General features: G+C 43.1%; 1 protein-coding gene and 1 non-coding gene across 6 annotated transcripts; one reads left to right on the top strand and one right to left on the bottom strand.

The window, feature by feature from the left end:
- Positions 1–20,545: 20,545 nt before the first annotated feature.
- On the bottom strand, positions 20,546–831,621 carry LOC126199014 (ankyrin repeat and death domain-containing protein 1A-like). Of its 5 annotated transcripts, none has more exons than XM_049935699.1 (15): positions 831,487–831,621; positions 485,800–486,063; positions 407,685–407,788; positions 336,396–336,494; positions 302,520–302,618; positions 216,026–216,229; positions 212,400–212,597; positions 172,684–172,782; positions 158,484–158,582; positions 149,661–149,759; positions 98,814–98,909; positions 89,229–89,300; positions 83,091–83,310; positions 21,146–21,274; positions 20,546–20,956 (listed from the first exon to the last, which is right to left on the bottom strand). In XM_049935699.1, the coding sequence occupies exons 2-15, from the start codon at positions 485,840–485,842 to the stop codon at positions 20,874–20,876; spliced, it is 1,644 nt and encodes a 547-aa protein (XP_049791656.1). In that variant the 5' UTR covers positions 485,843–486,063; positions 831,487–831,621; the 3' UTR covers positions 20,546–20,873. The 5 variants fall into 5 exon arrangements, with proteins under 5 accessions (XP_049791656.1, XP_049791655.1, XP_049791659.1 ...); XM_049935698.1 differs by lacking the exon at positions 831,487–831,621 and adding an exon at positions 515,490–515,696; XM_049935702.1 differs by lacking the exons at positions 407,685–407,788; positions 831,487–831,621 and adding an exon at positions 515,490–515,696.
- A 184,079-nt stretch (positions 831,622–1,015,700) lies between these two features.
- Positions 1,015,701–1,015,775, top strand: Trnas-cga (transfer RNA serine (anticodon CGA)). The gene has a single exon. It is a non-coding gene; the product is annotated as a tRNA-Ser (tRNA).
- Positions 1,015,776–1,153,433: the final 137,658 nt, after the last annotated feature.

Raw genomic sequence — 1,153,433 nt, forward strand, 5'->3', positions numbered from 1 at the left:
TTCCATGCGCCATGCCACCAGGCCGCAGTTGTTCACGACTGGTTTGAGGAATGTTCTGGACAATTCGGGCGAATGATTTGGCCACCGAGATCACTCAAGATGAATTCCATCGAACATTTATGGGACATAATCGAGAGGTCAGTTCGTGCACAAAATCTGGCACCGGCAACACTCTTGCAGTTATGGATGACTATAGAACAGGGCTTAACAACTGGCCGGTTTTGAGCGCGAGTACTCGCGTCTGCTCAGGCACGTGCTCGCGAGCAGGTGCAAGGTCGCGGAGTAGGGAGGGAGGGGAGGGAGGGGAAATGCACGCACACGTTTGAATAGGGCCGCAGCTTGCCTATTGAAATAGCGCTGACTGTGTAACATTTAAAGTACTACGATCAGCTCTAACAGTCACTTCGCTGGTTAAGAATCATGTCACATCGCCGTTGTGTAACCCCAACCATGCTTTCGTAGTTGGGAGGAATTGTATTTGTTTACAGCAAAAGATGGTGTTGCAAAATGTTTAGTATGTCACAAAACGCTGAATTCTTTTACGAAATTTAATTTGCAGTGACATTTTATGTCATACCACGCGAAAGACTACGGAAGTGGAAAATGTGATGGACCAGATCGTGCACTGGAAGTTATTAAACTTAAAAGAAAGCTATCCGAAGAAGATCTGGACGACGAAGGAAAATCAACTGAGGCAGCTCTGAGAATGAGTTACAAAATTGCTTTGCTTTTATCAAAATCCCTGCGCCCCTTCACAAATTAATACGAATGTAGAGGCACACACTAAGCTAATACAATTATGTGGCACGTGTACATGCTCCTTTATTTGTTTCAATTGTCGCAGTAATAATTCGTGAGTGATATCCCTGCAGGTGGCCGCGGATTTACATTGACTGGCGGCAGCTGTTGTGTGCCCCACGTGACTCTCCCCACTCTCCGCTCTGGTCCGGTAGTGGGGGTAGCGTGCTCGCGCTGCTGCGTGCTCGTGCCTTGCTGCTCACAGCATGCTCCGCGAGCACGTACGTTGTGAAGCCCTGCTATAGAGGCAGCATGGCTCAGTATTTCTGCAGGGGACTTCCAACAACTTGTTGAGCCAGTGCCACGTCGAACTGCTGCACTACGCCGGACAAAAGGAAGTCCGACACGATATTAGGAGGTATCCCTTGACTTTTGTCACCTTAGTGTGTAACTACGCTTCTGATGTAGTCCTTTTGGAGGGGGACGAATAAGTTTGCTTTCTATTATTTGTCCTGTCAGATTTTCCTAAATCGCTCTGCTCCGAGAACAGGTTGCTAGGCCTGGTTGCAACGTGTGAGTTTCTTGGTAGCACGTGTGCCAGAGTTACAAAGTATTACTTCACAATCGGCCACAGTGTATTAGCTGTTACATGCACTCGACTGTCGACTGGTGTCGCAAACCGACGTCTGGCCGGAATGTTTCATCGTAATATCAACAGTACCGTCCGGTGACTATCAAATCAGCTGGGATGGCCTATACTGCCTGGCCACGGTAGCAATAAAACGTTAAAAATCACGGTTCACGCTCCGAACTTTTCTGAGCTACAGCACGACGACTGTAAGTAAACAGCCTAAGCTTTTATACAGCTACCAACGAAATTATTTAAATTTATGTTACACAAGCTTTTACGTAAATATTACCAAATTTAGTGAAACCATTAGTGTAGATAACTTTACAAAATTAGAATAATTAAGATTTCTGTCAATTCAGTACCAAATTTTTCGATTTGTATCAAATGAAAGCAAAAATGCACAAAATACAGGGTGATTAAAAAAGAATACCACAACTTTAGGAATTTAAAACTCTGCAACGACAAAAGGCAGAGCTAAGCACTATCTGTCGGCGAATTAAGGGAGCTATAAAGTTTCATTTAGTTGTACATTTGTTCGCTTGAGGCGCTGTTGACTAGGCGTCAGCGTCAGTTGATGCTAAGATGGCGACCGCTCAACAGATAGCTTTTTGTGTTATTGAGTACGGCAGAAGTGAATCGACGACAGTTGTTCAGCGTGCATTTCGAACGAAGTATGGTGTTAAACCTCCTGACAGGTGGTGTATTAAACGTTGGTACAAACAGTTTACAGAGAATGGGTGTTTGTGCAAAGGGAAAAGTTCTGGACGCCCGAGAACGAGTGATGAAAATGTAGCACGCATCCAGCAAGCATTTGTTCGCAGCCCAGGAAAATCGACTCGCAGAGCTAGCAGAGAGCTGCAAATTCCACAATCAACTGTATGGAGAGTCCTACGAAAAAGGTTAGTTATGAAACATTATCGTCTGAAATTGGTTCAAGCACTGTCTGCAGCTGATAAGATTAAAAGAATTTATCTGGAGATGTTAGAGAATTGGCTGTTCCCTCAGCTCGAGCAAGAAGCACAACAATTCATATTTCAGCAGGATGGAGCGCCACCACATTGGCACTTATCTGTCCGTAACTACCTGAACGTCAACTACCCGAGGCGATGGATCGGCCGCCAGGCAGCCCGTGACAGAGCACTTCATCACTGGCCTCCAAGAAGCCCTGATCTTACCCCCTGCGATTTTTTCTTATGGGGGTATGTTAAGGATATGGTGTTTCGGCCACCTCTCCCAGCCACCATTGATGATTTGAAACGAGAAATAACAGCATCTATCCAAACTGTTACGCCTGATATGCTACAGAGAGTGTGGAACGAGTTGGAGTATCGGGTTGATATTGCTCGTGTGTCTGGAGGGGGCCATATTGAACATCTCTGAACTTGTTTTTGAGTGAAAAAAAAACCTTTTTAAATACTCTTTGTAATGATGTATAACAGAAGGTTATATTATGTTTCTTTCATTAAATACACATTTTTAAAGTTGTGGTATTCTTTTTGAATCACCCTGTATATTGATGGAATAGAAATCAACTTCCACAAAGTTATTGTATTATTTTTTGGAAATGGAGAGATCGTTGTCCAGTGGCATCGAAGGGTTCCCACTATGCGTTAGCCTTGACTTCATCACAGATGATATACGACTGATAACAGATGCTTAAAGTACGTGTGACTGATGTATTTTTGCGTAAATTCTGCGGATCGTTGTTCCATTTCAAAGAAGTTGGTAATTTTCATAAAGATGCCGCCTTTTATTAAAAGTAAGTCCTTTCTGTGAACTTGAACAATGCCTCGTGCAGGGATAAGCCGAAGTAGCGATTTCGGTCATGAGGAGATGTCAATGTCTGTCAGCCTAACCGGTCTGAGGAGCCTTCCCGAAGCTGTGGAAATGAACTCAGTTGCGTTGGCTGCAAAAAGTGACACCTGTCTGGACAGTTGCCTATTTTCTATGAATGCCTAGGTTTTAAATAGCATCAAAAGCAAGTTTTCGATCGAGACTGGTGTGCGATGCTCTGAAGGCAACACGGGTCGTCAGCGGTTACTGTGGTCAGTCTCCAGACTATATGGACACGTTGCAGTAGTTTACGTGAGTGTCTAAGCCCTCAGTAGTTCTCAAAAGGCCGCCGTTTTTATCTAGCTAAACATTTACTGCCTTGTTTTTCGTTAGTCGCGACAGTTAGGTGTTTCGGAATTACGATGGTAATACGTAAGTACGACAGTGTCTGGGCCGCAGACGCCTCTATGCTTCCATTAAGGTAATGTCCTACATACTACTATCGTGTTCTTCACTAGAGAGAACCTCTCTCACTCACTTTCAGTTTTTCGTATTTAGTCTTTACATTTGCATAAATTCCATGATTTCTTGGGTGCGATTTTCCATTATTGACAGAGGGCGGCCTGCGTTTCCTTAAACAGTAGCTCTCCATCAGTAACAGCGCTTCTCCAACTCAATTTAATGGTTTCTTATTTATTGCCTGCGAGCTTATTGGTGAATCTTTATGAAACTAAACATCGGCATAACTGAGTCTGTAATCGAGCGGATTTGTGCTGTCTCCGCCTGTCCTTAATTTTAATCATCCTCGGCCTCCATCACTATGATCAAGCGTGACGCCAACGTGAATTACGTCTGCAGTAGGAGTAGAAAATAACGCTTTAGGCAGTAGTAGGAAAAACGGAGAACCCATTTTCAACGAGTGACACATACAAAACAACGACTCCACCTCTCTTCATTTTAACGACGGCGCGCAGCAGGTCCCATGATGCGTTGGTGCGTCCTCCGTAACTTCTTTCCATTACGTTCTTGCAGAAAAGCACATCTTCGAACAGAATGGGAAGAGACATCTCAGGAAAAAAAGGAGCTCACGGAATTCAATCTCTCGGCAGCCAGTGAGGACGTATTACTCAGCCAATGAAATTTAATTTCCTAATATCTGGATTTAGTATTATGATGCCAGTCCCATGGACTTACAATCAGTTCAATATAGTCTGATCTTCAGGCACCTGTTACGCTTGGTTCATGAATCACATGCCATAGGTACCGTAACTGACCTTCGATGGAGGGTCTACCTTTGATGGAGCGACAGTTTCCACTCTTACGGAATTCAGTTCATCAAGTCCACTCAACAGCTACCTGACGATGAGACCATTATCTTAAGATCTGTTGTATCTATATGAGATACACATCGAAATCCATTAACAAACACTTCATCAAGGAAATTGACTTCAAAACTATGGAAACCCCCAGTCGCGTATAATTTCCTTTAAGGGGCTCCGGACAGGCTCAAAATCATGAAAAGTTCAATTTTTACTTTTTTGCGTTTTCTGAATCTGCAGATTATTACCTTTTAATAGATATATAATTTATTCAATTCCAAAGACTACAACTATTTTTAAAGTTTTTTTGAAATGTGTTCTACATGGGCGTGACCCACTGTGGCGCTGTTAAACTGCTGTCAAATGGTGTTATTATTAACGTCCGTGTTCATCAGGTACATTTTAGTGATGTGAGATAAAGTATGTGTTGTGGCTAACCTGTGATGGTTCAATATATATCGCTGGTGTGATTGCCGACTGTTTCATGTTTATTTACTCTTTCGTTATCTCGAAAATATTCGTAATTAATTCTGTTTCTTGAGTCTCTGTTTTGTTGAAGTATAATAATGAGTAAAAGTAAAGTTATTAGAAATCCTCTGAAGGCTTTTAAGAAAAGGAGAAATGTTGGAAAGCCAAAGGTATGTGTTATTACTGTAAACAATAAAGACGATAACCAAGTGAGTGAACCTAACCTCTCAAGTACACCTACCCATAGCAGTCAAAGTGGGAAAGAAAATACTTCACAGAAGAAGCTTGGTTCAATGAGTGAAAACTATGAATGTTGCAATTTTCAGAGACTTAGCAGCACCTGAACTGTTGAAAAAGTGTATTCACGGAAAAACTCAAAACCCCAATGAAAGTGTAAATAGTGTTTTATGGTCGAGAATCCCCAAGACTGTATTTGTTAGAATAGAAACACTTCACTTTGGTGTGTATGATGCTGTTGCGACTTTCAATGACGGCAACATTGTAAGGTGCAAGGTATTTAGAAATATGGGAATGAAGATAGGTTCTAACATGGTACGAGCGGTGCTTGCTTTAGACAAGGAACGCATTCGGGCTGCAGACAGGGCTGTAAAGAGTCTAGAAATACAAGCAAGAGTAAACAGGAGGAGGAACAAGAGGAAGCTGGAGGAGGAGTTTGCAGAGGATGAAGATAATCCATCCTGTGGACCTGGAATGCACTAAAAAGTTAATCCAATCTTTGTCGCTCGATTCCCAAAACTTTTATTTTCTCATACTAATTACATGTTTTCTAAGGATCTTCCAAACATATTTGTTTCAAACTTTCAGTAAATGTTACACAGTACTTTCTGCATAATTTAACACAGCCTTTTTCCTAAAAACTGTATATTTTTGAATATATAAATAAAAAATTGCAAAAAAATGTTGTGAATTTTCATTACAATTGAAAAAAAATCATCTTTAATAACTGAACTAAAATTTTGTAAAATCCCTGTGTTAAGTTGTAGCACATATTCCAATAAATAATCTGTAAAAAGTTCAACTTCCTACCTCAAATACTTTGTGAGGAAAGATGTAATTTATAAGCGTTATTTTAACATTGCAAATATTGGGCGTTCCGGAGCCCCTTAATACACTACTAGCCATTAAAATTGCTACACCACGAAGATGACGTGCTACAGACGCGAAATTTAACCGACAGAAAGAAGATGCTGTGATATGCAAATGATAAGCATTTCAGAGCATTCACACAAGGTTGGCGCCGGTGGCGACACATACAACGTGCTGACATGAGGAAAGTTTCCAACCGATTCCTCATACACAAACAGCACTTGACCGGCGTTGCCTGGTGAAACGTTGTTGTGATGCCTCGTGTAAGGAGGAGAAATGCGTATCATCACGTTTCTGACTTTGATAATGGTCGGATTGTAGGCTATCGCGATTGCGGTTTATCGTATCGCGAGATTGCTGCTCGCGTTGGTCGAGATCCAATGACTGTTAGCAGACTATGAAATCGGTGGGTTCAGGAGGGTTATGCGCAACGCCGTGCTAGATCCCAACTGCCTAGTGTCACTAGCAGTCGAGATGACAGGCATCTTATCCGCATGGCTGTAACGGATCGTGCAGTGACGCCTCGATCCCTGAGTCAAGAGATGGGGACGTTTGCAAGACAACAACCATCTGCACGAACAGTTCGACGACGTTTGCAGCAGCATGGACTATCATCTCCGAGACCATGGCAGTTTCGAATCCTGCCTCGGGCATGGATGTGTGTGATATCTTTAGGTCGGTTAGGTTTAAGTAGTTCTAAGTTCTAGGGGACTGATGACCTCAGACGTTATGTCCCATAGTGCTCAGAGCCATTTGAACCAACCACCTCTGGCCGTAATAACGGCCTTGCTACGCGTGGGCATTGAGTCAAACAGAGCTTGGATGGCGTGTACAGGTACAGCTGCCCATGCAGCTTCATCACGATACCACAGTTCATCAAGTATTGTGTCGAGCCAGTTGCTCGCCCACCATTGACCAGACGTTTTCAATTGGTGAGAGATCTGGAGAATGTGCTGGCCAGGGCAGCAGTCGAACATTTTATGCATCTAGAAAGGCCCCTACAGGACCTGTAAACATGCGTTCGTGCATTATCCTGCGGAAATGTAGGGTTTCGCAGTGATCGAATGAGGGGTAGAGCCACGGGTCGTAACACATCTGAAATGTAACCTCCACTGTTCAAAGTGCCGTCAATGCCAACAAGACGTGACCGAGACGTGTAACCAATGGCACCGCATACCATCACACCGGGTGATACGCCAGTATGGCGATGACGAATACACGCTTCCAATGTGCATTCACCGCGGTGTCGCCAAACACTGTGCGACCATCACGATGCTGTAAACAGAACCTGGATTCATCCGAGAAAATGACGTTTTGCCATTCGTACACCCAGATTCGTCGTTGACTACACCATCACGGGCGCTTCTGTCTGTGGTGCAGTGTCAAGGGTAACCGCAGCCATGGTCTCCGAGCTGATTGTCCATGCTGCTGCAAACGCCGTCGAACTGTTCATGCAGATGGTTGTTGTCTTGCAAACGTCCCCATCTGTTGACTCAGGGATCGAGACGTGGCAGCACGATCCGTTACAGCCATGCGGATAAGATGCCTGTCACCTCGACTATTAGTGATACGAGGCCGTTGGGATCCAGCACGGCGTTCCGTATTACCCTCCTGAACCCACTGTTTCAATATTCTGCTAACAGTCATTGGATCCCGACCAACGCGAGCAGCAATCTCGCGATACGATAAACCGCAATCGCGATAGGCTACAATCCGACGTTTATCAAAGTCGGAAACGTGATGGTACGCATTTCTCCTCCTTACACGAGGCATCAAAACAACGTTTTTTAGGCAACGCCGGTCAACTGCTATTTGTGTATGAGAAATCGGTTGGAAACCTTCCTCATGTCAGTACGTTACAGGTGTCGCCATCAGCGCCAACCTTGTGTGAATGCTCTGAAAAGCTAATCATTTGCATATCACAGCGACTTCTTCTTGTTAAATTTCGCATCTGTAGCACGTCATCTTCGTGGTGTAGCAATTTTAATGGCCAGTAGTGTAAATAAAGGCTGGGCTGCTTTTTTGAGCCATACTCGTTTCGCTTCCTCTTGTGAAGCATCTTCAGTGCTTAGTAATACTAATACATAGTCAGTTTATGTATATAATAACTGCTATACACACGATCCAGTCACTTTAATGTTACTACCACCTATGTTCGACGTCTAGGTGCAATAACCACTCACAGGCGGCAGGTGGCAGCACTAGCAGTGGAGGGTATATAAGGTGTGTCAGACGGACGCGGCAAACAGTGCATTCGTCATTATGCGGAAACGGAGCGATTTATCTCACGTCCGAAAGGCGAAGATCATTAGCTTTCGGGTGAAGTGTGGATGCATTTCCGAAACCGCTAAATTTTTAAACTGTTCTCGTGCCGCCGTGGTTTACACTCCTGGAAATTGAAATAAGAACACCGTGAATTCATTGTCCCAGGAAGGGGAAACTTTATTGACACATTCCTGGGGTCAGATACATCACATGATCACACCGACAGAACCACAGGCACATAGACACAGGCAACAGAGCATGCACAATGTCGGCACTAGTACAGTGTATATCCACCTTTCGCAGCAATGCAGGCTGCTATTCTCCCATAGAGACGATCGTAGAGATGCTGGATGTAGTCCTGTGGAACGGCTTGCCATGCCATTTCCACCTGGCGCCTCAGTTGGACCAGCGTTCCTGCTGGACGTGCAGACCGCGTGAGACGACGCTTCATCCAGTCCCAAACATGCTCAATGGGGGACAGATCCGGAGATCTTGCTGGCCAGGGTAGTTGACTTACACCTTCTAGAGCACGTTGGGTGGCACGGGATACATGCGGACGTGCATTGTCCTGTTGGAACAGCAAGTTCCCTTGCCGGTCTAGGAATGTTAGAACGATGGGTTCGATGACGGTTTGGATGTACCGTGCACTATTCAGTGTCCCCTCGACGATCACCAGTGGTGTACGGCCAGTGTAGGAGATCGCTCCCCACACCATGATGCCGGGTGTTGGCCCTGTGTGCCTCGGTCGTATGCAGTCCTGATTGTGGCGCTCACCTGCACGGCGCCAAACACGCATACGACCATCATTGGCACCAAGGCAGAAGCGACTCTCATCGCTGAAGACGACACGTCTCCATTCGTCCCTCCATTCACGCCTGTCGCGACACCACTGGAGGCGGGCTGCACGATGTTGGGGCGTGAGCGGAAGACGGCCTAACGGTGTGCGGGACCGTAGCCCAGCTTCATGGAGACGGTTGCGAATGGTCCTCGCCGATACCCCAGGAGCAACAGTGTCCCTAATTTGCTGGGAGGTGGCAGTGCGGTCCCCTACGGCACTGCGTAGGATCCTACGGTCTTGGCGTGCATCCGTGCGTCGCTGCGGTCCGGTCCCAGGTCGACGGGCACGAGCACCTTCCGCCGACCACTGGCGACAACATTGATGTACTGTGGAGACCTCACGCCCCACGTGTTGAGCAATTCGGCGGTACGTCCACCCGGCCTCCCGCATGCCCACTATACGCCCTCGCTCAAAGTCCGTCAACTGCACATACGGTTCACGTCCACGCTGTCGCGGCATGCTACCAGTGTTAAAGACTGCGATGGAGCTCCGTATGCCACGGCAAACTGGCTGACACTGACGGCGGCGGTGCACAAATGCTGCGCAGCTAGCGCCATTCGACGGCCAACACCGCGGTTCCTGGTGTGTCCGCTGTGCCGTGCGTGTGATCATTGCTTGTACAGCCCTCTCGCAGTGTCCGGAGCAAGTATGGTGGGTCTGACACACCGGTGTCAATGTGTTCTTTTTTCCATTTCCAGGAGTGTATATACTGAACGCAGCAGAATGGAGCTATCCAAAACTGGCGCCGAGAAAACTGTGGTGAACTCAGGGCCATAGACTGCAGGGGTGAGTGATGGGTACGGAGATGTGTACGAGCGATCAGATGTGCAACTACTGAGCAGCTGACCACCCAGATGAACGAAGAGGCTGCCAACAGTGTCTCCTCAACGAGTGTTCAGCGACCGTTGCTTCGTATAGGTTTTCGCAAGATGCACTTGATCCATTCAGCCATGTTGATTGCTGTTCTTCGGCGATTAAGGTTGGAATTTGCTAATACGTCCAGTGAGTCGCGACAGGTGACTTTTAAGATTAATCACATTTTATGCTTCATAGGACGGATGCCCGTTGGGGTGAACGGCGTGAAACGTCTGAAAACAAACACCTTGGCATAATCAACACAACTATGCATCTATCTTTGGGGACTATACTCACCCCTCCACGTAGCTTTTCTTTTTCTCGGTATGATGGCATCTACGAGCACGACAGTACAACGTGTCACACAGCTTGTAATGCCCGTGTTTGTTTAGAAGAGCACCACGGTGAGTTTACCGTACTCCCCTGGCTGCAAAGCTCCTCGGATTTTTCGGCGATCTAGACTCTGTAGGACCATCTCGATCAGTGTGTTCGCACCATGGATCCTCAATAGTGAGACGTAGCGCCATTGGACACGGCACTAGGTATGGCTTGACTCCATATCCCTGTCTGAATCTCCCAGAAGTTCAGTGTGTAAGTAGGCTGTTTAGGTTTTTTTATTAGTAACGCCACCTCAGTATGAAAATCACCGGCTGTGCCGCGTGCAGTCTGTGGCTGCTTTGCATTGTTGTAATACTCGCCATTGTAGTGTTAGGCAGCTGGCTGTGAACAGCGTGTAGCGTTGCGCAGTTGGAGGTGAGCCGCCAGCAGTGGTGGATGTGGGGAGAGAGATGGCGGAGTTTTGTAATTTGTCATGATATCAAGGTAAATACATTGTTTGTTCTCTATTAATATCTTTCATTTGCTAACTATCCCTATCAGTAGTTAGTGCCTTCCATAGTTTGAATCTTTTATTTAGCTGGCAGTAGTGGCGCTCGCTGTATTGCAGTAGCTTGAGCAGCGAAGATTTTTGGTGAGGTAAGTGATTTGTGAGACGTATAGTTTAATGTTAGTCAGGGCCATTCTCTTGTAGAGAATTTTGAAAGTCAGATTGCGTTGCGCTAAAAAAATATTGTGTGTCAGTTTAAGCACAGTCGTGTAAAATTATTCAAAGGGGAAGTTTCATATGTCGACCCTTAGCCGAGGATACCTCACTGGAATCTTCTGATTTTTTTCTTGTAGTTTGTGTAATTAGTGTAGATTTTGTGTATTGCTAGCGCGTAATTGTAGAGAATTTCCATTGTAGTTGTAGTTTTTTCATTGTTGTACAGTAAAACAGTTGTGGCATGCATGTAGATTTGCACCAAGTATTTCGCAGCTGCAATTAACTAGATATTATTTTCAGTGTTATGTTAATGTGTTCTCTTATTTTTGCTCTTGAAATTGTGTTTTTCTGTGTTGTCGTGTGAAACACTGTGACAATAATGGCGTGTGAAAAACGTAACACTAGGCTCCAAAGTAAATTGAGAAATGACAGCGAAGACGAAAGCAGTATGTTAGCGCCGCAGAATAATGAATTAACTAATGTTAATAGTAGTAATTTGGTAATTGCACATAGGGAAATGGAGCGGGTTTCAAACAATGGCGTGGACAGTGAAACAATTAGTGAAGAGGGAAGCATTATCGATCGATCGGTCGGCAATAGCTCGCCTCAGGAAGTCGAAATGACACGACACGATCTCGCAAATACTGTAGATTCAGGTTCTGGGTCATCACCGTTTTCTCAAATGAGTCAAGACACATTTTCTGCTTGTCAAAATGTGAATGTTGTCGGTGAAAATGCACTGCCAAAAAGCATAGAGAAACAGATTCCAGACACTAATACATTATTATTGCAATTAATGCAACAAATGGAACAAAATCAGAGACATATGGAACAAAATCAGAGACAAACACAGCAAAAGCTTGAAAAATTAGACATAATGGAACAAAATCTTCAAAAGTTAGACACAATGGAACAAAATCTTCAAAAGTTAGACGCAATGGAACAAAATCTTCAAAAGTTAGACTCATTGGAGCAAAAGCTTGAACAAACACGTGAGGATTTAACTACTGAGTTACATAACATCGAATCGAAATGTCAAAAAGTCTGTAATGACGTAAAAACACAAATTTGTGAGCATTTTCAACCTATTTTTTCGCGGCATGAAAATGCATTACAGAATCACGAAGCAGCCATAAAAGAACTGCAAATTATTGTTCATGAAAATCATGAGACTTTGCAAGCTAAAATTGACTCAGTTGCATCTACCGATTCGGTTATGCAACTTGCAAAAACTCAGGAAAACTTGAAGGACACAGTAGATTCGATTTCAACACAAATGGACACTCTGAAACTTGGTTCAGAAAAACACACTGAGGAAATGTGTACACTATCGGAGAAAGTAGGCGAACTTTCGGATCAGGTCACTAACTTATCTACAAAGGTAGATGATGATCTGAATGACACAAGACCTGTAGCCTTCACTGACACAGAAGAGTATGAACAAATTAGAAAATTCAAACAAAACCAAAATCAAATTAATACGCAACACCAAAGAGAAATCCGCGAAGTACAAGATCATTTGGCACAAGTAATACAAGAATTACATATTTCAGAGGACACTCGCGCTCCAATACAGGAAGAGGGACATAGAAATACGGAACAACCACAAAATAATAACACAGGACACTTCGGAAATTATAAAAGAAATTGGCAAGGCACACCGAATTTTGAGATGGAACCGCCGACACGACGAAACAATGACCGATATGCGACTCGCCGACATGATGACTTTGACTATAAGCTGTTCATTACTACACGTAAATTCAAAACGTTTAAAAATTCTGCCAACGACATTCATCCACAAGCGTGGCTCGATCAATTCTCTCATTGTTTTCCCCCCAACTGGTCATTAGAACACAGATTAGAATTTATGTGTGGCTATTTAGAGAATGAACCAGCTGTAAGAATGCGTTCGGTCATTCACGATTGTCATAGTGAAGGAGAATTTTACCATGCCTTCCTCTCAGCATATTGGTCTCAAGCCACACAAGACCGAGTAAAACATGGCATCATAATGATGAAACATTTCGAACAATCTGAATTCTCCAGTCTTGTGAAATATTTTGAAGACATGTTGCACAAGAATCAGTACCTGTCAAACCCATACAGCCCCTCAGAACTCATCCGCATTTGCTTAATCAAACTGCCTGAACATTTGCGACATATTATTTTGGCAGGACGTTGCAAAGACGACATTGAAGCATTTCAAGGACTCTTACAAGAACTGGAAATTGACACTGACAATCGCGGAACGCACGAGCACAACAATTACAGATCACATCCGTCGCAATTCCGCGATGAAAGAAATAATAACTGGACGCGACAAGGCTATTCTCACAACACAAATCGTGACCGAAACAGACACCACCCGTATAACAACCGTTGGCAGAGTAGTAATAATTACAGGGAAAGATCACCTCTCCGCGGTAATGACTATTACAGAGACAATCAGAGAAACAGACAATATTGGTACCAAAACAATTATTACCAAGGGAGACAGAATAACTTTAGACGCAACTGTCCAGCGCGCAGTTACGATTCAGGGAGAAATTCTCCACCACTTAACCGACAAGAAAGAAACTACAGGAACTACCAACATGACGACAGACGATGTGATCGTAACGACAGACCTGAATTCCATCAGAACTGGCGAGCTTCAAACAGGGCAGGGCCATCTCGTCAAAGTGAATTTGTAGAAGTTAGGTCTCCTAACCGCAATACCGACGCGCGGCAACAAAGAGATAGCAGACAATGACTCGCACCATAGGCAGCCACGTGCGCCGGCTGGCTCCGAGAAAAATAACATAGACGCTAACCTTGAGAAAAATTCCAGTATTCTTTACCGACTTATACCGCATTCTGCACCACACTTCACATGTAAAACCGTTAAATGAAAGATAATCTGCTTTTTTTTAATGCAACATTTTGGTTTACTTGCAAGTACATTATGGATTCAAGGTGCTTTCTGAGAGATACCAGGCGACACAGTGGTTAGTTTATTTGACAGCTACACGACTATATCACGACGCTACTAATGTGTGACACAATTCACCTTGTTGCTTTTGCGGTGTATCTGTTTTATATCTGCACAGTTTTTCGGCATTATTCAATAAATTAAAACATGTTTTAGTAGTAACTTTTGTGGTATAGCAACAATGAGACAGCCTTTTCCGTAGCACAACAATACGTTACAGCACAGTACTTTCTTCATCACAACAATAAGCGTAATAACTAAGATATCTATACGCAAAGCATTTCACTTTTGTCTATCATCAGGTAAGTACATTGACTTCTGCAGAACTTAGCTTTCGGAGGACGATAACTACAAGACTTCCACAGAGATTATCTTACAACATGACGTACAGTTTAGCGCTACAGGACACGTATTTCAGTGATTAATTTTGTACTTAAAACATTTATTTTTAAAGATTTTTGAATTACAAAGAAAGTTTTCCGAGATACATTTCATTCCATTGCTGTAATTTGTAACACCTGAGGGTATAATTACATTTATCCTCAGGGGGGTACACGCTTACTTTGTGTACCATGTGTGTGGCAACCACAAGGAACCCTAGCTAATATGGTATTTGCTTATACAACTTTACACATCGGTACCATATTTCTCCAACACAGTATTACACAGCTATCAGATCATTTAACTGAGAGAGACAAACATTTTTTACTGCATCAGTGACACATGTTTACGTAATTACACAGGTGGATAACTTCACACTTACGAAATTGTATTTTGTCTGTACTTCGTGAAATGTTCATATTTTTTCGGAACCATTGTGATACTATGAGAGCTTTGAATGATGTATTTGGTATGAGATCATGATTTTTAAAGTACGTTTGAGGTAGATGACACTATTGAAATGAGCAGAGAATTTTTTTAGGTTTTGAAATTATTGGAGGAAGCTACGACGATTTTGAGAATTGACTGAGATGTTATGATATTTTTACGACGACGATGTGTATTATGCTGCTGAGGTATGTTTATGGTCAAGAAGCTGATGCTATATGAGGAATTTGATTATGCTACGTATTTCATATGATGAATTATTAAAGAAGCGTCGACGAATATATATATGTGTAATAAGGTAAGGAGTACTGAGTAGCGGTTAGGAACTCTGCCTTGTGAAGACGTATGTTGGAAACCGAGAATCGTACTTTTAGAATTATGAAATGTGTGTAAATGCGTGAATGTATCACAATGCTGACGAATATTTTTTTGGACACTTATATTTATAGGATTTTGTTTTTACAGATTTGCAACGCTAATTCTTGACCTGTGAAATATTTTTATTTAAGACTGCCATTGTAGCGGAAACTGCTGTCGTAAATATTTCCGTACGAAAGTTAAGTGACCACCTGCACGTAATGCGTCGCGGGCACACAGCTGTGTCAGACGCCCAAAACAAAAAAAAAAGGGCCATTATTGCGAGCCCCTTTTTCAGCGGCACAGGTAAAAAAAAAAAAAAAGGGGGGCCATTACCCTTCCTTTGTAGAAAGCATCGCAAAAAACGACACGGTCGAACTTGAAAACATATGTTGACACTGTGGAGCTTTTAATTTATGATATTTACAGAAATGCCTAATCAAATGACGAGAAATATTTTTTACATCTGCACACCTGATTATGACTACTGTCTTTCTAGATGAGATATTTTTCTACTAACTTATGAAATACCTCATGACTATTGAATGATATTTTTATGCTTTGGTTTGCGTTAATTGCTTATTTCATTTAATATCTAGTTTCTAGCTGCACTGCAGCATTAGTAAAAATAAAATTTTATAGATGTATTGATGTAAATATTTTCTGTCTACAGATCGAGTAAATAATAATTTTTTTACAAAAATGAGGGAGCACAAAAAAAAAAGGAGCATTTACCTTCACAGGAACTGCATACATAATTTTCTTTTCTAGTACTTAGTAATCTTTTCTAGAATTAGTTTTTGTGGTGCACCACTTTAATTACGTAGACACTAAGATGTGAACAGACATTTCCCTTATCTGCATTGTTATCATTAGTGTACTATTTTTTCTGCTTGAGCTATGTCATGTTTAGGTATAAGTTGCTGCTGTTTGCCAGGCATAGTGTTATTGAATTTGATTTTGTATTACGCTGTTAAGCCAGTTTTACTAATGATTTCTTGTTATTGTTTGCTGCACATTGCCTTAGATTAGTTGTAATATTACAATTGCTTTGCTAATTTCTTAAGGCTGCTTGCTTCGCAAATCTGCGTTTTTTTTTATTGCTGTTTATATTAATTGTTTTAGTGATGCTGCATTGCCTCGTCCCTTAGTTTAGCATCTGAGCTCAGTAGATATAAGTTAGCTTAAGAGGGGGTAGACTATATAAGAAACTAACTATGATGAATTAGAAGAAATGCATTGAGAAGCCACAAGAAACAGATATGGCAAAAATGAGTATTTTGCACTGAGAAATAATTATTTTGAAAGAAATATGAATAGAATACAGGAAGGAGGTATAGATAGGACTTTTTGGAAATAGTGAGGAACGAAGGGAGATCTCCGAAAAGTAAAGAAAGTTTTTGTTTGCAACATACTGCAGTAAAAGAAACCCTGTCCTTTCCTTGTGTTATCCCACTATGTGTTTGTGTTCCCTTGTGTATTTGTGTACTTCCTGTCTTTAGTTGTTTATCTGATAAGACCTATGTTGTAGAATTTTTCTAATACCATGTTATTTACTTTGTAAAGATGTTTATACAGTATTTGTTCTGTTTTGTCTTAATGCTCATGTGGAAGTTGATATTCCAAAAGTTATTCTGATCTTTATGTATGTACTTATGTCATTATTTTTGTAACACTGATGTATATGTTTATTTCTATTCTTTTGTAAAGCCCCTATTACTACGAATGTTATCTCTACTGTTATGTTCTTTAATGATGTATTTTGTACCTTTGTAATTGTACTCTCATGTTATAATATTGTAATTGACACCAGTTCTTCAAATTAAGTATATTTTGACTGCACACGTTTCTGTTGGTCATAGCACATGCACAATATGTGAGAAGTAGGGAGTGATAGTGTTTGCACGTGTTTTAATGATTCAGCAAGGGACTGGATAACAGCATTGCTGGTTCTAAGGACAATTCCAAAAACTTTGTGAGTGCACAAGTGGTGGTTATGGACTTGCTATATTATCCGCAAGACTCTTCAATGGTGATTGTGCACCTGCACAGTCACAATAGATGGCTGCTGGTCATCTCTACAAGGACTACAGTGGGTCTGCGCCTCTGGTGGCCCACCAGTACCATTATCTCTACAAGGACTACAGTGGGTCTGCGTCTTTGCTGACTCACCAGTACCATTATCTCTACAAGGACTACAGTGGGTCTGCGTCTTTGCTGACTCACCAGTACCATTATCTCTACAAGGACTGCAGTGGGTCTGCACCTTTGATGACTCACCAATACCATTATTTCTACAAGGACTGCAGTGGGTCTGCACCTCTGGTGGCCCACCAATACCATAATCTCTACCAGGACTACAGTGGGTCTGCTCTGTGATGACCTACCCACCAATACTCTTCAAAACTTCGACTGACTCCGCTGTGGGTTTGCTCTGTTGTGGCCCATTACCTGTCAGCATGTCAAGAGTCAGCACTGTCTTTCTGTTGGAAGGACAACACTACTTCTTCAAGACTGTATGAAATTCCACTACTTCCGTGTGCATTTTCTTTTACTGCTCAGACTTTGAGAAAAACACTGCAATGTGATGAATGATCAGGACTGTCTTTAGGGACTGTGAGAAAATTTTAGCTTTTGACCAACATTGTATCAATAAGTGTGTGCATTTGATTTATTTGTTATTGTAATTACGATTATGAAAAATTTTAACAAATCTGTATTGGGCACTGCCCAACCCAATTTGTAAAATTTTTTTGTGGGGAGTATGGGGGCTATGTAAGTAGGCTGTTTAGGTTTTTTTATTAGTAACGCCACCTCAGTATGAAAATCACCGGCTGTGCCGCGTGCAGTCTGTGGCTGCTTTGCATTGTTGTAATACTCGCCATTGTAGTGTTAGGCAGCTGGCTGTGAACAGCGTGTAGCGTTGCGCAGTTGGAGGTGAGCCGCCAGCAGTGGTGGATGTGGGGAGAGAGATGGCGGAGTTTTGTAATTTGTCATGATATCAAGGTAAATACATTGTTTGTTCTCTATTAATATCTTTCATTTGCTAACTATCCCTATCAGTAGTTAGTGCCTTCCATAGTTTGAATCTTTTATTTAGCTGGCAGTAGTGGCGCTCGCTGTATTGCAGTAGCTTGAGCAGCGAAGATTTTTGGTGAGGTAAGTGATTTGTGAGACGTATAGTTTAATGTTAGTCAGGGCCATTCTCTTGTAGAGAATTTTGAAAGTCAGATTGCGTTGCGCTAAAAAAATATTGTGTGTCAGTTTAAGCACAGTCGTGTAAAATTATTCAAAGGGGAAGTTTCAAGTGACCCTCTTCCTGCTCATCTCGGAGCGGTTTGCGCTACATAATATGATTATTCAGGCTTCTGTCAAGTGGTGACACTGATGTGATTGGTCAGTGTATAATGAATACTATATTGTAATTTTTGTCATCCAGTTGTTGTCAGGCGAAAAATAACTTTTTGGAGCGCAATTTTCTTAAGCTTAAGTTACTATTTAGTGGCTATTTATGATACTGTGATCTTATTAATCCATATGTGTCGTTCTGGAGATGCACTTAGAATGCCCTCGTACACCAGGATGTCCGACTTTTGGCGTTTTGCGAACACGTTGAAACTGAACAATAGACTTTCAAGGTTTACTCTGTGTTGATCGTACACGGTTACTGCATCTAGTGTTACCAACTGTCGCTTCATGTTTTTTGTTCGTCTTATGTTAACGTTGTGTCTGATGTAGTTTGATATTTATTTGTTCGTTATGTACGTAAGTGTGCTGTTGGGTACGTCATTTTTTTACTGTTAGTGGTGGGAGGTTAATTTCAAATAACAAACAGAAACGCAAAGTTTTGAACTTGGTTGCTTGTTTCAGTGACCGTTTATAAGTTAAAATTGAAACAAATGAGCCCTCGGTCACAATTTTTTTAGTTTTATTAACCAGGTTTCAACACTTCTAAGAGTGCCTTCATCAGAATTCAGCCATTTAAAATGGTTTATAACATATTAAAAATTTATGGGAAGAAGAATTTTTTATATAAAAAAAGGTCTAAGTACTGACTAACAATACAAGACAGAGACAGTACTTATATGTCAGGTACAAAATAAATAACAGGCCAGAAGGGCTTTAGTCACAAAATATTTAAAAGGAATGTGTGAAGGCGAGACTGTGGCTGTACAGATATGAGCATCCCCTAGAGGCTCGCTTTCACACATTTTGTGACTAAAGTCCTTTGCGTGTTATTTATTTTATACGTGACATGTAAGTACTGTCTCTGTCTTGTATTGTTAGTCAATACTTACACCTTTTTTTACATAATTTTTTTTTCTTCCCTTAAATTTGTAATCATGTTATAGACCACTTTGAATGTCTAAATTCTGATGAAGGCGTTGAAACCTGGTTAATAAGACTGAAAGATTCTGACCGAGGGCTCATTGTTTCAATTTTAACGAACAGAAATGCAGACGAACAAGACTGTGTAACAACTTACTCTACCACTGCAGACACACAATGATCTTGTAACTCCAATTCCAATTTGTCAGAGCTCTACATACGTACCTGTCTCAGTAGAATTCTGATGTAGTTTGCTAATTACTGACAGAAAGACTTTATTAAATCTTTGTGCAACTCTACTGGATCATTAGTAGTTCATCACTTAAAACTTCCGGGTTATTAGGCCATGGTCGATGTATAAAACTTCCTCCCAACGGTTCCTCTCCGACTGCGGAGACGTCTTCAGAGGTAAAATACCGAGAAAGCTTACATTGTATGATTAGCACTTCAACTTCCTCTCATTTCCTGACATTGTATATCTTTCACAGCAGCCTATGTAGTTTTAATTTGGATCCCAGAGCTCCTTGCTCTCTGTGGATATTTGATGCTGTTGGCATGTCTTATTCCATTACTTTGTAACTGAAAATTGTTCATAAAATATCATTAACAATTAAACTTTAGTAATGTGCCATAGATGTACAAAATATATCAAATAGACCTTTTTCTTGTAAACCTGGGATTTCAATTTCAGGATGCTAGTTAACCCAGAAAAAGTATAATAATTCATGAAAGAACCGGATTTGAAATTAGGATCAAGAAACCTAAGAGTTCTTACCGTCATTGAGTAGTGCAGTGACTGATAGTAAACATATTGCAGCAACAAAAGGACCGTTGTTGAATAGTAAATGAACAGTTTGTCATTGTATCAGAATGAGAATTGAAAAATGCTTTCTAAACGTCATTCGTATGAAACATAAAGAGGGAGAACTTGCTGATTTATATCACACAAGTTTATTTACAATATATTTATAAAATTCACATCAGAGATAAGAAATTTACATCTATATATTAATCTTGGTGTATTCACAGTATGAAATATGGACTTTACACAAATTAGACTCTGCGTGCTGAAAAACTGTAATAAATTATTTCTCATTAAAAACATCTTTACAGCAGATATACCAGATACGGAAAGGATGATTTGCGCTGCGACACGAAGAGAAACGTACTTATTACAGCCGACACATTATATCCGCTCTTAGCAAAGATACTGAAAATATTTCAGTTAGCTGCAGCATTTCAAGCCGTCTATGGTGGAAAACCCGAAGTAGCAGTAAATAAAGATGACGATGAAGAAGCTCGAATTTAAAAAGACAGAAATATAAAATCCACTGCACTCCCGTTTACGCCTAAGATATGCTGCATGAGTTACAGTTTCTACATTTTCTGTATCTTCCTTCGTTTTCTTGGTCTAGTTTTTTCCGTAAGGCATCTGAAACAGAAAACAAAGCCGTCAGTAAAATTTCCCGGAACAACAATAATTTGCCATGATACACTGATATATTCTGATGGTAATGCAACAAAAAGAACTTCAACACCTCTTCCGTGTACATTACAAATAATGGGTCACTCATTGCATGACAAAATATTTGTGCATGTGAAGTAAGTTTAGGCGACTTACCAGCAACACCTTTCTTATCAATCGCTGTCAAGCTCTCGTAGAGCTCTTTGATGGGATTCACTTCAGGGCCAAGGCCATGCGCCCATATTAACATCATCCGGAAGCCGTGTTCTTTGTAGCTGGACGGACCTGAATACATAAAATATATTAAATTGACAATTTGTTTGAATTATCGATGTTTGTGGCGTTAAGATAAGATAAGAAATTTTAAGAAATAAGATAAGAAAGATAAGAGTTCAAGATAAGAAAATTGAAAACAATTACAAAAATGATGTAATAATGTACCAACGTTAACACTATGGTCTTATATATTACTAAATTTATGTACCCTTAAATGACAATCTATTTCGACTTATGCATAGCATAGAGAATTATGCAAATGCTGTCAGCAGGGAATTTTAAAAACACGTTTCTTGTAGTGGCCATTTTCACAGCAGCTGTATATAAATTGTAGTTGTTTCAAAGAAAATGCGTTTTCATGCTGCACATTCCAAAAATAACAAAAAACACAGATGTCTACCAAATAGCAGAAATATACCAACTACAGTGCAACACATGTGATGGAAGGTATATAGGACAAACCAGTAGAACATTTGACACCCGGTACAAAGAACATATCAGAGCATGGAAATATGGAACAAGCCACTCAACTTTTGCAGAACATCTGAGAGAAAATAACCACAAACCTACCACAAGAGAAAATGATATGAAAATAATTTGAATAAATAATGAAAGATACCTCCGAATATTACAGGAAAATTATCAAATACACAAAACAAATGCTAAAAAGAAACAGCTACTAAATGAACAAGTAAATACGACTAAATTATTATTATTATAATTTTTAAGAATAAATGAATAAAAATAGTAATAAAAATAAAATAAATAATTTATTTTATTAAAGAAAATAAGAAATTTCTCTCCCTCTCTAACACACACACGCACACACACACACACACACACACACACACACACACACACATTCACACACATTCACAAAACAGTTGATTGCAGAAAACTGAGAATATTGGTAATACCTAGAGAAACAATAGAAACTCTGTATTAAAAAGATGGCAGTTACAGTGATGTGTAACGTAAACAGTAAACTGAAATGAATCGTTAGATGTCCACCTGGTTTCCAGATGAGAAAAGGCAGTTTGCTTAGATGCAGTGAATTAGAAGTTACCTGTAAGTACCTTTCCATTTCATAAAAAACGTTAAGGAACTGTTTTTAAATCTATAACCTAGATGTGAAACCATAAACTATGAGTAAAAATGGACAATTCATGTAATATTTCAGGACACCAATTGTAGATGCCTTGTAAAAAAGAGGAAACGCGTCTGGGTGCTTAAATAAGAATAAAAATTTTGATGTGCAGCACGCAAAAAAGGCATTTTCTTTTAAACAACTGCAGTTTATAATTTTAAAAATGTTTTACAGAGCATTTACTCTGTTACGTAGCTTTTCGTCAACCATTAAGCACATCGTGTAAAAGGGTTTATCGTGACAAAGAAATGACACACATTCTCCGACTTCTAACTAAATCACTGAATCTAGTAATGTCATAATCCTTAACTATATTCTTAGCAGTATAGCGATATATTTTTCTTTTATTCAGTCGGTTCGGAAGCTCAATTGACCCAGTGATTCTGCCGTGAATGACTCCTCGTGCCTTCCTCATGTGATTATCGTTTGTCTCTCCCGTTTTGAGCACAATATACAGCGAAGTATAGGCTCTGCACATTGCGCATATAGCATTTTATATCTGATGTACAGTTTACTTTAGCTTATGATTTTTTAAAATATTTTTTATCGAGTTTTACCGGTATTACGAGGAGCGTTCAATTAGTAACGCAATACGTTTTTTTAAACAAATTAATTTCATTCAGGATTCGAATGCATCATATTACTCCCTACTCTGTTAGCTACGAAACCCTATTTTCAAACACAACCCGCCGTTCAAAGCGAAGGCCTTATACCACCTTACTGGGATCGCCTGTATGCCTGCATGGTACCACTGTACTGGTCGACGTCGGAGCCAAAGCCGTGCCGCATCAATTACTTCCCCATCATCCACTTACCGCTTCCCACGGAGTGCGTCCTTCATTGGGTCAAACAGATAGAAGTTGGAAGGTGCGAGATCCGGGCTTTACGGTGGATTAGGAAGAAGAGTCCGATGGAATGTTGTGAACTGCTCTCGGGTGCGCAGACTTTTGTGGGGCCCTGCGTTGTCTTGGAGAAGTCCGTTTGCGTCCGTCGATCACCTCGATTGAGAGTGTCCGCACGTTCCACGACACACAGTGCTTTTGTTCACAACAGCTCTCCATAGACGTTCTGCAAGCCCCTACGACTATGTGCATTCCTGTTTTTCCGCCAAAAGGAACCCAATGACAGCTCTCTGATTGGAAAGTACCTCCGTTACAGACACCATTTGGAAGGCTATATATAGCGCCGCCACCAATCGGAAGTTCATGAAACTATAGAGACCGAAGCGGAAGTAATCCACGATGTCTTACAATAAATTCCGCACTTTTTCAATCGAAGCTGTCCGACAAGCAAAATGTGTGACATTACTTATCGTTTATCAAGTACCTATACACCCACCTACCTCTGCTCATAATATCATGTTATTTTTCATAATAACACTGGTTGCATGCTTTATGAAAAGTACCCTACTTCTTCGGGACTTTCACATCAGGGTTGTAGTATATTTAGGAACACATTGTTTTGTTCACATAGCTTAAGTGACATTTCCTGTAAGCTTTGGTATGTCTGTTATCATTCGTGTTTATCAGTGACTAACAAGACTCTTTGCATTTACGTTCTCTTTTACCCACTAGTTGAGCTTAAGAGTGAAGCGCGTGTTACTGTTGTCAAGTACTACGAGTGGACGGAACAAGTTTGTTTTCAAACACGACATAGTGCATACAGTTGACATTTGCAATGTGTGAAATTTTCTGTGCAGTACAGATACAATGATAAATAGCGGAAAGAAATAAAAATATCTATTTTTTTAAGTCATTAGTCTTCTGATTGGTTTGATGCGGTCAGCCATGAATTCCGCTCCTATACAGTCTGACAAGGGGAAGGCCTCAGACACGGCCAACCGATTCGGTCAAATTTGGCAGGTCGCTTGTGTACAACCTAAAACGAAGAGCTGTAAGATATTTTGGGTCAACACCCACACAATTTTGAGAAAATCACCCCTAAACGTTATGACCAGCAATGGACTCAAAATTGGAGGGATCGATAGATAACTGTAAATAGAGCATTTTTCATCATCAGGTATGGGGTCCGCAAACGCAAACTTTTCCAGAAGTCGAGGAAAGAAACTTTTACAACTGTCGCTTCTGTACGCACATGGTAAACGCTTATCGCCGACAGCGCAGATATCGCAGCGGCTAAGGTAACTGCCTGGGAATCGGAGAACCCGGGTTCGAATATCGAAGAAACCTAGTGGTTGTTACTCTTTTTGTTTGTATTTTTCCATATCTCAATTGATAGGGATAGGGGGGTTAATAAGGTAAGTAAATCAATAAGGAATGATAATAATAAGGTAGGCAAACTAATTTCCCAAACGCCGTGAGTTACTAAAAAAAGTATTAAACTATTAAGCCTTGTCACATGAAAACAACTACGAGTAAGAGTGCTTCGAATTCCTCACGAGGGATCACAGATAACCAACCGCGCGACGCTTGTTTACAACGAGGCACTGGACAGAATGCACGCGTGGTGAGTTATGTTGTCCCGGTTGCCTCTTCGTCATATCATAGTTGTGAATCTGGAAGAGAGAAGGTGTCCAGCACGGGCCTTATAGAAGTCAATCGGAAAGAGTTGTTTTCCGTCACTAGGCTGCGGCGAACCTCGCGGATACATGTAGTGATTTTTCCATCATTAATGTGCCGAATGAAATAAGTTTTGTGAATGAATACAGTGTTATTCCGTAAGTAATATATAACGAGCACTGTATGTAGTTTGTAGTAATTAGCTCGTCTGTTTATGCCGTAGTAACTAGTTATTTTTTGTTGTCATATCTTTCAGGTGCATAATCTGAGTAAAGGAGGATGTACACCCTTCGACTAGCGCTGTAATATATAGTTGGGAGCCTGTCACAGACGATGGCAAGCGGGAAGTAACCGTCGCTGTGTTTTGGTTTATAAAAGTGTTGCAATACGTCTCTCATAAGAAGGTACAAAATATAGAAGATAAACAGAAAGTGGCGGCTCTTTTCAGCACGCAAACGTCGTCACTTACGACCGGTTTTAATCGTGATTACGTGATCAACACCTGTCAAACAGGATGCGAGTATCGGGTGAACATTCGACGCACGTTAACGCATAAGGGAGAAAAACGAACCATTGTCACAGTTGGTAGTAAAAACATACTAACACATTCGTACACTGCGCAAAATGCCATTACAGGCTCTGGAAAAGTGTTGCCTAAGGTTTTCCTGTGTTTACAAGAAACGAATGTTACATTTGGTCCTCGCGTTATAGAAGAAAATGGTTCAAGTGGCTCTGAGCACTATGGGACTTAACTGCTGAGGTTATCAGCCCCCATAGAACTTAGAACTACTTAAACCTAACTAACCTAAGGACATCACACACATCTATGCCCGAGGCAGGATTCGAACCTGCGACCGTAGCGGTCACGCGGTTCCAGATTGAAGCGCCCAAAACCGCACGGCCACACCGGCCGGCATTTATAGAAGAGGTCAATCGTTCAACCGACTCGTTGAAAAATGTTTACATTACCTGCTCCAAACTGACGAATGCGATTTACAGAACATTTCTTGAGAATGTTTTAAAACCATACGTTTCTGATAACAAGTTTTGTCTAGTATTGGATTCCTGGAGTGGACACAGTAATACTGCAATATATGACACAATGCTTATAGTTGGCGAGGGTCAGCCGACGTGCACAGTAAAAGTAATACCGCCAAACTGCACACCTGTGAGCCAGCCGTGTGATGTTTATTTCTATCGCCAGGTTAAAAACTTTATTTCCAGGCTTCACAATTGCAGTGTGCCTCTGGAAACCCAGCGGGAATTGCACAACCGCACGGATGCAATAACTATCTACAGCATAATTCATAACCAACTTTCACCATCGATTTTTCAGGCAATGATATCGTATGCGTGGTACGCATCAAATTTAATTCCCGAAAAAGACATATTTTTAAATGTAAACCAAGTTCGTTTTCCGCAGACTCTTCGGAAGGAACAGTGTAGCTTTCGAAAGATTGCATTTATTAGATGTTCTTGGTGCCGTGAGTATATTTGTTTCAAATTTTTATATGACAAGTACCATCCATCTAGTTGTTCGACGAAAAGTGAGGACACGTAACATTGATTGGAAGAGCCATTGTAAAGTGACCTGAAGTAACTTTTAGTTGTTTACTACCCCAAGAGGTTTGAGAAATTTATTTGCCTACCTTATTATTATCACTCCTTATTGATTTACTTACCTTATTAACCCTCCTATCCCTATCAATTGAGATACGGAAAAATACAAACGAAAAGAATAAAAAAGGTCCCAGCCAGTTACCTTAGCCGTTGCGCTATCAGTGAGGTCGCGAAGCAGCGTTTACCATGTGCGTACACAGGCGACAGTTGTAAAAGTTTCTTTCCTCGATTTCTGGAATAGTATGCGTTTTCGGATCCCATACCTGATGGTGAAAAATGCCCTATTTACAATTATCTATCGATCCCGCCAATTTTGAGTCGATTGCTCTTCATAACTTTTAGGGATGATTTATTCAAAATTGCGGGTGTTGACCCCAATTATCTTAGATTCCTTCGTTTTAGGTTGTACACAAGCGACCTGCCAAATTTGAGCCGAATCGGTTGGCCGTGTCTGAGGCCTTCCCCTTGTGAGAGTATCACTTGCAACTTAGTTCTTCAGTTATTTGCTAGATGCATTCCAATCTCTGTCTTCCTCTACAGACTTTTACCTTCTACAGATTCCTCTACTACCATGGAAGTTATTCCCTCATTTCTTAACAGATCTCCTACCATCGTGTCCCTTCTTCTTGCAACCATTTCCCAAATATTCATTTCCTCACCGGATCTCGGAGAAACTTCTCATTGCATACCTTATCGGTCCACCTAACTTTCAACATTCTTCTGAAGCACCTCATCTCAAATGCTTCGATTCTCTTCTGTTCCGGTTTTCCCACAGTCCATGTTTCACTACCATACAATCTGTGCTAAAAACGTACATTCTCTGAAATTTCTTCCTGAAATTAAGGCCTTTGTTGAATCCTAGTAGACTTCTCGTGGACAGGAATGTCCTTTTTGCCATTGGTAGTCTGCTTTTTATGTCCTCCTTGCTCCGTCCGTCATGGGTTATTTTGCTGCCTAGGTAACAGAATTCCTCAGCTTCATCTACTCTGTGGTAACGAATTATGCTCTTAAGTTTGTTGCTGTTCTCATTTATACTACTACTCAATACTTTCGTCTTTCTTAGATTTTCTCTCAGTCCATATTCTGTACTCATTAGACTGTTCTTTCCTTTCAGAAGATCCTGTAATTCTTCTTTACTTTCACTCAAGAAGATGACGACCAGTAATGAAAGAATCATATCATTGACATCCTTTCACCTTGGATTTTATTTCCGCTCCTGAACTTTCCTTTTATTTCCATCACTGCTTCTTCGATATGTAGATTGAACAGTCTGCTGTACACCCTTTTTAATCCGAACACTTCGTTCTTGGTCTTCTTCTCTTACTATTCCTTCTTGGCTCTGGTACATGCTGTACATTACCCGTCTCTTCACATACCTTACCAATATTTTCTTCAGAATCTCGAACAACTTGCATCATTTGACATTGTCGAACGCTGTTTCCAGGTCGACAGATACTTGATTTTTGTTTATTCTTGCTTCCATTATCAACCGCAAGGTCAGAATTGTCTCTCTGGTGCCTTTACCTTCCCTAAAGCCAAACTGGTCGTCAGCTAACACATACTCAATTTTCTTCTCCATTCTTCTGCATATTGTTCTAGTCGGCACCTTGGATGCGTGAGCTGTTCAGCTGATTGTGCAATAACTCTCGCACTTCGTCAGCTCTTGCACTCTTCGGAATTGTGCGGATGATATTTTTTCGGAAGTCAGATCGTATATCGCCAAACTCATACATACTCATACATTCTACCATACGACTTTCCCCAATGGAATTTCATCTATCCCTTCTGCATTATTTTATCTCAAGTATTCCAAAGCTCTTTTAAATTCTGAGTCTAATACTGGATCGCGTGTCTCTTCTAAATTGGCTCCTGTTTCTTCTTCTTTCATATCAGACAAATCTTTCCTCTCATAGGGTCCTCCAATCATGCTCTTTTCACCTATCCGCTCTCTCTCTTGCATTTTAGCACCATTGCTTTTAATTTCACCAAACCTTGTTTTGACTTTTCTTGTGATGTGTCACTACATCAAGGAAGCATATCATTTTCGATTTCTTCACATTTCTCACGCAGCTATTTCGTTTTAGCTTCCCTGTTAGCTTCCCTGCACTTCTTGTTTATGTCATTCGTCAGCGGCTTGTATTTGTGAAGTCCACAATTTCAATGAACATTTTTGTACTTACTTCTTTCATCGATCAACTGAAGTTACCTTCTTTGCACATATGTTTTTCTTTCCAAATTCCGTGATTGTCCTTTTTAGAGATGTCCATTCCTCTTCAACTGTACTGCCTTCTGAGCTATTCCTTGTTGTAGTTCAATCATATCTCCTCATTCCTTAGTACTTCTGTATCCCACTTCTTTACGTATTGATTCTTCCTGACTAACTTCAGCCTACTCTTCATCACTGCTACACTGTGATCTGAGTCTATATCTGCTCCTGGATACGCCTTACAATCCAGTATCTGATTTCGCAATCTCTGTTTGACCACAATCTGATCTAACCAAAATCCTTCCGCAATTCCCGGCCTTTTCCAAGCATATCTCTTCCTCTTGTGATTCTTGAACAGACTATTCGCTTTTTCTAGCTGTAATTTATTACAAAGCTCAACTGGTCTTTCTTCTCTCTCAATCCCAGTTCCAAGCCCGTATTCTCAAGTAACCCTTTCTTCTAATCCTTTCCCTACAGCCGCATTTCAGTCCCCCATGATCATTAGATTTTCATCTCCCTTTACGTACTGCATTACGCGTTCAATATCCTCATATACTTTCTCCATCCCTTCATCCTCAGCTGGCGACGTCGACATATCGGTGTCGGTTTGCCTCTATTCTGAAAAGAACAACCCCATCACTGAACTGTTGCAGCAGCTCACTCTGTGCCGTACCTTCGCATTCATAATGAATCCTACTCCCGTTACAGTATTTTCTGCTACCGTGTATATTACCCTATCCTCATCTGACCAGAACTCTTTCCATTTCACTTCACTGATGCTCACTGCATGGACACTGAGACTGAGCATTTCTCTTTTCAGATTTTCTAGCTTCGTTACCACGTTCAAACTCCTGACATTCCGTGCCTCAACTTGTAGAATGGTACCTTTCCGTCCATCATTGAATCTTTTTCTTATGCTCATCTCCTCTTGGCAGTTTCTCCCGGATATCCTAATGGGGGATTAGTCAGGAATCTTTTGCCACTGGAGAAATCATGAGACTTTTTAGTTACCGGCCACATCTCCTGTGAATACAGTACATGAGTCCTTAATGTAGTGTTTTTCATTGCCATCTGCGCGCTCATGCCGCTGATCATTGCTGATTCTTCGGCCTTTTGGGGGCAGTTTCCCACCCGAGGAGCAAGAGAGTCCGCTGAACGTCTGTCTGCTCCTCCGTCATCTTTGACGAGACCGTTGGCAGAACGAGCGTGACTTCTCACGCCGGAGGTCTTCGGCCGCCAATGCTGTTGATTTTTATCAAGAATTTAGGCAGAGGCGGGGTTCGAAACTGGGACCGCGGATGTTTTGATTACTCATCAAAGACCCTTCTCCTAGGCCACGGGTGTTAAACTAAATTTTATGGCTCTGTAACGAACCACTAGAAGAAAAAAAGGAAGATTTTTAGTGTGACGTCTCGTCGACAACGGAATCATTTCAGATGAAGCACAAGCTCGGATTAGGGAGGAATGGGGAAGGAAATAAGGCGTTCGCTATGCAAAGGAAGGATCCCAGTATTTGCCAGTAGAGATTTAGGGAAATCAAAGAAAACCAAATGTTGGAATACTTAGGTGGTTATTAAAACTTAGTCCTCCAGAATGCGAGTCCAGTGTTTTAGCCACTTCACCACCTCGCTTTTTTATAACATTTAATCAAAATTGTTATTGTTTTCTTATATTTATTCCGCCTATGCTCCATTTACTTGGTTCATGAAGGTGAGGTTCAAAAATGGTTCAAAGGGCTCTGAGCACTATGGGACTTAACATCTATGGTCATCAGTCCCCTATAGCTTAGAACTACTTAAACCTAACTAACCTAAGGACAGCACACAACACCCAATCATCACGAGGCAGAGAAAAATGAAGGTGAGGTCTTTTTTTTTAAATTGAAATAATGCCCGCATGCAAATGAGGCAGGAAGTAAAACTCTTATTGTTATACAATAGAGTAAAAAGAAACTGAATCGACAGCTGAACGCCACTGTATTTAAATCCAGTTAAAAAGCAGTCACACACAAAGGCATTTCTTTAATATTCTGTTGGTTATGAATTCAACAAAACGGTACAGTAGCACAAATTTTCAAGTATTTTCCATAAACGAATTAGAGATACTGTAAATTATATGGCTCTGAGCACTGTGGGACTCAACTGCTGAGGTCATTAGTCCCCAAGAACTTAGAACTAGTTAAACCTAACTAACCTAAGGACATCACAAACATCCATGCCCGAGGCAGGATTCGAACCTGCGACCTTAGCGGTCTTGCGGTTCCAGACTGCAGCGCCTTTAACCGCACGGCCACTTCGAGCGGCCTGTAAATTATAATGTATTTTTCAACAATTACAGCCCACATTATTTCACAACTTGCACATACTTGCAAACTAAGGATAATCTGTAAGACTTTCCAAGCTAATGCTTCATTCGTTTTCCTTCTTTTGTCTTGCTTGCCTCTCTGTACCAGCGTACTTACATATATTTTGATATCTTTTATTAATTTTGAAAAAGCTCTCGGATTAGCTCCATGTTCCATTAGCCGCATACCCAGCACCAGAGTTTTAGGATCGAGATCCGCACTCAACAACTGTGAATCTTCGTGCATCTTCTTTATCAGATACGTAGCCTCAAGAGCATTTTCTACATTTGGATTCCCTTTTGCTACCATTTTTTGCCAGTTTTTTGCCACATAGTTCACACAGCGCAATCTGACACGAATTGACTCGATGCTTGGACCGTTAAAGACCACTCGTCTTTTATACCAGAATACTTTGAATAAATCTCAGTTTCAGAAGTTTTATTCCTCGATCATAGGAAGGGTTATGCTTTCACAAAACACTGTATTCTGCATCATGCCGTAGTCAGTTTTGCATGTACACAACTCGTGAGATAGCAAGAAGATTCACTCGATTATTACATAGAAATCGACAGAAGAAACATTTGCCTTAAAGCCAAGAACAGCGCCAAGAAACCATAGGTAAGACAAAAAGTTTCGAAGAAGATGGAAGAAAGAAGGAAATACAGAATTTCTGTCACATTTAAAGTGGCCAAATATGTCGGACTCCAATCAACTCCAAAAGGAAGCTGAATGAGCTAGAACAGAACGGTTACAACAGTAATGTGTAGAAATGTAGGAACTAGAAAGATTGCGGAGATACCAGTAATGTACCAGTGTAACCACACTTTATGTGGTTGGAGATTTGTGTGTAGTTTTTACGAACATTTTCTTTATATTGAACGACTGAAGTAGTATTATAGTAAAAAGAATAGAGCAGTTTCCAAAAATGATAAGGTTCAAAGCAACCGAATATGGAATATAAAATTCTTTGGCGAATTTTATAAGCCTACGTTAATGTATTGTCTAGAGTTATTATCACTGCTACCGTTACTGTTTCGACTACTTTTGCTATTATAATTACTGGTATGATTACTAGTACGCTGCTTGTCATCAAATGTACGTGTTCGTGTGAGCTACTCGTCTTGTGAAGCGAACTTTGTGAAAACATATTGCAGAAAAGTGTTTCATGGTGTTTCGTGTTCTGAGTAATTGGAAAACATTATGTTCGAAGACAGTGGTCCCTGCTCAAGCGAGTGCTTAAGTACTGAAAGGAATTAATTCAATAAAATCTCCATCCAAAGGACTAAAGCAGACGATAAAGACAGTTTCAAATCAGGATTTTTTTTCCGAACAATAGCTCGCAACTAAACGTCTGAGATGTAACAAGCATTCTTCAGAGTTAGACTCGCAGCAAGGGAATAATATCTCTCACCGCTGTCGTAAACGTTTCTAAGTAATTACGAAACAAGCCAATACAAATTATTTAGTGTGAAATGTAAGTACATTCCCAGACGATACTTTAAATAGAAAGTGACTTATTGCAGACCTGTGACTTTAACTAACTAGTTAGCGAAACAACGCATGCTCTACCAATACCAACATTATTTATATACGTAAATGTGTGCAGTGAACAGGAAGATCATAAACTGTCACCCCTTACAGAAGGAAGCATTAGTGCTTTAACAAACTGAGCCACTTTCTGCTATAATAACCAATCTAACTTGCGTCCCTGAGATCTCAGTGAAGTCAGATTGATGAAAAAAAATTTACGTTCAGTGAGCCAAGTAGGAGGCCGTTTCACCAGGAAGTAAATAACCTGAACTTCATAAAGGGGAGGGAGAACACTATGTGGGTGAGAAAGGATGAGAGCGCTAATGAAAATGTAGAAAAATAAGAAATGAGCGAATGGCAGAGACACTTAGGATAATTGTATGAGGCAAGAGGCCTTCCAGATGCTTTGGATATGGAGAGTAAAAAATAACTGTACAATAAGAGTATAGGATTTACGATCATTACGCAAGAAGTTCAGACGACAGTTAAGGACATGAAAAGTAGGGCTTATGGCGTTCCGGTACCTCCCAGGGTTTTTCTAACTCATACAACAAGTCAGTACCGAAGATTTAAAATAGTACACGTGCATTAAATCCGATCGTAAGTATAACTTCCCGCTGCGCCAGCACCAATGAAGATGACAATGGGTGACCAACGTGTTGTGATGGGCAGTGGCGTGGAGCAAGGTACCGTGTGTGCACGCGCGAGCGATTGTGCGACACCCACCGCAAACAGAGCTTCGTGCCGAAGTTGTGATCGATACAAACCACTGCAACCTTCGTGTCGACAGTCTTCTGTTTACTATGGAGCTTACGCTACATCCCTGCCCTTGTTTATTACACTTTTGTTGCTACGGTTTAAGGTACAGCACAGGAATATTTTTTTACGGGAGGCTAGCAAATAGTAAGGATCACAAGGCAGAGCCATCGAACGATGCGCCAGATGGTCAAACAGCGTGAGAACGGCCAGGAGAGCAAGAAGCGTATCTAACTGGAACAGTGAGAGACGGTAGTGATTCAGCTACAACGGAGGGCATCAAGAAGCGGACCTTTTGTTATTTATATTTACTGTTTGGATATTAATATAAAGCTACAACAGTGGTGTCGACGTTACCTGCACTGGGAACTTGTTAGTTATTATTTCAATATTACTCAGTTCACCAGGAAATGCTGATTACAAATTTCAGTTAGTCAGTGCTTCTTGATGGGAAGGAAGGACCACTCAAAAGCGCGCACTGAGAGGTATTTTTACTTAAATATCGATATACTGTCGATTTATCGATAGTACCTGAATTACCGTTACTATCGGTACTCTAGTTTAACTGTCGACAGTCCTATCGTTTACAATGTAATTCCTTTCGAATTTGCGCCTGAAAAATCGTCGGTTCCTATTAACTCCATGGCGTTTGGAGTGCAGACTGAAAGTAGATTGTGTGGAGGTGTTTAATCAACAACAAATACGATGGCGCCTTAGTCGGTCTGTTATTTATAAGCTAAGGTGTTAATAGATCGGTCGGTGTGGGAGAGGGGTGGTGAAAGAGGGAATTTTCTTGTTTATCTTTCAGTGATGAAAAGTCACGGTTGTGTGCATCTTGTACCGATCAGATGCTTATGGTAAAAAGTACACACATAAATAACATGGATTCGTAAACGTGCACTATACTGATTTTCATCTTCAAATGTGTGAGCTCGTTTAATTGTAGCAAGGAATTGCAAATGTAAATAAGGCTGCTGTAATACAACGTAGTTAGGACAGGAAAAAATGACATTTTAAAGATTCGTTAAGTGTTTCTGATTGTACTGTGAAAGGCCTCTGTTGGATTCCTTTCGTGTTAATTTCTTAAATATGTTGTCATTTACGGCATAAATTCCTCTTCTAACTTTACTGTGGTGTTTCTGACTATTTGATAGGAGACTGAGCAGTGGAACGTGTTACTTTTACACATAAACAAGAACGATCTGTCACACTACTACACTTTAAAACACAATTTATATGTAATTCATGTCACACAGTCTCATAGGGAACCTACATCCGCTTTCTTTTATATACTGTATATGATTACATACTGTCATCCCCCTTCCCTTCTGTGTAAGAGGATGAATGAGCAAATGTATTTCTAGTTGCATGCTTGATGGTAGCAGACAAGCCTGTCTGCTAGAGAACAGTAGGACCAACGTCGGAACAGGTAGCTACGCTTTGTAAAAGCAGAGAGGTTTCTATTCTTAGTATGGTCCTGTCCGTCCCTTGACATGTTGGCATAGGAAGCTGCCTCTTTGGTCACTTCCGTTTGTATCTGTTAAGCACGCTAAGTAGGGGCCCAGGTCAGTCTGTCTGCGGCGAGCGTCTGAAGTGGTAAGATCTCCAGCTAAGCGCGTGTCTGCTAAGTCCGTAGGACAATGGATTTCTTAAGTTCAGCCTAACTGAAAATTTAGTCACCTTTACTTCAGGTTTAGCTCTAAAATATCTAATGTTATCTTAAATTGCAACGCAGTGTAATTCGAGTGTGAAGTTCAGAATATCTTCTGGTAGTTGCTTTGTCACTACTTTGTGAGTAAAGTGGAACCACGTGCTGATCAGTAACTCTAACTAAGATCATCAATCTTATATGCGAATGTGCGTGAGATTAAAACGTCTCGTCTTGACAATATTTTTAATATAGCAACTTTTCTTTATGTTCAACCCACGTGGGGTGTACTTTGTGAGACCAGTACCACGTGCTTATACAATTGTTTGAGCCATCAGGTTAGTAGTAAGACGATAGTAACCAGTTCGAGGTTTTTCTTTTGTAAATTGCGTTTCGATGTAATTTATTATAATTATCAAAATTATTGTGGAGTTATACTCTTTGCATAAACCAAGTTGACCACGTGAAGCACGTGGTGTAAGCATCAAAGTAGCTCTCAGCTATTCTTTTTGGGAAGATTTCACAGAGAGTTAGTATGAATTTAGTATACCAGTGTGTGGTAATTTCATGACGGACAAGATTGCGCTACGAACATAACTTCTTTGAGTGAAAATTGAATCGGTTGGTTGTGGTTAATTTCCTCTTACATATGTTTCAATGTTCTTCGTGTGTTATTTTATGAATGCAGTGTTGTATGTAGTCTCCCAATCTTGGCTCCCTATTTGATGTGTTCCATAAGATTACAAACTCACATTTACACAATCCTAAATAATGCACCAGTTTAGTTATGAATCAAGTTTGATATGCTGAAATTTTAACGGATCAATGATCAATGTTAAAATAAATGTCCAAATATAAACTGATTTATTTCTTTTTATTTAAATTGTCTTTATATATATATATATATATATATATATATATCACCGCCCCCCCATGAACCATGGACCTTGCCGTTGGTGGGGAGACTTGCGTGCCTCAGCGATACAGATGGCCGTACCGTAGGTGCAACCACAGCGGAGGGGTATCTGTTGAGAGGCCAGACAAACATGTGGTTCCTGAAGAGGGGCAGCAGCCTTTTCAGTAGTTGCAGGGGCAACAGTCTGGATGATTGACTGATCTGGCCTTGTAACATTAACCAAAACGGCCTTGCTGTGCTGGTACTGCGAACGGCTGAAAGCAAGGGGAAACTACAGCCGTAATTTTTCCCGAGGACATGCAGCTTTACTGTATGATTAAATGATGATGGCGTCCTCTTGGGTAAAATATTCCGGAGGTAAAATAGTCCCCCATTCGGATCTCCGGGCGGGGACTACTCATGAGGATGTCGTTATCAGGAGAAAGAAAACTGGCGTTCTACGGATCGGAGCGTGGAATGTCAGATCCCTTAATCGGGGAGGTAGGTTAGAAAATTTGAAAAGGGAAATGGATAGGTTAAAGTTACATATAGTGGGAATTAGTGAAGTTCGGTGGCAGGAGGAACAAGACTTTTGGTCAGGTGATTACAGGGTTATAAATACAAAATCGAATAGGGGTAATGCAGGAGTAGGTTTAATAATGAATAAAAAAATAGGAGTGCGGGTTAGCTACTACAAACAACATAGTGAACGCATTATTGTGGCCAAGATACACACAAAGCCCATGCCTACTACAGTAGTACAAGTTTATATGCCAACTAGCTCTGCAGATGATGAAGAAATAGATGAAATCTATGATGAGATAAAAGAAATTATTGAGGTAGTGAAGGGAGACGAAAATTTAGTAGTCATGGGTGACTGGAATTCGTCAGTAGGAAAAGGGAGAGAAGGAAATATGGTAGGTGAATATGGATTGGGGGGAAGGAATGAAAGAGGAAGTCGCCTTGTAGAATTTTGCACAGAGCATAACTTAATCATAGCTAACACTTGGTTCAAGAATCATAAAAGAAGGTTGTATACCTGGAAGAATCCTGGAGATACTAAAAGGTATCAGATAGATTATATAATGGTAAGACAGAGATTTAGGAACCAGGTTTTAAATTGTAAGACATTTCCTGGGGCAGATGTGGATTCTGACCACAATCTATTGGTTATGAACTGCAGATTGAAACTGAAGAAACTGCAAAAAGGTGGGAATTTAAGGAGATGGGACCTGGATAAACTGAAAGAACCAGAGGTTGTAGAGAGTTTCAGGGAGAGCATAAGGGAACAATTGACAGGAATGGGGGAAAGAAATACAGTAGAAGAAGAATGAGTAGCTCTGAGGGATGAAGTAGTGAAGGCAGCAGACGATCAAGTAGGTAAAAAGACGAGGGCTAATAGAAATCCTTGAGTAACAGAAGAAATATTGAATTTAGTTGATGAAACGAGAAAATATAAAAATGCAGCAAATGAAGCAGGCAAAACGGAATACAAACGTCTCAAAAATGATATCGACAGGAAGTGCAAAATGGCTAAGCAGGGATGGCTAGAGGACAAATGTAAGGATGTAGAGGCTTGTCTCACTAGGGGTAAGATAGATACTGCCTACAGGAAAATTAAAGAGACCTTTGGAGAGAAGAGAACCACTTGTATGAATATCAAGAGCTCAGCAACCCAGTTCTAAGCAAAGAAGGGAAGGCAGAAAGGTGGAAGGAGTATGTAGAGGGTTTATACAAGGGCGATGTACTTGAAGACAATATTATGGAAATGGAAGAGGATGTAGATGAAATGGGAGATAAGATACTGCGTGAAGAGTTTGACAGAGCACTGAAAGACCTGAGTCGAAACAAGACCCCGGGAGTAGACAACATTCCATTAGAACTACTGATGGCCACGGGAGAGCCAGTCATGACAAAACTCTACCATCTGGTGAGCACGATGTATGAGACAGGCGAAATACCCACGGACTTCAAGAAGAATATAATAATTCCAATCCCAAAGAAAGCAGGTGTTGACAGATGTGAAAATTACCGAACAATCAGTTTAATAAGCCACAGCTGCAAAATACTAACACGAATTCTTTACAGACGAATGGAAAAACTGGTAGAAGCCGACCTCGGGGAAGATCAGTTTGGATTCCGTAGAAATGTTGGAACACGTGAGGCAATACTGACCTTACGACTTATCTTAGAAGAAAGATTAAGAAAAGACAAACCTACGTTTCTAGCATTTGTAGACTTAGAGAAAGCTTTTGACAATGTTAACTGGAATACTCTCTTTCAAATTCTGAAGGTGGCAGGGGTAAAATACAGAGAGCGAAAGGCTATTTACTATTTGTACAGAAACCAGATGGCAGTTATAAGAGTCGAGGGGCATGAAAGGGAAGCAGTGGTTGGGAAAGGAGTGAGACAGGGTTGTAGCCTCTCCCCGATGTTATTCAATCTGTATATTGAGCAAGCAGTAAAGGAAACAAAAGAAAAATTCGGGGTAGGTATTAAAATTCACGGAGAAGTAGTAAAAACTCTGAGGTTCGCCGATGACATTGTAATTCTGTCAGAGACAGCAAAGGACTTGGAAGAGCAGTTGAACGGAATGGACAGTGTCTTGAACGGGGGATATAAGATGAACATCAACAAAAGCAAAACGAGGATAATGGAATGTAGTCAAATTAAGTCGGGTGATGCTGAGGGAATTAGATTAGGAAATGAGACACTTAAAGTAGTAAAGGAGTTTTGCTATTTAGGGAGTAAAATAACATGATGGTCGAAGTAGAGAGGATATAAAATGCAGACTGGCAATGGCAAGGAAAGCGTTTCTCAAGAAGGGAAATTTGTTAACATCGAGTATAGATTTAAGTGTCAGGAAGTCGTTTCTGAAAGTATTTGTATGGAGTGTAGCCATGTATGGAAGTGAAACATGGACGATAACTAGTTTGGACAAGAAGAGAATATTAGCTTTCGAAATGTGGTGCTACAGAAGAATGCTGAAGATAAGGTGGGTAGATCACGTAACTAATGAGGAGGTATTGAATAGGATTGGGGAGAAGAGAAGTTTGTGGCACACCTTGACTAGAAGAAGGCATCGGTTGGTAGGACATGTTCTGAGGCATCAAGGGATCACAAATTTAGCATTGGAGGGCAGCGTGGAGGGTAAAAATCGTAGAGGGAGGCCAAGAGATGAATACACTAAGCAGATTCAGAAGGATGCAGGTTGCAGTAGGTACTGGGAGATGAAGAAGCTTGCACAGGATAGAGTAGCACGGAGAGTTGCATCAAACCAGTCTCAGGACTGAAGACCACAACAACAACATATATCACCGGTTATCGTAAGATAAGTACTAAAAGATTATAATTAATGTTAGTCTGGTTTGGAATTTGGTAAGCTAGACTGGTTACCTGGTGAAACAGTTGCGCAGTAATCCAAGTTTAACTTCCTCAGATACCTCACAGCTTTTAACCCATTTTAATGGTCTTGAATATCAGCACCGCTTTCAGAACAAATTAATGCAACAACATTACAGATGGCGACCCTGTTCTGTGATTCCGCTAGACTCTGGAATCTCTCAAACGTTAGATTGCGAGCGTTGTGTAATCTTAATTTTTTTCCCTGCAGCCCTCAAACAACTTCGGCGTTGTTTCTGAGCAGACTTTCAAAAGATTCACGGCGGTTTTGAGTGGCGTTGTGTTGTTTGTCCTGTTTTGTTTTCTATATTTGTGTGTTTTATATGTATGTATTTTTTTTCTCGCTTGTAAATTGCACTGACTTCGATCAAAGATATAAATTTGTTTTGCGTGCGAAAAAGTGCATACTAGGTTGGGTACCTTTCGTGTGACTGTCGTAATGTTTGAGGGATACATTTATTCTGATTAGTGTGTTGCGTACCGGGTATAAATTGAACCAATGCAGACATGTAACCAAGCTAAAAGTAGGCGGTACAACAACTTAAGCAACATGGACCAAGGGGATAATTTGATTTCGAATATTAACGCGTCGGACGGTTCCGAAAGTGCATTGGAGAATACTTCAGAGGAAATGCAAAACAGGATGGACGGGCTCACATCAGAGCGAGAAATTAATTTTCCTCCAACTAACCAAATTGATTTGGCAGAACTCATGAAAGCCTTATTGCAACAAAATAAAGAAACGCAAAGAAATCTGAAAAATCGATCCGAGAGCTAGGCGATCAAATGACGCAAAAATCTGAAAAATCGATCCGAGAGCTAGGCGAATAAATGACGCAGAAATCTGAAAAATCGAGCCGCGAGCTAGGTGAACAAATAGACGAAAAACTAATCCAGCAGACAAATAACGTCTATAAGTCGATGCAGCGAATGTCCGATGATATCTCACAAAGAATGAACAATCTGCCAAGTGAAATAAAAAGTGATATTATGAAAGAATTAGGCCGTACATTTGTACAAATCGATGATCGTCTGCAAGCCTTAGAACAGTGCAAGCAGAGTCGCGATGAGGAATCGAAAGAGAGCAAGGAACAGCTACTTAGGAATTTCCAAGTGCTGAGAGAAGAATGCTAAAGGGAATACCAGTAGGTACTCTCCAGGGTCCAGGAGGCGGAAACGCATTGTCCCGCGTCCGTTTGCAACACAGTAACGGACAACAGTCAAGCAATTCACGCACTCGAACAGCAAGTAGAACAATTGAAGCAGACTAGGGCGGAGGACAACAGACAAATACATGATAAGATTGCGGCATTAGCGGACATCATAGGCACGATGAAGGTGACGGAGAGCGATAACAATACTACACCGGTAGCGGTCGTAGAGACCGAAGAAGTGCGTTCGCTTCTTAGATTTCAGAAGGGACAGTTCGAAGTGAACAGGCGGCACAAAGTTGTAACAGGCGAATTACAAGAACGCCCATCTGGAAAGCCGCATGGGGTGTGATTCCGAACTCGCCAGTAGCACTAAAAATAGCTGTACGAACAGTGCAGAGAGGGACTCCGGCCACGAGGGAGATTTTGACGACAGGGAAGAATGTATTTTGAGGGGCAGACATGAGAAAAATAGAAACCTTCAAGGGCCTCGCCGGGAGGAAATGCGGGGATTTGATTTCAAACATTTCCTTACGGTGAGAAATTTTGAGATATTTCGAAATTCGCAAAAAGGAACACATCCACGAGCATGGCTTGAGCAATTTGAGTTCTCTCTTCCCCCCGACTGGGCAAGTTCACATAAGATAGAATATATGTGTGGCTATTTGGAAGGCGAACGGGCGATTCGCATGAGGTCGGCAGCGCGTCACTGCAACTCCACTCGGGAGTTTCGACAAGCCTTTCTGTTTGCCTATTGGTCGGAATCGGCACAAGATAGGGTCAAGCATGGCATAATTATGCTGCCAAATTAGAACCAGTCTGGTTTCGGCAGCCCAGCACGCCTATTCGACCACATGCTGCAGGCAAATTAATTTCTATACGACCCATACGGGCCTGCGGAACTAATTAGGATATGCATCACGAAATTGCCGATGCACTTGCGCCACGTCATTCTTGCGGGACGATGCAAAGAGGACGTGGAAACGTTTAAGACATTTCTCCAAGAGTTGGAATATAATACAGCAGAATGCCCGCCTAATCAGGCACAAAGTTATTACGGGGCACAGCAGCGCGATCGCAGTCGTGGCCGTAGTACTAATCAACGGCGTGACTGGTCGTCGCGACGTGAACGGAACAATAATCAAAAATGGTTCAAATGGCTCTGAGCACTATGGGACTCAACTGCTGAGGTTATTAGTCCCCTAGAACTTAGAACTAGTTAAACCTAACTAACCTAAGGACATCACAAACATCCATGCCCGAGGCAGGATTCGAACCTGCGACCGTAGCGGTCTTGCGGTTCCAGACTGCAGCGCCTTTAACCGCACGGCCACTTCGGCCGGCTAAACAATAATCGGGACCGGCCGTATAGAAACTGGGGTAACAGTCACGAATAAAGGTGGAACAACGGAAATGATCGAGGACGTGGACAGGATCGTGAACGCAACAGTTACGGCAAACAGAATCGATACTACGGTGAACACGGTGGGAATAGGACTGTAGGCGGAGCACCTCATGATGTTGAAATTCGGCCGTCTCACCCTAGACATAATCCAGCAAATGGAAATGAACAAAATCGGCAATGACAAACAATCAGCGCAGAAGGCGCCCAATCGGAACAAATGAGCGACATGGCAAATGAGTGCATACGGTATATAGAGAGGGAAGATATTAGAGAGGATTTGTTGCAAGAAACTACGAGTGCTAAAATTTCGGGAATAAATCCAGTAGTGACAGTTGCAGTACACGAAATATGTTTAAATGTGTCATTGACACTGGAAGCCCTTTCTCCATAGTGAGTGAGGCAGCATTTAAAAAATGCGAAGGGACTGGGACTTGGCCCGTTTTTCAAGTGCGAGGAATAAAGGTGAAGGGCGCAATCTACGGTAAGAGCGTAGAAATCCGAAGGCAGACTCGGCTTAATTTTACCTGCCAGGGAAGAGAGTTTGAGTACAACTTCTTTGTGCTCCCAATGCTGAATGTGGCAATGATTTTAGGAAATGACTTCATGAATGCCCACCATGCAGTAATTGACATGGGTGGAGGAGTAGTGACAGTTCAAGTAGGGGATTAGCCAATTAATTTAGTATTTGATGAATGCGTATTACGTGCCGAGTCAGAAATTAGTTGCCTACAATATCAAGCTCAAACCGAGTCACAACCCAGACTGGAGCTACTCGTGAACTATGTAAGTGAGTCGTGCTCTACGTCTGGTGAGCAGGGGAAAGATGTTGCTTTTGCTGATGCACTGAGAAAGAGCATCGCGGGTGTCAGAACCACGGACAGGAAAAAGGAGAAACTGTATTGCCTACTTAGGAATCATGAACGGGTATTTTCTGAGACTCCGGGGGTGATTAAGTGTTTTACATACCAATTCAGAGTACGTGACCATCAGAAGTTTTCTGTTAGACCATACCCTATTCCTATGGCGTATAAAGCCCAAGTGGAGAAGGAAATAAACAAGATGTTAGAACAAGGAATAATTGAGCGGGCAGTAAGCTCGTACAACTCACCCTTGCTTGTCGTACCAAAACGCGACAACTCGGTTCGTTTGGTACTAGACTCGAGACGGATAAACACAACTATTATGTCGGAAACGGACAGGCCTGAGAGCCTTGACGAACTCTTACAACGTTTCCACGGGGTAAAGGTACTATCATCTGTCGACCTCCGTTTGAGTTTTTGGCAAATCGTGCTACACCCATCTTGCAGATTATATACAGCGATCCTGTGTTATGGAAATTGTTTCCAATTCCGGCGTCTCCCGTTCGGACTAAACGTCTCATCAGCTGCTTTTATAAGGGGATTAAATAGCATTTTGCCTGATGATTTGAAACAGCGAGTGACAATTTACGTGGATGACATATTAATTGCGGAAAAGTCGTGGGAGGATCATAATGACGTTCTGAACAGACTACTGGATGTTTTTCAGATGGCAGGTGTAACAGTCAACTTAGATACGTCACAGTTCGGACGAGAGAACATAAAATTCTTAGGCCATATTGTCTCAGCAAATGGAATACAACCTGACCCGGAGAAAATTGCGGCGATAGCGGAGTGTGCAATGCCGACAAATAAAAAACAGTTGCGAGCATTCTTAGGCCTGTGTAATTTTTATAAGCGATTTATAAATTTTAGTGTACTTGGTACACCCCGTCTATGTGGACTAACAGGGATGAACGCTTTGTGGGTCTGGGACCAAGAGGTACAGGATGAATTTTATAAATTGAAAAAGGCATTGGTAGAGGCTCCCATTCTCGTGCATCCCGACCTGACACAAGAATGCTGTTTAATGACGGACGGTTCCTTGTCAGGATTAGGTGCGGTACTGTTTCAAACGGAAGGAAATGATGATATTACAACTTGGAAAACAATCTCGTTTGGGAGCAGGGTGCTCTCTCGATGTGAAAAAAATTATTCCGTGACAGAACTCGAAGCACTCGCGATAGTTTGGGCATTCTCAAAATTTAGGTATTTGTTATTTGGGGGGACCACCAGGGTGTACACTGACCATCGTGCACTCCAATTTCTTATGAGCACAAAATTCACGAATGGGAGACTAGGACGCAGGGCACTATACCTACAGGAATATAAATTCACTGCAGAATACATTCCGGGACAGAAAAATGTAAGTGCTGACGTTTTATCGCACATTCGTATAGGTTTGGTTCACACAGAAGAAGGGGAACTCGGTGAAAATAATTTAGCATCCTATACTTACAGAATGTAGCGTTCGGGAACTTTGTTACCACCTCTTTAGGGAGTATAGCGGACGAACAGAATAAGGACGCAGTATTGAAAGGTATAAAGAAGAAGTGGGAGGACAAGGAGAATGTAGGAATACGCCAGTAGTACTTAGCGCGCAGTAGAATACTATTCAAGAAACGAGCCCCGGACGACTCCAGATGGTTGTTGGTGATTCCGGAAAAACTAGTAAACAAAATTATATGGTACATATGTGGTGTCACCGCCAGACACCACACTTGCTAGGTGGTAGTCTTTAAATCGGCCGCGGTCCGTTAGTATACGTCGGACCCGCGTGTCGCCACTATCAGAGATTGCAGACCGAGCGCCGCCACACGGCAGGTCTAGAGAGACTTCCTGGCACTCGCCCAGTTGTACAACCGACTTTGCTAGCGATGGTTCACTGACAAAATACGTTCTCATTTGCCGAGACGATAGTTAGCATAGCCTTCAACTACGTCATTTGCTACGACCTAGCAAGGCGCCATTATCAGTTGCTATTGATACTGTAAATAATGTACAGACAAGAGCTACGTTCAACATTAATGGATTAAAGTTAAGTATTCCACCATCTGCGTCAGTTTGTCTAAGTTCTAATTTCCTTGTCCTGTTCCAGACCTCACGCCAGCCTGCGTGAGCTTAAACGCGTGCCTTTCGGCTTCCTCTAACATTAGTGGGTTGGCTCTCCTGCCAATCCACAACAACATACATATGAGCTATGGTCACTTCGGAGCACAGAAATGTTGTGAAAAACTGAAGGAGGCATGCTATTTTAAAAACACGCTACGGCGTATTCGTTGTGTACTTAGAGTGTGCGGACCTTGTCAGCGAGCAAAGGCGGCCACAGTGACGTATGCTGCATCATTGCACCCGATAATACCAAGCAAACTTTGTGACCTCGCGGCCGTGGATCTATTTGGGCCACTTCTGGAGCACGCTCGCCAACAAAAGAAGGGCTGCGTGGCAAACACTTTCCCTTGCACCCGAAGCTAATGGCCGGCCGCACCAGTGCGACCCTTCGTGGAGGCGATGACCTGAGATGGCCGAGCGGTCCACCACGAGGAAATCCATCTGCTGGCAACGCACCACACGCACGCGACCGTGACGAGACGGCCACGGTGAAACGACAGAAGACAGGGGATAAAGGGGCGTGGAGCCTTTTGACAGGTACTGTCAACGACGCCTTCCTGGCGGAAGCCCATTTGTCAAGCGACAGTAAATCATGGTGTTTTATTTATTTGTGTTTTTATTTTTAGACGTTGACTACTGTACTTTCAGAGCTGTTTTATTTCTCAATGTTTGCTTTTGTATGTTGTATTAGATTTGTGATATTTTGTTTTGTAAATTCATTCCTGTGACATTGCTTCGTTTATCAGTCAGATAGATATTCATGCTCATTGGACTGCGATCGATTAGCCTTTGCATGGGGCATATTTATAGTGAGGAACCCCTTAAGGGTGACAATCACATAATTAATTGTAGTTTCAGTATAATGACACAGTATTCATGGTTTGCTAACTAACTGAAATAATGTAGAGGGATTAAATTAGTGCCACAAAGTTATTTAAATTCTACAAATTATTAGTTTTATAAGATATAGATTTTTTTTGCGATAAGCACTTTGTAAAACATGTTTATTCTCTTATCTTTTTTTTTTTTTTTTGCTTTTGCGGATTGTGCGTTGTAATGTTCGGTTTTATAATACTGATGTTATTTTCATGTTTTTCTAATTGCTGTGGCACCTTTGCTATTATCATAAATTTTACTTGTTAATAAACAGTCATAAATTTTCCTGCAATCAGTTGGCTCTTGCAATGAGCAAATACTGGTGAACTCCATAAGGGTAACACCAGAAATTGTTTTCATATTAATGACACAGGAACCATTGTTTTTACTTGCTGACCGAATTAGGTCTACACTATCTTATAAATAGGTGTTACAGATTGTTTTTTTCTCTTTGAAATTGGTAGATTCTAAAGATGTGTTGAAATTATTGTGTTTTAGCAAGTAGCTGGTGACCTTTTGCCTTTTTTTTACATTTTTGGTTTAAGTTGGGTGTGAGAAGCCTGTTTGGGAATGTCCTAGCACGGCCAGAAAATTCCCTGCACAGTCTTTTCCCGGAGCGTTGGGGTTATGAAAGGTCTCTGTTGGATTCCTTTCATGTTAATTTCTTAAACACGTTGTCATTTACGGCATAAATTCCTCTTCTAACTTTACTGTGGTGTTTCTTACTATCTGGGAGGAGACTGAGCAGTGAAACGTGTTACTTTTACACATAAACAAGAACGATCTGTCACACTACTACACTTTAAAACACAGTTTATATGTAATTCATGCCACACAGAACCTACATCCGCTTTCTTTTATATACTGTATATGATAAGATTCTGTCATCCCCCTTCCCTTCTGTGTGAGAGGATGAATGAACAAATGTATTTCTAGTTGCATGATTGATGGTAGCAGACTAGCCAGTCTGCTAGAGAACAGTAGGACCAACGTCGGAACAGGTAGCTACGCTTTGTAAAAGCAGAGAGGTTTCTATTTTTAGTATGGTCCTGTCCGTCCCTTGTCATGTTGGTATAGGAAACTGCCTCTCTGGTCACTTCCGTTTGTATCTGTTAAGCGCGCTCAGTAGGGGCCCAGGTCAGTCTATCTGCGGCGAGCGTCTGAAGTGGTAAGATCTCCGGCTAAGCGCGTGTCTGCTAAGTCCGTAGGACAATGGATTTCTTAAGTTCAGCCTAACTGAAGATTTAGTCACCTTTTTTCCAGGTTTAGCTCTAAAATATCTAATGTTATCTTAAATTGCAATGCAGTGTAATTCGAGTGTGAAGTTAAGAATATCTTCCGGTAGTTGCTTTGTCACTACTTTGTGAGTAAAGTGGAACCACGTGTTGATCAGTAACTCTAACTAAGATCATCAATCTTAAATGCGAATGTGCGTGAGATTAAAACGTCTCGTCTTGACAATATTTTTAATATAGCAACTTTTCTTTATGTTCAACCCACGTGGGGTGTACTTTGTGAGACCAGTACCACATGCTTATACAATTGTTTGAGCCATCAGGTTAGTAGTAAGACGATAGTAACCAGTTCGAGGTTTTTCTTTTGTAAATTGCGTTTCGATGTAATTTATTTTAATTATCAAAATTATTGTGGAGTTACACTCTTTGCGTGAACCAAGTTGACCACGTGAAGCATGTGGCGTAAGCATCAAAGTAGCCCTCAGCTATTCTTTTCAGGAAGATTTCACAGAGAGTTAGTATGAATTTAGTATACCAGTGTGTGGTAATTTCATGACGGACAGGATTGCGCTATGAACATAACTTCTTTGGGTGAAAATTGAATCGGTTGATTGTGGTTAATTTCCTCTTGCATAGTTTCAACGTTCTTCGTGTGTTACTTTATGAATGCAGTGTTGTATGTAGTCTCCCAATCTTGGCTCCCTATTTGATGTGTTCCGTAAGATTACAAACTCACATTTACACAATCCTAAATAAGGCACCAGTTTAGTTATGAATCAAGTTTGATATGCTGAAATTTTAACGGAACAATGATCAATGTTAAAATTAATGTCCAAATATAAACTGATTTATTTATTTTTATTTAAATTCTCTTTATATATATATATCACCGGTTATCGTAAGATGAGTACTAAAAGATTATAATTAATGTTAGTCTGGTTGGGAATTTGGTAAGCTAGACTGGATACATGGTGAAACAGTTGCGCAGTAATTCAAGGTTAACTTCCTGAGATAGCTCACAGCTTTCAAACCACTTTTATGGTCTTGAATATCAGCACCGCTTTCAGAACAAATTAATGCAACAACATTACAACTGTATAAGGAATTTTAAAAGAAATACAATTAGTGTCGTTAGTAATTAAACATACCTCCTACACTCATCTTCTATTTCTTCTCCGCTGTACTTATAAGTGTTTTCAGTTGTACATGTTAATGTGTAAAGTGATTCGAAAACACAAAACAATGACAAGTTCCTAATGCCCCTGCGTGACTTCCGCTTTTGCAGCAGCACAACTATCATTCATGCGTTGGTTGCCCATATTGTTTCCATTAGCGGTCCTTGTTCCTTCAAGGATACACAAGGTCCCGTAAAACTGAGTATAGTAAAAGCACAACCCGTCGACTGTCAAGATTTTCTATTTGTATGATGGCTGGACATGATCATTAAAGAGCATTGCAGTACATATTCATAAGTAATTTTGCCGAATTGTGAATGTTTCAGTGCATGCGAGGCAAAACTAATCTCTTCTTGCCTCGAGTTGATTGTGTATGTCCAGAAACGTTTTTGCAAAACTTCAAATCCTGTAGATATTTCTTAAGCTCTTGCCCGTCAATGATGAAACCCCTTGTTTGAAACTTGTTCAGCGGGTGAATAAGCTCACCAATATTATTTTTTTCATATGTTCGAGTTTACATCATTCTGCAACGGCCTCTGTAGCTTCTAGCTCTACGGGTATCGTAGGAGCTGACCTCAGTGTGCCAATGGCTTCTTCCTCACTCATTTCGTTATTTAAACGCCTCACAACAATGGGATTATTCTTCATCACGCAACTACAGTGCCACAACTATTGAACCGCTGTCGTTAGCAGCAGTGAGACAAACAGCACAGCAGCAAAGAAGTGTTCCAAATGATGCTGACCTGAAACGATCAGTACTTTTCGCACGCCGCCGATAGTCTCTCTGGTTGAGGAAATTCCGCGCTTCCGAGATTACTTTGTTCGTGTAAGAGGTGCGAAAATAGAGTTTTTTTCTTATTGTTTCGAAAATGAACTGGAAAATCAATCATCTGTGTGCGATTTTTTCAAGAAAGTGCGGGATAATGGTTTGCGAAGTGTACCATCTGCATTAATGATTATGAACATGATCAGGGAATAGGAATTATTTAAGAGGCCACTAAAAAAAAGCATGGCGAAAAACTAGGAACTAGGAATTAGTAATAGAATTGAAAGGTGAGGGATCAATTTGTGAGCTAAATCAAGGGCATGGGGTGCAACCAAAAGAATCGAGAAGCTCTATAAAAAATTCTTTTAACAGAAATCGATTGTACAATGCCAGTTCAAAAGTTAAAAAAGAACTTGATTCTCTTTATGCAAAAATGATTGCCATCGATATGCTACCGTTCAGAACTTCGGACTATCGAGGTTTGAAAAAAAAAATGTTTATGCCTTAGACAGCAAAATGAGATTCCAGATAAGACAATACTTAAATATTTGCCGATCTCAAAATTATACGAAGAGATAAAAAAATAAATTAGAGGAAGCCCGTACAAAATGTAATTTTTTTAGTGTTACAACGGATATGTGGAAAACCAACGCGAATGAAGGCATACTGACATTAACTTGCCAATTTATTACAGACGAAAAATTAGTTTGACCTACATTAAAAGTGACAAAAACTGCAGGTCATCACTACGCAGAATCTATGCACGTGTAACATTGTTTTAAATGTTTCTTTCTTAACTCGTCACTGCAGTGCTGAGTTACGTTTCATTCTTGTGGTCGGTACATGTCGGTGTGAGTCAAGTCGGCGTAACTTGTAAGGTATTTCTTGGCAGTTCCACCCCTCCCTTCCCCGACCCCACTCCCCCTCACCCCTCTTATCGAGAGCAATTTGAAGCTGTCGTGTCATTTGTCTTCTGTTTACAGACACTGCCAACCGTAACAAATCACTGAATAATTGCGTAGCAACAAGCTTAATATATTTTATTATTCATTATTACAAATAAGCAACACATTTGAACATAAATTTCTCTGTAATGCGCTTTCTCAAAACATTTTTACTTCAGCGCCCATAGTTTTTTCACCTGAGAGTTCGTGCGATAGCAGACGAACAAGTGAGGAAAGAACGCGAACCTCAACACTATCTGCACCAAAATTAATAAAACACCAAAATCAGCTGGAAGTGGCGTTACAGTTACTGTCTTGCTGTCTTCCGAGTATGTAAAGAATTTGCTTTTGCGGCGATTTATGCGGTAGTGCTTCCATTGTGTTAGCGAATCGGAGCAGAATTAAAACTTACGGCGCTTATAAAACAGCGTCAATATTAATGCATGTATTTGCCAATAAAGACTAACCATAGCAAGCTATAAATATAAGCCTTACTAACAGAATCGGAACTTTCCAGTGGTAATGGAAAACTCTCAGCTATTGTATAATGGAAGCTGTTGTATCGCCGCTACATTGAATCCGATGAAACGCTATCTATCAGATTCTGCCAAGTGCAAACTTTGAGCGGGGGGGGGGGGGGGGGGGAATATTATGGGATTCGGTATGATGGGTGAAGGTGAAGATGCCAGCACTATTGTCTCTTCCCGCATCTTTCTTATCCTTCGTTAATACCTTGATGTGCTCTTTATACCGCTCCGTGCGCTTCCCCCGACGAAAGGCGAAACACCAAACATATCTTCTACAGGCTACACACTTCATGTCGACTGCGCTAAGATCACAAGTGCTGCCGATCTCAGCGATGTAGCAGCTGTAGCACTGGAATTGAAGAGACCGCTTACTTCAGCTGTTTGGTCCCATAAGACCTTACCACAAAAACTGCATTAGCGTGATGGCCCTTTTGTTTTGTACTGAGTGCCAACTCAACTAAGAAAAAACGTAATGAGTGAAGCAGCCACCCTTGATCTCTTCAATGCAGTTCCAATCTTGTTGTTCCCATGTGCAGTTTATACCGTATCTACTGCAGTTCATCAGCAAGCAGGCACACCACCTTAGGTAGCAGCATTGCGCGGTAGACTAGTAAACACTTCCCCTCTCGCATCCCTACTCCTTAAGGTGACCTTCCTCTTCCTCTTCTTCCTCTCCCTGCATTCCCTGTGCTTCTGAGACACTGAAGCTCAACGTAACATCCACAAGTAATATACTGGCCCAATTTATATGAGAACTATTTTTTTATACAGGAAAGTAATTTTTCAGATAAAAATACGTTGAAACAAAATTTTTTTCACAATATTATGCAAAATTTCGGACATACTGGCAGGTCACTTTAACATTAAATTTTTTCAGGTCATCAATCAAATTCTTAGTAGAATATAATATCCGTGATACGACAGTGGTAGTGGTTACAGACAACGCTGCATTTACGAAGAAGCTGCCTAAGCCTTAAGAATTCGACATTCACCCTGTTGTGTCCACTGCATCAACTTAACAGTACAAGATTTTCTCAAAGCAGAAAATTTTTCCATAAGTTTATTAAAAACAAAGGCTAAGCCTATTGTGACTTTCTTTCATAAATCTACACTATCCAGTGGAAAACTGCGCAATGTTCAAAAAACAGCAAACAAAAAAGATCTGATACTGATACATGAGGTGCCGACTCGATGGAATGGCTCACGCAGCAGCTCAAAAGAATTTTGAAAGTACGAAGTGAGCTTGAGACTGCGATCAATGGAAGTTCAAATGCACTGCCTACCCCCACAGCAGAAAATTACTTAGCTATACAAGAGATAATAGATCTCCTTGAACCTTTTGAAGTAGCAACAACAACAATCTCAGGGGAGTCATACCTCACTGTTTCCGTAAGTATACCTCTTATACGAAGTATTGCTGCAAAGTTTTAAGACTTGTGAAGCACCTTAATAACTAATGAAGGACGAAGTGTTCTGGACTCTTTGATTAAATCAGTCAGTGGAAGAGTGTTAGCATTTAACACATTCACTGTTAATATGCTTGTGACACTATTAGTTATTACGTTTAAAAAACTTTTTTCAGGACATTTCAGGAGTCAGAGAACATGCACATGTACTTCAAAAAGAGTATGCTGTTATCATCGCATCAACTACAAGAACAATACTTGTAACAGAAGCATACATGAGCAGTGCTAGTGCGTCTGCTGATACGTCTACCGGTTTGAAATCGTATTATATAATTTTTTGCCAATTAGCAACAGTGTCGGGGAGATCAATCTGTATACTGAGCAAGCAGTAAACAAAACAAAAGAAAAATTCGGAGTAGGTATTAAAATCCATGGAGAAGAAATAAAAACTTTGAGGTTCGCCGATGACATTGTAATTCTGTCAGAGACAGCAAAGGACTTGGAAGAGCAGTTGAACGGAATGGATGGTGTCTTGAAGCGAGGATATAAGATGAACATCAACAAAAGCAAAACGAGGATAATGGAATGTAGTCGAATTAAGTCGGGTGATGTTGAGGGTATTAGATTAGGAAATGAGACACTTAAAGTAGTAAAGGAGTTTTGTTATTTGGGGAGCAAAATAACTGATGATGGTCGAAGTAGAGAGGATATAAAATGTAGACTGGCAATGGCAAGGAAAGCGTTTCTGAAGAAGAGAAATTTGTTAACATCGAGTATAGATTTAAGTGTCAGGAAGTCGTTTCTGAAAGTATTTGTATGGAGTGTAGCCATGTATGGAAGTCAAACATGGACGGTAAATACTTCGGACAAGAAGAGAATAGAAGCTTTCGAAATGTGGTGCTACAGAAGAATGCTGAAGATTAGATGGGTAGATCACATAACTAATGAGGAGGTACTGAATAGGATTGGGGAGAAGAGGAGTTTGTGGCACAACTTGACCAGAAGAAGGGATCGGTTGGTAGGACATGTTCTGAGGCATCAAGGGATCACCAATTTAGTATTGGAGGTCAGCGTGGAGGGTAAAAATCGTAGGGGGAGACCAAGAGATGAATACACTAAGCAGATTCAGAAGGATGTAGGTTGCAGTAAGTACTGGGAGATGAAGAAGCTTGCACATGATAGAGTAGCATGGAGAGCTGCATCAAACCAGTCTCAGGACTGAAGACCACAACAACAACAACAGCAACAGTGTAACTTCGATGTCGTTACACCAGTCAGTGATTCCTTAATTGACCTATGTCAATATTTTGAAAAACCTGATATAGAGAAGCATGCTTATGTATTAGAATATTGTGCAAATTCTAATAGTGTTGCGTGAAACGGCCAGTAAATTTTTGTGGTGTCCAGCGACTTCTGATCCTGTAGAGAGATTTTTCTGAAAGACAAGATACATAATGGCTTCAAAAAGCAACAGACTAAAGGAGAAGAATTTAAACACCTTAAATGTATTTTTTAATGTTGTATTTTAAACAACAGACTAAAGGACAAGAATTTAAATACCGTACTTTTTATGAAACAAAATCTGCATATCTTGTAGTGTTGTATTTTAAGCAATAAAAATTGTTAGAAAGCTATTTTTCTTTTGAAATACCTGCCCAAAACAATCAATAGTTAATCAATACATCGATAGTTCCAAACCTACTATCGATAATATCGGATGTGTCAAATGTCGATGTTTAAGTAACACTACTGAGAGGCTAGGCGGCAAACTGCTGAGATAGGTCACTACAAGTCTACATTCAGTTTCCAAGGAGGTAGTACATGATTCCGTGCATTAAATCTGATCTCCTGTAGAGACGGAATTGCCTCGGATGATGTACTTGTGCGATCTTGTGTTGATACAAAGCAGTCTGTTATTGGTTTTCGTAGTGGCAAAACGAGATCTAGTGTGTGAATTGCAACTCTGAATAAAGATGGTGTGATATTCCTGGCTGTGGCTGCCAGTATTTTACTTTGCTACAAGCTCGCCTTTATGCAGCTGGATACACGTGAAGTAGCATGTGGTACGAAAGTGGAGTGAGGTACAAGCGACAGACGGTACAGTATGTACCAGTCCTGTGGGAGAGTCGCCAACTGTACTGTACTGAACATTCTTCTGATTGGTCGGCATCTTCGGGTCGCTTTGGCACGCCTGGGAGACGAAGTACTTCGGCTGCGCTTGTCACTCTGTTTCGGGCATTCTGGAGGGCCTGACACGTGTCCCTGTTTTCGGCGATCTGGCGTGCGGTACTTAGATGTGAATATGTAATGGTCACTATGTTTCGGGTGTTCTTCAGAGTCGGACATGTTGTACTCTGGATTTGGCGTAACTTAGTTGTGAATATGTAATACTCACTCTGTCTATTGTGTACCGGACAGCCGGACATGTGTATCATAATTCAGAAGTTGGCTGAAAAAGTTACCATACAATTAAGAAATCTATGTCGAGTTTTGTAAAAGACAGTGTAAAAAGTGTGAATATTTGAATAACAGCCAAGCATAGTAGCAAAACAAGAACTAGCGAAGAACACGATGAAGAATATGCAGAAAATTAGTACACGTAAAAGAAATGTTGACTGATGCCATCAAACGGTAACTCTTAAAATATAAATACTTCTAATAAAAAAATTGTGGGGTGTTATTTATAGAACGATCCTGGTAACTATGGATGCCCTTTGCAACTTGTTAAGTAAGTGGATTAATGTGATCGATTTAAAGAGAACTGTAATTAGTACTGATCAGCAAACAATTCCATTTTTCGACTGTAGTATTGATGTTTACCGAGCGAATGTAGCGATTCATTCCGTTGCTTTCGTTTGCTTCCATGCAGCTACTTCCATTCGTTTTCGTTTGGACGTTCGCCAGTAGTAAACAGTTTTAATTTTACTTAACTTACAGGTGTTAAATCACAATAATGCAATAATGTTATACAAAATTATTAAAAGTAATGTTATCTAGTCGATCACATACTTGCACCAAAAATGCAACGTCCACAACATATCAAGATCATAAGGCACGTAGTATGTAACAACTTTTACTACATAATATATGACAAGTTTTACTTTTTAGTCAGCAGCTGTGGCAGTGAAACATGTGTAGAGCACATATGAATAACAATCCAGAGCTGAGATGAGATCAAATGAAACATAACTGTCCCACGGCGACTTCAGTGACAAAGATATTTTTTTAAAAGAAAGACTAGACAGATACTGACAGATGTTTCTAGTTGACTTGTAAATCGTGTTTTAGAAGTGAAGTGTTTACAGTATTCTGTGAAGTGGTTAAGAAGTTTTGAATTGTTTATTTGTTTCTAATGCATTGTTTTATTAGTGATCAATATCATAGCACTGAGGCAAAAAAACCTCTCAGATACCAGTAGAATCTTTTCAGTCCTGGTTGAATTTCATTCGTGGAGAAAATTTCGTATTGCCTGATGTCAAGGAATAAGGCGAACCCACGACAAGCACACAGTTTGTGTAGTTTCGTTTGAGACCTCGTTTCCTTAATGTGCGAGTAGGACGTAGTTAGTGGAGGTAAGTTACTATCGGCCGAAACTGCTGAAGTCATCGGTCCCTAGGCCTACACACTACTTAATCTAACTGAAACTACTTTACGCTAACGACAACACACGCACCCATAGCCGAGCGGGAGCCGCGCGAATCGTTGTAAGACGCCCTAGACCGCATGGCTATCCCTCGCGGCAGGTAAGAGGTCGAAAGGCATCTAACCACTGTTGTTTCATTTGAAACTTTTGCAACCTTTACTATTAAATACTACTGTAAAAATAGTGTTAACTGCTCAACACCGTGTTTCCTTCTTTTTCATTATGTTATTTTCGATTTTTTATTCTAAACGTCCCGTTCACTAATTACCGCTGCTTTTCGTGGGCAATAACTATGTCTCCTCTTTGCAAAGTTAAACTTAAAATTTAAACCGATGACAGAGAAACAGTAGGAAATGCTCGTGTGACCTGCAGTTACTGCATTGGGGAGGAATACTTTACTCCTTCGCTACCATTCCTCACCCCGTGGCAACCAGTGCATTGAGAAACATAATGCGTAAAATTCATACAATTGTAGTTGCGACAGTCTCTACAGGCAGCTTGAAGAGAACATCTTCCATAACATTAGACTCGATAAACTGAAGAACGAAAAGGGTCATTAAATACACACTCCTGGAAATTGAAATAAGAACACCGTGAATTCATTGTCCCAGGAAGGGGAAACTTTATTGACACATTCCTGGGGTGAGATACATCACATGATCACACTGACAGAACCACTGGCACATAGACACAGGCAACAGAGCATGCACAATGTCGGCACTAGTACAGTGTATATCCACCTTTCGCAGCAATGCAGGCTGCTATTCTCCCATGGAGACGATCGTAGAGATGCTGGATGTAGTCCTGTGGAACGGCTTGCCATGCCATTTCCACCTGGCGCCTCAGTTGGACCAGCGTTTGTGCTGGACGTGCAGACCGCGTGAGACGACGCTTCATCCAGTCCCAAACATGCTCAATGGGGGACAGATCCGGAGATCTTGCTGGCCAGGGTAGTTGACTTACACCTTCTAGAGCACGTTGGGTGGCACGGGATACATGCGGACGTGCATTGTCCTGTTGGAACAGCAAGTTCCCTTGCTGGTCTAGGAATGGTAGAACGATGGGTTCGATGACGGTTTGGATGTACCGTGCACTATTCAGTGTCCCCCCGACGATCACCAGTGGTGTACGGCCAGTGTAGGAGATCGCTCCCCACACCATGATGCCGGGTGTTGGCGCGTGTGCCTCGGTCGTATGCAGTCCTGATTGTGGCGCTCACCTGCACGGCGCCAAACACGCATACGACCATCATTGGCACCAAGGCAGAAGCGACTCCCATCGCTGAAGATGACACGTCTCCATTAGTCCCTCCATTCAAGCCTGTCACGACACCACTGGAGGCGGGCTGCACGATGTTGGGGCGTGAGCGGAAGACGGCCTAACGGTGTGCGGGACCGTAGCCAAGCTTCATGGAGACGGTTGCGAATGGTCCTCGCCGATACCCCAGGAGCAACAGTGTCCCTAATTTGCTGGGCAGTGGCCGTGCGGTCCCCTACGGCACTGCGTAGGATCCTACGGTCTTGGCGTGCATCCGTGCGTCGCTGCGGTCCGGTCCCAGGTCGACGGGCACGTGCACCTTCCGCCGACCACTGGCGACAACATCGATGTACTGTGGAGACCTCACGCCCCACGTGTTGAGCAATTCGGCGGTACGTCCACCCGGCCTCCCGCATGCCCACTATACGCCCTCGCTCAAAGTCCGTCAACTGCACATACGGTTCACGTCCACGCTGTCGCGGCATGCTACCAGTGTTAAAGACTGCGATGGAGCTCCGTATGCCACGGCAAACTGGCTGACACTGACGGCGGCGGTGCACAAATGCTGCGCAGCTAGCGCCATTCGACGGCCAACACCGCGGTTCCTGGTGTGTCCGCTGTGCCGTGCGTGTGATCATTGCTTGTACAGCCTTCTCGCAGTGTCCGGAGCAAGTATGGTGGGTCTGACACACCGGTGTCAATGTGTTCTTTTTTCCATTTCGAGGAGTGTAGACTCTCGAACTGGAGAAAGATGGAAAAAGAAACCGACCAGACCGGTTTCAGAGGACTCATTCCGGAATCCGCCATAAAGGACAACTGGAGTCTTGTATTTGATGACAATATCAAATTTTATTTTATCGGCTTAAAATACTCTGAATTCGATTTTTAAACGATGTACTGCACATTTCTGCATTGCGATTGCAACAATATTAAATTCTCATTTTTCCGCGTTGGTAATTGCAACGTACTCGTAGCTGTTTTTCATGGATGAGTAGAAAACTGACAATCTTTATTTCTGTTTTCAAGACTTCAGTGCTAGTAATAAAATGACACTATTTGCAAACCCGTGTGAAACATTCTCTTCAGTATTTGATTACATTTAATGCATGCGATTCGTACGTAGAGAGGTAGTCTTCCTTATGCTTGCATTTTTGCATGCAAGTGACTGCGGATAACTGAAGTGTATTTTATAAACCGTGTGAATTGGCAAAAGAAACTGATGAACTATTTGCAGCCAACTTAAACAACAGAAGAACCTGACATGATAAAGGTGCAGATGCGCAGAACCAAAGCTAAAGTTACGTTCCTTCCCTCTGCAGTTAGCCCTTAAAGACAGAAGGTTAAAGAATATTTCTGAAATTATCGCTATAAGAAAACTGTCAGAGGTTCGCACTGCAAATATTTTCCAAAGGAATCGTTCCTCTAGAGTTTGAACGACATATCGATCTGGCTGCTCAGTTTATGTTTATCTGCAGTGAATGTAAACACAATTACAAGTTTGATAACATTGGTGTTTACAGTGTGAACCTGGTGTTAGTGCACAGGCTGCGAGCCACTGCTAAAGGAAGAGTAGCAGGAACCGTACTGTGCGGTGTAATTAATCTTCAAACTCTACCGCTCTGAAACTGAGGATTCAGACCATTAGCTTCGCAAGGATCGGTAGAGGAAGCTGTCAAAAAAAAATAACAGCTTCGTTTGAACTTAAGAATAATTTTCGATAGTGCTTGGCAGAAAATGGGTCACATCTCCAACACATTTACAAATACGGCCAATGAAAAAGTGGTTGATGTGATATCTACGTCGAAACACTACCACTGCGATACTGTATTAAATAATGAACTCAGTGAGTTAGTTGATAATAGTGATGGTGCGAAAATTGCTACAGTACAGGAAATCTATGATCACTCCTCTCAGTTGTATAATTTACTGTGTATAAAATATTTGAGTGAATTTAATTAAAAAATTTTCATATTCATCAATTGGACTTACTGCTCTTGCTTTCTCTGTGTCTGCAAATTTTTGCACATAAGGCCAGTCTGTTTCACCGAACACTGTTTTTTTTCATATGAGCCTAACATGTTTCAGCACCTCTGTGCCACATTCTGTGCGTTTTATTTATTAAAATCTGTGGTTTATGAAAATATGTTAGCCGCGCGGGATTAGCCGAGCGGTCTGGGGAACTGCAGTCATGGACTGTGCGGCTGGTCCTGGCGGAGGTTCGAGTCCTCCCTCGGGCATGGGTGTGTGTGTTTGTCCTTGGGATAATTTAGGTTAAGTAGTGTGTAAGCTTAGGTACTGATGGCCTTAGCAGTTAAGTTCCATAATATTTCACACACATTTTCTTAAAAAAATATGTTGAGAGATAATTAATCTACGAAAATTAGGCCTACAGTAAAGTTTACGTTTGTTTTGCGACACCATTTTACATTATACGTTTCTGCGGGACCATTTGGCCATTATCCTCAACTAGTTGCCTGTCAACTGAAACCAAACGACTTTAATGTGAATTTTTTTTTGGCATACTAATGAATAACTTTATTTTTGAAAGTAATTTTGTTGTGCCAAGACAATTCAAAAAAGTTTTAAAAAGTTATCTATATGTAAATAATGTTGAGGCAGAAAAAGTCGAATGTGACGGGCACATAAGAAAAAGAATGATAGCTACTCATAGATCACCACGATTATGATAAAAAATAAAACTTAGTAATGTAAAGATAATCGCTGGAAAAGGGATGTTGACTGATGCAGTTTAACAGTCGCACAAAGCACCACAGACAAGGAGACGGTATGTCATTTATATTGTTTAACTGTGTCCTGCAGAAATCCATCAGGAAATGGACCAGATCTCTACCAGCGAACACCACATTAAGGACGGGGATCAAAGGAGACAATATAAGGATCCCATACCTGGCCTTTGGTGATAATCTGACCTTACTACCAAACGCCATGCAAGGGGATCCCATTCAATTCTAGGTACAGCCCATCTACTGGCGAGGAAAGGTGTTCACTGATTAACATCGGAAAGATCGAATTCTGTAGCAACATTAAAGGTGCCAATAGAACGATGAGAGTTGATGCTACAAAGCATATGAAGAGAGCCGTAACCGTAACGTATCTTCGAGAATGGATCTTAGTGCAACTGTTGCTCTCAAACAAAGAAAGATCAGATTAGATGGGGCATACTATGCTCGCAGAAAAACATACGCCTCAAAACATTTATCCATGAATATCAATCTAAGACGCCATAAAACAGTAATCAGATCGTCACTCCTTTATGCAACAGAATGCTTACCCCTACCCAAGAAGATCCGAATAAGAATTTGCGAATTACAAGAACCCAAATTTCTGCGAAAGATAGAATCTTACCAGATAGGAGACAATGTTACAAACTTAATCGTGAACTCTACCAACAGCAAGAAAACCTCGCGAATACCATCAGAAGAAGACAAGTGGCATTCTGCGTCTACCTGCTCGGAATGGATCTCCAACAGCTATAAGATCTTAAAAGTAGCTCAAAAGGGCAAAGCCTGTGGCTCAAGCAAATAGGGAAGTACCTTGCAGAACTTAACATTAGGTGAGACTTAATAGCTAAAAAGGACTACTACTATTTAGCTATTGAAACCAGGTCGTTCTTAACATCCCTTACATAGGTTACCCACAATGAGATCAAGAAATGGTCCGAGAACTGAGCAGGAAAACGAAGGAACACTCGGCTAATAGAAAAGGTTAACGCACTAATAAGAAGACAACTACTAAACTTCACTAAGAACACCAGAAGTGACAGACTACAACAACACAGCAAAAACGAAAGCACGGTGATTCACAGATAGCCCAAACAAGTTTAAAGAAATGCGTGGGAAACCACAACAGGGAATTACTATCCTCACCACAATTTACCTGCAGCTGCAGTGCAAGAAATGAAACTAATCTTCGGAGCCCAGTCTGCTGCAAAGCTCCAGAAAGAATGTCTTCATGAGAGAACACAATATACACTTCTATGTCAGCTGTGAAATTTGATTCGTCTCGCCAAAACAGGGTTTTGGGGCAGTGAAGATTTTCAGTTTGGTTTTTCTGTGGCATTTTTAGCTAAGGTAACTTCATATAATGCCAGGTTCTTGAAATGTTGTGATTCACTGTTGGCTGCCTAACGCTAAGCGCCATGTTGGATTTTCATCGTGTGTGACTGCTCTCTCACAGGTTTAGTGAAGAAAGCATGACAAACCAAAAGACACCCTTTGAGAAGAGCTTGGGATGCATTTGAAGATGAAGACCATACTATGCATGCTTCCCAAAAAGAATTTTATCATATTTAGTGAATCTTTTTCAAGTTGCACGAAAAATAAAAACTTAACATTTAACGAGACTATTTAAGCAAACAATCTTCTTGTACTGAAACGGTACTCCATAAAATTACTGCCACCAGTGGAGAAAATTTCGAAAGCAAATAAAGAAATTTGTAGTTTCAATTTTGTTTAATTTATGGTAACATTAATGAGTCTCCTCTATAACAAAGTGATTAATTGCAAACAGAAGTACAGAGGAGTTCTATTTAGGTAACTTCAGGTCTTCTAAACAATTTCATTCCGTTTTGTATATTCGATGAAGAAGATCTAGTGCCGTCTACAGCAATATCGTCAGAAACGAATACTATTGAATCTCAAGCAACAAATGTTCATCGAGATTACATTTTATCCCGATCGTAGTTCCTTGATAGTGGTGTAAATCATGTTAGGCTTGTTTCAGACTGTTACAAGTCCACTGAATTAAGTAATTTAGGGTGTATGAGGTACTATGGAAAAGCCCATCCGGAAAAATTAAAAGTGATGATTACTGTATGATTTTTTTTCTCTGTCATTACAGTTCAAAAGATATTATGTCCTTTGTGTGTTACGGGCACAAGATGATGAAAGCATGATACAGATTGTTTCTGTAAATTGTAAAAAATCCCAAAAAATCCTGTATATAAAAAGAGTAAAAGAACGGACCTGCAGAATTGCAAACAAATATCCTTAGGTTCAGTTTGCTGCAGAATTCCTGAACATATTCTAAGATCGAATATAATAAATTTCCTTGAGATCGAAAGCCGAATTAGCACAATTTTATAAAGTATGGCTTGTGCGATGCGCAGCTTGCCCTTTTGTCACATGATATTGCGAATTATGGATGCAGTGCAACGGGCGGATTCCATTTTCCTAGATTTCTTAAAAGGCTTTTACACGGTGCTCCACTGTAAACTGTTAAGAAAAGTACGACGGTATGGAAACGGCTCTCAAATATGTGAGTGGCATGAAGTGTTATTAAGTAACAGAAGTCAGTGCGCTGTCCTCGATGGTGACTTCGTCAGCGACAAGAATGTCCTTAGGAATGACCGAAGGACCGCTGTTATATGTTAAATATATGAATGATCTGACGGACAGAGAGGACAGCCGTCTGCGGTTGTTTGCTGATTATGCCGTGGTCTAAGGGAAGTTGTCGAAGTTGAGTGAGTGTGGGAGGATACTAGGTGATTTAGACAAAACTTCTACTTCATGTGATAAATGGCAGCCAGTTACAAATAAGTAAAAATGTAAGGTAGTGCAGGTGAGTAGGTAAATGAAACCCGTAATGTCCGGATTCAGCGTTAGTAACGACATCCTTGAAAGAGTCACGTCGTTTAAATACACAGGTCTGCGACATAAAAATTGTTTCAAATTTATTAAGTGATTTTTGTAGTGCTTTCAACGCTGATTTCGTGAAAAATAGTGAAACAATTCCATCACGTACAGTTATTTCACTAACTGCTTGTCTAGTCTTAGCTTTTTTCGTTATTTCAGCACTCTAGTGAGTTTGAATTATGGTTTTTAGGATCTCCATAAAATGTTATTTAGCCGTTTTTATACTAGATTGTTGTCGTTGTTGTGGTATTCACTCCTGAGACTGGTTTGATGCAGCTCTCCACGCTACTCTATCCTGTGCAAGCTTCTTCATCTCCCAGTACTTACTGCAACCTACATCCTTCTCAATCTGCTTAGTGTATTCATCTCTATGTCTCCCTCTACGATTCTTACCCTCCACGCTGCCCTCCAATACTAAATTGGTGATCCCTTGATGCCTCAGAACATGTCCTACCAACCGATCACTTGTTCTAGTCAAGTTGTGCCACAAATTTCTCTTCTCCCCAATCCTATTCAACAGCTCCTCATTAGTTATGTGATCTACCCATCTAATCTTCAGCGTTCTTCTGTAGCACCACATTTCGAAAGCTTCTATTCTCTTCTTGTCCAAACTATTTATCGTCCATGTTTCGCTTCCATACATGGCTACACTCCATAAAAATACTTTCAGAAACGACTTCCTGACACTTAAATCCATACTCGATGTTATCAAATTTCTCTTCTTCAGAAACGCTTTCCTTGCCATTGCCAGTCTACATTTTATATCCTCTCTACTTCGACCATCATCAGTTATTTTGCTCCCCAAATAGCAAAACTCCTTTACTACTTTAAGTGTTTCATTTCCTAATCTAATTCCCTCAGCATCACCCGACTTAATTTGACTACATTCCATTATCCTCGTTTTGCTTTTGTTGATATTCATCTTATAACCTCCTTTCACGACACTGTCCATTCCGTTCAACAGCTCTTCCAAGTCCTTTTCTGTCTCTGACAGAATTAAAATGTCATCAGCGAACCTCAAAGTTTTTATTTCTTCTGCATGTATTTTAATACCTACTCCGAATTTTTCTTTTGTTTCCTTTACTGCTTGCACAATATACAGACTGAATAACATCGGGGAGAGGCTACAAACCTGTATCACTCCCTTCCCAAACACTGCTTCCCTTTCATGCCACTCGACTCTTATAACTGCCATCTGGTTTCTGTACAAATTGTAAATAGCCTTTCGCTCCCTGTATTTTACGCCTGCCACCTTTATAATTTGAAAGAGAGTATTCCAGTCAACATTATCAAAAGCTTTCTCTAAGTCCACAAATGCCAGAGACGTAGGTTTGCCTTTCCTTTATCTTTCTTCTAAGATAAGTCGTAAGGTCAGTATTGCCTCACGTGTTCCAACATTTCTACGGAATCCTAACTGATGTTCCCCGAGGTCGGCTTCTACCAGTTTTTCCATTCGTCTGTAAAGAATTCGTATTAGTATTTTGCAACTGTGACTTATCAAACTGATAGTTCGGTAATTTTCACATCTGTCAACACCTGCTTTCTTTGGATTGGAATTAATACATTCTTCTTGAAGTCTGAGGGTATTTCGCCTGTCTCATGCATCTTGCTCACCAGATGGTAGAGTTTTGTCAGGACTGGCTCTCCCAAGGCCGTCAGTAGTTCTAATGGAATGTTGTCTACTCCCGGGGCCTTGTTTCGACTCAGGTCTTTCAGTGCTCTGTAAAACTCTTCACGCAGTATCGTATCTCCCATTTCATCTTCTTCGACATCCTCTTCCAATTCCATAATATTGTCCTCAAGTACATCGCCCTTGTATAGACCCTCTATATATTCCTTCCACCTTTCTAATTTCCCTTCTTTGCTTAGAACTGGGTTTCCATCTGAGCTCTTGATATTCGTGCAAGTGGTTCTCTTTTCTCCAAAGGTCTCTTTAATTTTCCTGTAGGCAGTATCTATCTTACCCCTAGTGAGATAAGCCTCTACATCATTACATTTTTCCTCTAGCCATCCCTGCTTAGCCATTTTGCACTTCCTGGCAATCTCATTTTTGATACATTTCTTTTTGCCTGCTTCATTTACTGGATTTTTATATTTTCTCCATTCATCAGTTGAATTCAATATTTCTTCTGTAACCCAAGGATTTCTACTAGCACACATCTTTTTACCTACTTGATCCACTGCTGCCTTCACTACTTCATCCCTCAGAGCTACCCATTCTTCTTCTACTGTATTTCTTTCCACCATTCCTGTCAATTGTTCCCTTACGCACTCTCTGAAACTCTGTACAACCTCTGGTTCTTTCAGTTTATCTAGGTCCCGTCTCCTGAAATTCCCACCCTTTTGCAGTTTCTTCAATTTTAGTCTACAGTTCATAACCAATAGATTGTTGTCAGAGTCCACATCTGCCCCTGCAAATGTCTTACAATTTAAAACCTGGTTCCTAAATCTCTGTCTTACCATTATATAATCTATCTGATACCTTCTAGTATCTTCAGGATTCTTCCATATATACAACCTTCTTTCATGATTCATGAACCAAGTGTTAGCTATCATTAAGTTATGCTCTGTGCAAAATTCTACCAGACGGCTTCGTCTTTCATTTCTTACCCCCAATCCATATTCATGTTTCCTTCTCTCCCTTTTCCTACTCTCGAATTCCAGTCACCCATGACTATTAAATTTTCGTCTCCCTTCACTACCTGAATAATTTCTTTTATCTCATCATACATTTTATAAATTTCTTCATCATCTGCAGAGCTAGTTGGCATATAAACTTGTACTATTGTGGTAGGCGTGGGCTTCGTGTCTATCTTGGCCACAATAATGCGTTCACCATGCTGTTTGTAGTAGCTTACCCGCCATCCTATTTTTTTATTCATTAATGAACCTACTTCTGCATTACCCCTATTTGATTTTGTATTTATAACCCTGTATTCACCTGACCAGAAGTCTTGTTCCTCCTGCCACCGAACTTCACTAATTCCCACTATATCTAACTTCAGCCTATCCATTTCCATTTTAAAATTTTCTATACTACCTGCCCGCTTAAGCGATCTGACATTCCACGCTCCGATCCGTAGAACGCCAGTTTTCTTTCTCGTGATAACGACGTCCTCTTGAGTAGTCCCCGCCCGGAGATCTGAATGGGGGACTATACGTAAAAGAAAGAGAATTTAGGATAAACCAGCAGTATTTTCATGTCAGTGCCGGTCTGTCACGCTGCCCCTTCCCCCGCCATCACCAAGCATTGAGCTTCTGCTATTGTCCATCAGTTCACAATACCGCTTCACCCTATGCTGTTCATGTGTTGTTGTTACTAGTGCTTTAAAGTAGTGACTGTTTTCTTGTGTCGTGAAGTTGTTTTATGGACAATGGACAATGGTTGCCAGATGATGTATAAACTCGCCAGATTGCTTCTGCTACATTTGTGGTAAATATACCTTTAAAAAGCAACAAAGAAACATTTCCGATTTTGTTAAAAAGTATCCTTCGCCTATTTTGGTAGAAAGGCGAAGAAGATAAGCCTTGGGCCCCACACAAAGTTTGTTCAGTGTATGTTCAAGAACTGAGACAATGGTTTCAACGTAAAAAGCACTCCTTACATTTTGGGATTCTAACGGTTTGGAGGGAGCCCAAAAATGATAGTGATCACTGCTATTTTTGTTCATCTAATGACCGAGGTTTCAATCTGAAAAACAAAAAGGATATTTATTACCCTAACATTCAATCAGCCATTCGCCCTGTTGCTCATGGACCTGAAGTACCAGTACCCTCTCCTCCAGATAGTTTGGATGATGTAGATGACCACGATACTGAACAAGACAGAGATTGCTACGATGCTGACACAACCCATTCCATTCTCACAATCTGGACTGGACGATTTAGTTAGAGACCTAGGCGTTTCTAAAGAATCGGTAGAGGTTTTAGAATCCAGATTGAAAGATAAACATATGTTGGCTCCGGGTACATCCTTTCCTTGGTATCGATCGAGCGAAAAGGAGTTTGTATCTTTCTTCTCTCAAGAAGGTGACCTGGTGTTTTGCAGTGATGTTCCTGGACTTATGGCACGTTTCGAAACAGCATATGCTCCTGATGAGTGGAGACTTTTTATTGATTGTTCAAAGAGAAGCCTTAAAGCAGTACTTCTACACAATGGTAATAAGTATGCTTCTATACCAGTTGGACACTGGGTTCACTAAAAAGAATGTTTCGAAAATCTTGGACTGGTTTTAAGCAGACTATGCTTTTCAGACCGCAAATGGACACTATGTGGTGATTTCAATGCTGCTTGGTCAACAAAAGGGCTATACTGAGTTACATTGCTGTCTCTATGAATGGGACAGAAAGCAACACTACATTAAAAAAGCTTTACCCCTGAGAAAAACCTTAGAGGTAGGGGTTAAAAATGTTGAGAGGAAAAGCCTGGTGGATCCCAAAAAGGTGCTACTTCCTCCACTTCACATTAAGTAGGGGCTGATGAAACAATTTGTTAAGGCATTGCCAACGGAAGGGGAGTGTTTCAGATATCTTTGAGGACAGTTTCCTGGTTTATCCGAGGCAAAGGTAAAGCAAGGAATCTTTGTCGGACCAGACATTAGAAAACTAATGACAGATCCCAACTTTGTGGATAAAATGGAAACAAAAGAAAAGGCAGCATGGACAATTTTAAATTAGTTGTTACCGGTTTCCTAGGAAACAAAAGAGATCCAAACTACAAGACAATCGTTGCAGACATGCTCGACAACTTTAAGAAGCTGGGCATTAACATGAGCATCAAAGTTCATTTTCTCTTATCACATCTTGACTACTTTCCTGTAAACCTTGGTGGTGTAAGTGAAGAGCAGGGCGAAAGATTCCACCAAGACATCGAAGAAATGGAAAGAAGATATCAAGGAAGATGGAACGTACACATCGTAGTGGACTACTGCTGGATGATAAAAAGAGATGACCCTCAACGATTCCACAGTCGGAAAAGCAGTAAAAGAAGCTTCGACAGAAAGCGAAAGCGTTATTATAAGGACTTATGAGCTTAAAGAGAAATGGAAGTGTACTGGAAATGTAGAACATGATTTATAAATAAAATAAAATTTTATGACGTTGGAAAAATGTGATAAAGTGCTTAAATTTTGTTATTATACCCAAAAATACTCCCTTTTTTGTGAGAACCTGACGTAATAGAAAAAAATGGATGGAATTTTTGAAATCAACGCTGAAAAGTACATAAAAGTCAGTTACCAAATTTCAAACAACTTTCAAAAAATATTTTTTTTTCAGTCCTGTGATATCTGGGCGTGACGTTACAAAGCTATATGAAATAGAATGAGCGAGTGAGGACAGCGGTAGGGAAAGTGAATGGTCACTTCGGTTCATTGGGGCAATTTTGGGAAAGTATGGTTCATCTGTAAAGGAGACCACATATAGGACGTTGGTGCGAACTATTCTAGAGATATGCTCGAGCGTTTGGGATCCGCATCAGATCGGATTAAAGGAAGACATCGAACTATTCGGAGGCGGGCTGCTAGATTTTTTACGGGTAGTTTCGAAGAACGTGCAGGTATTATGGAGACGTTTGAAGAAATTGAATGGAAATCCCTGAAGTGGACGGGACGTTCTTTTCAAAGAATGCTATTGAGATAATTTAGAGGACCGGCATCGATACCGAGTATAGGGCTATTTTACTGCCGCAAATGTATATTTCGCGTAAGGATCATGACACGAGGCATAAAGACAGTCATGTTTCCCTCGCTCTGTTCGCGAGTGGGTACTTCCGCCACGCACCATACGGTCGCTTATGGATTACGTGTGTAGTTGTAGATGGAGAGCTGTATAACATGATGGCTCATTTCTAATGAACAGCTGAAGGAAGCGTACCGTAACTTCATGCACACACGTAGGAAGTCTACTTGATAGACCGCGTGGGAACTTCAGATGCTTATAACAACTGTGCAGCATGTGCTTTACGTATAGACCTTGCGAAAGCTGCTACCTACAGACAGGCTATTGCGACACGTGTTTGCGACTGAAATATTGAATATTGAACAGCACTAATAAATACTTTGAGTTTCTTCAAAATGTTGTGCCGTGTGACAAAGGCAAAGTAATTAATTTCGCGAAATATCATTCAGCATAACGTTGAAAATCGGGCTCACAATACCCACATGACAGTTAAGAACGGATGCGTGATAGCTTTAATGGAAATGTATAGCGTGTAATAATGTGTCACCTGATCAGCAAACTATTCATTGCAGAGTAACCACGGAATCGTCAAATATGCCTTTACGCGGCACGCACATACGCAGACGTACATCTGACTACAGGAGGGCACTGGTGAGGCAATTTCAGGATGCTCTTCAGACTTCTACAGGGCGGTGAGTGGGTCAAGGAGCACTGTTATCGAGTCCACTACGTTTCTGGATACCACGATCCAGCATTATTTCTTTTGGCGTTAAACTAACTTTTTAAACTGTATTTAAGTACTCTTCAGAATCGAAAGTCGAAAAAGCCGGCCGGAGTGGCCGAGCGGTTAAAGGCGCTACAGCCTGGAACCGCACGACCGCTACGGTCGCAGGTTCGAATCCTGCCTCGGGCATGGATGTGTGTGATGTCCTTAGGTTAGTTAGGTTTAAGTAGTTCTAAGTTCTAGGGGACTTATGACCACAGCAGTTGAGTTCCATAGTGCTCAGAGCCATTTGAACCATTTTTTTTGAAGGTCGAAAATGTTGATGTCACCAGCAAGGTCATACTCGCGAAGTAGAGCGAATGTGAATGGAAGCTGAACTGGTAATAAAAAAGGAGAACAGGCTAAAGTGCTTTGCAAACCTGGGATCCTCATGACCTATTTGTGTTGGATGTACAGGGTGATTCAAAAAGAATACCACAACTTTAGGAATTTAAACCTCTGCAACGACAAAAGGCAGAGCTAAGCACTATCTGTCGGCGAATTAAGGGAGCTATAAAGTTTCATTTAGTTGTACATTTGTTCGCTTGAGGCGCTGTTGACTAGGCGTCAGCGTCAGTTGATGCTAACATGGCGACCGCTCAACAGAAAGCTTTTTGTGTTATTGAGTACGGCAGAAGTGAATCGACGACAGTTGTTCAGCGTGCATTTCGAACGAAGTATGGTGTTAAACCTCCTGATAGGTGGTGTATTAAACGTTGGTATAAACCTGAACGTCAACTACCCGAGGCGATGGATTGGCCGCCAGGGAGCCCGTGACAGAGCACTTCATCACTGGCCTCCAAGAAGCCCTGATCTTACCCCCTGCGATTTTTTCTTATGGGGGTATGTTAAGGATATGGTGTTTCGGCCACCTCTCCCAGCCACCATTGATGATTTGAAACGAGAAATAACAGCAGCTATCCAAACTGTTACGCCTGATATGCTACAGAGAGTGTGGAACGAGTTGGAGTATCGGGTTGATATTGCTCGAGTGTCTGGAGGGGGCCATATTGAACATCTCTGAACTTGTTTTTGAGTGAAAAAAAAACCTTTTTAAATACTCTTTGTAATGATGTATAACAGAAGGTTATATTATGTTTCTTTCATTAAATACACATTTTTAAATTTGTGGTATTCTTTTTGAATCACCCTGTATACTGAAGGGTCTCTGCATGACCCGCTTCAAGATTTTGCCATACCACACAGCTTCATCTGTTTGCCTCTGGAACCTCAATTGTTGGTGCAAACGGTCTATTACCATAGAAATAAACAGGAAAAGGGAAAGGCTGAGCACCTGAGTGTGTTTGTGGTGGCCACGGTATACTATCCATATTTCGTTTTAATATTTCATTAGGCTATTGGTACTTTCGGAGCCCCACATGCATGTTTCATACTTTTAAGTACCATATTTCAATGTCTATTCTTTCCTTTTCTTGTTGAATGTATGAATTAGAGTGTGCAAGGATTTCAGTGTGTAGATCCGTGTGCCACTGTGTCAGAACAGCCAACTGTAGGAAACACGTATCAGATAGAAAAGAGGTTTCTGTTTGCCTTGGACGAAACTTTTGTATAAGTTGGCACCACAATAGGGGTTCCTCTGGACACTTCGTGGGTGTGGGGAGCGGTTTTGGTTGCAGGGCGAATGCACGTGGAGTGCTCCGTGGGACGCGAGACGAGTGAGACCTACTGGCGGTAAGTGTGCCTTTTCGATGAGAAGTTAATGTTGTGTTTTGTGTAGGTTTTTCAAAGCTAGTCAAAGTAAACGATTCCTTAAATCGTTCATAGTTTATTATCGCGTGTGACAAATTTTACATACTAATTCACGAGTGTTAAATGCCGTAAAATCCAGGGACGGTGTAGGTTATCGTTCAGTTGAACTGTCAATCAAACACGTGGGGTCGTGTTGAGTTTATTGTGATTCAGTTCATTTCGTTTAGTATCCCTTTCGTGAGAGCATATATATTGCGTATGATTTACGTGAGTTTATCATTGAATTTTGTGCAGTTCGTCTCACCTGATAACTTTCCTTGTGCACGCTTTTGTTTGTGAGGACCACGTGGTCGTGATCTAATGAGAAAATCTACAGTGCCAAGGCCACAGTGATCTTCCGCTGTAAAATAGTGGAATTAGCTGTGATTCTTATTTATGCCTCATTTTTATAGCAATATACTTTAATAGACATTTTATTCATTTATGCCGTATGTTAAAATCAAGGGAACAGCTCTTGCTACCCACGTGTGCTGTGGTGAAAGTTTTTATTCCTTTTCCTCCCAGTTAGTCTCTCAAGTGCATGTGAATGTAAGTGTTTGAATAAACCATCCTTTGATCATTCCTCTTCCATAGATTATCGACCTTGCAGGGGACTACAAAGTAAAGTTGTAAGTAGGCTGTTTAGGTTTTTATGTTGGTAACACCACGTAGCGCTCAGTATGAAAATCACTGACTGTGCTGTGTGCAGTCTGTGGCTGGTTGGCATTGTTGGGATATTCACTATTGAAGTGTTAGGCAGTTGGATGTGGACAGCACGAAGCGTTGTGCAATTGGAGGTGAGCCACCAGCAGTGGTGGATGTGGGGGGAGAGATGTTAAAGTTTCGAGCGGACGATCTGGATGTCTGTCCGTCAGAAAAAGGAAATTTGTTTAATTGGATGTCACAAAATAATATACATATATTATGGCTTTTTGAACGCTATTAAGGTAAAGACATTGTTTGTTCTCTTTCAAAATCTTCCATTTGATAACTATGCCTATCAGTGGTTACTGCTTTCAGTAGTTAGAATCTTTTATTTAGCTGGCAGTATTGGAGCTCGCTGTAGTGCAGTAGTTCGAGTAACGAGGATTTTTTTGCGGTAAGTGATTCATGAAAGGTATGGGTTATTGTTAGTCAGGTCCATTCTTTAGTAGGGATTATTGAAAGCCACACGGCGTTGCGCTAAAATTTTTGTGTGTAAGTTTAATGATGATCAGAATAAGTGAAGAGGGAAATGTCTGAGTACGTTCAGATTTGCTCAGCTGTTTGAAAATCAAATAACGTAGAAGTTTATCAGCACAGACTTTCATAATTTTTTCAGAGGGGACGTTCCAAAGTTCTAGGTGTAATTAATATACGGCGTAATAGATTGCAGGCAACAGCAACCATCATATTACTAATTACACATATTCATGTGTGTAATTAAACTTACCGATCAAATAAATGTTCTTTAGCCAGAATTTTTGTTTACGCTCTCATTGCTAAAATTCAGCTCCATCCTTCAACCAGCTCTGATGTACGGCACATCCTACTGCATTCCGTTTGAGCGACAGTTGTATTGGGCCTGCCGAAGTGGCCGAGCGGTTCTAGACGCTACAGCCCGGAACCGCGCGACCGCTACGGTCGCAGGCTCGAATCCTGCCTCGGGCATGGATGTGTGTGATGTCCTTAGGTTAGTTAGGTTTAAGTAATTCTAAGTTCTAGGGGACTGATGACCTCAGAGCCATTTGAACCATTTGACACTTGTATTGAGGCCATACTTTACCTCCCATATTCATATTAATTGTAAAGATAGCCCTTAATTGTAAAGATGCCTGTCAATATCTTTATTCTATAATTCTAAGAGATTAAGTAGTTACATTGATGGAAATGGACAGTGTTACTCCATGAAGTCCTTCGGCGAACGCTGCAAAATTGTACTCCAGTATTTCCATGCTAGTGGAATATGCTGATTAACATTTAATCATGTGCGTGCCTTTTTTCAACATTTTCAGTGAATATAAAAGCCATACTTATAGATGAAAGGTGTGAAGACTGTCTGGCGTGTCTGAAGTTACTGGAACATTTCAGATGGAGATCATGACAAAAAATGATTCAAACTGCTCTGAGTAGTGTGGGACTTAACATCTTAGGTCATCAGTCCCCTAGAACTTAGAACTACTTAAACCTAACTATCCTAAGGACATCACACACATCCACGCCGGAGGCAGCATTCGACCTCGCGACCGTAGCGGTCGCGCGGAGATCATGACAGATACCCCGTGGTTGTACACGTACAGGTTATCTCCATCTTTCGAGCTTTAAGAAAGATTGAACCATTGCCATTAGGGACTTGTGAGTCGAGGCGAGGGAATTGTATGAAAGCATGTCCGAAAGAACAGACACCACACATTCAAAAAACCTTCACTGCGGATGCATATTTATATTCGACCTCTAACGACAATCTAAAGTCTGTTAGCATGGATGACATGGACGTCGACCGCGGACAGGTGATGCTAGGCGGGAGTATTGGTTAGAGAGCCTGTATAGGGAGAGAGTGGCCACCCGGACGATACGGAGGCAATTTTTCTGCGAAACTGCAGGCGCGACGTTTGAATGGGCAGTAGTGGAGTACACACTCACCGAATCAAAAGCACAAGACAATATGGCGAAATCATTCGTTAAATGCCTTTCTTTACATCTATAATATACTCATAGTAGCCTACTACGTACAGCACAGGAAAATTTGATACAGTGGCTGTAAAAATTATTCGTTACTTGCATTTATCTCCTTTAAAGTTCGTTTACTAGACATATTCCAATGAAAGTAATGTAAATAAAGAAATATAGTGTATAGCATTTGTTTTGTAACAGAAGTGCATAACGGTAAAGATTTGACGTACCTGTATTACGTCAGATGAATGAAAGTCGTAAGCAGTTGTTTACTTGTGACACGCAAAAAGTGTGAGACGTATTAGTACTTCTTATCACATCTTCAAACTTTTTGCATGTCACAAGTAAACAACTGCTTACGCCAGGGTGAGTCACCTAACATTACCGCTAGATATATTTCGTAAACCACATCAAATACTGACGAATCGATTCCACAGACCGAACGTGAGGAGAGGGGCTAGTGTAACTGGTTAATACAAACCATAAAAAAATGCACGGAAGTATGTTTTTTAACACAAACCTAATTTTTTTAAATGGAACCCTGTTAGTTTTGTTAGCACATCTGAACATATAAGCAAATACGTAATCAGTGCCGTTTGTTGCATTGTAAAATGTTAATTACATCCGGAGATTTTGTAACCTAAAGTTGATGCTTGAGTGCCACTCCTCCGCTGTTCGATCGTGTGTATCGGAGAGCACCGAATTACGTAGGGATCCAAAGGGAACGGTGATGGACCTTAGGTACAGAAGAGACTGGAACAGCACATTACGTCCACATGCTAACACCTTTTTATTGGTCTTTTTCACTGACGCACATGTACATTACCATGAGGGGTGAGGTACACGTATACACGTGGTTTCCGTTTTCAATTACGGAGTGGAATAGAGTGTGTCCCGACATGTCAGGCCAATAGATGTTCAATGTGGTGGGCATCATTTGCTGCACACAATTGCAATTTCTGGGCCGGCTGGAGTGGCCGTGCGGTTCCAGGCGCTACAGTCTGGAGCCGAGCGATCGCTACGGTCGCAGGTTCGAATCCTGCCTCGGGCATGGATGTGTGTGATGTCCTTAGGTTGGTTAGGTTGAATTAGTTCTAAGTTCTAGGTGACTGATGACCTCAGAAAAGTCGCATAGTGCTCAGAGCCATTTGACCCATTTTTTTGAGCAATATCTGGCGTAATGAATGTCGTACACGCCGCAGTACATCTGGTGTAATGTCGCCGCAGGCTGCCACAGTACGTTGTTTCATATCCTCTGGGGTTGTAGGCACATCACGGTGAACATTCTCCTTTAACGTACCCCACAGAAAGAAGTCCACAGGTGTAAGATCAGGAGAACGGGCTGGTCAATTTATGCGTCCTCCACGTCCTATGAAACGCCCATCGAACATCCTGTCAAGGGTCAGCCTAGTGTTCATTGCGGAATGTGCAGGTGCACCATCATGCTGATACCACATACGTCGACGCGTTTCCCGTGGGACATTTTCGAGCAACGTTGGCAGATCATTCTGTAGAAACGCGATGTATGTTGCAGCTGTTTGGGCCCCTGCAATGATGTGAGGACCAATGAGGTGGTCGCCAATGATTCCGCACCATACATTTACAGTCCACGGTCGCTGTCGCTCTACCTGTCTGAGCCAGCGAGGATTGTCCACGGACCAGTAATGCTTGTTCCGTAGATTCACTGCCCCGTGGTTTGTGAAACCCGCTTCATCGGTAAACAGGTAGAACTGCAACGCATTCTCTGTTAATGCCCATTGACAGAATTGCACTCGATGATTAAAGTCATCACCATGTAATTGCTGATGTAGCGACACATGAAACGGGTGAAAGCGGTGTCGATGCAGTATGCGCATGACACTACTTTGACTCAGTCCACCGGCACTCGCAATGTCCCGTGTACTCGTGTGGGTGTACTCGTGTGGGTTCATGGCAACAGCAGCTAACACACCAACTGCACCCGCTTCTCCTGTGACGGGCCTGTTACGGACCCCATTTGCGTGCTACGACCATACCTGTTGCATACAGTTGGCGGTAGATGTTTTGCAATGTGCGGCACGTTGGATGCTCTCTGTCCGGGTACCGTTCTGCATACACCCTGCAGGCTTCAGCTGCATTTCGTCGACACTCGCCATAGATGAGTATCATCTCCGCCTTTTCAGAGTTCGAGTACACCATGGTCACAGTTCCTACAACACTACACTATCACAGACGTCTGGGAACACGGTGTACTACAGTTGGTCTGCGAGCGGAGACGAATGCAGAATAACAATAGCAGCAAGCGCTACATGCGGACACTGCGACAGCTAGACCAAACCACAACAGTGCACTACAGTCACACTCGTAAACACGGTCGTCATCGTAAACGTGTCCCTGCAGATGCTGCTCACGGCCGTGGCCCGTGTTTGTTACAACACGCAACTGAACGTCGGAGGTTTCAAGCGTCAACTATAGGTTACAATATCTCCGGATGTAATTAACATTTTACAATGCAACAAACGGCACTGATTACGTATTTTTATATGTTCAGATGTGCTAACAAAACTAACGTGGTTCCATTTAAAAAAACGTAGATTTGTGTTAAAAAACATACTTCCGTGCATTTTTGTATGGTTTGTATTAAACAATCACACTAGCCCCTCTCCTCACGTTCGGTCTGTGGAATCGGTTCGTCAGTATTTGATGTGGTTTACGAAATATATCCAGCGGTAACGTTAGGTGACTCACCCTGTATATATATATATATATATATATACTGAATACCTCTCGTAGATAAGAAACGAAAAAGATTACAAAAATCAGGTAATGTTAATGTAGGCTACTGTAATAACGACCAAATATAACAAGAAAACTACCGCATCCCTTCTACCCCACAGTAAGTAGGCCTATTAAAAACTGTCTTCGAGAGTACCTACAATTATTTACTACGAATAATGATTCAGCAACCACGACAACTGCGGAAAATGTGCTTACACCTTGCCTGCGTCAACAGTCAGGCAATAATACTGAAACCAAAGCAATGCCTGTGTTCTGATTCGGAACGAAATAAAGTTTGACGCTATAAAGTCGAATGAGCATGATACAACAATTACAGGAACTTTCCGTTTCCAGTAAGGATTGTCAGATATTCGCTTCAGAAAAGCTTGTGATGCTACATGCGAAATCAACCTTCGCCTCTATAGGAACAACCAAATGCAGCACAACCTGGCATCGTTTACGAACGTCTGCGGAACGAATTACAGATGTCAAAAACAATACTGTACAATTATTAACGTGTTCACTTCAAACATGTAGGCCTACCGACTTCATCACAAAACGCTTCATTATTTCAACTCGTATTTAAGATCGCAAACGCTAATTACGTACTAAAAACGATATGCATGCACAACGCATGACAAGTCTCTCAATAATTCAAATACCTTTTAATCGTTTCCAAAAGTCCTCTGAACTTCAACTCAAAAAAATGGTTCAAATGGCTCTGAGCACAATGGGACTCAACTGCTGTGGTCATAAGTCCCCTAGAACTTAGAACTACTTAAACCTAACTAACCTAAGGACAGCACACAACACCCAGCCATCACGAGGCAGAGAAAATCCCTGACCCCGCCGGGAATCGAACCCGGGAACCCGGGCGTGGGAAGCGAGAACGCTACCGCACGACCACGAGATGCGGGTACTTCAACTCAAAAGCACGGCGAACATAGGAAGCGTGAGAGACGTTTGGCATAAAAATGGCGCCAAAGCTTATCAACCAATCACGGGCAACTTCACCTATGGCCACTCTCTCTGTATACAAGCTCTCTAGTGTTGGTCAGCTGGGGATAGTGCCGAGATAGTCCATGAACACTGTGTCAGAGGGGCGCAGTGGCTAACATAACTGCGTAGTGTGTTGTTGTTGTGGTCTTCAGTCCTGAGACTGGTTTGATGCAGCTCTCCACGCCACTCTATCCTGTGCAAGCCTCTTCATCTCCCAGTACCTACTGCAACCTACATCCTTCTGAATCTGCTTAGTGTATTCATCTCTTGGTCTCCCTCTATGATTTTTACCCTCCACGCTGCCCTCCAATGCTACATTTGTGATCCCTTGATGCCTCAGAACATGTCCTACCAACCGGTCCCTTCTTCTTGTCAAGTTGTACCACAAACTCCTCTTCTCCCCAATCCTATTCAATACCTCCTCATTAGTTATGTCATCTATCGATCTAATCTTCAGCAATCTTCTGTAGCACCACATTTCGAAAGCTTCTATTCTCTTCTTGTCCAAACTATTTATCGTCCATGTTTCGCTTCCATAAATGGCTACACTCCATAAAAATACTTTCAGAAACGAGTTTCTGACACTTAAATCTATACTCAATGTTAACAAATTTCTCTTCTTCAGAAACGCTTTCCTTACCATTGCCAGTCTACATTTTATATCCTCTCTACTCAGAGCATCATCAGTTATTTTGCTCCCCAGATAGCAAAACTCCTTTACTACTTTAAGTGTCTCATTTCCTAATCTAATTCCCTCAGCATCACTCGATTTAATTCGACTACATCAATTATCCTCGTTTTGCCTTTGTTGAAGTTCATCTTATATACTCCTTTCAAGACACTGTGCATTCCGTTCAACTGCTCTTCCAAGTCCTTTTCTGCCTCTGACAGAATTACAGTGTCATCGGCGAGCCTCAAAGTTTTTATTTCTTCTGCATGGATTTTAATTCTTACTCCGAATTTTTCTTTTGTTTCCTTTACTGCTTGCTCAATATACAGATTGAATCACATCGGGGCGAGGCTACAAACCTGTCTCACTCCCTTCCCAACCACAGCTTCCCTTTCATGCCCCTCGACTCTTATAACTGCCATCTGGTTTCTGTACAAATTGTAAATAGCCTTTCACTCCCTGTACTTTACCCCCGCTACCTTTAGAATTTGAAAGAGAGTATTCCAGTCAACATTGTCAAAAGCTTTCGTCTGTAAAGAATTCGCGTTAGTATTCTGCAGCTGTGACTTATTAAACTGATAGTTCGTTAATTTTCACATCTGTCAACACCTGCTTTCTTTGGGATTGGAATTATTATATTCTTCTTGAAGTCTCAGGGTATTTCGCCTGTCTCATACATCTTGCCCACCTGATGGTAGAGTTTTGGCAGGACTGGCTCTCCTAAGGCAGTCAGTAGTTCCAATGGAATGTTGTCTACTCCCGGGGCCTTGTTTCGACTTAGGTCTTTCAGTGCTCTGTCAAACTCTTCACGCAGTATCGTATCTCCCATTTCAGCTGCATCTACATCCTCTTCCATTTCCATAATATTGGCATCAAGTTTTGCAGGTGAGTCCAGTCTCGAATCATGGTCCAGCACACATTTTCACTCATCGGCACTGATTCTGGACAAAATCCCGATGCAGCTGGTATCATTAGTTCTTTCCCTTTCCTTTCCGTTCCTTACCTATCGGTAATCTTAATGCCTAGTGGGTAGCCTACACCAGCTTCGCCGGTTCGCGAGCGAGCTGATGGGAGCGTATGGTACCCGCGCCCTACAGACCAGTGGTGCAGTGAGGAACATCTGACCACACTGGTGTAACACTTTACTGCTTTTGTAGTCCTGTCTTCCTCAGTTGCGGGTAATATTACGGTATATTGACAATTTTTACTGATGGACCGTCTGACAGCAACTGAATAAAACACAATTTTAGTGCCATACGCGTTTCGCCTTTATTTTCTACAAGGCATCGTCAGTGGCCTGGAATATGTACATATGTTAGCTATTTAATTTACATTTTTGTCCTGTACCTATGTGTTATAAACAGTTCTGGTGGCTGGTATTTCCTATTAAGTAGTAATGTTTTTAACTATACTTACAGGTTGCGTGGATAATTTCAACGCTTGTTTCAATTCAATGTTTTGGTTTCTGTTGCCGGCTGTCAAATGTTTTTGGCAAAGATCGAATGTTTTTGCCAAACTTTCGAGTGTAATTATTGAAATATCTGTGATCTGTTCGTGTATCCATATGTGTGTGCGTTTGTGTATGTGTGTGTGTGTTATGGTGTGGTATTTTCTTTTGGCTCTGGTTATGTGTGTGTGTTTGTGTGTGTGTGTGTGTCTGTGTGTATGTATGTGTATGTGTATTTTGGTGTGGTATAATTTTTTTTGTGGGACTGTGTGTGTGTGTGTGTGTGTGTGTGTGTGTGTGTGTGTGTGTGTGTTTGTCTGTCCGGATGGTGTGGGGAAGAGTTTTTTGCTTTATATTATCATTTCCTTTATGAAGTGTAGTAGGGAGCTTGAGCCTGTGGTGATGTGTGTTTGTTCATTTATGACATGTTTGTTTTCTGCTATGGCTTTCAGGATGTGGAAGCTTTCTTGCATTTGTATAAGATGTTTGTCATGGTTGCTTATTCTCATTATTTTCATTGCTTGTTCCATGTTTGTAGGATGATGGTTATGGTGTTTTAAATGCCGTGCAAATGTGGAATGGTTTGTTTCATGCTGTGTGATGTATTGCAGTATACATAGGCATGACATGCAGGAATTTTGAAACAAGATACAAAGAACATATCAGACGTTGGAAGTATGAAACAAAGCATTCCACATCTGCAGAGCATTTAAAACACCATAACCATCATGCTACAAACATCTGGACACACACACACACACAGCCCACAATAAATAAATAAATAAATAAATAATACCACACCAAAATACACATACACATACATAAACACAGACACAAATACACACATACACACACACACATACACACACACACACACACACACACACACACACACACACACACACACACATAAGCAGAGGCAAAAAAAAAAAAATACCGCACCATAGCAATAGCACACCCACCCACCCACCCACCCACACACACACACACACACATACACAGACGCACACACATATACATACACGAACAGATCACAGATACTTCAATAATTACACTCGAAAGTTTGGCAATAACATTCGATCTTTGGCAAAAACATTTGGCAGTCGGCGACAGAAACCAAAACATTGCATTGAAACAAGCGTTCAGTTCATAGTGCTGTGGAATGTGAGAAAAAATCGCAAATTGGCATTCATAAGAAGAAGAACAACACCAAAAATGCAACAGGAGCGTAATATGTAAGAAATTGTCCACGCAACCTGTAAGTATAGTTAAAAACATTACTACTTAATAGCAAATACCAGCCACCAGAACTGTTTATAACCTATAGGCACAGGACAAAAATGTAAATTAAATAGCTAACATATGTACATATTCCAGGCCACTGATGATGCCTTGTAGAAAATACAAGCGAAACGCGTATGGCACTAAAATTGTGTTTTATTCAGTTGCTGTCAGAAGGTCCACAAGTAACAATTACACAGCTCTACAAAATACAATTTTTTTTTCGTTGCCAGGGAAGTTTGAACGAAAATGGGATATTGTTATGATACTCATTCCGAGTATATTTGTACTTTTTCCAAATTGGCTCTGGTTTTTGAGATATAGGTTGTTTGTGGAAATGAGAGTTTCATGTGGATAATATCGACTGCAGGGTCCATATATGGTGTAATGTATTTGCTACCTGTTTTTTAATTAGTGATATTGTACTATCTTTATTAAACAATTGTGCTCAGGGAGTGCATCTGTGTGGTTGAGGATTACATCATGCAAACATAGTAAACAAGAAAAATGGCGATGGTCGAAAGTCTCACACATGTGCAGTGCAGCTTCAAGGAGATAGAACCTTTTCATCGTGACGTAGCAAATAAGAGGTGAGTATTCATTTCACACAAAACAATTAATGATGTTTGTTGGATGTGATTGACATGCAAATACAAGAAAGTTCTGCATAATATGTAGTATTTGTGCAATTTTGTTTTAGGAAAACATGAGTTCTTCACGCCGTCTTTGCGTGCACCATCCAGATGAGTTCTGCTACATTTGTGGTGAATACGTTCTTCAAAAGAACAGGAAGATTATCACTCCTTTTGTGAAGGAAGCGTATCTGGCATATTTCGGAATTAAACTTGGAGATCAAGACAAGGCGTGGGCACCCCATAAAGTTTGTAAATGCTGTGTGGAGTGCTTACGGCAGTGGACAAAACGAAAAAGGAAAAGCTTAAACTTCGGAGTGCCTATGGTATGGCGAGAGCAGAAGAACCATACAGATGATTGCTATTTTTGCATTGTTAATGTGAAAGGTTTTAATAGGTTCAAAAAACGAAAGTGGGAATATCCCGATTTGGAGTCAGCAAGAAGACCGGTGGTGCACAGCAACGATGTTCCTGTACCAACCTTCACAACATTACCCACGCTAACATCATCAGATGACGATGTGCACGGCGAGGAATGTACAAGTAGTGGTTCGGAATACGAAGGACGTGAGACGCAACCCCAGCAGTTCGACCAGAAGGAGCTCAGTGACTTGATACGAGAACTCAATCTTTCAAAGCAAGCATCAGAACTCTTAGCATCCAGGCTTAAGGAAAAGAACTGTCTTCATCCAAGTGTTAAAATAACAGCTTACCGGACGAGAGAAGAAAACCTTCTTCCATACTTCAACCAAGAAGAGGTTATAGTGTATTGCAGCAATATACCTGGACTTTTACTTGAATTGGGGCTGCCGGAATATAGACCAGAGGACTGGCGTCTCTTCATAGACAGTTCCACTAGAAGTTTAAAATGTGTTCTCCTACACAATGGCAATCGTTACGCATCTATTCCAATTGCCCACTCAACAAAACTTTGTGAAGCATATGCTAACATCAAGATGGTTCTGCAGAAAATTCAGTATATGCAGCACCAGTGGTTGATTTGTGTTGATTTGAAAATGGTGAACTTCTTGCTTGGACAACAAAGTGGATACACAAAGCACCCATGTTTTATCTGCATGTGGGATAGTAGGGCAAAGCACGAACATTGGAAGCAGAAAACATGGCCTCCAAGGGAACATATGGCTGTTGGTGAAGCAAACATCATTAATGAACCTCTGGTTAGTAGGGACAAGATTGTTCTTCCACCATTACATATTAAGTTAGGACTAATGAAGCAATTCACCAAAGCTTTAGACAGAAATGGTAATTGCTTCACATACATCTGCAATACGTTCCCTGGACTCAGTAGTGAAAAACTTAAGGCAGGAATATTTGATGGTCCTCAAATTCGCAGGCTCATCAACGATACCAATTTTACAAGTGTCATGACTGTCACTGAAGCATCGGCCTGGAACAGTTTTGTCGCTGTTGTAAAATGTTTTTTGGGCAATCATAAAGCTCCCAATTACGAGGAACTGGTCAAAAACATGCTCACTAACTTTCAAAACTTAGGAGCTAACATGAGCATAAAATTGCACTTCCTTCACAGCCACTTGGATCGATTTCCTCGTAATCTAGGTGATTTCAGTGAGGAACAAGGAGAGCGGTTCCATCAAGATATGAAAGGAATAGAGGAAAGATATAAAGGAAGATGGGACAGGCATATGATGGCAGATTATTGCTGGAATCTGCAACGTGACTGTTCTGAAGAGACCTATAAAAGGAAAGCGTGCAGGAAGCGGTTCGTCATGGACGGTAAATGATATACTTATAGAGAAACTTTTCAATTATGTTTTATACGTGGACAAATGCCTATCAGGTTTTCATAGAAGCTATTTATAAAGATTATTTTCTTTTTTCATTGTAGTTTGTAGCGCTCGAGTTCAGTGTTAGCAATTTTTTCTAATTTTTTGAATAAATCATGCATTATCTCAAAAACTAGAGCCAAACTGCATAAATGGTTGCTATATTCGTCCTCAGCACCACTAACCCATCCTAAAGCCACTCAAATATCCTTGGCAAGAAAATGAGTGTTGACCAGTGTTATCAATATACGTAATAACACCTTCCAGTTCCGTGAGTGTAAGAAGTAGAGACAGTGTGAAGCGGCGCAGGCCTTACCGGTGTACTGGTGCTCGATGGCCTTGATCTGCTCGTCGGTGAAGGCCCAGTGGTGCGCGAGGCGCTTCCACTCGCCGGGCGCCAGCTGCTTGTAGGCCACCTTCCAGAGGACGGCGCGCAGGCGCTCGTTGCCCGTCGCAGCCTCCTCGCGGCTCAGCTGCCAGCGCCGCCGGCCGCGCCCCCCTCTCTCCGCGCCATCACCGTCCTCGTCGGCCGCGTCCTGTGCAACACGGCCACACTCGTTCCTCTCACTCGCCCATCACAACGGGTAAGGCGGCTGCTGGCAGGCGAGAGTATCACATTGCTTGACCACAACTGACACTTGCTCAGAAATAACCCACTTGCTATGGAACAACCGACAATTACTATGGAGCACCTTGAGCCGTGGTAAAAATTGCTGTTTTGAAGAGCGCGACCCAGCGCTTAGTGTGAAGTAGTCGCTCTCCGTTTTTGGCGGTGGCGCCGCTGTGGCAATCCAGCTTTGGTGTCTCCCTCTGTTGGGAAACGGGAAAGGTTGCCTGTTCACGTGTATTTAAGGGGCGCTTTGAGCTCGCCAGCGGCCGCGCCAGTATTCCCATGTCCCACCTGCTCTCCACCTCTCCACCCTCCTTACCCTCTCCCAAGGTGGCTTCCGCCAGCTCCCCCTCCCTGATGATGCCCTCCTCCCCTGTATCTACACCTCCTACCAACTTTGATCCTCCCTCCTTCTTCGTGTGTTTGTTCCTTTGGGCACCCTCCCTCCCTTCTCTCCCCCTTCCCTCCCTCCTCCCTTTCTCCCCACTCCTCCCTCGGGCTTCCCCTCCAGCCCTTCCTCCATCTTCTACTTCCGTCTTCTCCGCCATTGGCATCCTTGCTCACCCCTCTCCCTCCCACTCCCCCTTCTTCCTCGTACACGCTCTGTGGACATTCGCGCGCCGGAGATCATAGCCATCAGTTTCGCGTGTGTGTGCCGTCGTTTTGTGTTTTTATTGTCCACCGTCACGCTCATACGTTCACTTGTGCCGTCGGATTCCTCAGTGTTATGTGCGCCGTGTCAACATGTTTTCAGTGTCGTTATCGTCGAGTGTGAACGGCTCCGTGTTTTTTTGTATTTCTGTGTCCACTATTTTTTGCCTGTCACTGTGTTTATTCTGGATCTCCATTCTGTGTTATATCATTGTCAACTCTATGGCTGAAGAGCGGCGTAGCATGCCGCTGACAACCTACCTGATTGTACAGGTATGAAAATAACAATAAAGAAAAAAAAACTCCCCAGCGGATGACTCTGAGCACTATGGGACTTAACATCTATGGTCATCAGTCCCCTAGAACTTAGAACTACTTAAACCTAACTAACCTAAGGACATTACACAACACCCAGTCATCACGAGGCAGAGAAAATCCCTGACCCTGCCGAGAATCGAACCCGGAAACCCGGGCGTGGGACGCGAGAACGCTACCGCACGACCACGAGGTTGCGGACCGCCAGCGGATCCGTTGGTCAGCCGGGTCAGTGTGGGGCAATCAGTGTCTGTCTGTCGTCCGGAGTGCTGCTCGAGTTTGTTCAGGCAGTGGTCATTGGCGATTGTATCGATCGGTTGGTCGGTCGCGCACTGGGACACAAGATGACTTGTCCGTCTTGAGCGTCGGCGCATGTGAGGTCGCCACGTCAGTCTAGTGGGCCACTCCGTATGGGGAGGTGAAGTGACATCGCGGCTGACACGAAAGCAACAGGAGTCAATCCACAACATCGGTTTGGCCGGGGCGAGCTGCGACGCCGGGTGACGGAAGATCGGCGCTCCTTCCTGCGTCCGTTGAGGCGGCTGGCAGCGGACGGTTCGGGAGAGCATTGGGCTGCTGCGCCAGGTCTTCTCCACACATCGCAGTTTATTAGAAGTTAAGTGATCAGTGATATGTCGTTTCATTTACTTGTTAAATTCTACTTGTTTTCTTGGTCAGTCTCTCGTCCCCAGCTTGCTCGTCTGTCTCTCGTCCGAATTTGTTAGGCAGTTAGTGTCTGTCTGTCGGTCTGCCGTACGTTAATAGCTGCCTCTGTCATGTTTGTCGGATTCGGTGTTAACGAATTTATTCTTTGAAGTGTAACGGCCGAATTCCTGAAATACGTTTTTATCTTGCCAATCATCTTGAGAGGCGGTATATGTGTAATGTAGAGCGTGTTTGTATTTTTTTTATGTAAGACTGCATTTCATGGGTTTTTATTTAAATAGTCATTTTAGTATATAAAATTGCCACCCTACCACCGCAAGAGATTTTTTTTTAATCAAACTGCACCTTTGGTGGCAAGTTAATTTTTTTTAATGTTAGTGTTTTGTACCATCCCTCACACGGGGTGAATAGTTTATGTGCTTGTGTGTGTTGTTAAAATTTTTAGTTCAAAGTAGTCTGGTATGTTGCGGATTTCCACCAGTGTAGTCTTTCAGAGGTTATTGTGAGCGGTCGTGACTACGGCCGAGTCAAAAGGGAGCGGCAAGGTTCTCAGTCCGAAAGCTCATAATATTGTTCTTTGTGCCTCTGACTAAATTGTAACTTGATATTTAGAGGGTGCATTCTGAATATAATTTTAAATCTGTTAGAAAAAAGGGGCTTTTAGGAATAAAATTTCCATTTGTTGAAAGAAATTTAATTTGTTTACATCAGTTACCCACTGGCAACTATTTCCACGCCGACATAGTGTGATTAAATGTGTTAATGTTCTTGATGAATCGCTAGTAAATACAGTAAATTCTTAAGAAAAGGTGGCTGGAGTGGCCGAACGGTTCTATGCGCTACAGTCTGGAACCGCGTGACCGCTACGGTCGCAGGTTCGAATCCTGCCTCGGGCATGGATGTGTGTGATGTCCTTAGGTTAGTTAGGTTTAAGTAGTTCTAAGTTCTAGGGGACTGATGACCTCAGCAGTTAAGTCCCATAGTGCTCAGAGCCATTTGAGCCATTTTATTTCTTAAGAAAAGGTTTTGAAAGTAAATCCACGGTTTACACCTGACCAATGATAGTAAAACGAAATGTAGCGGGCGGGGCTGAAATGCAGCGAAGCCTTTTCACGAAAGCTCTGTATGGATTCGACAGATGACACAGTGCGACATTTGACGAAGGTTGTTGTGGAACCGACTAGTGCAACATTCCGCATGGTACGACATGTCTGCAAGACATCTGAGTGCTTACGACCGTGTAAGTGCAGTTGGACAGCTAGAAGACGGTGAAAGTGGGTTTACTATGGCCAAGGAATGGAAGTGTCCAAAAGTGGCATCTTGCGACTAAAAAAAGACCGCTGAAGCCGTAATTGTTACGTGGAAGGATGTCGGTGGTAGCAAACGGACCGCCACACTGAAAGAGGGTCCATACGTAGCACTAGTGAAGAAATGGAGCAGATATCTCACTCATAGACAGGCTCTGCAACTGCTAGCGGAGCACGTATCTCTGCTAGAACTACCGGGTGATCAAAGAGACAGTATAAATACGAAAACTTAATAAACCACGGAATAATGTAGATAGAGAGGTAAACATCCACATACATGCTTGGAATGACATGGGGTGTTATTAGAACCACCCCTTATTGCTAGACACATGAAAGATCTCTTGCGCGTGTCGTTTGCTGATGATCGTGTACTCAGCCGCCACATTCGTCATGCTTGGCCTCCCAGATCCCCAGACCTCAGTCCGTGTGATTATTGGCTTTGGGGTTACCTGAAGTAGCAAGTTTATCGTGATCGATCGACATCTCTAGGGACGCTGAAAAACAACATCCGACGCCAATGCCTCACTATAACTCCGGACATGCTTTACAGTGCTGTTCACAACATTATTCCTCGACTATAGCTATTGTTGAGGAATGATGGTGGACATATTGAGCATTTCCTGTAAAGAACATCATGTTTGCTTTGTCTTACTTTTTTATGCTAATTATTGCTATTCTGATCAGATGAAGCGCCATCTGTCGGACATTTTTTGGGTTCTAATAAAACCCCATGTCATTCCAAGCATGTGTGTCAATTTGTACCTGTCTATCTATATTATTCCGTGATTTATTCACTTTTTAAATTTATACTGACTTTTTGATCAACCGGTATTTCACGACGATTAAATCAGGTACGTTTGTATGCTCGGAAGGTTGTTAAATACTTGGCACCACGACTACGCCATGGTCGAGTAACAGTTTGCTGGTGTCGCGAACGTACTGGTTGGTGTGAACAACAGAGATCCAGAGTGATATAAATGAAAATGAGTGTTTGGCGTCATTGGCCCGGAGAACCCTTGCGAGGCAGGTCCGGCTGCCTTGGTGCAGGTCTTCGATGCCACACTGAGCGACCAGCGCGCCGGATGGAGATAAAATGATGATAAAGACAGCACATCACCCAGTCCTTGAGCGGTGAAAATCTCCGACCCAGCCGGTAATCGAACCTGGGACCGTAGGACCGCAATGCGTCACGCTGACCACTCAGCTATCGGCGCGGACCCATCCAAAGTGATGTTCTCCGACGAGTCCTGTTTCACTGCGACTTGTGATTCTGGCCACCAGCTAGTGTGGACAGACAGGTGAACACGTTACATAGCACAGAATACTAATGATCGATATTGCCTAGGCGTTATGGTGTAGGCAGGCATTATGCACAACGGCCGAATACGGCTGCATCTATTTCGCACGGTAACGATACAGGGCACTGGTATTGCAGGGAAATTATTCCGGATCGTGTTGTGAGTGCAGTAGGTCCCGACTTTCTGTTAATGGACGACAACGCCAGCGCAGACACTATCGCTGAGGTGTCAGACACACTGGAAAGTGAGGGTATTGAACGTTTGGAATGGCCTGCGTACTTCTCAGACGTTAACCCTATAGGGAATTCTTAGGATGCTCTTGGCAGAACTGTTTACCAAAGAACACCGCCTCCCTGAACCGTGCAAGAACTGAAAACCGCTTTGGGAGAGGGGTGGGCGAGAATCCCTCAGGGACTCCTCAACAGTTTGGTCGCCCGCATGCATAACAGATGCAAAATAAGCGTTAGAGCTCGAGGAAGGCATGTCCCTTACTAACAGTCCGATAGCGTCTTTTATGTTTGGAATCTGACCTGTGTCAAACATTATTTATGGCCGTTGTCCTGCTTTCCACCACGTGTTGAAATCTCTATCATTTTTCATTGTAAGTATACTATTTCATCTCTATTACGTATGTACGATATTTCTGTGTCGTCCACTATTGGCTGCTATTATTTCTGTCCAACAGTATTAATATGTCATGGTTGTGAAAAACTGTCAGGAATTACCTACAGAAGTATGGAAATACGCAGCAGTTGATTTCAGGGAAGATCGGTTTGGGTTCTGGAGAAATGTTGGAAGACGGGAGGCTGTGCTAACACTAGAGCTTATTCAAGAAGATAGACAGAAGCATTTAAAATTCAGATCTACTGCATCTGTAAACAATTTGATAATGTTACATGGGATAACTTTCAAATTCTGAATGTAGAATGGACAAGTACGATAAACGAAACGTTAGCTACAACTTCTGCCTGAACCACAGTGCAGATAGGATGATAAAAGGGGACCGTAATTGAGAAAGGAGTGAGACAGGGCTACAGGCTATCGCTGATGACATTATTTCTGTACACAGTGTATCCCCCGAGAAATTTTAAGCATTCAGGGATCTGGCAGGAGCGACCAATCGAAACAAAAAGTATTGTAAACTTGGGCTGAAATAGGAACCTTAAGAGCTAAGATGCAGTCTTAGCTATGGGACAAACCGACCTGTTAAAAGCGATACTGTTGTTTTAGTTCTGGATATCTTCAATTTTTCGGTATTTGTTTGGTCTCGGTTATAACGGTATTTTGTAATTTTTTGCTAATAAACGAGTAAATACCGAAATATCACTTAGCCATAGCAGCAGTGCAAACATTTTTCATTTTTAAATCAATCTTTTTTAAAATGGAGTAATTTTTATTTGTAAAGTTTGCAGTGGTTTGAAATATGGAGTTGTAGTAGAAATTGGGAAAAGCAATCAGTGCTATTTTAAATAACAATGCCGACGGAAGCGAGCACCAAAGACATCCCATAAGAGTTGGTACAGTATTGCTGAGACAATAATGCACCTGTTGCCGTGTGTCGTGGGCAAGGTACAGGTGTACGAACTGTATGCAAGACGTGCCCCCACCTGTTTTATTTGGTAGTCTCTCGCTGTCGGCGCCGGACATCCGTTGCATTGCAGAATGGCACCAACTCTAGTCTGGAAATATTTTTAAGTAGTGACATTGCAGTGAAGTAAAATGCTTTATCTGTTTTAAAAGATGAAAGATTTTCTGTCATTTCTATGAAATAATAAAACAGTAATAAATCAAAAACCAACAACAATTCGTCCATATTATATAATAAAAATAGAAAGTAGCTGATCTGTTGTATGCCTTTTTCTGCCTGTAGCTTTTAAAAACGGACAAATTAATACGAAAAACAGAGTTCGTCAGATTCAAAAAGATTTCGGGCTTCCATCCACGATATTTCGACTGGACAACTGCCAGTCATCCCCAGGTGAGCCATCGAAGACTGACGAAGACGCCCTCCGTTCCGCTATACATAGCTTACAGCGAGTATTCCGCGCATGCGTCAAATTCATATTGACAGACGAACCACACCGCCCGCCAGCAGCGCCCTCGCTGGTGGAACTGCAGAACTCAACTGTCTTCGGCGTTGTCAATTGCCGCGGCCATCGGAGTACTCTGACGTCTTCGTCTGGAGCAGATCTTAGAGATGACGGGGTTCCGCGCATTATCTAGCTGTTAGCCATTGTCACGGTTGATAAGATTGTCTGTCATGCGAATTTCCACTGATTCTTTTATGACGGAGTCCCAAAAGGATGATGCTGTGGCCAAAATTGTTGTCTTTTCATACTCCATTGTGTGTCCAGTGGAAATGCAATGCTCAGCAATTGCAGACTTCCTAGGTTGAAAAAGGCGGGTACAGCGTTGATGTTCAGTGCAACGATCTTCTACTGTTCGCAGTGTTTGTCCTATGCCACACTGACGAGGTATTTTTTATTCCCGCCTTCCGCAATACCAGATCGTCTTTCACTGATCCCAGCAGGTCGGAAATCTTCGATGGTAGACGGAAAATCACTTTCACTTCGAAACCGTGGAGGATTCTTCCAATTTTGAAGGAAATGTTTCCAACAAAGGGAAGAAAAGCTAAAGATTTAGTAGGCGTGCTCTCTTCTTTCTCCACTCCCTGTTTCTTTGACTTAATTGCAAGTGCCTTGCTAATTTGCCGGGCAGAATATCCATTCTCTTTGAAAACCCTCTTCAGGTGGGCAAGCTCTTCAGGCAAACTATCTGCATCTGACACTACATGAGCCCTGTGTACAAGTGTTTTAAGTACACTCATTGTATGCGATGGGTGATGGCAGCTGGACGAATTTAAATACAAATCAGTGTGTGTGGGCTTCCGATAAAGTGAATGCCCCAGAGGGCCATCAATCTTCCGTCTAACTAGCACATCCAAGAAAGGGAGGCAACCATTTCTCTCTAATTCCATGGTAAACTGAATGTTCTCATCAATGGAGTTGAGGGGATGTAAAAACTCCATTAATTTGTCTTCTCCATGAGGCCACACTACGAAAGTGTCATCCACGTGCCTCCAAAAAACGGTTGGTTTGCGGGCTTCTGATTCAAGTGCTCTCTCCTCAAAATCCTCCATAAAAATGTTGGCCACCAAGGTAGACAAGGGGCTACCCATGGCGACGCCGTCAATCTGTTCAAAATATTCTTGGTTGAACATAAAATATGTTGAGGAGAGAGCGTGGCGAAACAAAGCAGTGGTTCCCATCTGAAACGTATTGCCAATCAGTGCCAAGGAGTCTGCGAGGGGTACCTTTGTAAAAAGAGACACCACATCAAAACTAACTAAAAGATCAGAATTACTTAGGCGGAGAGCCCCCAGTCTGTTGATAAAATCGGCCGAGTTTTGTATGTGATGTGGACATTCGCCCACAAATGGCCTCAGCAAGGATGCAAGATGTTTGGCTAAATCATAAGTGGGGCCCCAATATTGCTCACTATTGGCCGTAAGGGTAGTCCGTCTTTATGTACCTTCGGAAGGCCATACAGTCTTGGAGGTATGCTGCCATGAGGTCTTACGCGCTTGATCGTCTCTGGAGGCCACGAGGAAGAATTCAGGAGTGTAGATGTCTTCCGTTGCACACGTCCTGTAGGATCGTTATCAATCTTCCTGTAGGCAGAATCACTTAGTAGACCATACATCTTATCCACATACAAACTGTGAGGTAACAGTACAGTAAAGTGCCTTTATCGGCCTTCAGTACCACAACGTCCGGATCTTATGTTACTGCGTTGACGAGGAGCTTTCAGAAGAGCACGGCAAGTTTCCCTCCTTACTTCTTCTGCAGTTTCCATAGGAAGGCGTCGTACGGCTTCTTCAACACCACTCACAAAACTTATCAAAGGTGGTGCTCTAGGTGTAGGTGCAAAATTCAAACCCTTACTTAATACCGAGAGCGTCTCGTCGTCCAAATTCTTGTCCGTGAAGTTAACAACGGAACGTTGTGCAGTAATCCCCTGTGGCGACGACTGCTGAGAACTTGCATCCTTGTGTACCCACTCAAATTTGGCGGAAGTCACTCCATCAACCCAGTCCCATGATACAGTAGACAGATGTGCTGCAATCTTCAGATGCAGGTGGAACAATTCTTCTGAAATGACATCCAATCTTCGTCTTGTGTGGCAAATCCTCTCTTTAACAATAGCGTGACTGGCCTTTCCGTTATCTTCTGTGCAGTGGCAGTTTAATAAAATGCGTCACTCTAGCAAATTTTGGTATTATGCCATGGTCCCGACATCTCAATTAAAAAGGTCAAAGAATACTAAAGCTTAGCTCTCTTACCACGTAGTTTGTCAAAACTTCTTACATTTGAGGCCATCTCCTCCCCGTAAAGGCGTGTGATGTGAAATTTAAAATTTTCCCGGCGAACTAAATATTCAAAAAGATTTCAGGCTTGCAGCCGGTCGTCGTTAGCTTCCACCAGCGAGATCCCTGTTGGCGGGTGGTGTGGTTCGTCTGTCAATATGATTTTGACGCATGCGCGGAATACTCGCTGCACACTATATATTGCGGAACGGAGAGCGTCTTCGTCAGTCTTCGATGGCTCACCTGAGGATGGCTGGCAATTATCCAGTCGAAATATCGTGGATAGAAGTCCGAAATCTTTTTGAATATTTAGTTCGCCAGGAAAATTTTAAATTTCACAGAGTTCGTCATTTCAGTTTTCACCCTTTCGCACTGGCTATTCGTAATGCCCTAACAATGGTACGATCCGAGACAACAACGTAAGTTTTTAGCAGAGTTTAAACAGAAATTACAATCAGTAGGTGATTTTTTTGTATTATTCAACATCTTATCACTTTCAGAGGAAAGCAGCGAACCCTGGACGGTGTAAGCTTTCTTTTAATTGCTTATTTGCTTTAATATCCTGATTCTACGTATCTTGAAACTGAGCAAGTGAAAACGTTTGTGTTTGTTCGATTTCTAGATTTATTACAGGAAATAATAGGATAAAAAGCCGACAATCGGTTATTTCAAATAGTGGTTAAACTGAGCGGTTTTAACAACCAGGTTAAACTGGCGTGGAAAAAAGCTGATATAATCGAAAATCAGCAGTTTCAGTGACAACTGCCATCAGTAGGTTGTATGGACCAAAATAAGAAAAGAAATTCGAGTAAACGTAGGATCTAAATTGTATGTCCTAAGAGCTACGACCAGTTGTTCATCTTCGCTACTGTAGACGAAATCTCTTCCACTGAACAAGGCACGCATGCTGCAGTCCATGTTTAGTAGGCTTTTGTGCTTTGAATGATTGTTCTTGTGATATCCCTCAATACTTACCATTCCTCCTGGAACATCATATACTGAGCAAAGAGTAAAGAAAACCAAGGAGAAATTTGGAGAGTGATAGTGGAAGGAAGACAAGGATTTCTGGTCAGATGAGTATCGGGTAATACCAACAGCAGCAGAAAATGGTATAACAGGTGTAGGATTCGTTATGAATAGAGAGGTAGGGCAGAGGGTGTGTTACTGTGAACAGTTCAGTGACCGGCTTGTTCTAATCAGAATCGACAGCAGACCAACACCGACAACGATAGTTTAGGTATACATGCCGACGTCGCAAGCTGAAGATGAACAGATAGAGAAAGTGTATGATGATATTGAAAGGGTAATGCAGTATGTAAAGGGGGACGAAAATCTAATAGTCATGGGCGACTGGAATGCAGTAGAAGAAAAGGTTACAGGAGAATATGGGCTTGGGACAAGGAATGAAAGAGGAGAAAGACTAATTGAGTTCTGCAACAAGTTTCAGCTAGTAATAGCGAATACCCTGTTCAAGAATCACAAGAGAAGGAGGTATACTTGGAAAAGGCCGGGAGATACGGGAAGATTTCAATTAGATTACATCATGGTCAGACAGAGATTCCGAAATCAGATACTGGATTTTAAGGCGTACCCAGGAGCAGATATAGACTCAGATCACAATATAGTAGTGATGAAGAGTAGGCTGAAGTTCAAGACATTAGTCAGGAAGAATCAATACGCAAAGAAGTGGGATACGGAAGTACTAAGGAATGACGAGATACGTTTGAAGTTCTCTAACGCTATAGATACAGCAATAAGGAATAGCGCAGTAGGCAGTACAGTTGAAGAGTGCTTCAAGAAAAAAATATTTAAAAAATTAAAGTTTTCCAATTATTTTGTTATCTTTGAAATTCACTAGAACATATAGTGAATGGGTTGGATACTGTTTTCAAAAGGTGCTTTAGCATAAATATCAAAACAAAGTGGAATGTAGTCGAATTAAACGAGACTATACTGAGAATATGAAGTTAGAGGTGAGATACTAAAAGCAGGAGATGGTCTTGGTATTTGGACAGGAAACTAACGATTTTCGGATTAGAGAGTGTTTAAAACTTGACTGGCAATAGAAAGAAAAGGATTTTTAAGAAACAGATACGGAATATGCATTTAAGTTTTAGGAAGTCTGCCGGCCGGTGTGGCCGTGCGGTTAAAGGCGCTTCAGTCTGGAACCGCGTGACCGCTACGATCGCAGGTTCGAATCCTGCCTCGGGCATGGATGTGTGTGATGTCCTTAGGTTAGTTAGGTTTAATTAGTTCTAAGTTCTAGGCGACTCATGACCTCAGAAGTTAAGTCGCATAGTGCTCAGAGCCATTTGAACCATTTTAGGAAGTCTGTTATGGAGGCTCGTGGACAGCGGACGTGGACAGTAAACGGTTCAGCAAAGTCGAGAATATAAGCTTTTATGGCCTATGGAAGAACGCTGAAGATTACATGAGTAGATATATTAACTAATGAAGAGGTTCTAAATCGAATTGCGGAAAAAGAAATGTGTGGCACAACTTGAGTAAAAGATGGCATCAGTTGATAGAACACATTCTGAGGTGTCACTGAATTGTCAGTTTGGTAACGAAAAAAAGTGGAAGGGGCGGGGATTAAGAACTTTATAGAGAAAGATCATGATTTTGGTACAGGAAGTATCTTCAAAAGGATACAGGTTGCAGTGGTGATGCAAAGGGGGCGGGATGTGCAAAAGATACCCCAATATGGAGAATTGAATTAAAAACCGGTCTTCGAACTGGAGACCACGACAATAACAGAACACGTGCTAAACACTACACTTACATTCACTGCTCGTAACTAGACTAGAGGAAGGATTTGGTCATTATCATAACGTCTAATTAGAAAACTAAAATAAACACCCACCAAATACGATGGAAAGCCCTCCCTGACAGAAAGAAAAACTTTAGTTGTGGCTCATGGTAGGCTAACCATAAACATAAATAGTGGTTTTTAGGGTTGTACACCATTTCAAGCAACATTTTGTATGATCAGCCTTGATTTTAAACGAGCTGTCTTCTGTATCGATGGAATCGTTTCCTCGCCGAGTATCTTGTTGCACATTGACGCTCCATGGCCCAGCGGAGACAGTGGCCCAGTGGAGGGTGCAAAACGATGCTCGGTCCACAGCAGACACTTTTGCTTCGCAGGTGCAAGGAAACAGTCTGAACTGGAGCCTTCCATGGCTGCTCAAAATGTATAATTTCGTCCAACCAAGTAACAAAGTTAGGAGTCAAAACATCGTGCTCACATTTACGAAGTTTATACCATATTTTTCTGCATATGCTTTATCATGAAGGTTTTGTTCGTGCGGTTCTCGTCGTACTACTTTCATTAGCACTCAGCTCTCAGGACACATATTTCTTCCTTCAGTTGCTTTCATTATCGTCGTATTAGGTACGACAAACATCTTCCGGCATTATGCCTAGCAAGCGAACTGTGTACACTGCTGCAGTAAAGTATCACGAGAAAACAAGAGAGGAAGGTTCAAAGCAAAAACAGAGAACAAGAGCTAAATATACGCTTTAGAAAAAAAATGTATGAGCTTATTTAATGAGGCACAAAAATACCAGTGTGTGTATTTTAGCTTAACTTGTTGCATCAAGCGTCGCAAGAGGTCTGTGACCCTTAGATGAATTATAGAGCAGGTCCTTGTCACCGCTTTGGGTCGCTAATAGCAGCAGTACACTGGTCTGTAAAATGTTTCACTAACGCTTTTCTTGCAAGGTCCGTCATCAAAACGTGAGAGAAAAACAGAATACGATGTATCGGGTCGGATGGTATCTACCGTAAAATTGGTAGTAATTATTAGATGCCTACTTTCCACTGGGTCAAGAGTCATTGGCAAAAGTATTCTTTTCTTGTTGATGGATTATAAAGATAAAACACAATTGAAGCCGTCAAATGATTAGTTGAACTGATGCCGAAGCCTTTATGCAGCTGTACTTGCCTTTCTTTGTTTCCTTAATGCAGGTACGATCCACCTACCGAAAACCATGCCGGTGTGTTTCACGCTTAACACCAGCCAGCTAAATGGCAGAAGGGAGGTGTGGAAATACGGAAGACCATCATCTGACGACTTTCTATCCCTCCTGGTGAATACATATTCACTCATTCGACTGAGAAACTTAATTTTAAACATTACTGACCAATATGAAAGAAATATAGCGCAATAAAAAAAAACACTTGAAAAGTGGGATGTAGAGAAAACTGCTTGCGGCAATCCAGAAAGAATGATCAGCGATTTTCCTGCTTTACGCTTCGCTGCCATCACTAAATCAGTGCAACTGATGGTAGGCTACATACCATTAAACATTAAATTAAGAACTAATCAGTTAAATGACTCGGGCATTGTGAAAAACACATTGACTAAAAAGATATTATTTCTACTGGTCCAGAAACGATCCACTATCTGTATCATAAACCATATTTGTTAGCTGCTGCTAACCGTGGATTCTATACTGATGGTCTAGGTTTACTTCACTGTAAAAATCAAAATTTGAGACTTAAACTCTCTGACTTGTACACTTAATGTACATTTTGGAAGAACATGATCGATAAGACCTTGTCATTAGTTCGAACCGAAACAATTTGGCCACACTTCTCAATAATGAAAATGTTTCAGGCTCAAAGATAGCCTACTCTTACGTATTTCCATCTGTTAAATTCAAAAATAACCATGATAGATTACCTTTTGTTTTGAAGTTAAAATGACATGTCATTCTTTTCCACTGTAAAATTTTAGTTTGTGGATAGTTATGGTTTTGGAGTTACCATAACTGTTAAATGACAAAATAAAACGTTCGCTAGCTATTTGCAGGTTAAAAATGTTATTAATGCTCCAGTGACTGAGAGTTTCGTATTATTTGCCCAGCAATTAGTGTAGAGTAACCGGTTTCGAGTGCTTCTGCAATGTAAAATTTTTTGAATTAAAACGCCACGAAAATGAGTAACTTCACTGCAAAAGTTTGTTACATTTGTGGCGAAAAAACGTAGTATGACGCCACATTCAAAGACGGCCTACAAGCATTATTTTGGTATGAAGATAGGGGAGCATGATAAGTAACAGGCTCCTCACATTCATAGCAACTTTTAGTCAGCTATACCACGAGAATGGCTGAGAAATTTTTAAAAAAAGGATGTTTGTCTTTCCTTGTTCCTATAGTCTGGCGGGAGCCTCCAAAGATACAAATAATTACTTCTTCTGTTCGACTCCACGCGTAAAGGCAGGATTGTCAATGAAGAAGAGAGGAGGGGTTCGGTATTTGTTACGTTCCATCTGGTAGTCAACCCATTCCATGTTCAGTTGATTTACCAGTTCCGCTCGACCCCAGAATAATAAGCTTCATGCAGAAGCTGAAGGCGGTGTGGATGCAGAAGGATCCGACTAGCCTTTCACATCCTACGCATCTGATTTTGACAAAATAAATGAATAAATAAAATAAACCTCGCAGATTGAGTCAAGCAGAACTGATTCATCTCATTCGAGACCATCATTTGGCGAAAGAGGAGACAGAAATTCTTGGGTGAGAACATCAGTAATGGAATCTTCTCCAAAGTAATGCCAGGGTTTCACAATACAGACATCCTCGTAGGTAATGATTCTTTTGAGAAGGAAGACAGTTTTGTTGGTTGCTGTGATGTTAAGGTCTTGATGAGATATTTGAGACTAAATAATGATCCACATGGCAGAAGACTATTCATAGACTTCTCAAAGCTTAGTTCGAAAGCTGAATTGCGTCATAGCGCCATGTCTGAATATACTGGTGCTCCAGAGCTAACTCGCAAGAGGCAAGCCAAAAGAAGGTGACCTGATAAAGCCACCATATAATTCTGTTCCAACCCAACCAACTACTAAACATTGATCCATCAGTTCAGAAACCCTAGAAAATAACTGTCATACAAAAATGTGATTCGGATTCTCAGGGTTGTTGGCATATGCAGTTAAAATTTATTGTTTTCTCTCAACCCATTCAAATAAAATATTTGCACCAATTATGTATAACAGAAACATTTTTCTTTGTCACAGTTGGTTTTCTCAAATCAGAAGTAGTAAGCTTTGACTCATGAAGCGAAGGCAAAATCTAAAATTGTTTTTTACTTTTGGGCAATGTAATTGGGTTTTTGCGAGTCGCGGCGAAGTGCAGAGCCGGAGTCTCCTTTTCCCACCGTAATATGTCTTCGTGATGGTTGTGATGAGTGCTTCAATAGCGCTGTGTTGTGTTCCGGTCATTGCGATTTATTAAGTAAATGGAAGGAGCTAGGGTAAAGCCCAGTGTCGTCTTATCCCTCTCGAGTAGCTCCAAACTGTCCTTCAAACCTCAAGCATCCATCCCAGGGACCTATAACCATCAACGGCATAATATGACCTCATGTCGTCAGGCGAATATATTTGGGTGTAGTACTCAGGACACTGGTGGACTGTCTGATGATCATAGACTGTTGGCCAAATATCATCGATGAAAATGTCTTTCGCCGCGTTGACCGGAGTCAGGTGCCTGTGGCTCTAGCTCTATCTCCCTATCGTGCATTTTTAAGCTTGGTGATTACGAGTATAATTTATGTGTCTGAACTTGGGAACTACAGAAGGAGGTAGGAGAAAGATCCATGCACCAGATCAACGGATTAGAGAGAGACTCGGTACATAAATGTCAGTTCCGTTTCAGTTTCTATACAGAGAGAAACACAAAAGTAAGAAACCGCCTAAGGGATCTAAACGTCAAGTGTGAAATTAGCTGGACGAGAGAGGTTCCTACGAGAAGAGAGACGGAAGTGCAAGTTTCCGCTACGGCCGGAGAGAGCGGCCGGCGAGCAGTGTGCAATACGTACGTTGGCCGGGTAGTCGAGCCGGGCGGTCTTGATGATCATGTCGACGATCGCGGTGAAACTGCCCCTCGCCGCGATATACAGCGGCGTCTTCCCACCCTGCAACACAGACGTCCACTGCTCACTGTGCGATCCGTCAAGGGCGGCGACGGCTTGAAGGCGCGGACCCACAGTAACGCAAAGTGTACAATTAGCAGAGCGCGCAATCACTGTACCCGGCATCCGCCAAGAGTTCGTAAGTTACATCATTTCAACGACCTCTTACATCTGACAATACCGAATTCCAAAACTAGGTAAACGCTGTATTTTTTGGGGTACGCCGCTTATTTCTGGACGGCACTGAAAATTATATTTCAACGACCCGCCATGCTCAGATGAAACGCTAAGTTCTACCGTACTGAACTATACCTGTAAGAGATAGGGACCTTTTTGTGTACGTGGTTCCGCGAAGTCAGCGCGTACACAACTTTCCCACTAGAGCGCGCCCCGCTAATCACAACAGCGCAGGCGCAGCGCTTGTCCGTCTCCGCACTACGAGATGGCGCTGTCTTGGAGACGGACCAAATTCTGCTTCCGCCGATCCGCGTATTAATATGTAACGCAGCCAATGAGATTGCTGCTAACGTAGAACCTTTTCTACTCGCGGATCACACTCGCGCAGTGATACCTGAACGCTCGAGGTATTATAACGAGTGTACAGACCTCCGATTGGTCAGTCTGCATTAGTCTGCATTATTCTGTAGTCAAGTTTCAGTCTGCGCCTAATAAGATTACCATATTCCTGTACATAGCCATGAAGAGAAATGTGTAGACACGTTGTCAAGTATCAGAGATATGTGAGAATATGAATAACGTGCCAGTACCTAAGGAACTTCAGATTGTCAATTGTAAATACCATCCAGAACCAAGTTAAGTTATTTTTATGCTTGTTATTATTTTAATAAATGTGTGTGAAAATTAATCAAGATCTGTTTAAAGTTGGTCACCGTCAATCTGCAACTCTAAGCGTGCAAGTGGCATTTCTATCGTCTGACCTAACGGCAGAAGATAAACACGCCACGATAAGACTACGAGACATATTGCTGACACTCGCCTACTTCGTTAGAGCGACAAGTCAAATAATCTGATGGTGTGTGTACCGAAGGACTTGCAGTACGCACACCAGAGACCTCTTATTTGCAAGCCGAAAAAAGAAGACAGCGCACGTTCTACAGTCTGTTGTAGTACCGCACGTACTGATGTAAATATCACAACAACCTAAAAAATTCACAGTGACTGACCACTTTTTATTGAAGTGACAGGGAATAAATGAACAATAAAGACAGCGTAGTTAAGACACCGTCCTTCCGCAATCTACTGAAATTCCATTATCTGGCAAAAAAAAAAAGTGAAGCAGAGGAGGAAATGAAACGGAACTTAACGAGTTGACGTTATTGTGATAACTACAAAATCAAGTCGAACTCGTAAAGAACTTCGCAATATGAGACCTCTCCATTTTCCATGGATACATAGTTGGTTGGTTGGTTTGGGGAAGGAGACCAGACAGCGTGGTCATCGGTCTCATCGGATTAGGGAAGGTTGGGGAAGGAAGTCGGCCGTGCCCTTTCAGAGAAACCGTCCCGGCATTTGCCTGGGGTGATTTAGGGAAATCACGGAAAACCTAAATCAGGATGGCCGGACGTGGGATTGAACCGTCGTCCTTCCGAATGCGTGTCCAGTGTCTAATCACTGCGCCACCTCGCTCGGTCCATGGATACATGCATTGATTCTGTTGGGAAGGGTGCCACAATGTCATTGTATCCTTCCCCGAGGCAGCAACTGTCGTAACTGGTCCCTGATACCTTGGGTACCGCTACGGAGGTAGCGTCCGATCTGGTTCCACACATCTTCTGTCGAGGAAAGATCAGGGGATTTTGCAGGCCACGAAAGGACCTCAGCGTCACGCAGACGGTTCATAGAGACACGTGCCGTGAATAGACGAGCATTGTCCTGTAGAAAAACGGCATCATGATACTGTCGCTTCATACGCAGTACATGGGGACGCAGGATGTCTCTGATGTACCTTTGTGACGTCAGAGGTACGTCAATCATTACCAACTGTGACCTGATGTGTTATCAGACGATCCCCACGCCCTGACGCCACCAGTAACACCACTGCGTGTCTTCAAAACACTTGAAAAATGGGACCTCTCTCTAAGTCATTGCCATTCTCGCCGACGATGGTAATCCCGGGAAGTGCAGGCCTGCGACTCATAGCTGAACACAATGCGACGCCTTCCATCAGCAGCCTATGTTTCCCAGTGATGGCACCACTGCAAACGTAGCCGTTTGTGTTATAGTGTTAATGGTGGCCCACGCATGGAACTATAACTATCTGGTACGGCTGCTGCTGGTCTCCAACCAATGGTGCGGGATGACACGATATGTTGCGGGAAATCCAGTACTTGTTCTCGGATGGAAGGTGCAGATGTGAAGGGAGAAAACGAGGTACTTGGTGCAAAACGCATGGGTCGTGCCTTGTCGTGATCAGACGTTGTCGACCGGAACAGTATGCCTGCTCTAACATTCCTATGCAGGCCAGTATCAGGTCACATTCACACGCCACAAATTTGGATAAGCCACAATTTGACCATCCGGCAACGATCACAGAACGTCTCACTCTGTTCGTGCATGTTACACACTGATGTGTCAAAGGTCATGGGATAGCGACATTCATGTATACAGATGGCGGCACAAACAAGCGCCAAAGAAACTGGTATAGGCCAAAAAATGTCAGACACAATTGTTAGATCGGTTACCTCTGCTACAATGGCAGGTTATCAAGAGTTCTGTGAGTTTGAACGTGGTGTTATAGTCGGCGAATCTCCTAGGTAACAATGAAGTGGGGATTTTCCCGTACGACCACTTCACCAGTGCACTTTGAATATTAGGAATCCGGTAAAACATCAAATCTCCGACATCAATGTGGCCGGAAAAAGATCCTGCAAGAACGGGACCAACGACGACTGAAGAGAATCGTTGAATGTTACAGAATTGCAACCCTCCAGCAAACTGCTGCAAATTTCAATGCTGGGCCATCAACAAGTATCAGCGTGCGAGCCATTCAACGAAACATCATCGATATGGGCTTTTGGAGCCGAAGGTCCACTAGTGCATCCTCGATGACTGCACGATACAGAGCTTTACGCCTCGCCTGGCCCCGTCAACAGTGACATTGGATTGTCGATGACTGGAAACATATTGCCTGTTCGGATGAGTCTCGTTTCAAATTGTATCGAGCGCATGGATGTGTACGGGTAGGGAGTAAGCAGGGGACTGTTCAAGCTGTAGGAGGCTCAGTAACGGTGTGGGGCGTGTGCAGTTGCAGTGATATGGGACTCCTGATATGTCTAGTTACGACTGTGACAGGTGACACATACGTAAGCATTCGGTCAGATCAGCTGCATCCATTCATGCTCTTGTGCCTTCAGACGGACTTGGACAATTCCAGCAGGACAATGCGACACCCTACACGTCCAGAATTGCTACCGAGTAGCTCCAGAAATGCGCTTTTGAGTTTAACCACTTCCACTGCCCACCAAACTCCCCAGACAAGAACGTTATTGAGCATATCTGGGATGCCTTGCAACGTGCTGTTCAGAAGAGATCTCTTCCCCCTTGTACTCTTTACGGATTTATGAACAGCCCTGCAGGATTCATGGTGTCAGTTCCTTCCAGCACTACTTCAGACATTAGTCGAGTCCATTCCACGTCGGGTTGCAGCACTTCTGTGTTCTCTCCGGGGCCCTACACAGTATTAGGCAGGTGTACCAGTTTCTTTGGCTCTTCAGTGTGAAAGGGCAATGCACTGGCGGAGCAGTCATTTGCACACAAGTGATTCATACGAAAAGGTTTACGATGTAATTATGATTGCACAACGGGAATTAACAGACTTTGAACGCATGGGACATTCCATTTCGGATATCAATAGCAATCCGAGATCTTCAGCGTCAAGACTTAGCCCAAAATACCACATTTCAGGGATTACCTCGTACCACGGACAACGCAATGGCAGACGGCCTTCACACTTAAAAACCGAGAGCGCCAGAGTTTGCTTAGAGTTGTCAGTGCTAACAGACAAGCAACACTGAGTGAAATAGCCGCAGCATTGTGGGACTTACGACAAACGTATCCGTTAGAACAGTGCAGCGAAATCAGTTGTTGATGTCTTATGGCAGCAGACGACCGATGCGAGTGCCTTTGGTAACAACAGGTGTCTCTGCTGCGCTCGTGACCATATCTTTGGACTCTAGAAGGTTGGGAAGCCGTGGCCTGGTCAGATGAGTCCCGATTTCGTTTGGTAAGAATAATAGAAATCCTTGGCTAATAGAAACCCTTGGGTAACAGAAGAAATATTGAATTTAATTGATGAAAGGAGAAAATATAAAAATGCAGTAAATGAAGCAGGCAAAAAGGAATACAAACGTCTCAAAAATGAGATCGACAGGAAGTGCAAAATGGCTAAGCAGGGATGGCTAGAGGACAAATGTAAGGATGTAGAGGCTTGTCTCACTAGGGGTAAGATAGATTCTGGCTACAGGAAAATTAAAGAGACCTTTGGAGAGAAGAGAACCACTTGTATGAATATCAAGAGTTCAGATGGCAACCCAGTCCTAAGCAAAGAAGGGAAGGCAGAAAGGTGGAAGGAGTATATAGAGGGTTTATACAAGGGCGATGTACTTGAGGACAATATTATGGAAAGGGAAGAGGATGTAGATGAAGACGAAATGGGAGATAAGATACTGCGTGAAGAGTTTGACAGAGCACTGAAAGACCTCAGTCGAAACAAGGCCCCGGGAGTAGACAACATTCCATTAGAACTACTGATAGCCTTGGGAGAGCCAGTCATGACAAGACTCTACCATCTGGTGAGCAAGATGTATGAGACAGGCGAAATACCCTCAGACTTCAAAAAGAATATAATAATTCCAATCCCAAAGAAAGCAGGTGTTGACAGATGTGAAAATTACCGAACTATCAGTTTAATAAGTCATGGCTGCAAAATACTAACGCGAATTCTTTACAGACGAATGGAAAAATTGGTAGAAGCGGACCTCGGGGAAGATCAGTTTGGATTCCGTAGAAATGTTGGAGCACGTGAGGCAATACTAACCTTACGACTTATCTTAGAAGAAAGGTTAAGGAAAGGCAAACCTACGTTTCTAGCATTTGTAAACTTAGAGAAAGCCCTTTGACAATGTTAACTGGAATTCTCTCTTTCAAATTCTGAAGGTGGCAGGGGTAAAATACAGGGAGCGAAAGGCTATTTACAATTTGTACAGAAACCAGGTGGCGGTTATAAGAGTCGAGGGGGAAGAAAGGGAAGTAGTGGTTGGGAAAGGAGTGAGACAGGGTTGTAGCCTCTCCCCGATGTTATTCAATCTGTATATTGAGCAAGCAGTAAAGGAAACAAAAGAAAAATTTGGAGTAGGTATTAAAATTCATGGAGAAGAAGTAAAAACTTTGAGGTTCGCCGATGACATTGTAATTCTGTCAGAGACAGCAAAGGACTTGCAAGAGCAGTTGAACGGAATGGACAGTGTCTTGAAAGGAGGATATAAGATGAACATCAACAAAAGCAAAACGAGGATAATGGAATGTAGTCAAATTAAATCGGGTGATGCTGAGGGAATTAAATTAGGAAATGAGACACTTAAAGTAGTAAAGGAGTTTTGCTATTTAGGGAGTAAAATAACTGATGATGGTCGAAGTAGAGAGGATATAAAATGTAGACTGGCAATGGCAAGGAAATCGTTTCTGAAGAAGAGAAATTTGTTAACATCGAGTATAGATTTAAGTGTCAGAAACTCGTTTCTGAAAGTATTTTTATGGAGTGTAGCCATGTATGGAAGCGAAACATGGACGATAAATAGTTTGGACAAGAAGAGAATAGAAGCTTTCGAAATGTGGTGCTACAGAAGAATGCTGAAGGTAAGGTGGGTAGATCACATAACTAATGAGGAGGTATTGAATAGGATTGGGGAGAAAAGTTTGTGGCACAACTTGACTAGAAGAAGGGATCGGTTGGTAGGACATGTTTTGAGGCATCAAGGGATCACAAATGTAGCAATGGAGGGCAGGGTGGAGGGTAAAAATCGTAGAGGGAGACCAAGAGATGAATACACTAAGCAGGTTCAGAAGGATGTAGGTTGCAGTAGGTACTGGGAGATGAAGAAGCTTGCACAGGATAGAGTAGCATGGAGAGCTGCATCAAACCAGTCTCAGGACTGAAGACCACAACAACAACAACAAGAGATGATGCTAAGGTTCGAGTGCGGCGCAGACCCCACGACGCCACGGACACCATTTGTCAACAAGGCACTCCGCAAGCTGGTGATGGCTCCATGTTGTTGTATGCTGTGTTTACATGGAGTGGACTCGGTCCTGTGGTACAACTGTACCGATTACTGACTGGTAATTGTTATGTTCAGATACTTGCAGACCATTTGCAGCAATTCGAGACGTCATATCCCCAAACAAAGATGGCCTTCTTATGGATGATATTGCGCCATGTCACCTGACTATAGTTGTTGGCAATTGGTTTGAAGAACATTCTTGACAAATGGAGCGGATGATTTGGCAGCACAGATCGCCAAACATGAATCACATCGAACATTTCCGTGATACAACTGAAAGGTCAATTTGTCCACAAAATTCTCATCCGAAACACTTTTATGTACGGCTATAGAAGCACCTTAGCTCAATATTTCTGCAAGTGACTTACAACGACTTGTCGAGTAGATGCCACGTTACGTTGCTGCTCTACGCCGGGCAAAAGGAGGTCCAGCACGATATTAAGAAGTAGCTCATGACTTTTGTCACCTCATGTACCCGCTATCAGGCCTGGTAGCAACAGTAAACACGAACAACACTAATACACTGTGGTTTTCGTTCTATATATCACAGGCAAATGCAACACTAATCATTTACAAACCCGCCTGTGGCGCATGCATGTACGAGGATGAGTAAAATGAAAACCTTAAATATTTTTTTAAATTTATTTGTGCAGAAGTTGTACAAAGCTGTATCACTTTTCAACATAATCTCCCCCACGCTCAATGCAAGTCCTGCAGCGCCTACAAAGGGCACAAATTCCTTTAGAAAAAAAAAAATTCTTTTGGTAGCCCGCGCAACCACTCATGCACCACCTGGCGTACCTCTTCATCAGAACGGAGCTTCTTTCCTCTCATTGCGTCTTTGAGTGGTCCAAACATATGGAAATCACTTGGGGTAAGGCCTGGCTGGTGAATATGGTGGATGAGGAAGACACTCAAAATGCAGGTCTGTGATTGTTGCAACTGTTGTACGGGCAGTGTGGGGCCTTGCATTGTCATGTTGCGAAAGGACACCTGCTGACAGCAATCCACGTCGCTTTGATTTGATTGCAGGACGCAGATGATTTTTTAGGAGATCTGTGTATGATGCACTGGTGACAGTGGTCCCTCTAGGCATGTAATGCTCCAAAATGACGCCTTTTTCGTCCCAAAAGTGAGTCAGCATAACCTTCCCTGCTGATGGTTCTGTTCGAAACTTCTTTGGTTTTGGTGATGAGGAATGGCGCCATTCCTTGCTCGCTCTCTTCGTTTCCGGTTGTTGGAACTGGACCCACTTTTCATCCCCAGTAACGACTTTTGCATCGAAGCCATCACCTTCTCGTTCAAAGCGCCGAAAAAGTTCTTCACAAGCATCAACGCGTCGTTCTCTCATTTCAGGAGTCAGCTGCCGTGGCACTCATCTTGCAGACACTTTGTGAAACTGGAGCACATCACGCACAATGTGGTGTGCTCATCCATGACTAATCTGTAAACATGCTGCAGTGTCATTCAATGTCACTCGGTGGTTTTCCTTCACTATGGCCTCAACTGCTGTAAAGTTGTGTGGAGTCACAAATTGTTGTGCCTGACCTGGACGAGGAGCATCTTCCACTGAAGTCACACCATTTGTGAACTTCCTACTCCATTCGTAGACTTGCTGCTGTGAAAAACATGCATCACCGTACTGAACCTTCAGTCGTCGATGAATTTGAATAGGTTTCACACCTTAACTACGCAAAAACCGAATAAGAGAACGCTGTTCTTCCCTGGTGCAAGTCGCAAGTGGGGCGGCCATCTTTATACTGAGACTGCGACGGTATGTGTGCATATACACTATGCTGCCACCTACAGGCCATTCTGCACGGTGTTTGTAGCACACTTACCAACTTGCAGGATAACTGTGCGAAATTTCGATTTGTTATTACAAATTTATTACAAATTTAAGGTTTTCATTTGACTCACTCTCGTACGAGGTTGCGTTAACGTGGGCCTTCTTCTGGGAGCCTTCCTATTTTTTTTTAATCAGGCAGTGAAGATTGGCCGATAATCTCATTAGCACAGACAATAGTGTTCTCCTGCGCTAGACTTAGAAATATGATTTACCACACATCTAGACGTAATTGGCTTTTCTTCAAACGGTAAAGTGTTTTAGAAACCATTCTCCACAATAATACAAGACTATACCTGAGATTTTCCACATAAGGGCAGTTTAAGTATGTGTGAAATATTTCGGAGGCCAGCACTAATGGGTATATGCTGCTACTTCTTTCTTCGACTCATACAAATCGATAAAAAGGAAAATGTGACGAAAACTTTTTGCGGCGTTCGTGATGACGCCATGTAAGCTACAAACTTTTATGATCCATATGATATGAGATGAACTTCTATACGGATATTTTCAGCAAGATGGAAGAAAAAATAGGGCCGCACATATTGTCTTAGCACTGACGGGGCTTTCATCATCTCATAAGCTAGCGCTGCCTTAGCACTAGCTCACGAGATGAGAAAAATGTCCATCAGAAAACGTAAATGAAATTTCTTGCCTCCAAGATCGCTTCATCCTCCTCGCTGCGATTTTTAAAGGGTCACGTAGCTCAGATGATCCTCTCATACCGGAAGAGGGATAATAGCACATTGTTCTGCGAAGCTTCTACGTGTGTCTCAAAGTTTGATGAATCACGTCCTATGCTACATTGACGCTAACGGTGGCCATTTCCAGCACCCTCTCTAAAGAGTAGTTTTGCCGTGCTTTAAGAAATATGTCATATTCCCTTCCAGACTTGTAAGCGTATTGCGCATCAGGCCAGTTTTATACACGGTGAGACAGCTATGACAGGCCGACCAAAATGTATCTGCATCGAGAAATATGTCGATGACTGAAATTAGTGCAGACAGTGTAGCAGATTTCTGACAGAGGCAAATATTTTAACGTCCGTAGCTGCCGGATTACGAAACCAATACTGAAGTGGCTAATGCATTCATACACTTTTTGCTGCCACACTGGAAAGATCCTTCGAAGAGGACTTCAGTGAGGAACTAGATCAAATAACAATGAGATAACAGCGCCGCAAAACACTGTCACGGCCTCTCAGGAGAGAATTTCGCTCACGCGCCTGTGATACAGCAGCAAATAAAAGCAAACACGTTTCGTACGTACGAGTTGCATTGTTATTATTACGACGTTCAAGTGCTCAATATGTTGACCTTGAGCATGTCGGAAAGTGATTCTGCACAGGAAAATCTGCACGTTGAATATCATCTACACTACTGGCCATTGAAATTGCTACACCACGAAGATGTCGTACTACATATGCGGAATTTCACCGACAGGAAGAAGATGCTGTGATATGCAAATGATTAGCTTTTCAGAGCATTCACACAAGGATGGCGCCGGTGGCGACACCTACAATGTGCTGACATGAGGGAAGTTTCCAACTGATTTCTCATACACAAACAGCAGTTGACTGGCGTTGCCTGGTGAAACGTTGTTGTGATGCCTCGTGTAAGGAGGCGAAATGCGTACCATCACGTTTCCGACTTTGATAAAGGCCGAATTGTAGCCTATCGCGATTGCGGTTTATCGTATCACGACATTGCTGCTCGCATTGGTCGAGATCCAATGACAGTTAGCAGAATATAGAACCGTTGGGTTCAGGAGGATATTACGGAACGCCGTGCTGGATCCCAACGGCCTCGTATCATTAGCAGTCGAGATGACAGGCATCTTATCCGCTGGCTGTAACGGATCGTGCAGCCACGTCTTGATCCCTGAGTCAACAGATAGGGACGTTTGCAATACAACATCCATCTGCACGAACAGTTCGACGACGCTTGGAGCAGCATGGACTATCAGCTCGGAGACCATGGCTGTGGTTACTCTTGACGCTGCATCACAGACAGGAGCGCCTGCGATGGTGTACTCAACGACGAACCTGGGTTCACGAAAGGCAAAACGTCATTTTTTCGGATGAATCCAGGTTCTGTTTGCAGCATCATGATGGTAGCATCCGTGTTTGGGGACATCGCGGTGAACGCACATTGCAAGCGTGTATTCGCCATCGCCATACTGGCGTATCACCCGGCGTGATGGTATGTGGTGTCATGGGTTACACGTCTCGGTCACCTCTTGTTCGCATTGACGGCACTTTGAACAGTGGACGTTATATTTCAGATGTGTTACCACCCGTGGCTCTACCCTTCATTCGATCCCTGCGAAACCCTACATTTCAGCGGGATAATGTCTGACCGCATGTTGCAGGTCCTTTACGGGCATTTCTGGACACAGAAAATGTTCGACAGCTGCCCTCGCCAGCATATTTTCCAGATCTCTCACCAATTGAAAACGTCTGGTCAATGGTGGCTCGTCACAATAAGTCAGTCACTACTCTTGATGAACTGTGGTATCGTGTTGAAGCTACATGGGCAGCTGTACCTGTACACGCCATCCAAGCTCTGTTTGACTCAATGCCCAGGCGTATCAAGGTCGTTATTACGGCCAGAGGTGGTTGTTCTGGGTACTAATTTCTCAGGATCTATGCACCCAAATTGCGTGAAAATCTAATCACATCTCAGTTCTAGTATAATATATTTGTCCACTGAATACCCGTTTATCATCTGCATTTCTTCTTGGTGTAGCATTTTTAATGGCAAGTAGTGTACATTTATCGCAGCAAAGCGAGTGTTTACAGCATCTCATGTTTTCGGGAATCGTCGGTATTTCCAAATTATTGCTTAAATTTCCACCATTAGATATGAAGTCTGGAGAGCAACGAGGTCATTTTCTGTTTACCGATCGATCGATACAGCGAACTTCAAATGTTTGTTAAGAGGTTCTATTATTAGAAATGGGATGGACATCCAACATGTTGGTCCCACGTAAATTACCTCGATACAATAACCACGCCAGCTCCAGAAACAAGGATCAATTATGCGATTAATCAAATGCACGCGCCACACCCTGGGCGGAAAAGGACGTTGTTTACCCACATCTTTCACCAACATAGATTTTGAATCGACCGGCATTGCGTATTGCGAGGAATGATTTGCCCATGGATCTCTAAAACAATGATTCACCTGCCACCAAAATTTTGCAAGGCCAAGGTCGTTGTCTAGCCACTATCCTCAGCTAGCGTGGATTTTAAATTGACCGGTAGTGCATATTGCGAGGAATGATTTGTACATAGGTTTCTAGACGATGATTCACCAGTAAACTAAGTTCTCCATGACCAAGGTCGTTGTATATCCACTACTCTCAGCTAGACTGGATATTCAATTCATTAGTGGTAATACTGCAAGGAAACATTTGCCCATCAAATTTTACAAATTAATTGATTCCTTTTGCAAAATATTTTAATTGGGCTGAAATTAATGCTCAGATAATAGCATTATGTACCGTTCGGATTCTACGTGTAAAAGCAGTCATGCTCGTTCAGATTCTATGCGCAAAAAGGGCTACCCTTAAATAACTTCGAACTGGAACGAGACTGATGGTTCAAATTTACTTCACCAGTGATCGGACGTAGTTCTAAGACAAGTTTTAACTGTTTGAAAAAAATCTTGCTTCAATAGGATTTTACATGCGAAGAACATATTTTTCTGGAATGTTTTTGCACTTTGTAACTTGTACGAATCGGTTCGAACTTTGCACGAAGGTGGATGAATGGATAAAGTTTAAACGTAATTTTTTAACCCAATAATCTTTATCCGTTGTCGAGGACGACTGTTTAATTTCGAGCTACATGTACCATGTAAAATTAGTTTTTACGTGAACTGCATGCGCAGAAACGGTTTAGTATGAATCAGATGATTAAAACATGCATTCTCACGATAAAATTTTAAGCTCGATTTAAAAAATTCAGCTTCATTCGCATTTTACGTGGAAAAACAAGTTTTTTCTGAGTTTTTTTTACGTGCGTCACTACTGTATTTCAGAACTGAGCGAATCTGTTCAAATTTTGTAAGAAGGTGGATAAATGCGTGTAATTAATGCCCGTCCTACTGTTGACCCAAATATCCGAACCTGCGGAAAAAAATTATTTGTGCCAACATTTGTAAAACTCTATTTCCTCTCTGTCAAACCCCACCCAATGGGGAGAGAGGGAGAGTTTTAATTTTAGCGTATCAAAATTTCAAAGTAAATAAGTATTTTTTATTTATCCGTAACCATTTTCCGCGCAAAAATGAGAACATGGATTTTCTTGAATTACAGCGTCAAGAACCTAGATTCAAAAAAATGTTTAAGACAAAATGTACGTAGTTTTTTTATGTAGAATAGTTTTTTATGTAGAATGTGTTTCTGCAATAAAACTGGAGGTTCCCATTTGAAATTTTAAAGTTGCCTTCCGCCCCACCCTCCGGGGACTGGGGTGGTGGGCTAATTTTAACACCAGCAGATGTCCGCCTCGAAAATAATGAACTTTGGATTCTACACAGTTTTTCGCGTGAAGTTTAGTTTTTCGAGTTATTCTGGTCTGTTCAAATGGCTCTAAGTTCTATGGGACTTAACATCTGAAGTCATCAGTCCCAGTTATCTAACTAACATAGGGATATTACTCACATCCATGTCCGAGGCAGGATTCGAACCTGCGGTTGTCGCAGCAGCGCGGCTCCGGACTGAACCGCCTACAACCGCTCGTCCACAGCGGCCGGCTACTCTGGTTTGTCAACTTAAAATTTACACCCTGTATACCGTAGCGTGATCTGACAACGAGTACACATGATTTATTCGATTCTGGCACTTTTTAATTTGAAATATGATGCATCTCCCATTGCTATGTAGATCGTATTTAAAAAGAAAACCGTGGATGAGGGTATAAAGAAGTTATTTTATAAACAACTACATTACTTACATCTCACGCCGAAGACGTGCAGAGTCTTGCTATTTAACGAGTTATAGGCTAGAGCCTCTAGGTGACATGTGCACAGGGCCTGCGACTGTATTCCAGCTATACACAGGTCGACCTGAGAGTTACATTCATATACACCTCTGTGTTGTAAATGCTATTGTATGTATTTTAAATGTTTTGCAACATTCTCGGTGATTCATGATTCAACACCACCATTCCATTAGACAGAAGCCGTCTCCACCCCCAACCTACCGTTAGCAATGAGAGAAACAAACAGCTAAAACTACATTCATTCCTTAAGGGAGGACTCAGTCGATTTACCTCTTCACCTAGCTAATCCATACGTGCGCCGCTTGTAGTGTTTACAACATGAGCTTTTCCCAGATTATGATATTGTCTTCACGAGGATTCGAACGAAATCAGATGCTTAACGTCTGCCTACCAGCAAGTGATGCGTGGAGAGGGTACTGCAACCATTTAACCTCCGTTCCAGCTCCATTCCAGTAGGAAGTAATTTGTAAGCATCGCTTGCAATCTGATATGGCCCGCTCTTTCTCCACCTACAGTTTCTATTCTTCCATTATAGCAGTTCTTTTGCTTCGACTCCAGTTTGCGTACATGAATTTCCTTCCCTATTAGCTGCTCATAGTGTGCTATGTGATCGATATTGTGCAAACACTGACCAATCAAAATTACAGTACGTGATCAAAAGTATCCCACAAAAACATACGTTTTTCATTTTGGGTGCATTGTGCTGCCATCTGCTGCCAGGTACTCCATATCAGCAACCTCAGAAGTCATTACATGTCGTGAGAGAGCAGAATGGGGCGCTCCGCGGAACTCGCGGACTTCGAACGTGGTCAAGTATTTTGTATCATACGTCTGTATGCGAGACATCCACATTCCTGAACATCCCTAGGTCCACTGTTACCGTTGTGACAGTGAAGTGGAAACGTGAAGAGACACGTACAGCGCAAAAGCGTACAGGTCAACCACGTCTGTTGGCTGACACCGCCGACAGTTGAAGAGGGTCGTAATGTGTAATAGGCAGACATCTATCCACACCATCACACAGGAATTCCAAACTGCATCAGGATCCACTGTAAGTACTATGAAAGTGAGGCAAGAGGTGAGAACACTTGGATTTCATGGTCGAGCGGCTGCTCATAAGCCACACATCACGCTGGTAAATGCCAAACGCCGCCTCGCTCGGTGTAAGGAGCGTAAACATTGGACAACTGAACAGTGGAAAAACCTGTGTGGAGTGATGAATCACGGTACGCAATGTGGCGATCTAATGGCAGAGTGTGGGTATGGCGAATGCTCGGTGAGCGTCATTTGTCAGCGTGTGTAGTGCCAAAAATAAAATTCGGAGGTGGTGGTATTATGATGTGGTCGTGGTTCTTCATGGAGGGGGCTTGAATCCCCTGTTGTTTTGCGTGGCACTGTCACAGCACAAGCCTACACTAACGTTTTAAGCACCTTCTTGCTTCCCACTGTTGAAGATCAATTCGGTGATGGAAACTGTATCTTTCAACACGATCGAGGACCTATTCATATTGCAAGGCCTATGGCGGAGTGGTTACACGACAGTAACATCTCTGTAATGGACTGGCCTGCACAGAGTCCTGATCTGAATCCTATAGAACACCTTTGGGATGTTTTGGAACGCCGACTTCATGCCAGGCCTCACCGACCGACATCGATACGTCTTCTCAGTGCAGCACTCCGTAAGGAATGGGCTACCATTCCCTAAGAAACCTTTCAGCACCTGACTGAACGTATGCCTGCGAGAGTGGAAGCTGTCATCAAGGCTAAGGGTGGCCCAACACCATATTCAATTCCTGCATTACCGATGGATAAACACCCAGACACATAGTCCTCCATAAGCCTGTGTGCGGTGGATGGTGTAGGGTATATCGTAAGAGTATTATGGATTATCGATTTTCTTTCATATTCCACTCTCGAGTACTGATAGGGGAGAAATGATTGTCTATATGCCTCCGTACGTACCCTAATCTCTGTTATTTTATTTTTAGGACTCGTATCCCAGATGTCTTCCCCCATGAACCATGGACCTTGCCGTTGGTGGGGAGGCTTGCGTGCCTCAGCGATACAGATGGCCGTACCGTAGGTGCAACCACAACGGAGGGGTATCTGTTGAGAGGCCAGACAAACATGTGGTTCCTGATGAGGGGCAGCAGCCTTTTCAGTAGTTGCAGGGGCAACAGTCTGGATGATTGACTGATCTGGCCTTGTAACATTAACCAAAACGGCCTTGCTGTGCTGGTACTGCGAACGGCTGAAAGCAAGCGGAAACTACAGCCGTAATTTTTCCCGAGGACATGCAGCTTTACTGTATGATTAAATGACGATGGCGTCCTCTTGGGTAAAATATTCCGTAGGTAAAATAGTCCCCCATTCGGATCTCCGGGCGGGGACTACTCAAGAGGACGTCATTATCAGGAGAAAGAAAACTGGCATTCTACGGGTCGGAGCGTGGAATGTCAGATCCCTTAATCGGACAGGTAGGTTACAAAATTTAAAAAGGGAAATGGATAGGTTAAAGTTAGATTTAGTGGGAATTAGTGAAGTTCGGTGGCAGGAGGAACAAGACTTTTGGTCAGGTGATTACAGGGTTATAAATACAAAATCAAATAGGGGTAATGCAGGAGTAGGTTTAATAATGAATAAAAAAATAGGAGTGCGGGTTAGCTACTACAAACAGCATAGTGAACGCATTATTGTGGCCAAGATAGACACAAAGCCCATGCCTACTACAGTAGTACAAGTTTATATGCCAACTAGCTCTGCAGATGATGAAGAAATTGATGAAATGTATGACGAGATAAAAGAAATAATTCAGGTAGTGAAGGGAGATGAAAATTTAATAGTCATGGGTCACTGGAATTCGTCAGTAGGAAAAGGGAGAGAAGGAAACATAGTAGGTGAATATGGATTGGGGGGAAGAAATGAAAGAGGAAGCCGCCTTGTAGAATTTTGCACAGAGCATAACTTAATCATAGCTAACACTTGGTTCAAGAATCATAAAAGAAGGTTGTATACCTGGAAGAATCCTGGAGATACTAATAGGTATCAGATAGATTATATAATGGTAAGACAGAGATTTAGGAACCAGGTTTTAAATTGTAAGACATTTCCAGGGGCAGATGTGGATTCTGACCACAATCTATTGGTTATGAACTGCAGATTGAAACTGAAGAAACTGCAAAAAGGTGGGAATTTAAGGAGATGGGACCTGGATAAACTGAAAAAACCAGAGGTTGTACAGAGTTTCAGGGAGAGCATAAGGGAACAATTGACAGGAATGGGGGAAAGAAATACAGTAGAAGAAGAATGGGTAGCTCTGAGGGATGAAGTAGTGAAGGCAGCAGAGGATCAAGTAGGTAAAAAGACGAGGGCTAATAGAAATCCTTGGGTAACAGAAGAAATATTGAATGTAATTGACGAAAGGATAAAATATAAAAATGCAGTAAATGAAGCAGGCAAAAGGGAATACAAACGTCTCAAAAATGAGATCGACAGAAAGTGCAGAATGGCTAAGCAGGGATGGCTAGTGGACAAATGTAAGGATGTAGAGGCTTGTCTCACTAGGGGTAAGATAGATACTGCCTACAGGAAAATTAAAGAGACCTTTGGAGAGAAGAGAACCACTTGTGTGAATATCAAGAGCTCAGATGGCAACCCAGTTCTGAGCAAAGATGGGAAGGCAGAGAGGTGGAAGGAGTATATAGAGGGTTTATACAAGGGCGATGTACTTGAGGACAGTATTATGGAAATGGAAGAGGATGTAGATGAAGATGAAATGGGAGATAATATACTGCGTGAAGAGTTTGACAGAGCACTGAAAGACCTGAGTCGAAACAAGGCCCCGGGAGTAGACAAAATTCCATTAGAACTACTGATGGCCTTGGGAGAGCCAGTCATGACAAAACTCTACCATCTGGTGAGCAAGATGTATGAGACAGGCGAAATACCCACAGACTTCAAGAAGAATATAATAATTCCAATACCAAAGAAAGCAGGTGTTGACAGATGTGAAAATTACCGAACTATAAGTTTAATAAGTCACAGCTGCAAAATACTAACGCGAATTCTTTACAGACGAATGGAAAAACTGGTAGAAGCGGACCTCGGGGAAGATCAGTTTGGATTCCGTAGAAATGTTGGAACACGTGAGACAATACTAACCTTACGACTTATCTTAGAAGAAAGATTAAGGAAAGGCAAACCTACGTTTCTAGCATTTGTAGACGTAGAGAAAGCTTTTGACAACGTTAACTGGAATACGCTCTTTCAAATTCTGAAGGTGGCAGGGGTAAAATACAGGGAGCGAAAGGCTATTTACAATTTGTACAGAAACCAGATGGCAGTTATAAGAGTCGAGGGGCATGAAAGGGAAGCAGTGGTTGGGAAGGGAGTGAGACAGGGTTGTAGCCTCTCCCCGATGTTATTCAATCTGTATATTGAGCAAGCAGTAAAGGAAACAAAAGAAAAATTCGGAGTAGGTATTAAAATTCATGGAGAAGAAGTAAAAACTTTGAGGTTCGCCGATGACACAGAATGGAATATATACCGCAAGGATAGGATAAACGCCAATGGTGGAGGAGTATTTATAGCAGTAAAGAATTCAATAATATCCAGTGAAGTTATTAGCGAATGCGAATGTGAAATAATCTGGGTTAAGTATCCAAGGTGGGTCAGATATGATAGTCGGATGCTTCTATGGACCACCTGCATCAGCAACCGTAGTAGTTGAGCGCCTCAGAGAGAACCTGCAGAACGTCGTGAAGAAGTTTCGTGATCATACTATTGTAATAGGGGGAGACTTCAATCTACCAGGTATAGAATGGGATAGTCACACAATCAGAACTGGAGCCAGGGACAGAGACTCTTGTGACATTATCCTGACTGCCTTGTCCGAGAATTACTTCGAGCAGATAGTTAGAGAACCAACTCGTGAAGCTAACGTTTTAGACCTCATAGCAACAAATAGACCGGAACTTTTCGACTCCGTGAATGTAGAAGAGGGTATCAGTGATCATAAGTCAGTGGTTGCATCAATGACTACAAGTGTAATAAGAAATGCCAAGAAAGGAAGGAAAATATATTTGCTTAACAAGAGTGATAGGGCACAAATCGCAGAATATCTGAGTGACCACCATCAAACGTTCATTTCTGAGGAAGAGGATGTGGAACAAAAATGGAAAAAATTCTGAAACATCGTCCAGTACGCCTTAGATAAGTTCGTACCGACTAAGGTCCAAAGCGAGGGGAAAGATCCACCGTGGTATAACAATCATGTACGAAAGGTACTACGGAAACAAAGAAAGCTTCATCATAGGTTTAAGAGTAGTCGAATCATAGCTGATAAGGAAAAGCTGAACGAAGCGAAAAAGAGCGTAAAGAGAGCAATGAGAGAAGCATTCAACGAATTCGAACATAAAACATTGGCAAACAATCTAAACAAGAACCCTAAAAAGTTTTGGTCATATGTAAAATCGGTAAGCGGATCTAAATCCCCTATTCAGTCACTCGTTGACCACGATGGCACCGAAACAGAGGACGACCGAAGAAAGGCAGAAATACTGAATTCAGTGTTCCGAAACTGTTTCACTGCGGAAAATCGTAACACGGTCCCTGACTTCAGCCGTCGCACGGACGCCAAAATGGAAAATATTGAAATAAACGATATCGGAATTGAAAAACAACTGCTATCACTTAGTAGCGGAAAAGCATCCGGACCAGACGAGATACCCGTAAGATTCTACAGTGATTATGCTAAAGAACTTGCCCCTTTCTATCAGCAATTTATCGTAGATCTCTGGAAGAACGTAAAGTACCTAGCGACTGGAAGAAAGCGCAGGTCGTTCCCATTTTCAAGAAGGGTCATAAATCAGATGCGAATAATTATAGGCCTATTTCGCTTACGTCAATCTGTTGTAGAATAATGGAACATGTTTTATGTTCTCGTATTATGACGTTCTTAGATAATACAAATCTCCTTCATCATAACCAACATGGATTCCGCAAACAGAGATCATGTGAAACTCAGCTCGCCCTATTTGTCCAAGAAATTCACAGTGCCGTAGACACTGGCGAGCAGATTGATGCCGTATTCCTGGACTTCAGGAAGGCATTTGATACGGTTCCGCACTTACATTTAGTGAAAAAAATACGAGCTTACGGAATATCGGACCAGGTTTGTGATTGGATTCAGGATTTCCTAGAAGAAAGAACACAACATGTCATTCTTAACGGTTCAAAATCTGCAGATGTAGAGGTAATTTCGGGAGTACCGCAAGGAAGCGTGATAGGACCTTTATTGTTTACAATATACATAAATGACTTAGTTGACAACATCGGTAGCTCCGTGAGGCTATTTGCAGATGACACGGTTGTCTACAAGAAAGTAGCAACATCAGAAGACTCGTACGTACTCCAGGAAGACCTGCAGAGGATTAATGAATGGTGCGACAGCTGGCAGCTTTCCCTAAACGTAGATAAATGTAATATAATGCGCATACATAGGGGCAGAAATCCATTCCAGTACGATTATGCCATAGGTGGTAAATCATTGGAAGCGGTAACGACCGTAAAATACTTAGGAGTTACTATCCGGAGCGATCTGAAGTGGAACGATCACATAAAACAAATAGTGGGAAAAGCAGGCGCCAGGTTGAGATTCATAGGAAGAATTCTAAGAAAATGTGACTCATCGACGAAAGAAGTAGCTTACAAAACGCTTGTTCGTCCGATTCTTGAGTATTGCTCATCAGTATGGGACCCTTACCAGGTTGGATTAATAGAAGAGATAGACATGATCCAGCGAAAAGCAGCGCGATTCGTCATGGGGACATTTAGTCAGCGCGAGAGCGTTACGGAGATGCTGAACAAGCTCCAGTGGCGGACATTTCAAGAAAGGCGTTACGCAATACGGAGAGGTTTATTATCGAAATTACGAGAGAGCACATTCCGGGAAGAGATGGGCAACATATTACTACCGCCCACATATATCTCGCGTAATGATCACAACGAAAAGATCCGAGAAATTAGAGCAAATACGGAGACTTACAAGCAGTCGTTCTTCCCACGCACAATTCGTGAATGGAACAGGGAAGGGGGGATCAGATAGTGGTACAATAAGTACCCTCCGCCACACACCGTAAGGTGGCTCGCGGAGTATAGATGTAGATGTAGATGTAGAATTCTGTCAGAGACAGCAAAGGACTTGGAAGAGCAGTTGAACGGAATGGACAGTGTCTTGAAAGGAGGATATAAGATGAACATCAACAAAAACAAAACGAGGATAATGGAATGTAGTCAAATTAAATCGGGTGATGCTGAGGGGATTAGATTAGGAAATGAGACACTTAAAGTAGTAAAGGAGTTTTGCTATTTAGGGAGCAAAATAACTGATGATGGTCGAAGTAGAGAGGATATAAAATGTAGACTGGCAATGGCAAGGAAATCGTTTCTGAAGAAGAGAAATTTGTTAACATCGAGTATAGATTTAAGTGTCAGGAAGTCGTTTCTGAAAGTATTTGTATGGAGTGTAGCCATGTATGGAAGTGAAACATGGACGATAAACAGTTTGGACAAGAAGAGAATAGAAGCTTTAGAAATGTGGTGCTACAGAAGAATGCTGAAGATAAGGTGGGTAGATCACGTAACTAATGAGGAGGTATTGAATAGGACTGGGGAGAAGAGAAGTTTGTGGCTCAACTTGACTAGAAGAAGGGATCGGTTGGTAGGACATGTTTTGAGGCATCAAGGGATCACAAATTTAGCATTGGAGGGCAGCGTGGAGGGTAAAAATCGTAGAGGGAGACCAAGAGATCAATACACTAAGCAGATTCAGAAGGATGTAGGTTGCAGTAGGTACTGGGAGATGAAGAAGCTTGCACAGGATAGAGTAGCATGGAGAGCTGCATCAAACCAGTCTCAGGACTGAAGACCACAACAACAACAACATCCCAGATGTACAATGACGTTGACATGGCAGCCGCTTTAGGAAAGTTTCTAATGCCTTAGGCCCCGCCCCAAGGCGAATAACTTTCTTTACCTCGTCATTCTGTGTCAACTTGTGTGAATATGTATTAATCTTCCTTAGACTATTGAAAAACTTTTATTCTAGATAAAACTGCATCTGTGATATCTCACCCAGCAGCTCCCGTGAGTATCTATTCTGCTTCTTACAGTGCTAGACGAGGCCCTTCACCTCCCAAATGGTTCAAATGGCTCAGAGCACTATGGGACTTAACATGTGAGGTCATCAGTCCCCTAGACTTAGAACTACTTAAACCTGACTAACCTAAGGACATTACACACATCCATGCCTGAGGCAGGATTCGAACGTGCGACTGTAGCAGCAGCGCGGTTCCGGACTGAAGCGACTAGAACCGCTCGGCCACAGCGGCCGGCCCTCACCTCCCATTAGTTGCTGAAATGCATTTGCTTTCCTTAACGCTTCCTTGATATCTATCAAATGCCTTGAGCTCTCTTGTCAAATGCAACTTGGTCATTGGCAGTAAGTGCTCATCTTTCTAGAAACATAAGAACTTTTAGCATTTTGCAGCCCCGTCAGCAACTGTGATAGGCTAATATTTTGAAGAATCAGCCCCAGTTGCGCAAATTTTTTGGTCTTTACCAGGTTTCGGCTAAATTAATCTAGCCGAAACCTGGTAAAGACCAGAAAATTTGCGCAACTGAGGCTGATTCTTCAAAATATTATTCTTCCAGGAACACTACCTGTGTCATATATAAATGACAAAAAATTCTCAGTTGACTTGCCCAAAAAGGAGCGTCCAAATTAAACTAAGCCATATTCTCTCGCTTAGTAACTAGCTACCTATTCATTTGTTATCCATTACACAGTTATTGTGTAATGAAATCGGACATTTATTATGCTGCGCACCCCACAGCAGCTTAATGTCTGTGGAATAACATTATTTGTAGGGGACGACAATAGTAGTCTATACTCATTCATCATGTCAATTGTTTCACCAAACAACTCAGTTTTAGTTATTTCACATTTCTCAAGGCCATAGCCAGGTTTCGACATTCACTGCATTCAAACAAATAATTCTCTAGTAGGCACTGGCGTAAGTCCATCTGATAGATTGATTATTTTTCTTAAGACCCGTGGAATAATATTATTTGTAGGAAACGAGTTTTAGCAAACGACTGGCTTATGCAGCATTTTTTGCTCACTCCACTGTAGGATCTTCGATGTGTACCTCTAATGCAATGTTAACTATGCAGAACATCCAAAACATCTATTTGTCTTCCATATTCCTACATCCGAGGTATCGTGTAAAGTAATGTGTTCTGCTTCACGTCACAGTGTGCCGTATGTTATTACCGGAACACTTACAGGAGGCTGCATACACTACTCTCGTCATTGTATGCACCCTGTTTCCTACTACCAAAGTACTGCCACTAGGTGACCCATGTGTATATTTTTATTGCTGCAGAACACACAAATTAAAACATTAGAGGTCAATATAGAGCTCAATATATTTGAACTGAGAATATGTGCTACAACCAGTGGACGAGGGTACTGGACGGTAGTTTTTTGGACCACTTCTTGCAGACAGGTGTGACCTACGCTTTCTTCCAACTATTGAGCACGGTTTTTTGTTCGAGTGATCTACGGTAGATTATAGTTAAAGAAGGGAGGCCTCAGCTATGAATTCGGTATAGAGCAAAGTTGGGATTCGGTTGGAGACTGGAGCTTTCTTCATACTTAGCGATTTAAGGGCTCTACACCACTAATATCTGTATCACTCATTTTCGGAGGGTGGAGAATTAAACTGGGCAATACCCCTGCATTTTCATTTGCAAAGGAACATTTGAGATAAGAGTACAGTGTTTCTGCTTTTTCTTTGCTAGCCTCAATGTCAGTCCCTGTATTGTCCATGAATGTCTAGACACTAACTTTCGAACCACTAACAGTCTTTTGTGTTTTGTGAGAGATCCTTCAGTAATATTCTGCTACAGTAGTTGCTCAGAGATTCACGAATTGCTCCCTGACATCCAAACGCGTTTCAGCCAGCATTTGCTATCTGTAGCACTGTGTTTTGTTTTACATCTATTGCTGGGTAGTCTCCGCTTCTTTAGAAATTTCTTTACAGTTCCTTTACACCATGCAGGGTATCCGTTAGGTACATATCTATGAAGTGCATTGTCTTCTACTCTTCTAAATTTGAGTCACAGTTCTGCAGCCTCCACTACAGATCTATATGTTTCGAGTTCCTTTTTGAGATATGACGCCATTGCCTCTTTATGTAGTTTGTTGAAAATAAATCCTTCTACATGTTTTACTTGCCATTTGTACTTCGGTAGTCATCGTTGCTACAGCTGCCTCGTGGTCACCAATACCACTTTCTACGTGGATGTCCTATAAGAGATCGGATCCATTTGTTGCGATTAGATCCAAAATATTTTCATTACGAGCGGGCTTCTGAACAAGTAGTTCTCGGACAACGCATCTAGCAAACGTATTCACAGGACGTATTGTCACACCTACCTCTTACAAAACTGTAATTTTCCAAACTGATGGTCGGTTCATTAACGTCTCCTCCAGTGATGATAGTATGATCAGGGGACTTACGTGCTAGTGAGCTTATGTCTATTCTAAAGTTTTTGTAACATCTGGAGGGGGAGCTGATGGTCGACAGGATGATCTAATTATAAGTTTATGCTCACTGTTGATACTGCGTCTCTCCCAATTTCTCATGCCGTTTCCAATTTCTGCCTCGACAGAGTTGAATTTCTTGTCTACTGTGACAAACGCGTCACCTCCATTTACCATTAGTCTGACCTTTCGATATACACTTAATTTTTTCCCGTTATCTCACTGCTATCAGTCTCCGGTTTGCCGTGCGGTATTAGCCGAGCGGTCTGGACTGTGCGGCTGGTCCCGGCGGAGGTTCTAGTCCTCCCTCGGGCATGGGTGTGTGTGTTTGTCCTTAGGATAATTCAGGTTAAGTAGTGTCTAAGGGACTGATGACCTTAGCAGTTAATTCCCATAAGATTTCACACACATTTGAACATTTGAACACTCTCCGGTTTAACCAGCTTTCGGTACCTTGTATACTGAGAGCTACACAGCTTTTGGAGCACTTCAAACCCTGGCACTTTGTTGCGAAGGCTTTGGCAGTTAATGACTAGCATTTTAATACCATTGCCTGTAGGGGGAATTTCTTCGGATCATATAACGATACTTACGGACACTATAGCTTCCATTATCTGGGCAGGATGGACAGTTGACTAATCTAAACAAAAAGCTCTTGTTTGCACTCCATCTGCATCCAGCTGCCTACGTAGCAGCCTCTGATGCGTAATGGTTATCTCATCCTTTTAGAGTGAGCCTACAGTTCTCACCCCTACGGCAAAAATCCAGAACTCTTCTTGCGTAAGAATGTTAAGGAACTTGAAAAATTATGGATTAAACACTATGTCTCATTTTCAGTTCATGGTATACGTTAACTACAGGTGTTCCACACACAGTCCCATCTTAGAGCATGTCCTTCGAAACAGTGATTCGCATGGGAAGAATTTTAGATGCTTGCAGATATTTGGGGAAGAAAAGCAAGCAGGCAAATTTGATATTTTACAGGAAAAAAAGTTGTTGATGCAAACATGAAACATATGTCGCTCCTTAGTTGAAAGCTTCTAAAACTCAATATATTTTTATAACAGTGTTTTTCTGGTACAGATAAAGCACTGACATCAAAAACTGCGGACTGAAAAGTAGTTAAACTTCTAGGTTTAATAAACAAGCTACCAGACAACATAGTCGCAATAAGAAAGCTTCCTAAATGAACTATGTGAAAACGTAAAGCTACTTAGGCTCTGTTACTGCAAATTTTATTGTTATTGCAAACTTTATTGACGACTATGAACACAAGTGGGGCAAAACTAGTGTATCAAATGACATAGAAATTACTTTACGTGCAGAACGCAAATCGTTTAACCAGGTTATCATTTTCTGTAGGTTAATCATAATGATTCACTTTAAACTGCACAAAATTTTTGAAATTTCGTCGAGTGATTTTGTCGCACTTCCCTAAGAGGTGAAATAAAATAAAGGTTATGAAGAGTACGAGAAAATGAACTGCATGCAACGTGAAACGTCGGAACACTTATGCAAAGCTGCAAAACTTCAAGCTGTAAGTGACAAGAATGAGAACTGACATACTATGGCTGAGCGAGATGAGATGAGCAAGTGGTGGAGACTTCCGGAGTGGCGGCTACAGACTTACACATAAGGGCTGCATAGTGGAGCGATCTGACGAATGAGTGGTGGGGCTGGAGCTTTGCGAAGAGCTCGGACGTAGGGCAGATGGCTACCAATAAATGAGATGAAGAACTTTACTTGTACAGCTAGACACAAAACCGAACAAGAAGTCCCATGTAAAATCGCTAAGCGTGTCTAAGGCTTCCATTGAGTCCCTTGTTGACCAATCTGCTGTGGCAGTTTAAGATAGCTAAACGAAACCCGAAGTTTAAATTTCAAGTTGCAAAAATCGTTCACACAGGAGTATCGTACAAACACACCGTTATTTGACCGTCAATCAGAGTACTGTATGAAGAACATAGTAATAAGCATCCCTGGCGTAGAGAAACAACTGAGAGATTTGAAAGCAAAAAAATCACCAGGTCCGGATAGAAATCCAATTCGGTTTTACAAAGAGTACTCTTAGGCACTGGCCCCTTACCTAACTTCCATTGATCATGAATCTCTTGCGCAGCACAAAGTCCCAATGGACTGGAAAAAAGCGCAGTTGACATAAGGATGAATGATCGGACCCGCAAAATTACAGACCAATATTCCTAACTTCGGTTTGCAGCAGAGCCCTTGAACATATTCTCAGTTCGAATATACTAAACTTTCTTGAGACTGAGAAGCCTATGTTCACGAAAGCATCGCTCGTGCGAAACTCAGCTTGCTCTTTTCTTAAGTGATATGCTGCGAACTATGGATGAAGGGCAACAGGCGGATTCCATATTTCTAGATTTAACGAAAGCTTTTGACACGGTGCCCCACTGCAGGCTGTTAACGAATTCATAGACATGTGAGCGGCTCGAAGACTTCTTAAGTAATGGAACTCAGTATGCTGTCCTCGACGGTGAGTGTTCAGGGTGTCGTCAGGAGTACCACTGTGATAGAACTGCTGTTCTTCTCTATATCGTAAACGATGTTCCGACAGGGTGAGGAGCAATCTGCGGTTGTTTGCTGATGATGCTCATACATTATGACTTAGACAAAATTTTTAGTTGGTGAGATGAATGGCAGCTAGCTCTAAATGTGGAAAAAGTAAGTTAATGCGGATGAGTAGGAAGAACAAACCTGTAATTTTCGGTTGCAGTATTACTAGTATCCTGCTTGACACAGTCAAGTCGTTTAAATATCTGGCGTATGAAAAGCGATATGAAATGGAACGAGATTGTGAGAACTGTGGTAGAGAAGGCAATTGGTCGACTTCGGTTTACTGGGAGAATTCTCGCAATGGGTGGTTAACCTGTAAAGGAGACTACATATAGGACGCTGGTGCAAGCTATTCTTGAGTGCCTCTAGGGTGTTTGGGATCCGTACCAGGTCGGATTGAAGGAAGAAATCGAAGCAATTCAGGGGCGGGCTTCTAGAATTGTTACGGGTAGGTTCGAACGAAACAAAAGTGTTACGGACATGCTTCGGGAACTCAAACGGGAATCTCTGGAGGGAAGGTGAAGTTCTTTTCGAGAAACACTATCGAGAAAATTTAGAAAACCGGCATTTGAAGCTGATTGCCAAGCGATCCTACTGCTGCCAATATACAGGGCTATTACAAATGATTGAAGCGATTTCATAAATTCACTGTAGCTCCATTCATTGACATATGGTCACGACGCACTACAGATACGTAGAAAAACTCATAAAGTTTTGTTCGGCTGAAGCCGCACTTCAGGTTTCTGCCGCCAGAGCGCTCAAGAGCGCAGTGACACAAAATGGTGACAGGAGCCGAGAAAGCGTATGTCGTGCTTGAAATGCACTCACATCAGTCAGTCATAACAGTGCAACGACACTTCAGAACGAAGTTCAACAAAGATCCACCAACTGCTAACTCCAAACGGCAATGGCATGCGCAGTTTAAAGCTTCTGGATGCCTCTGTAAGGGGAAATCAATGGGTCGGCCTGCAGTGAGCGAAGAAACGGTTGAACGCGTGCGGGCAAGTTTCACGCGTAGCCCGCGGAAGTCGACGAATAAAGCAAGCAGGGAGCCAAACGTACCACAGCCGACCGTTTGGAAAATCTTACGGAAAAGGCTAAAGCAGAAGCCTTACCGTTTACAATTGCTACAAGCCCTGACACCTGATGACAAAGTCAAACGCTTTGAATTTTCGGCGCGGTTGCAACAGCTCATGGAAGAGGATGCGTTCAGTGCGAAACTCGTTTTCAGTGATGAAGCAACATTTTTTTCTTATGGTGAAGTGAACAGACACAATGTGCGAATCTGAGCGGTAGAGAATCCTCACGCATTCGTGCAGCAAATTCGCAATTCACCAAAAGTTAACGTGTTTTGTGCAATCTCACGGTTTAAAGTTTACGGCCCCTTTTTCTTCTGCGAAAAAAACGTTACAGGACACGTGTATCTGGACATGCTGGAAAATTGTCTCATGCCACAACTGGAGACCGACAGCGCCGGCTTCATCTTTCAACAGGATGGTGCTCCACCGCACTTCCATCATGATGTTCGGCATTTCTTAAACAGGAGATTGGAAAACCGATGGATCGGTCGTGGTGGAGATCATGATCAGCAATTCATGTCATGGCCTCCACGCTCTCCCGACTTAACCCCATGCTACACTCCTGGAAATGGAAAAAAGAACACATTGACACCGGTGTGTCAGACCCACCATACTTGCTCCGGACACTGCGAGAGGGCTGTACAAGCAATGATCACACGCACGGCACAGCGGACACACCAGGAACCGCGGTGTTGGCCGTCGAATGGCGCTAGCTGCGGAGCATTTGTGCACCGCCGCCGTCAGTGTCAGCCAGTTTGCCGTGGCATACGGAGCTCCATCGCAGTCTTTAACACTGGTAGCTTGCCGCGACAGCGTGGACGTGAACCGTATGTGCAGTTGACGGACTTTGAGCGAGGGCGTATAGTGGGCATGCGGGAGGCCGGGTGGACGTACCGCCGAATTGCTCAACACGTGGGGCGTGAGGTCTCCACAGTACGTCGATGTTGTCGCCAGTGGTCGGCGGAAGGTGCACGTGCCCGTCGACCTGGGACCGGACCGCAGCGACGCACGGATGCACGGCAAGACCGTAGGATCCTACGCAGTGCCGTAGGGGACCGCACCGCCACTTCCCAGCAAATTAGGGACACTGTTGCTCCTGGGGTATCGGCGAGGACCATTCGCAACCGTCTCCATGAAGCTGGGCTACGGTCCCGCACACCGTTAGGCCGTCGTCCGCTCACGCCCCAACATCGTGCAGCCCGCCTCCAGTGGTGTCGCGACAGGCGTGAATGGAGGGACGAATGGAGACGTGTCGTCTTCAGCGATGAGAGTCGCTTCTGCCTTGGTGCCAATGATGGTCGTATGCGTGTTTGGCGCCGTGCAGGTGGGCGCCACAATCAGGACTGCATACGACCGAGGCACACAGGGACAACACCCGACATCATGGTGTGGGGAGCGATCTCCTACACTGGCCGTACACCACTGGTGATCGTCGAGGGGACACTGAATAGTGCACGGTACATCCAAACCGTCATCGAACCCATCGTTCTACCATTCCTAGACCGGCAAGGGAACTTGCTGTTCCAACAGGACAATGCACGTCCGCATGTATCCCGTGCCACCCAACGTGCTCTAGAAGGTGTAAGTCAACTACCCTGGCCAGCAAGATCTCCGGATCTGTCCCCCATTGAGCATGTTTGGGACTGGATGAAGCGTCGTCTCACGCGGTCTGCACGTGCAGCACGAACGCTGGTCCAACTGAGGCGCCAGGTGGAAATGGCATGGCAAGCCGTTCCACAGGACTACATCCAGCATCTCTACGATCGTCTCCATGGGAGAATAGCAGCCTGCATTGCTGCGAAAGGTGGATATACACTGTACTAGTGCCGACATTGTGCATGCTCTGTTGTCTGTGTCTATGTGCCTGTGGTTCTGTCAGTGTGATCATGTGATGTATCTGACCCCAGGAATGTGTCAATAAAGTTTCCCCTTCCTGGGACAATGAATTCACGGTGTTCTTATTTCAATTTCCAGGAGTGTATTTCTTTCTGTGGGGTTATGTGAAAGATTCAGTGTTTAAACCTCCCCTACCAAGAAACGTGCCAGAACTGCGAGCTCGCATCAACTATGCTTTCGAACTCATTGATGGGGACATGCTGCGCCGAGTGTGGGAGGAACTTGATTGTCGGCTTGATGTCTGCCGAATCACTAAAGGGGCACACATCGAACATTTGTGAATGCCTAAAAAAAACTTCTTGAGTTTTTGTATGTGTGCGCAAAGCATTGTGAAAATATCTCAAATAATAAAGTTATTGTAGAGCTGTGAAATCGCTTCAATCATTTGTAATAACCCTGTACATTGCGCGTAAGGACCACGGAGATAAAGATTCGAGAAACTAGGTCTCATACGGAGGCTTATAGATAATCGTTTTTCCTCGCTTTATTTGCGAATGGAACAGGAGAGGAAATGACTGCTAGTGGTACAGGGATCCCTTCGCCAAGCACCGATCGGTGGCTTGCAATCTACATAGATGTAGATGTAGAGATAATATTGTTAATATCTGCAACCATTTTCCTCACTTCCTAACTTCAATTAGGTTTTTTGCAAGCGTAACTAAAAATGTTTCGCCTAGACGCCTGAATGCTGAGCACATACAGGAGAAAAATCCTTGGTACAATTAAAACGAACTCAGTAGCAAAAGTAAGTTTCGCAGTCTCTATGATAAAACATAACTGAAGACAGTGGCAGTTCAGCTCTACATACTGACATCTTTATGAAGAAGTGAAATGTGTGTGCAGTGAGATAAAAGATGCTATAATCACCGTTAAAGGACAAGGCAACCTCTCATTTTAGGGAACTGGAATGCATCAATTGGAAAAGGAAAACCTGGCACTGTAGTGGGAACTTTTCGGCTTGGTGAAAGAAAGGAACGGGGAGATCGGTTAGTACAATTCTCCACAGAGAATCAGCTAGTAATATATATCACGTGGTTGGAACATCATCCACGGAGAAGGTATGACCGGAAGGCCCTTGAAGATAGATGGAGATAACACATCGGCATCATTCTAATTTGACAAAGGTCTCGAAATCAGATAAGGGACAGCGAAAGCTACCCAGGCCACGACATCAACAGTGACCGTAACATAGTAATATACGAATGTGGTCTGAAATGAAAAAAAAGAAAAAACGTAAGAAAAGGATCTATGAGAAACTCAATACGTTAAACAACGATGCAGTCAGGTGAGCAAACCACGAACAAGCATATCTGTCTATAGTTATGAATAACACCAAAAATGTTGAAGGATGGTGGGAATTCGTGAAAAGTATCATTCTAGGAGTAGCAAATGAAGTATTCGCAGACAGAAAGCAAAGAATAGAAGGAATCGTTTACAGAATTCATAACAATAAAAATAAATTTCAGACGTAAGCTGAAAAAAGACGAAACTAAGGAAGAAAAAAGGAACGTAAAGCATTCAGGAATGAAATCAACTGATAGTAAATAAAGGATAAACAATAATTTTGGAGTTCCAGTGCAAATAGGTGAGTGAAATGGTCAAGATAGGGAAACTTGAATGAGCCTATGTGTGACTCAAACAGTTCTTTGGGAATCGAGGAATAAAATGTAGTGGAGACAAAATTAAAGATGGGATGATATTATACGACAAAGAGACGAAGAAAGGTGGAAACTATACCTTGAAAAGCTGTAAGAAAAATTAATGACTATCCCGAACTCGAGAACTTTGAGGAAATCGATCCGGAGGTCAAGGAAGATGATAACTTGAGAAATGCCAGAATGAGATTTTCACTCTGCAGCGGAGTGTGCGCTGATATGAAACTTCCTGGCAGATTAAAAGTGTGTGCCCGACCGAGACTTGAACTCGGGACCTTTCCCTTTCGCGGGCAAGTGCTCTACCATCTGAGCTACCGAAGCACGACTCACGCCCGGTACTCACAGCTTTACTTCTGCCAGTATCTCGTCTCCTACCTTCCAAACTTTACAGAAGCTCTCCTGGCAGAAGTAACGCTGTGAGTACCGGCCGTGAGTCGTGCTTCGGTAGCTCAGATGGTAGAGCACTTGCCCGCGAAAGGCAAAGGTCCCGAGTTCGAGTCTCGGTCGGGCACACAGTTTTAATCTGCCAGGAAGTTTCAACTTGAGAAATGAGTTTGACCAAGCTGTCAGGCCACTAAAACATGGGAAATGGACTGACGTTGGCGATGTACTAGAAGAATTCATCAAGGCTTCTGGAAAACAGCTACATGATGAATTGTTCTATATTACACAAGTTAAATACGAAACCAAGGAGCTCCCAACAAAATTTAAAACGTGTAATAGCTGCCAGTACCAACGAAATCATCTGTAAACGCCTGTCAACAGTATAGGATTCTCAGTTTGGTAACTCACGTTTCCAAGATCTTGACGTCTGTCATTCTAAGGAGGATCGAAGGAAGGTCAGATGCAATGAGCAAGGATGACCAACTTGGCTTTAATACTCGGACTGTCATTAATTTCTGAGAAAGGACCAAAGGAGACGCAGAACACAAATATTGCCTTTGCCGAGTTAGAAAAACCGTTTTAAGGGTTGATGGGCGAAACCTTTTTGAGATAATGAGTGAGAGTGGCATAAGGTGTGTAAGGAGAGAATAGTAGAGCCCAGACTGTACTGATAAACGTTGGCGGTGATCAAATGTGCAGAACATCAAGTAGAGGTTATGACTAAGCAGGGTGCACGACAGGACTAGTCACTCCGTCTTGCCTTTCTCAATGCATACTCGTAAATTAAGAGGGTAATTAATGAAGTCAGAGAGAAACTAGGAGCCATAGCAGGAATTAATGTCCTTGCTGATGATGTACCTGTGTTAAATCAAAATCAGGAACAATTAGAAGCGAGTTAGTATTTTATGCATCTCCAGCAACTATATTTGAATAAAAATAGCCAACTCGTTTCTCAGAAACAATGTCACCCTCTTTCAGAAGACTGTACAGAAAAATATACCACAAATAAGTACAAGCTAGGTAAGAATATTAGAAAAAGTTACAAAGTAAAAGTTAAAAAATTTAAATGTTATATATGTACGTGGTTTGTCTTCTGTCGGACATGTCCGACAGAACAGACACCATATACATTTAAATGTAATATTTCCACAGGTTAGACAGCCAAAGATGATTACTTCAATGCGGATGCACACCAGGTTTCGTTTCCACTCGCGGGAATTCAAGTTACGCCGCGAACGAGGTACATGTACAGAAACCCCGTATTGAGGTACGACGAGTTGGGAATTTGAGTCGGTGGGGCAGCGTGGCCGGATGGCCGGGGTGGTTGAAATAAGTCTTCAGAAGAAGCGGAGCATCCGGGATGGAGTCCCGGTGCGGCGCAAATTTTCAACTCACATCACTGATAAATTTCAATGCCCTAATGCGGCGGACGTCGCTAAAATTTCCCGGAATATTAAAAATTTAAAAATGAAGACCTGGTACATACTAATAACTATCGCATTATTAGCGAAGGTCAAAAATAAGCAGGTGTATGCAGCATAGTAAAAGTACAAAGAAACATTTAATACAATAATAACTTGCGTTAATGCAGAAAGCGCTCGTCAGTGCTTACATGCGGATCTTAGTACATGTGCAGATATTGTATAAGGACACCAAACAATAAGTGCGAGAACTGGAAAAGACGAAAAACTGATATATAGGAACAACTAAAGGAAAATATCTTAAAACAGCTAGATCTTATGTCTGATAAGATTCAGACATCAAGATAACTGGTTGCTACCTGATAATAGTAAGTTTGTGTAAACTATTGAAAATATACTAATTGCAAATTACTGAATGTAACCCATTAATTGTAACTGTAATCAAATGATTGAAACACTAACTCTCTGAATGATAACGTTCTAACTATGACAGTTGATAGATTCGCATCTGTATCTAAGTGAGAAAATTAGTTACATGACAGAAACTAATTACAAAGCACTGTAATCGTAATAGACTAATTGTGAGAAAACGTGGTCAGTTGGGGGTGGGAGGGCAGTTGGATAGGGGAAAGGAGATGAAGGCATTAAATAAGCAGAAAGAGGTGTGTGTGGGAGGGGGGGGCGGGGGAGAAAGACATGAGGTGCCTGAAATCGCTAAACAAATAAAATTTCTTTTGTGCAACTGGTAGCTGACTTTTTTTTTTTCGAGAACAAAAATTAGAAAGGATGCTGGCTCAGATGGAGACCAGCCTCATCTCTTCCTATAAAATGAAAATATAAAAAACTAAACTAAAACTCTTTGCAGTAAGGAGGCAAACCAACGTTGCTCCATGCTCACTAAACAGCGATTAAAATTACATCAGGATGAAGATCTAACACGGACGTTGCAAACCGAATCCACCAGGCAAAGGCTGCTTGTAACATGAGAATAAACCTTATTACTTCCATTGGAATAAACAAATATTTTAAGAAAGAAGTTGTAATGTCTGTGCTGTGTTGCTGTACAGTAGTAAAACATGGACAATCGGAGAAGCCAAAAAAATCAAGATGTGCTTACACCGTGGAGGAAGAGAATCTGTGTCTTCTCCAGGAGCTTATCGAACATTGAAGCAATACCAAGAACGGCCATCTGCTAAAACATGATGGTGTAGTTAGAAGTATGGCTGAATGGGCAACTGATTGAAGGAAGAACACAAGAGGTAGACCGAGGCTGGAATATGTCTATCGGATCACGAAGGACAGCAGAGGAGGGTCAAAGATTAAAAGTTTGCGTAACTGAAGGGAACCAACCTGATGATCGATGGGCAAGGACCTAGGAAATACTGATGTAGGCCTAGAACGGGCGTTGGAAATATTTGTCTCCTCCTTTGCTTGGTTAGCAAACCTAAACATATAAATTTGAACGAGGTCTGAGACTGTCGAGAGAGCACACTTTTTTTTTCTTTATTGTGATTTCATTCCCCTGCCCCATATGGGCAGGAGAGGGCTGTCAGCGGCACAATCCGCCGCTCTTCAGATGAGAGACACGACAACTAAAACAAGAATAAAATGATACATACATAAGGAGATAAAAAAGGGGAACATAAAACAGAGTAAGGGGAGAAAATGGAGGTATAAAGACATGGACATGTAGACGTTCATGGGGGACAGTTAAAAAAAAAAGTCACCAGAAAGTTAAAAAACACAGTTGGCGATTCTTGAAACACAGAGAAGACACTGAATGCGAATGCACAGGTTAAAAGTTGGCCACAGTATTAAAAACACTCCGAAAGAACACACTTAAAACCCACTGCAAGCACACACGACGAAGAGTAAAACTACCAGGTGGGACCTGCCAAGGGAAAGGTCAGACAGGATGGAAAAGGAGGGGAGAGCATGGGGCAGCTGAGGAAGCGGCGGGATGAAGAGAGGAGGGGCAACCGTGGGTTCACGAAGAGGCAGGAGACACGTGGGGCGGGAGAGGAAAAGGTAAGACAGGGCAGGAGGGAGCGCAGAGACACTGAAAGGAGGCACAAGAGATGGAGGGGGAGTAGGAGGGGAAAGCCGCTCAGGAGGAGGGAGGGGGAGGAGAGGGAGCCCTGAGGAGGAGGCAGGAAGAGGGGGTTAGAGTCGGTAGGAAGGGTAGATGTCAGGGCGAAGCTCATCATCCGGGAGGGGTAGATGGTGGAAGTTGTGTTCGGAAAGGAGATGGAGGGTGTGGAGATGGAGAGAGGGAGGGACACAACGGTAAAGGCGCGGCAACTGGTTGGGAGTAGAGAGGAAGGGAGACACCAGGTGGTGAGGGGGATCAAGGTGGCGGACAATATATAGTGTGCAGATGTCTTCAAGGAAAAGGAGTAGGTGGGGGAAGGGGATGAGGTCGTAGAGGATGCGCGTGGGGGACGGAAGGCGGATGCGGAAGGTGAGGCGGAGTGCATGGCGTTCGAGGATTTGGAGGGCTTTATAGAACCGGGGAGGAGCAGAAATCCAAGCGATGCTGGCATAACAAAGGATGGGGCGGATCATGGATTTGTAGGTGTGAAGGATGGTGGAAGGATGCAGACCCCACGTCCGGCCGGACAGGCGTTTCAGGAGGCGGAGGTGGCTGTGAGCTTTGTTTTGGATGGTAAGGAGATGGGGAGTCCAGGTGAGGTGGCGGGCGAGTGAGAGGCCAAGGTATTTGAGGGTAGGAGTGAGGTGGATAGGGCGGCCATAAATGGTGAGGTAGAAATCATGGAGGCGGAAGGAGCGGGTGGTGCGGCCTATGATGATCGCCTGGGTCTTGGAGGGATCAACACGGACGAAACACTGATTGCACCAAGCAGTGAATTGGTCAAGGTGGGTTTGGAGAGTATGTTGGAACCGTTGAAGGGTAGGATAAAGGGCTGAAAGAGCACACCCACACAACTTGATATAGTGGTTTGCAAACAAGGAAGTGTACCGAGAGTACCATAATTTACACTGAATCTTGGACGAAGCTTTGTACACAGCAGTCTAGGATATGTATAGTTTGAAGCACAAATTACGAGGAAATCCTTGGAGCCTCAGTGTCTTCAGTTCCACGAATATTTTTAAAACGCATTCATCCCACGCCATCAAAAGAACGGCAGCGGCTTCGCCGGTAGTGTGGGCGCGCACCGCCGGAGAGCGCTGGCGTCGCGCCGGCTATTGTATCGGCAGCGAGTTTGGCTGTGTTTGCCCTCCTCGTTAGCGCTGCACGCCCACGCGCTGCCAGCCGTTGTATTTTTAACGTGCGCGCCGTTCCATCTGCCCACAACGGGCGCAGCGCCCGCGTGGGGGTGGGTTTTGACACACGCGCAGCCCGTGCTAAAGGGCGCCACCGCTCGAGGGAGAGAGTGTAAAGCGCTCGCTGCTTGTTTGTGGCCCACGGGCTGCGGTTGCAGGGCTTCGCTGAGCTCCGGGGGAAATGACGTCACGTCAGAGCTAGGAAAGCAACCGCTGTAGTACCAGGCGACGTTGAAAACTCTGGTAAAATATATCTTTTGTGACTCTTCTCAAACTAATATGGGCTATACATGGTCCAAGGCTAACAGACCACATTATGTGGGAAGACTTGTTTTAGAGACAAATTATTCGCTGAGACTTTCCTTCAATGCCAAGTGCCCTTCATTATTCGCCGGCCCCAGGACGACGAGATTTAACCGAAGAGTGATTTTCAACATTAAAACCTCATTGAGTGTCTCCATGTGCAGAAAGATATTTTAGAATTGAATGAGGATCTGTAATTTTACTCGATCTACTCGCCTTCCATACAGAGAGGCTTGGGTTGTAGGCTACACACAAGGCACACACACGTCGCACAATGCCGACGCCCTGTCACCTCTCAGAGGCAAAAGCAATACATAAGGATGCCTAGTGTCGGCAAACATTTTATATGGAACAACAGTTACTGATCATTCCTGACGTTTCACTCCTAGACATCCGACGCAAAGAGTTTGAAACTCTCTACGTACTAGGATTCTCAAACTGGTCTTCCATTAATACGTTTGCTACTCATTTCGGTGTGGTGCTACAGAAGAATGCTGAAGATTAGATGGGTAGATCACATAATTAATGAGGATGTACTGAATAGAATTGGGGGGGGGGGGAGTTTTTGGCACAACTTGACTCGAAGAAGGGATCGGTTGATAGGACATGTTCTGAAGCGTCAAGCATCACCAATTTAGTATTGCAGGGCAGCGTGGAGGGTAAAAATCGTAGAGGGAGACCAAGAAATGAATACACTACGCAGATTCAGAAGGATGTAGGTTGCAGTAAGTACTGGGAGATGAAGAAGCTTGCACAGGATAGAGTAGCATGGAGAGCTCCATCAAACCAGTCTCAGGACTGAAGACAACAACAACAACAACAACTCATTTCGGATGTCGTAGTAGCGGAATTCTTACTGAGCCGTGTGTGGTTCGCGGTCATGCCGTTTATTACTCGTCATGTTGTTTCTGTGGTTCTGTCGCCTCGTTTTTTTCTTTTAATTCGATTTACTGGCGGCACTAGGTTTCTGGTTTTCTTGCCCGTGAGTGGCAGCAGCAGCGGTTATCGATAAGTGCACTGTCATACCATCTCTAGAGCGCCCGCTAGTATTCCCGGCTCATGTTCTGTCGAGAGCTCAGTCCGGACGCAGCGGCAGTGAAGTCGGGGACGGACCAGCAGTGGAGTCAGGGACAGAGCGCCAGTGAGGTGCGGACAGCCAGTGCTCGCCGACCGCTGGCGACACACATGAACTGTCGGACGAAAGAAGACTGGAGTGCGACGAACGTTGGTTGGTCGTTCGGTTGGTCGTCTCATCGGACGACTTGTATTTGGTCGCCAACCGCTTGTGGAAACTCTCTGTGTGTCGAACTGATCCGTCCTTGTTGTTCCACAGTGATTGATTTTACGATTGTTCGAGTTCTTGTGCAAGTGTGTTTACGTGGAACCGTGTGTAGCTTCTGTGATTTCCACTGAGGAGATGATTGCTGTCTGCGTACTGGAGTAGTCAGTCGGTCGGTTGAAACAGAGCAGCGAGTGTGTCGGGCGGAAGGGAATTGATTAGGTTGTTGGTTGGTTCTTCAGCCGTCCCTAGGTCGTGTTGCCACCTGATTCTTTAGTGTTAGTTTGGCTGCCTGTCTCACCTAACCTATGGTTAGAGTTTCCTCCCCAGGCCGACCCTTGGAACACTTCTGAGCATCACTGTTTGTTGTTTGTGATGGTCATTTTATTTAGTCGCAGGTACTGTGCCAGGTCTTCAGCCCTGTATTAATTGGTCTGTCCTATGTTTAGCGTATGGCCTTCAGCCGAACCCCATGTTAAGTATTTTAAGATTAGGCCTTCAGCCGTGTTTTATTTAAAAGTCTTGTTGCTCTGCTTTTCGGCCAGTAGTCGCGTTTGTTTCAGAATCTGTGGCTTTAATATTTAAATCCTTGCCTGTAATGTTTCTCTTTAATTATCTTGAATTCTTGAAACGGTCTTCAACCGTGTTCCACAAATGTTTATCTTAAGGTTGTCTTTCATTATTTTTGAATAATTGAGTCTTCAGCCGACAAGATACTTCAAAATTACTTATTTTTTCTGTTGTACTGTGTAAAAGCTTTAATTGTGCTTTCAGCCGAAGAATTAATTGGAATTTTCCTTAATACAGCCTTTAGCCGAAATTTGGTAAATGCTTGGCCTTTAAAGAATTTCCTTAGCTGATCTCAAATATTATTTCGCCCTTTAGCCGATGAGATATGGCAATTTTACTTGAGTAAGGCAATCATTTAAACTTGTTTTGAAAATTTTAATTGGGTCCTCAGCCGTGAATTGATCTGTGTTGTTTTAAAGAGAAAACTGTGCATTGGTTTGAGGAATAATATTGTGTGCTCTTGTATAACTAACAGTAATTCATCTTGGCCCGTTTCCACAACCTGATCCGGGAATCCAGATTTCACTTACTGCTTCCAATACGAAAGTTAATTTTCTTCCTTGTAGTTTATTACGTTTGAGCTCTGAATGAATGTTAGAATCCTGACGTTTAAGAGAAAGTTAACAAATTGTTTGTATACAACCTGATAACTACAGAATTACAGCATTATGAGGTGCAAAGAATGAACGTTGCTAGTGAAAATGACAGGACATCAGGAAACAATGGTCATATGAATCTCAACCCGCACTGTTCATAGCTGAAGACATACTGATGTACCTAATCAAGCAGACTAATTTCTAGATTTTATAAAGCTTTCGATTCTGAGTTTCACTTGTATCACGATGTTTAAGCATACCCACATTCCAAGACTGTCTTTTAAAGCATTTACTATGTATTACTTACTTCCACATACGTCTCGCGAAATGACGATGGCGAGAAAATCAGACAAATTATGTGTATGTTCGTATGGGGGCTTACCGGCAGTTGGTCTTCCCATGCATCACTCGTACATGGTTTAGAGAAGGGTAATATAGTGTATATTAGAGAAGTAAGAATGCACTTCATTTATTTACTTCTTTCTAGCTACCTACAACAATGTGAGTACGAGATTCCGTCCACGTCCATTAACTGTTTGAGTTTTGCCTGTAAACTCAAGCTAATTTATTAATTTCTGAAAACATAGTACGTTCTGAGTTAATGTGATACAAATGTGTCGAAGCACAAAGGAAAGACGTAGGTTAATGTGCTGGCGCAAGAAGTCGATGTGGTAGATTCCTGGATTTAACTATATATGACGGTAGTATCTGTTCCCGAAAGAACAGTTACCGTGGATGACCATGCAGCTTGCTAGAAATGAAATGATAATTAAATGGACACCCTAGCTGCAAACAGGCGTTGGTGTACTTCATTGGGGACATGTTGAAAATGTGTGCCCCAACCGGGACTCGAACCCGGGATCTCCTGCTTACATGGCAGACGCTCTATCCATCTGAGCCACCAAGGACACAGATGAATAGCGCGACTGCAGGGACTTATCCCTTGCACGCTCCCCATGAGATCGACATTCCCAACATGTCCACACCACTACGTTCGTAGTGCGCCTAATAGATGTTTGCCCATCATACTCATTACTCGTGGCGGATTAATCTAACAAGTCCCGTACGAGTTCGGGCATAGCGTGTGCGTTCGCACAAGAAGGTCAATGGCCGGGAAGCCATATTTTAACTATATATGACGGTAGTATCTGTTCCCGAAAGAGTCCCGGTTGGGGCACACATTTTCAACATGTCCCCAATGAAGTACACCAACGCCTGTTTGCAGCTAGGGTGTCCATTTATCATTTCATTCCTGGATTTAGAAATATTTCGGCAAGTAATACTTCTACTGACGAGAAGTACCGTGAATTAGCTACGGAAGATTACTCTGATGGACATTTAATAGGCAGTTTAGTCGTAGACAGTACAACAGAGCATATTTTAATTTTTAATTGTACGGTTCATAAAGAAAAATACAGGAACTTTCATAAAGTCCATTGTGTCCGCCATCAGCAAATCCAGATGAAGTTGATATAAGGGTCGATGAAAAAGTTTCCGTTCGGAGGTAGTACAGTCCAGAATCGTTTTGCCAATCAGGCAAAATCGCCGTGAACACTGAGGCAACCATTCCAACAAAGCGCTCAGTTGAAGATACCCGTGTCCTACTGCTTGAAGAAGTCCATATCTGCCTACTGCACGTACTCGTCCGACAGGGATCGTCGACCCTTCAAGCTCTTCTTTAAGGGACCGAAGGCGCGATAATCGCATGCGGAGAGACTATAGGACGGGTGGTTGAGTGTCTCGCCCTTGACCGTAATGGCTGAGGTTGGTCTCCCAGGTCGGCGTACTACTCATGTCTAATTGGGACAAATAAGGAACTTGGTGACCGATACACTTCCTTCATTCGCCTATGGATATCTGGCGGTTTTGTTTATCGGCAGCCAAGAAACGAATAATAGCGCCTTAGTCCTATTTGGACGCATTTGGTTAAAACGTAGGCATAGTTCACGTTTCCGCATGTCCGTCGGAAAGACACGATTCTCACACTAGTACCTTGCCTACATCTCGGTGCTTACGTATTATACGCCGAAAAGTTGGCACTTGGCGCGGTGCCTGATGGGAGCGACTGTATGTGGGAAAAGCCTTTATTGTCGCGATCAGCAGCGACCGCGCCAAGTGTCAATTTCGTTTACGGATACAGTACTCACATCGGAGTCGTGCTACGTTGCATATATCTACACTGCAGCATCTCTCTCAGACGGAAACTCTTTCATCGCCCCATACAGAAACATAAGTAAAGAGTCTACATTAATGGATAAAAGAGAGAAATACTAGACTTTCAGGGTGGCATATTATGCTTATAAACTGCTAACCAGAATAATATTGTGGTGTCACTGCCAGACACCACACTTGCTAGGTGGTAGCTTAAATCGGCCGCGGTCCATTAGTACATGTCGGACCCGCGGGTCGCCACTGTGTGATCGCAGACCGAGCGCCACCACACGGCAGGTCTCGAGAGACGTACGAGAACTCGCCCCAGTTGTACGACGACGTTGCTAGCGACTATACTGACGAAGCCTTTGCTCTCATTTACCGAGACACAGTTAGAATAGCCTTCAGCTAAGTTAATGGCTACGACTTAGCAAGGCGCCAATTGTCACAGTGCATGTATCTTTCGAGTCTCATTTGTATAGTCAAGAGAGATGTATCACAAGGAGTGATTAAAAGTTAAGTATATTCCAAAGATACGTATTTTCTTTATCGTATTCAATACGTATCCTGTTCCAGACTTCAAGCCATCCTGCTGTAGCTCAGCGCGTGCCTTTCGGCTTCCTCCTCAGTGTGGCGTGACTAGCTTGTTACGCCACAACAAATATAAAGATAAATTGTAAAGGTACTTAACAAAGAATGGTTTAAGGGAACGAAATGTTATCACAGGAGAAATTTAGAGTTCTGGTTCAGCCATGAGAAGAGTTGTAAAGGAGAATGGAGGTATCTTCCGACCATTTGCGAACGACGAGAAAGCATTCAGTAGCTGAAACGTACCAATAATAATTCTGGAGGTTTCAGCTGCTCTTCGTACCATCGGTAGTTTAATATAACTTGGTAAGTAAGTAATGAGGAAGATTTTTGTTATGTTCTAATGTTCTGTGTAGTAAAAGTAGTTTTAGAATTGTTTCATATAATCAGGGCAAGGAAGTGTTGTGCACATTGACACGTAATGGTGCGATGGAGACAGTGCAAATACAAAGGCGTGGGTGCAGGGGGCACGGCTATGGCTGCAATTCAAAAGCTAACAGTTCCTGCTGCCAGCAACAGATTAAGCACTGTTTGTAGTTCCATAGATAGAATCAAATAACATAGCCGACAACGACTGAAAGGTACTGTATTCTCCTAGCTTCAGATTCGTTTGGTATACTCAAAAGACTTGCGTTCACAATCACAGTGCTAAGTGAACTAGCGACTGTGGTCAGCACGTATTTCAATTTTTTTATCGTGTAAATTACAACGTTGTCAAACGTCTTAGAATTTGCGGCTATTACAGGTCTTAAATTAACTGCGTGACACGCGTACTTAAGTTTGGAGCCTGATGTTTTTCAAATAATGTATTTCCCACAAGTGTGATTTCTTGGAAGCTGTTGCTACAGTTATTTTATAAAGGAATTATTATTTTATCAAAGCTGGGCTTATATGCAACAGGCAGTGTTCTGCAATCCTTGTTTCTAGAAAGCACACTTATTTTCAATCATTTTAATGCTACACAAGTGTGCAAAACGAAGACGAAAGTAAGTTTCGCACGACGTTTCACTGTCAAGTAAGGTAACCCGTTGTAACTTGGGCCAACTGCCGTGTATTGATTGCCTAACAATCTGATTTGAAATTTTGTTTTACGTTCACCTCTTTACCGATATTTACGAATAGCAGCAAGCAGAAATCACATGATTTCTTTCTGTGAACTTTTGTCAGCAGCAAGCTGAAATAACACGACCTGTTCTTTAAACTTCTGTATGAACGTTATAGTAAATTCATTCCCTTGAAATATCTCGTACAGTTGAGACATATCCTTCTTCGCGCAGGTTTAGACTGCATGTTTTCGTTAGCGCTCTGTCAACTGCAGTGGTTTCCTGAGATATTAAGTAGGTGATTAAATGCCCTACGATCCTTGTTTCACAATCGAAGCAAAAACTTAGCAATTCGAAAATATACTCTAATTTCGGTGAGGAGTCTGCATAAGTTTCACCGGTTTCAATGTCACCTACACAGCAGGCAAAACATGAATAAGGAAATGTGTACGAACAATACGAAGCTAGTTTTTTTCGTCCTCTACGTCACGCTGACCACTTCAGATAGAAGCCCACGAAAAACTGTACGTAATATCTGTTTAAAATATAAGCAAGGAGCTATACAACAGTTGCGCTTGAGGACCCTTCTTTCTGCTCTTAAATAGGATTTCCGCTCTTGAATAGGGTTATTAAACTTCCCTCGCATTTCTCTCGGAGCTACCAACAGTTTTTACTTACTCCACTTACCACCGCGTACAGGGTCGACCTGGTGCTCTACTCACCAGGTTGCAAGAAAAATCCTGGCCAAGAGGAGGAGGTGGATGATCCGTGCTCGACTGTCTCACATAAATTTCGTACTTTTCCGTATTTCTAGAGACGGAATAGCGCAGCCGAGATCCAGACTTTATTTCCTCCTTGGGATAAATTAACACTAAACAGTATTATTCATTCACAGAATTTCTTTTTTCAGATTGAAAGGCATTTGAAGATTTTGTAAATGAATTATTTGATGGAGATTTTAGTGAAATGGAGCTCTCTGATGATGATGATGTTGATGATATCTATACAGATCCAGATTACCATGTTGACAATAAACTACTAAATCTGGCCAATAGAAACTCGCCCTTCTTCCAGAAGCTTACGTCGACGCTCCATCAGCGACCGTCTCATGCAATGTGTGGCCACTAGTTTCTTAGACTGAGTCCGTTTCTCCTTCAGCTTCGTGAACATCTTCTTCCTAATTATAGGTAACTTCTTCTTAATATTCAGAGTTTGTCTAATCTTCAACATTCTTCTGTAGCACCACAATTCAAAAAGTTCTACTCCTGTTTTAGAAACGAGGTTAAACGACACAACAAGCTGCTTTTTAAATTATTCTTTGCTGTGCGATTGGTCTTGGTCAAAGACAACTACTCGACAACTGTTGTACAAATGTCATCAATATAGAAAAAGAAATCAATTTATACTAGAACTTTCAAAAATGCTCTTCACCTGAAATTTCTTTGTATTTGCTTTTGTGCTGGAAAATGGTGCCGGCCACTGTGGCCGAGCGGTTCTAGGCACTTCAGTCCGGAACCACGCGGCTGCTATGGTGGCAGGTTCGAAGCCTGCCACGGGTATGGATGTATGTGATGTCCTTAGGTTAGTTAGGTTTAAGTAGTTCTAAGTCTAGAGGACTGATGACGTCAGATGTTAAGTCCCGTAGTGCTTAGAGCCATTTCAAGTATTTTTTTTTTTTTTTGAAAATGGTCTGACCGAAACCGGTCCCACATTAAAGAATAAATTGAACAACATCATACAATATTATGTATTTCATCCATGTTTCACACAAGGCTAAACTCCAGACAAACACCTTCAGCAAACAAATTTATATGCTGTGATAGATAATGAAGTCTGGCAGCAGCAATCAAATCGTTCTGAACAAGATATATTTTTTATTTCTACTTCTACTATTATGACTTGTTTTGTTGCACAAATACGAGCAAAACTTGCTTAGTTATTACTTCCTTCAGAATTGCTGATTTTTCACCTACTTTTCATTACATTTGTTTCAGTCGTATTGATGCCCACCTTATAATATTGTTTCAAGACGTTATCCATCCCGTTCAGCTGCTCTTCATAGTCCTTCACTGTTTCTGACAATTACATTGTGCCCGACCGAGACTCGAACTCGGGACCTTTGCCTTTCGCGGGCAAGTGCTCTACCATCTGAGCTACCGAAGCACGACTCACGCCCGGTACTCACAGCTTTACTTCTGCCAGTACCTCGTCTCCTACCTTCCAAACTTTACAAAAGTTCTCCTGCTAAGCATGTCTCCGCAATATCCTTTCTTTCAGGAGTGCTAGTTCTGCAAGGTTTGCAGGAGAGCTTCTGTAAAGTTTGGAAGGTAGGAGACGAGGTACCGGCAGAAGTAAAGCTGTGAGTACCGGGCGTGAGTCGTGCTTCGGTAGCTCAGATGGTAGAGCACTTGCCCGCGAAAGGGAAAGATCCCGAGTTCGAGTCTCGGTCGGGCACACAGTTTTAATCTGCCAGGAAGTTTCATATCAGCGAACGCTCCGCTGCAGAGTGAAAATCTCATTCGGGAAACATCCCCTAGGCTGTGGCTAAGCATGTCTCCGCAATATCCTTTCTTTCAGGAGTGCTAGTTCTGCAAGGTTCGCAGGAGAGCTTCTGTGAAGTTTGGAAGGTAGGAGACGAGGTACTGGCAGAAGTAAAGCTGTGAGTACCGGGCGTGAGTCGTGCTTCGGTAGCTCAGATGGTAGAGCACTTGCCCGCGAAAGGCAAAGGTCCCGAGTTCGAGTCTCGGTCGGGCACACAGTTTTAATCTGCCAGGAAGTTTCATATCAGCGAACACTCCGCTGCAGAGCGAAAATCTCATTCTGGAAATTACATTGTCATCATCAACCCTTAAATTTTTTCTGACTCTCCCGGAATTTTAATATGCATTTATAATTTCTCCTTGGTTATACTGCTTGCACAGTGTACAAATTCAAAAACATGTGGGATTGGGCGCAACCTTGTCTCACTCCCTCCGTAACTAATGTTTTCCTTTTACGTTTCTTGACTTCTACAAATGCAGTCTGGTTGCTGCTGTGTCCGCTGTCAGTTATGGAACACAGCTGTACCTACAGAGGGCGCCACACGTGAGGCAATCCAAGCGTAGCACCTGGTAGTTAGGAGCAGTCGCCACATACGTTTGCGCACGTAACAGTAATTTCATTATCCTTCCGCCATGAGACCTACAAATAGTCGGCCCTATCCGCCGAGGCAGCAAAGGACTTGGAAGAGCAGTTGAACGGAATGGATAGTGTCTTGAGAGGAGGGTATAAGATGAACATCAACAAAAGTAAAACGAGGATAATGGAATGTAGTCGAATTAAGTCGTGTGATGCTGAGGGAATTAGATTAGAAAATGAGACACTTAAAGTACTAAAGGGGTTTTGCTATTTGGGGAGCAAAATAACTGATGATGGTCGAAGTAGAGAGGATATAAAATGTAGACTGGCAATGGCAAGGAAAGCGTTTCTGAAGAAGAGAAATTTGTTAAAGTCGAGTATAGATTTAAATGTCAGGAAGTCGTTTCTGAAAGTATTTGTATAGAGTGTAGGCATGTATGGAAGTGAAACATGGACGATAAATAGTTTGGACAAGAAGAGAATAGAAGCTTTCGAAATGTGGTGCTACAGAAGAATGCTGAAGATTAGATGGGTAGATCACATAACTAATGATGAGGTATTGAATAGAACTGGGGAGAAGAGGAGTATGTGGCACAACTTGACAAAAAGAAGGGACCGGTTGGTAGGACATGTTTTGAGGCATCAAGGGATCACAAATTTAGCATTGGAGGGCAGCGTGGAGGGTAAAAATCGTAGAGGGAGACCAAGAGATGAATACACTAAGCAGATTCAGAAGGATGTAGGTTGCAGTAGGTACTGGGAGATGAAGAAGCTTGCACAGGATAGAGTAGCATGGAGAGCTGCATCAAACCATTCTCAGGACTGAAGAAAACAACAACAACAACAACATCGGCCGATAGCTATGTCTGCCACCACAGAGGATACTGACTACTAGGGACTACTTTCTTCATCCGGCAAAACAGTTTGCAAATGAAGATTCTTCCGCTGTTTGTGAGCAAACGCAGGCGCACAGATTCACTCTGCCAATAGTCGCACTTGCGGCAGATCATTAGTTGCCTAGCAGTTATCTATCGGTGGCACAGTAACATTTCATCTGCTATCAACGAGTGATCATCGCACAGTTAACGCCGAGTGTCGAAGTGTTTATCATTATTCGAGACAGATCTATAAATTGTCTTCAAAAGCAGACCAGATTTAACAGTTGCAGATTAGTAGCCAACGTTCACTGAGTTAGGTTTGACAAGTGTGCAGTACTCTTTGTTCAATGTCACGTCTTACCGTCGAACTGAAGGTCAGTGTTTATATACCTATTATTTTAATAAATGATTTTTCATTACTAATGAGGGCGTTTCAAACCTTACTTGTTTTTAGTTTATATTGCGCCTCGATGAATCTAGTTGCAAGCATGTAGCACGCCATCTAAAGAGAGCAGTTACTGGTCTGTGGTAAGACGTTCGCTTCCTGCTACCTTCAAGTGGGATGCGAACTTAATTGGTAAACACAACAGTTTCTGTACAAAATTCTGTACAGCCTTTCGCTCCAGGTATTTTACTATTGCTGTTTTCAGAATTTCGAAGCAAGAATGTACACTAACTGGTACATTGTTAAAACCGTTCTCTACATCAACAATTCCTACAAATTTAGATTTTCCTTCCCTCAACCTGTCTTCTATGATAAGTCACAGGAGCAATATTGCCTCGCGTGTTACCCCATTTCTCCAGAACTCAAACTGATGCATCTCGAGGTCATTTCTACCCCTTCTTTTCCTTCTGCTACAAATAATTCGATGGGTAATCTATTTAATGGTACCCTGTTTCATTGTCTACTATACGGTCCAGTCAGTCACTGTCTTCTTGAACATACCTGGAATAAACAAGGAATTTTGTTGATACACATCTAATACACTCTTCCTTAATTACTGATCTGACCGTTGTTGCAACTCACGACTTAACACCAGAAACCTCTGAGGTGTCCGCGTATGGGTCACTGCACTGCTCTCGTTTTTGATGTTCACAGGAACTTCTTCATCTACTAATTGTACGCTGCGGTTTGATCAGAAATTAGCTGACACTTCATTAAGCGCGGTCGTACAACAGATGTGAACGTTGTTACAGGTCACGCTCCGAACACTGTACTGAATTCGTTTCTTTTAGGGATTCCGTGAAAAATCTCACTAGCCTTACAACATGATTCATTGAAAGTAGCTCATAAATCTAAACCTGTTTAATGTGCACGTTGCAGAGGAGAGCTGACGGCGGTTTTCGTTTCACAGGAATACAACGCCACATGGAACCCAGTTTTAACAGCCGCTGGGAAATACCAGGCGGACAGTATGTTCTTAACAAGGAATTTGTGACAGCCTAAACACTACCTACGGCTATTGCATATTTTGTGTCAGAGGAGGTTTCAGTGTCTACTCTTCCGCACTCTGTTGGACAATGTGCGAACGGACCGTAGAGAAAGAAAGTGATGATATGTGAGGTATATTGTGGATTGCTCGATATTTGCGCTCTGGAACATGCCGTACTGTGTACTCGCTCTTTGTCACGTAGATTAACTATTACATAATTTACATATGTTTTTCGTAGTTCGTAAATGTTTAGGAGATTCTCTCACAAGGGAACCTCCCCATCGCACCCCCCTCAGATTTAGTTATAAGTTGGCACAGTGGATAGGCCTTGAAAAACTGAACACAGATAAATCGAGAAAACAGGAAGAAGTTGTGTGGAACTATGAAAAAAATTAGTAAAATATACAAACTCAGTAGTCCATCCGAAGATAGGCAACATCAAGGAGACTGGGAGTCAAGGAGCGTCGTGGTCCCGTGGTTAGCGAGATCAGCTACGGAACGAGAGGTCCTAGGTTCAAGTCTTCCCTCGAGTGAAAAGTTTAACTTTTTATTTTCAGTTTATGTGACAAACTCTTGTTTTCATCACTTTTTTGGGAGTGATTATCACATCCACAAGAAAACCTTAATCGGGAAAGGTAGAAGAATCTTTTGACCCATTCGCTAAGTGTACAAGTTAGGTGGGCCGACAACATATTCCTGTCATGTGACGCACATGCCGTCACCAGTGTCGTATAGAATATATCAGACGTGTTTTCCTGTGGAGGAATCGGTTGACCTATGACCTTGCGATCAAATGTTTTCGTTTCCCATTGGAGAGGAACGTCCTTTCATCTACTAATCGCACGGTTTTGCGGTGCGGTCGCAAAACACAAACACTAAACTTATTACAGTGAACAGAGACCTCAATGAACGAACGGACAGATCATATCTTTGCAAAAATAAAGAAAGTAAAATTTTCAGTCGTGGGAGGACTTGAACCAAGGACCTCTCGTTCCGCAGCTATTCACGCTAACCACGGGACCACGACGCCCCTGAGCTCACTTTTGGCTTGATATTGCCGATGTTTGCATGGACTACTCAGTTTGTATATTTTATTATTTTTTTTCATAGTTCCACACAACTTCTTCCTGTTTTCTCGATTGATCTGTGTTCAGTTTTTCAAGGCCTATCCACTGTGCCAACTTATAACTAAATCTGAGGGGGGTGCGACGGGGAGGTTCCCTTGTCAGGCATTTTCGAAGATTTTGAATAATTTATTAGTAAACTTTGTATATTTATTGAAACTGAGTCAGTTATAAATGTGTAGGATCACATACGTGAGGTTGTCATTGCTTCTAGGAATGAAAGAGAATTTAGGTTATCTGGTAAATAAGTAGACAGAGTATCTAGGAGAGATTACGCAAAGTAAAAGGATAGAATTTCCCGACTCCTTGACTACACGGAGCGGAAGAGTAAACGCATCCGAAGTTGACCTTTGTGGATGCACTAGCACGTAGGTCATGGGTAAAACCGGAAATCGTTCACAATTTTACATCCTCGGCTAACAAGCTGTACTTACCTCTCTATCCGACTCAGCGCTTCAAAGTACTGAAGTTGCTCGCACTAGAATTTAGACTCCTTTCGCGCTGGGAAGATCTGCACGAACAGCTCGATCGCCTGTCGTCCGCCTGAATGGATGGTCTGAACAATAGAGTTTGCCTATATTTCGACCTGCACTTGTTAAACAGTGAGAGCAGCCAGAAGAAACAGGTCTTGGTAAATATAATTTTCACAAAGATCATCAGAATCCTTAAAAACCCCAAAAACATGATTGCTTCTCGCTGCTCCTCATGTTCTCGGCAGGATTGTTTACGACAATCTGGTTTCAGACAGCAAGTTGTTTGTCGGGTTCGTCCCAGTTGGGAAATTTCTGTCTTGTCATACTGTTAACGGCACATCTAAGGGATACTAGTATCATAAATAATCACGGAAACTCGAGAAATCTACGATGGCCGACCCCTACTTCGTAAGGCCATGATGTGATAGAGAGGAACGCCGACATCCTCATCTATGCTTCTCGATTCTTGGAATAAGTTATCATATGCGCTTCCCAGATCCGCCCATCAATTGAGTTACGTACATACTAGATATATTCTCGGAAACCTGTAGGGAGAGAAGCTTACCATCTAAAATCAGGTGGATAATAAAACAGAAGATCCTTATGTTGTTCTCAATGCATCAAGAAATGAATGATACTTTGAGTCATACAGAAAGTGAGAAGAATAACTAAACTTTCAGGGAGTTTCATACCAGCTCACATTCCGCTGCAGAGTGAAAATTTCATTCTGCAAGTATTCCCCGGGCTGTGGTTAAGCCAGGTGTCCCCAATATGCTTTCCTCCAGGAGTGCTTGGCCTGCAAGTTTCGCAGGAGAACATTTGTGAAACTTCCAGGTACGTTAAAACTGTGTGCCCTGTTAAGACTCGAACTCGAGGGCTTTGCTTTTCGCGAGGCAATTGCTCTATCAACTGAGCTGCCGAAGCAAAGGTTCTGAGTTAGACTCTCCGTCCGGCACACAGTATTAACCTGCCAGGAAGATTCAATAACTTTGTGAGGCCCATTCCAAATGGCAAATTTTGTAACAAGTCGCCAAAGCGGATCCTGTCTGGTGGAGATGAAGAATGAACACATATGCGAAGAAATGTGTGGTGCGTGCTGAGAGCCAAAGTCGGAGAGAACCGCCACGCCACGCCACATACCTGCTCTCGCTGGTCGATGTTGGCGCCCGCGGCCAGCAGCAGCTTGCAGATCTCCGTGTAGCCCTGCTCGGCGGCGATGTGGATTGGCGACTGCAGTCTCTGCCAGGGGAACAAGCAACATTAGTAGCATGCTGTATCACATTGCCACACAGAAGACCCAAATAATGCAAGGAAAACATTACGGTAAGCCAAAGAACAGTATCGAAAGAAAATCTTAACAGAACAGCGAGAAGTGAATGAAAATATTTTTGCTATACCAGCATTTGCACCAGTTTTATGGCGGCTACGCCTTTCGAGCTGAAGTCCACAATTTGGGTCGACCGAGGCGTCCGATCCCACCCGTCGGCTTTGACCCCTGACGTAAGGCTGTTGTGGTGTGTGACGTCACGACGGCGCGGAATTTAGTTTGTGAGAGTGGCGTGTTTATAGGTGTTTTGATGCGATCGGTGGTGCTCTCTGGTGGTGTGTTAGGTGATGTTTTTGGTTTAGTTTGCGAGTGTGGCGACGTGTGTGAATTTTGGTAAATTGCTTTTTTTATGTCTTTGGTAGGTATGGATATGACTGACAGGGTCAACAGTTTTCGGTTGTCGGCTATGATGGGGGACAGTGCGTTGTCTCTAATAAAATTTCTTCAACTATTCGGATTTTTCGATGAAGTCGTGAAGTGTTCAGTATGTAGTGAAGAAATGAGGCTTACTTAAAGTTCCGGCGTCTCGGACCAGGGACGGTTGTATGTGGAGATGTCGTAAGGATAACAAGTCAAGGGAAGTGTTCGATCCCAATGTGTGGCTGTGAATGTTGGTATTGGTATCGGGAGACGTTTTTGAGCTATATAGGTCAAGGGAAGTGTTAGATCCTAATTTATGGGATCGGGAGCTGGTATTGAGCTCTATAGCTCAAGCGAAGTGTCCGATTCCTGATGATATTGTGTTTAGTAGAAATTGGGGAGTTTTGTGATGTCGGTTTTTTTCATCGTTTTGCGTGGTTTTGTATGGGGGTGGGTGTCTAAATTTGTTTATATTTAGTTTGTCCCCACCCAAAAGAAACTCTATTTCCCGCGCTTGTCCCGTTGGTGTCATTAGGCTTTTTGTGGAACGTGTGTGTGTTTTTCGATGTATTTCCGTCCTCATAATGTGTACGTAACGACTTTATATGCGCCATGTTGGAATCGTGGTTTATGGTCGTTTCCGCCATATTTGTGACTTCATGGGTCAAAGCAGACAGGCGGGATCGGACGCTTCCGTATTTCCCACAATTTAAAGTGCACTTCAATCAAACTAGGTTTACACAGACATGGTGAAAATCTTTCAATATGACAGATAAACTACTACTTTTTATCTCTAAAATTAATTTAGAAATTCGACATAGTCTTGTTTCAAATCGATACTCATTGTCCAAGAAGTTTTCAGTGAGTAGACTGCAATGTTCTAGTACCATTTTGGAAGGTCTTCCGTACCATCACGTAGAATTTTCATAACCCTTACATTGCTGTCAGATCATTTACCTGCCGTAAATTTCTCGGTAGGAAGGAATGGTATTAGGTAAAGTAGACAGTGCAGATGTTCCTGCTATACTGCTCAGTTCAGAAAGCGACACAGAAAGGATGGAATCTCCTACGGCATGAGTGGAATTGCTGCACCCTCGACGTCAGCGTTAATGGAGTAATGGGTCGTGTCGCTCATAAATTACTGCCTGCAAAATACGTTATACATGTGATGCCGATCACTGTGAACCAGTGGTGGCTGCTGTGGAAGAGCACAAAAGTAAGTACACACCCTAACTTTCGACACCTTGTGGATTTATTTTTCTTTGAATGATATTAAACGTAACATAGATGCTGCAATCTGAAACATGTGGCATGTAAATCTACCGCACTAGTCCTCCCCTAGATTCCGTGAACCTTCAGTTGCGCACGTTGTAAGTAGCTTTTGAGAATGAGCAACTCGCGTAACGTAATTGCCTAATGTGCCAAATACATACAGATATAATGATCGAAGTGCCTGGTTCACGATGTACACAGCTAGCTTTTGCTACTCAACCAGACAACCAGAAGTTAATGTTGGTGCCACCAGGTGGCACACATTGAGGCAGACTTTTATCCCCATTCGCTCGGCGTAAATCCTGCTACATGATAGCACACTCTTCAGGTATGCTAATTCATTTACTATATACTGTAGTAAAATTGGATCGGACGTCCGTATATGTTACAGTTGTACTGACAGTAAATCTACTTTGTGAGTTTCTGAATGAGTTACAGTATATTAAGTTACGATATTTATCATGTAGTAATCCATTTAAGGTGCTTACAATCATAAGGGCTTGAAGCACATCACCGTCGACTGTGAAATTGTAGCATTTATTCAGCTTCTGAAATCTGTTGACCTTACGGTGAGGCAGGTTTATCCGTACTGGCCCAAACTGTATATACGAAAATTCACGAAAAGCTGTATCAATAGTTTCTCTGACATTCACTTAAATGTGGGATCGATGGCAGTGTGCTTTACGCTCTTATGGATCTCAGCGTCTCATTTGTATTCTAGTCAGGTGGCCATGTTGGTAAACATTACTACTTGAGTTTAATCATTTTCACAAATGGCATTTTTTCGTTTGGAGTTGGTTGTTTACTGTGCGGGAATCGCCCTTCGTGTGCAGTGTAGACATGAACTATGTTGAATCTGTTGTAGATGCTAACTGAAAAGTAAATCTATGAGGATGGGCCGTGAGTGGCGCTTGAGTAGCTCAGTAGGTAGAACAGTTGCCCATGAAAGGCGAAGGTTCCAAGTTCGAGTCCCAGTCCTACATAGAGCTATAATCTGCAAGGAAATTTCATGTCAGCGGACACACCGCTGCAGAGGGAAAATATCATTCAGGGAGCAGTAAAGTTAGTTAGCAGAAAAGTTAGCTGCAAAGGAACCAGGGCCTCCATGAACTTATCCTTGATTGAGAGAATGACGAAATGAAATAAGCATGACTACAACCGAACATTTAAGGAGGAAGTGCGCTGTTAGCACAAGTTGTTGTGTGAGTGCAGCGTAAGAAAATCTTATTTTCAGCCCGGACGTAAATTCGTGAAGTGCTGCACCTGTTAGGGATTTTGTATAGTTGTCCGAATAAACTGGATAAGCACAAATACTTCCACTTACACAAAAATGCGAGTGGAGAGTTGCGAAAACTTACGTTATTTTGTTATTGCTTTTATTATTTTTATGGAAAGCAAGCATCCATTATATTTTCCAGAGCAGTGCCTGCCACGAGAATAAAAACAGTGAGTAATACCATCAAATTAATCTTACAATCTTAATATTCTTTCCGCATACAGTGCGCACTTTTTTGTCTCTGTATTTGCCACAGATGCACGACCCCCACAATGCTCCAAACTAAATTGTATCATCTGATGATGAATCGCCTGGCGATTCGAAACCGGTCATGAAAAAATAGAATATTGAACAAAAAACGGCGATTAGTTGCAATAATTCCTGAAACCTTTAACAAGATAGTCGCAGTTTCCAAATACGGAATTGATTGTAGGCGCTACAGTCTGCAACCGCGCGACCGCTACGGTCGCAGGTTCGAATCCTGCCTCGGGCATGGATGTGTGTGATTTCCTTAGGTTAGTTAGGTTTAAGTAGTTCTAAGTTCTAAGGGACTGATGACCTCAGAAGTTAAGCCCCATAGTGCTCAGAGCCATTTGAACCATTTTTCTAATTATTAGCACCGAAAATCCTTAAGTTTCCTCATGGACAAAACCACTTCTCAGGACCTTGTCCTAATGGAATTTGTTTTGCTTCTGTATGTCAAGCCCGTAATTACCTATTCTTAAGTTCCAGTTGGTCCATATCAGATGTATAGTATCCATATTCTCCAGCTAATAAACCTCTGCATGGTAATCAATTTCAGTATATTCTTGTCCTATCCAGCGCGGCAGAATGAAACCGGGTGGTGGTGTACGCCCATGGAATTCGTACCAACCATTTGAGTGTAGTTTCATTTCTAACGTGAAGTGGTGGACGCATTTTTTATCCTTAGGTATGAAACTGCGAAATTTATTTTCTTTTTAAAACAGTGCGAACATTCACGTAGTTAATTCCTTACTTAAAATACACTCCTGGAAATGGAAAAAAGAACACATTGACACCGGTGTGTCAGACCCACCATACTTGGTCCGGACACTGCGAGAGGGCTGTACAAGCAATGATCACACGCACGGCACAGCGGACACACCAGGAACCGCGGTGTTGGCCGTCGAATGGCGCTAGCTGCGCAGCATTTGTGCACCGCCGTCGTCAGTGTCAGCCAGTTTGCCGTGGCATACGGAGCTCCATCGCAGTCTTTAACACTGGTAGCATGCCGCGACAGCGTGGACGTGAACCGTATGTGCAGTTGACGGACTTTGAGCGAGGGCGTATAGTGGGCATGCGGGAGGCCGGGTGGACGTACCGCCGAATTGCTCAACACGTGGGGCGTGAGATCTCCACAGTACATCGATGTTGTCGCCAGTGGTCGGCGGAAGGTGCACGTGCCCGTCGACCTGGGACCGGACCGCAGCGACGCACGGATGCACGCCAAGACCGTAGGATCCTACGCAGTGCCGTAGGGGACCGCACCGCCACTTCCCAGCAAATTAGGGACACTGTTGCTCCTGGGGTATCGGCGAGGACCATTCGCAACCGTCTCCATGAAGCTGGGCTACGGTCCCGCACACCGTTAGGCCGTCTTCCGCTCACGCCCCAACATCGTGCAGCCCGCCTCCAGTGGTGTCGCGACAGGCGTGAATGGAGGGACGAATGGAGACGTGTCGTCTTCAGCGATGAGAGTCGCTTCTGCCTTGGTGCCAATGATGGTCGTATGCGTGTTTGGCGCCGTGCCGGTGAGCGCCACAATCAGGACTGCATACGACCGAGGCACACAGGGCCAACACCCGGCATCATGGTGTGGGGAGCGATCTCCTACACCGGCCGTACACCACTGGTGATCGTCGAGGGGACACTGAATAGTGCACGGTACATCCAAACCGTCATCGAACCCATCGTTCTACCATTCCTAGACCGGCAAGGGAACTTGCTGTTCCAACAGGACAATGCACGTCCGCATGTATCCCGTGCCACCCAACGTGCTCTAGAAGGTGTAAGTCAACTACCCTGGCCAGCAAGATCTCCGGATCTGTCCCCCATTGAGCATGTTTGGGACTGGATGAAGCGTCGTCTCATGCGGTCTGCACGTCCAGCACGAACGCTGGTCCAACTGAGGCGCCAGGTGGAAATGGCATGGCAAGCCGTTCCACAGGACTACATCCAGCATCTCTACGATCGTCTCCATGGGAGAATAGCAGCCTGCATTGCTGCGAAAGGTGGATATACACTGTACTAGTGCCGACATTGTGCATGCTCTGTTGCCTGTGTCTATGTGCCTGTGGTTCTGTCAGTGTGATCATGTGATGTATCTGACCCCAGGAATGTGTCAATAAAGTTTCCCCTTCCTGGGACAATGAATTCACGGTGTTCTTATTTCAATTTCCAGGAGTGTATATTGTGCCTAAGCTTCTGATGTTCCTACGATATCCAGCGTTCTATATATCTTTAATTAACGACAGATATTGGCCATACTCCAACTTTGTCAGTGCTTTCAGCTGTAGTTGTCGTTCAGGGATGTCTTCCACATCTCTTGTCTTGAAAGGAAATACACCCACTTTTTAACTCATTTGCCTCTTTTCCAACTGTTCAGCTGTTAGAAATGAAGGAGCAGCTTGTTACTTACAATCTTTCATGAGCTTCGGTTCATTTCTTTGGCAAAAATAGTACAAATCAAAGAATTTTGTGACGGCATGGTATATTACTTGATGAATTTGAACGGGACATACAAACCGCGACTATCCAAACTACCCGGACGAACGAAACTTGTTTCGTAGCATGCTGAAACTTGACTTACGTCAGTGCTAAAAAGGCACCAGTTTAACAAAAACTCAACTTGCGTCAGCGCAATTTTTGTGCTAGACACAGGCAGTTTACGTTTTTACCGTCTCTGTTGCCTCAGCCATTTGCTACTTTCGCACGCGGTGTGAATGGAACAACAAGAATTCCGATGTAAAGAAATAGCACTGTGCTGTTTTTTCACATCCTATTCTTTGAAAATAGCTGCTGAAAATGATGAGCAGAAATCTAAATGACAAGATTGGTTTTTAATGCTTGCGGAGATGTGTAAGGGGAAATACTGACGGAATTGGCGGTAGCGCTACTAACAGAAACAGCAACGTTTAGCTTCATCACGCAATTTTGACACTACAGCTACTAGGTCGCTTCCGTTGGTAGAAATGAAGAAGAAGAAGAAGAAAAAAAAAAAAAACCGGGAAGTCGACGTGAAGTGTTCCGGATAAATCCGATGTGACAAAACCGAACGACGGAACTGCTTGCATAAGGGCCAGAGACGGATCAACGTATTATTGACTTGCTCAGTTAGCGAAGCTCTAACTCTTGAATGAATAACCCAGTTTTTTTTTAATTTTAGTCATTTGTTTGTCTTTATTTATGTATCACGTCTTCCGATTTCCGTCCCACACGGATAATTCTTTGGTGGTGCCATTGTTTTTGTTTTGGTTTGTTTTGGTTTCTGTGTGTGTGTGTGTGTGTGTGTGTGTGTGTGTGTGTGTGTGTGTGTGTGTGTATCGAAAGCTTCGGCTCAGGACGTCAGTCAGCAGGAATAACATGATTATGACGCTATGTTACTCAGTGAAAAACGGACAATCCATCTAATTGCATGCCTGATAGTCTTTCAAAAAGCATATTCGCTCGGAACACAAGTAATGTGTCTTTCTATTAATCACCGCTGCTATGTACTGATGACCGCTGCGTCACGGCTCTGACGCTTCCAGACTGTCTTCTCAAAGTCAACCTCCGGATAGGGGAATACATTGTCTTATCTGCTTGTACCTCTATCGTAGAGACGGTACTTTTCCCGAATGTAAGTTCCTATTCAAAATCATATCGTGTCAGTTCCGAGTACAAGACGCCATAAAAGTAATTAATTTAAAAACACTCTGCACCTGATGCTAGTAATTACTTACTCTCCAATATGTTATCACTCAAACAAAACGTATATCCAAGAAATCAATCCGGCGGCTACAATGAAATCTATAATAAAATTTCCAGAATCACTAAAGAGCAAAATTTCCAGAATCATTGAATATGTATGCTGGACTAAAACGAGAATTCTATTCTTTAACTCTCGCAGTAATCATTTTATGAAAGTAGGAGAGGGATATTGGCGGTTTAAAGTTTTCAGTCGGTCATTGGGAATGGGCAGCATGTCTCATTCGTTCAGGGTGAGCACCACAGATGACTCTTTTTTCCCCCACCAGCGCAGCTGACGACGTGGCCTTTGGAGCACTGTGCTTTCCTGCCGACAGACCGATTCGCTATATACACTTCCAGTGAGTCTAAGGAAGTAGTATCAAATTGTACTCGATCTTTTTCATACTCATACAGACTTGTATTGATATTATAACAGTCTGCAAAAATCTCAGTTCAATATCTTGAGTACATGCGGAGATATAAAATTTTACCTAAAAACCAAAATACCTCTTCTGATACTACAAAAACTGACCTAGGGATTGTGATGTTTTCCTTTATAATATGATTTGAAACTATAACTAAACAGATTCATTCCATAGAAATTATTATTCTAGACTTTTCTTTACTTCCGTTACGATAGCTTGATGACGTAATAGTAACGTTTTCAAAAATTATTTAATTTTGTTTTGCTGTATGAGTGTTTTCGAGAGACTGAGAGGGTGCATGGAGGCCATTCGTAAAATGTGAATGTTTTATTTTGTTAAAAATTACTGTGCAATCAGGAATCATGTAACATATGTCAAGTGTACATGATTTTGCATAAAAGCAGCCAGAAGAAAAGCTAAGGGTTAAAATCAATTGGTCTTTCATCCCTGGGGATGATTTGTATTTTGTTTTATCCAAACGAAATTTGCTTTCAAACGCTCAGAATTTCTATTATGAATTTCTGTCTCCAATTCTCTCGGAACATTTGGAAGACCACTTCTTTTTGAGAAAACTATAGGACAACGTGATGTAGGACGTAAAAATCACTCGGGTCGGACTGGTAAGGTTCCAGCTGCTTTCGTGTGGAAACTTTGTAGTAAAAACCGCAATTAACTTGTACCATCGAGAGTTTTGACAGTAAATACGGACGTTTTAGCCGTTTACAACTTCTTTTGGAGGCAATAAAACCTAATCAATTGAACTTTAAATATTTTCGCGGAAGTTGTTTCGAATCCCTCACGCCTGAAATTTTGTGAACTTTACAGATCCTACCTCGTAGTTTGAGTTGTGTGTCCTTTGGTTGATAGTCATTGAGTTGAATTTTCTTCAACGCTGCTCTTTTAGGTTGAACTAGTACCTACGAACGCAGAGCTAAGAGGGCAGGCGTCAAGAAGCCTACTGAGGTAGATGAAATGAGCTATCAGAGGTGACGGAGGGTGAACCCACCTGGCTACATCTAGTATGCTTTCACTTCACAGAATATATTCGTGACATGAAAATGTGAGCACTTAACTGTAAGGAACTGGTGATCATTTCATTATTGCACTGCACTGATTACCATAGGAGCTAAAAATGAAAGCGTCAAGTTGTAAGAAATATTACATACTGACATTAAATTTTCATTTATGAGTATACAATAGGTATGAAGGATACTATTAAATAGCACCACTAGAGACAATTTCTTAATCATTTTAAAATTCGGGTAATTATTTCCTATGTTTTGCTGTTGACGTAGTGCATCGGTGAAACTGAGACATGAATGCATCATACTCACCACGTTAAGCGCGTTAAGATCTGCACCCTTGCTGACGAGAAGTTCGACGGTTTCCAGTTTGTTGGCTTGACACGCCATGTGCAGCGGCGTATTGCCATTCTGAAATTCAGAGTTCCATTAAAATAAACATGTAAGCGCACATACACAATAATATATTAAAGGAAATTAAAAAAAACATCATTGTGAAACATCCCTATATTAACTGTTGCGGTTAAGGTCTTCCGAAAGAGAGGAGGGATGACTTAACCAATTTTGCATCCTTAAATTTTATTAATATTAGTATAGAATTTTACTGATCAGTGATTATTCAAGAAATATTGTGGCAAATATTGTGTAAAATAAGCAGATGCAGTTATGAATCCATGCAGAGGTAGGGTCACTTTGTAACGATGCTGTTAAATAGTATGTTATTTATAGCAGCCATAACAGGTAACAGCAAGACAAAAGTAAGTTCTTTTTTTAGTATTAGATGTCTGGATGGAATAGTACCACCAACCACATCCACCAATATCAGTTTCATTGAGGTTTTGTGGTGATACTGGCGTTACTATCAGCTTTTGCATATGACTGCTTTAAGCTGTGAAAATGTCGGGTTCTACAAGATGCGGCTGAATAATGTGAAATCTGACATTATTGCTGTGCCAGTATTTCCTGACTTACTGAAAAACTGCGATATGCAGATCACACTCCACGCAATAATGGAAGGAAAAGCGGAATCTCCGCTGCAGAATAATAGATCCATTCTAGTCTGCGCTGTCCTATATTCCTTCAGAGTGCAAGAATTCAAGGGGAGTATAATTTATGTTAGGCTCAAGGTTCTGGTAGGCAGTTTCAAGGAAATTACAGTAACAGAACACTTGTACGAAATTTATTTGTAGGGAAGACAAGATCAGAAGAGAAAGAGTTATACCAACAAAAGACTGGGAGCCACAGAAAGGTACTACTTGCATTTCAAACACTCCGCCACCCAGCAACACGCGTCCATGAAACCAATCCTTCCATAGGTGCGTTGATTGCAACGTATTTCATGGTCGAAAACGACAGTTCACAGAAAAATAAAAAACAGGAGGCGTTCTTGACAACATTCAACCTTACTCTATGGATATCGTGAGGCTGCAATCCTACTGATGGTGATCTGACCCCTTTGGAGTGTAGTGCGACTGCAAATTTTGCTCTGCTGTACAGCTTGGAATCACTAGGAACGGTTAACGTTCATTCGAATCTGGTGCAACATTAAGATGTGGTTGGCTAAAAGAGGGAGAGGTCCCTCCAAGGCCCACCAGTTCGGCAAAACCCTCGGTGCCAACCAAGAACCTGAGTTGAGCGTGTTGCAAATGTGCCTATCAGAAACTTTGCCACATATTCAGTCTCGGGGCCGCTCTAGCGCCATTTGACAAGCTTCAGGTGAGTTTTCGCGCGCTACAGCAGCCGCAAAGCTGAATGTGTGTCGATTTTTCTTATAGGTACGTTTACAAAGTACTCAACTGAGGTTGGTACTAAGAATGCTGCCGAAATGGCAGGTCTTAGAGTGCCTATTTACAGTTTTATTCACGCAAATCTTAATGTCGCTTCACACCGTGGTAGCGCCATAGGAAGGCGTTGAAATGTAGGGACGAGAAAGCATATGAACCCTTTACTGCTTCGGATCACATTCAAATAACGTAGAATGGTATTTGGCAGTCCATGGTGATTCTAAGCTGTACAGCAGAGCAAAAACTGCAGTCGCGATATAGTGCAAAGGGGTCATATCACATTTACCGCCCCACGATATCCTCAAAGGAGGGTTGAAACGGGTTGGCAGCAGTGCCGAATATTGTCAAGAACGTCGTCCTGTTCCTCGCCAAGCTGTGATTAGACCGCAATGTGTGTGGGTGTCAACGCCCAGAGCGAAGGTGTGACTTCATTGACGCCCTTATCCCATTCCCTAAGGCGTTTTGGCAGCGATCCTGAGAGGAAGTGTGTCTGACATGTTTTCCTCGGCCACACATAAGAAATTCACCGTTGGCTGTCGCGATTCTGTCCTCCGTCACCGAGGCGTCAAAGATAAATGTGAAATGTGGTTAAGATGCGGTATGCGACCTTCTCATCGAGTGACAATAGCTAGGTGGCATTGGGCAGAATTGTGGTGAATGTTAGGGACAATGTAGTGTGATAACCCACCTTACAACATACATCAGCCTCTGAGCTGTGGTGTGGTTTTTTTTTTTTTTGGGGGGGGGGGGGGGAGGACGTGTCGACACCTTGCCGTTTGAAGTGTCGCCGAGCACGTGGGGGAAGTCGCGTGGCGCGACTCTTTTCACCATTACAGACATCTTTGGGACAAATTTGAAAGTTATGCGATGGAATGGGAGACAATTAAGGGATTTCGAAAACGTGATCCTTCAATTTGGTTGCACAGTGTAGGTTTCTTTAGGAATAAAATTTAAAAGGAACTGCAAAGAGAATAAATCATACATGCAAGAGACATGGAAAGGTATTAAGAAAAATAAAATCACAGCAAAAATCATCAAGAGCATAAGAAAATTAAATATAGCTTTGGAGAAATAGGATGCATAATTGTTAACATCTCAGACATTGATCCGACACCTATTTAAGATGCAGAAAAAATGCTAGGCAGGTGGTAGGCAGTAAGTGACAGGTCTGTACACTGGAGAACAATTATGACGAAGTGGAATAGGAGAGTAAGTTAATGTGGAAGGAATAATTGTACCAGTATTTCACAGATAGCTGGATGATGTGAGGTTAACAGCATATCTTGATTGTAATAAAGCTTGAAAATAACAAAAGCTTAGACAAAAGCTATGTTGAGTATTAAACAAAGGAGCATAGATCGCCGTAACATCAGAAGTGGGAACAACGGAGTAACAAAAGAATGAAACTGTTCTCCTGAACAGAAGGATAATAGCAGCAGCTGCCCAAACTAAGAAGCGTATAAGAGAGATACTGACACAGATAAAAAGAAATTTCTTCAGTTGAAGATTCTTTTGGATGTCAAATACCGATAAGGAACTGAACAGAAGTTTCGAAAAATGTACGTCTAGAGCAGTCCATATCATGGAAGTGACCACACTAAATACAAAGAAGAGTAAACCAGGTGTATATGTAAAGCAGTCAAAGAACATTAAAAATGAGGTACAAATGGTAATAAACGAAGTAGATAAAGAATTAAGTCTACAGAAAACCTTTACCAGAGAATTTCATATCTGCTGCTACTTATACTTGGTACAAGTGGTTAGTGGAAAAAATGTATGGTCAGACTAAGACTTGAGTTTGTAAACCAGTTTATAGATATGCAGTAAACGGGTAGTGATAAAAATTGTAGAGGTGAATCGATTGTATCAAATCAATTGAAACACATCTGCATTATATCCAACATCTGAATCTAGTTTTGTAACTAATACTAGTCGAGCGTGACTGGCAGTTATGTAAGTATAAGTAATTACACTTGCTAGAAGATCTCCGTTTGGTTAAAATAACACAATACATATCAATTTTAATTAAAATAACACTCACAGTAAAATAAATGACAAGAGTTTCTGGGGAAAGACTTCAAAAGATATTACTTATGTAGCACTTATGGATTGTGATAGACAAAAAGATCTCACTGACAGTTGTAACACAGTGGGAGGTACCTAAGCTAAGTTGTATATCAGAAAGTAAGAGGGGTATACTGACAATCAAAATGAAATAACGACTATGTACATGTGAATTTAATTTACAAATATCAAGATCTACCAATCAGCGTCGGAAGAATCAATTAACGTATTCGCTTCATACTCTAGATAGGCCCGTTATTTGATGAGCAGAGCCTCCATGGCACCAGTGTACAAGTACGAAAATTGTAGCTCATCGACTTTCGCAGTATATGAATAAAATATCATTTCTTCGTAATTTGTTTTCACTAATATATTTTTTCTGCATCCACATCTACATCAACATACATACCCTGCAAACATTTGTAAAGTGCTTGGAGAGGAAACTTCTAAGTTTTTCTTCCCGTTCAAAACGCGTGCTTGAAGATTCACTGCTTAAATGTCTTTGCAGCTATCATGTCTTCGAAGTCCCTGTAGGGGCGAGGAGGGAGGGTGGGGGAAAGGGGCTGAAATCTATTTCTAGGTTCTTTACCTGTTAGTGGATCGTGAAACTACGTACTTAGGCGCTATCGGGACGATTGGCATCTGTTCCCAACCATTTTCCACTACATGTTTCTCAGCATTTCACTGTAGATTCCTGCGAGTCAGAACAAATTTGTGACCATTCGTGCTGGCCTTCTGTGTATGTATACAATATCTCACGTTAGTCCAGACTAGTATAGGTCCCACACATTTGTGTAATATTCTAGGATAATCGCACAAGTTACCTGGAAGTTGTAGTTTATTTATATTTTCCCAGTATCCTGCCTCGGACCCGAAGCCTCCTTTCAGTACAAAACACTTTAGACGGAAATGTGCCGACAAAAAGTTGGAAATAGCCGTGTTTAGACAGCCGTGTTACAAACCTGTTGCAAAGGAGAGCTTCACTGTAAATTTAAATGCAGCCAAAACGTCATAAACAAACAAAAACTGAACAAGGCCACAATTAGCGTACCGATAGACATGTATCTACCGATTTGCAGAATATCCTAAAAAATTTTGGCCTTACAGAGCATAGAAAAATAGAGAAATACCAAAAACAAAACACATTACTATGTCTAATACTGTGTAGTAAAATCGCTGACGTTCGAAACAGACTCCAGACGTCTTGGTATGGATAAATACAGGTCCGGTGTGGTTTTCAACGGAATCTTGTATCATTTGTTCTTGAAGAATAGTGTGAAGTTCAAATTACTGTGATAGAAGTGGGGCACCCTTATCTCCAAAGTACACCGCTCGGAAATTATGAGATCTGATGACTGTGGTGGCCTGGAGAGATACAACAGTTCTTTCTCGTGCTCATAAAACCTGTCCTGGTCGATGCGACCTCTGGGAACAGGGGCCCTCTAGTGTCGAGACAAAGCATTACCAATGGGGAGCCAATATTGTCCAATGGGGTGGACCTCATCAGCCAAAATGGTCATATAACCCTTGGCGGTAGTGTAACTTACAGAGTACCCATGGGGCACATGGAGTACCGTGATATAGCTGCTCAAATCATCACCGAACCCCCGCCATATTTTACTCCTGGCAACAAGCAGGCTGCATCGTAGGCTTGGGACGGCATACGCTACTCAAGTTAGTGTGAAACAAGACTCGTCTAACGAAATGACTTTCTTCCGTTGTTCCATGTCCAGAGTTTTATTGCTTCGGTATCGGGTTTTGCTGTTACGAGCATTTGACTCACTGACGAATGGTGTAATTTCAACTCCCCCTGTAATTCCCAGATTATGGAACACCCTTTGTATTGCTTTGGTGCTGACGGGGATTGCCAATGCGACATTCAGTCCCGCAGTGGCTTTTGCGCCCAGACGTCGTCCTATCTTTCGTGACAATCCTCGCCGAGCCCACGCCTCAAGTTCGTGGAGCGCCGCATAACATTTGTCTTCTACAATTCTTCTGGAATAACCACTTACAACGAATAGCACGCCATCTGGAAATTAGAGGGGTCCGACGTCCCATTACGAGTATTATTGTCGTCCGCAACATTACACTTTCATCTCCAAACGATGGGACTTCCTGAACGTATCGGCATTCCTGGTGTCGTCTAGCGTTTCTCCAAACCATAACACTTTTAATATCCGGTCACAAACCAATCCTAGTCTCGTCAGCAAACGGGACGTAACTCCATTCTGAAACGGAGCAAGTTTACTGTGCAGGAGCCCAGTCCTTCGGTTCCGTTGGTTCAGTACAAAATTTCTCATTGTTCTTCTGGACTGAAACCACCCTGATGCAATCTTTACGCACTGTTTCGTCTGAGACACGAATTCCCGTTGGACGGGAGAAGACATATCCAATATTTCTGGCAGCTAATTTTGGGTGCCTGTCAGCCGACATTTGGAGGAAACTATCCCGCGTTGGTGTTGCCATACCACGTCTATCGTTCACATTTCCCATCTCTTTGTACCTTCTACACAACTTGGACACACAGCTTTGAGCGGTATGTAATCGATCAGCAACATCTTGCTGTGAATGACTTGCTGAAAGTAGAGCTACTATCCTGACTCTAACAAAATGTGTCATCCTACTGCAGTACTGTACACAAACTGAAAGTAAATGTTGTTGATACTAGACTGCTTGAGGTGGTCTGCGGCAGCGGTATATTTACGTTACTGGGAAACTGACACAAAGCATGCCCTTGGTAAATACCGTCCAGTATATGGGTTCTAACTGGATATGGGATGAAGTGCCTAGGTCAGCGTGACCTCTAGTATCGCAGAATACACTTTACGATAGTATTCTAAACTTTTGTTGAGCAGTGTAGTTCTTCAAATATCTCGTCGAGAAAGACAAATTGATTTGTAGGATTTGGGTATCATTGGATTCTTACCTTCTCCTGTATTAGTTCAAATGATTCAAATGGCTCTGAGCACTATGGGACTTAACTTCTGAGGTCATCAGTTCCCTAGAACTTAGAAGTACTTAAACCTAACTAACCTAAGGACATCACACACATCCATGCCCGAGGCATGACCTCAGACGTTAAGTCCCATAGTGCTTAGAGCCCTTCGAGTCATTTTATTCCAGTTTCACGTCTTAATTTGTGCAGCGCCACGGTCCCTATGAAAGGTACTCCTGCAGAATGACCTCTGCTGACATGTATTTATGCTCCCGTTGTTCTATATATATAGCCACTGTCAGTTCTTCAGTTCTCGCACTTTAACCTCTGTATTATCATTCAGCGATGGACTTCCCGGACACCAAAACATCCTTCTTAGTTCTTCCCAGTTAGCGTCCTTGTTGTATTTGGGCTTTATGGGCTCGTTTTCTGTGACGCCTTGGATTTCCCTTCCAAAGATCATATAGTGCATGATATTGTTGCCACCTGATGTCATTTCCACTCTCACCCTTCCAGCCATTCACATACCGCGCCGTTTCCTTATTTGCTAAAGTGACGTCAGTATTTAACGTTGCTCCGACCCTCCCTTCGTAGGCTGAATGACTGAGGTGCATTTAATACCTCCAGTCTGAGTTTCACTATGACTTCTTCTTGTTGTCTTTCACGATTATTAGTCAGGCGACTATACCACAATACTGACTGCGCATTTACATCAACGTAGTACACAAGAGGCTTTGTTCGTCGTAGGTTACTAATATCCTTTAGTCACAGCAGATGCTCATCGATATCATCAGTAAACTAATAAACTGAAAATACATGGAAACCAAGATGGAACTCTACCTTCCGATTAACATTTCCACACAGAACACATGTCCTGGACAGTACTGTGATATTTTTTTCACTGTTATGGAATTGTTAAATACTATTATTCCTACCAAATGACATTGCCCTTGTCCGACTATCTGGGCAGTTATTGGGATACTGTTGATCTTTCCTGTCCACGTATACTGTTCTTGGAGGCACAATACGTTAACTGCAAATCTTCTACCACCCTTTTAGCCTCATGCAATACAATGACACTTCTCACGACATTAAGCTGTGTAAGTAGACTGTTTAGGTTTTCTTATTGGTAACGCCACGTAGCGCTCTGTATGAAAATCATTGACTGTGCTGTGTGCTGTCTGTGGCTAGTTTGCATTGTTGTCTGCCATTGTAGTGTTGGGCAGCTGGATGTTAACAGCGCGTAGCGTTGCGTAGTTGGAGGCGAGACGCCAGCAGTGGTGGATGTGGGGAAGTGAGATGGCGGATTTTTGAGAATGGATAATCTGGAGGTGTGTCCATCAGAAACAGTACATTTGTAAGAATGGATGTCATGAGTTGCTATATATATTATGACTATTAAGGTAAATACATTGTTTGTTCTCTATTAAAATCTTTCATTTGCTAACTATGTCTATCACTAGTTAGTGCCTTCCGTAGTTTGAATCTTTTATTTAGCTGGCAGTAGTGGCGCTCGCTGTATTGCAGTAGTTCGAGTAAAGAAGATTTTTGTGAGGTAAGTGATTTGTGAAACGTATAGGTTAATTTAGTCGGGGCCATTCTCTTGTAGGGATTACTGAAAGTCAGATTGCGTTGCGCTAAAAAAAAATATTGTGTGTCAGTTTAAGCACAGTCATGTATAATTGTTCAAAGGGGACGTTTCAGCTGTCCTATCTTTATCTCCGTTAGGGGTGGTGGGTGTATATTCGACAATCTTGTACTACTTGCTTGTAATCCCATGATATACGACCATGCGTCATCTCAAAGTCCTTGTGTAACGTATCTAAGAAGAATGAATCATTTAATGTTAGAAACCTGCTTCAATAACTTCTTCAGTTTTTCCTCGTCTGTTGGCAGATGGCACTCTGAGATGGAGTCTGTTTACGAAATCAGGTACAGGAAAAGTAATATACTCCCCTTTTGGATGCTTGTACGTTACTAGATGTCTTAACGTTGTAGTAAGCGTCATCGACTCTTCCTGTCTAGTGAATTACGTAACTTTCTATATGCTTTCATAAATCTGTCGCGGTTCTGTTCCGATCTGTTTTTTTTTTTTTTTTATTGTTTACTTCTTTGTAGTAGGTGTTAGTTTCCTGTACGAACTGGCTCCGAGTCTCAGGCTGCTTTTAAGCACAGTATAGCTTGTTAGGACGGTTTGGTACGTGACATTCATCTGTGTTCCGTGTGCACTTTTTACCCAGATATTTACATGGCACACACGCTGCCGATTGTTTGATCACATCGTTACTATATGTTCATCATAATGTTTTGCCAAATGGACAACCTCTTGACATTGAACAGATCTCCTCACTACTAAGTAGTCCTACGTTGAAACCGATCGAAACTCGAGATGTACTTTTTGTTGCTTCATAAGAACCGTTCTAACCTCAGAGCTCACTTCAATAATTTGATGGACGACTTCTCTTCCCATTGGTTCTGATCTGAATCTTGCTGTCAAGTCGCTTTCGAAACTTTCCTTATTCAGTCCATCTTGAAGGTTCTGTGTAAATATTGTTTGTTACTATCTTCACACCTGTGTGCTCTGGGAAGTCGTACAGTATCGTTAAAGGCCTCATTTTCTTAGCTGTTCACAAATGACTGTCTCTTGCACCTTTTCGTTGTTCATTATCTTTTCCGTGTCACTTTTCGTAGCAAGTTGACTACATTATTGATTTGCGTCTTCATTTGCTCTTGACTTTATGAACGAAGTATTTTGTTGCACTGATTGCGCTGCAGCGACTTCAACTGCAGGAAATATTTTTCTTACATCTCTCCTAAAGTGGTGTCGTTAGCACCGCACTTGCATATGTTTTCGCTGGTTTTTTGAAGTTTCTCTACAACTTCCTTTTTATTTTTGTAGTTGTTCCATCCCGCTACTTAATAACGCCTGCCCTGTCGCCCATTGTGTTATTTTATCCTTTAATTCAACTTTCAGTAGGATTGATAAGGAAATAGAGAAGATGCAAATGAGAGATGTACTTTTCGTTGTAGATTCGTTTACTGCTCACGAAAGCGGCACGGAGATGCTCCGCTTACTCCAGCGGCAGGCGCTGTAAGAAAGGCGTTCTGCATCTCGGTATGGTTTACACATAAATGTTAGGTCAGCGTTCTTTGTTAGTAGGGTCATCCGATCATACGATGTATTCCACCTTCCTACTTATATCTTTATATCTCGCGAAAAGACCATAAGGGTAAAATGTGAGAATTACTAGCCCACGCTGTAAGAAAGGCGTTCTGCATCTCGGTATGGTTTACAGATACATGTTAGGACAGCGTTCTTTGTTAGTAGGGTCATCCGATCATACGATGTATTCCACCTTCCTACTTATATCTTTATATCTCGCGAAAAGACCATAAGGGTAAAATGTGAGAATTACTAGCCCACACAGATGCTTACCAGGAATCACTCTTGTCGCGAACCATTCGCTAGTGGAATACGGAAAGAGGGAAGTGATACTGATACGCAAAGTAGCCACCGCCACACACAAATGGTTCAAATGGCTCTGAGCACTATGGGACTTAACATCTGAGGTCATCAGTCGCCTAGAACTTAGAACTACTTAAACCTACCTAACCTAAGGACATCACACACATCCATGCCAGAGGCAGGATTCGAACCTGCGATCGTAGCGGTCGCGCCGTTCCAGACTGAATCGCCTAGAACCACCGCACACACTAACGTGGCTAGCGGGGCTACCTAGATGCAGGAAATGTGGATCTATTGTTTACGGTCCACCCCATAAGATCATATCCATACCAAGTGTTCCACAAAGATAATTAAACTAGTTCACTAATCCCATTTGTGACTCACTGATATTATAGTCAAAGGATACTATTATTCCAAGTTATTATGACGTACACAGTTTAACAGTTTTGTTCATTTCATGCACGGTATAATATTTGTACTAGTCTGAAAACTTTTCCTGATATTTTGCCGATTACGTCTGATTGTCTACTACTGCAGAAAACAGCATCACCTGAAAAACGTCTGAGGTACTAGTATTATTGTCTGCCAGGTCATTACTGTACGTAGTGAGCATCAAGGATTCAAATACACTTCCCTGGGTCACGTGTAAAGCTATTTTCACATATATCGATGACTCTCCATGCGAGGTAACTACACTCCTGGAAATTGAAATAAGAACACCGTGAATTCATTGTCCCAGGAAGGGGAAACTTTATTGACACATTCCTGGGGTCAGATACATCACATGATCACACTGACAGAACCACAGGCACATAGACACAGGCAACAGAGCATGCACAATGTCGGCACTAGTACAGTGTATATCCACCTTTCGCAGCAATGCAGGCTGCTATTCTCCCATGGAGACGATCGTAGAGATGCTGGATGTAGTCCTGTGGAACGGCTTGCCATACCATTTCCACCTGGCGCCTCAGTTGGACCAGCGTTCGTGCTGGACGTGCAGACCGCGTGAGACGACGCTTCATCCAGTCCCAAACATGCTCAATGGGGGACAGATCCGGAGATCTTGCTGGCCAGGGTAGTTGACTTACACCTTCTACAGCACGTTGGGTGGCACGGGATACATGCGGACGTGCATTGTCCTGTTGGAACAGCAAGTTCCCTTGCCGGTCTAGGAATGGTAGAACGATGGGTTCGATGACGGTTTGGATGTACCGTGCACTATTCAGTGTCCCCTCGACGATCACCAGTGGTGTACGGCCAGTGTAGGAGATCGCTCCCCACACCATGATGCCGGGTGTTGGCCCTGTGTGCCTCGGTCGTATGCAGTCCTGATTGTGGCGCTCACCTGCACGGCGCCAAACACGCATACGACCATCATTGGCACCAAGGCAGAAGCGACTCTCATCGCTGAAGACGACACGTCTCCATTCGACCCTCCATTCACGCCTGTCGCGAAACCACTGGAGGCGGGCTGCACGATGTTGGGGCGTGAGCGGAAGATGGCCTAACGGTGTGCGGGACCGTAGCCCAGCTTCATGGAGACGGTTGCGAATGGTCCTCGCCGATACCCCAGGAGCAACAGTGTCCCTAATTTGCTGGGAAGTGGCGGTGCGGTCCCCTACGGCACTGCGTGGGATCCTACGGTCTTGGCGTGCATCCGTGCGTCGCTGCGGTCCGGTCCCAGGTCGACGGGCACGTGCACCTTCCGCCGACCACTGGCGACAACATCGATGTACTGTGGAGACCTCACGCCCCACGTGTTGAGCAATTCGGCGGTACGTCCACCCGGCCTCCCGCATGCCCACTATACGCCCTCGCTCAAAGTCCGTCAACTGCACATACGGTTCACGTCCACGCTGTCGCGGCATGCTACCAGTGTTAAAGACTGCGATGGAGCTCCGTATGCCACGGCAAACTGGCTGACACTGACGGCGGCGGTGCACAAATGCTGCGCAGCTAGCGCCATTCGACGGCCAACACCGCGGTTCCTGGTGTGTCCGCTGTGCCGTGCGTGTGATCATTGCTTGTACAGCCCTCTCGCAGTGTCCGGAGCAAGTATGGTGGGTCTGACACACCGGTGTCAATGTGTTCGTTTTTCCATTTCCAGGAGTGTGTCTACGTACTCTCTCAGAAGGAAGCCCCAATCCAACCACAAAATTTTTACGTGACATCCCCCGTAACCTATAATCTATTGTATAATGTGCTGTACGCCGCACTGTGACAAAACCCCTCGAAGGGCCGCATTTTTTCTTTTTACGTATGGACTTCACATCTGAGACAGTTGTACCCGTGACTACAATATATGTGTGTGTGAAATCTTATGGGACTTAACTGCTAAAGTCATCAGTGCCTAAGCTTACACACTTCCTAATCTAAATTATCCTAAGGACAAACACACACACCCATGCCCGAGGGAGGACTCGAACCTCTACCGGGACCAGCCGCTGACTACAATGGTTTTGAGAAACCGTAATAATGTTCAACACAAATGTGTTGAATATATGATGCTATATGATTACAGTTCATTATCGCGATGCAAGTAACAGAGGTAACTTGAAGATAACCTCCCGGCCGCTGTGGCCGAGCTGTTCTAGGCGCTTTAGTCCGGAACTGTGCTTCGGTCGCAGGTTCGAATCCTGCCTCGGGCATGGATGTGTGTTATGTCCTTAGGTTGGTTAGGTTTCAGTAGTTTTAAGTTCTAGGGGACTGATGACCACAGATGTGAAGTCCCATAGTGCTCAGAGCCATTTGAACCAAGATAACCAAGGCAGAGAAATCAGATAATAGCTAAATCACGCCGGAAAATGATTTCCCTAAAGAAATCCCATGTAATCGTACTTTTGTTAATACCAACTCAAATGCTTTGAGGGTGTCAAGAAATACTATATCCACCTGATTGCCTCGATCCATGGCTTGCAACACATCATATGAGAAAAACGCAAGATGGATTCTCTTCGCTCGATGTTCTCGTAATCCACTGCGACTGGCATGGAGAAGGTGGTTCTGTACGAGATACCTCACTGCATTTTAGGTTTGAAAATGTTCTAAAATTCTACGAGAGCCGTGCAGTAAGCAATAGAATACAATTTTTTCTGAAAGAATGTTGTTTTTATTGATGTTTCTATAACACCATGTTATTTCCCACAGTTTTGGCTGCAAAACTCTACTTTTCAACACAGTTTCCGTTCTGTGTGACAGCCTTACGGCACCTTTCTGAGAGGGCCTGTATGCACACATGGTACCACTCTGCTGGTCGATGTGACAGCCGACATCGTGCTGCATCAGTAACGTCCCCATCATCCAGATACTGCTTGCCTCGGAGTACGTCCCTCATTGGGTAAAAGAAATGTAAGTCGGAAGGCGCGACACCGGGCTGTAGAGTGGATGAGGCACCCAGGTAGCACGGACCTCTGCGTACCCCTGTGCACTACCAACAGGGACGACGACGTTCAGTTGAGCAGCGAGGTTTTTGTTTCCGATCCGTCGATCACCTCAAATGAGAGTGTCTGTACGTTCCAACGACGCGGTCGGCCGGCACGCGGGGGATCGGACAGGCTTGCGCGATCTTGTTGCAGTGGTGTCAGACACCTCACCCAGCGACTCACTGTGCCTCAGTTCACTGCCAGGTCTCCGTAGATACACTGCATGCGCCTATGAATATCTGAATGCTGTGGTTTATCACAGATCAGATCTGTGTGAAATCTTATTGGACTTAACTGCTAAGGTCATCAGTCCCTAAGCTGACACATTACTTAACCTAAATTATCCGAAAGGACAAACACACACACCCATGCCTGAGGGAGGACTCGAACCTCCGCCGGGACCATCCGCACAGTCCGTGACTGCAGAGCCTTAGACCGCTCGGCTAATCCCGCGCGGCGGTTTGTCACAAAAGAAACTCAATGAAAGCTCTCTGCTTGAAACGCAAGTCTTGCGCTGTCATCTGTCGGAACTTCCTGAAGCTACAGGGCCTAAGCAGGAATATTCAACAATGTCACACAACAAATTCCTCATTTCTTCCACCGAAACTGCCGGAGAAATAAAATGATTAAATTACTTATTGAACGTCCCTCGTACAAAGCATGAAAGTAAATGAGAGTGGACAGTATTTTTTTTTTTTTTCGATAGCGTTTACTCCCCTTTTTGTACATAGTTGTGAAGTGTGCTACTTTCCAGCCGCTGGTCGCTGTCGCATCGATTGATGTAAGGTAGACCATGCTTAAAATGCTTACGTAAGCTAGCCGTCGGACAGGTGCTTACCTTTCCGTGGTGGTTGATGCAGCTGCCGTGCTGCAGGAGGGACTCGATGATGCCGCGACAGCCCAGGCTGGCCGCCACGTGCAGCGGGGTGAAGCCTTTCTGTAACACACCGACGCCGCGTCACAAAGGGCAGCCCCCACTGGCGACTGCGCTGCGCTGGCCAGCTGCGCACAGCTTGCAACTCAGTGGTTCCCAGTCTTTCTGAGACGATTACATGCTTGTGCAATCAGATATAACCTAGCAGCTTCCCCGCCTCGTACTCCTACTCCAGCCCCCCCCCCTCCCCCCTTCCCACGCCATTATCAACATCTGCACCTAACTAAAGTTCAGAATGAAAAAGAATTTTCTTTGAATAATTCCATTTACACTACTACTGACCATTAAGATTGCAACACCAAGAAGAAATGCAGATGATAAACAGGTATTCAACAGATAAATATATTATACTAGAACTGACATGTGATTACATTTTCACGCAATTTGGGTGCATAGATCCTGAGAAATCAGTACCCAGAACAACCATCTCAGGCCGTAATAACGGCCATGATACTCGTAAGCGTTGAGTCAGAGCTTGGATGGCGTGTACAGGTACAGCTGCCCATGCAGCTTCAACACGATACCACAGTTCATCAAGAGTAGTGACTGGCGTATTGTGACGAGCCAGTTGCTCGGCCACCATTGACCAGACGTTTCCATTTGGTGAGAGATCTGGAGAATGTGCTGGCCAGGGCAGCAGTCTAACGTTTTCTGTATCCAGAAAGGCCCGTACAGGACCTGCAACATGCCGTCGTGCATTATCCTGCTGAAATGTAGGGTTTCGCAGGGATCGAATGAAGGGTAGAGCCACGGGTCGTAACACATCTGAAATGTAACGTCCAATGTTGAAAGTGCCGTCAATGCGAACAACAGGTGACCGAGACGTGTAACCAATGGCACCCAATGCCATCACGCCGGGTGATACGCCAGTATGGCGATGACGAATACACGCTTCCAATGTGCGTTCACCGCAATGTCGCCAAACACGGATGCGACCATCATTATACTGTAAACAGAACTTGACTCATCCGAAAAAATGACGTTTTGACTTTCGTGCACCCAGGTTCGTTGAGTACACCATCGCAGGCGCTCCTGTATGTGATGCAGCGTCAAGGGTAACCGCAGCCATGGTCTCCGAGCTGATAGTCCACGCTGCTCCAAACGTCGTCGAACTGTTCGTGCAGATGGTTGTTCTCTTGCAAACGCCGCCATCTGTTGACTCATGAATCGAGACGTGGCTGCACGATCCGTTACAGCCATGGGGATAAGATGCCTGTCATCTCGACTGCTAGTGATACGACGCCGTTGGGATCCAGCACGGCGTTCCGTATTACCCTCCTGAACCCACCGGTTCCATATTCTGCTAACATTCATTGGATCTCGCGATACGATAAACCGCAATCGCGATAGGATATAATTCGACCTTCATCAAAGTCGGAAACGTGATGGTACGCATTTCTCCTCCTTACACGAGGCATCACAGCGTTTCACCAGGCAACGCCGGTCAATTGCTGTCGGTGTATGAGCAATCGGTTGGAAACTTTCCTCATGTTAGCACGTTGTAAGCGTCGCCACAGGCGCCAACTTTGTGTGAATGATCTGAAAAGCTAATCATTTGCATATCACAGCATCTTCTTCCTGTCGGTTAAAGTTCGCGTCTGTAGCATGTCATGTTCGTGGTGCAGCAATTTTAATGGCCAGTAGTGTAGTTTTGGTTGGAATGTTATCAGACCACGAACTAATGAATCAATCAAATAAATGGTACAACTTATTTCCAACAACCTTCTTTCATAGAACGATGTAGCGTTTGTCAGTCCATCGTGAGCGCTACCTACAGCGCGCGGCACGTAAAACCGGCCCGTAAAATCAATATATGAAATGAAATGTAATGTTCTGAATATGATAATTAACCTTTACCGTATGTGTTGAAAGTGTCCTCCGCCCACTTCAGCACGCATGTGACCACGCTTGAGGAGATTCATACATACCTTTGACAGTTCTTGTGATGCTGTTGATGACATCTTGGATCCCGGTTCTTCAACTGCGTATGGATTTGTTTCGTGTACTCTTCTCTTTAACAGTCTCCACAAGTAAAACTCAGAAGTGGACAAGTCTGGTGACCGGGGAGGCCATAAGCCTTTCCTGATTGTACTCTCTTGTGTAAAAATCTCATTTGCACGTAACTGACGCTCCTCTTCTGTGAAGTTTAGATACAACTCCTCCAGTATTCTCAAATACATGCCACTGTTCACTGTCGTCTCAAAGAATATGGGCTCCATAACGCGTGTCGCAGAACCGGCACACCAAACACCAATCTTCTCGTCATGCGAGGGCACCTGGTGGATGTCTTGTGGATTTTCCGTCGACCAGTACCGGCTATGTCGGCAACTGCTGCGCAAACACTGTCTCCACGTACGCGTACACCATAATTACTCTACCGCGCAACAATTGGGGTTACAGTCGTCTGGTGTGGGACGTTTCCTGGGGGGTCTACTGGGAGCCGAACCGCACAATAGTCCTGGGTTCCGTGTGGGGCGACGGTGGGGTGAGTGGACTGCTGTAGCCTCTTGTGGGGTTGTGAACCACTGAGGGCTACGGCGGGGACGAAGCCTCTCCCTCGTTCCTAGACCCCCAGTTCAATACAATACAATAACAGCTGTTTCGGTAATTTATGTGCCCAAACAGGTGGAACCACGCCTCGTCACTCACGATGAGCCTTTGTAGGTCCTAGATACCACTGGAAACATTTCACAACAGCCACGAACAGAAATGCACTCCCTTCTGCAGGTCAGGCTCCTTCAGTTCTTGCACAAAACTTATCCGGTGCAGTTTTAACTTCAGTCCCCTTAAAACACGTCTGCATCTATTCTCACTCGCATGAACCTGTTGATTCAATCTCCTGCTTGACGTACGACGAAGTCCTGTCGTTATCTCCCGCACCTGCCTCCTCAGTTTAGCTATCCAGACAGGTGGTGAATTGTTCCTGGGAGCATATTGAACCGATTCTGTACACCGCCATTTTCCAATAAATTCCTGTATGGTGCTTTTTGCTGGCACAGAACGTCCTGGAAATTTCTACTGAAACAAATTGCAAATTATCCGACAGTGCGCAGAACTTTGTTGTTGTGTAGAGTAATTGCAGCCGCAGCCGCAGCCAGTTTTCCATTATTACTGACGTGCGCAGTGGAATATTATCGTTGCAACGACGGTCCGGTTTTACGCGCTGCACCCTGTACAATCCTCAGAAAAAGAAAGCCGACGATTAACATTGAGAGTAGACACTTGTTACGAAACATGCTTCATCTGCACCACTTCTCTCCATAGCGATACTTGCTTCATCCGGATTCTGCACATCCCCTTAAAACCAACCAAATTAAAATTTGTGCTTCACTAAGACCTACATTTTGTAAAAAACTTGATTGCTGGATACCTTACTTCTGAAATGGCAGAAATAAGCAAACTTCAGGCTGCCAATGGTTTGTATCTTTATATTGCCACTAATAATAATAAGAATCACAATAATAATGCGGTGTACGCCCTACTGTAAGGTAGTAGCCATTATATAGTTAGTATTGTGTTGCGCCGTCAATTAGTTCGTTGATTATCGTTTATTCTTGGGAAGTGAACAATGAAGCAGTTATGGTTTATTGCGGGGGCTATAAGGGACAGTCAATAGAAAACGAGACAGATGGAAAAAAAAAGTAAACCTTTGATTATTTCAAAAGAACTCGCCATGATACACTTATCCCATCCTTAATGCATAATACGAGGGTCATTTAATAATTAAAGAGACAAATCTGTATGGGAAAAAACTGTTTGTAGGGCAAGTTCGGTACATTTATGCCTTTAAGTTGGCATCACTGGGATGAGCCCTGATCAGCTGATGTATCAACATTGTTTTGCTTATTACCTCAAAAATACATTTCAAGATGGCGTGTCCACATTAGTTGAACAACGTTCTGTTATTCGTTTTTCACTTGCTGAAAGCGAGAGACCAGTGAATATATACTGTAGAATGTCTAAATTTTATGGTGAAGGTTGTATGAATCGTACAAATATTTACAAGTTGGTAGAGCAGTTCAAAAATGGCACGACTCAGTGACTGACGAACACCGTTCTGGCCGACCAGATGCAGTTTCAACTTCCTCAATTGAAAGTCGAATTGATGACATTATTCGTGCCGACTGTGGAAATGATATCTGATAAGGTTCAATTTAGTACTGGTACAGATCATAACATCATCTCTAACAAGTTGAAGTACCGCAAAACATGTGCAAGATGGGTCTCAAAGTAGTTGACACGACTACACAAGGGAATAAAGTGGAGAGTGTGCACAGAGCTAAAGGAACGTTATGAAAGAGAAGGTGAGAACTTAAACAAAATTTTAACTTGTGATGAAACTTGGGTTCACTATTATGAGTCAGAATCAAGAAGACAAAGCGTGGAGTGGAAGCACAGCAACTCACCTGTCAAGAAAAAATTCAAAAACCAAGTATCCGCAGGAAAAGTCATGTTGACGGTGTTTTTGGGGTGCTGAAGGTCCAGTTTTTTTGTGATTATCTCGAAGAGCAGCATACAATGAACATCCAGTACTACTCGGATTTGCTTTTAAATAAGGTGAGGCCAGCCATGAGAAAGAGACGTCGTGGATCTCCTGGGAGAGGTGTGATTCTCCAGCAAGACAACGCACGTCTTCATATAGCTCAACTAACCCATGAAACCACCGACAAAATGGACTAAGAAGTTGTGCCTCATCCCGCTCACAGTCCTGATTTAGCACGTAGTGGTTTCCATTTGTTTGGTGCACTGAAGGAGGCATTACGTGGGAATAGGTTCCAGGACAACGAGGACGTGAAGAAGTTTATGGGAAATTGGTTCAAACATCAGGATCCGGAATAAAAAACTTGTAGCCCATTGGAACAAGTGGATAAATGTTCAAGAGGATTATGTTGATAAGTAGAAAAAGTATTGTTTTGTAAAAATAAACTCTTCTTTCTCCAGAACAATTTGTCTCTTTAATTAGTGAATGACACTCGCACATAATACTGTAAAACAAAATGGTCAGTGCCTTCATGGAAAAATATTCGTAGTTTCCTTCGAAACCACGATTGTACTCATGCCTGCACTTCTTCGCCCGAAGCAAATCGACAGCCACGAATGTCTTTCTTCAGGGCATCAAAAATATGGAAATCGCGAGGGGAGAGATCAAGGCTGTACGGAGAACGTGTGAGAACTTCCCAGCGAAACTTCAGAAGCGTAGCCCAAACAACAGGCACACCAGCTTCGGAGAGGCCTGACGACCTCCTCCTTTGGCTACAAGGGCGCCCGCTGCTCACTGACTTTCTAGAACAAGGTATCACAATTAACGCACAAATGTTTGTGGGCGCTTTGCAAAACTGAAGCTTGCCATCGCCCAAACGACCTGGAATGTTGAAGAACAGCATAATTCTGTTGCAGGATACCGTCCGCCAACATGTTGTCAAGTTTCTTTCGATTACGCTGCAAAAGTTTCGCTTGGATGCCCTTGCGCATCCATTGTGCAAGTCACGATTTATCTCTATTCTATTTCCACATTTTTGAAGCGGTGAAAAAATACATTCGTCTGCATTGATTTACTTCGAATGAAAAGAAGCATTCCTGGCTACAATCGTGGTTCCATAGGCAACCGCAAACATTTTTCCATGAAGCCATTGACCGCCTTGTCTCACAGAGCAATGATGTTTGAAATGATAAACAGTTTACTGACTTTTTTGCCATCTGCCTCGTTTTCACTTGACTGCCCCTTATTATGGAGAAGGCATTTCCATGAGATATTTAAGCATATGTGATACATGCTACAAGATATGTGTGTAGTGGGTAGTGGAAGATGTTGTTCATTCAGTAGTTTGACAAGCTGTAACCTCCACCACATTGTCGTGCGTTAATGGTAGCACAGTGTAGTGTCCATAATTCGAGGTGAACGGGACCGGGACAACCTCGAACTATGTGGGAAAAGAAATACACTGAAGTGCCAAAGAAACTGGTATAGGCATGCGTATTTAAATACACAGACATGTAAACAGGCAGAATACGGCTCTGCGGGGATCGGTTACTGCTACTACAATGGCAGGTTATCAAGATTTAAGTGAGTTACAACGTGGTTTTATAATCGGCGAACAAGCGATGGGACACAGCATCTCCGAGGTAGCGAGAAGTGGGGATTTTCCCTTTTGACTATTTCACGAGTGTACAGTGAATATCAGGAATCCGGTAAAACAACAAATCTCCGACCAACGAAACAGCATCGATATGGGCTTTTGGAGCCGAAGGTCCACTCATGTACCTTTAATCACTGTGTAACGCCGGAAATGCATATCCTCCTATTTCCATCTATTGTACTGTAAATTTTTTCCTTATTTTGTTACCTGAATATATGACATTTCTGTGCCTTTATATATTGTAATTGTTTTACTATTTGTATATATATATATATATATATATATATATATATATATATTTATGCATTTATGTCGATGTATTTGTTTTGTGAATATTATTTGTATTTTTACGCTGGGTCTTGCCTAGGGAAAACTGCTATCAAACGATTACATCGATAGGTCGTGTGAAGAATCAAAGTGTGTAGGATCTTTGGTAGTGTTAACTCTGCCGCGTGGAGCGCGGGCAGAGCATGAGAGAGTCTGGCTGGGGTAGTGCAGTGGAGCAGGTGTGTTGTGTGACGCTCCCGCGAGTTGCCGCGCTTTCGGGGTTTAGCAGCATGTAATTGCGCTCGACTTGCGATGATAGTTTCAGACATGGTGTCGCGGACGGGAAGTATTAGCTGCCGCACATCAAGAGCCCGTTTCGTCTGGTGACCGTGTTGAGAAGAAGGCGCGCCAACATCCAGCTTCTGCAACAGCGACGGCCGACAATGAGTGACTGTCGCCACCTCCTCGATCGACGGCTTCAAACCTTCAATCAACCAACAAGGAAGACTAAAAGCACGTAAAGTTTCAGAACTGTATGGCAGACCTCAGCTTTTCAAATTGTTCCATTTGCCTCGCAAAATTACAGCAACTTAGCATGAACCTTTGTTGCTCATTGTCCCAATTGCATTGCCAAGCAGGGTCCCTTCCTTTTCCGAAATGAACCCGAGTGTCGTTGAAATTCAAACGCCAGCATTAAAATAATATAATTAGATTTCACTGCTTTAATTTCAAAGTTCAGTTAAAGTATTCATAGCTGGCTACAATATTTAGATTACACGAGCACAAATTAAGAGTGCGAGTTTTGTTAGCATATTTTAGCTTTCCTGTGACTGCAGCTCAGCTTGGTACGTACTAAATTTTGCTATTGTTAATTGTTCAGAATCATTTAATTCAAGTTCAAAGTTAAATCTCTTGTTTCTAAATTGCGTAGAGTCAAGTTGCTTTTGAAATGATTGTTGAGGTAGTCCAAGACTAACCGTAGTTTACTGGATTTCGATGTGCTTCAGAAAGAAAGCTCACTATTAACTTCAGTCACTAAATTAACTTTCGATTTTCCGGTTTTATTAATTCTTTTGCTAAATTAAGTCAGAGTGTAGCGAAATTTATTACTTCTGACAAACTTTCAGTTTTCACACTACACGTGTCAACCTCCAGTTGCCACGCTTCTAGTGCTAATTATATGTGTAATAACCTTTCTTTTTCAGTCACTATAGTAATTGTCCTTAGGACTGACGACCGTGATTTCCCCCAAATCTCAAATATCTAATTACCGCTAGTTAATTGTTAACGTAACGGCCGCACATTTACTTTCTTTATTAACTTTACCCCTTTTCAAAATTAATTTCCACCAGTTTCATTTGCATTTTTCCTTTCATGAGATGTAACCCTTTCCTCCCTCTTTACCGACAGATTAACTTCGGTGACGATTGCTTTCCCAAATTTCCAATAGGTACACGCGGTTTAATTTTTCACTGTCATTAAGGTCGATAAGTGAGGGGGAGGTTACAACTGCACGACACAAAGATTTACGCCTCGCCTGGGCCCAACACCGGCATTAGAATGCTGATGACTTGAAACATGCTGCCTGGTCGGACGAGTTTCGTTTCAAATTCTATTGAGCGTAAGGGTATGGAGACCATCTAATGAATCCGTGGACCCTGTGTGTCAGAAGGGGACTGTTCAAGCTGGTGGTGGTTCTGTAACGGTGTGAGGTATATGTAGTTGGAGTGAGATGGAACCCTTGATACGTCTAGATACGACTGTGACCGATGACACATTTGCAAGCATCATGTCTGATCACCTGCATCTATTCATGTCCATTGCGCATTCCGACGGACTTGTGCAATTCCAAAAGGATAATGCGTCACTCCGAACGTCCAGAATTGCTACAAAGGAAGACTTTTCTGAGTTTAAACACTTCCGCTGGCGACCAAACTCCCTAGACATGAGCATTATTGAGCATATCAGGGAGGCCTTGAAAAGCGCTGTTCAGAAGAGATCTCCATCCCTTCGTATTCTTACTGATCTGTGGGCAGCCCTGCAAGATTCACGGTGTCAGTTCCCTCCACCACTAATTCAGACATTAACAGAGTCTATGTCACAACGTGTTGCAGCACTTCTGCGGGCCGGCGGTGGCCCTACATGATATTAGGAAGGGGTACCAGTTTCTTTGGCTCTTCAGTGTATAACGATGTTTATAAGAATAAACCACGTGAATATCGCCTGTCTCGCTTTTTTCTTTCTTTTTGTTCAAATTCCGACTTCTTTATAGTTTTTCCGTTGAGAAATTCTTTAGAGCAAATATTTGAAGAAAACTGTTCCAATTGAAGTCGGTTCCTGGGCCAGTCGCCAACAGTAACTTCGTCTACACCATTTTCGACAGCAATTTTTTTGATTGTTTTTCCTTTGTCAAGTCGTTTCAATGCTTCTAACTTAACATTCAAAGGCAAAAATTTGCTGTTCTTGGTTTCAGCAGTCATTTTTAGGTGTACAAAACAATCAACAAGGAAAAAGTAATAAAACACTGTACTTATCGATAATGACTAACCTAAAACACCACATTGAACAGAAGGTATGCTGATGTAAACAAGTAAAGTAAAAGTATTGCGATATGGCTTTCATCGCTGCGAGAACGTTTCCGCACGGTGCCATCCATTGCAGTCAACGAACCCATATATGTTGGTCAGTTCTTCGTTAGCAGACTACTGCGTATTACCGTTATAGCTTAGCAACTGCTAAGACAAACCAGAAAGAGAACCGATCACTCAATGCAAGCTTGAGGTAAAGTGAGAATCGCTTTTGTCAACACCAAGTACCGTGAGCGAATGACACAATTTTGTTTCAAAACAAGCCTGCTTCTTTTGCACCCTTGTGTTGGTATTTTAAGCAACTACACCGCTGCCTTAAAAAAACATCCAGATGGAGGAGGAAACGAAATTAAACTTGACGGGTTGAGAAGGTATGTGATGTTATTTCAGTGATTACAAAATCTAGTCAGATTTTCGAGGAACTTGCCAGTACGAGTCCGCTTATCAGTATAATGTGGGATCGGTTCTGCCCTTGATGTGTGCACTAATCCTGTTGGGAAGGTTATTATTGTAAGTAGGCTGTTAAGGTCTTCTTATTGGTAACGCCACCGCCACGTAGGGTTCTGTATGAAAATCACTCGCTGTGCTGTGTACAGTCTGTGGCTAGTTTGCATTGTTGTCTGCTATTGTAGTGTTGGGCAGTTGGCTGTTAACAGCCCGTAGCGTTGTGCAGTTGGAGGTGAGCCGCTAACAGTGGTGGATATGGGGAGAGAGATGGCGGAATTCTGAGAGCGGACGATCTGGACGTGCGTCCATCAGAAAGAGTAAATTTGTAATGTTGGATATCATGGACTGATATAATATATTATGACTTTTGAACACTATTAAGGTAAATACATTGCTTGTTCTCTATCAAAATCTTTCATTTGCTAACTATGCCTATCAGTAGTTAGCGCCTTCAATAGTTTGAATCTTTTATTTAGCTGGCAGTAGTGGCGCTCGCTATATTGCAGTAGTTCGACTCGAAGATTTTTGTGAGGTAAGTGATTTGTGGAAGGTATACGTTAATGTCAGTCAGGGCCATTCTTTTGTAGGGATTATTGAAAGACAGATTCCGTAGCGCTAAAAATGTTGTGTATCAGTTTAGTGTTGATCAGAATAAGTAAAGAGAGTAATGTCTGAGTACGTTCAGTTTTGCTCAGCTGTTTGAAAAGCAAATAATGTAAGAGGTTTATCAACACAGTAATGCATTAATTTTTCTAAAGGGACGTTTCATATGTCGACCCTTAGCCGAGGATACCTCACTGGAATCTTCTGATTTTTTCTTGTGGTTTGTGTAATTAGTGTAGCTACTGTTTATTGCTAGCGCGTAATTATAGAGAGAATTTCCTTTGTAGTTGCAGTTTTTCATTGTTGTACAGTAAAATAGTTGTGGCATGCATGTAGATTTGCACCAAGTATTTCGCAGCTGCGCTTGCAATTAAGTAGATATTATTTCCAGTGTTATGTTAATGTGTTTTCTTATTTTGCTCTTCAAATTGTGCTTTTCTGTGCTATCGTGTGAAATACGTGATAATTATGGCGTGTGAAAAACGTAACACTAGGCTCCAAACTAAACTGAGAAATAATAGTGACGACGAGCGTAGCTTATCAGCACCACTGTGTAATCAATTAACAAACATACAAAGTAGTAATTTGGTAATTAGCCGGCCGAAGTGGCCGTGCGGTTAAAGGCGCTGCAGTCTGGAACCGCAAGACCGCTACGGTCGCAGGTTCGAATCCTGCCTCGGGCATGGATGTTTGTGATGTCCTTAGGTTAGTTAGGTTTAACTAGTTCTAAGTTCTAGGGGACTAATGACCTCAGCAGTTGTCCCATAGTGCTCAGAGCCATTTGAATTTGGTAATTGTGCATAGGGAAATGGAGTGGGCGGCAAATAATGGCGTAGACAGTGAAACAAATAGTGAACAGGGAAGCATTATCGATCGATCGGTCGGCAACAGCTCGCCTCAGGAATCCGAAATGACAGGACACAAACCTGCAAACACTGTAGATTCATGTTTTGCGTCCTCACCGTTTTCTCCAATAAGTCAAGACACATTTTCTGCTTCTCAAAATGCGAATATTGCCGGTTCAAATGCACTGCCGAATCGCACAGAGGAACATGTTTCAGACACCAGTGCATTGTTATTACAGTTAATGCAACAAATGGGACAAAGGCTACAAAAGTTAGACACAACGCTTGAACAAAATCAGAAACAAATGGGACAAAATCTGCAAAAGTTAGACACAATGGAACAACACCAGAGAAAAACACAGCAACAGTTAGACGCAATGGAACAAAATCTTCACACCACGCTTGAACAAACACGTGAAGATTTAACTACTGAGTTACATAAAATCGAATCGAAGTGTCAAAAAGTCTGTAATGACGTAAAAACACAAATTTGTGAGCATTTCCAACCTATTTTTTCGCGGCATGAAAATACATTACAGAATCACGAAGCAGCCATAAAAGAACTGCAAACCATTGTTGATGAAAATCATGAGACCTTGCAAGCTAAAATTGACTCAGTTACATCTACCGATTCGGTTACGCAACTTGCAAAAACTCAGGAAAACTTAAAGGACACAGTAGATACGATTTCAACACAAATGGACACTCTGAAACTTGGTTCAGAAAAACACACTGAGGAAATAAGTACACTATCGGAGAAAGTAGCCGAACTTTCGGATCAGTTCACTAACTTATCTACAAAGGTAGATGATGATCTGAATGACACAAGACCTGTAGCCTTCACTGACACAAAAGAGTATGAACAAATTAAGAAATTCAAACAAAATCAGAATCGAATTAATACGCAACACAAAAGAGAAATCCGGGAAGTACAAGATCAGCTGGAACAAGTAATACAAAAATTACATATTTCAAAGGACACTCGCGCTCCAACACGGGAAGAGGGACTTAGAAATACGGAAAAGCCGCAAAATAATAACACAGGGCATTTCGGAAATTATGAAAGAAATTGGCAAGGTGCACCGAATTTTGAGATGGAACCGCCGACACGACGTAACAATGACCGATATGCGACTGGCCGACACGATGATTTTGACTATAAGCTGTTCATTACTACACGTAAATTCAAGACATTTAAGAATTCTGGCAACGACATTCATCCACAAGCGTGGCTCCATCAATTCTCTCATTGCTTTCCTCCGAACTGGTCATTAGAGCACAGATTATAATTTATGTGTGGCTACTTAGAGAATGAACCAGCTGAAAGAATGCGATCGGTCATTCACGATTGTCACAGTGAAGGAGAATTTTATCACGCCTTCCTCTCATCATATTGGTCTCAAGCTACACAACACCGAGTAAAACATACACTCCGGGAAATTGAAATAAGAACACCGTGAATTCATTGTCCCAGGAAGGGGAAACTTTATTGACACATTCCTGGGGTCAGATACATCACATGATCACACTGACAGAACCACAGGCACATAGACACAGGCAACAGAGCATGCACAATGTCGGCACTAGTACAGTGTATATCCACCTTTCGCAGCAATGCAGGCTGCTATTCTCCCATGGAGACGATCGTAGAGATGCTGGATGTAGTCCTGTGGAACGGCTTGCCATGCCATTTCCACCTGGCGCCTCAGTTGGATCAGCGTTCGTGCTGGACGTGCAGACCGCGTGAGACGACGCTTCATCCAGTCCCAAACATGCTCAATGGGGGACAGATCCGGAGATCTTGCTGGCCAGGGTAGTTGACTTACACCTTCTAGAGCACATTGGGTGGCACGGGATACATGCGGACGTGCATTGTCCTGTTGGAACAGCAAGTTCCGTTGCCGGTCTAGGAATGGTAGAACGATGGGTTCGATGACGGTTTGGATGTACCGTGCACTATTCAGTGTCCCCCCGACGATCACCAGTGGTGTACGGCCAGTGTAGGAGCTCGCTCCCCACACCATGATGCCGGGTGTTGGCCCTGTGTGCCTCGGTCGTATGCAGTCCTGATTGTGGAGCTCACCTGCACGGCGCCAAACACGCATACGACCATCATTGGCACCAAGGCAGAAGCGACTCTCATCGCTGAAGACGACACGTCTCCATTCGTCCCTCCATTCACGCCTGTCGCGACACCACTGGAGGCGGGCTGCACGATGTTGGGGCGTGAGCGGAAGACGGCCTAACGGTGTGCGGGACCGTAGCCCAGCTTCATGGAGACGGTTGCGAATGGTCCTCGCCGATACCCCAGGAGCAACAGTGTCCCTAATTTGCTGGGAAGTGGCGGTGTAGTCCCCTACGGCACTGCGTAGGATCCTACGGTCTTGGCGTGCATCCGTGCGTCGCTGCGGTCCGGTCCCAGGTCGACGGGCACGTGCACCTTCCGCCGACCACTGGCGACAACATCGATGTACTGTGGAGACCTCACGCCCCACGTGTTGAGCAATTCGGCGGTACGTCCACCCGGCCTCCCGCATGCCCACTATACGCCCTCGCTCAAAGTCCGTCAACTGCACATACGGTTCACGTCCACGCTGTCGCGGCATGCTACCAGTGTTAAAGACTGCGATGGAGCTCCGTATGCCACGGCAAACTGGCTGACACTGACGGCGGCGGTGCACAAATGCTGCGCAGCTAGCGCCATTCGACGGCCAACACCGCGGTTCCTGGTGTGTCCGCTGTGCCGTGCGTGTGATCATCGCTTGTACAGCCCTCTCGCAGTGTCCGGAGCAAGTATGGTGGGTCTGACACACCGGTGTCAATGTGTTCTTTTTTCCATTTCCAGGAGTGTAGTATTATAAACATTTCGCACAATCTGAATTTTCCAGTCTTGTGAAATATTTCGAAGGCATGTTGCACAAGAATAAGTACCTGTCAAACCCATACAGCCCCTCAGAACTCATCCGCATTTGCTTAATCAAATTGCCTGAACATTTGCGACATATTATTTTGGCAGGACGTTGCAAAGACGACATTGAAGCTTTTCAGGGACTCTTACAAGAATTAGAAATTGACACTGACAATCGCGGGACGCGAAAACAGGAACACAAAAATTACAGGTCACATCCGTCACAATTCCGCGATGACAGAAATAATAACTGGACACGACAAGGCTATTCTTACAACGTAAATCGTGACCAAAACAGACACCACCCGTATGACAACCGTTGTCAGAGTAGTAATAATTACAGGGAAAGATCACCTCTCTGCAGTAATGACTATCACACAGACAATCAGAGAAACAGACAACATGGGAACCAAAATAATTATTATCAAGGGAGACAGAATAACTTCAGATGCAATGGTCCAGGGCGCAGTTGCGATTCAGGGAGAAATTCTCCACCACGTGACCGACAAGAAAGAAACAATGGAATCTACCGACATGACGACAGACGATATGATCGTAACGACAGACCTGAATTGCATCAGAACTGGCGGGATTCAAATAGGGCAGGGCCCTCTCGACAAGGTGAATTTGTAGAAGTTAGGTCTCCAAAACCCAATAACGACGCGCGCCAACAAAGAGACAATAGGCAATGACTCACACCGCTGGCAGCCACAATATGTACTTATGAAGCTGACGACGTAGCTGCCGTGGCTAGTAATTACGTAAAAATGGAAGACATTAGGGACATCTTACTCCAGGAACACGACGTAAAACATAACAACATTGCCTATCCTGTGATTCACATTACAGTAAATGACGTAAAATTTACGGCAGTACTTGACTCTGTCAGACCCATTTCAGTAATTAGTGAAACAGCTTTTAGTTAATGCAACAAATCGAACGATTGCCCCACACTTCGTTTACGTAGGATTAAATTACAAGGTGCAATTTTTGGAAAAAGTGTAGATGTACGCCAACAAACCAACTTAGAATTCTTTTGTCAAAGCCACAGATTCTCTATGAACTTTCTTATTGTTCCATTATTGTCGACGGAAATTATGTTGGGAGTAGACTTTTTGAATGACTACAAAGCAATCTTAAACTTTCACGATGCTGAAATAAGTTCAGAGAAAGAAGGTAAGTCAATTGCTTTGAAATTTGAAGATTGGCTCTCAAACCATGACGAGGAAATTAATCGGCTTTACCTTCTGTTAGACAACAGTTCGGAATTTTCGACGGAACTTGACACTAACAATCACTCTGCAAGTACTGACAGGGATGATATCGACGGCGTATTTGATACTAATGAGTTAATTCAGAATAAAATTCAAACAATTGAGAACTGTAATGACATTGATAGGCAGGACCTTTTTGAGATTTTACAAGCACATTCCACAGTTTTTACTCACAAAACAGGAACAATCAAGGAATTTCAATAACAATTTCGTGTTCGTGAGCATACTATATTTTGTGTTAGACCATACGTAATTCCAGCACATTATAGGGTCCGTGTTAGAACAGAAATACAATCTATGCTTGACGAGGGCATTATTGAGCCTGCAGTAAGCTCATACAACAATCCATTACTCGTTGTTGAGAAGAAAAATGGATCGATCAGACTTATCTTAGATTCGAGACAAGTCAATACTATCATCATGCCTGAAACAGACAGGCCGCAAACGATGGAAGAACTTCTTCAAAACTTTTATGGTGCAAAAGTGTTGTCTTCTATTGATCTCAGATCCAGCTTTTATCAGACCGCACTTCATCCAGAATGTAGAAAATACACAGCTTTCCTTTGTTTCGGCGTTTATCAATTTCGGAAACTTCCTTATGGTTTGAACATTTCTTCGGCAGCTTTCATTCGCGGGCTAAATTCCATATTACCTGATTTCTTAAAACGTCACATCACCTTTTATGTGGATGATATTCTAATAGCAGAAGCCTCATGGGAACAACATAATCGCATCCTCAACAGTTTGTTACGTATTTTTGCAGAATCTGGAATTAGAGTCAACTTGGAAAAGTCTGAATTCCGTAGGTCAAAGGTGAGGTTTTTGGGACATATTATTTCTTCTGAAGGCATTCAGCTGGATCCTGAAAAGTTAGAAGCAATCAGAGCCATTCCAGTTCCATCCACAAAAAAACAATTCCGAAGTTTTCTAGGTCTCGTAAATTTTTACCGTCGTTTTCTGAATATGCAAATTCTAGTTACACCAAAAAAACTGGAAAAAATACTATTTGGAACTGGGACGAACAGGCACAGTTGGAATTCAATTCTTTGAAAGAATCTCTACTTAACGCGCCAATACAAGCTCATCCAGATCTGTCATAAGATTTTTGCCTGAGCACGGATTCTTCTAAAGTCGGTCTTGGTGCCCATTTATTTCAAGAAGCCATAGAAAATGACACTACTGTTCAGAAAACCATTGCTTTTGCTAGCCGAGTGCTAACAAAATCTGAAAAAAAATTATTCCGTTACTGAATTAGAAGCTTTAGCTATCGTTTGGGCATTTAACAAATTGCGTTTCTTTCTTTCTGGTAAGCACGTAAAAATATACAGTGATCATCGTGCATTACAATTTCTTATGTCTTCAAAATTAAATCATGACAGGTTAAAACGTTGGGCATTGTTTCTGCAAGAATTCCACTTCACAATAGTCTACATTCCCGGCAAGGAGAACATTGTTGCGGACGCACTGTCAAGCGCACCGGCTGGGCTTGAGAAAAGTAACATAGAAGGCAGCCTCGAGAAAAATTTCAGTATTCTTTACATTCAGTAAGTCGCCTTTGAAAACTTCATCACCACATCTTTAAAGGACATTGCTCATGAACAAGATAAAGATCCGATTTGGAAAGACATCAAAAGTAAATGGCATGAAAAGACACACACTCAGATTCGGCATTATTATCTGGTTAGAAACAACATACTCTTCAAACGCTGCACTGTTGATGACAAACTATGGGTACTTTGCATTCCAGACGATTTTGTTAATAAGCTCATTTGGTACATTCATTTCAGCTACGCACATTTTGGTACTCGAAAATATTATCATATTCTTCGAACGACTTCTTATTTTAACAATATGGAAAAGAGAATTCGAAGAGTCTTGTCTATTTGTAAACTTTGTCAAAAGGCGAAACCATCTACTGTCTCACATCGTGCTCCGTTGTTTCCTATCATTCCTTCTAAATTAAAAGAATTTGCTGCTGTTGATCTCTTGGGACACCTTGTCAGAACATCGAATGGATTTTCGTACGTTCTAGTCGCTGTTGAACTTACTTCAAAATTTGTTTCTTTCCCTCCGTTACGTGAAGTCACTGGACGGTCTGTATCCAACGCCTTTGTTAAAAATTTCTTACGTGAAGTTGGACACGTTAGTAACGTCATTTCAGATAACGGATCGCAATTCAGATCTGCTATTTGGTCACGCATGCTTCAGAATAATAAAATCAAACCTGTTTTTATTTCATTGTACTCACCACACTGTAACCCCTCTGAAAGGATTATGAAAGGAATCAATAAGCTTTGCATACTTTATTGTCACAGAAAGCATCAGCATTGGGACAGATATTTACACTTATTTCAAAACGTGCTGAATGAAATGCCTCATGACTCCACTGCTTTACCACCTATTCTTGTACTAAAGAATGAAGAACCACCGAACAGAATCAGAGAGCTTGTACCTTTTCCGAATACACGCAAACTTCGCCACAAAGACATAATTGATTTGGCTATTAAAAATATAAAATCTGCAGCAGACAAAAGGAGAAAACTACACGGTAAAGCAAATGCAAAGAAATTATATATTGGTCAGAAAGATCTCATTAAAGCTGATTCATTGTCACATAAGAAGAAACACTTGAGTCACAAATTCTTTCTAGTTTACAATGGACCTTACAGAATCCGACGTATACCACATGATAATTGCGCTGAAGTTGAAACTCTGCGTACTAGGAAGAGTAATAAAGGTTTACACCACATTTCACATGTAAAACCGTTTATTGAAAGATAATCTGCAATGTTTGAATTTAAATAGACAGTCAAGAACCAAGAGAACTTATTTAAACAGAAATTACGAATGCATTGTTATAGTGAACAGACGACACAGTGTTGTTATTTGTACATTCTTGCTTGTTAGTTGCTCACATACTTAGAACATATACCGGCACTGCTAATGAGAGTTTCATGCAACATTTTGGTTTACTTGAAAAGACATTCTTTATTCGAAGTACTTTCTGTGGGATTAAAGATGACTTAGCATTTGGTTTCTTTGAGAGCTACATGATTATATCACGACACTACTTATGTGTGACACAATTTACATTGTTGCTTTTGTGCGTATCTGCTTTATATCTGCACAGTTTTTCTGAATTCTTCTGGAAAGTAAAACATGTTTTAGTAGTAACTTTGTGGTATAGCTACAATAAGACAGCCTTTTTTGTAGCACAACAATACGTTACAGTGTAGTACTTTCTTGATCACGGTACTGTACGTAATAACTACGGTATCTATACGCATAGCATTTTACTTTTGTTTATTACGAGGTAAGTACATTGACTCCCACAGAAATTTGTTTACGGACGACGATAATTACGACACTTGGCACATTTTTTACCCGTAAGTAATGACAGAGATTATGTTACAATATGACGCACAATGTAGCGCTACAGGACACGCATTTGAGTGATTAATCTGGGACTTAAAACATTTATTTTTAAAGATTTTTGAATTACAAAGAAGGTTTTCCGTGATACATTTCATTCCATTGCTGTAATCTGTAACACCTGAGGGTATAATTACATTAATCCTCAGGGAGGTACACGCTTACTTTGTGTGCCATGTGTTTGGGAAGCACAAGGAGCCTTAGCTAATATGGTATTTTCTTATACAATTTTACACATTGGTACCGTATTTCTCTAACACAGAATTACACAGCTATTTATTTGACAGAGAAACAAACATTCTTGTTACTACGTCAGTGACACATGTTTACGCAATTACACAGTTGGATAACTTCACACTTATGAAATTGTATTTTGTCTGACTGTGTGAACTTTTCATACTTTTTCGGAACCATTGTGATACTATGAGAGCTTTGAATGTAGTATTTGGTAAAGGAGCATGATTTTTTAAGTACGTTTGAGGTAGATGACTTGGTCTTGAAATTATTGAAAGAAGCTGCGACGATTTTGAGATGAGAATGATCTGTTATGATGTTAATATTACGATGACGATGTGTATTATGATGTTGAGGTATGTTTATGATCAATAAGATGGTGCTATGACATATGAGGAATGTGATTACGTGTTTATATTTATATGAATAATGAATAGAAGTTAGGGACTCCGGTTTGTAAAAAGGATGTTGGAAACCAAGAATCGTACTTTAATAGTTATGAAATGTTTGTAAATGCGTGAATGTATCACAATGCCAACGAAAATTTTTTTAACACTGTTATATTTATAGGATTTTGTTTCTACATATTCGTAACGCAAATTCTCGACCTGTGAAATTTTTTTTATATGAGACTGTCACTGTAGCGGAAACTGCTGTCGTAAATATTTTGTTAAGAAAGGTAAGTGACCTTGATGTAATGCGTTTTGGGCGCCCAGCTGAGAGATAGTCGTCTGAAAAAAGAAAGACATTAGGTGAAAAAAAAAGAGGCCATTATCCTCGCTATTGACATTTCTTTGTAGAAAGCATCGCAAATACGACACGCCCAAACTTGAAAACATATGACTACACTGCGGAGCTCTTAATTTATATTTACTAAATTGCCTAATGAAATGATGAGAAACATATTTACATCTATTGTCTTTCTAGTTGAAAGATTTTTACTGCCTTTGGAGACGCCATTTGCCTAGTGAATGACGTTTCACACATTGCTTTGTATATATTTGCTCATTTCGTTTAATATCTAGTTTCTAGCTGCACTGCAGCGTTGGTTAAAATAAAATTTAATAGATGTACTAATATAGATATTTTATGCCTACAGATCTAGTAAATAATTATTTTATGATTACTTCCAAAAAAACGAGGGATCACAAAAAGACATTTCCACTTCACAGGAATTGCATACATAATTTTTGTCAGTGACTTGGTAACTTGTCTGCTAGAGTAAGTTACAGTGATGCATCACTCTAGTGTTAAGATGTGATATAGGTATTACACATGGCCATTTTTAGTGTAATATTTTTTCTGCTTGAGCTTTGTCCTGTTTAGATATAAGTTATTGCATTTGCTGCTGCTGTTTTCCAGGTATAGTGCTGCTGAATGTCACTTTGTATTACTCTGTTAAGCCAGTTTTACTACCGATTAATTTTTCTTGTTGCTGCACATTGGCTCACATTAGTTGTAATATTGCATTTGCTTTGCTAATTTCTATAATGCTGCTTGCTTTGCCAATTTGCATTTTTTGTCATTGCTGTTTGTGTTAATTGTTTTGTGCTGCTGCATTGCCTCATCCCTTATTTTAGCTTCTGAGCTCAGTAGGTTTAAGTTAGCTTAAGATTGGGTAGGCTATATAAGACAACGAGTTGTGATGAATTGGAAGAAATGCATTGAGAAGCTATAAGAAAATGGTTTGGCTAAAAAAGTATTTTGAAAGAGGATATGAACAAAAAAGTAGGGTTTAGGGACAACAGGTTTAGGTAGGATTTTCTTGGAAATAAATGATGAGGTAAGATAATGGAAAATAAATAATGAGGTAAGAAATATGTGAACATAAAAAATACAGAAAGCATGCTTGGATTGGATTTTTTTGGTGGAAACAAATGTAGAAATAAGATGAAAGATCTATGGAATGAAGTTTTGGGTTGGACTGCAGTACCAAATGTTACACTGAAAACAAACCCTGCCCTTTCCTCTTATGTTATTCTGCTATGTGTTTGTGTACCCTTGTGTATTTGTGTTTTTCCTGTCTTTATATGTTTAGCTGATGAGAGTTATGTTGTAGAATTTTTCTAATACTATGTTATTTACTTTGAAAAGATGTTTAGACAATATTCATCTGTTCTGTTTTGTTGCTCATGTGTGAAATTGATGTTTCAAAAGTTATTCTGATCTTTTATGTATGTACTTATTTCATAATTCCTGTAACACTGATGTATATGTTATTTCGTTTCTTTTGTAAGGCCCGTATTACTACAAATGTTATCTGTATTGTTATGTTCTTTAATGATGTATTTTGTACCTTTGTAATTGTATTCTTATGTTGTAAATTTATAATTAGACACCAGTTCTTAAAATTAAGTTTCATTTCACTGCACACGTTTTTGTTGGTCATAGTACATGCAGAATATGCGAGAAAAAAAGGGGACTGGTAGCATTTGCACGTGTGTTGATAATTCAGTAAGGGACTGGTTAACAGCATTGCTGGTTCGAAAGATAATTCCAAAAACAGTGTGAGTGCACAAGTGCTGGTTTATGGACTTGATATATTGTCTGCAAGACTTCTAAGGACAATTCCAAACACTTTTTTCGTGCACAAGTGGTGGTTTCTGGACTTGCTATATTCTCCGCAAGACTCTTCGATGGTGATTGTGCACCTGCACAGTCGCAACAGATGGCTGCTGGCCGTTTCTACAAGGACTACAGTGGGTCTGCATCTTTGATGGTCCACCAATACCATTATTTCTACAAGGACTGCACTGGGTCTGCACCTCTGGTGGCCCACCAAAACCACCAGGACTACAGTGGGTCTGCTCTGTGATGACCTACCTACCAATATTCTTCAAAACTTCGATTGACTCTGCTGTGGGTTTGCTCTGTTGTGGCCCATTACCTGTCTGCATGTCAAGAGTCAGCTCTGTCTTTCCGTTGGAAGGACAACACTACTTCTTCAAGACTGCATGGAAATCCATTACTTTCGTGTGCATTTTCTTTTACTACTCGGACTTTCAGAAAAACACTGCAATTTTACTGTGATGAATGATGAGGACTGTATTTATGGACTGTGAGAAAATTTTAGCTTTGACCAATATTGTATCAATAAATGTGTGCATTTGATTTCTTTGTTATTGTAATTATGAAAAATTTTTTTCAATTATTTATTGGCCAGTGCCCAAAACAATTTGCAAAATTTTTTGTGGGGAGCATGGGGGCTATGTAAGTAGGCTGTTAAGGTTTTCTTATTGGTAACGCCACGTAGCGCTCTGTATGTGTTGTGTACAGTCTGTGGCTGGTTTGCATTGTTGTCTGCTATTGTAGTGTTGGGCAGTTGGCTGTTAACAGCCCGTAACGTTGTGCAGTTGGAGGTGAGCCGCTAACAGTGGTGGATGTGGGGAGAGAGATGGCGGAATTCTGAGAGCGGACGATCTGGACGTGCGTCCATCAGAAAGAGTAAATTTGTAATATTGGATATCATGGACTGATATATATATATAATGACTTTTGAACACTGTTAAGGTAAATACATTGCTTGTTCTCTATCAAAATCTTTCATTTGCTAACTATGCCTATCAGTAGTTAGTGCCTTCTGTAGTTTGAATCTTTTATTTAGCTGGCGGTAGTGGCGCTCGCTGTATTGCAGTAGTTCGACTCGAAGATTTTTGTGAGGTAAGTGATTTGTGGAAGGTATAGGTTAATGTTAGTCAGGGCCATTCTTTTGTAGGGCTTATTGAAAGTCAGATTGCGCAGCGCTAAAAATATGGTGTGTCAGTCTAAGCACAGTCATGTATAATTTTTCAAAGGGGACGTGTCATTATAAAGCCGTTGTATCCTCTCCTGAGACAAGATGGCCCACAGCTGTTGTAACTGGTCCTTGACATTCTGGATAATGGCGCTGGGACAGAGTTCACGTTCGACCTGACCTCACAAATGTTCTATCGGGAATACATCTGAGCAGCTTCCTGGTCACAGGAGAACCTCAGCATCACTCATACGGTTCATGCAGACACGTACTCCATACTGACGAGCATTGTCCTGTTGAAAATTGGCAGGAAGAAACTGTCGCGTCAGAGGTAATATACACTCCTGGAAATGGAAAAAAGAACACATTGACACCGGTGTGTCAGACCCACCATACTTGCTCCGGACACTGCAAGAGGGCTGTACAAGCAATGATCACACGCACGGCACAGCGGACACACCAGGAACCGCGGTGTTGGCCGTCGAATGGCGCTAGCTGCGCAGCATTTGTGCACCGCCGCCGTCAGTGTCAGCCAGTTTGCCGTGGCATACGGAGCTCCATCGCAGTCTTTAACACTGGTAGCATGCCGCGACAGCGTGGACGTGAACCGTATGTGCAGTTGACGGACTTTGAGCGAGGGCGTATAGTGGGCATGCGGGAGGCCGGGTGGACGTACCGCCGAATTGCTCAACACGTGGGGCGTGAGGTCTCCACAGTACATCGATGTTGTCGCCAGTGGTCGGCGGAAGGTGCACGTGCCCGTCGACCTGGGACCGGACCGCAGCGACGCACGGGTTCACGCCAAGACCGTAGGATCCTACGCAGTGCCGTAGGGGACTGCACAGCCACTTCCCAGCAAATTAGGGACACTGTTGCTCCTGGGGTATCGGCGAGGACCATTCGCAACCGTCTCCATGAAGCTGGGCTACGGTCCCGCACACCGTTAGGTCGTCTTCCGCTCACGCCCCAACATCGTGAAGCCCGCCTCCAGTGGTGTCGCGACAGGCGTGAATGGAGGGACGAATGGAGACGTGTCGTCTTCAGCGATGAGAGTCGCTTCCGCCTTGGTGCCAATGATGGTCGTATGCGTGTTTGGCGCCGTGCAGGTGAGCGCCACAATCAGGACTGCATACGACCGAGGCACACAGGGCTAACACCCGGCATCATGGTGTGGGGAGCGATCTCCTACACTGGCCGTACACCACTGGTGATCGTCGGGGGGACACTGAATAGTGCACGGTACATCCAAACCGTCATCGAAACCATCGTTCTACCATTCCTAGACCGGCAAGGGAACTTGCTGTTCCAACAGGACAATGCACGTCCGCATGTATCCCGTGCCATCCAACGTGCTCTAGAAGGTGTAAGTCAACTACCCTGGCCAGCAAGATCTCCGGATCTGTCCCCCATTGAGCATGTTTGGGACTGGATGAAGCGTCGTCTCACGCGGTCTGCACGTCCAGCACGAACGCTGGTCCAACTGAGGCGCCAGGTGGAAATGGCATGGCAAGCCGTTCCACAGGACTACATCCAGCATCTCTACGATCGTCTCCATGGGAGAATAGCAGCCTGCATTGCTGCGAAAGGTGGATATACACTGTACTAGTGCCGACATTGTGCATGCTCTGTTGCCTGTGTCTATGTGCCTGTGGTTCTGTCAGTGTGATCATGTGATGTATCTGACCCCAGGAATGTGTCAATAAAGTTTCCCCTTCCTGAGACAATGAATTCACGGTGTTCTTATTTCAATTTCCAGGAGTGTATTTCAACGCTGGATGTCAGTGACCTATCGTTATGGCGTCAGGATTTCCTCAATCACTACCAGCCGTGATCTGAATTTATACCCAAAGAGTCCGCACACCTTGCCTCCTGGAGTAACACCGTTGCGCCCTTACCCAGATCGCCACTACATTCGGTAGTGCAGAGACGCGATTCATCGCTGAACACATTGCGATTCCATTCATCACCACCCCACGCTCTAAACGCTGGCGTCAACGCTGTAGTGTTAACTACAACCTACACATGGAACGAAAATTCCCCATTCCAGCTGTGGCCCCTTTCAAACTTTTCTGGTGCTGATAACGCTGCCTCAAATGAACACGCGGCATTTCCGTGGCCTTCTTAGTGGTAACTCAACATAATAATTCAACATAATAATATAATCACATTGTGATGCTGTTCAAGCTGCTCATACACTGTACCAAGAACATGACTATACCGGAACAAAGGTAGCACAATCTTGTGGCCATACGGTCATAAAGAATTGCGGCTCTTATAGTTTACATGTCCGCCGATGCTGCGTACGTGTCATCCGACTATGTCTTCTGAGCGCTTCCCACATTTTGTGAGGCAGTCTATGTTTTATGAAATCACTTCCCCCTACTTGGTTCAGTGACTGGGCATCTTCAAAGGACTGTCAGTACAAGGCCAAGAATAAGAAAACAGTCACGGCTTAAACCATAGTAAATGTACTATGTTCAAACATGTCATTAACCCGAATCGATGCATGCTGTATCGTTGCAGTTGCTGGTGCCAAGCTTAAGGGCAAAGTGAAACAATAGGGCAAGCTGTAGCCAACAATAAAATAATTTTCTACGCCAGATGGTGCTAGAGAACAAGCGACCATAGAAATGGTGGTCACATCAAGATAAATTTACGACAGACTTTTAGTTCACTCTTGACATATCGACATCTCACAATGCGTGTGAGATCCAGTGTAGATTGATGCAACAACTATAATGCTATTCATAATAAAGTCCATAGACCATACCATAAATCCCACGTGTTGTCTCTCCAGTTCGGTAATGAAATCGGTGCACTCAAATTTAAATAGTAATCGTAATCTGATCAGGTGATGTGCTTAAAATTTCACTATGATCGTGTTTATAATTATAAAAAAGCACAATACACAGTACAGAACTAGTTATAAATGTACAGAACAAGAAAAGCACCTCCTGACTTTGAAATTTACAAATTCTGTTCTAGAGCAATGAACAATATCATAACTAACATAATTCTGCGGAGAATAAAAACAGGAACAGAAGAAATGCAAACAAATTCTGTAGATCCGTTGGAGGTCTCGGCGGATGGTAACAGCAGAGAATATAATCGTCCAAAAGTTCTGTCAAAATCGTTGCCATCATCAGGAGTCTGCTAAACGATATATAGTGTTACAAAAAGTGTACTCTTATATAAATACATCATTCACTTAATTTGAAAACAAAAGCCAAGGATCATAAGCACATGACACATGCTCATTTATGTAGCAACTGGAATCCTAGTGGCATTCAGAAGAAAGACTGACGTTTTAAGACTCGTAACACCTATCCGCTGTGTACAGTTACCGTGGAAGAAAACAACAAATAATATGTTAAATCAATTGAACAGGTAGATTATGACGACGCAAGCGTTGGTGCTCACAATAATGGTGATGATAGCTATAGAAAATAATGAAAAACATTTACATTTTGCAGGATATGAAAATCCACCGAACAGCTACAATTTTTTTTTTTATTTTTATTGTCAGACAGTTTCCGGAAGCATAGATTTCCGTTATCGAATGCTGCAAGGTGCACCAGAACGGCTTTATACGACATTTAAGATCCATCATACAGCATTGTAAAGGTTCAGGAACCTGTCTCTCAAATAATTCAAAGCAAATTGTAGTTGTTCCATGGATTTTTTCCCCTCCAAATTGCACTTTAAAGGCGCAGACTCAATCCAAGCATACAGCACCTGCTAATACATCGAAAATAATATTCCAGAATATGCTCATTTTGAAACGATTGTTTATATGACAATAATAACATACCTATTACTCATTTATGCGGAGCTATACTCTACAGAATTACTCACCTTTCGTAATGCAAAATAAATCTGTTTCAGGTTTATAATAATCCCTTTTTCTTTTCTTTCCTTTTTTTAAATCATAATTTCTACAGGATTACGTTATTATACTTTTTTCTGCCTAACCTAAAAAAGCCGCCGTACATATTTCGGACAAATAACACAGAAAAATTGAACATAAACGTAAAGAAATGCATCGATCCTGATATGAGACATACCTACGCGGTACTACCTACGATCCCAGGACCGCAATTTTATGCTCAACCTCATCATCACGTACGAGAACCACTTGCCGAGCAGCACTAGAAAGAGCTTGTCACCCAGGTTTATGCATTCTACATTAGTTGCAAGGCCACTTGCGAATAAAATACGTGCCAAAATGTCATAAATGACAGTGGTGCAACACTAGCCGCAAAAAATTACGATCTTCTTCCAGTCTACAAGAAATGAACTGTGTTTAGAGCGCCACAGTTTGTGTCGACGTTCGTTGTCAAACAACTGTAGCTACAGCAATGGACGGCTGGCTAACAAGTGGACAGCTGATTGGGCAAGTAGGGATGTAACACTGAGCAGCTGACAAGACTACTCCATTGTGCTGACGTTCTGCGGAATGTTGCCTTCGCTTTCGACCGTCAGCTGTCCACAAACACTTTTTACGCGTGAACATAACGGCGTACTGTTCCCTCCTCAGGTCGTCTTGAGCCAGAAAAACGCAGCCTGTCTTAAGTCCAAAACGCGTTGACTCAAACACGGTCAGTGTCAGGTACCTGCCTCACGAGTTTACTGACGTTGGTGCCTCGCAAACAGCATTAGGTTGGCTCATCTTCAGCTGGCGTAGATTTTCTTACTACTTTTCTAAATGAGTAATTTCGTAAGCGAAGTCAAGTAGCAAAAATCTTACGATGTTCATATTGTTGCACTAAACAACTTTGTAAGATGGAATCCCACTGTGTTCTATAAAAAAATCTCAAACACGATTCACTGTTAGCCGTATTCTTCGTTCGTGTCATCGTAAAGATATCGAAGTTCAAATGAGGATAGGCTATTATTAGCAATTAATCAAATAAATCAATCCGAAAGCACAGACGATTAATTTAGTTCCAGCGTGATCTTATAGTACACCAGAATACGAACATATCACATTCACTGGTCACTTATTTTCCCTCGAAGTCCTTTAAGGTTTGACATTATCAGCAGGACTATGTTCTTATATGTCAAGATTTGATGCTTGTATTACGTTATTTGTTTGATTTAGTGAAAAGAATTGTATCCCAGTCACAGACAATGGTATCTCTTCTTAAGACCTTCTATATTAAAGCATACTTTGGCGTATGTGATAGTGCTACATTTTTAGTTTTATGCTATGAACTTAACAACTTGTGTTTCATTGGAAATGCATCGGTGTTTCCTATCGACAATTATTATTTGGTTGTTCAAGGTTGCTTGGTTCATCCCCTCTCTTCCCGGATCCAAACACACACACACACACACACACACACACACACACACACCGACTCTCTCTGTTACTCCCTAATGTATCTGCTATAGCATGTATTACCTCATAATTATAAAGTAGCCAAATTTATCAGAATATCATTTCCTCGTAACGCTGATAATTACGATATATTGTGCGGGTGGTGCCTCATGGTTCTCAAATATTTGCAGAAAGTCATATTTCAGAATTACCCAGGGCTGATAAAAAATAAATCTTTGTTAACTACAGAAACAGAGACAAAAATGAGCTGTGGAGTTAGTCAGCAGTGGGTACTGCGCACAGAAAGATTAATAAACTATATCTATGCCGTTTACTGTTGAGCAGATAACGTATTTTGTGTTGACGACATCGGCGTGGGGTAGTTTTTATTTTATGTGACGTTACAGTAATAAAGGTGCCATACACGCTGTTATAAAAATGTCTGTGACACCTGAAGCTGATCAGATGATCGACACCGGAGTTAGCACATATTTATTTGCCGACAGCCCTTGGCGATTCTGAAATATGTCTTCTTTCGCAAACTAATTGTATTGTCTCCGACAAGAATCATATACGTGGAAATTTCGAAATGAACTTTCATTTGAAAAGAGAAAATGTTATGAGCTGTCTGCAGTGAAATAGGTGGGCGATGCGGACACAGAACAAAGAACGCTCCTATGGGCGCCCAAGGCTGTGTTTATACTGGGCACGGAAGCAAACAGCGTGTATTTTCCGCCCGTTCCAGAAATTACCTTACGGCGTAATTTTAACTCTTGGCCGAGAAGTCGTAAATAAAAGTTTCTTTTAGCGTTAAGACAGTTAAAGCGAAGAATTTTGTATTTGCCTTAGTCAGATGAAGTAACAGTTTCTGTGTCTCAAATTCCTTCTCCCTTATCTGCTCGTTAATATCACCTCTTTGAGTGTTTTTCACGTGTTTACTGAAATGTTCTTGACTGTTTTATGCGACAGTTGTGCTATAATATTTCTCTACTTTCACAATTCTTTTTCAAAATTGCAAAGCTTATTACCAGTGTCTTTTCAGTTTACTTTAGATTATTTTAGCGGCTATCTGACTGTCCGAATCAAGTATGAGTGCTTTACATTGAGAACACGCTTTGTTGCGAAATAAACCTGACCTTGTGCCTAATACGAATACGCATCTCTTACACGTTTCAAACAGCCCAGCGAGGTGGCGCAGTGGTTACAACATTCGTGTCACATTCGGGAGGGCGACGGTTCAAATCCGCGCCTGCCCATCCTGATTTAGGTTTTCCGTGATTTTCCTAAATCGCTTCAGGAAAATTCTGGCACATTCCCTTTTACAGGAAAAGACTGATTCCCATCCCCACTCTCGGAACACTCTGAACTAGTGCTTCACACCTAATCACCTCGATGCCGACAGGACATTAAACCCTAATTTTCCTTCCTAACACTTTTTTCACTTTTTAAATGTTACAGTTACTCATTTAAAAATAGGAAAATAGGAAATAATAACTTTAACAAGTCACATTAGTCTGGTTTATTGTCCATTTAACACGTAACACACCTTTCTAACAATGCTTAAACTCATCCATTTTCGTGATATTGACAGTTATGCTTGTTTCGCATTCATATTGAAATAATCATTGTTGCGTTGCGTTTTCACATTATTTAAACACGTAATCATTTACTTTGTGCTATCAACATGTTTCTCCACGACACGTATTTATTCACAAACACGACACTGTCTGAACCATAAATCTCAAGAGAATGAAAAATGCTCCTATCGCAGCACAAAAAAGGCGATTATGTCCTGGCAGACACAGGGATGTAAATAGAGGGAACTACCTTTTCGACTTATCCGGTAGCTTCAGAAATGTTTAAATCAAAATATCTTGAAATATTCGCGTTTTTTGCTACTTAGCATTAGTGCCCATGTCATGTAATGTAATGCGTCGTTTCAAATAAAGTAACATTACACATGTTGTCCTGTCGTATAATGTGACATATGCAATACCACATGGCATTTTTCATATCGTGCAGTATGACACAATGTGTGATCAGTGTTTAGGGCGTATGCATCTCCACTCTGGGATACTTTCTGTGGTGTCACCGCCACACTTGCTAGGTGGTAGCCTTTAAATCGGCCGCGGTCCGTTAGTATACGTCGGACCCGCGTGTCGCCACTGTCAGTGATTGCAGACCGAGCGCCGCCACACGGCAGATCTAGAGAGACTTCCTAGCACTCGCCCCAGTTGTACAGCCAACTTTGCTAGCGATGCTACACTGACAAATACGCTCTCATTTGCCGAGACGATAGTTAGCATAGCCTTCAGCTACGTCATTTGCTACGACCTAGCAAGGCGCCGTTACCAGTTATATTGAGATGGTCATTATGTATAAACAAGAGCGATGTACACCAATTATGGATTAAAGTTAAGTATTCCAAGATCTTCGTACTTCATTTGCAGTTCTCAAGACATTGTCCTGTTCCAGACCGCACGCCAGTCTGCGTGAGCTTAAACGCGTGCCTTTCGGCTACCTCCGAGTGGCTTGGCTGTCTTGCCAAGTCACTACACTTTCTACTATAGCTGCACCCCTCCCAAGGATATTTGCTACCGCACATACGTCCCACTCTCTAGAAGCATGTAAATTTGTTTCTATTTGTTCCCACCTGCGTACAAAAGAGGGTGAGTGTATGTTAGCTCACTGCGCTGGAGAAGTAAGGTTAGCTCGAAAAAAAAAGCGTGAATATGTCAACATTTATGGATTCAAATGTCTTTGAAGCTCCCCGGGACATATTCGCCTTATTGTGCTAGGATAGGAGCATTTGTCCTTCTGGTTCCCAGTTTTTACTCTTCCTTATTTTTGACATTAGGCGGCCATAGCTTGGTAACGGCCGAAGACTTCCGGCATAAGAAGTCAGCCACATTCTGCCAACGGCCTTGTCAAAGAGGGCGGAGGAGCGGATAGAGGTTCAGGGCACTCTCTTGTCCTAGGGGTGGGAAATTGCCCCTAAAGGCGGAAGAATCAGCAACGATCAACGACATGAGGATGCAGAAGGCAATGGAAACCACTGCATTAAAGACACGTAACGTGTATCCACAGGACATGTGGCCTGTAATTGAAGAAGTGTCATGATGATCTCTCCATTGGCAAAAGATGCCGAAATAGTCCCCCATTCGGATCTCCGGGAGGGGACTGCCAAGGGGGAGGTTACCATGAGAAAAGGACTGAATAATCAACGAAAGGATAACGTTCTACGAGACGGGGCGTGGAATGTCAGAAGCTTGAACGTGGTAGGGAAACTAGAAAATCTGAAAAGGGAAATGCAAAGGCTCAATCTAGATATAGTAGGGGTCAGTGAAGTGAAATGGAAGGAAGACAAGGATTTCTGGTCAGATGAGTATCGGGTAATATCAACAGCAGCAGAAAATGGTATAACAGGTGTAGGATTCGTTATGAATAGGAAGGTAGGGCAGAGGGTGACAGTTCAGTGACCGGGTTGTTCGTATCAGAATCGACAGCAGACCAACACTGACAACGATAGTTCAGGTATACATGCCGACGTCGCAAGCTGAAGATGAACAGATAGAGAAAGTGTATGAGGATATTGAAAGGGTAACGCAGTATGTAAATGGGGACGAAAATCTAATAGTCATGGGCGACTGGAATGCAGTTGTAGGGGAAGGAGTAGAAGAAAAGGTTACAGGAGAATATGGGCTTGGGACAAGGAATGAAAGAGAAGAAAGACTAATTGAGTTCTGTAACAAGTTTCAGCTAGTAACAGCGAATACCCTGTTCAAGAATCACAAGAGGAGGAGGTATACTTGGAAAAGGCCGGGAGATACGGGAAGATTTCAATTAGATTACATCATGGTCAGACAGAGATTCCGAAATCAGATACTGGTTTGTATGGCGTACCCAGGAGCAGATATAGACTCAGATCACAATATAGTAGTGATGAAGAGTAGGTCGAAGTTAAAGACATTAGTCAGGAATAACCAATGCGCAAAGAAGTGGGATACGGAAGTACTAAGGAATGACGAGATACGTTTGAAGTTCTCTAACGCTATAGATACAGCAATAAGGAATAGCGCAGTAGGCAGTACAGTTGAAGAGGAATGGACATCTCTAAAAAGGGCCATCACAGAAGTTGGGAAGGAAAACATAGGTACAAAGAAGGTAGCTGCGAAGAAACCATGAGTAACAGAAGAAATACTTAAGTTGATTGATGAAAGGAGGAAGTACAAACATGTTCCGGGAATACAGAAATACAAGTCGCTGAGGAATGAAATAAATAGGAAGTGCAGGGAAGCGAAGACGAAACGGCTGCAGGAAAAATGTGAAGACACCGAAAAAGATATGATTGTCGGTTCAAATGGTTCAAATGGCTCTGAGCACTATGGGACTCAACTGCTGAGGTCATAAGTCCCCTAGAACTTAGAACTACTTAAACCTAACTAACCTATGGACATCACACACATCCATGCCCGAGGCAGGATTCGAACCTGCGACCGTAGCGGTCGCGCGGTTCCAGACTGTAGCGCCAGAACCGCTCGGCCACCAGCGGCCGGCTATGATTGTCGGAAGGACATACTCAGCATACAGGAAAGTCAAAACAACCTTTGGTGACATTAAAAGCAACGGTAGTAACATTAAGAGTGCAACTGGAATTCCACTGTTAAATGCAGAGGAGAGAACAGATAGGTGGAAAGAATACATTGAAAGCGTCTATGAGGGTGAAGATTTGTCTGATGTGATAGAAGAAGAAACAGGAGTCGATTTAGAAGAGATAGGGGATCCAGTATTAGAATCGGAATTTAAAAGAGCTTTGTAGGACGTACGGTCAAATAAGGCAGAAGGGATAGATAACATTCCATCAGAATTTCTAAAATCATTGGGAGAAGTGGCAACAAAACGACTATTCACGTTGGTGTGTAGAATCTATGAGTCTGGCGACATACCATCTGACTTTCGGAAAAGCATCATCCACACAATTCCGAAGACGGCAAGAGCTGACAAGTGCGAGAATTATCGCACAATCAGCTTAACAGCTCATGCATCGAAGCTGCTTACAAGAATAATATACAGAAGAATGGAAAAGAAAATTGAGAATGCGCTAGGTGACGATCAGTTTGGCTTTAGGAAAAGTAAAGGGACGAGAGAAGCAATTCTGACGTTACGGCTAATAATGGAAGCAAGGCTAAAGAAAAATCAAGACACTTTCATAGGATTTGTCGACCTGGAAAAAGCGTTCGACAATATAAAATGGTGCAAGCTGTTCGAGATTCTGAAAAAAGTAGGGGTAAGCTATAGGGAGAGACGGGTCATATACAATATGTACAACAACCAAGAGGGAATGATAAGAGTGGACGATCAAGAACGAAGTGCTCGTATTAAGAAGGGTGTAAGACAAGGCTGTAGCCTTTCGCCCCTACTCTTCAATCTGTACATCGAGGAAGCAATGATGGAAATAAAAGAAAGGTTCAGGAGTGGAATTAAAATACAAGGTGAAAGGATATCAATGATACGATTTGCTGATGACATTGCTATCCTGAGTGAAAGTGAAGAAGAATTAAATGATCTGCTGAACGGAATGAACAGTCTAATGAGTACACAGTATGGTTTGAGAGTAAATCGGAGAAAGACGAAGGTAATGAGAAGTAGTAGAAATGAGAACAGTGAGAAACTTAACATCAGGATTGATGGTCACGAAGTCAATGAAGTTAAGGAATTCTGCTACCTAGGCAGTAAAATAACCAATGACGGACGGAGCAAGGAGGACATCAAAAGCAGACTCACTATGGCAAGAAAGGCATTTCTGGCCAAGAGAAGTCTACTAATATCAAATACCGGCCTTAATTTGAGGAAGAAATTTCTGAGGATGTACGAGTACAGCATTGTATGGTAGTGAAACATGGACTGTGGGAAAACCGGAACAGAAGAGAATCGAAGTATTTGAGATGTGGTGCTATAGACGAATGTTGAAAATTAGGTGGACTGATAAGGTAAGGAATGAGGAGGTTCTACGCAGAATCGGAGAGGAAAGGAATATGTGGAAAACACTGATAAGGAGAAGGGGCAGGATGATAGGACGTCTGCTAAGACATGAGGGAATGACTTCCATGGTACTAGAGGGAGCTGTAGAGGGCAAAAACTGTAGAGGAAGACAGAGATTGGAATACGTCAAGCAAATAATTGTGGACGTAGGTTGCAAGTGTTACTCTGAGATGAAGAGATGAAGAGGTTAGCACAGGAAAGGAATTCGTGGAGGGCCTCATCAAATCATCAAACCAGTCAGTAGACTGATGACCAAAAAAAAAAAAAAAAAAAAAAAAGCTTGGTAACCGATGTTGTTTTTTGTTGACTCGCGCGACAACTGATCCTTAGAGTGTATTTTTTTCTTTTTAATTTTCTTTCGAACCATGTTGCTTACATCATAGCAGCGGACGAAGCTTTCACAAAACAACAGGACGACCATTAATTACATTTATTTATCTACCTTCTTAGAAAATGTGAATCGATTCGCACAAGTCTGAAATACAAAAGTGGTGTGCGTAATAAATCTCACTAAAACGCGTTTTTTGCACGTAAGATCCAAATGAAGCAGGATTTTTCAAACGGTTTAAACGCTATCTCAGACGAAGTTCCGATACAGCGGTGAGCCAAATTCGAACTATCTGTACCGTGCGGAGTGGCCGCTCTGTTAGAGGCCCCTCCCGAGTCCTCCCTCGGGCATGGGTGTGTGTGTTGTTCTCAGCATAATTTAGTTTAAGTAGTGTATAAGTCTAGGGACCGATGACCTCAGCAGTTTGGTCCCTTAGGAATTCACACAAATTTGAACATTTTTTGAACTATCTGCCTCACCCCAGTCAAGAGTTATTTAAGACTGACTATTTTAGTACGCAAAATCATAACGGTGCTCATACAAAAGATGCCATTAGCTGAGCACTAATTTCTGCCAAATGAAAATCTTTTTCAAAAGAATTAATCGAATCGCACAACTTACCTTGGCGCCAGTTCTGGTTCTTTGTTCAAATTTTGCTTAATATTCTGTAACATTGTTACAGCAAAACACATGTTCGAGTGGCTATACAAATGGTCGCCGGTCCGAGTTAAACCAAAAACTTTTCACCCCATATTCCTAACTCAAATGGGAACGGAGCATCAATGCCCCCGAAACCGCGATTATGTGTGCTTCCGCGCTGTAACTATGCTTAATACCGCTCGCCTTCTCGCGAAATAACTGAAATATTTTTCTTCTACGACGCCACAAAACTATTTTAAATATGTTCCTACCAAATTCTTCACACTAATAATTGCGTATATTATTAGTGTGAAGAATTTAGTAGGAACATAATTAAAATAATCGCGTGTGTCTTGAAACGAGGATATAAGATGAACATCAACAAAAGCAAAACACGGTTAATGGAATGTAGTCGAATTAAGTCGGGTGATGCTGAGGGAATTAGATTAGGAAATGAGACAAAGTAGAAAAGGAGTTTTCCTATTTGGGGAGAAAAATAACTGATGATGGTCGAAGTAGAGAGGACATAAAATATAGGAGTACACCTCGTTTTTTCAAGGCACATATGCAGTGAGAGTGCTGTCCAAGGGAATTTAGAGCCTCGGTATGCAGGGCATATGCGAAAAGACAACACATAAACAATGTTAACACTAGCGCCACGGTGTGTTCGTTGCCTTTCGGCATTCTCCGCATTCTGAGGATTTAGATTTCCTTGCACAGTTCACTGTCTCACTGGGTTTCTACCTTGAAAACAACAGGGTGTACAACTGTCTAATAGCGGCGATTGGACTGCTTTAACACAGCATTCCAATAAGCTGACTGAGCTATACAACCGACGCGACGTTTCGATCGTCTTTTTACTGGTCTTCTTCAAGGCAACAAAACAGCTGCAATAATGCTCAAATATTCACAAGTGGGGAAAGATTCGGTGACCTTATTGGACAAGGTATGGTTCTGCGAGCGCCATGAAAGCAGTACAATATCTTGCCGTGCACAGTCTGGCATTATCTTGCTGAAATCCAAGCCGAGGACGACGTGCCACGGAGGACAACAAAACGGGACGTAGAATATCGTATACGCACCACTTTGCTGCAAGGGTGCCGCGGTTGGCTACTAAAGGGGTCCTGCTACGTAATCAAATGGCACCCTTCATTATCAGTCCTGATTGTTGGGCCGGGTGGCAGGCGACAGTCAGGTGGGTATCCCACCACTGTCCAGGGTGTTTCCAGACACGTATTTGCTGGTCATCGGAGCTCATTTCAAAGTGGGGTCCATCAGCAGGGGCGTATGTGCCTGACACAACGCAAACGTGGTTTTTGGTGTACAGAGGTCAATGGTATTCGGTGCAAAGGGGAGCCGTGAGCACAATCCCCTTTTTGTGACCACAGTATTTATGGTCTTTGCGGTCACTAAAGCACCAGTTGCACGTCGTATCGATGATGATGCTGTATCTATAGCTCATAGTCCCTCTCTGACCATTGATCAGTGCTCATCTTCCGTTATCTGTCTAATCGGCCGCTTGCTTCTTGACGTTGTGTTCTGCCAAGGCACACCCATTCCTGCGAGCATCGTAGCATAGTGACACAGCTCATATTCAGATGTCGAACGAATTGCAGATTACTCACTCGGCTACTTTGAGCCCGACAACACATCCTCTCTGAAATGTTGACATGTATCTACACTGAAGAGCCAAAGAATCTGGTACATCAGCCTAATATCGTTTCGGGCTCCATCGAGGACGCAGGAGTGCCGCAACACGATGTGGCATGTACTCGACTAATGTCTGAAGTAGTGCTGGAGGGAACTGACACCATGAATCCCGCTGGCTGTCCATAAATCCGTAAGAGTACAAGAGGTGGCGATCTCTTCTGAACAGCTTGGAAGGCATCCCAGATATGCCTTATAATGTTCATGTCTGGGGAGTTTGGTGACCAGCGGAAATGTTTAAACTCAGAAGAGGGTTCCTGGAGCCCCTCTTTAGCAGTTCTGGACGTTTGGGGAGTCGCACTGTCCTGCTGGAATTCCCCAAGTCCGTCGGAATGCACAACGGACATGAATGGATGCTGGTGATCAGACAGGATGCTTACGTACGTGTCACTTGTCAGAGTCGTATCTAGAAGTATCAGGGGTTCCATATCACTAAAAATGTACACGCCCAACACCATTACAGAACCTCTACCAGCTTGAACAGTCCCCTTCTGATATGCCGGGTCCATGGGCTCATCAGATTGTCTCCATATCCGTACTCGACCATTCGCTCGATACAATTTCAAACGAGACTCGTCCGACCAGGCAACATGTTTCCAGTCATCAACAGCCCAATGTCGTGTTGACGGGCCCAGGCGAGGCGTAAACCATTTTGTCGTGCAGTCAGCAAGGGTTCACGAGTGGGTCTTCGGCTCCGAAATCCCATATCGATGATCTTTCGTTGAAAGGTTCGCACGCTGACACAGTTTTGAAATCTGCAGCAGTTTGCGTAAGCGTTGCATTTCTCTCACGTTGAACGATTCTCTTCAGTCGTCGTTGGTCACGTTCTTGCAGGATCTTTTTCCGGCTACAGCAATGTCGGACATTTGATGTTTTACCTGATTCCTGATATTCACGGCACACTCTTGAAATGGTCATACGGGAAAATTCCCACTTCATCGCTACCTCGATGCTGTATCCATCGGTCGTGCGGTGACTAAAACTGCACGTTCAAAATCACTTGAATCTTAATAACCTGCCACTGTAGCAACAGTAACCGATGTAGTAACTACGCCAGATACGTGTGGTCTTACATAGGCGAGCCGACCACAGCGCCGTATTCTGCTTGTTTACATATCTATGTATTTGAATACGCATGCCTAGAACAGTTTCTTTGGCTGTTCAGTGTAGGTTGTTCACTCGCCTGTGTGCGAGGCATGGTTAATCTCCTTCTCAGTAGACGGAATGAAATTCACAGAGACTTAATGCCATAGTATCGGCCTGTGCCCTGCATACTATTCTAGCCATCTGCGCAGTAAATTTGTGCTGCAGCGTGACACATTCATCCATCGGCCGCCGAAGTTCACAGCTTTGAATTTTCTGTTGACACCGGTATGATAATCATTTTGGGACCAACTTGTCAAAACTTCTTATAGTGTATGTAGCGATGGCCATCCCCAGAGTGCAGGAATTTAATCCCCTGAAGGACAGTCGAAACGTCAACTGTATACCAGTTTTATAGTTTGTAATTTAGCGGCATAAAAACTAAAACGATTTAATCAAAATGGACACTCGTCGTGGAAGACTACGAACTTGTATCTTAAACTCACACTACTGGCCATTAAAATTGCTACACCACGAAGATGACGTGCTACAGACGAGAAATTTAACCGACAGGGAGAAGATGCTGTGATACGCAAATGGTTAGCTTTTCAGAGCATTCGCACAATGTTGGCGCCGGTGGCGACACCTACAACATGCTGACATGAGGAAAGTTTCCATCCGATTTCTCATACAGAAACAGCAGTTGATCGGCGTTGGCTGGTGAAACGTTGTTGTGATGCCTCCTGTAAGGAGAAGAAATGCGTACCATCACGTGTCCAACTTTGATAAAGGTGGGATCGTAGCCTATCGCGATTGCGGTTTATCGTATCGCGACATTGCTGCTCGCGTTGGTCGAGGTCCAATGACTGTTAGCAGAATATGGAATCGTTGGGTTCAGGAGCCGCGCTGGATCCCAAAGGCCTCGTATCACTGGCAGTCGAGATGACAGGCATCTTATGCGCATGGTTGTAACGGATCGTGCAGCCACGTCTCGATCCCTGAGTCAACAGATGGGGACGTTTGCAAGACAATAACCATCTGCACGAACAGTTCGACAACGTTTGCAGCAGCATAGACTATCAGCTCGGAGACCATGGCTGCGGCTACCCTTGACGCTGCATCACAGAGAGGAGCGCCAGCGATTGCGTACTCAACGACGAACCTAGGTGCACGAATTGCAAAACGTCATTTTTTCGGATGAATCCAGGTTTTGTTTACAGAATCATGATGGTCGCATCCATGTTAGGCGACATCACGGTGAACGCAATTTGGAAGCGTGTATTCGTCATCGCCATACTGGCGTATCACCTGACGTGATGGTATTGGGTGCCATTGGTTACACGTCTCGGTCACCTGTTGTTCGCATTGACGGCACTTTGAACAGAGGACGTTACATTTCAGATGTGTTACAACCCGTGGCTGTACCCTTCATTCGATCCCTGCGAAACCCTACATTTCAGCAGGATAATGCACGACCGCATGTTGCAGGTCCTATACGGGCCTTTCTGGATACAGAAAATGTTAGACTGCTGCTCAGGCCAGCACATTCTCCAGATCTCTCACCAACTGAAAACGTCTGGTCAATGGTGGCCGAGCAACTGGCTCGTCACAATACGCCTGTCACAACTCATGATGAACTGTGGTATCGTGTTGAAGCTGCATGGGCAGCTGTACCTGTACACGCCATCCAAGCTCTGTTTGGCTCAATGCCCAGGCGTATCAAGGCCGTTATTACGGCCAGAGGTGGTTGTTCTGGGTACTGATTTCTCAGGATCTATGCACGCAAATTGCGTGAAATAGTATTCACATGTCAATTCTAGTATAAATTTGTCCAATGAATACCCGTTTATCATCTGCATTTCTTCTTGGTGTAGCAATTTGAATGGCCAGTAGTGTAGTCCGAAATATTTTAAAAAATAGTGTTGTAATGACTCAAGTAACGGATAGGTAACAGGCCTTTGATGTTACAAAGAGAGTAGAGCAGAGAGCAAACGTAATGAAGTAATGAGGGTAGCGGCGTCCCGTGGGCCTACCTTGTTCTCGGGGTCGGTGAGGCAGCCGGCGTCGAGCAGCGCCTGCGCGGCGCGCGTCTGCTGGCCGTCGCAGGCGACGTGCAGCGGCGTGTTGCCGTCCTCGTCCTGCGCGTTCGTGTCGACGCCCAGCCGCACCAGCAGCTCCACCACGTCCAGGTGGCCGCGCTCGCACGCCATGTGCAGCGGCGTCTTGCCTTGCTGCCGGCACACGCGACATCACACCACCCTACCTCTCAAAGGGTCGGTAACACACTACACCTACACCCACAACTACATCTGCACCTGCATCCGTACTTTTCAAACTACCTGACAGAGGATACTGTCACGGATCAGTTCCATAGTTTTTTATTATTCCCCGCTAAAAATACCGAGTGGTTACAATTAATGTTCAGCTTCTCACAGAAGACCAGTTTGGGCTGTAATTACAAAATGGCATCCGAACTTGGTAGACGTTCTGACTCACTAATGCGGAACCAATTTACGCTCGAAAAAAATTAGTTCCCATTTTGGCCACAAGGTGCAAATATGCAAATATAAAAGTGCCCTCTGGCTAGAGAAAGGTAACAGCAGAGCGCGAAGCGGGAATTTCAAAAGGAACGCGCTACACACAAGGAGGAAACGCAGAGAAGCAACCGTGTCATTTCGTCACGGTTCAGATCTGAAAAACTGAATTTCATCAGTTTCAGCCACCTGCAGATTCTGAGTCATTCATAACAGGCATTTTCGCTCGCAGGGTATTGAGAAGCGATTGCTGTGATGAGCAGAACATGATCCAGAAACAACTACGGGAATAAATGGAGCTGGTGAACGCATAAAGCACAATCTTGAATAGTCAGTTCTGCACTTGTATTTACTATATTCATATTACTTGCAGCCTGAGCAAGCTTTCAGGACACAATGTGGCCAATAGACTTTAAGATGGGGTACCAAGTATCTACAGTTCACAATTTACCTACGATTTATAGGTGATGTGAGATTTACAGAGAATGAGTTAACAATTTACGTAAATAATCACTTTTGGACAGATACAGATGCTGTAGGTATAATGGGAGCAAGACATCAGGTTTCATTTAATATGTCTGTAGACAAGAGTTGTGGATGTGAGACTCAATGGGCCATACACTTCACGAGTTCAATTCACAGGTGTAGTATAGCAAGATACATCGCCTGTGGGAACCTCACACAAGCTTTCTTTGCACATGTAATCAATCATGACCCAAGAGAACGCTTTTACGTGCTCAGAGGAACATACATTCACATGTGCATCATTCACATCTTTGACGCCGTATGCATGACCTGAACAGTAATCGAATATTACATACAAATCTACAAATCACGAAAGACGGTTCTAATAACCTAATTAACGTGAAACTTTGCATAGCATTTTGTAATAATGATAATTAACAACAGTGTGCAGTTCAGACTTTTAGCTTGAGTAACTTTTGGTATACGAAAGTTTACCCAAAAACACATTTACATACACTGTGCAACGGAATTAAAGATTCACTTTCTTCGAAACCCCGTAACTGACCCCCATTTCATCGCATAAGGTTGCAAATTGTCTGTCACCCTTGGGCTCGACGACACGTCAAATATCAAGGCGTAAAAAAAGGTCACAGCTCAGAAGTTCATGTGGTATGTTAATTGCACTAACGATATCACATTGGCATCAAATTTCACCATAATTCTGCCCAATGCCATCATGGAGGTTTCACACGATGAGTATGTCACAGCCTCTCTTACCAACATATCACCCCTTCTTTAGACGGCTCTGTGACGGAGGTCAGAGCCGCCGCGGCTAGTGATAAAAAAAAAAAAGCTGCTTTCTTATGGACTGCAGGGAAAACATTTTAGACACACCGCCGTTCACAATCGATACGAAAGGTTCATAGGGGTTGCATAATGGGTGTCAATGAAACCATCCTTTTACTTGGGACATTGATGACCACATATTTGGTATTGAAAAACGGCAGTGTGCAGTGTGATGAACGACAGGAAGAAGTTCTTGATAATTTTCAATACTGCTGACATCTGCCAATCGCTTCAACACCTTTCTAAGGAGAATATGGGCTAGCAACCCCACTGGCTGTGATCTCAGTCCTTTGGAGTGCAATGCAACCACTATTTTTGCTCTAGTGTGCAGGGTGGAAAGAAGAGCGGCCATTGAAAAACCATTCGACGAAATCTGAATGTGATATGAAGCAGTACAAGGTTCTTATGCTTTCTTTCAGTGATCCCGTTTCACTCCCTCCTGTGGCAAGATAACGGTGGGGTGCTACATTAACACATGTGTGAATAAATCAGCAAAGAGTTTCTTCAAGACCCCCCTCCCACCTTGTTCTGCAATAATCTCAGTGGCGCCCATCACCCATTTACTGAGAATATTAAAAAATCTGCCTTTACAGAGAAAACCGTTCAAATAGTGCTAGGCGCCTGCAGGTAGGCAACCACTACATATCTCATATCCTTCGCCTGTTGCCTTCCCCCAGGCGTCTAGTACCATTTTGGAAGTTCTGAACGGCCTGTAATGTTTCCACCCTGTATTCCTGAGCAAAAATTTCGGTCGCACTGCACTCCAAAAGGATAAGAATACGTTCAGTGGTGTTTACAACCCCATGTCCTTAGACAAGCGCTGAAGCATCAAGGAGACGTCACCAATATCAAATTTCGTCAAGAACGTCTTCCTGTTGTTCTTCGCACTGCAAACTGTCGTTTCCGACCACGAACTGTGTGGGAATCAACGTCCAAAGGGAAGAAGTGGTTTCATTTGAGCTATTTACGCCACTCCCCGAGACTTTTTCGTGCCTTTTCTGAGCGTCGGTGTGTCCGAAATGTTGTCCTCGGTAACTCATAAGAAAAACGCGTGATTTCGACGCTAGACGTAGCGTTTCTTACCTCCATCGCAGGGGCGTCAAAAGAAGGGGTGATATAGCAGTAAGACAGGTTTGACGACCTTCTCATCGTGTGACTCTTCCAGCGGCGGCGTTGGGCATAATCGTGGTGAAATTTGGTGCCAATGTGACAATATTAACCCACTTTACACGTCACATGAACTTTGACCTTTTTCCGCACAACTTGCTGTTTGAAGCGCCGAGGAGCCCGAATGTGACGTCGCAGGATGCCACGCCTTTGTACCATTACAGAGGAAGGTCGTAGGTGCCTTGGAGCTAAAAATCAAGCTTATGCGTCGCAATGGGGGTAAATTAAGGTTTTCTAAAAAGTGATCCTTCACATCTGTTGTACAGTGTAGTGAAGCAGTCGTTGTCCACGTCTTATGCTAACATCGCGTGTTGTCAGATACAGATGCATACTTGATTGGAGTTAGGTTAGCGGTCTGGCATGATAGGACTGAGATTAGAGGTGTGGGCTTTGAAGAGTTTCAGGTGCTATGAGTAAGAGTGGCAGTGAGGTTAGAGCAACAGGATTAAAGGAGTGGAGTGAGTTTAGAGCAGTAAGACTAGAGGAATGAGAAAAGGGAGGGAGGGTAAGGAAATTAATCTAGATGAATGAGGCTACAGAGTGAAGTTAGGGGAGTGAGATCAGGAGCGACGGGTTAGGGGAGTGTGTTAGGGGAGTTAGGTAACGGAAGTGAGGTTACGGTAGACAGACTAGGGGAGCAGGCCCACCTTGTCTCGGACGTCGGCGCGCGCACCCGCGGCCGCCAGCCTCTGGACGACGGCGGCGTGGCCGCCCTGCGCCGCGTGGAACAGCGCCGTCTGCTGCTCGGCGTCCGTCGCGTCCAGCCGCACGTCTTCAAGCGTCTCCAGCAGCAGCTCCAGCACGTCAACGCGGTTGTTGCGCGCCGCGCACATCAGCAGCGTGTACTGCTTCTGTAACGTGACATCGCGTTAACGTCACACCAACAGTCACTTATTTTCTGCTGTTACGACATTCGGATATGTAATACTCAGAAAAACTCTGACACAAGTTGGAATATACTATTCTATTGGATGGTGCAAATTTACTATCTCTCTCTCTATATCTCTCTCTCTATAGCGTGCGTGCGCGCGCGCGCGCACACACACACCCACACACCCACACACACCCCCCCCACACACACATATACACACACACACACATACACACACACACACACACACACACACACACACACACACACACACACACACACACACATCTACCCACCTTCCCACCCACCCACCCACCCACCCATCCACCCACCCACCCACCCACACACACACACACACACACACACACACACACACACACACACACACACATACACGACTCATATGACGTTTTTGGTGTCGTCATCATTCTGAATGATGTGAAGTGATCTGCCATGACTTCCTCTCCTGCGTCTTCATTGTAGAGTGGCACTGACACCCAACGCCCTCAATTATTTGTCGCATGTATTCCAATCTTTATCTTGCTCTACAGTTTTTTTTTATTTTACATCTCTCTTTGATGACATCTACGTTAGTCCGTAATATTTTAACATATGTTCCACTATCTTGTCCCGTAGTATTTTTTACGCCTTTTTTGTTTTATGAATTTGCTCTTTGGCAGCAGCTGACTGGAAATTTTTGTTTTGGATGATTCTTAGTTTGTACTGTAATTTCTTTTACAGTGGTCTAGTGAGAAATTACTGACTTTGAATGCGTATTTTTGTCGAATTATTGGTCGTACTGACAGAATCTGTTAATACCATTTTTTGCATACTCGCAGCTGTAGCTTATAAATTATGTCAGACATGCATTTGTACGTAGGCCTCGTATGTTGAAGTACACCACGCCTGTCACACAGCAGCCAATCACAATGGAACCTCTAGATAACCTATCTCTGGTCTCCTATTACGCCATTTCTGCAGGTACGGGCCAAGTTAATTATGCGCAATCAGCATTTTTGTTACGTGATAACGTGACATAAGCTTTTCATTGTCCTAATAGGTTATATAGGGTCATCCCTTGTCGCCCAAAGTTTGTTTCGACCAGCTCGATGAAAAGCTTCTTTCAAAACCTACAAAAGCGATATGTGTTTAAAGATGGAAATTGTTACTGTGTTACTGTGAACCTCTTCATTGTAATAGTGGTTTCGTTGTAAAATGACTGTCACTACACGAACGACCGTTTTATCTCCTCTTTGACGTTTTTGGAGAACCGATGCAACTAGAAACGTTCTTCTGCCGTCGTAGAGTTGTGAATTAATCTTGTACACAATGTTCGATAGACCAATTTAGACAAAGTTTCCACATCCATTTCTATTAATCTCTCTCAAAAGATTACTAATTACCTTTTCGCTAAATGTGACTCAGATATTCATTGTAGATCTTCCTGCACCAATCCATTTTAATCAGCTGAAAAGCACGCATCTCCATATTTACATTTTTCGTTCTGTCATATAGCGCTTGTAAAATTCTACTGTTGTGTAGTTGGAACCGAACGACAGGTCTTAAAGGAAAGTCCAGTTCACAGATGTAACAATTATAACTCAAACCAGAGGTTAGAATGCGACATACAAGTTTCAGAACAGGAATGAGGCAGCAGCTAGGTTGATTCGTGTGGCGATTTGGGCGGCACATTCCTGCTTCAACATACTTTTATGTGTGTGTGCACTCTCAGCAGTTGTATTCTTATCGGTTGATTCGCAGTTTAGACTCGAAGAATATTTCGTTGGTTATCGAACTTCGTCAGCTTTTTTTTGAGCGAATGTGTGGAGTTTAACTTACACTAAGCACACTGGGTGCTGAACTTAAATACGAGAGGCATTCAATTAGCACAGCAACCATTTCTTTCCTCAGCGAATTTCTCCTCCAAAAATGCTGCGTTTGTTGTGGGACATCGTGAAATATACCCGCTTTAGCTCCTGTAGTTCCATGAAGTTCCGATAAGTGTAGCGTTATAAGTAGCCTTCAAAATGGCGTCTTTAACGGAGATGGGTTCCAAGCAGAGAGCTGTCATTGAGCTTCTTTGGGCGGAAAGCAGAGGACCGCAGTTACTCATAGGCGCTTGCAGAATGCCTACAGAGACTTGGCAGTGAACAAAAGCACGGTGAGTCGTTAGGCGAGGAGATCGACGGCGAGGTGGTCGACAGATCACAATCAAACGTATCACTGCACAACTGGACGTCTCTGTTGGTAGCGCTGGCACACTCGTCCACAATTTGGGGTACTCAAAGGTGGGTGCCCGCTGGGACACAATAAACAGGAACGAAGGATCATCTACTTGCGCGTTATGAGGCTGGTTGTATCGATTTTTGGCGAACAGCACAACAGACGATGAAATAAAACGGCAGTCCATGGAATGGCGCCACACCACCTCTCCTCCAAAGAAAACGTTCCAAGCAGCATTATCTACCGGTAACGTCAGGGCGACGTTCTTCTGGGACTCCGAAGGGGTTACTCTGTGAACTGATAAGTCTACTGTGCTATTCTTAGGAAACTGAAGAAACGACATTACCCTGTTCCCATAAAAAGGCAATCTCCTTTTCTATGACACAGCAGTGCGTCACACAAATCTGGTCACCAGAGAGAAGATCGCAAAACTTCAAGGGACTATTGTTTCCTTTCCACCCTACAGCCTCGATATCGCACCTTCCAATCTCCATCTGTTTCGGCCTGTGAAGAACGCACTCCGCGGGGAGCAGTACATCGATGATGGGGAGGTTATTGTTGCTCCGACGCCGACCAGTGAATTGGCACTACGCGGGAATACATGCCCTCTCAGTAAGATGGCGTAAGGCCGTCTCATGCAACGAAGATTACGTTGAAAAATACTGTTTTGTAGCCCAAAGAGTGGGGGTTAATATGGTGTATTGGAATCCTACGTACAACCAGTCTGTTTTTTAAAAAAAAGTTTCGAATTACTTGTCGAACGATCCTAGTAATAGTGGCCACTGTGTGCTCCGTGAATATATTATGTATGAAGATGATTCTCTAAATCAGATTCACTACTGTTAACACGAGCAATTTCGTCTCCACTAAAGCAATCTGTAGTAGTTTGCCCGTTACCCGCCTAAAGTTATACTGTGCTCTTATAGCTATTCATGTTGAGACTGCATGCTACTGTGAACTGACAGCGATGGATGAGATCACCTCTCCTCCATAGTGTTTTTATTTAGTTCACTCATCAAAACTATACTATCTATTTCACGAGGGTGAGTCAAATGAAAACCTTAAATTTGTAATAAAAAATCGAAATTTCGCGCCGTTATCCTGTAAGTTGGTAAGCCTGCTGCAAATAGCGTGCAGAATAGCCAGTAGGTGACAGCATCATGTAGATGCACACATACCGTCGCAGTATCAGTGTAAAGATGGCCGCCCCACTTGCGGCTTCCACCGGGGAAGAACAGCGTTCTGTTATTCGGTTTTTGCGTAGTGAAGGTGTGAAACCTATTGAAATTGAACGACGAATAAAGGTTCAGTATGGCGATGCATATTTGTCACAGCAGCAAGCCTACGAATGGAATAGGAAGTTCGCAAATGGTATGACTTCAGTGGAAGATGCTCCTCATTCAGGTCAGGCACAACGAGTAGTGACTCCACACAACATTTCAGCAGTTGATCCATAGTGAAGGAAAACCGCCGAGTGACACTGGATGACATTGCAACATGTTTACAGATTAGTCATGGGTCAGCACACCACAGCGTGTATGATGTGCTCTAGTTTCACAAAATGTCTGCAAGATGGGTGCTATGGCAGCTAACTCCTCAAATGAGAGAACCACGAGTTGATGCTTGTGAATAACTTCTTCGGATCTTTGAACGAGAAGGTGATGGTTTCCTTGCAAGAATTGTTACTGGGGAGGACACCTGGGTTCACTTTCACCAAGCGGAAACGAAGAGAGCGAGGAAGGAATGGTGCCATTCCTCATCACCAAAACCAAAGAATTTTCGAACAGAACCATTAGTAGGGAAGGTTATACTGACTCTCTTTTGGGCCGAAAAAGGAGTATTTTTGGAGCATTACATGCCTAGAGGGACCACTGTCAGCAGATACACAGATCTCCTAAAAGGTCATCTGCGGCCTGCGATCAAATCAAAGCGATGTAGACTGCAGTCAGCAGGTGTCCTTTTGCAACATGACAATACAAGGCCCCACACTGCCCTTACAACAGTTGCAACAATCACAGACCTACATTTTGAGTGTCTTCCTCATCCATCATACTCACCAGACCTTGCCCCCAAGTGATTTCCATATGTTTGAACCATTCATAGACGCAATGCGAGGAAAGATTTTCCATTCGGATGAAGATGTACGCCACGCGGTGCGCTGACTACCAAAAGAATTCTTTTCTAAACGAATTTATGCACTTTGTAAGCACTGGAGGATTTGCATTGAGCGTGGGGGAGATTATGTTGAAAAAAGTGATACAGCTTTGTACCACCTCTGCACAATAAATAATATTTAAATAAATATTTAAGGCTTTCATTTGACTCACCCTGATAAATTTAAGACATTCCTTCATTAATCATTTTTTGACACTGCATTTGAGCAGTACCATCACACTGTTCAGAGGTAAATGTTGAAGATAGCGTATGTATCCACCAGAGAGAGGCACTCGGTATCGACTCGCGTGACGCCGAGCGCAAATGCAGTTAGAGCGCGTTGGGAGCTGGAGGCATGGGCGCGGGCACACGCGCCTCCCGCCCTGCCGTTCCTCATTTCGCGTCGCCTCATACCTCATACCTCATCCGTATGCTGTGCGGGGCCCGCGCCGCGCGGATGAGTTTGGTGCGGACCTGGGCGGCCGTAATGAGCGCTTCCGCCATCCCTCGATGCCGCACAGAAATGGTCCGGAACACGGCCGGTATTGAACGGTCCGCTGGCAGTTGCTTGCGTGCACAGAATAATTAGGCGGCGAGAGAACTGCGAGGCGCTGTGACATTCTATTAGCAGCAAGAAGGCTTTTAGGTCCGCATATTGATAACACCTCACGCTAGACGTTCCATACGGAAATACGTACGCATTAACGTGCTTCCTAAAAACACGCACATTAACGCATTTAGTGACAAAATGCACCTAGCATATCAGTTAAATATTAGTTTGGCACATAGTTTTGTAGCGTTTTTGTTTCACATGTTGGTATTCCGGCTGATGTGGGCTTATTTATTGACAGCCATTTCATATTTGTAGTTGACTGTTGCTGATTGTTTATAAATTGTTATTTTGTCAATTGGCGATAGTGAGTGGAGCTGTAGACCACAGAAGATGGAGCGCCAAGTGGAGAAATCGGAACGTTTCTGGCATACTCTTCTGTTTAGTTGAATAGAGGGGGTGACAGCAGCAAAGGCAGCAAGAACCATTTGTATCGTGAAAGAGGATAATGAAATTGGACATAGCACGGGGAGAAAATGGTTTTCACATTTTACGATGTATCGTTTTGACATTAATGACTCTCGACGTACACGAAGACATTCGAAGAGTTTTGTTGAAGTTCGTATAAACGCATCAATCTAATAATCTGCATCACTGTACTCGCGAACTGGCAAACGTGATGAACTGTGATCATTCCACCATTATGCGACATCTGCATGCAATGGAAAAGTTCAAATGTGTGTGAAATCTTATGGGACTTAACTGCTAAGGTCACCAGTCCCTAAGCTTACACACTACTTAACCTAAATTATCCTAAGGACAAACACACACACCTATGCCCGAGAGAGGACTCGAACCTGCGCCGGGACCAGCCGCACAGTCCATGACTGCAGCGCCATAGACCGCTCGCCTACTTCCGCGCGGCCATGCAATGGAGAAGGTTAAAAAATCGGATTTATTTATACCGCTCGCTCTAAGCCAAAATCTCAAAAATCAGGGGGACGGGGAGGGGGGGGGGAGCTATATGTGCATCACTGCTTGCTCGTCATGAATTAACTTGGGAATGAGACCGACGATTCCTATCTCGCATCATTCCTGGTGACGAGAAATAGTGTCTTTATGCTAAAATAAGGCAGAGGAAGAAACGACTGAGCCCAAGCAAAGCAGCAACTCCACGTATAAAGATCTGCACACTTCCACAAAACATGATGTTACGTATCCGCTGGAAAAGCTACTATGTGGTATACTACGAATTGCTTCCCCGAGCTGTATCCATCACAACTTAGACACCTTGGAGACGCAGTCCAAGAACAACAGCCGGGAAGACTGCGTAACGCAATGCTACTCCTCCATAACGCCTGCCCGAATTCTGCTAGGAATGCGGTGGTCATGCGGTTCTAGGCGCTCAGTCCGGAACCGCGCGGCCGCTACGGCCGCGGGTTCGAATCCTGCCTCGGGCATGGATGTGTGTGATGTCCTTAGGTTAGTTAGGTTTAAGTAGTTCTAAGTTCTAGGGGACTGATGACGACAGATGTTAAGTCCCATAGTGCTCAGAGCCATTGTTTTCTTTTTTCCATTTCCAGGAGTGTATTTTCAGGAATATCTATAGACATATCGAGGAAACTACTTTCCAACTATCTCTCTCTTTCTTTACTAATAAATCACTTTAATTTTAACTTGTTCGTAATTAACTAGGATTTCTTTTCTTGTATACATGTTGGTAAGTCATGCCGCAAAACCTTACAATTTCAGAATTTAGAATAGAAATCCGTATCATTAAACGGCCTAAATGGTTATGCAATCTCAGTTGCGGGTTGCCTACTTAACAGCAACAAAAATCTGATATTCAGCATTTCACATAGTCATCTACCGAGTTTAAATATTTAAATTCCTATCATAATCTACTCATTAAGCGGCACAATCTTACGTTAAAGATTTAACACAATTAGATAAATATTAAAATTAAAAACGGTACAATCGTCTTGATGCAGCGTACCTCATGACCTGCAAATCACCCACATTATACTCAAGTATTTTAGAGTGAGAGCATCAACTTTGCACATCATTTCAAAACATAGACCCACCATACTTGCTCCGGACACTGCGAGAGGGCTGTACAAGCAATGATCACACGCACGGCACAGCGGACACACCAGGAACCGCGGTGTTGGCCGTCGAATGGCGCTAGCTGCGCAGCATTTGTGCACCGCCGCCGTCAGTGTCAGCCAGTTTGCCGTGGCATACGGAGCTCCATCGCAGTCTTTAACACTGGTAGCATGCCGCGACAGCGTGGACGTGAACCGTATGTGCAGTTGACGGACTTTGAGCGAGGGCGTATAGTGGGCATGCGGGAGGCCGGGTGGACGTACCGCCGAATTGCTCAACACGTGGGGCGTGAGGTCTCCACAGTACATCGATGTTGTCGCCAGTGGTCGGCGGAAGGTGCACGCGCCCGTCGACCTGGGACCGGACCGCAGCGACGCACGGATGCACGCCAAGACCGTAGGATCCTACGCAGTGCCGTAGGGGACCGCACCGCCACTTCCCAGCAAATTAGGGACACTGTTGCTCCTGGGGTATCGGCGAGGACCATTCGCAACCGTCTCCATGAAGCTGGGCTACGGTCCCGCGCACTGTTAGGCCGTCTTCCGCTCACGCCCCAACATCGTGCAGCCCGCCTCCAGTGGTGTCGCGACAGGCGTGAATGGAGGGACGAATGGAGACGTGTCGTCTTCAGCGATGAGAATCGCTTCTGCCTTGGTGCCAATGATGGTCGTATGCGTGTTTGGCGCCGTGCAGGTGAGCGCCACAATCAGGACTGCATACGACTGAGGCACACAGGGCCAATACCCGGCATCATGGTGTGGGGAGCGATCTCCTACACTGGCCGTACACCACTGGTGATCGTCGAGGGGACACTGAATAGTGCACGGTACATCCAAACCGTCATCGAACCCATCGTTCTACCATTCCTAGACCGGCAAGGGAACTTGCTGTTCCAACAGGACAATGCACGTCCGCATGTATCCCGTGCCACCCAACGTGCTCTAGAAGGTGTAAGTCAACTACCCTGGCCAGCAAGATCTCCGGATCTGTCCCCCATTGAGCATGTTTGGGACTGGATGAAGCGTCGTCTCACGCGGTCTGCACGTCCAGCACGAACGCTGGTCCAACTGAGACGCCAGGTGGAAATGGCATGGCAAGCCGTTCCACAGGACTACATCCAGCATCTCTACGATCGTCTCCATGGGAGAATAGCAGCCTGCATTGCTGCGAAAGGTGGATATACACTGTACTAGTGCCGACATTGTGCATGCTCTGTTGCCTGTGTCTATGTGCCTGTGGTTCTGTCAGTGTGATCATGTGATGTATCTGACCCCAGGAATGTGTCAATAAAGTTTCCCCTTCCTGGGACAATGAATTCACGGTGTTCTTATTTCAATTTCCAGGAGTGTATTATGAAAATTATCTATTTCTTTTCTTCATTGTGGGACGTGCAGCATATATCAGGTCACGGTAGCACATTGTGCACAGAACTGGAAAACAGTACGCAGTTTGATATTTTATTTCAGTATATATGGTTATTTCAGCTTTATTTCCTTCACCAGTACATCTGCAAACAACCGTATTTTTTATAATTTACATAATATACGATTTATAAAGTTTCTTTTACTTTTGATGTTGTACTCGCGTCCTGACGTTGTAGCTGGACATAAGTCAACTTTACTCAAAGTATTATTACTGCCTGTAATCGTTGGTTGTACTATTTTCTTCAGCTACGCTTTAAAGTTGTGTGATAATCTGCTGTCGCACGTATATTAGAATACGTTTTTTACTATCTGACAGTTGCAAAAAGACAAGTTTGACAGCTAGCTCTTTACTCTAGTGTAATTATGTCGTTATGGGTTGTGTCTCGGGTTGTGTCTCTATAGAATTGTTATTTATGTGTTTGTAATTTCTGCTGTTTTGGTTATCCGTTCTTTTCATACATTAGCATTAACTAGCATTCTTGTATTATTCTAGCGTATAATGGTTTTTCCGTTATGGGTCACATTCGGTAGGACGACCGTTTGAACTCCCGTCCGCCTATCCAGATTGAGGTTTCTCGTGATTCCGCTAAATCGCTCCAGGCAAATGCCGGGATGGTTCATTTGAAAAAGGTAGGGCCGATTTCCTTTTCATCCTTTCACAAGCCGAGCTTCTGCTCCGTCTCGAACGACCCTGCTGTCGACGGGATGTTAAAATCCAACCTTCCGTCCTTCGGTTATGGGTGTCGTACGTCTTTTGAGTCATCACAATTCTGTGGGGCTTGTATATTTTAATATCACTGGAGGTAATACTGGTCACACCATTAAATGAGCGGTCTGGTTGCTTTGGAGCCCTGTAGGTCGTGTACATCTGGTACCAGCTGACATAAGTGGTGGCGGTGCTGTGGTGTGTCTGCAGCAGTAGGTAGTAGTAAGCAGTCCGCGCATTAAGATGCAGAGACGTGGAAGGAAGAACGATCATGTTTGGCAGTACTCCATAAGCACACCGTGAACGAAATTGCCCAATATTTTTGATCAACGCTGGCTATTCAACGTGTCTGCAAGGAACGGTGTATCTTACTGAGCTAGGTAACACAGTGTAAGAACATTATTAGTTAAAATATTTTTGCACATAGGGTTCTCAGACTTGAGATCCGCCATATCTACGATAGTCAGATAGAAAATCGACAGCAATTGGCACTGTCTGTGACGTAGGTTCATCTAAAATTGTTTCCGAGCGAACACTCCGAAGGGATCCGAATGCAATGGTTATTTGGTGTTAGGTACCTCTTAAAAGGCCTTTGCACGCAGTGAGACATAAGGCTGCACATATTCATCAGACCAAACAACACGCAAACTTCGTAGTAGCCCAGCGTGGTGTGGTGTAGTGTGGTGCAAAGAGACGTGAATGTCCTCATATCACTCATTCATGTAGCCATGAACATCAACCATGAACCTTATTTCAGTATTTTTGGAGACCAAGTATTGCCGTACATTCTACTTCATAATGAACGTGCTGTGGACACCCCTCAACTTTCAAGATGACAAAAGCCATGTACACAGGCATAACCGTGCTGCATGTGTTTCTGGTTTGACGAATAATCAGACAACATATACCTCCTCGATAGGCCCGATTATTCTTCTTACATTAAGCTAACATCAAATGTATTTCGCTGTTTGGCCTCAGCAGCAGATAGCTCTATGAGATCTTCTCGTTTACAACCAGAAATTCATTTAGCATCAGATACTCTACAGAAAAATGAGATGAGATTTTTCCGACACACACACACACACACACACACACACACACACACACGCACACGCACTACACCAGCGCAATATCGTGTAGAGTCCTCGCGAGCACAAAGGAGTGCAGCAACACCACGTGGCATGGACTCGACTAATGTCTGAAGTAGTGCTGGAGTGAACTGACACCATGAATCCTCCAGAGCTGTCCATAAATCCGTAAGAGTACGGGGGGAGGGGGGGGGGTGAACATCTCTTCTGAACAGGACATTGCAAGACATCCCAGATACGCTTAAAATGTTCATGTATGGGGAGTCTGGAGCCCAGCGGAAATTTTTAAGATCAGAAGAGTGTTCTGGAGCCCCTCTGAACGTTTGGAGTGTCGCATTGTCGTGCTGGAATTGCTCAAGTCCGTCGGAATGCACAATGGACATGAATGGATGCATGTGATTAGACAGGATGTCTACGTACGTGTCACCTGTCAGAGTTGTATCTAGACGTATCAGGGGTTCCATATCACTCAAACTGCACACGCACCACACCACAGCAGAGCCTCTACCAGATTGAATAGCCGCCTTCTGACACGCAGTGTCCATGGACTTCATCAGGTCGTCTCCCTACCCGTACACGTCCGTCCGCTCTATACAATTTGAAACGAAATTCGTCCAACTAGGCAACATGTTTCCAGTCATCAACAGTCCAATGTCGATGTTGACGGGCCCAGGCGAGGCGTAAAGCTTTTGTCGTGCACTCATGAAGGCTACACTAGTGGGTCTTCGACTCCGAAAGCCCATATCGATGATGCTTCGTTGAAAGGTTCATACGCTGACACATGCTGATGACCCAGCATTTGAAATCTGCAGCAATTTTCGGAAGGATTGTTTGTCACGTTGAACGATTCTCTTCAGCCGTCGTTGGTTCCGTTCTTGCAGGATCTTTTTCCAGCCGGAGCGATGTCGGAGATTAGATGTTTTGGCGGACTTCTGGTAATCACGGTACATTTATGAAATGGTCGTACGGGAAAATCCCCACTTCATCGCTACCTCGCGCGCTGACTATAACACCACGTTCAGACTAACTTAAATCTTGATAACCTACCATTGTAGCAGCAGTAACTGATCTAACAACTGCGCCAGACACTTGCTGTCTTGTACAGGCGTTGCCGACAGCAACGCCATATTCTGCCTGTTTACATATATCTGTATTTGAATACGCATGCCTAAACCACTTTCTTTGGTGCTTCTGTCTGTGCGGTGGGCGGGTGGGCGCACTTGTAATCCTTAAAGTCTTTGGTATTTCTGAAGCTATGAGGTCTACACCAGTGGAAAAAGGTAGCCGTCATTAACTGTACTTTTATTCTTCATTTCCGCAGAATGTGTCATTTAAAGAAACGTAACTTTGTGCTGAAGATGGTGTTTATTTACATTTATGGATGGGTGGCACAGTTTCTGCCGTAACGGGCAGAGCAAAACAGCAGGCTTTCGGACAGTGTAGGCAAGTCGCATTATGGTATTAGAGCATTATGGCAGAAGCTGTGGTTCCGTTTCTATCATTTAAAGTATTCCAGAAAATACAAGGAATAGAGCACTGAAATCAAGTCTGCCACCACTAATTGTACCTCTAGTTTTCATTTCGGTAGAAAAAAACATACACGTATCATTCAAAAAACGTAATCTTGAGTTGAAAGTGATGCTCATTTTCTTGTAGGGACTGTACATTCCTGCTCTTTGTGTGAGCCCCTGTCGTAAGTACATCCCTGGCCAATTACATTTTTCACATTTTGTTTCATTTTGGGAATATATGATGTGGTTAAGTTCGGTTGGACACCCAGTATATATACAGGGTGGTTGGAAACAGTCTGGAAAGCTTTTAAAGGTTTTGCAGAGGAGGTTGTGCTGAAAACAATTGTTAAGAAAGTTATTTACGTTGCAACGTTTCCGAGTTAATTAGCATTGTTGATACCCAATGAGACTGCTGTGCGCACAAAAGGGATGGTGTAGCCAGATGTGTACTGAGTTTGGTTTCCTGATACCGAACGAGAGAGCGATACAAAAATTGGACACAGGACTGTAGTAAGAATCGAAACCGATCCATAGGCTAGGCAGTTTCGTGGGCCATCATCTACTTTATGAGAACAACAGAATAATTGTACCTGGCGGGCCGCATGAATATGGCACAAAACGGGGTGATCGGGTAGCTTCAATGCTAATTAACTCGGTAACTGCGCAGCGCACGGAATTTTGTTCTTAACAGTTATTTCCCATATCAACTTTCCTTAGAAACTTTTCAGCCACCCCATATATCAACCATGGGTACAGACTACTGAGGCATATTGTGCAACGCCTGTTATAGCTGCGCGCAATATAGAGGTTAAGAAACGTTCAAATGTCAAGCTATTACATGTGCAATAATAGTATGAAAGGCAGGAGAAAATAGGTAACACATAGACTGTCCAAAATCTTCCGAGACTGATTTTATATCTGTAATATAAGAGTCGTCACTGCAGTTATTACGGCGTCAGCTTCAACTAAGCTGCATTCGACCAATCAATCGTGAGCAGGCAGTGTTAATTAATGGACGTGCCGCCGTAGGTGTCATCGTTGCTATGTCCCGAATCGCAATATAGCAACGAACTGAATATCTTTCAATCAAATGTTCTAAACATTCTTCAGAATGTTTTGAAGAAGAGAAATGTGTGTGCAAAGTTTGTTCCATCCACCTCGACTCCCGGCCAAAAACAAGGACGCATGTACGCCTGCCGCGACTTGATTGAAATTCAAACCGTGGACAATTATTTTATGATAAAAATCATCAACGGCGATGAGACTTCATGCTGTTGATGTGAACCTACCATAAAACACCAAAGTGCAGAAATTCGCGTGAAGGGTCAACACTTCCACAATATAACCGACGTTCAAGATAACGTGACGCGAGGGTTGAACACGACGATGCAAGGAAGTACTTTTCTGACAGTTACACATCGTTGGGCAAAAATTCTGTGCATTGTGCTCAAGTGGGTGGAGACTGTTAGAATACCTGCAACATTAACAGCAGTATTTTAACTTTTCTCTAGTTTTTATTATCCAGTTTCGAAACTTTTTGGTCTGAAAGGGTACATACACGCAGTAGACCATGAAGTAATTTGGTTTAACTACACTCCTGGAAATTGAAATAAGAACACCGTGAATTCATTGTCCCAGGAAGGGGAAACTTTATTGACACATTCCTGGGGTCAGATACATCACATGATCACACTGACAGAACCACAGGCACATAGACACAGGCAACAGAGCATGCACAATGTCGGCACTAGTACAGTGTATATCCACCTTTCGCAGCAATGCAGGCTGCTATTCTCCCATGGAGACGATCGTAGAGATGCTGGATGTAGTCCTGTGGAACGGCTTGCCATGCCATTTCCACCTGGCGCCTCAGTTGGACCAGCGTTCGTGCTGGACGTGCAGACCGCGTGAGACGACGCTTCATCCAGTCCCAAACATGCTCAATGGGGGACAGATCCGGAGATCTTTCTGGCCAGGGTAGTTGACTTACACCTTCTAGAGCACGTTGGGTGGCACGGGATACATGCGGACGTGCATTGTCCTGTTGGAACAGCAAGTTCCCTTGCCGGTCTAGGAATGGTAGAACGATGGGTTCGATGACGGTTTGGATGCACCGTGCACTATTCAGTGTCCCCTCGACGATCACCAGTGGTGTACGGCCAGTGTAGGAGATCGCTCCCCACACCATGATGCCGGGTGTTGGCCTTGTGTGCCTCAGTCGTATGCAGTCCTGATTGTGGCGCTCACCTGCACGGCGCCAAACACGCATACGACCATCATTGGCACCAAGGCAGAAGCGACTCTCATCGCTGAAGACGACACGTCTCCATTCGTCCCTCCATTCACGCCTGTCGCGACACCACTGGAGGCGGGCTGCACGATGTTGGGGCGTGAGCGGAAGACGGCCTAACAGTGTGCGGGACCGTAGCCCAGCTTCATGGAGACGGTTGCGAATGGTCCTCGCCGATACCCCAGGAACAACAGTGTCCTTAATTTGCTGGGAAGTGGCGGTGCGGTCCCCTACGGCACTGCGTAGGATCCTACGGTCTTGGCGTGCATCCGTGCGTCGCTGCGCTCCGGTCCCAGGTCGACGGGCACGTGCACCTTCCGCCGACCACTGGCGACAACATCGATGTACTGTGGAGACCTCACGCCCCACGTGTTGAGCAATTCGGCGGTACGTCCACCCGGCCTCCCGCATGCCCACTATACGCCCTCGCTCAAAGTCCGTCAACTGCACATACGGTTCACGTCCACGCTGTCGCGGCATGCTACCAGTGTTAAAGACTGCGATGGAGCTCCGTATGCCACGGCAAACTGGCTGACACTGACGGCGGCGGTGCACAAATGCTGCGCAGCTAGCGCCATTCGACGGCCAACACCGCGGTTCCTGGTGTGTCCGCTGTGCCGTGCGTGTGATCATTGCTTGTACAGCCCTCCCGCAGTGTCCGGAGCAAGTATGGTGGGTCTGACACACCGGTGTCAATGTGTTCTTTTTTCCATTTCCAGGAGTGTATATGCTGCGTAATCAACGAATGGCAAAAATGGTGAGTGATACTTTATGAAGTGCAACTTTTAATGACCGCCTGGGATATTTCTGGACTTGGAGCCATAAGATTCCTCCAAAAGAGTCACCCCACAGTTTGGCTGAGATTACGGTAGATGAGGCATGGCGTAAGAGATGGGATGAGAGGTAGGCAGCAGACGGTACAGTGCGTACCAATTCCGCGGGAAATTTCGCCAATTTAGTAGGAGGATAATCTGACTGACTGTACAGAAGCCAGCGCCCCAAATTTGTTACATTTATTAATTAATATTTCATAAAATATAACACCGATTTTGTAGTCTGTCATGCCGAATAAACTTTCAATAGCAAGCTTTAACCCACTTATTTCAGACCTTATTTGATTACAGCTATGATTAAAATTAGAATAACGACATTCAGATGAAGCACTTCATGTACATTCGGCTCCCATCAAAAGCGCGCTCCGAAGAGAAGTAATTCGGGCTGTCTAGTTCAGTCTGGAACGAGGAGTTGAACGCTAAGGTTTGCGCTACTAGCCGCACGTTTAAGCCCTCCGACCTACTCCGTATAATATGGTACTGAAAGAACGCATCTCTGAGTGCAAGCAAGAGAAGACTGCATCAACAGTGTATAATTTTTGTTAACACGTTTTTTACGTCACTTCATGAAACAGGAGTGTGAACACCGATTTTGTAGTCTGTCATGCCGAATAAACTTTCAATAGCAAGCTTTAACCCACTTATTTCAGACCTTATTTGATTACAGCTATGATTAAAATTAGAATAACGACATTCAGATGAAGCACTTCATGTACATTCGGCTCCCATCAAAAGCGCGCTCCGAAGAGAAGTAATTCGGGCTGTCTAGTTCAGTCTGGAACGAGGAGTTGAACGCTAAGGTTTGCGCTACTAGCCGCACGTTTAAGCCCTCCGACCTACTCCGTATAATATGGTACTGAAAGAACGCATCTCTGAGTGCAAGCAAGAGAAGACTGCATCAACAGTGTATAATTTTTGTTAACACGTTTTTTACGTCACTTCATGAAACAGGAGTGTGACAGATTCTAAGAAGGTGTGAAACTGTTACTTTGAAATCGAAAGTATGCAAAACTTCTCGTTATCACAAATAAAGCAGGAAAGCTACTGGCTTCCCTAATTTCTAACTAATAAGATTATTTAGTAGAGCAAAGAGCCTTAGTCACCTCACAATTTATTTTACAACCTCTCTTCAAGAAGAAAGACATCGCGATCTGAGACATCTCTGTGCCGGAACACGTCATCTATTACAAGGCGTAACGTAAGTGAACTGTAACAGAACTTCTGCCTTCCACCTAGAAAATGCAAAACACATTTGGGCCCCTCTCGTATCCTGCTTTTACAGTACAAATGGACACATTTACGTGTAATTCATGTTAATACGGAGGATTGTAGGCGATGGAAGAATTAATGTGGAGACTGGATGTTGATTTGGACAAAGACTAAAATATCCGAAAGAACAGATACCATCTTAATAAATATATAGTTAAGGCTTACCGGCCACCTGACCATCTTCTTCTTCTGTGCGAATGCACAAACAGTGCCCGAACTCTTACGGGAATCGACAACGCGCCGCGAGTAATGAGTATAATGGGTGGGGGCACTACGAATGTAGTGCGGACAATACGTTGAGAATGTGGGTTTCGCGGGAGGCGTGCCAGAGATAAATCCCTGTAGTCGCGCTATCCTCTGTGTACTCGGTGGCTCAGATGGATAGAGCGTCTGCCATGTAAGCAGGAGATCCCCGGTTCGAGTCCCGGTCGGGGCATACATTTTCATCCGTCCCCGTTGACGTATGTCAACGCCTGTAAGCAGCTGAGGGTGTACATTCCATTGTAATCGTCACTTTCGGCATATCGTACAGTGAACACTTGACTCTTCCTCTTTCCCTTATCACTTTGTTTCGTACCAGCGTAACTACACTGGCGAGACTGTGAGTTAACGAGCATATAGCTGAAAGAGTCAGCCTACAGGACTTGTGAAACCAACCCTGTCGTCCAGGGCCGCTTGCTACAAAGAGTGCACATTCACCACGAAATGGGGAAACTCACAGGCGTCTGTTGTTTATTGAGGCATAAGCGCTGTTGTGTACAAGAGCCTACGTCATAGGGAAACCCAGGAGAAGGCTTTTGTGGCCAGGGATCCGTAGCACTGTTAAATATGGCGGACCTGAGATCGGTCATAAAGGGAAACATTTATGAAAATTATTTAATTGTGTAGTAATTCAGGGAATCAAGCCACAGTAATTTTAATCTACCATCCTCCATAAATTTTCATGGTGATCCCAATAAAACTTGAATATGGATCATATCTATAATAGTTCATGATTTACTGTTAAAGTGAAATTAACTAGTTTTGTAACAAAGACCTGAATGCTAAAATCTGAACGATTTGGTCCATCTTAAAGATCGACATTTCATATAGAAGCGCATCATTAAAATGACAGACTTCGTAAATATCAACTCTGTAACTTTATTTGTTTGAAAGATATAGTAAATTTAAATTATCAGTATTTTCAGATAAGCATCAGCTCATCATTTCCTCAACATAAAACACATAGAACGATGACAACATGTCGCCTTATTGAATCATTAGTTAATAGAATATTTGTTGTAAAGTTTAGTGCATAATAGTTACTTTCGTTCTTTATCCATTTATCAGAAAGCACATTGGTGCAAGGTTACTGGCCGTGACATTGAAAGTTAAGAAGGAAATTGTATTGGTTTTATGTAAAGGAATTTAACACTTATTATGTAATGGATATTAGAGTTACTTGATTTAGAACGTGAAAGTGGTAAAGTTTTGATTATGTAATATGTTAAAAAGTAAAATATTATGGAATAAGCAGTAGCTAAACAGATGGACGGCTTCAGGAAAGGGAACTGCCCTAGTAAGTTGAGTAACGATGTTCGGCGGGCGGAAAAACGCGGCCGGTGACGGGCAGGGAGGGGCAGTTATAGTGTACACAACAAAGGGAACAGTGCTGGTGGAGACGCGAATGCGGGCGGTCGATCTTTACGTAGCTAGGAAGTTAAACGACTTAGAAATTTTCGCGTTGTGTGTTATCGTGGGACTTAGTCTCTGAGCGGTGAGCAGCCGCGCGCCTGGTGTGAACTCCAACATTTCACGAAGATGGCTCTGAGCACTATGGGACCAAACTTCTGAGGTCATCAGTCCCTTAGAAATTAGAACTACTTAAACCTAACTAACCTAAGGACATCACACACATCCATGCCCGAGGCAGGATTCGAACCTGCGACCGTAGCGGTCGGTCGGTTCCAGACTGTAGCGCCTAGAACCGCACGGCCACTTCGACCGGCTTCGCGAAGATAACGAGGTGGAATATTAGACTTGTGTTTCGCAGTGACATTGTATATGATCGAAATGTGTGAAATGGATATGCGCTCGAGTGTAACAGTAATTCTAAATACGACCACTTTCGCTATTAGTTTGCTTTACGAATTATTCCAAGCAAATCGCAACTGTGTGCCCTGCATCATTTATGGGTTGTTAATTTAGTTCCCGATATTATTATTACTGTTATTAAATGCCATGTTAACTTCGTATTTCGCAAACTTGCCATCAGGCAGACTATTTAACCAAAGGGTAAACAGTGTCTAATTTAGTGCGAGTAATGCGACAAGTGCGGTTCAAACCCTAGACGAGTTTGAGCCCGAACACCTTTGGGATGTTAGCTCGCAAGGCAGAGAAACTGTACACCTGGCCAATACCATGTAGGGCCCCCGCGAGCTCGCAGAAGTGTCGCAACACGACGTAGCATAGACTCGACTAATGTCTGAAGTAATGCTGGAAGGAATTGACGCCATGAATCCTGCAGGGCTGTCCATCAAGCCGTACGACAGCACGTTGCACGGCATCCGAGATAGCTAAATAATGTTCATGTTTGGAGAGTTTAATGACCATCGGAAATGTGTGAACTCAGAAGAGTGTTCCTGGAGTCACTCTGTTGTAATCTGGGTGTGTCGGAGTGTCGCATTGTGGTGCTAGAATTGCCTAGTCCACCGGAATCCATGATGGACGTGAATGGATGCAGGTGATCAGACAGGATGCTTATGTACGTGTCACCTATCAGAGTCGTATCTAGACGTATCAGGGGCCCCGTATCACTCCAGTTGCACACGTTCCACTCCATTACAGACACTCCACCAGCTTGAAGAGTTCCCTGCTGACCTACAGGGTGCATAGATTCATGAGGCTGTTTCCGTACCCGTACACATCCATCCACTCTATACAGTTTGAAACGAGACTCGTCCAACCAGGAAACACGTTTCCAGTCATCAACAATCCAAAATCAGTGTTGACGGCCAAGGCGAGGCGTGTCTATGACAGTTTTTCTGAACTGCAATTTAACTCATGACGCTTTTGAGCGTGAATTGTTACATGTTTACATATTTTACAATGTCTTTTCGTCCAGGCATTCGTGAAGAACTGTATTAAAATCAGGAAATTTATTCACCATTTGGCAATCCTTTTGACATCAGTCGTATTAGGTTCGGAAATATTACCTACTGGTAGATACATGAAAATTTTTTCCGGAACGGGACTCGAAATCGGATTTTCCACTTGCATTATTTCCATACCTAATACAGCTAATGTCACAAGAATCCGCAACTGGCGAATAAATTTCGTAACCTGCTACATGTTCTCTTACAGCAACTGATTTGTTCTCTTTCTCTCTTGTCACAGCTAACGTAATTTGGGGGTGCTGCTGTCACAATGTCGTCTATGAAGGAGAAAGCGCAATGCGTGCGTTTTGTCATTTCATGAAACACGGTCGCCAATTTCCGTTCAGCGACAGTTCCGAAGAGCCCATGGTCGAAATCCACCAGAGTTGATCATTAGACGATGGTGTGGAAAGTTTAAAGGGACTCGCAGTGTTGGTGACACTGCAAGAAATGGTAGACCTGGAGTGTGAGGAGACGCTGTTGATACCGTGCTTACAGCATTTCATTGCAATCCGCGGAAACTGATACGTCATGTTCCCAGAAAAGCAGGCATACATCAGAAAACTGTGGTGAAGATTTTACTTGTGAAGATTTCACACAAACGGCTGCATTTCCAACCCGACGAAAGGCAACTCCAGAAGGCTATGCAACCATTCGATAGACTCAGAAGTGCTGAGTTTGCTAGGAATATGCTGGTGAAATGAGAATGTGTAGCGCAACTTATTGCACAACATAATTGTTCAACCGTTCCTTTTCATTGAGTCTACCATTACAGCAGCAGTTCACCTGGTCATGTAGGTACTTGGTGCTGCACCTCAGAGGAATTTCAAGGAAGGGCTGTGTTTCAACAAGATGATGCGCCACTCCACGGTGGTTATTTGTTCGCCATTTCTTGAATAAAACCTTTACAGGTAGATGGACCGGTAGAGGCGGTCCAGCATCATGGGCACCACATTCATCAGACTTAACCTCTCTTGACTTTATTATGTGAGGCAATGTTAAGGAGAATGTGTTGTTTTGCCATTTCATGATGTGCTAACTCTGCTGTAGAGGTCGTGGTGGAAGAGATTTTGACAAATACATGGAAAGAAATTGAGTGTCACACAGATTTTCTAAGGGCAATGAAAGGAGTACACGTGGAATTGTATCCATAGAAAACTACGTGAGTTAAGCTACCATTTGGAATACCAGCACAGCTGTGCCAGGTATACGAGGCATGTTTAGAAAGTAAATGTGCTAGCTTTTTATACATTTTAGCAAAAGTGTATTTAAAAAAATTTGGGTACTATTTTTCCACATAATCATCATCGCCCTCCTCGAAAAACTCTCCCTTAGGCGTCTTCCCCCACTTCGGAACATCTTCTTGCATCTGATCGTCAGCTGAAAATTTCATTTCGCTCAATGTACCTCCAGGGAGATAAGAAGATGATATTCCACGGGCACCATGTCAGGGGAAAACGAGGGTGACTCCGAACATGCGAACCAAATGACACCAGTGGTACTTTGATGGCTAAGGCTGCGTGTGGACGGGTGTTGTGCAACAAGCATGCTCCTCGTCAGCATTCCCCTGTTTCTGTTTTGAATGCTGATTTTGAGTTTTCTTAGGGTCTCTCAATATCGCTGTGCATTGATGGTCTTCCCCTGAGGCAGATATTGGACCAAATAGATGCCTGTTGAGGCCAAAAACATTGTGCCACGATTTTTTGCCCGAAATTGGACTTCGAATTTTTTGGCAGATGGAGAAATCGTGTAAGGCCACTGTGACGACTATCTTTTTCCCCCTGGCGTGGAACGAGCCATCCTCCTTTCTTCTTTAGCCGTAATAGAGCTCAGAAAATGCTCTATTTCCAATTCAAGTCGCTAAGAAACTCCCGGGCGCTATTGACACGATTTTTCTTGTACTATTCTATCTGCTGTTTGGTGACCTATCTCGCGCACAGTTTCCGGTACCGCTGTGTTTCTGTGAGAGTTATGGGGAGTTGTGGGAACATCGCAGGACTTCCATCCACTGTCAATCGGTGGTCTTCACGAAAAAAAAAAAAAAGGTTCAAATGGCTCTGAGCACTATGGGACTTAACATCTGAGGTCATCTGTCCCCTAGAACTTAGAACTACTTAAATCTCACTTAATCTAAAGATATCACACAGACCAATGCCCGAGGCAGGATTCGAACCTACGACCGTAGCAGTAGCGCGGTTCCGGACTGAAGCACCTAGAACCGCTCGGCCACCGCTGCCGGCTCTTCACAAAAAGTTAACTCGATTTTCTGCAGTCAAAATGGAATGTCTTCCACTCCTCTGTTCGTCATGAACCTTTGTTTAGCTCCACTAAACTCCCTACACCATTTAAACACATTCGTTCTGTTCATAACAATTTAGCCATGAACCCTTTTGATTCGCGAAAAAATGTCGGTAGGTGTTATTCTTTGCGCGAGTAGGATGCGGGTCACAGCACGTGGCTCGCAATTTGCGGGCTCCTTTACCGATATATTTACGCGCTACTGGTCACTACATCGTATGTTTACGTACTACCGATCTTACCTGGTCAGGGCATCCTCCACCGCCCCCCCCCCCCCCAAAAAAAAAAAAAACAAAAAAAAAGACACTCATTCAACCAACCCGCAGAAATCAAATACAAAAGAAACACACCGCATTATGGTCACAGTACATTTTCTTCTTGAACATCCCTCGTATTTCCTTAGACATACGAGGCCTGTTCAGAAAGTAAGCTACGATTGATTGCCAAATTGAAACCACAGTGAACATCAGAAATGTTTTACTTGTAACAATTAGCTACACCTTTCAGCTAGTTCTCTACGTAGTCGCCGTTCTGACTTAGACTTTTGTCATAGCGTTGTACCAACTTTTCAATAGCCTCATCATAGAAGGCAGCCGCCAGTGCTTTCCGCCAATTCTCCACGCTGGCCTACACCTCGTTGTCTGTGTCAAAATGTTGTCTTCAAAGACAGCGGTTCATGTGACCAGAGATGAAACTCAGGGAGAGACAATTGCGGACTGTATTGTGGGTAATCTCACATTTCCATTTGAAAACGATGCAGGAGCATCTTCATTGCCCCTGCAGAATGCGGCTGAGAATTGTCTTGAAGAAGAAACAGCACGACAGTTATGTAATGTTAGCTGCATAGCTTCAGGCGAAATTTCTCACCAGGCCCTCGTACTTGGCGGCAGACACTATTTTCTAGACATCTTTACGCACTCACTGCGAGCTCAGAAATGAGAAGAGCGACGTGATGCTAACTGGGGTTATACTAGAGACACTACCCAACACATCTGTGCAAAGCTTTATCGGATTTTCATAGTCGTTTCCATTTCGCGACCGATCGGAGCTTACTTTCTGAACGCCCCTCGTACATTTTTGTAATCATAAAAAGACGTTGTGCACATTCTGTATTACAGTACGAAGCACAGATATTTAGCAGTTGATACGCTGCTCTCTTCTAGGCGAATCGTGAAACATCGTCCAATAATAGCGAAGAGCTTGAGAGCGAAGGGCGGGGGAAAGCAGGGTCGAGGGGGGGGGGGGGGAGGAGGGTGTAGGGAGAGACGGGGTGAGGAGACTTCACTGCCGCCGTGACACGTCGCCTGCGCTGATAGCGGGCGCGACCTGGCGGCTGCCGCGTCCCATTCAGTGGCGTGGCGTCCGCGGCAGGTGGCGCAGTTCAGTGGAGTGGACAAGAATGTCAATACGGCGCGCGCTCCCATCCGCCAGGCGTCCACCATTCTGCGCCAGGCGGCCACACAATGGGAGAGGCAATAGCCCGCCCAGGTGCCCCACATTCAGCCGATGCGGCCGGGACGTTCGCATTCACGCCCGTGTCGAGTGCCTTCACTCGCCGGATTTTCCCCGTCGGCACAATAAAACTCTACACCGGCTCTCGGCCGATCACGAACGCTGTGCTGGCTTCTGGCAGCTCGAAAGGCGCCATGTCAACCGACATAAAGCTCTCGACAGCAGTCTGATACCGCTATTTGAAGCATGTGTCACGGTAAACTAACATCACGAACACGAAATGCATCTCCAACATGTCAGAAGCAAGGTTAGAGTCCGATGTACCTCTAAGGAGAGTGGTGGGTTGTTACTATCCACAATACATTGATTATCTTATGACATGATTGTCTTATGACATGATTGACTGGGCGACCCCATGGCGTAGATTCAGCTAATTGATTAGTCATCCCTCTCAGTGACAGCTTTCCTTCCAGAAGTGTGAGTGTCGTGTAGGAAGTGTATCTGCTTAGTTCAGGTGATCGTTGTGGTATGGATAGCCACGGCGTAGGTGCAAGTTCTTAGGTTGGCACTACGACCTTCGACCACAAATATAATAGACTGGCCCTGACGTCATTTTCGTGGCTCCAACATCTCTGGTCTAAAGTCACGTGAATGTTGGCAAAACATGGTTGTTTCGTGTTGCGTTTATTGAAATCTGCTGAAGTGACTTTTGTATGTTTTTTGCACTTGCAATAGAGTATCACGTAAATTAAAGTGTTGAAAGTGATGCCTGTAAAGCCAGATTCATATTACATTTTGGAAAGTATCGGTGATAATTCGGTTACAGAAGGAAGTATAACTGTTTCTCGTTCCTACTCATAGGTTTCCTAAGGATGAAAATCGAAGGCAGCTTTGGATACAGGCCCTGAAACGGAAAAATGTTTAGCCATATGCACATACGCGCCTTTTTGTATATACAAGTGAGATTATAATAAGGTAAGAGCACCTATAGTCGACACATGAAAGAATTTTTTTCTACCTTCTAATACTATTAAATAAATGTAGGCTCCAAAATTATTTTCTGAAACTTCAAAGTCTCACCATTCAAATAAATATCTTTTTTTTTTCAAACTGATAAAACTTTTGTAAAAATAGTAGGAACTGAACCTTTGAAGTGCACCTAAAATTGATACTCTAAAATACACCTGCTCCTAAAGTCGACAATTTTGGCACCTATAGTTGACATAATTCCCATATCCCATTTTCTTTTATAAGTGACTAGAGCTCCAAAAGCCGGCGGCGGTGGTCTAGCGGTTCTGGCGCTGCAGTCCGGAACCGCGGGACTGCTACGGTCGCAGGTTCGAATCCTGCCTCGGGCATGGGTGTGTGTGATGTCCTTAGGTTAGTTAGGTTTAAGTAGTTCTAAGTTCTAGGGGACTTATGACCTAAGATGTTGAGTCCCATAGTGCTCAGAGCCATTTGAACCATTTAGAGCTCCAAACGCGGCGAATCCAGTGTTTAAAGTTTTGACACGAGCCCACTCTTTACAAGAATTTTAACGACATTTTACTTTAATCGATAGTTTATAGTAATTTCGTCCCGCTGCGTTCGATGTATTTGTTAGATTTTATAAATGGTACTGTGAACAAGTCCAGGTCAAATGTAGTTCTGACATAATTTTTCGCAAATAAAAAAGTAATTTTTGTTGGAAGCATTTGGCAGTCAGTTGAGAAGTGTGGGTAAAATGCGATACAAACTTAGGATGGCAGACCGCTCATTTGAAATCACGCCACGTTTTGCCAACAGTCACGTGGTTTATGTTGGAGCCACACCAGCCCTATTGCTTCTCCACAGCAAGGCCAGTCTACTAGTATCTATGGTCGAAGACTACGACACCGACACAGACGACAGCGCCCTCTAGCCGGCGCTGTGCAGCTCTACGAGAGCCGCTCCAGATTCAGCCCATTTGATTCCGAGAAGACGACCAAGCAACATTGTTTCTATTTAATAGTGGGCGAGCCACTACAGATTTTGCCTATGTAACTTAATGTACAGCTTCGCACCTACGTGCTCATCTCAGCCAAAGTAAAGTACAAATTAGTGTGTGGTGATATAGTAAAACCACTTTTAATTGCAGTACCAAGTGTTCTACCTCACATGCTCCTTCTAGCTGCCTACATTCGTCCTACCCTTCATTTTTCAGGATCAGACCCACACGCCGCCTACCAGGCGCGGTACAAAAATCTTAATGAGTGTGTGTATTGCGGTGTTACATCTGTGTAGTCAACTCCTATATGAGAAAATTATTTATGAAATGCCGTTATCAAAAAGACAAAAAAAATTCCAGGATTAGAACCAAGAACTACCGCTGACATGAGTAAATTAGAAGTAGACATCCTCAGCGTAGCGAAGCAACTCAGATCACTTAATAAAAAAATTGTTCAAATGGCTCTGAGCACTATGGGACTTAACAGCTACGGTCATCAGTCCCCTATAACTTAGAACTACTTTACCCTAACTAACCTAAGGACATCACACAACACCCAGTCATCACGAGGCAGAGAAAATCCCTGACTCCGCCGGGAATCGAACCCGGGCGCGGGAAGCGAGAACGCTACCGCACGACCACGAGCTGCGGACACGCTTAATAAACAAGTATTCTAGTTCCTTTTACACTGGACAGTAGCTCCATACTTAGCACACGCTGGCCGCTGGGGCAGAGCGGTTCTAGGCGCTTCAGTCCGGAACCGCGCTGCTGCTACGGTCGCAGGTTCGAATCCTGCCTCGGGCATGGATGTGTGTGATGTCCTTTAAGTAGTTCTAAGTCTAGGGGACTGATGACCTCCGATGTTAAGTCCCATAGTGCCTAAAGCCATTTGAACTTAGCACATACAACAGCCCACTCGGTGAAAGATCTGTACCCACAAACTGGAAAGTTGAGCAGATCAAATCGGTCCTCAACGAAGAAAATAGGAGTTATCAGCTTAATTACAGACCCATATCACTTATGTCGGTCTGCAGAAGGAGTTATGAACATACGCTGAGTCCGAACATTATGAATTACCTCGAATCAAACGATATATCGATACACAATCAGCACTGACTCAGAAAATATCGTTCCTGCACAACACAACTCAATCTTTATTCTTATGAAATGATAAGCTCTGTCAACAGAAAATCTCAAACTGATTGCGTATTTATAGATTTCCAGAAGATTATTCCTACCGTTCAGATTGGGTGCCTATGGAATATCTCCTCAGCTGTGCATCTGGATTCGTCATTTCCTTCCAGAAACGTCACAGTTCGTAGTAATCGACAGAAAGTGATTGAGCAGAACAGAAGTGATACTTGGCATTTCCCAATGAACTGGAAAAGTGGCTGGTCCTTTGGGCTCGCCTTTGTCATCAAATTGATCAGCTGTGGACCACACGCAGATTAGAGCACTCGTGTCACATGAACGAGGCACAGTGATCAAATCAACGACCAGTATAGAGGACTGACAGACACGAAGTTTTGCATGCAGTATTTTGAGATGAAGGAATTCTGCTCCTATTGGAAACGTGTCTTCCTTATAGAGAGCTACGGCTGTTGTTGGGTGCAGCGGTCGCCTATAGTAGGAGGACACCCACTTTATTACTGACAATTTAGACAGAGCGAAGTGTTGAGCTAAGGTGTGCTGGGGCAAAGGGGGAAGAGGTTTTTTTTTTTTTTAATTTGTGGTAAGTTTCTATGAGACCAAACTGCTGAGGTCATCGGTCCCTAGGCTTACACACTACTTAATCAAACTAACTTACGCTAAGAAGAACACAAACGCCCATACGCGAGGGAGGACTCGAAATTCCAACGGGGGCAGCCGCGCGAATCGTGGCAAGGGGGCTAGACCACGCGGCAACCCCGCGCTGCCAGGAAGAGTCTTGGTTACTGCTTCTCCCTCTGGGAAGAACGGTGGTGGATGGGCCATAGTAGCAGGGAGTTTGCCTGCGCTCCACAGGTACCCGTACTTCGCGGGGCATGGGGCATGGGGCATGGGGCATGGGGCATTTGTGTGCAGAGGCTGGAGGCTGAGTTGTTACGCCCCCTTCGCCGGATAGCGTCGGCGGGGGATGCTAGTAACTGACTGCTGCAGAGGAGTGAGTGCGTCTCAGCTTTCGCTGGTAGCCATAAGAGTGTCTTTCTTTGGCGTTCCTGAAAAATCTTATCAGTCAGTCTAAGAAAACATTTTGCTTCAGGCGCCATAATGGGTCAGCGAAGCTTGACGTCGGCCGCACAGGCTTTCCAAAAAGTACTGCATCTTTTGAGGGACATCTAGACTTCTATGCCAGTGTTCCCACATGAATGGTGAATCTGCCAGTATGTCTTGAATTGGTGAGCTGGCTGTGATAGGCCGTGTACCGGAGGGTGCATGTTCGATGCCATAATAGAAAGAGGATTGGTGTAAAAGGATCTGTCCATCTGTTGGAGGCAGGTAGCATCGGGCATTAAAAAATATGTTATTGGCGAGAAACACCATTCAACACACCGCCATTGGTGGATTGAGCTTTTCGAAGGAGCTCCATATGGATCACAGGGGTTTTCGAGAGAAGGCCAGTGAGTAGTGGGAAGGCGGTGGCAGAGGACAAACGTGGTCAGGCTGCCGGAGTGAGACTCTTAATCAAACAAAAATGTAAGTGTTGTGAGATATCCGCATACATTTGGTGTTAGGAGCGAGCAGCTGTGGTCGATTTTCGATTTGTTGTTGCGAGGCAAATCTGAGTTAATTTTCTGACTGAGTGCCTTGGTTTGCGTGGCATTGCAGTTTTGCATCTAGTTTAGAGCCGCAGTTCCAGGTCCTACATCAAGCAGTGGGGGCCGGTGTACTTCAGCCGAGACCCCACTGTGGTGCGCAGTTCACCGCTTTGCAGACTCCCCGTGGTGTGTAGTAAGCATTGCGATCCTCCTGCTTGGCAGGAACACTGGATGCGAATTGCTCACAACATACAGTGTTCACCCCTGCAAACAGCACATCACAACTCTATACATATACAGCGCATTAGTTGTAGTTCGCCGTTGACTATGTGTCAGTCCAGTGAGTTGTAGTCAGATAGTATTATTCACATCGTAAGTGGTCCGCAGCTCGTGGTCTAGCCGGCACGGTGTTCGGTCAGAGGGGTAGCTACCCTCTGTAATGAGTGGATCAACGATGAACTCGAACAAGCGTCATGGGATGTCTGCCCCGAACAAATACAACGATCAATAACGAACAAAATGAGCCTAAAAAAAAGTGGCTAGCGGTGCTGCCTCTGAATCACAGAGTCCTGGGTTCGATTCCCGGTTGTTTTGTGATTTTCTCTGCCCGGGGACTGGGTGGTTGTGTTGTGCTCATCATTTCATCATCATCATCATCATCATCATCATCATCATCATCATCATCATCATCATTCATGACAGTGACTAGATTGGACTGTGTAAAAAATAATTGGATTGGGTAAAAATTGGGACTTGGTATGGGCGCTGATGACCGCGCAGTTGAGCGGTTGACTATTTTGTTGACTTTAAATGTAAATTATTAACAGACATACTGAAAAATGTATTGGTTTTTTGACGTTCGCACCGAAATTAGAAATGGCTACTGCATTAAATCCAAACTGGTACCCTATTTTACTGAGCAATATTTTTGAATCATGCGAACAAGTTCAATAAACGTTGTCTCGAGAAATACGTTTTTAATATTCTGAGTTAGATTTTTGTGTATCCTTATTTACAATTTTTCAACTTGGATGAATCTGCAATTCCTGTTCCACAGAGTAAACATTCTTCAAAAATGGCTCTGAGCACTATGGGACTTAACATCTTTGGTCATCAGTCCCCTAGAACTTAGAACTACTTAAACCGAACTAACCTAAGGACAGCACACAACACCCAGTCATCACGAGGCAGAGAAAATCACTGACCCCGTCGGGAATCGAACCCGGGAACCCGGGAACCCGGGCGTGGGAAGCGAGAACGCTACCGCACGGCCACGAGCTGTAGACAAACAATCTTCCTCTTCTAAGATATTTTCTAGAGCGAACGTCTCTCTAGCCGCAGTTGTAGACTCGATGCTGCTCTTTAACGATCGCTGGTCCGAACGCTTGAGGCATTTCGCGCCGCTTTTCGTAGTGAATGAGCAAGCCGGGGTGCCGATTACGACTCCCATGACTTTCATGTTATGCCAGACATCCATAAATCCGACATTACAAATGAGGCACCCCCTGTTGTTAGCAATTTGGATGACTCTTACACTCGAAGACATGTGTTTTGGAGCGTAAGTCCAAATTAATGGCCGGCCGGTGCGGCCGAGCGGTTCTAGGCGCTTCATTCTGGAATCGCGCGACCGCTACCGTCGCAGTTTCGAATCCTGCCTCGGGCATGGGTGTGTGTGATGTCCTTAGGTTAGTTCGGTTTAAGTAGTTCTAAGTTCCAGGGGCTGATGACCTCAGCTGTTAAGTCCCATAGTGCTCAGAGCCATTTGAACCACTTGAACCAAATTAATGAATTCAGTGCTTCATTGTTGTTGTGCATGTAATTTTCATGGTATCTCTTCATCAGACTGTTGTCGGTCAGATGTGTGTACAGATCAGCAATAGCTTCTGGGCTTGCTTCCATTTACACCGACTTTCAGAAGAGTAATCGTGCTGCGGTTTGTAATTCGTTGAACTGCTGTGTTGAAGAATCATCATAACAGCTTTTTTTCACCTCACTTTTGTCGAAAGCATATACCTGAGACACTGACTGGGCAAGTACAACACTCATGTAGTATTTATACAACGCCGCACGGATTGGCCTTGCGGTTTGAGGCGCCATGTCACGGATTGCGCGGCCCCTCCCGCTGTAGGTTCGAGTCCTGCCTCGGGCATGGGTGTGTGTGTGTTGTTCTTAGCAGAAGTTAGTTTAAGTAGTGTGTAAGTCTAGGACCGATGACCTGAGCAGTTTGGTCCCTTAGGAATTCACACACATTTGAACATTTTTAGTGTCTATACAACAGCTATAGTATAGTACCTATACAACACCTATAGTATAGTACCTATACAAGACTATATAGTATATAATACAACGCCTATGTGGCTATTATCTTCGACCTAGAATGTTACAATAATCTCACAGACAGCGAAATATCGATCGGAGTCGCAAACGCCCAAGCGTCGAGAGGAGCTATAATGGGTATATATGTACTTCATTTGAGACTTGATTTTAAGATATAGGGAATAATTTCCCGACTAAATCATTTTGATCCAATATTCTTAACACTACAAGTAGACAAAATACGCAAAAAGAAAACAATTTTTTTGAAACCATTAAACCGGAAAACCCTCTTATATATAGGCTCCACGTACTGGAGGTGAAACACATTGGGATCTCCCGTTCCGTTCGACGCTGAGGTGCTGTTTCAGTACAGTTGGAGAACCTCTGCAATGCTGTTCGAGTTTAAGGAGAACGCCAAGTGGGCTGACACGAGAATGGGAATTTGGATTGAGGAGGGAGGCGTACTACAGTTGTCCACGTAGTTATGCAAACCACTGTGCCAGGAAGGTGTGATGGTTAGCGTTTCTGCCTAATGAGTGGGAGACCTGGATTCGAATCCCAGCGTTAGTACAAATTTTTATTTGTCGCCTTAATCAGCATATACATATCATATGTGAACCTTTGCATTTCAAAATAATTTTCATCCATTTGATTCCTTCGTTAAGCTCATTGTAATATATAATCATATAAGCGATAAGACACTCGTAGTCCATACTGGGTGTAGAACCACAGACGCAAAGAACACGACAGCAAATGTTGAGAAATACTGGAAGAGGAGAAGCAGTACAACATCTAACTAAGAGTTGGCAATATTTTGTATCGTGCCACAGCCAATGAGCCTCAGTCATGTGCATGAACCGTGAATAACAGGTCATAATGCTTATGTTCCACAACTACAAAACAGTCCTCATAGTGTGATTTATCGTCCTTGAATTTGTCAGTGAGGCCCTAAAAGTCCGTTATTATTGACAATGCTGTGACAAGGAATTGCTCGTACCTGTTGCTCAGAAAGGACTATTTTGTAGCTTATCTGGACGAAAATGACAAGGATATGTTCATTTGTTTAGAAAATCTTCATGTTATTCTTGAAAGATAGAGTGCTCTCCACTACTATAGCACACAAATTTTGTTCAGCGAAAAGGATAACAAGTTACACAGCCGTATCTTTCTTAGACGCCACGGTGTATTTTTTTCTACCTCTGTCGCCCTCGGTTGTTGAGAAATGACTGAGCACCACGTCGCTACGCAAACAGAGCCCTCAGAGCCTGGTGATCAATGAACTGCCAGCCCTCTTAGCCTCTGGTGGCACACATCATTAGTCCGCTCTCCTGTCGCTGCCTAATACGAAATCGATACCCGGCCATTATGCGGTGCCAGTCTGCGTCCTCTACCCTTACCTTCCTTATTTCCTCCTCGCTCTCCCCCACCCACAGTGCTAACTGGTGCTATTACCTCATGACGCAGAGTTGTGAGGTCTTCTATTACTTTTTTATGGAGATGAGTCACGAATTTATTTTATTTCTTACTGAATTGATATCGCCCAACATGTCAGCTTGTTTCCTGGGTGAAACGTGTGGTGGATGGGGTGGCAGTTCCTTGACCTACGGCTAAATATACAAGGTGATTTTTCTAAATGGGGATAAACTACTGAGGGAATATGGATCGGTAACGAGCAAAAAAAGCTCATATGCGTGAAACTGCGTGCTACAGAGTATTTATTAATTCTTGACTCCTGCACAGCACAATCCAGTTCACGACATTCTGTGATAAGAGCCCGAAACAAAAGTATGTTTGGATATACTGCCACGGGCCTCTAACCACGGGTGAACTCGGCATACCAAGACTGACGCATTCGTTCAAATGTGCCATCCTGCAAATGAATGGCGTCTCAGGCAGCATGAATGCGCTGCCCTAGAGTCTGAACGTCGGGGATGGTCTCTGCATACACTTCTATCAGGTGCTGTCACAAGTAGAAATCTAGAGGGTTGAGGTCCAGCGAGCGAGCGGACCATGCCGTTAGACCACCTCGTTCGATCCATAGGGGTAGCTGTCGTTGAGATGCCTCAGCACGGAAATGTGAAAGTAACATGGAGCACCATCAGGTAGAAGCTTCACTACCCATCGTACCAGCAGAGACACCTCTTCCAACAGGGGAGGCCAGATCATTCGCACAGGTGCAGATGTGCCCCTCCTATGAGACATTGGGGACCGATGACTGGTCTCACGAGGCAGTGCCAATAATCCCCCTCTCACACACTGAGGCTGAACGGGTGCTGGTGGTTCGCTGCCACCACAGCATGGGGCTCTCCGTAAGCAACAGGTGGATGCTATGAATGTTCACAATTCTGTCCATCATAAAGGTAGACCCATCAGCAAACAGAAAGGATGACAGAAATTTCATATCCATGGTGGCCTGTGCCACGAACCAGCGACAAACCTGTCGACGTGGAGTAATAAGGCGTGAACGCGTTGTAAGTGGTAGGGGAAGTGCCGGTTGTCGTGGAGAATCGTGCACAAGTTGGTCTGGCGCATCCAAAACTAGTCCTAATGATAAATTTGTAAAAATTGTCACCTGAGAAGGAGTAATATGGATACATAGGAAATTAAATTTTAGATAGGGTTTCTTCTTCATGAAAATCGATCCATGATGGCGACCACGGCAAAAAAAAAAGTAACAATCTATAGATCGGATCGAAAAATGTTAAATGAGGAAGTTGTAGGGGATAAAAAATCTATCGATTGCTTTCTAAAGTTTCGACCGTTAAAAATCTGGTTCTCTATAACTCGTTAACATTCACGTTTCCACTTGTTTGAAAAATTCAAAAATACTAACTAGTTTTCGAGAGATCGATTATTTAAAAAAAAACTACTCCTGAACAAGCCACGAAAGCCCAACGGTGCCGACCGGCCGCCGTGTCATCCTCAGAACCATAGGCGTCACTGAATGCGGATATGGAGGGGCTGTGGTCTGCACGCCGCTCTCCCGGCCGTATGCCAGTTTCCGAGACCGGAGCTGCTACTTCTCAATCAAGTAGCTCCTCAGTTTGCCTCACAAGGGCTGAGTGCTCCCCGCTTGCCAATAGTGCTCGGCAGACCCATCCAAGTGCTAGCCCAGTCCGACAGCGCTTAACTTCGGATATCTGACGGGAACCGGTGTTACCACTGGTGCAAGGCCGTTAGCGATTTTTTAAAGAAAGACTGGATAATTGGCTAGATCTTATCAGCGGATGGCCTTACAATAAGGGTTTTGGACTTATTTTCATCCCAAAGAATTGTCCTATTATGCTATTAAAACAGTTTCTATTTTATTAATTGCAGGAATAAGAAATGACTTTGAAAACTTGCAACTTTGTCGGGCTCGTTGTTTTTAACTAACTTATTTTTTCAGGAAGAAATACATGGATATGTTTTATTCGTTTTTGGTAATAGCAGCTGAGTAGAGAAGTGAAGCATGCAAACGCGCAGTGCGTCAGCTCGAGCCATCGGAGGAGTGGGGGAACCGGCGGTCGGTCGCTCCGAAAACTGATCGTTAAATGTCAGCGCTTCCATAATCTTTGATATCTCAACTTCTGCATCACGTAGAAAAATGGATTTGTACTTACTGTGTGGTAGATTAACGAGATCAACATGAATGTTACAGTGAGACGTAAAATAGCCCCTGAAATATATAATATTTATTTAATTTACATTTTGTTTACGTTTAACGTCATTTTAAAATTTGGATTATGGCAGCAGTGTTTTTCATGCAGTATTTTCAATATTAGCCTCCCCCAAGAGCATCACCGATCCGCAGCGACAAACACTTCACCCAATCGGCTCGATGCTAAAAATGCCAGTGCCCCTTACTCAGCCTCCTACCAGTTTACCGAATAGAAATTGAAACAAAAGGTTCAGTGGAAAATTCCACACTTTGCGCGTTGGTCTAACTGACCAATCGCAAGACGAACTTTAAAAAAACATTGGAACTAACTACTGCCTCCGGTCTGGTGAAACCAGAAGCCAGCTATGAAACCTACAACTTAATCGAACGTTCCTATGCTTCTAAGATGAGACACAAGAAAGATATACATAATCTACGACCACACATGTACCCCAATTAACCGTACGGTTATGCATCACAGAGATAACTGTTATGAGGTTACGAGTAACCACACGTTTGCCTCATTCACACGCTAGAGCCTGACGAACAAAAATCTCCGTCCTCTCCGATGAAGTTTGCTGCACTCCACCTTTCCATCCTTATTATTTGACTTATGACCAGGAAACCGCTGATAGAGCTACTGCAAAGAGAGGAGGAAGAGGAGGAAGTTGCCGAGAATTTGTAAGAAGGCCCAGAGATAAAACCGCTGCTTGATGATGATTGGGTGGGAGTAGTCTGATGGTCAAATTTCAGAGAGCGCACGCGACACTAACTCAAGTGAGGATGCCACCGAGGGCCAAATCGGATGTGGAGACTTCCGTCTCGGAAAGGATGAGATCGCCAAGTGGGTGAAGAAATCTCCAGGCACTCAGAAGGTCGTGGAACATTCACCAAAGAGGCTCCTGGATCAACATGAACCGCAAAGAATGCAAAGATCCCGAGGAAATGGTTACTCTTTTCACTATCCCAGAGATTGTCCACATCGTCGTCGACTGTACCTACAACAAGATCGAGTAGTGTACTGAAAATGGCAATACCAATACGGAAAACCTATACAGAAAGACAGACAAACCAGAAGTCATGTCTCTTCTCAGGCTTCTCTATCTATTTGGAAGATTCAAAACGACAAAAACCTGGAAAGATTCGGAGCCACTGACGGGACTAGTGTTGAGATCTTCCCTCTGACGATGGCCATCACTCGATTCAGGTTCCTTCTCAGTACTCGACAAGATTGGTGTACAGTGGATAAACTTACCCACGACGAGACACTATAGAGGTTCCGTTGCAGGAGCTCTTTCATTCAATATATCCTGTCAAAGTCGGCTAAGTATGGCGTAAAGTGGCCTCCAGCGCGGAGTTGTACGTCGGGAAGGGACCTCGTGGCGGTTTCCATAAGAACAATTCCCTGACTGATGTAAGTTAACAGGTTATAATTAACATTTCTGGGTCGGAAACAAACCTAATGACAGACAACTGGTACACCAGCGTCCATTGCCCAGTGCGCTCCTGCCCAACCACAAGACGGCTCTGGTTGAAACAATCCGGAAAAACAGAAAGAAACTCCCTAAAGGAATTCACTGAGGCCATTGGCCACCCAGTCTGCAGCGGCACAATTGGGTTCTGTGACCGTATCACCTTGGTGTCCTACTTTCGAAGAAACCAGGTTGTGATCATATCGACGAATCGACTGGGGACTAGAAGTAGTCTGAGGTAATTACGTACTCCGACAAGAGCAAAGGCGGTACCGATACTGTCGACCAATTGTGCTGAATTTCCGACGTGAGCCGAACCTGCAGAAGACGGCCGCTAAGAATCTTATTCTCGCTACTTAGCATGGTTGGAATCAACGAGCAAGAGACCTACTTCTCCAACACCCCTGGTGCAATATTGACACTTACATAATTTCTGAAAACCCTCGCCATCACCCTACGCCTACTTCAACTTCGCAAGCACGAGGAGTCTTCCAGGTTCCTTCTCAAGCCATTGTAGCAGCGCCTCAAGAACTCCGCTCCTTGTTCCAGCAGCCAGGCCATGACTCCTCCTCCAGCGAAAATGGGGAAGAAAGATCCAAAGCGTTACCCGTGCGGCAGCAAGAAGGACAGAAAGACCAAATACCATTACAAAGCCTATGGTCAGTACACCGGTCTCTCCGAACATGGGACGTTCCTTTGTGCGACTGCAGGCACCTGTCAAAAGAATCTAAGGACTTGGTGAAGGATGAACTAAGGAAAAAGTGTAAAACTTGTAATTTTTGTCGTTTGTTGAGTTTGTTTTGTAGGCAGTAATTTGTTCCTTGTAAAACGTATAACGGCAAAATAAAAGCGTATAAATGTAACAAAAAATAAAAAAACCATAGTAGTAGAGATCTTAAGTTAAAAATAAGCGAAGCAGGATAATGGTAGGTACTGGGGTGAACCTCTCTATTGGTTGCATCTGATTCATCTTTCTAACGCTGGTTGAACAAATGCGTCGCAGAAGCAAAAACGAAAGAGAAAAAAAATTTTGGAAGACGAATAAAACTGCAACGGGAACAAATTATGACATTTATACTCAGGTGATTGTGATTCTAACGAAATGTTACATTACAAAATTTTTTCCTTATTTCCTACTGTTTCGATTCAGTGTTTATATTTTTTTTATTTTTTTTACATCCGTGTTCAATTAACGTGTTGTCTACATACGTGCCTTGTTCTTTGGTCTCATCACCTTATTGTATGGAATATTTTCGTAGTGATATAACACTGGCAGAAAACTGTAAAATTTATTCTCTGTATTGGATGTGTTCGTGTAATTGACTGGCATGACTGTATGATGCAAAAAGATCGAATCTATGTTTTATGAAATGCGGTTACTCAGTTAGCCGCATTAAAGCTGTTGTACAGTTTAATTGAGCCATAAGATGATTTAATTAAAAGAAGAGACTTTGGGTAGCCGTGCTGGCGTGTGGAGGCGAGAATGAAACGGTGCGTGTTAGTTTCGGAAACTTCAAACTCGGGTGAGCGGGAATTTGATATCAGGCCTTAATATGAGCCGGGAACAATAATCTGAGAGACACAGAGGAGGAGAATTGGGAAGTGTTTCGCAGAAATCATTCTATTTGTAGACTGTGGAAAGACAATTCAATGTGTTGCATCTGTGGTGACCCAAGTGGAACATGTAATTAGAAGTGTGTGCCTCTGTGATGAACGATCCAGCAGCATCTTTGGTTATGTTTAACGACTACGTCTGAGATAGCTCTCTGGTTTTCTTCTAAGTTTTTTATTCCTTGATTTTTGGTTGTGTTGTAGTAATAAAGTGTACAGTACTTACGCCGCTTTATTCAGTTATATCTTTAACTAAAGGGCAGTGTGTTCCACTATAGAAGGAGACCAACACTGTTAAGTTAGAAAGCGGATCAGGGCTGTGAAGGGGGAAGAAAACTACTTCGTCGAGGGACATGGCGAAAAGTGTGGACTTAATATAAAACCTCGGGACAGTGTTCGATCATCAACCGTGACATTATAAACCGTGACATCCAGAACTGTGTATATGGCAATGGAAGTCCCAAAAAATTAACGATCACAACACAGTAGCAGCAGCCTAACATTACAAACAAAAGGCGCATCCGCAATTTTTGCTTGCGGCAGAATACTGAAGAAACGTTCATGTCCCGAAAATACAGGGTGATTCAAACAGAATACCACAACTTTAGGAATTTAAAACTCTGCAACGACAAAAGGCAGAGCTAAGCACTATCTGTCGGCGAATTATGGGAGCTATAAAGTTTCATTTAGTTGTACATTTGTTCGCTTGAGGCGCTGTTGACTAGGCGTCAGCGTCAGTTGATGCTAAGATGGCGACCGCTCAACAGAAAGCTTTTTGTGTTATTGAGTACGGCAGAAGTGAATCGACGACAGTTGTTCAGCGTGCATTTCGAACGAAGTATGGTGTTAAACCTCCTGATAGGTGGTGTATTAAACGTTGGTATAAACAGTTTACAGAGAATGGGTGTTTGTGCAAAGGGAAAAGTTCTGGACGGCCGAGAACGAGTGATGAAAATGTAGCACGCATCCAGCAAGCATTTGTTCGCAGCCCAGGAAAATCGACTCGCAGAGCTAGCAGAGAGCTGCAAATTCCACAATCAACTGAGTCCTACGAAAAAGATTAGCTATGAAACCTGAACGTCAACTACCCAAGGCGATGGATCAGCTGCCAGGCAGCCCGTGACAGACCACTTCATCACTGGCCTCCAAGAAGCCCTGATCTTACCCCCTGCGATTTTTTCTTATGGGGGTATGTTAAGGATATGGTGTTTCGGCCACCTCTCCCAGCCACCATTGATGATTTGAAACGAGAAATAACAGCAGCTATCCAAACTGTTACGCCTGATATGCTACAGAGAGTGTGGAACGAGTTGGAGTATCGGGTTGATATTGCTCGTGTGTCTGGAGGGGGCCATATTGAACATCTCTGAACTTGTTTTTGAGTGAAAAAAACCTTTTCAAATACTATTTGTAATGATGTATAACAGAAGGTTATATTATGTTTCTTTCATTAAATACACATTTTTAAAGTTGTGGTATTCTTTTTGAATCACCCTGTATAAACCGGAAGCAGGCATGTATACTTTATGTACAGATATGTAACTTCACTTAACACTTTGAACTTAAGACTTCCATCTCTCTACTACTTGCCCCTACAAAAATCTGAGGCGTGGCAGGAAGAACAAAATTAACATAACTACAGTGTAGAAGGTCGAGCCTGTATTTAATATGTTATTAATCACAATAAAGCAAGAAGAAAATACAACATTGTAGTCGGCCGCCATCTTTCATGGTCCAGCGCAAAACTCAGAGGTTATTGCACCATTAGAAAGCTGACTATCAACGCAGACGCAAAGTGAAGGTACGTCTTTGCAGTTCTACTACGTCTCTGGAAAGCGCAGTGAGAACAAACCAACTGCGTCGCAAGAAATAACGAATTATACGAAGGTCTCTCAATATTAATTCTGTGTTAAAATCATAAAAGGGACTTGAAGCCAAGAAAGAAACGAAGGTACTGCATGTACGAGGAGCAAATTACCGTAGGTTGTATCATAAGGGATTTCTTTTAAATTAAATACAGCAAATTATTTCGACATCACCACGTCGTAACATGCAATAGAAGAATACACGATGAGACTTCAAAAATTAAATTACACATTATTATGGCAGACCAAGTAACTTTTACTAAACACTGCACTACAGTTAAAGGCAACACACATGTATGACACTATTTTTCAGCATAGTCACTATGTCTCTATGAACAACTGTCGGAATGTTTTAACGATCATAAAAATTACTCCATCCCATCTTGGCGTGGTGTAACAGCAACCTTCTATTGCTACTCTTGAAAAAACAGTCGTAGGCTGGACAGTATTCTTTATTATACTAAGAACAACGCGTTAAAAAATCAGAAATTTTCTGCCGAAAAGCATCCGTCAAGAACGCAAGGTACCGTATAAAACGTACTAAAAGTATAACCCGATGGTGCCCCGCCCGGGCGAAACGCGTTGTTCTTAAGATAATAAAGAATATTGTGCAACCTACGACTGTTTTGTAAACAGTGGTTTTAACAATCGTTCAGTTCCTCCTTGTCACGGAGCACCAGAAGTTCTCACTGCGTGCCGAAAAATTGGAACTGCGTAGTGTAAGATGTGGACTCCCGATCAGCATTACAAACGTGTGTTCGGCCTTGGTCAAGTTGTTGGCACAGTTTAACTACGGCTGGACGCTACATTGAATCTGGCCCATACGTCGTCACAATTTCGCAGAGAATCTGTGTGCATTTTAGACGGTTTGCCCTCAACTACTTCCTCGCTTCAACTTAGGAGTGAGTTTCCGTTTGCTATACCATTTCACTCGCACCCTGTGATGCAAACGTTATCCGTAGCGCTGCACAACTTTTTCAGCTGGAAACACACTACTTTTACTCTCTTCCGATAATGCGGCATCTTGAAACCTGGGACGACATGTGTAGCTTACTTTCTGGAGTCCCTACGTACACTATATTACTATTTAAATACCTATGATAAACTTTTCTGATGAGACTTCACTTAAATATATTATCTGATAACTCGCAGATATTTAATCTCTTCAACTTTGTATGTGTTGAAGTCATATATGCCAGGAGATCTCTAGGATTGTCTTTGGTAAGTATTGTTGTTACTCGTTTAGAAACACCCATGGGACTCATACAGCCTACTATATGCTATGGACGCGAATAAACTTAACTTATATTTATGAATTTATTCTCCGTGTTAAATATATGTATTGCTAAAGAAAAAAGTACTTGTACGATGTAACAGGCCAACTAGATGTACACTAAATAATTAAATACTCTCTTCAGGCACCTTATAATCATCGGTCCCGGTAACAGATGGTAGAATTTTGCAAGACAGTATAATTCTCTTAACGTTTTCAATGCTACTTCAGTTACATGTAGAAGTATAATTACTCTGCCTCGCACCAAAGCAGTGTGTAATACACTTCATTTTATGATGTATTATATCATTCTTGATCTTCTCCTGTTTTTGCTCAATTGAGAAAGAAAGAGAATGTGAATGACAAGTGAATACAGAGGGGTCCAGAAATATGCAGACATTCTTTAATAGTCAATGTTAATGGAACAAACTGACATACCGTTACAATTCTTGCACCTGGGGGAAGATTATTTTCTGTGCTCAAAGTGACCCCCCTTAGCAGCAAAACAACATCGATGCCGTAGACTGTTGACCGAAATGCGGCTGTCATTGTTGCCAGTATGATAGCCGCATAGGACGCCTCGATGATATCTCATAGCTCGTTCAGTGTAGATGGCTTCTGTTGATCGACTTCATTATTCAATGTCTCCCATAGGCAGACGTCAAGAGGTGTCAGGTCTTGAGACTCAGCAGTTCCTCTTCGACCTATCTATCGTCTACGTAGATTTTCATCAAGTAGGCACTGGCATCTCTGTGGTAGCGAGGCGAAGCGCCATCTTGTTGTAGGTAAAATCTTTCATTTCCAAACACGTCCCGGATGGCAGCTAAATTCGATGTTTGCAGCATATAAAGGTACAGCTCACCAGTTACGGTGAGGATATTCAGGAGCCCAGGAAACGCAGTTGTGACGCTTTACAATACCGTTCAGTTCGAATTGTTCCTCGTCAGACCCGATAACAATCCCTCCAAACCGTTCATCCTCGCTAAGCTTGCCTTCAAACCACTCGTAGTACTCCATCCTTCGATCCGGGTAGTCCTCGCTCGTAGCGTGTGTCCATTTTGGAATGTACACTTTCTTTCTGCTTTGTAGTCTTCAGATTTCGTCTTACGGTTGATCGGCATACTCCGCTTCCACGCTCACCCTGCTCAGATTTCTGAGGTGAGTAACAAAATGTTGCAACACAGCAGCGCTAGAAGGTAGACTTGGTGTTTCGGTCGGCCAGACTTCTCCTTACGCACAGTCTAATCTTGAACAGTACCGTCGGCTTCACATTTATCCCGAACTATAAACCGTTGTACGCGTTCGCGGCTGAGCCCCGTACACATTACGCCATTACCGTTGTACCTGCATCATGATTTCGTTCTTCCAGTACCACTTCAATACGGCCTTGTGTTGCTCAAACGACAGTCTTACTTCGTTCATTGCTGCAGTGTGATCTGCTGGAAAACGCGAACCAGATCTGTTGAGAAAGAGATGCACTACGATCCCGCTCAAAACAGCAATGATACGTCATTTTGTTCCAAAGATATTAACTTTGAAAGAGTGTCTACATTTTTTTGGACCCCTCTGTATGTCTATAGGCCACATTTTGTTCATACGATAGTGTCGATATCTAAAGAGTAATTTGAGGAAAGACTGGGAATTCATTGTAGATCAAATGTTTGATTTGTGGAATAAAATAATATCAATAGTGAATAGTGGCCGAGAGCACGTACACATTAATGTTAGAACTATCACTTCTTAACGATCTTATAACTAAAGAAGTGTTGCTCTGGTAGCCATTCCAGTGCTTAGTGACGGGATAGAAGCTTTGATCACTGTTTACAAGCGCATATTTCTCCCTATGTTAACGCATGCGCATGACTGACGTAAAGGAGTCATGCAAAAATCGCATAGTTTCCTCTGTGACGCTGAGACGTGTCTGTTTTTTCAGCATTTTCATTTTCCTCAAATTATAATTTATTTCTTGTAGGCCGCAATACTTATATTTTCCATACGCTACCCGAATAAGCTATAACAAGTTCAGCTCAAGCGATGTAAACTCTGCAGCAAACTCTTCGCTTGATCACTGTGACATTTTTAAGTCTTCGACCAGTCAGTTTGCTCTCGTCCAGTAGAAGTCGTGCGAAGGCTGCTAGTTATGTGGGCTTCATTGTTTGAAGCACTTCAACCATTTGGTATGTATGTTCCATTTGGTTACTTGTTCTCATCCTGGATGGAGAAGTCGAAGAGGCGTTGTGCTGTGTTCTGACGTGGAGCCGAAAGCTGCCGTTATTCGGTGGATGTTGATACTGCTGAGCAGATACTACAAGGCATTGGGTGAAACTATTACAAGTCCTTTGCAGTTAGGTTAGTTTGACAGTATTTAGTGAAGATTTTTCCGTGAGCTGGCGTCGGTTCACGTGCTTTTGCGAAGTGAAGTAGGTGCTCTGATGTTGCTACTGCATAATTGTTTGTAAGCTGGTTATTGCCTCTCTCATACATGACTTTCCTTTGTGGCATTATAAATTTAAAACGATTACTCTCTCGTAAAGTGTAAAAATAAGTTTTCTCAATAAATTAAAATTGTTTGTTACGAAGAATTTGAACTCCTGCTTGTACAGTCAAATCTTGGAACTGTAAATTAAAATATCCCTACAGTGCTGTAAAGTTACCTATTTGTATTTACTGACCATATACTGCCTTTTTTTTTTACTTCTCTCGGTTTCATTTATAAACGAACCTTGTCATACCCTTCTGTTTCGGTCTCTTGTTGGGCCGCCATCTTGTTACGTTATGTGAGCGAGCATCATGACTTACCAGCATTCTGATGAATAGGGTTCAACTGATGAGCTCTCACTAGGCAATTTTAATAACAAGCAATCGTTCTCTTCATGCTATTAGGTTTCAGGTGCTGAGAAAGGTACGCGAACGTGTGGTGCATTGCTGCTGTTTATTGAGTATTGGAGTACCGGAACTCAAATACAGTTACGATGTTAAGTATAAAAGACATCAGGCTTTAAAATCTCATGATTAACGGCCTTCTGTACTGCAATTACGCTTACACAATCGTGGAGACAGCCCCATTGCAGAGTTCGACGCTCTAAGCAGAAGGCTAACACATGTTGAGTGTAAGCCATTGCCTTTCCGAACTAATATGTTCACTGTGTAATATGCAGATATTAGATACTCAGGTCCATTTCTTTTCGTTCCGCTAGACTTATGAAAGTATGTCTCTTGATTGGCTACTTTCTATTCAGTTCATGAGTGAGATAGCGTTTCTAATTTATTTATGGGTCATTAGAATTATACATTCTGCATGTCTTGAAAGTGCCATGGTAAATTATCATTAGTTTGGGAGTAGTATAGGGTTTCGTAGCACATACGCACACACACACACACACATTTTTCAACGTGAACATCGACCTGTATTTGTGGTTCGTATTTGCTAAGTTTACTGTGGTATTAGGCTACTACTTCTCTTCAACTGCTTGCTTATGATGCTTTCGGCGAATTGATTAAAAATGAACTAATAATAAATTTAGGACTTCTCGTAAATATTCTGACACTTGCAAAACTTGCAACCCGGAGAAGATACATGAGCCATAAATGATCTTTGTCCTATAGTTTTGGGTGTTGTGTGATGTCCTTAGGTTAGTTAGGTTTAAGTAGTTCTAAGTTCTAGGGGACTGATGACCAGAGATGTTAAGTCCCATAGTGCTCAGAGCCATTTCCTATAGTTTCGTACATGATCATATAGAGGTGCGGAAGAAGACAGCCCCTTACCTGAATTCTGACTATGAGTGTACTGTGTGGTAATTTCTACAGGTCTGGACGTGGACACAAAGAGGGACTGTTTATGTTTCTAGTGAATACTTATATAAGGGGTTGATAAATCAGTCCACAAAGGAGCAATAATGGTTGATGGATGGACGTGATAGAAGAACTGCTCATGAAGCATACCCAGTGTACTTCAAAGAAACCCTATTTACCATTCTCTGTGGTTTTGTCCTGGATGAAATGTGGACGCCAGCGATTCCTGAAGAAGAGCAGTGATAGATTTCTGTAGCAGCACTGCAGCACTGTAGCATTGCCTTTCGGATAACGTAGGAGCCAAGATCACATATTGCATTCAGTTGTACGCCTCATGTGCGTTATGCGTCCTCTGCGCAGTTCAATACCGCAGGCTGGCAGACTTTCGTTCCCACGGTAGCGTCGGAAAGTAAGCGTTCACTGGGCCGTTCCGAGGAGCCCGCACGAAACCAATAATGTGAAAGCGGTGCGTTCACGGCTCAGAGAAAGGAATCGAGAGAGCCTGAAGTGCAGTGGATGAGCACCCTCAGTGTACGGTTTGAAACTGAATGTGAAGGTCCATCTGCTACGCTAATGTGTGATGTGATGTAATTGTTGTTGCTTGCATGCTGCTTGATGAAGCGGAAAATAAGAAGGATGTAAGCACAATGTCTGCAACTATAGATTCGATAACGGAGAGTTTCATTCTCTATTTCCAGATCTGATGTAAGATAATATAGAATTATTTTAGTATCGTGTTAACGTAATATTCAGTATCGCATCATTGAATTAGTAATTTAGTATTATACTCACGACACGTTTACGGCTCTCCTTGACGTTTTTGTGATCGAACTAGGGAAAACAGTACTATTCGGAAAGGCTGTTCGACCACAGGAAAGAATATTATTTACTTTGGAGTACACTTATTCTTTAAATCAATCACTCTTTTAACGTAAATGAGTACGTCGCACCTTCCGATATAGGTGCCGCTACAGAAACTTTTTTTTTTTCTTGAGGATTGAAGGAGTTTTCTGAAAATGCCAATTCTCTTATATCTTGCAGTTACCACGTCAAGCGCCTTTGTTTTTGTACCAATCTGATCTCCCAATCACAAGGTTTTGGCCGACTGCGCCATATGATGAAGTCTGCTGGGTATCTGCCAATTTTAGCTGTTTTATCTCTCATATTATTTTTACTTTCTTAATATTCTCGAAGAACAGCAGCTGCGAATGGTTCTTCATTACCGTGTTTTTTCCCGCCGCATGCGTTTTCTACAGGGTTATTCATAAGTACATCTGTTGTTTCATAAGATAACTGCGCGAAAACTACTAGACAAACAGAAAAATATTACATATCTACACCTACATCTACATGTCCATTCCACAAGTCACTTTTAAGTGTCTGGCAGAGGGTTTATCGAACCATCTTCAAGCAGTTTCTCTACATTCCATTCTCGAATAGCGCACGGGAAAAAACGAACGATTATATCTTTCCATGCGATTTCTGATTGCTCTTATTTTATTACGATTATTATTTTTCCCTATGTAAGTGGGAATCAAAAAGTATTTCGCGTTCCGAGGAGAAAGCTGAAGAACGTGTGGGCTCATACATCTGCGAATTCAAGGAGATTCCAATTATTGAGGCCTGAGTACTCAGATCTATGTGCCTTCGAGGCTATAAGTTCTTGCATTCCTCTCCTTCCCTTAATAGACCATCCAGGAAGCCCCTAGAAAAAAGAAGTTTTCGCAACAGAAATGTCATGGAAATACGAAGCATGCAGGAATCGCAAAGTAGCATCGAACTTACACTGTTTGATCAAAAGTATCCGGACACCTATTAGTGAAGATTAAAATGGGGTGCCTCCAAACTTCCAGCTGTATGACGCCTTCATCTCTGCTGGGGGCACTTAAATGAGGTTTCTGACTGTCAGTGGAGGACTGCCAGCCCATTCTTCCCCAATAGAGGAAGCCAGAATAGGTAGTGGTGAGGATGTTGCAGTCTGGAGCGAAGTGAACGTTCTAATTCAGTCCAAAGATGTGACACTGGTTTATTTCAGGAATGTTGTTGTCTACAAACTATTATCTCACAGCTACTGCTTCATGACAGGTTACATCGTCAGGGTGAAACAATCATCGCCTCCGAACTCTTCCTCTACTGTACGCAGAATACAATGCTGTAAAATGTTCTCATATCCTCTGAGAACAATATGGGGACCATAACGAACCACGAAAAATACACCCAAACCATAATACCGCTTCCTCTGTACTTCACTGTTGGCACTACATTTGATAGTAGACAAAGATCCTAATGAATTTCCTTAAACCCAAACCCTTCCATCGAGCCGCGCTGGGTAGCCGCACGGTCTTGGGCGCCTTGCCACGGTTCCCGCGGCTCCCCCCCGTCCGAGTTTCGAGTCTTCTCTCGGGCATTGGTTTGTGTGTCGTGTGATATTCCTGGTTGTGACCACCAGTATTTTATTTTGCTAGAATGTCGCCTAGATGCAGCTTTATACACGTGATGTAGCAATTGGTACAAACTTGGAGAGAGGTACTAGCGACAGATGGTACAGTATGTACCAGCCAATTGTACTGAACTTGCTTCTGATTGGTCGGAATATTCGGGTGCTACGCGCCAAAACGCCTAACTTCTCTTATTAATTATTTATATACTTTTCATTGTACTTAATCCAGTTTTTAGTATGATAATCTCTCATTGTTACCCTATGAGTCTATCGGTTTTTGTTTTGTTAAATTTCACTAGTTTTGAGAAACATAAGAGTAACGATACTGCAACCGAAGGGCTTCGGGCACCTTCTGGTCGCTTTGGCGCGCCTAGGAGATGAAGTACTTCGGCTGCACTAGTCACTCTGTTTCGGGCGCTCTGGAGGGACGAACATGTAACACTGTTTCGGGCGTTCTTCAGAGCAGAACATGTCGTACTCTGTATCGGAAGTTGGATGGAAAACTTACCTTACAATTAAGAGAGCTATGTCGAGTGCTGTAAAAGACAGTGAAAAATGTGTGAATATTTAAATAATAACCAAATAGGGTACATTAATGAAAAGTGTCGCCTACCATCATTGCCAGTACTACCGATCTTGGCCTCTGTAGATACAGAGACTAACTTGGGCAAGTGGCATCCCATAGAAAGCACAATCACAGGTTCGAGATGGCAGCATAGAAGCCTCCGCCGAAGAAGATCCCACGGCTGACGAGCTGTCTTCTGCGCTGGGGACACAACCTTAGAAGACGACCGGTTGGTGCAAGGAACGGTGGGAGACTCTTATTCAGTCTCTCCAGGTCTCTCGAGCTTCCGGATCTGACTTCCAAAGGACATACAATTTATAGTTGTCCTTAGCGTAAGTTAGATTAAGTAGTGTGCAAGCCTAGGGACCGATGATCTCAGCAGTTTGGTCCCATATCAACTTGCCACGTATTTCCAACAATTTCCTTCCATTGGACTGCCACACTTTACAGAGTGATTCATCATCGAAATAATTAATCCACCGCCCAGAAGCGTCGCCCTTTACGCCACCTGAAGTGCCACCTAGCGCTGACTACAGAACCGTGTGGCTTGTGAGGAGCTGCTCGACTATCGCACCACATTATTTTTAGCTCCCTCTACACAGTCATTGTGCAAGCTGTACTGCTGGTGGCACTCAGAGAATCGCGAGTGATTTCTCCGCTGGTTTCATGCAACTTTTTACAACCAACTTCCGCAGTGGTCGGTGGTTCCTGCCAGTCAGGACGTCGGATCTGCTTAGTCTTGGTTAACTGTGGTTGTGTCTTCGGATTTCCACATCGCAATCACATCAAACAGTCGACGTTGCAGCTTTGGATGGGCTGAAATGTCCCTGATGGATTTGTCGCTCAGTTGACACCCAGTCAGCGGTCCACGTTCCAAGCCACTGAGCTCTCCTGAGCGAAGCATTATGCTGTTAATGCTTCTATACTGACAACGTAATATTCCGCACATCCCTTTACACTGGCGTGTGTACATGTTGTGATATCTAGAGGTGAATTCCGCATTACATAGTGCTGTCCTGATTGTTTTGATCAGATTTGTATCACGGAGGAGGAAGAGCTTACTGTTTAACGTCCCGTCGACATCGAGGTCATTAGAGACGGAGCATAAGCTCTGAGTAAGGAAAAATGGGGAAGGAAATCGAGCGAGCTCTTTCAAAGGAACTATCTCGGCATTTTCCTGAAACGATTTAGGGAAGTCATGGAAAACCTAAATCAGGACTACCAGACACGGGTTTGGACCGTCGCCCTCCCGAATGCGAGTCCAGTGTGTTAACCACTGTGTCACCTCGTTCAAGATTTAGCTGAAAACGACATCGTCCGAGTCACGGGGGATTTCTGTGTGTTTACGGAACAGAAAGGGCGAGAAATAATGTAAAAAAAAAAAAAAAAACCTTGGCACAGAAATGAAACTGGCCAGCCGTCTCCATGTGCAATAACGAGCAACATCGAACATGTGCGTTCCTGTTGTAGAAAGTGCAGAGAATACGACAATGCACAGAGCAGCTCATGAAGGACTGCGGTGCGTACCAGCGAACGCTCAATGTTTAACATAAATGAGACCATCACAACTAGATATGTCAAAGCTCAACGCATCTAAAATCATAGCATGTTGCCACTTAGCATTCTAGCAATGGCTTCCACATGTCTATTACACTGCACATTATTGGCACCTGTCCTTGAGATGGGTACCAGCCACACTGAAGATTAACAGGGGTAGAGTTAAAACCATCATTCACAAACGTTTGGGCAAGTACAAGGTCAGTTGTGCTGCACAAATTGCCAGGAGGTAACACGGAGAGTAGCTGCTGGGGATATCATCAAATTGCAACTGTAATAAATTAACACAGGAAGTTCTTAGTCTTTCTTACTTCATTCGCTTTCTTCCCTCTGGATGTATCTGAGATCGGCATGTATGCAGCTTTAAGTTAATTATGAATAATAATCTTGCTCTTGAGCAAAAGTTACTTGCTTTTTGTTGATTACGTACCTTAAATACCACTAATTTTCAGTACAAGTTTCTTACATGTTTGCCGGCCGCTGTGGCCGAGCGGTTTTAGGCGCTTCAGTCCGGAACCGCGCTGTTGCTCCGGTTGCAGGTTCGAATCCTGCCTCGGGCATGGATGTGCGTGATGTCCTTACGTTAGTTAGGTTTAAGTAGTTCTAAGTTCTAGGGGACTGATGACCTCAGATGATAAGTCCCATAGTCCTCAGAGCCATTTGAACCATCTTACATGTTTCAGAATTTTAATTCCACTGGAAAGCGAAAGTTTGACGATGCGACGGCTATGCGCCATCAGCGTGCTATTATATGCACATCTGTATCCTTTCTCATAGAAACTGCACTCTAAATAGTCCCATTATTCTTGTTATGCACTGCGACATATTTCATCGCATTGTGCTGCTCTTTCCACAACTATTCCTGCCCCTGGTTTCGTCATAACGGGTAAAGTAATGGGAACAACCCACAGAATCAATTTCAGCGGCGACTTTTGCTCGAATCATATCTTAACTGCAAACGAAACATCATCATTCTCACTCCCGCTGCAGCCTCACAGATTTATGCCACTTCAGAATAATTAGTATTTTCAGGCACAATGCAATATAGCATTCCATTTTTATTTTGATGTTACTTACGGTATAAAAAAATCGCACAAGCAATATCGAAACATATTAGGATCAATTTTGTAATCCAACCCAATTAAACGTATGACAGTTCCAACCAGTACTATACAGGGGGGGGGGGTAAGAAATAGCCTCTAAAACTTGAAAGGGTGTTGAAAGGCAAGTTACTTGAGAAACAATTGTTAAGAAAAAATTCTATTCGTTACAGCGTTTCCGAGTTAATTAGCATTACAGTAATTTTGTATTTCGCCGTAACTGTCGTCAAGGAGTGTGACTGAATGAAATTTAAAACGTTAATTTGACACAATAAACGGTCGTCAAGTCACAGTCACAAAAGGTTACGTGACTAGTTTCGACGCACTGAGTCGTTATTTTTAAATGTCATCACAAACCTGGAGAACTGCGTTAATAATTGCAACCACATTTCTTTCAAATATGGCGAAATATACACTAGAACCAGTAAACTGAAGCAAAGGCAGCAAGTACGTGTCACAAAACGTCGTGAGAATTTTCTGTTGATCAGTCATTTCACATCTTAATGCACTGTGACCCGATGCAGTTTTCATCTGCGCTGCATCGTGTGAAATGACTGATTAATCAAAACTTTTCATGACGAATTCTGACACGTGTCTGCTGCCTTTGCTTCAGTTTACTGGTTTCAGTGTATTTTTCTCAATATTTGAAAGAAGTGTGATTGCAATCACTAATAATGCACTCTTCCATGTTTGTGATTACACTTGAAAAACGCGACTCAGTGCGTCGAAACCAGTTATGTAACCTTTTAAAAATTTCTTTGCTATAGTGACCGTTTGTGGTGTAAAATAAATATTTTAGCATTACTGTGAAACAATCAGGCAGTTGTGATCGCAAATTCAAGCGGCCACGTTTAGTGTGTGTTGTTCTCACAGCGTAGATGATAGCACAAGACACTGCTTAGCCTTTAGCTGGGGCTCGTTCCTCAATACCGCCCCACGTCAAATTTTTGTATCCCTGTTTTCTTCGGTTTTAGGATCCAAACGAAGAAAACTTTTGGCGACACCATCCATGGTGGACTCTTGAATTTGCGAGCGCAACGGCCTGATTGGCTACTTCAATACTGTAATTAACAATTACTTCTCAGCACAACATATTCCACAATACCGTCATCAGCTTCTCTAACTGTTTCTGAGCACTCTGTATACTCAGAAAACACAGTCAAGCCAGCAGGGAATAAAGTTACTATTAGGAATTAATGTACATGTACACCTCCATAGATGGCGTCTTGTTTGATTTTTTTCTCGTTTCATTCAGAAGAGGCGATCTGTTCAGGGCTATTGTCAGCACAAAGTGGTGTGACGTGGATCTACTATGTTTGTTACAAGCTCATGTCTGAGATTAAGGACCAAAGCACAACTCAGTTTCTGTGTCTGTTTTTTCAGCATTTTCATTTTCCTCAAATTATAATTTATTTCTTGTAGGCCGCAATACTTATATTTTCCATACGCTACCCGAATAAGCTATAACAAGTTCAGCTCAAGCGATGTAAACTCTGCAGCAAACTCTTCGCTTGATCACTGTGACATTTTTAAGTCTTCGACCAGTCAGTTTGCTCTCGTCCAGTAGAAGTCGTGCGAAGGCTGCTAGTTATGTGGGCTTCATTGTTTGAAGCACTTCAACCATTTGGTATGTATGTTCCATTTGGTTACTTGTTCTCATCCTGGATGGAGAAGTCGAAGAGGCGTTGTGCTGTGTTCTGACGTGGAGCCGAAAGCTGCCGTTATTCGGTGGATGTTGATACTGCTGAGCAGATACTACAAGGCATTGGGTGAAACTATTACAAGTCCTTTGCAGTTAGGTTAGTTTGACAGTATTTAGTGAAGATTTTTCCGTGAGCTGGCGTCGGTTCACGTGCTTTTGCGAAGTGAAGTAGGTGCTCTGATGTTGCTACTGCATAATTGTTTGGAAGCTGGTTATTGCCTCTCTCATACATGACTTTCCTTTGTGGCATTATAAATTTAAAACGATTACTCTCTCGTAAAGTGTAAAAATAAGTTTTCTCAATAAATTAAAATTGTTTGTTACGAAGAATTTGAACTCCTGCTTGTACAGTCAAATCTTGGAACTGTAAATTAAAATATCCCTACAGTGCTGTAAAGTTACCTATTTGTATTTACTGACCATATACTGCCTTTTTTTACTTCTCTCGGTTTCATTTATAAACGAACCTTGTCATACCCTTCTGTTTCGGTCTCTTGTTGGGCCGCCATCTTGTTACGTTATGTGAGCGAGCATCATGACTTACCAGCATTCTGATGAATAGGGTTCAACTGTTGAGCTGTCACTAGGCAATATTGATAACAAGCAATCGTTCTCTTCATGCTATTAGGTTTCAGGTGCTGAGAAAGGTACGCGAACGTGTGGTGCATTGCTGCTGTTTATTGAGTATTGGAGTACCGGAACTCAAATACAGTTACGATGTTAAGTATAAAAGACATCAGGCTTTAAAATCTCATGATTAACGGCCTTCTGTACTGCAATTATGCTTACACAATCGTGGAGACAGCCCCATTGCAGAGTTCGACGCTCTAAGCAGAAGGCTAACACATGTTGAGTGTAAGCCATTGCCTTTCCGAACTAATATGTTCACTGTGTAATATGCAAATATTAGATACTCAGGTCCATTTCTTTTCGTTCCGCTAGACTTATGAAAGTATGTCTCTTGATTGGCTACTTTCTATTCAGTTCATGAGTGAGATAGCGTTTCTAATTTATTTATGGGTCATTAGAATTATACATTCTGCATGTCTTGAAAGTGCCATGGTAAATTATCATTAGTTTGGGAGTAGTATAGGGTTTCGTAGCACATACGCACACACACACATTTTTCAACGTGAACATCGACCTGTATTTGTGGTTCGTATTTGCTAAGTCTACTGTGGTATTAGGCTACTACTTCTCTTCAACTGCTTGCTTATGATGCTTTCGGCGAATTGATTAAAAATGAACTAATAATAAATTTAGGACTTCTCGTAAATATTCTGACACTTGCAAAACTTGCAACCCGGAGAAGATACATGAGCCATAAATGATCTTTGTCCTATAGTTTTGGGTGTTGTGTGATGTCCTTAGGTTAGTTAGGTTTAAGTAGTTCTAAGTTCTAGGGGACTGATGACCAGATATGTTAAGTCCCATAGTGCTCAGAGCCATTTCCTATAGTTTCGTACATGATCAATATAGAGGTGCGGAAGAAGACAGCCCCTTACCTGAATTCTGACTATGAGTGTACTGTGTGGTAATTTCTACAGGTCTGGACGTGGACACAAAGAGGGACTGTTTATGTTTCTAGTGAATACTTCTATAAGGGGTTGATAAATCAGTCCACAAAGGAGCAATAATGGTTGATGGATGGACGTGATAGAACTGCTCATGAAGCATACCCAGTGTACTTCAAAGAAACCCTATTTACCATTCTCAGTGGTTTTGTCCTGGATGAAATGTGGACGCCAGCGATTCCTGAAGAAGAGCAGTGATAGATTTCTGTAGCAGCACTGCAGCACTGTAGCAGTGCCTTTCGGATAACGTATGAGCCAAGATCACATATTGCATTCAGTTGTACGCCTCATGTGCGTTATGCGTCCTCTGCGCAGTTCAATACCGCAGGCTGGCAGACTTTCGTTCCCACGGTAGCGTCGGAAAGTAAGCGTTCACTGGGCCGTTCCGAGGAGCCCGCACGAAACCAATAATGTGAAAGCGGTGCGTTCACGGCTCAGAGAAAGGAATCGAGAGAGCCTGAAGTGCAGTGGATGAGCACCCTCAGTGTACGGTTTGAAACTGAATGTGAAGGTCCATCTGCTACGCTAATGTGTGATGTGATGTAATTGTTGTTGCTTGCATGCTGCTTGATGAAGCGGAAAATAAGAAGGATGTAAGCACAATGTCTGCAACTATAGATTCGATAACGGAGAGTTTCATTCTCTATTTCCAGATCTGATGTAAGATAATATAGAATTATTTTAGTATCGTGTTAACGTAATATTCAGTATCGCATCATTGAATTAGTAATTTAGTATTATACTCACGACACGTTTACGGCTCTCCTTGACGTTTTTGTGATCGAACTAGGGACAACAGTACTATTCGGAAAGGCTGTTCGACCACAGGAAAGAATATTATTTACTTTGGAGTACACTTATTCTTTAAATCAATCACTCTTTTAACGTAAATGAGTACGTCGCACCTTCCGATATAGGTGCCGCTACAGAAACTTTTTTTTTTCTTGAGGATTGAAGGAGTTTTCTGAAAATGCCAATTCTCTTATATCTTGCAGTTACCACGTCAAGCGCCTTTGTTTTTGTACCAATCTGATCTCCCAATCACAAGGTTTTGGCCGACTGCGCCATATGATGAAGTCTGCTGGGTATCTGCCAATTTTAGCTGTTTTATCTCTCATATTATTTTTACTTTCTTAATATTCTCGAAGAACAGCAGCTGCGAATGGTTCTTCATTACCGTGTTTTTTCCCGCCGCATGCGTTTTCTACAGGGTTATTCATAAGTACATCTGTTGTTTCATAAGATAACTGCGCGAAAACTACTAGACAAACAGAAAAATATTACATATCTACACCTACATCTACATGTCCATTCCACAAGTCACTTTTAAGTGTCTGGCAGAGGGTTTATCGAACCATCTTCAAGCAGTTTCTCTACATTCCATTCTCGAATAGCGCACGGGAAAAAACGAACGATTATATCTTTCCATGCGATTTCTGATTGCTCTTATTTTATTACGATTATTATTTTTCCCTATGTAAGTGGGAATCAAAAAGTATTTCGCGTTCCGAGGAGAAAGCTGAAGAACGTGTGGGCTCATACATCTGTGAATTCAAGGAGATTCCAATTATTGAGGCCTGAGTACTCAGATCTATGTGCCTTCGAGGCTATAAGTTCTTGCATTCCTCTCCTTCCCTTAATAGACCATCCAGGAAGCCCCTAGAAAAAAGAAGTTTTCGCAACAGAAATGTCATGGAAATACGAAGCATGCAGGAATCGCAAAATAGCATCGAACTTACACTGTCTGATCAAAAGTATCCGGACACCTATTAGTGAAGATTAAAATGGGGTGCCTCCAAACTTCCAGCTGTATGACGCCTTCATCTCTGCTGGGGGCACTTAAATGAGGTTTCTGACTGTCAGTGGAGGACTGCCAGCCCATTCTTCCCCAATAGAGGAAGCCAGAATAGGTAGTGGTGAGGATGTTGCAGTCTGGAGCGAAGTGAACGTTCTAATTCAGTCCAAAGATGTGACACTGGTTTATTTCAGGAATGTTATTGTCTACAAACTATTATCTCACAGCTACTGCTTCATGACAGGTTACATCGTCAGGGTGAAACAATCATCGCCTCCGAACTCTTCCTCTACTGTACGCAGAATACAATGCTGTAAAATGTTCTCATATCCTCTGAGAACAATATGGGGACCATAACGAACCACGAAAAATACACCCAAACCATAATACCGCTTCCTCTGTACTTCACTGTTGGCACTACGTTTGATAGTAGACAAAGATCCTAATGAATTCCTTAAACCCAAACCCTTCCATCGAGCCGCGCTGGGTAGCCGCACGGTCTTGGGCGCCTTGCCACGGTTCCCGCGGCTCCCCCCCGTCCGAGGTTCGAGTCTTCTCTCGGGCATTGGTTCGTCTGTCGTGTGATATTCCTGGTTGTGACCACCAGTATTTTATTTTGCTAGAATGTCGCCTTGATGCAGCTTTATACACGTGATGTAGAAATTGGTGCAAACCTGGAGTGAGGTACTAGCGACAGACGGTACAGTATGTACCAGCCAATTGTACTGAACTTGCTTCTGATTGGTCGGAACATTCGGGTGCTACGCGCCAAAACGCCTAACTTCTCTTATTAATTATTTATATACTTTTCATTGTACTTAATCCAGTTTTTAGTATGATAATCTCTCATTGTTACCCTATGAGTCTATCGGTTTTTGTTTTGTTAAATTTCACTAGTTTTGAGAAACATAAGAGTAACGATACTGCAACCGAAGGGCTTCGGGCACCTTCTGGTCGCTTTGGCGCGCCTAGGAGATGAAGTACTTCGGCTGCACTAGTCACTCTGTTTCGGGCGCTCTAGAGGGACGAACATGTAACACTGTTTCGGGCGTTCTTCAGAGCAGAACATGTCGTACTCTGTATCGGAAGTTGGATGGAAAAGTTACCTTACAATTAAGAGAGCTATGTCGAGTGCTGTAAAAGACAGTGAAAAATGTGTGAATATTTAAATAATAACCAAATAGGGTACATTAATGGAAAGTGTCGCCTACCATCATTGCCAGTACTACCGATCTTGGCCTCTGTAGATACAGAGACTAACTTGGGCAAGTGGCATCCCATAGAAAGCACAATCACAGGTTCGAGATGGCAGCACAGAAGCCTCCGCCGAAGAAGATCCCACGGCTGACGAGCTGTCTTCTGCACTGGGGACACGACCGGTTGGTGCAAGGAACGGTGGGAGACTCTTATTCAGTCTCTCCAGGTCTCTCCAGCTTCCGGATCTGACTTCCAAAGGACATACAATTTATAGTTGTCCTTAGCGTAAGGTAGATTAAGTAGTGTGCAAGCCTAGGGACCGATGATCTCAGCAGTTTGGTCCCATATCAACTTGCCACGTATTTCCAACAATTTCCTTCCATTGGACTGCCACACTTTACAGAGTGATTCATCATCGAAATAATTAATCCACCGCCCAGAAGCGTCGCCCTTTACGCCACCTGAAGCGCCACCTAGCGCTGACTACAGAACCGTGTGGCTTGTGAAGAGCTGCTCGACTATCGCACCACATTATTTTTAGCTCCCTCTACACAGTCATTGAGAAGCTGTACTGCTGGTGGCACTCAGAGAATCGCGAGTGATTTCTCCGCTGGTTTCATGCACCTTTTTACAACCAACTTCCGCAGTGGTCGGTGGTTCCTGCCAGTCAGGACGTCGGGTCTGCTTAGTCTTGGTTAACTGTGGTTGTGTCTTCGGATTTCCACATCGCAATCACATCAAATAGTCGACGTTGCAGCTTTGGATGGGCTGAAATGTCCCTGATGGATTTGTCGCTCAGTTGACATCCAGTCAGTGGTCCACGTTCCAAGCCACTGAGCTCTCCTGAGAGAAGCATTATGCTGGTAATGCTTCTATACTGACAACGTAATATTCCGCACATCCCTTTACACTGGCGTGTGTACATGTTGTGATATCTAGAGGTGAATTCCGCATTACATAGTGCTGTCCTGATTGTTTTGATCAGATTTGTATCACAGAGGAGGAAGAGCTTACTGTTTAACGTCCCGTCGACATCGAGGTCATTAGAGACGGAGCATAAGCTCTGAGTAAGGAAAAATGGGGAAGGAAATCGAGCGAGCTCTTTCAAAGGAACTATCTCGGCATTTTCCTGAAACGATTTAGGGAAGTCATGGAAAACCTAAATCAGGACTACCAGACACGGGTTTGGACCGTCGCCCTCCCGAATGCGAGTCCAGTGTGTTAACCACTGTGTCACCTCGTTCAAGATTTAGCTGAAAACGACATCGTCCGAGTCACGGGGGATTTCTGTGTTTTTACGGAACAGAAAGGGCGAGAAATAATGTAAAAAAAAAAAACCTTGGCACAGAAATGAAACTGGCCAGCCGTCTCCATGTGCAATAACGAGCAACATCGAACATGTGCGTTCCTGTTGTAGAAAGTGCAGAGAATACGACAATGCACAGAGCAGCTCATGAAGGACTGCGGTGCGTACCAGCGAACGCTCAATGTTTAACATAAATGAGACCATCACAACTAGATATGTCAAAGCTCAACGCATCTAAAATCATAGCATGTTGCCACTTAGCATTCTAGCAATGGCTTCCACATGTCTATTACACTGCACATTATTGGCACCTGTCCTTGAGATGGGTACCAGCCACACTGAAGATTAACAGGGGTAGAGTTAAAACCATCATTCACAAACGTTTGGGCAAGTACAAGGTCAGTTGTGCTGCACAAATTGCCAGGAGGTAATACGGAGAGTAGCTGCTGGGGATATCATCAAATTGCAACTGTAATAAATTAACACAGGAAGTTCTTAGTCTTTCTTACTTCATTCGCTTTCTTCCCTCTGGATGTATCTGAGATCGGCATGTATGCAGCTTTAAGTTAATTATGAATAATAATCTTGCTCTTGAGCAAAAGTTACTTGCTTTTTGTTGATTACGTACCTTAAATACCACTAATTTTCAGTACAAGTTTCTTACATGTTTGCCGGCCGCTGTGGCCGAGCGGTTTTAGGCGCTTCAGTCCGGAACCGCGCTGTTGCTCCGGTTGCAGGTTCGAATCCTGCCTCGGGCATGGATGTGCGTGATGTCCTTAGGTTAGTTAGGTTTAAGTAGTTCTAAGTTCTAGGGGACTGGTGACCTCAGATGATAAGTCCCATAGTCCTCAGAGCCATTTGAACCATCTTACATGTTTCAGAATTTTAATTCCACTGGAAAGCGAAAGTTTGACGATGCGACGGCTATGCTCCATCAGCGTGCTATTATATGCACATCTGCATCCTTTCTCATAGAAACTGCACTCTAAATAGTCCCATTATTCTTGTTATGCACTGCGACATATTTCATCGCATTGTGCTGCTCTTTCCACAACTATTCCTGCCCCTGGTTTCGTCATAACGGGTAAAGTAATGGGAACAACCCACAGAATCAATTTCAGCGGCGACTTTTGCTCGAATCATATCTTAACTGCAAACGAAACATCATCATTGTCACTCCCGCTGCAGCCTCACAAATTTATGCCACTTCAGAATAATTAGTATTTTCAGGCACAATGCAATATAGCATTCCATTTTTATTTTGATGTTATTTACGGTATAAAAAAATCGCACAAGCAATATCGAAACATATTAGGATCAATTTTTTAATCCAACCCAATTAAACGTATGACAGTTCCAACCAGTACTATACAGGGGGGGGGGGGGGGGGGGGTAAGAAATAGCCTCTAAAACTTGAAAGGGTGTTGAAAGGCAAGTTACTTGAGAAACAATTGTTAAGAAAAAATTCTATTCGTTACACCGTTTCCGAGTTAATTAGCATTAAAGTAATTTTGTATTTCGCCGTAACTGTCGTCCTGGAGTGTGACTGAATGAAATTTAAAACGTTAATTTGACACAATAAACGGTCGTCAAGTCACAGTCACAAAAGTTTACGTGACTAGTTTCGACGCACTGAGTCGTTATTTTTAAATGTCATCACAAACCTGGAGAACTGCGTTAATAATTGCAACCACATTTCTTTCAAATACGGCGAAATATACACTAAAACCAGTAAACTGAAGCAAAGGCAGCAAGTACGTGTCACAAAAGTCATGATAATTTTTGGTTGATCTGTCATTTCACATCTTAATGCACTGTGTCCCGATGCAGTTTTCATCTACGCTGCATCGTGTGAAATGACTGATTAGTCAAAACTTTTCATGACGAATTCTGACCCGTTTCTACTGCCTTTGCTTCAGTCTACTGGTTTTAGTGTATTTTTCTCAATATTTGAAAGAAGTGTGATTGCAATCACCAATAATGCAGTTTTCCATGTTTGTGATTAAACTTGAAAAAGGCGACTCAGTGCCTCGAAACCAGTTATGTAACCTTTTAAAAATTTCTTTGCTATAGTGACCGTTTGTGGTGTAAAATAAATATTTTAGCATTACTGTGAAACAATCAGGCAGTTGTGATCGCAAATTCAAGCGGCCACGTTTAGTGTCTGTTGTTCTCACAGCGTAGATGATAGCACAAGACACTGCTTAGCCTTTAGCTGGGGCTCGTTCCTCAATACCGCCCCACGTCAAATTTTTGTATCCCTGTTTTCTTCGGTTTTAGGATCCAAACGAAGAAAACTTTTGGCGACACCATCCATGGTGGTCTCTTGATTTTGCGAGCGCAACGGCCTGATTGGCTACTTCAATACTGTAATTAACAATTACTTCTCAGCACAACATATTCCGCAATACCGTCATCAGCTTCTCAAACTGTTTCTGAGCACTGTGTATACCCAGAAAACGCAGTCAAGCCAGCAGGGAATAAAGTTACTATTAGGGATTAATGTACATGTACACCTCCATAGGTGGCGTCTTGTTTCATTTATTTCTCGTTTCATTCAGAAGAGGCGAACATATTGAGATTCGCAATGGAGACACGTTAGAGGTTTAACGATCTGTTCAGGGCTATTGTCAGCACAAAGTGGTGTGACGTGGATCTACTGTGTTTGTTACAAGCTCATGACTGAGAGTAAGGACCAAAGCACAACTCCGAGTCACGTGCGATGCACTGGAAGTGTAGGATTTTTAGTTGCGACGGGATCTTCTCATGAAATTTCAACCACCAGTTTTCTCCTCCGATTGCGAAAACATTCTGTTAGCACCCGCCTAGATAGGGAGAAATGGTCATCAAGATAAAATAAGAGAAACCAGGGCTAGCACAGAAAAATTTAAGTGCTCGTTTTTCTCGCGTGGAACGGTAGAGAGACAGCTTGAAGGTGGTTCATTGAACCCTCTGCGAGGCACTTTAACGTGAATAGCAGAGTAATCACGTAGATATAGATGTAGAAGCAGGTTATTTCTTTTGTTTTTCCACGTATCAGGCAGTAGAGTTTACATTTAATCCTCATTCTGAAGTTCATCAACATCAGCTTGAAGCATAAATATTTTTGTACGGCACCATAAGCACAAACTTTATAAAGTCAAAGGCTGCAGTGGATAAAGCGACCTTCAGGAATGACAGTACTGATAAACCGGCAGAGGTCGTGTATTACTTGAATTATAGCGAGGATCATTCATCACACAGCAGCATCTTCAGAAGTTCATTATCCTGATCGGGACATGTTGAACATGGCGACGCATAAATATGCGACGTCACGATTGTAAGTACAGAGCCATATGTCTATCACTGAATCCCATGTTTGCTCTAATGTGTGAGACGTCTTTCCTAAATGGCATTAACTCAGAATGAGTGCATCCACTATCTTGAAAGGACAGGTACTTCGTTTTCTTACAAACATTACACTTGGAATATTAGTGGAATCAGGGCTGAATGAAAGTGTTCTGGAGCAGAAGTTGTTCCGCAATCGCTACAGCGTTCCATGCTCCTCTGTCCGGTAACGCCATCAATAAAACCTGTGTTGTAGCAGCCTAATGGAAATTCAATACGAAGATATTAGCGTTCTCCTGCAACACGTGCTCACTGCGAATTTAGGAGCCATTAGCATTCAGTGAACAAAGAGCTGATATCTGATACACCTTCCGTTTCTGGATGCGCATCTTATTACTTGATGGGTAGTCTGTACCGAAAATTTTTGCGATTACATATAGTTACATATAGTTACATTTTCATCGAGTTTTTAGTGACCGTTGTTTATTGAACTCTGGAATATTTCCATGAATTATCAAATAATTAGGGTATATATCAAATTTTAGACTATATTTGTGTATCATGAACGCTGAGGATACTTCTCTAGCAACACACAAGGTGTTGAAGTTATAATATCATCTTCCTGTCCGGTGTGTGAACATATGAGATGTAACGCAATGAGCATACATGCACCTAGATGTAATTTGTCGTTAGCATCAGAATATGGCAATACGAGTCTCGTATAATGAGCATGTCATGTAAGCATTTAAAAATATTTCCAAGTAATTATATTGGACGTCGGGATCCCACTAGCTTATGACATATCGCACCCCAGCAAGAACAGTCAAAAAACGATTTTTTTTTCATTTTATGTCACTGAAAAACACATTTCAAATGCCGCAACGTAGCGAAAAACGTTACATCTCTATCTCGCAATTTATCCACTTCAAGGCAGTTGGCAGTTGGCAGTTTTATTGTAGGCTGATTCATGAATCGCCACGGCAAGAACAGCGTGGAAATTTCTGCTATAAAGGAGGTTCGTATTTTCTCTTTTCCCAGCGAAAACTATTGCTGCATTATATAAACATTTATAATTATTTATTTTCATAAACTGCACGCTTAAAATTGTACCTAATTGATGTTCCTTATTAAATTGTATTAATATACATAAATTATAATTTTCCATTTTCTGTTTTCTAAAAAAATTGCTACAGATTTTGAATGATGGAATTTCGAATGACGTATTATATTACAGTACGTAAAAGGAAAATATTATTTGGGGTGGAAAAGTGGCAGAAGTATAACATGAAGTTTATTAACGAAACGAAAACAGTTTTTAGAAAAGCGAGAAAAGTGACACAGTTCAAAAAAACTAGTTAATAACTACCTGATAACACCTCTCAATCGACGAGAAGAGAACATGTATATATTAATATTGTGTAGACAATGTGTAATTTACTGTCAAAAATACTTACTCCAAATTTAAGGGCTATCTGTATTATTTCAATATACGTTTTACAGATTTCTTTAAGTCGATTTTTCTCAAATGTCACATTTTTTAGTTGTGCTACAGTCCTTTCCGGGGTGCGATATGTGTGATAACCAACGAACATTTGTCTTCAGAGAAACATAATTCGAAGCTCAACTATAAGCAAAGTTGTGATTTTCCACATTTTTCTGGTTGGATGTTGCTAACCATCAATCATTTACTCTTGTATATAACTGAAAATTATGAAAATGTGACGGGGACAGTGATGCATGTGACAGATTACTACATTGTGCGGTGTTCGATACAACGTGTAGCGTACTTATTTTTGGATAAATTACTCACAGGCACAGGTGATGCAAAGAAATGTCACAAAATGCTCCTTGATAAATTACAGAGGTGAAGAAGGAAAACTGCTAACAGAGTAGGAATTCTGCTACAAAAAATCTACAGAAAAGCGACAGAATACAAGGCGATGCAGGTAAGAAAGCTGATTGAATAAAACAGTTGTTCGCATATCAAAATTTATCATTGTTGGGGATTTTCCTGAAACTAAATGCTTGAAACATAGATTCGCACGTAATTGTCCGAGAACACGGAAAGTTCCATAATGATACGGCTTGAAACTTTATTAGCGTCGTGATATAGATAAAGGTTAAAAATTAATTTGGCGTTAACTGAACGAAACGACGAAGCACCCCGAAGATTATAGGAGGAGGCTAGCAAACAGGCGATCGCTATTCAAAGAATAGCTTGGTTAATGGGCACATGCTGAAGAATGCAGTAACATTTTCTTTGGTACAGAGAAAAGCAGCTGAAGGGAAAAAACTGTACTGGTCGGGCAAATATTGTACTAATACAATTTTGTAGGCTGCTAGACGAAGTACTAATATGGAGAAAAGATTTTTAGCACATGTTAGGAAGAGATGGCATCAGACAAGTCAAAAATGTGTGGATTCAGTAAAAGTGTTCTGCATCTCCACGTTACAGCAGGTACTGACTTAATGCTTAGGAATGACTATAGCACTCTGAATAGGACCTATCGCCTTGCGGAGAAACTAAAAACGGAGAACATCGAGCAAATGGAGTACCTGCTCGTTCGCTAGCCCTGTTTTCCAACGTTCGTTGAATTTTCTTGTGGGACGAATTGTACTGACTATGTGCCATCTTTCTTTGAAAGAGAAGCGAGGAATGGAACAAAGCGCTTCCAGAATTTTTGGATAGCCGCTTAAACAGCCGTTCTTCCACCCTGCTGACCACGGTCGTAGATAAGGAATTGAATGTTCCAACATCCATAGTGTCAACAGTGTGCGAGAATTTCGAATTTCAAGCATTACCTCTCACCACGGTCATAGCAGTGGCCGACGGGTCTTCACATAACTACAGAGGGCATCGACGTTTGCGTAGAGTTGTCAGTGCTAGCAGGCAAGCAATACTGTGTGAAATAACCGGAGAAATAGGTTTGGGACGTACGACGAACATATCTGTTGGGATAGTGCGGCGAAATTTACCGTTAATGAGCTATGGCAGCAACAGCCGACGCGAGGGCTTTGGTCAACAGAACATCGCCTGCAGCGCCTCTCCTTGGCTTCTGGCCATATCGGTTCGACTCTAGACGACTGGAAAACAATGGCCTGGAAAAACGAGTTCCGATTTCAGTTGGTAAGAGTTGATGTAGCGATCGAGTATGGCGCAGAGTCCACGAAATTATAGAAGCAAGTTGTCAACAAAGCACTGTGCAAGCCGGTGGTGGCTCCTGAATGATGTGGGCTGTGTTTACATGGAATCGACTGGGTTCTCTGGTCCAGCTGAACCCATCATGTGCGGCTACTTGGGGACCATTTGTAGCCACTCATGGACATCTTCGCCAATTGTTCACGATTGGTTTGAAGAACATTCTGGACAATTCGATCAAATGATTTGGCCACCCACATCGATCGACATGCATCCCAGCGAACATTTATGGACATAATCTAGAGATCAGTTCGTGCTCAAAATATTGCATCGGAAATACTTCGCAATTATCGACTGCTGTAGAGGCAGAATGGTCAATATATCTACAGGAGACTTCCAACGACTTGTTTTGTCCATGTCACGTCGAGTTGCTGCACTACGCCGCGATAAAGGAGTCCGACACGGTGTTAGGAGGTATCCCATGACATTTGCCACATGAGTGTATAATTACCTTGATTGGGTAGATTTCTAGTCCATTCTGCCCTGCTATTTTCGTGACAGAGAATTCATGTCTCACCACTGAAGTTCAATTTCCTAGGTGTTCTACTGCTATGTGTCGTGTAACAACAGCGTTGTCAACACAAGAATACAGTAATATAGTATCTGTAGTGCTTTTGTTTCAGTAGCTTGTCGACCCTTTTTTAAGCGTTGGATACGATTCAGTCAGCCGAGCTTCAGTCACCCATACAGAATTTAGATAGGTTTCACACATGATACTTCGCGAACAGGTGACCCAGATGAATACGTAGGATCTGTCTTTTTAGATTTATGAATGACGTTGGACAGTGTACCACAATATCGCCTGTTAACTAAGGTAAAATGCACCCAGTGTCGCAAATACGTTATTGGGTCTATCAACAGTGGACTAACTGAATACAGGACAAAGAAGAGAAAATAATATCGATTGGGCCTCAAGGAAGCGTAAGAGTACGATCAGTGATTTCTTAGGTTAATAGCTGATGGTGCTGTTGTCTACAGAAAAGAGTCACCAGTTTACGAATTTACGGTTAGACAGACCAACATATACGCCTACATTATACCCTTTGGTGTACCGAAAAATAGCTGTTCTTAAGCAGAGAGAATGCATAGATGATGCACGTATGAAATGACGTATTCGAATGCGCTATAGTATGACACTTTGTTTATTTACCTAGAGTTACAAATGTGAACCATTATGGAATGGGATGAAAACACGAAGACAGGTTTAGAGGAGAAGTAAGATATGTAGGAATGATTCTGGTAGAGCGCAGTTCATCTGTTAAGGAAAATCACATATATAAGATTATAATGCGATCTATTCCAGTCTCACGTCAGAGTTGGGAGTCCTTATTATTCAGCCCGGTGATAGATAAGTCACCACTCAGAGCTATGAACGAGTCTCGAGCAGAGGGAAAGCTGGAGGATAAATATAACATTAGCTCAAGTGGCCGCTCCGGTAGCTGCCCGGTCAGTGCGGCGGATTGCTAAGAGACAGGGCCCGGATTCGATTCCCGTGCGGGTCGGAGATTTTCTCCGCTCGGGGACAGGTGTGGCGTTGTCCTTATGTACGTATCGTCATATCCGACATTGTACTGCCGAGATGGCTGAATGGGTACGTCCAGAATGGCACTGCCGAGAATGATTGTGTTTTATGGATGGGCGCAGTATAGAAACAGGATGGAACGCACACTTTGTTGTAGACTTAACACTATTTTTACCGAAGCCTTAGAAGGTGGGATCCAAAGAACTGCCACTCAACAGACGTTCTTTTGATGTTTAACCCTGTCAAGATTTTTTGTGAGACGCCTCTGTTTCTCTCCAGACAGGCGTGGGAGGTACAAAACAATGAGACGAAGAAGTGTTTAAGAGCAGAAAAAGGAATGTTACATGGGTGATGAAACAATCTTCTGGAGAAAGACATAACGATTATCTTCGCTGCTGAACATAAAACAGGGATCTGATTTAGCAGCATTTCCTTTGAATATATCACTATGTTCGACAATAATGGAGGCCATTCATGAGGTAAAGAGTAGCTGCGGAGAAAATTGTTGATAACGAATTTGTTTTATGAATGTCTACAACCTTGTTAAGGGTTAAGTTAGACTTCATATTAGAGCTACACTTAGTCACTTTTGTTTTCCCAAAACGTCAGAAGATCTTTCTGGGAACCAGACAGCTGCTGCTACTCAACAGCTATTCTTTTGACGTTTTACGCCGGCACGAAAGTTTCAATTTATATATGAAATTATCGTGGCCTTTCAGGGTACTAGGAGCGGCATTCAATAAGTAATGCAACACATTTTTTTCTGAAAGCTGGTTGGTTTTATTCAGGATTGCAATACACCATATCATTCTCCATTGTTTTGGCTAAAAATTTCTATTTCTCAACATAATCCCCTTTCAATGCGACGGCCTTATGCCACCTAACTGGAAGGACTTGCGTGACTGCATAGTGCTGCCCTACTGGTCGACGTGTGAACCAACGTCTTGTGCATCAATAACCTCCCCATCATCCACGTGCTGTTTTCCACGGAGCGCATCATCCATTGGGCCAAACAGATGGAAGTTGGAAGATGCGAGATCCGGATTGTAGAGTCGATGAGGAAGAACAGACCACTGAAGTTTTATGAGCTCCTCTCAAATGCGCAGACTTATGTGAGGTCTTGCGTTGTCATAGAGAAGTAGAAGTTCGTTTGCATTATTGCTACGATGAACAAGCTCGTTTCTTCCATTTTCTGACGGCAGGACATTTCACTTCAGTGCTGACCTTAGCTCCATGTGGAAGGACATCAAACAGAAAAACTCCTTCAGAGTCGCAGAAGACCTTGGCCATGACTTTACCGGCTGAATGTGCGGCTTTGAACTTTTCCTTCGGGGGAGGGGTGGCATGGCGCCACTACATGGATTACAATGCTGTTTACGGTTCAAAGTGATGAACCTATGTTTCGTTGCCTGTGACGATCTTCGACAAAACATTGCCACGATTAGCCTCGTAACACGCAAGCAATTTCGCAATTACGGTCCTCCCTTGCTGTTTATGATCTTCTGTTAGGAGGTAAGAAACACAACAGGCACTCACCTTTGACTACCCCAAGTTGTAGCTGAGTGTATCAGCACTACCAACCGAGACGTCCTGTTGAGCAGCGAAGTGTTTCATTGTGACTCTTCGATCACCCGGAACAGGAGTGTCCGCACGTTACAACACTGTAGGAGTCAGCTGTGTGAGCCCGGCTGGAACGCAGAAGATGGACAGGTTTGCGCGACCTTGTTGCAATGATGACAGACGGGCCGCCCAACAGCTCATCGTGCTTTTGTTCACTGCCAGGTCCCTGTAGACATTCTCCAAGTGCCTATGAATATCTGCTTTGGTTTTCCGCCAAAAGAAACCCAATGACAGCACTTGCTCTGAACGCTTCTCTGTTACATACACTGCTTTGAAAGTTAACTATAACACCGCCGCCTATCGGAACTTTATGAAACAATATGCGCTGAAACGGGAATCTTCCACGATGTCCCACAACAAATTCCGCATTTTGTCAATGGAATTTTCCAGACAAAAAAATGTGTTAAATTACTTACTGAACGCCCCTCGTACGTGTATAAAAGTTCTACGTCTTGAACTCACCTTCGAAACCCAAGTTGCTGAAGCATCCCACTAAATCCGAGAGCGTCGGTTTGAACACAGACATTGAGAAAGGTTTCATTGACAGAATGCGGCCGCCAAAGAGAGAAGACATGACTGTGCATTTTTCTTCAACATCATTCTTGGAGATAATTTCCTCCCCCTATTCCCACCTTCACCTCCAGCGAGGGAGAAGCCTGTCTGAGATCCTGTACGGCAGTTCTTTTCAGCCAAAAGTCCCAGCATGTTGGAAGAGTGGCAGAGGAAGTCCCAGTTCCGAATATGGGGAGAGTACAACTAATTACAGCATTTGCCTCATAACAAAAGAAAAATTCCCTAAAGTGTATGGCAGAACCGGGGAATTGGGACTGTCTAAATTTATTTATGGGAGAACTTGCTTGTGTGTTTGTGTGCTCTGTGTCAGTATAAGTGTCCAGAATTATAAGTGTTCTGGACTAAATCCCAAAAAAATGGTTCAAATGGCTCTGAGCACTATGGGACTTAACATCTGTGGTCATCAGTCCCCTAGAACTTAGAACTACTTAAACCTAACTAACCTAAGAACATCACACACATCCATGCCCCAGGCAGGATTCGAACCTGCGACCGTAGCGGTCACGCGGTTCCAGGCTGAAGCGCCTAGAACCACACGGCTACACCGGCCCGGCTGACTAAATCCCAAACTCACCCACAGCGTCTCAGGAAGTGACTGCAAGTGACCCTGTTGACGGCGAAGATCTGACCGTCGGATGAGATCGTTAAGATCGGCAACTCACATGATACTATTCAAGACGAGAGATCTACGTGCTGACACTGTGTTTTTCTTCGCTCTCTTCCACATATTCATCAAAAACACAAACGCAACATCAAGCTCGACACAAAAGCGGCACAGTAACCTATACAAATCCGACACCAACCCGCGCAACACAATTTAAGGATCACCTACTTCAAAACCCCGTAACTGCCTGCCTTTGTAAATTTGTTGTAGTTGTGGTTTTCAGTTCGAAGGATGGTTGGGTGCAACTCTCCTTGTTACTTTCTCCAGTTCAAGCCTCTTCATCTCCGAGTAACTACTGCAACCTACATCCTTCTGAATTTGTTTAATGATTCATCTCTTGGTCTTCCTCTATGACTTTTACCCCTCCCACTTGCTTCCCCCAGTACTAAACTGGTCATCGCTTGATGCCTCAGAACGTGTCCAACCAACCAATCCGTTCTTCTAGTCAGGTTGTGCCACAAATTTTCCTTCTCCCCAATTCTGTTCAGTACCACCTCATTAGTTACGTGATCTACCCATGTAATCAATATTCTTCTGTAGCACAGCATTTGAAAAACTTCTATTCTCTTCTGGTCTTAGCTGTAAGTCGTCCATACAATACTTTCAGCAGAAGCTTCCTGACATTTAAATCAATATTCGATGTAAACAAATTTTTGTTCTTCAAAGACCCCTTTTTTTGCATTTGTCAGTCTACATTTTATACCCATCTAATCTTCAGTATTCTTCTCTAGCACCACATTTCGAAAGCTTCTCTTCTTATCTAAACTATTTATCGTCCACGTTTCACTTCCATACATGGCTACAATCCATACAAATACTTTCAGAAACGACTCCCTGACACTTAAATCTACACTCGATGTTGACAAATTTCTCTTCTTCTCATTTTATATTCCCTCTATTTCGACCATCATGAGTTATTTTGCTCCCCAAATAGCAAAACTCATTTACTACTTTAAGCGTCTCATTTCCTAATTTAATTCCCTCAGCATCACCCGATTTAATTCGAATACACTTCATTACCCTCGTTTTGCTTTTGTTGATGTTCATCTTATATCCTTCTTTCAGGACACTGTCCATTCCGTTCAACTGCTATTCCAAGTCCTTTGCTGTCTCTGATTGAATTACAATATCATCGGCAAACCTTATAGTTTTTATTTATTCTCCCTGGACATTAATTCCTACTCCAAATTTTGCTTTTGTTTCCTTTACTGCTTGCCCAAAATACAGATTGAATAACATCGGGGATAGGCTACAACACTGTCTCACTCACTTCCCAACGAATGCTTCTCTTTCATGCCCCTCGACTCATAACTGCCGTCTGGTTTCTGTACCAACTGTAAAAAGTTTTTCGCTCCCTGTATTTTACCCCTTCTACACTCGGAATTTCAAAGAGAGAATTCCAGTCAACTTTATCGAAAGCTTTAAGTATACAAATGCTATAAACGTACGTTTGCCTTTCCTTAAAATATCTTCTATGAGACGTCGAAGGTTCAGCGTTGCCTCGAGTGTTCCTAGACCTCTTCAGAATCGAAATTGACTTTTCCTCGAGGTCGGCTTCTACCAGCTTTTCCATTCTTCTGTAAAGAATTAATGTCAGTATTTTGCAGCCGTGACTTATTAAACTGATAGTTCGATAATTTCCACACCTGTCAGAACCTGCTTCCTTTGGAAATGAATCTTCTTGAAGTCTGAGGGTATTTCTCCTGTCTCATACATATTGCTCACCTGATGGAAGGGTTTTGTCATGGCCGGCTCTCCCAAGGCTATCAACAGCTCTAACTCCATGGGCCTTGTTCGACTTAAAATCCTCATTTTCATCTCCGTCCTCTTCCGTTTCCCTCAAGTACATCTTCCTTGTGTAGACCCACTATACACTTCTTCCATCTTTCTGCTTTCCCTTCTTTGCTTAGGACTGGTTTTCCATATGAGCTCTTGATATTCATACAGGTGGTTCTCTTTTCTCCAAAGGTCTCTTTAATTTTTCTCTAGGCAGCATCTATCTCACCCCTAGTGATATATGCATCTACATCCTTACATTTAACCATACCTGCTTAGCCATTTTGCACTTCCTGTCCTTCTCCTTTTTTAGACATTTCTATTCCCTTTCTCCTCCTTCACTTATTGAATTTTTATATTTTCTCCTTTCACCCATTAAACATTTCTTGTATTATCCAAGGATTTCTACTACCCCTACTTGATCCTCTGCTGCCTTCACTATTACATCTCTCAAAGCTACCCATTCTTCTTCTACTACACTCCTGGAAATTGAAATAAGAACACCGTGAATTCATTGTCCCAGGAAGGGGAAACTTTATTGACACATTCCTGGGGTCAGATACATCACATGATCACACTGACAGAACCACAGGCACATAGACACAGGCAACAGAGCATGCACAATGTCGGCACTAGTACAGTGTATATCCACCTTTCGCAGCAATGCAGGCTGCTATTCTCCCATGGAGACGATCGTAGAGATGCTGGATGTAGTCCTGTGGAACGGCTTGCCATGCCATTTCCACCTGGCGCCTCAGTTGGACCAGCGTTCGTGCTGGACGTGCAGACCGCGTGAGACGACGCTTCATCCAGTCCCAAACATGCTCAATGGGGGACAGATCCGGAGATCTTGCTGGCCAGGGTAGTTGACTTACACCTTCTAGAGCACGTTGGGTGGCACGGGATACATGCGGACGTGCATTGTCCTGTTGGAACAGCAAGTTCCCTTGCCGGTCTAGGAATGGTAGAACGATGGGTTCGATGACGGTTTGGATGTACCGTGCACTATTCAGTGTCCCCTCGACGATCACCAGTGGTGTACGGCCAGTGTAGGAGATCGCTCCCCACACCATGATGCCGGGTGTTGGCCCTGTGTGCCTCGGTCGTATGCAGTCCTGATTGTGGCGCTCACCTGCACGGCGCCAAACACGCATACGACCATCATTGGCACCAAGGCAGAAGCGACTCTCATCGCTGAAGACGACACGTCTCCATTCGTCCCTCCATTCACGCCTGTCGCGACACCACTGGAGGCGGGCTGCACGATGTTGGGGCGTGAGCGGAAGACGGCCTAACGGTGTGCGGGACCGTAGCCAAGCTTCATGGAGACGGTTGCGAATGGTCCTCGCCGATACCCCAGGAGCAACAGTGTCCCTAATTTGCTGGGAAGTGGCGGTGCGGTCCCCTACGGCACTGCGTAGGATCCTACGGTCTTGGCGTGCATCCGTGCGTCGCTGCGGTCCGGTCCCAGGTCGACGGGCACGTGCACCTTCCGCCGACCACTGGCGACAACATCGATGTACTGTGGAGACCTCACGCCCCACGTGTTGAGCAATTCGGCGGTACGTCCACCCGGCCTCCCGCATGCCCACTATACGCCCTTGCTCAAAGTCCGTCAACTGCACATACGGTTCACGTCCACGCTGTCGCGGCATGCTACCAGTGTTAAAGACTGCGATGGAGCTCCGTATGCCACGGCAAACTGGCTGACACTGACGGCGGCGGTGCACAAATGCTGCGCAGCTAGCGCCATTCGACGGCCAACACCGCGGTTCCTGGTGTGTCCGCTGTGCCGTGCGTGTGATCATTGCTTGTACAGCCCTCTCGCAGTGTCCGGAGCAAGTATGGTGGGTCTGACACACCGGTGTCAATGTGTTCTTTTTTCTATTTCCAGGAGTGTATATTCATCCCCCTGTTCTTCTCAATCGTTCCCTAATGCTCCCTCTGAAACTCCCTGGAAGCTCATGTTCTTTCAGTTTATCCAGGTTCCATCTCCTTAAATTCCTGCCTTTTTGTAGTTTCTTCTGTTTTAAACTGTATTTCATAACCAATAAATTGTAGGCACAGTCTACATCTGCCCCTGGAAACGTCTTGCAATTTAAAACCTGCATCCAAAATCTATGTCTTATCGTTATAAAACCAATCTGAAACCTTCCAGTGTCTCTAGGCCTACTCCACATACACAATTTTCTTTCATAATTCTTAAACCAAGTGTTAGCTATGATTAAATTATGCTCCGTGCAGAATTCTACCAGGTGGCTTCCACTTTCATTCCTTTCCCCCAAGTCCATATTTATCTACTACTTTTCCTTCTCTTCATTTTTCCTACTATCGAATTCCAGTCCCCCATGACTATTAAATTTTCGTGTCTCCTAACTATCTGAATAATTTCTTTTATCTCATCATACATTCCCTCAATCTCCTCCTCATCTGCGGAACTAGTTGGCATATAAACTTGTACTGCTGTGGTCGGTGTGGGCTTCGTGTCTATCTTGGCTACAATAACGCGATCGCTATACTGTTCATAGCAGCTTATCCACTTCCTAATTTTTTATCAATTGTTAAACCTACTCCTGCACTACTGATGTTTGATTTTGTATTTATAATGTTTATAACCCTGTATTTACCTGACGAGAAATCCTTTTCCTCCTGTCACCGAACTTCAACCATTTCCTTTCTTAAATTTTCCAACCTACCCTTCAGATTAAGGGATCTGACATTCCACGCTCCAATCCGTAGAACGCCAGTTTTGTTTCTCCTGATAAAAACGTCCTCCTGAGTAATTCCCGCCCAGAGATCGGGAATATCTTACCCGAGAGGATGCCATCATCATTTAACCACACAGCAGAGCTGCATGTCCTGTTGTTTCCTCTTGCTTTCACCCGTTCCCAGTACCAGCACAGCAAAGCCGATTTGGTTGATGTTACAAGGCCATATGAGTCAATCATCTAGACTGTTGCTCCTGCAACTACTGAAAAGGCTGCTGCCCCTCTTTAGGAACCACACGTTTGTCTGGCGTATCAACATATACCCCTCCTTTGTGGTTGCATCTACGGTACGACTATGTGTATCGCTGAGGCACGCAAGGCTCCCCACCATCGGCAAGGTTCATGGTTCATTGGGGGGGGGGGGGTTAGGGGGGGGTGCATTGCTATGGCGCAAAAGCGTGGCGTTCTGAGCCGTCGCCCTAACGACCGGCGACGCTTCTAAAGCAAAGTGTCGAAAAATGTGAAACAAAGGCAAGTGTTCAGACGTTCCTGTGACGTGTAAGGTTAGTTAGTAATGTCAAATTTGAGCCAAATTTTACTACAATCAGTGCAACACAATCGTAGATGTGCCACAGAATGGGGAGGTCGCTATACTCCCACTGACCCGCATTTCTACTTTCTCTTGACGCCTCTGCGATGGTGACATCCTCGACATCTAGAGATGAAATCTCGCTGTTTTTTACGGGTGGCCAAGGAAAGCATTTCAGATATAGCGCTGCTCAAAAGCGACACGAAAAGTACTCAGGGGTTGGTACAAACAGCATAAATGAAACCAACCCTTCCCATGGTGCGTTGATTCTCACACATTTCGCTGGTAAAAATGCAGTTCGCAGTGTTATGAGTAACCGACAACGTTCGTAACAACATTAGACACAGCTAAAACGCCCGGACGATTCAGCCCTTCTCTAGGACATCGTCGAGCTGCAACCAATTGAATTTGATCCGACCACTTTGGAGTGTAGCGTGATTGCAATTATTGCTGTGGTATAGAGGGGGGGGGGGGGGCTGGGGGCATTAGGGACCTTCAAAACCATATGACTAAATCTGAACGCGATTTGAAGCAGAAGTTTACGCTTTTTCAACCCTCCTGGTTCGCGTCATCCTGTGGCGTGGACGCAGGTGGGGAGGGGGGAGGCTGGGGCGGGGTGCGACAGAACTAGTGATGGGGAGCTCGTGAATGAGTCGTTTAAATGAACTATTCACTCCAGTGAAGTGTGAACTAACCACTCAATTTCAGTGAACTGGTACTTCAAACTCTCCACAGATAGTACACTCCACACTTTTTTTCTAGTTCGTTCACTCACTCTCTTCCCCTCTCCCTCTCCCACTACATTGGCGCTACGTCACTCATTCTCCCTTCACTTCAATCCTCCCTGTACTGCCTGTCGACGAATCGCGCGGTGAAATACACTTAGAACAACAGTTGCACTTTGCTTTCACATAACCTAAATCGGCGAAGAAACCCCAAATTTCATTACTTTTACGCGATCGCGTGTTGCTAGCCATTGTATAAGCGTGAACAGACACAAAAACTGCTTTCGAATAAAATAAAGAGGGATTTTACCTGAAATCGTACCAATGACTACAGGTGACAGTTTACGTTTTGAATTTAGAGGGTTATTATTCTCAATAAAAATAAAATCTCCAGGAAAACTTCTGAATAATTACTTAACGTAGGTATATAGACTTTGTGACAGTGGTAAACATACTCATTCTATTTTGGATTAAATTTTAAAAGGAACATAAACTTGGACTGCATTTCGTTGGTAGCCCTAGTTTTCACTCCATAAATACAACAAATAAGGTTTCACTTGGCAGATGAAGACTCTTTTTGGCGCTTCATGAGAAAATGTCGAGCAAGATTAAACGTAATACCTTCTTTATATGTGACAGGCTTCTCTGTTTATCTTTCCTTTGTCCCCTTCGACCATCCTGTATTTAAGTTAACTCAGACGCTGTAAGACGCAAAAAGGTTGCGTGCACGTTACTGCATAGTTCGGCCATCTGTTGGTAAAAATATGAAGTATTACGAAGCTTTATTGTACGAGCGAGGCGAAGCGAGCGTAGCCGCGGCTGAACGGCGAACTGGGCAACTTCGCCAGGCTTCCGTACTTCATGAATGAACTACTTCATTTGAACGCTTCACGGCAAAGAGTGAAATGAATGAAGTACTTCACGGGAATGAACGAGTTCGACCCATCTCTAGACAGAACGACAAAGGGTCCTTCTAAGACTCCCAGTTTGGCAACAGCAAGATGCCATCCGTGCAATTTTGTTGGGAATTTTAAACATGTCGCTGTATAAAGACACTCATTCACTGATTGCTGTGTTTCGGTGTGACAGGCATTCCTTTCGACAGCCCTTAGATCTGCATTCGGGCAGCAGGCGCTAGTTCAACGGCGTAGCGCCAATCAGCTTAGCTGTGTCGAAATGTTTGCCCGTAACGCCAGAGCCTAGAATTCAGTGGATGGCTGTCTCTGTACGGGGACATTATTAAAGCGCCCAAGAAGCGCACGCAGGTGGCAACGAGGGTGCTGCCAAGTTGGTTAGGGGGAGGTAGTGGGGGGGGGGGGAGGGAGGCGGTGTCTCAGAAGGATCAATTGTAGTGTTATTCAGTCACTTGTCAATGTGGCACCCTCCCGCGATCACGGCACATAAGAGTGCTGATTCAGGCGTCGTACAACTTTCGTAAAATGGTTCTGAAACTTCCGTAGTGGCTCCACCCTGTATAGCGCAGCAAGAATTGCTACCGCGTTACTTTCCAAAGGGGCCAGATAATACTCAGTGAGGCTGCAGCTCCGCGATGTCCTTAGAGAAGTGTTGAATCGTCTGGGGCGTGTCAGCAGTGTCGATCGAAATCAGCCCATTGACTTATTAATATTTTTCCCCATAGTCGACCCTATATTTACTACTTAAATTTATGAATGTCAGCGTATTTCGTCTTACACACTTTTCTGAAAATTATATAGTTTTATAGCAATTCTGTTTAAAACCGCCCTTACTGTTAAGTGAAGTGATGTGAAGATAACACGTTTCTGACACTCATGCTGTGCATCATTTTTCTTCTTCCTTTGTTTGCACATTACATAATTTCTGGATCATGTTTCCTTGATGTGATATGCGGGGGGGGGGGGGGGGGGGAGAAGAGGGCTGTACCTGAAAACGACTGCTTATAACTCGTAAACTATCGAACGAAATAGAGTGTGTTGTAGACCGATTTCTGAGCTTTCCAGTGATATATTACTTGTTAGGCCATATGTTAACAGGGAAGAAGAAACACTAAGCAGAAGCTACGGCTGCTCGGCCCGACTTGTAGCCAGCATTGTAATAACGGAGATGAAACCTGGCGGCCGGCTGTGAGCCTATGGGTTAAGAGCTTCGCCCTGCTGCTCATCGCGCTGCAAACTGTCGCTTTCGACTCAGAAATGTGGGGGAATCAAAGCCCCAAGGAAAGGCGTGGTTTCACTGAAGCACTTTGTTGTGTTCATAGTTCCGCGTAGTCAGCGCGTACACAACTTTCCCACTAGAGCGCGCCCCGCTAAGCACAACAGCGCAGTCGCAGCGCTCTTCCGTCTCCGCACTACGAGATGGCGCTATCTTAGAGACGGACCAAATTCTGCTTCCGCCGATCCGCGTATTAATATGTAACGCAGCCAATGAGATTGCTGCTAACGTAGAACCTTTTCTCCTCGCGGATCACACTCGCGCAGTGATACCTGAAAGTGCGAGGTATTAAAACGAGTGTACAGACCTCGGATTAGTCAGTCTGCATTTGTCTGTACCAGTCTGCATTAGCGTGTACCAGTCTATAGTCAAGTTTCAGTCTGCACCTAATACGATTACCATATTCCTGTACATAGCCATGAAGATAAATGTATAGACCTTTGTCAAGTATCGGATATATGTGAGAGTAAGATTAACGTACGAAGACCAAAGGAACTTCAGATTGTCAATTGTAAATAGCATCCAAAATCAAGTTACGTAAGGTTTATGCTTGTTACTATTTTAATAAATGTGTTCGAAAATTAATAAAGTTCTGTTTAAAGTTGGTTACCGTCACTTTGCTACCTAAGCGTGCAAGTGGCATTTCTATCGTCTGACCTAACTTCAGAAGATAAACACGCCACGATAAGACCACGAGACATATTGCTGACACTCGCCTACTTCGTTAGCGCGACAAGTCAAATAATCTGATGGTGTGTGTACCGAAGGTCTTACAGTACGCACACCACATACTTTATGCCGCCCCCTGAGACCTTTTCGTGTCGATTATGAGCGTGAAATGTTTTCCAGGGCCACTCATAAGAAAGCAGTGTGATTTCAACGCTGGGCGTCGCTGTTGAGCTCCATCGCAGAGGCGTCAAAAGAAGGCGTGAAATGTGGGTAAGAAAGGGACCGGCGACCTTCCCATTGTATCAAACGCTGTGGCACTGGGCACACTTGTGAGAATCTGGTGCGACTGCGACGTAACTGATCCAGCTTATACGTCACATGAACTTCTGAGGTCTGGCCTTTTTTCCGCATGTGTCGACACTTTGTAGTCTGAAGCATCACCGAGCCCGAGACTGACGTCGCAGGACACCACACTTTCGCACCATTACAGAGGAAGATCGTAGGCATCTCTGAGCCAAATTTCAAACTTCTGCGTCACAATGGGGGTCAATTACTGGGTTTCGAATTAGTGGCCCTTTAGTTATGTTACGCGGTGTATTAAGATGCGGCACATTTAGCAAAAGAAAAATAGCAACAAGCGCAAAGAAGTTAAACCATTCCAATGAAGGCATGCCAGCTCTCGGTGTCGGTCAGCTAAACATGCCATACAAGTTTAACTAAGTAGTAATACAGGGTGAGCGCAAAGTCTTGCCCTGACGGTAAAAATTTATAACAGAATAACCGTTTGACGTAATAAGTTACGTTTGATGCCGTTACATAGGTTAGTGTTACTAGCTGTTGTGACCAATAGATGGCGCTAGTGCTCCACAACACAGACGCCGTCTGTTAGGTCACGTTAGTTGCTGGAGAAATGGCGTCGCAGCAGGAGAAAGCGCAATGTGTGCTTTGGTTTTACGAAACGAAATCGCCCATCAGTGTTCAGCGTAAATTTCGGGCTTCTTATGGGCACAGCCCTCCTTACATTAGATCAGTAAAGCGATGGTATGCAAAGTTTAACGAAACAGGCAGCGTTGAAGATCGTCCTCGAAGTGGCAGGCCTCGTGTGAGTGATGCAACTGTTGATCGTGTTCGGCAATCGTTTCAACGGAGTCCGTGTAAATCAACTCGTCAAGCATCACGTGAACTTCAAATACTGCAAGCAAGTGTGATGAAGATTCTTCATGAAAGGCTTAGGTTGCATGCTTACAAGGTGCAAATCGTGCAGGCCTTGCAACCGAATGATTTTCTGACACATGCTGAGTATGCAACTGAGATTCTCAACAGGATCGATGGCACTAACGATTACTTAAGTCGCATATGCTTTACCGATGAATCCACCTTTCATGTCAGTCGAATGGTAAATAGGCATGAAGTCTGTATATGGGGTTCAGAGTCTCCTTATACTACCCAGTCACAGCGAGACAGCGAAAAAGTTAATGTTGGGTGCGGCGTCAAGCATAACAAGGTTTTGAACCGTTTTTCTTCGCGGAAAAATCCATTACCGCTAACATTTACTTAGACATTTTGCAACAGTTTATTCCCCCACAGTTAGAAGAATATCAACCATGGATAATTTTCCAGCAAGATGGAGCACTCCCCACTGCGCTTTGATAGTGCGTGATTTCCTGGATGAAACATTTCTAGATCGGTGGATTGTATGGAATGGTCCAACACCCTGGCCACCCCGCTCTCAAGACATTACGCCCCTTGACTTTTTTTTTCTGGGGCTATATCAAGGACAGAGTCTTCGTCACACCAGTTGCTGACGTCGACGAACTGAAGACTAGGATACAAGCTGCTGTGGGTACTGTGACAGAACACGTGTTACGAAAGACCTGTCAGGAACTGGAGTTCCGCCTCGACATTCTCCGAGCTACCAGGGGAGCAAACGTTGAGGTTTACTAACGTAAGTGGTCTTAAAAAAACTAGTAACACTATCCTATGTAACGGCATCAAATGTAAATTATTATGTCATACGGCTATTCTGTCATAAATTGTTATAATCAGGACAAGACTTTGTGCTCACCCTGTATTTTATTGAAGCACTTGGAGTCGCTTAATGTTTCATAAACTGTGTCCGAAGTAAACAACTTCCTTTTGTTCCAGGGCACTCGTCGAGCATTCACTCTTAAAATCTGCTCCTACTTAATCGTATTCCTTAACTACAGGAAGCATACTGATTTCCTAGTAATCAGCAGAAACTTGGTCTCATTTAAGTAAAGACCATCGTTCGGAAAAAATACACTTGTTCCGATCAGAGAATTTTATTTACTTGTGTTGCACACACAGGACTTCGTATTGTCCATGTCAAATATGAGGACTAGTACTCGGTTAAGCATGCTGCTGTTGGCTGATATCTGCATGCAGGATATGAATATTAATGCACGTTCTACGTGGTAATAAGCTATGCCTGCTAACGGTGTCCGAGATACCCGCCAGAGATGGTTCCTCAATATTCATAAGCAGCACGCAGTCTGCTCGAGATACCCGCAGCTGTCATTATCTGCCGTTTAGTGGCCGATAAAGGGATGGCAGGCTGAAACGCACTGTGTATATGGCAGAACAAAGCGTGTGTGCGATCGGAGGATATGAGGTTATTAATCATGTCTAAACGTGAATTTGCTATTTATAAAGAGATCTTAATGTAAATTGGCAAATGATTAACTCAACTGATGTTAAAGCAAAACAGTGAGATTACTATGCCATAGATGCTTTATCTTAAACCGTAGTTTATTGCATGCGAGCACTGACGTGCGCTGTTCGCACTTCTTTTTAGTGTCACGTAATAGCGTTTGGCAGAATCAACAACTTTCCTTTGTGGAGCCCTCTTACAGGACGTTTCTAAACATTTATAACAAACTTTGGGGAGTGATCGTAATTCTGTCGTTTAGTGTACAAAATACGAGTTTACAGTGTATCGGATGACATTCAGAATTTCCTATAAGATTGTTGATAACGGGAAAAAAATTTAAATACACGCAAAGGAAAGGTAGGGAGTATCCCACATGATAATGTTTACGATGTATTCACTGTGTTGAAAGAGTGTCACGTATTCATGTAGGGAGTAGTAGCGGTTAAAACTAGAAGTTCATATATTATAATGATATGTCTGGAAACCAATACTTGAAATATGTGCCAATCTGTTCTCCCTGTTACGCTAAGTAGACACTATAGGTTGTGCTGCGTGTGGTTAACACGCACCCCGAAACTTCCTTCATCCCTTCTTCACAGGGGATCACGCACTCTTCCAAACACACGTGGCTCTATCAAGACTGCGTCACTTGCATTCATCACACACCGCTGTAAAGTCGGCACATTGTCGATGGGCTAGTTTCACACACCAACGCGTTTAAATGTCCCCATATCCAGTAAGACAACGGATTCAGGTCCACTAAAAGGAGAAGCCATGCTACTGTACGTCTTCGCCCACGAAATGTTACTGTCGTACGCTCCGTAGAAAATGCGGAGGTGCACCTTCGTGTGTGAACCACACTTATTGTCTCTCTGGGAGGCTAACATTCTCCAGTGCAAATGGTAATTTATTGAACAGAAATCGGTACTGCAAAACACCTGTTTATCTGTTTGCTAAAGTGTATGCCTCTAAGAAATGTCACTGACAGTTCCTGCTGATACGTTGGTACTGAATCGATTCAGAAGCCTCACATCAATCACGATTCCTCGCGTATACGTACCTTCCCGCACATGAGTATTTTCGTTATTTACTGTGCCGTCCCTCGTGATCCTCCCTCATCTACACTCCTGGAATTGGAAAAAAGAACACATTGACACCGGTGTGTCAGACCCACCATACTTGCTCCGGACACTGCGAGAGGGCTGTACAAGCAATGATCACACGCACGGCACAGCGGACACACCAGGAACCGCGGTGATGGCCGTCGAATGGCGCTAGCTGCGCAGCATTTGTGCACCGCCGCCGTCAGTGTCAGCCAGTTTGCCGTGGCATACGGAGCTCCATCGCAGTCTTTAACACTGGTAGCATGCCGCGACAGCGTGGACGTGAACCGTATGTGCAGTTGACGGACTTTGAGCGAGGGCGTATAGTGGGCATGCGGGAGGCCGGGTGGACGTACCGCCGAATTGCTCAACACGTGGGGCGTGAGGTCTCCACAGTACATCGATGTTGTCGCCAGTGGTCGGCGGAAGGTGCACGTGCCCGTCGACCTGGGACCGGACCGCAGCGACGCACGGATGCACGCCAAGACCGTAGGATCCTACGCAGTGCCGTAGGGGACCGCACCGCCACTTCCCAGCAAATTAGGGACACTGTTGCTCCTGGGGTATCGGCGAGGACCATTCGCAACCGTCTCCATGAAGCTGGGCTACGGTCCCGCACACCGTTAGGCCGTCTTCCGCTCACGCCCCAACATCGTGCAGCCCGCCTCCAGTGGTGTCGCGACAGGCGTGAATGGAGGGACGAATGGAGACGTGTCGTCTTCAGCGATGAGAGTCGCTTCTGCCTTGGTGCCAATGATGGTCGTATGCGTGTTTGGCGCCGTGCAGGTGAGCGCCACAATCAGGACTGCATACGACCGAGGCACACAGGGCCAACACCCGGCATCATGGTGTGGGGAGCGATCTCCTACACTGGCCGTACACCACTGGTGATCGTCGAGGGGACACTGAATAGTGCACGGTACATCCAAACCGTCATCGAACCCATCGTTCTACCATTCCTAGACCGGCAAGGGAACTTGCTGTTCCAACAGGACAATGCACGTCCGCATGTATCCCGCGCCACCCAACGTGCTCTAGAAGGTGTAAGTCAACTACCCTGGCCAGCAAGATCTCCGGATCTGTCCCCCATTGAGCATGTTTGGGACTGGATGAAGCGTCGTCTCACGCGGTCTGCACGTCCAGCACTAACGCTGGTCCAACTGAGGCGCCAGGTGGAAATGGCATGGCAAGCCGTTCCACAGGACTACATCCAGCATCTCTACGATCGTCTCCATGGGAGAATAGCAGCCTGCATTGCTGCGAAAGGTGGATATACACTGTACTAGTGCCGACATTGTGCATGCTCTGTTGCCTGTGTCTATGTGCCTGTGGTTCTGTCAGTGTGATCATGTAATGTATCTGACCCCAGGAATGTGTCAATAAAGTTTCCCCTTCCTGGGACAATGAATTCACGGTGTTCTTATTTCAATTTCCAGGAGTGTATAAACAAAATTATGGCTGTGAACTGCGGATCGTAGCACAATATCACGGTGGTCTGCTCGTTTCCGCGAAGGTCCGATAAGCACTGGGGATAACCCAAGAAGTGGAAGGCCATTAACTGCAACAGACTACACCTCTCAGGTTGTTGGTAATGCCATTTTGAGAACGGATCGACAAAAAAACATGTGAGAAACTGCATATGAGGCCAGAATGTCTGTCACTTCAGTTTACAGAAACATAACAGAAAATATAATATGAATGAAGAGCAGAAAGCAGGTTGCAATAGAATTGCTTCGACTTTATCGAGCAGATGGGGAACAGTTTCTGAAAAAAAATTTGCACTTGATGGGGCCCGGATACAAGACTTTTAGCCAGAACTGAAGTCTCAGTCATCATAACGGAAAAGTTCTGACTCTTCACGCCCGAAAAATTCACCGCCAACAATCAAAGGTAAAAGGATGACGATCTTAGCGTATGGTATGAATGGGGTCATAGCTACAAATAGAATGCCCAATGACGTCTGTAACAGGTTCGTAATACAAGCTATTTCTGCAAAATGTTCTGCTCCCGGAAATTCGTCAAAGAAGGCCTGGTATACTTGCAGCTGCTGTCCTCATTTTGCACAATAATGCAAACCCTAGATTGCCCTACCAGTGAGAGAAACGCTCGACAAATGCGGATGGGAAAATACATCCCCAGCCACCATACAGTGCTGCTATGAGTCCACCAGACTTCGATTTGTTTCCCAAATTGAAGGAGCAACTCTGTGGGAAACGTTTTTATACAATTGATGAAGCTTCCATTGAGGTGTCCCGAATAACCAGACAATTAAGGTGCCCTACCCGGAATACAGAAGTTGCCAAAGCGATGGGTAGCTGCCAAATGTAAGAATGGAGACTATATTGAATATTTTGTAAAATATTTTCTTCAGATTCATCTTGCAGTGTGCAGAACTTTTGAAATGACTTTCACGCTTGTAGGACATGTAGAAGACAGCTGGAACAATCTAAGGAAAATGTAATTCATCCACGAAAAAAAGTGGCTATTTTGGCGGTTTATCGATAAATGCTTCTTAGCCTCAGATCTTTACAAAGACAGAGACAGAGAAGATCCTAAAAAGATCTATATATCTCGTCACAACTTCGTTTAGTAAGACCGTTACAGAGATGCTCATCAGACTCTAATAACAGGCCCTGAAAAAGAAGAGTAGTGCATCATGGAGAAGTTTACTACTGAAAGTCTCCAAGAGAGGATGGGCTGTATACCACTTCCTTCTGCGTACGTCTCTTGAAATGATCGCAACGAGACAATCAGTGAAATTAGATTTCATACGTTCTTCCCACACACCATTCCTGAATGGAACAGGATTTAGAGCGAGGTGATACTGATACCAGAAACTCCTTCCGCCACATACCATTAGGTGGCGTGTGGAGTAAAGATGTGGATCAAACAGTGAAAGCGTATATTCTGCATGGTTTGCGTTCTGTTTCAAGAAAAGCTGGTTTTTCACTTATCTCAATCTCAATGCCCTCATATTTCCCGAAGCACCGTGTGTGTCATTCAATATTACGAGTATAATTTTTCGAGTTGCTTCAGTGATATACGTGGGTTTTGTCTGCAAACATAATTGCTAATAAAGTTCATAGCAAAGAAATAATAAATTAAAATGTACTGCCTGATGCCGAAGTTTTACTGCGTGAATAGCCAAAATGTAGCAATTGATACACATTTTTTTGTTATTTTGTGGCTGGGGCCAGTGAGGAGAAGTTTCGAAAACATCTGACTACGCGCGTAAAATTTGTTGGAAACAGCTGAGTGCTCTCATCCTTAAGTACTGAATAAATATAGTCTACGTAATTTGCGCGCCGTCAGTTACTCTGCCTCCAGACATATACACAGTTCTTAACTTCAGTGACTGACTTCTTGTGTTCCAACTTTAACATAACGGTGTACGTCTTAATGAGAAAATTATGACAGCATTTTTAAATTTTAAATTTGCTCTATTATCATATGAGGTACAGAATATCACATTTTTGTTGCTCCTGTAACCGTTAAGTAATACTGATTGTGAAATTTTGTCTGTACCTTCACAGAATATTCTTCTTTCTTTTCCACGGTAAGGTGCGCTTACCAAAGGAAGCACAAGTCCCTTGACACGGATAATGCCACCTCGATACAGGATAACTGGCAAGGTTACAATTTGCTACTATCCCACAGCAGTGAAATAGATTGCGACAATTTGTGCTAGTTCTAGTTCACTTTCTCTGGCTTCCCATGTGGGAACACTATCCAAGCGAAGTCTCTCAGCAACGTCGGACGTCGATTGTAGGAAGAATAGATCAAAACATAAAATAGCTTGTGTGAGAGAGGCTTTAGCAAGTCTCCCTTACGCTCGAGTAGGAGTGTGAGACACGACTTCTCGCTTTTACATTCTATTTCACATTTAATTTTCCAAGTAACAATTCATCGAGTCAAACAACCGTGTTCGGTTCTATATTTTATTGCGATTCCCTTTACTGTTGTGTTGTGTTACGAAACAAGACTGAGATCGCAACATGGGCCTTAGTCTTACCGATGCAGGTTTGTCTCCTGCGTCACACATCTACCGACGTACACAACAACTCACAAAAAACAATAACTTTCCTTTCAAACGTTTTACATGCGTCTCAAAGCGGCGTCTGATTTAATCAGTATGTGTAGGTATAAGGAAAGAATTGAACACGCCACACGTAATGGACAAGGTTTCGAGATTGCAGCCGGATGTCGACTTTCTCCCTCGACATTTCGGCTGACAACCATGAAACCATCTTCAGGCGAGTGTTTAGATGTGTAGACTGATAGTTCACGTCGCTATACTGAAAATTTGCGTGTAGACGGATGCGCAGAGGCAGCCGCTGCTTGAGTTTGTTGAGTTATGTGCCTTCTTCGTGTATTGCTCCACCTAAGCCTCAAAAGTGCGTGCGTAATGGTGATACTACACACGCGATATCTGTCTGAATGCGGGCTCACGGAGCTAATATTCAGATGTCAAATTAATAAAATTAACTGTCATTAGTCACGGAACGTTTCCTTCCTGTAGATATTACACAAATCACTGGATCCCAGCCGTGCGGGATTAGCCGAGCGGTTTAAGGCGCTGCAGTCCTAGACCGTGCGGCTGGTCCCGGCGGAGGTTCGAGTCCTTCCTCGGTCATAGGTGTGTGTGTGTGTGTGTTTGTCCTTATGATAATTTAGGTTAACTAGTGTGTAAGCTTAGGGACGGATGACCTTAGCAGTTAAGTCCCATCAGATTCCACACACATTTGAACGTTTGAACTGGATCCCACACCTTATACAATTGAAAACCGCCAACAGGATTAATCAGATCTTCCGCCATACGTATATCTACAGACTCCGTAACTGCCGAATCCCAGGAGGAGCACGTCGAGGCCAAGATTTCCGTGGCAGAATAACCATGAAAGACTTTGAGGAGAGAGCATCCGATTCGGCAGAACTTAAACCAATCTCTTTTAACGGTATGTAAATAATACTTTTTCAGTGTAACCCCATGGTGAAGAAGAACAATCACGCTTTCTGCAGCAGCTGAATTCAGTCACGAGAATATCAAATTTACGATGGAAGTGGAGAAGAATGGCTGCCTGCCGCTTTTGGATGTGTTGGTCTGTCATAATATCGATGGATCACTCGGGCATTCCGTTTATCGTAAGCCCACATATACAGACCCGGTATTTGCAGCCACCACCAATCACAAACTATGGGCATTCTTCGCACATTGGTGCACCGAGTACATGTTGAGTCCATTCTGTCTGATGTAGACAGCTTCGCAAAGGCCGTCTCCATGGATAATATCCACATTAGATCAGCGCAGTTTTGAGAAGGAAGAAATCACCCACAAAATTAAAAGGAGAAGGAGCGGTTCAAGTCCAGGGTGTTCCTCCGTTACACCAGCAATATTTCTACTAAATTAGATAGAATCTTAAGGGAGCATCATGCCAAAGTAATCTTCCTCACACTTGCAAAGACTTATGCGCTTCTCGGTTCGGCAAAGGATGACCCGGGATTTCCGAGAGCTAGAATCTACAGAATACTTTGCCAGTGTGGCAAAGCCTACGTTAGTCAGAAAGGCGCTTTGAACATGATCACTAGATCTGCCTTTCACAGCCATGTAAATAAGCCATAAACCGAGCATTGTATGTCCAAGGATTATTCTTTTCAGTATAAAGTTAGCGGGGTGAACTAGCAGTCTCTAGTGTTACTCACTTGAAGATGGCTCAATGGTTATCAGCCGAAATATCGTGGCAATATGTCTACGTCATCCAGCTACAACCCCGAAACTTCATGGAGTACACTTTACGCCGGGAAATTTCACATATCATGTGTAATGGACATGATCAGCAAACATTTTAGTCATTCCACACAATGCTTTTACGTAGAGGAGACGGTATAACTACGCTGAAATCTACCAGACTCACCTGAAGCATCTAGTGCTCCCTGTAAAGCACAAAGCATTTCAGCGACTGTTTGGCTATTTTGGTGCCGTGACTCACCTTGTTGACGGCGACGAGGCTGGCGCCGCAGTTGATGAGCATCTGGACGGCGTCCCTGTGGCCGTGCCACGCCGCCATCAGGATGGGCCGCATGCCGTACTGCGGACACAAAAGCACCTCGTCACCTGTCGCTCTGCCCTACAGGTCGGCTCTTATTTTATTTTGTTTTTGGCTCAGTGATTTACGAATTTTCTTGAAATTTACAATGTAAGGATATACGTACACTGACGGAAAAGAATCGCAGGGCCAAGAAGGACTTGTGCGACGTAAACAAGAGTTGGTAGACGTGTTGTGAGTGTGTGGGTTTTATTTTGTGAAGTTGCGCAATGGATTGATACAACAAGTACCCTTTGGCTCCTGCAAGAAACAATATCCACCTCACATTACTACAGAAGTCAGAAAGACGCTCCTAATCTACCAACAAGAACTGCTTGGAAAACATTCCGCAACAAATATTTTCTGGAGTCGTCCCCTGTAAGGAAAAGACACAAAAATATTCTATATATTCTTACATAAATAGTGGAATAGTTGTATATGCTAGTTAGTGTAATAAAACCACTAAACGAACGAAAAATATTATTTATTACAAAAAGTCTGAGAAATCTAGTGAAACTTTTTCTTATAAAATAATAATAAATTTCTGGGTTCTTTTCGGAACAGTAGATTGCCTCTTATAGATAGGAATGCTATTATTTTACAAATATGTGTTGTGTACATAGTTCCGCATAGTCAGTGTGTACACAACTTTCCCACTAGAGCACGCCCCGCTAAGCACAACAGCACAGGCGCAGCGCTCGTCTATCTCCGCACTACGAGATGGCGCTGTCTTAGAGACGGACCAAATTCTGCTTCCGCCGATGCGTGTCTTAATATGTAACGCAGCCAATGAGATTGCTGCTAATGTAGAACCTTTTCTCCTCGCGGATCACACTTGCGCAGTGATACCTGAATGTGCAAGGTATTATAACGAGTGTACAGACCTCCGATTACCCAGTCTGCATTTGTCTGCACCAGTCTGTACTAGTCTGCATTAGTCTGTACCAGTCTATAGTCAAGTTTCAGTCTGCACCTAATAAGATTATCATATTCCTGTACATAGCCATGAAGAGAAATGTATAGACACTTTGTCAAGTATCAGAGATATGTGAGAATAAGATTAACGTACCAAGACCAAAGGAACTTCAGATTGTCAATTGTAAATGGCATCCAAAATCAAGTTACGTAAGGTTTATGCTTGTTACTATTTTAATAAATGTGTTCGAAAATTAATAAAGTTCTGTTTAAAGTTGGTTACCATCACTCTGCTACTCTAAGCGTGCAAGTGGAATTTCTATCGTCTGATCTAACAGCAGAAGATAAACACATTACGATAAGACCACGAGACATATTGCTGACACTCGCCTACTTTGGTAAAGCAACAAGTCAAATAATCTGATGGTGTGTGTACCGAAGGCCTTACAGTATGCACACCACAGTATGGAAATGTTCTTTTCTCCCTTTTCTTTAAGAATGTTATTTACTCGGCAGAATGGCTGAGGGCCACGCCTACAAAACTTGAATAACTTTTCTAGGTACGGTCAAGGCTGTCGGATCAGATATGTAGTGGGGTGTACTGTTAGGGAGGACTGATGGGGCTCGCATACGCTGTGGCGCACAATACCTTGAGCTGCGATGACTGCTGCCTGCGACGCTCGCTGCTGACAGATAACACAACTATCTCTTTCGGTCTGGATTGACCTTCGCCAATCAAACTCTCCCTATGCCTTGATGAAGTCAAGGACTCCTACCCGACCCTAGTCTAACTATTGGCGTGATACACCGGTCAGATAACCAGTCCACTACGATGCCACTCAATACTCACTCACAGGCGTTTAACTAGTACCCTGTCCATGTTCACACCACAATAAGTGTGGCGGCCAACACAGTGAGCAACGCTTAATCACGAGAGACTCAATATAGAGTGTCACTCTGATTCGCCAACAACAGAGGTGCTTCCCCAGTGAAGTACTGAGGAGAGACTTTGTTCCTCGCTCTTTGTGTAGTCGTATGAGCGCACTCGCTCTCGTTACGTGTTCCGGCTCCAAGAGCGACAACGGAATGGGTATATCATTCTCTGCCTTCCCTCACTCCTCTCACTCGTTATGTCAGAAATATTGCGCCAATCAGCGTTGCTCTTTGACATGGGAGATTGACGTTTTGTTTGAGTCGAACAATGCGGAAATCTGTAGCATCTCCATTAGGTGTATACTGTCCTCATGTGAGAGCTCCATAACTACGCAGTTGGTCCATGAAAAAATGCGTCTTCTGGGCGTTCCCACACAATGTAGTGGAATTTGCTGTTAATTCGAACATGGGGATCGTCATCCCCTCGCTCCGGCAGAAGCTGACTTTTCTCTGAGCGGTCGCTTCAGCCAAACTAGGTATGTTGTTGACCCACCCCTCTGAAGGGATGGTCTTCCCAGCGGGCTGGTTTACTCTTTAGGACGAAAATTCCTGTGGCCGTCATGTTGTGTACGCCAGGCTCGACTTTTTAAACCTCAGTACGCACTTGCGATTCACTTATTATATTTGCATATCGCTTGCATGAATTCAGACAAAATTGACTCTACCTTATCGAATTTGGGTTCGAATTAAGCGTCTTGATGTGCAGAATACGATTGTGAGGATGGAATATGTAAGAAATGAAGGTCAGGAGACCACGCCACCTTACAATGTTTCAACTGCTAAAAGATGGTATCTATTCAGATTTCGCACCAGTCGCATAAGATGTGGCGCTAATAGCACCACAATCAGTATGAAGTCAGGTTTGCTTTGGATACCTGTTGTAACGGCCGTCCACGGTAGTTACCTTTCAGATTGGACGTGGTGAGATGATGCCAATAAAGAATGTCTTTAAGGCCCCAAAAATGCCTTTAGCAACACCTCATTGAGCTTCAACGAGGTAATAGAACTACGAGAATCTTGATGTTCCTTTTGCGATATTGCAAAAAGACTTGGCAGGAACGTAGCCACTGTTCATGACTGCTTGCCGCGGTGCTCTCGAGAAGGTACTGCCACAAGAAGAGCGGGATCCAGACGGTCACGTGGCATTATCGAGAGGGAAGACCATCGTCTTCGGCGTATGGCTCTGGCGCATCGCACTGCTTGTGTAGGAACAATCTGAGCAGCAGTTGGCAACACAGCGAGACAAATAACTGTTACAAATCGATTACTTCAAGGACAGCTCCGAGCCAAATGCCCTGAAGCATTGGTGCCACTGATCACAAATCACCGCCATTTGCGACTTCAGTGGTGACAAGCGGAAGTTCATTGGAGGGCAAAGTTGAAGTCTGTTTTGTTTTCTGATGAAAGCTGGGTCTAACACTGTGCCGATGATGGCCGTGTGTTGGTTACATGGAAGCCAGTTGAGGGTCTGCTATAGCATCGGGTGCGATTTCGTAGGATTGCAGGAACACTCTCGTGGTTGTCCCACGCACCCTGGCTAAAAAACTGTACGTCAGTCTGGTGATTCGACAGTTCATGGATGGCAGCACGCCAGGGGATGTTTCACAACAGGATAGCGCTCGCCAAAATATCGCTGTTCTAACTCAACGTGCTCTGCAGAGTGTCGAGATGTTGCCTTGGCCGGCTCGACCACCAGATCTGTCCCCCATCGAGCACATATGGAACACCGTTGGATGACAACTCCAGTGTCGTTCACAAACAGCGTTAGTACTGACCGACCACAATTAACTGGCATGGAACTGCATCATACAAGCTGACATCCGGTACCTGTGCAGCACAGTGCATGCAGTTTTGCATGCTTGCATTCAACATTTTGGCGGTTTAACCGGTTAATAATGTATCAGCATTTCACATTTTCAATGTGACTACTTACATTAATCTATGATCTTCCAATATTAAGCATTTAAAAATACGTTACCTAAACAAATGTATTGTCGAAATTTCATTACTCTATATTAATAATTTTTTAGTGTTGAAACTTTTTCCGTCATTGTATATGACTCGTAACGCAGTTTCCTGTACTTCACAGATACATTCAACACACACCTGTGTGGTCCCGCGGGGTGGGGCTATTACTCGTGGAGGAAGAAAACTCATTCCCATGAAGTGGCTGAACCAACCACTCGGCGTCTCCCATCCAACAATGCCATACGACTCCTTCCATTACCATGGAAAGTTTGGTATTGTGCAAGGATATTTTATGATTGTACCCGTTCGTTTCGTTTAGCCGATTGACTATTTGATAGCCGGCCGCGTTGACCGAGCAGTTCTAGGCGCTTCAGTCCGGAACCGCGCGACCGCTACGGTCGCAGGTTCGAATCCTGCCTTGGGCATGGATATGTGTGATGTCCTTAGGTTAGTTAGTTTTAAGTAGTTCTAAGTTCTAGGGGACTGATGGCCTCAGATGTTAAGTCCCATAGTGCTCAGAGCCATTTGACTGTTTGCTTCGAGTACTTACTAGTTCTTTCAGCAAATGCTATTCCATGTCCACGTTGTAGTCCCAGCCATTCCACTCAGATTTTATGTATCAGACGTGAGAGGATAAAATACGAGCCTCAGTCCCTTAAAATGAAACATTGTGGTGGAGGGAGACAACTCTGACAGAAAAACAGGCAGGTGAGTATGCCGCATAGTTGCCGGCCACCTACGATCTGTCGCAATTATGAAGTAGCATTCCATACCAGAGGGAATCCCTTTGTACTCTCATAGTCTTCACGACGAAATCTTAAAACACTCGAACATTTGCGCCTAAAGGCTCTCTTCGATCGTTTGGCTATTTCGGGGGTGAGTAAGTTTTTTGTCCACAACTGGTCCCATTTCTCCTGCAGTTGGAGTACTGCTATGGTCGCAGATACTAAACTGTACGCGGGTGCGTCAGCGCACTGTTGTATCCTACGTACAGAAGATATAAAATGATTTGTGATGTGCTCGTTGGCATGTGTAATTTCTGTGCAGAACTTATGGGGAAGAAAGGCGATGGCTGGACGATATTTGGCCGAAAATATCAGTTGAAAAAATGGTATTTACGAGGCAAACATAAAACAATTACTTACAGGGTAAGGTATCTAAGCCAGGCCACCACAGAATCAGTAAATATATGATGTGCGATTTTCAAAAAGATAATGTGGTAAATCTTCTGGCATTCGCAAGTAGTTTTTAACGTTATGCCACGTACCTAGTTTTTCTCTGGAGTAACCATATGTTTTTTTTCTGTACCATAGAGGCCTTCGAGAAAGACTTCAGTGACTTAACAAGTGTCCAACCCGATGAAATAGTAACAATATAAAAGTGCTGCAAGCCACTGCCCTTTCGCGAGGAGAAGAGGACTCACCAAATGTCTGCCGTACTGAACCAAATGTAAGCAGACACGAAACTCTGGTACGATCCGAGGGTTTATCATTACGACTGTCATTTCAGGAGCTCAAAATGTTGTCTTTGTGTACTAGCTCATGCTATGCACCGATTCCCGACGCAAAAAACCACACGTTGAATTTCATCTGCACCGGTTGGTATTTCTCATGTCGTCTGGAATCGTTGGAGTTCCCTTTTCTCTTATTTTTCCAATAGATGGGAGTCCAGGGATGTTAAGTTTTGTGACCTTACAGGCTGCTTTGAGTTTCCTGAACGAACGATGGAACCACCACGAAATTTGCACATGATTTCTAATCGATGCTCCAATCATAAGCAAAACATTACCTAGAAAAGTCACATCACTTTGAAGTTTTCATACAGATTGTTAGGGGAAGCGTAACCGATTTTGCAGTTCATTGTCACGAAGCTGCTGGCATAGAGTAAAGTGGAATGGGTGAAATGTGTTACAGATGACTGGTATTCAAGCTGCCTCCCACTAACGCGTGGGTTCTTTGTTACCTCAGATAAAATCTTTATTTCATCACTCTCATCAGTTGCTGATATTTTTCATCAGGGTATTTTTTTCTTCATACTTACAGTTACTTGAAATATTTTATAACATGACTGTAGAGGCAGATCACGAGGCCGTGGCACTGTCAGGATATTTTTCAGTTACTAATATTCTGACGACATTTCTCATAAACGAGACCGACATCCACTTTTACGCCTGCCTAGTACATTGTGATAGTCTGAACAGCTTCATTAGTAAATGGTCTGATCGCTACAACAGCAGAGCAGGGTCTGAAGGGCTTCAAGCACAGAGCTAAACTCACGAACCGAACCAGTGTTACGTGTTTGCTTAAATTTGGTGCAAAAGTCCGTGGGACCTCATCTTCCGACGTCGTGGCAGTGGTCTGCAGCGCTGTTAACTAGTTACTATTTGGTGTATTTCTTCACGTATGATGTCGGTGAAGTTGTCTTCGAAGCCCTGTAAGGGAAGTGTAATAATTCGCCACTTGAAAACATTAAAAACTGCTTGCATGTGTTCGATAGTTAGCCACATTGTCACTTATCACACAGCAGAAACTGCAACTCAGTTTATTTACTTGTTATCACTGAAGAGCCTAAAAAACTATTACATCTGTCTAATAACATGTAGGGTCCCCGCGAGCACGCAGAAGTGACGCATCACGATTTGGCATGGATCAGTTAATGTCTGAAGTAGTACTAGGGGGAATTGACACCATGAATCCTGTAGGACTGTCCATAAAACCGTAGGAGTACGAGGGGGGAGATCTCTTCTGAACAGCATGCAGCAAGGCATCCCAGATATGCTCAATAATGTTCAGGTCTGGGGAGTTTGGAGACCAGTAGAAGCGTTTAAACTCAGAAGAGTGTTTCTGCAGCCACTCTGTAGCGTTTCTGGAGGTGTGGGGTGTCCTGCTGGGATTGCCCAAGTCTGTCGGAATTCACAATGGACAAAAATGGATGCAGGTGATCGGACAGGATGCTTACATACGTGTCACCTGTCAGAGTCGTCTCTAGGTGTATCATGGTCCCATAAGCATTGAGGCAAGGCGGGTTCTACCCCTAAGTACCAAGATGGCGGCGATTAAATGATCCTAAATGGTGGCCGTTACATCATCTGATAACGTCATCCACGATGGAGGATTTTGGCGGGACGTTTGGATTTTGGCGGGAAGATAGGTCAATTGGGCTGCCTCCACTAACCTATCCCCCCTCCCCTGCGTGCGTTCCAGCTGTGCAGTGTCCTTTATGTTTTGTTGTTAGTGTTCACTGCGCGTCATGGTCAGCTTTGACTTGAAATCACTATTTACGAACGTGCCTGTAGATGAAACTATCTGCATCCTTCAGGAGCATGTCCCGCCAGGCATATACGACCTGGTTGAGTTGTGCCTGACTTCAACGTACTTCAAATGGCAATGAAAATACTACGAGCAGACAGACGGCATAGCAATGGGGTGTCCCCAATCTCCGCTGGCAGCCGACATATTCATAGAAGCCTTTGAAACAACGGCCCTTGGTTGAGCTCCCTGACGCCCACGTTGCTGGTTCAGATACGTGGACGACACGTTCGCTATATGGCCTCATGGTGTAACGGAGCTACACAATTTTCACGACTATTTGAACAATATGCACGGGAAGATACAGTTCGCGCTGGAAGTAGAAAAGAATGGTGCTATCCCATTTCTAGACGTCGATGTGTACAGGAGAACGGAGGGCACATTGGGTCACAGAGTATATCGCAAGCCTACACATACAGACAGGTATCTGCACGCTCAATCCTACCACCACCCAGCGAAGAAGAACTCTGTAATCCGTTCTTTGGCAATCCATGCGCAGCGCCTAACTGGTGCTCAAAACATCACACCTGAGCTTGAAAGGTCATGCACAACGTTTCTAGCCAATGGCTACAGCCATAAGTAGATCAACACAGCTCAAATGGCTCTCAGCACTGTGCGACTTCAGTTCTGAGTTCATCAGTCGCCTATAACTTAGACGTAATTAAACCTAACTAACCTAAGGACATCACACACATCCATGCCCGAGACAGGATTCGAACCTACGACCGTAGCGGTCGCTCGGTTCCAGACTGTAGCACCCAGAACAGCACGGCCACTCTGGCCGGCGATACACACACCCTTTTCGACGAACACAAATAGGAAAGATAGGCAAGAAATAGACAAACTGTAGCCAACAGTGCGCTTACCTTATATGAAGAACGTTACTGACCGAATAGGCAAACAACTTCGCATAGTTGGGGAGCAGCCAGTCTTCCATAGTGGTCGTAGGATCCAGGACGTGCTAGGCTCGACTAAGGACAAGGTGGTTGAGTTACACACTGCAGGCGTTTACAAGGTGGAATGCGAATGTGGAGAGGCATACATCGGCGAAACTGGTAGGCCAATACCAACGCGCATTCGGGAATACGAGCGTTATATTCGTCTAGGACAACACAACAAATCCGAAGGGGCAGAACACCAGCGAGACTGCGGAAAAGAAATAAAATTAAGCGAAGCCTGTGTGTTGACCAAGCAGCCAATTATGACGAAACGCAAAATCAGAGGTCATCGAAATACTTCAACACCCTAACAACATGAACAGGGAGGATGGACTCAGGGTTGCCCCACATTGGCTGCCAGCAATCAGAGCTCAACAGACCGCACTGTCAACACGATGCGCGAGCACCACCGGCGAGTAACTGCCGCCGCGTGGCCGACGTCCAGCAGTTGGTAGACAGCAGCAAGCTTCTGATTCGACGGTGGCCACCAATCATGCTACGTAACACAAGAGCCAATAGATAACAGAGGTCACGTTTTCCATCCACTGCAATAACCTATTAACATAAATTTCCCTCTCCTTCTTCCTTAAGTGACCAATGAAACTAAATACCTTTTTAAAATTATGATGTAATGGCATGCACAGGGAACACTAACAACAAAATATAAAGGATACTTCACAGCTATAACGCACCATTAGATCCAGAAGAAGGCTACAGCAATCGTGGCTGAAACGTTGGTTTTTCTCCAGCAGCAGTAGTTTTTACATTATGACGCGGTACCATACCCAGAAAACTTTTATGTCGACTGACTCTGGTAACACAATTACAGTAGTATATTTATCACACTGTTACAAAACACACGCTCTGACATGTTTGGTGTCATGCCACACAGCCCACAGACCTGTAAACTACTTCTAAATAACGATCTGCAGACACGCAAACAACTTCTAAAATACCGAAGTAATTTCAGTACAGACATGAAAACTCCTCCTAAATAATGCGGTACACTGATGTGTAGACACGCTCAGTACTCTTAAACTGTCCAAATAACGCATAGTGCAGCCTACAGACCTGCTCGCAACAAAATGCAACAGACACATACAGGCACCACCCGCCAGCCCCGTTTGCTGCGTCGCAAAGAAGGCTACCACACATATTTCCAGAAGTCGAGATCCACTGGTATTCTCAAACCATGCACAGGTGCCCGCAAGCATGATTCGGCGACGTTCCTTTAATACTTGACACCTGAGAAATACCTCTCGAAATATGTGATCAGCCAGACATTGTTGCTGAAGTGACTGGATGGGAGCGAAGACCTATTTGGAGAGGATAGACGCTCCAAGAGTGCACGCACATCCACCCCACCATGAGCCACCACCAGACACAAGTCAGTGCGAGCCACGACTCTCACGCTGCTGCTACCTGCAGTGGGAAAGTGAAAGTTGCTTCTATTCTCAGGTATACAGTTAAAATCATCTGAGTGTTATAGAGATGGCACAACTCCAACGTGCGCTCACACCAGTCCCATATGGGAGACACCTCTGGGTCAGCACGTGTGTTTTACAATTGCTGATGCAATACCTGGGGTTACTGACATCACTCAATAGCACAGGGTGCATTGTTCCTAGCACAACTTGCGAGACGTGTCTATCCATGCTTAACTGCACAGTTTGACTGATGCAACGCCACAGAGTGCAAGTGCATAGCTACAAAAAGTTGCAAGTGCATAGCTACATACAATTGCAAGTGCATATAACAAGGTTCTCAATCTTATACTGATGTCACATGGCTACCTAAAATACGATCCAAGTGGAACTCTCGGAAATTGTATAGTCCCCAGAAATAATTAATGTCCGCTTTCTTGATGTCTCAACTTGTCTGCATGAAAGTTCTTGTCCTAACAGAACCTGTTTACAAAGAGAACGCATAATACGTCGAATACAATCTTACTTGCGGCCCTAACGTGACACCCCCTCCATCATGTGTTACCCTTCTTGCTCTCAACATATGTAAACATTCTCATGGCTATGTAGAGACTCCTATAACCCAGCACAAAGGCTGTCTTGTGAATGAATCGAGCATTATGATTGGCTATTATGAAACCTACTGATGCAGCCAGTGTGGAAGCAGCACCAGCCTCTTCTTTCTTTCTGCAGATGGATCTTTCCGAGGCAAAAAACTATTTTACACAGATCGCCATATTGCATCAACAATTAAACCCTGCAAAGTGCACTACATATCCTCAAATATGGAAAGACTCTTACTCAATTACACTGCTCTCCCACTGAGGATAGGAGCTTGAATATTAGAGCATGAAACCGATCTCCAAACCTGCAGTATATCACTGCCTAGTGTTTTGATGTAGTACACATACTGTATATACCCCTTACAGCACTAGATATTTCCCCGCCAGGTTGGCGGTCATCCAAGCCTGATGGGTGACCAGAACACCCTCAGTGGACCTAAGTCACTCTCAGCACTCTTCTACAAATTCAGGCTTGCTTCCCCTCAGCAGTAACGTGTTACTGTTTCTGGTCCAGATCTGATTGCTAGCTTGTATTTCTACACCCATCTCTGGACTCTGGGACTACAAGAACCGATGTATTTTCGCATGGTTTGCGATAATAATATACCATTTTCGAGGTACTTCTCGATATTAAGCACATGGCAGCATCCTACCGATAATTCCCAAGATATAGACTGGAAATTATTTCTCTATGAACCCAAAACTTCAGCGAGGTAGAATGTGCTCTGTACCACTGATTAACTAGAAACTTATCCCATGTGAGAGGACCTTTATGCGAAAAAAATTGACAAAAAAATAAAAATAGAGGCAACAAAATAGAGGCAACTGATATTTCCGCTCACTAATAATGATGTTGGTGATGTAACAGATTCCAAATCATCCCTATAATTTACAAAGTCAGAAAACGTGTTTCTCATGTCTAGAGAACCAGCAAACGTGTCTTTTACCTGCTAGCTGCACACACCACAATCCATTTTCCCTCAACTAAATAAAGGCGCGAAATGTGCAGAAGCAATGAACAGAACAATTCACATGGGTGGGAATAACGACCCAGCGCAAACACACGTCCATATTGAATCTTCTCAAATTTCCATGGATTCGCGAAGGCTATCCAAAACGTTCTAAGTATAAGGTCGCTATTCTGCCGTCTAGAGGACGACAAAGTTAACTCAGCTACATTCCTATGATCCGAAAGGCCTCTCCATTCAGACAGATCCCACTGATAATGAGAAATGTGAGTAAGGCCTACGACATACCACGCATAGGCAGAATCATCCTAGAAAACCGGTCACATATATGTTTTATCATTGTACTTACAATTAAATGTTACGATCACAGTCACAACTGAATGAAATTCGACAATGAGCGAAGTATCAGAAATAAAACTTGCTTACGGCTGTGTCTCTGGAAATAGAAATATCTGTACCATTCTCATGACTTGACTGTGGAATACTGTGATAACAGTGCTATCATAGTATTCCACAGTCATCTCCTTTACAAATGTCAAAACACAAACACATACTTTATAAGCCTGATGCTTGAGGTGAACCCATCACACATCCCCTACTACTATTAAGTATAATACTTGACCAATCAATGATTCCACATGATACAACATAATAATGAGAGAAAATCAGCCATTGGTGGACATGTCTCATAAGTTTTTCTTGCGAGTGTTACCACTGTGTCTCTTAGAAAAAGAGGTGTAATCGGCCAGATTTTAAAAAGCTCGATCGCAACAACTACAGTATGTTCCTGTCACAAGTGGTCTTGGTTCTACAGGTGCACACAAAAATCCATGTTAGAAGCTATACTGGCTTTATAAATCAACGTATGGCATTACCTACAAATCACATGGTTTTTCCAGACAACTACTGATATGGTGATCATAGGAATGTAAATTATTAGACCAGCAGTCAGGTTACATGTAACCGACGATGCAACATCGTCATAAAAATTCTTATTTGTGAAGGTTTTTCGGCTAAGGAACGTGGTATGAAACAGCTAGCTGCAACTCCCTCATGCCGCTAGATATTTCTCATATATGTGTAACGTATTCCATCTCGATACCATGTCAGAGGTTCTGCGCTATATCCACTGAGTTATATGTGATGACTGGTTGAGAAGGATCACAAATAATAGTAGATGGTGTGCTGATTGAGGTCGCAAGAAATGTACTCTAGCTTTTCAGGTCTTTAATGTTACACTATCTGCTAGTATTGATGTCTATGATTTGGAATAAAGTCTCTCCATTCAGCGACATACGTGTGTTGGATCCTATGGAGAAGTCCTCTAATGATTGCAGTCACTAGTAAATCGTTTTTCTGGCACTCACATATCTCGAAACGACCACTGGCCACTGCGACATCAGCTGATGACACGAGTACCAGTATCCAAGATGGTGGGAACCAGTGTCTTCACCAGAAGATGTGGACCTAGTACACAGTACCACTGCCAGAGGGTCCACTCATCCGTGACATAAACCAAGATGGATACCATGACATAAGCTGATGACACAAATACCACTACCCAAGATGGGCTGGATGGAGTGGCCGAGCAGTTCTAGGCTCTACAGTCTGGAACCGCATGACCGCTACAGTTAGTTCTAAGTTAAAGGGGACTGATGACCTCAGAAGTAAAGTCCCATAGTGCTCAGAGCCATTTGAACCGTTTGAACCCAAGATAGTGGGAAGCAGTGTGTTCACCATGAGGTCCAAGTGGCCTAGTACACAGTACCACCACCAGAGGCCTCTGTCATCCTTTCCATGATGTAATTCAACATGACGGTCTGGGGTGGGGAAAATGACAGGGCTACCCCCACTGACCGAACCCCCTCCCCCAGAAAATGGCAGGAAGTTCAAATTCCATCAGGACAAGGCAGCCTCTACTAATGTAAGAAAAATGGCGGAAAAGAAAGGGCACTTGGACTACCTCTACTAACGTAAGTCACCGAGCACCACCTGTTCCTAGGAAATGGCTTGGGAGAGCTCGACATTTGCTAGCATAAGTCTTTAGTCTTTTTGCATGCACCACCCTTTATTTAAACAATTTGATGCATCCCAGACACCCATTTTGTTCACCATGAGGTCTAACAGCCCAACTGACTTAATACACAGTACCACCACCAGAGGGCGCTGTGATCCATGACGTAATCCAAGATGGCTATCATGAGGTCAGCTGATGACACATGTACCATTATCCAAGATGGCAGGAAACTGTGTTCGCCACAAAGCCCAGGTCCAGTACACAGGACCACCACCAGAGCGCCGTCGTCCATTATGTGATGTAATCATGGATGACAGGCCGGGTGAGGGGTATGGGAGGAAAAGGACTCAGCCTGTGCTGGATATAAGTGTTTATTTTGCAGGCAGTGTCTCCACCACAAGATCGAGAGTCCAAATGACCTAGTACACAGTACTACCACCAGAGGGTGCTGTCATTCCTCATGTGATGTAATCTATGATGGTGGTCCGGAGGGGGAAAATGGTGCAAAAATGACTCAGCCTACGCTGTGCTGCTGGAGAGAGTAGGGAAGGAGTTTGCTTTATTTATTTCGGATCAATTTATTTAGGTTTGGATTTTGAAAGATAGTATATTTCGACATAAAACTTTTCTGGGTATGGTAACGCATCGTAATGTAAAAACTACTGCTGCTGGAGAAAAACCAACGTTTCGGCCATAATTGCAGTGGCCTTCTTCTGGGTCTAATGGTGCATTCCAGCTGTGCAGTGTCCTTTATGTTTTGTTGTTAGTGTTCACTGCACGTCATGGTCAGCTTTGACTTGAAATCACTATTTACGAACGTGCCTGTAGATGAAACTATCTGCATCCTTCAGGAACATGTCCCGCCAGACATATGCGACCTGGTTGAGTTGTGCCTGACTTCAACGTACTTCAAATGGCAAGAAAAATACTACGAGCAGACAGACGGCATAGCAATGGGGTGTCCCCTATCTCCGCAGGCAGCTGACATATTCATAGAAGCCTTTGAAACAATGGCTCTTGGTTCAGCACCCTTTCGCCCACGTTGCTGGTTCAGATACGTGGACGACACGTTCGCTATATGGCCTCGTGGTGAAATGGAGTTACACAAGTTTCACGAATATTTGAACAATAAGCACGGGAAGATACAGTTCACGCTGGAACTAGAAAAGAATGGTGCTATCCCATTTCTAGACGTCGAAATGTACAGGAGAACGGAGGGCACAATGGGTCGAAGAGTATATCGCTAGCCTACACATACATACAGGTATCAGCACGCCCAATCCTACCACCACCCAGCGAAGAAGAACTCTGTCATACATTCTTTGGCAATCCATGCACAGCGCCTAAGTGATGCTCAAAACATCGCACCTGAGCTTGAAAGGTTACGCACAACGTTTCTAGCCAATGGCTACAGCTATAAGTCGATAAACACAGCCTTGTCGACGAACACAAGCAAGAAAGATAAGCAAGAAATAGACAAACTGCAGCCAACAGTGCGATTACCTTATGTGAAGAACGTTACTGACCGAATAGGCAAACAACTTCGCCGCGTTGGGGTGCAGCCTGTCTTCTATAGTGGTCGTAAGATTCAGGATGCGCTCGGCTCCACTAAGGACAAGGTGGATGCATTACACTCTGCTGGCGTTTACAAGGTGGAATGTGAATGTGGAGAGGCATACATCGGCGAAACTGGTAGGCCAATAGCAACGCGCATTCGGGAACACGAGCGTTATATTCGTCTAGGTCAACACAACAAATCCGCAGTGGGAGAACACCAGCGAGACTGCGGAAAAGACATAAAATTCAGCGAAGCCTGTGTGTTGGCCAAGCAGCCAATTATGACGAAACGCAAAATCAGAGAGGCCATCGAAATACTTCAACACCCTAACAACATGTACAGGGAGGATGGACTCAGGGTTGCCCCACATTGGCTACCATCAGTCAGAGCTCAACAGACCGCACTGTCAACACGAGGCGCGAGCACTACCGGCGAGTAACTGCCGCCGCGTGGCCGACGTCCAGCAGTTGGTAGACAGCAGCAAGCTTCTGATTCGACGGTGGCCACCAATCATGCTACGTAACACAAGAGCCAATAGATAACAGAGGTCACGTTTTCCATCCACTGCAATAACCTATTGACATAAATTTCCCTCTCCTTCTTCCTTAAGTGACCAATGAAACTAAATACCTTTTTAAAATTATGATGTAATGGCATGCACAGGGAACACTAACAACAAAATATAAAGGACACTTCACAGATATAACGCACCATTAGACTCAGAAGAAGGCTACTGCAATTGTGGCCGAAACGTTGGTTTTTCTCCAGCAGCAGTAGTTTTTACATTATGACGCGGTACCATACCCAGAAAACTTTTATGTTGACTGATTCTGGCAGCGGAAGCCTACGTAATTATTGTAGTATATTTATCACACTGTTACAAAAAACATGCTCTGACATATTTGGTGTTATGCCACACAGCCCACAGACCTGTAAACTACTTCTAAATAACGCTCTGCAGACACGCAAACAACTCCTAAAGTACCGAAGTAATTTCAGTACAGACATGAAAACTCCTCCTAAATAAAGGAGTACACTAATGTGTAGACACACTCAGTACTCATAAACTGTCCAAATAACACATAGTGCAGTCTAAAGACCTGCTCGCAAAATAATGCAACAGACACATACAGGCACCACCCGCCAGCCCAGAAAGAAGGCTACTACACATATTCCCAGAAGTCGAGATCCACCGGCATTCTCAAACCTTGCACAGGTGCCCGCAAGCATGAGGTGGCGACATCCCTTTCATACTTGACACCTAAGAAATTCCTCTCAAAATATGTGATCTGCTAGACACCGTTGCTGAAGTAACTGGATGGGAGCGAAGACCTATTTGCAGAGGATAGACGCTCCAAGAGTGCACGCACATCCACCCCACCATGAGCCACCACCAGACACAAGTCAGTGCGAGCCACGACTCTCACGCTGCTGCTACCTGCAGTGGGAAAGTGAAAGTAGCTTCTATTTTCGTGGTATTCAGTTAAAGTTCTCTGAGTGTTATACAGATGTCACACAATTCCAACGTGCACTCACACCAGTCCCATATGGAAGACACCTCTGGGTAGATGTGTATTTTACGATTGCTGATGCGCTCATGTGGTGCGTCTCCAAACTAGATGCAGATACTACAAACCGAAGCAGATCTGCATCCATCACATCTATCTCCCCAACATGCTATCATCGTTATTCTGCACCATACAACAGAAAAAAATTACGAGCTATAAAAGCTCCACTAACAACTTCCGATACAGAACTCACCTAGGCGCCATTGCTGGTGCGGTGATGCATAGCTGCGATGTGGATCCGGCACAGAGAGAATTGTTGCAATATTTCCCAGAATGGCATTCCTAACGGTACACCCTGTCCATCATCGAATTTACCTGTCAAACTGCTGATATTGCCGATGCGGGACGATCCTTTTTAATATACAGCTTTTGATCCGTTGCAGAAGTCAGTTTAAGGTTTCATCAGCCGTGCTGTAGGAGGCTGGCCGTATCCTACAGACTATACTTTGAGTCACAAGAGACGCTCCCTGTGACACTGTGCCATTGTTTGAAATATTGTTTTCTAACACTCTTTGAACATTGCCACACATTTTGTTTTTTTGCCACAACTTTGAGGTCTTCATCTGGTCCTAAATTGACCTATAAGACGCTAAGACCTCAGCCTGCCACAGAAAACTAGACATTGTACAATGTAAATCATATTGTTACTATGGCTACCGTAACACGCCACAAACACTGGATGATTTTAAATAAAACTTACAACATAAGCAAATTGGGGGAATTTCGCAGCGTTGTGGATGGTTTCCAAACTACAGTCCGAAAGTGATTCACGAGCTTTACATTAAAATTTATCTGTCATAGTTATGGAATAGCTGATGACTCCACGTTCCATTTCGACTGATTCAACATATTGTAGTCAGGTACGCGGTCACTGTTCCGGTGCTGTTCAACCCAGAAGCTGTTGTCCATCCACCAAAACTCTTTCTCCAGCTCAAACAAGCGATGTCAGTCAATCATTATGTGGTAACCAACAGCATGCAGTAGACAGATTGGTTGGAAAAGACACCAACGATGTACTCTAACAATAGGCATCACAGTTGAGAGTGCGAACAATTTTAGCAATTTTAGAGTAATTTCAACACTGACCAATGATGTGACAGCATGTTACCCAGCTTCAGTATCATAGCTAAACCACCCCTTCTCCACTTTGCTAGTATCATTGTGAATGTGTAAAGATGACACTGCAGTATGTCCATTCATTGTTAATTCTCGAACACATACACCATCAAAGTATATCAGACAGTGCTCCACATATTTCTAACACCTCGAGCATAATGCTTAATTTACGATCTGTCTCTGTGTGTATGGGAGTCACACAGAATTCTCACTGTCTTGGGATAGAATTAGAGAGTGAGAGACCCTCCTCAAACAGTCAGTGACCAATCCACAACGCAACACCATTACCGATTCAATCTGAAACCAACCAGAAGTAGGCCGCTACACATCACGTCTCGTGACTGAATGGAGCTTTCCTAGTCCTCACCCATCCAAGTGCACAAGATTACTCGAAATGCGCTGTCAATATTCCAAAGTAAGAAATATATTTCAAGCGGGTGACATAGATACTTCTTCCCAGTTTCTCTACGACATATTATTGAATGGTGAAACGAAAAAACTACTTCCCTAAAACATACGAGTACAATATAGCTTTCTGGAGATGTATAGTGCCCACTGTTCATATCCGATCACAGCTCGGAAATTATACTATGCCTGCATCAGTCCTATATAAAATGATCGTTAGTAACAGCGAATACCTCTTACAAAGAAACAGATAAGAGCATAACAGCAGCATCCGACATGTGATAATTACAAGTCATTCCGCCACTATCTCTGTAAACAGCACATCTGTCAGGCAAATGTATACATGAGGATTATAGTGACTCACAGGCACCTATCGCTAACTTAGTTATGAACCTGAAGACTCGATTTTACACCCAAGATGCGAAAGGGGGATGGAGTTCAATGCATAAATCAAAGTTCGTTTAAAGGAAAGTGCCATATTTTATCACACATGAGATGGAAGTCCTCTGATGACCAACAAGTTTGCCATTAACGAGTGCAAGTAGAAAGTGATTTAAATCACATACAGAAGACATGGTTGTATACCAGTCGAATGCTGGTTATGTCATGTGACTGATGCAAACTAACAACAGTGGAAAAATTGACCTGTAGCAACTTTTCCCTCTCTAGAATGCATGATCTTGTGGTAGTCCTGTGTACTAGGTCATTTGGACTCTAGATCTTGTGGTGGAGACACTGCCTGCAAAATAAACACTTATGTCCAGCACAGGCAGAGTCCTTTTCCCCCCATTTCCCCCACCCAGAACGTCATCTTGGATTACATCACAGAATGGATGACTGTGGTGTCTGGTGGTGGTGCTGTGTACTGGACCTGGGCTTCATGGCGAACACACTGTTTCCCGCCATCTTGGATAACTGTACTTGTGTCATCAGCTGATGTCAGGTAGCCATTGGGTCTACACCTCATGGTGAAGACACTGTTTCCTGCCATCTCGGATAATGCTACTCTCATCAGCAGCCGACGTCATAGTGGTCATCTTGGATTACATCATGGATGAGAGCACCCTCTGGTAGCAGTACTAGGTCAGTTGGAATCTGGACATCGTTGCAAACTTCCTGGATGGTGGTACTGCCTCTGATTGCTTAAATAGAGCCTGGTGCATGCAAAATAATAAAGACTTATGTCCAGCACAGGTCGAGTCCCCCCCTCACCATTTCCTAGGATGACATGGTGGTCAGGTGACTTAAGTTAGTGGAGGTAGTCCAAGCGCCCTTTCTTTCACACCATTTTCTTCGGTAAGGAGAAACTACTATGGTGTGATGCATTATCCCAATGGAATTTGTATTTCCCGCCATTTTCTGGGGAATGAGAGGTGAGGTGGGTTACGTTAGTGGGGTAGCCCAATTGACCTATCTTCCCGCAAAAATTCAAACTTCCTGCCAAAATCTGCTATTGTGGTTGATGTCATCAGATGATGTCACGGCCGGCATCTTGGATTGGCGTCATCACCGCCATCTTGGATAACAGTACTTTCGGGTATAACTGGCCTTGCGCCAATACTCCCATATCATTCCAACTGCACACACCCCACACTATTACAGAGCCTGAACCAGCTTGAAAAGTACCCCACTGACATGCAGGGTCATTGGATTCATGAGGTTCTTTCCATACCCATACACGTCCATTGGCTCGGTACAATTTGAAACGAGACTCGCCCAAAGAAGGTAACATGTTTCCAGTCACCAACAATCCAATGTCGGTGATGACGGGTCAAGGCGAGGCTTAAAGCTTTTTTGTTGTGCAGTCATCAAGGATACACGATTGGGCCTTTGAGTCCGAAAGCCCATATCGATGATGTTTCGTTGAATGTTTCATGCACTGAAATCTGCCGTTATTTGCCAAAGGGTTGCCCTTCTGCCACGTTGAACGATTCTCTTCAGTTGTCATTGGTCGAGTTCTTACAGGATCTGCCGTTATTTGCCAAAGGGTTGCACTTCTGCCACGTTGAACGATTCTTTTCAGTTGTCATTGGTCGAGTTCTTACAGGATCTTTTTCCGGCCGCAGCGATGTCGGAGATTTGATGTTTTACCTGATTCCTGATATTCACGGTACAATCGCGAAATGGTCGTACGGGAAAATCCCCACTTGTTCGCTACCTCGAAGACGCTGGGTCCCACAGCTCGTGCGCCGACCATAACACCACGTTCAGACGATAACCTGGCATTGTATCAGCAGTAACTTAACAACTGCGTCAGACACTTGTCTTATATAGGGGTTACCGACCGTATTCCGCCTGTTTACATATCTCTGTATTTGAATACGCATGCCTATATCAGTTTCTTTGGGGCCTCAGTGTACATTGCGAATGCCTTGTCTTCGCTGACTCATACATGTACGTAACGATATGGAGCGATGAGAGGAATCCCTCAGAAATTCGAACAACTTTCTAATTTGCTAATCAGAGACACAAAACACTGCATTTTATTCACATGCTGTTCAAGATGTGGACTAATCTTTTATTAATATTAAAATCTAGATCACTGTAATGTTTATAAAAGGTACCAAGCGATTAAAAGCTCGAGATGTGGGTCAGAAACGTCTGAAATCTGATAGTCTCAAATACTACTGTATCAGCTGGTAAGTACTGCTTCGCGCGTTCCGTAACAGAGATCTGACGAAAAGAAAATGTTATGTTCCTTATGTTATTAGATGGGATGAAATGTACGAAACTCATGACACAAAAAGAACAGAGATCTGCAAAGATAACTTTTACGTATTACATATTCAGTGGTCTGACAGCCTACTGAGTAGGAAATCAACAAGTATGTGTAGTTCTTAGATGTGAACCAATGTCCTAAAGCTTAGAAATTGATACACCAGTAAACAACATCATAAAAGTGTAACGCTGTAAGCCAACAATTAAAGCGGAAAAGAACATAATTAGGCGCCGTTACCACATCTAGACCTAACTGCAGTAACTCTAAAGAAAATATAATTTTTTTCTGAAACATAGATTACAATCGCGTGTTCCATATGGCCATAAATTTCTAAACGAGCTAGGCTGCCTAACATTACGTTTTATCCCATTCAGATCTAAAACAGAAAGGGGCCGGCACAGATGAGTCGACAACCGCAGAATTATATATCACACAATTTCCTGCTGCTTTCGTTCTGTATCAGTACTCGTAAACACGCAAAACCGCGTGTAACGATGTACATCATGTCTCAGTAAAGGTCAGTTTCATAAACGCCGTACTCGTGAAAACGACGGAAGAATTGCCACTGCATAGTAAATTACACCGCTCTGTGAATTAGTAGACGCGGCAGGCGGTAACACGTTAGATCCTGTACTTCAAACACGATACGACTGAAGACAGGAGTTGCGTGCTAATCATTGTTCAAATAGAGATCTGTCGCGTCTTAAAGTTTATCGTGGAAATTTAAAAGCATAGTACAGTATATAACCAAGCGAATGCGCGAATGCTGCCATACGTGCAACACGTCCTACAGTTTTGGGGATGAAATTATTTAGATGTAAAGAGCCAATGATCGGAAATGTACGCACTCTAAGACAAAAAAAAAGAAAAAAAGAAAAAATAGAAAACGTTGCCCACGAAGTATGGAAATCGATAGATGTGATGGACATGTACAGACAAATAAATGATTACATTTTCAGAAAAACTGAGTGATTTATTCAAAATAAAGAGCTTCATAAGTTGATCAAGTCAATAACGTGTTGATCCAAGCGCCCTACCAATAACCTCCAAACGTTCTCTACTGGGGAGAGATCTGGCGAACTTGCTGGCCAAGGCAGGATTTTTGCAGCACGAAGACACGCAGTGTAAGATCTCGCCGTGTGCTGGCAGGCATTATCTTACTGAAATTTAGTTTCAGGGTGACTTTACATGAAGGGCAACCAAACGGAGCGTAGAATATCGTTGACGTACTATGTGCTGTAAGGGTGCCACGGATTACAACGAAAGGTGTCTTGTTATGAAATGAAACGGCACCCGAGACCACCACTCCTAGTTGTTGGGTCGTATGGCGGGCGACAGTCTTGGTATTCCACCGCTGCCTGGGGCCTCTCCAGAAACTTTGGCCTGGAATCTCATTGAGTCGAGTAGAACTGTCCTCAGGGATGAGACTCGCTTCGAAACGAGCCCCCATGATCACCAAAGGTTTCTGAAGCTGCCCCTGACAGTGGTGGGATACCGACGTGACTGGTGCCAGGCATATGGCTCGACATCCAGGAGTGATGGTCTGGGCTGGCACTGCTTTTCGTAGCAGGACCCCTTTGGTCGTCATTCGTGACTAACGTACAGTACAGTGGTACGTCGACGTTATTCTCCACCCCATTTTGTTGCGCTTCATGGCAAGCAATCGTGGGCGAACATTTAAGCACGATAATTCCCGCCCGCGCAGGGCGAGAGTTTCTTCTGCTTGTCTTCGTGCTTGCAAAACCATCTGGCCGGATCCCTCCCCAGTTGAGAACCTCTGGAGCACTGTGGGCAGGGTCCTACAACCGTCTCGGAATTTTGACGATAAAACGTGCCAGTGGCTCTGAGCACTATGGGACCTAACTTCTCAGGTCATCAGTCCCCTACAACTTAGAACTACTTAAATCTAACTAACTTAAGGACATCACACACATCCATACCCGAGGCAGGATTCTAGCCTGCGACCGTAGCGGTCACGCGGTTCCAAACTGAAGCGCCTAGAACCACACGGCCACACCGGCCGGCAAAACGTGCCAGTTGGCCGCAGTTGGGCACAATAACCAACAACTCTATTAATCAGTGCTAAGATAAATAATTGCTTGATAAGGACCAGAGGTGGAACAACGCATTGTTGACTTCCTCAAATTGTGAAGCTCTTGCCCTCGAATAGATTATCCAGTTTTTCCGAGATTGTAATGATTTGTATGTACCTGACATCTGCTGATTTCCGCCCCATTCAGATAATTCCTTCGTGGTGCATCGTTTCCTTTAGGTCTTTTTTGTCTTATAATGTATGTGCACAACGTCCGACAGCTTTGGGGTGAAATTATACAGGGTGGTCCATTGATCGTGACGAGGCCAAATACCTCATGAAATAAGCGTCAAACGAAAAAACTACAAAGAACGAAACTTGACTAGCTTCAAGAGGGAAACCAGATAGCGCTATGGTTGGCCCACCAGGTGGCGCTGCCATAGGTCACACGGATATCAACTGCGTTTTTTTTAAAAATGGGAACCCCCATTTTTTGTTACATATTCGCGTAGTACGTAAAGAAATATGAATGTTTTAGTTGGACCACTTTTTTCGCTTTGTGACAGATGGCACTGTAATAGTCACAAACATATAGCTTACAATTTTAGACGAACAGTTGGTAACAGATAGGTTTTTCAAATTGAAATACAGAACGTAGTACGTTTGAACATTTTATTTCGGTTGTTCCAATGTGATACATGTACTTTTGTGAACTTATCATTTCTGAGAACACATGCTGTTACAGCGTGGTTACCTGTAAATACCACATTAATGCAATAAATGCTCAAAATGATGTCCGTCAACCTCAATGCATTTGGCAATACGTGTAACGACATTCCTCTCAACAGCGAGTATTTCGCTTTCCGTAATGTTCGCACATGCATTGACAATACGCTGACGCATGTTGTCAGGCGTTGTCGGTGGATCACGATAGCAAATATCCTTCAACTTTCCCCACAGAAAGAAATCTGGGGACATCAGATACGTTGGACGTGCGGGCCATGGTATGGTGCTTCGACGACCAATCCACCTGTCATGAAATATGCTATTCAATTCCGCTTCAACCGCACGCGATCTATGTGCCGGACATCCATCATGTTGGAAGTACATCGCCATTCTGTCATGCAGTGAAACATCTTGTAGTAACATCGGTAGAACATTACGTAGGAAATCAGTATACATTGCACCGTTTAGATTGCCATCGATAAAATTGGGACCAATCATCCTTCCTCACCGGCCGGCCGCGCGGGGTTAGCCGAGCGGTCTTTGGCGCTGCAGTCATGGACTCTGCGGCTGGTCCCGGCGGAGGTTCGAGTCCTCCCTCGGGCATGTGTGTGTGTGTTTGTCCTTAGGAAAATTTAGGTTAAGTAGTGTGTAAGCTTAGGGACATGACCTTAGCAGTTAAGTCCACATAGTGCTCAGAGCCATTTGAGCCATCCTTCCTCCCGTAATGCCGCACCATACAGTAACCCGTCAAGGTCGCTGATGTTCCACTTGTCGCAGCCATCGTGGATTTTCCGCTGCCCAGTAGTGCATATTATGCCGGTTTAGGCAACCGATGTTGGTGAATGATGCTTCGTCGCTAAATAGAACGCGGGCAAAAAATCTGTCATCGTCCTGTTATTTCTCTTGCTCCCAGTGGCAGAACTGTACACGACGTTCAAAGTCGTCGCCATGCAAATCCTGGTGCATCGAAATATGGTACGGGTGCAATCGATGTTGATATAGCATTCTCAACATCGACGTTTTTAAGATTCCCGATTCTCGCGCAGTTTGTCTGCTACTGATGTGTGGATTAGCCGCGACAGCAGCTAAAACACCTACTTGGGCATCATCATTTGTTGCAGGTCGTGGTTGACGTTTTACATGTGGCTGAACACTTGCTGTTTCCTTAAATAACGTAACTATCCGGCGAACGGTCCGGACACTTGGATGATGTCGTCCAGGATACCCTGCAGTAGACGTAGCACACGCCCGTTGGGCATTTTGATCACAATAGCCATACGTCAACACGATATCGACCTTTTCCGCAATTGGTAAACGGTCCATTTTAACACGGGTAATGTATCTCGAAGCAAATACCGTCCGCACTGGCGGAATGATACGTGATACCACGTACTTATACGTTTGTGACAATTACAGCGCCATCTATCACAAAGCGAAGAAAGTGGCCCAACTAAAACATTCATATGTCTCTACGTACTACACGGATATCTAATAAAAAATGGGGGATACTATTTAAAAAATGCAGTTGATATCCGTTTGACCTATGGTAGCGCCATCTAGCAGGCCAACCATAGCGCCATCTGGTTTCCCCCTTCAAGGTAGACGAGTTTCGTTCTTTGTTGTTTTTTCGTTTGATGCTTATTTCGTGAGATATTTTGTCCGGTCACTATCAACGGACCACTCTGTATAGATTTAGATATATAGAACCAATGATAGGAAATAAATATATCAGAAGGGTACGAATTTGTTTCAGCTTTAGGGTAAAAACCAGCTTAACTCTTAAACTCTAAATTATGTCTTAGAATTGGCCTTTTTCTGAGGAAAGTACTCAGAGGTTGGTCGAGTAGAACTCGCGCACCTCTGGTTCCATACAAATAAATACGTATTATTAAGGTAAGTGTACAATGTGCGTGCCGCTAAAAATCAAAAACGAGTCCCGCTACGATCAAGGGAGTTACATGATGCGGTAGACCTCTATCCCTATCCTTGAAGAAGATCCCGTTTTTACCTGAAGGGCATGCTTATGAAGATATAACGACTGGGAAGTTTCGTCCTCTGGAAATTTGTAGAACAATCCAGAACGTTCGACAGTATTCGAGAACATTCCAGAACATTGGAGAGAATTGTGGAGCATTCCACAACCTTTCAGAATGTTCCGGAATGTTTCACAATGATTTGGGATGTTCTGGAATATTCGGGAATAGTCTGGTGTTTCAGGGAGATTCCAGAGTATTTGAAAACATCTCAGATCATTGTGGAACATTCCAGAACGCTGTAGAATGTTGTGGAATGTTCTGGAACATTGTGCATCATTCGTAGCCTTTTTGGTATGTTCTGGAATTGGCCACTGGTGGGGCTACCCATTGGTAGACGTATATAAAGCAACACCCGTCGTGGCTTCGAACGTCTATTTCTTTTAAGTGACGAATGGAGGAACCAAAAAAGTAGTGCAGTGAGTGAATAAAAACAAACAGTGAAGTGTGAGTAGTCAAAGTGATTCAGTGACTGAATATAAAACGAAAATAAAGTACCAATGGGTGTACAGATTACTTAGTGTATTTGATAGTAGAAAGATGATTTGATTATGTTTTAGACATTGCCCAACCATAAGAGAGGAGGAGATCTTGCTACTTCGGAAGCAAAACAGCGGAAGCAAAGAGAACAACGGAAAACAAACAGGCGAAGAGCGTGAAGCACGTTCAAGTTCCCGACGAACGAGAATGGGCACAGTGACAAGCACAGAAATCGAAGAACGACGAAGTAAACGGACTGAAGAATCAAGAATTGTGACATAATCTGATAATACAAAACTGCGAACTCAAGCCAACCATGAAAATATCACCCTATTACCATGTAAACAGTACACCCTAACAAATGACGAAAGAATGTAACAAACACAAACACGTCGTTTGGATAACGTCAGCCAGTTCTGCAAAGCCAAAAAGTTCAGTCGAGAAACACTAGGATTCTGTTGCAAAAATGGAAAAATTCCATTACCACCATCGGAAGAACGTGCGCAGAAATTTTTAATTTATATGACCTGTGAAACTCCAGAATCAAAACAGTTTCTTTAAAATATAAAAAGGTGTAACGCCTGCTTCCCAATTATTACCTAGACTAACGCTTCGACCTATACTAACAAAGAAGAAATCGATTATGTTTTTTTTTCCATCCAAGGACAAATCTATCACATTATGGGATCATTACTACCACTTCCTAACGAAGACCATAAGTTTCTGCAAGTATATTTCATCGGAAATAAAGGAACAGGAATCGACCAATGATGCGCAAATATCAATGGACTAAGTCGAGAAGTAACCTGAGCTATGCAGAGGACCTTACACGATTGATACAATCAACTGATTGACATATTAAAAACTGCTCTAGACCGAATGATTTCTAATCGCTATAATTCGAGCCAACAAAGACCACCTGGAGAACACGAATGTCGATTTAATGCCCCTCAGACAGATGAAGTCGCCGTTGTAATTGTGGACAGTGAAAACACAAGCAGTGACATAACTGTACAACACCGAATTCAATGACGACATCTTCAATAAAACACTCATTAGCCTAGAAGATAAATGTTTAGCAATAATCAGCTAGAACTTAGTACAAGTTGGGATGCATGAACCACGAAAACATGCTACCAGTGTGTTAAATTTCGAAATTACAAAGATGAAAAGCTACATCAACGAACTACTTCAGTACAAAATGGCTCTGAGCGCCATGGGACTCAACATCTGAGGTCATCAGTCCCCTAGACTTAGAACTACTTAAACCTAACTAACCTAAGGACATCACACACATCCATGCCCGAGGCAGGATTCGAACCTGCGGCCGTAGCAGTCGCGCGATTCCGAGCTGAAGCGCCTAGAACCGCTCGACCACCGCGGCCGGCAACTACTTCAGTACATTGCTCACAACAAACCACTTCTCAATGACAACCAAAAGGAAATTTAGAGCGTTATCATGGGGACAGGATCCACAACAACACTGGCGGAATTATTTACTTGGACGCATCAGGAGGTACCGGGAAAACATTTCTAGTAAATCTACTACAGGCGGAAATACGTGCTAAACAGCCCATCTCACTTGTCCTGGCATCATCCGGCATTGCAGCCACACTTACGGAAGGAGGACGAACTGCCCAATCCACCCAACAACTTCCGTTGAATATACCCGAGGAACAATCAAACAGCCGGCCGCTGTGGCCGAGCGGTTCAAGGCACTTCGGTCCGGAACCGGGCTGCTGCTACGGTCGCAGGTTCGAATCCTACCTCGGGCATGGATGTGTGTGATGTCCTTAGGTCACTTAGGTTTAAGTCTAGGGGACTAATGACCTCAGATGTTAAGTCCCAAAGTGCTTAGAGCCATTTGAACCATTTTGAACAATCAAACAAAAAATGTGCAAATGTGTGTGAAATCTTATGGGACTTAACTACTAAGGTCATCAGTCCCTAAGCTTACACACTACTTAACCTAAATTATCCTAAGGACAAACACACACACCCATGCCCGAGGAAGGACTCGAACCTCCGCTGGGATCAGCCGAAGAACAATCCCGGTTATGTAAAATCCCAGGGGCATCTGAACGGGGTGAACTTTTAAAGCAGACTAAAATAATCTTGTGGGGCGAATGCATAATGGTGCATAAAAAATCTCCCAAAGCCATGGACAGAACACTACGAGACTTGCTAGGAAATTCTGAGGTGATGAGAGGAGCTCTATTCATACTCTCAGGAGAATTTCGACAAACATTTGCAGTTATCCCCAAGCCAACACCATCAGGCACGATCAATGCATACTTAAAAGAGATCACATCTCTGGCCACATATACAAATACCGCGACTAACAAAAACTATCAGTGTTGAACTATCGAAAGACGAAACAACAGCACATTTTGCCCAAAAACTTTGACAAATAGCCGAAGGCGCATATTGAACTGACCGGACGACCGGCGTCATTAAACTCAACGGTGATGGCTCTGAGCACTATGGGACTTAACTTCTGAGGTCATCAGTCCCCTAGAACTTAGAACTACTTAAACCTAACTAAGTTTCAAGATTTTAACGTACCACAAGTGCCCTCTCTCGGCGAAACCATCTGCCCTAGTGCTTTCACACTCTCGTCACGATAGTCAATAGGCGAAGTACTGATGCTAAACTGTGTTCGCATCGACCCTGTGTCCACAATCATGTTGTACAAATGGAGATGATGTCTTAACTACTGACGACGCCTTTTGGCAAAATTCTTTTATTAATCTCCATTGCAGGATGTAATTTTAGATTTTTTACTTCTGATGAAGCTATATTTTTATATACGGAAACCTTGGTCAAGAATTTTAATAAATCTTTATCCTGCAACTGTTTTGGCTGTTATCATTTACCGTGAAAAACCTAACTAACCTAAGGACATCACACACATCCATGCCCGAGGCAGGATTCGAACCTTCGACCGTAGAGGTCGCGCGGTTCCAGACTGTAGCGCCTAGAACCGCTCGGCCTCAAAGGTGATGTCTGAAACATAGCCATGCTGAAAACGAACTCACCGATCAAATTTATCGAAGCATTGTTCACAATCATACCAATCAGGACTGGTTGTGTGAAAGGGCAATTTTGGCAACCAAAAATAATATCTTAGACGATATCGACTTATATATTCAAAAGAAAATACCCGATGAAAATAAAATATACAGATCGTCGACACGAACGTAAACGTTGAAAATGTGTGAAATTTTTCTACAGAATTTCTAAACTCTTTGCAAAAGCAAGGAATGTCATTACATTGCGTTCGACTTAAAACTGAATCTCTGATCATACTACTCAAAAATCTCATCTCACCAAAACTATGTAATAAAACAAAGATGATCCTCAAATAACTATCGAATAACATCATCGAAGACGAAATTGTAACTTGAAAGTATAAAGGACATACGCTATTTATTCCCAGAATATCACATCTCTGCTGAAATGCCATTCTAATTTAAAAGACAGCAATTTCCAATCAAATTAGCCTATAGTTTTACAATTAACAATGTGTAAGCACGAACTTTAAAATGTTGCTGCATCAGCCTCAAAGACTCTCGCTTTTTTCACCGTGAACTACACGTAGCTTGCTGTCGAGTAGGAGATTTGAAAAATTTGCACACGTATACCCTGGATAACAAAATGAAATATGTTGTTTAAAAAAAGATATTGTAAATAGTTGTAATATGTTTTCAATATTTTTTTTTACTTCAACTTACAACTACCATACAATATATCAACTCCCGAGAGAATCCAGGTACCACAGCTAGTCTAATTATATATGCATGGTTGTCAGATTCAGTCTGGAAAATTAGAAAGGGTGTGGCAGGGTACACTGTGGTGAGGTAAAATCGTTCAGAATACAGTTGTATATGATAACTGACAACCTCAGTTGCCGACAGGTGTTGCTGATATACTTCGATGTGGACAGCTGAAAACGTGTGCCCCGACCGGGACTCGAACCCGGGATCTCCTGCTTACATTGCAGACGCTCTATCCATCTGAGCCACCGAGGACACAGATGAATAGCGCAACTGCAGGGACATATCCCTTGCACGCTTCCTGTGAGACTCGCATTCCCAACCGTCCACAATTCTACACATGTATTGTACCTTACAGGCATTTGCCCATCCACTCGTTACTCGCACACGCTTTGGCGATTCCCGTAAGAGTTTGGGCAACCTGTGCGCATTCGCACAGACGAAGGTCAATGGCTGGGTAGCCTTTAACTATATATACGAAGACAGTAACTTGTTCTCGAAAGAACAGTTACTGTTGATGACCGTGCAGCTTTTCCCTGGAATAAATGATAACTAACTGACAACCTCAGCTGCCGACAGGTGTTTTTGATATACCTCGATGTGGACAGCTGAAAATGTGTCCCGACCGGGACTCGAACCCGGGTCTCACGGGAAGCGTGCAAGGGATAAGTCCCTGCAGTCGCGCTATTCATCTGTGTCCTCGGTGGCTCAGATGGTTAGAGCGTCTCCCATGCAAGCAGGATCCTGTCGGGGCACACATTTTCAGCTGTCCACATCGAGGTATATCAACAACACCTGTCGGGAGCAGAGGTTGTCAGTTAGTTATCATTTATTCCACGGAAAAGCTGCACGGTCATCAACAGTAACTGTTCTTTCGCGAACAAGTTGCTGTCTTCGTATATACAGTTGTACATATTGCGCCGATTCTGAATTAATTAGCACTGACGTTAGCCAATCTGGTCGTTGTGTACTCAAATTACAGCAGCGTCAGTTTCGCCAAAGGTGTGCTTTGTTTTGTTTTTTAAAACGAAACATGAGGGCAATAGAAAATTGGCTATGTGATGGTACGGTGGATCGAACACGAGCCAAAGGTTGAGCAGTCTCGTGCGCTATTATCTACGCTATGAGAACAACTGACACCAATCGTATCTGGCGAGCCGCTGGTATTTGCGCCCGCAAGGGCCTGATTGCCTGAATTCAATTTTAATTAACTCGGAATCGGCCCACCGTATCGAATTTTTTTCTTAGCAGTTATTCCTCAGCACAACCTACGCTGCAACACCCTTACAAGCTCTTCAGATTGTTTCTGATCACCCTCTGTAGGTAGTTCACGCATGCCGGGAATCAGGAATCTTGACGATTTTTGCGGTATCGATACCGACAAAATGTTGGTCCCAGGAATTGCAAGACTTTCCAGAATATTTTAATTTTAAGTTTAAAATTTAAAGTGGTCTAACAGACGGACGGAGAGGCAGAGTGATAACAAATGTCCGCAGCTCGTGGTCGTGCGGTAGCGTTCTCGCTTCCCGCGCCCGGGTTCCCGGGTTTGATTCCCGGCGGGGTCAGGGATTTTCTCTGCCTCGTGATGACTGGGTGTTGTGTGATGTCCTTAGGTTAGTTAGGTTTAAGTAGTTCTAAGTTCTAGGGGACTGATGACCATAGATGTTAAGTCCCATAGTGCTTAGAGCCATTTGATAACAAATGACAAAAAAGAAAATTTTATGTTATAATTACAAATTAACGTTTTTTTTCTTTTTTTGTACTGTGAAACCTGGCTTCTTGCCTAATTTCATGGTTCTAGATCAACGGGAAGTGCCATTTAGGTTTTGATGAGTGAGTTTATGAGTGTCAAAGTGTGTAACGTAAATGGCCGTCTCTTTTGAGTGAATTAACTTCGAAGCTAACGTTTTTTACACCTCCAAGGGACAGTAGATCTTAGCATGTGAGGTAAATCCTAACACGCTACGACTGTCCGTTTCTGAGAAAAAGGGTTCTTAACAGAGAGACGGACAAATATAATGGTTCCGTTTTTACCGACTAAGAATGCAACTGTAAATTTAATTTTTGAGTGAAGGCGTTATTTTCATACTTCTCCTTTATTAGCTCACGTGATCGATGTCGAAACTGTATAACTCCATTTTGAGATTTACTTGTGACAGTCCAACTCAAGCGGAACACTGAAGTACATAGGAGTCTAGTGATGCAAAATGTAGCCACATCGAAGATTAGTAGTGGTACAGTCAGCGTGAAATATGCCTGTCCTTGTTTCAACGCAATGCAAAGACGAAAAATAGTGCTAGTGAAGTTTTATGATAGCTGAAAGAAAAAGTAAGTGACGACACGACAATAGTACCATTGATTTTCCATTTAGTTATGTTTTGGTTTACTTTATGTAACTCAGTGTTTCGGTTGAATTGGGCTGCCACAAGTACGTCAGAAGCTGAAATCGCAGAACTCCGGAATCAATCATTCGAATTAAGTATAATCAATACAACAGCTAACTGGTTATCTACTAACTGTATATTAATTACTCACTACTCACGAGTGGTTCCTTATTATAAAGTAGGAGGGGCTTTCAATAAGTAGTGCAACGTATTTCTTCATTGCAAATTTCGGTTGAAAAAGCGCGGAACTGGTTCTAGACATCGTGGAATATTCCCGCTTCACCAAGTTTCAATAGTTGGAGGCGCTATACGTAGCCTCAAATTGGCATCCGTAACAGAGGTGGCTTCCAAGTAGAGAGCTATCATCGTTTTTGTTTTGGTGGAAAATCAGAGCATCACAGATATTCATAGGCGCTTGCAGTATGTCGACGGAGACCTGGCAGTTAAGTCGATGGCGAGGCTGTCCAATCTCACGCATGCCGGCCGGCCGCAAATGGCTGCGACTCCTGAATAGTTGGAACGTGCGGACACTCTCGTTCGAGGTCATTGACGGATCAGAATCAGACACCTTACTATGCAACAGGATGTCTCTGCTGGTAGTGCTGACACACTTGTCCACCTGTTGTGCTACTCAGGTGTGTGTGCCCGCCAGGTTTCTCGCCGCTTAAAAGAAGACCGTAAGGAGAAACGAAGGACCTTCTGTTGCTTGCGCGTTACGAGGCTGACCATGACAATTTTTCGTCGAACAACGTCACAGGTGATGAAACATGGGTTCATCACTTCTAACAGGAAACAAAGCCACACTCCATGGATTTGCGTCACTCCACCTCCCCTCTGATGAAAAATTTTGAAACCGCTCCATCAGGCGGTAAAGTCATGGAAGGGTCTTCTGGGACTCTGAAAGAGTATTCTGTTTGTTATGCTCCATCATGGTGCAACTGTCAACTGGGAAGTCTGTTCTGCCACCCTCAGGAGATTGAATAAACGATTTCAGCGTGTAGGTCGCAACAAAAATGCGAACGATCTTCTACTTCTCCGTGACAACACAAGGCCACTCACAAGTCTGCGCAGCGGAGAGGAGCTCTCAAGACTTCATTGGACTGTTCTTCCTCATCCATCCTATATTCCGGATCTCTCAACTTCCGTCTGTATGGCCCATTGAAGAACGCACTCCGCACGAAGCAGTACGTAGATGGAAATGTGCGTTTGGCGTCATTGGCCGGAAGGCCCCTTGTGGGGCAGGTCCATCCGTCTTGGTGCAGGTCTCATTACATTCGGTGCCACATTGGGCGACTTGCACGCCGGATGGGTATGAAATGATGACGAAGACAACGCCTAGTAGCGGAGAAAATCTTCGACCCAGCCGGTAATCGAGCCCGGGCCTGTAGGACGGCAATCCGTCACACTGATCACTCAGCTATCGGGGCGGACTAGTACGTAGATGATAGCGAATTTACTGATACAGCAGGACGTTGTCTCCGACGTCGATCAGTAGAGTGGTATCATGCCAGCATTCGAGACCTGCCAGTGTGGTGCCGTGAGGCTGTCGCTTTCAAAGAAGATTATGTTGAAAAATAGGGATGGGTAGCCCGAAGTGTGGCGAATAATATGGTGTATTGGGATGATGAATAAAACCAACCTGCTTTCATAAAAAAAGTGCGTCACATTACTTACTGAACGCCCCTCATTTTAAAACTAGGACCATGTACGATCTGTATACATTTGACCTTGCAGGTTTCGGGCACCTGCGAGTAAGTGTTTGTAAAACAAGTGGGTGACAAATATACACTGGGGTCTTTACGGTAGATATACAAGGCACTGCCTAGCATCGCGCTGATTGTTCGACCTCACTGAGTTTAATATCTAAAACGGCTTGGCAGATGATGTACATGTGTACAATAGAGACGTACCTTGTCTCGGGCCTCTATGTCACACTTGGCGGCGATGAGCATCTCCATGATCTCCGTGTTGCCTCGGGAGGCCGCCCAGTGGATGGGAGCCCGACCATACTGCAACAGACAAGGCACAGACACCTTAAAAGACAGACACAAAATCACGCAATTTTCTTTTTACATTTTATTTAAATGAAATACATTCTACGAGGACAGTTCAATAAGTAATGCAACACATTTTTTTCTGAAACAGGGGTTGTTTTATTCAGCATTGAGATACACCACGTTATTCCCCAATCTTTTAGCTACACAACACTATTTTTCAACGTAATCTCCATTCAATGCTACGGCCTTACGCCTCCTTTAAATGAGGGCCTGTATGCCTGCACGGTACCATTCCACTGGTCGATGTCGGAGCCAACGTCGTACTGCATCAATAACTTCATCATCCGCGTAGTGCGTCCCACGGATTGCGTCCTTCATTGGGCCAAACATATGGAAATCCGACCGTGCGAGATCGGGGCTGTAGGGTGCATGAGGAAGAACAGTCCACTGAAGTTCTGTGAGCTCCTCTCGGGTGCGAAGACTTGTGTGAGGTCTTGCGTTGTCATGAAGAAGGAGAAGTTCGCTCTGATTTTTGTGCCTACGAACATGCTGAAGTCGTTTCTTCAATTTCTGAAGAGTAGCACAATACACTGCAGAGTTGATCGTTTGACCATGGGGAAGGACATCGAACAGAATAACCCCTTCAGCGTCCCAGAAGACTGTAACCATGACTTTACCGGCTGAAGGTATGGCTTTAAACTTTTTCTTGGTAGGGGAGTGGGTGTGGCGCCACTCCATTGATTGCCGTTTTGTTTCAGGTTCGAAGTGATGAACCCATGTTTCATCGCCTGTAACAATCTTTGACAAGAAATTGTCACCCTCAGCCACATAACGAGCAAGCAATTCCGCACAGATGGTTCTCCTCTGCTCTTTATGGTGTTCGGTTAGACAACGAGGGACCCAGCGGGAACAAACCTTTGAATATCCCAACTGGTGAACAATTGTGACAGCACTACCAACAGAGATGTCAAGTTGAGCACTGAGTTGTTTGATGGTGATCCGTCGATCATCTCGAACGAGTGTGTTCACACGCTCCGCCATTGCAGGAGTCACAGCTGTGCACGGCCGGCCCGCACGCGGGAGATCAGACAGTCTTGCTTGACCTTGCGGCGATGATGACACATGCTTTGCCCAACGACTCACCGCGCTTTTGTCCACTGCCAGATCACCGTAGACATTCTGCAAGCGGCTATGAATATCTGAGATGCCCTGGTTTTCCGCCAAAAGAAACTCGATCACTGCCCGTTGTTTGCAACGCACATCCGTTACAGACGCCATTTTAACAGCTCCGTACAGCGCTGCCACCTGTCGGAAGTCAATGAAACTATACGAGACGAAGCGGGAATGTTTAAAAATATTCCACAAGAAATTTCCGGATTTTTCAACCAAAATTGGCCGAGAAAAAAAAATGTGTTGCATTACTTATTGAACTGCCCTCGTATATCAAGTACAGTGTTTCTCAGAAAGATTCATCCGCATTCATACCTTCTACATACAAGAGGATGGATCTTCGAGGTAAATTTTATCTTACGCATAGGAGTACAAAACCTCAGGAGAACAATCCGATTTTACAATGGTATATCTTGTATATCTTTCATGTATAGGGTATTCCATTTATCTGATGACCGCACCCGCCATCGGGTTGTGTTTGCCAGGCATCAGAACCGCGCAGGCTGATTGAACGCGTCCCGCGTCTCCCTGTTAGTGCCAAACTACCCACCTTTTCGGCCAGCGTCATTCGAACTGTGAAATAAACATCACGTGTGTATGAGTGAAGTCTTTGAACGCAACAGTCGCAATACCGAAGCATTCCATTCCAGAACGAGTGTTTGTATACGATACGAACTTCTTGCACCTATACACGGAGAGCTGTTAAGTTACGTGGGCTAAGACTCTTCAAAGTAACAGCAGTGTCAGATCTTAAACCTATTGATCCTGCGCACAGCAATAGATTTTCCGAACGGGTTTTGAAGATAGAGAAATAGATCCTTACCTCATTCTGTCTTCAGATGTGGCTCGGTTCCATTTACACGGGTTGTTAATTCCCAAAACTGTCGACGATGGAGTGCCTATAAATCTGTTTTGCTTCATGGGGAACCCATTCAAGATCAGAAAATAGGAGTGTGGTGGGTAGTTAGCGGTGACAGAACAACAGGTCCAACTTTTTTTAATGACACAGCTAACAGTGAAAGATATGTGCAAAATATTTTGCATTTGTTTTTAAACGATCTGAGTGAAAGAGAACGAAGCTTCACGTCTTTTTTTTCAACAGCATTCGGCAAGGGTTCATAGCTCATAATTCACGATGTATTCCATGACAGACTCATTAGCAACAATATCTCACTTGCTAGAATCCGAGTTTAACCCAATGTGATTTATGTTTGTGGGGAAAACTAAAAGATGAAGAGTATGCAACAAATCCGCGCACTTCACACGAGCTCAAGGACAATACCTGCGAGTCAATTTATTCAAGTTCTCAAAGAGAATTACACGGTGTGATGCGCAATTTCTTGAGAAAATGTCAGAAATGCGTGGAAAACAATGGCAGACAGTTCCAGCATCTCCTTGCATCGCGTGGGTGAGATGAAAATTGCATGAAAACTGCATGAAACGGCAAATGTGGGAAAAGTTGGATTTTTGTTTCGACGCCTTCACTAAAATTCATCCCAACATTCTGTCTTCACATAGTAAATGCAGCCCCGGGAAAGTGGATGAATCTTTTGGAAACATACTGTATTTCATTGATAATATCGGTTTCGGCCCATCCAAATCATCTTCAGATGAAAAATATTCCGATTACGATTTATGTCACCGGCATCAGCTGACAGAACATTAAGCTGTCATGCTCTGACAGTTACAATGTGGGCCAAAACACTACGACCAGTTCCCACAGTGAGAATGAATGCTGGCGTTTCCAGCACGTGGCGCGGTAAGAATTATAAATAATAGGAGTAGAAACGCATGGGAGATCATTCATACGGGTCACAAATGGGGATTGCACTGACACAAGCGACTGACAAACGGCATATTTTTATGGTCCCGCACTTGAGAACAAGCATATCGGAAATGGTGAACCCTGTCGACTGTTCGAATGCTACGGTCGTGAACATTGATGGAAAGTCGTAGAAGGGTGAACACGACAAGCACTTGGATATTCACGACAGATCACAGAAAGTGGAGGTCAGGGACTGACTCTAAAGCAGAATAGGCGTTGATCTGCGGCAGATCTGACGACAAAGTACTTTGCTTGTGCAGGCACAAATGCTTCGCAGCGCACTGATCAGCGCACACTTTTCAACGTGTGCATTCATATCCGACAACACCTGGGTGTTCCCAGTTTGGTACAAAGACATCGTCGTCCACAGTTGCAGTGGAAACTGGATAACCGAGATTGGACTGGGGATGAATGGACAAGCTGCGCCTGATCGGATGAATCACGTTTCCTGTAACTTCAAGTCGATGGTCACGTCCACATAGGCCGTCACCTAAGCGAACGATTGCTTGAACATGCGCCGCGCCACGGACAACAGGGTCATTCATCTGGGCTTCCATGGGACCCGTGGTAGTAATCGAACGAGTGTGTACTACATCAAAATCACTGAGAGCCACTTGTCTGCTTCATAACTGATGTCTTCCCCATCGGTGCTAGCATCTTCTAGCTGGTAACTGTCCTATTCACACATGCTGCACTGGTTTCAGGAGTATGACACTGAATTCACGGTGATATACGAGGGCTATTCCGAAAGTAAGGTCCGATAGGTCGCGAAATGGACACCACGGTACAAATCACAAATGTTTTATTTGCAACAGTTAGATACACCTTGCAGCTACTTATCTCCATAGTCGCCGACCCGACTTAGACGTGTATCGTAGCGTTGTACCAACTTTCCCATACCCTCGCTATAGAAGGCAGCCGCCAGTGCTCTCCGCCAATTCTCTACGCTGGCCTACGGCTCGTTGTCTTGTGCCGAAATGTTGTCTTCATAACCAGCGGTTCATGTGACCAGAGCTGAAACTCAGAGGGAGACAATTACGGGCTGTATTGTGGGTACTCTCACATTTCCATTTGAAAACGATGCAGGAGCATCTTCATTGCCCCTGCAGAATGCGGCTGAGAATTGTCTTGAAGACGAAACAGCACGACAGTTATGTCATGTTAGCTGCATAGCTTCAGGGGAAATTTCTCACCAGGCCCCCGTACTTGGCGGCAGACACTATTTTCTAGACATCTTTACGCACTCACTGCGAGCTCAGAAATGAGAAGAGCGACGTGATGCTAACTGGGGTTATACTAGAGACACTACCCAACACATCTGTGCAAAGCTTTATCGGATTTTCATAGTCGTTTCCATTTCGTGACCGATCGGACCTTACTTTCGGAATAGCCCTCGTATTAGCCACTAAATTCACTTGATTTGTAACTAAGTTCACATGATCTGAAACCAAATGAACATACGTGTACGCCATTGTGCCTCATATGCGCCCCCACTTACCACTGGCACTTAATTTATGAGATCTGCGTTACTCTGACGCAGATATATGATTCTGCGTACCTCCAGAAGACCTGTCGAAGACTAGCCAAATCCATGCCACACAGAATAGCTAATGTGTTGCATTCTAGAGGTGGAAAAACACGCTGCAAAGCAGGTAGGCATAATGTTTTGTCTCACCAATGTATTCTACTCTGCATTTTTGATTCTGAAGATTTTCTATTCCAGCCTGGACCGGTCATATCGGTAAATCACATAATCTACACTGTACGTCGTTTAGAAATTCACAACTCAGGCTAACTTTTTCCCCAGGCGCCACTCGAGCTCTGTACAAACGTTTCTGAATGTTTGCCCTCACTTTAGTCGTGTGGTAGTGGTACTCATGTTAATATTCACAGTTACAACTGTATTGTTAAGTGAAAAGACGGTAATTATTATGAATCTTCATCTACAGGAGACGCTACTGCGTTGGTTACTTCACTACAGTGATAAATAGAGTTGGAAATCTACGGAAGGCTATCGTAGAATAACGCAAGTAAACCTAGACTACGGTAATTTTCCTACAGCTTTGGTAAGTTAAGGTCGTACCTGTGTTACCTGTATATTAGGTGCGTTGCATACCAGTTGGGCGTTACCTCTTAACAATTGCATTGTTTGCGTATGCGATCTGTCTCTTGCAAGATTCTTCTAGAAATCGGAAGCAGTGAACTGTTTAGAAACTGAATGAGAATTAATTACTTAAAAATTAACTGTATTCATAGCAAAATTGAAATTGTCAGTGTTTAATTCGATTTTGTTCGAAAATTGTTGCTTTATAATATGAAATAGAGGGACGTTACAGTAAAAATAAAGAAAACATTACAGATTTTTCATGTAGCACTAGAAAACGGATTTTCCTCAATAAAATGGCAAAATAAAAAGGATATCGCAAAACAGGAATTCATGAAACATCGCTTTAATATTTCGTCAAATTTACATGAAAAATCTGTCTGTTATTCATAAACAAATTTTGCATTTATCAATAATAACAGGAAACTCTTGCCTGTGATCACGATAAAGGACGTTCTTTTGAGTACAAAATAACGATATATATGATGTTTGAGCATGTGAACTACACTTGCATCAAAAGTAGTTGATTTGGTTACATAAAAACGCAGAAGTTGATCATAAAATGCAATTTGTATTCTGTAATGGTATAAGACACACAATGGAGTAACGTGAAAGATACGTGCAAGACAAACAAGCAGACAAACAAAAAAGCAAAGAGGTCTTCAGCTCTCAGTTTCTCTCTGACACATTCGTGTTTCTTTCCCTACCAATGCTACTAACACTACCGGTAATCCTACTATTTACTATGTTACTTATGTAGTGTACCAGAACTACCGAATCACGGTGTTAGTAGAGCGTAGGTATAATCATAAGCTGAAAACTTATCCAATCTGCCGCAGATACCATATAACACCCGTTGTGGAAGATGATTACAGTGAATTTCGCTAGGAAGAACTTCAGTAAGATTAACGCACAGTTAAAATAAATTTATGGTTCGTTATCTTTTTCCACGCCAATTCATTACTCTGTGGATAAGGTGCTCCATTTTCGCAACCGCAGAGCGCTGATATAATTCTCTGCTTCTCATAACTATTCCCGGGAGTTGAAAGTTCACTCTTTACGACCACCAAATGACGCTCGCAGATTAGCGACCTTCATCTGAGACTCTTAGAAGCCAAGGGGTATAAGCAAGAAAATGTTAGTTTTGAGTAAATGATGTTCAACGTTGAGACCATAATTCTCTGCTTCTCATAACTATACCCGGGAGTTGAAAGTTCACTCTTTACGACCACCAAATGACGCTCGCAGATTAGCGACCTTCATCTGAGACTCTTAGAAGCCAAGGGGTATAAGCAAGAAAATGTTAGTTTTGAGTAAATGATGTTCAACGTTGAGACCAGAAAATTCCATGAACAACTTGAGGAAAAAATAATTATTTGCACACTTTTGAGACTTTATTGCCTACCTTATGTAGAACAATCAGTGCTGAATTTTTCCAGTTAATAATCTTTTATTAATAATTAAAAATCATGGATCATAGCGGTATTAATAGGAGCACTTCAATGGCAGGCAGTAACTTGCTACTTAAGGTGAACACGACTGAGTGTGCTCAGTGTCTGTTTCTAAAATCCTGCCATGTTCATTTTCTGAGTAACGATTAACTTCTTCATGATTCTGATTAACTGGCTGCAGCGTTCTTGTAGCTTCATGGTATGGAAGCCTCTGGTAAAATTAATCATGTGCTGGTGGCACAAAGGGAAGAATAGTATGTATATCTCTGTTCTTCAGATATGTCAACTCCCATTTTTCGTTATCTAGTTCTAGAGCAGGGAACACTTAATATTTCTGCCACAACGATGTACTTTCTTATGATTAAGCTTTTGAAAATCTGCAAATTTCTCGTCGAGAGATACTTTGTAAAACACGATGAAGAGTGACTCCTTTTGAAAATGCAATTACTAAATTTTTCTAAAACGTTTCACTACGTGTTTGAAATAATTCTTGAGTCCACTTGGTGTGATAAAATCATCGTCAATCATCTGGACTACCTTAAATTTCCTGATGGCCTTTTAAATGAGCAATGCTCGCTAATCAGGTACGAAAATCCAATGATTTTTTCCTTGCAACTTTCATAATACTTTCAAAACTTTGGTCGCATTCCATATAGGAATGTCTAGAAATTATGAATTTGTGATCTACAGTTTCATTGTGTGTGATCTTGGCAACGTAATGCCAGAACTTTACAATATATTTATTTTTACATTAATACCCAGCATCGTCGCTAAAAGCTGTGATGCGTTTAACTGATGTGGGCAATATACACACATAGTGTAAAAGACATGAAGCAATTTCTTGCCATCCACTAGCGAGTTGACTCTCATGTCATACGTACATTTTGCTATTTGCGAACTGTCATATTCTGAACATTCTTTTGCATTATTTTTTTCCTCTCTAGCTACCTGTTCCTTACGCAAATATAATTCTATTTCAAGGGTCAGAGTCTGAACATTTTTGGTCTCGATGAACTATCAAATTCTGCAACATTTCACACGTCACAAATATCAGCACAATGTGTATAGAAACCCAGATTGAAGCCCGTACTGAACACAAATGTATAGTAACCCTTTTTAACAGGTGGTAAATTATTATCTGCACAAAACTCTTTATAGAGTTTAGTCATAGTCCACAGATGAGAACATGTTTTTATAGTTTAAAACCATCTATAACAGTAAAGAATTGCGTAGGAAACAAAATAATAACGATAAATCACGAAAAAGCAATATAAATATTTAAATTAAACGACTTTTCTTAAAGATTCTGCCAGGAAAACCAAAAACTGGTTGCAGTCTCTTGGTAGCCAAGAGATAAAAGTGCACTTCTACACTTTGAATTCAAAAGAAAATATGAACTGTCTTAGCAGTTTTCTATTCAACCACTAGACGTCAGCGCCAGGATGCTTCTTACTTGTATCTATTGGCCACCTAGACTTGGGTCTGTTTTAACTATGGAAAACTACACTTGCCTCCAAAATTAATTTTTTTTTCTTATACCCCTTAGCTCTCATTTCAAATTTTACGGCAGCTTGAAATACAGCTGAGAAGTGTGTACTCCAACGAGAATTCCCCCCCCCTCCCCCCCCCCCCCAACGTGGTATGTCACAACGCGGCAGTTTATTTTGCTGTGTGCAAACGTGCAGAAATAAAGGTGAAGGGAAAAAAGCAATATACGGAGACCTGCCGTTAGTCGTTATTGCAGGGTACCATTCGTGCGAGTAACAGGTCAAAAGTGGACGGCGTGGGTGGAGACCAGGTAGTGGGGCGGAAAGGGTGGGTAGTAGATAACAGCGATGTAACTTCGTGACACGGAGTGCCGTACCGGGAAGCGGTCACGGAAGCTTGCGGCACGCAGGCAACGATCTTGCCGACTAGGCTATCCAGGTAGGGCGCCCAAAATGGTGACATAAAATCTACGTAGCTGGTTGGCAAATACTGTATCTACAGTGTGGTTAAATGTGTCTCATAACTTTGGACAAATAGGAAGAAATAGAGGAAATATTTGAAAAAACTTTTAAATCCGGTTTTGGAGAAAATTAAATAGGTTGAATGAGTAGGATATTATGATGTGTTTGAAAGAGGAAAAGAAAAAGATTGTTCAAAGCCATGTTGAAAGAGCAAAGAAAGCTGTGTTGGGCACACTGTGTGACTATTCATTTGTACAATAAACTATAGAGGTACCAGTCTGTTTAATTCTCAGAACCTGCAAAGTGAAGATTTGGTACAGTGCGTGGCATTCCAGCCTGTGATCGTGACACTATTACGTACAGTAAATGTCAAAGAATTTTGCAACAAGCCTCAAGAGCAGCTAATCCCTTCTGCGCTGCGACGAATCTGCTGTACGGAGGTTTTATGTTTGGCTACTCTCAGCTTCTAAGTGTTTTTAATGTAAATAACACGATTAAGCTCATTATGAAGGTTGCAATTTACGTACATAGAGTAATATGGTTGAAACGTAACAAAATTAAGTGTTTAACTAAACCGTTATTGATGCCTGTACTATAGAGCAAAACTATTGTACAATTTGACCTATGAAATTGTGAGTGTATGTACCCCTAACGAAATACGAAACTGAGCTGAACTAACATGTTGGTGTTGCGATCTTGAGTTCAAAGACCGGTTAGACGCAGCTGTCAACGCCAATCTGTACTGTGGACCCCTCTTCATCTCTACATGACTATCGCAACCAACATTGTTTTGATACTGCTTACTGTAGAGATGTCTTGGCCTCCTACTACAGTTTTAACCCCCCCCCCCCCTACCCTCCTGCCAAACACACAGACATGTTTCTCTTCATTCCCAGATTGACTGTTTCTTGATGACTCAGAATGTGTCCATCAACCGATCTCTATTTTTAGACAAATTGTGCCATTAATATCTTTTTTCGCCAATCCGATTAAGCATATCTTCATTAATCATTCAATATACCCATCTAATCTTCAGCAATATCCAGCAGCAACTCTTTCAAAAGCTATTCTCTTGTTGTTTGAACTGTTTATCATCCACGTTTAACCAACGTGCACAACAAAACTGCAAGCAAACGTCTTCAGGGAAGAAATAATATTTAAATTTGTTTTCCATGTTAATAAATTTCTCTCCAGAAGAAATTCTCTTCATTGCATTGTCAGTCTGCATTTTATACACCGTGTACTTCGGCAATCTTCTGTTTATTTGCTGCCAAAAGAAGGAAACTCATCTACTAAATTCATTGTCGCATTTACTAATCTAATTCCCTCGACGTCCCCAGCCCTACATCGGTAATGCTGGAATTCAATATGGTGTTGGCCCGCCCTTTGCCCTGATGGTAGCTTCCATTCTCGCAGGCATACGTTCGATCATGTGCTGGGAGGTTTCTTGGGGAATAACAGCCCATTCTCCACGGAGTGCTGCACTGAGGAGAGATCTCGATGTCTGTCGGTGAGGCCTGGCACGAAGTCGGAGTTCCAAAACACCCCAAAGGTGTTCTATAGGATTCAGGTCAGGATTCTGTGCAGGCCACTCCATTACAGGGGTGCTATTGTCGTGTAACCACTCCGTCACAGTCTGTTCATTATGGACAGGTTCTCGATCGTGTTGAAAGATGCAATCGCCATCCCCGAATTGCTCTTCAAAAGTGGGAAGCAAAAAATCGCTTAAAACATCAATGTAGGCCTGTTCTGTTATAGTTCCACGCAAAACAACAAGGGGTGCAAGTCCCCTACGTCATAAACACGAGCACACCATAACACCACCGCCTCAATATTTTACTGTTAGCATTACACACGCTGACAGATGACGTTCACAGGGCATTCGACATACCCACACCCTGCCATCATATCGCCACATTGTGAACCGTGATTCATCACTCCACACAACGTTTCTCCACTGTTCAATCGTCCAATGTTTAAGCTCCTTACACCAAGCAAGGCGTCGTTTGGCATTTATCTCCGTGATGTGTGGCTTATGAGCAGCCGCCAGACCACGAAATCCAAGTTTTCTCACCTCCTGCCTAACTCTCATAGTACTTGCAGTGGATTCTGAGGCATTTTAGAATTCCTGTGTGATGGTCTGGATAGATATCTGCCTATTACACACTACGATCCTCTTCAACTGCCGGCGGTCTCTGTTAGTCAACAGACGAGGTCGGCCTGTGCGCTTTTGTGCTGTACGTGTCCCTTCACTTTTCCACTTCACTACCATATCAGAGACAGTGGACCTAGGGATGTTGAGGAGTGTGGAAATTTCGCGTACAAACGTATGACACAAGTGACACCCAATCACGTTTCCACGTTCGAAGTCCGTGGAGCGTCCCATTCTGCTCTCTCAGGACGTCTAATGACCACTGAGGTCGCTGATATGGAGTACCTGGCAGTATGTGACAGCACAGTGCACCTATGAAAAACGTATGTTTGTAGGGGTGTTCGGATACTTTTGATCACATAGTGTATCTTGCTTTGTTCATGCTTATAACCTTTTCTCAAGACACTAACCTTTCCGTTCAACAACTGTCCCACGTTCACTGGCGTCTTTGACATAATTTTAAATAATTCTTCCTGTACTTTCCTTTCCTTTATATCCTTATTCTTTGTTTTCCTCTTATGTTTCCTCGATACATACATTGCATAATGTTAGGAATAGGTTGCAACCCTGTCTCACTCTCTTCTAAACTGTCGCTTTCTTTTCATGTTACTCGACCCTGTAGATAAAGTTTGGCTCTCTTAATTTTATTCCTGGCACCTTCAAAATTTTAAAGAGAATATTCTAGTCACCGTTGTCACAAGTTTATTGTAAATCTAGCAATACTATACATAGGTCAGTCTTATTTCGTTTGTCAAATATGAGTCATAAGGTCAATACCGTCTCACGTGTTTATACATTTCTCCAGAACCCACACAGAACCTAACCGGAGCTGGCTTTCAGCTTTTCCTTCTTTTTTCTGTACATAATTCGTCGGTATATGGCAATCATGATAGTCCAGTAAAGTTCGCAATTGCCAGCTAATGTCTTCTTTGGAACTGAACTTATAAAATTGTTCTTAAAGTCCGAGGGTATTTCGCCTGTCTCAGATATCTTGCATAGTTCATGAAATAGTTTTGTCTTGGCTGGCCCTCCCATATGTCTCATTAACTATGAGAGAACGTTGTACGCTCCAGAGGCCATTTTCCACTTGAGTCTTTAAGTGGTCTGTCATAATCTTCCAACAATATATCTCCCATCTCATCTTAATTTGCTTCCTCTTCTCTTTCGAGTCGAGTTGGCAGCTCTTAAATGAAAGGTGCATGTGAAAAGTGCAATGAATGGCTTTAGAAAATAAAGGAAACGAGAGCTACAAACAAAATACCCTTACTGGTCCGCAAAGTAATCACCATTAGCTACAACACATTTCTGACACCGATTGTAAAGCTGTTGGAAACTATCAGTAAACGCTTCTTGTGCCGTCTCTCTATGCGCTGTGGTCACGCGTTGTTGGTTATCCGCGTTATTACAGTCGATGATCTGGAGAGCAAACGACGCCTATCTTCTTCCCCACCTCTCTCGGTCGGAAATTCATGAGCGATTACAGAAGAAGCGTTTGCTGCCAATTCCAACAGCTCATCAATCGCTGTTAGAAGTGTGTTGTAACTAATGATGATTACTTTGAATGTCTGTAAAGGTCTTTCATTCGAAACTCTTGTTTCCTTTCTTTCCAAAGACCTTTCGCTGAACTTAACAGGAGCACCTTCTAGGTCCTCTATTTATTCAAATGAGCTTGAAAATGGTGTGAGATATGCAAAATCCCTATGTTATTAGGCTGCCCTTTTGGTTTGTCTCATATGTCATATAAGAATGCTAATTCTTTTAAATGAAATTTAAGGCGAACCAGTAGGCATCCCGACTATTTAAGCATTGTATTCCATTTAACAACCTGCTGCACAAACGGCACAGGCGAAATCCTGTCAGTCCTGAAGAGGACTGTACTGTGCATGGGGGCTTAATTGAATAAATGAAAATAATTTTAATTATTTTTTGGTAGCTGTCTGTCCGATTACGAAGTCTCGTAAACGGTTGGCCCTGACTAGTATTTGTACGCAATCTGACTGCACAGAACAACAACAAAGAATGAAATGAAATTTCCGTTAACACAATTAATTAATTAAGTCCCCAGCAGCTATAAAACCAACGCAACAACAAAGCACAAGTGTAGCTGTTCTGTGTGTGGAAGTGTGATTCAACGTACACATCTGGCACGGTTCTTCTTCAATAAGACATTTTGAACACCATTTATACTGAAGTAATTAAAAAAATAGAAATACTATAATTGCGCAAGGAAACCAGAATTACACTCTAATACAACAACACGAGCCAGATGCTTTGTTGACTGAACCTGTGATGACGCATTATTTAAGACATTGAAATAATAAAAAACCAAAGGAATTTTTTTTTACCTTCATATATATTGACGAAAAGCACTCTGATCATTACAATATCTCCATTCGAACAACATCTGCTGTCTAGCCCATCAAACAACTGCATAAAACATGGAACAAGCACTCCCAACTACAACATCTCAACACCGACTCGCTACCACCACTTCTCAACAAGCACTGACTACTACGACTTCTCGACAAGCACTCTCCACCACGACTTCTCGACAAGAACTCTCTACTACGACCTCGACAAGCAGTCTCTACTACGACTTCTCGACAAGAACTGCTAGTGGAGGCGGCGGCATAATACTCTCTAGCGCGATCTCTGGCGCTGTGGCTCAGTGTAGCCACCTTTCAACTGATTCCAGTTCCGAAGCAAGGAGGTGCGGACAAGTTATCGGTTTAATACGTTATGGCTACAGGATAATGACATGAATTATTTGCAGAACACTGGAGAAACTGGTAGCAGCCGACCTCGTGGAAGTCAAGTTTGGATGTCGGAGAAATGTAGGAACACACGAGGCAATACTAACTGTTCGACTTATGTTAGAAGATACGTTATATAAACGCAAAATTACCACTATACCATTTGTACGCTTAGAGAAATCAGTAATCACAGCTTTTTGGAATACACACTTTAAAATCCTGAGGACAGCAGAAACAAAATATGGAGAAAAAAAGGTTATTTACAACTTCTTCAGAAATCAGACAGCTGTTTTAAGAGTCGAACGGCATGAAAGCGAAGCAGTGGTTTAAAAGGTAGTGAGACAGGTTTTTAGCCTATCCCCGTTGTTATTCAGCCTGTAAGTTGAGCATGTTCTAAAGAAAAAGACAAATTTGGATAAGGAATGTAAGTTGAGGGAGAGGATATAAGACTTTGAGGTTTGAAGGTGACACTGTGCTTATAGACAACAATGCACTTGGAAGAATAGTTTAGCGGAATAGACATTGTCCTGAAATAAGGGTATAAGATGAGCACCAACAAAAGCAAAAGAAATGTAATGGAATGTAGTCGAATTAAATCAGGTGACGCTGAGGGAATCAGATTGGGAAATTAGACGCTTAAGATACTAGATGAGTTTTGCTGTTTGGGCACAAAATAACTGGCAGAGGTCGAAGTAGAGAGGATATAAAATGCTAACTGGCTATAGCAAGTTTCTCAAAAAGATGAGTTCGTTAACATCTAATATACACCCATGTTCAGAAAAAAAAACAGAACACTTTGAACTACTTGAGATAGGACGTTCATATTCACAGGACATGTTCTGCAGCAATGATTAGCATTTGAACCATGTCGACCTGCGGTTCCATGGTCAACATCGATATCGCGGTGCAACACTACCTACCGGTAAAGTGTGCCTGCGGCTCTCGATGCCGCTATAAACCGAAGGTAATGGATCATTCGGACTTGTGCAGACGTGCAGGATGCCTCGAAGATGTGTGTGCGAAACGTACCGTCAAATCAGTTTTAAAGAGGGCACATTATTGGCACGAGAGAATGTGATGCATCCATACGGGAAACTGCTGCTCGTGTGGGACGAAATGTTTCGGTAGTGCAACGGGTGTGTACAGAATGGTTCACGAAAGGCCGTAGAACACGACGAGATGGGCGGGGTCACACCATCCAGACTAAGAAGATCGACACTTCATCCGAACGGCATTGCAGGACTGAGTTCTCTTCGACTCTGGCGCAACAGTGGAACAGTGTAACACATCGTACGCTACGAGGGCTGACAGTCCGTCGCCATTTATTGATGGGTTCCGTGCGAGTTGACCACTTCTCCGCCTACCTTTGACAAGGGTGCAGAAACATGCTACAAGGCAATGATGTATGGAACGACGTCACTGTGGATAGGAATGGCATCAGATAGTGTTTTCGGACGTATCCATTTCCTATTTGTTTGAAAATGATGGCCGCATTTTGATTCGCCGCGGACAGAGAGAGCGGCATCACAGTGGCTGCATTCACACGAGACATACCGGCCTTTCGGTGTGGGGTCCTACTGGGCACAACCACAAATTACAGTTGGCGTGTGTCCAGGGCACTATGATCAGTGTGACCTACGTGAATGACGTCCTGCGACCCTAGCAATAACCTTTTTGCAAGACGCCTCGGACGCCATTTTTCACAATGCACGACCAAAGGCTGCTGCAGGAACACGTGCCTTCTTGGTGACAGGATATCAGCCTTTTACCCTGGCCCACCAGATCACCAGACTTCTCAGCGATAGAAAATGTGTAGGGTATGTTGAAAAACAGGTGCAGTGCTGTGACCCAACGCCAACCACCATAGAAGAACTTTGGAACCAGGTGAATACAGCATGGATAGCTATATCACAGGACTGATTTGACGCGTCGATACCATCAGCATGGAACAAGTGATCAGGGTCCATGGCGGACCCTGTGCTTACTAGGCATGCTAAACTGAGATGACTGAAATGCTAATCATTTTTGCAGACGATACTAACGCCCCATCTTTAGTCGTTAAAGATGTTCAGTTTTTTTTCTGAACATGAGTGTAAATTTGTTAGGAAATATTTTCTGGAGACACTTGTCTGGAGTGTAGCTGCGTACGCAAGTGAAACATAGACGATAAGCAGTGCAGAGATACAGAGAACAGAACTTTTTGAAATGTGGTGCTACGGCAGAATTCTGAAGGTTAAATGCGTTACTAATGAATAGGTCCTAAAGAGGTTGAATTGCGGACGAAAGAAATTTATGGTAAAACGATATCGTTCGATATGACGCATTCAGAGACATCAAGGAATCATCAGTTTAGTACAAGAGAAAAGTGTAGGGGATAAAAATCGTAAAGCGAGACCAAGAGTTGAACATAGTAAGCAGGTTCAAATGTACAAATACGTCGTTTGCAGTAGTTATTCCAAGATGAAGAGACTTGCACAGCATAAAGCAGTATGGAGAGCTGCATCATACCCGTCTGCTTACTGAAGACCACAACACCATCATCCCCTTTAAAGGCTATTATCTCAGTATTTATATGGACTGAAGAACCAACAGATAATGTATTAAGTTAAAAAAAAAAGTTCTCATATTACTTAGTGATGCTGTACTATATGGTCTAATTTTTTGGAGTCCTAGAAGAATTATTTACATAGCATTTATTTTCCGAGAAATTATCCTTTTTAACATTTGCTTTTCTGGTAATACAGAAGGCTACAATTCTCACTATAGCTACTCTTACCGACAGACTAACAAATCGGATCTATCTTGACAAACTTTACGCATTAGGATCTTGTTGGCCCGTAATATGAAGATATAAGTAACCTAACGAGCACATTCCTACTGTTTGTACATTGCATCTAAATCGGAAATAGTGAGCACTTCTCCCGTTCGAGCTAATAAGGCTCTCCCAGCTGATTGATTCTGACACAAAGTGTTTTTATGTTATTTACACATTGCGTTGGTACTTTTGGCTACACAGTCTAGAGACGCTGTTCCCAACGCATTTTGAAGAGGAAAACAATCGCAATAAACTTAACGTAAACGGAAAGAATCTTGAGCGGCCGAAGTGATTTTGATGAGAGGCGACAATTTTCATTGTGTGGACAGCAGTTACTCGACTTTAGTCATACGCATTTCTTACGTATTTCTCAGTTATATGAGACTTCTACAGATCACCGCTCTCAGTTAGGAGAGATTCTTCGTGGAAAGAGTTTCGAATTCTTGTGCGAAGTCGCCCATGCCCTCGACGACTCGACAGCTGAAGCAGAGATTGCAGATAGAGCAGCACCTTGCCTGTTGAGGACTGCGTGACTCAGCAGCCAGTGGGCGTTCGTTCGGCTGCGGCTGCCACATCTTTACCACTGGCGGCTCCCATCTGGACTGCGGCTGCTCTTGCTGACGTCACGCTCTCCAGGACTGACCCGTGAACCTCCAGTTTCCGTTGGCACTCTAGTATCAATCTTTTGTCCGCTAAGCACGATAAACGTTCTCGTTTTACAAGTCACCTATAGTCACTAGTTGGTTTATGCCCTGTCATCAGTGCGTAATCACAAGTGCTACATAGCTTACTGTTGGTACGCATTCTCTGCCTTATCTTACGGAATCATTTTTGTGATCAGAAACAGTAATTGTGGCCACAATATTCAAATTACATAAGATTCTTGTAAAGAAATGGTGGATTGTGAAAGTTCGATTGTAAAACTGATGATGGATACTGCATCAGGAAACTGTGACAGCACAGCTTTGCGTACATCCATCCAGCGTCGTCACATGTTAACTATCACATGATACTACCCTGGTATGGTTTCTCTAAGAAGCAACACTCGTCCTCGAATAGCATGCATCTCTATGAAATTCCTGCGTCATGAGGAAGTACTTGCTTGGCAGCAAGATCCCCAGATCTGTCCTCAATGGACCCGGTGTTCGACAAGCTCGGACGTCAGCTCCGTCCGTCTGTCATTATCTGGGATATCGAGGGCCAGTTAGAACAATTGTGGCCCAAGCACCGCTAGGGAGGATAGTATATTTTCTTATCCAAAAAGAAGTACACGAATTCATGTGTCACAGAGTGCAACATCTTACAGATAATGGACCAGGAGCGTGCTCTTACTGCCCATTTCGCTATTCATGAAATTCGGTTTTGTTATAGTTGAAATTATACCATTTAACCTCTGAACGTGTTCGGACAGCCGAGTGAGTTATAGCGCCGCTTCCGGGATGGGAAGGAGCGCCAGCCCCGAATCGAATCTACCCGGCGGATTGACGACGAGGGTTGCTGCGCTGAAGAGCCTGGATGTGATTTTTAGGCGGTTTCCCACATCACACTAGGTGAAAACCGGGATGATAGCCAAGTCCTTCCTCAGTTACACGAGTTGTAGACATTTATAAAACTGACGCTCATTTTCACATGAATAAAACTAGACGAACACGGTTCGTACCGTGGACTAAGAGGTTGGCTACAGGAGGGCATCTGGTTACTAATCATGCGAAGTCTGTAAATAACCATAGCGACCCTGCGCTTATGTGGGACAAAGGCAAAAAAGAAAAAAGGAAGAATCTCTCAAAGTGTAAAATTTCATTTCACCTTTTTTTCTCTCTTTCGAGGTAAATAGAGCTTTGTATGGAATTATTGGCGGGTCACATAGATACATTTTAGAGGTAAGTTGATAAATTGTTGTTGAAGCAGTTGCGATATTTTAGGGAGGCAAGTTGCTACATATTCAGGTCAAGTTGACAGATTTTTGGGGAGTAAGTTGGCACAGATTACAAGTGCACACAACACCAAAAAAATACACACATTGTTTCTACATCTGCCTCATCACACTCTCTCTGATTTATACACGACAGAAAATCAAATCTCTCTCCTTGTAATGTCATTATAACGAGTCAACAACATTATAATATTTATTGCCGAGGGAATTCATTTTCCCTCAAGTTTCCACTGTGCAGCACCAGAAAAACGACAACATATTTTTACTGTGCTGGTAGTAGGCATTCTGGTCATATTGTATGATAAATGCAATTCTAAATGGTTTTGTGATGTCACTGTTTACCTTGCTATTTGTTAGCATTCTTTAGGCTGTGAGACAGATCTGCAGTGCTGCTGTAGATGAATATAATGTTGTCAGTAAGTTAGCTGCGTGTATTTTAATAAGGTGTACACACAATTTGTCTGCAGCAGTGTTTAAATGCTTCGAATGGCTCTGAGCACTATGGGACTTAACTTCTGAGATCATCAGTCCCCTAGAACTTAGAACTACTTAAACCTAACTAACCTCAGGACATCACACACATCCATGCCCGAGGCAGGATTCGAACCTGCGACCGTAGCGGTCGGGGGGTTCCAGACTGTAGGGCCTGGAACCGCTCGGCCTCCCCGGCCGGCAGCAGTGTTTAATTTGAAGGTCCAGGTTACTTGTAAGATGTCACAGGACTATTGAACTTTTGGTTGTAGAGTCTAGTGTTGGATGTGAGAGTATTACTGGTAATTTTTGGTGCACTTTAACCTGTAACGTAGGCCAGCATTTGTGCTCATGAGCATGTTTTTGTTACTTATTTTAATATACTTAGATTAATTTAAAGTGTGGTGCAAAGATTGAACTACGGAGCTCAACTAAAGTATAATTACTTTCATTAATGCCAGTAGGTGAGATGCGTGTATTTTAATAAGACTGACAATTTAGAAGTGAAAATATTTAATTTGAGGATTCACAGAGAATATGTAGTACATCAATCAAACTTTCATTGTTAATGAGTGATCCTTAGCGTAAAGGTTTTTATCAGTAGTGCCAACAACCAATCTGTGTGAATGTTAGTAAGTAATGTAGACAATTTAGACTGGAAAATATTTAACTGGAAGGTTTATTGTGCAGTTAGCAAATTCGTACATACTTTAAAAATATTTACTTTTCTCATGTTTTCGTAGAAATCTTTAATAACTCTTGCATAGCATAATAAGCACGTAAGCAAAATATATTTTAATCAGATTTACAGACAATTGGATGTGTAAATCCTGAAGAAGGACTATTGCATTCCAAAGTGTGCGAAATCTTACGTATTACAGGAATACAACTTTATTTTGCTCAGATTTTCGTAGGTGCCTGTAATCTACTTACACCTTATGTTTAGAAACCTGCACGTGTGTGCATCTTTTTGTGCTTAATAAACGATAAATAATTTTAACACAGAATCTATTCTCGACATATCCTTCCTGTCCTCATCTTTGTAGATGTTACATGTCTGACCTCAGTCAACGTCTTTCGTCGTATTTTTATGTGTGTATACGTGTAAGCAAAGCAGTTAATCTACACTTCAAGTGATTTCTTACTGCCTAAAATAGTTTTGCTGTTAAAGTGGTAGAAACATCTTCATTCCTTCTAAAATTCATGTCTGTCTATGTTATTTGTGTGAGTGTGATATTTTACCTCGCATAATATTATTACATTCTTCTGTTGTTTAGTGGCTGATTACAGAAAATATAGTCTGCATACGGTTTATAGAGTCTTAATTACGACTGGTAAACATTTTAGACAGCAATAGTTCCGGTTGCAGCAGTTTGTTTCCATTCACATTCGACTATGTCCAATCATTTGTAATAACTGCCAATCTGGATCATTAATTATATAGTTTTCTGGTGATAGTTTATCTTCATCCACCTGTAAATTGTTGGGGAAATATCTTAATTACCTTCAGAATGCCTGCATGTTGTGTGTTTGCCCAGTCTGTTTGCCTTTAAAACGTTTATATTGGTCTTTTAGGCCTATCTTTAAGCGTCAAATGAAGGGTGTGGGAAAACACAACGGTAACCCATTTTATCTGTGAATGGAGATATTCCATTGGAAAAGTTTAGAAAAACATTTCATTCATTTTATTATTTATGCAACTGGTAGTCACTGTACAACATCTTCAGCACACAAATCAATGGAAAATATACAAACTTTGAGAATAATGTCCAAAACCCTATCGTTTCCTGGCAGTGGCGAACGTATTATGTGGCATACTATTGTTTTCCTGCTACAAACACAGGACAACTGAAAATTCTCACATTTCGTCTGCAGATGCAGCTACATACTCATCCTCATTTGTAGATGTTTTCTTGGTTGTTATTGCTTTTTAGAATTTGTGATAAATAGGTTGAATCCAGCTCAGTGCAGATATGAGGTTTTGCTTCTTCTTCGAGTCAGTTGGAACTGACCTGGAATACTTCTAAGGTTGTAGGGCGACCTCATTTGTGTAAAATGACTTTATGCCAGTCTTTGATACGAACAAGATTCCTGGGTCATCTGCATCGAGAAGGAGTCGCACAGCGTTTCGCAATAATACCTTGTGCCCTTCTACTGAGATATTCCTTTGACTAAATGTAGATCTCATGTCACTCATGCATACAAAATTTTCTGATGACATAACATGGACGCAAAATGGTCGCTTTTGGCCACAATTCTTCTTGTCCACCCAGTCTTGAGGGCATATACAAAATGCACAGGTCGGCGAACATACTGCTCCACAACAGCATAACATCGATCGCTTGGTAACATGGCATGTCCAGGAAGTGGGAAGTGATGGTCAGTGGTGGAAAATCTTCCTTTTGCTGTAAGCAGCATCCAGACAAACACAATGTTCCAGTCTTTTTTTTTTTGGTCCAGAGCAGTTGTCTGAAATTGAAATCAGCTTATTCCCTCGTATATTATGATCTTCAAAATACTTCAGTAAGTAGCTGCCTATATCCTCTGTGCCCCTTGTGCTACCGTTTCATGCCAAACAAAGAAATGACCTGGTGACGAATTACTGGGATGAATGCTGAAGTTGTATGTCCACAGTTTCCTCATATAGAACATTGGACCTGTTTAGGAGTGGGCAATGCCTGTTGTAGATTGAAAGTTATTACATAAATATTTTTATAGAAAAGTGCCTTCTGTGTTTGCACTTTCACATTATCTTGACCTGCCTGGGCATTTCTGAGATGTAACTCCTTCTGTAGATTTATTGCTCTTAATTTTTCCAGGTCTTTTTTTGCTTTTGTCAGTTGAATTTCATTTCTATCGTATGTTGTGCAAGTATTTGATTCTGGCAGTTTGAATGAAATATTGAAATCTTGAATGAAAATGCGATGATACTTATCAGACGACACAGGCTTTGCTTTGATATCAGGACAGTACTCATCTTTACAATGGCTGTAGCAACTTTGTATGGAATATTCCATCGACACACAAAATTTTTCACCATTCTTTTCTACTGTAGTGACTTTTGTGTTTCGGAATACCTTCTATATGTTTTTTGACTAATTGCATGTTTCCTCTGAGTAGGCATGTAGTCTATTTCTGTTTGCCTCTTCTATCTTCTGGTGGAGTAGTAGCCCCTGTTCGCATTTTGGATTTTATGTTTTCTTCTCTACCTCTGTTGTGCTGCAAACCATGGATGCTTAAAAATAAATGTTAAAATGTGTGTGAAATCTTATCGGACTTAACTGCTACGGCCATCAGTCCCTAAGCTTACACACTGCTTAACCTAAACTATCCTAAGGACAAACACACACACGCCCATGCCCGAGGGAGGATTCGAACCTCCTCTGGGACCAGCCTCACAGTCCATGACTGCAGCGCCACTGACCACTCGGCTAATCCCGCGCGGCGATGCTTAAAAATGCAGCTTTTCAGTCATCAGTGCTTGTGCCATCTTTTATAGCACTGTATCGTATAGTATTGTTACAGCTGCTAATTTGATTGCCTGTATATCTTGTTTTTATGGGTTCTCGCCGCCTGGAACCTAGCAAACGAGTATTTTGTCTACTGAAGTGCACAATGTTCCAGAATGACTCTGTATAAGCTTCTCCCCAATCCGTTCATAACACTTTTTAGAACATTTACAGGAAGCTCCAACTAAACTTCTCGGCTGGATCACTGTATCTTATTTTATAGTATATTCAAGTCCACTATTCCTTGCAAGCTTCTTCTTTTGTTGTTTGTTCAGTAGTTTTTTTTCTTTTTCTCGATGTTTTCATTGTGGCATCATCGTTCCCAGGGTCAGTTCTGTTGCACTCCTCTTCATTCTATTAAAAAATATTTTTTATGGATAGTGTAATATTAAAAAAGTGATGTTAACCAATAAAATAGTACCGTCATCAACGATAAGATGAATAGAGGGTAACCGACAAATACGAGAATATTTCTTTTTGTAAACATCCCATGATTTACAGAGGACAATGTAGTTGCATTAAAAGACCTGTTGACTACCCTCGTATCAATACCTTGTAAAAAAAAATTTGAATATAGAAATAAAACACGTAGCCTGACTATCTAGCACAAAGATAATGGTTACCAGCTAATAACAACATGATGTGTGAAACAAAACTTCTTTGACTTGCAGTAGAATTAATATAAGTAGAATCTTCCAGCTCCTCGTTTAAATTGAAATCAGGAGCATTAACGTCATCATCAAACCAGTCAGAATCGCTGGAATCAGCACATAATTTACTTGAAATTCCAAAAATATCACAACTTCCTTTACTGCAATCTGCTGCTGCCTTCATTTTGAATTTGTAGGTTACCATTGTTTCTCACCAGCGTATGTGAGTTCCCACAGAAACAAATGAACATCGTGCTACCATCTGTCATCAATAAGATGACCTCGTTACACCACCTAGCTTGGATCAAGGTTACTATTGTCTTACTGAACTTGGTTGGAAAACTTTAGATTTGACTGTTTCCATTATCTTTACCCATACCCTTCAAATGTGCGTTATTTTTCTTAAGCCATATATGTTTGAGCATGGATGCAACAAATTTTAGAGTTCACATTTATGTTTTAGACACTTTACTGACTTAACTGACGCACTTTTGCGGTCACTTCAAACTTGTAAGGTATATGGTAACTCCCAGCAGGTACCACAGTGTGGTACATAATTAACTGTAGCCTCTGTTGTGTCTTCCACTATGGCACAACAATCGAAATCTGAATGATTACTAGTGCAGCCATCTATTGGCGAAGACGAATACAAATCAGCAGTTGATTTTATTTCAGGTTTGACAGATCATGTTTCACAAATGTATGTTACTAATTCGTCAATTTCATTGTAGAAGCCAATGTTGGTTTTTAACTATTTATGGAGAGAATGTCTTATACTCATTCTAGTACTCCATAGCAAATGGTATAGACCATCGAATGAAATTCACAGATGCATCTGGCGAGCTAGTCCTTAATTGAGTTTTTGTAGTCATTAATGAAAATATGTTTGGTAATATTTTCAGTGTTCTTTTGTGTGCTTGTGTGTCCACAAAATGTCGTGTGACTAGGGGCTCCCCTCGGGTAGACCGTTCGCCGGCTGCGTCTTTCGATTTGACGCCATTTCGGCGACTTGCGCGTCGATGGGGATAAAATAATGATGATTAGGACAACACAACACCCAGTCCCTGAGCGGAGAAAATCTCCTACCCAACCGGGAATCGAACCCGGGCCCTTAGGATTGACATTCTGTCACGCTGACCACTCAGCTACGGGGGTCGGACTGTGTGTCCACGGAATTCAGAGGCAAATATTTTACATGAATATCTTTGATGTTGGTGCATGTGAAGGTTCAATAATATATTTGAATGTGTCTTTTTTACACATCATTTTAATGCTGTGCTGTGATTAGCTCAGAGAAGGTGGGGGTGGGGTCAGGGGCGTTGTGGCTTGTGTTTTTGTTGTTATTTCTAGCACTGCTGGGTTAGTGTCATCATCTTCTATTTTGATTCATTTTAATACTGCGCTATAATTGGCAGCAGCAGGATGAGGGGGAGGAGTGGGGTAGGAGGCAGATAAGGAGGAGGAGTAGGGAGGGGACGATGTAGTGGGAGGGGGCGTCGTTTGATGATATTATGCGACTGCAGCACCAACATGTGGCAGAAACGTGAACTGTGTCCCAGAGACCCCATAGACGTATTATTTAAGTACCTGTATCCTGCATTTATTTATCTCTAGTCTCTCCTCAGAAACACATTTACACTAAACTGTTCCGTATGGCAGACACGTTCCTGTGGAATGACCACTAATCACTTATCTTTTCAAATAAGAGATGTCCGTAGATGTGGTGTTGCTGTGCTAATGCCGCTTTTCTTACATTTATATTATTTAATACTCGTGACTTTTTTTGTACTCATTGTTTCTTCATTATTCTCCACATTTTCGTTAGATAATAATTTAATTATAGTTACCATTACTGATAATGACACTTTCGTTCACAGCGACATATTGTACGCCATATCCAAGTTATCTCTTTTTCCCTAAAATATCTATTGCCACATTGATGATAATTTTGTTTTCACGTTGAGTAATAGTGGTAACGTCGTAATAACGAAGGTTACGGAAATATATTTATTACTGTTTACGTGCCCCCTGCCAATACTCGATATCGTTAAAAACGTCAGTGATATGATCAACGGACGAAAAGATGTTTGAGATAATACACCTAAACAGGGCACCATTTACGATAACCGACTACTAGAAGACAACTGAAAAACAGTACAACGCTGAGAAGAGTTTTAATCTTCTCTGTAGCGTGTTCTGAATTCTAAGATAAGTAATACTGTTTATCAATTAATAAACTTCCTTCATGTTTGCTTAATAGTGCTCTACATGCAGTATGCCTCGTTCGGGAGCAGTTTCCATGACTGAGGGCGAAAATTTTAAACAAAATTCACTCCACAGTTCCAAAAACTGTAGAAACAGTATAGCGTCTGGTTGATCAGTGTTGCAGAGTTACTTTATATACTGATAAGAGCAGCTGTCTTTACTCTGTACGAGCAAAAATTTCCGTTTTGCAATATACACACTGACAGCACTGCCTAAAGCAATAATGCGCGCGCAGCCGGAAATCTGCCTTACGAAAGAGTTATTAAATTTGTGTTCAGCGAAGACGGTCCGCGCCGCAGGCATTACCGGAGAACGCAGGCGTACGTGCGTAAATATTCATTACGGCGGGCGGACCTCAAAATAGCCTGAGCGTAGCTAACCCTCTGCGGCGGTAAGAATTTGCATTTCCTTCCTGGGCGAGTGTGTCGGCTCCAGCGAGTATAAACTTAAACAAATGGCAGAGACGCCAGAAACGCTAGTGGACACGCGACTGTTCCCCAGAGCTGCGTTTTAATGTTCACACTTATCGTCTTCAACACAAAAGCAACTTTTGTCATCGCTACAGGAAATTAAAATGAACAGCTATTTAAGAAACGTAGCAGTTCACAGTTTTGCAGGAGGGTGGTAATGGATATGTAACTATGATCCCTACTGACAGACAAATTCCGAATAAAAAATTTCTTGCTGAATTTGCTGCTCGTAATTTGTAAAAGGACGCGTACTTTCTAACCCTTTGCTGAAAACGGGTACCGTATTTTCTCGTTCTGTGTAGGTATTGAATTTCTTTCAGAGTCTCTGAAATCCCGGTCCTGGCGTAACTTCCCATCCTGGTGGACCCGTGGGGCATCCGAGGATTTTCAGGGATCTCGTCGCTTGTGTGCGTTGCTTTCGGTGCTCTGCTTTGGCGACCTGTATGGGCACAGTGGGGCTCTCGCTTTGACGAGGGATAGCAAGCTGATCCGGGGTCCGTGTTCTCTGACGGATAAGCGCGCTATTATAACTCTTCGTCACGTGGCCATTCATATCAAACGACACGCACACACACACACACACACACATACACTCACACACACACAGAGAGAGAGAGAGAGAGAGGCGAATGTATCTCCAAGCGTAAAGAAGTGTGTGTGTGTGTGTGTGTGTGTGTGTGTGTGAGAGAGAGAGAGAGTGTGTGTGTGTATGTACTTATGTATGTATGGAAACCTGGACGATTGTGTGGATTTGTTCAAATAGATATTCAAACATCCCTACCGTCACTTCGGATGCAAGATATATCAGAAAAAAACTCTGTAAAAGCTATATTAGTTTCAAATGGATCTTGTACGTATGAACATACTAACAGAAGAAATACTACAGGGATAAGACGTGCCTATTTCATCAAAAGGTAAAGTGCTGGGAGCAAGGGGTTTATGTAAAAATCGTCATTACATATATATAAAAGGTACGAGTGGGGTAACTACGACAGTTTTCGATGAAAAACTTAAATTCATAGTTTAATCGTATAATTAAAACTCAGTCTTAATTAATTTGTTTAATTGTAATTACTCAATTAGGACGGCGACATAATAAATATTACATGCATCCACGAGTCACTGAGGTGATAAACAAGGAAAATGTGATGTCGATACGAGTGTTGTAAAGTCACACGTGTCAGCTATTCAGTCAACAAGTGATGGTCTTTTAAGAATCCACTGATATTGGCTAAGTTAAAATTAGAGCTGAATATGAGTCCCTACGGTAATGAGCCATGGATTACTTTCGTTGTTGTGAATATGAGGTAACAGTGGTTGTTGGAACGGCATATTGTTCTTTAATGGTAGTAGACGAAGGTGCACATGCGCGATTTGTTCAAAATGTAAATGAACGTGCTGTTTATGTACTTTTTTTTAATAAAGTGGCACAGCAAAGTCCTACTAGTTTCACATGGGTAATGTTTCGTTTCCGATATATTGTTATTTGAGTGTAAGATATAAAAAAAATTACTATCTGTAATTGTGCAGATATTTTACACTAGTAACAGTGGAACGTGCGATTTTAGTTTATAAGTGGGAAAAAGTATATAGTACCGTCTGAACTTTCCAAGCACGCTTACGCAGATCAAGTTCGAGGTCGTACTATGATTATTTCTCCCGAATAAATAATGGAAATAGATCGCTTGAGGATGAACCAGAAAGTCCTTCGATTTCAACTGGTGGCGTTCACATTTAAAAAATCAAGCATATGGCACACACTAATCGTCGTCTGTGATAGAACTTGCAGATGACGTCGTCGTTTTACGAGCGAAAAGTAGGAAGAAGATAGATTTAGCGTTTGTAAAGAACTGACAGAAAAACTTGACAACGACGAAACATTTTTGAGAAGGGTCATCAAGAAATACAGTGAGGGAAAAAAACGCAACCCTAAAAAAATATAAATGGAGATACTTTTGTCCAGGTGAGATACTGAAGTGATTAACATTGCAAGATCACAGATTGATGTCATCGCGGGACAAGCTACTGAAAATGTGAAATCCGGATACATTACTAATCGGTTTAACAACCAGAGTGTTCGATCCAAGCATGCAAATGTACATGCATCGTGTTATACAGGTGCCAGATGTCAATTTGTGGAATGGAGTACCGTGCCTGTCACTCCTGGTCGGTCAGTACACGAATGGTTGATGCTGTTTGTGCATGAGGGTAGAGTCGTCGTCCGATGATGTCCCATATGTGCTCGAATGGAGACAGATCTGGTGATGGAAAAGGCTAAGGCGACATGTAGACACTCCGTAGAGCACGTTGGGTTACAACAGCGGTAGCGTTCTCGCTTACCACGCCCGGGTTCCCGGGTTCGATTCCCGGCGGGGTCAGGGATTTTCTCTGCTCGTGATGACTGGGTGTTGTGTGATGTCCTTAGGTTAGTTAGGTATAAGTAGTTCTAAGTTCTAGGGAACTGATGACCATAGCTGTTAAGTCCCATAGTGCTCACAAGGGAACCTCCCCATCGCACTCCCCTCAGATTTAGTTATAAGTTGGCACAGTGGATAGGCCTTGAAAAACTGAACACAGATCAATTGAGAAAACAGGAAGAAGTTGTGTGGAACTGTGATAAAATAAGCAAAATATACAAACTGAGTAGTCCATGGGCAAGATAGGCAACATCATGGATAGCGTGAGCTCAGGAGCGCCGTGGTCCCGTGTTAGCGTGAGCAGCTGCAGAACGAGAGGTCCTTGGTTCAAAGCTTCCCTCGACTGAAAATTTTACTTTCTTTATTTTTGTATGGTTATGATCTGTCCGTTCGTTCATTGACGTTTCTGTTCACTGTAATAAGTTTAGTGTCTGTGTTTTGCGACCGCATCGCAAAACCGTGCGATTAGTAGACGAAAGGACGTGCCTCTCCGATGGGAACCGAAAACATTTTATCGCAAGGTCACAGGTCAACCGATTTCTCCACAGGAAAACACATCTGATATATTCTATACGACACTGGTGACGGCATGTGCGTCACATGACAGGAATATGTTGTCGACCCACCTAATTTGTACACTTGGCGAAAGGGAAAAAAGATTCTTCTACCTTGCCCGATTTATGTTTTCTTGTGGATGTGATAATCACTCCCAAAAAAGTGATGAAAACATAAGAGTTTGTCACATAAACTGAAAATAAGAAATTAAACTTTTCCGTCGATGGAAGATTTGAACCAAGGACCTCTCGTTCCGCAGCTGCTCACGTTACCACGGGACCACGGCGCTCCTGAACTTTTGTTCTATATGTTACATATCTTGCCCATGGACTACTCAGTTTGTATATTTTGCTTATCTTTTCACAGTTCCACACAACTTCTTTCTGTTTTCTCAATTGATCTATGTTCAGTTTTTCAAGGCCTATCCACTGTGCCAACTTATAACTAAATCTGAGGGGGGTGCGATGGGGAGGTTCCCTAGTCAGAGCCATTTGAACCATTTTTTTTACAACAGCGGTGTGTAAGTGAGCGCTATCCAGTTGGTAAACACCCCCTGAAATGTTATTCATGAATGGCACCACAACAGGTCGAATCACCAGACTGACGTACAAATTTGAAGTTAGGGTGTGACTGGCACCGAGACGGAACCAGGTGTCATCAGAAAATAGAACAGACCTCCAACATGCCCTCCAATGAGCTCTCGCTTGATATCATTGAAGTCGCAAATGGCGGTGGTTTGAGATCAGTGGAATGCACGCTACAGGGCTGCGGGCTCAGATCCGTCCTTGAAGTAACCGATTTTCAACAATTAGTCGTGACACTGTGATGGCAACTGCTGCTCAGATTGCTGGTGCAGGTGCAGTACGATGTGCCAGAGCCATCGGCCGAACGCTATAGTCTTCTCTTTCAGTAGTGCCACGTGGCTGTCTGGAGCACGGTCTTCCTGCGATCGTACTTTCTCGAGACCACCAACGCCAGTAATCATCTACGGTGGCTACATCCCTGCCAACTCTTTCTGCAATATAATGGAAGGCACATCCAGTTTCTTGAAGCCCTGTTACACGACCTCTTCAAATTCAGTGAGGTGATTTTTATTGGCGTCTTTGTCGACTTAAAGATATTATTGACTACCATCAGTTCATCAAGTCCAATCTCAAAGGTAACTAACTCTCATAATATTTATAGCTTGAATTTAAATTAAATGGAATTTGCATCCTGCTATTGGTGCTAGTAGCGCCACTCTTGTGCGACTGGTGCGAAACTGAACTAGACATCATCTTTCAGGTATAGATACACGCCTACCAACTTTCGTTTATGTCGCACAATTCCATCCTGGTGCTGCGACTTAAAAAACAAAAAAACAAAAAACAAAAAAATGTTCAAATGTGTGTGGAATCTTATGGGACTTAACTGCTAAGGTCATCAGTCCCTAAGCTTAGACACTACTTAACCTAAATTATCCTAAGGATAAACACACACGCACACACACACACACAGCCATGCCCGAGGGAGGATTCGAACTTTCACCGGGACCAGCCGCACAGTCCATGACTGCAGCGCCATAGACCGCTCGGACTTTTTTCTGTCAGTGTATTTTTTTAATCGTCGTCATCTTGGACAGTTTCCAGCCACTGGCTGGGTTTGTCGGGAACACAAGCCTCTCCATCGTGTTCTGTCTTTCCACCATTCCCCCTCTTCCACCTTCGTCCAGTTCTCTCCTCTTCTCGTCACACATTCCTTCACTCCCTTCACCCATCTATCTCTTGGTCTTCCTCTGGGCCTCTTCCCCTTTTTTAATACAAAATAAAAATATATGCTGACAGCACTCAGTTTAGACATCATTCATCATTTTAAGAATTTCCCACGGACGCTAAAGGACATATTCACAGAAACCTCCTAGAACCACTTGGCTCAGAGGAGAGGAAGACTTCACGAGATACAGACTAAACGTCTGTAAATTTAAAAAGTAACATTATAAAAAACGTTCGGCATTTTCCCTGCAGAGATTGTACGGTGATGTTATGATCAGTTTAAAGTTCAATTAATTTCTAGTAATAGCGACATCTGTCAGAGTCATATCAAAAAAAATCTGAATACGTATGGTTATGTTATTGAGTGTGACATTCATGAGCCTGCGCGTAACATTTGCCGGAATACTTTCACAAATACTCGTATAATTTACTACATAATGAGGGCATTTCAAAATGAATATATCGATTACAAACGGCTTGAACTATTAATTGGATTGTGATACATCGACGAGAATTGGCAGTAATGTAAAATACTGTTCAGAACTTTGATCATGTCGAAAGTGCAGTGAACAGGATGCCGGCGCACACATTAGTGAATAGTTCTGTGTCGTAAATGCAAGTGGCATATTCCGTACAGTAGACATTCTTTGTCTTAGAATTTAACCACTGACTTTCTGTCATCAACAAACTCTTACCTGTACATGTTTAACCAACGAATCATGGAACAGCTTCATCAGGATTCTGCAGATTATATTTTTTAACAAAATGTGTCCCCCGCCCCCCCGACCCCCCCCCCCCCCCCCCCCCATATCTGCGAAACAAGGTTCGCACAGTTTTAAATCAACGTCTCTTAAGCTATTGGATCGGTTGTACTGGCTGTGACTACACAGTGTTCTGCTACTGGTCACCTAGATCTACGGTCCTCACACCCGATCCTGACGTCCAAGGATTTCTTTTTGTAGGGTTATATCACAGACTTTGTCAAAACACGCGCTCACGTCGGTGGTTCCAAAAAGATCGTGAAATAAATTATCGCTTAGATGTTGTCAGTGTGACCAAGGAGAGCCATATAAAACAACTACAAACTAAGTAAACTTTTGAACCATCGTTTATGTTCTCTGTAATTCTCATTAATTAAATTTTTAATCGCTACATTAATTTTTAATTTCCATGTATCATATTCAGATGGCACAAATTAAATTCGCGTCTAGTGGTAACGGTATTTTGCAAAGCGTGTAGTGCTGTGAAATATTGTGGGTATCGTAAGTATTACTGTTAACCTAATGAACCCTGGAATGTCAGCGAAATTGTCGGACAAGCGTGCCGTGGAGTGAAAAGTTGTCATGTCGAAACAAAGTGGACAGCAAGACCAACTGCGGTGCTGAAAGTCAACGCTATAGGGAAAGAGATCGCAGAAGTACCCGCGAGCTGCAGCAGCTCCAGTGTGGAGCCGAGGTAGACGACGAAGTTGCACGGCCACAGTGGTCCGTGCAGACAAGAAAGCAGCGATCCACACGACGGTCAATCGCACGATCTTGTACACGTTAGCCGCTTCAGGTGACCGTTTTCTGTTCATTTACTCCAAACACGCGTAATGTTGTAGCAGCGGCTCTCTTTAGTGATCTCGTCTCGACGGGACGTTAAAATTCTATTCCATTTTTATTTTTTTTGCGGGAAGACGAGTCGGTACCCACAGAAAGATCATTCTACCCCACTCACTCTCGCTCACTACATCCATTGCGAAGTGCATAGGACATCAATTTGTATCACATGTCAGAATCTTTTTCTCAAGGTTTCTTCCCGTTTCTTTCACGTAAATTGGGCGGCAAGAAATGTTTCTTATCCTGTAGACATTAACACCACGACTGAAACGGGCACGTGACCCTCGGCACTGTACGTTGGCGCAGTGGCAGAGCGTTGCATCATCTGTTGAATCCCGATACCTTCTTCATCATGCCGATGGGAGGGCGCGAATCCGTCGTCTTCCAGGCGAACAGCTCATTGATACGTGCCCTGCGGGACGGACACAAGCTGGTGGCCGCTCCATTATGCCGCTATCGACAGGGGATCTCAAGTTGATTCCGTATTTCTAGATTTCCGGAAAGCTTTTGACACCGTTCCTCACAAGCGACTTCTAAGCAAGCTGCGAGCGTACGGGGTATCGTCTCAGTTGTGCGACTGGATTCGTGATTTCCTGTCAAGAAGGTCGCGGTTCGTAGTGATAGGCGGCAAATCATCGAGTAAAACGGAAGTGATATCAGGTGTTCCCCAGGGAAGCGTCCTGGGACCTCTGCTGTTCCTGATCTATATAAATGACCTGGGTGACAATCTGAGCAGTTCTCTTAGGTTGTTCGCAGATGATGCTGTAATTTACCGTCTAGTAAGGTCATCCGAAGACCAGTATCAGTTGCAAAGCGATTTAGAAAAGATGGCTTTATGGTGTGGTAGGTGGCAGTTGACGCTAAATAACGAAAAGTGTGAGGTGATCCACATGAGTTCCAAAAGAAATCCGTTGGAATTCGATTACTCGATAAATAGTACAATTCTCAAGGCTGTCAATTCCACTAAGTATCTGGGTGTTAAAATTACGAACAACTTCAATTGGAAAGACCACATAGATAATATTGTGGGGAAAGCGAGCCAAAGGTTGCGTTTCATTGGCAGGACACTTAGAAGATGCAACACGTCCACTAAAGAGACAGCTTACACTACGCTCGTCGTTAGAATATTGCTGCGCGGTGTGGGATCCTTACCAGGTGGGATTGACGGAGGACATCGAAAGGGTGCAAAAAAAGGGCAGCTCGTTTTGTATTATCACGTAATAGGGGAGAGTGTGGCAGATATGATAAGCGAGTTGGGATGGAAGTCATTAAAGCAAAGATGTTTTTCGTCGCGGCGAGATCTATTTACGAAATTTCAGTCACCAACTTTCTCTTCCGAATGCGAAAATATTTTGTTGAGCCCAACCTACATAGGTAGGAATGATCATCAAAATAAAATAAGATAAACCACAGTTCGAACAGAAAGGTTTAAGTGTTCGTTTTTCCCGCGCGCTGTTCGGGAGTGGAATGGTAGAGAGATAGTATGATTGTGGTTCGGTGAACCCTCTACCAAGCACTTAAATGTGAATTGCAGAGGAATCATGTAGATGTAGATGTAGATGTAGATGTGAAACATTCACGTGGGCAGCATAACGTCCAATGGAGCTCATTCAAGGAACCGCCACGGCCAAGGAGAATTGTACGCTGGTTGTACACCACGGAAACCCCTTCATGACGATCATGATTCCCGACAGCAGTGGCATTTTTCAGCAAGATAATCCGCCATGCTACAATGCCAGGAGTTGCTTGATGTTCTGACCCCAGAACTTTGTCATCTCAGTTTATACCATCAAATGGTTCAAATGGCTCTGAGCACTATGGGACTTAACTGCTGAGGTCATCAGTCCCCTAGAACTTAGAACTACTTAAACGTAACTAACCTAAGGACATCACACACATCCATGCCCGAGGCAGGATTCGAACCTGCGCCCGTAGCGGTCGCGCGGTTCCAGACTGTAGCGCCTAGAACCGCTCGGCCACTCCGGCCGGCGTTTATACCATCACACAATAATTGCCTGTGATATTATGACCTTCAGTGTGACCGTGGAAATGTAGGTTAATTTATGCAAACTACATCGTTGATTACTCGTTTAATACACGTGAATCAAATTAATTTCTCTGTGAGGCTAGTTGAACGTGGGTGCGAAATTATGGAGGCGTGCGGATGCGGCTACACCGTAATACCTCCGTGGCCCATGGCAGATTGGCGGCACAGGACTGTAGGTATTGCTGCTCAAGAAGAGCCGTACCCCGTCCATAACAGCTGTGCATGATGCTTGCCTCGCTGCAACGGCGCTTTCAGTTGAGCCACAGCCAAGTTCTGTAGGAGGAATTCCTCGCCTCGTAGAAAGACATCGACCAACACAGTTATAATGAGACGAATGGAAGACCGCGAGATCTCGTCGTGCAGTTCCGTACCTCTGCCAACAATGACACCGGAAAACACAGTACGCGGTATGGATTGTTACAGCGTTGTTACCCTACAAACACAGAAAGCGAGTAACTTCTTTTTATCAATGAGCTACGGTTTGTTATTCTAGCTGCGTGCTACGTTAATGTGGCTTGGGGATTTCACTGTATACCAAGAGACAAAACATGTACCTGAAAACTAGCAACAATGAATTACGTTATTTTATTTTTTCTAGTCATTATTTAAAACCTCCCAGAGGCTCAGTGCTTTATGATTACTCTCCTAGCGGCTCAGTGAGGTTCAGCTATTCTTATAGTATGCGGAACAAGTGCTCTTTTGATGAGAAGTGGAAAGTGAGTGCGAACTCAGACAAAAGTTTATGGTAAGTTGAGGCTTTTCGTCGATCCTCAGTGAGTGCCCAAGCAGAACAAATGATACAGTACTGCAAGATACAGTTGCAACTTGTCGCATGAAACAACTATGATAACTGTAGACAGTCTTCCATATAAACAACTTGAGGCAGAAAATCCTTGACATCTGAAGTGCTGCGATCGTAAAAGCTCATTTGTAGGTACATCAAAAGCTGGCTTGTGTTGAATGACAGTACATTAGAAAATACATTGTTCCGCACACAAGTTTCATACGAAAAGCTTCTATGATTTAGATGTTTTTCTCCAATTTGTGGGACGCGCATTTTGTGGAATGAACTAGAGGTAGAGACCAAATGCAAAAATGAACAAATTCATATAGCGTGACTGTCTGTGAGTCCCTCAAGAGGAATGCTTACAAGAGGAGGGTATGGCATAGGGGTCACCGATTTTGATCATGCTTTGAAAGGACGAACTGCACTGAAAATAAAGAGACACGATTTCGGCTTTTTTCTAGACACCACACAGTTTAAAAAATATCGAGGTCGAAATTGAAGTCGAAAAATCATATTTACAATGCTTTACTTCGAAAGATCTTCTAAAGACAAACATTTGTTATTGGTGTAATATGGGGTTCAAAGTTAATAGTACTGTAATTAATAACGTTTTTGTGTTTTCATGCTGTAGCCAGGGTACCCATCATTCTACGCATCTGGTAGAGCAAGGTCGGTGATCGAGCTGTTACAAATTATATACAAGTAATAAATAAATAAATAAATAAATAAAATAAAAATTACAGCACCATGAATCCTATCGCCATGAGGGACTTTTTGGAATAGTTAGGGGAACGCCTGAAGAGTGATAGTTCATTTTTATAAGGTAGGCTGTGCCAAGTAGTGCATTTCAATTGAAGATTGAATTTAGTTAGATAAGTAGGAAAATATAAAAAATAAATAAATAAAAAGCGGCCAGGGCCAGTTGACTACCGAGCTCTTGATCCGCGTTCGATTATTGTTCGCTTTTTTTTTAATTCGATATTTTTTCTGTGTATCTGATAACCGAAATATGTTTCTTTGCCTCTTTGTTTCGTTAAAATGTGAGGAGGTGTGATTAATAATAATCAAATATGTAGGTATACTATACTAACAGTTATTTTCATTGTGATACATAGTGCAAAAATAGACCTGAAACATGTTGCGAAAACCTAAATGATCGTCTATTCTTGAGTACTCTCGCTATCAGTGTGGTGAGACTTATCATAGAAGCAGGCAAAACATAAATATTCCACACATCATGCGCAATACACGAACTAAATCTCGCAACATTGACATATTTTCCAGTATACTGTTCGTGGAAAACAGCTGATTCACGTTGCTAAAAACAGATCTGTCAGATACCACATTGGATGCGTACTACATGTATAAAAGCATACCTTGATAGACAGGCGCGAACAAATGGTTACTGACCAATGCCTGAATTTTGATATCATCCGCTCGATTTCGTAATTCTCTTCTCTGCTGTGATACATTTAGACGATCTTTCGATGTACAGCACTAAAAATACGATTTGCCACCATCAACTTTGACCCAGATTTTTTAAAAATTGGGGGGTGTTTCAATCGAAACACGTATCACTTTATTTTCAATATAGAGCCTTGCAGCGCGTGATCAAAATTCTGGTGCCTAACAGACCCTACCCGTTAGCCGCCTTATTAACTGAAGACATTAAGTCTGAAAATGAGTCCGTGGTCATATTTTGGCACTTATATTTTACAGGTCCATCTTGATCACACAAACTTTTACACTTCACTATTACCTGTTTCGGCTACTGCCATCTTCAGGTCATAAAATATTCTGATGTACCCTAGCTGTAGGGCCCTTTGCTGGCTTCAGTTTCTGCGTACTAGTATAAATACCAGACGCATTCTCATCATCACCAGCACTTACTATGTACCTCCATGTTTAGTTTGACGTTGATACTATATAAGAATATTCTATGATCTGAAGATGGCAGTAGCCGAAACCGGTAATAGTGAAGTGTAAAATTTTGTGCAATCAAGACGGACTTGTTTACCAATTCTTTCCATAGGACCCCACTTCGGCGATTGCTTGCTCTTAACCCATATATGCTCACACGGTCGATGACGGACCTGCTGCGACCTGAAAAAGTCAACATATAATTATCACTGGTCAGGTCAGAAGAAGATGTACGCTTTGCAGAAATAAAACTGTCAATATGTTTCGCAAATCGTAGATAAATTTGTATCACAGATACTTTTAAGATGAAAGCTGCCGACAGGCGTTGATATACATCAACGGGGACAGTTGAAAATATATGCCCCGTCCGGGACTCGACCCCGGGATCTCCTGCTTACATGGCAGACGCTCTATCCATCTAAGCCACCGATGACACAGAGGATAGTGCGACTCCAGGGATTTATCCCTTGCACGCTCCCCGTGAGACCCACATTCCCAACTTAATGCCCACACACTATATTCGTAGTGCCCCAGCCCATTACACTCATTACTGGCGGCAGACAATCTTACCGAGTCTCGTAAGAGTTCGGACAATGAGTGTGCATCCGCACAGAAGAAGTTCAATGGCCGGTTAGCCTTAAGTATATGAAGATGGTATGTGTTGTTTCGGACATGTCCGATACCATCTTCATAATGCTTCTAAGAGTTTCGTGTTCTATGTTCCTTACCTACGTAATCCACGTATGATTACTTAGTTCATAGCTTGTAATAATGCACACTGATTATCAGAGTCCTAATAATGAACACTGATTAGCGTAAAATATGAATTATTTTGAGTCCTCCTGTTCCCAGCAGTGTACGATCTTTTGTGCCCATCCGGGATCACTGTTGACGCATTGCAAAAACCACCTTCAGAACTGACAACTTATAAACTACTGTTACAGCTGTTGTCTGCGGGCATTAATAAGTGACCTATGTGAAAATCATAAAACGCCATGCCAAAAGAAAAGTTCTGGGAATATATGCTTCAACCTATCACAGTAATCCACCTGGGGAAACGGGAACTACAGTTTAAAGTGCAATGCGAATCCCGTGTCGTTCCTGGGACATCTCGACATCACTGAGATGTGGAGGCTAGAGAAAGGACTGCAAAATTATCGTTTCTGACCGGGATTAGATTCCGTGACCTTGCGGTCTCTAGGTCTTTATTACTGGATGCTCGACTATATGCAGAGAAAATGGTGTTAGATTTGTGAGACTCGCATGAAAGCCTCAAACGCTGAAAGTTAGTCTTTGGTTTTGAAACAGAATTAGGAAGTAAAGTTAGACTGTAACAAAGTAGCATGAATATGGAGGCTGTTAACTGAAGTTTACTTCCGCATTGTGTAGTGTACTTCGCAACAAATCCGGATTAGCTGTCGCTAATTAGAAAAAATTCGTGGCATTCGGAAGTAAGAAGTGACATTGTGATTCCATCTGTCATACACAGCTGAAAAATGTATTCAACTCGCTCGTGTAAATCTAAATTTTACAAATCCCTTGCATTGTGAACGACTTTCACCGGTATTTCCTGCCATCTCGGGAAGGATGCGTCCATGAATGGCAGAACGGAAACAGAGGCGCTTCCTGCCTCCACAGTGAAACAACTCTGGCGTGCCTATACGTTGCGGCGCTTATCTGCCGGCCGGGGAAAATTAAAAAAAAAAAAAAGGAGAAAACACTCGGAACACTAAGCCATTCCTGTGCGCTAATACTGACTGGAGCTTAGGCACCTCCCGCAGTGTAGGACAAAATTCGAAGCCTACCAACATACTCTAAACTCAGCGGACCTCGTGAATGAAATGTACACTGAGGTAACAAAAGACGTGGGATGGCGACGTTAGATGTTCCGCATACACAAGATATAAAAGTCAGTGCGGCGCTGTCATTTGCACTCAGGCGATTCATCTAAAAAGGATTATGGTTGCACCAAGGAAATTAACTGACCTTGAACGCGGAATGGTAGTTAGAGAGAGATACGTGAGACATTTCATTCGAATATCGTTAGGGAATTCTATATTGCGAGATCAAAAGTGTCAAGAGTGTACAGAGAACACCAAATTCCAAGCAGTATCTCTCGCTATGGACGACGCCTTCACTTAAGGACCTCGGGCATGGATGTGTGTGACGTCCTTAGGTTTGTTAGGTTTAAGTAGTTATAAGTTCTAGGGGACTGACGACCTCAGATGTTAAGTCCCATAGTGCTCAGAGCCATTTGAACCATTTGAACTTAAGGACCGAGAGCAGGGGCGTCTGTGTGAACTTGTCTGTGCTAAGAGGCAACACTGCGTGAAATGAATGTGAGACCGTTAGGACAGTGCCGCGGAATTAGGCGTTAACGGGCTATGGCAGCGGACGACCGACGCGAGTGCCTTGTCTTGTAGAACGATTTCGCCTGCAGCGCCTCTCCTGGGCTGGTGACCACATCGGTTAGACCCTAGACGACTGGACAACCATGGCCTGTTCAGATGAGTCCCGACTTCAGTTTGTGAGAGCTGATGGTGGGGTTCGAGTGTAGCGCAGACCCCACGAAGCCATGGACACAAGTTTTCAACAAAGCACTGTGCAAGCTAGTGGCGGCTCCATAATGGTGTCGGCTGCGTATGCATGGAATGCACTGATTCGTCTGGTCAAAGTGAAACTATCAGTGACAAGAAACAGCTGCATGGAGACCACAATCAGCCATTCAAGAACTTCATGTTGCTAAACGACGAAGGTACTTTTGTGAATGACAATGGCCATGTCATCAGGCCTCACATGTTAGCGATTGGTTTTTAAGAACCTTCTGGATAATTCCAGCGAATGATTTGGCCGCCTAGATCGGCCGATAAGAATTCCATTGAACATTTGTGGACGTAACCGTGAGGCCAGTTCCTGCACAAAATCCTGTGCCGTAACACTTCCGCAATTATGGACGGTTAGATACAGCATGGCTCAACATTTCTACTGTAGACTTCCCACGACTTGTTGAGTCCATGCCATCTCGAGTTGCTGCAATACGACGGGAAAAATGAGGCCCACACGATATTAGGAGTTATCCCACGACTCTTGTCACGTTAGCGTAAATTTTAAATATCCATCAAGGTACCCTTTCATGAAAGCTATCTACTTTTCAGTATAACAATATGTGATTGTATTTTAACACTGAACACTAGAACGTTGAATTCACAATGAAAATCTGCAACATTTAGATATCAACGATCATTTGAATAGCGGAGTTTTCTCCACGAATGAAAAGCTACCCTGAAAACCATTGTGCTATCGTGAATCTTAACCCTAGATTTTTTTTAAATAAATTTCCTGATGAAAGTGAATCTGAAGTTAGGCATGAGGTGTGGCCGTAATAGCATTCGGAACTAGCTCTGCTAAACCATGCATCAAAGTCTTCTCTGTAGCATTGCATGATTCAGTAGTTGATTTTTTTGACTGAGTGTATCACAAGATAGTAATGCATAACGAAATCAGGGTAAGTAAGAACTCACTGATCCTGTTAGCCACAAAATCAATAAGAAACTGAGATGTAGAACAAACACTAACGAAAAACTGACTAAAAAAGTACTACACACACACGGAGGGACAGAGAGAGAGAGACAGAGAGAGAGAGGAGAGAGACAGACAGAGAGAGAGAGAGAGAGAGAGAGAGAGAGAGGAAGAGACAGAGAGGGAGAAAGAGAGAGGGAGAGAAAAAAATAAATAAGTAAATTAAAAGCAGTGATCAGTGTAAGTGAGGTGTCAAGTCGAAGCGTTCATAAAAGGCTGAAAATCGTACATGGGTACGCAGATCATCTAATTACACTCCAGGACGGCAAATATGCACTAATAAGATCACATATCACGAGTAGAAATTAATAGTGATTTACCACCATGAACCTTGTGCTACGAAAGTTGTTTCTAACCTAACAACAAAATAATAATAAAAAATTTTATGTAGCAACAACTCTGTAATTTATATTGGATTGCTGTTTAAGTTCGTAGTGTTTTTCCATAATTTTAATAAACACAACAGATACACATAACAGAGGTTTATATCATCAACAATATGGTCTCCTTCACTGTTTACAACAGACGCTGAAGTAAGTTTTCAATTCCGAAGCTGTAGATATCATGTGGTTTTGGGACGAAGAACTGGTAGAGCCATGTTTGGAGTGCATTTCCATCCGGAAAGGAAGTGCCTTGAAGTTTGTTCGATAGTGAGCAGAAAAGATGAAAATATGAAAGCGCGATATCCGGTGAATAAGGTGAGTGCGGAATGACTTCCCAATCCAACAACTGTATAGTGTTTCCTGTGGGTCTGGCAGAATGGTGGCGGGTGTTGTCGTGGAGTAGCATCAGTTCGCGCAGTCTTCCTGGTCGTCGTTCTTGGACTGCGGCTGCAAGACCTCTCAGTTGTTGACAATAAATGTCAGCAGTTATGGTTAACGTCGGGGAGCAATTCGCAGTACACCACATAGTCGCTGTTCCACCAGCTGCATAACATTACCTTTTTGTGAATACGCGAAGGCATTACTACGGAGTAGCCGGCCGGAGTGGCCGAGCGGTTCTGGCGCTACAGTCTGGAACCGCGCGACCGCTACGGTCGCAGGTTCGAATCCTGCCTCAGGCATGGATGTGTATGTTGACCTTAGGTTAGTTAGGTTTAAGTAGTTCTAAGCTCTAGGGGACTTATGACCTCAGCAGTTGAGTCCCATAGTGCTTAGAGCCATTTGAACCATTACTTCGGAGTGTTACTGCTCTATTTGGACTCAACCATTCTTTTCTTTTGCTTATGTTAGCATAAAGAGACCATTTGTCGTCACCAGTAACGATACAGGATAGGAATGGTCGGTGTTGTTCAGCAGCCAGTTGATGACGAGCAAGCAGATACGCACATGGCCATCAATTAATTTTTATGATTTTGGATTACAGTGTAGGATACCCATACATCCGATTTTTGAACCTTCCCCACTGCACGAAAATGTCGCACGATGGTGAGGTTATTACAGTCCATAACATTTGCCAGTTCTCGAGTACACTGATGTGGACCGTTGTTGGTTAATGCATTTAGACGATCTGCTTCAAATCTCGAATGTCTCCCTGAACGTGGTGAGTCAACAGTGTTAAAACAAACCTCCTCAAAACGAGAAAACCATTTTCATGCCGTACTCTGTCGAAAGACATTATTCTCACATACGGTGCAAATGTTTCCGGCGACCTCCGCTGCTGTCTTCCCTCTATTAAACTCATACAGAATATGTCGGAAATGTTCCGATTTCTCCATTTAACACTCCATTTTCTGGCGTCTACAGCTGCACTCACTACCTCCAAATGACAAAATGACAAGAATAAAACTTAAATAGCAATAGCCGGCCGGTGTGGCCGTGCGGTTTAGACGCTTCAGTCTGGAACCGCGTGACCGATACGGTCGCAGGTTCGTATCCTGCCTCGGGCATGGATGTGTGTGATGTCCTTAGGTTAGTTAGGTTTAATTAGTACTAAGTTCTAGGCGACTGATGACCTCAGAAGTTAAGTCGCATAGTGCTCAGAACCATTTGAACCATTTTTTAAATAGCAATAGTGAGCTACAAATAAAAAAACATCAATCGGTAATTTAATCCATAACAACCGGAATGTCAACATGCAAAGCAAAACTGCTACGAACTTAGGCACCAAGCTACTATAACGCAATTATTGCATACAAAAGCAAACTGTAATACAGAAGCTTCACAAACAAAGGGAAGCGAAACGCATTTGGCACAACTGAAACAGCCTTTCGTATAGTTGCATTAGATCAATCACAACTCAAGAATGTACGAGTGGAAGCAACTAAGGAACGACGTAAAAGCTGAAGAAATGATGATCATAAAATGGTTTAGATCTTATATACAGTTATTAAAAACATATTCATTGTGTAGCTTGCAGTAGATGTAAAGCTGGTTAATTGTCTCCTATCTTTAACACGTACACTTTCATGAAATATTTGTTCACTTGGTAACGTTTGTAACACTGCCCTTTTAACAATAATCCCTCACCACAAAAATATAAAAATTTAACTGTAAAGAGTTCAGAATTGCGGATATCAGTGAACGCACTAATTTTTTGTGTCCAGCATAGCAAACTGAAGTGAGGAATCCAATGCAGAAATTTTTGTTTCTCTGCAACAAGAAAAAATTCTTTATGTATGATATGCACTTGCACGAACTGCAATTACGTATTTGATGACACATAGCGCGGACGTAATCGGACACTCCTACAACGTTCTAAGATAGATTGTGGATACAAAAGAGATTCTGTCTGAAATGAGAAAAAATACTAATTCCGTTCTTTCGTAATTTACGGTTCTCATAAGCCTAGTTAGTGCCGCGAGAAAGACAGTTTATATCTCCAGCTGCATTAATTGCGTTGGCTAGAAGGCATACTCCAAGTTAATTACGACACTCCAGAGCTTATCAGCCTCATTTAGTGACCTATTAAAGTCGATATTCGCTATACCGTTTTTACCGATGCTAAAGCGGTGAACTGAAGCGTTATCTCCTATTTTATTATTTTGTTTACCTAACACTGCAAGAAATATTCTCAAGTGGTAATACGCTCCAAAGGTTCTCACATTACTTCTTACTTTCTATAGAAGATGGTAAAAATAATATTCTTCAGTGTACCATCTGAGACATAATAATGTAACCTCACAAATTAAAAAGCTACTAGGATACTCTTAGATCAATTACAAATTTAAAAATCTATCTTGCAAAATAATCATTACTTTATTGTACTCCGGCCTTGGGGAAAGTAACCTCGACAATTAGCTTCCTTTCACTGTACGGGTTTCTACACTACTGGCCATTAAAACTGCTACACCAAGAAGAAATGCAGATGATAAACGGGTATTCATTGGAGAAATATATTATACTAGAACTCACATGTGATTACATTTTCACGCAATTTACGTGCATAGATACTGAGAAATCAGTAACCACAACAATCACCTCTGGCCGTAATAACAGCCTTGATACGCCTAGGCATTGAGTCAAACAGCTTGGATGACGTGTACAGGTACAGCTGCCCATGCAGCTTCAACACGACACCACAGTTCATCAAGAGTAGTGACTGGCGTATTGTGACGAGCCAGTTGCTCGGCCACCATTGACCAGACGTTTTCAATTGGTCAGAGATCTGGAGAACGTGTTGGCCAGGGCACCAGTCGAACATTTTCTGTATCCAGAAAGGCCTGTACAGGACCTGACACATGCGGTCGTGCATTATCCTGCTGGAATGTAGGGTTTCGCAGCGATCGAATGAAGGGTAGAGCCACGGGTCGTAACACATCTGAAATGTAACGTCCACTGTTCAAAGTACCGTCAATGCGAACAAGAGGTGACCGAGACGCGTAACCAATGACACCCCATACCATCACGCCGGGCTATACGCCAGTATGGCGATGACGAATACACGCTTCCAATGTGCGTTCACCGCGATGTCGCCAAACACGGATGCGACCATCATGATGCTGTAAACAGAACCTGGATTCACCCAAAAAAATGACGTTTTGCCATTCGTGCACCCAGGTTCGTCGTTGAGTACACCATCGCAGGCGCTCCTGTCTATGATGCAGCGTCAAGGGTAACCAGAGCCATAGTCTCCTACCTGATAGTCCATGCTGCTGCAGACGTCGTCGAACTGTTCGTGCAGATGGTTGTTGTCTTGCAAACGTCCCCATCTGTTGACTCAGGGATCGAGACGTGGCTGCACGATCCGTTACAGCCATACGGATAAGATGTCTGTCATCTCTACTGTGAGTGATACGAGGCCGTTGGGATCCAGCACGGCGTTCCGTATTACCCTCCTGAACCCACAGATTCCACATTCTGCTAACAGTCATTGGATCTCGACCAACGCGAGCAGCAATGTCGCGATACGATAAACTGCAATCGCGATAGGCTTGTGTGCATGCTCTGAAAACCTAATCATTTGCATATCTCAGCAACTTCTTCCTGTCGGTTAAATTTCGCGTCTGTCGCACGTCATCTTTGTGGTGTATCAATTTTAATAGCCAATAGTGTAATAAGCACCTTCTCTGGACTGCTGCCAATTTCAGCACGAAGCGAGTGAGGATGTCCCTGTGAAAACCAGTTCCGTAATACAGTGATGTGCGACGATCAGAAATACACCGCCGGAAAGAAATGAGTACACTTGGAAATACTTCGAATTTGATCCGATGACGGCATATGCCACCTGGGGATAGTAGATTCTATTGATGATGGTTTCAACGTCTTCCACCTACAGATAGCGTAGGGGCATAGCTGCCAGAACGCCATCTGTCTCCTATTCTTTAAAAGAGAAAGCTCAGTGTAGTGCAAAGGTGTGATGGAAGCAGGCAACCATGCCACGGTGATGCACTCGTGCTTCCTGCAGCCAACTGATAGCTTTGAAAGGAGTCAAATTGTGGCCTTCCGAGTGGCGGGATGGTTCCTTTCGGAGAGTCGCCACACACGCTGGAAGTACTGTGTCAGTTGCGCAATGGTGCTGGTATCAGCTGGCACGTGAACATTGTCTCTCCCGTAGACGAGATTTTGCACGTCACACAGCCCATACGCCCGCCGGGATCCTAGTGTTGTGAGGGCAGCAGTGGCAGGTCGTAGAGCTACCACCGCACAGATAAAAGTGCTTGTGAACCGAGACGCGTCAGCACGAACTGTTCCGAACCTGTTATTAGCAGCGGAACTACGGTTACGCACGCCTCTACACCGTCTTCCACTCACGCCACAGCGTCGACGTGCACGGTTCGACTGGTGCCGTCAGATGATCACTTGGAAGGTGGAACGACGTGCCGTGTTCTTCAGCGTTGAAAGCAGGTTCTGCTTGTACGCAAGTGACGTTCGTTTGTGCATACGACGTAGACCTGCTGAGCACTCTCTCGTAGACTGCATTCGTCCAAGACACACTGGCCCCATTTTAGGCTTTATGGTCTAGGGTGCGATAAGGTGCAAACCTCGTTCACCTTTGATGTTTCTGGAGGGGACGCTAACCACCACTCGGTACGTGCATAATGTTGTTGACCCCTTCTTTTGCTATTTTTGCAACGAGAAGTTGACGTGTTGCTCCAACAGGATAATGCTCGCCTACACACACTGCCCGTGAAACTTAACATGCTCTGCAAATTGTATAGCAACTTCCCTGGACACCACGATCTCCGCAGTTTTCTCCAATCGAGAACGTGTGGGATATGAAGGGATTACAAGCGATTCGTGCGACTCAGCAACCAATAACTCGTACGGAACCACGTGGACAGGAAGGTGTGGAATCTACATCTACATCTACATTCATACTCCGCAAGCCACCCAACGGTGTGTGGCGGAGGGCACTTTACGTGCCACTGTCATTACCTCCCTTTCCTGTTCCAGTCGCTTATGGTTCGCGGGAAGAACGACTGTCTGAAAGCCTCCGTGCGCGCTCTAATCTCTCTAATTTTACATTCGTGATCTCCTCGGGAGGTATAAGTAGGGGGAAGCAATATACTCGATACCTCATCCAGAAACGCACCCTCTCGAAACCTGGCGAGCAAGCTACACCGCGATGCAGAGCGCCTCTCTTGCAGAGTCTGCCACTTGAGTTTATTAAACATCTCCGTAACGCTATCACGGTTACCAAATAACCCTGTGACGAAACGCGCCGCTCTTCTTTGGATCTTCTCTATCTCCTCCGTCAACCCGATCTGGTACGGATCCCTCACTGATGAGCAATACTCAAGTATAGGTCGAACGAGTGTTTTGTAAGCCACCTCCTTTGTTGCTGGACTACATTTTCTAAGCACTCTCCCAATGAATCTCAACCTGGTACCCGCCTTACCAACAATTAATTTTATATGATCATTCCACTTCAAATCGTTCCGCACGCATACTCCCAGATATTTTACAGGAGTAACTGCTACCAGTGTTTGTTCCGCTATCATATAATCATACAATAAAGGATCCCTCTTTCTATGTATTCGCAATACATTACATTTGTCTATGTTAAGGGACAGTTGCCACTCCCTGCACCAAGTGCCTATCCGCTGCAGATCTTCCTGCATTTCGCTACAATTTTCTAATGCTGCAACTTCTCTGTATACTACAGCATCATCCGCGAAAAGCCGCATGGAACTTCCGACACTATCTACTAGGTCATTTATATATATTGTGAAAAGCAATGGTCCCATAACACTCCCCTGTGGCACGCCAGAGGTTACCTTAACGTCTGTAGACGTCTCTCCATTGATAACAACATGCTGTGTTCTGTTTGCTAAAAAATCTTCAATCCAGCCACACAGCTGGTCTGATATTCCGTAGGCTCTTATCAGGCGACAGTGCGGAATTGTATCGAACGCCTTCCGGAAGTCAAGAAAAATAGCATCTACCTGGGAGCCTGTATCTAATATTTTCTGGGTCTCATGAACAAATAACGCGAGTTGGGTCTCACACGATCGCTGTTTCCGGAATCCATGTTGATTCCTACATAGTAGATTCTGGGTTTCCAAAAACGACATGATACTCGAGCAAAAAACATGTTCTAAAATTCTACAACAGATCGATGTCAGAGATATAGGTCTATAGTTTCGCGCATCTGCTCGACGACCCTTCTTGAAGACTGGGACTACCTGTGCTCTTTTCCAATCATTTGGAACCCTCCGTTCCTCTAGAGACTTGCGGTACACGGCTGTTAGAAGGGGGGCAAGTTCTTTCGCGTACTCCAGGGCAATATTCGCCATTTGTACGATCGACTCGATGCTACAGTCAGCGCTTACGTTGCCGTCCGTGGAGACTACACCACGTACTAATACGGGTGTTAACAACTTGAAGCAGGACGTGGATAATGGGAACATTATTGATGCAACAAGACGCTGGCTCCGACTTCGACCAGTACCATGCGGGCGTACAGACCCTCCCAGTAAGTGGTGCCGTAAGGCCGTCGCATTGAACGGAGCTTATGTTGAGAAATAGGGCTTTTTAGCCAAAACACTGACGAGTAATATGATATATTGGAATCGTGAATGAGACCAACCCGCTTTCAGAGAAAAAAAAATATGCTGCATTTCTTACTGAACAGCCCTCGTATTAATTCAAAACGTATTAATTCAAAACTGAACCATTAGGTTCTCGTAATTTCTCCAGTACACTCGAGTTGAGCAGTGACGCAATTGGCATTTGTTTTCTTTTCCTGTCGAACCGCCCTAGAGGTTTTAGTAGAACTGAGCCGCAGAGGTTGTAGAGATGTTCTAATTACTGCAGCGCAGATATGGGGCAGGATATACAAGCGTTTTAAGGTTGCGCAAAGCAATTACAGCTTGCGTTCTCCACTGTATACCGTGACTTTTTTAAAATTAATACTGTCTAGCGACAGAGCACGGCAATCATCATTTCTCTGTACAATTACATACTTTCTATTTTATGTATTATTTGGTGAGATATCTTACAGAGATAATCACGTGAAAGGGTCGCCATATATTAAAGTGGGTTGCCGCACTCCATAAGAGGAGCCGAGTGCGGCGGCCCAGTTAACAGCAGGTAAGGGGGGCGGGCAAGTGTTTAATGAGGCCGGGCGAAGGCTCTCGTGCAGCTGCATCGCCTGGCGTTCGTTAGGTGGCGAATTTGTGTCGCCCTGGCGGAATGCAGTGACCTCTCATTACAGTGACACAGTTGTACCAGCTCTGGGTTGTGCCTGCGATCTCACATCCGTCGTAGCTGTTGCCGTCTTCAAGCCGAAGACTGCTTAGATACGGCTCTCCGCGGTTGCACAAGTCACTTTATCTCTGCTTAGCTACAGTAACCTACATCCATTTAAATATAGCCCCGGGGATCCTCAATATACTAACCCGCTTAAAAAATTAGCTTTTCTTTGATTCCTTAGTATATGACCTCTCAACAGATTCCTTGGTTTACTGAACTTGAACGATAATGAGATTTTGCCCGATACTTGATTCAGACCTCTTCATTTTAATCACCCTAGCATTCCGATCTTTAGCATTCCTCTGTGGTATCACATTCGATTCTCTGCTTGTTTTTACAGTTGGCGACCACGATTCACTTACACTGAAGCATCAAAGAAACTGATATAGGAATGCGTATTCAAATACATAGACATGTAAACAGGCAGAATAAGACGCTGCGGTCGGCAACGACTGCATAAGACAACAAGTGTCTGGCGCAGTTGTTAGACCGGTTACTGCTGCTACAATGGCAGGTTATTAAGATTTAGGTGAATCTGAACGTGGTGTTATTGTCGGCGCACTAGCGATGGGACACAGTATCTCAGGGGTAGCGAAAAAGTGGGGATCTTTTGTACGACTATTTAACGAGTGTACCGTGAATATGAGGAATCCGGTAAAACATCAAATCTCCGGCATCCCTGCGGTCGGAAAAAGACCCTGCAGGAATGGGTCCAACGACGACTGAAGAGAATCGTTCAACGTGGCAGAAGTGCAACGCTTCCGCAAATTGCTGTAAATTTCAGTGATAGGCCATCAGACAAGTGTCAACGTGCGTACCATTCAAAGAAACATCATTAATATGGGCTTGCGGAGCCGAAGGGCCACTCGTTTACCTTTGATGACTGCACAACACAAAGCTTTACGCCTGTCTGGGCCCGTCAACACCGACATTGGACTGTTGATGACTGGAAGCATGTTGCCTGGTCGGACGAGTCTCGTTTCAAATTGCATAGAGCGGATGGACGTGTGTGGGTATGGAGACAACCGTATGAATCGATGGACCCTGCAAGTCAGCAAGGGGCTGTTCAAGCTGGTAGAGGCTCTGTAATGATGTGGGACGTGTGCAGTTGGAGTGATATGGGACCCATGATACATCTAGATACGACTCTGACAGGTGACACGTACGTAAGCATCCTGTCTGATCATCTGCATCCATTCATGTCCATTGTGCATTCTGACGGGCTTCGGCAGTTCTAGCAGGACAATGCGGTTTCCCACACATACAGAATTTCTCCAGGAACACTCTTTTGCGTTTAAACACTTCCGGTGGGCACCAGACTCTCCAGACATAAACATTATTGAGCAATTCTGCGATGACTTACAACGCGCTGTTCAGAAGACATCTCCACCCCCTCTTACTACTCCGGATTTATGGAGAGTCCTGCAGGATTCATGGTGTCAGTTGCCTCCAGCACTACTTCAGACATTAGTCGAGTCCATGCTACGTCGTATTGCGGCACTTCTGTGTGCTCGCGGGACCCCACACGATATTAGGCAGGTGTACCAGTTTCTTTGGCTTTCCAGTGTGTATAAGCCTACACTGTAGGTATATATATTTTCAGAAAAGACTTCCTCACACTTTTATTTGTGATATCACTTAAATAAAACAGTACATTATTCATCTTTTGCACCTGAGCGTTTATTTTGTTTTCATGGCAAAAGTTGCGCTTACTCATAGTGGGTATTACCAGGGTCCTATAAAATGAAGAAAATTTATTAATTATACGTATTTCGTTACGAAGTATAAAGTGTTCCCTGGCAGCACATTTAAATTAACTGTTTTCAATTATAAGTTTGTGATTTATCACGTACTTTCATTTTTTCTATTCCTTTCGTAGGTGTATTTGTTCCTCTGTTGACATTTGATGCTCCCGGGTTCGATTCCCGGCGGGGTCGGGGATTTTCTCTGCCTCGTGATGGCTGGGTGTTGTGTGCTGTCCTTAGGTTAGTTAGGTTTAAGTAGTTCTAAGTTCTAGGGGACTCATGACCACAGCAGTTGAGTCCCATAGTGCTCAGAGCCATTTGAACCATTTTTGACATTTGATGCACACGGTGCTTGTTGTCAGTTCGTAGCATGTCACAGTTCCATCACGCTACTGCAAGAGGGTGTAAAATGAATGTGCGCAACGGAAATACTGAACTACAAAATGAAGATTTGGCCCTGTTTGACTATCCCCTGAAGCATATCTTAGGATATCTTAATGTTCATTACCTCCTTCTTGGTCTTTAACGTATAAATTACAACGTAAACATAAATAACTGATTAAGGGAACTAGTTACTACCAAATGATAAATGCTGTTTCTGGTTATACATTTATTGTAGATTAAAACCCCTTGAAATTACAAATGTTCATATATCAATATCCAATGGACATAAAAAGATACAAATGAATTTCCTAACTAATACGGTAGATAAATGGCCCAAATATGCCCCTTTTTATGGCTACGCTGTCTAATATAAATAACGCGAGACAACTGACATCATCTATTTCCCAAACACTAGAAAACACTACTTTCAAAGATGATCTACAGTGGTGTGCAACCTCAATGGAAATAAAATTTATCGGATCACAGCTGTGTAGCTTTACAGCCCTAATAAGCCGAAGCAATTAGCAATATCACCGTATGTATTGCGTCCGGTGCGTCGGAATGATGGTTCTCGCACTCGCCTACGACGGCGGAAGAACTCCAGCCACAAAATATATATATAAAAAACTCATTCAAACACTAAGAGGGCGTAAGACGGTCCGCTGACTAGTAGAATCTAATACTGTCTTCTCCTCTGTGTTCTACAGACAAAGAAACCCGAACTCCCAGCCACAAGGACAGAGTCAGGTAACGTCTCAACGTGAGTATAGGCATAGTGCTCTCAACCACTGAATGATGCGTACTCAACGACGACTCCCAACCCGAATGCGAAGTCCAGAATCGTATAAGTCCGCTACAGTACAGTACCTAACCGTTCTAACCATAAAATCTCCTGAGAGCAAAGACAGCAAGTCAGTCTGTACCAACAAAAGCTGATACTGAGTGACCGTCAAACTTGGCCGCTCAAAACGAAAGGACCTCTTCTCTCCACCGCTGGCTTCCCAGCAAAGCTCAGCTCCCCTCCCTGGTAACTCAGAAGGCGAATCATATTCTCGAAACCACGGAATATTCTCCCTCTCTACAGATTCTACGGAACGCCGACCAACGACCTTTTAGTCTTTTGTCGTCCAGGTCGGAAAGTTTACGAGGAAATAAAATGGCTCTGAGCACTATGGGACTTAACATCTGAGGTCTTCAGTCCCCTAGAACTTAGAACTACTTAAACCTAACTAACCTAAGGACATCACACACACCCATGCCCGAGGCAGGATTCGAACCTGCGACCGTAGCGGTCACGCGGCTCCAGGCTGTAGCGCCTAGAACCGCACGGCCATTCCGGCCGGCTACGAGGAAATACCTAAACTCATACAATGGTACGATTCTCGGAGTAAAAATCCTCTGAAATAACCCAGCCTGCAATTTCCGAGGTAACGCTTCCTCGTTCCTCTCACCTGCGTCCCAGATTTGCAGTGTCTCTGAAGTATTATCCGGTTATCCTTCCGGTCCCGCTACAAAACCTACCGACCGCCGCTGTATTGTGCTTCAGTGCTCAGGGGCCCAGACCGTCCGTCTTGGCACTTCTTGTATGAAGCAGCACCAACACACCTGTGCGGCATTTCCCACAAAGGGCTGGAGTTACGCCTGCCGTTTCATTTCCACTGGCGTTCCAACCTCTGCTAGTATAGGCAATCATTCATTACGCCATTTTGATAATAAAGACACTCCGTCACCTTTCATTCAATAAGCGTTAACAGTTATTTACAAGGTGTACGTGACAATGTCAATCTTCTTGAAATATTCATATATAGGATGTACAACCTACTAAATGTTACCTAATTCCGCTTGTAAATGAAGGCAAAGTAAGTAAATGAGTGCTTGTAAGTTACGAAATTATAGCCACCTTACACAGTTTTGCACTTCTCCACACGTAACCTTTCTTGCTGCGTAGTGCACATTTACTTGTTTGGTTACTGTAGGATATTGCCTAGAGGATCGTGTGAATAGTAGAAGGTGAGAGTGGAGTGGGGGCGTTCGGTTGGGAAATGGGAGCACTCTTTGTGCGTGTGTTTTTTTCCCTCAATATTTTTCCATTTTTTAAATAAATATCAGGAAGATTTTCAATTTTTTGTCGAGTTGTGAATTAGTGAAAATATTGATCTATGGTTATTCTTGTTTTGGACATTCAGTTTTAAAACGCAGGTAACATCTGCTTTAATCTGCATGGTAAACATAACTGAAATTGGAAGTGAGCAAGAATGGCTGCTAATACACTCTGCAACAGAATTAAAGGCCCACTTTTTCTAAAGCCTGTTGTTGTCTCCTACTGCGACGCATATGTGTGAAATTTGGCGCAAAGGTACCTACGACCTTCCTCTGTAATGGTGCAAAAGCATATCGTACTATAACGTCACCCTCGGACTCGACGACGCTTCTAACCACAAGGTGTCGACACACCCAAAAAAAGGCCAGACGTCACCAGTCCATGTGACGTGTAAAGTGGGTTAATAACGTCACATTGGCACCAAATTTCACCACAGTTCTGCCCGCCGCCACCGTCGACGTGTCAGACGATGGCAAGGTCGTCACAGCGTCTCTTACTCATATTTCGCCCTTCTTTTGCCTCATCTGCGATCGAGATCAGAACTGCGACGCCTAGCCTAAAATCACGAGCTTTTCTTATGGGTGGGCTACGGAAACATTTCAGATACTCCGCCGCTCAGAATCGGCACGAGAATGGTTCAGGGGGTGGCGTAAAGGAAGTGACTGAAACTATCCCTTCCCTTGGTGATAGAATGATTTCTACACATTTCGCCGCCGAAAAGACAGTTTGTAACATGATGAGCAAGACGTTCTTGACAATTGATACTCCTGATAAATTTGTAAATCCCTCTCGAAGGACATCGTGGGCTAGTAACACAATTGAAAGTGATCTCACTTCTTTGGAGTGCAGTGTGACCTCAATATTTGCTCTGGTGTACAAGGTGCAACCACGTGGGTCTCTTTTCCTCGGCCACTCATAAGAAAACCACGTGATTTCGACGCTGGGAGTCACTGTTCTCTCTTCCATTGCAGAGGCGTGAAAAGGAGGGGTGATATACGGGTAAGAGGGGCTGTGACGACCTTCCCATCGTGTGACACGACGACGGTGGCGTTGGACGGAACTGCGGTGAAATTTGGTGCCACTTTGACGTCATTAACTCACTTTACACGTCACATGGACTGCTGAGACCCGGCCTTTGTTTTCGCATGTTGCGACACCTTGCTGTCTGAAACATCGGCGAGCCCAAGGGTGAAGTCACAGGGCGCTACCCTTTCCACCAATTACAGAGGAAGATTGTAGGCAACTTTCAGCCAAATTTCAAACTTATGTGGCGCAAGGGGAAATAGTTACGGGCTTTCGAAACAGTATTCCTTCTATTTGGCTGTACTGTGTAGCTGCAATATACTTAAATTTATATTTTATTGCACACTCATTTAATTGCAACACTCGTCTGAAAAACATTCAGACATAAAGAATAGACTTGCGAACTCTATCAATTCTTTGTATGCAGGAAGAAAAGCTTTTATCTCTCACTTATGATCACTCAGTGCCATGCAGATAGGCTTACGCTCCAGCAGGTTCAGAACTCACCACTTACGTCCACGAGGTTCACCACCCTTCTCCTCAAGCTGCAAGCAGCTCCATTACATTACACCACCTGCAGGCCTTTCAGCCAGTCCGAGTAGAATATACAAAGTGGTACCCAAAATTTTCGGGATTGGTGCTGCCATCTGTTGAAAACCTTACCTTTGGACTAATGGTCACCATCACCCTTGAATTATTTCCCATCTGCACATACATACCAGTCCCAGCGCTTCTGCCACTGGTCAAACGTTTTCTGGAAGTCCTTTCTTCGAGCGTGTTTAACACCGTCAGCGATGCTTTTTGAATCCTCTCTAGAGTGTCGAACCGATGGCGTTTCAACTTCAGTTTCAGTTTTGGCAATAGCGCGAAGTCGCAATGTGCCAAATCTGGCGAGTAGGTGGGTGGGGGTACAACCACCATGTTGTTCTTTGCCAAAAAGGTCCTGGTGAGCAAGGACGTTTGACATGGCGCGTCATCGTGATGCAGCAACCAGTTCCCTTGACGACAAAGTTAGGGCTGTCGTCACTGCAAGTTTTCACAGAGCCGTCACAGTAGTATGCGGAATTCACTGTTTGGTTGGGTGGGACGAATTCTTTGTGCAAAATTCCCTTGGTATCAAAGAAAACGATGATCATACTCTTCACTTTGTTCTTCACCTGTCTCGCTTTTTTGGTCTTGGAGAGTCCAGGCTCTTCCACTGGGACGATTGTTGCTTTGTCTCTGGGTCATAACCGTAAATCCAGCTCTCGTCGTCATTGATAACCCATACCAAGAAGGTTGGATCATCAGATGCGGTGTGGCGAACGTCCGTGCACACTACAACACGCTATGCCGTCTGATCGGCAGTCAAGATCCTTGGCACAAATTTTGCGGCGACACGATGCATGCCCAAACCATCAGTCGACATTCGTTGATCTGTCCCATTACCAATACCCACTTCATCCCCAAGGTCTTGAATGATTCGACGTCGATCCGCACGAACCAATTGTTGAAGTTTGGCAACAATGTCTGGCGTTGTGCGGCTATAGGCCCTTCCAGTGTGAGCATCATCTTCGACCTCTGTACGGCCGGCCCTGAACCGAGCATGCCACTCAAACACACATGTACGGCTCATGCTCTGTCCCCCAAATAATTGTTGAATCATTGCAAGGATCCCCGTAGCACTTTTCCCGAGATTCGCACAGAATTTGATACACACGTGCTGTTCTGATCCATCGTAAAATCGCCTCACACCAAACACAGAGTATTACAGAAATCACTGTTGACATACCACATCTCTGAGCTGAAGGCCACTCCGCACACTGACTCATCAGATATGCAGCTCTCGCCACCAAACGATGCTAAGATCTATTACTCCTACTTTCGAGATAGCAGCACCAGTCCCGAAAATTTTGGATTCCACCTCGTAGGTGAGCGTCGCCGGGAATTATATGTTACAAGCTCTCTGCTTCCCTACCCTCATACACCAATTGCTGCTAATGCTGGTAAATATGTGAATAGATAACTGCTGAATAATTTGTAATCTATGTTTATGTGTGGTAGTTCAGCAAACAGTGATGCCACTTATAAATACCGTGACGAGGTATATGATTGAAGGTAGTTTCAATCCGTCTGTGGCGTACAGTGACCTACCACAATAAACCCATAAAACGAAACGGGCAACCTATTTAAAAAGCATGTCATAAACATTGCCCCCAAAACGAATAACTCAATACAGAATAACGTCCAAATAACCAAATCCGAAGGATACCAGCAACCTGGTTTCAACCATCTGAGTTGCTGAGTTGCAGGGACTGCGACTAAATCTACATCTGGGTGACTGGCAGGTCATTTGATAAAAGATTTAAAAAGCACGTCACATCTTATAAATACAGTCCGCCTTAAACAGGAATATCACAGGCCAAGCGCCATAAGAAAAGCTGTGAGCATCATAAAAATCCATAAAATCAGTCGTCTGACGACTTTTCAATAAAATTATGGAATACAAAAAACAGTGACATACAATAAACACCTTCTTAATGACCAGGTAAATATTGCAAGAAAAAGGAGGGAGTAATAACTGAGTTTGGCTCTGAGAGCTACGGTACCTCACTTCTGAGGTCCTCAGTCCCCTAGAACTTAGAACTACTTAAACCTAACTAACCTAAGGACATCACACACATCCATGCCCGAGGCAGGATTCGAACCTGCGACTGTAGCGGTCGCGCGGTTCCAGACTGTAGCGCCTAGAACCGCTCGGCCACTCCGGCCGGCAATAACAGAGTTTAACCTGCCGTCAGCAACGGGGTCATTAGAGACGGAGCACAAGCTCAGATTACGAAAGGATAGACGAGGAAATCTGGCATGCCCTTTCCAAGGAACCATGCCGGAATTTGCGTGGAGCCGTTTAGGAAATTAGCGGAAAACTTAAACCTGGGGGGTCAAAAGGTTATATGAACCGTCGTTCTCCCGAATGCAAGCCTAGCGATTGATATTAGAAACCAGTCGCTAGACAAAATCATTCAACAAACCATACAAGAAATAAAAACTTTTCATTTTCCAAATTTCTCTCTCTGTATGTCTCTCTCTCTCTCCCTCTCTCTCTGTCTTCCTCACTCTCTCTTCTCTCTCTCTCTGTCTCTCTCTCTGCCCCCCCCCCCACCCTTTTCCCCCCATCTCACACCAGCTCACTCTTCCTTCCTCCCCTAGATCTTCTGCAACTCCTTCATTTCACTTCCATATTAAATAAACGCATAGAAGGTAATGAAACGACGTAATATGCTTATAACATACCACACATGAAGGGAGCATTTTAGATAAAATAAAAACCAAAACTAGTGGTTGAGCTGGCAAAACAATTCACGCAAAGACACGTTTAGCCAGAATTATTCAGACAGCGGTAGAGGTGCTACATTATGTCATGTTCCTGATCAAGAAATGCGTGGTGCTACAAAGCAGTGTGTAATTAGGCAAAACACAGTAGCGTCAAATGAGCCAATATTTAAGAAATGTGTAAGCGGTCGGCGCTTTCTTTGTGCGACAATCGAACAAAACATACAGTAACTAAACTCACACCTTAGTGACTTTGGTAACGAACTATTCTTGGATCTAGAAAGCAATCAAAATAGTAAATAAGATCTAGAAAGGAAGCCAAAACGTAAATATTTTTCGTTACAGATGTTCTATATGAATTATTCGAAACGCGTTTGGTGACAAAAAAACACATTTTTATTGTTGTTCCACAGACGTATTTAAAACACACTCAGTAATGTTCATATTTTGTTTCGTCAGCAGTTTCATGCAATGAAAACCGCACAGGTCTTCCCAACATGAACAGAATCTGTTGTTAGGCAATAGACTGTAACGTCCCGGCCAAAGCAACATTCACACTTGAGAAGTCGGCTATGAGTGAATGAAACTGTCTGTGATCGCAGTATCTAGCATACGCGGGACACAACCATAACTGCAACACCACCCTCGTCGACATATGGCTATCGGTGGACGCCGATATCTGCTCTGAATCTTTATCAGAATACGCAACGTACTGGCTCCAGGGAAAGGGAGATATGCGAGAACAGAACAGAATAAACGCACCACAATGACTGGTAAACGAACTTGGTTAACGGCTTTCTCGCACGTAAAGATAAAGAACAGCTGATTCCACATCTCTTTCAAATAAATACTGCAAACATTTACCATAATAATATACAGATAAAAGATTACCCGATTTACGTACGATATTTTACGTCTGTGGAAAAGGAGACGGCATCCGTCTATCACGTAAACATAAAAGCAAATGCAAACCGTGGGTGACCATACTTAATGCATCCTGTTGTAGGTGGGAAGTAAACCGAAGGAGCACTAGAAGACGTAGTAAATGGTTGTTTGATCGATGAATATGGAAGAGATTATCAAGGTAGAATCTTCTATGAAGTTGAATGGAGCATACCCTTTGAGATAAAACAGTGAGAGCGGAAGTTTATGTACAATGCACACAGAAACAAGATTACAGGTATACCAGTCGACGGGTGAGAAAGGAAAACAGAAATTTAGAAACAAAGAAATGGGGAGAGTGGTAGCATATCCCCTATGTTATTCAGTTAATGCATTAAGCATGCGCTACAGGAGGTTTTGAGGTAACGTCTTTATCCGTAATAAAAAAGTCTTCGGTTCCAGTTTCGAACCTCACCACTAAATAAATTTTGAATAAAAATCTTAAAATGTGGTGGCCCTAAACTTCCCGCTTAACAAGTCATTTTCAATCAGACAACGGCCTTGCCAAAGAGTGCGGAGGAGCGGATAGACGTTCTGGGCACTCTCTTGCCCTTGGGATGCGAAACTGCCCCTAAGGGTTCACGAATCAGCAACGATCAATGGCATGTGATTCAGAAGGCAATGGAAATAACTGCATTAAAAGCACAATGAGTATCCACAGGACATGTGGCCCGTAATTGAAAAAGCTTCATGATGATCTGTTCATTGGCAAAAGATACCGGTATAGTCCCTCATTCGGACCTACCGGACGGGAATACCAAGGAGGAGGTGACCGTGAAAAATAGACTGAATAACTAACGAAAGGATAACGCTCTACGCGTCGGGGCGTAGAATGTCAGAAGTTTGAATGTGGCAGGTAATCTAGAATGAAAAGGAAATGCTAAGGCTCATTCTAAATCTAGTGGAGGTCAGTGAAGTGAAATAGAACACAAGGACTTCCGGTCAGGCGAGTTTAGGGTAACACCAGTAGCTGCAGAACATCGTATAACGGGAGTATGATTCGTTGTGAATAGGAAGGTAGGACAGAGCGTGAGCCACTGTGAGCAGTACAGTGATAGGATTGTTCTCATCAGAATCGACAGCAAACCAACACCGACAACGATAGCTCAGGTACATGCCGACGTCGCAAGCCGAAGATCAAGAGATGCAGAAAGTATATGAAGATATTGAACGGGTTATTCAGTACGTAGGGGGAGTTGAATATCTAATAGTCATAAGAGATCGGAATATGGTTGTAGGGGAGGGAGTATAAGAATGGGTTACGGGACAATATGGGCTTTGGTAGTAGAAACGAAAGAAGAGAAAGATTAATTGATTTCTGCAATAAATATCAGTAATTTCGAATACTCTGTCGAAGAATCAATGGAGGAGCAGGAGGTATACTTGGGAAAAGCCTGAAGATACGGGAAGACTTCAGTTAGATTACACCATGTTCAGGCAGAGATTCCGAATTACTGGATTTCAAGGCGTACCATAGGTCAGATATAGACTCAGATCACAGTTTAGTAGCGACGATAAGTTGGTTTAAGTTTAAGAGACTAGTCAGGAAAAACAAATGTGCAAAGAAGTGGGATACAGAAGTACTAAGGAGTGAAGAGACACGTTTGAAGTTCTCCAAAGCTAGAGATACTGCGTTAATGAACAGCTCTGTAGGCATTTCAGTTGAAGAGGACTGGACAGCTCTAAAAACGGCAATCACAGAAGAAGAAAACTGTAGATTCAAGGAAGGCAGCTACGACGAAACTATGGATAAGAGATGAAATACTTCAGCTGATTGACGATAGAAGGAGGTACATAAAAATTTCAAGGAAATTCAGGTATACAGAAATACAAGTCACTTAGGACCGTAATAAATACGAGGGCAGTTCAATAAGTAATGCAACGCATTTTTTTCTCGGCCAATTTTGGTTGAAAAAACCGGAAATTTCTTGTGGAATATTTTCAAACATTCCCGCTTCGTCTAGTATAGTTTCATTGACTTCCGACAGGTGGCAGCGCTGTACGGAGCTGTTAAAATGGCGTCTGTAACGGATGTGCGTTGCAAACAACGGGCAGTGATCGAGTTTCTTTTGGCGGAAAACCAGGGCATCTCAGATATTCATAGGTGCTTGCAGAATGTCTACGGTGATCTGGCAGTGGACAAAAGCACGGTGAGTCGTTGGGCAAAGCGTGTGTCATCATCGCCGCAAGGTCAAGCAAGACTGTCTGATCTCCCGCGTGCGGGCCGGCCGTGCACAGCTGTGACTCCTGCAATGGCGGAGCGTGCGAACACACTCGTTCGAGATGATCGACGGATCACCATCAAACAACTCGGTGCTCAACTTGACATCTCTGTTGGTAGTGCTGTCACAATTGTTCACCAGTTGGGATATTCAAAGGTTTGTTCCCACTGGGTCCCTCGTTGTCTAACCGAACACCATAAAGAGCAAAGGAGAACCATCTGTGCGGAATTGCTTGCTCGTCATGTGGCTGAGGGTGACAATTTCTTGTCAAAGATTGTTACAGGCGATGAAACATGGGTTCATCACTTCGAAACTGAAACAAAACGGCAATCAATGGAGTGGCGCCACACCCACTCCCCTACCAAGAAAAAGTGTAAAGCCATACCCTCAGCCGGTAAAGTCATGGTTACAGTCTTCTGGGACGCTGAAGGGGTTATTCTGTTCGATGTCCTTCCCCATGGTCAAACGATCAACTCTGAAGTGTATTGTGCTACTCTTCAGAAATTGAAGAAACGACTTCAGCGTGTTCGTAGGCACAAAAATCTGAACGAACTTCTCCTTCTTCATGACAACGCAAGACCTCACACAAGTCTTCGCACCCGAGAGGAGCTCACAAAACTTCGGTGGACTGTTCTTCCTCATGCACCCTACAGCCCCGATCTCGCACCGTCGGATTTCCATATGTTTGGCCCAATGAAGGACGCAATCCGTGGGAGGCACTACGCGGATGATGAAGAAGTTATTGATGCAGTGCGACGTTGGCTCCAACATCGACCAGTGGAATGGTACCGTGCAGGCATACAGGCCCTCATTTCAAGATGGCGTAAGGCCGTAGCATTGAATGGAGATTACGTTGAAAAATAGTATTGTGTAGCTAAAAGATTGGGGAATAACCTGGTGTATTTCAATGCTGAATAAAACAACCCCTGTTTCAGAAAAAAAATGTGTGCATTACTTATTGAACTGCCCTCGTAGAATGTGTAGTGAATGAAGACAAAATGGCTGTATGATAAATATGACAAAATCGAAAAAGAAATGCTTGCCGACAGGACGTACAGAAAAGTCAAGACAACCTTCGGTGAAATTTACATCAAGAGCGGGAACATTAAGAGTGTAATGTGAATTCCACTGTTAAATACAGAGGAGAGAGCGGGTAGGTGGAAAGAGAACATCGAAGTCCTCTGCGAGAGGGAAGACTTGTCTGATGACGAGGTCGACACAGAAACATAAGTCAGCAAGGAAGAGATAGAGGATCACGTGTTAAAATTAGAATTTAAAACAGCTTTGGAAAGCTTGAGATCACATAAGGAAAAGGAATAGACAACAGTCCATCTGAATTTCTAAAATCATTGGGGGAGATGACAATAAAACGACTATACACGTTGGTACGAGAATAAAAGAGTCTGGCGCTGCACCATCTGACTTTCGGAAAAACATCCACACAATTCCTAAAATAGCAAAATCCGACAAGTGCAAGAATTACCGCATAATCAGCTTAACAGCTCATGTATCGAAGTTGCTCACCGCAGTAATGTACAGAAGAACAGAAAAGAAAATTGAGGATTTGTTAAAAAATGACGATCAGGTTGGGTTTAGGGAAGGTAAATACACTAGAGAAGCAGTTCTGACGTTGTGGTTGATAATGGAAGCAAGGCTGAGGGAAGATCAAGACACATCCCAGGATTTGTCGACCTGGAAAAATTGTTCGACAATGTAAGGTAGTGCAATATATTAAAAATTATGAGAAAAAGAGAGGTAAGCTATTGCGAAAGGCGGGTAATATACAGTATGTACACGAACCAAGAGGGAACAATAAGACTGTTAGACCAAGTACGAAGTGCTCGGATTAAAAATGGTGCAAGATGAGGATGCACTCTTTGGTCCCTACTTTTCAGTCTATACCTCGAAGAAGCAATGAGGGAAATAAAATAACGGTTCTAGAGTCAGACTAAATTCAGGGTGAAAGAACATCGATGATAAGATTCGCTGACGACATTGCAATCCTCAGTGAAAGTGAAGAAAAACTCTAGGATGTGTTTAATGGAATGAACCGTGTATTGAATGCAGAATATGGATTGAAAGTAAATCGAAGAAAGACGAAAGTAATGAGAAGGAGCAGAAATAAGAACAGCGAGTAGCTTAACATTACAATTGGGGATCACGAATCAGACGAAGTTAAGGAATTCAGCTACGTAGAAAGCAAAATAACCTATGACGGACGGAGCAAGGAGGACATGAAAAGTCGACTAGCACTGTCGATAAAGGCATTCCTGGCCAAGAGAGTCTGCTACTATCACAGGTGTTAACGTGAGGAATTAATTTTTGAGAATGTACGTTTGAAGCACAGCATTGTATGGTAATCTGAGATGGCCTGCGAGAAAATCAGAACAGAAGAGATTCGAAGCCTTTGGGATGTGGTGCCACAGAAGAATGTTGAAAATTAGGTGCACTGATAAGGTAAGGAATGAGGAGGTTCTCCGCAGAATCGGCGAAGAAAGGAATGTATGGGAAACACTTACAAGAAGAAGGGACGTGATGATAGGACATCTGTTACGGCATCAGGGAATACTTCCATGGCACTAAAGCGAGCTGTAGAGGGTAAAAATTGTAGGGGAAGGTACAGACTGGAATATATCCAGAAAATAATTGAAGACGTAGGATGCAATTGCTACTCTGAGATGAAAAGTTTGGCACAGGAGACGAATTCGTGGCGAGCCATATCAAACCAGTCGGAAGACGGAGGACTCAAAAAAATTAAAAAAGTCAAAAAGTGTGTGTCTGTGTGTTGGTTTTTGTATTTGAGAGACAAAGAAAATATAAATGTCTACACTGTATTTTATTAAGTAACAAATGTCCTTTTTTCCACAACCCTCATTCCCTACTTTTGACACTTGTGGAACAAACTTTGTTCGTTTCAGGCAAATATCCCAGTAGACTGGGAAGGGGGCAAACAGAAATCAAATTGGGAACATATATCAGGGAAACTTTGGAAATTTGAGGTATGGACTATGGGACCAAATTGCTGAGATCATCGGTTCCTAGGCTTACACATTAATTAAACTAACTTAACCTAACTTACGCTAAGGACAATACATACACTCATGCCCGAGGAGTACTCGAACCACTAACCGAGGGAGCCGCGCTAACTGTGACAAGATACCTCAGACCGCTCGGCTACCCCGCGCGGCAAATAATAGGGAATTCCCAGGCCCATCATTTGTCTTGTAACCAAGGGAAACCACCCGAAAACCTTGGTCAGAAAAGAGAGACGAACAATATGTCCTAGACAAAATTTATGTTGTCGAATCTCACTGTCTTACCACTACAGGAGCTGCCGTCGCGTAGCGAGAGAAGAGATACCATCAGCCTTGTACAATAATGGATGATGGCCCTCGTAAAAAAGAAATAAAATGCAGACCGGCAACACCTACATAATATTTCCTCAAGAAGTGGCAATATTAATCCTATTTCAGGAGTCATTGAGAGATTGACGAACCTTATTTAGACTGATTCAGCAGCGCAGCAGTGCGGAGCATTAATTCAGGCTCGCCAATAAATGTTTCCGAGAAATCTTTCGTGGAGCCATAAGTTAGCGCAACACACACTGCATTATAGCCGCGGGACTTCCACCCAATCGGCTATTCGTTAGTTCATTCACTGTTGTTGTTGTCTTTAGTCCGAATACTGACTTGATGCTCCTCTCCACACAAGCATATCGCATGCAAGTATGTTAGTCTCTGCATATCTGCAGCAGTCTACATCCACCCGAATCTTCTTACTGTAGTTTAGGACTTCGCGTGTAGTAATTTTACACCTCACACTTTCCTCCATCTTCACTGGTTATTCCTTGACGCATCAGAATGTATCCTGTCAGACGAACCCCAGTTTTAGTCAAGTTTGGCCACATGTACTTTTCTCCCTGAATCAGTGTCTCTTCATTAGTTATACAAAATACCCATTTAATCTTCGACATTTTTCTCTAACACCATGTTCGAAAAGTTTCTATTATCTTCTTCTCTGCATCGTTTATTCTTCACGTTTCATTTCGGGGAAAATCTTTTAGAATACAAATTCTAACGCTTAGATTTCTATTACTGTTTAAACTACTTCTTGTCTGCATTTTATATTATCTCAGCTTTGGCGAAAGTTATTTTGCTGCCCAAATAGCTGATCTCACCTACCAATATTAGGATGTCTTTTTCAGATATAGTTCCCACAGCGTTGGTTTAATACACTCACATTCTGTTGAATCCTGTCTTCTCGCCAAATGTGGGGTACCTAGGAAACTTGCTTTCTCTGACCGCTAGACAGCAATTCAAGCAAATCGTATTAATGAATTTTATTACAAAAGGAAATGATTACAATACTTTGTGTTAAACAGATGTGTCACAAGCAAAGGGCGACAGACAAAATAACGTTATTCGTTATATACAATTCCTAAGTCGCTGGTCTTGAAGTGCCTGATCTCAATGCCACTGGAGAATTGCGCCGCGACTGGTCGAGGCTTATGTCCTCTTCTTACAGAGGCCGCTGTTGTAGCATTGTCGTCCTGGAGAGGGGTGTGTCAGCGTGCGATTGGCTGACGTCTTCTTCACAGACCTCTCTGCACCGTCGTTCCCGACTGGCGTGTGGGAGCTTGACTTTACGACGTAACACATTCTCTAATGCACATTCTATTTTTCTTAATGTTTACCTTAAACTCCTATTCAGTGACTCAATTCAGCTTCTGTTCTAAGTCCTTTATCGTCTTTGACAGAATTACAATGTCATCAGTAAACCTCAAAGCTCTTAATTCTTTCCCCTGATCTTCATTTCCCTTTCCAAGTTCCTCGTAGATTTCCTTCCTTTCCTGCTCATTGTACAGGCTTAATAACATGGGGAATATGCTACAAGCTTAGCTCCATCCCATCTCAATTACTGTCTCACTTTCATGCCCTCGACGCTTTGTACAGCAATCTAGTTTCTACACAGATTGCAGATTACATTCCACTGCCTGTGTTCAGGCCCTCCTAGATTCAGAATTTCAAGGCGTGCTGTGAACAGTGTCGAGAGATGAGATCCTATACTCCGAGGAGCATAGGGGACGATGCGGGAGACCCGCATCGCTGTACTAGGCGAGGTCTTAGTGGAGGTGGTTTGCCGTTTCCTTCCTTCAACCGTAATGGGGATGAATGAGGATGATGAGGACGAAACAACAACACCCAGTCATCTCGGGCAGGAAAAATTCCTGACCCCACCAGGAATCGAACCCGGGACCCCGTGCGCGGGAAGCGAGAACGCTACCGCAAGACCACGAGCTGCGGACAAAATAGTCAAAACCTGTCCTTAATTATACCAATATTGTACATGTGCATTTGCATTTCTATATCATATTAGATAGATCACAGGGTCAGTATTGCCTTGCGGTTTCGTACATTTCTTTGGAATCCAAAAGCGTTTCTCACCTGTATTTGTATTCTCCTCTAAAAATGCGTACTATTATTTTGCAACCTTGACTTATCAAGCTGATGGTTCAGTAATATTCACATCTTTCGGCCTCCCCTTCTTTGTTTAGTAGCGGCCATTTTCTCTCACCGTCTCTACTGATCATTTTCTAATTTCTTCAGTTGTGTGCAGCATCTCGTACATTAACGCAGGATTTCTGTTTGCATTTCTCTTTTTGCCTTTTCTTCCTCCACAATTTCGCCTCTCAAAGTTATCCACACATCTCCCATTGTATTCGTTTCCCCTATTTCACTCAATAGTTATGTAATGATCTCTTTGAAACTCTCACCAACGGTCGATTATTTCAAGTTAGAGGGGTCATACACTGAAGAGAAAAAAATCACCACACTAAGAAGAGTTGTACGCCATAAACGAAGTTACTGGGCGTGTTGATACATCTGACAGGTGATATCCATTAAAATTTCGTACCAGAAGCCTAAGAGTGGCGGTAGTGGCCTATGCTGTAATGGTCGTGAGCGTTCGTTGCCTTTGAGATTGGATGTAGTGATCTGATGTTAATCAAGAGTGCCTTTAAGCCGAAAAAGATTCCGTTGTCAGCACCTCACTGAGTTTGGTAGAGGTTGCTCAATAGGGCTACGAGAAGCTGGGGGTTCCTTGTGCAATATTTCTGAAAGACTTGGGAGGAATGCAGCCCTATATTGATCGACCAAGTGGAACAGGCATGGAAGTCCATCCCACATACTGACACCTAGCACATGTACATCACAATGGATGCATTTTTGCATGCTTACATTCAACACTCTGGCGGCTACACCTGTTATTAGTTTATCAGGATTTCACATTTGCAATGGCTTATCTCGAGCTTACATTAACCTGCAATCTTGCAATATTAACTACACTCCTGGAAATTGAAATAAGAACACCGTGAATTCATTGTCCCAGGAAGGGGAAACTTTATTGACACATTCCTGGGGTCAGATACATCACATGATCACACTGACAGAACCACAGGCACATAGACACAGGCAACAGAGCATGCACAATGTCGGCACTAGTACAGTGTATATCCACCTTTCGCAGCAATGCAGGCTGCTATTCTCCCATGGATACGATCGTAGAGATGCTGGATGTAGTCCTGTGGAACGGCTTGCCATGATTTCCACCTGGCGCCTCAGTTGGACCAGCGTTCGTGCTGGACGTGCAGACCGCGTGAGACGACGCTTCATCCAGTCCCAAACATGCTCAATGGGGGACAGATCCGGAGATCTTGCTGGCCAGGGTAGTTGACTTACACCTTCTAGAGCACGTTGGGTGGCACGGGATACATGCGGACGTGCATTGTCCTGTTGGAACAGCAAGTTCCCTTGCCGGTCTAGGAATGGTAGAACGATGGGTTCGATGACGGTTTGGATGTACCGTGCACTATTCAGTGTCCCCTCGACGATCACCAGTGGTGTACGGCCAGTGTAGGAGATCGCTCCCCACACCATGATGCCGGGTGTTGGCCCTGTGTGCCTCGGTCGTATGCAGTCCTGATTGTGGCGCTCACCTGCACGGCGCCAAACACGCATACGACCATCATTGGCACCAAGGCAGAAGCGACTCTCATCGCTGAAGACGACACGTCTCCATTCGTCCCTCCATTCACGCCTGTCGCGACACCACTGGAGGCGGGCTGCACGATGTTGGGGCGTGAGCGGAAGACGGCCTAACGGTGTGCGGGACCGTAGCCCAGCTTCATGGAGACGGTTGCGAATGGTCCTCGCCGATACCCCAGGAGCAACAGTGTCCCTAATTTGCTGGGAAGTGGCGGTGCGGTCCCCTACGGCACTGCGTAGGATCCTACGGTCTTGGCGTGCATCCGTGCGTCGCTGCGGTCCGGTCCCAGGTCGACGGGCACGTGCACCTTCCGCCGACCACTGGCGACAACATCGATGTACTGTGGAGACCTCACGCCCCACGTGTTGAGCAATTCGGCGGTACGTCCACCCGGCCTCCCGCATGCCCACTATACGCCCTCGCTCAAAGTCCGTCAACTGCACATACGGTTCACGTCCACGCTGTCGCGGCGTGCCACCAGTGTTAAAGACTGCGATGGAGCTCCGTATGCCACGGCAAACTGGCTGACACTGACGGCGGCGGTGCACAAATGCTGCGCAGCTAGCGCCATTCGACGGCCAACACCGCGGTTCCTGGTGTGTCCGCTGTGCCGTGCGTGTGATCATTGCTTGTACAGCCCTCTCGCAGTGTCCGGAGCAAGTATGGTGGGTCTGACACACCGGTGTCAATGTGTTCTTTTTTCCATTTCCAGGAGTGTATTTAAACGTGTTACCCAGACAAGTGTATTCCCGAAATTTCATTACTCTACATTCATTATTTCTTCGGAATTGCGCGATTTTTATCAGTGAGTATATATACTCATTTTCCTGCTTTTATGCAATTTCTTGTTTTAATCCGTAGTTCACAACCAACAAGTTATGGTCAGAATCCACATTTACTCCTAGATGTATTTTGCGGTGTAAAACCTAGTTTCTTAATCTCATTCTTACCACGTTCTGCTATCTCCATCTCTCTAAGGCGTATACAGCCTTTTTTCACGATTATAAAACCAAGTGTTATCTACGATTAGGTTGCACTCTGCGCAAAATTCCACTAGTCGGCATCCTCTTCCTTCTACTCTCTTTCCTACTACCTAATTCTAGTCTCCCAAAACAATTAAATTTTCATTTCTCTTAACGCTCACATTAATTTCTTTCATTTCATCTAATATTCTTTCCCCTCTTCATCAGTTATGATGCTAGTAGACATATACGCTAGTACTACCCTTGTGGAAGTTGGTTTTGTGACTATCGTCGCTACAATAATACTTCACTATGCTGTTCATAGCTGTTGGCCGACATCCCTATTTTGATATTCATTATTAGAACATTTTTCGGAAGACACTTGATACCTCTCAGGTATAGGGCTATGTAAATACTGGACAAGAAATGCGCAAACAACGCCCAGATTTCGTAAATTTCAAGAAAATTCTCACAAGTACAAATCTGGACCTAAACCTTAAAGTTCGATTTGTAAGATGCTACATGTGGTGACGTACTTCTATGGATTCTGAAGAATGGACAGTAAATATGTCAATAGCAAAGAAAATAGTAGCCTTTAAAACGTGGATTTATCGCAGGATGCAAAAATAATTAACACTGATCTATTGTTACGAATACACTAAGAGCGAGAAGGTTCAAGAAAAAAGAAAACTGCAGACCCGTGGCGTATCCTGGGGAACATCAAATTTGTCCTTCCACAACTGATACTAGAAGGGAAGATCGATGGTAAAAGGGCGAAGAAGGATATCTTGGTTAGATAACATAAAGCAGCAAACAGAATTAATATGTGCATACAAGGAGAAGAAGAAGAAGGAGGAGGAGGAGGAGGAGGAGACGTCAGCCCTATTTGCTTTACCAGTGGGGAAACTGAACCCACCTGACCAGAAATATTCTTCCTCCTATCACACTTCTCTAATTCCCATGGTATGTAACAAACAGCACAAGCAAAATTAATGTTTTTAGCGGACTTCAGTACACGAAATGACCTGACGATTGAATACACTATCGCCTATCTCTTTACGTTATTGGTATGTCACACCCGTGATACATCCGACCGTAGTGGTTTGACGTAAAACGGCTTTTGAATCCAGCTGTGATGGAGACAGATACGAGTCCTAGATTAATTAGAAGAAACTATATGAATTAACAATCTATCCTCAAAGCAGCTCAGTTTTGGAATTCTTATTACAATAATTTCTTTATCATCATGGCTTAAACATTAAGAGTATTGAAGAGATGTACAGTATTGTCAGAAACTGAAAAGCTTGTAAGGCTGTTGCAGGGTAGGTTGTGCTGGGAAACAGATGTCAAGAAAAAATTGGATGCGTTGAGCCGTTTCCGAGTTCATCAGCATTGAAATTGGGCAGTCAGGCCGTTGCTCGCGCTAACTGAAGAGGCCCGCCAGAGACGATGTCGCCAGACATGTGCTTCGTGTGGTTTCCTAAAACCGAACAAGACAGTGATAAAAAAAAGTGGACAAGGGACGGTAGAGCGAGAGCCAAAGGTTGAGCAGTCTCCAGTGCTGACAGCTACACTATGAGACAACTGGCACAAATTGCGTCTCGCGGGCCACTTGAATCTACGCTCGCAACGCTCTGATTGGCTGCCATCAATGCTAATTAACCCTGAAACGTAGCTACGTATCGAATTTTTTTCTTAACAATTATTTCTCAGCAGAACCTACCTTGCAACACTCTGAGAAGCCATATAGACTGTTTCTGACCATCTACATCTACATCTACATCCATACTCCGCAAGCCACCTGACGGTGTGTGGCGGAGGGTACCTTCAGTACCTCTATCGGTTTTCCCTTCTATTCCAGTCTCGTATTGTTCGTGGAAAGAAGGATTGTCGGTATGCCTCTGTGTGGGCTCTAATCTCTCTGATTTTATCCTCATGGTCTCTTCGCGAGATATACGTAGGAGGGAGCAATATACTGCTTGATTCTTCGATGAAGGTATGTTCTCGAAACTTTGACAAAAGCCCGTACCGAGCTACTGAGCGTCTCTCCTGCAGAGTCTTCCACTGGAGTTTATCTATCATCTCCGTAACGCTTTCGCGATTACTAAATGATCCTGTAACGAAGCGCGCTGCTCTCCGTTGGATCTTCTCTATCTCTTCTATCAACCCTATCTGGTACGGATCCCACACTGCTGAGCAGTATTCAAGCAGTGGGCGAACAAGCGTACTGTACCCTACTTCCTTTGTTTTCGGATTGCATTTCCTTAGGATTCTTCCAATGAATCTCAGTCTGGCATCTGCATTACCGACGATCAACATTATATGATCATTCCATTTTAAATCACTCCTAATGCGTACTCCCAGATAATTTATGGTATTAACTGCTTCCAGTTGCTGACCTGCTATTGCAGAAAGTTTAATTGTGAGCTATGGTTAATTCCTTAAATTGGGGCATGCAGCCGTGCGAGTAAAAATTCTTTCACTGATATCTGGGTCGTGTATCATCCGCCCATCCTCGTAGTAAATCTACCCTTGCAGTGAGCACAAGGGTGGCCGAAAGATATGCGGCAGAAGCACCTGTGGAAAAATTGGCATTCGCGCGGCTGATGGCGGGATATTTAAAAGGTTACTCATTACCACATAAAAAGCAGATATTGTATATCAAGAGCTAGTTGGTTCTTCATAATATTATTCAAGTAACGCAGGACTGTCTCAGAAAGATTAAACATATCTAGAGGAAAGACGCTCTAATAAAAAGCACTGTACATCATATTTGGTTTTATTTTAATGCTAACCCTCCGACAACTGAAAGAACATATTACTTCTTAATACCAGCATTGCGTGTAATGATCGTCAAAAAATTAGAGGAATTTACGATTCTAGATTAAACCTGAGGTTCAATATCCATACTATTACCTTACTTTCTGATCAATTTATTTGGCTGTTCAATGACCTTTACAGGAGATTTACATGGAAAAATAATGAAATGTGCAGTAAAATTACTCTACAATACCAAACGGTTTTAGATTCAGAGGTAATCAAAAAAATTCAATTACATCTTGCTCTTTCTTGTAACTATCGTTGCACGATATTTTGCGCAAAAGCGGTGTACGATATAGGTTGATTTGGAAGTAATGAGATGTGAGTGGGAAACTCACGTTGTTCCTCGAGTTGACGTCGAGTGGCTCCTTGAGTACTTTGCGGACTCCTTCAGCGTCGTTCTTGATCACCGCCTCGTGCAGCATCAGCTCGTTCTTCAGCACTGGAATCAAAAAGGCGACCAGTGTTGGAGCATGTCTTATCTCGAGGTACCGTCCATTAAGTCAGTGGTACGTGTCAAAATACTGCATTCAGATAAAAGGTACCATCTCACTAGGTACAGACAATAGATGCAACTGATAAAAGCCTTCTGGACCAGACTTACTCACTGGGACATTGAATTTCAGAAACAACTAAAACGTAGTATCTTATAGCAACATTTCAGTGATTCACAACAGGACTCAGTTAGCACAGACAACTGTGGGAATGTTCAATGGAATGATACACTCAATCGCAGATAAAGCGTGTCACATTGGTAGGACACTGGGAAAATGCAGTTTTTGATTCTTATCTCGTTTCAGTCATATGGTTCACGTAAGTGGAAGTATAGGTGAAACCTAGTTTCAAAAATTGTCAAGTGGCACTAGTAAAAGAGGGATTGTCAACTATCGTGTTTTAGGGAAATGATGCACGAAAGTCTAGAGTTCGTCAAAAAGTTTTTGTGTTTCATTAACTGATAGACATTCCTAAATCATCTAATCATACGATGAATGCTTTCTTCCACGGGAGCTAATCCAGCAAGGCATGCGGCAGAATATTTATGAATTTATACCTGTAAACATGTGTATCCTTAACAAATGAATTGTGCGGTTTTAGAGACCAGTGCTGATTTAGAGAATCGAAGATATGTGAAGAGTATCTGTCCTTCCCTAAACAGCTCTATGGCCTCAGAAATTGCAGAAAGTTGGAAACGGGAAGACCACTATGTTATTAGGCGAATCCTAAGTAACAAAGTAATACTGGAGAAAGAGGGGAACACCTTGATCACGTTTTCGATACAAGAAAACAGACTAACTGACTAGGATATGTTCCAGTAGCTGTGATAGGACCTGGTATCGTTGGGAACTGGAATTACTCAAACATGGGCGAAGACTGATGCGAGCACTGCTCAGCCATGATTAGCTGTGTTCATGTGTCTCGACAAATAAACAGGGTCCTGACAGGTTACTATAGCTTACCACGCATGGTGTTATTGAATTCCCTTTTGACAATATGGAGTTCCTGAAAATTCGGTATTGACTACCGAGTGAAAGAATGTTTAGATTATTGTACTGGAGGCACTCAAGCAATGGTTTTTGGTCATTGGACACCCAAAGTTTTGTGCCTGCACCTTGCTTCTCTAACTTCATCTTTGTACAGTAGACAGTTAGCTGGACCACAGAAATCCAAATGCTTGTAATTTTTATTTATTTACGAATATTAATTTGCATAACTGTAGGCACCGAATATAAGTTACTGGAGGTAGATGAGCGGTTTAATATCTTCAAACAGTACACAGCAGATTTATCATATATGTAGCAAAAGTACTATATGCCCAACATAACTTGGCCCTTTTCTCGTAGTGAAGGAATCGGTGGAAATCAGATGACTTCGGGCCAGTATTGAAATTTCTCGCCCATTGCCAGCGTTACCTGCTAAATAATACAATAGACCTTGGGCGCCCGCATAAATTTTTCAGAGAGATTCAAAACCTACGTTTTATGTTTTAACTAATTAGGTGAATTTGAAAACGTGTCTTGTCCCAAGAACCAAATCTGACAAGAAATACAGAACACGCACTGCATCCCAAATATTAATAGTTCCACTCTTTATTTTCAAGTTATCTACTCTGAAAGGTATCTAACCGATAAGCGTATCTCAATAGTACACGACTGGCCATTAAAATTGTTACACCACGAAGATGACGTGCTACGGTCGCGAAATTTAACCTACACGAAGAAGATGCTGTGATATGCAAATAATTAGCTTTTCAGAGCATTCACACAAGGCTGGTGCCGGTGGCGACACCTACAACTTGCTGACATGAGGAAAATTTCCAACCGATTTCTCATACACAAACAGCAGTTGACCGGCGTTGCCTAGTGAAACGTTGTTGTGATACCTCGTGTAAGGAGGAGAAATGCGTACCATCACGTTTCAGACTCTGATAAAGGCCGAATCGTAGCCAATCGCGATTGCGGTTTATCGTATCGCGACATTGCTGCTCTCGTTGGTCGAGATCCAATGACTGTTAGCAGAATATGGAACCGGTGGGTTCAGGAGGGTAATACGGAACGCCGTGCTGGATCCCAACGGCCTCGTATCACTAGCAGTCGAGATGACAGGCATCTTATCCGCATGGCTGTAATGGATCGTGCAGCCACGTCTCGATCCCTGAGTCAACAGATGGGGACGTTTGCAAGACAAAAAACCATCTACACGAACAGTTCGACGACGTTTGCAGCATCATGGACTATCAGTTCGGAGACCATGGCTGTGGTTACCCTTGACGCTGCATCACAGACAAGAGCGCCTGCGATGGTACTCAACGACGAACCTTTGTGCACGAATGGCAAAACGTCATTTTTTCGGATGAATCGAGGTTATGTTTACAGCATCATGATGGTCGCATCCGTGTTTGGCGACATCGCGGTGAACGCACATTGGAAGGGTGTATTCGTCATCGCCATACTGGCGTATCATCCGGCGTGATGGTATGGGGTGCCATTGGTCACCCATTGTTCGCATTGACGGCGCTTTGAACAGTGGACGTTACATTTCAGATGTGTTACGACCCGTGGCTGAACAATGATATTACTTGTGATTCGCTGTTAATGTTGGGATTTCCGTAGAGTGGTTGCCGCCGTTAATCACGTTTTCTTTTAACTGCTTAGTATTACATAATGTTGGTGCGAAACCACTCCCCGTTGAACGTTGAACGACGTTCAGCATGTGTTGGGTAAACCTTTAAGACAGCAAAGAACTTGTTTCCAATTGCCATACAACTTTATAAATCCATATACTGTCTCAAATATTTAATTGTGCCTAAGGATTACTGAACGATTTATGTGACAAAATTAGTTGTCCCATAGCGTTTGAAATGTCATTTATTGTAATAAAGTTTAGTTTACAAACGTTAAGAACTGTCTGATCTCTTCTGTACTATCGTGGTGTTACTTTACATCTGGACAGACTGTCATAAAGACCGGTGTTCTCTAGTAGTCTCTAGCGGTACCCATTGTGTATCTTACAACGACTATACTGTGGAGGGTTGCGACGATGTGCAACACATACATGCTATGTTGGATGCATACTTTAAGGTACAGCCTGCACTTTGGAATTCAGTCATGACCCACTTTTTTTGCTGTCGAGTGTACATTGTAACGTCCATTTTAAGCGTTGCTCGCAGCCAATCTCCAAGATTATGTAAAGTTAAAATATTAGATATAAAAAAGTAAATATGGCATTTATGGTTTACAGGAACGGAGTTCTCGCTGTTCTGAGCATCTGTCATCCTAGTATGTGACGTTGTTATTGACTTAGTTGCTCTTTTCCGTAATCTAGTTCTGAAGGAATGTAATACCTAAAGGAGAAAGTTTTGAATGATCTTTGTAAATGCCATCAGCTACATCACAAGCTGACATTTCCAGATTCATAGATCCATAGAGTGTTTATGGATACATGGGTGATTACCTTTACAGAAGCTAATATCAATTCAGAGTAGTTACCCAAGCCTGCGGATGTTATTGGGAGATTTGATAGTTGCGTAATCAGATCCATGGTTCGATAGTCCAAATTTCGTATTAATTTTTCGTTTCTGTTACTCCGTATAATTGTTCTGTAGCAAAGATTTTTTTCGTTCCTGTCCTTCCTTATAATAGTTTAAAGAGACGGTTTGGTTTAATGGCAAACGAATTAAAGTCTAATAAAAAAATTTTCTTCAGTTACTTGTTTTAGTTAATACACCATTTGCTTTCGGGTATTCACTTATCTTAGAAATATATCTACATTTTCTTTGATTGATTGGTAATCCTGTTACTACGATATTGTGTCAGTCAATCGGGGCAGTTTAAAGTTCTTTTTAAATGTGAGAACAGACCATTAGGCACCTACAACATTTACTGAAAAACTGTGTCACTATTGAGGAACATCGCAATATTGCCTATGATTGATATCTACTGCGGTACTTACTACGACGTGAATTTCACTTGTCCATAACTACACTCCTGGAAATGGAAAAAAGAACACATTGACACCGGTGTGTCAGACCCACCATACTTGCTCCGGACACTGCGAGAGGGCTGTACAAGCAATGATCACACGCACGGCACAGCGGACACACCAGGAACCGCGGTGTTGGCCGTCGAATGGCGCTAGCTGCGCAGCATTTGTGCACCACCGCCGTCAGTGTCAGCCAGTTTGCCGTGGCATACGGAGCTCCATCGCAGTCTTTAACACTGGTAGCATGCCGCGACAGCGTGGACGTGAACCGTATGTGCAGTTGACGGACTTTGAGCGAGGGCGTATAGTGGGCATGCGGGAGGCCGGGTGGACGTACCGCCGAATTGCTCAACACGTGGGGCGTGAGGTCTCCACAGTACATCGATGTTGTCGCCAGTGGTCGGCGGAAGGTGCACGTGCCCGTCGACCTGGGACCGGACCGCAGCGACGCACGGATGCACGCCAAGACCGTAGGATCCTACGCAGTGCCGTAGGGGACCGCACCGCCACTTCCCAGCAAATTAGGGACACTGTTGCTACTGGGGTATCGGCGAGGACCATTCGCAACCGTCTCCATGAAGCTGGGCTACGGTCCCGCACACCGTTAGGCCGTCTTCCGCTCACGCCCCAACATCGTGCAGCCCGCCTCCAGTGGTGTCGCGACAGGCGTGAATGGAGGGACGAATGGAGACGTGTCGTCTTCAGCGATGAGAGTCGCTTCTGCCTTGGTGCCAATGATGGTCGTATGCGTGTTTGGCGCCGTGCAGGTGAGCGCCACAATCAGGACTGCATACGACCGAGGCACACAGGGCCAACACCCGGCATAATGGTGTAGGGAGCGATCTCCTACACTGGCCGTACACCACTGGTGATCGTCGAGGGGACACTGAATAGTGCACGGTACATCCAAACCGTCATCGAACCCATCGTTCTACCATTCCTAGACCGGCAAGGGAACTTGCTGTTCCAACAGGACAATGCACGTCCGCATGTATCCCGTGCCACCCAACGTGCTCTAGAAGGTGTAAGTCAACTACCCTGGCCAGCAAGATCTCCGGATCTGTCCCCCATTGAGCATGTTTGGGACTGGATGAAGCGTCGTCTCACGCGGTCTGCACGTCCAGCACGAACGCTGGTCCAACTGAGGCGCCAGGTGGAAATGGCATGGCAAGACGTTCCACAGAACTACATCCAGCATCTCTACGATCGTCTCCATGGGAGAATAGCAGCCTGCATTGCTGCGAAAGGTGGATATACACTGTACTAGTGCCGACATTGTGCATGCTCTGTTGCCTGTGTCTATGTGCCTGTGGTTCTGTCAGTGTGATCGTGTGATGTATCCGACCCCAGGAATGTGTCAATAAAGTTTCCCCTTCCTGGGACAATGAATTCACGGTGTTCTTATTTCAATTTCCATGAGTGTATATGGAAGTAGTTACATGAAAATTAGGATTTAACAGTCTTTATTCGTCACATTGATTCTGACGCCGTCATTAATGTGAGTACTTTCCTATTCACAATTACGAGGGCTAATGTGTATATCGATATAAATGTCATGTGTATTAGCTATGATTAGAACTACCGCCTGAGAAATAACAAAATAAACCACTTAAGGCTATTCCATTCGCATTCCTGTCGAAATACGCATAAAACAGAATAACAGTACCCATAAATTGTATAACATTATTTTTTATTTACTTGGCAATTCCTCATATAAATTCTTTGGATGTCTAAGCGTGATAAGGGATATTGCTTAGCAATCCTTAGGTACTTACTCGAAATCGATGTTCAATAGCATGCCACTGTCATAGAAAGAAGCCTAGGTGACAAATTACGTCTAGAATGATGTTGTTTGGTATAGTACCGCCTATGGATGTGTGCAGGGGTTTGTTTTCTAATCCTACCGCTTTAATGATCGAATGCGCGCAACACAACGTTATAGATGCCCGTCTGTCTAGCCCTGCAGCCCAGCACTCCACCAGACGCGACCTACCACAAAGCAAGTGCTACCTCCGAGCAGCTTTCGGACTTCAGACGAACTTTCCCCCGCCTGGCGTGTCAGCAGCTCCGACCTGCCATACAGCTCCGTGCTTAGGCGTATACAAGGATACCGAACAGCATCCGCAAAAGGCAATATGGCTGGTTCAAATGGCTCTGAGCACTATGGGACTAAACATCTGTGGTCATCAGTCCCCTAGAACTCAGAACTACTTAAACCTAACTAACCTAAGGACATCACACACATCCATGCCCGAGGCAGGATTCGAACCTGCGACCGTAGCAGTCGCGCGGTTCCGGACTGAGCGCCTAGAACCGCTAGACCACCACGGCCGGCAAAAGGCAATACATAGCCTATACTAGATACCCTTGGACTTTTTGTTAGTGGGTCCGCCTTGAACAAAATACAATTTTACCTTTTCTCCTATGTACCAGACATGTTTCGGTGAAGTTTCAGTATCATTAGTGGGCTTTTATTTTCCTTCTATTAAACAGGAAAAGTTCTCTTTATTACTTGTGCACAAATAAATATGAAGGCAGTATTAGCGGACTTGAAAAACAGAAAAAGTGTTTTCTATATACCTTGTTACCACAAGCCATCGTTTTCTGGGTTTCAGTTTGGCATCTGAAATCATATATTAATGTGGAAAAGTTTTTTACTTCGAAACTTTACGACTTGAATGTTGTGGTTAGGCCTATCATAAACGAATCCTATGGTCGCACTATGGGAATTGACAGACTTTCAATGCGGAATGGTGGTTGGAGCTAGATGCATCATTCCATTTCGGAAATCTTTAGAGAACTGAATATTCGGAGATCCACGGTGTCAAGATGTACAAAGAATGCCACATTTCAAGCATTTCCTCTCGCCACGGATAACGCAGCTACCGACAGCCTTCACTTAACGAACGAGAACAGTGGCGTTTGCGTAGAGTTGTCAGTACTAACAGACAAGGAACACTGCACGACATAATCGCATAAATCAGTGTGGGACATGCGACGAATGTCTCCGTTACGACAGTTCTGCGAAATTTGGCGTTAATGGGCTATGGCAGCAGACGACTGACGCGAGTGTCTTTGCTAACTGCACGAGATCACCTGGAGCGCTTCTCCTGGACTGGTCACAATATCGATTGGATCCTACAGGACTGGAAAACTGTGGCTTGCTCAGATAAGTCCCGATTTGAACTGGTAAAAGCTGATGGTAGAGTTCTAGTGTGGTACAAACCCCATGAAGTCATAGACCCAAGGTGTCAGCAAGGCACTGTGCAATCTGGTGGTGGCTCCATAATGGTGTGGATTGTTTTTACAGGGAATGGAGTGGGCTGTCTGGTCCAGATGAACCGATCATTGATACCAGATGGTTATGTTTGGCTACGGAGACTGTTTGCAGCCTTTCATTGACTTCATATACCCAAAAAACGACGAAATTTCTATGAATGACATGCGCCATGTCGATGGGTCACAGTTGTTTGAAGAAGATTCTGAACAATGATGGTTTGGCCAACCAGTTCGACCGGCATGAATCCCGTTGAACACTTATGGGGAATTACCGAGAGGTCAGCTCATGCATAAAGTCCTGCACCGACAACACTTTCGCAGTTTATGACGGCTTTAGAGGCAGCATGACTCAGTATTACTGCAGGTGGCTATTGTTGAGTCCATGCGAACTCCAGGTGCTGCACTATTCGGGGTAAAAGGAGGTACGATACAATATTAGGAGGTGTCCCATGGCTTTTTGTCACCTCAATGTATATGTTATGTTTTTGATATACTGGCGCTACTGAACATCCTTCGTGTATTTTAATGTACCTGTTAACATACACCAACAGCTTTCAGATATTTATTAAAGGCCATCTTCTATACGCTATGAGCTCCACTAGAAATGTTTACTTGCCAAAATAGTTTTTCTAGTTGATAACCCATCATCAGAGACGTGTGATACAGAGCAACAAAGAACTATATGTACATCAGTTTCTAGAAAATGAAAGCTGCATATATAATAGCAGTAATATAAGTCTACTTACATTATGAATACAGCAGTGATATGCGGGTATAATTTGATGTGGTTTGTTCGATTATTTTGCAATTTTCAACGTTTTTTATGTTTAGTTTACACACGCCAATTGTCGAAAATTGTAATTTACGTATATGAATGCATTTCACAGATATAATTAAACATGATCTTAGAAATAACAAATGACTGGTAATGTAGACTCTTTGACCTCTCAGTTCCATGTTTACACTATATTCACTATACTACGGTTATGTCAAAATTTATCAAGAATTGTTATTGCCTAAGATTTGACAGCAGCTCCATACATGACAATCTGTATACTATGTGATAGGAAAGATTTCAGATCTTTCCATATTAAATGTTGTATATGTCACTGCTACATAGGTAAATAATGTAAGTAGACTTATATTGCTGCTACTACATACGCAGTTGTCGTTCTGTGGAAATCGATATACATCCAATTGTTTATTCCTCTGTATCAGATGCCATAATGGTGGGTTATAAACCCAAACACCGATATTGGCATATAAACATTTCTATTGCAGCTCAGGGTGTACTTAAGATGTCCTTTAATTTAAAAAAAAAAAAAACATCAGTTTAATAGGTGCTTCGTAGCTCAGTTCTTGCGTGGAAAACGAAACATGTTACTGCAAATGAATCCCAATGCGAAAAATACATTAGCTCGCTCCAGATGCTTATTCACAAGTATCTTACAGTTGTTGATCCGGCTAGAGTGTTGAACATAATCACTGGATGTTTGTTATCTTTTATAAGTTGGATACCTCTGCTGCTTCCTCTTATTCCCTGGAACAAAAGGATGTTTGCGTGGCTAAAGGGGCGGGGGGGGGGGGGGGGGCGAAGTAGAGAGGCTGATTCTTAGTGACCCAGGGCGTCAGTGTGGGGTTTCCCCCATTATTAGCTCATTCCCGGAGATATGTGACCCCGCCACGTGTCGCCTCATATCACGATCGGAACCTGGAGGGTGGCTGTGTGAATGGGCGGGAGTTGCTATTTCTGTATGCTGGTTGTGATACCAGTTGGCTATCGGCCGACATAAGACACGCCCAGTGCTTGATGCTTTGCTGTGGTCCCACGAGGCGGCTGACAGCAACTTTTTCTCCCTTGTGGTGGGCTGCGGCAGTGCTGGACAGCCTGGTGAATGTCCGCGGCCGTCTCAAAGAGATGATGGTACCAGAGGCGGCCTGTAGCGACATTGCCCCCACTCGCTGCTAATGGCCGGAGAGAGGTAACCTCGCCCTGCGCGATATGGTGCGTTGTGTGGTGGCCGCTGTGAATGTTTTTATACTAATTACATCGTAATTGTTCCCTTCGCGGTGTGGCAGCATCGCTCGTTGTTCAGTGAATAAGTTTTGCTCTTGCGATGGATTACGTTTCTGTGACTAATAACGGAGGGAGAACGTGGCAACTCCATATTTGGTACATTGAGGAAGCTGTTAAGCTCGGTTTTGTTAACGCACCATCTTGTGCGTCTCATGTTTATTTACGTTTTGGAAAATGATTTCGATTTTCAAGTACTTTCCTATGTGAGAGGACTTACAGGCAGTCACAGTTTGTTCACAACATTCCATTTTCTGGAATACATACCGAGTTTTCGAGGATGAAGAAGATACCATTGCCAAACGTATATTACTCTTATATCAGCCTGCAGACATCCGCCAGTCAAGAGATGTTGATCCACAGAGAACAGCACAGCACTGAATCGCATCAAACTATCTTACCTTTGTAGTTGAGCTAATATTTAGGATTGCTCTTCTGCTGCAATTTCATCACACTATAGCGAATGGCGAGGCTCTAGGGATAAAAGCATAATGAGTGGGGGAGGAATCAGAAAAGTTATTGTTAATATATCTTAAACTAAATTGGTACCATTATTTATAATGAAATGGTAATTAAATCAAGACATCAACGGGGACAGTTGAAAATGTGTGTCCTGCCCGGGACTCGAACCCGGGATCTTCTCCTTACATGGCAGACGCTCTATCCATCTGAGCCATAGAGGACACAGAGGACAGTGCGACTGCAAGGATTTGTCCCGTGCACGCTCCCCGTGAGACCAATATTCTCAATTTCATGTCCACACACTACATTTGTAGTGCCCCTGCGCGTTACAATCTTTACTCGCGGCAGACAATCTTACCGAGTCCCGTAAGAGTTCGGGCAATGCGTGTGCATCCAGCACAGATGAAGAAGGTCACTGGCCGGTTAGCCTTAATTATATGAAGATGGTATGTGATTTTTCGGACATGTCCGAAAGAACAGATACCATCTTCATATTACAGTATTTATGAGGATTACCTACACTATGACCCCAAAGAAACATACTCCTTTCGGTACGGCATACACAAATGACAACTGTATTTATATTAAGATGGATGAGGGGAGGGGGAATTTCCTTCCTATTTGCCAAGTGGATCGCTACGTGCCTGAGTCTTAATGGTATACTAGAACAACGGACCCTTTGTCCTAGAAATCTCATTGTTGTTTGGAGACCTGACCCAAGCCCAGGGGTGTGGAGGGGGGTCTTACCTTGTCTTCTTTGGTCTGATACTAGTATATACTAAGAAATAAAATGAAGATAAATGTTGTAAACGCAACTGTAAACTTGTCATACATAGAAATTGCAGGAGCGTGTTTAGTAACGAATATAAAAATAGGAATGTGGGTAAGCTATTATGAACAGCATAGTGAATGCATTATCCTACTGAGGATAGACAGGAAGCCAAAGCTTACAACAGTAGTACAAGTTTAAATGTCAAATAACTCCTCAGATGATGAAGGGATTGAATAACTGTATGATGAGGTAAATGAAATAATTCAGATAATTAAAGGAGACGAAAATTTAATTGTGATGGGGCACAGGAATCCGATAGTAAGAAAATGAAGAGAAGGAAAAATAGTAGGTGAATATGGACTGGGGGAAAGGAATGAAAGAGGGAGCCGCCTGGTAGATATTTTGCACAGAGCATAAATTAATCATCGCTAACACTTGGTTTAGAAATAGTAAAAAAGGTCGTACATATGGAATAGACCTAGAAGCACCGAAATGTTTCAGATTGATTATATAATGGTTAGACAGAGATTTAGGAACCAAATCTTAAATTGTAAGACATTTCCGGATGCAGCTGTGGACTTTGACCACAATTTATAGGTTATGAACTGCAAATATTAAAACTGAAGAAAATGAAAAAAGGTAGGAAATTAAGGAGATAGGACCTGGATAAGCTGAAAGAATCAGAGGTTGTTGAGAGATTCAGAGGGAGCATTTTGCAACAGTTGACTAGAGCAGGGTAAAGGAATAAAGTAGAAGACGAATGGGTAGCTTTAAGAGATGAAATAGTGAAGACAGCAGAGGATCAATGAGCTAAAAAGACAATGCCTAATAGAAATCGTTGGATAGCACAAGAGACATAGAATATAACAGACGAAAGGAGAAGATATAAAAATGAAGTAAATGAAGCAGGCGAAAGGGAATACAAAGTCTTAAAATATGAGATTGACAGGAAGTGCAAAATGGCTAAGCAGGAATGGCTAGAGGACAAATGTAAGGATTTGGAAACATATTTCACTAGGAGAAAGATACATAATTCTTATAGAAAAATTGAACATTACCTTGTAGAAAACAGAGGCAACTATATGAATATCAAGAGATCAGACGGTCAACCAGTCCTTGGCAAAGAAGGGAAGAGGAAGGAGTGTATAGCGAGTCTGTTTAACGAAGACGAGCTTGAAATCAATATTATGGAAAAAAGTGGACGTAAATGAAGAGGAGATAGGAGATATGACACTGCGAGAAGAACTTGACAAAGCACTGAAAGATCTAAGTCGAAACAAGGCCCTGGTGCTAGACGATATTCCGTCAGAATTACTGACAGCCTCAGGAGAGCCAGACATGACAAAACTCTTCCACCTGTTGTGCAAGATGTATGAGACAGTTAAAATATCCTCCGACCTCAAGACGAATGTACTAATTCCAGTTACAAAGAAAGCAGTTGGTGACAGGTGTCAAAATTACCGAGCTATCAGCTTAATTAGTCATGGTTGCAAAATACTAACACGAATTCTCTACAGAAGAATGGAATAACTGGTAGAACTGAGGAAAATCAGTTTGGATTCCAGTTAAATATAGAAACACTCGGGAAATACCATACGACTTGTCATAGAAGAGACGTTAAGGAAAGGCAAACTTATATTTATACCACTTGTAGTCTAAGAGAAAGCTTTTGACAGTGTTGACAGGAATACTCTCTTTGAAATTCTGAAGATGGCAGGAGTAAAATATGGGGAGCGAAACCTTGAGATTTGCCGATGACATTGTAATTCTGTCAGAGACAATAAAGAACTTGGAAGAGCAGTTGAACGGAATAGACAGTATCTTGAAAGGAGGATATAAGATGAACATCAAGAAAAACAAAACGAGGATAATGGAATGTAGCCGAATTAAATCAGGTGATGCTGAGGGAATTTGATTAGGAAATGAGACACTTAAAGTAATAGATGAGCTTTGCTATTTCGGCATCAAAATAACTGATGGCTAAACTAGAGAGGATATAAAATGTAGATTGACAATAGCAAAAAGCGTTTATGAAGAAGAGAAATTTGTTAACATCGAATATAGACTGAGTGTTAGGAAGTGTTCTCTGAATGTATTTGCATGGAGAATAGCCATGTATGCAAGTGAAACATGGACCATACACAGTTTAGATTAAAAAAAAAGAATAGACGCTTTCTAAATGTGATGCTACAGAAGAATTATGAAGGTTAGATGGGTCGATCACGTAATTAATGAGAAAGTACTAAAGAGAAGTGGGGAGACAGAAAAAATGTGGCACAACTTTACCAAAAGAAGGGATCGGTAGACAGGACACATTCTGAGTCATCAAGGGGTCACCAATTTAATATTGGAAAGAAGTGTGGGTGGTAAAAATCGTATAGGGAGACGAAGAGGCGAAAACAGCTAGAAGATTCAGAAAGATGTAGGTTGAAGTCGTTATTTGGAGACGAAGGGGCTTGCACCTCATGGAGATCTGCATCAAACCACTCTTCAGACTGCAGACCACGACAAAAAAAAGTTTGATCTACCTTACTGATTTAATTGCCATACTTATTTACATGTTAAATGTGTTATCATCCTAACTTTACTACTGAACGTCATGCTAAATACAAAGCGATTTCCAATAAGCCATTTTTAATTTTGCAGCAGTGGATCTATAACAGAACCGGAGGTGACCTCCAGTATTCTTAATTCGATTTGTACAGGTTAGTTCATACATTCTTTGCGTGTTTCCCTTGCGTTACCTAGGCACAGACTCGTGTTTCAGTAACTGTTGTTCAACATCGATTAGAATGGACAGGGACTGTGATTGCTGTGTTCAGATGAGGGCTGAGTTGGCATCCCTTCGCTCATAGCTGCAGGCGGCGCTGACTTCGGTCGCACAGCTTGAGGCTGTTGCCAATGGGCACCACTGTGGGGAGCCGGACTTGGGTATCACGGGGATATCAACCCCGTCCGTCCCCAGATCGGTCTGCCACTGTGGTTGCCCCAGTTGCTGCCCACAGTGGGGCTGAGCCCTCGCCTGTGGCTGATTGGGAGGTAGCTCCAAGGCGTGGCAGGCAGTGAAAGACGTCCCTGGAGGCTGATCAGAAAGCCTCCCCAGTGCGTCTGACAAACAGGTTTCAGGTACTGTCTCTGGCTGAGCCAGATGCAGCTGCCTGTCCTGTTTCAGAGGATGAGTCTCAGCCTTCAAGGTCTGGGCAATCGCAGAGGATGGGCTTATTGGTAGTTGGGAGCTCCAATGTTAGGCGCGTAATGGGGCCCCTTAGGAATGTGGCGGCTAAGGAGGGGAAGAAATCCAGTGTGCACTCCGTGTCCGTTCCGGGTGGAGTCATTCCTGATGTGGAAAGGGTCCTTCCGGATGCCATGAAGAGCACAGGGTGCAGCCAGCTGCAGGTGGTGGCGCATGTAGGCACTAATGACGTGTGTCGCTTTGGATCTGAGGAAATACTCTCTGGATTCCAGCGGCTATCTGATTTGGTGAAGGCTGCCGGTCTTGCTTACGAGATGAAGGCAGAGCTCACCATCTGCAGCATCGTTGACAGAACCGACTGCGGACCTTTAGTGCAGAGCCGGGTGGAGGGTCTGAATCAGAGGCTCAGACGGCTTTGCGACCATATTGGCTGCAGATATCTTGACTTGCGCCATAGGGTGGTGGGGTTTCGGGTTCCGCTGAATAGGTCAGGAGTTCACTACACTCAGCTGGCGGCTACACGGGTAGCGAAGGCTGTGTGGCGTGGAATGGGCGGTTTTTTTAGGTTAGAAGGTCTCGGGAAAGTACGGGGCGGGCTGCAATCTCAAAGGGTGCATGGCAAATACAGGACGTGCTTGGATCAAGGAACAGTCGGAATTGTAGTTGTAAATTGTTGTGCTGGGAATCTCCCTGAGCTTCAAGCGCTAATAGAAAGCACAGAAGCTGAAATCGTTATAGGTACAGAAAGCTGGCTAAAGCCTGAAATAAGTTCTGCAGAAATTTTTACGAAGTCTCAGACGGTGTTCAGGAAAGATAGATTAGGCAGAATTGGTGGTGGAGTGTTCGTGTCTGTCAGTAGCGGTTTATCTTGTAGTGAAGTCGAAGTAGATACTCCGTGCGAATTGGTATGGGTGGAGGTTATACTTAACAGCCGAACTTAACAATTGGCTCCTTCTACGGAACCCCAGACTCCGATGATATAGTTGCTGAACAGTTCAGAGAAAATTTGAGTCCCGTAACAAATAAATACCCCACTCATACGGTTATAGTTGGTGGGGACTTCAACCTTCCCTCGATATGTTGGCAAAAATACTTGTTCAAAACCGGTGGTAGGCAGAAAACATCTTCCGAGACTGTCCTAAACGCTTTCTCCCAAAATTATTTCGAGCAGTTAGTCCACGAACCCACGCGAATTGTAAATGGTTGCGAAAACACACTTGACCTCTTAGCCACAAACAATCCAGAGCTAATAGAGAGCATCATGACTGATACAGGGATTAGTGATCACAAGGTCGTTGTAGCTAGGCTCAATACCGTTTCTTCCAAATCCACCAGAAACAAACGCAAAATAATTTTATTTAAAAAAGCGGATAAAGTGTCACTAGAAGCCTTCCTAAGAGGCAATCTCCATTCCTTCCGAACTGACTATGCAAATGTAGACGAGTTGTGGCTCAAATTCAAAGATATAGTAGCAACAGCAATTGAGAGATTCATACCTCATAAATTGGTAAGAGATGGAACTGATCCCCCATGGTACACAGAACAGGTCCGAATGCTGTTGCAGAGGCAACGGAAAAAGCATGCGAATTTCAGAAGAACGCGAAATCCCGAAGATTGGCTAAAATTTACAGACGCGCGAAATTCGGCACGGACTTCAATGCGAGATGCCTTTAATAGGTTCCACAACGAAACATTGTCTCGAAATTTGGTAGAAAATCAGAAGAAATTCTGGTCGTATGTAAAGTACACAAGCGGCAAGACGCAGTCAATACCTCCACTGCGCAGTGCCGATGGTACTGTTACCGACGACTGTGCCGCTAAAGCGGAGTTATTGAACGCAGTTTTCCGAAATTCCTTCACCAGGGAAGACGAATGGAATATTCCAGAATTTGAAACTCGAACAGCTGCTAGCATGAGTTTCTTAGAAGTAGGTACCTTAGGGGTTGCGAAGCAACTCAAATCGCTTGATACGGGCAAGGCTTCAGGTCCAGATTGTATACCGATTAGATTCCTTTCAGATTACGCTGATACAATAGCTCCCTACTTAGCAATCATATACAACCGCTCGCTCACCGATAGATCTGTACCTACAGATTGGAAAATTGCGCAGGTCGCACCAGTGTTTAAGAAGGGTAGTAGGAGTAATCCATCGAACTACAGACCTATGTCATTGACGTCGGTTTGCAGTAGGGTTTTGGAGCATATACTGTATTCAAACATTATGAATCACCTCGAAGGGAACGATCTATTGATACGTAATCAGCATGGTTTCAGAAAACATCGTTCTTGTGCAACGCAGCTAGCTCTTTATTCGCACGAAGTAATGGCCACTATCGACAGGGGATCTCAAGTTGATTCCGTATTTCTAGATTTCCGGAAAGCTTTTGACACCGTTCCTCACAATCGACTTCTAATCAAGCTGCGGGCCTATGGGGTATCGTCTCAGTTGTGCGACTGGATTCGTGATTTCCTGTCAGGAAGGTCGCAGTTCGTAGTAATAGACGGTAAATCATCGAGTAAAACTGAAGTGATACCAGGTGATCCCCACGGAAGCGTGCTGGGACCTCTGCTGTTCCCGATCTATATAAATGACTTGGGTGACAATCTAAGCAGTTCTTTTAGTTTTTTCCCAGATGGTGCTGTAATTTACCACCTAGTAAGGTCATCCTAAGACCAGTATCAGTTGCAAAGCGATTTAGAAAAGATGGCTTTATGGTGTGGGAGGTGGCAGTTGACGCTAAATAACGAAAAGTGTGAGGTGATCCACATGAGTTCCAAAAGAAATCCGTTGGAATTCGATTACTCGATAAATAGTACAATTCTCAAGGCTGTCAATTCAACTAAGTACCTGGGTGTTAAAATTACGAACAACTTCAGTTGGTAAGACCACATAGATAATATTGTGGGGAAGGCGAGCCAAAGGTTGCGTTTCATTGGCAGGACAGAAGATGCAACACGTCCACTAAAGAGACAGCTTACACTACACTCGTTCCTCCTCTGTTAGAATATTCCTGCGCGGTGTGGGATCCTTACCAGGTGGGATTGACGGAGGACATCGAACGGGTGCAAGAAAAGGGCAGCTCGTTTTGTATTATCACGTAATAGGGGAGAGAGTGTGGCAGATGTAATACGCGAGTTGGGGTGGAAGTCATTGAAGCAAAGACGTTTTTCGTCGCGGCGAGATCTATTTACGAAATTTCAGTCACCAACTTTCTCTTCCGAATGCGAAAATATTTTGTTGAGCCCAACCTACATAGGTAGGAATGATCATCAAAATAAAATAAGAGAAATCAGAGCTCGAACAGAAAGGTTTAGGTGTTCGTTTTTCCCGCGTACTGTTAGGGTGTGGAATGGTAGAGAGATAGTATGATTGTGGTTCGATGAACCCTCTGCCAAGCACTTAAATGTGAATCGCAGAGTAATCATGTAGATGTAGATGTAGATGTACATGATCAAATGACAATGTTCAGTATACACTGTTATAAGGAGTGTTGCCCATTGTTGTGATAATACGGACAACTCTTCACCAGGGAAGTACTCTAGGAGCAAACATGTTTTATTCACTCTGGCTGAGTATAAGAATAATGAACGTTAAAATATACCAGTGCGCGCAGACAGCAAACGTCTTTAGTAAGGCAGAGTTGGTGACACTAGTTGTATTCCTATCTCAGATCTTTTAATCGAAATGACGCTGTAGTCAGTCAGCTAACGAAATGTGTCTTTTCGGAGATGAGTCGCACTAAAACAGAAACATAAGGCGAACAATTCATGATTTCTAAAATTCACTGTAGAAAATGAATGATATATATTCATAACTTAAGACTACGATGAATGCTATTGAAAATGTATAGCCTATGTTGCAAATATTGGCAACAGAGCGCTTAAAATTACAATTCTTCCGATTCTAACAAAAAAGAGGAAAATATTACAATAAAAATATATGTCTGTTCAGCGTATCCGTATCTGGATGCAGTAAAAGGACCAGCACTGATTTGTATTAGCATACGATTTGTTCAGTATCTCGTAGTTATCAAGGAAAGACGACTGGTCCCGATGTAACAGGTAAACAAGAAACTATGGAAAACAACTGCCAGAATCAGGGAAAGGCTAGCGGAACAGCTAGTTATTTTGGCATTAGAAGCTAGCAGTATCACGAAAAATCGTAGGAACAAATGAGAAATAGGAAGGTAGGGAGATTCGCGTGTTATTTGGGATGTAGACGTGAAATAAATAGCACAAAATAAATAGTCATGGAAAACATATAAGGAGCCGGAAGAAGAAAAACGATAAGTAAAATAGGGTGCAACAAATCGATCTCGTTGACAAGACAGAACATCGTTTATGTAAATTTGTCAACCTATAAACGAAAGGAAAATAAAAAAGAAAAAAAAAGCCGTAGTATCATTTTTGTCCTTCGTGATTTCCAGTGATGTAAGACAAATGGGAAAACATAAGTTACTTCATCAGTAAGGAGTCTCTGGAGGAAAATTTTACTTGCATTCACTTTTCACTGTAAGCAAACAGTATTTTGCTAGATACAATGCATGTGTCATTACATACAGTGTGATTTTTATTAAAGTTTAAAAAAACCTTAAAGCAGCGTAAATGACGCTGAGGCAAGTAATTTAGTGAAGACACATGGGGTCGCAAACGTCCGGAAATATCCCAAACGTACATGACAATTGCTCAGCATTTCACGTCAACGGGCGACGTACCTTACTGCACGTGTAGCGACTGGGGTTGTCCATACTGCTCTCGCTAGTAGGGGCAGTGCTAGACATCCGTCCCGTAGGTTATTCTGTTTTCGTAAATGTAAACCGATTTATCGTAATCTTGTATTACCACTACCGCAAGCGCTACCATGTCACATCGCATAATGCAGGAACGAAAACGACTACCCTAGCGGAGCGACGTTTAGCACTGCTGCCTGCTGGCGAGGATAGGATCGACAAGCCCAGCTGCTGCACGAACAGCGAAGTACATCACCTGGTGACGTCATGTTCCACACGTGTCAGCTATTCTCAGGGTATTAGCCTGACATTTGCGGCCCCATGTGTCTTATATTAAATTGCTTGTCTCAACGTTATCTACATCGCTTTGGGGTGTTTTAAACGCTTGTATGAATCTCCGTGTTAACTATATACTCTGTATAAGCTTCTTCAATCGTAACTTGACAAGCAACTGATATTAGTCTACAATGAACAGTTTCATCAGAACCACTGTATTAGCTTCCAACAAAAGAATTATGAGTGCATGAAATCTATCACCCTATTACTTCGGCACTTCTCTTTGTAATATCAACTACACAATTATTTTCCCTGTATATAACATTATTATTAATACGTCGATATTGATTTAACTACTTCCATAGCGCCTCGGTTGGGCACTCTTATCCCTGTTAGCGGCGCTAAACCCCTGAGAGAGGAACGGTATGAAACGAATTTGCATATGAACATTCAAATGAAATTACACAATTTCGGAAATTTTACTGGTCTCATAAAGAACTGGTTTTATTTATATAGACTGAAATGTAGAGGGGAATTTCAACAAAGCCAGGAATCGTAACCGAATCTGCTGCTTAGTTTTTTTCTTTTTTATTGTTTTTACTATTATTCTTTTTCGCGTTCAAATGGTTCAAATGGCTCTGAGCACTATGGGACTTAACTTCTGAGGTCATCAGTCCCCTAGAACTTAGAACTACTTAAACCTAACTAACCTAAGGACATCACAAACATCCATTCCCGAGGCAGGATTCGAACCTGCGACCATAGCGGTCTCGCGGTTCCAGGCTGTAGCACCTAGAACCACTCGGCCACCCCGGCCGGCTCTTTTTTGGGAAAATGTATTCGTTGCATCTTGGAATAACCGTGCATGGTAGCACAATTTTTTATCTTTTCCCTGGTGAGTAGAAAAGGGATTCAAATAAGGGAAGAAAAATTGCCACCGCCGCTTTTGGCCTCCGTAAAAGAAAAACAATCACTTCAGGTCGTGGCCCATATCTGATTCTACTCCCAGTACGAGTAACCTAGAGCTATGAGGGGACGAGAAAGGGTAAAGGGGAGGAAACCGCTGGGGAGCCATAAAATTAAACCCGTATAGGTTCAGATCAGGTTTCAGCTTCTCACGTCTTGGACGTTCCAGCTACGAGGCGGATCATTAAAGGTTTTAAAAGATTTGCTGATAGCGTGGGCTGCGTGTTACGACTCTGTGTCGTTCGTTGACACAATTCAAATATCCAAGCACTGACTTTCGGCCAGAATTAAAAAGATAACGTATCGAGTGGCCACAGATCTAGTTCACAGAGTGAGTTTAAGTGGTGGGAAAAAAAATCCCCTTCGGGAATAAAAGTGTGTGGATGTCGATCTGAGTGGGTGTTTGGCGTGTAAGAAACGCCAAAATACGCCGCACGAGCGTCCAGACATTGGAAACCTGTGGTCGTCGGTGTCACCCACTCCACAGTGGGTGCAGAGGGCCGAGTCAGCGAAATGAATGCGATGCAGTCGATTTCGGTTAATTTGTTTGCCATTCGCTATGATATATTACGCTGATTGGGCGTCGGATTCGAAAAAGCCTTCTATATGTGCCGCCGCATATATTGTAGATGCTTAATTTCGATGGGGCGGGCTGTGCTGTCGTAACCGTTTGTAAACCGTTTTCATCTGATACAAACTTGTAAGTTGTAAATACCGGTAGACATAACTGAAGTCCGGGAAAAGTAGTCGGATATGATAAAAAGGCGGTAGAATTGTTGATACCAAAACTGGGGCGGAAAAAGAGAACGGTGCAAAGTCTTGGAATAGGTGTCCAGTGGGGCTCTGTGGGCAACGATGCCAGAGTTTGAGTTGGGAGGTGCCGTGGGAGTGCAGGGTAGTCATATTGTACTTTGAATAACATTCCAAGAGAGTTGGGACCGGTAGCACCTGAGCCATGTGTGGTACGCGGGATGCATGATAGATGTCCACTTGTTGCGCGCGTCAGATAGTGTTGTTCGTAGCCAGTGATCTGTAAGGCTTGCTGTGACGGTCTGTAGCAAACACCTACCGTTTAAAACCACTGAGCGACGGAGATGGCTGTAAATTCACTGCCGAGGGATCGAACGGTGGCGGCGACGCCCTCACCAATGAGCAAGACCTTGGATTTGGCCACGTTGAGGGAGCTGCCGACGCTTCGCCATAAGTCGCCACCCATGTCGAGGCTATTCGAACTTCATCCTTACTGTGCAAATGAAGGACTAGGTCGTCTGCAAAGGCTATGCAACAGAAACGGTGCCCATGCAACGCCAAATCTTCCAAACGTTGGTGCAGTCTTGGAGCAGGGGTTCCAAAGGGAAATCATACAAAATCGTGGAAAGGGGGCAGCCTTGCCGGACAGATCGTGCTACGCCCAGCGGCGCTGTGAGGCGGCCGTTGTACGTGATTTTGAATGTTGCGCCGGTCAAAAGGTCCAAAACTATCACGCCAATATCGCTGGAGAAACCCATATGCTGAAGCACTGTCCGCAGATAGGAATGGTCAACATGGTCGAAGGCCCGACTAAAGTCCAGCGATGCAAAGGCACCAGGCAGACGTTTGTGACGAGCAGATGCTATCATGCCTCGGTAACAGCAAAGGGCGTATGGATATTGTCGTCACCTAGAAAAGTCTGGTCACAGGATGCGACTAAGCATGAGACCATCTAGAGTCGAGATGCCAGTAGGCGTGAAATATTTTCATACCGCTGTTGAGCAACGTGATTGGTCGATAAAATGGTCCCCCGATCACCCATGTAGTTTGTGAACGGGAATACCGATGCCATCGAGAAGGGCGTTAAAGACCACTGTCATTGGGGACATCACTCTTGTGGATGGGGATACCATCGGGCCCAGACTATGTCTTGACACCATCGAGTACTTCATCTGTGGTCACATCTTCCTGGAGTTCAAGCACTGCCTCCACCGGGAGAGCACTCGTAGTGAGTCAAGCGACCTCTATGATCAGTGCCGCGGAATGCGGTACTGCTGTATATAATTCGGCGAAATCATTGAGGAAATCCAAACAGATGATTTGTTGGGTCTTATACCGGCAGCCTTCCACATATGTGGATCAGAGCCCTGGGTCCTTGTTATCTATCCTGGAGGAGGTGGCACATTGATGGATGCTCTTGAGGTATACAATTAGAGGTTCGAGATTGGGCCACAGTTCCTTCTAGGTTACAGTAAATGATGAAGGAGATCTGCCCCTTCGTTCGGTGCAGCACTTTCTGCCGGGCTGGTGAGAAATGCATCGTTGCACAGTCACGAAAAATAGAGTAATAAAAGTGCACTGTAGTAGTTCACCATGCTTTGACTTCCTTACTATAACTCATCAATATTTTATGGAGGATCGGCTTTGCACAGGAGGGCAACCAAGATAAGGTGGAGTCATGGCGTCGCGAAGATGCCAGCATCGTGCCCGCACATTTTGGACCATACAGCGACAGTCTGGGAGGTCAGGTAGGCGACATTGAATTTCCGCAGACCACACATGCTGTCGGGCGAGAGTGATGTCGTAGATGTATGCTTTATGATCTGAAAAGGCCACTGGCTCCAAGTGTCAACAAGTCGCAGGGATCGATGACGATCGAGAGGGCCACACGAGGTGAATGCCACAGTAGTTGGTGAGTGGGTCCTTGTGTCACGTTGAAGTTCCCACTGAGCACAAAGAGTCTTGTGGGCCTGTGATGACCGGTGTGACATCCTCAGTGAAGAATGTATGTTGGTCATGACGGCTGCTAGAGCCAGACGGTGCGTAGATATTAATGATATGCACAACAAACAGGCTGAGGACCACACCCCATGCAGTGGAGAGGTATACAACATCCTCTGCAGCAAGCCCGTCACGTGGGAGGATGGCGACGCTGCTATCAGTGTCGGAGGCATGAGGAACACGAAAACAAACACCTCTTATAGGAGTGCAATATCAGTAGTCACAGAACCGATGATATTTCGGAACACTGCCAGTTTGAGAGCGGCTCAGACAGCAGCAAGATTAATTGTGGCGACATGATATTGCTGTGTGTAGTCCTTTATTGTCGATGCTGAATGCGTGATGGAGGAATCAGGCAGGTGTAGACCCACCGGGTCTGCCACAGTGGACATCATTACTGGTAGGGCGCCGGCTCGGGCGCATCTCTGCGGTGCTCCCGCTTGCACGTGCAGGTGGTCTGATCTGCTCCTTCTTCAACATCAGCGAACCAGGATGCTGACGTCAAAAACATGTGTTAGTCGTGTATTGTCGGAATGAGGGAAGCGGGGCTGGGACAAAAGCTGTGAGGGTCCGTCGTCCACATGTATCAGCAACACTGAGTATGTGCTCTGGATCGAGAGAGGATCCGTCATAGAAGGGGCGCCAGGAGTGTTTCCTGATGTGTTGTTAGAAATCAGAATGTGGTCGCCGACCACTTGATGCCATAACCGTCTGGATAAAGGCAGAAGTCGCCACGACATCTAGTTCGGCGTCCATGGTTCGAACAGGATCGTCCGTCACGGTCCTTAGGTACTTCGAACGGGAGCTCAAACACCCACAAGGTCCGGAGACAGAATCCCGCATAGTCCACCGTCACCGCACCTACATGTCCATCAGAGTGTCTAAATCTTAGTATGGTAGCGTCTCATTCGACAAGTTCAGCGTCATAGCGCCTCCGTCGACATCGTAACGTATACCTCCAGGTGGTTCAGATGCAGATCCCTTCGTAGGAGCTGTTCAACATCAAAAGCTCTTGGTCGTAAATGTTCGGCCTGAAACGATACTTTGGTGTCACACGGCGGTAAGAGTGCGCCATGAGGTACGTTATTAGTGGACCCTATATACACAAATACTGTGACGTGGAAGAATAGGACTCCGAGAGCTGACCGCTGGCCGGCGCGCCTTGCAGTTCCGCACGCTAGCACGGCTTAGAGCCGACTGACTGGCTAACGAGGCAGCTGAATTAGTCACCAAGCCACCTTATCAGAGCGGTTGAAACAACTGCACGGATTATGCTGGCACCCTGGCACTGCTGCCCCAGACTACATTAAATTCCTCAGTACACACGAACAGTCTGTACGAACAAAATCATACCTGTATGAGACAAGTAAAGTAGCTGAAATTGTGTCATTTCATTTTCTATACCTCAGTTAGGTTCTGAGGTGCTATTCCAAAACATGGAGAGCCTCGGAAATTCTGTTCGTGTGTAAGGGAGAATTTAAAGTAGATTGGGGCAGCAGTGACAATTTGGATTGAGAATGGTAGTCCGTGCAAGTGTGGGAACAGCTGTGCCAAGGTGGTTTGGTGGCTAACGCATCTACCTGGTAAGCAGGAGTCCCGGAAAGCTGAATACTTTTGTTTTTAGCATCTTTCTATCTATTCTTATTAAGCGTTCAAAAATGCAATCCTCTGCTTTCTCGTTGTATAAATTATCTTCTCAGTTTTTTCACATACATCCTCGTTGCTTCTCGATTTCCATATCGCAAATATTTTTCTTTTATTCTTCTTTCTTTCTTCCCAACTTATATAACCGTTTGGCTGTTGTTACACGCGCCGGTTGCGGTGGCCGAAAGGTTCTAGGCGCTTCAGTCCGGAACGGCGCAACTGTTACGGTCGAAGGTTCGAATCCTGCCTCGGGCATTGATGTTTGTGAAGTCCTTAGGTTAGTTAGGTTTAAGTAGTTCTAAGTTCTAGGGGACTGATGACCTCAAATGTTGAGCCCCATAGTGCTCAGAGCCATTTGAAGCATTTTCAGTAGAGCGCTCCATTCGCACCATCAACAGAACAAGCTCTGCTAACGGTATACTACGCCTTACACGCCGCTGGCATCGGGTTCTACACAACGCTGCTGACTACTTTGAAGGACAGTAACAGGTACAAACTTCAAACTCTTTTATGTTGTTTGTGAATAAATAGTTGCCACTATTTAAGTTCCAACCACTGTAGTGTCAATGAATAAGTACAGCACACAAATCAAGAGAGATCATTCCGGACAGTTGGCACACACATGATGTAGCTGTATCTACAACGCGATTTTGTGCACGTCTTTGTGGCAACGGCTCGTCATAGCTCTATAGTCCGTTATTGTTTTCGCCTACGGCTGTTTGAGCTTCGAGTTAAAAGTCGTCAAGAGCGCTGCCAGGTGTCAGGGATTTCCTTAATTTGATTTGACTGTAGGAGTGTCTTAATAGTAGATAATAAACTTATTAAAATATCACAACGGCATTTTTTCACGAATCTCAGTGTTCATGACGTCATATCTGTTGAAATATTTGTACTACAACGATATATTTATGGAGGTAGTTCAGGTGGAATTTGTTGATACTGTCAGCGAAGTAGTTGCGAATAGAGTTAGTAACAAGAAAGGCGTAAATTTAAACGCCATGAGAAATTCAGCAGTTTTTCAAGCGTCTCAGTGTTTATGATGTCATGTCTCCTGAACTGTATGCTATACCATGATATACTTTTTGTATCTAGCAGCATATTTGAACACTGACTGTGAAATTTATTGTGAATACATTTAGTAGCACGGAAGTAATACTTTTAAACGTCAGGCACAACATCGTGGTTTTTCACGCGTCTCACTGTTTATGACATCATATCTCGTGAACTAGGATAGGTAGGTGGTTATTCCCCCACCATGCGATTGTTGCCTGACGGTAAGGGATTTCTATACCTAGTTTGGTTGAAGTTGGTGAAGTGGTTTAGGAGGAGACGTGGAACATACACACGCACATACATGCATACGTAGGCCCCTACATATATATGTGTTTGGCTATGCGGATTTTTTACTGCACATGTTCTTTGTTAAGTGGAATGCCCTTCGCATTTTCAGGCTCTCTTCATGTTAGCTGCTTTACCCAGAGCGTTTGGCTACATTATTTTCCCCAAGTATTTGAATTCTGAAACTCTGGTACAGGACGGCCAGCCAGTCTGGGAATAGTTACGATTTTTAAACAGTACTGTATTTCAATTTTTTCCCAGTGAGTCTTTTCAGCACTCACCCATTGTAACATCACTGCGGTCTACGTGGCATACCAGCCTGCTTTTCAAGACACAAGCCGTAATGAATACTGACAGGGTACGCTTCGCATGCTACCACATTTAACTAACACAAGGCGTGAGAAAGGGGTCACGTGTTCGCTCTCTCTGCTCATCTAATTTTCCAACAGGGCGGACGTTCTAAGGTGTCCAGCTTATTTTTGTTATTCAAGAAAAGTGATGTAAGCACAATTTTCATTTGATGTGTCATATTCCACATGTGTATACTGGACATTTTACAAACAGTACACCGAGCGAGGTGGCGCAGTGGTTAGCCCACTGGACTCGCATTCGGGAGGACGACGGTTCAATCCCGTGTCCGACCATCCTGATTTAGGTTTTCCGTGATTTCCGTAAATCGCTCCAGGCAAGTGCCAGGACGGTTTCTTTGAAAGGGCACGGCCGAATTCCTTCCCCATCCTTCCCTAATCCGATGAGACCGATGACCTCGCTCTTTGGTGTCTTCCCCCAAAAACAACCCAACCCAACCCTACAAACAGTAGTTTTGAATGATATGTTAGGCCACAGAGGTTCCGAGTACAAGCACTGTGATATTTGGTCGTCAGTAGCAGTGTCGTTGTAGTAGCTGTTCTACGAGACTCATGTTCAGAAGAAACGTAACCCCTTGAACGACGTTGATAGTCACTGGACATGTACATTGGTATGTTCTGCAGAAATGATAAGCATTTGAACCATGTCGGCCAGCGGGTTCAAGGCCAACATCGATATCATGGCGCAACACCACCTACCGGTGAAATGTGCCTGCGGCTCTCGCCGCTATAAAACGAAGGTAATGGATAAGTGTGACAAGCAGGCGAGCAGGATGCCTTGCAGACGTATGCGCGAACCGTACCGTCAAATTAGAGAGTGTGAAAGAGGGCGCACTATTGGCGTGAGAGAATGTGATGCATCCATCCCGGAAACTGCTGCTCGTGTAGGGTGAAGTGTTTCGACAGTGCAGCGGCTGTGTGAATATTGGTTCACGGAAGGTCGTAGAACACGACAAGATGGGTCAGATTGCACCACCCAGACAACCCCCCGAGAAGATCGGCAACTCACCCGAATGGCATTGCAGGACAGATCTGCGTCCTCCTCGGCTCTGGCGCAACAGTGGAACAACGTAACACGCCGCCGCAGTTTATTATGACATGGGTTACGTGCGGGTCCACCTACCTTTAACGAATGTGCAGAAAAATGCTGGAAGGCAATGGTGTGTAGATCGACGTCACTTTGGACAGGAATGGTATCAGATTGCGTTTTCGGACGAATCCAGGCTCTTTTTGTTTGAAAATGATGTCCGCATTTTGGTTCGTCACAGACAGGAGGAGCGGCATCGCAGTGATTGCATTCGCACAAGACATACAGCGCCAACTCATTTCAAATGGTTCAAATGGCTCTGAGCACAATGGGACTTAACATCAGAGGTCATCAGTCCCCTAGACTTAGAACTACTTAAATCTAACCAACCTAAAGACATCACACACATCCATACCCGAGGCAGGATTCGAAGCTAGCCAAGACCGTAGCGGTCGCGCGTTCCTAATTGCAGCGCCTAGAACCGGCCGGGGCCAACTCCGTGCCTTACGGTATGGGGTGGTATTGGGTACAACTACAAGTCACAGCTGGTGCGTGTCCAGGGCACTGTGACCATTGAGACCTAGGTGAATGACATCCTGCGGACCCTTTGCCCACTAGGCAACACGACGCATGCTGAACCGAAGTGACTGATACGCTAATCACATCTGCAGAACATACTAATGTACATGTTCTGTGAATGTGAATGTCCCGTCTCTAGCCGTTGACTGTGTTCTGTTTTTTTCTGAACATGAGCGTAAGAGCAGATAGTGAGAGAGAGAGGTGTGTTGGGTGCGGTATTGAGCGGTCTTGAAAATAGCTTGCAGAGCACAAAGAAAAAATTGCAGAGGATGATAAACTGTGAAATATGATTTGGTAAAGGGTAATTTCGGAAGTGAAGATGTTCAGGTACAGCTGTTGCTGCAATGCTTGTTTGCATGCAATTATGACGTGCTTGAACAAGTGACGATTTTAATGGAATTTCTCTTTGTTGGTTGTGTTCAGGTAGTCGGTTGCTTCGACGAAGTAAGTTTTCATTTCACATGACTTATACTCAGAGATTATAGATTTTATCACTTCTTTACCATTTTCAGAAATTATTATTTGACAGAGTAGATTTTTTATAGAAGAGAATTTTTTGTAATTTTAATAGTAATAAACAATGCGTTTCAGTCTCCGCAATACGGTTTTTTAAAGTCGAATTACTTTCACCCTCATTTAGCAAATTCAAATTCGCCACATTGCACTTTGCGGAACAAAGTGGGTGAAGCATGAGCTGCTTAGAATAACTGCATGTCCTTGCGTTGCATTGCACGTGGCTTTCTCTCTCCTATTTAGCCCTCTTCCTCCTGCGCTGTGTATTTTATGGTCTTCACTCCGAGCAGTACCAAGTTTCCGTTGCCACAGGTGAGCTATGTGAAATTTGTTACCACCAGTTTTGCGTTATAGGTTACAGTTACATCATTCAGTTAGCTTTGCTTTTCAAAATTCAGTATCAGGTCAGTTTAGGGAAAGTACAGTTCAGATTTCATTTCACATGCAGACTGTTTTATTTCACAGTCCAGTGTTACTTTCGCTTTTGCAGTATTCAGTGTTCGGAATTTGTTTAGTCAGATAGCGTACGTAAATTTACAGGGAATTTTCGTACAAGCCTATGGTGATTTACTCCTTGAAAATCTGATCAGTAATTTTACAGAGCATTTCTCATCCTCTTAGCTTTGTGTGTTGGAATGACAAGCCACGCATTGTGACGTTACGCGTTGTATCACTTCGCTGTGCTGCACAACAAATTTTCACAGAATGGCTTATTTAATCACTTTGACAAGGTTAGTCAAAAACACAGGTTAAATTTTGGCGACTCATTTTATTAAATAGCGTTTCTGTAATAACGCCACTTGCATTGTTCAAGGCAACAACACAGACACACGAGTTTTACGCCAGTAACAGTTCAGCACATTAAACCTGAAAAGTTTCAACCTGCCCCTGCCGTCAGCGCCGGTGACCGGCGACCAGCAGAACTTGACGTGAGCCGCCTTCTCTCCACCATCCTTCCTTTATTTCACGACCACCTCTCCCGATAGTCATTCTTTACTCCCACTGCGGGTGAGTCCATCTGCATTTCGAGTACCAAGAATGTAGTCACAGTTGACTTTATTCGATCACTTTATTTCACCACCTTCCTTCCGACGTCCACCAACTCCGCCTCTTTCCATATTTTGATTCAATATATTTTCGCACGCTCTTAACGTTGATCATGTACACAATATTTTGGAACAAAATTTTTAATCCAGTTTTTTTCTGTTACCCCTTGGACATTGTTTATATGATTCGTCGTATCTAGTAGGTTCTCTGCTACGATTGTTAAGTAAACAACAAAGGCTAAACAGTCAGTCTCAAGGTTCTCTGGTTTTCTTCCAAATTTCACGTTACTTTTTCCCTCTTCTGCTGTTCTTTTTCTCCATTCTCGTACACTTTCTCCAAGACGCAATTGAGTAATAACTGCGACGGTCTATCCCCCTAACTCACACCTGTTTTAATTTTGCAAGTGTCTGATACTTCACCTAAAAATTTAACTGAGGAAGCTGTATTAATCAAAGGTTAGCGATTGCCGTTGTTTTATATTCAGCTCTTAATTCTTCTAGGACACTGAATAGTATCTCTATAGGCTGTTTTAAAATCAACGTAGGATGCATAGAGATTCTGGGCAGGAAGTCTGTTGTACCTGGGTAAGAGATTTAGACTGGCTAAATTTCACGGTGCGGACGTCAATGCCAGATGCTTTTAATTGTTTACACAACGAAACATTGTTTCAAAATATGGTAGAAAGCCCAAAGAGATTCTGGTCGTACGTAAAGTACACCAGTGGCAAAAAACAGTCACTACCGTCGCTGTGCGATAGCGATGGAAATGTTACCGATGATGGTGACACTAAAGCGGATTTACTAAATACAGTTTTCCGTAACTGCTTCACAAAAGAAGACGAAGTAAACATTCCAGAATACGAAAGCAGAACAGCTGTTAGTATGAGTGACATAAAAGTAGATATCTTAGGTGTTGCGACACAACTCAAATCACTTAAGAAAGGCAAGTCTTCCGGTCCAGATGGTATACCAGTCAGGTTCCTTTCAGAGTATGCAGACACAATAGCGCCTTTCTTAGCAATCATACACAACCGCTCACTTGGCCAATGGTCTGTTTCTAAAGACAGGTCACACCAATACTCAAGAGAAGAAATAGGAGTAAGCCATTGAATTACAGACCCATTTCACTGACCCCAATTTCCAGTAGGATTATGGAGCATATACTGTACTCGAACATTATGAATCACCTTGAAGAAAATGAGTTTATTGATACATAACCAACACGGATTCAGAAAATATCGTTCTTGTGCAACACAGCTAGCTCTTTATTTCCATTACGTAATGAGTGCTGTCTTAGATCTATTCCAAATTCCTAGATTTCCAGAACGCTTTTGATACCGTTCCTCACAATCGACTATTAACCAAATTGCGTGCATGTGGACTATCGTCTCATTTTTGTGACTAGATTCGTAATTTACTCTCAGAGAGGTCACAGTTTGTAATGATAGACGGTAAATCATCGAGTAGAACAGAAGTGATATCTGGCGTTCCGTAAGGTACTGTCACAGGCCCTCTGCTGTTTCTGATTTACGTAAATGATCTAGGTGATAATCTGAGCAGCCCCCTTAGATTGTTTGCAAATGACTGTAATTTAATATCTAGTAAAATCATCAGACTATCAGTTCTAATTACAAAATGATCCAGACAGAATTTTTGTACGGTGCGGAAAGTGGCAACTGGCACTAAACAAAGAAAAGTGCGAGGTCATCCACATGGGTACTAAAAGAAATCCGATAAATTTTGGTTATACGATAAATCTCAAAAACCTAAGGGCTGTCAATTCGACTAAATACCTAGGAATTACAATTGCGAGCAACTTAAATTGGTAAGACCACATAGATAATATTGTGGAGAAGGCGAAACAAAGACTGCGCTTTGTTGGCAGAACACTTAGAAGATGCGAAAAATTCACTAAAGTGACAGCCTAAATTACACTTGACCGTCCTCTGCTGGAATATTGCTGCGCGGTGTGGGATCCTTACCAAGTAGGATTGACGGAGGACATCGAAAACGTGCAATGAAGGGCAGCTTGTTTCGTGTTATCGCGCAATAGGGGTGAGAGTGTCACTGATATGATACGCGAGTTGGGGAGGCAGTCACTGAAACAAAGGCAGTTTTCTTTGTGGCGAGATCTACACTCCTGGAAATGGAAAAAAGAACATATTGACACCGGTGTGTCAGACCCACCATACTTGCTCCGGACACTGCGAGAGGGCTGTACAAGCAATGATCACACGCACGGCACAGCGGACACACCAGGACCCGCGGTGTTGGCCGTCGAATGGCGCTAGCTGCGCAGCATTTGTGCACCGCCGCCGTCAGTGTCAGCCAGTTTGCCGTGTCATACGGAGCTCCATCGCAGTCTTTAACACTGGTAGCATGCCGCGACAGCGTGGACGTGAAACGTATGTGCAGTTGACGGACTTTGAGCGAGGGCGTATAGTGGGCATGCGGGAGGCCGGGTGGACGTACCGCCGAATTGCTCAACACGTGGGGCGTGAGGTCTCCACAGTACATCGATGTTGTCGCCAGTGGTCGGCGGAAGGTGCACGTGACCGTCGACCTGGAACCGGACCGCAGCGACGTACGGATGCACGCCAAGACCGTAGGATCCTACGCAGTGCCGTAGGGGACCGCACCGCCACTTCCCTGCAAATTAGGGACACTGTTGCTCCTGGGGTATCGGCGAGGACCATTCGCAACCGTCTCCATGAAGCTGGGCTACGGTCCCGCACACCGTTAGGCCGTCTTCCGCTCACGCCCCAACATCGTGCAGCCCGCCTCCAGTGGTGTCGCGACAGGCGTGAATGGAGGGACGAATGGAGACGTGTCGTCTTCAGTGATGAGAGTCGCTTCTGCCTTGGTGCCAATGATGGTCGTATGCGTGTTTGGCGCCGTGCAGGTGAGCGCCACAATCATGACTGCATACGACCGAGGCACACAGGGCCAACACCCGGCATCATGGTGTGGGGAGCGATCTCCTACACTGGCCGTACACCACTGGTGATCGTCGAGGGGACACTGGATAGTGCACGGTACATCCAAACCGTCATCGAACCCATCGTTCTACCATTCCTAGACCGGCAAGGGAACTTGCTGTTCCAACAGGACAATGCACGTCCGCATGTATCCCGTGCCACCCAACGTGCTCTAGAAGGTGTAAGTCAACTACCCTGGCCAGCAAGATCTCCGGATCTGTCCCCCATTGAGCATGTTTGGGACTGGATGAAGCGTCGTCTCACGCGGTCTGCACGTCCAGCACGAACGCTGGTCCAACTGAGGCGCCAGGTGGAAATGGCATGGCAAGCCGTTCCACAGGACTTCATCCAGCATCTCTACGATCGTCTCCATGGGAGAATAGCAGCCTGCATTGCTGCGAAAGGTGGATATACACTGTACTAGTGCCGACATTGTGCATGCTCTGTTGCCTGTGTCTATGTGCCTGTGGTTCTGTCAGTGTGATCATGTGATGTATCTGACCCCAGGAATGTGTCAATAAAGTTTCCCCTTCCTGGGACAATGAATTCACGGTGTTCTTATTTCAATTTCCAGGAGTGTATTTACGAAATTTCAATCACCAACTTTCTCTTCCGAATGCGAAAATATTTTGTTGACACCCACCTACGTAGGGAGAAATAATCATCTTAATAAAATAAGAGAAATCAGAGCTCGAACGGAAAGATTTATGTGTTCCTTTTTCCTACGCGCCATTCGAGAGTGGAATGGAGGAGAACTAGTATGAAAATGGTTCCACGAGCACTCTGCCAGGCACTTAAGTGTGAATTGCAGGGTAACGATGTAGATATAGATGTACCTCCTGAGGGATATGGTGCCGAATCGTGTCCAGTTGGCGAGTTATATCGTCAGACTCCCGAGTTGGCAGGAAGGCCCGGCCCATTATGCTGTAAACGTTCTCAATTGGCGAGAGATCCTGCAACCCTTCTGGCCAAGAGAGTTTAGAAGGCAGGAAGACAAGAATTAGAAAATAGCGCCGCGTGGAGACGGAGTTTATCTTGATGAAATGTAGGCCAAGGATGGCTGGCTATGAAAGATAACAAAACAGGGCGTAGAATGCTGTCTACAGACCGTTTTACTGCAAGGGTGTTGGGGGTGACAACCAAAGTGGCCCGGCTATGAAAAGAAATGGCACCCCAGACAATCAATGGTGGTTGTCAGGCCGTACAGCAGACAACTGTCAGGACGGCATTCCACATCTGTCCGAGGCGTCTCCAGACACATCTTCGCTAGTGATCCGGGTTCACTTGGAAGCGGGATTCTCAGTGAAGACAATTCTACTCCAGTGAATGAGAGCCCAAGACAGAGACGTCACTGTGGACGCACCAGACAGCGGTGTGATACCACCCTGACTTTCGCCACTTATACGGCACAACAGCTAGGAGTGATGTTCTGCAGTGCCATTTTTTTGATAGTATAACGCTTTTGGTTGTCGCCTGTGGCACTCTTTAGAGCACAGCGGTACGTCAACATTAGTCTACGCCTAGCCTTTTATTTATTTATTTATTTATTTTTGTCATTCATAGCAAGGTACCATGGGCTTATATTTCAGCAACACAATGTCCGCACTTACACAGCAGGAGTTTCTAGTACTTTCTTCGTGCTTGCCCAACCCTACCTTGGTCAGCAAGGTCTCGGATCCCCAAATGAGAACGTCTGGAGCATTATGGTCAGGGCCCTCCAACTAACTCGGATTTTGACAATGTAACCCGCCAACTGCATAGAATGTGGCGCGATGTCCCTCAGGAGGATGTTGTGACTGACAATTCGCAATTTTTCACAAATACAACTTTTATTTATGCAAGGTTACAAGGTGGATGACTGAACAACAAAAGAAAGGTAACAATTAACGATGGCAGTAAAATTCTCCTAATTGAGGCAAACAAAAGTTCACTTCTCATTTTCCACGAACGTTCGTGGTAACACACACAAAGTAGTAAAAATCCAATTCAGAGACGAAAACGTTATCTTCAGCTGTCGATGTCCACGAGGTCGCCATCCAGAGTGAACTGAACTTCAGGGATGATTCTAGGCCCTAAATAGCCGTCTCCAGCCAATCAGGTTTTGGCGTAGTGATACTTCCTGCAGACCGCGGCTCGAACTCCCCTGCAGGAAGTAGTGCTCGGAATGTCTGTTTCCATTATCCAGTATGTAAACAGCCGGTGTTTACCATGGTGCTTTAGGTACGCCTTGAACATAAACAACCCCGTCCTCTGTGGCGCAATATGGGTTGCCGGCCCGCAGGGGCCACCTTGTAGGCTCTGGCGTAACAGAGGACATCCAAAAACCTTATCAATAAATGCCAAGCTGATACTGCTTGCATAAGGACTTGTTCAATTTGTGGAGCACTTTCTCTTGAACAAATAATCCAAGTTTTCCAAAACTGTAATCATTTGTTATCTGTTCGTTGTAACGGGACATCCTCCTCTAGCATTACTTTTCTTCAACGGTAATTGTCGATACCGGTATTATTTGTCGAATTTTGGACAGGTCCATATTATCTCAGTTGCTTTTCTGAAAACTTTCATATAATTTTATATACAGTATGCTATATTTCAAGCTAAAATTTATAAAAAGGAACTACATTATAAAATATTTTAGTTCCAATGTCATAATCGGTAAGTACTAGTGCTGAATGTACAGTTAAAACTATTTTTCTTGGAAACATTTGAAATTACGAAATATTTGCGCACTTAAAATTTCTATCATTTATTGCGGAATCCTGTGTTGCTTACTATGTTTATTTCTGTATTCTTTTATGAAATAATAATCGAAATTAACAATGTAACGAAAGCTAGTAGGAATTCATTTGTTAAGAAAAATTGTAAACTCTTTAGAATATTGTTTTTTCAGCATAGTGAGAGAGTCGCAAGCTTGCTTCTGATGTGATCGGACGTATTTTTGTAAAATTGGTGCGAACAATGCAATTTCGGCTTTGTTAATGTGAAAAGTCAAAAGACTGTATGATATACCAAAGTGTGAGAAAATATGTTTACGTAAAAAAATTGTGCAACAACAATCATCAAATTTATTTAGTTTAAACCAACCGTGAGGACCTGATGTAAGATTTTCAGCTTCAAGAATCAGACCGCTAGACAAGAAGGACTGGAGCCATCTCAATATGACAAGCTACGTAAATTTGAAAGTTTATTTTATTTTCGCTCCTCACGAAATTTCCATGAAGACTTTGCTTATTAATTGCTTGGACTCGGAATTGTTTAATGTGGACAATAGGTGGAAAAAGGAAGGAAGGGGGAGATTACAACACGTACATCACATCTGTTTGGATCATTTATTTGTGATGTGTTGTTGTATCGTCTTTCGTATGTATCTTATATTCGCTGTCGAATGTAATATCCCTTGTGTTTTCATTATTCCCGGTTAAATGCACAGCAGAGGAGGAATAATTTTGGCACTTTATCAGCACTCCCTCGCCGGGCTGTTATTAACTTCCCTTTTTGCGCCCTCAGGATGAAAGCGAGAGCGCCAGAGTTTGATTCTGCCCACCTGAGCGCAGTAAAAGGCGGCGAGGCCTCGGGCGAGCGCCACAAGAGGCCCGCCAGCGCCGAGGGGCCATTGTTTCGGCCGCTCTCATTGTCGGCCGCGTTCCAGACTTGTTTGTACACCGGCAGCGGTGCAGCGGAGTGCAGCAACAGGGCTATGGACTTTGGCAGCCAAGAGGCAGGGACGCCTGAATAGCTGCTGCGCCGTAGCTGCATTGTTCCGACCCGCTGTCGCTGTTAACACTCATTTAATTTGTTACACGGCAAACACCGGATTGAATTATGTAGCGCCGCCGAGTTTCGCGAGGTTTACGGCCCAACTAGAAAACTTATAATTCCTCACTTTACGGGCACTTTAAAATTCCATCAGGCAAGTTGTGGACATCCGCGTGTAAGTCCTCAAGAGAAGTAAATCGTGAAAGGTCGTCAGAGTTCCGCTGTCGAGAGCGACGTAAACGACTTGTGCGGTATTGCTGAGTTGCTGAGGCAGAGACTAAAGCCCGTATGAACAACATAGGTTGCTGCTTGCGGAATAATCTTTGAAAAGCAATTCCGTAACGGAAGAAAGAAGGAATACTGTAGTTTAACTCCCCGTAAGCATCATTATCTATGTTTGTCTTATTTTCTGAATGACGTCCTGCTGCACTCCCTGTCGTTATTCGGATTAGAACACCCCTGTGTCTTGTCCTCTCTTCTCCGTGCAGTTTCAGCTGTGAAGTCATTTTCAAGTGTCTGGTATAACTAGGGTTCCGACATTTCTTTGAGCAAATAAAGTATATTGGTTATTAAAAGTAGGAAAAAATTACATATATCAAACTAAAATATTATTTTATTTAAACAGATTTTGATTGTTGCTTTTAGCAGTATGCAACAAATAATAGTCACTTCCAAACAGCTCCACAACGCCTATTTGTCTGTATTTTGAGATCAATAGATAATTCATTGTAACTTCCTGGCAGATTAAAACTGTGTGCTGGACCGAGAATCGAACTCGTGACCTTTGCCTTTCGCGGGCAAGTGCTCTACCAACTGAGCTACCCAAGCACGACTCAAGCCCTATCCTCACAGCTGTACTTCTGCCAGTACTTCGTCTCCTACCTTCCAAACCTTACAGAAGCTCTCCTTCGAACCTTGTAGAATTCGCAGGAGAGCTTCTGTAAGGTTTGGAAGGTAGGAGACGAAGTACTGGCAGAAGTACAGCTGTGAGGATAGGTCTTGAGTCGTGCTTGGGTAGCTCAGTTGGTAGAGCCCTTGCCCGCGAAAGGCAAAGGTCACGAGTTTGAGTCTCGGTCCAGCACACAGTTTTAATCTGCCAGGAAGTTTCGTATTAGCGCATACTCCGATCCAGAGTGAAAATATCATTCTAGATATTTTATCTTTTATCAAATTCAGAGACACTTTCTTTGAGTCCTGCAACTTAATACAGAAGTTGGTGACGGCTATACTCAGCACTTTCTGTAAGTGAATTATACCTGGCAGTAAAGTACATTGACACCTTTCCTCCTTGCCTAGCTTGTATGGCCCATATAGTCTAGTCCCCGTCCATGTAAGACACAGGCACGCAAACGAAGCGTTTTTGAACATAAGTTTATTAGCAAAATGTGCTCTCATGGTACCCATTTACCAACCACCACGCCATGTAACACACGTTTTGATACATTCTGTTTTTATCATGAAAACACTCTCTGTGAAAGCTATGGCGAAATCAGTAATAGAAATTAAATTAATTTGTACGAATTTGTAGAATCATCATTTGTCTTATTAAATATTTGTTGCCATTTCTGTGTAGTGGATAATTCTGTAAAATCTTATATAAGTTCAAAAATGCAGTCCCCCTCCCCCCCCCCCCTAAGGATCATCAGTAGACACCGGATTATATGCATTTCCATGTTACCTGTGCTTTTGCATATTTGGCTCTTGCCCGCATCTCGTGGTCGTGCGGTAACGTTCTCGCTTCCCACGCCCGGGTTCCCGGGTTCGATTCCCGGCGGGGTCAGGGATTTTCTCTGCATCGTGATGGCTGGGTGTTGTGTGCAGTCCTTAGGTTAGTTAGGTTTAAGTAGTTCTAAGTTCTAGGGGACTTATGACCACAGCAGTTGAGTCCCATAGTGCTCAGAGCCATTTGAACCATTTGGCTCTTTTTCACCGATTATTGCGTATTTTAACTAAAAGCTAGTGACAATGCATATTTTCGTAGTTTGTATACAATGTTTAAAAATTTAGACTGGCGGTGTATAGCTCGATCTAGTTTTGCTCTCTCACAGACTGGCCACGACCATGAACTGCGTGCAATCGGTAACCGAGAGGCCGCTGCCCAGCGAAATCATTACAAGAGAGGAATAGCAAGAGGCAGACGGAGTCAAAAATCTTATATATATTAAAATGTAAGGTGTTATATTTTTTTTTACCTGAAATATACATAATAGGTGGAATTAAATTGGTCTAGTACCTCAGTCATCATGTCATGCATATCTGGTAAAAATTTGGTCTCCTTCAAATGTACACTACTGGCCATTAAAATTGCTACACCACGAAGATGACGTGCTACAGACGCGAAATTTAACCGACAGGAAGAAGATGCTGTGATATGCAAATGATTAGCTTTCAGAGCATTCAGACAAGGCGTGCGCCGGTGACACCTACAACGTGCTGACATGACGAAAGTTTCCAACCGATTTCTCATACACAAACAGCAGTTGACCGTTTCCTTGTGAAACGTTGTTGTGATGCCTCATGTAAGAAGGAGAAATGCGTACCATCACGTTTCCGACTTTAATAAAGGTCGGATTGTAGCCTATTACGGTTGAGGTTTATCGTATTGCGACATTGCTGCTCGCGGTGGTCGAGATCCAATGACTGTCAGCAAAATACGAAATCGGTGGGTTCAGGAGGATAATACGCAACACCGTGCTGGATCACAACGGCCTCGTATCACTAGCAGGCATCTTTTCGCATGGCTGTAACGAATCGTGCAGCCGCGTCTCGATCCCTGGGGACGTTTGCAGGACAACAAACATCTGCACGAACAGTTCGACGACGTTTTCAGCAGAATGGACTGTCAGTTAGTAGACTATGGCTGCGGTTACCCTTGAGGCTGCATCACAGACAGGAGCACCTGCGATGGTGTGCTCAACGACGAACTTGTGTGCTCGAATGGCAAAAAGTCATTTTTTCGGATGAATCCAGGTTCTGTTTGCAGCATCATGATGGTCGTATCCGTGTTTGGCGACATCGCGGTGAACGCACAGTGGAAGCATGTATTCGTCATCGCCCTACTGGCGTATCACCCGGTGTGATGGTATGGGGTGCCATTGGTTACACGTCTCGGTCACCTCTTGTTCGCATTGACGGCACTTTCAACAGTGGACGTTACATTTCAGATGTGTTACGACCCGTGGCTCTACCCTTCATTCGATCCCTGCGAAACCCTACATTTCAGCAGGATAATGCACGACCGCATGTTTCAGGTCCTGTACGGGCTTTTCTGGACACAGAAAATGTTCGACTGCTGCCCTGGCCAGCATATTCTCCACATCCCTCACCAATTGAAAACGTCTGGTTAATGGTGGCCGAGCAACTGGCTCAACACGCGTCACCAGTCTTGATGAACTGTGGTATGGTGTTGAAGCTGCATGGGCAGCTGTACCTGTACACGCCATCCAGCTCTGTTTTACTCAATGCCCAAGCGTATCAAGGCCGTTATTACAGCTAGAGGTGGTTGTTCTGGATACTGATTTCTCAGGATCTATGCACCCAAATTGCGTGAAAATGTAATCACATGTCAGTTCTAGTATAATATACACTCCTGGAAATTGAAATAAGAACACCGTGAATTCATTGTCCCAGGAAGGGGAAACTTTATTGACACATTCCTGGGGTCAGATACATCACATGATCACACTGACAGAACCACAGGCACATAGACACAGGCAACAGAGCATGCACAATGTCGGCACTAGTACAGTGTATATCCACCTTTCGCAGCAATGCAGGCTGCTATTCTCCCATGGAGACGATCGTAGAGATGCTGGATGTAGTCCTGTGGAACGGCTTGCCATGCCATTTCCACCTGGCGCCTCAGTTGGACCAGCGTTCGTGCTGGACGTGCAGACCGCGTGAGACGACGCTTCATCCAGTCCCAAACATGCTCAATGGGGGACAGATCCGGAGATCTTGCTGGCCAGGGTAGTTGAGTTACACCTTCTAGAGCACGTTGGGTGGCACGGGATACATGCGGACGTGCATTGTCCTGTTGGAACAGCAAGTGCCCTTGCCGGTCTAGGAATGGTAGAACGATGGGTTCGATGACGGTTTGGATGTACCGTGCACTATTCAGTGTCCCCTCGACGATCACCAATGGTGTACGGCCAGTGTAGGAGATCGCTCCCCACACCATGATGCCGGGTGTTGGCCCTGTGTGCCTCGGTCGTATGCAGTCATGATTGTGGCGCTCACCTGCACGGCGCCAAACACGCATACGACCATCATTGGCACCAAGGCAGAAGCGACTCTCATCACTGAAGACGACACGTCTCCATTCGTCCCTCCATTCACTCCTGTCGCGACACCACTGGAGGCGGGCTGCACGATGTTGGGGCGTGAGCGGAAGACGGCCTAACGGTGTGCGGGACCGTAGCCCAGCTTCATGGAGACGGTTGCGAATGGTCCTCGCCGATACCCCAGGAGCAACAGTGTCCATAATTTGCTGGGAAGTGGCGGTGCGGTCCCCTACGGCACTGCATAGGATCCTACGGTCTTGGCGTGCATCCGTGCGTCGCTGCGGTCCGGTCCCAGGTCGACGGGCACGTGCACCTTCCGCCGACCACTGGCGACAACATCGATGTACTGTGGAGACCTCACGCCCCACGTGTTGAGCAATTCGGCGGTACGTCCACCCGGCCTCCCGCATGCCCACTATACGCCCTCGCTCAAAGTCCGTCAACTGCACATACGGTTCACGTCCACGCTGTCGCGGCATGCTACCAGTGTTAAAGACTGTGATGGAGCTCCGTATGCCACGGCAAACTGGCTGACACTGACGGCGGCGGTGCACAAATGCTGCGCAGCTAGCGCCATTCGACGGCCAACACCACGGTTCCTGGTGTGTCCGCTGTGCCGTGCGTGTGATCATTGCTTGTACAGCCCTCTCGCAGTGTCCGGAGCAAGTATGGTGGGTCTGACACACCGGTGTCAATGTGTTCTTTTTTCCATTTCCAGGAGTGTATTTGTCCTATGAATACCCGTTTGTCATCTGCATTTCTTCTTGGTGTAGCAATTTTAATGGCCAGTAGTGTATAGCATTGGATTAAATGGTACCCAATTTGAGGAAGTGCTTTTGAAAAAAAATGCATTAATTTATTTATAATTTTTTTAATAACCCTAAGCAGGCTACAAAAATTTCCAAAATACTTCTAATTTGTTTAGAAAATGCGTTGCATTATCTGATTTCATCAAAAAAATCTGTGAAATATATACATTTCAAACAGTGCCTGAAAGATAGGTGTTGATTTTTACATAATATTGAGCCATAAAAGTACCCTGCACCCTTTAAAAGCTTGAAAATCTACGTTTGGCGTTGAATGAATCTATTCGGTTAATGAATAAAATTATTCTAGTGAACTCCTCATTGCCAGAGGTATTCCCAAGAAAATTTAAATAAAAGTTTGAAAACATTTTAAACAATAATGCAGGCTTTGAACCCTTGTGTCAAATTGATAGTTTTATTAATGAGACAAGTGAACATTTACCAGAAGCAATACGTGTCAACGTATCACCCTAATTCAAATACTGCCCAGTTACCTCAGTCGACATAAAATGCTCCTTTCCTGCTTATAAAAATGTTTTGAGTTACTGAAGACACAGTTTTGCTACCGAAAATTAGGAACAGTACTTGTTCATTAATGTTTTCAATAGTAGAAAAGTTTAAAATAATTTGTAAATGATGCTTTGGTCCTATAGTATATATTAAAAGTTAATACTATTCAAAAACATTCACGATTGTATGTTTTTTTTTTTAAGTAAAATATTATAGAGTTTTTGATCGTGCCCCTCTGTATGCGATATATCTCGAAGCTTGTCTCCGACATATCGATTGTTTCTCTATGACTCACTCGCATCGCTTCCTCTTGTTACCGAGAACAATAGCAAAGAAGGTACAACACGGTCTGCGTCACCATTCAGCAAATTTTTAGAAAATAATGCCAAAAAGGCCCCCTTCCTAATCTCTACCAGAAAGTATTTAGAAAACGATATCAGCGTTAGAAATGTATCGATTTTTCGCGTGGCCGGCGCTCTTGTTCGTAACTGATATGCACTGGTTCGACTTTGAGATAGATTACATGCAGTAACTATGATGTTCCTTTATTATTTTATCTTGCGTATTTCGACGCTTTTCATGCATTTTCAAACATTTTTCATGCATATTTGCATGCATATTTTAAGGTTTTATTATGGATATTGTGGTGTCACCGCCAGACACCACACTTGCTAGGTGGTAGCCTTTAAATCGGCCGCGGTCCGTTAGTATATGTCGGACCCGCGTGTCGCCACTATCAGTGATTCCAGACCGAGCGCCGCCACACGGCAGGTCTAGAGAGACTTCCTAGCACTCGCCCCAGTTGTACAGCCGACTTTGCTAGCGATGGTTCACTGACAAATTACGCTCTCATTTGCCGAGACGATAGTTAGCATAGCCTTCAGCTACGTCATTTGCTACGACCTAGCAAAGCGCCATTACCAGTTACTATTGATGCTGTAAAACATGTACCGTCAAGAGCGATGTTCACCATCTACGGATTAAAGTTAAGTATTCCAACAGCTACGTCCTTTTTTGCTAAAGTCTAACTTCCTTGTTCTGTTCCAGACCTCACGCCAGCCTACGTGAGCTAAAACGGGTGCCTTTCGGCTTCCTCTCATAGTGGGTTGGCTCTCTTGCCAATCCACAACAGATATAATCTGGCCTCTAATTATCAGTATCTGAATTGAGTTTTTGGAACTATAAATTTCAGCTACGTTAACAAAATGTTCAAAATCACACTGCTTTTTTAATTCATTGACAATGTTGGCATTTAAAGATGGATTACTATCAAAAACTAGTGCTCACTTTGTAGTTTAGTTACCCAGACGAACCGTTATATACAAAATACGATCAACTTTTGTTGTCTTTTTATGATGTACGTAAAATGAATCCTAGAAAAAATCAGACTGTGTGAAATAAAGTTTTTTTACATACCGGTGTTTTAACATTTTCATAAAGTATGAAAGTATAAAAGTATGAAATAACGTACAATATTTTATTACACATTACAGGTGGCAAATTGGCAAATGGACGTGTTTGAGTTACAGTCAAGGATGTTTGCAGACATATATGCAAGAAGGGTCAAGGTTCCAAAATTGTCATTACTGTTATGTCTGATCGAATGAGTTTGAAAATGAAGTGCTGCAATAACTAAATATTATGGGAGGTACAGAAAACGTATTGTAGTTAAAATTGATTATAGATATCCTATCAATATTTTTTGAATGTAGATTACTTCATTTCACTATCAAAATTCATGAGGGTACACGAAATGCATCTTTTTATGTTATTAGTATGACTGCGGACGCCACCTTTCTGTTTGATATAATGATCCAAAAATTAGCTGCATCCAATGATTAAAAAAATAAGATTGGGAATTACAAAAAGTATTTTATTCATAACAATAATGTTAGATTGGCCCTAGAGCAAATTCCTTGAAGGAGATCAGTCAAATCATCCAAGAAATTTGGCGGAGAGAAAAAATTCCAGAGGATTGGAAATGTCCGCTCATTCATCAATTGCACAAAAGTGGAGATAGATCATACGTAAACAACTACAGAGGCATTTGACTTTTGCCAGTCAGTTACAAAATTTTATCCGTGTGTCTTCTAAAGAGAGCACAAGAACAGCGGCAACATACAATTTCAGATTACCAAGCAGGCTTTCGACCTAATAGATCATGCCAGGAACAGATCTTTAAACTTTAAACTATTATAAAAATTAAAGCAATCAGGTCTAAACCAATAGTCTGGACATTTGTTGATTTTAAAATAGCATACGATTCTATAGATAGACAATCCCTATGCAGTATCCTAGAAGAACGTGGAGTAGACATCAAAACTCTAAAAGTGATCGAACAAACACTGTCTGAAAGCAAATCAAAAATTAAATTCATAGATGAAATTTCGGAACCATTCTTAGTTAAAACAAGAGTCAGACAACAGACAAGGACATGGGATCTCGCCACTATTATTCAATCTAGTTTTAGACAAAGTAATGAAACAATGGGAAATGGAATTAACAAAACAAAACTTTTGGAGCCAAACGAACTAGGAAGAGGTGAAGAAAAATACGTAGCATCTGCAGATGACTTGGCGATACTGACCAACAGTGAAACAAACTGAGACCCTCAAAGAATGTGCTTAGTAGGTTGGCCTGCAAATCTCCTTTGAGAAGACTGAATTCATGTGTTCCAAGTTATATATTCCGAAACTTAAAACAAATTATGGTGAAGTCATACTTTAAGTACCGCAGTGAAATTATTGAATCAACAGGACTTGAAAAAAATAGCACAAAAAACAGTTTGAACAGTTTGCAGAAAATGAAGAAAGTGTCTGGACTTGTTTCAAATTTGTGTAACAAAAAATGCCTGTCAAAATGCACTAAAATCAGATACTTCAACACAGTAATCAAACTGACAGTCACATATTCAAGTGAGACACTCTCACTGAATCGAAAACTAGATTTACAAGTAATTAAGAAAGTAGAGAGAAATTTATTAGAAAAATTCTGAGACCACGATGCAAACAAGATGGGCACATACTGCAAACCATCGAAACTACAGAAAAAGTATCAAACATCGAATTTGACATCAGAAAGAGAGGAATGAAACGTCTATTGGACTATGTGACATCCCTTAAATCATCAATACCTTAGGTAACGGAAATTAAGAAGGATTTGACAAAAGCAAAAACTGACGTAACCAACACATCAGAAAGGGATACATTCAGAAGCAAAATCAGTAAGTGGAAGTTTATTAAAGAGTTGGAACCAAAACCATTCCGACCAAAGAGGAGTGAAGATTGAAAGAAATTCTTCGGTGGGAAAAATGAAGCAATATTGGGAACATAAGAAAAACCCCAAGAAACACAGAAAAAAATGAAGTGATCGTATGGCACTGTTGGCCGGAAGGTCGAATTCGGGTTCGGCTGCCAGGTGCAAGTCTTATTCAAGTCGGCGCTACATTGGGCCACTTGCAGCCTGTGATGAGGACAACACAACATCCAGTCCACGAGCGGAAAAAATCTCCGACCCGGCTGGGAATCGAACCCCGACCCAGTGCATAGGAGGCAAGCACGTTACCACCCTGCTAAGCAGGTGGACGGGGATACTGAAAATCATCTGCTTATCATTCTCTAATGGGGACATTCGCTAATAATAATAATGTTAGATTTACATTTTGGAAGAAACATCATGTAGAATTTCAACAAATATAACTACAAAACATATTACTGAGCCATATTTCACAAAGTAGAGATAAAAGCGATAAACTTAAGAAAATAATTGACTTTGATGCCGTTCAGAACACTGTTTGCTTACCAGGCTTCACATCTTAAGATTGTAATGGATTTCTTGAATTATTTCCATGTTTTGTACTTTCCAATGACGACTGAGACAATTAAAGCTTAATCTGACATGTCTCTGTAAGTCATATTTATTTATTTGCTTGTGTAAACTGCATCATGAGGTATCACATATCAATACTGCCCAACGGGCGTCAAAGTTGGCAGAGGAATTGTAAGTTTCAGTGAGACACCGACAGCAGTCGCGCGGGATCCTGCGGACCCAATGGTCCACGCCAGCTGCGCCATGGCTCCAGCGGCTCTGGAGTATGAGCGCCCTCTGCTGCTGCAATACAGCATGGCTGGCAGCAGGCAGACAGACCACTTGCGCTCGGAGCCGCTTTGCCACGGCACCATCGATTGTGCTTAGTTCAGAGATCTCATCCTTGTTGACATCGATAGCTTGGACTTCTTGCTGCGTTATGTGTAATGAGTCGTCGTATGCTTGGAGAAATACAAGTAAATCTCCTGTTAAATTTTCCGGTAATCATTTATGATCCCGTCCAGCTCTCCTATGACGACAGTTGCTGCGTAACTCTGTAGCCCACATCTCCATACTGTTGTGTTACGAAGTTGTACACAACATATCCCACGCTCATCATTCAACTGGAAGACTGTAAATCCTCCAAAATTACTTTCAAATTAGCTTGCAGAACGGACGAGCACATAACATAATAGCCACGACCCGAACAAGACGATTTCACCTTCTCAGCTTATTACGCAGCCCTGCCATTTGGACTGCGGAGTTCCTAACTTTCTGATTAGGCCCACATGTTGCGTTAGAAATCGAGAAGGTACCTTGACCTTAGAAACCCACGCTTTTTTTCTACCCTTCTCTCGTACAAATTCTCTCTTTCTACTTGTAGCATTTGGTTCCACTGGTGAAGCACAGACTAGCGCACCTACAGTATAGCAATAAATTCTTGCAGGGAATGGTGAAGTTCCTCAGCCATAAAAAATTAAATGTAGTCTCATCCAACCATCTCACATGTTGTTTCCCAACGGACAGAAGGTATCTACTCTTTTATTTATGTCTTGCACTATGGGGAGCTGGTGTCCTTGTGGGATATGCGAATGGATGTCTGCAGCTGTACCCTCGTATTGCCGGTGAGGGAGGAAGGCGATGTCTTGGCAATAGGTAAAAGACGCTGCTTTGGGTGTGAGACTGGTCCTTTTCATAAGGGCTTGCATTAGCGAGAGACGAGACACTGAGCAGTATTTTCATTAAGTTCTGTAACGGTTTGCAACACTTTTCACTGTTGGGCAACACCGGTCTACTGCCGCGTCAAGGAAACGGCAAATTTCTAGTGAATACCGTGACATGCCAACAGACGCAAGCTATACAGTGATTACGAAAGCCACAGTATTCTCTTCAAGCTTGGACGAACGCCAGCGGCTGCAGTCAAAACTTATATTGGTCGTACATGGTTAAAATTCAGTGTGTGGCCAGCCTTTAAAACGCACATCACAGCGTCAAGTGTTTCTTGAATAGCTGTAAAGTAAGATTCGAGTTGCATGTATGAGCATGTTTCCATACTCATTTGTACTGTGAAAGTCATAGAGCTGTTTATAATATGGTTGCCATCCGTCTCGATTCATCGGGACCGTGACCATTACAGACCTTCTTCTCGCGACGTCCCTACAAGACGCAATTTTGTTCAGATTTTGCAAAATAATGTTACGAACTTGACTCAAGTACTGAAGTAACGCCATATGTTAGCACAACTTATAAATGCAGCCCCAGTTAATTTTTTTTTATGTCAACAAGTTTATGTGAAGAGGGTCGTCTAACAGATGGCGTTGCATGTTGTGTATCATGTATCGACGATGCAAGAAATTTGGAAATTTGTGGTAAGTTCCTATGGGACCAAACTGCTGAGGTCATCGGTCCCAAGGCTTACACACTACTTTATATAACTTAAACCAACTTACGCCAAGGACAACACACACACCGATGCCCAAGGGAAGACTCTGACCTCCGACCGGGGTAGCCGCGTGAACCGTGGCAAGGCGCCCTGAACCACGCGCCTACCCCGTGCAGCGACGATGCAAGAACTTTATAGATTTACAGCCATCATTCGAGAAATTAACAGGCTTCTCCGGCTGTATGGAGGTGGAACTATTTAAGCAGCGCCACGCAGAAGAATCAGGCAGTTCCTATTTGAATTGCAATCTCATAAACGAGGCTTTCTAAACGTAAAACGAACAACGAGTGCATGTTAGTGATGTTTGAAGCTTTTACTGCTGGTTTATAATGTGTATAGTGTATAGCGACGTGTACGTTGATGACTAAAGTGTTATTGTCGACTGTTTACCGTCTAATAAATTTACCTTATCACAGCTTACGAACGACGCGTATTTTGCGAGATACTTAGTTGTTTTAAATTAAAACAAATACCCTGTATACACCAATTTTTTGGCGGTATTGTTGCATCCTTGAGAGTGAAAAAAGTGAATTCAAGAAGATGAACTGAGGCGAGTACAGACACATTAGGCAGTCCATCTTTCCCTCACTAAGTACGTGAATGGAAATGGAAGCACAGTATTACAGGTTGTTAATAGAGGCTATTGTTTGGTCATCAGTCTACAGACTGGTTTGATGCGGCCCGCCACGAATTCCTTTCCTGTGCTAACCTCTTCATCTCAGAGTAGTACTTGCAACCTACGTCCTCAGTTATTTGCTTGACGTATTCCAATCTCTGTCTTCCTCTACAGTTTTTGTCCTCTACAGCTCCCTCTGATACCATGGAAGTCATTCCCTCATGTCTTAGCAGATGTCCTATCATCCTGTCCCTTCTCCTTATCAGTGTTTTCCACATATTCATTTCCTCTCCGATTTTGCACAGAACATCCTCATTCCTTACCTTATCAGTCCACCTAATTTTCAACATTCGTCTATAGCACCACATCTCAAATGCTTCGATTCTCTTCTGTTCCGGTTTTCCCACAGTCCATGTTTCAAAAATGGTTCAAATGGCTCTGAGCACTATGGGACTCAACTGCTGAGGTCATTAGTCCCCTAGAACTTAGAACTAGTTAAACCTAACTAACCTAAGGACATCACAAACATCCATGCCCGAGGCAGGATTCGAACCTGCAACCGTAGCGGTCTTGCGGTTCCAGACTGCAGCGCCTTTAACCGCACGGCCACTTCGGCCGGCTTCCATGTTTCACTACCATACAATGCTGTACTCCAGACGTACATCCTCAGAAATTTCTTCCTCAAATTAAGGCCGGTATTTGATATTAGTAGACTTCTCTTGGCCAGAAACGCCTTTTTTGCCATAGCGAGTCTGCCTTTGATGTCCTCCTTGCTCCGTCCGTCATTGGTTATTTTACTGCCTAGGTAGCAGAATTCCTTAACTTCATTGACTTCGTGACCATCAATCATGATGTTAAGTTTCTCGCTGTTCTCATTTCTACTGCTTCTCATTACCTTCGTCTTTCTCCGATTTACTCTCAAACCATACTGTGTACTCATTAGACTGTTCATTCCGTTCAGCAGATCATTTAATTCTTCTTCACTTTCACTCAGGATAGCAATGTCATCAGCGAATCGTATCATTGATATCCTTTCACCTTGTATTTTAATTCCACTCCTGAACCTTTCTTTTATTTCCATCATTGCTTCCTCGATGTACAGATTGAAGAGTAGGGGCGAAAGCCTACAGCCTTGTCTTACACCCTTCTTAATACGAGCACTTCGTTCTTGATCATCCACTCTTATTATTCCCTCTTGGTTGTTGTACATATTGTATATGACCCGTCTCTCCCTATAGCTTACCGCTACTTTTTTCAGAATCTCGAACAGCTTGCACCATTTTATATTGTCGAACGCTTTTTCCAGGTCGACAAATCCTATGAAAGTGTCTAGATTTTTCTTTAGCCTTGCTTCCATTATTAGCCGTAACGTCAGAATTGCCTCTCTCGTCCCTTTAATTTTCCTAAAGCCAAACTGATCGTTACCTAGTGCATTCTCAATTTTCTTTTCCATTCTTCTGTATATTATTCTTGTAAGCAGCTTCGATGCATGAGCTGTTAAGCTGATTGTGCGATAATTCTCGCACTTGTCAGCTCTTGCCGCCTTCGGAATTGTGTGGATGATGCTTTTCCGAAAGTCAGATGGTATATCGCCAGACTCATATATTCTACACACCAACGTGAATAGTCGCTTTGTTGCCACTTCCCCCAATGATTTTAGAAACTCTGATGGAATGTTATCTATCCCTTCTGCCTTATTAGACCGTAAGTCCTCCAAAGCTCTTTTAAATTCCGATTCTAATACTGGATCCCCTATCTCTTCTAAATCAACTCCTGTTTCTTCTTGTATCACATCAGACAACTCTTCACCCTCATAGAGGCTTTCAATGTATTCTTTCCACCTATCTGCTCTCTCCTCTGCATTTAACAGTGGAATTCCCGTTGCACTCTTAATGTTACCACCGCTGCTTTTAATGTCACCAAAGGATGTTTTGACTTTCCTGTATGCTGAGTCTGTCCTTTCGACAATCATATCTTTTTCGATGTCTTCACATTTTTCCTGCAGCCATTTCGTCTTAGCTTCCCTGCACTTCCTATTTATTTCATTCCTCAGCGACTTGTATTTCTGTATTCCTGAATTTCCCGGTACATGTTTGTACTTCCTCCTTTCATAAATCAACTGAAGTATTTCCTCTGTTACCCATGGTTTCTTCGCAGCTACCTTCTTTGTACCTATGTTTTCCTTCCCAACTTCTGTGATGGCCCTTTTTAGAGATGTCCATTCCTCTTCAACTGTACTGGCTACTGCGCTATTCCTTATTGCTGCCCGGGATGGTTCCTTTCAAAGGGCACGGCCGACTTCCTTCCCCATCCTTCCCTAATCCGATGAGACCGATGACCTCGCTGTCTGGTCTCCATCCCCAAACCAACCAACCAACCTTATTGCTGTATCTATAGCGTTAGAGAACTTCAAACGTATCTCGTCATTCCTTAGTACTTCCGTATCCCACTTCTTTGAGTATTGATTCTTCCTGACTAATGTCTTGAACTTCAGCCTACTCTTCATCACTACTATATTGTGATCTGAGTCTATATCTGCTCCTGGGTACGCCTTACAGTCCAGTATCTGTTTTCGGAATCTCTGTCTGACCATGATGTAATCTAATTGAAATCTTCCCGTACCTCCCGGCCTTTTCCAAGTATACCTCCTCCTCTTGTGATTCTGGAACAGGGTATTCGCTATTACTAGCTGAAACTTGTTGCAGAACTCAATTAGTCTTTCTCCTCTTTCATTCCCTGTCCCAAGCCCATATTCTCCTGTAACCTTTTCTTCTACTCCTTCCCTTACAACTGCATTCCAGTCGCCCAAGACTATTAGATTTTCGTCCCCCTTTACATACTGCATTACCCTTTCAATATCCTCATACACTTTCTCTTTCTGTTCATCTTCAGCTTGCGACGTCGGCATGTATATCTGAACTATCGTTGTCGGTGTTGGTCTGCTGTCGATTCTGATTAGAACAACCCTGTCACTGAACTGTTCACAGTAACACACCCTCTGCCCTACGTTCCTATTCATAACGAATCCTACACCTGTTATACCATTTTCTGCTGCTGTTGATATTACCCGATACTCATCTGACCAGAGATCCTTGTCTTCCTTCCACTTCACTTCACTGACCCCTACTACATCTAGATTGAGCCTTTGCATTTCCCTTTCCAGATTTTCTAGTTTCCCTACCACGTTCAAGCTTCTGACATTCCACGCCCCGACTCGTAGAACGTTATCCTTTCGTTGATTATTCAATCTTTTTCTCATGGTAACCTCCCCCTTGTCAGTCCCCTCCCGGAGATCCGAATGGGGGACTATTCCGGAATCTTTTGCCAATGGAGAGATCATCATGACACTTCTTAAATTACAGGCCACATGTCCTGTGGATACACGTTACGTGTCTTTAATGCAGTGGTTTCCATTGCCTTCTGCATCCTCATGTCGTTGATCATTGCTGATTCTTCCGCCTTTAGGGGCAATTTCCCACCCCTAGGACCCCTGAAAGTCTATCCGCTCCTCCGCCCTCTTTGACAAGGCCGTTGGCAGAATGAGGCTGACTTCTTATGCCGGAAGTCTTCGGCCGCCAATGCTGATTATTTATCAAAATTTAGGCAATGGCGGGGATCGAACCCAGGTCCGAAGACGTTTTGATTATGAATCAAAGACACTACCCTTTTTTTTTTTTTTTTTTTTTTTTTTTTCCACGTCTGCCTAACACGTAGAAGGTCCCCAGTTCGATTCCGGGCGGAAACACTTTTTCGTCGCACTCAACAAGACACTTGCTACAATCTCTACTGTGACCATTTAAATCAATTTCAAACGTCCCACCACCAGGGTGCAGATGGCTCAAATGATACATGAAACTCTTTCAGAATCGGCCACTAGGTTTTTGTGCTCACCTGGAGGGCTGGGAATGCGCGGAACAGCCGCCGGCATGCCGGTAGTTGCCACACGTTTGCACAAAACGCAAGGGCTCGTCCGGGATTTGACCCCGGGGACTCCTGCACCCGAAGCAGGAATCATACCCCTAGACCAACTTTTTTTTTCTTTTTTTTTTTTTCGCTCTCCCAACTGAGCTATTTTTTTTTTTTCAATCTTCGGATCCGAAGTCCGACGCCTTATCCATTTTTTTTTTCATTTTTTCTTTTTTTCTTTTTTTATTAATAGTATAGCGAGCGGGGCAGGCAGATGGCGGCAAGGAGGGCAGGGGTCAATTAGTCCGAGGCCTGGCCACGGTGCCGCCCTCATACCCGTCATCACTCACATTGATGGGAAAGGAACATTGAGTTTTTTTTATTTTTATTTATTTATTTATTTTTAATTTTTTTGTATTTTTTTTTTTTTTTTTTGTATAGAACGCATCAATATGGGATTGGAGCCAGATCATTCGGTTGATACATAAACGGGTGAAGGTTTTAGAGCTCGAACAGCTATCCAATACCTGTTCTATTGAATGCAATATGAAGCATATTACCGTACTTGCGACGGTGATCCGCGTAGTTTCTAATTTTAATATATTCCGTTTCCATGTGTAACTGAAACTCGCTGTAATCTTCGCCCGTCAGCCGATTGAAGACATGACTTGTATATTGGCCCAACAGCCACATGACGGCATTATTTTTAGTTGGCGGAAAATATTTGACGTCTGGTCTGTGCAGTAAGTTCGTGTCAATGTTATTTTCAGAAGTCCTAGTTATAAGGGCGACTTTTTGACGAACCCATTGCCAATTGCGCATGCGGTGACTGCAAGTATATCTGTGGGGAACAGTATCCACTTGGTGACAATCTGGACAATGGGCTGTGTCGCTTAGCCCAATCGCATGCAGGCGCTCATTTGTGCTGATAATGTTGTTAACCGTTTTGTACCATGTCGACCTGACCAGGGACGGAAGTACACTGCTGCTGATGTTCGCCCACAGGACATCCCAATTGACTCCAGTGTGCTTTTGTTCGATTTTGTTCCTGCCCTCATATCGTTTCCTGTGCTCCAGAATGTCCTTGGCAGTTAAGGGTCGATGTTGGAGAAGGACCTCGCTCAAGTAGCTCTTTTCCAGATAATATGTGCGGATGTGGGAGAGCTGGTAATCGATCGTCTGCACATTGATCGGCGGTTCTACGCTTTTCGGCGCGACTGCCTCAAACAACTTTGCCGTAAGGGTGTCAGAGTAGTGTTGGATTAAGGATGTCATCCGTTTAATGTACAAAGCCATTGCTTTGGCGTTCAGATCGGTCAGACCCATACCGCCATGCAGAGGGTCGAGGGTCACAGTCTTCACGTCAACTCGAAATATTTCCCCCCGCCACAGAAAATTGGTCAACTTGCTCATTATCTGTTTGGCTATGACAGTGGGGATTGGAAAGACCTGTGCCACATAATATGCTCGCGACAGGATACATGTATTTATAAATTTAACCCTCTGAATTTGGTCCATACTGCGATAAACGTTATCTATTAAAGCACCCTTGACTTTGAACGAGACATCCCGCCAATTTGCCGTTATCATCCTTTGTGGAGGGACCGTCAGTATCGTCCCAAGAGATTTGTGTTCCGTAACATGGGTAGCCCATTCTAGGCCGACATCGTCAAGTCCCCTTATACGTAGAAATTTGCTTTTAGTTTCATTCATTTTTGCGCCAGAAGCGGAACAATAGCTTCTGAGGTCTGCCTCCAGTTGAATCACATCATCCCTGTTCCTCACGACGATGCCGACATCATCAGCATATGCCCCAACTGCAGTTTTCTTCCCGGCGATCGTTATGCCCGTCATGTGCTCTTGTACTAGCCGCAGCAATGGTTCTAGGGAGATGACAAAGAGCAACATGGAAAGGGGGCTTCCTTGGGGGACCCCCCTTGCGATGGTAATTGGTCTTGTGAGCTGGCAGTTGACGGAGATCGTGGCGACCAGACCAGTGATCATATTGCGCACGACAGCGATGGAGTCATGCCCGAAGCCCATCCTCCGCATCGTTTCGAAGAGGTATTTATGGCTGACACTATCAAATGCTTTATAAAAGTCGACAAAAAGGAGGCCGCAATTAATGGTGCTGGCAGACGACAGAGCGACGATATCTCTATATTGTGCTATAGTCTGAAATATTGATCGCCTATAGGCACAAGTTTGCTGTTGCCCAATTATGTTTGTGGTCAACGGCATCATTCGGTTTTTTAAAGCTCTCGCAATAATCTTATAATCTGAATTAAGAAGAGAAATCGGCCGGAAGTTGTTAATCTTTTTACATCCCTTATTTTTAGGAATCAACACGATTTTACATTCTTTAAGTTCTGATGGTACAAACTTTCCCCGCAGGACGTCGTTAACGGCTTGTGTCAACTTATCACCTATGATACTCCAATATCGTTGATAGAATTCGACCAGAAGGCCATCAGGGCCCGGCGATTTACTTTTAGGGGAGCAGCGAATTATTTCAAGGACTTCATCTGGACTAAAAGCCGAAAATAAGCTGGCGTTGTCGTCGGCCGTAATTGTGGAAGTTGTAAACGCAAATAACTCATCCGAATCGTGCTCTTGCGTTGCTTCTGCCCCATACAGGGCACTGTAATATCTGTGGAGTTCTCTGATTATCTCGTTTTGCACAGTGAGGACAGTACCGTTTTCTAATCTAAGTTCGTCCATGAATATCCGTCGTCGGTTCTTGCGATGTTTAATCAGATGATATAACGCAGTCGTTTCGTCCTCGCTAACAGATCTGGCTTTTGACTTAAGTTTAAGACCCTCCAGTTGTTTTCTCTTTAAGCTTAATAATGTCGCTTTAATTTTCTTGATGTCGGACAAGCGCCTGTCTGAGCCATCAGCCTGATCATACAAATCCCTTAAGACCATGTAGTAAAATTCCATTGTACGGTGAACTGCCCGAGATCTCTCTATACTATAAAATATAATTACTTTTCGTAATTTGGGCTTCGCCTTGCGGGTCCACCACTCCAAAACACTCGGAAAGTTGTGTACAGAGCGCAAGCAAAATTCCCAAGCTGTCTTTAAGTCGACCTCGAGCTCGTCGTCTGTTAAGAGGCCGACATTCATGCTCCACTGATTCCTAAACCAGTGAGTTGGTTGCCGGTCTAAGTTTATGCAGGCACTCACACTACAGTGATCAGAAAGGCTGACTGGAGTGATTTCCACTTGTAGCAAATTCCTCACTATGTGACTTGACATATAGATTCTATCAATCCTGCTACTGGAATTATGTGAAATGTGCGTGTATTTCACAAGCGTGGGATACTTAACTTCCCATGCGTCCCTCAGTTTCATTTGGGAGACAAGAAAGTTTAATTCAGGGGAATAATTAAAATTGGGGGATTGATCTTTACGGTGCAATACACAATTAAAATCGCCTGCAATGATCAAGTTTGGAGAGTCTCTCCGCAATAAGTAAATGATATCCTCCTTAAAAAAACTTCGATCTGTCAGCTCGCCGTGTACTTCCAGATGGTGCATACAGATTGATTACACTGACGCCCATGATATTCACGCCTATGCCCCGTCCAGAGTCTAACTTTTCGACATCGGTTAGAGGTATTCCTTCCCTGACTAAAATCGCTGTGCCAGCACTGAATTCGGGAGCGAAATTGATTATTGCAACATAGCCGGGAATGTTAATTTGCCGTGTAGCAACCTCTTGTAAAGGGCAATATCTGTACCAGAGTCAAACAAAAATTCTTTTAATAAAGCAAATTTTAACTCTGACGTAATCCTATTGATATTAAGGGAGGTGATAGTATAGGCCTGTAGCATATAGGTAATGAGATGTAAAAGTATAACAAAACGATTGCATCGAGCCCAAGAGTGCCGGCTGCAGAATTAAAAAAGGTATAATGTGAGCAGCCATAAGAGGATTATTGGATCAGGAAGCGAAATAAAAACCATAACAAGTGATACACTACGAATCATAGGCCGGTTGTAGCAAAAACGACACAGTGAATGCTGCGAACCATAACCGGATAAAAGGACAGAAAAAACATGAAGAAGCTTTGCAACCTTAGGTGACAGCATGGAACAAACCTTGTACCAACGGAATTACTACTGTGGAGGGTGGGCTTCGCCGAGTTCTTTGCTGTTGTCATCACCGGATCGTTCCCTCACAATTTCATAACTAATATTTCTGGGTACTACATCCGCTTGCGAGGAAGTGGAATTTCCCTTGTTGCGAGAAGCTGAGAGATTTGGCTGTGGATTGAGCCTTCGTCGTGTGGCGTTTTGAGGTCCCGAAGTTTTTGTGGATTCTTTGAGACGCGGTCGTGTCGTTGTCGCAGCACTGCCGCCGGCAGCTGGCAGGTTGGTCAACACTTGCACTTGTTTACTTCCGCCCGGAACTTGTTGTAGGGCGTCAGCTGTAGCGCGTTGTTGACACAACACTTCCTCACTGTGTGCGCGTTGTAGCGGCTGTTGTCCTTCGGGCGCGGCACTCAAAATAGGAGGTTCCTGTTCATGACCCGGCGTCTCAGAATTCGACATCCCCTCAAGTCCATCCGCACTGGCTTCAAAATCGACCCGCATAACATCATGTGGTACTAAATCCTCCGCGATTGATGGTTTTGGTTTCCGGGCTGCAGGAGTCGTGTGAGATACTTCCTCATCTGAATGCTCATCACTACGTTCCAGCGGCCTTTTCTTTTGCTGAGATTCACTGTCAAGACAAACTGGCGCAGCAGTTTGCCGTCCTACGAGTGGTGGAAACGCATCAGCGGTTATGGGCGGGGTCTCGGAGGTAATTGCTTGGGGAGCATCAACATCAGGGTGTGCAGAACAACCAGAAGTATCTACTGCCATTACCTCGTCAAGTGTTAATCTACGCCGCGGCTGGAGATTATTTTTTAAGACAAAAACTCGGCGGGGGCAGTCCTGGCGAAGATGGCCTAGTTCATTGCAGATATGGCAGGTGGGGGCTTGACCAGAATATATAATGTGAGCCTTATAACCATCAACCGTGATGTGAGAAGGAATGTTCATTTTTACTTCCATGTCCACAGATCTAATCCCATTGAAACATTGTAATTTGTAGCGAGACGACCACTTTTCGTTGACAATTTCTTTAACCTCACCAAACTTAGAAAGTGCATCTTTAATTTTAGCATTGTCAATCTCTATGGGCAAGTTAAGTACTCGAACTGTCTGAATCGAGGTATCGGCACGTGTTACATTAACCATACTAGTGGTGCCGTCGCGATGAACAAAAGGGACTTGTTTTCCGATTTTTTCAAGAAGTCGATCAACTGCTACTGGACTGAGAAACTTGACAAACACGCAATAACGATCAGAATCTAGCTGGGTGGCGTGCACAGAATCAGAAGTGATGCCTATTACCTCGGTTAGCCAGTCATGAATCTCGAGGGCGGTCGGTTGAACGCGGCGGGTATCCTTGTCAAAGCCAAAAACCAGGGTGTTTTTCCGGATGGTGGTAGACATGGCGCTGCGGCTGTATGGAATCCGGTCAAGCCCGAATCCCGTACAAGATCAGCAAGTTGCTGACGAAAAGAACGACCACAAAAAAAAAAAAAAAAGTACAATGCACGTGAATCACTCGGAACACAGAAACACACAACGGCAAACAGTAAACACTGGCAACGTCACCGACGACGCGGAGCAACCAGCTAGCACGTCCGACCGCGGCGACAGCGAAGGCCGGAATGAGAATTTCCCACCCCTAGGACCCCTGAAAGTCTATCCGCTCCTCCGCCCTCTTTGACAAGGCCGTTGGCAGAATGAGGCTGACTTCTTATGCCGGAAGTCTTCGGCCGCCAATGCTGATTATTTATCAAAATTTAGGCAATGGCGGGGATCGAACCCAGGTCCGAAGACGTTTTGATTATGAATCAAAGACACTACCCCTTTTTTTTTTCTTTTTTTTCTTTTTCTTTTTCTTTTTCTTTTTCATTTTGTTCGTTGTTGATCGTTGGATTTGCTCGTTGCGGACGTTACATGACATCCATTATAGTTCGTTTTGTTGATCCTTCCACTCAGTTTTTTATTACAGAGGCCAACCAGCTCTCTGACCGAACACGCTGAGCTACCGTGCCGGCTTGTAGTACTCATCGGAAAAAGAACAGCTTGGTTTAGGAAAAGCGTTCTGTCTTAGATAAGAACATTTGTGCATGGGAGAGGCTGAAAGACGTACAGTTGAGATCACGAACACAGTCGTTGCATTCACACGCGGTCAGCAAGGTTAACAGAATGTTTTGATGTCTTTCCATGCCATATTGCATTAAGTACACTTTATTCTGGTCATGAGGTAGTTTGCATTCTGTTCGAGTCATGTCAGTCATGTTAACGTGAGTTATCACTCACTACTTTTTGTATGTGTCGTGGTGTGCTACATATTAATTAAAATGACTTCATTTTTATATTTAATGTTAAATGTGGAAATTTGTGGTAAGGTCCTATGGGACCAAACTGCTGATGTCATCGGTCCCTAGGATTACACACTGCTTAATCTAACTTAAACTGACTTACACTAAGGACAACTCAGACACCCATGCCCGAGGAAGGACTCGAACCTCCGTCGGGGGGAGCCGCGTACTGGGCTTTTTCTACGTATAAATGATGAAGTATACATTGTTTTATTTTCCCTCCAATTGTTAGTAACGGAAGCCAGTAACTTGAAAGTGATGTTGCTGAAATGATCTCTGGCCCTGGTGTAACAAATGGAAGAAGCTTGTGAGCCCATGCCTTCGCCACAGAAAAATCAGGTCGCGAAGTACCGTCAAAAGCTGCTTTGCCAGTTTTTCCACCGCCTTAGGGACTTAGTTAGTTTCTTGTTCTATTGACCATATTCATGATGAACGTTACTGAAGTGGGATGCGTTAACAGAATGCATTGAAGAGTGTAAAAGGTCCATGAATAAGGAATTTATTGTTAGCGCAGTTGAGCAGATGTAACTTCGATGGAATGTTCAAGCGCTGCCTGCGATATGTAAGCTACAATAGAATCGCAGACCAGAGAGCAGTGTAGGCAGCTGTAGTAGTAGTAGCTTGCAGTTGGGCGGTTGGGCCGATCATGGAGAGCGATGGCGGTGCCTGAGCGATGTAGTATAAGCTAAATCAAGAATTACTATCATAGCCGGGCGCGTATATAATCTGTAACAAATGATTTTGAACTATTGTTATATCAAGTCCCATGTAAATGTTTTTTTACAAAATCTTTTAATAAAAATCTTTAATATAAAATTCACTTTTTGACGATCATTCATCTGTATTTAAATATTTTACTAATTTCACCTATCCATGGCCATCCCGATTATCCTAAAGAAAAATCAGTTGTTCATTTTTATACATGACAAATCTAGCGGCCAGCATTGCGCTGGGCTGTGCCAAAAAAAAATTCTTATAGGAGCAGATACATACGCGTTATCCGGCGACTTCATTAAGGTAAGAATTTTCAGTTTGTTCAGAACGATCTTTCAGGGCCGTGACGCAGCACTGCTGACATCCAAAATTTACCAGTTTAAATTCACAGTCAGTTAATTATTGAAAGGTTATATATGAGTCACAATTTCATTGGGAGGTTAGTCACCCGTTTTTATTCCGAAGTTACGGAAATTTAACTGTTGGGAGGTTACAAGACATACATACACTATATGATCAAAAGCATCCAGACATCTATTAGTGGGCCGTGCGGTTAAAGGCGCTGCAGTCTGGAACCGCAAAACCGCTACGGTCGCAGGTTCGAATCCTGCCTCGGGCATGGATGTTTGTGATGTCCTTAGGTTAGTTAGGTTTAACTAGTTCTAAGTTCTAGGGGACTAATGACCTCAGCAGTTGAGTCCCATAGTGCTCAGAGCCATTTGAACCATCTATTAGTGGATATTAAGATGGGCCACCTTTATGGTGGCTTAAACTCTGCTGGAGAAATTTCCATTCAGGTGTCTCAGTGTCTGTAGGGGATTGGCTGCCCACTCTTCTTGAAGAACCTTAGAAGGTAGTGATGTTCTTTTGAGTTCAGATCGGCACTCTGGACACGTCACCCCATTTCAGGAATGCTGTTGCCCACACACCATTGCCTCACAGTGCTGCTTTCTGACTACATATGTTGTCATGCTGAAACAAACAATCATCATCTCCCAACTGCTTCTCCTCTGTAGGCAGTACACGGTGCTGTAAAATTTGTTCATACCCCTTCGCATTTATCGTTTTCTTAATCGCAATATAAGGTGAGCACACCATGCCCACCTACACCACAACACAATTTCCTCCGAACCTTTTTGTTGGTAGTACATACGATAGCAAGTAACATTTTCCAGGCATTCGCCAAACCCATACCCTTCCATCGGATTGCCACAGATTATACGAAGGGTGTTTGAAAAGTACGTGCAAAGTCCGAGAGATGGCACCACCAGCGTGTATCGAGGTCATGTTTAGATAGTAGCATCTTTGGAAAGAACGCACACCAAGTTTCAGCCATATTGGCTTATTTCTTTGTGTTTGACATTCGTGTGAATCAAGGAAGTCGATTGATTGTCAAAAAATGGACGAAGAAGAATTTACTGGTATTTCCTGTATGAATGACCATACAAGAATTCTTCTGTGGTGTACAAGGAGTTGTTATAGAGAAACACCTTTAAACTACATTTGAAAGCACATTTACCATCTGTCACAAATATTGTTTTTCATGGGGAGATTGCCAAGCAGTTTTATAACAGCATTTTTCACCACTTTCTGTGCTAATGATTGATTCATTAACAGGTTAATATACATCATTTTTCCTTCTGGTATTGTGCTTGTGAATACTTCCGTTACTCTCAAATTCACATAGATTGTTGATGACAAATTTCGTAAGTTATTAAATGTACTCCGGGCTGTAGTTAATACTCCCATCTGCTTAAGAGATATCTGCAGGGTGTGCCTAAGTGAGGACCTGCCCGAGAATACTAACCCATAAAATATCAGTGAATGAAAGCATGTAAAACAGGTTTCCTATATGTCTAAAGCTCATAATTATTCTTACGGCAAAAACAGGCGAACCTAAACGTTTTAACTGGTATACTTCACCGTTTTTCGAGTTTGAGTTTTCGTTAATATGCACACTTCAGACGCTACAATTTTCTACCCTGTGTGTTGTATCTTGTTGGTATACTAGGTTAATAGGATGCCGTATATTTTTGACTTTAAAAACACGATGAGATCTGTTCTTTCTAAATTTAAAGCTATGCCATTTAAGAATAACCAACAGTAACATTCACAAAAATATCATTTACTATTTTCTTTGTTGATGATTCTTTGCTGTGATTGACAATGCTTGTATCACCCGCAACCAGGACTAATTCTGCCATCGAGCAAGAACTGGTCTGGTCCAAAGACAGACTTGTGGGAGTACTCTCTCACCACGCAGATACTGTGACAACGCTTTCGGTATTACTCCAACAGCCCGGGGTAGCTATCTGCGTTCTGCTTCTTAAAAAAGAACTAAACTAGGCATGTCATGGACTACGTATTTCAGAGAAATTACACTTGTCTAATAGAATATCATGACTGACACAATAAAACGCCATTGATAAGTCACGGAAAATTCCAGCCAGAGACATTTTACCATTTAAAGATTTTATTATATTCTCTAACCTCTTGAAAGTATTCTTTGCAAGGCTTCACCAGCCTGCACACTTTAGATGGCTGAGCCTGTACAACATTCAGATGACGAGAAGCAACAGTACAAGACTGTTCGAACCGCACAACTGCAGCGGTCTACTTAATGCTCAGACTATCGTGTAGCTCAGTACTGTGATCAGGAAAGACAATACTGACACTGCTGACGTGGCACTATTGCAACGGCAGTGCTCATGCGGACAACCAAACGTCTTTCAGCCCCTCTTACGAGCAAGAGTTCAGATATTAGAAAGTATGCGTGTCAAAACTATTGTTTATTGGACTTATTGCTTCAACGAGTACCACCACCACTCAAAACATTCGATAGCGTTAATACCATATATACAGGGTGTCTCAAACCTTTTGGGTCAAATTGAAGCAGGTGATAGTGGGTCCAAAACCGATTATGTTGAGATAGGGAGCCAACTGTCGGAAATGCATATTTATTGTGTCATGCATATACACAGCGTACACTGCATAACAACAATGTGCCGCACAGTAATTTTGCAAAGTAACGATCGCCCCTCCAGATTCTTGCATGACAAAGGTGTATGAAGTTCTGACGCACTCTCTCAAAGATCCCTGGTGTCTCTTGCACCACGAAACAGGTAGCTTGGACCTCAGCAAGCAGGTCTTCATCCCTCTCTACTGGAGATTTCTTACACCAACGACTTGATATAACCCGAGAGAAGGAAGTTCAAACGTGTGAGATCTGGCGATCGCGCTGGTCATTGGAAAGCACCTCCCCTTCGAATCCAGTGATGAGAGTACACGTTGTACAGGTACGGACATTAAAACCGAGGTTGGCTGGTGCACCGTCGTGTGGAAACCACATCCTTTCGCGAACAAGAAAGAGTAGAGTCCCAAAGAACTGTGGAGCACATCCCGTAGGAACACCAGGTCACGGGAGGGAGCAAACCAGATCCTATTACGTGATCTTGGGCAAACCCAATACGTTGACAGAGAATCGTTGCTGGTGGTCACCAATGCGGGTGGTGTGGTGACTGTCCTCACTCCAGACATGGAAATACCTGCATTGAGACTGGCGGTCGCCGCTTTGAACAATTATTACGAGCTACGTTGTTGTTATGCTGTGGACTGTTGCACATTATATTAATAAGTGACAAAATATAATGTCATAGTGTAATGTCAATCAACAGCTTCGCCATTACACCAGTGATGCAAGTGAAGCAGCAAGATCATGAAATTGTAAGTGATCAACTGTTATATAAAAGCCTTTCACACTATTTTCGTAACGCATAATTGATGCAAATCTATCTGCATCCTATACAGGCTGTAATATACATAGTCAACCACAAAGAAGAAAACCAGCAGAAGACATCACTGATTCCGATTTCTAGCCATACACTGCCCCCTCCTCCCCCCCAAATGCCACACCAGCAGCTACAGTAAAAAACAATGGACAAAGTGTTCTAGATTAATCTAGTTTAAGGCTGTTTATTTTTAAGTAACGTTTCTCTATGTGTGTATGTATAAACGCCTGAAGATGAACAGAACATGTTCGAAACGCGTTGTATTATGTTAGATTAAGCATAAAATAAAAAGTGACTGGTAGCAGAAACTTGAAATAAAAAGATCTTACTTTTGTTTGACAATACACCTTGGGCACCATCACTTGGCCTGTATTTATCCAAAGAACATGTATGAATCGTCTAAGACAACCACTGGCCATTTTAATTCCTATGCCTCCCATTTTTGTACCAATCCAACGCAGTTTGTTGTTTTTGATACTATGACGTCTCCTTCGTAAATGGTAACTCACTTATTGTGGCACATTTTAAAAACGTGTTTCATAGAATGAAAAATTTCTGTATTGAATGTATTTTATTATATGTAGCTTAAGGTGCCAGGTATCTCGGACTAAAGCCGTTCACACTAGTGGGCTTTCATACAGGGTATATGATAACCGAACGAGTACAATTTAGCTAGTACCAGAAAAAAAGAGAATGATGATACTAGCGGGCGTGTATAGTGCTAGACTGATATGGGGTACAATATTAGTAGTATAGTACTCCGTTGGTATATATGACAAAATAAGGGAGAAGGCCGCTGAAGCAATAACAGTAAGACGCTGGTTGATGGCTACAAAATTAATCTATGAAAAGCCTACATTGCAGAATGTTAGTGACATTAGTTTCCCCACGAATTTTTTGGACGTTATATGCATCTGTGACAAGGAGTTTTTTATATGAATGTTCATGGTGAGAGAACAATTTGTTCCCGATGTTTCCGGATTGACCATCACCCCAAAAATTATTATGAGTAACATAATCGACAAATTTGTACGCGCCTGCTGCCTATTAAGATTAAACCAAATGTATCTCACTTCCATGTCATCCAATTCGTAGTCAGCGTCATGAAGGCGGTTATCAGCTGTGCTGTTTAATGATGGTAACATTAAGAGTGCACTGAGAATTCCAGTGTTGAACACAGGCCGCGCCGGATTAGCCGAGCGGTCAAGGGCGCTGCAGTCATGGACTGTGCGGCTGGTCCCGGCGGAGGTTCGAGTCCTCCCTCGGGCATGGGTGTGTGTGTTTGTCCTTAGGATAATTTAGGTTAAGTAGTGTGCAAGCTTAGGGACTGATGACCTTAGCAGTTAAGTCCAGTATATTTGAACAATTTTTGTTGAACCCAGAAGAGTGAGCGAATAAGTAGAAAGAGTAAATTGAAGGCCTCTATAAGGCTCAGGAGTTGTCCGATGATGTTATAGAAGAAGAAACTGGAGTCGATACACAAGACATATGGGATCTCGAATTAAATTTTCAAAGAGCCCTGGAAGACTTTAGATCACGTAAGACAGAAGGGAAAGATAAAATACGTCGGAATTCCTAGAATCATTAGAGGAAGTTGTCGCTGCTCACCATATAGCGCAGATGGTGAGTCGCAGGTAGGCACAACAAAAAGACTGTCAGAAAATGAGCTTTCGGCCAACAAGGCCGTAGTCGGAGATAGAACACACACACACACACACACACACACACACACACACACAACATTGCAGTCTCTGGCAGCTGATGCCACACTCATTCCATCCTGGATTTTACTCTGTTGGATTATACAGGCTGGTGTGTGGACCCTATGAGATCGGCGATGTACCATTATATTTTCGGAAAAATATCATCCCCAAAATTCCGAAGACAGAAAGGGCAGATAAGTCCGAGAGCTACCGCACAATAGGTTTAACAGCTCATGCATCAAAGCTGCTGACAGTAATAACATACAGAAACATTGGAAAGAAAGTACGGGAAGCCAGGATCCGTTTACCTTAAGGCTTTCCTCTTTCTTGTTGAAACTGTTCGCGTGTTTTTGTATTTCTACAGCACGAGAGTGCCACTCAGTGACGCTCTGGAGCACATCGGTTCCATGTTCCCGCAAGACATCAAAAAGCTCTTCCATGCATGTCTCACCACGAGCTATTTCACGTGGAATGGCGATTTCTACGAACAGCTGGAAGGCGTCGCCATGGGTAGTCCTCTCAGTCCAGTGGTGGCCAACTTCTTCATGGAGCAATTCGAAGCACAGGCACTGGGCTCGGCGACTTGCCAACCTAAGGTGTGGTACAGGTACGTCGATGATACTTTCGTGGTGTGGAGCCATGGTGAAGAACAGCTCGGTGAATTCCTAAGACACTTGAACAGCCTCCATGCCAACATAACATTTACCATGGAAGTAGAAAAGGACAAGAAACTGCCATTTCTAGATGTGCTGGTCACAAGGGAAGGCGAAAACCTGGGACACAGCGTGTATCGAAAACCGACACACACACGGACCGATACCTGCACAAACTGTCAAACCACCACCCGAGCCAGAAAAGAGGCATGATTAGTACGCTCGTAACTAGAGCAGGACTAATATGTGAGTCGCAACACCTCAAACGAGAAATGCAACACCTGGAAACTGTTTTGAGGAGCAATGGGTACTCCACAAATTACATTAGAAGTGTAACAGAGCCCAACACTCGGTGAAGTAAGAAACCAGAAAAAGAAATGTCGGGTACGGCCTTTCTGCCATACATTCCCAGAGTGACGGACAGAAACGGCCGTACATTGCGCAAACATGGCGTAAAGACGATTTTCAAACCGACAAGGAAGATCAAAGAGTGTCTTAGATCGGCGAAGGAGAAAAGAGACCCACTTGCAAGGTCGGGAATATACCGTATACCATGCACATGCGGAAAAGTTTATGTCGGAATGACTGGACGATCAGTTAACACCAGGATCAAAGAGCACAAGCGACATTGCAGGTTGGGGCAGGTGGAGAAATCGGCCGTGGCAGAGCACGCACTGAATGGGACCGACCACGTAATAAAATTCGCTGACACGGAAGTTCTAGCTGTAGAGAATCACTATCACACGCGTTTGTTCAGAGAAGCTGTAGAAATCCAAAAACACGCGAACAGTTTCAACAAGAAAGAGGAAAGCCTTAAGGTAAACGGATCTTGGCTTCCCGTACTGCAGCGAACGACCGTCGCAGGTAGCAAGAGGAGAACCGCACCGGAAATGACCGCGGAGAAGCCCTCGGACGTTGGCGCGCCAGGTACATATAGTCTGCAGCCGCGAGCTCGCCTCCAGTTCACCACCGGCAATGGAGGGTGAAGCTTTGACAATGCCAGCCACTCGTGCTGGCGAAACGTCAGAAAAATCATTAGATGAACGTCGGCCGAAGAACCCGAGACAGAAGCCAATAGGCAGTTTGTCAACAAGTGGCCACGAAAGCCTTGTATTGGAAAGAAAACCGAAGATTTGTTAGACATTGATTTTCGGTAAAATAAAGCCACCAAAGAGGCAGTTCTTACTCTGTGCTTGTTAATGAAAGCAGGAGTCGATAAAAATCAAGGCACGCTCATAGGATATGTAGACCTAGAAAAAGCATACGTCAGTACGCGATGTTGCAAAATGTTCGAAATTCTGAGAAAAGTACGAATAACCTATAGGGAAAGACGGTTAATATACAAAATGTACTACAACCAAGAGGAAAGAATTAGACTGGAAGACCTAGAACAATGTAGTCCTATTAAAACGGCTGTAAGAAAGGGGTGCAGTATTTCGCCACTACTGTTGAAACTACACATTGAAGAAGAAATGACGAATATAGAAGACACGTTCACGAGTTCGATTAAATTAAGGATGCAAGAATGGCAATGATAAACATCGCTGATGTTGCTGCTATACTGAGTGAAACTGAAGAAGAATTGCAGGAGCTGTTCAATGGAATGAACTATTTAATGGACACAGAATTTGGATTGAAAGTAAACTGGCAAGAGACGAAAGTAATGAGGAGTGGCAGAAATGAGGATACCAAGAAACTTAACATCGCAATCAAAGTAGACGAAGTTAAGCAATTGTGCTACCTTGGGAGCAAAACAAGTCATGTTGGACGAACAAGGACGCAGTGAGCAGACTAGAACTTGCAAAGACGGTGCTCCTGGCCAAGACAAGTCTACTAGAATCAAACATAGGCCTTCATATGAGGAAGAAATTTTGTGAGAAAGTACGTTCGGACCAGAGCGTTGTATGACGGCGAAATGTGGACTCTGGGAAACCGACACAGAAGAACATCGAAGCATTTTGGATGTGGTGCTACAGAAGGACGTTGTAAATTAGGTGAAATCATAAGGTAAGGAATGAGGAAGTTCTCCAAGTTATCCGCAGAAACGGAGAAGAAAGGAACACGTGAAAAATGCTGCCATGAAGTAGAGACAATATGATGGAACGTGTGTTAAGACAACAGGGAATTGCTTCCATTGTATTAGAGGGAGATATAAAGACTAAATACTGTAGGAGAAGGCAACGATTGGAGTACATACAAAAAATAGTTGAGAACTAAGATACAAGATGTTGGCATGATGGGAATCCGTAGCGGGCCGCATCAAACCAGTTAGAAAGCTGATAACTCAGAAAAAAATATCACACGATCTTGTCACGTTACACATTACGCTATGGCGCAGTTTCGCAAACTGCGATAATTTTAGGAGATAGGAACTAGTATCATATCTTCCGGTATTTCTTGAATGAATATTTACCAGATGACCGATTTTAAGTTAAAAAACTGGCACCGTAAATCACATCACCAATCGCTTCGTTCTCCGATCACAATCCCCGACCACACACCCTCCCCTGAACAAAGTTTTTGTGCTAGCCTTTGTTGACAATTCTTTGTGTTGTTCATATCATTGCATGAATTTCTGCCTAATATAATGCATTTATCCATACTGTCAATGTCATATTTGTTGCCTTCACTTTGCTGCTTTTCCTTTTCTTTGGGATAAGTATTCTGTTTTCAACCACTTCAACATCGTGTCTCTCCTACAGCAGTTTGCATAGTTTGAGTTTTCTCAGCTTCCAACGTTGCAATTACATTATTTTTTTCATCCCTTCGCTAAAAATTAATTTCAAGTTCAAAGCTATGGAAATATTATTTTCAAGCTGTTATCGTGGAATGGGAGAACGCCAACAAGTGAGAAAAATCATTTTATTAATAACTTCAGAAAACAATCTAAAGTAATCGGCGATGGACGCCCGAACCACCCCCAGCTTAACGTTCCGGAGAATGCAGTACCCGGGAGACTAATTAGAACGTGGTGGAGACGCGAAACAGTGGTCTAAAAGGCGCGGCATCCTGAAAGCGCCTTTGTCCCGAAAGAAAGGGAGACAATTTTAAAATTGTATCAGTTTGTCTTTGCACTGTGTTCGTTCTAAACTAGCGTGTTTATATTTGCGCCAACGTATGGTTATCTACATACAAAAGGAAATGTCCAGTCTGACCAAATGACTCACCAAAACACTAAGGATAGAAACTTGAAATTTGGAGAGGGTGTTGATTTTATATTTTAGGCATCGTTTAAGAGTGATTTTTCAAAATTCGCATCCTAAGGGAGTGAAATAAGAGACGAAAGGTTTTTTGAAAAATATCGTTGTTAAGGCAATTTTGAGACTAGACCTATGAAACTGGCATTTGGTTTCTTGTTCAGAAATTAAAAAAACGTTTTTCTATATTTTAGAACATTCTGTCCATTAAGAGGGCAAAATAGGAATTGAAAATATATATGAAAATAGTTCATTCTGAAACCATTTTAAAGCTAAATCTATGAACATTTGTGTTTCGTTTCTCGGTCTCAAATCAAAAAATTCATCCCCAGGGGGGGGGGGGGGGTGATACAGAAGATGCAAGCTTTATGGAAATTTTCATTACGAAGGCATTTTTTAGGCTTAATCTATGAAAATTTTTATTTGGTTTCTCTGACGATTTTTTTTTTTTTTTTTTTTTGGGAATTCAGTCCCTAAGGAGGTAAATAAGGGATGAAAATTTTTATCAAAATATTTCATCATATTAAAACATTTTTAAAGCTAAGTCTATGAAAACTGATATGTAACTTCCCGCTTATAAATAAAGAAGTATCCGTTACGGGATGAACGTTTCAATTGGAATATCACAACAAGAACTCAAAAACAGAATTAAGAAAAATCTCCGACTCTACCTGCCAGAATCGCTTTTTCGTCATAAGTGCAGGGGATAGTCAAAATAATGTGAACAGTGGTAGTAATGGGATGGCTGTGTCTGACGGTCACCAACGCAGGTAAGGCACGTGTCGCGTTGGACTGCGCGTGTTCAGTACGGACTAGGCATCAGTGCTGGTTGTTTACGAGCAGTGCACACTTGGTATTTGCATTCAGAGATCGAAGTCGATGAGCAATGAAAGACCTAACAGAGTTCCAAAGAGGGCAGTTTGTGGGGACCGGATTAGCTGGAGCATCAGTAGCCAAGAAAGCCAACTTATTGAATGTTTCAAGAACAACTGTTTCAACAATCATGACAGCCTACAAAAGACATGGAAAGACATCATCGTGTAAACCTAATAGCGGGCGCAAATCAAAACTAAATGACAGAGATCGTCGTACACTAACACGAATAGTGTCGAAACAACACAAAACTACGGCGGCTAAAGTGACTGCAGAGCTCAATTAGCCATCTTCGAGGCCTCTTATCTATCGACACTGTCCACCGAGAACTCCATAAAGCAAATACTCATAGTCGAGCTGCTATACCGAAACCATTAGCGACGACAACCAACGCAAAGAAGCGCAAAACATGGTTTCAGGAGCATAAATCCTGGACGGCTGATTAGTGGAAACACGTTTTCGTATTTCGGGCCGGGTTTATGTCTGGAGAATGCCAAAAGAAGCCTACAATTCTGATTGCTTGATTCCAACGGTTGAGCATGGAGGTGAAAGAGCGATAGTGTGGGCAGCTATATCGTGGTCTCCTGCTGGTTCCATCATTATTCCCAAAGGCCGTTTTACAGCCAACGAATGAGTGAACATTTCAGGTGATCAGGTGCACCCCGTGATTCAAATGTTGTTCCCCAATAATGATGCCATATTTAAGGACGATAATGAAAACATTCACACAGCCAGGACAGTACAATCGTGGTATGAGGGACATGCAGCTGAACTGCACTGCCTTCCCTGGCCAGCACAGTCGCCAGACTTGAACATTATCGAACCCTTGTGGGCGGTACTAATCAATTTCCGCCTCCCTCGTCACTACAGGAGTTAGAAGAGGTTCTGATCGAGGAGTAGCATAAAATTCCACTGGAGATTATACAGTCATTATACGCCAGTATTCCAACAACAATAGCAGCTGTATTACGGGAAAATGGGGGGCCAACCCCTTATTAATAAACCATTTCCAAGTAAGAACATGTGTTCACATTATTTTGCTTATCCTCTGTACTTTCGGTAAAGACCATTCTTCTAAGGCCTTAATTAGAGTGAAAATTTTAGGGGGTGTTGCAATTTGTGAAGTAAATCAAACAAAGCTATTTCTCAGAATTGCATAGAAAAAGAAGCAGCTCTTTAATATCTTAATTTTCAGTAGACCTAATACACATTAAATGATTATTAATTGGTGAATGGTATCTAGAAAGTGATTTTGCAAACAGAAACTGGGGAAGCTACTCAATGTGGAACTCCGCAGTCTATTTTAACTTTCGTGTGCCACAAAATTTTGCTGTGTCACAACCTAGTTGGATTAAAGTTGGCAAAATTTAATATAAGAAATGAATTAATCACTAAATTGGTAAGCATAACTAGCGTGTTAATATTAATAAAAAGAGCCAAGTGAATATATGGAGCCCGCATCTCGTGGTCGTGCGGTAGCGTTCTCGCTTCCCACGCCCGGGTTCCCGGGTTCGATTCCCGGCGGGGTCAGGGATTTTCTCTGCCTCGTGATGGCTGGGTGTTGTGTGCTGTCCTTAGGTTAGTTAGGTTTAAGTAGTTCTAAGTTCTAGGGGACTTATGACCACAGCAGTTGAGTCCCATAGTGCTCAGAGCCATTTGAACCATTTTGAATATATGGAATGGGCATATGAGAACAATTTGAGTACAAACATTAAATCAAGTAATTCAGAGATAGCAGGAGCTTAAGCCTCAACAAAAAGAATAAGACAATCAGACAAAAGTCTACATAAATAAGGGCTGCCTTTTACGCTTCAGAAAATGCCGGATTGGATGTATTAAAATAATCGTACAAAAAGGGAAGGGTTTGTTTGACAAACAGTCGTCACAGTGTACCCTAGTTCATTAAAATAAAACATCATATTAAAATTCACAAAGTAATTCTAAAATACGATCAGTTATTGCCTCTTATTTAATTAATTAGCTCACATGTAATTACATTGAGTGCTGAGGTACATTGAGGTGATAAATGAAAATAAATTCTTAGGCGTGCATGGGAAGAGTTCAAACATACATGTTTTACACACACAAGAAGAGAGATAAAAAGAATTTTGTCCATCACAATAATTCAAAGGGCCAGAGGTTCATTGAGTTATTGTGAGTACGAAAACTATGGAACACTTTCCAACAAAGAAATTTATCTGAATCAGCTTGCACATGAAACTAAGGTATGATGGCGTGAAACACCTGCAAATGCCGCGAATGTTTATGAAAAAAGCAAAATTACTCGTGAAAACTTCAAGAACACAAATGTAAACCATATAGCCACATATATCAATAAAATATCACGCGGACTTAAGAACAAAACTTTGGTACTGAAACTGCACACGGTGAAATTACCACTACATCGTATGAATAAAGTTACAAAATCTTAAAATTGAAACGAAATGAAAAGTAGAAGAAATAAAACACACACACACACACACGAGAAAAGGTCTGACATACATCCAATCAAAATAGAATCGGACAACTGAATTTTAAACCTGTGCTGCAGTAAAGAACTTCGTACAGCCACGTGTTCTGCTTACAGAAAACAAGGACCGGGAAAACTTACTAAAGACAGAAAATGTACTTGTGACTACTCTACCGAACTCGAAAATGAACTAGCAGATCAGAGGTGTACGTCAGTTAGAATAACTACGCACCACCACACATTAACTAACTCACCAGCGCAAAGCCGCTCTTCATTCACCAATGATTCAGTCCCAAGTGCCGAGAGCACGCTCTCCCTGTAACGAACTTCCCCAGGCAGCCGGAAGGGACCAGATGGGTCCTATCCGTCACCAGTCTGACTTCTTTCGAAAAGATACAAATCTCTTTGCCTTGTCTGAGACATCTACGTTGGCTACACTGTTGTTACCACAGCGGATAGTCATATGGTGTGCTGCTACCATGTATAAGACAAATTCAACTCACTCACTCACACAAAGGATGAGGAGAGGAAGGGAAATTTGGAGGCTCAAAATGTATGTAATATGCACAGGATTAGGTGGTTACTGGAAAATTGATACTTAAACGTAATTCTGTACCACACACGAAGTAAAAAATTAAATTACAAATGATTGAGCGTGACAGCACGAAATACAAGTTAAATAATATGAATCTAATCTAACAAAGACGTTCCTAAGTTTGAAAAATTATTTTTGTTCTAATTATTACGCAAACGGGAGCGAAGGAAGAAGCAGGCGCTACGTTAGCCGTTAAGGTTTTTTTAAAGACTATAAGGAAGTTACTACTACAAGGTGCTTTGCCTATCATACTACTAAAGGAAAATGTATTCAGTTTTGCTTCAAGCTGTCAGTCGTTTCCTTTTTGACGTTCAAGTGATGTAATTTATTTTCAACCAATCCAGTTTAATGACCTATTTAAAAAAATTGCTGCATCGAGCTAAGACAGTTATTTGCGCTTCGATATATCATTCACGATTCTTTGGTTTTGTTACTGACGCCCGTAACGGTGGAAGATTGTTTTAGACACTCGTAAGCGACATTTAGGGCCCAACATGGTGTTTATGCGGTAACTTATATTTTCCATTGCATTTTTATTTTAGACCTCTTATAGCGGTAGTTCACACTTGCAAAATTACATGAACTTTAGCGCTCAGATTTTGAGGTAAAACGTAAGATACTTTTAATTAAATTCGACCCTCTGTTTATTTTCTGGAACGGGGACGGGCCAGAAGCTTTAACATTTTGTTTGCACGTTTCGTCACGTTTTCCGCCTGACATTTCACTGTTTGCTCCTTCTCATAAATTAATTCTGTTAAGTGCAAGTTCTTACTATCCGGATTACTGGAGCGTTGGTGTACCTAATCAAGTGGCCGACTTAGTTCCCGCTACTGCCAGTTATATGGTTCGCTTTGCCGAGTAATACGTCTGTCAGAGGAAAAATACTCTTATCAGAGCACAAAAAGGCGATTATGCTCCTCTTTAAAGTGGAAGACTCTGACTGGAAAGCGGTGTACCAGCCGCCCATGCTATCTTTCTCAGACCTTGAAAAATTTTGCCACAAATCTTGACATGCGACCATATTGGCGCTTTTTTTAACATGCAACTCACCTCTCACTCCCACCCGCTCACACCCACTAGTCCATCGCTGTAAGTCGACCATACCCATCCGCTCCCACTTGTCCATTCTCACTCGATCACTCAGCCCAACTCATTGTCATTATCTCTTTGTACCTCTCTGTCACTGCCTCCTATGTCACAGCCACAATTACCTTCGTTCTCTCCTATTACTACTGTCTCCTCTCAGTGTCACTGCCTGCCTCTTGCTCTGTCACACTACTACTATATCATTCATTTCTTTCCACTGCCAATGTCTTTTTCATTGTTGTCATTGTCTTAGACTCTGTCTCACATTATCGCTGGCTGTCACCGAATTCCGCTTTCTCCTTCTCTTTATTCCTCTCTCAGTGGCACTGTCACCTTCACTATTTTTCTGGCACTGTCCTCTCACTGTCAACTATGTTCCACTGTCACTGTGTCCCTCTCTTTCTGTCACACTGCCATTGCCTACTTCACTCTTTCTACACTACAACCACTGTCTGTTATTACTCAGTATTTTATTACTATTCAATTTTTTCCCACTCAAAATGAAAACTGGAATATGCCAAAATTATTGGGAAAATATTTAAAGGTGCTAAGGAAGATAGAATGAGGCAGCTGGTGCTCCACATTTTAGTAATTCCTTTAAAAAGGAGAATATTCGTGTATTTTGTGCTCCAGTAGGAGCATTTTACCATTGGTTCCTTTCCTTCCCCTGCTAAAAAAAGAACTTTATAAGCCAGTAAAATTTAGATAGTTTACTTATGTGAAATTAAAATAACGCAAAATTAATTTCACATCTCTCACCTGATTTTATGTGTACAAAAATTTTCCTTATGTTCCCAGGCCCCTTCTGGTGATGAGGGAGACAAATCACACAGAGCCGGCCGCTGGTGGCCGAGCGGTTCTGGCGCTACAGTCTGGAACCGCGCGACCGCTACGGTCGCAGGTTCGAATCCTGCCTCGGGCATGGATGTGTGTGTTGTCCTTAGGTTAGTTAGGTTTAAGTAGTTCTAAGTTCTAGGGGACTAATGACCTCAGCAGTTGAGTCCCATAGTGCTCAGAGCCATTTGAACCATTTTTTTTGAACAAATCACACAGACTTAACGGCTAATTTCTCCTTTTTTTTCCCTAAAGGGGGCGGGCTGGCAGCAGCTTATTACGCTGCTCTGCAGCCTACGGACTTTTTAAAACATAAGAAAGAAGATACGAAACAATAACAGCAGGCGATAAAACGGTGACGGAAATTGTAAAACGGCGGAAAATTGTAGAAAGTTAAAACATAAAGCAAAAGTTTGGCAAAGCTAATAAAATACACAGGAAGCAGAAAGGGAACATAGTAGACAGGTCTAGCGGTTCTAGGCGCGCAGTCCGGAACCGCGCGACTGCTACGGTTGCAAGTTCGAATCCTGCCTCGGGCATGGATGTGTGTGATGTCCTTAGGTTAGTTAGGTTTAAGTAGTTCTAAGTTCTAGGAGACTGATAACCTCAGAAGTTAAGTCCCATAGTGCTCAGAGCCATTTGAACCATAGTAGACAGACAACTAAGAAACAGGGTGACAATCTGGTTTCTGTTCGCAAGAGATATAAAAATCACACCCAGCGACAGTATGATGTCCGTTCGCAACACTTCGGAGAAGACACACAACACTGAACACTCACTGTAAACACTGTACTAAAATGTCGGCACAAAGATAACACACCACAGCCGAGGGCAGATGAGCGGGGGGGGGGGGGTCCTGGGCAGATGGGGGGGGGGGAACAAGGAGGGAGGAGAGGAAAAACGAAAGGGGGGACCAAAGGAGGGAGAGGACTCATAAGGAGGGGAGGGGCAGTGCAGACGCGAGAGGCAGTGGGAAAAGGCAGAGGAGGGAAATGCAAAAGGACGGGGGAGAGAAGGTGGGCAGAGAGATGGTAGGTGGGGAAAAAAGGAGAATGGAAGGGGGGGGAGAGGGAGCCCAGGAAAAGGACGGAGGAAAGGAGAGGGGCTGAGGATCAGAGTTGATGGGAGAGATAAATGGAGGGGGAGAGGGCATCATCCAGGAGGGGGAGTTGATGGAAGCCACCTTGGGAAAGGAGATGAAGGGTGTAGAGATGGAGGGTAAGGGGGACACAACAGTGAAGGCGTGGCACGGGGCGGGGATGGGAGAGGAGAGAAGCAACCAGGGGGTGAGGGGGATCAAGGCGGGGGGAGGTGTAGAGTATGTGGGTATGTTCGAGGAACAGGAGCAGATGGGGGAAAGGAATGAGGTCACAGAGGAGATACGGAAGGCGAGGTGGAGTGCGTGACGCTCAAGGATCTGGAGGGACTTATAGAATGTGTGTGTGTGTGGGGGGGGGGGGGGGGCAGATACCCAGGTGGGACTGGCATAACAGAGGACGGGACGGATTAAGGATTTGTAGGTGTGGAGGATGGTAGAGGGTGCAACCCCTATGTCTGGCCAGAGAGGAGTTTAAGGAGTTGGAGGCGGTTGTGGACTTTGGCTTGGATGAAGCGGAAATGAGGGATCCAGGTGAGGTGACGGTCTATTTCTTCTTGTTGCATCACTTTATAAACTACGTTTTCGCCTCACACCACATTCTACGTGTACAACGAGGGTAAATTTGAAACTAAGTATCTTGGAAAAAGACAAATATATGAAGAAAATTTTCATGGTCCTTAGACATTAGGATATTAGGAATATATCGTAAAAACTAAAGCCATTTGCTGTGCATAGCCGTTTTGAAATCAACGGCTAGGTTTTGGTACCCAAGTAACATCTCTATGGTTTTTTTCGATAACGGATATACGAGGGCGGTTTGAAAAGTTTTGGAATCACCACGAGAGGTCAGCGCTGGCGCAACGAGTTGTTCAAGTGATATTCACTGGACTGTTGCCTGTAAACACGTGCCATGTCAGTACTCTTGGAAGAGAGCTGTGTCGGTGACCTGGCTCTGTTGTTGTTCCCGCGTAGTGATTTGCAAAAATAGAAAAAAGAAATCGAGATTTGAGTAGCGATTACCACGACTCTTGCCACGCGCCCACACACATGTGTCGTCGCCATGGCAATATTACACGAACTGAGGTATGAATTGTGGACACGCCCGCCTATTTCACATGATATGACTCTGTCAGACTTCTGTCTAAAACTGAAAATTTTTCTTGGTGGACGTTGATGTACTTCAGACGAAGAATTGATAGCCAGAGTTGACAACAATGTTGCAGGCCTGGAGGAAAATCATTTTCGAGATGGGATCAAGGCACTGGAACATCGTTGGGCCAAGTGAATTATTCTACAAGGTGACTACATTGAAAAACAAAAAAAGTTTCAGTGATGTAAGTAGTCATTTTCTATTCCGTTCCGGGGACTTTTTAAGTCACCCTCGTATATATTTAAAACCGAGAGGATGGCAGTTATAGATAGATAATTCGAGATTAACCGATAAAATTTGAGCAGCTTGGTGCGTTTAATTTTTTAGATGTTCATTGTTGACGAAGACAAAATGCTGAAAAATTCTTTTTTCTTGTTTTCTCGGCAACAGCACGTGAACTAAGTCTAATAGTTCCAAAAGGGCAACAGTTGACCATGTCTAATGGAAAAAGAATGCCTCAGTTTACTCCGTTTCCCTAAGCTGGAGAAAGGGTGTAACGTTCACATTTTGACCCTGTGCTATTGGATAGTTACACTAATACGATTCTTCTTTGCGTATACAAATGGTCCCCAGCCCAAGGGCTATCCAAAGCATTTTCTGTCTCCAACAGACAGAAAAATTCTCGTTTTTATGCGCTTCGTCATCATCATCACCATCATCATCAATTAAGACTGATTATGCCTTTCAGCGTTCAGTCTGGAGCATGGTCCCCCTTATAAAATTCCTCCATGATCCCCTGTTCAGTGCTAACATTGGTGCCTCTTCTGATGTTAAGTCTATTACTTCAAAATCATTCTTAACCGAATCCGGGTACCTTCTCCTTGGCCTACCCCGACTCCTCCTACCATCTACTGGTGAACCCATGAGTCTCTTGGGTAACCTTGCTTCTCCCATGCGTGTAACATGACCCCACCCTCTAGGCCTGCTCGCCCTGACTGCTACATCTATAGAGTTCATTCCCAGTTTTTCTTTGATTTCCTCATTGTTCCCATCTACTAGTACCTGCAATCATCCTAGCTACTTTCATATCCGTAACCTCAACCTTATTGATAAGGAAACGTGAATACACCCAGCTTTCTCTCCGATACAACAATGTTAGTCGAAATATTGAAAGGTGCACAGATAACTTAGTTTTGGTACTGAGTTCCTTCATGCAGGAGAGAGTAGATCGTAGCTGAGCGCTCACTGCATTAGCTTTGCTGGACCTCGCTTCCAGTTCTTTATGTTGCCATCCTGCGAGAATATGCATCCTAAGTACTTGAAACCGCCCACCTCTTCTAACTTTGTTCCTCCTATTTGGCACTCAATCCGTTTATATCTCATTCCCACTGACATTACTTTCGTTTTGGAGATGCTAATCTTCATACCATAGTCCTTACATTTCTGATCTAGCTCTGAAATATTACTTCGCAAACTTTCAATCGAATCTGCCATCACAACTAAGTCATCCGCATATGCGAGACTGCTTATTTTGTGTTCACGTATAATCTCATCCAGTCAGTCTATTGTTTTCAACATATGATCCATAAATAATATGAACAACAGTGGAGACAGGTTGCAGCCTTTTCTTACCCCTGAAACTACTCTGAACCGTGAACTCAATTTACCGTCAACTCTAACTGCTACCTGAGTATCTATGTAAAGACCTTTAAAAACTTTTGCAAGCAATTAATATTGGTAGAATATGCTGGTGCATGCGTTCCGATGCACGTTTAGATGTAGACGCGTGTGTACTGACCTCTGGCGCTGACGTGCGACAGCGCCTCCTCTGCGTCCGCCATGGTGGCGTGGTCGCGGGTAACAGACGGCGGCGGCTACTGTGACGGCGGTCAGGGGTGCGCCGGCCATCTCAGGGGAGCGCCGGGGCTGGCCGCGGTGACCAGTGGCTGGCGGCGGCGGGGGCGGGGTTGCGTGACGTCAGTGGCAGAGGGCACCGCAGCGCGCGGCTGCAGGCGGCGGGCGGCGCCGAGGCCATGCTCTCAGGCTGTCCCCACAGCAGTCACTGCAACAACAAAAGCACTTCAGCTGGCACCCTCTAAATCTGTGCAAACATGCTGTTTTTCCGCAATTGTATATAATTTTTGAATTAATACAAAATACACTCCTGGAAATTGAAATAAGAACACCGTGAATTCATTGTCCCAGGAAGGGGAAACTTTATTGACACATTCCTGGGGTCAGATACATCACATGATCACACTGACAGAACCACAGGCATATAGACACAGGCAACAGAGCATGCACAATGTCGGCACTAGTACAGTGTATATCCACATTTCGCAGCAATGCAGGCTGCTATTCTCCCATGGAGACGATCGTAGAGATGCTGGATGTAGTCCTGTGGAACGGCTTGCCATGCCATTTCCACCTGGTGCCTCAGTTGGACCAGCGTTCGTGCTGGACGTGCAGACCGCGTGAGACGACGCTTCATCCAGTCCCAAACATGCTCAATGGGGGACAGATCGGAGATCTTGCTGGGCAGGGTAGTTGACTTACACCTTCTAGAGCACGTTGGGTGGCACGGGATACATGCGGACGTGCATTGTCCTGTTGGAACAGCAAGTTCCCTTGCCGGTCTAGGAATGGTAGAACGATGGGTTCGATGACGGTTTGGATGTACCGTGCACTATTCAGTGTCCCCTCGATGATCACCAGTGGTGTACGGCCAGTGTAGGAGATCGCTCCCCACACCATGATGCCGGGTGTTGGCCCTGTGTGCCTCGGTCGTATGCAGTCCTGATTGTGGCGCTCACCTGCACGGCGCCAAACACGCATACGACCATCATTGGCACCAAGGCAGAAGCGACTCTCATCGCTGAAGACGACACGTCTCCATTCGTCCCTCCATTCACGCCTGTCGCGACACCACTGGAGGCGGGCTGCACGATGTTGGGGCGTGAGCGGAAGACGGCCTAACGGTGTGCGGGACCGTAGCCCAGCTTCATGGAGACGGTTGCGAATGGTCCTCGCCGATACCCCAGGAGCAACAGTGTCCCTAATTTGCTGGGAAGTGGCGGTGCGGTCCCCTACGGGGCACTGCGTAGGATCCTACGGTCTTGGCGTGCATCCGTGCGTCGCTGCGGTCCGGTCCCAGGTCGACGGGCACGTGCACCTTCCGCCGACCACTGGCGACAACATCGATGTACTGTGGAGACCTCACGCCCCACGTGTTGAGCAATTCAGCGGTACGTCCACCCGGCCTCCCGCATACTCACTATACGCCCTCGCTCAAAGTCCGTCAACTGCACATACGGTTCACGTCCACGCAGTCGCGGCATGCTACCAGTGTTAAAGACTGCGATGGAGCTCCGTATGCCACGGCAAACTGGCTGACACTGACGGCGGCGGTGCACAAATGCTGCGCAGCTAGCGCCATTCGACGGCCAACACCGCGGTTCCTGGTGTGTCCGCTGTGCCGTGCGTGTGATCATTGCTTGTACAGCCCTCTCGCAGTGTCCGGAGCAAGTATGGTGGGTCTGACACACCGGTGTCAATGTGTTCTTTTTTCCATTTCCAGGAGTGTAGTTTAAGAGGTTACGATGAAGAGCAAAAGAAATTGCCACAACTGCCTAATATCGCGTAGGGCCCTCGCGAGCACGTAGAAGTGTCGCAAAACGACGTGCCATGGGCTCGACTAATGTCTGAAGTAGTGCTGGAGGGAAGTGACACTATGAATCCTGTAGGGTTGTCTATAAATCCGTAAGAATACGAGGGGGTGGAGATCTCTTCTGGACAGCACGTTGCAAGGCATCCCAGATGTGCTCAATAACGTTCGTGTCTGGGAAGTCTGGTGGCCAGGAGAAGTGTTTAAACTTAGAAAAATCTTCCTGGGACCACTGTGTATCAATTCTGGACGTATGAGGTGTCGCATCGTCCTATTGGAATGGCCCAAGTCGGTCGGAATGCACAATGGAGATGAATGGATGCAGGTGATCTCACAGGATGCTTACGTACGTGTCACCTGTCAGAGTTGTAGATAGACATATTAGGGATCCAATATCACTCCAATTGCACACGCTTCCACCATCTTTAGAAGTCCCATGCTGACACGCAAGGTCCACGGGTTCATAAGGTTAATATGGTTCAAATGGCTCTGAGCACTATGGGACTTAACTTCTAAGGTCATCAGTCCCCTAGAACTTAGAACTACTTAAACCTAACTAACCCAAGGACATCACACACATCCATGCCCGAGGCAGGATTCGAACCTGCGACCGTAGCGGTCTCGCGGTTCCAGACTGTAGCACCTAGAACCGCTCGGCCACCCCGGCTGGCGGTTCATAAGGTGATCTCCATACCTGTACATGTCCATCCGCTCGATACAATTTGAGACGAGGCTCGTCCGACGAGGCAACATGTTTCCAGTAATCAACAGTCCACTGTCGGTAATGACGGGCCCAGGCGAGGTGTAAAGCTTTGTGTCGCGCAGTCATCGAGGGTACACGAGTGGGCCTTCGGCTTCCGAAGCCTGTATCGATGATGTTTCTTTGAATGGTTCTCACGCTGACACTTGCTGATGGCCTAACATTGAAATCTGCAGCAATTTGCGGAAGGGTTGTACTTTTATCACACTGAATGGTTCTCTTCAGTCATCGTTGGTCTCATTCTTGCGCCGCGCCGGCAGGAGTGGCCGAGCGGTTCTAGGCGCTACAGTCTGGAACCGCGCGACCGCTACGGTCCCAGGTTCGATTCCTGCCTCAGGCATGGATGTGTGTGATGTCCTTAGGTTAGGTTAGGTTTAAGTAGTTCTAAGTTCTAGGGGACTGATGACTGCAGCAGTTAAGTCCCATAGTGCTCAGAGCCATTTGAACTATTTAAACCCATTCTTGCAGGATCTTTTTCCGGCCGCAGCGATGTCGGAGATTTGATGTTTTACTGGATTCCTGATCCTCACGGCACACTCGTGAAATGGTCGTACAGGAAAATCCCCACTTCATCGCTACCTCGAAGATGCTGTGTCCCATCGTTCGTGCGTCGACTATAACACCACGTTCAGACTCACTTAAATTTTGACAACCTGCCATTGTAGCAGCAGTAACCGACCTGACAACTGCGCCAGACATTGTTGTCTTATATAGGCGTTGGTGACTGCGGAGCTGTATTCTGCCTGTTTACATATCTCTGTATTCAAATACACATGCCTACACCAGTTGTTACTAAAGGATTGATGCAATAGGGCTGCATAATAGCTGTGGATAGGGACTGAGATTAGGAAGTAGTGGAGAGGATATGGTAAAAGAGGTAGGATGTCTATATGTAAATGTCAACGCATTCCTTGCCAATCATATTGATGCACATTTTCTTTAGTGGCAGCAACTGAGACTGAGGTCAAGATATCCATCTGCAGCAGTCGCCAACAAACTCAGCGACTTCATCATCAGTGATCATTGGACATCACTTCGCTAGGATGTCATGAAATCCCATTTCGTGACAGACCCAACTTACAACGTACCTAGATTTTCTCTCCCCAGAAGACAGTAGTGCAACACCAGCACGACTTGTACAAACAGTGGTATCTGAAACAAGAGCCAGACTCAGCGGGGACCTTCAGAATGCCCCTGATGCAAGTGATGTGGAGCCGGAGAGTAAGCGATTGGTCATTTGGCCCTGGTTTCAAAAATGTTTAAATTTGTGTGAAATCTTATGGGACTTAACTGCTAAGGTCATCAGTCCCTAAGCTTACAAACCACTTAACCTAAATTATCCTAAGGACAAACACACACACCCATGCTCGAGGGAGAACTCGAACCTCCACCGGGACCAGCCGCACAGTCCATGACGGCAGTGCCCTAGACCGCTCGGCTAATCCCGGGCTTCGGCCCTGGTTTGTCTGGATACCTCTGTCAGGTGTGTGTTACAAGACATCCACAGCCTCACCATCAAAGTGTTGGGATGGCTGGCCCACACTGACCTGCCTTTGTGATAAAAAAAGGAAAAGTGTAGTGCAAAAAATACATATCAGCTATTTTGCCAAAATGTGTGTGTGTGTGTGAATGAACACATGAACAGATAGGCAGGATGTTTTAGCACACGAGCGTGATGGCAGCAGAGCAAGGAAATGGTAGGTTGGAACCTTAATTTGGGCAAGATATAGGTAAAATAGGTTATGGGTCGAAAGATGGGTAGTTTTAATTGTAAGTTCATAGTCGTCCTTACACAGGGAACAGATGGAATAAATTTGCAATATTTTTTACGATCACTTCCATTACTTTTCAAGGAGAATTTTACTGTCAGGTTGTGGCTTATAAAGTATTTGTGTTAGAAATAATCATTCCACAGCTGAAGTGTGTTTTTTTGTATTTGTTTATCTCTTGCTCATTGCGACTAGTTTTGGCTTTACATCCTCACTCCCAGGTGTTTCAGCCCAGTCTCCAAGTGGGACTTTGCAAGTAGCCAAGTTATACGAAGGTGAGCTGCAGTCACAATTCTGCAACTGGATGCTCTAATAATGCTGCCACGAGCGGTTGTGAGGCTGACAGAAAACCAGCAATAACGCATTCCTCCATTGGTGGTGTACTGTACTGCTACGTTGTGTAGAACAATACGGCTTGTTTCCACAGCTGGGTACATGACAGGAGCCTGTCTCCTTTGACACGCCCAGTGGTAGTCAGTACAAATACTCCATAGGCTATAACCTATAGACTATACGGAATTACAAAATTTTTAAAAAATTTTGACCAAACCGTATATCATAAAATATCGATATTGCCATGATGGAAAATGTTACTGTATTTGAAACTACAAAACTGAGAGTTAATTAATATGTGTCAAATGGTAATTGGAATATGATACAAATAATGTTTACAAAAATAAGAATGACAGTAACTGCTGTATCGCCACGCGGAGTGGCCATGTGGTTAGAGGCATCATGTCACGAATTGCAAGGCCCCTCCCGCCGGAGGTTCGAGTCCTCCCTCAGTCATGGGTGTGTGTGTTGTTCTTAGCTTAAGTTAGCTTAAGTAGTGTGTAAATCTAGGGACCGATGACCTCAGCAGTTTGGTCCCTTAGGAATTCACACACGTTTGGAAGTTTGAACTGCTGTATCATGGGACGTCCCCTACATTGCCACCAACCCACATTACAGAGGAGACATGCAGGCAACCAGAGACACTAAGACTACCACGTTTTGTCGGTCACCAGACGGCCGTCAGAGGTCGCTGGTGCCATGGACCTTTTCCTTGCGTGGTCCAAATGACTCGAAACAAGGGCAGCTGTATCCTGGCTTTGGGGCTGTATGTAGGACTGCGAATGGTCCGTGAGCAATGGTCCACTCTGAGCGGGCCTTCTGGGCAGGCACCCGAATGCAGTCACATTCCATCAATCAGAGTATCACTTTGTAGCTGTGAAAACGATGACGCCGAGTTTCAGGCAAGTGCTTCTGCGAGTGGACTTGTAAGAAATTTGTTTTCATTAGCGATACACAGAACTTGAATATCTCTTCGTACTAAAACTTCAGCACTGGGTTGTCCTTCAGGAACTTCAGCTTGAATTGGGTCAGAGTTCTCAACAATTATACTTGTGACTGTCCTTTTGGGCCTTCAGCCTCTTCTAGCATAGTGCTTTGTGAACTTACTAGTTAGTAACATTTTAACAACGTGGTTTTCTTCTGCCTAAGGACTGTATGTTTATTCTTTCTTGTCTCTGGCTGCACTGAGACTTTGCTAGCCCCTTTTGGTCTCCAATTCTGGGACCTTGTGTGCGAAGGCTATAGTTAAGAGCTTTGTTTACTTACTTGAGAAATCACCATCCTTCGTCACAGTAACTGTTTAACGTTAACTTCAGAAGCTTTTGTTTTATTTGATTACTGGTTACGAACTGACCACAACATGAGATAACTGTGTTAACTGTGTCTATATAAACTTGAGGTTCTTTACGTAGCTGGCCATTCTTTCCTTGATCACCTGCAGCGAATATTTTAGTAGTACTTTCAAACGTTCATCCACATAAGCCAGAGACATAAATTATGTTTCCCTTCGGCGCCCTTTTGGATGATCTTGACGTGCCTAGCGGCGTGTCCAGTAGGCTTTAGGCAGGGAGACCGGAGAGCGTGTGGAAGTGTTGTTAATGTCTGGAGATGCGAATTTAAAAATGTGCTTAATGGTAGATCGAAACGTTTATAAAAAGGTATGCTATAACTTTCACATTTATGAGGCATCTCTGAAATTCATTTGACGCGGATGCAAGAATTTCCAGACAAACAAAGAACCAAAGTAGTTGGACTACTGCTCCATTTGGAACGATGGCTCTGGAATACATCGTGGGAAGCCATATTAATTAACCATGTCAGACACTTGGAGCAGCTGCGCAGGATTGTTTGCCACCATAAATTTCGACAGAACATCAACTACAAAGCAAGAAGTTTATTGTATGTTGTAATTAGCCATGCACACAGAGTTACAGCCACCTCAGTGGATGTGTTTCACACTGCTTTCTCTGAACAATACAATTTTTTATATTCTCAGTAGTATAAAATTTAATTTCTGCCGAAATATATTTAGTAATCCTATTTCCTTTGTCAGATTTTAGATAATGATTTTTGTTAAAACTACGATTTAATAAAGTGCACTTATATAATACGATGTCTCACAATCGTACAAATAACAAAGTGCTCACAGGCTATATCAGCCAAAATTGAATGTTAACTAGTATTAGTACGCTTTTGCCCAGTGTAATAACAGTCCATATGTTTAAATGATTGCTCGAATCCCGTTGCAACTAACGGTATGTTACGAGAGCAGAAGCTTACGACACGTTTCGCATTTAACGTCACGTGACGAGTTCAGACGCAGAAAGACACGTTTTCGAGAGTAAGAGTTTAACAGACTAAACAAAATGTAGACAAGTTCACACTTGTCATAGCATAGCAATATTAAGTTACGGTTACAACAGGTTCGGGTACTCGTGATTTGTTGCTAGAGTAAATGACAAATTAATCGTTACATGTAGTAGAGAGTTCAGTTATAAGTTGACAAAATTATTCGGCATCCTTCTGTTCACCGGCATTGTCTTCTGGTCAGTCACCAGTCGAATCCACGGCGAGTCCGCATCAGCCCTCAACAACCAGTGGTCTTTACAGTGACAGCCAGTGCTCATTGTTCCAGATTTTGAACAGGCTCTGCCAAGGCCACTCAATACTAAACACTCAGTGACCACTATCGCCTGACACCCCTGCAGCGCTCCGAGCATCCTGAATTTAATTTACAGAGCCCGAGCGCGTTCACTCAGCCGTCACTATATCGATGTATGCAGTCATCAGTCAATAAATTGAATACAAAGTGCTCCTACATTCCTAACACAGCGTTTGCTGCGGTACTGGAGGATCCAATTAACATAGCAGTGAAGTCTGAGGCGACCACGACTAGAGTTCTTGTCAGTCATGGTCACAACCAGTCTAAAAATGATTCGGACTTCATGTCGTTTTAGGATTTGGTGAGAGTGATAAAAATTGGGAGGAGCATGATTTCACGCAAGTTGGGCATGTGTAAGGATGATATATATATATATATATATATATATATATATATATATATATACTCCTGGAAATGGAAAAAAGAACACATTGACACCGGTGTGTCAGACCCACCATACTTGCTCCGGACACTGCGAGAGGGCTGTACAAGCAATGATCACACGCACGGCACAGCGGACACACCAGGAACCGCGGTGTTGGCCGTCGAATGGCGCTAGCTGCGCAGCATTTGTGCACCGCCGCCGTCAGTGTCAGCCAGTTTGCCGTGGCATACGGAGCTCCATCGCAGTCTTTAACACTGGTAGCATGCCGCGACAGCGTGGACGTGAACCGTATGTGCAGTTGACGGACTTTGAGCGAGGGCGTATAGTGGGCATGCGGGAGGCCGGGTGGACGTACCGCCGAATTGCTCAACACGTGGGGCGTGAGGTCTCCACAGTACATCGATGTTGTCGCCAGTGGTCGGCGGAAGGTGCACGTGCCCGTCGACCTGGGACCGGACCGCAGCGACGCACGGATGCACGCCAAGACCGTAGGATCCTACGCAGTGCCGTAGGGGACCGCACCGCCACTTCCCAGCAAATTAGGGACACTGTTGCTCCTGGGGTATCGGCGAGGACCATTCGCAACCGTCTCCATGAAGCTGGGCTACGGTCCCGCACACCGTTAGGCCGTCTTCCGCTCACGCCCCAACATCGTGCAGCCCGCCTCCAGTGGTGTCGCGACAGGCGTGAATGGAGGGACGAATGGAGACGTGTCGTCTTCAGCGATGAGAGTCGCTTCTGCCTTGGTGCCAATGATGGTCGTATGCGTGTTTGGCGCCGTGCAGGTGAGCGCCACAATCAGGACTGCATACGACCGAGGCACACAGTACATCGATGTTGTCGCCAGTGGTCGGCGGAAGGTGCACGTGCCCGTCGACCTGGGACCGGACCGCAGCGACGCACGGATGCACGCCAAGACCGTAGGATCCTACGCAGTGCCGTAGGGGACCGCACTGCCACTTCCCAGCAAATTAGGGACACTGTTGCTCCTGGGGTATCGGCGAGGACCATTCGCAACCGTCTCCATGAAGCTGGGCTACGGTCCCGCACACCGTTAGGCCGTCTTCCGCTCACGCCCCAACATCGTGCAGCCCGCCTCCAGTGGTGTCGCGACAGGCGCGAATGGAGGGACGAATGGAGACGTGTCGTCTTCAGCGATGAGAGTCGCTTCTGCCTTGGTGCCAATGATGGTCGTATGCGTGTTTGGCGCCGTGCAGGTGAGCGCCACAATCAGGACTGCATACGACCGAGGCACACAGGGCCAACACCCGGCACCATGGTGTGGGGAGCGATCTCCTACACTGGCCGTACACCACTGGTGATCGTCGAGGGGACACTGAATAGTGCACGGTACATCCAAACCGTCATCGAACCCATCGTTCTACCATTCCTAGACCGGCAAGGGAACTTGCTGTTCCAACAGGACAATGCACGTCCGCATGTATCCCGTGCCACCCAACGTGCTCTAGAAGGTGTAAGTCAACTACCCTGGCCAGCAAGATCTCCGGATCTGTCCCCCATTGAGCATGTTTGGGACTGGATGAAGCGTCGTCTCACGCGGTCTGCACGTCCAGCACGAACGCTGGTCCAACTGAGGCACCAGGTGGAAATGGCAGGGCAAGCCGTTCCACAGGACTACATCCAGCATCTCTACGATCGTCTCCATGGGAGAATAGCAGCCTGCATTGCTGCGAAAGGTGGATATACACTGTACTAGTGCCGACATTGTGCATGCTCTGTTGCCTGTGTCTATGTGCCTGTGGTTCTGTCGGTGTGATCATGTGATGTATCTGACCCCAGGAATGTGTCAATAAAGTTTCCCCTTCCTGGGACAATGAATTCACGGTGTTCTTATTTCAATTTCCAGGAGTATATATATATATATATATATATGTGTGTGTGTGTGTGTGTGTGTGTGAAAGGCGATTAGGGGATTTAATCCTCATGTTTGACCAGTTAAATGATCTGGACTATTGTGGGATTTCTTTCGGAAGGTTAGCATGTAACAGTTTTAGGTTAATTTTCTTCCAAAGATAATCCATTTTATTGTAGCGTTTTAGCTAAGCGTTTGGAACAGTCGCGGATTTTGGGGAAAGTTCTGGGATGGAATATTTGGATGGTTTTTACTGTAATTATTGCCTGGGTTTTGGCAGGATCGATGAGAAGTTATCACTTGTTGAACCAGTAATTGCAGCTAGACAGGTAATTGAGATAAATCGAAGGTAGATGGGCCGCAAGGAAGGCAAAGTCGTCAGAGTATTGCTTTAGCTACCCAGGCGGGACTGGTTGGGATGTCGGCTGTGTATTTATCAGATGTATCCTTATGCTACGCTAACAGTTGGCTGGAAAATACGGGATTAACAGTTGTTGATTGTTATATAAGGTGGGTGGTTAATGAGAAATGGTGCATTTGGGTGAATTTAATGTTTCAGAAAAGCGTACCAGGCGAATTTCATGAATGAAAGACACTATGTATGTTTTATATCCCTGCCAGCTACGGATATCGATAACAATAATGTGACTCTCACAACGCCGCCCCGGGTAGCAATATGTTTGCATCGTTCCCGCCAGCCACACCAACCGCCTATGGAGCAAACCACGGGACGACGAGTTACGTGGCCACAGAAAGAAGCTGAGGCACACTTCGTCATCTTTCGGATAGCCTAAGATCGGTAGCGGCAGTAGCTACACATCACATGTACAGAAACTCACTGTATTCACTCTGTATAACCATCAACAAATACACTTAGGTGCACACTAGGCTTTCATAAATATTTGTCCAAGAATTAAATTAAAAATGGATTCAAAATCATCCCAAACAGGTCTCTCACTTTCCCACTGCCAGCTCGCTTGGTATTTGAATGAACAGACTCTGTCACTTCAGTCGGTCGGTACTTGGACATCCCGCTCCGCCTACAAATGAATATAAAAGAAAAGAAAACGGAAGAAAAAGAAACTCAAGCAGATTACAGTGGCCAGACTTTCATGAATAAGGACCGTCATATATATCTGAGCCGTGCGTGGCTCTTATTCCCGCCATGATGTATTTTACACCCGTTTTTATCGTACATCCACCTCACTACGTTAATTTAAATTACTATTGTCACTGAGTTGCTGTTTTGCCTGACCGTGAGCGGCGTTAGCAGCGCGTATCGATATATCCCCTCTCGTAGTATCTTTGCTCGACTGCTATTACTTCCCGGTCGTTGTCTGATGTAAGGGAGTTCGGCTCGCGAGTTCGGGCTGCCAGTCAGTTGGAACGTGTCTGGAGCGCAGTCGTTACCTGGCAGCCGGGAGTTGCAATGCAGCACTAGTGCAGTCGGGTAGGAGCAGCAGTGAAGCCTCCGTTGCATTGGCTCCCCCGATCATTGCCGTCACGCATCACTTGAGCCGGGCCACGGTCTTGGTGGCTCGTCGGTTGGTCGTCCTACTCGACGACACGTTTTGGCTCGCCGATCGTTCATGAGTTGGCTGTGTGGTGTGCATCGAATACCGATTTGTCTTCGTGCCTGTTTAGTTACTGTTGGGTATCGTTCAGGTCTTCATGCAGTGTTTGTCAGGTTGTGGGTGTAGTTGCCGTTATTTCCGCTGACGACTTATTTAGATGATGTCGGCATTCTGAGAGGAGTCGGTCGGTTGTTGCGGACGACGGAAGTTATCTCCGCGCGGTGCAGTCGGCTGGGTCCGCTGGCGGTCTCTGCATAGTGTTGGAGCATGTGTGGAGCTGTCCGATCGCTACGAGCTTCGTGCTTCACCAACCCAGGACGTCAAAGTTGAGTAGTGGTTTCAACTACCCAAACCACGTCCATTCATGTTGTGGTGGCTCGTTTCGGTGGTTCACTGTGGGGGAGATTTTCCTGTGAGCAACACCGAGAGTTTCTATTGCTGAAATTTAGCCGTCATGCGGTGCAATTAACTATATTGGTTAACTACAATTCGAGTATACCAGCAGAATTTTCTGCCTTGTGGCCGTTAGGGTGCCGGTTATGTGCCCTGGCCACTAACGTAATTTCAGGCAGCGTCCTTTCCTCAGTTGTTGTCCCTGTCCAACATGGTGTGTAATTTTGACAGCTAATACATACTACATTGTGGATTATCATGTTCGTAAGCTTTTATATTTGGTTTCTCATGTACTGATTGATGGCAAGCAAATTGTTGTGTCAGTCTGTCCGTGGCTGTCTCCTGGTTGGGCTCACCAACCTGTCTCACCTAAGTGAACGAGGGCAGACCGGCCTCCCTGGAGGCTTCTGAGTGCCGTTGTCTTTAATGTCTTTCCCACCAGTGTTTAATTATGTTTTCAGCTACTTAAAATTTAAGGCTTATGGTTATTTTTTCTTAAAAATTTTGCAAAATTAATTGTGCGCTTTCAGTCTTGTAACCTTATTCTTAAAATTATCTTTCAAACTTAAACATTGCTGCTTTCTGCCTTTAAAAGATTATGGTAATATATTTTAAAATTTTGATATTTTATTGTGGCCTTCGGGCATTGGTATTGGACCTTGCATATGTTTGTTCTATCTGCTTTGCCTTGAGGCTTTCCCCTTAGCCGTAATATATTTTTTTAAATTTATTTTATTTGCTTTTTTTATTGCATTTTTATATTGTTGATTTTTAAGATTTCTTGTTTTTAAACATTGGGCCTTCTGCCTTTACACATCGATGGTAATATATTCTAAAATTTTGAAACTTAATTGAGGCCTTCAGCCATTTGTATTGCACCTTGCATGTGTTTGTTCTCTCTACTTTGCTTTGAGGCTTTCCACTTAGCTGTGATAGATTTTTAAGTATTTTATTGCTATTTTAATTGGATTTTTGTCTTGCTGATTTGTTAAGATTTCGTGTTTGGAGCTGTGAAAGAGTTTCATTTGGTAAAGGTTCGGCTATGTGCTGCTTTGGTTGTAAATGTGTTATTAAATTACAATAAATTACAATTAGAAGGTGAAACTGACCCCAATCTTGTTTGGCCCTTTCCACAATCCTAATTACCTTTTCTGCCCAGCGGGTTTAGCGGGCGTTTGATTATCGTACCTCTGACTAATTTCATCAAGCAAAATGAACGACCAGTTTACTGTACGTCTTCGGCCAGACTAGGCCGTTCTCAGAGGCATCCTCGTTCTTCAGTTATTTTACAAATCCGATTTCAATATCTAAGGAGTCTTTCACAGTGGAGATATATACCGACATTCCCATGAGTTCCAATTTTAGGCTGCGAATTTTATTATCAACTAGCGGGGGGTTAACCAGGTATTTACTTACAGTTGAGCCGGTACCACGCAGCGTCTGACCTTGCGCTTAATATTCATGACGTCATATCTCCTGAACTATCTGTCGTACAATGACATAATTTTGTACATACAGTCAGTGGTGTACCTGCATACAATATGTAGAATGTGTTGCGAATATATTTAGTAGTAAATAAATAGTAGATGGTAACGTCATGCCTCTTGCGGTACTTTTGCTACAAGAACAGCGGAAAAGCACTGAGCGATAAATATTTTTCCTTTCATTAGTCTGTAAGGGTTGTCAGCGAGAAAAATTTCGTGAAAGCTTGAAAATATATGTAAAGTTTGTTGCATGTCGCTAAGAACTCTCATTGTGAAAGTCTGGGAATACATGCCTCACAGATTACGCTTCTTTTTTATCCCCACCCCCACTCCCTTTAATGAGTAGGTGGCTCTGACCCGCACAGTGATTGTTGCCTGATAGTAAAATATATATACACAAATTTGGTTGAAATCGGTCCAGTGATTTAGGAGGAGATGTGGAACACACACACATTCAGATACTTACATACGAGTAAATACATACTTTTTATAACATGGATGGATAAAAGTGGTCTTCGCAGCGAATTAGAAATACCTCTCGCCGCTTTATGTATCTGGGTGAACAAACTTTTACACGAGATCCCAACTTCTCCACTTCTTGACTCAAACGACGTATCATGTAGGGTGGACAGCGACTTACACTATTTTTTGCTGATGTGGTTGTTTACGGGAAAGTGTCCTCGTTGAGTGACTGTATAGGAATTCAGGATGAGCAGAACAGAATTTATTTGCGGTACTACGAATGGCAGCCTGGTTTAAAAAGCTCTTTCCTTTGACCTGAAACAGAAATCAGAACAAACGCTTGTACTTTCACGACTGGTCCCGACGGAAGTACGAGTCCTCCCTCGGGCATGGGTGTGTGTGTGTGTGTGTGTGTGTGTGTGTGTGTGTTTGTTTGTCCTTAGGATAATTCACGTTAAGTAATGTGTAAGCTTAGGGACTGATGACCTTAGCAGTTAAGTCCCATAAGATTTCAGACACATTTGAATTTGTACTTTCAATTGTTGAGTACAGTGGTGTTTTTCTGCAAGTTGTTTCTCAGAAATACTCCTGGCGTTTAGAACTAGTGATGAACATCTACGTAGGTCACATCTGAGACGATCGCCTTTTTGGTCATATTCTACCACTGCACCATGTACAGCTATCTTGGCTACGTGGAAACAACCGTAGAGATTTCCGCACACTCTACCCCTCTACCGTTTCGTCAACAAACAGAATCCCTCGTGTCTCCACTCTATCTTAACAATATTGTGCGAATAACGCTCATCCCACCGGAGAAGAATTCTTTGTGTCCTAAGCAAAATCCTTTCCGTCCCATTTCACCGCTCAGTCGTCTTCTCTGAATCCTTTCCAGTAGCAAGGACGTGACGCAGGAACAACCACAATCACTGTAACTTAAAACAATAGCAAATTACATGTTTATTAGAACAGCAATAATGTCTGTATTCGTCCTGTACGCACCAGTTATCCCGTTACAAATAAATATCATTCTTTTCCACGAGATGTTCCTCATTTCTCAAAGCCCTTAGCTGAAACATTCTATCTAAAGAGCTCTTCCTCAGAATTCTCTGTCAGAGAATATAACTTATGTACAACCATAAATACATTTTGTGTCTGCCACCATCATTATTATTATCATTATTAGCAGAAGCATACATATTGTTGTATAAGTAGTAATAACAGTAGTCGTGTTAGTAGTAATTATACTGTCAGTATTGTTAGTCACAGTCGCATTAAGTGCACTCAAATAATTTTTAATTCGTTCACTACCGTTTTATTACTGTTTGTCATACTAAAATTACTTGTCCGCCCCCGGTAGCTGAATGGTCTGGGCCTGGGTTTGATAACCGGCTGGGTCGGGGAAATTTCTCCGCCCAGGGACTGGGTATTGTGTTGTCCTTCTCATCATCCTCCTTTCATCCTCATCGACTGCAGATCGCCGAAGTGGCGTCAAATTGAAAGACCAGCACCCGGAGAACGGTCTGCCCGACGGGGGACCCTAGCCATACGATTAAATGAAAATTAAAATTACTGTACTACTTCTTATGTAAAGCCACGTGGGAGAGGTTAAATAATGAAACAGTGTTTCTGTTGTGGACCATTATACTACCAGTTTCGCAAACGGGATCTATCACAACTCAGAAAGCTTCAGTAGCGTGCAGTAGGGCATCGCTTTAAGAGCACATATGAAAGACACTTTTTGTTATCCAGAGCAGTTTGGCTGCTGTATAGTAAGAATTGTACAGCTCTCGCATAACGCCTCCAAGGAGGACGCTATGCTTACGCCTATTAAAATCAGCTGAGCGCAGTCTACAAAGGAGTCTGCTTACAAGTCAGTTGTGCGATCCATCTTAAAATATTGCTCCAGTGCGTGGAACCCATACCAAACAGAACTAACAGGGGATCTTGAACCAACATAAAGAAGAGCGGCACGAACTTGTTAGATTCAAAGGAAAGCGTAACGGAAATGTTGAATCGCACAAGGCCTGAAACGTATCGCCTAATATATGACTAGGGTGGTTGCATGCACATCTACAGTGTAAATGAAGTTGATCGATATAGAGGAAGGGCAGGCATAATGGAACGTGCGGGTTTACCGGCCATTTGAATTTGTGAGCCTGTACAGTGCTGCAGTCGTACGAGAAAATGCATAAAGGTGTCACTCAAAAACTCTTCAGAATCGTCTGTTGGAGGAGTCGGTACATTGCGCCGCCTCCCAGTCAGATTTCGTAGGGTCTTGATACCCTCAGATGTAAGGAAAGTTCCCATCACATGTACTTATTACCAATGTTTATATTAAGCTAAGTTTTTCTAGCTTAATTGTGTTGAAAGAGTTATTAGTATGCGACAGATTCCCACGTCGGTGAAAGCTTCATCGGGGGCCGTCGCTAACTATCATCAACTTTTGTGGAATGGCATCTAGGCGAGCACAACGGCTTGTCAGTGGCCAACATACCCGCCTAGCGGAATACCCACAGGTTTAAAGAAAAATATAATAATCGCAATTCTAAAGGAATCAGGCGTTGAAAAGTGTGAATATTAACGAAATATCTGTCTAATAAGTCATAGATGGAAAATATTATCACGATCCTTTAAAGAAGAAATGAAAAACGTAGTAGACGACCTCGGGGAAGCTCGATTTGGATTCCGGAGAAAGGTAGGAACTCACGAGGCAATACTGACCCTACGACGTCCCTTGGCAGATAGGTTAATTAAAGGCAGGCATACGTTTATACCATTTGCAGAGTTAGAGAAAGCCTTTGACAATATTAACTGGAGTACTCTCTTTGAAATTGTGAATATAACAGGGGTGAAATAAGGGAACGAAAGGCTATTTACAACTTTCACACATTATTAATGACTATCTCGTGTTGTTGGAGACAAGATTTTTCGGCATCAGAGTTAAAAGATTTGCGTTGCGCAACCTTTGAACTGGCCGAGAGGAACTAATCATCACAATAATTTTAATAAGGAAACGAGAACGGCCGTACAGGTGTGAATTACTAGTTTCAAGAAAAGATTTCCAACCTTAAGGTTGTGTTCAAGAGCCCAATATGACCCTTTTGGGCCCACGAACACAGGGCGGTTATTGGTTAGGACAAAAGTGACAGTTTGTGCCAAACTGTGCCTAAATTTTTAACTTACTTTACCTTACTTTTTCTCAGTATTAAAAGTGATTTTGTCTTGATTTCATTTAAATAAGTTTTTGCTCTCAACATGCAATTTCCACTGTAAATCCATAATACTGAGTAAAGACAAGTTGTAGATTAACATAGTTACCAAAAATCTTGGAAAGTTCTTCAGATTTTTAAATGATGCTTTAATAAATGTTCGAACGGCCACAGGCATTACATTTTATAAAATCTCGGGAAGTTCTTGACGATATTGTTCAAATTTTTATATGATACTCTAATGAATGTTCGGAGAGACATATTTTGAACTCCATATTTGTTTTAAATATTTACGGCATAAATTTAATGTTGGCACCAAAAGTCTCGTAAAGCTAGTAACCGATTTACTTCAAATTTTTACACAATGCTATAAGCGCTGCGACGGACGTAGCCTACATATATAAAGAGGAAACGTTGGTTATCAAAAATGCCGAAAATTTCGCGACCGACCTACTGCAGATTTTTATACGCTACTCTAATAAACTTTCGGACAGACATAGGCTGTATATTGGAATGTTAGAAGAGTATCGTGAAAAGATTTGAAGTAAAATTTCAAATTGTATCACAATACCCTACTGACATTCAGACGAATAAAAGCTATATATTTTTTAAAAACTATATCGCACAGATTTTCTGTTAAAACCGATTGCGAGAAGTAAATACTGTGATGTGAAAATGTGCTGCTCCATTGTCTTTCTCGCAATTAGTTTAAACTTAGATATTAGGGCAATTAAACCATTACACAAATTGTGTTTTCCACATATATTCTTTCTCCTTGTATATAATTTTAAACAATAATTGTTTACAAATTTGTGCTGTTTTGTTTTCTTCGTTGCAGACAGGTTTAACAGGAAAGTGGTATGTTGCATTTATGGATTGTCTACACATGATTAGAATACTAGTATTGAGTCGGATTCGTCTGCAACTCTGCAATTGTACCGATTCACAAATTAAAACTACAAATCTCTCATGTATGCCTTATATTAATGATCACAACCGATTTACCCATTCATTTTTAGTGATTTCATTTTCGAATCGAGGTTTCGTTTGCAACAACAATGCACAATGCTCAAGCAAGATGTGGGTAAAATGGATAGAGAGAGGGGGAAGGAGTAGATGGACAGAGATTGGGATAAGGAAGAGACGTATAGGGATGTGGGAAGGAGGGAAGAGGAGGAGATGGACGAATAGAGGAGGTGGAGAAGATGGACAGAGAGAAGGAGAGGTGGAGATTAGGATGTATATACAATTCCAATACATATCTAGCAAGTGCGAAGCATTGATTGTTTCGCTACTAAGATATATTTTCTCTCAGTACAATTAGGTGACATTAAAACTGCTTTTAGCAGTTTACTTAGCTGTTCTCAGTTTTCTGTCCATTATATGCTACACAGTCGGCAACGAAAGGTACTTGGGTATTTTTCGGATTGTCCTTTACTTATATACGTTACTTCGGTCCAACGAGAATTGAAAAATAAATCAAGCAGGTAGAAAGATAGTCTGATTGGATTTTCCAGAGTTTGCAGTTTCTAGATCGACTAAAACTTACAGGCAAATATTGCCAAACCTTAATAAGGCCGTAGTGCCCGGGCTTCCCCTGTTAAAGACGGTGTTTTGGACCCATAAACTGTAGTTAAGGTCATTCGTCATGTCTGAGTAAGGGCTGTTGTTTGATCGAAACTGCTAGTTTTAATAAAGAAGGCACAAGCAACTGTTTTGCCACATCATTATTTTTCGAAACACATAGTCGTCACGATAAGGGAATAAGCCAAACTTACAGCGTAGAGGTTACGCTTACTTAATACGTATGTGCGTCGAAGAAATACTTCTTCGTCACGTTATGACTTTTAGGATTTAGACCGTGGTGTGAAACCTTATTTTTATACTTGATATCCTGATGTTTCTTCTGCAACTACGGGAAGCTTTACGGCGCCTGTGTAGCAAGGTGATTAAATTCTTCGACGATATATATGTCTTTCAATGTTGGAAGAACTTTGTGAGAACAATTTTTGTTCAAGTCCTGTTGAATGATTACACTGTTGTCACAAACACATAATCAAAAGCCTTCACCAAGGCTTACCAATATACTGGAATACAAATCAGGATATTTACAGAATCACCCGTGACAATTTGAAATCCTGCTGAATTTTGTTTTATATTTTGTTCTCCATCGCGCATATTATTTGAAGACATTTCCTTCATTTGTGTGTATGGTGTAAAAACGCTGCTTTTAGCATTTATTTACAGATGGTCATTATTGAATGATTTTTTATCACAATAATGAGTTACTTATTGTTTTCAGTTATCAAAATATATCTAGGTGAAATGGTAAACTAAAAAACAAAACAAAAATGGAAAGTGTAAAGTAACTATTTAAAACAGAAAACAAATATAAGTCGAATAAATAATTAGAATAGTAATGAATACTTAATATTTTAATTATTATGTTGAAAATATTGCAACATCACAATGCGTACAGCTTATTTTCCACAAAATAGTACTTCAAAAACCAGCTTTGTTACACAGGGATGTATGTGGCTTGAAGGCTTCTTTAATTTATGTTCTAACAAATGTTTTAATTTTTCAGAATAAATTAATGGTGGAGGGGTATTTTTCAAAATTTCAGATTATTACAAAAGTTGATTACACAGTTGTCAAGAACATTAATGACATATATTTACCTTTTGGGTTGTGTTTTATCCCTTGAAAGTGAAATCAAGCACTAACAAAAAATAAATAAATAAATATAACTTTATTTTCCCCTCTCTAAACCTTCTAAGTTTAATCAAGGTCATTTATTTACTATTGAGAATGTTCCCTTGTGAGCTGCAGGATAGTTGCACGGGGCGTCGTCGGGTTGTGCGCTCGGTGCCACCACGCTCAAATAAACTACTTTAACTTCTATTTTCTCCATACTGTGGTGAGGTGTGGCTTTTCTTCCAACTTTAAAAACATTCTAGATTTGTTAGCTACAATCAGAACGTAGCAATGTATCACCTATAATGAACCAGACCTAAAGTGACCATCGACAACATTTTCTACTACAAATCTTTCCAGTTTTGTGCTGCAGAGTACTTGGAAATTAAATATCATAGAAACAAAGACCAATATCGAAAAAATAAAAACACACACTTCATCATCAACCTGCGACATGAAGCTATAAGATATGAAAGAAATCAGTTTTCTGTACCGATTACTTCCCCGAGAATCGAATGAGAGGTATTATTCTCGTATACAGCAATGAATAATACGCACAAATGCTGAACAAGCGGTTTTTAATTTTTTTATGGAAAAGGAGAACCTCTACCATAAAACTAACTAAAAAAGTTAATGTAGCTTTACTTCACTGATATACAATATTTTTTACTGTTAAGCCCAGCGGCTGAAGTGCACAGTTAATAACATAAACGAAACGTATCCATTCACCTTCAGCTTCAACCACAGATGTTTACTTGGTTTCAATATGACAGACTTTGCTCATGTGCTCTAAATTATGGCTCACGGACTGCAGCCAACCTTCCATTCTGTATACTCTCTATTTTGTCGCGTGGAGGAAGTAACGTTAAAGTAAAAAGTCATGTTGTGTTGAATAAACAACCTGTTGTACAGAATTTGGATTAGGAATATAAAATCTAAAAAAAAAAAAAAAGGAGAGTATGAGGAGGTTAGCGACTAACTTAAATTAAATCCATGGGAATATAAAATCGGAAAAGTAAAAGATTTCTGATCAGAGATGGAATTATACAAGAGGACCAAAGAATGCCGTAGCAATCTTTAAAAAGGGCTCGGACGATTCCTCGCCATATCTTATGCAGCACAGGCTGGTCGTTCGTAGACGAAACCTTAATTTCCAATCGTCCATCTTCCGGGAACGCAATAATTCAGGCAAATGCAGACCATGTGTTCTCGCCTTATTGGTGGCAGTCGGTCCACGTACAACCGTGGAACTCATTACAGTAGGTGCCGCGCGGGTGATTATACCGCGGACCGAGGTAGCTCATTACAGGAGCGTGTATCAGCACGGGCGCATAATCCTGCAATCAGCATCACACGCTCCGCTAACGAATGATAATCGCGCTGTGGTATGATCAATAATGCAGGAGTCGCATACGAACATCCAAGTGTACTGCACCTCTGCTCATTAAGCAGTATGGTTCACGTTACTACGATTTTTGAAATTGTTTCCCAGTCAGTGTAATATGTTGATTGTGTCCATACAACAGAGGACTTTATTAGGGAACGGAACACAGCTAAAGCTTTACTTCGAATTGCACCAGCCGTGTTAGTAAATAATTCATATTCTGAGCTGAATACCACGTCGCTTTTCAGTAGACATTTGCGAATTCAATAACACCCTTGTACAGCTGCTATAAATCATTCGCAATTATTTCACTGTAATATCTAGGAAAATAATAAAATAATGACAGTACACTACTAGCGAACCTAACTGCAAACATCCTGGCAAACTATACTAAGAACACTTGGCATAAAAATCACCTTATAGCATTGTTACGAGTGCATAATAAACGTAAAGAGCGCAAAATGAGAAACTGTATATTAAGCTTGATTTCAAGTAACAGGATTCGCATATGCAACGCATAGGAAAGATGCAGAACATCAGTGTGTTACTGCTCATTGTCAGCGCCCGCAAATGATTACTTAACGATCTGAACAATCAAAGTTCCTTTTATTATTGTGTAAAGAATCATTTTATGGAGACAGGAACTGTATGAAGGTAAGTGTTTTTAATGTCTTTCTTTAGTGGTTATTTTTGGGCCATCCTGGAGTAGTAATTATGTTTTTCTCCATAATATTACTTTCTGCGCATTCTTGTAACGCATTTGCATGGTAAACCGTCAAATATTCATTACGAAGTATTCACCTGTCCCACACGAAATCGAAATACGTCCTTTACAGTTTGAAACCTTTTGGGCTTGCTACGTCACAAATATCTTTCAAAGACATAGAGTGTATGTATATATATATATATATATATATATATATATATATATATATATATATATATATATATATATATATAACGTGTTACATTGCTATGAATATTACTTTTAATTTAACTACAGGCCTATTTTAGCTACACAGTCATCTTCAGTTTATCTCTAATAGAACGTCTCATAAATTTATTGTATTACATATAAGTTACATATGAACAATAATATACCCTTTAGAGTCCCAAACACTTTCATTAATGAAATAATATATTACCACAGATATGTCGACGACACAATAATGCTTATAGATGGAAACAGTGAGGACATCGAACATATACAAAAGAAATTCTACATCTGGACTTGATCTTAGGTGATATTAGCAGTACTCATAAATTCGAAATATACCGAAAGCCAGCAAGAACTGATAACATTATTGATGCAAATTCCTGCCAACCAAAATCACACAAATATGCATACTTTCACACCATGACCGATAGAACCTGCCTCTAGAACAGGACGCTGCACAAAAAGAAATTAGAATCCAGCAATACAAGGCATAAGAGAATGAATAGAATACACAAATAACTACCGAGTTGCATAACAAATACACAAAACCCTCACGACTTACTACACCTAACAGAATAACATTTATCAGAATAAACACGGACAAAACAGAACATTACATATGTAACCGTCACATACCTGGGAACATATCAAACAAAATTAACGCACTACTGAAAAATACCAACACAAGTTTCGCCTACAAATCAGAACATAACATAAAAATAAAAATACAGTCATGGAGGTGGAAACCGCCAATACACTCAAACCTGGGTATATATAAAATTCACTGCAAAGACTGTGAAAAATTGAACAGAGAAGCAGAAACTTCGCCACTAGATATCGAGAACACGTTGCATTAAGTAACAACAACCCATCCATCTTTTTCTATCACATTAAAAATTTAAGCCCCACAACATACCCATTGAAAAATGCTATCGATATTTTACACACACTAACATCAAAAAGATCAGTAATTAGTGTGTTGGAGGAAACAGGGACATATTTACGCGCAAGAAATTATCGACATTTAATCCTCAACGAACAAACTGACCTAAAATACTAATAATTCATCGGAAACTTTATTGACATTATCCATCAAGACCCCAGATGAAACATAATACAACCAGAGGCATAATTTGGCTTGAATAAAACAACACCAGGGATATCCATTTACTATAAACCAACAACATCGCTGGTTGAATTGTCAACAAGCAGATGTAACTGTACTATATTGCTGATCGTCTGACATAGCTGACGTCATGAATTTCATCTGGAAATTAAGTTTATTTCAGACCATACCTAATGAAGTGTCCGAAAGTAACACACAATTGATAACTATTACAATACCAACGAAAGAATACGGTAACTAAACAAATAAACAGCAACAGAAACTAACAAAATCGCTTATCATCTGTCACAACTGCTATCACTAAATGTCAATTTCAGACTAAGATTTATTTCTGACCACTAATAAAAGGAAATAGTACAGAACTGATTATTATTGCTACATTAATGTAAAATATAATCAGTGTCAAACAAAGAGCAACGGAAACAATGATGTTACATGGAAGTATGTAAAACCATGCTGTTCATAAGTTACGCACATATAGTACAACAATTGTATCAAAAGATATTCGGTTACTGATAAACTGATAATGGCTATATTGCTAAAATAAACCTATAGTTAAAATAAAAATAATATTCACAGCAGCGTAACTGGTCATATAAATATATTATGTCCTTGAAAGACATCCTTTATAGATAGCCTGAAGCTCCCATCTTGTTTTCAGTCTCTGTGTTCGAGGTTGTTAACGCCTACTTATACGGGAGTACTGAGATATAATGTGACTGGTCAGAATATTTGTCGCTGTTTTGCCGTCAAGTAGAAACCTGGTCGGCTAAAGATTTTTATCGCCAGCCTCTGTCTCAACGTTCGAGAAATATTCCAAACCTCTTCATAGAGTTCATGGAGTAAGAGCATTTGAAGTGCAAAGTGTTCTGCGTGAGGAATCCCACATTTGTCAGAAGAATAAAAAAAAAATGCATCTCTATTAGTACAAAACTTGTTTGTATCCAAAAAAATCAAGAAGGCATTCTGATACCACAGAATTTTGCAGCTCACTTCATCACTACGAAAAATAATGGAGTAGAAAGTAAATAATTTATTAAGGAACGTTCTAAGTGTTACACAGGAAAGTGACTCGTTATAGGTGCCAATTAGAAAGTTTTAGTTCCTAGTGTCATTAAAACAGAGGAATCCGTTCTGTTTGTGATAATACAAGTATCGAAACAGAGCACTAGTGTTGTAACTAGTAGAACTCTACTCAACAGAAGCTATGTGTCGTTTTTCTTACATAACAAAATTCAATTCATGAAAAAAATATTCTTCAGCATTGATTTTTCTTTCGTACACAACTCCATTATTGGTATCATATTTTGGAAAGTTTATTGTAAAAGTCGCTGTGCTGTTGAGGAATAAGTGGCAACACCATCAACAGGTATTTGTTTTGCATCCTATAAACATGCTCACTTTAAGACGAAGTGTAGCAAGGGTTACAACTGCCTTGTATTTTCTCTTTTGAATACATTGACATGTTTCCATTTTTCTGTTTCAGAGAAATAACGTTTAAAAGCTGTTTGAGATGAGTATGAGACACTTTCATCATACTGAATTTGGAGATTAACAAGCCTACAATGACAACGATATTTCAGACGCGTCTCTAAAATCTATGAAATCAGTTGTATGCACTGGAGCTACGTGGAACGGGTTGATAGCTTTAAGTGAGTGTTATCCATAGTGGATGCTGTTAAACTCCGTGACTGCTCCTTAAAAAAAGGGTGTAGAAAAATTTCCGCTAACAATCACAATAAAAGATTATTTATTCGTCACACGGCCAGTTTCGGGCTTGTGCCCATACTCAGATGTTTATATATTCATGTACATGTTTACATTGCTGGAGATCGACTTTATTGATCTCCAGCAATATAAACATGTACATGAATGTATAAGTACCTGAGGATGGCCACAAGCCCGGAACGGGTCGTGTAAGGAATAAATAATATTTTATTGTGACTGCAAGCGGAAATTTTTCTACACCCTTCGTACACTATGTGATCAAAAGTATCCGGACACCTGTCTCAAAATGACATACATGTTTGTGGCGCCCTCCATCGGTAATGCTGGACTTCTACATGATGTTGGCCCATCCTTAGCCTTGATGACAGCTTCCACTCTCGCAAGCATACGTTCAGTCAGGTGCTGGAAGGATTCTTGGGAAATGGCAGCCCATTCTTCACGGAGTGCTGCACTTAGGAGAGGTATCGATGTCGGTCGGTGAGGCCAGGCACGAAGTCGGCAATCCAAAACATCCCAAAGGTGTTCTGTGGGATTCAGGTCAGGACTCTGTGCAGCTCAGCCCATTATAGGGATGCCATCGAACCACCACATTGTGTACCGTGATTCGTCACTCCTCACAACGTTTTTCCACTGTTCAATCCTCCAATGTTTACGCTCCTTACACCAAGCGAGGCGTCGTTTGGCATTTACCGGTGAGATGTGTGGCTTATGAGCAGCAGCTCGACCATGCAATCCAAGTTACCTCACTTCCTGCCTAACTGTTATAGTACTTGCAGTGGATCTTGATGCAGTTTGGAATCCCTGTGTGATGGTTTGGATACATGTCTGCCTATTACACATTACCACCCTCAACTGTCGACGGTCTCTGTCAGTCAGCAGGCGAGGTCGTCCTGTACGCTTTTGTGCTGTGCGTGTCCCTTCACGTTTCCACTTCACTATCACATCGCGAACAGTGGACCTAGGGATGTTTAGGAGTGTGGAAATCTCGCGTACAGAAGTATGACGTAAGTGACACCCTATCACCTGACCACGTTCGTGAGTTCCGCGGAGCGCCCCATTCTGCTCTCTCACGATGTTTAATGACTACTGAGGTCGCTGACATGGAGTACCTGGCAGTAGGTGGCAGCACAATGCCCCTAATAAGAAAAATGTATGTTTTTGGGGGTGTCCAGATACTTTTGATCACTTAGTGTAGCCTTAGCTGACTCAGCAATAGTGTGTAAATCTTGCGAAACAAAGACTCTGTCAGGTGGCACTTGGGTCTCATGAGGGAAGCAACACTTTGCCCTCCGCCACACACCGTCAGGTGGCTTGCGGAGTATGGATGTAGATGTAGATGTAGATAACATGGACCTTCTGGTAATAGGTATTTGAAATATTATCTCGATCATTTGACACTAGGCGCATGCAATAGAGTAGCGAGAACACAAAAGAACTGAAAACGCGTTTATGGAAAAAATGGCCCGAAGAATATTTTCCATATCCACTCTTCATTTGACACTACTGAAAGCGATTCTGCCAGAGGATAGGTACGATAAGTTCTGTGATCACCTGGAAACTGTGGAGTGTATGCCAGCGCGAGGTTTCACCCTGGGCCTTTCGTCTCATCGTCATCATCTTCACCATCATTGTCATCAAGAAAGTCACCGTCAACATTCAAACGACATAACAAGAACACATGACAGTCACAATCACTACACGGTCACGCTGAAATAGCATCTATTACAGAAGCTTCCATGAGACTACGACTCAGATAAACAAATAAAAAATGGTGCGTATGTGCTCCACAAGGCACGAAAAGCGTTACAGAAGTTGACACAGGGTCGGAAATAATTTACACAACATTTACAATATAATTTTTAGCGAAATTTTTAAATTCCAAGCTACCTAACTTCTTATGAAGTAATCCAACAGTCAATGGGGATTGACTCCTATTTACACGAATAATTTGTTACAAAATTAACGAGAAAAAAATTTTCACAGCAGCTTACTTATCTGGTGGGTTTTAATGTCTGAAAAGAATTAGTTAGTACAAATTTCGATGCACAGAGCGATTAAAGAATACATTTGCAATATTCTGCAGCTGCCGTGGATGTCTGGGTTAATTTGCGTCGTATGAAAACTCCCTCCCTGAAGTTGTCTGGGGTTAATAAAAATTCGTGAACGAACTAACGGCCAACGATAGTAACCGAATTCTAGCCGTAGTAATTGAAGTGTCTGAGAAGAATCAAGATCAGTAGCAGATTGTATCACATTCGGAATGAAGACATCACAAGAGAATTGAAGATGTTCTTACTATTAGAAAAAGTCAAAAAATATAGGCGAAAATACAACAAACACATCCTTTGAAAGGGAAGCGAGGGAATACCAAAGGAAGGCACTGAATAGCTACCAATAGGAAAATATGTTTGGGAAGACCAATAAAAAGGTGAACTGAAGGGTCTGAACAGACCCTCCAAGACTGACCTATGATGACGAATATAGTAATTCTAAGGTACACGAAACGACATTTCACGGGCTTTGCTTGTGCACTGCAGGTAAAGCTGTCATCAACTTGAAAGTTGCTTTGAATGCCACGGTGCTCTGCTAGGGATAATCCCATTCCAGCTGAAATCCTTTGCCTTTCTCTGACCTTTAAACTGACTTATCCAGCCAATTATAGGGGACTTACAGTTTAACATCGATAACGAACCATTCTACAATTTGGCATCTTTCACATTTACAAACATTGTCAGAAGCGAAAGAACTGAAAATGGACAGATAAAATTCCTACAACAGACCAGAGATCGAAACCTGCATATTTAGGTCCATGGTATAGCATTTAATCACTGTATCAGCGTGAATCATTATTAAGGATTGTTGAGTGCCGTTCTCTGCGATGTCAGGAACATTCGAAAGAACTCACGCGAAATTTTCAACAGTACTAAAATCGAAAATATTAAACGGACTAGTGAGTATCCGGTGTTACATAAGTAGGTATTTATCCTAATCTTCAATTAGTCCATCTCCTCCTTCCACTGTCTCTCTGTCCCTCTCGTCCTCCCACTGTCTCTGTCCATCTCCTCCTTCGCCTCTTCCCTGTCCGTTTACTCCTCCCCTTCTCCCTGTTCATCTCCACCGCCTTCATTTCCGTGCCCGCCTCTTCCTCTCCCCTCTCTTTGTCCATCTCCTCCTCTTTCCTTTTTTGTCCATTTCCTCCTCCCCTCTGACTTCTCATTTCCACATCACCTTCTTTCCACCCCTCTCTTTCTGCTGCTGCTTCTGTCACTCTCTTCTTTCCCTGACCATTTCCTCCTCTCCCCTCTCTCTGTCCATTGTCCCCCTCTGTCAGTCGATTTCCCCCTTCCCTATCTCTATTCATCTCCTCCTTCTCCTCCTCTTCCTATCTTTTCCTGTCTCTTCCTTCCCTCTCCCTGACTGCCCATCTCCTCGTCCTTCCTTCTCTCTCGACGTCATCACCCACACCTCAGTCAGAGACTGGTGGTTTTTACCCCTACAGTATTTTTTTCCATACTCTCACTAATAAGTCTACCAAATTTGATTGAAATCGTTCCAGGGGCTTAAGATGAATTTTTACCCTTGGCTTTGCCTATATACATACATGATGTACTTCACAAATATTTAACATATTTCACGCCAATTTATACATATACTGGCGAACCCAGCAATGCTTCACGACTGCTAAACATGTATAGAAATTGGATATAAGTTCTGATCTCCTTCCCCCCGCCGCCCTCTCAGTCCATCTCCTTACATCCCCTCTGTCTGTTTATATCCTTTGTCCTCCTCTTTCTCCATCACCTCCTCCCCCTGTCTTTGTCCGTTTCGCACTACATTCTATTTCTCTGCACATCTTCCTTCCTCCTCGCCATGTAGATTTCCCCCTCTCTCTATATATACCCATTTCCTCTCCCCCCGCCCCCTCTTGCTGACTTTGAATCTTGTTTTCGTTATTGCTAACGAATTCTTGATTGGGAGTTGAAGCCGTTTAAAATGGGTAACCAGGTACTGCCCGCCATCCATGTGGAGCACGTATTGGTCTCACCACGGACTTCTAGTACTCAGCCACACACAACTGATATCATCAAAGTGTACGGGCCTGAAGATGGCGTTGACGCAACGTCCAAACTAGTAGCCAAATAAATGTGAAATCTTAAGTACAGCTGGAGGAGTTTCATTTTTAATAAAAATTGTACCAGCTGGTGTCCTACCATCATCCAATTTAAATATGGATGTACGAAGATTAAAATGAGTAAATCTGTTGGGATCGTTGGTATATGGTGTCAGAGACTGCCTTCCTGCTGCTGGATCTGTCAGGTTATTAGCTTCAATAACAGTTTTCACATAGTTTCAATCCGTGAACGGTAGGATTACAAAGTTTTGGACGATTCAGATTGCGTAGTACTACTCTAATCGTAAGTCCATAAGCCACGAATACAGCTTTCCTGTTTTCTATTAAAACTGAGTGCGAGAAAGAAAATAAAACTGCAGATAGTTGTGTGTACAATTTCTGTTTAAAATTATGTATAAGGAGAAACAATTTGTCTAACAGTATAACTGCCTTGCTTTCATAGTTAAAACTGTCTACGAGAAAGAAAACGAAACGGCACATTTTCACATAACACAACATATTCTTGCTCGCAGTTGGTTTTAGAAGAAAAATTTTACACTATTCTATCAAGAAATAGCATATAATATGCCCGTCTGAAAGTTTATTAGAATACTGTATACAAATCTGAAGTAAATCGGTTGAAAACTTTCCGAGGTTTTTGGTAACAACAATTCCGTATTATATAACGGTGAATAGCTTTCAGAGGTTACTGAGAACAAATATCGACCTGGTTTTACATATCATTATAGATTTTAAATATGTGTTTCTATGCCATATTCATTAAAAATATGTAACCTACGTCTATTCCAAATTGTATTAGTTACATGTAAAAATCTGAAGTAAAACGGTCAGGAACTTTTCAAGATTGTTGGTACCAATGTTAAACAGCGACTTGTCTTTATATAGTAACATAGATAACAAAAAATTTAGCACTGACCCTATGAAGAGACTGTCCGCTTAGACGTCCAGTGGGTAACAACATGTTCAGCGAGCCACTAGCGTGAAAGCATTTCACGCCCTGCTGCCGAAGAGCGCTACGGGTCGTCGCCAGAACAGTGTGGCCCCGCGGGGCTATCAACGCGCGAACGGACCCGCCAGTTAACGAGACAATGATGGCGGCGCAGCCGTGTCGCGACACGACCGCCACGACCGCCGCGGCGTGACTGGTGTGCGTGCGTGGGTGCTGTGGTGGGGGGAGGATGGGGGGGGGGGTGGGATCTGGGGGCTGAGGCTGGAGGCTGGAGGCGGCTGATAGCCTGCTAATCGCGCTGCCTGCGACAGCACAGTCCGTCCGCTGCCCTAAAATTAGACGTCGGCCACGCGACGTCGCAGCGGCCTGGCCAGCCTTCTAAGTGGCTGCTGACGGCGCAAAGCCAAGCCGTCTCCTGTGTCCTCGCGTGTCCGAACACCTACAAACAACGTCTTCTCTCTCTGTTCTATCATGGAAGAAGAAAACGTACAAGCACGAGCAGAGCTCACGCTCTGAAGGTTCCGCAAAACTTCATTATGAGGATAACCTACCCCAGTTATCGAGCCGCAAACAGGAATCAACAATTCGACGTGAAATCCAAACGACGCGTTGCTTCTGGAGACTGCTCATATCGTCGGCATTTGAAGGCTAGCTTAATACGAGGACTGAAAACGGCTCACCGCGAAGGAATTAGTCGAATAAACGATTAAAATTTCAGGGAAATTAAATAATTTACTAAGAGAATGAGTTCGACAAACTGAGCAATTCAGTATCGAGAAAGTCAACCTATGGCCCTTATGCAAGCAGATAACGGCTGATGGGGCTCTTAAGGTCCTCCTGCGGGATATCTTGCGAAATGGTGTCCAGTTGGCGTGTTGGATCGTCAAAATCCAGATCTCGTCGCACTTCTCTGTAATAAATGCAGCAAACTTTCCCAAATGGGGAGAGATCCGTCGACCTTGCTAGCTAAGGCGGTGATCATCACCTTGCTCAGAAATAAGACCAGTATGACTTGCCATGGAAGGCAACAAAACGGGGAGTAGAATATCGTCGACTATCGCTGGGCTGTGAGGTTGCCGCGGATGCAGATGCTATGAAAAGAAATGGCACCCCTGGACAATCACTCCTGGTTGCTGAGCCGTATGGCGGGCGACAGCCACGTTGGTATCCCATTGCTGTCCAGGACGACACCGTACACGTCTTTGGTGGTCAGCAGGTCTCAATTCGAAGTGGCACTCGTCACGGAAGACAATTCTCCTCCTGTCAATCAGATTCCAGGCCAAAGACATGTAGGGAGAGTGTCGCCCGCCATATGGCCCGATAGCCAGGAGTGATTGTCTAGGGGACCCATTTCTTTTCTTCATAGCTCGATCCCTTTGGTTGTCATCTGTGGCGCCCTTAGAGCTTAGAGGCACGTCGACGTTATTCTACGCCCCGTTTTGTTGTCCTTAATGACAATCCATTTCAGCAATGTAATGCTCACTTCCACATAGAAAGAGTTTAAACTGCTTGTCTTCGTTTTTGCCAAACCCCACTTTGGCCAGCAAGTTCGACGGATGTTCCCCAGTTGATAAAGGGTGCAGTATTGATTGCGGGACCCTCCCACCAGATCTTGAGTTCCACGATCTAACACTCCAGCTGGATCGAATTTGGAACATTATCCCGCGGGAGGACATTCATGAGCTCTACCAATCAACGCTAAGCCGAATAACTGTTTGCGTAAGAGCCAGAGGAAGACTAACGCGCCGCGCGGGATTAGCCGAGCGGTCTAGGGCGCTGTAGTCATGGACTGTGTGGCTGGTCCCGGCGGAGGTTAGAGTCCTCCCTCGGGCATGGGTGTGTGTGTTTGTCATTAGGATAATTTAGGTTAAGTAGTGTGTAAGCTGAGGGACTAATCACCTTATTAGTTAAGTCCCATAAGATTTCACACACATTTGAACATTTTTGGAGACTAACGCGTCATTGACTTGCTCCATTTCTGAACCTCGTTCTCTTGAATAAATTATTCAGTTATTCTGAAATTGTAATAATTTTTTGTCTGTGCATGCACATTACATCTACCAATTTTCGTCCCAGTGGGATAATCACTTCGTGGTACCTTATTTTTTTGGCTTAGAGCGTAGTTGATATACCGGTCTTGGTGCAAGGGTCAAAATATGTGACGTAAAAGTAATTATCTTTTGAAGCACATAATCTTTACACCAGATATCCTTAAAAAAAAAATTTTATGACTGTGACTCCCAGCTACAACAAATTTATTAACTATGTTTTGGCTGCATTGACTTAGACCCTTTTTCACACCGTGAAGGGACAGTAGATATTAGCTTGTAACATGAATTTCAACTTGATATCTCTATATGTTCGTGAGAAAATGTGATATTAACATTTGGATGGACAGACAGACGAACAAGATGGTAGTTCTATAATTAAGGGCAGAAGTAAAGCTGTGAGACCGGGCGTGAGTCGTGCTTCGGTAGCTCAGTTGGTAGAGCACTTGCCCGCGAAAGGCAAAGGTCCCGAGTTCGAGTCTCGGTCGGGCACACAGTTTTAATCTGCCAGGAAGTTTCATATCAGCGCACACTCCGCTGCAGAGTGAAAATCTCATTCTGGATTAAGGGTTCCGTTTTTATCTTTTGAGGTAGTGAACCTTAAAAAGGGTACATACATGATGTCAGGCGTTTCTCATCATCGTGTGAAAGTTGCCTAAAATTTTCTGGCAATATATCGAGCACTCTTTACTACTAGGGTCATTCCAAAACTAATTCCTGACAATTATTTTCAAGTCATTTGAGCTCATAGGTCAAAATAGTCATTTACTTAAAAGAGAACGGTGGTCGCTTTGGAGCGCTGTAGATGATGTGGAGCTTGTACTAGGCATCATATCAGTCTCCATATCTGCCGTAAGTCATGGTACTGCAGTCGTTTAAATGCGACAGTCGGCTGTTTGGGATCAACACAGTGATACAGGTGAAATTTTACACCCACACTGAAATGTGTCAAAGTTGACAAGTATTCCTGGAAACTACCTGGTCACTAAGTCACGGTATACTTGTCCTCGGGAATTTCCAAGTTTCACTGGAAACGCTCCGTATGCCCGTAGTGGTATTTGGAGGCAAGTACCTCCCACAAGGACATTGCCCCTAACAGCACACGAAATCCACCGCAGTATGGCAAACAACTCAGAAACTGTGCATTACCTCTCTCGAGGCGTGTAATGTGGCCAAACCAGTCCCAGTTATGAAAAACGTCAAGGGCATGGCCTAATGAGGCCTTTAACATACAATTAGTGGAAGGCGAAGTTCAGGACGAAGGTTAGTCATTCACTTAAAAGAGAACAGCCTTAAAAAAGGATGTCTTTCCGCATCAAGACTTGGGCTCAGTCATTCAGATTACGGCGAACATGAACTAGGAAATTTATTTCAGCTTTCTCCTTGACATATTTTTCTTCTTTCTTCTATATGTCCCAAGATGACAAATGTGTTCGAAGTGCTGCACTCATACGTTTCTGTTTTGACAAACACCCAGGCTCCCTACGGCAATTGTACCGGCCCGCCAAATCACCAGATCTTAATCCGTAAGTCCGCAGCTCGTGGTCGTGTGGTAGCGTTCTCGCTTCCCGCGCCCGGGTTCCCGGGTTCGATTCCCGGCGGGGTCAGGGATTTTCTCTGCCTCGTGATGACTGGGTGTTGTGTGATGTACTTAGGTTAGTTAGGTTTAAGTAGTTCTAAGTTCTAGGGGACTGATGACCATAGATGTTAAGTCCCATAGTGCTCAGAGTCATTTGAACCATTTTCTTAATCCGTAAAATAGTCAGCAGTTATCTGCCTCAAACTTATAGCGTTACGGCATCTAATCACCACTGTCTTCTGCAATGGCACCCCTGGATACTCTGAGGTGACAAAAGTCATGAGGTAGCGGTATGCACATATACAGATAGTGGTAATATCGCGTACGCAATGTATAAAAGGTCAGTGCATTGGAGTAGGTACCATTTGTGCTCAGGTGATTCATGTCAAAAGGTATCCGACGTGATTATAGCTGCACGGCGGGAACTAACAGACTTTGGACGTGGAATGGTAGTTGGAGCTAGAGGCATGGGACATTCCGTTTGGAAGTCGTTGGGAAATTCAGTATCCCGGTCCGCAGCTCGTGGTCGTGCGGTAGCGTTCTCGCTTCCCACGCCCGGGTTCCCGGGTTCGATTCCCGGCGGGGTCAGGGATTTTCTCTGCCTCGTGATGACTGGGTGTTGTGTGATGTCCTTAGGTTAGTTAGGTTTAAGTAGTTCTAGGGGACTGATGACCATAGATGTTTAGTCCCATAGTGCTCAGAGCCATTTGAACCATTTTTCAGTATCCCGAGACCCACAACGGCAATAGTAGCGATGAATCCGACGGCCTTCACTGAGCGACCGAAAGCACCGGCGCGGACCTAGAGCTGTCAGTGCTAACAGACAAGCAACACTGCGGGAAATAGCTGCAGAAATCAAAAGGGTCCTACGACGAACGTACCCGTTAGGACAGAGTGGCGAAATTTGGCGTAATTGGGCTGTGGCAGCAGACGACCGAAATGAGTAGCTTTGCTAACAGCACGACATCGCCTGCAGTGGCTCTCCTGGGCTCATAACCATATCAGTTGGACCCTACATGACCGGAAAATCGTGGCCTGGTCAGATGAGTCCCGATTTCAGTTGTGATTGTAGGGTTCGAATGAGACGCAGATCCCATGAAGTTACTCACCCAAGTTGTAAACAAGGCACTGCGTAAAAAAATGGTTCAAATGGCTCTGAGCACTATGGGACTTAACTTCTAAGGTCATCAGTCCCCTATAACTTAGAACTACTTAAACCTAACTAACCTAAGGACATCACACACATCCATGCCCGAGGCAGGATTCGAACCTGCGACCGTAGCGGTCCTGCGGTTCCAGACTGTAGCGCCTAGAACCGCACGGCCACCCCGACCGGCTTAGCACTCTGTAAACTGGTAATGGTTCCATAATGGTTTGTGCTGTGTCTTCTGTAACAACTGAATCGATCAACCACTAAAAGTGATTATGTTCGGTTACCTGGAGAGCATGTGGAGCCATTCATGGACTTCATGTTTCAACAACGATGGTATTTTTATGGATGTCAATGCGCCATGTCATCCGGCCACAGTTGTGCGCGGCTGGTTTGAAGAACAATCTGCACACCTCGAGCGAATAATTTGGCCACCCAGATCGTCCATTATGAATTCCATAAAACATTTATGGGTTATAATCGAGAGGTCGATTCGTGCACAAAATCCTTCACCGGCAACACTTTCGCAATTATGGACCGTTGTAGAGGCAACATAGCTCAATATTTATGCAGGGACATTCCTCGGTTCCTGAGTCCGTGCCAGGTCGACTTGCTGCACTACTCTCGGGAAAAGGAGGTCCGACGCGGTATTAGGAGGTATCCCATGACTTTTGCCACCTCGGTGTATATTTGTGTTTGCTCACTGTCCTCCTCGTCGAACTGAGGCCATTTTCAACGGTACTGATATCTCTGACATAATTAGTGTCTTGCCTCTTGGGGTGACTAATTGCTTTGTCCGGTGTGCTTACAACAGATGTAGTAAGCACATTAACCCAGTAAAACAGACCAAGATTTCATTTACGTACTACCAGTTTCCCAATCAGTGACCACTAGTCGTTATGAACTTTTTCGAAAAATGAAAAAGAGCCTGCATGCAGTGTTCCTGAAAAATGGAACTGTAACTATTGTCCTACACGTTTGATGACAACATCTGAATTCCCAGAATGTTGATCATGTTTCCAGACGCCCGGTGAGATGAAAGTCTCTAAGATAAAGTCTCAAGACCATAAAACAAGACTGCACAGTGGATGAATTAGGTCGGTCCATTCAAATCTGGTAATGAGTTGCGCGATCATAAATTTCCTACAGGTCCTGGAGTTATCGTGTTTGTCTTAAAAATTAAAGACGGCGGATGACGGGAATATTTGAAAATTATTATGGACGTGCACGGTACCACTGGCGGGAAAAACCACAGTGAAATAAGTACAGCAGTTTTTGCCAATGCTCGCTTTGATTGAATGTATCCAGCGCAATTTTCCACAGTACTACTTCTATTTTCTTGCGTCATGTCCAAATATGTTCAATTAACTACTGTTTTTCCACAAGTATCTTTACCTAAATTGAGTGTAATGTTCAAAATTATTCGTGTCATTTACTAAAATTTACGTAAGCTCTCTCTCTCTCTCTCTCTCTGTCATAAAAGCTGCTTCAGGTCAACTGATGCCACATTCACATTTATACAAAAATTATTTAAATATCGTTACTTGCAGCATTTTGATGTACCTCACAGGGTGCTCAAAAGTATCCCAAGGCTCTGAATTATTTTTTTGCGCCATATGAAAAAAATTATCCGGAAAATTACGTAAAAGATGTAAATTGCAATATTTCAGAGTACTTTACAGGGTGCTCAGAAGATCTCTAAGCTCGCGAGTTTTGTTTTACACCTCAGTCAACAAAAAATTTACATAAAGGGTATATATGGCAGTATTTTAATGTACATGACGTGACGATCAAAAGCATCCGATCGCTGCGAATTATTTGCGCTATGTTCTAAAGGATTTATCCAAATGTTACGTAAAGCAGCACTTTCGAATGAGCAGAGAATAATTTCTTTCACCTTGTAATACCTCCATGGTATAGGTCTTGCAGGTATAAGAAGGGGAGCTTTCATAACGTTTCTCCGTTATAGATATTCGACGATCGCTGCGTGTAACTAGATCATATAGATGCATATCTTTTTTTTTTATTTTCTTCCGATGTTCGTCGCAGTTGCGATAATAGTCATTTCTTTCTGGCCGATGACTATTATCGCAACTGTGACGGATGTTAGGAGCAAATAAAAATTTGGTCACGGTAAGCATGTTCTGCATTTTATGCGGCTTGTGGAATATCATACAGCGTGACTCAGAATTCAACCGTCAAAATTTCGGAGATTGTTTAGGTATATTTCTGCGTAAGGGCCCACGGTCTCGCTAACTCGTTACAGCGTAACTGCATTTCGTTAGATTTATCACCCCATCTATCTTCGCATTTGTGTTACACTGAAAATTTATGGGCAAAAGTGCAAATGTCAACGGCGTACGCTGTGTGTCATGTTTGAAAATAAACTATTTTCAATCACTCGCGGTACTTACTATTGACGACAGTAATGGTTACTTCACTCGTCGCTCTCAAAGACTGCATTCATCAGCGCCCAGTTCTGTTTCGGATTTTTTTTTCTGGCAGTGTTAGTTGCACGTTAACGATGATACAGAGCACTGTGGATAGATTTACACACTTTGAGTTGACAGATTTGAATCACGCGTGTGACTTCACTGAATGCAACGCAGAGCAGCACAACGACGCTGTGTTGAGCTGTTCCCGCAGCGACGACAAACACATTACCACACGAATGCATGCTTTCGCGGCTACATCCATTAATAAAATATTTTCGTGTATGAAGCCGCGTCAGGTGGTTAGATGCCCACGAGCTTTCGGCAGAGATCCCTTATTCCATTCTCTCCATCATGTAAAAAATACGATGACGTCAGGATATGTTCAAATAAATCCACGATGGTGTCATCAAAGAGCTAGGACAGGAAGTCTATAGAGTATGTGATGGGCACAGACGTCAATATGAAAACTACATCAAAACTAATGATAATATACCCTTCACAAAGGCGTAGACGTTTAATTCGATTGATGAAGTCCGCCGTATTATTTATGTCGTGCGCACAGTGTCCAACGTGCGTCGAGAGGTGGCTGACCAAATGCTATGCAAGCCTGTAGGTCGGCGATCCGATGGTGGAGAATATTTCAGCCAGACAGACGGCGTCACGATGGTTAGTCCATTAGCTCCAGTTGAAGCGAACCTTTTTATGGAACATACTGAGGACATCGCATTGGACACAGCTCCTGCAAAGCCAAGTTGTTTTTATCACTACGTCGACAATACCTTCGTCATATGGCCTCATGGACAAGAAAAGCTCAAAGAGTTCCTGGAACACATCAGCAACATCCATGACGACTTTAAGTTCACGATGGAGGTAGAGAAGTAGGGCTTCTTGTCGTTCCTGGACGTCCTTGTCCGCCGTAAGCCCAATGGGTGTCTCGGTCACAGCGTTTACCACAAGCCCACACACACGGATCGATATCTATACGCCACCGGCTGCCATCACCCAGCACAGAAACGCTCTGTTCCGAGGACCTTCGTGCATCGAGCTGAAACCACCTCAGACGCCGGAAACCTGTTGAGGGATCTAAAGCACTTACGTAAAATTTTCAGTGAAAACGGTTACAGCAACAGACAAATTTTGCAAGCAGTTTTTGCTAAGCCACGAAAGCAGAAGAAATCCTATGAAGACACGAAGAAGAAGGGTTTTTTACCGTTTTGTGGCTCAATGACAGGGAAGATTAGCCGGCTCCTGAAGAAACAGAAAATCGATACAGTCTTCAGGGCCTCCAGCAAAGATCCGGCAACTAATGAAGCCGGCAACTAATATACAAAATACCGTGTGGATGTGGGCAGCTTTACGTCCGTCAGACTGTCCGTACTATTGAAAAACGTCGCGTAGAACATGAAAGGTGTTTCCGCCTACGCTATCCCGAAAAATAAGCTGTAGCGGAGCATCCACTGGAAAACGGACACCGAACTGTATTCGACGACACTTACATGAAGCAACAGAGAACAAAATATCGAACGACACCCTCACTAAAGAGGATGGACTGCAGTTGAGTACGGCCTGGGATCCCGTGATCGGAGAGCTGAACCAGGCGCGGCAGTCGCGCAACCAAACGATTGCCATATTATGGTGCGGGACTAGGCACCAGTGACGTCACCGACGGCGGCGCGGCTGTATAAGCACGGCAGCGGCAACCACTTGACAATGGCAGAGGAAATCTCTGCGGAAAGCTCGTGGGCAAATTAACCAGTTCACACGGTCTGAAACCCTAAAATATTTTATTAACATCACAGCACATTCCCGTCTGTCTGTGGGTCCTTCCGTTACTATGTGTTTGGTTTTATACGTTCTGGTAACTGGATATTACAGGCTTTTTTACTGTTGAGAAGGTTTTTTCACATAAATTAAGGTAATTACATTACTAATCTGTAAATCGATACCAGGGACCATGTATCTTTTACGTCAGTACAACCTGAATACCTGGCGTTGCCCGGTTATGTGTTTATTCTAATCTCGTATAGTCCGTCTCCTCCTTTCCCCCCGCTCTGTCCATTTCCTCCTTCACCTACCCTATCTCCTACACCCCTTCTCTTTATCCTCCATCTCGACCCCACCTCCCCAATTGTCTCTCTATCTCCTCCTGAACGTCTTTGTGTCCATTCCTCCTCCCCACTCTCTCTGTCTATTTGTCCCTCCCCCCCCCCCCCACCACAACCATCTGCTCATTCCCCCTCTGTCTCTCTCCTTCCCCCCTTCTCTCTTCACGTTATCACACTAATCCTAAGAGGAGGGCGCTGATTCTTACCCTCCCAGTATTTCTTTTCTCGTAACTAATACGCGAATCAAATTTGGTTGAATTCATTCCAAGGGTTTAAAATCAGCTTTATACGCATGCAATTACGGCGTAACCACGTGTGAAATATATTTCACATCCATTTCACACATATTTCCAGCGAATTTCGTCCTGCAGTTTCATTTTCACGCAGCTCAATGGTAAGACGTCGTATCTCCGGACCTATGAGCTGCACAATGATATAATTTTGCAAGTACATCCAGTCGTATATGCAGCTACTGTGTGAGAAACATGTTGCGAATACAGTTAGTAGTAAAGAAATAATAAAGTAAAACTTAATGCATTATGTGGTACTTTTTTCCCCGCATCTTAGTGTTTGGCGTCGTACCCTCTGCACAGTGAGTCGTACAATGATCTGTTTCCGTAGGTACATTCAGTGGAATATGTGGATACTGTCTGCTACACGTGTTGCCAATAGAGATAGTAGCAACGAAGTAATAAATTTAAAAGCCATGCACGATGCGACTGTTTTTTACGCATTTTAGTGTTTATGAGCTTATATCTCGTGAGCAACGCGTCATAAACTGGTATAATTTTACTGGTACATTCAGTGTTATATGTGAAAACTGTCTGGAAAATGTGTAGCGAGTACCACTGGTAGTAAAGAAGTAATAAATTAAAACATCATACTTCATGCGGCATTGTTACTGCATGAACGGCGTAAAAGTAGTAAGCGATAACCTTTTTGTTTTCCTTTCATAATTTTGTACGGGTTGTCAGAGAGAAATAATTTCGTTAAGGTTTGAAATTTTGTGTTCAGTCACTGAGCGCTCTCATTCCCAAATACTGGGGGACTAAAGTGTGGGCATTCGAGTGCCGTGGTCTCCACTGGTTTTACATCCCCTCCCCTTTGATAGTAAGGTGGTTCTTACCCTCTTAGCGATTATTTCCAGACAGTAAGTGATACGTGCTCCAAATATGGTCGAAATCGGTCCAGTGGTTTAGGAAGATATGTGGAACACACATACAGATGTACATATGTATGTGTATAAGTTCATTCATTTTTGTAATATGTGTGGGTACTCGGAAAATATCCCTGAAAAAGATCCGAAATTTTGTCGATGGAGTTCAGTTATTCGAAAGTTAGGAAACATACAAATCTGAGCTTTAGTGTCTGCAGCGTACTGTTCCTCATGATTTGAGCAATCCTTGTTGATTACGGAAATGGGCCTAGTGGTTTTCGAAGGAGATCCGTAACAAGCGACAACATCACACGTGCTGCAGCTGATATTGTTGACAATCCGTTTAATTTGGATACACTACGATGTCACATAAATCTAGGAAGAATGCATGGCATTTTAAAACTTATACACTCCGATTTATGATCATTTTGGAGACTGTGTTCAAAAACTATTAGTTTTCAAGTCACTACATCGTTGTTCTGAACCGTGCAATGCTTGCGCTTAGTAGTGACTTTACCTCTATTAAAGACAGTATATGCATTCTTACAGTCAAAAACCCAACATGCAGGTACGTCTATGATATGTAGACAACACGGAAGATTTTTGATTTTGACACGTGCTAAAGCAGAGTTATAACGCTTGATAATGGCATTGCGTCTAAATTTCAATAGCTCACATTAATAACTTACAGTGAATGGCGATAGCAATGCCATTTACAATGTATTACATGACTGTGAACCCAACCACGAGCACGTAACAAAAGAAACTGAATCTTTCTTGTGACTACCACAACGTGGCGAATACTGAAATACGGAAGGCAGTGGATATTTCTCCAGGGCTGATTTGTTTGCATACTCCGTATCTTTATATCTAGCGTTAACCTTTTCATAACTATACCGTCCTTCAAGAATCATGAAAGGAGGCTGTATACATGGAAGAAGCCTGGAGATACTGACAGGTTTCAGATAGATTATATAATGGTAAGACAGAGATTTAGGAACCAGGTTTTAAATTGTAAGACATTTCCTGGGGCAGATGTGGATTCTGACCACAATCTATTGGTTATGAACTGCAGATTGAAACTGAAGAAACTGCAAATACGTGGGAATTTAAGGAGATGGGACCTGGATAAACTGAAAGAACCAGAGGTTGTAGAGAGTTTCAGGGAGAGCATAAGGGAACAATTTACAGGAATGGGGGAAAGAAATACAGTAGAAGAAGAATGGGTAGCTCTGAGGGATGAAGTGGTGAAGGCAGCAGACGATCAAGTAGGTAAAAAGACGAGGGCTAATAGAAATCCTTGGGTAACAGAAGAAATATTGATTTTAATTGATGAAAGGAGAAAATATAAAAATGCAGTAAATGAAGCAGGCAAAAAGGAATACAAACGTCTCAAAAATGAGATCGACAGGAAGTGCAAAATGGCTAAGCAGGGATGGCTAGAGGACAAATGTAAGGATGTAGAGGCTTGTCTCACTAGGGGTAAGATAGATACTGCCTACAGGAAAATTAAAGAGACCTTTGGAGAGAAGAGAACCACATGTATGAATATCAAGAGCTCAGATGGAAACCCAGTTCTAAGCAAAGAAGGGAAGGCAGAAAGGTGGAAGGAGTATATAGAGGGTTTATACAAGGGAGATGTACTTGAGGACAATATTATGGAAATGGAAGAGGATGTAGATGAAGACGAAATGGGAGATAAGATACTGCGTGAAGAGTTTGACAGAGCACTGAAAGACCTGAGTCGAAACAAGGCCCCGGGAGTAGACAACATTCCACTAGAACTACTGATGGCCTCGGGAGAGCCAGTCATGACAAAACTCTACCATCTGGTGAGCACGATGTATGAGACAGGCGAAATACCCTCAGACTTCAAGAAGAATATAATAATTCCAATCCCAAAGAAAGCAGGTGTTGACAAATGTGAAAATTACCGAACTATCAGTTTAATAAGTCACAGCTGCAAAATACTAACGCGAATTCTTTACAGACGAATGGAAAAACTGGTAGAAGCCGACCTCGGAGATGATCAGTTTGGATTCCGTAGAAATGTTGGAACACGTGAGGCAATACTGACCTTACGACTTATCTTGGAAGAAAGATTAAGAAAAGGCAAACCTACGTTTCTGGCATTTGTAGACTTAGAGAAAGCTTTTGACAATGTTGACTGGAATACTCTCTTTCAAATTCTGAAGGTGGCAGGGGTAAAATACAGGGAGCGAAAGGCTATTTACAATTTGTACAGAAACCAGATGGCAGTTATAAGAGTCGAGGGGCATGAAAGGGAAGCAGTGGTTGGGAAAGGAGTGAGACAGGGTTGTAGCCTCTCCCCGATGTTATTCAATCTGTATATTGAGCAAGCAGTAAAGGAAACAAAAGAAAAATTCGGAGTAGGTATTAAAATCCATGGAGAAGAAGTAAAAACTTTGAGGTTCGCCGATGACATTGTAATTCTGTCAGAGACAGCAAAGGACTTGGAAGAGCAGTTGAACGGAATGGACAGTGTCTTGAAAGGAGGATATAAGATGAACATCAACAAAAGCAAAACGAGGATAATGGAATGTAGTCAAATTAAGTCGAGTGATGCTGAGGGAATTAGATTAGGAAATGAGACACTTAAAGTAGTAAAGGAGTTTTGCTATTTAGGGAGTAAAATAACCGATGATGGTCGAAGTAGAGAGGATATAAAATGTAGACTGGCAATGGCAAGGAAAGCGTTTCTCAAGAAGAGAAATTTGTTAACATCGAGTATAGATTTAGGTGTCAGGAAGTCGTTTCTGAAAGTATTTGTATGGAGTGTAGCCATGTATGGAAGTGAGACATGGACGATAGCTAGTTTGGACAAGAAGAGAATAGAAGCTTTCGAAATGTGGTGCTACAGAAGAATGCTGAAGATAAGGTGGGTAGATCACGTAACTAATGAGGAGGTATTGAATAGGATTGGGGAGAAGAGAAGTTTGTGGCACAACTTGACTAGAAGAAGGGATCGGTTGGTAGGACATGTTTTGAGGCATCAAGGGATCACAAATTTAGCACTGGAGGGCAGCGTGGAGGGTAAAAATCGTAGAGGGAGACCAAGAGATCAATACACTAAGCAGATTCAGAAGGATGTAGGTTGCAGTAGGTACTGGGAGATGAAGAAGCTTGCACAGGATAGAGTAGCATGGAGAGCTGCATCAAACCAGTCTCAGGACTGAAGACCACAACAACAACAACCGTCCTTGTCAATCTGTGAACAGGTAACTGTGTCTACATATTAACTATATTCTTATTGTTAATCGTCCGTAGCATAACATGTCCAATATCCTTGTAAAGGTGATCTACACATGAATTATTCAAATGGTTCAAATGGCTCTGAGCGCTATGGGACTTAACTTCTGTGGTCATCAGTCCCCTAGAACTTAGAACTACTTAAACGTAACTATCCTAAGGACATCACACACATCCATGCCCGAGGCAGGATTCGAACCTGAGACCGTAGCGGTCGCGCGGTTCCAGACTGTAGCGCCTAGAACCGCGTGGCCACCCTGGCCGGCCACATGAATTAATCTGCTACTATTACTGCTACCACCACTGTTATTACTACTGCCTATTGCTACCTGCTATCACGATAACGTATTTTACAAAATTTCACCTACCCCTGAAAAGATCATGGTAACATGGAGGCCAATGGTGCTATCTGAGATCTGTGCGCCCCTTGTGCCCAGTCATCAAAGATAGGGGGAGAAATCACAATAACGTGGTTCAGTGACTCCTCTACCAAGTATTTAATTGTGAACTGCAGAATTACACATAGATGCAGGTGTAGATAAATGCTCTAATATGTCAGGCGGCAATGCGGTAGAGATCTGTTCTAATAAAAGATGAAATATTATGTATAGTGTCAGAAAGGTCTAAAAATCCACATAAACCAGCAGATCACAACTGGCGCCAAGATAATCATTTAGCTGCATTGCGTAAGTTAAAACTCACTCCCAAGATTTTATCTTAATTCAAGAAATTGTAATCTTGCGTAAAAGGTATGAAGGAAGCTTGGCCCACAAGACGTCTTTAACAACTGCGTTGACTTCTGATGTGAATGGGTTAGGCACAGAAAGGGCTCTGAGCACTATGGGACTTAACATCTATGGGCACAGAAAGTTGAGCATCCAAACGAACTGGACTCGCATTCCGGAGGACAACGGTTCAATCCCGCGTCCGGCCATCCTGATTTAGTTTTTCCGTGATTTCCCTAAATCATTCCACGCAAATGCCAGGATGGTTCCTCTGAAAGGGCACAGCCGACTTCCTTCCCCATACTTCCCTAATCCGATGAGACCGATGACCACGCTGTCTGGTCTCCTTCCCCAACCAACCAATCAACCAACCATCCAAATGAAACGGCGACCTGTACTTGTGAGGCTATGTTCGTAATGATGGTGTCTGTGTAGTCTTCAACCATTTTCAGTTATTTATCATTATTTTTATTTTTGTTAATGCACAAAATTTACCACACCTTGGGAGATTCCCATATATACATATCCTGTTCGGATATGGGACGATAGCTGTTACTATATCTTCATGTAGTAGAGATAACAGCTTCAGCTGTATTGACACTGCCTGATTAAAAGAAGTGAAGCATCCAGAAATCGTGATAGGACGTCAGTGTAGCTTTTTACACATACACATCCCACCAGTGGGTATGTATATGAGAGCAGCAGTTCTCTGCGACAGCTAGAATGGCCACCAGATGGCATTTACTGTTGTTGGTGTTTAGTGTTGTTATCAGACCTGGTAAAATATATAAGGGGAGTGAACAGCGCCAGAAGTACTGACTCGGAGATGCAGCGTACTCCTTGAGACACCGTTACCAGCATCTGCTAGTGTTTGAAAGTGGCCTCATCGTGGGACTCCATATCTCTGGTTGATTGAATCGTACAGAATCCAGGTTTTTCGCACATTCTGCTGTGGCAGTGGCCAGATGATGGACTGTATGAGAACGTGAAGATAGGCATGTTTAGGCATCAAGGTTGCGGTCGAACATACCTCACAATCACGAGGGATGATCGCAGCATTGTGCGCTAAGCACAAGGTAACCACTTCACATCTGCACCTACCATCCAAGAGCCAGTCATCCTGTATCATTGGTTGGAGACTAACAGCAGCTGGACTATGGAATTACTGCACTGTTCCACTGCATAGGCTGTCATTAACACCACAACACCAACGTCGGCGTTTGGAGTGGTAAAGTGACGGGGAAGTCTGGCCAGTCGATGAATGGTGTCGCATCGCGTTTGTAAGTAGGCTGTTTAGGTTTTTATGTTGGTAACACCACGTAACGCTCTATATGAAAATCACTGGCTGTGCTGTGTGAAGTCTGTGGCTGGTTTGCGTTGTTGGAATATTTGCTATTGTAGTGTTGGGCAGTTGGATGTGAACAGCGCGTAGCACTGCGCAGTTGGAGGTGAGCCGCCAGCAGTGGTGGATGTGGGGAGAGAGATGGCGGGGTTTTGAGACCGGACGATCTGGACGGGTGTCCGTCACAAAGAGTAAATTTGTAATACTGGATATCAGGAACTGATATATGTATATATGATGATGACTTTTGAAGCCGGCCGGTGTGGCCGAGTGGTTCTGGGCGCTACAGTCTGGAATAGCGTGACCGCTACGGTCGCAGGTTCGAATCCTGCCTCGGAAATGGATGCGTGTGATGTCCTTAGGGTTAGTTAGGTTTAAATAGTTCTAAGTTCTAGGGGACTGATGACCTCAGCAGTTAAGTCCCATAGTGCTCAGAGCCATTTGAAACATTTGACTTTTGAACATTATTAAGGTAAAATTGTTTGTTCTCTATCAAAATCTTTCATTTGCTAACTATACCTATCAGTAGTTGGTACCTTCAGAAGTTAGAATCTTTTATTCAGCTGGAAGTATTGGCGCTCACTGTATTGCAGTAGTTTGAGTAACGAAGATTTTTGTGAGGGAAGTGATTCATGAAAGGTTATTGTCAGTCAGGGCCATTCTTTTGTAGGGAGTATTGAAAGTCAGATAGCGTTGCGCTAAAAAAAATATTGTGTGTCAATTTAGTGATGAACTGAATAAGGAAAGAGAGAAGTGTCTGAGTACGTTCAGTTTTGCTCAGCTGTTTGAAAATCAAATAACGTAAGAGGTTTATCAGCACAGTAATTGATTAATTTTTGTGAGGGGACGTTCCACGTTCAGCGATGCATCGCGCTTGTGCACTAACCCGGATTGCCATCGTCGGCGAGTATGGCGGAGGTCCCGTCCTTTGAATGTTTTGGGAGGCACAGCCGTTTGCTTCTCGCGTCGTGGCGTAGACAACCATCAGGTATGCCTTTAAGTCACGGATGGTAGTGACTGGCGCAACACTGACAGCACAATGGTACGGCACGGACTTCCTGCATCGTCATGTGTTACCTCTTAAGCAACGGTACGGTGATACCATTTTCCGACAGAATAAAGCCCGTCTACACGTGACACGCGCCTCTATGAAGTGTTTGCACGGTGCTGAGGCGCTCCTGCGGCCAGGTAGATCTACAGATAGGTTTCTGATAGACCATGTGTGGGAGCAGCTCGGATATGAAATCTATTCCAGTGCCAGTATCCAAGCTATCAACGACCAGTTACGTTAGCCGTGCGCCACCTTGCCTCAGGAAAGGAACTAGTGTTTACGTGGCGCTGTTCTAAACTGACTCACTACATGTATCCAGGTCAGAGGGAGAGGGCTCCTAGTGCCAACTTCATTGGAAATTTTCTGATCACTGAAAGAACATTGTATACCCTCTCAACCCAGGGAATTTCATTTAGTTTCTTCTTTCCCTCTTTGTTCAGGCGGACTATTTTTATGGCAACATTGATGTACTGCCACCGTTCACACCACAAACAGGAAAGCAATCTCTGTTGGTCCATCATGGAAAGGGGACATCGGCTGGTTAAGTAATTGTCAGTGAAATTCAGCAACAGCCTTGTATCTTAAGATGATATTTCGTTAGTTTCAGCATTTCATTATGCCCTCTTCAGGGATGGAGAGATGCATATGGGGCCTGAAGCTGGCGTAATGAAATGCTGGAACTGGCAGCCTCCAAAATAAGATAAAATAACATCTTAACTTACACGGCTGTTTGTTAATTTCGTTGACTGTAACAACAGGAAAATAGGTTGAGAATAGCAGTCATCGATTCCTTATATCCTCTACGAGATGCATAATGAAGATTATCACGTAACCGGATGACCATATGGTATCATAGAGGCGGCTGAAGGTGGTGTAATGGAACACCAAGGTACACCACTGGCCATTAAAATTGCTACACCAAGAAGAAATGCAGATGATAAACGGGTATTCATTGGACAAGTATATTATACTAGAACTGACATGTGATTACATTTTCACGCAGTTTCGGTGCATAGATCCTGAGAAATCAGTACCCAGAACTACCACCTCTGGCAGTAATAACGGCCTTGATACGCCTGGGCATTGAATCAGACAGATCTTGGATGGCGTGTACAGGTACAGCTGCCCATGCAGCTTCAACACGATATCACAGCTCATCAAGAGTAGTGACTGGCGTATTGTGACGAGCCAGTTGCTCGGCCACCATTGACCAGACGTTTTCAATTGGTGAGAGATCTGGAGAATGTGCTGGTCAGGGCAGCAGTCGGACATTTTCTGTATCCAGAAAGGCCAGTACAGGACCTGCAACATGCGGTCGTGCATTATCCTGCTCAAATGTAGGGTGTCGCAGGGATCGAATGAAGGGTAGAGCCACGGGTCGTAACACATCTCAAATGTAACGTCCACTGTTCAAAGTGCCGTCAATGCGAACAAGATGTGACCGAGACGTGTAACCAATGGCACTCCATACCCTCACGCCAGGTGATACGCCCGTATGGCGATGAATACACGCTTCCAATGTGCGTTCACTGCGATGTCGCCAAACACGATGCGACTATCATGATCCTGTAAACAGAACCTGGATTCATCCGCAAAAATGACGTTTTGCCATTTGTGCACCCAGCTTCGTCGTTGAGTACACCATCGCAGGCGCTCCTGTCTGAGATACTGCGTCACGGGTAACCGCAGCCATGGTCTCCGAGCTGATAGTCCATACTGCTGCAAACGTCGTCGAACTGTTCATGCAGATGGTTGTTGTCTTGCAAACGTCCCCATCTGTTGACTCAGGGTCTAGACGTGGCTGCACGATCCGTTACAACCATGTGGATAAGATGCCTGTCATCTCGACTGCTAGTGATACGAGGCCGTTGGGATCCAGCACGGCGTTCCGTACTACCCTCCTGAACCCACCGATTCCATATTCTGCCAACAGTCATTGGATCTCGACCAACGCGAGCAGCAATGTCGCGATACGACAAACCACAATCGCGTTGGTTACAATCCGACCTTTATCAAAGTCGGAAACGTGATGGTACGCATTTCTCCTCCTTACACGAGGCACCACAACAACGTTTCACCAGGCAATGCCGGTAAACTGCTGTTTGTGTATGAGAAATCGGTTGGAAACTTTCCTCATGACAGCACGTTGTAGGTGTCGCCACCGGCGCCAACCTTGTGTGAATGCTCTGAAAAGCTAATCATTTGCATATCACAGCATCTTCATCCTGTCGGTTAAATTTCGCGTCTGTAGCACATCATGTTCGTGGTGCACAATTTTAATGGCCAGTAGTATAGATAACACATACAGCTGAAGGTATCATTTCTTTGCATACAGGCTTTTGTGAGCTATTTTGTCTCACATACGTGCGCGAGGAGAATACTGTGAAGTGGGAGGAGCGGCTCGAACCGTCGTCCGCTTTTCCTTGGCGTGGGGCCAGCAACCGTCCCTCCCGCCTATCTGCGACTGGTGGGCTATTACGCCTGTCCCCGGTTTTTGCAGAGGGCTTTTCGCTTTCTAGCCACCGCTTCTGCCAGTGCTGTCGCTCGCGGATAGTTGTGACAGACGACCCGTGGTAGCGTATTTCCCTTGCTCTATCTCCCGTAGGACAGCAAGTTTTAAACAGCGCGTGCATTCGTCATGATATTCAGGAAGAGCTCATTGTTCCTTGCTATGAAACGTTCCTGCTTTCTTCTCTTAACCGTGATGTTTTGTTCCACCACTGTAGTTCGTGAACACTTGTTATATTACAGGTAGGCGTTTGTTTGGGGCCGATCACTTACGTTAAACTCCACGTGGCTGTTTCAGACTACGAGGTGCGGCTAGAAAAAAACCGGACTGATGCTGGAAAAAAACATTTATTTACAATTATTTACAATTTCATGTTATCTCCTTCAATGTACTCTCCTCCTCGGTCTCTACACCGCTCCATACGAATTTTCCACTGTTCATAGCAATGCTGCAGATCATTTTCGGTAAGTCCATACATTACTTCCGTCGCTTTTTCTTTTACTGTTTCAACAGTCTCAAATCTAGTCCCTTTCAAAGCTGACTTGACTTTAGGGAAAAGAAAAAAGTCACAGGGGGCCAAATCAGGTGAGTAGGGTGGATGATCTAAGATGGGAATGTTGTGTTTTGCCAAAAACGTCTTCACTGACAACGCACTGTGAGCTGGGGCATTGTCTTCGTGAAGGATCCATTACTTTTTTCTCCACAAATCGTTCCGTTTTCTCCGTACTCGCTCACGTAGGGTAGCCAGGAAGCTAATGTAGTAATGCTGATTCACTGTTTGTCCCTCTGGTACCCAATCAATGTGCACAATCCCTTTGATGTCAAAAAAAACAATCATCATTGCCTTGAATTTCGATTTTGACATGCGTGCTTTTTTTTGTCGTGGAGAACCAGGAGTTTTCCAATGCATCAATTGGCGTTTAGTTTCGGGATCGTAAGTAAAAAACCACGATTCATCGCAAGTAATAACATTTTGTAAGAAGGTGGGATCACTTTCAATGTTTTCCAGGATGTCAGAACAAATCATTCTTCGGCGTTCCTTCTGTTCAATTGTGAGACTGGAACCATTTTTGAACACACTTTGTTCATGTTGAAACTTTCATGAAGAATCTGACTAACCCTTTCCTGGTCAACTCCTGTTAACTCAGACACTGCTCTGATTGTTAAACGGCGATCTTGTCGAACAAGTTTACCGATTTTTTCAATGTTTGCATCAGTTTTTGCTGACAATGGGCTGCCAGTGCGAGTGTCATCGCTGGTGTCTTCGCGGCCATCTTTAAATCGTTTAAACAACTCAAACACTTGTGTTCGCGATAAACAATCATCGCCGTACACTTGTTGTAACATTACAAACGTTTCACTTGCAGATTTTCCTAGTTTGAAACAAAATTTGATGTTAACACGCTGTTCTTTCTGTACACTCAACATTTTCCGACGCACAGACAAAACGTCAACTACTTAAAACAGACGCCACGGGCAGACTGAGTGCAGGAGGCAGATGAAACTCGAGCAGTAGGCGGAGCGAGAGTCACGTGACAGGCCAGCGACTTTCAGCCTTATTGCATTCGTTTTATTGTTTCACCAGTACTAGTCCGGTTTTTTTCTAGTCACACCTCGTATATAAGTATATCCCCGAATATGAGAAAGGAATAAAAGTATAAATCAAACGTAGTCGAACTTCTTTAAAACCCACCGACGAATTTTTGTAACAGGGAATTTTGATTCAAGCCGTCTGGAACACAGCATAAGGACAGCGAAACGTGGTGTGTGCTGACACCGACAAAGAAGGAACTGGAAGAATTTGGTGTTACAAATTACTGTCAAAAATCAACTGGCGTTAGCAATCAGTATCCCTCGCCGCCTGCCATGCTAACAACAGATGTCATATTACACCGAGCCTTCTTCTGAAATATCTTCGTCGTTTAAATATCTGGGCTTAGCGTCGCAGAGCGATGTGAAATGGAATGAGCATGTGTGAACTGTGGTAAGGAAGGCGAATAGTCGGCTTCGTTGTTATTGGCAGAATTTTAGGGAAGTCTGGTTCATTTGTAAAGGAGACAGCACACAGGACGCTGGTGGAACCTATTCTTGAGTAATGCTCGAGTGTTTGGGATCCGTGCCGGTTCGGATTAAAGGAAAACGTCGAAACAACTCAAGGGCGGGCTGCTAAATTTATTACCAGTTAGTTCCAGCAACACGTGAGTGTCACCGAGATGGTTCGGCAACTCAAACGAGAATCCCTGGTGGAAAGGTGACGTTATTCTCTAGGAATACAATGGAGAAAATTTGGACAATCGACATTTGAAGCTGGCCGCAGAACGATTCTACTGCCGCCAACATGCATTGCTCGTGAGTATCACGAAGATAACATACGAGAGATTAGGATTCATGCGGAGGCTTATAGACAGTCGTTTTTCCCTCGCTCTATTTGCGGGTGGTACAAGAAAGGAAATGATTATCAGTGGTACGGGGTACCCTTCGCCATCATGCCGTATGGTGGCTTGCCGAGGATCTAAGTAGATGTAGATGTAGAATATATAGAATATGAAGGTGTCTGAAATAACAGATGGGAGGGGGCGGGGGGAGTGAGAAGACCACTGAAAAATTTTTCAGAAGAAGGGTCGGTTTGATATGACATCTGTTGTTGCCATGGCAATCGATGGGAGAGGCGGATTGCTAATTTTTAGTGGTAAACAATAATTATAATACGTGAAACATGTTATGGAGGATACTGATCGTAGCAGACACATAAAACTGACAAGATTAATCTAATATAGGAAGAGAAACATCGTTCACTTACGAAAAGAAAACGGAATAATTGTAAGTGGGTCTCCTGGAACAGCACTTGTATAATCCAGTACGAAGTATAATCTCAGTTTTAACAATCATCCTAAGCACCTGTTTCATAGTTCAAATCATATTCTGCAAATAAATACACATAATTAACTTTCAAAGAAAATACTACAACAGTTCGTAACCGTAACGAAAATTCCACTAATGTCGTAGGCAACACATTTGGGTCTAAGCCTTCCGGAAAGTCCAAAACCCCACGTTTAATAAGTTTAATCTCCTTTGAGGTCTTTAGATATAAAAGAAAAAAATCATATTTTCATGGGCACATAGCATTGAATTCCTGCAAAATTCTGTGATTAAGTGTTCAAAACAAACCTTGGTGAAGATAATCCTGACGTTGAAACTTCCTGGCAGATTAAAACTGTGTGCCGGACCGAGACTCGAACTCGAAAGCTGTGAGGATGGTGCCTGAGTCGTGTTTGGGGAGCTCAGTTGGTAGACCACTTGCCCGCGAAAGACAAGTGTCCTGAGTTCGAATTTCGGTCCGGCATAAAGTTTCAATCTGCCAGTAAGTTTCATATAAGCGCACACTCCACTGTAGGGTGAAAATTTCATTCTAGAATCCTGACGTTGATTAAAGCCAACATAAGAGGAACTTAAAAACGCAGGTGCTCTAAAGAATAAATAAATAGTAATGGCAAGTAACGAAACGTCTTAGAAATGCTTGTTGTGTAAATACAAAAATATTCACTCCATTACCTGATTACAGTTCCTACTGGAAATCTATAAGTTTTAATTCTTAAACAGGCAAACAAATTATACACAGTAAGAAAACTGTCAAGGCTCTGTCCGATTCAGGGGTAATTAAGCAAACAACTGGAAAATAAGGTAATTAAAATTCCCTAATATAAATTCAGATACAGCATGGAAACTCGACTCAGAATGTTAAAAGGAGAGTATACACTTCACACTTTCTTTGAATTAACGTTGTTCGTCTGCTGCTAAATCTTCCGGACTCACAGATACTGATTCTCATTAGTTTCGGCAATGCACTGAAAACTGCAATGACGAGGTTAAACTGGTGAAAGAGTTTTTTTGTCTGATTGTGAAATATAGAGTCGAAGGCAAGGTCGTTCTTCGATGTCTGCTGTTTGGATGACTGTGATAAGTGTTTGCACTGTTGGTGTTCTGTTCGTGTTGCAGAGGACGAATGGAAGGGAGACAATAAAAGACGGTGAAAGTCGGTGCCGGCACATAGCCTACTAGTAAAGTGTATATGCAGACTGAAGCGACGAATGAAAATTTGTACCAAGGCCCGGGGTTCGCACCCGCATCTTGTGCTTACTAGGGCTGCGCTAAGCATTATGCTACCCTGGCAGAGTGCCTTTGCACAACAGCATGGTCTACCCTATAACGCCTCTCTTTCAGTACAAATTGCCACTCACGCCTCAGCCCACTTCGCTACTTGTATCAGGTAGCACCAGTGGGGTCGCTGAGCTTAAACATCCACATCCGTCGGACAGATCACCATCATCAGAGTAACATATGCTCTCACGTCGTGAGAAACTTGGACGTGGTTTGGATTTTAACGCAGGACATTAGAGCAAAGTCAAACTGACAGATTTGTACGCCATCACTTTTCTTCCCCTTACCAGCCAGGTCCTAGCGATTGGAATGTCTTCCATCACCCGTATTCGGGCTAGCTACCTGTGCGTTGAACGCTGTTTTTGTAGCATGTACACTCCTGGAAATTGAAATAAGAACACCGTGAATTCATTGTCCCAGGAAGGGGAAACTTTATTGACACATTCCTGGGGTCAGATACATCACATGATCACACTGACAGAACCACAGGCACATAGACACAGGCAACAGAGCATGCACAATGTCGGCACTAGTACAGTGTATATCCACCTTTCGCAGCAATGCAGGCTGCTATTCTCCCATGGAGACGATCGTAGAGATGCTGGATGTAGTCCTGTGGAACGGCTTGCCATGCCATTTCCACCTGGCGCCTCAGTTGGACCAGCGTTCGTGCTGGACGTGCAGACCGCGTGAGACGACGCTTCATCCAGTCCCAAACATGCTCAATGGGGGACAGATCCGGAGATCTTGCTGGCCAGGGTAGTTGACTTACACCTTCTAGAGCACGTTGGGTGGCACGGGATACATGCGGACGTGCATTGTCCTGTTGGAACAGCAAGTTCCCTTGCCGGTCTAGGAATGGTAGAACGATGGGTTCGATGACGGTTTGGATGTACCGTGCACTATTCAGTGTCCCCTCGACGATCACCAGTGGTGTACGGCCAGTGTAGGAGATCGCTCCCCACACCATGATGCCGGGTGTTGGCCCTGTGTGCCTCGGTCGTATGCAGTCCTGATTGTGGCGCTCACCTGCACGGCGCCAAACACGCATACGACCATCATTGGCACCAAGGCAGAAGCAACTCTCATCGCTGAAGACGACACGTCTCCATTCGTCCCTCCATTCACGCCTGTCGCGACACCACTGGAGGCGGGCTGCACGATGTTGGGGCGTGAGCGGAAGACGGCCTAACGGTGTGCGGGACCGTAGCCCAGCTTCATGGAGACGGTTGCGAATGGTCCTCGCCGATACCCCAGGAGCAACAGTGTCCCTAATTTGCTGGGAAGTGGCGGTGCGGTCCCCTACGGCACTGCGTAGGATCCTACGGTCTTGGCGTGCATCCGTGCGTCGCTGCGGTCCGGTCCCAGGTCGACGGGCACGTGCACCTTCCGCCGACCACTGGCGACAACATCGATGTACTGTGGAGACCTCACGCCCCACGTGTTGAGCAATTCGGCGGTACGTCCACCCGGCCTCCCGCATGCCCACTATACGCCCTCGCTCAAAGTCCGTCAACTGCACATACGGTTCACGTCCACGCTGTCGCGGCATGCTACCAGTGTTAAAGACTGCGATGGAGCTCCGTATGCCACGGCAAACTGGCTGACACTGACGGCGGCGGTGCACAAATGCTGCGCAGCTAGCGCCATTCGACGGCCAACACCGCGGTTCCTGGTGTGTCCGCTGTGCCGTGCGTGTGATCATTGCTTGTACAGCCCTCTCGCAGTGTCCGGAGCAAGTATGGTGGGTCTGACACACCGGTGTCAATGTGTTCTTTTTTCCATTTCCAGGAGTGTAATTCCACAACACTGGCAAATTCAGAGAGACAATTACTGAACTTTATGAAATAAAATCGTCATAACATCTGAACGGTCTGCCTTAGGACATTCAAACTGCACTGTTGGGCGCGGAGCATGACGGGAATTACTATGGTTTGGTTTAGCGACGAAGCCCACTTTCATAAGCGAAATTGGAGCATTTGGGGGCTGAGAATCCGCATTTCACGACAGAGAAGTCTCTTCTCCCTCAACGGGTGTGGTGTGCAATGCCCAGTCACGGAATAATCGGTGCGATATTCCTCGAAGGCACAGTGACTGCCGAACAGTATGTGAAGGTTTTGGAAGACGATTTCATCCCCATTACCCAATATGACCCTGGTTTCGACAATACGTGGTTCATGCAAGACGGAGCTCGACCGCATAGAAGCAGGAGAGTGACGTCCTGGAGGAGTACTTTGGGGACCGCATTCTGGCACCAGGGTACCAAGAGGCCACTGGGCATGGGTCTCGATTGGCCGCCATTTTCTCCAGATCTGAACAAATTCGACTCCTTTTTGTGCGGCTGTATTAAAGACAAAGTGTACAGCAATAACCTTAAAACCATTGCTATGCTGAAACAGCCACTCGCTTTGCTCGCGTGTCATGTCATTTCCGGAAACCCAGAATCTACTCTGTAGGAATCAACATGGATTCCGGAAACAGCGATCGTGTGAGACCCAACTCGCTTTATTTTTTCATGAGACCGAGAAAATATTAGATACAAGCTCCCAGGTAGATGCCATTTTCCTTGACTTCCGGGAGGCGTTCGATACAGTACCGCACTGTCGCCTGATTAACAAAGTAAGAGCCTACGGATTATCAGACCAGCTGTGTGGCTGGATTGAAGAGTTTTTAGCAAACAGAACACAGCATGTTGTTCTCAATGGAGAGACGTCTACAGACGTTAGAGTGACCTCTGGCGTGTCACATGGGAGTGTTATAGGACCATTGCTTTTCACAGTATATATAAATGACCTAGTAGATAGTGTCGGAAGTTCCATGCGGCTTTTCGCGGATGATGCTGTAGTATACAGAGAAGTTGCAACATTAGAAAATTACAGTGAAATACAGGAAGATCTGCAGCGGATAGGCACTTGGTGCAGGGAGTGGCAACTGACCCTTAACATAGACAAGCGTAATGTATTGCGAATATATAGAAAGAAGGATCCTCTATTGTATGATTATATGATAGCGGAACAAACACTGGTAGCAGTTACTTCTGTAAAATATCTGGGAGTATGCGTACGGAACGATTTGAAGTGGAATGATCATATAAAATTACTTGTTGGTAAGGCATGTGGCTCAAATGGCTCTGAGCACTATGGGACTCAACTGCTGAGGTCATTAGTCCCCTAGAACTTAGAACTAGTTAAACCTAACTAACCTAAGGACATCACACACATCCATGCCCGAGGCAGGATTCGAACCTGCGACCGTAGCGGACTCGCGGTTCCAGACTGCAGCGCTAGAACCGCGCGGCCACTTTGGCCGGCTAAGGTAAGGCATGTGCCAGGTTGAGATTCAGTGGGAGAGTCCTTAGAACAAGGAGGTGGCTTACAAAACACTCGTTCGACCTGTACTTGAGTATTGCTCATCAGTGTGGGATCCGTACCAGGTGGGGTTGTCAGAGGAGATAGAGAAGATCCAAAGAAGAGCGGCGCGTTTCGTCACAGGGTTATTTGGTAAGCGTGATGGCGTTACGGAGATGTTTAGCAAACTCAAGTGGCAGACTGCAAGAGAGGCGCTCTGCATCGCTGTGTAGTTTACTGCCCAGGTTTCGAGAGGGTGCGTTTCTGGATGAGATTTCGAATATATTGCTTCCCCCTACTTATACCTCCCGAGGAGATCACGAATCTAAAATTAGAGAGATTCGAGCGCGCACGGAGGCTTTCCTTCAGTCGTTCTTGCCGCGAACCATACGCTACTGGAACAGGAAAGGGAGGTAATGACAGTGGCATGTAAAGTGGCTAGCGGAGTATAAATGTAGATGTAGAGGTCATCGACAGCATCGATGTTCCAAAACTTCAGCGGGTCATCCAGAATTTCGTTATTTGTCTGCGCCAAATCATCGCCAGTGATGGTAGGCATATCGAACATGTCATAAGCTAAATCCGAATATCCGTAGTAACGTTTACATGCAGAATAAAGTGTGTGCTCGCCGTAGTTTGTAACTAATTTACGATTTTTCTCATATGTTCAGGAATTTTCACCCTGTAACAAATATCTTTCGACTTAGTACAGAGCACAAAAGACACGTTTGTGAATGGATTTCCATTTGAGTAATGTATTGAATGATGACTTGCAAGAAGCTGAAGCATTTTAGAAAAGTGAAAAGAGGTGGGTGTTAAGTTACGGTTTGTGTTCATGGCGATTCCTGGAGTATCTACTAACAGACTGTGTTCCGTCAGAGGTCAAATGACCTGCATTATATAGTCTGCAGATAAATCTGTATCCGAAATTCTGCGTGCGAGGTAGCGCTGAGAATCGTAAACGTAGAAAGAGTTAAGAGATGATGGACGGAACTAATTTGTCGCTCTTAATTATATCTCGAGCAGTAACAGTAAAATATGAAAAGACGAAAGAAAACACGTGGTTCAGAGCGCCACGCTCGTGGGAATCGCCATGACACAGCGTAAAAAATGTTTCCGGTGATAACGGGAGAGGCAGCGGCGGGAACAATACCGCTGTGGCCGCCGCTGCGACCCGAGATTGAAGTGCGTTGGCCACGGTTGCGTGGGACGTGCCGCAGAGCGAGAGGACACGAGGAGGGGGAAGGGGGCGGGGGAGCTGCCGTCACACGATTCCCAGTGGTCAGAAAGGAGGACGCCGTGGCAACCAAAATAACGCACCCTCGCTCCACAATATTGCGAGTAACCTACTCTGTGATTCGAAACCTGCCTCATGGTTTGTTCTTATTATTACGATAGTGAGTTTAAAGCTAATGTGTGGCGGTTAAACGAACTGGATACAATGGTAGGTTTTAATATTCCTTGTATGGAAGACGCCACTTTATACCTCAAGTTTAGCGGTTGTGGTCTTTAGAAGACTGGTTTCACGCAGCTCTCCACGCCTGTCCATCCCATGAAATCCCCTTTATCTCAACATAATTATTTTAATCTGCATTCACTCGAACATATCTGCTGGAGACAGGCTTTAAAATTTTTACTTCTTCACATCCTTCCATTACCAAACTGACAATTCTTTGATGCCTTGCGTCCTGTCAATCGAACCCTCCTGCTGGTCAAGTGCTGGCCTAAATGACCTTTCCCTTTAGTGCTTCCTGATTAGTTATCCAACCTATTCATCTGATCTCAGTATTCCACCACGTTACCACATTTCTAGAGCTTCTTTTCTCTTCTTTTACAAACAGCCCCGTATTCTCTTTCATAAAAGGCTACATTTCAGACCAATATCTTCCGACATGATTTGTTGTTGTTGTTGTGGTCTTCAGTCCTGAGACTGGTTTGATGCAGCTCTCCATGCTACTCTATCCTGTGCAAGCTTCTTCATCTCCCAGTACCTACTGCAGCCTACATCCTTCTGAATGTGCTTAGTGTATTCATCTCTTGGTCTCCCTCTACGATTTTTACCCTCCACGCTGCCCTCCAATACTAAATTGGTGATCCCTCGATGTCTCAGAACATGTCCTACCAACCGATCCATTATTCTAGTCAAGTTGTGCCACAAGCTCCTCTTCTCCCCGATTCTATTCAATACCTCCTCATTAGTTATGTGATCTACCCATCTAATCTTCAGCATTCTTCTGTTGCACCACATTTCGAAAGCTTCTATTCTACACTCCATATAAATGCTTTCAGAAACGACTTCCTGACATTTAAATCTGTACTCGATGTTAACAAATTTCTCTTCTTTAGAAACGCTTTCCTTGCCATTGCCAGTCTACATTTTATATCCTCTCTACTTCGACCAACATCAGTTATTTTGCTCCCCAAATAGCAAAACTCCTTTACTATTTTAAGTGTCTCATTTCCTAATCTAATTCCCTCAGCATCACCCGACTTAATTCGACTACATTCCGTTACCCTCGTTTTGCTTTTGTTGATGTTCATCTTATACCCTCCTTTCAAGACTCTGTCCATTCCGTTCAACTGCTCTTCCAAGTCCTTTGCTGTCTCTGACAGAATTACAATGTCATCGGCGAACCTCAAAGTTTTTATTTCTTCTCCATGGATTTTAATACCTACTCCGAACTTTTCTTTTGTTTCCTTTATTGCTTGCTCAATATACAGATCGCAGGTTCGAATCCTGCCTCGGGCATGGATGTGTGTGATGTCCTTAGGTTAGTTAGGTTTAAGTAGTTCTAAGTTCTAGGGGACTGATGACCACAGATGTTCCATAGTGCTCGGAACCATTTGAACCATTTTGAACCAATATACAGATTGAATAACATCGGGGAGAGGCTACAACCCTGTCTCACTCCCTTCCCAACCACTGCTTCCCTTTCATACCCCTCGACTCTTATAACTGACATCTGTTTTCTGTACAAATTGTAAATAGCCTTTCGCTCCCTGTATTTTACCCCTGCCACCTTCAGAATTTGAAAGAGAGTATTCCAGTCAACATTGTGAAAAGCCTTCTCTAAGTCTACAAATGCTAGAAACGTAGGTTTGCCTTTCCTTAATCTTTCTTCTAAGATAAGTCGTAGGGTCAGTATTGCCTCACGTGTTCCAACATTTCTACGGAATTCAAACGTATCTTGCCCGAGGTCGGCTTCTATCAGTTTTTCCATTCGTCTGTAAAGAATTCGCGTTAGTATTGACTTACTAACACTTAAATTTGTATTCGATGTTAACAACTTTCTCTTCCTCAGAACGTTTTTCTCGCCAGTGCCCCCCAGCAGTAGCATACACTTTACTTCCGCCGCCGACTTTTATTTTCCTGCTGAAATAGCCATAATATTACGCTATCATTAGTGTCCCGTTTCTTCGTCTAGTTGCCTAATTGAAAAAATTCGATTACATTCCATCATTCCTATTTTACGTTTTCTGAAATCCATTTTGCAGAGAATGGAGATGACCTTCAGATGGGAGTCTCTGAGGTGCAGCAGCAAACCACAGAAATTAATCTAAAATTCTCTGTAGATAAAATGAAAGTGTAGGCATCAAACAATAACATCAAAAACAGACTTGACTAATAAAATCTTGGAGCAGGTTGAATATTTTAAGTATCTAGGATGCGACTTCATATATGAATACAACCATGAAGTGGACCAAAAATTAAATTTACTTCCACATGTAGAAGGACTATAATAACTTTGTCAGTAAAGAAAACCAGCTGATGTTTTATAAAACGATAGCAGTACCACGCCTTATTTATAGAAAGTAACTGTGGATGACAACAAGGCACCAAGAAGTAGAGCAGCAGCATGAGATTTGCAAGAAGAGAGGAATGATGTATAACAGAAGATCATAAAATAAGTGAAAAAGTAAGAATATCCGACCTAAAGAAAAAAAATAATAAAAGAAAATGGAAGAAATATGTAGACCTCATAGGTGGACAAGGACCTCCAGTAAAGATTCTCAGTTATAAATGCAATGGGAGAAGAAATATGCTAAGGCCTTACAAGAAATGGAGTACCTTAACAGGAAATTTGCCTAATATATGAAGTGAAGAAAGCGAAGAAGGTGATTCATCTTGTAATCTCTTTTTAAGAAACTGTCCGCTCTGTTCTACTGATCGTCCAGGTCCCTTACCGACTCGACAGATGCACAGCTTTAACTACCAACCTAGATTCATCTTGCAACCTCTTTTCAAGAAACTGTCCATTCCGTTCTACTGATCGTCCAGGTGCTTTACCGACTCGACAGATTCACAGCTTTAGCAACCAACCTGAAATTTTTTTTTCTATGAACTTTAATTACCTTTCTTTCTACTTGGTTTCCTTTACTGCTTGCACAATATACGAGGGCTATTCGGAAAGTAAGGAAGGATAGGTCGCGAAATGGAAACCACAGTGAAAGTCAAAACTGTTTTATTTGCAACAGGTAGCTACAACTTCCAGCTACTTATCTCCATAGCCGCCGATCCGACTTACACGTTTGTCGTTGCGCTGTACCAACTTTCCAATACCCTCGCTATAGAAGAGAACCGCCAGTGCTTTCCGCCACCTCTCTACACTGGCCTACAGCTCGTTGTCTGTGCCAAAATTTTGTCTTCATAGCCAGATGTTCATGTGAGCAGAGATGAAACTCCGACGGAGACAATTACAGGCTGTATTGTGGGTAATCAAACATTTCCAATTGAAAACTATGCAGGGGCATCTTCATTGCCCCTGCAGAATGCGGCTGAGAATTGTCATGAAGAAGAAAACACACGACAGTTATGTAATGTTGACTGCATAGCTTCAGGCGAAATTTCTCACCAGGCCCTCGTACTTGGAGGGAGACGCTATTGTTCTAGGTATCTTTATTTGCTCATTGTGTGCTCAGAACTAAAAATGACACACACCTGTGTAAAACTTCATCGGATTATCACAGTGGTTTCCATTTCGCGACCGATCGTTCCCTACTTTCCAAATAACCCTCGTAATTCCGGATAATATCATGGAGAGGTTACTATCCTGTATCACTCCTTCACAACTTCATCTTCCCTTTCATGCTCTTCGACTCTTTATAACTTCTGTCTGGTTTTGTACTACTGCTATTAAGTAATACTTCACTTTTCTCCAAATAGATTTGAGTTTTCTTAGTTATCTGGCAGGCGTTACAGCTCAGAGTGTTGTAAACTACGTTCCATGATTACAGGGTAAGCCAAATTTATAGTTAACAATGTTGAAATGACTGGACTTTTACGCTGAGTCAACTGGCATACTAGAAAAACAAAGAAGGATGACGAGGGTATAATGTTCCATCGATGAAGAGGTCATTAGATACGTATCACAAGCCCGGATTGGGGTATGATGACCTTTAAGAGGAACTATTCCGGCATTTCTCTCAAGCAGTTCAGAAAAACTGCGAAAAAGCTGAATCCAGATGACCGGACAGGGACTTGAACCTCGCCGGCCGTGTTGGCCGAGCGGTTCTAGGCGCTTCAGTCTGGAACTGCGCGACCGCTACGGTCGCAGGTTCGAATCCTGCCTCGGGCATGGATGTGTGTGATGTCCCTAGGTTAGTTAGGTTTAAGTAGCTCTAAGTTCTAGGGGACTGATGACCTCTGCAGTTAAGTCCCATAGTGCTATAGTGCTCAGAGCCATTTTTTGGACTTGAACCTCAATCCTTAAAAAATGCATGTGACGTTTTAATACTTTAAAGTAGTGGAAAACTGTTTAATAGCCAAACGTAGTTACTTTAAACAAGAGCTGCTCAATAAGTATTTCAACACTTTCTTTTCTGAAAGTACGTTGGTTTTATTCAGGATTCATATACAGCATATTATTGCCCACTATTTTGGCTGTGGAACCCTATTTTTCAACATAATCTCCGTTTAATGCAACACCATTACGCCACCTTACTAGGATGGTCTGTACGCCCGCATGGTACTACTCTGCTGATTGGTACCGGAACCAACATGTTGCTGCATCAATAACATCCCCATTATGCCTGAACTGCTTCTCGTGAACTGCATCCGTCATTGGGTCAGATCCAACGTCCTGCTGCATCAGTAACTTCCCCATCATCCACCTACTGCTTTCCGCAGATTGCATCCTCCACTGGGCCAAACAGATGGAAGTCGGAAGGTGTGAGATCCGGGCTGCTGTATGAATCAGAAAGATCAGGCCAATGCAGTTTTGTGAGCTCGTTTCTGGGATGCAGACTTCTGTGAGGCCTCGCGTTGTCATGGAGAAGACGAAGCTCGTCTGGATTTTTGCGGCGATGAACAAGCTGAAGTCGCTGCTTCACTTTCCTGAAGGTGAGGCCTCGCGTTGTCGTGGAGAAGACGAAGCTCGTTTGGATTTTTGCGGGATTGAACAAGCTGAAGTCGCTGCTTCACTTTCCTGAAGGTAGCACAGTACGCTGCAGAGTTGATTGTTGCAGCATGAAATTGGACATCAAACAGAATAACGCTTCAAGCGTTGTAGAAGTCCGTCGCCATGCTTTTAGCGGCTGAGTGTTCGGCTTTGAACTTTTACTTCGGAGGAGAGGGGTGCCACTCTACGGATTACCGCTTTGTTTATGATTCGAGGTGATGAACCCATGTTTTATCGTCTGTGACGGTGTTAGACAAAAAAATTGTGACGATCAGCCTCGTAACGCGCAAATAATTCTGCACAGCAGGTCCTTCGTTGCTTCTTATCGTCTACTGTTGGGCGGTGAGGTGCGCAACGGGCCCACACCTCTGACTACCCCACCTGGTGGACGAGTGTGTCAGCACTACCAACGGAGACGTCGGGCTGAGCACCGGGGTGTCTGATTGTGACTCATCGCTCAATCGAATGAGAATGTCCGCATGTTCCGACATTGCAGGAGTCACACAGCGTGTGCGGCCAGCTTGCACGCTTGAGATCGGACGAGTCTGCACGAACTCGTTACGATGATGACATCTACGTGATTACTCTGCTATTGACAATAAAGTTCCTGGAAGAGGGTTCAATGAACCACCTTCATGCTGTCTCTCTACCGTTCCGCTCTCGAACGGCACGCGGGAAAAACGAGCGCTTACATTTTTCCGTGCGAGCCCTGATTTCTCTTATATTGTCATGATGATCATTTCTCCCTATGTAGATGGGTGCCAACAGAATGTTTTCGCAATCGAAGAAGAAAACTGTGATTGAAATTTCATGAGAAGATCCCATCGCAACGAAAAACGCCTTTGTTTTAATGATTGCCACTCCAATTCACGTATCATGTCTGTGACACTATCTCCCCTATTTTGCGATAATACGAAACGAGCTGCCCTTCTTTTTACTTTTTCGATGTCATCTGTCAGTCCCACCTGATGCGGATCCCACACCGCACAGCAGTACTCTAGAATAGGGCGGACAAGCGTAGTGTAAGCAGTCTCTTTGGTAGATCTGTTGCACCTTCTAAGTGTTCTGCGAATCAATCGCAGTCTTTGGTTTGCTCTACCCACAATATTATCTATGTGATCGTTCCAATATAGGTTATTTGTAATTGCAATCCCTAAGTAATTAGTTGAATTTACAGCACTCAGATCTGTGTGACTTATCGCGTAATCGAAATTTATCTGATTTCTATTAGTATTCATGTGAATAACTTCGCACTTTTTTTTATTCAGGGTCAATTGCCACTTTTCGCACCATACAGATATCTTATCTAAATCATTTTGCAAGTCGTTATGATCATATGATGACTTTACAAGACGGTGAATGACAGTATCATCTGCAAACAATCTAAGACGGCTACTGAGATTGTTTCCTACGTCGTTAATATAGATCAGGACGCACGGTCCAATGGTCCGACGGCTCACCGTGTTTATGTTCACTGACAAGTCTCCGTAGAGATTCTGTAGGCGCGTATGAATATCTACGATGTTCTGGTTTACTGAAAAAAAAAGACAATGACTGCTTTCTGCTCTGAACGGACCTCCGTTACAGACGCTATTTTGAAGGCTATGTACTTCTTATAGCTCCGCCACCTATCGGCACTTCATGAAACTTTGGGGGCTGAAACAGAAATATTCCACGATGTCCCACAGTACATTCCGCATTTTTCAACCAAAACTGGCGGAGAAAAGAAGAGTGTTACGTTACTTACTGCACGCCCCTCCTAATAGGCGCTTACTACCTACATATTATTTAACTGGAAAAGTATGGTTTTTGTGATATTTGTAGATATTTACAGATACGTATTTTTGTGTGGTAAAGGCCACGGACATACTTAACCGAACACTTTCTGTATTCACATTTCAGGTTTTCAAGATTGGCGTGTAACACGTATACAACGAGGCAAAACACAGCGAATTGAGGGTAAAACGTTGCTTGAAGTTTTTAAATTTCTAACCGTCTTGCATTTTCAGTTACATGGAGACTAATGGCGAAATATTTTAGAGTTTTTGTGACAAATAACTGTGAATACATGTTCTGCCACTTTTCTGACTGATAATGAATTGAAAAGTTAGTCTGTGCATTTGACTAGGATGGAATTTCGGTTTGCAGAGAACGTATATTCTTAAGGTGAGGAGCAAGCTTGGAAAAAGCGGTTCGTTTCACTCCCTGAGTGAGTCACTCTCACGTCTCAGGTGACAAATGGCTTGCCCCGGGGGGGAGTCAAGGTCCTCCGTGCTCTGCCTGATAGCCCGCCAAAAGGCTCATCCGCTTTACATAATACCATTATGGAAATGAACAAAATAACATGCGGCGTTACTAGGATTGCCACAAATAGAACCCAAATAGAGAAGCGACAACGTGTTAGTTTTGCGTTTGTGTAAAATAATATTGATGACCTGTACTCAATACAAAGTACCCGATTAGAATGGTAGCTATGATCTGTAGACGAATGTTGTCTATGCACATGAAAGGTATTAGATACCTTCCGTAAAACTACATTGGGCAGATATTTATTGATCAACATACTGGGGGTGTATAAAGATAGTGTCTGATACGGTATAGGATATCCTCTGGCATCAAAACTGCTTCCAGTCGTCATGTAATGGAGAAATACAGGTCCTGTACGGTTTTCAGGGGAATCTTATACCATTCTTCCTGCTCAGGTAACGATGTTGGAGATGGATGGCGACCATTCAGCACAAAGGCTCAATAACATGTGCTGGCCAGAGAAGATGCGACAACTCATCTTCCTGCTCACATAACAAGTCCTAGATCATACGAGCTATGTGTACTGGGGCTCTGTCTTCTTGGCGCCCAGCATCCACCATTGAGAAATAAACATTGCACCATGGGATGGACCTGAACATCCAATATGGTCACATAACCCTTGGCAGTAATGCCACGTTGAAGAATAATCATGGGGCCCAAACACTAGCACTATATGGCTGACCAAATCATCCCACAATCCCCTCTACGCTTCACTCGTGTGGCGTAAGTTTGGGCAGTCTTTGTTGATGGTATGAAGCAAGACTCATCTAACCAAATGACTTTCTTCCAGTTCTCCTTAGTCCCGGGTTTTATGGCACCGGCATTACGTTTTCTTTTTATGGACATTCGCATCGCTGATTTGTGGGTTCGGAATTCCAGCTCGCCCTCCAGTTCCATGATTATGGAGCTCTCCTCCTGCGATTTTGGTGCTGACAGAGTTTGCGAGTGCGACTTTCACTTCTGCTGAGACTTTTGCAGCTGTCCTATCCTTGGTATTCCTCATAATCCTCTTTAATGACCGTCTGTCACCATCACTCAACACATATTTCCGTCGGAGTTGTGACTTTTCCGTTTTCGCTCTATAGTCTATACGGTCCCCTGAAACACAAACACTTCGGCTGCCTATGGAAGTACCCACCGGATGAGCACCGACAGTTTGTCCATGTTCGAAGTCGCTTAGCTCTGAGATAATGCACTCAAAACTACACTTTTCTGACCACTATTGACACTTGCAACGAACTGAGGATATTTCACAGATGTCGTTTGCCGGCCGCGGTGGTCTCGCGGTTCTAGGCGCGCAGTCCGGAACCGCGCGACTGCTACGGTCGCAGGTTCGAATCCTGCCTCGGGCATGGATGTGTGTGATGTCCTTAGGTTAGTTAGGTTTAAGTAGTTCTAAGTTCTAGGGGACTGATGACCACAGCTGTTGAGTCCCATAGTGCTCAGAGCCATTTGAACCATTTGAACAGATGTCGTTTGTGGGCGAATGCAACAGCGCAACCTGCAGCATTGGCTAGCCTCTGCATTTCCATATTTTTGTCCAACCTTCGTAATTATTTGCTGCATCACCAAAAATGGTTCAAATGGCTCTGAGCACTATGGGACTTGACTTCTGAGGTCATCAGTCCACTAGAACTTAGAGCTACTTAAACATAAGTAACCTAAGGACGTCACACACATCCATGCCCGAGGCAGGATTCGAACCTGCGACCGTAGCGGTCGCGCGGTTCCAGACTGTAGCGCCTATAACCACTCGGGCACCCCGACCGGCCATCAAACACCATCAACAGGAACATTGCCACTCACGTTCTGAAATTTCGACTCTGATACACGGTGTAAATTACAGGTTTCCAGACGGGTTAACAATAATTTTACTATCCGTAAACATCTAGGTAGCATATCAAAGGTTGTTAGCATTTTTCCATTGAACTCTGTATAAACACAAAGCATTGTGTTGAATGTGGGAGCTAATAGAACGACGTCAATCTTATGGTAGAAACGTTGCAATAATCTCTATAGACGTAATATAGACCGATACAGTACAGAAAAACAAGTTATTTAATTTATTGCAGTATCACCCATGTTCATTCTCGAACATCACGGAGAGCTTGGCAATCTCAAGTGCGCTGGCTGTACTTTTGATAAGTTCTGACCTGCAGTTGTTCATATTATGTTCTTAATAAAGTTGTGTATCCATGGGTTGTACGTGGTTTTTTCGAGACTTCCTGGTAGATTAAAACTGTATGCGGGACCGACACTGGAACAAGGGACCTTTGTCCTTCGCGGGCAAGTGCTCTACCATCTGACCTACCCAAGCATTGTTCACGATCCGTCCTCACAGCTTCAATTCTGCTAGTGCCTCGCCTCCTACCTTTCCAACTTCACAGAAGCTCTTCTGCTAAGAGTCCGGCACACAGTTTTAATCTGCCAGGAAGTTTCATATCAGCACACACTCCGCTGCAGAGTGAAAATCTCATTCTGTCATTATTTGTTTCTGTTCCGAAAAATAAATAAATGCGCAGCGTTTCTATGACTTTTCGGGATATGTCGGATGTAGCTTCTGTCAGCCCAAAATATTTAGAAATATACCGCATTTTTGATATGGGTTGATAGTGTGGAATGTTATTTAGATATCTAGAAATAGAGATTCCACCTTTTAAATCACGTGCACTATATACAAAAGGTATTTGACAAAGATCAATAATGGTCAGCTCTCGGAATTTTCCACTCCTGGATTTGATCATTTGTCTCTTGGTCATACTAAAGAGTCTGCCTACACTATACGGTGCGAAATTTTGGGAAATCGTTAGGGAATTCAATATTCTGAAACCCACAATGTCAAGGGCGTGCCGAGAATACCAAATTTTAGGCATTACCTCTCACAACGGAAATACTATGGTCGACGGCCTTTCCTTAATGACCGAGAGCAGCGGCGTTGGCGTTGAGTGTAAGTGCTAACAGACAAGCAACACTACGTGAAAAAAACCGCAGAAATGGACGTGGGACGTTCAAAGAACGTATCCGTTACGACAGAGCGGCGAAATTTGGAGTTATTCGGCTATGGCAGCGGACGACCGACGCCAGCGCCTTCGCTGACAGCACGACATTGCCCGCAGTGCCCCTTCTGGGCTCGTGAACACGTCTGCTAGACCCCAGACGACTGGAAAACCGTGGGCTGGTCAGATGAGTCCCGATGTCAGTTGGTAAGAGATAATGCTAGGTTTCGAGCCTAACGCAGATCCCCTGAAGCCACGGACCCAGGTTATCATGAAGGCATTGTACAAGCTGGTAGTGGTTCCATAATGGCGTGGGCTGTGTTTACATGGAGTGGACTGGGTCCTCTGGTCCAACTGAACCTATCATTTATTGGAAACGGTTATATTCGGCTACTTAGAGACCATTGTAGTCATTCACGGATTTCATGTTCCCAAACAACGATGTATGAAAATCCGCCATGCCACCGGGCCACAATTGTTCGGATCTGGTTTGAAGAACATTGTGAACAGTTCGAGCGAATGATCTGGTCACTCACTTCACCTTAAATAAATCACATGGAACATTTATGGTTCAGAATTGAAAAATCAGTTCTTGCACAAAATCCCACACCGGCAACACTTTCGCGATTCTGGATGGCTATACAGACAACATGGCTCAGTATTTCTGCAGGGGACTTCCAATGATATGTTGAGTGCACGCCATGTCGAACTGCTGTACTACGACTAGGTCGACGCTATATTGGGAGGTATTCCATGACTTTTCTCAGCCGGCCGGTGTGGCCATGCGGTTCTAGGCGCTACAGTCTGGAACCGCGCGGCCGCTACGGTCGCAGGTTCGAATCCTGCCTCGGGCATGGATGTGTGTGATGTCCTTAGGTTAGTTAGGTTTAAGTAGTTCTAAGTTCTAGGGGACTGATGACCTAAGAAGTTGAGTCCCATAGTGCTCAGAGCCATTTGACTTTTCTCACCTCAGTGTGTTCATTAGTACTGTATCCAGGCTTAACGAAAATGTAACGAAATATCGTCTGTCTCCTGTCAGTTTTCTTCCACAGGGTCACGCATGAGACACCTCAGTACGTTGTGGACCGTCCGTTCGGGTTTCGGAATAATGTAGAAAGTCACTAGGTAATTCTGACCCTACAACGTCATCTGGAAGACCGTTAGAATAAAGAAAACACAACATTCATAGAACCTGTACGTTCAAAAAAATCTTTTGACAACATTGAGTGAAATTCCCTGAAATTCTGAATTTTATCATGGATTAAATACAGAGAGCGGAGGTTATCCACAATTTGCATAAATGCTCGATGGCAGTCATAAGAATCAAACGAAATGAAAGAGAAACTGCGCGAAAGGATTGAGACAGGGGTGCAGCCTATGACTCATGTTAATAAATGAGTACATAGAGCCAGCAGTAAACGAAACGTATGAAAATTCCGGAAACATAATTAAATTTCAGGGAAAAGACATTGTAATACTGTCACAGACGGCATAGGATGATTAACTGAACGTAAGAAGATAGTGTCTTGAAAAGAGATTTTGCGGTGAATATTAACAAAGGCAGTAGTAAAACTGGGGTAGTGGAGTGCAGTCAAATTAAATCAAGTAATGCTGAAGCTATTAGATTAGGAGATGACACACTAAAATTAGCAGATGAGTGTCGCTTTTTGCGCAGAAATGTAAGGACGTCGACCGAAGTGAAGAGGAGATAAAATACAGACTGGTAATAGCGAGGAAAGCCATTCTGAAAACAGGAGATTGGATAACTGGGTGTAATAAAAAAAGGATGTACATACTTTCAGGAAATGTTCCTCACAAATAGCTGAATAAAATGTGTTATATGGAAGTGCATCCTGAAATGTTTCATTTGTGTGCCTGAGCTCTTCATAATCGCATTAATGATAAGAAACAGAAATAGGATTAGTTCAAATGGCTCTGAGCACTATGGAACTCAACATCTATGGTCATCAGTCCCCTATAACTCAGAACTACTTAAACCTAACTAAGCTAAGGACATCACACAACACCCAGTCATCACGAGGTAGAGAAAATCCCTAACCCCGCCGGGAATCGAACCCGGGCGCGGGAAGCGAGAACGCTACCGCACGACCACGAGCTGCCGACTCAGAAATAGGACGTACCAGTATTACATGATATGTTTTCTTACATGAATTGTCCAAAATACCTTCTTCTTTACGTTTGGTTAGAGTGTACAGCAAGATGTAATTCTTAAGTTCACCGCCAGTGTTTGTTGTTCCAGTTGAATGAAGGTAACGCTGTTTGTGTTGACAGGACTCTAACTTTATTGCCCTACTAGCATCAACACGTAGCGTGAGCTATTTAGTGTTCATCACGGACTGAGCAAGTACGTAGCATCAGATGTTTGGAGTTCACCACGGGCTTGGTAATCAGTGCAGTGCAATGGAAGTGTACCCGAATGTGGAGCTGTAAATGGCCGTGTTCTGTACGGATTATCAGATGGTACTGACCCTGGCGCTCAATTGATTGAAGTGAATGATTGTCGTCCTAGGGAAAATGGGACGTTTAAGCCTAGTACTCCAGACAGTGGGAGACCTAGAAAGACGAGGACATCACAACTGGAGTAGGAAATTCTTCGTGCAGTTAACGCCAACCCTAATGTCAGCGCAAGACAATTAACTGCAACAAGTAATTTTGACTGTCTGGAGAGTGCTACATGAGAACCTGCTACAGCCGTACCATGTACCACCTAACCAAGTGGTTATTTTGGACGTTTCATGCGGGGAAACGTTACACGTAATGCTGGCTCGTTCTGTTTTAGTGTCTCCGATGATTAATGTGATTATGAACAGAAGTAGAAAATGAGCTCTAACTCGGAAATAAAGCGTTCACGGATCCATGACCATATAAAATATGTTCTTTCTCTACGGTTGAGGAATGCTTCCCGAAAGTATGGCCATAATGTATCGTTACACCCTGTATTTAAGTGTAAGCCTTTTCTGGAAATATTTGTGAGGAGGGGAGACGCATAGAAAAGTGAAAAGTGAACGATAAAAAGCACAGACAAGGAGAAGTGTGGGGGACGAAATTGTAGAGACAGACCAGTGCTTGAACACCGTTGACAAGTTGGCGTGGTTGCGGATTGCAGTGGTTATGCTGGCAGGAAGAAAATGATTCAAATGGCTCTGAGCACTATGAGACTTAACATTTGAGGTCATCAGTACCCTAGACTTAGAACTATTTAAGCCTAAGCAAGCTAAGGAGATCACACACATCCATGCCCGAGGCAGGATTCAGAACCTGCGACCGTAGCATCAGCCCGTTTCCGGACTGAAGCGCCTAGAACCGCTCGGCCACAACGGCCAGTCTGACAGGACGAAACTTGCACATGACAGATTAGCGTGGAGAGCTGCATCACACCAAACTTCGGACTGAAAACAAAAAGAAACCCTCTTGAAAAATTTTATATTTATGAAAGGAAGTTTCGTATTGCACATTCCCAAATGTCTGTCTAGTTTTGTTACTGCGTAGAAAAGTACGATTAGCATTTGCCAAGTGAAACAGCTTGCTTCGCTAACAAACATACAGACTGAAATCTGCGAAAGTTTTCCGGGTAGTTCAGTGACGTAACTGTACCAGAGGCGCCCGTCACATCTTGAAGCAAATATTTCACCATCGTTTCCCCTGTTAGTTGCATAAAACGTCCGCTTTGAATAACAGTTATGAGATTACGTGAAGGCTATAAATCAAATTAAAAATTATTGGCTTGGTGCCATCAGGGAAACGGCCAGGCCGCTTCGTAAATTCGAGGCCCGCTGTAGGCAGGAAATTCCCGCATAATTGAGAGGAGCACCGTTAATCATGGGGACGACGACGTGCAGCGATTTTTTCAATTTTTTTTCCTCCTTTTTGCGGCGTTGTGTTTGACTGGTTGCATGTGCGTCCCAGCATCGAACCATAACCTGTCTAGCGGCGGTCGCGTATCGCGTTCATTTTCAGCTCTAGCCTGACGGCGAGCTTCAGACGACCTCACGGGACCGCATTACGCCGGTGACGGAAGCGCAAGGCTAATGGAGTTCCGCGGTGGGCGGAATATTAATGTCAGACGTCTACCTGAGGTTAGGCTCAAAGCATTAGGCCAGAACACGTCCCATCCTTCCGACATACGGTTGTGCATTTATATTTACTTCCGTATCAGGCTATCAGCTTGAATAACGAGTATGTTGTAGTGTGCACAAGCGTTCATATGGAGAACGGTGTAGTATAGGATTATTTCAATGTCCAGGTCTTGAAGATTCACATGGAAGCTGGTGTAGCCTTAAGTAGAGCAGTCTGTAACACAATGGGGACGGCTGACCTAAATTTCAGTAGGGTAAATGACCGTGCAGTTAAGTGGTGACCTAATCTCGTTATGAACTTAAGTGTGTTGGTTAACACTGATTAATTCCACGTACCGAATTATGAGTCAAAAGTTTGAAATTAAATTTATTGTTCAACTCAAAGGCAATAAACCTGAAATCATATATTTGTCCTGTACCTTCAGTCAAGCATGCAAAAACCAGGATCAAAAAATTGAATGAACATAATTTTCTGGCATTAAATATGTTTGCCACAAATGCAGAGCAACAATGTTGTTGAACCTTTACACCTCCGATGCGATGTAACAAATACGTCCGAAAAGATTGCGAGCAGGACCGCGGTCTGGGCGAGTCTTGGTGCTCGGTTCCTATTTAACTAGGAATATGCGGTAACCGGTTTCTGATTTAGCTCGGACCAGCGGCCAATTGTATAGCAATTCGAATATGTGTCTTACTGTAGCTACGTTACAGGACATTAGGTTAGTTTTGAATGACCAACCGGAGCTGACGCCCAGGCAAATTGTGCGAATCGATTAATTCTTTTTGCGAAAGATTTTAATTGGGATGAAATTAAAGATCAGATAATGGCACCTTTTGTGCCTACACTGTCCGGATGTTACGTGCAAAAACAGTCACCATTAAATAACTCAATACTGTGGCGAGACTGGTGGTTCAAGTTTGGTCCACCAGTGTATCGGATCTTAGTCTAAGATAAATTTCAATCTTGCTCCGTTTGGGTTTTAAGTAAAGAAACAAGTTTGTCTGGGAACTTTTTGAAGTGCGCCACTTCTGTACCTTAAACTTGCACAAACGTAGATAAATGGATGAAATCAAAACAAATATTTTTGTCCGATAATCTTTATCTGTTGTCGAAATATAATGGTGTTAAATCAGGCTGAATGTAACATATAATATTATTTCTTACGTGAACTGAATGTTCAGAAATGACTTACACTGAATCATATAAATGAAAAAATGAATTCTTACGATGAAATGGAAAACGAGCTTTCAAAAATCTAGCTTCATTAGGATTTTACGCGCAAGAAACAAGCTTCTGTGAGTTTTTCGAATACGCGTCACTTTTTGTTTAGACTTGTGCGAAGTGATTAAAATTTTGGTACGGAGTAGACAATTACATATAATTAATGGTCGTCCTGTTGTTTTGTTCGAGCTTTATCCGTCGCTACGATAGATGCAACATACACTCCTGGAAATTGAAATAAGAACACCGTGAATTCATTGTCCCAGGAAGGGGAAACTTTATTGACACATTCCTGGGGTCAGATACATCACATGATCACACTGACAGAACCACAGGCACATAGACACAGGCAACAGAGCATGCACAATGTCGGCACTAGTACAGTGTATATCCACCTTTCGCAGCAATGCAGGCTGCTATTCTCCCATGGAGACGATCGTAGAGATGCTGGATGTAGTCCTGTGGAACGGCTTGCCATGCCATTTCCACCTGGCGCCTCAGTTGGACCAGCGTTCGTGCTGGACGTGCAGACCGCGTGAGACGACGCTTCATCCAGTCCCAAACATGCTCAATGGGGGACAGATCCGGAGATCTTGCTGGCCAGGGTAGTTGACTTACACCTTCTAGAGCACGTTGGGTGGCACGGGATACATGCGGACGTGCATTGTCCTGTTGGAACAGCAAGTTCCCTTGCCGGTCTAGGAATGGTAGAACGATGGGTTCGATGACGGTTTGGATGTACCGTGCACTATTCAGTGTCCCCTCGACGATCACCAGTGGTGTACGGCCAGTGTAGGAGATCGCTCCCCACACCATGATGCCGGGTGTTGGCCCTGTGTGCCTCGGTCGTATGCAGTCCTGATTGTGGCGCTCACCTGCACGGCGCCAAACACGCATACGACCATCATTGGCACCAAGGCAGAAGCGACTCTCATCGCTGAAGACGACACGTCTCCATTCGTCCCTCCATTCACGCCTGTCGCGACACCACTGGAGGCGGGCTGCACGATGTTGGGGCGTGAGCGGAAGACGGCCTAACGGTGTGCGGGACCGTAGCCCAGCTTCATGGAGACGGTTGCGAATGGTCCTCGCCGATACCCCAGGAGCAACAGTGTCCCTAATTTGCTGGGAAGTGGCGGTGCGGTCCCCTACGGCACTGCGTAGGATCCTACGGTCTTGGCGTGCATCCGTGCGTCGCTGCGGTGCGGTCCCAGGTCGACGGGCACGTGCACCTTCCGCCGACCACTGGCGACAACATCGATGTACTGTGGAGACCTCACGCCCCACGTGTTGAGCAATTCGGCGGTACGTCCACCCGGCCTCCCGCATGCCCACTATACGCCCTCGCTCAAAGTCCGTCAACTGCACATACGGTTCACGTCCACGCTGTCGCGGCATGCTACCAGTGTTAAAGACTGCGATAGAGCTCCGTATGCCACGGCAAACTGGCTGACACTGACGGCGGCGGTGCACAAATGCTGCGCAGCTAGCGCCATTCGACGGCCAACACCGCGGTTCCTGGTGTGTCCGCTGTGCCGTGCGTGTGATCATTGCTTGTACAGCCCTCTCGCAGTGTCCGGAGCAAGTATGGTGGGTCTGACACACCGGTGTCAATGTGTTCTTTTTTCCATTTCCAGGAGTGTAGTTCCGAAGACAATAAAAAACCTTACGGGATCAATCTTTGGCATATTCAACAACAAATTTTCGATTTTTTAAGCTATGGTGAACTACTGTAAATATTACGATAGAATGGAAGTTGGGAACCAAAATGAAAAATGTTCCTGTCGTAGTCCAAAAATTGGGGAATGTGTCCTGGAGAGAGTTAAGTTAGGGATGTAAAAGAAGGGAACTATCTTTTCGACTTAACATGTTTAACATGTGTGTGAATTCCTAAGGGACCAAACTGCTGAGGCCATCGGTCCCTAACTTACACGCTACGTAAACCAACTTACACTAACTTATGTTAAGAACAACACACGCACCCGAGTGAGGACCCGAACCTCCGGTGGGAGGGGCCGCACAATCCGTGACATGGCGCCTAGCTTTTCGATTAATATGGCAGCTTGAAAGACATTTAAATTAAAACTTCCAGACAAGTCGTAAATCTAGATCTCTTCTTTTATATCCCTCGTCTTTTCTGTGCTTCGATGACGAGCCTTTTTCATTCTGGTAAGAAGTGTACATGCATCCAGAAGTGCACTTAGTTATTCGAAATACACTGAGATACTAAACCCACGCAACTTTTATAATACTATAAACAAACCATCCCTATAAACGCGTGCAGCACCTGTCACACACGAATATCAAGCGGTCTCTGGTTCTAGACCAATCAGAAAAAAGCACACCTATGATGGATTCTTGGGGACGACATATAATGGCCGGTACTTAATCTGTTTTTCTTTTTTTTTTTGGCATACTTATTTATTTATTACATGAGTGATCAGAATCTGCGAATCTTAGCATATACAGTGAAAAAATGGGAGCAGGTGTGAGTACGATTTCTAAATAGAAGAAAAATTGTGGAAGGAAGGTGGTACAAAAATTACAATTATGTATCGGTACTACTGTTACAATGACAGTGTTGTTGTAAACTGTCTAATTACAGTCTTACTACAGGAACAACATTTTATTTTAAAAAGAAAACAGGTACTACATTATTTTTGCAACTGAGAACGTGATCGCATTAAAATCTGTTTCAAAAATATCCGCTTTATCGGCACCTAATCACGCTGCAATTTTCCAAGATAGTGTGGTGGTGATGAGCGCATTTCTGGCATCTGACGCTTCTGCGCTGGAAATGCCTCCAGATCCGATTGCCATCCATTGAGGGTATTGACAAGCATCCTGTACTCTCGCAGTCGTCTTTGTGATCTTAACCTTGTGGGACTGCAGATTAAGAGTATGGACTGACGTATTTACTACATTACTGTATTCGTCTAGACAGTGTCCTACTCCGTGAAGTGAAAAAGAATTACAGGATCTGTTGAATGGAATGAACCGCGTAATGAGTATAGGACATGAATTGAGAGTCACACGGGGAAAGACAAAGATAATGAGAAGTAGCAATAATGAGAATAGCCAGAAACATAACATCAAAATACACTCCTGGAAATTGAAATAAGAACACCGTGAATTCATTGTCCCAGGAAGGGGAAACTTTATTGACACATTCCTGGGGTCAGATACATCACATGATCACACTGACAGAACCACAGGCACGTAGACACAGGCAACAGAACATGCACAATGTCGGCACTAGTACAGTGTATATCCACCTTTCGCAGCAATGCAGGCTGCTATTCTCCCATGGAGACGATCGTAGAGATGCTGGATGTAGTCCTGTGGAACGGCTTGCCATGCCATTTCCACCTGGCGCCTCAGTTGGACCAGCGTTCGTGCTGGACGTGCAGACCGCGTGAGACGACGCTTCATCCAGTCCCAAACATGCTCAATGGGGGACAGATCCGGAGATCTTGCTGGCCAGGGTAGTTGACTTACACCTTCTGGAGCACGTTGGGTGGCACGGGATACATGCGGACGTGCATTGTCCTGTTGGAACAACAAGTTCCGTTGCCGGTCTAGGAATGGTAGAACGATGGGTTCGATGACTGTTTGGATGTACCGTGCACTATTCAGTGTCCCCTCGACGATCACCAGTGGTGTACGGCCAGTGTAGGAGATCGCTCCCCACACCATGATGCCGGGTGTTGGCCCTGTGTGCCTCGGTCGTATGCAGTCCTGATTGTGGCGCTCACCTGCACGGCGCCAAACACGCATACGACCATCATTGGCACCAAGGCAGAAGCGACTCTCATCGCTGAAGACGACACGTCTCCATTCGTCCCTCCATTCACGCCTGTCGCGACACCACTGGAGGCGGGCTGCACGATGTTGGGGCATGAGCGGAAGACGGCCTAACGGTGTGCGGGACCGTAGCCCAGCTTCATGGAGACGGTTGCGAATGGTCCTCGCCGATACCCCAGGAGCAACAGTGTCCCTAATTTGCTGGGAAGTGGCGGTGCGGTCCCCTACGGCACTGCGTAGGATCCTACGGTCTTGGCGTGCATCCGTGCGTCGCTGCGGTCCGGTCCCAGGTCGACGGGCACGTGCACCTTCCACCGACCACTGGCGACAACATCGATGTACTGTGGAGACCTCACGCCCCACGTGTTGAGCAATTCGGCGGTACGTCCACCCGGCCTCCCGCATGCCCACTATACGCCCTCGCCCAAAGTCCGTCAACTGCACATACGGTTCACGTCCACGCTGTCGCAGCATGCTACCAGTGTTAAAGACTGCGATAGAGCTCCGTATGCCACGGCAAACTGGCTGACACTGACGGCGGCGGTGCACAAATGCTGCGCAGCTAGCGCCATTCGACGGCCAACACCGCGGTTCCTGGTGTGTCCGCTGTGCCGTGCGTGTGATCATTGCTTGTACAGCCCTCTCGCAGTGTCCGGAGCAAGTATGGTGGGTCTGACACACCGGTGTCAATGTGTTCTTTTTTCCATTTCCTGGAGTATAGGTGGTCATGATGCAGACGAAGTTAAGGAGTTCTGCTATCTTGGAAGAAAAATAATCGTTGACGAACGAAGCAAGGAGAACATAAAAAAAACAAGCAGAGGCAAAGACGGCATTTCTGGCCAAGACAAGTCTACTGGTATCAATATCTGAAATATCTGAGAACGTTCATTTGGAGTACAGTAGTGTATGGTACTGAACCACTGACTGGGGGAAACCCGGACCAGAAGAGAATCGAAGCGATTGACGTGTGGTGCTACAGAAGGATGTCGAAGGTTAGGTAGCCTGATAAGAGGAAGACTGAGGATGTTCTCCGCAGAATGGGCGAAGAAAGAAACGTATGGAAAACACCGGCAAGAAGACGGGACAAGATAACAGGACACATGTTAACGCATCATGGCGTAACTCCCATAGCACTAGAGGGAACCACAGAGGGTAAAAACTATAGGGGAAAACATATTGGGATAGGTCCAACAAATAATTTAGGTCTTCAGGTGCAAGTGGTACTGTGAGATGGAGACGTTGGCGTAGGAGAGGAATTCGCGGGTACCCGAATCAAAACAGCCAGAAGACTGGAAAAAAAAACAGCCTCTGTGACAACGGCGAAACAGTTCCATTTCGAGTGATACGACACAGTTCAAGAATTACTCACATCGAAGCACAGGCCTCGTAATGTGCAGTCTTGGTAATGTGCACAAGCATAGGCCTACCAGTGGCCAGCCGATTTGCGTGCATTGCACACGTCAAAACTGTCTTAGTTCACCCACGCATGAAGCAGAGTGCACAGTTCACAGTTTGCTCAGTGCCGGTGTCCGGCTTCTTGCAGTTGACGCGACACGGTGTACTTGGTCATTTGAATGTTCTGTCCGCGTCTGTATGCGAGAAAAGTGGCCTGCCAGCGGCGCCACAGCAGTCTGCGTTTTCCTTGTCACCGTCCAACGTCTCGATTGTTCAGTCTCGACATTGAGTGTCAATAGATTGAAATATTAGAATAACATAAATGTTCCGATGTATCTACACTCCTGGAAATGGAAAAAAGAACACATTGACACCGGTGTGTCAGACCCACCATACTTGCTCCGGACACTGCGAGAGGGCTGTACAAGCAATGATCACACGCACGGCACAGCGGACACACCAGGAACCGCGGTGTTGGCCGTCGAATGGCGCTAGCTGCGCAGCATTTGTGCACCGCCGCCGTCAGTGGCAGCCAGTTTGCCGTGGCATACGGAGCTCCATCGCAGTCTTTAACACTGGTAGCATGCCGCAACAGCGTGGACGTGAACCGTATGTGCAGTTGACGGACTATGAGCGAGAGCGTATAGTGGGCATGCGGGAGGCCGGGTGGACGTACCGCCGAATTGCTCAACACGTGGGGCGTGAGGTCTCCACAGTACATCGATGTTGTCGCCAGTGGTCGGCGGAAGGTGCACGTGCCCGTCGACCTGGGACCGGACCGCAGCGACGCACAGATGCACGCCAAGACCGTAGGATCCTACGCAGTGCCGTAGGGGACCGCACCGCCACTTCCCAGCAAATTAGGGACACTGTTGCTCCTGGGGTATCGGCGAGGACCATTCGCAACCGTCTCCATGAAGCTGGGCTACGGTCCCGCACACCGTTAGGCCGTCTTCCGCTCACGCCCCAACATCGTGCAGCCCGCCTCCAGTGGTGTCGCGACAGGCGTGAATGGAGGGACGAATGGAGACGTGTCGTCTTCAGCGATGAGAGTCGCTTCTGCCTTGGTGCCAATGATGGTCGTATGCGTGTTTGGCGCCGTGCAGGTGAGCGCCACAATCAGGACTGCATACGACCGAGGCACACAGGGCCAACACCCGGCATCATGGTGTGGGGAGCGATCTCCTACACTGGCCGTACACCACTGGTGATCGTCGAGGGGACACTGAATAGTGCACGGTACATCCAAACCGTCATCGAACCCATCGTTCTACCATTCCTAGACCGGCAAGGGAACTTGCTGTTCCAACAGGACAATGCACGTCCGCATGTATCCCGTGCCACCCAACGTGCTCTAGAAGGTGTAAGTCAACTACCCTGGCCAGCAAGATCTCCGGATCTGTCCCCCATTGAGCATGTTTGGGACTGGATGAAGCGTCGTCTCACGCGGTCTGCACGTCCAGCACGAACGCTGGTCCAACTGAGGCGCCAGGTGGAAATGGCATGGCAAGCCGTTCCACAGGACTACATCCAGCATCTCTACGATCGTCTCCATGGGAGAATAGCAGCCTGCATTGCTGCGAAAGGTGGATATACACTGTACTAGTGCCGACATTGTGCATGCTCTGTTGCCTGTGTCTATGTGCCTGTGGTTCTGTCAGTGTGATCATGTGATGTATCTGACCCCAGGAATGTGTCAATAAAGTTTCCCCTTCCTGGGACAATGAATTCACGGTGTTCTTATTTCAATTTCCAGGAGTGTATATACATCTTCGCTATAAGATAAACAGAAAAATTTAAGATAAAATTACAATTAGTAAGTCAAAAAGCTGGCACTTTCAACTTTTTGATACCCGAGCCATAAAATCCCGGTGTATTCGCATCGTGTAATCAATATTATGGACGGTGCAAGCCTTCACCAGTTTCTGTAAGTTTCCATAAAAACTTTTCCCGTAGAGTACTGTAACGCCGGAAATGCATATCCTCCTATTTCCATCTGTTGCACTGCACATTTTTTTCCTTATTTTGTTACCTGAAGATATAACATTTCTGTGTCTTTGTATGTTGTAATTGTTTTACTATTTGTATATATATGCATTTATGTCGATTTATAATTGGTTTGTTTTGCGAATATTATTTGTATTTATACGCTGGGTCTGGCCTAGGGAAAACTATGCTATCGAACGAATACATCGATAGGTCGTGTGGAGAACGAAAGTGTTTAGGATCTTTGGTAGTGTTAACTCTGCCGCGTGGAGCGCGGGCTGAGCAGAGAGAGAGTCTGGCTGGAGTAATGCGGTTGAGCAGGTGTGCTGGGAGACGCTCTCGCGAGTTGCCGCGCTTTAGGGGTTTGGCAGCATGTAATTGCGCTCGACTGGCTATAATAGTTTCTAGCACGGTGTTGCGGATGGGAAGCATTAGCTGGCACACATCAAGAGCCCGTTTCGCCTGGTGACCGTGTCGAGAAGAAGGCGCGCCAGCATCCAGCTTCTGCAACAGCGACGGCCGACAATGAGTGACTGTCGCCACCTCCTCGATCGACGACTTCAAACCTTCAATCAACCAACACGGAAGAGTAAAAGCACGTAAAGTTTGAGAACTATATGGCAGACCTCAGCTTTTAAAATTGTTGCATCACAAAATTACAGCAACTGAGCGCGAACCTTTGTTGCTCATTGTCCCAATTGCATTGCCAAGCAGGGTCCCTTCTTTTTCCGAAATGAACCCGAGTGTCGTTGAAATTCAAACGCCAGCATCATTCGATTTCACTGCTTTAATTACAAAGTTCAGTTAAGGTATTCATAGCTGGCTACAATATTTAGATTTCACAAGCACAAATTAAGAGTGCGAGTTTTGTTACCGTATTTTAGTTACCTGTGACTGCAGCTCAGCTTGGTACGTACTAAATTTTACTATTGTTAATTGTTCAGAATCATTTAATTCAAGTTCAAAGTTAAATCTCTTATTTCTAAATTGCGTAGATTCAAGTAGCTTTTGAAATGATTGTTGAGGTAGTCCAAGACTAACCGTATTTTACTGAATTTCGATGTGCTTCAGAAAGAAAGCTCACTATTAACTTCAGTCACTAAATTAACTTTCGATTTTCCGGTTTTATTAATTCTTTTGCTAAATTAAGTCAGATTGTAGCGAAATTTATTACTTCTGACAAACTTTCAGTTTTCACACTACACGTGTCAACCTTCAGTTGGCACGCTTCTGGTGCTAATTATATGTGTAATAACCTTTCTTTTTCAGTTACTATAGTAATTGTCCTTAGGACTGGCGACCGTAATTTCCCCCAAATCTCAAATATCTAATTACCGCTAGTTAATTGTTAATGTAACGGCCGCACATTTACTTTCTTTATTATCTTTAGCCCTTTTCAAAATTAATTTCCACCAGTTTCATTTGCATTTTTCCTTTCATTTAGATGTAACCCTTTCCTCCCTCTTTACCGACAGATTAACTTCGGTGACGATTGCTTTTCCCAAATTTCCATTAGGTACACGCGGTTTAATTTTTCACTGTCATTGAGGTCGATAAGTGAGGGGGAGGTTACAGTACGTTTGTAATTTCTCGCATGTTACATAATCTGATGAAGCCTATCACAGGCGAAACGCGTTATTGAAATTTAATAATAAAAATCTTCGCAACCAGGATTATATTTTTATCTTAGATCTTACACTGGTTCTTGTATAAGCCGCAACTATGGATTGGAAGAAATTTTAAATAGAAACTTTTATGTTCTTTTAACACTTAAATGTGTGATATTTGTTACTAAACGTTATGAGTAAAACAAATTAATAAAAATATATTTATACAGGTTGTCTAGAGCAATACATCACATGTGATCAATGTGAATATTGAATGCCGCAGAGTCTTACAGCTCATCGCGATGTAGGAGATAGTGCGCTCTTGTCTATCTCTGGCCTTTGACTTCCCTGACTCTGGCACTTAGGGCGATCGACGGTTAAAGTCTGCTTTCAGTGACGCTGCAGTTTGGCGTTATGTACATTAACAAATCGTCCACTTTGTATTCATATTCGGCCAACTGAGATACCGAGCTGCACATTGTCAACACAAAAGTGACGTCGCTAGAAAGTATTCTGTATGGCGGATTCCCAGCTGAACGAGCACTGTGTAAAATAAGACCCTACTCTGGATCATTTATAAGTTCACTAAATTAACGTCATAGACAAATGATGGTCTCCAACATCGAAAGTAGTCAGTCGTAACGTAAAAATGAATTTTAACTTTTGTCAATAACCTCTCCCACGGCAGAACGTCTAAGAAAAACGTAGTTTTGAAATTCACCATGCACGTTGCAGCGAGCTCTACAACTGCAGATATTAGGAGGTAATAATAGCAACTCCTGTTACAACTACAATGAATTGAAGATAACTCCATTTTAAAGTAAAATCAAGTACGTAACGTATTCAGCGTCGTCATGTTCTTGTTGAAAACTGAAAATAGCCTTTCACGAGGCAAAAATCAGCCGTGTTTTTAAATTAAAAATACAAGGAGAACATTAATAAAACAGACAAACTGTAGGGACGGGTACCGGACTGGAAACGGTGGAAAAAAGGTCCTATGAATATGTGACGGTGTGCGTGTAACAAAAAATCGTCCAGGAACACAGTACAGAGCTGCATCGCATCCACGTCACAACATACATTCACAGTGGCATCCACGAGATTGCAGGTGACAGGGACAGTAGCGGTTGTCATGCAGGATGCGAATAATCGTACTTTGCTTTACAGCATGTTGGCGGACCACTTGCCTGCAGCTTGTTGTAGGGTTCGTCTCAACAGAATCCGATCATCGAAATAGGGTGTAAGCACAGTGCGTCGCTACACTGCACGTTCGTCTGTCTCAAAGGACCCATGATCACATAAAAACCCGTAACGGCCTAGAAATCTTGTGCCATGTGGTTGGTGTCTGTGAGGGTACTTATTTTGGTTTATCCGTGCTGCCTCTCGACCGCTTCCATATGCTTGGTCGTACATGAATATTAGACCATTCCGCTGCTTACAATACGCTGCGTCGATCACACAGCTTGCAACGCAGAAGTAGCACAAGGCACGTGGTCAAAGGTACTGTCATTCGTCCACGGCGTCTACCGCGGCAACGATGCGTTTCCGGACACATGTCATACGACCTTTTTTTAGTTCATTTCCAATCAGGAATGCGTCCCTATATTTGTCACTTTTATGTTTAACTGTATTGTAACTGGATAACATTCAGTGATAATCTCCTTCGTACAGGGTTACAATTACTGAACTGTACGAAATAAAATCGTCATAACTACTGAACGGTCTGCGTCAGGACGTTCAAACTGAACGGTTGGCCGGGGGGCACAATGGGAATTAGTATGCGCTGTATGGTTTGATTTAGCGACTAAGGCCATTTTCATTTGGATGGATTCGACAATGAGCAAAACTGGAGCATTTGGGGGACTGGGAACCCACATTTCACGATCGAGAAGTCTCTTCACCATCTACGGGTGACTGTGATGTGCAGTGTCCAGTCACGGAATGTTCGGTACGACATTCCTTGAAGACACGGAGACTACCGAACGGCACGTGAAAGTTTTGGTAGATGATTTCATCCCCATTATTCAAAGTGGCCCTAATTTCGACGAGATGTGGTTCATACAAGAAGGAACTGACCCCGTCGATGTAGGAGAGTGTTTGATGTCCTGGAGGAGCACTCTGGGGACCAGATTCTGGCTCCGGGGTACCCAGAGGCCACTGGCATGAGCCTCGATTGCGTGCTATATTCTCCAGATTTGAACACATGCGACTCCTATTTTTGGGGCTGCGTTAAAGACAAGGTTAACAGCAATAGCCCCAAAATCATTGCCGTGCTGGAAATATCCATTCAGGAGGTCATCGACACATCGATGTTCCGACAATTAAGCGGGTCATACAGAATTTCGCTATACGTTTGCGCCATATCATCGCCAATAATGGCGAACATGTCATAACCTGAATCCGAATATCTGTAGTGTACATGTTGAATAAAGTGTGTGCACGCTGTAGTTTGTAACTAATTTACGTTTTTCTTCATACAGTTCAATAGTTGTCACCCTGTGTATTCTAGTATCTATCTGGAATACCCGATCCCTTCCGTACCCTTTCGGTTCCTTCCACCGCCAAGTTAATCATATTTGCAAACCAAAACATAGACTAATTCGCCCTCTTTTGCGTTAAGAGTTTTTCATAGACGTTTCCGACTTCTACTCCTTTTGGTAAATCTTCAAATCAGACCCTGGCTATCCACTTATGTTCCATAATACATAAGTAAGTAGAACAGGTTCAGCCGCGCGGGATTAGCCGAGCGGCCTGAGGCACTGCAGTCATGGACGGTGCGGCTGATCGGGGCGGAGGTTCGAGTCCTCCCTTGGGCATGGGTGTCTGTGTGTTTGTCCTTAGGATAATTTAGGTTAAGTAGTGTGTAAGCTTAGGGACTGATGACCTTAGTAGTTAAGTCCCATAAGATTTCACACACATTTGAACAGAACAGGTTCAAGGCAAAATGGTCTGTTGGTCCCGAACATACCTGTTCGCTTGGTTCTTCCTTGTTTGTTTTTTATGTTGCGGACTACAGCATCGCAGTCTTCAAATGGTTCAAATGGCTCAAATGGTTCAAATGGCTCTGAGCACTATGTGACTTAACATCTGAGGTCATCAGTCCCCCAGAACTTAGAAGTACTTAAACCTAACTAACCTAAGGACATCACACACATCCACGCCGGAGGCAGGATTCGAACCTGCAACCGTAGCAGTCGCGCGGTTCCGGACTGAAGCGCCTAGAACCGCTCGGCCACAAAGGCCGGCTCGCAGTCTTCATTACAGTGGCACATCCATATTATTCACGGTAAATGATAACAGCCAAACAGTTCCAGGATGAAGATTTATTGAAATCCTTGACTACGTTTTCGGTGTATCTAAATATACCTTCACCAGAAGCAAAAATACACTAAAATCACACCCTTTTCACGCTAGTTCACAGAGTAAGTACTGATAGTATGCCGTGTCCTCATCGACCATCTCTTCATAATAATGATGTACAGATGGTGGTGATATTTTAATTTTAACTACTGACGATAGCTTTGGCACGATTGTTTTGGTTCAAATGGCTTTGAGCACTAGGGGACTTAACTTCTAAGGTCATGAGTCCCCTAGAACTTAGAACTACTTAAACCTAACGAAACTAAGGACATCACACACTATCATGCCCGAGGCAGGATTCGAACCTGCGACCGTAGCTGTCGCGCGGTTCTAGACTGAAGCGCCTAGAACCGGTCGGCCACCCCGGCAGGCCACGATTGTTTTATGCATCTCCATTGCAGGATGCGTTTTTAGTGTATTTTTGTTTCTGATGAAGGTATAGTTAGGTATACCGAAACCGTGGTCAAGGATTTCAGTAAATTTTTATCCTGCAAGTGGCTGTTATCATTTACCGTGATGATCTTCAAAAGTTGGTGCTTCAGCCATGTTTAAAATTTTGAAACATCCATATTAATTCTGTCTGTTCAGCTACGCTGCAGTTGCGGCACAGAGATTTTTACGATGCAGCAAACCGTGTGATACTCGACTGCGTGTTGTTGAAGTCTTTCGTTTACGACCGTTATGAAAGGTCGTAATGTCCCGATAACGTACGGTACGGAGCTACATCACAGTAATATTCTTAGCGTACGTTATAATGTCGTACCTACGGCATATCATCAGGACATATGGCACGATGTTCTCTGACTTGGAAATAGTACTGTTCGCAATAATTTTGGTTTTCGAAGCAATGTCAATGAATCTACCGTAGTTGACTGGTTATACGTTACACAACACCAGAAACCAACCTGAAACAATTAATGCTGCAATATGAGACTAATAGCTGAGGCGGAATGTTTCATACTGTGTTTACATCAACCATGAAAAAAAGTGTTGGGACCGCTTTCTATGCTCATGACACATAACGGAACGAAAATTCTTGCTTGTCTCGTTGGCTGTGGGTCGGTACTCCGGTCGTGGAACCGAGCACTGGGTTGAGTGAGCAGAAGCTTTACTATTGCGTTATTCAGCGCGCTAAACTGTTCCCTCTACACCAGAGGGGTATGAGGTTGACACAAGCCTGTAACAAACGCGGCAAAGCAGCGGTAGCAGCGGCAGTGGGGGTCTCAGGCAAACACGCACTCTCTCACCGCAGACGCGCCCACACACTGGAGGGTAAACACTTCGCAGCGGGAGGCACTGTCGATTTGTTCCGGCACACAGAGTGCCGAGGCAACTACTCAGCTGTCGACTGTACAGAGAAGGTCGCTAATTACGGCATTTGTCTCGCCCCGCTGAACACGTGAATCCAGCTACGTGCACTCGGTGGCCGAAATATGTTCACGAGCCTGCCATTTGGTGCTCACAAACGGCAACTGTAACGAAACAGGAATAAAATTCTGCAGGTGTCAATCACGACAGTTTTATGAAGCCTTACTTGTCACCTCTTAAAAAATCAAGCTGCGACTAAGAAGGGAAACTCCCCATTGCACACCCCCTCATATTTAGTGGCAAAATGGCACAGTGGATAGCCCCTAAAAAACTTAAAACACATCACATGTGAAAACAGGAAGAAGGTGTACTGGACTGTGAAAAACGAAGCAAAGTCGAAACAGTGAACGACCCAAGCTCAAGACGTGCAACATCGAATGAATTGCAAACAGCACAACGTCGTCGTTCTGTGGTCACGGTGTTGGACTGCGAAGGGAGAGATTCGTGTTCAAATCCGTTTCGTGCCAAAAAATCATGGAAATTAGTGGTACGTTCCTATGGGAGCAAACTGCTGAGGTCATCAGTCTCTAGGATCTCCGACGGGGGCACACAAGGACCTCCGACGGGGCACACAAAATTATGAAATGTCCGTCCGGTCATTGAAGTGTCTGTTCACGGTGTCCAGATTTGCGTCTGTGTTGGCTTGTAATGTCCATTTGTAACTGCGAGGTGTAAGGAAGGACCTCCAGACATACGTACCTCCTGAATGAGATTTTCACTCTGCAGCGGAGTGTGCGCTGATATGAAACTTCCTGGCAGATTAAAACTGTGTGCCGGACCGAGACTCGAACTCGGGACCTTTACCTTCCGCGGGCAACTGCTCTACCATCTGAGCTACCCAAGCACGACTCACGCCCCGTCCTCAAAGCTTCATTTCTGCCAGTATCTCGTTTCCTACCTTCCAAACTTCACAGAAGCTACCTTGCGGAGCTAGCACTCCTTAAAGAAAGGATATTGCGGAGACATGGCTTAACCACAACCTGGGGAATGTTTCCAGAATGGATTACAGCAGGAGAGCTTCTGTAAAGTTTGGAAGATAGGAGACGAGATACTGGCAGAGGACGGGGCGTGGGTCGTGCTTGGGTAGCTAAGTTGGTAGAGCACATGCCCGGGAAAGGCAAAGGTCCCGATTCGAGTCTCGGTCCGGCACACAGTTTTAGTCTGCCAGGAAGATTCATACGTACCTCGTGTTTGTTCTAATCAAGTACCACATGTTATGACTCCTGGGTTCCGTTTTAGAAGCTTTGACTTTTGAATTCCTTTGTTGTAACATAGTTCAAACCTATTTATCTGTTGTCTCTATTCCTCTGAGAGGCCTATGCGGCATCTCCCCTCCTCTCACAATTCATCACAATTACTTGGGACTGTACCACGTGACTCATATTCTATAAACATTGTATAGTACGACAGCCGACAAAACTACAGAAAGAGTACAGACACGTCAAATACCGTACGGAAAGCCCACAATTTTTTGGAAAGAAAAGGAAATGGTGCACGAGGGAGATTTCAACAAAGATCCCCCGCTTTGCAGCGCAACATCGTCACCCCACAACCTCGCCGCCGTTGTGTTGGCAATCCGTTTCATCTGGCACATTTTGAGTTTGGACCGTTCGCTGTTTCGATTTTGCTTCTCCTTTACAGTTTAGTATACCTCCTTGCTGTTTTCATACTTCATGTGTGTTCAGTTCTTGAATGGCTACCCTTATGGCTATTTTACCATTACATGTGAGGGGCTATCAGTGGGGTGTTTCTCTTGCAAGAAACTTGGGCATGGTGATCTTCCTTCTCTACACATTACCAGGATTGTAGCACTTTATGTGACAGGGATGTCACCTTCTGCTTGGAAGTGTTGTTCTCATTTGCCCCAACTTCCAAGAATCATATTTTACGCATCTGTCACTCGCAAGCAAACTTTGCTGTATATCTGCGGCTACTCGTTGATTATCCGTGTAGTCGTTTCTGCTACTACTGCACTGGTTTATCTTACCTAATATCTTTGGTCGAAGGAAACAATGCTTTCTTTCGGAATTAATTTGCTGAATGCAAAATCATTGACATACGTTGTCCTAGTTATACATCTACTTTCCAACAGTGACATACGAAAATCTGTGCTGAACCGAAACTCAAGCTTGGAACAAATTTTTATTTGTCACTGCAGGATAGTGGAGGTATTTCAACGCGTCGAGTGTTAACTTTGTTTGCGCGTTTAATATACCTAACACACGTGATGTCAATGAATTCACATCCAGCAAATTAATTTCGAATTACTTCGTACAGCTGGGGTTCATCAACAGTGCCTATTATTTCACACGAGCATGTAAGTGAAACAAATGGTTTTTTCGTCCTATTCTATTCTATTCTGTTTTGGCGTTGGTAGTGTGTATTTGCATGGGTGTGATGCGATGTGGTTATAAGCAAGGCTCCTATGAATTATACTGACAAATGAATACTCCACTGCGACTTGTCGAAACATGCCCTAACAGTATACATCGAAAGAAAGAACCTTTTAATAATTTTAGCTGCTAAGAGGCAATGCAGGTATATAAAAAAATATTTAAAACTGCCAAATCCGTAGCACGCCTAGCGCCTTGAGGCATGTACACCAGTACTGGAGCTGTAGCAGACTCGGCGTGCGCAACGTGGCAGGTTGGTTGACGGCGCATCTATTAAACAAATAACACGATTCAGCGGGATCGTAAATTGCAGAGCGAATTTTAGTTTTTGTTGATAATTTCTCTGAAAGAATTGTCTACAGCTCATTCAAATTTGCATCTCATTTTATATCCAAAATAATTACCAGTTGCTTTTGCGATAGTGTAAGTGTTAAGAGTGGAGACAAAATATAATTAATATTCATTGTGTTTAATGCTTAACGTTAAGCAGTGTGAAAATCCAGTTCTGCTTCGTAAAATCTGATTGTGAACAGTGTAAATATAAGAAAAACTTGCACAAAGTAATACACACGCGCAAAACTGTGGAAGAAGAGCCATCTCAAAGGTTTGCTGTACATGGTGGGCACAAAGTCCTGCACCCCCCCCCCTCCCCCCAATTAATAACCAACATAAACCCTAAATTTGAATAAATAAATGAACAGTAGTTCTTTAGAAAGTTTTATTGCGATGTGAACCATGTAGAGCTTCTTGCAACTGGCAGTGCACTGTTACCGATGGAGATCAATGAGACACGGCCCTATGAATCGCAGCTCAGATGAACATTGCTAAGTTCAAGTTCTCTTCGACCTGGTTAAGCAGATTCAAGAAATCAGTGTAGAAGAGATGCCGTTAATTCGTAGCTGACGTGAAAATGAAACACGATCTTACCCACACATCTGCTATGCCTAACGCTCACTACTCAAGTTTCGTGAAAAAACTGCGAACAAACCACACTTTACCATTTTGAGGCCAAAAGCGAGAGAGTCTGTTGTGCAAACGATTAATGCTATGACACATTCATATAGAACAATGACAGTGGTAAGTATGAGTGAACTGCTGTTTCCGCAGCTTTATATCTGTCTTCAGCGACCTCAAGGCATATTAGGATCAAAAACAAGAACGGCCTGTTTAGTGGCAAAAATCTCATAACCGACCTACCGAATTCTGGTAAAATAGGAAAGAATAATTTTAACATTTCATTTGAAACTGCCCGCCCCCGGTAGCTGAGTGTCAGGGTGACAGAATGTCAATCCCAAGGGCCCGGGTTCGATTCCCGGCTGGGTCGGAGATTTTCTACACTCAGGGACTGAGTGTTGTGTTGACCTAATCATGATCATTTCATCCCCACCGTCACGCAAGTCACCGAAGTGGCGTCAAATCGAAAGACTTGCACCAGGCGAACGGTCTACCCGACGGGAGGTCCTAGTCACACGACGTTTGAAACTGTTTCTAACCAGTTTCAGAAATTAATTCACTGTGTTTGTTGGACTCTTGGCCTCGATATAACGATAACTGTGTCTTTGGAGGGCAGCAAGAAGACCGTTAATATAATTCAGATTCCACCTGGGACAACCAATGTAACTCTCGATAAAGAATTTTTTCATCTGCGGAAAGTACTTGTAAGGAAACGTCGAACAATATAATTTCTGACAGCTCCACGTCGTTTGAGATTTAGCAGGAGAATAGTATTCTTAAGTTTCAGTCATTTGTGAATTATCAGTCAGCGTTTGCACATTTTACGAATTGCTTTAAGTGTGCTCGGTATGCAGTGCAATAAACAGAATAATGATCTGGACAATTTCTTACTCCACCGCAATTCTTTCGAAATAAAACTAATAATCACTGTGACATGCCTAAAAATATTAATTCTTCTTTCGTCAGGTGTATCTGTGGTAAGAAAAACGTTTGTTTTCGTTATTCAAATGGCCTTTCCCAATTGGGGAACGAAGCTTCATTGTTACCAAAATATACGTTATTCAAAAATTGTCTTAAAAACTGCGCTACAGGATTTGTTATAAAGTGATGTATGTGTAAGAAATGTTTCATTTCAGTAAATTAAAGTCACGATTGATGGAAATCGTCTGTAGTGTTACATCATACACTACCTTGATTTATTTTTGTCACCCTTGTAACAATTACGTACGCAACAGTTGAGCTGTCGATAAGAACCGCCCCTTATTCAGAACATTAATGATACATGAAGTTTTTGCATGGTTTAAATGGTTCAAATTCACCTGTGTCACTCCGGATATTATCTCTAATTGTCCCTGTGCTCTCTTGTTACGGCCGATCGCGCGCTAGGCGATGTCATAAATGATTCTTCGTGCAACAAAAACGAGTAACCTAATAGTTAAAAAAATACTTACAGTGACCCTTAGCAGCTAAAATTTTGATAGCATATTTCTTTCGTTGTGTTCCCTTATGAGAAGGAAGGCGAGTGATGTATGAAACCGGCCTTGGGTCTTATATGTAAGATTCTCCTGAGAATTGCATATAAAATTCTCTATGCGTCTGCTCTGAAAGCTGAGGTAACATTTTTCTTTAAATGCGTGACTGGCGAGTAATTCTGGACGAGAAGATTCCTTTTCTACGGGAGTAGCATGAATAGCGAATGGGGACTAGCGGTTACGATTAATATGGGGCAGTTTACTGCTCTCTTTATATGGAGTACTTGAATAGTAATCGGTCTGAGTAAATATATTTTTCAATCGCCAAAGGTTTCGTCCATTTTGCTAGTTTCACGAACCCTCTGTAGACGAAGGCTTTATATTGTGGATGCCCTGTGATTTTTGTGATATTAACTATGTTGCTTCTCGTAAAGGTTTCTGTATCTTATGGGTTTAAAACCATCAGATATCGCGAAACTTCTTGTATTCATTTACGTCGTTCCCTCACCAAATTAACTACAAAAACACAAATTTTTCTTAAAGTTTGTCTTTGAAGTACAAGACGCTAGCTGCACGTAAGTAGCTTAGTAAACGTAATGTAATTTTCGTAATAATTAATTTCCCAACATAAAAGCTTATAATGAGTTAAAGATTTCTTGCAGTATCCTAGTAGACTTATTTCAGGTTATAGAAGGTCAATTTAGGTCGAAAAATTCCGAATAGCAGTAGTAGTGCCGCGTTCGATGCAATGTTTTGGAAATACCTAGCGTTCTCGGCTTCCCTGTGGAAAAGTGTTCAGAATTATTAGAAGAGCCGAGCATGCTCCTTTCATTTCCTTTACATATAAGGTGTAATACAGGAAATGTTTAGAGGATAGCCTGTTAGTTTCTGCTATAGGACTCTAACTAAAATATGTCTCCAGATGTTAATAACCAGTGTGTACATGTTACGGTTCCTTCGGGTTAGGTTGCTGATCAGTAATTTGTGTTCTGCTTTTGAATTTCCTCCGCAGCTGTAGTGAGAATCCTGCGGAAGGCGTCAGAAATAAATACGTCTGAAGTTTCGTAATAATGCTAAGGAGCGCTGTAGCCACATCTCAGTTTTAAGTGCGCTACCTCCACGCGTTTCATCCTTGTGTACAAATTAAGTCAGCTACAGCATTCCTTTTTTCCTCCATTTTGCTTACTTTGTCAAAAAACGCGCGCTCCCCATGCAAAATATAGGAGCTACGCATCGCGGCTAGAACTAATAATCTGTCGAGTGAAACCTGTATGTCTATTACTAGCGCCAAAAAGACAATAACGCAGCATTCGAAGGGTTTTCGCGCTATCCTCCTTCTCTGGAAACAACGAGAAAAAAATGCCAAATTTAAACAGACGCAAAATCCCCAAGATTTGAGATCTTTTACAAAAGCTCGAAATTTAGCGCGGACTTCAATGCGAGATGCTTCCAAAAGTTTCCACAACGAAACTTTCTCTCGAAACCTGGCAGAAAATCCAAAGAAATTCTGGTCGTATGTGAAGTATGTTAGCGCCAAGAAACAATCAATGCCTTCTCTGCGCGACAGCAATGGAGATACTATCGAAGACAATGCTCCCAAAGCAGAGTTACTGAACACAGCCTTCCGAAATGCCTTCACAAAGGAAGACGAAGTAAATATTCCAGAACTCGAATCGAGAACAGCTACCAACATAACGCAGAAGTAAATATCCTCGTAGTAGTTAAACAACTTAAATCACTTAATAAAAGCAAGTCTTCTGGTCCAGACTGTATACCAATTAGGTTCCTTTCGGAGTATGCTGATGGATTAGCCCCATACTTAAAAATCACATACAACCGTTCACTCGACGAAAGATCTGTACCCAGAGAATGGAAAGTGGCACAGTTCACACCAATATTCACAGGTCACAGGTCACACCAAGGAGTAATCCACTAAATTACAGGCACATATCATTAACATCGATATGCAACAGGATTTTAGTACATATATTGTGTTCGAACATCATGAATTACCTCAAAGAAAACGGTCTATTGACACACAGTCAACATGGGTTTAGAAAACATCGTTCCTGTGAAACGCAACTAGTTATTTATTCACATGAAGTGTTGAGTGCTATTGACAAGGAATTTCAGATCGATTCCCTATTTCTGGATTTCCAGAAGGCTTTTGGCACTGTACCACACTAGCGGCTTGTAGTGAAATTGCGTGCTTACGGAATATCGTCTCAGTTATGAGGCTGGATTTGTGATTTCCTGTCACAGAGGTCACAGCTCGTAGTAACTGATGCAAAGTCATCGAGTAGATCAGAAGTGATTTTTTCTGGCGTTTCCCAAGGTAGTGCTATAGGCCCTTTGCTGTCCCTTATCTATGTAAACGATTTGGGAGACAGTCTGAGCAGCCGTCTTACGTTGTTTGCAGATGACGCTGTCGTTTATCGGCTAATAAAGTCATCAGAATATCAAAACAAATTGCAAAACGATTTAGAAAAAATATCTGAATGGTGCGAAAAGTGGCAGTTAACTCTAAATAACAAAAAGTGTGAGGTCATTCACATGAGTGCTAGAAGTAATTCGTTAAACTTCGGTTACACGGTGAATCAGTCCAATCTAAAAGCCGTAAATTCAACTAAATACCTAGGTATTACAATTACGAAATACTTGAATTGGAAGGAACATACAGAATATGTTGTGGGGGAAGGATAACGAAAGACTGTGTTTTATTAGCAAGACACTTAGAAAATGTAACAGATCCACTAAGGAGACTGCCTACACCACGCTTGTCCGTCCTCTTTTAGAATACTGCTCGGCGGTGTGGGACCCTCACCAGATAGGACTGACGGAGTACATCGAAAAAGGTCAAAGAAGGGCAGCACGTTTTGTATTATCGCGAAATATGGGAGAGAGTGTCACAGAAATGATACAGAATTTGGGCTGGATATCAATAAAAGAAAGGCGTTTTTCGTTGCGACGGAGTCTTCTCACGAAGTTCCAATCGCCAACTTTCTCATCCAAATGCGAAAATATTTTGTTGACACCGACCTACATACGGAAAAACGATCACCACGATAAAATAATGGAAATCTGAGCTCATACGGAAAGATAAAAGTGTTCGCTCTTTCCGCGGGCTAAACGGAATTGGAATAATAGAGAATTGGGTGAAGGTGGTTCGATGAACCCTCTGCCAGGCACTTAAATGTGATTTGCAGAGTATCCATGTAGATGTAGATGTAGATGGTGTACTATTCCATTCCGTCCAGTGCAAGCGCTTGCTCACAACTACACGCGAGCGGTAGTGAACACCGGCGAATCCTCTGCGATTGCTGGTTCTTTTGTGTTTGCTTCGTTTCGCTCTCACGTGAACCAGGATTATGGCGAAAGAACAGCGTTTACAGTTGAAAGCGCTGTATAGCGCAAGAGGCTGTTGGCGGTAAGGAGGCTACGTGACCGAAAACAATTGAAGTCTGTTGAGCTGACGCAACACTGAGACGTTACCGTAGCGACGTGTACAAAATCGCGTTATGTGATCGGCTGTGGAGCACGTGCGAAGCAGCCCTGACCATCCCACGTTAACGGTCAGGGGTGTCTTTCACCGTGCCAAGTTCAGACCGCAGCTGTGGACGTGCAGATCGCAACGTTAAAAGATAAGTACAATCAACATTGAGACGCAATTGATATGTTGTATGCCTGGTTTGAATGCTATAAGCAGTGTGGGAGTGGTTCATTGAGGTTGATAAATGTGAAAGGTAGTCGAAATTCAGTAGAGAAAATGCAGCGTGGTAATCCTTATGCAGTTATTACCTTTCCTGCTACTTTTTGTGGATAACTTGTTGCAGTTAAAGCTGTCATGAATAAAACGTTTGTGATAATTAACACTTTCATGAGCTTGGGGGAATAAGAGCACTCATGAATAATTAATTTGGTGGACTTAAGAGTGAGTTAAAGGAGCTTGAAAATTAAGTAGTTGATCTGCATGTGAAATTCACAGAACGTATAAATATGTTAAAGGGAATTAAATTCTGTTTTTTGAAGTATATGCTAAATTAGCAATGAAGATTAAGCTGGGGAAAAAGGGCTTGAGGGAACTAATAGATGGACGAAGGATGACATGCTTGGAATGAGAAGGAATTTTATATCGGTTCTCAGTGTGACAGTTGAAGAAATGACGGGTTGCACTGATAATTTAAATTGAAAGGCATATAGAAGGAGAGAAGAAATGGTGACAAAATCAAATCACAGAGCGTAAAGACATGATAAGATGGCAGTTGGGCAGGTGTAATGTTAAGTTATTATATGACTAAGTACTGAATACAAGACCGTTTTTACGGGACAACAAGTAGCATGTAGACGACTTTTTGGCTACGTCGAAACATATTTTTATTGCAGGTGTGAGTGTTACTACTAAAACCATTTCTGTAAAACGTAATTTGGCTGGCTCTGCTCAATCTTAGGTCTACAAAAATTCAATTTCTCTTAAAGGCTTTGCCGTTTTTATATCAACTTTAATGGTAAAATACTGGAAGCAACTAAAATACAACACAGAACAAATTTTTGAATGGACTTGCGTCATAACGGAGGAGGGCAAAATCCACAATATTTATCAAAACGAACTGCATGACTTACTTAGACAGACGGTTTCGTGTGCTTATCACGATCTCAACTTTAAAGAAGTACCTATCCGATAATATATAGTGTGAATTGTTACACAGTCAAAATGTTTCACCAGAAACAAAGATTTCGTCGACAAAATGGACCTGACTCTTTGGTGCAACCGAGAGATAATAATTATATAATTAAAACAGAAATGAAGATAACATAGTTTCCGCGTTAATGGTTGCAGTTTGAGGGAAAATGCACTTCGGGGAGGAAAATTAAATAATATAAATGTGGTGTCACCGCCAGACACCACACTTGCTAGGTGGTAGCCTTTAAATCGGCCGCGGTCCATTAGTATACGTCGGACCCGCGTGTCGCCACTGTCAGTGATTGCAGACCGAGCGCCACCACACGGCAGGTCTAGAGAGACTTACTAGCACTCGCCCCAGTTGTACAGCCGACGTTCATAGCAGTGGTTCACTGACAAATCACGCTCTCATTTGCCGAGACGATAAGCATAGCCTTCAGCTACGTCATTTGCTACGACCTAGCAAGGCGCCATTACGTTATATTGAACTTATTATACTTTTGTATCATCAAGAGCGATGTACTCCAATTATGGATTTAAGTATTACATCATCTACGTAATTTATTTGCAATTCTCAAGACATTGTCCTGTTCCAGACCTCACGCCAGTCTGCGTGTAATTAAACGCGTGCATTTCGGCCTCCTCTAGAAACACGGTGTTGGCTCTTCTGCCAACACTTCATAAATAACAGCAGTAGGGAAGATTTTGAATGACGGTGGAAGACTATCGGAAGCAGTGACATTCTGACAGGTCCCAGAGTCTATGCACTGGAGAAACTAGTCGAACATCGAATTGAGTTGGTTTAGAAGTTCGGAATTTATCTTAGTAAAGGAGTAGAAGCTGCACGTAAATTAATTACAGTGTGGCGCACGAAATATGTCACCATTTGTTTTGTACATCATTTATGAGTCGCCCGTGATGTCTCGTTGGGCATCTCAAATGCAGTAGCAGCAGAGCTGAGAGAAACGAGTAAGTTACGAAATTACTCGCAGTTCATGATACCGTCACTAGGAGACTAAGAGTTTACAGCATGGTCGACAGTGGACGACTAACAACGCAGAAGCGATCGGAAGTTGCGTTATTTTTGTCACGAAACTAAAAATCCTGTTGCGAGTCAGAGGTGGTTTTGACAATTTAACACACAGTTGGCCTCTTGAAAATAAAGCATTCAGAGGCTGTAGGATCAATTTGTATGGGAAGGACCAATACTGGAAGCGAAGCGACGTCGGTCGGTGTCTGTTTGTTCGCCTGAGGATATTGGAGCGGTACCTGTTACCCAACAGAGAAACTCCAGTAAGTCTAGCAGAAAGGTTGCAGTGGAACTGGGCATATCCAGACGTTCAGTTCAATAGATTCTTAGAAGCGAGCAACAGATGTACGCGTACAAAAATGACCTCTGCTCAGCGGCTCACTGAAGAACACAAGCGTCAGAGCCTACTGTTTTCTCGCTGGGTGGCGGATGGGGAACAAGCTCTCAGCAACGTTTGACTTTCAGACGGGGCGCATTTTCATTTAGTCGGTGTGGTTAACAAACAAAACTCACGGATGATTCATGAACGACATCATCATGCTCCAAGGATTACTGTGTGGGTGAAAATTTTCACTCACTGACAAATTGGACATTTCTCTTTGAAGAAACAATTAACAGTGCGCGCTATTTGAGCATGCTTCGTTCCACAGCTTTTTGCTGTGCGCTGCCCCACAGCACGCAGTGGTTCATGAAAGAGGGAGCAAGACCACATACTGCAAACACTCTGATGGTGTTCTTACACGAGCGTTTCGATATGCGGGTCATGCTGAGATTTCCAAGTAGTTCCAATGCCGGACAATTTGGCGCCCCTATGGTCCAGACCTCACCCATGTGATTTCTTTCTTTAGGGGTACGTAAAGGAAACATTATTCCCAAAATGTCCACACGGTTTAATGGAGCTCAGACGCCTTATTCTTCAAAGCTTGCACTGAAATCACGGAAGACATGCATCAGTGTTCGTGTGGTGGATACACTAAGCATGTGCTGTGTTAGAACAATTCTCCACAGAATGTTACACGCGATAGTATGTGTTTGCGTTTCTCTTGACACTAAAGGGTTTATTTAGAAACAAATGTGTAATAGAAAAGTTAAGGACGACAGACAGCATCTAAGTATAATTACTACTATGGAGGCGGTTTTAAATAATTATCAGCTGTGGCACAGGGAAACAAATATGAGAAGAAGTCCATGTAGGAAGGAAATAATAATTTCAAAAGCAATAATTCTTTTCTCCCCCTCCCTCTCCCCCATGAACCATGGACCCTGCCATTGGTGGGGAGGCTTGCGTGCCTCAGCGATACAGATATCCGTACCGTAGGTGCAACCACAACGGAGGGGTATATGTTGAGAGGCCAGACAAACGTGTGGTTCCTGAAGAGGGGCAGCAGCCTTTTCAATAGTTGCAGGGGCAACAGTCTGGATAATTGACTCATCTGGCCTCGTAACACTAACCAAAACGGCCTTTCTGTGCTGGTACTGCGAGCGGCTGAAAGCAAGGGGAAACTACAGCCGTAATTTTTCCCGAGGGCATGCAGCTTTACAGTATGGTTAAATGATGATGGCGTCCTCTTGGGTAAAATATTCCGGAGGTAAAATAGTCCCCCATTCGGATCCCCGAGCGGGGACTACTCAGGAGCACATCGTTATCAGAAGAAAGAAAACTGGCGTTCTACGGATCGGAGCATGGAATGTCAGATCCATTAATGAGGCAGGTAGGTTAGAAAATTTATAAAGGGAAATGGATCGGTTAAAATTAGATATAGTGGGAATTAGTGAAGTTCGGTGGCAGGAGGAACAAGACCTCTGGTCAGGTGAACACAGGGCTATAAATACAAAATTAAATAGGGGAAATAATGAATAAAGAATAGAACAATAGGAGTGCGGGTAAGCTACTACAAACAACATAGTGAACGCATTATTGTGGCCAAGATAGACACGAAGCCTACGCCTACCACAGTAGTACAAGTTTATGTGTCAACTGGCTCCGCAGATGATGAAGAGATTGATAAAATGTATGATGAGATAAAAGAAATTATTCAGATAGTGAAGGGAGAAGAAAATTTAATTGTCATGGGTGACTGGAATTCGATAGTAGGAAAAGGAAGAGAAGGAAACGTTGTAGGTTAATATGGAATGGGGGTAAGAAATGAAAGAGGAAACTGCCTGGTAGAATTTTGCACAGAGCATAACTTAAATATAGCTAACACTTAGTTCAAGAATCATAAAAGAAGGTTGTATACATGAAAGAGGCCTGGAAATACTCGAAGGTTTCAGATAGATTATATAATGGTAAGACAGAGATTTAGGAACCAGGTTTTAAATTGTAAGACATTTCCAGGGGCAGATGTGGACACTGGCCACAATCTATTCGTTATGAACTACAGATTAAAACTGAAGAAACTGCAAAAAAGTTGGGAATTTACGGAGATTGGATCTGGAAAAACTGACAGAACCAGGGGTTGCAGAGAGTTTCAGGGAGAACATTAGGGAACGATTGACGGGAATGGGGGAAAGAAATACAGTAGAAGAAGAATGGGTAGCTTTGAAGGATGAAATAGTGAAGGCAGCACAGGATCAAGTAGGTAAAAAGACAAGGGCTGGTAGAAATCCTTGGGTAACAGAAGAAATATTGAATTTAGTTGATGAAAGGAGAAAATATAAACAGGCAGCAAAAGAAGCAGGCAAAAAGGAATACAAACGTCTCAAAAATGAGATCGACAGGAAGTGTAAAATGGCTAAGCAGGGATCGCTAGAGGAGAAACGTAAGGATGTAGAGGCATATCTCACTGGGGGTAAGACAGATACTGCCTACAGGAAAATTAAAGATACTTTTAGAGAAAACAGAACCACTTGTATGAATATGAAGAGCTCATGTGGAAACCCAGTTCTAAGCAAAGAAGGGGAGGCAGAAAGGTGGAAGGAGTATATGGATGGTCTGTACAAGGGTTATGTACTTGAGGAAATGGAGCAGAATGTAGATGAAGATGAAATGGGAGATATGATACAGCGTGAAGAGTTTGACAGAGCACTGAAAGAGCTAAGCCGAAACAAGGCCCCGTGAGTAGACAACATTCCATTAGAACTACTGATAGCCTTGGGAGAGCCAGCCCTGGCAAAACTCTACCATCTGGTTAGCAACATGTATGAGACAGGCGAAATACCTTCAGACTTCAAGAAGAATATAATAATTCCAATCTCAAAGAAAGCAGGTGTTGACGTGAAAATTACGGAACCATTGGTTTAATAAGCCACAGCTGCAAAATGCTAACACGGATTCTGTACAGACGAATGGAAAAACTGGTAGAAGCTGACCTCGGCGAAGATCGGTTTGGATTCCGTAGAAATGTTGGAACACGTGAGGCAATACTGACCTTACGACTTACCTTAGAAAATAGATTAAGGAAAGGCAGATCTACGTTTCTAGCATTTGTAGACTGAGAGAAAGCTTTTGACAATGTTGACTGGAATATTCTCTTTCAACTTTTGAAGGTGGAAGGGGTAAAATACAGAAACCAGATGGCAGTTATAAGAGTCGAGGGGGATGAAAGGCCGGCCGAAGTGGCCGTGCGGTTAAAGGCGCTGCAGTCTGGAACCGCAAGACCGCTACGTCGCAGGTTCGAATCCTGCCTCGGGCATGGATGTTTGTGATGTCCTTAGGTTAGTTAGGTTTAAGTAGTTCTAAGTTCTAGGGGACTAATGACCTCAGCAGTTGAGTCCCATAGTGCTCAGAGTCATTTGAACCATTTTGGGGATGAAAGGGAAGCAGTGGTTGGGTAGGGAGTGAGATAGGGTTGTAGCCCATCGCTGATGTTATTCAATCTGTATATTGAGGTAGCAGTAAAGGAAACAAAAGAACAATTCTGAGTAGGAATTAAAATCCATCTAGAAGAAATAAAAACTTTGAGTTCGCCGATGACATTGTATTTGTGTTAGAGACAGCAAAGGACCTGGAAGAGCAGCTGAACGGAATGGACAGTGTCTTGAAAGGAGGATATAAGATGAACATCAACAAAAGCAAAACGAGAATAATGGAATGCAGTCGAATTAAATCGGGTGATGCTGAGGGAATTAGACTAGGAAATGAGACGCTTAAAGTAGTAAAGGAGTTTTTTTATTTGGGGAGCAAAATAACTGATGATGGTCGAAGTAGAGAAGATATAAAATGTAGACTGGCAATGGCAAGAAAAGCGAATCTGAAGAAGGGAAATTTGTTAACATCGAGTATAGATTTAAATGTCAGGAAGTTGTTTCTGAAAGTATTTGTATGGAGTGTGGCCACGTACGGAAGTGAAACGAGGACGACAAATAATTTTGACAAGAAGAAAATAGAATCTTTCGAAATGTAGTGCTACAGAAGAATGCTGAGATTACATAGGTAGATCACATAACTAATGAGGAGGTATTGAATAGAATTAGGGAGAAGAGGAGTTTGTGGCACAACTTGACTAAAAGAAGGGATCTGTTGGTATGACATGTTCTGAGGCATCAAGAAATCACCAATTTAGTATTGGAGGGCAGCGTGCAGGGTAAAAATCATAGAGGGAGACCAAGAGATGAATACACTAAGCAGATTTAGAAGGATGTAGGTTGCAGTAGGTACTGGGAGATGAAGAAGCTTGCATAGGATAGAGTAGCATGGAGAACTGCATCAGACCAGTCTCTGCACTGAAGACCACAACAACAACAACTATTTTCTAATGAAAGTAATGTTGTGGAAGAATCAGGTGAAATTATTCTGATAATAGCGGCGATGGTCGTATAGTGGTCCGGGTTGCTGACCGTTACGTAGGAACACAAGGGTAGCAGGGTGGCTACCTGGCTGTCAGGACGTATGGTATGAGTGACGATAGGGAGTGGGTAATTTCACGTCCGTGGCGACGGTGAAACCAGAGTGCTCTCAGAAGATAAACTGCTTTTATTGACAGCACATTCTATGCAGCAAAATCTGCAAACACACGTAGCTGGGAATCACTGGGGTGGCGGAATGCGACGACAGCAATGCTAGTAGCAGCCGTCTGGAGCAGCCTTGACGAAGTAAGCGGTATCAGCTCAGTCGCGACGCGGCTGAAGCGCCCAGCTGCGAATGCTGCCGCCATTCCCGCCATCAACTAGTCGGACTCTGTGTAGCACGGATCAAACCCATGGTCTCCGGAGCAGTGCTAAGCGCTGGCATGTGCTGAATGGCACCACCAGCGATGACCCTCTTTGACGCCCGCGAACTTCAGGCGTAGCAGATGCATGAATGCGTCTTTTCTGTGTTCATAATAGGAATAAACCGGATGTAAACATTACACCACGTATTCTTCCACGTTTACTTGAGTCACATTGGATTTCATTTCACATGGAGCGGAGGCCAAAGTGTGTTCGGTACAGTCAAGTATAGTCATAAAGATACGTTTTATGCTGTGTTTGCCGGACGCTGTGGCCGAGTGGTTCTAGGCTCTTTAATCCGGAACCGCGCTGCTGCTACGGTCGCATGTTCGAATCCTGCCTCAGGGCATGGATGTGTGTGATGTCCTTAGGTTAGTTAGGCCGGAATGGCCGTGCGGTTCTGGCCGCTACAGTCTGGAACCGAGCGACCGCTACTGTCGCAGGTTCGAATCCTGCCTCGGGCATGGATGTGTGTGATGTCCTTAGGTTAGTTAGGTTTAATTAGTTCTAAGTTCTAGGCGACTGATGACCTCAGAAGTTCAGTCGCATAGTGCTCAGAGCCATTTGAACCATTTTGAACCGTAGGTTAGTTAGGCTTACTTAGTCTAAGTCTAGGAGACTGATGACCTCAGATGTTAAGTCCCATAGTGCTTAGAGCCATTTGAAACAACTTTATACTGTGTTATACCCACATAGACTGAGCGACAATGAGGGACAATACCATTACCGGCGCATTTGATTTGGACAGATGTGGGTAACCAGCTAGTCCAACTAACCTGCAATGGTATGAGAGCAGTTGCTGTTCAGACGTAAAAAGAGACGAGCAGCAAAACAATACAGCTTCGCATGTCATTTAATTCTTAAAGAGAATGAAATAATATTCGACGAAACTTCAGCACTACCGCACGCTTCTTAGGTGGCCAGACGGAAAGCATAAAATGCTCTCGTTCTCTGCTAACAATGTATTCTAATTACAAACAAGAGTGATAAAATTTCTAGCTTAAACAGAGGGTAAGTTTTCTGAGCGAGCTATGTGTGATGCAAAAGCATACACAGGTATTTCACCTTATTGTTGAATGCTGAAGCCACTGTAAGCATTAATTACAGTCAGTCGTCTGGTAATCTCTAAGCTCCTTCGTTATCCTTGTCCGCAGCTCGTGGTCGTGCGGTAGCGTTCTCGCTTCCCGCGCCCGGGTTCCCGGGTTCGATTCCCGGCGGGGTCAGGGTTTTTCTCTTCCTCGTGATGACTGGGTGTTGTGTGATGTCCTTAGGTTAGTTAGGTTTAAGTAGTTCTAAGTTCTAGGGGACTGATGACCATAGATGTTAAGCCCCGTAGTGCTCAGAGCCAATTGAACCTTATCCGAATCCGAGAAATACATTTCAGTTCTGGAACTGTCGTCTGCCACGTTGATAACGAGTCGATCAATGACAGAATTCACGAAGCCACGCAGGCGCTGCATTTTCTGCTCTTCTTTTATGACGTAACATTCTATATCCGGCCGGCGTTCGGCAGTGACATTTGAAATAGCTGTAAGTGTTAGTTCTAGTACGTCTAGTCTAGTGGCTTAACAGTTCCGTTGACTTGGCTTCAAATCAGTTCTGTTGGGTTTATATTGTAATGGCACAATTACAAACGTAAAAATGCAGCATTTGTATAGTGTCCTCAATGCTGTGAAAATAATTATTTTTCATGTTTCTACTACATTTATCACTCCTGTTCGTGTGGGACTACAACTGTCGCATAAAATAATGGACAAAGTCCAAATAAAGAGAATCTGGTTTCTCATCTTTGCCGTAAAAAATTAAATTGTTATATTTCCTTAACTTAAGCAATCTTTATTAACGAACTTTCATAAAATATCGATAACTGAGAGTTTATATTTGAAATGGAAACAGTAATTTCACGTGCAATACGTAATTAGAAACAAGAAGATGTGCATTATTCATAAAAAAATGCCGATCAGTTTTACAATTATGAGATGTAGGCATTTTAAAGCTAAACGAAAAAAAGAATGAACAAGTAGAGATTCGAACCAGCGATTCATGAACAGCACGAAATTATTGATATATTACGCTAGCAATTCCGCTATAAATCCTCTGTGTATTTCTGTCTCACTTGTATCAGATACCATCACTCAGAAAACTTCAAAACCGATTTTTTATTTAAATTTATGAAAAACAGTAAGAACATCCTATTTCTCGGCACTTTTTAACCGCGGTCCACAGGCATGTTTCTGTACGGAGCAGAAACCAGCCTCTGCCACTTTCATACTGCGTATTAACTGCCAATCAGAGCACTACAGTGCATATACTCTGACTGTATGCGATTTTGGAAATAAAAACTCTATAGCTAAAGCATGAATAAGAAAAACGTCAATGGCTGTTAATATCTTAGAACGTCTTAAAGTTTCGTGTAATGTAACTTGGTAATAAGATATCTAATACATAAGTAGCACCTACTTTCAAGAGCGTAACAATACCAGTGTACGTATGTTACTGACCGAGCGGGGTGGCGCAGTGGTTAGCACACTGGACTCGCATTCGGGAGGACGACGGTTCAATCCCGTCTCCGGCCATCCTGATTTAGGTTTTCCGTGATTTCCCTAAATCGTTTCAGGCAAATGCCGGGATGGTTCCTTTGAAAGGGCACGGCTGATTTCCTTCCCCATCCTTCCCTAACCCGAGCTTGCGCTCCGTCTCTAATGACCTCGTTGTCGACGGGACGTTAAACACTAACTACCACCACCGTATGTTACTGCTTCTGACCAATCATCGCGTTTGTGTTTGTTTACATTAGGTGTTTACATCAGGATTATTCTTATGGTGAACAGAGTATAGAAGCCATTGTGGACTCAGGAGGCAAATGGCTGGCGCTGAAACTGCACCAGTGCTGAGGCTAAAGTTGAAGTCAGGTCCGAAGTTAAAACGCAGTACCGTTCCTGCAGTAGCCACGTCAGAACCCCAGTCTGCCCTTAGCACAGGGCAAACCTAATATCGCGTGGCGAGAGACAAGCCCCCAGTGATCTTTGGCGGGGCAGAGGGCCCAGATATGTTCGTCCAGGTGACGTTGTGGTAACTAAAAGCCCTCCTTATTGTCACGTATACCCGCGAAACTCTGCCCCAGGCTTTGGCGTGAAGCAACATAGCCCGTTGTAGGGCAGCTTTCAGAGTGCAGTGTGCTGAGGTAGCAGTATTGCAGTGCCTGCCACTGGAAAATCCTAACTGACGGCAAACTAGCCTGCTTGTCATGGCCGAATCAAGCCAGTACCACAACCGACGTCACAGAGCCTGTTACACAATCTTGCAGACATATGTGTGGAACAGGAGGACGATACAACAGGCAATGAGCTCAACAGCAACGGGGAGAAGAACGCAGATAGTCATGGTTCGAATAGTTACTGATACGTCGAAATGTAATATTTCTGAAAACGCTCGTCTACCAGATGTCCCAGAATGATTGTTTAATTATCAGGGATATGACAGTAACGATCATCCGAAGCAAAAATGACTAGTAAATATGGGCTCCAAAGTGCATACCTTGAGAACTATGGGCACTTCTTCATTTTCGATTGAGTGAAACAAATCTGTTGTGCTGAGAGTTCTTTCTGTTCCATGTTTTTCGAGAATTTAGTGTGGACCAAAACAGAAAGAGTCTATGAATGGTTTAAATGGCTCTGAGCACTATGGGACTCAACTGCTGTGGTCATCAGTCCCCTAGAACTTAGAACTACTTAAACCTAACTAACCTAAGGACATCACACACATCCATGCCCGAGGCAGGATTCGAACCTGCCACCGTAGTAGTCGCACGGTTCCGGACTGCGCGCCTAGAACCGCGAGACCACCGCGGCCGGCTGAGTCTATGAAAATGGACTCCAAAATGCGTACCTTAAGAAGAGTGAACACCTGTTCAATAGAAGAGAACTGCTTCACGATAGCGAAGATGAACAACAGCTCATATCCCATGTTAATTGGTAATTTTTTTCTTGATGTTTTCCACGCTATAACTTCTCAAAATATGGAAAACAAAATGCTTGCAGTAGCAGAGGCCCATTGTCGGAGGCATCAGAACATTTTTCGATTATAACTTGGTTTCATAGTATCGAAGATGAAGAAATGCTCATAGCTATTAAGGTATGCACTTTACAGCCCGTGGTTACTAGACCTTTTCACTTCGAATAATGGTTGCTGTCATATCACTGAATATGGACCATTCCTTCTGGGTCACCCTGTTCAGAGGTAGATGAAGGTACGGATGTAGAAACGGAGTTACAGGAAGAGTGTTGAGAGAGTATTTAAGAAATCGAAACTGCTTGACGTGCTGACAACGGGTGGCGCATAAAATAAAAGGAAGAAGCAATGAAAACGCATTATCAAACACTAACAAGAAGAAAATCAAGCAAGATTACATACGAGGTGGGACAGTCAGAAAACGAATGAGAGGTGGAATACCAGCGGAGGTGATGCTAATCACCAAATGGAAACAATGCGGAACAAAGAGAAGAAAAGTGGTCTCAGAAAGGATTTGTGAAGTCCAAACGAGTCCTCGGATCCAGGAGAAACAATATTTAATAGAAACACACTATGTTGAGAATTTCTGAATACGTGTTAATGCAAAATCAGTCAAAATATAAAGTTAACAACGCTGTTTTAAAGAAATTTTCGTCTACATTTAAGACATCCACGCCACCGTGTTATCGTTGACATCAAATTGGATTTAGATGATGTCACTGATGTTTGCATTTATGTTCTGAAACATATGAAATAATCCTCATGGTAATTTCCAGAGTGCTAGTAACGTAATTTTGGGGAATACAATGTATGAATTTTAATGAAAGCAATTTAGGCATCTTAAAGGTATCATAGTTTGTAACTGAATGCTATTAGATATTTTATTGTTAAGTTATACATCGTAATATCTAGTACAGCATAAAACAGGTGGACATACTCGTATTACAGTTACTAGTATTGGGTACTCTTTAGGGATTTACAATATTCGCCTGAACATCAGAGACTGCGTGTCTGCAAACAATTATGCTAGATGCCCATCGGAAATAAATTTTTCCCTAGACACAAGTAAATTTGTATAACAAATCGTTCAAGAATTGCAACTGCGAGAAACGTACTGTTCTAGGCCTGACAAAGAAACCAGTTAAGACGCTCGCACAACTTCATCCGTAGCAGAGGAATTGTGATTGATGGACACGGAGGAAAAAATCTGAGGGTGGATAACGAGAGCTAGCTGTTAAAACGGTCGATACAGCACCTTGCGTCGTGGGTTAAGTGCTTTGTTCCATCGAATAGACACGCAGAAAATGAAACTCTCCAATGATAAGCTTTCCTTCTGAAGAGATCGCTTTTCGTTCGAAACTAAGCCAGAAAACGCTCGCACCGTTTGATGCGGCGGAAAAGGGTGCAAAAATTTCGCCCATAGGACTCAGGCATTCTCCTGCTAAATTGTGCCTAAACTGCGGCACAGTTGTACCAACATGTTAACGTCTTCGTTCGACGCAAAAAAATAAATAAATAAATAAATAAATAAAAATAAATCGTCTTGAACGTTTTTATGTTGAGTTTATCACGTCAGTTCTGTAAATGCCGTTACCGTTCATAACATCTTGAGGTTCTTTGCACGGCTTATTTGCACAGTAACTGCCGGTGTTCCGAATCTAGATTCCCGCCGGATGGACGATGTTTTCCTAATAAATAATTCACGAAGACGGTATTTCTCAAACAACCCATACAGTATCGTCGCCTGCGGAAATCAGCTATTACCTGCCGATAAACAAATTTTCTGTGGCTCGCCGATTCGCAACCCTTTGTAGGAAAGATTTTTCTTACTATTGGAATTTGGCCAACACCGGCAAAGGATCAAAAAAGGTAGTGCGCACGTTGTAGAGACATTACGGTTTATCAACGTGTGGGCCTCAATTCCAGCTTTATAGGCACTGCCTTTCACGGCAAGGCAGCTAATACAGACCATCTAAAATATGACCAGATAGTATGAATACGTCAATCTGGGGTTTTCCTAGCACGTAATCGACAATGTTTTGACGTAAGCGGATAATAATTTTTTTGTTTATAGCCCACGAGTTATGACATCGACCCTTTTTTTTAATGAAACATAATCCTTATCCATTAAATTTGACGTGTGCAGCCGCATATATTCCGCTTCTTCCTCTAATGTTTTGGCTGTACCAGGCGAGGTGACTCACATTCGAGCCGGCAGCTGTGGCCGAGCGGTTCTAGAGGCTTCAGTTTGGAACCACGCTGCTGCTGCGGTCGCAGGTTCGAATCCTGCCTCGGGCATGGATGTGTGTGATGTCATTAGGTTAGTTAGGTGTAAGTAGTTCTAAGTCTAGGGGACTGATGACCTCAGATGTTAAGTCCCAAAGTGCTCGGAGCCGTTTGAACCATTTGAACTCACATTCAGGAGGACGACGGTTCACACCCGCGTCCTGTCATCCAGATTTGCTTAAACTGCTCCAGGCAAATGCCGGGACGTTTCTTTAAAAGGGCACGATACAGTCTGAGCTTCTGCTCCATCGACCTTGATATAGACGTGATGTTAAATCCAAACTTCCTTCCTTTTATTTCTTCGGTTGCGTATCGTTCAGCCATCTTCATAGAGAGCCTAAAAGAATGACGCTCCAGCACTCGCTTCGTCATTTTAAACTCGCGACCCATGCATGCATGCAGCCACAGACACACAGGTCCTAGAGACGTTGATCGGCGGCAAAGTAGTACAATGTGAATGAATTATATCCGTGACTGCGCAGTCGATAGACGCTGGGATGTCGATGTATCATTCTGATTTGCACTGTCACGACATCATACGTCGCCATGCGAATTTCAATTGGCTCTTTCACCACCCAGGTCCATAAATATGATGCAGACGCTAAAATTCAATGCTTTCGGACCACATAGAGTAACCAGTATCAATACTGTGTTCTGGCACCGCCGATTTATTTGGCTGTAAGAGGCAGTGTACCTGCTACGTTCCACACATCTGTCATGTGAATGTTATTTCTCTGACTCTGTCGTTCGTTCCTTCACGGACGTTAAAATGTTTGCCTGCTTTTTACTCAAAACTGAATGTACTGTACTCTGCTATAATATGGTTGAACTGAAATTCCTATTGTTCGCAATAGTGCACACATTCACACAAAGGCAAAAGTAATTGGCGTTCACTGTGAGGAAATTAAATCAAAACTGTTGCTCAAAAACCACTACCAAAATCAAACTGTACATTGCCCCCCCCCTTCCTCCCCACCCCGCAAAAAAAAGAAAAGTGAGCACTGAAATTACGTAGCAACACTATGCAGCACACAATGTTCACTAGCCAATGAAAAATATAAATTACAAATAAGATGCTTAGAATTTGCGCACTGGAAACGTCAGATGAGAAATGAATGAAACATTAAAATAGTAGAAGGATCTAGCCTGAAAAATTACAGCATAATCAGCAGGAACAGCACAACATGAAGAAATTGCGCCAGCTAAAATATGCTAAAGTAGAACTAAACTACTGGGAGAAAGAATGGGGTGATTTTCTCGTACTAAAAAAACTTGTCACTTGAATTGAAAATACTAATCCGTTCATTACAATGACAATGCTGGGTTTTAAACTGTTATTTTACAAGAACATAAAACTCACTGAAAACCAAGAACATTACTTTCTTCACAAAATACAAAGTAATGCTTTTAGGACTGCAAACTCAAATGAATTAACCTGTAATGACCTAACTGAGGTAGAGAGGCAGACTGTTCTGTTACAAGAATCACTGTCATTATCAGTACGCGCCAGCAAAAATTATTATCTTAAAAACATATCTGTAGTGCAAATCCATTCTCTCTGTTCCATAAACGCTGAGTCTGTCTATCCTTGCATCAGATTACTAACTCCTAAAAATTCTCTTCACCAAAATCCTCCTCCAGTATGCACTACGCTAAAAGTTATGCCAGCTTACTTCATCTCCAATATTTGACTCTTCTCCATCCTAGAACTGAGCCAATGGTACAGACGTTCTGACATACTAATGTCACTGTCAGAAATCGACTATTCCACTAGTCACACACAACTGTCATTCTCGTAATTTGCCATTTCCACTCATTCTGAAACTATCCGCAAATAAATGTCCAGGCCACCTGTATATATCCGCCATGTCCACCTTTCACGTGAAATGTACAAGTCATCTGTCCGGTGTATGAGAGGGCACACTCGCAAGGGATCTTGTAAACACCTGCCTTCCGGAGCGTCAACGAAACCCAACAGTGCAGCTCTCTTCGGTGGAGGATGATAAACACTTTTACTTTTTGCTTGCTGAGGATCCGTCCTATTTTTGACGATAGGCTTCCCATGTATGCCAGGAAATCCAAAGATTTAAAACTCTTTATGTCTTCTTCTGCACTACTTATGACTATCCTTGGTTTCATTCGTAGCGGCTTGTGGTATGTGCTGCAGAGAATACCTGTTGGCTTCAAAAACTCTGTTTAAGTGAAGGAGGTCGTCCTGCGGACCGCTCTTGTCAGCAATAATGTGTGCTCTGTGAACTGAAGTTCTGAAAACACTCCCATCGTTTGTGAAGAACGGTGGCAGCTATTTGCACGTAAATATAAACCTGTATGCCTCGGTTTCCAATATACTGTATGTCCCACGGTGCCATAATCTTTGGGTCCAACCAAGCCATCTAAAAGTGGAAATCATGTCTTCTTTTCAAATTCCATTGTAAAATGGATTTGTGATGGATGGAATTCAAATTGTTTACAAGTTCTTGTAATTTATCTTCACCATGGAGCCACATTACAAGTATGTCGTCAACAGACCTCCAAAATAACGTGCGATTTAAGACACCATATCAAAGTGCATTTTCCTCAAAGTCCTCCATAAATAAATTGGCTACCAAGGACAACAAGGGACTAGCCATGGCAACACTGTCAGCCTGTTCGAAACATTCATTATTAAGTAAATAGTACGTCGAGGTCATTACATATTTGAACAAAGCTGAAATCTCTTAAAGAAAACTTCTACTATAGTTCAATTCTTTTATCTTGGCGGCTCGCGCATGCCCGCCTAGACGCGGGAGATTGCTGCGTTGCCAGTTGCACACGACGCACGCGCCAAGAGAAGCAGCGCCATAGTATAGCATAGTTCGCAAGCTTACGTTTAGGGGGGAGCGCGCAGTTCATGAAGTAAAGCCACCACGGCCGCATTAACCCTTTCGCTGCTACAAAGACGTGCTCCCTGCATTCCGCGCTGTGGGCGATTTTGTCACTGCACTGCTCGCCTGTGCAGACACATTGTGTTCCGACTGCTTTGACACTCTTTATCATTCGATTCCACAAAAACTATTTGGCTAAAAAATTAGATTTTTACCTATCTTCTTGACTGATACCTTCCCCCCATAAATGACTTAATTTTGTTTCGATGTTCAACGCAGTTATGCAGCATTAAATATAGTAAACCATTGCACGAAATTTTGAAGAGTTTTCAGAGGTAAAGTCCATAGAGTATACTTTCCAGATGGTCGATTTTAGTTGCCACAATGTTGAGAATGAAATGTGGACAAGATACCTATATATTTCATTTCATTTAAGTACCACATAAGTGTCGTATGTAATATTGAGAAATATTCCACCTTTCGCGACTGTAACAAAAGTTTTACTTACACTGGGCACGTTTGGCTTTATTTTAAAGCACTTCAATCAATCAAAAGAAAGTAGACAAAATACATTAAACAAAACTGTGAACATACAAAAGCATTAGGACTTGAATATACCGTCTGTCAGTGAAGTGTGTGGCACACACAAACAGCATTTATTTGCTAAAACACTGATGAGCCAACACAAACGTTGAATATTGTCCTACCGCAGCACAAAACTACGAAAGGTGACTTGGCAATGGAGGACACAAAATACAGTCCTCTTATGATGCTTCAAAAGAGAGAAACGCGTCTGGTCTAAATAGCCGCTTATTACAGTTGCAGAAGAGGGATATATTTCAATACCATTGGTAAAACTGCGACTGTGGAACAAAATCAAGAAATAGAACATGAATACCATTGTGTATGTGCCATACCTTTCACCGATGGAAGTGCTTTAAAATAAAGCCAAACGCGCCCTGTGTAAATATAACTTTTATTACAGTCGCGAAAGACGGAATATTTCTCAATATTACATATGACACCTATGTGGTACTTAAATTAAATGAGATATTGTTATACAGTAAATATTATATGAAATTTAGGTATCTTGTCCACATTTCATTCTCAACATTGTGGCAACCAAAATCGACCATACGGAAAGTATACGCTATGGACTTTTACCTCTGCAAACTCTTCAAAATTTCGTGCAATGGTTTACTACATTTAATGCTGCACATCAAAACAAAATTAAGTAATTTATGGTGGGAAGGTATCAGTCAAGAAGACGTGTAAAAATCAAAGTTTTTGGCCAAATAGTTTTTGTGAAATCGAATGATAAGTGTGTCAAAGCAGTGGGAACACCATGTGTCTGCACAGGCAAGAAGTGCAGTGATGACAAAATCGCGCACAGCGCGGAATGCGGGGAGCACGTGTCTGCAGCAGCGAAAAAGTTAATGAAGAGGCAAAGCACAAGAAATTTCATTCAAACGAATAAAATTCGTGAAGGCACTCCAATATTGTTTTTAAATAAAGAAAATATTTAGCACCGCTCAAGGTTTGAACTCATAACCTTCCACTTGGCAGCCGAACACCTTAACCGTTCCGCTACCTCAGCTCATCGAACAATGTAGCTCCATAAGGAGTCTAACACCTCACGCAACTACTTATAAACACTGTTGGTATGATTGTGAATTACTCATGCTGCGTCGAAGTACAATAGGAAATAAACAATTACCGCTGTTCTTTATTGCGAAAAAGCAGTTCGTGAGATTGAAACAAACACCTTTCCTTGCTATCGCCTGAATTAGGAGTCTTATTGCTTGTTTGGTTTAATTAATTAATAGAATATGAAGCAATTGGTATAAAAAATGCTTTTTCCAAACTTTCTATAAAAGAAAGTCTGCTATCAAGACATTGCTTTTGTTCTATTACTTTATTTATGACTGAACGTTTCTAAAACTGAAAACACTCGTCCGTGCTCTGCACTGCAGTCGAGATCTGGCAACGTCGTTCTCTGTTCATTGGCTGACTGTGTTTTGTGACGTCAGATGCGCAGAACGAACCTAAACTCGGCCGCCAAGATATATGACGCGCACTTTTAATAAATGATAAGGATTCTGAAAGCGGAGTCTTTGTGAATTTCCCGCAAGTACACCCGCTTCTTACAACCAAAGAAATCGACTGTGCCAGAACACTATATTGATACAAGTCACTCTATGTTGCACAAAAACGTCGAAATTTTAGCGTCTAAATCATCTTTCTGGGATGCGGTGGTGAATTAGGCAACTGTAATTCGCTTGGCCACAGATTTGATTAATAGAGACAGCGTCTTCAGTCTGAATAAGTGAAGGAATCCGGCGCTTTCTGTAATAAACTTAAAATGACATCGCGACACTGAAGCTCAGACTGATACTTCGAAGTCCCCGCGTGGATCGACTGCGCAGCCACAGATATAGTTCATGCACATTGCACTTTTTTGCCGCCGGTTAGCATCTCTAGCGCCTATGTATCTTTCATCGCATGGACAGTGGCGCGGTGTGCGAGTTTAAAAGGGTGCTGTTTCCGTCGTCCAGACTTACATCTCTCAACCTACAACCAGCCCATCCCTCTAACAAAGTAAAGTTCTTACGACTAACTCTCAAAAGAAAACCAACATGGAACGAGCATCTCCTTACGATCCAACACAAAGCCTGAAACACACTAAAACTACTAAAATTACTACGTGCCCTATGTACCTGTGCGTAGGAGCTCAACGTCAGAGGTCATGGTGTCAAGAAGTTAGCGTTTGAGCCTCGTAAGACGAACGTTTATGAGGCAACGGTTCGACTCCTGCTCAAACATAATTTTTAATCTATATTTTTTCATCACTGGTCATGTTATTTAATTTATGTGTCTTTTAGAGGTAACATAATTAAAAAACCTCGTGTATTTGCATGAAATTTTAGTGAATTTCAATTTATTTGATTACTTACTATTTTTGATTAAATTTAATTACTAAAACAAACATATTTATAACTATCCTCAAGTGAACGAAGAAACGCATAGAGTTTTCCTGACAATGTGTGCCTCTCGTGATTTGCGAAATCCCTTATATATGCGAAGGTACCCGTAACTACTTTGCACCTCTACGATTCGAGCTGGAGACAGAGAGGCAGGCCCCATTTGGCTGTTAACGTGCGTAGCGGTGAGAAGTTGCTAATGTAGCAAGAACGAGGAATGTGGTGCACATTCTTTTAATATCACAGAATTTACACCTATACCACAAAATGACAGTGACTCCCTGTTCTTCGACTACTACAGATAATGAATGTCATGACGATTCGAGCCGTCGCCTCGTCCACGACCCTTCTGCAAAGTGCGAACGCTAACCGCTTTTTTTATCAGATTGCCTTGGTATTTTCATGAAAATCAAACAACCATAGTCAAATCATCATTTAATATAGGCTGCAAAAAGAAGCCGCTTGACCCCACTGACTTCTTACGGCTTATACCGTCGTATAGATACTTCAGTTACGTAATATACGTGTGAAACTACTCTTGCAATTTCCTCGCAACTGCCAGAGTAGTGCATCTTACTACGTGCACATTACGTCATTTTAATGGTTTACTAAAGGTCTACATAGTTTGAATTAAATCCTTGATCCCAACGTCGTGGCTTCAGCTTGCTAGATAGCTCGATACTAGTCAACGATCCGTTTCCGAGAAGGTAATACATATGCCTGTGTACAAAATCGTATCTCATGTGAGGACGTAACAGTTTGCTGAAGAAAAATTGCCTCGGCTGACCTACTTGTGCGATGTTGTGTTATTCCCAGATTAGCCTCCAATCGGTTTTTGAGGTGGCAACACCCGAACTAGTGTATGAAGTGCGACTCCACGACAAGGCAGAATTAATTGTTAAAGTTGCCTCGGAAAAGGTATTTGTGCGATATCGTGTGGATTCTACGACCGTGTGAAGCATTTTGTGACTTTGGCGGTGCTCGGGAACTAATGACTAATGACAGGGAATCTTCTTATGAATATGAACGATACAGTGGCTCTAGAATCTGTTTTACTAATTTTGCAGTTGGATAAATAAAACAAAATTAGTTGGGATCCTAACATTTTACAATTCTCATTATGTTTAACCATTTAAACCTACCCATTTGCGACATTATTATGTTCTGTTTGTTGCACACGCATTAGAGTTCGCGACCGATGAGAAGAAACGAATCGGAGCAGCGTCTACAAAATGTGAGGTAAGCAAACTGGCTACAACTCAGTTATGAGAAGTGGGCTGCTGACGCATTGGACTTACATCTACATCTACATCTACATTTATACTCCGCAAGCCACCCAACGGTGTGTGGCGGAGGGCACTTTACGAGCCACTGTCATTACCTCCCCTTCCTGTTCCAGTCGCGTATGGTTCGCGGGAAGAACGACTGTCTGAAAGCCTCCGTGCGCGCTCTAATCTCTCTAATTTTACATTAGTGATCTCCTCAGGAGGTATAAGTAGGGGGAAGCAATATATTCGATACCTCATCCAGAAACGCACCCTCTCGAAACCTGGCGAGCAAGCTACACCGCGATGCAGAGCGTCTCTCTTGCAGAGTCTGCCACTTGAGTGTATTAAACATCTCCGTTACGCTATCACGCTTACCAAATAACCCTGTGACGAAACACGCCGCTCTTCTTTGGATCTTCTCTATCTCCTCTGACAACTCCACCTGGTACGGATCCCACACTGATGAGCAATACTCAAGTATAGGTCGAACGAGTGTTTTGTAAGCCACCTTCTTTGTTGATGGACTACATTTTCTAAGGACTCTCCCAATGAGTCTCAACCTGGCACCCGCCTTACCAACAGTTAATTTTATATGATCATTCCACTTCAAATCGTTCCGCACGCATACTCCAAGATATTTTACAGAAGTAACTGCTACCAGTGTTTGTTCCGCTATCATATAATCACACAATAAAGGATCCTTCTTTCTATGTATTCGCAATACATTACGCTTGTCTATGTTAAGAGTCAGTTGCCACTCCCTGCACCAAGTGCCTATCCGCTGCAGATCTTCCTGCATTTCGCTACAATTTTCTAACGCTGCAACTTCTCTGTATACTACAGCATCATCCGCGAAAAGCCGCATGGAACTTCCGACACTATCTACTAGTATCTATATGTAAACCGCACGTAGTATCATCGTGCGTGCCCGTATACGTATTGTGGCAGACGATATTTTGAACATTCATTCTCCTGTCTGTTGTTATAGTGTTACTCCTGGCATCCCTTGTGTGGGGAAAAGTATCTTTAAAAAGCGGTTAATTTAAATGGGAAGCATTAAGCCCTCAGGATAGTGTTACACAGTGAGTTGTGTGAACGCAAAGTTAAGTAATGTGTCAACGATGTTGAGCATTGTGGAGCAGTCTCTCTAAATTTAGTGTTCAAGATATTTTTCGGAATGTTCTGATGAAAAAAAGTTCTGTATTAAGTTTGTCCCGAACAGCTTGACTTCCAAACCACAAACAGCAGTGAGTGGATGTTAGCTGCAACTTTAATGAAATGAATACGCGAACAATTCTTTTCTGGAAAATATCGCCACGGGCGACGAGACTTGGTGCTATCAATACAAACATGCCACCAAGCGACAAAGTGCAGAAATTCGCATGACGTGTCAGCGCTTTGACAACGGAACCTACATTCAAACCAATGCAAAGCGCGAGTTGAACAACACACCACAGAAGGACTTTTCTAACAAAAAAAATGGCTCTGAGCACTATGGGACTTAACAGTTGAGGTCATCAGTCCCCTAGAACTCAGAACTGCTACCTAAGGACATCACAAACATCCATGCCCGAGGCAGGATTCGAACATGCGACCGTAGCGGTCGCGCGGATCCAGACTGAAGCACATAGAACCGCTCGGCCACACCGGCCGGCACTTTTCTAACAGTTTCACATGGCTGTATTATTGTTTTGTGCGTTGTTTTCAACTGGGGAGAGGCTATGTAGAACACCCGAAACATTAAAACCACCATCTTAACTTTTATCTACACTCATGCTCATAAATTAAGGACAATGTTGATACATGGTGAAACAACGCTCTGGTGGGCGGTTTGCGGGTTTTAATCACCTCAGGGTATGACCATGCGGTGCAGTTGACCTGCGGTCGTCGCACGGTGGTGCTGGCAGCAGTCCGCATTGCAGAGGTGTGTTGGTGCATGTCAAAAAATGGTTCAAATGGCTCTGAGCACTATGGGACTCAACATCTGAGGTCATCAGTCCCCTAGAACTTAGAACTACTTAAACCTAACTAACCTAAGAACATCACACACACCCATGACCGAGGCAGAATTCGAACCTGCGACCATAGCGGTCGCTCGGTTCCAGACTGAAGCCCCTAGAACGGCTCGGCCACACCGGCCGGCTGGTGCATGTCAGAGCACGGTGCATCTAGTAAGTATGCAGACGTTTCCAGACGTGCTAATGGTGGCTGTGTGTTGAAAATGGCTCAAAGAACACATATTGATGACGTTATGAGGGGGTAGAATACTAGGGCGACTGGAGGCTGGTCAAACACAACAGGTCGTACCACGGGCCGTCCGTGTACCACGAAGTGTGATCTCAAGATTATGGTAACGATTCCAGCAGACAGGAAACGTGTCCAGGCGCTACAGTACGGGATGTCCACAGTGTACAACACCACAAGAAGACCGATATCTCACCATCAGTGACTGAAGACGGCCACGGAGTACTGCAGGTAGCCTTGGTCGGGACCTTACTGCAGCCGCTGGAACAGTTGTCTCCAGACACACAGTCTACAGACAACTGAACAGACATGGTTTATTCGCCTGGAGATCTGCAAGGTGCATTCGACTGACCCCTGGTCACAGGAGAGCCCGTAAAGCCTGGTGTCAAGAACACAATACATGGTCATTGGAACAGTGGTCGCAGTTTATGTTCACGGACGAGTCCAGATATAGTCTGAACAGTTATTCTCGCCGGGTTTTCATCTGGCGCGAACCAAGAACCAGATACGAACCCCTTAATGTTCTTGAAAGGGACCTGTATGGAGCTCGTGATTTGATGGTGTGAGGTGGGATTATGACTGGTGCACGTACACCCCTGCATGTTTTTGACAGAGGAACTGTAACAGGTCAGGTGTATCGGGACGTCATTTTGCACCAGTATGTCCGCCTTTTCAGGGGTGCAGTGGATCCCACCTTCCTCCTGATGGATGATAACTCACGGCCCCTTCGAGCTGCCATCGTGGAGTACCTTGAAACAGATCAGGCGAATGGAGTGGCCTGCCTGTTCTCCAGATCTGAACCCCACCGAGCACGTCTAGGATGCTCTCGGTCGACTTATCGCTGCGCGTCATCAAACCCCTACGACACTTCAGGAGCTCGACAGGCACTGGCGCAAGAATGGGAGGCTATACGCCAGCAGCTGCTCGACCACCTAATCCAGAGTATGCCAACCCGTTCTGCGGCCGGTATTCGTGTGCGTGGTGATCATATCCCATACTGATGTCGGGGTATATGCACAGGAAATAATGGCGTTTTGTAGCACATATGTTTCGGAACAGTTTTCTCAACTTGTCACCAATACCATGGACTTACTGATCTGTGTGGTGTGTGTTCCCTATGTGCCTATACTATGTGCGCCAGTGTTGTGTAATGCCACGTTGGGTGGCACCACATTCTGCAGTTATCCTTAATTTATGAGTATGAGTGTATTTCTTATTAATCCACTCCCGATACTTTTTGGACTGACGCGGTGTGTTGAAACGTATTCTGATCACGGTCACCCGCGCTATCTGTGTTTGCAAAAATTTTTATAAACTCTGTCAACTTCTAGTATTGTGGTAAATAAAATACGCGCACTAAAGAGAACAGTAGCTGATGAGAGAAATATATCTAATAGTTAAGCAGCAACATCAAACAATCGATACGTCACTATGAGGCAGTTCGAATGTACCAGTGCGACCACCCAAAGAATAATTCTGGGATTACTACACTCCATCGCATTTCGTCCTTTCCACATTTCTCCTCATTAAATGCTTCATGGCAATGGTTTCTGAATGGTGTCAACGTAAACTGGTGTATGGTTGGTGTATGGTTTAAATGGCTCTGAGCACTATGGGAGAAAATAAATGTTCAAATGTGTGTGAAATCTTATGGGACTTAACTGCTAAGATCATCAGTCCCTAAGCTTACACAATACTTAACCTAAATTATCCTAAGAACAAACACACACACCCATGCCCGAGGGAGGACTCGAACCTCCGCCGGGACCAGCCGCACTACGGGATATCTGAGGTCATCAGTCCCCTAGATTTAGAACTACTTAAACGTAACTAACTCAAGGACATCACACATATCCGTGCCCGAGGCAGGATTCGAACCTGCGACCGTAGCGGTCGTGCGGTTCCAGACTGAAGCGCCTAGAACCGCTCGGTCACAACGGCCGGCTGGATTGGTGTATGAGTTCGAAGTGTTTTTCCATAAGTTTAATAAACACAATAGATAGACATAACGAAGGCTTAACTTATCAGTAATATATTATCCTTCACTATTTACAACAGTCTATTAACGCTGGGGTAACGAATGTAGAAATGACGTGATCTTGAAGCGAGAAATTCGACGAGCCCTGTTCTGTCATCCGGAAAGGAAGTTCCTTGAAGGTTGTTCGATAGAGAGCAGAATAGGTGAAAGTCTGAGGTTGTAAGATCAGGTGAATAAGGTGGGTGCGGAATGATTTCCCAACCCAACTCTTGAATACTGTTTTTGTCAGTCTGACAGGATGCAGGCGGGCATTATCGTGGAGCAACATCACTTCACGCAGTCATTGTTCTCGGACTGACAAGCAAAAAACACAATTTCTCGTCACCAGCAACGATGCACGATATGAATGGTCGGTGTTGTTCAAGATCCAACTGACGAATAGCAATGAGGGATGCACAGGTGGTCACCAGCTGATTTTTGTGATCATATTTCATCACATTTGCCAGTTCTCGAGTAGAATAACTTGGATCATTGTGGATTAATACGTCTAAACGATCTTCATAGCTTTCCTACACACTTCCTGAACGTGAAGCGTGACTAATACCAAAACGATCCTATTTAAAATAAGAAATGAATCCAGACAGAAATGGTTCAAATGGCTCTGAGCACTATGGGACTCAACTGCTGAGGTCATTAGTCCCCTAGAACTTAGAACTAGTTAAACCTAACTAACCTAAGGACATCACAAACATCCATGCCCGAGGCAGGATTCGAACCTGCGACCGTAGCGGTCTTGCGGTTCCAGACTGCAGCGCCTTTAACCGCACGGCCACTTCGGCCGGCAATCCAGACAGAAGAATATGTCTGAAATGTTACGATTTCTCCTCTTGTCACTCCATTTTCTAGCGTCCACAGCTCCACTCACTATCTCCAAATGAGAGAATGGCAACATGTAGACTCATATAGCAACAGTGAACTACAAATAAAAAATAACAATCGATAAATAAAGCGATAGCAGCAGTAGTACGAACATCCAGTAAAAACGCTACGAACTTATGCCTCAATCTAGTAAAAGATTTTGTTTACAAATGAAGCATTGTTCAGAACCCATGGGAAAAATCAATCCTCAGAATATGCGCTACTGGTCAGTTAAAAATTCTGATAGGCTGAAGGAAGTGGGAAACAATATTCCTGGTCTTTCAAGGTGTGCTGCGGGCTTTTTACGGATCTCATCCTCGGGCCGTGTTTTACTGACTAGACTGAAATGGCTACACGTCTCTACAGTTCTGAACAGGCATGCTGTTGCAACTATAGGAAGACATCCCACTGGACATGAGACAATCCATCTGGTACCAATCTGCTGGATGTTCCACACACTCCGGACCGACAGTTGCAGACCTTCTGTTCTGAGCATTTGCTGGTGGTTGGATCGGTTGTTCGGGAAACACAAAATGACATGAACGCTCAACAGACTTAACACCTCTCGATTTTTATCTTTGGGAAAATTAAAACAAATGAAAGATGTGCAATGAGATATCGACGACTACCGAAGCTATGAAATGCCATGTTCTGTGACGTGATAAGTCCAGATGAAATTCAGCGTACAGACTGATCTGTCCTAAATCACTTTATACCATGTATCAGTGCCGAAAGTCAACACTTTGAACATTTGATGCGACAGTCATAACAATAAAGGCACATATCGTACCCAAATTATGTGTTTATTCGAATTTGGTACAGTAGGGCATATATTTGTCAGACGTCCGCTCCTGACTGCGTGACAGTATTTTATGGCTCAGTCATCTCTTTACCTGATCAAGTCCCGCACATGTGCGGTACATGTAAATGTAAATTGCTGTGTCGTTAGAGTCCTCTTTGAAGGCCCTACCCAGTGTCACAAAAAATATATATTTGAAATTTTCTGGAAGATTAAAACTGTGTGCCGGACCCAGACTCGAACTCGGGACCTTTGATTTTCGCAGGCAAGTGCTCTAATTGTGTACTTGCATTAAAATTAGTCGCTCTCATAATTGCGCAGCTATAAACATTAAAGCATTACTTCCATTTGTCAGAAATATAGCCACATTCTCGGCCACAGCTTAGCGAAAAAAAGGTACTTCGATACTTTTACTGGTTCACTGGAATTCGCTGGAACAGTCCGACACATCACATGTGAGTGTCAAATAAACATTGCGCAATATCCCTTCGCGTAATGCTAAGTCTCTTTTGAAGCTTATAAATGAGGAAGTACATTTTAAAAATGCACGCTTATTCCCATGAGTAATGACACCCACACAATTTCTCTGCTAATTGATATTGTGTTACTCTCATAGATTTCTTCTGTTTCGTCCTCTTCCATTTCGAAGTCCACCTATTGCGTCGTCACGGAGTTTATGACCATCTGTTTCGTAGTCTACGCAAATCTCTCTTTCCTTCAACGCAAATCTCTCTTTCCTTCAGTGTTATAACCGAGGATTTTCCTGAGTAAACTTTCAGCTCTCATTCTGTTCATACAGTGCCCCCCTCCCCCCACCTGCCATCTCTCTTTTCGGTTTTATTCTCTTTAACAATACACATTCACTAGCTTGTAATTAGATTCCTTCCAGAGCAATCTCTAATTAATCTCATTTCTGCTGATGGTATTCTGCTGCCTTCTTTCCTTTCTTAACGAACTGTCGCTCTCATACGACAGCAACGAAGACGAGTTATTCTAATAAAATTTGATTTTTCGTATGGTTTGCAGTCTTGTTGTATTTATCTGTCCATTGTGCGAAATGTTCATCAAAATATTTGCAGCTTTCCGTCTACGTCATTAACATAGCCATAACTCGTGTCGCAGTCCTGATACTTAAACCGTAAAAAAGGGGATTAGAGGTTAACGTTCCGTCAACAGCGAGGTCATTAGAGACGGAGCACAAGCTCGGATTAAGGAAGGATGAGGAAGGATATCGGGCGTTCCGTTTTCAGATGAACCACCCCAGCATTTACCCTAAGTGATTTACGGATATCACGGGAAACCTAAATCTGAATAGGGATTTAACCGTCGTCCTCCCGAATGCCAGTCTAGTGTGCCAACCACGTACCACCTCGCTCGGTGTTAAAAACGTGACACTTGTTTGTATTCTCTTCTCATTGATTGCGGTCTTTAACTATACTTAGTTCATTTCCGCTAAAAGGAGTAACTATTGGCTTACGTACGGAAATAGTGAGAGCAGGCCGGTGTGGCCGAGCGGTTCTAGGTGCTACAGTCTGGAATCGCGCGACCGCTACGGTCTCAGGTTCGAATCCCGCCTCGGGCATGGATGTGTGTAAAGTCCTTAGGTTAGTTAGGTTTAAGTAGTTCTAAGTTCTAGGGGACTGATGACTTCAGAAGTTAAGTCCCATAGTGCTCAGACCCATTTGAACCAAACAGTGAGAGTACATACTGCCCAAATTTAGTTTAGCCGATGTTTCACCATCTCCTGCCCATCTTCACTTTTTTGTGTTGTTACTTTGTCATCTGTAAGCAGTTCTGCATTCAGATATGAGGGTTTATCTGACTTTATTCGTGTATAATCCTCAGATTTCCACTTTCTAAAGAGATATCTATTATAAATGATAGAAAAGTGTGCGTTTCATTGCTTACTGGTTTTTATCGCGTCTACCATTACCTCTTCTGTATTTATTAGCACATTAAGTCTTATCAAGTGCACGTTATATTACAGTGGCGTGAACTGTATCCCTTCGTTGTTACATACTGCGCACATGATGGAATAATGTTCTGGGGTAAGTCATCTACGTGGAATAATGAGCTTGGGTAACGTGTCCATAAGAAATAAATTCTTCATTGCTCTGAAATGTAGTTTAAGAATAATACGTTGCACTCACACACAATCACCTTGCAGACATCTTTTTAAGGATGTTGGGTACTTTGACTACTGTTCACAGTATATCTATTCCAACATGAACCTTTTTATGTTTGTAAATAGACCACTACAGTTCAAAAGGAACAATGATGTACATACATAATACCAGAAGGAAAATTTACGTCCATGACTCCCCATTAAGGTTGTCTTTAGCACAAAAAGGTGTGCACAATGCTGCAACAAAAAGTTTAGATCACTTACCCACTGATATAAAATATCTGACAAACAGCAAAGTAAAATTTGAAAACATATTGAAAAAGTTTCTCTTCCACAACTTCTTCTGTTCCATAATGAAACTAGTAGGAGTTACTCACTCACTTATGTATATTAAACATGAACAAGTAGCCATATTTACAAATTTATTTGCGATGTGAATGTAAAATGACTCTTTCCGCTTCATTGCGAATTTTCCAGCAAAATTATCCATGGAACATGAAAATAACAAACTAATTTAGCTTTCAACAGGTCGTAGAGCATCATTTCCATCAAAATATACAGTTTTCGTGGTATTTCTCGATTTCCGATGCAGTTTCGTTCAGATCAGAGTAATCAACTATGTTAAGATGTATTACTCAAGCAGGTGATGATAAACCTGCTTTAGTAATCACTCTGATAACTTTATCGGGGAGATGGTTGCACGCATACCATTGGGAACTTAGTCTCGTGAAAGACATTGTATGTTTGTTAAATGCAAAATCCCATGTGCGACATCGATTTTGACCTGGGTACTACGGACCCTTGTCACATTTCTGAATTGTGTAAATGGCAGCATAATCACGTATGTGAATAATCAGATAATAAACGTCCATGAATACCTCTGCTGTTGTTTCTCAGAAACAGTGGAAATTTTGTTCCTGAGCTTGCTAGGAGCAACTGCCACAGAGTGAATTCAAAACTACAATAACACCATGAGAACTGTTTAGTCAACTAAGAAGGTTGCATTTGTGTTAGATTGAATTTCAGCACACTGTTACTACTGAACAATGTGTGACTTTAACTTTCAATTTTCTGTCTTCACACCAGAAATTGATCAAGCTGCTGTGTCTTCAGAAAGTCTCTTCACATTTACAAACCTGCCGCAACGTACATCCATTTGAATCTGTTTGTTCTATTACTACTTTAGAATCCCTCTAAAAATGTTACCCCCTACGCTTTCTGCTACTACTAAATTAATAAAGTTATGTCTCAGGATGTGTGAAGTAAAGTTGTACTGTTAAGGTCTCTTATACCCGATTCGATTTAGTACTTCTTTTATAGTCATTGAATATACCTACCTAATCTCTCAGACTCTCTCTAGCCTTTACTACTTACCATCAGCTTCACTTCCACATAACGCTACAAACACATACTTTCATAAAACATGTGTTAACACGTTGTTGCTTTTCATACGATTTCCTCAGTTTTTTGCCGCCCAAACAGTAAAACTCGCCAACTACTTTTAGCGTATAATTTCATAGTCTAAACAACTATCTATAATTGTTCTCAATTCGATTATACTTCGTTGCCCCCATTTTACTCTTATTAATTATTACCTTATAACCTCTTTTGAAAGACAGTATTTGTTTCACTAACTGACTTTACCAGCCCTTTGGTGTCCCTTACAGAATCAACTGGTCATCAAAATGTAAAATGTTTCTTTTCTCTCCCCGAAATGTAATTAATTTTCCTAATTTCTACTGTGTTTCGTTTGTTGCTTACTTCATGTAAGATTGAATATTGTGGAACAGAATGTGTAGCTATACCTCGTTCTGTTCTCAGTTAATGCCTCTCTTCCATGTCCTTTGTTCAAGTATGTTTTCTATATAAACTGTGGAAAATCAGAAGCTCCCGGTATATTAACCATGATAACTTCAAACTTCCAGTGATTGTATTCCTATCAATGTTGGGAACAGCTTTTTCTATATTTACGAATGTTATAAAGAACGGTTTTCTTGCTTCTTAGGGAAGTCCCACCTATCGTCTCCATATCATAATTAACGAAGTGTGGTTATAGTCCATATTTCTTCCTGGGAACATTTGTGTTTAAAACCTGCTTTCCTAATATCTAGTTTATTATGTAGCCCCTACAAGACCTTCCAGTGTCTCCTGGTTACTTCTAATTACGCGACGTTATTCCAGCATCCTTAAGCCAAGTGTTTGAATGAATTAAATTGTGTTTTGGGCAAAATTCCACCTGAAGCGTTTCCGTCAGTCCTGTCCATGTTCTCCAACTATAGCCCCTTCTCTTCCTTTACCCATTATCGAATTCCATTCTCCCACAACAATTCGTTTTTTTATCCTTTGATTCACAGAATCGTAGTTTTTATCTCATACAAGATTTCTTTTCATCGTCTGAAAACCTGTACCATTCAGTGTACTTACGATACACACATAAAAAGTAAACGTTTAGACTCCTGGAAGTTCTGAGTGGTGATACAAAACATTAGAAGCTAATACCATGAGTATTTTGTATCTATTAGATATTTAATTTTTGGTACTTTATAGTTTCAGTAGGAATCTGGTATAGTTGTAGTGCAAGTCATATACATATTTAAAAATGTTATCAAAAATACGAAGTCCTACGCCTTGATTATTTCGAGAAAGGAGTATTTTCATCTGCGAAATAGTATAGTTTGCTTACTCATTGCCTAAATTGTGTTTACATTTCATTTTGTAGGCGTTCAATTTGTTCTTTATTCGCCGGCCGCAGAAAAAGCTTTTACCGTGTTGCATACCTACCTCATGAATCTTTCACCATGTCACTCCGTCACTATTTGTAGGCCCATTTTTGTGCTTGCTGGTTTCCAAGGTAACACTTACGTCAGTATGCCCATTAAAGAAGCGAGTAAATGAACTTGGTTGTCCAAACAACAGCTCCGGCCGGATGTTTATGCTTCCCGGGAGAGTTTCCATCGATTCCTCTCGGTTTTCAGCCTGCTTTTCTCCCCTCCTACTTTCTCATCAGCTCGTTCTCCGATATTAAGGAATAACAGGTGCTAATTGACAGTGTGCAGCGTGTAAAATGCTTCAAAAACCTTGGCAACTCAGGTATTTTTTGTTTTTTATCTCGTCAGGCTGTAAAATAATCGAATATGTAATTACAATAAATTTGTGCTTACCAGCTACTTTATGGTTCACCTTGCCCCTTAAAATTTCTTTCCAATAATGTTAGGTGGTGTCTGGAAAATATTTTGTAAATGGCATCATAACAGAAACGAAAGAAAACAAAGTACGTAACCGTATTTACCTTCATCCGGCGTAAGACTGCTTTCGAAGCTGTTATCGAAACTGACGTGGGAATCTATTGGAGTACTGCTGTCACACGTCTTTGTATATCGGAGGAAATGTGACGCGAACAGTTTTGAACTCCAATGGTAACGGTTGTTTACCTTACTCCACTTGGGAGCTGTTAGCACTCGCCGGCTGGAGTGGCCGTGCGGTTCTAGGCGCTACAGTCTGGAGCCGAGCGACCGCTACGGTCGCAGGTTCGAATCCTGCCTCGGGCATGGATGTGTGTGATGTCCTTAGGTTAGTTAGGTTTAATTAGTTCTAAGTTTTAGGCGACTGATGACCTCCGAAGTTAAGTCGCATAGAGCTCAGAGCCATTTGAACCATTTTTTTTGTTAGCACTCGGAGTAAGGTAACTCATGTCAATGAAATTTAGAATGTTGCCAACTCCATGACCTTCCGCGCATCAGCGTATTTGAGCAGCACACATTCGGGCACGAAAGCATCTGGTAACGCTGTTGATGTTGTGGTTGTTGTTTTCGTCGTTATCATCAAAGAGTAATTCGATGCATCTCTTCAGTCTGGTCTATCCTGCACAAACCACTCTATCTCTGCGTAATTACTGAAACCTACACATGCACTGGAACACGCTTGCTACTTTCAAGAATTAGTCTCCCTCTAAAATATCCCCCCACCACCTCCCTACAGCTCTATTATCAAACAAACTTGATTGGTGCATCAGGCTACCACAGTGTAATCTATCTCTTCTTTTAGTCAAATTTTGAGATGAAGCTCTTTTCTCCTCAGTTAGATAGAGTGTCTCTTCATTAATTGCTCGATCTACCCGTAGAATCTCTACCATTCTACAATATCGTCATGAGTTCCCCATTAAAGTGAGATGCGATCATTCTTGCTCTTTGTAAAGAGTGAACCAGAGCTCCACCGACAATATTTCGAACGTTGTTCATGGGTATGTGCTGAGTATTTCGGTATAGGGGACCCTTTGTATCTGGTGGCTCGATACAGAATAATTGCACTTCACTTGATTTCTTGCCCTCATTTATCTTTATGTCTGTACTGCACTGAAAATGTCTACGTAACACTGAAAACGTTGATGGTATGCACTGTGTCTCTTGTATGGGAACATTTGTTCCATTCACCCATGGTACTTGTTGTTGACAACAGTAAAATCCAGTTTATTCTTCGAACTCGAAATTCCATGCAGTACTGCTCGATTCTGTCTCGTTCTTTCTTTTTTTTTTCGTCAGGATGAGTTAGTTGTTTGTTAACAGTGATATACAGCAGACCTGACAGGTTTACTCATGGAGAGTTTACCGGAATGCAACCTCTGTGTGCATTCACTGACTGCAAGGGAAGAGCGGCAACCACATTACACTACCCATGCATCTGCCTGAGATTTGATGTATTACTCCGTGTTTTGTGTTGCATTACAGAGTTGTTCAGTGTTGTGAAAGTGTTTTTTTCCATAAATAACGGTAACTGGGGTGACAAACTGAATAAATCTCAATTACATCATTACTCTGCAACGACCTCGTACCCCTTACACCAAAATATTCAAGCAATTTTAACCGTGTTGTTTTATTATTGTTTGTTGTATATGTAAACTAGTTTCCTATTCTTTCACTTTCCTGAAGCTGAACATTGCCAGTGGTGTGCTTAGATATACGTTAATGATGAAATAAGTCGCCATATCCACTGAAGCCATGTAATTTTATTGTAATTAATTTTTACCACAATATAGTTAGAAAACGTAAAAGTGTATACTAAATAAGCTATCCTGTGAAACTCTGTGCTGCAATGTGTGATCTCCAACACCCAAACCAATAGAATATAAATTATACGTAAAATTACAAATCGAATTTTGAAAGAATAAAATCCAAAATTAATTTAATAAAATACCATCGAATTTACGTAGCAAAATTGACTGAACAAAACTCCGATCTCTACGAGGTGCATTCAAGTTCTAAGGCCTCCGATTTTTTTTCTAATTAACTACTCACCCGAAATCGATGAAACTGGCATTACTTCTCGACGTAATCGCCCTGCAGACGTACACATTTTTCACAACGCTGACGCCATGATTCCATGGCAGCGGCGAAGGCTTCTTTAGGAGTCTGTTTTGACCACTGGAAAATCGCTGAGGCAATAGCAGCACGGCTGGTGAATGTGCGGCCACGGAGAGTGTCTTTCATTGTTGGAAAAAGCCAAAAGTCACTAGGAGCCAGGTCAGGTGAGTAGGGAGCATGAGGAATCACTTCAAAGTTGTTATCACGAAGAAACTGTTGCGTAACGTTAGCTCGATGTGCGGGTGCGTTGTCTTGGTGAAACAGCACACACGCAGCCCTTCCCGCACGTTTTTGTTGCAGTGCAGGAAGGAATTTGTTCTTCAAATCATTTTCGTAGGATGCACCTGTTACTGTAGTGCCCTTTGGAACGCAATGGGCAAGGATTACGCCCTCGCTGTCCCAGAACATGGACACCATCATTTTTTCAGCACTGGCAGTTACCCGAAACTTTTTTGGTGGCGGTGAATCTGTGTGCTTCCATTGAGCTGACTGGCGCTTTGTTTCTGGATTGAAAAATAGCATCCACGTCTCATCCATTGTCACAACCGACGAAAAGAAAGTCCCATTCATGCTGTCGTTGCGCGTCAACATTGCTTGGCAACATGCCACACGGGCAGCCGTGTGGTCGTCCGTCAGCATTCGTAGCACCCACCTGGATGACACTTTTCGCATTTTCAGGTCGTCATGGAGGATTGTGGGCACAGAACCCACAGAAACGCCAACTCTGGAGGCGATCTGTTCAACAGTCATTCGGCGATCCCCCAAAACAATTCTCTCCACTTTCTCGATCATGTCGTCAGACCGGCTTGTGCGAGCCCGAGGTTGTTTCGGTTTGTTGTCACACGATGTTCGGCCTTCATTAAACTGTCGCACCGACGAACGCACTTTCGACACATCCGTAACTCCATTACCACATGTCTCCTTCAACTGTCGATGAATTTCAATTGGTTTCACACCACGCAAATTCAGAAAACGAATGACTGCACGCTGTTCGAGTAAGGAAAACGTCGCCATTTTAAGTATTTAAAACAGTTCTCATTCTCGCCGCTGGCGGTAAAATTCCATCTTCCGTATGGTGCTGCCATCTCTAGGCCGTATTGACAATGAACGCGGCCTCATTTTAAAACAATGCGCATGTTTCTATCTCTTTCCAGTCCAGAGAAAAAAAATCGGAGGCCTTAGAACTTGACTGCACCTCGTATTTGGTACACACGTAAATACGTAGCGCTGAACCATAACAACAAGAATGTGTGACAAAGAAATGCATCTGAACTGAAAATTACCCGAAGGGAACCTGATAATAATTTTGCAATGCAGTGCATAACTATGAATGATTTTCCGGTTCCCTGACTGATGTTAACAGGCCCTAACTATATTTTCATGACTTAGGTTGCAGCCGGCTGCTGTGACCGAGCGGTTCTAGGTGCTTCAGTCGGGAACCGCGCGACCACTACGGTCGCAGGTTCGAATCCTGCCTCGGGTATGGAGGTGTGTGATGTCCTTAGGTTAGTTAGGTTTAAGTAGTTCTAAGTTCTAGGGGACTGATGACATCAGATGTTAAGTCCCATAGGGTTCAGAGCCATTTGAACCATCTAAACTTAACTTGCGACAATGGAAACTTGGTATCGCTTGAAAGTGGTGAATGTTAACAAGCAGCACAGCGAAAGAAAATAAACATTGCCCAAGAGCAATGTAAGGAAGTGCATCTATTTTAAGGACATCATTTTTTACTTTCGACGAATGTGTTCCGCTAAGTGTAAGTTGGCGAAACACGATTACAAAATAAATTTTCGTGAGGAGACGGTGGAAGTAATTCAGCCTACTGAGTAATGTAGAAAAAACTAGCGTTCAAAACTGTATTGTGAAACTGTGATTCCTTAACAATAACAATAATCTTTACAAACCTAATTTCTTATAAAAAATAGCATTCTTCCTCGTAATTGGTTACTGAAATGGTAAAAGACTGGTGAATCTATAACTATGATTGCAAAACATGTGAGGAGATAGCTATTTTTAATGCAGTCGTCTTCTGAAAGCAAGTGCGTAGTTATGAATAACCTTATAGAAAGTGATTTGACGCATAGGCAAGAATATATATATACAACAGTTTGTTGATGACGCTATAAAGAACGGAAAGCGTCGTCGTTAGGTGATCGTAGGAGGATACACGACGACTTATGTGGAATTTCTATTTCCTCTAACGAATGGCAGCTCGCTCCATATGTGGAGATTCATTGATGTGGCAAAAGCCATGGGATACCTCCTAATACCATGTCGGACCTCCTTTCACCCGGCCTACAACAGCAGCTCGACTTTGCATGGACTCAGTAAGTCGCTGAAAGTCCCTTGACGAAATATTGAGCCACGCTGCCTCTATAGCGGACCATAATTTGAAGGCGCTGCCATTGCAGGATTTTGTGTGCGAACTGACGTCCGACTATGTCCCATATATGTTTGATGGGATTCATGTTGGGTTATCTGGTCGACAAATCATTCGCCTGAACTGTTCACAACGTTCTTCAAACCAGTCGCGAATAGTAGTGGCCCCGTAACATTTCGCATTGTCATCCATAAAAATTCCGTTGTTGTTTGGCTATATGAAGTCCATGAAAGGTTCCACATGGTCTCCAAGAGGCCGAACGTAGCCAAAGTCAACGATCGATTCAACTGGACCAGAGGACCCAATCCATTCCACATACACAACTGGCCATTAAAATTGCTACACCACGAATATGACGTGCTACAGACGCGAAATTTAACCGACAGGAAGAAGATGCTGTGATATGGAAATGATCAGCTTTTCAGAGCATTCACACAAGGTTGGCGCCGGTGGAGACACCTACAATGTGCTGACTTGAGCAAAGTTTCCAACCGATTTCTCATACAAAAACAGCAGTTGACCGGCGTTGCCCGGTGAAACGTTGTTGTGATGCCTCGTGTAAGGACGAGAAATGCGTGCCATCACGTTTCCGACTTTGATAAAGGTCGGATTGTAGCCTATCGCGATTGCGGTTTATCGTATCGCGACATTGCTGCTCGCGTTGGTTGAGATCCAATGACTGTTAGCAGAATACGGAATCGGTGCGTTCAGGAGGGTAATACGGAACCGCCGTGCTGGATCCCAACGGCCTCGTATCACTAGCAGTCGAGATGACAGGCATCTTATCCGCATGGCTGTAACGGATCGTGCAGCCACGTCTCGACCCCTGAGTCAACAGATGGGGACGTCTGTAAGACAACAACCATTCGCACGAACAGTTCGACGACGTTTGCAGCAGCACGGACTATCAGCTCGGAGACCATGGCTGCGGTTACCCTTGACGCTGCATCACAGACAGGAGCGCCTGCGATGGTGTACTCAACGACGAACCTGGGTCCACGAATGGCGAAACGTCATTTTTTTGGATGAATCCAGGTTCGTTTACAGCATCATGATGGTCACATCTATGTTTGGCGACATCGTGGTGAACGCACATTGGAAGCGTGTATTCGTCATCGCCATGCTGGCGTATCACCCGGCGTGATGGTATGGGGTGCCACTGGTTACACGTCTCGGTCACCTCTTTTTCGCATTGACGGCACTTTGAACAGTGGACGTTTCATTTCAGATGTGTTACGACCCGTGGCTCTAAAAACATCTGGTCACTGGTGGCCGAGCAACTGGCTCGTCACAATACGCCAGTCACTATTCTGATGAATTGTGGTATCGTGTTGCAGCTGCATGGGCAGCTGTACGTTTACACGCCAATCCAAGCTCTGTTTGACTCAATGCCCAGGCGCATCAAGGCCGTTATTACGGCCAGAATTGGTTGTTCTGGGTACTGATTTCTCAGGATCTATGCACCCAAATTGCGTGAAAATGTAATCACATATCAGTTCTAGTATAATATATTTGTACAATGAATACCTGTTTATCATCTGCATTTCTTCTTGGTGTAGAAATTGTAATGGCCAGTAGTGTAAACACATCCCACACCACCATGGAGCCACCAGCAGCTTGCACAGTGGCTTGTTGACAACTTAGGTCCATACTTTGATGGGATCTGCTCCACGCTCACCAGCGAGGAGTGGCCGTGCGGTTTGAGGCCCCATGTCACCGACTGCGCGCCCCCTCCCGCCGGAGGTTCGAGTCCCCCTGCGGGCATGGGTGGGTGTGTTGTTCTTAGCGTAAGTTAGTTTATGTTAGTTTAAGTAGTGTGTAAGACTAGGGACCGATGACCTCAGCAGTTTGGTCCCTTAGATATTCAAACACATTTTTGCGCTACACTCGAACTTTTGCAAGCAATTAAAGGTCTTTACATAGATAGTCAGGCAGCAGTTAGAGTTGACGGCAAATTGAGTTCATGGTTCAGAGTAGTTTCAGGGGTAAACAAGGCTGCAACCTGTCTCCGCTGTTAGCCGGCCGGAGTGGCCGAGCGGTTCTAGGCGCTTCCGTCTGGAACCGCGCTACCGCTACGGTCGCAGGTTCGAATCCTGCCTCGGGCATGGATGTGTGTGATGTCCTTAGGTTAGTTAGGTTTAAGTAGTTCTAAGTTCCAGGAGACTGATGACCTCAGCTGTTAAGTCCCATAGTGCTCAGAGCCATTTTTTTCTCTCCGCTGTTATTCATATTATTTATGGATCATATGTTGAAAACAATAGACTGGCTGGGTGAGATTAAGATATGTCAACACAAAATAAACAGTCTCGCATATGCGGATGACATAGTTGTGATGGCAGATTTGACTGAAAGTTTGCAAAGTAATACACTCCTGGAAATGGAAAAAAGAACACATTGACACCGGTGTGTCAGACCCACCATACTTGCTCCGGACACTGCGAGAGGGCTGTACAAGCAATGATCACACGCACGGCACAGCGGACACACCAGGAACCGCGGTGTTGGCCGTCGAATGGCGCTAGCTGCGCAGCATTTGTGCACCGCCGCCGTCAGTGTCAGCCAGTTTGCCGTGGCATACGGAGCTCCATCGCAGTCTTTAACACTGGTAGCATGCCGCGACAGCGTGGACGTGAACCGTATGTGCAGTTGACGGACTTTGAGCGAGGGCGTATAGTGGGCATGCGGGAGGCCGGGTGGACGTACCGCCGAATTGCTCAACACGTGGGGCGTGAGGTCTCCACAGTACATCAATGTTGTCGCCAGTGGTCGGCGGAAGGTGCACGTGCCCGTCGACCTGGGACCGGACCGCAGCGACGCACGGATGCACGCCAAGACCGTATGATCCTACGCAGTGCCGTAGGGGACCGCACCGCCACTTCCCAGCAAATTAGGGACACTGTTGCTCCTGGGGTATCGGCGAGGACCATTCACAACCGTCTCCATGAAGCTGGGCTACGGTCCCGCACACCGTTAGGCCGTCTTCCGCTCACGCCCCAACATCGTGCAGCCCGCCTCCAGTGGTGTCGCGACAGGCGTGAATGGAGGGACGAATGGAGACGTGTCGTCTTCAGCGATGAGAGTCGCTTCTGCCTTGGTGCCAATGATGGTCGTATGCGTGTTTGGCGCCGTGCAGGTGAGCGCCACAATCAGGACTGCATACGACCGAGGCACACAGGGCCAACACCCGGCATCATGGTGTGGGGAGCGATCTCCTACACTGGCCGTACACCACTGGTGATCGTCGAGGGGACACTGAATAGTGCACGGTACATCCAAACCGTCATCGAACCCATCGTTCTACCATTCCTAGACCGGCAAGGGAACTTGCTGTTCCAACAGGACAATGCACGTCCGCATGTATCCCGTGCCACCCAACGTGCTCTAGAAGGTGTAAGTCAACTACCCTGGCCAGCAAGATCTCCGGATCTGTCCCCCATTGAGCATGTTTGGGACTGGATGAAGCGTCGTCTCACGCGGTCTGCACGTCCAGCACGAACGCTGGTCCAACTGAGGCGCCAGGTGGAAATGGCATGGCAAGCCGTTCCACAGGACTACATCCAGCATCTCTACGATCGTCTCCATGGGAGAATAGCAGCCTGCATTGCTGCGAAAGGTGGATATACACTGTACTAGTGCCGACATTGTGCATGCTCTGTTACCTGTGTCTATGTGCCTGTGGTTCTGTCAGTGTGATCATGTGATGTATCTGACCCCAGGAATGTGTCAATAAAGTTTCCCCTTCCTGGGACAATGAATTCACGGTGTTCTTATTTCAATTTCCAGGAGTGTATTTCAGAGCTAGATCAGAAATGTAAGGACTATGGTATGAAGATTAGCATCTCCAAAACGAAAGTAATGTCAGTGGGAAAGAGATATAAACGGAGTGAGTGCCAAATAGGAGGAACAAAGTTAGAACAGGTGGACGGTTTCAAGTACTTAGGATGCATATTCTTACAGGATGGGAACATAGTGAAAGAACTGGAAGCGAGGTGTAGCAAAGCTAATGCAGTGAGCGCTCAGCTACGACCTACTCTCTTCTGCAAGAAGGAAGTCAGTACCAAGACTAAGTTATCTGTGCACCGTTCAATCTTTCGACCAACTTTGTTGTATGGGAGCGAAAGCTGGGTGGATTCAGGTTACCTTATCAATAAGGTTGAGGTTACGGATATGAAAGTAGCTAGGATGATTGCAGGTACTAGTAGATGGGAACAATGGCAGGAGGGTGTTCACAACTAGGAAATCAAAGAAAAACTGGGAATGAATTCTATAGATGTAGCAGTCAGGGCGAACAGGCTTAGATGGTGCGGTCATGTTACACGCATGGGAGGACCAGGGTTACCCAAGAGACTCATGGGTTCAGCAGTAGACGGTAGGAGTCGGGGTAGACCAAGGATAAGCTACCTGGATTCGGTTAAGAATGATTTTGAAGTAATAGGCTTAACATGAGAAGAGGCACCAATGTTAGCACTGAATAGGGGATCATGAAGGAATTTTATAAGGGGGACTATGCTCCAGACTGAACGCTGAAAGGCATAATCAGTCTTAAATGATGATGATGATGATGATGATGATGACTCGAACTCTACCATAAGGTCTCACTGACTGAAATCTGGACTCATCTGACATCAGGAGACGTACCGAAGGCGATGTCGTGCTGTTAACAAAGGCACTGCGTTGGTAGTCTGCTGTCATGTCCCGTTAACGCCGAATTTCGCCGCACTGCCCGAACTGTTTCGTCTGTCGCACGTCCCACATAGATTTCTGTGGCTATTTTGCGCAGTGTTGCTTTTCTGCTAGCGCTGTACACTCCACTCAGATACCGCTGCTCTCGGTCGTTAAGTGAAAGCCGTCGGTCACTCCGTTGTACACGGTGAGAAGTGGTATTCTCGGCACACACTTGACGCTGTGCATCTCGGACCTTTGAATTCCCAAACAGTTTCAAAGAGTGGGACTGTTCCATGCGTGTAGCTCGAACTACGATTTGGCGTTCAAAGTCTGTTAATTCCCGTCGTACGGCCATATCCTCGTCGGAAATCTTTTCATGTGAATCACCTGAGTACAATTGACAGCTCTACCAATGAACTACCCTTTTATGTCTTGTATACGCAATAAAAACGCCATACACAGGGTGTGGCTGGTTCAAAATGGTTGGTTCAAATGGCTCTGAGCACTATGGGACTTAACTGCTGAGGTCATCAGCCCCTAGAACTTAGAACTACTTAAACCTAACTCACCTAAGGAGATCACACACATCCATCCCCGAGGCAGGATTCGAACCTGCGACCGTAGCGGTCGCGCGGTTCCAGACTGTAGCGCCTAGAACCGCTCGGCCACACCGACCGGCCTACACAGGGTGTAAATTTTAAGTTGACAAACCAAAATAACTCGAAAAATGAGCTTCACACGAAAAAATGAATAGAATCCAATGCTGATTATTTTCGAGGGGGACATTTACAAAACTCTAATTCCTCTCTCTCACCCCACCCTATAGGGAGAGAGGGAGAGTTTTATATTTAGCGAATCAAAATTAACGAATTAAATACGTATTTTTTATTTGTCCGTAACCATTTTCGCGCAAAAATGAGAACATGGATTTTCTTGAATTACAGCGGCAACTACCTAGAATCAAAACATATGTTTAAGACAAAATATACGCGTTTTTTAATGTAGAATCTGATACTGCAATAAAAAGTGAGGTTCCCCATTTGAAATTTTAAAGTTGCCTCCCGGCCCACCACCAGGAGGCTCGGGTGGCGGGCTAATTTTAGCACCAGCAGATGTCCCCCTTGAAAATAATCAACTTTAGATTCTACACATTTTTTCGTGTGAACCTTATTTTTCGAGTTATTCTCGTTTGTCAACTTAAAATTTACACCGTGTATATACGTTGAAATCGGTGTCCAGTTACGTCACCTCACTGTATACGAGTTAATGCAGATGAATATTAAAACAAATCACGTCTATTAAATACCTGCTGTATTGTTTCTAAGCGGCGTGAAATGCAACTAGCACTAAGGGTGGTTGTATAATGGCCAGTGGTTGAATTCAATTTACTGGGAGGTTTCTTGGGAAGTTTACTTCATCTGCAAAGGAGACCCCGTACAGTAAACATGTGGGACTCGTTTTTGAGTACTGTTTCGAATGTTTGGGATCGCCAACATTTCGGCTTAAAGGAAGACATCGAAGTAGTTTAGTGGCGTGCTGCTAGATTTGTTACCCGTGGGTCCGACCATAACGCAAGTATCACGGAAATGCTCTGCGAACTCAGATGGGAGTCCCTGCACTGAAGTAGCCGTTTTTTTTTTCGTGAAAAAGTGTTGAGAAAGTTTAGAAAACTGGCATCTACGACAGACTGCTGAGCAATACTACTACCACGAATACCTCACATAAAATCCGCGAAGACGAGGGAGGTGAAACAGGTCTCGTACGGCAGCATAATGACAGTCGTTTCTCCTTCGCTCCAATTGCTAGTGGAACACGAAAACGAATGACTAGCGTTGGTGCAAAGTTACCTTTGCCGTGCATTGTATTGTGGCTTGTGGAGAATGTCTGTTGATGTAGATTTTCTTTGTAGTTTCAGACAAGACTTCCTAATAATTTTATATTCCATATAAACAACTATTTCCTTTCAAGAAAGCTTTTATTGATATTGCCGGTCTACATCTTACATCCAGTTTACTTCCGTCAAAACTCTTCTACTGTTGTCAGTGTCTCATTTCTTTCAACATCACCCGACGTAATTGGAATAACGTTAATAACCAACAAATCTATCGGTAGCAGACTCGGAGATAGTTGCCATTTATTTATGTTTTTTTTAGAATCGCATCGGACGTGGAGCATCATCAACAATTGCCTCTACGTCCAGAAATCGTTTTGTGAAGATGTTTTATCCTCACAACTTCTGTTCAATACATTTGCACAAAAACCAGATTGACTGATTCTCGCAACTGATAAGCCAAACTGATGTTTCGGTATCGCAGCAAGACAATTGTTACCCATTCACTACGTACGACTGGCTCCACCGAACAAATCTGTTTAAGTTTAGTATGTTTGGTTTCACGCATATTGGCATGCACTTATATTCAAATTCTTCTACTTCTTCTTCTGCTTGTCCATAAATAGGTATTGGTGACCACGCTCAGATGCGACTCGTTAGCTGAAATATTTAGATATACATGGTAAATAATTTGTCTTGCTAGTCTCAAGTATTCAACTGAAGTACGATGCAGACGTTCTAGAAGTTACCGCTAACGGTGAAATTTCCTCACTCCTTCCGTAAGTGGTAATGTCGGTTTTAGTCACTGATGTAATAAGACATTTTTACATACGCTCATCGCGCAAAACCTGTACATTAAAAAATATTGTACAGAGAACTAATGAAAGACACAATCTCAGTAAGTAAGTTTGCAAGCAAAGGAAACAAGTACGTATGTCATAAAGTGATTGAGTGCACATACGTGTTACTACCAAGGTAATGAAATATGGCATTGAACTATTTTCAAGCTAAGCTCATAATGGAGGCACAACTGAGGCATCCAACTAGCATATCGTTCGCAGAAAAAAAACACAATCGTGTCATTAGTAATAAAATTGTGCACTTCTGTGGATAGTTCTCCGACAACAGTGTAAGAAATATACACTCCTGGAAATGGAAAAAAGAACACATTGACACCGGTGTGTCAGACCCACCATACTTGCTCCGGACACTGCGAGAGGGCTGTACAAGCAATGATCACACGCACGGCACAGCGGACACACCAGGAACCGCGGTGTTGGCCGTCGAATGGCGCTGGCTGCGCAGCATTTGTGCACCGCCGCCGTCAGTGTCAGCCAGTTTGCCGTGGCATACGGAGCTCCATCGCAGTCTTTAACACTGGTAGCATGCCGCGACAGCGTGGACGTGAACCGTATGTGCAGTTGACGGACTTTGAGCGAGGGCATATAGTGGGCATGCGGGAGGCCGGGTGGACGTACCGCCGAATTGCTCAACACGTGGGGCGTGAGGTCTCCACAGTACATCGATGTTGTCGCCAGTGGTCGGCGGAAGGTGCACGTGCCCGTCGACCTGGGACCGGACCGCAGCGACGCACGGATGCACGCCAAGACCGTAGGATCCTACGCAGTGGCGTAGGGGACCGCACCGCCACTTCCCAGCAAATTAGGGACACTGTTGCTCCTGGGGTATCGGCGAGGACCATTCGAAACCGTCTCCATGAAGCTGGGCTACGGTCCCGCACACCGTTAGGCCGTCTTCCGCTCACGCCCCAACATCGTGCAGCCCGCCTCCAGTGGTGTCGCGACAGGCGTGAATGGAGGGACGAATGGAGACGTGTCGTCTTCAGCGATGAGAGTCGCTTCTGCCTTGGTGCCAATGATGGTCGTATGCGTGTTTGGCGCCGTGCAGGTGAGCGCCACAATCAGGACTGCATACGACCGAGGCACACAGGGCCAACACCCGGCATCATGGTGTGGGGAGCGATCTCCTACACTGGCCGTACACCACTGGTGATCGTCGAGGGGACACTGAATAGTGCACGGTACATCCAAACCGTCATCGAACCCATCGTTCTACCATTCCTAGACCGGCAAGGGAACTTGCTGTTCCAACAGGACAATGCACGTCCGCATGTATCCCGTGCCACCCAACGTGCTCTAGAAGGTGTAAGTCAACTACCCTGGCCAGCAAGATCTCCGGATCTGTCCCCCATCGAGCATGTTTGGGACTGGATGAAGCGTCGTCTCACGCGGTCTGCACGTCCAGCACGAACGCTGGTCCAACTGAGGCGCCAGGTGGAAATGGCATGGCAAGCCGTTCCACAGGACTACATCCAGCATCTCTACGATCGTCTCCATGGGAGAATAGCAGCCTGCATTGCTGCGAAAGGTGGATATACACTGTACTAGTGCCGACATTGTGCATGCTCTGTTGCCTGTGTCTATGTGCCTGTGGTTCTGTCAGTGTGATCATGTGATGTATCTGACCCCAGGAATGTGTCAATAAAGTTTCCCCTTCCTGGGACAATGAATTCACGGTGTTCTTATTTCAATTTCCAGGAGTGTACATCAGTATCTCCTCTTGAAAATAAGATACTTGCTTTCTATAACATTTTAGTCTGATGGGTTACTGAGTGTGTTAGACAAGGTGCTGCAGTTCATCTGCTTATTTGTGTAACAATTTATAAATAGACTTAGCTGTGCAAGAGTGCATATTATAGCCGTGGAAAACTGCAGGCTAGTAAGCGATCACCATACAGTATAATTGGTCACGTGAAATGCCGAACAGTCTTTATCCACAATTACATCAGTAGGACAAGAAGAAGAAGATAGTGAAGCAGCTACCCTCACAAACCTAGGGCCTGCTCCTAGTTCATCTGCAGTAAGTACGTTAGTTCATCGTGAAAGCTCCTTCCGGGGGTCTGCCGTATGTAAGCCTGACATATCCCCTGGTTATAATGACTGGATTTTTTAAAATCTTTCTTGAAGTCTTTCCTAGGATTCGAAAATAGCTGTAGCCGCCATGCGGGTCGTAATATTCATAGCTGAGACTGCACAAAGCAGAGCAACGCGAGCAAGGGTGACGTCACTTTGTCACTAAAAGAGACCATCTGGCGTCTCAAATGCTATACCGTGGTCATTACAAGAATGAACCTGAGGTAAACATCACACCATGTATTCTTTCGAGTTTACTTGAATCTCATTGGATTTCTTTTCACTTGGAGCGGAAGGCAAGCTGTGTCCAGCACAGTCAAGTACGATCATAAGGATACGTCTTACGCTGTGTTACGCGCACACAGACTGAGCGAAAATGCGGGAAACAGCTTTATCGGCGCATTTAACTGGCGCAGCACTGGGCAGCAGCTGCTCCAGTTAACCTGCAATGATGTGAGCAGTTGCATTTAAGACGTAAAGGGGGACGAGCACAGAAAAATACAGTTCGAATATCATTAAATTTTTCAAGAGTGTGAAATAATATTCGGCAAAACTCCAGCACTACGGCACTCTTCTTCTGTGACCAGACCGAAAGCATAAAATGCTCTCGTTCTCACCTATCATAGTATTCTAACTGCAAACAAAAATGATGAAAATTCCTAACTTAAACATAGGGTAATTTTTCTGAGCGAGCTATGTGTGATGCAAAAGCATACTGCAGGGATTTCACAGTATTGTTGAATACTGAAGCCACTGAAATTAATTGTAGTCAGTCGTCCGGTAATCTCCTAGTTGCTTCCCTATCCGAATCCGAGAAATATATTTCAGTTCTGTAGCTATCTTCTGCCACGCTGGTAACGAGTCGATCAACAACAAAGTCCTGAAGTGACAGATTTTCTCCTCTTATAACGTGTCGTTCTATACCACGCCAGCGTTCGGCAGTGACATGTGAAAAAACTGCGTGCGTTAGTTCCAGTACGTCCGGCAGCTTAACAGCCTCGTAATTTTTCGCGACAAATCCCTTGACTTGGCTCCAGATCATTTCTGTTGGCCTCATATTGACGTGATACATTGGAAAAGGCAAAAGCGCAGCAATTGTATGGTGTGCTCGATGCTGTGAAGAAGATTGTTTTTCATGTTTCTACAACACTTAAATCACTCTCGCTTCGTGTTACACTACATCTGTCATATAAAACAATGGATATAGTCCAAATAAAGAGTATTTGTTTTTTTCGTTTTTGACGTAAAATTAAATTGTTGTGTAATTTAAGCAACCTTTATCAACAATTTTTCATAAAATATCGACAATTAAGAAGTTATATTTGAAATGAAAACAGGAATTTCGCGTGCAATATGTAATTAGAAACAAGAAGACGTGCATTATTCATAAAAAATGATGATAAATTTTACAATTGCGAGATGTAGGTATTTCAAATTGAACGAAAAAAAGAGGATCGGCTTTACACACGGTATGTATGCGTATCTCAACTGTATCAAATACAATCCCTCGAGAAACTTCAAAGCCGATTTTTTTCTGTAAATTTATGAAAAACTTTAAGAACAATATATTTTTCGGCAATTTTTTACGTGTTCCATACGCTTGTTCCAGTATGGAGCAGGAATCACCCTCATCGATTTTCACACTGCGTATTAACAGCGCGACAATCAGAGCACATCAATACAGAGACTGTGAGTGTTCACAATTTTTGAAATAAAAGCTACGTAGCTAAAGCGTGATTAAGAATATCTTTGGTAGCTGTTAATACATTAAAATATTTGAAGTGTAATTTAACGTAACGTAGTAATACGACATCTAATAAGATATCTAATATAAGTTGGACCCACGTCCAAGATCGTAACAACACCAGTGTACGTGTGCTACGGCTTCCGATCAATCATAGCGTTTGTGTTTGTTTTCATCAGGTTTATTCTTATGATGAACAGAGTATGGACTATAAGCTCGGCTCTAGGCGATAGACTGAGTTCACTAACCTCACTCTTTTGGAGGCGGTAAATCAAGCTGGGAGCACGCCAGAATGAGTGCACAATACACGACCTGTAACAGCTCAGAATGAAAGTACCTCGTACAACATTGGTACTGGTTGTTCTCACCGATTAGTATCATCTATTGGCAGAACATCAAGAAAGCGTTTCCTCTTTAATATCAATGTCATATTACTTCTTTATATTTAAGATGGTCGAAATACGCAAAAAGATACGTGTACACTATAGAAAAAGAGGGGGTTGTATGTAATATGTGTGAGAATCGGGATGGAACAGTAAGAGCAGTAAATCAAGAGAAGTGGACAGATTAAAGGCTCGTTTGCCACGCATGCAGTCTTCTTCCTCTATTGTTCAACTCTGTCTGAGAGTCAACAAAGGATGATAAGGTTCCCTCATGACATTGGTATCTTCTGTTAAACTGAGGAAGATTTATAGGAATTACTGAATTGATGAACAGGCTGCTGAGTACAGAATATGGAGTGAGAGTAAAGTAAAGAAATACGGAAGTAGGAGGGTGAGTCAAACGATAACCTTAAATATTTTTTTAAAATATTATTTATTGTGCAGAAGTGGTACAAAGCTGTATCACGTTTCAACATAATCTCCCCCACACTCAATGCAAGTCCTCCAGCGCTTACCAAGTGCATAAATTCCTTTAGAAAAAAATTCTTTTGGTAGTCCGCGCAACCACTCATGCACCGAGTGGCGTACCTCTTCATCAGAACGGAACTTCTTTCCTCCCATTGCGTCTTTGAGTGGTTCAAACACATGGAAATCACTTGGGGCAAGGTCTGGTGTGCATGGTGGATGAGGAAGACACTCAAAATGCAGGTCTGTGATTGTTGCATATCATTCACAATGTGGTGTGCTGACCCATGACTAATCAGTAAACATGCTGCAATGTCATTCAGTGTCACTCGGCGGTTTTCCTTCACTATGACTTCTGCTGCAATGTTCTGTGGAGTCACAACTCGTTGTGCCTGACCTGGACGAGGAGTATCTTCCACTGAAGTCACACCATTTGCGAACTTCCTATTCCATTCGTAGACTTGCTGCTGTTACAAACATGCATCACCCTAATGAACCATCATTCGTCGATGAATTTCAATTGGTTTCACACCTTCAGTACGCAAAAAACCGAATAACAGAACGCTGTTCTTCCTTGGTGCAAGTCGCAAGTGCGGCGGCCATCTTTATACTGATTCTGCGACGGTATGTGTGCATCTGTACTATGCTGCCACGTACAGACCATTCTGCATGCTGTTTGTAGCACGGTTACCAACTTACAGGATAACGGCGCGAAATTTCGATTTATTATTACAAATTTAAGGTTTCAATTTGACTCACCCTTGCATTTAAAAGAGAAAGGAAATTATCAGGACTTATTATTTATTAATATAAAAATTTCTGATACTGTAGTAAATCTGGTAAAGTATTGTGGAATGTTGTTACTGAATGCTACAAAAATTTCACTGACATTACAGGTTATGGAAGCGAACCCTCAGTTCCTCTTCGATTAATTCCATCAAGACGAATACGTGTAGTTTCGATGCAATAAAATACAATCCATAATTTTCATTAAGATTGCGTTACAAAATACACTTAACTTTGGTACAGTTTGATGCGTTGCACTTCATATTCTAGACCAAATCCAATGCAATCTAAATAACTTTGTTGTCTACTGGCAGTATATGATATTATTACTGTTAACTGAATGTAATTTTTGCAGACCCTCATGCTTTTCTTATTACTCCATAAACAGCGATCGCTAAGACAGAGTATTGTCTTCTCATCGCAACTTGTAGAACTGTGCTCTGTAGAATAATTGCAGGAAATATACTGCGCTGGTTGCAGGCACTGAATGAAATCGTTGAACTGCTGGAACGGGACTGTTAGCAGAAGGAGTTCCATGTCCGCCAGTACTCGTACAAGGCACATACAGAGCAGTCCACAGTTGAAAGCACTCTCTTTGGCAGCTGGCAACACTATCGCAGGCGAGTACTACGTGAAGATGGGCGTGGCGCGGAAGCAGGAAGTGGGCCGAATTTGTGAGAGCCATCTGGAGGCTGCAGCTCAGAAGTAGATGCAGCTGCTCACGTGTGGTGGCGGCCTCTAGTGGTATTTCTTGTGTGCCCTTAAGCCTGGTACACAACATGAATATCCACCACCGGTAGCAGCGTGGTCAGCGATACAAAATGTCAGTCCTAAGGGCCCGGGTTCGATTCCCGGAGATTTTCTCCGCTTAGGGACTAGGCGTTGTGTTATCCTAATCATCATCATTTCATCCCCATCGATGCGCAAGTCGCCGAAGTGACGTCAAATCCAACGGACCACCTGACGGGAGGCCCTAGTAACACGAGATTTACATTTTTTACAACATGAAAGAACACTGCTAATCTGGAAGTATGACGTACAGAGCAAATATGGCATAATAAAACTACTAGTCCAGACAAAGAGGGCATCTTTCATCCATGGAAGACTTGTAGCATCAAACATATGACATATGTTCTATTCAGTACCTCCACAATAGTTACGGGGAGGTATCCACGTAAACTTCAATATACTTCTGTAACACCACATTTCGAAAGCTTCCATTATTTTTTTGTCTTAACTGTTTATCGTCCATGTTTCACTTCCATACATGGCAACATTTCATACAAATACCTTCAGAAAAGACTTCTTAACACTTAAATCTATATTCTATGTTAAAAATGTTCTCTTCTTTAGAAATTCTTTTCTTGTTATTGCTAACCTACATTTTATATCCTCTCTACATCCTTCATCATCAGTTATTTTGCTGCCCAAGTAGCAAAACACATCCACTACTTTAAGTGTCTCGGTTGCTAATCTACTTCCCTCAAAATTACCTGATTTAGTTCGAACACATTCCATTACCCTTCTTCTGCTTTTGCTGATATTCATGTTATATTTTCCTTTCAACAAATTGTCCATTTCATTCAACTGCTCTTTGTCCGTTGCTGTCTGTGACAGAATTACAATCTTATCAGCGAACCTTGACTTTAATTCCTACTTCAAACCCGGCAGGTGTGGCCGAGCGGTTCTAGGCGCTTCAGTCTGGAACCGCGCGACCGCTACGGTCGCAGGTTAGAATCCTGCCTCGGGCATGGATATGTGTGATGTCCTTCGGTTAGTAAGGTTTAAGTAGTTCTAAGTTCTATGGGACTGATGACCTCAGAAGTAAAGTCCCATTGTGCTCAGAGCCATTTGAACCATTTTTTTGGAAGTGAATAATGGATGCGAAGAAATCCAGAAAAAAGAGTCGAAGTACACTACTGGCCATTAAAATTGCTACACCACGAAGATGACGTATTACAAGCGCGAAATTTAACCGACAGGAAGGAGATGCTGTGATATGCAAATGATTAGCTTTTCAGAGCAGTCACACAAGGTTGGCGCCGGTGGCGACACCTACAACGTCCTTAGATGAGGAAAGTTTCCAACCGATTTCTCATACAAAAACAGTAGTTGACCGGCGTTGTCTGGTGAAACGTTTCCGGCTTTGATAAAGGTCGGCTTGTAGCCTATCGCGACTGCGGTTTATCGTATCGCGATATTGCTGCTCGCGTTGGTCGAGATCCAGTGACTGTTAGCAGAATATGGAATCGATGGGTTCAGGAGGGTAATACGGAACCGCCGTGCTGGATCCCAACGGCCTCGTATCACTAGCAGTCGAGATAACAGGCATCTCATCCGCATGGCTGTAACGGATCGTGCAGCCACGTCTCGATCCCTGTGTCAACAGATGGGGACGTCTGCAAGACAACAAGCATCTGCACGAACAGTTCGACGACGTTTGCAGCAGCATGAACTATCAGCTCGGAGACCATGGCTGGGGTTTTCCCTTGACGCTGCATCACAGACAGGAGCGCCTGCGATGGTGTACTTAACGACGAACCCGGGTACACGAATGGCAAAACGTCATTTTTTCGGACGAAGACAGGTTCTGTTTACTGCATCATGATGGTCGCATCTGCGTTTGGCGATATCGATGTGAACGCACATTGGAAGCGTGTATTCGTCATCGCCGTACTGGCGTATCACACGGCGTGATGGTATGGGGTGCCATTGGTTACACGTCTCGGTCACCTCTTGTTCGTATTGACAGCACTTTGAACAATGGACTTTACATTTCAGATGTGTTACGACCCGTGGCTTTACCCTTCATTCGATCCCTGCGAAACCCTATATTTCAGCAGGATAATGCACGACCGCATGTTGCAGATCCTGTACGGGCCTTTCTGGATACAGAAAATGTTCGACTGCTGCCGTGGCCAGCACATTCTCCAGATCTCTCACCGACTGAAAACGTCTGGTCAATGGTGGCCGAGCAACTGGCTCGTCACAAAACGCCAGTCACTACTCTTGATGAACTGTGGTATCGTGTTGAAGCTGCATGGGCAGCTGTACCTGTACACGCCATCGAAGCTCTGTTTGACTCAATTCCCAGGCGTATCAAGCCCGTTATTACGGCCAGAGGTGGATGTTCTGGGTACTGATTTCTCAGGATCTATGCACCCAAATTGCGTGAAAATGTAATCACATGTCAGTTCTAGTATGATAGGTTTGTCCAATGAATACCCGTTTATCATCAGCATTTCTTCTTGGTGTAGCAATTTTAATGGCCAGTAGTGTATATGAGATGTGGTGTTACATTAGGAACCTCAAAATTAAGGGTAATAGTATAGGACACAGATAATATAAGAAACAAATAGCTCCTCCACAAATGCAACGAGTGCAGAAATACGTGGGAAACATTACATACGGAGAGGCAGGCAGAATTCGGCGCTGAGTCGGCAACGCTTACATAAGACAAGAAGTGTCTCGCGCTTGTGTTACATCACTACTACAACGGCAGGTTACCAAGGTTTACGTAAGTTTGAACGTAGTGCTATAATCAGCGCACGAGCGATGGGACACAGTGTCTCCGAGCTAGCGATGAAATGGGGATTTTACCATGCGATCGTTTCACGAGTGTACCGTGAAAATCAGGAATCCGGTAAAACATCAAATCTCCGACATCGCTGCTGCCGGAGAAAGATTCTGCAAGAACGGGGCCAATGACGACTGAAGGGAGTCGCTCAACGTGACAGAAGTGCAACCCATCAGCAAGTTGCTGCGGATTTCAGTACTGGGCCATCGACAAGTGTCGGCTTGCGAACCATTCAACGAATTATCATCTATATGGGCTTTCGGAGCCGAAGGCCCACTAGTGTACCCTTGATGACTGCACGAAGCAAAGCCTTACGCCTAGCCTGGGCCCGCCAACACCGACATCAGACTGTAGATAACTGGAAACATATTGCCTGGCCGGAAGAGTCTCGTTTCAAATTGTATCGAGCAGATGGATGTGTACGGGTGTGGAGACAACCTCATGAATCCATGGACTCTGCATGTCACGCTATTCAAGCTGGTGGAGGCTCTGTAAAGGTGTGGGGCGTGTGCAGTTTCACTAATATGAAACATCTGGATACGACTCTGATAGGTGACACGTACGTAAGCATCCTGTCAGATCACCTGCATCGATTCATGTCCATTGTGCATTCCGATGGACTTCGGCAATTCCAGCAGGACAATGAGACGCCCCCGCCGGCCGCGGTGGTCTCGCGGTTCTAGGCGCGCAGTCCGGAACCGTGCGACTGCTACGGTCGCAGGTTCGAATCCTGCCTCGTGCATGGATGTGTGTGATGTCCTTAGGTTAGTTAGGTTTAAGTAGTTCTAAGTTCTAGGGCACTGATGACCACAGCAGTTGAGTCCCATAGTGCTCAGAGCCATTTGAACCATTTTTTTGAGACGCCCCACACGTTGAGTTGCTACGGAGTGTCTCGAGGAAAACTCTTCTGAGTTTAAACACTTCCGCTGGCCATCAAACTCTCCAGGCTTGAACATTACTGAGCATATATGGGATGCCTTGCAGCGTGCTGTTCACATGAGGTCTCTACCCCCTCGTACTCTTATGGATTTATGAAAGGTCCTGCAGGATTGAAGGTGTCAATTCCCTCCAGTACTATTTCAGACAATTGGCGAGTCCATACCACGTCGTGTTGCGGCACTTCTGCGTGCTCGCGGTGTGCGTACACAATATTAGGCAGGTGTACGAGTTTCTTTGGATTTTCAGTGTGTCTGTCACACTTCTCTTAGTAAGCTTTGAGGGAACAAGTTCAGGCGATTAAATGGGAGAGGGAGAGAATATTAAGGGTTACTGCCCCATCTGTTTCAGACGGGCGAAGGCAATCGTCATACCATTTATATAAAAAAAAAAAAAAAAAAAAAAAAAGTTCTGGTATTGACATCAATATCTGATTTAGGGGAATCACTGAAAACCTAAATCTAAATGTCCAGACTGGGACTTGAACTGCTATCCTCAAGAATAGGAATCCATTTTCCTATATAGTGAGCGACCTCAGTTAGTCATTTCCTTAGAGTCTTCTCATGCGCCAGTGTAGAAAATTACTTACGTTCATCAGTCTTTTTGCCAAGAGTACATGAGGACACTGAAAGTTTCTACAATGTTCTCTTTTTTATGTTGTAACTACAAATCTCCAGATACCCACGCATTTTACTTCTGTTGTATTAGGTTGGTCTGCTACTGACAACAGAGAAGAAGACCACAGACGTGGGATATCGCAGAAGGTAGCCGGTATCCAGAGCTGCGGCAGCCGACCGTGAATATCCTTTCGTTGTCGAGCTCAGCGAAGCGGAGCGCTAACACGGTACCTCTCCACTAAAGCCCACTCGACACAGGAGCGAAAGCAAGCGAACGTGCTACAGCGAACAAGGATTTTCTCTGGCGTAAACGATACGCGCGCGTGAGCAAACGGCATTTGGTCGCATACGGTTCGATTTAGGTTGTCTTCGCTCGTGTTTCACTGGTTGTCTATCTTTTATCGAACCATCAAAAGAAGTTCGACTCCTCTCCGCTTGCAGCACAGCAATGTTTCTTCTGCTATTGTTTCCATTTTTGTTGTTGCTGACGTTAGTTGTGAGCGATGGAGTGGTTCGAAGAGAATGTAATGCAGCTCACAGAAGAATATGGGTACCATACGTGCTTCTGGGAGCTCAGAGATCCACAGCAGAAATGCCAGAGGAAAAAAGACTGGCAGAAGATTGCTGAAGCACTGAAAAGGCCCTTTTGGGACATGAGAAAGACGATAAATTCATTTGATGTTTGTATCAGGCAGGAACGGCATGAATCAGAACAAGCTCTATAGCTCTCTCTTTATCAAGAAAGAAAAGCACAATAAATTTGCTTTGAAGTAAACATGGGTGCATGTAAATCTGTTATGCTGATTAAAAGTAAAAATACACGAAAGTTTTCATTATTTTTGTTGCTTAACTGCATGGTATCTGTAATTACATGGCTGATGTGTCACTGTTATATTAGAGATTTTTTAGGATAAATAAAAATGGTTTGCCCAGGATTAGGCTATCTGCTCTCTAACCAGCTACTGGTATATTGCAAATTTTATCAAGTAGCCTACGTGACAAGTCGTTTGTATACTTCACATTCAATTATTCAGAATTTATTGGCAATATCTCACTTATACGTACTTCAATGAAATCTTTGAAGTGCTTCCGATATGTCACTGTAGACATCAGGCACTATCTGATGCACATAAAGTTTCTTTAATGATGTTACAGACTTTCAGGGATGATACAGACGCGTAAATGCATGAAACTGAGGTAAGGGACATTAGTCCGGAAACGACAGAGTGGAAAGTTACAAGCAAAAAATTGTTGACATCTCTGCGAGCGGATTATTATGTTACGATACTGTTGTTGCTAACATTGCAGGATAGGCAACTTTCAGAAGTGATAGTATGGAACGAAACAAGTTAAATATGTCTTGTAAATATTGGCTCTAAAATGCCTATCTTGAGATCTTCAGAGTTCTGAGTACGTGTTCGTCTTCGCTACTGTGGAACTCTACTTCGTACTGAACAAGTGTCCATACGTCTTGAGGTATGATTTTACACTCCATATTTACTAGACACTTTTTTCTTGTTTTGATCCGTACTACCTTCTCCAAAAACATAGGAATCAGAGAGCTTGCAATAGAAGAGATGTGTTTCATAATATCGAATATAAACAAGTGCTCATACGTCTTAAGCTATGCATCTTAAACCTCACTTTTAGTAGACAGTTTTACTCTTGTTTTGTTACGTACTACCACCTTTGAAAGTTGCCTGCCCTACATCTTAACAACAACAGTACCGGTACATGTATTCCACTGTCAGAGGTATCAGAGTTTTGAATTAGGCGTTTCCCGACAAGGCTCCTTTATCTCAGATCGATATATTTACCCTTCTCCATCATCCACGAAATTTTTGAAATATCATCATGGAATTACCCTGTATAACAAATGCCGGGATTCGAGACATATGTAAATATTTCCCGTTAATAAAAGCCAGATTGTTAATGCTAGCCTTTCTTCAGGTTATGTTGGTCGTCTATAATTAGTATTTTTGCTATAAATGCACTCCTGAATTGTAATGAGAAACCAGCGAAAAGTGCCAACCGACTTACGGGCAAAGAGTACTAAGGAAAGGTGGATCTTCAGTGTTACGTGCATTACATCAACATCTAGCTTTACATCTACGTATATACTGCGTGAGCGACCGTACGGTGCGTGGCGGAGGGACCCTGAACCACTACTAGTCATTTTCTTTTCTGTTCCACTCGCAAATACAGCGAGGGAAAAACGACTGTCTGTATGCTTACGTATCAGCCCCAATGTTTCCTATCTTGTCTCCGCGATCCTTATGTGCACTGTATGTTGGTACCAGTAGAATCATTCGGCAGTCAGCTTCAATAATGTTTCACGGAAAGAAACTCGCCTTCCCTTCAGGGATTTCCATTTCAGTTCGCGAAGCATCTGCGTCACACTTACGTGCTATTCGCACCTACCGATAACAAAACCAGCAGCCCGCCTCTGAATTGCTTCGACGTCTTCCTTCAATCCAACCTGGTACAGATCCCAAACACTCAAACAGTACTCAAGATAGTATCCTACATGCGGTTTACTTTACAGGTAAACTACTCTTTCCAAAATTTCTGCCTTAGCAACGTTAGGCCCAGATATTTAAACGAATTGACTGAGTAAAGCAGGATACAAGTAATAATATATCCGAACATTACCGATTTGTTCTTCCTACACATCCTCATCAACTTACATTTTTCCACATTTAAGGCTAGCTACAATTCATCACACCAACTGGAAATTTTGTCTAAATCGGGTTGTATCTTCCTACAGCCACACAACTTCGACACCTTAACGTATACCACGGCATCATCAGCAAATGACTGCAGATTGCTGTCCACCCTGACCACCAAATCACTTATATGTATAGAGAACAACAGCGGTCCTATCACACTTCCCTGGATCACTCCTGAGGATATCCTTGTCTCTGGTGAATAGTCGCCGTCGAGGACAACATACAAACTGGGTTCTACTACTTAAGAAATCTTCGAGCCACTCACATGTCAGTGAACTTATTCCAGATGCTCGTACCTATGTTAACAGCCTGCAATGGGGTACAGTGTCAAACGTCTTGCGGAAATATAGAAACATAGTATCTGCCTGTTGCCCTTCATCCGTAGTTCACCCCGAGTGATGCTTGAACATAAGCTCAAGAAAGCTCGTTATATTCGGACTGAGAATATGTTCAAGAGTTCTGCAGCAAACAGAAGTTAGGGACATTGGCCTGCAATTCTGAGGGTCAATTCTTTTACCCTTCTTATATACCGGACTCACCTTTTTTTTCAGTTGCTTGGGTCCTTGTGCTGGGCAACAGATTCATGATAAATGCAGCCTAGGTGAGGAACTAATGCCGTAGAGTAGCCTTTGTAAAACCGAAGTGGGATTCCATCCCGACCTGGTGATTTATTTGTTTTCAAATCTTTCAGTTGTTTCTCTACGCCGGGGATGGCTATTACTGTGTCGTCCATACGGAAATCTGTCCGATGGTCAAATGACAGTATGTTTACACGATTCTCCTGTGTGAAAGATTTCTTGAACGTAAAATTTAAAACTTCGGCTTTCATTTTGCTATCGTCAGCTGCCAGCTGGGGACTGAATGGAAGACTTAGACCAGCTGAGCGATTTTGCCTCCACACACTTCAAGTTTAGGTACAAAGTAAGGCACCAGATTCTTCCTTTTCTACGCCATTTAGCTCACTTCATCGAAAACAGTAAGTTCAACTTGCAAAATAATCCTATAAGAATAACAGAGTTTTTCACGGCGATTATACACTCCTGGAAATGGAAAAAAGAACACATTGACACCGGTGTGTCAGACCCACCATACTTGCTCCGGACACTGCGAGAGGGCTGTACAAGCAATGATCACACGCACGGCACAGCGGACACACCAGGACCCGCAGTGTTGGCCGTCGAATGGCGCTAGCTGCGCAGCATTTGTGCACCGCCGCCGTCAGTGTCAGCCAGTTTGCCGTGGCATACGGAGCTCCATCGCAGTCTTTAACACTGGTAGCATGCCGCGACAGCGTGGACGGGAACCGTATGTGCAGTTGACGGACTTTGAGCGAGGGCGTATAGTGGGCATGCGGGAGGCCGGGTGGACGTACCGCCGAATTGCTCAACACGTGGGGCGTGAGGTCTCCACAGTACATCGATGTTGTCGCCAGTGGTCGGCGGAAGGTGCACGTGCCCGTCGACCTGGGACCGGACCGCAGCGACGCACGGATGCACGCCAAGACCGTAGGATCCTACGCAGTGCCGTAGGGGACCGCACCGCCACTTCCCAGCAAATTAGGGACACTGTTGCTCCTGGGGTATCGGCGAGGACCATTCGCAACCGTCTCCATGAAGCTGGGCTACGGTCCCGCACACCGTTAGGCCGTCTTCCGCTCACGCCCCAACATCGTGCAGCCCGCCTCCAGTGGTGTCGCGACAGGCGTGAATGGAGGGACGAATGGAGACGTGTCGTCTTCAGCGATTAGAGTCGCTTCTGCCTTGGTGCCAATGATGGTCGTATGCGTGTTTGGCGCCGTGCAGGTGAGCGCCATAATCAGGACTGCATACGACCGAGGCACACAGGGCCAACACCCGGCATCATGGTGTGGGGAGCGATCTCCTACACTGGCCGTACACCACTGGTGATCGTCGAGGGGACACTGAATAGTGCACGGTAAATCCAAACCGTCATCGAACCCATCGTTCTACCATTCCTAGACCGGCAAGGGAACTTGCTGTTCCAACAGGACAATGCACGTCCGCATGTATCCCGTGCCACCCAACGTGCTCTAGAAGGTGTAAGTCAACTACCCTGGCCAGCAAGATCTCCGGATCTGTCCCCCATTGAGCATGTTTGGGACTGGATGAAGCGTCGTCTCACGCGGTCTGCACGTCCAGCACGAACGCTGGTCCAACTGAGGCGCCAGGTGGAAATGGCATGACAAGCCGTTCCACAGGACTACATCCAGCATCTCTACGATCGTCTCCATGGGAGAATAGCAGCCTGCATTGCTGCGAAAGGTGGATATACACTGTACTAGTGCCGACATTGTGCATGCTCTGTTGCCTGTATCTATGTGCCTGTGGTTCTGTCAGTGTGATCATGTGATGTATCTGACCCCAGGAATGTGTCAATAAAGTTTCCCCTTCCTGGGACAATGAATTCACGGTGTTCTTATTTCAATTTCCAGGAGTGTATATGTATCGTACCTATTATTAGTACCAAAAAACAGTATTGCAGAGTTTATAGGCTAGGCCCGTTATCTCGTGTTCTCTTCCATGCCTGCGGAGTAAATGCTTTTTCACAGATATAAGCGAATGTTTGTAAACACCGGCGAATTGTCTGCGAAAGCGTATTCGCTTGTGTTCGCTTTCATTCACTCCATTGTAAAGGGGAGTTAACGAGCGGCTAACGTTTGCAATCCAACCAAAGCCTTGTATCTTTTTTGTACAGTCACCACTGGCCCACGCAGTATGCTCTTGACAGCATATGATTGGATGGTGAGCACAAGTTTACAGGTACTTGTAAGCATAGAGACGGTAAATATACAGTTCTGTTCGGAATAAAAATGGATGTCAGTGATTCAAATAGGGTTATGACGTTCCTTGTAATCTCTTCAATGTTCGACATTCTCAGCCACGCAGAATTGGTTTTTGTCCACATTACGTCTGGTACTGAGGTCATTTCATGTGTGTTTTCACCTGAGATGGCACAACCGGTAACAAACGAAATCGGTAAGAGCGGAGTTGAAAATCCCCTAGTTTAGGGTTCCCATATTTTCTCTTCAGCTATTAATGCATATGCGTGATGATTTCTTTGAAAAAAATAACGCTGATTTCTTGTCCCACTCCCCTTTCCTTAACAGAGCTTGTTTTCCGTCTCTAATAAACTAACCGTCATTTGGATGTTAAGTTGGCTCTTCTTTTTCAGCCTTTTAAGATTTTTTTTTTTTTTTTTTTTTTTTTTTTTTTTTTTTTTTTTGCAGTACACCAGTTCTGAGCCGGCCGAGGTGGCCGAGCGGTTCTAAGCGCTACAGTCTGGAACCGCGCGACCGCTACAGTCGCAGGTTCGAATCCTGCCTCGGGCATGGATGTGTGTGATGTCCTTAGGTTAGTTAGGTTTAAGTAGTTCTAAGTTCTAGGGGACTGATAAGCTCAGAAGTTATGTCCCATAGTGCACAGAGCCAATTTAACTATTTTGAACCAGTTCTGTTGATAGTTGTATCACATTGGCGCGTGTTTTCGATCAAGGAAAAAGAAGGGTAGCAGGAACCTCAGAGCTGAAAGTCCAGTCGATGACCGTGTCACTAGCGGCGCAACACAAATTTGAGTTGGACAACGGGGGAAAATGAAATCAGCCGTGTCGTTTTGTGGCGTCGCAACTAGTGCGCGATCGCTCATTTGTCTATTAAAAGCATTACTTCAGAATGTATGTGGGCTGCAATGTAAGCCGGTAGAGTATTATACAGTCAGTAACGGACGAGTTGTGTCCTGCAGACTGACGTCACGACCATCTGTTGCAGCTGCGCGTGTGAAAGCAGTGGAGTAGCGCTGCCAGGCCACATTAATAACTAATAAAGGAACAACCTGAGGAACGTCACATTTGATGTACATCCTTCTGTTGTGAAAACAAACAATATGTCAAAGTCGGAGAACAAAAAATAGTTGTATTTTGGAAGTTAGTAAAAATTCCATAAAAAACGTAATTTAAAATTCCATAAAAAAACATAATTTTCCGACAGTCAAGACTTTAAATAAATACAGTGATGTAATAGTTCACCTTCAGTGACTATGTACGATGATCTGACAGCACTTTCAGTGTTCATATATAAATTTGGAAAGTTTTTAATTTCAGAAAACCTCTGTAACTTTTCTATAATAATAATTTCAAGAATTCTAAGTAAATATGTGTATTGTGTGTTAGGGTGCGTGTGAATGAGAATGCGTGAGTGAGAGTATGTGGGACGTTCGGCGTTATTAAAAATCAATCATGTAATTCACTACAGGAACTGGCAAGTGTTCCAACTCTGTAACGTGGGAACGAATCCACTAGTGGTTCCCCTACTAGTGAATGTCGGATGTCCAAGTATGTATCCTTATGTATAAGACAGCCAGAACATTTGCGACTACATAATAAATTTCCAGATGTAAAGCTTATAGTTCATTTTGTTTTGTTTCTTTAAATAGAGAGTTTTGTGTTACTCAATTTGATGACGTCAATGAGCCTAGAGAAGTGGTGGGTGCCTGCTAGATTTTGGCGCGGGCCGCGCCCTAGAAGTGAGCATCTCGTGGTCGTGCGGTAGCGTTCTCGCTTCCCACGCCCGGGTTCCCGGGTTCGATTCCCGGCGGGGTCAGGGATTTTCTCTGCCTCGTGATGGCTGGGTGTTGTGTGATGTCCTTAGGTTAGTTAGGTTTAAGTAGTTCTAAGTTCTAGGGGACTGATGACCATAGATGTTAAGTCCCATAGTGCTCAGAGCCATTTGAACCATTTTTTCTCATTGGTCGTAAGTGCTGACAGCCAATGAGAAGCGAGACGGTTGGTCGCCTAGCGAGGAGATATAGTTTTGAGAATGGGAGAGTGAGAGGAGAGTCGCGAGCTAGCTTTGATTGGAGGCGGTTATGCTGGATGTGACATGTCGCATTATGTGTAAGATGAAGTCTTGGGACGACTTCCGCATTATGGTCGAGTGTTAATGGTATCTGGTAGTGACCACAAACTGTTTATGAAAACTTTAGAGTGTTGTGATAATTCGTTCCGACGAAAATCGCGAGTGAACTTTGAATTATATAGCGTGGCGGTACTGATTATATTCTTACTGAGTATTTTATGGCGAGCATAAACTTTTAGTAAAGACAACCACTGAATATCGTGTGCAGAAGTAATTGGCCGATCATTGACTGTGTTACAAGTAATTGGTTTCGGAATTTGGGAAGGTAAAAGTTGTGGCTGTTTTAGGTATGGTGATAACTGTGAGCAGAAACTTTAGTAATTTTCGTGAATGTGGGCTGATGATCTTGGTTAACGACAATAAAGATCTACTGAAGGTTTAAATTTGAACTTCATATTTGAAGTACGAGTGACATCCCCTTTCCCAACCATTTCTTTAAAGTCCATAGACAATTTTCAGCAAATTTTACTAATAGCAGCCTCCGGCGTTCAGCTATGAGGTTACAGTTTCCTCAACACTGCTTTTCTGTGATCTCGTAAGTATCTGCAGTCAGGAGTTAACGTGCGAAGATCTACCGCTGTAAAGAGGTAGGTGAACAAAAAACTATAAAAGAAATTGCATTGCAGCAGCAACGTATAATCCGTCACAATTGGTGCAACGCACGCACGCACGCAAAAAAAAAAGTCCGTCGCAAATGGTGCATCGGCCGGGAACGATAATGAAACATTTCATTAAAAGCAGAAGTGTGTGTGTAACCGGACGATAAAAAAGTGCTCTCGAATAAATAGGAACTGGGGAATGGACAAATATTAAGAGTAACTATCGCCTCGTGGACAGAAAGACAGTGATAGCCCATGAACTGTGAGTGTGTTTGATGTGCTTCGCGGATGATTTTACGGTTATATCGCGCCGACTGAAGTAGCTGATAATGGCGATATCTGGCAGACTACGATCTACGAGACGACGCGACGGCGGCAGCGGAAGCAGTTGGCAGCGCTGACCGGAATGGTGGCCCGTGAACTGGTAGGGCGGCCCAGTGCATGGTGATCGGACCCGCCGCCTCAGCTAGCCGTGTTGGAGACATCAGAAGCGCAAAGTTAAGAAGCGTGCTTTTTAAAACTTTGTGTGTGTGTGTGTGTGTGTGTGAAAAATAACTGAATAAAATGGCTGAGTGTAAGCAAACAATTGTAGCGGACGAACTGAGGGTACATAGGGGGAAAGAACAAGGGGAAGAGATTTTTGATCCCATGAACTTTAGCTTGGATGTGCCCCAACCCAATTTCAGTAGTAGTTTCACAGAGTCATTAAGTGTTAATTATGGATCGGAGGTGGAACAGAATGTATCAGATCGCAGTGTTTCAGATCTACCTGTGGCAGTAGCTAATTTTAATCGAGACATTGTATCAGTAAATGATGGGGCGAAAGATAGTGTGGCAGGTATGTTAATGAGTCTATTGGCAAAATTGAATGGTTTAGATGCTAATATGACGAAAATGGATTGTAATATGACGAAAATGGGTACCTCCTTAAGTGATGAGATGGAAGCTAAAATGACGAAAATGGGTACCTCATTAAGTGAGGAGATGGAAGCTTATATGACCAAATTAGGTTCTGATATGACAAAAATGGGCTCTGAGATAGATTCAAAAATGAGTGGGTTAGAGTCAAAAGTGAGTAATATGGGTGAGGAAATAGAATCTAAGGTGGATTCAAAAATTTCAGATCTAAGAGGTTGTTGGAAGCACGACATGGCAGTGCTTAGTAATAATGTAAAAATTGAAATAAATCAGGATAATCAGGAATGTACGCAAACAAGTGTTCAAGTAAAAAGTGAATTAACTACACAAATCGAACAAGTTACTGATGACCACCAGCAATTTAAAGTGCATGTAAATACAGAAATAGTCACGGCTCGTGAATATATCAAAGGGGTAGAAAATTATAGTGAAATAAATCACGCTGCCTTAGAACGTAAATTGAAGGAAAATAAAGTTAAGTGTGACAACTTGGGGCTCAGATAATAAATAAAGTCACAGGCTTGGAAACTCATATTGATCAATTCCGTGAAAGTATGAATGAGCAATTGTGTGAGCAGGACTGTCGGCTAACATAAGTAAAACAGTGTGTTACTAACAATAGTGGTAGCATTATGTCTAGTGGAATAGTAGAATCCACTGCGATTGCTTTTGTCACCGATCGACAATTTCTCAAGTTTGATCCCAATAAAAGTGTACATCCACGTGAGTTTTGGAATGACTTTGAGGATATCTTGCCTAAAGTGTGGGGTGATAAGCAGAAGATCGGATTTATTACTTCAAACTTAATGGTGGAGGCAAGAATCTGGGGGAACTTGGCCTCAGAAAAATATGCTAAATTACAGGAATTTAAACATGATTTCTTTTAGGAGTACTGGGGTAAGCGAAAGCAAATGGATGTACTTAACCGTTTCTGGTCTGGGGAAAAATACGACCCCAAGAAAGAAGGAATAAAAAGATTTGTACAAAGGTGGGTAACTACTCTATCCTATCTTAGTAATAAAGTAGAAATGGAGCAAATCATTTTTGGGGTAGAAAATAAGTTACCTTGGAATTGGAAGAATAAAATAATATCTGCACCTAGAGACAATGTAGATAGATTTGTACAATATCTAGAACGCGTTGAAGCAGTACTCGAAGAGGAGGAAAGCGTGAGAAGAGAGTATCGCCCTCCTGTTAGGCAGAATGAATACCGCACTGATGTAAACATAAGCAGAATGAGTGTGCAGAGAGGAGGCGGATATTGAGGTAGGTCACGAGGGAGAGGCAGAACATATGATAATCGGGTCGGTGACCGGGGGCAGTACGGAGACGGCCGACAGATGTCAGGAGGTGACGCAACCAGCTGGCGAAGGACGTCAGTTAGCGGTGACGCACCGCAATCGGAAAACTTGTAGCTGTCTACGATTATGCTAGCGTTCGTAGACAACGGCATTCCCAGTTAAACCCGCTGGCAAAGCATGCATAAGAAAGGCACCAGTGAAACCACTTAGCATTAATATAGTTGCTACGAAAGAAGGGAAGAATAACGGGGAGCCAACAAGAGACAGCAGAATTAATTAAAGTAGAGTTAATGGGGCACAGTAATATTAACAATAAGAAAAAGAACACGCTTGTCGAAGAAGTAAGTACTGGTAATAAGGTTTTGAATCAGGAGGTGAAGGTAAATCTGCACAGCGTAACAGATGAGGATCTGTCTGACAGTGGTGGAAACAGAAGTGAAGCAGAGGTCAAAGATGTGCTTAAAAGGTTATTTGAAGTAGTTGAGGGTCGTGAAGAAGAAGAGAAGATGGAAGAAGTGGAGGATATATATATATATATATATATATATATATATATATATATATATATATATATGTTGTTGTTGTTGTGGTCTTCAGTCCTGAGACTGGTTTGATGCAGCTCTCCATGCTACTCTATCCTGTGCAAGCTTCTTCATCTCCCAGTACCTACTGCAACCTACATCCTTCTGAATCTGCTTAGTGTATTGATCTCTTGGTCTCCCTCTACGATTTTTACCCTCCACGCTGCCCTCCAATGCTAAATTTGTGATCCCTTGATGCCTCAAAACATGTCCTACCAACCGATCCCTTCTTCTAGTCAAGTTGTGCCACAAACTTCTCTTCTCTCCAATCCTATTCAATACCTCCTCATTAGTTACGTGATCTACCCACCTTATCTTCAGCATTCTTCTGTAGCACCACATTTCGAAAGCTTCTATTCTCTTCTTGTCCAAACTAGTTATCGTCCATGTCTCACTTCCATACAACCGAGCGAGGTGGCGCAGTGGTTAGCACACTGGACTCGCATTCGGAAGGACGACGGTTCAATCCCGCGTCCGGCCATCCTGATTTAGGTTTTCCGTGATTTCCCTAAATCGCTCCAGGCAAATGCCGGGATGGTTCCTTTGAAAGGGCACGGCCGACTTCCTTCCCCATCCTTCCCTAACCCTATGAGACCGATTACCTCGCTGTTTGGTCTCTTCCCCCAAACAACCAACCAACCAACTTCCATACATGGCTACACTCCATACAAATACTTTCAGAAACGACTTCCTGACACCTAAATCTATACTCGATGTTAACAAATTTCTCTTCTTGAGAAACGCTTTCCTTGCCATTGCCAGTCTATATTTTATATCCTCTTTACTTCGACCATCATCGGTTATTTTACTCCCTAAATAGCAAAACTCCTTTACTACTTTAAGTGTCTCATTTCCTAATCTAATTCCCTCAGCATCACCCGACTTAATTTGACTACATTCCATTATCCTCGTTTTGCTTTTGTTGATGTTCATCTTATATCCTCCTTTCAAGACACTGTCCATTCCGTTCAACTGCTCTTCCAAGTCCTTTGCTGTCTCTGACAGAATTACAATGTCATCGGCGAACCTCAAAGTTTTTACTTCTTCTCCATGAATTTTAATACCTACTCCGAATTTTTCTTTTGTTTCCTTTACTGCTTGCTCAATACACAGATTGAATAACATCGGGGAGAGGCTACAACCCTGTCTCACTCCTTTCCCAACCACTGCTTCCCTTTCATGCCCCTCGACTCTTATAACTGCCATCTGGTTTCTGTACAAATTGTAAATAGCCTTTCGCTCCCTGTATTTTACCCCTGCCACCTTCAGAATTTGAAAGAGAGTATTCCAGTCAACATTGTCAAAAGCTTTCTCTAAGTCTACAAATGCTAGAAACGTAGGTTTGCCTTTTCTTAATCTTTCTTCCAAGATAAGTCGTAAGGTCAGTATTGCCTCACGTGTTCCAACATTCCTACGGAATCCAAACTGATCTTCCCCGAGGACAGCTTCTACCAGTTTTTCCATTCGTCTGTAAAGAATTCGCGTTAGTATTTTGCAGCTGTGACTTATTAAACTGATAGTTCGGTAATTTTCACATCTGTCAACACCTGCTTTCTTTGGGATTGGAATTATTATATTCTTCTTGAAGTCTGAGGGTATTTCGCCTGTCTCATACATCGTGCTCACCAGATGGTAGAGTTTTGTCATGACTGGCTCTCCCGAGGCCATCAGTAGTTCTAGTGGAATGTTGTCTACTCCTGGGGCCTTGTTTCGACTCAGGTCTTTCAGTGCTCTGTCAAACTCTTCACGCAGTATCTTATCTCCCATTTCGTCTTCATCTACATCCTCTTCCATTTCCATAATATTGTCCTCAAGTACATCTCCCTTGTATAAACCCTCTATATACTCCTTCCACCTTTCTACCTTCCCTTCTTTGCTTAGAACTGAGCTCTTGATATTCATACAAGTGGTTCTCTTCTCTCCAAAGGTCTCTTTAATTTTCCTGTAGGCAGTATCTATCTTACCCCTAGTGAGACAAGCCTCTACATCCTTACATTTGTCCTCTAGCCATCCCTGCTTAGCCATTTTGCACTTCCTGTCGATCTCATTTTTGAGACGTTTGTATTCCTTTTTGCCTGCTTCATTTACTGCATTTTTATATTTTCTCCTTTCATCAATTAAATTCAATATTTCTTCTGTTACCCAAGGATTTCTATTAGCCCTCGTCTTTTTACCTACTTGATCGTCTGCTGCCTTCACCACTTCATCCCTCAGAGCTACCCATTCTTCTTCTACTGTATTTCTTTCCCCCATTCCTGTCAATTGTTCCCTTATGCTCTCCCTGAAACTCTCTACAACCTCTGGTTCTTTCAGTTTATCCAGGTCCCATCTCCTTAAATTCCCACCTTTTTGCAGTTTCTTCAGTTTCAATCTGCAGTTCATAACCAATAGATTGTGGTCAGAATCCACATCTGCCCCAGGAAATGTCTTACAATTTAAAACCTGGTTCCTAAATCTATGTCTTACCATTATATAATCTATCTGAAACCTGTCAGTATCTCCTGGCTTCTTCCATGTATACAGCCTCCTTTCATGATTCTTGAACCAAGTGTTAGCTATGATTAAGTTATGCTCTGTGCAAAATTCTACAAGGCGGCTTCCTCTTTCATTCCTTCCCCCCAATCCATATTCACCTACTATGTTTCCTTCTCTCCCTTTTCCTACTGACGAATTCCAGTCACCCATGACTATTAAATTTTCGTCTCCCTTCACTACCTGAATAATTTCTTTTATCTCGTCATACATTTCATCTATTTCTTCATCATTTGCAGAGCTAGTTGGCATATAAACTTGTACTACTGTAGTAGGCATGGGCTTTGTGTCTATCTTGGCCACAATAATGCGTTCACTATGCTGTTTGTAGTAGCTAACCCGCACTCCCATTTTTTTATTCATTATTAAACCTACTCCTGCATTACCCCTATTTGATTTTGTATTTATAACCCTGTAATCACCTGACCAAAAGTCTTGTTCCTCCTGCCACCGAACTTCACTAATTCCCACTATATCTAACTTTAACCTATCCATTTCCCTTTTTAAATTTTCTAACCTCCCTGCCCGATTAAGTGATCTGACATTCCACGCTCCGATCCGTAGAACGCCAGCTTTCTTTCTCCTGATAACGATGTCCTCTTGAGTAGTCCCCGCCCGGAGATCCGAATGGGGGACTATTTTACCTCCGGAATATTTTACCCAAGAGGACGCCATCATCATTTAATCATACAGTAGAGCTGCATGTCCTCGGGAAAAATTACGGCTGTAGTTTCCCCTTGCTTTCAGCCGTTCGCAGTACCAGCACAGCAAGGCCGTTTTGGTTAATGTTACAAGGCCAGATCAGTCAATCATCCAGACTGTTGCCCCTGCAACTACTGAAAAGGCTGCTGCCCCTCTTCAGGAACCACATGTTTGTATATATATATATATATATATATATATATATATATATATATATAATGCTGACGACACCTGGGTTAGGGTAAAAAAAAACAGAGGTGATTAAAGGAAGAGAAACACTAGAGAGATTTTTCGATTTAGCACTAATGGACAAACTGTTAGGAGCTGCCACTAATAATAGGGATAATATTAAGCATGATTCTAAGCAAATATGTGTATTGTGTGTTAGGGTGCGTGTGAATGAGAATGCGTGAGTGAGAGTATGTGGGACGTTCGGCGTTATTAAAAATCATTCATGTAATTCACTACAGGAACTGGCAAGTGTTCCAACTTTGTAACGTGGGAACGAATCCACTAGTGGTTACCCTACTAGTGAATGTCGGATGTCCAAGTATGTATCCTTATGTATAAGACAGCCAGAACATTCGCGACTACATAATAAATTTCCAGATGTAGAGTAAAGCTTATAGTTCATTTTGTTTTGTTTCTTTAATTAGAGAGTTTTGTGTTACTTAATTTGATGACGTCAATGAGCCTAGAGAAGTGGTGGGTGCCTGCTAGATTTTGACGCGGGCCGCGCCCTAGAAGTGAGTTCTCATTGGTCGTAAGTGCTGACAGCCAATGAGAAGCGAGACGGTTGGTCGCCTAGCGAGGAGATATAGTTTTGAGAATGGGAGAGTGAGAGGGATTCGCGAGCTAGCTTTGATTGGAGGCGGTTATGCTGGATGTGACATGTCGCATTATGTGTAAGATGAAGTCTTGGGACGACTTCCGCATTATGGTCGAGTGTTAATGGTATCTGGTAGTGACCAGAAACTGTTTATGAAAACTTGAGAGTGTTGTGATAATTCGTTCCGACGAAAATCGCGAGTGAACTTTGAATTATATAGCGTGGCGGTACTGATTATATTCTTACTGAGTATTTTATGGCGAGCATAAACTTTTAGTAAAGACAACCACTGAATATCGTGTGCAGAAGTAATTGGCCGATCATTGACTGTGTTACAAGTAATTGGTTTCGGAATTTGGGAAGGTAAAAGTTCTGGCTGGTTTAGGTATGGTGATAACTGTGAGCAGAAACTTTGGTAATTTTCGTGAATGTGGGCTGATGATCTTGGTTAACGACAATAAAGATCTACTGAAGGTTTAAATTTGAACTTCATATTTCAAGTACGAGTGACATCCCCTTTCCCAACCATTTCTTTAAAGTCCATAGACAATTTTCAGCAAATATCTGCAGTCAGGAGTTAACGTGCGAAGATGTACCGCTGTAAAGAGGTAGGTGAACAAAAAATTATAAAAGAAATTGCATTGCAGCAGCAACGTATAATCCGTCTCATTTGATGCAACGCACGCACCCACGTAAAAAAAAAAAAAACCCCTCGCAGCTTCCAGACGAACAAACATGGTAAAATCAATGCAGTAAGACGGAGCGAAGTTCGGCCACCGTTCTTCCTGTTTGTTACTAAGGTCCTTAACAACTACCCTACTAGAGACGTACTGTGACCTTTTCGTTGATGAGGGAGGTTTCCCTCCTACCTCAGGGCAATACTGAACAACGCAACTACCGCACTACAAACTAATTCTCTTTTGTGCAGTAATGAATGACGTTTGAAGCGAACAGGTTTTAATTTGGACGAAGAAATGCTTCCCAGATTCCTTGTTGCATCACGTTTGTATTGAATCTCCGGCTCTCGACGACTACCTTCGTCGCAATCTTCAAGAGATTTCAGTAGGTGCTTCGATACTTCATTTATTTTGTCGGCTACTGAAGTCGATTGTTCGTCTCTTGTAATCACCATATTCTGATTACATATGTAACTTTTTCTGTGACTTCACACATTGCTTCTGACTTATCTTTCATCTGAATTCCATCGTGGTGGTAGGCTTTTGTCTTGAAACTTTTCTTTCTTGGTTATGATTTGACGACTGACACATCTAGAAATGCTTTGAATCCTACACATCCTCTTGTTTACCAACGTTACCTGCATACAGTTTCAGAAAAGTTTGAACGTCAGTATCAAGCGTTAGAACACAAAATTTTATATTTATATTGTATTTGAAATTTAGATTCAAATGTGTGGGTTCTTAACCGCAAAAACAGGCACACTGATGAAACTTCCTCGCAGATTAAAACTGTGTGCCGGACCGAGACTCGAACTCGGGACCTTTGCCTTTCGCGGGCAAGTGCTCTACCAACGGAGCTACCCAAGCACGACTCACGCCCCGTCCTCACAGCTTTACTTCTGCCAGTACCTGTGTGCCGGACCGAGACTCGAACTCGGGACCTTTCCTTTTCGCGGGCAAGTGCTCTACCAGTGCGAGGTACTGGCAGAAGTAAAGCTGTGAGGACGGGTCGTGAGTCGTGCTTGGGTAGCTCCGTTGGTAGAGCACTTGCCCGCGAAAGGCAAAGGTCCCGAGTTCGAGTCTCGGTCCGGCACACAGTTTTAATCTGCCAGAAGTTTCATATCAGCGCACACTCCGCTGCGGAGTGAAAATCTCATTCAGGCACACTGATGTTTGTCGATTACAGAGCCACCTACCACGGATTAGAAACAATGTTTTGAGTAAACCGTTCATATTTTTGGTGCTGAATCCGAAAATCCACTAAAAAGCTGCGGTTCCCATTTGAAAATACAAAGCTGACCTCGCCCACGCAGGAGAAGTATGTATAGAAAATTTTGTACATTTCTGGTGCAACAAGTGTCGAATGAAATCTTCTTGTGGGTAAAGAAAAGATCCAGTCTTGCAAGTTGGATGGTTGGCTGGAAAAGCAACTGTAGAATGAAATCTTCTTGTAGGAATGGAAAACATTCAGTCTTACAAATTGGAAGGTTGGCTGGAGCAACAACTGTAGAATGAAATCGTCTTGTAGAAATATGGTTCAAATGGCTCTGAGCACTATGGGACTCAACTGCTGTGGTCATCAGTCCCCTAGAACTTAGAACTACTTAAACCTAACTAACCTAAGGACATCACACACATCCATGCCCGAGGCAGGATTCGAACCTGCGACCGTAGCGGTCGCTCGGCTCCAGACTGTAGCGCCCAGAACCGCACAGCCACTCCGGCCGTCTATTCAAATACAGAGCTATGTAAACAGCTATAATATGGCGCTGCAGGCGGCAACGCCTATATAAGACAACAAGTGTCTGTCGTAATTGTTAGATCGGTTACTGCTGCTACAATGGCAGGTTACCGAGATTTAAGTAAGTTTAAACGTAGTGTTATGGTCGGCGTACGAGTGATGGGACACAGCATCTCCGAGGTAGCGATGAACTGCTGATTTTCCAGTACGACCATTCCAGGAGTGTACTGTGAGTATCAGGAAGCCGGTAAAACATCAAATCTCCGATATAGCTGCGACCGGACAAACATGGGACCAACGACGATTGAAGAGAATCGTTCAATGTATCAGAAATGTAGCCCATCCGCAAGTTGCTGCATTGGGCCATCAACAAGTGTCGACTTGCAAACCATTCAACGATACATCATCGATATCGGCTTTAGGAGGCGTAGGCCCACTCGTGTGTCCTGCATGACACAAAGCTTTACGCCTCGCCTGGGCCCGTGAACACGTACATTGGACTGTTGATAAGTGGAAACATTTTGCCTGGTCGGACGATTCTCGTTTCAAAATGTATTGAGCAAGGGGACGTGTACGGTTCAAGCTGGTGGAGTCTCTGTAATGGTGTGGGGCGTGTGCAGTTGTAGTGATATGGGACCCCTGATACGTCTAGTACGACTCTCACAGGTGATACGTATACGTAAGCATTCATTCTTGTACACTGTGCATTCCGACGAACTTGGGCAATACCAACAGGACAATGCGACATCCCACACGTCCAGAATTGCTACAGAGTGGCTCCAGGGACACTATTCTGTGTTTGGACACTTTCGCTGGCTACCAAACTCCCCAGACATGAATATTATTGAGCATATCTGCGATGCCTTGCAACGTGCTGTTCGGAAGAGATCTCCATCCGCTCCTACTCTTACGGATTTAGTGACAGCCCTGCAGGATTCATGGCGTCAGTTCCCTCTAGCAGTACTTCAAGCATTAGTCGAGTCCATGCCACGTCGCGTTGCGGCACTTCTGCGTGCTCGCGGGGGCCCTGCAAGATATTAGGCGGGTATACCAGTTTCTTTGGTTCTTCAGTGTATAAATATTGCACAGGTACAATCATACCTCATTACGAAAACAAATATATATATTTAGACTTGCTACTTTACAGGGCACGAGAGGGCACTAGTAATATGCCCAAGGAGAGTAGGTGATAGTGACTGAAATTTTTCGTGCTAAACTTGCTTCAAAAGTTAAAATTAAAATTATGACATTAAAAACCAGATCATATTTAGCTGTGTACATGTTCATATTTAATAACGTCGCAACAAATAATAAGTTACCATCTAAATATACTCATTGTGGTATAAATAAATTACGTAAAACTGAGTAGCGTAAATATAAACAGTAGCAAAAGGAACTAGGATGGGGAAGGGCGGGGGAAAAGATTGAAAGGATAGAGGTATGGGGATGGGGGAAAGAAGAATAGGGGGTATAAGAGAGATGGTGGTGGGGGAGTTTTTGTCGCTATAGCCCACTCCCCTTGAGCGTACTACTATTGTCCTCTCTTGCCACAAATTTTCCTTAGCGCAAGCGCTGTGCACACGACGCTAGTGCACTAGCTGTACTGTGATGAGAAAGTACCATATAACAACAACCACGTTATGCATTATTTAAGATGGAGGTGAAATTTCATTTCTGGCGACGTCTTTCGGTTATATTTTAACGCGCGTCTGCCACAACATGCAATCCAGCAAGTATGAATATTTATTTGTATTCGCAGTGAGATATGATTGTACCTGTGTATATATAGGTGTTCGTTTTAACTGAAGATGCTACTCACCACCGTCGCTAAGTTCATTCAGTGCTGTCTCAGGCTACATCTACGACGCCCACAATCATCGACTCACATCGTACGCCACTCCCACTCCCACCTCCACCTCCACCTGCTCCCTTACTGCCTTACCTCCTACTCACTGCCGCGTGGGGTAGCCACCCGGTCTTGGGCACCTTGCCACGGTTCTCGCGGCTCCCCCCGTCGGAGATTCGAGTCCGCCAGCGGGCATGGGTGTGTGTGTTGTTCTTAGCGTAAGTTGGTTTAAGTTACATTAAGTAGTTGTAAGCCTAGGGACCGATGACCTTAGCAGTTTGGCCCCACAGGAACTTACCACCACGACCTCTACTCACTGTCTCCTCCCGCTCTTACTCTTCTTCCCCAGTACTCGGACGAACCCATCTACCTTCCCGCTCTTACACACTGCATCCTCAGACTTAATTAACCGCTAATTTGTAGATGTCATCACTGCAGCATGTACTGCAGTTCCACTGCCGTCACTGCTGCCACCACCAGAGCCACTCTCGCCACACTCGTCACCAACCTCAGAATTGCGCCAGCTGCAGCGCCATCAATGCCTACTGCTCTCCACTGCTATCGTCATTAGATTTGGATCCAGAAGCAGAGACAGTAGCCACACCTACTCCAGCTGCAACCAGACCGGCACCAACAGCATAGGTCGCAGCTGTGGCCACATCAGTCACATCTGCATCAGCTTCAAGCCCAACATCTCCATGTAAGAAAACTATAAAAATTTAGTAAACCCTGTTGCACAATATCCTCCAACACTCCTTCCTCCAACGATCCCTACAACCCACCAAGTACAGATACCCAACCTCTCTGTGATACCCAGATGCTGCCCAACCTGCCCCACTCACAAGAACCTATAATTCTAACTCACCCACACATCTCCTCTGGCACATTCCTTCATCCTATCATGTCCTGATGTCATATCCCTCAGTCCTAAAACATTTTCCCTTGAAATAAAAGAATACCTTCCATACCGCAACACTTCACAACTCACATCCCGAAAAAGACTCCATAATCATCAAATACTCTTATCCTGAACGAGTCCCTTCCATCACCTCTGGTCCACATGCCTCTCTGCTTCCACTCAGCCCATCACGACCCAAACAACCCTAACTCCGACACTGCCCACCGACTTCTACTGCTCTGATCAAGGGAGTAGACCCTCAGATCACAGTGAGGGTAGTTGAGCAGGAGCTGAATGCCAGTCCTTACTCCGAAATCCAAAAAACCCTTCTGATCATCACCATTCTGGTCCTACATTCTTCATTCACGTCTTTTATGAAGACCCCTCAACCATAGACCACCTCTGTCAGAATGGAGCCTTCATATATCAGTGAAAACACTACGTTGAGCCTTCCAGATCCCTGACCCTAACCTACTATTGCCACAAATGCCTCAACTACAATGATCATTTAACTGCTGACTGAAAAATGCCCCTACTTGCCCCTATTGCAAAGCCAACCACATGTACCAACACTGTTCCAATCTCCAGACCTCACCCACCTGCAACACTTGCAATAACATGTACGGTACCTTCTTCCTCTGTCGTGACGTTAGGTGGAATAGTGTGCAGGACTGATGGCGTCTTTATACTGTATGCGCTGTCCACCAGACAGGGACTACTTGCGAGCGGAGTAATGCGCCCGTGACAGACTCCAGTGCCTACACATAAAGAATTTTCTCATTCTAAACCTCTAAACCAGTGTGGCAGACGTACAGCATACACAAACAATCCACATGTGGATATACTCCTCGTCTTCGGTGCATCTGATAATCAGGCTGGTGTCGCCATTCACGAATATGCTGCTTGGTATCCTCGTCGACACCATACAGATAAAAATGCGTATCGTCATCTGAAGCTGCGTCTTCAGAAGTCAGGTTTTCTCCTTCCACCATCGCGTGACAGAGGTCGTCCACGGACTCGCCGTACTCCAGCTACTGAGGAAGCTATTCTAGAGGTAATACACCAAGAACCTCAGCGAAGTACACGTAGTGTAGCAAGGCGGCTGCGTGTCTCGAACGAAGGAGTAACAAAATTACTCACACACAGAGTTTGGCATTTATAGCACACCCACGGAAAAAAAATTTGTCACACCAAGAAGAAGTACTGCAACATAAACGAAAGTTGGTAGGCGTGTTTCTACAACTGAAAGATGACGTCTATTCAGATTTCGCGTCAGTAGCATAGTAGCCCCACTGTGAGGGTGAAAATCAAGTTCGACTTAAATACACGCTGTAACGGTGGTCAGCTTTAGTTACCTTCGATACTGGACTTGGTGAGTCGCTGTTGGCTTCAAGGCGACAAAAGTGCAGTTTGAATGTGGTTGTGTAAATGGGATACGAGAATCCGGATGTTCCTTCTGCGATATTGTAAAAAGACTTGACAGGAATGGAGCCACTGTGCATCATTGTTGGCAGCGGTGGTCACGAGAATATAAGGTCGAAGGAAGAGCGGGTTCCAGACGGCCAGGTGGAGCTACCGAGAGGGAAGATCATCGTGTTCACCACATGATTCTGGCGTGTCGTACAGGATCTGCAGCAACAGTTTGACCTGCAGTTGGCACCGCAGTGACACAACTGTTACAAGTCGGTTACTTCAAGGACAGCTCCGAGCCAGACGCCCTGGGCGTGCATTCCGCTGACCCCAAACCACCGCCATTTGGAACTTCAGTGCTGTCAAGCGAGAGCTCACTGGAGGGCAGGGTGGAGGTCTGTCATGTTTTGTCATGAGAGCTAGTTACGCATCGGTGCCAATGATGGCCGTGTGTTGGTAGAAGGAGACCAATTCAGGACAGGCAACCAACCTAACTTTGTGCCTTTACCCACACATTAAGGTGTGGTCTGGGATGCGGTTTCGTTTGACAGCAGGAGCACTTTCGTGCTTATCCCACGCACCCTGGTTGCAAATTTGTACGTGAGCCTAGTGATTAGAACTGTTGAGATGCTATTCATGAAGAGCATGCCAGGGGGTATTTTACAACGGGATAACGCACGCCCACATACCGCTGTTGAAACCTAACATGCTCAACAGAGTTTCGACATGGTTTCTTGGACTGTTCGATCACCAAATGTGTCTCCAATCGAGCGCGTATAGGACATAATCGGACGAGAATTCCAGTTTCATCCACAAACAGCATTAACCGACCCTGTTTGACTGACCAAGTGCTCTAGGCATGGAACTACTAGAGATGGGCAAAGTCGTTCATCCTTGGGAACTAGTTCAATGGTGCCGGCCGCGGTGGTCTCGCGGTTCTAGGCGCGCAGTCCGGAACCGTGGGACTGATACGGTCGCAGGTTCGAATCCTGCCTCGGGTATGGATGTGTGTGATGTCCTTAGGTTAGTTGGGTTTAAGTAGTTCTAAGTTCTAGGGGACTGATAACCACAGCAGTTGAGTCCCATAGTGCTCAGAGCCATTTGAACCATTTCAATGGTGATCGCTCTTTTCTGGGAACCGTTCATTTTTACTCGTTCACCGTTCATTGTGCTTGGTATATGTTTCTTATGAAAAATTGAAAATTAGTATCATAGGTGACTGTAGATGGAAGGCGCCAAGAGGGGGACACTTGCCCCTGGAGTACAGTGTTTTTATTCATAACAAAATTTTCACACCGTTGTAATTTTCGTGATTCTGCAAAACATCTCGTTTGACCAACTGTAGCGTTATGCGACTGATCGCAGTGAATTAATATAAGGTGGCGCACGAAAAACCGGCACCGAGTACAGACTGATCGGCAATTACGCACGATTTGCTGACTGCAATGAGCAGAATAGATGAAAACGTAATAATTAGACAGTGAAATAAAATAACAAATAAGCTAATGCAAACAACTTCGAAACAAGAGATGACGATTGATGGGCGACAATTAGCAGTCTAGTACTCGGGGCCAATTTTTCGTGCGCTACCCTGTACCACTGAAATAATGTTGTAGGAGTTACCATATTCTCCTTACAAAACGTGACACCAGACACTCGATTACGAAGCGAGGGCTTCTTCATTCGGTTGTAATTCGATCTGTCTTCCATAGCAATGAACATGCTCTTTTACCTTGGATCAAAAAAGACGGCTCAAATGGTTCAAATGGCTCTGAGCACTATGGGACTCAACTTCTGAGGTCATCAGTCCCCTAGACTTAGAACTACTTAAACCTAAGGACATCACAAACAACCATGCCCGAGGCAGGATTCGAACCTCCGACCGTAGCAGCAGCGCGGTTCCGGACTGGAGCGCCTAGAACCGCTCGGCCACCACGGCCGGCAAAAAAAAAGAAAAAGACGGAAAATGGCTACTCGTGTGTGCCATGCCGACGTCATTTGCATGTGTAATATTAAAAAATATTGCATTTTTACAAATATTTCTTCTGCTGTTTATCGAAATAGTGAAGCTAGCTGATACGTCGATTTGTTACCTGAAAATATGTATGTATTACTAATCACGTAATTTATATGTAATTTACGTAATTATAAAACAAATTTTAATTACCGGTCGTGGACGCTGAATAGAATACGAAAAGAACCAAAAGTTCAGCATTCAAGAAAGGTTGAATGGGCGTGCGAAGCGAACGAAACGAAACGAATAACAACGACGGGAACGGGACCGAGGCTGGAAAGAGACGGGCCGACGTGCCGTTCGGGAACGAGACCGACCGTTTTCCGTTCGCAGGAACTATAAGTAGAAAGCCGCCACCGAAGTGATCTATGAAAGAGCGTTCCTTAGAATTCGTTCCTCGCTCGTTCCGTTGGTGAACCGTTCCTTTGGACCCGTTAGTTCGCGAACGACTCATCTCTAGGAACTACATCCCACAAACTTACACACGGAACCTGCACAACACAAGCCATGCACGTTTGCGCGCTCGCATTCAATATTCTGCCGATTACACCGGTTACTTATGTATTAGTATTTCACATTTGTAATAGCGTATCTCGCGTGTACATAAAACATTCATCTTGCAGTGTTTAAATACACTACTGGCCATTAAAATTGCTACACCAAGAAGAAATGCAGATGATAAACGGGTATTCATTGGACAAATATACAAGAACTGACATGTGATTACATTTTCACGCAAATTGGGTGCATAGATCCTGAGAAATCAGTACCCAGAACAACCACCTCCGGCCGTAATAACGGCCTTGATACCCCTTGGCATTGAGTCAAACAGAGCTTGGATGACGTGTACAGGTACAGCTGCCAATGCAGCTTCAACGTGATACCACAGTTCATCAAGAGTAGAGACTGGCGTATTGTGACGAGCCAGTTGCTCGGCCACCATTGACCAGACGTTTTCAGTTGGTGAGAGATCTGGAGAATGTGCTGGCCACGGCAGCAGTAAAACATTTTCTGTATCCAGAAATGCCCGTACAGGACCTGCAACATGCGGTCGTGCATTATCCTGCGTAAATGTAGGGTTTCGCGGGAATCGAATGAAGGGAAGAGCCAGTAACGTCCACTGTTCAAAGTGCCGTCAATGCGAACAAGAGGTGACCGAGACGTGTAACGAATGGCACCCCATAGCATCACACCGGGTGATATTCCAGTATGGCGATGACGAATACACACTTCCAATGTGTGTTCACCGCGATGTCGCCAAACACGGATGCGGCCATCACGATGCTGTAAACAGAACCTGGATTCATCCAAAAAAATGACGTTTTGCCATTCGTGGACCCAGGTTCGTCGTTGAGTTCACCAGCGCAGGCGCTCCTGTCTGTGATGCAGCGTCAAGGATAACCGCAGCCATTGTCTCCGAGCCGATAGTCCATGCTGCTGCAAACGTCGTCGAACTGTTCATGCAGATGGTTGTTGTCTTGCAAACGTCCCTATCTGTTGATTCAGGGATCGAGACGTGGCTGCACGATCCGTTATAGCCATGCGGATGAGATGCCTGTCATCTCGACTGCTAGTGATACGAGGCCGTTGGGATCCAGCACGGCGGTTCCGTATTACCCTCCTGAACGCACCGATTCCATATTCTGCTAACAGTCATTGGATCTCAACCAACGCGAGCAGCAATGTCGCGATACGATAAACCGCAATCGCGATAGGCTACAATCCGACCTTTATCAAAGTCGGAAACGTGATGGCACGCATTTCTCGTCCTTACACGAGGCATCACAAAGACGTTTCACCAGGCAACGCCGGTCAACTGTTGTTTGTGTATGAGAAACCGGTTGGAAACTTTCCTCATGTCAGCACGTTGTAGGTGTCGCCACCGGCGCCAACCTTGTGTGAATGCTCTGAAAATCTAATCATTAGCACACCACAGCATCTTCTTCCTGTCGGTTAAATTTCGCGTCTGTTGCACGTGATCTTCGTGGTGTAGCAATTTTAATGGCCAGTAGTGTACATGTATTGCTTCCTAGGAGAAACGAGATGTGTTTTGTTCATCGGGTACACCACATCATGGACTGTCACTCTAAAGGCGGTGGGCAGCTCGTTGGTATTTTACTGCAAAATGGGGCATGGCACGCGCGGGACCACCACCGCTACTCCTGCACAGAGTCCCTTGTTTGCGGGTCTGCTGTAGACGTAGTTAACACTTGGGGGTTGCGCGCGTCACGTCACGCGCTTTGCATAACGGGCTGGCGTGCGTGTTTCCGTAGCGACGTTAATATTGACACGGCGCAGGCGGTGGCACGGTTCCGGCGCTGCGTGTTGAGTCCCGAGGGAGTGTAGGGGCGTCGGCGGTCGAACGTAGCCGGCGGTGGGCTGCGCGTTGCATACGGCGGTGGCCAGCGGGTCGCGCACGCCAGTGGCGTGTCGCCTTACTGCGGTGCGGTGAAAAACTCACGGCCTCTTCCCTTCCAACAACTACACCGTTGAAAGCACACCGCAGTTCGTTGAGAGACTGCGAGATTTTCGCCATGGACTCAAAAGTACCGGGACAGCCCTACGTAATACGAAATGGATGACTAGATAATAGGCGGACGACAAAGTGTAGAGGGAAGTGGGAAGTTTTGTGTTGTCAGTAGACAAGCACTAAGAGCAGAATCAAAAAATGGCTCTAAGCACTATGGGACTTAACATCTGTGGTCATCAGTCCCCTAGACGAAGAACTACTTAAACCTAACTAACTTAAGGTGGGCAGGACGTCAAACGGGACGACTTGGAGCAGGAGATACACCGCAGGAATTTTTAAATTCCACTGTCTATACTTTTAAAAATAAATTCGTAAAACTTTGTCAGAATGACCAGAAAGGATTCAGGATTTACACTTATAGTGGTGGAAGTTCAAAAATATAAGAAAATAATTTATTTTTTTACATTTGTATTTCACCTTTTGTTCACTTACCATTGGCTGCATTTGTTGCTATAGGTACACTTTTCTTCACAAGTAAGGGAGATTTCTCGATGAATTTTACACAGCATACAAACCATACTCACAGGTGTACGAAACTTTATAATTTTCCAAATCTATTAAAAACTGTGGTAAAAATTGAGATAATTAACTATAAAATTTGCGTTTTTCCTAAACATGAGGTTTAAAATGTAACAGCACAATCATTTTTTCATAACTAAAATAATTTCTAGAGTTTCATACACCTGTAAGTATGGTTTGTATGATGTGCACAATTCATCGAAGAATCTCTCTTACTTATGAAGAAACGTGTACCTATAGCAACAAACGCAGCCAATAGAAGTGAAAAAAATGATGAACTTCCACATGTAAAAAAAATTATTTTGTTATTTGTTTGAACTTCCACTGCTATGATGGTGAATCCTTAATCCTTCCTGGTCATGCTGACAAAGTTTTATGAATTTATTCGTAAAAGTATAGACAGTGGAAAATAAAATGCCCTGTGGTGTGTCTTCTGCTTCAAGACGGCCCGTTTGACGTCCTACCCTCCATGCCCGAGGCAGGATTCGAATCTGCGACCGTAGCAGCAGCGCGGTTCCTGACTGAAGCGCCCAGAATCGCTTTGCCACAGCGGCCGGCTTAAGAGCAGAATGGGCCGGTCATAAGAGTTCACTGACTTCGAACGTGGACTAGTGATTCGATGTCACCTAAGTAATAGATCCATCTGGGACATTTCAGCAATTCTAAACCTGCACACGTCGGCTGTTGATGATGTGGTTGTGAAGTGGAAACGCGAAGGAGTAACCACAGATGAACCAAGACCGGGCAGACATCACGTACTGACGGCAGAAGAAGCGTCGACCATTGCTTGTTGGTTGCATGAAATCCATGGAAGAGATGACTCGTGAGTTCCAAAAGCCTACCTGTAGCGCAGCTAACACAGTTACTGAGCGGAGGGCATTACAGAGAATGGAGTACAGTGGTCGAGCATTTCCACATAAACCACACGTTTCTGTAGTCAGTAATAAGCGACGCTTTGGGTGATGTAAAGAGTGATAACACTGTCAACTGATGACTAGGAACTGCTGATTTGGGAGTGATTAATCGCGCTATGCGCTGTGGCAATTCGACTGAAGGGTTTGCGTTCGGCGGATGCCTGGAGGACATTACCTGCCATGATGTGCAGTGATAAAACAAGTACGGAGTAGATGGTGTTTCGGTATGGGGGTATTTTTCCTGTTTAGGGTTTGGTCCCCTTATTGTGATTTGGAACATGCTGAATGGGGAAGGATATGTACAAAACATGCAGCATTGAATATTGCATATTGTACAAGAATAATTTGGAGATTAGCATGACAGTGCACCCTATCATAAAATAGCATCTATGAGGCAATGATTTGTGGGCAACAATATGCACCGAGCGAGGTGGCACAGTGGTTAGCACACTGGACTCGCATTCGGGAGGACGACGGTTCAAACCCGCGTCCGGCCATCCTGATTCAGGTTTTCGGTGATTTCCCTAAAGCGCTTCAGGCAAATTCTGGGATGGTTCCTTCGAAAGGGCATGGCCGCCTTCCTTTCCCATCCATCCCTAATCCGAAAGGACCGATGACCTCGCTGTTTGGTGTCATCCCCCCAACCAACCAATAACATTTCTGAAATGGAGCGGTCTGCTCAGAGTCCCGACTTGAACCCAATGGAGCGCCTTTGGCATGAGTTACAACGTCGACTTCGCTTCAGAACCTAGCGTCGTCATAAGCCACTCATTTCCATAATGAGTGCTAAGCGCCGCTTTAGGTGATGCAAAGAACGGCTCCACTGAGCAGTGGATGACTATAAATGGATGATTTGGAGTGATTAATCGTGCTATGCTCTGGGGCAATCCGATGGATGGGATTGGGTCTGGAGAATTCCTGGAGAACCTTACTGGCAGTCACGTGCATTTTCGACTTCCGAGGAAGAATCGGGTGAGTGCCCATCACAGAAATTCAGACACCTCATTGATATGTGTTCCCAGAAGAGTTCCAGCCACCATAAGACAGACACACCCCATATAAATGTGCGCTAATAGGTGTCCAGATACTTTAATCTCATAACGCATATACCTTTACACAGACTTTAGAAGAAACATCTTACAGGTGGAGATTGAGAAGATGGGGGAGGGAGGAGGCGACTATGGGCCATGAGCGTCCCTCCCCCTTTTCCACCCAACTACATTTGACTAAATAGGTTACTTTCTTCCATACACCCATTTCCATATTTCTCAGCTATTTGTGTTTTATTTGCCGAACAAATAGAATGCCCAACAAATGTACTAAAGGGACAATATTGCTGCGCTGTATGGGTTCCATACACGACTGGATTGATGAAGGACAAGGAAAGAGATCAAAGAAGGACACTTGTGTTTAGTGTCGGGAAAGAGAGGAGAGGGTGTGACGGATATAGGGTGTCAAACATTAAAACAAAGGCGTTTTTCTTAGAGGTGATATCTCTTCACGAAATTACAGTCACCATCTTCGCCTCAAAATGTGAATTTGTTTTTTAACTCTTACCTACTTAGGGAAGAATGATATTCACGGTAAAGTAAAAAAAAAATCAGATCTCGTAATGAAAGGTGTAGGCATATATTCTTCCCACGTGCTGTTCGAGAGGGGAACGGTAGGAAAATAATCTGGAAGTGATTGCATGAACCACGCTCTAAACGGTCATGTGAGTACTGCAGATTAATCATGTAGCTGTACACGCGGAGTAAAGTATGAGGGGCAATCAAATGAAAACCAAATACCCACCACGACAGGGTCTTGGAATAGTTCCATTCAGAAGTAACCACCACTCGCGTTAAGACATTTATCCCACACGGAGACGAGACGATAAGTTCCTGTTTCATAGAATGCGGTCAGCTGCCGACGTCCGCGCATGCCTTTCTTCAGCTCACCAAACACGTGAAAATCACACGGTCAAGGATCCTAGCTGTACAGAGGTAGCTGCAGTGTTTCCCCACTAAATCACTGAAGCGTAGCCTTTGTCGATTTGCAGTGTCGGGGCGGGCGTTTTCGTACACCATGATGATTCCGCCCGACAGCACTCCTCGGCGTTTTGACTTTATGACGCAAAGTGTCTTTATAGCGCTGCGCATTGATTGAGGTTTCACGCTCGACGAACACGACGAGCAGAGGGCCCCTGCTGTCGAAAAAGAAGGTCATCGTGACCTTATCTGAACTTCTGGGAACAGCTTTGGGTTTCTTTGGCGGGGAAGACGTAGACGTTTCCACTGCTGGCTCTGCCGTTTGTCCTCGGGCTGTTGACTGCCCCTTACAGTAAGAACGCTTCGAGTTTCTACAGTAGCAAACTATGAACACAAGAGACATTCCAGTAAATACCTCTAGTAGACGGGCTTCCGATCCGACCAACTGCGGACAATGCATCAGCCTGATAAAAGATCCCATCCACCGGGTGACCATTCTTGGAGCCACGAGGTAATGCAAGACGCTTCGCGTGTCTGCAGGTACAACCGACGAACCACAGTAAGTTGATTGAGGTAAGAGAGAAGGGCCAAGGCTTTCCGTACAGTAGGAAAAAAATTACAAATAAAAGGAAGATTCATTTTCCTCATCTCAGGCTGAAATGACTGAAGCAAACAGCATTTCCTCCATTCACACGAACCTAGTCTATAATCACAGTCCTCAGGCCTGACTTCACAAAAATAGTGGCAAGTGCAACACTGCCATTAGCAATAAACATTTCGTCCATCAGTTCGATTCTAAATCGTGTAAATTATAACGTCGTGTATGTTCTGAGAGTTTTTAGCTATAACAGTTCATAAATCAACTTCATGACACATGTACTTCTTAAATTTGCGGACAAATGGTTTTCAAATTATGTAGCTCTTTGAAACGAAATTTCTTGTATGTTACGTTACAGTGATGTACCGTGTACTGATGTAAACAAATTATTGTTATTGTATTAGCACATTTAATATATACTGTGTAACAAACTACGTGTACAAAATTTTAGAGTTTCTAGAGGAGGTAAAAAGAAACACTTTTCTCATCTGACTAAAATGTAGGTGAAACCCTTTCCCCAGAGAGTTGTTCAAACTCCTGTGTCATAAATATATTTTTATGGATGTTGCTGACCTCTACTCTTTTTTATTTTTTATTTTTTTTTTGTAGGGTGGAGGGGAGCGGGGGCGGGGACATGAAGTGTTTGGTGTATGCGTCACTGACGGAGCAACTTGTTTGAGCTCGTTACTCGTAGACAAGCATTAGGACGCAGATATCAATTATAATTAATGTAAAAGGACAAAACTCTGAACAGTACCTCTAAAACAATATTCGTCACACGGCTTTTGAACACCATCTTTGTACATCATTGGTGTCAAAACTTGCCTTCGTAGCCAAGCTCACTGACGCACGACTTGGTGGTCGCGCTCGACTCGGAAGTAAGTTGGTCTCAATCAAGGTGGTGGTGATGGGTGAAATTTTTACTGCCATTATTGAGCCGGCAAGGCGAGGAGAGGTGGTAGCGTAATGTTGCTGCTCATCAGTCTTTGCGCAAACGTCATGGATGAAATTCCGTACCTCTCCTCAGTGAAGACATACGACACAACTCTCACATACGTCGAAGAACATGAACCAATCTGCACTAAGGAAGAACATCCTTTCCGCTAGGCGGCTGAACCCACCCCGAAGGATGTCCCAGCTAATAATGCCATAAGAAATTTACCCTTTTTTTACTAGCGTCAGAATCTTCATGGATACCTAGTGGGGAACTACCAGCGACATTATTGTCACCTGAAAAAAAGTATTTATTCTCATCTCCTCTAAACACTAAATTTTTAATTGTAGTTTCTTGACATCACTTGTCAGGTTAAAAGTGGGAATTACGGCAGCATACATTTGTGAGTTGGCGTGGAGAGGTGCCTTGGGGAGTCACTAACATACTCTGAACCTCCCCCTCCCCCATTCGCAGAACTTAGCCCCGGATTCGCAACTGATACAGCTATACAAAGAAGAATACAAGCTGGTGACAACATTCTTTTGTGCAGGTGATGCCTCATAGCTCGTGGATAATTGAATTTCTAATCTTTATTAAGTACTCGTTACCCACAGGTATCATCGCTTTATGTGCAGCAGGTGGTACGACCACGTTATTACCGTAGCTACGAAAAACCGGTAGTTAATAAATTTTTTTTTTGATCATTAGTTCTTGACTATTCAAGATTATGCCTTTTTGCAAATGACTAATATTAATTTTTTATGCTATTGTTTTATTTTTCAGTTAGAAGATTTATTTCATACAGCTATCAACAGTAGGCTACAGGATGCAAATCTCTTAGTCTCCATATAGCTTCTCGAACCCACATCTGTTTGTCGTGTGCACCTATCACTTCTGTTTGCCATGGTGTGTCATAAAGCTAATGTCTCTCCGATTTGATTCAGTACCTCTTCATTGGATGCCCGATCTACTCAGTCAATATTTAACAATCTTCTGTAACTCCTCATTTGAGAAGTCTCTTTTTGTCTGCTTTGTTAATAGTCCCAGTTTCACTTTCATATAACACTATACTCTAGGCTAATTACTTCAGAAAATATTTACTGACACCGAAATTTATATTCTATGTTAAGATTTTTTTGTTTTCAGAAAAAACTTTTCTTTGCCATTGGCAAACTATATTTGACATCCTCTTATTCTTCCCTGTCAGTTCCTTCCCTGCCAAAGTGGCAAAATTTTTTAATCAGATTCACCCTGCATCCTTTGTAACTCGATTACATTCCATTACCTATGCTTTCCTTTTACGTATTTATGTTTATTTTACAACATCTTTTCCAGATATAATGCATTTCTTCCACCTGATCTTCCAAGTCATTTGCCGAATGTAACACACTTAAAATGTAATCGAAACACAAAATGTTTTTATTTTTGCTGCATGAACTTTAATTTCCTTCCTAAATTTTCCTTTATTGTTTGCTCACTGTACAGAGTGAATAACATGGGGAACAATGTAGAACTCTTTCTTACTTCCTTCTCAATTAACTCTTACTTTTCGTGTCCTTCGGCCCTTACAACTATAATCTGGTTTCTGTACACATTGTAGATAACCTCGCTCTCTTCGTATTTGGTCCCTGTTACCTTAAAATATCAATGAATGTATGTCAGTGAACATTGTTAAAATCTTTCTCTACATCTGTAGAAGGTGTGAATACGGGTTTATCTCCCTTATATCTGGTTTATAAGATAAGCGACGGCAGCAGTATTGCTTCGCCCGTTCCAATTTCTCCGGAAAACAAACTAATTTTCCCCAACGTTGGCTTCTGCCAGTCTTTCTATTTTTATGTAAACATTTCGTGTTTGTTTTGCACCCATATTTTATTACACTGATGATTTGATAATATTCACAAATTCTGCCCCCATCTTCAATTGAATTGGGAAACAAATGCCTTCGAACAATGGTTGTTCTCCATTTATTTCTCACTGATTATCTATACACCACAATAACCAATCTTAACACTGACATTTAAGACCGAATGCACGTTTTAATTCCTTGCTTCGTTTCATTCTTTCAGTTTCTCTTGTTAAAGGAGTAGGTTTATGTTCGAGAAATACAGCAGCTGTATATGAGTTAAAGCTTTATTTGCTTCATTCCAAGCTGTGAGAAGATGTATGTGGCCATAACCAATTTCCGCCGTTAGAGAGCATCTACATTAATTTTTTACGGTGTAACACGGTACGTGTAGTTTTGGGCAGTGAACGGCTGTATCCACATAAAATAACTGCAACCTATCATTCGAGGTATGAAGAAGGCTTTGCATTGATGAAATCGCTTATGTTCACCTACATCATTTCGCATTTCAGAATGGCACAATCATCTTTCTCTGCTCTCATCTCCTTTTCTTCTGTACTGTATTTCATACTGTGTGACAGTTATAATTATGTAAGTAAGATGGTTACTATCAGATTAAACTTTGATACTTCCTCTGATAAATTGTCTCGAATAATATACTTTAGGTTTACGCTATAATCCTTCCAGTTTTTGAGTGAAGGGCTTCAAGGTTTTAACTTGGTGATGTCAAATAAATAAAAAACACAATAAAACAAGGTTCACACCTTGTTCGCCAGAATCGTCTTGAAACATGAATTGTGATATAGATGAAAAAGCTTAGATTTCAAGGAGCTCGAATGAAAATAATGTGGGTAGCTACTATTCAGTGCAGAAAATGATTCAGCGGAAACTAGTCTTTCTGTTGACAAGTAGAGGATACAGCTAGGATGGTATAAGGATTCGCTCCTAAAACATACTGTGCATGTGGGTTTATAACCGCAACGAAACAAACGTTCGTATTCGGTAGGAAAAACTACCCTATCACACACACAAATTTAATTAGTGTTGAATATTATCTGTATTAAACTCTTACCTTCGTCCAATCACCGTTTTCTCAACAGACATTCGATCGGCGTGTTGTATTTTATTTCTAGTATTAAAACAGAGTGAGAGAAGACGAAGGCTGACCGCAAAGAAAATAAAAAGAAAATTAAACACAAAATTGAAGATCTGGAACAGAATACGAAATAATACACTTACTACAATTCTGATGAAGCCTGGAAAAAACGCAGCGATAAAAGGATTATCTGCAATCTGTAGAGAAAGGAGGTTGCAAAAACGAAGAGTCCAAAAATATGAAAGGGAGTAGTCGTTGAGAAGGGCGTGGGACAAGGTTGTAGCCCATCCGCGATTTGGTTCAACCTGTGCATTAAGCAAACAGTAAAGAAAACCATTGATAAATATGGAAAGAAGATTAAAGTGCAGGGAGAAAATATAAAAGCTTAGATGTTTGACCATGACGCTGTTTTCAGGGACAGCACAAGAATTCAAAGGTCTGTTGAACAGAATCGACAGTTGCTTGGTAAGTAATTAAAAGACAATTCACGACAAAAGTAGAGAAAGAGGAATAGGAAGTAGTCGAATTACATCAGAGAAAGTTGTGGCAGTTAGATTAGGAAGCGAGGTACTAAAACTAGAACATATATGGATTTTGCTATTTGTTCAGCAAAGTAAGTGACACTGGCAGAAATAAAGATGATGTAAAACGGAGATGCAGTAACACGAAGAGCTTCACTGAAAACAAGAAATTCGACAACGTCGAACACATATTTAAATGTAAGGGTATATTTTCCTGAAGGCATTGATTTGGATTTTAGTCTTGTACAGAAGTGAAACGTGGATGGTAATCAGTTCATACAAGAAAATAATTGAAACTTGTGAAACGTGTTGCTACAAAGGAATACTAAAGATTAGGTGGATAAATCTCGTAAGTAGAAATATTCAGTCGAATTAGGGAAAAATAAATTTGTGGCACAGTTCTTGTGAAAGAAGGGATCGATTGCATAGAAGTCATCTAGAGGCATACAGGAATGGTCAGTTTGAAAGTAGAGGGGAGCGTGAGGGGAAGTTCAGTAGGAAATTGGGACGCAGAAGTTATGCAGAGATGAAGCAGCTTGCATAGGATAGACCCGCATGAAGATCTACATCGGCCAGACACCTGCGTAAAGAGAATACATCCTACAGTAAGGTAACAGAAGTCTAGGGATAGCGATATGCACATATACAGCTGGCGGTAGTATAGCGTACATAAGGTATTAAAGGGCATTGCATTCGCGAAGCTATCATTTGTACTCAAGTGATTCATGTGAAATGGTTTCCAACGCGATTACGGCCGCACGACGGGCAGTAACAGACTTTGAACGCGGAATGATGGCTGGAGTCAGACGCATGGGACGTTCTATTTCGGAAATCGTTAGGGAATTCAATATACCGATATCCACAGTGTCAAGAGTGTGCTGAGAATACCAGATTTCAGGCATTGCCTCTCGCAGTGACCGAAGGCCTTCATTTCAGGACCGAGAGCAGTGGAATTTGCGTAGAGTTGTCGGTGCTAAGAAACAACACTGCGTGACGTAACTCTAGAAATCAACGGGGAATGTACGACGAACGTATCCGTTAGGATTGTGCTGCGAAATGTGGTCTTAATGGGTTATGGTAGCAAATGACCGACGCAAGTGCCTTTGCTAAAGCACGACGTCTCCTTTGTACTGACTGTGTTGGTTGGTTGCTAGAAGACTAGAAAACCATGTACTTGTCAAATGAGACCTGGTATGAGTTGGTAAGAGTCGATGGTAGAGTTCAAGTGTGGCGCAGATGCCACGAAGCCAAGGAACCAAGTTGTCAACAAAGCACGGTGCAATATGGTGGCTGCTCCATAATCGCGTGGACTGCTTTTACATGGAATTGACTGGACCCTCTGGTCCAACTGAACCGATCAATGACTGAAAACGGTTATGTCCGGCTACTTGCAGACCATCTGCTGCCATTCTTGGACTTCATGTTCCGGAAGAACGATGAAATTTTTATGGATGATTGCGAGGCACATCACCGGATCACAGCAGTTCGCAGTTGGTTTGAAGAATACTCTGGGCAGTTCTAGCGACAGATTTGACCACCTAGGTCGTCCGACATGAGTCCCATGGAACATTTATGGGACATTTTGGAGAGGTCAGATAGTGCACGAAGTCATGCACCGGTAACACCTTCGGAATTACGGATGGCTATAGGGGCAGTAGGGCTCAAAATTGCTGCAAGGGACTTCCTACGACTTGTTGAGTCTATGACACTGAGAGTTACTGCACCATATCGACAAAGTGAGGTCCGACGCGATATTAGGGGGCTTCCTAAGGCACTTCACCTCAGAGAGGACCTGAATATAAAAAGTGGTATTTCATTGCGTGAACGTGTCCAGAGAGAAAGAAAATGAGGATGCGAAGAAGTCGTGCGAAAATTTTTCGTTCTTCAGTCGTTCGAGTAGCAGAACATCTGGGAGAGAAACGTTTTGCACGTACAATAGACGTCGCCTAGAACTTTCTATTTAGAGGCGGACTCGTTCTTTGGCCCTGTCATGCCTCAACGTGGCCCTGTAGTCAACTCGCAACGCTACTCGTGTGGAACAGCGGAAGTATTACAATGGTGTGCATGTGTAGCACTGTGGGTCTCATTTCCTGGCCTCCACCTCCCTCCCTCCCTCCCGGGAGGAAGCTGCGGCCGTGGTAGATCTGCAGGCGTGGTGTGATCGTTATCTGCGGCCTCGGCAATAATTCAGGCGAACGGCAGCCGCGAGGCTTTTCATTATTCACTCTCGCGGCGGAGGAGTCGCGGAGGCCCCAGAGGACGGACGCTGCCAAATCCAGGCCACCCTGGCAAGCGACTACCTGGCCCTCACCGAGGAGGACGTGTGACGACGCACTCTGGACGTAATCCAGCCACCAAAGATCATTAATCAATTACGCTTTACTGGTTTGAAAAATTTGCGCCACGCACGGAGGATACAGGAAGAAATTAATTTGATCACCTTTGCTGAAATTTGTCTATGTACACTATCTGAGGAAAAGAATTCCGACAGTCCTATCTAATGCGGAAACGACCACTTGATGTCACGATAGGCGGACCAGTCTGCATAAAAGGAGGCGGGATGTATTGTGTTATCAGTAAAGAAGCAGTAACAGCAGAATGGCTTGGTCAGGAGAGCTCCCTGACTTCGAACCTGAACCAACCATTCGATGTCACCTAAGTAACAAATCCGTCAGCCAAATTTCAACACTTTAGGAGTGTCTGAGGTTGACTGTTTGTGATGTGACTGTTAAGCGGAAGCACGAAGGAACAACCACAACTACACTAACACCACACAGACCTCATGTACTGATGGTCAAGCAGTGAGGAGGGTAACTGCAAAAGAATCACATGAAATCAGGGGAAGGAATTAGAGCTGTATATTAAATGTCGATATGACGATACATCGATTTTTTCCAGATATATATATAGATAGATAGATAGATAGATAGGCGATATTTTTTCCATGTTATATCGATATCGGAATGGAAACAACAACACTTTTATTTTATGTTATTTTTTTCGCAATTTCCGATAAATATTTGAAATTATTCATTTGAAATCGTAAATCGTAATAGATGATTATTTTTCTTTCAGTGTGTGAGGGAATCTTAGTACTTTTTGAGCTTTCATCACGTCCAGTCTTTCTCTTTGACTGTGTGAAGCAACTGCAGATTGCACAAAGAAGAAATACGATTATACGATTGCACCGGGAGGGGGGGGGGGGAGGCAGGGGGTGGAGGCGTGGCTCCGTGAATGGAATAACAAGAATAACAAGATTTCCGATGTGAAGAAATAGCATAACAGTTGAGTTAAAAATTGTTTTAACGCAACGAATGTGCTATTTCCTCACATTAGCACTCTTCAAAAACAGTTGCTGAAAATGATGTACAAAAATCTAAATGACAGTTGCTGAAAATGATGTACAAAAATCTAAATGACAAGATTGATCTTTGCGGTGGGCGGAGAAGTGTGAGGGGAAATGCTGACGTAATTGGCGATAGGTGCTGCCAACAGAAACTGCAACGTTCAACTTTACCACCCAGTTTTGACACTGCAGCTGCTAGGTCGCTGGCGTCGGAAGAAATGGAAGGACACGAAGTCGACGTGATGTATTCTGGACAAATCCGATATGTGACGAAACCGAACGGTGGAACCATCGGACACCTTTTATCGTGCCACTTAAACGCACTTACCATTATTAGCAAAGTGATTATCGTCAAGAGTCAACGTGCATAATTTTCCTTTCAACTCTTACTCTATGGGTGACAGGCAGGCTGCTCGCTATATGTAGCAATAAATCAGTACTTAATTATACAGCTCTAAAACTGGCAGTATATTTACAATGTGCAATCCATATTTCATTGACCGATAAATCAATATTTTTCCCGACGATACATCGATACTGTTTCTCCACAATGACTTTTTTAAATATCGATGTATGGGATTCCCGATAACTGGAAACGAATGATGTGGCGTCTGAATCACGCTGTATCCTGTGACAATTCAATTGATGGGTTTGGCTTTCGTGAATGCCTGGAAGACGTTATCTGCCATAGCATGTAGTGTTTGCTTGGAAGGACGGAGGAGGTGGAATTACAGTATGAGTGTGCTTTTCAGGGTTAATATGTGCTCCTCTCATAGCGCTTAAGAAAACGCTGAGTGCGTACAATAGAGTAACGTTTCCTAGACGATGACTGATTGCATCAGTAAGACAATGCACCCTGCCATAAAGCAGCAGCTATGAGGCAATCGTTCGTGGGCCTCAACATTCCCGAAATCGACAGTCCAGCACAGAGTCCCAACGTGGACCTTGTGGAACACGCTCGAGATAAGTTAGGTCGTCGATTTTGTTCCACTTGCAACGGCGAGGTTAAGGCTGTTCCACTTAAAGAAAATATACACCTACATAAATATTTCGCGAGCAACCCTACGGTGCATGGCGGAGGGTACCCTGTATCGCTACTAGTCATTTCCTTTCTTGTTCCACTTGCAGACAGAGCGAGGGAAAAACTCTGTCTATATGCCTCCGTATGAGCCCTAATTTCTCGTATCTTATCTTCGTGGCCCTTACGTGCAGTGCATGTTGGCGGCACAGAGGAATCGTTTGGCAGTCACCGTGAAATGAGAGTTCTCTCAATTTTCTCAATAGTATGTCTCGAAAAGAAAGTCGTCTTCCCTCCAGGGATTCCCATTTGAGATCCCGAAGCATCTCCGTAACACTTAAAGTGTTGCTCGAACCTACCAGTAATAAATCCAGCACCCCTCCTCTGAATAGCTTCGATGTCTTCCTTCAATCCGACCTGGTACGGAACTCCAACACTGGAGCAGTACTAAAGAACAGGTCGCAACACCGTGCTATATGCGGCGTCCTTTACAGCTGAACAGTTCTTTCCTAAAATTTACACTATTAACCGAAGTCGACTATCCGTCTTCTCTGCCACAGTTCTCACGTGCTCGTTTCATCTCATATCGTGTTACAGCGTTACGCCCAGATATTTAAACGAATTGACTGTGTCAAGCGGGACACTAGTAATGCTGTATCAGAACATTACAGGTTTGATCTTTCTACTCATCCGCATTTACTTAAATTTTTCAACATTTAGAGCTATCTCCCATTCATCACACCACTGGAAATTTTGTACACTCACGTTGCGGTGATCTTTTTCTGCAGCAGGAACGCACGCCTTCCCTGTAAGAAAACGCACAATATTCACTGAAGAGCCAAAGAAACTAATACACCTGCCTAATATCGTGTAGGGCCCGCGCGAGTGCAAACGAATGCCTCAGTACGATATGGAATGGACTCCACTAATGTCTGAAGTAGTGCTGGAGAGAAGTGACACCATGAATCATGCAAGGCTGTCCATAAATCTATAAGAATACGAGGGGGTGGCGATCTCTTGTGAACAGCACGTTGCAAGGCACTCAGACATGCTCAATAATCTTCATGCCTGGGGAGTTTGGTGGCCAGCGGAAGTGTTTAAACTCAGAAGAGCGTTCCTGGAGACACTCTGTAGCAATTCTTGACCTGTGGAGTGTCGTATTGTCCTGCTGGAAATGCCCAAGTTCGTCGGAATGCACAATGGACATGAACGGATGCAGGTGTTCCGCAGGATGCGTAATTAAGTGTCACTTGTGAGAGTAATATCTAGACGCATCAGGGGGTCCCATATCACTCCAACTGCACACGCCCCACACCATTACATTGGCTCCACCAGCTCTGACACTCCTCTGCTGACAAGCAGGGGCCATGGATTCAGGTGGTTGTTTGCATATCCATACACGTCCATCCGCTCTATACAATTTGAGACGAGACGTGTCCTACCAGGTCCAATGGCGGTGTTGACGAGCCCAGGCGAGGCGTAAAGTTTTGTCATGCAGTCATCAAGGGTACACGAGTGGGCCTTCGGCTGCGAAGGCCCACTTGATGATGTTTCGTTGAATAGTTCGCACGGTGATACTTGTTGATTGTCCAGCATTGAAATCTCTAAGAATTTGCGGAAGGGTTGCCATTGTCACGTTGAACGATTCTCTTCAGTCGTTATTAGGATCTCTTTCCGGGCGCAGCAATGTGGGAGATTTGATGTTTTACCGGATTTCAGATATTCACGGTACACTCATGAAATGGTCGCACGGGAAAATCTCCACTACCTCGGTTATGCTGTGTCCCATTGCTCGAGCTCCGACTGTAACACCACGTTCGAACTCACTTAAACCTTGATAACTCGCCACTGTAGCATCAGTAACCGACCTAACAACTATTCCAGACACTTGTTGTCTTATATAGGCGTTGCCGACTGCAGCGCCGTTTTCTGCCTGTTTTACATATTCCTGTATCTGATTACGCATGCCTGTACCAGTTTCCTTGGCGCTTCAGTGTAAGTTATGTCGACCGGAAAGCTGTAGTGGAACCAGTCACACTATCCGTGTCCACAGGGTGCAACATATGTTTTCTGCTTTCAGGATTACTCAGAACTGCAAATGGATAGACAATTTTTGAGACGCCACGTTACGGTTGCGCGGACCTTCCTGCCGGAGGTTCGAGTCCTCTCTCGGGCATGGGTTTGTGTGTTGTTCTTAGCATAAGTTAGCTTAAGTAGTGTGTAAGTCTAGGGACCTATGATCTCAGCAGTTTGGTCCCTTAGGAATTCACACACACACACACACACACACACACACACACACACAATTTTTAAATGTAAACTTCAATATATTCTTGTTATTTGTTCGATACAAAGATATCGTCAATTCCCTGCTACTGTAGAGTTAAAATTTCAACACCCACACGCAATCGCAGTCACTCATGGTAGCCAGCATATGGTGTTTAGCCAAACCTTTTACCGGAAATATTACCAAAACGGATTGCCTGTGACAGGATACTGGCTCTAATGTTATCCAAATCCATCTCTTTGAACATTTACTTCTTGGTCCCGACTTGAACAATATACCACGTGGATTTTGGTTATTCAAAAGTCACAGTTCGCCTGTTCGTTTTTCTCACGCGTTCGCTTTCACTTTGCGGCACTCCACGGTCAAGAGTTTCTCGTTATTCCGTGAAATTATTACATCTACTCATAATTCCTTTATTTAGCAACCCTTTGTGCACAAAATACATGCGAACGTACTGTCCTGTGACTGGCTGATATCAGAATTAAACCGTGCAATCCCGCATCTTTTTCATTTGACCAATCACGACCTAATAACTTTTCTGAACAGTTTATTAAAAGAACAAATTTAGAAAATCCACAGTTACCAAAATAACACTCTCTTTAAATAACAGAATTATAATAAAGTGTTTCTTGTTGCCCACCACCATTAACTGGGTAGTTGCACTTTATCAATTTCCCCTGAGTGTAATTCACTCTCTGTACGGACACAGATCTCACGCTAGCGTCTAGTCAGTTACTAGACATAACAATATTTATTTGTTATATCACTTTCTTCACTCCACCATTCACACCAATAATTAAACTTTTTAAATCAACAGTAATTAATAGAAGACGTAATATTCACAGGATATACAGTTCTGTTTCCAAAATATGCAGTTTCATTTACATACGATTTTACAGTCCGTAAGATGCTGACACCTTTTGACCACAACCGTAAGTACTTGCAGCTACCTCGAGCACCAGAGCACATCTGTTATGGGAGACCCATGACTAATTATCTCTCTCTGTCTGCTTTCTACCGTTTGACTTGGCAGAGACGCGATACAACGCGCCACGCCACACAGCCACCAGCGTCGTCCATAACTACCTTGTGTGCATGCAAAAATCGGCAGCTTAATTGAACTGTTTGCTTCTATGTTCGCCATGCAAAACATAACTGGTATTTGTAAGTTATGTGAGCCTCCGCTACTGGCCTTAGTCATGGCAGTGAAATGGTGTATGTGCGGTTGCATGGAATAAGCAAAGTACATGGAGAACGGTCAGGATGACAGAATTGAACTACCGTGTTCGGACGTACTCTTAACAACACCGTGAATTAAGTTGTCTGAATCGTTGGTGTTATCAAAGCAGCTGTCTAATTTACCTACAAGGAACACAGAGTAGGAAACACTGGTCGTAACAGGGTCTTAGCGGACAGGCGCCAGAGACGGGTGACATGCAGTGCCAGTGTCAGCTGGGTTCACGCCCGATTGGAATTGCAGCCGTCAGTGAAAGGAGGCACACCTCAACCAGCTGACAAGGAAATATTCCGGAAGGAGATGCATAGAACAGCCATTTGGAACCGGGTAGACCGAGATAGGCCCGTACTCACAGCTGCCACTTTAGCTGCATTACCTCAGTGGATCAAATAACCCGTAAACTGGACAGCAACTGATTGGAGACGTTAAGTGTTGACCGACGATCTCCGATTTTTCATGTTTCCAAATGTTGCGAAAAGTTGAGTGCACTGATGGCCCCATGTGGCGTTTGTCCCGCAGTGTTTCGAGGGTGCAGTTCAGGCCGGAGGTGATCCACTGAGGTCTGGGGGCGTTTACGTACTCTGATTTGGGCCAACTCATTCGGGTTACAGCGGACGTGAAACACAATATTTATTGCAACATCCGAGGTGAAGAAGTGTCAGCCTTTTCTGCTATATCTTCATAATGAGTATACCATGGACACTCACGTCTCCCAAGATGGCACAGAAAACGATAGGTGCTATTATGAATAGAATCTGAGAAATTTGACAGATCTGAGTGACTTGGATATTGCATTCATCAAGAAACTTGTGGGCTCTCGTCGTCGAATTGAGGCCATTATCGAGAGCAGACATGGTGTTACGTGATGGTGACATGACATCTCCTTGGAACAATTAATTTTTTTTCTTTGTGCTTATTTAAACTGTGTGAAACAGCTTCATTGAAATGTTTGCATGTGTGTAATAGCATAATTCTTTCATGTACTGTGCTTTAATTTGTAGAACAAGCGTTAAGTGGATTATACATAGGACTTCGGCTATAAATAATAAGAACCAATGAAGGCTAATTTGTCTTAAGAAACACTTTTTCCTTAGTCTTTTTTAAAGAACTAAGCCGATAATATGTGCACTGTCTCGGCTCCTCTACATGCCCAGAAGCAGCGCCTTGTCGTAATGAAACAAGGGCGACCGAGCATAAATACGAGCTGCGCTGGCCTAGCAGTAACTGTCATCGACTGCTGCCATTGCCGAGTATTGCTCCACTTCAGCCATCTTCGTAATGTCGATCACCTAACCTCGACTACAACGAGCCGCCACCTCCGTCTGCTGTTGGTCCGTGACCACGCCTATATATGATGCTTCGGTGCTTTAAAGGACGTCAACTGGTTGGAGACTCCTTGCAGATGTCATCAATGACATGTGAACGTCTCAGAACGGATCCCCGGTTTGCTGACTGCATTTGGTGCATCACACACCTGACCTACTGCCGACTGCTGCCTGTTAGGCAATTAGTTACCTTGCTGTCAGCAGAATGCCACAGATTGTGACGGTCTCGCAAGGCTGCTGATAAAGCGATTCTAGCAAGGCCGCCTTGCTGCCTGCTGTAGTCCTTAGCCTGCCAGCGCACCGACTTGTGTTATGCTAACAGGGCCTCTACCTATCAGGCGCTTCGTTTTCTTGCTGTCAGCAGAATGCCTGACATAGTGACGCGCTAGCAAGGCTTCTGACGCAGCGACTCTAACGAGGTCGCCTTGCTGCCTTCTGGCATACGCGACGTGCCAGCTCCTACCTTGTGTTACGCTGACAGGTGTTCTGCCTACCGGAGTCGGTGCACACAATAGTGACACAGCGCGCTGCTACTTTACGAGTTCTTGCTAAGTAAAATTCTTCTTCTCTTGCTACTGCCTTTATCCCGCATTGTGCGCAGGGTCGGCAGGGTTAAGTACGGAATTGGCATGGTTAATTTTGAGAGGTGGCCGGATGCCCTTCCTGCCGCCATCCCATACCCCACGGGACGGAAGTAGTGTACCCCAGCTGTCTGCGTCTAGTGTAAATCGTGAAATAGTGTGAATGCGTTTCAAATGTCTGCGAGTCGTGTAACTGAGGCGGGACGTGGGGACCAGCCCGGTATTCACCTTGTAGGATGTGGAAAACCGCCTAAATACGACATCCAGGGTGGCCGCACACCAGCCGTCGTCGTTAATCCGCCGGGCGGATTCGATCCGGCGCCGGCGTGCCTACCCGAGTCCAGGAAGCGGCGCGTTAGCGCTCTTGGCTACCCTGGCGGGTTTGTTGCTAAGTAAAATATGTTTATATATCTGCATTTATGATTCCATGGCCACCAGCGAGCTGGTGATTCTTGCCCTGCTCACTTTCCTGAGCAGTCCTCCCGACGTTTTATGGCATTAATGGCTACCACCTATAATAACCGGCGCCAAAATTGTGCCAGCCACAACAATGGTTGTACTGTACTGTATTCTTATTACTAGTATTGGTATATTTGTTCCGTCAGCTCATAATTCTATGTTGTATTATTCTGTTTTGTTTGCTTTCAGCGGATTTTGAGTTTGAGTCACTGACGTAAACCTTAGAGAATGTATAATGTAAATAAAAATCAATAAGGAAAGAAGTATCATCTTTTAATAGGAACTTCTCCTATGTTGACAACTCAGATATAAGAGGAAATTACTGCAGCTGTGAATAAGAGAAGCCGTTAGTCGACCATGGGTGTAGCATATTGCGTCATTAATATTCACTGTTGCGAAACAAGCAAGCCTTCAGTAAAATATTTAATTTGTCGGTATACGTTGAATAAATACTTGTAAGTTACTCTCAAGACTCTCTAATGAAGTGTGAGTTTTCTCATTATCAGGGTGAATGACGTATCACTTTTTCACTGAGCAAAGGCGCTTGACTATTGCCATCATTTCATAGTCGCAGCGTGGGGAAACGTTACTCGAACAGATGAATGACTCTGTATGTTTCTAAACTTCAATTAGTGCTTAATGAAGCTGTCCAAAATTTAGGCTTCTGATCCCTACAGTAAAGGGTATGGGCTCAGTGATATGTTTGCTTTCGTCTGACTCCACGTGAAACATTCATGGTCAGATTTGTAGATTGTGTGCAGCTCATTATGTCACCTAGGGCAAACCTCTGACGTTTATATTTTGTGTTCAGACATAATGACCTTTCTAGACTCTGAGAAGCTCATCTGCAGAAACCAGCACGGTTTTAGGAAACAGCTGTCATGCCAGATACAGCTTGCCCTCTTTGTGCATGATATACAACAGGCTCTAGATATCAGCTCCCATGTTGATGCCATATTTCTCGACTATCGAAAGGCGTTCGACTCAGTTCCGCACTGTCGCTTATTCCACAAAGTGCGCGCTTACGGTCTATCCGATGCCATATGCGGTTGGATAGAAAGTTTTCTAGCAGAGAGGCAGCAGTATGTCGTCCTGAACGGGTGACTTCAACAGAAACAAGCGTAACTCCAGGTGTGCCACAGGGCGGCGTAATAGGTCCGCTGCTTTTTACGATTTCCATAAACAATCTGGTTGATGGTACTGACAGCGGCATTAGATTGTTTGCCGATGATGCTGTAGTCCGCAGGAAAGTAGTATCACACGAAAGTTGTGAACAAATCAATGAGGATTTGCAGAAAATAAATGCGTGGTGTAATGACTGGCAGTTATCTCTCAATATTAGTAAGTGTAAAATACTGCGTATAACAAGGCGAAAATCCCAATTAATGTTCGAGTACAAAATAAATTCCCAGTCATTGGAAGCGGTAACATCCGTCAAGTATCTGGGTGTGACTATTCGAAATGATCTCAGATGGAATGATTAGATTATACAAGTAACGGGTAACGCGAACTCTAGATTGCGGTTTATTGGTCCTTCAACAAAGTAAATAGCTTAGAATACGTTAGTTCTTCCAGTCTTAGAGTATTGTTCGTCTGTATGGGACCCTTGCCAGTTCGGTCTGATTCAAGAGATTGAGAAGGTCCAAAGAAGAGCGGCAGGATTCGTGACTGGTACACTTAGCCATCGCGAGAGCGTTACAAATCTCATAGAAAGTTTGAAGCGAGACACACTTGTAGATAGACGGCACGCTAACGGAAGGGGGCTGCTCACTAAATTCCGAAATCCGATCTTCACCGAGGATGTGGAGCGTGTATTATTACCACCAACTTTCAAATCGCGCTAAGATCACCATTCAATGATAAGGGAAATTGAGCTCGTACTGGGGCGTTCAGAGAGTCGTTTCTCCGTCTCGCGATCCGCGAGTGGAACAGGGGGAGGGGGGGTGAGGGGTGGGTAATATGTCTCTGGCGCGAATTGTGCCCTCCGCCACACACCGCTTGGTGGCTGAGAACTACATCGAAATGATTTTTTTTATTTTTTGTGAAAATGCGGACATTAAGGTTCTTGAGTGGCACAGAAAATGAGCTAATGACAGACGTAAGAAGCAAGACTTCTATGCTTATTCGAAGGTGTCTTCATGCTCTAAACACTCTGCTAGTGGTTTGTCGGAAGGCGTCGATCTTTCTGGAGAGCAACGCTCCGATGCTTCATGGAGTATGTGCCACTTTTGATCACCATCATCTCCAGCGAAGGAAGATGTAAGAACATTTATCTCTCTACTTCTGGTGCTTCTTTGTTTTACATGGAAATCGAGGTAAATTAATCGTCAGATGATGTGTAATGACAATCTAATTACAAAGGGGTTATTAACACACGTATGAAAATTTCGACTATGACGTCTGCTCGAAAATTGTGTCACCTTACCGGTAATATCCTCAGGTAGATTGTGCCGTGCGTTAGATCAACAAATAAGCAACAGTCAATCTTCAGCAGTTGATGGTAACAAGATTATGTTAGAATTTAAATTCTGAAAATACGCACTTGGACACCAGTTCACAAACCACAGCAAATTTCAGTTTTTTGTAATGAATTACGATAAAAGCTTTTCACACAAAAATTTGCATTAACCTATCTGTATTTTAGCATCTTTATTGAAGCATATTGATGTACTTAGAGAGCCTAGAGAGCCTTGCTTGCTTTCAGTTATAAGCGAATATTTGAAACAGCTTTTCCCTTCTAGTGTAGTTGCTTAAATTCGGAAACTTGTATCGGTGTCAACCACGGAAATCAAACACTTGATGAACTCCCCCTAACATTCAGCAACAAGGTTAATTAGTTATATCTTTATTAGATTCATAGCCCTGACAAAGAGAAATAAATTTTGGTATATTAACTCAACGCCACAGGTTGTTCGGAAGTTCGCACTTCATTAGCTGGTATTGATTCAGAAGCAAATGTAGCGCGAAGCTTGAAGGCTATCCTATCAGCGTGCAAATTCAGAGACGGCGAGATGAACAAACACGGACAATAATTGCCAATCAGGGCGAGTTGTCTCTCTCCGGTATTCGCACAGACTGCACAGTGCACAGAACTGTCTGTTCAAGGATAACTATGGTGCACTTCTCTGTATATTGCATTCCGAACACCAGACACAGGCTACGTCTCTCATATGCGATTCAGTGAAAAAAATGTCGTGTAAAATAGTGACATTCGACGTCACCATGTAGGAAGTTTATCGCTGCCCACAAAGGTATTTAGGTCTCTGCTTCGATAATTAACTACATCACAGTTGGAGCTTCAAGAACTTCAAGAAATATGATAAGAAGAAAGCCTACTGGTATTGTCGAAAGAAAATCACAGCTGATCCATCTCATTGTGAACTTCGAGAACAAAAACTTCTGCACTAGCGCTAGCGCACTCCTTCTTCAATTACTAATTTTCATTGCTAGGAGCATCTACACTATGGGATAAAAAGTATCCGGACACAGCACAGGCCTACATTGATGTTTTAAGCACGTTCTTGCTTCCCACTGTTGAAGAGCAATCAGGGGATGGCGATTGCACCTTTCAACACGATCTAGCACCTGTCCATAATGCACGGCCTGTAGTGGAATGGTTACACGACAATAACATCCCTGTAATGGACAGGCCTGCACAGAGTCCTGACCAGAATCCTATAGAACACCTTTGGGATGTTTTGGAACGCCGACTTCGTGCCAAGCCTCACCGACCGACATCGATACCTCTCCTCAGTGCAGCACTCCGTGAAGAATGGCCTGCCATTTCCCAAGAAACCTCCCAGAACCTGATTTAACGTATGCTTGCGAGAATGGAAGCGGTCATCAAAGCTAAGGATGGGCGAACACCATATTGAATTCCAGCATTACCAATACCTCTCCTCAGTGCAGCACTCCGTGAAGAATGGCCTGCCATTTCCCAAGAAACCTTCCAGAACCTGATTTAACGTATGCTTGCGAGAATGGAAGCTGTCATCAAGGCTAAGGATGGGCGAACACCATATTGAATTCCAGCATTACCGATGGAGGGCGCCACGAACTTGTAAGTCATTTTCAGCCAGGTGTCCGGATACTGTTGATCGCATAGTGTACGTATACGTCATATACCGCAAGCCACCTGACGGTATGTGGCAGAGAGTACTCACGGTCCCAGTAACTGATCACCGTTACGCTGTTCCAGTCGCGAATGGCACGTCGGAAGAATGACTGACGGTAACCCTTTTTATTGGCTTTAATTTCCCGAATTTTCTCGTTGTGGTCACTACTTGCGATGTGTGTGGAAGAAAGTAAGGTGTTGTCCGACTTTTCCTGGAACGAGCTCTCTCGAAATTTCAGTAGGAAACCATTCCGTGATACACGACGCCTCTCTTGTAACGTCTGCCAGTGGAGATTGTTGAGAATCTCTGTAACGCTCTCGCACCTACTAAACGACGTCGTGACGAAATGCGTGGCTCTTCGTTCGATCTTCTCTACCTCGTCTGGCAGTCCTACCTGGTAAGGTCTCATGCTGATCACCAATACTCAAGAATCACTACGAACAAGAGCCTTATACGGCACTTCATTCGTGGATGAGTTACATTGCCTTAAGATTCTTCCTACGAATCTCAATATGGCATCTGCTGTTCCTGACATTTGTTTTACGTGGTCATTCTACTTAAGGCCGCTCTCTACAGTTCTCCTAGATGTTGTACCGTAGATAGTGTTTCCAGCAGTTTCTCGTCAATGGTGTAGTTGTTCAGTAGTGGCTTTCTTTTCCTGTGTATGAGCAATATGTTACATTCATTTACGTCCAGGGTCAAATGCCAGAGCCTGAACCAATCAATCCTTTGCAGGTAGTTATGTGAATCGATAGTGTATTCTGGCATTGATATTTACTTGTAGAGGATCACCAGGGAGCAGTCTTAAACAGCTTCCGACGATTTCTGTTAGATAATTTATACTATACATCGTAAACAGTAGAAAGGTCGTATGACAGTTCCTTGGGGTACTCCGTCGATTTTGTTCCGTTAAGAGCGACGTGTTGAGTTCTATGCGCAAGTAAGTTTTGAATCCGGTACCTGATAAGCTCTTTTTTTCACTAAACGGCATTGCGGGGCCGTGTCAAATGCCTTCCTGAAGTCAAGGAACACGGCATAAATCTGAGAGTCATCGTCTAATGCGCTGTGGATCTCATGGAGGAAGACTGAGAGCTGAGTTTCGCAAGATGTGTTTGCGAAATGCATGTTGATTTTTATGGAAGAGATTTTCGTTCTCCAAAAAGTCATAATTCTTGAGCATAAAACACGTTCCAAAATTCTGCTACAAATAGAGGTCAACGATATAGGTCTACAATTGTGTGCCTCTGTCCTACTACCCTTTTTGAAAACTAGAATGACTTATGCTTTTTCCAATCGTTATGTACCCTTGTTTGCGTCACTGCTCTACGATAAACTGCTGGTAGAAATGGCTAAATGGTTCAAATGGCTCTGAGCACTATGGGACTCAACTGCTGAGGTCATTAGTCCCCTAGAACTTAGAACTAGTTAAACCTAACTAACCTAAGGACATCACAAACATCCATGCCCGAGGCAGGATTCGAACCTGCGACCGTAGCGGTCTTGCGGTTCCAGACTGCAGCGCCTTTAACCGCACGGCCACTTCGGCCGGCTGCTGGTAGAAGGCGAGAAAGTTCTGTCGAGTAATCTTTGTAGAAACTTATAGGAATGTCATCTAGTCGTGATGCTTTTCCATTACTAAGCGATTGTATTTGGTTGGTTGGTTTTGGGGAAGGAGACCAGACAGCGTGGTCATCGGTCTCATCGGATTACGGAAGGATGGGGAAGAAAGTCGGCCGTGCCCTTTCACAGGAACCATCCCGGCATTTGCCTGGAGTGATTTAGGGAAATCACGGAAAACCTAAATCAGGATGGCCGGACGCGGGATTGAACCGTCGTCCTCCCGAATGCGAGTCCAGTGTCTTACCACTGCGCCACCTCGCTCGGTGTATTTGCTTTTGTATTCCGCGATCGGTTATCTCAATACCTGCCAATTCGACGTTCGTACTAGTATTGAAAGGAGGGACTTTGCCACGATCTTCCGCGGTGAAATAATTTCAGATGACGGAATTAAGTATTTCGGCCTGCTCTCTGTTGTCTTCCGTTTCAATGCCAGTACGGTTTCTGAGTGAATGAATAGATGATTTCCAAATGCTTACTGATTTTACATAAGATAAAAACATCTTAGCGTCTTCACTCAGGTCAGGTGACAAAATTTTACTTTCAAAATGATTGAACGCTTATGTAATTGCTGTTCTTACGCTCATTTTCCCTTCGTTCAGGGTTTGTTCGTCAGCTAGGTTTATATTAACAAAATGTGACATTTTCTAATAAATCTTCTTTTCTATTCGTATCGTTCAGGTAAGAGTTTTTGAGTTGATTTGATGCCATCTTATATTGATTTGTCTTCTCTGTCAGTTTCTGCATTCTACTACAGTTGCTACACGGAATGTTTCATTTCATGTCACATTTCAAAACTTCAGTATCGTTTGATGACCTCATAGACTATCAGCAAACGTAATTTCACCATACTCATCTCGGCCGTAACCTAGAGTACTATTAGCGTTTCCGACCTACAGTGAGAAAGCTCACTGCTTCGGAAAAGAATTTATTTCGGTTTTGAAATAATTTAATTTTTCCTTTTCCCACCTGAAAGCTGTAACTGCACTGCCTTTCATTCTTCAACAAGTCGCGAAAATATTTTTAAAAACTTGTGTCGTTTGACGTCCTACGAAAATCGAGGGAAGAAGTAGCCGATCTCAGTAATATCCCTGGTATGAATCACGATGGGGAATACTTGGCGTCTGTGCGTAAGCGGCGCCCACTGAATGGGAAACGCCGGTTATTGGAAAACACGGCGTGGCTGGCGCCTGCATATTCCTGCCTCTCGTGTTCTGCAGAGCAGGCCTCAGGTGCCTCCGCTTCTCTCGTGAAGTCCCCCCCTCTCCCCCCCCCCCCCCGCCCGTCCCATCCCTCCTGTCTCATATTATCAGCCAGATATTGGGTTGCGCTCTCACAACGGAAGTTCAGGAATCTAGAGGAAAGGCATCCATTTCACGGATTTATTTCTTTTTAAATTATGTTCCACCTAAATTAAAAAGCCCCTTCGAATCGATACGGCATTTTTAGAGCACAGAACTTTTTACCGTTTAATATTGTACTCTCTTATTTTAACTGACTTTGTTTCTTCTACACTTACGCATGTGCGGCACATTATTATTTATTTGAGAACGCACATCAGTTTCTAGCGATTTAGAAAAAGAAATAATCGACTATACATTCAGAATCAGTATATGATTACAAAAGGGCTATAACCATTTAACGCTGGTTGGTTATCATTAAAGGCAAAGGCCTTGCCGCAGTGGTAACACTGGTTCACGTCAGATCACTGAAGTTCAGCATTGTCTGGCTGGGCTAGCACTTGGATTGGTGACCGTCCAGGTCTGCTGAGCACTCTTGGCAAGTGGGAGGCCCTCAGACCTTGCAAGGCCAGTTGAGGAGCTACTTGACTGAGAAGTAACGGCTTCGGTCACGAAAACTGGCAACGTCCAGGATGGCGGTGTGCTGGCCACATCACCTCCACTTCCGACACGGTCATGCTGCAAAATCACCTTTTCATGTCTATCGTTGTGCTGTGTCCGTTTGTCTTTCAGTGCTCGGCTCAAACACATCAGTTACTTCCGGCAACGATCTCCTCTGATTGTTCCCGTCGGTTGCAGTAGCATCGAAAGCTTTCCCTCTTTCACAACCATGGCGGTCTTCAAAGTGAAAATCACCGTTCTTGAAGCATGGAAACCATTTTCCCCAAAGTTCTGTCACTAGCAGGCGACTCATCATAGGTCTTACCCAGCTTTTTATGAGCCTCAGCCACAGATTTCCTCTTATGAAAGCAGAAAATTAAAGCCTCCCGCAGACGACGAGAGTTGGCTCGTAAGCTGACATTTTCAGCCGAGAATAACTTTAAGGAGCCGGCCGAAGTGGCCGTGCGGTTAAAGGCGCTGCAGTCTGGAGCCGCAAGACCGCTACGGTCGCGGGTTCGAATCCTGCCTCGGGCATGGATGTTTGTGATGTCCTTAGGTTAGTTAGGTTTAACTAGTTCTAAGTTCTAGGGGACTAATGACCTCAGCAGTTGAGTCCCATAGTGCTCAGAGCCATTTGAACCATAACTTTAAGATGTAATCAAAAATCGACTATGTTGATGGCCTTATGTTCTAAAATGCCAAAGCTTACTGTATGAAACTTACGACCTACGACCTGCGCCACTACTTTCCACTAATGCCTTCTACAGCAAAACGGCGGAAGCAAAGTTGTAGACCTAATACACAGTTTAAGTACCCGGAGCAACATAACTCGTCTGCTTGCCAGAGTTGACAGTAACCAAATGAAAAAAAAAGGAAAATGCACTTTCGTTGTTCAGTTAACCACTTTCAAATACACTCCTGGAAATTGAAATAAGAACACCGTGAATTCATTGTCCCAGGAAGGGGAAACTTTATTGACACATTCCTGGGGTCAGATACATCACATGATCACACTGACAGAACCACAGGCACATAGACACAGGCAACAGAGCATGCACAATGTCGGCACTAGTACAGTGTATATCCACCTTTCGCAGCAATGCAGGCTGCTATTCTCCCATGGAGACGATCGTAGAGATGCTGGATGTAGTCCTGTGGAACGGCTTGCCATGCCATTTCCACCTGGCGCCTCAGTTGGACCAGCGTTCGTGCTGGACGTGCAGACCGCGTGAGACGACGCTTCATCCAGTCCCAAACATGCTCAATGGGGGACAGATCCGGAGATCTTGCTGGCCAGGGTAGTGGACTTACACCTTCTAGAGCACGTTGGGTGGCACGGGATACATGCGGACGTGCATTGTCCTGTTGGAACAGCAAGTTCCCTTGCCGGTCTAGGAATGGTAGAACGATGGGTTCGATGACGGTTTGGATGTACCGTGCACTATTCAGTGTCCCCTCGACGATCACCAGTAGTGTACGGCCAGTGTAGGAGATCGCTCCCCACACCATGATGCCGGGTGTTGGCCCTGTGTGCCTCAGTCGTATGCAGTCCTGATTGTGGCGCTCACCTGCACGGCGCCAAACACGCATACGACCATCATTGGCACCAAGGCAGAAGCGACTCTCATCGCTGAAGACGACACGTCTCCATTCGTCCCTCCATTCACGCCTGTCGCGACACCACTGGAGGCGGGCTGCACGATGTTGGGGCGTGAGCGGAAGACGGCCTAACGGTGAGCGGGACCGTAGCGCAGCTTCATGGAGACGGTTGCGAATGGTCCTCGCCGATACCCCAGGAGCAACAGTGTCCCTAATTTGCTGGGAAGTGGCAGTGCGGTCCCCTACGGCACTGCGTAGGATCCTACGGTCTTGGCGTGCATCCGTGCGTCGCTGCGGTCCGGTCCCAGGTCGACGGGCACGTGCACCTTCCGCCGACCACTGAGGACAACATCGATGTACTGTGGAGACCTCACGCCCCACGTGTTGAGCAATTCGGCGGTACGTCCACCCGGCCTCCCGCATGCCCACTATACGCCCTCGCTCAAAGTCCGTCAACTGCACATACGGTTCACGTCCACGCTGTCGCGGCATGCTACCAGTGTTAAAGACTGCGATGGAGCTCCGTATGCCACGGCAAACTGGCTGACACTGACGGCGGCGGTGCACAAATGCTGCGCAGCTAGCGCCATTCGACGGCCAACACCGCGGTTCCTGGTGTGTCCGCTGTGCCGTGCGTGTGATCATTGCTTGTACAGCCCTCTCGCAGTGTCCGGAGCAAGTATGGTGGGTCTGACACACCGGTGTCAATGTGCTCTTTTTTCCATTTCCAGGAGTGTAGTTCAAATGGCTCTGAGCACTATGGGACTCAACATCTTAGGTCATAAGTCCCCTAGAACTTAGAACTACTTAAACCTAACTAACCTAAGGACATCACACACAGCCATGCCCGAGGCAGGATTCGAACCTGCGACCGTAGCAGTCCCGCGGTTCCGGACTGCAGCGCCAGGACCGCACGGCCACCGCGGCCGGCAGTCAACCACTTTCAGTTGACAGTAACGATGATGCAGTTTTTAATCAAGGACTGCCTTTACTGACACGATATACTGTTTAAAACAGGACTGGTCACGGCTTGCCAAACATTATACGGGCCGCGTGTTCGGGGCGCGTGTGAGCCAACGCTCTTACTATCTCGGCGTGACTCGATCATTCCCAACAGTAGGGGAAAAAAATGGTTCAAATGACTCTGAGCACTATGGGACTCAACTGCTGTGGTCATAAGTCCCCTAGAACGTAGAACTACTTAAACCTAACTAACCTAAGGACATCACACACATCCATGCCCGAGGCAGGATTCGAACCTGCGACCGTAGCGGTCGTGCGGTTCCAGACTGTAGCGCCTTTAACCGCTCGGCCACTCCGGCCGGCCAACAGTAGGGGAGACCAGGTCTAGTTGATATAGGGCCAAGTGGATACAGGCCCAATAACTTCCAAAAGTGAAGACGCTTGCAAGCGGGAACGGGAGTGGAGGGGGAACTGATCGACATTCAGTAACCACGCATGTGTCGGAAGAGAAGGTTGCTTGTCGCTGTGTTTTATGAATAAAAGCAGTTTTTTTTCATCTGAAAGTAAAGTTTTATTAGACACTTTCATCTCTTATTTTAGCGTTATTCATGAGCTAGTTGAACAATCAAACATATCACATTGTTTCATGATTTGAAGGAAGAATATTAACTTTAAAGAGTAATAGTAACTGCTACCTGTTCGTCGTAGATTTTAGTTTAGTATAATGGCATCGTTTGGGTCAAGCTGATACGCTCCTTTTGGGTCGAGTTGATATGGTGTATCAACTTAACCCACAGGTATTTTCTTACGTGGTATTTTTTATTTCAGAAATGCCGGGGAATTATAAGAAGAACACTGAAAGGGGTGATATACCTATTGATATAAATATCAAAAAAAGTTTTCCATCACGCCGGTTCCCAGAAATCCTGAAAATAGACGTTGAATGTGGATACTGTGTCACAGACACAGTCCCTTTGAGTGTTCACAGACATCACGAAACCTACCCACAGATGTAAACAACCATGCATGAGCAGCGCATATTAGACTGAGGGGGGTCCGACAGCCGACCAGTTCCAGTCATTCCACCAGGAATGAGGTACATGGCTCGTGTTGTCTGTAGTTCAACCATGTCTAGACGATCAATAGCGACTTTCGATCGTGATACTTTACAACTGTGGATGGGTCGGCAGTCGGTCGGTACCGTTGGCCGTCCCATGCCAGTTCGGACAGACGGCTATAATTTAAGTGTAGCTACTCACGAAGATCCAGTGTGGGCTGTGCTTATCGTATGGCAGCGAAGTTTTGCAGATACTATAATGTGGAATCGATTTACAACCGAAAAAAATTAGTTCCAATTTTGGCAACCAAGTGCAATCTGGCGCTATAATTCCAAGAAAGAGGTACAGACAGGTTTCCATGTAGAATGGGTTAGGAACGGGACTTGGACGGAAACGGTCAAACAAGTGAGGAAAGAAGTGTGTTGACTTTATTGTTAACCATCACTTACACAATTTGTTCAGTATGACCACTGGGGTCGTCGACGAGATGCTGCATCCGTAAAACGACGTGATAACAGCTGCTCGCAGCAGTTACGGTGTAATCTGAGCTGGTAAGAGACCGAACGTGTCCCTAGAATACGCGTTCTTTTAGATGTCGCCAGAGTCAAAATCACGTGGATTCAGGTCAGATTATCTTGCAGACCAAGTTTATGGAAAACTTCTTGAGATAACACGTTCGTGCAAGTCCGAATTAAGCAGACCTTTCACTGAGCGAAAGACATGAGGTGTTGTCCCACCTCCGGCCGCGGTGGCCGTGCGGTTCTAGGCGCTTCAGTCCGGAACCGCGTGACTGCTACGGTCGCAGGTTCGAATCCTGCCTCGGGCATGGACGTGTGTGATGTGCTTAGGTTAGTTAGGTTTAAGTAGTTCTAAGTTCTAGGGGACTGATGACCTCAGATGTTAGGTCCCATAGTGCTCAGAGTCATTTGAACCATTTTGTTGTCCCACCTTACAGCTGCGCTCTTCCAAAGCAGCAATCATATGCTGCACAAGGTGGTCTCGATAACGTACATATCTCACGTTAGACCAGTCAGGCCCTCTAAGTGCATTCTCTTCAAAGAAAAACCGACCGAGTGTGAAGGTGGTTGTGAACCCACAAATAGACACATAAGATGAGTGATATGGCTCTTAGTGCACAACACGCGGCTGAACTCTACTCCAGATTCGGCAGTTCTATGTACACTCCTGGAAATTGAAATAAGAACACCGTGAATTCATTGTCCCAGGAAGGGGAAACTTTATTGACACATTCCTGGGGTCAGGTACATCACATGATCACACTGACAGAACCGCAGGCACATAGACACAGGCAACAGAGCATGCACAATGTCGGCACTAGTACAGTGTATATCCACCTTTCGCAGCAATGCAGGCTGCTATTCTCCCATGGAGACGATCGTAGAGATGCTGGATGTAGTCCTGTGGAACGGCTTGCCATGCCATTTCCACCTGGCGCCTCAGTTGGACCAGCGTTCGTGCTGGACGTGCAGACCGCGTGAGACGACGCTTCATCCAGTTCCAAACTTGCTCAATGGGGGACAGATCCGGAGATCTTGCTGGCCAGGGTAGTTGACTTACACCTTCTAGAGCACGTTGGGTGGCACGGGATACATGCGGACGTGCATTGTCCTGTTGGAACAGCAAGTTCCCTTGCCGGTCTAGGAATGGTAGAACGATGGGTTCGATGACGGTTTGGATGTACCGTGCACTATTCAGTGTCCCCTCGACGATCACCAGTGGTGTACGGCCAGTGTAGGAGATCGCTCCCCACACCATTTTGCCGGGTGTTGGCCCTGTGTGCCTCGGTCGTATGCAGTCCTGATTGTGGCGCTCACCTGCACGGCGCCAAACACGCATACGACCATCATTGGCACCAAGGCAGAAGCGACTCACATCGCTGAAGACGACACGTCTCCATTCGTCCCTCCATTCACGCCTGTCGCGACACCACTGGAGGCGGGCTGCACGATGTTGGGGCGTGAGCGGAAGACGGCCTAACGGTGTGCGGGACCGTAGCCCAGCTTCATGGAGACGGTTGCGAATGGTCCTCGCCGATACCCCAGGAGCAACAGTGTCCCTAATTTGCTGGGAAGTGGCGGTGCGGTCCTCTACGGCACTGCGTAGGATCCTACGGTCTTGGCGTGCATCCGTGCGTCGCTGCGGTCGGGTCCCAGGTCGACGGGCACGTGCACCTTCCGCCGACCACTGGCGACAACATCGATGTACTGTGGAGACCTCACGCCCCACGTGTTGAGCAATTCGGCGGTACGTCCACCCGGCCTCCAGCATGCCCACTATACGCCCTCGCTCAAAGTCCGTCAACTGCACATACGGTTCACGTCCACGCTGTCGCGGCATGCTACCAGTGTTAAAGACTGCGATGGAGCTCCGTATGCCACGGCAAACTGGCTGACACTGACGGCGGCGGTGCACAAATGCTGCGCAGCTAGCGCCATTCGACGGCCAACACCGCGGTTCCTGGTGTGTCCGCTGTGCCGTGCGTGTGATCATTGCTTGTACAGCCCTCTCGCAGTGTCCGGAGCAAGTACGGTGGGTCTGACACACCGGTGTCAATGTGTTCTTTTTTCCATTTCCAGGAGTGTATATTGAATAATATGTCGTAAGATATGTTTCATTAATAACAGGTGGAGCTTAAGACTGATTTAAAGAACTCTCTTTTGGACGCGTCCTATCGCGTCACTAATGAACATTTAGACAGAAACTATTAAAATTAATATTTTAGTTGCCTTTAATATTAATATCAGCGCCTTAATACAGTAATGTTTCAAAGTATTCAGTCGTTTCATTGTGTTGTATTTGAATAAAATGTCCATCCTTGGCGTCTTTGCACCACCAGAGATCCTTCTCCAGAGAATCCACGGAGTACGATTAATATAATGTAATATGTGACATGCAATGCACATCAAGATAAATAAAGAAAAGAGAAAAATTGACCCATGACTCTAACGAAACAACATTACACACACGTATATACACTGATAAGCACGAACATTAATCTACCTGCTTAATGGCGCATTGGTCCACCTTTGGAATTCAGTTGTCAGTTATTATAGATATTTGTATTTTATATGCGCTCTTGGTCTTAACGTGACATCCGTTAGTCATTCTCAAGAGTGGAAGAGGTCTACAAATTGGTTAATTTATAATGCAGCGGGCTACGTATAGATTTGTTTTCTTGAAGGTCTTACTGCGAACAACCGCATCTGCTGATAAAGGAAGAAGCTTCGAAACTGATCATGGTATTGCAAAATGGAGACCATTTAACTGTTATCTGAGGGAAAATACAGTTTTTCTATCAAATAAATATGTTTTTATTGTATGTTATACAGTTCTCTCAGTCTGTCCTTCCAGCCTCCCCCCCCCCCCCCACCTCTTATCCCGCATACACACACAAAAGCAGAGACAAATACACACATGCAGTGACGGTTGGTCCCGGTAGAGTGTTAGATCGTATTTCATTCGGTCACCTCACTGTGTGACACGCTGCCGGAGATAGCGGGGATTTTTCTGCTGGCAGTTCCTATGGAAGCGCTGGGGCGGAAAGGGAGAGCAATCGATGCCTCCACTTGAGCCGCCGTCTGCTGTCAACACGAGACTGCTGGCTTACGGAACGGCGACCCGCGTTTCGCACCTGTCTTGTCACTGAAGAGGAAGAGAAAAGGGCGGTTCGCTCCGAAACCGAGGAGACATAACTACATTTGTCTCAAGCCACACCTACTGAATTGAAAAAGACACACTCCGATTTCAAGTGCACGTTTTTCTACGAAATCGTCAATGGTGACTCAGGAAGAACGAAGCAGCAGAGGTGCTGTGGAATACGGGAACACTGTCGAAGATAGAAAGGCTACATTCGGCTGGAACTTTGTTGGAATCAAAACCTCGCCTTCACTGGACTGAGTGCTGTATTTGAGTTGATGTGTCGTATTAATTCATTATGCAACTTGTAGGCTACTTCACAGTCGGCAGTAAATTTGGCCACCACTTTCCCCCTGGACTGCGCTGATATCACAACGGACTTACTACAGCAGAAATCGCACAGGTGTGAATAACAGACTCAGTTTTACTATACGGGATACCGAACCTAAGAGTAACTGATGCTCCATGGTCGGTGTTGGAATTTACTGACGTGATTTTAGAATCACGTGATGGAATGTGCACTAGAAATTCCAATAAGCAATTTCCGGCATTTTATATTGTTTTCTTTGAAGTGAGACATGAGGGTGTATTCGATTAAGCGTTAGTAAATTTTAAGAGTTGTACATATTTAAGTGATGTAAAGCGTATTTATTATCAGTTCTTCAGATACAGAGTTTTGTGGTGAGCAAAATTCCGTATAGTTTTAAAACTAGTTACGTAACATGTGGATGATTAAGATAAACTTCCTCTCTCGTGCTTCATCTTGTACCTTGGAACGGAAGAAGGTATTCTTCCACAGAGCACGTGATATTTGCGAACGAACAGAGTTTCTGTAATGTTTCAACAACATTCCTGTCTTGTGTTAGTATCCAGTACCTCCTATTCCAAGATATTTTTAATTTGTAACAAGTTTTTTGACTATACTTCTTCTTAATTTGATTTCAGTTACTGATTATTGGTGTGTAGTAGATTAATTTGATGTAACACAGAGAGTATTAAATACAAGACTGCTAACATTTAAATTTGATTACCAAGTTTGTTCTTAGGTACTTGATCATGTTGTACCTTGGAACAGATTTTTACATTTGGAAAAACCTTAGTTTTTCGGAGTAATTTTTGTAATTTTAGAAAAAGGCCGCAGCACTTATAAAGTGCACGCTATCATTTCAAAACAGAATAAGAAAAAATATTGACTTCTGGTACAGGGCTAGGTAGAGACAAAGTCTATAATGAGTTCCAGGGTAGAACACTCTGCCACTCTTTGCGGGTGTCGGTCTGGTTGATGCGACAACGAACCTCTGTCGTCTCTTCTCATTGTTCTTTCGAGATGTAGCGCTAATTGTCTGTAATAGAAGTCATGACACAAGCGCGTAACCACTTGCCGTGTGCAATGTAGTGCAAACGGAAGAAAATCGTTGACGAGCTTCCGAACTATTTAATCTCTGATGCGTTTCTAAAATTACCCGAGATATCTTAGCATTAGCTTGAGCCTCATCTTTTGGGTCCGTCTGAATACTCAAGATAAATCATCATTCATGTGGACGATGGCAGAATTTATATCTTCAGGCTTCAGGCAGTTAATTATGCTGTAACCCGTAAACTTTTCTGAGATATCTAAAAGACGTGGAGATGTCTCAGAGGCTCTTTAATCCGGTCCCTTTACACAGAAAAAGCGTTTAGTCAAATTAAAATCACTTATACAATCCTGGGATTGGAGTGTTTAAGAAATCAAGAGTTTAACGAAAGTAGGCACAGGCCTATGAGTCAAATAATTGAAATGTTCCTGAAATTGATGAGTTAATTTATGCATTAAAAGCAAATTTTTCTGGCCAACTGAACCCACCAACGGTTCACCCCAGCAGAGGAATGGGGTGGGGGAATCAGTTTTCATGATCATCAAGCAATTAATTCAAAAAACTCATAACTGGCTAAAATATGTAGACGTTAGCGGTCATTAGATTCAGATTCAAGCTGCAGCACCCCGATCCTTAGGGACACCATTCACCCACATTCGAAGAAATGCGAAACTATAACGGGTTCCTCAGTCTGATCGGCAGGAGGCTGAGCTGCCCCACATTGGAAATGAAAATGAGAGTTTGGCGTCATTGGACGGGAAGCTCTTTACAGGGCAGATCTCATTTACATCTAATCAGTCTAATCTAACATCGCTAACGTGCATGGTGCCGCTGTTAAAAGCAGTCCGCCTCCTGTTTGAACGCCAATGCAATATTCCTACTTCTGAAATAAACAGCTACATTGGAAATGAAAATGAGAGTTTGGCGTCATTGGACAGGAAGCTCTTTACAGGGCAGATCTCATTTACATCTAATCAGTCTAATCTAACATCGCTAACGTGCATGGTGCCGCTGTTAAAAGCAGTCCGCCTCCTGTTTGAACGCCAATGTACACTCCTGGAAATGGAAAAAAGAACACATTGACACCGGTGTGTCAGACCCACCATACTTGCTCCGGACACTGCGAGAGGGCTGTACAAGCAATGATCACACGCACGGCACAGCGGACACACCAGGAACCGCGGTGTTGGCCGTCGAATGGCGCTAGCTGCGCAGCATTTGTGCACCGCCGCCGTCAGTGTCAGCCAGTTTGCCGTGGCATACGGAGCTCCATCGCAGTCTTTAACACTGGTAGCATGCCGCGACAGCGTGGACGTGAACCGTATATGCAGTTGACGGACTTTGAGCGAGGGCGTATAGTGGGCATGCGGGAGGCCGGGTGGACGTACCGCCGAATTGCTCAACACGTGGGGCGTGAGGTCTCCACAGTACATCGATGTTGTCGCCAGTGGTCGGCGGAAGGTGCACGTGCCCGTCGACCTGGGACCGGACCGCAGCGACGCACGGATGCACGCCAAGACCGTAGGATCCTACGCAGTGCCGTAGGGGACCGCACCGCCACTTCCCAGCAGATTAGGGACACTGTTGCTCCTGGGGTATGGGCGAGGACCATTCGCAACCGTCTCCATGAAGCTGGGCTACGGTCCCGCACACCGTTAGGCCGTCTTCCGCTCACGCCCCAACATCGTGCAGCCCGCCTCCAGTGGCGTCGCGACAGGCGTGAATGGAGGGACGAATGGAGACGTGTCGTCTTCAGCGATGAGAGTCGCTTCTGCCTTGGTGCCAATCATGGTCGTATGCGTGTTTGGCGCCGTGCAGGTGAGCGCCACAATCAGGACTGCATACGACCGAGGCACACAGGGCCAACACCCGGCATCATGGTGTGGGGAGCGATCTCCTACACTGGCCGTACACCACTGGTGATCGTCGAGGGGACACTGAATAGTGCACGGTAAATCCAAACCGTCATCGAACCCATCGTTCTACCATTCCTAGACCGGCAAGAGAACTTTTGTTCCAACAGAACAATGCACGTCCGCATGTATCCCGTGCCACCCAACGTGCTCTAGAAGGTGTAAGTCAACTACCCTGGCCAGCAAGATCTCCGGATCTGTCCCCTATTGAGCATGTTTGGGACTGGATGAAGCGTCGTCTCACGCGGTCTGCACGTCCAGCACGAACGCTGGTCCAACTGAGGCGCCAGGTGGAAATGGCATGGCAAGCCGTTCCACAGGACTACATCCAGCATCTCTACGATCGTCTCCATGGGAGAATAGCAGCCTGCATTGCTGCGAAAGGTGGATATACAATGTACTAGTGCCGACATTGTGCATGCTCTGTTGCCTGTGTCTATGTGCCTGCGGTTCTGTCAGTGTGATCATGTGATGTATCTGACCCCAGGAATGTGTCAATAAAGTTTCCCCTTCCTGGGACAATGAATTCACGGTGTTCTTATTTCAATTTCCAGGAGTGTAATATTCCTACTTCTGAAATAAACAGCTACATTGGAAATGAAAATGAGAGTTTGGCGTCATTGGACGGGAAGCTCTTTACAGGGCAGGTCCGGCCGCCTTGGTGCAGGCCACATTGGGTGACCTGCGCTCCTGATGGGGGTGAAATGACGGTGAAGACAACACAACACCCAGTCCCTCAGCGGAGAAAATCCCCGACCCAGCCACGAATCTAACCCGGACCCGTAGGACGGCAATCCGTCACGCTGACCACTAAGCTATCGGGGTGGACAACAGCTATAATAATGGACAGTTTAATGCAATAATGGATTGTAAGCATTCTTCTGTCAGCATTTTGGTTTATTTCATAAGTGAAGTTAGACGTTTCCGTTTGCGGTCTGCAAAATGACTCTATGCAGCAGAAATATTTGCAAATTAGGACACGTATGTGAAAAAAGGTTAGTTTAAGGAAATTCGCGAAGTTTTCGAGGTGAAGTATCCGGATAGAGGACCACCACAAAGAGAGCAATACAGAGTTTGTATAAAAATTGGCGCACCTCCGGACCTGTGCAAAATGTAAAACGACGGAGCATTCCTTCAGTTCGCACATCAGAAGTTATCGCAGACATTCGCCGAAGAATTATTCAGAGCCCAACACGTCTACGCGTAAATTGGCCCGACAGGAGCAAGTAAATAGGAAGAGCTGCAGCGGATATTGGAAGGTCTTAATTTGAAGCCACATCGTGTGACGGTTGTTCAGCGGTTGAGGGAGGATGACAGTCAGAAACGTGTAGATTACTGAATGAGGCTTTTGAATAATATCAACGATGATTTTTTAGACCCCTTCCATAACATCATGAATGGTGAAGGATAATTTCGTCTTTCCGGCCACGTGTATTGATAAAACACGGGGTACTGGGCGACGGAGAACCCTAACGTTGTCTCTCTGATGAAAGAACAGGCGTTTGGTACGTTGTAATTGGAACGCGCATCATTTGACCAATGTTTTTGTGACACTAGCCCCAACACGGTAGCATATACGCAAACCTCGCTTGCACACGACAATAGATACGTTGTTGCACCATTTAAGTGTCGAATACTTTTGAGCGTGTTCGCGAAGGTCGTCGTTGAGGGAGCGAGGGCAACTCTTCGTTGAGTGTGGACGTTTGATTTACAGTAGTAGTCGATAGTGTTAGTTAATGCTTTCCTGAGGCTCCTCTTGTAGACAGATATGGGTGGAAGTTAAACGACGTGGACAGAACTAAGGAAATGTTTTAGTTTACCGCAGTCAAAAAATGGTTCAAATGGCTCTGAGCACTATGGGACTCAACTGCTGTGGTCATAAGTCCCCTAGAACTTAGAACTACTTAAACCTAACTAACCTAAGGACAGCACACAACACCCAGCCATCACGAGGCAGAGAAAATCCCTGACCCCGCCGGGAATCGAACCCGGGAACCCGGGCGTGGGAAGCGAGAACGCTACCGCACGACCACGAGATGCGGGCTTACCGCAGTCAAAAATAAAGTTTCAGTCTGATAGTTCGAGGCATAATCGTGACTTATAACAGACTGTTGTGTGTGATGAGTTGAGCATAATCTACTATGAAACTATAAATCATCACTCTTTCTACGTCACTTGCCTTTCTAAATTATGAATTAGTGCCTTTTATGAATCATTACCTGTTTCAATATCCCGGCGACAAGAAATAAATCTGAGAAATATGATAAAGACAACACTGGCTGGTATCTGTAGGTAGCACAAAGCCACAGCTACAATCCGAATCAATTATAAATTAGGAAATTTATTAAACGATTTCTTATAATGAGGCAAGCGACAAGGGAGCAACAGGATACCGCTACAGCATAGTCAGAGTAAGACCTTGTAAGTATATCTGGAGGTCATGGGCATCGAAAAGATAGTTACAGAAGAATCAAGCCGACGATATCTCATTGACATACGAGAACAACTACAGCAGGCAAAGAACTGACCCCTGTGGCACTCTCAAAAATGGTTCAAATGGCTCAGAGCACTATGGAACTTAACTTCTGAGGTCATCAGTCCCCGAGAACTTAGAACTACTTAAACCTAACTAATCTAAGGACATCACACACATCGATGCCCGAGGAGGATTCGAGCCTGCGACCGTAGCGGTCGCGCGATTCCAGACTGTAGCGCCTACAACCGCTCGGCCACAACGGCCGGCGGCACTCCCGAAGGACATGCTTGAAAGAAAAGTTTCGATTTCAGCAGACAAGACGCTGCTACCCGTTTCTCAAGCAGTTTTGAAAACACTGCCCAGCACAGTCTATGAATTTTTGTTGCTGCATTTTTCCGATCAAGATGTCATAACATCTTTGGATATCCAGGTCATGTATAAATTAACTGAAGGAAAGTTGTGAGTAGTATGATGTATTGATAAACATTGAATTTGAGTAAGTAGTCATTTTCATGCGTAACATCTTAGCATACAAACGGTTCAACGGGATCATTTATGACTCACAGAACCAAGTACAGGGAATATTTGCAGAAATTTAAAGCCTTGTGCAGGATCCGAATCGAAACCAGATCTCTGCCTCCCGCAGCTGAATTTCAAAACTCCACAGATCGCCACAATGGGAGCCTGACGTCTTCCAGTATCGAGCGTTATTGGTTAATGACTGTGCGTTCCTCAGTTGTAACTCGTCACTAATCTTAATGAAATTCTAAATTATAAAATTATCAAGGAATTAAAAGCATACACACTCGTTAATCTACATGCACTCTTGTCACGGAAGTTTCAATGTCGAGCGCAACTGGCTAACTGGGTAAGCACTCGTCGCATTACAATTGTAACTCATCATTAATCTTCAAGAAATTAGAAATTGTATGATTATCAAGGAATCACTAATCTACGGCAGCTGCCATTTACATACGATCAAGTAATAATATAAGAAACTGATGCTGAACTCTAGTTTAGTATATCACTTATACCGAATACGTACAGAATGCAATTTTAAAATACCATTACATAAAATGAGAGTTATGGCCTCTAAAGGTAAATACCTAACACGGTGGTAAAAACTACTTAACAGGGAAATAACTCAAGAGCTATCACATTTTTAGTACCTGAGCTGCGACAAAAGTTAATTATGAAACTGACGTATATGATAATCTTCATCAATATCTGGAACAATAAACGGAACATTTAACTGAAAAAAATTAAAAGACCAGAAAATTAAATTTTATAAAACAATAGCAAAATCATTTCTATCGTATGGAAGTGAGAGTTGTATGAATAAAGAGAAACATGACAGCAGACATGATATTCTTGAGGATAATATATTGTTGGAAACAATGCTAAGGGGTCAATTTTCCAGCAAGAGAAAACTAAACAGTAGGCTACTAGAAAGAGCATACAGACATGATAATTTCAATGAACAGAAATTGACAGATTTTAGCTTGTCGTAGCTGAATTGTCGTGATGACAAATTTAAGAGCCTACTGGAATAAAATATTATGCGTATGTCTGCACACACACAAACACACACACAGAGAGAAGAGGAATTTACATAGACAAAAGTAAAGTGAAAAATTAAGCAGTGAAAGACGGATGGAACGACCCAGTATCACCATAGTGATACTCTATCATATTAATTTGAACACCTAAAATTCGTATTCATGCAAACGTCAGGACCAATTGTGCCATTTAATGTGACTTTCGCTTGTCGACATAACATTAAGTCCTCCTGTATTCACTAACACTCCCACAGTTAATTTGTGCAGCGTGCAGTAAAGGCCGAGAGCACTTTCTGCAAGGGTTTATGACAGCAAAATAAGCTCCTCTGTGAACTCTGTGCTCTCAGCAGACCTCAAACCGAAAACTCTCGCACAATTTTTTGCCGAGCACTCAGCGCAAAAGCGAGGCAAATCCGCTTACCCATGAATTTTTCGACGCCGAACAGAAGCCGATTTTTGCGCTAACGAAAAGAAAGCTATGTTTTATGCATATAAATGTTTGCCAGTTCTTAAAACAAGAGGATAAAAAAAAGAGTATAAATGAAGTACTTATTGCATTTCTTAGCTGTAAAAAATTCCCTCATAATAAAGTTTTTTCCTAGCTAATCGTCGTGACGGTAAATATATGTTACACACAAAGAATACTTTTTTTGATGATCTGTTTATTTTTCGTACGTTTTCTGCATTCAGTTGATAGTTTGTTCAGGATCAAAAGTGTCATCAAAAGTATGTTCTTTGAACATCGTCCTCGTAGTGGCGAAAGTTGTTAAAGGGAAACCTGCAGTCCGAACTTTGATACAACTTAAAAATCTCCTGTACAGAAATCATCGCTGAAGACGTAAATAATACTAAAAGTTACAACTGGCCTGACGTTCGCATGGAAGGGTAACTTCGAATTAGTATCACAAGACGTCACTAAAAGAATGTAGTTCTTGTTCCATCCCTCTTCCACTGTTTATTTTTCCTTTTTATTTTTGTGTAGGTAAATACCCTTTGTTCACGCGCGCGCGCAAGTTTGTGCGTGTATGTACGTGCGTACGAGGGTTTGCGTGTACGTGGTTCCGTGTGAATGTGGGGCCTCGCACGCGCGCTTGTGTGTGTGTGTGAAATTGTTTACGTCCAGAGATACACCAATAGGAAAAATTATAGTACTGTTAGATGGGTTCTTACATTTGCAGTCCTAACAGAGATACGTCAGTAGGAAAAAAGATATTACATTTTAATAGTTCTTACGTTTGTTACCATGACAATTTAGCATTAATAAGGAAAAATCGATTCATTTTTGTACAATTAAATTAACATTTCTGTATGTCTGTTCTAGTAGCCAACTATTTAGTTTTTCTGGCTCTTTACCACTTTTTCGACAGAACCCAAGAGCCAATAGATGAAATCACAGATTCGTACAAATCTGCTGACGACAAACATACTTTGCCGTTTTTTAGTTTTCTGTTGCTACGTGTTCTGAAATAATTAATACTATATTCATCTTATGAATGTTGTAGTTCTTCTTTTTCTGTGCTTGCTGAGAAACCTGTTGAGGAATTCCACATTATGCAAGACACCTTTGTAGTTTTCTTTTCACCCAGACATATTTCAGCAGTCTTTAGTGGTTTTATTTGTTTATTTTTCCTAATAAACTGCTGTTACATGTTAACCCCTTAAGAAATTTTGGTTAAAAATATTTAAACTTGTAAAATTTTCGATTATTGTCAAATATTTTATATTGGTTTGCATACAGTACACAGGTGAGACTTTTATCATTGAGTCGAAGCATTCTATGTTGTTTATTTGCGACATTTCTCAAGGTTCTAGTTCTATTGTAAATTTGCAAATAAAGCGAATGTATGTGTTTGTTTATACACCTCATTTGAAGCTACTTGATGCTATGCTAATAGCACTAGGTCTACTACTCAGTCTACAGCTTGACATATGCAAAAAGTAAAACATCATTATATTTAACTCTTTATTATGTATTTACGACCAGGGGCCACTTTATATCGTGTCATTTAGTTTGTTACTTACTGAACTACAAATCAGCTTACCTGGAAAGAGTCCCAAACATAACGATAATGGTGTCACACACGACAATAGAGCATATCACAACAGAAACTGAAAACATCAAAAAGCAACAAGAGAGACTGGACATACCTGAATTCAATGAAGACCTATCAAGAGAACTAGTCGCTGAGTAAATAAAACAGAGAGTCAAAGAAAACAAAATCTACAAAAAGCTACAGAGAAAATTAACACAAAAAAATGCCATTAGTACAAAACCTGTCAAGGGAAATTGAACTTTACTTATAAAAGAAAAATAATACATTGAAAAAACACTATAATCCATCCATAGCATTAATGTTACAAAAAAATGGTTCAAATGGCTCTGAGCACTATGGGACTTAACTTCTGTGGTCATCAGTCCCCTAGAACTTAGAACTATTTAAACCTAACTAACCTAAGGACATCACACACATCCATGCCCGAGGCAGGATTCGAACCTGCGACCGTAGCAGTCCCGCGGTTCCGGACTGCGCGCCTAGAACCACTAGACCACCGCGGCCGGCTATGAATGTCACAGAATTAACAAATATTCCTACAAGTTGGTACAAAAGAAAACTTCTAAAACTCTCAAAAACACAGAAACAATTTTCACAGACACATAGAGTAAAACAATGATAAAATGCGAAGGCCTCCACTCTAAAATCATTGACTAAAACTCACAAACCTAGTATTCCTTTAAGCCATCTCATTAACTTTAGCAAAGCACCAACAAACTACCTTGCCAAACAGTCAGTCACACTACTACAGACAATATAAAAACACTCTGAAAATAGAAGTCTAAATAACTCAAATGACTTAATAGAAAAAATAATAAATGCAAACATACCAAACACAGCAATACTAATTTCATTTGATATAATTTCCGTGTACATACACATTTAAACAGGAGAAACCATCAAGATCATAGAAGGAACCTCCAGCTACAAGAAAATATACCCACAACAAACATACAAGAAATATCAGCTGTACTGAAGCTCATCATAGCGCAAAACTACTTCACATTCAACAGCAAATTTTACTCTCAACAGGAATGACTACCTATGGGATCCGCAATCAGTGGCCTCCTAGCTGACGTTTTCATCAGTCTGATAGCAAATCAAATCTTTGACAAAACTCTAAAATCACAGTAGTACCAAAAAAATGAAAGAGTTGTGTAGATGATGTAATTTGCCTAATAGATGAATCACAATCTCCTACTAAAGAAATTCATGAGGACATAAACACCATATACAGATGCTTAAATCTGACAGATACAAGAGAAACAACAGACATGAGTTCACAATTTATAGGAAACATACAATCACCATAACCAATCCAATCACCCTATAACTTATAAAGAAGCCAGCTCCAGATATTTGCTACAAACTGAATGAAACACCCATGAACAAACATGATAACAAAGAAGGACTGAACAAAATAAAACTAACTGCACAGCATAATGGGTGTGATGCAAAGAATGTAGATTAAATAAACAACAAACTACAAAAACGGGCACACATAACCACAAAACATTCACACACACAGACACAACTCTCAACAAATGAGCAGACAGTAAGGATCACATGACACTTGATGACTTGCATCAACAAAGTCACAGACAGGGTGGGCAATACACTATGGAGAGAAGGACTCAACATAGCATACAGACCGAGCAACACAACACAGAACAGACTTGGAATAAATACAACCAACACTAACAATTACAGCCAGTCTGGTATATATCAACTAACTTGCAACTGCTTTCTATCTTTGTATGTGGTTCAAAAATGCAGGTATTTTAGAACTAGGTATACAGACCATCTGAGAGCACTGGAAGGAAGTAGCGCACACTCAAAATTTGTAGAGACCGACTTAAAAGTCCTTTAGTGAAAGAAATTAACAATAGAACAAACGTATCACATCCGAAAAACAGTAGAACAAGGGAAGAAAATATCAAACTAATACGTAGCACTGTGCAATAAAAACCTGTTTTCCACAATAGAAGAACAATATAAATAACACCTACCCCAGAACAGCATATGATGATACTCTAAAATTAAATTCCCTTCTCCCCATACTGCGCACAATTCACTCTAGACGCCTATTCACAACTTTCTCATTCTCGACGCCCTATCTCGCTCCCTCTTTTCCTGTCTCCCTGCCTCCCTGTCTTGAATACACACACAAACACACACACACACACACACACACACACACACAAACACACACACACACACACACACACAAATTAAATTCAGATCTGCTTTCCACATACCAAACAAACATGCCACGAAACAAATGAACACTACACAGCCAACATAACACGTAATGAAGGCGACAACGCTGTGCTTAGCGAATAAATCGTAGAAAGTACATGCGTATCGACATATGCACAATAAATAATCGTGTTACCTCGGCAGAAAGAAAGGAGAAACACCACAACGTCAATAAGTGTAAGTAACAAGCAAAAAACTCGATACATACTAATTCTGATATGTAATAACGTTTTGCTGTTTGCTGATGACAAGCTGTACATTTTGTGGTAGACCTAGAGTTACTAGCATAAACATCCAGTAGTTCTATGTGAAACATGTAAACAAATGCATAATTCACTTTATTTTCAAATGTACTACAACACTGGAACCTTTACAATGTATTGTAAATGAACAACATAGAAAGCTTTAAGTCAGTGTCAAACGTCTGAACTCTGCATTATATGCAAACGAATGTAAAATATTTGACCATAATTGGTCATGTTATAAATGTATTAAATTATAATGTCATGCCTCATGCGGTAGTTTTACTGTATGAACAGCGGAAATGTGTAAGCGATAAACGTTCTTTCTTTCATCATTTTCTTAAGGTTATCAGAGAGAAAAAATTTCGTAAAGGTTTGAAATTATGTGTAAAGTTTGTTGCAACCCGCTACGTGCTTTCATTCTCAAGTAATGGATTTAAACAATTTCGGAATTCACGAGTCGCGGGCTTCTCTTTTATAGGTAGATGGTTCTTTATCCCACAGCGATTGCTGCCTGACATTAAGGTATATGTGTAGAAGTTTGGTTGAAATCGGTACAATGGTTTACGAGGAGAGGTGGAACATACACCCAAACTAACACAAACTTTCGTACATCCATTTTTATAACATGTATGGATTCCTTACGTATTCTAGCCAAAAAATATTCAAATCTTACGTCCCTTCGTTCTTGGACAAAAGTATAGCATTGCCTACATATTATAGACAGAATAAAATACGTCGTCCGACCAGATACTTCCAAGGCTGATTTAATTCGGCTCTCGAACGAAAAACAACGGTGCATGGACACCTGACGTGACTTGTTTGAAATAAAAACGCTGACAATTCATTTCCGGGAAATATTATGACGGGTGACGAGACTTCGTGATGTCAATACGAAACTACCACAAAACGACAAAGTGAAGATAGACTCTTTGATGGCTCGCTATGACTGAAAAATCTGCGATTGTGACGTGCGAGTTGAACAACAACCTAAAGAAGGACTTTTCGGACAATTTCATATGGTTGTATGAGCGTTCTGTGTACTGAGCACAAGTGGGGGAAGAGTATGAAGACTTTTTATTAAACCAGTCCTAAAAAGTCTTGGACTGATGGTGAATTCCCTATCTGTCGAAATACTTCTATTCTCGTATTGCAACGTCTAAATATATGTTAAAAAGCGCACAGTGTAATAAGAAAACTCATTTGAAGAAGAAACGTTCTTGCGGATATATGCCCTATTCCGAATAATTTCAAAGGTCAAACACATTTAGTATACATTTGAATCAGTCAGTGCAGAAACCACTTCAGTCACAAATTGCAAATTTTTCAAATGGCTCTGAGCGCTATGGGACTTAACTGCTGAGGTCATCAGTCCCCTAGAACTTATAACTACTTAAACGTAACTAACCTAAGGACATCACACACATCCATGCCCGAGGCAGGATTCGAAACTGCGACCGTAGCGGTCGCGCGGTTCCAGACTGTAGCGCAAATTTTTCAGGAGAGAGGAAAAAACGTCATAATTCCTCAAAATTATCAAATATTTTAACTTTTTTTTCCTCAGTCATAACATGCCTTTGAGTTGCTGTCACGCAAAAATTTCCTGATGTCGACATAAATTAGGCTCAGGAAAATTTAAAATTTGACCCGGACTTATCCTGTTTCTGCACTCAACTGACAGCTGAAAACTTGGAAAAAGGTAATCGTTCATTTAAAGTTTATATTTTTTAATATTATTTCAAAAATGAAGTTTCAGTATTGCAGAGTTATCAGAAAACAGGAATGTAACAAAGTAAAACGCTCTTAAAATAGATCATTCTCGACCATCGTATCATTGTCATGTGCAGTGGTTGGGCAGATAAATAGTTCATCATAAAAAACTTTGATTTTTTCAGGAACATGAATTATTATCTTCTTGATGTCCACCATTTTATTGATGTTGATTATAACTTTCCCTGATTGGTATGCTGCAATACTTGGAGGAAAATGAATATCTACGTTCTGGGAAGCAGGTTTCAGCAGCTGATAGCTGTGCTTTTGTAATCCATCAATGGAAGTGTATGCTGCGGTTACCCCTTTTTCTTTAGAATTATAGCGCAACTCTGTATATCGAGTTGGAGCGAAAATGAATTTTGCTTCTTTTGGCACACTCCTCACTCGGCATTCTCTGGCTAATAGGTTTTTTGTGTAATATTCCGTCCACCAACCATCAAAATCTTTTACATCAGTGGTGAGTAGCTTGGCGATGTGAAAGTTGTTACTAGACTGAGCCCACAACTCTTCATATTAATCAGGAGTATATATCCGATCATTTTTACGTGTTGTCCTCTTGATAGTACCAAAATCTCGATCTTTTGGAAGATATGAATGTCCTCGAACCGGAAAGTAATGAAAAAGTTGTTCAAAACGTTCTGTATCTGCAAGAGCAAGGCAGAATCTTATCATGGTATGATTCCGATTCTGTCCGCAGCTGCCACCGGAAAAGAAATACAGATTTTTAACATTTGATGGAATATTAGTGTGAATATATTTCAATAGCATGCTGCATATCTCATTGGTTCCTTTGTGGGCTACTATTTCGTGGTACAGGAATATTTCATATTTCATAGTTTTTAGGTTTTTTATCCCAAAACAGTTCAACCAAAGTTGCCTCAAGTAAAATATATCCTGAGCTGGGATCGTTGGAAGTTCGACTGTGTCTTCACATTCCGCACATAACTTGGTCGCGGCTTTTAGTTTATTGTAAAATTTCTTGTCACATCTTTTGGGGATAGTAAGTTCAGCAAGAACAGCCATTTTAGCTGCATCAACAATAGAGGAGCTATTGATTTTTACATCAAGTTCTTCACATTTTATACAGGTATCTACCTGCGGACGTCCGAACTGTATTGAAAAGTTGTCATGAAAATATGTAATATAAAACTCATATTTTACATCCAAATGATGGAATTTTTCTTTAAAGAAGGAATGCATTTTTTTAACATCAAAACAGGTGTCAGGTTAACTGATATCTTTGGTGCCATAGTGGGTAATCTTGGTGGGGAAAGATGAAATATGCTCATGTGTTTTAGAACAAACTTCAGCAGAAATCAGGTTCTTCTTGAGATTTTTAACTCGTTTATCTTGAGGTGATTTACCCTCTATTAGGGGATCAGTAAGCCTTCGAGCCCTGCCCTCAATAATGCCGCAGAATGAAATAAACGCTTTCTTACATACCCGTTTACTTTCTCCTCTGCATAGTAAGAAATATTCGAAACGGGCTGCTCTTTCTCTAGGCTGTTCAGAACGAGGCCTACGGTGCTTACTAGCGTGTTTTTCAATCGCGTATTGTAAGAAAATATCTTCCTCATCTTTTGACTTCCACTGATTCAAATTAGCAATAAATGCAGATTTTTCGTCATCACTAAACTTAGTGAAGCATTGTAATTTACAGTTACAAGGATTACCTGTTGTTCTAGATGGGATGAGACGCCCTTTCCAGTTGATGTGTTCAACCCCACGACTTTAGAGGTTCTAATGGCGTTTCTTCGATGTTTTTCTTCATTTCTCCTCCTCTTCTTAGGAACTGTTTCATGATCACTTTCACTGCTTGAGGTACTCACAGACATATTGAACAGACAACAGGAAACGTTAAGCACGAACTTGGAACACGTTGAAAACAATCAACAAAACAAAGTCTTCGACAAGAGCAGCTGTTTAAGCTGATAAATAAATGGCGCATACTCTGTGAAAGGGGAAAGACTAGTCATGCGATCTAGCGGTGGGAGAAGAAACCACGTCAGTCACTGACTCGTGTTATTTCTGCGCTCAGCGTTCGAAAAAGACACCGTGTATCTACAGGTTTACTCAACAGAATAACGGGGTTCTTCCACTCAACACGCATCTTGCCTTTCTAAGCATCTTTTCATCGAAAACGATTTTTCGCAATTTTGTGACTGAAGTGGTTTCTTGACTCATCAATTCATTTGTTTCTGGGCTAGTTGCGCACAAGTATCTGTCTTACCCGCCCAACCTCTTTGACGTTTTATTCTAGCCCAAATTGCCTCGTTGCCTTCAACCAGTTTGCTCGGGATGTCTTTCTGCAAACAAACCGTCCTGTTGAACGCCTTGTTGTCCATGGTGTGTTGTGAATGAAGTAGAGCAGACACTGGCGGTGCATTAGAGATAATCATCGGTTAATTGTGTTTGTACACGCGCTGGCTAAAATGACACTCACCTACATTAATGCAGATATGGTCTATGTTTACGACTTCTGCGTGGGTGGTGCTCCTGCTGCTGTCAACAGATAGAGTCTGCGCTTACCGACATGTTGAATTTCTAATCGTAGGGCGTTTACCAAAGGTTTCAGTGCATTTTAATTGATAATAACACATGGACTTGAGTACATGTTTAAACGTGGCATGTAATGAATAATACAGAAAGTCAACAACAATTTATATTAAACGTGTTCCAGCTCGGAAATCATTCGGAATAGGGCATAGAGCCATACGATGTCTTTTGCTTCGACTGATTAATATTCCTAAATATTAAACATTCCTCCTGAGACACCCTGTATGTGCTGCGTTAATTTACCATTCATATCTAGTATGGTCGAAGTTTCTCAATTTTAAATGTTATTTATTATCAGAACGAATAGTTACTAGTGTGGCAATGTTGTAAAGACGCAAAAAATTGAGCCGAATCGTACCCATATAGCAAAAAACATTCTGTACGATATCGACAGTTCGAGGGCAGAATTAATTATATTTACAACAGTAAATTGCCGATTCTGCAAAGAATCGAACTCCTATGTATAAATCTGTTTCAAAACTTCTGATTATTTTGTAAATGATATGATGTGTTAAATATTTGACGTTGAGCATCTAAGCGAGAAAAATATGTGAAAAGGTTTGGAATTATTTTTAAAGTTTGTTGGAAAGTTATCAAACATCGAGTAAGTATAGTTCGCGTAATATGCGCTCCTCTTTAAGCAAAAGATTATACGTATGTCACGCATCTCAGTGTTTATGACGTCAAATTTCCTCAGATATTTGTCGCACAGTGATAGTTCCCTGGTGCATTCAGATATATATATATATATATATATATATATATATATATATATATATATATATATATATATGGATACTGTCTGCAAGAGGGGTTGTGAATAGAGTTAGTAGTGAAAGCTAACTGGTCATGTCTAATGCTGGAGTTTTACTTCATGAACAGCAAAAATCCAGTAACCTTCAAACTTTTTTTTCCTTTGGGGGGTGGGGGGAGAGAGTTGCAATCAGTGAGAAAATGTTACGTAGATGTTTTGAAACTACGAGCACTTAAGTCACTTAATGCTCTCATTGTCAAACATTTTACAAATATGGTCTGGATATTCGTGTGCCTTGAGTAGCGGTTGCTCAAGACAGACACAATTTCCTACTTTCTTGTGTCTTAAACCTGTAACATAAGACTCTACCGCTTAATGAGTAGATTATGACAGCCTTACAAATTTTTCAGTTTGGTCAATAATTGTATGTAATACTGAAAATTAAATTATTTTTGCCCCTGGAAGCCGTTAGATAAGCAACTTGCAGCTGTGACTGGCTGACCGTGAACCAGGTCAGTCGTTTAGTAATGTACGGGAGCTGTTCGAAAAGAAAGGTCCGATTAGACACAAAATAGAAACCACTGGCACAGATTTGTTGGGCAGTGTCTCTAGTATGCTTGTCGATCACGAGCGGTTCTAGGCGCTTCAGTCTCGAACCGCGCGACCACTACGGTCGCAGGTTCGAATCCTGCCTCGGGCATAGATGTGTGTGATGTCCTTAGGTTAGTTAGGTTTAAATAGTTCTAAGTTCTAGGGGACTGATGACCTCAGAGAACTGTAGGGCCCCCCTAGACAGGTCAGGCGTGCACTACACACCGGAAGCAGCTACTAGGGTAGCAGAGTACGTGTGGCGTGCACACGGGGGTTTTTTAGGTTAGAGGGACCCCCCCTTGGGCGAAACGATAAAATACCTGACGGCTTACCAGAGAGAACATCAGCATCGTTGATAAAGAACGTCCGTCCTCAGAGACCAAAAACAGGAAAAGTTAACATAATATTGGTAAACTGCAGGAGTATCCAGGGCAAGGTTCCTGAATTAGTATCGCTTATTGAAGGAAATAGTGCGCATATAGTATTAGGAACGGAAAGTTGGTTAAAACCGGAAGTGAACAGTAACGAAATCCTAGACACAGAATGGAATATATACCGCAAGGATAGGATAAACGCCAATGGTGGAGGAGTATTTATAGCAGTAAAGAATTCAATAATATCCAGTGAAGTTATTAGCGAATGCGAATGTGAAATAATCTGGGTTAAGTTAAGTATCAAAGGTGGGTCAGATATGATAGTCGGATGCTTCTATAGACCACCTGCATCAGCAACCGTAGTAGCTGAGCGCCTCAGAGAGAACCTGCAGAACGTCGTGAAGAAGTTTCGTGATCATACTATTGTAATAGGGGGAGACTTCAATCTACCAGGTATAGAATGGGATAGTCACACAATCAGAACTGGAGCCAGGGACAGAGACTCTTGTGACATTATCCTGACTGCCTTGTCCGAGAATTACTTCGAGCAGATAGTTAGAGAACCAACTCGTGAAGCTAACGTTTTAGACCTCATAGCAACAAATAGACCGGAAATTTTCGACTCCGTGAATGTAGAAGAGGGTATCAGTGATCATAAGTCAGTGGTTGCATCAATGACTACAAGTGTAATAAGAAATGCCAAGAAAGGAAGGAAAATATATTTGCTTAACAAGAGTGATAGGGCACAAATCGCAGAATATCTGAGTGACCACCATCAAACGTTCATTTCTGAGGAAGAGGATGTGGAACAAAAATGGAAAAAATTCAGAAACATCGTCCAGTACGCCTTAGATAAGTTCGTACCGACTAAGGTCCAAAGCGAGGGGAAAGATCCACCGTGGTATAACAATCATGTACGAAAGGTACTACGGAAACAAAGAAAGCTTCATCATAGGTTTAAGAGTAGTCGAATCATAGCTGATAAGGAAAAGCTGAACGAAGCGAAAAAGAGCGTAAAGAGAGCAATGAGAGAAGCATTCAACGAATTCGAACATAAAACATTGGCAAACAATCTAAACAAGAACCCTAAAAAGTTTTGGTCATATGTAAAATCGGTAAGCGGATCTAAATCCCCTATTCAGTCACTCGTTGACCACGATGGCACCGAAACAGAGGACGACCGAAGAAAGGCAGAAATACTGAATTCAGTGTTCCGAAACTGTTTCACTGCGGAAAATCGTAACACGGTCCCTGACTTCAGCCGTCGCACGGACGCCAAAATGGAAAATATTGAAATAAACGATATCGGAATTGAAAAACAACTGCTATCACTTAGTAGCGGAAAAGCATCCGGACCAGACGAGATACCCGTAAGATTCTACAGTGATTATGCTAAAGAACTTGCCCCCTTTCTATCAGCAATTTATCGTAGATCTCTGGAAGAACGTAAAGTACCTAGCGACTGGAAGAAAGCGCAGGTCGTTCCCATTTTCAAGAAGGGTCATAAATCAGATGCGAATAATTATAGGCCTATTTCGCTTACGTCAATCTGTTGTAGAATAATGGAACATGTTTTATGTTCTCGTATTATGACGTTCTTAGATAATACAAATCTCCTTCATCATAACCAACATGGATTCCGCAAACAGAGATCATGTGAAACTCAGCTCGCCCTATTTGTCCAAGAAATTCACAGTGCCGTAGACACTGGCGAGCAGATTGATGCCGTATTCCTGGACTTCAGGAAGGCATTTGATACGGTTCCGCACTTACGTTTAGTGAAAAAAAATACGAGCTTACGGAATATCGGACCAGGTTTGTGATTGGATTCAGGATTTCCTAGAAGAAAGAACACAACATGTCATTCTTAACGGTTCAAAATATGCAGATGTAGAGGTAATTTCGGGAGTACCGCAAGGAAGCGTGATAGGACCTTTATTGTTTACAATATACATAAATGACTTAGTTGACAACATCGGTAGCTCCGTGAGGCTATTTGCAGATGACACGGTTGTCTACAAGAAAGTAGCAACATCAGAAGACTCGTACGTACTCCAGGAAGACCTGCAGAGGATTAATGAATGGTGCGACAGCTGGCAACTTTCCCTAAACGTAGATAAATGTAATATAATGCGCATACATAGGGGCAGAAATCCATTCCAGTACGATTATGCCATAGGTGGTAAATCATTGGAAGCGGTAACGACCGTAAAATACTTAGGAGTTACTATCCGGAGCGATCTGAAGTGGAATGATCACATAAAACAAATAGTGGGAAAATCAGGCGCCAGGTTGAGATTCATAGGAAGAATTCTAAGAAAATGTGACTCATCGACGAAAGAAGTAGCTTACAAAACGCTTGTTCGTCCGATTCTTGAGTATTGCTCATCAGTATTGGACCCTTACCAGGTTGGATTAATAGAAGAGATAGACATGATCCAGCGAAAAGCAGCGCGATTCGTCATGGGGACATTTAGTCAGCGCGAGAGCGTTACGGAGATGCTGAACAAGCTCCAGTGGCGGACACTTCAAGAAAGGCGTTACGCAATACGGAGAGGTTTATTATCGAAATTACGAGAGAGCACATTCCGGGAAGAGATGGGCAACATATTACTACCGCCCACATATATCTCGCGTAATGATCACAACGAAAAGATCCGAGAAATTAGAGCAAATACGGAGACTTACAAGCAGTCGTTCTTCCCACGCACAATTCGTGAATGGAACAGGGAAGGGGGGATCAGATAGTGGTACAATAAGTACCCTCCGCCACACACCGTAAGGTGGCTCGTGGAGTATAGATGTAGATGTAGATGTTAAGTCCCATAGTGCTGAGAGCCATTTTTGAACCTATCGATCACGTCACGTCGCTCTTTTCTGAGCGCACAGTAAGCACGTAGATATGCCTAGGAAATGGTGCCTTTCACCTGGTATATTTCGCCAGGTGTCATGATGCCCATATAATGCGTTTCCTTGTTCATTAGAATTTTCGGCTGTACTTTGCAGGGCAATGAAGATGCTCCTGCAGTGTTTTCGATGGGTAGTGTTTGATCACCCACTATTCAGCCCTTAATTGGGTCATCTTGAGTTTCATATCTGCTCAAATGATTTCTCGGCTATGAAGACAACATTTTGCTACGGGAAACGAGCTGCAGACCAGCTCAGAGAAGTCGCTGAAATTACAGGCGACTGCCTTCTGTGACGAAGGTACGCCAAAGTTGATACATCGCTACGACAAATGTCTTAAGTCGAAGCGGTAACTGGCTAGAGAAATAGGTAGAAGGTTTAGCTACCTGTTCCAAATAAAACGTATTGATTTTCACAGTGGTTTCCATTTCGCGATGAATCGGATCTTACTTTACGAACAGCCCTCGTAGACACACAGAAAATCTCTCTTGCGCCACTACCCAGTGTAAGGCGCTGTGCGACAGTAATGTTGCGCTGTCGACTGCTGAAGGCTTTTCGTGTTCTCTGAAGTCGCATGTGACTGGCTTGTGAAAGTTGCTACGTCGTATTGCTCTTTCCCTCTAATATGTGACGTTACAGTCTACAGTACAAACCGCTGCATAATCCTCTGTAGTTCACAAATTGGCCCCTTTCTGACATCCACCGGTCCTGACAGTTAACGAAATGAAGAGAAAGTGGTATAAGTCGATGGCTATTTTGAAGACCTTCCCGAATCGAATAACATTAATGGAATCTCTTCTTCTTCAGCACGTCTGTTTACGACACGTATATACTGTAATTTCAGTGTCATCTAGTGTTTCAAACATCCTTCCCTCTCCCTCTTTCAGAAATTTTTCTTTAGAACACCCATTCTTGCACGAGGTTTCTTGGTACCCAGCGAACAAGTTTTTCCAGATTCCTGTCGTTTACAGTAATTTTCTATCCTATAGACTTCAGATCGTGGTTTAGTGGTTAGTCTGCAAGCTTCTACACTCCTGGAAATGGAAAAAAGAACACATTGACACCGGTGTGTCAGACCCACCATACTTGCTCCGGACACTGCGAGAGGGCTGTACAAGCAATGATCACACGCACGGCACAGCGGACACACCAGGAACCGCGGTGTTGGCCGTCGAATGGCGCTAGCTGCGCATCATTTGTGCACCGCCGCCGTCAGTGTCAGCCAGTTTGCCGTGGCATACGGAGCTCCATCGCAGTCTTTAACACTGGTAGCATGCCGCGACAGCGTGGACGTGAACCGTATGTGCAGTTGACGGACTTTGAGCGAGGGCGTATAGTGGGCATGCGGGAGGCCCGGTGGACGTACCGCCGAATTGCTCAACACGTGGGGCGTGAGGTCTCCACAGTACATCGATGTTGTCGCCAGTGGTCGGCGGAAGGTGCACGTGCCCGTCGACCTGGGACCGGACCGCAGCGACGCACGGATGCACGCCAAGACCGTAGGATCCTACGCAGTGCCGTAGGGGACCGCACCGCCACTTCCCAGAAAATTAGGGACACTGTTGCTCCTGGGGTATCGGCGAGGACCATTCGCAACCGTCTCCATGAAGCTGGGCTACGGTCCCGCACACCGTTAGGCCGTCTTCCGCTCACGCCTCAACATCGTGCAGCCCGCCTCCAGTGGTGTCGCGACAGGCGTGAATGGAGGGACGAATGGAGACGTGTCGTCTTCAGCGATGAGAGTCGCTTCTGCCTTGGTGCCAATGATGGTCGTATGCGTGTTTGGCGCCGTGCAGGTGAGCGCCACAATCAGGACTGCATACGACTGAGGCACACAGGGCCAACACCCGGCATCATGGTGTGGGGAGTGATCTCCTACACTGGCTGTACTCCACTGGTGATCGTCGAGGGGACACTGAATAGTGCACGGTACATCCAAACCGTCATCGAACCCATCGTTCTACCATTCCTAGACCGGCAAGGGAACTTGCTGTTCCAACAGGACAATGCACGTCCGCATGTATCCCGTGCCACCCAACGTGCTCTAGAAGGTGTAAGTCAACTACCCTGGCCAGCAAGATCTCCGGATCTGTCCCCCATTGAGCATGTTTGGGACTGGATGAAGCGTCGTCTCACGCGGCCTGCACGTCCAGCACGAACGCTGGTCCAACTGAGGCGCCAGGTGGAAATGGCATGGCAAGCCGTTCCACAGGACTACATCCAGCATCTCTACGATCGTCTCCATGGGAGAATAGCAGCCTGCATTGCTGCGAAAGGTGGATATACACTGTACTAGTGCCGACATTATGCATGCTCTGTTGCCTGTGTCTATGTGCCTGTGGTTCTGTCAGTGTGATCATGTGATGTATCTGACCCCAGGAATGTGTCAATAAAGTTTCCCCTTCCTGAGACAATGAATTCACGGTGTTCTTATTTCAATTTCCAGGAGTGTATATCGCAGGGTACCAGTTTCGATCCCCGTCCGGCTCAGAGATTTTCTTCGCTCGGGGGACTGGGTGCTTGTGTTATGCAATCATTTCATCGACGCAATGTGGCAAAATGGCGTCAAATAGAAAGAGTTACATCAGGTGGCCGAACAATGCCGGACAGGATCTCTCGGTCAATAATGTCATACAATCATTTCATTCCTGTCTTGCCTCCTGTTAATAGAAGTTCTTCCTCCTTCCTCAATATGTCAGTGAGTACTTTTCACTCGACAAACATTTCTTCACGGTACCACGTTTCAAACTTATCTCAGTATTTATACTCCTTACTATTTGTGTGTACTCAATTCGCTGTCAAAAAATAGTTCAAATGTCTCCGAGCACTATGGGACTTAACGTCTGAGGCCATCAGTCCCCTAGAACTTAGAACTACTTAAACCTAACTAAGGACATTACACACATCCATGCCCGAGGCAGGATTCGAACCTGTGACCGTAGCGGTCACGCGGTTCCATACTGAAGCGCCTAGAACCGCTCGGCCACGGAGGCCGGTTCGATTCGCTGTCACTTGGTGGTACCCTCCAGACAAACCTCGGGCGAACACTTCCTACGTTCTAATGGAATTCGTTTTCTTTGCTATTAACAAAGTTTTCACTCTTTTAAAACCTATTGTAGTATACATAGTCTTCTACTATCTGGTTGGCGCGCGTATAGCGAGTAAAAGTAACAGTATAGTACGAAGCACCTGAAGAGGACGACAGGATCAGCCGTCGGAATATCATGCATGGAAATGGAAACACTAACTGACTGAACAACCTAAAGTACGCAGTTATTCCTTTTCTCCAAAAGTCTTGCACTTACGATCGCAAAATTTCTTCCGTGCGTAAAGTACGAGGTCCGTTCGTTAAGTAATGCAATACATTTTTCTTTCTCGGCCACTTTCGGGTGACAACATGCGGAATTTGTTTTGGGACACTGTGGAATATTCCAGCATCAGCTCCTATAGTTTCATGAAGTTCCGTTAGGTGAAGACGGTATACGTACACTATTGGCCATTAAAATTGCTACACCACGAAGATGACGAGCTACAGACGCGAAATTTAACCGACAGGAAGATGGTGCTGTGATATGCAAATGATTAGTTTTTCAGAGCATTCAAAAAAGGTTGGCACCGGTGGCGACACCTACAACGTGCTGACATGAGGAAAGTTTCCAACCGATTTCTCATACACAAACAGCAGTTGCCTGGTGAAACGTTGTTGTGATGCCTTGTGTAAGGAGGAGAAATGCATGACATCACGTTTCCGACTTTGATAAAGGTCGGATTGTAGCCTATCGCGATTGCGGTTTATCGTATCGCGACATTGCTGCTCGCGTTGGTCGAGATCCAATGACTGTTAGCACAATATGGAATCGGTGGGTTCAAGAGGGTAATACGGAACGCCGATACAATGACTGTTAGCACAATATGGAATCGGTGGGTTCAGGAGGGTAATACGGAACGCCGTGCTGGATCCAAACGGCCTCATATCAGTAGCAGTCGAGATGACAGGCATCGTATCCTCATGGCTGTAAGGGATCGTGCAGCCACGTCTCGATCCCTGGGTCAACAGAGGGGGACGTTTGCAAGACAACAACCATCTGTACGAACAGTTCGACGACGTTTGCAGCAGGATGGACTATCAGCTCGGAGACCATGGCTGCGGTTACCCTTGACGCTGTATCACAGACAGGTGCGGCGGCGATGGTGTACTCAACGACGAACCTGGGTGCACGAATGGCAAAACGTCATTTTTTCGGATGATTCCAGGTTCTGTTTACAGCATCATGATGGGCGCATCCGTGTTTGGCGACATCCCGGTGAACGCACATTGGAAGCGTGTATTTTCTCTGCCTCGTGATGACTGGGTGTTGTGTGATGTCCTTAGGTTAGTTAGGTTGAAGTAGTTCTAAGTTGTAGGGGACTGATGACCATAAATGTTAAGTCCGATATTGCTCAGAGCCATTTGAACCATTTTTTGAAGCGTGTATTCGTCATCGCCATACCGGCGTATTACCCGGCGTGATGGTATGGGATTGACGGCACTTTGAACAGTGGACGTTACATTTCAGATGTGTTACGACCCGTCGCTCTACCCTTCGTTCGATCCCTGCGAAACCCTACATTTCAGCAGGATAATGCACGACCGCATGTTGCAGGTCCTGTACGGGCCTTTCTGGATACAGAAAATGTTCGACTGCTGCCCTGGCCAGCACATTCTCCAGATCTCTCACCAATTGAAAACGTCTGGTGAATGGTGGCCGAGCAACTGGCTCGTCACAATACGCCAGTCACTACTCTTGATGAACTGTGGTATCGTGTTGAAGCTGCATGGGCAGCTGTACCTGTACACGCCATCCAAGCTCTGTTTGACTCAATGCCCAAGCGTATCAAGGCCGTTATTACGGCCAGAGGTGGTTGTTCTGGGTACTGATTTCGCAGGATCTATGCACCCAAATTGTGTGAAAATGTAGTCACATGTCATTTCTGGTATATTTGTCCAATGAATACCCGTTTATCATCTGCATTTCTTCTTGGTGTAGCAATTTTAATGGAAAGTATTGTACGTAGCCGTCAAAATGGTGTCTGTAGCGGAGGTGCGTTCCCAGCAGGGAAATATCACTCAGTTTCTTTTGGCGAAACAACAGAGTGTCGCAGCTATTCATAGGCGCTTGCAGAATGCCTAGAGAGAGAGTCCTGGCAGTGAACAAAAGCACGGTAAGTCGTTGGGCGAGGAGTCTGTCATCATCGCAGTAAGTTCGTGCGATCTTGTACGGTCTCCCGCGTGCCAGCCGGCTACAGACAGCTGTGCTACCCACAGGACATCAGCGTATTCGTCGCCACAAAAATGCAATCGAACTTCTCCTTCTCCATTATAACGCAAGGTCTCACACAATTTTGCGCACCCGAAGGGAGCTCACAAAACATCATTGGATTCTTCTTCCTCATCCGTCCCACAGCCTGGATCTTGCACTTTTCCGATTTCCATTAGTTTGGTCCAATTAAGGATTCGCTCTACGGAAGCAGAACATGGATGATGGGGAGGCTGTTGATGGAGCAAATGTTGGTTCCGACGTCGACCAGTAGAGTGGTACTATGCTTGCATACGAGCCCTCCCAGTGACGAGACGTAAAGCCATCGCACTGAATGGAGATTATGTTGGAAAACAGTGTTTCGTACCCAAAAAATGGTTCAAATGGTTCTGAGCACTATGGGACTTAACATCTGAGGTCATCAGTCCCCTAGAACTTAGAACTACTTGAACCTAACTAACCTAAGGACATCACACACCCCATGCCCCAGGCAGGATTTGAACCTGTGACCGTAGCGGTCGCGAGGTTCCAGACTGGAGCGCCTAGAACAGCTCGGCCACACGGTCGACCGTAGCCAAAACTTTTGGGAATAATATGGTGTATTGGAATCCTGAATAAAACCAGAAAAATGTGTTATGTCACTTACTGAACGGCCCCCATATTTTACGTATTTCAAGGTCTTCCCTTCCAATAATATTTTGAAGGAACATTCGTATTCATTAATCCTCGTCACTTCCACCTTTCCTTCCATCCTCTTTCTGTACTCTTTTCCGACTTCTACGAACCTCTCCATCAGAACCTTAGTTTTTCCACTGACTGAGCAGACATTGTAAGTTGTAGGGGACTGATGACCTTCGAAGTCCCGTAGCGCTCAGAGTAATTTGAACCATGAGTGTTTACCTAAATGACGATTACATCGACAAGGAAGTATTGTTTGTATCTGAGGAACAGTATTTTCACTCCCTCCCTGAAAAAACGTCCTCTTCACCTGCACCAGAGTAACTTTATATTCGTGGAAGAAAACTCGGTTAGTAAGCTCTTCTCAACAGCAGCAGGTACGGTGTATTTCTTTAGTCAGGATAAACTGAAACTATTAAGAAGTAATACACGTGCCTAAAATAACTGATTTTGTTGTCTAGCTGCAATCCGGCCAAAGTTACGTTTTAAATACATGGATATATCACGTGATTCTAGTTCTTACCTAAAATGATATCTTCATTAATCTAGGATGTCACCTCGAATTCTCGTTATCTGGCAAATAATTAAAACTGTTGTAGAGATAAACGAATTCAGCCTTCACGCAGCCTTAATACTGTGTGGCAGTTTGATGAGAAAAGCCAACAGCAAGACAAGTAAGTCTTTGAAAGAATGCTGTATTCATTGAAGACATTTGATGTAGTCGGTGAGAATTATATCGTGCGATGCAAGAGGGGACGCCCAGATAGCACCACAACGCAACAGAGCTGCATCGTATGTCGTAATTGGTGGACATAGGACTGAATGATAACGAATGATTTGGAATTTTTGCAGAAGTATTGGGGTAACTAAAACTTTTGGAAGTAATGCTGAGGCAAAAGCTAGGTGTGATGACTGAACTCGAAAACTGACAAACAATTTTGATATTTAACAAAGTATTGAGCATAGAAATGTGGTGGGATCAATGGTAATATTGTGTGGCAACAGCTGGTGCCGTAAAACACAGTGGAAATAATAAGGAAAAACTCAAAAGGAGTATCTGTAAGTCTTATCATTTCTTTTAATCATATATCTGTAACTTATTGTCCCGAAAATATCGGCTCACTCAAGTGGAGGTAATGCAGAGTGTGTTATACGCACGTGTAGCAGAATACTTGTTCAAAGCAGGAGGTACATTAGTACATTGTTTCAGGATAAAGATTCGGGAACTTCAATGATCAAGATTAAATTCTGCATTGTCGAAGACTCTCTCACTAACATTTCATTGCAGTCAGATTACACCATCTGAACAGGTATAAGGTCCGTTCCGGAAATAAACGTTTAAAAAATAACGCTTAAAGTTTCTATAACAAGAATCCGGTAAGTGTAGTCTAACAATTTTCAAGATCTAGGTGACAACTTTCTTCGATACCCGTGTTTGGACTTAACAGCTTGATCGTCTCCCTTTCTGCTGCTTTCCCTCCCAGTACAAACGCCACGCTCTCCGGAGATAGTGGCTATGCTGCACAATCCGGCAGCCTTGACAAGATGCCGCCGGTGCCATTCGGAGACGTGAGCGTTCACTCTGTTTGACAGCTATCGATCGTATTTGGGACGAGATGGGACGTTGTCTTCTCCGCCGTCGAGCCTTTGCACAGGGGCTGCGTGCCGGCACTTTAGACGACGTTCGGGACCCAAGGCTAGCTCGTAGCGCTCGCGATGGGGTCGCGAGTCGAATGTCTACCCGCCAATCAACTCGGTTGTGGTGTCATGTGACAATAGCGGACACAATATTTTGGACTACTTTGTATCTCTGTTACATTAAACTACACATCCACCAAGTGCACTTAGAAAAAGCTCCAGGGTCTCGTGGAATCGATATCAGGTACTACACAAAACTTCCGGTTGAGTTTGCCTCTCTTTTATCTGTAGTCTGCCGTAAATGCCCTCTAACGAAAGCCCTTGGCCGATAGCTGGAAGAAAACACAGGTAACACCCGTCTAAAAGCAGCGCTGCTGGGGTTTTTCACAGAACCACCGTCCATTATCTTTGACATTCATTTGGTTTATAATCTTAGAACATATTTTGAGAACAAACGTAAAGAGGTACATTGAATAGAACAACCTCCACCATACCAACCAATAAGGATTCCGGGAACACCGATCATGTGAAACCCAACTCGCACTTTTCTCAAATAATATCCTGAAACCAAGGCAGCCAGGTGGATGTAGTATTACACGATTTCTGAAAACGAGTATCACATCTACGCTTATTATCAGAAGTATGATGTATGAGATATCAACGGTAATTGGTGGACTTTTTTGGTAAGAAGGACGCAGTATGTTAGCTTGGATCCAGAATCATCCACAGATGTAGGAGGACCTTCGGGTGCGCACCAGATAAGCGTGTTGGAACCCTCGATGTTCATGTTACCTTGCAAGCAATTTAAATAATACTCACAGAGTTTTTGCACATGATGCATTTATTTATAGCAAGTACTGTCTGAAAAAAGCTGAACAAATGTGCAGTGTTACCTTGACACTATTTTCAAAGTGCTGGTAAGACTGACAACCTTACAAAAATGTAAAATTGTGCACTTTACAAAACTAAAGTGTATACAGAACTGCACTGGACACCAAAATTAAAGCATCACTTTTTCGAAAGCCCGTAATTGTCTACCACTGCGACACATAAGCCTGAAATTTGGCTGAAAGGTGCGTACAACCTTACTCTGTAATGGTGCAAAATCGTGGTGACCTGTGACGTCACTTTCCCACTCCTCCGCAGCTTTTGGGCTAGTGGCTAGCGTTGCTACCTCTGGATCACGGGGTCCCGGGTTCCATTCCCGGCCGGGTTGGGGATTTTCTTTGCCAGTACACTGGATGTTTGTGTTGTTCTCATCATTTCATCATCATCATCATCATTCGTGACAGTGACTAGACTGGACTGCGTAAAAAATTGGACTCTGAAAAAATTGGGACTTTGTACGGGCGCTGACGACCACGCAGTTGAGCGCCCAATAAACCAAACATCGTCATTACTCTGCGGCCCAACCACAAACAGTGAGGTGTCTGCTCATGTGGGAAAAAGCCACAGCTAAAAAGTTCATGTGACGTGTAAAGTGGGTTAATAATGTGTCACCGACACTGAATTTCGTCGCAATTCTGCCCATTGCCGCCATAGACATGTCACACGATGGTAAGGTCTTCACAGCCCTTTTTAATCACATTCCACCCCTTCGTTTGATGGCTCTGAGATACACGTTAAAATCACACAGTTTTCTGATGAATGACCGTGAAAAATATTTCAGACTCACCGCCGCTCAGAATCGACAAGAAAAGACAATAGAGGGTGGCATAAAAGACTCCAGTGAAACTACCCCTTGGTTTTGGGTGTTGATTCCCACACAGATCGCGGTCGAATACGAAAGCATGCAGTGCGATAACAACGGGATGACGTTTTGACCATATTGTTGATATCTCCCTGACGCTTCATCACTTTTCTATGGACATCTCCGTCTCGCGACCTTATTGAGCATGATCTCATTCTTTTCGAGTGAAGTACGGATGCAGTTTTTGCTCTGGTGTACAGGCTGGAGCTACTAGAGAACGTTCAAAACCACTGGACGAAATTTGAAGCCGGCCGCGGTGGTCTAGCGGTTCTGGCGCTGCAGTCCGGAACCGCGGGACTGCTACGGTCGCAGGTTCGAATCCTGCCTCGGGCATGGGTGTGTGTGATGTCCTTAGGTTAGTTAGGTTTAACTAGTTCTAAGTTCAAGGGGACTTATGACCTAAGATGTTGAGTCCCATAGTGCTCAGAGCCATTTGAACCATTTTTTTTTGAAATTTGAACTTTACCTGAAGCCGCGAAGAGGTCTTATGCTTTTCAGTCCTCTTGTTTCACGCCTACAGGAGCCGTGATCACAGAGGGCTGGGACATTGACATATGCATGAATAAAACGGCAGAGAATTCCTCTAAGACCCGCCAATTCGACGATAACTTAGGTGGCACCCACCCCCACTTATTAAGAATTTTAAAAATATGACTTTGCAGAGAAATTCTTCGAAGTTTTGCTACATACCTGCAGGTAGGCAACCACTTGATACACCGCCAGTGCAGCTGCCCTCCTGCAAACGCCTAGCACTGCTTCGAAGATTTTCTCTGTAAATGAGGGATGCTGGAGTGCCACTGAGGTTACTGCCGTATAGAGGAATCTCACAGAGAACTTTTGCCGTTTTTTTACGCATGTATCACTGTCACAGCCTTGTGATCACGCCACAGGAGGGCATGAAACAGGGGCATTGAAAAAGCATAAGAACACTTTGCTGCTTGGAACCACGTTCAGATTTCATCGAATGCTTTTGAAAGGTCGCTAGTAGTTCTACCTGTACACCAAAGTAAAAATTACTATCGTACTGCTCTCCAGAGATGTGAGATCACGTTCAGTTCGTCAGTACGTTTGCTACAACACTATGTTCTTAGAGACGTTTGAAGCATCAGGGAGATGTCAGCAGTATCAAAGATTATCAATAACGTCTTCCTGTTGCCTGTCACGCTGCGAGCTGTCTTTTTCGACAGCGAAATGTGTGAAAATCCACATCTCAAGAAAAGGCGTGGTTTTATTTACGGCCTGTGCGCCACACCCTGAGGCCCTTTCGTGTCGATTCTGAGCGCAGTATGTATAAAATGGTTTCCGCGACCACTCAAAAGAAAATTACGTGATTTTAACGCTGGGCGTCGCAGTTCTGCCGTTCATCGCAGAGACGTAGAAAGAAAGGGTGAAATCTGAGTAAGAGGGGCTGTGACGACCTTCGCATTGTGTGAAAAGTCCACGGTGGCGTTTCGCAGAATTTTGGTGAAATTTGGTGCCAGTGTGGCATCATTAACCCACTTTACGGGTCACATGAACTTTCGAGCTCTGTCCTTTTCTTCGTATGTATCGACATCTTGCCGTTTGAATCGCTGTCGAGTCGGGGGTGGCATCCCAGGGCACCACGCTTTTGTACCATTAGAGAGGAAGGGTGTAGTCGCTTTGGAGGCAAATTTCAAACTTAGGTTTCGGAAAAGGAGATAATCGCAGGATTACGAAAAAGTGATCCTTTAATTCTGTTGTGGAGTGTATTTAACGCCCCTTAAATCAGGCAACCCAACTTCCATCATACGTCCGAGGTGCCGATGATGTAGATTGGAATGCCAGTCTTAAGGCGCAAGCACTATTTCTCTAGGCAAGTTTAATTTTGCCCAATCTGTAGCTGAACGAAGCTTCGTTTTACTTTTGAGTAGAGTACTTTCTCCCCAGAGAGAGAGGTGGCGCATTTGTTAAGATACACGACCTTTTAATATCTCAAGCTGTTCATGAACTACTTAAAGTACAGCTCAAGGCGGTTCCTTCGAAAACGAAGGCATGGTTTCGTTCCCCCTTTTGTTACTTCGGACGAATTTCCACTTCTCTAATGCGTTTGTCGCAGTGGGGCGCTAAACGCAGATATTGATTCCTTTGTTTAACACTTTTACATTCACCGTATCGCATATCCACTACTTTATTAATTATATGACGGTCTATATATGTTTTTTTTAAAAAAACAACATCTATTACACCTGGGGTAGAGATAAGTAGTGGCTGTTAATACTATTTTGTAATTTTACGTATCTTGCCTGGTTCTGGTGTCTGGGGTTTTCTTCTAATAACATTCCAGGCCTCGTCAATTATATTCACGTTTATTTGTCATTCCAAAGTCCTTGATACATCCAATTTGATACATATTCTCTTTGATAATACAGCAGCAGCTGACAGAGAGAGCTTTCCCGAACAAAAGCGATCACACAAATACCAACTGACAGACTAAAACAGACAGACTCACAGCACTGTACTGAACTAGAACTGAACTGAACTGGCGCTGCATGGCAGCGTTCCCTACTTATACTTCACAAACAATGAGTGTTTCTGATATTCATTCTTATAGTATCGTCAAATTAATAGTTACAGTTAAAATTTACAAATATACAAAAGATTAACAATGAGAGTATGTACAAAATAAAATATCATTTTGTTAAGTAAAATTTCAGGTTATAAATCGTACAATTTAATCATTAAAAGTAAATATGAGTTACTTACAATAATGCGTTTTGTTAATTTAAAAAATACAAATTAATTACCGCACGGAAAATGTTCCTAACATTTGCATTAGATATGCACAAGCTGTTTGATTTTTCTACAACAGTAAAATTTCGAAATATGCGTCCAAAAGTAAGTCATGTAGTTGATTCCGAGTGCTGACAATGATCAGTTAATTATTTTGTTAATGATATTAGCTCTGGTTTACAAATTTGGGTTTGAAGTTACATATTGCTAGAAAGTACGTAATTTTAGCTTTTTTGATTAAGTTACAATAACTTTTCCAAATAGAAATTTCGAGATCAATTTACAGTTCATTAACGAAAGGAATGACAATACTAATATTTATGTTTGCTTATTGTTCAATGAATTACGTACTGATTATTATATTATTGATTAAAAATTGATGGTTCATAGTTATTATTATGTTACACATTTACATATAATATAATTGTTAGTGGTTATTTAAATATCAGTATTTGCTCAAAATAATATCATTAGATCATAAATCACTCTTCCACAGTGCCTTAAATTTAATATATTCAATAACTGAAATGATCGATACCAGGCTACACATTCCGGGTATCGACTATTATAGTAAATTTGAGGGGGGGGGGGCTGTTACGTTATAACCTGACACGTTTTCTGGAGACCAATGTAGCCTTTGCACCGTGCATTCCCTGCAGCTCTGTTACACCTCCGTGTGGGTTATACCGAAGTTTCAGAGCCTAGAAATGCGTCTCTGTAATTCTTCGACGTTAAGAAGGGCTCTACGTGCTAGGGCAACAGTGTAGAAGAAACCACATCATTGCTTTCAGTTACAGATGCACTGATCTTTTTTTGAGAATCCTCCCAACAATAACTCTACCGTTCACTTTCCTTACTACTGATTCATACGTTCTCCCATTTCATATCGCTTCACGGTATTGCTCCCTCACATTTATAGAAAAACAGAGTCTCTAGAAACGTTTTAAAAATTTTTTAATCGCTTATCGTCACATCCTTTCTCTACGTTATTTGGATTTCTTCACGTCTACACCGTCCGCCCAAAAAGTTCCAAGACTGATTTTATTTCTGCGGTACAAGTGATATCACTGCTACAACCACGGTGGTAGTTGGACTGACAACTGCAAACAACAGATGTCTGTTCGAGCAGCCAGTCGTGAGCAGACAGTGTTAAGCAGTGGACGTGTGACTGTAGCGTCGCAACGTTGTTGTGTCACATATCGCAATGGAGTAACAACTGCAAATCAGGTGTTCAAGATATTCTCCAGAATATTTTGAAGAAGAGAAAAGTGTATGCAAAGGTTGACTCGTGCAGCCTGATTCCCGAACAAAAACAACGACGCATGCATCCGCGCGGCAGCTTCATTGAGATGCAAAATGCGGACATTTCCTGTCTGGAAAAATCGTCACGGCTGACGAGACCTCGTGTTACAAATACCAACCTGCCACAAAAGATAAAATGCACAAATACACATGAAGGACCAACGCGTTGATGACATAACCGACATTCAAATCAATAAGACGTGCGAGTTGAACAACATCCCGAAGAAGGTCTTATCTGATAGTTCGTATGGTCATATGGGTGTTCTGTGCATTGTACTCATGTAGAGGAAGACCACGTAGAACACCTGGAACAATGAAACTACAATATAAGCCCTTCTCTGCTGCGTATTAATCCAGTCACGAAATTTTTTGGAGTGAGGGCTATAGTACTAAACGGTGACCTGGTCCCAGTCTAGGTCGCATATCTGATTGCTTCCAGATGCAAAAAGATTTGATTTTCAGTATTTTTCTTATAACTTTTGGACCAATTTAAAATGTTAAAATTCTGTCATAACATACTCATGTCTAGAAGCAGCAGAAGTATCAGCGATCAAATTTCTAACACTGTATTCATCCAATATTTTAGAATGAGAAGACTTAGCGATTTCCAACAAACTTTACATTTCATTTCAAAGCGCTTCGAACCTTTTTCTCTCCGACAACTTCCCTTCCCCCGACAAAATAATGAAAAGGAGGAATTTTGTCACTTACCACATTTTAACTGGTTAGGAATTTTAGCATCAGTCATTACATTTTAATATATTACTTCTCTACCACTAATTCAGTTTACAGTCAGTATCCATATATACCACTCAATTGGCTAACAAAATTACACATTTTACAACGTATAGCTCAGGCGATACGTCACAAACTTTGATATGCGTGTGAAGGTAGCTTTTCGTAAAACTGAACGTAAATTACCCATATTATATTCATCGAATGTTTGATAATGAAAGGCCGCACGGTGTAGCCGCACGGTCTAAGGCGTCTTTTCACGGTCCGGGCGGCTGCCCCCGTCGAAGGTTCGAGTCCTCTCTCGGGCATGGGTGTGTGTGTCGTCCTTAGCGTTAGTCAGTTTAAGTTAGATTAAGTAGTGTGTAAGCTTAGGGACCGATGACCTCACCAATTTGGACCCGTAAGTCCTTGCAACAAATTTCCAATTTGATAGTGAAAGCATTGAACGAGTTTCAACAAACTTCAGACATAATTTGAAACTGTTATAAACATGTGAGTCCTCTTAAGTTAACTAATTAAGGTGAGTGTTGGACTGGATTAATGGTGCAAATACAAATACCATTCAGCCACCATCCATATTATTCAACATTTTCTCATTTACGTAGAAAAAAAAAACAGTATCGGATTACCATAAGCAGGTGCTGTTGATTCTGATTAAAAATCTGTAATCAACTTTAACAACGCAATCACTCTTACTATGTATCCATTGGAAACAATATCATTCACGTTTCTGTTTGATCATTCGCTATTCAATATAAAGTGCCGCGTTCTCTAAGACAAAATCCTTCGAGGTAATAAAATATTTGTACTTTATGGGAAAGTATCTTGGCAAACTCTCGACAATGTGCTCAAATGGCACATTGGCCAAAATTCGACGCATGATTTACCAAGCTCATAAAGTATTAATAATTGCCGTTTTCTGAATTTAACCTAATGTGTATTATGGATGGCGTGCAATGTTCTTTCTGCAAGTTGTTTAACGACTGGTCAGTCACTACCACACACGCTGCTGTTCGCAAGTGATGTCCTGAATGATTACGTCTTCAGGATACGTGAGGTCATGACGTCGACGTTTCGAACTAGCGAGAATTCATCGCATTCATCTTTACCTGAATCGCGTCATTAGCACTGGTGTAGCAGACAGATAATGCGGCCCGCCAATACTTCCTCTCTCGTCCCAGAGTAGCACAAACACCTTTCGACTTTAGTTATTTGCTGGATGTAATCCAGCTCTTCTTTTCCTCTGCAGTTTTTACCATATGGAGCTTCCTCTAGTACCATGGAAGTTATTGCTTGATGTCTCAATAGATTTCCTGTCATCCTGTCCCTTCTGCTTGCCAGTGTTTTCCATGTGTCCTTTCTCGCCGATTCTGTGGAGAACTTCTTCATTCCTTCTCTTATCAATGAACGTAATTTTTCACATTCTTCTCTAGCACCATATCTCAGACGCTTCGATTCTCTTATGTTCCGGTTGTCCCAATGTCCATGGTTCAATGCCACACAATGCTGAGCTCAAACGTACATTCTCAGAAATTTTTTCCTCAAATTAAGTGCTATGTTTGATTCTAACAGACTTCTGTTGCCCAGGAACCCCATTTTTACCTATGATAGTCTGCTTTTTATGTTCTCATTGCTCCGTTCGTCATGTTTTTTTTCCTTAGATAGCAGCATTCCTTAACTTCATCTACTTCGTGATCACAAATTCCAACATTAGGTTTCTCTGTATTCTCATTTGCGATACTTCTCATTACTTTCGTCTTTCTTCGACTTTCTCTCAATCCATATTCTGTAATCATTAGAATGATCGTTCCATTCAATACATCTTCTAATTCTTCCTTACTTTCACTGAGGATAGTAATTTCATCAGCGAATCTTGTCATTAATATTCTTTCACCTGGAGTTTAAATTCCACGCTCGAACCTTTCTATTATCGTGGTCACTGATTCTACGATGTATAGATTAAACAATTGCGGCGAAATACTACACTTCGTTCTTGGTCTTCCATTCTTATTGATCCCTAATATTCCATATTACCCGTCTTTCACGATAGCTCACTACTATTTTTCTCAGAATTTCGAACATCTTGCCTCATTCCACATTGTCGAACGCTTTATATAGCTCGACAGATCCTAGGAAGGCGCCTTGATTCTTCACTCTTGCTTCGATTTTCAAGCGCAGCGTCAGAACTGCCTCTCCGGTGTCTTTACCATTGCTAAATCCAAACTGATCGTCACAGATCCTCAGTTTTCTTTTCTATTCTTCCTTATGTTGTTCTTTTCAGCAGCTTGAATGTATGAGCTGTTAAGCTGATTGCACGATAGTTATAGCACTTATCCGTCCTGAAAGAGTTTCGTGAGTAAGTCAATGGAACCACTGTGTTGTGCCATCGTAGAAATGGGAGAGCTCCACCTGCTACTGAACTCTAAAGTGCGAGAAGGACAAATGACAAACTACAGTAAAACATATACAAAGTGATATGTGCCAAGTTGACTCTTCTCTAGAACAACTTCTTACAAAACAGAGTTAATATTTTATGGAAGACGGAGGATGTTTGATATAAGGAACTAGTTGTTAGAAGCGAATATTTAGTTTTTGCTGTTGAGAACATTTTACAACTTGAAACTCTATATAGCAACTCTTCAAAGTCACGTCCTCCAGTCGGGTGAAGCTAAAGGGTGCTTATTGACGTAACGTGTCCCATACGACCCATAACCTTCTCAGATTCTACTATGCGAGCTGCTCTCTGTCGAGAAGCTTGGACGGGCAGCTCCCTGTGTCTTCGAAGACCCAGTTTCTCGCAATCTTCTGTTCCTGGTAATAAATATCTACTACTCACGGTGATGCTCATTGCGAAATCTGTCTGCCTACAGTCGTTCGGTTTCCGGGAACTACAAATGTTGCTCCACATGTTAATACAGGTCTGCTAGTTCGTTTAACGAATAACGCTCCATCTTAAATAACCAGTCTGGAATACAAAAGTAGACACACAACATGCAATTGTTCATTACTTTTCAAGGAAGAACCATCAGTGTCAATGTAGCAGATCGCTGTTTGTTATTAAACAAAAGCAGTCCATAAACTCGTGCATAACTCCATTGTTCATTCCACGCCTCATAATACCTGTAATGTTAGCTTTCCATCAACAGTTCTTTATCCCAAAATACACAGTTCAAGATCTTCTATTGTATTAATAATTTCATACGGGAAGTTTTGCTCATCCTTTACAAATAATTTAATTTCTGTTATTATCCTTTGAGTTGAATGCCAGCATTCTATGTTCTAACGCACACGCTTAGGGTACACTGTCGTACTTGCTAACATTTCACAGTTAAATTCTGTAAAAGACATCTTGGTAGCCTTTGATTGCAAAATTATTTATCTGAGTTACCCGCAAATACAATTTCGGCCATATGGCCTGTATCAATTGGAAACAATTGTGTGTTAGCACATTTAAAAACCATATAGTTATTGTTGTTACCATCTTTCGCATGAATAACATCAAGTCACAACTAGTGCCCACTGTATGCATAACAGCTTACGAGCAGCACTTTTATGTTTGTAAACTGTACACCGATCTTACTGACAGGTTACAGTGAGCAAACCAATGGAACCATTAGTGAACTCTGTGTACGATTTGCGCCACTTTCAAGATTTTTATGTTTTGAGATGTGCCAAATAATCATTATTTCCACTTGATAGTGGCCATATGACCGTAATTGCAACAGTGTGTTTTTCAAATAGAATTTTACTGTCAGATGCGACCATGACCTCTTTTACAAAATTTTGCATGACTATGAAACCAATTTATATTCCCTTGACATTAGGATTGACTAAAACAAACAAGATTAGCAACAGCATCTAAGTGGTAGCGTATGAACATTAATGGAACAGTTTATGCCTCTTTGTAGAGGAATTAAATGCCAATATCCCGTAGCCGATTGTCTGATACAAGCTCCTGGCTAATAAACAACGAAAGAAAAGAGAAATGACGAAAATTTAATTTGAGACGAGGCGTCTAGTTTCCTTTGATGACACCCTGTCGCAGCTTATTCTCTTCTGATGTCACGCGCCGCTGTGGCCTGGGAGGTAAATGAATCCGTGTAGCTTTGTAGTCGCTTCGCCGGTGGCTTAACTTTTCTCCGCTGGACCGCCTTCCACCAAGCCTATATTGCTGCTCGGACAGCTCATACAGCGACACCGTAATGCCAGCAGGAGGCTGACGCGTGAGACAAATATAAAGGCTGTTACATTTGTTCCCGTGTCCGGACCTACGTTGTGGGCCGACTGGAGTTCATGTCTGGTCAGTCGGAACAGCTGCTTCATATCATACTGTTATATTAACTTTGTTTTAGAAAACCAGGAGCAGTACAACTCACTGAGCAATTTTTTGACGCTACTAGTTGTTCCTGTCCAGGCGTTGCTATGGCTCAGTCTGGTTAAATGTAAAATAAAGAAAAGAGAAAGCACACGACTCTATTATGTATGAGAACTGGATATAAGTCCTAAACTCCTTCATTCCTCTGTCTCTGTCCATCTCTTCCTCCCCCTCTCTTTGTCCATCACCTCCTCCTCCTTTTCTCTATGTTCATCACCTCTTGCCTCCCTGTTTCTGTCCGTCTTCTCTTACCCCCTTCCTCCTCTCCCTTCTCTCTCCATTTCCATCCATCCTTCTGTCTCTTTCCCGTCACTCCTCCTCTGACTTTGAGTGTTGTTTATTGCTATTGCAATGCGGTATTCATAAGCCAATGAATCATAAATACAACTTATCTGTTTGCTGATAACATTTTTCTGTCTCTCTCTCTCTCCCTCTCTCGATATACTACTGGCCATGACGTGCTACAGACGCGAAATTTAACCGACAGGAAGAATATGTTGTGATATGCAAGTGATTACCTTTTCAGAGCATTCACACAAGATTGGCGTCGGTGGCGACACCTACAACGTGCTGACATCAGGAAAGTTTCCAACCGATTTCTCATACACAAACACCAGTTGACCGGCATTGCATGGGGAAACGTTGTTGTGATGCCACGTGTAAGGAGGAGAAATGCGTACCAGCACGTTTCCGACTTTGAAAAAGGTCGGATTGTAGCCTATCACGATTGCGGTTTATCGTATAGCGACATTGCTGCTCGCGTTGGTCGAGATCCAATGACTGTTACCAGAATATGGAATCGTTAGGTCCAGGAGGGGAATACGGTACACCGTGCTCGATCCCAACGGTCTCGTATCACTAGCAGTCGAGATGACAGGCATCTTATCCGCATGGCTGTAACGGATCGTGCAGCCACGTCTCAGAGTCAACAGATGGGGACGTTTGCAAGACAACAATCATCTGCACGAATAGTTCGAAGATGTTTGCAGCAGGATGCACTATCAGCTCGGAGACCATGGCTGCGGTTACCCTGACGCTGCATCACAGACATGAACGCTTGCGATGGTGTACTCGACGACGCACCTGGGTACACGAACGGCAAAACGTCATTTTTTGGATGAATCCAGGTTCTGTTTATAGCATCATGATGGTCGCATCCGTGTTTGGCGATATCGCGGTGAACGCACATTAGAAGTGTGTATTCGTCATCGCCATACTGGCGTATCACCCGGCGTGATGGTATGGGGTGCCATTGGTTACCCGACTCGGTCACCTCTTGTCCGCATTGACGGCACTTTGAACAATGGACGTTACATTTCAGATGTGTTACGACCAGTGGCTCTACCCTTCATTCGATCCCTGCGAAACCCTACATTTCAGCAGGATAATACGCGACCGCATGTGGCAGGTCCTGTATGGGCCTTTCTGGACACAGAAAATCTTCGTCTGCTGCCCTGGCCAGCACATTCTTCAGATCTCTCACCAATTGAAAACGTCTGGTCAATGGTGGCCGAGCAACTGGCTCGTCACAATACACCAGTCACTACTTCTGATGAACTGTGGTATCGTGTTGAAGCTGCTTGGGCAACTGTACCTGGACACGCCAATGTCAGTTCTAGTATAATATATTTGTCCAATGAATACCCGTTTATCATCTGCATTTCTTCTTGGTGTAGCAATTTTAATGGCCAGTAGTATATATACAGGGTGAGTCTCCTAAGATTACCGCTGGATATATTTCGTAAACCACATCAAATACTGACGAATCGATTCCACAGACCGAACGTGAGGAGAGGGACTAGTGTAATTGGTTAATATAAACCATAAAAAATGCACGGAAGTATGTTTTTTAACACAAACCTACGTTTTTTTTTTAATTGGAACCCCGTTAGTTTTGTTAGCACATCTGAACATATAAACATATACGCAATCAGTGCCGTTTGTTGCAATGTAAAATGTTAATTACATCCGGAGATATTGTAACCTAAAGTTGACGCTTGAGTACCACTCCTCCGCTGTTCGATCGTGTGTATCGGAGAGCACCGAATTACGTAGGGATCCAAAGAGAACGGTGATGGACCTTAGGTACAGAAGAGACTGGAACAGCACATTACGTCCACATGCTAACACCTTTTTACTGGTCTTTTTCACTGACGCACATGTACATTACCATGAGGGGTGAGTTACACGTACACACGTGGTTTCCGTTTTCAATTACGGAGTGGAATAGAGTGTGTCCCGACATGTCAGGCCAATAGATGTTCAATGTGGTGGCCATCATTTGCTGCACACAATTGCAATCTCAGGCGTAATGAATGGCGTACACGCCACAGTACATTTGGTGTAATGTCGCCGCAGGCTGCCACAATACGTTGTTTCATATCCTCTGGGGTTGTAGGCACATCACGGTACACATTCTCCTTTAACGTACCCCACAGAAAGAAGTTCAGAGGTGTAAGATCAGGAGAACGGGTTGGCCAATTTATGCGTCCTCCACGTCCTATGAAACGCCCGTCGAACATCCTGTCAAGGGTCAGCCTAGTGTTAATTGCGGAATGTGCAGGTGCACCATCATGCTGATACCACATACGTCGACGCGTTTCCAGTGGGACATTTTCGAGCAACGTTGGCAGATCATTCTGTAGAAACGCGATGTATGTTGCAGCTGTTTGGGCCCCTGCAATGAAGTGAGGACCAATGAGGTGGTCGCCAATAATTCCGCACAATACATTTACAGTCCACGGTCGCTATCGCTCTACCTGTCTGAGCCAGCGAGGATTGTCTACGGACCAGTAATGCATGTTCCGTAGATTCATTGCCCCGTGGTTTGTGAAACCCGCTTCATCGGTAAACAGGTAGAACTGCAACGCATTCTCTGTTAATGCCCATTGACAGAATTGCACTCGATGATTAAAGTCATCACCATGTAATTGCTGATGTAGCGACACATGAAACGGGTGAAAGCGGTGACGATGCAGTATGCGCATGACACTACTTTGACTCAGTCCACCGGCTCTCGCAATGTCCCGTGTACTTATGTGTGGGTTCATGGCAACAGCAGCTAACACACCAACTGCACCCGCTTCTCCTGTGACGGGCCTGTTACGGACCCGTTTGCGCGCTACGACCATACCTGTTGCATACAGTTGGCGGTAGATGTTTTGCAATGTGCAGCACGTTGGATGCTCTCTGTCCGGGTACCGTTCTGCATACACCCTGCAGGCTTCAGCTGCATTTCGTCGACACTGGCCATAGATGAGTATCATCTCCGCCTTTTCAGAGTTCGAATACACCATGGTCACAGTTCCTACAACACTACACTATCACAGACGTCTGGTAACATGGTGTACTACAGTTGGTCTGCGTGCGGAGACGAATGCAGAATAACAATAGCAGCAAGCGCTACATGCGGACACTGCGACAGCTAGACCAAACCACAACAGTGCACTACAGCCACACTCGTAAACACGGTCGTCATCGTAAACATGTCCCTGCAGATGCTGCTCGCCGACCGTGGCCCGTGTTTGTTACAACACGCAACTGAACGTCGGAGGTTTCAAGCGTCAACTTTAGGTTACAATATCTCCGGATGTAATTAACATTTTACAATGCAACAAACGGCACTGATTACGTGTTTGTTTATATGTTCAGATGTGCTAACAAAACTAACGGGGTCCCATTTAAAAAAACATAGGTTTCTGTAAAAAACATACTTCCGTGCATTTTTTTATGGTTTGTATTAAACAATTACACTAGCCCCTCTCCTCACGTTCGGTCTGTGGAATCGGTTCGTCAGTATTTGATGTGGTTTACGAAATATATCCAGCGGTAACGTTAAGTGACTCACCCTATATATATATATATATATATATATATATATATATATATATGTCCAAATGTTCATTTGTGTATTGCGTAAAAATATAAAGTAAATCGCTCAAGAACTTCCCACATTTTTCGTAATAACGTTTCTCCTTCAAACATTACATACGTGTATTAAAATACGTATACGAAAAGAAGGCCATATCCGAATGTAAAGTTGAGTCAAAATTTCAAAGCAAATGTTGACTAACTTTCGGAGATTTAAAATTTTGTACAAGTGAACATTTACATTATTATTCATTTCCCTTATAATTATTACATTTACACTGAAGTGCCAACGAAAATGGTACCCGTGCCTAATATCGTGTAGGGCCCCGCAATCACGCAAAGTGCCGCAACAGGACGTGGCATGTAGTCAACTAATGTCTAAAGTAGTGCTGGAGGGAATTGACACCATGAATCCAGCCGGGCTGTCTATAAATTCGAGGGGGTGAAGACCTCTTTTGAAAAGCACGTTGCAAGGCATCCCATATCTGCTCAATTATGTTCATGTTTGGGGAGTTTGGTGACCAGCGGAAGTGTTTACACTCAAAAGAGTGTTCCTGGAGCCACTCTGTAGCAAGTCTGGAAGTGTGGGGTGTCGCATTATCCTGCTGGAATTGTCAAGTCCGTCGGAAAGCACAATAGACACGAATGGATGCAGGCGTTCACACAGGATGTATTTGAATTCGCATGCCTGTACCAGTTTCTTTGGGGCTTCAATGTATGCTTCTATACTGTATGTGGCGCTCTAGTAGGTATATAAAAATACGTACCTATTCGAACGCAACGCCGTGTCAATGTTTCAAAGCAATCATTAACTATCTTTCGGAAATGTATGATTTTTAACAAACGAATATTTTTTTTTTATTTACATAGATAATGGGTCGTTTCCCATTTAACTTTTATTCATTTGTTATTTAAGTTCGCCCATTGGTTGGACTGCAGACTGTTCTTCAGCCTTTGATTTGCAAATAAGAAGCAACATAATATTTCAAGTCAATAAAGCAGTGATGGTATACGCGGCGTGATACTGATATTGTACGTTTTTATCATTGACTGTAATGGAGGTTCTGTCTACTGTTTCTTTTAGGTAAGAAATTGGTCTGTTAAGGTGACGTAGTGGATAGTAGGGGAGAGGTGTCTAAGTTGTAGCACTTTTGATGTTTTATTTATCATTCCGAAACAGAAAGCTACAAAATAATTGAAACAATGAAAATTCTGAGGACAATAAACACACTACACTTAATTTTCTAAGCCTATGCAAGTGACACAAATGAGGAATCTGGATTTGTATTATTCGTATAAACCATATGCCTGTGCTAAAAAATGTGTACTAGTCTAAGAAAATGTTCCTTATATTAGTTCTTACATCAACATTTGGAGGCATTGTAGTAAAACTGTTTCACTCCTTTTCCTACGTTATTGTCATATTGTGGCCCTCCTTCTGCTAGATACCACACCAACCTGTTTCATCCTCTTGAATGTTAGAACTTTTTGTGTCACATATCGCTGTCCGGTATTTCATTGTTTTCTGCCTATTTCTCGGCTAATTTTCAAGAGAGTACACGGCATGCTAACTCAGGAAGAAGGTTTCACATCGTCCTGTTAGAAACGAGCGGGTCCAGGTGCTAAACCCATGATTCGGCTTGATCGCAGGAGGTTAGTCACAGAGACGCTAGACAAGGGAGTGGATCCCCAGGGCATTGTAATTTGCGGAAATCGGTTCCAGTATCCCCCTGCTCCGCGCTTTGTAGGCTAATACGGTTTTCTGCTTTGAGGGCCATCTGCCGCAAAGCCACTGCAGGTCCCCATTGTATCTTTGAGCTTTACGAGTTGACCACCCTGTATGCAGATCTGAGAACGGTTCGCCACGGCTCTCCTCCGCCACCGCGAGAAAATCGTAGCAAAAAATGGGAAATTGGTGCGGAGCCTCCTATATCCACGTAAATAAAGCAACATCTCTGTCGTCACGTTGGCTATGGGACTGAGTTATCTCTTCCACGTGGAGTTTTCTGTAAAGTGTGGACTTTGAGTTAGAGGAGAATAATTTTGGACACTTGTTCTCCTGCCGTGAAGGGAGGAGAAACTTCTGGTCCCTGCGCCAAGTGGTGCGCAAGCTTGCTGACGTCAATTAGGGCGATCATTAATTCAACAGCGATCGTCACGGTAGGGTGCCTAAATTTTTCTGTGTGGTTTTCTCTATTTCAGGTTTTTGACTCTGGTTCTGGATGAAATGAAGGATGCTTGGTCAATTTTCACAAGACCTCCATTAAGAGTATACTCAGGCTTTACCTACAGTCATCGGCAGACTCCCACTCGAGATATCCCGACTCTCTTCCTTCCGTCTAACGGCGTATTATTTCAGAATTTCTGTCTCAGTGTCAGAACTATCCTTGTTCTCCCCATCTTTACCCACTTTTGGTTTCTTTCCTCCTGGTCATTCCCCAGTTTTTCTCTCTCTTCTCCGGAACAGTCTCTAGATTTGTTTCCTTGTCTATTCCTGCCATACATTTCTATTAAGCGTTATTACTCACATTCTACAGAAACTTTTCGAGGAAATTACTTAACATAGTATTAATTAGAATGACATTTCTGAAATACCAAATATTCATTACCTTATCAATTGTAATTATTATTATTATTATTACCACCTTTATTTCTTGCAACGGAGATAAGATTCTAGTCAACTTTACTCTAGGTCACTAATCGTTTCCTCAGGAATTGGCCTGGTGACTTAAGTGATTTCACAAAATACGGGCGCTTCTAAACAGAACTATATATTGTATTTCGCTGTCTTTCCTGCATCCTGGGATCCTACACAGAATGTCCTTCAGGTCATGTAGTACTGATACCAGGGTGCTAATGATGAAAGGGTAAAATGAGCTTTAACGTTCAACATTCGACTGACCTCGATACTCAGATCCTTACAATTCAATTTCTTATGAGCCATAATTAATGATTGCATCACGTGTGACTGAAACATCATTGAAGAGGTCTGATCTTATATGTGACTCACATACAACTCTAACAGGATTTTCAGCGGCAGTCGTTCGATCGGTATGTACTAACTGATCGTACAGGATAGTCCTACATCCAGCTGTTGTGGACGCTTCCGATATGTGGTCATGACATTTGTTGAAGCGATCTATTACTTCCAGGGCTCTGCATATTCGCCAGATAAGGTGTGGTAACACCTTACTGTCTCTCTTTAGTTATTCTTTCTTAACAAAGATCCCCCCCCCATGAACCATGGACTTTTCAGTAGTTGCAGGAGCAACAGTCTGGATGATGGACTGATCTGGCCTTGTAACACTAACCAAAACGGCCTTGCTGTGCTGGTACTGCGAACGGCTGAAAGCAATGGGAAACAACAGCCGTATTTTTTCCACAGGGCACGCAGCTTTACTGTATGGTTAAATGATGCATCCTCTTGGGTAAAATATTCCGGAGGTAAAATAGTCTCCCATTCGGATCTCCGGGCGGGGACTACTCAGGAGGACGTCGTTATCAGGAGAAAGAAAACTGGCGTTCTACGGATCGGAGCGTGGAATGTCAGATACCTTAATCGGGCAGGTAGGCTATAAAACTTAAAAAGGGAAATGGATAGGTTACAGTTAGGTATAGTGGGAATTAGTGAAGTTCGGTGGCAGGAGGAACAAGACTTTTTGTCAGGTAAATACAGGTTTATAAATACAAAATCAAATAGGGGTAATGCAGGAGTAGGTTTAATAATGAATAAAAAATAGGAGTGCGGGTAAGCTACTACAAACAGCAGAGGGAACACATTATTGTGGCCAAGGTAGATACGAAGCCCACGCCTACTACAGTAGTACAAGTTTATATGCCAACTATCTCTGCAGATAATGAAGAAATCGATGAAATGTGTGATGAGATAAAAGAAATTATTCAGGTAGTGAAGGGAAACGAAAATTTAATAATCATGGGTGACTCGAATTTGAGAGTAGGAAAAGGCAGAGAAGGAAACATAGTAGGTGAATATGGACTGGAGGTAAGAAATGGAAGAGGAAGCCGTCTGGTAGAATTTTGCATAGAGCATAAATTAATCATGGCTAACACTTGGTTCAAGAATCATAAAAGAAGGTTGTATACCTGGAAGAATCCTGGAGATACTAAAAGGTATCAGATAGATTATATAATGGTAAGACAGAGATTTAGGAACCAGGTTTTAAATTGTAAGACATTTCCAGGGGCAGATGTGGACTCTGACCACAATCTATTGGTTATGAACTGTAGTTTAAAACTGATGAAACTGCAAAAAAAGTGGGAAATTAAGAAGATGGGACCTTGATAAACTGACTAAACCAGAGGTTGTAGAGAGTTTGATGGAGAGCATAAAGGAACAATTGACAGGAATGGGGGAAAGAAATACAGTAGAAGAAGAATGGGTAGCTCTGAGGGATGAAGTAGTGAAGGCTGCAGACGGTCAAGTAGGTAAAACGACGAGGGCTAGCAGAAATCCTTGGGTAACAGAAGAAATATTGAATTTAATTGATGAAAGGAGAAAATATAAAAATGCAGTAAAAGAAGCAGGCAAAAAGGAATACAAACGTCTCAAAAATGAGATCGACAGGAAGTGCAAAATGGCTAAGCAGGGATGGCTGGAGGACAAATGTAAAGATGTAGAGGTTTATCTCACTAGGGGTAAGATAGATACTGCCTACAGGAAAAATAAAGAGACCTTTGGAGAAAAGAGAACAATTTGTATGAATATCAGGAGCTGAGATGGAAACCAAGTTCTAATCAAAGAAGGGAAAGGAGAAAGGTGGAAGGACTACATAGAGGGTCTATACAAGGGCAATGTACTTGAGGACAATATTATGGAAATTGAAGAGGATGTAGATGAAGATGAAATGGGAGATACAATACTGCGTGAAGAGTTTGACAGAGCACTGAAAGACATGAGTCGAAACAAGGCCCTGGGAATAGACAACATTCCATTAGAACTACTGACGGCCTTGGGAGAGCCAGTCATGACAAAAGTCTATCATCTGGTGAGCAAGGTGTATGAGACAGGCGAAATACCCTCAGACTTCAAAAAGAATATAATAATTCCAATCCCAAAGAAGGCAGGTGTTGACAGATGTGAAAACTACCGAACAATCAGTTTAATAAGTCACAGCTGCAAAATACTAACGCGAATTCTTTACAGACGAATGGAAAAACTGGTAGAAGCCGACCTCGGGGAAGATCAGTTTGGATTCCGTAGAAATATTGGAACACGTGAGGCAATACTGACCTACGCCTTATCTTAGAAGAAAGATTAAGGAAAGGCAAACCTACGTTTCTAGCATTTGTAGACTTAGAGAAAGCTTTTGACAATGTTGACTGGAATACTCTCTTTCAAATTCTAAAGGTGGCAGGGATAAAATACAAGGAGCGAAATGCTATTTACAATTTGTACAGAAACCAGATGGCAGTTATAAGAGTCGAGGGGCATGAAAGGGAATCAGTGGTTGGGAAGGGAGTGAGACAGGGCTTTAGCCTCTCCCCGATGTCATTCAATCTGTGTATTGAGCAAGCAGTGAAGGAAGCATAAGAAAAATTCGGAGTAAGTATTAAAATCCATGGAGAAGAAATAAAAACTTTGAGGTTCGCCGATGACATTGTAATTCTGTCAGAGACAGCAAAGGACTTGGAAGAGCAGTTGAACGGAATGAACAGTGTATTGAAAGGAGGATATAAAATGAACATCAATAAAAGCAAAACGAGGATAATGGAATGTAGTCGAATTAAGTCGGGTGATGCTGAGGGAATTAGATTAGGAAATGAGACACTTAAAGTAGTAAAGGAGTTTTGCTATTTGGGGAGCAAAATAACTGATGATGGTCGAAGTAGAGAGGATATAAAATGTAGACTGGAAATGTCAACGAAAGCGATTCTGAAGAAGAGGAATTTCTTAATATCGAGTATAGATTTAAGTGTCAGGAAGTCGTTCCTGAAAGTATTTGTATGGAGTGTAGCCATGTATGGAAGTGAAACATGGACGATAAATAGTTTAGACAAGAAGAGAATAGAAGCTTTCGAAATGTGGTGCTACAGAAGAATGCTGAAGATTAGACGGGTAGATCACGAAAGTAATGATGAGATATTGAATAGAATAGGGGAGAAGAGGAGTTTGTGGCACAACTTGACAAGAAGAAGGGACCGGTTGGTAGGGCATGGTCTGAGGCATGAAGCGATCACAAATTTAGCATTGGAGATCATCGTGGAGTGTAAAAATCGTAGAGGGACACCAAGAGACGAATACACTAAGCAGATTCAGAAGGATATAAGTTGCAGTAAGTACTGGGAGATGAAGAAGCTTGCACAGGATAGAGTAGCATGGACAGCTGGATCAAACCAGTCTCAGGACTGAACACCACAACAACAACAACAAAGATAGCCTGATATAATGTGGTTCGTGGTCTCAGAGTCTATCCCGTAAGTTATATATATTTCGATGAATGGTTTTCACTACAGCTTTTCTATAAACTTTCGCCCTCAAATTCTTGCAGTGAAATTCAGTACCTTAGACGCCTTGAGTGCCCTTCAATCAATATGACCCTTACACCCGGCATTCAAGCAAGTAGAACCCTACATGCTATATCGTCTATGTTGAGCCATACGATGGTAGGAACTAGCCTGGGTCAACTGTACAGACAGTGAGTTGCTCCCAAAGTACGTGACTGTGGCTCGCCTTCTTACAACGCTTCACAGATGAATGGCCCTTCTTTTCGGAAAAGACACCACCCTAAGACTTATAGATTCCTTTCATACCGAGCGTACCTGCTACTAAATGCACAACGGACGTGGTGCACACATATGAGTATGTCACATATTAGCTTATGGCATTTTATGATCAGATGAGGCGTCAGAGACTAGGTTTCCAGTGGACTCTCCCTCTACTTTATCAGAAGACGACACGAACGTGGTACAACTTACTTTTTTAACTCTCTAACTCCGTTTCCTAAATAATTTCAGATTGTGTTATCCGTATGACTGGGCTATGCCGTTGTTACTTTAGACTTCCTTTGCTATTGCTTACTCATTGTAAGGTAGCTTTAGAAGAGTGAATAGGGTAACAGATTCTACACTTCTATTGTGCAGTCGAATATGCGCGTAAATGGGAGAGAATGGCAGTGACTCTAATGAATGAAGTATTTGTTTAAAAGTTTCATATGTTTTAACAACGTTCTTCTGGGTTTAGCAGTTTAGACGGTATTAATTATTAAGTATTCCTCATCAGTTTAGGCTCTACACCAGTTTAATAATTATCCATTTTGGAATATGACACTGCTCGTAGGCACTTTTGAAACAACAAATACGTCCTATCCTTCAATCGCACTGTCATACTTCCTTCATCTTACACATCAACTTGTTTTAAGAGTCAAAGCTGTCATCAACAGCTCGCCCACAATTATCACATCAGTAAGAGAAACTACGGCGGTCAAAATAAAAAACCTAAACTCACCGCAAAAAATCGTTGCCACTCTTAAAAGGACACTCTGGTCGCTTTGGATACCCGAAGATGTGTAGAAATGCCACCAAGTGATCTACTGAACTTCCACCTCCGGTTTATGTCATGGCAGTAAAGTGGTGTATGTGACTGTATGTAATCAGTGCAATGAAATGGTTTGGCTTTACAGATATCGTGTTTGAAATGCCCATAATCGCACCGTGGCTGAATTTGTGCAATGTGTTGACGTACGTTGCGACTGCACCTCGCACGTCGTTTCGCACCTATCCGGCGGCAATGTAGCGAAAGACCAAAGCCTCAGTCAATAGACAGCTGCCTGCCGCGGCGCGAAAATCAGAGTGTGGTATCACATATACTATGGTTATAAATTACGTGCAGCTGCTACCCATGGAGGTTCAGTCTGGGCTTCAGTTATCATACGGCAGCGAAACTTGGTAGGTTGCTAACGTGTTAGTGCGGAACCGAAATGGTTCAAATGGCTCTAGCACAATGGGACTTAACGTCTGGGGGTCATCAGTCCCCTAGAACTTTGAACTACTTAAACCTAACAAACCTAAGGACAGCACACACATCCATGCCCGAGGCAGAATTCGTACCTACGACCGTAGCGGTCGCGCGGATCCAGATGTAGCGGCTAGAACCGCTCGGCCACCCCAGCCGGCAGTGCGGAACCGATTTACGCTGGAAGAACAATTAGCTCCAGTTTTGGTCACAAGGTGCAAATCTGGCTCTGTACACAGTTTGTATGACTGTGTGAAACCCACGCTGTCATTTCACAAGCCATAACGTGAGTGAACAGAATGCGTATCGAGAAGTGAGACTGTGCTCTATTAGTGAAACTATTTTTGTGAACGCCAGCAGTTACAGTGCTGCCTTGAGAGAGTATCGCCGACAGAGACAGGTCTGAGGAGAGATACGATATCATTATACGGATTAAAGAAGATGATAATAAAATTCTAACACGGATGAGCTTGGTATGTCACGTGGAACAGGAAGGCGTCCTATCCCAGTAGAAGATATTGACGATTTTGCTGTTGCTGTAACTGACTACGCAGCACGTACAGAAGGTAGTGCTCGTGCTCGTACAGTATGATGAGATTTGTCGATCCCATGGTTAACAGTACGAAAAGTCATACGGTCTACACTCCTGGAAATTGAAATAAGAACACCGTGAATTCATTGTCCCAGGAAGGGGAAACTTTATTGACACATTCCTGGGGTTAGATACATCACATGATCACACTGACAGAACCACAGGCACATAGACACAGGCAACAGAGTATGCACAATGTCGGCACTAGTACAGTGTATATCCACCTTTCGCAGCAATGCAGGCTGCTATTCTCCCATGCAGACGATCGTAGAGATGCTGGATGTAGTCCTGTGGAACGGCTTGCCATGCCATTTCCACCTGGCGCCTCAGTTGGACCAGCGTTCGTGCTGGACGTGCAGACCGCGTGAGACGACGCTTCATCCAGTCCCAAACATGCTCAATGGGGGACAGATCCGGAGATCTTGCTGGCCAGGGTAGTTGACTTACACCTTCTAGAGCACGTTGGGTGGCACGGGATACATGCGGACGTGCGTTGTCCTGTTGGAACAGCAAGTTCCCTTGCCGGTCTAGGAATGATAGAACGATGGGTTCGATGACGGTTTGGATGTACCGTGCACTATTCAGTGTCCCCTCGACGATCACCAGTGGTGTACGGCCAGTGTAGGAGATCGCTCCCCACACCATGATGCCGGGTGTTGGCCCTGTGTGCCTCGGTCGTATGCAGTCCTGATTGTGGCGCTCACCTGCACGGCGCCAAACACGCATACGACCATCATTGGCACCAAGGCAGAAGCGACTCTCATCGCTGAAGACGACACGTCTCCATTCGTCCCTCCATTTACGCCTGTCGCGACGCCACTGGAGGCGGGCTGCACGATGTTGGGGCGTGAGCGGAAGACGGCCTAACGGTGTGCGGGACCGTAGCCCAGCTTCATGGAGACGGTTGCGAGTGGTCCTCGCCGATACCCCAGGAGCAACAGTGTCCCTAATTTGCTGGGAAGTGGCGGTGCGGTCCCCTACGGCACTGCGTAGGATCCTACGGTCTTGGCGTGCATCCGTGCGTCGCTGCGGTCCGGTCCCAGGTCGACGGGCACGTGCACCTTCCGCCGACCACTGGCGACAACATCGATGTACTGTGGAGACCTCACGCCCCACGTGTTGAGCAATTCGGCGGTACGTCCACCCGGCCTCCCGCATGCCCACTATACGCCCTCGCTCAAAGTCCGTCAACTGCACATACGGTTCACGTCCACGCTGTCGCGGCATGCTACCAGTGTTAAAGACTGCGATGGAGCTCCGTATGCCTCGGCAAACTGGCTGACACTGACGGCGGCGGTGCACAAATGCTGCGCAGCTAGCGCCATTCGACGGCCAACACCGCGGTTCCTGGTGTGTCCGCTGTGCCGTGCGTGTGATCATAGCTTGTACAGCCCTCTCGCAGTGTCCGGAGCAAGTATGGTGGGTCTGACACACCGGTGTCAATGTGTTCTTTTTTCCATTTCCAGGAGTGTATTTTACACATATACACGTTCAAGAACAGTCGGTGCAGCAACCGAAATCTCATGATCCATAGCAACGTACTGAATTTGCTCTTCGCTTTCTGGCAGGGGTCGAAGCTGATGACACGTCAGCGGGGTATATTCTGTGCAGTGACGATGCACATTTTACACTACAGGGTACAGTGAATGCACATTAGTGCAGAATTTGGGGTACTGTTAAAAACCGCGTGTTGTGCACGAAGGGTCATTGCACTCGCCGCATGTGACTGTATGGAGGCTGTAAGGGTGATGTCGATTGAAGAGAATACACCCAGAGGGCCTGTCAAGAATACCGTGACGTCTGTACGTTATCGAGACCTCCTAGTACAGCATGTGATTCATGCTTTGGAAGAGCGCAGCTGTGTGGAAACCACGGTTTTCTTTCAATATTCGGCAACAACTCATGTCGCTCGCCCAGTGAAAGACCTACTTAACGCTACCTTCAAATGGCTCCGAGCACTATGGGACTTAACTTCTGAGGTAATCAGTCCCCTAGAACTTAGAACTACTTAAACCTAACTAACCTAAGGACATCACACACAGCCATGCCCGAGGCAGGATTCGAACCTGCGACCGTAGCGGTCACGCGGTTCCAGACTGCAGCGCCTAGAACCGCTCGGCCACCCCGGCCGGCTAACGCTACCTTCCCAGAACATGTCATTCTAGAGGTTTTCCATATGCATGGCCTGCAACATCACCTGATCTGATTCCATTTGAATTTTTGCTCTTGGGGATATCTAAAAGAACGCGCCAACCAGGGACTCATTCGGTGTCGTACCTCATATGAAGGCCTGTATACAGGAATACATTGCCCAGATTCCACTGGAACTGCCACGAGCAATTGTTGATCATGTCGTTTCGCGGATGCAGCATCTCGTCGGCGTCTCCAGTGCTCATATTGGACAAACTGTGTAAACGGCGGTTAATAATAAAATCAACATTTTGCCTTTCTCACTTGCTTGATCTCTTCTGTACACATTCTGTTCCTAATCCGTTACATTTGGAAACATTTCTATACGTCTTCCTTGCATTCACTGCGCTAGATTTGCAACTGATGGCCAAAATTGGGACTAACTGTTTTTCAAGAGTAAATAATTTCACACTAACGTGTTAGAATACCTACCAAGATTCGCTGCTATACGATGGTTTCAGCTCACACTGGTCCTTCGTGAGTAACTGCACATTAATTATAACCATCCGGAGTATGTGATAGCGGTTATTTAGGTTCGTTTTCTACAAACCAATAAAGAGTCTTATCCTTAGGTGAATTGTATATTACAGTCCACGCGGCCTATCCATCGTGTATACAAGGAAAAGTCGTCAAGAGTGCTGTAAACAACCCTAATCGACAAGAACTAGAGACGAATGTCTCGCCTTATCAGTAACAATCGGTTTCAAAGGCAATAAAAAATTGCTGTCTCAGTTAATGTCAGTCCATTTCAACCAGTTTCCAAACGAAAATAGCGATGTGAACTACATGCAGTTGATATTTGGAGTTGGGTACCACGCAGATGGTTACTTATCACAGCGGGTTTTAGAGTGTACGCCTCCAAAGGTCCAAGAAACACAGATACTGAACTTTAGCTGACTGGAGGAGTGTAGTGTGGTCCTAACAGACATGATTATGCCACTTTTGAAGTGATGCAGCGAGAGCGGTGAGTGGCCCTCTCAGGCCTTTAAGCCGTGATGTGCAGTTCAGCCAACAATGGTTATGTGATGTTTTTGGCGTGTTCTTCGTACCATGATGTGGGCCCAATCATTTTTGCTACCGTTAACATAAACCAGAGTGCCGGCCAGGGTGTCCGAGCGGTTCTAGGCGCTACAGTCTGGAACCGCGCGACCGCTACGGTCGCAGGTTCGAATCCTGCCTCGGGCACTGGTGTGTGTGATGTCCTTAGGTTAGTTAGGTTTAAGTAGTTCTAAGTTCTAGGGGACCGATGACCTGAGATGTTAAGTCCCATAGTGCTCAGTGCCATTTGAACCATTTTTTAAATACTGTCTGCAAAATGTAATGTGAATAGAGTTAGTAGCAAGGAAATAATAAATGTAAACGTCTTGCGTGATGCGGCAGTTTTTGCCGCATCTCATTGTTTATGACGTCATATCTCCTCAGCTCTGATAAGTAGGTGGTTCTTACACCAGAGCGATTGTTGCCTGAGGGTAAGAATTAGATGTAGCAACGTTGGTAGAAATCGCTTCTGTGATTAAGAAGGAGATGTGGAACATATATTCAAACACACACACATACATTTTTGTAATATGTGTGGATTCTTTTCTTTTATGTAGCCCACTTTTCTTCCCATTTTTTCCGTTGTGTGTGTGTGACAGAGAGAATTTGCATAAATTGGTGAATGCGAGTGGTTCGAAGCACACTCCCACGTATTGAGCGGGTATCGTGTAGTTGTAGGCTTGTAGTGCCAACTTAACATTTCAACCAGTTGGGTTAGGATCAGAGACATGGCTCAGTTACAGGAAGCGGTCACTCCGCTTCGGGAACCCAGCTCCAGGGATTGGCAACAGGTCCTGTTCCTCCCGCACCACTTGTAGTGGTCGGTGTTGCGCCCCGGGAGCAAAGCCTTCCACACTGTACGCTGGGGTCTGTTGAGTGGCGCTCGCTTTTGGCACGCTCTGCCCAAGCATTCTGGTAAATTGTGTCGGTTTGGGTTTGTAATGAGCTTGGAAAAATTTTTCGTTACGATCTGAGTCAGTCTTCGCGTGTTTTGATTATCCGATATTGTCTCGGGTAAATTCATGTGTTTTGCGGAATTTCATAGGACTTGCTTTGTTCCTAGAAACAACCGTTAAACTTATGGTCGTGTAACAGTATTTGCAGGAAAAAAATAGGCGATTTACTTGCATAGAGTGTCCACGTCGTTTCTATCGGCGAACTACATTGTATATACAGGGTGTTTCAAAAATGACCGGTATATTTGAAACGGCAATAAAAACTAAACGAGCAGCGATAGAAATACACCGTTTGTTGCAATATGCTTGGGACAACAGTACATTTTCAGGCGGACAAACTTTCGAAATTACGGTAGTTACAATTGTCAACAACAGATGGCGCTGCAAGTGATGTGAAAGATATAGAAGACAACGCAGTCTGTGGGTGCGCCATTCTGTACATCGTCTTTCTGCTGTAAGCGTGTGCTGTTCACAACGTGCAAGTGTGCTGTAGACAACATGGTTTATTCCTTAGAACAGAGGATTTTTCTGGTGTTGGAATTCCACCGCCTAGAACACAGTGTTGTTGCAACAAGACGAAGTTTTCAACGGAGGTTTAATGTAACCAAAGGACCGAAAAGCGATACAATAATCTGTTTGAAAAATTTCAACGGACTGGGAACGTGACGGATGAACGTGCTGGAAAGGTAGGGCGACCGCGTACGGCAACCACAGAGGGCAACGCGCAGCTAGTGCAGCAGGTGATCCAACAGCGGCCTCGGGTTTCCGTTCGTCGTGTTGCAGCTGCGGTCCAAATGACGCCAATGTCAACGTATCGTCTCATGCGCCAGAGTTTACACCTCTATCCATACAAAATTCAAACGCGGCAACCCCTCAGCGCCGCTACCATTGCTGCACGAGAGACATTCGCTAACGACATAGTGCACAGGATTGATGACGGCGATATGCATGTGGGCAGCATTTGGTTTACTGACGAAGCTTATTTTTACCTGGACGGCTTCGTCAATAAACAGAACTGGCGCATATGGGGAACCGAAAAGCCCCATGTTGCGGTCCCATCGTCCCTGAATCCTCAAAAAGTACTGGTCTGGGCCGCCATTTCTTCCAAAGGAATCATTGGCCCATTTTTCAGATCCGAAACGATTACTGCATCACGCTATCTGGACATTCTTCGTGAATTTGTGGCGGTACAAACTGCCTTAGACGACACTGCGAACACCTCGTGGTTAATGCAAGATGGTGCCCGGCCACATCGCACGGCCGACGTCTTTAATTTCCTGAATGAATATTTCGATGATCGTGTAATTGCTTTGGGCTATCCGAAACATACAGGAGGCGGCGTGGATTGGCCTCCCTATTCGCCAGACATGAACCCCTGTGACTTCTTTCTGTGGGGACACTTGAAAGACCAGGTGTACCGCCAGAATCCAGAAACAATTGAACAGCTGAAGCAGTACATCTCATCTGCATGTGAAGCCATTCCGCCAGACACGTTGTCAAAGGTTTCGGGTAATTTCATTCAGAGACTACGCCATATTATTGCTACGCATGGTGGATATGTGGAAAATATCGTGCTATAGAGTTTCCCAGACCGCAGCGCCATCTGTTGTTGACAATTGTAACTACTGTAATTTCGAAAGTTTGTCTGCCTGAAAATGTACTGTTGTCCCAAGCATATTGCAACAAACGGTGTATTTCTATCGCTGCTCGTTTAGTTTGTATTGCCGTTTCAAATATACCGGTCATTTTTGTAACACCCTGTATTTGTTTTCTCCAACTTGTAGAGGTGTTTCCTTTGTATTATCTGACTGGTTTTGCGGCCGTCAACCAGCACGTGTCCTCCAATTATGATTTACCTCCCTGTAACTACTCTCAATTGACAGAGCTTTTTCCCCTGAGTTAAGTGAATAACTGCACATCAACTCTGTGTGAGTTACTTCGCTGTTATTGTATCATACATAAGCCATGGGCTCTCTGTGGTGTGGTGTTGGGAGCACTTGACTCAGTGTTGACCATAAACATCTTAACAACTATTACATCGTAATAACTCCGGCCTGGGGAGTTCACATCAGTCAAGCTGTAAGTATGGTGAACGTATCGAGCTCGTTCAGGGGATTAAGATGATCACATATTTTAGTGGAAAGTTTCTGGCATTCAATGTATTTTACATTTTCGTGCCTTTGTACATGGTGGTGATTAATTCGCGTGTCCCACCTAAGCGCACGTCCCACAAAAACCAGACTGTTCTCTAGGTCCTGCCGAGAGCCTAGGCAATAAGATCAAATTAGACGAATAGACGCATGTTTCCTATATGTATGTTTCGTGCGTTTGACTGACTCTGATGCCTATTTTTTATTCACACATTCTTCTACAACGGGCTGCACCTAATTATGTCTCATTCCTCCCTGTTTCATTGTTTTGCCTTAGACTGTTACAGTTGATGGATCACTTTACGACTGTGAAATGTTAGATATTTATTGAACTATGTGGCGTATGATGGTGGTATATCAAACTCGGTTTTATTTGCAATATTATGCAATAAATGAAACTTGTACTCTATTAACTTTGGATTGATAATCACACCCAGCTTCTCACTACCACCCCACTCTTCCAGTCATTTTTTCGGGACCCCGAAAAGAGAACAACGTGAACATGAGCGTTGTAAAAAGTAAAGAAAGGTTAGCCTTCTCATATTCTAATGCACCATTTACTCTGCTCATTGCGTTACCTTCCTCGTATGCCTCTATGCCCATCATATGTTTAATTGACTCCTAATGTAGTTATACGTTGCACTGCAGAATTAAATCCATTTTATTTCTTAATTCATTTGCTCCATTTGCAGTATTTTCATTACCGTAAGCTGTGGTTACTTTGGACCTTTGCTGGTAACATTGGCCCACTGGTCGGAAAAAGTCATAAATTTTTTTCCCGCTAAAACTACATCATTAGCGTAGCGTAAACAAGGCAGCATGGATTCACAATGTGCGAAGAACGAGCTGTAAGGGTGGGAGTTCCATGAAGACATTTGTGCTGGGAGCACTGGACTCAGTATTGACCATAAACGTTTTAACAGCTATTACACCCTAATAACTCCTGCCTGGAGAGTTCACATCTTTTAGACTGTAAGTATAGTGAGCGTAATTTTGCTTTCTGTCTTTATTATGTAAAAAGGTGAGAAATGTCTGTGTGAAATACAATGTAAATAGTCATATTAACCACTTCTGTGAAATGGCTCATATTTTTGAAAAATATGGGGCTACTTTATTCCGGTCCGAATAATCCCAAAATGAAGAGAAAGTGGTGCTAGAATATGTTGGTGATTCTGAAAGTTTCTATGATGTGAAAGATGATGTTCAGCAACAAGAAAAGTTGAAAGATAAATTAGCAGTCGGACAATATGCTACAATTTTACACGACAGAGAAGCATTTTGTGGAATTGTTTTGATGATGGTGTTACAGGCAAATGTGTGAGCAAGAAAAAAAGATCAATTATTTTATCCTAGAGAGAATCTGATAACAATTACCACTTCAACACGACTAACAAAACGTGACATTTATCGACTACCAGAGTTTTAGTAATTTGTGTAACAAGGCTCGTATCCATACTGTACAGCATCCTGAACACATAATATATTCTCTTTGCAAATATTTACCATAGTGAATTAGTCAGTTGGTGAAATATGCTACATTTGTATATTTACTGAATAACCTTCTGAATTAACACCGTATTTTTGCGTTCAGAATTTAGTGTTTTGTTACTCATGGTCCTGAATGCCTGCTGTAGAGGTAATCTTTGAGTTTACTGTGACCCAAACTTATGTTACTGCTTTTTCATGAACAAATGACTGGGTTAAAGTAACCGTGAGTAACATTGGCCCACTATTTTGTAATTTTACCACAGCAACAGACATGACGTGTCTTGTTTAAAATCTTTTTTAACTGATGTTACAAGTCTTTGATAATGCTAGAAAAAGTATTTGAAATTTTCGCTCTGTCACTAACCTTTGTTTTCTTGCCTATAAAAAGACAGGGAAACAGGGCCAAAGTAGTCCCGGTTGACGGCACGTAAATTCCATTGATTTTCATACTAAGGTGATGCGTAAGCGAGAACTAGCTACTGAAACAGAGCATCGACGGTTTGAATGACGATCAAGGAGCAATAAGATCAATTTACACCGGACAGCCCAGCTCACATCACAGGAATAGGAGCATTTCACTTTCTTCTATATCTTCATGACGAATATCCTGTGGATGCTCACATTTCCAAGATGACCTGAGTCCTGTTGACAGGGCTGCACATATCCGCCTCATGTTTGATGAACACTCAGGTGCCCTGCCGCACCTTGACTGGCCCCTTGAATCACCCAGTCTTAACCATATACACTCCTGGAAATGGAAAAAAAGAACACATTGACACCGGTGTGTCAGACCCACCATACTTGCTCCGGACACTGCGAGAGGGCTGTACAAGCAATGATCACACGCACGGCACAGCGGACACACCAGGAACCGCGGTGTTGGCCGTCGAATGGCGCTAGCTGAGCAGCATTTGTGCACCGCCGCCGTCAGTGTCAGCCAGTTTGCCGTGGCATACGGAGCTCCATCGCAGTCTTTAACACTGGTAGCATGCCGCGACAGCGTGGACGTGAACCGTATGTGCAGTTGACGGACTTTGAGCGAGGGCGTATAGTGGGCATGCGGGAGGCCGGGTGGACGTACCGCCGCATTGCTCAACACGTGGGGCGTGAGGTCTCCACAGTACATCGATGTTGTCGCCTGTGGTCGGCGGAAGGTGCACGTGCCCGTCGACCTGGGACCGGACCGCAGCGACGCACGGATGCACGCCAAGACCGTAGGATCCTACGCAGTGCCGTAGGGGACCGCACCGCCACTTCCCAGCAAATTAGGGACACTGTTGCTCCTGGGGTATCGGCGAGGACCATTCGCAACCGTCTCCATGAAGCTGGGCTACGGTCCCGCACACCGTTAGGCCGTCTTCCGCTCACGCCCCAACATCGTGCAGCTCGCCTCCAGTGGTGTCGCGACAGGCGTGAATGGAGGGACGAATGGAGACGTGTCGTCTTCAGCGATGAGAGTCGCTTCTGCCTTGGTGCCAATGATGGTCGTATGCGTGTTTGGCGCCGTGCAGGTGAGCGCCACAATCAGGACTGCATACGACCGAGGCACACAGGGCCAACACCCGGCATCATGGTGTGGGGAGCGATCTCCTACACTGGCCGTACACCACTGGTGATCGTCGAGGGGACACTGAATAGTGCACGGTACATCCAAACAGTCATCGAACCCATCGTTCTACCATTCCTAGACCGGCAAGGGAACTTGCTGTTCCAACAGGACAATGCACGTCCGCATGTATCCCGTGCCACCCAACGTGCTCTAGAAGGTGTAAGTCAACTACCCTGGCCAGCAAGATCTCCGGATCTGTCCCCCATTGAGCATGTTTGGGACTGGATGAAGCGTCGTCTCACGCGGTCTGCACGTCCAGCACGAACGCTGGTCCAACTGAGGCGCCAGGTGGAAATGGCATGGCAAGCCGTTCCGCAGGACTACATCCAGCATCTCTACGATCGTCTCCATGGGAGAATAGCAGCCTGTATTGCTGCGAAAGGTGGATATACACTGTACTAGTGCCGACATTGTGCATGCTCTGTTGCCTGTGTCTATGTGCCTGTGGTTCTGTCAGTGTGATCATGTGATGTATCTGACCCCAGGAATGTGTCAATAAAGTTTCCCCTTCCTGGGACAATGAATTCACGGTGTTCTTATTTCAATTTCCAGGAGTGTAGAAAATGTCTGAGACTTTCTTGAAGCAGCGAATTGACGTGGCAACCAAAATCCGCCCTAGCTGCTAGCCACACGGGATGTAATGATCACTACGCGACTTCAGATTGTTACGGAATAACTGAAGAAACTTGAGGACGCTCTTCCTCGCCGAACTGAGGCTGTTATCAAGGCTTGATGTGAGGTTACACAGTTGTAGCAGGTAGCCTACTAGACGTCACTAATACGAAGGGCGTTCAATACGTAATGCACTGCATGTTTTCTCGCTCAATTTCGGTTGAAATAATACGGTATTTGTTACAGTGCATAGTGGAATATTCCCGTTTCACTTATTAGAGTTTCATGAACTTCCGTCAGGTGGCGGCGCTTTACGTAGCCCTCAAAATGGCGTCTGTGACAGAACTGCGTTCCAAACAGAGGGCTGTTACTGAGTTTCTTTTGGCGGGAAAACAGCGCATCGCAGACATTCACAGAAGCTTTCAGAGTGTCTACGGATACGTGGCAGTGAACTAAAGCACGGTGACTAGATGGGTGAGGCGTCCGCCATCATCGCAACTAGGTCGCACAAACGTGTCCGATATCCCTCGTGCCGGTCGGCCGCACACAGCTGTGACTCCTGCAATGTTGGAACGTGCGGACACTCTCATCCGAGGTGATCGACGGATCACAATCAATCAGTTCACTGCACAACTGGACGTCTCTGTTGGTAGTGCTGACACACTTGTCCACCAGCTGGGGTACTCAAAGGTGTTTGCCCGCTGGGTTCCTCGCCGCCTAACACAACACCGTAAAGAGCAACGAAGAACCATGTGTGTAGAACTACTTGCGGGTTACGACGCTGATCATGAGTATTTTTTGTCGAACATTGCCACAGGTGATGAAACATTGGTTCATCACTTCGAACCAGAAGCAAAGCGGCAATCCATGGAATGGCACCACACCACTTCTTCTATGAAGAAGAAATCCAAAGCCTTACCCTCAGCAGGTAAAGTCATGTCGACGGTTTTCTGGGACTCTGAAGGGGCTATTCTGTTTGATGTCCTCACGCATATTGCAATGATCAACTCTGATATGTGTTGTGCAACTCTCAGGAAACTAAAAAACGACTTCAATGTGTTCGTCCGTAGAAAAATGCAAAGGAACTTGTCCCTCTCCATGACAGAGCATGGCCTCACACAAGTCTGGGCACCCGAGAGAAGCAGACGAAACTTCATTGGACTGACCTTCCTCATCCATCCTACAGCCCGTATCTCGTGCCTTCTGACTTCATATGTCCGGCCCAATGAAGGATGCACTCCATGTATAGCAGTACATGAATGATTGGGAGGTTATTGATGTAGCAAGACGTTGGCTCCGATGTCGACAAGTAGTGTGGTACCACGTGGGCATACAGGCCCTCCCAGTATGATGGCTTAAGGCCGTCGCAATGAACGAAGAGTATGTTGAGAAATAGGGTACTGTAGCCAAAATAGTGGGGAACAATTTGGTGTACTGGAACCCTGAATAAAACCAACCTGCTTTCAGAAAAAAGTGTTGCATTACTTTTTCAACGCCCCTCCTACAATGAATCATGGACATCAGCATAAAACATGGTTTCAAGGTGTGGCTTAGCTCTAGCTATAATGGTTTTCTTCTTTACAGCCGATTTCACTACGCCGAAATTTCGTTCACATTGAGAGAATTAGTTTCCACCTACTAGGAAGAGTAAATGTGCAGTGACAGTCTATATACGTGAGGGGCATGAGCAAAACGCAACAGTCGTCCTGTTCTCATTTTGCCCCCTGCAGCATCATACAGAAACGTTAGATTTCTCAAATCCCTATACTTCGTCATTTCCTTTGTGAGAGAGTCATTAAGAAATGATAAAACAGAGTTAACATTTTTCCATGCTTGTGTTTCTAAGAGAAAATACATGCAGGATGTGTTGTCATTTTGAACATTGAACATGTGCATCCACAGAAATCTTTTGCGAAAATGACTGGTAACATTTCGTATTGATTCCAGGAAGTTTCGTGCCTAATCGAATTCTTTGACAATACACCTCTCACTGTCTGTAAATTCCTCTAAAACACTTCTCTTCACTTCAAAGTAACTGTCAACATTTTTCTTGTACAGTAAATGCAGTTAAGCAACAGCAGTCGGCTGTGCAATGATTCCATCAAACTGCTCTAGAGTTAATTCTTTGAAACAGAAACTACACAGATTATGGATAAAACTATGGGGCTTACTTAAACCAATGGGTGGGCGAAAGGCATATAAGCCCATGTGCCATTTTTCCAACCACCATCTACGTAAGGTAATATAATGTAGTACTTACTAAAGTTCCTGTATTATTTACGTATCATACACACATTAAAAAAAGTTTTACATCACCTCAGTTCCGAGGGTTCCGGAACCTGTACAGAACATTGGAATACAGATCAACATCAACGTCATTTCCGACCTTTTTATTGCTCACGAAAACCACACATTGCATGTTGCACCACCATACAGCTAGACCTTCAGAGGTGGTGGTCCAGATTGCTGTACACACCGGTACCTCTAATAACCAGTAGCACGTCCTCTTGCATTGATGAATGCCAATATTCGTCGTGGAATACTATCCACAAGTTCATCAAAGCACTGTTGGTACAGATTGTCCCACTACTCAACGACGATTCGGCGTAGATCAGTCAGAGTCGTTGGTGGGTCATATCGTCCATAACCAGCCCTTTTCAATATAAACCAGGCACGTTCAATGGGGTTCATGCCTGGAGAACATACTGGTCGCTCTAGTTGAGCGATGTCGTTATCCTGAAGGAAATCATTCACAAGAAGTGGTCGATGGGAGAGCGAATTGTCATCCATGAAGACGAATGGCTCGCCAATGTGCCGCTAATATGGTTGCACTGTCGGTCGGAGGACGGCATTCACGTATCGTACAGCCGTTACGACGCCTTCCATGACCACCAGCGGCGTACGTTGGGCCCACATGATGCCACCTCAAAACATCAGGGAACCTCCACCTTGCTGCACCCGCTGGACAATGTGTCTAAGACGTTCAGCCTGACCGGGTTGCCTCCAAACATGTCTCCGGCGATTGTCTGGTTGAAGGCATATGCAACACTCATCAGTGAAGAGAACGTGATGCCAATCCCGAGCGATCCATTCGGCATGCTGTTAGGCCCATTGCACCGCGCTGCACGGTGTAGTGGTTGCAAAGATGGACCTCACCATGGACGTCGGGAGTGAAGCTGCGCATCATGCAGCCTATTTCGCACAGTTTGAGTCTTAACACGACGTCCTGTGGCTGCACGAAAAGCATTGTTCGACATGGTGGCATTGCTGTCAGGATTCCTCCGAGCCACAATCCGTAGGCAGCGGTCATCCACTGCAGTAGCAGCCCTTGGGCGGCCTGAGCGCGGCATGTCATCGACAGTTCCTGTCTCTCTGTATCTCCTCCATGTCCGAATAACATCGCTTTGATTCACTCCGAGATGCCTGGACACTTCCCTTGTTGAGAGCCCTTCCTGGCACAACGTAACAATGCGGACGCACCGTCTTGGCATGGTTGAACTACAGACGAGAAGAGCCGTGTACCTCCTTCTTGGTTGAATGACTGGAACTGATCGGCTGTTGGACCCCTCCGTCTAATATGCGCTGCTCATGCATAGTTGTTTACATCTCCAGGTTGGTTTGTGACATCTCTGAACAGTCAAACGGGCTGTGTCTGTGCTACAATATCAACAGTCAAGGTATATCCTCAGGAGTTCTGGGAACTGGGGTGATGCATGACTTTTTTGATGTGTGTATGGCATTAGCTTTATCTTTGGTTCCGTTATTTTTAGATATTTTTTACTAGTAGCCGATGATCAGTTATAAACGTGGTATTTTATCTGACACATTACCTTTTGAGTATAGATTACTTTTTTTATGATGTTCAACTTGTCTGAAGGGACTGTATTAACAACATTTCCATATTGACGTGACATGACATAATAATACATACTATAGGAGCTTTTGTATTTGATTATACCACCTTCTATATGACTAATTGTACTCTACACATTTCCGCTTGTTTCACGCCTCTTTTGCTGTTTGTAAATTATTACTCAAAACTGTTGAAACACTTACACTTCCACGCCAGCGTCTTTCGTCACGCGTACGCGTGTCCCCTGTGTAAGTCAACCATCTACATCTACATCTAAAGTTACATAGATACTCCGGGAGCCACAGGACGATGCAAGGCTGAGGGTACCCTGTACCACTACTAGTCATTCCCTTTCCTGTTCTACTCACAAAAAACAGCGAGGGAAAAAAGACTATCTATATGCCTCCGGATGAGCCGTAATGTCTCGTATCTTATCTTCGTGGGCCTTACGCACAATCTACACTCCTGGAAATTGAAATAAGAACACCGTGAATTCATTGTCCCAGGAAGGGGAAACTTTATTGACACATTCCTGGGGTCAGATACATCACATGATCACACTGACAGAACCACAGGCACATAGACACAGGCAACAGAGCATGCACAATGTCGGCACTAGTACAGTGTATATCCACCTTTCGCAGCAATGCAGGCTGCTATTCTCCCATGGAGACGATCGTAGAGATGCTGGATGTAGTCCTGTGGAACGGCTTGCCATGCCATTTCCACCTGGCGCCTCAGTTGGACCAGCGTTCGTGCTGGACGTGCATTCCGCATGAGACGACGCTTCATCCAGTCCCAAACATGCTCAATGGGGGACAGATCCGGAGATCTTGCTGGCCAGGGTAGTTGACTTACACCTTCTAGAGCACGTTGGGTGGCACGGGATACATGCGGACGTGCATTGTCCTGTTGGAACAGCAAGTTCCCTTGCCGGTCTAGGAATGGTAGAACGATGGGTTCGATGACGGTTTGGATGTACCGTGCACTATTCAGTGTCCCCTCGACGATCACCAGTGGTGTACGGCCAGTGTAGGAGATCGCTCCCCACACCATGATGCCGGGTGTTGGCCCTGTGTGCCTCGGTCGTATGCAGTCCTGATTGTGGCGCTCACCTGCACGGCGCCAAACACGCATACGACCATCATTGGCACCAAGGCAGAAGCGACTCTCATCGCTGAAGACGACACGTCTCCATTCGTCCCTCCATTCACGCCTGTCGCGACACCACTGGAGGCGGGCTGCACGATGTTGGGGCGTGAGCGGAAGACGGCCTAACGGTGTGCGGGACCGTAGCCCAGCTTCATGGAGACGGTTGCGAATGGTCCTCGCCGATACCCCAGGAGCAACAGTGTCCCTAATTTGCTGGGAAGTGGCGGTGCGGTCCCCTACGGCATTGCGTAGGATCCTACGGTCTTGGCGTGCATCCGTGCGTCGCTGCGGGCCGGTCCCAGGTCGACGGGCACGTGCACCTTCCGCCGACCACTGGCGACAACATCGATGTACTGTGGAGACCTCACGCCCCACGTGTTGAGCAATTCGGCGGTACGTCCACCCGGCCTCCCGCATGCCCACTATACGCCCTCGCTCAAAGTCCGTCAACTGCACATACGGTTCACGTCCACGCTGTCGCGGCATGCTACCAGTGTTAAAGACTGCGATGGAGCTCCGTATGCCACGGCAAACTGGCTGACACTGACGGCGGCGGTGCACAAATGCTGCTCAGCTAGCGCCATTCGACGGCCAACACCGCGGTTCCTGGTGTGTCCGCTGTGCCGTGCGTGTGATCATTGCTTGTACAGCCCTCTCGCAGTGTCCGGAGCAAGTATGGTGGGTCTGACACACCGGTGTCAATGTGTTCTTTTTTCCATTTCCAGGAGTGTATTTATTCTGTTGCAATTTACACGTGCTTTTTAGGTTATGCGGAATTGTATCCTTTACGCGTGGCGTTTTGTGTTGGAGTTTGCAATGGAAGGCGTTCTGCTTTTGTTCTCTCTTTCGATTACAATCAGTACATATGGTGATCAGCATCCGTTTCGAATTTAATCGTACATGGATTCAAGTGACTTACTGTTTCTCTCACTCGTAAGATTATGTTTCAGGAGGTTGCATTATTATTCTGAATTTCCTTCTATTGCGTGGTGCAATGTCGGTGTTAAACGGTTTAACATGATACGTTGTATTTGTCTATGAAGGATAACTTTGTGTGTATTTCTTGTTTTAAAAGTTATAATAGATTTTTCATATGTTCGGCTATCGCCAGTTCATTATCTGACACAAGTTCTTTTGTAACGAGTTTCACCAAGTTACGCGCATCTCTACATGAGGATACTATTGTTTAACAAAAAAGTGTTCCATTCATTTCCTTTGCATCTAGTTCATGCGTAACGGTAATAAATACGCAGCGCTTGCAGTTATCTTACGTAAGAACATTACAGCACTTCAGGTAACGTTATACAATGCAGTTGCTTCGACAGACGCGACGGCAGAACGGCGTCATCTCATAGATATACAAGTTATTGAGCAGCAAAAGGTCACAGATGATAAACATATATGAACTATACAAGTTCGGGCTGTAAGCCACAATCTATTACACTCCGAACAGCGTAGTACGATGTTTACGGTCAATGTTATGACTTGAATTTAATCTCTATTACTTCTTAGCAACTTCCTCATTTCGCTGCGCGTTACGAAATCTATGCCACTCACGAAGCATCCGCTTTGCAGTCAGACTGATGTATTAGTGGGTCATGTTCAGAGTCTGCGTGTATACACCGACAAAGAAAAATCGCCGCATCAAGAAGGAGTTGTGCAACGTAAACGAACATTGGTAGCAGTGTCTGTACATCTGAAGCGTAATGTCTACCCAGATCTCGCGCCAGTCGCACAACAGTGACGCTGGTAGCGCCAGTAAACAAATCAGGTTTGATTTAAATACACACCGTAACGGTCTTGAGTGTCAATTACCTTTGAGAGTGGACGTGATGAGCTGATGTTACTTAAAAATCCCTCTCATGCGACAGAAACGCCATTACCAACACCTCACTCAGTTTTAACGAGGTCGTGTAATAAGCCTACGAGTAGTTGGATGTTCCATCTGCGCTACTGCAAGAAGACTTGGAAGGTATGTAGCTATTGTATATGATTCGTGACGGTGGTGGTCACGACAATGTTGGTGTTGTTGTTGTTGTGGTCTTCAGTCCTGAGACTGGTTTGATGCAGCTCTCCATGCTACTCTATCTTGTGCAAGCTTCTTCATCTCCCAGTACCTACTGCAGCCAACATCCTTCTGAATCTGCTTAGTCTATTCATCTCTTGGTCTCCCTCTACTATTTTTACTCTCCACGCTGCCCTCCAATACTAAATTGGTGATCCCTCGATGTCTCAGAACATGTCCTACCAAACGATCCCTTATTCTAGTCAAGTTGTGCCACAAGCTCCTCTTCTCCCCAATTCTATTCAATACCTCCTCATTAGTTATGTGATCTACCCATCTAATCTTCAGCATTCTTCTGTAGCACCACATTTCGAAAGCTTCTATTCTGTCTAAGCTATCTATCGTCGACGTTTCACTTCCATACATGGCTACGCTCCATACAAATACTTTCGGAAACGACTTCCTGACGTTTAAATCTATACTCCATGTTAACAAATTTTTCTTCAGTCGCAAGAAGTCTGGGCTCCTGACGGCCATGTGACACTACCAAGGGGAAAGACCCTCGCATGGCTCTGGCGCATCATACTGCATCTGCAGCATCAATTTGAGCAGCAGTTGACACCACAGTGACACAACGAACTGTCACAGATCGGTTACTTCAGGGATGGGTCCGAGCCAGTCCCCGTGTAGCGTGCATTCCATTAACCCCAAACCACCGATATTTGCGACTCCGATGGTGTCAAGGGAGAGCTCATTTGAGGGCAGGGTGGAGGTCTGCTATGTTTCCTGATGAAATCTGGTTCTGCCTCGGTGCCAGTGATGGCCGTGCTTTGGTCAGAAGGAGGTAAGCTGAGGGCCTGCAACCATCCTGTCTGCGGCCTAGACGCACTGGACCTACACATGGAGTCATGGTCTGGTGTGCGATGTCATATGACAGCAGGACCACTCTCATGGTTATCTCACGCACACTGACTGCAAATTTGTACGTCAGTCTAGTGATTCGACCTGTTGTGCTACCATTCATGAACAGTATTTGGTTCAAATGGCTCTAAGCACTATGGGACTTAACATCTGAGGTCATCAGTCCCCTAGACCTATAACTACTTAAACCTAACTAACCTAAGGACTTCACACACATCCATGCCCGAGGCAGGTTTCGAACCTGCGGTCGTAGCAGCACCGCGGTTCCGGACTGACGCGCCTAGAACCGCTCGGCCACAACAGCCGGCAAAAACGCATTCCATGGTCGTTTTCCAACTGGATAACGCTCGTCCACATACCGCTGTTGTAACCCAATATGCTCTACAGAGTGTCGACATGTTGCCTTGGCCTGCTCCATCACTAGATCTGTCACCAGGCGAGCACATATGGGACATAATTGGACGATAACTCCAGTGTCATTTCCTGTACTGACTGACCAATTGCAACAGGCACGGAACTTCATCCCACAAACTGATATACGGCACCTGTGCAACATAATGCATGCACGTTTGCGGGCCTGCATTCAATTTTCTGGCGGCTACACTGGCTATTGATGTACCAGTACTTCACATTTACAATAGCTTACTTGGCGCTTACATTAACCTGTGATCTTGCAATCTTAATCACTTAAAGATGATACCTAGATTCCAGAAATTTCGTTACTCTATATTAACTAATTTTTGGCAAGATTTCGCAGTTAACGGTGAGGAAGTATAGACACCTACGTCTCATGCATTTCATAATGTATTTAACAGATGTTTTGGGGAGTTTTTCGCCATGTATGTATGTAGACTTAGGGAAAGCTTTTGACAATGTTGATTGGAATACTGTCTTTCAAATGCTGAAGATGGCAGGGGTAAAATATAGGGAGCGAAAGGCTATTTACAGTTTGTACAGAAAGCAGATGGCAGTTATAAGAGTCGAGGTGTATGAAAGGGAAGCAGTGGTTGGGAAGGGAGTGAGACAGTGTTGTAGCCTATCCCCGATGTTATTCAATCTGTATATTGAGCAAGCAATAAAGGAAACAAAAGAAAAGTTCGGAGTAGGTATTAAAATCCATGGAAAGAAATAAAAACTTTGAGGTTCGCCGATGACATTGTAATTCAGTCAGACACGGCAAAGGACTTGGAAGAGCAGCTGAACGGAATGGACAGTGTCTTGAAAGGAGGGTATGAGATGAACATCAACAAAAGCAAAACGAGGTTAATGGAATGTAGTCGAATGAAATCGGGTGATGCTGAGGGGATTAGATTAGGAAATGAGACACTTAAAGTAGTAAACGAGTTTTGCTATTTGGGGAGAAAAATAACTGATGATGGTCGAAGTAGAGAGGATATAAAATGTAGAATGGCAATGGCAAGGAAAGCGTTTCTGAAGAAGAGAAATTTGTTAACATCGAGTATAGATTTAAATGTAAGGAAGTTGTTTCTGAAAGTATTTGTATGGAGTGTAGCCATGTATGGAAGTGAAATATGGACGATAAATAGTTTAGAGAAGAAGAGAATAGAAGCTTTCGAAATGTGGTGCTACAGAAGAATGCTGAAGATTAGATGGGTATATCACATAACTAATGAGAAGGTATTGAATAGAACTGGGGAGAAGAGGAGCTTGTGGCACAACGTGACTAGAAGAAGGGATCGGTTGGTAGGACATGTTCTGAGACATCGAGAGATCACCAATTTAGTACTGGAGGGCAGCGCGGAGGGTAAAAATCGTAGAGGGACACCAAGAGATGAATACACTAAGCGGATTCAGAAGGATGTAGGTTGCAGTAGGTACTGGGAGATGAAGAAGCTTGCACAGGATAGAGTAGCATGGAGAGCTGCATCAAACCGAGCGAGGTGGCGCAGTGGTTAGACGCGGGACTCGCATTCGGGAGGACGACGGTTCAATCCCGCGTCCGGCCATCCTGATTTAGGTTTTCCGTGATTTTCCTAAATCGCTCCAGGGAAATGCCGGGATGGTTCCTTTCAAAGGGCACGGCCGACTTCCTTCCCCGTCCTTCCCTAATCCGATGAGACCAATGACCTCGCTGTCTGGTCTCCTTCCCCGAAACGACCAACCAACCAACCATCTGCATCAAACCACAACAACAACAACGACAGTTCATCAGTTGTTCATTACACACTATCTTATCAAACATTTACCTTTATTACTGTATCTTCAGACAGTTCCTATACCTGATAGTGAAATTCTTTAAATTTCAACTTCCATGCCTTCGACAATCATATGTCACCGCTTACTTCTCATTCGGTGGGATGTAGTATCAGACAGTTCATTTTAAACGATAACAATGGTCTGGAATGTGAATCACACAGCAATGAGACAGGATGTTGAGGAAAACATTCGATCTTTTGCTGAAAGCTGAAAACCAATCTACGCAGCCTGTGTGTGGAGTAGGTCGATACTTTTAAGAATGAGTTCGAGTCTCTGTCCGGCACGTAGTTTTAATCTGCCAGGAAGTTTCAGGTCGATACTTCTTGACGCTAAAATGACATATGTTCATTCTAATACCTAATGTACCGATAATCCTTTTCACGACGTATCATCTTCGAATGGGATAGTTAAGGCGGTGAGGTGGCATAGGGGGAGGACTGTGCACGCTCCGCCACATATCGCACGTGGCTTTGGAAGGTCTCTATATAGACGCAGAAGCACGCACACAGACTAAATAGGGACCAGCCGAGCAGACATTTTGGCGCGTAACGCTAAACAGGCGGCCGGTCCACCAGGGCGCGTCGTCGCTAATTAACTGTGTTTGCTGCGAATTACGCCTCCATTCAGCAGTAATTGCGATCTCATCAAACCATAAAGCCAGACTCCTGCTGCAACGGAAAACAGTGTAGAGCACCCATATTATGTAAGTGCAGAAGGCTCCCTGTTGAGAACACGGCCCACAAAAATGTCACCCACTGAACACATGCAGGGTACGGCCGATTCGTTCTGGTCTCTCCGAAAGACGCTTTGCAGTCAGCAGCAATGGGACGCTTAATCTTAGTAAAGTCTCCTTAGAAGCTACGGTCCCTCATGTGATATCATGATGTCTGGTAGTAGTCTTATTGCATGGCTTCAAATCTTCGCTTTCAATGAAGGTGATAATTAAAATCAGTCGCCACATATTGGCTGTGTTATGCATTACCGTGTCAGGTGGTTTCTCAGTAGAAAGTGAGTACCGGTGCCACAGTGTTCTCTAGTGAGGTATACATGTGTCAGTTGCTATATGTGGACGTTGTATTCAGCTAAGCACATGCAGTACGACGTCTTAATACGGTAGAAGTTGGAATGGCGAGCTGTTTCATCTAAGAACGATTGACTTTCGATCGTATTGCTGCACGTGCCACTTTCTCTCCGTGTTTCATCCATATACTGAGAAGACACTTCAGGGAGACTGGTCGCTAGACAAGACGAGTTGGACAAGCTCGCCGACGCGTTACAGCCCCACGTGAAGACCGATACCTGACCATCTCTGCATTGCTGCGTTGTACGGATACCGCCAGAACACTGCAAGATGATGTCAGAAGTACCACTGGAACCGCTGTGTCTGATCAGGCTGCAATGAACGGGTTACAAGAAACGACCTTAGGACCCAGTCGTACTTTTCGAGCACCCCGTTTGACACGACAGCACCCTGCAGGTCGCCGTTCTCCTGTCAACTGGTAACTTCGTCAAAAGTGAGACGCGTTATTAACAGACGAGTCCTGATATCCTCTGACTCAAGGTGATGCCATGTTTGTGCGCAGAGACCCGCGATGAGCGGTACCTGCAATATGATGTCCAGAAAATCGACTGGTTTCCAAGTATCTTTGATGTCGTGAGATGCTTCGGTGCTCACAGCCATACGGATCTAGCTGTTGCCCATGGTCACCCGCAGCCAGGCAGAGCAATGAATACATCTTATTGGAGCGTGTGGTAGCTGCAGCATACGGTGCTGCCCCTGAATTTCTTATAATACCAGAGCCTATGTGGCGGACGTCACCAGGGCTATCTTGCGAAGCCTGGACGATGAAGTAATGAAATGGCCACCGGTGAGACCCTGCGTAAACTCCACAGTACATATGTGGGACGTGTTTGGCAGTTGTTTTCGTGGTTGTCCCGCTTCACCACAGGCTCTGTAAGATCTTTTAGGGGGTCTCACTGAAGAATGGGAACAGATACGACAGGGTGTCTTCCGTACACGTACACGGAGTTTGACACGTAGGTCTCAGGCAGTAATAAAAGGTCACGGAGGACATATACCTTACTGAACCTCTTAAAGACCAATGAAAAGCACCCAGGACGACGAATGAATGATTGTTTCCACTTTATTTTCGACACCTGTTGGACATTTCAGTTGGTGTTATGTAAATGACCGAGGATATAATGATGTTTTATTGTGTACTAAGTTTTTGAGAGGTAAAGGTATAATTTAGTAATATACCCAGTCCCGAATTGAACGGAAATATTGAGTAACCCCTCATGTTCATTTTCTCTGAAATTGAGCTACCCATGATTTCATACATTAAACATATAAGCCGATCATAACATCTATACCCCATATGTTCCGGCATTTTCTGTGTTGCTATGTAGCCTTTGTAACACCTAAATTGAAGAGAAAGCCCACATCTACAAAAGATTTGGCCTTTCTCGAAATTTTGATTTGTCAGCACTGTTTCAAACAGAGGGAGTAATCTATGCTGGGTTCTACTCTTTGTTTTAATCGACTTCCGTCGGTTTTGTTGGTAAAATGTCAGATGTTGGTGAGCTAGTGACAAATGTCAGCAAATAATTTAAAAAAGGAAGAATGAAGTGGAGTTCCCGAAATATATAGCCATTAAACGAGCGAGAATAAAAAATGAAGCACATATAATTCGGAAAAGAGATATAGCGCAACTAAAAGAACAAGGTTATGACTGGGATTTAGTATTGCTTCAAAATTAATGTTCAGTAATCACTGCTACAAGGGCAGCTACAGCTGAGATAATAGTGCACAAGAAGGGTGCTGATAAATCCTTCAAGAAATTACATGCAGTTAAATCGAAACCTGAAATTGATTCTACCATTGCAGATCTCTCGTTTGATTTTACGCAGAATGTGCAGTTGCATCAGATACCAATGCAAGACACGTTTTAGCTGCGTCTGCTTTCAGTAAATGTCTTCAACGTGCATTACTTACTGAGCAGATACGACAGGTTTTACCTATATCACGAGGGAACAGCACGAAGGAGCCCAATGAAGCCTGTTCATTTCCTTTTAGTTATACAAATGATACATGTTGGATAACATGATAAACACTTTCGCTTGTTCTTTGTCTCTTGTGGTGGCCAAAATAAAAACCATTCAACGGTGAGATTTTGTTTAATGCTTGAGTCACAGGAAAGATTTCAGCTCGTCACCCATTATTTTCCAGTAAGTAGTCAGTCTTACCTTCTGTATGATAGAGATTTCAACATCGCAAAAAGAACATTAGGAACATGGATGGGATATATCTCGTGAAAGAATATTAATAATAAGAATCCATGCAAATATGAAACTTGAAGTGAAAATACCAAAAGCGGAAGGGGTCCCAAATTTTAATGAATGGTGGCCAAAGTTCTACCGGAAGAACGCTATTTCTGTTGAAGCTCATGGAAAGACAACACAAAGAAGTACGGAACAGGACTGTCATGTAAAACAATTCATGCAGTTTTGCTGTTCACGTGGAAGCCTTGGTATAATTAAAGTTAGGCCATTCACTGACGGAACGTAAGAGCACACATTCCAGGTAGCTGTTCCGTTTGTAATTCCAGAAAGCCCTGTAAGTTAGGCTTATCAAGATCATCTACCATTCCCACAAAAAGAAGACATCATACAGGACTTCTATTCTGACATATGCAATTGGCCAACGTGTGTCAAAGAATGAACCATGCGTGGAGTATAATGCCAAAGAGAACGGAAAATAGGCATTATCTGTTTTATTTTTATCCATATTAGCAATAAAGTGTGAGATACGTAACGAATTATGCCTATTTGTTACAAAACATTGAGAAAGTTTTCATGTTTACTGCATACATTTTGACTTAACGTCAAGAAAACGTATCAAGATTGTTTACAGTGCATTGGAATTCTACCTTAATTTTAACGAAATTTCAGAATAATTTTAAGATCTGGAAAGTTTTTTGTATTTCCTGAAAAGTTTAGTTTTGTGGAAATGTGGGGTTTCTCAGTACTCCCGTTCTATTATTGCTCGATGGAGAACGCCAGACGCCAAAGTCATGTTTCCCTAATTCTTTTGAGTTTTGTACTTTTCCATCGAGAAACAGGTTTTTCTAAACGCGATTCTAGAAACATTATTTAACTGAAAATACATTACATTGCTTCTTTTTGGAGAGCTACCTTGTGAAATTACCTGAAATTGATATCCATATGAAGTGGATAGTTTTTGTTTAGATGTATCGCAACATTCCAACAAACCGTCACTCAACACGGAAAGGGGTATGCTGCAGACACAGTGATTCCGGTGTTATTTCCTCTTTTGGTTTCATCGACCTTCTGAGTGGCTTCGTACGCCTCGCTCCTATGCCTCTTACACCTATCGCTCTCAGTTATTTGCTGTAAATATTCCAGACTCTGGCTTCCACGACACTTTTTGCCCTGGACGACTTCCTTTAGCACCACGGAAGTTACTCCATGATGCTTTAACACACGTCCGAAGCCCATTCGGTCACGAAAACTGACAACGGCCGGGGAAGCGGAGTGCTGACCACATGACCCTCTACATCCACATCCGCCTTTCGGCTGATCACACAGCAGTCGGTCTACACCATTGGACCTTCCGTGACTTGTTCGGACGGAGTTCAGTACAAATTCCCTTCTTCTAATGAATGTTTTCTGTACATTTCTTTGTTTGAAGATTCTACGGAGAAACTCCTCATCATTTCTCATCTTATCAGTCTACTGTATTTCCGGCATCCTCCAGCAACACCACACCTCAAACTCTTCATTTCACTTCGTCCCTAGTTTTCTCACAGCCCTTAATTCACAGCCGTACAGTGCTGTGTTCTATACGTTCAGCCTTAGAAGTTAAGACGAGTGCCTTGTACTGGTGAACTTCTTGTAGCGAGGAATGCTGTCTTTGCCTGCACGAGTCTGCTTCATGTATCTATTTTACTTCTCCCGTCATGACTTACTTTCCTTCCAAGGTAGCAGAATTCCTTCACGTCGTCTATTATGGCTCCTCAATTTTGATGTCAAGTTTGTCACTAATCTCATTTCTGCTACTCCTCGTTACTTTGGTCTTTCTTTGATTTACTCTCAATCCATATTTTGTGGGCACTAGTTCGTCCATTACATTTAACACATTTTGTGATTCTTAATTTCATCGACGATAACAATGTAATCTATAAATCCACCCTGAACTTAATCCCACTCTTGTATCTTTCTTTTATTTCATTCATTGGTTCTTCGATCTAAATACTGAACAGAAGCGGAGAAAGGCCGCATCCCTCCCTTTTCTCTCTTACCCTTTTAATAACTAAGAAGATCAGGGAAATGATTTAAACCAGTAACTTGGCTTTACAATGACATTACAACGTTTCTTTTTGGCAACGAGACAATATAATACGCTTTCAATTTCATTTCGCCATTTTTGTAATGCCTTACAAGCTTGATTTTTGAAATTTATTACTGCAGTTAGATTCCACAAACAATATACTGCTATGTGCACTTTGCAAAGTTGTACCTGGACCACTACGCGTGCGGCTGATCCCGGCGGAGGTTCGCGTCCTCCCTCGGGCATGGGTGTGTGTGTTTGTCCTTAGGGTAATGTAGGGTAAGTAGTGTGTAAGCTTAGGGACTGATGACCTTAGCAGTTAAGTCCCATAAGATTTCACACACATTTGAACATTTTGAACTACTACGCGTCCTTCTAAAGTACTTCATTAGTGCCTTGTCCAGCACATGAACGATGTAATTTCGGTAATTCATTAAGAATCTACGAACAATGTCGCTGCCAGCTGTTTGAACGTCAGACTGAATTGTTCCACATTTACTGCCGTACTTCCACACATATCTTGACTAAAAATCAGTGACCTAAAACAATCAATAGAAAACATTAATATTCGTCTCATACATTTGTGTTGGTGAAACCAGTTAATAATGCAAGCTACATCACTGTTAAAAAATGATGTTTCTTGGGAACGCTATGACCAGTTGGAATAGTAGATAGCTACTGGTACATAGAGATGTGTTTCCGAAGTATTTCATTCGGTGCTTATTTTGTCTAAGCTTGTCTCACAGACTGACTGCCACTTACACGTATATGTTAGTTTAAGGTGGTAGCCGAAGAAACTTGTACCGCATGTTTCTAGTCGCAGGGGAATTGATACCTCCTGTGGAGCGGTAAAGTCGCCCGAGGCAGTTTGGGCAAGTGATCGGACGTAGTTGCGTTGACATACCGTTCAAGGCAGTGCTGCCAGATAAATCTAGCTCCAGGATCGGCGCAATAACCTACATACATCAGACGCTGTTGCAAAAGTCAGCAGGTCCTATCAGTCAGCCAAGACCACAGAAATATTTTAACACCCGCTGACTAACACTCTTGCAGTATGTAACAACTACGCTAAGGCCTGTGTTACACTTTAAAAGGTATTTGTCAAATATCCTTTATGAGAGACGTTTTACTCTTGTAGAATATTTTTCTGTTTACTGGGAGACGTCCATCATATCTTTTATAAAAGTTAGACCATGGTCCTAGCTTTTACGAAATATCGGTCACAGCCGTTTAAAAGTAGTAAACGAGCCCAACTGTGTTCCAAGTAATACACTACTGGCCATTAAAATTGCTACACGAAGAAGGAATGCAGATGATAAACGGGTATTCATTGGACAAATATATTATACTACAACTGGCACGTGATTACATTTTCACGTAATCTGGGTGCATAGATCCTGAGAAATCAGTACCCAGAACAACCACCTCTGGCCGTAATAATGGCCTTGATACGCCTGGGCATTGAGTCAAACAGAGCTTGGATTGGAGTGTACAGGTACAGCTGCCCATGCAGCTGCAACACGATACCACAGTTCATCAAAAGTAGTGAATGGCATATTGTGACGAGCCAGTTGCTCGGCCACCATTTACCAGACGTTTTCAATTGGTGAGAGATCTGGAGAATGTGCTGGCCAGGGCAGCAGTCGAACATTCTAGAATAAGGTAAATATTACAGAATATTTATTGTCTTCCTAAAGTTCTTGCAAGTACAGTGGTAACTCTCAAACTACTATCTGTGATTTTATTTGACTAGTTACTTGGAATTTCTGGCTCACATCATTTCTCAGATACGCAGCAGTAAATAGAGGTGTAGCTCCAAACATTACATTGATTGGAATAGTCAAAGACAAGTACTTTTTTCTTGATTGTTTGCCGTATAGTTTTAAATCTAAAGAATGTTGACTCAGTTTCAGCTGCAATAACAATGCAATGAAGACGAATGAAACTCACGTTAACAAAACTAGTAAGATTAGCAGACTTTTGGAAAGTAAGTATTATAAGGTATGTTGCGAGAGAGTGTCGGCAAGGTTGAACGAACGAAGCGAAAAGAGGAAAATTATCGTGAAATCCCCACTGAAACAGCAGAAAAATTACTGTGACGAATGCCAACAGTGCTCCACCTAACGAGAAGCTAGCATCAACTCGCTCCCTTGTCGATCTATCCCCGCATGTAGTGATGCCCGTATTCCCATACTCTGAGGCGTCACTGCATAGTGTCCCCAGTCTTCGTATGTATAATTTGTCCCTCCAGGTGTCCTGTAAGACACAATAAACTTTTTCAGCATCTCTTTGGAATATTCTTGCAGGACACACGTTTCAACATAATTGCGTTCCGTGTTGCGCTACCGTATCGAATGACAATAGACAAGCGCAATATAACATTTCTGTCCAAATATTCCTCCATATTTTCTATCTTTAGCGCAAGTCGACAACACAGTCAACGCTATAGTTTTTTATCGAAATTAGACAACATGTGCAGATTTAAAGAATAACTTATTAATAGAGCTCTTTTTAAGTGACTATTTTTCCCCGTAGCGTATTTATCATTATTCTCGAAAATAATGGGACATAATTATTCAAGCTGACGCGCAAGATACATGAGGCAGGCGAAGTACCCTCAGACTAAAAGAAGATGTAATGATCCAGATTCCGAAAAAGGGAAATGAAGACAAATATGTATCTACTGAAACACCAGTTAAAAAAGTGATCGTAGCATAATAATGACACAAATTATTTACAGAAAAACTGGTAGAAGATAATCTTGTGGAAGATCAGTTTCGGTACAGTAGAAATATAGGTATACACGATGCAATACTGATTCTATGTCTCCTAGAATACATGAACTTGTAGAGTGCTGGAGTTATTTGTACGATCATTTGCCTTTGTTATAGATACGTATATGTTTGTTATTTTGACATGGTGCTTATACACTCAGAATAACCCTTTCGACTATTTGGATGATTGGAAAACAGGCCCCGGCTCAGATGTGCTCATCAAGTAAATAAAAGTGAAATCTGTAACTTGGGCTGTTTCTCCGTTGTACCCTAAAATATAGTTTGAAGAAAGGGCAGCCTACGTGTATAAAATTAAGATTTTGACAGTACCGTATTTACTGTACTTTACTCTTCATAATTTTGAATGTAGCAGGGATAAAGTACAGGTAACAGAAGGTTATTTATAACTTGTTTGAATCGAAGCACATGGAAAAGAAGTAGTAGTCATACAGTGAATTAGATATGATTGTAACTTACCTCCAGACTTATTCAATCAGTACACTGAATACGGTAGTAAAATCAACCAAGTAGAAATGTGGAAAGGGAGTTAAATTTGACAAACAAGACATAAAACCTTTGATATAGCCGATGACATTTTTTCTGTAGGAGATGGCAAAGGATTTAGGGGAGCAGTTGAAATGAACAGATAGTGTCTTAGAAGGAGATCATATGATGAATATCAACAAAAGTGAAACAAGGACATTGGAGTGCAGACTGATTAAATCAGGCGATGCTGCGTGAATTAGATTGGAAATGAGACAGTATAAACGGTAGACGAGTTTTGCTATTTGGGCAACTAAATAACTGACGATGATCGAAGTGGATAGGATATAAAATGAAAACTAGCAATGGGAAGGAAAGCATTTCTCAAAAAGAGATGTTTTTTAACATGTAATAAAATTTAAAGTATTAGGAACAGTTTACAGAAGGCATTTGTCTGGAATTTAGACTCGTAAGGATATAAGACGTGTACGATAACCAACTGAAACAAGAAGAGAAGAGAAGAGAACAGGAGCTTCTCAAATGTGAGGCTACAGAAGAGTGCTGAAGTTTTGATGGGTAGATCGCGAAACTAATCCGCTGACAGTTCCGCTGTATATACGAGCAATAGCGTTATTTTGGGAAGGCACAGGCGTACTAATTTGGGACAGGGTGCTAATTTGGGACAGTTTCATTTCTGTGTACTTTTTCTGAAAACATATTGTTATCACAGATATATCGCATATTTGGAATACAGCTCCTTACTTCAGTAGCGTTGAATTTCATTATTGCGAAACCCCATTGGGTATACGCAGCTGAGTTATTAGTAAAATATACTTTCTTTGTGGACAATCGCACCTTTCCAACCCGACGAGTGAGGATTATCTGAATTTGTCCAGTACGGCTATGACGACGAGTCTTCTAACGTTTAGTGTTATGCTTCTATCTACGACCACGATGCAAGAGAGAAAAGAGGGAAGTCCTTTACCGGCAAGTAGTCTTCTCTTCTACAATAGCACAAAGCCGCTGATCTGAATGTTCGCAACTGAAAGTTGGAAACCCCCTGTAGACGTTTGGATTTTAACCCAGGACTTCGACGTGGAGTCTGGTATTAAACGAGCTGTACTCCATCCTCTCTCCTCCACTATATTCAAATTATGGTGACGTAAAAATTTTTGTACCTGGGCTCGACCGAACTACACTCATGCTCATAACTTAAGGATAATGCTGATACATGGTGAAACAACGCTCTGGTGGGCGGTTTGAGGGTTTAAATCACCTCTGGGTATGACCATGAGGTGCATTTGACCTGCGGTCGTCGCACGGTGGCGGTGGCAGCAGTCCACATACGCAGAGGTGTGCTGGTGCATGTCAGAGTACGGTGGAGACGTTTTCAGACGTGCTAATGGTGACTGTGTGTTGAAAATGGTTCAAAGAATACATATTGATGACGTTATGAGGAGTAGAATACTAGGGCGACTGGAGGCTGGTCAAACACAGCAGGTCGTAGCACGGGCCCTCCGTGTGCCACATAGTGTGATCTCAAGATTATGGCAACTATTCCAGCAGACAGGAAACGTGGCCAGGCGCCACAGTACGGGACGCCCACAGTGTACAATGCCATAAGAAGACCGATATCTCACCATCAGTGCCCACAGACGGCGACAGGTAGCCTTGCTCGGGACCTTACCGCAGCCAATGTAACAGTTGTCTCCTGACACACAGTCTACAGACGACTGAACAGACATGGATTATTCGCTCGGAGACCTGGATGGTGCATTCCACTGACCCCTGGTCATAGGAGAGCTCGTAAGGCCTGGTGTCAAGAATACAGTACATGGTCATTGGAACAGTCGTCCCAGGTTATGTGAATTTTAAAATTTTCCCGGCGAATTGACTGTTCAAACAAATTTCGGGCTTGCAGCCGGCCGTCGTTCAATACTTCGCACGATATTTCAACTGGGCACCTGCCAGTCATCTTCAGGTGAGCCGTCGCAGACTGGCGATAAAGTTCTCCGCTCCGCAATATATAGCGTACTGTAACTATTCTGCGCATGCGTCGAAAACTTGATAGTTGAACCAACACTGCCCGCCGACAGCGCCCTCGCTGGTGGAATAGCGGAACTCAGTCGCCCTCTGCGTTGCTGTTTGTCACGGCCGTCGACGCACTCTGTCGTCTTCGATTTGAGCAAATCGTGGAGATGATGGGATTCCATGCACTGTCCAGCTGGGACTCCATTATTAAAGAATCCGTAGAAATACGACTGGCGGAAAATCTGTTAAACCGTGACAGCGGCTACCAGCTGGACAGTGCACGGAATCCCATCATCTCCACGATTTGCTCAAATCGAAGACGACAGAGTGCGTCGACGGCCGTGGCAAACAGCAACGCAGAGGGCGACTGAGTTCCGCTATTCCACCAGCGAGGGCGCTGCCGGCGGGCAGTGTTGGTTCAACTATCAAGTTTTCGACGCATGCGCAGAATAGTTACAGTACGCTATATATTGCGGAGCGGAGAACTTTATCGCCAGTCTGCGACGGCTCACCTGAAGATGACTGGCAGGTGCCCAGTTGAAATATCGTGCGAAGTATTGAACGACGACCGGCTGCAAGCCCGAAATTTGTTTGAACAGTCCCAGGTTATGTTCACGGACGAGTCCAGGTGTAGTCTTAACAGTGATTCTCGCCAGGTTTTCATCTGGCGTGAACCAGGAACCAAATACAAACCCCTTAATGTCCTTGAAAGGTACCTGTATGGAGGTCGTGCTTTAATGGTGTGGCGTGGGATTATGATTGGTGCACGTACACCCCTGCATGTCTTTGACAGAGAAACTGTAACAGGTCAGGTGTATCGGGACGTCACTTTGCACCAGTATGTCCGCCTTTTCAGGGGTGCAGTGGGTCCCACTTTCCTCCTGATGGATGGTAACGCACGGCCTCACCGAGCTGCCATCGTGGAGGTGTACCTTGAAGCAGAAGATATCAGGCGAATGGAGTGACCTGCCTATTCTACAGACCTAAACCCCATCGAGAACGTCTGGGATGCTCTCGGTCGACGTATCACTGCACGTCTTCAAACCCCTAGGACACTTCAGGAGCTCCGACAGGCACTGGTGCAATAATGGGAGGCTATACCCCAGCAGCTGCTCTACCACCTGATCCAGAGTATGTCAGATCCCTAGTGCGCCCTGTGTACGTGTGCATGGTGATCATATCCCATATTGATGTCGGGGTACATGCGCAGGAAACAGTGGCGTTTTGTAGCACATGTGTTTCGGGACGGTCTTCTCAACTTATCACCAATACCGTGGACTTACATATTTGTGTCGTGTGTGCTCCCTATGTGCCTATGCTGTTAGCGCCAGTTTTGTGTAGTGCTGCGTTGTGTGGCACCACATTCTGCATTTATCCTTAATTTATGAGCATGAGTGTACATTCGAGTGAAGCCGCGACGCACAGATGTGTGTTTCCTCGGCCAAGGATACTGGTTTCAATCAAACGCTATATAGTTTTATGAAAAAATGTAGACAGCGGTCTAAAATAAGATATTCGTAGATAACGTTCACAGACTTAAATATAGCTGCGACATTCGTTACTGCATAGTGTTTTTGACATCTTGATCTCGTCACAACTGGATGAGCGACGCCTGGTTCAGACGTCTGAGAAGTTTCCTAAGATTTTAAAATATCTATGAAACGGAAATGTGTAGGTTTATCACTTGACCTAGTTCTCAGTGTATTTTTGTGTCATTAACCATTGTTTTTGTTGGTGGTGTCTATTCTACATTGAGGTGACAAAAGCCGTGGGATAGCGATATGCACATATACAGACGGTGGTAGTATCACGTGCACAAGGTGTAAAACGACAGTGCATTTGTGGGGCTGTCGTTCGGAATCATGTGATTCATGTGAAAAGTTTTCTGGCGTCTTAACGCACGACGGGAGCTGACAGACTTTCAACGTGGAATGGTAGTTGGAGCTAGACGTAGAGGACATTCCATTTCGGAAATCGGAAGGGAATTCAATATTCCGAGTTCCACGATGTCAAGCGTGTGCCGAGAATACCAAATTTCAGGCATTTCCTCTGACCACGGACAACGCACTTAACGATCGAGAGCACCAGCGTTTGCGTACAGTTGTCAACGCTGACAGACAAGTGACATTCGTGAAATAACGTCAGAAATGGATGTGCTACGTGTGAAGAACGTATCCATTACGACTGTGCGGCGAAGTTTGGCGTTAATGGGCTTTAGCAGCAGACGATCGACGCGAATGCCTTAGTTAACAACACGATATAGCCTCCAGCGCCTCTCCTGGGTTCTTGACCGTATGGGTTGGAACCTGAAAAAGCGTGGCCTGGTCCTGTGGGTACCGCTTTCAGCTGGTAAGGGCTGATGGTAAGGTTCGAGTGTGGCCAACAGCACAGGAAGACATGGACCCAAGTTGTCAACAAGGCACCGCTGGTGGCTCCATGGTGGTGTGGGCTGTGTTCACGTGGAACTTGACCGATCATTGACCATTTTCAGTCATTTAGTCATTCAGTCATTCATTTTCGTCATTCACAAACGGCGATGGAATTTTTATGGATGTCAGTGCGCCATGTCACCGGAACACAGTTATTCGTGATTGGTTTCAAGAACATTCTGGACAATTCGAGCGAATGATCTGGCCACCCAGATCGCCCGACATCCCATGAATTTCGTCACCACAGTGTACGAACGTGACTTTAAATGAAACTTTTGAGTTTCCTAACAAATTCTTTGCAGTGACATTTGTTTTTCAGTAACTAATGTTAAAATGTGTGTTAATTCCTAAGGGACCAAACCTCTGAGGTCATCGGTCCCTAGACTTACACACTACTTAAACCAACTTATACTAAGAACAAGACACACACCCATGCCCGACTCGAACGTTCATCAGGAGGGTCCGCACAATCCGTGACATGACGCCTCAAACCGCGCGGCCACTCCGCGCGGCTGCACAGTTATATATAAACTGTAGTAGTTAGTAACAAATCACGTTTTTGCATGCTGCACACGAATTTTTATTTATACATCCAGACGCGTTTCATCTGAAGGCCTGACAAGGCGTCCTCAGTGGATGTCCTCGATAATTACACAATTTTTCATTTTCGCATTCTGGTAATAGCATTGAGATTTAAGAAAGTGCACTTAAGTATTTTATTACGAAATGGGAAGTCCCACAGCAAACGTGCAATTCATTGCTTGAAGATCATGCAATTTTACGGGTTGGGAAAAGCTGTATTATATTCTAGTAAACAATCTTGTCTTTCTGTTTCAACAGTTAGCAGTTCAACGTGTAGAGCATCGTCAAATTTACGGCACGGTAACCCACTTATCACAACTTTTATTACAAGTTCCTCGTTTTCATGATAATGTAATGACAATGAGACTGCTGTTGACTATGTACTTTTAGATAAGAATCCTTCAGGCCCTTATGTTGTTATGGCAGACTTCAGCTCAAGCCTGACTACATGCAGTACTTCACACTAGCCTATACAATGCAAGTTCTCATCTCCGCGGTGTTGTCGCAACCTAGACCTGCTTACTGCATTTTAGGCTTTGCCTCCCACTACTGCTTTTACCCCTCCCCGTCCTCTCGGTAACTGCACTTATCAATTATATTCCTTGATGTTTCAGTATGTGTAGTTTCACTTTATCACAATATTCTTCTGTAACGCCACTTTTCAAAACCCATTGATTCTTTTCGTGTCTATATTACAAGTCGGCTGTATTATCAGAAACGATTAGATATTAGCCCAGTTACACGTACATTGTTGAACAGAAACATGATTAATAGCGTGTTGGTCCACATTTCGAACTCAATAAAACAGCGTCTGTGCATCGCATGGATTCATCAAGTCCGTGGTAGCTTTCAAGACGTATTGTGAGAATGTGTGTCCTTGTATTTGTGACATTTATTGTACGTTTATTGATGAACATCATAACAGATTACGTATTACGCTACTGTCGCTATCGTTGGTTTAGTGAAGTCCAGCATTTTAGATTTATCTTTGCTGTTGCTTTGTTTTCGCTTCGTACACGTACTTTGTATTGCACACAGTAGGGGCAGTATGTAGTTGGCTAGAGTCTCTCGTTGATCGTCCGCGCTCGCTAATGCATTTTCGGGCTAATTAGCCGCTCCGCGCTCTGACGGTCTAAAGTTTCAGGATGAAGTAATTAACGTTGTACTGTGTCATAGAGGACGTTGATGGGTGCAACTGATTTGTTTGAAGTAAGTCATGATTTCAATTGAACTCCTCATTGCCAAATTCCTAAAGTTACCAGAAAAAGGAAATAAATATTGGCTCGTTGGAGTACAGAGATGTAAGGAGGCATCGCTTGCGTCGAACAGAAGAAAGGTGACGAGATTAGTGGAGAGTATGGTGTTAATCGGGATAGTGTTGTCACAGAAATTATTAACGATCTATGCTTACCACTTACAAACAGCTTAAGAGCATTTGTGTTTTGTTATTGGACACATGTGCCTACCCCGAAAACAAAATTTACCCCAAACTGAAAATGTTGACTATAAAAACGAAATACCAATTTATCTCCAAAATCTCCAAAGCAAGAGCTAATCTGTCATTTGTATGTTGAGTTTTTAATTCAGTTTATGGAAATACATTAGAATCAACTATTTTTGAGCCCGAAACATTTTCATTGTTGGCCAGTGTTATTAAGAAGGACGTAGATGTTGGGACTAAATTGACAGTTTACATAAAAGATAAATACCCCAGAGCAAGAATGGAAGAAATTCGAGAATTCTTGCAACATTTTGGGCAGAATTCTGAGAAATTTTATGTATGTACGCAGAGGTATTTTAATTAAATCTGGAAAATCTGGATTGATGAAAGGATATCAATGTCAAATTAAGGCGCGACAACTCAGAACATTCAAAATGATGTAATATAATGTGCCACTAGCTTGAAGAGAAACTGTAAAAAAGGAGATGGAATAGATGATAGACAGTAGCGTAATTGAGAGATCGGACAGCGAATGTTGCAATCTGATACACACAGTAGTATAAAGGATGGCTCAGTCAGACCCGTTTTGTACACTAGAGTTGTCAATTACAACAATATGCTTCAGAGAGATCAGCCCAAATATACAGAAGAGAGTTTGTAGAAATTCCATAGTGCCTGTTATCTTAATAGTGCGGTTATGGTGTGATATTATTGGATTTCAGACATTTTGCATATGAGAAAAGGACTGCCATCGAGTTTGTAATGATACTAAGCATGACAACGCGAGAGTAAAGAAACGAAATCTGTTTATAACGTGCGCCTATACCAAGACGCGCGGCCAGCGTTTAAAAGGTACTTTTAAACACTATGACTCGCTGGGCGCAGATATTTAAAATCATTGCCGCAGCGCTTGATAGCAAGAAGCTGCGAAACAGAAGAAACAACAATTTATCATTTGTTAGAAAATTCTAGAGTCTTTATAGTTAGTTGTACTTCTGGTCGCCGATATGTTAACATGCAGTTCATTACCTTTGATGTTTGGTTGCCGACTTGTTAAGACGTGTTGTGTAGCACCGCTACAAGTTATATTTCATTTAGTGTGAAAAACCACGTTATCATCAAGAAAGAAAACGCTTTTGTAAACCTTGTGACGATAAAAAATACTTACGCGCACGCCAGGACATTTAATTTTTACAAAATATCACACATACAAAAGCAGCGATTGTTGGACTGCTCCATGTATGAGAAAAACATAAAAATGTAAGTTTTGTATTCATTGTAAATTTGTTAATGTTTATAGTTTAACGCCTTTGTTCTTTGAGAATATATTGATGTTTCACTGTACAGAAAATCTATGCTTATTCTTTTCTTTAAATTGACCACAAATAACGTTTATGTTTAAATGAACTTTGTTACAGGTTCGCTCTTTATCGCGGTGTCTCGATTGTATTTGGGAGACCATTAATGTGTTCAATTTCCGATCTGACAACTTTTTTTACAAAATTTCACTGTTTTGCATTTTTTTTATTATTCAAATAGGTCCCTTAGGTAATTTCATTCAAGAGTCTGATTGCGTGAAAGCAATCCGGGTTAAGAGGTCATTTGAGAAACTATTTTCACGCAATCAATCCGTACGTCTCCTAAACACAATCGAGAACCGACGCATCGTCGATCATTCATTAATTTTTCTCTCTTTCCAAGTCGTACCAAAAAACGGCCAAGGGGAACTGCCGTGAGTACGCAATCTAGTGTTAAAAGGTTGCATTCTTTATCTTGTCGGCAAACATTGCCATGAATTATCATCATCAATGTTATATTTGGTTAAATTAGAAAAGCCAGAAAAACCTTTTAACGCTAGATGTGGCGCCCGAACAGGGACTTGACTAAAAAACTAATTTGTTCATTTTATTTTCATGCTACCATCTGGAGAAAATTGGAAGCCAAAACCAGTGATATAAAAAAAGGACGCATATACAGAAAATCGCAGTAAGAATCCACAACAGCAATAAATAGCAGTGCGCAAGACAACTAATGTGAGTACGATTTTTCATTACGTTTGAAGCTTTGCGTACCGAGCATTTGGTCGGCTCGTGACATTCACTCTCTACGCTTTTTTCCTTTTCCTCAAGCAATTTAATTTCCAAATTTATGTTTTCTTTTGCTATTAGATCCGCCTCTATCTCATCATTTCGCTTTCAATAGTTAGAAATAGTTAGCAAGAATTTCCATTGTTGTGCATTTTAGTGAATCACAATGGCCGCTATCTGTGTCAGTTACAGTGCTCTATAAGTGTTTTTCATTTATTTTATCACTCCCGTTGCCATATTGGCATTTTCGTTTGTCAGAGTTTCAATTGTTTATAACGCGCAAGCAATATCTGAGAAATCAGGACGCGAAATCCTTGGCGCACCTGACAAGTGAAAATCATAATTAAAAAAAATTATCTTTTTTAGCTCGTGCAGTGTAACTACTTTAAATTTACAATGGCTGATGAGCAACCAAGGCAACTTAGATCGCGCGCGGGTGTAAACAAACCTGAATCTCGTAGTGGGGGAACAACAGAGGACGACGCGACACGTGAGCTGTCGGCGCCACAGCCTGCGTCGCAGTCACGTGAATGCTCGCTGTCAGATATACTAAAATTGTTTGCTGATATGAAAACCAGTTTTGAAGCAAACATGGCACAGCTTACAAACAAGAGTGATAACATTGAAGCTCACATGGGTAATCTTGGAACGCAAATCAGTCAGTTAACAAACCAAAGTGACAATCTTGGAACGCAAATCAGTCAGTTAGCAAATCAAAGTGACAGCAGGTTCAACAGTTTAGAATCAAGGATAGAGGACACTCAAGTGCGAATGAACAATATAAATTCTGTTATTAGCGACATCCAAGCACAAATCAAAAATTCGAATGACACCATGGAGGAAAAAATTAAAGCTATTACCACTGCTTACGCAAGCGAGCTAAACGCAAGCGTACACGCAAAAATTGATAGTGTTCTTTCGATGGTGGAATCCGCCGAGACCAATATTGGTAGCAAGTTCATAGATATGCAGGCCCAAATAGATGTGTGTAAATCAACTGCGAGTGACTCGTTGAAACATTACAGTGATGTTTCAAAGAGAGTAAGCCAATTGACAGAAAGTGTCAACCACGTTGGCGAGCGAGTCGAAGACCTTGCTCAGCAAATATCTGATGTCAATATTGACAAAAAGATCGCAGATGTCAACACCGGTATAAGCAATACACTTAATAGGGAATTTGAAGAGTGGATGCAATCCAAAGAACAGTACATTGTCAGCAAGGTACACGCTGAACTAAAGGGTACGGTTAAATCTGCTGCAGCAGAAATCTTAACCGCTCCCGGTACTTCTAGTGACACTTCAACCAGTGAATTAGGTGAAATCAGACGAGCATTTAGTCACGATCTTCCGGAATGGAAACGTCAGCTAAGCAATGATATAGATCAACTGAAACGACAATTTACGGAATTGCAAGGTGACAATCAAAGTGAGTATTCGCTATCGCCAAAACACGATAATCGTCAATATCCCGCGTGTCAGGTACAATTCTCACCAACAGTAAATAATATGCGTGACGAAACTTCTACGTCACGTAGTCATGCCGATCAACTAACACTCGTTGAACTAATGCGAGACGAGAGTGTGCTAAAACACAGTTTTTCAGCCTTTTATACCTGAAAAACGAAATGGTATTTCTAAAATCATTCACAGGTGCTTTTCCGGAATCATGGAACGACAGGCAGCGGATACAGTTCACTTTAGGCTATGTACACGGTGAAGGATCAATTTGGGGTACAGAAATAATAGATAAATGTCACACCTATGCAGATTTTGAAAAGCATTTTTTGAATAAATTCTGGAGTTCAGGTATACAACAAAGACTCCGAAAGGATGTTTACAACGCCGAACCTTTCAACACCAAAGGAGGAGGTTTGAGACGTTATTTTGAAAAATATCTACGTAAAATTCAGTATTGGGACACGCCCATTTCAACCAAAGATGTAATCATGATCTTAAAGTCAAAACTTCCTGTGTCAATAAGAGAAAAACTAGTTAATGTGAGTGAAGAAGACCTAGAAGCCTTTCTTTCTGTTCTTGACAATTTGGATATGATCTATGAGGATGTGCGTGCGAGTGCGCGGAATAATTATAATAATGGGCCGCCCGCTCCGCAGCAGCACATAACAAATTGCATCAATGGAATGTCGTACCAACATAACACGGGACAACCAAACGCTCAGCCTTACGGCAATCATAACAGTATCAACCGCCGTAATGGAAAACAATATAACAAATATCCACACCAGAATAGATACAATCCGATTTATCAAAACACACAGCAACAATACGGTAATTCACCGATAAATCACAACGGTAATTACCAGTACCAGAACAACAAGACGAATAATGGAAATCGTCACAAGGGAAAGAAATGGAACAATTATAACGGACCACAACAGTACAGTCAGCCGAGTCACTTCACTCCCTCTCACCAAATGAATTTTTCACAGCCGAAAAATGCGACATTTTCACACCAACCCAACCAACAGTTCAGGAACAATAGTCAAGACAATTCGTCGCATGCTTTTCCTAACTCCGCCGGTCATAATAGCCAAGGAAATCCGACCATTTTCTACACACAGGCGAACCAAGCACCAAACGCGATGTCAAATAACACGCAATCAAGTGATGCACAAGTCGTATGGGATACAAACGCGAATTTTCGACCTGGTAGGTCGCAAAATACTAGTCAAGTAAAAATAACTGACATTTCAGCTCCACCCCAGTCGGAAAACCATTAGCAGCTTCTTTAGGCCTCCACGGGGGAGCTGCGGAACCAATGGGGGGCAACTTCATTAAAGGACATATCAACGTAATTAGATACGAAGACGACAGAGACTTACGGGACGAACTATTAGACGAAAAGAACACCTACGAAAACAACGACCTTTGGGAAAACCAAGTACAAGCGTCAACTCTGATTCACATTTATGATATACCAATCATTGCCATCATCGACACAGGTGCAAATATTAATGCTATGTCTATGTGTGTATATAAAAAGGTATGCTCTGTAACAAAAATTCCTTCACTTCCTGTACAAGGATGTACTGTATCCGGAGCAGTAGGTTCCCTAGTACAGAAGGTTAGCTTGCAAGTACAAGCAACAATACAATTTAAATCCGACTGTATACAGTGCACATTTTTAGTAGTAAAGAACCTGTCAGTGCCATGCTTGTTAGGAATGGACTTTCTACGAAGAAATCGTGCCATCATTGATTTAGCTGAAGGTAAGTGCACGTTAAGACTAGATGATAGGACACTGGTCATTCATCTAATGAGAACCAAAGTCAGGATAACCAACCTGGAACGTAAAGTGAAAATACGTAGACTTTCTGACAGGCAACATTACCACCGTGCGGTTGACGAGTTCAGTGACGTCAACAATGACCCTGACTTATTACCAACTGCCGACGAGTTACGCATAAAAATTGTGGAAACAGACGGACTCGACGACAAACAGAAGTATGAACTACACGACCTATTAGCAACATTTGTGAACATTTTTTCCAGAAAACCAGGTATCATAGCAGACTATGAATTTAACATGAGAGTGAAACCCCATGATACTTTTTGCAAAACAACCTATTCAGTTCCGCAGTCCCGTAAAGAAGCCGTCAAACAAGAAATACGTAAAATGCTTAAGTGGAAAATCATAGAACCGTCCGACTCTCCCTACAGTAGCCCGTTGTTACCTGTTTTCAAAAACGATGGAAGCGTCAGACTTGTCTTGGACGCAAGGAATATTAATAAAATCATCATTCCAGTATGCACAAGACCAGAACCACTGGAGGAACAACTACAAAAATTCCATAGTGTGAGGTTCTTATCCTCAATAGACCTCCGAAGTAGCTATTGGCAGGTGAAACTATCATCATCATCGAGGAAGTACACAGCCTTTATCTTTGCCGGCAGATCCTATCATTTTCGTGTGGTACCTTTCGGTCTCAACATTAGTTCTGGTGTTTTCATTGCAGCACTTGATCATGTGCTAGGACCAGAGTTACTTGACCAAGTCACCGTCTATGTTGATGATTTACTGATAGCAACGACTTCCTGGGAAGAACATTTAACTCTCCTACAAAAGATCTTTCAAAGATTCTCTGATTTTGGTGTTACTGCAAATTTACAAAAATCCAAATTTGCCAAGAAAGAAGTCAAGTTTCTAGGGCATATAATTTCTTCGGAAGGAATCTCACCTGATCCCAGCAAGTTAACAGCAATAGAAAATTTCCCTGTGCCTTGCACTAAAAGGCAACTAAAAGGTTTCATTGGATTAGCTTCATTCTTCCGTCGCTTCATTCCGAATCAATCAATGAACAATCCCGCATTGTTAAATTTGCTCAAGAAAAACGTCCACTGGATGTGGACTTCTGAATGCCAAAAAGCCTTTGACAAGATCAAAGAAGCTCTCCTAAAGAGTAACATTTTAAGTCATCCAAACATGAGTTTAGATTTCTGCATTTCTTGCGATGCATCGTTTCAAGGATTAGGTGCATGTTTATTTCAAATAGACAAAACTGATGGGCAGGAGGAAGTCAAAATAATCAGTTTTGCCAGTCGGGTCTTAACCGAATGTGAGAGATCATATTCGGTAACCGAATTAGAGGGATTAGCCGTTGTGTGGGCTTTTCGCCGCTTTAATTACTATATTTATGGTCATAAAATCAGAGTATACTCAGATCATCAAGCACTGAGCTTCTTGCTCTCTTGCAAACTGTATCATCCTCGGCTTACTCGATGGTGTTTATTTCTACAAGAGTATGATTTTGAAATTATTTACGTAAAGGGCAAGAATAACATCATTGCTGATGCATTGTCACGTATGCCGGAAGGATTGCCGGAGCCTACTGAATTAATAGAACAGATTTCTAATCACAAAATTCTTCTTATGAAAGATCCTCTACACCGGAGTTACTTTCTGCGTCTTTGCCGTCAAATGAATACTCTTCAAGACACATATCGCAATTGGCTAGAAATTAAACAGCTTCTTCAAAACAACCCTGATCACTCGTTGTCAAAATTTTATAAAGTACACAATGGAGTTTTGTTTCACCGAACTTCTCTGTTGACAGGAAAGTGGTGTGTCTGTATTCCTAAAGATTATGTTGAACATCTCATTTGGTACACTCACCTCTCCTGGGGTCACTATGGCCCAGAAAAATGCAAACGCAAGATTTCAACATACTGCTATGTACCTAATCTTCACAAGAAGGTGCACCAATTATTAAGAAATTGTTCCATTTGCCAAAAGGCGAAACCTTTCAACTTGTCAAATGCCTTACCTTTAAACCCGGTACGTACAGAAAGACCAAACCAAATCGTCAGTTTGGATTATGCAGGTCCACTTCCTCAGGGAAGAGGAGGTGTGAAGTATCTGGTCGTATTGTTAGATCTTTTTACCAAACACGTGAGACTCTATGCAATGAAGTCATCTAATATACTTCCACTAATTAGACGTATTGAGAAAGACTATTTTCCTCGCTTTGGTAAGCCTGAAGCCATGTTATCTGATAACGCATCAACTTTCGTGGGGAAACGATGGAGAAATTTCCTTGCAACCAACGACATCAGACAAATTTTGATATCCCGGTATCGACCGCAAAGTAATCCCACAGAAAGAGTATTCAAAGAGTTCAATCGTTTCATACGAACGTATATTCCAAACCAGCAGACACGGTGGATTGATTTCGTCACACCCTTTGAAGAGATTGTTAATAATTTACCTCACACATCAACTGGTTTCACACCATCAGAACTAGTCTCTAAACGACTAGAAAGAAATGAATGGGTAGATCCCATCCCAAAATTACAACACCCTGAAGTAACATTAGACGACAAGTTAAGACAAGCTCTCATATCTTTAACCACTCATGCCAACCTTAGAAAAAAGGCGCATGACAAACACATTAGCAAAGTCTTATCGTATCGTATAAATGAACGAGTGCTATTAAAGACCCAGTTCAAACCATCTTTGATTCATCATAAGAATCGCAAGTGGCAGCACTTGTATGAAGGACCATATATTATATTAAGAAAGCCGCACATTGGTTGCTATCTGTTAGCTGACCCTGTATCTGGACGAATAAAAGGATTGTTTCATCACGCAGACTTGAAGAAATACAGAGTCAACCATTGAAAATATCTGTTAAGTTAGACTTTTATCCATTGTGGATGTGGAGCACTGCGACTGTGGTGTGAACAGGTTTTCAGAAATTACTGCAACCAGTCGCCTTTTGTAGATGTATTTTATTTAACCATGACCGGTTTCGAGCTGCCTAGCAACTCATCATCAGATGGTGTATACATTTAGTGCTTTTTTTTGTACCCCTTGTGTGGGTGGTTGAGTATCTGTGGCTAGACAGAAACGAGAACAAATAATCGCTACATGTGGTACAGTAACACGAAATATTTACAGCATAATTTATGTTAACGTATAAGAGCAAATAATCACTACATGTGGTACTGTTACATGAAATATTTACAGTTTAATTTACGTTTTGAGGTGTTACTTACAAATAAATCTTTTTGCAGGTATATATATCTCTTTTAGGACGTATTTTTGAAACCATTGTGTCTTGTTTTTCACAATTTCACAAGTTAAAACTTTCACTAGATGTATATTACTTTTATGAGGCACTGTTGGAAACATATATCTCGTTTTTCGTAAACATCGCTGAACACACTTAGCCACAGATACGAATACAGGATTTACACATTATAAACAAGCCAAAGATTGCAATATGACTACAGTATCAAAGATTTCAAGTTGACCAGAGGCATTATTAGTCATCACACACACTGACAAGAGATTTGTCTTTATTACATAGAAAATAAATGTAAATTAGCTTAAACTAGTAAAATGTTTATTTATAAATTAGCTGTGCAATTTAACAGGTATATAAAACTAGATTTTATACATTATATTTCAGTTACATTTAAGATTATTGGTATTGAGAGTATTATGACAGCTAATGTCTTGCTCCTTCCATTGGCTAATCTTGGCATATGATGTCTGGGATGAGAGGTTGATGGTTAACTTGAAATAATAAGTAATGCTGGAACTTGTAAGGGTGTGGAAAAGGAGTTGGCGGTGGGGGGGGGGGGGGGAGGTGGTAGTATAGGAAAAAAGGAGAAGGGGGGGGGGGGGTGGTTGAGAGGGTGATGTGGAGAGAGAAGAGAGCTGAAGGGAGAGCTGTTAAGCTAAGCTGCTAAAATAAAATATACACACACTAGAAGTTGTCATACTATGTGTGAAGTACCAACGTATGTAAGAGTAATGCACAGGACTAACACCCTGTTGACCTGCCACAGCAAGATAAGTAATTTATATGAGCACCTTAAGTAAAACACATTTATTGTAGGAGAGCAAGATTTGCCTTAGATGTAAGTTAGTTTTAAGTTAATTGAGCCATGAACGGCCACAGCCGAAAGAGCTGACAAATAAATATTATAGTAGGGACGTGCTAAGTGCCACCTGCTACCACTAGTTTTAAGTATAGCAAAGCTCTCTCCTCTTGAATGAAATAAATTAAAATGATCATTCAGACCAGAATGATTGCTCGTAGAAAAAAAAATTGATTAAGGTCGATTACTCTAATGAGGTAAATGTTATGTTATGCATAAGGAGTGTGTGACAACAAATTTTATGAGACCACCTATGAAACGCAGCAGGCAAAAAGCAGCAGCTTAGCATATAAGAATTAAGTAAGTCAATAACGATCCAGGTAGCAGGAAAGAAGTGCGCAACTCAATTATTTTATACGGAGAAAACCGTATACGCTCATAACAATCTTACGGCACAGTGCAGCTGAAATACTTACAAAGATCATTTATAAATAAACTAATTTAGTACTAGAAATATCTATTTCAGGTCCTCGAGGTATGACGATTTTTTTTTTAGAAAACCAATTTTACGATACATGGAACGGAAGATAGTTAACAGACACAGTTCACTGCTAATGCATGGTTTAAGTAATTTTAGATATGCATAGAAAATTGTTTAGAGCTGGATCAGACGACACTGAAACTACTGTATCGATTTAATTATACTATTTGTCATGAAAAACTAAGGTGATAATAATCTATGTTAAGCTCATCATATCATACGTCATTAACACTGTGTCTTCAAATCTCTTCACTCCATAAGTCTTTTGTGTTTTCCTCTAACCAGTATCCTTACCATCCTACCTTATCCAGTGGAGAAGTGAATTTTACGAGCTGGTTGCATGATTGATACATACAGGCTATACGAATGGATAGTCGTGACACATTGGTTGTCGACGGGCTATGCTTATTCTCCGCAAATTGCGAGTTCAGTTAAGATTTGTTATGTGCAATTGCACGACAGGGAACACCAAGCTTCCTAATTTCCCTAATGTTAGTTTGAACACGAACTGTTCATCACGTAAACGAAGCCACATTGACTATGTCTTCAAACTAACGACGTAATAGAGAGAAAATAAAAGAGCTGAACTTCAGAAAAGAGTAACTAATGTGAAAAGAAAAGAATAACAAGATTTCGAACAAAGTGTAAACTTAAAGTGCCTTGGAAGCACAAACTACGAACAAGAGACACGCTTTTCGTCAGGCCTTGTAGTGACAGAGACTAAATATTTCTTTGTAAATAATTTTTAGACATGATATATATACTAAATGTTAACTGTACTTTGTAGTAATAATGCAGTCAGTAATAAATGGACACGTATATGCTGCTGCGTGTGAACCGACTATAGACAAGTAATAAATGGACACGTATAAAAGTGGTGCGTGTGAACCTTAACATGACGACCAAATAAATGTGAACACGAATTAATAATAACGTGTGAACTGAAAAGGAGATAACTCCAAGGACACGTGTGAAATACCGCGTGTGAAGAAATGTTATAAGTACTTGTACCACGAAACCACGATGTAGAAAGCCGAAGAGTGAAAGTGAATAAGTGTTGTACTTACTACAAACGGTACTGTACGCCTTTCCACGGACACATTCTTCGAAACAGGCGCGGGAGTCGCCGCATCTGGCTGCTTCCGTCATCCAGAGTCGATGAAAAACTGTAAAAACTCACACCACGGCTAGTAGACACCAAACGCTCTGCTTCTCGCAGAATACTGCTGCTAGCGTTGTGGAACTGTCAAGTTATTGTCACGTGATTGTGAGGAACAGACGTAACACTGTGTACGCTGAGCGCTCAACAATCAGTTTTTCTTTGCACAACGAGCGCGGATGCCAAATGTGTTTGAAATGGATTCAAAATAAAATATGATAAAGCAATTAATGAAGCACTCATGTACCTTGTGAAATTATAAAGACACTAATCGGAAGAGTCTTAAGCGCGATTTTGACAATTGCTACCGAATTTACTGACCAGGCCGAGTTATGACGAAAACGTGTCGAACCAAATAAAACCAGAAAAATACATAAATATGAGAACTAAGCATTCCTAAGAGAATGAGACCTTATGTACATAAACAATTGTTATCCTTACCTAATCCAATTTTCTTTTATACTAAGTTATTAGTAAGTAATCACATTCTAATACAGATTTTTTTTCTGTATTTTTCATGTACGAAAACATAAATGGAAGCACGGACATGTGCCAAGAGAAATAGAGACCGCCACCATACGGCTCAACATGTTGCAGAACCAATCTTCCAGTTCCTGACCCACGACGTATTTCCAACGCAACATCACACCCCGACAACCACTCCAACTTCCACAGTGAAAGTGATGCCCTACTTTTCCTCCACTGTGAAAGTGTAATCAATTTCCCCACTCAAGTGCAGTGCTATCATTTATACCCGAAGTTCTACCACTCCCAGTGCAACTCATACCTACCCAAGTGTAGTGAAACATTTTTTTTGCAGGTCATGAAAGCCACAAATAAGTAAAGTGTTACGTATTTACTGCAAAAAACTCTTCGACGAAACAACGACAAAAATATTCCTGTAATATGTCATTGTAAAACAAGAATGTCAATTTTTTGTAACATATTTTTTCCACGAGTGCACACAGCACCCAGACTTCCTGCGAAGTCAAGTAATTTATTTCTCTGTTATTTTTTAATATTTATTATGCCATGTATAATGTATCTATGTATGTGTATCTTTATCTTAATTTCTTTTACCGAGAAATGAAGATTTGTTGTTGTTGTTGTGGTCTTCAGTCCTGAGACTGGTTTGATGCAGCTCTCCATGCTACTCTATCCTGTGCAAGCTTCTTCATCTCCCAGTACCTACTGCAACCTACATCCTTCTGAATCTGCTTAGTGTATGCATCTCTTGGTCTCCCCCTACGATTTTTACCCTCCACGCTGCCCTCCAATACTAAATTGGTGATCCCTTGATGCCTCAGAACATGTCCTACCAACCGATCCCTTCTTCTGGTCAAGTTGTGCCACAAACTCCTCTTCTCCCCAATCCTATTCAGTACCTCCTCATTAGTTATGTGATCTACCCATCTAATCTTCAGCATTCTTCTGTAGCACCACATTTCGAAAGCTTCTATTCTCTTCTTGTCCAAACTATTTATCGTCCATGTTTCACTTCCATACATGGCTACACTCCATACAAATACTTTCAGAAATGACTTCCTGACATTTAAATCTATACTCGATGTTAACAAATTTCTCTTCTTCAGAAACGCTTTCCTTGCCATTGCCAGTCTACATTTTATATCCTCTCTACTTCGTCCATCATCAGTTATTTTGCTCCCCAAATAGCAAAACTCCTTTACTACTTTAAGTGTCTCATTTCCTAATCTAATACCTTCAACATCACCCGACTTAATTCGACTACATTCCATTATCCTCGTTTTGCTTTTGTTGATGTTCATCTTATACCCTCCTTTCAAGACACTGTCCATTCCGTTCAACTGCTCTTCCAAGTCCTTTGCTGTCTCTGACAGAATTACAATGTCATCGGCGAACCTCAAAGTTTTTATTTCTTCTCCATGGATTTTAATACCTACTCCGAATTTTTCTTTTGTTTCCTTTACTGCTTGCTCAATATACAGATTGAATAACATCGGGGAGAGGCTACAACCCTGTCTTACTCCCTTCCCAACCACTGCTTCCCTTTCATGCCCCTCGACTCTTATAACCGCCATCTGGTTTCTGTACAAATTGTAAATAGCCTTTCGCTCCCTGTATTTTACCCCTGCCACCTTTAGAATTTGAAAGAGAGTATTCCAGTCAACATTGTCAAAAGCTTTCTCTAAGTCTACAAATGCTAGAAACGTAGGTTTGCCTTTCCTTAATCTTTCTTCTAAGATCAGTCGTAAGGTCAGTATTGCCTCACGTGTTCCAGTATTTCTACGGAATCCAAACTGATCTTCCCCGAGGTCGGCTTCTACTAGTTTTTCCATTCGTCTGTAAAGAATTCGTGTTAGTATTTTGCAGCTGTGGCTTATTAAACTGATTGTCCGGTAATTCTCACATCTGTCAACACCTGCTTTCTTTGGAATTGGAATTATTATATTCTTCTTGAAGTCTGAGGGTATTTCGCCTGTTTCATACATCTTGCTTACCAGATGGTAGAGTTTCGTCAGGGCTGGCTCTCCCAAAGCCGTCAGTAGTTCCAATGGAATGTTGTCTACTCCGGGGGCCTTGTTTCGACACAGGTCTTTCAGTGCTCTGTCAAATTCTTCACGCAGTATCGTATCTCCCATTTCATCTTCATCTACATCCTCTTCCATTTCCATAATATTGTCCTCAAGTACATGGCCCTTGTATAGACCCTCTATATACTCCTTCCACCTTTCTGCTTTCCCTTCTTTGCTTAGAACTGGGTTTCCATCTGAGCTCTTGATGTTCATACAAGTGGTTCTCTTATCTCCAAAGGTCTCTTTAATTTTCCTGTAGGCAGTATCTATCTTACCCCTAGTGAGATAAGCCTCTACATCCTTACATTTGTCCTCTAGCCATCCCTGCTTAGCCATTTTGCACTTCCTGTCGATCTCATTTTTGAGACGTTTGTATTCCTTTTTGCCTGCTTCATTTACTGCATTTTTATATTTTCTCCTTTCATCAATTAAATTCAATATTTCTTCTGTTACCCAAGGATTTCTACTAGCCCTCGTCTTTTTACCTACTTGATCCTCTGCTGCCTTCACTACTTCATCCCTCAAAGCTACCCATTCTTCTTCTACTGTATTTCTTTCCCCCATTCCCGTCAATTGTTCCCTTATGCTCTCCCTGAAACTCTGTACAACCTCTGGTTCTTTCAGTTTATCCAGGTCCCATCTCCTTAAATTCCCACCTTTTTGCAGTTTCTTCAGTTTTAATCTACAGGTCATAACCAATAGATTATGGTCAGAGTCCACATCTGCCCCTGGAAATGTCTTACAATTTAAAACCTGGTTCCTAAATCTCTGTCTTACCATTATATAATCTATCTGATACCTTTTAGTATCTCCAGGGTTCTTCCATGTATACAACCTTCTATCATGATTCTTAAACCAAGTATTAGCTATGATTAAGTTGTGCTCTGTGCAAAATTCTACCAGGCGGCTTCCTCTTTCATTTCTTAGCCCCAATCCATATTCACCTACTACGTTTCCTTCTCTCCCTTTCCCTACACTCGAATTCCAGTCACCCATGACTATTAAATTTTCGTCTCCCTTCACTATCTGAATAATTTCTTTTATTTCATCATACATTTCTTCAATTTCTTCGTCATCTGCAGAGCTAGTTGGCATATAAACTTGCACTACTGTAGTAGGTGTGGGCTTCGTATCTATCTTGGCCACAATAATGCGTTCACTAAGCTGTTTGTAGTAGCTTACCCGCGTTCCTATTTTCCTATTCATTATTAAACCTACTCCTGCATTACCCCTATTTGACTTTGTGTTTATAACCCTGTAATCACCTGACCAGAAGTCTTGTTCCTCCTGCCACCGAACTTCACTAATTCCCACTATATCTAACTTTAACCTACCCATTTCCCTTTTCAAATTTTCTAACCTACCTGCCCGATTAAGGGACCTGACATTCCACGCTCCGATCCGTAGAACGCCAGTTTTCTTTCTCCTGATAACGACATCCTCTTGAGTAGTCCCCGCCCGGAGATCCGAATGGGGGACTATTTTACCTCCGGAATATTTTACCCAAGAGGATGCCATCATCATTTAATCATTCAGTAAAGCTGCATGCCCTCGGGAAAAATTACGGCCGTAGTTTCCCCTTGCTTTCAGCCGTTCGCAGTACCAGCACAGCAAGGCCGTTTTGGTTATTGTTACAAGGCCAGATCAGTCACTCATCCAGACTGTTGCCCTTGCAACTACTGAAAAGGCTGCTGCCCCTCTTCAGGAACCACACGTTTGTCTGGCCTCTCAACAGATACCCCTCCGTTGTGGTTGTACCTACGGTACGGCTATCTGTATCGCTGAGGCACGCAAGCCTCCCCACCAACGGCAAGGTCCATGGTTCATGGGGGGGGAAGATTTGTTATCCTTGTACAATACATTAGAAAGAGCACAGTTCAATTGTCATGTAGTTACCCTATGGACAAGTTACTATCAATTTCAGTCGTACGAATATACTTACCTGATACTCTGTATGTTATCCACTTTGCCTGATGTAGTGTGTAAGGTCTATTGTAAACAATTTTTGCAAGTAATACTAACTTGTTTCACGAAAGCAATAATATCACGACTACGCGTGAGTCGCGATGATCCAGACGGAGTCATCGCTCCTCACGCGGGAAGCAATGTGATATTATTGGATTTCAGACATTTTGCATATGAGAAAAGGACTGCCATCGAGTTTGTAATGATACTAAGCATGACAACGCGAGAGTAAAGAAACGAAATCTGTTTATAACGTGCGCCTATACCAAGACGCGCGGCCAGCGTTTAAAAGGTACTTTTAAACACTATGACTCGCTGGGCGCAGATATTTAAAATCATTGCCGCAGCGCTTGATAGCAAGAAGCTGCGAAACAGAAGAAACAACAATTTATCATTTGTTAGAAAATTCTAGAGTCTTTATAGTTAGTTGTACTTCTGGTCGCCGATATGTTAACATGCAGTTCATTACCTTTGATGTTTGGTTGCCGACTTGTTAAGACGTGTTGTGTAGCACCGCTACAAGTTATATTTCATTTAGTGTGAAAAACCACGTTATCATCAAGAAAGAAAACGCTTTTGTAAACCTTGTGACGATAAAAAATACTTACGCGCACGCCAGGACATTTAATTTTTACAAAATATCACACATACAAAAGCAGCGATTGTTGGACTGCTCCATGTATGAGAAAAACATAAAAATGTAAGTTTTGTATTCATTGTAAATTTGTTAATGTTTATAGTTTAACGCCTTTGTTCTTTGAGAATATATTGATGTTTCACTGTACAGAAAATCTATGCTTATTCTTTTCTTTAAATTGACCACAAATAACGTTTATGTTTAAATGAACTTTGTTACAGGTTCGCTCTTTATCGCGGTGTCTCGATTGTATTTGGGAGACCATTAATGTGTTCAATTTCCGATCTGACAACTTTTTTTACAAAATTTCACTGTTTTGCATTTTTTTTTATTATTCAAATAGGTCCCTTAGGTAATTTCATTCAAGAGTCTGATTGCGTGAAAGCAATCCGGGTTAAGAGGTCATTTGAGAAACTATTTTCACGCAATCAATCCGTACGTCTCCTAAACACAATCGAGAACCGACGCATCGTCGATCATTCATTAATTTTTCTCTCTTTCCAAGTCGTACCAAAAAACGGCCAAGGGGAACTGCCGTGAGTACGCAATCTAGTGTTAAAAGGTTGCATTCTTTATCTTGTCGGCAAACATTGCCATGAATTATCATCATCAATGTTATATTTGGTTAAATTAGAAAAGCCAGAAAAACCTTTTAACGCTAGAATGAGAAGTGGTTATTGGCAATTGAAGCTGGAAGAAAGAAGACGAAAGTTCACCACATTGTTGTACAATCGATGTTCTTACCACTTTAAACGGATTCCGTCCGGTGAAAACATGTTCTCAGCAGCATTTATTTTCGAGCTTTGGATGAGATTCAATAGGAGAAACTTCTGCATAACGCAGTGGTATCCGTACATGATATTGTTATTGTGTCTTTGTCGTAGTAAGAGTGCACAGAGATGCTGGATACAGTTATGACTAGTTTTAAATGTATTGGGACCACTGTCAGCCTGCAGAAATCGGAATTCGTGAGGAAGAAGATACAATTTTTAGGGTATTTGATCTCATCAGCAGGAATTCAGTCAGATCCAAAGAAAGTAGAAGCAAGTCAAAATTTTTTAGTACCACTCTGTAAAAAACAACTTCAATCACATCTTGGCTTCTCTCGATAAGCAAGTCAAAATTTTTTAGTACCAGTCTGTAAAAAACAACTTCAATCACATCTTGGCTTCTCTCGATACTACCAATGTTTTTTTAAAGACCTTGCCTTACGGCTATTAATCAAGAAGTATTAAGTTTGGATATGGTGAACTGATTAACAGAAAGCGTTTGATGCGTTCAAGAAAGAGCTCTTAGAAGCTGTACCACTGCAGCTGCTAGACCGTATTAATTATCTTGGGACTGACGCGAATGAAATTGGGCTTCGAGCCGTTTATATCAAATTCTCAGCGAAATTGGTTAGAAAGAACATTGCATAATCATGTTCGCAAGTAGATTTAAAGAGTGTGGGATTGGACATACTGTGTATCTGAGTGCAAAGCACGTGCAATTATTTGGGGCTCTGACTGGTTCAGCAGTTTTCTGCCCAAAAGGCACACCACAGTGCGAACACAACATAGGGCACTATCCTTTTTAATTAAAACATAATCGACTTGCTAATTGAGCTGTCACCTTCCAGGATTTAAATTTCGAGATCCAATATATTCCTGGAGAAACAAATGTGGTACCTCATACTTTATCACAGTTTCCGCAACACTTAAAAGATGTCTGCACCAAGACCCCACATGGAAGACAGGTCAAGATGAATTTGATAAGGGACGCGGATAGAGAATAATAAATTCACATATTTCTACGTAATATCCAAGCAGAGCACAATGTGGATGATATATTAAAAATAATGACAACAATGTATCAAGATGAAGAAGACTAAATTTCGGCAGTATTATTTAATTCAAAATGACGTCTTATACAGCAGTACGGATTTGAACTCAGTAACATGGAGACTTTGTCTATCGAAACATAGTATTGATGACCTGCTTGAATATATCGTTGCCAGTTTCACAAATTTTGATCGAAAGAAATGCTTACAAAAATTTTAGAACCAGGTGTTCTTTCATAAAATATCTCAGTGAGTACGAAGAATATAAAAGGAAGCGACTTACGTCAGCATACCAATGTCTGTGCAATGCAAAATAAAGAAATAATGCACAATATTATCCCAAACACAGCACGCAAAGTCATCGTTTTGACCTCTGGGACGACTTCCGAAATATCGTGGAAGTTTCTCGCAGATCTTAGTAGGTGTGGAACTATTCTCAGAACTTGACTTCTTTCTGCTGAGGAAAGCTAGCAGCAAAATTATAATTAAAATTAAAGGCAGATTATTTTCTGATTTCCGTTAGGCCCTAGGCATCGTGTTGGATAATGGACCGCAATTTTGTTCTAGAACGTAGAACTAAACCGTTGAAGAGGGGAAAATACGTCGCATTGCTATGTCTATTATTTCCAAACACCTAATCCAGCCGAGTGTATAATGCAAGAACTAGGGAGACTGTTCGAAGCATACTGTGGAAAGAGACATAAGATTTCGATTAATAAGTTGACTGAATCTGAAGACGTGATGAACAGTTTAGCTCATGATCGTACTGGTTTGCCAGGCTAAAAGTCTGACAACATATGCGATTAGACTATTGATAGCCGGCCGGTGTGGCCGTGCGGTTCTTGGCGCTTCAGTCTGGAACCGCGTGACCGCTACGGTCGCGGGTTCGAATCCTGCCTCGGGCATGGATGTGTGTGATGTCCTTAGGTTAGTTAGGTTTAAGTGGTTCTAAGTTCTAGGGGACTGATGACCTCAGATGTTAAGTCCCATAGTGCTCAGTGCCATTTGAACCATTAGACTATTGATTTTCCGTCACGACTGGTGTTGACCACTGGAGAAAGACAGCAATCAGCAGCACAGCAGATGGGTAAGATGACACTGCAGAATGAAATTCTCACTCTGCAGCGAAGTGTGCGCTGATATGAAACTTCCTGGCAGATTAAAACTGTGTGCCGGACCGAGACTCGAACTCGGGACCTTTGCCTTTCGCGGGCAAGTGCTCTACCAACTGAGCTACCCAAGCACGGCTCACGACACGTCCCCACAGCTTCAATTCTGCCAGTTCGAGTCTTGTTCCGCCACACAGTTTTAATCTGCCAGGAAGTTTCAAGATGACACTGGTTTGGAAATTAAAAGGCGACAGCTTAATTAAACCCATTAGGTGTAAAGTAAGAGATTATATACTAATACGATCATATTTGAAACCTACAAAGGTAAGGGATGAAAACAAGAAATTACAGTTGTGACTCTTCAAAGTTTCAAAAATGTTCAAATGTGTGTGAATTCCAATGGGAGCAAACTGCTGAGGTTAACGGTCCCGAACTTACATACTACTTAAACTAAGTTATGGTAAGGACGACAGACACGCCCATGCCAGAAGCAGGACTCGTACCTCCGGCGAGAGGGACCGCGCAATCCGTGACATAGCGCAGCAAACCTCGGGGCCATTACGCGCGTGGATATGTTGTAAATAGTCTTCACGGGTTTGCCGCCAGATTACGTTGTGCAAATTCCAATATATTTCCTCGGAGCAACAAGAAATTCCTGCATTGTTATTTGGGCCCATTTAGGATTCCAAAGATAGGTGGTGTTCCTATGCGACCAAACTGCTCAGGTCATCGGTCCCTATACTTACACACTACTTAAACTAACTTAAACCAACTTACGCTAAAGAAAACACACCCACTCATGCATTAAGGAGGACTCGAACCTCCGACCGGGGAAGCCGTCCGAACCGTGGCAAGGCGCCCCTTGACGGCGCAGCTACTCCGCGCTGCTCGAAAGATAGCAAATACAAATTCTTGCCAGTTGGAGAGGCTTAGTAGTAAAAAAAGTATTTTGTATTTCATCATGTGGAGATCACTAAAATGTACCACTGAATTAAAGAGAATGAAAGCTGAATGGGTAGTGTTGTAGAAATTAAATTTTCATATTGTGCATTAGTGGTGGTGGTGGTTAGTGTTTAACGTCCCGTCGACAACGAGGTCATTAGAGACGGAGCGCAAGCTCGGGTTAGGGAAGGATTGGGAAGGAAATCGGCCGTGCCCTTTCAAAGGAACCATCCCGGCATTTGACTGAAACGATTTAGGGAGATCACGGAAAACCTTAATCAGGATGGCTGGAGACGGGATTGAACCGTCGTCCTCCCGACATTGATTAGGATATGATGGATGGTTGAGTGTCTCTCCTGGTAATGCAGTATAAGAAACTGGTTGAATATGCTACTTGAGATTAGGTTAATGAACTGTACATCAGTGTCAGTGAAGTAGTGTATAAAATTTTTTTGCGCACGCAGAGATTCTCTTAGGAATGACAAATACACTAGTAGCTATTAAAATTGCTACACCAAGAGGAAATGCAGATGATAAACGGTTATTCATTGGACAAATATATTCTACTAGAACTGACATGTGATTACATTTTCACACAATTTGAATGCACAGATCCTGAGAAATCAGTTCCCATAAAAACCACTTCTGGCCGTAATAACGGCCTTGATACGCCTGGGTATTGAGTGAAACAGAGCTTGGATGGCGTGTACAGGTACAGCTGCCCATGAAGCTTCAACACGATACCACAGTTCATCAAAAGTAGTGACGGGCGTATTCTGACGAGCCAGTTGCTCGGCCACTATTGACCAGACGTTTTCAGTTGGTGAGAGATCTGGAGAATGTGCTGGCCAGGGCGGCAGTCGAACATTTTCTGTATCCAGAAAGTCCCGTACAGAACCTGCAACATGCGGTCGTGCATTATCCTGCTGAAATGTAGGGTTTCACAGGGATCGAATGAAGGGTGGAGCCACGGGTCGTAGCACATTTGAAATGTAACGTCCACTGTTCAAAGTGCCGTCAATGCGAACAAGAGGTGACCGAGACGTGTAACCAATGGCACCCCATACCATCACGCCGGATCATACGCCAGTATGGCGATGACGAATACTCGCTTCCAATGTGCGTTCACCGCGTTATCGGCAAACACGGATGCGATCATCATGATGCTGGGAACAAAACCTGGATTCATCCGAAAAAAGTACGTTTTACCATTCGTGCACCCAGGTTCGTCGTTGAGTACACGTTCGCAGGCGCTTCTATGGCTCTGAGCACTATGGGACTTAACATCTATGGTCATCAGTCCCCTAGAACTTAGAACTACTTAAACCTAACTAACCTAAGGACATCACACACATCCATGCCCGAGGCAGGATTCGAACCTGCGACCGTAGCAGTCGCGCGGTTCCGGACTGAGCGCCTAGAACCGCTAGACCACCGCGGCCGGCGCAGGCGCTTCTCTCTGCGATGCAGCGTCAAGAGTAGCCGCAGACATGGTCTCCGAGCTGACAGTCCATGCTGCTGGAAACGTCGTCGAAGTCTTCGTGCAGATGGTTGTTGTCTTGTATACGTCCCCATCTGTTGACTCAGGGATCGAGACGTGGCTGTACGATCCGTTACATCCAAGCGGATAAGATGCCTGTGATCTCGACTGCTAGCAATACGAGGCCGTTGGGATCCAGCATGGCGTTCCGTATTACCCTCCTGAACCCACCGATTCCATATTATGCTAACAGTCATTGGATCTCAACCAACGAGAGCACTAATGTCGCGATACGATAAACCGCAATCGCGATAGGCTACAATCCGACCTTTATCAAAGTCGGAAGCGTGATGGTACGCATTTCTCCTCCTTACACGACGCATCACAACAACGTTTCACAAGGCAACGCCGGTCAACTGCTGTTTGTGTGCGAGAAATCGGTTGAAAACTTTCCTCATATCAGTACGTTGTAGGTGTCGCCACCGGCGCCAATTTTGTGTCAATACTCTGAAAAGTTGATTATTTGCATATGACAGCATTTTCTTCCTGTCGGTTAAATTTCGAGTCTGTAGCACATCATCTTCGTGGTGTAGCAATTTTAATGACCAGTAGTGTATGCAGTAGATTGAGTGATGCTGTATATAAAATCACATCTCTGTAGTGTCTCAAACGAATTTACTTGTGATTCTTATTCACGTGTTGTATGGTGTAGCGCCGCGAGTTCCGTTTCTTAAGATGCTGCCATATGCCCATCTCTGCTTACCGAAGCACCAGCAACCGATACCGAATTTTCTTGTGATTTTTACTCACGTGTCTTATGATGTAGCGCCGCGACTTCCGTTTCTGAATGGTGCTGGCATATGTTCATTCTCTGCTTTCCGAAGAACCAGCAAGCGATACTATACCATTATCACGTCAGAGTCTGACAGCGTGGTGGCTCACAAGAGAAGTACTACACCACTGCATGTGATACCAGCAAATGGCGCACCCTTCAACGAGCGTCGCTGCCAGTCTACGCATGGAATAGGCTGTGTGGTTGTTTGCCTACTGCAAGTAATGTGGAAGTGATTGTTTTGTTAACACGATCACGTGATGTGGTGCGAGTGTTCGCCTATATGTGACGACGTAACTGCAAGTCTTTTACAAAGCGGAATACTCAAGAGTGTAGCGAGTGATTAAGATTCAGTAGTGCAACGCAAAGTGTGTATGCATCGGAATATTCGAAATTCTGAGGTTATGACGTACGAATATGTACACTGATCAGCCGGAATAATAGGACCTTCGACCTACTATCGATATAAGCCCGTCCAGACGATACCAGCGTCACCTGGCGAGGAATGACTGCTAGTCAGACACACCCCACGGTGCATATCAGTTAGGGTGCTGTCCGTGTGTAGAATGGGGAAGGCGCGCTATCTATCTAAGTCTGACCGAGGGTAGATTGTCATGGCCCGAACGTTCGGCACGAGCATTTCGAAAACTGCACGACTTATCGAGTGTTAGAGGAGTGCTGAGAATAGTCTCTTCAACACGTGGCGAAACCAAGGTGAAACCACGTCCAGACGGTCGTGTTTTTTTTTTTTTTTTTTTTTTTTTTTTTTTGTACTCTCATTTTGTTCGTTATAGTTCGTTGCAATTGTTCATGGCGGACGTTCCCTGATGCCCCCTGAAGTTCTTTATTGATCCATTCACTCAGTTTTTTTTATTACAGATGGAAGCTGACACTCTGACCGAACACGCTGAGCTACCGTGCCGGCTTTGGTTGGGCGGCCATGCCTCATTACAGATATCGACGTCATATGATGGGCATACTCATAACAGAACAGGCGGTGAACTGTGGGGGAACTAAAGTCGACTTTAATTATGGGCAGAGCACAAGTATGTCTGAACACACAGTACACCGAAGACTCCTGATGATGGACCTCGGCAGCTGACAACCAATCCATGTGCCAATGTTAACACCACGACATCGACAGAAGCGAGTACAGCTGAAATTGGCACGTGACCATCGGCACTGGACGTTGGCGCAGTGGCAGAGCGTTGCATGGTCTGATGAATCCCAATACATCCTTCATCATGCCAGTGGGAGGGCGTGAATCCGTCATATTCCAGGGGAAGCAGCTGCTTGACACCTGTACTGCGGGATGGAGACAAGGTGGTGGCGGTGGCTCCATTATGTTCTGGGGAACATTCACGTGGTGATTCATGGGTCCAATGAAGCTCGTGCAAGGCACCGTGACGACCAACGAGTAACGTACACTGGTTGCAGACCACATGCACCCCTTCATATCGATCATGTTCCCCGACGGCAGTGGCACTTCTCAGCAAGATAACGCCCCATGTCACAAGGCCAGGTGTGTGATGGAGAGATTCGAGGAAGACAGTGGCGAGTTTCATCTGATGTGCTGGACCCACAACTCCCCAGATCTGAGCCCGATCGAACACATCTGAGATGTGTTTGAAAGTGCCGTCACAGCTCATCGTCCCTCTTCCCGGACTTAACGGGAATGAGGTGACCTGTGTGTGCAGATGTGGCGCCAACTCCTCCAGCCACGTACCAATGCCTCATTGCTTCCATGCCACGACGCGTCGCCGCTGTTATTCGTGCCAAAGTTGGAGATACCAGCTATTGGGTAGGTGATAATGATTTTACTTCTTCATTTATGGTTCTCTAACTAACTTTTATGTGTTTAACTTGGAAATATTATACGAAGACCTTGGCTGTAGACAGTGGCAAGAGACAATCGATGATAAACAGGATTATTGCATGTAACCGACGGTAAGTGATGTGATTTATTCATATTAGTTCTTAGTTTCACGATACACCCATAAATGGCGGCTCAATCCGTAATTCAGATTCTCAGCAATGGCAGGTTGGTCAAGACGTGTGCATGCAAACAGTCGTAAGTGCCTTAAACATGGCTCCTAGTAGCAGTAATGCGTATGGTGTTCGTGCTAGGAAAATGCTTTTCAGGGACGATTTGTACAAATCCGAGGATAACTACAACTCAGAAAAAGATCTTGAACATGTTCCCGAATGGGTACACTCTTCTAAAGTTTTTGCTAATAGGGCAAATGTGAACAATTGTGTCGATCAAACAGTCTATGGGTATATTGTGGGTCCATATTGTCCAACGGGCAAAATACAGGGTGATTCAAAAAGAATACCACAACTTTACAAATGTGTATTTAATGAAAGAAACATAATATAACCTTCTGTTATACATCATTACAAAGAGTATTTAAAAAGGTTTTTTTTCACTCAAAAACAAGTTCAGAGATGTTCAATATGGTCCCCTCCAGACACACGAGCAATATCAACCCGATACTCCAACTCGTTCCACACTCTCTGTAGCATATCAGGAGTAACAGTTTGGATAGCTGCTGTTATTTCTCGTTTCAAATCATCAATGGTGGCTGGGAGAGGTGGCCGAAACACCATATCCTTAACATACCCCCATAAGAAAAAATCGCAGGGGGTAAGATCAGGGCTTCTTGGAGGCCAGTGATGAAGTGCTCTGTCACGGGCTGCCTGGCGGCCGATCCATCGCCTCGGGTAGTTGACGTTCAGGTTTCATAACTAACCTTTTTCGTAGGACTCTCCATACAGTTTATTGTGGAATTTGCAGCTCTCTGCTAGCTCTGCGAGTCGATTTTTCTGGTTGCGAACAAATGCTTGCTGGATGCGTGCTACATTTTCATCACTCGTTCTCGGCCGTCCAGAACTTTTCCCTTTGCACAAACACCCATTCTCTGTAAACTGTTAATACCAACGTTTAATACACCACCTATCAGGAGGTTTAACACCATACTTCGTTCGAAATGCACGCTGAACAACTGTCGTCGATTCACTTCTGCCATACTCAATAACACAAAAAGCTTTCTGTTGAGCGGTCGCCATCTTAGCATCAACTGACGCTGACGCCTAGTCAACAGCGCCTCAAGCGAACAAATGTACAACTAAATGAAACTTTATAGCTCCCTTAATTCGCTGACAGATAGTTCTTAGCTCTGCCTTTTGTCGTTGCAGAGTTTTAAATTCCTAAAGTTGTGGTATTCTTTTTGAATCACCCTGTATTTCAACCACCAAAGAGGTCACCATCGTCATGTGTATTGGAGAACAGAATTCATAAGGGCACGCAGCCGAATTGTATCCGCTCCCACCGCAAGCCGTTCCCTTCGCAGCCCTTCTTGCCAATCTGACACCGAATCTGACATATCAGACCTTGATTTGCAGAAGGCCAGGGCATATTAAATTCCGTGCCTGCGTGGTAAGACATATATTGGACAAAGAGTGCGTACCATCGAAGATCGATGGCGAGAACTCCAACGGCACACTCGACTGACGCACCCCAACAAATCGGTGGTCGCAGAGAAATTACTGTCAAAAATCACGCAATGGAACCCCGACCATACCAGGATCTTAACTCAAACTTCCCAGTTCTGTAACAGTTTTGTTAGAGAAGCCATCGAATTTCGCACTAGGGATAATCCTTTCAATCAGGCATGCGGGTATAATCTCAGCAAGGCTCGGGAATCAGCATTGAATCTTATTAAGAAAATGTTCAGCAAGGATAGCGACATAGCGATCTGGAGACCAGGCGGGCAGAGAAACTACACCGATGCCACCACAGGCGCCGACACAAGCGTCTGCGTTACTGCCGACGCGCACCCTGGGAGGGGGGGGGGGTGGAAGGGGGGGGGGCGGACCGTGGGTAGAACTGCTTGCGGTGGGAGGGACTACAAGTCGGCCACGCGCCTTTAGGAGCTCTGCTCGCCGACGCACTTGACGATGGCGACATGTTTCGTCGCAGAAATGTTTTCCTGTTAAACACAGTCTGGCAGTACACATGTGGAATGTTCAGTCAATAAATACGCCAGGAGAAACTGAAGAATTTCAATCTTAAGCGGTGTCCCTTACTACTGTTTACGTGAATTTAAGTGACAGTGCGATGGCAGAAATGTTATATGCCGTCCTTAATATCATGGGCCGTTTTAAGGTTTTTTATACGACACTGAAGAGCCAAAAAATTGGATACACCTGTCTAATATTGTGTTGTACCCCTGCGAGCACACAGAAGGGCCGCAAAACCACGTGGAATAGACTTGACTAATGTCTAAAGTAGTACTGGAGGGAATTGACACCATTAATCCTGCAGGGCTGTCCGTAAATCCGTAAGAGTACGAGGGGGTGGAGACCTCTTCTGAATATGATGTTGCAAGGTAGCCCAGATATGCTGAATAATGTTCAATTCTGCGGAATTTGGTGGCCAGAGGAAGTGTTTAAACGCGGAAGAGCGTTCCTGGAGACACTCTAACAATTCTGGACGTTTGGGATTCCGTTGGAACGCGCAGTGAACATGAATGGATGCAGGTGATCAGACAGGACGCTTCCGTGCGTGTCACCTGTCAGATAAGCATCTAGACGTGTCAGGGGTCCCATATCTGTCCAACTGCACCGCTCCACAGCAGTACAGAGCCTCCACCAGGCTGAACAGTCTCCTGCCTACATGTAGGGTCCATGGATTCATATGGTTGTCTCCATAACCGTACACGTCCATCCGCTAGATATAATTTGAAACGCGAATCCTCCGACCAGGCAACATCTTTCCAATCATCAACAGCCCAATGTCGGTGTTGACGGGTCCAGGCAAGCGTAAAGCTTTGTGTCGTGCAGTCATCAAGAGCACACGAGTGCGCCTTCGCCTCCGAAAGCCCATATCGATGATGTTTCGTTGAATGTTTCGCATGCTGATACTTGTTGATGGCGCAGCACTGAAATCTGCAGCAATATGCGGAAGGGTTGCACTTCTGTCACGTCGAACGATTCTCTTTAGTCGTCATTGCTTCCGTTTTTGCAGGATTGTTTCCCGGTCGCAGCGATGTCGCGGATTTTATGTTTTACCGGACTCCTGATATTCACGGTACACTAGTGAAACGGTCGTACGGGAAAATCCCTACTACATTGCTACCTCGAAGATGCTCTGTCCCATCGCTCGTGCGCCGACTGTAGCACCACGTTCGAACTCTCTTAAATCTTGGTAACCTGCCGTTGTAGCATCAGTAACCGATCTAACAACTACGTCAGAGACTTGTCTCCTATACGCGTTGCCGACCCCAGCGCCGTATCCTGCCTGTTTACAAACCTCTGTTGTTTCCTTGGCACTTCAGTGTACTTTACTTCAGAACTTGTTGATTCAGATCTTATTATCATAAACTGACACAGCATTTGTGAGAGGTTTCATAGTAATGATCGTTAACACGTTCAGGAAGTGAACAACCGTAAGCCAATGGTAACTCATGTTAACCCTTTCAGACCCTCTGGCTACAATTGTGTACCCTAATGTTTGCTGTGTATTAGCTGCAACAGCAATATTCTTCCTAAAGGGAAATTTCATGTAAGCATTTGTGAATATTCGATCATTTCAGCATTTACATGTGTTGCTATCTGTTGAGCATAACTATAAAAATATCAACAACAGAATGTAGCAGTACGCAGCAGTTTTCGGCCGCCAGAATAAACACGAGTGGTTGGTTAATTATATTCCATTGTATAACTGGCTATTATTATTATTATTTTCATGATAATTATTGAATGATTAGCTTATTTATTACAACAGTGAATGTTTAAAAATTAATTATTTTAGCTCACAGCAAGAAGAACTGTACAAAATTTGTTTCGAAAATGGGTACTTCTATGTGTAAAAATCTTGCATCTAAAACCATTAAAAAATCACCTGAGAATATTAGAGCCTTGTTACATCACATGGACCACTCCTTCTGAAGAAGTTATGTTTAGTAATATCGAAACCGAGGTCAGGGGCTAATAAATCTTTATTTGGAACTGGTTGGCCGATTTTTTCAACATCTGCAAGTTTATGCAGTTGCTGATTCCAGCCATGTTTAAGATTTTGAAAGCTGTCATTGAGTTTCTTTTGATCGAAGAACAGAGCATCACATACGTTCATAGTTGCTTGCAGAATGGCTGCGCATACCTGGCTCTGAACAAAAGCACAGTGAGTCGTTGAGCGAGGTGTCTGTCATCAGTTCAACAAAGTCCAGCAAACCTGCCCGATCTCCTGCGTGCCGGCCTGCCACACACACTTGTCACGACAGCAGTGATGGAAGATGCAGACACGGATCACAATCAAACACCTCGCTGAGGGGCGAGTCACACCACGCAGCAGTAGACGGTACTGACACACTCGTCCACCAGTTGGGGCACTCAAGGGGGTGTTGCAGCTGGGTTCGTCGCCACCTAGCAAAAGACCACACAGAGCAACCAAGGACGATCTATGTGGAATTGCTTGCACGTTGGAAGTTTGATAGTGACAATTTTTTGTCGAACATCGCCACAGTTGATGAAATATGGGTTCATCACTTCGAACCGGAAACAAAGCGGCAGTCCGTTGAGTGGCGCCACATACCCTTCCTCCGAAGAAGCAGAGCTGCACCCTCAGCCGGTAAAGTCATGGCTTCGGTCTTTCGGGACTCTGAAGGAGTTATTATATTTGACGCCCTCCCTCCTAGCGCAACGATCAACTCTGAATTGTATTGTGCTACTTTCAGGAAACTGAAGAAATGGCTTCACCGTGTTCGTCGTCACAAAAATGCAAAGGTATTTATCCTTCTTCATGACAGCACAAGGTCTCATAAAAGCCTGCACACCTGAGAGGAGTTCTCGAAACTTCATTGGACTGTTCTTCTTCATCCACGCTACAGCTCTAATCTCGCACCTTCGGACTTTCATCTGTTCGGACCAATGAAGGGTGTATTCTATGGGAAGCAATACGTCTGACGGGGAGGTTACTGATGAAGCAAGACGTGGGCTCTGACGTCGAACAATCGAGTGATACCATGCAGGTATACTGGCCCTCACAGTTGTGTGGTGCAAGGCCGGCAAATTTAAAGAGATTATATTCAAAAATAGTGTTTTGTGGCCAACAGAGTGGTGAATAATATGGTGTGTCGGTATCCTGAATGAAACCAACTTGCTTTCAGAAGAAAACTGAACGCCTGTCGCACATCGCCGTCAGGACTTCCAGCTGATCATCGCCTATCCTACTTTACACAGTGGGGAAGTGTACGACCACCACGTTCTGTGATATGCGGCAACACGTTGTCACCTACGTGTTGTTCCATTGTCCTTCAAGCATCTTCCATCGATAGTCATAACTTTGCATGGAAACCGTCGCTCGTTCCCAGCTGTCGGGCCATAACAATCAGCCGTTTGCGAAAGTCGCTTATGCAACTGTGTTTCTCCATTTCGGGCCACAGTGATTCCATTTTCGACCCTGCATTCTCCGGTTATATACTACTCTGTCGCACTAAGACGCCAGTACGCCGCAATGAAGCATTGCGTTAGGGAATGGTCATAACTTTTGTAGTGATCATTTTTATTAAATGTTACGATATAGTCTGCATTCTACACTACTGGTCATTAAAATTGCTACACCACGAAGATGATGTGCTACAGACGCGAAATTTAACCGACAGGAAGAAGATGCTGTGATATGCAAATGATTACCTTTTCAGAGCATTCACACAAGGTTGGTGCTGGTGGCGACACCTACAACGTGTTGACATGAGGAAAGTTTCCAACCGATTTCTCATACACAAACAGCAGTTGACCGGCGTTGCCTTGTGAAACGTTGTTGTGATGCCTCGTGTAAGGAGGAGAAATGCGTACCATCACGTTTCCGACTTTGATAAAGGTTGGATTGTAGCCTATCGCGACTGCGGTTTATCGTATCGCGACATTGCTGCTCCCGTAGGTCGAGATCTAATGACTATTAGCAGAATATTGAATCGGTGGGTTCAGGAGGGTAAAACGGAACGCTGTGCTGGATCCCAACGGCCTCGTATTACTAGCAGTCGAGATGAGAGGCATCTTATCCGCATGGCTGTAACGGATCGTGCAGCCACGTCACGATCCCTGAGTCAACAGATGGGGACGTTTGCAAGGCAACAGTTCGACGACGTTTGCAGCAGCATGGACTGTCAGCTGGGAGACCATGACTGCGGTTACTCTTGACGCTGCATCACAGACAGGAGCGCCTACTATGGTGTACTCAATGACGACCCTGGGTGCACGAATGGCAAAAACGTCATTTTTTCGGATAAATCCAGGTTCTGTTTACAGCATCATGATGGTCACATCCGTGTTTGGCGACATCCCGATGAACGCACATTTGAAGCGTGTATTCGTCATCGCCATACTGGCGTATCACCCGGCGTGATGGTATGGGGTGCTATTGGTTACACGTCTCGGTCACCTCTTGTTCATATTGACGGCACTTTGAACAGTGGACGTTACATTTCAGATGTGTTACGACCCGTGGCTCTACCCTTCATTCGATCCCTGCGAAACCCTACATTTCAGCAGGATCTACGTCTACATCTATATCCATACTCCGCAAGCCACCTGACGGTGTGTGGAGGAGGATAATGCACGACCGCATGTTGCAGGTCCTGTACGGGCCTTTCTGGATACAGAAAATGTTCGACTGCTGCCCTGGCTAGCACATTCTCCAGATCTCTCACCAATTGAAAACGTCTGGTCAACGGTGGCCGAGCAACTAGCTCGTCACAAAACGCCAGTGAACTGTGGTATCGTGTTGAAGCTGCATGGTCAGCTGTACCTGTACACGCCATCCAAGCTCTCTTTGACTCAATGCCCAGGCGTATCAAGGCCGTTTTGCGGTCAGAGGTGGTTGTTCTGGGTACTGATTTCTCAGGATCTATGCACCCAAATTGCGTGAAAATGTAATCACATATCAGTTCTAGTATATTATATTTGTCCAGTTAATACCCGTTTATCATCTGCATTTCTTCTTGGTGCAGCAATTTTAATGGCCAGTAGTGTATATGCTCTTTCTTTCTATTAAGCTAAGTGTTGCTATTTTTGTAAACCCTCGTCGCCAGTTTTGTAAAGACCTCGTCGCTATCTCTGTGGAGGCCGAGTTGGCGCTGTTGTTACGGTAGGCCGAGTTTGTGAGTTCGTGAAACGGCTTATGGCGCACCATTAAGACAATTTCTCCGTGCCACTATTACTCTGCTATGCCGCAGGGTCAGGTAACAGGATAGGAGAACTTAGGCTCTACAATCTATAACACTCCAACAAATTAGTAACGAAGTCACACAAATGAGTTAAAAGGTTTACTTATCTTTGTGAATAGTTGAATAATGAATTCTGCAACACTGCTTGTAATATGACACAAAAAACCCCTCAATGGCTAATTGCAAATAATCGTACATAAACTTCACAATAAATAGCAAATGCAATTTACAACAATATCTGTTCACTTCTAAGAGTTCACTAAACGGTGTTCCCTGTCTAAGTCAGTCGTGGATTATGATCTATATCCAAGTGGGCGAGAGCTGCTCTTCTATATTCCGAGGAGGCTTCTGTCTGTTGTCTCCCGGTCATTGAGAGATTGTACTCGGCTATGACCCTGGCACCACCTCGCATATTTGCGCCTGTGGTTCTTTTTCTCTGATTGCGTCTTGTTCGGACGACACAGCAGCTATGATAAAGCACTTGACTTGTATTCGGTAAGGCGACAGTTTAAATCCCCGTCCATCCATCCAGATATAGATTTTCTGTAATTTCCCTAAATCACTTAAAACAATTACCGGGATGACTGCTTTGATAGAGCGCAACTGAACTGGATGCTGTATCCTTTTCCTTATCGAATATCTGCCCGTTACCACTATGCTAAAATCTTTTCCTCCTGCCTTTCTTTCCCTTCTGCTACCATCAAGTATTTAGCTGTCATACAGCAAAATACTTATACTACTTTCAGCGCCTCGTTCTGTACTTTAATTACCCTGCATAATCTAATTTAATTCGACCACACTCAGTTACCCTCGTTACATACATCATCATCATCAGCCAGTTGGGTCACTTGCGATGTGGTCTCTTTGAGTCAGAGTGCAACATAGCATTCCTGCGTCTTCTTCCATTGCTATTGAATTTTCTCATTATGAGGAAATGTTTCTTCCATTTCCGCCGGTCTCGAGCCTGCCGTTGCTAATTCAAGCCGGCTGTCTTTCGTATCTGTGCCATCTGTCCGGCGGTCTGTCCCTTGGTGTTATTTGGTAATCTGGGCTCCAGTCTAGCATTTGTTTTGACCATTTGCTAATCTTTTATTCGAGCGACATGACCAGCCTACTGCCGTTTCAACGTATCCATTCTTTCCATTACGTCACTGACATTTGTTATTTGTCTGATGGAAAGTGCTTTCTTTCTGTCTTTCTTTTTGTAGCGCAGCATCGGCCTTTCCATTCCTCTTTGGGCTACTATTAGTTTTCTGACAGTGAGTAGATAAATGTCCATGTCTCTCAGCCATAAGTCATTACTGGCAGCATACAGTGGTCAAAAACTATTTTCTATAGCTCCTTTGACATCTTACACTTCAAAGCTGAGGAGTAGCTTCCATACGCTTGTCAGGATAGTTTAATACGTCGAAATATTTTTGGTTACAGATCTCCTTTCATATTTAGCAGTTGACCCAGATACACGTTGACTGTTCTCTGACCGTTTGCAGTAGCGTACTTCTAGCAGGTATATTTCACACCATGGGATTGGTTTTGTCACATTTCAGCTTTATAACAGCTTCAGAAAAGATTAACGCAAGATCACTAACCAGTATTTGAAGTTCTTCTACATTATTTGCAAGTAGAACAGTATCATCAGCGAAGCTCAGGATATTTAAGGGGGAATGTAATGGATTTTGGTGTAAAAAATCGATTTTTCAAAAATATTATTTTCTTGATCTACACAGTTTAATCTATGTTTTGCGTGAATTTTATCGTAATAGCAGCTTTAGAAATGCCTTTAAATTGTTAAACAGATGAACTCTGCACTGGCGGCCACTCCCACCTTTCCTTACATTTCGGAAACTGCTTGCTTCAGCGGAATTTTTCTCAGTGTCAAGGCTATTTTCTTTCGACATCTTTGGCTGACATCTATATCTCTGGTTGACATGTATATTTTTGTCTGAGAACTTTCTTGCATATGGGTTATTTACTTTCTGACAATACTAACACATATTATCAGGTGGAAGGTCGAAAAGGCAGGATTACTCCGAAAGAAATTGATTTCTTTCAGTGATTTTATGGGAGAGCTACAAGGAAAACCACACTTAATTTAGAGGCAATGAGGCGTGCTGTGTGGGCAATTTTTTCCACAAACTATCCATTGACCAAACACCAGTGCACAGTCTGTGTCCGAAAGACGATTGGTGTAAGTTCAGCAACAAAAATGAAGCGTATTCACATAAACTTTCATTACCATAATCTGTTATGAATGCAATTAAACCCACATTCAGCTTTTTTACAAACCCTCATTTATTGAGGAAGTGTCTTGACGCAAAGACACAAAATGCAAATGAAAGTCTCAATAATTTAATTTTGATTAGATACTCAAAAAGGATATTCTGTGGACTTGAAGTACTCAAAATAGGTGTCTATGATGCAATTTTATGTTACAATAACGGAAGTAATGGCAGATTTGAAGTGCTGTAGAGAGTTGGTATAGATGGGAAATCGAAAATTTATGGTAAGATCTTATGGGACCAAACTGCTGAGAGGTCATCGGTCACTAAGCTTATGCAGTAATTAATATAACTTAAACTAACATACGCGAAGTACAGCAAACATACACCTACGCCCGAGGGAGGGCTCGAACCTCGGACGGTGGGAGCCGCGCGAACCGTGACAACGCGCCCGAGACTGCGCGGCGGTTGAGATCCTAGGGTGTTTACAACAAAAGCATTTTACACCATCGACGAGAGCAGGGTCAAGAAAGCTAACAGATCAGTGTCTTACCTGCAAATACAGGCCAGACAGATTCGAAGAGGAGAGAAGAGAAACCTGGAGGACGAGGAGTATCAGTATGGAGGACTTTAAAATTGAGCTAAGCTTATTATATGTAGAAGTACGAGAACAAAATCTTTGAATCTCATTTTCTCTGTTTTACATTTTTTACTTTATTAGAAGCCTTTTATCAAACATTATATGCGCTAATGCTATGAAATTTTCAGGAACTGTTCACAACGTGTTGCTGTCTCCCTGGAACTAAAAAATACGAGATCCTGAAATCACGTTCTGATTTTTAGACGACTGTATGTAGAAAAAACGTTAATTTTGGATGTGCAGAATTAAAAACTCTATTAATGATACAATTTGTGTCATCAATTAATGACTGTAGTTCAGTGGTCTTAAAACCTTCTCAGGACACTACAACAAAATTTTCAGATTAATTGCATGATTAGAATTTGAGTTATGGCTTTTTACAAAAAAGACAATAAAAAAACTGAGAATTCAGATTTCTGGTAAAATATTAATCCTGTATATTTTATTATATTTTTCCATTAAAACACAGCTCTTTTGCTTTACACATGCAAAATTTTAGATTTGTGCATTAATAAATATGTCTGTAAACAAATGTTTACATTTTCCGTTATATCCCCTCTTAATCTCTTTCCTAGAATTTGGATTCACTTTGTTTTCCAATCCAATTTAGACATTCCTTTGCCGAGGACTGTTGAAAATAGTTTCACAGATATACAGCCACCTTGTTTCATACCGTATCCGAGGGTAAATTCATTGGTTCCTTCAACTACATTCACTAACGCTTTGGAGATTTTGTATTGTTGTAGAAGACTTCACTGTAGGACTGTTCTTTTACTTGCTCTGTGAGAGCCTCAAAAACAGCTCGGTGACTGATCCAATAGAATGCCTTTTCCAAAATCTACTAAGGCAGGGCAAAGAGATAGTAGGTACTCGTATGTTCTTCTAATTATTTCAAGTAGAATGAGGATCAACTGTACTAAACCCTGTGCGGCACACAGATTGCTCAATGTACTGAGCCAGGTCCTCATAAAGTACGAAATACATACATACTCCTAAGTTGATGATGACGCACATTTTAAATATAAGCATAGTCAGAGAACAGTCGCCAAACGCACGTAGGGGGTGGCTGCGGTATAGCTGACGCTGGAAGCCATCAATCTGATGAGCATCGATTGTAATAGTTACACAACATGGCATGCTGGTATTAGCAGTTAAATTTGCGTCAGAAAAAAAAGAAAAAAAAAAGAACAGAATTCTGTAACTGAACAATCAGACTGAGATATTTAAGTATCACCACCTGAAAAAATCACCTTCCGAAAACTTGATTGCTTTTGATTCACACTTAGGTTTATTACCAAAAAATTCTGCAATTCAATGTATTCAATATGTTCATTAACTTAAAATAACATATCGGTTACACCGAGTTAAACAAATCCAGATAATCACATTGGAGCACCTTCTTATCAAAGCAGTATTGCTCTTTACCGTTTTTGATTCAGAGTGATACAATATTTCAGGTTGAAAAATTGTTAGCAACAAATAAAAGCCTTTGTGAAAGCAGGTACAGACGGTTTTCACAGCACAGGATACTGACGTCAAGCACACATACGAAAGACAATTTAATGTCTCTCAAGCGCACCAAAGGCAAACTAAGGGCAATTTATTTCTCGTGCAGGTTAAGAGGCCCACCAAATTGAAATGTCATAAAGAACTAATTTAAGGTACAATACGTGGCCTATCTTCTCCTGAAAAACACTGCCAGTTTGGCTTGACCAACAAGGAAAACGGAACATTACGATTAAAAAAGGCACCGCAATAGGCGCCATCTCCATTTGTTTTATGTAAGAGAAGGGCACTGTTTAATGACCTTTGAATCATCTAGAATAGTCTTACGACTCTAACAATAAAACACAATACTATATTGAAGACAATACTACCTAAAAATGCGAGATAACCCTAACACACAAACATCAAACGAGCACGCATTACGCGCTATCTTGGGGTACACATAGATGAAAAATTGAATTTCCACGAACACATAAGGCTAACAACAGACAAAGCAGAAAAAATACTCCACAAACTGGTGAGGCTAAATTCAAAACAGTACAGACTACCTCTACCAGTCATACGTACATACCACTGTGCGCTCTTCGAATCAGTACTCAGCTTTGCAGCTAGCACGTGGGCACATAGACTGAACGTGGTCACCAACAAAGCATCCGTCAGACGAGGGCAGAGAAGTGTCCTACTTAGGCTATCTGGAGCCTTCGGTACCACCTCAGCGGATGCACTGTGTGTGGTGCTCGGAATATGCCCCATAGATATCACGATCAAATACAGAGCTGCAAGGTACTGGTTAAAGGTGGGGAGACTAGATAAGGTACACACAATAGCCGGTGTGCCCATAGAGACGATACGTCACCTTAAAAGTTGGCGTTTGGATACATGGCAAGGTGAGTGGGATGTAAGTGATAAGGGACGTAGACTGCACGACTTCCTCCCTGACATAAGGGAGCGGTTGAGAATGACACATATCGATCCCAGCCGCGGTATGGTACATTTCTTAACCGGGCACGGACTTTATTCCACGCACTTAAACCGCGTGAGTCTGAGGCAGACACCTACATGCACATGCGGGGAAGAAGGTTCCCCAGAACACACTGTCTTTTTCTGCGGGCAATACGCGAACAATAGACATACACTACACTTAGATTACACAGATACAGACACAGATATATACACCGCAATAAGAGACGAAGAACAATGGGCACAATTAAACGCACTGACAAACAGTATTTCAAAAACAACACATGAAGAGTATATGCGGACACGACATCACAGACATGCCTATGTGCAGCGTAACAACAATCTCCAGAGGGTGGACAGCGATACCTACAGTGACAGCGAAAATAGTGACAACGGGGAGGAACAAGAGGAGGAAGCTGAGATGTGATAGTAAATAAGCAAATTGATGGCAATCTAGCCAAGAAAACACCAAATGCTGTACATGGATGCACACCTAATGTAGTTAATGCATAGGATTAGTAACAAATAGGATAAGAAACATTATTTCTCTACTAATAACCATTTGCGTGTGTGTGTGTGTGTGTGACTGGCGGTCAACGGCTCGATGAAACCATTCCGAGGTATTCACCGTCAGTCACACTCGGTGATGGTACTAACATATCTCTCATCTATCCTATCTTCTTTTTATATTCTTCTTAAAAACAACAAAATTTTATTTATATTTCAACCTCAAATTATTGTTATTTTGAACCATTCTTTGTAAATGTTGTGGATAAAAAAAGGAAAGAAAACTGTAAAAAGATGAAAAACGAAAATTGTAAGATGTACGACCTGTTTTAAACATCAGGTAACAGGTCTATAATTTGGCAATAAATAAAATAAAAAACCCTAACACGCTTCTATTCCATTTAAATTAAAAAATGGGAGGAAAAAAATATGCTTCCTATTTAAGAGCTATAATCATCGAGATCCTGAAAGTGGTTTCAAATAGCTTCATTCACAATTTACGTTTATGCTATTTAAACAATAGTTAATTTAATGTTTAGTGCTTTAGATGGCTATATATATTCACGCAACAGAAAGAGCGACTGATTTCGGGAGATCGTACACCACTCTCATGCAAAGCGCTAACACCAATTCTAGAAAATTAAACTGTGTGAATAAAAGCCAGCCCACATATTCTACAAAATATTAGACTGTCTTCGTCTTACTTATTGTTGATTATTGAGATTTTTACGGAACTAATGGACTGGTTTTAAGTGATCTCTTGCAGTGTACGCGGGTACTTGTGTGATTTTACCCGATGACTGGAGCATGATCTTCCCAAATTCAAACATATCTTGATGAGGACAGCATTAGTTAACATTGTGCTTGAAGCTGACTGACACAACTTTCAAAACTGGTAACAGCCACGACTTCCTACGCAGCAACACGTATGACAATGAAGTTGTCGATAGGCTTAGATGTGACATGTTATTGTGGGTTGGCTAATAAATGAATCTACTGAATACTCTTTCAATGATTAAAGCCGAAACATGTACAGACTAATAAAATTTATGTCAATAACTACGATATGACACCAGCGTTGAATCATTAACAGATACATTTGTCCAGTAATATAAATGACGCTAACTAATTGGGTAGAGGTTAAATACCGATTCAGATAGGGCACATGTCGGTTCTTGCTCACACTAGAAGAAATATAAAGCTGCGAACAGTGTTTTTTCACAGCGAGACAGTACAAATACTGATAGGGCCTGTCTGAGATTTTGTACGGAAGTGCATGGAGCTTCGTACAAAAATCTGAGGTTAAAAACAGGAGTACATGAGGTAACGCCTAACCTGCATTAAATGATTTCTGAAAATATTTCAACAAAAGTAAGAAAAAACCTGGGAAAGCGGCAGAATACATAATAATCGTTACTGTTAAGGTATTTGTACAATCTAAGTTAAAGCCAACAGTTATTTAAGTTCATTAGTTATTTGAAGATTCTGATGAACTGGAACTGGTGCATCTAGAGACACAATTTTCTTTCGTGACTTAATTTTAGGAAGAAAATTACTATTTTATTTTATGATAAAAGGAGGCTTGCAAATATGTAAGTTCAGAATGTTGATAACTCTGGAAATACCTTCATTTTTTTGTCTTACTACATTCTCTTGTCACTGCATGCGTTATTTGCTCCCCTCCTACCCTTCATATGTACGGCTGTATGGATGTAGTAATTATATTTATTGTTTTGGAGAATAATTATGAAAACGATCAATTAGGCATATTGTATTGTGGTTATCTACTTCTTAGTGTTGGGTATTCTAACAGTTCATACTTTAGAAGTCGGTGAATTTTTTTCATGACAAGAATTAGCTGGCCTGGACTTAATCTGTTTAGCCGCCATAATGGCTCTTTCACTGAGATGAGTAACAGCTGCAGTAATTATACAGAACCCGCTTGTTCTTTTCTTTTTAATCACCAAGTCTGATGCGACAATGTTAACAAGACTGGCGCACATAAAATATTCAAAATTCGCGGTCTCAAAATAATTAAGCAAGCCAGCTACTTCTAAAACACAATATTTCGTGTTCTTCATTTAAAACTTGATGCGCGTAGTCAATGTAACATTTATCTTACATACAACAGCAGAGAAATTTGATAAAAGGTGGATACTTCTCTGCTATTTGATGCTCATACTCTATCACTAACAATAAACAACATATACACAGTAATTCTTCATACCTGTTGTAACATAACAGAGGATGCATTAATTACTTATCTCACGTTTATAATACGAGAGACTATACAGCTACTCAAAGGATCAGTACAGTAGAGAGCAAAAAAGACTCGATTTTTTATTTATAAAAACTAGTGCTAGAGTGTGTAGTGAAAGGTAAACTGCCTGGTTCAAAATAGAGGTATAGCAAGTAGGTTATGATAAAATGTGGAACAAAACCGAAAAACTGCAGAAAAAATATTAAGCATTGCAGCAAGTGTAGTGTACAGTATAAATGCCAATACTTGCTAAAGTTCATTACTTGTTTAAATTGAGTTGATAAAAAATTGTTCAAATGGCTCTGAGCACTATGGGACTCAACTTCTTAGGTCATCAGTCCCCTAGAACTTAGAACTACTTAAACCTAACTAACCTAAGGACATCACACACATCCATGCCCGAGGCAGGATTCGAACCTGCGACCGTAGCGGTCTCGCGGTTCCAGACTGTAGCGCCTAGAACCGCAAGGCCACTCCGGCCGGCGAGTTGATAAAGGTACTGCAAAAAATTAGCCGCGTATCGTGAGGTATAAGAGACAGACATGGTAAAATCGGACTGCTTGCGACTGTTAAAGATCCAGATTAACAACCTAAATGACGCTTAGTTATCCAGTGACGAACAGTATTCGTATTTGTGACATAAGCGGCAAGTAAGTAGATTTTTGCGATGAGACAAATTTTGAGAGCTCAAGTATTTAAGATCTGTAGGATATGCACTTTATGAAACACATTCACACATAAAATAATAAAACGGAAGCAGTCGTAGGAGAAAGGAGTAAGAAGATAATATGTTTCGCCAAGAAAATTATTTCTAGAGCGCACTACATAAAACTAGACAATAGAACTGGAAAAGTAGGAGATAGAAATATTATCTGTTACAAATATGTGCAATGTACAGTTGAAATTAACATAACAATTGAAAAATTTTGTTGCTTAACATTCACTGCGCTGGGGACCCTTTAGTAAATTTCAGCCCAAATTGAGAAGAAATATAATTAATTACATTTATCAACGGCTATTTGATTTCCGTACTTAATGAATAAAGATCATGTTTACGTATAAATATCACTTAACAACAGTGGCATTATTTGTTACAAGAAACAAGAACACAAATATTGTGGGTAGTCTCTTTTATGAGAAAGACATTATACTGGATGAAACTAATTTACACCGACATGCTCTAGGAGGTTGCACGGAAGATCAAAACAAATATTTTTCTCTCATGTTATTATTTCCTGTGAGTGGAGGGATGTACTGACTCGTTTGTCGCCGTAACTGTTCCGCTGTACCTGTAGAGGGCAGACTTCGCTCTTGAAAAATGGTTCAAATGGCTCTGAGCACTATGGGACTTAACATCTGAGGTCATCAGTCCCCTAGAACTTAGAACTACTTAAACCTAACTAACCTAAGGACATCACACACATCCATGCCCGAGGCAGGATTCGAACCTGCGACCGTAGCGGTCGCGCGGTTCCAGACTGAAGCGCCTAGAACCGCTCGACCACACCGGCCGGCTTCGCTCTTCAGTTGTAATAGCAATTTCACATTCACATTTAGTTGTACGTCTTGACCCAGCATAGTACTTGTTTACTAATGGAGAGATAAACACGGCGTGAGTATAGTGAAGGTTGGTGCTTCTTACACAGCGAAAGAGAAGACAAGCAGCGCCTCGGGGTTTATCAACAACAATATCCCATTCGTCGTACCATCATTCCACGTTTACTGCTACTTGTCAGTGTTTGCGAGAGACCGGGCTATTTAGTAGATTATAGTAGATTACATGGACAGGGACGAACGCTTACAGTAAGAACTCTGCAATTTGAGGAAGCTGACTGCAGCATACGGAGCAAGATCCTTCTGTCGACACTCGCACCAACTGCGTGTAACATGGGGACGAATCAGAGTATAAGAAATGTCCTTCACGAGCAGTTCTTACTTTTATTTCACGTACAGTGGGTGCATGATCTGGAACCAAATGATTAACCAATCGGAGCGCAGTTTTCGTAGCGGTTCCCTGAACAGTGTCAGATGCATCCTACATTTCCATCCTCTATGCTGTTGACAAACGAAGCAAAGTTCGGACATCATGGGATCTTCAACATCCATAATTCGCATGCTTGGTGTGAGTTTGATCCAAATGTCACATTTACTCGCTCTCATTAAGTGCGATATTACATGAGAACGTCCGATCAGTTGTTGTTGGGGACTGTTTAACTTGACTATATCTCCTACCTAGGCCATTAAGTGGCAGGCATTATTACAGTATCCACGCTAGAGCTTTGCGAGAATTCTTTGATGACATGCCACTCGCTACAAGACAGCGCTTGAGGTTCTAGCAAGACGAGGCGCCGGTACATCTCAGAGGCTCCCCTATGCATCGATTCTTGAACGACAGTTTCAATCAAACTCGATTGGCAGAGGTGGTCTTGTACCTTGGCCTATTCGATCCCCTGATTTGACACCTCTGGGCCCATGAGGACTTTTGTGTATGGGAAGTGATGCCCAAACTCCTTTACAAAACCCATGTTGAGTCAGAAGAGGATCTGGTTGCCGGGATATTAGCAGCAGCAGCAGAAATTAAGGACTTTGACCGTGTTACACAGAATATGACCCGCCAGTGTAAAATTTGTTCACAAGTCAGTGGTCGAATTTTTGAAGCGCTACTGAAATTGAAGTAATTGTGTAGTTTTTAATGTTCTTGTCTCTTGGTAATTAAGAGATAACAACTGTGTTGTTACTTTTTGTCTGTTGTGAGTAAGATTTGACATCCTCTTGGAAAGGTGCCTCACAGAAAAACATCTTAGAAAAAATCTATCCAGTATCCCATGCAAGGTAATTAATTTTTATCCAGAGAAAACTTACTCCACCGGTTTAAAAATGCTTAAACGAAAATATGACGCTAGGAAAAAACATTTGTTTTGATGTGTTGATCCGTAACTCACAAGACTTTATTCGTCGGCTCAAGAACTTACGACTCGCACCATCAGATATACTCGTGAGTTTTGACGTAGTCTCACTTTTTACTCGTGTACCATTGCAGGAATCGTTGTTGCTCATTAGCGAGAAGCTGGATGGGGAACTTTTAGAGTTATTCCAACATGTGCTCACCTCGACATACGTTTTATTTAATGGACAATACTTTGAACAGACTGACGGCGTCGCAATGGGTAGTCCCCTGTCTCCCACTGTGGCTAATCTTTTCATGGAAGACTTCGAGGAGAGAGCGCTCCAGACGTCGGATTTGTAACCTACGTGTTTTTGGCGATATGTGGACGACACCTTTGTTATCTGGCCTCACGGCATTGCATCGCTGAATGTTTTTCTTGGGCATCTTAACTCGCTTCATCCCAACATCAAGTTCACGATGGAGATGGAGAAAAACGGCGAACTTCCATTCCTGGACGTGTTGGTACGGAGAAAACAAGATGGCACGTTAGGTCACTCAGTGTACCGTAAACCAACACATACGGACTTATATTTACAGGCCACCAGCCGTCACCATCCTTCGCAACGAAGTGGCGTACTGAGGACGTTGGTCCACAGAGCACGAGCCATATCAGACTCAGACAATTTATCCAATGAGCTACTCCATCTGCGTACCATTTTCCAACAAAATGGATACTCCGAACGGGAGATTCGCCGTGCCTTACAACCAAAGCGGGTTACCCAACGTGAGGCAGTGGAAGAAGGCGAAGAACAAAGGGGAATGGTCATCTTGCCATACATCGGCGGTGTCTCTTCAAAAATAGGAAGACTATTGAAGAGGCATAAAGTTAAATGTGTTTTTCGTCCGCCGGCAAAACTCAGAGCTCTCTTGGGCTCATCTAAGGACAGCCTTGGCCTAAGAAGACCCGATGTTTACGAGATTCATTGTAGCTGCGGCATGTCGTACATCTTGTCCCACTGTAGAAGAGAGATGCACTGAACACCGACGCTACACTCGTCTGGAGCAACCAGAAAAGTCTGCAGTGGCCGAGCATTGTCTCAGTACAGGCCATTCTATGAATTACCTACATACAAAAATTCTCGCATCGACGAGTTCGTACTGGAACAGTGTTATTAAGGAAGCAGTGGAAATACGTAGCTCGACGAATCTTGCAAATAGAGACACGGGCTTTCAGCTTAGTTCAGCATGGGATCCAGCACTGGCCATATTGAAGTCGCTTCGAGCAGAGAGGAATACTTTTGGTCATAAGACGGACGACGATTCGCCAGCAACATAAATATCCTGTTGACAACGGGAGGATAATCAAGGCGCCTACGTGGACGCGCAGTACTGCTTGCGGCTTCCGACAGAGGTCGCTGGGGCTGCCGATGGCAGCGCAGAGCAGCGGCGGCAGCCTCCGCGCGTGCGCCGAAGTATTTGGTTCTTCATCCTGTAGGTGGCGTTACTGTCCTTCCAGCTATCAGTTGATATCGTCGCTATTGGCCACCGAATTTGGCGCCTCCACGCATGCGCACTTCCTGCCTAAAACTGGCATAAATGGGGAGCCCTGGTCCTGCCTTAGCAGTGTGTTCGTCGCACCTGAAGATGTCGGCCAGTTGCGCTGACGAAATATTGTGGAGTTTTCACTATGACACCCTACGTCTCGCCCGAGAACCATATATACATTTGTTTTGATGTCCCGTGCAACCTCCCAGAGTTTGTGAGTTCAAATAATTTTCACACTGTAGAAAAACCTAACGTAAGACGCCAGAGCATTGAATGTATGAAAGAAAAAGCTAGCGTTGAGATTCCAAGAGACTCTATTCAGTGAAAAAACTGAAAAATGTGGATGTGTAATCAGATATTCAGTTTATTATCCCAATTATCATTGTTTTTGTGAAAATACATACGCAAAGGGGAATTTTGTAACATGCAATCGCCAAAACGTACAACACAAAACAAAGAGTAATGAAGCAATCCCCAGAGGCGAAAGAATTGTGATATGGTTACCGTCACTGCGGGAGGAGCTTAACATTTAGTGCGTCCGTACACGAGGCGCATATTGACCGACTCTTCGTTAGTAAACCTGTCCACACCGCCGTGTATCACCGTTAACACATCCAGAACAAAAAAAGAAAACACGAGACAGAAGCGAGCGATACTGAATATGAAGTTCAGGGGTATAGGAAACAGCGCATTATTGTTGTCGACAGTAAGTACCATGAGTGATTGTACAATTTTGTTTCCAAACAAGACATATAGCGCTACAACCTACATTTGCAGTGCTGTGCAGAGATTTTCAGCACAGTTACAGATACGGATATAAATGAGGTTACCAAATCAAACGAAATGCTATCCTGTAACGACCTACGGGAGATCACGGTTCACATTACGTCAAAATTCTCAGAAAATATCATTGTGCATCCTTAAAACTGTAGTCGTCTTCCTTATGTATCGGCCGGCCGCGGTGGTCTCGCGGTTCTAGGCGCTCAGTCCGGAACCGCGCGACTGCTACGGTCGCAGGTTCGAATCTTGCCTCGGGCATGGATGTGTGTGATGTCCTTAGGTTAGTTATGTTTAAGTAGTTCTAAGTTCTAGGGGACTGATGACCACGGATGTTAAGTCCCATAGTGCTCAGAGCCATTTGAACCATTTTTGAACCATTTGAACCTTATGTATCGGATGCGAATCCTGGCTTGGGAAAATATCCCATAGTGAGTATCTGAATTGATTACAAATTAATAGAAACCAGTAGGTAGTGATAATAAACCACTTGTGCAAGTGGAGATGTTTTTTTCTTTTTGCGGTGGTATGGTGGAAAATGTCAACAAAACCATCGTATATTATTATTATTACACGATAAAGCGGACCGTGGATACGGCCGTAGAGGAAGGTAACTTGGTCACGTAATTACGTACAACGATAATCGAGTTCAAAGTATTGCGCATTGTTGCATCGCAATGGGAGAGTGGAAAACGATCACGGAAAATGGCGTCACCTGCAGTCACGATGGCTTGCTGTTAACGTTATTCGATTTGTTGACTATAAGAAAGAGAAAGGAATGACACTGCGTGCGATGGAGAAAGTGACGGAATGTGCAAACAAAATGTTACACTTGAGTAAGTCTATATGCTGCAAGTTATAGAAGTAGGAACACAATGCTGAGCGAACAATCACACTGTAAATATCCAAAAAGACTATACCAGTACATGTGCTGTTGTGCAACAATTTCTGCGATATTATGAACAGTACAAGGCTCTGAGCACTATGGGACTTAACATCTATGGTCATCAGTCCCCTAGAACTTAGAACTACTTAAACCTAACTAACCTAAGGACAGCACACAACACCCAGTCATCACGAGGCAGAGAAAATCCCTGACCCCGCCGGGAATCGAACCCGGGAACCCGGGCGCGGGAAGCGAGAACGCTACCGCACGACCACGAGCTGCGGACGAACAGTACAAGGAAATGAAAATTTTGTGAAGATTTCACAGGTTTTGTTGCACAGACAAATTATATAAGGCTAGCAAGGAAAATCTGAGGAAAACTGTTTTGTCCATGGGATTCGGTTCTAGAACATGCCAGAGTAAATAGGTCCTCATCTGCGAACGAGACGTCATAGTTTTAGGAAAGGTATACTACACTGGAGTCGTACGGAAAAAGAAGGCAAGATGAAAGTGGCCACTGTTTCCTTCAACGGAACGTGAAATGATACGCTTAATACGAATTAAATCGGGCGATGTTGAGGGCATTAGATTAGATAATGAGACACTAAGAGCAGTAGATAAGTTTTTCTATTTGGGCAGCAAAATAAGTGATGATGTGCTAACTTGAGAGAGTATAAAATGCACACTGGCAACAGCATTAGAAACGTTTCTGAAAAAACTGGAATTTGTTAATATCGAACATAAATTTATGTGTTGGGAAGTCTTTTGTGAAGGTATTGGGTGAAATATAGCCTGATACGGATGTGAAATGTGGCCAATAAAATGCTCGTACATAAAGAGACTCTAAGATTTAAAATGTGATTCTACATAAGAATGCTGAATATTAGAAGGGTAGGTTGAATAAGTAAGGAAGAGGTAGTTAGTCGATTTCCTGGAGAAAAGCTGCTAGACACTAGGTGATTAACCATAAAACACTAAAGCAATGAAAATGTTTCATTCCTACAAAACCACAGTAATGGCACTACTCGATAGTTATTCAAAGGAAGTCGTAATTTCTAGATTACAATTATTAGATCTCCAATGGCATATTACATACCAAATTAAGTAGCAAATGTCCTATTTGACGGTCTGCTCCAATCCTAAATTTTGCGAGGGATAGTGATCTAGGGTTAAGGCACATCCTGAGGCTACTAGGGACTGTCAGTGCGGTGATAGAGGGAAAATTGGAGGATAAAAACTGTATAGGGAGACCAGAGCTTGAACATCGTCCATAGGTTCAAATGGAGGTAGGTTGCAGTAAGTAGGGAAAGATGAAGAGGCTTTCACGGAATAGGCTAGGGTTGAGAGCTGAAGACCACAACAGCAAGAACAACAATGCTGTGAATAAATACTTTCGAAGTGGTAGTACTTAAGGACTATTGTCAAAAGAGAGCGCAAGTCAACGTTTATTTGTGCTGGTATGCAGGGCACAGACGTATAGACGTGTATCGGGTGACAGCTGTGCAACTATAAGAGTTGCAGCAGACCACAACATTACTGCATTTGGTCTCCCGTGTCTGTTATCGGAAAGATTCAGTGACGTCACAGTAAACAAGCCCAGTGCTGGCACAGGAAAACGCATCGCGTTGTAAATGATTTGACGAGGACTGTTCATATACTGTCAAATGGTTCACCGTGTTCTCATGAAACATCACGACAAAACTCACTGAAAGCCGACCGAGGTGCCTTCACCGCCAGGTGCAATAATATTGTGGTCCACTAGTGGGTACGCTGATGGTAATTCCTCCATATCTTTGCTAATTTGTAAACACGACAGTGTGGTCACATTGACTAGGTCTTCAGTTTTTCCCTAGACATTGACTGGGTCTTCAGTTTTTTCCTGGGTAATACCGAAACAGTTTTCTTTAGTTCGATCAGTAAAGATACAAAGAAGACAAACAACAGGAGTTGTGGTTGATGATGGCAAAAGGTATAGGTTATGATCAGAGTCATTTGTTTTTACACTGTCAACTGGCAGCAGCGATGTACCACTTCTATGTGACTCCTCATGTGATTTGCATTGTGTGTTACCTAATCCCCGTATTTTACAATGTTGGCCCTGTGGCGGTGTACACACTATTATGCCTGTCGCGTTCATCTGCAATTGCTCGTGTAGTAAACAAGAACGAGAACAACGTTCGCATTCTTATACTAATAGAGTAACTCTAGTACGATAACGCATGCGTTAGTAAATACACAAAACATACGTGAGCAATATATCGTAAGTTTTACGTTTAGCTACGTATGACAGTGTGGTAGTAGTGCTACTCAGCAGGTCAACGAGAGTCAAATCTTAATGTCGTTCGAGTTTACTTCGTCAGTTATTATGTATGAATGTGACGCACGATGTATTCGCTAAAAAAGTGACTTTATACCATTTAAGTGTATCAGAAGAGCAGGTACTATGAAACATCGCTGAAATCAGCTGATGATAAGTAATGACTGTGTACATAACTGGACCAAGGGGGATAATTGGGTTACAGTGTAGTATTGGACCACCACTGAAATCTTGGTTGTGTTGACAGGTTGATCTGAAGTGTAGCCCAAGGTCTAGGTTAGTCTGGAAAATGATAATTTGTTGATGATTTGGTGAATCCGACGAATGTGAATGCTACATAATGGTTGTGGTAACAGATTGACCTGTGCCGTAGCCTAATGTTTACGTTCGTGCCATATTTACTGCACTTTGCCATACGTACCCCACCTTTCCCTGTCAAAACTAAAACTGCTAAGTAGATTCAGAAAAAGTATGTTAGATTATGGACAAGTCTCCAGCGAGCATTTGATGCATATTATTAACATACATCGTGCGTAAACTAGGGAAAAAATGGTCCGCTACGTAAGTTTTATCGATAGTGGAATACTGTGTTTTGGTAAATTTTGTTGCTCTGACACGAAAAAACGTAGGAACTATTCTCTGCCACTCACCGAACAGTGGTTTGCAGAAGACGGAGTACTCGGGTGAATGGAAGGGAAGACAATGACGTGTGTGTGCAACCTACCTGCCGGTTTGCGTGAGTGGTCTGCGAGTGCTGGGGGCGGCCTATTCGACGGCGGCAGGTGGCGAGTGGCGGGTGGTGCGTGGCGGGTTGCCTGTGGCAGGCGCTGTCGAGGGCCGCGGACTGCGAGTCGCGACGCACGGCCGACTGCGAGCACGTGAGGCGCGGCGAGGCTGCCGCCACGGCCACGGCACAGCACGGAGCGCGCGCCTGCGCACGCCGCCTCCAGGTCGATAGGCTTCATTTGACGAGGGCGGGCTGGCTAGGGAGGGCTCTGCCCAAGAGGCGTCGAGCGCCTCGCGCACCACGGCCCGTTTCTTTCGCTCTCCGCTTTTGTTTTTGCTGGCGCCGTCTTTTATCGCGGGAACCTACCGGCGCGTGGATGGCCTGAATGTGGGACAGTCTGGTCAGATGCTGGAGGACTTACGCGCGGCCGCTTGGGTCGGCCTCTCTGCTACATTTGTATTAGTGTCTTATATTAGGTTAATTCACAACAATTACAGTGATACGCGAATGCATACTTTCTGGCGATTTTCACTGTTGAAATCTTCTCGGGTTTCAGCCGACTCGTGCCGTCATGTTTTCGCTATGTTTCGACAAGGTTCTTTATTCGTCATCTTCAGGCGAAATGTTCCTTCCTTTATAGCCGCTGGACCACACACACCACAGGCGAGAGCAAAACGGTTCGGACATCTTACGGGGCTATGCGACTGACCCATTCACTGGGCTCCCGGCAGAGAAGTCTGCAGTCGAGAAGTTGTAATGGAAGACTCTGGAGATGAACTCGACGCTTCGCCTGAAGATCATGAGTGGGAATCTTGTCGGAACGTTGAGACAAAATATCGCAATTTCGCTGTTAATCTGAGTAGACTTATCATAAACGGATGATGATTAAATGCCACAGAGTTCATCACTAGAAGACAGCAAAATTTGAAACTTAAGTTTGTGAAAACTGATCAGCCAGAAATAAATAATCCTTAGGACAACAATTTACCAGAAGTCGATGATTAAGTTGACAGCCATAGGCTTAGCATCACCCTATCTCCCTTTTTTTAATTCAGATCTCCTGTGACCTTTCATGCGCTCTTCACCTGTTCTCATCATGAGATAATCTTTTTATTTCAACTTAATTACCACACTGGGTGGCCAAAATAGGAGGTGCTCATAAAATATTTCATGCACATTAAGATACGTAACCCTACTCAACATCGTCTGGTACGAACGAGGATGGTGTAAGGGGTTTGCATGTCTTAAAGTGGATGAAATAATTTTCATGCAATTTTTATTATGACCGCTGTGCATAATCTGTTAATGTCTGCCCCTACTATGGATTCCTTTTCTGCTGAAGACTACGTTCCCCTACTGAATATCAAGTACACTGGACAAAAAATTAATTACATCCAGGAGACATCACGCTCTTATTGTATAACACCTTCTGCAGCCTTGATAAAGGTCGCTCATTGGTGATGAAGAGAGACCACAGATTTCTATACTATATCCAGCCAGCCAGCAATCCCGAAAATTTTCGATATAAGAGATATACAGCCAACCGGCTGCGTGAGTTTAATGTGAAAATCTTGACTAGGTTTAGATACCACTAAGTGTGTCTAATTCTGAAGGAAGTCACTCAAATTGCATGACGTCAAAATTGTAAATGTCATACAATTTATGTGACTTCATTCTGAAGAAGATAACTTAGAGGTATCGAAACTTTGTCAAATTTTAGATGGTTCCAATGGCTCTAAGCACTATGGGACTTAGCAAAATGGCTCTGAGAACTATGGGACTTAACATCTGAGGTCATCACTCCCCTAGACTTAGAACTAATTAAACCTAACTAACCTAAGGGCATCACACACATCCATGCCCGAGGCAGGATTCGAACCTGCGACCGTAGCAGCAGCGCAGTTCCGGACGGAAGCGCCTATAACCGCTCGGTCATAGCGGCCGGCCCAAATTTTAGAGTAAAGTTATGCATCTGGTTGGCTGTATATTTATTGAAAATTTCCTTACGGTAGCTGCTGTCAGCCGTATTTAAAGTTGTGAGGTCCACAAAAGTTATCATTTGTGGGAGTGATGATTGCTACGTTTCACCCAACATTCTAAATAGTACCAGACATTTTCTAAGCTGCGGGCTTTCATAAAAGGAAATGGCGTGGGTGGCCCTCAACTACGCACCCTTTGACTCAGTATTGCAATATTAAAAGTTTTGACTGGTTTCGTTGTCTAGGGGATGGGATATGTAGTTGCTGCATTACATGCGAAGTACTGCTGAGTCTACAGTATACGATAAGAATCCCCACATGAATCGAATGGTCGAAGGTTTCTATCACTCGGAAATTGGGAATTATGAATGTAACATATAAATTTATAAATGAAAGATTGCAATTAAATAAAATCTACAGGTACTATCTTCACGACATTCAATGATGAGTACGATAATAGAAGTACTTTTGAGAATGCGGTATATTTCTGCAAAACACTTATTGGTGTGGATGGTCCAGCAGTTAAATAAAATATAAGTTGAATAAGAGGGAAACAATAGATTACTACTTCACGTAATTAGTTATGAACAAAAACTTGGTTCGCGAGGTATTCACTTCTGAACGCATACTACGTCTTCACTGCAGTAGCCACGGAAATCACACAAGAGCACAGGTCAGCACTCCGAGATATTTCTATCCTCCGCGACAACTCGCAAACTGCTCCACTGTCCAAACCGTTCCTCAGACCGTCCTGTCTTGTGCGACTGTCCCTCACGCCGCAGTGTTCAGAACTCCCAGTGTCCTCTCCGGAAACTATGCTCCTCCTCAAACTCCCTACGTCTCTCTTAGTAACGAGCGCTGTGATTGGCTCGAGCGCTCCCTCCATGTCTCCAAGCCAACGTACAATCACAAACATATTGAAAAACATATGAAACACTAGATTTAAATTTAAATAACTTGAAATTAAATAAATATTCCTACGGCTGGACCATAAACACGCTCTAACACACATTATTAAATACATCAAAAAATTAAATAAATATATATCAAAGGAATAGCAACAAAAGTTAGGCCAGTAGCGTAATGTCCCTGTGTTTTCTAAAACCCAGTAAAAATTTAACCAATTTCTTCATGAATAGTATGTTTCGGATAGAAACAAAGACATAGATGAATAAATATATTTATAAGCATGCTGCTACCGTTTTTTTGTGTAACTGTGGAGTACTTATGGCCTGACGCCATCGATAGTAATCGCCCACTTTGACCTCCAATAACTCATGTACTATTTAAGTTACATGACTGTAATTCATACCAATTTAGGTTTACACTAACATTTAGATCGTCGAAATCGGGTGAGCCGTTTAGAGTTTGGAAATTCATTGCTGGGTGTTACTTGTATAATTTATCATCAGATATCAAACATTAAACTAATAAATATATTCAAAATCTGTTTCCACCATCAGAATCGTCGTACAAATAATGGTAATGTACATGTTTCAAATGGCTCTGAGCACTATGGGACTCAACATCTGAGGTTATCAGTCCCCTAGAACTTAGAACTACTTAAACCTAACTAACTAACGACATCACACACATCCATACCCGAGGCAGGATTCGAACCTGCGGCCTTAGCGGTCAAGCGGTTCCAAGCTGAAGCGCCTAGAACCACACAGCCACACCGGCCGGCCCGGTACATGTTTCTTTTTGAGGTATCATGATTCATCTTGCTACTATTAATTTCTATACAAACTGTGAAATGTCTTCTATTATGGTTTCTTAAAGTCCGCCATCATTGGCACTCCCAGCATACACATCTCCTTCATCGACACAAAGCACCGTCCTCGTTACAGCGTCAACATGGAATTCCCAGCCACGAGATCAGGCTGGACCCCTCTTACTTCGGCCTATGTCCGGCACCATGTGCTCGGCTTGGGGCCCTATTCTGTATCTTTCCGCCATTGTGCCGATCGTTTCGGTACTCAAGAGCACCGAACGGTCTAGTACTCGAATTAGAGTCCCATCATTATTCAGTATGCATTTCGGTAGCGATACCGTTCGGGTCTAGAGAACAGAAGCGCTATTGTCGGTTCGCGTAGCGCAAGCCAATCAAAAGCAAGCGGCCGCGCATGCGCATTTCAGCGCGCACAGCGCCACGAACACAAAGCGGCTAGCAGACGACACAGGCGCGCTATTCTTCGCAGTGCCTAACTTGCGTTTTCGCAGTACGAAGTGTTGCTAAAATACCAGCGGAAATGTCGGACGAAAATGAGGTCAGTAGGTTCACAGTTCATTGACACTGAAAGAGTGTTTAGGATTGCTATCGTGATTGTCGTTTATGGGTATTTTTTTTAAAACAAAAACAGCAACCCTGGGTATGGAGAGACACTTACTATTGAACAGCTTTGGCCAGTATTTATAACCTGTGCTAAAAGAATAAGAAGATAAACAGAATGTGGTTATAACTCGCTCTTAGAGATCCAAATGATTAAGTAGCCCATTTCCCTATATGATCCGTCAACGATTTCCGTCTTAAAAATAAAATTGAAAAAACGCGTTTCGAGAGCTCCTGCAGTTCGTCGAAGTTGATAACATGCATCTCATGAATGAAAAAGTTTCGTATAGGTGCTACAGTCTAAAAATATCGCGGTGGAGATCTTTCATCTCTGTCTACTGTTGTTGACGATTTGATCGCAGATAAAGACTTGTGACAAGCATGATTATGAAGACGACTGCTGCTAGTTACATTCCCAGTAATTTAAGTTGTGCTCTTAGATTCCTGTCTAACCGCATACTCGGAAATCACTACATATTCGGAAAAAATAGTGAATTATTTCTGACAAGAAAAAATATAAAGGTCACTGTCGGTTGTTTCACTCACAGCAATTTCATCTCCAACAATTTCATATTTCGTATTTTAAACACACAGAAATCACGAAATCATTACTGAGAATGTGCGCTCTTACATGTAAGTAACATTGCAGAAAAATCTTAACTCACACGAATAACAATGTCTCAGAACGTGTTGCATATATGAAGTGGAAAAAATATTTCTGCGCCCATCCATGTGCGAACCCGTGGCTTTACATGCAGTATTCCCGCGCGCTAACCACTTGGCTACGCTAAACAACAACTGTACGTCCCTGAATTCTTGTACTATTGCGGAGGAACGTAGGCTGATTTCGTTGCGAAACGATGCTACGTAAGTCAGAAATGCGTAATAGTTTGGAAGGTTCAAAATGGTTCAAATGGCTCTGAGCACTATGGGACTCAACTGCTGTGGTCATCAGTCCCCTAGAACTTAGAACTACTTAAACCTAACTAACCTAAGGACATCACACACAGCCATGCCCGAGGCAGGATTCGAACCTGCGACCGTAGCAGTCGCACGGTTCCGGACTGCGCCCCTAGAACCGCGAGACCACCGCGGCCGGCCAGTTTGGAAGGTTTCTAGTATCAGACTTCACGTAATTACTTTCCATTGTTACTTGAAAGTCGTAAAAACGTTTCGATAATTACTAACTAAACCATTTGTGGGAAAGAGTACACAAAGTCACTAGTAAAGTCAGTTCACACTCATGTAATATACGTAAGCTGAGCCAATGTCTTGCTATTTAATGATCTTTAAACTCTTATTTGAATTAAAATAACACGTATTTTGAGAGAATATTGACCGAAAACGTTTTCTGTTTGGATGTAATCATTCACAGTAACAACCTAACCTAACCATATTTCTAACAAAAGAAAATAGTCTATTATGAACTCACTTTCCAACCGGATGCGTTCTCTGGTGATTCTTTAGTAACACAATCAGTAAATCCAAAGCTAAAACCGCTAAATATGTTTAAAATAACAAATTATAGGTGTACATAAACCACAGCTCACCGATCGACAGGGCCTCACCGAAATTCAAAACCTCTCGGTACAATTGTCGTAAAATTGGTGGGAGGACCGTTCGGTAACTGGTCTCAGAAGCTTACTGAATAGGATATTTCGATAAAGAACGTCACTACCGAAACGAACCAACTACACCGATCGATATGAACGATACAGAGTAGGGCCCCTGCCACGCAGCTCGAGCCCACCGAGCGGCCCGTGCGGCAATGCCAACTGCGAACTTAGGATATTTTCAGGGCGCCACAATTCGCCTGTTACCTAACAAAGTGAAGAAGGTCATGTGGTTTAGTGAACCAGTTGAGGCGCAGAGTGTTTCTCAAACCATGAAAGTATGCAAGCAGCCCTATGAATACAGCTGTCGTCATCTTGGAAGATAGACGTGACCAAAGCCCACTGATAGTGAATATGTAGAATAAAGGGATACACTGTCACCGAGAACGTTGAAATAAACATTCATGTTCACAGTCACCTGTGCGAGTGGACCCAAGTCACTGTTGGTAAATACATCCAACAAATGACAAAAACATCTCCTGGCTGAACTACACTGCCCTCGCACACTATGGGTTAAACATCTCAGAGTTTTGCATCTTCTGGAAATGAGCAATCTCAGACTCTTTGGGGCACATGGCCCAGCTCAAATCAGTGCAGTGTTAATAAACTCACCGTTGAACGCCAGTACACCTCAAAAATAGCAACAATAACAAACCAATCATTTACTGCCCAGTTTCTTTGCTGTTTGACCCACTCAAGGCGTACAGCTTTCTTTGCTGCTCTGAGCAATGGCTTTTTGAGAGGTATACGACTACAAATGTCCGTTTCATGGCAGTTCCCTTCGTAATCTAAGAAGTATCTGCATTTACCGACAGCAGCAGTTCCTGTTGCGTTCGAAACCGACTGTCATTTCCAATACAAGACGTTATAGTCTCCCTCCTTTAGTATCTTTAAACGACCCCTGCTTTTGCACTGAGTTACAAGGTTGCCAGAGGTACAACATCCCCAACAGACAGCCGGCCATAGTTGCCGTGCGGTTCTAGGCGCTACAGTCTGGTACCGAGCGACCACTCCGGTCACAGGTTCGAATCCTGCCTCGGGCATGGATGTGTGTGATGTCCTTAGGTTAGTTAGGTTTAATTAGTTCTAAGTTCTAGGCGACTGATGACCTCAGAAGTTAAGTCGCATAGTGCTCAGAGCCATTTGAACCATTTGAACCCAACAGACAGGTTGGACAGTCGCCTTGATGCACCAACAGTTCATGTCAGTTTATTTTCGGTGTGATCACGGGCACGTTCAAACACTAGAGCTCGTTTCTGCCGTTCAGAAACGTCTCCAATTCAACCCATCTTTCTGCGTTGATTCCGCACAACAGCTTGCACATGCAATCACATGTCTTGACTTACAACAGCCGTGGAGAGGCACATGGACACCAGTTACCAGTCCTACACCATCTTCAACGACCACCGTAGCAAAATATTGTGGAAAAATTCTTAAAAGTGAATTCTGGTGATATTTAATGATTTAATGCACCAAATTTAGTGCCCGGGCACTCAAGGATGACACAGAAAGTGAAGCTGAGAAAGCAAAGCAAAACCAGAAATGTTCTACTTTGTTTACAAATGTTCCTTCACCAAGGAAGATACAGAATTACAGCCCCACTTTAACTTGGCACCATTGCAAATATGAGTGATATAAAAGGGATGGATAAATATACGGAAGAAAACATAGGAAGACCGTTGGCATTAAAAACAGCTTCCAGTCGTCCAGCAATGAATAAATACAGGTACTAATTGGTTTTCAAGGGAATCTTATACTGTTTATCCTGTAAAATAGAGGAAAGTTCAGGCAACGATGGTGGAAGTAGATAGGACCATGCACCCTTCTCTCAGGCTCAGTAATACTGAGATCTGGTGACTGCAGTGGTCATAGGAGATCCTGCAATTCATCCAGGTGCTCCCAAAACCAATCCTGGACAAGGCGAGTTGTCGTCTTCGAGCAGCGCTTCACCATTCAGGAGCATACATTGTATCGTGGTATAGACCTGGTGAGCCGAAACGGCCGCATAACCCTTGGCAGTAATGCCTCGTTGCAGAGTAACCATGGGGCCCCTATAATACCACGATATGGTTTTCCAAACCATCACCGAACCCCCACTATGTATCAGTCTTGAGACGTAAACTCGGCCAGGGGGTAAACAGTGCGAAACAAGACGCATCCGGCCAAATGATGTCTTCCATTGCTCCACAGCCCAGGGTTGAATGGCTCCGGCACCACGTTACCCTGTTACGGGCATTTGCATCACTAATGATTCGTTTTTTATTTCCATCTCAATCTGCAACTTCTGGTTACGAAGCTTTGTTGGTGTTGTTTTCGTGCTGACAGGTTTCGCGGGAGCGACATTCAGTTTTGCAGTGACTTCTGCCGCTGTCGTCCTCTTATGTTTCGTTACTGTCCCCTTCAGTGACTGTCTGTAACGATCACTCATTTCCGAACGCGGTGTGACTTGGCGGGTGATGTTTTTCGCTTTCCCCGTATGCAGTGGAAATCTTCTATACGATGTATCTTGAAACACCAAACACTTCCGATACCTTGGGAAACACCCACTCACAATTACGCAGGACACTGTTCTGACCACGACGGACACTTACAACTTACTGAGGGCATTCAGACGTGCCGTTCTTGGTCCAACACAACACCTCTATCTGGAGCCTTGGCTAGCATCTGTATATATTGTCAAGCATGCATTAACCTCTGTATTTCCATATTTTTGTCCACCCCCTGTAGTATGTTAGGGGCAGTGGCGTTGAGAAATAGCCAAAATCAATAAAATTAAATACGGATTCAGAACCGATGAAATCCCTTTTCGATTCCATATAGAATACTGAGCTGAGGTGCCTCTCACCTTAGCCAAAACATAGCGTAGTTCCCTTGAGCAAAAAACTGTACCCTGTGATGCCCAGGTCACACCAGTCAAAAAGAAGGTTATAGAAAATATTCCACAAAACTACCGACCAGTCTCAAAGATTTCCACATCTTGTAGAATACTAGTACAGATGCTCAGCTCAAACATAATGAAGTATCTCGAACAGAACGAGCTCCTCCATACCAAGTAGTACGGATTCCGACAACATCGATCATTAGGATCCCAATTTGCACTTTCCTATCATGGCATCCCGAAAGACGTGGATCCTAAGCACTCAGCTGGACGCAATATTTTTCGTCTTTAGAAAAGAGCTGGACTCAATACCACGCCAACGCTTATTAACAAAAGTAATAACATATAGGGAATCGCACGAAATTTGTGCTTGGCTTAGGATTTCTAGATAGGGAGGACGCAGTATGTTATCTGGGATGAAGAGTCATCGATAGAAGCATAAGTAGCTTCAGGCATGTCCCAAGAAGAGTATTGGGGCCCTTGCTGCTCATGTTGTGTTTTAATGACTTGCCAGTCAATATTAACAGAAATCGTAGATTTTTCAATATGACGCAGTTATCTGTGTTGAAGTACTGTCCGAAACAATCTGCTAAAATATTCATTCAGATCTCGGTAAGATTTGAAAATCATTTAAAAATTGGCAACTAGGTGTAAATGTACTGAAATGTGATACTATGCACTTTACAAAATGAAAAAAAAAATCTTATGAGTACAATATCAGTGTATAACAGCTGGAATCAGTCATACAAAAACCTGGATGAAACAATTTGAAGAAGATTTAGAAAACTGTTCAAGTTTGTGGGAACCGCACCAAATAGAATTAACAGGGGACACTGAGCGTATCCAAAGTAGGGCAGCACGAATGGTCACAGGTTTCTTTGACTCACAGGACTACGCCACGGAAATGTATGCAGGAATAAGGGGGTGGGGGGCAACCCTAGACCATTTTGTTTACTTCTACATTTTAATGTGTAAAATATACATTTTATTAGGAAACTTGGTAGAGAAGGTCTACTTATGTCGGGCTTACACTATCACGTGAAAGATTCTCTTGATGTTTACAGATTCTGGATGGCTAAGTCCACTACAACCGAGTTAGCTGAAATGCATCACGTTTATGGGGAAGCACGATTCAGCAGTCAGCCAGCAAGACGACTATAAACGATTTCCAAGAATATTATCGAATTATATTTTTTAAAGAACTGATGACCGTCTTCATGACTCCTTGAGACTAGACCGACGGTAGACTTATAGGTTTTGCTGTGTACCAATCGTTCACGTTGAGGAAACTTTCTTACAGCAAACTGAGGACAACGCCAGCTCCAGCACGCTGTCCACACCAAATGAATTAAATACCTACAACGCCAATGTGTGCAACATCCTGTACGAGTCGTCAATGTATCCATTCAAGTATCACAAGGTGCAAGACCTATCACCTAATGACTCTCCCCAGGGCGTGGTATTTTACCAATACTATCTACACCAAATAGTAGGCCGGCCGCGGTGGTTGAGCGGTTCTAGGCGCTTCAGTCCGGAACTGCTCGCCTGCTGCGGTCGCAGGTTCGAATCCTGCCTCGGCCATGGATGTGTGTGATGTCCTGAGATTAGGTTTAAGTAGTCTAAGTCTAGGGGACTGATGACCTCAGATGTTGTGTACCATAGTGCTCAGAGCCATTTGAACCATTTGAACCAAATAGTAAACATTCCTGATTTCCAAACGTCTGTTTTGCTTACTGACGCGGCTACCCTCGCAGGGGAAGGAATATTCGACAGCCACAACAGCTATGTCTGGGAGCTGGAAAATCGTAAGGCAACTCTTGTGTTCCACCATCAACAGAGGTTTATCATAAATATGTGACCTGGTGTTGTTCAGGCTCATCTGACTGAACCGTATCTTCTGCTTAATACGGTCGCTGGAGAAAATCATTATATCTTTTCGCGTGAAGTACCTCCGAAAATGTTGCACCATGTCCCGGTAGCAGTCAAGCAACGATTATTATGGCTCTAGTATGACGGGACCCCATCCCTCTTTGCCGTTGATGTCAGACAATATGAAGACAATAGCTTTCCCAGTCGTGGTATTGGGAGGGGTTAGCCAGTATCCTGTCCACCACGTTCTCCCGACCTCACTCTTGCGGATGTCTTTTAGAGGAGGGGTATAAAGCGTAAAAAGAGAGACAGAGATTCCAGAAGAGCTAGTTGCCCTTTTGGCTCAATCTCCAGCCATTATTCCTGAAGCACCTGGTTCTTTTCAGCGTGTTAGGCAACCGTTAGCATGCAGATACCAGTTGCGCATTAATCAAAATGTACGACATTTTCAACAGCATCTCGGAAACTATAATCATCAAACGGCAGGTTGAACGCCTTCCCTGAACATCACTAGCGTCAAAAACCTTCTTGAACCCACTGGAGCAAACGGTACGCCTGTGACGTTTCTGTTTCATAATAAATATTTCTTTTCATCTCGTCCACAAAGAATAAAATTTTATATACATAGATCTTTTAACATGCTGTACATTATTTTTCCACCCCCACACGGACAATGCACGTTACCGAGGAGGGCGGTTTTAGTGCCCTTCCATTACAGATAACCGTATCTTAGAGGAAATCACATCGGAGAAGTATCTAGACGCTTCAGTCCGGCGCCGCGCAGCTGCTACGGTCGCAGGTTCAAAAAAGAAATGGTTCAAATGGCTCTGAGCACTATGGGACTCAACTGCTGAGGTCATAAGTCCCCTAGAACTTAGAACTACTTAAACCTAACTAAACTAAGGACAACACACACATCCATGCCCAAGGCAGGATTCGAACCTGCGACCGTAGCGGTCGCGCGGTTCCAGACTGTAGCGCCAGAACCGCTCGGCCACCAGCGGCCGGCTGTCGCAGGTTCGATTCCTGCCTCGGGCATGGATGTGTGTGATGTTCTTAGGTTAGTTAGGTTTAAGTAGTTCTTACGTCTAGGGGACTGATGACCTTAGATGTTAAGTCCCATAGTTTCTAGAGTCATTTGAACCATTTTTGAGAAGCATCTATGGACAGGATAGGCAAACACCTAGATCTTCAAAATACGGCAATAGACTTTCCAGTAGATTCAGGAGCACTAGTGTAGTTGATTAGTTGATCTACTCTGATAGCATCAGCCAACATGCCCTTGCTACGTAGGTACTGAGAACGGCCAGAAGCAAGCGGAAACTACAGTCGTTATATTTCTCGAATACATGCGCTCTACTGTATGACGTAATGGTGATGGCGTCGTCCGGGGTAAAATATTCCGGAAGTAAAATCGTCCCCCATTCGGAACTTCGGCTGCGGTCATCTGCAAAAACAAAACTGTGAACCTACGGCTCGGATCGTGAAATGTTGGGTCTTTCAACCTGGTAGGCAGATTAGCGATTTTAAAAGGAAAGTGGATAGGATGAAGTTAGATACTGTGAGAATTAGTGAAGTGCGGTGGTAGGAAGAACAGAACTTCAGGTCAGGTCATTACAGGGTTAACTGGGTTAAAATGAGGGCAGTGCAGAAATAGATAATACAACGGATACAAAAAGACGGTAGGAAGGCGTGTAATCGACTATAAACAACATTGTTAAAGTATTATTGAGACCTAGATAAATATGAAGCTAACAACGACCATTGTAGTACAGTTTTATATGCTAATTAGCTCTGTAAATGATGAAGAGATGAAGGAATGTATGATGGATGGTTCAGATAGTGAAGGGAAACAAAAATTTAACTTTTTTAGATGACTGGATTTACGTAGCAGAAGAAGTAATAGAAGGAAAAATACCAGGATATTAAGGACTGGGGTAAACGAATGTATGAGGAAACCACCTGGTAGAATTTTTCGCTGACCATAATTCAGCCATTGCTCACATTTGCTTTAAAAATCATGAAAGAAGGTTGGATACGTGGAAGAGACCTGGGGACACTGAAAGGTTTAGATTGATTCTACAATAGCAAGACAGAGATTTCGAAATGAGACTTCTAACTGTAAGACATTTCCAGGGGCAGATGTGGACATCAACTACAATTTATTAAATAATAACTGTAGATTAAAACTGAAGGAATTGCAAAAGCACAGGAAATAAACCAGACGGGACTTTAATAAACTGGCTGGAGTAAGTTGAAGGAACCGTATGTGGCTGAGAGTTTCAGAGGGAGCATTATGTAAAGATTGACTGAACCAGCATAAAGGAATTCCATAGCAGACGAATTTGAAGTTTTGTGAGATGAAATAGGGAAGGCAGCAGACGATTCCGTAGATAAAAAGACATGTGCTAGTAGAAATTCTAGATATCACCTGAGATACTGAATTTAAATGAAGAGAGGAAAAAATATAAAAATGCAGGGCTTGAAGCTAACAAAAGACAACAAAAACCTCTAAAAATGAGACTGACAGAAAGTGCAAAATGTCTAAGCAGAAATGCTGGAGGTCAAATGAAAGGCTGTACAAGCATGCATAGCCATAAGAAACACATAATGAACACTTTTGGTTCGGGGCAAAGTACTAGGGTCTGTTACTTAAGAAGTCTCTGAGAACCTATTCGTTATGATCGGATATTCGCCAGTTATCTGCATTTTCTGGAAATCTGTGAATATGGAATCTGCCTGTTGCTATTCACCCATGGTTCGCTGGATTTCGTATGTTGTGAATTGGCAAGAGCCAATTCACGGGGTTTGGAGGAAGCCGAAAGGCACGCGTTTAAGCTGACACAGGCTGGCGTGAGGTCTGGAAAACGACAATGAAATTAGAACTTAGAAAAACGGACGCAAATGGTGAAATACTTAACTTTAATCCATAATTGGTGAACATGTGTCTGACTGTACATGCATCCCAAGATAAATAACAAATGATAATGGCGCCTTGCTAGGTCGTAGCAAATGACGTAGCTGAAGGCTATGCTAACTATCGTCTCGGCAAATGAGAGCGTAATTTGTCAGTGAACCATCGCTAGCAAAGTCGGCTGTACAACTGGGGCGAGTGCTAGGACGTCTCTCTAGACCTGCCGTGTGGCGGCGCTCGGTCTGCAATCACTGACAGTGGCGACACGCGGGTCTGACGTATACTACCGGACCGCGGCCGATTTAAAGGCTACCACCTAGCAAGTGTGGTGTCTGGCGGCAACACCACATCGTAGAAGGAAAGGGCAAGCTGAGTTACGCACGAGCGATGTTTCCTAAATCTGTGCTGAGTCATGGACAAAAAATTTGCTGTCTCAAGGGAATTTATTACATTCGAACTCAGAATATGGTCAAGAATTCTGCAGTACATCGTTATTTACAGTATCGGCCTGTAATTTTGCGGGTGCCTTCGTTTAAAAATGGTTCAAATGGCTCTGAGCACTATGGGACTCAACTGCTGTGGTTATCAGTCCCCTAGAACTTAGAACTACTTAAACCTAACTAACCTAAGGACATCACACACATCCATGCCCGAGGCAGGATTCGAACCTGCGACCGTAGCAGTCCCACGGTTCCGGACTGCGCGCCTAGAACCGCGAGACCACCGCGGCCGGCTGCCTTCGTTTACCTCCTGACACTAGTATCAGAACAGTAAAGACTGATTTGTGAGAGCGTCAACGCCATCATTCACAAAATTTTGGCTAAGCCGAAGGTTTTCTCCCATTTTGTGTCGCAAAACGTGAGTGACGAGGAGAAAGCAAAAGGCGTGGAAGTTGCAGGATATTTCTTTGACGGATGTTTTGCCGGAAAACCATCATTTCAATAGACGAGATCTTTTAAATAATTTCGATCAAAAGTTGGCATGACAATCAGTGGAATGTACTAAAGCAAGACCGTGTGAAACGCCTGTTTACCTACAATGCACTGATTCACCGCAAATTCGTATATGGTGTTTAAACTACCAACGCTGATTACTAGGAGGCAGATTTTAAATGTTTACTGCCACCCATTCGGTGGGATCACCAAAGCTAAGCAGAACAGGGAGGGGGGGGGGGGCGTCTGTGGCAAGACAATGCCTTCTGCCGACCGTGAGCTCAAAACACGCAGTTGTTTGCGTGCTCAGAGCGTACTCCTCACATCTGGGACTTGCAGAGATCTTTTAGTTCTCCCTTCTCAAGGGAAACTTGAAAAACACGCTTCTTCAAAATATAACGCTACGTATGTAGTTCATTATCTGCTGTTACATTCATTCTGGATTGTCAATAGTCGTTCTTATCGTCTCGAAAAGCTAAAGTTACGTAAATAGTTTTTTATTTCCTGTTGGTGAATTTCTGGTGTTCTGTGACACAAAAATTTCACAAAGTCGTAGAGCAAATGGAACCGATATCGATGTTCAGTATTGCTGACAACATAGTACTTCACACTGGAAGTTAGGCACACCAGAGGGAGCTAACGAACAGCTCATTTTCCACAGAACGTGGGTTAGGATTAAACGAGATAAACACGAATGGCTGAGATATTACAAAATAAGTAGCATCGTGGGTCAAACCAAAATTGCGAAATAAACAATATAAGTGAAACAATTAAGCCATGTGACAGAGTTACTGAAAATAGTCGTACAAAGTCTAACTTCAGAAGGAGGTTAATGCTGTTGGATAAAGCTGTCGCTAACAATCAGAAAATTACTGATATCAAAAAAACTAGTGATAGACTAGGTAGACGAAAAGCGAACTGTATGGTACGCTGTTTCTCCATGACGGGATGTAGTGGCAGGTAGTAAGGTAGGGCTGGCGTTGGCAGCAGCAGTAGTAGTAACTAATAGAATACGGGCAAGTAATAGAATACACAGCGTGAATCAGAACTCCACGGAAAAACTTTCAGAGATGGTAGTGTGGACGAAAACAAGAAAAAATTCTAGAAAACATCGGTTCTAAAATGCATGCCTTAAAACCTATGAGGACTTGTTCATCTTCGCTACTGTGTCAGCATATCATCTCTTCTAATGAAAGTTCCTTGCTTTCGATTCTTTGAGAGGTAACAGGAAGAACCAAAACAAGAAAAACATTTAGAGTAAATATGGGCTCTGAACTGCATACCTTTAGAGCTATGAGTACTTGTTCATCTTCGGCACTCTGAAACACATCTCTTTTACTGAAGAAGTGCTTATGGACCTTAAGGTATGCCTTTTAAGGCCCATATTTATTAGTCATTTATTCTTGTTTTGGCCCATACTACCACATCTGAAAGTTTGTCGGTGGAGATAGGCTTCATCGTGTATGAAGCAGATTATTGAGATCAATAGGCATGTGATATAGAAAACTTGTACATAATACTGAGTTGATATGCTGCATCTAATATATAAAACTAAATATTTGTTTGTTTGTTAATTTGTCTTCTCTGCTTGCCTATGTCACACATCTGATGGTGATGAAATTTTAGTGAGCTGTAGGATGCGTGCCCGGGAAAATTTCTGTGGGGGCAAGAAGCACTTAGCGCCCGCAGGGATAGGAATGCAGAATTAACTCTGGAATGCCTGTGGCAGTTTCAGCCATATTTTGTATATACATAAATAATAATTTTTACATAAATGCTGCAAGATAAAATATCTCAACCACCTTTAAGGGTGACAATATGTGAGATGTAAAAAATTCGATGACGACCGATATTAGTAGCAACTCCGCAGTTTTCGGGGTCTGGGTTACGTTTTACCCCTACATTTGGGGGTAGGGTGTGGGGTGGAAATGTAGTGAGATTATCATCATATCTGTCCAGCACCTGAATGAATTTCTGCGGAAATTGGCAGACATGTCATCTGCTATCTGAAAAAATATTTATGACACTAAGACACCTCTAGCACCATAAGGATGAGGGTTTGTGGTGAAAAAGTGTGACATAAAAGCATTTCTCAGGAATGCTTGAAAAATTTCAACCAAATTTGGTGTGCATATGACTCATTGTTTGTATAAAAACATCGTGGAAGTAAGATACCTCTGCTGTGCCACGGGCGTGTTTGAGGATGAGAAGAGTGGCATGTAGAAACGTCCGAAAACTACCTTTTGGTATTTGTTTCCTGTATTTGGTTGACTCTGAATATTTTAAAAGTATGAAACGCCATCTGTCTCTTATTTGATTTCTTCGGCCCATCAGCCACTTTGTCAGAATAAGCACTATAGCGATTCAATAATTTTGGCAGCATGTTTCGGGACCGAAGATCATGCCACGCTACTCAACACCTCAGAAACACTTAACGCCCTCTGTAGAGTGGCACGGTGCAAAGCAGCGGAGAATCTGAGAGCTGCCAGCTTTAGTCCTCTTCTGCGGAACGAAAATCATTTAGTGGCTGAATATTATTTGAAACTGTTTCGTCAGAATTTAGATGAAACTTCAGGATGAAATTAGCTGCAGATGCGGATGAAATGTGGTATAAATATGTGTGAAATGTGTTAAACGCACGTGAAACGTATATGCGAGTGAATTATGTAACACATGCGTACGCAGGTGAAGCAGGTGGCAGAAAGTTAGTAAAATGTAAATTTTCATCAGGACGTATCGCAGCACAGGCCTGTTATATGAGTTTTCTGTGTTCCTTTGTAGACCTCTTGTTTCAATTATCGCTAATCCCATTCAACATGCATGATATTACGTATTTCCCGAACGACCGATCAAACAGTCTCCACGTGTTTTCATTTACTGAGGGCTGTAATGTCTGTGCAGAATGGTAGAGGTATCTGTCGTGTTGGTGCTATACACATGTTCAATGGGACATCTTCTAATAACTGTGTCAGCATATCCGTTTCGAACTGTACATTATTGTGGCTGTTCTGCTTCAAATTGCTCTGATCACTATGGGACTTAACTTCTGAGGTTATCAGCCCCCTAGAACTTAGAACTACCTAAACCTAACTAACCTAAGGACATCACACACATCCATGCGCGAGGCAGGATTCGAACCTGCGACCGTAGCGGTCGCGCGGTTCCAGACTGTAACGCCTAGAACCGCTCGGCCACTCCGGCCGGCGTGACTATTTTGATTCCCATCAGTAAAACTAGAACGAACCGTGCGATTCTCGAAAATCCCACACCAATGTGGCCGTATCTAGGTAGTTGTTCACAGACTTGATCCAGGCACCCTCGTGTTTGAAGTGGGTGGTAGTGCATGTGGCGAATTCTGATTTGTCCATGGTTTGTAAGCGAAGGCTCACTCGTAAACAAAATGTTGGATAGGAACACTGCATCGCTATTTATTTCTCGTAGACATCATGAGTAGAAGTGTAGTAACTTTAGAAAGTCACTGCTATGACGCTGTTAATGGTGCGAAATGTGGAAGGGATATAACACGTTGGAGTACAGCGCTCGCAGAACACTCCTTTAGCTGATACCGCACACATTCAAAGTGCATCGTCATGACACGTTGATTGTGTGCTACCAATGTAAGAACGTTATTTGCATTACTCTCATCCGTTGCTTTTCTTTATCATTGGTGTATTTTAGTCTTCCCACCTCTGCTTCACTGAATATTTTTATAATGTTGGCAAAGATAGGCACTTTTCAATATACGAGCGCACCACAGGTCCAACCGTTCGGGCTTTCTTCATAAAAGGGAACCATATTCACTTTTTCTACTAGTATTCATTGTGGAAGCCTGAATACTTTCACAAGCATTTTGTGTGAGCACATACCGGTGGGCCACAAGCATACGGGTGAGCACTAGAACCATATCGGTGTCACATTTGTAAGATTAGGGAGGACATTTACGGTGCTGGGATCTTGTAAGCGTTTCGCCGTAGAACTCATATTGGAAAGGTCTTCCCGAAGAAAGTAAAATCTATACAGTTCCATTATTAAAAAGTTGGTGTCATAATTCCGGAGTTATAAAAGTTAAAATTAATGGTATGCATTAGGAAACTTGGCACAATGTGTGCTATAAAAAAGTTTTGTGAACTGGCAAGACAGCCAATCCACAAGGACGGGAGGCCGAAGGGCACGCTTTTAAGCTCACGCAGGCTGGCGTGAGGTCTGGAACAGGTAAAGTAATTGAGACTAGCAAATAAAGTACGAAGCTGCTGGAATACTTAACTTTAATCCATAAGTGGTGAACATAGCTCTTGACGGTACGTGCATCACAAGATAAATAGAAAATGATAATGGCGCCTTGCTAGGTCGTAGCTAATGACGTAGCTGAAGGCTGTGCTAACTATCGTCTCGGCAAATGAGAGCGTAATTTGTCAGTGAACCATCGCTAGCAAAGTCGGCTGTACAACTGGGGCGAGTGCTAGGAAGTCTCTCTAGACCTGCCGTGTGGCGGCGCTCGATCTGCAATCACTGATAGTGGCGACACGCGGGTCCGACGTATACTACCGGACCGCGGCCGATTTAAAGGCTACCACCTAGCAAGTGTGGTGTCTGGCGGTGACACCACAAAAAGCTAAAATTAACTCTCGGTATATTTAATTACTCTGGGTGTATCTTAGGTGGCCAGCATTAGCTACATGATGATTCAAAGAAAATGAAATCATTAGCTCCTGTTAGACATTAAGATATATCACTGGCGAAAGTTGAAAATTTGTGCCAGATCGGGGCTCGGATTTAGGTTTTCTGTTTCACGCGATTAGTCGCCTTGACCGCCTCGGCCATCCGATCACGCCCCGTGACCGACTCGTGTTTCCAACTTATCTGCACACTTCTGAGCCAGACGCCCTGTAGCGTGTATTCCATTGACTCCAGCCCCCACCATTTGTGACTTCCGTTGTGTCAAGCGAGAGCTAATTGAAGGGCGGGGTAGAGGTCTCTTGTGTTTTCTCACGAATGCTGGTCCTGCCTCGGTGCCTCTGTGTGTTGGTTAGGAGGCCAGTTCAGGGCGTGCAACCAGCCTGTCCGCCTGCTAGATACACTGGACCCACACTTGGGAGTTACGGTCTAGGGTGCGATGTCGTATTACAGACATCTGGGCCGGCCGAAGTGGCCGCGCGGTTCTGGCGCTGCGGTCTGGAACCGCGAGACCGCTACGGTCGCAGGTTCGAATCCTGCCTCGGGCATGGATGTGTGTGATGTCCCTAGGCTAGTTAGGTTTAAGTAGTTCTAAGTTCTAGGGGACTAATGACCTCAGCAGTTGAGTCCCATAGTGCTCAGAGCCATTTGAACCATTTTTAACAGACATCTGGTAATTCGACCTGTGCTGCCATTCATAAACATCATTGCGTGGAGTGTTTTCCCACCGGATAACGTTCGTACACATACCGCTGTTGTAACACAACATTAGATTGTCGAAATGTTGCCTTGGCCTGCTCGATCATCAGATCTGTCTTCAATCGAGCACATGTGGGACATAATCGGACGATAGCTCCAGCGTCATTCACGAACAGCATTAACCGTCCCTGTATTGCTCGACTGAGAGCAACAGACATGAAACTCCATCCCACAAACTAACACCCGGGACCCGTACAACACAATTACATTGAATATTCCGGCGATTATATCGGTCATTAATATACCAGCGTTCTCATTTACAATGGCTTACCTCAAGCTTACGATAACCTGTGACTTTGCAATGTGAATCACTTAAATACGTTACCTAGCCAAATGTATTCTATAAATTTCATTACTCTACATTAATTACTTTTTGGTGTAACGACTTTTTTCCGTCGCTATATAACTAGGACGAGATGGCCCAGTGACCTCTTCAGTGCAGGTACACAAATCGCTGCGAGTAGTGAGCGTAATGGGCAGGGTTACTACATGAGGAGCATATACTGTATTCAAACATTATGAATCACCTCGAAGGGAACGATCTATTGATACGTAATCAGCATGGTTTCAGAAAACATCGTTCTTGTGCAACGCAGCTAGCTCTTTATTCGCACGAAGTAATGGCCGCTATCGACAGGGGATCTCAAGTTGATTCCGTATTTATAGATTTCCGGAAAGCTTTTGACACCGTTCCTCACAAGCGACTTCTAATCAAGCTGCGGGCCTATGGGGTATCGTCTCAGTTGTGCGACTGGATTCGTGATTTCCTGTCAGGAAGGTCGCAGTTCGTAGTAATAGACGGCAGATCATCGCGTAAAACTGAAGTGATATCAGGTGTTCCCCAGAGAAGCGTCCTGGGACCTCTGCTGTTCCTGATCTATATAAATGACCTGGGTGACAATCTGAGCAGTTCTCTTAGGTTGTTCGCAGATGATGCTGTAATTTACCGTCTAGTAAGGTCATCCGAAGACCAGTATCAGTTGCAAAGCGATTAAGAAAAGATTGCTGTATGGTGTGGCAGGTGGCAGTTGACGCTAAATAACGAAAAGTGTGAGGTGATCCACATGAGTTCCAAAAGAAATCCGTTGGAATTCGATTACTCGATAAATAGTAAAATTCTCAAGGCTGTCAATTCAACTAAGTACCTGAGTGTTAAAATTACGAACAACTTCAGTTGGAAAGACCACATAGATAATATTGTGGGGATGGCGAGCCAAAGGTTGCGTTTCATTGGCAGGACACTTAGAACATGCAACAAGTCCACTAAAGAGACAGCTTACACTACACTCGTTCGTCCTCTGTTAGAATATTGCTGCACGGTGTGGGATCCTTACCAGGTGGGATTGACGGAGGACATCGAAAGGGTGCAAAAAAGGGTAGCTCGTTTTGTATTATCACGTAGTATCGGAGAGAGTGTGGCAGATATGATACGCGAGACGGGATGGAAGTCATTAAAGCAAAGACGTTTTTCGTCGCGGCGAGATCTACTTACGAAATTTCAGTCACCAACTTTCTCTTCCGAATGCGAAAACATTTTGTTGAGCCCAACCTACATAGGTAGGAATGATCATCAAAATAAAATAAGAGAAATCAGAGCTCGAACAGAAAGGTTTAGGTGTTCGTTTTTCCCGCGCGCTGTTCGGGAGTTGAATGGTAGAGAGATAGTATGATTGTGGTTCGACGAACCCTCTGCCAAATACTTGAATGTGAATTGCAGAGTAGTCATGTAGATGTATATGTAGATGTGGAGCGTATGGATCACTATATTAGGAGTGTGTGGATATGTTGCAAATTTGAGTCAGTCATGGACCTTGACCGAGGTGGTAAAGGCAACCGTTCCAACAGTTAAATTGCCTCGGCCCTGTTCTTGTCTGTCACCTGCTTATAGTTCCCGGGAACGGGAAACGGTTAGTCTCGTTCCCGCAACCGCAATTCGGCCGGTCTCGTTCCAGCCTCGGTCCCGTTCCCGTCTGTCTTGGCTGACTGCTCGTAGTTAGTTCAGTATCGAGTTGTTGTTCGTTTCGTTCGATGCGCACGCCCATTCTAGATCTATTTCAAACCTTTTTTGATCTTTGAACTCCTGGTTCTTTTCGTAATCTATTCAGCGTCCACCACCGATAATTAAAACGTATTTTATAATTACCTAAATTACATAAAAATTACGTGGTATGTAATACGTACATCTTTTCAGGCAACAAAACAGCATATGAGCTTACTTAACTATTTCAATAAACAGCAGAAGAAATACTTGAAAAAAGGCAAGATTTTGTTGTTGTTACATATGCAAAGGAAGTCGGCACGGCACCCACGAGTGGCCGTTTTCCGTCGTCTTTTGATCCAAGGTAAAAAAAGCATGTTCATCGTTATGGAAGGCAGACCGACTTACAACCGAATGAAGCTCGCACTCCACTATCGAGTGTCTGGTGTCAGATTTTGTAAAGAGAATATGATAACTTCTACAATATTATTTCAGTGGTACAGGGTGGCTCACGAAAAATCGTCCCCGAGTACTTGACTCCTCATTGTCGCCCAAAAATCGTCATCTATTGTTTCAAGTTGTTGTTTGCATTAGCTTATTTGGTATTTCTTCACTGCCTAATTGTCACATGTTTATCTATTCTGATCGTAGCGGTCAACAATTCGTGCGTAACTGGCGGGCAGTCTGTACTCGGGGCCGGTTTTTCGTGCGCCACCTTATATTACTTCACTACGATCATCAACATAAAGCTTGCCGGCCAAGTGGCCGAGCGGTTCTAGGCGCTACAGTCTGGAACCGCGCGACCGCTACGATCGCAGGTTCGAATCCTGCCTCGGGCATGGATGTATGTGATGTCCTTAGGTTAGTTAGGTTTATGGCTCTGAGCACTATGGGACTTAACATCTATGGTCATCAGTCCCCTTGAACTTAGAACTACTTAAACCTAACTAACCTAAGGACAGCACACAACACCCAGTCATCACGAGGCAGAGAAAATCCCTGACCCCGCCGGGAATCGAACCCGGGAACCCGGGCGTGGGAAGCGAGAACGCTACCGCACGACCACGAGCAGCGGACGTTAGTTAGGTTTAAGTAGTTCTAAGTTCTAGGGGACTGATGACCTTAGAAGTTTAGTCCCATAGTGCTCAGAGCCATTTGAACATAAAGCTACAGTTGGCTAAACTAGAGGTTTTGAAGAATCAGGAAAATTAGAAGTGTGTGAGAATTCTGTTATGAATGAAAACTCCGTACTTCAGGGGAGAGGCAAATGACCCTCTTAGCGCCTTCCATCTTTAGTTGCCTATGCTACTAATTTTAAATTTTTCATAAGAACCATATACCAAGCACAAATGAACGGTGAACGAGTAGAAATGAACGGTTCCGAAAGAAGAGCGATCACTAGTGAACTAGTACCCAAAGATGAACGACTTTGCCCATCTCTACTTCAGATCATAACGGTATATAGCTGCAGGATCAAGAATGGTGTCTGTTCTTAGGGACACACCACATACGTATTAGTCGCATCAGCCTGACTGAATGATCACTGCATGGCTATATCGAAAGCCGTTGACGCATCCTCAGAGATTTTTCGACTCAGACTAATCACAAAAATAAACAAAAGTCACACTGAAAAACGAGCCTCACTATGTTAATATCTAAACTGTGATGGGACGTTAACGGTCATAATCCACAGTTTGGTAGAATTCAAACTTTGTCCTTAGGAATAACAATTTAAGTTCACTGGGATGTATTTGAGTCTAATGCCAGTTCGTAGCTTCCCTTACAATCAGAAGCAGCCTGTGACGTCAAGTGTGCAGGAGTGCGAAGTGAGACTAAAGTCGACGGGTGACTCAGTGGAGTCTGCAGCGCCGTTTAGCACCGTGGCCTGTCTCGTGTTATTGGAAGGGAGCGCCGGCGGGTTTGAGGAGTACCGGCAGTTTACTCGTAGCTGTCCGTCGTTAATGCGTGTGTGGCAAACACAGGCCGCTAACCGTGATGTCAGACCTTTGTTACTCCGCCAACTCCGCGCACAACCGGACGCATCGCGGCATTACGTGGCTCTGCGAGCTGCCCGCTAAACAGAGACACACATCACGTGACTAACTGGGGCTCCTACACATTGGCTCCGGAAATTTTGATAGATTTTTATTTTGCCCGTCTCAGCTGCACGAATATACAGGGTGATTCAAAAAGAATACCTCAACTTTAGGAATTTAAAACTCTGCAACGACAAAAGGCAGAGCTAAGCACTATCTGTCGGCGAATTAAGGGAGCTATAAAGTTTCATTTAGTTGTACATTTGTTCGCTTGAGGCGCTGTTGACTAGGCGTCAGCGTCAGTTGATGCTAAGATGGCGACCGCTCAACAGAAAGCTTTTTGTGTTATTGAGTACGGCAGAAGTGAATCGACGACAGTTGTTCAGCGTGCATTTCGAACGAAGTATGGTGTTAAACCTCCTGATAGGTGGTGTATTAAACGTTGGTATTAACAGTTTACAGAGAATGGGTGTTTGTGCAAAGGGAAAAGTTCTGGAGGGCCGAGAACGAGTGATGAAAATGTAGCACGCGTCCAGCAAGCATTTGTTCGCAAACCCAGGAAAATCGACTCGCAGAGCTAGCAGAGAGCTGCAAATTCCACAATCAACTGTATGGAGAGTCCTACGAAAAAGGTTAGTTATGAAACCTGAACGTCAACTACCCGAGGCGATGGATCGGCCGCCAGGCAGCCCGTGACAGAGCACTTCATCACTGGCCTCCAAGAAGCCCTGATCTTACCCCCTGCGATTTTTTCTTATGGGGGTATGTTAAGGATATGGTGTTTCGGCCACCACTCCCAGACACCATTGATGATTTGAAACGAGAAATAACAGCAGCTATCCAAACTGTTACGCCTGATATGCTACAGAGAGTGTGGAACGAGTTGGAGTATCGGGTTGATATTGCTCGTGTGTCTGGAGGCGGCCATATTGAACATCTCTGAACTTGTTTTTGGGTGAAAAAAAACCTTTTTAAATACTCTTTGTAATTATGTATAACAGAAGGTTATATTATGTTTCTTTCATTAAATACACATTATTAAAGTTGTGGTATTCTTTTTGAATCACTTAACTTATTGTTGCAGTGGTTACTGGTTTCGGGCTGACTCGTTCATTCTCAAACCACACACGTAAAACTTCGAAGTGTACATCGTACAGAAAATATTTACATAGAGTATGCATGTCAGTATTACGAGCGCTTGTATGATTATAGACATACCTTGTTATTAACCGTATCTAGTTACACAACATGGTGCCAGAGGCACGAATTTCCTCATGCAAGAAAGTCAAACTGCGAGCAACAAATACGCTCATTGATACGACAGAATATGTTCCACCTGAACTATACAATCAAACTAAGAAATATAAAATTTAGTAATCAACAGAACATCTTTTCCGGTGACGCTCTCATACATATGCGCATAAGCTTACGGCTGCCTGTTAGTTTACTGTGGTGGTACCACACACATTGTCATTTATTAATACCATTTTTATAACGCAGGAATTACCAGATTTACACTACATCAGATGTTAACAATCCCTTTAAAAATAACCTAGCATCTAAATTATTCAAAGCCAGTAGGCGACGAGTAGGGCAACCCTTCCCCACATACAACCCTGTATTGTCACTACAAGGTAAATTTTATCGACATGTCTCTTTAAACAAAAATATAATACCAAAGCTGTTGCATTCCATATACGAAATCGATGCTAAAATCTAAAGTTTCCTTTTTTATTATATGTTACTCACACACTGTCCGTAGAAATAAGCCAGAATAAGGTGGAAGACATAAAACAGTTGCATCTTCTTTTTATTTACATTATTTATGTAACCTCAGATGACAAAAATCCAGTGATGAAAGTAATAAGCAATACCCAGCACCAAACTAAGAATGATCCGACACAATAATTATCCATGGAGCGAAAACCGCAGTCAAAGCCAAACCCTTACTTGTTCGTTGATGTTACATGTGTGAAGTCTTAGGTAAAAGTATTAGATAAAATTGACATTAGTACGTCATTTCATAGGGCTTATATTCGACAAGGAGCTGTTACAAACAACATGTGTCATCACGAGGAGTGCAGATTAAGTTGTCCTACACATTTGAATTAACGTAGCAAGCGAGTACGCGCACTCGCAGCATACGCAGGCTAATAATATAACACCATTTGCCTTTCACTCTGAAATATGTCAAATCTTCTTGAAGATTATCAATTATCGACCCGCCATCCTGAGTCAATACGCCTCGAATGAGAAAGCAATGTTTGCTGTCACGTCCTTACGGATATCCTTACACGATACGTAAGACATAAAATGATACAAAATTGTGGAATTACTGGAACCACGAAAAGTAGGGAATACCTTTACTAAAAGCCATCTAATTTGAAATTATGGCCTGTAGTTTAACAATTTTGCAGCACGAGCGTAGTAACACTAATTTTGCTGCTAGGTTTCCAAATTGATGATAAGAGAAAGGGACAGGTTTGTAGTTACGTACTAGATTTGACAGAAGAACGAAGACATAAAATTAATAAAGGAGTTTATGACAGCGACGCAGATGAAAAGCATAAAAAAGAGGGAACTTGAATTTAGCTTGACAGTTCCAGTCTAACTAACAAGAGCGTAGCGCTTTGTGGAAATGAATAATGTACCGAAGGAAAACCGTAAAAGAAAAGAATCGAAGTGTTTCAGATGTGAAGAGTTAAGTCGACTGTGAAGTAAGAAATGAGGAGCTTTCCACAGAGTAGTTAAGGAAAGAAACATCGAATAAAAGAAAGGACTTTATGACAGGACATGTGTCAGAATGTCAAGGATGACTTCCGTGATATTAGAGGGACAGCAAAGAAACAGAGATTAGAATATATCCAACACATAATTGTGGAGTTAAGCTGGAAATATATTCTGAAACAGGCAGATTGGAACAGGGAAGAAAATCGAGGCGTGCTGCATCAAATTAACCAACTGAAGAGCCTGAAGGAAAAAAAGTCATTTAGTAAATGCATTACTGTCCTCCTTGCTAATAATCAACAGGCAGTGATGCTGCAGATGCTCTAAAGCGACCTTCAGTTCTGAAGGAAGAAGTACTGAAAGCCTTAAATCAGACAAGATCTGTAATAGAATTTGGATCAGAAGTAGTGGACACAGACATTCTCAAACTTATCGCCTTAGACACCACTTCCACAGTCCTGAAGTTGTTTAATCGTATTTACAACACTAAGAACACACGTAAAGAAATGCTGATATCTACTTCTGTAAACTTGTGCAAGAAGTCAAATGTTGAAGACTACAGTGACTACAGGTTAGTCACTCTAACGTGTATAGTCTGACAATGTTATTGAGAATAGTGCATACTTGGCTATGGAGGAAAATGGGTGCAAACACCACCGAAACATAATTTGATTTTATGTGATGTTTCCGGAGAAAGATAGCCTTGTTTCTATTTAGGTTACTCTACTCCACAAATTATGTAAAATCATTTGATAATTCCAGAATGAGATTTTCACTCTGCAGCGGAGTGTGCGCTGATATGAAACTTCCTGGCAGATTAAAACTGTGTGCCCGACCAAGACTCGAACTCGGGACCTTTGCCTTTCGCGGGCAAGTGCTCTACCATCTGAGCTACCGAAGCACGACTCACGCCCGGTACTCACAGCTTTACTTCTGCCAGTATCTCGTCTCCTACCTTCCAAACTTTACAGAAGCTCTTCTGCGAACCTTGCAGAACTAGCACTCCTGAAAGAAAGGATATTGCGGAGACATGGCTTAGCCACAGCCTGGGGGATGTTTCCAGAATGAGATTTTCACTCTGCAGCGGAGTGTGCGCTGATATGAAACTTTCTGGCAGATTAAAACTGTGTGCCCGACCAAGACTCGAACTTGAGTTCGAGTCTTGGTCGGGCACACAGTTTTCATCTGCCAGGAAGTTTCATTTGATAATGTTAAAAATTTCATCATTATTAATGAATATACACTCATAGAGCTAAACGGTAAAAGCATCAACATACGGAAAAAATTCACTGGATTGAAAGGCTCACATCAAGGTTGGAGATATCGTTTTCGTTGACATCCAATAAAAGGTGTCATGCAAAGAAGTATATTATTTGCTGATATAGCAGCGTATATGAAGCTTAACAGCATAGCATGACACTGTCAAAGGAACCACAATCAATGGCACAAGTTCAAACAGGTTCCGTTTCGCAGATAAGAATTGTACGCGGCCTGTGCTTCGTTGAAACTCTGAGTAGATACAGAACGACTACGGAAAATTTCTCTGATTAAAATTCCCCTTCCGCTTCCGTGCGTACTGACCATTAAAGTACTGTCTACTATGATCTGACTTCATTTCAAGAACAAGTTAGCACGAGTACCACTTATTTCGCTCAGTGATTAATTACGGCTTAGAGAATGTTTAAATTCAAATTAATGATCGAGTTTAGGTTGGGTAGCGTGTCATCGGTCTCATCGGATTAGGGAAGTACGGGGAAGGAAGTCGGCCGTACCATTTCAAGCAACCATCCCGGCATTTGCTTGGGGCGATTTAGGGAAATCACGGAAAACCTGAATCAGGATGGCCGGAAGTGGGTTTGAAACGTCGTCCTCCCAAATGTGACTTCAAACGTCTTGGACTACTCGTTTGCCAAGGGCTGTCAGTGCTGCCAGTACAGTAAGAACTTCACCACAGACTCCCTATTCCAAACCACTCACAAGTGAAGTCAGTCTCAGGACAGGTCGCAAGTACCAAACACACATGCCAGAACTTCGACCAGAAGTTTTTATCATATCAAAGTCCCACACCCGAGTGCCTCACACCTCTCCAGAAAAAAATCCGTTTTCCCACAAAGTGCACGAAGGACACTGCCTGCACCCCATCTTGAGCCAACCACAGGGTTGTAGAGGAGCTAAATCTCCCCTCCCACACGACAGCACAAACTCATGTCGAACCAGGGCAAGAGTTAAGAAAGCTGCGTCGCTGGAAAAAAAGAAACCGCCAATTACTGGCTTTTGTAAGTTTTCGCAGGGGGATAGATGATTTTCTCCGAAGTCGTGTCTCTTCCTACGGCAACAAGCGAACAGATACAATCTCAAATCTTTATCTAAATCGCCTGTGCCTTGGAGCTTGTTAGTCCTAGCTATGTGGTGTAATAAATATTCCATCTCCGAACGTTTCTCAGATGCCGGAGTGTTCTTATACAACAGAGGTGGCCGGGGAAGTGGTTCAGTGGCCTACTTGCACTACTGGCGAACACAAAAACAGGTGAATTCTTATTATGCGTGGCTCTGCACACAACGCCCGGTTTATGACTCCACTGTGTAGACGTGTTCCTTCAGACCGTTGCCCCAGCCCAGGCTTCCGCTGACACCACGGCAGGTAGCGCGGCATTGTTCTGATAGAGTCTTGTCTTGACGAGGGGCTGCTCTGTCTGCCCTGTAAAGCTGTGGGCCCGTCTGGCAAGATTTACTAAGGGATGGGCTCGCCGCCAATTGCTTTCAACTCCCAAAAAGCCGTTTCTATGAACTAAGAACCATAAAAATGCCTCATTCTTTTAGCGCCCTATCAGGCTCCATCAACTTCTGCTCAGACCGTTAACTTTCTCGAGTATCACTCAAGGTGCGTCAGGTTGTAATAAAATGTTTAATAATTTTCTGTATACGAAAAATAGGTGAGAGAGTAACTTGTCCTCTGTCAACAATCCTCTTCAATGATTGTCTGTTACGATCAACCAACACACATTTCTGACGACGCTGTAAGTGAATGATGTTTTCCCGTTTTCTCCGTACGCCATATAAATATGGCGATAAGGCACCTCTTGAAACAGCGAGCAGTTAGACTCCCTTGGATATGGAAGCAACAACCACCATAGGAGCACAAGCAATTTGCCCACTTTCGAATTCACTTAACTCCGAGCTAATGCGCCCACAGCTAACAGATCACCACGACTTACACTTGCCGTGTATTGAGGACATTGCGCAAGTCCCGTTTGTGGACTAATACAACATGTCATCCTGCAGGCTTGGCTAGCATCTGCTTCACATACAAGCGTTCGTGTCTTTCGGTGTTCCCATAATTTTGCCCAACCCATGTACTTGAAAGAGAAAGCAAAATCAAAAACACAGGGAGCCGGCCGGTGTGGCTGTGCGGCTCTAGGCGCGTCAGTCTGGAACCGCGTGACCGCTAAGGTCGCAGGTTCGAATCCTGCCTCGGGCATGGATGTGTGTGATGCCCTTAGGTTAGTTAGGTTTAAGTAGTTCTAAGTTCTAGGGGACTGATGACCACAGATGTTGAGTCCCATAGTGATCAGAGCCAAAAACACAGGACAGTATTAACAAAGAACTGCAGTCATGATCAAGCGATATGAACTAGAATTGACACTGAACTCCTGACACAAATCACAACAAATGCAGGAAAGCACCGTATTTTGGGCTCACTTCCCGAAACAGCGAATAAAGCTTCATTCAGTTCATTATTGAAGAAAAGACAGAACCGAAACGTGTACCTGCAAAAGACCTTTACCCTCTTTCTGCAGCAGTGCATCGTAGATCGCTATAGGAACGGAGTGTTGCAAGTGCTTCTAAATATCCGAAGGACACTCTCGCTTACAAGAAAGGTGGTCAGAGGCATGCGTACAACTATAGGTCTATGTCCTTGGCGTCATTTAGTCGTAGAATTGTGAAAGACTTATGCTTGTGTATGACAGGAATGCAATCCTTGGCTAGACTGGTCAACGTTTTGTGCCTCCCTTCCTTTGTCTGTCAGTTTTTATTTTGCTTCCACGGTAGCAGAATTCCTTCTCTTCGTCTGCTTTATGGTATCCATTTTTGATATTAAATTTTTCCCTATTCCCATGTCTGTTACTCCTCATTGCTTTCGTCATTCTTCGGTTTACCCTCTGTCCATGGTGTACGTTCCTTGAACTTTTCGTTCCATTAACCACTTCCTTCACAACTTTCTTACGTTCACTGAGGACAGCAACGTCATAAGCGAATTCTGTCATTGATATTCTTTCACTGTGAATTTTAATCCCATTCCCTAATCTTTCATTTATTTCGATCACCGTTTCCTTGATGTATTAATTGAACAGGGAGGTGAAAGGCAAGATACCTTGTGAGTAGTGAATGTCATCTTCGCTATTACAGAATTGTTAATATCTTACTTTCATATATCGATACGCACATACTTGAGAACAAGCCATGTCGATCCGCGATATTTGGTTGTGTTGTTACACCGCCACTGCCTGAAAGTGCGCACAGAGGCAGCATTGTTATTACTCGAGGTGTGTTGGGAAGCAGACGTGGAACTGAATGGTCATGAAGTTTTTATTGGGAATTAAGCAGCCAAATATTGAATATAGATTGCTGGAAATTATTACACAAATGATGGTGATAGTATTTATGGATTTTGGAAAGAGTTTTGTAATGAATTTTGATTAAAGGTAAATCCGCAGCTTTGCATACTTGCACATAGTTAGCATTCTGTTGTAAAATTAAGTGTCGTACCGAGATTTGGTTGAAGACTTTATCTCATGGATGGCTTACAGATAGAGAAGTCAGTTCTCCTGAACCCTATATTCATTTATTTGAAAAACTAGAGATCATTTTCGGTAGGTGATTCTTTTGTGTAAAGTAAACTTTTGATTAATCAATCAGTTACAATTGTTTCTAAAACCAGTCATTTTTGCGGAAAGTCGCTATTGTTCACGATCTTTAAAGTGAAGTTATGAAGTAGTTCATAACTATAAAGATGTTTTAGAAAAATTATTTGTAGAACATTAGCACCCAAAATTATTCCCATCCTAACAATTCTGTGTTACTTGTGTCCGCGTTCCACGTGGTAGTACAAAGGTTTTTGAATATCATTTTTAGTTTACCAATTTAATTTAGCTTTGATGTGCTCTATTTTCGAGAGAACTTTTACTGTACCGAGGTAAGTACTAGAATATTGAGAGCCATAATCATACACACAGAACAGTGTCATTAGGAAGTTAATCAGCTATTAGGTCGTAGACCTTGTATTTGGTTAGAAAGTTATTTTCCTGTTATACAAAGTACATTTATGTGAACAGTGAGATATAACCGTATATGATACATTTTTCGTATTCTAAGTTTTGCTTTGCAAGTTAACTACTTCAATTAGCTGTGGACTTTTATTAAAGTAATCTGGTAAATTATTCAGACAAAATTTAGTAGTTCATTTAATGTGTAATTTTTATTGGTTTTATTTCAGTCTTCTGTCAGGTAGCGAGGAATCCAGCAGGCACACGCACCTTTGAGTATCCCAACTGGTGGACGAGAACGCAAACTCTACCAACAAAGACGTCCAGTTGTGCAGCGAGGTGTTTGGTTGTGATCCTTTGATCACCTCGAATGAGAGCGTCCACTAGTCCCAACATTGCGGAAGTCACAGCTCTGTACGGCCGCCCACAACGCGGGAGATCGGACAGGCTTGCGCGACTTTGTTGCGATGATGACAGACGCCTCGCTGAACGACTCACCATGCTTTTGTTCAATTGTAGGTCTCCGTAGACATTCTGCAAGCGCCTGTGAATACCTGCGATGCTCTGGTTTTCAACCAAAAGAAACTCAACGACAGCTCTCTGCTTCGAACGCACCTTCCTTACAGCAGAAATCTTGAAGGCTACGTATAGCGCCGCCGCCTATCGGAACTACCTGTTACTACATGAGCTTTCTACACTACTGGCCATTAAAATTGCTACACCACGAAGATGACGTTCTACAGACGCGAAATTTAACCGACGAGAAGAAGATGCTGTGATATGCAAATAATTAGCTTTTCAGAGCATTCACACAAGGTTGGCGCCGGTGGCGACACCTAGAACGTGCTGACATGAGGGAAGTTTCCAACCGATTGCCCATACACAAACAGCAGTTGACCGGCGTGGCCTGGTGAAACGTTGTTGTGATGCCTCGTGTGAGGAGGAGAAATGCGTACCATCACGTTTCCGACTTTGATAAAGGTCGGATTGTAACCTATCGCGATTGCGGTTTATCTGGTCGCGACATTGCTGCTCGCGTTGGTCGAGATCCAATAACTGTTTGCAGAATATGGAATCAGTGGGGTCAAGAGGGTAATACGGAACGCCGTGCTGGATCCCAACGGCCTCGTATCACTAGCAGTCGAGATGACAGGCATCTTATCCGCATGGCTGCAACGGATCGTGCAGCCACGTCTCGATCCCTGGGTCAACAGATGGGGACGTTTGCAAGACAACAACCATCTGCACGAACAGTTCGAGGACGTTTGCAGCAGCATTTATTTATTTATTTACATGTCAAGTTCCGTAGGACCAAATTGAGGAGCAAATCTCCAAGGTCATGGAACGTGTCAGGACATGAACTTACAACATAAATGTAATAACAGATAAAAATAAATGTTCATGAACCAGAAAGAAAATCAGTCCATAAGTTTAAACAAACGCTATCAGCAATACAATGAGAATCAGTTTAATTTTTCATGGAACTCCTCGACTGAATAGAAGGAGTGACCCATGAGGAAACTCTTCAGTTTCGATTTGAAAGCGCGTGGATTACTGCTAAGATTTTTGAATTCGAGTGGCAGCTTATTGAAAATGGATGCAGCAGTATACTGCCCACCTTTTTGCACACGAGTTAAGGAAGTCCGATCCAAATGGAGGTTTGATTTCTGCCGAGTATTAACCGAGTGAAAGCTGCTTATTGTTGGAAATAAAGTAATATTGGTAACAAGAAACGACAATAAGGAATATACATATTGAGAGGCCAATGTCAAAATACCCGGTCTCGTGAAGAGAGGTCGGCAAGAGGTTCGTGAACTCACACCACTTATTGCCCGAACCGCCCGTTTCTGAGCCAAAAATATCCTTCTAGAATGGGAAGAGTTACCCCAAAACATAATACCATACGACATAAGTGAATGAAAATAAGCAAAGTAGATTAATTTACGTGTCGAAGTATCACTCACTTTCGATACCGTTCGAATAGTGAAAATGGCAGTATTAAGTCTTTGAACAAGATCCTGAACGTGGGCTTTCCATGACAGCTTACTATCTATCTGAACTCCTAGGAATTTGAACTGTTCAGATTCACTAATCATATGCCCGTTCTGTGAGATTAAAACGTCAGGTTTTGTTGAATTGTGTGTTAGAAACTGTAAAAACTGAGTCTTACTGTGATTTAACGTTAGTTTATTTTCCACTAGCCATGAACTGAGGTCATGTACTGCACTACTTGAAACCGAGTCAATGTTGCACACAACATCCTTTACTACCAGGCTAATGTCATCAGCAAACAGAAATATTTTAGAGTTACCCATAATACTAGAGGGCATATCATTTATATAAATAAGGAACAGGAGCGGCCCCAACACTGATCCCTGGGGCACCCCCTACTTGACAGTACCCCACTCAGATCCCACATCACAGCCGTTATTAACGTTGTGAATAATGACCTTTTGCTGCCTGTTGCTAAAGTAAGAGGCAAACCAATTGTGAGCTACTCCCCTTATTCCGTAATGGTTCAACTTCTGGAGCAATATTGTGAGATCAACACAGTCAAACGCCGTTGTTAAATCAAAGAATACGCCAAGCGTTCGAAACTTTTTGTTTAGCCCATTGAGTAACTCACAGAGAAAAGAGAATATAGCATTTTCAGTTGTCAAACGACTTCTAAAGCCGAACTGTACATTTGATAGCAAATCGTGTGATATAAAATGATCAATTAATCTTACATACACAGCCTTTTAGATAACTTTTGCAAACACTGATGGCATAGAAATAGGTCTAAAATTATCTACATTATCCCTTTCTCCATTTTTATAAAGCGGCTTTACTGCTGAGTACTTTAATCGCTCAGGAAACTGACCATTCCTAAAGGAAAAATTACAAATATGGCTAAATACAGGGCTAACATGTGCAGCACAGTACTTTAATATTCTACTAGACACTCCATCATAGCCATGAGAGTCCTTAGTCTTCAGTGATTTAATTATTGACTCAATCTCCCTCTTGTCTGTATCACAGAGGAGTATTTCAGACGTCAGTCTCGGAAAGGCATTTGCTAAGAAATTTATATGATTTCCTGTAGAAACTAAATTTTTATTTAATTCACCAGCAATGCTCAGAAAATGGTTGTTAAATACTGTATATATATCTGATTTATCAGTAACAGAAATATTATTACTGCGAACTGACTTTATATCATCAACCTTGTGCTGCTGACCAGACACTTCCTTCACAACTGACCATTGTTGTTATTGTGGTCTTCAGTCCTGAGACTGGTTTGATGCAGCTCTCCATGCTAATCAATCCTGTGCAAGCTCCTTCATCTCCCAGTACCTACTGCAACCTACATCCTTCTGAATCTGCTTAGTGTATTCATCTCTTGGTCTCCCTCTACGATTTTTACCCTCCACACTGCCCTCCAATGCTAAATTTGTGATCCCTTGATGCCTCAGGACATGTCCTACCAACCGATCCCTTCTTCTAGTCAAGCTGTGCCACAAACTTCTCTTCTCCCCAATCCTATTCAATACCTCCTCATTAGTTACGTGATCTACCCACCTAATCTTCAACATTAACTGACCATATGGCTTTAATTTTATCCTGTGAATTAGCTATTCTATTTGCATACCACATACTTTTTGCCTTGCTAATAACATTTTTAAGCACCTTACAATACTGTTTGTAATGGGCTACCGTAGCTTGATTGTGACTACTTCTAACATTTTGATATAATTCCCGCTTTGTTCTACATGATATCCTTGTCCCACTAGTCAGCCAACCGGGCTGTCCATTACTGCTAGTATCCCGTTTAGAATGTTCTAATGGAAAGCAACTCTCAAAGAGCATGAGAAATGTGTTACGGAAAGCATTGTATTTATCATCTATATTATCGGCACTATAAACATCTTGCCACTCTTGTTCCTTGACAAGTTTTGAAAAACTATCTATTGCTGTTGGATTAACATTCCTACGTAGTTTGTAATTAAATAAGACGTTGGTTTGAGTACAAAAACCTTTTAATGTTAAAATTTGTGCATCATGGTCTGAAAGGCCATTGACCCTTTTACTAACAGAATGCCCATCTAGTAATGAAGAATGAATAAAAATATTGTCTATGACTGTGCTACTGTTCCCCTGCACCCTAGTTAAAAAAACACAGTTTGCATCAGATCATATGAATTTAGGAGATCTACCAAAATCCTTTTCCTTGCACAATCATGTACAAAATTAATATTGAAGTCACCACATATACCTACTTTGGTACTTCCTACAAAGTGAATCAAGAACCCTCTCTAGCTTAAGCAAAAATGCTCTGAAGTCGGAGTTAGGGGACCTATAAACAACAGCAATTAGACGTTTAGTTTCACTAAATTCAACTAATGCTGCACAACTTTCAAATATCTGTTCAGTGCAGTGTCGTCATACGTCTATGTACTCAAATGAAATACTGTTTTTTACGTACAGAGCCACTCCCTCACCCCGCAAGGAACTCCTTGAGAAACAGCCAGCTAATCTTAGCCTGGTAAGGGAAGACTTTGAATTATCAAATTATTTAAGTGGTGCTCTGATATACAATCTGGACTATGAGCTCGGAGACCATGGCTGCGGTTACCCTTGACGCTGCATCACAGACAGGAGCGCCTGCGATGGTGTAGCCAACGACGAACCTGGGTGCACGAATGGCAAAACGTCATTTTTTCGGATGAATCCAGGTTCTTTTTACAGCATCATGATGGTCGCATCCGTGTTTGGCGACATCGCGGTGAACGCACACTGGAAGCGTGTATCCGTCATCGCGATACTGGCGTATCACCCGGCGTGATGGTATGGGGTGCCATTGGTTACACGTCTCGGTCACCTCTTGTTCACACTGACGGCACTTTGAACAGTGGACGTTACATTTCAGATGTGTTACGACCCTTGGCTCTACCCTTCATTCGATCCCTGCAAAACCCTACATTTCAGCAGGACAATGCACGGCCGCATGTTGCAGGTCCTGTACCGGCCTTTCTGGATACAGAAAATGTTCGACTGCTGCCCTCGCCTGCATATTCTCCAGATCTCTCACCAATTGAAAACGTCTGGTTCATGGTGGCCGAGCAACTGGCTCGTCACAATACGTTAGTCACTACTCTTGATGAACTGTGGTATTGTGTTGAAGCTGCATGTCCAGCTGTACATGTACACGCCATCCAAGCTCTGACTCAATGCCCAGGCGTATCGAGGCCGTTATTAGGGTCAGAGGTGGTTGTTCTGGGTACTGATTTCTCAGGATCTATGCACCCAAACTGCGTGAAAATGTAATCACTACTGTAATTCTAGTATAATATATTTGTCCAATGAATACCCGTTTATCATCTGCATTTCTTCTCGGTGTAGAAATTTTAATGGCCAGTGGTGTACTTTTACATAGTTATGATAAAATTACTTTTACCAAAACTTTGCCACTTCCAATGCATTTACCGTTGCTTGCTAAAGATCATCTTCTGTATAGGAGACTGGGCACAATAGACACTATATGGGTTGAAGCGGGAATATTCCACGACGTCCCACAAAAAATTCCGCTTTTTTTTCAGTCGAAATTGGTGGAGAAAAAATGTTTTGGATTACTTACTGAACGCTCCTAGTATCTTTGTTCTTATCGATTAGTTGGATTTTTCGATGACGAACTAAAAAATTGTGTATAACTATCGTAAAGCGATTTTAAGAGTGCTATGTGATTAATGTAAAAGCTGCTTGTAATGTTTCTTTGAGGATTTCATTTCATAAATCCGTAGGTCTGAATCACTCACCTAGTACGTACTTGTGTAGAAAACACCATTGCTATCTGCAGGACGGCAGCACACCATTCATACTGAAATAGTCCGAAGCCTATCGGCGTTGTGTGGCAGAAGCCGTGAAACAGGTTATTCCGCCTTGCGTGCCAGACGCAGCAGAGCAACAGGTCCATGTTTTATGGAGGCGGCTACCCACGGTCGCAGCCAGCTAAGGCCGATCGCTTATGTAGTTTCAGAGGGGGGCGCGTTTCGAAGCACAAACAGCCACCGGCCAAACTGAGCGTCATAACAGTCGCCTACAGGAGTGGAGTGCTTATTAATAATCACCAAAAACACATTTATTTCACTTTATTACTGTACTAGCGAACTCGGCAATTAGTACAGGAAGTGGATGTGCGTTCTAATCGCCTTCTCGTCCCTCTGTCCGCCCATCTTCTCCTAACCCCTCTCTTAGTTGAATTTCCATCATCTGTCCCCTACTCTCCTTGAGCCTAACTTATTTTTATTGGGAACTCAATTCGCTTAAAATGTGTGGGTAAATCGGCCGGAATCATTGGTATACGAGATACGAGGAAGGTATCTGAAGCTATTGGATCTGTAAGGATAGTAACATCAATGACTATATTTCCTACAGTTCTATCCTATGAATTCGTAGGATTAAAGAGACAGCCATAATTGCAACTTTCCTGTTTTCTGATAAAACAGGATTCAAGGAAAAAACAAAACAACTCTGTGTTGTGATATAATTTTTGTGTGAAACTATAGATAAGGAAAAAGAATATCTCATTATTTAAATGTTTTGGTATCGTTGTTAAAGCCAACTACGAGAAAGAAAATGATACTCCACATTTTCACAACAAAGCATAACTCTTTCTCGCAGAGAAGAAAACCTTTATATTATTGTTTAAAAACTCCTAGTGATTATTATACACGGTGAGTCACTAACTATTTCCACCTAGAATAACTCCGAAAGTTTGACAGTAGCTGAAAAGTTGGTGGGACAAACGTTGGATAGGACAACGGGGGCCGTAGCATGACGTTGGTTTTTGTTGCTAGGTGGGGTCACGTCAGAGATATGAAGTTCAACTTCATTTTTTTAAATGGAATGCTATAGTTTGGTACTAAATTTCTCAAAGCGGCTATCGAGATGAATCCAATGATGTTTAACAGTAAGGTCTTTGAAGGTCAACGAAGGACAAAAAGGTTGCGTGAACGTCCATTTACAGAAGGTGTTTGAAGTGATGACCATTAGTATCATTGTAGTGCTGCAATCTTCTTATCGTGAACTGTGTGGTATTACTTGTCACTTCTGCACTTATCGAAGCATAAGCTCTGACAATTCTCTGTCGTATATCGAGCAAATAGTAAATACTCGCCGAATACGGCGTATCCATCTAACGTGCCACTGACACGTAAACACCATTCGACATGGCGCAGTGGTTAGACATTGGACTCGCATTCGGGTGGACGACGGTTCAATCCCGCGTCCGGCCATCCCGATTTAAGTTTTCCGTGATTTCCCTAAATCGCTCCAGGCAAATGCCGGGATGGTTCCTTTGAAAGGGCACGGCCGACTTCCTTCCCCGTCCTTCCCTAATCCGATGAGACCGATGACCTCGCTGTCTGGTCTCCTTCCCCAAAGAACCCCCTCCAGAACCATTCGACATTTTCGCAATACAACACTAATAGGAACAGTAAGACTAGTATCGTCGAATCAAGCGAATGTGAATGACGTATTCCTTCGAAGAACAAGTCGATATTCTTCCCATTTTCGGAGAATGGGAACGAAATTCCATGAGAGCTAGAGACTTACACGCTGAAAGGTATCCTCAACGTACTCATCCTACACTTAGTACATTCAAATATGTGTATGATAAATTGAGAACAACTGGATCTTTAACGCATCGGAAACATATCCGGTAAAGGAATGTTACTAACGAGGAAACGGAAATTGTTACTATTGTCTCTGTGGTTCGAGATCCTTGTGTTAGTTCGCGTCAAATCGCAAGGTAATCAGGCATGAGCTAGAGTAGTGTTGTTCGTGTCCTGCATCGCCATAAATATCATCCCTACCATATCAGTCTCCACCAAGAGTTAAGTGGTACGGATTTTATGCGTCGCATTGAATTCTGCCGATGGGCTCAACTTCAGATTCAGAGCGATGACACATTTATTAATTTGGAAATGTTAATTTGAATAACATGCATTATTGGGCAACTGAAAAATCATGTTGGCTGCGGCAAGTTGCACACCAAACATTGTGGTCGATAAATGTATGGTGTGGGATTCTGGAGGAGAAAATTATAGGCCCCTATTTCATCGAAGGAAATCTTAATGGTAGGAAGTACATCCCATTCCTGCAAGAAACATTAGGTCTTTTATTCGAAGAAATACCTTTAGGAACAAGGAACAGAATGTCGTAGCGACACAATGGGTGTCCGGCACATTTTTCGCTGATGGCTAGAAGTAAGCTGCAGAGACAATTCCCAAATCGTTGGATTGGTGGTGGAGGAGATGCGCCGTGGCCGACTCGTTCGCAAGACTTGACGCCTCTGGATTTTTTCTTGTGGGGATTCTTAAAAGACATTGTTTATAAAGACGTTCCAACTAAATCTGAAGATATGCGAGAGAAAATTGTCAGTGCATGTGCTTCGATAAGTGCCGAATTGATAAGGAATACCACTCAATCCATGATAAAAAAAATTGTAGCACTGCATTGATACCAATGGTCATCTCTTCGAACACCTTCTGTAAATGGACGTTCATGCGACATTTGTGACCTTCATTGACCTTTAAAGACCTTACTGTTACACTTCATTGGATTCGTCTCGATAGCCGCTATCAGAGAATAAGTACCAAACTATAGTATCCCATTAAAAAAAATTAAGTTGACCTTCATATATCTGAAGCGACCCCACCTATCAACAAAAAAAAAAAAAAATACAATTCATATTATGGCCCTCGTCGTCCTCTACAACTTTTGTCCCATGAACTTTTAGCTCCTATCATACTTTCGGAGTTTCTGTCGGTGGCAATAGTTAGTGACTCAACCTGTAGAATTGTTCAATGTTATGAAGCCAACAGGGTAAAACGTTTTGGAAGCTTTTGGTGACAACATTAAACAACGAATTACTCATTTAGTGGCATAGAATACATATACACAACATATTTATGTACCACGCAGATTAGAAAAGAATGTGTAGCCGATGTCCATCCCAACGAGATTTATTAGAGTACTAGCGCCAGCTTCTGCGCTCACGTAGTCTGTATGTTCTACACATACTTCTTTTTTACTCAAATTTTTATGTCGTTCACAAACTGCAACACCTTCTAATCTTTTAAAACTAATTAAGGCCATAGAAAAGTTGTGTGGTGTGGTTGGTACTTGTGAGGGTGCCTGTTTCGGTGTAGCCGTGCTGCCTCTCGACCGTTTCCATCTGCTTGGCCGTACACAAACAGCATCTCGGCTTGCCTCTAACATGAAGACCGGACGATTCTGCGGCTTACAGTACACTGCGACAATCACACAGCCTGCGACACACAAGCAACACCCGGCACGTGGACAGAGGAAATTTTGTCGTCAGCGCCATCTACTGGGCAAAGATACAGTTCCAGGTACTTGTTGATAGGCCCTTTCTTTCTCTGTTTCCAGTCTGGAATCTGTCCCTGCAGTTTGTCGGTTTTGTTAATGTTCAGCTTTTATATATGAACCCCAATGAAATATTAAATCCTTTGGAAAGAAAACAGAAACTTACATTATATCTAAAACGACGGTTTCATGTGATCGTGCGCAATATTTTTGTGTATTAAGTTGGTTAATTGACGGGAAGCATAACGTATAGAAATTTTGAAAGAACAGCAAAAGTCATGCTGAACAATAATACAGGTCTTTGTACCATTTGTGATCTTATAGACCTTATATTTAAATGTTTCTCTCAGACATTTAAGTGTGTTTTTATTATCTACCATAATGATCGAAGCAGACGAAATGAATTTAAGTTTGTGCTGCGGCCAGGGCTCGAACCCGGGTCTCCTCGCTTGCTAGTCAGAAATGCTAACCATTTCACTATCACAGTACGATGGTCAACATTGCTACACGAGTACCCTACCCAACAAAACCTTCAATTCATTTTTACGTTATACGGGGTGGTCCATTAATCGTGACCGGGTCATATATCTCACGAAATACACGTCAAAAGAAAAAACTGCAAAGAACGAAACTCGTCTAGCTTGAAGTGGGAAACCAGGTAGCGCTACGGTTGGCCCGCTAAATGGCGCTACCATAGATCAAACGGATATCAACTGCGTTTTTTAAAATAGGAACCCCCATTTTTTATTACATATTCGTGTGGTGCGTAAAGAAATATGAATGTTTTAGTTGGACCACTTTTTTCGCTTTGTGATAGATGGCGCTGTAATAGTCACAAACATATGGCTCACAATTTTAGACGAACAGTTGGTAACAGGTAGGTTTTTTTAAATTAAAATACGGGACGTAGGTACGTTTGAACATTTTATTTCGGCTGTTCCAATGTGATACATGTACCTTTGTGAACTTATTATTTCTGAGAACGCATGCTGTTACAGCGTGACTACCTGTAAATACCACATTAATACAATAAATGCTCAAAATGATGTCCGTCAACCTCGACGCTTTTGGCAATACGTGTAACGACATTACTCTCAACATCCGGTAGTTCGCCTTCCGTAATGTTCGCACATGCATTGACAATGCGCTTACGCATGTTGTCAGGCGTTGACGGTGGATCACGATAGCAAATATCCTTCAACTTTCTCTACAGAAAGAAATCCGGGGGCGTCAGATCCGGTGAACGCGCAGGCCATGGTATTGTGCTTCGACGACCAATCCACCTGTCATGAAATATGCTATCAATACCGCTTCAACCGCACGCGAGCTATGTGCCGGACATCCATCATGTTGGAAGTATATCGCCCTTCTGTCATGCAGTGAAACATCTTGTAGTAACATCGGTTGAACATTACGTAGGAAATCAGCATACATTGCACCATTTAGATTGCCATCGATAAAATGGGGGCCAATTATTCTTCCTCCTATAATGCCGCACCATACATTAACCCGCCAAGGTCGCTGATGTTCCACTTATCACAGCCATCGTGGATTTTCCGTTGCCCAGTAGTGCATATTATGCCGATTTACGTTAAAGCTGTTGGTGAATGACGCTTCGTCCCTAAATAGAACGAGTGCAAAAAATCTGTCATCGTCCCGTAATTTCTCTTGTGCCCATTGGCAGAACTGTATACGACGTTCAAAGTCGTCGCCATGGAATTCCTGGTGCATAGAAATATGGCACGGGTGCAATCGATGTCGATATAGCATTCTCAACACCGACGTTTTTGAGATTCCCGATTCTCGCGCAGTTTGTCTGCCACTGATGTGCTAATTAGCCGCGACAGTAGCTGAAACACATACTTGGGCATCATCATTTGTTGCAGGTCGTGGTTGACGTTTCACTCGTGGCTGAACACTTTCTGTTTCCTTAAATCACGTAACTATCCGGCGAACGGTCCGGACACTTGGATGATGTCGTCCAGGATACCGAGCAGCATACATTTGTTGCAGGTCGTGGTTGACGTTTCACTCGTGGCTGAACACTTTCTGTTTCCTTAAATCACGTAACTATCCGGCGAACGGTCCGGACACTTGGATGATGTCGTCCAGGATACCGAGCAGCGTACATTGCACACGCCCGTTGGGTATCTTGATCACAATAGCCATACATCAACACGATATCGTCCTTTTACGCAATTGGTAAACGGTACATTTTAACACGGGTAATGCACCACGAAGCAAATACCGTCCGCTCTGGCGGAATGTTACGTAATACCACATTCTTGTATGTTTGTGACTATTATAGCGCCATCTATCACAATGCGAAAAAAGTGGTCCAACTAAAACATTCATATTTCTTTACGTACTACACGAATATGTAATGAAAAATGGGGGTTCCTATCTAAAAAACGCAGTTGATATGCGTTTGACCTCGTCCTTGTACCATTGGTGATCTTATAATTAAATAATACAGGTGACCTTAATAGAGTGTCCCAGTTTCACTGGTATGTTATAACAGTTTCGTTAAGCTGTTTACAACCACCCATACATAAAATGGAAGTTAAGGTAATGTAGTTTCTCTTGTGTATTTTCGATATGTTATAGCCGGCCGCTGGTGGCCGAGCGGTTCTGGCGCTACAGTCTGGAACCGCGCGACCGCTACGGTCGCAGGTTCGAATCCTGCCTCGGGCATGGATGTTTGTGTTGTCCTTAGGTTAGTTAGGTTTAAGTAGTTCTAAGTTCTAGGGGACTAATGACCACAGCAGTTGAGTCCCATAGTGCTCAGAGCCATTTGAACCATTTTTTTTGTAGCGCCTAGAACCGCTTGACCACTCCGGCCGGCACAGATAGATGCCAATGTGAAGGTGCTCCATCTTGTTGCCAAATAAAGTTTTCAGTTTCATGCTCTAAGTGTGGAAAGAACCATTCTTGCAACTTATCCAAATAAGCCACCTCTGTTAACTGTAGCTTCAGCGAAAAAAAGAGTGGCTGTACACACGACGCCGGGAGATAGCGCATGCTCAAATGGTTCAATTGGCTGTGCTCACTATGGGACTTAACATCTGAGGTCATCAGTCCCCTAGAACTTAGAACTGCTTAAACCTAACTAACCTAAGGACACCACACACATCCATGCCCGAGGCACAATTCGAACCTGCGACCGTAGCAGCAGCGCGGTTCCTGAGTGAACCGCCTAGAACCGCTCGGCCACAGCGGCCGGCACACGATAATGAAACTCATCCTGTCGTGAAATACTTCACGTGCGACCGTAACCACAGATATGTAGCTTCAAGGCATGTGCGGACTGTAACATTTATGAATGCATGTGTAACGTTCTCTTAACACTTACCAGACTGTCGTCTTTGGTAACTAAAGTTTAAAAAAACCTACTTTCCAAACAGACTTCTCAAGGCTACGAAGGTAGGATGCTCTGGCGCAGTGTCTTCTTTTCCTTCTCTCTCTCTATTACACACACACACGTTCACTTCGAATTGACAATACCATCCGCAGATGTTTTTGCCGCATGGGGGATAACAAAATTTGAACGAAACGCACGTTGAACTGAAATTACAGATTCACTCTTTGAAAACTGCAGAGTACGAAACGCTTTACGCTCAGGAGTCGTCGTTTTCCGTATATTTGGTGTGAGCATTGCATGTGGGAAAACAACAAAGCAGTAATCGCGCATGTACATATCTAAAACTTTTTGACTTACTCTTTAATTATAATCTTGAACCAACAAGGTACAACGCCTACAGTTATTACTATTAAAATTAATAAATGGGACATTATTTGACGGGCACCCTGTATTGACGTTACTTAATGGGCACCTTGTATTACAAGGAACGTTCAATGAATAATGTAACAGACTTTTTTGTACAAGCAGGTTGAATTTTTTTCAGGATTCCTATCGCTATATTATGCTCTGCTCTTTTGGCTACAAAACGCTATTTTACAACATAATCGCCGTTCAGTGCGACGGCTTTACGGCACCTTTCCTGGGACGACTTGTAGTAGTCGACGTCGGCATCAACAACCTCCCATCGTCCACATACTACTTGCCGTGTAGTGCTGTAGGGTGGATCAGAAAACTCTGAGAGCTCCACTTGGGTGTGCAGACTTGTTGAGGCCTCGCGTTGTGGACAACTTCGTTTGCGTTTTTGTGGCGACCTACACGCTGGAGTCGTTTCTTCAATTTCCTGAGGATAGCACAATACACTTCCGAATTGATCATTGTACCATGAGGGAGGTCATCAAATAGAATAGTCGGCGATAAACCCAGTGGACACCCAACTTTTCAATGGCCGAGTGTGTCAGCGCTACCAACATAGACGTCCAGTTGAGCATCGTGGTGTTTGTGATTGTTCGGTTTCTCCGGCGTATTTGTTGGTCGAACAGTCCACGGGTGAACTGCCGGCTCATAGCCTCCAACGGGCACTATGAACCGGTAGTACAGCAGTGGACTGTTCGATCAGCGAGGTGTTTGCTTGTAATCTGTCGAACACTTCGAATGAGGGCGTCCGCACATTCCAATATTACAGGAGTCAGCGTGCCGTCACCGGGGAGATGGGACAGATTTGCGCGACCTTGTTCCGGTGGTGCCTCGCCCAACTACTCACTGTTCACTGCCAGATCTTTGTAGACATTCTACTGGCATCTATGAATATCTGTGAAGCTCCGGTCTTTCGGCAAAAGAAAACACAGCTCTCTGCTTGGAACGCACTGCCATTAGAACGCTGCCGCATCTCGGAACTTCTTGAAACAATAGGGGCTGAAGTAGGAATATTCCACAACGTCCCACTATAAATACCGCATTTTTTCAACCTAAAATGACCGAGAAAAAAAATGATTCATTACTTATTGAACGCCGGGCGAAGTGGGCGCGTGGTTTGAGATAGCATGTCACGGATTGCTCGGGCCCTCCCGCCGGAGGTTCGAGTCCTCCCTCGGGCATGGGTGTGTATGTATTGTTCTCAGCTTAAATTAGTTAGATTAAATGGTGTGTAAGTGTAGGGACCAATGACTTCAGCAGTTTGGTCCCTTAGGAATTCACACCCATTTGAACATCTGATTTTATTGAATGCCCCTCGTACTGTGCTCCTATGACGACATAATAACACGCGTCTAGCTGACCGCTGCTTGGTTCCAAGAGTAAGCCCTTTGACAAAAGTTATAGAGAAAAAGATACTTGAACCTTAAAAGAATGCGGTTATTATCTATTGAGACAAATGCATTTCGTCGCAGATAAGCGTTTATATTGATTTCTTCATAAATTTCCTCGCTTTTTCACACACGGATGACGAAAAAGGAGGAATGGATAGATTAATTTTTGAGAATGTTCTAAAAGAAATTCCTTTTTATAAGCTTCAAATTCTCTTACAATAATATTCTGATATACAATCTGAAAGCTACAACTTATCCTTCAGGAAAACGTGTATTTAGTTAACGCCTGTTAACTGATTTCGGCTTTAAATCATTTTCTGGTAAACGTATGCTTGTCTACTACGTACTTCGTGTCATTTATGTGACAAACTATCTTGTACCACGTATATGATAGTATCTACATTAACAACTGGCTTATACTGTAATCGGTTAGCCAATAAATAAAAACAAAATTTGCCAAGATAAACCTTTCGCGTCTTTCACAAAATTCTTGGTTGTTTACCTAACATATAAAATTAATTACTTTTTTTATCAAAGCCGTAATGAAAGAATAAGAAGCCTTAGGCGTGCAACAGACAATGGAGTCGTTCTCCTTTATGCTGTTATTTTGTGTTAACACGTGCGGCTAATGCTAAACGAATCACGTACTATTAATTCTTATATTTGCAAATCATGTGCACTTAATGAACATTTGTCACAAGCTGTAACTATGTATCAGAACGGGATTGGGATCGAGATCCATGCCTTTTGTTGACGGTGCATTACCATGGTAACTTGGAAATTACTGGGGGCAACTAGTGACCAGCTAAAACGCTGAATTTGTCAATGACGTATGCTCGAATAGATACACATCAAAATAGTTTTGCATCACCCCGGTTCCCAGAACTCCTGAAGGTAGACGTTGACTGTGGATATTGTATCACAGACAAAGTCACTTTGACTGTTCAGAGATGTCACTAAACCCGCCCACAGATGTAACCATACATGAGTAGCGCCTATTAGACAAAGGGGGTCTGAGAGCCGATCAGTTCCAGTCAGTTGTTCGATGTTCTTGTACAGATCTTCATTAGTCCTGTTCGTGCATTCACCACTGCATCTCATTGGCGTCAATATTTTTAACTCATCGAGCGAGATGGCGCAGTGGTTAGCACACTGGACTCGCATTCGGGAGGACGACGGTTCAATCCCGTCTCCGGCCATCCTGATTTAGGTTTTCCGTGATTTCCCTAAATCGCTTCAGGCAAATGCCGGGACGGTTCCTTTGAAAGGGGATGGCCGATTTCCTTCCCTCACCAGAGCTTGCGCTCCGTCTCTAATGACCTCGTTGTCGACGGGACGTTAAATACTAATCTCCTCCTCCTCAAATATCTTTAACTGAATTCTGCTCTCCTTCTTTGCGATATTTTCTAATTCTTCTGTCTTATTCAACTACAGGTATACTGCGTATAACCATTCTGGTTTTATTACCGTAAAATAGCGCTGTGACTTTGCTTGAGGTGCTAGGTCTCTTATTGCACAAATCTTCAGTCAACTGAAGGGCAGTTCCATCTTTCTTGCCTTGAATTTATTAGCCTCACCGTCACAGTCATTCTTCTCTTTTGTGTCTCCAAGATATTTAAATTTATTAACTGTCTCTCTTTTTCCAGTTACCAGAGTTTTGTGAAATTTGGAACATTTCTTAAATGTGTTATAGGTTCTTTTTTGTTTAGAATATTTTATAATCTGTTTTTCTGCAGTTTTTTTAGGAATATTCTCTACTTTCTCACTCACTCACTCACTCACCCCGTGGCCTGTTTGGGACGTGATGACTCCGCGTCTCTGTCTGCTTCCAGTTCCTTCTGTCTTGTGTCGCTTCCTCACATTCAGTAACACCCAGCACTTTGCAGTCGGAGGTCACCTCGTCTTGCCATCTGCTTCGTGATCTTCCAGAGGTTCTTGAGTCTTCCATCTTCTTGTCATATATCTGACGGACTATTCTGCCATGGTCATTTCTGATGACGTTGCCCGGCCATTGCAAACGTCTCGCTTTGGCGATGTCCCCTACCGAGGGTTGGTCGGCTACCTTAACCAGTTCTGTGCTGGATCTCCATACCCATCTTTGGGTTGCTTGGTCAGATTTCGGTCCAACGATTTCTCTTTACACTTTATTTTAGAAGACAGAGAGTTGGTTCTCTTCTTCTTTGGTCATGCTCCATCCTCCGGCTCCGTATAGCAGTACTGGCCTGGTAAATGTGTTGTAGAGTTTCAATTTGGTTTCTCTGATCAGGTGTTTGGAGGGATAGGAGTTTTTGGAGGAAAAAGTAAACTTTGTTTGTGTTCTGTAGTCTAGTTCCGTATTCCACTTGTATTCTGTTGCAATCGTTTGTATTTACACCAAGTTATTTGAAGTTGGGAATGCTCTTGAAAGTGTTCTTTTCTGTGTGAAGATTATCAGGTCATCAAAATGGTTCTGAGCACTATGGGACTTAACATCTGTGGTCATCAGTCCCCTAGAATTTAGAACTACTTAAACCTAACTAACCTAAGGACATCACACAAATCCATGCCCGAGGCAGGATTCGAACCTGCGACCGTAGCAGTCGCGCGGTTCCGGACTGCGCGCCTAGAACCGCTAGACCACCGCGGCCGGCTCAGGTCATCCAGTAGTCATATTTTCCCTGCGGTGATCATGTATTCTGTTTTTTCTTCCTTCATTTTTAAACATATTTTCATGGCGGTTTCATTTAGCTTATTGAACAGCATTAAAATTTCACCACTGTTACTTCCTATTAAGCTATGTCATCTGTATAGGCCGGTATACTTGTTTGTTTATCTGTGATATTTTCATCTGTTGCTCGTTTGGTGTCTTGTAAGACTTTGGCAAATCAAATTATATGTCACCTTCATCCTTTTTCCACGAAGCTCTCCAGTCCTGAAACATTTGAAACACCTGTTCCTCCTCGAACAATGGCCACTGTCAACCACCCGTTGCCATGGGTGAATGTATCGTTAATATCGATGCTGAAATTGAGTCTGCATCCGCAGAATACTGCTGGTCCATCTAGAAGGGCGTGTGCAGCGACAGATTTCATTGTGTTCTTCTTCTTGTCGGCAGCAGAGGTTGTCATTTCAACGTCTTCTATAGTTTTGTAGATTGTCTGTCTTGCACATACTCACAGGTACCTTTACCTTTACACCATACAAATACACTTTCATTTACAGAAATCTTACGTCTACTACGTGTAGAGAGGAAAAAGGGTGAAGGTGACATATAATTTGATTTGCCAAAGTCTTTATTTGCGTTTTCAGTAACATGATAGGTCTTGTAGGCGATGATGTCTCTGTCCACGAAGCTCTCCAGTCCTGAAACATTTGAAACACCTGTTCCTCCTCGAACAATGGCCACTGTCAACCACCCGTTGCCATGGGTGAATGTATCGTTAATATCGATGCTGAAATACACTTTTTCCTGCTTAGAACCGGACAAGGGTACATCTAGAACCTGTCGGTCATAGAGCGAGAACAGGATGAATAATTGATAAACTGTCCATTCAAGACATTGATAAACCATGTGGGGGGTAAAGGGGGGGGCACAACATACTCCCCCCACACTCATCGCTATGTTGCTGACGTCACACTCTGACTTGGCTGACAAACAGCGGACGCGAGCGCCTAGTATGGCCACGCCATCTTGGCAGCGCGCCAGCCGCCCGCGGACTCGGCGCTCTAAGCCGACGCGAGCACTCTAGTATGGCTAGTGCTCGCGTCCGGGATAACGCGCGGCTGGCACTGTGAAATTTTCTAAGTCCGAATGAAGGTCACGCGCTCTGCCGCGTGTTAAGCGAGCGATCGCCGCGCAGCGGCTCATTCGCGCCGCTGCTGTCGCACAGGCCACTGCATTGAACGCTGCCAAGATGCGCTACCGACGACAACGGCGACGTGCAAGACAGACAATCTACAGCGGATGATGCTGTAGTATACAGAGAAGTTGCAGCATTAGAAAATTGTAGCGAAATGCAGGAAGATCTGCAGCGGATAGGCACTTGGTGCAGGGAGTGGCAACTGTCCCATAACATAGACAAATGTAATGTATTGCGAATATATAGAAAGAAGGATCCTTTATTGTATGATTATATGATAGCGGAACAAACACTGGTAGCAGTTACTTCTGTAAAATATCTGGGAGTATGCGTGCGGAACGATTTGAAGTGGAATGATCATATAAAATTAATTGTTGGTAAGGCGGGTACCAGGTTGAGATTCATTGGGAGAGTGCTTAGAAAATGTAGTCCAGCAACAAAGGAGGTGGCTTACAAAACACTCGTTCGACCTATACTTGAGTATTGCTCATCAGTGTGGGATCCGTACCAGATCGGGTTGACGGAGGAGATAGAGAAGATCCAAAGAAGAGCGGCGCGTTTCGTCACAGGGTTATTTGGTAACCGTGATAGCGTTACGGAGATGTTTAATAAACTCAAGTGGCAGACTCTGCAAGAGAGGCGCTCTGCATCGCGGTGTAGCTTGCTCGCCAGGTTTCGAGAGGGTGCGTTTCTGGATGAGGTATCGAGTATATTGCTTCCCCCTACTTATACCTCCCGAGGAGATCACGAATGTAAAATTAGAGAGATTAGAGCGCGCACGGAGGCTTTCAGACAGTCGTTCTTCCCGCGAACCATACGCGACTGGAACAGGAAAGGGAGGTAATGACAGTGGCACGTAAAGTGCCCTCCGCCACACACCGTTGGGTGGCTTGCGGAGTATGAATGTAGATGTAGATGTAGAATACTTTTTTCACGACAAGGCTGAAGATAATTGGGGATAGAGCATCACCTGGCTTCAGTCCTGTTTCGTTCAAAAAACAGTGTGATACCGAGCCACAGTATTTCACCCCACTTACTGCCTTCTCCACATATATTTTGACCAAGCTGATGAGTTTGTTTGCCTTGTGTCATGATTTCCTATATCGTTCCTTTGTGCACCGAATCGAAGACCTTGTGGGAAATCTATGAGCAGATAATAGAAGAACCCCTATTTCCCACTTATCGCGAGTGATCGCCTTACCGTTTGGCTATCCGTGTACGATTCATGGCCGAACCCAAACTTCGATATGTCGTTAACCATACGTCTACGATCTGTACTCGCACATCCATTACGTGTATTCCTGTACAGATCAGACATTATGCTTGAAAGTCGCATGCCTGGTATCGACAGATAAATATGGTAATTGTAAATTTCTGGTAAGGACTATGGGACCAAACTGCTGAGGTCATCGGTCCCTAGTCTTATGAACTACTTAATCTAACTTAAACTAACTTATGCTAAGAACAACACATATACCCATGCCCGAGGGAGTACTCGAACCTCCAACGGGATAAATATGATATTGCAGTGCCTGTGTTATTCTGATGACGATGCAGTGCGACGACCACAGCTGTTACGAAACACAGCAGATGAATTCGCAATTGCGAATGATGACTACCATCAGCTGTAGAATGGAATGACGACAATGAAAATCGTAGACTTATGGTTGACGATATACGGACAAATTTGACTGTAAAATACAGGTTGTTGCAGGATGAATGGTCAATATTCAGGGATGTGACATAACTATCATTAGTAACAAAAAACAGTCTAGTTAACAAGGGTGCGAAAATTCATATCGTAACAGCTATGAGCACTTCATCTTCGATACTGTGAAACAAATCTCTTCTACTGCAAGCTCTTTGTTGTCCGTATTTGGAGAGGCGGTTTTATGGACTAAAACAAGAAAAAATGTCCTTAAACATAGGCTCAAATGTGCATACCTTAAGGGCTGGTTCAAATGGCTCTGAGCACTATGGGACTTAACATCTATGGTCATCAGTCCCCTAGAACTTAGAACTACTTAAACCTAACTATCCTAAGGACAGCACACAACACCCAGCCATCACGAGGCAGAGAAAATCCCTGACCCCGCCGGGAATCGAACCCGGGAACCCGGGCGTGGGAAGCGAGAACGCTACCGCACGACCACGAGATGCGGGCCTTAAGGGCAATTAGCACTTGTTCAACTAGTAAGGTGGCAGAATAAATGGTCAGATTCGCACCTTACATGAGACCTTTATAAATCGCAATGAGAAGGTGAAGATGACACCTAACGTAAATCGACAGTTATGAGAACATATGCATATCAATATGTAATGCAAAAAGGGATGACAGTGAATCGACAGTAATTAACACACCATTCCTATACAATGCATGTGTTTGAGCCGAAGGTAAAACAGGGAACACACGTCGAGTCGCTTTTAGTTTTAAAAAGCCAGCTCCACAACAGCGTAGCGAAGCCGCACTGTAGGAGTTATGCCAGCAACCACTTAAAGGGGTGGCAGAAAGGAGGACAGTGACACTGGGCCAAGTGATTCAAGCTGGAGGTCCACCTGTAGCTAGGGCATCGGTATGCCGCAGAGAAGAAATTGGTGTCGACACTGCGTTCACAGCGGCTGCACTACAGCTACAATTAACTGTAGCAACGTTTAGCTCCAACTGTGGAGAAACGAACCAGCCAAATTAGTTTATTGTTCATGCAAGAACTGAGAGGGTACTATAATATGCATGCTGCTCCAATCATGCACATGTATATCGCCACATAATAAGACTAGGGATGAGTACATGTTTTCTCGCATAATGAGAAACACAGGGAAAGTTTCTGCTGGAAAGTTCAGCAAAGGCCAGATTACTTTTGTAGGAATTTCAGTGGGAGAGAGCGGACTTGAAGCAGCAGCTCGTCGCAGCTTAAGGTAAATACCGCGTGCAGAGGCGTAAACTTTGTTGGTTTACCAGCTTGTGTCCACTGTAAACTCGAGTGGCCTTGGGTAATCTTGCGCTCAAATTTGTCACTTGACTAACCATCCATAGTAGACTTGATTGTCATCCTAAATAGTGCCGAACTTTGAACCGGAATCAGACGATTTTCGTAGTACTGACCAACATAACATATGTGTAGGAGCAATTTTGTAAAGAAACATCCAATTAAACTTTCATAATATTGTGCTGTTACCCGTGGTCTAGATTAGCCGGCACGGTAGCTCAGCGTGTTCGGCCAGAGAGCCGCTTGGCCTCTGTAATAAAAAACTGAGTGAAAGGATCAACCACCGAACTTGAACAGGATGTCTTGCGACGTCCGCAACGACCGAACACAACGATCAACAATGAACAAAACGCAAAAAAAAAAAAAAAAAAAAGGGGTAGCGACTATGGTTCATAATTGAAACGTCTTCGTTCCCGGGTTCGATCCCCACCATTGCCTAATTTTTGATAAATAATCAGCATTGGCGGCCGAAGACTTCCGGCATAAGAAGTCAGCCTCATTCTGCCAACGACCTTGTCAAAGATGGCGGAGGATCGGATAGAGGTTCAGGGCACTCTCTTGTCCTAGGGGTGGGAGATTGCCCCTAAAGGCGGAAGAATCAACAATGATCAACGACATGAGGATGTAGAAGGCAATGGAAACCACTGCACTAAAGACACGTAACGTGTATCCACAGGACATGTGGCCTGTAATTGAAGAAGTGTCATGATGATCTCTCCATTGGCAAAAGATTGACAAGGATTTCTGGTCAGATGAGTATCGGGTAATATCAACAGCAGCAGAAAATGGTATAACAGGTGTAGGATTCGTTATGAATAGGAAGGTAGGGCAGAGGGGGTGTTACTGTGAACAGTTCAGTGACCGTGTTGTTCTAATCAGAATCGACAGCAGACCAATACCGACAACGATAGTTCAGGTATACATGCCGACGTCGCAAGCTGAAGATGAACGGATAGAGAAGGTGTATGAGGATATTGAAAGGGTAATGCAGTATGTAAAGGGGGACGAAAATCTAATAGTCATGGGCGACTGGAATGCAGTTGTAGGGGAAGGAGTAGAAGAAAAGGTTACAGGAGAATATGGGCTTGGGACTAGGAATGACAGAGGAGAAAGACTAATTGAGTTCTGTAACAAGTTTCAGCTAGTAATAACGAATACCCTGTTCAGGAATCACAAGAGGAGGAGGTATATTTGGAAAAGGCCAGGAGATACGGGAAGATTTCAATTAGATTACATCATGGTCAGATAGAGATTCCCAAATCAGATACTGGATTGTAAGGCGTACCCAGGAGCAGATATAGACTCAGATCACAATATAGTAGTGATGAAGAGTAGGCTGAAGTTCAAGACATTAGTCAGGAAGAATCAATATGTAAAGAAATGGGATACGGAAGTACTAAGGAATGACGAGATACGTTTGAAGTTCTCTAACGCTATAGATACGGCAATAAGGAACAGCGCAGTAAGCAGTACAGTTGAAGAGGAATGGACATCTCTAAAAAGGGCCATCACAGAAGTTGGGAAGGAAAACATAGGTACAAAGAAGGTAGCTGCGAAGAAACCATGGGTAACAGAAGAAATACTTCAGTTGATTGAGGAAAGGAGGAAGTACAAACATGTTCCGGGTGAGGAATGAAATAAATAGGAAGTGCAGGGAAGCTAAGACGAAATGGCTGCAGGAAAAATGTGAAGACATCGAAAAAGATATGATTGTCGGAAGGACAGACTCAGCATACAGGAAAGTCAAAACAACCTCTGGTGACATTAAAAGCAACGGTGTTAACATTAAGAGTGCAACGGGAATTCCACTGTTAAATGCAGAGGAGAGAGCAGATCGGTGGAAAGAATACACTGAAAGCCTCTATGAGGGTGAAGATTTGTCTGATGTGATAGAAGAAGAAACAGGAGTCGATTTAGAATGGATAGGGGATCCAGTATTAGAGTCGGAATTTAAAAGAGCTTTGGAGGACTTACGGTCAAATAAGACAGAAAGGATAGATAACGTTCCATCAGAATTTCTAAAATCTTTGGGGGAAGTGGCAACAAAACGACTATTCACGTTGGTGTGTAGAATAAATGAGTCTGGCGACATACCATCTGACTTTCGGAAAAGCATCATCCACACAATGCGGAAGACGGCAAGAGCTGACAAGTGCGAGAATTATCGCACAATCAGTTTAACAGCTCATGCATCGAAGCTGCTTACAAGAATAATATACAGAAGAATGGAAAAAAAAATTGAGAATGCGCTAGGTGACGATCAGTTTGGCTTTAGGAAAAGTAAAGGGACGAGAGAGGCAATTCTGACGTTACGCCGAATAGTGGAAGCAAGGCCAAAGAAAGGTCAAGACACTTTCATAGGATTTGTCGACCTGGAAAAAGCGTTCGACAATATAAAATGGTGTAAGCTGTTCGAGATTCTGAAAAAAGTAGGGGTAAGCTATAGGGAGAGATGGGTCATATACAATATGTACAACAACCAAGAGGGAATAATAAGAGTGCACGATCAAGAACGAAGTGCTCGTATTAAGAAGGCTGTAAGACAAGGCTGTAGCCTTTCACCTCTACTCTTCAATCTGTACATCGAGGAAGCAATGATGGAAATAAAAGAAAGGTTCAGGAGTGTGATTAAAATACAAGGTGAAAGGATATCAATGATACGATTCGCTGATGACATTGCTATCCTGAGTGAAAGTGAAGAAGAATTAAATGATCTGCTGAATGGAATGAACAGTCTAATGAGTACGAGTAAATCGGAGAAAGACGAAGGTAATCAGAAGTAGTAGAAATGAGAACAGCGAGAAACTTAACATCAGGATTGATGGTCACGAAGTCAATGAAGTTAAGGAATTCTACTACCTAGGCAGTAAAATAACCAATGATGGACGGAGCAAGGAGGACATCAAAAGTAGACTCGCTATGGCAAAAAAGGCATTTCTGGCCAAGAGAAGTCTACTAATATCAAATACCGGCCTTAATTTGAGGAATAAATTTCTGACGATGTACGTCTGGAGTACAGCATTGTATGGTAGTGAAAATGGACAGTGGGAAAACCGGAACAGAAGAGAATCGAAGCATTTGAGATGTGGTGCTATAGACGAATGTTGAAAATTAGGTGGACTGATAAGGTAAGGAATGAGGAGGTTCTACGCAGAATCGGAGAGGAAAGGAATATGTGGAAAACGCTGATAAGGAGAAGGGACAGGATGATAGGACATCTGCTAAGACATGAGGGAATGACTTCCATGGTACTAGAGGGAGCTGTAGAGGGCAAAAACTGTAGAGGAACACAGAGATTGGAATACGTCAAGCAAATAATTGAGGACGTAGGTTGCAAGTGCTACTCTGAGATGAAGAGGTTAGCACAGGAAAGGAATTCGTGGCGGGCCACATCAAACCAGTCAGTAGACTGATGACAAAAAAAAAAAAAAAATTGTGCTTAAGATTAATGTTCTTTCAGAGAGTTAATGTTTAACATTGTTGTGTATAAACTTATTTCACTTTTTTATGTTGGCGAGATGGGTTATCCATTGCGCTGTTTTTATGATGGCGAGTTGAAAACTGTGTGAAAAGCTATAATTTGGTGAGAAATATTGCGTCATTAAATTTGTCATTTCACCTCACACAGTTGTTCTCAATTCATGAATAAGCAATAACAAACCCCCATAACCTTACAAGATGATCAGTACTCACGAATCAAATTTCATGATCAGTAGGACTAACACCAAGCAGAAAACAAACTTCCTGTAATACCAGTATTCGACATATCTCGATGCTGCACAGAAGTACTTATTTGAACAACCTAGTTTAAAAGACTGCAATCGACATTCATAAGACCCTGGTAACTGGAACTGTCCCCACCACTGTAAAAGATTGCCATACCACTGGAATGCTAAGTTTCCAATGGTCTTTGTCACCTATATTATACAATTATTAGAGACAAATAAAACAGTGAGCATTCATTGAGAGTTTACCCTCTTGACTCTCTTGTGTATTTAGAGGACAACCACTAGATATGTCACTTCACGAGCGACTAATGTTTAAGCTAGTAGTGGCAGTGGTCACCCATCATACCGATGTCTTGGACATAGCGTCATTTAGAGCAACAGATTTTCTGTTAATAATGCATCGAATGAATGATCTATGTGTGTACCTTTAATCTGTGCAATGGAATCAATACTGTGACGAGCTGTACGCGAGACGCAGTCCTTCATAATATCACAGCCGTTTTCAAATCACAGAGCAAATATTGACTCCTGTGTTTCGTTGTTCAAGGTGCGGCACGTAGACCCGGCCCGTCGTACGCAACGATAATGTTACAGTGCGTGCGGGCGCGTCATTAATAATGAAAAGCGAGAAACGCTGTCCAAACAGTCGCGCACGATCTAGTTTCTCTGATGTACCGACACTGCGGGGAACTTTGTTGTTGTTGTTGTATAAGGCAGCTGCAGTCACAGCCAGTGAAACTTGTCGAAACCAAGAGACAAAAAGGCTTCGTTGTGTGAAGCCGGGTTAGTGTGAGTGTTTGATAATGCAGTATTCGCTATCCAAGCATGTTACAGTTGTTGAAGCGTACATTCGCACTGGATCTTAAGTAAATGTGTAAATGTCGTGTGACTAGGGCCTCCCGTCGGGTAGACCGTTCGCCGGGTGCAAGTCTTTCGATTTGACGCCACTTCGGCGACTTGCACGACGATGGGGATGAAATAATGATGATTAGGACAACACAACACCCAGTCCCTGAGCGGAGAAAATCTCCGTCCCACTCGGTATTGACATTCTGTCGCACTGACCACTCATCTACCGGGGGCGGAGTGGACCTAAAGTGAAAACAAAGAACTTGTTTCAGGTGAAATTTCCAGGAGGTTATGTGCCAACAAAAGACACCCTACAGAAATTGATTGAAAAATAATGGCGTACAGGACCGCCTCAAAATGGCCACCACCTGTGTGCTCAACAGAATTAAAGAGGCAGGTGCAGGAGAGAATGACAAGAAGTCCTCGTGAGCCAACCAGGAGATTGGGTCAACAGGTTCATGCGAGTGAGAGAAGATGTGCTTCAAGGGGACTGAAGTTAAAACCGTACCGGATAAATTTTGTGCAAGAACTGAAGAAGCCTGATCTGCAGAAGGGAGTGCATTTCTGTTCATGGCTGTTGAGAAATGTTGCCAGTGGTGTCTTGGACCCACGAAGACTCATAATGTGTGACGAGGTGTGGTTCCACCTCTCTGGGCACATAAATTCCCAAAACAACCGGTACTGGTCGACGGAAAATCCACACGCGATAGACGACAGTCACGTATATTTGGGAATCCTGGAGGAGCTTTATTCAAAATTGACGGAAGAGGTGTGTCAGTTATGTTAAGGGCCAGTTTTAGATGCAGTGCTAAAATTTTGTCATTGTTGCATATCATTAGCTTATGGATTCACAAGGAACTCGTAATGGCTTGGCGGGAAGAAAATGGTTACTGACTAGAATTCACAAGGACCATCTTCTTAGATCACTGATATTCATTTATTATTCCCACATTCGCATATCCCTAAAACAATCTATTTCATACATTATTTACTAGTACCGAGCTGGCATAACTGTCCGTTAACGTTACAGTTCCAATTTAAATATCCTAATATACTATGCTCTCATAATATCATAGCATGCAGTGCACATATCCGAATTCATTTAGGATGTCCATACTGTACGTGTTTTGTTAATCTAGTTATTGAAACACACACTGCCTCAGTGTTAATACTCATGCAGCGAAATAATCACATTCTAATCGACTGCCTACCACGAAGTCTGTACCTCAGTACCTTCGATGAAAAGCTCGTCTGAAGTCATATTAAATCAATAGAAATCAATCTGAAATTATTTATTTTACTGCAACCAATCTCCAAAAATATTGAATTATCTACCTGTACTGTTTCCCCACAATTAACTGTAATCCCAGTACACAAGTTACGTGCCTAAATTTGTATCGATCATGCCAACTATTTATGTACAGTATCCACTGGTGCTCTGCATTTCTTTGTGCTAACCATAATGTCCCATGATCAGACTTACTCCACACGCTCAGCATTCCACACACGATATTTTTCCTGACAAAGATTTAATCTCCGGAGTGATCATGCGCATAATCTAGTGCAAAGCAGTCTTCGTGGAACCGCTGGACAAATGGCTAATGCACTGACTCTTATCTTTCCCACAGAGCATAGAAGTAAAAGCTTCACACGATATCACTCATCTAAATTAGCTTTATCATATGGATTTCCTCCTCAAACAAGTAGGAGTGGTGACTGTACATGTTGAATCCACCACGTATATGCTGAAGAAAAAGCCTACCTTTAATCTCAAATGAGTATCACACGCAAATATACATATAGGACACACGCAATCTTGGAATTAAAGCACGTCTGGTCTATTTTATCTGTACAGCTCGCTGCAACGAAGGCTGTATGAAAATTTACTCACTCATTAGAAAGTGCTTGACCTAATGAAAAGTCTTCACACAGCTTTCTTAAATAATCTCAGCTAAGAAACTAACAAAGTATAATATTTAATTTACATCTAACACACGAAGTTACATTATTTTCTAATCACATCCAACAAAGACAGACCGTTGGTCTGTAACGAAGAATCCTTACGCTTCCAGACTTACCTGCCTAAAACTGCATCAACATTTCGAAAAATCTCCTCCATCAGTTTGTCATCGTTGTCGTTCTGAAAATAAGAAACATTACTGATAAATACAGGCTTAAGTGTTACGCATGCATACCAGTCTGCAGAAGAATATTCGAAGCACACTACAAAGTTTACCGTTCAGGTCAGGAACCAGCGCCAGAGTGCCAGAATATGGCTACCCGAAAAGACACCTCCATCCCTACCTACATTGACCAACAACACGCCAGATTCTCCACTACTTTGGAATAGCTGCCTTCTCTGATTTACTTTAGACGAGCAAGCGAGTGGTCAAAGATTACCAGTAATTACAGATGCGCTGTCTGTGGTTACCTGCACCCGTCTCGATGCAGATGATAGACAGACACACACACACACACACACACACACACAATCATACATACACACACACCATCTCATCCTAAAGAAATTGTAAACCAGTACAAATGAGGAGATAAGGATCAGTTGGGATAGGCTGTGCACATCCCAATCGCCCTTTTCTACATCCAGTATCAGTAACCAAGTGTTAAATAAATATGCCAAAATCATATTCCGACAAGGACAACGATACAAATATGTATGTGACGGGCGAAACTGTAACCTCTCAACCAGACAACGTGCTGAAAAAAAGTGTAACATTTTTATTTATTTTCGTTCAGGGTGTTTGTGTTAATAATGTGATTTGTTTTGTATCTTTCTGTTGTCTGTCCAGAATGCTATGAATGTTTATTTATGTATTATCAACTATGAGTACCTCCTGTCCCACTAGCAGAGGTTCAAATGGCTCTGAGCACTATGGGACTTAACATCTGTGGTCATCAGTCCCCTAGAACTTAGAACTACGTAAACCCAACTAACCTAAGGACATCACACACAGCCATGCCCGAGGCAGGATTCGAACCTGCGACCGTAGCGGTCACGCGGTTCCAGACTGAAGCGCCTAGAACCGCACGGCCACACCGGTCGGCACTAGCAGAGGCATTACATGTCTTATTCGATTGCGAGCCATTGGTGATAGTGCGTATTCTGGAACTGAGCCGTTAAATAGTGCTTCTAATTATTCTTTGAAAGTTAATCGTTAAAGTTCCTATCTCACTGATGTGTTGCAGTGCTTCACGTCTGAAATATTATCTCTCAATGCTCTGGACTAGCGGCATACTTACAATCGGCTTTGCTTGTGAGCAGCTCTAAGCTCGACAACGTTAATCTGGTAGTACAAGTTGTTACCATAATACATATGATGCCAAAGAAGTACTAATTTTAGAAATGACACCTGCGTCCTGGAGTATGCGCATACCTTTTACATTAATGAGGGGCTGTAGTGGAATTATACTGTCACTCGTACAGATTAGAAACCGTGCCTTGCAAGTGTTCATCCATTGCATGCTTCTGATGGAAATTGGTATCATCAGCTACTACAGAAGAGATCAGGATTAACATGTAATTAAGAGAAATACTGCCATTCCGAGCCAAGAACCTTCTGCATCATCATAGAATAATCACAGTTATGTATAACTACCTTGCCGGCCGCTGTAACCGAGCGGTTCTAGGCGCTTCAGTCTGGAACCGCGCTGCTGCTACTGTCGCAGGTTCGAATCCTGCCTCGGGCACGGATGTGTGTGATGTCCTTAGGTTTAAGTAGTTGTAAGTCTAGAGGACTGATGACCTCAGATGTTAAGTCCCATAGTGCTCAGAGCCATTTGAACCATTTATTACTACCTTGTTTTGACGGGATGTTTTACAACAGTATAGCAGAGACATGTTTCGTGAGATGCCTTTCCACTCTACTACCGTACTTTTGCATTACTCGGAAAAAGGAGAATAGTAGCTGGCGTGATTGCCCATGAATGAAAGTGTGCAATATATTAAGCTCGTTTAAGTAAATCTTTCGTTATTAAGGAAATGAGCCAGAATTACTCGAGTGGTGTCAGAGTTCTTGAATGAATTAGGAAGCGTGACCCAAATTAGATAACTGCTAGTTACGTGGTCGAATATCAGTGCACATGAGCGAAATTCAGTGTTGTTGTGTCTTTGTCATAATGTCATTCACCCCTGGGTATATTTTCTGCTAAAAAAAAAGAGAATGTCACCTCAATCTAACATGCTTATAAGTTACGTGGTTTCCTGAGTCTACATCTACATGACTTCTCTGGAATTCACATTTAAGATTTAAGTGCCTGCATAGGATTCAGCATACCACCTTCACACTATTTTTTCCAACGTTCTGCTTCGTAACAGCGCACAGGGAAAATTAACAATTAAATCCATTTGTGTCAGCTCTGATTTCTCTTATTTTGTTATAATGAACATTCCTCGAAGATGAGTGACAACAAAATATTTTCGCAATCAGAGGAGACCATTGGAGATCGAAATTTCGTGAAAATATCCCACTGAAATGAAAAAGCCTTTGCCGTAATGATTGAAACCCTAAACCGCGTATGATAACCGTGACTCTCTCCCCTACTTCGCGATAATGCAAAACGAGCTGCCCTTCTAAGAACTTTTTCGATGTCCTCCGTCAATCACAAAGTCCTTTGTTGTATAAAGAGCTGCTACCTCTATCAGCAGAGGAAATTAGGGACTTACTGGAAATGCGCAAATACCTGGAACTACAAGGCGGCGAATTTTATGTAAACGTACCTTCCGAGTAAACATTCCAATTTATTTTTCTTCTCTTTAACTTCTTTGTTACCATTTCTTGTCCTGTACAGAAGTAGTTTTTTTAGGTTCGATAAATACGTTGTATTTGTCAGGATGTCAGTTAATATATTCTGTTGATATTTTCCATTATTTATGCCACTGTAAGAGAAAATCGTTTTTTTTTTTTTTTTTTTTTTGTATACAACCTAACTCCGCAAGTACTTCTGTAGAATATGCAACGCTCCTGCACGGAAATCCACATAAAAATTAAGATAAACTACTAAACATTGTAAGATATACTAAATACATGTTGCTGTCCAATAATACATTCTGTATAACTTGATCGTATACAATAAGACGTATAGCTAGATAGTAGCAAGGAAAACAACAATTACTTTTATTTCCTAAACAGTTATGAAAGTGTGATATACAGCTTTCTTTCAGGGAGTATCCAGTTGCTGGCTGGAAGCGTGAAGTGTACTACCGCGAATAGCAGTTTTCTCTCTAACGGTGATCGGCGTTGGGTACACCAGCAATCCAATGAGGCATTTAAGCTAAAGTGTGTTGAAATTGTAGCCAGAATTACACCTTCAACACACTGTGATGTCTTGGGCATGCTTGTGTCATGGCTTGGGCCCACTCATTCAGTTTACCGTGATCGTTGTTCAGGATGTTTACTTCACCATTCTCGGTGGCCAAGCGCTACATCTAGACCACGAGTACACGATGGCCGTGTTTTCGGCGCTGTCTGCATACACCCCTTTTGTAACGAAAACTCAGGCACCCTGTTAAACCTCGGCTGCTCCACTAAAATGTCTTAGGAGAGACCATTTTTCCAGCCTATACTATATAGGTAAACATGGTTATTAGCCTAATTAGGGAACTCCTAAACTGCTCTTTGCTAGAAACGTTCTGCATCTGACTGACGAACGTTCCCTAAGGTCGACCGCTCCCAACTCTCACAACCACTCTCGTCTTGCACATCTGTTTCGTCTATCTCCTTTGGTTCATTTTATCTATGTATCGAAACCATCTCAAAATAACTTTTTCTGTACTCTACAACCCTCTGTAAAATGAACTTAACACACTTTAAGTAAAATTTTAAGACTTAATCTCTAGGTATGTTGACTAAAACGTATCGCACTTAATAACGGCTCAAAGTGGAAAACTGATAAAATTTAAATTGTATAGTATCCATGACATTAAATCGTGACAATGACTGACAGACTAATGTGAACAATGGCCATGTATCCCCTTGGAAACATTGTGTAAGTCAAGTTTATATGATTTTTTTTTATTTTCTCTTGATTACAGATTCTCGTCAATAACACCACTTCTCAATTTAGTCATAGCGGTCATGGTTGAAAATGATTTTTTGCATGAGCATGTAGACTGGAATAAGGAAAGAACAGCAAACGCTAGTTTCTTCTTCTGATTATATTAGTCATGAGTCATTTCAGGTGTTAAAAATCAACGTACCACCTCCTCCTGGTCCTTCAAAGCAAACTACGTGTGCTATGAACTAAGTTCAGACTGGTTTTTCTCCAAACTTTCTACTTCAGAACAGACATCAAAAATTTCGAGCTTCACGATTCTTTGCTTTTCATATCACACAGCAATTGTGTTCAAAAGTTGGCAATAATATTAAAGCGAGAAAAAATTTAGTTCTCTTATGGCAGCATTAAAAATTTTGTTAACTAAATCTATTGCTTTGCTCGTTCTTAATTTATGAAACGTGTTGGGGAAAGCTTCCCTCACATTTAAAACTGTTGTTCTGAAATATCGGATATGAATATCAACATTATTTCTTCTGGTGACGTTTCAACAGGCCTGTAAAACAAACCCAGCCAGGTGGCGCGGTGCTCAGCGCAGTAGCCTCGCATTCGGGAAGACGACGGTTCAATTCCGCGTCCGGCCATCTAGATCTACGTTTTGCGTGATTTGCTTAAATCACCCCAGGCAGAAGCCAGGATGTCTCCTTAGAAAAGCGGGCGGCCGATTTCCTTTCCTATCCCTTCTTAATCCGACCTCCTTTCTTATAACCACCCGCTACATTTTGGGCTAGTTACGATTTAAATGGATCGTGTACCTAAAGTTCCCGAAGAATAAAGGAAATCCGTGAACTGTAGGAAAAGTTATAACCGAATCGCCAGTGCTTTGACATGCAGCAATGATGACAAGAAGTAAAAAATCGGTTAAGGTTGGCTGGAAGGAATTACAGTAGTTAGTTACATTTTGTAATTGTTATGAGTTTAATTAATGAATTGAAGATAATTACGGCCTCCAGCTCATTATGTAAGCAAAATTACTGTCATTGTAATCACTGCCTATTAATTGTGAAAAACTTACGTAAAATGCTTCGTTTTGTCGCAAGGCGGGAACAGCAGAAAATTGGTAAATACTGCTCTGGTGTCAGTTCCCATGGATACGTCACGGTGACCAAATACTTTTAAATTAAATATCAGCTCATGGGAATCTATTAATAATAATCAAAGAACAAAAAATCTCATCAGTAATAAATGGCTACGAAAACACAAAAATTTGTGACGTCACAGTGTAATGCTTTCTGTCTTAATTTTATTCTGGAAGTTATTTATGTTTATTCATTGCTCAAAGTTGTTATTTAGTTAAAAATTTATCTTACTTAAAATTTATCTTAATGATATATCAACAATAATAACCACTGTCCTGCGAGTTATAGTTACGTAATTTGCAAAGACAAAATTACGGCTGTAAAAGAATGTAAAAGTTCGTGATATGACTTTAAGGACTCATTGGTTACTTCTGTTACTATTCATTAGCAATTACTGGTAATCACTTTGTGCAAATGATACTATCATTTGGTCGAGATGTTAACACACATCATTTCTGAGTGACTGCGTTCCTGTATATACAGAAACTTGATTTTTATCATGAAAAGTACAACAAAAATATTTTTTACTGAGTTTTGCTTTGTTAAGTACTGTCTTTCAAATTTCTGTTTACTAGGCTGAAGCAAATTGTTTTGCAAATTATTGACATATTAAATACTATTATTTCTTTAATAAAAATTTTTAATAGTTTCCCGTTCATCACTAATGGATAGGATGGATCGTACTTAGGTAGTCTCTCTTACGGAAAAGTGAAGGTCAACAATTTGATATAACTCGGTATTATTCAAACACAAAATGAATTACGACACTGACTACCGCATACAAATATGACCAAATACTTATCTGGATCTTACATCAGGTTGAGATGTCGTCGGTGCAGTGTAAAGCATTGTTCGTTGACAATGTGTGGCACAGGCTCCTCTTCTTGTAGCCCCGTAACAAATGAAACTGCGCCTACAGTACCTTCATATTAATTTCCATCACCGAGCGGTAGTTATACTGGGCCCATTTAATGCCATATATTCCGCCCGTCCACACCTAATATACGCCGAGCCACTACACACTTTAGCACCACCGCTTTACGACCATTTATCAACAAAGAAGTCGCAGTGCTACTCGCCTCAGCTGTCTCTCTCAATACTATCGTAGTTTCTCCTCTGCACTGAACTGAACTGCTGGCGCGCCCAGAGATAATGCAGCTGCAAGTTAGCTATACTCTCTGACAAAATTGTGTTGTCCTGACTAAGCAAGCGTGCCTAATTACCCTAGCTTACAATTAACATTTATTTAATTTTACAATGAGGAAACATTTTATGTCATCATACAAACGTTAGTGCACTTATTTACAAATTTTGATTCACAGAAAAATACATCGAAAAGTAAAACTGCAAGGAAAATATTTGGTAGAACGCAGAGTTGTTTTTACACAGTCTCTCTAATGACTGCGCTGCCGACGGGACCATAAACTCTAATCTTCCTTCTTCCTTGAAAAGCGAATCGAAGTTTCTTAGCTCATTTAGATGAGACATAATGTCTACAGTTTTCGGATCCACTGATCTTTCGTTAGTTCTGGATGGTTGTAATTAACCCACCCTTAAATTTTCCACAATTTTTCTTCATAATAATATTGTTACCTTATGTTATTTCATGTTGTAGCAATTATTTCGTAGGTTATGGATAGGTTTCAGTACACTGTTATAGTAATTGTTACCTAACTTTTTATGATGACATCTCCTGCAGCGTAATATTCCATAAAATGAGGTCCTAGGCGTTGTGTATTAACTGTATCTGAAGAATTAACCATTGCAGTTTACCGCAGCTATGTATTTTCGTCTTATTGTTTGCGCAGCCATATTTTCAGAAATACTGCTTCAACTTCTTCAAAAACAACAGCTAGAAAAGTTTTCCTTGCTCATACAATCGAAAGATTTTCATAGGAAAACTGTCCAGTCATAAGCTCAGAGCAACTTGATCAACTCTAAAAACACAAGCCCCACTCCGACGCGCCGAATTTTTTTATATATATTATAGACTCAGGTTCCAAAACCTCCTACAACCGGAAATCACTCAGTTTCACGTCAAGATAGGTTTCGTTAGTGCAAATGTTTGTCAGTCTGGATTTACGAATTTTTTTCTGAAAATAATTATTCGCGTGGTGATTTTTAGCCATAACGGGTAACAACAAAGATTGCAAATTTTGGAAATATTAAAAACAGAAGCTTCTTGTTACTTTATAATGTCCATTTCAATATCGATAGTAGAATTAGTGAAATTACAGCTAATTTTTATGTTGCAATATCGATACCTGATAATACATTGAAATACGAATAGGAAAGTACATTCACAGAAAAATTATATCATTGTTACAAACCAGGTTCGCCAAGACTGCATCTAAATTTTTTTTATTGATTATCGGTTTCGATAGATCTGAGCTGTCTCATCGAATCTGAATGTTTAATAAACAAACATTCCAAGTCAAGGTAGCTAAAACATATATTATTTCATGCGAACACCCTAGACGTTACTGGAACAATAGATTGGCCCACATGAGTCTGTGTACAGTTGATTACATTGGTACTAGCTCATTTATACTATTATCTCAGTCGCTTTTATGATATTAATGAAGGAGTTGGCTAGGACATTAGCACAACATGATTTGTGTTTTACATTTGTGGTATTTTATGTCTGACATGCTGATGTTCGTTGCTACCTTTTATTGTAAAATAACACATCACTATGTAGCTTGCAAGTTTGTAAAGATCATGAACTTCTGTTAATATGTTAACTGGTATGTTTCGACCTTCAACGACATATGCAGTGTTTACTTGAAGTCATATACATATTATCCACCTTGACTTGGACTGTTGCTTTATTAATCTTTCTGATCCGATGATGATCTGTCGAAACTGGTAATCAATAAAAAGATTTACAAAACGAATGTGGCTAACCTAATTTTTGAAAATAATATAACAATTCGTCCCAACAGTTGGCACAATTTCAAACATATATAACACGGAAAGACTGTTGAAAGGTGGCTACACTGAGCCACAGCGCCAGAGATCGCGCTAGAGAGTATTGTTCCGCCGCCTCCACTGGCAGTGATTATTGAGAACTCGTAGTGGGCAGTGCTTGGGGAGAGCTCGTGGTAGTCAGTGCTTAGACGTCGTAGTGAGGAGTGTTTGTTGAGATGAGCTAGTAGGCAGTACTTGCTGAGATGTGATACTGAAAAGTTCTTGTTGAGATGTGATAGTAGCGAGTCAGTGTGGAGAGACTGTAATGTCTAGAGTGCTTTTCATCAATATAAATTAAGGTAACAAACTACTTTTCTTTTCTTTCTCATTATTTCAATGTCCTGAATAATGCGTCATTACAGGTTCAGTCAACAAAGCATCTGGCTTGTGTTCTTGTATTAGAGTGTAATTCTGGTTTTCTTGAGTAATTATGGTATTTCTATTTTCTTTAATTAATTCAGTATAAATGATATTTAAAATTTCTTGTGTTATTGAAGAAGAACCGTGCCAGATGCGTACGTTGAGTCATACTTCCACACACAGAACAGTTACACTTGTGCTTTGGTTTCGTAGGTTTTATAGTTGCTGGGGACTTAATTAATTAATTGTGTTAATGAAAATTTCCATTTCATTCTTTGTTATTGTTCTTTGCAGTCAGATAGCGTAATAATACTAGTCAGGGCCAACCGTTTACGAGACATAGCGTAATCGGACTAACAGCTACAAAAAATCAAAATTATTTGCATTCTATTATAATTAAGCCCCCATGCACGTGGCGACCGCTGCTTCGGATCGTCCCTTGGAATCTTCTGATTGTAAAAATAGTAGACAGTAGTATTGTTGTAGTAATTTGTAGTTTAGCAATTGTAGTCTATTTTGCATGTGTAGATTTGGTAATTGTCATTCTTCTAATGGTATTTTTTTTTTTTTTGCAAAATTTGATTTCTGTTGTCTTGTCTACGGGTTTGACAATTAGTGCAATTATTTCAATTGTTCGATTAATCGTGTTTGAGGGAAACATTTCGTGTGAATGGTATTGTTGGAGATAAAGTGTCATTGTGTGTAATTTCATATAGTGACGAGTTTTGTATGTTTTGTAAATGATTACGCGGTCGATGAAAAAGGCAAAAATGATGGACAGTGAGAATGACGAAATTGTTTACATGGCGAACTCGCCAACACAGGACAACAGTATGATGAATAATGGAGTGGAAAACAATTTAATAAGTCGGGAAAATAGTCCGGAACCATTTCAAAATTTTTCTCAATCAGGAAATTCACAGAATACGAGATTAACGATAGAAGAGTCTGAAATAGTATCGAACACAGATAGCTTTACAGCTATGACGAAGGAAACTGGTTTTGCGGGAAATGTTAGGGGCGAAAGGAGTTTCGAATCAGTTACTATGGAGCAGTTGATGAGTGCTATATTAAAAATGGAAACACGGTTTGGATCTGAATTAAAAACACAGAGGGGAACAATGGAATCACTGGGATCACAAATAGGAACAATTAAAACAGAGATGGGAACTTTACGATCTGAATTAAAAACTGATATGGGAATTTTGGAAACACGGTTTGGATCTGAATTAAAAACACAGATGGGAACAATGGAAACACGGTTAGACTCACGAATAGGGACATGTTTCAAAAACATGAAAGATGAATTAAAGAAAGAAATCAGAGAAGAAGTACAACCGATTTTGAATGCTCACAATAATAGATTAATTGCAGTAGAGATTAGACAAAGGGAACAAGATAGAGAACAGGAAGAAAGAGATCGCGTGATAGTACAAAAATTTTCAGAGTTAAATTTACAACGTGCACACGATAAGGAAGAAATATTTGAGAGAATCGAGGAATCCGTACCAAATGACAGAATAAATAATCTAACACAACAATATGAACAGTTAACTACCAAATGTGTCAATACTGAAACCCGCGTCGCGACACTTACGGAAGACGTAAGTAAACAGAAAGAAAAGATAGGTGACTTATCGGAAAGAGTTGAGGAGCTTTCAGATAAACTGACAAGTCTTAGTTTAAATGGGGACACAGATTCGAATGATACAGCTCCATTGCCATGCGCAGAAACCGAAGAGTACCAGAACATAAATAAGCATGTTGAAAAACAGGGAAAATTTAATGAACGCGTTAAAAGGGAATTTGAGGCATTACAAAAGCAAGACAATTATATTGAAAGCGAAATCGTAGGAAAAGACAGCAGACGAATTTTAGTATCACAGATAGCAGAGGGCTTTGAAGAAAGTAATTTGTTTCATTTACGGGATGTAACAAGAGAGCGCCAGGCGCGGGAACTTGACAATAATCGACATTGGGACTGGGACAGACGCGGTAGGTCTTTGTCGCCACGAGGCGAAAACGTTGACTATAAACACTTCTTGACTGTTCGGAAGATTAAGATATTTCGCAATTCTAAGAATGACATACATCCATGTGCATGGTTAGATCAATTTACGTACGCACTTCCGCCAAATTTGCCACTAAGTCACAAACTGAAAATTATGTGCAGCTATTAAAGTCCTCAGGGGATTCACTATACTAAGTGAATATGTGTCGTAGCGTTCACAGGGCCCCGAGCAGTAGTGGTGTTATTTCCCTTTTAGTTTTCTGCACCGCTGCCTACTCTTTCACTATTCTTTGTATCTATAAAAACAACTCTTCTACTATCCATCTATCTAGACAGTAGGTAAAAAATAACCGGATTTGACTGTTTTACCCAAAAGTGACTTTGGAAATTACCGTTTGGACTTACTATATTTTCTGCAGCATTCATTCGTAGTTTAAACGAAATTTTACCTGTTTATCTTCGTGACAATATTACTTCATATGTTGACGATATTCTTATTGCTAAACGTTCTTGGAGTGAGCACAACAAAATTTTGGATTCATTATTACGTATTTTTGCAAGAGTTGGCATTACAGTGAACTTGGAAAAATCTGAATTTGGTGGTTCTCAGGTGAAATTTCTCGGTCACATTATTTCTACAGAAGGTATTCTTCCTGATCCAGAAAAACTAGACGCTATTCGTAATTATGCTGTTCCTTCCACAAAACGTGCTGTTCGTAGTTTCCTTGGTATCTGTAATTTTCTTAGACGCTTTGTTAGATTGGATGATTTGGCCACACCTCGTTTACACATTTCAGTTATGCACATTTTGGTCCCAGAAAATGCTTTCATAAATTACGAGAAAATTGCTACTTCAATAATATGGAAAAACGTATTCGATCTGTTCTAGCCAAATGCAAATTATGTCAAAAGGCTAAGCCGCCAACAATTTCTCACAGAGCACCGTTGTTTCCTATCATTCCAGCGAAATTAAAGGACATGGCTGCAGTCGATTTGTTCGGTCCAGTGGTTCGTTCTACTAATGGTTTTGCGTACATTTTCGTAGCAGTGGAATTGACATCAAAATATGTGTGTTTTACACCTTTACGCAAAGCAACAGCTCGTTCAGTATCTAATGCTTTCATCAAACATTTTCTTAAAGAAGTTGGTCATGTTGATAAGGTCATATCAGATAATGGATCACAGTTTCGCTCTAAAATTTGGCTTCGTACTCTACGGCGTCGTAAGATTAAACCAATTTTTATTTCACTTTTTCACCCTCAATCTAATGCTTCAGAGAGATGGATGAAGGAAATCAATAAATTGTGCCGTCTTTATTGTCATCAGAATCACAGAACTTGGGATCAGTATCTTCATATTTTTCAAAACATTCTGAATGAACTTCCTAATGACTCAACTTCTTTACCGCCTCTATTGATATTAAAAAATAAAGTACCAACAAATCGCATTTCTGAAATAGTTCCTTTTCCGCCTTCTCGGAAACTGCGGCATTCTGAAGTTGTCAACCTGGCTCTACAAAATATTGCATCTGCGGCTGCTAGAAGAGAGAAATCAGCGAAACGTCCTGGTCGTTTAAAAATTTTGTCAGTTGGTCAAAAGGTGTTAATTAAGTCTCACCGTTTGTCTCATAAAGGAAAAGGCTTGTGTCGCAAATTTTTTCTGCTTTATAATGGTCCATATAGGGTTCGCAAAATCATTCATGATAACACTGTTGAAGTAGAAACTCTTAAATCTCGGCGCTCTAAGGGAATACATCTAACGTTAAAATTTTTGTGGAATGACATACTTGTGAGAAACTAACAGCTACGTAAATACACGGAGAGTACAAGGATACCTCGCTGTGTTTTGGCGGCGGCACATACTCAAAGCAACAGTCAGTCTGCGCGCCGCACAAGGCAGTCGTTGACCGCAAACAATCACTTCCTACGTCACGCGCCTACAGCTGATCGAGCGCTCAGTGCGAATGCACAGCCGTAAACAAATACACAGTCTAAATTCTCCGAATAAATTCTGTATAAAGCTATGGTGACTTTATAAATCATGTTATTAACGTTCAGTATTTTTCAGGATACGGTTGTGTAAAATATTTAAGACCTTCAGGTAAATTCTGTGCGTGTCCGACGTTAAGACGACTTGCTATTGAGAAAATTTCAGGAAGAATGTCATTTCGAAGAAGAAAGTAATAAACAAAAAAGGTAACGATTAATTGAGTTTATTTTTCAGGTAACATATTTCCACTTAGGTACGTACTTTAGACGTAATTTGCTGCTTGCGATTACGTGACTCATACTTTGTGCTAAATTTCATGTTCTATGAATTTACTTGTGAAGCGACGTGCTTACGCACATTAACTGATTTTGACGATGATTGATTAATGAACAGGCTTGTTATTTGTATATATTATGCATCGCTTGGCTGCACTGCTTTTTCACTGATGTCATATTTTTCTATTATGTGCCTGCTGTGCTTATTTATTTAAATTATAATTGTCACCTTGATTAATTGTGCTGACTGTAGTTAGGTATGTAGGTTACACTTTGTGATTTATCTGCTTGCGCCTTCATGTTTACTTATTAAGATTACATATGAACATTTATTTGCTTATGCTGAATGATGCTAATGACTTGTTTATTACGTAAGATATATGTTTGCTGCTGTGCGTATGGATTGCATATTTACACACTTCTGTTTTGTTGTCATAACTATAAGTTGGTATATAGAAATGCTGATATACTGTGTACAAACATAGAGTTTAGGTCACACTATGGTAGTAATTATAGATTGTTCGCTTGGCAGAGCCTCGTTGTAGGGATTGTGCTGCATCCACTTGTTGACATTCTGTTCTCTACTGGTATATTTACTCGCTATTGCATGTTTTGCTTACGCTCAGTGCCTTATATTTTTAAGATAAGAAAATGAACTGCTATAATTCTACGAACGACATTGGTACAAAAAACTGCATAGAAGTCACATGAGCTGGAGGTTTTATGGAAGCTGTATAAATTTATGCTAATAGGAAGGGAGCTAACGACATGACATACCAACACTAGGTTTAGACCATTGACAGTTATTACACTGCATTCTTCGTGAGCAATTGAAATAGGAAGTGACACTTGACACGAGAAATACTCCACATGTTTGCTTCTGTTTGCCATAATTTTTGAAGTGGTGTACACACTGAAATATCACCATCAGTAACACTTCGTAATCGTACTTACTTACTGAAAGTTATTCAAACTAAAGTCTGTTAGAGGTCATGTATGCATTTCTTTTATTTAACGATGGACAAGGAACCAAAATGTATCTTATAATTTATAATGAGTAGAAGATTTGGGTCAGATGGCTTATACAGAGGTTGTGTGTGGACACTGTGTCTTCGGATTGTATGGGATGCTGAATTGAAGTTGCACTAGGATTTTGTCTGTACTTGTTCGAGGAGACTGACTAGAGGAAAGAGTTGTTATGGAAGTGAAATGATATTGGTGCTGAGGTTTATATGTATCGACGTATTATTGAGGTATTGAGATTATGTGAAGTTGATGATTATTGGAGTTTCGTGGACAAGAGGTAAGGTAAATGAGGTATTATTGAAGTATTGAGATTATGTGATGCTGATGATTATTGGAGTTTTGGTGGATAAGAGGTGAAGTAAGTGAGGAGCATATTTTTTTTGTTGGTCTATATGGAACAAGGAGGATGAAGATGGCAGACTAGAACACTCAAGTAGAAGGAAGATTGTCTACACACACACTTTGTTAAATCACTAAGCAGTATATACTTTTTTTTTGGGAGAGAGGAAGTAATTGCATATCTTGGCTCACTGACAGTTGTTCAGCAACTGTACATTTTGATCTGGCTTGGCAAACATTGGTCTTGACATGATGACTATGACGTTGACTAACTATTATTGACTGTTATACATTGCTGCCACTACCACTTGATACACATGATGAACATAAAATTTTGACAGAATTGCATTTACACAGTTAACACTATTCAACTACACAGTAGCACTAAATGTGGATGAAAGATGAGTGAGTGTGTTTTGTGTGTTTTCCTTTTATAATCCCAGAGAAGTGATCCCAACCTATCTCCTAAATATTATTTTACTTGTTTGTTGTGGCTTGCACTGACACCCATAAATATTATAGGTTTACTGGTATTTGTGTATTGTAATAGTTAATAGGACAATTATCTGATATCGTTTGTGTGTTTGTTATGATTTGTATGTTTAGTGTAAAAGCATTGTATGTGTATTCAAACTATTGTTCATGCCTGAACTGTCTGATTAGTGATGGTGCTGCACTTTTCAACATGGTGAATACCACCTGGACATGTTTAATTTCTGCTGATGAACTGTGTGATTAGTGATAGGGAATATTATGAACTGTTATTTGCACATTTTCTACATGATTGGTGCCACTAGGACATGTTTAATTTCTGCTGATGAACAGTGTGATTAGTGATAGTGAATTTTATGGACTGCGGTCAGCACCTGGTCAACATTACTGGGTGCCACTGATGGACTGCTTCTACCGAAATGGTGTTACTTGTTGCTGTCTGCACCTGCTCAACATTGCTGGGTGCCACTGATGGACTGCTTCTACTGAAATGGTGTTACTTGTTGCTGTCTGCACCTGCTCAACATTGCTGGGTGCCACTGATGGACTGCTTCTACTGAAATGGTGTTACTTGTTGGTGTCTGCACCCGCTCAACATTGCTGGTGCCACTAATGGAACTGCTTATCAACAAACTGCCTATTGGCTTCTGTCTCGGGTTCTTCGGCCGACGTTCATCTAATGATTTTTCTGACGTTTCGCCAGCACGAGTGGCTGGCATTGTCAAAGCTTCACCCTCCATTGCCGGTGGTGAACTGGAGGCGAGCTCGCGGCCGCAGACTATATGTACCTGGCGCGCCAACGTCCGAGGGCTTCTCCGCGGTCATTTCCGGTGCGGTTCTCCTCTTGCTACCTGCGACGGTCGTTCGCTGCAGTACGGGAAGCCAGGATCCGTTTACCTTAAGGCTTTCCTCTTTCTTGTTGAAAGCCTTAAGGTAAACGGATCCTGGCTTCCCGTACTGCAGCGAACGACCGTCGCAGGTAGCAAGAGGAGAACCGCACCGGAAATGACCGCGGAGAAGCCCTCGGACGTTGGCGCGCCAGGTACATATAGTCTGCGGCCGCGAGCTCGCCTCCAGTTCACCACCGGCAATGGAGGGTGAAGCTTTGACAATGCCAGCCACTCGTGCTGGCGAAACGTCAGAAAAATCATTAGATGAACGTCGGCCGAAGAACCCGAGACAGAAGCCAATAGGCAGTTTGTCAACAAGTGGCCACGAAAGCCTTAACAATTTTGTGGAACTGCTTATACTGAAATGGTGTTACTTGTTGATGTCTGCACCTGCTCAACATTGCTGGGTGCCACTGATGGACTGCTTCTACTGAAAAGATGTCACCTTTTGATGTCTGCACCTGCTCAACATTGCTGGGTGCCACTGATGGACTGCTTCTACTGAAAAGATGTCACCTGTTGGTGTCTGCACCTGCTCAACATTGCTGGGTGCCACTGATGGACTGCTTCTACTGAAAAGATGTCACCTGTTGGTGTCTGCACCTGCTCAACATTGCTGGGTACCACTGATGGACTGCTTCTACCGAAATGGTGTTACTTGTTGGTGTCTGCACCTATTCAACATTGCTGGGTGCCACTGATGGACTGCTTCTACTGAAAAGATGTCACCTGTTGCTGTGTGCACCTGCTCAACATTGCTGGTGCCACTAATGGAACTGCTTATACTGAAATGGTGTTACTTGTTGGTGTCTGCACCTATTCAACATTACTGTGTGCCACTGATGGACTGTTTCTACTGAAAAAATGTCACTTGTTGGTATTTGCACCTGTTGACCATTGCTGGGTGCTACTGCTGGAACTGTCAACTGCTTATTCTTGAGCTATGGAAAGCGTTTATGTGAATATTTGTATAAACTGATTTTTTTTGTGTATTACTGTTTGTGAAAAGTTATGAGACTCTTACCTGCACATATTCGTCATTGCTGACGCTATTGATTGAACTGTTTAACCACATAATACTTGTGTAAACTGTTATGTAAAGTCACATGTATGAAAGAATTTGTATTGCTTACTGTATTTTATATATTAGGTTATTGAAAGGTCAGTGCAAAGCCAAAATTTTATCTAGTTATATGATATTTACGCATGAATATTATCTTTTATTTTTGTCTGTATTTTTTTGACGAATTTGGTGGTATTTTCACCACCAATGCTGGCAAAAATACCATCAAATTCTAGCCTGTGGAGGAAGGGCATATGAAAGGTGGCTACACTGAGCCACAGCGCCAGAGATCGCGCTAGAGAGTATTGTTCCGCCGCCTCCACTGGCAGTGATTATTGAGAACTCGTAGTGGGCAGTGCTTGGGGAGAGCTCGTGGTAGTCAGTGCTGAGATGTCGTAGTGAGGAGTGTTTGTTGAGATGAGCTAGTAGGCAGTGCTTGCTGAGATGTGATACTGAAAAGTTCTTGTTGAGATGTGATAGTAGCGAGTCAGTGTGGAGAGATTGTAATGTCTAGAGTGCTTTTCATCAATATAAATTAAGGTAACAAACTACTTTTCTTTTCTTTCTCATTATTTCAATGTCCTGAATAATGCGTCATTACAGGTTCAGTCAACAAAGCATCTGGCTTGTGTTCTTGTATTAGAGTGTAATTCTGGTTTTCTTGAGTAATTATGGTATTTCTATTTTCTTTAATTAATTCAGTATAAATGATATTTAAAATTTCTTGTGTTATTGAAGAAGAACCGTGCCAGATGCGTACGTTGAGTCATACTTCCACACACAGAACAGTTACACTTGTGCTTTGGTTTCGTAGGTTTTATAGTTGCTGGGGACTTAATTAATTAATTGTGTTAATGAAAATTTCCATTTCATTCTTTGTTGTTGTTCTTTGCAGTCAGATAGCGTAATAATACTAGTCAGGGCCAACCGTTACGAGACTTCGTAACCGAACAGACAGCTACTAAAGCAAAAAAAATTAAAATTAATTGCATTATATTTTAATTAAGCCCCCATGCACTGTATTTGATAGAAAACTTTATAAGCTTTCATAGATAAGTAAGAAATAATTTACTTAAGAAAATCAACTCAAATCTGGGGAAATATCAGATGGTATCGGACATTTCATTACCTGAGCAGAAGTTCATTATATAGTGAACATCCTTCTGATGGAGTGACGTTTTAATTTCTCTCAGCGAGAAAGGGAAAAATCTCAAAACGTGTCCTCTTGATAACAAATGTTCCCTATTATGCAGCAGAATATCTGCGTGTGGATTTTAACTACAAATTGGAAATTTCACGCACTGGTCGCGAAGTTTCAACTGCACCTCCGTGCGCACCTGCACGAGGAATTTTGTGGAAGACCCTCACGCAAGGAAGTAAAATGCCGTAAGCGGCTCGTGAATCGAGGTTTCCTGACCACTGGAACAGCAGATGACACGTAGCAGATAATATCCCCGCAATTTGGTAGGATGATGGAATCTGATCATAAAAGAGCGTCTTGATTTGGATATGCCTTAGCTGAAGAAACGTGTGGACTAACTTCCACGCCGAAATGTAGCCATTATGAAGGCTGACGGCTGTGTTACATGGTATTGACGATATGTCTCCAGGGACTGATGAATGTATTACTTCACTTCCCTTTTTTCTATCTTTGTTCTTGCTTCACGTCAACACAAACAAAATTCTTTCTTCGCAGAAGGTCCGTGTCCCAGCGATGTCTGTTGTGGCGTAACAAGCTAGCCACGCCACACTGAGAAGGAAGCCGAAAGGCACGCGTACACACACGCCGACTGGCGTCAAGTCTGGAACAGGATACGTATTGAATACTACAAAGAAAATACGTAGCTTTGGAATATACTTATCTTTTAATGCTTCCTTTGGTACATCTCTCTTGACTATACAAATGAGACTCGTAAGATACATGCACTGATACAATTGGCGCCTTGCTAAGTCGTAGCCATTAACTTAGCTGAAGGCTATTCTAACTGTCTCTCGGCAAATGAGAGCAAAGACTTCGTCAGTATAGTCGCTAGCAACGTCGTCGTACAACTGGGGCGAGTTCTCGTACGTCTCTCGAGACCTGCCGTGTGGTGGCGCTCGGTCTGCGATCACACAGTGGCGACACGCGGGTCCGACATGTACTAATGGACCGCGGCCGATTTAAGCTACCACCTAGCAAGTGTGGTGTCTGGCAGTGACACCACAATGTCTAGTAATTGTCGGACACAGTAAAGTCGCGTAGCATCGGTTACCTTCTAAAGAGTGCCACATTTCCGTTCTCGCATGACGTAAAATTTGTAACAATTTTTACGTTTGTGCATCCATTGAACAAGTTAAGGTTATGGTGAATTCTTATGTCCTGCTCTTCTACCAATGCCGTCTCAGATATGTGACTGCGTCACAATTCTTATTTCTTCCTGATTTACAGTGTATTTACATGCTGAACAAATCATCTGTAAAAGCAAATATGTTGCTTATGTTCTTCCACCTTCTCTTCCATCATTCGTTCGGTGTGTCCAGTGTACACGCGAAAGGAGCTATTGGTTGTCAAATCTTTGAACTGCCCGCAGGAGCCTCAAATTTCCTGATAATCATTTGAAAGACATGAACTGTGTTGTGTTTCGCTAAAACGTGACCTATTTTATTAGATACCGTATTGATATATATCTAAATATGCCGTCGTTGTTTCAACCCTTCATACAGTGACATATCTGGGATTTGCTCATTTGTGTGTCTTAAGCGCATTAATAGAGGAGGCAGTGACTTTGTTAAATGCATGGATGACCTCTGTGTCCCGTTTACTCCAATAGTTTTCGTAAAAGCCTCAAGATTTCGAGATGTGTTAATTAATTATGATCATTGCTTCAAGTTAAATGTTTCACTGAGACATTTAAGTTGAGGGAAACATTTAATTATAAGATTTATAAAATCACCAATGGTACAAGGACGTCCCATTACGTCCAATGCTGGGGTGCTTGCCAATATCGGAGAGTTCTGGCAGTAGTGACAATATATAAGGGAAAAATGATTTAAAGTTTGTGTTGGGGAGGGCACTCAGCTTAGGTACTTCGGTCAGCAATGTCGACCATCGTATTGCGGTGGTGTAATGGTTAGCATATCTGCCTAACAAACGCCGGCACGGTAGCTCAGCGTCTTCGGTCACAGGGTTAGCTGCCCTCTGTAATAAAAAAAATGAGTTACTGGATCAATAATGAACTTCAACGGCCGTCAGACCCCGGTTCGAGTCCTGGCCGCAGCACATATTTTAATTTATTTCGTCTGCTTCGATCATTATTGCTTGAAGTGTTTTATTCATAAATAATAATCTTAGAGAACTGGTTGCTGCTGAGTTGCATATTCTTTCGTCGATGAGTAAGTGGAACCTATAAATACTGATGAAACGTTACAGTTAATTTAATGGCAAAAAGATAATCGAGGCCAGATGTGATGCACTTTAGTCTCCGGTGGTTTTGTATGTGACAAACTTTCACAGACTCTCGTGTCAAATGTCTGCTCGAGGTTGAGGTGACCACACCCTGTTCAGTGTTTTACAACACACCCTTTGTTTTAACAAGTATGTGCCCCGTGTGTGGTTGTAATAGGCAAATAGTATACGCGAGGGATGTCATTGGAGTCGTGTAAGTCTGTCATACATCGCTAAAGTTCTCTGCGGACTCCTACCTGGTATCTGCTAATGGGGTCCCTTTCGCAGTAAATGATAACTTTGGTACGTGGGCGTTGTTGAGATGTTGTAGGGTCGTTAAAATCGTAGGTAAGTGAGGAGGTAATCTGCAGTAAAGAGCACATCATGTGTTCTAAGGGGTGCCACGTTTTGTTACGGTTGCCACAATGCCATTTCAGACAAACTTATATCTGCACTCTTTGCCTACAATCACACGTATGACTTTCTGGTAAATTACTATAATTATGCCTAACCACACTATACAGCATAAGGTATGGTTAAAAAGCTTCTGTTTAAGGCGTCGCTTTAGCGTACACCCAGCGTAGCGCGACTCCGATGCGGGTATACAACCACTGACAAGTCAGCAAGTGATTACTGTGGTATTCGTTTCTTTCCGATGTGCGTTTGATAAATGTGTAAACGTGAACTATGGAGACGTTATTACTAAATACGACGAAACAGGTTTTTCATGGTTGCCAAAGGGCAAACACCAGTATGCATCCATCGGGGATAGGGCAGTATGTCTGGCAAAAACCATTGTTGTGGAATGCTGCGTCTAATTCATGATAACACACATCCCTATATCACAAATGTCGTAACGCACAAGTTTCTGTCAACTCATGTGGGAGGCACTCGAGCGCCCGCCTTATAGTCTTCATCTCTTCCCACGCGATTATCACGCCTTCGGTCCCATAGAAAAGGCCTTGAAGGGTTGACGATTTCTGTCGGAAAAGAATGTACAGCAGTAAGTTGCGGACTTCTCGCGGTGGTACACGGTCTTTTACCAAATGGGTAACGTCAACCTCGTGCGTCTGTGCGGTGATCGCCTCAACGCTCAAGGCGATTTTGCCTGCTTGCAATACCGATCCCAGACTATGTGGCCTTGGAACAGAAACTTTTCGATCGCCCTTCGTAATCGTCCTTGGCGATACTTTGTCAAAACTTATTACGCGTGGCGGCGATTTCGGCGGTCGTATTTGCGTCAGATTTTTGACACGTTTAATAATATGACTTTCAATAACAATTGGTCGTTACCAACACAGTAAGTGAGGTTGGTAGTAGGTAAGACGAATGTTCGACTTCGGTTTATTGGGCGAATTTTGGGGAAATGTAGCTCGTCCATAAGGGAGACACCGAATAGAACGATAGTGCGACTAATTCTTGAGTACTAGTCGAGTGTTTGGGATCCCCATCAGGTCACCATGGAAGCAATTCAGAAGCGTGTTGCTAGATTTGTTACCGTTAGTTTCGATAAGCACGCATGTATTACATAGATGCTTAGTGAACTCAAATTGGAATCCCTGGAGGAAAGACGATACTCGTTTCGCTAGGCACAGCTGAGGCAATATAGAGAGCCGGCATTCGAGGCCGACCGCAGAAAGATTCTACTGCCGCCAACGTACTTTTCGCGTAAGGGCCAGGAAGACAAGATGCGAGAAATTTTTGAGGGGAGAAATTTTTGATGGGAACGGGAAAGGAAATGACCAGTAGTGGTACAAGGTACTCTCCGCTATGCATCGTACGGTAGTTTACTGAGTATGTATGTCGCTGTAGATCCCATCTGTTTATTTTGGCAGTCGCCCCGATATATTCTTTATTACACAATTAACATTATTTCACAACAATTGACATGGAAAACCACCAATACCACTTTGACCCCCGCTAGCAGAGTGGCGCTACCAGCAAAGAAAACAAACTTTCTGTTGACAGGAGAGAGCTTCTGGCTGGAGAGGTTTGGCCAGTCATAGCAAAGGAAATTTTTTGCAGCTATACAGGGTGAAGCGAAATTCGCGCAATCGGGCTCGCAGCGCGACTCCTCACATGCCAGCGATCAAAAAAATGTCCTTCACAAAATTTCGTCTGGCGAGCATATCCGGCAGAAAAAGGACGTTAAAGAGTGGCAATCTGGCAAAACTGTAACAACACACACTGTAACTACCTCTAACAGCACATTTGAACCGTCCTGCTCAGTTGGCGCAGTGGATAGAGTTTTGGATTCGAATGCAGGAGGTATAGGGTTCAATGCAGGGTTGGGGTGCATTATTTTTATTTGCTAATTTCATTCTGACATTTCATACTGTAATATACACCGTTTCATGTATCACATGTACCCTACATTTACAACATTTTGTAACGCTGAATACAACAAATACGTGGTTAGACAAATAAGAAATAAACAGTTGAAATAATTAATGGGACCATGGTGATAACACATACAAATAGTAACATTATTCGCGAAGCACGTTGCTAGTCCTGCTGGTAAGATAAGGTCCTAACGAAATGTAATGTACCTGAACGAGGTAACACTAATAGTTGGCACTAACCTATGTGACCATTAGAGGAGCGTACAAAGAAAACAGGTTTCGCTTCTAATAGAGCAAGTGCTGCGAATAAATTCGAGCCCACGACGTGGAAAGGGCATCTTTCAAAGCTGACCAATGTTCCATTTCTACGATTGTCGTATGTAAGTGCAAATGTTTTACAGAGGACCAGCTGCAATCGCTGTTGACGATTACGATGACAGATACCGTACTACCTGGACTACATTTACCAAATAAAAAACAAATTCTTGAACCGAGGATCGAACCCTCGACCTCCTGCATACTAACCCAAAACTCTATCCGCTGCACCAGCTGCACAACATGACGGCTGCTGACATGTGATTAAAGTGTTGTTAGATTGCCACTTTTTAACGTCCTTTTTCTGCCGGATGTACTCGAAGGACGAAATTTTGTGAGAGACTTTTTTTTTTTTTAAATCGCTGGCATGTGAGGAGTCACGCTGCGTAGCCCGAGTGCGCGAATTTCACTGCACCCTGTACATGAAACAATGGAGATTCTATTAGCCAATCGCGAATGAGAACGTTGTTCCCAGGTTGGTGACCCCATGCCACGTCAGCAAAATTCACAGTAAAACGTGTCCTTCTGTCCAGACTACAGGTCATGTGACACTGCACCCTATTACACATATTCGATATCTATTTTAACATGACTGTTAAACTGTGCTCAGGAGTACTGTCGATTACCATCCATTTCCTCCGCTACAAATTATCTTCCGACTTGTGTAGGCCTGTTAGTGATATATGACTTCACTCTCGAAACATGAAGCGTAACCCATATTACTGCAGTGTCACCGTTTATAATCAAACAGGCTAATAGCAAGGAACAGCAATTTGGGAAATATGTGACTTAATTAGGCTGTATTTCAGGAGACGGTACCACTTGCCACCCACTGAATGTTCGTGTGGGACATGTTGACAAGATCTCAATATGGGACATTTTCAGTTTGAATCGCCTCTATACTTGCCACCGTCATTCCAGAGTGGATCATACAGAAAACCTACATCTGTTTGATCATCTGTGTCATAATGCTGCAGACCTGTGTGCTTAACAAGGCAATGCACTACATGAGTCTCCGAATTCTGTCGCGTTACTTTGATGAAAGCATTCTAGATTTTACGACACCAGATCACCGCCTAGCATGTTGACACGTCTCCAACTTCACGTCCACCAATTGTAGGAAGCGAAAAGGTGCCTCAGATTAGCAACGCCACTGTCAAGAAGATTTACCATGAATAAGAGACAACATTTTACGGAAATACTGTATGTAATACAGCAGCGCAAGAATGATTATTCTTCTATACTCATCCTAAAATATTACCCGAAGGTAAATTCCGTGTATACACCAGTATTAAATATTTGAAGAGAATTATGCACACGAGTTGTACTGCTTTAAAAAGCGCTCTGATAGCACTTCATAAAACCTTCAGTTAATATCAGTCATGTGAATAATGTTGTACACAAAAAATACATTAAATTACTTCAAGTGAAAATGCAGATCTGATGCAGAGGATGAAAATAAAATGATCAAATTAAGGCAACTCCTAACCGTGTTTACATGTTCGTCATTGTCGTACGGAATTCTTTTGTCATTGTCGTCTGGAACTCCTTCCACATAACCGCGTGATTCAAAAAGAAATAACAGATTGCCGTTGTTTATTACAAACTATAAAAGATGGAAGCGCTTTGTGCATGTCAGTGGATAGAGGAAAGTTCAAAGTCTTAACACAGCTGCGCTGTCGTTTGTTTGTAGCAAAATGGCGACTACTCCACAAGAGATATCGTTTTGCGAGTTGGTATTTGCACGAAGCCAATCCATTGTTCAAGTGCAACGGGCATTGCGCCGTCCATTCAGAAAAAAGCCGCCTCTGAACAAGCTGATTTATGACTGGCCTACAAAATTATTAGAAGCTGGTTGCATCTGCAAAAGGGATGGTCGGCCACGCACACGTCAGATGAAAATGTCGAATGTATCCGAGATCCGTTCACGGGAAGCCCTCGAAAGTCCACAAAACGGGCTGGCCAGGAAGTTCAACTTGTCAAATAACTGTGTGTCGTGTTTTGAAACGACGCCTGCGTGTGAAGCCTAACAGGCTGCAGTTACTGCAGCAACGGCGGCCCGGCGACCATAAGAGAAGGAGCGAATTTTCCATTTTAGTTCTCCTGGGTATTGCGGAGGACACTTTCTTCGAACGACTCATCTTTTCGGACGTCTATCGGCTAAAGTAAACCGCCATAGTGTAAGAGTTTGGAGCTCACAAAATCCTGTGGTCGTCGTCGGACAGAAAAAGACTCACCGAAAATAAATGTGGTTTGTGATGTTTCTGTTCACAAAGTTTACGGACTTTTCGTTGTTTCTGACATGCTGCAAAATTGGTTGTGTCCTCTTCACGAAGATTTCAGTGAGATCATTTTTATCCATGGTGGCACCCCAGCTCCCTTTCACCTTGAGTTGCGGCATTATCTTAACAAACACCATTCAACAAAGTTGTGTTGGAAGAGGAGGACAACAAGATTTCTTCGTTGCTATTGGCCTCCCAGGTCACCAGACTTCACACCTTACTATTTTTTCTGTGGGGAGGAGATACATAAAAGACAAAATCTTTGTCCCACCTGTGGCAGCTACTCTTCAAGAGCTGAGAAATCGAGTTGTTGAAACTGTCGATTCAATAAACGGGGAACTGTTTATTCGTGTGTGGACTGCACTACCGTTTCGGCGTTTGTCGAGAAACGCATGGTGTAGTAGCTGTGCGAACATTACACATTGAACCTTCCTCTATCCAGTGACATCTGGAATGTTTTTTTGTCTTTCATAGTTCTTGTGTAACAAACAACTGAAATCTGTTCTGTTTTTCTTGAATCGTTCTGTATAACCAATAGCCGGCCGGAGTGGCCGAGCGGTTCTAGGAGCTACAGTCTGGAACCGCGCGACTGGTTCGGTCGCAGGTTTGAATCCTGCCTCGGGCATGGATGTGTGTGTTGTCCTTAGGTTAGTTAGGTTTAAGTAGGTCTAAGTACTAGGGGACTGTTGACCTCAGAAGTTAAGCCCCATAGTGCTCAGAGCCTTTTGGCCCATTTTTGTATAACCAATAGTTATATTCTTCTGAGACGCTTTTCCCGTAAAATTAACAGCTGCATCTTCTGTTTACTCTTATTTTATAAAAATATGTAATACCCGAGAACGCTGGTGTACTCTTTCAATGTATAGTTTTAGCTACGAAACTTGTTGGATCTAAACAAAATATTGTGACTATAGGTGGTGTATTGCTAGAAAAAATGACAACTTATGTGGAAGTCGGAACCTCGAGATGTTATGTTTTCCACGGGATTTTTCTGGTGCTGGCGCACAGCCAGAATTTGCACCAGGCTTCTAGACGGAAATACGCGTGTTAAAAATTTACTCTACTCGAATGGACCAGTAGCAGCTCTGCATGAGGAGTAGCTTAAATATTTCAAGAATGCTATCCTTGACATATGTCATTCTCTTTTGATCCCAACAGAAATTTCTGTCCTCTCCGTGGGATCAGCACGGTTAGATAGCGAATTACATGTCTCGTGCTAAAAAATTGGAAAGATGAAAATGCTTCTCTGAGCCTCGAAGCGTCGTGTGAAACGAGTAATTTTGCGTACTTCATCACAATCCTGATACGAGGCTCGCCCTTTCACAGTTTTGCAAACTGAGATGTGCCTTTGCTATTTGTTTCGTAATTTGTCGTTTGTTATTGCTGAAACAATGGCAGCTCGGCTATAACCTAGGGAGAATGATGCCCCGGATCAGTGAGAAAGAATAATCCTCAAGTATTTAGAAGATTCCAAGACATTCGATTCTGTATGAACATTAAGTTACGAAAATGATATGTCTTCGAATCATTCCGCACAGCATGGCAGGACTCAAAAATAGGCTCATGTCAGCTGGTGTAAGAAAAACAGACAAAAATTCAACCGGGAAAATGCAGAATATGTATACAACCTCATAACAGGAAATGAAACTCGGATTCATTCATACGAGCCGAAACGATTGCAGAAACAAACAGTTTGCATCTTCAAAGTTGTACTGGAACCAGCAAATGTAATTAAATCGCGTAGCACTTCCAAGTAAATGAACGCTTGTTTTGTTGGTTACAGTGCAGTGCAGTGTTGTGAAGATCCGCCTTACGATTACCGTTTCTCACGAAGAGACGGTCCCTATTTCGTTCTTCGTCATTCAGACTCTTTTGCGCTCAGTGCAAACGGCTGCGCCATCCAAACACTGTGCCACATGATGGCGCGTTGTTGCAGTACACGTTCACTAATTTGACGTGAAGACATAGCATTGTTCTTCATGAAATGCACACAACAAATTACCACATTTAAAGCGGAAATTCCATCAACATTCATTTCTTTGAACTACATTTTTTAGATCTTAGTGAAATATGAATATTCGTTGCTCAGTGATAAATTTCAACGAACATTAATTACATTTGCAAATTTCTGTTTGTGCAAAGCTGGTTTTTAAGCGAATTCTGTAATAATGAACAAATTTTATGAGAAAATTAACATTGTGTCTATGTTCAGTTTGAGTGTGAGATTTGCGAAGTAATGTAGTGAAAAACAAGCTTAGACATCCAGTTAATTATATTAATGATAAATATGTTCAATAAATTCATTGTGAATTTAAAATACGTCCTTCAGTTTATTATTCTGTTTTAAAAGTAAGGTAACCGCCTCAATAGTGCATTTCAATTGTGTTTATGTGACCATTGATTTGACTTAGGGCGACACGGAATGATTAAGGTGCAGCATGGCCGTGGGGAACTAATATTTTAGAAACCGTTACTCCAGAATATCGATTTTTGGTTTTTATCCTTTGGAAATGCCGATTTTATTCGGACTTTCTGCCGATTAAAGAACTGCAAGAACAGTGTCGAGTATGAGGACACTGAACCAAGCTAACACAATTATTCATTTCTGGGTAAGAAAATTCAGCATCGATCAAGATACGTACCCCTCAAGACATAGCCCACAATTTTAATACACTTCTCTTTGCTGACTGCCTCATTATATATCATCTCTTTGCAAACGGGAGAGTAGACGACAATTTACCTACAATACATTTGTGTTCACGCGTCCGTCGTTCTATAGAATAAAATAAACAGCTGTATCAGGTGTAGTGGTGAGGAAAAATGACTTTAGATAAATATCTATGAATCGGTCAACACACACACACACACACACACATATATATATATATATATATATATATATATATATATATATATATATATATATATATATATATATATATACAAAAATTGGAAGGTATAAGTATGTACAACCCAAAACAATGATGCGAGTGTAAGTACACAAGAACTTTATTATTAGCTGTATGACATTTAAAGAAATATTTCTTTTTGTAAGTGGTGCTGTATATTCCCAAACAGGAAGTAGATCTCTGCACGTTGTAATGGCACCTAATTAGGAGAACGTTCCGAATTCAAACGGATGTCACTGATTTTTACAGTTTAGCAAGTTCAGTCAAATAAAAATTACCAGTGATTACGTTAGACGTATAGATGTACATAAACATATTTGCGTGATTGTTGATCCGTAATTAGTTTCAATGTAGCAATTACAAAATTAAGCTAAGTAATAGATCATACAACTCTATAAATAGGAAACGATGCTCACAAGGCGACTTTTTATTAATTACGTATATACTTGCACCCAAGATTAACGAAAGCAACGAAGCAGGAAAATACACGTTAAAAGTAAGATTGCTAAAATGTATCAGATATGTGTACCACCTAGTGCACATAACTAAAAAAATATATCACCACATTTCAACTTTAACGAGGGAATGGAAAAGAGTTATGAACAATTTTAAGTAGGCCGTTTAGGTTTTTATGTTGGCAACGCCACGTAGCGCTCTACTGCCAGCTAAATAAAAGATGCGAACTACTGAAGGCGCTAATTAGTGATAGGCATAGTTAGCAAATGAAAGATTTTTTATAGAGAACAAACTATGTATTTACCTTAATAGTGGTTCAAATGGCTCTGAGCACTAAGCGACTTAACTTCTGAGGTCATCAGTCGCCTAGAACTTAGAACTAATTAAACCTAACTAACCTAAGGACATCACACACACCCATGCCTGAGGCAGGATTCGAACCTGCGACCGGAGCGGTCGCTCGGCTCCCTTAATAGTGTTCAAAAGACATAATATATATGGCAGTTCATGACATCCAGTCTTACAAATTTACTGTCTCTGATGGACACACGTCCATATCATCCGCTCTCAAAACTCCGCCATTTCTCTCCCCACATCCACCACTGCTGGCGGCTCACCTCCAACTGCGCAACGCTACGCGCTGTTAACAGCCAACTGCCCAACACTACAATAGCATATACTCCAACAATGCAAACCAACCACAGCCTTCACACAGCAGAGTCAGTGATTTTCATATAGAGCGCTACGTGGCGTTACCAACATGAAAACCTGAACAGCCTACTTACAACGTATCAATAGTAACTGCCTTCAGTAGTTTGAATCTTTTATTCAGCTGGCAGTATTGGCGCTCGCTGTATTGCAGCAGTTCGAGTAACGAAGATTTTTGGGAGGTAAGTGATTCAAGAAAGGTATAGGTTATTGTTAGTCAGGGCCATTCCTTTGTAGAAATTATTGAAAGTCAGATTGCGATGCGCTAAAAAATATTGTATGTCAATTTAGTGATGATCAGAATAAGTAAAGACAGAACTGTCTGAGTACGTTCAGTTTTGTTCAGCCGTTTGAAAATCAAATACCGTAGAAGTTTACCAGAACCTTAGCCGAGGACACCTCACTGGAATCTTTTGATTTTTTCTTGTAGTTTGAGTGATTAGTGTAGTTATTGTTTATTGCTAGCGCGTAATTGTAGAGAGAATTTTCTTTGTAGTTGTAGTTTTCATAGTTTTTCATTCTTAAAACTCTATTACAAGAAGAAAAAGCTACCGAAATTAACAAAAGAAAAAAAAATAAGAACCAAACCTAAAACAATTAAAGTAGCCATTAAATGAAAATGCTGTTACCTGCGGACAACAATTATAAGAGGTGGTCAAAAGTTTACGTTTGATGGCGTTACTGCAGCTTATATGCGACTCCGACGCGGGTATATAAGTGTCGACATCTAGGCAAGGGATCAGTGTGGCGTTCGTTTCGTTATGGCCTGCGTGTAGTAAATGCGGAAATGTGAACAATGGCGACGTTATTACCGAATGTGTTCAAACAGGACCGACGTGCTGTTATTCTTTTCTTGGCTGCCGAAGGACGAACACCAGTAGACATCCATCGGAGAACGAAGAATGTATATACAGCAGCATGCCTGCCGAAACCCGCCATTGTCGAATGATGCAGCAAGTGGTACTGCTGCTACATGATACCTTGACGTCTCCACATCGCAAATGCTGTAACACAGAAGTTACGACAACTCGGATGGGAGACGCTCGACCAAACACCACGTAGGCTTGATATCTTCCCATACGATTATCACGCCTTCGGACTCATAAACAAGAACTTGAGTAGTCGATGATTCCTGTCGGGCAAGGATGTGCCACAGGCAGTTACGGACTTCTTCATATAGCAGGACACGTTGTTTCATCAGAAGGCTACATTTGAACTGATCCGTCGTTGGGACGATTATCTCAATGCCCAATGCAATTGGTACATAGCTTCCCTTATTCGTACCACACGTACCCACCGTATCTTAGATACCATAAAAGAGGAAGCTGGATGGAATCATGGTTGATAGTCACAAGTTATAATTAAGACAGTTTATTGACAAAAAAATGGCTCTGAGCGGTATGGGACTTAACATCTGAGGTCATCAGTCCCCAATAACTTAGAACTACTTATACCTAACGAACCTAAGGACATCACACACACCCATGCCCGTGGCAGGATGCGAACCTGCGACCGTAGCAGGCGCGCGGTTCCGGACTGCAGCGCCTAGAACCGCTCGGCCACCGCGACTGACGTTGATTGACATTACGCCTTTTAAGAAATTTGACAATTACAAATTGTAAACGAGCCACTAGATAAAAACATGGTTCAAATGGCTCTGAGCACTATGGGACTTAACATCTATGGTCATCAGTCCCCTAGAACTTAGAACTACTTAAACCTAACTAACCTAAGGACATCACACAACACCCAGTCATCACGAGGCAGAGAAAATCCCTGACCCCGCCGGGAATCGAACCCGGGCGTGGGAAGCGAGAACGCTACCACTAGATAAAGCTTTGTCAATACAATTAGGAAGCTAACGTACTCAGTACTCAAATAAACAGTCCCTTCAGAGAAAGTTATAAAAAAAAACTTAATGTGCCAGGCATTTATAGAAACCTTAAGCATAGCAATTATCAATTACATCATATAGTCACTTCATTAAAATCCTTAAAACCAGTTATTACATTAAGATGGCCACAATTAAAACAATTCTTCACTAAAATACCGTTATTACTTACTGTTTCAATCCGTTAAGGGGGATAGGACGTCAAACAGGCCGACCTGGAGCAGGAGAGGCACCACAGGACATTTTAATTTCCCCTGCCTATACTTTTACAAATAAATTCATAAAACTTTGTCAGCATGACCAGGAAGGATTCATAATTCACACTCATACCAGTTCGAAAACATAACGAAGTATTTTTTTTTTTTACATGTGAAATTTCATAATTTTTTTCACTTACTAATGACAGCATTTGTTGCTATAGGTACACTTTTCTTCATAAGTAAGAGAGATTCTTCGATGAATTTTGCACAGCATAGAAACCATACTTGAAGGTGTATGAAACTCTAGAATTTCCCAAATACATTAAAAACCGTGGTAAAAATTGAGGTAATGAACTATAAAATTTGTGTTTTTTTCTAAACATGAAGTTTAAAATATAACAGTTTATTCGTTTTTTCACAATTTAAATAAATTGTAGAGTTTCATATACCTGTAAGTATGGTATGTATGCTGTGTAAAATTCATCGAAGAATCTCTTTAACTTATGAAGAAAAGTCTACCTATAGCAACAAATGCAGCCATTAGTAAGTGAAAAACTGATGAAATTTCACACGTAAAAAATTTATTTTATTATGTTTTCGAACTTCCACTGCAATGAGTGTGAATCCTGATTCCTTCCTGGTCATGCTGACAAAGTTTTATGAATTTACTTGTAAAAGTATAGGCAGTAGAAATTAAAATGTCCTGTGGTGCCTCTCCTGCTCCAAGTCGGCCCGTTTGACGTCCTACTCCCCTTAAAGAGAAGCATTTGTTAAAAGGTCAATTACAAACTTAACGTTGTCGGGCACTAATACCCCTCGCTTTATTTTCTCTTATTGAGAAAACAGAATTACTGACAAACTTCAGAAATTCAAACTCCTATATAGGATTTCCCTCAAAATACATATAATGATAACAGTTACCAATAGAGAATTAGTTAATGACACTTCCACACTAGTGGCAAGCTAAGGTCCAGTTCATAACACGATAGAACCACTTACATAAAAAACTAAAACAGAAACAGTAATCATTAAAAATGAATGTTCACGCGCTCATACGTGTTAATAAAAGAGTACAAGAAAGAGCTGCGCAAGGAACTAAGTTTAATGTTTAGCCAGTTGCCAGTCGCTAACATTTAAGGCAAAAGGTTCGTATTAGAACAGGTTACATACAATATATGTTTATGTATCTACCAGGTTAACCCGCCTTGGCGGAATGAAGATAAATACTAAACTTTGGGAGGCGGTATGTGAACAGCGCGCGGCAGTGGCCAGGTTCTTAAACACTGCTAGGCCTGGAACCTCGGATAACATTTCACTCCCCACCAAGGCGCTGGCACAATCAAAGGTTTTCGCTCGAATCACAAAGACATTCCAATAACTCTGAAACATAGAAACGCTCGGCACAACCTTTCACTCGATATATGCGTAAACATGCAAAGGAAAACGTTACACTACTGACGAATTCGCAACTTTGACCTTAAGCATTTTCCACATGGACAACTGTATTAACAGAGTGCAGGCTTTGAAAGCGACAACATAAAATCATTTAATTATAAGAAACACAGAGCACTAGTAAAACTTCTGAGAAAGCTTTCAAATAACGGTCACCATTTAACTATGCCAACTGAAGTGATCCACATCATCTTAATGTTCGACTATGGAAGTCTCACCATAATGACAAAATTTAAATGTCTCTGAGTGCGTCGATCAACAAAACACAATTGCGACCACTTACACATATCACGTACACAATAGGAAGGAGCGGGTTCCACAGCTTCCTCACTTCAAATTTTATTCCCAGCGAAGTATCTCCAAGCTGCACATGTCGGCAAAACGCTCAACCAATTTTACACCACAACGTGTAACGGTCATCACGCTCATTCGGCAGCCGTTGACACTCGTGTCCCAGCAAATGTCACGAGATCTCGAGGGTCACCCGTCGAAGGCTAACAACCGACTCGCTTCGCCCGCCAACCCGGAAGATAAGACACGCGAAAAGCAAAGATAGCTCAACCACAATCGATCTCAACGATACATGAACAAAATAACACTGGCTGCAGCTCGCCACGGCTCAGCAATATTTAGTAAGTATAACTGAAAGTACGTACGAAAAAATGAGTATCAGAATAAATTAATCGCAGAAGAAAATATCTAGGCTTGTAAGATCAGTGGTGTTACTCTGTATTTCTTGCTCTTCAGAAATGACCAACTGATGTCAGCGGACTCACGATGACCTACTACGAAGACTGCGCATAGTGGATGTTGCAGAGGAATACAATCTGAATAACTCTGCAACAAGAAACAGCGGTGATTTTATTCAGAGACTGTGAACCAGTCTGGCCCATAAAGCTGTTAACAACGTATCAGTGGAACAAGTAAATAAGTTCTTACACCTTGGCTGCGAACCTTGGCTGCGAAAATATGAAATAGCTTCGAAGCTACACTTTTAGGTTATGTGCCACAATCTAAAGGACCTATCGGAAAAGCAGACAGGAGCCACATCTAAAATTCTATAACGTAATGACAGCGCTTATGTTGCTTCATGGAACTGACTGTTAAACGCAAAAGAAACAAGAGACATGATGAGTGGGAACAGGAGAAACGAGATTTCTTATTAGCATAGGGGAACATACCTTACTGGATAAGAGGAGAAGAGAATGGTTCAAATGGCCCTGAGCACTACGGGACTTAACATCTGAGGTCATCAGTTCCCTAGAACTTAGAACTACTTAAGGCTAACTAACCTAAGGACATCACACACATCCATGCCCGAGGCAGGATACAAACGTGCGACTGTAGCGGTCGAGTGGTTCCAGACTGAAGCGCCTAGAACCGCTCGGCCACAATGGCCGGCAGGAGAAGTGAAGACAAAAGAAGAAAAATGTATTTAATTTTAACGAAGAAAAAATAAACAAAACGGGGAAGATTGAAAGGTGGCTACACTGAGCCACAGCGCCAGAGATCGCGCTAGAGAGTATTGTTCCGCCGCCTCCACTGGCAGTGATTATTGAGATGTCGTAGTGGGCAGTGCTTGGGGAGAACTCATAGTAGTCAGTGCTGAGATGTCGTAGTGAGGAGTGTTTGTTGAGATGAGCTAGTAGGCAGTGCTTGCTGAGATGTGATACTGAAAAGTTCTTGTTGAGATGTGATAGTAGCGAGTCGGTGTGGAGAGATTGTAATGTCTAGAGTGCTTTTCATCAATATAAATTAAGGTAACAAACTACTTTTCTTTTCTTTCTCATTATTTCAATGTCCTGAATAATGCGTCATTACAGGTTCAGTCAACAAAGCATCTGGCTTGTGTTCTTGTATTAGAGTGTAATTCTGGTTTTCTTGAGTAATTATGGTATTTCTATTTTCTTTAATTAATTCAGTATAAATGATATTTAAAATTTCTTGTGTTGTTGAAGAAGAACCGTGCCAGATGCGTACGTTGAGTCATACTTCCACACACAGAACAGTTACACTTGTGCTTTGGTTTCGTAGGTTTTATAGTTGCTGGGGACTTAATTAATTAATTGTGTTAATGAAAATTTCCATTTCATTCTTTGTTGTTGTTCTATGCAGTCAGATAGCGTAATAATACTAGTCAGGGCCAACCGTTACGAGACTTCGTAACCGAACAGACAGCTACTAAATCAAAAAATTAAAATTATTTGCATTTTATTTTTAATTAAGCCCCCATGCACGTGGCGACCGCTGCTTCGGATCGTCCCTTGGAATTCTTCTGATTGTAAAAATAGTAGACAGTAGGATTGCTGTAGTAATTTGTAGTTTAGTAATTATAGTCTGTTTTGCATGTGTAGATTTGGTAATTGTCATTCTTATAATGGTATTTTTTCTCTGAATTTGATTTGTTGTCTTGTATACGCGTTTGACGATTTAGTGCAATTATTTCAATTGTTCGTTAATCGTGTTTGAGGGAAACATTTCGAGTGAATGGTATTGTTGATGATAAAGAGTCATTGTGTGTAATTTTCGTACAGTGACGAGTTTTGTTTGTTTTGTAAATGATTACGCGATCGATGAAAAAGGCAAAAATGATGGATAGTCAGAATGACGAAATTGTTGACATGGCGAACTCGCCAACACAGGAGAACGGTGTGATGAATAATGAAGTGGAAAACAATTTAATAAGTCGGGTAGATAGTCCGGAACCATTTCAAAATTTTTCTCAATCAGAAAATTCACAGAATACGAGATTAATGACAGAAGATTCTGGAATAGTATTGAACACAGATAGCCTTACAGCTATGACGAATGAAACTGGTCTTGCGGGAAATGTTAGGGACGAAAGGAATTTCGAACAAGTTAATACGAAGCAGTTGATGGGTGTAATATTAAATTTGGCATCTGAATTAAAAACACAAATGGGAACAATTCAAACTGAGATGGGAACTTTGAGATCTGAATTAAAAACAGATAGGGGAACAATGGAGCAGTTTCGATCTGAATTAAAAACTGATATGGGAACAATGGAAACACGGTTAGGATCTGAATTAAAAACAGTGGCAACGCGTTTAGAGACAGAGATGGAAACAATGGAAACACGGTTAGATTCACGAATAGGGACATGTTTCAAAAACATGAAAGATGAATTAAAGAAAGAAATTAGAGAAGAAGTACAACCGATTTTGAATTCTCACAATAATAGATTAATTGCAGTAGAGATTAGACAAAGGGAACAAGATAGAGAACAGGAAGAAAGAGATCGCGTGATAGAACAAAAATTTTCAGAGTTAAATTTACAACGTGCACACGATAAGGAAGAAATATTTGAGAGAATCGAGGAATCCGTACCAAATGACAGATTAAATAACCTGACACAACAATATGAATAGTTAACTACCAAATGTGTCAACACTGAAACCCGAGTCGCGACACTTACGGAAGATGTAGGTAAACAGAAAGAAAAAATAGGTGACTTATCGGAAAGAGTTGAGGAGATTTCAGATAAATTGACAAGTCTTAGTTTAAATGGGGATAGAGATTCAGATGATACAGCTCCATTACCATTTGCAGAAACCGAAGAGTACCAGAACATAAATAAGCATGTTGAAAATCAGGAAAAAATTAATGAACGCGTTAAAAGGGAAGTTGAGGCATTACGAAAGCAAGTCAAACAAATCGAAGGCGAAATTATAGGAAAAGACAGCAGAAGAAATTTAGAATCACAGATAGCAGAGGGCTTTGAAGAAAATAATTTGTTTCATTTACGGGACGCAACAGGAGAGCGCCAGGCGCGCGAACTTGACAATAATCGACATTCAAACTGGGACAGACGCGGTAGGTCTTTGTCGCCACGAGGCGAAAACTTTGACTATAAACACTTTTTGACTGTTCGGAAATTTAAGATCTTTCGTAATTCTAAGAATGACATACATCCATGTGCATGGTTAGATCAATTTATGTATGCACTCCCACCAAATTGGCCACTAAGTCACAAACTGGAATTTATGTGTGGATATTTAGAAAACGAACCGGCGACGCGGATGCGTGCACTCATTAGAGATTGTAATAATCTGAATGATTTTTATCATGCATTTCTATCGGCATATTGGTCCGAAAACACGCAAGACAGAGTCAAACACAGTCTTATTATGCAGCGTAATTTCAAACAGTCTGAGTTCCGCACGCCAGCAGAATATTTTGAAGACATGATTCGAAAGAATCAGTTCCTGTCCAACCCTTATAGCCCGACTGAATTAATTCGCATTTGTTTAACTAAGCTGCCACAATCTATAAGACAAATTGCTTTAGCCGGAAGATGTAAAGACGACATTGAGACTTTTAAGACTTTGTTACAAGAACTTGAGTATGACAACGACGACGGAACTTCTTGTAACTTTTTCAGTAACAGTAATTACGATATATTATCAGAGAAAAGGGATAGTGATCGGAACGGGCGTTACATGGGTAACTTTGAGAATGACAGACGAAACAGACAGGACAATAGATACCAGCCTTATGACAATAACAGACGTTCTAACAGAAATTACACAGACAATTATAATAACGGTAATTCCTACCGGAATGATCAATCATACGGAAACAGTAATCGGTATCATCAAGACAGAAATTATTCATACAATAATAGAAATTCTTACTACAGAAATAACCAGGGAGTAGGTACAACAATAATTTCAGAAGTGACAGTCGAAATTATACAAGAAGTAGTTATGCAGACAGACAGGAAAACAGAAATTTTAATAACAGACACAACCAAGAATTTGCATCTAACAGACAGGAAGGACCTAATTGGCATCCTCCGCGTGACAGAAATTCAGAGAGACAAGTGGAAATAGTAGAAATTGATCCGCGAAATGTCGGGAATAATCAAAGACGTAACGCAAACAATCGACAATGACTAGCAGCTTCGGCTTCTGGCAGCAATATAGAAGGTTCAGAAAGTAATGACACTACAACTTTACACTACGTACGCCTGGAAGATATGAGAGACATTTTGCTAGGCGAAAAGGAAAATAATGTAGACGCATTTTTACATCCTGTTATTGAAGTATGTGTGGGTAAGAATAAGTTCACTGCAGTTTTAGATTCTGGGAGCCCATTGAACGTCATTAGTGAATCAGTTTTTCGTATATGTGAAAGAACTATTGCCTGTCCTGTGTTACCTATTTCTAAAACTACAATTCGAGGAGCGATTTCTGGAAAAGGTGTGGAAGTTAAACAACAGACCAACCTAAATTTCATTTGTCAAGGATACGAATTGTCTGCTAATTTTATTATTGTTCCATTACTCAGCACACAGATTATATTAGGTATGGAGTTTCTTAACACACATAAGGCAATTTTGAACTTTAAAGAAGGAAGTGTGAATTTGACTGTTGCCGGAATGCCGAAATGTTTGAAATTTTTTGAGTGTTTAACAAGATCTGAGTCAGATACAAAATGTTTAAGGTTTCTTACTTCTGATGTTTTCGTTGAGCATTATGACGACAGTGTGTTTATTCATGACAATGACAATAGATACAGAGACGCGATGGAGGATGTAATTAGTAGCGAAGAATTAATTAATGAAAAGGTTAAAAAAGCTGAAGTGCCAGATGACGTTGCAAGAGAAGAGCTGCACCATATTTTGACTTCACATGCTACAGTGTTTAGTCATCACACAGGAACTATACAAGGCTTACAATATTTATTTAAAGTAAAAGAACACACACCATTTCGCGGGAAAACGTACGCTATTCCTTTGGCTTACAGAGACAAGGTTAAGAATGAACTTCAATACATGTTAGATCAGGGCATTATTGAGCCAGCAGTCAGTCCTTATACCAGCCCATTACACGTTGTTCTTAAAAAGGATGGGTCAATTCGTTTGGTTCTGGATTCCAGACAGATAAATAATATCATCATTCCTGAGACTGACCGTCCACAAAATTTAGATGAACTTCTTCAACATTTCCATGGAATTAAAGTTTTATCCACGATTGATATGCGCGCAAGTTTTTGGCAAATAGAACTCCACCCTGATTGTAGAAAATACACTGCCTTTTTAGCCTTTGGTAACTGTTACCAGTTTCGGAAATTACCGTTTGGACTTACTGTATCTTCTGCAGCATTCATTCGTAGCTTAAATGAAATTTTACCTGTTTATCTTCGTGACAATATTACTTCATATGTTGATGATATTCTTATTGCTGAACATTCTTGGAGTGAGCACAACAAAATTTTGGATTCATTATTAAGTATTTTTGCAAGAGTTGGCATTACTGTGAACTTGGAGAAATCTGAATTTGGTCGTTCTCAGGTGAAATTTCTCGGTCACATTATTTCTACAGAAGGTATTCTTCCTGATCCAGAAAAATTAGACGCTATTCGTAATTATGCTGTTCCTACCACAAAACGTGAAGTTCGTAGTTTCCTTGGTGTCTGTAATTTTCTTCGACGCTTTGTTAGATTGGACGATTTGGCCACACCTCGTTTATGTGAACTATCTGGAAAGAAATCTAATTGGTGTTGGGATGAGGAAGCTCAGTCAGAATTTGAACAACTCCGTGATGCTTTAGTTGCTGCTCCACTTCTTTCGCATCCGGATTTATCTAAAGATTTTTGTTTGGCGACGGACTCATCATACAAAGGCCTAGGTGCACATTTATTTCAAGAGATAGAAGAAAACGGCGTTGTAGTACAGAAGACTTGCATTTGGAAGACGTGTTCTCTCTGAATCCGAAAAGAATTATTCGATTACGGAACTTGAAGCTTTGGCTGTTGTTTGGTCTTTCACAAAATTTCGCACATTTTTGTTCGGTAGACATACTAAGGTTTACACTGATCATCGAGCTTTGGAATTTCTTATGTCGACAAAATTAACTCATGGCAGATTGTCATGATGGGCGTTGTACCTACAGGAATTTGATTTTAGTATTGTTTACATACAGGGATCTTCAAATATTGTTGCTGATGCTTTATCACGTGCACCTATGGGTTTGAAACAAAGTGCTGAAGAGGACTGCAAAGAAAACCATTATTGTTTGATGTACATTCAAGGTGTTGCGTTTGAGAACTTTATCTCGTCTTCGCTCCAGGACATCGCTAAGGAGCAAAATAAGGATCCAATCTGGAAGGACATTAAGGAGAAGTGGAGGAGAAAGGAAAGCGTAGCGATTAGACAGCATTGTTTAGTTCGCAATGACATTCTTTTCAAACGAAAATCGGTCGACAACTCTGTTTGGTTAGTTTGTATTCCTGATGAGTGGGTCAATAAATTGATTTGGTACACACATTTTAGTTATGCGCACTTTGGTCCCAGAAAATGCTTTCATAAATTACGAGAAAATTGCTACTTCAGTAATATGGAAAAACGTATTCGATCTGTTCTTGCCAAATGCAAATTATGTCAAAAGGCTAAGCCGCCAACTGTTTCTCACAGAGCACCATTGTTTCCTATCATTCCAGCGAAATTAAAGGAGATGGCTGCAGTTCATTTGTTCGGTCCAGTGGTTCGTTCTACTAATGGTTTTGCGTACATTTTCGTAGCAGTGGAATTGACATCAAAATATGTGTGTTTTACACCTTTACGCAAAGCAACAGCTCGTTCAGTATCTAATGCTTTCATCAAACATTTTCTTAAAGAAGTTGGTCATGTTGATAAGGTTATATCAGATAATGGATCACAGTTTCGCTCTAAAATTTGGCTTCGTACTCTAAGGCGTCGTAAGATTAAACCAATTTTTATTTCACTTTTTCACCCTCAATCTAATGCTTCAGAGAGATGGATGAAGGAAATCAATAAATTGTGCCGTCTTTATTGTCATCAGAATCACAGAACTTGGGATCAGTATCTTCATATTTTTCAAAACATTCTGAATGAACTTCCTAATGATTCAACTTCTTTACCGCCTCTATTGATATTAAAAAATAAAGTACCAACAAATCGCATTTCTGAAATCGTTCCTTTTCCGCCTTCACGGAAACTGCGGCATTCTGAAGTTGTCAACCTGGCTCTACAAAATATTGCATCTGCGGCTGCTAGAAGAGAGAAATCAGCGAAACGTCCTGGTCGTTTAAAAATTTTGTCAGTTGGTCAAAAGGTGTTAATTAAGTCTCACCGTTTGTCTCATAAAGGAAAAGGCTTGTGTCGCAAATTTTTTCTGCTTTATAATGGTCCATATAGGGTTCGCAAAATCATTCATGATAACACTGTCGTAGTAGAAACTCTTAAATCTCGGCGCTCTAAAGGAATACATCATATATCAAACGTTAAAATTTTTGTGGAATGATATACTTTAGAGAAACTAACAGCTATATGTAAACATGCAGAGAATACAAGGATACCGCGCTGTGTTTTGGCGGCGGCACATACTCAAAGCAACAGTCAGTCTGCGCGCCGCACCAGGCTGTCGTTGACCGCAAACAATCACCTTCTACGTCACGCGCCTACAGCTGATCGAGCGCTCAGTGCGAATGCACTGACAGCCGTAAACAAATACACAGTCTAAATTCTCCGAATAAATTCTGTATAAAGCTATGGTGACTTTATAAATTATGTTATTAACGTTCAGTATTTTTCAGGATACGGTTGTATAAAGTATTTAAGACCTTCAGGTAAATTCTGTGTGTGTTCGACGTTAAGAGGACTTGCTATGGAGAAAATTTCAGGAAGAATGTAATTAAAAAAAAAGTAATAAACAAAAAAGGTAACGATTAATTGAGTTTATTTTTCAGGTAACATATTTCCACTTAGATACGTACTTTAGACGTAATTTGCTGCTTGCGATTACGTGACTCATACTTTGTGCTAAATTTCATGTTCTATGAATTTACTTGTGAAGTGACGTGCTTACGCACATTAACTGATTTTGACGATGATTGATTAATGAACAGGCTTGTTATTTGTATATATTATGCATCGCTTGGCTGCACTGCTTTTTCACTGATGTCATATTTTTTTATTATGTGCCTGCTGTGCTTATTTATTTACATTTTAATTGTCACCTGATTAATTGTGCTGATATGGTTACGTATGTAAGTTATACTTTGTGATTTATCTGCTTGCGCCTTCATGTTTACTTATTAAGATTACATATGAACATTTATTTGCTTATGCTGATATGATGCTAATGACTTGTTTATTACGTAAGATATATGTTTGCTGCTGTGCGCATGGATTGCATTTACACATTTCTGTTTGTTGTCACAACTACTCTTCAATTTAGAATATAGCAATGCTGATATACTGTGTACGTACATAGAGTTTAGGTTACACTGTGGTATTAATTATAGATTGTTCGCTTGGCAGAGCCTCGTGTAGGAATTGTGCTGTATCCATTTGTTGACATTCTGTTCTCTACTGGTATATTTACTCGCTATTGCATGTTTTGCTTACGCTCAGTGCCTTATATTTTTAAGATAAGAAAATGAACTGCTATAATTCTACGTACGACATTAGTACAAGAAACTTCATAGAAGTCACATAAGCTGGAGGTTTTATGGAAGCTGTATAAATTTATGCTAATAGGAAGGAAGCTAACGACATGACATACCAACACTAGGTTAGACCATTGACAGTTATTACACTGCATTTTTCGTGAGTAATTGAAATAGGAAGTGACACTTGACACAAGAAATAATCCACATGTTTGCTTCTGTTTGCCATAATTCTTGAAGTGGTGTACACACTGTGAAATATTATGATCATTAACACTTCGTAATCGTACTTACTTACTGAAAGTTATTCAAACTAAAGGCTGTTAGAGGTCATGTATGCATTTCTTTTATTTAATGATGGACAAGGAACCAAAATGTATCTTATAATTTATAATGAGTAGAAAATTTGTGTCAGATGGATTACACAGAGGTTGTGTGTGGACACTGTGTCTTCGGATTGTATGGGATGCTGAATTGAAGTTGCACTAGGATTTTGTCTGTACTTGTTCGAGGAGACTGACTAGAGGAAAGAGTTGTTATGGAAGTGAAATGATATTGGTGCTGAGGTTTATATGTATCGACGTATTATTGAGGTATTGAGATTATGTGAAGTTGATGATTATTGGAGTTTCGTGGACAAGAGGTAAGGTAAATGAGGTATTATTGAAGTATTGAGATTATGTATTGCTGATGATTATTGGAGTTTGGTGGATAAGAGGTGAAGTAAGTGAGGAGCATATTTTTTTTGTTGGTCTATATGGAACAAGGAGGATGAAGATGGCAGACTAGAACACTCAAGTACAAAGAAGATTGTCTACACACACACTTTGTTAAATCAATAAGCAGTATATACTTTTTTTTTTTTTTTGGAGAGAGGAAGCATTTGCATATCTTGGCTCACTGACAGTTGTTCAGCAACCGTACATTTTGATCTGGCTTGGCAAACATTGGTCTTGACATGATGACTATGACGTTGACTAACTATTATTGACGGTTATACATTGCTGCCACTACTACTTGATACACATGATGAACATAAAATTTTGACAGAATTGCATTTACACAGTTAACACTATTCAATTACACAGTAGCACTAATGTGGATGAAAGATGAGTGAGTGTGTTTTGTGTGTTTTCCTTTTCCTATCCCAAATTGGTACCAATCTATCTCCTAAATATTATTTTACTTGTTTGTTGTGGCTTGCACTGACACCCATAAATATTATAGGTTTACTGGTATTTGTGTATTGTAATAGTTAATAGGACAATTATCTGATATCATTTGTGTGTTTGTTATGATTTGTATGTTTAGTGTAAAAGCATTGTATGTGTATTCAAACTATTGTTCATGCCTGAACTGTCTGATTAGTGATGGTGCTGCACTTTTCAACATGGTGGATGCCACCTGGACATGTTTAATTTCTGTTGATGAACTGTGTGATTAGTGATAGGGAATATTAAGAACTGTTATTTGCACTTTTTCTACATGATTGGTGCCACTAGGACATGTTTAATTTCTGCTGATGAACAGTGTGATTAGTGATAGTGAATTTTATGGACTGCGGTCAGCACCTGGTCAACATTACTGGGTGCCACTGATGGACTGCTTCTACCGAAATGGTGTTACTTGTTGATGTCTGCACCTGCTCAACATTGCTGGGTGCCACTGATGGACTGCTTCTACTGAAAAGATGTCACCTGTTGATGTCTGCACCTGCTCAACATTGCTGGGTGCCACTGATGGACTGCTTCTAGTGAAATGGTGTTACTTGTTGCTGTCTGCACCTGCTCAACATTGCTGGGTGCCACTGATGGACTGCTTCTACTGAAATGATGTCACTTGTTGGTGTCTGCACCTGCTCAACATTGCTGGTGCCACTAATGGAACTGCTTATACTGAAATGGTGTTACTTGTTGGTGTCTGCACCTATTTAACATTGCTGGGTGCCACTGATGGACTGCTTCTACTGAAAAGGTGTCACCTGTTGATATCTGCACCTGTTCAACATTGCTGGTGCCACTGATGGGACTGCTTATACTGAAACGGTGTTACTTGTTGATATCGGCAACTGCTCAACATTGCTGGGTGCCACTGGTGGACTGCTTCTACTGAAAAGATGTCACCTGTTGCTGTGTGCACCTGCTCAACATTGCTGGTGCAACTAATGGAACTGCTTATACTGAAATGGTGTTACTTGTTGGTGTCTGCACCTATTCAACATTACTGGGTGCCACTGATGGACTGTTTCTACTGAAAAAATGTCACTTGTTGGTTTTTGCACCTGTTGACCATTGCTGGGTGCTACCGCTGGAACTGTCAACTACTTGTTTCTTGGGCTATGGAAAGCGTTTATGTGAATATTTGTATAAACTGATTTTTTGTGTATTACTGTTTGTGAAATGTTATGAGACTCTTACCTGCACATATTCGTCATTGCTGACGCTATTGATTGAACTGTTTAACCACATAATACTTGTGTAAACTGTTATGTAAAGTCACATGTATGAAAGAATTTGTATTGCTTACTGTATTCTATATATTAGGTTATTGAAAGGTCAGTGCAAAGCCAAAATTTTATCTAGTATGTGATATTTACGTATTAATATTATCTTTTATTTTTGTCTGTATTTTTTTGACGAATTTGGTGGTATTTTCACCACCAATGCTGGCAAAAATACCATCAAATTCTAGCCTGTGGAGGAAGGGCATATGAAAGGTGGCTACACTGAGCCACAGCGCCAGAGATCGCGCTAGAGAGTATTGTTCCGCCGCCTCCACTGGCTGTGACTATTGAGATGCCGTAGTGGGCAGTGCTTGGGGAGAACTCATAGTAGTCAGTGCTGAGATGTCGTAGTGAGGAGTGTTTGTTGAGATGAGCTAGTAGGCAGTGCTTGCTGAGATGTGATACTGAAAAGTTCTTGTTGAGATGTGATAGTAGCGAGTCGGTGTGGAGAGATTGTAATGTCTAGAGTGCTTTTCATCAATATAAATTAAGGTAACAAACTACTTTTCTTTTCTTTCTCATTATTTCAATGTCCTGAATAATGCGTCATTACAGGTTCAGTCAACAAAGCATCTGGCTTGTGTTCTTGTATTAGAGTGTAATTCTGGTTTTCTTGAGTAATTATGGTATTTCTATTTTCTTTAATTAATTCAGTATAAATGATATTTAAAATTTCTTGTGTTGTTGAAGAAGAACCGTGCCAGATGCGTACGTTGAGTCATACTTCCACACACAGAACAGTTACACTTGTGCTTTGGTTTCGTAGGTTTTATAGTTGCTGGGGACTTAATTAATTAATTGTGTTAATGAAAATTTCCATTTCATTCTTTGTTGTTGTTCTATGCAGTCAGATAGCGTAATAATACTAGTCAGGGCCAACCGTTACGAGACTTCGTAACCGAACAGACAGCTACTAAAACAAAAAATTAAAATTATTTGCATTTTATTTTTAATTAAGCCCCCATGCAAGATGTAAGGTGTCAGGCAAATCCAACATCTTCCATGAAAACCCTGATATGATAAGCAAATCCGGTAGTATGTCACATAGCTCCGAATAAATCGTGACATTAAATTAACCAAAGTAATACGAGTAACGAGTGAGCAAATGGAATACCACAGACTAACACAAAAATGCCTAAATGCATGTCATACCCTCCCACCGTGAGACAGACGCAGTTCCGAGAGGAGAAATGAGAACAGAAGCCGAGAGCAGAACCGTGTTAAGCTAGAAGGCCCTACGATAAGGGACGGACACCCACGTCGCCAGCTAGAGCGTAGGACGTCGGAAGAAAACGCAATAGGACCCACCAATCTGGCAGAATTATTACAATTAATGACGGAAACCATGACAAGACAAAATAAAGAAATTGCGAACCAAATTAAAACGACGAAACAAATTGCAGAAACCACGAGACAAATGCCTGGGATTAAAGAACAAAACAAAAAAAATCAGTTACACCTAAGTCATATTGAAGACGAGGCAAAAGAATCTCGAGAAGTGATAGGAAACTTAGTAACAGGTCACAATCTATTGAGAACAGACATTGACAAGGTACAAGCGGACGTACAAACATTGCGTAATGACACTCAGGACGAGATCAAAACATTACGTAACAACACCCAGGGAGATGTCAAGAAACTAGAGAAACAGATAAACGTAATTACTAGACAAGCAGCAGGTACAACGCGTGAAATTGTTGAAAACAGTGTGTTACACAAACGTATCACAAAAGCAGCGCTGAAAAGATATGATAACCGCATTATCAAAATAGAAGCGCAAACGAAGCAACAATTTCAGAAATTGCGAACAGAGTTGTTGCAAACTATTGAAGAGCGTAGTGAACAAGATCGAACACGCACTGAGTCTGCAACAACTTCCTTATCTGTAACTGCACCGGAAAAACAAGCAATTAACGAAGATATCAAGCATTTTAGATTCCAATCACAGGCGGAAAATAACATACGTGAAATCAGACAGCCTGCACCGCAACAAACACGTTTCGAAATTCTTCATGAACAAACGGCACCATAAACACATGCAGAACAACAAATGTATGTTTCAAGACAGTCTGGATCGTGCAATGAAGCGGCAAGGTTAGCCAGACAAGATTCCGAACCAATACGTGACAATGGAAGGCCAGGTCGCGAAGAGTACAGTGCAATGCATTCAGCTACACTTTCACAACCGATGGAAGAAAATTATTGCGTACCACTCCAACGATACTACGCAAGGGTAGGCGAAAGTTACAGTGGACAATATCCAATGGATCTACCACAACCGGAAAGAACGACGGCAGAAATGATCAGAAACAAAACTGGTGAAGAATCGCGAATTTCATATGGTACTATGACGAAGTACGACAACGATCATTTCCTCACAGTCAGAAAATTTCAACACTTTCGAGAAGGAAACTCATTACATCCACGAACTTTTATTGATCAATTCCGGGTAGGATTACCAGAACTTTATATGTGCGCACATGTCAGGAACAGTCGCAGAAACCATGCAGAATGTTGCAGCGACATGCCGATCGTACGAAGATTTCAGAGAGAAGTTTCTCTCACGATATTGGTCCAGCGAAGCACAGAACAGAGTGAAGTACGAATTATTACAGAACCCATATTTTGAAAATTCTGGAGAGAAGAGACCCGTGAAATTTTTCTAATTAATGGCAAAGAAAAATCAATGCTTAGATGTACCATACTGTGGTGTCACCGCCAGACACCACACTTGCTAGGTGGTAGCTTAAATCGGCCGCGGTCCATTAGTACATGTCGGACCCGCGTGTCGCCACTGTCAGGATCGTAGATCGAGCGCCACCACACGGCAGGTCTCGAGAGACTGACTAGCACTCGCCCCAGTTGTACGACGACTTTGCTAGCGACTACACTGACGAAGCCTTTCTCTCATTTGCCGAGAGACAGTTAGAATAGCCTTCAGCCAAGTTAATGTCTACGACCTAGCAAGGCGCCATTAGCCTTAGATAGCTTGTATCTAAAGAGTCTCACTTGTATCGCCACAATCTCCAGATGTTTCATCGAGAACGATGTATACAAGGATGTATTACAAGTTAAGTATTCAAGGAGCTACGTACTTTTCTTTATAACATTCATTACGTATCCTGTTTCAGACCTCACTCCATCCTTCGTGAGTTAGCGCGTGCATCTTGGCCGCCTCTTTCAATTAGTGTACGTAGTGTTGGCAAGTCTGCCGACACTACACATACAGTGACGGAGGGTTGATTAAATTATGCGCGATGAAGTTACCATTGAAATCATTAGTTGGGCGCGCAGGCAATGACGTCGAAGCATTTAAAGGTATCCTAAGGGAACTAGAGTTCATATTTTCGGAAGATGACGCAAGAAAAAGACGAAGCGCACGTGAAAACGGAAGCAAAAAGCAGTGGAATCCACAAGACACAGTACGAAGAAACAATAATTACGAACCACGTGATAACTTCGCACCAAGAAACGACAACAGATTTCAACACAGAAACGGTTATGGATTTAGAAGAGAATATGACAATAACTATAATTCACCCAGGAACGGCAACAACTATTACAGAGGGAATAACGACAACCGGAACGGGTATTGGAGCGCCAATAGACCGACAAATTATCAACAAAGATACCAATATCAACAAGCGGAGCAAGAAAAGAGAATACAGATAGAAGAGGTGGAGGTAAGACCACCAAACACCGAGAAACGTTCGAATTGACAGCTAAGCGCCCATGCCAAAGAGAATGACGCACCGACCCAGGACAATTGCAGCATCTTGAACAGAGAAGTTAATACCTTATCACGAGAAGAGAAGAAGGAACAAACAAATCCGCAGGGACCAGATGAAAACGAAGACAGGAAAATAACTATATCGTGTTGGGACAAAATTAATTGGGAGAATACTGACGAGGAAGATGAACTACCAGAGGCATGCACAACGAATGTAGGAGGAAAGGACGAAATAATGAGTATTGCAGAGCTATTTGAGATGGAAACCAGGGAAAGCGAATTCAATGAGGATAATGCGCAGTCGACAGAAGTTGAAAATAAGTTACTAGTTGGCACACAACCCAACGTTTATAATGAAGGAAGTTATGAAGCGATAATTAGGGCATTTAGATGCGATTATGTGGAAGTAGCGACAAAGAAGGAGAAGATAGACGAGGATGAGGAAAAAGTAGAGGATGTTGAAGAAAGCGTAAATGAAGGAAGAAATAGAGAAGAGGAAATAAAAGAGAGAGAAGTAGCAGTCGAAGCTTATCCTACAGAAAGTTCGAATTCACAAGGGAAATTCCTGAAAAGACTCATGTATGATTCAGTGGAGGATTCGTTGATGCAAGAAGAAGAAGAACAGAACAAACCCTTTCAAATTGAACCATTTGTGAAGGTCATGGTAAAGGATATCCCAGTCAGTATTGTAATTGATAGCGGAAGTGAACTGACTGCGATCTCAGAAAATTTATTCATGCAGTGTAATGCCAATGAGGATTTGCCAGTTCTGAAAACACGTAAGATTAAAGTAAGAGGTCCTATTAGAAACAATGCTGCGGAAGTTACGAGACAAACAAGGTTAACTCTTTCGTGTCAAGGTCAAAAGATCGAAGCCAACTTCGTGATTATACCTAAACTAACTGTAGATTTGATTATAAGTGCAGATTCTTTAAATGAGAGACGAGTGATAATAGATATGGGGAAAGGTAGCGTAGCATTCGGGAATGTCACACTTTTCTTTGAGCAAAAGCTAAAATTAGAAGAAATACCAGTTAATAACAAACAATTAAGAATGACGTGAGATAAAGAGGATGAAGAATTAGAATGGTATGCACAAAAGGGGGAATCGCCTCAACTCATGTTAGAAGTCCATAAAGAAATCGACGAAAAAATTGCAAGAAGTTCAAGGTATTTCGGAACACAGTAAAAGAGAATTAGAGGGTATTTTACGAGATAAAGCAGAGGTATTTTTACCTAAGACTGGCAGTATTAAACACTATCAGTACAAGTTTGAAGTAAAACAGCACAAACCATTTAGAGTGAACATAACCAGAGAAAATGTTAGATTTCCTATTGTACCATGTAGACAGCACAAACAAGTCATAGCAACAGCACTCTCCAACATCAGCAAGGCAGCCATTAAAAGAAAAGAAAGAGGAGATAGAACAGCAATTAAAAGAACATTCTCAGAAGGCCAGAAAGTATTTGTAAAAACACATCATCTCTCCAGGAAACAGAAACACAAAATACATAAGTTTTACGCTGCATACAAAGGACCTATCATAATTAGCCGAATTTCTCTTCATAATGCTGTGGAACTAATGAACCCAAAAACAGAAAAAATCTTAGGACTTCACCATGTGAGCCATATCAAAAAGTTTGAAGATTAATTTTATTACTGTTAAATAATCAGCACAATATTTCAACATTATGTTGCAGATAAGATAGTCAGGAGAAAGAAGAATGAAGAGAGCGGAAGGTGGGAAATAGAAAGTAGTTTCAGTAAAAACAAAATAAAAAGTAACACCAATAGTAGCATAGATTAAGGTGAAAGGATAAAGCATAGATAGTTTAACAGCATGAAATACATGCACCACAACACTACACAAAAATAAAAAACGAATTTGAGGATTCTTGTAGAAGTTAAGACTCAAAATATCTTAGAATTGTAACATGGAAAGGGCGTCGAAATTTGTAAAGCTTTTTAAGAAGGCGTAAAACAGTGTAGGTACTAGACATATGTTAGATGATCATAAGTAAAACTTTTTGTAAGAACCATTGTAAAAACTCCACCAAAGACCAGATGCAACGACCCACAAGTTGCAACGCGAGAAGTATCAAGAAAGAAAAGGACGTAATTAGCAAGACACAATTCCTACAGGGCAGAAGCATCGAGAGAAGGGAAAGGACAGCGAGACCAACAGATGGCTCTTGTAGCTGAAGTGGGCAGTAAATCTGCCTCCTAAGTGGAACCCTGCCAGGACAGAACACGGAACCACAGAGTGGCGGAACCCTGCTGGGACAGAACACGGAACCACAGAGTGGCGGAACACGGAAGGCCAAGAGGGTCTTGGAACACCGCGACTCAGCGGAGCGAGCAAAAAACGGCCCGACGAGAAGACCACTTGGGCAAGCTACCACTGGGAAAAAAAAAATGTGTAAAAGTCACAATACTGCTATTAAACAGCACGCTGATGCACGAAACTGAAGAAAACTTCCACAAAGTAAAAATGACCCACCCAAACTATTTATCACACTGTTACTAAGAGGAGAACATCAAAGCGACTAGTTATAAATAAATATTTCCATATCCAACCCAGAGAAGAACCAAGAAACAAGTAAGAAACAGAGAAAAAGCAGGAAGAACAGAAGTTGAAGATTCGCAAGATTGAGACCAAGATAGAAGATGGATGAATAATGGACGACATACCTTCCCAAATCCCTATCCTATTGTAAACTAGTCATCTGCGAAGTATTACAACGAAAAACGACCACTTTCAGCGACACATAACAATGACTTTCATGCATACAAAGCCAGTAAACCATGAGATTCTGCACTCACAGCTCCGTTCCATTATGGGACCTCCACAACAGCAACACACACTTGCAAAGCCAACAAGGAATGACGAATGAAGCTGTACATCAAATACTTGCCCATATCCATCTCGCTCAAGTCCATCACCTTCGTGCAAAAACATTCACCAACCTCATGCTTAAACATTCATAGGATTGTGTGAATGTGTGAAATCAAATTATGTGATGTAGTAATTGTGCAAAACAAATGTGTGAAAAACTAAATAAGTTAAGCACACCAGACAGCTAATAAACAACAAAATAACAGTCATTGACTATGGACTTAAGTAAAAAATAGACTATCGATAAAAATAAGTCATTAGTTCTGAAATGGACAGTATGTAAAGAACAAAAGTAAGGCATAATAAACACTAAAACTATATGCCACTTATTTTCTCCTCATAAAAATAAAAGAATAACTATATTTTACTTATTTTCTCCTTATAAAAACAAAGAATAAAAAATTATCTTGTTGGATGTTTTCCCTTTTGTTAACATTTGTACCATTTGTTAGGATAATATCTCAATACTTGTGTATGTATATTTCTTTGTCAAAGCAAGTGTAACAATGTTGAAATGAGTGTCTAGAAACTAAAACCTTTTACTTGTACATGATATTTAGAAAATGTGTTAGGAATAGATTTTACTTAATTACTTCATCTATAAAAAAAAATATTTCTGAGAAAATCAGTGTGAAAGACTCCTCACTTTCGATAACAAACTTCTTAAAAAACAAACTTCACACTTAAATAAAGAAAGAAAATAATTAATAAATAATAATTATAATAGAATAAAAATGTTCTTCTCTTATCAATATAACATACTTTTGAGAATAATGTGGAAGAATATAAAAATATAAATTAGTAATACAAACTAGCATAGAACCAGGATAACGTGGCTGAACAGTAGGCATCAAAATTTAGATAAAGGAATAATTTTTGACTGACTTAGACAACAATTCAATCATTGCCTAACTTCAGTGCAAAAATTAAGTTCGAAGGGTGGTGAATGTAAGGTGTCAGGCAGATCAAACACCTTCCATGAAAACCCTGACATGATAGGCAAATCCAGTAGTATGTCACACAGCTCCGAATAAATCGTGACATTAAATTAACCAAAGTAATACGAGTAACGAGTGAGCAAATGGAATACCACAGACTAACACAAAAATGCCTAAATGCATGTCATACCTTCCCACCGTGAGACAGACGCAGTTCCGAGGGGAGAAACGAGAACAGAAGCCGAGAGCAGAATCGTGTTAAGCTAGAAGGCCCTACGATAAGGGACGGACACCCACGTCGCTAGCTAACCACCAGGACCACCCCCCTGCCCATGTTAAAAGCTAGAGCCCTCCAGAAGAACAGTATAGATCTTACGATAACACTAAAAGGGCCACACAAGCTGCAAGTTTTAGCGTGAGACTTTTTCGCGTCTCTGTTACGTTGCAAACGTTAAAAGCATTGCCCCACTACGAAAAGTAATCACCAGGACCACCCCCCAGCCCATGTTAAAAGCTAGAGCCCTCCAGAAGAACAGTATAGATCTTACGATAACACTAAAAGGGCCACACAAGCTGCAAGTTTCAGCATGAGACTTTTTCGCGTCTCTGTTACGTTGCAAACGTTAAAAACATTTGCAGAATGAGATTTTCACTCTGCAGCGGAGTGTGCACTGATATGAAACTTCCTGGCAGATTAAAACTGTGTGCCCGACCGAGACTCGAACTCGGGACCTTTGCCCTTCGCAGGCAAGTGCTCTACCATCTGAGCTACCGAAGCACGACTCACGCCCGGTGCTCACAGCTTTACTTCTGCCAGTATCTCGTCTCCTACCTTCCAAACTTTACAGATTTGCCCCACCACGAAAAGTAACCACCAGGACCACCCCCCAGCCCATGTTAAAAGCTAGAGCCCTCCAGAAGAACAGTATAGATCTTACGATAACACTAAAAGGGCCACACAAGCTGCAAGTTTTAGCGTGAGATTTTTTCGCGTCTTTGTTACGTTGCAAACTTTAAAACATTGCCCAACCACGAAAAGTATAACGTTTCTCATTGGATAGACAGAATTTTTGTAGGCGGAGCCTAAGGTTAACATTGAGACCCTGATTGGTCAGATGAAAACACAGCCAGATAATTTTTTTTAAACCAACTTCGGTAAATTGTAGTAAGGAGAAGTTAGGAGAGAGTTGCTTGCGAGATGACGAGATGCATGGAGCTGCGCTGGCCGTCGCACCCTGACGAACACCGACAAGGTAATGAACGCACGCGATGCCGCATTTTTTAGCGCATAAGGCTTCACTCAGAACTGCAGAAGTCTCATCTGTTACATCCCCTTTTTACGTAATACTAGTGTCGATTGTCAATTGAAGCTCATAGTATTCAAATTTGCTACGTAAGTTAAAATCTGAAACGTGATGATTTTTCTGTTATATAGTTATTGAGAAGCCACATCAGCCACTGTAATTTACGACAAGTTAGAGAAGTAATTAAAGATAATTGAAGGTCACTGTAGACCATTTTGATAGTTTTCTCTTTTGTGAAACTTAATTTAAACCTAGATTATAGATGTGATATGGCATAGGTCATCCTTCGATCCATTGTAGAACTTGGAAACCCATTCAGGGAATATTCGTTCACATTTTTGTTGAACGTAGTTGGTTTTTATCATCCTGTATTAAAACATTCCCTTTTATCAATAGTGCAATGTATGAACAATGTTTTATGAGTAGAATAAAATTTCCAATGGTAAACTTAACTGCTTTTCCGACGTTATTTTGCCAGCTAACTAAAAATAGGAAAGCTTTGAACCCCTTCCACTAAATTTAGTTAGTATTAAGATTCTTTTACAGGGAGCGCAGTGGAGCTGAAGCTGAAATCATTAAGTATCTGGTTATATCATCGCTAGTCTCACTGAACTCTTCTGAACTCTACATGTCATGTCTGGTCTGGCGTCTCCTTACCAGCAACAGGTCCCAGGTTCAAACTAGTCAATTCCCTAAAAAACACGCTCAGAGCGTCGTTGCGCGAAAGTGGTAGGGAGATACGACATAGAACAAACAGACACCACGCAGAATGTTAGAAAGAACATGCAACAAGTTTGGATGGATGCCGAGTTCTAAAAAAAATTGCTAAGCTACAAGGAGAAACAAGAAACGTGGAACGTTGGACCAGGGAGTAAAATATAGTTGTACCCTTTAAGGACGAACAAACCAAGAGTGGCTAGTATTGAGTTGTAGCACACTCATAGGGGTTTGATCCAGGGTAATACACAAGTGGAATGAGGTTATCTCTTCCGCTATGACATTTACTGTTATGTCTGCCTTGCACTTAAGGTTACGCCTGCAGCTTTGTCGTCTTATGTAACATCGGCTGCCAGCTGTGAAGTTTACTAAGTGTCTGTAATCGCGCTGTTGGTTGCCGTTCGGTTGTTATCGGCGGAAAATAGGACATCGTGGCATGAAAAAGGTGGCAGATTATATCTAATCAGTTACCAAGTGGCACGAAAGGCAATTCGTTTGACTCTTGCTAGGACAGTTTTCTCAGTGTCTCTGAAATATGTTGCGCTATGGAAATAATAGCTTCAGATCATTGACAAACATTATTTGATCTAGTTTAGTCTAATCAGTTTTTTAAAATGGGTGAAAATGGCAACCTACGTTACAGATCGCAGCTTTTTCCAACTCGTTCTCACACAAAATTAATGGCGAAAACAGACACGAGAGATAACTACAATTGTAGCACGACTTTTCTCTTTTTTATCGGCGAGAAATCGCAACTACGCTGAAGAAACTGGTACACATGCCTAACACTGTGTTGGGCTACCATGAGCAAGCAGAAGTGCCGCAACACGACGTGGCAGGGACCCGACTAATGTCTGAATTAGTGCTGGAGGGAACTGACGCCATGAATTCTGCAGGACTGTCCATAAATCCGTAAGAATACGAGGGGTGGAAACCTCTCCTGAACAGCGCGTTGCAAGACATCCCAGATATGCTGAATAATCTTAATGTCTGGGGAGTTTGGTGGCCAGCGGAAGTGTTTAAACTCAGAAGAGTGTTCCTGGAGCCACTCTGTAGCAATTCTGGACGTGTGGGATGTCGCATTGTTCAGCTAGAATTGACCAAGTTTGTCGGAATGCGCAGTGGAGATGCATGGATGCAGGTGATCAGACAGGATGCTTACGTACGTGCCACATGTCTGTGTCGTATCTAGACGTATCAGGGGTCCCGTATCACTTCAGCTGCACATGCCCCACACCATTACAGAGCCTCCACCAGCTTGAATAGTCCCCCTGCTGACATGCAGGGTCCATGGATTCATGAGGTTGTCTCCATACCCGTACAGGTCCATCCGCTTGATACAGTTTTACAATTTGAAATGTGACTCGTCCGACCGGGCAACATTTTTCCAGTCATCAGCAGTCCAATGTCGATGTTGATGGCCCAAGGCGAGGCGTAAAGCTTTGTGTCATGCAGTCATCAAGGGTGCATGAGTGGGCCTTCGGCTCCGAAAGCCCATATCGATGATCTCTCGTTGAATGGTTCGCAAGCTGACACTTGATGATGGCGCAGCATTGTCATCTGCAGCAATTTGGGGAAGGGTTAGACTTTTGACGCGTTGAACGATTCTCTTCAGTCGTCGTTGGTCCCATTCTTGCAGGGTCTTTTTCCGGCTGCAACGATGTGGGAGATTTGATGTTGTCTCGGATTCCTGATATTCAAGGTACACTAGTGAAATGGTAGTACGAAAAATCCCCACTTCATCGCTACCTCGAAGATGCTGTGTCCCATCGCTCGTGTGCCGATTGTAATACCACGTTCAAACACTTAAATCTTGACAACCTGCCATTGCAGCAGCAGTAACAGATCTAAGAACTGCGCCAGACACTTGTTTGTTTTGTATAATCGTTGCCGACCGCAGCGCCATACATATCTCTGTATTTGAATACGTATGCCTATACCAGCTTATCTTGCGCTTCAGTGTATAAGACACAATTATGGTGACTAACTGTTTTTATATCTTCGGAACTATGTTGGATCTTAGAGTAGCCTTTGTCTTTCTCTTAAGCCTTTCAGTTACTGTGATGTCGATATCCAACTATTAATATGCTAATGTTATAATGCACATGAAGCATTAAATCGACTCCGCTATACATAATATGCAGGTGACTGGCCATCAAGGTACTGGGAAACATGTTTAAAGAAAGTATTAGTGCCAGGGATTGCGACTGAATCGTCTTAAAAGACGGAGCCGAAATTACTGCTTTACTCACTATTATCTCATGATACATAAAATACAGGATGGTCAGAAACAGTCTAAATGACTTATAAGGGTGTTTCAGTGTAGATTGTGCCCAAAAATAATTTTTAAGAAAGGAAACCAAACGAATAACACCTTTGGAGACACCGACTATGGCGAGGCGCTTGACATTGCGTTTGCAACATCCTGATTGGATAACTTCAGTGATATTTAACTCGGAGACAGTGCAAAGTATCGAATTGTTTCCTTAACAATTATTTCTCAGCACAACCTACCAAGCCATTATATCAAGGTAACCCATCAAAAACTTCGTGCGCCTTTGCACACTGTAATCACGTCGTCGATTGAAGTGAGAGTACTTTCAGAGACGCGAAGAATCCCATGCATCCCTCAAAGACACTCTGGAAAGGCCGCCAGATACACAGGAAGGCACCGCGGACGTACTGGAGCTCGAACAATGACCGAAAATATGGATGTTGTCACTATCTTTGGAAGGAAGGTGACGTTGTTCTCTCAAAAATCTGTAGGCTAAGTTTAAACAATCTGTGTTCTAAGAAGACTGCGCTACTAGTTTGCTGGCACAGTTGTTTACCTGGCAATGGGCTCAGAAAGAAGAAGAGAGACATTAGGGCACCCACATATGAGTACGAGACAGGTTTTTTCCCCCCTCTCTCAATATGCGAGTGGAACAGGACCGCGGTTCGCTGATATTGCTGCTTATTACCTCCAGCAGTCTAATGAACAGCGCTTTGTCGATTATATCTGTCGGAAGTCTGATGACTCAAAATAAATAAATAAATAAGTACAAAATCCAAGACAGGTGTTGAGTGTGTGTTTGACACCTGCAACTGGCCAGCAACTGTGCGTGGGTTCAGTTCATAGACAGAGTCCAGAAATGGAGTACAGACCAGTTGGTAACTTATTATATACTACGCAGTACAATGGAAATCCTGTCTACTTTTTACATAAAGAATATTGCAGTTAAAAAAGTCGTAAGACATGACAGGAAATCCTTTGTTGAGGAGGGAATAATGTGGGCTGTACCCACTACTGATGCTATTTAACCTGTATGTTAAGTAATCAGTAAAAGAAACAAGGGAGAAATTTGGAAAGTGAATTAAATTTCAGAAAGAAGAAATAAAAAATCTACGGTTTGCCGATGACATCGTAATTCTGTCAGGAGATTATAACATAAACATCAACAACACAAGGATAATGGAATTTTGTTTAATTATCTCAGTTGATGGTACGGGAATTAAAGTAGTAAATGAGTCACTGAAATTAGTAGATAAATTTCGCTATTTGAGCAGCAAAATAACGGATTACAGCCAGGGTGGAAAGGATATACGAGAGTTCGATAAAGTACACTATGTAACATGAAGGGTGTGCGTCAAATACAATGTATGCTCTCTGATAACAGAAGGTCAATTGAAGAGGGCAGTGAAGGGCGACGGCTGTGTTTGAATCATTGGCAGTACGTACTGTCTGAAAGTGCGGGAGGCTAGTTCAAGCGCCCTAACAGTGTGTTTAGGAATCCTACTACTGATATTTCTGAGAATCTCTTCTCCAAAATGAAGGAACCCTCTCGTGGCACTCGCCACACTCCGAAAGAAGACACCATGCAAGCCATTAGGCCGTCCTTGTGAGACATCGATAGAGATAGATGCGCTGACGGGATACGATGCCCTCCACCTGTGTGGAGGAAGGTGATCGAGCAACAGGGCGATTATATTCAGGGCATGTAATATGGTGAACGTGCGTAATAAGGAGAGGTGTGAATTGTAACACTGTTGCCAATACATTTTATCCAACCTGTGCAAACTACAGACCGGGAATAGCAAGAACAGCATTTCTGAAATAGAAGAACTGTTTAACAGTTGATAAAATCTGAACTGTTCGGAAGTGTTTTCTGAAGGCGTTGTGTTTACAGAAGACAAATATGGTCGATAAGTAAGTCACACAAGAAGTGAATAGAAAAATTTGAAATGAGGAGTTAAAAAAGAGTGCTGAATATTAGATGGGTAGATTGAGTAACATGAGGAGCTGCCAAATCTGATGTGGGAGAAAACAAATTCATGGTAAACCTTAAGAAGGGCTCGGTTGACAGGACTCTTTCTGCGGCGTCGATGAATTATCAGTTTAGTGATGGAGGGAAAAGTTGGGGGTAAAAATTGAAGAGGGAGACCTCGGCATGAATGTAGTAAACAGGTTCAAATGGATGTGAGTTGCAATAATTATTCATAGATGAAATGACTTGTACAGGATAGACTATCGTGAAGAACTGCATTCAACCAGTCTTCGAATGGAAGGAGACAACAACAACGGTCACTATTTCATAAAACGTTAGAAACTTCCTGTGTACTTTGCGGCGTTGCGAAGTCTCCTTTCCAGCACTTCGTCGACACAGCGGGCCCCTGCCTTCAGGGAGACCTGTTGGCATTAATCCCAAGCAAAGCACGTCGTGTGTGGCAGCCCACCTGCGGCCACGGCCAACACGTCTGGGGCAAGCAGCACAATGGGCTGCCGCACAGCGCATGCGCAACGGCTGACTGCATTAACGTCACCATGGAGACGGCTGCTGCGCCGACATTAATACGTCCGGTCAGAATACATCTGAACGCCGCGGGCTATTACCCAGCCGCCACCGCTGCAATGCCGCTAGGCCTTTCACGGCACCGTAACCTGAATACACACCGCACGCCATTAATAGTTGTAGAGCAAGCTTGTCGTACATACGACCGCTTTCAGTAGCATGCTTATCTAAGCACGTAATAGACGTGAAGGACACTGCATACATATCAAGCTTAGCGATGGGTCGTTACGTGTACACAGATGTATGAGAAACTGAAGTGATCACAAATCGGGACCTTCGATAAGACGTTCAAATGAATTGTTTTATTTCTGATTCAATTTTTCTTGTTCACTTATTAGTAGAAACTTTGTTTGTTCTATTGACTGCACCCTTATGCAGATTATATCTTCGCTGAAATGGGAAGAGTGAATTACGTAAGATGGGAAAAGAAACCTTGTCATGTATTTTAGTCCGAATCTTCATCTGTGCTCCGTGAACCGAAAGGTACTTCTGGTACTACCACGGTTTTCTCCGTTTTCCTGTTCCATTCGTGAAAGTGCATGGGAAGAACGACTGTCGGTAAATCCCCGAAAGTGTTCTAATGTATCTGATTTTTTCGTCGTGGTCATTTCACAAGACATACGTGGCGGGAAATAATGTCCCCGACTATTCTTCGAATGTATGTTCTTGAAATTCTAATAATGACCGTCTCCTTTGCAAACGCCTTTATTTCATTGTCTACCACTTCATCTCGATGAGAATCTCTGTAAAGCTGTGGCGCTTACTAAATAATCCTCTGGTGAAATGTGCCGCATTTCGTTTGATCTTTTCTACTTCTTGTATTTATCCGACAATGTGAGGGCCCCAGACTAATGAAGGATAGGGGTAGTTGGGGTGAAGTGGCAACTCTAAGGCAAACTGAATTTTTATCTTGCCATGGTTATCGGTAAGCGCTTGCCATTTGTGCATTACGCTGAGGTAACAAATTATGGGATAGCGATGTGCACATATATAAATGGCTGTAGTATCACGTACACAGTGTATAACATGGCGGTGCATTACTGGAGCTGTCATTCGCACTCAGGTGATTCATATGGGAAGGTTTCCTACGTGTTTGTGCCTGCACGACTGGGAAACTGTGGCCTGGTCAGCTGAGTCCCGATTTAAGTTGATAGGACCTGGTGATAGGGTTCGAATGTGGCCCAGACCGTACGAAGCCATCGACCCAAGTTGTCAACAACGCACTGTGCAAGCTGATGGTGGTCCACAATGGTGTGGGCTGTGTGTACAAGAAATGGGCTTGATCCTCTGATCCAGCTGAACCAATAAGTGATTGGAAATGGTTACTTTCTACTACTTGGAGACAATTTGCAACCATTCATGGAGCTCATGTTCCCAAACATCGATGGATGATAATCCGCCGTTTCGCAACGGTCAGTGGATAGTTTGAAGAGCATTCTGGACAGTTGGAGCTGATGATGTGGCCACTCATATCGCCAGACTGAGTCCCATCGAACACTTATGGGACAGAATAGAGAGGTTAGTTCGTACACAAAATTCTGCACCGGCAACACTTTTGCGTTATACACGGGTATAGAGAAAGCGTGACTCAATATTTCTTCAGCGGACTTCTAACAACTTGTCGAGTTCATGCCATATTGAGCTGCTACACTACGCCGGACAAAAGGAGGTCCGACACGATATTAGGAAGTACGCCGTCACTTTTGCCATCTCAGTGTATAACGTATTGCATTAGGTATTTGCAAGTACAATATATGTGATGAATAGGACCTATATCCATTTTTCCAAATCTAGCGGTGTAAAGAGGACATTGTGGACATAAATAGTCCTTAAGTAACAGCAAACCTCTTTCACCTGAAGTAATTCCGCCGCCTTGGCGTCTTTCTTTAACTGCAAACCCTTTGCTGTTCCTGGCTTTCTTGTTTTTGTTGTTTATCGTACACACTCTATAAGCCTACCCTAATCTTTTTACCATCTACCACATTTCTATTTTTCTAAAATTCTTTTTAATGTGTTGCATGGAACGTGGAACGTATCATTCTTTGGAGCCTCAATTGCATTTTGCATTACAGCTGGTACCCATGTTTCTTGCTGCGATTTCTGGGTCGTGTTTTCTAGGAAACTTGATGCCGTAGTATCTCAAATAATACCAACTGCCTGCAGAAGGCGGTTTTTAATCGGATTTTTGTACTAGGCCAAATGCAACAGAAATTATATGGTTTTAAATTTCAATTAATTAATGGATTAATTTAAAACCAATGGGCTAGAATAAAACATAATAATTTCGTTTATAAAAGGATTTATAAGTCAGTTCGTAGTATTACGTGTGATTTGTACAAATAACTAACACTTATTTGGGTAAACAGATCAGAAACGAATTTTTGGGAAAGTGGACACCTTCGGCACGTTTTCCAGCGAGAAGTGTGGCCTCTTTTCGTGGTTGGACTCCAGTTGTGGTTGTTCACAGATGGAATTATCAAACAGAAAAAATGTTCAAATGTATGTGAATTCCTAAGGGACCAATCTGCTGTGGTCATTGGTCCCTAGACCTACACGCTGCTTGAACTAACTTATGCCAAGAACATCACACACACCCATCCCCGAGGGTCCGCGCAATCCGTGACATGACGCTTCAAACCGCGTGGCCACTCCGCGTCGCATCAAACACAAAGCAACAACAAGGAACTGCATATGTAAGCCAAAAGACGTTTAAAACATTAATATAAAAAAGAATTACTCAACATTTAGGTGAGGTAAGAATTAATATGAATGACTTGCATTACATCCGACGGCCGAAAATCAGAACATTTTTTACTAGAAATAACGGAACAACCTGCCCCTGTCAGATTCACCGACAACAATGATGCTGTATACTAGAATTGTAACCGGCTGTTCTGGAGCCGCGCGACCGCTACGGTCGCCAGGTTCGAATCCTGCCTCGGGCATGGATGTGTGTGATGTCCTTAAGTTAGTTAGGTTTAAGTAGTTCTAAGTTCTAGGGGACTGACGACCTCAGAAGTTAAGTCCCATGGTGCTCAGAGCCATTTGAACTACAATTATAGCCTTATTACAATTACTTGAGAGCTCACACTTCTTACGTTGGAGCTACCTTCCCCCAATCAGTGCTCTTAACATCACGCACAAAGTGTTCGCCGTTGCCAAACTGCCTCAAAAAATGATCAGTTGTTTTGTAATTCCTTGTCTGGCTGTTTCTATTGGTGTGTTTCGACACCAAATCCTAGGTTTGGATTTTCCATTTCGCATTTTGTCAGATATGATAACCACACCAAAAACAACGCACATAAAACGATGGTAATGAAACAGGCATTTTTCGAACGCAGCTCTAGCCAGAAGCTACTGCATCCTGTCGCACAAGACACGATTCAGCGCCCCATATTCAGTTATTACCACCGCAAAGTTCGGCCTACACTATACATACTTCACACGACATTGCATAAGGCCCAACTTTTTTGAACACAGCAGATCATCGTTGCAACTGGTTGTGTAGTAAAATGAGTGTAACGAAAGTTGTCGAAGTGAGGGGGTAGCACAGTGGTTGCGGTAGATACCTAAAACGCAGAAGATCGTGGACTGGAATCTCATTAGACACGGTAAACTTTTTTAATTTGTAACACTTAATAAAAATGGCTTTGATTATTATTATTTTCAATAAACTGGTTTAAATATATATTTTTTATTTTTAATCTTTAGTGACATAGTCACATAATTTTCATCATCGGACTGACATTTCAATTTGCTCTTAGTTTTTCTTCCCATCAGTCATTTTCAGCTCGGAATCTGCATGTATCGCCTATAATCTAAAGCCGGGTGCCAAGCAGGACTGCTCATCGGTTGGTATCGCGTCGCTCTTGTAATCAGTGTGAGGATAGTCTCAGGTAAACGAAGAAAGCCAGAATTGCAGTTTGCTTTTAGTGCTGAAACTGAAAATTATCTATCTCGAGTTTGGTCGTAGAGCTCAGCTTTAATCGCCATGAACAAAGTGAGCGTGATTAACAGTCGTGCTGCATGTTGTGGACTACCGTTTTGTCGGATACATGCATATCACGATGTTGTGGTCAGGTAAGGAAACGAGTATTAATTCGGGGTTATAAAAGGCGCTGTCTGCCGCAGTTCAGCCATTGGTCACTTAAAATTAGCTGTTGACAGAGCATTTCACGTTACAGCCATACCTGCCCGGCAGCTGCTTCCGAAATTGCTCCAGCTTACATGATAAGCATTTAGCACTTACGGAGTGCTGCCGGCACGCGATGTCACAACACTACAGAGGCAAGTGTGATTGCTCCTCGACATCTTGAAGCGTTATTAAGGGCAAAAAATATGCAGTAGCTTCTCCCGCACTGGCCACTGTACCCCACCTTTCCCTATCCAAAAATCTATATTACAACTACTTTATAATACCGCGATGAATTACATTTCCTTGCAATTTTCCCAATGAATCTCACCCTGACACCTCCTTTCCTTAAATAACTTTCGTGTGGTCAGCCCATTGTAGGTCGCTCCGCATGGTTACTCCTAGGTATTTTACGACTGTTAATGTTTCCGGGGGCTTTTTGGCAATAGCATAATGAACAGAAATTGGTTTCTTCGTTCACTCATGCCCAATACGTTACGTTTATTTATGTTCCAAGTCAATTGCCAGTTCTTAAACCAGTCTGCGATCCCTCGCAGGTATTCCTGCTTATTGCTGCAGTATTCTAGACCTGCAACCATCCTTTATACAGACACCGTCTTCATTTGCGAATAGCCTCATGGAGTTTCCGACGTTACCCGGCAGAATAAGATCATCTATACATGCAGTCTGATCGAAAAAATAAAGCACACAAAAGGGGAGCAGGAGACAAAATAAAACTTCAAGGGTTGAGACAGTATGTGATATTACTTCAGTGACTACGAAACCAAGTTAAATGTACACCTATAATATGACACTGCACCCGCTCCCGCCTGGATTGATTCAGTTTGAGGAGGGTGTCGAAACGTCGTGTACCTTCTCCTGGGGCGAGCAGACTTAGAACCCTTGTAACTGGTTGGATACTGGGAATGGGATACAATTGGCACCCAAGCTAGTCCCACACAGTTTCTATGGGGGACAAACCTGGGGAGTTTGTGCGCCACGGGTTCAAAATGATTCAAATGGCTGTGAGCACTAAGGGACTTAACATCTGAGGTCATCAGTCCCCTAGAACCTAGAACTACTTAAACCTAACTAACCTTAGGACATCACACACATCCATGTCCGAGGCAGGATTCGAATCTGCGACCGTAGCAGCAGCGCGGGCCCGGACTGAAGCGCCTAGAACCGCTCGGCCACAGCGGCCCGCCAATCGCCACGGGAGTGCCTCAACATCAAGCAGACAGTTCGTAGAAAGACGTGCCGTGTGTGGAAGAGTATTTTCGTGTTTAAATACAGAGGGGTCCAGAAAAATGTAAACACTCTTTGAGACTCAATATTAATGGAACAAAATGACATGCCATTACAATTCTTACAAGGGGAGAAGGTTATTTTATGTGTTCAAAGTAGCACTCATTAGCAACTGAACAACGTTGATGCCTCTGAACTGTTGACCGAATTACGACTGTTAGTAAAGGCGATGTGATAGCCGCACAGGATGCGTCGATGGTTTCTCGTAGCTCGTTCAGTATAGCTGGCTTCGGTTGATAAACTTCATTTTTCAAGGTCTCCGATAGGTAGAAGTCAAGAGGTGCAAGGTCCATGGAGGGCACTCAACTGCTCCTTTTCGTCTCATCCATCATCCAGGCAGATTTTCATCCAAGTAGGTTCTGACATCTCTTCGGCAGTGAGGTGGGGCGCCATGCGCCATCTTATTGTAGGTAACTTTCATTTCCAAACATCTATCGGATGACAGGTACAATCAATGTTTGCAGCATATGAAGATATACACCACTAGTTACGGTATCTTCAAAGAAGAGTGGGCCAATAAACGCGCGCGATGACAGACCACACTACACCTTAACAAGTGGTTCAAATGGCTCTAAGCAGTATGGGACTTAACTTCTGAGGTCATCAGTCCCCTAGAACTTAGAACTACTTAAACCTAACTAACCTAAGGACATCACACACATCCATGCCCGAGGCAGGATTCGAACCTGCGACCGTAGCGGTCACGCGGTTCCAGACTGAAGCGCCTAGAACCGCTCGGCCACTCCGTCCGGCACACCTTAACACACGGTAGATGAACATATTTGTCCACGTGAACGTGAGGGTTTTCGGGAGCCCAAGTGTGCGCCTCGCCCTGCCAGATAACCATCCCTGCAAACCGTTCACGCTCGGAAAGCTTGCCTTCAAACCACTCATAGTACTGAATCCTTCTATCTGAGTGGTCCTCGTTCATAACGTGCAACGATCTTGGAATGTACGCTTTCCACTTTGTAGCCTTCAGACGTCATTGCACGCTTGATCTGCTTACCCCACTTTTACGTGCGCACTGCTTCACAGATTTTTGAGGCGATCTAGTAAAACGTTGCAACACAGCACCGCAGGAAGCTGGATTTGTTGATTGCTTTGGTCAGCCAGACCTGTTCTTATGCACATCTTGAACATTACTGTCGGCTTTAAGTTTGTTCCGAATACGATAAATTGTTGCATGTGTTGGTGGCTGAGTTTCGTACACATTACGCGATTGCCATTGCACCTTCATCATGTTTTCGTTATTTCCAGTACCACTTGAATACGGCCTTGCGTTGCTAAAAGTACAATCTTACTTCTGTCGCTGCTGCACTGCCATCTGTTGGAAAACGCGCCAAACAATATCTGTTGAGGAAACAATGGACTACGCTACCGCACAAAACTGCAACGATATATCGTTTTGTTCCAAAGATATTAACAATCAAAGAGTGTCTACATTTTTCTGGACCCCTCTGTATGTTACAACGAGTCAGGCAACACATGAGGACACGAAGACATCCGTGACGTACCGTTGTGCCGTCAGATTAATTATTATCGGTCGTAACATGAAGTGCCTCTCCAAAGCATTAGAAGAATGGGACATCTACCCAAGTCGCCGCCATAATTGTTGGCGACGCTCATCTGAGGTAGTGCAGAATCGCCATTCAATGTTGAAAATAGTGTGATGTGAAGCACCAGAGTCCATGCCTCCCGTTCATGTCACCACATCTAATGAAGCTGTCTGTGTTGCGTTAATGGCAGTCTCAGTAGGGGTCGGTAATTGCCTAGTCGGCTGCTGCTAGCCTCCTAGCAATAATGTGAGATGAGACACAATGTCGCAGGAATAAAGGAATCGTTCTCGTATGGCAGACGCAAATGTAAGAGGGCCACGGCGCGCTTAGTTATCAAACCTTGAACAGCAGTGTGTCTGTTTTCAAGTTCCTATAAATCGCATCATCGAGCCACTGTCACATCCGAATGAACCTCAAATCCAGACACTGCACAATTCGACCGCCTGACGAAATGGAGACCCTCAATGAGCCCTCTTTCATACTCTGTCAGTGGTTCAAATGGCTCTGAGCACTAAGGGACTTAACTGCTGTGGTCATCAGTCCCCTAGAACTTAGAACTACTTAAACATAACTAACCTAAGGACACCACAAACACCCATGCCGGAGGCAGGATTCGAACCTGCGACCGCAGCGGTCGTGCGGTTCCAGTCTGTAGCGACTAGAACCGCTCGGCCACTCGGCCGGCCTCTGTCAGTGCTGATAACTCTGTCTCACAGCGGTGCGTTGCATCGCTGGTTCCTTCAAAGTGATCACCAATTATCTGATGCTGTTTGTGAACCTTATGTACCGTACCAGGCCTGGTAAAAATACGAAACACGAACAACAACCATGCACTGTGGTGGCTGTTTGACCTGTCACAGATTATTCCCCCTCTAATCATTTACGTATCCGTCGCTGGTAAGAACGTGTACATTGACATTCGTCTGTTTTTTCTTGGTGCTTCAGTTTCTTTGTCAGACAGTGTATATTGTAGAGAGTGAAGGCCCTATAACTCTCTCGTGGTGTTACTCGAAATTGCCTAAACAGATGTCGATTTCTTTCAGTTAAGAAGAATGTGTTTAATTCTTTTGTTTTGAATCTAGACACAAATCTGGTCCAGTACTCATGCACTCACATTGTTTTCACCAAACGGCAATGCCGAACTGAATCGAATGCGTTGTGAAAGTTGAATTCCTGAATGTCCAGTCGATTTTGTTCTATTTTCTTCTAACTTTTCTTCTGCGTTATGTGCATTTAATTCATTTATAATGTTAAAAATACAGGAATAATCTAAAACTTTTACGTCAGAAATTAACTTAATATACGCAATGTAGAAGAAAAGTAGATGAAAATAAAAATATGTGAAAAGAACGTATACGGAAAGATTAAAAAGGAAAACAAAGATATATAAGCCAAGCGGAAAGAAGGGTTCTGGAAGACAGAACTAAAGATGTGAAATGTAACAGACAAATAGCCTGCAACGGAAAGTGGAGAAAAAGGAAAAGAAAAGAGTACGTTTTGTACAACTAAAAAAAGGAATGGTGAAGGAAATGAAAGAAAAGTCGAAATAATATATTACAAGTGCCTTATTCCGATTCGTGGCATATTGCATACGTAAGTCACCAAAAGGAGGTAGCTCCTCGGAAGCGGGTAGCGTTCTGACGTACAACGAATAATGTATTCGAACCTAAACCCCGCAAAGCCACACGTCACAGTAAATGTTGAGAATGGTGTGTCTTTAAAATTATATTACGAAAACACAGCTTAATGATGACTTAAACAATGACGAAGAAGACCAGTGAATGCTTTAATTAGACGAAGGATGAGGTACTCGTTAGCAACAGGAACGTTATCGCACTTAGCATACTCCTGTAGGAAAATTAATGTGGGATGTGCTGGGTCGGTTACTGTGGAACCAGCACCGACACATCAAGGAAAGAGAAAAATTGCGATGTCCGATGCCATGAATTCGAAATCATATGTACAAAACGAATCCTGATTAATAGAAAACTTTACTTCTAAAAAGGAACGAAAAGTTGGAGCGGCGCGGTCTATTGCCCGACGAATTTGTAGCAGTTCTGAAGCGAATGCCGTGAAGTGTTTCTCTCAGTTTAGAAATCGAGTTGAACTCACGAGGGCTTAAGTCAGGGGAGTGCAGTAGCTGGTATAGCACATAGAAGACCCATCAGTCAAACAAATCAGTAACAGCTTGCGCTGGACGTGCTTGAGCACTGTCCTGCAAAATGATGGTCAGGTCCTGCAGAAAGTGTCATCAGTTATGTCTCTATGCTCTTCATTTTTGGAACACAACCTACGACCAGTCTTCTAGCTGGTTTGATGCGGCCCGCCATGAATTCCTCTCCTGTGCCAATCTCTTCATCCTAGAGTAGCATTGCTTGCAACCTACGTTCTCAATTATTTGCTGAATGTATTCCAATCTCTGTCTTACTCTACAGTTTTTGCCTCCTACAGCTCCTTCTAGTATCATGGAAGTCCTCTCCTCATGTCCTGACAGATGCCCTATCGTCCTGCCCCTTCTCCTTATCAGTGTTTTCCACACACTCGTATTCTTTTCCTCTCCGATTGTGTGTAGAACCTCCTCGTTCCTTACCTTATCAGTCCACCTAATTTTCAACATTCGTCTGTCTCAAATGCTTCGATTCTCTTCTGTTCCGGTATTGCCACAGACCGTGTTTCGCTATCATACGATGCTGTAGTCCAGGCGTATATTCTCAGGTCTGTGTTTGATACTAGTAGACTTCTCTTGGACAGGAATGCCCTTTTTGCCATTTCTAATCCGCTTTTGATGTACTCCTTGCTCCGTCCGTCGCAGGTTATTTTGTTGCCTAGGAAATAGAATTCCTTTACTTCATCTACATCAAGGCCATCAACCCTGATATTAATTTTCGCCTTTCTTCGATTTACTCTCAACCCATATTCTGTACTCATTAGATTGTTCATCCCATTCAGTAGATCATGTAATTCTTCTTCACTTTCACTCAGGATAGAAATATTATCAGCGAATCGTATCACTGATATCCTTTCATCTTGAATTTTAATCCTACTCCTAAACTTTTTTTTTATTTCCGTGATTGCTTCTTCGATGTACAGGTTGAATAATAGAGGAGAAAGACTATATTCGTCTTACATCCTTTTTAATCCGAGCACTTCATTCTTGGTGGTCCACTCTTCTTATGCCCTCTTGGCTCTTGTACTAATTGTATATTACCCGTCTCTCCCGCTATTTTTTTTAGAATTTCGGATATCTTGCACCATTTTACATTGTCGAACACTTTCTGCAGGTCGACAAATCCTATTAACGTGACCTTTTTCTTTAATCTCGGTTCCATTACCATCCGCAACGTCAGAATTCCCTCTCTGGTACCTTTACCTTTTCTAAGGCCAATCTGACCGTCATCTAGCACATCCCCAATTTTAGTTTTCATTGTTCTGTGCATTATTCTTGTCAGAAACTTGGATGCACGAGCTCTTAAGCTGATTGTGCGACAATTTTCGCATTTGCCACCTCTTGCTGTCGTCGGAATTGTGTGCATGATATTTTTCCGAAAGTCAGATGATATGCCGCCAGACTCATACAGTCTACACACCAATGTGACTAGTCGTTTTGTTGCCACTTCCCTCAATAATTTTAGAACATTTGGTGGAATGTTATCAATCCTTCTGCCTTATTTGGTCGTTAAGTCCTCCAAAGCTCTTTTAAATTCTGATTCCAATCTGGATCCCCTGTCTCTCCTAACTCGACTCCTGTTTCTTCTTCTATCACATCTATCCTCATAGAGGCTTTCGGTGTATTCTTTCCACCTATCCGCTCTCTCCTCGGCATTTAGCAGTGAAACTCCTGTTGCAATCTCAATGTTACCACACTTGCTTTTAATGTCACCGAAGGTTGTTTTGATTTTCCTGTATGCTGAGTCAATCCTTTCGACAATCATTCCTTTTTCGATTTCTTCATATTTTTCATGCAGCCATTTCGTCTTGCTTCCCTGCACTTCCCATTTATTTCATTGTTCACCGACTTGTGTTTCTGTATTCCGGAGCTTCCCGGAACACATTTGTGCTTCCTCCTTTCACAGAACAACAGAAGTATTTTTTCTATTACCCATGGTTTCTACACGCTACCTTTTTTGTATCTATGTTTTTCTTTCCAACATCTGTAATGGCCCTTTTTAGAGATATACTTTTTAGAGATGCTCTTCAACTCTACTACGTACTGGGCTATTTCTTATTGCTGTATCTATAGCCTTAGAGAACTTTAAGCGTATCTCGTCATTCCTTATTACTTCCGTATCCCACTTCTGTGCGTTTTGATTCTTCCTGACTAATGTCTTAAACATCATCCTACTCTTCATCACTACTATATTGTGATCTGAGTCTATATCTGTTCCTAGGTACGTCTTACAATCCAATATCTGATTTCGGAATCATTGTCTGACCATGACGTAATATAACTGAAATCTTCCCGTATTACCCGGCCTTTTCGAAGTATACCTCCTCCTCTTGTGATTTTTGAACAAAGTATTCGCTATTACTAGCTGAAATTTTTTAAAGAACTTAATTAGCCTTTCTCCTCTCTCTCATTCCTTGAACCAAGCCCATATTCTCCCGTAACTTTTTCTTCTACTCCTTCCCCTGCAACTGCATTCCATCTCCCTTTACGTACTTTATTACACTTTCAATAGCCTCGTGTATTTTCTCTACCTCTTCTTGGGGAGTAGGCATGTATGCCTGAACTATAACTGTCGGTATTGGTTTGCTGCCGATTCTGATAAGAACAACACTATCACTGAACTGCTCACAGTAACAAACTCTCTTACTAAAATGTAAACTTTCACGGCCGGAAATATCATGTCCATTATAATTATCCGGGCTGTTATGCCGTGGTCGGTTGATGAATTCCGTGGTGTTTCCCAACGTTTCATTCGGAGACGAAACGTTGGGAAACACCACGGAATTCATCAACCGACCACGGCATAACAGCCCGGATAATTATAATGGACACAAACTCTCTGTCCTATCTTCCTATTCATAATGAATTCTACACTCGTTGTACCATTTTCTGCTGCTGTTGATATTACCCTATACTCATCTGACTAGAAATCCTTGTCTTCTTTCCATTCCACTTCACTGACCCCTATTATATCCTTATTGAGCCTTTGCATTTCCCTTGTGAGGAGTCCACTTGTACGTGGAGCCAGATTTTGAGGTTAATTCATGAAAAATGAGCTGAAACGATTGTCATATGTAGAAGAGGTTGTACTTTTGACACCAGTGAATCAAATATGTTGCCTGAGTGGGAGAATCGATTGTAAGTAGGGGCGCGCGGAGCGTAGTAGCAGTTGCCGTTGCACTCCGTCTTAGGTAGCATGTGACTTAAAGCTCGTGACTAGCTGCGAGAATTTAGTTGTTGGTCTACGGACGAATGACGTTTTTTATACTCACACAGAACCAATAAATGTTAGGTCGTAGTTATTTCTATAAAAGTGTAAAGCGTGTTATTAATTTGGGAGGCTTTAAGGTTATCAGTAATTGTAGTGATACTGATCGTTAACAAATACTGAGCACTGACAACGACAGTTATAGGAGAGTAATAAATTTATACTGTAACTCAAAAGTAAAGCAACTGGAACAAATTTGTAAGGTAATTAAATTTTGTATATTTAGTTTTAAGCATGCAGCAATGCAATGCGGATTTCCCTAATTTTTACAGTACTGACCCTTGAATCTAGGAACCAAGTATTTTCCATTATATTTAATGTATAGGTTGATTAGACACACCCGATTTGTAATATTTTGTGTATATCGAAATCCTGATACAGAGAAGTCAAATTTTGGAGTCTGTTTTGTCAAACGACATCATAAGTTTTTTCATCCAACAATCCAAGTGGTCTTAATTACGTCAGTAAGTGAGAATTGTAGAACAGTTGAGAAGTTCACTGATTTTGAAGTTAATGTTAAATGTTCCATATCAGATTTTGTGAAGTTGAAACCTTATTTTGAATACAATTTTGAAACTGAAACGTTCGGTCAAAGCATATGCCCTTCCATGGTGTGTTTATTTAAATACAATCAATTTTTTTAAAAGAAATGATTTTTCAGGCAGAATCAGAAAAATATTAATGTGCCAGAGTCAGAAAAGTATTAATGTTTGCAACAGCTTCAAAGCTGGCAGTACAACGCTGAGCCGATATACAGTATTTTCACTGAGCATTTGTAAGGTTATTCATTTATCATCCAGTCTAGTGGTATTATTTGCGTGAAGTTATTTTAATTCCGACATTGCACTTCGCCGTGCCAAGATTGAATATTTTCTATGCATACTGTGGAGAGAACAGAATACCAAGATCACATCCGTTGTGACTCTAGAACTGAGGTAAATCTGTTTCATTGTTTATTTGCACAGGGAATTTTATCAGTTTATTGTACAGGGCCATATAACTCGGTGCTCTCGAGACTGAGGAAATTTCAGAGGGATTGATTTCATTAGGAACGTTGCGTGCTGGTTTTCCAGATTAAGTTGTTGAATTTTTTTATTACAATAATATTGATTATGCACACCATTTGCTCAACACCACATCACACAGTAAATTTGCGTAAGACAAACATTACGCATTGCATATTCATTGGCAAACAGAAACACGAAAACTTATATAAAAGAACGTTACACGCTTTTCAGATTTTCAAATTTCGTTATCACGTTCAGGCTTCTGACAATCCACGCCCCTACTCGTAGAACGCCCGCATCTCGTGGTCGTGCGGTAGCGTTCTCGCTTCCCACGCCCGGGTTCCCGGGTTCGATTCCCGGCGGGGTCAGGGATTTTCTCTGCCTCGTGATGGCTGGGTGTTGTGTGCTGTCCTTAGGTTAGTTAGGTTTAAGTAGTTCTAAGTTCTAGGGGACTTATGACCACAGCAGTTGAGTCCCATAGTGCTCAGAGCCATTTTACTCGTAGAACATTATCGTTTCGTTGATTATTCAGCCCTTTTCTCATGGTGACGTTCCCCTCGGCAGTCCGCTCCCCGAGATCCGAATGTGGGACTATTCCGGAATATTTTGCCAATGGAGAGATCATCATGACACTTTTTTAATTACAGGTCACATGTCATGTAGATGTACGTTACGTGTCTTTAATGCAGTGGTTTTCGTTCCCTTCTGCATCGTCATGCCGTTTATCATTGCTGATTCTTCCGCCATTAGGGGCAGTTTCCCCCACAGTGAAGCTCTGTCCACTCCTCCGCCCTCATCATAGCGACGTCGTGCAAGACAAACGATATATAAGACAATAGAAGATGTAGAAATGTCAACATCTGCCGCCGACAAAAAGAAGAACGTAATTAAATCTGTTGCTGCACACGCATTGCTAGATGGACCATCTTTGTTTTGTGGTTGCAGACTTAATTTCAGCATTGATTTGAATGACACATTTTCACACCGGAATGGCTGGTTAACTGTAGCTATTGTACGAGGTGGTACAGGTGTCTCAAACGTGTCTGGACTGGAAAGCTTCGTGGACAGAGACATCATAGCGTACAAGACATATCATGTTACTGAAAACGCAAATAAAGACTTTGGCAAATCATCATATATGTCTCCCTCACCCTTTGTCCTGTATACTCGTAATAGACGTAAGATTAATGTAAATGTAAGTGGAATGAGGGTGACTTCCTATGCCGGAATTCTTCGGCCACCAATGCTAATTATTAATCAAAATTTAAGAAATGGCGGGATTCGAACCCTGAACCGAGGACCTTTTGATTACTATTAAAAGACGCTAACCCCCCTGCCCCCCCTTTTTTTTTGTATGTGTGGACGTAAATGACATCTGTTCAAGTTGATCGTTGATTCTTTTACCCAGTATCTTTTTTTACAGAGGGCCACTGGTTCTCTGACCGAACACGCTCAGCTACCGTGCCAGCGTTGGCAAAGCGAAATCACGTGAACTTACCCCTAGACCGTGGGTGAATCTACATGGATGGCAGGAATCCTAGACGCTTTGAACAACGGCCTGCTCGAAGTTCGCGAACTGACACCGCGAAGACGGTTAGTTGAGAACAAATGTAAGATGTAGATACTACGTCCTAGATTTTACAGAAGAAACGTGAAACCTCAAAATTCTTACTGGAATTTAAACTTCACGGTTTCAGTACATATAACTTGTTTCGTGTAGAATCAAGAACTTTAGGGAACGGTAATGGGAGTATAGGCACCGATAATTTTGCTGTAAATCCACTCACCCTCTCCCTCCATTAGCGAGAAAAGGCATAAATGCCTTTCAGGTTAAACAAAATGTTGCATTGCGGTCATGATGCTACACAACGGTTAAATTATCCGTTTTGATGACTGTTTCATACATGTGTATTTCAATGGCAGGATGCAGGTATATGGAAAAGGAGAAAATCGTACAAATGGCTCCAAGGACTATGGGACTTTACATGTGAGGTCATCAGTCCCCTGGACTTAGAACTACTTAAACCTAACTAACCTACGGAGATCACACACATCTATGGCCGAGGCAGCATTCGAACCTGCGACCGTTGCAGCCGCGTGGTTCCGGACTGAAGCGCCTAGAACCGCTCGACCACATCGGCCGGCGAGAAAATCATTGCTTCGCTTCTAATCATTGTCTAAAAGAAAAATAAGACATCGGTATAAGTAAAAAGCTGAAGTTGTTTACAGAACAGCGCACAGTGTGTTCATCGAAGCGTATGCCCGATAATAATGCTTTTCTAGCGTAGGTACTTTTTTATGTTAGTGATAAATTTGTTTTCTGCGGAGTTCCTTAAATTTGCTGAACTGTCTCACTGTTAAAACAGATTGTCTTGTAGGCTGCTTAGGTTTCTGCGGGAAGTGTCAGTTATATGAAAGTTTTCTGGGTATGTTATCGCGTCATATGGCAAAAATCTATTACTGATGAAACCAGTGATACTTTTTTACAGTATGGTGCGGTATCTGTCTGCAATGATGTCTGTAATGAGCTTATAACGTATAAAAGACATCAACTATTGTATCCCCCTTTATTTTCGCTGTGCAATTAATTATTGAAAACTGGTGTATGCCGAGATTAGCGACATCTGGTGAACACAAACAGATGTGTGACTACTGTACGGCAGCTTGCTTTGAACAGTAGTGCTGCTGACAACATGACTCGTGCATTTGATGTTATTTATATATATTTGACGATGATGGTGCTGATTCTGCATTTGACATTTGACGATGCAATTATGGCTGCAGTACATTAGGATTTTGTTTTTATAAAACAGGTATGCCTCTTCAGACTTAAAAGCGCACAAATGCATATATTTGACAGTAGTAAAAAGCGCACAAATGCATATATTTGTCAGTAGTACTTTTCATAATGGTGTAGGTATGGTTTTTAAGCTGTAGACAATCTGCGAGTATATTTATGTTTTTTCCCATTTTTTGCTGCAGATCTCATGATGGTCATTATCGACCGAAACCGGTAATCTGTTAACAAAAAGTTTGTGACCATAGACGTAAATTAAAGGAAACTTAAGGGACACGTGCATCACAGTGACTGGATTCGCACAAGACATACAGCACCAATTCAAAGCCTTATAATGCGGGGTGCTATTGGCTACGACCACAAAGCACAGTTGGTGCTTATCCAGTGCACCGTGACCAGTATGCCCTACACGAATAACATCCTACAACCCGTAGTCGTAGCCTTTTTCAACACCCCAGACGCCATTTTTCAGCAAGACAATGCAGCTCGTGTTTCTGTATGAACACGTGCCATCTTCGTGTCACAAATCACCAGACTTTTCGCCAATCGAGAATGTTTGGAATACGGTGAAACGACGGATGCAGCTCTGTGAGCCTACGCCAACGACCAAAGATTAACTTTGGGACCAGGTGAATGCAGAATGGATGGCTGCACCACAGGACGCCATTGGCGCTTTAGACGCGTCGATGCCATCACGCATGGAACAAGTTATCAGGGCCCACGGCGGACACTGTGCCTACTAGGCAACAGGACACATGCTGAGTCGAGATGACTGGAATACTAATGAACATGTCCTGTGAATTTGAACGTCCTATCTCTAGGTATTCAACATAGATGAGTCGTATTAGTGATACTTGATATTCTTTTACTCTTTCTTTCCATATTGTTATATTTTTGGTAATGCACAACTGGAAGGAATTGGATACAACCCAATATCTTGTCTTACGCCTGTGTTCATTTTGAAGGGGTAGGAAATTTGGTGTATGAATTTCGCTTTTGAGACTACGTCTGTGTTCCACAGTCTGCGTTTGCAAATTCATTTTAACGCCAAAGTTTGTATATTTTTTTCTAGAGTTTCCTTATCAACAGATTCAAATGTCCTCATGAAACTCACGAACTATGCCTTTAGAGTGAATTACTCTGTAATTCCAACTGAATATCTGTTTCGAACAGATTCTGCGTTTTCTATAGCCACCTTGGTATTCGTTTAATTATCAGTCGCGAGCCTTTCCAGTGCTGTTAAGTGGAATTTATCAAAACACATAGTAGGCTAGTGGAAGGATAGAGCTTTAATATTCATTTCTGTTACGTTATTGGTGTTTAATGAGCATACATTATGTACTTGGTACAACAAACGATTAAACCAAATTTATCTAAGTGTGTACGTGGTCCATAGTAGCTGAGAACAAATCATAATGAAACATCTTGGTAAATGTGCGGTGCTGCACAAGTTTTTAGAGTCCGAGTGCATTATAAATCTATTTAGTGAAAATGCCCAGCACAACCCAAGATCGGCGGACGGTAATAAAAGCCATTGCTTGGCATGAAATGGAAATTGGTGGTAAGGACCAAACTGTGGAGGTCATCAGTCCCTAAGCTTACTCACTACTTAATCTAATATGAACCAACTTACGCTAAGGACGACACACACACCCATGCCCCCATGCCCGAGGGAGGATTCGAACCTCCACTGGGGGGGGGGGGGGGGGGGGGAGCCACGCGGACCGTGACAAAGCGCTACAAAGCGCTTGAGACCATGCGGCTACCCCGAGCGGCGCTTGGCGTGAGCAATGCTGGAAATACCAAGTGTTATACCGCGCTGTATGTCAGTTCTGTCGTTCCACTTGTAAAGTTCCTGCGCCACAAGTAAGTCGGCTGTTGCTTGTTCTCTCTCGGATATCTAAAATCTGATCACAGCCTGTTTATCCACCTTCGTACAGTTTTACAAAGAGAATGCTCTCTTCCTACAGCAGACAACGTCTGCACTCCTAGTGGTGATCTACAATGACAGACCACTTGAATCTTTTCCTTATACGCCTAGTTCAACTGCATACATGAATTTTTTGACATTTCCTAGCTAAGTGAAGGTTATTTTTGAGTAGCTTTGTGGCATCAGTTGTCATTTCATTACACGTAAGTCATTATCCACAGAATTACTTGTCTGACACAGTTGAATAGTCATCATAGAGAAATACATTTTACCAAACATCAGGAAAAGGAAGTAAGGCAGTCATAGCGCTACAGGCGGGGCCGTGACAAATATAGGTCCCACAAAGAACTTGGGACGTCACACTTGTCGGATTGCCCGCCAGACTTGGCGAAAGCTGGTTCAAATGGCTCTGAGCACTATGGGACTCAACTGCTGAGGTCATTAGTCCCCTAGAACTTAGAACTAGTTAAACCTAACTAACCTAAGGACATCACAAACATCCATGCCCGAGGCAGGATTCGAACCTGCGACCGTAGCGGTCTTGCGGTTCCAGACTGAAGCGCCTTTAACCGCACGGCCACTTCTGCCGGCTTGGCGAAAGCTACGCACCGTGCAGGGCTCATGGGAAATCAATATGAAAACGAAAAGGCACCCACTAAAAGTCTTACCTTTGTCGTGCGTAATCGAGAGCTTGCATGCATTTAAACGAGCAGGCAAGAACTGCTAAACTCGTCTGAAATAGTCACTCGCTCCCCCGTGGCAGATCGCTGCTGGCACTCGTAAGGCGTGCAGCGTCTCGTGCTGTGACTTTCACGCCACGGCCTGTCGTTGTCGTGGGCTTCATTTTCAGGCATGTGACGTCGCTGGCCACTTTAAACGTCACTGGCCACCATGTCAAAAGGCCTCTGTGGTGGGCAGCTTGATTCAGTTACCCGCTCACCCTGATATAGACTATCAGGGCTGCTGGGAGGCGAAGCACGCAGCTGCGGAGAGTCCTTTAATGATTCTGAATTTTATACTAAGGCGTAAAAGTATTGTTACTATTTATTTTCCAGGACTGCATGCAGTTTCTTGGTCTGAACGACAGAATACATACAGGGTGTTTCAAAAATGACCGGTATATTTGAAACGGCAATAAAAACTAAACGAGCAGCAATAGAAATACACCGTTTGTTGCAATATGCTTGGGACAACAGTACATTTTCAGGCAGACAAACTTTCGAAATTACAGTAGTTACAATTTTCAACAACAGATGGCGCTGCAAGTGATGTGAAAGATATAGAAGATAACGCAGTCTGTGGGTGCGCCATTCTGTACGTCGTCTTTCTGCTGTAAGCGTGTGCTGTTCACAACGTGCAAGTGTGCTGTAGACAACATGGTTTATTCCTTAGAACAGAGGATTTTTCTGGTGTTGGAATTCCACCGCCTAGAACACAGTGTTGTTGCAACAAGACGAAGTTTTCAACGGAGGTTTAATGTAACCAAAGGACCGAAAAGCGATACAATAAAGGATCTGTTTGAAAAATTTCAACGGACTGGGAACGTGACGGATGAACGTGCTGGAAAGGTAGGGCGACCGCGTACGGCAACCACAGAGGGCAACGCGCAGCTAGTGCAGCAGGTGATCCAACAGCGGCCTCGGGTTTCCGTTCGCCGTGTTGCAGCTGCGGTCCAAATGACGCCAACGTCCACGTATCGTCTCATGCGCCAGAGTTTACACCTCTATCCATACAAAATTCAAACGCGGCAACCCCCCAGCGCCGCTACCATTGCTGCACGAGAGACATTCGCTAACGATATAGTGCACAGGATTGATGACGGCGATATGCATGTGGGCAGCATTTGGTTTACTGACGAAGCTTATTTTTACCTGGACGGCGTCGTCAATAAACAGAACTGGCGCATATGGGGAACCGAAAAGCCCCATGTTGCAGTCCCATCGTCCCTGCATCCTCAAAAAGTACTGGTCTGGGCCGCCATTTCTTCCCAAGGAATCATTGGCCCATTTTTCAGATCCGAAACGATTACTGCATCACGCTATCTGGACATTCTTCGTGAATTTGTGGGGGTACAAACTGCCTTAGACGACACTGCGAACACCTCGTGGTTTATGCAAGATGGTGCCCGGCCACATCGCACAGCCGACGTCTTTAATTTCCTGAATGAATATTTCGATGATCGTGTGATTGCTTTGTGCTATCCGAAACATACAGGAGGCGGCGTGGATTGGCTTCCCTATTCGCCAGACATGAACCCCTGTGACTTCTTTCTGTGGGGACACTTGAAAGACCAGGTGTACCGCCAGAATCCAGAAACAATTGAACAGCTGAAGCAGTACATCTCATCTGCATGTGAAGCCATTCCGCCAGACACGTTGTCAAAGGTTTCGGGTAATTTCATTCAGAGACTACGCCATATTATTGCTACGCATGGTGGATATGTGGAAAATATCGTACTATAGAGTTTCCCAGACCGCAGCGCCATCTGTTGTTGAAAATTGTAACTACTGTAATTTCGAAAGTTTGTCTGCCTGAAAATGTACTGTTGTCCCAAGCATATTGCAACAAACGGTGTATTTGTATCGCTGCTCGTTTAGTTTATATTGCCGTTTCAAATATACCGGTCATTTTTGAAACACCCTGTATTTAAATTATAGATATATAGCTAAAATTCTTTCAAGGATTAAATTGGCCTTACTCATTGATTTGTGATTAATTATTTCTTCGAGGTAATGGCGTGAAGAGATAATTCACTACATTATTACACTGTTCATTACATCTGTGCCTGAAGATAGAGGAAAAAATACGATTCAAATGAATTATCAGCTAAAACTCAACGAAGCAGAACTAATACGACAGTAGCACGACATAACTGTCGTAGTAAGGTTACAGTATGCTTGCACAGAACCGATACCGATCAGGAGTGAATGCAACATACCCTGTAAAACCAGGCTTACCGCTTGCGCTTACAACTAACTGATTTTCCTATCCAGTTTTATTGGGAGAAGAGACTGGTGTGGAGAAACGATAGTTCGAAGCAATAATATATTCTCTGCTACAAATGATTTCCACGATAGAACAAATTCCATGTCCGGACATTTTGCTGATACTCCATGTGTTTTGGAGGAACGAATAACAGCACACAATTACCATAGTATTTTATAAGTTAATCAAGCAATGGGAGAACTGTCTGCTTTCGTCAAAGAGTTCAATGCAGTCTAAGTATTAATAAAATCCTCGCCGCTATTCCACAAATATGAGATAAGACATAATGAGCAGTTTGCTTAATCGGTGCTTTAGTAGTGGTATTTCCATTACCAGGCCTTCAGTATAGAAAGACCCAAGGCCGATAGATTTTGAAACGTCCCCTTAGAAAAATTTATGAATTACTGTGCTGATAAACCTCTCACGTTATTTGGTTTTCAAACAGCAGAGCAAAACTGAACGTACTCAGACATTATTCTCTTTACTTATTCTGATCAACACTAAACTGACGCACAATATTTTTAGCGCAACGCAATCTGACTTTCAAAAATCCCTACAAAATAATGGCCCTGACTAACAATAGCCTATACCTTTCATGAATGTAAGTCTACCTCACAAAAATCTTCGTTACTCAAACTACTGCAATACAGCGAGCGCCAATACTTATGCAGCAGGACATAATCTTCTCATGGTGCAAATACTATTTAAGTTGAAGCTGAAGTATTCAAAAATTCGATGTGAACTTTTTGAATTTTTTAGGAACTGTGGCGAATTTATTTCCAACTGTCAGAAATGTATTGTGAACTGTTGCAAATTTACTGTTAACTGATGAAAATGTCATAAGAACGGTAACCTGGCCCATAAATGATAGTAACGGATACAGACACCAAATAAAAAACCACTATCATATATACTAAACATTTTCAACCATTATCTAAGGCATCACTCAAAATGTACAGTACCGCTACGTGTCTAAACAAAACTTTTCTGCTTCAAATTATCACTTCTGTCATACCTCGGTGTACTGACTTATCGTCTTGACACATCCATTAATCTTCGTCTTAACCCATGAAAATGACTCTGAAACATCACATGCTAAAGCCTTGGTAATATTCGATACGTTAAGCATAGTACAGTATAACATTTACAGGAACCTAACTCAGGCTGGATATAATTATACGAAAAAAAAGTGGCTAACGTTTTGTCTCTACTTCTTATTTAATGTCACTATGATGAAGGTCTTTAATGTCGCGTCCAAATCCCACTATAGTAATAGACAACGAAAGTCCTGCGATAGAAATAAGGCGTGTTCATTTCAGAAAAAAAGGTGTAGACCTGTAAAATATGTGATAACTACTGTTGAGGAGAGAACTTAGATGCAAAAGGAATTGTCATTGGCTCTGACACTAGCCATCCAGCAGCGAACAGTAACAACACATTGCAAGACATCATGCATTTACCATATTATTCTTTATATTCATAATAGGACGCTACCACACTACATTTAAAATCATCATAATTATAAAGTAAAAATAAATACATAATGAAGATGGAGTATAGCTGAAGTTATACAAAGTAATACTGTAAGTAGGCTGTTTAGGTTTTTTTGTTGGTAACGCCACCTCTGTATGAAAATCACTGGCTGTGCTGTGTGCAGTCTGTGGCTGCTTTGCATTGTTGTAATACTCAACCATTGTAGTGTTAGGCAGCTGGCTGTGAACAGCGCGTAGCGTTGCGCAGTTGGAGGTGAGCCGCCAGCAGTGGTGGATGTGGGGAGAGAGATGGCGGAGTTTTGAAATTTGTCATGAACTGCTATATATATTATGACTATTGAGGTAAATACATTGGTTGTTCTCTATTAATATCTTTCATTTGCTAACTATCCCTATCAGTAGTTAGTGCCTTCCATAGTTTGAATCTTTTATTTAGCTGGCAGTAGTGGCGCTTTCTTTATTGCAGTAGTGGGAGTAACCAAGATTTTTGTGAGGTAAGTGATTTGTGAAAAGTACAGGTTAATGTTAGTCAGGGCCATTCTCTTGTAGAGATTATTTAAAGTCAGATTGCGTTGAGCTAAAAATATTGTGTGTCAGTTTAAGGACAGTAGTGTACTATTATACAAAGGGGACGTTTCATATGTCGACCCTTAGCCGAGGATACCTCACTGGAATCTTCTGATTTTTTTTCTTGTAGTTTGTGTAATTAGTGTAGCTTTTGTTTATTGCTAGCGCGTAATTATAGAGAGAATTTCCTTTGTAGTTGTAGTTTTTCATTGTTGTACAGTAAAACAGTTGTGGCATGCATGTAGATTTGCACCAAGTATTTCGCAGCTGCAATTAACTAGATATTATTTTCAGTGTTATGGTAATGTGTTCTCTTATTTTTGCTCTTCAAATTGTGTTTTTCTGTGTTGTCGTGTGAAATACTGTGACAATAATGGCGTGTGAAAAACGTAATACTAGGCTCCAAAGTAAACTGCGAAATGACAGTGAAAACGAAAGCAGTGTGTTAGCGCCACCGAGTAATGAATTAACTGATGTTCAAAGTAGTAATTTGGTAATTGTGCATAGGGAAATGGAGCGGGCGGCAAACAATGGCGTGGACAGTGAAACAATTAGTGAAGAGGGAAGCATTATCGATCGATCGGACGGCAACAGCTCGCCTCAGCAATCCGAAATGACAGGACACAATTTTCCAAATACTGTAGATTCAGGTTTTGCGTCCTCACCGTTTTCTCAAATGAGTCAAGACACATTTTCCGCTTGTCAAAATGTGAATGTTGCCGGTGCAAATTCACTGCCGAAAAGCACTGAGGAACATGTTTCAGACACCAGTGCATTGTTATTACAATTAATGCAACAAATGGGACAAAAGCTTGAAAAGTTAGACACAATGGAACAAAATCAGAGGCAAACACAGCAACAGTTAGACACAATGGAACAAAATCAGAGGCAAACACAGCAACAGTTAGACAGAGTGGAACAAAATCTTCAAAAGTTAGACACAATGGAACAAAATCAGAGACAAACACAGCAACAGCTTCAAAAGTTAGACTCATTGGAACAAACTCTTGAACAAACACGTGGAGATTTAACTACTGAGTTACATAGCATTGAATCGAAATGTCAAAAAGTCTGTAAAGACGTAAAAACACAAATTTGTGAGCATTTTCAACCTATTTTTTCGCGGCATGAAAATGCATTACAGAATCACGAAGCAGCCATAAAAGAACTGCAAACTATTGTTCATGAAAATCATGAGACCTTGCAAGCTAAATTTGACTCAGTTGCATCTACCGATTCGGTTACGCAACTTGCAAAAACTCAGGAAAACTTAAAGGACACAGTAGATACTCTGAAACTTGGTTCAGAAAAACACACTGAGGAAATAAGTACACTATCGGAGAAAGTAGCCGAACTTTCGGATCAGTTCACTAATTTATCTACGAAGGTAGATGATAATCTGAATGACACAAAACCGGTAGTCTTTAATGACACAGAAGAGAGCGAACAAATTAGGAAACTGAAACAAAATCTGAATCAACACCAAAGAGAAATCCGGGAAGTACAAGATCAGCTGACACAGGTAATACAAGAATTACGTGTTTCAGAGGACACTCGCGCTCCAATACGGGATGAGGGACTTAGAAATACGGAAAAGCCGCAAAATAATAACACAGGGCATTTCGGAAGTTATGAAAGAAACTGGCAATGTGCACCGAATTTTGAGACGGAACGGCCGACACGACCTAACAATGACCGATATGCTACTCGCCGACACGGTGATTTTGACTATAAGCTGTTCATTACTACACGTAAATTCAAAACGTTTAAGAATTCTGCCAACGACATTCGTCCACAAGCGTGGCTCCATCAATTCTCTCATTGTTTTCCTCCCAACTGGTCATTAGAACACAGATTAGAATTTATGTGTGGCTACTTAGAGAATGAACCAGCTGTAAGAATGCGATCGGTCATTCACGACTGCCACAGTGAAGGAGAATTTTACCATGCCTTCCTCTCAGCATATTGGTGTCAAGCCACACAAGACCGAGTAAAACATGGCATCATAATGATGAAACATTTCGAACAATCTGAATTCTCCAGTCTTGTGAAATATTTTGAAGACATGTTACATAAGAATCAGTATCTTTCAAACCCATACAGCCCCTCAGAACTCATCCGCATTTGCTTAATCAAACTGCCTGAACATTTACGACATATTATTTTGGCAGGACGTTGCAAAGACGACATTGAAGCATTTCAGGGAATCTTACAAGAATTAGAAATTGACACAGACAGTCGCGGGATGCGAAAACAGGAAAACAATCAGTACAGGTCACATCCGTCACTATTCCGTGACGACAGAAACAATAACTGGACACGACAAGTCTATTCTTACAACGCAAATCGTGATCAAAACAGACACCACCCGTATGACAACCACTGGCAGAGTAGTAATAACTACAGAGAAAGTTCGCATTTCCGTAGTAATAAATATGACAGAGACAATCATAGAAACCGACAATATGGTAACCAGAACTATTATTATCAATGGAGACAGAATAACTTCAGACGCAACAGTTCAGAGCGCAGGTACGATTCAGGAAGAAATTCTCCACAACATGACCGACAAGAAAGAAACTATGTAAACTACCGACATAACGACAGACCTGAATTTCATCAGAACTGGCGGGATTCTAACAGAGCTGGGCCCTCTCGGCAAGGCGAATTTGTAGAAGCTAGGTCTCCTAATCCCAATAACGACGCGCGCCAACAAGGGAACAGACAATGACTCGCACCGCAGGGAGCCGCGTACGCCGGCTGGCTCAGAGAAAAAAATAACACAGGCGCTAACCTTGAGAAAAGATTTAGCATTCCTTACCGACGTATAAAACATGACAATTGCTTTTCAGTTGAAAGTCTGCGTACTAGGAAGAGTAAAGGTTTGCACCATATTTCACGTGTAAAACCGTTTATTGAAAGATAATCTGCTTTTTAACTTTGTCTTTGCCATATAACTTTTCACTTCACGTTTCTAGTATGCTTTGTCAGACTTAGAATATGTTAATATGCAACAATGTTTGAAGTTAAATATCCAGTCAAGAACCAAGAGAACTTATTTCAACAAAAATTACGAATGCATTGTTATTGTGAATAGACGACACAGTGTTGTTGTATTTGTACATTCTTGCTTGTTAGTTCCACTATCACGTAACGACTATAAGGATCACATACTTAGAACATTTACCAGTACTGTTAATGAGATTTTAATGCAACATTTTGGTTTATTTGAAAATACATTCTGAAATTAAAGTACTTTCTGAGAGATACCAGATGACATAGTGGTTAGTTTATGTGACAGCTACACGATTTTTATCACGACGCTACTAATGAGTGACAATTTACAATGTTGCTTTTGCGGTGTATCTGTTTTATATCTGCACAGTTTTCTGAATTCTTCTGGAAAAAAAAACATGTTTTAGTAGTAACTTTTGTAGTATAGCAACAATGAGACAGCCTTTTCCGTAGCACAACAATACGTTACAGTACAGTACTTCCTTCATCACAACAATAAGCGTAATAACTACGATATCTATACGCAAAGCATTTCACTTTTGTGTATCATGAGGTAAGTACATTGACTTCTGCAGAACTTAGCTTTCGGAGGACGATAACTACGACACTTCCACAGAATTATCTTACAACATGACGCACAGTTTAGCGCTACAGGACACGTATTTGAGTGATTAATTTTGTACTTAAAACATTTATTTTTAAAGATTTTTGAATTGCAAAGAAAGTTTTCCGTGATACATTTAATTCCATTGCTGTAATCTATAACACCTGAGGGTATAATTACATTAATCTTCAGGGGGGTACACGCTTACTTTGTGTACCATGTGTGTGGCAACCACAAGGAACCCTAGCTAATATGGTATTTGCTTGTACAACTTTACACATCGGTACCATATTTCTCTAACACACAAATTACACAGCTATCTGATCATGCAACTGAGAGATAAACATTTTTTTTTACTATATTAGTGACAGATGTTTACGTAATTACACAGTTGAATAATTTCACACTTATGAAATTGTATTTTGTCTGTACTTTGTAAACTGTTCATATTTTTTCGGAGCCATTGTGGTACTATGAGAGCTTTGAATGATGTATTTGGTATGGGATCATGATTTTTAAAGTACGTTTGAGGTAAATGACACTACTGACATGAGCAGAGAATTTTTTTTAGGTTTTGAAATTATTGGAGGAAGCTACGACGATTTTGAGAATTGACTTAGGTGTTATGATGTTATTATTACGATGACTATGTGTATTATGCTGTTGCGGTATGTTTATGATCAGTAAGCTGATGCTATATGAGTTATTTGATTATGCTACGTATTTATTATCAGGAAATATTGAAGAAGCGTCGACGAATTTGTATATGTGTAATAAGGTAAGGAGTAATGAATTAGGGACTCTGACTTGTAGAAAAGGATGTTGGAAACCAAGAATCGTACTTTAAGAGGTAGGAAATGTGTGTAAATGCGTGAATGTATCACAATGCCGGCGAAAATTTTTTGGACACTGTTATATTCATAAGATATTGTTTCTACACATTTGTAACCAAATTCTCAACCTGTGAATTTTTTTATATGAGACTGTCACTGCAGCGAAAACTGCTGTCGTCAATATTTTGGTATGAAAGGTAAGTGACCGTGACGTAATTCGTTGTGAGCGGCCAGGGGCGACAGCCGCCCGAGAAAAAAAAAGCCATTAGCGTGTGCCTTCCAGCGGCACAGGTAGAAAAAAAAGGGAGGCCATTATCCTCGCTATTGACGTTCCTTTGTAGAGAGCATCGCAAAAACGACACGGTCGAACTTGAAAACATATGTTGACACTGTGGAGCTCTTAATTTATGATATTTACAGAAATGCCTAATGAAATGACGAGAAATATTTTTACATCTGCACACCTGATTATGACAAGCGTCTTTGTACGAGAGTTGAGAGATTTTCTGTACTACCTTATGAAATGCCCTATGGCTAATGAATTATGTTTCATGCCTTCCTTTGTACATATTTACTCATTTTGTTTAATATCTAGTTTCTAGCTGCACTGCAGCATTGGTTAAAATAAAATTTTATAGATGTACTAATATAAATATTTTATGCCTACAGATCCAGTAAATAATTTTATGATCTATGCAAAAAAACGAAGGAGCATAAAAAGATATTTCCCTTAACAGGAATTGCATACGGAATTTTCTTTTCAACTACTGGGTAATACTTTTTGGTAGAATAACTTCCTGTGGTGCACCACTTTAATTACTTAGACATTAAGATGTGATTATACATTTCCCTTATCTGCATTGTTATCTTTAGTGTACTATTTTTTCTGCTTGAGCTATGTCATGTTTAGATATTTCATTTTCTGCTGCTGTTTGCCAGGCATAGTGTTGCTGAATTTGAATTTGTGTTACTCTGCTAAGCCAGATTTATTTTTCTTGTTTGCTGCTCATTGCCTTATATTAGTTGTAATATTGCATTTGCTTTGCTAATTTATGCTGCTTGCTTTGCCTTTTCTATTTTTTATCATTGTTTTATGCTGCTGCATTGCCTCGTCCCTTAGTTTAATATCTGAGCTCAGTAGATTTAAGTTAGCTTAAGAGGGGGTAGACTATATAAGAACCTAACTATGGAGAATAGGGAAAGAATGCTTTGGAGGTTATATGAAACAGATTTGGCAAAAATGAGTATTGTGCACTGAGAAATAATTATTTTGAAAGAAATATGAATAGAATACAGAAAGCAGGTATAGATAGGACTTTTTGGGAATAATGATGAACGAAGGGAGATCTCCAAGAACAAAACAGGTTTTGTTCGCAAAATACTGCAGTACCAAAAGTTACACTGAAAACGAACCCTGTCCTTTCCATTGTGTTATCCCCCTATGTGTTTGTGTACCCTTGTGTATTTGTTTTCTTCCTGTCTCTGTGTACTGTTTCATAGAACTTTTTTCTCTTCTAATACTAAGTTACATTCACAATGATGAGGAATACTGTTATCCTCAAATACAATTGGCATTAATAATATGTTATTTACTTTGTAAAGATGTTTAAACATTATTTGTTCTGTTTTGTTTTAATGCTCATGTGTGAAGTTGATATTCCAAAAGTTATTCTCATTATTTTATGTATTTACTTATCTCGTAATTCCTGTAACACTGATGTATATGTTTATTTCTATTCTATTGTTAAACCTGTACTACAAATGTTATCTGTATTGTTATGTTCTTTAATGATGTATTTTGTACCTTTGTAATTGTATTCTTCTGTTATAAAATTGTAATTGACACCAGGTCATCAAATTAAGTAACTTGTAAGTTACATTTCACTGCACACGTTTATGTTGGTCATAGTATATGGACAATATATGAGAAGTAGGGACTGTTAGTGTTTGTATGTGTGTTAATAATTCAGCAAGGGACTGGATAACAGCATTGCTGGTTCTAAGGACAATTCCAAAAAAACTTTGTGAGTGCACAAGTGGTGGTTTATGGACTTGCTATATTGTCCGCAAGACTCTTCGATGGTGATTGTGCACCTGCACATTTGCAACAGATGGCTGCTGGCCATCTCTACAGGGACTACAGTGGGTCTACCTCTTTGATTATCCATCAATACCATTATTTCTACAAGGACTGCAGTGTGTCTGCGCCTGTGGTGGCCCACCAATACTATTATCTCTACCAGGACTACAGTGGGTCTGCTCTATGATGACCTAACTACCAATATTCTTCAAAACGTCGACTGACTCCGCTGTGGGTTTGCTCTGTTGTGGCCCATGACCTGTCTGCATGTCGAGAGTCAGTACTGTCTTTCCGTTGGAAGGATAACGCTACTTCTTCAAGATTGCATGGAAATCCACTACTTCCGTGTGCATTTTCTTTTACTGCTCAGACTTTGAGAAAAACACTGCAATGTGATGAATGATCAGGACTGTCTTTATGGACTGTGAGAAAATTTTAGCTTTTGACCAACATTGTATCAATAAGTGTGTGCATATGATTTCTTTGTTATTGTAATTACGATTATGAAAAATTTTAACAAATATGTTTTGGCCACTGCCCCAACCAATTTGTAAAATTTTTTTGTGGGGAGCATGGGGGCTATGTAAATAGGCTGTTTAGGTTTTTTTATTGGTAACGCCACCTCTGTATGAAAATCACTGGCTGTGCTGTGTGCAGTCTGTGGCTGCTTTGCATTGTTGTAATACTCAACCATTGTAGTGTTAGGCAGCTGGCTGTGAACAGCGCGTAGCGTTGCGCAGTTGGAGGTGAGCCGCCAGCAGTGGTGGATGTGGGGAGAGAGATGGCGGAGTGTTGAAATTTGTCATGAACTGCTATATATATTATGGCTATTGAGGTAAATACATTGGTTGTTCTCTATTAATATCTTTCATTTGCTAACTATCCCTATCAGTAGTTAGTGCCTTCCATAGTTTTATCTTTTATTTAGCTGGCAGTAGTGGCGCTTTCTTTATTGCAGTAGTGGGAGTAACCAAGATTTTTGTGAGGTAAGTGATTTGTGAAAAGTGCAGGTTAATGTTAGTCAGGGCCATTCTCTTGTAAAGATTATTTAAAGTCAGATTGCGTTGCGCTAAAAATATTGTGCGTCAGTTTAAGGACAGTAGTGTACTATTATACAAAGGGGACGTTTCAATACCTAGAGCTCAACCGCGCGGGATTAGCCGAGCGGTCAGGGGCGCTGCTGTCATGGACTGTGTGGCTGGTCCCGACGGAGGTTCCAGTCCTCCCTTGGGCATGGGTGTGTGTGTTTGTCCCTGTGGATAATTTAGGTTAAGTAGTGTGTAAGCTTGGGGACTGACGACCTTAGCAGTTGTCCCATAAGATTTCACACACATTTTTTGAACCTAGAGCTCAGTTATGTGGCTTGACAATCTCTATGATGTTCGAGGTATGAATCAAAACCTTCTGTCCTGTAAGTATTTTGAAACATTGCAGACTTGTAGTTAAGACAAGGAAAAATGTTGCTGGAACGAAAGGAAATTGTACGTGAATGGGTCGCATTTTAGGTTAAGGAATTGTTGCTAATAACAACAATTCTATATGGTTCCCTTCACAATGCCGTCAAAAATTTATGTTCGAATACATGTTCACTTGTTATCCAAATGAGATTCATTGTGGATGGAGTTTTATCCACTCACAGCAGCTTAAACAAAGTTCCCCTAAATGATACCCGACACCAAAAAACAATTTTGAAAACAGCTCAATGAAGAATTACGTTAACACACACACACACACACACACACACACACACACACATATATATATATATATATATATATATATATATATATATATATATATATATATATATAAACAGTTTTTTTGATTGTTCGACAGGAAATTTATATCGTTCGGTACAACAAAAAGAAATAATTCAAGAAGCACGTACACATGAGGGGCACATGACGGCGGCTTTCTAAACAGGATACTAACGGCGATGGTTTGCGACTGCAGTTTTCCAGCCTGTGTAAACGTACCACATGGATGATCTCTATGAATATTTGTGCACCTGCCGTACGTCTCAATTCTGTTGAACAATGCCACAAGGAGCACACCAGACTTAATGACAAAATCTTACGGAATATTCCCCAACAGCTTATGTCACTCTTCCTTTACCCAAGCTCCTGGGGAACAGTCGTTGTTAATATTTGACATTGGTGTGACATCTGTTACACGTTACACAGTCCATTCGTCTGGCCTTATTGACGAACGTCTGTCGATAGAACTTCGTTCCTTGACCAGTATTCAAAACGGCTGTCTACCAGATTCCACCACGCTGTTGCAGATGGAAGGCTTCATAAGACAGATTGGTAACATGGTTTAATTTAAATTCCTACACACACCATTTATTCTAGGTCAGGCAGTTGACAAAACGTGCTATGCCTGATTGTAAGACATATATCAGATCAAGTGCTTTTTGTGGATCACTTTGTTTCGCATCTGTAAGTCCCCAGCAGGTTTCGGCATGTGATTGATAAAAGCTGTTTATCGTAGTTGCAGGATATTTTCGAGAAATAAAGATAATTAATTTTTGTTTTTACTGATTTTGAAACACAATTTGTTTACAGTATGCTGTAATTTGCTAATATACCTGGCGTTGTAGGCAGAGTGATTGTTTATCTCCTCTGGGTCTACATTCCGTAACGACCTATACTTTTCATTCACGCAAGCTAGTGCAAGAGGAAGAAGACAGAGAAGAAAAAAACAATGAATAATGACAAAGATGACGCAGATCCAGTGAGGAACATCAAAATCTTTGCCACGACCCACAGCAAAGATTTTCATGCATCTACCTCAGATGATAAATGAAACCCCGAAAAGTCATTTCAGATGAGGGTTGCGTTGATGTAAGGCTCTGACGGTAGTGTAGCGCGCTAAATGCAAAATAGATCGCTGTTTCATAGAAAAAAAGGAACTGTTTCTTGCAGTTCCATCAAAATAGCAGAACTGAGAAAAATTTTCTGATCGTATTTGCAGATATAGTAAGAAAATAACATTTTGTGGTACTTTCACAAATATATCCGTTTCTTTCAGTTGTCAATTTATGAATAAAATTCATCAAAGAACTCCCTGAAAGCATCTTATTACTGGGATAAAAAGATATTAAAGGTTAATTTTGTGATGTTTGCTACGTGCCCTTATTTTCTGGTGAACCATTACAACATTTAAATTTACTATTTTAGCCTTAGTTTGTCCCGGAACAACGCACTGACCAATTTGAACTTCTAACTCACAGAATGGGAGCTCACGGCTGAGAAGATTAAAAAGGTCATGCAAAATGAATTCTCATATTTGCCTAGTATTCCAACGAAGATCACATAAGGCTGGAAACAAAATTTACTTCTTATTTTTAGTGTAACGGAGAGGACCTTAGATCTCCCTTTAAGTGAGCATCTCTTCCCTTCAGCAAATTCATTTATGGTGAAGTACACGTAATTACATATTTATCGCTTAGTTTTGGAAAAAAATATAGTACAAACCATACGGAAGTGAACACTTATATTATCTTGAGTGCAACATTCTTATAGCTGACATTAAAATTATTATATTATGTATATATAATACTATATGAGGATCCTGGGTGCAGAGCGGATACATACAATTTTGATATTCGTGATACAGTCACATGTCTCATAAATCAAAGTATCGATTTATTAATCTCTTAAATATTCCATTTTCATCCATGTTTCAGACGAACGTTGAATCAGTAGTTTTCTTGCTCAAGACGAATTTAGAGTTTTACTTTACTGCTTTGCACAAATCGTTGTTAGAGCTATACTTCATAAATTCTGTCATTCTCACATACACCTCCCGTCACATTAGTCCTCATTATCTCCACGTGTACTCTAATCTGTACTGACACTTGCTTCGGCAATGTTGGCTCTAAAGCGAATGCTACACAGTGTTTGAGTGCGTGCCTGATAAACAAAATGTATATATTCTCAACATATTTCTGTTGTTATTTTCCAACAAATTATTTTTAGATCGATTAGTTTTCTTGGTTTTCCATTACATTTTCTTAAATGTATTTTAACAGTCATAATTTGCCTAACTACGTTACTGGAATCACTTATTTCATTGTTACATTTTAAATTTTAGTATGACACCTACAAAATTTATAATTTACTATTTTGTCGTTTCTTTTACAGATAATTTTGTGGACACAAAACTATTTAGTATTACCATTCACAGCGTTTTTACAACGTCGCAATGCACACAACAGTGCAATGAAAGTTCTTTCGAACATGAAAAGTTTACTTTGTTTAGTTATTCATGTGTTCCGTAAATCATAACTGCGATCTCTTCTTTGATGTGGAAAACGTCAATTTTGCCATTACGGCAGTCTTTCTCAGTGAAAAATGTGTCATCATGTTGTTTTACTGCATACAGTTAAGTAGTGGTCTTCCGCAACTTCATTTGTTTGCGTCTTTACATTTGGTAAAATAATGAATAGTATCATTACAAAGAACGTGCTTCCTTTACGTCAGGTCGATCTGCTGTAATAGTGAAAGCAGTTGTCTAAGTATGAATCGCTAACATCGATTCTTTAGAGTTCGTCTCCAAAGTACGAACCGCGCGGAGTGGCCGCGTTGTTAGAGGCGCCATGTCACGGATTGCGCGCCCCTTCCCTCCGGGGGTTCGAGTCCTCCTTCGGGCATGTGTGTGTGTGTGTGTGTGTGTGTGTGTGTGTGTGTGTGTGTGTGTGTGTGTGTGTGTGTCTGTGTGTATGTTGTTCATAGCATAAGTTAGTTTAAATAGTGTGTTAGTCTAGGGACCGATGACCTCAGCAGTCTGGTCCCTTAGGAATTCACACACATTCGAACATTTCTTTCCAAAGTGCGAACACCTGAGACTGAACGAACACCTGAATTTGTTCTGATTGTTCAATAAAATGCAGAGTTTCAGAAACAATTACAGTTCGCGGTTCTGTCACTGCTTCACGTTGTTTCCGATATCTGCAGTTTAGCATTTCTTCTTAGCGGAAATATTTTTCGACGTATCTGCAGCACCAGCGTCGCATGAGGCCTGGAGCGAACACTGCGTGCAGACCGACGATAAAGAAGGAGTCGATCACCTAGTTTATACTTTGTGTGCTTGAAATACCCGACGAGAGTTCTGACGTCAGCAGACCCTGCAGCGTTCCCTTTGTGATGGAAAATGAACTGGTTTCTACCAAAATAAGAAGGCGCGAATGTAAAGACCGCATACTGGCTGTGGTGAAACATACAGCTGTATCTGAAGGACTTTCAGTAGACGTTGTAGCGCGTTCCTACACAGTGATCACTAATATAAAGTTGAACTTACAATGCAAGTAATTTCTGATACTTGCTCACGTTCACTGCTTACTTGTTTAGCTTTCTATGTAGCCACAGGCATACGACCCTCCCCCCCCCCGTCCCCCTCCCACCCCCCACAACACTACAGACAAATAGTAACAATGTGTAGATCTGATGATAAGCGCCACACAATTCGAAACCGGTCGTGGTAAACAAAAACTGATCCATCAGGAAAACCGCCTGCTTGCGTTAGTTTCCGAGAACCTTTACCCACCACAGTCGCTGTGTTCCATGTCCAGTGCCAACCGTAACACTGAGAACACTAAACTCATCCCATACTTGCATGTCACTGGCCATGCGAGTTTCCTTTGGAATGTGTTATAGAGAGTAGCCATCTATTTTCATCAACGTAAGGTCATTGGACAAATTATTTGTCATACTTCTTCTAAGATTACCATATCTTGGTAACAACAGACCCTAACTGGACAAGTTTATAGAAGACATCTACAGTATATTCACTCGTTCGTCACACAATAGTTGGTTCAGGTTGACGAGCTTGAGTGGATGCTATTGCTGATGTTCAGCCAGTTTTTATTCATCTACATGGTTACTCTGCAAATCACACGTGAGTACCTGGCGAAGGGTTCATCGAACCACCTCTATAGTAATTCTCTATTATTCCACTCTCGAACAGCGGTCGGAAAAAACGAACAGCTATATCCTTCCGTACGAACTCTGATTTCTCTTATTTTATGATGATGATCGTTTCTCCGTATGTACGTCGGCATCAACAAAATAATTTCACATTTGAAGGAGAAAGCTGCTGATTGAAATTTCGTGAGAAGATTCCGCGCAGCTAAAAACTCTTTTGTTTCAACGGTGTCCCTGCTAAATCCTGTATGATGTCCGTTCAGTCTCTCCTCTATTTCGCGATGATACAAGACGTGCTGCTCTTCTCCGAACTTTCTCGATGTGCTCCGTTAACCCCATCTGGAAAGGGAACCAAACCGCACAACAGTACTCCAAAAGAGGTCTAAAAATTGTCAGTTAAGGTACAAGCACAGGAACTTGCCTTTAACATTTTTGTCGTCCCGTGTGATAGGTCTTTTTGGCAAATAAACAATGCCGTCCAAATGTACCACACAGAATAATTAACAACTGCATGCTCGAATTTCCAATTACAGTATCATTTACTTTACGCAGGGAAACACTGACAACAAAGAAAAAGTTTTGAAAATAAGTTCACGTTTCAGTTATCCGATAGGTTAGTAAAACTTTATTTACTAGCGATTCATCAAGAACAGTAACACATTTAATCACACTACGTGAGCGTGGAAGTAGTTGCCATGGAGTAACTGATGAAATCAAAATGAAATTGCTTTTAACAAATGGGAATTTTATTCCCAAAAAACATTTTTTTTTAAACAGATTTAAAATTATAAACAGAAAGCACCTTTTAAGTATCAAGTTACAATTTATTCAGAGGCAGAAAGAAACAAATTTTTGAGTGTATGAGCTTTCGGGCTGAGAACCCTGCCTCTCCCTTTTGACACGGCCCTAGACACGACCGCTCACAACAACCTCTGAAAGACTACACTGGTGCAAATCTGCAACACAACAGATTACCTTAAAGTAAAAGTTATAACAATTCACACAGGCACACAAACTGTGCACCCCGTAGGAGGGATGGAAATGGTACAAAACAATAAAATTAAAATATTAACCTTGCCACCGAAGGTGCAACTTGATTTCTAAGAAAAGTCTTACGGTGCAAGAGTGGCAACTTTATATACTAAAATGACCATTTAAATAAAAGGCCGTGAAATGAAATAAATTCGTTAACACACTAAATCCGACAAACATGACAGAGGCAGCTCCGAACGACAGACAGACACTAGCTGCCTAACAAATGCAGACAAGAGACAGACGAGCAAGCTGGGAACGAGAGACTGACCAAGACAAGAAGTAACATTTAACAAGTGCAAATCACACAACATATCACTGCAAATTCTCGAGAAGACCTGGCGCAGCACCCCCAGATCGCTCTCCCGAACCATCCGCTGCCAGCCGCTTCAACGCATGCTTCCTTGGTCCGCACCAACCGACCGATTGCCCGCTGCTGCGTCCGCCACTGCACTGCTGGTGCGTCTCCCACTCACTTACAGACACAAGACGGCGGAAATACTGGCTCGGACCCAACCATGCAGAGGAAACACGCCCACTGGCAGAACGACATCCCTGCATCAGGAAAGGACCGAGCCAAGCTCCGCAAGATGGTAACTGAAGCGGCCCAGAAACGCTCGGAGAACCAGTTACACCACGGCGTCGCAGCTCGCACCGGACAGACTGATGTCGTGGGTTGACTCCTGTTGCTCTCGTTCGGCCGCGAAGCCACTACCCCTCGCTATACGGCGCGACCCACTGGACTCACGTGGCGACCTCACATGCGTCGACGCTCAAGACGGACAAGTCATCTCGTGTCTCAGTGCGCGACCAACCAACCGATCGAAACAACAGCCAGTGACCATTGCCTAAGCAAACCCGAGCAGACTGGCGGTCTAACGCGCAAACTCAGATGCAGGAAATAAGCCTCGACCGGGCGACCACTCGCTGAGTTCTCTTACTGGCTGGGTGGAAAGATTCTCATTTTGCCGGCCTTAAAGGTTGATCCGAACGACAGACATACTAGCACTTCGGACGACCGACAGACACTAACTGCCTCAAAAATGCGGACGAGAGACAGACCCAGACTGAGTCCAGACTCACTGACTGACCAACTGACCGACCGACGAGTTTTTTTTTTTTTGTCCTTTATTGTAATTTTTATCACCTATACAGGCGGGCTGTCAGCAGCATAGTACGCTGCTCTTCAGCCTTAAGTGGAACAATAACATGACATAGAGGTGATACAGTCAATACAAAAAAACGGCGGGCAAAAAATGGAGATACAAAAGACAATAAACAAGAAGCCGTTCACGTTGGGCGATAAAAACACTAACACTTGTTGACACGGCGCACAAAACACGGAGAACGGCGACGGCACATGTGAACAGTTGAGTTGTAACTGCACGAAACACAAAACGAAGCACACACACTAGACACTGATGGCGATGATCTCCGGCGCGCGAATGTTCACTATGCGTATGCGAGTCCGGGGACCTGCCAAGAGAGGAGGAGGAGGAAGGGGAGTGGGAGAGGGAGAGGGGAGAGCAGAGATGCCACGGGCAGGGGAGAAAGGGGGGAGGGAGGAAGGGGGAGGGGAAGCCCGGGGGAAGAGGGGTGGAGGGAGGGGACGGGGGAAAAGGAAAGAGAAGGGAAGGGAAGGGAAGAGAAGGGAGGGAGGGTGCCTGAAGGAAAGGACACCGGAAGTGGGGGTGGGGCAGGGTCAAAGTTGATAGGAGGGGTAGATGGAGGGGAGGAGGACATCATCAGGGAGGGGGAGCTGGCGGAAGCCACCTTGGTAAGGAGGGTGGAGAGATGGAGACCAGGTGGGACGTGGGGATACAGGCGCGGCAGCGGGCAGGGGTGGGAGAGGATCGGGGAGACGAGCGGGTGAGGAGGATCGAGTTTACGGGAGGTGTACAGGATCCGTAGCCTTTCAAGGAAAAGGAGGAGGTGGGGGATGAGATCGTACAGGATCCGCGTAGGGGAGGGGAGACGGATGCGATAGGCGAGGCGGAGAGCATGGCGTTCAAGGATTTGGAGGGATTTATAAAAGGAAGGGAGGGTGGAGATCCAAGTCGGATGGGCATAACAAAGGATAGGGCGGATGAGGGATTTATAAGTGTGGAGGATGGTGGAGGGGTCCAGACCCCATGTGCGGCCGGAGAGGAGCTTGAGGAGACTGAGTCGGGAGCGTGCCTTGGCTTGGATTGTCTGGAGGTGGGGAGTCCAGGAGAGGCGCCGGTCGAGGGTGACGCCAAGGTACTTAAGGGTGGGAGTGAGGGCGATAGGACGGCCATAGATGGTGATGTAGAAATCAAGGAGGCGGAAGGAAGGGGTGGTTTTGCCTACAATGATCGCCTGGGTTTTGGAGGGATTGACCTTGAGCAACCACTGGTTGCACCAAGCGGTGAACCGGTCAAGATGGGATTGGAGAAGGTGTTGGGAGCGTTGCAGGGTGGGGGCAAGGGCAAGGAAGGCGGTGTCATCGGCAAACTGGAGAAGGTGGACGGGGGGTGACGGCGGCGGCATGTCCGCCGTGTACAAAAGGTACAGAAGGGGGGAGAGGACGGAGCCTTGGGGCACACCGGCGGAGGGGAAAAAGGTGTAGGAATCTGCGTTATGGATGGTGACATAGGAAGGACGGTGGGAGAGAAAGGAGCCGATCAGACGGACGTAGTTAATGGGAAGGGCGAAGGTTTGGAGCTTGAAGAGGAGGCCGGAATGCCATACGCGGTCATAGGCACGTTCGAGGTCCAGGGAGAGGAAGATTGCGGAGCGACGGGAATTAAGCTGTTCGGAAAGGAGATGAGTGAGGTGAAGGAGAAGGTCGTCGGAAGAGAAGGACGGCCGAAAGCCACACTGGGTAACGGGAAGGAGGCGGTGCTGGCGGAGATGCTGGTGGATGCGGCGGGTGAGGATAGATTCCAGGACCTTGCTGAAGACCGAGGTAAGGCTGATGGGGCGGTAGGAGGAGACGGCGGACGGCGGTTTGCCGGGATTAAGGAACCTGAGGATACGGGAGGTTTTCCACAGGTCGGGGTAGTAACCGGTGGACCGACCGGCGAGCTTATAATTCCCCTTAAATGCACGTGAACAGGCAACCTTTCCCCTTTGCCACCAGAGGGAGACACCATAGCTGCGATTGCCACAGCAGCGCCACCGCCAGGAACGGAGGGCGACTGCTTCACACTACGCGCTGCGGCGTGCTCTTCATAAAACAATTTTTACCACGGCTTAATAACCACCACCAAAATTTTAACTGTTGTGTACATAGTTCCGCGTAGTCAGCGCGTACACAACATCCCGAAACGTGCCTGCGTATCAGAAAACATGGCTGCAGTTCGCCAGAAAATGCTTCAGAGTCCTACCAAATCACCCTGATGCCCCGCTAAGCACAACAACGAGGACGCACCGCTCGTCCGTCTCCGCACTACGAGATGGCGCTGTCTTAGAGACGGACCAAATTCTGCTTCCGCCGATCTGCGTATTAATATGTAACGCGGCCAATGAGATTGCTGCTAACGTAGAACCTTTTCTCCTCGCGGATCACACTCGCGCAGTGATACCTGAACGCTCGAGGTATTATAACGGGTGTACAGACCTCCGATTAGTCAGTCTGCATCAGTCTGCATTAGTCTATAGTCAAGTTTCAGGTAAGGATATACAGTGCTTTCCTAACTATAGAAGGTGTTGAAAATGACCACCATTCATCTCTTGGTAATTTTGGTCCGTGGTCAGCAAGCTGCTGAAGGCGGATCGAATCTAAGCTGCTGAAACTGCTACGATGTCGTCCACAATATTCTGCTGCAATTCCTGAAGACTCTGGAGGTTTTGCGATGCACCTTAGACTTGACGGCTCCCCACACAAAGTTATCGCACACTGACAGAACAAGTGACCTGGGTGGACAGCTATGGACGCGACCAGACTGCGCGACCAGGTGGAGTATTTGTCCACATAATTCACGTGATATGACGGTTTCTTGCGACATGCATCAGGGTGATTTGGTAGGACTCTGAAGCATTTTCTGGCGAACTGCAGCCACATTTTCTGATACGCAGGCACGTTTCGGGATGTTTTTTGACTTGTTCAAAGGATATCTTGTCTGACACCATTATCGGACTATAAGCATTGCATGGCCCTCTTTGCTGGCACTTTGATACAGTTAAACTTCTGTACAAACAACTGACCAACGGTGTCCACAACTTTGTTGTCGCGTATCTTTTCACAACGAACACCTGCTCCTACCCAGTGACTACCATCGTCCCCTTTTAACTTCTCCACTCGCTCTGACACAGCCCGCACTACCTTCTGAACCGTTGTGGATCACGTGGCTGGCGTACACGTGATTGAGAGCGCCTCGGGCATGGGTGTGTGTGTTGTCCATAGTGGAAGTTAGTTTAAGTTAGATTAAGTAGTGTGTAGGCTTAGGGACCGATGACCTCAGCAGTTTGGTTCCATAAGACCTTACCACAAATTCATCAGGTTACCTTCCATTCAGAAAGCTGTTGCACTCAGCGACTGTTATTTTGACTTTATTGTGAAAAAGGTAGCCATTCTCAATGCCCTATTATTTTCGCTCAATGCATGTAATTCCCTGTTGGTGGGGCTTCATCCACAGATCAATGAGAATTTAAAAAGGACGACTGATCGCTGCAATCTATAATTTACAAGTTACCACAAATTTCCAATTTCCAATCAGCTCCAGTCTTATCCCCTCGTCCGGGCCATTCTTATTTGCCCCAAACTGTAGATGGCCCGCAGTATAACGGAACGTATGGGCCGAAATGACCGATCGGCAAAAAGCAGATCATCAGGAATTCCATCCGTTTTCATAAAAGATGTGCGACTGTATTAATAAAACAGTGGACGATAAAAATCGAAAAAATGTAGTATCACACGTAGAACAAAATACTTTCCATAAATATGTATCGAATGGGATACACAGCAATTGTGATACTGTACCCGCACTGGCAGGTCGCGGTGGCCGAGCGGCTCAAGGCGCTTCAGTCTGGAACCGCGCGACCGCTACTGTCACAGGCTCGAATCCTGCCTCGGGCATGGATGTGTGTGATGTCCTTAGGTTAGTGAGGTTTACGTAGTTCTAGGGGACTGATGACCTCAGATGTTAAGTCCCATAGTGCTCAGAGCCATTTGACACTTTTATTTATTTATTTATTTATTTATTTTTTTGTACCCGCACTGCGAAGAAGCCAGCTGGAGTTACATATTTTGTGGTTTGCCTAAAATAACTTGAGGCGAATGCTCCATCTCTAGTGTCACCATCGTCAACGAGATATCAACATTGACAAACTCTATCTCATTTTTTTAAATTATTAAACCATTCCTCGTTCACAGTTAACCGAAATGGACAGAACAGTTTCAGAGAACCCATTACTGATATTTGAAGGTTCATAGTGCTTCAGCGGTTGGCGTTTGTGTGCTAACGACGTGCAGCTATTACGCTGTTTCCATGGAGTGCTGCCCCTGTCGCTGGAAGCGGCGGCAAGTTTTAATTACGGGCGGTGTCGACAGGGGAGTCTGCGATGTTAGCGGCTTCTGTCATACACAGGATCGCTCCCGTGTGAGGTGGGCAAACCGCAAACGCCATGACTGACGCTTGGCTGGCTTAAAACTTTGACACGTTTGTAGAGCAATACTTTCCTCGCCCTAGCGAGGTCACAATTTCGCAGCGGTTCCCGTGCGTGAGTGGGTGTAATAGCACGCGGGGTGTCAATATAGCAAAGCTATTAACTGTAGACGTACAATTCTACTTGTTCCTGAATATAATCCACACAATCTACAGAGTAAACCCGAAAACACCGGACTAGTTTTGGAGGTTGCTCAGGTATACTTTCATGTGAGGGACACATGATTTCCAGTGGCTCATTATGGAGTAGTATTGCAACTACGACTTTTTCGGTTGGTGATTCCAGGTACCTTTTTCCTGTGGAAGTATCTTCATGCAGTGAAAAACATATAACATTCGATTTTCACAACGTAGAAAACAAAAGACAGACTAGTGAAGCAAGCCTCAGACGTAAAAGGAATATGATGTGGTTGCCATCGCTGCGTCAACAGTTCAGTATAGCACCGTTCTGCCACTTTCCATTATATGCATTGAAAGCATATAAGAGATGCATATCGGCCAACGCATCTGAGTTAAACGTACGCAAAACTGCTTTGTATCTCTGTTTATGTGCAACTCGTACTGCCGGAAAACAAACTCAGCACATAACTGATAAACAAATTTGAGAGCCGAGAGTACACTGGGCAATAGCCTTATCAGTAGCAAGTAGCGTGAGTGATTGGAACAGCTCTGTTTCCGAACAAGACACACAGAGCACAGCGTCAATATTTGCACTGTTGGGCAGATATTTTTAGTGCAGAACAAATACAAATATAAACGGGACAAGACATCAAACGAAATGAAATTAATCTGCAAAAGCCCGCGGAGACTATGTGTGCCTTATACTTATATACTCAGAAAATAGAAGTGACCAATATTCGAAATTTTGTCGGCGTTCTGCTTCAACCTTTGTGATGCCAGAGATAAAGAGAAATCACTAAATTTTCTTCAGCTTCCAGCCGGAAAGTTTAACTTCTGGCGAGTTCTTCTAGGTCACTGTCGGGTGGCAACTGCTTGCCCTGTCGTTCATGTCCAAATCCTCATAATGTTGCACTGCAGGTTGTGACGTCACTGGCGCGTGTTCATTGGCGAATAAAGGCCGAGTCACACGAGACGTCAACCGGACCGAACAGACCGTCAGCCCACGTCACCGTCAAATAGCGAAGTGTTAACAGTGGACGGAGCGTCAACACGGGGTTAATTCGCTTCATCCTGGACCGAACAGTCACGGTGAGGATACGGGATTTTTTTCGTGATAGAAAATATTGGAGTATAGGGTCGGTATAAGGAACTACTAATGTTAAAGTTTATTAATGACCAAAGCAAACTTCATAACGCATGTTGTTGATCAATTTTCTATGATAAATTACTGGGAAATGAAGGGAAAAAAAAGCATTTCAGAAAATGGACATATATTTGCTACCGAAAGTATATAAATACAAACACAAATGGTTCAAATGGCTCTGAGCACTACGGGACTTAACACTGTGGTCATCAGTCCCCTAGAACTTAGAACTACTTAAACCTAACTAACCTAAGGACATCACAAACATCCATGCCCGAGGCAGGATTCGAACCTGCGACCGTAGCGGTCACGCGGTTCCAGACTGAAGCTCCTAGAACCGCACGGCCACACCGGCCGGCCCATACAAACGCACGAAATAATATTTATAAAGGAAAAAACACACTATTCATCAAAAGTATATGGATACCTGGCTGAAAATAAAAGTTCGCGGCGCCCTCCATCGCTAATGCTGAAATTCAGTATGGTGTTGGCTCATCCTTAACCTTGATGACAGCTTCCACTCTCGCAGGCATACGTTCACTCAGGTGCTGGAAGGTTTATTGGGGAATGGCAGCACATTCTTCACGGAGTGCTGCACTGAGAAGAGGTACCGGTGTCGGTCGGTGAGGCCTGGCACGAATTCCGCGTTCCTAAACATCCCAGAGGCACTATGTCGTGCAGTTTTCTGCTGAGTGCGACTGGCCTGGCCTTGCAACTCCCTTACATGTATGTTGTTCTGATCAGCGTGTCGCCGCACTGCGGCTCGCAACCTCGCACTACTTCTTATTACTTTTGTTAAAAGACTGGGTAACTACACTATACTGACCCCCCCACCTCATGAAGACCTACTCCCTCAGATCTCGCTTCAGTCCAGTTCTCTACCTTTAATCTATAAAACAGATACGTACTATTAGAATGGCTATTCTTGACTGTTATATAAGTACCATAGTAACCTTTAACTTAGTATGTTTATCTTTCATCCCTCCCTCAGAAAACCCAGTTCACCGGAACTCGAATTACCTCGGGATTGTATTTTCACACATATCGCCATATGAAACACACAAGAGCTAGGCAGAGCAAAATCAGAATTACTATGGCGCTAGGAGCTGCAGGTACCCGACGTTTACCATCCATATACACGGTGCCAAAAGTGCTTTATACTGATCCGCCTCTCTTGGTTGGTTGGCTGGTTTTGGGGAAGGAGACCAGACAGCGTGGTCATCGGTCTCATCGGATTAGGGAAGGATGGGGAAGGAATTCGGCCGTGCCCTTTCAGAGGTACCATCCCGGCATTTGCCTGGAGTGATTTAGGGAAATCACGGAATACCTAAATCAGGATGGCCGGACGCGGGATTGAACCGTCGTCCTCCCGAATGCGAGTCCAGTGTCTAACCACGCCTCTCTTGTGCTGCTATTATCCGACTTATTGAACGGTCCAGGCTTGGTTCCCAGGTGTCGTCGAGGAAGATAAAATTTTGTTTGGACAACATCTCTAGGGATTCGTCTTAACTTCTGTCATAGCGGCTGGTAAATGAAAAGTGGCACCCTTAATATCACACATTGTCAGTCCCACTGATCAACAGTCCACTACCTGACAGCTCTAAAAGCCCCTCCATAAGATTTCCTCGCTCATAGTAACTAGCTACCACTGCTACGTTGTATAATGAATATATGCAATGTAAACCCGCTCTCTGAAGATACCGTTCTGATTCGATCACCTCTGTTTGGCATGGACGTCCCTCTGCTTGATACGTGCGCTTCCACTAGTTGTTGCGCTTCCACCAGTTGTGATCTCACGATTGGGGCATACAGTGACTACCCCGCTCCGACATCGCTGATGCTGACCCTCGAGGCTCTGGCATAATTCACGACTGCCGTAGCAAGCTGTCGTAGCATGCGTGTCTTGTTCTGCATACACTGTCCTAGCGCACAATCTGCGTGGAATGTCACTACATGGCTGCTTTATTTGCCGCCGCTAGCCTCCTTGTGGCTCCAATTATTTTATTCAGTTCGTTAACGTCGCTTGTCACCAGTCCCCAGTATCGTCTTTAGTATTCTGTCCCCCAGTATCTTTCTGTCTCCCTTTCACCCTCTTGGATCACTGCTGTAGCATCCTGCAACTGCTCTATTAATGGTTCATATGCTCTGAGTAACTTCGAGTGTACTTTGAGACCTGTCACCGTATTTCTACTATTCACTAAAAGTTATACAGCGGAAAACACCTCCTCCAGCCTCCTTATCTCGTTCTGCCATTCCCACACATTTAACACGGAACTCAGTGGACACCTGTGACTGGACAACACTACGTCTGGTTGCCTGGAAAACATAACCCGTTCGTCCAGGCAATGATCTTGCACCGCTCCCAGGTAGAGCACTGCCAGCTTCTTTTCTGGCCCTTGTCCCGTACCAGAAGCCTGCTGTCTCAGAAGAGCACGTATTAATGTATTGTGATAAATCCTACCCTAACACAAACACACAACCTTGTTTACAACAAGGTTAATGCCCTATATTATACACAAACGGAAAAAATAATAAAAAATCACAAAACAAATATGTTTATCAATTATTTCCTTGGCCTCGATGTGTACCAGGTATGAGGTACCTGAACCTCCACTTCTTAACCCTTTTGTTTCTTCTTCTTTACCTCTTCCCTCACTTTCATTCTCAACCCCACCCCCCATCGAACTGCTTCTTGCTTCTGGCGCACCCTTGAATGATCACAGACGACTAATATCCTCCGTTGTTGACTTTGGTCGCAGCCGAAGCTTTACATTTACTGATGATACAGTTTCAATTACTTGGTACGGGCCTTGGTACCTGTTACAAACATTTTTGTTTTTCCCTTCGGCGTATATTCACTTGACAACATCACACATTGGGCTATATTGTGCTGAGGTAACGTTCCCACTCGCTTTAATACCTCTTCCAGCTTCTCCAACGCCTTAGTATTTGCGCGCTCGACGTTTCTCCACACTTCCCTCATCGTTCTCGCACATTCTCAGACCAACTCTCCATTTCTGCCCCCTTTCTAATCGGGTCGGCATCTTCTCCTGACACATCACCTCGAATGACGACAACCCTGTAGCTCACGTAAATTCTCAGGAACATATATTTAGTCACCAGCTAAAACTAAATTAATCTTCCAACTAAAATTATCGTCTACTCACCTGATACGTTCTTCCTTTCTCTTCACAGGACCGACAGATTCAACTACAGTAATGGTAGTCGGCTGTCTCGCAGGAACAGTTAAACTATCCACAAACCTTCTCCTCTGCCTTCCACTTACCTCCTTCTGGAGTAAGAACACTACAATATAAAGAACTGCTACTATGGCATAGAAGATAACTGAAAGAAATAGACAATGACACGAAGAGAAATGACACATTTACTCAAAGACAGTAATCACACTGAAGTCACAGCAATTTATAATTGGGCACTATAGACGGCTGACATGGCTCACTATAGTGAGTGTGATCACCCCGAACGACGTTGCACGCTGTGTGACATGCTCCCATGCTGGCCGCAAAGTTCTCGTAATAGGTCGTTCCATTCTCCACCAGCGCTGTTTAAACCTGCTGGATGGTCATTCGTACACGCGGGCATGATGCAGTTGGTATCCCCAAAAAAATCCACCTGTGTTCGATGGGATCTAAGTCGGGGTAACGGGCAGGCCAGTCCACTCGCCGAATATCTTCTCGTTCTGAGAGCTCCTCTAGCTGTGCTGCTCGATGCGGTGAAAAATGAAGTCATGGCCCAATGCATCCCCTGAAAAGACGTAGGGAAGGAGTAAAGCATCGCAGTAGTGTTGAGCGTTGAATGTATCGTTTTCAGTGATTTGCCGGTCAGTACGCCCGTGTAACAGTGTAGCTCCCCACACCATAACACCTAGAATATAACTTAACTGACGTCTATTTAGCTGATTCAGTGCCTGCGTAAATTAAATGCAAACCATGCGAAATGTTCATACGTGGAATGCATGACACAATTGATATGAATAGTAACACAATTAACAGACCTCAGAAGATCGAAATAAGACTCAAAAGCTTGTGCAACAACTACCCCTGCTATACAGCTGTATCAGGTTGACAGTCGTTACCATATCTGTATTTCTCATATCCTTAAAAATAGTGCGTGGCCACGGCACACAACGGAACCTGATCGCAATGCAGCAATCATCCTAGAAATCCAGCTAATTCTATTCATTATATAAGGGTCACCTTGCCATAGGAAAGTCGCAGAAAATTTAATCAAGTGAACAACTGACAATGAATATGCCGCTGGGCGGCCACGTGGCCAGCAGCTTGGGGCATTGTTTGGTTTGTCGCGCATTGCGTGAAAACTATGTAACTTACGGTGAAGAGCGATACGGCAGTGGATTGTGGTCAGCAATATGCACCTTCTGAAAGATCGATCTTTATTTCAAGTCACGAGGCGCAAAAGTTAATAGTGACCTCAGAATCGGTTAATATCACGAATACTGAAAGATGAATAAAAATAGTAAATAATAACTTACAGGGATAAGCGAGCAATAATTAAAAACGTTTCGTCATACCGGATCGAGTGCCGTAGTCATATGTTAAGATTCATATATAATCAAGCCCGTAAAGAGCAATAAACAAAGTTTGAGGGAAAACTGTTTATAAAATTCAATAGAAAATTCATGACGTAAAGAACGGCACTATATAATATTTTGGATGGCATCACACGTATTTTAAAGTTATACTATACACCTAACTTGCAATAGTTTTCATTGTTTGCAAATTATTATTAACATTTGTCGCCCATGATTAATTAATTATTATAGATATGAAGATTTTGAGCAGCGCAATGTGTAGATCCCTATAGATTACGTCTAAAAACGGTGCTACATGCTGTTCTATGTTAAAATTTTGCAGCACAGATGTCAACAAACAAATTTGGGCTAAGTGACGAAATTTTTCAAACACTAAAATTTGATTTATGGGGCATAGAATAATCCTAGAAATTAATGTAACATAGTAAATAAGACGTACTTTTTAGCGCTGTTCCGATGGTGTACTTATTTCTGTCGAGAGATGTATGCATCAAAATTTGCAACCTTAACTGGTGAGATTGGTACTTAAATAACCAGGGGGGTGGATATCCGAGCCTATATAAGCGAGCGGCCATCTTGGCCAGGTCAGTCGTTGGTCAGTCGCTTTCGAGGGTCGGTGGCGAGCGAGCCCCACTTGAGGGTGACCCATGTGATCATTTGAGAATTCTTTTTCACGTCTATTTATTTCGACAAAAAGTATTGTTTAATAGTGCAAGTGTGCAAGCATGTATTTGGTGAACTGGAAGTGCTATAATTATTTGTGCGAGTACGATTTACGAGGTATACATCGTCGTAAGTGAACATGTGGCGAACTGTGATTTCGCGCAAAAACAAAGAGGACAGTAGGACTTGTGGTTCTGTTCGAATTATCTGAATAATTTTCGTTTATAGCAGCCTACATTACCGCTATTGGGGGGGGCTCGGAGTCAAATTATTATTAAAGCAAAACTGTAAACCGTCTCACCAGTGCTATTTTCATTGTGTGAAAGAAAAGGACATCGCCAATAAATAGTGATTGAACTGTGTCGTGAAAAACTGATTTTACTATAATAGTCACCTAATTTTTGTTCCCTAGCATAAACTGTACTTATGTCTGAGTGAATAAGTAATTCAAAACTATAACAAATCCGCGGGTGTGGAAGTGTACTAATGCTCCAAGTGTGGAAATCATCCCCTGAGACTTACGTGAGAGCCAAAATCTGCAATAACATTTTTTTAACCACAATTTGTATGTGAACATTCGTGTGAACGCTGCAACCGCACTTCTCCTTTTATTTACCGCCCCGTCGCAACGCTAATCAGCCAGAGCGTTATAACCACTGCCCACCGCGACGTTGGATGCCGTCTGGTGGCGTTGCGGTCACGTAGCACGGTAACAAAACTACACTGCTGGCCACCGTAAATGCAACACCCTGAAGGACGCATCCCGAATCAAGTGAAATTTACACCATGGGTTTGCAGCGATGAGATATGCAACTGATTAGAATTTCAGCACAGACGCACATCACGCGCGCCTGTGGCGCCACTTCATAGCGCCATTTAAGGCTTGGCGATTTCGACGAGTGTACGTTCGGCACGTGTGTTTACCTTGTGGTTGTTTCACAAGACGATCAGTTATGCCTCGTAGACAACAGCGAACATCGTTTGATCAAGTATCCGAGTTCGACAGAGGAAGGATAGTGGCTTACCGAGATTGTGGATTATCATACAGAGAAATCGCTAGTCGTGTTGGACGAAACCAAACAACTGTAATGCGGATATGTGACCGTTGGATGCAGGAGGGTACGACGGACCGACGTGGTCGATCACATTCACCTCGGTGCACCACTGTACGTGCTGATAGGCAAATTGTGCGCATGGCAGTGACGGATCGCTCAGTGACATCCCGAACCATAGCACAGCACATTGCGTCTGTAACGCATCATCCAGTGTCTCCTCGTACCATTCGACGCCGTTTACAGCAGAGTGGTCTGTCCGCAAGACGTCCATTGCTTCGTCTACCATTGACGCAGAACCACAGACGTCTCCGTCGCCAATGGTGTGATGACAGACGGATGTGGACGCCAGAATGGAATGACGTTGTCTTTACTGACGAGGCACGCTTCTGTCTGCACCACCACGATGGTCGGATTCGAGTGTGGAGACACCGTGGAGAGAGCATGCTGGACAGCTGCGTTATGCACCGCCACACTGGTCTTGCACCGGGTATTATGGTATGGGGCGGTATTGGATATTACTCTCGCACGCCTCTAGTACGCATTGCCGGTACTTTAAATAGCCGGCGCTACATATCCGAGGTGCTGGAGCCAGTTGCCCTTCCTTACCTTCAGGGCTCGGCCACAGCCATATTTCAACAGGATAATGCGCGACCACACGTGGCACGCATTGTCCAAAGGTTCTTCGTCAATAACCAGATTGAATTGCTTCCCTGGCCGGCTCGCTCTCCGGATCTTTCGCCGATAGAAAACATGTGGTCAATGATTGCTCAACGAGTGACCCAGATTACATCCCCAGCTGCCACACCAGATGATCTTCGGCAACGTGTGGAAGCTGCTTGGGCTGCTGTACCCCAGGAACACATCCAACGTCTCTTTGACTCAATGCCGAGACGTGTGGCAGCGGTTATAAAGGCACATTTGCATGCCGAGCGTGAGTTTCCGCGGAAACGCGAAATATTAATTAAATAAATAATCAGTGACTAATAAATAAAGCCTATGGCACACAACTGCAGCGCTGTGTCGCTGATAAAGACAAAAGAATAATTACGTTACTCTTATGTTTGATTAAGAGAGGAGAGAGCTCAGGTAGAAGTGGTGCGAGAAGCACGTATTTTATTTTATTGTCTGGCACACCGCCATATTTTCATGTTATAGAAGAATACTGCGAGTTGCAACCACACTAGGCACTCGATTCTGTAATGAATTTATATTTATAAAAGTAAGTAGGATTATGAACTGTAGGCTATTTCATTGAATATATCTGATTTAACTAACTGTGTAACTTTTTTATGTTTAGTAGACAATCACCTCTGTACGACGTATTGGCATGGCTGGCAAATCATTGTAATATTGAGATTAGATCATGAGTCCGTACCTACCGCAGCAGTCTTGGGAAACGATTTAATTACGAAGTCCGATTATTTCAGTTTTCTTTCACGGTCAACTACGAGTTACATTGCCTTTTCCAAATAGCCATTGTCAAGCGTCTGATACCGAATAATTAAACGTCCACGTTCCAGATAAGCAAATACCAATTACAACCAATCATCATACATACAGAATAATTAATCATTAATATTTTATTCCATTTTATTTTTATTTATTTTATATTGGCGACTGCGTGTCGGACTTGTTATTTTGTCATTTGTTACATTGTTCTTTTTGTTTCATGTCAAAAATCAACTTTCTGGACCTGGACGTGAATGTACGAGAGATAATGAAAATCTGAAGATATTTTCCAATTCTAAAGTTTTGCCGGAAGACGCAATGAAGCTTCCAGCAAAATAAGGTAAGACGCAGCATCTTTGCATTAGCAGGCTTGACCAGACGTATAATTCAGTGTATTAGCTTTTCAGTAAATTCTGTAGTGTTTCTTTCGCGTATAACAGTTTTCAGTAACAAATTTCATTCTTAGCACTTTTTCCTAAACAATAACGTATCCAACAATACCAATACACGAGTGTACAATATGGCCGACTTCTGTACGATATGATGTAACATGGCCAGCAGCCATTACCAATAATCTCAAATTTAGTTTATATTTTTAAATTAACGGGACAGCCATTGTTGCTACGAGCGATTCATGCTTAACTGCATTTCATTTTAAAATCAGTGTCAAATATTTTCTTGAAACATAAATCACGTGTGGCATGGTAATGACTAGAAATCAATACGCAAAAATGGAACAGCAAAGACGTACTATTCAGACACAATCCGACTCGGACGAGAGACAAATGTTAGAAAATGACTTTACGACAGCAACCGGTAGTGACGATTTATCAAACATTGACGCAAGTGTTGACGGAAATTTTGACAATAGGCCGTCCACCACAAAAATTTCAAAGTCTCAGTCAGAGCCCATGTTAATGCATGACGTCACGTCTAATGACGCGGCGTGGGCACAGACGTTGCAAACGGTAAACATTGCCGACATGTTACAAATGATAATGAAACAGAACGCCGAAAACATGGCAACCTTACAGACACAAAATGACGAAATTAAATCTGACCTCATAGCACTCAAGACGAGTAATGACACTTTATGTAAACGTGTGGAACTTATAGACGCCACACTGACCAAACAGATGACTGAACTCAGTACTAAATTTTCCCAGCTTAATACGACACAAGAAAAGACTACAACTGACGTAGCACTTTTACAGACACAAGTAAAAAATCTTAATGTCACGTGTGAAGTTCTTACTGAACAAATTCAAACATATCCTTCAGTACACGACAACCTTGAAAAACGAATTACTGACGTACAGAATAAATTTGACAATGTTGAACAACACCTGACTGACATCTTACAATCTGATGCTACAGCTCATTTTCAAAACATTAATAAAGAATTTCATGATTGGGTAGTTAACAAAGACAAACATTTTGATAGATGCCTACGTGAAAATTTACCAACAATTGTGCACGACTCCGTAGCGCAATACATTACTAATAACAAACAGCTGATCAGTGACGCAGTACAATCCGTCACTGGACCAATGACACAATTCACCGATCGACCACAGTCTGAATGTAACGAAAATATCAGTCAAAATGTACAGTTCAGGAACCAATATACATTCGAGTATGACACACACATACCGCACACGACAAACACACAAGAACAAAACACACCACGACTACAACACATACCACGATGTACAAACACAAACACAAGCTATTATCATGGTAAACCACAGCAACATTATCGTAATTACTCGCCAGCTGAACATTGCAGTAATTACAGTGGAACAAATCCATATCACAATGCGAAGGAAGAAGAAAGCTTAATGAAACACAGGCAATTTCAGATTTTTATCCCAGAAAAACGAACCATTCATCCGGTGATTTTTCTTAAATCTTTTAGTGACGCATTTCCACGCACTTGGAGTGACCGGAAAAAGATTTCGTATATTGTCGGTTACATCCAAGGCGATGCAGCTGTCTGGGCATACAGTCAAGCTGACGTATGTACCACGTACAGTGAGTTTGAGCGTGCTTTTCTGAACAAATTCTGGTCGCAATCCGTCCAGGAGCGACTCAGAAGACAAATTCTAGAACCTGAAACTTTTAACAGTAAAAATGGCAACTTACGCAGATATTTTGAAAAATACTTGAACATGGGACACTTTTTAGACGAACCAGTCGCAACACGCGATATACTCCGTGCGTTGAAGGCCAAATTGCCTTTCAACATTAAAGAAAAACTCCTACATATCCCGGATGACGATTCAGATTATTTTTTAACAGCTTTAGATTCGGTTGACATGTTACTTGAAGATCAGCGCTTCGCGCGGCAAAACAGCAGCCACAATGTTTACACTAGTGGAATGCAAAACATGCAGGCTTGCCAACTCAATTCTGGCGCGCCCACAGTTGGATACGCGGTACAACAAAAACAGCAAACTCACATGCCGTCTCAATACGGAAATCAAAATCAACACGCGTATTCCAATACAAACAATAGTTACAACAGTAATAACACTTCATGCGGGAATCCATACAAAAGGCACCTCGGTAATAACTGCAACGGTAACAACGGATACATAGGCAACAACAAAAACACAAACAGAAACAGAAATAATAATAATAACTACGAGCCAAGACAGCGTCAAGGCTGGACTCGTAACGATCAGTACTTTCATTCAAACACTGCTTTACCACAGCAGCCACCAGGACAAAATTGGAGCATACCTTATGACCGACAGGTAAGTTATAATGCGCAACAGCAACAACAACCGCAAAAGTTTGGAGATCACAATAGGCAATATCCGAATGTGAATATAATAGAAATGACACCTGACACACAACCTCAATCTGTGTCAGTACCTAGTACAAATGCTAATCCAACAAACTAGAAACAGTCACTTCTATGCCCCAGGTCGTGGCTGAGGAATTCTTGGGGGGCGACTTCAATGTTAATCAGTTATTTGGCACCACAGTTGAACATCAGAATAATGATATGCCGAATAATTCTAAACAAAAATTACCTGTTTTATTTATAAGATACAACCACAATAACAATATATCAGATGAACTTTTACAAGACAGTACACAATGTCGTTCAAACACAAATGAAATTGTTTTAGCATCTACCACTGGTGTAGTAGGTGGGATTCCAACTACTATTATTCTAGATACAGGTGCAGCTGTGAGCGTTTTGTCTTTTAATTTCTATAAAGAGATGTGTGAATTGGAACCTGTGCCTGAGTTTCCTGCCCAAAACTGTAAAATAACTACTGCACTAGGTAATAAGTCATGTAGGGTTACGAAGCAAGTTTTTGTAAACATTAAAATAGGTAATGGAACCGTACAATGGCCATTCCTGGTTGTACAAAACCTTGTGACAAATTGCATATTAGGAATAGATATTATGAGCGAGAAGGACTGCATTATAGACTTCTCCAAAGGTAAATGTATTTTAAATGATAGAGGCAGTGTAATTATTATTGATTTGGACAGGAGAACTCTAAAGCATGACAAACACTGTACAGGGTACAAGGTTCAGTTAGTACTTGACAATGACATTCAAGACACGCACACACACTCATTTGACACAGAGCTAATGGACTTGAAAACATTGCTTGATCATAAGATAAATGAAGCTACAGCTCTCAGTGCACATGAACGTATAAAACTACAGGAAGTGTTATCCAAATATTTACAAGTTGTTGCCAAACGAATAGATGTTATCAACACGTATGCGTACGAGATTGAAGTTAAGCCTCACAAGATCTTCTACCACAAGACATATAACGTACCGTTATCTCAACGACCTGCTGTGTGGCAAGAATTAAAACAAATGTTAGACTGGAAGGTCATTGAACCATCCACCTCACCTTACTGTAGTCCTCTACTTGTTGTCAAAAAATCAAATGGAAGCATCAGGTTAGTGTTAGACGCACGAGCAATTAATGAAATAATTTTACCAGTTCACACAAAACCCGAAAATTTAGAAGAGCAATTACAGAAATTTCTAGATGCAAAGTATTTTTCCACAATAGATCTCGCTAATTCATTTTGGCAGGTGAGTATCACTCCTGATTCTCGGAAATATACTGCATTTATGTTCGGGGGGCGAACCTATCAGTTTTGTGTTCTACCTTTCGGACTGAATGTCAGTTCTGGGGTATTCATTACAGCCCTGGATACCGTGCTTGGCGATGATTTAGTTGAGACAGTCACACACTATGTTGATGATATACTGATAGCTACACAGTCTTGGAATGAACACCTTGACACACTTCAAAGAATTTTAGAAAAATTTGCACAAGCTGGAGTTACAGCCAATCTTAGAAAATCAAAGTTTGGTTGCAGTGAGATAAAATATTTAGGACATATCATTAATTCACAGGGCATACGTCCTGATCCCAGTAAATCAGATGCTATCAGAAACTTTCCTAGTCCTCGAACTAAAAAGCAGTTAAAATCATTCCTTGGGCTATGTTCATTTTTCAGACGTTTTTTGCCACAACCACTTTTGAACAGTAAACATCTGCTAAATCTACTCAGAAAGAATCAAGTTTGGATCTGGTCGGAACAGCGCCAGAATGACTTTAATACAATTAAACATGCTTTAGTGAATGCAAACATATTGAGCCATCCAGATTTCAATTTAGATTTTTGTATGACTTGTGACGCTTCACGTACTGGTTTGGGATGTTGCTTATTTCAAGTTGTAAAGAATAAAGATAAGGAACAGATAAGAATTATTGGGTTTGCGAGTCGTACTCTATCTGAATGTGAGCGTACATACTCCACTACTGAGTTAGAAACACTTTCCATAGTATGGGCATTCAAGAAATTCAATTATTATTTATTTGGAAAACATACAGTAATTTACACCGACCACCAGGCCCTGACATTTTTGTTAACTTGTAAACTTGTACATCCTAGACTATCACGATGGGCAGTTACACTTCAGAACTACTCTTTTGAAATTAAGTACATAAAAGGTAAGGACAACACCATTGCCGACGCTTTGTCTAGACTTCCACAAGGTATGAATGAAACCAACAGTGACTTAGAAAATATAAATGACTACAGGATTCTCTTAATGCAAGACAAGCAGTATCACCAATATTATATTGATATGTGCAGAAACATGGCTAAATTACAAAAATCTGATCCTCACTGGTATAAGATAATAACATTACTGGTAGAAAAACACAATCATCCTTTGACTAAGTATTACAAGTTACACAATGATGTGTTATTTTATCACCGACATCCAAATGCTACTAACTGGTGTGTATGCATTCCCAAAGAGTCTGAACGTAATCTAATTTGGCACACACACTTAGTTTGGGGTCATTATGGGACGAAGAAGTGTTTAGCAAAGCTCAGCACATACTGTTATTTTAGCAATATGAGAAGGAAAATTTACAGGCAACTGAAAACATGTGTCATATGTCAAAAATCAAAACCTCAGAATTTATCCACAAAGACAGATTTACATTCTATTTTACCCAGTAAACCCCTGGAAATTCTGTGTACTGACATCAGTGGACCGCATCCAGCAAGCTCTGGAGGCGTCAAATATATCTTGGCTTTTTACGATATATTTTCTAAACATGTAAAACTTTATGCTTTAAAATCCGCCACTGCAAGTGCTATAATACGAAGATTCTCAAGTGAATACCTGACGCACGTGGGAAAACCAAAAGCAATTCTGTCAGATAATGCAGCATACTACTCTGGGTACAAATGGAGAAATTTCTTGAAGGACAATAACATTAAAAGTATATCTATTTCAAAGTTTAGTCCACAATGTAACGCGACTGAGAGACTTTTCCGAGAATTAAACCGATTCGTGAGGACCTATATTTCATCAAACCATACTAATTGGGTGTCCTACCTAAGTCTTTTCGAAGACGTACACAATAACTTAAATATTTACGATACAAATTACACACCTAACGAGATCATGTTCAATTGCAAACAGAACGATCAGTGGATAGAACCATTACCTAAGTTGTCAGACAAGGAAATCACACCTGAACAGAAAATAAAAGAAGTTTTGACTACGCTGACACATCACGCACAGATACGAAACAAACATCACAGAAACATAATAAGAAGAAAACAAAAATTCGAGGTAGGAATGCTTGTACTACTTCGTACTCATCATAAATCTGTAGCACTCAAACGACGCAACGCTAAGTGGCGTCTGCTATATGAAGGACCTTATATAATTGTTAGCATACCGCATCCTGGTGCGTATTTGTTACAACATCGTAGAACTAACAAAATTATTGGGCTATACGCACACCGAGATCTTAGAGCATTTCATGCGGAATAATGTCAAAGTCACATCCATCAAAACATTGCTAAGCAACTCCAAAAAAAACTCTGTTGCTACAACACAGATAGTAAGTAGTATAGAAATTTTCATTTCAGCGGTTCCAGTGACGCAGTTGAAGGCAGAAGAACTCTTCTTTCAGCGCGCGCCACCACCTGGAAGACGGAATATTAAAATAAAATTTATGTTTACGTAGCAGTGAATGATATATTAATTTTTTCACGGAACATTTGTGACTGTAGGTATCACTGACTTGGTGTGACACCTGACGAAACGACAGACGTCATCTGTGAAGCGAACTTTTACTTTGAGAAATAGATTAGACGCACATCTCTCAACACGAAAAGCATCTATCAGTAGTCAAGGCCACACAGACACTATACACACACGCACAAAACGCGAGGAATCAAACATTTTCTCTCTTACTATTTTGAATATTTATTGAGTAGTGAAAATGCCTGGTCTTGCCTACTGATGTAATGAATGTTGTGTCTAACCTATCTTAATTTCAGATGACATCACAAAATAAACATCGATAAAATCCCAGCAAAACTGATAAAGAGGACGTAAATATCTGCAATTCATGTAATCAAATGTGACACAATGAGATAATTTATAGCTATGTAATGATGATGTAAACATGTTTATGTGCAACTGTATTATGTTTATGCTAAGAAAATATGTGACGTGTGTATGTATGATTACTTATATTTTTTTTCTTCTCTTTCAATGATGTATAATGTAACTGTTACTATGTAAAAGAAATTTGAACAAAACGAGTGCCAAAAGGACATTGCATAGTGAACCATTGTTCACGGATATTAATGAACATTACTAACTCTGCAACTACGCAGAAACCTATGTGAAAGAAACTGTTAATGACATTCATTATGCATCGTACCTATGTAAACGCGATGAACCATTTCTTTGATTAATAACTACGAACATTTAGGTGAGCTATATTCAGCAAAAAAAACTGAAAATGTGAAGTGCATAATTCGTGCATCGTCTAGTGACAATACTACAGTACCTAACTTCAAGATGTTAACTGGATTAAACGGACACAAAGTGCCTGTCCAGAAAACAACACGACGGGTGGAAGAATTTTGGTTGGAACTTCAGGGAATGAAATGTTCTCGAAATGTGACGGACACTCTTACCTGGACTGTCCAAGGATCCACGCCAGCTATGTGCCGTCCGAGGTTCTGCAACCAAGCTTCCACGGAATGTAAAAAACGAACTGCACGTGGACCAATTACTAACGGGTCACGTCAGATCTGTAATAAACAATGTTTTTTAGTCACAACGAACTGCATCACAACGACTATAATGGAAATGGAAATGGACACGCTTATGTTTTAATCACGTTGTTATACAACGATGATACTAACCTGTGAAAAAATTATTGTGCAGCAGATGAATATGAACTGTAATAACGACACGATGTGAATAGGTCGACGCACCTGAAACATACGGACATTTTTCTTTGAAGTATTTCAAAACAATACTATGTAACTAAGAACATTCAACAATCTGAGTTGTATTGTGATATAACAAATATTGTAAATTTAAAACTAAGTTACCTGTTATAGAATGTAGTCTTCATATGTAATCTTGGTTGAATATTTTCTTTGTGCAACGACTAAGATACGCGCGCACACGAACAATATGAACTGCATTACTGTGCCGCGTGATCTAACTGTATGATATAACGGCACTGCCGGAGTCACACAGACGCTTCTGCGCATGCGCGCACTCTATCTGCCAACATAAGAACTTTTACGACGCACCCGCGTCATTCAAATTTTGTATATAATGTGTATAATGTGTGTAATGTAAGTCATGTGAATAGTTGTAGATAACTTAGATTTACTTGTGCCTTTAGGTGAATTGCTCGCCTGCAGGTGTGTCGTTTCGCCTCACAATTCAGGGGGCAATATAAAGGCACATTTGCATGCCGAGCGTGAGTTTCCGCGGAAACGCGAAATATTAATTAAATAAATAATCAGTGACTAATAAATAAAGCCTATGGCACACAACTGCAGCGCTGTGTCGCTGATAAAGACAAAAGAATAATTACGTTACTCTTATGTTTGATTAAGAGAGGAGAGAGCTCAGGTAGAAGTGGTGCGAGAAGCACGTATTTTATTTTATTGTCTGGCACACCGCCATATTTTCATGTTATAGAAGAATACTGCGAGTTGCAACCACACTAGGCACTCGATTCTGTAATGAATTTATATTTATAAAAGTAAGTAGGATTATGAACTGTAGGCTATTTCATTGAATATATCTGATTTAACTAACTGTGTAACTTTTTTATGTTTAGTAGACAATCACCTCTGTACGACGTATTGGCATGGCTGGCAAATCATTGTAATATTGAGATTAGATCATGAGTCCGTACCTACCGCAGCAGTCTTGGGAAACGATTTAATTACGAAGTCCGATTATTTCAGTTTTCTTTCACGGTCAACTACGAGTTACATTGCCTTTTCCAAATAGCCATTGTCAAGCGTCTGATACCGAATAATTAAACGTCCACGTTCCAGATAAGCAAATACCAATTACAACCAATCATCATACATACAGAATAATTAATCATTAATATTTTATTCCATTTTATTTTTATTTATTTTATACGCTGATCTCCCACAATGGCGGCTACTCTGGCTACTGATTCTGGCAGGAACCACATGTCACAGACGTCTGTAAACGTAATCATTTGATACTTGGTCAACATGTTATCTACAAAATAAATCTTGTTGTGCTACCTCTTGTCTTTCTTGGTGTTGCATTTACGGTGGCCAGCAGTGTATGTGAGCGCAGCAGAGGTGGTCGGAGGATCAACCTGGCGAACATATGGGCTGCAAATGGGGAAATCCATCGTGATACGCGACTTTGACAAAGGGCAGATTATTATTACGCAGAGGCTTTGAACGAGTATCTCGGAACCGGCAAAGCTGATCTTATGTTCACGTGCTACCGGTCGTGAACATCCACGGATAGAAGGACAGTGAAACTACCACTAGGCGTTAAATGGTTGGACGTCCACGCTCTTCACAGAATGTGGGGTTCAGAGGGTTGTCTGCTCTGTAAAGAAGGATATATCGTGTTCTGTGGCGTCTATGGCGAAGAAGCGCAATGCTGGTGCACGCAAAAGTGTTCCGGAGCACACTGTCCATTGCATATTGTTGAACACGGAGCTCCGCAGCAGATCACCCCTACTTCTGCACATTTTGACCCAACGACATAGTCAATTAGATTGCAGTGGGCACGGGACCACCGGGATTCGATCGTCAATCAATGGAAACGTATCGGCTCTCCGGGAGAATCAAACTTTTGCTGAATCAGGTCGATGGTCATCTCCACAAACGCCGTCATCGAGATCAACGGCGGTTCGAAACATTCAGCGCGTCACTAACACTGGCTGTTGGGAGCAGTATTATGCGATGGGAGACATTCTCCTTCGTTTGCACAGGACCTGTGGTAGTAATCGAAGCTGAAAGCTGCGAACCACCTGCATCCCTTCATGCTTCACCTGCTCCCCGACGGCGATATCATTTTTCAGCAGCATAATTGTCTCTGTCTCGGAGCCAGAACCGTGATACATTGGTTTAAGGAGCATTATAGTGAACTCAGGTTGATGTCTCGGCGACCAAATTCGCCTGACGTAAATTTTGTAGAACCCGTCTGGGTCGCTAATGGGCGTCATCACCGCGCGCGCAAATCAGCGGTCCGTTATTTACGAGAATTACATGACCTGTGGATAGACATCTAATGCCGCATTCGTCCACAAACCTACCAACCAACTGACGAATCTCTGATACGCAGAAGAAATTTTGTACACTCCTGGAAATTGAAATAAGAACACCGTGAATTCATTGTCCCAGGAAGGGGAAACGTTATTGACACATTCCTGGGGTCAGATACATCACATGATCACACTGACAGAACCACAGGCACATAGACACAGGCAACAGAGCATGCACAATGTCGGCACTAGTACAGTGTATATCCACCTTTCGCAGCAATGCAGGCTGCTATTCTCCCATGGAGACGATCGTATAGATGCTGGATGTAGTCCTGTGGAACGGCTTGCCATGCCATTTCCACCTGGCGCCTCAGTTGGACCAGCGTTCGTGCTGGACGTGCAGACCGCGTGAGACGACGCTTCATCCAGTCCCAAACGTGCTCAATGGGGGACAGATCCGGAGATCTTGCTGGCCAGGGTAGTTGACTTACACCTTCTAGAGCACGTTGGGTGGCACGGGATACATGCGGACGTGCATTGTCCTGTTGGAACAGCAAGTTCCCTTGCCGGTCTAGGAATGGTAGAACGATGGGTTCGATGACGGTTTGGATGTACCGTGCACTATTCAGTGTCCCCTCGACGATCACTAGTGGTGTACGGCCAGTGTAGGAGATCGCTCCCCACACCATGATGCCGGGTGTTGGCCCTGTGTGCCTCGGTCGTATGCAGTCCTGATTGTGGCGCTCACCTGCACGGCGCCAAACACGCATACGACCATCATTGGCACCGAGGCAGAAGCGACTCTCATCGCTGAAGACGACACGTCTCCATTCGTCCCTCCATTCACGCCTGTCGCGACACCACTGGAGGCGTGAGCGGAAGACGGTCTAACGGTGTGGGGGACCGTAGCCCAGCTTCATGGAGACGGTTGCGAATGGTCCTCGCCGATACCCCAGGAGCAACAGTGCCCCTAATTTGCTGGGAAGTGGCGGTGCGGTCCCCTACGGCACTGCGTAGGATCCTACGGTCTTCGCGTGCATCCGTGCGTCGCTGCGGTCCGGTCCCAGGTCGACGGGCACGTGCACCTTCCGCCGACCACCGGCGACAACATCGATGTACTGTGGAGACCTCACGCCCCACGTGTTGAGCAATTCGGCGGTACGTCCACGCGGCCCCCCGAATGCCCACTGTACGCCCTCGCTCAAAGTCCGTCAACTGCACATACGGTTCACGTCCACGCTGTCGCGGCATGCTACCAGTGTTAAAGACTGCGATGGAGCTCCGTATGCCACGGCAAACTGGCTGACACTGACGGCGGCGGTGCACAAATGGTGCGCAGCTAGCGCCATTCGACGGCCAACACCGCGGTTCCTGGTGTGTCCGCTGTGCCGTGCGTGTGATCATTGCTTGTACAGCCCTCTCGCAGTGTCCGGAGCAAGTATGGTGGGTCTGACACACCGGTGTCAATGTGTTCTTTTTTTCATTTCCAGGAGTGTATTTCGTTCAAAATGGCTCTAAGCACTATGGGACTTAATATCTGAGGTCATCAGTCCCCTAGACGTAGAACTACTTAAACGTAACTAACCTAAGGACAACACACACATCCATGCCCGAGGCAGGATTCGAACCTGCGACCGTAGCAGCAGCGTGGTTCCGGATTGAAGCGCCTAGAACCGCTCGGCCACAGAGATGGGCTGTATTTCATTCCAAAGACAGACAAACAGGTAGTCATTATGTTTTGGCTCATCAGTGTATCAGACTTCACATCTGGGTAAAAGCATCAAAAATAAGACAAATATTAAACATAGATAAATGAGCATAAAAGATGAAAAACCTCAGCATAACTCACTCACTTCAAGTACCGTACGAGAGGACGGCCGTCAGCAGCAGAAGACAGCCGGGAAAGGAATCGTCTGTCTTCGAGAGAGCTTCCCAGTGATCTCATCATTCTCAGGACCCATTTGGAGGGGATGTTGAAAGCTGATGCCAATCTGACGAAAGAATATGTTCGCTTTTCTACGTAAAAGCAGGGAAATGCAACTGAAACTTCCCATTCAACCTTGCAAAAAGCATCATTCTGATCCATAAGCTTGGAACTGGGTTAGAACAGTCTCTCTCCATTGCTAAGCACCGACTGCACGTGGCTGGAGACTGGAGCGTCGTCACATTGGATTGGACAGTTCGTTATGTTTTGACGGAAGCAACAAACTTTCTCACGCCAGAAAAACACCGAGGGGCGGCCTCCTCTCTGATGTGCATAGAGAAAAGACAATTCCATGCACAAGCACCCTCAGGGGAAAGCCGTAGTGTCCAGTGGCGTTAGCGCCTGTGCGAGCGGATTATCGCCTACAGCTGTCCACGATAAACTGTAAGCTTTCTATAAAAAATATTTCTATATGTGTGAATACTGAATATTTTATTTTCGAAAGCTTTCTCTTTTTATAACTTGTACTTTACATATCGTGTTCAACTGCCGAGCATTGCTGACTCTTGGTAGGCCCTGTGTTGCGCATGTGAACGGTGTCGTGAAACATATCGTTAAGCTTTAAGCTTAAAACTTTAAGATCACTTGTGTCACACAGATCTCGACCATCGCCTTTAAGAAGCAAACTGACAGAATATCAGCCTGCCACAAAATTAACGAAATCATTGAAAAGGAAATTGCAAAACCATTCCCAGCATACAAGAAAAGAGAAGAAGCCCTTACACGTACCATTAAGACTAAATTAAACATGAATAATGCAATAATTGTAAAAGCTGACAAGGGCAAAACAACTGTTGTAATGGACAGAACAACATACATAGAAAAAACTTTAGACTTCTTCCAAACCAGCAACATAACTGAAATACATGAAGATCCAACAGCCAGAATACAAAAGGAGATTAAACACATTTCAAACAACATTAACTTTCTATTCACCATCGAAGAAGAAAGGAACATTGTAACAATGAGCCCACAAGCACCTTACCTTAGATCATAACCAAAGATCCAGAAAAATTGGACCCCCATCAGGGCCATAGTGAACTGTAGGAACAGCCGAACACTCAAGCTCAATAAAATACTCTTCAGAATTCTCAAACAAGCATACACATTCAATAATGAGAGAACACTTAAAAACACAACAGGATCACACAATATGTCAAAAACATACAAGTACCTGATGGAGCCACGCTTCCTCATTTGACATACAAAACCTTTATTCCTCTGTGCCAATAGATCCCACACTATAGATAATCAATGCCAACCTACATAAACACAAAAAAAATCCCTTCAACTCACATTAATGAACTAATGGACTTGTATGAATTCACACTTTCACACAACTATTTTAAATTTAACAACAAAATCTACAAACAAACAGATGGTCTGGCAATGGGCTCAAATCTTTCCAAATTGCTAGCAGAAATATATATAAGTAACCTAGAAGACAAAATCCTGAATTCCAATCACCACCTCCTCAAATATATCATCTACTACTACAGGTATGTAGATGATACCATCATTTTAATCACAGGCACTAAAGATGACATCAGTGAGTTGAATCAGTTATTCAACAACTCCCATGAAAACATAAAATTCACAGTTGAACACCAAAAAGATGACAGTATAAATTTCCTAGACCTTCTGGATGAGGTACTGGCAGAAGTAAAGCTGTGAGTACCGGGCGTGAGTCGTGCTTCGGTAGCTCAGTTGGTAGAGCACTTGCCCGCGAAAGGCAAAGGTCCCGAGTTCGAGTCTTGGTCGGGCACACAGTTTTAATCTGCCAGGAAGTTTCATATCAGCGCACACTCCGCTGCAGAGTGAAAATCTCATTCTGGTAACATCCCCCAGGCTGTGGCTAAGCCATGTCTCCGCAATATCCTTTCTTTCAGGAGTGCTAGTTCTGCAAGGTTCGCAGGAGAGCTTCTGTAAAGTTTGGAAGGTAGGAGACGAGGTACTGGCAGAAGTAAAGCTGTGAGCACCGGGCGTGGGTCGTGCTTCGGTAGCTCAGTTGGTAGAGCACTTGCCCGCGAAAGGCAAAGGTCCCGAGTTCGAGTCTCGGTCGGGCATACAGTTTTAATCTGCCAGGAAGTTTCATATCAGCGCACACTCCGCTGCAGAGTGAAAATCTCATTCTGGTAACATCCCCCAGGCTGTGGCTAAGCCATGTCTCCGCAATATCCTTTCTTTCAGGAGTGCTAGTTCTGCAAGGTTCGCAGGAGAGCTTCTGTAAAGTTTGGAAGGTAGGAGACGAAGTACTGGCAGAAGTAAAGCTGTGAGTACCGGGCGTGAGTCGTGCTTCGGTAGCTCAGTTGGTAGAGCACTTGCCCGCGAAAGACAAAGGTCCCGAGTTCGAGTCTTGGTCGGGCACACAGTTTTAATCTGCCAGGAAGTTTCATATCAGCGCACACTCCGCTGCAGAGTGAAAATCTCATTCTGGAAACATCCCTCAGGCTGTGGCTAAGCCATTTCTCCGCAATATCCTTTCTTTCAGGAGTGCTAGTTCTGCATGGTTCGCAGGAGAGCTTCTGTAAGTTTGGAAGGTAGGAGACGAGGTACTGGCAGAAGTAAAGCTGTGAGTACCGGGCGTGAGTCGTGCTTCGGTAGCTCAGTTGGTAGAGCACTTGCCCGCGAAAGGCAAAGGTCCCGAGTTCGAGTCTCGGTCGTGCACACAGTACTTATTTAATGTTTACCATTAGATATCAGTTAATTTTTTGTCAAAAGTAATCCTAAATCATGTTCTGAAATAGTGTCTTGTTTCTCCACTAGGCAGTGCCACAAGTTCCTCCAAAAATCGTAACACAACACACACACAAATGTAATACTAACTAATGCAAATCCACCCAAACGCGTCGTGGAAAGAAATAAAAATAAAACGGTGACTGGTAACAGTGAACTTGTTGTTTCATTTAATCTCAGTAACAGTCACGGTAAAGCATACAGAAGTATGGAAAAGAAAACTGAAAATGTGTTAGAAGAGCATGAGTTTGGCTTTAGGAAAGATGAGGCCCCAGCGAGGCAGTTCTAACGTTGGAATTCATAATGGAAGCAAGACTAAACTCAGGATTTGTCGATCTGGAGAAAGCATTCGACAATGTAAAATGGTGTAGAATGTTCGAAATACTGAGGAAAATAGGGGTAAGCTAAAGGGAAAGACTGGTAATATCTATAAACTGAAGAAGGAATGATGCAAATAAAAAAAAGGTCGGAGAGTGGAAGTGAAATTCAAAGTAAAAGGATATAAGTGATAAGATTCGCTGATGACATTCCTACCCTCAGTGAAAGTGGAGAAGATTTACAGAATCTGCTGAACGGAATAAAAATTCTAATGAGTACAGAATATAGATTGAGAGTAAATCGAAGAAAGACAAAAGTAATGAGAAGTAGTAGAAATAGAAAGACAAAAGTAATGAGAAGTAGTAGAAATGAGAACAGGGAGAAACCTAACACCAAGACTGATCGTCACGAAGTAGTAGGAATTCTGTTACCGCCGGCCGGTGTGGCCGTGCAGTTCTAGGCGCTTCAGTCTGGATCCGCGTGAACACTACGGTCGCAGGTTCGAATCCTGCCTCGAGCATGGATGTGTGTGATGTCCTTAGGTTAGTTAGGTTTAAGTAGTTCTAAGTTCTAGGCGACTGATGACCTTAGAAGTTAAGTCGCATAGTGCTCAGTCATTTTGAATTCTGTTACCGAGGTAGCAAAATAACCAATGACGGACGGAGCAAGGAGGACATCAAAAACAGACAAGTACTGGCAAAAAGGGGATTCCTGGATAAGAGAAGTCTGCTGTTATCAAACAGAGCCCTTAATTTGAGGAAGAAATTTCTGAGAATGAACGTTTGGAGCTCAGAACTGATTGGTAGTGACACATGGACTCGCGAAAAACCGGAAAAGAAGAGAATCGAAGCATTTGAGGTGTGGTGGTAGAGGCGAATGTTGGAAATTAGGTGGACTGGTAAGGTAAGGAATGAGGAGGTATTGCGCAGAATCGGAAAGGACTATATGGAAAACACTGACAAGAAGAAGGGATGGGATGACAGGATACCTGTTAAGACATCAGGGAATAATTTCCACGGTTCTAAAGGGAGCTGTAGAGGATAAAAACTGTAGAGGGAGACAAGAGATTGGAATAGATCCAGCAGTAATTGAGGACATAGGTTGCAAGTGCTTCTCTGAGATGAAGAGTTTGGCACAGGAGAGGAATTCGTGGCGGGCCCTCATCAAACCAGTGAGAAGGCTGATGACTCAAAAAAAAATCTCATGTTAGTTCACAATATGGTTAAGGAACGGGTCTCCAAGCAGCTTCGCGTCCTTCGACAGTCAAGCTCCCAACGGAGTGGAGGTACCGATAACGGTCACGAGAGGACGCCGAAGCCGCCCAGCAATATTCGGCCAACTTGAAGCACTCATTCGTCCTCAATCAACGAGCACCTCCAACAACCATTGGTGAGAGCTAGTCCCTCTCTGTTGCAAGCCAAGCAGGGGCTCAAAGGGTATATCCCTGCAGTGAATGTCCATTGGTCTCCCAGCAACGGCCCAGAGGGATATCTGGGAGCAGACACTACCGCTCCACCATCCTCCACACCTATAAGTCCCTCATCCGCCCTATCCTTTGTTATGCCCATCCGGCTTGGATCTCCGCCCCCCCTACCTTTTGTAAATCCCTCCAAATCCTTGAACGTCATGCTCTCCGCCTCGCCTATCGCATCCGTCTCCCCTCCCCCACGCGGATCCTGTACGATCTCATCCCCTTCCCCCACCTCCTCCTTTTCCTTTAATGGATACGGATCCTGTACACCTCCCGCAAACTCGATCCTCCTCACCCGCTCGTCTCCCCCATCCTCTCCCACCCCCACCCGCTGCCGCGTCTGTATTCGCACGTCCCACCCGGTCTCCATCTCTCCACCCTCCTTACCCTCTCCCAAGGTGGCTTCCGCCAGCTCCCCCACCCTGATGATGCCCTCCTCCCCTCCATCTACCCCTCCTACAAACTTTGATCCTCCCGCCCTCCTCCTGTGCTTGCTCCTCTGGGCACCCTCCCTCCCTTCTCTCCCTTCCCCCTCCCTCCTCCATTTCTCCCCCCTCCTCTCCTGGGCTTCCCCTCCCCTGTCCCTCTCCTCCTGCCCCCGTCTCCTCAGCCATTGGCATCCTTTTTCTCCCCTCTCCCCCACCTCACCCCTGTTCCCCTCTTGGCAGGTCCCCAGACTCGCATACGCTAAGTGGACATTCGCGCGCCGGAGATCACCGCCATCAGTGTTTCGTGTGTGCCGTCATGTTTAGTGTTCAGTGTTCACCGTCACACTCCATCGTTCACCAGTGCCATCGACATCTTCAGTGTTTGTGCCTCGTGTCAACAGTTTGTAGTGTGCATTGTCATCGAGTGTGAACGGCCTCATGTTTTTTATGTTCATGTGTCTACTGTTTTTTCTCCCACCGTTTTGTTCCAACCCATGTGTCTTCTGTTTTATCATTGTACTATCTTTGGCTGAAGAGCGGCGTATTGTGCTGCTGCCAGCCTACCTGTTATACTGGTATTAAAATCACAATAAAGAAAAAAAAAGCCGTCGCCGTTCATTTAGGACACATGTCTAATAACAGATGCTGTCGCACACGTGCGCACATGTGCAGCACTTCCGCACGTCTGCACACTGTGCAGCTTTTGGCCGGTCCTGGTCTAACCACTGTGCTGGCCATTCTATACAAATGGTCCGCTGCTATCGCGTTTCCCCTGAACTTCCATGCAATTTGAATTTGCATAATTTTTAATTAGCATATAATTGATGATTTTTGTATTGAAATGATGGAGGTATTCGAACAAAAGGAAACAAATGAAATACATGGTCACCAATACGAGACTCGAACCGCTGATTACGAGTCCTGAGCGCTACCGATTTTTTTTTATTATTTTTCAATTTTATGTATTTTATGCTTCAAGGATATTCTCATAGACCGAACATTATTGGTTAAAAATTCGGAACAGTCGGGAATTCAGCCCCAGTCACCTCCTTGATAGGCAAGTATTCTATCACAGAACTGTTATGTACGACTTCAAACACAACTGTGGGGAGACGTGTTCTACAAACTGATTCAACAAGTGTCATCGTAAGGAGGCTGGACAGGAGCAGAAATGATTAACGAACAAGTTAACACAGTAAACACAAAATTTACTTAACTTGTAGTTCTCCAAGTGTACGAAGACCTATTATAAATAATGTGGAAAGAAATGGATTCCATCTCTCTGTGTCAACAAGGAAGAGTCTCTCTGAACTACAGCACCAACGATTGAATCGGAGCCGCAACTACGCGGCGTCTGCGCAGCTTCATGTAGCGAAGTGGCTCCAAGCGCGAGTGGGTGGTCGGGCTGCCGCCGGCCATGCTATCTCGTGGCCCCAGAGGACTCTCGTAACCGAGAGCTGCTGGAGGCGTGGCTCAGTGGGCATGCGCCATTGGGTCCACCAGATCCTGCACGACCGCTATCGGTTTCTGATGGAAACTTGCAATTCTGCTGCCAATCACGAGACGCCCGTGGGGTAGTATCGATATGTGGTACCACAAGTACCAGCGAAAAATTATCCTCCATTTTTTTGAATTAGAGTCCCTCAGAAAAATTGAAACTCTATTCCCTCGAGAATTTTGAGAGCTATGTCGAACTGCTTCGGGAAACTGATATTTGAGTTCTGCACTTCACATACCATAAATACAGTAAATTCCAAAAATTTATTGCTAATCGATTGTCTTTGGAATTCATCAGGCCAATACTGATAAGGGAAGTTAAATTAGCTGGTCAGAGAGAGAGAAACAATCGAGACATGATCAATGAATGCATGTTAAGATGCATTTCCGGATGACCGAAGCGGTTAAGGTAACCGTTCTAGAGAAGTAGAACCACCGATTCGAGTCCCGGTGCGACACAAATTTTCAATCCTTACGATTGATTTATTTCAGTGCCCGTAGGCGACTGAAGTCCTATTTCTCGTAATCGGTGCATTACGTAACACCACCTCTTGCCATATGGGAATACGTCCAGAAGCAATACTCAGAATGAATCTCCTCTCATCAAAGAAGAAAACATGAACCGACCCTTCCCCGCCCCCTCCACGCCCTGTCCTTTTTGGTCCAGTTCCTGTGCTCTTGGTACCATTTCAGACGGAGCCACCGATGATCGAGTGTCAACAGAACACAGTGAGCTGGTCTTGAGGTAAAGAGACCAGCACCTTGTAGTCGCCGTCCCAGTGTGGAGCATGAGCTTCTGTGCCCTGCATTCCTGTTAGAGGTGGTTACAGCATCACCCGCTGTTTAATGTTGATCGCTTCTTGCCTGTTGGAAAATATAGCGGTCATCTGATGCTGTAGTTCCACCACCGGCTCTTCTTTGGGCAGCAGTGTCGGTGCCTCGAAACATTCCCCATGCGGGTGAAACAACCTGTGAGAAATACCAACCTCCTGAGGTATACTCGTCTCACTTCCCCCTTCTTCCAACTTTCCCGCACGAAGACATCTAAATGTTGTTTCGGGTTATGTCTTAACAGCTCGTGGATGATCAGCCATGGCAGAACGCCTTTCAGAAAATGGAATTGCATTCGACGACATCTGTGTTGTTACACAGACTCAGCGGTTCCTGACGAAGAGTAACAAAAAATGCGACTAAAATTAATACCTACCAAAACTCACCTGTGAGGACTGCCACATTACCGTTGAGAGTAACATTGTGCACCCTTCTATGACTCAGAGAGCTCTGCTGCACGGGGGTTTAAACGCCTGTCAGGACCATCCTTGCCAGGCGGGTCTCTTGGGCAGGAATCAGGCGAAGAGCAGTTGAGAATGTTCGGTAGCATTAGCTGGGGGGGGGGGGGGGGGAAGGGGGGGGAGCGGGGGGCTGCTCTTAGTAGGGAAGACGACCCTGTTACAGGAAACAACCTTGATGAAGAAAAGAGGACACACTACAAAACCTGGAGAGATGGATCCGTAGTCGTAGTGAAAGCCACCATCTAAGGAAGGCAAAGTCGTAAGAAAAACGGGTGTGTTGGGCTACCTAAAGGAGGTAGCCCCACCACTTAGCCACCGTGGTCACAGATTGATATCCTGTAACTGGGGAATCATAACACTACTCACAAAAATAAAACAGAAAAACGGACTGAGCTGTTGATACGGCCAAAGCGAAGAGAAGGTTTAAGAATAAAAGGGCTTGGAAATTCTGAAAAAGTCTCATGGAATATTAAGGGAACAAGCGCTAAAGATAAGCAACTAACGTAGAAACTAAACACTAAAAAATTTTAGGTAGCTGTAATATCAGAAACAAAGAGTGAAGCAAGTAGAACTGAACGGGCAAGAGCGGGTGTTGCACTTATGATTAAAAATACGCACAGAAAATGTCTCCAATCTGACATATTCATAAATGAAAAACTGATACATGTACAGGTAAAGATGTTGAGAAAGCTGGTGAATATATTTGGTATATATGCTCCGGACCACGCGTTAAGAGAAGAAACGCACCCTGAAATGCATGCAGGCGACGATTAATGGAATACCTAATGCAGAATATTTATTAATTGCTGGGGATTTCAGTTCAAGGATAGGTAAATCTACCATTAAAGGAATAGTGGGCCACATACCAAAAACTACAACAGAGATTAATCAAAAGATGTTTTACCTCCAATAACGTCAGAATGACAACTAGTTATTCCCCATAAAAATATTCATAAATCTACATGCCAATGGGAAACCCACACCAATGTTATAAGACACCAGAATCTACAGAGGATACGACGTTAGTACTGACCATTTTCTGTTAATATCAAAACTGACAATCCCTTTGTACAGCACTAAAAGCTCTAATACAAAACAAATAATGGAAGAAGTTTATAGAACACGTTTGCTACAAGAGTCTTAGATGGTTTCATAGAAAACCTTTACATGCAGTAAAAATAGACGTGCAAGGGGAAAGGAACATTAATGAAGACTGGAAAGAAGTAAGAATAATAAAAGTAGCTGCTGATGAAGCTTTAGGATAAAGCATGAATATAAAAACAAAACGATACTCCTAAACTGGAAACAAAGAACTAGCGGACACGATAAAATGTAAGAAACAGGCTTACCCGAAATATCTGCAATCGAGGAAGCAGTGAGACTACATCGAATATAAACGGCACTCAGCAATGGTCAGAAGAGAGACCAGGGAAATAAAACAGCAAAGCTGAGTGAAATGTCGTAGGATATAAAGTGGCATCAATCTAAAGCCTATTAAATGTTGAAACAACTTATTAGAAATAAAAGGGATGTGATACAAATAAGTTCTGTTTCAGAAAATGTGCGGCTGGATTACTTCGAAAGTACACTGACAAAAAAAGAAATCCCAACACCAAACAGGAGTTGTGCGAGATAAACGAAAGTTGGTAAGCTTGTTCCATCTGAAAGATGATGTCGCCAGAAGCATAAGAGTGGCGCTAGTAACACCACTATAAGGATTCAAATCAGGTCTGCTTTAAATACACACTGTAACGATCGTGAGCGTAAGTTGGCTTTGAGGTTGCACATAGTGAGTTGATGATAGCGAAGAAAGCCTTTAAGATGACAAAGACGCCGTTATCAACAGCACACTGAGTTTGTATGAGGGCTTGTAACAGAACTCCGAGAAGCTGGGTATTCTTTCCGCGATATTACAGAAAGTCACTGCACATGATTTCTGGCAGCAGTGGTCCCGGAAAGGGAGAGGAGCTTGAGGAGACTGAGTCGGGAGCGTGCCTTGGCTTGGATTGTCCGGAGGTGGGGAGTCCAGGAGAGGCGACGGTCGAGGGTGACGCCAAGGTACTTAAGGGTGGGAGTGAGGGCGATAGGACGGCCATAGATGGTGAGATAGAAATCAAGGAGGCGGAAGGAAGAGGTGGTTTTGCTTACAATGATCGCCTGGGTTTTGGAGGGATTGACCTTGAGCAACCACTGGTTGCACCAAGCGGTGAACCGGTCAAGATGGGATCGGAGAAGGTGTTGGGAGCGCTGTAGGGTGGGGGTAAGGGCAAGGAAGGCGGTGTCATCGGCAAACTGGAGAAGGTGGACGGGGGCTGACGGCAGCGGCATGTCCGCCGTGTACAAAAGGTACAGAAGGGGGGAGAGGACGGAGCCTTGGGGCACACCGGCAGAGGGGAAAAGGGTGTAGGAATCTGTGTTATGGATGGTGACATAGGAAGGACGGCGGGAGAGAAAGGAACCGATCAGACCGACGTAGTTAATGGGAAGGGCGAAGGTTTGGAGCTTGAAGAGGAGACCGGAATGCCATACGCGGTCATATGCACGTTCGAGGTCCAGGGAGAGGAAGATTGCGGAGCGACGGGAATTAAGCTGGTCGAAAAGGAGATGAGGTGAAGGAGAAGGTCGTCGGAAGAGAAGGACGGCCGAAAGCCACACTGGGTAACGGGAAGGAGGCGGTGCTGGCGGGGATGCTGGTGGATGCGTCGCGTGAGGATAGATTCCAGGACCTTGCTGAAGACCGAGGTAAGGCTGATTGGACGGTAGGAGGAGACGGCGGATGGCGGTTTGCCAGGTTTAAGGAACATGAGGATACGGGAGGTTTTCCACAGGTCGGGGAAGTAACCGGTGGACAGGGTTACATTGTAGAGCCTGGCCAGGGTGGAGAGGAAAGAGACAGGAGCTTCACGAAGGTGACGGTAGGTGACACGATCGTGACCAGGAGCGGTGTTGCGTTTTGTGCGGAGTGTAGCAATGAGATCCTGTGTAGTGATAGGGGCATTGAGGTCCGTGTGTGCAATGCTGTCCAAGTACTGGAAACCAGGAGCGAGGGGAGGGACAGAGGTGTCAGTTCGATCGCGGATATCCGGGAAGAGGGAGTAATCGAACTGGGGATCATCGGGGATGGAAAATACATCGGAGAGGTAGGAGGCAAAGTGATGGGCCTTACTAAGGGTGTCAGGGAAAGGGTGATCATCATGGAGAAGAGGATAATAGAGGGAGGGTTTAGTTCCGGTAAGGCGACGGAAGGCCGACCAGAACTTGGACGAGTTGATTGGTAGGGTTGCATTTAAACGGGTGCATGTCTGTCGCCAGTCCCGGCGTTTCTTAGCCGCGAGCAAATTACGAATGTGTCGCTGGAGTTGCCGGTGGCGTCGTAGTGTGTCCGGGTCACGCGTGCGGAGGAAGGCACGGTAGAGACGACGGGATTCACGGAGGAGGAGGACGGCCTGTGGGGGTAAGGTAGGACGGTGGGGGTGGATGGCGACAGTAGGGACGTGGGCCTCCACGGCCTCAGACAAGGTCTGCTGGAGAAAGGAGGCGGCATGGGTGACATCGTCAGGCGACGGCTCCACTTTCCTGTTTATGTGGTACAAGCAAGAGCGCAACATACCCCGTCTCGTTTACCCCTAGTAACCGTAACCTTAACAGAGAAGTACTGAGAAATGGTAGATACTGGGAAAAAGCAAAGGACGAGAGATCTATGTTCTCAGTCGTTTAAAAATGACTCGGAACTGCAATTCTTTTTTGTAGCCGTTGGTAAAAACTCACAATGTTTGCTGTGCCGCCGAATAATAGGCAGCCAGTGTAAGCTTTCAATTGAAAGACACTACAATACATATCACAAAGACGAGTGTAGAGTACTCAACAGCGAAGAACGGCAAGCAAAATTAAATGTCCTTAAGAAAATGGATGAGACACATCAACTCGATTATCATTTCTCATGACCAGTGATAAACGTGTTCGGATTTATTCCTTTTATAATTAAAAATTATTGTTTACTAACTGTGCATTATTGCCTCATTCTGCTGCATGTTACATTATTATCAGGAAAGTTAGTCATTAAACCGATTGTTCCAATGTACACTTACATTTAGCGTTCTTTTTTTTAATGTGTGAAGGGTTACGCTCAGCTGAAGTCGATAAAACATAACATTTATCTAATTGTCGGTTATTATACAGATTTCAGACGTAACTGATGAAAGATATAACAATAATGGTATTGAAATAACAGGTAATCATCGAGAGGTCTGCGGTTATCATTCTGTTCAGAGGTCAGTGAGACAGAAATTATGTGGGTGTAACTGAGGGCACCGAGAATTAGTTATAGGAAACCTTGAATTAGTTTAATGTTATTTGAAATCATGAATAAGGTTCGTTGGAAGTCGCTAAGTGCTATCTTTCTTAAATACTAGATCAAAAACATTACGCGTATTTACGTGCCGCCAGTCAAGCTGCCTTAATAAAAACCCACGGTTGTTAACTGTATTACTTGTCTTACTGGGTTAAACTGTTACCATAAAAGTAGGCCTCAATGACCTTCCCATGGTTGGCTAGCAAGCTGTGGAAAGAGCCCTAGAATGCGCCGGTACAGAGTATCCCAGCAAGTGGATAAAGCGACATCTGTGCGTAGAAACATGCACTACATGAACGCTGACGGCTGCGATGTGCACGCTGTGTCCCGGAAGTTGCACATGTGCAGGAGCACCGCACGCGTGCAGAATTTCGGCCGGCCCTGGGTTAGACACTGGACTCGCATTCGGGAGGACGACGGTTCAATCCCGCGTCCGGCCATCCTGATTTAGGTTTTCCGTGATTTCCCTAAGTCACTCCAGGCAAATGCCGGGATGGTTCCTCTGAAAGGGCACGGCCGACTTCCTTCCCCATCCTTCCCTAATCCTATGAGACCGATGACCACACTGTCTGGTCTCCTTCCCCAAAACAACCAACCAACCTAGAATGTCCACCTCCATAGCTGTGTGGTCAGTGTCGACGGCTGCGATGCAGCGGACCCAGGGTCGATTACCGGTGCTGCCAATGATTTTTGCTTGGTGGGAGGAGTGGTACGGGGTGCACTCAGTTTCGTGATGCCAACTGAGGTGCTACTTGACGGAGAAGGAGCGGCTGCACGGTCTGGAAAGTCTGAAAACCGGCCCTGAGAGCGATGTGCTGAGTGTAGTCCCCTCCTTACCGCATGAAGCTGCAAGGCAGAGGGTGACACGGCGGCTCGTAGAAGTCCCCTGTGCCTGCACGGCCTGGAGGAGGAGCTCGTACAGAATTTGCGACGCCATGACAGTTATTGTTCTCTGCGTTTTTTACAACGCTTATAACTTTGGCTCATGTGAGACCACACCTCTCGCATAAAAGAAAGAACTCAATTCAGTTAAGAGCATTTGATTTTTTATTTTTCCCCGAAAACTTAATTCGCAATTTTTTAAAACTTAAACTTTTTATTATGAATCTCGAACATAAGTTACATAGATATTCTAAGTTAATGGAAAAATAAAAACAAGAATAACTACAATGTGACTCGAACCAGCGCTCTTTGTTTGCTTTTCAACGATGTGTACAATCGTTGGAAAATAACATGGAAACACTGAGAGAAATTCAGGCTAGAAAATAAATGCAGATGATATCCAAGACTGCAGGTTGAGTTCTGTTTGACTACCGAATGGGACCCGTTCAGTGTCCTCAATGCGTTGCAAGCGGCAGTGGCGATCAGGGCAGTGTTATGTGTAGTTGTGCGTGTATTATGTCGGAGCTAAATGAATTCGAAATTGGAAAAATTGCTAGCGCTCGTTTGGTGGGCGCTTCCGAAATAAATGCAGCCGAGGTTTTCAATGTTTCAAGAGGCAGCAAATCGAAGATTCGTGCCGCCTAGAGTGCAAGCGGGAAAATATCATCCGATAAGTCATAACGCAGACGAAAGCACATGTTCAATGATCATGACGGATGGTCATTGAAGAGGACTGTGACGAAAAATAATATTCAATGTAGAAATGAATATACCTGTGACGAACCCTGCCAACTCCAAAACGACACAAAGGGAGTTCCAGAAGCACCGAATAGCTGAGCTGGATGGAACTCCAGAATCATTTGTCAGTGATGCAAATGCTCTAACAGGAAAACGTGGTGTTGAATCTACAAAACTCGGACAACGGGGCAATGGAAGAAAGTCGTTGGGTCGGAAAGTCTTGTTTCACACTGTTTCCAGCTTCTGGCCGAATTCGCATTATTGGCCCAAGCCCCATCTGCGACCGTTCGGCCACCCTTGTGCAAGTCTTTGTATATGAAGGCATTGCGGCGACCTACATGTCTACATCTACATCTACATCTATACTCCGCGAGCCACCTTACGGTGTGTGGCGGAGGGTACTTATTGTACCACTATCTGATCCCCCCTTCCCTGTTCCATTCACGAATTGTGCGTGGGAAGAACGACTGCTTGTAAGTCTCCGTATTTGCTCTAATTTCTCGGATCTTTTCGTTGTGATCATTACGCGAGATATATGTGGGCGGTAGTAATATGTTGCCCATCTCTTCCCGGAATGTGCTCTCTCGTAATTTCGATAATAAACCTCTCCGTATTGCGTAACGCCTTTCTTGAAGTGTCCGCCACTGGAGCTTGTTCAGCATCTCCGTAACGCTCTCGCGCTGACTAAATGTCCCCATGACGAATCGCGCTGCTTTTCGCTGGATCATGTCTATCTCTTCTATTAATCCAACCTGGTAAGGGTCCCATACTGATGAGCAATACTCAAGAATCGGACGAACAAGCGTTTTGTAAGCTACTTCTTTCGTCGATGAGTCACATTTTCTTAGAATTCTTCCTATGAATCTCAACCTGGCGCCTGCTTTTCCCACTATTTGTTTTATGTGATCATTCCACTTCAGATCGCTCCGGATAGTAACTCCTAAGTATTTTACGGTCGTTACCGCTTCCAATGATTTACCACCTATGGCATAATCGTACTGGAATGGATTTCTGCCCCTATGTATGCGCATTATATTACATTTATCTACGTTTAGGGAAAGCTGCCAGCTGTCGCACCATTCATTAATCCTCTGCAGGTCTTCCTGGAGTACGTACGAGTCTTCTGATGTTGCTACTTTCTTGTAGACAACCGTGTCATCTGCAAATAGCCTCACGGAGCTACCGATGTTGTCAACTAAGTCATTTATGTATATTGTAAACAATAAAGGTCCTATCACGCTTCCTTGCGGTACTCCCGAAATTACCTCTACATCTGCAGATTTTGAACCGTTAAGAATGACATGTTGTGTTCTTTCTTCTAGGAAATCCTGAATCCAATCACAAACCTGGTCCGATATTCCGTAAGCTCGTATTTTTTTCACTAAACGTAAGTGCGGAACCGTATCAAATGCCTTCCTGAAGTCCAGGAATACGGCATCAATCTGCTCGCCAGTGTCTACGGCACTGTGAATTTCTTGGACAAATAGGGCGAGCTGAGTTTCACATGATCTCTGTTTGCGGAATCCATGTTGGTTATGATGAAGGAGATTTGTATTATCTAAGAACGTCATAATACGAGAACATAAAACATGTTCCATTATTCTACAACAGATTGACGTAAGCGAAATAGGCCTATAATTATTCGCATCTGATTTATGACCCTTCTTGAAAATGGGAACGACCTGCGCTTTCTTCCAGTCGCTAGGTACTTTACGTTCTTCCAGAGATCTACGATAAATTGCTGATAGAAAGGGGGCAAGTTCTTTTGCATAATCACTGTAGAATCTTACGGGTATCTCGTCTGGTCCGGATGCTTTTCCGCTACTAAGTGATAGCAGTTGTTTTTCAATTCCGATATCGTTTATTTCAATATTTTCCATTTTGGCGTCCGTGCGACGGCTGAAGTCAGGGACCGTGTTACGATTTTCCGCAGTGAAACAGTTTCGGAACACTGAATTCAGTATTTCTGCCTTTCTTCGGTCGTCCTCTGTTTCGGTGCCATCGTGGTCAACGAGTGACTGAATAGGGGATTTAGATCCGCTTACCGATTTTACATATGACCAAAACTTTTTAGGGTTCTTGTTTAGATTGTTTGCCAATGTTTTATGTTCGAATTCGTTGAATGCTTCTCTCATTGCTCTCTTTACGCTCTTTTTCGCTTCGTTCAGCTTTTCCTTATCAGCTATGATTCGACTACTCTTAAACCTATGATGAAGCTTTCTTTGTTTCCGTAGTACCTTTCGTACATGATTGTTATACCACGGTGGATCTTTCCCCTCGCTTTGGACCTTAGTCGGTACGAACTTATCTAAGGCGTACTGGACGATGTTTCTGAATTTTTTCCATTTTTGTTCCACATCCTCTTCCTCAGAAATGAACGTTTGATGGTGGTCACTCAGATATTCTGCGATTTGTGCCCTATCACTCTTGTTAAGCAAATATATTTTCCTTCCTTTCTTGGCATTTCTTATTACACTTGTAGTCATTGATGCAACCACTGACTTATGATCACTGATACCCTCTTCTACATTCACGGAGTCGAAAAGTTCCGGTCTATTTGTTGCTATGAGGTCTAAAACGTTAGCTTCACGAGTTGGTTCTCTATCTGCTCGAAGTAATTCTCGGACAAGGCAGTCAGGATAATGTCACAAGAGTCTCTGTCCCTGGCTCCAGTTCTGATTGTGTGACTATCCCATTCTATACCTGGTAGATTGAAGTCTCCCCCTATTACAATAGTATGATCACGAAACTTCTTCACGACGTTCTGCAGGTTCTCTCTGAGGCGCTCAACTACTACGGTTGCTGATGCAGGTGGTCTATAGAAGCATCCGACTATCATATCTGACCCACCTTTGATACTTAACTTAACCCAGATTATTTCACATTCGCATTCGCTAATAACTTCACTGGATATTATTGAATTCTTTACTGCTATAAATACTCCTCCACCATTGGCGTTTATCCTATCCTTGCGGTATATATTCCATTCTGTGTCTAGGATTTCGTTGCTGTTCACTTCCGGTTTTAACCAACTTTCCGTTCCTAATACTATATGCGCACTATTTCCTTCAATAAGCGATACTAATTCAGGAACCTTGCCCTGGATACTCCTGCAGTTTACCAATATTACGTTAACTTTTCCTGTTTTTGGTCTCTGAGGACGGACGTTCTTTATCAACGATGCTGATGTTCTCTCTGGTAAGCCGTCAGGTATTTTATCGTTTCGCCCAAGGGGGGGTCCCTCTAACCTAAAACACCCCCGTGTGCACGCCACACGTACTCTGCTACCCTAGTAGCTGCTTCCGGTGTGTAGTGCACGCCTGACCTGTCTAGGGGGGCCCTACAGTTCTCCACCCAATAACGGAGGTCGATGAATTTGCAACCATTATAGTCGCAGAGTCGTCTGAGCCTCTGGTTTAGACCCTCCACACGGCTCCAAACCAGAGGACCGCGATCGACTCTGGGCACTATGCTGCAGATATTAAGCTCAGCTTGCACTCCGCGTGCGATGCTGGTTGTCTTCACCAAATCAGCCAGCCGCCGGAAGGAACCAAGGATGGCCTCAGAACCCAAGCGGCAGGCGTCATTCGTTCCGACATGTGCTACTATCTGCAGCCGGTCACACCCAGTGCGTTCAATAGCTGCCGGAAGGGCCTCCTCCACATTACGGACGAGACCCCCCGGCAAGCACACCGAGTGCACACTGGCATTCTTCCCCGTCCTACCCGCTATTTTCCTGAGGGGCTCCATAACCCGCCTAACGTTGGAGCTCCCTATAACTAATAGGCCCGCCCTCTGTGACTGTCGGGACCTTGCCGGAGAATCGGCCACTGGCCCAACAGGCGAGGCATCCTGTGGTGGCTCGGAAACGATGTCATCACCACTAGGAAGCACCCCGTACCTGTTGGAAATGGGTAAGGCAGCTGCCACGCGGCCAGATCCCACCTTCGCCTTTCGGCCAGGCACGCGCGAGCCCACCACTGTCCGCCATTCACCCTGGAGTGATGGCTGACCGGTAAGATGCTCACTGCCGGAAGACGCAGCGACATCAGGGGTTCCATGTGATTCCAAGGCCACCGTAGTAGGCATAGGTCTCACCACAGTTGCCCCAACGCCACTACGAGCCGACGCCTGCACCTCGAGCTCGATGAGCCTAACAGACAAAGCCTCCACCTGCCCCCGAAGAGTGGCCAATTCTCCTTGCGTCCGCTCACAACAACCACGGTCCCTACACATGACTATGTTTACCCTACTCTATACGGTGACAAATTCCCAAGATAATCTTCTGATGAGCTACTCTGATAATCAAGAAACACTCACTGCAATACGAGACGCGAAAACTACGCTAGGTTTTCCCAGAAAAACTATTTAAAAGCTAAGCGCAGCAAATAAGTACAAAATAAATTTCTCTCCTAACGATCAAGAACTGTTAGTTTCTATGCAGAGCAGATAAACACAAATAGAATCCCTTCCTTAGTGGAAGGTCGTAAACAAAATGCAAAATAAACGCTATGTCGATGATGATGAGATGATAATGATGACAACACAACACGCATTCCCGGAGAGGATAAAATCTCCGACCCAGCTAGAAAACGACCCTGGGCCCGCTGCATGGGAGTCAGCCGCGCTGATAACTTTCTTTATAAAACAAGATATTTCTTGAAAACGCAAACAAGTATACTGTTTCAACACTTTTTTGACACAAATTTTGTAACAAATAACAGACATAAATTGCTTTCCTCGGTAACGGACCAAGTTCATCTTCGTGGGAGCTTTTCTCGCGGATCCCATTGTAGCTCGTGTTGTGTCCGGCACGTCTTCGCGTGCGATTGAGGATCCCGTCCACTGCCCTAGTCCTTTCTTATTCAGAATCATCATATGTAGTAATTGCAGTATGTTATATCCTGAAGAATTAGTTTGTTGCTTTTGGCGCTACCCGAAGCAGAAAGGCGATCACTTCTTGGACCAAACACCACACTGCCTACGAAGGCCTGCATGTCAGGCCATGTTCATCTGTGTCTATAGCAACGCACTGTTGGCACGGTGGCGTATCCGTCGAATGAACTGTATGTAACCTGGAACGTTACAACCAGATACAACAGTGCGCGCGTCTCCGTAACAAGGTGTACGTGGTGCACTGTACACCGTACAACTCACCATGTCACCATTGGTTGCCGCCTCTCTACGACATTACGTCACTTACCGTTGCCTTCTTGGTAGTCGGTAGTCCCATATGTATATAAATGAATCATACCAAAAAAAATCGTATTTGCTCAAGCGATGGTGATATGTGAGACACCTTTACCGGCGCCAGACGATAGTATAGTGCCAGTTCCGCTATTAATGTGCCAGTCAGACTTGTCTGGTGTCGTGTGCACATCTTGATCGTCGTGCTTACATAGATCGCCACTGTTCGTTCGCGAGCGTGGTCGAACCCAAGGTCTCCACGTCTACTACGGAGGGTGAATATTTCATACCCGACTTAAAGAAGCAGCCTTGTGTTCACAAAGTATCCTGATGCCGCCAGAATTCTGGGCGCCCACACCACTGGCATTGGAAGGACTTGGGGGATGCGGCAAGCTGAATAAGTGTTGGCAACGGTAATCTGTTGGATCAAGGCTGGTACCCTTGACCTGTGATTTTGAACACTCGTACGAAACATTTGTCTTTAGCTGAGTGCTGCTGTGCATCGAAAGTCGATAGTGAAGATCATTCACAAGCCTTTCATATTGTCTGTCGTCTGTCGTACAACTTCCCATAGCCATACCTACAAATTAATCCAGTGCTTAGCTGCTCTTGTCTGGTCACCCGACCGTGCCATCCACGTTATCCGCGTTATGTTCTGAATATAAGCTTATGGTGCCTTATCGTCATTCCCTGGAGTCGGTTTCAGAGCACGCAGGACAGCGTCTCGCGAGAGATGGTATAATATATCATCGACAGCGGCCACCCTTGTCTAGCCGATCGCGAGATGGTGATGAGCTGCACCATGCGTCCATTGACGGTCCCTTTGGAGGAGGCGCCGTGGAGTAGTCGGATCACCACCGTGACAGAACACTGTGGAAACTTCATGTGCATCATCACTTCCACAAGAAAAGTGTGGCTTCCCCAGTCAAAGGCATGATCAAAATCTATCGACACCAGTACACCCCGGAAACGACACGCTGCTGCCGGTGCGATCACATGGCTGTAGTCACTAATTGCCGTATGTATATTTCTATCCCCTTCCAGCTGGGTTTGGTCGGTGGTATCACTTGGCGCACTACGCGTTAGAAACGACATTCAAATATCCTGGTTCATATCTTATAATCGCAGTTAACAGGGATCAGTGACAGGTTTGTCTGTATTTCTGTGCTGCTGAATGGTTTTCACATTGTTGGACATCAATTTGCGGTACAATGAAGAGTCATGACATCTTTAAATCACTGATGAAACTCTAACACAAACCCTTCTGGCCCCGGCGACTTGTTGGATGCTCCCTTATCGAGGGGTTACCTTACATCGTTGCTGTTACTTACCCCGTTAAGACTCGCTCGGCCGTTGCGTCGAGGCACGCGGACAGCGATCGTGGGACATCATGGAAGGCTGCCTCGTCGTGTTCTGCTTCGTCGTAAAGGTGACCGCATTGTTCCACAAAGGCGTTGGCAATTACTTTTTGCATGTCATGCGGCGACCATCCTGCAGAACGAACGCCTGAATTAAGGCTCTGTGGCTGTGGTGTCACCGCCAGACACCACACTTGCTAGGTGGTAGCCTTTAAATCGGCCGCGGTCCGGTAGTATACGTCGGACCCGCGTGTCGCCACTATCTGTGATTGCAGACCGAGCGCCGCCACACGGCAGGTCTAGAGAGATTTCCTAGTACTCGCCCCAGTTGTACAGCCGACTTTGCTAGAGATGGTTCACTGACAAATTACGCTCTCATTTGCCGAGACAATAGTTAGCATAGCCTTCAGCTACGTCATTTGCTACGACCTAGCAAGGCGCCATTATCATTTGCTATTTATCTGGTGCTGCATGTACAGTCAGACCGATGTTCACCAATTATGGATTAAAGTTAAGTATTCCTGAAGCTACGTACTTTTCTTGATAGTATAATTACTTTACCTGTTTCAGACCTCACGCCAGCCTGCGTGAGTTTAAACGCGTGCCTTTCGGCTTCCTCCAAACCCCGTGAATTGGCTCCTGCCAATTCACAACAGCGGCTATGTTTTTTGTTTTTTTTTTTTTTTCCTTTGATAACATGATACATCCACGGCGATTCTCCATGGACTCGTGTAAAGGCTCTTTGCCTGTCTGTGACGTCTTCCAGATAGCGTTGCGTTAAGGAAATTATTTTTTCTCTCGTTTTATGACAGGATTCCGATATTGTGACGGCGCTTGTACAGAGAGTTCGTGGAACATCGTGAAATAAAATTCCATCACATTGCACCTCCACACCATCTGCTCCCATCCGTATGCAATCAAGGCTCTGCGCAATGCAGGCTTAACGCATTCCAGCCACCACCGTCGACGGATGCACCGGGAGGTGTCGTTTACATATGTATCAAGTGTCTTCGATTAAGCGTCTGCACCGAGGTTCCCTAAGGAGTGCAGTATTCAATTTCCAATCACTGCGACCCCTCCACAGCCGTTGACGACGTAAGAATACCGTGCACGTGTACGTCACGTGATCTGAGAAGGCGACGGGTCATAATTCCGCATCGAGGATGGCAAATTTGAGATAACGTGTGATATAAATTCGAGCGAGGCGACTACAGAATGATTTGAATCGTATGTACAGTCGCGTCTGTCTCCACGTATCGTCTCCCAAGTAGCTATTAGATTCATGTCCTACACCAGCTGCCTCTGCTCCTGGCGTGAATTACAACGTGCGTACTGGTCGTTTTGTGCGAGCACGCAGCTAAGGTCGCCTCTGAATAAGATATGCTCGTAGCGACCAAAGAATAGTGGTGAAATCTTGCATAACATCGGAAACGAACGCGTCTTCTCTCGGACCCCGAAGTGCACAGATATTAATGATCTGTACTCCTAACACTGTTACCACCAGTCCCCACACTAACGGCAGCCACACCACATCCTCAGCTACTATGCCTTCCCCTAGAAGTATCGCTGTTCCGCTACTGTCATCTGTAGAGGGTGTAATTTATGTATCGTTCTCACAGAGATCAGGAAAGCTCTCGACTCATAGTTTCTACAGAAGGACGACGTTGACGTCTGACGCACGCTGCATGTTCCGTAGTAATAGGAACCTGAACGGCGTTCTAATCATATCACTGTTCACAGAGGCTATTCGATATGCCTGCCGTTGCTCCTCATTGCGTAATTCGCTTATGAACGCTTATGTTAACTTGTATGCTATTTGCCGGCGACCTGGTTTCTGTTCGATAGAGTGATTTTTCTGCATGCCTAACATGTGGCGGACGCCGCACCTGCCATTTGACTGAGTCGTCGGTCTGAGTACAAGTATCACATTCATCGGCCCAGTTCCCTTGCTGAAGATCCATCTCTCTTCCTCCGGGAAGATCGAGCCCAAAGGTGTAGCTGCGGTGGATGGAGGCTCTATGAGCGACGGATCTCCGTCTGGTGGATCTGCATTCAGCCCTTGCCTCGTATGATTAGCTTCGTACTGCTATAAGAGGGAAGAATCTCTCCTTACGCATCGGGATTCACCATGTAATTATTATACGCAGCTCTGTCTGCCGTGGTGTTCATTAAGCAGGTGTCAGACGGCGCTAGCGTTCGTTGCTTCTGACGCTTCGACGATCTTTAGTTGCACGTGAGCTTCAGTGTCCGAGTCCAGAAGTGACTCCCGGAGTTCAGGGACGTAAGCAGCCTTCGGAATTACCGTGGGATCAATTTCCATCCCTCCTATCAGTTCCTCCCCGTCGGTCAACGGCGTTGCTTGGGCCGGAGTGTATGGTGCACGTTGTTTGACCCAGGGTGATGGTCTCTTCTGCGGACTACTGGCGCAAACTGTCAGGAAGTTGTATCTGGACATTCTTTGGGATGGCGTTTGTTCTGAATGCGTCAACATACGTTAGTATCAGCAGCGTTGGCGTGGATGTAGGCACGGGTTCGCCAGCCGGCCGTGGTCTTGCTTCCCTCATCAAGAGCATGTTTTGGGTTTTCCATCGTAGACGACTATTTCTCTGCATCCGCCGATGAACAAGTAGGAGGGTACATGTTGCGTCACCTACTCTGAATTGGGTAGGTCGTGAAGTTCGATTATTTTTCCTCCACGTGGCTAAGCACTCTATAGGTATCTATCAGTAAGTCGACGGAACCTCGAAGGGAATTTCGAAGATGTGTATGCTTCGTAATCCCAGTCCTGTGTGACCAGTAGTTACCTCGCCGATGTGTCTGATGGGGTGACGAAATCTGAGAACATGTTTAGTGTCTCATGCATGCTACATTATCGACTAGGTGTATTCCAATAAGTTCGTTGTAGTCATCTTCGTCTCATAGGAACCGCTGAATTTCACAGCCCATAGATCACCCATACTCGTTCGAAAGTAGATCTTAAGAATCGACTTTCGGTATGCATGTGTCATTCTATATAGGTAGCCTCAAAACTTGCAAGCATGCCATTTAGGTAAGCAATCACGGACGCGTGATCTTCCGCGGCAAGGGTGTAAACACACGTCTATGCTGATGCACCAACGAAGACAGACCGCCACTCAACTACGGAGGCGGACTCTAGTGGAGTTTACGACGCAAGAGTGAAACGTGACGGGTATTGGTGATGATCTGGGCAGCCATATCGCAATATTCTGTGGGTCCATGCCAAAGATTATGTGACTATTGTGGTTCATCCCGTCATTCAGTGTTTGTTCCCGAGTTATGATGCTGTATTTCAAGGTGACAGGTCGATGTTCACACAGCTCGCGTGATCCAGGATTGATTTTGTGAGCACGAGGATGAATTTTCGCTTCTCCTTCGGCCACCAGAGTCATCAGATCTCAATATTATTGGGGGCTTGTGGTGTACCTTGAAGAGGAGACTGCGAGATCGCTATCCACATCCATCATTGTTACCTGAACTTGCCACAAATTTGCTGGAAGGAATGGTATAAGATTGCCTTTCAAACCATGTAGGACCCATATTTATCCATTCCGAAATGACTAAAAGCTCTTTTTAGTGCCAACGAGTTTCCTACACCGTGTTAGGCATGATGGTGTGTTTTGTTTGTGGTGTTTTCATACTTTTGACCACCCACTGTATTTTAAGCTTCATACAAAGCTCGTAAAACATGCACCTTTGTTTAAAAATTTGCATTGGCGGGGAACTGAACCCCGACCGTCCACTTGACAGGCAAGCAATCTATTACAGAGCCACGTGACTCATCGAAAAATTGTATTCCTCTGTATCTAAGCTCGGAAAACTTCGAAGTCGGTCATCTCGGTTCTTTATAGAGTTGCATAGGACGGCTTTATGTGACTGATATTTGAATTTCGGACTTCACATAACATAAAAACAAAACAAAAAATTAAAATTCGTTAGGAGTGTGATTTCCTTACAAGTGAGTTACATGCTTGCTAACCGTAATTGGAAGTAACTGATATTGGACTGTATTCTGATTATCCGACCGTTTTCGCTGAGCTGGCTACCTTGCTGGTGTGAAGTTACATCAACTGGCTATTTTTCGTGAAATTTGTTAACAAGAGAAAGCAAACACTCTTTGTCGGCAACACAGTATATCGGCGCCGGGTTCTAATAACACGCAACGGACCATGAAAGCACAGAACATGTGAATGGAACTTTGGTGCCATTTTGCATTACGTAAAATCCATGAGAAACAAACTGAGACATTTAGCTATTCTACCACGACGCGTTCCGAGGACTTCACTTTTCTTCAGGTGGATCACTGTGTGAGATAATAATTTCGCTTTGCTGGATGCAGCCAGTTGTATGTACTGAACTCCATTTCGCTACAAATAAGTCAAAATGTCTCACTTGTTATAGTCATACGGCCCTTAAATCATAAATTTTAAATAACGATAATGGTACTTGAAAGATATTTCAGCTAAAGGAACTCTGAGGCACATTGTAAAAATACATTTTCATCATGAAATAGCACAAAAGTGAAAAACAATAACAGAGATAATGTACAGATTATGCAACTGAGAACTTTCTAAACCACCTTGAACAAAAATTATTTAAGAGCAGCGTCCCGTGGTTGCCAGACATTAACTTCTACGGGAGATATGTAGACGATACATTATTAATAACAGAGGGAGAAGACAATCAAGAAATGGATAAGCTAATGAAGCATTCAACTGCATGTTCATCCACTTTCAGTCTGCCTGATAGTATGAATCGCAAAATTCAATAGATGTAAATATTCATTTTTCTTCATGTCTCCCCAAACATAAAAATCTGTTGCATACAAATTGATGTTACATACAGCACACAAAATGCCATTGGGCAATGAAGTGCTTCAGATCGAAACTGAAAGAGTGAAATAAATAGCAACTAAAAATCGTTTTCAACTTAGATTCAATAAGCCCAAGGAAGTTGACAAAGGAACTGATAGAACCATAAAGGGACAACAACAGTCAAATAGAAACCGGGACAGTATTAATTCCTTATTTTGTTGCCATATCACAGAAAACTGCTAATGTATTGAGACCCTACAATCTAAGAATTCCTTTTTCCACCGGAAATAAATTTTGCACCAGGCTGTCATACAACATAAAAGTCAAGAAAGACAAATTTTGCAACTCGTACATATACCAAATAAATTGGAACGAGTGTCGAGTACAGTATGTGGGTCAGACCAGAGAAAGCTTCTAAACTGAATTTAAGACTTACATAAATCCATTTGCTATGACGCTCCCAATAAATATGCCGTAGCTACTTACATGACATGATTTTGACACCACAAATTCCCAATTAATAATGCTTCATAAATTAAACGTCCACAAAATAAAACTCTTTGAAGTACTGAAAATTTTTATTCACTACAGAAAATGCGGGCAGAACATACCCAATGAAAAAGTTGAGACAGTGGCAATGAACTTCTTTAGAAGTATCTCAAGCATACCAGATAATACCCAGGTACTCTAGTGAGCTAAATAATAGAAATATAAGCTCATCTTCCAAGTCAACAATACAACTGATTATTAATAAACAAGCTGAAATATATGTTTATACATGTTTATGTAATAATAATTCCCTTAAGCGAGAAGTTGTATGCAGAATCAGATTTCCACTCTGCAGCATAGTGTGCGCTGTATAAAACTGGTCCGCAGGTCGTGGTCGTGCGGTAGCGTTCTCGCTTCCCACGCCCGGGTTCCCGGGTTCGATTCCCAGCGGGGTCAGGGATTTTCTCTGCCTCGTGATGACTGGGTGTTGTGTGCTGTCCTTAGGTTAGTTAGGTTTAAGTAGTTCTAAGTTCTAGGGGACTGATGACCATAGCTGTTAAGTCCCATAGTGCTCAGAGCCGTTTGATTAAAACTGTGTGCCGGACCGAGACTCGAACTCGGGACCTTTGCCTTTTGCGGGCAAGTGCTCTACCATCTAAACTACCAAAACACGACTTACGCCCCGTCCTCACAGCTTTACTTCTGTAGTACCTCGTCTCCTACCTTAAAAACTTTACAGAAGGTCTCCTGCGAACCTTGCAGAAAGTTTGAAAGGTAGGAGACGAGGTACTGGCAGAAGTAAAGCTGTGAGGACGGGGCGTGAGTCGTGCTTAGGTAGCTCAGATGGTAGAACACTTTCCCGCGAAAGGCAAAGGTCTCGAGTTCGAGTCTCGGTCCGGCACACAGTTTTAATCTGCCAGGAAGTTTCATATCAGCGCACACTCCGCTGTAGACTGAAAATCTCATTCTGGAAACATCCCTGGGGCTGTGGCTAGGCCATATCTCTGCAATATCCTTTCTTTCAGGAGTGCTAGTTCCGCAAGGTTCGCAGGAGAGCTTCTGTGAAGTTTGGAAGGTAGGAGACGAGGTACTGGCAGAATTAAAACTGTGAGGACGGGGCGTGAGTCGTGCTTGGGTAACTCAGATGGTTGAGCACTTGCCCTCGAAAGGCAAAGGTGCCGAGTTCGAGTCTCGGTCCGGTACACAGTTTTAATCTACCAGGAAGTTTCGAGAAGGTGTATGGCTTTAAACGTTTACGTACACGTTATACATTAAGCCCCTTAGGCACTGAATCCTCTGGCCCTGTTCAAAACTGATAACATTGGTCCCTGTTCACATAACAAACAAATAAAGTTGGCTTACCTCTAAAGTAGCAATGGTGAAACGTGATATATTCTGGTCTCTCATAAAAAATAAATACTCTAGCTACAGGCGCAGTTGTGTGCTATGCTGACCGTAATACTTTGGAATGTACACGAAATTATTTTGGTTGATAAATGAAAACATTTAAGAAAAATTCAACGTGTTTGAAGAGCATATGAACTGGAGAGGGAAGCAGTACTGATTGTGGTGATTCACTAACACAGATTTTTAAAAAAATTATATTGCAAGTTTAGTTCAAAAACATTTCACAACTGATATTCCATTGTTGAAAAAAAGAATATACCATATTTACTAACTGACTGACAAACATTGAAATGTTTACAGTAAGTATTATCTAACGTCATTAATCCAGCATAAATGCAAATCATCAAATAACATATAACTCTGTTAACAAATCTTAGAAGTATTACAAAAGTGTAATACCTAAGTATCCTTTTCATCAATCAATTTACATATAACTTATCTGCACTAACGCACTGGCAAAACAAAAATCGTAATTACTTATCATCTTTACCTTGCTTGCATGAAGACTTCTGCTTCTATGTTCTAGTAGTTCCTACATTAATCTAACACTTGGTGGCTTCACAGAGCACAGCATCAAAACTGCCTACACCATCCTCTTTCACTCACAGACATCTACGTACAACCGTGGACGCAGCTTTCTCACACTCCATCTATTATCTCAGTGCAGAAGCATTATCTTTGCCTCTGCGGTAGTGCACAGTCAGCGATCCGCATTATAAAACCTATCAGAGACATACATCGTTTATAAAATCCTGTACTAGTTTCATTTTAGTTTACATTAATAGTGTTATCTAATTCGGGAGCTACATACTAGTGTGCTCCAGCAGACTCCTTTCAACGTTATGTGTATCTTTTTTCATACTATAAGTTCCTATTCTCTTTCTTCGACTTATAAGGCACTGTATTTCTATATCTGTACAATCCCCGGACTGTTAGTGTTATTTCATGCTTGTGTACCATTTATTGATGAAAATGCATATTTCTAACGACTCTCAGAATTCTTTCTGCTGGAAGGACTTGTAAGTAATTTTATTGTTACAGTTTATAATTTCAGTGCCCTACTTCAAAACAGTCAACTGGCTAAATCCACGTTACCGAATTCAAATAGAATCGTATGATCCATCTGAAGATAAGGGTGTAAATGGTCGAAACCCGTCGTGGAAGAAAATATAAGTGACTGACATAGGTAATTGTTTTACTTCATCTTTTATGTATTATGCAGTCGCCGTTTCCAGACGACATGGACGACATGAAGATACGTAAAACGTGGTGTAATAAAATAAAATCAGCTCACACTTATTCATGAGAGGTTCGAAAATATACACAGTATCATATCACTCAGCTATTATTTCCTGTGCTTCATAGCCAATATACCATTACGCACACATAATAGTAAAAAATATTAATATTTTCAGTTCAAAACTGCAAGCGGGTAACTCATGTCTTGGACAATTTCTCGCCAAATTCGAAAAAGTGCTCCATCTCGAAGAATCTTGTCGTCGACGCAACGATACGCTCCAATTAATCTATCTTCCCTTTGTGTGTATAGCTCCGATTATCGACAGTCAGGGAGAACCGTATTTTTTGGTAGCCACGAATCTTCTTAGTGCTGAATTGGTTCTTACATGTCCATGAGCAACAGAAATCGAAGATTTAAAAAACAGGCCATCTCACGATGAGTTTGGCCTGCCTCCTACCTCCCAATACTACTCACTAGTAGTCATTTCGCTAAACTGCATCTCCACCCCAATTCAGCCACGTTAGCTATCCTACCAGTGTTTCATCATCCTTATACATTGTGCTAATTGCCTTCTACAAACGTGTACTAGTGGCCACTGCCAGTGCCACTGATTTGTATATGGCACTTCTCTGCAGCGCTGCTGTACTCGAGTTAAAGCGTCAGGTTTGCTTGTTTTTCATCCTTTGTCTTCTACTCTCTTAATTTTTAGCAAGGAGAGTCCAGAATAGACCGGAGCTCCACCAGTCAAATTTAGGAGGTTGTTCAGGAATATTTTTTGAGTTTTTTCGTGTAAGGGACGTGTGGTCTCAAGTGATTCGATACAGAGAATTGCCTTTCGTTTCATGTCTTGCCCTCATTTACCTTTTTATTTGTATTGCACTGAAAATATCTACATGACATTGCAAATGTCGACGTTATGCAGTTTGTGTCTTTTTGCAAACACTTGTTCCATTCATTCATGATTCTTTTTGTTGACATCAGTAAAGTTCAATTTACTCTTCGACCTCAAGATTCCTTTCAGTTCTGCTAGGGTCTGCGTCTTTTTTTCTCTTTCGTCTGCTTTAATTGTTCGTTGACAGTGATACACAGCAGTTCGGATAGGTTTACCGATGGTCAGTTTTGCTAAAATGCACCTCGTGTGTAGTTCATTGAATGCAACAGAAGAGCACAATAACGACGCTTTGTCGAAAAGTTTTCCCATCGAGGCAAATCCTGTACACCAATTTTGCATGTGTCTGTGGGTTGTTTTACTCTGTGTTTTGCCTTGTCATATTACCGATATTTTCACTGTTGGGATTACAGGTAGTTGGGATGACAAACTAAATTAATGCAATTACATCATTACTTTGAAATGTGTCACCGGAGATCGCTGGCGCTTGTAGCAGAATACTCAGGAGGTGTCCCTTAACAACCTCTGCAATTTTGTCGGCGGAGCTCTGGTTGACCCTGTATAACTACAGTGATGGGAAGGTTGGCTTATATTGCTTACCTCTCCAAAATCTAACAGCACGGAGATGAGTTCCGACTTTGTTAAAGGTGCCGTTCCACGTGGAGGACTATACATGTATCATTACTGAACGTAAGCTAGTGAGAGTGGTTATGCTTTTAGCAACGGTACCAGCTTAACGACCGTACCCAAACGTGCGTGTGGAGACGTGGGTGCGTGTAGCACGCAACTCCAGTCGTATTTCCTGACTCCGCGCCACGGACAAGAGTAGGGCATAAGGTGGGGTCGTTATAGGGCCAGCAAATTACGTTATCACGGCCGTACGACGTAATATGGTATATATGCAAATAATCACAAAGCGTCCTTTCTGTAAAGGAAACCGATTAATTTATCAGTGATAATGGTGGCTGAGCTGAATCACTGTGCATAAAATCACTTGAAGACATACAGCAATCAGCCATTTCTTATACAGCTATCATCATGCCAAGAAGAGTTTCGGATTTTCACCCATCTTCAGGTGGCGTTTTCATCAGTACTGTATTTTTGTCCACTGAATTCTTAACGCTGCAGCTACCTTTTATTCTGTAATTGTAGGTTCCTTTTACCGCGTTTACATGCGTGGAAAATATGCACTTCTAGCTTCACATTTACACTGATGCAGTGCAGGATTCGTCATGTATGCTACGCATGTAACTGCGAAGAAAGTAGTAGCAAGTTACAGAATAAAAGACAGTGCTCAAGATGCAACCGTGAAGAACGTTGTAGTGATGAAGATATAAGTGTATTCGTCAGCTGAAGATGGGTGAAAATCCGAAACTGGTCTTGGCATGAATAAAACTTTTCAAAAAATGACTGCTTTATTTTTTCAGGTGAGCAAGAATCATAATCCTGCAAATCCTTGTTAACACATATGCAATGATTTGCCCCTAGTGCGTTAGGACAATACATAAATCTTCGATATTATAATGGTTCAAATGGCTCTAAGCACTATGGTATTTAACATCTGAGGTCATCAGTCTCCTAGAACTAATTCAACCTAACTAACCTAAGGACATCACACACATCCATGTCCGAGGCAGGATTCGAACCTGCGACCGTAGCAGCTGCACGGTTCCGGACTGAAGCGCCTAGAGCCACGCGGCCACAGCGGCCGGTGATATTACAATACAACCACGTATACCACCTAAGAAATTATCGAGCCTCATTCCATGATAACCCCTCTGTAGAAGTACGTGCTACCCTTAGCCGCGATATTTGCTTTCCATGATGTTGTTCACATACGTGAGAGATGAAAAATTGAGGAATTAAAAAAAAATCATTCAGGTTCAAAAAATGGTTCAAATGGCTCTGAGCACTATGGGACTTAACTTCTAAGGTCATCAGTCCGCTAGAACTTAGAACTACTTAAACCTAACTAACCTAAGGACATCACACACATCCATGCCCGAGGTAGGATTCGAACCTGCGACCGTAGCGGTCGCGCGGTTCCAGACTGAAGCGCCTAGAACCGCTCGGCCACACCGGCCGGCAATCATTCAGGCATTTACCTGATACGATTCAGAGGAATCGCGATGACCAGCGTTTGAACCTCCGCAGCGGTTGTTGTTTGTTACAATAAATTATATGTTTATTTCATGACCTTCACTATAGCGTTCTTTGGGCCCCGAGCAATTTTGATGTGAGTACTGTGTAACCTGACAAATGTACGTCACCGGTCAAAAGTTTTCGATTACGTATCACAACTATGGATTCGTGGTCAAAACAGGGATTTCGTTTTGAATATTGTCTTACCTCCCCGTTCTGTTAATGCAAAGGCTAAGAAATTCTGTTGTGTATTTCACTGGTAGTTCACATGGAGGGGCGCTGATGAGTATCCGAAATAACACTGACGTGCCTTTATCTAACACGGTTCCATTCGAATAGACCTCATTCCTTCGCCTGTCTGCGTAGCAATCATTTCGCAGGCAGTTCACTGTCTGCATTTTGTTTGTATATCCGATCAGGTTCATACCATATTACCTACTAATGGGACGGAAGCAAGAGACCGGAATTAAAAAATGTGCTGTAATTGTAGCTCTGCGTCAGGAAGACTGTTCTAATATGGCAACTGCAACCAAATGCGGCGTAGTCCAATCTACAGTTGTGTATACACTGCAGCGGATCAATCAAACTGATGCCCTTGCAAGTGTTTCGCGATCTGGAAGACCCTGGGTAATATCATACAGGGAAGATCAGTTCATATGTAAACAGGAGTCGTACTGCATCTGAGATTGCCGAGGAAGTAAACAGTGTGCGAATAGCTCCAGTCTCTGTGCCAACAGAGAAATGCTCTCTTCGTGAACAATGTTTAAAAAGGTGTGTGGCTGCCAGGAAACCTCTATTACGAAAATAAAATCAGGCGAAATGATTGCAGTAGGTACAGTAATATAAAAACTGGAGCGTGCACAGCGATAGTTCGAGGTGTTATTCACGGACGAATCTTAGTTTGAAGTATTTGAAAGCCATCGTCGAAGCGTTGGTCGTCGACTTTGTGGAAGAGGTATGAAGAGTTACTATGCGACGGCAACGGTGAAGCGTGGTGGAGGGTTGTGATATGGTGTGTGGATGTCTTGTAGGTGGTAAAGTTATTGATCTAGTGACTCTTAATGGAACATTAAAGAAGGAAGGATATCACTGGATAGTGGTGAACAGTGCACTTCCAATATGGGAAGAGGCTTATTGGCCGCAGGTCTGTTCTGCAACAATCTCAAACTTACTTCTAAATTGTGCGGAAGATGTATAATAGAAAAGAGAAACTTGGGAAACTGAAGAATATGATTTGGCCAAGTCAGTCCCCTGATTTAAATCCCACTAACCTCGTATGAGATGAACTTGCCAGGGAGATCAGAAAAGTGAAGTCATCTAATTTTCAAGACAACAACCTACTCACGTGTTGGACTGCAATATCTGCAAAAACACTACAAAATGTTACTTCCAGAACGCTAAGCGTTTGTGTAGCTCTTATGAGAGTAAAGGTTGGATGCTCTGAAGAGGCTAAGATCTAAATAGTATTGTATTGTTCTTAATAAGAGAAAGACAAATTGTTTATTTTGTTGGTCTATTTAGTTTGTACAATGTGTTTGTTTTAGCATGGGTGTTAGGAAACTTTGACCAGTAGTGCACATACTTGGGTTACAACCGAAGTGTTCGCCTAGTAACACATAGATAAAGTGTAGTGGGCTACCCGGATTTCTAAATAAAAAAAAACGTAGCGCCAATTGGTCATAAAACAGTTATGGATTCATCTTTGAAGCTATGAAGACCTCGACTGTAAACAATGGTAAGGGACAAGTTGGTTGTTCTGAGAAATTGAGCAGTAGTCTCATAAAAATATGATAAATAAGATATTTACGACATATTTTAAAAATCGTGAACTCAATCGAAAATTTTATTGTTAAAAGTACATCAATGGATACTCAACGTTCTTTACTTGCGAACTGAGTGCACCTCACATGGTTTAGCATTGACTTACCACTCTTTACTTGCTGGGCGAGTTAGCGAAAGATTCTGTGAAAACTCTCAAAAATATAAATTTAAAACTCGAAATTGTTTCAGTTTGATATTAAGGTTCGAACGTTTGCAATAATAAAGTATAACAAAAACTAAACTCCGCCCGAACAGGCCCAGCGGTACCGACCGGCCGCCGTGTCATCCTCAGCCCACAGGCATCACCAGAAGCGGATGTGGAGGGGCAAGTGGTCAGCTCTCCCGGCCTATGTCAGTCTAGGAGACCGGAGCCGCTACTTCTCAATCAAGTAGCTCCTCAATTTGCCTCACAAGGGCTGAGTGCACGCCATTAGGCGCTCTGCAGACCGAATCGTCGCCCATCCAAGTGCTAGCCCAGCCCAACAGGATAAACTATAACAAACTGAAAAGTTAATCTGTGATCGTGTTCAATATAAAATTAATTTCATTGTGGCCTTACTACAGAATGTAAATAACGTTAAGGATGGGCCTTATCATTTATGACATCACACTGTCACGGAAATTCACGTAAACTATGGTAAGGGAAAAACATTGTTTTCTTGCTTACATAATGAGTCACATTGTGATGAACAACAACTTTTGAAGCGCCTTTGTGTTCAGGAACATATTCAGGATCTTTAGCTGAGCGGTAGTTACCCACATCATCCTGAGATTTGTTCAAATCGTCCCTGAAAAGCGTTTGCCTCTCACGAACATCACACGCGTTGCTACTACTGGCAGCAATGTTTTTGTGCACATAGCTCTGTTTACATGCACAGATCTTGTAGAAGTTGTCATTAGTGATAATTTGAGATTATAGATGGCGCTTTCATTTCCAAGGGTATCGTGGGACTATGAACTACTACGAATAATGGACATTACTTACCATGTTTTACATGCAATAACCCTGTTTTGATCGACTGCCCCTTGCCACTGTTTACAGATAATGTCAATATAAAGTAGAACTCATTGTGTAAAATTTATACGTGTACAAAACTGTGAAGACTTTCGTGGACACTTGTTGAGAAGTCGCATGTTGACTTCCGTCTCGGGTTCTTCGGCCGACGTTTGTTTGATAATTTTTCTGACATTTCGCCAGCACGAGTGGCATTGTCCAAGCTTCACCCTCCATTGCTGATGGTGGACCAGTCAGCCACCAACAATTGAGAGTGAATCTTTGACAATGCCAGCCACTCGTGCTGGTGGAACGTCAGAAAAATTATCAAATATATGTAGTCGAAGTACCCGACAGAGAAGCCAACTGACAATTTGTCATTTGTACGTGTGTCATTATGTTCGTAAAAGATGCCATTTGGATGCACTTGAAAATCATGAAATGTTGAGTAATTTAAAAATATTAGCTACACCAGTCGTTGATGGATTAAAGCAATTTCCGTAACGAATCATTCTTCCAGGTATTTACTGATGTCTTTTGATGTCTCTTTTTCGTTTCTTGGGGTTTTATTTCCTGCCGGCTCCCACTTGTTTGATAGCAGCTTAAAATTTATTTTATTCTGGCTGTTTACGGTACTACTGAGATCGCTGGAAACTAGTTTACCACTCGCGGTCATGTGGGTGTCATGTAATTTGTTTCAAGCGTCCGTTTGACTAAAACGTAACAATTCTTTTTTAGTTTTTCATTTTGAGAAAGTCATACTACATAACTTTATAATGTCAATTTTTTTGTTTCGTTTCCGACTTCCAAGTCACCAACTATGTGGTACATCGTTTCGTTTCCATACTGAGCGCATACATGATCACACAATGAGCGCCTCTGCAGGCCTGTTCAGTTGAATTCTGACGAGTTACAGTGTAGCGATTTCAAATGCGTATAGTTACGTATACAAGTTAGGTTGATTTCATCATTTAGTTTCCTAGGAATTTAGGACCCTCCCGCGGTTATACAGATCTTGTGATGACGACATGGTCGTTAGTCGAAACCAGTAATAATGCCATTTAGGTGACCCGACGTTGAAAAACACAATTCAATAACTTTTTTAGAAACTCTCACCGTGTTTCGTAATACAATGTACAGGGGATAGGCAAACTAATCTGAACAGTGATAGTAACGGAATTGTTGTGTTTGACGGTCAACAATGCAAGTAAAGCACGTCTGGTGCTGTACAGTGCGTGTTCAGTACGAACTAGGCATCAGTGCAGGTTGTTTACGAGCAGTGCACATTCAGAGGCCGAGGTCGACGTGCAATGAAAGACCTAAAAGAGTTTCAAAGAGGGCAGATTGTGTGGGATCGATTAGCTAGAGCATCAGTAAACAAGACAGCCAACTTACTGAATGTTTCAAGAGCAACTGTTTCAACAGACAGCCTACAGAAAACATGGGAAGACACAATCGTGTAAACGTAATAGTGGGCGCAAATCAAAACTAAATGACTCGAATTGTGACAAAACAACACAAAATTACGGTGGCTAAATAACTGCAGAGCTCAATAGCCATCTTCAAGTCTCCGTATCTATCGACACTGTCCTCGGAGAACGCCATAAAGCGGATATTCATTGTCGAGCTGCTATACCGAAACCATTAGTGACGACAACCAACTCAAAGAAGCGTAAAACATTGTGTCAGTAGCATAAGTCCTGGACGGCTGATCAGTGGAAACACGTCATATGGTCTGACGAGTCAACGATTTCGTCATTTCCAACATCAGGGCCGGGTTTACGCCTGCAGAACGCCAAAAGAAGCCTATAATCGTGATTGCTTGTTTCCAAAGTTTAAGCATGGAGGAGGAAGTGTGAAAGCGTGGGCAGCCATATCATGGTATTCTGCTGGTCCCATCATTACTCTCAAAGGTCGTGTTACAGCCAACAATTATGTGAACATTTTAGGTGATAAGGTGCACCTCATAATTCAAACGTTGTTCCCCACCAATGGAGTCATATTTCAGGACGATAACGCACCCTTTCACACAGACAGACAGTACAATCGTGGTATCAGGGGCATGCAACTGAACTGCAGCATCCTCCCTTGCCAGCACAGTCCCCGGACTTGAACATTATCGAAACCTTGGGGGTGGTACTGGAGCGAAGACTCCGGATCAGATTTCCGCCTCCCTCGTCCCTATAGGAGTTAGAAGAGTGGAGATTATACAATCACCATATGCCAGTATTCGGAGAAGAATCGCAGCTGTATTACAGGATTATGGGGATCCAGCCCCTTATTAATAAACCATTTTAAAGTAAGTACAGGTGTTCACATTATTTTACCTATACCCTGTACCTGTGTATGCGTACACTATATGACCTATAGTACGCTGAGATCTATTAGTGTACATTAATGTGGGGCGCGTCCACCCTTCACTTTTATGTTAGCGAAAGCCTTATGGTACCTACTCGCGCCAGTCTTAAAGGCGGGCTCACCGAAGGGCTGAAGAAATTCCGTACACCGACGCTGTTGTGTAGTTATGTATAGATTAGAATGCTTTGTCACCTGTCACATACTACTAGCTTTTAATAAGCAAACTGAATCGAAATATAAACACTGTGGGTCATAAACTGAAACGGCGTGTCCGGAAAAAAGATTCCATTATTTACAGGGAATGTCAACGGAAGAAAAAAATTCGTACAGACATTGTTCATAAACCTTACATTTTCGGAGTTAGGGCCTGCGTTTCTACAGGGAACATATCTCGCTCACATAGCGCTTTGGCACGAGACAAATGAGGAAACAGCGTACGCACTATATATTTATGCAGCACAGCGTGTTTGCATTGGTATCGAGCACGCACCCAACAAAAGAACACGTAAAGTATTCCGCAACGTACGTAATGTATCCATCAGGTATGTTATTTTCATCTGGTGTACCCGTAATGTTAACATGGCGCGTTGTTTGTTGTGACACAGCAGTACATTACTGTAACTAGTTTCCTTGTCCGTCACTGGACATACAGCTCCAAATGGAGGCCTGTTATTGAACACAGATATGGTATTCTTCTACGGGAAGCAGATGGAAGCAGCCTACACACCTGTAACTAATATTTAGCCAAATATCCACGACCCCATACACCATCTGTAAAGATGTTGACTGCGCCTTTCCAGGGACTTTTGGAAACGGGATCCTTTGCACCAAGAACACGGGATAGAGGCAAACCTCTAACAACTATCACATCTGATATAGAGCAAAAGGTACTGGAACACGTTGAGGACAACCCTGGAGCGATTTCCCGAAGAATAGCTGCAGCGGAACCTGCTGCTAAGCCTGTTGTCTGGACAGTCCCCCACGAACGGTTGCTCTGTCCCTACATGTGCAACAAGTCTAGGCTCTGCTGCTACACGATCGGGTCGCCAGATTGCAATTCTGTCAGTGGCTTCGCCAGAAGTGTGTTCATGATCTGCTGTTCAGCGCGAAGGTGTCGTGTACTGATCAGCTGATCAGGCGGGCGTCACGAGAGACAGTACCGTAAATTACCATAAACGGGCTTGTATGCGCCGCTTCCAACCCGCATGCACTTGAACAGAGACGACATCAGCACATATTTATTATCAACGTCTGTGTAGGCGTCGACAGGGACAAATTGCTAGGTTCCTACGTTCTACGGAACATAATGAATGGTACAAGACATAGTCACTTCTTTCGGAACCTGCTGGAGAATATGACATTACGAGAATGACTGGAAATGTGGTGCATACATGATGCATCCAGTTTCAAATTAGGGTGAGATGATACATAAGACGAGTCTTTCAGGAGCGACGGATTGGTCGGGAAGGGCCAGAAGTTAGATCCGCCAGTTTTCACGATCTTAACCCTATGGAATTTTGGATTTGGGGACATGCAAAGATGTTGGTGTATGCTGTCACCATAAATGATGTTATTACACTACAATAACACGTGTTCAACACCTGCGACACAATCCAACACAACCGGGGCTGTTCCAAAGAATTTTCGATTCGTTGAGACACAACGTGGTAGGATGCATTGCCGTCACATCGAGCACATGTTGTGAAGAGCCGCGCAGAGGCATAGTGATCATTGACGCTAGTGGTACTGCACCATAACACCGAAGATATGAGGTTTACGACCAATGTTTACAGGAACATATTTCCTCCTTAGGTGCATACTATATGCTCTGTAAATATTGGAACGTATTTTTCGGATGCCCTATAGAGAAGTATGCCCTAATCCTCTGTTACATTCACGGTGGGAAAATAAAACTAGCCTGTAAAGTATTTCATGTACCTGAAGACAGACAACCCATTTACATCACCTGCATCCGGAGTGGGTAACGTAAGTCGTGTTGCCTATCTTAAGGCCCACGAAACTTTTTCCTGGCCACTTCTACACAGAAGCGCCAAAGAAAGTGTAGAATGAAGCGCCAAAGAAATTGACATGAGCATACGTACTCAAATACAGAGATATGTGAACAGGCATAATACGGAGCTGCGGTTGGCAACACATTCATAAGAAAACAAGTGTCTGACCCAGCTGTTAGATCGGGTATTGCTGATACAATAGCACGTTATCAAGATTTAAATGAGTTTGAAAATGATGTTATAGTTGGTGCACGAGCGATGGGACACAACATCTCCGCGGTAGCGACGAAATGAGTATTTTCCCGTACGAACATTTGAGGAGTGTACCGTGAATATCAGGAATCCGGTAAAACATCAAATCTTTGACACTGCTGCGGCTGGAACAAGATCCTGCAAGAACGGGACCAACGACGACTGAAGAGAATCGTTCAACGTGACAGAAGTGCAGCCCTTCCACAAATTGCTGCGATCTCAATACTGGGCCATCAGAAAGTGTCAGCGTGCGAAACATAAAAGGAAAAATTGTCGATATGGGCTTTTGGAGCCGAAGACCCACTCGTGTATCCTTGATGACTGCGCGACACAAGGTTTACGCCTCGCCTGGGTCCGTCAACACCGACATGGGACTATTGATGACTGGAAACAAGCTGCCTGGTCGGACGAGTCTCGTTTCAAATTGTGTGGAGCGGATGGAAGTGTACGGGTATGGAGACAACCTCATGAATCCCTGTACCCTGCATGTCAGCAGGGGACTGTTCAAGCTGGCGGAGGCTCTGTGATGGTGTGGGGCGTGTGCAGTTGGAGCGAAGTTGGATCCCTGATACGTCTAGATACGACTGTGACAGGTTGTACGTACGTAAGCATCCTGTCTGGTTACGTGCATCCATTCATGTTAACTGTGCATTCTGATGGGCTTGGGCAATTCCAGCAGGTCAATGCGACACCCCACACGACCAGAATTGTTACAGAGTGGCTCCAGTAACACTTTTCTGAGTTTAAACGCTTCCACTGGCCAGCAAACTCCCCAGATATGAACATTATTGAGCATATCTGTGGGATGTTTTGCAACGTGCTGTTCAAAAGAGGTCAGTTTTCTCCAGCACTACTTCAAACATTAGTCGAGTTCGTGCTACGTCGTGTTGCGGCGCTTCTGCATGCTCGCGTGGGCCCTACACGATATTAGGCAGATGTACCAGTTTCTTTGGCTCTTCAGTGTATCATCAAACTTTCTCTGATTTCTTTTCCTTTATTACGAAGATAACTTTTCCCTATGTAGGTGGGAGTCAACAAAATATTTTCTGTTCGAAGGAGAAAATCTTTTTTTTAATTTTGTCCATTTTCTCATCTCACTAGTAATGTCAGTTATGACGATACGAAAATAATGACAACAAAACAGCCAGTCTCGGAGCGGAGAAAATTTCCGACTCTGTCGGAAATCGAACCCGGGCGCCTTCGCTTAGCGAATCGGCCCACTAACCGCGTAGGTACGGAGGCGGACAAGAGGAGAAAGTAGGTGATGGAAATTTCTTGGAAAGATGTCGCCGCAACGAAAAATGCCTTTGTTTTAATGACTGTCACCCAAACTCGCGTATCATACCCGTGACTAATTTGTAAGTAGAAATCGATCCCAGCCGCAATCGGGCATCGAAGTAATTACATTTTAATGGTTGGAAATTTGTGCCTGTCCGTTATTCGAATCCGGATCTCCCGCTTAACGCGGGTAATTGCCTTTACCTCCTCGGCCATCCGGACACGCTCCCCAACCGCCCCGGATTGGCTACCTCTCACACGCTAGGAGAGTCCGATGTTCATTCCTCTACTTGTTGGCAGTGAGTCTGTATTCCCGGTAGAGGAACGGACACTGCTGTGCATCCGCACGGAAGTTACCAAGGCAGTCATGCCTTCAGATATATAGTATATGTGCCGTGTCTTCTGTCGGACAAGCCACACATATGTCTAGTACATACATGACACTCTGTCCACTATTTCGCGGTAGTACAAAACGAGCTGCTCTCATTTGAACGTCAAGCCTTTGTGATAAATATCTCATATCGCACAGCAACACTCGAACAGAGGACGGACAAGCATAATTTAGGCAGTACTCTATAGAGTTGTTGCATCTTTCAAGTGTTCTGCCAAAATAACGCAGTCTTTGTTCCGCCTTCTCCGCATAATGTGACATTTCTTGTTTAAGTTACACTTAATTGTAATCGGTCGATATTTAGTTGAATTGACAGCCTTTAGATTTGTATAATTTATCGTATTACCAAAATTTAACGGATTTAGTACTCATGTGAATGACGTTGCGCTTTTTATTATTTAAAGTCAACTGCTACTTTTCGCACCACGCAGGTATCTTGTCTAAATCATTCTGAAAATGGTTTTGACCTATTGATGAACTTTACTGGAAGGTAAATGGCGGCATCATCTGCAAACAGTCTAAGAAGACTACTCAAATTGTCTCCTAATTAATCATTTATACAGGATTATTACAAATGATTGAAGCGCTTTCACAGCTCTACAATAACTTTATTATTTGAGATATTTTCACAATGCTTTGCACACACATACAAAAACTCAAAAAGTTTTTTTAGGCATTCACAAATGTTCGATATGTGCCCCTTTAGTGATTCGGCAGACATCAAGCTGATAATCATGTTCCTCCCAGACTCGGCGCAGCATGTCCCCATCAATGAGTTCGAAAGCATCGTTGATGCGAGCTCGCAGTTCTGGCACGTTTCTTGGTAGAGGAGGTTTAAACACTGAATCTTTCACATAACCCCACAGAAATAAATCGCATGGGGTTAAGTCGGGAGAGCGTGGAGGCCATGACATGAATTGCTGATCATGATCTCCACCACGACCGATCCATCGGTTTTCCAATCTCCTGTTTAAGAAATGCCGAACATCATGATGGAAGTGCGGTGGAGCACCATCCTGTTGAAAGATGAAGTCGGCGCTGTCGGTCTCCAGTTGTGGCAAGAGCCAATTTTCCAGCATGTCCAGATACACGTGTCCTGTGACGTTTTTTTCGCAGAAGAAAAAGGGGCCGTAAACTTTAAACCGTGAGATTGCACAAAACACGTTAACTTTTGGTGAATTGCGAATTTTCTGCACGAATGCGTGAGGATTCTCTACCGCCCAGATTCGCACATTGTGTCTTTTCACTTCACCATTAAGAAAAAATGTTGCTTCATCACTGAAAACAAGTTTCGCACTGAACGCATCCTCTTCCATGAGCTGTTGCAACCGCGCTGAAAATTCAAAGCGTTTGACTTTGTCATCGGGTGTCAGGGCTTGTAGCAATTGTAAACGGTAAGGCTTCTGCTTTAGCCTTTTCCGTAAGATTTTCCAAACCGTCGGCTGTGGTAAGTTTAGCTCCCTGCTTGCTTTATTCGTCGACTTCCGCTGGCTACGCGTGAAACTTGCCCGCACGCGTTCAACCGTTTCTTCGCTCACTGCAGGCCGACCCGTCGATTTCCCCTTACAGAGGCATCCAGAAGCTTTAAACTGCGCATATCATCGCCGAATGGAGTTAGCAGTTGGTGGATCTTTGTTGAACTTTGTCCTGAAGTGTCGTTGCACTGTTATGACTGACTGATGTGAGTGCATTTCAAGCACGACATACGCTTTCTCGTCTCCTGTCGCCATTTTGTCTCACCGCGCTCTCGAGCGCTCTGGCGGCAGAAACCTGAAGTGCGGCTTCAGCCGACCAAACTTTATGAGTTTTTCTACGTATCTGTAGTGTGTCGTGACCATATGTCAATGAATGGAGCTACAGTGAATTTATGAAATCGCTTCAATCATTTGTAATAGCCCTGTATATGTATACAACAATAGAAGGCCTATAACGCTTCTTTGGGGAACGGCAGGAACCTCTTCTGTTTTACTCGATGACTATCCGTCAGTTACTGCGAACTGTGATCTTGCTGAGAGGAAATTGCAAATCCAGTAGCATAAGTGATGTGATACTCCAAAGGCGCATACAGGGTGTCCAGAAAAGGACTCCCTGATTTCAAAATTAATTATCTCGAAAACAAAGATCGATAGACGATTGCAGTAAACGGTATGTTTATTGTGAAAGCTGTAAGAGTTTATACAGCAGTTTGAAATAATAGTTACAAAAGCTGCTAACAGATGGCGCTGTAATCGCCATACGTAATGCCTAGTATAAATAGTGATCCGAAGCCCAGAGCGATTTTCGGCCGAAGAGCAGCGCATATGCTGCTGCCAGCCCGCCCCGGTGGGGAATTGAAATACAATAAAGAAAAAAAAAAAAACAGAGCGATCAGTTCCACTATTGAAACGTGAAAGGAGGTTAGCGTACCGAAGGAAGAGATTAAAACCATGTACTCCATTGAACAACGCGTTTTTCTGGTGCTGGAGTACCACAGGTTAGAAGATAGTCCTACGGCAACAAGGCGAAGTTTTCAAGCACGATTTAATGTTCCGAAAGGACCCGATGCGAAAACCATTCGTACGATCTTCGCAAAATTTCAACGAACAGGCAGCGTAACTGATGATCTAGTGGGGCATGTTGGCCGCAAGCAAACCGCAGTTACGCTTGAAAATAACGCCACAGTTTGTGGAATTATTCAGCGAAATCCAATGTCATCCGTTCGTTGAATTGCATCTGAGACTGGTTTTAAGGGTTCCAGCACGCAGAAAATACTGAGAAAGAGCCTACACATGTTTCCATTCAAAATTCAAACGCACCAGGCCATACCCGTACGAGCTGTGCAGCAAAGGGTTGCCTTTGCTAATCAGATGCTCACAATGATTGATAGTGAATGATTTGATGTTGGCTGCATCTGGTTTATAGATGCACACTTCCACCTGAATGGATACGTGAATAAGCAGAACTGGCGATTTTGGGGTTCCGAAAACCCATATTGGTGTGAAGTTACTGCGTGGGCTGCAGTATGCAGCAGAGGCATTATTGGCCCTTTTTTCATTCGAGAAACGGCCACTGGTGCACGTTACGTTGCAATTTTGGAACAATTTGTCGCCACACAGCGTTAGAGGATCGACCAGTTACTGAATGGTTTATGCAAGATGGAGCCCGACCACATCGGACCGAACAAGTGTTTCGCTTTCTTGAGGAATACTTGGGGAATCGAGTCATTGCTTTGGAATATCCCAAATTTACTGGTGCAGGCATGGATTGGCCTCCTTATTTGCCGGATTTGACTCCCTGTGACTCTTTTTTTGGGGACACAGTGAAGGACATGGTCTACCCGAAGCATCCCGCCACGCTGGACGAGCTTGAATCGGCGATCTCTGTGGCATGTGAATCAGTTTCGGTTGAGACACTACGAAATGTGATGGCGAATTTCATTCTTCGTTTGCGCCACCTCTGTAGTGCCAATGGTGAACATTTTGAAAACATTGTGATGTGATTGTTTGCAAAGATTGTTTCCATACGATTATTTCACTTATGTATGCTGATATGAGCTGTACAGCGTACAGCGCCATCTGTTAGCAGCTTTTGTAACTATTATTTCAAACTGCTGTACAAACTTCTTACAGCTTCCACAATAAACATACCGTTTACTGCATTCCTCTATCGATCTTCGTTTTCGAGACATTTAATTTAGAAATCAGGGAGCCATTTTCTGGACACCCTGTGATTTGTTTAGAAGCCGCATGTGAAGAACGGTATCAAAAGCGTTCTGGAAATACAGAAACATGGAACCTATTTGAAGTCCCCTGTTTATAGCAGTCACAACTCCATGAGAATAAAGAGCTAGTTGTGTTGCACACGAACAATATTTTCTGAATACGTGCCGAGTATATGCAAATAGACCGTTTTCTTCAAGGTGATTTGTAATGTTAGATCACAACGTATGTACCAAAATCCTACTGCAGATCGACGTTAGTGATATGGTCCGTATTTCAGCAGATTTCACCTATTTCCTTTCTTGATTACTGGTGTGACCTGTGGAACCTTCCAGTCTTTAAGTACAGATCTTTCGTCGACCCTCTGTAAAACTTCGCTATCTTGAGGATTTTGCGTTCTTCTAAATTTGGCAGGATTTAGCGGTGCCTTAATATAAAGTCAGCTACCGGTTAGGGAACTGGTCAACGGAAACGATAAATGGCTGTTTTGTCCTCCCCAAACTGGGACTGCTGAAGTGCACAACGTACGTCAAACAGAAAATAGCACGGGGTAACTGCCGATGATAAAAGTGAAACCCACAACTGACGTTCTGACTAGGTAAGTTTGAAATAGAACGGCACCTGGTGATTTGTTATTAAAAATCTGTGATGCCGAACCCGAGATCCTACGCTTACAAGGTCACCTGTTTGGCAAGGCACTGCCAGTACTTCAAATGGTTCAAATGGCTCTAAGCACTATGGGACCTAGCATCTGAGGTCATCAGTCTCCTGGACTTAAAACTACTTAAACCTAACTAACCTAAGGACATCGCACACATCCATGCCCGAGACAGGATTCGAACCTGCAACCGTAGCAGTAGAGCGGCCCCGGACTGAAGCGCCTAGAAGCGCTCCACCACAGCGGCCGGCTTCTGCCAGTACTAATTATGACAAGTAGTAGCAGTTACCAAAGCAACTCGACTGATATAGTTAGCCTTTGCTATTTTACGACACGTAGTCGACCTGCACATGTCAAGTTGGTTATCATGTGGTCGAATTCTCATCCTGATGACTCGAGTAAGTACAGGACAGCACAAATAAAGTCAATCAAATCCCCACAAATTTATTTCTGAAATTACCTAAAGAACTTGGAAAGAATACTATGCACTATTAATAATATTTCTTTTCCATTTACACTAAATACAACAACTTAACTACTGAAAAAATCAACTGATTCACCGACTTCCTTTCGGGTTAGTAGTTTCACATTTCATTCACACACGCTGTTGTGAACCTCGTAAGTCCAATGAGTCGGTAGTGAGATTAAGCAATGCAATGAGCGTCATGTCCGCAGCTCGTGGTCGTGCGGTAGCGTTCTCGCTTCCCGCGCCCGGGTTCCCGGGTTCGATTCCCGGTGGGGTCAAGGGTTTTCTCTGCCTCGTGATGACTGGGTGTTGTGTGACGTCCTTAGGTTAGTTAGGTTTAAGTAGTTCTAAGTTATAGGGGACTGATGACCATAGATGTTAAGTCCCATAGTGCTCAGAGCCATTTGAACCAATGAGCGTCATGCATGAAGTACACATGGTAATATGTCAACATGAATGTAGAATTCGCGGCTTTAGTGCAGTGTGAACGTAGGTTAATAGTTTATACCCTTGCAGTTACAATACGGAAGACATCAAATAATTGTATAATTATGTTCCATAATGACAAGAAACGATTAGGAGTGGTTTAATGAAAATAAGATTAAATATGCGATACACTTTTAACCCGTTCACTTTACAAAGACAGAATATTGCAAAATAATAATTTAATTTTGAATGAAATATCGTGAATGAGTCAGGCCGTAGGAATTAGGAATGTAAGCTGGTAACTAAGACGGAGCGTCATAACGAAACATATCATGTTCTCCAACATTCATCTCACCTAATAATCACGATAGTAAATTAAACTGAACGAACGTTAGTAGTTAACAACCCAACCACGACGAGGTCGTTCGCAAAATTAGAGAAATCAGAGCTTTTACTCAGTGGTAGAGACGAACATTCATTCTGCGTAGCATCACACAATAGGACAGAAAATGGGAAAATGTTCCTCTTATACTACGTAAAACTCGCCACACAATGTACCACGTTATACAGATTGATAATATTGCGTTCCCACAGGTGCCCGATAGTATCCCACACAACATGTGCCGCTATTCACATCCCGTATTACAATGCATGAAGCCCGGGGGAAAGATAAGAGTTTAGCCTGGTCGCCGAGGGTGCGAGGAAAGTAGGGGGGAGATAAACGAAAAGATCGCTGTTGTTCAGAGGAAAGTGAGGGATCGCTAAAGTTTCTTCGCATTACAAACAGCAAAGCAATCAGAGCAGCGGGGAAAAGAGGTCGTTGTTTTGCGAGAGAAGCCAGAAAAGTAAACAACTTCTAATCAAGCAGAAGATGGAAACTGCTTACTCTTCTTTTTTTGCCCCTCTGTTTCTTGCGTCTAGACTCCTTTGTGTCTGGAGAAAGAATTTACGGAAGTTATTTCTCTTGTGTGTATTAGAATGTCGCGCAAGTGTGGGTAACTGAAATATGGATACGTGCAGAAGATTGTGTGCTGATCAGGCAAACGGCTTCTAATTATGCTGCTTGCTCTTCTGTTTCTTTCCTTTTTTTCTTTCATCCTTATGTCTACGCTCCTCTCTGCTTGGAGAAAGAATTTACGGGGGTTATTTCGTTTCTATGTGATTATCGCTTCAGTGCAGGTAATTAAAATATTGATATCTGGTTTAGATAGTGTGTCGTTCAACACTTTTGAGAAACGTCCCACGTATTCGTTATTATTAAAACAACAATTTTCATTTCAAGCACGTGTTTAGCGAAACACATGAAACGCCTTAAAACGTTTACCCAATGGCATCTTGTTTTGTATTTGTACTATCTTCCTTACATGTATTCTCTACGTTTTATTTATTTTGACGATTCGTTCGGAAAATATCGAAAAAGGCCTGGTTCAGGAATACAAATCCTTTGAAATCAATAAAACGTCCTCCCTCCGAAGCGAAAACTGCACGACCGCTATGAAACGAAGCGTTAATATCCGAAAAGCACAATATTTTGGTGTCTCGCAAGCTCCGTAGCATATCATGCTATACGCGACTACGCGACTACGACATGGGTATGAGTCTCACAACAAAGCGAGAACGACATGTGGGTTATTTCCACATACAGCTCATTGCCTGCAGCGAGAGATTCTCTTATCTGTGAATTTCTGAAGTTGAAAGTGACAGTTTACGTATTTAATGCGCTCTAAGTTTGGGCTTAACTTTTAAATGTCCAACCTCCAGTTCTCGAGCACACACTTCCTAGATAATAATACCGGATCAGTTACGCTAGTCTGACTAGCGTGAACCGTCTAGGAAATGAGATATTAAAAACAGTAAACGAATTTTGCTGTTAGGCCAAAAAATAACTGATGGTGTTAAAAGTAAAGAGAACACAAGGGAATGAAACTTGACGCAATTATAACTGGTTATGTAATCCATTCGCCAGAAAAACATAAAATGCAAGGTGGATGTAGTTTCATTCCCTGTTTTGCGATTCAGCTCCCGGTTGGTAAAGTGACACTTGGCTATTCCTACTATTGCCCTTCTTCATTTTGTGTTCCCTGTTTTGAGTCAGTTTAATGGGGAGCAGAGCGTCCGAACACTGTGCAGAGATCGAGCACAACGTGAGACAAGCATGAATGACTGACAGCTGAGCACATGGAGACAGAGCAGTGCATGTGGCCAAGTGCGTTGAAATCAGCGTTAGAACTGCCAGACAAGACCCTTTGCCGCCAACAGGTGAACACCTGAGTCAGTGTCTATGCCCATGGCGTGCCTCACAGGCTCTCTCCATGACAGTATTCTGTACTATTGCACTCCAATAACCGCGCCAGCTCCTATGCATCCATCTCGATGTCCACTGGCTGGAATACTACATCCTTTCTCCATGAAAAGGTTACATATGGTCAGAAATGACCTTATTTGTAATGGACCTCCATCGCAAAGCTGGAGAGGATCGACAACCAAAGGGGACAACACTATCCCAGCTTAATCCGCTGGAAGGGTTGAAGAACTGGTGGGGTGGGATAACACTTGATCCACTGGCAATGGTGGGGCCTCTGTTACTGGCGAGCAGGGAAGAAAAGTCAATAGTTCAAATTCCATGGGCTCGCCAATGGTTGGCGTAGGAGCAAGCCCCACTGTCGCCCAAACTGTGGTCGTAGGTAGAGTGGTCGAAGGTGTGGTGTGGGCACCAATAGATGACCATACTGCTGCAATTGGAAACCTCTTACCGGAACGGTGCCATGACTGACCCCATAACCCAGCTGACTCGAAGACTGCAGCATAAAAGGTCCGAAAGGCCATGGCCTTGGCTGCATTCGGATCAGCTGCTCCTTACCAGCACCCATCACAAACAACTCTGACTTTTGTGGATCACTTCTACACTCGGCAGCCACAATTGGTGCTGGCTGAAAGACCAGGCACAAACAGCAGCGGTTTGAGTAGAACACAGAGGGCTAGGGAAGTGTGCCTCAGGCAATTCCAGGTGCAGCAAATCCAAGAGAGCCCACAGGTGGCACCCATGAAACATTGAAAGAAAACAAGACAGTGCATTGTCTCAGGTTGAGGCAGCACGGAATTCATCGTTTGGCTCTTCAACGTATGCACGAAGAGCTCCAGCTTTGAGATAGACATTGTGTGGAGCACGGTGGTAGTCAGACGTTGGGTGCCTTTGCGAATGAAAAAGTCGTGAAACTCTAACGACACAAATTGCTGACTGTTATCAGATTGTTATCAGATACAAGGATCCACTGGTAGCACTCAGTAGCAAAAATGACAGCATCATTCCAGTAGTTGCCATCAATGTCGTGGAGCACAGCTTGGCGATGTACGGGAAATGTGACAATTCATTGACTGCATGTTACCGGTTTGTTCAAAATCGCCGCAAGGACACACAGCACAGCTGGCTTTTGAATTCCCACGAAACTGTTGGAAGAAACACTCCATGGTCCCGCCCCTCCTACAAATCTCACTTCACTTTGTCACGCATGACGAACGAAATGGGGGCAGGGACGTTTCCGACAAAATTTAGATGAATTTTATATAATGTAGGTATACGAATTGAATAAAAAAGACAGAAGCGATCCATAGAATACGTAACCACCATTCTCCAACGGTACGGATTAAACGACGCATCCGGTTTACAAAAAAACTCCGTCAGTTTACTAAATAAAGTTCCTTGGAAAACTTCTAAGTCAAGTTTCTCCGTAAAATTGAGAAGAAAATTATAAAAACTTGTTTCTTGCCCTTTTTAACAGTGTTCCACGTGCGTGTATCGCTACGGATCAGGAAACAGTGTCAGTCATTTTCACAGTGCGTATTAATATCGCGATAATCAGAGCATAAATAGTGTTTACAGAGACTGCAACCGCACACGACTTTCTGAAATAAAAGCTACATTACTAAAGTATGAGAAGACGTTGATGAATGTTAACACGAGGGTTGTCCAGAAAGTAAGTTCCGATCGGTCGCTAAATGGAAACCACGGTGAAAATCTAAACAGTTTTATTTTTGCAACACTTAGCTACAACTTCCAGCTACTTACCTCCATAGTCCCCGATCCGACCTGGACGTTTGTCGAAGCGTTGTACTATCTTTCCAATACCCTCGTTATAGAAGGCAGCCGCCAGCGCTTTCTGCCAATTCTCTACGCAGGCCTACAGCTCGTTGTCTGTGCCAAAATGCTGTCTTCATAGCCAGCGGTCCATGTAAGTAGAGATGAAACCTAGAAGGAGACAATTACGGGCTGTATTGTGGCTAATCAAACATTTCCAATTGAAAACGATGTAGGAGCATCTGCATTGCCCCTGCAGAATGCAGCTGAGAATTGTCTTGAAGAAGAAAACGCACGACAGTTACGTAATTTTAGTTGCATAGCTCAGGCGAAATTTCTCACCAGGCCCTCGTACTTGGAGGGAGACACTATTGTTGTAGGTATCTTTATGTACTCTCTGTGTGCTCAGAATGAAAAAGGAACGACGTAACGCGATCGACGGGCATACCAGAGACACTGCCCAACACATCTGTGCAAAACGTCATCGGATTTTCGCTGTGGTTTCCACTTAGCGACCGATCGGAGCTTACTTTCTGGACAACCCTCGTACATTATAATATCTTAAAGTTTCACTTACAGGTAGTGATAAGGCATTTAATACATAATTAGGACCTACTTCCTAGAGCGTAACTACACCAGTGCTCTACGGCTGCTGACATGTCGTCGCATTTGTGTTTGTTTACATCAGGTCTGTCCTTACGTTGAACGTTGTATAGTAGCAGTAAGTTTGTATAGCAATAAAATGCAACATTTGCACTCTTCTGTAAAAAGGAGAAATATGCTGATGGCCCTTAATTGTACACGCAATAGTAATAATGAAGATCTTCGTCACGAGTTACACGACGTACAACGCGGTTCCATTTCCCGAAGGCCCTGCAAGGAGCCAAGCGTTCGCAAAGTGTGGCGGACAAGCTGACTCGAGGCCCACGAGAAAGACAGGCCGCGGCGCGTACATCACGAAGGTAGTCCTGAACTCGCTCGCTCGTTCAGCTCAGCAGACAAAATGTGTTTCTAAACCTGTTAACTCGCAGCTGGGCGTGTAAGTGCTAACAAGAATTGCATCTTCCACTGGAATCTGCTGTTATGAAGTCTTACTGATTAACAGTACTACAGAAAAATTTAATTTAAGATCAGTTCTCGATATAAATGGTATAACGGCTTGTATGTAGTATTTAGTCTCTTCTGCTTAACAGTACTCATTACATGCTGGAAGTGGTGCCTTATGCAGCTGATAATCATTTTAGCATGATTTTATTTTATTGTACGCCAGTACAGCTGTAACAAATTATAAGTAGGCCCATGGACTTCCGTCATTATAGGACTAATAACAGTAAGATTCCATAATAGTGGATTCCAGTAGAAGATTCAGTTCTCGTTTGTACGGACACGTCTAGTTACGAGTTAACAGGTGTAGAAACGTGGTTTGTCTGCTGATTTGAGCGAGCGAGCGAGCGCAGGACTACCTTCGTGACGTACGCGCCGCGGCCTGTCTTTCACGTAGGCCTCGAGCTGACTAGTGTGACGTCACAGGTTAGTTGAAGGGTCTGTATATCTCGTTGGCCTCGCTGTGATCCGAGTGACGTGTCGACATTGATTGGAGCCGATCACTGCTATGTACGTGGCGGCAGCGCTGTGAAGTGTGTCGGTTAGAGCTCTGTGATTAATACATAAGGCAGTGGGCGGTAGACAGATCGTTTCTACTCCCCGCTACTGCGATTCTTCTAGCTAACGGTGAGATTGATTGTGTCTAGCGAAGTATAGGTTTGGGAGTCGCCCAACGCATTCTGGTTCCGTCTCTGTGCTCGGTTTATGTTTTAACTCGTAATTTTGCAGGCGTTAGTGCCCGGGGAACTTGAATCAAGTTTGCCCCTTGCCGTTTTGGTACTTACGCTGTGGCCTCTTGCGTGCGACGGGGACACTTTGGATATATTTTAGTAAGGCCAATGTATAAACCGTGACATTTGGATATTTCTGTTCAGTATAAACTGCAGATTTGGAACAGCTGCTATTTATTGTGTATTTGATGCATCGTGTTTCAGTTAGAGCTCTAAATTCTAATTTATTGAAATCAGTATATGGGAAGTGATAACAGAATAATTGCTGTTCTGTATTAACTGCAGATTTGGCTAGTTGTGAGGTGTGTACTAACATGCCGTGTTTCTGTTAGCGATCTACCCTCTGAAGTCTAGATATATTTTAGTGTGAGTAATGGGCCATAGTATTTGAATGATTATTTCTAAGGCAATTGCTGCTTAGGACAGTTGATATTTGTGTTGTTGTTGTTGTACACTAATTCCCAGTATTCCAGTCAGTGACATACATTCTGTTGTAGATCTCCTTAATTATATGTGCAAGGTGTTTCAGCTTGGCGTCATCAGGCACATTTTCTGTGGTGTTTCGCAGATGCCTGCAGTTTAGTTTTTGCATTGTGTAGCTAGTCAGCCCAAACAAATAGTGCTGATTACTTCATTCCTTAGCCGGCCGGAGTGGCCGTGCGGTTCTAGGCGCTACAGTCTGGAGCCGAGCGACCGCTACGGTCGCAGGTTCGAATCCTGCCTCGGGCATGGATGTGTATGATGTCCTTAGGTTAGTTAGGTTTAATTAGTTCTAAGTTCTAGGCGACTGATGACCTCAGAAGTTAAGTCGCATAGTGCTCAGAGCCATTTGAACCACTTCATTCCTTCGACGACCACTGTCGAAGGAAAGTGTCTGCCAGTTTAAAGTTACAACCAGAACGATTTTCAAAGCAAAATTGTACGTGCCTATTCGATAGATCGGTCCCAGTTTGACTTCGATATTTGTTTTATCGATATGTATTAACAGGGACAGAAAAACTCGAACAATAGCCAGTATTGCCCTGGCCCGCGCTGACTGCTACCGCCAAACATGTAGCGCTACTGAGTCGCTGTTCGATTACTGTTTATTCTTCGTTTTTCACTGTCCCCTGTTGACACTTATCGATAAAATAAATATCTAGTTACACTAACTTGGAAGCGCTCCATCGAATGCGCACGTAAAATTCAGACATAAACATAATTTTGTGTCAGAATAAAAACAGCCTTTTTTGAGAAATTGTTTAACATTAATGACGTGGTTCGCCCTTTTGGGACATCATCAGATTGTCTATAAAAACAAGAAACCATATCTATGTGCATGGAAAATGACACTACGCAGCATGCAGCTCTTACCGCGTTTATTTGGCAAGCCTGGCCCTATTTTGTACTGCTGTGGCGAAATCAGCTGATGTGCTCAAGGTAATATGCGAAAGTCGTTGAAATTTTTCCACCACCTTTGTGTACTTTATTGATGATACACAGTCGGTTTTCTTTTAACTACATCCACCTTGCATTTTATGTTTTTTTTTGGCGAATGGATTACATAACCAGTTATAATTGCGTCAATTTTTCATTTTATATGGCCGTATGACGGATGGGTTACATATCCAGCTACTTTTACGTAAGTATCTATTACTTTCAGTTCATTTTACCTGTGCAGCTCTGCAAGATACACCATGCCTCTTCCTCTATTTGTTACCAGTTTCTTGTTTTTATAGACAATCTGATGATACCCCAAAACGTTAAACGCGCCATGGATATTAAATAATTTCGCGACCAAGACTGTTTTTATTCTGAAATAATTCGAAACTGGTTCCTGTACCACCCTGCACCGTGTCACTATGGACTGGAATAATTTTAAATAACTTGGAGTTGTCCCTAAGCAGAGCTCAGAGCAACAGCTGGGCGTCACGCACACCTCACCGCCACCTCTGCGCCTCGTTCCGCAGAGCAAACAGCTGCCGCGCAACAGATAAGGGCTTAGCCCTGCAGGGCCGACCCCAAGATCCGGCCAGCTACACGACGCACGCCGCGGGTCGCACACGCGTGCGAGGTTAAACTCGGCGAGCGCCGGCTCTGTTGCTAGGGGTGCGGGTCCCACTAATCCTCTTCCAGCACTGTTTGCTCTGCACAAGTCCTGTGACCCCCAGAAAGCTGTCAGAATGTACCAGACTCTTTCAATGAATTTAGAAATTGGCTTGATCACATAGTCTACGGTTAGAGACGCAACATTAATGAAGACGGTGAATTAAATAACACAATATAGAGCGGATATCAGTAGATGATGTCAGCACAGAGGCAAGGATTAGTCATCATAGCATCACTCACGAAAGCTAGGAATGTTTCTGCAAATAATCGGTTGTCAGCACCTTAGACGGTGAACTGACGTCACTTAGTTCCAGTAAGATGAAACCAGAGGAATTATGTGGAAAGTTTAAGCAGATCGCAAACCGTGGTCTGAAGAGCTACATGCTTACTAACAAGGGGAGGCCGCCAATTCTGAAATTCAGATTCGATTCATACTGCGCATAATAATAGCTCATGGCCAGAGGTGTAATGTGGCAAAGCACCAAGATGCACTTCTCTGCCGTTGTCGAGAAAATCGACAGTTAAAAGAAACCGTTGCGGTGAAATGCTCTTTTAGGTTAATAATATTCTACAGCGTCGTGGCGCAGCGGTAAACGCTCAGGTTCGTAATCCGAAGGTCGCCGGATCGAATCTCGCGCCCTGCAACCTTTTTTTATTTTTTGGTATTTGTTTTTTGTAATATATATATATATATATATATATATATATATATATATATATATATATATATATAATTCCCAGCAATCAGTTGCAACAATTATGCATATAATAAGTTGTTGAAAGTCGTTTCTCGTGGAAAAACTGGCGACTTCGAACATCATTACGTTTTCCGCAAACAAAGTTGTATTTCACAAATGTTATTAATTGTCTTCATAATGTTAACCACGTATAGTTAACGGAAGACGTAGAAACGATATTCCGAAACGAATACGTATAGCGTAAGTCAAACATTCGAATTAGAACAGAGACCCCACGAACACAAATTTGCTGTGGCAGGTATGAAATATAAACTCCGTTACTCGCTCGTTACACTTGAAGGACAGATATTGAATGGGCCGAAACGAGCAGCCGCATAACAGCGTAGTTGCCTGCTAACTTCGAAAGAAGGTAGATGCGGTCCCTAGCGCAACTTATAACATCGTCGAAAGTCAGTGCGGACGGGGGAGCTTTGGTACACCCTGTCAAACAAACGGAAAAATGGAGGCTGTACAATTGGAGAGCGATCCGCCTTCACCAACATGCATAAGCAATTCATTAATAATATATATTAATATATATATATATATATATATATATATATATATATATATATATATATATATATATATATATATTTGAATTACAAAAAACTAATAAAAAAATTGCATGGCGCGAGATTTGATCCGGTGACCTCCGGATTACGAACCCGAGCGCTTACCGCTGCGCCACGACGCTGTAAAACATTATTAATCGTAGAGAGTATTTCACGGCAACGGTTTCTTTTAACTGTCGATTTTCTCGACAACGGCTGAGAAGTGCATCTTGGTGCTTTGCCACATTACACCTCTGGCCATGAGCTTTTATTATGCGCAGTATTAATCGAATCTGAAGTTCACAATTGGCGGCCTCCCCTTGTAAGTGGATTAAGGATGGAAACGACGCACCATGGCTTTATAACGAAATTCGGAAAAGGATGAAGAAGCAGAGGCTGTTGTTGCACTCGGGATTCAAAAGACGATGATGGTTGGTTTGTGGTTGCGTCAACTGCGCCGTAATCAGCGCCAGTACAAATTACCAATCTGTACACCATCCAGTCCAGCCACTTTCTTGAATAATGATGGGACTGATGTGGACAACAACAAACACCCAGTCCACGGGCGGATAAAATTCCAACCCTACCCGGGAATCGAACCCAGGACCACATGATTCAGAGGCAGCAACGCTAGCCACTAGAACACGATTTGTAGACTGGGATTGAAAAGAGAACGGACAAATGACGACAAGCAAAGGTTAGAGATTCCTGCATTCGTGAAAAGATACAGAGCGAAGCATACAACAACTATCAACTTCGTGCCTTAGGAAAACATCTGGCAGAGAACCCGACAAACTTCTGATCCTATGTAAAATCGTTAAGCGTGTTTGTCTTCTATCCAGTGCGCTGTTCACCAATCGGGTGTGGCAGTTGAAGACAGCAAAACGAAAACCGAAGTTTCAAATTTCTCCCTCAAGAAATCGTTCACACTGCAGAATCGTGAAAACATACCGTCATTTGAGCATCGCTCAGACTCCCGTGTGGATGACACGTAATAAGCATCCTTGGCGTAGAGAAACAACTGAAAGATTTGAAACCAAATAAATCACGAGGTCCGGACGGAATCCCAATTCTGTTTTACAAAGAGTACTGTACGGCATTGGCCCTTTACCTAGCCTGCGTTTATCATGACTCTCTCGCCCAGTACAAAGTCCCAAAAAATCTCACGTGACTTCTGCATATTACAAAAGAACGGACCCGTAAAATTACAAATATCGTTAACATCAGTTTGCAGCAGAATTCTAGAACATATTCTCAGTTAGAATATAACAAATATTCTTCAGATCGAAAAGGTTATGTCCAGCAAGGTTTTAGAAATCATCTCTTTTTATGAAACTCAGCTTGCCCTTTTCTTTTATAGTATAATGCAAACTGGATGAACGGCAACAGGCAGATTCCATATTCTTAGATTTCCGAAAAGCGTTTGGTACGGTACCCCACTGACTACTGTTAAGGAACGTACGGCAATACGGAATATCTTCCCAGATGTGTGAGTGGCTCAAGGTTTCTTAAGTAACAGAACCCAGTATGTTTTCCTCGATAGCGAGTGTTCATCAAGCCCTGTACACACGAGGACACATCTTGCGCCACTAATGGTTCAATAAGATGGTATAATTTCCTGTTTCAAGAGCTGGCATGCCATCTGGTAACTGCGTTTGCGCACACACTGACTGCAGATGGCACAACATTATTTTAGAAAATGACTGATGACGAACTGAGAGTGGCAGCTGGTGCTTATGCAGTCACTAGTGCAGTAACATCTTGGCGACGTCGACGAAAAAATTTACTTTGGCATAATAGAAGATGGTGGAGTAGAACTTCGATTTTAAGACGTGACGATGGCGGTCGGGAATTGCACAGTCTATTACACGATTAACTGAGATTGGAGGACACGGAATAATACAAAAATTTTCTGAGAATGGGCGAGACGAAATTCTTGACATTGCTTCCTTTAGTAGGTCCAAGACTAACGAAGCAAAACGCAGTTTTCCGAGAAACTATCTCAGCTTCAAAAAGGTGAGTAGGTACCCTTATATAAGCTTAGTACTATTAGGCTGCTTTATGTACAGTGCATACTTGTAAGCTGTAACTAATTCCATAATTTTCTTTGGGTTTGTTCTGACACTGAGATTTCTAGCTACTGGTGAAAGCTATAGAAACCTAATGTTTTCATTCACAATACCTGTAAGCAAGATATCCTCAATTATTCCTTAAACTTGTGATGCAATTTGCCGGTATTTGAAGGATTCATACATGAAGGTACGTTGATTTTATTAAATTTCGTGAGAACATGACCGAGATAACTTAATGCAATAACACATTTCAATAAGCTTATTAAGTTCAGTAAAGGAACGATTTTTGTTTACATGTGTTACTCTCAGCAAGCAACGTAATTCGGGGTTGTATTGTATTTTGTGTCTCTGCCACAACTTTTTAATGCAGTTTTATTTGTTACGCTTCGTTAGTTAGCAAACACCTAGCATTCCCTTTATTGTGCTAAATTCATTAGAAACAGCAACAAATTCTTTAGAGAGGCATTCTTAACAATTTCCAGAAAATATTCTGGGGGAAGGATGTATCTCTGATCCAACCCTCAGCTATGTCCAGCTGTGTCCAGGTATTATCACACATTATTTTGGCGTGTCCATTATATTCATAATGTATCCAAACATTGTAAAATTTTATGTTAAGAATTGAACTTAACAATTTATAGGCCAAAATTCTTTCTCCCCTACATGCGGAATTTTCAGACAAAATCAGTGTACTTCATAATTCATCATTTTCAGTTCTTAGGGGAAAATGTGTCTCATACATAGTGGTTCCATACTGTACGATCATAGTTATTTTTCAGTTCATGGGTATGAAAGTCACATTGACATATTCACATCACATCTTTCAGATGCCTTCGACAGAAAATGAATGAAAACGTGTATCAAAACAGCTCCAAGATATGCGGAACTTTCAAAATTGTCTTTGTGCTTTAGACGGAATGCATGTGGAATTTCGATCACGAAGATGTATGGGGTCATATTACCACAATTACAAAGGAGGTAACAGCATTGTGTTACTGGCACGTGTTCATGAAGAGTATAAATTTACATGTGTGGATGTAGGCTGGAATGGGAGGATCAGTGATGGAAGAATGTTTCAGAACAGTCCACTCTGTGGATTTCTTACTGGTGCTGAAAATTTAATGAAGATTCCTGCACCAGAGATATTTTCAGGATATCAAACAGAAGTGCTTTTTATAGTCGTAGCTGATGATGCTTTTCCCTTATCAGAGCATATAATGAAGCCATATAAGGGAAATCTCACGCAGCAACAGAAAATATTTAATTACCGTTTGAGCAGGGCAAGAAGAACTTCTGAAAAAGCTTTTGGAATACTGAGCAACAGCTTCAGAATTCTCCTTAAGAAAATGGAGCTACCTATTGAAATTATGGAGAAAATCACAATGTCGGCTTGTGTGCTACGTGAGATTTTACTGGACACACATGGGAAGAGTTATGTTGGACGACTGATAAAAGAAAGAAGGCACAAATTATTGCGTTATCATTGCAAGAGAAAGACAGCAAAATAATCTGGGGGGGGGGGGGGGGGGCACAGGAAGATTAGGTGAACACAAGTCAGTTAAAGAAGCTAGGAAAGTGAGGGACACACTACAGGAATATTTCAACAGTACTGGGTACGTACAGTGGCAGTGGGAATCTGTAAAAAAATTTCAGTACTGATACAGTGCCAAATCCTGAAAATAAGTTATGTAAATTATGAATGAAAAGTTAATATGGTATGCAGGAGATCATATTCATAAAGTAACTTAGTCGGTACTAGCAATAAATTTTGTGATTTGAATTTTCTATAATCACAATCCACATTTAAGGTAAAGCACTGCATTCCATTTGTATTTTATAGATACTAAGCAATGACATGTTAATGAAAATAAACAAATAAACAATCTTGTTACTCAAAATAAATAAATAAACAGCCTTGTTACTAAAAACAAACAGATAAACAGTCTTGTTACTCATTTCTGCCCATCTCTTCAAGCATGTTAAATATAGCTTTCATCGTCAGAGCTTTGCTTTTTATATGCTGTAGAGCAGTTTTTGGTTTATTTATGCTGGTCAGTATATTGTCCACTCTTTTCAAAGTTGCATTTTCTTCTTCATTGCAAGCACTCTACCTTTTTGTCCATGTGGACAGCTGTGTGACGATGATGATGATGATGATGTTGATGAAGATGATGATGCTGCTTGAAATGGCTGGCCATCTTGTGCAACTTCACATTCCTCTGATTAAGAAATCCTCGTTAACATCAGTGGGAGACTCCGGTATCTCACTGACAAGACAGCCATCCTGAAAAATGATAACAATTGTACACAGCTTGCAGTGTGCGCTTTATACTTTTTTGATTGGATATTTATGGCTAGTACGAGACACTGTGCAAGATCATGGAGTACGAACACAGCTTCACAACGAATTTCAGTTACAAATGAAAAAAATATGGACACTAGTGTGGTTCGAACCCACAGTCTTTGAATTGAAAACTTGACGCTATTGATATAAATTGCATATTTCTGAGTGTAATGTATCTTAACAAGTTCGCCAAGGCAAACTAGTTATCAGGTTAGTGTTTTTCGTTTACGGTAGTAACTGCAGAGAAAACTTACTATGCCGTTACTGTTTTTAGTGTAGTCCATGCTTTCTTGTGCGAATTCTGCGTTGTAAGTTCCTTTCCTCGCCTGAACGTAGTCTCTCAAAAACGTAAGTTCCTTAAAATACCACAGCCTTGATTCTTACACGTAAGCAGATCTCATACCTCTCTTCGTCGAAGCTATTATTTTATGAAGTTCTGACCAAAACTTCGTGAGAAAACTTTTCATTTTCGCTATGATTTCAGCATGATAAGAAAACCTAGGGGTAAGATAGATACTGCCTACAGGAAAATTAGGGAGACCTTTGGAGATAAGAGAACCACTTGTATGAACATCAAGAGTTCAGATGGAAACCCAGTTCTAAGCAAAGAAGGGAAAGCAGAAAGATGGAAGGAGTATATAGAGGGTCTATACAAGGGCGATGTACTTGAGGACAATATTATGGAAATGGAAGAGGATGTAGATGAAGATGAAATGGGAGATACGATACTGCGTGAAGAGTTTGACAGAGCACTGAAAGACCTGAGTCGAAACAAGGCCCCCGGAGTGGACAACATTCCATTGGAACTACTGACGGCCTTGGGAGAGCCAGTCCTGACAAAACTCTACCATCTGGTGAGCAAGATGTATGAAACAGGCGAAATACCCTCAGACTTCAAGAAGAATATAATAATTCCAATCCCAAAGAAAGCAGGTGTTGACAGATGTGAAAATTACCGAACCATCAGTTTAATAAGTCACAGCTGCAAAATACTAACACGAATTCTTTACAGACGAATGGAAAAACTAATAGAAGCCAACCTCTGGGAAGATCAGTTTGGATTCCGTAGAAACACTGGAACACGTGAGGCAATACTGACCTTACGACTTATCTTAGAAGAAAGATTAAGGAAAGGCAAACCTACGTTTCTAGCATTTGTGGACTTAGAGAAAGCTTTTGACAATGTTGACTGGAATACTCTCTTTCAAATTCTAAAGGTGGCAGGGGTAAAATACAGGGAGCGAAAGGCCATTTACAATTTGTACAGAAACCAGATGGCAGTTATAAGAGTCGAGGGACATGAAAGGGAAGCAGTGGTTGGGAAGGGAGTAAGACAGAGTTGTAGCCTCTCCCCGATGTTATTCAATCTGTATATTGAGCAAGCAGTAAAGGAAACAAAAGAAAAATTCGGAGTAGGTATTAAAATCCATGGAGAAGAAATAAAAACTTTGAGGTTCGCCGATGACATCGTAATTCTGTCAGAGACAGCAAAGGACTTGGAAGAGCAGTTGAACGGAATGGATGGTGTCTTGAAGGGAGGGTATAAGATGAACATCAACAAAAGCAAAACGAGGATAATGGAATGTAGTCGAATTAAGTCGGGTGATGTTGAGGGAATTAGATTAGGAAATGAGACACTTAAAGTAGTAAAGGAGTTTTGCTATTTGGGGAGCAAAATAACTGATGATGGTCGAAGTAGAGAGGATATAAAATGTAGACTGGCAATGGCAAGAAAAGCGTTTCTGAAGAAGAGAAATTTGTTAACATCGAGTATAGATTTAACTGTCAGGAAGTCGTTTCTGAAAGTATTTGTATGGAGTGTAGCCATGTATGGAAGTGAAACACGGACGGTAAATAGTTTGGACAGGAAGAGAATAGAAGCTTTCGAAATGTGGTGCTACAGAAGAATGCTGAAGATTAGATGGGTAGATCACATAACTAATGAGGAGGTACTGAATAGGATTGGGGAGAAGAGGAGTTTGTGGCACAACTTGACCAGAAGAAGGGATCGGTTCGTAGGACATGTTCTGAGGCATCAAGGGATCACCAATTTAGTATTGGAGGGCAGCGTGGAGGGTAAAAATCGTAGGTGGAGACCAAGAGATGAATACACTAAGCAGATTCAGAAGGATGTAGGTTGCAGTAGGTACTGGGAGATGAAGAAGCTTGCACAGGATAGAGTAGCATGGAGAGCTGCATCAAACCAGTTTCAGGACTGAAGACCACAACAACAACAACAACAACAAGAAAACCTAACCTCCTTCAATGAATCAGCTGTTTTGTCGAGTGAGTATTTCGTAGTGTGTTATGATATGTTGGTGATTTAGCGTCATAAAGACATGTTCGTCTCTGTATGCCTCAATACGAACTTCGATAGCTTCCTTAGACCACTCCATTATCACACAGTGCACTATGGATAGCAAAACAAACAGACGTATGCACTCAAATTGCAGCCATATGACGCGGAATGTAGCTTCGTTTGGTTGCGTGCCATTCACTAGAAATGCGGTGGCAAGCCACTAGATAGCACGCAAGGTAACCGTTCACACTAAGCTGCGCCAGTCATGGAGCAAGACATGTCTCCGTCTGTATAGTGTTTCAGAGACAAGGGTCTCGTCAGGAGTGCCCCATTGAAGTGTGCTAGGGCTGCTATTGTTCTCCATACACAAAAACGATCTGGAGAACAGGGTCTGTTGTTGTTTGCTGATGATGCTGTGGTGTGCAGGAAGGTGCCGAAGATGAGTGACTGAAGGATGATGCAAGAAGACTCAGAAGAAGTTTCTAGTTGGTCTTAATGAGGATGAGTAGGAAAAAGAAACCCGTAATGATAGGATACAGCATTAGTACTGTCCTACTTGACACAGACACGTCCTTTAAATATCCGGGCGTAACGTTGCAAAGCAATAACAAATGGAACGAGCATGTGAGGATTGTGGTAGGGAAGGCGAATGGTCGACTTCAAATTATTAGGAAAATTTTAGGAAAATGTGTTTGAATTGTAAAGGAGATCGGGTACAGGACGTTATTGCGACCAGTTCTTGAGTACTGGTGTAGTGTGTGGGATTCGCACTAGGTCGGAATGAAAGAATACGTCGAAGCAGTTCAAAGGCGAGCTGCTACATTTTGATACTGGTAGCTTCCAACAACACACGAGTCTTACAGTTATGCTTCGGGAATTCCAATGAGAACCCCTGAAGGAAAGACGACGTTCTTTTCGAGGAACACTATTGAAAAAATTTAGAAAGCCGGAATTTGAAGCTGACTGCTGAACGAGGGCACAGCCGTCAACATGCTTTACGCGTAAGGACAGTGTAGATAAGATACGAGAAATTAGAGCTCATATTGGAGGCATATAGATAGTCGTTTAGCCGGCCGCGGTGGCCGTGCGGGACTGCTACGGTCGCAGGTTCGAATCCTGCCTCGGGCATGGATGTGTGTGATGTCCTTAGGTTAGTTAGGTTTAAGTAGTTCTAAGTTCTAGGGGACTGATGACCTAAGATGTTAAATCCCATAGTGCTCAGAGCCATTTGAACCATTTTTTTGATAGTCGTTTTTTCCTCGCTCTGACTGCGGGTGGACCAGGAAAGGTGGTGACTGGTAGTGGCACAAAGTTCTCTCCTCGAGGCACCGTACGGTGGCTTGCCGATTATGTATGGAGATGCAGATCTAGAGGTACCACGGTATGGTATAATACGTAGCAAATAAGCTCACCAGACAAGAAATTAATTACCCGCATGAAGGAGCACTCCAGTTGGTATAGACGTGGCAGCAGGCACTCATTTGAGCCACAATCACTGACATAACTCATGGAAGTTAGTGAAGTGCATATGGAAGTCGGTTGTATGTAATCGGTGCAACTACACTAGTCGACGTGGAGACGTAGTAGGAAAGAGCTATCGTGTTCGGACGTCCTCAAGAAAACATCGTATATGTAGTTGCCTGTGTACTTGGTGTATTAACGTTATCGGTTTAAAATGCCCGAAAGGAATAATGTGTCATTAGCAGTCTTGTAATACGGCGTAAGAGCAGTTGTCATAATAGTTGTGGTGATGAGATCGTAATCGACGGTCACAAGAAACGATTGTCACGCCTTCTCAATGATAATAAGTTTTCAAACCCGACAGAAACGGTTATCGTCAGTGAAGCCAGGTCAGTCTTAACTAGTTTCCCAGCGATAATTGCGAAAGGCACTAAATGCTTTGGTAACTGAGACTGATAACTCTCAAAAGTCTGTTGCTCAGAGTGGCATATAGAGCGACAGGTCTTCAAACGGCAAAATTACACGGAAACTGAACAGTAGCTGATTACAGGCCTATAGAGTAGTCTGTAGGGTCACGATTTTGCGCCTTTACAAATTATACGAGAAGTCCAATGCACCGATGGTCCACTGAGGCCTTTAACACTCAGTGTATGAAGAGTGAGGTCCAGGTCGGAGGTGGTTCTAGTTTTGAAGGTGTTCTTCGTACCATACCTTGCGCCCATTCTTTGAGGTTACCGCGAATGTGAAAAGAGATTTTTGTTTCACAGTTCTCGGTGACTAAGTGCTGCCCTGTCTTCCACACATTAACCCTTAACATCCTGCGGCGCGGGGTAGCCGAGAGGTCTCGGGTGCCTTGTCACGGCTCACTTGGCTTCACCCGTCGGAGGTTCGGGTCCTCCTTCGGTCATGTGTGTGTGTTGTCCTTAAGCATAAGTCAGTTTAAGTTAGATTAAGTAGCGTGTAAGCTTAGAGACCTATTACCTCCGCAGTTTGGTCCCATAAGACCTTACCACAAATTTCCAAATTTCCGTAACGTCTTTGGTGCGGTCTCATAGACTGCTGACCTTTATTGTTACTTTGCTCTGTTGCTAATGAATTTGTTCTTCCATGACACCTACTGTAGTTCCCTTTTTCAGAAGTCACTTGAATTTGACGTGGACCCATACTGTTACTACTTCTTTCGTGCTTCGCGTTATGAACTCAGTAGCCAGGTCATTGTCTTCTGCCTTTGAGGATACTCTTTAAAATGGTTTTAAGACAGTTTAGGAAGTGATATTAGATTAAACAGTGACAACGAAATTGAGAATGAACATAATTCAGAATAAGAACAGTGCGAAAGTGGAGATGAATTTTTTTTTGCCACTTGTGAATTCATCCAAAGAAATAGATGATCAAAGTGATGAAAACAGAATTATAGAGACTGAATTTTAGGCTACAGGTTTTGCTACAAACAAGGCTGGTCGTCGAGGCCTCTTTCAACGATGGTCAACAGTATTATTTTTCCTCACGTTCGACAATAGTGGGTTGAGTGTGTTCGTTCTTCACAATTCATACAATGACGATACTATGTGAGCCACTTTAATTTTTTCAATAAGCTTGCAAACCGTTGGCGGCGCTACAGATAAAGAGCGAGTTAACAACAATCGCATACCCAGTAATCATCGTGCAACTACTCGCCGTGTTTTGGGTGTAGCAGATCCAAGAGTAAAAGCTTGGAAAAATACATGCTCCACTTGTGACCCAAAAGAGAAGAGAGACGCCTTGTATTTGTCATTGTTGCAAGAAGCCAATCTAACTTCATTTCTTCACAAACATTTCCAGCGAGTGCAAAGAAAACCTCTGAGAAGGAATCTAAAAACCTGAAAATACTAGTGTTGTTTTGTTTTCTTTGAATGTTTTATGGGATATTTTTATGTTTTTATTGTTAACATACATAACAAACAATAAAAATATAGCATAAGTAAAATTAGGATGCAGGGTACTTGAGTTTTCATAGAATTAACATTATCATGTAATATTATGTTCATTTTGTGCAGTTTTTTGTTTAAACGAGTTTTTTTAGTAAAGTCATTTTAAGATCTAGTTGAATATATTTTTTGTGTGGTATTAATGTAACCTTTGAGATAAAAAACTGAGCTGTTTCACTGAAGTTTCTGAATTTTTCTGACTGTTTAAATATAGCGGTATGGCAAACCGCACCTGGGACAGAGTGTGACAAAAAGTGACATGGAAAGCTAAGGGTTACTGATGAGCATGGTTTTTGGTGTTTTCTGAGACGAAAACAGCCGTGTGCACACGTTTGTCATGTGGAAAATCCTTCAGCACCCTACCACACTTCAATTGGCCGCTAGATTACGAACTTTAATCACATACGACATGTCGGTGCCTGCTTGAAACAGCAGTTGAAATGTAGGAGTCATCCGCCCCTCAATTTGGAGGATCTACGGGATGTAATCACCTCTGAGAAACTTCAGTGGGGTTGGAATACCTGTAGGAACTTGTCGACTCTCTCACTCTACGAACTAAGGTCACTATGCGGTGTTACATTAATGTGGTGCCACTGGGGTCAGCAAGATTTTATCAGTGTGCTTACAAGACATTATATGATAGATTATTTAAGTAAATTTGCTTTACGTCACGTCTACGGTCACAAATTTTTTGTCATCAGACTATCTGTTTCGGTCTATAATGGCCATTTTCAGATCTATTTTCTAAAAGTATGTCCTAATATAAAGGAGCCGTAGTGCCATCGCCAAATGGACTTGAAGTAATGGAAATTTACTCTATGTTTTGGTCACTGTCCAATTCGCGACCATGTCGCAGCTTCTGAGATTATCTGGGTATGCAACATCGTTGTCTTGTCACAAAAACTGCCAGCCATTGTGGCCGAGCGGTTCTAGACACTTCAGTGCGAAATCGCGCTGCTGCTACGGTGGCAGGTTCGAATCCTGCCTTGGGCATGGATGTGTGTGATGTTCTCAGGATAGTTAGGTATAAGTTAGGTATAAATCTAGGGAACTGATGACCTCAGATGTTGTCCCATAGTGCTTAGAGCCATTTGAACCATTTGAACCACAAAACCTATTCCCAGAGAGTCTTTCAACTTTCAGCATAGTGTACATTATTTTCAAACTTCGTGTCACATTAAACCTGTCACCTAACGGGACTCGCAAAAGGCAAGGAGCCCCGTTCGTGTCCCGGTCCTGTACAAATTAAATTGTTAGGACGGTTCAGTATCCCATAAACCATTGATACAAACATAATCTATGATCACAGTCAACGACAGATTGTAATACTGACAAGAGAGTAAATTAATAAAAGGTATTCCTGGGAATAATCAGCAGGTGTAATGAATTTTTAAGCAATGCCGTTAGGTCGTTTGGAGTAGTAAAGAACCAGCGAAAAAATGTTCCTGTTGCAGCACAGAAAAGGCTAATATGCTCCTGATCAAAAGACTGTGACTGAAAAGTGTGGTACCAGTTGCCTCATTCTAAGTTCCTGAGCATCTCTGAAAATTTTCAATAAGATTTTGGCATGTGATTATACATGCGCTCCTTTTAAGGTGCAAATCACCTTTGACTCCCTCAAGCTCCACTCACTGTAACTCGCTCACACCCACTATTTCAGCGCTGTATTTCGCCCATATCCATCCACTCGCACTTGCCTATTCTCATTCACTCATTCGGCCCATCTCATTGTCATTGTCATTGTCATTGTCTGTTTGTGTCTCTCTAACTGCGGGTGTCTCACAGCCACAACCTCCTTCGTTCTGCCTTAATAATACTGTCTACCTTTATTGTTAGTGCCTTCCTCTTGCTCTCTCTTACTGCTACTGTCTCATTCATTCATCACCACTGCAGCTGTCTCTTCTCACTGTCACTAGCCTCCTCTCGCTCGTTGTCACTGTCGTGGACTTTCGCATTATCGCTGGCCGTCACCCACTCCGGTTTTCTCCTTCTCTTTGTTCCTCTCCCACTAGCGTTGCCTCCATCACTCTTTTCCTAGCATTGTTTCGTCACGGTAAAGTATGATCCACTGCCACTGTGTCCTTCTCTTTCTGTCACATTTCCATTGTCCATTGTATTCTTTGAGCTTTCTGCATCACAGTGGCACGTAAAGTGCCCTCCGCCACTCTCCGTTGAGTGGCCTGCGGAGTATAAATGTAGATGTAGATGAACCGCTGCCTATTTTGCAGTACCTATTTACTGCTTTTCCGTCTCTTTCCCACTGCCGCTCTCTCCTACTCTCTCAGAATAAAACAGCGTGATTATGTTTGCATACCAAAATTTTGCGGAAAACTTTTAAAGGGCTGAGAAACGTAGAATGAGGCAACTGGTATCCTACTTTTCAATTAGTCTTTCAAATACGAAGATATGCCCCTTTTTTATGCTCCGATACGAGCATTTTTCCTCTGATTCCCTTCTTTTCTCTGCCACGGTAGGGCATTTCAGTCGTATGAAAAGAACTTTATGGTGCAGTAAAATGTGAAACTGAAATAAAGCAAAATTAATTTTACGGCTCAGACCGGATTTTACGTGCACAGAAATTTTTAATGTGCTTCAGTACTATAACATGGGCGTTCCCATAACTATTCTGATGATAACGGAGACGCTTTATAGCATATTTCTCCGTGATACGTCACGTTATAAATCACTTTTTCCCGTGACACCGGATATTACGTGTATATTTTATATGTTCAAGTAGAATAGTTTTGAACCTATGAACTCGTATGACGGGAATGGATGAAGATATTAGGAAAATTTTCAGGGAGATCTTAAGAATACATCGGAAAAATTAAAGCCATTTCCTGTGCATTGGCACCTTGGAATCCGCGGCTCTGTCTTGGTACGAGAAAATGGTAAAACTGCTTTTTGGTGTTCTCTTAAGGAACCGCGGTTTGTTCCTGGTGTCATGCTGTAGACAGACATCGCGTATGACTTTAGGCCACGGCTTGTAGTGGTTAAGGGAAATCTGAAGGCACAACGGTATGTCTCCGACATCCTGTTTCCTCGCGTCTCACTCTCAGGCGACAGTACCGCGCTGTCATTTTCCAACATAGCAATGCTTTTCCAAACACACCACGTGTGTCTATGAATTACCTGAGTGATTTTGAGGTACTTCGGTGGCTAGCAAGATACGCATATCTCTCCCCAACAGTACATGCTAGGGAGATGTTCGGACGTCAACTCCGTGCTGGTACCAGTAACCAATGCATTAAGGATCAGATACAATTACTGCGGACCAGTCCACCCCAGGAGAGGATATAACGGCTTCATGATACCATTTCCGATCGAATCAGCGCTTGCAGCCAGACGAGAAGGGGTATACTGATAAGTGGGCTCATATTGCCAAGTTCTTCTAAATTTGACTCGTTTTCATGGGAAAACATCACATACTCTCAGGCAGTATATTTCCGGGCGTAAATTAGTTGCTGCAGATCATCCTTACTAGCCACTCAGCAAACACTCCAAGAAAAAGGTCTCCTGTCTGTTCCTCCATCCCTTATAGCCTTCAACTGAAAGTAGAGCGTCGTTACCGCTTGGATTCGAGATTTCAGCTACCCACCTTCTATTAAATTTACATCATGTTCCCTTCGTATGTCTTGGAATATGGCAAAAGACTTTCTTGTTCTAAGGGCCATTCATTCATCTTGATACACATCCTGCCAGTACTATTTCAGTGTCACCTCAGTCAAAGTTAGCTCTTATAATTACACGATTATTAGAAAGATGCACCAATATAACTGACCTTTATTCACGACTCTGTTTCGGCATTTATCGCCATTTGCCAAGTACGTCTGGACTGATGTGACGTCCATATTACGTCGTTGGAGAACTTTTTTGTAACTGTACTTGACAGTGGCGACAAATGCCGAAACAGTGTCGTGAATAAAGAACAGTTATAATATACAGCTATTTTGGTATACCTTTCTAATAGTCACGCTGCTGGCTCTAAAGAAGAAAAATTGTTGACAAAGTTACTTCATCCACTACATTCCATTTCCTTATCTATTTCTTTTTCTTTGCTGTGATTGTGACTTACCGTTTCAGACGCATCAGTTTAACAGAATTGAAAAGTCTACTTCGTTTAGCAAATGCAGTGTAGGCAATTTCTACTCGTATGCTCACTTCTTTTGCTATCCATGCAGTCAGTTTCTTAACTTTCCCCATATAGAATAACCGAACTCCCGGTTCTATGAATTCATTGTCAGTTTCTAAATTTTTTAAAGTATTTTTTATATTTTTAGTATTATTGTCTACTTTTTAACATCCTCTATTACGTTCTTATATTAGCTATTGAAGCTTATTTGTAGTAAAGGTAGCGATTTCTTTCGAGTTATCAGTCTCCCGACTGGTTTTATGCAGCCCGCCACGAATTCCTCTCCTGTACCAACCTCTTCATGTCAGAGTGGCAGTTGTAACCTACGTCTATAGTTATCTTCTCAAAGTATTTCAATCTCGACGTACAGATTGAACAGCAGGGACGAAAGAAAACATTCTTGTATCACGCCCTCTTTAATCCGAGAACTTCGTTCTTGGTCTTCCAGTCTTATTGTTCAATCTGTATTCTTGTAAATATTGTGTATTAGCCTTCTTTCCCTATTGCTTACCCTATTTCTCTCAGAATTTCGAACATCTTGCCCCGTTTTACATTGTCGATCGCAGCAGTGTCGATGGAAGATGTGCTTGCTTAGGGACTGACGACCTTCGCAGTTAAGTCCCATAAGATTTCACACACATTTGAACATTTTTTTGACTTGTATTTCTGTATTCTTGAATTTTCCCGAACATTTTTGTATTTCTTTCTTTCGTCGACTAGCTGAAGTGTTTCATATTTTATCCATGATTTCTTCACAGTTTCGTTCTTTGTAGCTACGGTTTTCTTTCCAACTTAAGTTGATTGCCTTCTTTATACTTGTTCATTCCTCTTCAACTTAACTACCTGCTGAGCTATTCCTAACCGCTGTGTCTATAACCTCAGAGAACTTCAAGCGTCTCTCTTCATTCCGTATAAATTCCGTATCCCATTTCTTTGCGCACTGGTTCTTCCTGACTCGTATCTTGAACTGCAACCTATTCTTCATCATCACTAAATTGTGATCCGAGACAGCATACAGAAAAGTCAAAACAACCGTTGGTGAACGTAAAAGCAAGCGTGGCAGCTTTAAGAACGGAATGGGTATTCCACCAGTAAATGCAGAGAGACGGTGGATAGGGGGAAAAAGTACATTGAAAACCTCTATGAAGAGGAACAGTTGTCAATATAGAAGACATAGAGAATCCAGTAATAGAATCAAAATTTAAGAGCTTAGGAGGGCTTGAGATCAAATAAGGCAGAGGGGCTAGACAACATTCCATTAAAATTTCTAAAGTCATTTGGGAATGTGGCAACAAAACGATTACTGATGTTGGCGTGTAGGATCTATGAGTCTGGCAAAATACCATCTAACTTTCGGAGAAAATATCATCCGCACAATTCCGAAGACAAGAGCTGGCAAGTGCGACAATTATGCACAAACCGCTTAACAGCTCATGCATCCAAGTTGCTTGCAAGAATAACATGTAGAAGAAAGGGAAAGAAAATTGAGGATATGTTAGACGACGACCAGTTTGGCTTTAGGAAAGGTAAAGGCTCCAGAGAGGCAATTTTGACACTGCTGATGATAACGGAAGCAAGACTGAAGAAAAATCAGGACAAATTTGTAGACGTTGAGAAAGCGTTCGATAGTGTGAAATGCTACAAGATTTTAAAAATTCTGAGAAAAATAGGGGTAAGCTATGGGATAAAACTGGTAGTATAGCATACGTACAAGAACAAAGAGGAGACAATAATGGTGGAAGATCAAGAATGAAATTGTTGGATTAAAAATGATTTTAGGCAGGAACGTAGTTATTCGCCCCATTGCTCAGTCTATACATGAAGAAACAAGAAGGGAAATAAATGAGAGGTTCAAGAATGGAATTAAAATTCAACGTGAAAGGATATCAATAATAATGTTCACTGATAACATTGCTATCCTCAGTGAAAGTGGAGAATTACATTTTCTGCTGAAAGAAATGAACATTCTAATGAATACAGAATATGTATTGAGAATAAATCGAAGAATGGCGAAAGTAATGAGAAGTTGCAGAAATGAGACCAGCGACAAATTTAACATCAGAATTGATCACGAAACAGATGATGTTATGGAATCATGTTTCTTTTTTTAAGTCGTTTCCGAATGGTTTGATACGGCCCGCCCCGTTCCTCTCCTCTCAACTCAGAGTAGCACTTGCCACCCCTACGTTCTCAATTATTTGCTGGATGTATTCCAATCTCTGTCTGCCTCTTCAGTTTTTACCCCCTGTATTCCCCTATATTACCATGGAAATTATTCCCTGATGTCTTAACAGATGTGCTATCATCCTGTTCCTTCTCTTTGTCAGTGTTTTCCAAATTTTCCTTTCCCCTTAGATTCTGCGCAGAACCTCCTCATTCCGTATCTTTTCGCGCCTCCTAATGTCCAACATTCGTCTGTAGCACAAAATCTCTTCTGTTTTGGGTTTCCAACAGTCCATGTTTCACCACCACACAATGCTGTTCTCCAGATACTGCGATAATGAATAGCCCATTAGGCAGTTCAGTTGAAGAGGAATGGGCTTCCCTAAAGATGGCAATCACGGATGGTTGGAAGAAAAACGTAAGTACAAGGAAGATGACTGCGAAGAAACTACTGGTAACAGAATAAATACTTCATTAGGTCGACGAAAGCGGAATGTACAAAAACGTTCAGGTATACAAAAATAAGAGTTTCTTAGGAATGAAATGAAAATGAACTGCAGGGAAGCTGAGACAAAATGGCTGCATGAAAAATGTGATGAAATCGAAAAAGAAAAGGTTATCTGAATTGGAAGAAATGGAATGAAAGATTTCTGAGAAAGTGAAAATAATTATTCATACTTACCGCTCTGTTCTGTAAATTCTTTATTGCATTAACTTGCACAGTTTAGTGGCTCCAATAAAAGGATTAAACTTGTTTTCGAGTCGTGTCGCGCAGCTGGTTTTATTGTACTTCAAATGAGATCTCGCTTTCTGGCTCATTACTCACTCCATTGTAAGGAAGTAAGAAGATGAGAGAGGAGGTAATCCTTTGGCGGCTTCCTGGAGCGGGCTGAAGCCTTTTGTGTGCTGCTAGCCATTGTCTTCGATTGGCTAATGGTCGCCCACGGCTTACGGTCATGTCTTTGCTCGCGGCTTCTCGCAGAAGCGCGCCGCAGATCCCGCTGTACCACAGTGAGGCAACTCATCCATAGCCGGCGGAAGCGAGCGTACTTATTACGGATTACCGCAACGAATAGTGGGTGGACGAGGTGAGAGGAAAATTTGCAAGTACCCCTTACTGCCGGATAATTAGTCGCCCTTTCGTGGAAGGTCACTCCTTTGCAACTTCGACTTTTCTTTTGCATCAAATGTATTTTACTCTATGGACATAAATGCTTCGATAATGACTGTACATATTAAGTTTTCTCCCATTTTCTTGAGGACGTTATCACTACAGTGGGTAATTTCTTAATGAACAACTACACAGACAGGAGGAATACTGATTTGTTTCATTGTACTAAGCCTTCTCACACGGCAATCTTCACGAATACCTTTCACAACCTGAAACAATTTTTTGACGAAATACGTAAGGAAAACATGGCAATACCAAAAAATAATGTAGAGTAATGAAATTTCGGGAACACATTTGTATAGACATATCTAACTGAATAATATCGTAAGATCCCAGGTTAATGTAAGCTTGAGATAAGCCCTTCAAAATGTGAAGTGCTGATACATTAATAACCGGTGTAACCACCAGACGTAATACATAGGAAGAAGGATCCTTTATTGTATGATTATATGATAGCAGAACAAACACTGGTAGCAGTTACTTCTGTAAAATATCTGGGAGTATGCGTGCGGAACGTTTTGAAGTAGAATGATCATATAAAATTAATTGTTGGTAAGGCGGATGCCAAGTTGAGATTCATTGGGAGAGTCCTTAGAAAATGTAGTCCATCAACAAAGGAGGTGGCTTACAAAACGCTCGTTCGACCTATGCTTGAGTATTGCTCATCAGTGTGGGATCTGTACCAGGTCGCGTTGACAGAGGAGATAGAGAAAATCCAAATAAGAGCGGCATGTTTCGCCACAGGGTTATTTGGTAAGCGTGATAGCATTACGGAGATGTTTAGCAAACTCAAGTGGCAGACTCTGCAAGAGATCCCGCTGCATCGCGGTGTAGCTTGCTGTCCAGGTTTCGAAAGGGTGCGTTTCTGGATGAGATATCGAATATATTGCTTCCTCCTACTTATACCTCCTGGGGAGATCACGAATGTAAAGTTAGAGCGATTCGAGCGCGCATGGAGGCTTTCCGGCAGTCGTTCTTCCCGCGAACCATACGCGACTGGAACAGGAAAGGGAGGTAATGACAGTGGGACGTAAAGTGCCCTCCGTCACACACCGTTGGGTGGCTTGCGGAGTATAAATGTAGATGTAGATGTAGATCTTTGAATGCAAGGATGCAAACATAAATACATTGTGTTTTACAGGTGCCGGATGCCAGTTTGTGGGATTGAGTTCCATGCCTGTTCAATTTGATCGGTCAGTTCAGAGTGTTATGTATGAGGCGGAACTATGCGCCTCATGGAAAAAGGGTGACCCGGCTGAGTCACGCAACTTGACTCTTAGTCTGATCACAAGGGGTGGCCATTATTGCACGCGTTGATCACGTAGGCTGACGTGAGGATCAATGAACTATACTTGACGGGATGTATCTGGAACATCTTAGGTGATAGGAGTTAGTAGACAGGAATACACTTAAATCACTTAATTCAGCATCAGCGATGAACGTCGATCTTGACTTTGTACAGTAATATTTACAAGTGCAGTTATGGACTGAACTGCGAATACTGCTCTACAGATTGCTTCACACATGTAGATCAATTGGCAATGCATAAACTGTATGTGGCCCTGGCTAGGTCGTAGCTACTGACTTAGCTGAAGGCTATGCTAACTAGCGTCTCTGCAGACGAGATCTGTGAAGCTATAACAAGTGAACCATTCCTATTAAAGTCGGCTGTAGCACTGGGCAGTGCGCTAGCTTGTCTCCTAAGACCAGCCGAGTGGCGGCGCTCGGTGTTGTAACAGCGACCGGAACAGTTGCGGGGTTGAAGTGACGGAAAACGTGGTGGGACCCGCGGAGCGGCCCGCGAACAACAATACGACGGGAGAGGACGTACTAACGAAGGACTTTACGACAACAACAAGTACGAAACAACAGTCAAGAACACCTAACTAGACAACCAAGTCCACCAGTAAACAAAACACGAAAGTAAATACGCTGTCTAAGGCGAGGCGATATGCCCTGAGACGTACGCAAGGTTAAGCCCGGTTTACACGATGTGCCTAAACCGTACACCTATGCACCAACGCCCCTAACGTGGATACCTGTAACTACAGACTGGTTCACTTCCGACCTATTACACCATCCATGCGGGATATACCTAGCGCGCCAGCGCAGCAGCAGACTGTACGCGCGAAAACAAAATACACTCCTGGAAATTGAAATAAGAACACCGTGAATTCATTGTCCCAGGAAGGGGAAACTTTATTGACACATTCCTGGGGTCAGATACATCACATGATCACACTGACAGAACCACAGGCACATAGACACAGGCAACAGAGCATGCACAATGTCGGCACTAGTACAGTGTATATCCACCTTTCGCAGCAATGCAGGCTGCTATTCTCCCATGGAGACGATCGTAGAGATGCTGGATGTAGTCCTGTGGAACGGCTTGCCATGCCATTTCCACCTGGCGCCTCAGTTGGACCAGCGTTCGTGCTGGACGTGCAGACCGCGTGAGACGACGCTTCATCCAGTCCCAAACATGCTCAATGGGGGACAGATCCGGAGATCTTGCTGGCCAGGGTAGTTGACTTACACCTTCTAGAGCACGTTGGGTGGCACGGGATACATGCGGACGTGCATTGTCCTGTTGGAACAGCAAGTTCCCTTGCCGGTCTAGGAATGGTAGAACGATGGGTTCGATGACGGTTTGGATGTACCGTGCACTATTCAGTGTCCCCTCGACGATCACCAGTGGTGTACGGCCAGTGTAGGAGATCGCTCCCCACACCATGATGCCGGGTGTTGGCCCTGTGTGCCTCGGTCGTATGCAGTCCTGATTATGGCGCTCACCTGCACGGCGCCAAACACGCATACGACCATCATTGGCACCAAGGCAGAAGCGACTCTCATCGCTCAAGACGACACGTCTCCATTCGTCCCTCCATTCACGCCTGTGGCGACACCACTGGAGGCGGGCTGCACGATGTTGGGGCGTGAGCGGAAGACGGCCTAACGGTGTGCGGGACCGTAGCCCAGCTTCATGGAGACGGTTGCGAATGGTCCTCGCCGATACCCCAGGAGCAACAGTGTCCCTAATTTGCTGGGAAGTGGCGGTGCGGTCCCCTACGGCACTGCGTAGGATCCTACGGTCTTGGCGTGCATCCGTGCGTCGCTGCGGTCCGGTCCCAGGTCGACGGGCACGTGCACCTTCCGCCGACCACTGGCGACAACATCGATGTACTGTGGAGACCTCACGCCCCACGTGTTGAGCAATTCGGCGGTACGTCCACCCGGCCTCCCGCATGCCCACTATACGCCCTCGCTCAAAGTCCGTCAACTGCACATACGGTTCACGTCCACGCTGTCGCGGCATGCTACCAGTGTTAAAGACTGCGATGGAGCTCCGTATGCCACGGCAAACTGGCTGACACTGACGGCGGCGGTGCACAAATGCTGCGCAGCTAGCGCCATTCGACGGCCAACACCGCGGTTCCTGGTGTGTCCGCTGTGCCGTGCGTGTGATCATTGCTTGTACAGCCCTCTCGCAGTGTCCGGAGAAAGTATGGTGGGTCTGACACACCGGTGTCAATGTGTTCTTTTTTCCATTTCCAGGAGTGTAGATGTCTTATGTCCTGATGTCTTGTAATGTCGTTCGTTCTACCGCGAGCAACTCAAGGGCGACTGTATGATATACTGAAGCGTCATACGTTCAAATTTTGTGTGAACTCAAGGTTCCTATTTATAAAGAAATTGTTTTCTACCATTATGTATTAAGTAATAATTTTTCTCTAATGTAGGTTAGTACTGTTCTGAATTACAAACGCAACAGTTTTATATTACGACACCTGATTACACAGGTATATGTATATCGAAATTTACATTTATACAGCATATTGCACATGGAGGATCCACTCGTTTTTGGAGCTATTGCCCTGGCAGTGACAATAAATCTTCGGATTAGGGCAGAACGGTGACGAAAACGAAAAGTCAAACGTTTTTGGGTTCGACCCCGGCTGACAAGAATGGTGGAAGACAGGGAAATACATTCACTGTTGATGAAAGAACTGAGACCCGAAGATCCGCAAGAATTTCGGAACTTCGTTAGGATGGATGGCCTGTTTCGAAAAGCTGCTGTCTATGATAGAAGATGGAAACAGAAAGTGTGACACAGTCATGATGGAGGCTATCTCACCTTCTAGAGAGTAAGAATTATATGGTTATGTTTTGTGATCATTCCAGCCTAGATCACTAATAAAATACCGGTGAACGCCCAGTTATGTTGCTGGCTGATTGTGACATTACGTTTACTGGCGAATGGGGAATCTTTTAAGAGTCTGGCTTTTAGCCACAGAATAGCACAGCCCACCATTTCAAAAGTTGTTGTGGATGTATACAGTGCAATTTGCAACACATTAAATGACAGGTGACTCTTTGGTTTTATGGATCATCTTTGGCCGACCCTGCACTTCTCAAAATGTGCGTTCATGGCAAAACCCAAAATCCAAATGAGTCTCTAAATACACTCATATGGAAGCGGTGCCCTAAAAACACATTTGCATCAGCTGCAGTAGTCAGAATTGCAACTTATGATGCAGTTATTGTATTTAATGATGGGAACGTCGGGGGGATGAAAGTATTAGAAAGAATGGGTTTCAAGATAGGAAATTTTACTCAAGACATCCTGAGGAAAATAGATTTACAGCGCGTCTCTGCAGCTGAAAAGTCAGTTGAAGACCTGATAAAGGAAAGAAGACGGATAACAAGAAACCAGAAGAGAAGCATTGAAAAGAAAGACGACCCAGAGTACAAATGTGGTGAATTCTGAAGAAGTGGCGTAAGGAAAAAATTAAGGTTAAACTCTAAATTGCGTTTCCAAAAAAGTTTGTTTTTTGAAGTTTATGTACCTTTTCCTCAGATTCTATGAATGCTAGAGTTATGAAATTTTGTACACATATTTCTGTAACCGTAATAAACCTTGTCTCAAGAGAAAATTTTGAAAGCTGAGATGTGGGGCAAAGTGCTTGGAATTCTGCATAAATTTAAAATTGTACTTCTGGAATTATAATTGAAAAATTACGAAAATTCTCCTATTTGACCTATTCCAAAAACCTCATGAGAGAAGTTTACAACATATAAAGAGATGAAACAGAGAAGATTCTGCAGAAAAAATTTGAGTACCTCCTGAGAAAAAGGAACATACTTTTTTTTTTAAACGAAACTTAAAATTTCATTCAGAAAGAAGCTGAATGTACATATAATAAAAGGACTTTATATGTTAATGTGTTACTTTCATGTAAAGCGTGGTACAAAATTTCATTGCCATATCTCCAAAACTGTGGATTTGGTACATTTTTGAAGTAGTGTGTGTTTTTCATCAACGTCCTCCCTTAAAGACATTCTTCAATAGCATCAACCTACCATGTCCAGTCTCATAGGAAACTAAAGCTTCCGACGTTTAAGTGCGTACTTAAAGCAAACCTGATTTGCATCCTCCTAGCGGCGCGAAACTTGGATGGACATCATGTTTCAGATGTAGAACCACGCCTACCAGCTTTCATTTATGTCGCACATGGTTTTTTCAATCGGTGTATTTGCCTGTAATCCAGCTTGTAAAATAGGATGCTTAGAACCTGCACATTTTTATTGTTATAGTCCTACAGTTGATAATTGCTCGAACTCAATATGGAATTTACATATACTTCTACATTTACTCCGCAAGCCAACTTGCAGTGTGTGGTGGATAATACTTCGTGTACCTCTGTCAATTCCTCCCTTTCCTATTCCAATCATGAGTAGTTCGCTGGAAGAACGATTGCTGGTAAGCCTTCGTGTTGTCTCTAATCTCTCTATTTTGATAATCATGGTTATGTCGCGAGATATACGTAGGAGGAAGCAATATTTTCGTTGGCTCGTCTAGGAACTTAGTCTCGGAACTCTAACACTAAACCAAACGTGATATACAACGCCTCTGTTGTAGCGTCTGCGACTGCAGTTGGTTGATCATCTCTGTGAAGCTTTCGTGCTTACTAAATGATCCTGTAACGAAACGTGCAGCTCTTCTTTGGATCTTCTCTGGTACGGATCCCATACCAACGAGCAGCATTGAAGTCGAACGACTGTTTTGTAAGCTACTTCCTTTATTCACGGACTACTTTTCCTGAGAACTCTTCCACTGAATCTTAGTCTGCCGTGTGACTTATTTGCAGTTAATTTTATGTGGTCGTTAAATTTCAATTACTCCTAGGTATTTTATGGAAGTAACTGGTTCCAATTGTTGTTCTGCAGTTGTGTTGTCATATAAAATGGTTCAAATGGCTCTGAGCACTATGGGACTCAACTGCTGTGGTCATAAGTCCCCAAGAACTTAGAACTACCTAAACCTAACTAACCTAAGGACAGCACACAACACCCAGCCATCACGAGGCAGAGAAAATCCCTGACCCCGCCGGGAATCGAACCCGGGAACCCGGGCGTGGGAAGCGAGAACGCTACCGCACGACCACGAGATGCGGGCGTTGTCATATAACAAAGGGTATTTCTGTCTATGTGTCCGCAATACGTTACACTTACCTTCAGCGTCAATGGCCACTTTATGCACCAAAATTCGATCCTCAGCAGATCTTCCTGCATTTCAGTACGAATTTTAGCGTATTGACCTCTGTGCATCCAACAGCATCATCCGCAAAAACTCTCACGGAGCCTGACTTTGTCTATTAGGTTATTTACATATACTGTAAAAATCAATGATCCTACAACGCTCTCCTGGGGCACGCGCTAAGCTACTTTTACGGCTTAAGACATCTCTCCATTCACGATGACATGCTGTGGTCTCTATGCTAGAAACTCTTCAGTCCGATCACACAGTTGTCTGGTATTCCGTACATCTATATTTTGTTCATGAGGCGGCCGTGCGGAACTGTACAGAATGCCTTCCGGAAGGAAAGGATGATGCAACCACTCTAACTACTGCTTTCTGTTGCTCGTGGACCAACAGAGCGAGCTGGGTTTCACATGATCTTTGTTTTAGTAAACTATATTGGTTCCTATAGAGGAGATTTTCCTATACAGGAGATCTAGATTAGATTTCTCTTGCTTCTTTACCTTCTTTTTTTTTTTTTTTTTTTTTTAGTATCAACTGATTACTCAGATGCCGTAATCTGGCACCTACTTGAATGCGTTTGACCTGCTGTTTTACAATGTTGTTCCCAGCTGGACTCGCGTAGCAAAGGCTAGAACGTTTTATTTTACTTTTGAGTTGAGCATAGCTGCTCCAAATTCAGACAATTGCTTCTTAGCAATGTAATCTTACGATGTAGCAAAATTTCATTCTGATGAAGACACCCCTTGTAAGTGTCGAAAGCTAGGTCAATTTATCTGCCAGTTACGTGCAGGCGGTTGGCTATATAATCCTATGTTGAAACTAGTGTACTTATGCTCAGTAACAGCCAAGTTCAAAACTGTAATGTGTAACAGTTAGTCTTGGTCGTTTTAATCTGTGCTCCATTTTAATTTTATTGATGACCTTTAGGTCAATATTTTATTCTAAATCCTTGTTTGTGCATTCGTGTGTTCTTAGTGCTTGGTTATATAGATTTTCATAGCTTTAATGGATTTTAATCACACCCCTCTCGTATATTTTCTGAGAATCCACTGATGTCTGTACAGTTTTGCACCTTAACACCATTATCAATATTATTTTTATGTTCAAATAGCCGTTTTTGTTGGTTTCCATTTCAGTTTTCAGCGTTTTGTGCCTGAAGACGAAACTTTGTAGCTTCATATCTATTCTAATTAAACTTAAAGCTTGAGTCCCATAGTGCTCAGAGCCATTTTTTAAACTTAAAGCTAGAGAACTGTCGAGGTTATTTCGCTTACTGTGATCTGCTTTAGCCACAAGCTTTCATTACACAAGCAGTTGGCTGCGCAAATTAGTGGACTTGGGCGCGAAGCACCTGTGAGCCCACATGTGAGTCCACACCTGTGAGCCCACTCGATAGGATAATGTATGAGGAGGTTCTCCGCAGAACCGGCGAAGAAAAGAACATAGGCCGCAGGATGGCAGTGCACGTGTTTACACGTCTGGGAATAACCGCCACGGTACTAGGCAGACCTGTCGGTGATAAAACTATAGAGAAAGACAGAGATTGGAAAACATCTAAGAAATAAATCAGGACGTTGAGAACAAATGCTACTCAAGGTGAGTAAAATTCGTAAGAAAAAGGCGACATGCGCTCCTCTTCAACGACGGTGATATTCCTTGCTTGTTATCTCATCGCCTGCACGTTATCAGGGGAAAAAGTACGGTAACATGTAGGGTAGAAAATTCCGTCTTGTGAAACCATTAACGAAGGGAACCTTCATTTGTAATTCTTCTTTTACTGGTGCCTTTATCCCACAGTTTTCGCAGTTCGGCACGGTTACGACCTGATGTCGCATGGTTAATTGAATGGGTGGCCGGATGCCCTTCCTGCCGCCACCCTATACCCCCCAGGACGGAAACAGTGTACCCCAGCTGTCTGTGACTATTGTAAATCATGAAATAGTGCGAATGTGTTTCAATTGTCTGTGACGCGTGTGACTGAGGCGGGACATTGGGACCAGCCAGGTATTCACATTGTGGGATGTGGAAAACCGCCTAAAAACAACATCCAGGCCGGCCAGCACACCCGCCCCCATCGTTAATTCGCCAGGCAGATTCGATCCGAGGCTGGCGCGTCTACCCGAGTCCAAGGAGCAGCGCATTAGTACTCTCGGCTAACCTGGTGGGTAAGGGGACTTTCATTTGTATTTTTACAAATTTACTACTGTGTAGAGTTACAGCGCCCAGACAAACTTTTGCGTATTGAGGTATGCTGGTGGTTTCGGAGTGCGGTGGTATCACGAGTTTTGGATACTCAGTTTTCCGTTTCTTCGATGGAGCCTGCTTTAGCCTGTCAGTGTACGCGAACTCAGAGAAGATGCGCCATTATGCTTCAGAAAATCCACGTCAGTACTTTTAAGAGCCGTTGCATTACCTCGACATTGGCGTTTGGTGCACAGTATCTGATGCTTGCATCGCAACACGATTCACGAAATCATTAGGGCTAAGCAGTACGTTCAGAAACTGTTTACTCCATTATGTGTATCACTTCACAGAAGATAAACGACTGTGCTGATACATCCAGCAAGACCGAGCAACAGCACACACTGCCTCTGCTGTCTTGTCACGAGTGCATCAGGTGTTCGGTGAGGAAAGGTCCCTCCGTACAAGCTATAGCGGAAGACCTCAATATCATCATACTCAGTAACATCATACTCAAACCAATGCAAAAGTAATTAAATGCCGCAAAAAAATATGAAGTCTTACTGCTTCAAATACTCTAACATTTACTCTGACAGCAAAAATACAATGCCCATGCAAAACATCTACAATGGCCTGCCATGAGCCATGCTCAAAAACACAAAACGGCAAGAAAACGTCCAATACCTAAAAGAAAACTGGTCAAAACTCACCAGATCTTGTAAATGTATTGCGGTGGGCTTGAACGTCGTACTGGACAGCCGATGTCCGCTATTCTGACACCAAATGTAGTGGCAACTTCTGCCACCGAATGTATCAGTGTGACCAAATATAGCGGGAAGAGGTAGAAGGCACCGTATTGAGACTCATCCGAGCTTTCCAAGTGACTTATTGTTTCCAATTTCAGTGCCGTGTTCCACTGGGTCTGCGTCACTGTGTCCTGCAATGTGTAGGACACCTCTTCGCTGTCTGCAAAATGGCTTGGCGCAGAATGGCTGGCTCAGTGACCCGTGTACGCACTTTGTGTCGGGTCTTGTATGCCAGCGAAGTTGCAGCATTGTCAGGATGTTGGCAGTCGACTCAGCGGTCTGCATCCCTCCTCACCGGCGTGGCTAAGACCATGGCGACCAGGCGCGGCTCGTGGTTTCTATACTGGGGAAGGCTGCGGTATTTATCGATCGGAGCCAACATAGACCTAGGGTTACGCTACAGATTAGTCTGACATAAACAACTAAGAATTCAGGGGGAGGGGGGTGGGCATATCACTCTCTACCCTTAATTTTACGTACTGTATCTTCTATAATCAGGTATTAAATATCATTAGAAGCTAACTTCGAGTTAAAATCTTTGGTTAGTGTTTCTAAACGTCATCATTACATTTTCCGACACTTTGCTGTAAATCATATGAAAAGACGCGTTTCGGAGAGATCTTTAATGCTATGAATGTTAACTTTGCGGCTGCTTAATATTTTAAGTGTTTTCAGTTCTAAACTTAAGGCGTTTATTGTGGTTTACCTCCAAAGCTCGAAGTTTGCGAGTTCGCATGACGATACTGTGATGTTTTGGTGACGTTACATGTCTTGTGCAAGTAAAACTCACTAAAATCTTGCAAAATACACTCCGAAAAAGAAACTTGCTAATATCACACGATATCAACAAAAGCAGTCAGCATCAGCAAGCAAGGAAAGTAAAGTAATGGGACAAATTTCGCGCGTTTTGTCCTCTAATCACTTATGAAACTCTCGCTAGATGGTAGTACTGTTATGTTACTGTAGTCTAGTGCACTCTGGCGGGATATTTGCAAACTTATTCTAAATGTGGATAAAATAGCCAATGGCAGAAACAAAACAACTATGTAAAACATTATAAAACAATAATACCAAACGTCGATTAGTGACGCATCGAAGCGCAGTAGAGATGTGCAGAGACAGAGATTGGATAGCAAAGTTTCGGCCACTGTATATTCCTGTATTACATAGATAGTGGAACGTGAAAAACGTGTCGTGGTTAGTATGACACCCTTAGGCTGCAAGCTCTGAGCCTTCGGGTCGCCCATAAAGAGCAGTACCATGTAGAAGCCACGCCCCCAAACCGCTACTACATGCAGCTTACGGACGTTCCAAGGCGCAGCCTAAACACTACTAACCATTCGTAAAACATCTATCGATACAAACAGCTCCAAAAACGTTGACCGTCGTTATTTTAATCGGAATGGGAATTATGCGAAATTCGTCCTGATAATTTAAATTATGTAATACGTTCTTGCGAAATTTACTTTAACATATATTTTGGGGCGGCTCCCCCTCAGAGCCTTTAATTACGAGCCGCGCCTGATGGCGACAACAAGCGCCTGCGATCCGGCATCTGAATCTGCGGCCCTCACCTTGGGATGCCTCCTGTGTGTGTTGGAAGCCAGTACGACTGCCTGTGGTAGCGAGACATGGAGTGGCCGGCCGCTGGCTGGCTATGGATTCCGCGTCAGCCTCAGAGGTTCGAACCAGCTACCTGCCGTGGACTGGAACGACGGCACCCCATCTGCTGCTGTGTCTCACCGGTGGTGTGACACGCTTGCCGTCCAGGAGAGCAGGCACACTCGAATGAATTTTGCTACAAACCCACACCTACAGGGTTATTACAAATGATTGAAGCGATTTCACAGCTCTACAATAACTTTATTATTTGAGATATTTTCACAATGCTTTGCACACACATACAAAAACTCAAAAAGTTTTTTTAGGCATTCACAAATGTCCGATATGTGCCCCTTTAGTGATTCGGCAGACATCAAGCCGATAATCAAGTTCCTCTCACACTCGGCGCAGCATGTCCCCATCAATGAGTTCGAAAGCATCTTTGATGCGAGCTCGCAGTTCTGGCACGTTTCTTGGTAGAGGAGGTTTAAACACTGAATCTTTCACATAACCCCACAGAAAGGAATCGCATGGGGTTAAGTCGGGAGAGCGTGGAGGCCATGATATGAATTGTTGATCATGATCTCCACCACGACCGATCCATCGGTTTTCCAATCTCCTGTTTAAGAAATGCTTCTGCTTTAGCCTTTTCCGTAAGATTTTCCAAACCGTCGGCTGTGGTACGTTTAGCTCCCTGCTTGCTTTATTCGTCGACTTCCGCGGCTACGCGTGAAACTTGCCCGCACGCGTTCAACCGTTTCTTCGCTCACTGCAGGCCGACCCGTTGATTTCCCCTTACAGAGGCATCCAGAAGCTTTAAACTGCGCATGCCATCGCCGAATGGGGTTAGCAGTTGGTGGATCTTTGTTGAACTTCGTCCTGAAGTGTCGTTGCACTGTTATGAGTGACTGATGTGAGTGCATTTCAAGCACGGCATACGCTTTCTCGGCTCCTGTCACCATTTTGTCTCACTGCGCTCTCGAGCGCTCTGGCGGCAGAAACCTGAAGTGCGGCTTCAGCCGAACAAAACTTTATGAGTTTTTCTACGTAGCTGTAGTGTGTCGTGGCCATATGTCAATGAATGGAGCTACAGTGAATTTATGAAATCGCTTCAATCATTTGTAATAGCCCTGTATTTACACGCTGCTGTGCACCTCTGTTTTGCCATATGCGCCACTTCGTGTCACGTACTCATAACACGCTAGGTTGGCCAGTGGGCCTCTTCTGCCTGTGATTTGCGACATGCAAAACTGCTGCGTATACTCTTTCAGCAATCACAACTGTTGGTATGCATAACTTACTGCAATCCGGCCCGCACCTGGCTGTAACTTGTGCTCAGAATATTGCACAAAACTAACTTTCCCTATCCTAAATGGTGGTACTGCTACACTATATAGAGAAAAATAAGTTGCCGTATGTACGAAAGATCATCACTGAGAACGGCTTGACCGATATGATTTCTTTTTATGTGTTCAGTATTGTGAGGACAAAGATTTGTATGAAACAATTTTTTTTGGAAAATGCACCGGGAAAGTCGGAAATTAAAATCAGTTGTGGAAGATCATCACTTAAAAATTTCTTGACTGATTTGTTTGATTTTTTTTCTGTTCACAATTGTGGATGGTAATAGTATTTTTATTACGAAAAAGGAAATAAAAGAAATTGCCTTCAATTTGACAGTTCTGCTGTCACTTGTTTTCATAACGTAAAAATCAGTTTTACAGTAATCGTTGTTACCGAAATCTCGAAAACATAGAGACAGGGGAGGAGGGGACGTACAGAGTTACTGAGGAGATATATAGAGAGAGGTGGGCAAGGAATCTAGGATGTATATGTAATTCCCATACCTATTTAGCAATTGTGAAGCATCGCCGGGTTCACTAGGATTTCTATAAATATACAAAATTACGTGTTTCTCGATCAGATACTTTAGGTGGAATAAGTGCTTGAAGTTGTCAATCCAGCAAGCTTATTCTTGATTGATTCTACATGAAATAAAATTTGACTTCTGTAAACCAAAATATGTAATATTAAGTATGTTAAAATCAACTCTCCAGTCGCGCTTACGTCCAACTGTAAAATGTAGTCTTTCCCAGCCGTTCCAACAGCTTTTTTTTTCTCTAATTTCTTACTCAACAGCGAAGCAAGCGTTACAGAAAAGTGCAGCCCACTGAGAGGGTATGGCTTCTTGAGTAACTAAGGCTCAATTTTGTAAGTTTTCATCACTTCCTCCTGAACTCACTGTTTCAGATGCAGCGCGTAGCAGAGACTATGCGACTCCTAATAGCATCTACAGTGATAAGGAGACAATTTATCGTGACGGCAAGCAAATGGGATGGCGTTTCATATAATTTTGTGCTTCATAATTGAAAAATATTAACGCGCTTCACCGCGGTCGCTCATTAGACAGGAGCGCCACCGGTCGTATGTCATCCTTACCATGTGTTAGCTCTTTCGTGTCTGATATTCAATAAAGGTTAACAAACTAGCCTTCATCGCCATACCACTTCATTTTTCTCCCTTTTATTTTAACTCTAGCTGTTGGGACGACGCGTGCTTATTTGCTGTCCTGGAAATTTTTCAAGTAATACATCATAAGAAAACAAATTCTCATTTCTGCAACTTTGAAGGAGAAAAAATCTAACTTGATGGTCAATGTGCATGCACAAGACAAACACTTAGCTGTTACATCAATGTAAGTTACATACTCCCATGTTACAAAAAAATTTTCACGTGCTTTTTTCCGCGGTTAGAGAAAGTAATAAAAGTGAGTCTGATGAGTCTTGACTTCCTCTGCCAACTGTCGACACGAATTCTGTATTCTTCTGTGAAGAAGAACGCAACAGAAGCTACAGTGTTTCTTCCAAGATCAATACAATAGGTAAAAATAACTTTCATATTCAGAGGCCACATAAACGCAGCAGTGGCTACTTTCTAAAGGAAAAAAGGAATAAATGAGTCGTTACAAATTTCGCGTCCCCTCCTCTACCTCGCCTTGCCCAACTGCCAGAAAACCTGCCACTGCGTTGATGCCCCGCAGTCGTACCGCCCCGTGTGGCCACACGTTTCTCACGTGCCATGTGCGGGCCCTAACGTATAGATCTTATAGTAGTTTACTCCTAGGCATTGCTATGTCTCATTCACTTGTTTTGTTAGTGCCGTCGAAGTGGCAGAACACATTTAATGCACCCATATAAGGATCCCAGCTGTATTTCTCATACTGGTAAACATACAGCGAAGCGCCAAAGAAACTGATATAGGCATACGTATCCAAATACAGAGATACGAGGTGTGGCTAGAAAAAAACCGGACTAGTACTGGTGAAACAATAAAATGAATGCAATAAGGCTGAAAGTCGCGTGGCCTGTCACGTGACTCTCGCTCCGCCTACTGCTCGAGTTTCATCTGCCTCCTGCACTCAGTCTGCCCGTAGCGTCTGTTTTAAGTAGTTGACGTTTTGTCTGTGCGTCGGAAAATGTTGAGTGTACAGAAAGAACAGCATGTTAACATCAAATTTTGTTTCAAACTAGGAAAATCTGCAAGTGAAACGTTTGTAATGTTACAACAAGTGTACGGCGATGATTGTTTATCGCGAACACAAGTGTTTGAGTGGTTTAAACGATTTAAAGATGGCCGCGAAGACACCAGTGATGACACTCCCACTGGCAGACCATTGTCAGCAAAAACTGATGCAAACATTGAAAAAATCGGTAAACTTGTTCGACAAGATCGCCGTTTAACAATCAGAGCAGTGTCTGAGTTAACAGGAGTTGACAAGGAAAGTGTCGAACAAGTTTACCGATTTTTTTAATGTTTGCATCAGTTTTTGCTGACAATTGTCTGCCAGTGCGAGTGTCATCACTGGTGTCTTCGCGGCCACCTTTAAATCGTTTAAACCACTCAAACACTTGTGTTCGCGATAAACAATCATCGCCGTACACTTGTTGTAACATTACAAACGTTTCACTTGCAGATTTTCCTAGTTTGAAACAAAATTTGATGTTAACACGCTGTTCTTTCTGTACACTCAACATTTTCCGACGCACGGACAAAACGTCAACTACTTAAAACAGACGCCACGGGCAGACTGAGTGCAGGAGGCAGATGAAACTCGAGCAGTAGGCGGAGCGAGAGTCACATGACAGGCCACGCGACTTTCAGCCTTATTGCATTCGTTTTATTGTTTCACCAGTACTAGTCCGGTTTTTTTCTAGCCACACCTCGTATGTAAACAGGCAGAATACGGCGCTGCGGTCGGCAACGCCTGTTAAGACAACAAGTGTCTGGCGCAGTTGCTAGATCAGTTACTGCTGCTACAATGGCAGTTATCAAAATGTAAGTGAGTCTGCCCGCGAGCGATGGGACACAGCATCCCAGAGGTAGCGATGAAGTGGGGATTTTCCCATACTACCATTTCACGAGTGTACCGTCAATATCAGGAATCTGATGAAACATCAAATCTCCGACATCGCTGTGGCCGGAAAAAGATCCTGCAAGCACGGGGCCAACGACGACTGAAGAGAACCATTCAACGCGACAGAAGTACAACCCATCCGCAAATTCCTGCAGATTTCAGTGCTGGTCCATCAACAAGTGTCAGTGTGCGAACCGTTCAACGAAACATCAACATGGGCTTTTGCAGCCGAAGAACCGGCCGTGTACACTTGGTGACTGCACGACACGAAGTTTTACGTCTCGCCTGGACCCGTCAACACCGACAAGGACTGTTGATGACTGGAAACATGATGGCTGGTTGGACGAATCTCGTTTAATATTGTATCGAGCGGACGGACGTGTCAGGGTATGGAGACAACTCCATGAATCCATGGACCCTGCATGTCAGTAGGGGACTGTTCAAGTTGATGGAGGCTCTGTAATAGTGTGGGGCGTCCTCAGTTGGAGTGATATGGGACCCTAGATACATCCAGGTACGACTCTGACAGATGACAAGTACGTACGTATCCTATCTGATCACCTGCATCCATTCATGTCCATTGTGCATTCCGACGGGCTTGGGCAATTCCAGCAGGACAACGCAACACCCCACATGTCTAGAATACCAACCGAGTGGTTCCAGGAACACTCTTCAGCGTTTAAACGCTTTCGTTGGCAATAAAACTCTCCAGACATGAACATTATTGAGCATATCTAGGATGCCTTGCAAAGCGCTTTTCAGGAGAGATCTCTGTCCCCTCTTACGCATTTATAGACAGCTCTGCAGGTTTCATGGTGTCAGTTCTCTCCAACACTACTTCAGACATATGTTGAGTCCCTGCCACGTCTTGTTACGGCACATCTGCGTGCTCGCGGGGGCCCTAGACGATATTAGGTAGGTGTACCAGTTACTTTGTCTCTTCAGTGTAAATACAAAATGTGCCGCCTGCTACACACTACGACAGTAATAAGCCTCCTTTGTTATTATAAATTCCAAAATTTAACTTGAATGCCTTTTAACAGTTAGTAAGTCAACAACATATTACGGAAGAGTGCCGTGAGTATGCAATGTGTGTGCATTCTTGGTCGACTCGTTATATAAAAAGAAGTGTTAGTGCCGAAATACTTTCCTTCCTTTTCTAATAAAAGACAGTCTATTGAGTAAGACATAGGTGAGTGTGAGTCTGTTGAAAAGAATGCTGGTGAATGAGATGGTCAACTGCTTTCTGTATCTTCAGTTATTCTTCCTCAGTCTTCGAACGGAAAATGTACTACTTCAGATCCATCCTTAAGACGTCGTCCTAAACAAGGTGTTCTACTCGCTATTAGATACCAGCAAAAACGGGACTATAGGTACAGTTGGTTGAACTCTGAATGCGATTCGGGTGGGGCTTTATACGAATTGCGTGAAATGCATTCCAAATTAGATATGAAAGCTGTATAAGAAGCAGGAGAGGTATTCATAAATGCGCCTTTCACTAAATTTAGAAAAGTTACTCGAAGTACAGGAAAACTAGAAAGGCAGATAAAGTCAGAAAAAAACATGCAAAAGCCATTGCACTTGGAAATGGAAAATGCTCCAAATCATGCATAGATAATTAAAATGAAACTGGAAAAATGTTACATCGCCAAACAGTGTCTTCTTTAGTTCGAAGTGTATATTGCCTTAGAAAGGAACAAATCCCCAACACAACAAAATATCAACCTCTAATTAGTAAGACAGTACTGAAAAGAGACAGCAATCCTGAAAAGTTGGTCAAATTCTAGAGAGAAAGGTCCACCTATGTTAGCAAATATACTACTTCAGAATTATTAAATTGGATTATTGAGTTTTTATACAATCAAGATGAAACAATTCTCCATGATAAATACTTTTCTTTAATACCAGACGAATCTAGAAGAGTCTCTAACCAATGTGAACTGTCTTTGCTAATGCGGTTATGTTGTGCCATTTCCGTCCTTTAAAGTGAATAAAAGGTTTTCAGTCTGGTTGAACTGGGCTACAGCTGAATCTATATTCACAGCAGCTGATTGTCAACTAAAGAAACGAAAATTTTCTTAGGGAAAATTAGTAACAATGCTCCTTTGATGGTGCTGCTAATTTTGGTGCTTCTGTCTCTGGGGACCGCGGTTGGTTATGACAAGTAAAGGGACACGAGTTGCCATATATTCACTGCAGAGCACATGTCTTGTCAATTGCTGCCCCCAACTGCAGGAATAAACATCCTATAATAAAACGCAGAATGCATATTGTTGGAGACATTTATAAACTTTTCATGCTTCTCGGAACAATCTGTTTTAATAATACCTGAAGTTATTGAGAGGCGCTGGTTGACTACCTATCATGCTATATTACTATGCTAGAAGCCTATTATGAGGGCACGTGAATATATACCCAAAGACGGCGTAGATTTAGCAACTATGGGAGGAGGAATCTTGTTGGAAATTATGAGTTACATTGTAGGTTTAATAATTTCGTACGATAGATTAAATACCGTCTCAGACTTATATAATGTTTTGCACAAAGCGATCACTCAAAATTTCACAACTCGCTGTGCTTGTTCCTGGAGCTTTGGAGCTTTTAAGACACATCGACTGCCTATACCGTGAAAATGAAACGCTAAATAATATTAAGTAAATGCAAGTGGATGTAACAGACGTTAAAAGTGTGCTTTTCACGGAGGACACGAAAGAGACTATGAAAAACGTAAGGAAATTTGTGAGAAATATAATCAATGAAACTGAGCTATGTTTCAATGATAAGGCTGTGTAAGTGATAGAACTAAGTGCGTACTTTGAAAGTTCTAAAACATTTCAAGAATTTAGTGATAAAGATTGTAAGTAACTGTGCGTGATGTTAGGTCTTAAAAGTGATGACGCTGCTATTGCAGGCTCGCATTCTTTTAAGTATGTTGCTCGTAATAAATCAGAAGATTCTTCTGATGTTGGTTCTATTATCGTAAGGGCCGACATCGTCTATGAAGCATAAGCACACTCAGCGAATGTGTGCTGCGTATACCCGTTTCCACTTCCAATGCAGAAAGGTCATTCAGCAGAACGAATAGGGTGAAGACAACATTAGAAAGTAGGATGAGTCAGGATATGTTTCAAGCTTGTGTGAAGTTGTCAAAAGAGATAGTGGAGGAACCCACAGAAACTTTCGTTGATGATGTCATCAACAGATATGCTGTAAAACAGCCTCGGCGGATTAGTCTGCTGTAAAAGTAAGTTATTGCACGCAGTAGTATTATTTAATTGATTCTCATAATTTTATTCCTTATGATAATTAACTTATACTACACCTACTTGATACTTACACATAATTTAATTACAAGCTCCGTTCAAAATATTCCGGAACATTCGTAATTTCGCTCCAATGGTGTGTTTGAGCGAAATGGGTTGACATCACTGCACACGCCTCTGTTTAATGTGTAACTGACGCAAGTTTCATTGTTATACGTCTGTTAGTTATTGTTCAGTGCTGTATTGAGTAGAACGTTGTTGAAACATGGGACTTAGGGAAATCAGGAAAGCGTGTGAACGGGGCCTAATCAGTTACTGTTGGCTGCATAGTAAACACATACAATTTATTTAACGAAATAATTTTTTAAAAACAATCGTTTTTAAAAAAAATTTACTGTAACACAAGCTACACTGACGGCTGAAGGCCTTATTAAGAAAGAATTCAAAATTATTTGTCAGCTGCAGGCCACAAGCAATACTTCAGAACAATTAGCGGCTGAAGGCCCGAATTACAAATGAGGAAGACAGTTACACGTTAAAAATACCTAAATAACTTTTCAAAACATTAATTTCAAAAGGTGACTGTAACACAAACTACACTCACATCTGAAGACCTTATTAAGAAGAATTCGAATTATTTGTCGGCTGAAGGCCACAAGCAATAGGAATAATTTAAACAAAATATCATTTTTAAATAATTGACACAATCAGACCAAATAAAGAAAGAAGTGATCAACAGACAGTGCTCCAAGGATCAACCTGAGAAAAGTCCCTACAGCTGCGTAAGCGAAGAGACAGGTTGCCAAGAATTATGCTCACCTAACAGGATGGCAACTCAAACTGGGGACAGTTTAAACGCCGATCAACGCTCATACCAAATCCACCTAACGTGTGATAACCAGTACAACAACGGAATAATTCAAGCGACGACGAAGTGACAGACAGCACTGCGTCTTCAGAATCCGGTGTTTAAAACATCGAAAGGCAGAAGGAATCACTACAACCAAGGTAGACAAAAGAAACCACAATCCACACAGCAATCAAGGAGGCTGTCGAACTACACGTCATGCCGGCAGCATCGGCAATACGAGGAAAAGTACACTGCCGCAAAATACTCTAACCTCAAGGGCAGGTAACTGGGGCGTTAGCGGCCACTAGGCAGTAAAATACCGCTGGCTGCACTTCACCAAATAACAACCCAAAATTAAAAAAAACTAATAACAGGCATTAGAAGGCGGCTAATAGATTCCGCCAACTCGACACACTCCACTTGCTGCTGCTCATCTAACAGCGACCCTGTGAGCAGCAGCAGACGAACAAACAGCGTGATTACCAAATAGTGGCAGTTTCACTACTGGATTAATGTTCACTCAACTCAACGTGCTGGGTCCGGTGGGCAACGAGGTTGAGGCCGTCGTAACTACAGCCCCTCGATCCGGCAATGCCTGCATGCTGCATGTCCGCGTACTGCCGGACCTCTCTGCTGCTCCGTCCCAACCGAACTACATACACCCTGACCCGGAAAACACTTCACATCCTTCCAAAGATAGTATAGGTACTAGCTATCGATAAACGCTGCTACTGCCACATGCAGACGGACAACACTAACAAACATAGTGGCGCCTGTATACAGAAGAAGAAAACGAGGCTCCACTATCCCTATTACACGATGCCAACCTACCAACGGCGTAAACTCGAGCCGCACACGGCTCAGTTGTGTCGCATAGTTTGCGAATGTCGAGATTAGAGAAACAACGCATCTCCATTAAATTTTGCATGAAACTCAAATACACCTTTACAGACACACACAAAATGATGTACGAAACCTACGATCATTAGTGCTTAAGCCGTACTCGGTGTTAAAAATGGCTGGAAGTAGTAACATTTCAGTTGGATCATGTCATGAAATCCTAACACAGCATCCTGGATGGAACGCATCGCTGCCGTCAAGTTTGTTCTTTCTACGGTTCACAAGTCAAGATCAGAAAGAGCTTCGCCTCGCAATCTGTGAAGAGTTTTTGGATCACGCAAATGAGAACGAGATGTTCCTTGAGAGAACCATAACTGGTGATGAGACGTGGGTCTACGGTTACGATGTTGAGACCTAGGTTCACTCTTCACAATGGGTTGGGAAAAGTTCTCCAAGACCAAAAAAAGCTCGTCATTTCAGGTCAAATATCAAAGCCATGGCTTTGAAGGATTAGTTCAGCATGAATTCGTGCCACAGGAACAAACTTCTAATCGATGGCACTATCGGGACGCGTTGCGACCCCCGCGAGAAAATGTGAGAAGGAAACAGCCCGAAGCGTGGCGAGGAACTTCATGGCTCTTGTATCACGATAACGCACCCACACATTCATCCCTTTTGGTACGTGGCTATTACACAAAAAAAGGAAATCACTGTGTTGCCTCACCTGTAGTCTCCAGACCTGGCACCTGCGGACTTTCTTTTATTTCAAAAGTTGAAAATCCCTTTGCAAGGACGAATATTTGCAACGATAGACGGGACAAAAGAAAATTCGCAGATGGCTCTTCGCGCGATCCAGCCGGAGGGGTACCAAGACTGCTTCCGGAGGTGGAAACGGAGTTGGTAGCGTTGTATCGATTGTGGAGGAGAGGGTTTCCAAGGAGACCATGCACAATAAATAAAAAGTAAGTGCAGATGAAATCTCTACTGAATGAGAGAGTAAATGTAGTGGAGAGAATTGTATCTGCTCTACATAAGGGTATGTTCCAAACTAACTGCTGTGGTTAACGGAGCTATGGCAGAAGCCCAGGAGATAAGATTCCACTCTATATGATCAGGCTGGTGGTTGACATCCAGTTACATTTATACAATCGTCTCAGTGGCGTAAAGCCTAAAGGATGGTCTGTCAGCAGAAAAGTAGTGTTTGTTGAAGGGTATTTACGAGTTGATGCCGCTGACAGTTTGTCACGTGATAATTGTAAGACATTTGATGTATTTCAATGAGCTTTTTATAATCGATTCTATTCAGGATCGGTCCTGAGTAAATTAAGTTAAAAACTTTTGGGTCCCAGGGAATATAATCCCAAATACAGTGCCTCAGACTTTATTTCGAGACGTATGTGAATTTATCGAAGTATTTGAGTGATCTTTTAACCCCTCGCAATAATATAGGTTCTGAGGTACTGTGTGCCTACCATATGAAAATATCGGAATCTAGTAGGGTACTTCATATTTTAAAATTTTGGAAAAAAATATGTATTATATTTAATGATTTTTTTGTGACAGATTGTGTCACTGTTTTAAATTTTCCAGTACAACTTAACCCAAAAATTTAAATCTTAGTAGTGCATGTTCCCAACAAATTTCATATTCATATTTTTAGGTTCAGGGCCCTTCTCAGACATCTATATAACTTTAAGAACTATGTTGAGAATGAAGTTTAACTACAGTTAACGAAATATGTACTTTTCAAATTTTTTGTGATAGTGACGAAGTACCTCTCCACTCGGTGTAAAGACCATGGAAAATGTGTTGACGTTGCTACGATTGTGCTAAAATACATTTTCATGTTCTTTCCCTACTTATACATCAGTACAAAGTTTGTTGTTAATAAAAGTTAAGCACTTTTGACGAAATTTGTTTTTTATATAGTTTTTATTTTCTGGTCGGCGCAGAATACCCCCCCCCCCCCCCCAATTTGTGTTACGCACTACGGGAAATGCGCTTTAAGTGCTCCATTTAAGTTCTCAACATCTTAAATACAATTTAATAAATGCTGTTCTCAATAAGAGAGGAGCGTATTGGCAAAATGTTTCATGATGTGTAAGGTTGTTCTTCACTTCTTAGGTCAACTAAATCAATAACTGTGGCAAAATTTGTGGAACGAAGACTTTGACGCATGGTACCTGGTACTCCAGAAGAAACCACTACTTGGTATCAACAGCGCGCAACAAAAAATGGTTTCAAGCACTATGGGACTTAACATCTGAGGTCATCAGTCCCCCTCGTGATGACTGGGTGTTGTGTGCTGTCCTTAGGTTACTTAGGTTTAAGTAGTTCTAAGTTCTAGGGGACTGATGACCATAGCTGTTAAGTCCCACAGTGCTCAGAGCCATTTGAACCATTCATCAGTCCCCTAGAGTTAGAACTACTTAATCCTAACTAACTGAAGGACATCACACACATCCATGCCCGAGGCTGGATTCGAACCTGCGACCGTAGCAGCACTGCGGTTCCGGAGTGAAGTGGCAAGTACCGCTCGGCCACATCGAGCACGCAATGTACACATTGATCACCCATAGCATTATGACCGGCGACCTGCTATCGATACAAGCCCATCCACGCGATAGCAGCGTCACCTTGAGAGGAATGACTAATGCTCACAGACACGCACGATGCACGTAGTATAAATGAGCGTGCTGTTCCTGTGTAGAATGTGGACGACACGCGATCTAACAGAGTTTCTCTGCGGGCAGGCTGTCATGACCCAGAGGCTCGGCACGACCGTTTCTGAAACTGCGCAACTTGTCGGGTGTTCGAGGAGTGCCTCGGTGAGTTTTTTCAACACGTGGCGAAACCAAGGTGAAGCCACGTCCGGACATCGTGGGGATGGGCGCCCACCGCTCATTACGGAAGTCGTAGGTCAGGTGGCGAACTGTAGCGGAACTAACATCAGACTTCCATTCTGGGCAGATGAAATGTGTATCTAAACATACAGTGTTCCGAACACTCCTAACGATGGGCGTTCGTTGCCGACGACCCATGCATGTGCCAATGTTAAAACCACAACATCGGCAGTTACGACTATAATGAGCACGTGACCATGGACGCTGACCACGTGACCACTGGACGCTGGTGCAGTGGCAGTGCCTGGCGTAGTCTGATGAATGCCGATACCTTCTTCATCATGCCGATGGAAAGCCGCGAATTCGTCGCCTCCCATGGCAACAGCTCCTTGACACCTGTACTGTGGGACGGAGACAGCGTCTCCTCCATTATCTTCTGGGAATATTGACGTGGGTATCCATGGAGCCCGTGCAAGGAGTATCGTATACCGGTTGCAGACCAGATACACCCTTTCACCACGGTCATGTTTCCCGACGACAGTGGTGTTCTTCAAGAAGATAATGCGCCATATCACAGGGCCGGGAGTGTCATGGAGTGGTTCGAGGAACGCAGTGGCGAGTACCAGCTGATGTGCTGGTCCCCCAACTCTCCGACTGAAGACATGTGGGTTGTGACTGAACGTGGCGCCAGAGGTCATCGCCCCCACCCCAGAATTCAAGGCAATTAAGTGACTTGTGTGTGCAGATGTGATGCCAACTCCAATCACCCATCTACGAAGGCCTCATTGCTTCCATTCCACGAAATGTCACCGCCGTTATTCGTGCCAAAGGTGGACAAACCGGCTATCTGAGAGCACAACAGCTCTGAAAAATCATTTCGTGCAAAATGCTACTTAGAGTATTTGACATTTCCACTCTTCAATTAAATTAATTTTCGTTCCTTGTCGTCATGAGACTGTGTCACGCAAAGCTGTCTCTTGATTCGTGTAATCATCCTCACTCTTCTAATCCTTTCTTATTCTATGTACATCTGGAGTTTTCCAAAGTCTTGAACGCCGTTTCGGCTGAGACAGAGATATTTGTCTGAGTAGTGAATGATACCAGCAGAACCCCGCTGCCATCAGTTATGGTCCATTCTCCATTTTTCCATTGTTTCTGTTCCCAAAAGGACGCTTATTGCAACTGGTGGGGGAACACTGCGACAGACGTGCCATTAGAGCATCGGCATAAACTGAAACTTACATTCTTTCAGAAGACGCCTGTAATCTGACAGTGATCTCCGTTCGGCAGCGTGCTAAATGTTTCCGTAGCCGCTCTATATGTTCCTTTCTTCGGCTGTAGTCACGTGTCAGGAAAAGTCGCCTGCATTGAGAGAGGAGAAGTTAGTACCGATAAAAGCTTTTATGGCGGACACGGCGCTTGTGTCCCATATTTACGGTCGCAAGAAAACGGTTCGTCGCTCCGCTCAGCGATATTCCAAGATATGAGCCGATCGGCTTTTTTTCTCGTCGTAATTTTGCTTGGTGATCGTTTTACTGGATTTTCAGCATGGTTCTTGAATCCAGACACGTCCTAGACTTCAAGAAAATTAAATATATGGCCAACTTCGCACAGGACGGGGTCATGGATGAATTTAGAAGGGTGTCGACTAGGCGGTGTACCGAAGATACGAGGCCTGTTCAGAAAGTAAGCTCCGATTGATTGCCAAATTGAAACCACAGTGAACATCAGAAATGTTTTACTTGTAACAATTAGCTACACCTTTCAGCTACTTCTCTACGTAGTCCCCGTTCTGACTTAGACTTTTGTCATAGCGTTGTACCAACTTTTCAATAGCCTCATCATAGAAGGCAGCCGCCAGTGCTTTCTGCCAATTCTCCACGCTGGCCTACACCTCGTTGTCTGTGTCAAAATGTTGTCTTCAAAGACAGCGGTTCATGTGACCAGAGATGAAACTCAGGGGGAGACAATTGCGGACTGTATTGTGGGTAATCTCACATTTCCATTTGAAAACGATGCAGGAGCATCTTCATTGCCCCTGCAGAATGCGGCTGAGAATTGTCTTGAAGAAGAAACAGCACGACAGTTATGTAATGTTAGCTGCATAGCTTCAGGCGAAATTTCTCACCAGGCCCTCGTACTTGGCGGCAGACACTATTTTCTAGACATCTTTACGCACTCACTGCGAGCTCAGAAATGAGAAGAGCGACGTGATGCTAACTGGGGTTATACTAGAGACACTACCCAACACATCTGTGCAAAGCTTTATCGGATTTTCATAGTCGTTTCCATTTCGCGACCGATCGGAGCTTACTTTCTGAACGCCCCTCGTATTTTCAAGAATAAGGCAACTGTTTTGTTTTTCTTTTCTTTTCACAGAAGCCGCAGAGTCTTCATAGCTCATTCGGACCAAGTTCCACTCGCCTTCACCCTTTCAGACGCTATGATTCCGTTCGAAGCCACCAAGTATTTTTTTCATTTCATGGCGTATGTACAGTAGCTACATCTGCAGCCACACTTATGTATCCTGTAGATACTGCTTGTTTCGAATTTTAGCATTTAGACGAGCAAACGTAGGAGCCATTTTCGTATGCAGTGCACTTCTTTGTTTTCAAATTATGACTGGATTTGTTTCTATAAGGCAGAAAACTGTTCTGTTCAAATTTATACTCTTTCTATTGCGAGCATAATTAAATTTATCTATTTGTTTTCACAAATATTGTAATGGTTCTTTTTGAAACCTCTGAAGCTCTAATGGAAACATGAGTAGCTGTGACAGGTTGTTGTATAACCAGTTTCACGTGATATACTCTCACAGAATACAGGAAAAGCAAATCCTAGCTCACCTTTTGGAAGGGACTTCTTCTGATGCCGACTCAAACTGACAACAGCAGTGAAAATGGAGATGATGTGTTCACTGAAGACAGTTATATAGATTTTCGAAAGAAAAATCCGCTGTTGTCTTCAATTATCAGTGAGTCAGAGCAAAGAACTATCGGCAAAAAAAAAAAAAAAAAAAAAAACTGTTGTTACAGTTGAAAAACGTACAGCAGAAGTAACACATCTACAAATGCGTGGCACCTGAAGGCACTGTGAACACTATAGTACAAAGAAGGAACGTCACAAAAGCAGATGGGAGTGTGCTCTCCGTCAAGTAGTCCTATGCCTAACTGCAGAAAGGAACTGCATTTTACATTTTCACCTAAACTAACGACGTTTCAGGGGAGTATATACGGTCATTTCGTAGAAAACTTTCAATGTTTTGTTTTCTATGCAGAAATATTATTTGGAATTTGCTGATTAATTCGGTGTGCGATTTATTAAATATTTTTATTTCTAATAGAATGTAATCTAATCAGTTGCCAAGGACGTTTTAGGATTTCGTAAACCATTGGTCAGCCAAAACTTTATATCTTAAGAACCATAAGATCTAGAAGGCTGTGGTTGGATTTAATTTGCAGTGGAAACTTTGCTGTATAAGTTGGTAGGACTTGCATGACAGTTGCATTGTGTATGCGATATTGTTGGTGTAACTTTTGTGAGTACTTCATTCTTTTTGCTGTTGCGCTTGTGTACCCTTGATGCTGTGAGCTAATTATTACATCTGACAAGGACAAGAGCAAAAGCAGTATTCAAGAAAGTAAAAAACCGAGGAAATCGGTACTACAGAACTTATTATCTTGTACCAGAGGTTACAAGTGAGGTTATGAAGGACAGTTCAGTCAATATAGGTACAGATCCACCCACTTGCGAAATGTGGTGAAATGTTTTCAAATAAGAGAAATATGAATGATAAAGACATCAGCATCATTATAGATGTCAGTATTCTTAGTTCCGTGTTGAGTGAATTTACAAGTTGTAGTTTATTTGGAGGAAAAATAAACGTCACTGAAGACGCCTCAGAGCGATATGGGTTAGTTTGTAGCTTGACAGTTTCATGTGAAAATTATAAACTTCTGAAGCAATTTTTTACTTCAGAAAAGTGAAAATGTAACGAATTATTTGAGACGAACATAAGGTATTTTTATGGACTGAGGTGCATTGGAAAAGGGTCTACTGCTGGGAAAGCACACTCCTGTAAATTGAAATAAGAACACCGTGAATTCATTGTCCCAGGAAGGAGAAACTTTATTGACACATTCCTGGGGTCAGATACATCACATGATCACACTGACAGAACCACAGGCACATAGACACAGGCAACAGAGCATGCACAATGTCGGCACTAGTACAGTGTATATCCACCTTTCGCAGCAATGCAGGCTGCTATTCTCCCATGAAGACGATCGTAGAGATGCTGGATGTAGTCCTGTGGAACGGCTTGCCATGCCATTTCCACCTGGCGCCTCAGTTGGACCAGCGTTCGTGCTGGACGTGCAGACCGCGTGAGACGACGCTTCATCCAGTCCCAAACATGCTCAATGGGGGACAGATCCGGAGATCTTGCTGGCCAGGGTAGTTGACTTACACCTTCTAGAGCACGTTGGGTGGCACGGGATACATGCGGACGTGCATTGTCCTGTTGGAACAGCAAGTTCCCTTGCCGGTCTAGGAATGGTAGAACGATGGGTTCGATGACGGTTTGGATGTACCGTGCACTATTCAGTGTCCCCTCGACGATCACCAGTGGTGTACGGCCAGTGTAGGAGATCGCTCCCCACACCATGATGCCGGGTGTTGGCCCTGTGTGCCTCGGTCGTATGCAGTCCTGATTGTGGCGCTCACCTGCACGGCGCCAAACACGCATACGACCATCATTGGCACCAAGGCAGAAGCGACTCTCATCGCTGAAGACGACACGTCTCCATTCGTCCCTCCATTCACGCCTGTCGCGACACCATTGGAGGCGGGCTGCACGATGTTGGGGCGTGAGCGGAAGACGGACTAACGGTGTGCGGGACCGTAGCCCAGCTTCATGGAGACGGTTGCGAATGGTCCTCGCCGATACCCCAGGAGCCAACAGTGTCCCTAATTTGCTGGGAAGTGGCGGTGCGGTCCCCTACGACACTGCGTAGGATCCTACGGTCTTGGCGTGCATCCGTGCGTCGCTGCGGTCCGGTCCCAGGTCGACGGGCACGTGCACCTTCCGCCGAACACTGGCGACAACATCGATGTACTGTGGAGACCTCACGCCCCACGTGTTGAGCAATTCGGCGGTACGTCCACCCGGCCTCCCGCATGCCCACTATACGCCCTCGCTCAAAGTCCGTCAACTGCACATACGGTTCACGTCCACGCTGTCGCGGTATGCTACCAGTGTTAAAGACTGCGGTGGAGCTCCGTATGCCACGGCAAACTGGCTGACACTGACGGCGGCGGTGCACAAATGCTGCGCAGCTAGCGCCATTCGACGGCCAACACCGCGGTTCCTGATGTGTCCGCTGTGCCGTGCGTGTGATCATTGCTTGTACAGCCCTCTCGCAGTGTCCGGAGCAAGTATGGTGGGTCTGACACACCGGTGTCAATGTGTTTTTTTTTTTTCATTTTCAGGAGTGTATTATGCGGTATAATGAATCTGCCACGCCCCACTACAAAAGCATATCAAAACACAGAGAAATTTTACTGTAGAAAGTGAAAAAAGTAGCAGGGGAATCAATGAAAACCGCAGCATATGAGGCAGTTGAGGAAAATAGAGACAGTGAGACACCTACAGACATAACAGTTGCATTTCATGGTACTTGGCACAAGAGGGGTCACCAGTCTCTAACCTCCTGTGCAGCTGTCACAAGTACTGACACAGGTAAGGTCCTACATGTAGAAATTTTAAGCAAACATTACCATGGATGCAATATTGCTAAGTCAAATGTAGACAAAAAGAGGCAGCACGAAGTGCATCACGAATTATACAGGCTCTAGTGGAGGAATGGAGAGTACCTCAGCTGTTAACATTTTTCATCGCTCTGAACGAAATCGAGGGGTTCGTTAAGTGCGGTTCATTGAAGATGGTGACTGTAGCTCATTCAAATGTGTTATTGATAGCAGACCTTACGCCAACAAGATGCCAGAAAAGTTGTAGTGTGTCAAACACGTACAGAAAAGAATGGGCACACGACTTCGACGGAAGAAACAGGAGTTGCTGAAGACGTCGCTGTCTGATGGCAAGACTATTCGGGGTTGTCTATTATACCAAACCATCAATCCGCTATCGGAGTACTATGGTCAAACCATAATAAGCAACTAGGCGCTCAGTTCGGAACCGCGCGACTGCTACGGTCGCAGGTTCGAATCCTGCCTCGGGCATGGATGTGTGTGATGTCCTTAGGTTAGTTAGGTTTACGTAGTTCTAAGTTCTAGGGGACTGATGACCACGGATGTTAAGTTCCATAGTTGTCAGAGCCATTTGAACCATTTTTGAACCATAATAAGCAACCAAAATAACCTAGATGACATGAAGAAGGCTGTGTGGGCAACATAAAACAACTTTCCATAAAATATCAACGGATGACAATCCGATCCACAACATTTGCTCAGGCAAGTGGTTCAAAAAAATGGTTCAAATGGCTCTGAGCACTATGGGACTCAACTGCTGAGGTCATTAGTCCCCTAGAACTTAGAACTAGTTAAACCTAACTCACCTAAGGACATCACACACATCCATGCCCGAGGCAGGATTCGAACCCGCGACCGTAGCGGTCTCGCGGTTCCAGACTGCAGCGCCACAACCGCGCGGCCACTTCGGCCTGCAGGCAAGTGGTGTAAACATAAGAAAGCTGAAGCAGCTGGAACCCACAAGAACTCTTTATCACACGTTGACGAGAATGTGACCAAACCCAAATGACGATATCGGTGTTTGTGCCGAGTAATTGAACACAATGTCCCATGAGGAATGGTCAGTATTCAGGGATATGACAGGAACGCCCATTTGAGGCAAAAAAATTTATACGGACATACTCCCTATACCGAATGGTTTCCGAGGTAGAACATTTTTAATGTACATTTGTTTTTGGTTTAGTGGTGCGGACATATATGTCTTAGCCGACCAACATCTTTGACTTTTATTCTAGCCTAACCTATGTCTTTACTTTGAGTCTCTTTGCTCAGGATGTCTTTGTGCCATCAGAGTAGTCCGTTGAACGTGCAGTTGACCATGGTGGGTTGTGAATGAAGTAGTGCCGGAGGTTGAGAGTGCATCCGAGAGAAGCATCGGTTAACTGTGTTTCTTCACGCACTGGCTAATATGCTACACATCTACACTAATGAAGAATATACAGACATTGTGTATGTTTCCGGTTTCTGCGATGTTAGCACTGTCGCTGCTGCAGCTGTCGAAGAATACTGTCGACGCTTTCCGACACGTCGAATTCCTGGTGTAGAGTGTTTAACAGAGTTCGACACATTGCGTGAGACAGGTCTCTTCCAAGTTCCCATTTTTCTTCTGAACGTGTAGCTCAACAAGCTGTGCAGGAATAGCAGCACATTGATAAAATGATGCAACGTAGTCCTACTAACAGCACACGGCGACTTTCTGCACCATCTGTGGCCCAGGAACACGTCTGTGACGAACACTATATGCAAGAACTTGTACCCATTTCACACGTACCGTGTCCACAGTCTTCACATTGGCGACAACGCCACACGACTTGAATTTTGTGATTGGTAAAATAGCAATCTTGTTTGCTTCCATTAATACTATGCACTCAAAAAGACACGCTTACACGGTATGGAATCAACAACACACTTAATAATTATCTAGGGTCGCAAAAAGCACACACACTATAACGCAGCCAATTTCCATGTTCGTTTTTCGATCAGTGTTTGGTGTGACATGATCGGTAATATGTTGGTAAACCCAGTCACTTTGTAAAGCGAATTACGGGACAGAATTACTTGCATTTTTAGAAAGATTTGTTTGTTGAATATCTTGAGGACGTTCCTTTGGTCACGCGGACTGCAGCACTTCCACATGACGAAGCCCCTTCATTTTTAACACACATTTAAGGTAAGATCTTAGTAGCACTTAACCTAATCGCTGGATTGGTCGCAGTTGTACAGTTAACTGGCCAACAAGATTGCCATACCTTACGCCGTTAGATTTTTATTTCTGGAACTGGATGAAATCTGAGGTGTACAAACGAAAAGTGAATATGCGAGATGAACTGCTTGACCGCATCATAGATACTGTTGTGTACATTAGGGAACGTGCAGAGGCGTTCAGTCAAGAAATATCATACGATATCCCAGAAGTGCACAAATAAACTGAAGTTGACTGTGGGACTGTACAATTAGTGTAACGTGATGTTTACGATAGCGCCTAGAGAAGAATTTCTTACAAACACGAATTTTTCAATTGATACTTTGTAAAACCCATCTAATTGTGTTGACTAATCTTTATATATGTGTAACCCTGAAAATATCCCTCCCGGCTAGCCGCGCGGTCTAACGATATGTTTCTCGAGCGCGAAGGCGAGCCGGTGCCCGGTATGAATCCACCTGACGGATTAGAGTCGAGGTCCGGTGTGCCGGCTAGCCTGTGGATGGTTTTTAAGGCGGTTTTCCATCTGCCTCGGCGAATGCGGGCTGGTTCCCCTTATTCCGTCTCAGTCACACTGTGTCGGCTTTTGCTGCGGAAACTCTGTCTCCACGTACACATACACCACAATCACGCTACCACGCAAACATCTGGAGTTACACCTTGTCTTGTATGAGACGTTCCCGGGGGAGTATCACGGAAGCCATTCGGAGTATGGCATATGTCCATATGATGTTTTTTTTTTTTTTTTCTTAAAACGATAGTTCCTATCATGCGTACGAATACTGATCATTCCTCCTCGGATGTCCTGTACATCTGTTATTGTCAAATACGGATTTAAAGGAAAGGATTACATGAGATTTGACTCATTTCGAATAGCACCAAAAGGATCATTGAACTTATTCAATTAGCGTTTTGATTGGTTTGATGCAACGCGCCACTACTTCTTCTCCCGTGCCGTGCAGTGCCGCGCCGTCTTCGTCTTTTAGCACATTTTTTGTGGTATCGATAGCTACGACGCCACAACGTAGGTCCACTTTGCTAGGTTGGCACTACGACACCGACACCGACGACAGCGCCCTCTAGCCGGCGCTCTGCAGCTCTACGAGCGCCGCTCCAAATTCAGCCCATTTGATCACGAGCAGACGACCAAGCAACATCGTTTCTATTTAATAGTGGGCTAGCCACTACAGATTTTGCCTTTGTAACTTGATGTACAGCTTCGCATCTACGTGCTCATCTCAGCAAAAGTTAAATACAATTGATGTATTCAAGTTATTGTGTGGTGATATAGCAAAACCACTTTTAACTGCAGTACCAAGTGTTCTACCTCACATGCCCCTCCTACACTGACGTGCCACAGACGCGAAATTTAATCGACAGGGAGAAGATACTGTGATATGCAAATGATTAGCTTTTCAGAGCATTCACAAAAGGTTGGCGCCGGTGGCAACACCTACAACGTGCTGACGTGAGGAAAGTTTCCAACCGATTTCGCATACACAAACAGCAGTTGACCGGCGTTGCCTAGTGAAACGTTGTTGTGATGCCTCGTGTAAGGAGGAGAAATGCGTACCATCACGTTTCAGACTCTGATAAAGGCCGGATCGTAGCCAATCGCGATTGCGGTTTATCGTATCGCGACATTGCTGCTCGCGTTGGTCGAGATCCAATGACTGTTAGCAGAATATGGAACCGGTGGGTTCAGGAGGGTAATACGGAACGCCGTGCTGGATCCCAACGGCCTCGTATCACTAGCAGTCGAGATGACAGGCATCTTACCCGCGTGCCTGTAATGGATCATGCAGCCACGTCTCGATCCCCGAGTCAACAGTTGGGGACGTTTGTTAGACAACAACCATCTGCACGAACAGTTCGACGACGTTTGCAGCAGCATGGACTATCAGCTCGGACACCATGGCTGCATCACAGACAGGAGCGCCTGCAATGGTGTACTCAACGACGAACCTGGCTGCACGAATGGCAAAACCTCATTTATCGTGTTGAAGCTGCATGGGCACCTGTACCTGGACACGCCATCCAAGCTGTGTTTGACTCAATGCCCAGGCGTATCAAGGCCGTTATTACGGCCAGAGGTGGTTGTTCTGGGTACTGATTCCTCAGTATGTATGCACCCAAATTACGTGAAAATGTAATCACATGTCAGTTCTACTATAATATATTTGCCCAATGAATACCCGTTTATCATCTGCATTTCTTCTTTGTGTACCTATTTTAATGCCCAGTAGTGTAGCTTCCTACATTCAGCCTACCCTTCAGTTTTCAGGATCAGACCCACGCCCCGCCTTCCAGGCGGGATACAAAAACTGACGACGAGTCTTTCTTGCTCGGTACTGCTTTCTTTTCGTCCTTGCCCAGTGTGAGTGAATGTCCGTTCCCATCCTTCGCTATATGACTTTCTTTTGTGTAAACGATGGCTTCGCCACAGGAACAGGCTTCGCTGTCCGATCTTGTACTTTTCAGGCTCTGAAAATGACGCAGCTGCTTGCTGGCATAAAGGGACTGGTCACACTACAAACTGCAACTACTACGGCGCCTCCGACGCCACCGCCTGTGCCGACGCCAGTCCGTGCCTTCAATCCTGACGTTGAACGCTGGCCAGAATACATCGCCGAACTCGAGGCACTCTTCGCAGCATACAAAATACCAGGAACAGAGCGGCTTGCTATTTTCATTGCCAACGCGGAAGTTGTGTTATACTGTGTGCTCGTAAAACTGTTTCCCACCACCCGCCCAGAAACTAAAACTTACGACGAAGTGATTGATGCTTTGAAGTCCCACTTCCGTGATAGTGTAAATGTGGTAGCTGCACGCTACAAATTCTTTCGCCTCGGGCGTGGCCCTACTCACTCCAATAAATCTTGGTTAGCGGACCTTCAGGGACTAACTTCTGATTGTGACTTTAATTGCTCATGTGCACGCCCATATGAGGATATAATGATTAGAGACGCTATTTTGCAGAATGTGGCCGATCACCGCATCCACGAGCAAATCCTCAAATTTAAAAACCCGTCTTTGCAAGGAGTAGTGGACTTCAGAGAAGATACATTAGACATGGCTACTTCCGCGTTCGACGTGTCCCCGGGTGTGCGTAGTGTTAGCGCGGCACAACACGTGCCCTCCCACCCCGCCCCAGCACAGCACGACACGCAGCGCCGCTCGCATGCAAGTAAACAAGTTTCAAGCCTGGCACCCACTAAGAAGCTGAAATCTTGTCCGAACTGCTTTCGTGCCCACCCACGGGACAGTTGCCCATCCCATCAAGCACAGTGTTAATTTTGTAATAAGAAAGGACATGTGCAAGCTGCGTGCAGTAACCCGGCCGGTGTGGCCGAACGGTTCTAGGCGCTTCGGTCTGGAACCGCGCGAGCGCAACGGTCGCAGGTTCGAATCCTGCCTCGGGCATGGATGTGTGTGATGTCCTTAGGTTAGTTAGGTTTAAGTAGTTCTAAGTTCTAGGGGATGTTAAGTCCCAAAGTGCTCAGAGCCATTTGAACCAATTTTTTGCGTGCAGTAAGGGAAACTCTAATTCACAACTTGTCTCCCGTTCGCGTGACTCGCGTTGGCGTCACCGCAACGGAAACAGCCGTGATCATGATTCACATCAGCCTATGGACGTTAATGCCATTTATTCGAAGCCTTCTGCTTCACGTGCTTCTACAGCTCGTCGTGTGAATCAAGTTTTGCCAGAAACTTCCTCTCGCATTCAGCGCAATGCGAGGAAATTTTTTGTGACTTTGAGTATGTGTGAACGTTCTGTTCGCATGCAGCTGGACACTGGTGCGTCAGTTTCTTTACTTAACAAATCAACGTATGACTTGCTTGGTTCCTCCCCGCTTCGTCGTTCGCATTCCACTGGACAGGAAATCTCAGTGCTCGGCATGTGTAGTTTACTAGCCACGTATGGCGCGACGCCCTGTACAATGTCTTTCTATGTGCTCCGCTCTAGTGATGCTACGAACATTTTTGGCATGGACGCATTTGAACTTTTTGGCCTAATTCAGGACAATGTACTTTGCATCAACGCTAGTGTCCATGCAGACAGTGTTGCCGCACTGTGCGATGATTTTGCTGGACTCTTTTCTGATGGCCTTGGTTGTGCCACTGACTTTGCACCGCATGTTGTAGTTAAAGACAATGCAAGCCTATTTTCCGTCGCGTACGCCCTCTACCGCACGCACTGCGCGACACCGTAGCTGCTGAACTTACGCATTTGCAAGACAGTGGTGTCATTGAACCTGTTTCTGCTTCGCCATGGGCTTCGCCTATCGTGTGTGTGAAAAAACCAAACGGTCGTCTCTGTATTTCTGCTGACTTTAAGTCTACAGTATATCCCCAGACAGTGGTAGATACATTTCCCTTGCCGCGTCCTGAAGACATTTTTGATAAGCTTGGTGCGGGAAAATTCTTTTCCACGATTGACTTGCAGGACGCATACTTTCTGGTTCCGCTCGACGAACTGTCGCAGCGCTATTTTGTGATCAACATCCACCTTGGATTGTTCAAGTTTCACCGCCTTCCGTTCGGTTGTGCGTCGGCTCCTGCTATTTTTCAGTCTTATTTGCAGCCATTGTGTGCCACTGTCCCTGGTTGTTCCAATTATCTGGACGATATAGCTGTATCAGGTCGCACCCCTGACGAACATTTGCAAAATTTGCGTGCCCTATTTACTGTACTTTTGCAGGCGGGACTCAAGTGTAACAGAGACAAGTGTAAATTTTTAAAAACTGAGATTCAGTATTTAGGACATATGGTTAACTGACAGGGTATCCGCCCCTCGCCGTAACGTCACAGTGCGATTAGAGACTTGCCAGCACCCAGGAACTTGAAAGAACTTCAGTTTGTGTTGGTCAAGATTATATATTATGTTCGGCTAGTACCAAATGTAGCGCAGATTGCAGCACCTTTGCATCGCCTTTGGCGTAAGAACGCTCCTTTTGCTTAGTCTTCGGAATGTGGCTCTGCTTTCCACAAGCTCAAATCTGCTTTGTTGAGTGATCGCTGTTTGATTCCTTTCGACCCCTCCAAACCAGTTGTTTTGGCTGTAGATGCATCTTCTCACGGCATCAGCGCGGTTCTCTCACACCGCATTAATTCTATATATGAAGATAGTAACTGTTCTCGAAAGAACAGATACCATTGACTACCGTGCAGCTACTCTACAATAAATGATAATTAATTGAAACCCTCAGCCGCTGCCAAGTGTTGTTGATATACCTCAATGGAGACAGCTGAAAATGTGTGCCGCGATCAGGAACCTGGGATCTCCTGCTTTCATGGCAGACGTTCTATCCATCTGAGCCACCGAGGACACAGATTAATGGCGCCCTCTAGCCGGCGCTGTGCGGCTCTACGAGCGCCGCTCCGAATTCAGCCTATTGGATTCCGAGTAGATGACCAAGCAACATTGTTTCTATTTAATAGTGGGCGAGCCACTACAGATTTTGCCTTTGTAACTTGAAGTACAGCTTCGCACCTACGTGCTCATCTCAGTCAAAGTTAAGTAGAATTAATGTATTCAAGTTATTGTGTGGTGATATAGCAAAACCACTTTTAACTGCAGTACCAAGTGTTCTACCTCACCTGCTCCTCCTAGCTTCCTACATTCGGCCTACCCTTCAGTTTTCAGGAGCAGATACACGCGCCTCCTTCCAGGCGGGATACAAAAGTTTTTACCTATGCGGTTCCCTCTAATAAAATTGAAGTTATACGCTCATGCTTTTAACACGTGCCCTGGTATCTTGTCGCTTATTCTAGTCCATGTTTTCCCTTATCAGTTCTGCTGAGAAACTCCTCGTTTATTAAGAGTTCACTTAATTTTCACTAAAGGTGCTATTTCTGTATCACCACATTTGAAAACCTCCTATTGTATAATTTCTGGTTTTTCCGCTGTTGGCGTTACGTAGTAGGCAGCGAAAGATACTAATTATTATCGCGTTAGTTTACACTACGTGTATTTATATCTTTGGACGTAAATTTGAACAAACAACCTACCTCGACTGTTACTTTCCTATCGTAATTTGAACAGAGCTTTAGCAAAACAGTAGCTACAGTTTAAATAAGCAGTTCACCTGATATTACAGTAGTTAGTAGAGCACTTGTTACAAACAGTTCGATCTGATCATAATTGCGCGCGTGAGCAGAATATGAGAGAGAGGGCAGCAAGTAAGCACGCCCCCTATGGCCGCTAGCCGAGGGCGTCCTCTGATAGACCGGAAACGGTGGTGGCCGCTGCCGCATGGTCGCCATAAGGTCTGTCCGTCTGGTCTTCTACAAAGTGCTCCGGACCCGCTAGTGACGTCAGCATGCCTTCGACGATTGCGAAGTGCTAAAGTTTCGTTCGCGTTTGCTCACATGCAGCTCAAAACATACTATGTACAACTGAGCACGAGTTGCCGTTGGAGAGGGGGTCTCGATACTATTCCGGTAATATGCAAATGTGTCCGGGGAATTAGGTCTGTTGAGAGATACAGTGCCGAGTAGATCAGATTCAATGTAATTCAATAAATGCTTTATTTCTTCCAAACTATTTATCGCAACAAAGAAATCAAGGTCACAAATTGTAGCTCTCGTCAATGCGTGTAGACGGAATATCTACGTATTTTTTGTCATTACTATTTATTCTGTTGAACACATTTTAACTGAACATTTAATTGAATCACCACATCTTTTGATCGAAGGCTGAGACATTAGCAGGACTATATGTTCGCAGGCGTAAGTATACATCACCCAAACTATTTAGTTTATTTTGTTGTTGTGGACTTCAGTCCTGAGACTGGTTTGATGCAGCTCTCCATGCTACTCTATCCTGTGCAAGCTTCTTCATCTCCCAGTACCTACTGCAACCTACATCCTTCTGAATCTGCTTAGTGTATTCTTCTCTTGGTCTCCCTCTACGATTTTTACCCTCCGCGCTGCCCTCCAATACTAAACTGGTGATCCCTTGATGCCTCAGAACATGTCCTACCAACCGATCCCTTCTTCTAGCCAAGTTGTGCCACAAACTTCTCATCTCCCCAATCCTATTCAATACCTCCTCATTAGTTACGTGATCTACCCACCTTATCTTCAGCATTCATCTGTAGCACCACATTTCGAAACCTTCTATTCGCTTCTTGTCCAAACTAGTTATCGTCCTTGTTTCACTTCCATACATGGCTACACTCCATACAAATACTTTCAGAACGACTTCCTGACATTTAAATCGATACTCGATGTTAACAAATTTCTCTTCTTCAGAAACGCTTTCCTTGCCATTGCCAGTCTACATTTTATATCCTCTCTACTTCGACCATCATCAGTTATTTTGCTCCCCAAATAGCAAAACTCCTTTACTACTTTAAGTGTCTTATTTCCTAATCTAATTCCCTCAGCATCACCCGATTTAATTTGACTACATTCCATTATCCTCGTTTTACTTTTGTTTGTGTTCATCTTATATCCTCCTTTCAAGACACTGTCCATTCCGTTCAACTGCTCTTCCAAGTCCTTCGCTGTCTCTGACAGAATTACAATGTCATCGGCGAACCTCAAAGTTTTTACTTCTTCTCCATGAATTTTAATACCTACTCCGAATTTTTCTTTTGTTTCCTTTACTGCTTGCTCAATATACAGACTGAATAACATCGGGGAGAGGCTGCAACCCTGTCTCACTCCTTTCCCAACCACTGCTTCCCTTTCATGCCCCTCGACTCTTATAACTGCCATCTGCTTTCTGTACAACTTGTAAATAGCCTTTCGTTCCCTGTATTTTACCCCTGCCACCTTCAGAATTTGAAAGAGAGTATTCAAGTTAACATTGTCAAAAGCTTTCTCTAAGTCTACAAATGCTAGAAACGTAGTTTTGCCTTTTCTTAATCTTTCTTCTAAGATAAGTCGTAAGGTTAGTATTGCCTCACGTGTTCCAACATTTCTACGGAATCCAAACTGATCTTCCCCGACGTCCGCTTCTACCAGTTTTTCCATTCGTCTATAAAGAATTCGCGTTAGTATTTTGCAGCTGTGACTTATTAAACTGATAGTTCGGTAATTTTCACATCTGTCAACACCTGCTTTCTTTGGGATTGGAATTATTATATTCTTCTTGAAGCTGAGGGTATTTCGCCTGTCTCATACATCTTGCTCACCAGATGGTAGAGTTTTGTCATGACTGGCTCTCCCAAGGCCATCAGTAGTTCTAATGGAATATTGTCTACTCCCGGGGCCTGTTATCGGCTCAGGTCTTTCAGTGCTCTGTCAAACTCTTCACGCAGTATCTTATCTCCCATTTCGTCTTCATCTACATCCTCTTCCATTTCCGTAATATTGTCCTCAAGTACACCGCCCTTGTATAAACCCTCTATATACTCCTTCCACCTTTCTGCCTTCCCTTCTTTGCTTAGAACTGGGTTGCCATCTGAGCTCTTGATATTCATACAAGTGGATCTCTTCTCTCCAAAGGTCTCTTTAATTTTCCTGTGGGCAGTATCTATCTTACCCCTAGTGAGACAAGCCTCTACATCCTTACATTTGTTTTCTAGCCATCCCTGCTTAACCATTTTGCACTTCCTGTCGATCTCATTTTTGAGACGTTTGTATTCCTTTTTGCCTGCTTCATTTACTGCATTTTTATATTTTCTCCTTTCATCGATTAAATTCAATATTTCTTCTGTTACCCAAGGATTTCTACTAGCCCTCGTCTTTTTACCTACTTGATCCTCTGCTGCCTTCACTACTTCGTCCCTCAGAGCTACCCATTCTTCTTCTACTGTATTTCTTTCCCCCATTTGTGACAATTGTTCCCTTACGCTCTCCCTGAAACTCTTTACAACCTGTGGTTTAGTCAGTTTATCCAGGTCCCATCTCCTTAAATTCCCACCTTTTTGCAGTTTCTTCAGTTTTAATGTACAGTTCATAACCAATAGATTGTGGTCAGAGTCCACATCTGCCTCTGGAAATGTCTTACAATTTAAAACCTGGTTCCTAAATCTCTGTCTTACCATTATATAATCTATCTAATACCTGTTAGTATCTCCAGGATTCTTCCAGGTATACAACCTTCTTTTATGATTCTTGAACCAAGTGTTAGCTATGATTAAGTTATGCTCTGTGCAAAATTCTACAAGGCGGCTTCCTCTTTCATTTCTTCCCCCCAATCCATATTCACCTACTATGTTTCCCTTCTCTCCCTTTTCCTACTGACGAATTCCAGTCACCCATGACTATTAAATTTTCGTCTCCCTTCACTACCTGAATAATTTCTTTTATCTCGTCATACATTTCATCAATTTCTTCATCATCTGCAGAGCTAGTTGGCATATAAACTTGTCCTACTGTAGTAGGCATGGGCTTTGTGTCTACCTTGGCCACAATAATGCGTTCACTATGCTGTTTGTAGTAGCTAACCCGCACTCCTATTTTTTGTATTCATTATAAAACCTACTCCTGCATTACCCCTATTTAATTTTGTATTTATAGCCCTGTAATCACCTGACCAAAAGTCTTGTTCCTCCTGCCACCGAACTTCACTAATTCCCACTATATCTAACTTTAACCTATCCATTTCCCTTTTTAAATTTTCTAACCTACCTGCCCGATTAAGGTATCTGACATTCCACGCTCTGATCCGTAGAATGCCAGTTTTCTTTCTCCTGATAACGACGTCCTCTTGAGTAGTCCCCGCCCGGAGATCCGAATGGGGGACTATTTTACCTCCGGAATATTTTACCCAAGAGGACGCCATCATCATTTAATCATACAGTAAAGCTGCATGTCCTCGGGAAAAATTACGGCTGTAGTTTCCCCTTGCTTTCAGCCGTTCGCAGTACCAGCACAGCAAGGCCGTTTTGGTTAATGTTACAAGGGCAGATCAGTCAATCATCCAGACTGTTGCCCCTGCAACTACTGAAAAGGCTCCTGCCCCTCTTCAGGAACCACATGTTTGTCTGGCCTCTCAACAGATACCCCTCCGTTGTGGTTGCACCTACGGTACGGCCATCTGTATCGCTGAGGCACGCAAGCCTCCCCACCAACGGCAAGGTCCATGGTTCATGGGGGGGCTTCAGTTTATAAGATTTATTATTATTTCTGTCAAATTTTAATATAAAAAGTAAATTTGTATAATCTTACCTGTAAGCTGAATTTGGTTAGACATACGCCAAAGAAAATAATAACTCGAATTCCTTACAGAAGAATGGAAAAAACTGGTAGAAGGCGACCTCGGGGGAAAACAGTTTGGAATGCGGAGAAATTCAGGAACACACGAGGATATACCGACCCTACAACTTATCTTAGAAGACAAGTTAAGGAAATGTTTATAGCAGTTGTAGAGAAAGATTTTGCGAATGTTGACTGGAATACGCTCTTTGAAGTTCTAAGGGTAGCAGGGGTAAAATACAGGGGGCGAAAGGCTATTTACAACTTGTACAGAAACCAGACAGCAACAATAAGGGTCCAGAGACATGAAATGGAAGCAGTGGTTGAGAACGGAGTGAGACAGGGTTGTAGTCTATCCGTGATGTGATTCAATCTGTACACTGAACAATCAGTAAAGGAAACCAAGGAAAAATTTAGATTAGCAATTAAAGTTCATAGAAAAGAAACATAAACTTTGAGGTTTGCCGATGTCATTGTAATGATGTCAGAGACAGCGAAGGACTTGGAAGGGCAGTTGAACAACGTGGCCATTGTCTTGAAACGAGGATATAAGATGAGCATCAATAAAAGCGAAACAAGGATAACTGAATGTAGTCAGATTAAATGAGGTGATGCTAAGGGAATTAGATTATAAACGAGACAATTAAATTACATCAGTTTTGCTGTTTGGGGAGCAAAATAACTGATGATGACCGAAGTAGAGGGGATATAAAATGTCAATTGGCAATGGCAGGAAAAGCATTACTGAACAAGGGAAATTTGTTAATATCGAACATAAGTGCGTACATTTTAGGAAGTCTTTTCTCAAATTATTTGTTTGAAGTGTAGCCATGTATGGAAGTGAAATATGGAGAGTAAACAGTTTAGACGAAAAGAGAATACAAGTTTCGAAATGTGGTGTTACAGAAGAATGATAAAGATTAGGTGGGTAGACCACGTAACTAATGAGGATGTGTTGAAAAGAACTGGGGAGACAAGAAATTTGTGTTACAACTTGACCTAAAGAAGGAATCGGTTGGTAGGAGACAATCTGAGATGTGAAGGGGTCACCATTTTTGTATTGGAGAGAAATGTGGGGGGTTCAAATGGTTCAAATGGCTCTGAGCACTATGGGACTTAACTGCTGAGGTTATCAGTCCCCTAGAACGTAGAACTACTTAAACATAACTAACCTAAGGACATCACACACATCCATGCCCTAGGCAGCATTCGAACCTGCGACCGTAGTGGTCGCGCGGTTCCAGACTGTAGCGCCTAGAACCGCTCGGTCACCCGGCCAGCTGTGGGAGTTAAAAGTCGTAGAAGGAGACCAAGAGATGAATACAGTAAGGATATTTAGAAAGATGTCGGTTGCAGTAGTCATTCGGCAGTGAAGACGATCGCATAGGATAGAGTTACATGGAGAGCTACAACAAACCAGTCTTGGTACTGAAGACCATAACAGACGACAACAACACCGTCAAATCTGGCAACGGCAGTAGAAAGAAGAGCCAATTCACGATAAAAATGAAGAATTGTTCATGTTTTTACGCCAACTGTTATAGGTACTTGGATATAAACTATATTCATCATTGCATGTTCAAAGTAGTAAATGTTTAAAGTTAATTTGCGGGAAGACCATGTAAAATATGACTCTTGAGTAGAACTTTGAAAATTAATGGATAAAAACTTGTGTTAAAGACTGGTGACTGTATTAGGTCATTGCCTAACATCAGTAACAACAGTTTGGGGGGGGGGGGGGGGGGGAGCTGGAAGCATGCAGGGGGTTAGGATCGAGCCTTTATAAGAACGGCGGCCATGTTGCTCGAGGTGTGACTGCATTACGCTGTTTTGGAACGCGGTTGTAGCTGGCTGGCACTGGAGGTAGTTGAAAATTTATGAGTGTCGACTTGGGCGTAAAAGTTTCGGTGACAAATATTTTGGCGTGATTTCAGTGGGATTCAGGGCAGCAACCGGAAATTTGAATGTTTTTCTATCAGTGTTCAGAAGGGCTTGTGATTTTTCCTGAACGGCTGTTTGAGACTCTGATATATTTGGCACTGAGCTGGACTTAGATTAGTCTGTGAGGACTTTACTTTCGACACTGACGGGCAACAAAGACTTAGTGCGTCGAATGGGCAGATATGTAGTAGGGATAATTTGCAGTTAGACTTCAGTAATTTTCAACTGTGAACATTGCCTTACATTTTCCAGCCGATTTTATTTATTAATTTATTTTATACAGAATAATGCTATCTTCTATATTGTGGGCTCGAGCCGTTATTATCAATCGACATAATTAATTTTGTGTTGATCATCAGACGAAGACAAAGTGCGAATTTAACGGTCAGTGAATATTTTATTGCAACGCAGATAACTGCAGTTGGGGTATGATGTTTAGTTGGAGCACCTGTGTTCTGACTAATTCGTCAGTCAGTATAATATTAAATTACTTCTTAAATTTAAAGCGACAAACCAGGGAAGATAATCTGCCGCTAGACGAACGTTAGAGATCCACACCACATACAGATGTGCAGGTCGAAACCCCACTCATATATAATTTCTGCTTATAGAGGCAGCTGATGCGATTGGTGTACGAAACACCGCTAGATGCTTCAAAAGCGCTGGTTGTCCGTTTGGCTGAAACTGGAGGTAAAAAAGAAATGATCGTTATGCATCACTGGCTGGGAGGCCCCATGCGGGGAAGTTCGGCCGCCGAGTGCAAGTCTTATTCCGTGGACCCCACATTGGGCGACTTGCGTGCCGGTGATGAGGATGAAATGATGATAACACGACAGCCAGTCCACTAGCGGAGAAAATCTCCATCCCGGCCGGGGATCGAATCCGGGCCCTCTGCATGGATCGCAAGCACATTACCACACAGCTAGGCAGGCAAGTGAGATAGAGGTATTATAAGTGAAACCCTGAGATGCCAATAATGGTGTACAGTAAATCTACGAAATTTTCCGCAACATCTCGTCACACGGCAGTTTCAACATGGTCTTTGAATATCAGTTGCGTCAAATCCTTCATGGACTTCTAGCGGGAAAACCGTGGAACTACAACGTTTTTGTCACACAAAAAAGTGTTTCTTTATATCTCCTCTAAACACCGCATAATTTTGTATACGATTATCTACGTCCTGAACAGCGTACAGTACAGTAATTGCATACATACAAAATAAAACTAAATACCAGTATACTCCCGAAAAGTAGTGAGTCAACCTCACTTTCGTTGACATGGAGAAATGTATTTTATTGTTGAGTGCAGCTGGATGTTCCGTTTCACAATGAAGCTGTAGTAGCATATACTCGCCTATGTTGCGTAAGATTAATGCCGTATTTAATGTAAAACTAACAGCATGCTATAGTTTATAAACTAAAATATAGCAATCAACAGAAATAGAGATTTCTTACTTAGCCAGTACCAGTACCTGTCCAAAGCTCAGTTCCAAGAGAAGGAAACAAAATACGTACTTCGTTCCGTCGGACGAAGTGACGTGTCGTGCATCCACTGGCTAACACGTATATCCGTGTATAGTTGAGCTCGTATGTGCGGATGATTCCATGTCTTGCGAGGCCACGGAATGTGTCTATCACAGAGTTACATGCCTATTTAGCTAGGATCGTTAGGTATTAATTCCGCTAAACTGAGTATAAACGCCTCTATTATTTTGCACGTTGAACCACGAAGATCGGAAGCTACTTCGGGTAATTTAGGAGGGGCGTTCAACAAGTAATGCAACACATTTTTTTTCTGAAAGCAGGTGGATTTATTCAGGATTCCAATACAACATGTTATCCCCCACTCCTTTGGCTACATAACACTACATTTCAAAACTACCTCCGTTCAATGTGACAGCCTTACGCCACGTTACTGGGAGGGTCTGTGTGCCTCCATGTCACCACCCCACTGTTCGACGTCAGAGCCAAAATCGTGCTGCAGCAATAACCTCCCCATCATACACTCCCACGGAGTGTATCCTTCATTGACCCAGACAGGTGGAAATCGGAAGGCACGAGATGAGGGTAGTAGGGTGGGTGGATGAGGAAGAACAGCCCAGTGGAGTTTTTTAAGTTGCTCTCGGGTGCGCAGACTAAGGTGAAGCCTTGCGTTCTCATGGAGAAGGAGAGGATCGTTTGCATTTTAATGGCGACGAAGTCCGTCTTCAGTTTCCTAAGCGTAGCACAGTACATTTCATAGATGATCGTTGCACCATGAGGAAGGACATCAAACATAATAACCCCTTCAAAGTCTCAGAAAACCGCCGCCTTGACTGCCGGCTTAGCGTGCGCGCGGCTTTGAATTTTTTCTCCTGAGGAGAGGTGGTATGGCCCCACTCCATGGATCGTCGTTTTGTTTCCAGTCCGATGTGCTGAACCCATGCCTGTGACGATGTTCGTCAAAAATAGTCATGATCAGCCTCGTAACGCGCAAGGATTTCTCTTTATGGTCCTCTGTTAGGCGGCGAAGGACCCAGCGGGCACACGCCTATGAACACCCCAGTTAGTGGACAAATGGTGACAGCACTCTCGACAGAGACGTCCAGTTGAACAGCGAAGTGTTTGATTGTGATCCGCCGATCACCTCGAATGAGAGTGTCCGCACATTCCAACATTGTAGAAGTCACAGCTGTGTGCGGCCGGCCAGCACGCGGCAGATCAGACGAATATTAGCGACCTTATTTCGATTATGACAAACGCCCCGCCCAACAACTCACTGTGCTTTTGTTCATTTCTATGACTCCGTAAACATTCTGCAAGCAACACCTGCGACGCTCCGCCAAAATAACCTCGACGACAGTCCGCTGCTTGGAACGCACCTTCGTTACAGACGCATTTTGAAGCCTGCGTATACCGCCACCACATACTGGACCTTCGTGACACTTGTAAGGGGTCCACCACCCTGCTGGAGGACACGTAATTTCGATGTATTCTATCGCGCTGGCTGCGACAGAAAATATCATTGCTGTAGTAGAGTCGCAGGTCAGAGCAGTCTCGGCAGTTGCAGTCGCTCGCTGCTACAGGGCAGTTGTAGTCTGTCGCTGGTGCAGCGCAGTTCATAGCCATGTATTGTAAGGTAAATTTTATTATTTTTACTGGCATGCGCGTACTTAAGTCACTTGTCTGAGATGTTAATATGAATTTGTTTCAATCTTTTTGTGATTTGTCAGCACCAGTTGACCCAGATTTGTAATATTCAATTTTTCATATCATGGATTGCAGATCGTTATCAATAATGCAAAAGATTTTCAGAATAAAATTTTCACCAGTCAACAAAAAGAGGAAGGAATAATTTTGCCTTAAGTTATTACCAGTCCCGATCCATCATTAACTTAAATTTAAATGTTTCAGAAATTTTCTCAGGTCATAGTCATGTGTTCTTTAGTAAACAGACGACCAGCTGTGCAGCTGTGTCAGTAAACAAAGTCGGTTTTTCTAATGATTCAGATCTCAGACAAATGTTGTGCAGTATTAGTAGATAGGCCAGCGTTGCACTAAGCTGTGGCATTCATGAGCAGATATATAGGCAGCGTTATCTGACGACACCGTCATGAGGTAAGAATTTTTCAGATTGATTTCACAGAGCCATAGCGTAGCGCTGGTTATGTCAAAATTTATCAGTTTTCATGAGTTAAGATATTAAAAAAATATTATTTTTATTATTTTATACGGGCATGTTACACACTATAGTGGCTAAAGGGGGAATATTCCAGGATGTCCCACAGCAAATTAAGTATTTGTTCAGCCGAAATCTGCCGAGAAAAGAAATGTGTTAAATTACTCGTTGAACACCCTTTGTGATGATAAATTAGCTACTAATCACGCATATGAATTTCATTATGTCCCCACTCTAAATTACACTTCAGAGTTTCACAACATACAAAAGGGCAGCTTTATGGGAAGATCGCTTTCATTTCTTGCTTAAAATAGCAATCGCAGCAAATTGTGGCGTAACAAGCAAGTGTGCACCAAATTAACTGTGTCCATCAGCGTAGCGAATTGTGCTAACACGTTTCAAAACCAGTGCTCAAATATCCCCAACGAGAATTTCTCCAAAAAAATTAACCGAAGCCTGCGCTTTCAGTTGTTCACCCTAGTGCATTATTTTGTCATAAACAGTTGTAGGGAAACAGAGCGACTGTTGTTTTATGTCACAGAATAGTAATCAACTCCAATCCCTGCTCTCGAATTTAATATTCCATGTTTTTACATTTGTATCCGTCTCGAAGATCACCTTGAATATAACTTTGCAGTGTCAACAGTAATATACAATTATGAGTGCATAGTATTTTCATACACAGAAACTCATATTTTGTTTACGATGATCTGCCAAATAGGTCATTCTGTACATTTTAAAAGAGCAGAGGTGGTAAAATGAATTTCTTTCCTCTCCTAGCTTTCCAACATCTCAGTGTTCCGATCCCTCTTCTCAGATTTCCTTCACGTGTGTGTATGTAGCTGAACAGACACGACGACACCAGGATGTGCGTGAACTACATGTCAAAAAATGAGTCGGAAAGTCTATTTGGTAATAAGTAAAAGAGGAAAAGGCTGTTGCGTTATTATCCAACAGATATTACTTTACTATGCAAAGGTAACAAAACTTCGTCAGTAGGATTTTTTCTTCAATCTTCAGCATGAAGACAGGTTTGAGGCAGTTCTTCACGACAGCCTTTCCTACGTAAGCTTTTTAACCCCTGCATAACTACTGCATCATCTATCCATTTGAACCTGATTGCTGTATTTCCGTCGAGGTCTCCCTACAAAATCTCTGTTCCGCTATGAAACTGACATTTGTGTGGTGCCTCAGGAAGTGTCCTGTCAACTGATCCATTCTTTTAGTCATGATGTGCCATAAATTTCTTTTTTGCCTATGGTACTCAGTAATTCTTCTTCATTTACTTTCTTCAGCAGTCCTACTGATTTACTCATCTAACTTACGCGTTCTTCTATATAATCACATTTCAAAAGCTTCTACTCTCCTCTTGTCTGAACTGCTTATCGTCCACGGTTCACTCCCATACACAGGTACACTCCAGAGAAACACCTTCTGAAAGCAATTTTCACGAAGTTGTTTCAGAAAATGTTTTTTTTTTTTGCTGTTGTCAATCTAGATTTTATCATTATCCCTACTTCGATCACTATCAGTTATTCTGATGTCTAAATATAAAAACTCTTCAATTGTTTTGAGTTTCTAATTTTTAATTTAATTCCCTCATCATCACCCGATTATAATTAAGTAAACAGGCCTACAATAACGTCGTTTTCAGCAGTAGGTGACAAGGAAAAATTCACATGTACTGCTCTTGAACAAAAGTTCGCTCTGCCTGACCTGCTAGTGACTAGCGCTAAGATTGTTGTGCCTCGCAATATGAGCAGAGTGGTCTGGGGCGGAGGCGACTCGCCGCTGTGCTGGCCATGCGGTGGTGATTAATTGGAGTCGGTGTACTTGTTCTGCCTGCCTGTCTGACGGGGAGGTCCGGTGGGGTCCTGTGATACTCTGGCCCGGAGAAACTAGTTGCTGAATTTTGGAGTCGTCTGCCAGGTTAGGGTATGGGCTTGGTTGGCTCTTCAGATTTTCCCCTGGAAGCTCCAGCAGCGGTTTCTGAACTTTTCTGATGTGGGACGGTGTTGTTGGAACTTTTTGCTGTGTGTGTGGCTCGTTACGATATTTGTTGGTACTAATTTATTTGCTCAACTGGAGACCTGCCCGGAGTTGCGTTCGTGTATGGTACATTTGGCAGTCGATGCGTTAGGTAAAGTCTGCCTAAGAAGGGCGGTTTTGTACAGTATATACATAGTGAATTACTGCTGCTTGGTATATGCGGTCTTCTCGGACCTGACCAACACGATCTCGTCTATTTTGAAGTGTAACAGCATTTAGTGGTATGTCCTGTATTTTTTTTTTTTTTACTGTGTTATTATTAACTTGGTGGAATAGTCGCGTTTGGTGCCGTTAAGGCACTTTTAACACTGTGCGCTTGGCTTTTATTGTTTCGTTTTAAGAAGCGAGAATTGTTTGAGATTTCTGTGTGGTGTCTTCCGGCACTTATTAAGAGCGCCCGAGTTAACGGCGCCGTGGTTATCATGAGCTGTCGGGATGTTATACTGTATTTTTGAATTTTATCTTGTGTTGATATTATCTGTCTTGTGTTACAGAACATAACCAAGGTGCGTGAGTGATGGGCAGTTGTGGGAGGCATGTCGGGGAGCTCTCAGCGGTTTATTTCGGGGACCGTTTCTGGTGGGAAGGCTCCGAAGTGTTGAGAGCTCGCTCGTCTGTGATTGCGTTGGGACTTGCCCTCGCCCTTTGGTTGTATCAAAGTATTATTTTGTTGTTATATTTATTGGTTGTGTGTTGCGGTTCTTTCATTTTATGGTGCCAAGCACCATTATCTTTCTCAAAGTTTTTTATAGAAATCATTTCAAATTGTAATGTCTAGTTAACTTATTATTGCATTTTGTCTTTTGGGTAAACTCTAAAAGCACTATTGTAAAAGGTACTTGATTTTATGGTGGCAAGCCGCCGCTATTATTTTTAAAGCTCGCTCTTTAACCATTTGTTAAGTTTTGTAAGTTATATGAATTAGTTGTTATTTAAAAGAGTTTAGTATTGGCAATTTAATAAATTGTGTACAGAGTCTGCTGTTTGGATATTATTGGGTGGAACTCCTTGGATAGTTGTCCTATAAGAATACACATTTCAGACCAGTCTTGTGCCTTCCTTTGAATAAAACAAGTGAGTTACCTTTTCATTAAATTTCGGTGTACTTTGAACAATGACCTTGACACCATTTTAAGAGATTCCACTTCGTCTCGTTCAGGGCATTTTGTAAAATGTTTTGATTGTAATCAGTGTTGACAAGTACCTCCTAGCCTCAGCAGTACTCGCAGGTATCTCACATACAATTATCACAAGTTTACACGTTTCTGAAAACACTGTCTTCTTGACGTTTTCAATTCTGCATTGTGAAATGAACTTCAAAACATGAGAAACACAAACTAAATTTAAATATGACAGTAAGCGAACATGTTACTCGCTTATACTCCAGAAAAGATGAAAGTACCGGAGACATGAACACTATTAAAACAATGGCTATTCCTTTCGCACTGAACTCCGATACCACAGCTGAGGTGTGTGACTGGGACTTGCAAATTTGAGCTTTGTCAATTACTTTTCCGGATGTACCCAACCCACTTGGGCTCATGAACTCCACTGACCCAAATTTATCTTCTCGGAGGTCGATTTTTGCCAGTTTTTTTCATTCTTCTGTAAATAATTCGTTTCAGTATTTTGTAATCACGCCCTATTAACATGATAGTTCGCTAATATTCGCACATACCTTTTTTCGAGTTGGAATTATTATTCTTCTTGAAGTCTACGGTATTTCGGTTGTCTTACATTCCTTCTCGAATAGTTCTGTCATGGCTGGCTCTCCCACAGATCTTAATAATTCTGATGTAATGTCGTTTAGCCCACGAGATTTATTTTGACTTACGTCTTTTAGGCCCCGTATTATATCTCTCATCTTATCTTTCTTTACTTTTTCTTCCCTTTACGTAATTGCACCTTCAGAATCATTTCCGTTTGATAGTTCTATAACATGTTCATTCCACCTTTAAGCTTTCACTTCTTTGCTTGGTACTTCGATATGACGAAATATATTTGTAGCCTATCTCTCATTTCTTCTCTGTTTCTTCTTCTTCTTCTTCTTCACTTCATGGATTAGGCGTACATACTTTTTCGTTATCACTGAAACCATTTGTTCCTATGTCGTCCTATCGTTTTTCAAATTGATTACTTGATTGGTTGACTGATCTGTCTTCCACCATTCTTGTCAAATGACAAAAAAATTTTATGCGTCATATTTCTTAATCTGAAAATAATCTGTACGCATATATTTCAGAAAAATAACAAAAATCCACTGAGGACGCCACAATTGTGATGAAACATGTTTGAGTAATAAAACAATAACAATAATCTGTGTACTAGGAAAAAGGCGGACACACCCGTGAGTCATCTTTATTTTTGTGCAAGCACGGGAACTGAGTTCGATACTCTGATATGACAGCTAATAATATAGGATTGCCTTTTTCAACTTACGGTCTAATACGGATCGTAAGAGCAGTATTATCTCGTCTGTTCCTACATTTCTCCGGTACTCAAACTGACATAGCCCAAGATCAGGCTCTCCTAGTTATTCCATCCTTCTGTAAATAATTCGTGTCTTTTGTAGACCCTCGTCGGCACTTTTGTAAAGGTCTCGTCGCTACTGCTGTGGAGATCGAGTTGCCACTGTTGTTACGGTAAGCCGAGTTTGCGAGTTCGTGGAACGGCTTCTGGTGCAATACACGGCTAAGATAATTTCTCCCTGTTACTATTGCACAGCCATGCCCCAGGGTCAGGTAAAAGGATTGGGAAACAAAGGTTCTGCAACACTGCAACAAATTAGTCGGCTAAGTGTAAATAATCGTAGGTAAACTTCACACAACATGACAAATGAAATTTAGAACAATTGTATGTTCACTTCTAGGAGTTCACTAAACGATGTTCCCTGTCTAACTCAGCCCTGTACGTGGTTCTATAATCAACTGGGCGAGAGCTGTTCTTCTATCTTCAAAGTAGGCTTCTGTCGTCGTCCCGTCATTGGGGGATTGTACTCGGCCGGCAATTGGCCGAGACGAAGTCGATATCTTCATGATCAGAGCCGGCCATGGCGCTGGTGCAACTCGCTCGTGTGGCGAGTCTCTACGGCACTGGCACCAGTTCGCATCTTTGCGCCTGTGGTGCATTTGCCCAGGCTGTGTCTTGTTCAGACGACACAGGAGTGTCAATATTTTGCAATCACGACTTATTAAACTACTAGTTCGGTAGTTCTCATATCTGACAACACCTGATTTCTCCAGAGCATAACAACTGAAAATGTGACACCTGCTCTAGTGATTGTTCATCTGGAATTATTTGGAGCCATGCTGCCTCTATAACCGTCCATAATTGCGAAAGTGCTGCCGGTGCACAATTTTGTGCACTAATTGTATCTTCGAGAATATCCCCTAAAAGCTTAATGAATCTCATATCGGGCAATCTGGGTGGCCAAATCGATTCGGTCAAATTTCCCAGAATTTTCTTGAAACCAATGCCGAATAATTGTTGTCCAGTTACATGGCGCATGCTCGCCCATAAAAATTTCGCCGTTGTTTGGGAACATGAAGTCCATGAATGGCGGCATATGGACTCCAAGCAGCCGAAGATAGACATTTCCGGTCAATTACCGGTTCAGTTGGACCAGAGACCCCAGTCCATTCCATGTAAACACAGCCCACATCATTATGGAGCCACCACCGGCTTGCAAAGTGCCCTGTTGACAACCTGGGTCCGTGGCCTTGTAGAGACTGCACCACACTCGAACCTTACCATCCGCTCTTCTCAATGGAAATCGTCACTCATCTGGCCAGGTCCCTGTTGTCCAGTTCACAAGGGTCCAACCTATATGGTCATTAGCCCAGGAGAGGCGCCAAAGGTGATATCCTGCTATTAAGCAAAGGCACTGCTGCCATACCCCGTCAATATCGAATTTCGCCGCACTGTCCTGACGGATACGTTCATCGTAGGTCCCAAATTGCTTTAGGAGGTTATATCACGCAGTGTTGCTTGTCTGCTAGCACTGACAACTCTACGTAAATGCTGGCGCTCTCGGCCGTTAAGGGAAGGCCGTCCGCCACCGAGTTGTCTGTGGTGAGAGGTAATGCCTGAAATTTGGCACACTCTTGACGCAATGGAATGCTGAATTACCTAACCATCAGATGAAAGCTCAGCCAACGCACTGCCTTTTTATACCCTGTGTACCCGACACTATTGCCATGTGTGTATGTGCAAATCGATATCCCACGACTTTTGTCACCTCAATGTATACATTCGCACTAGTCTTCCTCTTTAGCTTTTTTATGAACTGTGAAACCTTCCCGTCGAATAAATGAAAGAAATAATGATTGAACGTAATGCGTTTGGACGATAACCTTCCTGCCTAGAATAAAACAATTTAACTTACTATCCGTGTAATGAAAGAGAGAAAGAGACTTGAACTTTTTGTGCCTTGCAGCTTTCCTGTCTCGACTTTCTTTTGACAACGTGTCTAATTTGGTAGTCTTTAGCGTACACAGTGTTGTACGCCTTGTGCCTTTATTGGTAACAATATTAATGTGACTGATCTAGAGAAGATGATTTCGACGTGAACACATTAGCTTACGCTGAGGCCCTTAGTACTGGTTGTCTGTGCAGTGAACCTGAAAACATACATATATACACTCCTGGAAATTGAAATAAGAACACCGTGAATTCATTGTCCCAGGAAGGGGAAACTTTATTGACACATTCCTGGGGTCAGATACATCACATGATCACACTGACAGAACCACAGGCACATAGACACAGGCAACAGAGCATGCACAATGTCGGCACTAGTACAGTGTATATCCACCTTTCGCAGCAATACAGGATGCTATTCTCCCATGGAGACGATCGTAGAGATGCTGGATGTAGTCCTGTGGAACGGCTTGCCATGCCATTTCCACCTGGCGCCTCAGTTGGACCAGCGTTCGTGCTGGACGTGCAGACCGCGTGAGACGACGCTTCATTCAGTCCCAAACATGTTCAATGGGGGACAGATCCGGAGATCTTGCTGGCCAGGGTAGTTGACTTACACCTTCTAGAGCACGTTGGGTGGCACGGGATACATGCGGACGTACATTGTCCTGTTGGAACAGCAAGTTCCCTTGCCGGTTTAGGAATGGTAGAACGATGGGTTCGATGACGGTTTGGATGTACCGTGCACTATTCAGTGTCCCCTCGACGATCACCAGTGGTGTACGGCCAGTGTAGGAGATCGCTCCCCACACCATGATGCCGGGTGTTGGCCCTGTGTGCCTCGGTCGTATGCAGTCCTGATTGTGGCGCTCACCTGCACGGCGCCAAACACGCATACGACCATCATTGGCACCAAGGCAGAAGCGACTCTCATCGCTGAAGACGACACGTCTCCATTCGTCCCTCCATTCACGCCTGTCGCGACACCACTGGAGGCGGGCTGCACGATGTTGGGGCGTGAGCGGAAGACGGCCTAACGGTGTGCGGGACCGTAGCCCAGCTTCATGGAGACGGTTGCGAATGGTCCTCGCCGATACCCCAGGAGCAACAGTGTCCCTAATTTGCTGGGAAGTGGCGGTGCGGTCCCCTACGGCACTGCGTAGGATCCTACGGTCTTGGCGTGCATCCGTGCGTCGCTGCGGTCCGGTCCCAGGTCGACGGGCACGTGCACCTTCCGCCGACCACTGGCGACAACATCGATGTACTGTGGAGACCTCACGCCCCACGTGTTGAGCAATTCGGCGGTACGTCCACCCGGCCTCCCGCATGCCCACTATACGCCCTCGCTCAAAGTCCGTCAACTGCACATACGGTTCACGTCCACGCTGTCGCGGCATGCTACCAGTGTTAAAGACTGCGATGGAGCTCCGTATGCCACGGCAAACTGGCTGACACTGACGGCGGCGGTGCACAAATGCTGCGCAGCTAGCGCCATTCGACGGCCAACACCGCGGTTCCTGGTGTGTCCGCTGTGCCGTGCGTGTGATCATTGCTTGTACAGCCCTCTCGCAGTGTCCGGAGCAAGTATGGTGGGTCTGACACACCGGTGTCAATGTGTTCTTTTTTCCATTTCCAGGAGTGTATTTTTCTTACCTTTTATTTTACTGGGTCGCCTCTGGATAACGTCTTCTGACTGCATGTCTGAATGTACTCACTCTGATCTATTGTTGACAATTATGTGGGTAGGCATTCATTTACTATGATTGCAAATATGTGAGCTAAGATTGTACTTATTACTCATTTGCTTTCTTAATTGAAGTTACTGGTGCAAAATACAATGTCATTATTAAATAGAAAAATTGAGAAAACTCAACGAAAGTTAAATCTTGTGGTTACTGGGTTCAATGTAAAATAATACTATATTGACTGAGACAAACTGATCTATTCTGAAAATGATTGAATATAAATTTATAACTCTTTATAATGATTCAATTTATGAAACTTTAGTTTGGGGATCATTTACATAAAACAGATTAAAAATGTAACAACGAACTTACAATATGCAGTTAGCGCTTAAAAACCTTTGATGTCTCTATGACGTCGATTTTTGAAAAATTCATGAATAATTACCAGTTATATAATTATAGATTCTTCAAGTAATTTATAGCTGTTGGCGAACAGGCACACCACTCTGTCTCTACGCAGCACTTCACTGCACAAAGGTTGACTCAAGAGCGCTCTTTCGACAATGCTGCGTGCTTCTCGCCGCGCTCCCTATGTATCAATGCACGGGCTCTCCCGCCAACAAAGAGCTTGGTGCGGATACTTTACTCTCAGCATCGATATGCAAAGAACTTAAATAAATTTTACAATACATTTTTCTTACATACTATACATGTTATTTGCATATTTATTAGCTTATAAATATTTTTCATCAGTTTATTACTTTGATTTATTTATGTTTTGGACTGGTTGATCATCTATTGACATATTTCAACTGAAAATACATAAGAGTAGTTAGCGTAAGGATGAAATATTAATTAATACCTCTGCCACTTACAGGAAAATTGTAGTATAAGTGTGGTAACGTTCAATCAAGAAGTTCGTGGTATAAGACTTTCAATTTCCGTCAACGTGTCTCCTCCTTAGCGTCTTGCTTTGCAAGTGGAACACGTAATGCAATGCTGAACCTATCGCTCATCTGATAAGACTTATTGAAGAAAGGCACCTACGTCTCTCGGAATTGTAGATTTAGAGAAAGCTTTTGACATTTCTGACTGGACTGTCCATTTTGAAATTTTAAAGTTAGGACGGATAAAATAAACGAGTGATAGGTATTTCTCAACTCGCACAGAAAACACGTTAAAGATAAGGACTTCAAAAGGAAGCAGTAGTATGGAGAAGGAAGTGAGACAGAGTTGTAACCTGTTCCTGATGTTATGCAATCTCTAAGTTGAGAAAGCAAAGAAAGGAAACACATGGAAATTTAGAAAGAGAGCTGAAATTCAGGGACAAAAAATAAAGTCTTTGAGGTGCACAGAAGACATAGTACTTCTATGAGAGAGTTCACAGGACTTTCAAGAGTACATGAACAGGAAGGACTGTGTCTTGAAAATATCAACATGAACGACAACAAAATTCCAGTAAAACCGTACGTGTTTGTCATATGATCGTTCTAAAACCTTCCACACTCCTGGATTCTCATGGAGGCTCCAGATTCTTAAAAGCCTTCACTCCAACAGGTTCACGACATGCAGTTCAAGTTACGGAACAAGCGCCCCTGCCGTACAGTCTACTTGTCTTTCGGGAATGTGTAGCTGTTTGGTGAGACGGAGCAGCCTCGCCTCGATTCTGGCTGGTGCTGTGCAACGATAATGAGCGTGAGACGAGGATGCTTACGCCTGTCTGCCTTAAACCTTCAGGGACAAGCCAGCCCGCAATCTCGCAGGTAAGCCACGAGCAGCTGGTGATTTCCGACGAGCCGGTGGCCAGGAGCCAGCGTCATCGCGCGCTCTGCGCAATAATTCACGCGCGCGTCGGGCGTCCACAGGCATCGGCGGCGTCCATTATTCAGGTCTGCACTGTACGTTGGGGAGGGGTGGCGGGTGCGGCTGGTGGGGGGGGGGGGAGGAGGAGGCTGCGCCTGCCAGATGCTTCTGAGGCTCTGCTTCCCTGCAGTGGAGCAGCGCTCGATACCCGATATTCGCTACGTTGGCTCCTCTCCCACGCAATATACGGCGCAGCATACATCACCACTGTCGTTCGTAGGCCGCTTCTCAGGCGGCCGGGAGTGGCTCCTTGGTGATGTAAGAATAGCGGGGGAAAGAGGAACTATGATCTTATCAATTTACTGGTTTTATCAATTTTAAATTTGAATATTTTAAGCTGTGCTTGGGCGTGACAGCTATAGATATCATTTGAAAATAAAATAAAAATTGCTTTTACCATTCGTCTTTACTGATCATCTCATTTCGCATTTTGTGGGATCACCACCATCATCAGGTGGATTTACTTGTTGGTGCTTCATAGGAATTACTGTACATTTTGTGCCAGGACTACCTGTGGGAAAGCTCAGAACCGGCTACCTGAATAAAATCACGAAGTGACCAGACTATTTATCTTCATATTAATTACAAACGTGCTGAGGCGATATGTTTTCCATTATGACAGGTGATTTGAACAGGATGGGCGAGAAGTTCCACTACCCCGAATAATCGAATACTAATTGATTTGATTTCTTTTACAACACGTACTAACTCACATATTATGTGTCCATTATATTGGTATGTTCCTCATCATGCTCTAAACACGTTCCCATACGCCTAGACGTTTAGATTCACTTTAGCATGTCTGGTGTTATAGTGCTAAACGCAACCTCAACAGCACTGAGCAATCCTCCATTTGTGGCATAACGACATGGTTTTTTTTAATCATCTGTCTTCTGAATGGTTTGATGCGGCCCGCCACGAATCTCTCTCCTGTGCCAACCTCTTCATCTCAGACTACCACTTGCAACCTAAGTCCTCAATTATTTCCTTGGATGTATTCCAATTTCTGTCTTCCTCTATAGTTTTTGCCCTCTATAGCTCCCTCTACTACTATGGAATCATTCCATGATGTAATAACAAACGTTCTATCATACTATCTCTCCTCCTTGTCAATGTTTTCCACATATTCCTTTCCGCTCCGATTCCTAACCTTATCAGTCAACTTAATTTAGTCTGCAACACCACATCTCAAATGCTTCGATTTCTTCTGTTTTCCCACAGCCCATGTTTCACTACCGCACAGTGCGTGCTTCAAACGTACGTTCTCAGAAATTTCTTCCTCAAATTGAGGCCTATGTTTGATACTAGTAGACTTCTCTTGGCCAGCAATGCCCTCTTTGGGAGTGGTAGTCTGCTATTGATGTCCTCCTTGCTCTGCCCAGCACTGGTTATTTTACTGTCTAGGTAGTAGAATTCCTTAACTTCATCTACTTCGTGACCATCAAGCCTGATGTTTCTCGCTGTTTTCATTTCTGCTGCTAGTCATTACATTCGTCTTTCTTCGATTTACTCTCATTCCACATTCTGTACTCACATTCACATTCACATTCTGTACTCATAACCGAAGGTTGTATACATGGAAGAAGCCTGGAGATACTGGAAGGTGTCAGATAGATTATATAATGGTAAGACAGAGATTTAGGAACCAGTTTATAAATTGTAAGACATTCCAAGGGGCAGATGTGGACTCTGACCACAATCTATTGGTTACACACTATAGATTAAAACTGAAGAACCTGCGAAAAGGTGGGAATTTAAGTAGATGGGACCTGGATAAATTGAAAGAATGAGAGGTTGTAAAGAGTTTCAGGGGGAGCTTTGGGACGATTGACAAGAATGGGGGAAAGAAATACAGTAGAAGAATGGGTAGCTTTGAGAGATGAAATAGTGAAAGCAGCAGAGGATCAAGTAGGTAAAAAGACGAAGGTTAATAGAAATCCTTTTGTAACAGAAGAGATACTGAATTTAATTGATGAAAGGAGAAAATATAAAAATGCAGTAAATGAAGCAGGCAAAAAGAAATACAAATGTCTCAAAAATGAGATCGACAGGAAGTGGAAAATGGCTAAGCAGGGATGGGTAGAGGACAAATGTAAGGATATAGAGGCTTATCTCACTAGGGGAAAGATAGATGCTGCCTACAGGAAAATTAAAGATACCTTTGGAGAAAACAAGGCCCCGAGAGTAGACAACATTCCATTGGAACTACTGGTAGCCTTGGGAGAGCCATCCCTGGCAAAACTCTGCCATCTGGTGATCAAGATGTATGAGACAGGCGAAATAACCTCAGACTTCAAGGATAATATAATAGTCCCAATCCCAAAGAAAGCATGTGTTCACAGATGTGAAAATTACCGAACTATCAGTTTAATAAGCCACGGCTGCAAAATACTAACATGAATTCTTTACAGACGAATGGAAAAATTGGTAGAAGCCGACTTCGAAGAAGATCAGTTTGGATTCCGCCGAGATGTTGGAACGCGTGAGGCAATACTGACTCAACGACTTATCTTAGAAAATACATTCAGGAATGGCAAACCTACGTTTCTAGCATTTGTAGGCTCAAAGAAAGCTTTCGACAATGTTGACTGAAATACTCTCTTTCAGATTCTGTAGGTGGCAGGGGTAAAATACAGGGAGCAAAAGGCTGTTTACAATTTGTATAGAAAGCAGATGGCATTTATAAGAGTCGAGGGACATGAAAGGGAAGCAGTGGTTGGGAAGGGAGTGCGACAGGTTTGTAGCCTATCCCCGATGTTATTCACTCTGTATATTGAGCAAGCAGTAAAGGAAACAAAAGAAAAATTCGGAGTAGGAAATAAAATCCATGGAGAAGAAGTAAAAACTTTTAGGTTCGCCGAGACATTGTAATTTTGTCAGAGACAGCAAGAATGTTGTCGAATTAAATCGGGTGATGCTGAGGGTACTAGATTATGAAATGAGACACTTAAAGTAGTAAATGAGTTTTGTTATTTGGGGAGCAAAATAATTGATGATGGTCGAAGTAGAAAGGATATAAAACGTAGACTGGCAATGGAAAGGATAGCGTTTCTGAAGAGAAATTTGTTAACATCGAGTATAGATTTAAGTGTCAGGAAGTCGTTTCTGAAAGTATTTGTATGGAGTGTAGCCATGTATGGAAGTGAAACGTGGACTATAAATAGTTTAGACAAGAAGAGAATAGAAGCTTTCGAAATGTGGTGCTACAGAAGAATGCTCAAGATGGGTAGATCACATAACTAATGAGGAGGTATTGAACAGAACTGGGGTGAAGAGAAATTTGTGGCACAACTTTACTAGAAAAAGGGATCGCTTGGTAGTACATATTCTGAGGCATCAAGGGATCACCAATTTAGTATTGGAGGGCAGCGTGGAGGGTAAAAATCGTAGTGGGAGACCAAGAGATGAATACACTGAACAGATTCAGAAGGATGTAGGTTGCAGTAGGTACTGGGAGATGAAGAAGCTTGCACAGGAGAGAGTAGCAGGGAGAGCTGCATCAAACCAGTCTCTGGACTGAAGACCACAACAACAACTCATTAGACTGTTCATTCCACTCAGCAGATCATTTAATTCTTCTTCACTTTCACTCAGGATAGCAATGTCATCGTAGCCGAGCGGTTCTAGGCGCTTCAGTCCGGAACCACGCCGCTACAACGGTCGCATGTTCGAATCCTGCCTCGGGCATGGATGTGTGTGATGTCCTTAGGTTAGTTAGGTTCAAGTAGTTCTGAGTCTAGGGGACTGATGACCTCAGATGTGAAGTCCCATAGTGCTCAGAGCCATTTGAACCATTTGAAGCAATGTCATCAGCGTATCGTACCATTGATTTTTTTTCAGTTTGACTTTGAGGTTCATTCCTGAATCTTCCTTTTATTTCCATCATTGCTTCTTCGAGGTACAGACTGAACAGTAGGGGCGAAAGACAACATCCCTGTCTTACAACATTTTTAATCAGACCATATCGTTCCTGGTCGTCCACATTATTATTCCCTCTTGACTCTTGCACGAACTGTATATTACCAATCTCTCCCTATAGCTTCCCCCAATTTCTCAGAATGTCGAACATCTTGCACAATTTTACATTGTCGAACGTTTTTTCTATGTCGGCAAATCCTGTGAACGAGTTTTGATTTTTCTGTAGTCTTGCTTCCATTTGAACCGAAACTTCAGAATTGCGTCTCTCGTGCCTTTACCTTTCCTAAAGGTAAACTGATCGTCATCTAACAAATCCTCAGTTTTCTTTTCCATTCTTCTGTATATTATTCTTGTAAGTAACTGTGATGCATGCTGTTAAGCTGACTGTGCGATAATTCTCGCACTTTTCAGGTCTTGCAGTCTTAGGAATAGTGTGGATGATGCTTTTCCGGAAGTCGGATGGTACATCGCCAGACTCATACATTCTACACACCAATGTGAATAGTCTCTTTGTTGTCACTTCCCCCAAAGATTTCAAAAATTCTGATGGAATCTTATCTACCTCGTCTCCCTCTTAAATTCTGATTCTAATACTGGTTCCCTATCTCTTCTAAATCGACTCCCTTTTCCTCTTTAACACATCAGACAAATTTTCTCCTTCATAGAGGCGTTTAGGGTACTCTTTCCACCCATCAACTCCCTTCTCTGCATTTAACAGTGTTATTTCCGTTGCACTCTTAATGTTACCACCCTTGCTTTAATTTTACGTGTAGGTACACGCACGTTCATATCTCCCCACAACGAAGTCAGATGTGGTGAGGTCGGGGCTTCTCTGCTGCCGTTTCAAGGGAGCTGGTGTTGCTGATGTACCACTAGTTACCCACTGTCCTGGAAGTGTTCATTTAGGAGCTCGCCAACTGCAAAAGCGTAGCGAGGAGGCCCTCTGTCTTGCTGCAACCATTTGCGTTCTGTGAGGATCCTTTCCTCAAGCTGAGATACTAACCATGTTTGTAACAGGTGCAAGTAATTTGCGCCATTCACAGTCCCTTCAGAGCAGTACGATCGAAGCAATTTTCTGATTTCATCACTGCCCATATCATTGCGTGTGGCGCGTTCCTTTGTAACTGCACTGCGTGATCAGGATTCCTTTCTGTACAAACGGCAGTATTTCTAGCACGTTTGCTACGATAAATAGCACGTTTATCTTGGCACTGTTCACTGCATTTGGAAATTGAGTAAACGAAGCGCAGCATACAAAGACACTCTCATTCCTGTCTGTATCCGATAATTCTGTTACGAACGTCCTACGAAAAGGCCTCACGTGAAGGTCTTTTTTCATGCAATATCGAAACTTGTCCTCGATATACCGTGTTCCCCTGTCTTTAACACTGACAAAAGCAAAAGAGCGTATCTCCCGATCAAGAAGTGTTGCCTTTCACGGTGGAGCCTTATTAAATCATTCCTGGAATGTTGTCATAATCTGTCTCATTGCCTGCCTTTTGTGTTGTCGTTCGTGCAGCCACACACATGTCACTAAGCGCTCCTCAGTACTGTAATTACGACGGCTCATATCTGCCGTGGCTACAAGTCAAAACTGGAGTGAGACTGCGAAAGCAGGTAAAATTTAATTCCAGCAATTGATAAGAGATAAGATAATTACCACCCTGTATAACAACATTTCTGTGGTCAAAGTGTGGGTGCTATTCTGTCATTCTGCACAACGGATTAATCTGAGATGTACCCTTTACCCTGTGGCTCCTGCATGATGCAATTTCCACCCCCACACTACTACAGAAGTCAGACAGACGCTCCTAACGTTCTAAAGACAAATGCGTGAAAAACTTTCAGCAATAAATATGTTCTGGAGTCGTCCGCTGTAAGGAAATGACACAAAAATTCACAAAATTTCTTACGTAACTAGTGGGATACTTGGGTAATAGAGTAGTGCTAGTTAGTGTAAGAAAAACATGAAACTAACGAAAATTATTAATTTTTTGCAAAACTTCTAAGAAATCACAATGGAACTTTTAGTTATGAACTGAACAAGTTATTTCCGGGTTCTTTTCGGAATGTGAAGTTACGTCTTAAGGATAGGATTCGCTAATGAAAATTATCGTTACATGTTCTCGTTACGTGTTCTCACTCCAAGAGCGGCAACGGAACGGCCCCTCTCCATGCGAGATGTGAAGGGGTATATCTTTTGGTCTCTTCCATTACGCCTTCAACTCAAGGCGTCAGGAATATCGTCTGCCAATCAGCATTGCTCTTCTAAAATGGAAGAATGACGTTTTGTTTAAGGCGACCAATCCAGAAATCTGTAGCATCGGCGTTTGGCGTTTGCTGTCTCCCTGTGAAAACCTCTGAAACTGTGTGCTATGTTTGTAAAGAATTCGTAGGCTGGGCGCTCCCACACAATGTAGCGGAATTTGCTTTTAAGCCGAACACGGGGTCGTTCTCCCTTTCACTAGGGCAAACGCTGTCTGCTCTACGAGCGGTCGCCGGCTGACGTAGTTACGTTGACTCGTCCTCTGAAGGGACCGGCCTCCTGGCGTGCGGTTTGCCTCTCCCGAACTAAAAGCTTTTGTGACCGTCGTGTCTTGAATGTGTGTGTGTACGGCAGCCACGAGTATTTCAAACTCGGTGCGCACTTGCGATTTACTTGTTATTTGCATATCGTTTACATGAATTCATACAACATTGACTTTATCTTATCGAGTTTGGGTTCGAATGAAGCGTCATGATGTGCGGAATATGGTTGTGAGGGCGGAATATGTAAGCAATGAAGGTCAGGAGACCATGACGTCTTACACATTTGATACTATAGAGGGGGTATGGGGTATGGGGACTTTTCACCCACCATCAATGTACGACTTTTGTCAACCACCTGTGGTACAGTGTGCCAACAGAGGACAAATGAAAATTAGCATAAGGCTCTAATTTATGTGCATGTACTGATTGTATAGGTGGGCATTAGTACAGGTGTAAGCATATGTCAGTGGTCACTTTAGGTTGTCTTGATGAGTTACTGCACATTATGAAATGAAGGTAAGCAAAGTATTTTTATGTTACTTGTTGTTACTATTTTGTGGTGAAAACGTTCTAGATAGCTCATTACAATTTCTTTATTTATTACGACGTTCTGACTACTGCCATCACCAGGTATAAGAAAGCTGAGAACTCGTAAAAGGTTCCGTGTCTAAAATTGACTCTCTTATTAGGCTTAGATAATTGTACTGACACGGAACCTTCCTTTATACGTGCTAAGCTCTTTCATATTTGATAATGGCAGTAGTTACATCTATTAACTGGCTAATAGACGTAACCATATACAATATTGTAATGTGTCTGTGCCACATAATCACAGAAGTAAGACGAATTCCTGGCCACATGTACCTATGATGTATTACAATGTAAAATGATGCTGGTAGCTTAAGATATGCGCCAGCCGGTGTGGCCGTGTGGTTCTGGGCGCTTCAGTCTGGAACCGCGTGACCGCTACGGTCGCAGGTTCGAATCCTGCCTTGGGCATGGATGTGTGTGATATCCTTAGGTTAGTTATGTTTAAGTAGTTCTACGTTCCAGGGGACTGATGACCACAGATATTAAGTCCCATAGTACTCAGAGCCATTTGAACCATTTTTAAGATATGCGCTTGAAAATGATACAAGGTTGAAACTGACCGGTAACACAAACAATAAAAACAATACATCCTATTTGGATCACGCTTTCTCTCTCCAAGCACATTGAGGCTGTGGACCCACTCAAAACAAATTTTGAAAACTTTGTGTAAGACTTCCTCAGCCCATGATACGGGAATAAAGTGTCATTTTATTATATATCATATTCCCTGAAGGATAGAAGTTGAAACACCAAAAAATAATTAATTTACAGCAATGAAATTCCGTCAATACATTCGTCTAGGCGACATATTTAAGTGATTCACATTGCAGGATCACAGGTTAAAGTAAAGATGAGATACGTCATTGCCAGTGCTGATACATTCATAGCCAGCGAAGTCGCCAGAATGTTTTCCGTGCTTGTTACACTTGGTCGGTCAGTACAGAGACGATTAATGCCGTTTGCGGAATGCTCTGGAGTTGGAGTCCAATGATGTCCCACATGTGCTCGATTGGAGACAAATCTGGTGACCGAGCAGGCCAGGGCAACATGTCGACACTTACGGAGTGTTGGGTTACAACAGTGGTATGTGGGTGAGCATTATCCTGTTGGAAGACATCCTGTTGGAAGACACCTCCCGGAATCCTGTTCATGTATGGAAGAACAACAGGTAGAATCATGAGATTGACATACAGTTTCGAAGTGTGGGCGCGTAGGATAACCAAGAGAGTGCTCCTGCTGTCATACGAAATCGCTCCCCAAATCGTAAATTCAGCTAGCTGTAGGTCCAGTGTGACTAGCACGCAGACAGGTTATTGCAGACCCTCAACTGGCCTGCCTCTAATTGACGCACGACCATCACTGGCACCGGGGCAGAACCAGCTTTCATCGGAAAACATAACAGACCTCCACCCTATCCTCTAATGAACTCTCACTAGAAATTACTGAAGTCACAAATCGCGGTGGTTTGTGGTCGGTGGAATGTACGTTGCAGGGTGTCTGGCTCTGAGCACTATGGCTCTGAGCACTATGGGACTCAACATCTGAGGTCATCAGTCCCCTAGAACTTAGAACTACTTAAACCTAACGAAACTAAGGACATCACACACATCCATGCCCGAGGCAGGATTCGAACCTGCGATCGTAGCAGCCCCGCGGTTCCGGACTGCAGCGCCAGAACCGCACGGCCACCGCGGCCGGAGCAGAGTGTCTGTCTCGACACTGTCCGAGAAGTAACCGACTTGTAACAGTTCGTTCTGTAACTTTGAAAGGGTACAGTACCGCCCAACAGTGAAAATAGGTACGAAATTCTTGTCAGAACAACACATTTTTTGTGTAAAAGTAACTCAATTTCAATTAATACAGCGAAGCCGGATACCAGTGTGGGAAAGAATGACAAGTTTATTTATTTAATTGATCACATGTGCACTCCCTCAACATAAATCCCTACATCCAGTTTGGTGAGATCTGTGTGGTGTAAATGAATGAATGTATGGTCGTCTGCTAACCACAGATAGTGAATCGGAATGATCATCTTTGAGTCGATCCTTTGGCTACCTTTGGTGAGATCAAAGAGATGGAAGTTACCAGAGCTTTGGAGCGTCTGAAATGTGGCTGACCAATAAGGTAGCAAGGTGCTTCTCCCACTTCGACAGAGGTGCGAGAGAACGGGAATACGGCCATGTTTCGGCACTCTGGCGCTGAACCTTCTGCTGTAAAGACCTGTTTTTTGTTGTGCTCCGTAATGAAAGTGTGGAGGCATGGTATGGATGTGGAATATTTAAGAGTAGTTAGAACTAATCATTTCTCTTTCCTAGGAACTTTTGTGGGGAAAATTACAAAGTGAGGCAGGTAATTTTAAGGGGATTGTAGTAAACCAACGGTCACAATGAGACCACGTGTAGTTATAAGTTGAGATACTAGCGTGTGTACAATAAGCTGAAATATTTAAGAATTAATAGCGTGTGTACAATAAGCTGAAATATTTAAGAAATAGCGTGTGTATCATAAGTTGAAGTATTTAAGAAATATCATTCCGTGTGACACTAAATTTAAACTCTGAGAGAGAATCAAGGTGAGTCGGCCGTTTTTCCAGCAACGCCACTTGGCTTGCATTGCACAGGAAGATGTGAGTTTATCTCCAGAGTTCACAGTAGGAAAGTAAAATTACAAAGTGGGGCAGTGTCGTGTGAAACTGGGATGGATATTGATTGAAGTGGGAAAGCGGAAAGTGATGAAGTTGTAACCGTTCGTTGTGTAATATTTCATATTGTTGTGTTGTGTATGTCTTGTAATTTGGGTATGTGTGTTTTGCATGGGAGTAGCAAGGTAGTTTCGAAAGATTTGTGGGTTATGCTTGTTCCTTCTGTATCGCTCGATCTGGAGGAAAGTTTCGTGAGGATGAATGTGAGAGGCGAAGTGTGAGGTATAATAAAAGATCCACCATCCAATCCAGGGAGTGCACTGTTGCGGTAAATAGATTACGAGACCATAGTATAGAGATTCACTAACGTAAAGCCATGCCCACTGGGCGGAATTTCTCTTGTAATTTTGTTGTAGGTTGTAGAATTTGTGTGTTTAGCAATAAATCAAATAG

The sequence above is a fragment of the Schistocerca nitens genome, chromosome 8 (genome assembly GCF_023898315.1).
Source record: "Schistocerca nitens isolate TAMUIC-IGC-003100 chromosome 8, iqSchNite1.1, whole genome shotgun sequence".
NCBI classification, from domain to species: domain Eukaryota; kingdom Metazoa; phylum Arthropoda; class Insecta; order Orthoptera; family Acrididae; genus Schistocerca; species Schistocerca nitens.

Bases quoted from the DNA above. Each gene is read 5' to 3' on its own strand.
- LOC126199014 (XM_049935699.1), bottom strand. From the start codon at position 485,842: ATGGCGGACGCAGAGGAGGCGCTGTCGCACGTCAGCGCCAGAG. The intron at 98,910-149,660 runs GTATGTGGCGTG...TCTGTGTTGCAG, and splicing joins ACATCGACCAGCGAGAGCAG to GGTGGGAAGACGCCGCTGTA. The intron at 20,957-21,145 runs GTAAGTCGCCTA...TTTCTGTTTCAG, and splicing joins TGATAAGAAAGGTGTTGCTG to ATGCCTTACGGAAAAAACTA.